This window comes from Thalassophryne amazonica, chromosome 21, assembly GCF_902500255.1.
Source record: "Thalassophryne amazonica chromosome 21, fThaAma1.1, whole genome shotgun sequence".
In the NCBI taxonomy this organism is placed as follows: Eukaryota; Metazoa; Chordata; class Actinopteri; order Batrachoidiformes; family Batrachoididae; genus Thalassophryne; species Thalassophryne amazonica.
In genome coordinates, this window is record NC_047123.1 from 35,709,547 (window position 1) to 36,747,174 (window position 1,037,628).

At 41.0% G+C, this 1,037,628-nt stretch overlaps 26 protein-coding genes and 3 long non-coding RNA genes across 63 annotated transcripts; 19 read left to right on the plus strand and 10 right to left on the minus strand.

The window, feature by feature from the left end:
* Nucleotides 1-3,476: 3,476 nt before the first annotated feature.
* stxbp5a (syntaxin binding protein 5a (tomosyn)) lies at nucleotides 3,477-111,138 on the plus strand. 3 transcript variants are annotated; one of them, XR_004558384.1, is made up of 29 exons: nucleotides 3,477-3,774; nucleotides 3,887-4,058; nucleotides 9,896-9,993; nucleotides 55,213-55,294; nucleotides 57,438-57,538; nucleotides 64,250-64,384; nucleotides 70,923-70,986; nucleotides 73,346-73,429; nucleotides 90,334-90,457; nucleotides 91,448-91,526; nucleotides 92,305-92,459; nucleotides 94,990-95,062; nucleotides 95,298-95,445; nucleotides 97,178-97,245; nucleotides 98,528-98,568; nucleotides 99,069-99,289; nucleotides 99,721-99,887; nucleotides 101,045-101,170; nucleotides 101,599-101,750; nucleotides 103,754-103,816; nucleotides 105,388-105,441; nucleotides 107,792-107,842; nucleotides 108,395-108,676; nucleotides 108,940-109,309; nucleotides 109,515-109,680; nucleotides 109,796-109,907; nucleotides 110,006-110,226; nucleotides 110,923-111,021; nucleotides 111,058-111,138. XR_004558384.1 is itself a non-coding variant. In XM_034161763.1 (28 exons), exons 2-28 carry the CDS (start codon nucleotides 3,921-3,923, stop codon nucleotides 110,962-110,964), a joined length of 3,417 nt encoding a protein of 1,138 aa, XP_034017654.1. In that variant the 5' UTR covers nucleotides 3,477-3,774; nucleotides 3,887-3,920; the 3' UTR covers nucleotides 110,965-111,138. The 3 variants fall into 3 exon arrangements, 1 of the variants encoding a protein (XP_034017654.1); XM_034161763.1 differs by having other exon boundaries at nucleotides 110,923-111,138; XR_004558385.1 differs by lacking the exon at nucleotides 3,477-3,774 and having other exon boundaries at nucleotides 3,808-4,058.
* A 246-nt stretch (nucleotides 111,139-111,384) lies between these two features.
* LOC117502685 lies at nucleotides 111,385-129,745 on the plus strand. The gene is made up of 3 exons (XR_004558386.1): nucleotides 111,385-112,533; nucleotides 121,419-121,421; nucleotides 129,736-129,745. It is a non-coding gene; the product is annotated as an uncharacterized LOC117502685 (long non-coding RNA).
* Nucleotides 129,746-151,836: 22,091 nt separating this feature from the next.
* On the plus strand, nucleotides 151,837-159,294 carry LOC117503187. The gene is made up of 3 exons (XR_004558511.1): nucleotides 151,837-152,026; nucleotides 156,969-157,063; nucleotides 159,096-159,294. It is a non-coding gene; the product is annotated as an uncharacterized LOC117503187 (long non-coding RNA).
* Nucleotides 159,295-192,229: 32,935 nt separating this feature from the next.
* sash1a (SAM and SH3 domain containing 1a) lies at nucleotides 192,230-404,344 on the plus strand. Of its 7 annotated transcripts, none has more exons than XM_034162689.1 (21): nucleotides 192,230-192,765; nucleotides 352,014-352,142; nucleotides 367,146-367,196; nucleotides 367,273-367,322; nucleotides 374,770-374,810; nucleotides 375,569-375,658; nucleotides 375,740-375,852; nucleotides 378,145-378,243; nucleotides 380,960-381,095; nucleotides 381,665-382,635; nucleotides 384,449-384,523; nucleotides 384,609-384,752; nucleotides 386,174-386,306; nucleotides 387,473-387,642; nucleotides 392,803-393,012; nucleotides 396,903-397,053; nucleotides 397,122-397,250; nucleotides 400,295-401,280; nucleotides 402,292-402,423; nucleotides 402,776-403,090; nucleotides 403,125-404,344. In XM_034162689.1, the coding sequence occupies exons 1-20, from the start codon at nucleotides 192,262-192,264 to the stop codon at nucleotides 403,034-403,036; spliced, it is 4,575 nt and encodes a 1,524-aa protein (XP_034018580.1). In that variant the 5' UTR covers nucleotides 192,230-192,261; the 3' UTR covers nucleotides 403,037-403,090; nucleotides 403,125-404,344. The 7 variants fall into 7 exon arrangements, with proteins under 7 accessions (XP_034018580.1, XP_034018581.1, XP_034018585.1 ...); XM_034162694.1 differs by having other exon boundaries at nucleotides 192,231-192,765; nucleotides 381,665-382,086; XM_034162695.1 differs by lacking the exon at nucleotides 192,230-192,765 and adding an exon at nucleotides 317,443-317,531.
* A 4,645-nt stretch (nucleotides 404,345-408,989) lies between these two features.
* usta (uronyl 2-sulfotransferase a) lies at nucleotides 408,990-489,593 on the plus strand. The gene is made up of 8 exons (XM_034162081.1): nucleotides 408,990-409,566; nucleotides 465,866-465,909; nucleotides 472,280-472,435; nucleotides 475,557-475,636; nucleotides 475,758-475,911; nucleotides 483,850-483,947; nucleotides 484,053-484,210; nucleotides 487,471-489,593. The coding sequence occupies exons 1-8, from the start codon at nucleotides 409,350-409,352 to the stop codon at nucleotides 487,761-487,763; spliced, it is 1,200 nt and encodes a 399-aa protein (XP_034017972.1). The 5' UTR covers nucleotides 408,990-409,349; the 3' UTR covers nucleotides 487,764-489,593.
* A 2,601-nt stretch (nucleotides 489,594-492,194) lies between these two features.
* On the minus strand, nucleotides 492,195-504,870 carry slc22a16 (solute carrier family 22 member 16). The gene is given in 9 exon segments (XM_034162386.1): nucleotides 492,195-493,829; nucleotides 494,446-494,545; nucleotides 495,857-495,966; nucleotides 498,887-499,014; nucleotides 499,680-500,235; nucleotides 502,896-503,013; nucleotides 503,127-503,542; nucleotides 503,544-503,606; nucleotides 504,768-504,870. Coding segments are annotated over 9 exon segments (1,728 nt in total). The 5' UTR covers nucleotides 504,810-504,870; the 3' UTR covers nucleotides 492,195-493,634.
* An 8,511-nt stretch (nucleotides 504,871-513,381) lies between these two features.
* Nucleotides 513,382-551,842, plus strand: mettl24 (methyltransferase like 24). Its single transcript, XM_034161849.1, is given in 6 exon segments — nucleotides 513,382-514,000; nucleotides 536,696-536,794; nucleotides 541,474-541,580; nucleotides 543,012-543,166; nucleotides 543,169-543,236; nucleotides 550,361-551,842. Coding segments are annotated over 6 exon segments (1,221 nt in total). The 5' UTR covers nucleotides 513,382-513,526; the 3' UTR covers nucleotides 550,679-551,842.
* Nucleotides 551,843-551,860: 18 nt separating this feature from the next.
* cdc40 (cell division cycle 40 homolog (S. cerevisiae)) lies at nucleotides 551,861-568,469 on the minus strand. The gene is made up of 15 exons (XM_034161848.1): nucleotides 568,238-568,469; nucleotides 567,213-567,299; nucleotides 566,260-566,389; nucleotides 566,081-566,164; nucleotides 565,803-565,942; nucleotides 565,339-565,435; nucleotides 564,742-564,881; nucleotides 563,693-563,767; nucleotides 563,414-563,459; nucleotides 561,178-561,279; nucleotides 560,580-560,695; nucleotides 559,402-559,535; nucleotides 554,730-554,806; nucleotides 552,231-552,375; nucleotides 551,861-552,061 (listed from the first exon to the last, which is right to left on the minus strand). The coding sequence occupies exons 1-15, from the start codon at nucleotides 568,418-568,420 to the stop codon at nucleotides 551,884-551,886; spliced, it is 1,734 nt and encodes a 577-aa protein (XP_034017739.1). The 5' UTR covers nucleotides 568,421-568,469; the 3' UTR covers nucleotides 551,861-551,883.
* A 2,366-nt stretch (nucleotides 568,470-570,835) lies between these two features.
* wasf1 (WASP family member 1) lies at nucleotides 570,836-627,992 on the plus strand. 2 transcript variants are annotated; one of them, XM_034161981.1, is made up of 10 exons: nucleotides 570,842-571,016; nucleotides 600,773-600,927; nucleotides 601,095-601,229; nucleotides 610,690-610,843; nucleotides 611,988-612,105; nucleotides 620,899-620,955; nucleotides 623,380-623,543; nucleotides 624,356-624,535; nucleotides 626,162-626,733; nucleotides 627,497-627,992. In XM_034161981.1, the coding sequence occupies exons 2-10, from the start codon at nucleotides 600,795-600,797 to the stop codon at nucleotides 627,652-627,654; spliced, it is 1,671 nt and encodes a 556-aa protein (XP_034017872.1). In that variant the 5' UTR covers nucleotides 570,842-571,016; nucleotides 600,773-600,794; the 3' UTR covers nucleotides 627,655-627,992. The 2 variants fall into 2 exon arrangements, with proteins under 2 accessions (XP_034017873.1, XP_034017872.1); XM_034161982.1 differs by lacking the exon at nucleotides 620,899-620,955 and having other exon boundaries at nucleotides 570,836-571,016.
* Nucleotides 627,993-630,649: 2,657 nt separating this feature from the next.
* On the minus strand, nucleotides 630,650-638,916 carry kif25 (kinesin family member 25). Its single transcript, XM_034161909.1, is given in 15 exon segments — nucleotides 630,650-631,259; nucleotides 631,828-631,983; nucleotides 632,051-632,281; nucleotides 633,374-633,433; nucleotides 633,436-633,515; nucleotides 633,597-633,777; nucleotides 635,657-635,799; nucleotides 635,907-635,981; nucleotides 636,044-636,111; nucleotides 636,201-636,240; nucleotides 636,711-636,796; nucleotides 637,769-637,948; nucleotides 638,029-638,151; nucleotides 638,375-638,440; nucleotides 638,609-638,916. Coding segments are annotated over 15 exon segments (1,710 nt in total). The 5' UTR covers nucleotides 638,678-638,916; the 3' UTR covers nucleotides 630,650-631,107.
* Nucleotides 638,917-639,213: 297 nt separating this feature from the next.
* Nucleotides 639,214-642,270, plus strand: ccdc167 (coiled-coil domain containing 167). Its single transcript, XM_034162131.1, has 4 exons — nucleotides 639,214-639,326; nucleotides 639,411-639,505; nucleotides 640,141-640,193; nucleotides 641,668-642,270. The coding sequence occupies exons 1-4, from the start codon at nucleotides 639,276-639,278 to the stop codon at nucleotides 641,784-641,786; spliced, it is 318 nt and encodes a 105-aa protein (XP_034018022.1). The 5' UTR covers nucleotides 639,214-639,275; the 3' UTR covers nucleotides 641,787-642,270.
* Nucleotides 642,271-651,126: 8,856 nt separating this feature from the next.
* On the minus strand, nucleotides 651,127-653,535 carry LOC117502730 (G-protein coupled receptor 6). Its single transcript, XM_034161830.1, has 2 exons — nucleotides 653,160-653,535; nucleotides 651,127-652,161 (listed from the first exon to the last, which is right to left on the minus strand). Exon 2 carries the CDS (start codon nucleotides 652,134-652,136, stop codon nucleotides 651,135-651,137), a length of 1,002 nt encoding a protein of 333 aa, XP_034017721.1. The 5' UTR covers nucleotides 652,137-652,161; nucleotides 653,160-653,535; the 3' UTR covers nucleotides 651,127-651,134.
* Nucleotides 653,536-658,674: 5,139 nt separating this feature from the next.
* fig4a (FIG4 phosphoinositide 5-phosphatase a) lies at nucleotides 658,675-704,131 on the minus strand. Of its 2 annotated transcripts, none has more exons than XM_034161828.1 (24): nucleotides 703,983-704,131; nucleotides 703,761-703,855; nucleotides 700,111-700,209; nucleotides 695,292-695,415; nucleotides 691,733-691,889; nucleotides 691,032-691,082; nucleotides 689,433-689,596; nucleotides 688,352-688,480; nucleotides 686,593-686,693; nucleotides 685,975-686,137; nucleotides 683,713-683,810; nucleotides 678,636-678,769; nucleotides 678,130-678,246; nucleotides 677,093-677,138; nucleotides 676,319-676,467; nucleotides 675,961-676,127; nucleotides 672,875-673,013; nucleotides 672,052-672,110; nucleotides 671,227-671,374; nucleotides 670,871-670,954; nucleotides 669,840-670,038; nucleotides 663,193-663,275; nucleotides 662,039-662,113; nucleotides 658,675-658,988 (listed from the first exon to the last, which is right to left on the minus strand). In XM_034161828.1, the coding sequence occupies exons 2-24, from the start codon at nucleotides 703,821-703,823 to the stop codon at nucleotides 658,811-658,813; spliced, it is 2,727 nt and encodes a 908-aa protein (XP_034017719.1). In that variant the 5' UTR covers nucleotides 703,824-703,855; nucleotides 703,983-704,131; the 3' UTR covers nucleotides 658,675-658,810. The 2 variants fall into 2 exon arrangements, with proteins under 2 accessions (XP_034017719.1, XP_034017720.1); XM_034161829.1 differs by having other exon boundaries at nucleotides 704,027-704,077.
* Nucleotides 704,132-704,524: 393 nt separating this feature from the next.
* ak9 (adenylate kinase 9) lies at nucleotides 704,525-721,522 on the plus strand. Its single transcript, XM_034162177.1, has 33 exons — nucleotides 704,525-704,617; nucleotides 704,697-704,804; nucleotides 705,747-705,810; nucleotides 705,901-705,953; nucleotides 706,060-706,156; nucleotides 706,805-706,917; nucleotides 707,011-707,145; nucleotides 707,492-707,620; nucleotides 708,095-708,169; nucleotides 708,566-708,673; nucleotides 709,163-709,302; nucleotides 709,398-709,711; nucleotides 710,004-710,122; nucleotides 710,205-710,352; nucleotides 711,990-712,187; nucleotides 713,021-713,166; nucleotides 713,420-713,623; nucleotides 713,703-713,981; nucleotides 714,526-714,647; nucleotides 715,144-715,363; nucleotides 715,683-715,751; nucleotides 716,269-716,475; nucleotides 716,878-717,096; nucleotides 717,265-717,478; nucleotides 717,578-717,779; nucleotides 718,616-718,762; nucleotides 718,908-719,125; nucleotides 719,277-719,473; nucleotides 719,629-719,798; nucleotides 720,101-720,199; nucleotides 720,308-720,410; nucleotides 720,609-720,723; nucleotides 721,307-721,522. Exons 1-33 carry the CDS (start codon nucleotides 704,609-704,611, stop codon nucleotides 721,501-721,503), a joined length of 4,938 nt encoding a protein of 1,645 aa, XP_034018068.1. The 5' UTR covers nucleotides 704,525-704,608; the 3' UTR covers nucleotides 721,504-721,522.
* A 1,426-nt stretch (nucleotides 721,523-722,948) lies between these two features.
* tmem18 (transmembrane protein 18) lies at nucleotides 722,949-726,982 on the plus strand. The gene is made up of 5 exons (XM_034162653.1): nucleotides 722,949-723,141; nucleotides 724,404-724,521; nucleotides 725,306-725,360; nucleotides 725,453-725,546; nucleotides 725,638-726,982. The coding sequence occupies exons 1-5, from the start codon at nucleotides 723,049-723,051 to the stop codon at nucleotides 725,734-725,736; spliced, it is 459 nt and encodes a 152-aa protein (XP_034018544.1). The 5' UTR covers nucleotides 722,949-723,048; the 3' UTR covers nucleotides 725,737-726,982.
* Nucleotides 726,983-730,752: 3,770 nt separating this feature from the next.
* Nucleotides 730,753-765,117, minus strand: acp1 (acid phosphatase 1). 2 transcript variants are annotated; one of them, XR_004558424.1, is made up of 9 exons: nucleotides 764,990-765,117; nucleotides 763,613-763,686; nucleotides 762,715-762,828; nucleotides 759,305-759,366; nucleotides 758,621-758,726; nucleotides 758,376-758,503; nucleotides 749,250-749,257; nucleotides 738,819-738,825; nucleotides 730,753-730,773 (listed from the first exon to the last, which is right to left on the minus strand). XR_004558424.1 is itself a non-coding variant. In XM_034162018.1 (6 exons), the coding sequence occupies exons 1-6, from the start codon at nucleotides 765,024-765,026 to the stop codon at nucleotides 758,426-758,428; spliced, it is 471 nt and encodes a 156-aa protein (XP_034017909.1). In that variant the 5' UTR covers nucleotides 765,027-765,117; the 3' UTR covers nucleotides 758,403-758,425. The 2 variants fall into 2 exon arrangements, 1 of the variants encoding a protein (XP_034017909.1); XM_034162018.1 differs by lacking the exons at nucleotides 730,753-730,773; nucleotides 738,819-738,825; nucleotides 749,250-749,257; nucleotides 762,715-762,828 and adding an exon at nucleotides 762,531-762,644 and having other exon boundaries at nucleotides 758,403-758,503.
* Nucleotides 765,118-767,221: 2,104 nt separating this feature from the next.
* On the plus strand, nucleotides 767,222-769,896 carry fam110c (family with sequence similarity 110 member C). Its single transcript, XM_034162016.1, has one exon. It carries the CDS (start codon nucleotides 767,390-767,392, stop codon nucleotides 768,443-768,445), a length of 1,056 nt encoding a protein of 351 aa, XP_034017907.1. The 5' UTR covers nucleotides 767,222-767,389; the 3' UTR covers nucleotides 768,446-769,896.
* A 1,692-nt stretch (nucleotides 769,897-771,588) lies between these two features.
* On the plus strand, nucleotides 771,589-783,734 carry fbxo25 (F-box protein 25). 2 transcript variants are annotated; one of them, XM_034162014.1, is made up of 11 exons: nucleotides 771,589-771,715; nucleotides 772,046-772,188; nucleotides 775,787-775,890; nucleotides 776,597-776,646; nucleotides 776,729-776,821; nucleotides 776,897-776,990; nucleotides 778,104-778,288; nucleotides 778,985-779,167; nucleotides 780,196-780,339; nucleotides 782,545-782,571; nucleotides 782,845-783,734. In XM_034162014.1, exons 2-11 carry the CDS (start codon nucleotides 772,061-772,063, stop codon nucleotides 782,932-782,934), a joined length of 1,098 nt encoding a protein of 365 aa, XP_034017905.1. In that variant the 5' UTR covers nucleotides 771,589-771,715; nucleotides 772,046-772,060; the 3' UTR covers nucleotides 782,935-783,734. The 2 variants fall into 2 exon arrangements, with proteins under 2 accessions (XP_034017905.1, XP_034017906.1); XM_034162015.1 differs by lacking the exon at nucleotides 782,545-782,571.
* Nucleotides 783,735-784,498: 764 nt separating this feature from the next.
* Nucleotides 784,499-798,450, minus strand: si:ch211-225h24.2 (testis development-related protein). Its single transcript, XM_034162017.1, has 4 exons — nucleotides 798,131-798,450; nucleotides 793,260-793,316; nucleotides 788,012-788,127; nucleotides 784,499-786,515 (listed from the first exon to the last, which is right to left on the minus strand). The coding sequence occupies exons 1-4, from the start codon at nucleotides 798,215-798,217 to the stop codon at nucleotides 786,086-786,088; spliced, it is 690 nt and encodes a 229-aa protein (XP_034017908.1). The 5' UTR covers nucleotides 798,218-798,450; the 3' UTR covers nucleotides 784,499-786,085.
* A 3,741-nt stretch (nucleotides 798,451-802,191) lies between these two features.
* cmtr1 (cap methyltransferase 1) lies at nucleotides 802,192-820,788 on the plus strand. 6 transcript variants are annotated; one of them, XM_034162013.1, is made up of 25 exons: nucleotides 802,192-802,235; nucleotides 802,792-802,886; nucleotides 811,923-812,030; nucleotides 812,313-812,461; nucleotides 813,105-813,263; nucleotides 813,388-813,480; nucleotides 813,832-813,903; nucleotides 814,109-814,203; nucleotides 815,025-815,097; nucleotides 815,199-815,397; nucleotides 815,486-815,604; nucleotides 815,700-815,796; nucleotides 815,973-816,105; nucleotides 817,230-817,409; nucleotides 817,482-817,538; nucleotides 817,616-817,673; nucleotides 817,750-817,818; nucleotides 817,919-818,050; nucleotides 818,247-818,372; nucleotides 818,546-818,637; nucleotides 818,731-818,799; nucleotides 819,071-819,118; nucleotides 819,195-819,307; nucleotides 819,408-819,516; nucleotides 819,602-820,788. In XM_034162013.1, the coding sequence occupies exons 3-25, from the start codon at nucleotides 811,928-811,930 to the stop codon at nucleotides 819,735-819,737; spliced, it is 2,481 nt and encodes an 826-aa protein (XP_034017904.1). In that variant the 5' UTR covers nucleotides 802,192-802,235; nucleotides 802,792-802,886; nucleotides 811,923-811,927; the 3' UTR covers nucleotides 819,738-820,788. The 6 variants fall into 6 exon arrangements, with proteins under 6 accessions (XP_034017904.1, XP_034017902.1, XP_034017900.1 ...); XM_034162010.1 differs by lacking the exons at nucleotides 802,192-802,235; nucleotides 802,792-802,886 and adding exons at nucleotides 808,892-809,006; nucleotides 811,368-811,441; XM_034162012.1 differs by lacking the exons at nucleotides 802,192-802,235; nucleotides 802,792-802,886 and adding exons at nucleotides 811,082-811,282; nucleotides 811,368-811,441.
* On the minus strand, nucleotides 808,679-809,006 carry zgc:193593 (uncharacterized protein LOC564090 homolog). The gene has a single exon (XM_034162019.1). It carries the CDS (start codon nucleotides 808,996-808,998, stop codon nucleotides 808,687-808,689), a length of 312 nt encoding a protein of 103 aa, XP_034017910.1. The 5' UTR covers nucleotides 808,999-809,006; the 3' UTR covers nucleotides 808,679-808,686.
* A 499-nt stretch (nucleotides 820,789-821,287) lies between the features above and the next one.
* On the plus strand, nucleotides 821,288-824,285 carry hebp2 (heme binding protein 2). 4 transcript variants are annotated; one of them, XM_034162524.1, is made up of 4 exons: nucleotides 821,288-821,539; nucleotides 822,275-822,413; nucleotides 822,622-822,802; nucleotides 822,923-824,285. In XM_034162524.1, exons 1-4 carry the CDS (start codon nucleotides 821,465-821,467, stop codon nucleotides 823,107-823,109), a joined length of 582 nt encoding a protein of 193 aa, XP_034018415.1. In that variant the 5' UTR covers nucleotides 821,288-821,464; the 3' UTR covers nucleotides 823,110-824,285. The 4 variants fall into 4 exon arrangements, with proteins under 4 accessions (XP_034018415.1, XP_034018416.1, XP_034018417.1 ...); XM_034162525.1 differs by having other exon boundaries at nucleotides 822,278-822,413; XM_034162526.1 differs by having other exon boundaries at nucleotides 821,288-821,531; nucleotides 822,273-822,413.
* Nucleotides 824,286-825,703: 1,418 nt separating this feature from the next.
* On the plus strand, nucleotides 825,704-842,591 carry parp1 (poly (ADP-ribose) polymerase 1). 2 transcript variants are annotated; one of them, XM_034162289.1, is made up of 23 exons: nucleotides 825,704-825,927; nucleotides 830,688-830,850; nucleotides 831,158-831,270; nucleotides 831,437-831,651; nucleotides 834,251-834,341; nucleotides 834,412-834,528; nucleotides 834,615-834,791; nucleotides 835,351-835,510; nucleotides 835,767-835,907; nucleotides 836,064-836,303; nucleotides 836,407-836,472; nucleotides 836,553-836,685; nucleotides 837,061-837,256; nucleotides 837,347-837,475; nucleotides 837,764-837,847; nucleotides 838,016-838,138; nucleotides 838,223-838,351; nucleotides 839,117-839,215; nucleotides 839,314-839,466; nucleotides 839,580-839,707; nucleotides 841,504-841,565; nucleotides 841,727-841,841; nucleotides 841,957-842,591. In XM_034162289.1, the coding sequence occupies exons 1-23, from the start codon at nucleotides 825,805-825,807 to the stop codon at nucleotides 842,036-842,038; spliced, it is 3,039 nt and encodes a 1,012-aa protein (XP_034018180.1). In that variant the 5' UTR covers nucleotides 825,704-825,804; the 3' UTR covers nucleotides 842,039-842,591. The 2 variants fall into 2 exon arrangements, with proteins under 2 accessions (XP_034018180.1, XP_034018181.1); XM_034162290.1 differs by having other exon boundaries at nucleotides 836,064-836,282.
* An 827-nt stretch (nucleotides 842,592-843,418) lies between these two features.
* On the plus strand, nucleotides 843,419-857,152 carry lin9 (lin-9 DREAM MuvB core complex component). 3 transcript variants are annotated; one of them, XM_034162453.1, is made up of 15 exons: nucleotides 843,419-843,555; nucleotides 848,621-848,653; nucleotides 849,193-849,302; nucleotides 849,593-849,706; nucleotides 849,928-850,058; nucleotides 850,246-850,371; nucleotides 850,475-850,632; nucleotides 854,258-854,391; nucleotides 854,478-854,606; nucleotides 854,773-854,874; nucleotides 854,947-855,027; nucleotides 855,106-855,231; nucleotides 855,319-855,501; nucleotides 855,767-855,864; nucleotides 856,372-857,152. In XM_034162453.1, exons 1-15 carry the CDS (start codon nucleotides 843,525-843,527, stop codon nucleotides 856,475-856,477), a joined length of 1,662 nt encoding a protein of 553 aa, XP_034018344.1. In that variant the 5' UTR covers nucleotides 843,419-843,524; the 3' UTR covers nucleotides 856,478-857,152. The 3 variants fall into 3 exon arrangements, with proteins under 3 accessions (XP_034018344.1, XP_034018345.1, XP_034018346.1); XM_034162454.1 differs by having other exon boundaries at nucleotides 843,425-843,555; nucleotides 849,193-849,284; XM_034162455.1 differs by lacking the exon at nucleotides 843,419-843,555 and adding an exon at nucleotides 843,715-843,729.
* Nucleotides 857,153-857,204: 52 nt separating this feature from the next.
* mixl1 (Mix paired-like homeobox) lies at nucleotides 857,205-858,991 on the minus strand. The gene is made up of 4 exons (XM_034161910.1): nucleotides 858,808-858,991; nucleotides 858,456-858,766; nucleotides 858,063-858,189; nucleotides 857,205-857,848 (listed from the first exon to the last, which is right to left on the minus strand). The coding sequence occupies exons 1-4, from the start codon at nucleotides 858,941-858,943 to the stop codon at nucleotides 857,268-857,270; spliced, it is 1,155 nt and encodes a 384-aa protein (XP_034017801.1). The 5' UTR covers nucleotides 858,944-858,991; the 3' UTR covers nucleotides 857,205-857,267.
* Nucleotides 858,992-870,033: 11,042 nt separating this feature from the next.
* On the plus strand, nucleotides 870,034-883,966 carry acbd3 (acyl-Coenzyme A binding domain containing 3). Its single transcript, XM_034162347.1, has 8 exons — nucleotides 870,034-870,323; nucleotides 876,778-876,919; nucleotides 877,077-877,217; nucleotides 877,435-877,593; nucleotides 877,801-877,975; nucleotides 878,689-878,926; nucleotides 879,701-879,988; nucleotides 881,091-883,966. Exons 1-8 carry the CDS (start codon nucleotides 870,068-870,070, stop codon nucleotides 881,303-881,305), a joined length of 1,614 nt encoding a protein of 537 aa, XP_034018238.1. The 5' UTR covers nucleotides 870,034-870,067; the 3' UTR covers nucleotides 881,306-883,966.
* A 1,660-nt stretch (nucleotides 883,967-885,626) lies between these two features.
* Nucleotides 885,627-997,264, plus strand: nhsl1b (NHS-like 1b). 10 transcript variants are annotated; one of them, XM_034162338.1, is made up of 9 exons: nucleotides 885,627-886,071; nucleotides 977,241-977,393; nucleotides 981,663-981,790; nucleotides 982,410-982,602; nucleotides 986,231-986,362; nucleotides 988,252-991,485; nucleotides 992,691-992,817; nucleotides 994,539-995,185; nucleotides 995,225-997,264. In XM_034162338.1, the coding sequence occupies exons 1-8, from the start codon at nucleotides 885,750-885,752 to the stop codon at nucleotides 995,176-995,178; spliced, it is 4,929 nt and encodes a 1,642-aa protein (XP_034018229.1). In that variant the 5' UTR covers nucleotides 885,627-885,749; the 3' UTR covers nucleotides 995,179-995,185; nucleotides 995,225-997,264. The 10 variants fall into 10 exon arrangements, with proteins under 10 accessions (XP_034018229.1, XP_034018228.1, XP_034018231.1 ...); XM_034162337.1 differs by having other exon boundaries at nucleotides 994,539-997,264; XM_034162340.1 differs by having other exon boundaries at nucleotides 988,255-991,485; nucleotides 994,539-997,264.
* On the minus strand, nucleotides 944,506-963,699 carry LOC117503161. The gene is made up of 3 exons (XR_004558502.1): nucleotides 963,688-963,699; nucleotides 957,796-957,803; nucleotides 944,506-944,637 (listed from the first exon to the last, which is right to left on the minus strand). It is a non-coding gene; the product is annotated as an uncharacterized LOC117503161 (long non-coding RNA).
* Nucleotides 997,265-1,003,635: 6,371 nt separating the features above from the next.
* Nucleotides 1,003,636-1,035,763, plus strand: LOC117503176 (protein EFR3 homolog B). Of its 3 annotated transcripts, XM_034162371.1 has the most exons (24): nucleotides 1,003,636-1,003,793; nucleotides 1,004,174-1,004,313; nucleotides 1,018,248-1,018,324; nucleotides 1,020,575-1,020,702; nucleotides 1,021,093-1,021,243; nucleotides 1,024,191-1,024,312; nucleotides 1,024,868-1,025,017; nucleotides 1,027,249-1,027,383; nucleotides 1,028,756-1,028,834; nucleotides 1,029,108-1,029,243; nucleotides 1,029,846-1,030,007; nucleotides 1,030,100-1,030,211; nucleotides 1,030,394-1,030,445; nucleotides 1,030,675-1,030,847; nucleotides 1,030,986-1,031,061; nucleotides 1,031,377-1,031,538; nucleotides 1,032,416-1,032,547; nucleotides 1,032,634-1,032,701; nucleotides 1,032,889-1,033,016; nucleotides 1,033,167-1,033,258; nucleotides 1,033,906-1,033,954; nucleotides 1,034,103-1,034,209; nucleotides 1,034,297-1,034,346; nucleotides 1,034,518-1,035,763. In XM_034162371.1, exons 2-24 carry the CDS (start codon nucleotides 1,004,307-1,004,309, stop codon nucleotides 1,034,621-1,034,623), a joined length of 2,454 nt encoding a protein of 817 aa, XP_034018262.1. In that variant the 5' UTR covers nucleotides 1,003,636-1,003,793; nucleotides 1,004,174-1,004,306; the 3' UTR covers nucleotides 1,034,624-1,035,763. The 3 variants fall into 3 exon arrangements, with proteins under 3 accessions (XP_034018262.1, XP_034018260.1, XP_034018261.1); XM_034162369.1 differs by lacking the exons at nucleotides 1,003,636-1,003,793; nucleotides 1,004,174-1,004,313 and adding an exon at nucleotides 1,005,230-1,005,908; XM_034162370.1 differs by lacking the exons at nucleotides 1,003,636-1,003,793; nucleotides 1,004,174-1,004,313 and adding an exon at nucleotides 1,009,467-1,009,580.
* The last annotated feature ends 1,865 nt before the right edge of the window (nucleotides 1,035,764-1,037,628 follow it).

Sequence of the window (1,037,628 nt, forward strand, 5' to 3'; positions counted from 1 at the left end):
ATCAATAAGCTAATTTAACCTAATTATTTTTGGAGAATTCCAAATGAAACAACAAAAAAATAAAAGAATGACAAGTATGTAGAACAGCCTGAAACCTGCTGACGACTTGTCTTTACTGGAAAGTTTTGTGTTGACATCTTTTAACATGCAAAATAAATTAACAAGCGGGCCAGTCAAGTTGCGGGTGTGCCCTTGTTGGTAAGGGCAGGTTCCTGGTGACCATAGGTGGCTGCAGCTGTTCATTGACAGAAGTCACCAAATAATAATAATAATAATTCAGAAATCAGTATCTACAGCCAGATCAGCACCAAAATTGAATCCCTGAGCAGTGGTCCACTCCTACACCAACTTTCATCCAAATGGGCCTTTTTAACACTTGTGAAGACAAACTACAAACTCCTTCAGATGGTTTTCACAGCATTTGGGCTGGAAGCTCTGTTTCAGCTGGAATAGAGCTTTATTCCTATTTTTCATGGATGAAAAATAGGTCAAATAATTGAATGTAACATTATTACCATAAATTTGCAACATTGCTGGTCCAGACCAAATATGTCCTCTATCCATTCTCTGCTGCTCTATTTGCACTTTGTCCATTTGGGGGGAAAACAAAAAACAAAAGCAAAGGTGTCCCACAGTGCGTCAGTGGAAAGAATGATCAAAGAACACAATGCAGCCAGATGACTGGCTCGACCACAACACAATGATGCCAAATTAAAACATTGATGTCCCCCCCACTCCCCAACACACACACACACACACACACACACACACACACACACACACACACACACACACACACACACACACACACACACACACACACATCACTCACATGCTGAACTGAATAATAAGGATCTTGTTGTTTGGCTACATAATGTCTTCTGGATCAGGTGACACCAGTTGCAGTTAGTAGATATTACAGTGTGTGATCAAATCAGTGCTGTAATAATTGTCCCCAGTCCACACAAACAAGCTCACTGTTTTTGGTTTTGTGCACGTTTATGTCTGATGTCTCTGTATTTACTGTGTTATGCACAGTAACGTATCACTGACATGTGAACTTAACAATGCAGCTAAAAAAAATGTAGCATTCATAACATCTACGTACAATGTACAAATTGAGGAATATTTTGTGCCCAAAAATCCCAATTTACTGAGAAATGTTTGTCTGATTATGTTTGTGTTTCTACTGAGTGCTTTTCTGGCCAGACCTTTTTTTTTTTTTTTTTTTTTAAAGTCTTTCTCTAGTTTGCGGCAGGGTTGGCATCAGGTGGTGTTAGCAAGAGCTCAGACACAGACATTACTTCCACTGCTGTGCCACTGTCCCTGCTGCCGACAGGCACCTGTCCAGAATGAGCGTGTTAGCAAACACACAGGTGGCAACGTCAGCACCAGTCGGGTACGAGCAGCCTCAGCTGAGTGTGTCAAGGCTGCGACCTTAACAACATACAGACAGCTGGGCTGCAGTTAACATTCAGTCATTTCATTGTCAAAACGTAAGTTATTTAAGCTGTTCAGAAAGAGATAAAGAGTGAAAACTATTCTAAGTGGGGGCTTGTTACACCCACAGAGTATCACAACAAGGAGCACAAAGGTCACTGGGTTTATTCTGGAAGGCCCCATCAGTGAACTCAATGTTTTGTTGTCATGGTTTAGCTCCTGTAGCTTCAGGAGGTTCACTACGATATTAGCATGATGTCAGATTGTCTCAGATTGATGTGTTGTACATCAGCGTTGATTATTGTAAGCTCCAAATATGCTGTCGTCGTTGTCCTGTCGGCTGCTTCCATTTGTACAGGGTCACAGCAGCAGATCCAGCACAGATCTGCATTGGGATTTGGCACACGTTTTATGCCAGATACCCTTCCTGACAACTCCAGTTTGACTTGTGTCAGGACAGCCCAGTCTCACGTTTTTTTTCATCCTCCCATCACAAATTATTCAAATTTTCATGTCTGGGTTTTTTTTTAAAAATTACATGCAGCCGTCACGGAATGAAATAGAAAGAATTTGTGCTCCTGTGATGAAAATTTTGCACTTTTTGTGACAATATGACAAACCAGTAGATTAATGTATATTTCGTGCTGCTGAATCATGACAATCCGTGAGGCTGGGTTGGTCAGGAAGAGGTAGTTGGAAGAGGTCTACCATCCAATAGTAACCAGGACCCACACTGCTTAGCTTCTGCGATATGAACAGAGCAGACTGGCTGCCTCCAAAATAAATATATTGTATAATAATGTAATTTTGTGGTTGTTAGGTACCTTGAGGACAAAGAAAGAACTCTTCCTTTAATTTGACTTTTATATTTTGGGAAAACTACAGAAACAGCTTTGTGTAGCTATACAGAAGCTCATTGACATGCCAGTGTGTGTGTGTGCACGCACGGGGGAGCTCTGCAGAGTGCATGATCCGTGTATTGTAGTAGGAGAAGCAGCTCTGAGTAAGAACATTTTAATCAATTCTGTGCAATGAGTGAATTAATGACCTAACCTTGTGGCTCTTCCCAAGATGGAAGCCCTACGAAATTCTGTATTGAGCATCTAGGGTAGGCTGGCTATGGGCCCAGGCATTTGAACTCCTCCACCTTCATTCACCATCTCTGGTCTTTGCAGTCACACCATTCTGCCACAGTCGGTCTCATTCATGCTCATGTACTCTGTGTTGCACTTTCATGCCCCTTCTCTCCAGTATGGTCCTCCACCTCTCCAGGTCCTCTGTCTCCACCTGCTCCCTACACTGTAAAACAAATTACTTTTTGCTTTAACTTTGCCTTACATTTTTAAGTTGACAGCATTTGAGAAGAGAAGTTTAAGAAGCTTTTACAAAGACTGGACAGACACTGTCACTGACTTTTTTGTCATAAGCATGAATAATTGATTTTTGGGTCTGTGCTGAGCAAGAAGTGCTTCACAGCACCAAATGTAAAACAGGTGCATGCATGGGTTGCTTTGAACTCAGGATTTTTGTTTATTTATTTTTGCTAGTCTCATGCATTGACCTTGCCCTCATGTGGTAAAGGGTAAATGTACTGCATTTATGCAGTTTTCCATCTAAATCAGAAGCTCAAAGCGCTTTACAATGATGTCTGGCATTGACACACACGCTCTGGTGCCAAGGTGCTGCCATGCAAAATGCTCACTACATAAAGGGAGCAACTTGGGAAAGAAGGACTTTGCCCAAGGGCCCTTTGTAATTTTCCATGTGGCTGTTTTACAAAGTAAACATTTTTTTAAATGACTGTACCATAGACTCGGCTCTCCCAAATTATAGATTTTTGTTGAAGTTTTTAAGCTGTAGTTAACTGATGTGACAGAAAATGTGCGTGGGACCGGGTGCGACTGTCTGCTGCTGCTGCGTGCGCGCGCGCGCCATGCGCCGCTGCTGCGGCATCCAGACGGCACCGACACGACCAGGTGGAGCAATAACACCTCCGATGTTTGCCAGTGAAAGAAGGGGCGGTGAGGAAAGGACAGAAGGAGAGAGAGGTCTGACGATGCGGTGGGAGATGTGAAGCCTGTGCGCTGTCGCTGAGACATGCGCAACAGCTGCAGCACCGTCGTCGTCGTCGTCGCGCTGCGTTCACGCTCTGGTTGAACGGCGCACACGGCAGAAAGGGGAGGGGAGGGACGCCGACAGGGAAGCGCTGAGCCTCCGCGTCGCATTGGGGCACGGCACGGAGGAAATCCACCGACGCACCACGGAGCGGACCTATGCGCTGCGCGGAGAGCCTTTTCCAGCATGGAGACTGCGCTCAAACACAAACACTGAAATGTGAGCAACCTCAAGGAGCGTGTCTGCGTGCGTGCATGCATGCATGCATGCGTGTGAGAAAGTGACTGTTCCCTTCATCTTTGCGGGTGATCTCGATTTTTGTGCTCCGCAGTGTAAAAAGGAGAAAAAAAGAAGAAGAAGAAAAAATGAAGAAGTTCAACATTCGGAAGGTGCTGGACGGATTGAAAGAGGTGTCCTCCCCCACCCCGTCTGTGCAAGTGGGGCCACAGGAGAACCATCTGATCCAGGAGAGCCTCCAGTCCGAGCATTTCCAGCTCTGCAAGGTGAGCCACAGAGATCCTTTCATTACCTTCTTTTTATAATTAATGAACTGGTGTATGCAGCAGTCAGTCCAGCTCAGGATACAGCAGGTACAGCTGTCTTCACTCCGAAGGAGTTCATTTTACTCTCCTCTAACCTGTAACAAGGAAAGCCAGCTGCTTGAACTTTATTTTGTTTTATATACATTTTTTTTATTATTATTTCAGGAGGAGAATGGTAAATAATTGACGTGTTCTGTGTCTATGTGGTCTGGATGATACAGTGCAGATCAATGTCCAGTTACTCTTATAAGGATTTGTTTTTGTCCTGTCGTTTGACTCTTTTCCATGTGCTTTTATCAGGGGCTGGGGAAAACTGATCTGCTTTTCCATAATCTGATTGGTTCAGATGAGTATTTATGTATTTTTAAGGGATTGCGCTCTTCTAAGTGAATTGGCTCCAAGCAACAAAACCATTGGGGTTAATAAACACTCCTGTAGATTATGTGCTGTGACTGTTGCAGTTTAATATAGTTTGACCTTAAATCACATGGAGGATTACATAGTTTTCAAGTGGATTCTGATTTTGCTCTGGATTTTATCAGGGCACTGATTTGATTGGACTGTTTAATGTGGGCGGGACTCCAACCACACCTCCTTAACCTCCTCCCCTGTTGATCCAGCCTCCAACATGTGAACAACAAATTCACTTTTATGACAGTTGTGACATTTGAGAAATGGAAACAATTTAATTTACTGACATCGAAACACACCTTGTGACCACCGAATGTCTGTAGTCGGTTTGTTATGTACGGCGGGATTAGTGGATTGTAAAATTGGGTACAGTTGGATTAAATAATGTGCACACCCCCTGCTGTAAAGCATTTTCATATAAAAAGTGCAAAAAAGATTTTTTTAATGAAAAAAGACCTCCATGTGTATTTATTTTATAAATACATATCATATTTATGGGATATATTTTTGACATTGCTTAATCAAATTTTGCACATTAAAGTCTCAGTTTGAATTCAACATAGAAGTTGAAGAAGCTGGAACCAGCGTACTGTTGTTTAAGATGTGTTATCAACCAGTTCACAAATTGTTTTTATCCAACAAGGGAAACAGAAATGTTGAATACATTTTACTGCTGGTTTTGAAACAATTACAAATAAGGTAAAACCATATTTAAACCAGTTTGAAACACACCTGGAATAAGCAATTCTCTTGTCGTTGTCTACAACCATTTAAACTGACTGTATCTAAAATATAGTTAGTTTAATCCAGTGTAAACCGTTGTTGCTTGTAAGATATTAAAAACCAGTTCACAAACAACTGATATCAAGTTTAAAACCCATTTCAACTGGATCAACAGAAGGTTAAACCAGTCTGTCCAAAGCGTAAAACTGTTTGAAGCTAATTAAAATCAGATCAGTCTGTAATTTTGCCAGATTAAAACTGCTTTAATCATTATTCAATTTTAAATGATTAAAAATAACAATAACCCATTTTTGAATTTGTTTAAATTCTTTTTAAACATTTCTATCATCCTCTATGTAGACCAGTTTAAAACCAGTTTCATTAAGAAAACAAATCCTGACATGAAAAACTTGAACAAGTATAGTTTTTTTTCTTGATAAAGGTCTTCAGTTCCATTCAGTTTATGTATATAGCACCAAAGCATAACATAAGACACCCCAAGGCACTACACAAGGGTAAGTTCTGACCTCAAAACCCCCCTGAGCAAGCACATAGGCAGCAGTGGTCAGGAAAACACCCTCTGGTGTTTTTGAGGAAGAAACCTCAAGCAGACAGAGGGGTGAGGGCCTCACGAAAAATAACAAAGCTCAAATAAAGTACAACAAAGTATTATCAATCAATCAATCAGTCAATTTTATTTATATAGCGCCAAATCACAACAAACAGTTGCCCCAAAGCGCTTTACATTGTAAGGCAAGGCCATACAATAACCACGTAAAAACCCTAACGGTCAAAACGACCCCCTGTGAGCAAGCACTTGGCGACAGTGGGAAGGAAAAACTCCCTTTTAACAGGAAGAAACCTCCAGCAGAACCAGGCTCAGGGTGAGTCTTCTGCTGGGACTGGTTAGGGCTGAGGGAGAGAACCAGGAAAAAGACATGCTGTGGAGGGGAGCAGAGATCAATCACTAATGATTAAATGCAGAGTGGTGCATACAGAGCAAAAAGAGAAAGAAACACTCAGTGCATCATGGGAACCCCCCAGCAGTCTAAGTCTATAGCAGCATAACTAAGGGATGGTTCAGGGTCACCTGATCCAGCCCTAACTATAAGCTTTAGCAAAAAGGAAAGTTTTAAGCCTAATCTTAAAAGTAGAGAGGGTGTCTGTCTCCCTGATCTGAATTGGGAGCTGGTTCCACAGGAGAGGAGCCTGAAAGCTGAAGGCTCTGCCTCCCATTCTACTCTTACAAACCCTAGGAACTACAAGTAAGTCTGCAGTCTGAGAGCGAAGCGCTCTATTGGGGTGATATGGTACTACGAGGTCCCTAAGATAAGATGGGACCTGATTATTCAAAACCTTATAAGTAAGAAGAAGAATTTTAAATTCTATTCTAGAATTAACAGGAAGCCAATGAAGAGAGGCCGATATGGGTGAGATATGCTCTCTCCTTCCAGTCCCCGTTAGTACTCTAGCTGCAGCATTTTGAATTAACTGAAGGCTTTTCAGGGAACTTTTAGGACAACCTGATAATAATGAATTACAATAGTCCAGCCTAGAGGAAATAAATGCATGAATTAGTTTTTCAGCATCACTCTGAGACAAGACCTTTCTAATTTTAGAGATATTGCGTAAATGCAAAAAAGCAGTCCTACATATTTGTTTAATATGCGCTTTGAATGACATATCCTGATCAAAAATGACTCCAAGATTTCTCACAGTATTACTAGAGGTCAGGGTAATGCCATCCAGAGTAAGGATCTGGTTAGACACCATGTTTCTAAGATTTGTGGGGCCAAGTACAATAACTTCAGTTTTATCTGAGTTTAAAAGCAGGAAATTAGAGGTCATCCATGTCTTTATGTCTGTAAGACAATCCTGCAGTTTAGCTAATTGGTGTGTGTCCTCTGGCTTCATGGATAGATAAAGCTGGGTATCATCTGTGTAACAATGAAAATTTAAGCAATGCCGTCTAATAATACTGCCTAAGGGAAGCATGTATAAAGTGAATAAAATTGGTCCTAGCACAGAACCTTGTGGAACTCCATAATTAACCTTAGTCTGTGAAGAAGATTCCCCATTTACATGAACAAATTGTAATCTATTAGATAAATAAGATTCAAACCACCACAGCGCAGTGCCTTTAATACCTATGGCATGCTCTAATCTCTGTAATAAAATTTTATGGTCAACAGTATCAAAAGCAGCACTGAGGTCTAACAGAACAAGCACAGAATGAGTCCACTGTCTGAGGTCATAAGAAGATCATTTGTAACCTTCACTAATGCTGTTTCTGTACTATGATGAATTCTAAAACCTGACTGAAACTCTTCAAATAGACCATTCCTCTGCAGATGATCAGTTAGCTGTTTTACAACTACCCTTTCAAGAATTTTTCAGAGAAAAGGAAGGTTGGAAATTGGCCTATAATTAGCTAAAATAGCTGGGTCAAGTGATGGCTTTTTAAGTAATGGTTTAATTACTGCCACCTTAAAAGCCTGTGGTACATAGCCAACTAATAAAGATAGATTGATCATATTTAAAATCGAAGCATTAAATAATGGTAGGGCTTCCTTGAGCAGCCTGGTAGGAATGGGGTCTAATAGACATGTTGATGGTTTGGATGAAGTAACTAATGAAAATAACTCAGACAGAACAATCTGAGAGAAAGAGTCTAACCATCTACCGGCATCACTGAAAGTAGCCAAAGATAACGATACGTCTTTGGGATGGTTATGAGTAATTTTTTCTCTAATAGTTAAAATTTTATTAGCAAAGAAAGTCATGAAGTCATTACTAGTTAAAGTTAAAGGAATACTCGGCTCAATAGAGCTCTGACCCTTTGTCAGTCTGGCTACAGTGCTGAAAAGAAACCTGGAGTTGTTCTTATTTTCTTCAATTAGTGATGAGTAGTAAGATGTCCTAGCTTTACGGAGGGCTTTTTTATAGAGCAACAGACTCTTTTTCCAGGCTAAGTGAAGATCTTCTAAATTAGTGAGACGCCATTTCCTCTCCAACTTACGAGTTATCTGCTTTAAGCTGCGAGTTTGTGAGTTATACCACGGAGTCAGGCACTTCTGATTTAAAGCTCTCTTTTTCAGAGGAGCTACAGCATCCAAAGTTGTCTTCAATGAGGATGTAAAACTATTGATGAGCTACTCTATCTCACTTACAGAGTTTAGGTAGCTACTCTGCACTGTGTTGGTATATGGCATTAGAGAACATAAAGAAGGAATCATATCCTTGAACCTAGTTACAGCGCTTTCTGAAAGACTTCTAGTGTAATGAAACGTATTCCCCACTGCTGGGTAGTCCATCAGAGTAAATGTAAATGTTACTAAGAAATGATCAGACAGAAGGGAGTTTTCAGGGAATACTGTTAAGTCTTCAATTTCCATACCATAAGTCAGAACAAGATCTAAGATATGATATGATATATTATCAAACAAAAACACACACACACACACACACACTCATCTTCAACCGCTTAGTCCAATCAAGGGTCGCAGGGGGCTGGAGCCTATCCCAGCAGTCATAGAGCTCGAGGCGGGGTACACCCAGGACAGGACGCCAGTCTGTCGCAGGGCCACAAACAGAAAAACAAACACATTCACACCCACTTGCATACTTATGAGCAATTTAAAGATTCCATTCCACCTAACCCGCATGTCTTTGGATGTGGGAGGAAACCGGAGCACCCGGAGGAAACTCACGCAAACACAGGGAGAACATGCAAACTCCACACAGAAAGGCCACAGGTGGGAATTGAACCCATGACCTTCTCGCTGTGAGGCAACAGTGCTAACCACTAAGCCACCGTGCTGCCGTATTATCAAACATATTTTTTTCATTTTCTTTTAAGTTAAGTCATGACAGTATTGTTTATATAATTATTTTGAAAGTTTTTGGAAGTACAACATAGAGAAAAACAAGCAAACTATCAACCCACACACAGAATACTTCTCTTTGACCAGATGGAGTCCACAGTGGAATCTGGGACAGTGCCGTCTATTGGATTGAAAGGCCAGCAAATATATTTCATATTTGTGTCCCACAGCACTGCAAATCTGTCAATGAAATGTGTTTGAACTTCACTCTCACTATTTGAACACAAACTGTAATGATCATCCGTGAGAACGTCAGGTGTCTACTGCACTGTGAGCTTCTTATGTAACGCGTTTTAGCGTTCTGCTGCTATGCAAACAAATCCAACAGCCCACCACCAGTTGACTGCGGCCATGAAGCCTTCACAAGTACACTGGATGGACAAAAAAAACCTTAAAATGTTACAACAGTGGAAGGTTCTGTAGCAAATACTAAATGTTTTTATTGGTGTTTAATTTCTATATTTCAGTGTAATCACGACTTTATGTGGGAGGTGGTGAGAGAAGGAAAAAGAGATAAAAAGAGAAGGAAAAGGAATTCTGAAAATAGGCTTGTGGTTATAAAAGAATCCTCAATAGCGAAGCCAAATATCAGCCAATCACCAAGAGCAGAGTACCCTGCCTCGAAACGCCATTTATTCCTCACTTTCATTATCCTCACGTCCATCTGTGCTGTTTGTTTACCAGAATCAGGTGTGTGACATCCTTTGATGAAATGATGGCACTGCTGTAAAATGCAAATATAATCTTTAACACTTCTTCATCACACTGCATATTTTACAGACTGTCCGTCATGGCTTCCCCTACCAGCCGTCCTCTATGGCTTTCGATCCCGTGCAAAAGATCCTGGCCATCGGCACGCAGAGCGGGGCGCTCAGATTGTATCCTTTCAGTAGCTTTTGAGATTTTATAGATGATTGCGGCTTAGGTCGGCTCCTTTGGAATTCTGCACCCCTGGGAGGCATCAGCAAGCAGGTAGGTGAACTGAGATGTCAGAATACTGTTGCATGCTGGAGAAGCTTCAGTGTGGTCTAAGACTGAGTCCCACAGTTTATAGCTTTCCATCCCCTTATGACTGCTACTATATGCAGTTCCATAAAAAAGCAAAACAATAAATGTCACATACTCGGTTTTATTGCTTTGTGTGATGCCACAAGTACTGTCTTGCATTATTTAATCAGATCCTCCAAAATGAACATGATAAAGATGGAGAATATGCCAGAGCACAATAACAAAATGAAAATGGAAGAAAGTTTTATGAGTTTATCTACAAGCATTTTGCCATTGATGAAGCAGTAACTACCTCCGAATAACTGGGGGAGATCCAGAGTGAGTCAAGGAAGATGTTCTCTGTTAACTTGCCCCCTGGTGAACATGCATTTCATTCTTTAGCTCCGTATAATTAGACACAAAGGCAGATGTGTTCAGTTTTGTTGCCTCAGAGGTCATCAGTAGACCACTTGTGATTGTTCAATAGTGCCAACTTGTATTCAACAAATTTAAGCTCGGTGCAAAATATTGCTGCTGAGTTCTTGAGCGAACCGTTTGCCTCGCTGAGCACGTTCGCTGATCAAAACCGATTACACCGTTATGAAATTAATTTTGCTCTGAAATTCTGCCGTTACATTGCCACTCTTTAATCCTATGTTGGAGCTCCTTTTGTTAACTTGGCCTCACCTTTGCTAAGTTGTGTTTTATAAAATATTATGTGTAAGTTTGTGCTGCAAAGTAAGTGAGGAAATAAGTGGTTGCTTTGGCTTCCTTGAAATACCAGAAAGTTTTCATAAATAGGGACAAGGGCCTGTGGTGAAAGTGTATCGCAGGGGCGCTTATAGCGCCATCCTACAGGTTCGCCAGGGCTAGGCTGCTTTATAGTTCCTCTATGTGTTCCTGTGCTTGTCGGACAACCTTTGCCAGCTCATTAAGATGTGATGATGAGCTGTCTGCTTGGTTGTCCCCTGTTCCCACCTGCTGGCAGTTGCGGCTGTGACTCAGTCTTGTTCACATGCCCTGTAAAGGTGAGGATAAAAACAGAGGCTGTCACAGGCGAGCATGGAGCCCACAAAGCTGTGTTTGGCAGACTTTTAAAAGCCAGCTGTCCTCATTCCAGCTACTTTTAGTGCGATTTCCAGAATTGGAAGATTCAACCACTTGGCTGTCTTTGGGGATGACTCATTGTTCTTGAAAATTTTTTATGCGTTAGCCAAAACAGCTATATGCATTTCTTTTCCCACTGCAAAACTGGAAAAAAGAAGGTGATATCCTTTTTCTGGTAAACGGGTCTTGTAGACTCACTGGCCCCTTTATTAGATCTCTGGTTGGACCTCTTTTTCTCTTCAGAACTGCCTTAATTCTTTGTGGCATAGATTTTGCAAGGTGCGGGAATGTTCCTGATGGTTCATGGTCCGTATTCGCATGGTAGCGTCAGACAGATGACATGAAAATACACCACCAGTTTTATTTATTTTGATATTTGACATCACTATCTTGAATTTGGTTGAAATCCTCTCAGATGGCTTGCAGTGGCTGAAGCTGGTCACTTTGAAATTGAATGAGCAGGGAAATTCGGTGGATAAGATTGAGCCTTATCAGGCAGGTAAAGGTGAATTAGGAGTCATTCATCTAGTCTGCGGTGCTGGTTCTCTTTCCCCTGTCATTTACTGTTTAGTCAGCGATGACAATGATATGAGTGTGGCACAGATGAAGGTGGTATAATGGAGATTTATGAGTCATATTTATATGCTGTAATGCTATAGACTGGATCCTGTTTCAGTCTGTTTTTATTGTTTTAGCAGATTGATTCGAACCCTTCGGCCCAGAGTAGTTGTGGGTTTACTGCTGTACACTTATTATCTGGTTGTTTGTCAGTTGTACCTTAATTTTGCTTTTTTAAATCAGGCTTTACTGTCACATTGTGTCTTTTTAAGCAGCTCTGAAAAAACAGGATACCATTGAAGGTCAAGATCATATTGCTTTTCATGACAAATATTTAGCTTTGACTAAGATAATTGCGGTCATTATTATTTATGACAGTATCATGTGACAAAAAAATCAATATGATTATATTAGAATACAGTTATTGTCTAAGTGCACATCTGTAGCAAAACCTGTTTATATTGAGGTGTTTATATTATTAAGACTTTTTAAGCTTTTTTTTTAGTTCATTTCATCTGATGGATGAATTTTGGATAAAGTTTGTGTAAATGTAATCTATGAATCAGAAGATTTGCTTCAATGAAACCACATCTGCTTTCCTTTTATTTCATTCTTTAACACTGTTAGATTGGGAATTTTCAGTCATTCTAAATTAAAAGTGTTCTGTAATTTCCAAGAATGCAAGAATCATTCAAGGTGGAGGTTACTGGACACATCTCATTATCATAATTAGATCTTTGTGACATAAGATCAGAATGCTACAGATTGATTAAAGCAAAGCCTAATATTGATGTGAGGGGCTGTTGTTTCACAAAATTTTTATTGTAATCTGTAAACCAATTTCATTACGTTTTAGTCTCCCCATCCAGATGGCCAGTTACGTAATCTCCATCCTCCTCTGTTGGTTGGTTGAAGCAATCATCTGTAGAGCAAGCGCCGTATGTATTACGGCCACTTTAACTAAAAAATGTTAGCCTATAATGTCTCCAAAAAAAAAGAGTTCCCCAAGGCCCAAGGCTCTGAAGTGTGTTTTTTATGAGTGAGTGAGGCATCATGATTCTTCTGTACTGATCTCCATCTGTGTCCTGGAGGTATAGTGGCAATTGATGTCAGTACATGTTTGTGTGTATGTGTGTCTGTTGGACTGGCTGGCTTCCAGGACATTTGGCAACACCCCTCTGCCATGCAGGATTACAGGAAGTGGCAGATCAAGGGCCTTAGCCTGGCAGCGTGGCAGATGACTGAGATTTACAGCAGGAATAAGAGAGTATGTGGATGAGTCTATGTGCATGCCTCTATCCTCTGAGGAGACAGCTGATCCCACTAGCCGAAAAGCCAATCGCTTCTGTGATCCTCCCCAAAAACTCATCCTCAGCCATCCACCTGGGAAGATGACAGTGTCCCTTTGGTGTTGGTTGGCTAGAAAGCGAGGTGGGGTAGGGGGGAAAAAAATCTTAGCTGTGGCGTGAGGAGAGGGGACAGGTGGCTAGACAAGGTAAAGGTAGTAGCTTAAGGACGTGCTATCCCTTCTGCAACATGTAAAGGCCACGAACAGTGTCTTTATTGGAATGTGTGTGGTAATGCACTGAGACAGATATGCTTATAAACACCCTGCTCTCAATTGTTTTCTGCACAATATCTCTGCAGAGAAAAAGGTTTTCTCAAAAGAAGCTGTGAGCATTTGAAATTCTGCTGTTCAAGCACTGCATGCAAATGACCAAGCCATCGCATTAGCAGTGTGATTTCCAAAAGAAGCAGAAGTGGAGTGTTCTAAAATGCTGAAACCAAGTGTTTTTGATAAGATGGGCACTTCAGGCCGAATAAACAAATTGGAAAATAAGTAAATTGATTCCCTTTTTCTTTGCCCCTTAACAAATTTGATTTCGAAACAGCCTGTATTTCAGTTGTTTGCACACTTTAACTTTTCACTTGTCTTGTTTTGCTGAAATTGTGGCCTTAGATTTGAGTAAGCTGATGTTACTCCTTAAAAAAAAGAAACAACTATTCAACAATAAGATTTGTTGCCAAATTTCTAACCCCACATCATTAAACGTGTTGAGCTTTTAGTTTTCCAGGTATTTGGTTCATGTTAAATTCCTTTGTGATATATCAGGTATATGACCATTGGTCCAAGGTTTTTAGTGTATTTAATTTACATCATGTTGTAGAATGTTTTCCTCTTATATATAAAGAAGTAGGGGAAGCATAGATTTTTGTTTTTTTTTGCAGTAAAAACAATGTTACAGCAGATGAATTTGGAGGGTGGTCAGATCACCCGTCAGACAGTTGGCTCTTTCCTGGGGTAGTCAGGAGCAACAGCAATAACTCAAAGCAGCATGCAGATCAATAGACCATATTGTCACTCTGTGGTCTTATAGATTATCTTATCGGCAGATGCAAGACATTATTGGATCGCAGGCGTATACAGCACACAGTTATTATTTTAGGACAGTGGATGATGGCTTATGCAAGTGTTCCTCCGTGTTCCCATTTAACTACAACACTTATATTTGATCAAATCTTTTAGACTCAAACATGTAATTTGAAGGTACAGTCAGATTCTGCCATGACTGTGGGAACATACTGAACAAAAAGTCCAACACAACACTGATGTGAGATCTGGACATTTTATACTCACATATTTAATATGAGTAACATATGTTGAAGCGCTTGTACCGCAGGCTTGAACATTTTGAAATATTTGTTTTAAAACAGTTGGTGAAGTAACAATTTTCAGTACTGTAAGAGGTTTTGGTATCATCCCCAGCCATGCATTCTATCTATTCTTCAATTCCACTTTTACTTTCTGTTCTTTATTTCATTGCATATTTGTGATTTTGGAGGCGCTGAAGGTAGATATGGAGGGTTGTTGAGGTAGCGGTTATTTGAGCCCACAACTTTGAAGTAGTGAGCATATAAACATGTGACATTTGTTGGGAAAGTGTAGGAACACGGACCCACAACAGGGGGCGCAAATGAACGGACAATGGAGTAAGTCAAAATAACAAAGCTTTACTGTTGTGAATGTGCACAACGAATACAACCAATCACAGCAATGGACAACAGTCAATTCACAAAAGTGTCGTGTGGGCAGGCTCGAAGATAGGAGACGCCTCTCCAAGGTAAGACCGGAACCACACGGCTTCCTCCGCCACAGGACCCCGGGAATACTGGAGCCGCCAAGTCCCGAACTCCCAGGTGGCCACTGCCTCCGCGTGTCGGACCTGGTACTGCTGGCGAGGAACAAAGGACAGTTAGATGGGGGCGCGTTTGCACCCAGGACTCCGAACAGCAGGGAAGTTACCTCCACCTCTCGTTGGAACAGTAATCCACAAACTAAGCACAAATCCAAAAAGATACACTCCGCAGCTTCGATACGTTACCTCTCTGGTAGAAACGATATCTCGGCAATGAGGTGGAGGTGCCGTCCTGCTGATATACCCCACAGATGATTGCCGTCAGCTGTCTCAGGTGATGGGTGACAGCTGTCACCGTAGCTGCTCACGTGAGGCGGCGGCGCCCTCTGGTGCCTGGAGCCCGCACTCCAGGCAGGGCGCCCTCTGGTGGTGGTGGGCCAGCAGTACCTCCTCTTCAGCGGCCCACACAACAACATTACCCTGTTAGTATCATATTTAGGCATAAAACTTCCAAAGTGCTGGCCAACAATTTTTAATTTACATTGTGAAATTAACTAGACTACTTTCTTGGCATGAAATGAAACACTCTTAAATGTTCATGAGGTTGTTGTGTTGGAAGCTTTGCTCGTTGTATATTTTCATTCATGTTGTCTGGTTTGTGTTAACTGCTGGCTGACAGTACTCCCATGTATCTTTTTCTAAGGATGTACTTCAACCATGACATATCTTCTTCATTAGCCTTGTTTGTGTTTTATGTACTAAATTCAGTACCCTTTTCTTGCTCTCTGCAGCATCAGCAAATGTTTTTTATTTTGACCCAAGGCCAAAAAAATATGGCTGTTAGGTACTGTGAAGGCCTTGCCTCTGTCCGCCTGTCTGTCTGTCTGTTCGTCTGTCTGTGCTCAGCATAAATCCAGTTCTGTTACTGCCAGGGTCTTCAAATTCACAGGGAACATTCTTTGGACACAGACCTTGGACAAGTTCAAAGATGGCTAACCTTGACCTATTTTAAGAGGTCAAAAAGTCATAGGTGCACACGCATCACACAGGGTCAAAGGTCCTCCTACAGATGCCGTTAAAAGGTACATGCTCCTACGGCTGAGGGTACTTTAGCATTGTGTTATAATTGTAGGCTGTAAGGGCTCCCTGACAGATTCTAAAATGTCTACTGTAAGCTTCCATTTCACAATGTATATTGCAGATGCATCTGAAGGCACATGGATTGTACCTACTCTGTGTTTGTACTGATTGATTTTTACCTGAGATGAGTGTATGAACAGCTCTCTGGTTTTCATGCACTGCATGTTGCTGTGTTAATTGCGAAAAGGGTTCATCCTAATTTATGTTGATAGCTTAATTTTTAGTTCAAAGCATTTTATTGATTTATTCTGATGCCTGTTTTGTTGCATTTCCCTTCATTCTCATCCATCATTTCCTTTCTTCTGACTGGTGTTATTAGTTGCAAGTTTCTAGAGAGCACCACATAGTGCAGCCTGGAGTCATGTGCTTGCTGTGGATGTGTATAGCTGTGTTCAGTTATGCAATGTGCCCTGTCTTGGCATAGCAAAGATGAGGCCGACTGAGACTGCAACAGTCTCATTAATGAAGTGAAGCCACTGTTTGCAACTTGACATTTGCATCTTTCTCCCGTTCTGAAGCAACCAGAAATGTATTATTTAGAAATGCACTAATTTGACCATTTCTCTTTCATCATATATATGTGTGTGTGTGTATATACAAGGTCTGTTAGAAAAGTATCAGACCTTTTAATTTTTTCAAAAACCATATGGATTTGAATCACGTGTGATTGCATCAGCCAAGCTTGAACCTTCATGCGAATGCGTGAGTTTTTTCACGCCTGTCGGTTGCGTCATTCGCCTGTGAGCAGGCTTTGTGTGAGCAGTGGTCCACCCCTCTCGTCGGATTTTTATTGCGAATAAATATCTGAACGATTTGGAGCTTTGCTGCATCAATTTTTTCCAGAAACTGTCAGAGACTTCCAGGTGGACACCATTCGGAAAATTCTGTTGGCTTTCAGGGACGATTTTATGGGGATTACACAGATTAAGGAGTGCTCCAGCCGGTTTAAAGACCGCCTACAGCTGCTGAGAGCGCGCCGCGCTCCGAGCGCCTATCAACAGGCTGAATCAACCAGATCATTTCCAACGTGAAGGCTTTGTTGATCCGGGACGTCGTCTGACTTACACAAAAATGGCAGGAGACGTGGACATCAGCACTTTTTCGGCACATTCCACTGTTAAAGGAGTTTTTTTCATGGAAAGAAAAGCGGACGGATGCGCCACCGTGCCGCTCATGGCGCTTGACAAAACCACCTCCATGTTGGTCTCACAGGACGGCTTTGAGATGGCTTTCAGACGGCTGTTGGTGGGTTTTCAGTTGTGTGTCTAACTGAGAAATTGTGGATGAGTCTGGACATGCCACAACATGTCCTGTGAGTCTTCATCACAGCGTTGCTTTGCACCATGCGGCTCCACCGCGACGCGCGGTATTCCTCCGCTCCTCTTTCCATGACAAAAACTCCTGTAACAGTGAAATGTGCCGTTCATTTCCAAACTGGACGCTGTGTTTTATCCGGGACATCCTGTGACTAGCACAGGAATTGCGGAAGACGTGGACATCAGCACTTTTCGGCACATTGAGACAGACATGCGGAGGAATTCCGCGCATTGCGGTGGAGCCGCATGGCACAAAGCAACGCCGTGATGAAGCCTCACAGGACATGTTCTGGCATGTCCAGGCTCATCCACAATTTCTCGGTTAGTCACACGACTGAAAACCCACCGACAGCCGTCTGAAAGCCATCTCAAAGCTGTCCTGTGAGACCAACACGGAGGTGGTTTTGTCCCGCACCATGAGCGGCACGGTGGCGCATCCGTCCGCTTTTCTTTCCATGAAAAAAACTCCTTTAACAGTGGAATGTGCCGAAAAAGTGCTGATATCCATGCCTTCTGCCTTTTTTTGTGGAAGTCAGATGACGTCCTGGATCAACAAAGCCTTCACGTTGGAAATGATCTGGTTGGTTCAGCCTGTTGATCGGCGCTCGGAGCACGGCGTGCTCTCAGCAGCGTGCTCTCAGCAGCTGTAGGCGGTCTTTAAACCGGCTGGAGCACTCCTTAATCTGTGTAATCCCCATAAAATCGTCCCTGAAAGCCAACAAAATTTTCCGAATGGTGTCCACCTGGAGGTCTCTCACAGTTTCTGGAAAAAATTGATGCAGCAAAGCTCCAAATTGTTTAGACATTTATTCGCAATAAAAATCCGACGAGAGGGGTGGACCAGTGCTCACACAAAGCCTGCTCACAGGCGAATGACGCAACCGACAGGAGTGAAAAAACTCACGCATGCGCATGAAGGTTCAAGCTTGGCTGATGCAATCACACGTGATTCAAATCCATATGGTTTTTGAAAAGAATAAAAAGGTCCGATACTTTTCTAACAGACCTCGTATATGTGTGTGTGTGTATATGCCTGCTTTCATCTTTCCTGCTCTTCTGAAACACGTCTGTTCTTTCGGTTTTTAGAAATAGAAAATAAATTTGGCTGTATCTGTCTTTCAACAATGTATTTGCTGCTGCTTTCTGTCCAATAACCTGATGCTGAGTCCTTCTTAAGTTCTTTAGCCTTGACAACCACCAAATAGGATCGCGGTTTAAGATGATTAGAGCTGTGCTGGCATGTTGCGCCTCTTCAATAATTTACCATCCATTTAACTTCAGCGTTTGCTCTTCTTGCTCAACGTTGTGTATCTCTGCTGGGTCCCATCCTACCAGATACACTCCCATGTGTGTGCTTTGTTGTCTTCATGTTCACAGATGACTTTATCTTCAGTCTGAAAAAAAGCCTGTCTTACGTGCACACACACACACACACACACACACGTATGTACAGATGCAGCTTTTCCTCCTTGGGTGAGTCATTACTTGGAAAGCCATCTGAAAGTTTTCTTCACTTAGGACAAGAAAACTTGATGACCTGAGGAAAGTTAACAGCAAAGGCTGTGATTGGGGAAGAATATTAAGAAGTGTTGTCTGGAGCTGAGTGTGATTTTGTGCCTGTAGCCAAGTACATTTTTATAAAGCTTAATTTAAATTAGGAACATAAATTTTTACCGCTGCATCTATACACCTGTTTTCCACCACATATCTGCGGCCAGGTTGCAATGACAGTAGGATATGTTAGGTTGCCCAGATGTCTCTTTCTCCAGATACATCTTCTAGCTATTCTTGCAGATTCTTTTTCATTTCCTGGCCAGATGACATATACAGTCCTCCAGTGTTGCCTGAGCCTACTCTGGATTCTTCTCCCAGTTGTGCCCAAAAAGCCTCCAAATATAGGTGCATTTAAATCTTATGTCTAATCCAGCAGTACGTGCTGCTCTCAGTTTTAAGGAGCTGTTTTTATATCCTGATCTCCTTCTGGAGGTCAGAGAGCCTCACACTTTGACCACTCTGTGAAGTAAACACATTTTGCATGTTTGTGTCTGTATCTGCTTCAGTCGCTATCAAAGGTTCTTTCTTTTATTTTTCTTATCTGTAGAAGGTTGTATGTTTGAGAGCATGATGAATTCCATTTATGTTTCTATGCATTGTTGTGAAGATTGCACATTCTCCCAGGTCTTCTATGGAGTAGTGAATGGGTAGACGATGGAGGCAAGAAGATAGAAAGTGTCAAGGCAAGCAATGCCACGCTATTAGGTGGTTGAGTTTGGACACGTTGAAGATTGTTCACCAAACTCTGGTTTGAGACACTTCCATCATACCCATTGACCTATAATACATTCATTCTGTTTTGGGAATCCTTTAGGTTTTGAATTCAGACACACTAAAATTGTTAGTGCCTAACAGTTTTTGTCATCCAAGTGTTGCTTGTTCAGGTGTTGCTGCTGACACCACAGATGTTTGCATGTCCATCTCATGTTCAATTTTGCCCTTGCATGTTTTTTGCAGCAAGAAAAAATTAATGTCTATAAATTACCATGTTGTACATTTTCTTTTAAAAATTCAAAAAAAAAAAAGAGAGAAAGTCAGTGTGCATACAGTAGTGTTCAGAATAATAGTAGTGCTATGTGACTAAAAAGATTAATCCAGGTTTTGAGTATATTTCGTATTGTTACATGGGAAACAAGGTACCAGTAGATTCAGTAGATTCTCACAAATCCAACAAGACCAAGCATTCATGATATGCACACTCTTAAGGCTATGAAATTGGGCTATTAGTAAAAAAAAGTAGAAAAGGGGGTGTTCACAATAATAGTAGCATCTGTTGTTGACACTACAAACACAAAACTGTTATGTTCAAACTGCTTTTTTAGCAATCCTGTGAATCACTAAACTAGTATTTAGTTGTATAACCACAGTTTTCATGATTTGTTGGTTTGGAACCAAGATTTTGCTCGTTTACTAGTGTGCTTGGGGTCATTGTCTTGTTGAAACAGCCATTTCAAGGGCATGTCCTCTTCAGCATAAGGCAACATGACCTCTTCAAGTATTTTGACATATCCAAGCTGACCCATGATACCTGGTATGCGATATATAGGCCCAGCACCATAGTAGGAGAAACATGCCCATATCATGATGCTTGCACCACCATGCTTCACTGTTTTCACTGTGAACTGTGGCTTGAATTCAGAGTTTGGGGGTCGTCTCACAAACTGTCTGCGGCCCTTGGACCCAAAAAGAACAATTTTACTCTCATCAGTCCACAAAATATTCCTCCATTTCTCTTTAGGCCAGTTGATGTGTTCTTTGGCAAATTGTAACCTCTTCTGCATGTCTTTTATTTAACAGAGGGACTTTGCAGGGGATTCTTGCAAATAAATTAGCTTCAGCACTTACAGGTAACTCCAGACTGTCTTTGATCATCCTGGAGCTGATCAATGGGTGAGCCTTTGCCATTCTGGTTATTCTTCTATCCATTTTGATGGTTGTTTTCCATTTTCTTCCACGTGTCTCTGGTTTTGTTGTCCATTTTAAAGCATTGGAGATCATTGTAGATGAACAGCCTATAATTTTTTGCACCTGTGTATAAGTTTTCCCGTCTCCAATCAACTGTTTAATCAAACTATGCTGTTCTTCTGAACAGTGTCTTGAACGTCCCATTTTCCTCAGGCTTTCAAAGAGAAAAGCATGTTCACAGGTGCTGGCTTCATCCTTAAATAGGGGACACCTGATTCACACCTGTTTGTTCCACAAAATTGACGAACTCACTGACTGAATGCCACACTACTATTATTGTGAACACCCCCTTTTCTACTTTTTTTTTTTACTAATAGCCCAATTTCATAGCCTTAAGAGTGTGCATATCATGAATGCTTGATCTTGTTGGATTTGTGAGAATCTACTGAATCTACTGGTACCTTGTTTCCCATGTAAGAATAAGAAATATACTCAAAACCTGGATTAATGTTTTTAGTCACATAACACTACTATTATTCTGAACACTACTGTATGTGCATGCACGTGCCTGTGCACTGTATGTGCGTGCCAGACCATTGATGCCTGAGAGGTCTCCAACGTGTGTAGTAATTATTCCCAACAGACGGCAGGCAATGCTTGAGTGGGTCATTGCAAATCCACAGTGTCATGTGGTCCGGCAAGAGTAGGCTTGTACACGCACATGCACAGAGTGTGCACACAGGAAGAAACCCTGTTGGTGATTTGCTGTACTTGAGTGCTTGTGGGTGGGTGAAGCTACATTGTTTTGACTAGCCAAATTATTGTGTATGTTGCTCTGAAATTGCTTGTCACTTTGTTTTGAGGCTCCAGTTAGATAGTCCTACATGAAAGTAAACACAAAATGAAGAAAATTACTTTCAGATTTTAATCCTAATGACTGATGGATCCCAATCTCCAGGCATCATTTTACAACAATCTAATCATTTCTGAAAGATGCCGTTGAGAGCTGCAACACTTTGAATTGTTAAAACCAACTTCCTGAGTAGAACTGTGGGATCAGACGTAGACTGTTTGGTGTTTTCAGCTTTCTTCAGCTGACAGGTTTGTGTGTTGTTTATAGATATCTGTGGCTACTCACCTCTATGTGCATTGATGTTTTCAACCAGTTCTTTATACATTTTTGACTTTGGGCAACACATTCTCATCCCAGGCCATCCACATATTGGCATGTTTGTTATTTTGCAGTTGTGTTACTCATATGTATAGATGTGCAGGGAAGTGAATCCATGTTGGGGTGGAGTGCCATCTATGGTAATGTGATGATTTTTGCACTCTGTCCACTTGTACTGTGTACAGTATGTTTGAAAACAATTTCTCAGACTGTAACAACCAGTGCTGTTGGCCTACAGTGATTTATGACAGGCTCTTTCTCAAACAATTGCTTCTTCAGCATTGCCAGAGCCAATTGTGTGACTCCACTGTATTGATTGGTACTCATGTTATTACAGGTCAGTAGTCTTCAGGGCTGTTATGTCCAAAGGATTTGACCACTTTCCAGTCCCTGTACCACAGAGATGCTATGGGAAGATGGTCAAGTAAAGAGGTCTGTGCTTTGACTGAATGAAGAATGATGTGATTCTTGATCGCCGGTCATAGTACATATGCATCAGCATGTGGTCGAACTATGGATTTCAGTTTGTGTGTCATTAAGATGAAGGCTTTCATTATTGTGACACTGTCATGCACGGGTAGTGCTTTCAAAACATTAAAGCAACGTTCTTCCACTTAACATGCTTTTGAACCATGATATCCAAGTATCCTTTTGACAAGAGAAAAAAGGCGGAGCTTGTATTTTGCCAAGTACAGGTTGTTATCTGAAGGCCGTTCAGAGGTATGTAGAGATAGCATATTGAATCTCCATATTGAATCTCATTTATCTTTATTTCTCTAGCAGTTGTAGAGGTCGTTTGCATGATTTCATCCTGTCATTTCATTTCATTTGGTCCTTAAATGTGGCACGACCACACTGAAAGTGCTCCAACTGTTCACACACTTTGAATGGAATCTTTCTCAGATTTTATTTAAGCCATGTTAGGTTGGCACTGTCCCCGTGGTGCTTCTAAGGGGACTGGTTTACAAAAAACTGATGCACAAAGGCCTTTTCATCTTTGTCCTTCATGTGACCCCTCCACACGGCCAAGGTGCTGAAATATCTCTCTGTCTCTCTTCATTTCCTCTGGTAAATCTCATCTCAGCCCACATGTTGATTTTTGATCTATTTCCATTGTTCATAATTTTAGGGGATATAATAGTTGTTTTTGGATTGCAGGATATTTGTAATGGGATTTCATATTTTTGTGCTGTCCCCCCCCCTCTGATTCTCTGCAGCAAGTGCTGCATGTAATTTTCTTATTGTCAGCGTTTGTCATAATGGAATTTTTCAGATCATACATGTTATCACTTGAGAAAAAATGTACTATTTAAAATGCGCCATACATTACCACAGCATTTAAAGTAAAAAGACCTTTTTCTTTGCCTGAAGAAGCAGCGACTAAACCCTTAAACTACTCTGAAACCAATTAATTATGGACATCCAAAATTGAATCCTTTGCAATTTATAACAGTTAATTTTGTTAAAATTTGAAATACGTATTAGTGTGGACACATTATCAAAAATTTTTTTGTGCATTGTGATTTCTGGGATTACTGTGTTTGTATAAAAGTAAACCCGACTTGGCGTTGGTAGTCGTTTAATAATTAGCATGGAAGCATATGGGTGACATCAGCAATCCCCTTTTCATTTGTCCTCCTTTGTCACACGTGAAATGTTTAAAACCACTCTCGCACACAAGTTGCTGATCATGTTTATATCTCATTTTAAGAAATTATTAAGGAAGAGGTATTTTCTTGGTCTTAATTTACTTATATTTGTTGGGAAAGTGTAGTGACACGGACCCACAACAGGGGGCGTAAATGAACGGACAATGGAAGGAGACAAATTATAACACTTTACTGTTGTGAATGTCACAACCAAACACAGCAGATTCAGAATGTGCAACAGTCAATTAATAAAGGTGTCGTGTGGGCAGGCTCGACGATAGGAGACGCCTGTCTGGAAACGAACCGGAACCACACCATTTCCACCGCCACCTGAACCCGAGGAATACTGGAGCCGCCAAGTCCCGGAGTCCCCAGGTGGCCACCTTCCCGGCGTGTCGGATCTGGTACTGCTGGCAGAAAGCAAAAGACAGTCAAAGGGTGGGTGTGTGAACACCCAGTAACAATGGTGGGAATGCCACCTCCACCTCTCACTCAACACGTTGCAGCGGTCTCAGATGAAAAGGAGCGCCGTCTTGCACAGCCTCCATAAAAACGACCGGTTCTCCTGCAAACACTCACAATAACAGATTTATAAATCACAAAAGGCTGAGAGTATTACCTCCAGATGAAGATGATATCTCAGCAGTTTGGTGGAGGTGTCTTCCTGCTTTTATACCAGATGTGATGATTAGTGACAGCTGTCACGGATGATGGGTGACAGCTGTCACCACGGCTTGTTCCTGAGGCGGCAGCGCCCTCTCGTGCCTGAAGCCTGCACTTCAGGCAGGGCGCCTTCTGGTGGTGGGCCAGCAGTACCTCCTCTTCAGCGGCCCACACAACAGGACCCCCCCCCTCAACGGGCGCCTCCTGGCACCTGACCAGGCTTGTCCGGGTGGCGACGATAGAAATCGGCCAGGAGGGCCGGGTCCAGGATGAAGCTCCTCTTCACCCAGGAGCGTTCTTCGGGTCCATACCCCTCCCAGTCCACCAAATACTGGAAACCCCGGCCCATTCGACGGACGTCCAAGAGCCGGCGAACTGTCCAAGCCGGCAGGAGGCGGCGCTGGACCGGGTGCACAGAGGGGCGAGGCGTGATGCGGTTTTATCCTGGAGACACGAAAGACCGGATGGATCCGCAGTGAGGCCGGGAGTTGGAGCCTCACTGCGGTAGGACTGAGGACCTTGAGGATGGGGGAAGGGTCCAATGAATCGGTCTTTCAACTTGGGGGACTCCACCTGGAGTGGAATGTCCTTGGTGGAAAGCCACACCTCCTGCCCGGGCTGGTAAGTGGGGGCCGGGGACCGTCGACGGTCTGCATGGGCTTTAGCCCTCGTCCGGGCCCTCAACAAGGCCGAACGGGCGGTGCGCCACACCCGACGGCATCCTCCGCAGGTGGCCTGGACCGAGGGCACAACCGACCTCTCCCTCCACCAAAGGAAACAAAGGGGGCTGGTACCCCAGACACACCTCGAATGGGGAGAAGCCGGTGGCAGAGGACACCTGGCTGTTATGAGCGTACTCGATCCAGGCCATGTTCACTCCAAGCCATCGGGTGTGCGGAGGTCGTGCACCTGAGGGCCTGCTCCAACTCCTGGTTGGCCCGTTTGACCTGTCCGTTAGTCTGCGGGTGATACCCAGACGAGAGGCTTACAGTGGCCCCCAGTTCCCGGGCAGAAACTTCTCCACACCTGCGAGGAGAACTGGGGACCGCGATCCGAAACGATGTCTGTTGGTATCCCATGCAGCCGGAACAACATGGTGGACGAGGAGATCCGCCGTCTCCTGGGCCGACGGGAGCTTCGGGGAGGGCCATGAAGTGGGCCGCCTTGGAGAAACGGTCCACTATCCGTGAGTATGGTGGTGTTGTCCCGGGACGGCGGGAGGCCCGTGACAAAATCCAGACCGATGTGGGACCAGGGGGGTGGGGCGGGAGGCACAGGAAGTGCTGTAGAAGTCCCTGTGCCTTCTGGTGGTCAGCCTTGCCCCTGGCGCAGGTGGTGCAGGCCTGGATGTAAGCCCGGACATCAGTCTCCAGGGACGCCCACCAGAAGCGCTGCCGGACCACTGCCATGGTCCTACGCACCCCTGGGTGGCAGGAGAGCTTGGACCCGTGACAGAAGTCCAGAACGGCAGCTCTGGCTTCTGGTGGGACGTATAGTCTGTTCTTCGGCCCTGTTCCGGGCTCCGTGCCAGGGCCTCCCGGACGGTCTTCTCCACGTCCCAGGTCAGAGCAGCCACGATAGTGGACTCCGGGAGAATGGGTTCCGGTGGATCCGACAGCTCGGTCTTGACTTCCTGTTCATGCACCCGGGACAGGGCATCCGATCTTTGGTTTTTGGTCCCGGGGCGGTAGGTGATCCGGAAGTCAAAACGGCCGAAAAACAGTGACCAGCGGGCTTGCCTGGGGTTCAGTCGCTTGGCGGTCCTGATATACTCCAGGTTCCGGTGGTCAGTGAAAACCGTGAAAGGCACTGACGCTCCCTCCAGCAGGTGTCTCCACTCCTCAAGGGCCTCTTTCACCGCAAGGAGCTCTCGATTGCCCACGTCATAGTTCCGCTCTGCTGGGGTCAACCTGCGGGAAAAATAGGCACACGGGTGAAGAACCTTATCGGTTTCTCCGCTCTGGGATAGCACGGCTGCTATCCCTGAGTCAGAGGTGTCCACTTCAACCACAAACTGGCGACCAGGATCGGGCTGCACCAAGACCGGTGCAGTCGAGAACCGGCGTTTCAACTCCCTAAACGCGGCTTCGCACCGATCCGACCAGGTGAAGGGAACTTTTGGTGAGGTCAGGGCCGTCAGGGGGCTAACTACCTGACTATACCCCTTAATGAACCTCCTGTAGAAATTTGCGAAGCCCAGGAACTGTTGCAGCTTCCTACGGCTTGTAGGTTGGGGCCAGTCTCTCATTGCTGCGACCTTGGCCGGATCCGGGGCGACGGAGTTGGAGGAGATGATAAACACCAGGAAGGACAAAGAAGTGCGGTGAAACTCACACTTCTCGCCCTTCACAAACAACCGGTTCTCCAACAACCGCTGCAGGACCTGACGTACATGCCGTACATGGGTCTCAGGGTCCGGAGAAAAGATGAGTATATCATCCAGATATATGAAGACGAATCGGTGCAGGAAGTCCCGCAAGACGTCATTAACCAAAGCTTAGAACGTCGCGGGGGCGTTAGTGAGGCCGAACGGCATGACCAGGTACTCAAAATGACCTCACGGGGTGTTAAATGCCGTCTTCCATTCGTCTCCCTTCCGGATCCGAACTAGGTGGTATGCGTTCCTAAGATCCAACTTTGTGAAGATTTTGGCTCCATGCAGGGGGGTGAACACTGAATCTAACAAAGGCAACGGGTATCGGTTGCGAACCATGATCTCGTTCAGCCCCCGATAATCAATGCATGGACGAAGACCGCCATCTTTTTTTCCCACAAAAAAAGAAACCTGCTCCCATCGGAGAGGTGGGGAGTTACGGATCAGCCCGGCAGCATCGCTCATTGATGCTCCATTGAGCCACAAACAAAACACGCCCCGCGTGGAAACCTCCTCTGTCTATTAGGTGGTCTAAATGTGGCCCTGCTCGTGTCCATAGCTTCATCAGCAGGGGGAGCTGTCGCCCCACGGGATGTAGAGGCCAGGGAGCGTGGGAAGGGCGGACCTTTCTCGGACCCGGAAGGAAGAGGGACGGCGCGCGCCCGGCCACATCCTTCGTCTCATTCCCGACGGCGTTCCTCCAACCGATTGTCTAACCGTATAACGAGATCAATAAGCCCATCTAATTCCCGCGGTTCATCCTTGGCCACTAGGTGCCCCTTAGGACTGACGACAGTCCGTTTACAAAGGCGGCGCGGAGCGCAGCGTTATTCCAGCCGGACCTCGCAGCCGCAATGTGGAAGTCGACTGCATAAGCGGCTGCGCTCCGGCATCCCTGTCTCATCGACAGCAGCACGGTTGAAGCGGTCTCTCCCCTGTTAGGGTGGTCAAACACAGTTTCTGAACTCCCTCATAAACCCAGTGTATGTGTGAAGGAGCCGTGAATTTTGCTCCCAAAGCGCCGTAGCCCAAGCGCGTGGCCTCTCTCCCCGAAGCAGAGTGATCACATAAGCTATTTTGCTTGCGTCTGACGCGTACATGAACAGGACGTGTGTGCGAAGACGAGCGAACACTGCATAAGAAAGTCCGCGCACGTCTCCACACAACCTCCGTACGGCTCAGGAGGGCTTATGTATGCTTCAGGGGATGGTGGGAGGGGTTGTTGAACCACCACTGAACATTAATATCTAGCACAGGATCAACAGGAGAGGAGCTGCAGCAGCGCCCTGAGTGCTCGCCGCCACTTGCGCGGAGAGAGCCTCCACCCCTGCGGTTCAGGAGGATGTTTTGCTCGCTATTTGATCATTCGAGCCGTAAAGGCGGTGAGAATAGGCTGTAGCTCACCAATCACGCCTCCTGCAGATGCCTGCGCTCCCTGCTCTACCCATTGGTTATTCAACAGCCTTGTGACGCCCCTCGGAGTCCCATGACGCTGGCCGAGATATCCTGTTGGGAAAGTGTAGTGACACGGACCCACAACAGGGGGCGTAAATGAACGGACAATGGAAGGAGACAATTATAACACTTTACTGTTGTGAATGTCACAACCAAACACAGCAGATTCAGAATGTGCAACAGTCAATTAATAAAGGTGTCGTGTGGGCAGCTCGACGATAGCAGACGCCCGTCTGGAAACAAACCGGAACCACACGATTTCCACCGCCACCTGAACCCGAGGATACTGAGCCGCCAAGGTCCCGGAGTCCCCAGGTGGCCACCTTCCCCGGCGTGCCGGATCTGGTACTGCTGGCAGAAAGCAAAAGACAGTCAAAGGGTGGGTGTGGAACACCCAGTAACAATGGTGGGAATGCCACCTCCACCTCTCACTCAACACTTGCAGCGGTCTCAGATGAAAAGAGGCGCCGTCTTGCACAGCCTCCATAAAAACGACCGGTTCTCCTGCAAAACACTCACAATAACAGAATTTATAAATCACAAAAGGCTGAGAGTATTACCTCCAGATGAAGATGATATCTCGGCAGTTTGGTGGAGGTGTCTTCCTGCTTTTATAACTAAGATGTGATGATTAGTGACAGCTGTCACGGATGAGGGTTACAGCTGTCACCACGGCTTGTTCCTGAGGCGGCAGTGCCCTCTCGTGCCTGAAGCACGCACTTCAGGCAGGGCGCCTTCTGGTGGTGGGCCAGCAGTTCCTCCTCTTCAGCGGCCCACACAACAATATTTCCATCTTTACAGTTTTCACTCTCAATGTCTAAACATTAGAGTGTATTTATTTTGAAGCAAATTGAGGAAATGTGCTGTTTTTGTTGGCAGAAGCTTTGCATGAGTTTTTTGTTTTTCAGTGTAGCCACTGATAGCCTCACATGCTGCTGCTGAAAATCACATCACCGTACTGATACACCAAGTAATACTGCGTTGGTCCTGATATACTAGTATCTGTGCATGCCGAGTACCAATGTGATACTGTATCTGAAGTATAACAGCTGTGTTAGGAGACTGAGACTGTTGTAGCTTAAACTCCTTCAGGTGATGCACCTAATAGCCATAGGCTGGTTAAACAGATGGTTCTGACCTTCCTAAAGCTACTTTGTATGCACCTGCACTGACTCACACAAACACAAAAGCTCTGCGTGCACAAACTCACTATCACACACAAGAACGACAGAGAAGCTCCCAAGGAAGTGGACCTTGAGGAATTGCCTGTCACTGCACTGAGTTTTTATTGCACGTGTGTTGTAAGACTGGTGCACACAAAGAGAGAGATGTGAGATTTCAGCTTCATGTGTTTACATGATGATTAACTAGGAAAATACTTGTAGTGATGCTTTTTTTCCCCAGTAGTTGAAAGGATTATCTGCCTTTTACATAGAACTTGGTGATATTTGTGTAAATTAACATGGTTGGAGTAAACATTGTTGAAGTTAAGGGTACTTATGTACCCTCTTTTATGTGTTATCTTGTATCTTCCTGGTGTCCATTTGTGCGGTGTTACTCTCTACTACCACTGTATCTTTGAGTATATTTGGACTATTTCCACCTGCAGTCACCCCACAAGACTCCTGAGAGGAAGCGGTCTTGTGCTCGTCTTAAACACACTCTGGTGTAATAGACTTTTTTTTAGGAAACCCAAGTGCACCAACCACTGCATGTGAGCCACAGACCATAATAGGTCATTTTCATTGTGATCGTTTCCCAACCCTGAAGGGTTTTGGCGGTTCTACAAAACTAAACTTTTAATAGACATACTGTACAGGTTTTCAGAATATGACTTTGTTACTGTTTGATGTGTCTTTATAACATTTGGCACACAACTTTACCTCGGTCATGGCGCTTTTCCAGGTGATCCTAGAAAGACCCAGAGTTATTGCAGTTTTACAAAGCACTGCACCTGTTACTATTTTAATCAACCTTTTCCAGTTTTGGAGTACAGCTTCACATGAGCCATTCCAAAGCACCGCTTTCTTCCAGTAAATTGTTATTAAACTTGTGTGATCTACTTTAAGTCTGATGTGTGTCTGCATTATGACCCAAACACTTCCCAAAGGTGTCAGAGTGTTAAAGCTATTTGTGTCAATGCTACAGGTAAAGGTCTTCATCTGTGTCAGTATGTGATGGTTGGGAATATTGCTTTTCCATATTCACAGAGACATTTGTCTGACTTTTGTGAATCTGGCTAAAACTTGTCCTCATCTTCTTCCATACCCTGTCACCAAATAAAATGGAAGGAAAACAGTACTTTAGATTTGAACCGAAATCCTCTTTTATGTTTCCACACTTTTCTTCCTTTGTAATAAGACTATGCTGACTTGCTGCTTGGATCATTTGAAGAACAGCATCACTTTCATCACATCTGTGAGACCTTTCTTTGACATTTCCCATAAATTATTGCTTACTTGATTAAAATGATCACTTGTATTGTAAGCACAGCTGAACTCAGTTTGAGCACATTACTGTACCACTACTGTGTCCCTTAGTTTCTCTCCCCCTACTAACGCATCTTCACTTTTTTTTTTTTTTCTGTATTTACACCTTTTGCTGACAGTGGCATCACAATTAAAAGTTTACCCTGCTCAATAATCTCCGAATAATCTGTTGACTCATTCAAGCTTTGCTGCTGCCAGCCTAAATGCGTGGCATTTTTAAAAGACTTGGCTTGAGTAAAGCCAGTGTCCTAGACTGACTTTAGCCGACTGAGACGATGATTCTGTGCAGGATTTGGCAGTTTTCCCTGTCAATAAGAGCTCTGTAAATCTTCATCCTCTACTTCCTCCACACTGCTGGTTGCCACTTTGATATTCATTCTCCTGTTGCTTCTCTGTAGGCTGTCCTTTAGTATGCCATCATGCTGCACACCTACAGTGAATACACACATGTCCCATGAGTTAACGACGCAAGCTGTAATACCACATGATGTCATGGCGACAGCCCGTCTCTGGTGATGTGATGCTATCAGCCTATATTTAAGTTGAAATGACACTGATCATGTTCAGCATGTGACGGGCTCACAAGCTGTTTGCACTTTTCATCTGATTGTAGGAGAATGTGGATTATATTGTGTTGTCAAGTTAAAGTTAAATGTCATCAAGGATTTCTCCAGCAACAAGTTGAGGTCCTTCAGTGAATCCAAGCAAACCCACCATCGATTGAAATGAATAAAATTGAAATTAACTGAAACAAGTCATGTCTGACTGCACTCTTAATGTTACATTTGCCAGCAAACAACGCACATCGAACCTTATCAGCTTCTTGTGTGTAATTTACTGAGTACGAGTGACCATGTCCAGAAAAGCCGTGATTTCTCAGCATGATGCAAAGCTGAAAATATCCTCATTTAAAATGCGGCGTACGCTGCGTGTCCTTAAAATGACATTCAGCATGACACAGGACTGAATTCCAGTAGCCCTCAAAATGGAAGGGAAAGAAAACAGGAGGACTGGAGGGATGAACTCACCTTAGACTGACAGAGTCATGTCTAAGTTTAGAAAAGTGAAGAGGAGGAAGAGAATTACAGGGAGATAACATGTACTGTAGGAGTGTATGCATATGGAGAGGAGCCAGAGTGGTTGCAGCCAGTCAGTGCTGTGAGTCAGAGCCCCGGTGTTGTGTGGGTTGCACTTTGCAGAGATGTAGCCAACTGTAGTCAGACCACTGTCCAAGCACAAGTCACTACACACTGACTTTTTTTTTTTTGCTAGGATCAAGTCAGACACTTCAACAAGGCAGAGCAGCTGCTAGATTGCCCCGACTGCACAAAACCAACATTTAAACAGCATAATTTTTGTACAAGCTGCATTTTAGTTCTTGATTCATAATAAGGACAGCTTGTGAAAGAAAAGATGACCTTGCAACCTCTGCAATGCCACTTTCATTTGAGTGATGAAGCAGCTAATTTCTTTGATAATCAGGAGCTCTTGGCCTCTCCCACATGCCAGCAGTGAATGATGAAGAGGCAGCGCCAGAGGTCTTAGGTAGCCAAATCGCTACGCCTCGATTGGTGTCTGTTATAGTGTGATTTCTGCTCATGACTGGTGCTTGGCAACACTTTCACATTTACTTTGTGTTAATGATTGATGATAGCACAATGAGTGATAATGGCGATGAACACGTTAACCCCTGCCGGGCGCCAGTTCTGACCTCACAGTATGATGGTGCAGGAAATCTGAGGGCTTCTTGTGAGAATTGCAGAGTGGTTTAAAATGTTTGGTAATTTGAGTTAACTAATCCTCTAGAAACCATCTATGAGGTGTAGTATTTTTGATATTTTTGAGAAACAATTTTGCATTCCATGTTGCGCTCGGTTGGCAGCTCTCAGTGTACCGATCAGCATCTGACCATGGTGCTCATTTTTAGAAAATGTTGCTGCAGTGCCATGCATTTTTAATGGCTGAGGCCATTGTAGCAGGTTGTGCTCAGCACGTGTGTGCAGTTGCTGTGCATGCCTGTATGTGTGTCTTGTGTTTGTTAACATATGTGTACATTCAAGCGTGAGCAACCGTTTCCATTTCTGCTTGTACATAATTTGTTTTTCCAAACAGAGATTTGGACACTAATGTGATGTGACAGCATTGGAGCCACTCTGTGAATCATGTCGAATCAAACCTGTGGTGCTCAGATTACCAGAAGTCTCTGTTAATGCATCCACCATTCCTGTGCATCTTTGTAAAATTCATTTTGGTAGTTTGCCATAGCATCAAAATGGAAGCAAATTTCATTTTTGAGCAGTCAGTCATTAAATAAATGTGCCAGCCGTAAAAAAAAAAAAAAAAAAAAGACATGTAGAGTAGTTAAAATAGGAAGTTTGGATGTCTGCATGCCGCAGTATTCAAAATACAGCGTGGAGTTAAAGTTGTAACCTGTCACATATGTAATTGTCATAACTCTGACTTTTACTGCAATTGGGCACAAGTTAATTCATTGGCAGACAAAATGATTTAATACCTAAAGGAGGAGACCAGTTATCAAGCAAAGAGACTTGGGGCCATCGTTAACTCGATTTCACGGTGTGAGACACATACAAATAGCACGAGTGCAGGTATCTGCCCCTGACCAAGGCTGTAGTTAACTGGAGCTATTTGACTAATGTGACTATTTTACTTCATTTGCAAAGTTTGCATCTTTGTGTCAGACAGTAAAATAAAACTGACACATCATTTTAAATTTGTTGGTGACTTTTATATGGATTCATTGTTTTGATGTTAAAAAATATGTGCTGAATTATGGCTATCTTCATTTCAAACCAAGGGCTGTACAGTGCTAATTCACCAGAAAAAAAACATCTATGTTCGCTATATTGCAGAGCGATTACAACACAGATTAGTTTTCTAAATACTTCTTGTACTTACATTTTATTTACTGAGTTTAATGGATATTCACTATTGTCAAACTCTTCTTGAGTAAAGGCCAAAATTGTGCATGAATTTGAAAGTCTGTGCTTGAGCTGGACTCCTGGAATGCTTTAATATAATGGTTTTGTGTAACAATATGCCAGAGTTCATTTATTACCTCTGCAATGTGGGATATGTTTTAACCTGCATCTGGGGATTTGTTAGCAGAATTCAATAACAAATTAACAAAATGTCTTCAATAAAATTTGGTGAGACATTGAAAAGTTTTCATGAAACAAGCAGAAAATACTTGGTCTGATCTGGAGTAACCAGCACTGCATTTTAGGGCACTTAAATTAAGTGAATTAATCACTATTTGTAACCACTATAAGTAACCGAGTGTTCAACTAAACACTATTTTTTCCAACAATTCTCACTCTTTTTCATTTTTTTTTCTTCTCAGTGGGAAGCTGGTCCCATGGACATGTCTAAAGTCAGATTGGTGAATTCTGTAACTGATAAGGTCTGAAGCAGGAGGACACTCAGGTGCCCATTGCCGTGATTTCAAAGAACAGTACATCAGGTGCCAGAGCAGTAAATAACTGTATTGCTCATTCCGTGATCCCACTGGTGGAGGTGGGCAGTGTCCAATCAGCTGCTGTGGTCAGGTTACCCTGCAGGCATCCTGGAAGAGTAATGGAATAAGAGGGAGGAAGAAATGAGTACGGCGAGAGATCAGACGGAGACGTAATAGAGATAAAAATGACAGACGTTACAAGCAAGAATGGCGGACGGGCATCAGAGAGGATTGGCGACAGAGCGAGCAAAGCATTCTTTTCTTTTTTTTTCCTGCCTCACTCCCTCTTTTCCCAGTCTTCTGCACACTATAAGAACTCTGGCTGACACACAGTGATGGCGCAGATTACATCATGGCCTACATCTCCTCACTATACACAAACACAAATATCTGCAATTAGACACAATTCCCAGAACTGCATAACTGTCTTCATGGGCTTTTGCACCAACTCGCTTTGTTTGTTTGTTTTTCTGATCATCCCTGATGCTGCAGAAACATCGTTTGTAGCGTTAGTGCACGTCTCATAGGCACAGATGGGCACGTGACTCATGAAGGCATTGTTTAATTATATTATCGTTAATAATTAAATGGCAAATGGACTCTATTTCTATAGAGCTTTTCCATCTGATGCAGACACTCAAAGGGCTTTACAGTGATGCTTCATTCTCTCCCTCTCTGTGTGTCAGCGTGCTGCCATGCTCGGCACTCAGCTGCACACTGGAGCAATTTGGATATTAAAGACCTCGGTCAAGGGCACCTAGTGAGTTTCCTGTCCAACAAAGAATTGAAGCAACAATCCTCTGGTCACAAGCCCATCTCAATAACCACCTGACCACCACCTCGCCCATTATTATTAGTCATCCAGTCTTTTGGCCATAACATCTTCCGTTGTGCAGCCCTGAGTTATTTAATCCAGATTAACACATCACCTGCATTAATCCACAGAGTCTGTGGTTCTGTGGGATCAGCCTCTCTCTCTGGTAACATTCCCATCATTACAGTACAGTCTTCCCATGTTGCTGTTTTTCCAGAGCGGTGAGTGCTGTAAAGAAAACACACTTTGTATAATCAAAATTTTAATGTATTTAGTTGCACTAATCCTAAGGAGCCTCCCGTGGCAGCACAGATGCATTTCTGTAGCCTGATGCTGCCGTCACCATGCTTCACAATCATGATGATGTGAAGTGTTTAGCTTATCGCTGATGTCCTGAAAGCTCACATTTGGTCTCATTAGACCAGAGAACTTCCTGCCAGCTGACTTCAAAGTCTCCCAGATGCATTTCTAGCAAATGTCCTGTGCTCCTGTGGCACTATGCTGTTGCTGTGAGTCTGTCCACTTGCAGTCCTCAGTACTGAAACCTTTTAACTAAACACACTGTTGTGTGTGTGGGCCGCCAGAAGAGGAGGTACTGCTGGCCCACCATCAGAGGGCGCCCTGCCTGAAGTGCGGGCTTCAGGCACGAGAGGGCGCTGCCGCCATGGACACAGCCGGGGGTGACAGCTGTCACTCATTACCTCTTGACAGCTGTCACCCATCTACTCAACGTCCTCTCACTCCATAAAGACCAGACGTTATCTCCACCTTGTTGCCGAGATATCATACTTCAATGGAGGTAATATCCTCAGCCATTTGTAATTGCAATATTTGTATATTGTGAGTGTTTGCAGGAGTACTGGTACCTCCGTCGGTGAAAGCTGAGAGAGCGTTGAAGGCACTCTTTCCCCTTGAGGAATCTACAGTACTCTGCAGTTATTGAGTGAGAGGTGGAGGCGGCATTCCCACCGCTGTTGTTACTGGGTGTACACACACCCACACTTGACTGTCTTTGTTCTCGCCAGCAGTACCAGATCCGACAGTCGGGGACGGTGATCACCTGGGGAATTCGGGACTTGGCGGCTCCAGTATTCACCAGGTTCTGTGGCGGCTCTTCTCAGGACAGACGTCTTCTATCCTCGAGCCTGCCCACACGTCACCTTTGTGGATTGTCACTACACTTTCACAACACACACCTGTTGTCCATTTCATTAGTGATGTCACTTCTCGGTGCAACTGGCTGTAAAAAGTGATTATTTGGTTATTATATAAAGAAATGTTTCTTTTTTTATCAGGAATGGTGGTGGAGGTGATAAAACAAAGCCAAAAAATAAAAAATTGAAGAGGTAGGTCTAACTCAAAACATTCCACCTGTGCTAGCAGATGGACATGAACATTTGTCCTCCCGTTGAAGGGCAGCTGCCCTCAGAGTCTCTGTCAGTCTTAGACAGCAGCATAAAGAGGAATTTCAAATACATTGACATATATTGTGTCTGTGTGTCTGAACACTGGGGATCCTTGGCCTTCTGTTTCATATTAATCAAAGTATAGTGGACAGTGTTCTGAAATATTTTAAACACCGCCTGACACTATGGGCAAGATGCCCGTTTCCAGTGTGTTATTGGCAAACTGACAATCATACAGTGTTCTGATGGTGTGTCTAATTAGTACTAAAGCAGACACAACAGCATAGATGCCAGCGGGGAGTGCTGCATAGTGCGCTTGTGCCTCCGACATTAATGTTGAATTGTTTTCTTCTCTTACCATTTTTTTTTTGTACCATTTTTTTTTTTGAGTGAAAAGTCATAAAGTTTGTGAAGTGTTGGTATGCAGTTGGTGATGTATGTCTGTGTTTCTGGCTGTAAACTGAGTCACGCAGCGCTGGCACTGCACTAGTATCTGTCCTTGAAACTGTGGCCCGGCTCTGCGTTAGCTGGCACATTGAAGCGTATCAGAGGCCAGCAGTGGCCAATGTCCCGTGGTGCTACCTTTGGAAAGATTTCTTTGATATCCATGCCAGAGGCTGTATGTGTGTGAGCTTTGTGTTGGTGCCCTGGTCGTTGCGCGCAAACATGCCCGTATATACAGCAGAGTACACGTGGACTGCGTGGTTTGATGGATGTACCACAGATTCTACATCATACCAGTGAAGAAGAACTCACTTGATTGGTAGTTCTGCTGTGTGACATCTCACTGAAATGTTTCACCGGTGACATAATATTTATTTAATGTTCCTGTGTCACATTACAAGAAATCTTGCCAGGATGATGATGTCATCACACCTGGGTACCTGATAAACCTGACTGCCCTTACAAGGGTCAAGCAGCGTGTAAATAACCATTTGTGATGGTTGAGTTTGAGAAGTCATAGCATTTCTATTAAGATTATCATCTTTAGCTCGACTGAAAAACATTGTGGTACTTACAGGATTTGGGTCCATCGTGTCAATTAAAGTGGCTCCTCCGAGATGGTAACTAATACAAATCTGATATGGTTTGAGTGGATGAGGACTAAAGTGGATACCTTTAGTTTCCCACCTCCTCACTCTTTGTTTTGACCATAACCTTCAAACTGCATTGGGACAGGAGGGGGCACTTTCAGCTTTTTTGTTGTGCCCTTGTATGTATACCTATTGTTTTCACATTAACTAAAGTACACTCCATCTGATTGAAACCGTTTCTTGCCAGTTATTGGGGGAAGTGAGAATAAGGTTCCTTTAGAAAATGGCCATCATCTGTTATCCAATATGGCCGCTGCAGATTCCACATTGATATTCATTTCTACCCAATAACTAAAGAACACTTCATCTGATTGAAACCATTTCTTGGTGGTTATTGGGGAGGCTAGAGAAAGGTTCTTTTAGAAAATAGCCATCATCTGTTATCCAATATGGCCACTGCGGATTCCACATTGATATTCATTTCTACCCAGCAAGCAAAGAACACCTCGTCTGATTGAAACCATTTCTTGGTGGTGTATTGGGGGAGGCTAGAGGAAGGTTCTTTTTGAAATTGTGGGTCAGTACACCACATACTAATTGTAAAGTGGAAATCTTTCGTTATACAAATAGAAATATGCCATCTTTAATACCAGTCATGTGCTACAGACTTCATTATCACCTCAACTATATAACCATACACCAACTTAGGATATAAGTGTGGGCATATGCCAAACTTTGTGGTGTTCTTGTTTATTATAGAGATGGTTAAAGACAGATAGGAAACAGGGAAATCCCATTCTGCAATCCACATTCTTCGAGATGTGATGCCACCCATGGGCAGAGAACATATTGGAATGTTGTCATAATCGCAGCCATATGAGTGGCCTTTTGCATCTTCTATACATTGACAAACAATGTAATATTTAATCTTCAATATAATGACAGCATGTCAAGTAAAAACTACATTTATGGAAGTATTTGGGGCAAAAGCTCAGTATCATTGAATTTTATAGCTTATAGCTTCCAATCCTTGTATTCAAATGAAGATGTGTGATCTCAGAGTGTAAATATGTTAAAGGTTAATTTGGTGTTAAGTTACATTATAATAAAACATTTTCCTCACTGCCACTGTGAGAGGCCACTACATAAAACCATCTAAATGCACTACTTTACTGGCTCTTATTTACCACATCCATTATTCATAGAGAGGAGGAAATCCAGTCACAGACTTTTAGTATTTGACTTCTTTCTGTCTGTCGCTCTCATCCTTTTCTCTGTATATAGCCAAATCATGTTACTCTTGAATTATGCCCCACCTTGCCATTTTTCATGTTGTCTTGGGACTTCACTTTGAAATTGTTAGACTTGTTTTTGTCTGTCCTTCTCACCAGGGTTATGGTGTCTTGTCTTATTGCCTTTTGTTTACTCACATAGCAAAGACATTGATTGTAATTACACTGAGGATAAAAGCAAGTTATTACATATATCTTTCATATAATAGCTTTAACATTAAACACAGATAACATGATAGTGGAAGCAGTTCATACTTTTGTCTCCCAACAAGATTGTTTAAGGACAGCCTATTGTCCTTGTACAGCTGAAGCTGTTAGGAGGACATCCGACAAAAAAAATGTGCCAAACCAACACACAGGTCCATACTGGATCTTCTGTGGTAATCCCGAACAAAACAGGAGAAGCCCATATAAATTACGTATATTAAAGGCCTCTGATCATTCCAAATGGGAAACAATTGATCAGATGTCAAAGACAGTTTTGCACCTGCTCTTCTTCCTGACTGTGCTGGAATTAGATACCTCACTGTTTGGACAATCATTGGCTGTTTATAGATCAGTCAGTCCATCTTCACAGAGAGCTTATTCAACATCTGCAATCCAATAACAACAGTTTGCTGAGTGTGTGGCAAGAATGATAGTGCAAGCAGATTTAAGTAGTTTTTTAAAGCCATTTAAATGGGTCATACTGTGTAAATTAGTTTTTTTCTGTTAAATATGATTGTGGTGTTAAGTTAAAAATATAACGCAATGCTAAAATACCCTCGGCCATATGAGCATTGTGTTCTGTATAATATGCAGTTTAAGTAATTATTAGGTTCCAAAAACTGAGTTTGTAGCTAGCAACCAGACTGTGACTTCACGGTTCAGCTCTACTCCGATTGGCTGTCACCCCCACCACTCAAAAACTAAACTGAACGGATTGAACGCTAATAACTGCTAAATGTCTATCAAATCACTTCAGAGCTATTATTAGGTTCTAAAAACAGCGTTTTCAGTTTTAGAAGTGTTTATTTCTTGCTCGCATTTACATAATATATGACAAAGAGGATATATTCATACACAAACGAGTTTTGCAGCTCGCTACCAATCTGTACCAAGACTGTGGCAGTAATAGAACTGGACTTATCCTGTACACAGATGGATGGGCGGACACACGGACGGACAGATGGACAGCTGCCAGGTCTTCGCAATACCCGATTATACATTTATTGTTATTTACATTAATTATTAATATTCTGTTGTCTTACACAATTTGTACATGTTCAGTTATGCCCCTCTATCAATCTATCAATCATAAACAATAGTTACGTTTTAATGGTGTCTGCAGGAGGGTGTGCATGTGCACATACATGAGCTTTTGACAAGTTGTCTTTTTTGAGTTAGCTGAAGTTTGTGTGCACTCTGACATCCGCAAAATGTCTTGTAAATCACTCCGGAGGTGTTATCAGGTTCCAAAATAGCATTTTCAATTTTAGAAGTGTTTATTTCTCACTAGCATTTACATAAAATATGACGAAGAGGTTATATTTACACACAAGTGACACAGAGTTTGCAGCTAGCTAGCCCATCCACTGAAAAAAGGAACAGAATGAAACAGAATGTAACATTTTAACCTCTTAAAATAGGTCAAGGTTAGCCATCTTTGAACTTGTCCAAGGTCTGTGTCCCAAGAATGTTCCCTGTGAATTTGAAGATTCTGGCAGTAATAGGATTGGACTTATGCTGAGCACAGACAGACGGGCGGACAGATGGATGGACAGACGCAAAGTCTTCGCAATACCTGATGGCCATATTTGATGGCCTCTGGTAAAAATCTATATGTTTTAGAAGTTGATAAATGCAAGATTTGGCTTTGAAGTGTTTGTATACGGTGTTGATGAACGTGGCCCTGGTTATCCATCCATCAGTAATCTTGGTGAAAATGTGTACAATATGAATAAATACATGGGTATTTAAAACCTTTTTTGTTTTTGTTTGTTTGTTTTACTATTATTTTGAGCAGTGTTTCTCAGTCCTGGTCCTGTTGAGAGAACATTGCTGGGTGGATAGTTATATGTTGAGCAACTGCCAAATTATAAGAAGCATGCAGGATATCACATCGAGGGTTCATGTTAGTGACAAAGGTTTTCGCTGTAGCAGGTGCTGGGTCCTTCGTCTTAGAAGATGAGAGCAGGTGGACTCTGTGCTTGAGCCTCTGCCTCCTGGTGCCAAATAACAATCAACAGATGGCTGAGCTGTCAACCCTAATCTGCTCCCATGTGATTTTATTTATTTATTTATTTATTTGTTTCTTCTTTATCAAATCATTAATGAAGAAACCTTATAGCTTTTTTTGCTTCTGCTTAAAACTTGTGCCAAATCAACATGTGGCTCCATACTGGATCTGCTGCACTGACCCCCAAGTGAAAAAGGGAGAAGCTGAAAGAACTTAGTTTAATGAATTCCTGCCTCTACTTAGTGATAGTGATAGAAATGTTCACGTATTCACCCTGTGACCTGCCTAAAGAAATCTGGCTGTGACAGTGGTGATATACTGTATATTTATCAAAAGGTGTCTATCAGTGTCAACATCTGCATTATATGTCTTATTTTATTTCACTATCTGAAACCATTTTGTTGTTGTTTAGCAATTTAACATTTTATTAAATGTTTTAATTGTGCAAAATTGGTTAATTTGCATTCATTTCTGGACATATTTTAAAATCTGTCTTTAAAAATCAGATGTGTTAATAATACTGAGCAGAATGATAAAATAATTTCAGTGTCTATTCCATTGCAAACCCTTCTGAGGTCATTTGGTCGTGTTGAGCCACCTGGCACCGGTTTGGTCATCTTTGATATGTTGTCTGATTCTTTTAATTTGTTGTCTGTTTGAGGCTACTTCATGCTGCTGTCCTTGGTGCTGAACAGTCTCTAAATGTCGTGTGGTTGTCCAAACATAGTAGTTTTTACTGCTTTCTTTGATGTGTTACTGAGTTGCATTGGTGTAAAAAATATGCCTGTAGATCTATTTCCTTATGATTTCCTGTAATAAGAGAATAGAATCTTTCATTTTTAATATTTTTATCTGTGCAAACATACTTCATAGACCATATATAAATACCCATGTACCCTTTATAGCAGTTATACATACTGAGGCATAAATGAGTTTCTGCGTGTAAAAATGTTACTCACCACTAATGCAGGTTAACAATTAAAGTCATCAGTTTGTGCACATGTCAGATCCTTGGGGAGTTTCATCTGTTAGTGTGCTCCAGAGTAACTGAATGCTGCTTCAACACAGTTTGTTCTAACTGGAGGGGACGGGGTTTCAGTCTTTACCTGCACAGTATTGACACAAGGCAAAGCAAAATGAATGCATCACTTCCAAATGGTTACCTACAGCTCAGTAATACCCTTTCACTTTATACATTTTGGATCACAGATGTAAAACAAAAACGTTGTAATCAGCTGGATGCAGACGTAACCAAGTGAGTCTTCTTTGGTCCATTGTGGATAATCTCTGCTGTGGTTTGCATCACAGTGCGAGCGGCTGTATTCTGACAGTGCAGCTTCACCTGTTTGAGCTGAATGTCAGTCACATACTCGTAGCTTTAATGCAGCTAAGAGCCGGTTTGGCTCCACGCTTCAACACGCTCGCTAGGATTTGTAGATGAAAGTTATAAATCTCAAGGTAGAGATTTAATGCAGAGTCAGAGGTTCTTCTTCGATCGGGGTTCATGCTGTACTAATTGGCCAAGTGGTTCTTAAAGCAGACAAAGCTGATGTCCCTGTGCTCGTGCACAGGGCAGGACCCAGCTTATATTTAATAGACCTTGCACAGAAGTAAGTATGTGATTTGTATTAGATCCTCACATGGCTTTGTGCCGAATGCATAAAAAATATAGTTTGAATTATAGTCAGCCGAATCCACACAGAGGATTAATGTTCATTTTGTGTCTCTCGTCTTATTTTTGTTTATTTTATTTTTATGCTTTGTGTTTCTCATCTGGCATCTTTGATAGTTTAGTTGATTTCTAAGGCTTCTGATTGCTCAAATGATTTGTTAACTACATTATTTAGATTTAAAGAAACAATAATTCATAATCTGACAGTTGATTTATGTTTACATTCCAAACTGTGGAGATGCCATTTACTTTTCCTCTTTCTTTTTCCCTTACCCTGTCCCCTTTTATTTCACCTTGTCCTTTGCTTTTTTTCTTCAGTTTTCATTTTCTTTTACTCTTGTATGCATCATGTTTGCGGTGGGATTTAGCCACGAGCTGCTCTGCTGACTCAACATTTTCCTTCTCATAATTTTCCCCTTGCCTCCTTCCTTCTTTTCTCCCATCTTCCCTCCTCTCATCTCTTCTTTCTCTCTTCCACCTCCTGAGCTCCAGCGCTGCCATTGACTTATCAAATCTCTATCAGTTTGCTTTTGTTTTCTTCCTTCGCTCTCCCTCTCTCTGTTCTTTGCAGATATTTGCCTTCACATACTGGCTCAGTGCTTTGAGTTGTCTTGCTAAAATTAAAAAATGGCTGGGGTTATTATAACACCCTACAACTGTCCAGGCCTGGCTGCTCTCCAGGAATCAACAATGCACATAATTCGTGCAGCAATGTGGGGGTCACAGCGTTGGCTGTGCTGACTCAGTTCCAGACTAATTCACAGACCGTCATTCTCATTAGAGCTGTTATTGTAGTGTGAGCAGCCCTTTGTGTCTCACTGTGATGGGCATTGCCCAGTCTCACGTTTTTGTTTTTTTTTTTGTTTTTGTGCTCCCATCACAAAATGATGAAATTTTTAGTGACAGGGTTTTTTTTAACTCACTATTACTAACCCTACTCCTACCCCAACCCTAACCATAACCACCCCGATGCCCCGCTTCACTTTTAATTTTGTGCAGCCATAACGGAATGTATTAGAATTAATTCGTGCTGCCGTGATGAAAATGTGGCACTTTTTGTGACAATATCACAAAACAATAGATTAATGTATATTTTATGCTGCTGAATCACGACATGCTGTGAGACTGGGTTAGATCTGCAACATCCTGTGAGGGGAAACAATAATGTGATAAAGCCATTTACTCAAGCTTCTCAAATGTGAGTATTTTCCCCTTTTTCTTATTTTAAATGATTGCTTGCAAAGAGTCGACCACTTTAAATTGTTTTAAAATCATCACACCCAACCAAGTGGCACATGCAGAGGTTGTGCTTTCAGTCACGTGTGACTGTCCATCAGTTTGTGAAGAAAATATCTGAGTCTTTATTAAATTTAGACCAAACTTGGTGGAATGAATGCATGAAAGAAAAATATTGGTGTGAAAGGACAGACTCAGAGTCAGACTCAGAGTTATGAGTGTTGATAAGTGTTATAAACTTGATCAGCTGTCAAGGCCACACAGAAACATTTATTCTGATGTCACCGAATCACAAAGAATTAATTTGCATGAATTAATGTCAGACATGTAATCAGGATTTAATCTAATTGGAACCTTTACAATAATGCCTCACATTCACTCCGATGTGAGGGTGCTGCCATGCAAGGTGCTCACTATACACTGGGAGCAACTAGGGGATTAAGGACCTTGCCCAAGGGCCCTTAGTGATTTTCCGGTGGGATTTGAACTGAGGATCCTCTGGTCTCAAGCCCAAGACTTAACCACTAGACCATCACCTCTCCCAAACCATCACCTCCTCAAGTTGAGGATAGTCCTGTTTGTGTGTTGAAATGTCTTTTGGAAAAAACCATGATTTTCAAATTGCCCTGTCCTTGGTCGGACCTTGAGTCTCTTGCTGGGTCTACAAGTGGTCCCAGTTTGTAAAATCTCCTCACGCTGCGTTGGTGGTGGGATTAATGAAACAGCAACAGTAAAAACATTCATGCTGCTCAGTCAAGAGGAACAACTGATGTGGGGCTACATTGTCATTCTGTAGGAATGCAGTAACTATAGTAAGCATGCAGCAACACGCTACTACAGTGCACGCTTGACCAAGTGTCTGCTCATAAGCACTCAGAGGGCGCAGCACAACTGAGCCTCAAGGCCGATTTATGCTTTTGCATCGAATGGCGCTGGAACTGCGTCTGAGTGGCCGACACTGGTGTGACGATTCATCTTCTATACGAGTATTAATGATTTGGAACTGGTTGGAGATCAGCTACAGTGTGAGGTTCGCGGACTGATGCAAGGCACTTAGCGGAGCTACAGGGATTCTTACGTCACAATTAAAATCAGGATGTCAGCCTGTGCAGATATGGCTGCTATTTAAATAAACAAATGCTCTCTGCTGTGGTCTGCGCACACCGTGCCATTAAAATACAGCTTTGAAAGCAAGAATAATTATAAGATTACAAGACCATACATTTGCCATATTACAATCACAACAGCAATATTTTCTAGAATAATAGAAATATGAATTTTTCATCAATTTGTGAAGCCCGACCATATAGTACACCACCCACCTTTTAGAAAATGCAGGTTGTGGCACTTATTTGAAATAATGTGACAAATTTCCTGCATGAGCAACAATAGTGACGTTCTTGTGTCAGGATGATAATGGGGGTATTGCATCTGTAGATTTGTGAAAACCTGCAGATTTTTATGATACAGAGTTGAAGCTTTGTGTCATCATAAAATACCTACATTCAGTACACACTTTGAAACTACCATGATGATCAGCCATTCCCAGTATCTGTTAGCACCTGTTCAGACTTAGGTTGATGGGATGTCTGATTTTTTTTTTTTCACCGAACATGGATTAGTGCAGTGTTAAACTGGAAACCTCAGTGAACAGCCTTTGTCTAAAGACTCATCTAGAGGAGTCTTGATGCTGTGGTTCTTTATGTGTTTGTGTATCATAATGCTTTCCTTTGTAGGCATGGAAGCTGAGGCAGCGACAAATACTCAACGGCCCCATCGCACTTTAATTGTTTGCCTGCATAATAAATCAAATGTGTCAAGAGAGATTATTTCTACAAGGACTGCATTAAGCAAATGAATTCGTCACTTTGTTCAACTCCAGATTTTTCTTGGTGAGTGCTGCTCTGCGTTCGTGCCTGTGAATTGGATACATGTTTGCTTGTATTTCAGTTAGATTGCACAACAACGCCCGTGTGTCTTCAGTACATGTGTGATTCTGATGAGGGAGTCTCAGAGCTTCGAAACACCATCACTGTCATTTAGTTTAGAGGTACTGCATGTATGGTTTGGCAGAGGGAGGAGAAAGAAAATCAATTCAGTCAAAAATGTCATAGGACACCTGTGAAGCGGAGAAGATCAGACCTGGTGTTCAGAGAGCTTTTTATCTTGCAGTGTTCACCACCGTCTTGTTGGGATGTTCAACATTGTGCCTACTTTTGCTAAGAGATGTCTACAACCTTACTAAAACATTATGTTGTTACATTATGATTCCAAATTTCAGTGACCAGTCTGGTGCTCAAGAAAAGAAACAGCCCTGCTCTCTGCCCAGAGCATGTTTTTTTCATCTGGTCTAAGAAAACCTGGTCAGCACTGTAAAGAGAATTCTCTGCTGAATAACCAGCCTGTGCTTCTGTTACATTCCTAGAAAAGCAGAAATACAACAAGAAAGAAAAAAAGCTGCTTCCAGGCATACACTTTTTACTTTCAGTTTGGTCCAAATTCCATCAATCTAATTCCAATCTCCTCTTCTGTTTGGCGATAGTAGATAGTGATCTGGGATAGTCAGCTTTTTCTAGTTTTTGGCATTGTTATATAAAGGTGTAGCTATAGCTTTGTGTGATTTTCTTTATTATTGTTTTATTTTATTTTGTTTATTTATTGGCAGAGTGCAACAATCCAGCCTGTATTTGTCATTTTCTTATTGGAATGACTGATACAGTCAGACTGAATATTGGACCAATATTAAACTAGACGTGTACACAGAACATGCAAGGCAGAACAATTCTGGAATTTTGCATTAGGATGAAGAACATTTTTGCATATTTGTGGCCATATTTTTTCAGTGCAGAAATCCTACTTCAATGCAAAAGACAAAGAAAGAAAAAGAGGCAGAGGAAGAGAAAGAAGCTATTCGTGACTGTCGTTAGAAAGACTGATGAATTGGGACATTTAGCAGACATTAATTAGCAATTATGAAGTAAATGCAATTCAAAAAGCAATTAATAACACAAGTAATTATAATAAAAAGATTGTAAAATGTACCAAGTCATGTGGGACTTCCAAAAATGTGACTTTTACGTAGGGTTGAATGGTGGCATCAAAAAGAGGAGCCACCTTTAAATCAGACCAGAACGGCCTCATGCAGTCCGACAGGAGGATCGAGGCCGGCCGCGGCTGAGGCGTGATCTCAAAGGTTATGCCTCCAGAAAGCATCTGTAATATTATGAGGATATTTTTATCCTTTAAGGTAATTTCTTTCTATTTCATTATTCCCTCTCTTCTCCCCCATCTCTGGGTCGATTATAGTGCAGGCGTCATCCGTAGGTCCGCCCCCTGCCTTACCTCCTCCCTGGTTTGGTGATCTAGGAGTGGCTAGGTTTGACATCACTTCAGGCCCCACGTCATAGCAGCTCAGTGCTCCCAGGCATGCGCTTTCTGGTGCTTTCTCTCGTGCCTCCCTTCTTCCTTCTCCTCTTTACCCTCCATTAGTCACATCTCTCCTCTTCTGTCTCCAGCCTGTCTCCCCCTTTGTGATTTTTCTGTGCTTCAGTGTTTCTCTTTCTACACATCCATTTCTTTATCCTGCCTCTCAGTCGTCCTCACTTAGACATTTCTGTTGTTGTGTTTCTCTCTGTCAGTGTTTTCCTGTTTGTTTCATTGACGTACAGTTCAGATATAGAGCGATTTCATTTATACTTGGTTGATTTCTCAACACAATGGTCTATATCTGCATTCTTTAAATTGCACTGTGAATTTCTGTGTAATTTGCAGCAATACACAGAAGTGCCCTGATTCCCCCCAGGACGATCTGTGTTTACTAAAGGAGTTCAAGTCAAAATTAATGTTAAATCAAATTGCTGTCAGTGCTGCCCAGTCACATGACGCCTTGACGCTACTGTCCTGTGAGGGGAGGGAACTGAACCATGGACAAAACTGGCCAAACTATGATTTGTGTTCTTCCCACTGCTTATTCATGTCTGTCACACGTGAGAGGAAACTAGATCTGTGCCTCAGTAAGCAGTAATGTGAATGCAGCCATTGAAGTTGACCCTGATTCCACTGACAGACAACTGAAAAGAGTTTATGAAGTCGAGGTCCCTGAACAGAGTTGTTTGGTGATGATGTGGCTCTGCATTATGTGTGTTATTATGTATATTATATTTTTAGTTTTTTGTACTTTTTTATGGGTTGCTTTTTCATCATGTTTTGATCTTTTGATTCTTTCTGTTGTGTTTCCATGTTGTGTTGTGTGAAGCACCTTGAGGTGATTTTATCGTGAATTGGCGCTATATAAATTAATACATTTGATTTGATTTGGTGTGTTTGCAGGAGGACAAAGATCCAAATTTTTAGCATCCTGGTGCTTCCTGTCTTACTGTGCAGTTGTGAGACTTAGATGCTAACCATTGAGCTAATATGACACTTAGATGTTTGTGGTACCACGTCTCTTCTGAGGAGCCTTAGGTATTGCTGGAATGGCTCTTTGTCAAACCTGTTGTTTCTTTGGGAGATGCAGATGAGGATAGTGACTTCTGTAGTGAGGGAACATCAGCTATGACACAGCCACCAGAGGCTGGAAAAAGCCAAGGACATGCCCATGTTTCACCTGGCTGTGGTGGATAGATGGTTGCTTTCAAAAGGTGGGACAGACGTATTGGTTTTCTGGGTGGTTGCAACCCAGGATGCAGGTGGATCCGTGGCATGTTGACAACATGCAGCCTCAGCTCATGCTCCCAAACCCGACCTGATTCACTGAATCAGATTCTCAGTTCTGTCACAGGTAAACCACATGTGCACTGACTCACTTTTGTCTGTCAGGACGTTTTACCGTGACTTCAACACAAATAAATATGAGAAAATCTAATATCTAATTGAATTATCAGTCAACCTTTGACTTCCGGTGTAGCTGAGGAAAATTTAATCAGACATGAAGATGACCCACTTTCTTTTTTTGGCTTTCTGTCTTTCTTTCCGTCCCCTTGTCTTGCTGCTGTCTGTGCCTGCGGTAAGTCCGTTCACTTTTACCGATAGTGCGTTGAGCGCCACAGACTGTTTGGTTAAGTTGATGTACATCCTGTTAGCCTGCCCCACGTGGAAGGAGCTTCTCTTTTACTGTCATCATAACAGCATAAAAATGTAAAATTAATCTGTTTGTGAGCACCAGAGGATTCTCACAACTGTACCAAAATGTTTTCAGCATAAGCACTTTGCATTTTCTCTAACAAATACTGCCCCTGATGGACTTTTATATTTGTTATTGCTTTCTGGCATCAAAATCTAATTAAATAAGAAAACTGGAGTTTTCATACAGTAAACTATGTTGTTGAAATGATGTTATGTTATTAACTGTGTTAATAAAAATCTCTGACATGAACTGAATTTAATAAAATTGTATTAATTCAGGTTATTGGATGTCCTCTTGGGGTTGAGTTAAATGTGTAAATAGCAAACCACAGTGTGGTAAATCCATCCAGATTATAAACTGTGCAGAAAAGGCACCATTGACTCGCCTCAATGGTTGTGACTGGAGAGACAGCTTTTGCTTCACCAGTCACAGCCCAGTAGAGAGCGTTACGGAGAAAGACATGGTCAAAAACAAGATGCATGAAATCTAGTTTGGAGTTTGCCAGAGAGCCCAGGGGAGCCCAGGGGAGCCTAGGTTCTACGTGTCTAATAATCATTGGTGTGTGTCTTAAACCAACGAGTTGTAATTGATGATTTAGTTATATCAAAGGGGTTAAATACTGATATAATCCATCATATTGTTTTCTTTTTTTTTAATTTAAATCATGTTGAACAGTTTTCTTCAATTTGAAATTAAAATTTAAATTAAATTTTTGTTAAATTATTGTTCAACAAGCACATCAAACAATACAGATACTAAAAATGCACGTTGTTTTGAGAAAAAAAATCATTTTGCTTTGTTTCAGAAATCACAAATAGCAAGGTCGTGTTCAGTGTAATTTTTGTTGTACGATGTCAAAACCCAGTGAAGGGAAAACAACCCAGAGAAAATTAAATTATGTCATTTCCAGTGCCACAGGAAACATGTCTTTTATAAGAAACACATTTTGACACAGCGGCGGTAAAACGGCTTCCTGGTGCCGGAGGTTTATAACAGCAAATATTAACGCTCTCATTCAATCATTCTGGGTGCAGATTGAATTGCCGTCAGATATTGGGAGCCGCATTCAAGCAGAAAATTCTTCCCTCTTTTTTTCTTGGTACTGCTTATTCTAATGATCAGAAAACTCTTTAAGTTGCATGAAACATGCATTAATAATCAATCATTCAATGACTCTGTTGCAAATATGTGATGTACTCTTGGAAACCATTCATAAATTATTCAGTTGATGATATAATGCATTAGTAGCAGTTTTATATAATTATTCATTGGTAAATTGGTAAATCATTACAAGTGAATAAATGTGTTCCATAGACAGGATGCAGTCTAAGGTAAAGAAATCTCAGATCCATCACTGATCCACTCTGGCTGGTCAAGACTGACATATCCACCGTACTACACCTACTGTACTTATTAATAGGTTTTGGAGTAACCCCCTAAACAAATGGACATGGCCAGAAGTATAACCTCTGTTGTGAATGCATTTATAATCTATTAAAAGTACAGAGTAGGGTCTTGCGACAGCTAAATTAGTTGAGCTCAGTGGTTCAGCTATTTGCAGTCTGTTTTTTTGCTGTTTGGTCTCCTCTCCCAGTGCTTGGTGTTTTACTGTAACCATCTGCATTTTTAAGATAATTATACTGGTGACATTGAGTTGAAACATGTCAGTTCCAGGATTTTGTCTGTGATGATTTAAATTTATTTAGCAGGAAGCCTTTTCATGATGACGTCTGTGACCTTGTGTATGTTCACTTCACGGTACTGTGCTTTTGGTATGACTGCTTCTAAAGGTTGTGCTTTTTTTTCAGCTGCACACATTGCCTGAGCTCAAAGCTCAGCGCACAGGCAATGTGTGCAGTTTAAACCTTAAATTCTTGCCTCCTTTCTAAAGATTTGGTTGCCATGCAACATGCAAAAAGCCTTTCCAATTAAGTCACTTTGAGTTAGGTGGACTGTGCTGTTGCTGAGCCTAAGTGGTCCTGACTCACACCAGCACTGCTGCATGTGCCATGGTTACGATGTCAGAACAGCGACTTTTTATTCATGGATAAAAGATATCAAACATTCAGTGTAGTTCTGTGCATTGTGTAGTATAGCCAATCAGTATAGGCTGATATGTTTTTGGATTTTGTATATTTCAGTGTAACAATCTGCCATTGACGGTTTACACACTATACAAGTAGGGTTACAAGTAGAACTGCAGGTTCATTACACTCGTGTACATTCTGCACCCAGGAGTGCATGTTAACGCGTTACATAGTACTACCATAAAACTGATTTAAAAAAAATAAATAAATAAGCAAAAATAGTAACTAATGGAAAACCGTGAAACACATTGTCCCATCTGTAAATGGGTACTGGTCTTGGCTGTAAAAGAAATCTGTGATGGAATGGTGTCTCATTCAGGAAGTTGTAGACCCTCATCTGCTTCATGTCATGACACCCATGGATAACTACCAGCCCAACACGCAGCCCACCAGGCACCACACACAAACCTCCAAAACACAGTCAAGATCATGTGACGCCAGAGATTCTTCTTCTTCTTCTTCCCCTTCTTCTTCTCCAGCTGTATCCTGCAGCAGCATCCATCATTCATGATCCTTACCCATAATGTCATAATGATGAAAATATCTACTTGCATTTATAGGATATGTTTGAGCACTTTCCTTCAAAAAATGCACGCCATGGCTGCATCTTGTCAACGTCTCGGTCTTTGGCAGGTCTAGGTGAGGTCTTGGCGCTGTCTTGTGATACTGTAATGAGGTAGTGACAGCACTGCAGTGTGGTCTTAGCATTGTCACGGCTACATGGTGGGTGGGCCACTTTTGTAGCCAAATGGCCAAGAAAGTGAAATTGGAAACCCTGTTTACTCAGCATGTTGGGCTCATGTTTCAGTCTGACTTAGACTTTTTATTGTTGATTATCTACTTTTGCACAAACTATGCATCTCTTGAATTATGTTTTAATGTTTTTGTTGTGCTGCTGTGAAGATGATGATGATGCTTAAATGCACATCTCTCTTTCTGTCATCAGTTCTTCTTTCTCTGTGTGTGCAGATATGCAAACGATCCCGCTAAACCCTGACAGTGAGTCGTCTGTATTAATTTTAATTTGCTGGATTCCGATTTAGTTGGATGGCTCTGCAGGCAAAATGGAATAATTGGTCACATGCAGGAAAGAGAAAAACCACCCCACACACATTAATGATGGGAACCACTGCGTGTCCACCGTTTGAAAAATTACTGAGAGCCGTGGGAAGAATGAATGAATGTAATCAGAACGGTCGGTCTTCCATTCACTCTGCCCAGGAAGAGCAGCTCCTTCCTCTCTGCCAGTCCTGTCCACTTTCCCTGTTTGTCTGAACATTTGTCCTTATGATTCTCTCCATTTTCTCTCCTCCACTACATTTCACTCCATCCATTCTGTTCCTGTCATTTTCTCCCTACTCCTCTAATATCTGCTGCTGATTTATTCAGCATAATTGTCAAATTTCTGTTCCTTCTCTGCAGTGTTGTCGGTGTTCCTGTTTGGTCTTAACTCTGTAGTTTTTCATTATAAAGTTTCAGAATTTTTGTTTTTCTCAAACATGAGTCCATTTGTCCACAACAGAAATGAACAACGTGGTGCTTGATAATCTCACTTTTACTTTTTTGTAAGAACTGTGCTCCCTTAAAGAAAATACCGCTCAGTAATTATGTTGTCTGGACTGACAAGTCCTCTTATGAAATAAACAACTTTATGAAGGCTATATTGGTAACACGGGCTCCAGAGTAAAAACTCAGTGCAACAAGTGTTGGTACAAGTATATGCACAACCTTTAAAATAAAACATCTAATTCTTTTACAGCCTGCTGTTTTAGACAAGTCGGGGGATGGATGCAAAAACTTTTCCAATTCACTGAATGTGTCTCTGGATTTGTTTAAATCAGTCAGCAAAAAATAGAAACACTATGGCTATTTTATGTACAACCCCTGGTAAAAATTATGGAATCACCGGTCTCAGAGGATGTTCATTCAATTGTTTAATTTTGTAGAAAAAAAGCAGATCACAGACATGACACAATACTAAAGTCATTTCAAATGGCAACTATCTGGCTTTAAGAAACACTATAAGAAATCAAGAAAAAAGATTGTGGCAGTCAGTAACGGTTACTTTTTTAGACCAAGCAGAGGGAAAAAAATATGGAATCACACAATTCTGAGGAAAAAATTATGGAATCATGAAAAACAAAAGAACGCTCCAACAATCACTAGTATTTTGTTGCACCACCTCTGGCTTTTATAACAGCTTGTAGTCTCTGAGGCATGGACTTAATGAGTGACAAACAGTACTCTTCATCAATCTGGCTCCAACTTTCTCTGATTGCTGTTGCCAGATCAGCTTTGCAGGTTGGAGCCTTGTCATGGACCATTTTCTTCAACTTCCACCAAAGATTTTCAATTGGCTTAAGATCCGGACTATTTGCAGGCCATGACATTGACCCTATGTGTCTTTTTGCAAGGAATGTTTTCACAGTTTTTGCTCTATGGCAAGATGCATTATCATCTTGAAAAATGATTTCATCATCCCCAAACATCCTTTCAGTTGATGGGATAAGAAAAGTGTCCAAAATATCAACGTAAACTTGTGCATTTATTGATGATGTAATGACAGCCATCTCCCCAGTGCCTTTACCTGACATGCAGCCCCATATCATCAATGACTGTGGAAATTTACATGTTCTCTTCAGGCAGTCATCTTTATAAATCTCATTGGAACGGCACCAAACAAAAGTTCCAGCATCATCACCTTGCCCAATGCAGATTTGAGATTCATCACTGAATATGACTTTCATCCAGTCATCCACAGTCCATGATTGCTTTTCCTTAGCCCATTGTAACCTTGTTTTTGTTCTGTTTAGGTGTTAATGATGGCTTTCGTTTAGCTTTTCTGTATGTAAATCCCATTTCCTTTAGGCGGTTTCTTACAGTTCGGTCACAGACGTTGACTCCAGTTTCCTCCCATTCGTTCCTCATTTGTTTTGTTGTGCATTTTCGATTTTTGAGCCATATTGCTTTAAGTTTTCTGTCTTGACGCTTTGATGTCTTCCTTGGTCTACCAGTATGTTTACCTTTAAGAACCTTCCCATGTTGTTTGTAGTTGGTCCAGAGTTTAGACACAGCTGACTGTGAACAACCAACATTTTTTGCAACATTGCGTGATGATTTACCCTCTTTTAAGAGTTTGATAATCCTCTCCTTTGTTTCAATTAACATCTCTCGTGTTGGAGCCATGATTCATGTCAGTCCACTTGGTGCAACAGCTCTCCAAGGTGTGATCACTCCTTTTTAGATGCTGACTAACACGCAGATCTGATTTGATGCAGGTGTTAGTTTTGGGGATGAAAATTTACAGGGTGAGTCCATAATTTATTCCTCAGAATTGAGTGATTCCATATTTTTTTTCCCTCTGCTTGGTCTAAAAAAGTAACCGTTACTGACTGCCACAATTTTTTTTCTTGATTTCTTATAGTGTTTCTTAAAGCCAGAAAGTTGCCATTTGAAATGACTTTAGTTTTGTTTCATGTCTGTGATCTGCTTTTTTTCTACAAAATTAAACAACTGAATGAACATCCTCCGAGGCCGGTGATTCCATAATTATTGCCAGGGGTTGTAGATGAGGCTCAGTTACAAAAACAGAGAAATTAAAAAAGAAAGACTGGCGAGGGAAGCACCAAGACACTAACAACTGTGAAGGAGTTAAAAGATTCTGTGGATGTGACTGAAGTTTGTTGTTCATGCTGGTATGGCACAAAAAAGGATTTGGTTTAAAAGAAATGTGTGAAATTTCAATTGCATTTTGCCAGGAGGCTCTGGAGAGATATGAGCATAGATTTCATGCTTTTGTTTTTAAAAGTCCTTCTGATCATTCATTTGACCTGTCAACAGCAACATATTGCAGTTACTGACAGCCAATATTATCTCAAATCATTTGACATTTAATTGATGTTGCACTTGTTTTGTTTTCTGTATGTGGGACATCGGAGAGAGGATAAAGTCCAGCAGCGGGAATATTTTTCCTGGTTGCTGATGATGGCTATGTTCAAGCTGACCATAAAAATGATGTCATCAGATATCAACTTCAAGATGTCATGATCCTTGACTTGCATAAAGTGAGGTTTAAGAGATCTTCAAACAGTACAGCACTCTTTTCTTTTTACCTTTATAGAACATATTGACACATTTTACACAGCAGGTTACCAAATAAAAAATGGCCAAGCCTTCTGATGATGAATGCTTTTGGCAGGACTATGTATTCCTTGACAGAGAAATTGTCAGGTTTGGACGACCAGGTGTGGAGTGTTACTGTCAGCATGAGAGCGGAGCAGCCGTCATCCAGTTACAGTTTCTCATCAATGAGGTAAGTTACACAACATGAGGAATCCTGGTATCATCTGTTGACTACTGGAACTTGAAATCAATCTTTTAGGAACTCTTAAGCTTGACGTAGTTCATGGAAAATGTTTAAAACTCAATGGGGATCTTAAAGTAGCCTTAGAATTAGTTGCTAGACTATAAGTTCCTTGAAAGTGATCCAGTGCCAAAGAGGAATAACCTGATAAAAGCATGGATGACTTTTTTTTAACATATCTACGTACATACTTTACCTGTTTGTGTTGTTGGAAAGAGATGGAAGCTGTAGTTTTGACAGTGAAGATGGCGTTTCTTTCTACAAATCTTGAAACCTTCCAACTGACAATTCCATACTTGAGAACTACTGTAGTTACTGTAATACACAATGTTATTATAGTGTTTGATTGCAGGCGCATTTCAGAAACCCAAGGAAGCTTTCAGGAACACGTAGCTGTCACCTATTTTATGTGTAATATTCTAACATTAAGAAGAGGAGGATTTGTCTAAGATTTGTTCTTTGACTATAGTGTGACCTTGAAAGTGAACCAAGATTATAGATGTGTGAAAACATGGTTGACGGTTTCTAAATCGTTCAAGTGCGTATATACTTTACCGAAGTGACATCAGATTGCCGTAAAGAGATGGCAGCCATCATCTTGACAACAAAAAGGTGTGGTGGTGGTGATAGGATGCTTTAGACAAGTCTTGTGACTTTCCATAAGGGCATCAGTTTTTTGTATTGATTGGGAAGATGTGTGGTTGTGTTTAGGATGTTGAAATTTATGTGCTGCCACTGAAAAAGCAATAAGAAAAACTGGATGACAACAAAACTCATCTGCCGGTAACCTCAGACAGGTTACATCCCATTTCATTTGCAACACGCTGTTCCACGCGTGAGTGTGCGTGGATGAAGTTTGCAGCAAGAATTGCTGTCGTAAAGGTCTGACTTTTTGCAGTCTTTTCTTATTGAAAAATCACAACCTAACAAACGATTTTGTGTGGCGTTATGTAGTGTTTATAATTGAGGTCGGTTTCAGATGTCGTTTCCATAAATTTATGCTGTTGGTTCGACTTTCTGAGCAAGTGGGTCAATAGCATTTAATGAAGTGGGAATTAAAGTCTCTGGGCTTATACATAAGGTTTATCATAGTTGTTAAAAATTTTGACATCTTGATTTATTTATGACATAAGAAACAGTTGTTAATAAAGACTAGGTTCATGGAGTTATTACATTTAAAAGGCAGACACAGCTGCATGTCGTCAGCATAACGGTGTCACATGCTGTAAAAACTCTCACTTTTGCAGTTTGCGAGTTGGTCTGTTTTTGAGGGAGTGAAAACTGAAATGCATTTTGTCAAGAACTCTGTGACAAGTAGTAGAGAAGCTTGAATCTTTGACTGGACTGGCTTGCTTGACGCGAGCAAGCAAGTAGCAACCCAGTCCAGTCGAAGATTCAAGCTTCTCTACTATGGAAACCAAGTGGACAACTGAGAGCCTTCACAGAAACTCTGTGACAAGTGTCATTCAAAACATGAGGATGTGTGTGGAATACTGCCAGTCTATATGGTAGAAAATAACAATTTTTTTTTTGTATCCTCAGACGAGCAGTATTTGATGTGTATACATCAGTCAGTGTGACTGTTACTCAGCAGCTCGAATAAACCCACTGGGAAAAGATTTTTACCTCCTCCTACATCAATACATGCACTCATATATGTCTAATGAATCATCGCTACTTGGCAGATAGCTGCTTGATTTTAAATGTGTTTTATGGGATTGCAGTCTGACTCATGACAAAGAAAACTACGCATTCTCTAGACATGCATATATACCGTCTGGGTCAGGGGTGGGCAACGAGGGCCGAGACACTGCAGGTTTTCCTTGCAACCAATCACCTCAGCAGGTGGGTTGCTGATGAGCTTCTACCTTGAACATAAACACCTGGTCCTCTTGAAATTACCTGCTGAAACACCTGATCATTAATGAAATCACCTGCTGAGGTGACTGGTAGCAAGGAAAACCTGCAGTGCTTTGGCCCTTCATAGCACATGATTGCCCACCCCTGGTCTGCGTGTATATAATAATGATGACCACTATTTCTGCACATTCGTCTTTGAATATAACCAGACATATTTTTCCTGTGGTGACAGGGGGCGCTGGTGAGCGCACTGGCTGATGACAGTGTCCACTTGTGGAACCTGAGGCAGAAGAGGCCGGCCATCCTCCACTCACTCAAGTTCAACAGAGAAAGGTGAGCAGCCAAGAGTGAAGGGCAAACAGTGAAACGGGCTTTCTGCTCCGACACTGTGTCAGCGTGCTGCAGCTCTCCTCCTGCTCTCCTCCTGCTCTCTGTTTATTTCTTCTCGATTATGTTGTCACCATCACACTGGTGCAGCATTAGCTGCATCTTTCTGAGCCAGGGCAGTGTCACAGTTTGCTTTCTGTGTGAACTGTTGCTTTTCACTGACTGTCATACTGTAGGCAAACAGAAGGCAGTTCATTTGGGAAGTGTGTCTACGCAGCACATGCCTGCCAAAATGTGTGCAGGGCAAAGGAGACACAGAGCAGGACGCTCGCTTTCACACCATCTCTTGCTCGTATGCCACAGTGAAACGAGGGATCAGTAACATGACTTTTTTAGCTTTCGAGGTGGGTGGAAGTTTAGTGACACAGTGAGGTCTTGCGGGAACAGACGTATCTTTTGTGTCGTCACTCTGGAGGTATAGAGACCTATTTATGGATTTCTTTATGGGCCTGATCTTACAATGTTGCAAAATAGTGCACAGCGCAAGTGTCACTGCCATTTTTCCCCTGACACAGTTGACATTTTCACACAGATATGCTTTAGGTGTAGTGTGAGTGTATTCCTGTCGTGAGGCAGCAGAAAATGATTGCAGCAAAAACCTCATCGAAACTCAAGCAGAGCTTGTCTGATGTTTACACGGCGCTGACATCGACGGGTTAACGACACCCAGTCCTTCAACACACACACACGCACGAGGATGACTTGGCAGACAATGCTCTGAGCTTTGCAGAATCAGTGAGACCACGACTGTAGCATTTCAGAAGCGGAGTGAGGACTCTGAGTGTCTGGATTTGTGATGGTCCTGCACCAAGACTGAGAGGGGGAATAAAAACAGAATAAAAGGGAAAAGACTGAGATCCAGGGTTTTAGTGACTTCCTGGTCCCAACCATCAGAAGTGTTATCTGGATGCAGTGAAAATGTCAAACTCATTGAACATCCAGTACCCGGGGCGGTTCTATGGGCGGGTGGCTGCAGTGACACGTGTTATCGGCACATGACCTGAATGGACATGCATGATGCACCTCAGCACATCGAACCACAGCAAAGCTGAACTAAAGCACAAATTTTAAATTAAATAATAAAAATAAATACAAATGAAAAGAAAACTTTGGTAAGTCTGGTGTGTGCCATATTGTTACCCTGGCTTTCTTGACTGGACTGGCCACGGGATGGTGCACGTGTATCTGGCAGTCCGCCTTCAGCTGGGGGGATATGTGGCTGATCAGCTGATCTGAGGATGTTGCAGGAGCTGTAATCCTTCACTTCAGGGAGCTAATTTATTTCATATTATGCCAAAAATATGCTTATGACTCATAAATAGATACAACCCCCTGGGGCGCTGCATTCTCCTTGGTGCTTATTCTGTGTTAATTTTAAAGTGGAGTTGGACACACCAAAATTGCACTCATGTTTTGGATTTCATACTCCCAACATAGATTGTCAAGAGAAGGCTCAGAGTGTTTGCATCAATATTAAGTTATTCAAGTAGTTTCCAGCTGCAGAATTACATTAAAGCATCTATAAAATAAAATGCAAAGAAATTTTATGGCTTCGCTGTAATGGAGCTTTGAGATCATTTCCACATAATCATTCCAAATAACCCTCAGACTTTTTTTTGTTTGTTTGTTTAGCATCTAATAAAATTAGTATTTTTATTTTTGCAACTATGTTGTTCTCAAATACAAAATGAGTGAAGTGAAAGTGTCTTCACCTCAAGGAGGTTGGCATCCACTGCCTCCTCCAATCACAGAGGCAGTTATTATCCATCACAGTCAATCATGTCATTTGTAGTAAAGCTGCCGCTGTGGAAAACAAAGAATGGGTTAAACGTCAGAGCCAATGATCCGACGCCGCGTTGATGTGATGGACAGGTGGCCGGCAGCAGCTTTTAGGGCTGGTTGTGTTCTTACGGAGGCGCTTGACCGCCTGTGACATTTAGTAAGGACCTCCTGTCGAACGCAACATCGCTGAGACAACAAAGCAAAGCAGAACTGCTGCAACTCGCACGACATCAAGATGGAAGGCGAAGCTGCAAAATCCAGACATTCGATGAATAGAAAACAAAAGCAGAGAAGAAGCTTCTGATGCCCATCTGAGGCATCTGCTGTCTCAGAACACGAGTCACTCTGTGTAATAATACAGATAAGCTTGTATTTTGTCATCATATATGTCTGGGTTTCTTCTGGGTGCTCTGGTTTTTGCACGAGGGGCATGCTTGTCATGTGAACCTGAGACTAACCCCTGAAGACCCGGCCGTCCTGCCTGGACTGTTTTCTAAATGTCTTATGTAATAATTTATAGACCTCAGCTTAAAACAAAGTCTACATAGAAGGTACAACTGGAGAAGAGACAGAATGTGCTTCATGGTTAACTTGACTGCAGTGTGCTCGTCTTCACTTTTACTGTGTTACTGGATTACACTCAGAGACCAGGACAGTAACACTTAAACAACTTTAGAAGCTAAAACTATCATGTAAAAAGTGCGTCGTCTCTAAGGTTGAAGCTTCTTCTTATCCTTATTTTGTTTCTCATCATTTCTTTGCTTATTATATGGGGGATGATTTGAACAGGATTTGAGTTGATGGGTGAAAGCCGCGCTGTAGAAAGCCCTCCGATGTCAGCATTCATTCCTATCAAACCACAGGCACCGAGAGACGGGAGAGGAGGAGTGGAGACAGACTGGGCCTCAGCCAGAGAGCAGTGAGTCAGTCTGTGGGCCGGAGTGTGGGGACCAAATCCTGCAGACTCATTCTGGCGTAGGACGCTCTCGTCACCTCCTGGCCTCACGCTAATACTCTGCAGATGTGGATTCTATTGTCAGTGCACTCTGATATGATGAGAGATAATAAGAGGGTGAGTCAGGGTCACAGCATACGAGATAAGCTCGAGATGATTTCTCACTCTCTCATTGGTCTTGATATGTTCGGATCGGGCTGCAAACGCGTTTGCATGAGCACTTGGCTAAAAGGTGACCAGACAACTCAAGAATCTCGGGTGCAGGTGAAATATCTTTGAGGAGGCCCCTAGAAAAAAAAACATACAAATTAGCATAAAACTCAGTGTTTGTGCCACTTGTCTGTTATTATCTTCAGTCGTGAACTGCAGAGCTGGCATCTGCCTTTGCATGCTGTGACAACTTGAAACTGGCAAATTCACTGTCAACACCATGACACAAATACACCAGTATTTTTGCACAAACGATTATTTGCACACAGTGTATGCATGTACACAAACAAACAGAAAGAACCACAAACTGTGGCGAAATTTGGATCATTATCCTCCTGACACAGTCTCTACAGTTGGTCCTCATGCTGATTATCAGTATGTTCTGTATGTTAGCTTATGCTAACGAGGGCTGCATGGGCACATGCAGGATGGCTGCTTGTGTAGACAGAAAAGAAACATTAAATCTGTTCTACAACTGTTTGTGCACTGGCCGGTAGTCCTCATGAACAGATAAATGACTACGCACAAAAATGTTCGTCGTGTGTCATATAGTCATGTGTAATTTTTCATTTTGTGTGCCTGTATTTTTTTTTTTTTTTTTTGGACTGTCAAGCATCCTTGTGTTTCCCCTCAAATATATGAATATATTCATGTGCAGAGTCAGTGTGTGTTTGCATGAGAGTTTTCAAGGTTTTTCTTGGTGAGGAATTAGATGAAAGTCACTCCAAGGTCATGTTGAAATGTACACTCAACAAAAATATAAATGCAACACTTTTGGTTTTGCTCCCATTTTGTATGAGATGAACTCAAAGATCTAAAACTTTTTCCACATACACAATATCACCATTTCCCTCAAATATTGTTCACAAACCAGTCTAAATCTGTGATAGTGAGCACTTCTCCTTTGCTGAGATAATCCATCCCACCTCACAGGTGTGCCATATAAAGATGCTGATTAGACACCATGATTAGTGCACAGGTGTGCCTTAGACTGCCGACAATAAAAGGCCACTCTGAAAGGTGCAGTTTTATCACACAACACAATGCCACAGATGTCGCAAGATTTGAGGGAGCGTGCAATTGACATGCTGACAGCAGGAATGTCAACCAGAGCTGTTGCTCGTGTATTGAATGTTCATCTCTTTACCATAAGCCATCTCCAAAGGCGTTTCAGAGAATTTTGCAGTACATCCAACCAGCCTCACAACCGCAGACCACGTGTAACCACACCAGCCCAGGACCTACACATCCAGCATGTTCACCTCCAAGATAGTCTGAGACCAGCCACTCGGACAGCTGCTGAAACAATCGGTTTGCATAACCAAAGAATTTCTGCACAAACTGTCAGAAACCGTCTCAGGGAAGCTCATCTGCATGCTCGTCGTCCTCATCGGGGTCTCGACCTGACTCCAGTTCGTCGTCGTAACCGACTTGAGTGGGCAAATGCTCACATTCGCTGGCGTTTGGCACATTGGAGAGGTGTTCTCTTCACGGATGAATCCTGGTTCACACTGTTCAGGGCAGATGGCAGACAGCGTGTGTGGCATCGTGTGGGTGAGCGGTTTTCTGATGTCAATGTTGTGGATCAAGTGGCCCATGGTGGCGGTGGGGTTATGGTATGGGCAGGCGTCTGTTATGGACAAAGAACACAGGTGCATTTTATTGATGGCATTTTGAATGCACAGAGATACCGTGACGAGATCCTGAGGCCCATTGTTGTGCCATACATCCAAGAACATCACCTCATGTTGCAGCAGGATAATGCACGGCCCCATGATGCAAGGATCTGTACACAATTCTTGGAAGCTGAAAATGTCCCAGTTCTTGCATGGCCGGCATACTCACCGGACATGTCACCCATTGAGCATGTTTGGGATGCTCTGGACCGGCGTATACGACAGCAGTGTACCAGTTCCTGCCAATATCCAGCAACTTCGCACAGCCATTGAAGAGGAGTGGACCAACATTCCACAGGCCACAATTGACAACCTGATCAACTCTATGCGAAGGAGATGTGTTGCACTGCATGAGGCAAATGGTGGTCACACCAGATACTGACTGGTATCCCCCCCCCCCCCCCAATAAAACAAAACTGCACCTTTCAGAGTGGCCTTTTATTGTGGGCAGTCTAAGGCACACCTGTGCACTAATCATGGTGTCTAATCAGCATCTTGATATGGCACACCTGTGAGGTGGGATGGATTATCTCAGCAAAGGAGAAGTGCTCACTATCACAGATTTAGACTGGTTTGTGAACAATATTTGAGGGAAATGGTGATATTGTGTATGTGGAAAAAGTTTTAGATCTTTGAGTTCATCTCATACAAAATGGCAGCAAAACCAAAAGTGTTATCTTAAGGCTATGTAATCAAATACGAACTCATTTTCTGCTCTTATCAGCACTATATACCCTTGGAAATGTACTTGCTCTAAATCTCTTTTTAAATGCTGAATTGACATGAAAATGTCATTGCAGCGACTTAAATATACCCTTGTGTAATTTTCATTTATTCATGTTATTCTTTCATTAATTTTCATGAATTTTGCAAGTAAAATGAGAGTTTGGTTTTGCTGAAGACAATTTATGCAGATGTTTTTTTGTGGCCGGAACTCATTTAGGACCAGAGTTCATTTTTTGCAAATCAGTATAAAGGTCAACATTGAAGGTCACATTTAGATTTCAAGCAAGGGAACAAAGTGACCTTATTCGTTACCTTAATTGATGTCTATATTCAGTGGATGGATGAACACATAAAGAGAAAACACAGCAGATATGATATCGCCACTCAGTGGATAAGAAATGCTAACTTAATTATACAAATTAATTTTATAAACCAGTGGTGGCGTTTACATAAATACTATTTTCCAAGTCTGATGCTTGAATCATTGAAACCTCACAGTCTAAATGAAGTGTTTGACCTTTCTGGGTGCACGTTGGGGCGGAGGCCGTGGTGTGCTGAGTCCTGGTGGTAAAAGCGATGGTAAAAGGAAGATTCTTCAGTGGAGCTTCTCGACACTCTGTATCTGCCTCATCCATCTCCAACAGCTCGTATTAAACTTCAAATATGAGTGTTGTTGTGATTTTTGTGAAGTAATACTCCTGTGTGTCAGTCCTGTGAGAGGCACAGGCCTCTTCACTCTCTCCAGTAATCTGTCCGTGTCTGACTCTGGCGAGGGGGTGCTTGTTTTATGAATACAGGCCACAGATGGCCACAGGTGGAGCTGTAGCCACGGTGCTGCTTCAAAAGAATCACTAGAGCAGCAGGACAACCTGCTTGGATGAATTGGAGGTTGAACTGTAAAATGGATTAAAGAAGAAAATGATGAAAGTGAGATGAAATGAGAAGATGAATAGTTAGCCATAGTCAAGGAGAGGTTCTTAACCTTTCATTGGACTTTGAGTAAAAATGGTAATAGAGTGATTAAAAACAAGAAAATAATAGATCTCTTCCCTGTGCATGAGCAGTCTAGAGAAGAAGTCTGATTTACTGAAAAATCTCTTTTTTTAAAACCACTCTCATTTCAACTGTTTCAACCCCTTTGGAGTGATCAGTCATCTTCTTTGAGTTTTACATATTCTGTCATTCATTAGAACAGGATGTCAAGAGGTTGGTTTTCTCTGTTATTCGAAGTATTTTCCTCTCATTGTATGTTTTTTTTTTTTTTTTTTTGCCTCTGCTCTAACTTGTCTTTCTTGTTTCTCTCTGCAGAATAACTTTCTGCCACCTGCCCTTCCAGAGTAAATGGTTGTACATCGGCACGGAACGGGGGAACATCCACATCGTCAACGTGGAGTCCTTCATGCTCTCAGGCTACGTCATCATGTGGAACAAAGCCATTGAACTGTGAGTGTCGGTGCCCTGAAAAGTTCTTTAAATACAACCACATGCATAAATACAGCAGGTTAAATGAGTATTGAACATGTGTTTGCTGGGATTGCTTTCAAATTTTGGGTCACTGGTTGTTGTGTTCTGGAGAACATCACTGTGCTCTTTCTTTGGAAATATGCATCAAGTGGTTCATGTGACCAAACCTAGTGGTTATTTTTCATGTGTCTCTAATGAGTTCCTAATGGTGACTGTAAACATTGTTCAGACAGTTAACAGCAACAGATCCCAAATGTGAATGCAGGTGAAACAAATGTTGACAAAATGCAGAATACCACATTGTCCAGATACCTTTTGATCTCTTCATAAGAAGAGTCAACATTCATCCAGTTTGGATTTGGATGCCCACAAATCAAAACTGAAAATCCGTGATTTCAGTTTACATTCATAATTCTCCTTCACCTCCACTCCAGCGTGCTGCAAATGAAAATAGCAATTGTTTTGTAAATGTCCAAAGATTTATAGGCCTCACAGTCATGTTTGGATCATCTTCTTGATATACTGCACGATTTGTAGTGCAAATTGATGGATTTTGTACCGTGTGCGCGGTGCACTCACCCAAAACAAGACCTTGATGCTTCGCTCAGCGTTGTCGCTCTGCAGAAATCGACCTTGTACCCGGCACGCTGCAACAGCAGGTACGCTGTTTATCAGCTTGCATCGTGGCACTAAGTTATGTTGTGTAATCTGCATTTTGCCTTTCAAAAGGTTATTGTAGTTTAATTGTGATGAGATAAGAGTCAGTCAGTGTATCATTTCCCGGCGCAGTATCACACTCCAGGTAGCGCGCGGCGGCCTGTCCCTTTGCTGTTTCAATGGATCTGTCAATTTGACAGGCTCCATTTTGGTTCCCTGCTGTAGAGATTTAAATTATTCACTGGAGCATTTTGGTTCACGCTTTCCCCCTCATCCCCATCTGTGCTTGTGTGTGTGGAGAGAATGAACAGAGGGGGAGGGAGGGGGTGGAATAGGTGTCTGCTGAGATCAGTGTACGCTACACACAGTCATCTTGTCAACCGGGCTGCAGGGGAGGGAAGGGGAGCGTGAGGAGGGGAAGGAGGGATGTAAAGCAGGGAGGAGGCCGGAGTGCAATGGTTGTGACGGGGCTTTTGCCTCGGGAAGAGGGGAAGAATGTTCCAGGAGGTGAATATAGTGGTCACATCGAGGGACTAAATGCAGGTAACAGTGAGCTTTGAAAGAAGGGAATAGTGCAGATGAGGGGGAGCGATGGAGAGAGAGAGAGAGAGAGAGAGAGAGAGAAGGAGAGTCTGGTTACACTTGGAATATGCAAAACAAATTTAATTTACATATAAAGAGGCATGGCTGGAAACTTGGGGACATAACCTCATGACTGCGTGTGCAGCCGCTATTTTACGGCCGGCTAATCATACACAAATAGCTAACATCACAACTGCAATCTTTAAAAAGGCATCCAGATGAGTGCAGCGCCTCACCTCCACCAGCTACAATAATGCAGCATTTCTCCTGTGATATTAAATCCAAAGATTGTTTTCTGTCCTGATAAGATAGTATGTTTATTATGTTTAAATGTACATATGCATAGAACATATGTGAGCAGCCTAAGCAATTGCAGGGTGTGCACGTGTCCGTGCATGCATGCATTGTCACATCTTTCACCAAGGGGAAAATTTTCAAACACATCAAAGTGCGTCGCTTTGCTTGACGTCATCACATGACATCATTCATGTCAGAGGTGTGATACATTTATTAGTATCAATATTGCATGTACACAGTTCCTACGATGTTTTCATTGTGATTTAAATGATGACCTCTGATTTGACCATGACCTCAGACCTGTGAACTTGACATGACCTATGTTGCAAGAGGCCGGTCCGCCCTGTTTATCCACCAAGATTGATTGAAATTGCTCCTGACAGTTGGAAGATATTGCCATGTATTTAAGATATTGACCTCTGATTTGACCTTGATCTTTGAGCTGTGACCTTGACCTTTGATCTGTGTTTTACTTTCCACCGAGTTTATCCACCACATTTGACTGAAATTCCCCATTGTGCTTTGATGATCTCTTGTATTTTAGATGATATTGAGCAGCCGACAGAGGAGGATGGAGCTCAGTGTCTTCACCTGTTTGTCAGACTGTGGACAAAATATGATAAAAAGCAGACAGCACATTTCACTGAAGGTCTGTGGTGAGATCATTCTTGAATATGCGAAGACTTGAATTTGGTGGTGATTCAGATCAGCCTTGTATTATTTTTTATGTCTTTCTTCAATATTCTTGCTTTTATGACATCACACAGAGCTGCCCCCTGCACCTCGGTTTTAATGTGATTGCTGTAATGAGGCTGGGTTGCGGTGTGCACCAGGGTCAGCGTCACGCCCCGGGCCCTGCTATTTGGAGAGGAGCAGCAGTAGCTGTGTTGGTGGCCTGGGGCCAGGCCTGGCCCACTGTTGCGTGTGTTTGTATGACTAACACCTCTTTTCCCGAGCTACTGTACTGGAAAGACTAATAGACAAACACATATCCTACAGTAGGGAGTTATAGTTCACTGAGCACTGCAGGCGATAAGGACGGGACTTATCTGAAAGCTCTCACAACCACGCATGAAAATGTGTTTACATGATGATAGTGTGTCCACGTGTGCAGTGTGCGTGTAAGAGTAATGTGTGTAACATGTGGCAGTGTGTTGAAGGTCACTGGGCAGAGAGAGGAAAGAGGGATGGCAGTGATAAAATGTTAACAGCTTAACATGACACATAGGTCACATGAACACATGAGCCGCGGGCGTCTTCTTCCCTTCATTCATTTTCAGCATAATGACGTGCTTGCAAATCAGTTTTCCCCGGTGCTTTTCTGTATGCGATGAGCTCCGGCATCGTCTGTTTCTTTAGTTGTTGAGGTCCTCAGCAGGTGCCATGAAGGAGAACACTCAGGAACCTCCTCAAGGAACTGTTTCCCTGAAACTCTCCACAGTACTTACAGTTCTAGGTGTAGGTCCAGTGCAGTGACCTGTACGCCCAGATAATCATACGTATTATAGGACTAACTGCAGAATCATATGTAGTAATAGTATACGTAGTAGAATGCAAGTACATTGTATATTAATACTTCTATGTCAATGTGGTGGTTTAGACCCTTGTACAGGTATTTTGTTTTTGGTCCTCTTTATCACTTCGTGTGTGAACAAAATAACTCAAAGAATTTTGATCTGATTTGGACCAGACTTGGTGGAATGATTGATGGTCATCTCAGGGCAAAATGATTTGATTTTGAGAAAAACTGGCAAAGTCAAGGTCACACTTTCAGGTTATAATTTTGGCACAATGCTTGTTGGGTTTATCAGCGATATTTAGAGTGGTTAGCCTAGATACTGGTTCAAGATACACTTACGGATACTAATAAAGACTAATATGAAGTCACCTTATCACCTTTCTGTTGGTCACCTGAGTTGTAGCCCTGAAAGGTCAAACTCTTATTTTGAGGAATTTGTTTCAAATACACTTATAGGTACTAGTAAATATTAATATGGAGTCGTATATAAGATTTTTCTTGGTCACATTAGGTTTGACCTTGGGCAACTGTGAAAGGTCAAACCTGTTTAACTCAAACAGTTTGGAACCAGTATGGATTAAATGTGGCTGGAGGGCTGTGTTTGTTTTGGGTCACCAAAGCAGAAGCAGCCATATCGGCATTGATATTTGGCACAAGTTTATGCCGTATGCCCCTTTTGATGCAACTCCAGTCTCAGCTGGAGAAATGCGCTCACAGCCCCTGGTGTTCTGAAGAGGTCTCCCATTCAAGTACTAACCAGGACCAACTCTGTTTAGCTTCTGAGTTTTGATGGGATCAGGTTAGCACAAAGGAGCCTGGCTGGAATAAAATTGTTCCATTTTTGACAGAATTGATTGAATGTTAAATCCATACAGGACCATATATCATGGTATCACTCAGTCATAAAGAAATCATTTGCATAAATCTGTGTCAGACATGTAAAGTCCAGTTGTTACACTCTTTGGGTGCCCGTTATCACTGGTTGGTTTATTTATTTATTTATTGTATGATAAAGACCAATTTGTAATTTCCAAGGCTTAAAAAATAATGCTCCACATAATTTTGTTTAAATTCTGTATTATGAGATTTCTCAGTGCTATCAAAGTCTTTCCCACTTTGAAATATAATAATTTAATGAAAAATCAAATTAATTTCCAAACCAAATTCTCTTCAATTTGTAAATCTGTCACATGATGGAATGAAGGTGCCGCATGGTGAAGATTCTATGATTTATAGAATATATGTTATTACAATACTTGTTATATTTGCTTTGTGGCATTTAAATTACCTGAAAATAAGCCAAAGGCAGGAATCAGAGGTGGAATCATTTGCCTGGATTTATACATGTACATGCACATATTGTACATGTATTTCAGTGCAAACCTTCATATGTATGTACATGTATTAACACACATTCTTTTCCATGAAACCATATTTGTCTCAAATGCTGAGTCATTATCTTCACACAGGCAGAAATGTGTGATTATAGGAGCTTGTTTAAGTCGCTCAGTGGGTGTTGTTTGTGTGGGTGGTGTTTTGTGTTTGTGACAGAGTATTTTTTTATGATTCCCCCCCTTTTTTTTACTGTGTCTGCACTCTGCCCATCCTGCCTCTGTTGCCATGGTGATTCCTTCTTCTCCATACCACACCGTGTGGACTTTGTGAATATGTTCTTATCAAATTTATTTACCATGTAACAACAGGTATGAGCAAATGAATTTGATTTCAAATCCAAAAATAGGACAAAATGAACCACGTGGGGCTTTTGTGTCCATAAGTTCCATTTTATACTTTGGCGTGGGTGTGTGTTTTATGACCTTGGTGGGCTTTAAGGTTTGTCTTCTATGCAGATAGGTAGATGTATGTGTGCTGCCATGGACGACAGTGAAGGGAAATGAGATAAATCAACAGCTGCAGCAGAACTCCAGCACAAACAGGCTAAATATAACTGATGGGCTGAATATCTGTCCACTAACTTTTGAATACGTCTAAACACTTTGTTACTGTCGCTGAGGAAGCAATGAGTTCAGCACTGTTTGTTTTTGTTAACAGAATATCTCAAAAAACACATGAATTGATTTCTGTTAAATTTGATGATGAAGTCAACTTAGGGTCAGTTGAGTACTTTTACATTTTTAATTTCAATTGTAAATAGCCAGTGAACCCATGGGTGTGTTGGTTTTAAAATAAGGTGTGGTCAGGTACAGTGCTGGAGAAAGGACAGAAAGTGCAGTGTTTTTCTGCAATTTGTACAGCACAATATTCAGATACACCTGACACAGGCAGATGTTTTGACTCTGCTCGTACATACCAAAGAACCAAATAGAAAGCAACGATTAAGCTAAATGAAAGCTGACACCAATAAAAAAAAATACAAAACTTCACCTTACTGCTTCACCTCAGGGAGCTTTGGTGCCGTCTTTCTGTTTGCACATTGATATATTGCAACAACGAGCCAGAAAATACCTCACAAGTCTGCCATCTGTGTATCAGTGCAGCAGACTCTAGCACAACCCGACCCTTAAAGGGGAATGATAGATGACAGTCTGATTTGTTTATTTCATGTTACACCCAAAACACACCCATGACAAATTAAGTGACTAAATACAGCCCCTTTGCCCCCTGCACACAACATGCTGCTCAGATTTTGTACCCTGTAAACAGCCAAACTGAGTTTGATGTCCTTTGATTTTTAGGAAAACATCTCAAAAGTTTCTGAGTAGATTTCAATGAAAGGTTTTTTAGTGGTTGGACCTTGAGTTGAGGGAGAGTTCTTTATTTTTGTCTGCTCTGTTATGGTGGTGTTCTTGTTTACTTGAACAGAACCTGCCATAACTGTTAGACATATTTTATAAAGTGAAAGCTTCTGCTGTTAAACCTGAAGACTTTGCTTTACTATGTATTAGTTCCATTTATTTGCAGCACCTTCCTGTTTCAGGCAGCCCTTCTTCACTGGTTACATTTCAGCCTGTAGTTCGACTATGACTCTCTGTGCAGGTTCTGCAGATTTTGTTGCCGCGTGGCTGAAGGAGAGGAGGTTCGACATAAGGCTGTCTGGAGGGTGAAGCAGAGACAGGGGGAGCCACATGGGGGAGGGACGGGGAAGTTCTCGTGCCTTCCTCTTTGCTGACATGCAAATAGTCACACATACACACGCGTGCATGCACATGCACGTAGCTGTTGGGTACTGACAGAACTATCCATCACAACCTTCAGTGAACTCATGTGTTTAAAGAGCCTTTTAGAGCTGCACGGTGAGTGGCAGCTTAATTCTCCAGAGTCGACCTGGTGCAGAGGTTCAAGGACAAATCGCACATTAACCCTCTCATCTCTCCCTCAGCGCTACACTTATTGTCATATACATTTATTGTTCATGGGAGTTTCTTATGTTTTTTACTGGTTCATGCAGTAATCTAGGTAAAATTTTGCATCCAAATTTTTTCCTCTCTGTCTCTCTCTAAGGTCCTCTAAGGCTCATCCTGGTCCAGTTGTCCACATAAGTGACAACCCCATGGATGAAGGAAAGGTAAAATAAGTAATTTTCTAAACACACACACATACACACACAGAGTGGATGCATTTATTACTGATTTCAAACACACTGAATTCACAATCAGAACCTTTTATAATTCCTCACAAAGCTATGAGATTTGGTGCATTCTGCTGTTTGACGTTGAACAGACAACAGAAGATCAGGTCTGGTTTATTTTTAGCTCACTGTTGCTTATTTGATGTTGAAATGCCTGACAGAACTGTTCAGACGTCACAGAGTAGCACTGAATGACACAAATAAACATTTGGATAATACATTTTTCTAATAATCACATTTCGTCTGTCTTGCTTGACTGCCTGTAAAAAATTAATTTGCGTTCTTCAAAGCTGTTTTTATCAATCCATTATTAATAATGCTGTTAATTCATTTTGCAGTTACCTAATTATTGTATTGTTATTTGATTCAAGTGTTTCAGCTCACCCAATATGGGCGACACTAAACAGCGGTTTCAACATGAGCCTAAGGGCCCTGTCCCACTGGGGAGAGGATTAATTGCGCATGAATTGAGTATACAAATTGTGGGCGTTCGTTGTCGTCTGCAACAAAAATGGCCAAAAATGACAAATGTCCCAGTATGAATTACGGATATATTAATAATATATAGCGAATATATGATGAACAATCACGGTTATATAATGCATGTAGTGAGGAAACTGATCCGACACATTGAGATTATCACGGCAGTGTTACGGGTGTATTATGAATGCATCGCGCACGTGTTGCGCGGGCACGGGATCTGCATTGCGGTCATAAAATAAGCGCACTCGCTCCTTTCGGCATCACTATTCACACCAACAATACAGCCTCTGGAGCATTTGCTGGACTTGGACAAGTTGATCACAGAGTTGTTCATGTTGTCATGCGAGGGTTAACTGTTCATGAGTTTGGGGAGCAGGAGGGGGGAAGCCGCTGTGGGTATGAGATGGTGGTTTTTTGTTGTTTGTTTGTTTTTTTTGAGAGTGTCACAGAAAACAGACTTCAGCGTGAGTTGTGGCTAAACAGCAACTCTTCCTTTTGTTGGCGTTAAATAAAAGTCCTGGATTGCAGCAGCTACGTCTTTGTGGATTTACACAGCCGGACCGGCACTGACTGGCAGGTATGTCACTTTCTGCCACATATAGTACTTGGGTTTACGTGACGTGTTTGTTATGCATTCACAGATTGTCCGCAAATCCGCTGCAAAGCAGATGTAATAAAAATGCTTTATTCGTGGCCAATTTGTATGCATTCACTACAACATATTTTAGTTTGTGATGTGGACATGATGGGCACGATATATATCTGTTTTACACACTGTCCCAGTCCGCTGCCAAGCCGCAAATCCCCATCAGTTGCTGATATCAGCAGTTAACGGCAGATATACAGCACATAGAGTGAGTATGTATTGTGTATGAATTGAATATGTATGGAGTATGTAAGGCGGATGTCATCCGCATCCAGATTTTTGAACAGCTCAAAAATCCTGGCTGCGGACATGTGTGCCTCTGCGGATGATCACGGGCGTGTTCGGATGACGGCCGACTCATACAGGCATGTCACACGGATATTGCGGATGTTTGGGGAATATAGGCCAATTTTGTGCGCAATCCATACGCAAATCCTCCTAAACACCAGTGGGACAGGGCCCTAACATTTTTACTTTCTCTTACGAAAAGTGATAGAAATGGCAGAAATTAGTTTTGTTTTGTTTTTTTAATGCCCATCAACAGATGGTCTGTCTTCGCTGTAAAACCATTTAAATTTACTTAAAATCAGATTTGGTCTTACTCCGTGAGGAAACACATTTTGCGTTGTGTATCATTGCAGTGTTGAAAACACTGAATCAAGCAGATATCTGGTTTAAATGAGTGAAGACTTTAAATCATTCTGCTCTCAGTGGTGACATTTGACAATTATTTAAATCTCAAATTAAACAGAAATGTAGCAAATCCCAGCATTTCAGAAGAAAGAATACCTCAGTATGTGGCTCTTAAAATCTATGAACCACTTATCCAAATATTTTATCTCTGTTCTGTGACTAATGAATTAATTGACCAATTATGTCGACTTTAACACTGTGACTGAATCATGTTTAAGTCCCAGGTTGAGCCTGGGGTTTGAACATTTCATAATCCATCCTTTTTGTTTTTAGATTTAAAGTTAATTTGCAGAAAAATTGTTTTGCGTGTTCCCTTTGGGCCTCTTGTGCTTCCAGGGGAGCCGCTGTAGCCTGCCTTCTGCCTTCTTTTCGTGCTGTGTGTGACTGTCAGATGTATTACTCCTTATTTCACCCATCATGAGGTCTGTTCTGTCTCACTTCTCTCTCCGGGTGCCCGTCATTCTTCTTCTGCAGCTTATAATTGGATTTGAGGCCGGTATCGTTGTCCTATGGGATCTGAAATCAAAGAAAGCAGACTATCGCTACACCTACGATGAGGTAGGCAAAAACCCTACACTCTGACAGGTTATTTTGTCCATTTATGATTTTTAAAACATGTTTTTAATCCGTAAATGGTTGTGAATTCCATTATGTTAAAGTTGAAAGTCTCTAAATTGAATCTCTTGTGGTGGAAAATGAAAATACAGTTATGAAATTGGCATAATTGTCCAATTACTTATAGACTTAACAGTGTGTGACCCGTTGTACAAAAAAGTGTAACCATCTCTTTAGACCAATTGCAATCATGATGAGGATGCTTAGTGAAGTGGGCTTATTCACATGTTGTGAAAACACATATAAAAGTTCATACTGCAGCAGCCGGACTTGTTAGTCTTCAGGATGTTTGACAACTTAAAGGTTTCAGTTTTATTTGCAAACTCTCAAATCACAAGACATTCAGTTGCAGTAAACATGTCGGTGTCTCCTTCCTGGAGAGCCCTCATTAACCATTGCAAAGCATTTTTTTATGAGTTGTGTCAACAGACTGCTGCCTACATAAAACCACGCAGGTTGCAAGGTTGCACATTATGAATGCCAAAGGGCAGCCTTATTTTTAAAAAGGTCCACCATATTAAAGCACTGACTTATGCATCTTTACTGGCCTTCCCAAAGGCAGAGATGTCTGTCTATAAATAAAACACAGCAAAAAAAAAAAAAACAGACTGTGTCAGAGGTTCTTGGATCCACTCGGGATTAGGCAAATGACAAATCCAGAGTGAGTCTTGATAAGTCACCCTGACTGTAGTCTACAGATGAAATCTGAAGTCCATTCAACATTTTCTCTTATAACTTGTACTTGTCAGTGTGATGCACAGTGTTACTGCTCGAGCTGTTGCACCCAGTACCTGATGGGTTTGAACCGCGTTAGACCTGCTGACAAAAGCTAATTGCTTTGTGTGTAATTCCTGTCCTGTGATTATTGAGACTTAATGATTAATCGTGGCCGGGTTGTGGTTTATTATAATTGGAAGTTCAGAACATATTGACCTCATTTACAATTAATGTTTTGCTCCATCTGAACAGTCTAACAGCTCAGTGCCCTTGACTTTGAAATGTTTGTCAAAACCCATTATGATCTAGTCAAGAACTCATTAGACAGCGTAGTACTGCCAAAAAAACAAATTCTAATTTCCTGATTTCATTCCTTTTTCTTGATGCATCCCAAACTTATGTTGGTATTTATTCCAGGACAGATGCAACATTTATGTCGTGTTTTGTGAAAACTGATTCAAGTAACATGCCTGATTTGACCACAACAAATATATCAAATCTCCTGGTTCTGCCTCTTTGCTCTGATCCACCATGAAATGCAATGGTGTCTATTCCAATCCAGGCCTGACATTTTCACTCAGTTTCATCAAAATGCATTCACTGCTTAAATGCCATTTCAAATCTAGAACCAGTTTTTGCAGGCATACCACCACAACCACAACACTCCAAGCTGGTTTTTGTTTGTTTTTTGTGGTGTTTTTGAGTTGAGACTGATGGCATCCCATGGGTTTAGGTTCATCCACCAGAAAAGTCTACTGAGTTTGTCTGTTCTCAATAAGGTTGACATAGCAAAATTTTGCAAGATTTTTTTTTAGTCCAAATGTACATGTTGACTTCTTGTGGAACCTGCTCCAGCCATTGTGTTGCCATTGTAGAACTATTGGCAAAAGGCATAATTTGTTACCACACAAGAGCAACAGACTCAATTAATTAATAAGGCCAACATGTACAGACATTGTGACTGAGCAGAGCAAGTTAGCTAGTGCAGCATCTTATTACAAATTCAAATGTATTAATTTATATAGCGCCTATATAAAGTAATAGCAAACACTCTCCCTTACCTGAAGGGAGAGTGTTTGCAAAGTATGTATTTCATTTTTGGAGCTGTTTATAATCTGGTGCAGCCAGCAATTGTCAAATTGTATTACCTGTCTAGACTAGCTAATGTGATTGCTTGTGTTTTTTTCAGCTATTTATTATTTTGCTTGAATGTAGTAGGATCACTAAGATTGTCTTGGTTACAATTTCATACATAAAATTTCAACAAAACTGGACTTGATATCATCTATTTTTATAGTTTACCCAAGCAATTATACTTCCTCCTGAGGAGATGTAGGAAAATACATGATTTGCAACAAATTACACTGAAATTAATTTAATTTTGCTAAAGAATTTGCAGCCAAAATGCAATTGTGACCCTACTGTTAGCCAGCTTGTGAATCTGCACTAAAATCGAATAGTTTCCATTTCCTGATAAACGTTCTCATCATTTTTTTAGGAAAATCATGCATTGTTATCTTGAGTAGTTCTGCGAACACGCAAACAGAGCTAGTGAGACAAAAACTCATCAGTAAACTTATCGTTGATGTGCAGACAGCCTGAATGGTCGTCAATCAACATACGCGGTCACACAGAAGTGGCCAGTGGCAGCGAGACGCGCGGCCAAACATCCTGTTTATCGTAATGAGATTATTGTAACACTTGTGCTGCTGCTCACCTCATTGGCACGACTTTGCTGCTGTAAGATATCAAGAGTCACCAGGATTTCACAGGGACAAAAAAAAGTCTGTGGATTTTCTGTGTTCAGTATCTCCCGATCTCTTCTGTCTCTCTCTCTCCCACTCTGTCTCATAGATAAGCTAATATCCTCCCGCTGCTCCTGGGGCATTGCAGTCTGTCGTAATGAAACTCAAGGGAGCTCATCTCGTCTCTCTAAACCCTTACACCTCTCCAGAGAGCGCGGGATGGCGGGGCGGGGGATTGTGGTGATAAAAGTACTGCTGCTCATTCCTCTGTTTTAAAGTCACCTGAGCTTTTTCATTTGGCTAATGCACCAAATGATCTACCAAATCAGGCAGCCTTCAAAATTAATATGACAAGCTTTCAATGGTAATAAGGCGTTCTTCTGCTTCGCTAGTGGTTATGATTGGAACATGACGGTTCAGACAAAGCTGCAGTGAACGTGAGTGAAATAGAAGCAGGACAGGCGCTGTGCATGAAGGTGCCGGAATGTCTGGATGGTTCAGGTTGGATAAAAATCAATGCTGCATCCTGTCCGCTCCAACACGTCTACAGCAGTACCACTTTGTGATTGATTGATTTGTGCTTTCTCTGTACACTGCATGTACAAATAGATAACAGTATGTGCTCGTGCACAGCTTCATGAATCATTTGCAACCAAACAAACGGAGGTCATTTGTTGAGTGGGTCAGGGGTCACGTTTCATGGGACCATCGTTAGCTGATGTTCTTAAAGTATACAATAAAGTAATGAGCATTAAGACAAATTATAAATGTGCAGTGACACCTATAATAACAGTGACAACAGTTAAAGAGTTGTGTTGAGATTTGTTTTATATGTTTTGCTTTAATTAGCTCATTTGTGGTCTGATTTTTTTCCCCACTAATGATCTTTTTTATTTTCTTTTTTTACTGTCATTCTGATACATTTGCAAACTCGATCTAGTTAAAACTGCTCCGGATAATACTGCGTGGGGAGGTTAGTTTTTTTTTTACCCTCATCTCGACTGTGAGTTCTGTTCTTCCCACTGTGTGCGTTCCTTCAAACAGTTTTTGCTTAGAAGCTTGCTGCCAAGGTTGGCATGTAAAATGAACAAGGGAGCTTTTTGTCTTCTTTTTAACACCAAAGTAAGCCGGCAGACAATGAAACGGTGCGCTCAGACCTTGGGAAGAGAATTTCTTAGTAAAACAAAAAATGTAGTCTGGTGTATAATTTTAAAGGACAGATGTAGTGTTGGGAAAGTGTAATGACACGGACCCACAACAGGGGGCGCAAATGAACGGTCAATAGATAGATAAATACAATTTATTGTGGCAAATGTGCACAACAGGTCGAATACTACTTTTAGACAGTCAATTACAAAATTCAACAGGTGATGTGTGGGCAGGTCCGAGGTTAGGAGACGCCTATCCAGAGAAGAGCCGGGGCCCACAAGGTTCCGCACCAACGAAGACCTGCAGTACACTGAAGCCGCCAAGTCCCGAGTCCCCAGGTGGCCCCTGCTTCAGCTGTCAGATCCGGTACTGCTGGCAGGAACAGAAGACAGGTTAATGGTGGGTGTGTGCACACCCAGCAGAACAATCAGCAGTTCAGTTCGATTCCGTTTGTGGGAGAATCTCCACCTCCGACACAAAAACACAGATACGTGCAGTGACTGACTGTATCTCGGCAGAGATGTGGTGTCTCCTCCAGTCTTTTATGGGATGGGATGGTGATGAGATGATTTCTGACAGCTGTTAGTCCTGGCTACTGGGTGGTGACTGCGCCCTCTGGTGCCTGAAACCCGACAGCAGGCAGGGCGCCCTCTGGCGTTGGCCAGCAGTACCTCCTCTTCGGGCGGCCCACATAACAGGACCCCCCCAATGGGCGTCTCCTGGCGCCGTCGATGATGCGGGCAGGAGGCGGCGCAGGTCCGGGGATGCAAAGGTCCGAGGTGTGGTATGGTTTGATCTTGGAGACATGAAAAACAGGATGGATCCGCAGTGAAGCTGGGAGTTTCAACTTCACTGCGGCTGGACTGATGATTTTGGTGATCCGAAATGGTCCGATATATCTGTCCATCAGCTTTTGCGACTCCGTGTTGAGAGGAATGTTCTTTGTTGACAGCCAGACCTCCTGCCCGGGCTGATATTCCGGGGCCGAGTCACGTCGGCGGTCTGCATGGCTCTTCGCCCTCGTCCGGGCTTTCAGCAGGGCAGAGCGGGCTGTACGCCACACCCGACGGCACCTCCTGAGGTGGTCCTGGACCGAGGGAACCCCGACCTCTCCCTCCACAGCCGGAAACATTGGGGGCCGGTACCCCAAACACGCTTCAAATGGGGAGAGGCCGGTTGCTGATGAAACTTGACTGTTATGAGCGTACTCGATCCAGGCCAGATGTTGACTCCAGGTCATCGGGTGCGTGGAGGTCATACACCGCAGGGCCTGTTCCAGCTCTTGATTAGCCCGCTCTGCTTGTCCGTTGGTCTGTGGGTGGTACCCAGACGAAAGGCTCACGGTGGCCCCCAGTTCCTTACAGAAACTCCTCCAGACTTGCGAGGAGAACTGGGGACTACGATCCGAGACGATGTTCGCAAGGATACCATGCAGACGTATGACGTGGTGGACCAGGAGGTCTGCAGTCTCCTGGGCCGACGGGAACTTCGGGAGGGCCACGAAGTGGGCCGCCTTGGAGAACCGGTCCACTATCGTCAGGATGGTTGTCATTCCCTGGGACGCAGGGAGACCCGTGACGAAGTCCAGGCCGATATGGGACCAGGGGTGATGAGGCACAGGCAGCGGCTGGAGGAGTCCCTTCTCCGGTTGGTGGACTGCCTTGCTCCTGGCACAGGTGGTACAGGCCCGGACATACTCCCGGACATCGGCTTCCAAAGATGCCCACCAGAACCGCTGCCGAACGACTGCCACGGTCCTCCGCACCCCTGGATGGCAGGTGAGCCTGGAACCGTGGCAGAAGTCCAAAACTGCAGTCCTAGCGTCTGGTGGGACGTACAAAAGGTTAGGTGGTCCACCGCCGGGGTCCGGGTGACGCCTCTCTGACGATGTTCTCCACGTCCCACGTCAGTGTGGCGACGATATTGGACTCCGGGATGATGTTTTCTGGTGGATCCGACAGCTCCGCTCTGACTTCCTCTTCATGCACCCGGGACAGTGCGTCTGACTGCTGGTTCTTAGTCCCGGGGCGATAGGTGATCCTAAAGTCAAAACGGCCAAAAAAAAAAGAGACCACGAGCTTGCCTGGGGTTCAGACGCTTAGTGGTCCGGATATACTCCAGGTTCCGATGGTCGGTGAAAACCGTGAATGGAACCACAGCTCCCTCCAACAAGTGTCTCCACTCCTCCAGGGCCTCCTTCACCGCCAGGAGCTCCCGATTGCCGACGTCATAATTCCGCTCTGCTGGGGTCAACCTGCGGGAGAAATAGACACAGGGGTGGAGAACTTTATCGGACTCTCCGCTCTGGGACAGCACAGCTCCTATCCCTGAGTCAGAGGCATCTACTTCCACAACAAACTGGCGGCTAAGATCAGGCTGCACCAGAACTGGCGCAGTAGAGAACCGGTGTTTCAACTCCATAAACGCGGCTTCGCACCGATCTGACCAGGTGAAGGGAACTTTTGGGGAGGTCAGGGCTGTAAGGGGACCAACAACCTGACTATAGCCCTTGATAAACCTCCGATAGAAATTAGCGAAGCCGAGGAACTGTTGCAGCTTCCTACGGCTTGCCGGTTGGGGCCAATCTCTCACCGCCACTACCTTGGCCGGATCAGGGGTGACGGAGTTGGAGGAGATTATGAACCCCAGGAAGGACAAAGAAGTACGGTGGAACTCGCACTTCTTGCCCTTCACAAACAGCCGGTTCTCCAACAACCGCTGCAGGACCTGACGTACATGCTTAACATGGGTCTCAGGATCTGGGGAGAAGATGAGGATATCGTCTAGGTATACGAAGACGAACCGATGCAGGAAGTCCCGCTATATGTCATTTACTAATGCTTGGAACGTCGCGGGGGCGTTAGTGAATGCCGTCTTCCATTCGTCTCCCTTCCGGATCCGAACCAGGTGATACGCGTTCCTAAGATCCAATTTAGTGAATATTTTGGCTCCATGCAGGGGCGTGAACACTGAATCCAACAGGGGCAACGGGTATCGGTTGCGAACCGTGATCTCGTTCAGCCCTCTAAAATCAATGCATGGACGGAGTCTGCCGTCCTTCTTGCCCACAAAAAAGAAACCAGCACCTAACGGGGAGGACGAGTTCCGGATCAACCCGGCAGCTAAAGAGTCCCGGATGTAGGTCTCCATTGATTCTCTCTCGGGGTGTGAGAGGTTGTACAGTTTACTGGACGGATACTCAGCGCCCGGGATTAAATCAATGGCACAATTGTACGGTCGATGCGGGGGAAGCGTGAGTGCCAGATCTTTGCTGAAAACTTCAGCAAGATCATGGTACTCAACAGGCACTGTCGTGAGATTGGGGGGGACTCGAACCTCCTCTTTAGCAGTCATACCGGGTGGAACCAAGGATCGTAAACACTCCCGGTGGCAGGTTTCGCTCCATTGAGCTACAACCCCAGACGGCCAATCGATCCAGGGATTGTGCTTACTAATCCATGGATAGCCCAAAATAACTCTGGAGGTAGAAGGTGTCACAAAAAACACAATCTCTTCCCTGTGATTCCCAGACACAATCAGTGTTAAGGGCTGTGTCTGGTGTGTGATTAATGGAAGAAGGGTGCCATCTAGTGCCTGTACCCTCACTGGTGAAGGAAGAGCCACTAGAGAGAGCCCTACTTCTGTAGCCCATCTGCTATCAAGCAGATTCCCTTCCGACCCCGTGTCGATTAGTGCTGGGGCTTGAAGGGTTAAATCCCCACAGAGGATCACAACTGGGATTCGTGCGGATTTTCATGCATTACCCGCGTGTGTGTTATGGCCCACCCTTAGCCCAGTCTCTAAGGGTGAGCGTTGGTGTTTAACCGCTTGGGGCATTGTTTCTGCAGATGCTCGTTAGAGCCGCAGAAAAAGCACTCTCCGCGGGCCAGCCTCCTCTGTCTGTTTTCTAATTTTATTTTGGCCCTGCTCGTGTCCATAGCTTCGTCAGCAGGGGGAGCTGTTGTCACACGGAGCATTCTGGCTCTGGAGCGTGGGGAAGGTGGGGCTGCTTCGGACCGGGAAGGGAGAGGGGCGGCGCGTGCCCGGCCACATCCTTCGTCTCGCTCCCATCGACGTTCTTCCAATCAGTTGTCTAATCGTATGACCAGATCAATAAGCCCATCTAAATCCCACGGCTCATCCTTAGCCACCAGATGCTCCTTCAGGACTGACGACAGTCCGTTTACGAAGGCGGCGCGGAGTGCAGCGGTATTCCAGCCGGACCTCGCAGCCGCAATGCGGAAGTCGACCGCATACTCAGCTGCACTCCGACGCCCCTGTCTCATTGACAGCAGCGCTGTAGAAGCAGTCTCGCCTCTGTTTGGGTGATCAAAAACTGTTCTGAACTCCCTCACAAACCCAGTATAAGAGGTAAGGAGCCGTGAATTCTGCTCCCAGAGCGCCGTAGCCTAGGCGCGTGCCTCACCTCGAAGCAAATTAATTACATAAGCCACCCTGCTGGCGTCCGACTCGTACATCATGGGACGCTGTGAAAAGACGAGCGAACACTGCATTAAAAAGTCCGCGCACATCTCCACACAACCCCCATGCGGCTCTGGGGGACTTATGTATGCTTCAGGGGATGGTGGGTGGGGTCATTGAATGACCAGTGGAATGTCTATATTCGACACCGGGTCAGCAGGAGGAGGAGCTGCAGCAGCGCCCCGAGCGCGCGCTTCCACCTGCGTGGTGAGAGCCTCCATCCTACGATTGAGGATGACGTTCTGCTCGGTCATTAGATCCAACCGAGCAGTAAAGGCGGTGAGGATTTGCTGCAACTCAAGAATCACGCCTCCTGCAGACGCCTGTGCACCCTGCTCTTCCATTGGCTGTTCAACACATGGTTGACGCCCCTCGGGATCCATGACGTTGGCCGAGATATCCTGTTGGGAAAGTGTAATGACACGGACCCACAACAGAGGGCGCAAATGAACGGTCAATAGATAGTCAAATAAATACAATTTATTGTGGCAAATGTGCACAACAGGTCGAATACTACTTTTAGACAGTCAATTACAAAATTCAACAGGTGACGTGTGGGCAGGTCCGAGGGTAGGAGACGCCTATCCAGAGAAGAGCCGGGGCCCACAAGGTTCCACCGCCAACGAAGACCTGCAGTACACTGAAGCCGCCAAGTCCCGAGTCCCCAGGTGGCCTCTCCTTCAGCTGTCAGATCCGGTACTGCTGGCAGGAACAGAAGACAGGTTAATGGTGGGTGTGTGCACACCCAGCAGAACAATCAGCAATTCAGTTCGATTCCATTTGTGGGAGAATCTCCACCTCCGACACAAAAACACAGATACGTGCAGTGACCGACTGTTACTTCTCTGGTTTTGGAAAGAGGAGTGAAGTCCGTCACTCTTCAAATGTCCAAAACCCAGCTCCATCTGATTTGAAGATAACAGGTCCGTCTGCAAAGGTTTCAAAGAAAGACAATGAGTAGTGCGTTGAGCACAGACACGGCTGAGAGTTTTACCTGAGTGGTAAACTGATATCTCGGCAGAGATGTGGTGTCTCCTCCAGTCTTTTATGGGATGTGATGGTGATGAGATGATTTCTGACAGCTGTTAGTCCTGGCTCCTGGGTGGTGACTGCGCCCTCTGGTACCTCCTCTTCGGGCGGCCCACATAACATGTAGATGGTCTTAGAATATTATTAATGGTCCTGTCTTATATGTGCATAAAGAAACAGAAATTGGACTCAAATGAAGACAGCTTGTTTTACTTGTAGGCTGCAGAAGTATCAGTAAATCGAGAAATTGCACCCGGCCTACTGAAAGTAAATTTTATGGCCCAGCTAACCGTTAAACAGCAGTGTCAATAAAACTGTTGTTTTTGAAGGTTCTGAGGGAGGTGAGAGAGCTTGTGCTCTCTTTGAGTGTATTATTAGCAGTAGATCAGCAGTATGGGTTTCCAGAGAGCATCCATCATTCTGAACACGCTGTGTCTGACTCAGAATCTTCATTTGATGTGACACGCCATTTTTCATGAAATGAAGTCAAAGATGTAAGATTTCCTCCTTGCACATAAAAGGTTTATTTCTCTCAGATTTTGTTCATAAATTTATAATTTATCCCGATTATTAAAATCTGTCTTAGTGAGCACTTCACCCTTGCCAAGGTAACCCATCCACCTAACAGATATGGCATATCTAGATACTGATTAAACGGCATGATCATTGCACAGGTGTGCCTCGGGTTGGTCACAATAAATGGCCAGTCTAAAATTTCCTAACATTTTGACACTATGATCTCACAAAGTCAGGATCTTGACTGTCTGAGGTACCTACTGTGTAGCTTTTGAGTTGTGAATTGGACATGTTTAAAATCACAATTAAAGATTGGCTTTGCTGAAACCACCCCTAATGGAAAACGTTTTGAACACTGACCCAAACCATAATTAACCCAACAACTCCAAGCATGACATTATTACTTACTATAATAATGATATTACTTCTTTGCTTTACCTCTATTTCTACTTCTCTTTTTTTTTTCAAACTCAACTTATCTTGTCTCTTTGTCTGTTGACTTGTTTAAATGGACCAGCGGTTCATACTTCAAAACCCTGGAGCACAATACACGATTTATTTGCTGTGTGAAGGATGACATCTGTGATAAGCAAGAACACTTTTTCACATGAATTAACAGCATGTCGTAGTATGTTGTCATTTGAACAGTGTATCTGCAGCACTGTTGGGTTAACTACGAGGTCTGTCAATAAAGTATAGGTCCTTTTTATTTTTTTCAAAAACTATATGGATTTCATTCATATGTTTTTACGTCAGACATGCTTGAACCCTTGTGCGCATGCGTGAGTTTTTCCACGCCTGTCGGTGACGTCATTCAACTGTGAGCACTCCTTGTGGGAGGAGTCATCCAGCCCCTCGTCGGAATTCCTTTGTCTGAGAAGTTGCTGAGAGACTGGCGCTTTGATCAAAATTTTTTCTAAACCTGTGAGACACATCGAAGTGGACACGGTTCGAAAAATTAAGATGGTTTTCAGTGAAAATTTTAACGGCTGATGAGAGATTTTGAGGTGATACTGTCGCTTTAAGGACTTCCCACGGTGCGAGACGTCGTGCAGCGCTCTCAGGCGCCGTCGTTGGCCTGTTTCAAGCTGAAAACCTCCACATTTCAGGCTCTATTGATCCAGGACGTCGTGAGAGAACAGAGAAGTTTCAGAAGTCGGTTTCAGCATTTTATCCGGATATTCCACTGTTAAAGGAGATTTTTTTAATGAAAGACGTGCGGACGGATTGTGGCGTCGGCTCGCAGCCGCCGCGATGCTCCGCCACAGGAAAAACACCTCTGTTGGAAGCCTTAAGGACAAGTTGGAACATGTCCAGCTGTTAAACAATTTCTCATATACTCACTCCACTGAAAGCCATCAAAAGCCGCCTGGATTTTACAAATGGTTATCAACACGGAGGTGTTTTTCCTGTGCCGCCGCACCGCGTCGGCTGCGTCCCGACGCGTGGACCCGTCCGCACGTCTTTCATTAAAAAAATCTCCTTTAACAGTGGAATATCTGGATAAAATGCTGAAACCGACTTCTTCTGAAACTTCTCTGTTCTCTCACGACATCCTGGATCAATAGAGCCTGAAATGTGGAGGTTTTCAGCTTGAAACAGGCTGACGATGGCGCCTGAGAGCGCTGCGCGACGTCTCGCACCGTGGGAAGTCCTTAAAGCGACAGTATCACCTCAAAATCTCTCATCAGCCGTTAAAATTTTCACTGAAAACCAGCTTAATTTTTCGAACCGTGTCCACTTCGATGTGTCTCACAGGTTTAGAAAAAATTTTGATCAAACAAAGCGCCAGTCTCTCAGCAACTTTTCAGACAAAGGAATTCCAACGAGGGGCTGGACGACTCCTCCCACAAGGAGTGCTCACAGGCGAATGACGTCACCGACAGGCGTGGAAAAACTCACGCATGCGCACGAGGGTTCAAGCATGTCTGATGTAAAAACATATGAATGAAATCCATATAGTTTTTGAAAAAAATAAAAAGGACCTATACTTTATTGACAGCCCTCGTATTTTTGCACAAGATCAAGCCACAAAACTCTGTGCTGTTATTGAAGGCCAGTGTAATTAAAGCCTAGAACTACTTAACAGTCATCATTTTCAAACCATTCAAAAACATGTGACCATTGAAGGCATCAAGGAATTTTTCTGTTTGTGTTCAGAATAAATATAGTAACCCCCCCCCCCCCCCCCAAAAAAAAATAAAAAAAAATAAACAGCAACAACAATAAAAAACAACCAAATCACAAAACTGTTCAATTTCACTGTTACATTAACAAGACTCATGGTGGAGTGGATGGAGAGGGTGATTACACACCCCCACATCTACACACTCCCAAATGTTTCTTTGTCTGGTGTAACATCTCCAGGTCATGGTCAGATCTTGGAATATGTGCTGATGCCACGTGTCTCCACAACAACAACAAAACAAAAATGACAGACACTTTTATTGCTCTGAAAGAGCTGGTGTGAGATCACCAATGCAAAGATTTTCTGCTTCTCCGCAGGAATCGTTCAGCACTAATCTGCCTCCTGGTGGATATACTTTATAATCCATCTGCACTGCACAAAGTACTGGTGCTGCATCTTAAAAAAAAACAAAACAAAAAAACTAATAAAATCTCACCAGTGCTCAGTTATACAATACAAAGAAGTTGTATAATAACTGCACTATGAATGGAGAGCAGTTTTCATCAACCCAAACAAAATGGATTGCTCAATATACTTAACCCCAAACACTTGTATTTTTAGCTAAGCCTCATTTTTTTCTGACTTAATTTGAATTACAAAGGCTGCGTAAGCTTATAAGTATTAGACACTGCAAAGCAACGGCATGCCTGTGTCTTAATTATAGCTGAGATGTGCATATTTGTTTGCTTTTCCACACTGATCTGTTTGTTTTAGTCTTTCTGGAATTTTTGAGTGTATGAGGTCCCACTTTGTGTGTTATTATTAAATTAAATACTGACTGAATTTTCTCATCCCTGAAAAACTAATCTGAGAAAAGTAGTTTAATGTCATGAATGAATGAACCAGCCTTTTTTTTAATTGGCATGGTGTGATTTGAGGAGTTACTCTGCTCGTTCTCCATTTAAGCCCAGTGCACACATAGATTTCTATATCTCAGGTTATTGCTGTCAAGACCTCTGATCATTGTGTGAGATGCATTAACAATTTATTGAGTATTTGTAACTCAAACCATCTGTCAAGGCAAATAAAAAATAAATAAATAAAAACATTTTTTAAAAATCTTCTTTACAATATCTGAATTCACAAATATTCTGGTCTGAAATGTATCAAAAATCTTAAATCACACCAATCAATGTTTAGGGCCCCTTCACACATAGTGCGAATTTGGTTGAATTGCACATGAAGTGCACATGAAGCAGGAATCGTATGCAATATGTGTAAATTTATAGCTGCCTCTGACACCTCATACACCTGTTGCTACAACTATTTGCGCACACCAGCGGCGGAAAGACAGAGTGTGAGTGTGCGCTGTGAGAGCCCATCAAACCCTCTCGCGGCAGGTGTCGGCTAAATTCCAGGTGACATGCACGAACATCTAACACCGCTCGCTTGGCACTTAGAAAATGTGTGGCCATTCGTACTATTAACACGACAGTCAGCAGATGATCACTTTCAAGCTGGATGTGAAATTTGTCTAAGTGCCCCCACATGTGTGGCTTTGCAAACAGACACAGTGACACATTGGTGTGTGCGCTGGCCACCCACAGGAGTAGCTGTGTGGAGATCTGTGGTTCTGGACATCACGGCTGGGGAACACGTACCGTGTTTTGGATGGACATGGTCTAACAACTGTCCACTGTGACACACGTGTCTGCCTGCTGTCATCACGTGGACATACATAAAAACATATGTTGCTGTTGCAATGGGCTGCAGTGAGCGCGTGCATGCCATGCACATTGAAAGGCTACCCCAGGTGAAGCGGACCATCAGATCATAACACACAGTGAATGTCATGCCACCCACGTGAGCTCTGTTCCACATGACACGGTGTCTGTCCTGCGGTGCGGCGTCCTCAAGACGCGTGTCGGGCAAGACGCATGCGGGGCCAGCTGGACACGCCGCTAGCAGATGTGGACATAAGAGCGCCCTGCTTCTCATTCATGTCATTTCATGACTGTGTATCTGTGACCATGGGTCAACTACAGAGGAATAGACGGATCATACTTGTATTGCCCGCTTGATAAGAGGGATTCAATAAAAAGTGGTGTTTTTATATGGTGTGTGGTTTTTTTTTAATACGTCCATGTCCTTCTTGATATCAGGCATTTTCCCGCACCTTTTACAGGACAGTGATGGTAGCTCAGTGGTAAAGTTTCTGTCTGGCAATCAGAGCTTTTGGAAAGCGCAGGTTCGAATCCCATGGGTAAAATATATTTTTTATTTGCACAGGTTGCATTGTGTTCAAGTGTGCACGAACTGTCACAGTGGCATTATGCATGCCTGCCCATCGGCTCGATGTTTTTGTGGTTCGCTCATGTGAGCTGTTCTGCCATGAGTCGCCCTGACTTGTACTTATTCGTACTATGTGTGAAGGAGCCCTTATACTCTTGTCAGCTAGGTTTTATAAATTATGTAACATGGTTGACTCATTTATTAACAAGCTGGAGACAAGCTAAATGGCTTTGGGGTTTTTTTTTCTTGTTTTCTTCCTAAGTCAACAGTTTGAAGACAAATTGTGATTGGGCATTAGTGTAAAAGGTCATGATTCTGCAAAGAGTGCTCAGGACCTACTGCATTACATCATCTAAATGAACAATTACTTTTCCTGTGCTTGACAACTTCATGACTATAAAGTTTTTAAAGTTCCCCAAAACAAGCACCAGCACACAGTAACTATTTTCTTGGCGTATTCTGTCAGCAGACTTATATCACCATTTGATGACTGGCACCAATAAAGAAAAAATAAATAGATTGCTTTAAATTGAGTGTACACTCACAGCTGCAGCAACAACAAGGGACGTTGCATCCGTCAATCATTCATTCAGATGAGACATCTGGGAAGACAAGGAGACGAGGAGGACCGTTGACATCTTCACACTCACAGAAAACTAGAAGTGTCACTCCGGGCAAAATGATCAAATATTGAACCGTCAGGGGTGGGACGAATGGACTGAAGCACACCCTGCATTAATTACCAAAGAAATGATGTCATCAGTCATTTTAGTTAGTCAAGGTACGTAAATGTGTTTTGGTGCCAACTTGCCCAGTGGAAGCGTTTCCGATTTTTATTATTGAGGAAATATGGTCTGAGGATTATTAGAGAAGACAAGTATAGTTAACAAATTACTGAGTTTACTCACCGTATCAGTTGTTTAATGGCCATAATTATGAATTGTGAAAAGTGCATCATTAACCACATTTATCCTTTATTGATACTTTTGTTCATGCATTAGTCTCAGTGATTGTTTCTCAGCCACTGAGTCACCACCACGATGCTCGTAAGAGTTTGTTTAGATGACGCACAGGAAGAGCGGGCAGTGATTCATCGAGGGATGTTTACCTTCAAGGCTCCAGGCGAATAATTTGGATGTCATCCATTTGAATCTGTTTTGTCTTCTCTTACTCTTTGCTAAGCAGCAGGATCCAGACAGGGTTTTTTAAATAGAGGCTGACTTTCTCTGAGGTCTAGTTTAATTAAAACTTCCAATCACAAACATAACTCTTCTCCACATTGATGAACAGCCTTCAAAAAGTGTGGCTTCCAAACTCATTAAGGATTCAAACTGGTCTTGACTTGCTGGGATTAGAATTATGTGTGGTTTTGCAGTTGATGGAGGTCTGTGTCAATAAGTATAAAAATGTGTCTGCACATCTGTATGGCTCTATGCATCTAAATAATATGTATGTTGTTGTGTGGGCCGCTGAAGAGGAGGTACTGCTGGCCCACCACCACTAGAGGGCGCCCTGCCTGGAGTGCGGGCTCCAGGCACCGGAGGGCGCTGCCACCTTACAGGAGCAGCCAGGATGACAGCTGTCACCCATCACCGGAGACAGCTGATCCCAATCACTACGGAGGTATATCAGCAGGACGGCATCTCCACCTCATTTGCCGAGATATCGTTTCTACCAGAGAGGTAACGTATCAAAGCAAATAGAGTGCATCTTTTGGATTGAGCTAGTTTTTTTGGATTACTGTTCCAACGAGAGGTGGAGGTACCTTTCCTGCTGTTCGGAGTCCTGGGTGCATACGCGCCCCCATCTAACTGTTCTTTGCTCCTCGCCAGCAGTACCAGGTCCGACACGCGGAGGCAGTGGCCACCTGGGAGTTCGGGACTTGGCGGCTCCAGTATTCCCGGGGTCCTGTGGCGGAGGAAGCCGTGTGGTTCCGGTCTTACCTTGGAGAGGCGTCTCCTATCTTCGAACCTGCCCACACGACACTTTTGTGAATTGACTGTTGTCCATTGCTGTGATTGGTTGTATTCGTTGTGCACATTCACAACAGTAAAGCGTTGTTTTGACTTACTCCATTGTCCGTTCATTTGCGCCCCCTGTTGTGGGTCCGTGTTCCTACACTTTCCCAACATATGTAACACGTTCTCATCCACCTGATGATGAAACTCAACACAGATCACATCTTGCAGGTGCTGTTTCACCAGCACATGGGGTCCTATCGTGTTTTTTTGCACAGGTTTACAGTTAATGCCTGCAAATAGTTTGCATTTTATCAATGCTTTCTGGACATTTCTGAACATTTCCAGCACTCTGCAATAACCCTGCACCTGTTACAACTTCATTGCAATGTAGATTACCTGCAACAATCTTATGATTATTTGCAGTACTTTTAACCTAAATAATTCTCTCTTTTTTGGCAGCATCCCATCAACATGTCCTAAAAGCTCCTTGACCAAAGAGGAAGCCATTAATGCAAAACCGTACTGGTGATCAACTGTAAACATTGTTGTAGATTATGTTTTTTATTTACATTCTGGATTCATCAGTTTTTAACTCACACATAAAAATGTAACAATATGAAATAGAGATGTCGTCCATTTTGCTCTTATTCAGTGTGAGTATGGACTCCAATATAACAATACGTGCAGTCTGTTCAGTGTATATAACCTAAAGTCATAAACCCACATGTGAATTTTTGGCACCGAATGGTTGTGGAAATACCAAACATGAAGGAGACAGTGGCACATGATGTTTCTTCCTGCTGAACCACTTCTGTCTGTTGTTTCTAGGCAATCCACTCAGTTGCCTGGCATCACGAGGGCAAGCAGTTCATTTGTAGTCACTCAGATGGAACTCTGACCATATGGAACGTCAGAGGCCAGGGCAAGCCCATACAGACAATCACCCCACATGGTAAGAAGCCAAGCACACACACACACGAGTCTGACATGACCGGGGTGGACTTTGCGTTCCCTCAACTAACCAACTGCACTTACCGGCACGAACAGACATCAGGACACAAAAGGCATTAGCCTTGACTGAGTTACTGGATACTGGAAGTCTAAAAATTATGAAGGTCTTTGCATATTTAAGAACCACATGGTAATGCTTTTCCTAATTATCCAGTCGGGAAGGTGGTGGGGTGACAAGTTGTGGATATAAAATGATCAAGAGTAGAACATAGGTTGACTTGCATTTGGACTTCCAGATAGGACAGCAGAAGTCTTTTCAAGAGGAAAAAGAACAAACATAATATGCCAATTTAATATTCAAATTCCAAAATAAACATGTGTGTAATCCAGAGAAACAAAGTTTTTTCTTCCTGTTTTCCAGTTACTAGAACAGGGCAGCTTTTACATGAAGTAGACTGTTCTTCATCACATCGCCAAAAGCAAAGACTTTTATTGCAGTTTTGTGATACGTGCCAGTCAGTGTTCTCCTTTGTTGAGCTTTTTTATTAACTTATCACTGCCAGCTGGGCTTTCTGCGTCTCCACTGATACATCTTGTACTGATCACTTCACCCTCTTGGTGTATTTTCGATACAGATATTCCAGCAGCACCTGTACTTACCTGGCAGAATGATAGAATAACTTAAGCGCTTTCTCATTTCATTTCAGCCAGTGCTTGTTCTTTGAGTCGGCATGTGCACAGATCCATGCTGTAGTAATTCCAGTTTTTGAGTTTAAATATTCAGGCAGGACATGTAGGCAGCTACAATTGGTATATATGCTGTATGGTTTTATTCCATCCACACTGACGTCCCCTGAACGTCTGACAGTTGGGTTTCGAAAATCATTCGTCTTCCCCTCTCTGATGAACAGCTTTTTGTTGTTGTCTGGTTTCTGTTCGGAGAAGAGGTGAAGAAGAACTGAACTGGTGAACTCTGTTGGTTCTCTTTTAGGCAAACAGCCCAAGGACGGGAAGAAGCCAGAGCCTTGTAAACCCATTCTCAAAGTGGAGTACAAAACCACTCGAACTGGGTACGCTGTCTATCACACGCTATGGATTGTGTAGATATTTGGGAATAGGATTAATCATGATTCTTGCAGCGAGAAGGTCATGGATTTGTTTTCCACCTGGGGCCTTTCTGTGTGGAGTCTGCATGTTCTCCTCGTGTCTGCGGGGGATCCCTCTAGGTGCTTCGGTTTCCTCCCACATGCAACACATGCAAGTTAGGTGGATTGGAAACTTTAAATTGACCATAGGTGTGCTTGTGGGTGTGAATGTGTTTGTCTGTCTATATGGGGCGCTATGGCGATAGACTGGCATCTGGTCCTTTTTGTAGTCCACCTCATGCCCTATGACTGCTGGGATAGGCTCCACCCACCACCCTTAAATGGCGTAAGCGAGTATAGAAAATGAATGGGTGGATGATTCTTAGAAAAGTTGAGTAATTTATGGGATTTTAAGGTTGTTATCCATTTGATGTGTATGTCCACTTTTGGGCTGTGTTTGTACAACACTTTGAATTCTGTGAAAGCATTTTATAATCCAACACATTTTTTATTAAAAGCAGAATTAGATGCACTGTTGTTTTTACTTTATCATCTGTCTGTCTGTCAACTTTGACTTCACATTGCGACTCCACCTCGGGTCTGAAAAGCTGTATAGGCCCATAAACCCACAAAATAGTGTCATCACTGTTTTGAATTTCGATCCACAATTCCACAGAAATTGTTATTTTTATCCACATTTGTATCCATCATTGCAGTAACTGTGATTGCTATTTGGATACTGAATCCTTTTTGTTTTTCCAAGGGACCCCTATATAATCCTGTCTGGTGGTCTGTCCTATGACACGGTGGGACGGCGACCGTGTTTGACGGTTATGCACGGGAAGAGTACTGCTGTACTGGAAATGGACTACCCTATAGTCGACTTCCTCACACTCTGTGAGACACCGTACCCAAATGGTGGGTTTGTGTAGTAAGGTGTGTGTGTCTGTGTGTGTGTTTGTAAAAATAATTTTCTGAAAATGCATTAGACTTTTTATGATGAGGCAAAAAAGCAATTGCACAACAGACCACCAAGACCCTGGACTAAAATCAGAGTGCGCAGTTCCATAGGGTGCAGTGTTCATAAGCACCTTACATAAGCTGCCTAATAACAGACGTAAACCCTGATTGAATAGATAATAAAAATGAATTGATAATAACCATTAAACAAAATAAAAGTAAACACTCAGGACAAATAATTCAAAACTCTCAGCTTCACCTCAGGCAGCTTGGGTGGCTGATGTCAGCTGGCACATTCTGACGTGTTGGTGCACATCCGTTAACTTGCCAGAAAACCTCTTTCTGAAGAGAGCTGGTTTACTCTGGTTCTGATGACAGATGACACTCAGATTGCTGTATTTCATGTTATGCCCAAAACTTACACATGAGTAATTAAGAATAAAAAAAAACAATAACCTCTTTACGCCTTTTTTTGTTCCCAGATTGCACATAGTAAATATAGCAGAAATAAACTCTCGCTCTAAATTCTTTAGAGTTTGGGTGGCTCCCTTCAGGACTCAGACTTCGTTGCCGAGGCTGTTGGACTCGGAGGAGAAAGACAAGCTTTATCCCCAGGGCTGTCCAGCTCCTTAACGCTGAACTTTAACCCCCTTGTGGCTTGAAACTGAAGCACATTTTAATAACACTTTATTTAAAAGCACTTTATAATCCAGCACATATAACCTTTTTAGCTGTTGAATGTGGTTGCATGGTCTGTGTATTGTTGATGGTTGTGTATTGTGTGTATGTTATTTATTTATTTTTTAAAGTCTTCCAAGCTGCTGTCATGCCTTTTTAAAATTGCCCCTCGGGGATAAATAAAGTGATTTGATTGATTGAAACTGGACACTGCACCTGCGTTGTGCACCTTAGATTGTCCATCAGGTTGTCTAGATATGGCCTGTGGTCATTCTCCTGGTTCTAGGACAAGATAGATTAGTAGCATAGGTTAGTGTTAATAACAGAATTTATTTGGAACCAAAGTTTGTTCCTCCACCAATTCTTGAAAAGTCAGGACACTGTCCTCACATTCTGATAAACTCACTCCTAACTACCAGAAAATTATCTGGTAAATAAAACCAGCTGTTCCCAGGCTGAGGGTTCTTAGACGCTCTGCCTGCTGTTTTAATTGTCAAACTATTTGCTCCTGTGTGTTTGTTGTAAATATGAAATCCCACAAGTTGACCAATCGGTTTCCATTTTCACTGTTGGACACAGAGAATAGTACATCATGCTATCTTTGTATACAACAGCCTCCCTTGGAAACAGTGTTGCTATCTTCTTTCCTGCATTGAATCATTAATGCTGTGAACATTATGGAGCCCTGTTTATAATCCATTGCATAAATCTGCAGCACCTATACAGCTACAGGAGGGATTAGTCCGTTACATAACAGTGGTGACTTCATTATGTCACTGACAACCTGATTTCACCGCCCACTGATTTCATCTGGTCACAGATATTCTTTGGATTACACAATGCTCATCTGACTTATGGTGTGTGTGCACAGACGTAAATCGCAATTTATACGCACAGGAGCATGATCAGGCCTGATGGGGTGCGTGCAGATGTGGTGTACAGATACATAAAAATTATGTGCACAACAGTGTGTCTGAATGTAAACACAAACGACACTGAAGCAAAGGAAACACTATCATGTTTGAATCCTTTTGAAGAAATAACGTTTGATTTCGTAGCAGATTGTCTGAACAAATATGACACGTCGCTACCGTGCTGAATTTGTAACATTAACCTACAGAAAGGACACCGGTTCACTTACTGAGATTGTTTACTCAAAATGTTTTTTTTTTACTGTACCCAAGCTTCATTTTTAAGCATCAATTTTTCATGCAGCCTTTTGTCAGCTCACCTCAAGAAAACTGGCTGCAAAATGATAATTTAATGGGGTTATATTCAAGAGTATGCATACTTCTACTCACTTTTAGTTTCTATTTTGAGACCTGTGTTTTCAATATTGTATTTCTAAAGTATTTACTTTGCACGGTTCTTAAGGACAAACATGACTTGTTACCTTGTTACTTGTTCTTGTTACTTTGAGAACTGATACAATTTTGAATCATTTGACATTTAAGTGATATTGCACCGAGGCATACTGATGTCTGCCGCATGGTGTATTTAATGGCACAGTTTCATATTTGTAAGTGTACCCTGTTGCTCACTTCTGGTGTTATTACATACTACAAAAAATGGTCTACCTATTCAGGGAAAATGTGTATTTAGCTGCGGGACATGTTCTGGTGGATCCAGTGGGGGCAACTCAGGAATTTTATCACCACAATAATAATAATAATAATAGAGGTCTGAAATCTATAGTAAATTCTATAATGAATAATGTTTGTCATCAAGGGTAAATGTATGTAGGATCTGGGGATAATATTACAATATACTGTATATAGTACTGTATCATACCTTGTGTTTTCCTGTTTAGATTTTCAGGAACCTTACGCTGTAGTGGTCCTTTTAGAAAAGGATTTAGTGGTGATCGATCTTGCACAAAATGGGTGAGTCTGACTTTTCAACATCGGTTTTCTTTTTTCTCCCCTTTTTCTAACAGACTAAAGTATCACCATTAGCCTGTTACCACTAACTACCTTGACTATGTGCTAACCCTCTACCTTACATTTATAAATGGTACAAAATAGATTATGTATTGATGATTTTGTTGCCAAATTCTGAATCAATCTGTTATCTGTCAGCCAGACCAGAGTCACTTTCTATGTGCTTTCTTGCTCACAGTTACCCTATATTTGAGAACCCATATCCTCTAACCATCCATGAGTCTCCTGTGACCTGCTGTGAGTACTTTGCCGACTGCCCTGTGGACCTCATACCTGCACTTTACTCTGTTGGCTCGCGACAGAAACGACAGGGCTACAGCAAAAAGGTGCCATATGTAAAGCTTCACATTATTACACACTGCTGCTTATTGTGGTGTTGTGACGTAATAATGTATCAAACATGTATTGTACGTTCCTTTTATTGATTAATTGATTGAATGATTTTTGCTGATAGACCACATCGAAATATATAATAATGTGTATAACTACAGAACCCAGGGGATAACACATAAGGATACACACTTGTTTTGTGTGTGATTGAATCCACAAGAAAAAGAAAAAAATAGTTATAAGCAATTACTACAGAGGCAAATGCAAATAAGAGGTGTGACATACAGAAGGAAGAGGCCCTAGCACCAAACCCTGTGGTACACCAATAGAAATGGGCTGTGGTGATTGTACAGTTGTTATTAATAAAATCTTTCAGAGCGGCTGAAATCTGGTCAACAATAGCCTGTTACTCTGCCGATGACTGCTGAAACATCCCTTCCAAATCAACATCTTGGACTCAGTGGACTTGGCCTTGAGATGGAGATGAGGTTTCTTCCTCAAAAACACCAGAGGGAGTTTTTCCTTACCACTGTCACCTATGTGCCTGTTCAGGAGAGTTGGTAAGGTTAGACCTTTCCTGTGTGAAGCACCTCGAGGCAGCTTTGTTGTGATTTGGCTCTATATAAATAAATTAAATTGAATTAAATGTTTTGAGACAATAGTGGATTGGAGGTTTGTAATATTAAGTGATTTTGAATACAGTTCCTGTCATGGATTCATGATGTATAATGGTGTAATAGTATCCACAGGGTGGAAGTTTCCTGCAGGTCGCTGTGGAGCTAAATGCCTAAATTAGAAATGTAAATGTTCCTTATCAAAACGTCAAACCATCAAGGTTTACTCCAAGAACAGTACAGTTACACAATAATAATAAAAACAATGAGTACTACACTACTGCTATCTATTCCACATGGGCTCACTGGTATTAGTGATACTATAATGTATTTTTCAGTATTTGCATGAAGCGATGGGGGCATTATAAGAGGGACCCCCCTTCCTGTTGTTTGTCTGTGTTCTTCTTCTCGTCTCCTTGTGCAGACTTTGTTGTATTTGTCAGAAATGTCAGTGTACTGACCCAGACTGACTGTGCAGAGCTGCTGCTTTTTTTTTATTCTTGTTAAGCCAAAGCTGTGAGTCAGTTTGGTGACCTTTGAGTGAACATGTTTAGAGCCCCGCCCTCAGAGTGTCACCTACAAATACACATAAAGGTACACACACACACACACACACACACACACACACACACACACACACACACACACACACACACACAAAATTATTTATCTGCATAATACAAAATGCGAAAACACAAGGATACTACGTTGCAGCTGTTGTTAATTACGTCTGCAGGAGACAAACCGAGATGCACACGTTTGATTTTTTTTTTTTTTTTTTACAAGAACCACAAAGAGAAGGGACTTTGTTGTCACTTTGATTTGACATCAAGTCAAAGCAGAGGGACAAAGTTGCTACCAGCACTTAAACCAACATTTCCACATGAATAATGGATTATTCTGGCAGAATTTCAGACTGAAATGGGACCAGTCTGAGCACAAACCTGAACAATTCTGCACGTTTTTCTGCAGCCTGTGCCAGAAAAGCAGCGCAGATTGGACACCCGTTAATTGGCGTCGAGGCTGATCCCCGCTGTTTCTAGACAGAAGCTTTGTGTTGACGCTCTGCATGTTGACATAACGGCGCTCCCTCCTGTACTGTCTGTCTGTCCAGGAATGGCCCATTAGCGGTGGAAACTGGGGTCAAGGCACACAAAACTACCCAGAGATCATCATCACCGGGTAAGGCAACGCTTTAAACCTTTCCTAAAATATTTCCTTTAAAGTCTTTATGTATTTGAAACTTCTGCACTTCCATTTGTGTTTATTATCCTGCACTGAGCTGTCAGCAAGAGGAGAATGCAAATTTTTACCCGAACGCGTATGTTGAAGAAGTGAAACTGAGGCAGTGGGATGCCGTCTCTCCTCCCCCTCACCCTCACATGCCATATTATTATTCTGTCCAGGATTCTGTCTCTGTAAGAGTGCAAGTCTGCAAAATATTTCTCTCCCCATCCACACAGCTGAATTGGCAACAAAACAGTTGGGGGGGAATGATAACAGAATTAAATATTTGTTTTTTTCCCTTGCAGTGATGCTGTGCAAAGACATGCTTTCTGTCAGAAGGAATATATATTTAAGTATGACTTAAGCTTTAAACAAGTCACTGTTGTATGCATGCACGAATGTTCATTTCCAAGTAACAGGAAAGTCAACAAACATTGTGTAGTTTAGCTTTGAGCAGGTAAAATAAGTCCTTCACACGGACTCTTCAGCTGCAGCAGCAATTTGCCTTTTTGCAGTGTCGTACTACCAACCTAGATGCAGCAAACTGTATGTTCCATCTACTGACTCAAAGTGAAGCTGTGCATTGAGCGGTTCATGTTCACAAAAACCTTATATATAAAAACCTTATACCTGTTGTCAAGAGTACACACACACATCTGGCAAAAAATAAATAAAATGCAACAAAAATTTAATTATTCTCATTCGAATGGATATGAAAAACGACCAATGAGATGCTGCAATTTTCACAAAATTTAAGTTAGTGAGATTTATTCAGACAGAAGAATGTGCAAAGTTGAAGATGGACAGATTTTTTTTGACGGGAAAGAAAAATACAGATGATGTTAATCAAAAACAAACTGAAAACAGGAAGAAGCCTCAGGGAGCTGAGGGAGTCTTGTGCTTGGGTTCTCTGTCAATTTTATGAGGGTCTTTTTTCTTTTCTGGATAAAAATTGTCAGCTTGGGCAAACAAAAAGTTGGGTTTTAATTTTTTTTTGTTTTGTTTTGTTTTTTTTGGCAGCAACTTGTGCAAAGTTGTAGATTGTGTCTGATACACTGCTGAAGTTTATCACTGGAAACAAAAAATATGTACCTTTTATAATGAGTGTCATTCTGAATTTTCTGGATATTTTATTGTTTTACATTAAAATCAGTAAAAAATAATAATAATTTGAGATGGAACCTTTAAGGCAACGAGACAAAGTGTTGCTGTGATTTCTTTTTTCTTACATTTTCAGACATGCTGATGGAACTGTGAAGTTCTGGGATGCTTCTGCAAGTGAGTTACATAAACCTTTAAGTGTTGTTGATGCTATACTTTGGAACTTGAGGGACATTGTGGTTGGAGCTGTGGCTAGCAGTGTTACTTGCCAGGAAGAAGGTCCAGGGGTCAAAGCCCAACCATGCCCCAATCATCAGGATGGATATCTGCCAAATGGACATGTGGGTCTACACCAGCTCTGCTGTGGTGACCCTTAAGCAACAAAAACAGAAACACACTTTCACCACACTACAAGAGGCCCTTCAACGATTTAGACCCCAAACCTTCAACTTCTATCATTTAATAAATAATTGACAAACATGCCCAAATATATTGGGTTCCTACCCATAACCCACCTGCCCATCACATGAAAACAACCTCTGTAGCAGATGGAACAATGTGGAATTCTCCTGGACGGCCACCTGAATTTCATGAGAATCAGAGAGTGATGCACACAAACTCTGGATGTCTCATATCCCTGAATCCCAACTCATATGTTTCTCTTCTTGTCTCCTCAGTAATGCTCCAGGTGCTCTATAAGCTCAAAACAGCCAAGGTGTTTGACAGAAACCGGTCAAAAGAGGACAAAGGCAGCACCGAGCTGGCAGATGAGGATCCCTTTGCCATTCAGATCATGGCTTGGTGCCCTGAGAGCCGGATGCTGTGTGTAGCCGGAGTGTCAGCAAACATTATCATCTACCGCTTCAGCAAGCTTGAAGTAGCCACTGAGGTGGTCCAGGTGGGTAACAGCAAATCTTTACTTATTTATTTTTGTCATAATTTCCCCATTCCTCAAATCGGCAGGTGGTATTGATTACATTTACAACCATTTTGGAGGTGATCGGTATGGTACAAGTTATTAAATACCTACCCTGTTTGATTGAGTGTGGACGTTGCACAGAAGTAGCCTGAAGGAGGCGCCATATTGGATGGCAACGCTGACGCGCCGTCTGCCTGCACATATACAAACATTACATGTTGAGTCTCCATCATAGAAGTGACTGAATCCCTCTGGGTCTTACGCTGGCACTGTTAAATTATTTTTTTAAGCACTGTGTCATCACATAGGGTTCTTACCCATAACCCACCTGTCCATGTTTTTCCTGTGTGCACTGTGTATTTGATAAAGTTACTTTAGGGTCAGATTGATGTGTGTGTGTTGTCACATAGCTACTGGAGGTGCGCTTGCAGTATGAGCTGAATGAGTTGGAGTCTCCGGAGGGTGAACACATCACGTTCCTTTCCACCCCTGGCGTCTCCCCTCAGACGAGCGGGCCGCCGTCGCACCCCTCCACCAGCAGCAGCAACTCTGACGGCGGAAACATTCCCTGCCTCAAGTACGAAGCACCACAGCTCTCACCAGCAGCACGTTGACTCAGACACACACGTGTCTTGTCTTTAGCCTCGAGCACACTCGCACAGACCAATTCATCGCCTGCAGCGAACACAGCTATAGACTCCGCCTCTTCCCCTCATAACCAATCAAACCCTTCACATTTAGTCAAGATAATTGTGCAACTGCTTCTCATGTGGCACAGAGTGTCCAAGTCAGTGTGAAATCTGCTGTAATTGTCTGTTCACAGTCTGACCTCTCAGATTAGGTGCAGATAAATTATTTTCGTGTCATGTACCTGGACTGAACATTAGGGCTCATTTGCCAGAACAAAGTCTGATAACAAATTTACAGCAAGAGTCCCCTCTCTGTCCACAGTTTTCACAGACTTGTTTGACAGAATCAAAAAGCCAGTGCTGAACGTGGCTTCTCGCTTGCAGACAAATGAGTGGGAGTTAACAGACAAGTGATTGACAGCACTTGTTACACAGCAACACAGACATCATCATGCGGCAAAAAGTGCACTGGTGTTATCAGGTGCAATTGTAATGAGAAAAAGACTTCCAGCCATCCGTGTTTCTAATTTCAGTGTCGTTCACTGTCTTAGCACAGCAGCGGCTATGAAAACGCCCACTGACATGGAAAGTTCAGTTCTTCACGGTGCCATGAAAAGCTCTGATAATTTCACAGAGTTGATGTAATTCATGTTTAACCCAAAACACAGCATGATTCACTGACTAAATGCAACCTTCATGGGCTCCAGGTTTTGCTTTCCACTGAGATTAAGTGCTGTGTAAAATAGCAAAGTGGAATCAGCATGCTTCATATTGTGCACAAGACAGTGCCCTATGTCTGTTATAATGACTTCCACTTAATCTGAAACTTGTCTAATCATCCTGCTGGAGGTTCCATTCATCCTTTGCGGAAGCTACAGCACCATCCTGTGGTGTTACGATTGAACTGCAAATGAGTGACAGTGTGGTTCAAGCTCTTACATTTTGACCAGCAAAATCATTGGTAACCACTCAGGTAGACAACCAGTTCATCAAACGTAACCGTCTGTCTGCTGCAGCCAGGTCAAACATGGGTGTGTCCTTGGCCTTCTCCAGCACCTTTCTTTTGTCGCTTTACTTTTTTCTTCCTCTCTTGTGTTTTCTGCAGAGTACGCAGTACTCCCCTGAAGCAGACTCCAGGTTACCAGGTGGATTTGGTGGTGCAGTTAGTGTGGGTGTGTGGAGAACCTCCTCAGCAGATCTCAAGTCTGGCGGTCAATTCGTCTCACGGCCTGTGAGTATATTCACTCACATGCCAAACATGATTTCTGTCTTCAAACTGCTGCTGTCGTGGTTTACCAAACACACTCATCACCATCTATGTTTCATCTTCCATTAAAATTAAATCCCACATTTTATTGTTTGTGAACTGTTGCAGAAATTTTGAAACATTTTTAAATCTGGGTTGTTGGGTTTTGTTTTTTGTTGTTGTTGTTTTGGAGTTGAAGCAGCCAAACTTTAAGAATTGCTGTGATAGTTTTCCTTCTGCTCATGGCCACATTTCCAGCCACGTCTGTCAAAACAATTCAAAGTTAGAGATTTCACCAGTGCTCCAGCTGCAGCGTATACCAAGTCCAACCCGCGATCAGATCACATAAAGTTCTATTTATAACCCATGCTTTTCATTGCTGCTGCTTCCGCTTCCTTCCTCTGTCACCTCAGGGTGGTGTTTGGCAACAGTAACGGTCTGGCGGTGGTGGACTACATCCAGAAGACAGTCGTGCTAAACTTGGGGACACTTGAGCTGTATGGCTGCAATGACCCTTACCAGAGACAACCACGCTCCCCGCGAAGGACACGACAGCCCTCTGGAGGTAGCGCAGAGAGTTACTCGCCACACCAAACACAGAAGCTTTTGCTGTCTTCTCAGTACGATGAAGGCGCAAGACGCGAGTCACGATCTCGAATGGCTGCTGCACACCAACATGCCCTCAGGCTCCTAAAGAGGATTCTAGGAGGTAGTGAAGGGGACAGAAATGACGAAGCATCTTAAAATTATGTTCCTGCAAATGGGGAGAAACATTAATATCATATAAATTTCTGACTGGGGCAGGGGGGGTGGGGGGGGGTGGTGTTTACAGAATTTTACAGGGCGCTGTAAAAACCTAAAGCAGTAAAAGGTTTAATTCCAAATATAGGAGCATTTACCAGAACGGTTTAAGAACTCCAGCCTGTGACACGAACGTGAATTCTCTCCGTAACATTAAATTCTTATCTTCTAAATGTAAGTCATTTTGTTAATTCTCAGCAGTTTCCTGAAGGGTATAGATTTTATTACTGACCAGCTGAACTCTACAGAATCTCTGCTGCTATTAAATGATTTCAGCAGTAATTTAAATGAAGTTGTCAGTAAAGTCTGCCTTGCTCAGATGCACAAGGAAGCAGTTTTTTCAATTCAGATTCACTGTGTTTCATTGGAATGTTTTAGTTCAACAATAACAGAACGGAAGCAGTGCGTCCAGTTTGCACAGAAATAAAACTGCGACTGCGACTCTGCAGTTGTTCATCAGTGCTTTGTAATCTGTGGATTGAAGCAGCATCACTGCTGTGGAATATGATCCAGACTATTATCCACATTTAAAGGGTTTTCGCCTGTAATAATGATCCATCTTTCACACGGGTTTGTGGAACTCGCCTGGAGAAATTATGAGTAATGCTCCTAACAAAAAAACAAAAAAACAGTCAACCAAGGAATGTAATCTGTAACATCAGGTTTGTGTTGCTGTTCAGTTAAGAAACAGGTTTCAGACGTGTTCACATTGACACTGAAAACACCGTTGAGAAACATGTGAACAGAAGAGATCCATCGAAACTAAACTGAAGGTCAAAAACATGTTTGCGTTTCACATCTGTGAGCTGCACGAGCAAAAACAGAGCTGCAGAAAAATGTGTTAACAAAAATGAAGGAGACGCTGTTGTGCATCTTTAATGAAGTGTTGTGGGAAACGTTGTTTAAAGCTGCCGTGGTCTCCCACGGCACAAACGCCACCACTGAACACAGGCTGAAAAATGATTTTCAGACCATGATCTGTAAAAAAAAAAAATAAAAATAAAGATCCAAATACAAGGAAGATTAAGTGATGTCACACTTATCACCTCATATTAGGAATTTGTCTTTGGTGATGCTTTCTGCTTTCTGCAGTTTGTCCTCAAAATTCATACACGACAAATAATAATAAAAACAAATCTCGTCTAAAATGAATGAGTTTCTTAGTAACCTTTATCTCTGCTGCTGCAACCTCACAGTAACAGGCACCTTCAGTTTGGCCACACTACCCCCTTGTGTGTGGTGATGGCAGTGCAGTCAGACAGTGTCATGGCTGCACTGCACTTTAGCAAAAAGGTTGATGGATGAATTTTTAAAGTGTGTGGATGTTGATTATTCAGAAACATGTTAGAAACACACACACACACACACACACACAGAGCAGCTGGTGTTGGTAACTGTTCGGCAGTGGGCTGACACCTGTCAGAGCTTGGCAAGTGTGAGCAGCAATCAGCCATCCAGATGTGCTTGTCTGCCACCAGGAACGGACGGCTCTGTGCCCATGTCTACTCAAACATAAAACATGCGTACAAAGTCACTCCCCTCACAACAAAATCTCACGCACACAGCTGCACAAGGCCAATTTCAGAAGTTTTGCAAAAGCGGCTGTAGTCCCAATGAACAGAATTATCTGAGACTTGCAGGTTCATGCTGATGACTCACTGCATCATCAGTGGTTCAAATCTGACTTGAGTGTTTCCTCTTTCTTCCCTCAATCCAAAAACATGTAGAATAGGAGACAGGATGTTTATTGTGTGATGTCTGCTGCAGGTCTGTTCGACATCAACGAGGGCTCGGCGACATCGGAGGACCGCTGCAAGTCACCAACTTCAGGTAATATGTCCTTATGGAAGAAAATACCGGAATGTGTCACGGAACACAGTGAACAGGTGGTTTAGATTTGAGGAATATCATTGAGAAGTGAAGATTAGTCCCTCCAGAGGGGCGCAGTTGGTGAATTGTGTTTATTGATTTTTTTTTTTTAATCAAACTACGACTATTGAATGATTTTTGTTCAGTTCATAAACTTATCTGTAGATTTACCTGGAATGCAACATTACAAACAAAAAATTACTTTACAAGAATCAGATTTGGTCTTTCTGTGCCAGCATAAGAAATAAATCATATTTAAATCATGTGCTAAGAGGGTGCAGATGAAGAAGTATGTTTTAAGGTTGACATTAGACTATTTAATACGCTACATTCCACTTCTGTGTCACAGCTGTTTGACCTTTTGAAGATGTCTTCAACGTGCATCGCGAGTCTCGGCTGTAAGATGCTCTGTTTCTCATTAACTTGTTAATCCACATGATTAGTATTTCAGATAAAGGTGCTCAACGAGAGAACAGCCCAGATCCATCTCATTATGTGACATTAGCAGGGAGACGCTGAAAATAAAGAGTTCTTAAAAAGGTCAGACTAAACAAATCTCAGAGTCTAGAGTCGTGCTGCTGTCTGGTACTGTAGGTCTGCATCCTGACTGCTGTGTCTTTCTACTTATTCAGAGGACGAGAAACGGTGCAGAAACATGCTGCTGTAAGACATTACTTAGCGAAGGGCAGAGAGGATTTTTTTTTTCTTCTTTTCTTATAAGCAATAAAACCTGCCACAGGAGGAAAATCATTTCTTCAAGTGCAGTTTTTCCTTGAAGCAAGTTACTGAATGAAATCTTCTTTTTGGAGCTTGAGTTTGAGTTGTTTCAAAAAATGTTTTGAAATGCTTTGATTAATGAGAAAAACAAGTTGGAGTGATCTTGACTAGTCAAAGTTGGGCAGTTCTATTCAGAGTAAATGTGTCTGACTTTTTCATTGAGGGTGTTTCATCGCCTCAGTGCACCCAGCTGTAAGTGGGTACCAGTCTCAGCTGGGGAAGTGACTGATGATGGGCCGGTGTCCCATCCCATGGGAGTCACGGACTCTTATGGATTTCACACTACGATATCCGGGGATGAGCACAGACACCAATGGTCAAATGATAAGGATGAAAAACTGCTTTAAAAATGTTTAAATTGAAATAAATTTTGGATTCAAAGCCATTTGTTCAGATCAAAACCCTGAACTTGGTTCAAATTGCTTAAATTCAGAATAAAAGTAAACAGGAAGAGTCAACATCAGACATCAGACACCAATGATAATGAAGACTTTTCTTATTTTCTGCCATTTTTGCATCTTCTTTATCTTCTGACATCCTCCCCTTCCAGCCCTCCTTACCTCCTCCCTTGTTGTCCTTCCTCATCCTCTTCCTGCTGGGTCCTCCTTCTTCATCCTCAGAAGGAGGAGGAGGAGGAGGGCTGTGAACAAACAGCCTCAGTGAACATTTTTAATATGAGCACAAACTTTTTTTGGTCTGTAGCAAAGAAGAAGGGTGTTTCTAACTACGTTTACTTTATTTCCCCCCCACAAAAGTGCTGATGCCAAACAGCAATCTCCATCATTTCTACAATGGAGGTGGTAGAGGAGGTAAGATTGGCCAAAGGACCAAAGGTCTAGAAGTATGTGCCCTTGATTTTATTTTTCTTTGTTGTAGGAAAACTGTCTCTGCCATTTGTGTTGCTCTTGCCCCAGTGTGAGGAAATACACAATAAGATACACACTCTCCTGGCTCCAACTCTGGGTTACTTTATTCCACTAGCTGCAGTTATACTGAGATTTTCTGTCCATATTCAAAGCTAAAAGGACATCGGCTGATCTCACCAGTAAAATGTCAGCACGTCTTCATTTTAAACAAAACGAGGTGACGTTTGTCAGCGTGTAATACCTACAGCAGCCTGAAGTCTTTGCCAGAGACTCTATAGCTGTGTACTTCTTGAATGTTAGGAGGATGTCCGTTGCATTTGGAGAGGGAACTGCACAAAGACCTATCGGTCTGTGTCCTCGGACAAGACACTTCACCTCCATTGTCCCACTTCATGCAGCTGTAAATAGGTAAAAGCTTTGTGATGGACTGGTGTTCCCTCCAGGGGAAGTTGTAGACCCTGGTCCACTTACAGGTTAAGCACTGGCAGCAGTGGACCTCAGGGCCTACAGAGGACTGAAGACTTTCTTCTTCTGCAGAAAGGAACAGAATTCAATTTTTAGAAAAATTGTTTCTGTTAGTCTGCAAGATGGATTCTTTTGGGCATTGCTTTGGCATTGGGCATAGGTTTGCGCGTTGAATATCATTTTGACCCCGAGTTGAACCATTTGTATTTTACTTTTGAATACAACATCAGATGGACATTTAATGTGGACAGAAAGCATCAGAAAACTATTCGGTAGAAACAATATGTCAGATTTAAGTGAAAGGACTTGTGACTGTCTGCACACTCTGAATACTTCAGACTCATCTTGCATGCTACGTGTATGTAGCACGCGCGTCAAGTTGTAAATGTGCCTGAGTGTTATCTGTCCCAACGTCCAACAGTAGTGTCTCTGTCTACTGTCTCAATTAGTATTCTGTGTCCATCATACAACGAGCTGATTCACAGACTGCACTTTAACTTTACCATCATTATGTGTTAATGAAATGGACAACTGCCAGTTAACTGCTTAACTACCGGTATGTAGAAATTCAACAAGCTGTCATTTTATTTCTTCATTTTAGGTCAATTTGTTCAATGATCAGGTGAAATGGATTTTATTTTCATTATTTAAGGGGTGAAACAGGCAAATAAAGCAATTAAATTTAACAGCCTGGTACAACCCTGTTAGGTAAAGACAATCTGCACATTCAGAAGACCAGATAGCAGACTAAAGTGGAATTTTCCATTCATTCTGGATGAATTTAGCTGGTTCATGTAAGCAGTGGCACTTAAATTCCCATAAAAACATGTTCTGTGTGGCTGACCTGATTCAGACCAGACTAACCGTCAGGTTTGGTTAATCCTGGTACTTGATTTGCTCAGTCAGCAATTAGTCCAGTTGGAAACCAATGGGTTATTGTAGAGTTACACCCATTCCTGATGGATGTAATGTGTCGAATTGTCATTAACCTGCACTAAAATACCACACATAGCATTTATAATTCAGTTTACATTGTCACCATGAAGTAAATAAAAATGCAGTCCATTTACCATAACAGTATAACTACTCATTTGATGGTCATTGTTACTCTTGCGTTTATGAAACCCGATGTTGGTTTGATGAATAAATATATAGTTACTAAGATCATTTTAAATTACTGATAACATGGCAGCATGCTAAAAAAAAAAAAAAATGTGAGTGAAGTTCTCTGAGATTAAAGTAGAACATTTACAAGAATAAATTACTGTTGACACCTGTCACCATTTATTTTTCTTTCTAACATTTGCTGCAGTTATTCTGCTCACTACAAGTAGACAGCAAGTTATTTTTTGTATTAACATTTTTTATGAAGTCAGTGTACTTTGTGTTTGTGTAGTTTTTCTTTGGAGTGCCTCATTAGTTCATTATTAGAACAGGAAGACTAAACATCGACTAAACAGAGGAGCTTACTCGTCTTGTCTGCTGTCTTCTTGCATCGACCTTGTTCCTTCCTTGTTCTTGGTGCATGCTCCTGTGGCATGGTGGTCCTGAATGGTTGTGCACCTCTGACGTGTCTTACAGTCCTCTCTTCCAGGGCATTGTGTGACCAGAGCTCACCTTCTTTGTGTCGTCTGTCCCAGCATGCCTCAGTGATTCCCAGAGTGACGTAGTGTTTTATCCTGTTTGAAGCGTTTAGACTCGTCAGTGAAGCCTACACAGCCTTGTGTCCTTGTGCTCACTTGTAGCGACGCTGCTGGTCTTCTAGCTTGCATGGCATGGTGTTGGCTTAGACATGTCTTTGTAAAGAGGGATGTTCTCTTTTTTCCAGCAAAGATGTCACGGAAATTAAGCTTGCCTACTGAGCTAAAGCCAGACTTGGGTAAGCCCCGACTTCATGCCTACATGGAATTCAATATTTTGTGGTCATATTTGGACTTCACCACATTTTTATTTATCGGGGGGGGGGGGGGGGGTTGGTTGGTTGGTTGATATTCTGAAAATTGGAGATCTGCAGGAATGCATGAGGAAGCTTCACTAATCTCAAGTGACACTATTTGAATTGAGATGGAATTTTTATAATTGGATATAAAATTTTCCCACTTTTTTGACCTTGTCAGTTGGTTGTATGGTAGGTCATTGGTGCTGAGCTAAAGTTTACATACAGTTTTTTGTGTGTGTGCATTGTGTCTTGTTCAAGTATTTAAACTGTGCAAGTGCCAAATATGATTAACTTTTAATATTTCCAGTGCGATGCAGACCAAGTGCCTGATAAAGTGCCTGTTTTTTTTTAGTGTTTTTAAAATTGACTTTCCAAATGAAATCAGTTTGTTTGTGTTGCCTGTACTTTTCTGTTCCACATTGATCTTGTCTGTAGTGTGTGCCCAGTGCATTATGGGTGCTTTACCTCTCTCTCTCTCTTTTCTCTTTACTGTTCTCCTGTCTGTATGCCCGCCGCGGAGTGCCAACCCACTAGACCACCGGGACAATTCCTTCAGCCGCTCATGCTCCTCCAGCGTCACCAGCATCGATAAGGAAGCTCGCGAAGCCGTCACCTCCTTCCACTTCTGTGAGACATTTGTCCGGAGAGGTGACAGCACTTTGACCCCCTGCCTGTATGTGGGTACCTCTCTAGGCACCGTGCTGCTTGTGGCCATCACGTTACCACCTCCCGGGGAGCAACGGCAGCTCCGACCAGTGCACATGTCACCCACAGGTGGGTGAGGATGCCTCAGAGCGAAGGAGAGACAAGTTACAGCAAAGCGTCAAGAGTTTTGTAGCTGTAGATAGAGCAGGAGTCACCGGAGATACTTAATGTATGTATTCAGGACTGTAACTGTTTGGACTCTGATGAATGTTTTTATCTGTGTGGCATTTTTTATGGCTCACTTGTGTTTGCAGTTGAAACAAACAATAGTGCTGACAATTAGGTACAAGTTTAAATCCTTCATTAACAAACTCTTACCTTTGTTTCATTAGGCATGTTGGTCCGACTAAAAGGGAGCGTCTTGCGGATGGCTTTGCTGGACTCTTTGGGCTCTCTGCTGCCCCCTGCTTTTGAGCCTTGGTATGAACCCAACATTTCTGCAGACAGTGAAGAAAGAGAGAAGGTCCGGAAGCGCCGTCCCGTCTCAGTGTCCCCTTCCACCTCCCAGGACTTCAGCGAGAACCAGTACGCTGTGTTGTGTTCAGAAAAACAGGCCAAAGTCATTTCCCTGCCCTCCCAGATCTGCATCTACAAACACAGTATCACAGAGACCTCTTTCATCCTGCGGGCAGACGTGGTGCAGATGAGCCAAGGAGTCTGCGTGGCATGTTTCTGTGCCAACGGACACATCATGACCCTCAGGTGAGGAAAGTGCCAGACCAGGTAGGGCAGTAGAGAACAGCTTTCCATTTGGATTTTGAACAGAACAAGAGCACCCTGCTGACTTGCATGTGTTTTCATACGAAGGTCCATGTGTGCAATTAACTCCAGCAGTCAGTTATTTATTTATTTATTTTTTTAAGTTTTACACATTGGCTTAAAGTATTTCTGCATCCCTTGTCTCTAGTTTGCCAGGACTGAGACCACTCATGGATGTCAACTACCTGCCTTTGACAGACATGCGGATAGCCAGGACATTCTGCTTCACCAACCTGGGTCAGGCCATGTACCTCAGCTCCCCCACTGAGATCCAGAGGATCACGTACAGCCTGGAAACCTGTGAGAACCTACAGGTATCTCTTCAGAGAATATATTCCAGCATGGACCCACCGTGTCATGCAGTTGACTCCCACAAAGCCACACAGTCAAAGATCTGCGCTGTGTATCTGCATCATATGTTTGTTTCAGGAGCTGCTGGGAGAACTGTTTACACCAGTAGAGACTCCAGAGGCCCCCAACAGAGGTTTCTTCAAAGGCCTCTTTGGGGGAGGAACACAGTCGCTGGATAGAGAGGAGCTGTGTAAGCCAGACCCACTGATGGGTTCACGTAGGTGCACAGATCTGGTTCCACTGTGGCTTGTTTCTCTCATTTTTCTTTTTTTTTCTTCCTTCCCATAGTTGGTGAGGTAACAGCTGGAAGGGCCTCCAAAAGCCTGGCCCAGCACATCCCAGGCCCGGGTGGCATTGAGGGTATGAAGGGGGCAGCCTCCGGCGTGGTGGGAGATCTAGCACGTGCCCGGATAGCGCTGGATGAGAGAGGACAGAAACTAGGGGAGCTGGAAGAGAGGACGGCGGCCATGATGGCCAGTGCAGACTCTTTTTCCAAACACGCCCATGATGTAAATATTAATTCCACATTCTGCCACAAGTTCCTGGGCTTACGTTTTTGTTTTATGAAGATGAAGTGTCTTATTTTGGGAACAGATCCAGACCTCTGCCTTGTCAAGATCCCCAACCAGTCACCACTTTGAACCTTTCATTAAATATTTGACACCCAGAGATGGATGGAGCAGGAAGAGACAGATTTCTGAGATTACAAATATTAGTGCACCTGGTGTCTGAAGTGGTAGTGGAACCTGTTGTAGAGTTTATGTCTAAACCAGACAAAACCAACAGGTAGGAAGGAAAAGTTAGGTGTAAGCAAAGATCATGAGTTATGCTCTAAAATCTTTGAGACATAAAATTAGACATGAGACATGAGAAATTATTTATCCATGACACATGCTGTGGATGAAACCAAGTCAACAATAGAGTGCAATGTGTGCTGTCATTTCAGATAAATGACAGGTGTGATGCTTGACCACTAGAGGGTAGTACAAGTCAACTTCAGAAAAAGATACCACAGCTTCTCACCATTTTCTGATCAGCTTAAAGGAGAGCATTGTACAGTTTATTAATAATTGTGAGATTTATTGATGGTACTGCATATTAATTCCTGTTTTTAGAGATGATTATTGATCCTGGGTGTGTGTTTGCATGCATGTGTGATGAACGGACTCTTCTGGCCTCTCACACCGACTCCTTCTCTGTTTCAGATGATGTTGAAGTGCAAAGACAAAAAGTGGTACCAGTTCTGATGAGTGACGTTGGAGGAGCAGAGCTCCGTTCCTCACGTTCACCTTCCATCAGTTCGTTTTTGGACTCGCCCTGCCCTGACGCCTCTCTCGCTCTTGTGTCCATCCAGTCGTCTGTTCCTCTGAGCCTTCTCTGCTGGGACATGTGGGATTTGTTCCCAAGCACAATTACAAAAACTGATCTTACCTCAGTCTTAAGGTGGAACTGAGGCCTAAACAGCAGGGACAAATGCAGAGGCAGACGTGAAGTGGTTACCTTTTTTTCATGTTCTCGTCTCTTCGTTTATCTGTTCAGGTAGCTCATCAGCACCTGGAGATTCTTCATTCCAATTTGCCAAAATGTCCTTTACTCATTTAGACTTTTTTGCCTTTTTAGGACAGTATTCAAACAGAAGAACGTGGCTTAAAGAAAGTCATAACTGACAAAAAAAAAAAAAAAAGGTGACAAGAGAAAAACTATTCTAGTTCATTATATATACATAAATCTAATAATTGTGCAATGCTTTATCCACTTCCAAGTGACAAAAAGAGGAAGGAAGCAGATTGTGAAGGCAGAGGATCCTCGCCATTGGAGATCCACGCTGACGCCGCCTCTATGCAGAGAGTCAGAGCGATTAAAAGTTATTCTGATGTACACTGGATATTTCACCATCTCGCTCACTCATAGACTTTCACATCATTGCTAACGGTATGTGTTTCCATTTTTATTGCCATTCCTCCATTTGTTAACAGGTTTTGGCTCTGTCTGTATTACAGGGAAATCTTATTTTTCTATTGTGAAAGTGAATGATATTTGATTTGTTAAAAAAGATGTATATGTTTTGTGACTTTTGTCTTAAAAATCTGATTAATGTTTCCCTTTGAAAAGGGCTGGAATATACAGGAGGGCAAGGTGGATATAAAAGGCATACATCATTATTTCTCACCAACATGGCAACATGGCGATTCTGCATGAACCATATGTTTGTTGTTTACCTTTGCACCTTTTTTTACATGTGTATTGTGATGTTAAAGGCCTCCCTCATCTGCTGATGCCACAATATTCCATCTGTTCAAATGCTGATGATGCCATTGTTAATTACACCAAGAGTTTAGCCACAGTTGTTGGGTTTTCCAGAGTTAAATGGAACAGCAGTGGAAGCGTTGAATGTTTTGAGCCTAACTATGATGCCCTTCTGGAATGTGTCCTCATTACATTACATGGAGAAACCATCTGCTCAGTCATCAGCAGTTCTACTGTGACCCCTTCACCTCTGCAAGAGCACGCCATCACCCTGCAAAGGAAATTCATTTTGGTACTTAAATCTAATTCATCTGGCCACTACCTGAATTTTATAATCAGAGGTGAGGGCTGGAATGTAGATCAACTCAACTGTCTGTCCAAAGCAACGCCCACATTACTGCTGATGGCGCCCTGGTCCACCTGTTAATATCCTGTTCAGTTTTACCCTCACTTGTGAAAGTGTCATTTTAGAAATACTTACTGGAGAGTTGTGTCTTTGTGTTTTGAACCAGATGGAAGTCAGATGGTGCCAAATAATTAGAGCCTGGTGAGTTCTCAGTATAAGCCCAGTATATGCACAGCTGCAATGACAATGAGGAATGTTGCCCTGATGACACACCGTGTCAGCTTTCCGGGGTCTTTCCGCCTCATGGTCACATGTAGCTGCATCCGAAAGTTGGCGTAGTAGCTGGCAGATCATGGGTCTTCTTCAAGGCTTTCTATTTCTCCCTTTGTCTTAGGTTCTGCTTCTGATCTTTATGCAATTGCACATGAAGATCTTCATCAACATGATCTTCTAATGTACCATCTACCGTGGGATAGCTTTGTATGAGAATGAACCCCTTCAAATAGTAATACTTTCTCACAGCAATACTCAGCCATTTTGTTCTTTGAATATTTGCTACCTCCAACTTTTAAAGTGTTGTATAAAGGTGAAATACATTGTGATGTGATAACTAACAAGCCGCTTATCCATCTTGCAGGTTGTAATAAAAGCATGCCAAGTTTCAAGAATATAGTATCAGGTCTTCATAGTGAGGCTCAAAACTTTTCATCCATACCTTGTATAGCGTTTACATACGTCAACAGATGCTGATTGTGTGTTTTACAGAATTGTATATACTTGGATCTAGTTGTCTTTGTTAGTATTTTTTTCAGTTGCAGAGTTTAATGTAAGAAATGTTCCTTATTGTCTGTGTATCAGGATTAAAAAAAAATTGTATATACGTAAATAATTTGACAATCTAAAACCAACTAGAAAGTAAACATTGAGGTTGCTCAAACTTTGTAAGAGGAGAAAGGCCATATTTTTTCTGACGCCAAAGAGTTAATTTAGAGTTTCCATTGCGTAAACATAACTGGTCAGTCATTAGTTTAATGTGTGTTAACACGCGGCTTCACCAAGTTCTAGATTTCACTAATATTTGCATCATCGTTAACTTTCAGCATTCAGTAAATATGGTAAGATGGATGTGAACTCATCTGCTAATACAGCACAGCTTCAACACAAAAGTAATGGTATTGGGCTTGAAACTACAGCTAGGGGGCGCACTCTCTTAAGTAAGTGATTATGAAGGTGTGTTCCTTTAAATTAGAGACGTTTCTGTTTGATCGAACTCTTTCCTCTGCAAAGACGTACATCTTACAGTGTTGAGTAATTATGCATTGAACAATTATTTTAATCAGTGATTAATCTGAAGTTATTTTATGTTTGTAATCATGTATAGAATGTCACAATTCTTTAAAAGATAAGAGTTTATAAGTTTAATGCCACTTTAAAGAAGTTTAATGTTGGTTTTGAGCTGTGAGAGAATAAAAATTGCAAAGCCAAGATCTGCTTTTAAATGCTTTTAATTAAAAGGATCTCAAAAGCCTTTTAAATTAGGTCATTGTTAGTCCAGAACTATTAAAAAAACAAGAAAAAAAAAAATACTGAGAAAACTGTGTTAGAAACTTTTGCACAATATGACCCATAAAATTTCAAACAAAGTAGCAAATTTTCAGATGTGAGCGAAAGTTAAATATTGATAAAACAATCGATCAGTTATCAAAATTGATGATTATTTCTTCTTTGACTAATCTGTTCATCACAAGTATTCAGTATTTTTTACAGTCTTTTGGGATTATATGTATAAATCCTGAGTGTTACTAATATATAAAAAATGATGAGGATAATGAATGTTAGCAGATGAGCTCTGAATTGGGTTAAAATGTTCAGTATTTGCATAAATGCTCCAACTTTGATTCATACTTTCGTTCCTTGCCATCAGCGACACATTTGAGCCTTTGTGTTTAGTTGGGATGTCTGCAAATAACTGTTCTCCTGCAGGGTGGTGAAGAAACAGCCCGTTCGGTCACTTTCCCCCCAGTCTTGTGATTTTCTTTCTTTCTTAAAAAACGTTGTATTTGTTTTTTGACCTTTGCTCATTTGTTTTTCATCATCTCTATATGACAGTATGCAGTATTCCGACCTGATAGTGTCCACACACTCCAACACGAGGGAGTCCCGTCTCCGCCACACACCATCTTCTGTCTAGAAGTTAAGCATTCAAAATGGGTCACAGTATTTTTCTCATTGTAGCCAATTTTACTGTACAGTTTTATGCAAATTTCACATGGGTGTTTATGACTTTATCTGCTGCCACAAAAATTTAGAAATTCTGTAGATAAAGTTTATTGTGCAATGGAAAATAAAAGTGGAAAATGTGATTTGTTGTCATTTTATATTCTGAGGCTTTAACACTCAGCAAGGAACAAATGTTCCAATATTTTGGAGATTACTGATCAATTTTTGTGCAGACATTATGGAGGCAATGAGAAAGAAGTCGAAGTTTCAGTTCACATATTCATATTTGTACATTAGATGGCAGCAATCGCACATGGTAACTGAGTAGTCTGCAATCTGATGAAAGACTGAAATTCAATTTAAATATATTAGTTAAGTGATGCCATATGTATAGTTATATATACTATATATAGTATATATAACCATATATTGAAATTCATAAGTTTTCTCATTCTACATCCACACTGCATACAAAACTATAAAAGCACACCGTGAAAAAAAAATATAAAACGTACTTTTAAAGTTTGTTGTGTCCCGTCGCTCAATTTCCTTGGTAAAGTTTTGATTGACATGTGCTTCGTCCAATCACCTTTGGCGACACGATCTGGCCTTTGATTAATTGATATTTGACTCACCAGCGTGCGGCGCTCGCGCTATGCTATGCTGTGGTATGCTATGCTAGCTGGTTAGCGACGAAGAAGTTTTGGAAATACAAAAACGTTTATCACCAAAACGTTGGAACGACTGCATTTGACAAAAAATACCTGTAAACCTAAATATCGACATTGTGGATTTATGTGCCATCTAAATTTAAAGGTGAGTGCATTTAAGTAAAATGTGTCTACAGCTGGTTTAATTAGTTATATTTACTTTTTATGTTACTGCCCTTCATGTGGTATTATCGTCTTTTGTGTTTGATATTTCGGAGTTTTAATCGTATTCTGAATGTACTGTGTGGACTTTTTGTCATGTACATAAGACGGACGGTGACAATTTTTGTAATACTTCCCTCTGAACATGAAAAAAATGTGCTTGTAGTGTTTTTTTTTTTTTTTTTTTTTTAGCTTTAATTCAAGGGGTTTAAAAAACATTAACCATTTAGGAATTATTTCTGCACACAGTACCTTTGTTTTCAGGGGCCATACCTAAATGGATTCTTGTGAATACAAATCATCACTTTTACAGCTACTTTTCTTTAGTTAGAGGATGAACACTTGAACCAGTGACTATTTACATAGTCAAAATACATATTTACATTAGTCATAACTCCATACAGTTTGTATTTGTTATTGACTGTTTACATCAGTCATTAATAAATACAAACAGTATGTGCTTGGTTTCAGTGCGGAAGGCTCCAGGTTCAAATCCCACCCCTGCCACATTTCTCCATGTAATGTGGAGTTGCGTCAGGAAGGGCATCCGGCGTAAAATCTGTGCCAATTCAACATGCAGCTCCACCTTGGATTTTGCTGTGGCGACCCCGAGTGCAAACAAGGGAGCAGCCGAAGGGACTTACTATGGTGCTGTAGGATAAACAGGTACTTAAACTTGTAGGCACTTAAACTCTGTGCAAGAAGGAAACTAGTGAGGAAGTCAACAACATCCATGACACCTCTGAAGGTGTGATAGGCTTCTTTGGCTGTGACTGGAAAAAATGTGGAATGGAACATTTGTTTGAGTTGTACAGCTTCATGTGGAAATCTCAGCTACAGTTTGTCAAAAGGCACATGGGAGAGATTGGAGTTGGCATAGATCTGGCTTGTTTTCTTGTAATGTTTTCTTCAATGTTGCTTGATAACAGTTTACATGTTGTGAAATATGAATGTCTCCAAACTGTCTAAGTTATTTTTCAGCCTATTTCCCCGGTTGTCTCTGCTTTGGCAGGTTTGTTGTTGGTTCACAGTCATTCTCTGGTCATGGGTAATATTACATTTTGGCATTAGAGATGAAAACCCTGTTTTGCCTGGAGAAAATCCTTTAGAATACTGGTATTTTGAGGAAGATAACATTGTTCTTGTTGCATATAGGGTTGCCACATATATGCCCATATTCAACCAAGCATGGGAGAACTTTGCCCTCACAGTAGAAATGTATTTTTTTTTATGTGACTATAAACATGGAATGGTCACATCACACATTTTGTGTCTATAGTATCAAAATGTGTAGACATGTTTTGAAAGCATACAGTAATATGTCAGTAACAGGTTTTTAACTGTCTGTTTCAATGTGCTTTTTATTAATGAAGCAGCTACATCTTTGCGTGCATATCGATTAATCTGTTCTGTAAATTATTAATTTAGTAATTGATATATATGTGTGTGTGTGTGTGTGTGCGTTAGGGATCCAACTGTTTTCTAACTCTATAATGTATCATATTCCGATGACCTAGAAAACAAAGAAAATCAATGTTATTTTTGTATTTGATCAGAAAAGTTCACCCATGACTAACTTTGAATTTTTTACACTTGGTTGCATTTGGGTAGATTTCCAAAAACTACAACCCTGGTTGAATAATAAACAAAAAAGGGAAAAACATGATGACTCAGCAATACAATCTAATCACCACTGAAGTCTTAAAAATACTAAGAATTGAAAATAATAATTGAAAGCCATGAGTGCTGTGCAACCTTGCCCATAGTAAGTTCAAGTTCTGCATGAGGGTACAAATATGGGCTCATGGGTGAACATTGTCACAGATTGCTCAAAAGTGCGTTCATGTTAGTTACGTTTGTATAACAGCTAATCTAAATATGATACATGGAATTATTTTTGAGAAAACATTAAAAAGTTGTATCGCTCGTCTGCACACGCAGGGGTGGTGGCCAAGTGGTTAATGCGCTTGGTTTCAGTTCAGAAGGTTCCGGGTTCAAATCCCACCCCTGCCACATTTCTCCATGTAATGTGGAGTTGCGTCAGGAGGGGCATCCGGCGTAAAACTTGTGCCAATTCAACATGCAGATCCACCTTGGATTTGCTGTGGTGACCCCAAGTGCAAACAAGGGAGCAGCCGAAGGGACTTAACTATCGCTCGTCTGCACACAGTCATTTCTGATAGTCTCCAGTTTGTCTTAACAAATTATCAGTTGGTTTGATGAGGTAAAACTGGATTGGCGTGACAAGGATTAGTGAATCCCGGATCAGCCAGTTTATCCTGGATTTTTTTTTTTTTCCAAGAAATTTGCGATAAATAGGGATGTTTAACAAGCTGTCAAAAACAATTGTTTTATCATGTGTTTCTCTTATTTTCTTTCACTGATTTATATGAGTGCTATAATAGTCTATAAGTATGAAAACCAAATGATTTAAAATATAAAACCGTCAAACAAGCCAAATTTCAATCAGTCACAACTTGACAATGGACATGTGTGAGAGACGTCATTGACATGAAACACTGTCGCTGCCATCCAGACCATCAGCATATACTGCTTAGACTTTGCTGTAATACGTGATTTTGAAATGCCACAGCATTAATAAACACTAATTGAGGTCTTGTGTGTATAATTAGAATGAGACACTGGAGTCGTGTTTAATCAGTCTGGTTCTGTGAGCCATGACTAAGGGATAAGCGAGATAAATGTTACCATCATACTTTTGTGAGTGCTGCTGTTGGGTTAGTTTGATCCATTTCAGTGCTGTATAATGTAAAAAATAAAATGTTCCACCTGCAATCACCATCAATAGTCAGTAATCTTACTGAATGCAGGTACGTCTTTGTGATCATGTGTGGTGTAAATATTATTCATCATGGCCGTCCATTGGATTCAGTTTCTCCTAGATTATGGATAGTCTGTCTCATGCCACCTTGACCCTGGCACAGATTTGATCGCCTCGCAGCACACAATCTTGTGTTCCAATGAGTAAACTTGACGTAAACTGTTGTAAACTGTCAGAGGCCAGGCGCACAATGGCACGCAGTGACATGCAGTGCGAATAGGTTGTACAATGTTCACAAGTTCATGTCAGTGGTACAAAATTTATGGACAGTTTACAACGGGTTTACTCATTGGCACGCAAGATTGTGTGCCAGTGCGGCAATCAAATTCATGCAAGTGTCAAGGTGGCTTTACTTTGATTGTGAGGCTTGTACATCAGTCAGTGACCTAAACTGATGACTGGATGTCTTTGGTACTACGTTGCTTTAGAGGATCATTGGGTACCACTGGAATGACTTTGTGTCAAAAAAGAAACAAAAAAAGGGACAAAAATACAACATTTTGGACATTCATGCCATTTCTTTCTGCATGATACTGTAAGTAAGTACCTCAATGTTGAGTATCACAACAGCTGGAAATGGTCAAGGGGTCGCCCAATGCTGTGGCAGATAGATAGCTAGTTTCCAGAGCTGGCACTGGGGATGGACCACTTGTCTGCTTGGGTGGTTGTGATCCAGAAGCCAAGGCAGTTCTGTAGTGTTGTGGATGCAACAACATGTGGATCCAACACGTGACCTTCATAATCCTTCTGTACAGATCTGGATTGTTCTAAACACTCTGCTTATGTTTTGGATTTGGGCAGGGATGTGTCTTCTAGGGCACACAGGAGAAAATGGCCCAGTTACCACAAATTAGGGCTGTGAAAATACCATAATGACATGTATAAATATCAATAATGACATGTATGTGTTTATATATTTACCTGGCACTATACACTGTGTATTATTGATGTGGAAGGATGCTCTTTGTTGCTGTACAGAAGCACATTTTGACGTTCCTGTGCAGATCGTATACTATGTGAACTTGAAGTAGCAAATACCATGTGTCTTCTGCAATACTTGTTGAACCTTCCCAGGAGACTTGTAATCCAAAGGTCCAAGGGCTTTTATGGGGGTAATAAATATCCATGATTCTTATCTAGGACACGCAGATCCTCCGTCTGCAGAAGGCTGAGGTTATTGTTTCGGTTAGATTTAAACACACTCAGCTGTCCACACTGAAAATTCCCAACAGGGAACACTGAGGAGCTTAAGAGCTGTTATCATTTGTTGTCATAGAAGCTTGAAGTGATTATCAGGTGTTTGAACGTGCACACAGACCTTCACCTTCATTTATTTCACTCTGGTCATGTTGCACATCTTTAAGCTAACAGCAAAATGTGTTTAATTGCGTCACGCTGCGTGTCCTGGTACATTTAAAATGTTCTTGGATGATAGGAGAGTGTTAAAAATAGGCAGCGATCTGTTCTCTCTCCAAGGTGCCCTTGACTCAGAATGCTGTAAACCAAATGGCCTAATGGGAGGAAGTTCATCATTCTCGTTTATTCTTTTTGTCCAAGGGCAGGCTGCTCCAAATCTGGATGGGATCTTGCTGTTCAGGCTTCCTGTGGTGTTTGAGGTCAGAAAGACCTGCAATTAGAGCAGCAATGTTTTTGTGTTTGTTTGGTAGAACAGTGTAAGCGGTCACTCATCAATATGAGTTGTCCATTTGAAGGTTTGTTCTGTACTTGCAGTTTTTCATGCAGATGTTTCACATCCGTACTTGTATTAGTCTGGTTTGGGCAGTCGTGAAGGTTTCGGGCTCTGCAGTACACAGGTTTGCCGTGTGTGATTCAGAAATGGCCTTCTGCTTTTATTACCACATGCCGCCGTTAACTGAAGCCATTAGCTGGAGCATCATAGTAATGTGATGTCCGTGCTTGTACAGAAGGGCAAAACTGTAGGTGTGAAGAACGTGTAATGGTCAGTGCATTATCCACATCAAACTTTAATAATGGACTGAGGTTTGGAGAGGGCAGAGCGCTCTTGTAAAGGTGGTAGAAGTTCATGTTACTAAAGGTTGAGTGGTTATTCACAGCATTTATACTCATTTAGTCGATCTACTGCAGAATATATTGTGCATCTTCCTGATTGTGACCAAGGAAGGTCACTTGCTAGATTTTATAACAAAAAATGGGGTTTGCTGTGTACACTGGAGCCAAAACCAATCATATACATTGTCTTTTGACCTCTACATCACGGATGTTACTAGGACTGTTTTTTTCCATCTGCGAAATATAGCGAGGATCCGCCCCATCCTGTCTATGGCTGATGCTGAGACCCTGATTCATGCTTTTGTTTCTTCTAGACTAGATTATTGTAATGCTCTATTTTCAGGGTTACCACAGTCCAGCATCAGGGGTCTTCAGCTGGTTCAGAATGCTGCCGCCAGACTTCTGACACGTAGCAGAAGGTCTGAACATATCACATCCATTTTGGGATCTTTGCACTGGCTCCCTGTCTCTGTGAGAACAGATTTTAAAGTTTTGTTATTGACTTATAAGTTGTTCATGGACTGGCGCCATCTTATCTGGCTGATCTGGTGGAACTTTACGTGCCGGTCCGTGCTTTGTGGTCGCAGGATGTGGGACTTCTGTGTTCCCAGGGTGAAGAAGAAGTCAGCAGGTCAAAGAGCCTTTTCGTATCGTGCACCCACCCTGTGGAACAGTCTTCCTGCGACCGTGAGGCAGTCAGAGTCCATGGACATTTTTAAGTCAAGACTGAAAACCTATTTTTATTCTCTTTCTTATGAATTGTTTTTATTTTTATGTTCGTTTACTTCTGTTTTTATTTATGTATTTGAAAATTTTTTTCTTTTTAATTATTTATTTAATTTTTATGTTGAATTGTTTTGTGTAAGGTGCCTTGAGACGGCTTTTGCTGTGATTTGGCGCATTATAAGCTAATTAAATTAAATTAATTAAATATACAGATCTTGTCAGATATCAGACATTCTCCCAGTATTGTGAAATAATTTGTGACATATGGAGCTTTGATATATGAAAATTTTTGTGATGGCATTTTTAAAAAAAATAATTAGGTCTTCGTAGTCAGAGGACGGATACATGAACATTTTCAAGTCATTGGACTTCATTTACAGCAGTCATTAAGAATACGAGCAGTGTCGTATTGCATAGACAGTGTAGGCGATTCTTCAAAACTGAGTGCACCTGCAGGAAGGAGAATATTGAGGGAAGCCACCAGAGACATCTTGAAGGAGCTACAGTCTTCTCTAGCTGTCATGGGAAAAACTGTGTGCAGACTTTTGTCTGTTACATCACCAGGTACACCTTCATCATGGGGCGGAACAAGTACAGCTTTTCACACAAGAAGACTAATCAAATCTAGGCTCAGTTCTCCCATGTGCCTGCTGGCAAGTTGGAGCTGAAATGTTTTGTCAAAAAATCATTTATCGAGTCCCGTATCGTTGCAGCTGCATCCTTACTTTCATATCGATGGGTTGTTACAGCGCTCGACCCCATGCGTTAATTTCTTCTTAACGGACACAGAATGTTGCCTTGTTGTAAGGAGCTATTAAAGTTGTTTGCACACAGAGGGGTTTGGGGTGTCTTCTGTCTGGTTGAACACCACACAGGGTTTAATTAACACGTCTGGCCAGTAAATTGCCCTGTTCTCCCGTAACAGCAGTTTGGATCATGTGATTTCAAATAAATAAATAAACTCATCTGCTCAGCAGAAACAGGGAAGATGTTCTGGTGCACAAAACGCAAACACCCCCCCAATACACATCTTTGCTCTACTTTGTCAATTGCACCACGGTGTCACAGAGATCTCTCTGGCTATACGTGTCAGTGTGTTTGTATGTCGTCGTCCTGTATTTTGCGTCATGCGTCTTTTGGCAGAGGATCATCTCACTTGGAATTTGAAAAGATCTAGATGCTTCATTTTGGGATTTTTAAATGGCTGTCTGGCATGTGCTCCCGTTTCCTAGGCAACTGTGCGACTGGGAAATGTGGTTTGAATAGTGACTGTCAGTGAGGAAAATTGAGCCCTGCCACAGGGATACGTTTTACCACATGTGAGTTTATGCTAAATGCGGTTCAGTCATAAACCCATATCAAATGTTCACCCTATTGTGGAGTAGTAATTAGCATTTTGCTTAACGTGTCCATATTTGTGAAGATTAGTGGCTGTTCACTGGTTTGTAGAGATGCAGGATATTGTGATGATTGTATGTCAGTCAGTAATATATCGGGATGTAAATAAACAAACAGGTTTGTGGATAAGGCTCACAGATGTCCTCTTGTGATTTTTTTTTTTTTCTTTTCATTTAAGCTCATGATCAATGGCTCTTTTGAGGAACACACAACAAAATGCACATCCACTGAAGTTATACTTTCTAAACAGTGTTTTTACATTTTTGGGTATAAATCTGTTCCCTTAAGCAGAAAGGAGCTGCTTCTTGCTGTGGCTCCTCTCTGGAGGACTGAACAGTCCGTCTCTCTTCCACAGACCGTGTGGGCGTGTTGTGTGGCGTGCACGCTGGTTCATTGACCGCTTCTCAATGAGGAAACAAGTGTTCAGATATTGATACAAATACAAGTGTCATGGAAGGTTAAAAGCAGCAGTTTTATGGACCTGCACAGAAGGACAGTGCTCTGACTTTGATGTTTTATGTGAAAATCCAGCCATATTTAAAGTTCTTCCACATATAGATATCAAAAAAATGTGCCACACTTTGACCTGTTTAAGCAATTTTGCATTATAGTTTTCCAGTGCTCATTCCAGTGCTGAATATAGCATTCATCATTACATTTTCCAAACTTGGTATTATGCTCCATTCCCACATTTATGTTTGCAGCAGATGGAAAACCAGAGGCTCTGTTATTTTCAATGACAAGACGATGAAAAACGTCCCCACCACTGGTTGAGAGAGCCACACACTCACAAGAAACACACTGTAAAAGGTTTCCAAAAGTTTTGTGTTGGCCGTAGCCGGAATGTCCACAAAAAGTACCTCATATTCTCTGTGCAAGATACAGCAGAAGACCTGAGTGTCATTGCTAGTAAGTTTGTGTGAAGATGGTTCAAAACAAATTTTCCACCAGAGGGCAGATTAGGGCAGTGCTGGCTTTGTCGCCATTGTCTTTCAGGTGGTATGTTGTGAGTCGTAGTCATACAGGTTCAACTTGACAAACAGTTCATTGTGGGTAATGCAGAAACCTGAAACCAGTCATTTTAATTGGTCACAGTAGGTGCACAAATTAATAATAATAAGAGAGGCTGAATTCCATTTGAGTTTAGCTGCTGGAATCTGCCGTTATGGATGTTACCCACACACAGAAATCCCACATCCATCAACACATTTGGTAATGAGTTGTCGTTGGTGACACTGTACATCATTCCCAGAGAGAGCAGTTGTTATGAATGAGCTGTGAGTCCCAGCGTGAGCTCCTTCACGAGGTTCAAACGTCGTCTTCAGTGAAAATGAAGCAGTGAAAAGGCTGTTGTATTCCCTCAGAATTAACACAGAAACTGTACGGCGGTTTAACAGCGGGCTTGACCTTGATGAAATAATTACTATACCTTGCAGATTTTTTCAAAGCTAGGGGGAAAAAAAGTGGTGTATGTCTGTAAGATTTCCAAATTTGTACATGTACATTTTTTTTAAAGCTACTTAGGTGTACCTTAGTATACACTAATAGAGTTCCACTTAGATTTGGAATGTATAATAGAAGATATACCTTACTGAAATTTCATGAGAGGAAACAGGCTCCCGGGGTTCATTTTACCACTTTTGAAGGAAATTCAGTGAGAGGTAGCTCCAGACGTGTCTTTCATTTGACCTTATTGGAGAATCATGAAATGGATCTCCAGATTTGGTGTTGTGGATCTGCTCAAATCCATATACCTGTAGTTCTTGGTACCGTAATGGAAGACAAAGTTCAGTATGATGTGTATTCGACGTGCTCAACTACACAAACCACATTCATCAGTAGAATTAAAGTCTGATGAAACCATTACTGTGATAGCATTCTACTTCTTTCTATAACTTTCTGTATAAATCAGAGTTATGGCTTTTGAAAACCTTATAGCCTTTGCGTGAGCGACAGCCTTTTCCCAAAGCATGAGTCACATCCGGAGTAATTACGAGTCTACATGTGGTCGCTGCTGTTCTTCTGCACATATCTAATTAAAACATGCAAATTAGACATTTCTGTGTGCGCTACAGCAGTGCACAAACATTTTCCCCCAATAGCTGCTTCCAGCTTTATGAAATATGACCTTGTAACATTTCAGAGATGACTTCAATGTAAATAGAAGCTCAGTCATTTTAGAATTGGTGCCAGTAATGACGAGATTTGCAGCTATTGTGTGGTAATTGCACTGAGACTGTGCAGAGCCATGAAAGAGAAAGTGTTCTGAAAGTTAAGGCCAGTGGTTCTCATTCATGTCCTTGTGTACCATTAAGAACATGTCATTGTCACAGCGTTTCGTTGGCTGAAATTAAAGACTGTAACAGTCTTTGTCTGAAATTCATTTTTTTGTGGCAGCTAATCACCATTCTCAGAGAAATGACTTGAGCTGTCATTAAGGATGTTTTATTTTCTTGGGATTAAAGAACCTCCACTAGAAGGGCACTAATCTGAGCGCATGCTTCCGCCAAGAGATTTACATGAAGTTTAACTGTATCTGTTTGTTTTCTTTTTGTGAGAATGACGTTTTTGAGTCATGCTGTTAATCCTCCGTTAAACACATCTGATCGAAAAGTCCTTTGGCTATTGGTAAAAAACATGAATTTCTAGCTGCAAGGGAAATGTCTGTACTTTAAGTGAAGCACGGCGATGTGGACCCTTCATAAAATTTACTGCGCGTTTGGTGTCACAGAGGCCACAGGCACAGAGGAGGATTTCATCTGTGTAATTGGCCACAATGGCTTTAAAACCACCGTCACCTTTACAGACCACTTTATAAAATTAGATTTTTGAGCATCGAGGCATGCGCGTGTGCCTGCGCTGCTCAGTGATATTCACTGACCTCATGTTCACACAGGCTTGAGGAATAATAGAGTAAATGGAATGGCATTACATAATTGGGATCAGGAAATAGTATTTAGAGAAAAATAATCGAATCGGGTTGCAGACAGACGTAGTAAAAATGCCTTATTTTTGCAGATTGCATGAATTTCTGCACATGATCACGCTCAGCTGTTCTCTGGTGAGAAGCAAAGTGAAAGCCAGAGATGAAAACGCCTCCACACCAGAGTTCTAGCTGGTGAGTGCCTCCCTCTCTGATGCCTCTTCAGATGTTTCATAGCTGGATGAGTTTTCAGTTTGTTTTTGGTGCAGTTTGTGTCCTTTAAAATTCAGACAAATCTTTTTTGCTCTTTGACAACATAAAATAGATTTACAAAAAACCAGCAGTGACTCCCTGCAAGTACGCATGAGAATTCAGGACGTTAGGGGATATTATTTACGTGCTTCAAACACTCGTGAGCTGCAGAGTTCAGTGGCTATAACTTAGCATGGCAGATGAAGAGCTAATTCAGCCAACACCGTCTTTGCTGAAGGCAAATGTTTGGGCGCATTTTGGATTTTATTATTTGCTGCGTAAGAAGGAGCTTGACATGACTTATGCAGTGTGCAAAATCTGCAAAATGAAAGTCAAGTACTTTGGAAACACTTCAAATCCGCAAGCTCACATGCTACGCTATGACCCGGAGCTAAAAGGGGAGCAGCGGTTACTGCCGACTACTGACCAGCGTTTCGCTAAACTGCCAGCCAACTCCGAACGAGCAAAGCAGATATGTAAATTTACACCTAGAATCACTTGATTAACCTTGTAAAGCTGCATTTTCTTAAACATAAACATTTTTTAAGTAATAGAACTATTTCTCAGAGCTCTTTGAATCGAAAATTGATTCTGAATCGAATCGTCACCCCAAGAATTGGAATCGAACTGAATCGTGAGTTGTTGTACGATTCACATCCCTACCAGTTTGACAGATAGGCTTTAAAATACAGCTAAATGTTCCCCAATTAATGTCAGTTTATTCTAGATTGATATTCAGATGATTTTAAAGTAATTCATCTTCTTGAAGCTTTTGGAATCGTCTAGGCAGCCATTCTGTTGGATGCAACGTGATGACACACTAAATATCTCAATCTTGCAGCTGTTACTTTAAATAAATTTATGGCATATGGGAATAACTTGTAATTAACACATGTAATGTTTGATATAATGGAATGTGTACAGTTGGGGAACATTGAGCTTGAACATTTTTTTTTTAGCCAAGGTGTATGTAAACATATATCCACAGCTGTATATCAGGCAAAGTTCTCCTGCAGTATTTGACCTGCAAAAATAACACCATTTGGACAGCTGAAACACTCCTGCAGACAAATATTCTTCTGCTTCTGTACAACATAAACATCATGCGATCTCTGCAGGAAGCGAGATGCACACATGGAACATTGTGCCTCACTTTGTGACTGCAGCTGCATCCAATTTTGCATAAAAGTAAAATCATTTCTACACCTACTGCAATGTAACAGCATGCTCTTCCAGAAAACATCCCACTGCACTGCAAAATTGATTTGAAGATGATAAGAAATAGATTGTGCCAAAGGGATTAAAGCTCTGTTTCAAATCTAAACAATGTAAAACATCCACAACTTAAGTTTTTGTTTTAAAAGCATCAAGTACAGTTTATTGTTTGAAATCTTTGCAGTTGAGGGTGTAAAATCTGTCTTCCAGCGACAAATTTGAAACTAGCCATGCATGTAGGCTAATGCAGAGCTCAGTGGTCCATCCTGAGCCGTTTCCAGGATCCCCAGTTTACCAAGTCAGTCCTGCCGTGTTCACAGATGTTCTTGAGCAACACTGTGCTCATAATCCTGTCTGTGCACCGTTAGAAGATCATCACAGCTCATCTGAATTGAATATTGTGTTTTTTGGGGGAGAAACAACAAAAATAATTCAGAATAAGGGCGCAAAACTCCATCAAGACCTAAAGTTACACATCTCACTAAATCAGCCTCTTTCTGAAAATCGAACCCTAAATTTAAATAGAGTGCAAACCTCCACCAACGCTAGTTTCCAATTCCACAGATTTTTACTTCAAAGTCCTGTTAGAAGTTGCTTTTCATAAGCTAATTTAGATGTCAGGAGAATGTTTTTTAGTTCATGCACTTAAAGTTTTTTGTGATTTTATTTATTTATTTATTTTTTACTTTTTCAGTTTCTGGATTCTTTTTCAGATCATTTTCACAGAACATTGGTTATCTCTGCTATACACAGTTTGTCATTGTTTTTTTGGCACTTGGTTTCTGGAAGACAAACAGGCATAAAATTTTGTTGATGTAGGTAAATCCATAACACAAAAAATGCGAGTGATTGGAGCACGTTTGATTATGATGGTAAATATACATTAAATGGGGTTTTCAATGTTAACTTTAAATGGACACAAAATCTGTAATCTGGATCAGATGTGGATCAAACTTTGTCAGTCCATAAAGGATACCATCCTACATAATGCTGTCAAATATGAAAGAAATTCAGTCTTTCTTGACAGAGTTATAAATTTTTGAAAATGTGTTCAATGTTCCAAGATTTTTCCTGACTTTGACCTTTGACCTATGTCCTTTAAAATTTAATCAGTTCTTTCCTATCAGGATATGAATCCTCTATAAACATTTCATAATGATATATGAAAAAGTGTGGGTTACAGGCTGTTCACAAACAAACAGACAAACATGACTTTTCACCCCTGTGTGTGTTTTATTTGTAACTTAGGCCCAATCATTTCACCAAGTTTGTAAAATCAGTTCAGTAGTAAAACATGTAATCAGACAATGTGTCCACCATTGTAATGGCACAAAATATAGTTATGGCAGTATGTTTAATAAAGGTTGTTAAAATCTTGTATGCACAATTTGTTTAAAAGCTGAATTTTTTTGGCTTCTGCCTTTTAGCTCAGGGTCACCATAATGGGTGGCACCGTTAATGCTGAACCACCTCAAATTACAGTTGTACCAATTGATGAAGAAACTGAATATTACATGAAATAGCCTATTTTGCAATATTTTGTCTACTTTGAAAGATATTAATCATCTTAGTTGCTGCATTTATGTGGACCCACCCTAAACTGTAATACACAGTAATTTCTTCCAGAATAAGCTCAAAATTGATGATTTGCAAATGTGGTGTATTCACAAGCACAGTCTGTCAAAATGGTGTAGTTTTAACTCTGCCACTTTTGTAGATCATTGCATAAATTTGTGAAATACATGTTCTGAAATTTTGTTGATTAGATTTTTAATAAATTTGTGAAGAACTCAACATGACTGTGTGTGTGTGTGTGTGTGTGTGTGTGTGTGTGTGTGTGTGTGTGTGTGTGTGTGTGTGTGAGAAGGGTGCCTTGTTGGATGGGGGGTGGCAGTCATTGTGATTTAACAGAAGAAAGTCTGTATAGATGGGGCAAATCAGATTAACTGAAGAAAATGCTCTGTTGGACTTTGTGTATGTTTATGCATGTGTTCTTTCTTTTTGAGTGGTTTTAAATCCTACAACTTTTATCTCCTGTAATCTGAACAACTTTGCCTGTACTGCATACCCCAAGTGTGAAATCCATCAGAACCATGTGGTGATATTTTTATGACAATTTCAGCCATTTAAAAACTGTCAAATTGAATTACGTCCAGCAAAAATCAGACCACAGACTTTCTCCGGCAGGCGAAGCTGCAGAAGATGCCGACCGGCCTGACTTGCTGCTAAAACCACTGATGAATAATGAAACATGTCTCCAAAAGTACTGATGATCTAACATGTACTTTTATAGATATGTACACAGTGGATATCATGTCTACCGTACAGTGTATGTTGTCATTTTATGTTGAATATTTGACATTTGTCATGTCAGGATTCTCATCAGGGCTTAAACAGCCACTCAGGCAGCTCCAGAGATTCCTTTAAAAGAGAATGACTGTGAAAATGTATCTTTTATACAATACATAAGCAGTGCAGGCAGCCCACGGAAAAAGGAGTTGGGCTCCCAGTATGTAGACTTGGGTTTGACTCCTGGCCACACTACCAGATTATATCCTTGACAAGACACATCATCTGCATCGTCTCAGTCCACCCAGCTATAAGTGGGTACTGGTGTTGTTTCACACTACAGAATACAGGGATCAGTACTCGCACCAGCGGGACTCAGCATGTGTAAAAGGTGTCTATCTAATTTATCAAGTAATGATGTTAAATACCTGTAATCTCATTATTCTTATTTGTTGGATAAAGCAGTGCATGTTTTGATATCAACTTGAAGTCTTGGAAATTTCCCATTGCCCAAGAATGATCTTGAACATTTTGACAGAAAAACCATTGACCTGATGTTTTAATTTCTTTGTATCAGTTGTCTTACCACGTTGTGTCTTGTTGTGTCAACCCAACAAAGAGCGTTTCGCCCCTTTGTCGTGTCTTTGCTATTGTTAGCAGAATGCACTGTTTGGTCTTCTTCGTTCTGCCTCTTCTTTCACGGTTATGGGTGGTGGATTTAATCGAGTGTGAGTAACGTGCAAATACACCAAAACACATGTCAGGATTGGCATCACACAACAGGTTCGAGTCTCAATCGGTACCTGTCTTCGACTAAACACAAAAGCTGGTTTTGTGTCCTGCTGCGATAGAGGAAGCTGCTGCATGTTGCATATTGATAACACCGGCTGGTGTAATGGAATCATTCATGGTGGATTTGGTACACAAATGTTTCACCACATGTTGTTGTTGTCACATTGCAGTGTATCAGAATAATCCAGTTATGAGCACATCAGATCAAATATATCCAAAACTGTTACATTGTCCTTGACATATGTTTGCTGTTGTCCAACCACTGACTTTAACGCTGTCAGTTCCACTGTTGATACGCTGCAGCAGTTTGTCGCTACAGCAAATAGACGAGGGCTTTAACAGATTATATTGTTTGTCTTGTGCAGTAGTTTGATTTTTCAGTCACCTCCCTGTTGTTGGCTGCTCTGATACTCTGCTCTAACAGCGGATGCTGTAATTGAACTTTGCATGAATTGCTTTTCAAATGGCACATTAACCAGTCTGGTGATTCCTTCCTATAACAACAATCAGCCCAATGCTTGATTTTTAGTCACAAATGCATTAGAATTAAAACATCTGAGAACATGTATTTGTTTGTCGCAAACACACATAGCACACATACAGCAAAGATCTTCACACAGCAAATAATAAGACATTGGTAAGCGAGCCAGCAGAACAGACATCCAGGGATCATTCCTCCAGATGGAGAAATGAATGCCTTGGTCATGCACTCTGTCAAAATTATTTAATTATTAACACAAATTTTTAAAACTTTTGGCTTGACATATACGAGGTCTATGATGAAAAAGCGGTCCTTTTTATTTTTTCAAAAAATAAATGGATTTGATTCATATGTTTTTACGTCAGACATGCTTGAACCCTCGTGCGCATGCGTGAGTTTTTTCACGCGTCGGTGACGTCATTCGCCTGTGGGCAGGCCTTGAGTGAGGAGTGCTCCACCCTGTCCGTCGGAATCTCTTTGTCTGAATAGCCGCTGCGGACGGCGCGCATTGCTTTATCAACATTTTTTCTGGACCTGTGAGGGATATCCGAGTGGACACTATTATAACAAAGGTGGTGGTGTTGGATTAATGACGCCTCATGCTAACACCTGATGGCACTGACTTAGCAGCAGCCTGACGGGTTTAGTGTCTGACCTGTGGAGATTGATTTGGACTTCCCTGATTCCCCTGCAGCCTCTTGTGTCACCATCATCAGCACTTTTATACTATGAAGTGTTACTTAATCCCTCTCTCTGTACGTTATTAGCCTGCTGTGCCAGCTCGACCACTCCAGCTCCCCCAAATCACCCGTATGCCTAAGTGTTTAAAAGTGGTTAAAATAGCAACCTGCCAGTCTGAAGCTTTAAATGCAGTACACACACACCCCAACACACCTTGCCTGCCACTTTCCATTCAGACGCACATAAGTGTTTTATTGTCTTATCAGTATTTCCTCATGTCTGTATTTTGCTTCAAAGGAGAGAAAATGAATCAATTACTGAAAGCAGGCAGACGTTCACACCATCAGTGAAGGAGTCATGAATTAACAATGGTCCAGATATAAACGCAGACCTGTAGACGTGCTGCGTCTGCTTTTTCCGTGACTAATTATTTCCTCCTAGTCAGCTTCCAGACAGCAGAGATTAATGCTTTTTTTTTTTCTTTTCTTAATAATGCTGAGAAATTATAATGTATACATTTCTGGGCTTTGGTAAAAAGATAGGCATGTGTGCCCTGTAAAATACAGTGTGTAAATAAATTAATGGAAAACCATAAATGCTGTAAACAAATATTTGTTTAGACGTCTGATGTTTAGTAACAAAATGCCCACATTTGTCTACTACATTTACTGGCAGTAAAAAAGTTGCTTCACCTTATTGAATGAATTAACAGTGAATTTGTCTTCATGGTAATTGAAAACAAGCTATTTTAAATTTAGGCTGGTCCATCTGAAGCACTGTGGCTGCAAATTAATTGTTTTACAGCAACAGAAGTAAGTATTAAAATGTGCAACAACAAACAAAGCCCCTCCACAAAACCAAAGACAGTAAGCAACCTGCAGAGTAGCCCTCATCTGTACTGTCCACCCTAAAGTCCCATTAGCATCATGCTTGTGCCACAGAGCTCATGCTAATCAGAGCAATTAGGTAACATCACGCGTCTTAATTTATGCGGCTGGGGCCAGCGCTGAGTCTCATTTTGAAATGCAGCACAAAGACGGCTGGAGTCAGTTAGAGGCATGGTATTAGGAATGTGCAGTGACACAGATGGATAGCACGTCATCATGATCCCTTCTGCTAATTCGTAGCCTGATTTGCATGATCCATTTAAGCATTTATAAGAATGGGAAATGGGTGTTGTCAGTGATGAGGAGGCTGGTGGGAAACATAGTTAGGGGTGGATTTTTCTTCCTGCAGCTTGTTTATACCTGCTGTAATTTGTGCAGATGCATTCTCAGTGTGAACCATCAAGAATTTAAATAAGTAAAGGGAAGCAGGGAAAACATGATTTATACCATGCCATTGTACAACAAGCAACTCATGTTTTGGTGTAATAGTCAAACGTGGGGTCCTGTTTTGCTACTGGCTCTCCTAATCGATTCAGTCATATCGACTGTCAGGTCATCTAAATGTTAACATATGTTAAGCTGACTCTGCAGTATTTATATATACAGTTAAATATGATTTTCAAACACTACAATTCTCTGTGGTAAGCAAACTGTAAGACTGAACCTGGACCCCTGCTTTCTTTGGAGACACGCCCATTAAGGTGCATTGTCCCATTTGTGCCTACATGGCTTGTGAACAGAAACAGGATTAGTATAATTTTTATTTTAAGGCTGCATCTCCTCAGTATTTACAGTGTATTCTTGGCCATTGCTGAGTATTATTTTAAAAGACACCTGGTGGCCTATATTAGCTCACTAAACGCCACAGCTGCATATTTGTTTATCTATTAATAGCATCTACAGTTTGACATAAACAACACAAACTATCATTTTGGTGGGGGGGTCACAGGTAGAAAACACAAGGATTTATCACTCCTGACACACTCCATAGTCATTCCACTCATAATGTTTGCATCTGAATAAATGACCATTTGGGGAAAAATGGAACAGGAAAAACAAAATTCTGCTTTGATGAATATTTAGGTTCTGCAGACTTCATTAGACATAGACAGCTGGCAGGTAGCCACAGGCAGCAGCTACGGTAACATGCTGTTAGTGTCGATTCAAGAGGACTTTTTTGAAATAAACTTGTATATCACTAACAACGTTAAATGTTTTGCAGATATTTTAAATGAGCCAAAGTGTGCAGGAAAATCCACTGTTGTTATGAGGGAAAACATGAGTTTCTTCTTCCCATGTCAAACCTTTTATTCCCCGCTTCCCAAACCACTCAGTCGATCTAATTTGGTCTCATAAAACGCTAATCTGTCTTCCTTCTCTAACATCACTGTCTTTTGTTATATCCCACAGCCATTATTTTTTCAGACTCTTCCATACTGTGGCTCGATTCTGTTATGATAATAGTTGAACTGAATCAGAGTTCAGTGATTGCCTCGTATCCTCAGGCTACCTCCATGCTAAAAGCCGTGACTGACATGCACGCTGCAGTCTCTGTAAAACTTCATGGGCAAGAAGGATGAAACCACAAAGCCAGTATTTCTGATGTCAGCAGATTCAGCTTGTGCCACAGTGCCAAAGCCGCTTTGTTTTCAGTAGTACTCAAATCTGTCCAGGGCGCCCAGTCCACACACAGTACCCTACCAAACATGGGTGAGAGTTGATGGGATTGTTGACGTTCATGGTTTGGCATGTCTCTGTGGCAGCTCTGAACCAGATGGGGTTCAGTCTTCAGTAATCCATGTAGAAGGTAAATGTGTCATTGATTTGCCCTGAAATAAACTTCTAACCTTAAGATCTGCTTGAAATTTTCCTGTGATTGAGTTTTGGCTGCAGAAATGGATACTTAGAATGAACTGTCAACTTTATTCTGTGGTCTACAGACCAAACTATGTTGTTAGATTTACTGGGGATGACACTGAGACATTTATTGGCTTACAAATATTTCTTTTGACCTTCCCAAGATAACCATCTCCACTAAAGAGTTACTGTTGTTTGGGTTTGCGTGTGGCCAGTGGCATTTATAAAGTTATCAATGAAGCTTAACACAAATTTGGTTGAGAGATTGACCTTCAGTCAAATAAGGGATGATTACATTTTTGAGGTGGATCTGGAAGCAGATCCAGAAGTGCCTTTTAAAAAATATACCATGTCACTCATTGGTTCCTGTTTCATTAGTAGTTGAGGTTTCATTACAGTTAAGAACCGACTGTTGGGCCTTGGAAAAGGTATGTGGCCTCAGAGTGTTCTTGTTCTACTGTTGAAAGAAATGATACTCAAGGCTACAACATTAACAGATGAAACAATGAAAACAAGTTGAATCACAGCTGATTTACAGCTTCTGCTGAGGGCCTGAAATGACTCTCATATTGAGGCATATGAGTCATATGCTGCTTGGATGTTTCCAGTTCTTTAAATGTGCATTGTTTTCTTAAAAACCTGACTTAAATTTGGGTGGTGGTTAGCCCATTTTGGTACCATTCTGATAGCATGTAATCATGGATTACTTCCTCAGGCAAGGCAGGTACCCATTTTACTGCTGGGTGGACTGGGACAATCCAAGTGAAGTCTCTTGTCAACGGACAACTACAGGTACTGTGCCGGGAAATCCAGGTCAACGTCTTGGTAGTCCATCTCCTTTTCCTTTGATCTTGCCAGCTCCATACTTTATCAAAGATGCCAAAACAAGCGCTGTCCAACCATATACTGTGATCAAATTCAGCTTTAAGATTGCCTTATAATAATAACAAAAACAATAGAAATAATATGGTTGTGGAATTGGCATCAGTAGCTCATGAAGGACCGTTCACCACTTTAGTAAGTGTGGTTTTTGTGGGATGTTTTTGCAGCGTGAACACATTATTGTGGCTCAGTTTTTAACAGTAAAATTGTATCCAAATTCTGAAAACCAGATGCATGTTACAAATGCAATAGAAAGTTACTAAGACGGTCAAATGTAATCCATGCTGTAATTGTTCAGGAGTTGGCAGAAATGTGGGTTAACATGCATGACCGTAAGAAGAGGATAGAGGATTTGTGTTGGCTGTGCTGTAGTGGCCATGGCACATAATTAAATATATTTAATTTAAAGCCCTTTCCCTGTAACAGTGTGTGTACAACAAGCATGCACACACAGTTTCCTGATAACGATATAACTATTTAATCCATTGTTGGGATGGAAAAATACAAACTCTGTGCTTTGATAAAGTCTTTAAATGTGTGTTGACACCTACAGTCACACTTTTCCGAGCTGATATGTGAACAGAAGCTCTTCCTAATGTTGTTTTTGCTCAACGGATGCTAGAAAAGAGCACACGTCGCATAGTTACACAGCTGGCATTAATGTATCATTTCACACTTTCAGTGTTGGTGATAGTTTTGCTTTTTAAGTAGTTTCTGTGGTGCCTAATCTGTTACATAAATGTATTTGGTTTGGAATTCATGCAGAGATAAAAGTTTAAATGAATAAAATAACGTGTCAGCTTGTTAGACAATAGTGTTGCTTTTTTGGAATTTCAGTTGTAACCTTGAAATTTAAATCTACGCTGTAGCGTGTTGTGATATTAACGGAATTCATTCTGTCATTACTGCTGAGTTTAGACGTACAACAGTGTCTTTGTCATTCTTGCTCCTTATTGAACCCTTCAAATGAGTTTGCATCTGTTCTATTGCTGTCAAAGGCTCGTCCAGTCAGCACTTTTACTTCCAAGATGAACATTTCCTTGCCTCGAGGATTCAAGGATATAAGGAAGAACAATGGCAGGCAGAATGAAGAGGATAAAGACCTCAAGCTCGACAATAAGAGCCACAAGAGTGTCGGAGAAGGTGTAAAAAAGAAAATGTAAAGAGAGACAAAAGGGACATAGATAAATGAGACACCAGAGGCATTTAAAGGACTTCTTGTTGGCTCTTTTTTGGAAAGAATGATGGCAGGTGGGATTCAGGAGGAAGCTTTTTGCAAGTGTTTTTCCCCTGTTTTGTTCCATCTTGTGTCCAGAGATGAAGGATCTTAATATGGGGAGTAAAGTGACAAGACATGCTGTGACACGACAGCTGTTACATGTCACTTTTAGAGGTGGAGCAGCGTCAGAAGTACACTTGTTCATGTTCCTGTAAAGGGGCGGAAAAAGGCTACTCTTGGAGTAGAATTCAGAGATATTTCCAAGGAACACTGAAAGTACAATTACACTCAGTAGAGAAGCAACAAAAAAGTCAGTCAGTGTACGAGATCTAAAATCTCTGGGTTTCAGTCAGCTGCACGAAAGTTCCAGTGATCGAGCCACATCTTTCAGTATCGTGTTGAAAGATGCCACTAGTGAAGAACAGTTTATTCTGCACATGACTAAATGGCGCCAAATTTTGTTGAACATGAATCCATGAGTATCTTGGACGGTTTCATAGTCTGCAAAACAGTGATGATACATGTGGATACAGTGATGATACCTTGACCCAACTTATTTATTTATTTATTTTAGATATATACACACACACACATAAATATATATATGTTCCAATTTTTTAAACAAGGCAAATGTTTACGTTATGATTATGGTAATAGCAAAATTGATTTAGTAATTGATGTGGTGGAAAATATGCAATATATGATTTGTACTTAAGTTTTTGTACATATGTTTTTCATGATGGAATCGCCATGGTGTGGATTTGATTGTTGTGTTCCATCAGCATGGACTCCCAAAATTTCCCTAAATTTCCTGTATATTCATATTGTTAATTGTGTTGGTAGCATGGCCCAAGCAGAGGGTCACCCCTTTGAGTCTGGTCTGCTTGAGGTTTCTTCTTCAAATCATCAGAGGGAGTTTTTCCTTACCACTGTCACCTGTGCGCCTGCTCTAGGGGTTGATTCCTTACTTGTGTGAAGCGTCTTGAGGCAACTTTTTTTGTTTTTTGGTGCTTATAAAGTAAATAAATTTAATTAAATGAATTGTGTTGAATTCATATAATTGAATTAATATTTCAGAACCAACCATTTTGATTATTTGTGTATTTCATATTCAGCCTGAAAAAATATAGTTTGTAACAATTGAAACTGTCAAAAAGAACCTGATGGAGAGTGCAAGCAGCTTGAATTGAATAAATGTTCTGTACACAATATTTGTGCACAGATATTGAATATATAGTAGTTTGGGGACTTGTGAAAATGGATTTTTGTCCATTCAATTGAGAAAGACTGGCAAGGCAACACACTGTTGTTGACTGTCATAATGCTACTGTATCCATATACATTATTTCAATCTGCTGATTTCATATTTCTGATACAGTCCCAACAGCTAATAAACAATAAAACAATACATTAGCCACATATATCCGCTACAAAACTCTGTATACATGCAGTCCTGTCATTGACTGTGAGGATTGTACCAGCTGGTGCCAAAATGCTTTTCTGTCCATACAATGCAGTAAAAACAAAAAGACAGCTGTACATATCTCGTTTCCTTTCCTTCCTTTCTCTGTCCCTGCTCTCCATGTCTGAGATGTACCTGTGTCGAACTGGTTCATACCCCAGTATGATGTCCAACAATTCTGCCATCAAAAAATGAATGGGAACATATCTATCAGAGGAAATACAAAGTACCTGATACTAACATGAATAAAATACATTTGAAATGGTCATTTCTGTTCTGTTTAGGATTGTAGATCAGCTGGAGTCTATCCCAGCTCACAGTAGGTGAAACACTGCATATTCTTTGGGCAGCTTCCACGACACTGACATGATAATACAGTGATAATGTAAGTAGAAAATGTCAGTCCAGTTTCTTTCCCAGTCTGCCACATATCAGTGTTGTGTCAGAGGACATTTACATCGTGAAATTCTGGCAGAATGTATCCTTCAGAATCCATGTTGTGGCAAAGTGGGAATTAAGCTTTTAGCATTGGCGCAAAGTGATGGTATCAACTCATTCTTACACATCATCCAAAGTCAATTGGAACCACAAATGGTAGAAAAGGAGAACCTCCAAGGAATTCTTAATTCTGAATATACACATTTATGTTGTCCCATCCAACACACATCTGCATTGATTCCATTATTCTTAATACTGCCCCAAATGGCCCCCTTATTGTTATGATGATATTTTATTATTATAACAGCAAACAAAGGGCACATTTTCTAAGTGATCATATTTAGCATTTATCTTTTATTTCATCCATTCATTATGGTAAATGAACTGCATTTATATAGCATTTTCCATCTGCATTAGACGCTCAAAGTGCTTTACAAATATGCCTCACATTCACCCATTCACACAAACACACTCACACACCGATGTCAGGGTGCTGCCATGCAAGGCGCTCATTACACACCAGGAGGAACTTGGGGATTAAGGACCTTGGCCAAGGGCCCTTAGTGATTTTCCGGTCAGGCTGGGGTTTGAACCAAGGATCCTCCGGTCTGAAACCCAACGCTTAACCACAAGACCATCACCTCCCACCATTATGTCATCTTTAGTCTTGTAGTAACAAGGTCAAGTCTGGAATCATGCTAATGCTGCATCCACCACACTATGGAACTGTCTTGGGTCCTAGATGGCAACTACCCAGGTCCATCTCCACCCAGAGAGCTGGTCCATCCTCACCTCATGAAAGTAACCATTTATATTCTGCAGCCAGGTGAAAGGATATGCAGCCTTCTGCTGCAACTGGGGTCCTCACCACTGAGGCACCTGGGTGCTGGCTCATGCCCTGAAAACTGTGCCACATCGCCAAATTGTCATAGCTGCCATTCCCTCACAATGCAGGTGATACTCGTCTTCTGAGTCTCCTTGAGTAATTGCTCATATGACATAAAGTCATTCCAGTGATATTCAGAGATTCTCCAAAGTGACCTAGGACCACAGACATCCAGTTGTTGCCTTCAGCCACAGGTTAGCATCCAAGTCTCACAAACACACAGTATAGGAAGCAACAGGACCCTAAAGACTTGGACCTTTATTTTTCTTCAAAGGTATCAACATCATCAAATGTCACTTCAGGAATCCATGTCTTTTGATCTAATAGACTGAGAACCCAGAGACATGAATGTGATTAACAAGATATGTTTATGTCTCTAAAAGGTTGACACGATACATCAACAAGGCCGGTGCCTCAAACGCACCCACAGTGGCTATTGACGTTAAATATGTAACAATATGTTCTGATGCAACAAAGCTTTGTGCCTTATTATGGTTATAAAAAACTGCTCCTTCAGTCCCAGTGTCTGTAACAATTACTAACCAGCTATGCTTACATTATATTTAAATTCTGGACCACAGTTGCACCTTTCTTTATCTCTTAAATCACTCCAATTCAGGATGTGGTTCCATCTGCTCTGTCTGTTTATGTTGGTCATATTATGTTGAATTGGGCAGCCTGTTCCTCTGCAATTATGTACGGCTGTGGCCTTTGTTTGGGTTTTATTCCTTCATTCATTCAAATCAAGCTGCTGTCTGGTATTTTCAGTTGAGTCCTTATGGGAGCTAATGAAAGGATTGTGGTTTTAATTAGAGTAGAACCGACCTTGGATTAGGTCAGCCACCAGTACGCCTGTATACTACAACAGGAATCAGAAATGGTGTGTTCTCACAGGTAATAATGCACTTTGGAACCCCAAAACACCCTCGAGGCTTTTGTCATCTTAGTGTACAATGATCACTGGCGTCTTCGAATGTATTGCCTCTCAGCTCGGTCTTTCTTTTCATTAGGTGTTTACGTTAAAGATGTGCCACCTGTTCTCTTTTGTCACTCTTGGATACTAGAACGCCATGTTATCGTCCCACTACGACTCCAAAGTCAACCTTCCGACAGGGGATAGCCTCCTTGTATTTGCATTTAGAACGTTATTATTTAACGACGTTTGAAAAAAATTGTCAAAGACTATTGTCATTACTAAACATCAAATGCTGATGCTTCATTAGAGCAATTGGTGTCAGTGCAGTGATGGTTCTAATTAGCCCTCAGTGTACCCACAGCAACATGAGGGTTTGCAACACTGGAGCTGCACAGAGTCAAGATTGTTTTATTCTTGCTACCTGTTGTGCAAGTATAAGGGAGTAACGCTCTTGTGGTTTAGCTCTGCAGTGCGCCAGCAACAATAAAACAGCAGGAAAGCTGTACAAATTTTCTGTAGCGCTTTTCTATCTGATGCAGACAGTGCTTTGCAGTGATGCTTTAAATTCACTTGTTTTCTTGCTCACTCACACACACATGTTCTTGTGCTGCCGTGTAATGTGCTCTACTGCACATTGAGATTTTCCCCATGGGATGAAGATGATGACAGTAATCCACTTGGAAAGAATCAATAAAATAGGATGTCGGAAACCTATAAAATGATCTTTCTGTGCCTCTTACTTTAAATGGAAACGATGTGCCCTTTTCACTCCCTTTGGAGATGTGGAATGACACCATCTCTTTCCTAAAGACAGTGTGGGTGTGCCACATGGAGTGCAGACTGGTTCAGTGGACATGTCTTACAGAACAGGATTCTAGATACAGAGTTCCATCACAGAAATATACAATGAGTCAATTCAGGCTTAAATTTTGTTTATACAAAATGCCCCCTTTAATCAGTTAAAAAAAAAAAACCACACATCTGTTTTTCTTTTTGAAGCAGACATAGGATACGGTGTTGAACCCAAGTGGAACATGTTTGGTTGTCACTGTGTTTGGAGTCAGGGCTGTGACCCACAACCCTCCACTCATCCTAAAACATGACCCCGATAACCTCATCTCCTGACCAAACCTTTTAGTGGCGCTGGCTCACAAAAAGATAGTCGTTAAAGATCACTGGACTACATCAACTACGAGGCTCATGGGCCCATTTGAGCACAGCGCAGTTCAGCTGAAATGCTGCTGTCAGCAGTGCTGTCATTAAAACGAGAGATCCACAACAGAACACAACTTTATGTTGGACTCTGGGAACAAGCCAAACTCAGATACTTAAAAACTCCACGAGATATCGCGTTTCCAAACATGGACTGGTGATTCTGTGTTCATAAATTAACATTGTTAATCAACTTCTTGTTGTGGATAGAGTCGGCAAAATGGAACCACAAGTCAGCGAGTCTTCCATTATTGTTACTGTGGGTTATTTCTGCTTCCTGGTCTCCTCTGTGTTTAGAAGGGAGCCAGACAGCAGATTTACATTCCAGCTCGACTCACTGTGCACGCAGTTGAGGACAAAATCTATCGTCTGAACTTGTAGAACAATGTCTAATAGATTTTTAAAGCCATAGGTAATGCATAGCATAAAATTAATGTATGTTTACAGGTGCTGAATGCAGGCATAGATCCTACCAAAAAAGTATTTTATCACAAACGTCTCTGGGTTCACTTTATAGTATTCTTAGCAACAACAACACATAGTCTGGACAAAACCACAATTACTTCCAAAGCCGGCTGCACTCTTCTGTCTCACCAAAAACTGCAAATACACATTAGCCAAACGTAGTTCAACATATATAGGAAAACAGCCCCAAGAATCTGACGCATAAGGTTGATTTATTTACATACATGTTCAAAAACTAAACATACAGCACATTTAATACTTGCTCCAGTGCCATTTAGCAAGGTTTGACTAGATGCTTGTGGTAACTTCTGGCAGATTTCTGGTCGGATATTTGACCGCTCATCTTGGCTGAATTAGTAGAGTTCAGTTCAATTTGTTGGTTTTGTGGCACAGTCCAGATATTTTCGATAGGGTTGAGGTGAAGGAAGGCCATTCCAAAAGTTTAATGTTAGCCTGCTTTATCCATTCCATAACCACCTTTGATGCATGTTTGTCCCGAGGTTGAGGTTTTGCTGAAGAATTCTGAGGTTGACCTTGTCCTCCATTATCCCATTCAGTTTGTGAAATGCACCAGATCCACTGTCAGCAAAACAGCCCCAGAGCTTGATGCTGCCACCACCGTGCTTAACCATTGGTAGAGTTTTCTTAATGCCTCACTCTTACTCCTCTGAAGCCACCCCCTCCTTCCATGCTCTAAACTTCAGTCGAGCTTGAAGGTGTCGATTTTGGAGCAGGATCTTTTTTCCCCCACTCTGATTTTTGAGCACCTTCCAGCTCTTGGCAGACTCAGTGGTTCCCAGGTTGCTCCTGCACCCATCAAGCCGGTATCCCCTCAGCTGATGTTGATAGTTTCGGCCATCTTCTATATTTGGCATGGTGGCTGCACCTTCCTACAATCATTTGAACTCACAATCTTGGAATTTACAGTTGTTTAGAAATGGTTTTGATAGACTTTAACAATTTGTGTAAGTCTATCCCCGTGTTTCATCAAAGGGAAATGCAACAAACTCACCCACTGTGTTGGACGTGTGCGTGGACGTAAGAATAAGTGAAGCTGTGTGCCCCCGGTTAACCTCTATAGTTTATGTGAGCAGGCCGTTGCTTTGCCATGTTTCATGTGTCAGAGTGCGGCCTTCTTTAAGCCATGAATGAGCTGATTGTCCATTTGGTTTTTAAGCGGTGTGTGGCCTTATAAAGAGCTGTCTCCGTTCCTGAGTGACGACTAAGTAAACACACAGCAAGATCATTTAGAAAGTCTTTCTGCTTGGGAGAGGAAAAAGGTGACCTTGTTTGCAGTGACTGTGGTTCAGATCGAGGATTTTAGGCTGTTGTTTGTACTTCAGTCTGTTCGTTCTTTGGGCCTCCAGCAGGAACCTTTGCCAGCTCATTACCCAGCCTGCAGACCTCCCGGCAGGGTTTGTTAAGAAGCCATTTTTCACCTTCATTTACGCTCTTGATCTGCAGTTGTTGACTTGTTTGTGTGGCGAGACATTTGCAAAAATGCTCACAGAGCTTTTTGTTTTTGTAATTTGATTTCTTGCCACTATTAAAGTGTTTTGCTTTGCCTTGTGCTTTCTTGATGCCTGTGCATGATGTGTGGCATGTAAAAGTCACACAGATACACACAAGCTGTTCTGGCATATGAACTGTGTCAGATTCTTCAGACATCATCCTTATACACGTGTAGCACACAATAGGATGGAAGACGAGAACTCACCCCTGCTATATTTTAGTGATGGTTCAGCTCAGATTGTTCCTTTGAAGAGTGACCCTGAGCAAAATGGGACAAGCCAAAAGAAATTAGTCTCTTTTAATATCTGTGGGAAACTGTCCAGTCACTGAGGATAAGAAGGCCTTGGGTATGTTTTCAACATTTGGTATCCTGATGTCATAAAAAGTCAAAATAGATGCAGCATAAAGCAACGTTAAAGGTCAGAGGGATGAGTCATTACTCACAGGAAACATTACTGCAGGAAACACAACTACAAGAATACAAGTCACTGTTTATAAAATCCAGGATTCGACTGGACACAGCAGCATGTTTAACAGTTCTATTCTTTAGTAGAAATGATCTGTGTTTTTGCAGGGCTGGCTGAATTAGATGTAGTATGTCTGTATATTTGATGAACATTTGCAGTTGTGCAACCCTGTCTTAGTGCATGTGTCTGTTTAGATGTCTCCAGCCACTTGTTCTTCTCTGGGAGCTGCTTTATTTACTCCAAATGCAACATGGTTGCCATAACAGGCACTCTATTAAGTCTACCTCGCACTTATCTCTGAGCAGTCTTCAACTCTCAAACTCATCTTATTAAATCAGGCTTACACAGCTGCTGGAACTGGAGCATTTACTATATTCCAAATACAGCTCGTGGTATTTACAGCTTGTTTTTATTTAGTTGCTTTGATTTTGTGTGGCATGAAAATGTCTTTGAAGTGGTCTTGCAACATGAGCTTTAACAGATATTCCTCCTGACATGCTGTTGTCAGAGCATGCAGCTTCGTGTTAGAGGTTTTGGTCCATGAGTCAGGTTTCAGAGCTGCAGCAGGTCATGGATCAGTCGGTGCAGTCCCAACGCCGCTCTTCACAGCCACTCGTCCACATGCTGACATTCAGGAGGGGAGGGGCTGGCTAGCCAGACGCTATAAGATTTAAAAGTGGAACGCCATGGTGAAATACAGTGAGGAAAATAAGTATTTGAACACCTGTGAAAATCAATGTTATTATTTGATACAGTAGCCTTTGTTTGCAATTACAGAGGTCAAATGTTTCCTGTAGTTTTTCACCAGGTCCTCCTGTGTAGTTCTGAGCTTTCTCAGAATCATCCTTACCCCACAAAGTGAGATCTTGCATGGAATCCCAGACCGAGGGAGATTGACAGTCATCTTGTGTTTCTTCCACTTTCTAATAAATAATCATAACAGTTGTTGTCTTTTACCAAGTTGCTTGCCTGTTGTCCTGCAGTCCATCCCAGCCTTGTGCAGGTCTACAGTTTTGTCCCTGGTGTCCTTAGACAGCTCTTTGGTCTTGGCTATTGTGGACAGGTTGGAGTATGATTGATTGAGTGTGTGAACAGGTGTCTTTTATACAGGTACAGAACTCTGCAGCAAGAATTCTGTCACAAGCTAACAGAAGGACACGTATTTCCCCCATTTTAAAGGAGCTTCATTGGCTGCCAGTGTCCTTCAGGATCAATTTTAAAATTTTGGTTTTAACTTTTAGAGCTCTACATGGCCAGGCGCCTCCCTATATCTGTGACCTTATCCAGCCTTATGCCCTTGCCAGGGCTTTGAGGTCTCTGGACCAAAATCTGTTGATGGTCCCTCGCACCCATTTTGCAACCAGAGGAGAGCGATCCTTCCAGGCTGTTGCTCCCAGGCTTTGGAATGGTCTCCCGCTCTCTCTGCGCTCACTCGATACTTTTAAAAGCCAACTTAAGACTTTCTTTTTTACTCAAGCGTTTGCTTAGCTTTTAGGCTGCTCTGTTATCCTGTGTTATGTTTTATGTTTTTATGTCTCGGCCATTGTCTGATGTTTTGTGTGGTGTACTCTGCTTTTATGTTGTGAAATTTTATTTATATAGCACCTTGTCTGTGAAAAGGTGCTATATAAATAAAATTTACTTACTTACTTACTTAGGTAACACGTTCAAACAGGTGCAATTAATACAGGTAAAGAGTGCAGAATAAGAGGGCTTCTTAAAGAAAAATTAACAGGTCTGTGAGAGACAGAATTCTTGCTGCTTGGGAGGTGTTCAAGTACTTATTTGCAGCAGTAACATACAAATAAATTATTAAAAAAAAACATACATTGTGATTTCTGGATTTTTTCTTTTTTTTTTTTTTTTTTTAGATTATGTCTCTCACAGTGGACATGCACCTAAGATGAAAATTTCAGACCCCTCCATGATTTCTAAGTGGGACAACTTGCAAAACCGCAGGGTGTTCAAATGCTTATTTTCCTCACTGTATTGTGATAGCCACTGGCATGGATAAGCTAGCACAGAAAGCACATAAAAACCTTTTTTTTTGCAATTAGTAGTGGGTCAAGTCTCAATATGACTGGACTACAAGTCTGGTGTGAAAGCACTCTGAAATAACAATGGCAGTTGTATTTGCTAGCTTTGACATGTAATGTAGTTGCATATTCATCCATCTTCTATACCCACTTACTCTAGTTAAGGGTCACAGGGGGCTGGATCATATCCCAGCAGTCATAGGGCATGAACTAGGGTTCACCCTGGATAGAACGCCAGTCTGTTACAAGGCCACATATAGACAAACAAACACACTCGCAGTCAATATAAAGATTCCAATCCAGCTAACCTGCATGCCGTTGGCTGTAGGAGGAAGCCAGAACACCCAGAGGGAACCCACGCAAACTCCACACAGAAAGGGTGGGAAGCGATCCCACAACCTTCTTGCTGTCAGGCAACAGTGCTAGCCACTAAGCCACTGTGCTGCCCTTCATGTAATTCAGCTGTACTGAAATATGAACTCTTCCAAAAGCAGGTCAGTGTAGTTTTCAAGCAGCTTTTACACAACTTTGGTCTGGCATAACATCAAAACTACTGAATTTTGAGGTGGATACAATAAATTTTGAACTGCTGCTGCAGTTCTTGAATAAACGTGAAAATACGTTTTAAAAGCTGGTATCCTGTCCTCTGTCCTGCTTCTTGGTCATTGTGCACCCAGTCACTCTCTGACCTTCCGTCCCTCTCTGCGGGTCAGAATGATGCGTAGATCATGATGGATGGAAGTTTTAAATCTCTTTTTCTCTCTCTGATTGTTTTGCTCGGTAAAATGATTAAAGCCTCCACACACACAGACAGAGAGGAAGGCAGCTGAGCCTTTTTGAGATCCAACAGCTGTAATGAGGTGATAAGGCAGCAAAAACCCAAGGCCATGGCTTGTTTTATTTATTTATATATCGTTTTGGCCTCAGACAGACTCCCTGTGCAGCACAGGTGCTACAGTACAAGGCTACAGACAAATTATGCTGATCATTTCTCAGATCTTTTCATGGCCCAAATGAGGACCAGTGACAGGACGTGAGATCTGCTATCCGCCTGCTTTGTCAGAGGACATCTTGACGAGAATGAAAAGCAGATATAAAGCAAAAGGGGGAGTATTTCCTGGCAATACCTCTGTGGTGCAAAGCCGCCTTCTATTTGCAGCGCGGTGGCAGTGATCTATGTCTTCTGGTGGCCAACACAGTTTTTCTCTGTCTCTCCTTTAATCTCAGATCAACTACAGATAGAGAAGTCATCAGTCCAGGAAATAATGAGGCGCTCCCGTCAAACGGCTTTATCAAGGACATTCTGTTGGGAATTTTATAGTATTATCTGTCACTTGATTTAGGAGGCAGAATTTTATATTTTTTGTACATGTGGCGTAAGTAGTTATGCAGGATGGCAGTTGAGATAATGTTATCCATTCATCTGCCCCAAATAGGAACCGTACAGCCACACGGTCAACAAAATGTCAAAGCAATCAAACACATTCAGTGTTGGAGTGTCGAATCAGCAACACGAGAGCTGTAAGTTCTCCATCACAATAAAACAACCCGACTAAACACCCTTTTCTCTTTATTCCTGTTCATTTATACTTTTGCTGGTGTGTACTGTTCAAATGATCACATTAATGTCCTTCTGAGGACATTCAGGTGGGGGTGAAATACCTGCATGTTGTTTCTTCAGTGGTCAAAAGTAAAAAAAAAAAAAAAGTTTGTGTAATTTTTTATGTTGTCTACTCATGTCACTTCAAAGATTTATGTCATGTTAAAATTATAACATTTTGCCTCTTGTACAATGTGAAATGTAGAAAATGTAGCCCAGATGTGTTGAGATGTGCTTGAACACAATAATCCTACAAGATTTTCAAATTTTATTGAATATAAAGTTGTTGTTTTTTTAACTTAAATTTTTGCTTTACATTTTCACAATGTGCAACTCTATCAGTCAATAAATGAGCAGAGCTCCAGGGACTGTTAGAAATACAATACACACTCAGGTCCTTAATTACTGGGACCGCAAATCAGTTTTATTTATTGGACTCTGTTCACCAACACTGCCTTGTTTAAATGAAACAGTCACGATGTTCTTGTAATGTACAATTTCAGCTTCACTTCAAGGTTTAACAGAAATATCACATGCAGTCAGTTTACCATTTGGACACCCTCCAATCCCTGACTGTGCCTTGAAATCCTGCCAGTGAACATCACAAACAGAATTGGTGACAAGGGGCAGCCCTGGCAAAGTCCAGTCCCAGAAACAGATCTGATGTAATGCTCAGAATGCGGACACAGCACCTACTTTGGTCAGATAGAGACCAGATTGCACGTTGCAGTGAATCCGCTACCCCATACTCCCGCAGCACCATCCACGGGTACCCCGAGGGACCCAGTCATACTTGTTTTCCAAGTCCATAAAACACATGTAGACTCCCAAGATCCCTCCAATATCCTTGTGAGGATAAAGAGCTGGTCCACTGTTCCACGACCAGGACAGAACCCGCTTTGCTTCTCCTGAATCTAAGGTTCAATGAACTGTCTAAGTCTCCTCTTTAGTAACCTAACATAGACTTTCACAGGGAGGCTAAGAAGTGCGATTACTGTATAATTGGAACACACTCTCCGGTCCCATTTTTTTTTTAAAATATGGGGTCCACCACCCCAGTTTCCCAATCCAGAGGTACTATCCCCGACTTCCATGCAACATATAAGTGTGTCAGCCATGATAGCCCAACAACATCAAGAGTCTTCAGCAACTCAGGATGAATTTTGTCCGCCCCAACGACTTGCCACTGAGGACTTTTTTAGCTACCTCGGTGGCTTCCACTTAGGGTGATGGCACCAGATCCGTCTGGGCCTTCCATCCCTGCCTCCTTGACGGAGGGCATATCAGTAGGGTTGAGGAGATCCTCAAAGTGTTCTTTCTACCATCTGATGATATCCTCATTCCAGTTTAGCAGCTTTCCTCCCCTGCTAAACACAGCTTGGGCTAAGAACTGTCTCTTTCCTGAGGTGCCTGACAGTTTGCCAGAATCGCCGTGAGGCTGACTGAAAGTCAATTTCCATGGCCTCCCCAACTCCTCCCATGCCAAGGTTTTTGCCTCAGCCACCACTGAGGCTGCAGTCCTTCTGGCTTGCTGGTACCTGCCCACTGATTCCAGAAACCTCTGTGCCAACCGAGCATGAAAGGTGTCCTTCTTCAGCCTGATGGCTTCCCTTACTGCTGGAGTCCACCAGCAGGTTCTTTGGTTGTCGCCACAACAAGCACCGACTACTTTCTGGCCACAGCTCAAAGCAACTGCCTCAGCACTGGAGGCCTTGAACATGGACCACTCTGTTTCCATGTCCCTGACCTCCCTCGAGATCTGGGAGAAGTTTCTTCAGAGGTGTGAGTTGAAGGCTGTCCGGACACATTCTTCCACAAACATTCCCAGAAAACCCTCACAACACATTTAGGCTTTCCAGCTTACCCCGCCATCTGAGCATACTCATCACCAGGTGGTAAGGAGTGCTGTTTATCAGTGCAGTAAATGTCAACATCAATGATAATAATCAGTGATGTTAGGTGTCACTAGTGGTGTCTACTCATCAGAAAATTAAGTAGTACCAACTTGTGGCCCTCTGCACATTTTTTTTTCAGGCTCTTGTTTCAGGATAATTACAATAATATTTCAGTGGACACACACATTCCAACCCACAGTAAACCTACTGTTCATCCAGGCATATTTCAGTTCCTGCTCTATCTATCTCACGCCTTAATCTCCCTGCAATTACCGCCAATTACCGCCCTCCCCACTGGCGGATAGCAAAAAGATTAACGCTCAAATACCAAAGTCACTGGGCTGCTTATTGAACGTAACGCTCTTCTGTCCCAGCATGTTGCTGCTGTATTGATTTTTCAAAAGGCGATGTTGCTGATCCATGAAGGCAACATGGTGGCATATATTAGCGCCATTTGAGCCAATTAGAGTGATGTATGTCTCAGCAGCTGTTGGTGGCATCGGCGACGACACACTCAGGTGGAGATGTGCTCTGCCATTTTTCAGAGTAATTAGAAAATCATAACATGCCATGACAGGTGGGGGCGGAGTTACTGTGTAACCTCTGGCATACTGTGATATTGCAGTAAATGGGAACTAATGTTTAATGCAGATTTATTGTACGGATTTCACCTTAAAACCTTAACATGATTTATCTTCTCGTAACGGGGATAGACATCTTATTTACAAGTCAATTCTAAGATTTGTTTTATGACCATATTAAAACCAGGAGCAGGAGGGCAGACGTGTGTTGGAGGCGTTCGGCTTCTGGGGAGGCCGCAGGTGAGAAAATGCTGCAGCTGAAGGAGCTTAACTCAGGCAGCCAAGCTTGGAAGTCCTATTTCAGATTTGATGGGCTGGCTGAGAGAGGACTGTGTCTCCGTGTTGTTGGTGTGTGCGTGTTGGGCACACATTATTTTTTTCTTCAGTGCTCCTGTGGACATGATCATTTGTGAGCAGTTAAACCTTCTGCTGCAGTCACACACAGATAAACAACAAGCTGGTGCTTCATCTGTGTTCGTGTGCAAAGATGCACATGCAAGAGAATGTCACATGCAACATGCATGTTTGGGTAACACTTTACAGGCAGAGTACAGTAACATATATGTTCAGAACATAACCACTATAAAATCATCATAACGTAATAATGGTGTGTTTGTCTGATTTAGTACATTTCTGAGTAGAGGCATTTACAAACCATCCAGCAGGTGACAGACATGTCTGTGCGATATTACATAAGCAAAACAGAGTTTTTAATTTAATCTTTTGCGTCAAAGTTCACAAGGTTTTGACGAGTTCGTCCTCATTTGCTCTTTTAATCTGTAGATGGATAAGATGACAATATTTATCTATTTATTCACTCACTGTATTTTACAGCATGCATGCCTTGTCTTTTCCAAAGTATAGGACAGCTCAGTCTGACGCTTTTTTCGTGCCCCGTCATGAAAAGCGCCTCATCCCCACATTTCGTGCCCAGTCACAAACCAATAGATTAATGTACTTTTTGTAATGCCACCATGAACTGCAGAGAGACTGGGTTGTCCAGAGGCAAATTCTGGAATTTTTTTTCATGTCCAACAAGTCTGATCTTTAAAACTGCAGGAGTTCAGGTAGTGACATCATTATCATGACAAGCCCCGACCAATCAGTGTCAGACTGAGTGAGATGAGCCTTTATACAGTCCTTAATTAAAGCATTGATTACAAACGTGTGTGCAGATACACATGATGTCCAGTGATGACATGGAACAGGGACTGTCCAAAAATATACAGAATGGAATTGTGACACTGTTGTTGGCCAGCAAATAATGTGTTGAGATAACGCTATCACAGTCATGCTCGGAGCGTTCATGGACTGGTTGTTTGGGGGGGGTTCCATGACGTCGGTGCATTTGTTGACTAAGTTCATTGATTTTGACTTTGCAGTTATTACTGTGATGTTTGTTTGTTCTGCTTCTGAATCTTGAGAAGGTGAGGAAAAGGTCAGAGGGTCTGGAGCCCAATTTGGAGGGGATTAGTCACATGGGGAGGTTGGGAAATGTAATTATTATCAGAGTTTCTTAATTATTTTAGTCCTGTCTGAATTTGCTGTGTCAGTCATTTTATCTGACTTCACGTTCTAAAGATTCTGGCAACCTTTACCTTTTTATTACCTCAGGTTTTACTACCGCAGTGCAAATACACATATTAATTAATATTCCATCATATCCAGTGTAAAAGGAATTTTCTGTGGTTGAACTCAAATACGGAGTTGCTTCAAGAGGTGTTTTGTAGGCAGTCAACCTGACAACAGCAGAAATTTGACATCCACACTTGCGTTTTCTTTAATTATAATTCCTGCATCAATCTTTTCACACACATTATGGCCACAATATCTGAAATCATGTGATCATTTTAAACTCTGCGTTCTCTCAGTGTGCAGATTAAAAATAAAGCTACACATGAAATGCAATGTCAGTTGAATTGGGTCACCATTGTTTTGTGCTTGTTTTAGAGGTTTTGGAGCACCTGGTGTGCTTTGGTACACGCATGGAACAGAGTGCACCCTCCCAAAAAGAACATGAAGCCAACAGATAACTTACTAAGACAGTACTGTAGAGATGAATCCATTCTGTCACAGAGTGGAGAACTTGGAATAAAAAAGAATAACACAGACGCCAGGTAATATGTTATTTTAATTTTTTTTTTTAGAGTTTTGATGGCGGTGCCTCTGGCCTGTTTACTGAGGAACCACTCCCATCTTTTCATTTCTACTGTGATTTCTTATCTCGTGTGAATCGGCCATAAATATAACAGTTGTCCTGTGGTAAAATTAATCCACCTCCACATATAAATCTAATTCTGTCTGAATAAGCTTAGGCTTGTATTGTTTGATTTACTGCTACTTGTCACTGTGGTTTGGAGTTTCGTTCTTGTTCACCATTGAATTGCTTTTATGCCAAAGCTCAGAGATGAAAACTGATAAGTGGGATCGAATGTAGAAACTTCGAGACCATGATTTATATTCCTATGAATAAAGAGGAAGTCCTTGTAGCGTCAGACCTGTTGTTTCATGCACGTGTGTGTGTGTGTTTCAAAAAGGAGACGAGCGCACAGTGTGATGGAAAGGGAAACTGACGTCTAGAGACACATTTGAACAAAAACAGACTCCAGGGATGTTGGCGGATCTGTGTTTTCTCTGGATGACAAATTGAATCAGAACTCTGTCCTGTGCTCTAATGGAGTAAGTGCGTCCTGTTTTATCTGTTTACCCTCTACTTCTGATTTCTGCACTCAGTAATGTTGACCTGAGCTGTGGCTTCATTCTGGACATCCAGCATAAAAAAAATAAGGTTGTTTTCCTCCCTACGTACCCTCACAGTGAACGGCTCTCCCGACTGAAAACTCTCGTGCTGTTTTGGCGTAAACCGAATTAAACTGTCGCCTTGAATTAAAGCAATCAGAATTTAATGGATGATTTGAATGTCACACTTGCTTCCTTTCTTTCCCTCCAGCTTGTGTTTTCCTCTTGGCTTTTCGTGAACAGACCCCGTTTCTCTTAAAATAGAGCACAAAGGGGGGTTTTAATCATTGGTAATTGAAAACCCTGCTGGGACTAAATGAGCCTTAATCTGACAGTTGAGTGTGTACCATTAGTGCTGAGGCCTTCTGTGCTCGAACGCCACGATGCAGACAGTAGAAGCGGGATTTATAGATGTGTCCGTCACTTTGCTGATGTTTCTGCAACAATCATCATGTGCCTAAATTGTGTGTTTCCTCTGTGGGATTCTAAATCTATTTCTTCTGTCGTTTCCCTTTCATCGCTTCTTATTAAAAACGGTTTAACTCTTTGTTGATCATATCCGGTAATAATTTAGATCCCCTGGTTGCTTCACTCTCTCACGCCATCCCAAAGATAAATTTTTACTTTTATTCAGATAATGCATTTCCAATTCAGAGTTTGCGTTTTATCAGCCTCTTTTGTGTGCGCTGTCTGAGGTGAAACCCCTCTGACTTACATTCTGTTTGACTGATAAGCCCACAATTTATATTTTTCTCTTCTTTCTATATTTTTTTTTTTCTGTGCCTCACTCAGCTGGCCAACAAGTGAGACTAAAAAAAATAAAAAAATCTAAAGATGGAGGGCAAGCAGGAATTAAATGATAAGCAACAAAGTTTTTTCAAGCAATGTTTATTTCATTGTCATTACATTTTAGGGAAAAAGTCACAGTGAAGATAAGCCTCCTACAGTACATCCAGACAAAAACAGACTCCAAACCAATGTCCTTCAGGGAATACAGAGCCAAATTTATATCAGCATGATGGATTACAGGAGAAAGAATACAAACATCACCAGCTTTTTCCCAACAAGAGAATGTAACTATAAAGGCACTCACTAGAGTTCATAGCTCTGCTAATTTCTGTGTGTTCAAAATAAGTATTTCAAAATGCTGATTTATCCGAATTGACCATTTACTGGATTTTACTCCAGATGAGACCCAAACGTTTCAGTTTTTACAAATGAGTTCTTGAGCAAATTGCTGTCTCGCGGTGTTAAAAATGTATATTTTAATCTCCTGGAACATTTCTGTTTGTTTTGGTGAGATGTGGCTTTTTCTCCAGAAACTGTGTTGTTGTGAAAACATATTTGGATGGGTGACTTCCATTATTACAAACATATTTTAATGTCAATCACTGTGAAATCCAGGACTTGGTTAAAAAATAAATAAATAAAATACTTTACTCTTTCAGTGCAAGAGACACAACTGTAAATTGGTCAGTCCATCTTATTTTCATCAAAAATGAACTTCTCAAATGATAAACTGTTGACACCTTGCCACTCATTTAAGCAGCTTTTGTCATCATCTAATGGGCAATGTGAGGATTTCATGGCTTCTGATACATTTCCTACTTGAAACAGAAAATTTAGTAAAAAAGGACATTTATAAATGTCAGAGATGCATGAGTTTTATTTGGCAGGCAAAGCTTTGACCTCCCAGTATTAATGTACAAAAATCTTGATTCTGAGAGTTTTACAGTTGTTGAGTTTTAGAATGCAAAAGGTTTTGCCAGATGGATGGAAGGACGGACCGAAGGACAGCAATTTCTCTTGACAAGCACACTTTACACTTGTGAAAATTGCTCGGCTTTTCCTGTGCCTGCAGATCCATTTCAGAATTTAGCAGTTTTTCAGGTTAAATCCTGTTTATTATGACTCCTCCTGCAAACTTAAATCAACCAACCCAAAAATAAACCAGGTGATATAATAATGTTCTTTGCGAGGAAGTCATTAATTTGCATATAGATTCTGAAAATGACTTTCCTGCATGTCTTGAATTATGAAATGGGCATGTGATGTCAGTCCTGGTCCGCCTTCCCTTTTCTATTGAACGTAACTCGTGCAATTTATTTCTTAGAGACCAAGTTTTGCATTTGTTTTTAAGGAGCCATCACTTTACTGACTATGTAGTATTTTTGCTAAAAGATTGATCTGTTTTAAAGAAAATAGTGACTTATATTATGACCCCTTTTAATATCTGCTTGGAAAAATGCCCTCATACCACTATGAAGGATGTCTGTATCTAAAATGATCTATGGCTCAGAAAAGGAGAGCGAAAAGAGGTAGTGGTGTCTTACTTCAGTAGATTGAGCTCAGCGGTCATTGCACCCTGCTGTTAGTATCAGACTGCATGAAGTTTCCTCTGAATTACACCAAAAGCAGGTCCCGACTCACTGCAAGGAATCTGCTAATACAAAGAGAACAAACTGTACTTTTTCTACTCAAAAACTCAGTATAGCAGTAAACCATAATGAGCTGCAGTACATTACATTTATCAAATGTTAAACTGTACTTGTTGAAAAAAAATTAGAAGACAAATTTATTCTAATCTTAGAAGCAATCTTAGAGCAACTTTTTTTAATTGGGGAATTGTTCAAAACTAAAAAGCTAGAAAACCAGTAAAGGCAACAGGATGCCACACAGCTCTGGTTGATTGATGGTTTTGTCAGATTTCTGTGCAAATTTCTGTTCATTTTAATGTATAATACAAGTGACTGTAATATATCAGTTAAATGTGAGGTGGTGCAAAATTGTCACCTCTCAGTAATTGTATTACTTCTGAGTTTGCAAGTTGTGTTGAAAGATGTTTTTAAAAACGCAGACCCTAAAGTAGAAATTCAGTGCAGCAGTACAAGTATGCCTCCATTTTTCTAGAGTGTATCTAAATAATCACTTTTACAGCGAAGTTTTATTTGTTGTTGTTGTTGGTTGTTTGTTTTAAGAAAAGAGACAAGAACATTTCCAAGTCATATCGTATTGTTCTGTTATGTAATTTTGATTAGAGTAGGGTCACTTCAAGATGAAGAATGAGGGAAGCTTCTAAGACACTGATGATTGGAGAAATTGGGCACAGTTGAACTGTCTGTTAGACACAAATTCAAAATTTGTTAAACAAAAACATGAAATCTAGGCTCAAGTCTGCTTTATAGCTTCTAGCCAACAGGAACTGAAATTTTGCAGTTTCTTTAAAAAAAAAAAAAATCCTTGTTTTTCCTTTGGAAAAATCATTTCTTGTTACCACAAAAGTCATACTTGCAATATGTTGAGATTAAATATATATATATATATAAAAAACCCATATATGTGTCTTTTTCATATTTTAGTGTTGATGTAATCAAAACTCTCAGAACCACCAAATTCGAACGCCGAACGTTGGTATCTCCCACAGTTCTTCACCTCTTTGACCTCTCCGTGACCCCTCTGTGGCGTTTACGGCTGTTGAACTGGTTGTGGATTAGCGGCATCTCAGACAGCGCTATCCTTTTACTGCTAATTGGTTAACCCTTTATTCCAGCTGGCGGTCAACATTAACACTCTCCAAAGGCAGATTGGCTGTTTGGCTGGAGCTCAGCCTGCTGCGCCGGGAAGCTGCTGCCAAAGTCTCAGTTCATTAACAACAAGTATATTTTAATTGACACGTATGTGTGCAAAGTTTAGTGTAACTCGGCTGATTAGGTGAGAGATGGTGTTATGAATTTTGGTCTTTTGCACTTAATAATTTTTTTCCTGACCAGAGTAAGAATTTCACATAAGGGTGAACGTCACGCTGTTGTACAAAGCTTGTTTTCTGCTATCGAGTCCACTCACCTCGCTGTTACCGCACATCATCAACTATCAGCTCCAGCACTGACAACTCCATTAGACGTGTAGGGAATAAAGTCGTATTTGGTTCACAGCGGCACACTGATCCTGACTGTAACTGATTACCTTGATTCAATGATGGCACTGACGCACTGAATATCTTCCAGCCAATCACAGGAACTTAGAAAGTCTACACGAAGATAAACCAATGAGTCTGAGATTTTAATTACCTGATGTATAATCTTATTGTCCTGCTGCACCATTATTTCAGTTTAAAGTAACCACATTATAGTCAAAGAGAACAAGATGTGTTCAGTCTGCAGCTGTCAGCTCACATTGAGGAGATTCCTCTTCTCTCTCCATTTGTGTCAGGTACCAAACCTGGGACAAATGGTAAGGCTAATTGATGTGGCTAATGAAACAACTTCCTGAGACTGAGGCGGTAAACACCGGACAGAATTCCACCCGTGTCGTTCTTATACCACAAGGCAGGAAGCGATGGCTGAATAAGTTTGGGGATAAATGAGCGGTCAAGGGCTAATTAATTGATCTGATGAGTTGTATTTCTGTGTGCGCATGAGTGTTTGCATGCACACTGGATGGTGGCCAGGCCTAAATGTTGGTATGATGGCGAGTGGGATGAATTCGTCAGAGGGGACGTTATAGTAAGTGGCTCCTTAATGGGCAGCTGTGGCCTCATCTGTCAACATTTAGTCAAGGCATCGAGTAGACGTCGACTACAGCAAATTCCACTTCCTGTTGCATTCAGACGTGACAAAACCTTCACAGAAAGTTTAGTAGAGATCTGGCCAACCTGTCCACCATGATGATGTAACCAAAATGTAACTTCTTATTTTGTTCAGAATGCATTCAGTTGTCTCTCACGTTCATGTACCACATCACCCATGGCAAAGGACTCTGTTTTTATATCAAAATGTAATATTGGGTACGTTAGTTAGGTACTCGTACTCTTCTGCCAATAAGAATATTGTTGACATGTTGCTGCCTTTCTTACTTTTCACTGTGTTGTATTTTTCTGTCCAAGTTGATGTCAGACGGACCGGCTGGAGGTGATGAAGAACTGTCTGGGCTGCTCCCAGTTCTTCAAGCTACACCTGCAGACTCTGATCTACTTTATGTGTGAGTCAACACCACCCAACATCATCTCCAAATCACCGCAGACACAGACAATCGAGAAATTCTTTAGAGCGGAGGAGGTCGCTTTGATGAGTGGTAAGTCTTGGGGACCAATAGAAGCGAACTTATCAATAGATACCTTCTGTCTGACATACTCAAATAATTTTTTAATAAAGTTCTGAGGAAGTCACTTGGTTGAGTGGCAGAAGGTATTGAAGACCAGTGAGCAGTCCACTTGGTGCAGACTAAGTTTCTAGATATCTCCCGAGTGACTGAGTGCTGCACACGGAGGTATATTTTGTTGTGTTAGTTGCAACTGTCCTAAGTTACTGCATTTTGTGCCTTGGTAGAATTGCCATAGCAAATGGCCACTCCTCTGAGTCTGGTCTCCTTGAGGTTTCTTCCAACAAAAACAAAAGATGAGGGAGTTGCATCTAGAGTGTACACTTGTATAGCCCATTGACATGATTTATGTTGTGATTTTGGTAGATTATCTCCTAATTATGGGTTGGTTGTGTGTTGCTCTGAAGCAATGACATCATCATGCCCGCTGGTCCATCATTTCTCCACATGATTACGATGCCCTGGCTGCCATTCTCCAGTTGTACCAGAGTGATATTGTTTTAGCTCCCTGTGCAGCTTTGGTCACAGTGTTTGAAAGATGTTTCTCATATCAGGAGGGAGAGTGTTTCATTACACTGCTCTGTTTGTTAAGAGATGGTAAAACTGTGTTGATGTATGTAGCTCCTGCAGGACCCCCGTGGCTCATTAAAGTGCTGAAGTGCCAGGAGACCATTTGTCTGCAAGCAGTTAAAAGCTCAGTGACGATACAGCAAGCTGTGTGGTCCATCTCCACCAGGGACGCGGTGCAGAACGTGGGAGGTGTTTTGGACTGTTCGTGTGTTCACACGCTTACACATAAATTCTCACTGAATAATTTGCTTCATTTGAATCCAAGGTCACTCTGCTTCTATTGAAATGAATTCAGATTACTTGTACCTGCAGCTTGTTAGTATGAGCGGGAATTGGAGAAATGCAGATTGTAGACGGTGAAATTGATTTCTGAGTGTAGCGTCTTCTGCATAGACATGGTTTAATCTACTGCACATGGCTGCTTCATATTCACTGTGGGGGGAAGATGGAAGAGCCGAAGCCTTGTTGATCTTATTTTAGTGTAGTTTTTGTTCCATTTTCATCTTGAATGTTTTTCCCACTACTTAATGGATTGATGTTTTTAATTAGATTCTATTATTTTTATTTTTACATCTTCCAGATGTTAATATTGCATTGCACCAGCTCTTATACATTGGAGTAATAATGTAAGAAATTAGATTAACACATAAAAAATTGTAGTATTAAAATTATGTATCTCTACATAAATGTTTAATGTTAAAATAATTTCATTATTGTTATCGAACTAGTTATGTTTGTTAGTTTGCTTTGTTTTCCAAAGTCCTTTTTAAGCTGGACTGGATTGTTTTTTTTGTTTTTTTTTACATTACCCGGCAATTAAAAATGAGCTTTTCATGTTTGAATTGTAATCGATATTTTTGCCGCAGTTTTTGAATTCTCTCTCTCTCTCTGTGTCTATGTGAAATGTGCTGTTCAGATTCTTATGTGTTTTCTGGAAACTCTCTAACAAAGTATTTTAAATATGTCACTGAACGCTGTGTGTCTATGAATTCCTAAAGTTTTTGGTGCAAATAGATAAATGGACAAATGCTTTGAATGTACAAACATTTATGGCCGCAAACTTGTTTGTTTGATAATTAGATGGCAAAAGTACTGCTTTACTGGCTGTTTAATGCAGTTTGGCTCAGATCCAAACATATATTCAGATTGGAAATCTATGCAGTCAGTTTAGCCTTTCTTTATAATGAGAATAACATGAGTGCATAGAGTCTGCACATTCATTTCCATAATCAGTAAATATGACTGCAGAGTGTCATTGAAACAGTTGGTGGATGTTGGACAGAATTGGGGAGAAATAACACTTCATTCAAACAGGATGTGATGTTTGTGTCTTCATGTACAGCCTGTGGACGCTGCTGGAAACCATCCATCTGGTCTCTCATCCCACCAACTGCTGTCTGTTCTCCACCATCCAGGTGAGGCAGCATCAATCCCCAAAAACTCAATTCTTATGTCCCAGATAGGAATGAAATTTATGGGGCAAATTAGCAAATAAAAAAACCTATAGGTGATGTAACTTCTGATTGTTCAGTCCCACCCAGTTTCACACTTACCAAATTAATGCTATATGATAGATACTGCGAACTCTGATTTCACATGGAAATGTGGGTTGTTGTTGTTTTTTTTTTTTTTTTATTCTTTTGGGTCACTGAGCAGATTTTTTTACAGCACAAGTTTTACACCAGATCCTGTTCATGATGTAACGCCCATTCTGCATGGGGAAACACATGCACGCCTCCTGAAATTCTGAAGTGGTCTCCCAGCCAAGTACTAATCAGGACCTACTCTGCTTACCTATGGTGGAGTATGGTGGATTTTCAGAATGTAAACACTTCGATTTCACACAAGTTTATGTGCGTATACTTGTGGAAACCAGCAGTTCAAACTTCACTTCATCTTCTCAGTGGTTTTGCTTTGAAGGCAGGATTTTGGACAGTCACCTTCTCATCGTCGTGCACTTAGTAGAATTCTCAAAATCATTGTCACGTGTATGATCTACTCAGTCAGGCGTGACAGCTGAAGGGCAGAACGTAAGTGCTGTGGCTCATGGTGGTCGAGAGCTTCTGCATCTCAGCATACTTTGCATGCTTTGTGCAGCACAGACACACTTCTAATAATAATAGGGTGGGATGTCTGAGCAAAGTGTGGAGGAAAGCAAAAATATTCCACCGGCAGTTTGGTAGAAGCCCTTTAAAATGGCCCTTCTACTGTCTTCTCCCTCTTGTGCAATCTGGCTTTTGTATAAATTTTCATGTTTAGTAGCTGCAGACGAGACGACGAGCCGCGGCTGTTGTTTATGAGGCGTTTCAGTCTGGGGTTGCTGGTGTGTGACTGACAGGCGTGCTCCTGAGGCAGTGCCGACTAAAACAGATGTGGTGCAATGATTCAGCTGGAACAAGGATTTTGACAGTAGCCAAATCACAACAGAAAGTAAATTTCAGTTTATTTTCAGCATCCAGCAGCAGGTGCCGCATGTAACCAGCAGAAAGACTTTGGTAGCATTTTGCTAGTGAGTCTAAAGTTGGTGATTTTTAACCTTGAAGTCAAAATTTTAAATGTTTCTTTCTTCATGTGTTAAGATTTGCTCTGCAGGTCTCAAACTCTAAAAAACTCAGTGATTGCAAGCTTCCACTTTCATCCGTTCACGATACAGCAGCTGTTAAAATTCACTTTGCCCATTGGTGATGCGACCAAGGCATTCACGGGGCCATTAATGGGAATCAGTACAACATAAACAAATGAATATTCAATGAGAAAACTCAGAGTAAAAGATGTTACTCACTGGTTGTGAATCATTTGTTAATTGAGATTCAACACTAAATCTGCTTTTTTTTTTTTTTTTTTTTTTTTTTTTTTTTTTTTTTTTTTTTAAATCCAGATAAATAAAACTAACAAAATGTTTTTGTTAGGGAATATTTTCCCCAAAATGAAACTACATGTTTGTTCACGAAGTGTTGGTCCAGTTCGAACCCTGTGCTGCTGCTTTCTGTGTCACACGCACATTATGTTATGTTATGTTATGAACGTTTATGTGTAATTCTTATAATTGCGTCATTATGTTTCTTTTCCTGTCTGAATGGAAAACAACTCACTCCTGCTTCAGTGGTGTCGCACTGCCAGGTGAACACATTTCGGGCGACTTCCTTGTCTTCCATTTCCGGCTTGGTGAAGCAAAAACCCATTCTTGTCACTTCAGTTTGATATTTTTTGAACTGAGAGTGCTGCAAATTATAGAGACAGAACAAGCTTTCAGAAAGTGACAAATTGACCCAAATAGGATTCCAAATTTACAGTCAGGTTCTTGTACAGTTATTGTAGTTTTGAATTTCAGTGGGAAGACACCACAAGATTTTATTCTGCATGTTATATTCTGCTCAGTATATTGTTTTTGTTTGATAGTTTCTAGGTTTGTTGGCACTCTGCTGCACTGTAAACACAGAAATGTATGTTCATGGCTGCTGCCAAAATGTGTGTATATACTTAAAGAGTTTTAAGAAATACAAATACTATATGGTACTGTGTGGTAAACCTGTCTGTTCTTAAAAACTGAATAACTGTGTAAGAAGGAAACAAATGATGAAAGCCACCAAGACACTCAAGACACTTCTAAAGGAGTCATCAGCTTCTGCGGCTGTGATTGGAGGAGGCCAAAGACAAGCCCATGTTTCACCTAGCTGCAGCAGATAGATGGTTACGTTTAAGAAGTGCAGATTGTCTTGTTGTCGGTCTGGGTTGTTGCCATCCTAGACCCAAGGTAGTTCTAGACTCTGCTAATGCATGCTTCCCGACCCAGTTTTAAAATGGGTTGACTGGTGAAACATCTTCAACATCAACAAGTAGTTGAGCTGTTGTGTAAACCTTTTGAGAACCTTCATTGAGCCAGAGAGGATGAAAAAGAAAAACATTTTGAACTTAATCATTCTCTCCTGAGAGCCCCATTTTGTTAACGAAGGTGATAGAAAATGAGTGACTTGTTGGAATATGGGAAAAGCAGCAATTGTCCATGGAGCAACACACTGATTTTTCTTGAGTACATGTGGAAAAAAGGAATAAACCTAAGCTATGGCATTAATAGATCTTGAATCTGGCACATGGCAATAATGTACGGGCTAGCCCAAAGTCCAGTTTGTCCTTGTTATTGCAGCATACTATAAAAAGTTGAGACTTTTTAACTTTTGATGCACAAAGTGCCATAGTGTGCATCTGCTTCTCTCACAGCCAGCGAAGGTGGGATGGTCTGATGTGTTCTTATTGAAACAGTGAAATATCTAGTTTACCATCCACTCTGTACCGCCAGTATACAAATGCTGTATCAGAAGTGCTTTTTGTGACCGTCTGTGTCATATTTACAGAAAAAAACTGAGCTGTAGCCAAGACAGTGACCAGGCCTGAAGATGGGTTTTCCAAAACTGTCGTCATTTGGGGGATCTCCTAAGAGCCTCAGTGTGTTCATGGTGACTGTCTGTCCAAGCTGGGTTAATCCAGCAGTTCGATCAGTTTCAATTTATTTTCAATTCACTTTCAATTTATTTTATTTATGCAGCGCCAAATCACAACAAAGCTGCCTCAAGGCCCTTCACACGAATAAGGTCTAACTGTACAAACCCTGAGAACAAGCACACAGGTGACAGTGGTAAGGGAAAAACTCCCTCTGATGATTTGAGGAAGAAACCTCAAGCATATCAGACCCACTGCTTAGGCCATTCTAACAGTTACAAGGTTTTTACAGTTTTTACCAAGCTCAAGAAACAGGAAACAGAAAAGCGATGTGCATTATTGAGATGAGCATGCAGTCATTGGCACCACAGGCGGGGTGGGGTGCAGGGCCAGTGTCTTTCATCATGTCATCAGTGGGCCACAAGTTGTCCTCATGGAAGAGTACATTCCAAAAGCAGCTTCAGCCAGGGCATCTTGCGGTCTGTCCACCACCCTGTGGTGTGCAGCTGTAAGCCTTGTGCAATGTCATCAGTGCCTCGGACAAAGAGAAAAAGAGCAGAACCAGCAGAATCACCCTTTGTGTCAGTATCTGGCAAGATTAATATAAAGTGGTGTACACCAAGAGAACAAAAAAGTGTAGCAAAAGCTTGTGCAAGCTAAGCACTAATGAAAAACTAACCACTCCTAGGATTCAACAGGAGTAAAATAATGAGCTAAAATTAGTCTTTTTGTTGGTGTTGCATGCTTTGTTTAACATGTGCAATCTCAGATTTGAACTCTGAACTTTTCTGGAGGGTCAGACAGTCATCATTCCCCTGATAATAAAATCCACTCGGCTAACTCGCCCTCGCTGTGATGTGTGTCTGCGGTCGATGTCTATCGTCTTAATCCCCATGTGGTTCACTTTACTCATAGCTCAGGTAGCACGGTGGCCTTTGTATGGTGTCGCTGCTCTTAAACTAATCACACAGGTCCCTCCACCTTTTGCTTTAGTAGTCATTCATCATTCAGACACAAATGAATGGCTCGGCTCTTCCAGTGTCTGCTGTGAAATTATGGGGATTTTTTTTTTTCCCCAGCCAACCTTCTGGCTCAGCAAGACACATGCTGGCGTTAGCATAAAGCTGGTTGACTCATTATGATCAATAATCCAATATTAGCTTTAATGTACTTATTGCTGTCGTTTGGTGACAGAGTAAAAGTGCATAATGAAACCACAAAGGATGAGAGATGAATGTTGCTTAAGTAGGTGTATTCTTCATGACAGTGAGATAGAAAGAGCAACGGACATTTACCTGAGAGCCCTACAGTGAAATGTGACATGTTCTTCTACTCCTAAAGGGAATCAAGAATTGTACAACTTTCCCTGCTTCTGCAACTTTCAGCAGAATGAGTGAAGATGAGAACTTGATGTTTGTCTGGTTGTAGAATCAAGACTTTGCCTCACAAAAATATATCATCTTAGTTAGTTTTGCAAATCTACTCATAAAGAAGCACCATGTTTGTTCTTACATGCGTAGTTCCTGCAGTGACTGTCAACTTTACATATGAAATTCATAATTTGATATGGGTGCACATTTCTGAACGGGTGCACATTTCTGAACTGTCCAGCGGGTGGCAGCACAGAATGTAATGTTTTCCTTTTCATGCAGACTCCAGAAAAAGACTCCACGATGCCGGCGTTTCAAACGTGTCAGGCCAATGTTTCAGGTGACATGCGTAATTTGCAGTACAGATAAAAAATTTCAACATCATCTCAGTGTTCTCAGGTTCTATGCATTATTTAATTACAATTCTCTGTGCTGCTGTATATTTCATCCCGTAGTGGGCTTCATTTTTTATTCCCGCGGTTAACCTTTTAGCTCACGTGAAGGTGAGTGCCCCATCCAGCAGGTGGCAGACACATGCACGAGATATTACATAAGTTAAACAAAAGTAGGTATTTTTTTTTTTTTTGATTGTTATGGTGGATCAAAGTGAACCAGACTTTGAGTTTCTCATCCTTGTAAGCCCTTTTAAGTTGGAGCCGTATAAGATGGTAGCATTTTTTTTTTTAGGATGGTCTAGGTCTAGGATGGTCTAACCCACCCACTAACTCGTCTACACTGTCGCTGTACAAGCCTTTACACTGGTGCCAGTACAAGGAGCACGCTGTCTTTTTCTGTTCCTTCTATGTGAGGCTGAGGCTCCTGGACCTCTGGGATTATTTTGGTATTTTGGGCAGCTGCTGGTCTGTCCCTGTAAACCAAACACGGTCATGACTTTCTGATGAGCTGTTGGACTCCTGTTCTGTCTCTGGCTCTCATGTCCAATCCCAAAGCCCAAGATACTTACAGTTATAGTCTGTCATGGAGTGCAGTAAGTCGTGGCATATTTGTGGTGCTCCTTGTCTTGTCCTGATGTTATACCCAGTCAGAGGGGAATGCAGTCTGTCAGGGAGGTCTCCTGGGGTACAGAACATTTGCCTGGATTCCACTTATAGGCACCCCAGGTACATTATGAATATGTGGGATGTTAGCAGATCTTTGTAATGTTTATTGACCCATTTGGCTTTCCTTCTACAGCTGCTGTGTGAAGCTGTAACGCTAATATGCTGAAACCAGAAATAAAACATTGATAGGCGGGCTGACGGGGAAGTGTTTTGCTTTACTCTGGTCTCTGTCTGCCCGCAACCCAGCTGAAAACAAAAGAGAAAAATGACTATCTGGAGAAGACGCTTCCCTTGTCCTTCATTTCTACACATTGCTATGCATAGTCAGTCTCCATTTCACCCCCTCCTGACCCCCTACCCTCCACCCCCCCCCTGCTCTGGATGACTGGATGAATATCTAATGCTGTTGCCTTTGCTGTCTGTATAGATTGTGAATTCCAGTTATGGCGCCTCTGAATCATTGGTATGCAGCGCGCACGGCACAAGTAGCGGATGTGTGGAGCGGAATCGACATGTACAGGTTTATTGAAATACTCCCCTCATTCTACCGTTAATTGCGCTTGCTCGCTCGCTCGGTCTCTTCCACTCTTCTGTTTTCTTCTTTCACTCCGTCTCCTCACAGTATACTGCTCAATTTCTCTAATTTCTTGTTCCTTGTCCTTTTCCGTGTCCGCCTGTTTGACTATTTATTGTAAACCTTGTTACTCGCTCTGCTACCTCAATTTCCTTGTTTTATTTTTATCCACTTTTTTCTCTTGTACCTTCTCCTTCCTTTCTCCATTTTCATCTTCATTGTTATTCTCTCTGGATACATCTCTGCATTCATCTCCCGTCACTTGTGTGATCGGAGCGGAGGGTAATTCCATTGCAGTTCTTATGAATAGGTTACACAGATGTCACCAATGCCACTGCACCTCATATATATCGACTTATCGCCCGCCTGTCATGCAGCACACGTAACAGGCCTCACCTTCATCTCGACTAACCAGCTGTCTCAGCATTCATCCAGTTTGTATGTCTTCCAGCCAAAAACGGAAATGTATTAACATTACATTTCATCATCACGGCTGGATGTGTCCAATCATCTTAGTCTTTATGAGTTGACTGCACGTTATCGGCTCCTCACACTATTTCTGGCAGCAACATTGATGGAACAAATTTTATTGTCATTTCCTGTGACTCTCTGAGTTAAAGGAAAAGCCCTGAGTAATCTGCACCGGAATGTACCATCAGTTTCAACACTGAACTCCGAGTGATGACACAGAAGTCATGGTAGATCCTGCAAGAAGTCACTACGCTGCCAAGCTACTGACCTCATCTGTCGTCTTCAGCTTACATTTCTTCTGTCGTGACCATTCTGTTTGCAGCTCTGCCCCTCAGAACTGAATCAGATATGAGTACTCGACTGTAAAACTCTGAGACGTTGGTTCAACTCGAATGATTCGATGACTTCAGTTGACTTAAACCAATAAAGTGCAGCTAACTCAAGTAATTCAAGCTTTAAAAATTAGTTGAAGATAGTAAAATTTAGCTTTAAAATTAAAGCTTTAAAATTAACTCATTTGGCTTAATACTGCAATAATTTGAAGTAATTTCCATTTATTCACAGTATTACTCAAATAATAAAACTTTTTAATTTTTCTGGATTTTTTTTTTTCTTTTTTTGGAACTGACCTGCCAGTTTGTGCACAACCTGTTCTACTGCTTGAAGCACAGTCTCTGCATGTTGCTGCTAGTGTTTTTTGTTCATTCTTTTGTATTTGGTGAAAGAATTCAAATCAAATCAATTTTATTTATATAACGCCAAATCACAACAAACAGTTGCCCCAAGGTGCTTTAAAGCCATACAATAATTACAGAAAAACCCCAACCGTCAAAACGACCCCCTGTGAGCAAGCACTTGGCGACAGTGGGAAGGAAAAACTCCCTTTTAACAGGAAGAAACCTCCAGCAATTGCTTCCTGGTTCTTTGTAACACCAACTGTTTTTTGTTTAAGACTACTCTTATGTTGGAGAGTGATTAAGATAAAACAACAAAAAGAAAATGGCATCATTAAGCATTTTTATGTTAATCCTATTTGCCACCTGTGGCTCAGGTGGAAGAATACGTTATTAGTGGACTAAATCACTGCTGGTTGAATTCCTGCCTTCTTCGCTCTGTTGTTGTGTCCTCAAGCCAGACATGAAACATACAGTTGCTCCTCATGCCACAAAACTGCAGAGTTAGTTTGACAAAAAACAAACAAACAAAAATATCTAATTGTAAAGACAAGTTTGTCAAAACTGAAAAAAATTTTTTTTTTTAAATTGCATTCAGTTTTTCGAATGAGTTGCAGGAATGTTTTGAATGATTTCAAAACATTTCAAACTATTAAATTTGATGCATCAAATGTAATAAGTTAATTTAACACAAATCAACCAGGTTTGTTGTACTCTATGAGAATAATTTTGCACACTTGGTTTATTTGAGTTATCTGAACATAAAGGATTTAATGAAGGCATTGATTTGCGTTGCCCTGACTCATCAGGTTTTACAGTGTCACTCCTCTCACTGTGCGAGTCGTCGTTCTCGTTGCCGTTTTTCTGTTCGGGAGCGTCTTCTCTTTGCACAGCAGCTCAGATTCCTACTGACTTCAGCACTTGCATCTTCTTAGCCGCCTTTCTCTATTTTTCTGTCCTTTTCATGACAGTCCCAAAGAGAATAGAAACTGTGTATGTAAGCGTGTACACATCTGATCAAACCATGGCATAGCTGTGCGTACGCATCCGATACCCAGCAGGCTCTTCTTCTGCAATGTGGAGGTGATATAAGGTTCATTTGTGATTATTTTTCTCCCTGTGATGACGCTGCAGGCAGACCTGGCTTGTTAGCAAAGACAGAATTATGACGAGGAAGAAGCAGAATATCACTCTCACCAATTTAACTTCTTTCAGTTGATGAATGTGGACAGTTTCCTTCTTTACATCATTAGCTTGTGTTTCTTGTGGAAGAGGGAGATAAGGAAAAGTCAGGGGTGGCGTTTTATTGGGTTTGTTGGTGAGCTTCAGTGATTTGTCATTGTTAATGGGTTGTGTACCACTTTGAACATGATGAAGACCTAAAATTCACACCATTTTTCCATAAGAAGCTTCATCTTATGCAGCAAAGTTCGGTTGTTTGTGTTACTGGTTGCTTCCAGATGGCTGAAGACAAAAACAGTCAGACACGTGGATTTGCTCAATGATGCGTGTAAGCCACATTGATGACCAGTAAGATCATCTGACCTTGCATCACACGTTCCCGTACGTGTCATTAGCCATAGCCAAGCCTTTTTAGGAGAAAAAAGGAGACACTGTCAGTTTGTTTACTGTGGGAACAACACAGCTCAATGAGTATTAAGTGGATTTTCCTGTGCTGTTAGGAAAAGGTTTTTGCACTGGGATTACATTAAGATTTTTAGCGTACATCAAACAGGTTTTAGTGTTTAGATTATTTTCTGCTGAGAGTTGCTGCTAATGTCTTTCTAGCGGCCTTTAGCTCTGCTGCAGTACCTCTGAATGGGCTTGAATGACTCACTCAGGTTTAGTGTTCAGTTTTATCTAGTGAGTTATTTATTCACCTATTTCTCAGATTAAAAATGAAATTTTGATTCTAGATTTTCTTTCCTAAAGTTTCTATAAATCAATGAATAACCATTTAGTGGCTCCAACAACTGTACAAGACCAAGGGAACGCCCACATAGCCCCTGGCTGGGACAGATAGTTGGCTTCTGTTGGTGAGATTTTGGTGGACTGTTGGGCTTCCTGGGGTGTTGCCAGTCAGGATCAAGGGCAGTTCCATCATGTGGTGGATGCGGTGACACTCAGCGTCCTAGACCTGAACAGTACTAGGAGTGGTTAGAACTAGATCAGCATTCAGATTCTATTTTTTTTTTTTTTTTTTTATCTTTAATGGACTTTTTTCCACATATATAGGATCACTTTCATCATGTGGTCGATATTTCCAGTGATGTACATAAATGTTTTACGCTGGATGCCCTTCGTGACAATGAAAATTGGTACAGATGTGGATTTGGACTGTCAACTCTCTTGTTAGAAGGCAAGAACTGCAACTCCTTACTGAACGTTAAAAAAAAAAAAAAAAAAAAAAAAAAAAACAGGGGTCATTTATTCACAAAGTCCAGAAAATGGTACAAATTAATGAAAAGCTACAAGTCTTTATTTGGATAAGTCATGGACACTAGCTGTAGTGTTGCTAAGGTGGCTGCTGCACCCTCTATTGACAAGAAGGTGTCGCTGCAAGATGAAAAGTTTATTAAACATTCATTAATTAATGTTCTATACCCACTTTTGCCAATTAAGGGTCATAGGGGAGCTGGAACCTATCCTAGTGGTCACCCTGGACAGGACACCAGTCTATTGCAGCGAGTTTATTAAACAAATCGATTTTAAAAAATAACTTATTATTTTGATAGTAACATAATGGCAGGCCATAACATTGGATTTGATCTGACTGACATCCAGTGTCTCTGAGATGAGATCCCAGTACTAGCATAATGTCACTTTGATTATGGACTAAGTAGAGATATCCATAAGGTTCTGCGAGTGATTTAGTGAAACACCTTTTATCAAGTTTAATAAAGGAAGCCATGTCCCTCTTTAGATCTGTTAAAATTGAAAATTGGTGGTAATGAAGTGAGGACAAGCGTTATGATGGATGGACCAGGTGTCAAGAAGGTCGAGAGTGATGGCGTTGTGGGTGATGGTGGATGGATAAATGAAGAGTGTAGAGAGTCACAGAGGGAGATCGTGCTGCGTCTCCCCGTAGGAACAGCTGTGTCTCAGACGACAGCAGATGTAGATTCACAGAGGGGGACTCGGGGTCTGACAGCTCACACGGGCTTTTCTCTCTCCGCTTTCATTTTCCTGGTAAATAAAGTGCACATCTATGTTAAAAAGCTTTGCTGTGAACACATGTAGCATATCTATAGAACAGCTTCTATACATTATGAAAATATTCCAGTGGTCTCCTCAACAGTTGTTGACTATGTTTAGTTTCAAGGACTCATGTTGGATGATAAATTGTCGCCATACCTTACTGTGTGACGTCTAAAACTGGATCGGCTATTTTCTACGCTGCTCTGTGAGGGATGTTGGTTATAGCAGGCTGAATACATAACAAACTAAGGTTCCAACTGTTAACAAGTTGTTGGTATTTCCACCTGCCCTCACTTTATATTCCGATAACTGTCAAACTGGATGCAGTCTAACTGCATTTGTTAATTTAGTTTGGTTAGCTGGTACTACGTGGCAATCTTTTGGTTTTTCACCATATTTCAGCGAATCAAAGCCAAAATTTTACTTGCATGCACGGATGATGGAACTACCTCGGGCCCTGGATAGCAACCGCCTAGACAGACAACTGGTCCATCCTCTCCTCTCAAAAGGAGCCGTCTGATGTGGAAGTTTTGTGTTCATTTGGCCTTTTCCAGTTGCTTGGATCATCATTACTGAGGCACCAGCATGCTGGATCATGTCCAGAGAAACAAACCACGTGGACAAAATGTTGAAGTTGACATTCCCTCATGATGGAAATGACACACAAAGTGTCCAAGTCTCATAACCACACCTTAAGACAGGGCACACCAGGACCCAAAAGACTTGAAGACCTGGACCTTTATTCTTCTCCAAAGGTATGGGGATCATCCCAAACCTCTGTCCAACAACGTCCAAGGACCCAGAGACACAAATGTCACTGCCAAGATTCCACAGATAAAACTAGTTTTTAATGTAATTCTATGCTAATAACACATGCTTTTATCAAGCTTGACATCATAGTTTTATTTTCTAATAATTCAGAGTAAATGTGGATGACATCAACATGCATTAAGTCTAGTATTTATTTTAGGCAGACACAGTTTAGCCTAAAATAAAATCATCCTTAGACACCACATGTTTGATGGTGAAAGTCCTGTCGTAAACAATTTCAGTTAAATTGGACCAAGACCTGTCGCTTTTAAAAGACTTTTCAATTATGGTATTTGTTTCCCTCTGAGTGGCTTCTCAGGATAATAAAATTAATTTGGCTGATATAACGTGCCTGATTTGTTTTGATTAATTTGTGAATTGTTGCCCCTCACAAAAGTTGTAATATAATAATGATTAATTACATATTCATCTCAACAGAATTAAATGTAATGAACGGGCCTGTTAATGGATGAAAGAACATCAGAACTTATTCGTCTAACGCCGGAGCAAAACATTGATGATCTCTCAAGAAACGAGACGAATCATAAATTGTTGACCGGTTGTTTTTAGTGGTCTGGCACAGTCTTTTACCTTACAGCAGTGCCAAGATCTCAGTTATTAAAGTAACATTATTAAATCTGACCACATGAAATGTGTAGGAAATGATGAAACATGAACATATTTGTGATAAGTTGCTAAATGAGATGTGAAGTTGTGCGCTATGTATCCGTGAACTGATTTTGCACGTTGAAATCAAAGCTCCTTTGCTAGTATGTCAAATCCCAAATGTTTCACTGTTGATGTATCTAACCTAGATTCGGGTATAAGCTCTGTACTTTCTTGGTTGGGTTCATTGAAAGGATAGTGTGTATGTGTGTGTGTTTGCCAGTTGTAGCAAATTATCTCCTTAATTAATTTGGACACACCAGGAAAATAGCCTGTTCTCTGCTTGAGGCTGCGTCTAAATTAGAATGATCAGGCCAGTCAGTGATTCGAAGGACTTTACAAACTTAAATCTATTCTCTGCTCAGTCGAAAGATAAAAGACTGACGTTTAAGTGATTTATCTTACGCAAGGTTATCTGCTGGGTTTCTATGGCGGTTCAACAACAGAGCAATCCCAAGGCAAGATTTCTTCTGACGCTTTGGTTTTCTGTGTCTCTGTGTGAGATTAACATTTGTAGGAAAGGTGAAGTCCTTCCGGCTGTAAGGTCTTCTACAGAGCAGGTTTTACTGCGGCTTATCACCTGCAAAAACACGTCTGTTAGCTGCAGTTTCTGACACGTTGTCCTGACGTGGGCCAAATATTTGAAGGACTTCAGCATGAAAACTATTTGATAAATGCAGTGTTCTGAGTCACATAGTTATTATAATGTCTGTCTATTTCACGGCTTTATCACAACGCGTAGATACACGTCACTGACATACTTGTTTCTGTTTGCAGTAACGATCTGTGTGGCTCTGTGAAGCTTTTAGTCAAAAATGAAATTCCTGACATTCTGAACATGGACAGCAGAAAAATTCAGGATATCAATTTCTTTCTTAAAATTAAAGCCAGAGTCTGACCTTTTTTGTCTGTGCAAAGATGCTGTTGATGTTTTCCTACAGAATTGAGGGGCCCAGATCTTTATATCAAGATTAAGAATAGCATCAGAGACGAAGGTCAAAATGGCAGCAGGAACTCATAATAAGATAAAAGTCTTCCCAAATACAAAATTTCAACGGTATTGTTGTTACGCAACCACAAATGAGGTCTTGTTTGAAATAAAAACAAAGCTAAAGGCCTAAAAACTTAACCTTTATTGGACATTTTCTTTGGGAACAACACTTTCTCTCAATATATTGCCATTTTGTTGAGAAATGTCATTATAATCATGTCGCAGACATGATTTACCAAGATAGCATCGTCTTTTTGCGCCATAGTCACAAACATGGATTTGTGTTGATTTGTTAATTTAGAAACTTGTCTGTCTTTAAATTTCTGGTCGTTGTGCACATTAACAGATGCTGACATGGCCCAAAGTAAGAGGTGGCTAAATATGTAGTAGTTTTTTGGAGGTACTTACAGAAATTTTGGATCCGTTGATTAACTCCTTTGTTGGTAACAGATCTTATTTTTTTTTTATCCTTAACAGCACTGAGGCACATTTGCAACAATGACGTCTGACGTCTAAGCCAGCTGTGCTTCATTTTTATATTTCATGCTGTGAAGCCCTTTTGCTTTTTGTGATGTTCTGTAATGAAAAGAAAAGACGTGATACTGTGGTGGATGTGCACTTCGCTGGGCCTGTCTCTTTTGTTTTTTTAATGTTAAATGTATTGTCTCAGAATGGATGAGCTCTTATATTTATGCAGCACATGACATTAAAATGAAAATGTCTACATGAGACATGGTGAATTTGCTTTAATGGTGAAATTATACAGACATTAACCTAGAGATGCTCATTGAGATTGCAGCGGACATACACCCCAGCAAGACGACAGTCTGCCCACCCTTTCTGATTTATCTGTGCAGAATTAATCAATATATGACTGTAAGACATGCTGTGATGAAGACAGTAATGCCTCTTTAGCAAAATACCACCTCACAGTACCTTTGTATTTAGATGGTGTGCACGTACAACAGCTTCCAGCTATTTTCTAATGCTAGGAACGGATTTGTTTGCATTTTGCACTTATGTTTTCTGGTGTTTAAAAAAAAAAAAATTAAAAACGATAAAAAGAGCATTTCTGCTCTTTTTTGGAAGGCAGGAAACAGAAATTTATCACTGCCCAGATGACAAATAAGCAATGAAGGGAACATGTGTGCAATACCCCATATTGTTTTACAATTATGTGCAAGCTAAATTACTCTGTTTATGGGGCACTTAACACTCTGGAAGAGGAGCATTTTATAAAATTGGATAATGAAACTTAACTTAGTAACATGATAGATGCCTCCATTTGCTTCCATTCCCTCAAAGGTTAGCAGTCACGATAGTTTGTGACAAAACATCAACACAAATTCTAGTCTCAGTGCTTAGTGAATGATCTGCTGCTGGATATGGATGCAGATTCTACATGAGTGCTGCTGATATTGGATTTCAGTGTTTCGGTATTTGTGGTCAAGTACTTTCATGGGTAAGGTCATACTTTTTGTACGTTATGTTGTCTATAACATTACTATCTCTGATTTTTCTACAGTGATGTATGGGGTGCCTTGGGGATCCATTCTTGGCCCACTGCTATTTTCCTTATGTATCAGATTATACATAGCCATGGGGTTAATTATCATTGCTATGCTGATGATCCGTAGATATACATTATCTGTTTGGCATGGAGAATGGATTGGATCCATCAAATTTGCGCTCTGAGCTGTTTTTCTTTCAGGCTTGTATGAAAGAAATGGAACAACAAACCAACTCGTCTGTCTCTAACTGTCTTGGATTTCCCACTGGAGCTTCCTGACTTCTTTTGATGTCATTCTCCTTTTTTGATTTGACTTGTCCCACATCTTTAACAGAATCGAGGTTACATTTCTTTTTGACATTATCATTTTTTTGCCCTTGGTGTCTTTCCTTTCTCTTCTTTCCTCTTAGATGTAATTTGAATAGAAATATAAATAATCAAAGAACAAATCTCCAAAGTCTCAAATAGAGGTATTTTAAATTTGAACATTTTCTCTTTTCAAACTACTGTTGGAGTGAGATATCAAACAAGGGTGGGCGTTTGGAGGCATCCGTTGTTGCCTCATGTCTCTGACAAGTTCTTCCACAAAAAACATAGTAAGCAAACATAGTGGTCTAAACAAATACAGTATTCATGGAGCTCATCAGACATTCTGCCTTTGCTGAATCCCTCCTTTCCAAAAGAAGCCGCTGTGGGACCAGAGTAGAAATCCAAAGATGTAAAGAAACGTGTAGCAGCGCCGACAAGCTGTCAGTTGTTCTGCTTCGCCTTCAGAGTGTTCACTTTATGTTAATAAAGGAAAATAGAATGTTACGGCACACCTTCAGAGCTTATTTCAGCCAGTGTGTTCACTTTAGTGTTTCCCAAAAAATGAAAAACGTTTCATTATAAATATGAAAGGAAAAAGGCTTCAATTTTGAAGTCCTTCTTTCTCTTCATCTTTTCTTCTATGAAGCATTGATTCAGCATCCAACAGCAGTCTTGAATCCATGATGCTTTCACAAAGTGTGTTTGTGGGCTTCGTTTTTACCTAAACTTAATCCCCATGCATCTCCTTAGCAGTGGCCTTTCTTCCATTTGGTGTTGCGGTCTTCCCAACGCACGGCTGCCATGATGTTCAAGCAGAACTACCCGTGGCTAACCATCCCAACAGGGACGGGCGGCCAGGAACAGTCGCAGCAATGGCAACAGGCTGCGGAAATAACGAAGGCGTTGAACAATGACTCGACCCAATCGATGGAGAAATCAATATCACGCAGTGGTGTGCTTTGGTCTTTGCAGCAGCACACATAACCCTGAAAAATACAACCACCATCTTTGTACCTTTATGCTTTATAGATCATAGAAATTATACTTACTGCACGTGTGTTAGACAGGAAAAACTTTAAAATATTTACAGTATTCGAACCCTCATCTTGTATAGGTTCTCTAAAAAATAACTGGCCACCATCCTTTTAAAGACTGATTTCAGTTTATCTCTGTGACTACTTTGGTCATTTCAAGCAAATAAAAGATAACCAGTGTTTACAATTTGATCTTGTATTTATTTCCATAAATGAATTGCCATATAAAATGTGAGGCGGTGATCTTCTTGTTATTGGGTCTGTGCGTCTGCTCGTGCTGTGTGGTTTTTGTGTCTCTGCTTGTGCAAACATGAAAGGAGAACTTGCTCCTTCCAGAGCCTTTCATCTTGCTGGAATTATCACGCATCCTTTGAATATGTTATTTTTAGTATGGCAAATGGTGTTTGGTTTTTATTTATTTATTTATTTTTGTGCTGGCCTGTGATCAGATTGATTTAGATTTTGATTAGTTCCATACACGACCTCAGAACCTTTTCAATCAGTACAGCTGGAGTTGACAGCGTTTACTGCACATCTTACACATACACAAGCATTGTACCGTTCATTATTAAGAACCTGCTAAACTCTCAGACCTTATTTTCAAAAAGGCTCAGATCTTTTCTGATCTGCTTCCCTGCACTTTACGGTGCCTTATCCTTTCAAATGAGCAGCACAAATGGTAAATTACAGCAGATACCAGCAGGCTCATTTGAATGTTATGACATTGCATTATATTTATTTTAAGGGGTTTTTAGAAAGTGAGATTTATGAATTCAAAAGGCATTATGGATTTTTAGGCATTCTCTTTTTATTTATGGTGTGGAAGGTACACTGTGGCTGTCTGCAATTTTTCATCGCAGTTCCTGAAGCAGCTGCAGATCTACAAGATGAGCAGGAGGACAAACGCATGATTAGAAGGCTCAGCTACACCAATGTATACTTTATTGTATTTTTCATTTACCTGCCCACCACTTGTATTCTCTGAAAACCAAAAGACATTCCTGGAGAAGACTTTCCTTTCCGTTCCTGTTCTGTAATTTGGTATCTAGAGACAAGGAGTTTGTCCTGTGTAACTGCGTGTCTCAGACACCACCAACAGAAAGCCAGCTGTTTGTCTCCTGATAGTGTTTTATACCCTGTAAATTTTGTGGTCTGTATTTTAGTCCGTGTGTGATAGTGGCCGATCCCTCTCACCCAGGACACAAACTTTTTGTCACCCTCCCCTCTGGCAGATGGCTGAGGTAAACTTCAAGACACAAAAACAGCTTCTTTCCGTCCGCAGCTCGACTTATAAATAATGCTAGACCTCCATTTACCCTGTCCCCCACCACTCCCACAGTGTACAGACTGATCATCCCTGCACTGAAAGGTACTGTACATCTGCATGCCTTTGCACAGCCCCATTCCACTGTTATATTTATTTGATAGTGAACATAGTTTTGCCTATTTGTCTGCTTGACTCCTTTACTTATTACAGAAGTATTTTTTTTCCTTTTCTTTTACTGTTGTTTATGCATCAATAACACCAGATCAAATTCCTTGTATGTGAGAACCTACTTGGCAATAAATTCGATTCTGATTTTGATTCTGATCATGATTTCACTTTTTTGTTTTACTGGCTCTGATATTAGGCTAGTACCAGTGAAAAGTACCCTTTGGGTTTTACATGTTTTCCAGGTTAAGGCATTAATTTCAATATTACTATGAGGTTTTTACTCAAAGAAATCACTGCAATATGATCAACATGGTCTTATGTGAATGAAATAAACTAAATGATGGTTTGCACAAGTGTGCACCTTCTTTCTTACAAGACTAAAATACAATTTTTGCATACTTGCAGATGGCTTTAGCCCCCCGTCTGAAGGTGACATGACTCACTTGTCTGAAATAACTGCAGACTTTTCATGACTCATAATTTATGCTTGTCTGCTCAAGACAATGTTCAGATGTTTGACCTACAGTTTTCTGCCTCTATATACCACTTTAATACAGCTGGAATGAAACTATCCACGTTTGTTTGCAGTGTAGACTTTCAGCTTCAATTTTAGGTATTTAAGAAAATTATTGTATTAATTATTGTAGAATTAAAACCATTTTTATACACAGTGTCTCCATGTTCAGAGAAAAAAGATTGTTTTTAATGCAAATCATAGATTTTTACAGCCAGTTTTCCTTCGTATGGTAGCTCTGTCTGGAGTGACTGTGCCAGAAGGAGACTTTAGACTTGTCAAAAGTAACCTGGCTGCAATACTTCTATTTAGTTTGTCCAGTTACTTATGGGCTCTGAAAATGAAAGGACTGTGAAAGGTTCAACACAACAAGCGCATCTTGATTGTTTCATTCCAGTGTACAGACTAATTTACAAAGATAGTCATTGTCCATATACTTATGAACCTGGGTGGGAACTGCAGCAGAGATCACACATTTACACAGTTGTGTTACAAGCCACCAAGACATTCAGTAATCACGCTATGTTCACAAACAGTCAGGTTTAAACAGCCGCTTGTTGCTCACAAACACAGCTGCAGAGGCTTCAGAGGCTGCAGAGCCAAACTCAGCGGGTCTTTATTCCAGAGATGAAACAGACTTTTCAGGCGCACCGAGCTCTGGCGTGTTTCAGCGTCTGGAATCACACAAATATGCAAAAGGAGAAAAGCAGAGGAGGAGGAGGAAGTTGTTTGTGTGAGCAGATTTCTTTTTAATAGGCTTGATGAAAAAATGTGTTTTCTTATCTGGAATATGTTGCCCTCAGAATTTGACCTTGTTTGGCTTAAAGTGTTCAGTCACCTCGTCTCCACAAAGAAACGCACAGCAGTTTGTGTCTGATTGTAATTACTAATATGCACAAAAGCACAAACTCTGACATAAAGGCACGTGACGTCCCTGCAGCACAGCGTTTGTTCATGCATTTAAATAGGAATATTATTATAATGATGGATATGTTGCACTTATACAAGGTGATATTCTGCCAGTTTGTTAACTCCTCCACATGCCATTCAACATTAATCTGTATTTGGTTTGAGGGTGTTGAGAGAAAATGAGCTGAAACGTTTGACACCCCCCCCCCCCCCCCCCCCCTGCTCACTCGTTGCTGTACTTCCAGATTCCACTATCGCTCTCCAGCCGATGCAGACACGTTTTCAGATAAATCGTGACAGCCGTCGGGGGAGGAAGTTTCACATTGTGTTGTGCAACATCAGTCGGACTTAAATTAGGTTCTTCTGAAGCCATGTGTGGAGCTACACATTAAAAGGAGGTGTCTCAGATTACCATCCTGACACTTACAGAGAACTACTTTCCAACAGAATACACAATGTTCTTCCAGTCGAGCTGAACAGGCTCTTTTTTTTTTTTTATCCAGCTACTGCCAGCTAGGCCAGACTAGTTGAGCATTCACCACCACGATAATGAGTTAGCAGTTGGATGAGGGGGAATATGGTTCTGGTCCTGCAGATGCTTTGACATAGTATCAACCTGTTTTTGGAATAATTTATATCATGGTGCTCTTATTTTGCACAGTGTTTATTTTGTTGTCTCAGTGATTTAAAAATAAGTGAGAGAGGATGTGATTGAACAAAATTAAAGTGCATTTGCATATCAGGACTCAAGAAGTCCAGCTTGGGGTGTTGCATCCATGAGGAATAATCCAAGAATATATATTGCATCCTTGAATCTGTAGATATAGAATGCAGTCAGTGGTGATTTTCTTGAGCAAAATGGTGGAGATGCAGAATAATGGGTTGAAGCTGAAGTTAGCTGCATGAATTCCTGTGTTTTATATATCATCATCATCAGACACCAGTTAAAGGGGATAGAGAATCAAAATCATCTTTTTCATGTTTTTGGTGTTAGTTCAGAGTCTCCCCGCTGTGGGGAATACACACGAAGTGCCAGCAAGTTTCAGAACCTCTATTTCAAGTATTTCTCCTTTTTTGAATTGCCCCTAGAAAACAGGCCAATCCGTTTTTGAGAGAAAAGTTACGTCACTTTTTCACCAATAGCCCCACACCCACCCCCTTTCACACACGCCCCTTCGAAATTAATTATTCATAAGGTTGTGCCCACCCATTCCTACCACTGGAAGAGGAGCAATGGCGAGCTACAGGTGTGCTTTCCCAGGCTGTCATAGCGGACTACGATCTTTACATATTCTTCCCAAGGAAAGCAATGTACGCGATCAATGGCTTTTATTCATTTTTAACCGCATCCCCAGTACATACAACCGCCGACTATTTTTTTGCTCTGCGCATTTCATGGAGGACTGTTTCACAAACCTTCCACAATTTCGAGCTGGCTTCAGTCGGCATTTAATACTCAGTAGAGGGTCAGTTCCGACTTGGCGACAAAATCAACCCCAGCAATCAGTACAGCCTGTAAGTATCACATTTTCTTTTGTTTTAAATTTGTTTTTAAATTTATTTCGGATCGTTTTTTTTTTTATTATCATTATTATTTTGTGACTGGACTTTATGTCACAGTCAGCCTCTGGCTGACTTCATGTTGGTGGGCGAGGAACAAGATTTATCACTCAACAGCAATGTTGAAACGTGATCTGTTAAATAAGTTAGTGAAGATTACTGTCGTCTTGTTTTCACTACAACGCGCTCAACTTTTGTTCAGAATCAGCTTCTTATCACTGGTAACGACACGTATTTGCTCTCACTCAAACCCGCAGCTTCACAGTGCTTTAAACTGTCGTCCACAGACTTCAATAGCGACACAAGTGCAGCAAAATGAGACGAGTCATTGGATAAATGCTGGGCTTTGTCCCGCCCATCGGAGGCTCTGCGTGTCTGGGGGTCTATGGGGCAGTGGGCTGGCCTCGGCTGGCCCGGACGCCCAGCTTCTGCATGATGATTGGATGATCTGTCTGAGGCTGAATCCATTTTTGATTGACAGCGAAATGAGCGACTCAGCGATCATTTTCATTCTGTTCTGAGTTGAACTGGAGACTTTCCTAATCCTCTTAGTGGCATTTTCAGTGAGAGCAAGGGCAGCCAATCAAACAATGGCATCCGATCAGCGCTAACACCTACGTGCATTTCATAATGAGGTTGCCAAATAAGCTCCGAAACGATGCCATTAAAAGCAAACGAGGCATTCTAAACCCAGCATAGTAACATAGCTGTTTCAGAGAGCCTTTTAGGAAGGTTCTGAGCCATTACAGACCCAACCAATTTTTTTGGGCTACATATCACATCACAGAACAAGGATTAATGCCCCATTCAACCTCTCTCTATCACCTTTAAGCGTTGCCGCCTGTCCGCCAGAAAGCCTTCCATTCTACCCGGTTGTTGAATAGGACGATTCTCTGTGTCTTCCAGTGATGACCTTCTAACATCAGTAGCATCCATGATGTTGTTCATTCACCTTTTCCTCGGCCTTTCTCCCCAGGGTTCTGATGATGTCCATTCTATACGCACACACACGCACGCTGTGTGTGTAGATCCATTTCCTCACCAGAGAACCTTTCACTCACACAACTCGCCATGCAAATTGCAAAATGGAGATGGACACGCCCCTAATGCACTTGGGCTTTGGGCTTTTACAATATGTGCTACAGCTCATCAAGCTCGCGCCCGTAGTTGTGCCACCTGGAGTTTTGTTTTCAGTTTTGATTTGTAGAACAGATCACGTGTTGACTCCTTCAGTGACTGGTGCGTGCTGACAGACTTCTGAATCAGTAATGATTCTCTGCTTTTCTGCTGCTTGTTTATGTTCTTAATCTCTTTTATTTTACTTATTTACTTTGTGTACATGAGTTTGTTTTTGTACTTGTTAATTTGCTCTTTAAAAAAAAAAGTCTGAATAAACAGTTAAATAACTATAAGATGGGGCAGAGCTCATGTTGCGAGCACAGTAGCCAGTGACCTGAATCACCGTCAAAATGATCAAAAGAAAAGGGAACATACTGCTTTAACGAATCAGAAAGCGTGTATTTAACATGTAAAGTAAGATCAAATGTGACTGAGAATTCTACATCTCCCGATCAGACTGTTACAAATGAATACAAAACCTGCAGTGAGCAGTTTCTCAGTTTGTTTGCACGCACGCATAAGTAGTTTATCCTTTGTGCTTGGACGCCGTAAAATGAGACTTTCGGGTCCCAGGGATTCTTTGCACTTCAAAAACGTTGTCATTCCTTTGCTTAATTATGCAGCACATTTGATGGCATTTAGTTGAGCAGAAAATTGAATGTAAAACACTTAAGTCATCAGACTCTCGCGCATTATCTAGTAAAAGTTCACAGGAGTCGACAGCAGAAGAGCAGGAGACTAAGTGCTAATTTTAATATTTTACAATATCGTAGCTTTTCATTTCTGCACTCCAAATCTCTGCAACAGTGAGATCTGTGGTGCTTTTAAGTCACGGTTTAAACACACACTTTGCTGTGAGGTCAACAAAAAATAATCTAATGCAAAGAAAATTCCAGCCGATTTATGGCTTATTTTTATGTATTTTATTGCTCTATGTGAGTTCACCTTTTTTTTTTTTTTTAATCATCTGTTACAATGACTGCAAACTTTTTCCTCACTGTATTCTCAGGGTTTTTTGTGTATATATATATATATATATATATATATATATATATATATATATATTTTTTTTTTTTTTTTTTTTTTTTTTTTTTTTTAGTATTTCGTGTTTTCTTTCAAAAAGTAGGAGATGTAAAACTCGAAAAACCCGTGTCCAGATTATCTCTGTGGTTGATCACTACAGATAGCGGTTAAATTTCAATAAGTATATTATTGGGTGCAAAGGGGTCATATGAGAATGTGCCCCGATCTTGTAGATCTGGAGTTATGTCAGGAAGGACATCCGGTGTTAAATTTGTGCCAAATCAACATGCAGATCTCCAAGCAGAAAGAAATGAGATGATTGGGAGTAAAGGTGGTTGAGCAAAATTATGACACAACATGAGCAGTTTTTTTTAAAGAACTTTTATTTTATGGATACCATGTTTTGGAAGAAGACACTGAACATATCTGCATAATGACCTTGTTTTAATTAAGGAAGAAACTGGTGTGTGTGGAAATGGAGCTAATCTTTATTAATTGGGCTTTCTGCACCGCTGCTTTGCTGCAGGGAAGATTTTCACATTATTCTCCAAAGTCACATGTTGATTCATTTGTTACCAGCTAGGAAACTTTCATAAATTGAGCATACGGTCGGAAACATTTTTTCTGTTTTCTTTCTTTTATTGTCTCAGGTTTGCAAGACGTCCTCGCTGTTCCACAGTCGTCTGTCAGGTTGCTGTTGCTTTGGCAGTTGACCCGTATTCCTCTGGGTGCTGTTGTGCTCTGAGCTCAGCCATAGATCAGTGGGTGGTGTGGCTGGAGGCGATTGCTTTCAGTCAATATCTCTTGTCGGGGATCATCAGGCCCATCTTGGGCCAGACTGTGACCCTCCTGCATTATCCATATATCTGTAATTAAAGGCAGCCAGGGAGTCAAAGCAGGCGTTCACATTTCATCAGCGTGTACACTAACAGACAGAAACATAATCCTTTCCCGTGTCACCATCTTTAAGGCTCACCTGAGGTTGGTTTACACTCATTTTTTTATTCTTGTCAAAACCTGCTGATTTTTGTTGAGTGAAAAGGTGTTGAACCTGACCTTTGACCTTTCTGTGGGATGTTTTCCTGTTCTTTCATCTCTGTGTTGGTTCTTGCCTGCAATTCAAAACTTTTTTTTTTACATATGCAACAAAAATGTTGTTTTTGTTCCCATTTTTTTAATGCATTGAAGTGAAAGATTGAAGATTTCTTTGATGCACAGAAAAGGGTTATTCTGTTGGAATTTTGCTCCAAAGTCACATGAGAGAAAAATATTGCCGTATGCTCCACCATTTACAGGTAAAAACACACAATAAATAAATGCATACAAATGCATTCTGGTGACCACGTGCTGAAGAATCCATCAGAACTCCATCATCTGCAACTGCACTGATTTGGGCTCATAAGCTTTCATGACGGTAACTTTGCCACACACAAATATAAGATCACTGCTAACAGTTGCATGTCTTCAATAGCCAGGAGCCATGTATTGAAAATTTACATGTTGCTCATAATCCACTTAGACTGCAGTGTTTGGTTGGTGCATAGCATCCATACTAATTACACGACTGCCACGGCATGTCAGCGGGAATTAAAGTGCACTTCCTGTAAGCATGTCGGCGCCCTTTGAGCCACCAAATCTCTGCAACGCCGCCTCTGCTGCTGCACGCTGAGGTCACAGGTTAGATGGGTCTTATTAAAGTACTGCCAAAGGCAATAACAGGAGTCGTATTGCCTGATAACTCGCTCTCTGGGTTTCCATGATAACGGAGATTAAGATTGCACAGAAGCAGCTCGGATTCTTAGGTTGCCCAGTTTGTGAGAATGGTTGGATTTTCTGTGCCGAGTTCAGTTCTTAACACAAATAACCATTCACACCAGCAGTGTTTGAAGACAGTCTGACCCATTTAAAGCAAATTAATTTAATGCCTGTTTATGAAAGCACTTTGTTTTTTTTGCCTCATTAGCCGGTCGTGTTAGTTTGCATCCAAAGTGATTTTAATTAGCAGAGTCTTTGTTCTACTGGGTCTCTGCACGTGCTTGAAAGTACCTCGTGGTTTGTTTCTGGGTAAATGCCTTCAGCGTTTAATATATCCTGTTGGTTTGTGTGGGCGTAAAACAGGAGACTTTCTGTTCTGTGCAGAGTTAATAAGAAAACACAAAGATCTCTATCTGTACAGAGGCGTTTTGTCCTCTTTTTTTGTGGATCTCAGGTATGCTCTGCAGAAAGTTTCCTGTCTGTGTTGATCTGGAGATAAAAACGTAGAGTGAAGTTTGAGTCGATAGGATTTGATTGACAAAGCGCTGTGGACTCCTTCCATTTGAATGTAATCACTACTGCTGTCTAGTTGGAGATCCGTCCATCACCACCAGTGGTGCTTATTGATTCACACCAGACGTACAGACAGTATCTCCAACGGCAACTCAGCAGTCGTTTGGTTGATGTATCTCTTTTTTTTTTCGATACCACAGGCAACTGTCATGTTTTCTTCAAACTTTTGTATATTAAAACTCAAGAACTGTAAAACACAAAATTTAAATTTTTATATATTAATACTAGAAGGGCAAAACTCTGCTTGCAAAATAAATAAATAAATAAAATATTAAATGACTTTATACTGAATTTGGGTTTCCAGTAGAAAATATACCAGAAGCCCTGAAATGCTCACATAGCCCTCTAGATGGCAACAAAAGCTGGTCATGTGTAGCAAGGTCTCGAACTTACATTTTGGCAAAAATAAGATGGTCTGACACCCAAAAATCAACTTAGTTGTGTTCCTGCTCTTATGGGCAACTTACTTATGTTACTGTTAAGTTATTATTGTACTGACCATGTTACCTCGCTATGCTAGCCCCATCTCTAAACTGGTTCCCTGTGCTAGTTGGGCTAATTAAAATATTTTGCTGTGTTACATGTCGTTTATTCTCAACATTAAATATGGTTATGCGAGATAGTCTGAGATTTTCAAGTGTCTGTGTTTCTGATTTTTTTTTTTTTTTTTTTTTTTTTTTTATTATTACTCGCATAGTTATGTCTTCTTTGTTTCTTGTCGTGTTTGATGATGTCAGAAACATTTGAATCTGTGCAGTGCCCTCTAGTGGATGCATTGCTTAACATCCGTGCCACCACAACAGACGTATGGAAGTACGTGGGCAGTGATGGTTACATCATTTGAAACACCTGTATGGACTTTTGCATGTAAATGGCCCTCGTTAGTGGCTTTGTTTGAATAATTTGACTGTAGGTTTCAGGTGTTAGTTGTGTGTATGATGATTAGTGTCACACTGATAACAGTTAATTCTCCCTACACTAGCTACATCAGTAAACCTCCAGCGCCTGTGTTTATGCTCAGCTGAGTGTGATTAGTTGGTGACTGTGGTTGATGTGCTTCGACATTCAGCTCTTTCATTAGCGCTGAGCCGCCGCCCTCATGCTCCCTGTGGCTTTCTGGCATGTTTAGGTTGATATTGAGCTGCTGGTAGAGTGTCAGCTGGTCCTGACATGCATACTTCACCTCTGGAGTGTCTGGGGATTGTAGCCCAGCCGGCAATTAAAAGCGCATAAAGACAGATCAAGATCCTTCCATCTCCATCCGGTGAAGATGTCAGAAGGCTGAAAAGGAATCCCCAAGACCACCTGCCTCATGGGAAAGCTTCTTCACTTTTAAGCCTCCAAAATTAAGCACTCCGCTTCAGGTTTTGCCTTTAATTGTACCCCTAGACAATAAATAATGTGGATTTAGTGCCGATTTATTCCGGTTCAGCACAAAGACTCTCACCACACCTCTCAGCTCTGACTGTTCTTTTCTGACTCATCATGTTTTTGGAGTTCATCTCTGAGTACATTTTTTCCCATCACACACACAAAAAAAAAGCCATGTTAGCCATGGACATGGGCAAATTGCCAAGTATCTCTGGCGAAGCCAAATGGGATACACAGTAATCCACAGCAATCACCAAAGCATGCTGGGATTGTTTCTGATGGAAAAATCATCTCCAGCCAACCCCCAAATCTTTAATGGAGGAAAAAAGAGAGCGAGAGGAAGATGCTCTGACGAGGCAAATCCGTTAATCCATTGAATACATCTTTAAAAAAAAATGCTTCACTTCCCACTGCTTCTTTTTTCCCCCCACTGCTGCCAGAAGTGTTCACTCTTATTATGATTGCTTTGGTCTCTATGGATTTGCAAAAGATTTCACTTGCTAATTATCTGTCTTGTATTATGTATGATTGACAGGTTTAATCAAGATCAGTGTATTAGTTTTTAAAAAAGTAACCCCCCCCCCCCGAAACCGACTTCTTCTGAAACTTCTCTGTTCTCTCACGACGTCCTGGATCAATAGAGCCTGAAATGTGGAGGTTTTAAGCTTGAAACAGGCTGATGACGCTGCCTGAGAGCGCTGCGCGACGTCTCGCACCGTGAAAAGTCCTTAAAGCGACAATCACCTCAAAATCTCTCATCAGCTGTTAAAATTTTCACTGAAGACCAGCTTAATTTTTCGAACCATGTCCACTTCGATGTGTCTCACAGGTTTAGAAAAAATTTTGATCAAACAAAGCGCCAGTCTCTCAGCAACTTCTCAGACAAAGGAATTCCGACGAGGGGCTGGACGACTCCTCCCACAAGGAGTGCTCACAGGCGAATGACGTCACCGACAGGCATGGAAAAACTCACGCATGCGCACGAGGGTGCAAGCATGTCTGACGTAAAAACATATGAATGAAATCCATATAGTTTTTGAAAAAAATAATAAGGACCTATACTTTACGGACAGCCCTCGTATATACGAGGTCTATTAGAAAAGTATCCGTCCTTATTATTTTTTTCAAAAACCATATGGATTTGAATCACGTGTGATTACATCAGACATGCTTGAACCCTCGTGGGCATGCGAGAGTTTTTTCACGCCTGTCGGTTACGTCATTCGCCTGTGGGCAGTCTTTGAGTGAGGAGTCGCCCACCTTCTTGTCGTTTTTTCATTGTTTAGGAATGGCTCAGAGACTGCTGCTTTGTTTGATCAATTTTTTTTCAAAACTGTAAGGCACAACTGAGTGGACACCATTCGATAAATTCAGCTGGTTTTCGGTAAAAAATTTTAACGGCTGATGAGAGATTTTGGTCTGGTAGTGTCGCCGTAAGGACGGCCCACGGTGCCTGACGGCGATCTGCGCTTCGAGGCGGCAGTGTCTCACCGTTTCAAGTTGAAAACTTCCACATTTCAGGCTCTGTTGACCCAGTAAGTCGTCAGAGAACAGAACTTTCAGAAGAAGTCGGCATGAGGAGTTTATTCGGACATTCCATTGTTAACGGACATTTTGTAATGAAAGAACATGCGGGCACAGTCGCATGTCGGGCCGGACCCGACCGTGGGGGGTCACGACAGGAAAAACACCTCCGTTGGAAACCTTAACGGGCAAGATGGAACATGCCCAAGCTGTTAAACAATTTCTCAGTTACTCACTTGTTGAAAGCCATCAAAAGCCGCCTGAATTTTACAAATGGTTTTCAACACGGAGGTGTTTTTCCTGTCGCGGCGCACACAGATTCACCGACCATTCACCAACAACTCGGCGAATTTGCGCGCACGTCTTTCATTACAAAATGTCCTTAAACAGTGGAATGTCTGCATAAAGTCCTCATGCCGGCCTCTTCTGAATTTTCTCTGTTCTCTCACGACGTCCTGGGTGAATTAAGCCTTAAATTAGGATGATTTCAGCTTGAAACAGGCTGACGACGGCGCCTGGAAGAGCTTCAGGACGTCCTGCTCCGTGGGAAGTCCTTACACCGACAGAAACACCCCATAATCTCTCATCAGCCATTAAACTTTTCACCGAAAACCAGCTTAATTTCTCTAATAGTGTCCACTCGGATATTCCTCACAGGTCCAGAAAAAAGTTTGATAAAGCAACGTGCGCCGTCTCGAGCAGCGTGTGAAACAAAGGAATTCAGCCAAGAGGGCGGGACCACATCTCACTCAAGGCCTGCCCACAGGGAAATGACGTCACAGACGCGTGAAAAAACTCACGCATGCGCACGAGGGTTCAAGCATGATTGGTGTAATCGCATGTCATTCAAATCCATATAGTTTTTTTTTTTTTATAAAACTGCCGGTTAGTTTTATAAGATACCTCGTATATATATATATATATATCCATTTTCTTCCGCTGTATCTGGAGTCGAGTCGGGGGGGCAGCAGCTCATATATATAACACTGTTTTTTGTAACGTGTATATATGTGTATGTATGTATTTTACAAAAAACAGCATTTTCAGTTTTAGTAGTATTTATTTCTCGCTAGCTTTTACATAATATATGACAAAGAGGTTATATTTATACACAAACAAAATGGAGTTTTTAGCTAGCTAGACCAGCCTGTGACATCACCATGCTGATGTGTGCAAAATGTCTTGTAAATCACTTCAGAGGTGTTATCAGGTTCCAAAAACAGCATTTTCAGTTTTAGAAGTGTCTATTTCTTGCTCGGTTTTACATAATGAATGACAGGGAGGCAGAGGTGCTGCCAGGGATTTTGGACCCTTACTAGAAATCTTACTGGGCCACCCCCATATTATTTTGTCAGTATTAGAAATGTATTAGCAGCCTCTCTGAGCCCCTGTCAGTCATGGGCCCCTGGAATCCTTCTCCTTATTCTCCACTTTTCAGCACTCTTGCAAAGAGTTTATATTCACACACACACAAAATGGATTTGCAGCTAATTAGACCAACTACTGACATCATTGTGCAGCTCTGCTCTGACTGGCCACATATTCATATTTACCGCCGCTAATGCCCACGGCTATGAATTTCAAATGAGATTTCTGGTATTTGAGGTGTTATTAATGGAGTTGGTGCAGCAGGCAGAAAACAGCAATCCTGGTCCTGCCAGTGAAAACACACCCGTCTCCTTCTTCCATCTGTCACTCTGCTCCCATAATCCCCTTCTCCTGTAACATGTCTAATGATGTGTCGGTCCTGAGAACAATTGGGAGAGCAGAGCTTTGTGAGTTGTAATCCTGCAGATGAGAAAATCTGTGTAAAAGCTCCACGTGCAGAGTGAATGTCAGAAGTAATAACAGCGACTTTTTAAGCTTCTGGTAGTCAGAGGGGTTGTTACGTTCGTCTGTGGTCTGTCTGCTGTCAACACCAAGTGAAATATGACATCTTATTATTGTACCAGCCTTTTTGTTCATTATTTCTCAGAATAATTTTAAACATACAGGTTGGCAAGCAAGAAGGTTAAGGTTTGTGCCTGTTAGTCACGCGTCACACCAACATTACACACACACACAGTGATAGTAAAAGTTTTTCCCCCAATACGGCCAAGCCTCAAACCTTCTGCAGCCTAACAGCCAAGTATTCTGATTACACATGAATGCACTAAAGGAATATTGTTGACTGTGCGGCAATTCTATGGTCATGGATTTACAGTCAAAGCAAATTTTTAATGGTATATGTGGACTGCATTTATACAGCACTTTTCCATCTGAATCAGGAGCTCAAAACGCTTTACAATGATGCCTCACATTCACCCATTCACACTCGCACACGGATGTCAGGGTGCTGCCATGCAAGGTGCTCACTACACACCGGGAGCAACCAGGAGATTAAGGACATTCTCCAAGGGTCCTTAATGTTTTTCCGGTCTGGCTGGGATTTGAACCGAAGAGCCTCTGGTCTCAAGCCCAACCACTAGCTTATCCCTCAAACTAAGCTAAAATAAGCTTTATGAGCTAAAGCAAGCTAAAATATGGCCAGATTTTGCAGTCATTGTACTTCTGTGACCACAGAATTGCACTGTGACAAAGAAAATCACTGACTGAAGGTTTGTGTCCTTCACTACAATTATTGTTCATGAAATTATTGAAATATGTCAAAAGAATTTCTTTGATGTCTCCGTGCAGCTCCTTTCTAATCCAAAAATGAAAATGACTAATACATAGTTAGTTCTCACTGTGTTCATTTCATATTCCATACAATTTTTTATTAAAATATACACAATATATTGTTGGGACGTCTTATAAACGTTTTTTATTATTAGTTTTAATTATTTAAAAAAAACAAAAACGAATTACAATCACAGTTAAATGGCTCCGACTGGTCACTGGACATTTTTCTACAACCAAAAATACATAAAAAAAGAAATAGGTGTGCATGCAGACTGTGCACATGTAGATGTCAGACATGTCAGTAAAAGGGCAGTGGCAGATATTAGACAGATGAAGGATGGATCACTGTGACTGCAGGGCAAATCAGCCATCTGGCATCTAAGCTGGGAGCTGGACCAAACACAGGTGGTTACTCTGGGAATAAGGGACAGGCTTGGCTTGCGGAACAGGATCAGGTGAGGGGCTGGAATGAAAGTCAACACTCTGCAGCTGGAACTGGGAAACAAAAGGTCGGGCGAAGAACGGTGAAAGAGTACACAACAATAATTACAGCAGCAGCGGAAATGGCATCTGACATGAGTCTGATCCTCCTGTAATGTCTGTAACCCGAAACACACGTCCTGGTGTTTGATTTTGATAAATCCCTGATGTCACCTTCCAACAGGAGGATGTTTGATAGGTTTTCCTCGTCCTCCGTGACGGGTGTGTTGGTTTTCCGGCCCTGCTGCATGTCGTAATGAGCTGAGGCAAATCACTTCCAGCTCGAGCTCAGATCGTATCAAACTGGCCCCTAACAAGCTGTCAGCTCAGATTTGATAAAGCATGCATCAGCAGCAGCAGCAGCCGGCTTGGCATCAATTTGGACAGAGCAGACAGGTTATACTCGCAGTTCCCCTTCTGTTTGGTTTCTCTGGAACTTCTACTCTTTCACAACGTCGCCCAGTGCAGGAGCGGTTCCACGCAGCAGGACTCCACTTCCTTTGCAATGACATGAAGTTAGAATGTAATGCAATGGGAAGATTGTTCTGAGAATTAATGGGCACTGGAGCTTTATTATTTTTCTGCACCAACAAAACATTCCAGAAATCTCATACCATTGTGGACGTATGTATATTTTTTAACCACATCATCATAGAGCCCATGTAACGCCGATATAGTCAAGGTCCCCATCTTTCCTTTTCTCTTATGACTATGTTGTAGTATGTTGGCATGACCTCTACTTTCCTTTTGTTCACCACTGGGGGGCAGCACCACAGACGGTAGCAAAAAGTGCGGCATAGAAGAAACCAGCTGTTTTTAGCCTGTTAGCACAGGTAGAGTAACTCCCCCGTTCTGATCTGGTAACATTAACAGATTATGAACTCAACATAAAGCTCCAACGGTTGCATTTATCCGTTATAATGTCTACCACTGTTGGACATGTTGATGTTTTTATCTCACAGGCAAAGTGACCAGTCGCACTGATCGCTGAAGTTTTCAAAGCATTTGAAGATGCAGAAGTAGTGTCGCCACAGATTTATAGTTACAAATCGAGCAGTTGGTATATTATAATATAATTTATTATTTAAACTTTATCCACATTAAAATTGATTCAGAAGACCGTGTATGGATGTAAGCTTATCTTTGACATTAAATTGATTTCTGATTCATTGCTTCGAACGTACCCATATACAAGTATCTGTATCTGTACAGTATATGAATCAGAAATATTCTGAAATTGTACTTGGACCATATAGGAATTTCTGCTGCAAAGCAAGACTTCTGGAAGTCTGCAAATCTGTAATGCGGAATAAGACATATTCAAATTTACATAAGTTTTATGTGTTGCAGAAAAATTTAACTTTGAGGCATTTCAGAAGTATTTTGCAAAGTTGCTAGGCAGCTGAAACATCAGGTTTAGAGCCTCGTTTTGATTCCAGAATCATGCAGTCACTGACAAATCAGGACAACTGCGGTTGTCATAATTCCTTTTGTATTTGTACAGCTGAGCAGTATGGAGGCTTCCCAGGTTCACTCCTGACCTGGTCCTTTCTAAGTGTACTGTTCTTCAGTTAAATGCATTTGGAAACGCCAAATATAATTATTGATAGTCCTCTGTAAAAAACGTTATAGATTTATAGATGTTTAGTTTTTGAGGAGACTTCAGTACCGCTGTCAGCACGTAGAGGGCGCATCGTGTGTGATGATGATGAGACGGTGAGTGAGTGAGCGCGTGTCAGAGAGAGAAAGAGAGAGAGAGAAACCATCCACGTGAACTCAGAACGACAGCTTTCAACAAATGCGCTTGATTTTCGGACCAACTTTGGACTATTCTGGTGACCCGCTGTGCGGCACGAGCCGAGCTGAGAGAGTGTTTTTTTTTTTTTTATGTATTTATTTTTATTTTTTGGAACGTGCACGGTGAGGTTTGGGGGGCGTGGACGTGGAGCAGCAGCACTGAGCGTGTTTGCTTTTGGCTCCACACTGCTGATGTACCGGCTCCCAAAGCTGAACCAGCCCCGACTGACAAACTGATTTTCTTCTGATTTTTCTTTTTAAGCCGTTTTCTTACTTTATCATTATTGTTAGTATTTATTTTTTGCAGCCCGGTGCCGTTTGCCGCCGCTGAAGTCTTTGATGAAGGCGCGCGTGCGCGTTGCAGAGGCTGTCGCGCGACTTTGAGCAAAATTCTTTTAAATTCTTTTCTCTTTTTATGGACGGAGCGCAAATATCGCTGCAAAATGCGAACGATGAAAGACTGCTGGTGATTTAAAATGACGATTTGGGGGTTTGGAGAGCTGAAGAAGGCTTTTTGTAAATTCTGACAGGTATGTTTGTTTTGGTCTTTTTTGCGATGGAGATTCGTGGCTCAGCCGTGTGCACTTTTGCGGTAGAAAAACAAATCAGTTATCTCTAAGTTTATAATGAGACTTAAACGCCGAATAGTAAAGTGAGCATCTTGTTCAGTTCTCCCTGCAAAATGACAAGTAACGGACCTGTCATCGTGTACGAGTGGCTCAAAACTCTCCAGCTCGCCCACTATGTCGAGTCTTTCGTGGATAATGGATACGACGACCTGGAGGTGTGCAAACAGATCGGGGACCCGGACCTGGATGCCATCGGGGTCTACCTTCCCCATCACCGGCAGAGGATCCACGAGGCGGTCAGACGGCTGAAGGAGGAAGCCAGAGAGACGGCCAGCGGGCTGTACTTCACCCTGGAGCCCATGCCACCCGCTTCTGACATCTACACCAGTCACATGGTGGAGCAGTACGAGTCCAGACTGCGGGCGTCCAAGTCCTGGACCGAGCACAACACTGACCGGGTCGGGCGCAACAGCGGGTACGTGGGCGCACAGAGGAACCTGACGCTGGGTCACCGGAGGGAGCTGGTGATTTATCCCAAACTCAAGCTGAAGATCATGATCAGAGATAAACTGATCACAGATGGCATCAACCTGGCCAGGCATCCCTATTCCAATAAGGTAAGAGGAACCTGGAAGGCTGCGGGATCTGTGCATGAACAGTCTGCTTTTAGCTACATTTTACATTCACATGTTTAATGATAAACATCTTCAAAGTCCTGCAGGTCTGTGTGAGTGTGTCTGCAGGAACAACGTAGATACACCCTAAGCATATCGGAGTTCTGTGTTCACTTGATACTGTCTGTGACACACCCACACAGTTTGTGGGTGCAGAAGATGTTCTAGATGTACTTTTGCCAGGAAGGATTAGGGGGCGTGGCAAGCACAAGCTCCTTTCCATTTCAAACAACAGGCACAGAAATGGTTCTTTTTTAAAAAAGAGCTGAGAAGGTCTTTTAGGATCAGTCAACTCGGTGTCTGGAGTGTTTTTAGCTTCAGACTGTTCACTTCTTCCTATGTAAACATTCTTAATTCCTATCTCCATTTAATGGGTCATATTGTGTATTTTACATTTTTCTATGTGTTGCAGTTAAATATGATTGTTTTTATGTTGGGCAACTTATGTAGTAGCGCGCGGCTGCACATCCAGACCCTGCACTGACTGTAACCTTTAAATGTGAAATTCATCATTTGTGAACTGTACAGCAGATGGCAGCACAGTAAGTTTTGTCTTCCTTCTCATGGTGACTGGAACAGCATTCAAAACACAGGTACTTGCAATGTTTCAAAACAGTGCATTTTAAAGTTTGCCATGAGTACTTTTCTCTACATATGAAAAGTTTTGGTGTCATCCCCTTTCAATCATTGCCTAACATAGCCTAAACAGAGTTGTTTTTTCATTATTCTGGTGCATCAAATGACACTAAATTTTAATCCGTTTGTCCTCACTATTTGACTGTTTAAATTGCAGACGTAGAAGATGATATCATTTATTGTTATTGAGTTATTGTTGAGAAAAACTGGCTAACTGACTCACCTCAGAAAAGTGGGTTAGGGCAGGGAACATCGTGTTTTGCAGTCTGTCCTGTTATAAGCAGAATTTACGTTGGCTTTGAGACTTTGAGATAAATGACAAGACACGAGTGCTGATTCCACCAAATCATAAATATGAGTGAGACTTCGCATAGACAATAGACGGTAGAATAAATCAAGGGTCGGATTCATGGAGAGTGTGGCACGCATATGTAATACATAATCAATGACCAAAAGAACAAGGTCGCCAATACAAGCAGTGGAAATGAGATTACTCTGTTGGGTATCTGACCTTACGGTCTGGGACAGATTTAGAAGTTTCACTATCCAGGAAGGACTTGGAGTAGAACCGCTGCTTCTTCACATTGAAAGGAAGTGCTTCAGGCATCTGATGAAGATGCCACCTGGTCGTCTCTCTTGCGAGGTCTTCCAGGCACGTCCAACTGTTTGAGGCCCCGGTGAAGACCCAGGACACACTGGAGGGATTATATATCCCAGCTGGCTTGGAAAGGCCTCAGGAAGAGTTTGAGGACCTTGTTGAGGGTAGCGAAGTGTGGGATGATCTGCCTGGTCTACTGTGTCCCTAACCCGGACCTGGACAAGCAACAGAAAATGAATGAATGAATAATCTCAGGCAGAAAAGTTTTTTTTTTTCTTCTTTTCATTTCTAAAATAAACCAGTCTTCACATTGACCATGCTAAATAGATTAATATGTGTTTTAAATAAATGCTTGTCATGTAGTCAAGTATCTACTTGTACTGTTGCACCCTGTCAGTGGATTTACCACCAGATGTGGAAATGCTGAAGTCATCAAACATCTGTTTGAGAAAATCATAACCTTTGTTTTCTGAGCATAAAATCCCAATTTTAAACTCCGCAGAGCAGTTCGTAATGACTAAAGTGAAGGCTGAAGCTCATGTACTACCTGTGCTATGGTGTAGGTAATAAATAACACTGTCGTCAGCATAGAGGTGTACTTTTTTTTTTTTTTTACCTCTGGCATTTACAAAAATAGAAAGCAAAATGGGTCCAAAAAAATGGAACTCTAGAGCACTTCTTCAGTTGTCCCAAAAAAATCCAAATTGTAGGCTTCAGTGTAAGCACACTAAGTTGACATGAAAATATACTCAACAAAAATATAAACGCAACACTTTTGGTTTTACTCCCATTTTGTATGAGATGAACTCAAAGATCTAAAACTTTTTCCACATACACAATATCACCATTTCCCTCAAATATTGTTCACAAACCAGTCTAAATCTGTGATAGTGAGCACTTCTCCTTTGCTGAGATAATCCATCCCACCTCACAGGTGTGCCATATCAGGATGCTGATTAGACACCATGATTAGTGCACAGGTGTGCCTTAGACTGCCCACAATAAAAGGCCACTCTGAAAGGTGCAGTTTTGTTTTAGTGGGGGGGGATACCAGTCAATATCTGGTGTGACCACCATTTGCCTCATGCAGTGCAACACATCTCCTTCGCATCATCCGTGAAGAGAACGCCTCTCCAACGTGCCAAACGCCAGCCAAGCGTGCCGTTGTGATACCTGAGCGTTCCTAGTCCTGCTGCGCTCTGCAGAAGCGTGAGTGGTGGCTGTCGCGGTGACCGATGGAAACCGCGTTGCTGCAGATCAATAAGCAGAGGAGAGATCCTGAGGAGCTCTCATCCTGTCGGTGCTTTCCTGCAGGAGGAAAGATTTACACTAATGATTATTAATCTGATCTGGCCTCACCTGTCTGAGGATTTGCCTCAGCATTCTGGACGGTGACTCAGACCCACAAGTGTTCCAGCTCTGGCTGCCTGTTATGATGAATGGGCAATGGACTATTGATAGAGCGTCCTGTAGCCGAGAGGCTATTTGAGTGCCTGGTTTCCCTTTCAGCTGAAATTTACCTGATTTACTTCACGTTTGTGTCGACATCAAACTCCTCCTTCTTCTCCATTATTTTCCTGTGTTTCTAACCTGTCACCCGGCTGCAGCGGTAAATTCAACCAGTCAGCTTTCTTCCCTGTGCAGCATGAACACGAGAAGTTGAACGTGCAGGGCAGCCTCTATACTGGTTGATGATTACCCATAATTCTTATCACCCGCGCTAAAAGTGAATTTGAAGTGCAGCGTTGCTGTAAGCGTGCGCAGGCCTTCACTTGCCTAACGGCGACTCTTCTAAAGCGTGTGAATCATGTGCATTAACAGTTGAAGGCTGCACAGAATGACTGGCTGTTTCGGGGACTTTCATGTGACATCATCGCTCCCTTCACTCGGCGTAGCACCAGTTTGGTCATCGCTGTTCTTCACTGTTCTTCGTGCGCGTAATTCTGAGCTATTTTGACTGATGCAACATGTCAGTGCTTTGAATGAAGTAAGAACTCGCTATTATGCAAACACTGCTGTTGTGCAGTTATGCGTGTGTCTGAACTGGAAGTTAAATACTTTTTAAAATAAAAAAGTTGTGCCTTACCTCAACAGTCCTCATATTTAACATAATCTTATCAACGTGCTCGGTAAGCTGCAGTCTGTTGTAATTTTTCATGTGATTAATAATGTGATGTAATTCCAGATTAAAGTCTTTGTGCAGAGTATTATTGGTTTCACTGTGAAATATCATATTTCATCATTTTGAGATAGAGACATGGAGACAGAGAGGTGACACTCCATCCATCATTAAAGCATCTTTTTTCCATTTTTTCTTCTTTCTACCAAATCCCTGGTTGTTGGAACTCCTCTTAGTATTTCTCTGTTAGGCCATTTTAATACATGTTTCTTAAGTCATATACTCACTTTCTTTATATAAAGCTAATTACATTTTAAAATGCCTGAAAATAAATGTTATTGTCTTATTGAGATTTGTATGCTCAATGTTCCGTTGAGTGTGACTCTAAGACTGCTCGCTGGTCTTTACTGTTTATGGTCGTTAGATAATAAAGGATTATTAACCGGGTGCGAGATCTGTACGGGAGAATATCAGACAGAGGTGTAAGTATGGACAGAGCGTTAGTGAAGTCTGATAATTTTGTATAGGCCAAACAAGGGAGGTAAATAAATCATTTATTATTATTATATATATATAAACACACCAACCTACAGTGTCGCCCAAATATGAAAGCTGCTGATGGTTTTGTGCTCATACTGTTTGCTTCACTTCCATGAAGAATTTGCTAACAGATGGTTCAGGCGTTAGCTTGCAAACTTTCAATGTGTGTTTTTTCTGATGCTGTTTAGCTATTTACTGAGTATGTTCATGTCCGACTTGGCTTTTCTAATCATGCTTTTAGCTTTCTGGTTTGTAACGAATGGGATATGCATTTCAGGCTGATTGTCATGGGATATAGGAAAATATCGGACCGGAAATCAGCCAATCAGAGGGCACGTAGCATCGCAGCCATATAATAAATCAGTGTATTTGCTTTATTCTTAACAGCAGGACATGCCTTCTGTGTAATCGCTGGTTCTGAGTTTGTCTTCTTTCAGCTACCTTAAATCAGGAGTATGTGTGTGTGTGTGTTTTTCTGGGTGACAATATTTGCTTGAGAATTGTTAAATCTGGTCGGCACAGATTTATTCCCTGCGTCTGCAGACGGTTTATCCACGATGAGCGTAAACAGCAGCTGTATGTGAATTCCACAACTATCTATAGCGCTGTAGGACAACCCTTCTCTGAAAGTCACCCAGAATTAGATGAAGAAAGTCTGCAAATGTGTTGTTGCCTTTGCTAATTGCTCATTAAAGCAGCATGATTTTTTTTTTTTTTTTTTTTTTTTTTATGCTGTATTTTTGTTATGTATTCCCACTGCTTCACAAGTGAAAAATAAAGATGTTTCTGGCACTCCGAGCAAAACCTCACTCACAGTCACGTTAGCTGCCTTGTCTTCTGTTAGTCCGTCTTTGATTGAGGGATGTTTGTGTTATTCCCAACCGTTGTCTGCATTATTTCTACCAAGCAAACAGATGTCGTGTGCTGTTTTGGTTGAAGTAGAAGACATTATACTTTTCCAAGATTTAGCATAGGGAGTTTGTTCATGGTGCTTCGTTCTGGAAATATTTTTGTCACCTGTTACTTAAGATAAAGGTTCCCAGTCTTTTTTGAGTCTTTTACAGCGCCACACACTGTCTATGCTGGCGAATACAGATAACATACGCCAATAAGAGCAGCTGAATAGTCTAATTAATAATTTAACTGGCTAAGATGTTGACAGTTGTTCTTTTGAGTTGCTCTCCTTTATCTTCCTTTGTCACATGTGATAATATCTATTTCAGACATGAAAAACCTGTAACCTGATGCCCGGCAAAGCGGGTTGAAGTTAATGTTCAAGTCTGTATTTAAAAGAAGTTTTGCAAATGTTCTCTAAGCACTGTTCATTTATACACAAAAGCACCTTACAGTCACACGATGGCTTTCAGACTAAATCCCGCTCCAGCAGCTTTTACATTAAAAATGTTTGATTGTGTTGCACATCCAAGAGAATCTGTGAACAGCCTTTCACTCTGTACTGTCTCTGCTGCAACAGAAAGCCAGAAGTGTCCACAACAGTTTTATTTTAAACATACCTTCATAAAATTTCAGTTCCGGTTCCTCCTGGGTTTGTGAATGTATCTATTTTTCTTGATATCAAATGAGACTCTCTAACTGGCAGTGACTGTGCGTGTTTTGCCACTTTGTCTAACTGTTAATCCCACAGAGATTTAGGATTTGTTCGAGATTATCTGTCCAGCCAGGACTGAAACAATGCGTTGGTTCCAGGGAGTTGAACTCGCTTTCCTTTGAAGGCTGTATTTGCTAAAAGCCAAAGCTTTGAGGCATTGAAGCTGTGGAGGGGAACGACCGGGTCAAGGTCTCGCTCTCGTGTTCCTGCTCACTCGCTTTGGATTGGTTCTGGCCCAGTGCCTTTCTCTCCTAGAGGAGTGTTACAGATGGAACTGTGACCATCTGATGCAGGTTTGTCGAACTGCACTGTGATTGGTTTGTAGATGTCATTCCTCTTTGTGCCTTTGAGGCGAGTCATAACTCCCGACCGAGACCAGAGGCTCGGGGCAATTACAAGAGACATGGTGTCGTTCCCATGGGGTGTTCATTGAGTATCATGACCACGAACTCCATTACATCACAAACTATGGTGTGACGTTTCTGTAGACGGGTCTTAATTGTGTCTGGTTGTGGGGACACAGAGTGCATTCAGGCTTCAAACATTTCAGTGAAGGACTAATCCACTTTTAAAATCATGAACCTACCCATGTGTTCCATTTCCAAATGTCTTCCAAATCTGACAGTTGGGCCAACGAGATAATCCACTAAATGATATAATCATGCAGTAATGTTAATGTCATTGCAAAATTACATTTTATGTACCCAGTAAAAGGACTGTGTTAATAAATTGATAAATGAGTCCATCTCTCACAGATAATGCAAAAAAAAAAAAAACAGACGCTGTCATTAATTTATCGAGTCACTTTATTTCACTTCCATCCCTCTACCTGGCCACCAAACCTAGTGATGAACACCTAGGCTTTTTTCTGTTTGTGTGTAGTTGGTCTTCATGTGAGACAAGTCATTATTAAATAGTTTGGTGAAAGAGCTCTGCTGTGGCTAATAAATAGCCATCATCCTTTTCAGTACCACAGAGCCCCCTTATATTAGACAGTTGTTATGATGCAAACAAACACTTGTGCTACGGGTTGCACATTTCTGGATCACTCATTGGGGAGCTGTGAGTGCAGAAGATGTTGCTTTCTGTTTGACTGTTGTGTGCAGTGCAGTTGTTCGGCTGCCTGTTATCTTCACAAACTGCCAAAGATGATTATTTTTTGGGGGGGGGGGGGGTTTGGAACCAGTATACATATGGTGTCTGATTAGCTTGCATGTTCTGTTTTTCCTGATATTTTTCCTAAATATCTATTCAGCTTTTCCCAGCATCGTTTGCAGTGATGTGAAGATGTGTTCTCATCCTGAGATGGCTGCTTAAAATGGCACAGTCATAATAGCGCCTCATTGTTGGGGCTGTGTGGCGAGAGGAAGTCCAGGCTAAACACTGGGAGATTCTCCATTGTTTTTATGTAGGCTGATGGGAGCCGCATGTCCTTTCAGTCGTGCTCTGTTTTGCATTCCCAATTTCCGTCCATTGAAATGGACAGTTGAGGCAAGTGTCCAGCATTGTGCTGATGGGTGGGGGATTAGGATCTGGGTGTCAAGCAGTGACAGAACGGCTGGTAAACAGGTGGGCACATTGTTTTTGATGGGCATGGGCTTTGTGGATGTTTGTAAGAATGAGAGAAGTTAATCTTTCCTCTGATCCCACAGAACAGCTGATCAAACAACACTTTTGTGTTTAGAAGAAAAGCAGTGGGGGGGGGGGGGGGGGGGTCAGAGTTCAGCTGGAGAGGATTTTTGTTTGGTTGCATCTGTGGATAAATAGCTGTGTTTTGGCTCTTTTTCAGGATGTGCATATTCCTGTTTAACAGTTTAATTTTCCTGTTTGAAGAATACTGATTCTAATGACATGTGCAAGTTTTGCACATGAAAATAAATATGGCAGATTATGAGCCAAAATGTTATCCAGTCTGTATCTGAACAAAAGTTGTTCATTTCAAAGAGTTTGTCTGTTCACTGTTGCCACAACAGTTAATGTCTCTGATCCTCATATTGATTTGGCCCAAGGTTTTAGACCGTGATGCCATTCCAGATGTAGAAGAAGAGAGAACCCCATTCTCACTTTCACAGATATGCATTCTGGAAGGACACAATTTCAATTTTTTTTCCATTTATTTCATTTATACAGCACCAAATCACAACAAGCTGCCTCAAGGCACTTCACACAAGTAAGGTCTAACTTTACCAACCAGTAGAGCAAGCACACAAGTGACAATGGTAAGGGAAAAACTCCCTCTGATGGTATTGAGGAAGAAACCTAAAGCAGACCAGACTCAACGGGGTGACCTACTGCTTATATTCCATTCTAACAATTATAAGGTTTTGCAAAGACGAAACAGATAATAGAAAAACAAACATGGTCTATAACTGTGGCAGTACCTGCATGTGAAGATTGGCCATCACTAATTTGCAGAACAGACAAAACGCTTTGGTGTCATCCTCAGCCACAAACCGTGCCCCTTCTTTATTCTGGTTTTAGTTTCCTGTTCTGTTGTATGTTTGACTACATAGCATGAATTATGTTTCTCCTCCTGCTTGTGAAGTTTGTTAGCTGATGCTCATTTGTAATGAGGTAGAAGCCTGATGTTTTTGTTGTGTTTTATAAGTGTAATAAAGGTTTACAATAAAAAATAGGCAGGAAAAAAATAAAGCGAAAAATCATTTTCCACACATTTATTCAAAACACACAGCAAACTATAATAAACAACTGTTTTGACACTTTATAAAGGTAATTTGAGGTCTTGTGTAAAAGACTGTACAACAAAAAGGTTCAAACAATAAACACAAATGCACATTTTGAACAATATATACAAAATGGTCTATGCATTTTGTTGTCCATTGATATGGTAAACAGTGCTTTATGCAGAGAAAGCAACAGAGTTATCCAGTAACATTCACATGCAAACTAGTGGAGCAATCCTGATAGTTACACGCTCTTTGTTTGAGCACATGAGATTGTCATCAGAGGCTCTCCGTCTGCTCCTGCTTTCACTGATCGCTGTGCATAATGGCGCAGGGCGCACTATGTACTAATAGTATGTACTCATTGGCACACCCAGGGGGCTATTCAAATGGGCCAACTAGTAACATATCACTCCTGAAAACGATCTTTGGCTTTTCACGTGAGATAAATCTGCCCTACGATTGGATTTTGGAAAACCATGTGACGGTGAACCAATTCTGATTGGACACTCACATTGTGCACGTCATCACACAGCTTCTAAACTCAACAAAAATATAAACGCAACACTTTTGGTTTTGCTCCCATTTTGTATGAGATGAACTCAAAGATCTAAAACTTTTTCCACATACACAATATCACCATTTCCCTCAAATATTGTTCACAAACCAGTCTAAATCTGTGACAGTGAGTACTTCTCCTTTGCTGAGATAATCCATCACACCTCACAGGTGTGCCATATCAAGATGCTGATTAGACACCATGATTAGTGCACAGGTGTGCCTTAGACTGCCCACAATAAAAGGCCACTCTGAAAGGTGCAGTTTTATCACACAGCACAATGCCACAGATGTCGCAAGATTTGAGGGAGCGTGCAGTTGGCATGCTGACAGCAGGAATGTCAACCAGAGCTGTTGCTCGTGTATTGAATGTTCATTTCTCTACCATAAGCTGTCTCCAAAGGCGTTTCAGAGAATTTGGCAGTGCATCCAACCAGCCTCACAACCGCAGACTACGTGTAACCACACCGGACCAGGACCTCCACATCCAGCATGTTCACTTCCAAGATCGTCTGAGACCAGTCACTCGGACAGCTGCTGAAACAATTGGTTTGCATAACCAAAGAATTTCTGCACAAACTGTCAGAAACTGTCTCAGGGAAGCTCAACTGCATGCTCGTCGTCCTCATCGGGGTCTCGACCTGACTCCAGTTCGTCGTCGTAACCGACTTGAGTGGGCAAATGCTCACATTCGCTGGCCTTTGGCACGTTGGAGAGGTGTTCTCTTCACAGATGAATCCCGGTTCACACTGTCCAGGGCAGATGGCAGACAGTGTGTGTGGCGTCGTGTGGGTGAGCGGTTTTCTGATGTCAATGTTGTGGATCGAGTGGCCCATGGTGGCGGTGGGGTTATGGTATGGGCAGGCGTCTGTTATGGACGAAGAACACAGGTGCATTTTATTGATGGCATTTTGAATGCACAGAGATACCGTGATGAGATCCTGAGGCCCATTGTTGTGCCATACATCCAAGAACATCACCTCATGTTGCAGCAGGATAATGCACGGCCACATGTTGCAAGGATCTGTACACAATTCTTGGAAGCTGAAAATGTCCCAGTTCTTGCATGGCCGGCATACTCACCGGACATGTCACCCATTGAGCATGTTTGGGATTCTCTGGACCGGCGTATACGACAGCGTGTACCAGTTCCTGCCAATATCCAGCAACTTCGCACAGCCATTGAAGAGGAGTGGACCAACATTCCACAGGCCACAATTGACAACCTGATCAACTCTATGCGAAGGAGATGTGTTGCACTGCATGAGGCAAATGGTGGTCACACCAGATACTGACTGGTATCCCCCCCCCCCCCCCCCCAATAAAACAAAACTGCACCTTTCAGAGTGGCCTTTTATTGTGGGCAGTCTAAGGCACACCTGTGCACTAATCATGGTGTCTAATCAGCATCTTGGTATGGCACACCTGTGAGGTGGGATGGATTATCTCAGCAAAGGAGAAGTGCTCACTATCACAGATTTAGACTGGTTTGTGAACAATATTTGAGGGAAATGGTGATATTGTGTATGTGGAAAAAGTTTTAGATCTTTGAGTTCATCTCATACAAAATGGGAGCAAAACCAAAAGTGTTGCGTTTATATTTTTGTTGAGTATATGAGGAGTACAAAGATGGCCGATGGCTGGCTCGAAAGTCCGCGGAGTTAACTTTTCAGCAAAAAAAAAAGCATCTCATATCACTAAAAAGGTATTTATAATTTAGTAAAGCTTGGTCTTAGCCATCGTATACGGTGGCGCCGGCCCCAGAGGGTTAAACACATAGTCGTGCAATATACGAGTTGTCATTGTAGTGATTTAGCTGGCCAACTAACATGGTGAGTAGATAATAGTTCCGTTGCCTTACAACTGACTGTTAGACTATCTTTTCTTTGTGTGTGTGTGTGTGGGGGGGGGTGTTTTTAATCCGAACATGTTATTCTTCAGTAGGGCAGAATTTTTGCGATTTATAATTTTGTATACAGTAGCTAGCTGTGTACTAATTAACACAGTTAACTAAACTTGAAGCCAACTAATTTCTCTGAGATTTCAGTTGGTACAAATCAAATAACTCCTTTATCATATTTTCAGGAGTACTAAGCCTTTAGGTGTATTATTTTGCCCGAAATAGCTCACCCATTGTCATAAAGTGTTAAAATTTCCTCACTCGATCGCTTTTTAAAAATGTAACAGTACCTATTCCAGACCAGCTATTATCCTAATTATTCCTGTTCATGTGGTGTTTTCCAGGAAAGATCTTTTTGTTTCAACATGTTTATATTGTATAAATATGATCTTTCCTAAAATAACATATTTTAGAATAACTGGCTCTGTCCCTTGGTGTGGATGTGACCCATTAGTGAAGCGTCTTCTATGTCTGACTCAACATCATCATCAGGTTTTGTGCGAATTGGTACATTAGTTATTTAGTATTCCTGCTGACAAACCAACAAATGGATGTGCAAGAAAACACAACCTCCTCTGCAGAAGCAAAAATAAACACATCTAAAGCCATTATTGCATTTTTTCCCCCCCCCAAAAACAAAGGTCATTCATTGCTTCAGCAGACTCCTCCAGTAAAAGCTTTTCATAAGCTTTTTATTTAGCCTGTTTTTAGCCAATATCTTCCTCCTTGCCTGTCGCTATAGGGCTGGCATTTTGCCCTACGGAGGCAGAGAGCCCTCATACTTTCCGCTGAAAGCTCTGTTTGCATAGCCTTTATTAAAGGCACCTTAAAGGCATAATCAACCAAGGGCTTATGAAGGGGAAGTCATAAAGAAGTCAAGGACAAGGTCTATTGTCCTGAGAGGGGCGCAGAAAGTCAATTAGCAAAGTGAGTGGCTGTTTACATAGCACAAAAGGAGGGCCGTATGGAGTGGCGAGGATGGATCACATTCCAGTCAGATGGAGAAAGTCACATATATACAGGTTCTTTTTAGAGGTAACCAACTTTATGGCGTCTTAAAACCATGTTTTGTAAGCACGAATTGCATTTAGATCTTCGAGGAACATCTGGCAGTGCTGATTGCCATCGCAAAGACCTTTTACCCCCATTGCTTTTGTGCACCAGTTCTGGTTTTCATTGTGTGCATGACCTTGTAGGTACAGTCAGTTTTTTTTCCTAAAATTTTATATTACCAGGAGAAATTGCACATCCTTTCTTTTGTGTATGTGAAGCATTTACTTTTTCTGCTTTTTCACGACTAGACATTTCCACATAGTGGGTTGTTTTTAAATCTTTCAGGGGATTTTTTTTATCTCTATCACAAAGGGTTGACCATCCATCTCCAGGGAGCATTAGTAAATGTGGGAAAGCAGCATTTAAGTTGTATTTGCAGCTGTTCCTCTCGTTTGAGGAAAGGGGTGAGGCAAGCGCGCTCTCGCCGTGTCGTCTCTAACATGATGAACTGACTTTTGAGCTCTTCTTATTCTCCAGACGTGGACTTCAGAAGGTGACATTTTGTAGAACTCAAATTTACAGCTGTGTGTAACTCCATTGAGTTCTTTCTCCACTCCTCAACATGTATCTTAAGGCCTCAGTAATATCAACACTGAAAGAAGATTCTCTCCTGTCACATCTTCCAGGCCTTTTTGGGTGGATAAATATTTGGTGCAGACATTCAGCTTTCATTTCTGGGTGTTCATATCCAAATCATAAGAACGGTGTTTGAGTATTACCACTGTGTATTCCTGATTCCCCCATTTTTAAGGGACCAAATGTAAATTGGCAAACCAACAAATTTTATATTTTTTGACCTTCAGTTGCAAAGTGTTGGCCTAAAGGTTAGAGAGGTGAGTTTGACCAGAAAGTCACTTTGAATCCTTGATGGGATGAATAAATCTATATAGCAAAGGTGAAAAAGCAATAAGTCTAACATGGAACATCTCAGTAGTTTCCTTCACTCACTTGAAATCAACTCGAGAGATAAGAAATAAGACGGTTGCATTCTAAAACTCAAGTAACATGGTCACACCTTCACATAACCCTACAGAAATGATTTTAAGTTAGTTGCCAAAGAAACAGAACAAGGCCATTGTTCAAGTGATGTATGCACTGTCCTGTTCCATATAGAAATGTGTTAAATCAGAGAAATAAACAGTTGTTTCGCGATTGTTTAGAAGTGGTCACATTCTAAAACGCTAACATCTTCATACCTCCACACAACCCTGTGGAAAGGATTTGGTTTTGAATACAGCTGAAGCAGAAACATCTTCTTCCTCATGTGTCTTTCTCAAGATATGTGAGATTTGAAAATTACATTTAACTTGAAATCAGTTGGTCACTTTCTTTTCCAAAGCCTGGGACTGGTGGCCACCGAGGCCACTGCTGATTGTGCATATTGTGCTGTATATGTTATTTAAATAACATATGTGAGCGACGGCATATGTGTACCACTTAACTCTGTAGTCATGGTGACGGCTTTAAATAAAGCAGGCCAGCTAGGGAGTCGCTGCTGCCATTTAGTTTTCCACAGTGTACTCGGGAACAGGTCCTGATGACACACATTCTTGACAGTTACATTATCGGAGCTATTCTGGTCCAAGGTTTCAGCAGCTTCCAGACAGACCGTCTACGTGACCACATAGTATCTGCATTAGGGATGACTGTAGGCTGCCGTATCAATACTGAAGTCTGCCTGTCCTTTTCATGACTAAAGTAAACATGTTTACTACTGTCTGTCTGTTGATTTGATCAAAGGTTTGCTTGATTTGCTCAAAGACAAAAGAGGAAAATTTGTGTTTCTGGAATGCAAACTGAAAAATTTCAGGGTGTATATAAAAAAAGAGGGAGAAATTAATAATCAACTTTGCAATGTAAAAAAACATTACTGTTCTGCTGTCTGTCTAAACAGTCTAGCTAAACTAACTGGCTAAGTAGTTAGTCAATGATTGTAATATTGTTAGCTGTAAGTGTCACATGGTTGGTTGTTGTGACAATCTGACTGTTAAAACAGTGAGCTTGAGACCAGAAGGTCCTCTGTTCAAATCTCCATCTGGCCAGGGAATCAATAAGTGTCCTTTGGCAAGGTCCTTAATGCCCACATTGCTCCTGGTGAGCGGTTGTTTGCTTTGTATGGCTGGACGCTGACATGGGTGTGTGTGCCTGAATGTGAGGCATCACTGTAAAGGACTGTAACAATGCAGTTCATTTACCATAAATGAGGTTTCAAGTAATGAAGCTTTTGTTGAAGCAGTTGGCTGGGAGGCTTGATGAAGTGTTGAGGCTTTGTGTCCCCATCAGCAGCAGTAGATGACAGGATAATCACCATCAGCCGTCACCACTTCCACCAACAGTTCTTTATGACATCACATGAGAAAAGTTGAAAATGATGCAGATCTGGATCACCACCAAAATGTAATACATCCTCTGAACCAAGGACAACGTTTTACCAAATATTTATTGCCACTTCTTGATGCCACTTTTTTTTTTAAATAAAGATGTTCAGTTGGAGGCTGTTCTGTAACTGTTGCTCCTTGTGTGTGGGGTGATGGAGGTAATCATGATAACACAGACTCTGTCTGAGCAGTAGCTGGAAGACAATTAATATATCTCGTGTCCCAGCAGGATGGAGAATGACAAGAGAGCAGGCCCGAGCATCTGTCTGTGTCACACACCACACAAATGAAGACATGCATATTTGTGTCTGTACACATTTCTTACACCCTGTGTTTACTCCGGTGCAAGGATGGACTCTAACACTGCCACGAAGAGACAACAGGCTACAGGTTTTTGTTCCAGTTGGACTCATTGATGGGTTTTTTCACTTGACACCCATCTGAGTTTGCTGGAACAAAAAAAACCTGTCGGCTGTTAGTTATTCAAGGCACAAATCTGACCATCCCTCCTTAGGAGCAGTCATTAAAATTTATCTTAAAGTAACAATTAGTGTTTGAAGAACACAGTCACACACTGTCGCTTTCTGTTGCTGCTGCTGTGTGCATGTGTGTGCGTGCGCACGCTGTTACTTATCTCTGGGACTGCTCTGTGTGGGTTTCCTGTGGTGATCTTGTGTGATCCGGAGTCCAAAAGGGCCAATTAGTCCTTACTCACCATCACTGCGAGCAGAAAAGGTCACAAAGTAAAGGGGCCTTATTAACGGATGCCGCAGAGGCAGTCATGTGACCGCGCACTGACAGCGCTTTGCCAGATTAAATGCAGTCTGCAGCATACTGGTCAATGCATGTTTTCAGAGGTTAAATGCTGCTTCTGCAAACTCTGAATTCATTGGACACAACAACCCTGCTCATTGAGGCATATTTTATCAGACGCTGGCTCCTCCTTGAATCTGAAGATGAAATCAAAAATCAGTCTTAAAGTCTAAAAAGTCTCACCAATAGTTTAATTAACAGTCTTCAATCCTAAAGATATGCATTTAATTTGGGGGTAAAAATGAATGTGGGCCAGTGGTTCAATCCCTGCTCACTCTGTGTTTTCAAATGCTCTTGTGAAAGATACTGAACCCCAAACTGTTTTGCACCTTGCATGGATGCAACTGGATTTACTTTGTGAATAATCCCAGAAGGGAACATTTCAAGATGATGTGCAGCTTTTAGGACAGCGCTGTTGAGGAGATAAGTGTGAGCATGATTTCTTACAGAAGAACGTGATTGTCCTTCATGTAGTTATAGTGTCGGACTCGTGTCGGTCCGTATAATCTTTTGCATTATTGTGAAGTGGAATATAACACAAGAGTGCAGAGAGATGAGTGTGGCATTATAACATTTAGTATGAGTGTTAGACAGACAGCGAGAATGTGTATAATTACCTTGTCTGAACCTGCTGCCAGTTAGAACGCAGCACATCCAACACCCCCCCGCCTTCCCAATCCCTAATTGGTCCATTTCCAAGGCATGAGGGCAGGGCGTCGCTGACAGCTTTGATCATGGAGACCACACCGGTGTCTGTGTTTGTACCTGAGTGTTTTTGTAGTGGCTGCGCCTGGTAGCAAATTAAGCCATACCAGAACCAGCAAGTGTCTGTCTCTCTGGCCTCCCTGCAGCTCTACATACCTGACTCTGAACCCTAATTACCAGGCAATTACTACATTCTTTTAGGACGCCTACGCAAACACCCTTGCACATATGAACAGGGAATTTGTTACACATGTTCTTATATAAATGCACCATAAGCCTCTTTTGTTTGCTGTGGTTTGTCACCTCTAATATTTTAAGCATTTACAAAACCTTTATGACTTCCTGAGAATTCCAACACACGTGTTAATTTGTGTGGGAAGTTTTATGTCTGCCGTGTTGGTTTTGGCACAAAGTATGAAATATAAAGTTTCACATCGAGGCAAATAGCAGCTGCACTTTTGGAAACTGACAGTAGGAAATGCAGACAAGCCCATCTGTGACAGCACATGCTGAGAAATTACTAGTTCAACTTTCAACTTGGGTCTGGGAGCGTGTACTGGTGTCACACGTTACAACATACACCACAAACTGCAACCACCTTGGATACTGGATGGCAACCACCCATGCAGACAAGTGGCCAATCTGTTGTTTTGTATGTTGAAGATAATTTGACACCAAAATCAAAACTGTGCAATCATCCTGTCCAAAAATCCTCTTGGGGGAAGAGTTTGTGATGTAACAAGAAGCAAACCTCTGGAGAAACCTGCCTGGTATTTAGTGTAACCAAGCACCAATGATTTTATATAAAACATCGTGGAGCAAACCAGTTACGCTGAGGTCCACATGTGAGTATGTGAATATTTTTCTTATAGATGTACTTGGCTATAAAGTTATTTATGCATGAAGGCATAACACACACGGACTGTGATTCTGTTGTGTGAGTCACTAGACTTTTGTGCCTCATGTGCTCTGGTTTAAATCTTGATAAGGATTTATTTCACCAGCTACAGTATTGTTAGTCATAAACTTCATTCATAAAGTTTTTCATCCAGATTTGGACTTGGAAGGAACAGGTCAGAAAATGAAAATCATCCAGGGTAATCTCTTACACAGACAAGATAATGATTAAAGGGGTCACTGTCAAAAATCCAACCTCCAGAATGTACACAGTTGACTTTGTAACATATATGTACTTGTTTTCAGGTGAGGCATGTTTAACAACACAAACGGGAACGAGTGTGTCTGCAGTTCCCATTATTTACTTTTTATGATGGCGTCAGATCCTTGTGTTAACAGTAATCCCACAGTCTGTCATAAAATGTCCCTGCAGACTGTTGACTCTCCTGTAGGTCTGTGCGTTCGACGCTGTTTATTAGGTTTATATGAGGCGAGCTTAAACTGATCGGAGTAATTATGGCTGAATGGACGACAGCCAGGCAGTCAAACTCATCATTAGTGGATCAGTCTGGACACGCTCAGTTTACAAGGCGAGAGTTCAACGCAGTAATTGATGCTTCTTAACCTTAGTGCATGTTAGTTAATTGTTCTATTCATTAGTCATTAATTGCTTACCGTGGCTGCAAAATTCCAGAATCCTTCTTTTGAATCCCATCTTAAGTGGGTGCTCAGGTTTGTTTTTAGGTGCCAAAACTAAAAGAAACTGTACTAAAATACAGTGAGTGATGAGATCCCCTAATTATTTGCATCATATGAACTTTTACTTGAAGTTTATAAAGTTTATATTGCAAAAGTTTATACAATAGGTTAGGTTTAAAAAAAATTGTCCCAGTTAACTACACCAAGTTCTGCCTGTAAGGGTTGAGTGAAAATAAAAGTGAGTCTGAGTCTGAAAATATGTGCAAAAGGGGGAAAAAGTGATCTGAACTGCATTACTGTGTTGCTTCCACCACTATCTGCTTTGCATCTGCACAAAATTCAAGTTCTGCAACTAGTTACCCTCCAGGTACAGCTGTCCGTGATAATGGACAGTTTTGTGTTTTTGGCTGCTCACACAGCGCGCTGAGGTCACCCCGTATTAATGGTTCAGCTTCATCGGCTGTGGCTGAACCGCAGAAACACAGTCTTAATGTCAGCAGATCTTTCAGTCAGTTCTGTGCCAAACCAGCCTCTGTTTATTCTAATATCCCCGGAGATTCCTTTCTGAAGAAAAGTCTGTCAGATTAATCTGGAATAGAGTGGAATGTCTTCTCTCATTCTGCTGCATTTTTTAAATGATGAGGTTGGACTTCAGGGCCTGGCACCGGCATCCAAGGATCTTGGAATATTCTGACCTCAGTTTAGTTTTAAGATTCAGATGACACAGCAAGCTAATAAATACTGGGTTTTCCTGAAAGTGTGAAAAAAATCTGAAAACCTCTCTTGTCTACTCCATCTAAATGCTGAGCTTATTATAAGTAATAGAGAAGCACTTTTGCTGAAATGCACCATTTCATCTAACTAGTCAGATAAGTGACTTCTAACACGCTAGGCCCAGTCTTGCACGAATGTCATTACTGGTTTTCGAGTAAAGTAGTTCTCATTTTCATGCTCAGTGCCCACATTAAGTAATAAATGTTCTTGCACGTGTTGCTACTACTGTTAAATTTGCCAGATTTATTAATTTGCAGAGAATTTGGTAATTTCTCTCGTTGGCCAAAACAAAGCATGTGTGTGGACCACACATGGCCCACAGGCCCCACATTGGTTGGTCCTGAATGAGAAAGACAGAGAGAAGAAATAAGTTCACTACGGAATCCTTTTGGTGGTAAAATTGTCCAGTGTGGACTCTGAAGTGCTTGTAGGTATAAAAGTGAGAATGAATGTTTGTAAGTCAGTACATTAGCCTTCTGTTAGCTTAGTGATCTGTCCACTTTATATATATTAAAGTTAAACTAGTAATTATCCCCATCCGTGGATGTATCATCTTTTTACTTGCCCAAGGTGTACATTTGTGCAACATGATTGTTTTATAGTCTGATAGAAATCTGAAACGCCAAAACTGCCATCATTTTGTTTGTATGTGGTTTTGAATTGTGCTTTTCCGCCCTATAAAATATCTGCCTGGATGCCTTGAGCCTCAGTTCTGATGGTCACAGCCTGCGGTTGGAGGGGAAGTGTTGTTAATCCGGTAAACCACCTCTTCTTTGTGGAGCTGTGCAGGTTAGAGCTGATGTCATTTGCCTGTGACACAAACGGAAAAGCCAAACGATGAACTGACAGTCTGCCATCCAGCCGGAGCGGCAGGGTCACGCACCAGGAATTTTCTTTGCTCCATCAATCAGCCTCACCCAGTTTCACCTCATTCTCTCTTACGTTCAGTGAAGACAAGACGAGCGCAAAAACAAATAAACCGGCAGACCTGTCACGCAAGCAGAGAGAGAGGAAAACGGGACTTGATCCACGATCCTACAGACCTGCTTTTGAGTCCTGATTGGCAGTCGGCTCGTTACACTGTTGAAGAGTTGATCATCCACTGGTGGTGCGCCCAAGAGAATCTGTCAGCTGCACTGTTCTCGTGCAGTGATCGTGTCGTAGCGTTAGTCAGACAGGTGCTTTTGTTTTCTTGCATGGTGGTTTGTCTGCACAGTTCTCTTGGGGTTGAACACCAGATCAGGAATGTCACTGTCCTCGTGTAACATGATCTTTTCGGTGAGTGCCGGCGGTCGTAAACAGTAGACCTACGGCCGCTCTGCCGGACGATATCTGCTGGATGTCTGATAAGGTACGCAGCGACTTTAATGACTGTCCTTGTAGTTAAAGATTTCGGAAACTTTCTTCTGCACACTTCTCTATATGACAAAGAAAGCGATTTTCTGGACAGAGGCACTGTGGGAAATCATCTTTCTCAGACTTTTGTGATACAACTCTTTGTTATGGTCATTCAGCCTTGTCCGTGGCTTGGAGAATTTTTTTTTCTTTAACAGCAAAGATGAGAAAATACTGTCACTGTATAACAATAGCTGCAGGGTGATGTTTCTTCTCCCAGCAGCCCCTGCAGCTCTGATCCCTTTCCCTTCCATTTACAGCAGGCTCACATACCCCTCCTCATCTGCAACCCACCTACCCTTAATGTAAACAGTGTCAACTCGGACGGGTTGAAGCTAGATTCCTAAATTTGCTGCTGATGCCCTGAAATATAAGCTGACAGCATTCTCCCTCAGGATCATGAGCCAGAGCAAACAAAGCAACAGACTCCGATGACGAGATAACCTCACTAATACCTTTCTGGAGATGACAAAAGGCCCTGGCTGGGTCCGGTGGCAGCCCTACTTAGGCGTGTATGGGAAGTCGATGACAATGCGGCGGCAGAAGATGAGGTTTAGTGTGTGCGTGCAGAGACCGTTTTCATTCTTATGCGGGAATCCCACAGCCGGGTTTAAGTCAATTGTTATGTAAAGTGGCTATTCATATTTTACAACCTGCTTGGAATGAAGATTTTGGATTTAGCTTTGTGTAGAAATGATGTGGAGGACAGTAAAGCAGGACATTTGTGTAAATATGGTTGTAACTGTGTTGCTCTGGGTTTGTATGTGTGTTTATTAATATACAGTACTGTGCAAAAGGTTTAGGTACAGTTAATGCATCATAAAAGCATTAAAAATTGCATGCTAATAAAATGGGGGTGAGGCAGGGATGGGCATCAAACACTGCTTTTATTATAACTCTGGGCTGCCCAAAAACTTTTGAACATTACTGCATATACAGGGTGGTCCAAAAAAACGCCCTGTTTTCTTTTTGAGCTCTTTTTTTTTTTTACTCAGATGAGATATTTTGAAAATTCTTTCACCAAACATTAGCAGAATGATGGGAGATTATGTCTTTCAAATCTGATAGAAATTGAAACATTTTGGTGGTCTGTCCTTAATAGTTGATAATGTTCTATCCAGGCTCCTCTTTGATGAATAACTGCAGCAACACGAACGTTGAAATTTTCGATGACTCGTCCAATCATGTCAACATAAGAAGGGAAATCAGGCACATACCAGCTGACATGATTGGACGAGTCATCGAAAATTTCAACGTTCGTGTTGCTGCAGTTATTCATCAAAGAGGAGCCTGGATAGAACATATTATCAACTATTAGGGACAGACCACCAAAAATGTTTTAATTTCTATCAGATTTGAAAGACATAATCTCCCATCATTCTGCTAATGTTTGGTGAAAGAATTTTCAAAATATCTCATCTCATTTTTTTTACTCAGATCAAAAAGAAAATATGGTATTTTGTGTGTGTGTGTGTGTGTGTATTTTTGTCTGCTTTTTGTAACAGTAGACCAAAGAAAAAAAAATTGAAAAATACACTTTTACAGACTGTATGTCCAAAGGCATGTTTACAAGAGCAACAGATCACATTTTTACATTAGGTTTATTTTTTATTTATTTATTTTATAATAATTATATTTGGTAAGTAAATCAGATACTATTTCAAGTACTCGCTGTCAAACAATTTGGTCATGTAACGTGCCACATCTCATAGTCTGTAAAACTAAAAATAGTTTCACACTTCTTATTTAAATCATAATGGTGCAGGTCATTTTGTCAACTTGAAACAGGTGACATCAGGTAACAGTCAGATTAGGTCTGCAACAAATGCAGTTCGCCCTCTGGTGAATAAAAGTGGTACTACCATCTCACATTATGAAACGGTGAGAAGATGGTACATTTTTTTCACCAAGTTTTTCAGAAATCCAACCTTTGTGTGTTTCTGTCTGTAGTTAGCCTGTGCAATTACAACATGAAGGTCAAGTGTTGTTGATGAGCGCACTTTTCCTAATTAGAAGGCCATTGAAGTAGAGTTTGGAGAAAGCTTTTATCATCTCCACCAAGCAAAAAAAGTTCTCAGCAGTATTTTTCTCTGCTGCTTTGTTGATTTGCTCGTTCACTAGGTTACTCAAAAACATTTCATCTCGTGTCCGTGACACTAAATGGAGCTATTACATTCATCAAGGCGAACAACCCATTGTTTGTTCTTGATCTGAACGTGGATCGTGTGTGTGCACATCATGTCCTATGGCCTTCATATGTAAGATACTATTATTAAATTTTTTTTTTTATTAATTATTATGATTATAGTTTGATGAATTTCTCAGATTTAGCTATTAAATTCTCTATTAAATCGAAAGTTGGTTTGGTTTAATGTTCAGTGCTTTCCAGACAAAGAAGCCATTGAATTTTGGTGTCTGTTCAGATGTAGATCATTAATATATTTTTAAAATGTTTTTCTTTGGGCGTTGTTCCCTCTTGGTGTTGTTGGTGCACTTGCATGCTGTCCAAGTCTTCCAGTTATGTAATAGAGTTTTGACCTCAGACGTCTCTGATGTGACAGTGTTTTATAACCACTCTGCTGAGTTGGTGTGAACACATTCAGACAGTCTGTAGTGGCTGTAGTCATTTTTATGCCTTGACCCCAATGACGCCTCGAGGTATTGTGGTTCTGTGCAGCTTCAGTCTGTTGCCCTTCTTGGGTTTCAAAACTAAGAACTTGCAGTTAAGTTACTTTTGAGCAAAGTGTGATAGTATTGAAGCATGTGGTCAGATAATCCTGTTTATGACTAACTGTTTGTTTGGTGAAAGGTCATGTACTGCTACCTGGAGAAATACCTAAACCTGAAATTAGAAAAGAAGGAGCGTCCTTCTGTTGCTCGGCAATCTGCCTGAAATAAATTGTGTTGGAGAGGCATTGTTAAAATAAAGAGCATGAAAACCCTTTCACCCTTCTCTGTAAGCGTGAAAGGGTTTTTCATGCTGTGCAGAGTTGTATTCATGCAAAAAGAAAAATCATCCATGCTGGTTTGTGCTCCATGCCAACCCGCGACCCACTTTGTGGTGTAATTTTATAACAAAATAAAATATATAACGTGTGTTATTCAAATTTGGTTCCATTGTTTGATGTGTTGGTTTGGTTTTTGTTCTTACCACAAACTAACAGCTCCAGAGTTGATTTGGGACCAGACTGAGACCACCTCCTCTCAAGGTTCTGGGTGCGGTTGTGAAGATCTGCAGCTGAGTGCAATTGTTATGTTCATGCCTGTCCAAAGAAGTCGCACCAAGGGGAAAAATTAATCAGAGTTCATATTAGCCGGACTGAAATCTGCAGGTGTGAAAACACCCGAAATTACAGTTAATAGATGAGAAAGGTCCAAGATTAGAAGGAATGAATTTACAGATGAGGATTACCCAGAGAGAGCAAATTACCAAGTTCATTTAAGGCCCTTTTCCATTACACAGTTCTAGCACTACTCAGCTTGCTCTACTCGGTTATTTTGCTTTTCCATTTGGGATAGTACTTGGTCCCTGGTGCTTTTTTTGCTATCTGCTCAGGTGAGGTTACAAGCGAGCCGAGCTGATACTAAAATGTGATGACAACAGGCTGCCGGCCACTGATTGGTCAGAGAATGTCATCACTGGATGAGTCGTGAGTGCGACGTCTGACACGAGAATCAGAGTGCTGTCACCCTTTATCTGCACGAGCCAGTTTGTGGTCACATCCGCAACCAGTGCCGGCTAAATGCTCTGTGCACGAATGTCAAATGTTAGAGAATGTGGCACTGAACATTAAATCCACTGTGGCGAGCTTGAGCAAAACAGGAGAGGCGGAAAAAAAGTAGTTGGATGGCAAAAAAGGACTTCACGCAAATGTCACTATTCAGAGAAGACGTATGCATGCAGATTATTTCAGAATCAACCTGAAACAGATGCAGTTGGATTGTAAATATGTGTGCGAAGCAGTTTGAGGAAATGTCTGTTTTGTTGTTTCACGCTTGGAAGCACCTGCAGAAACTGCGCAGTGAAGACTCTTGATACCATCGTCTGTCAGGCACCATCAGAAACGAGCTCCACAAACCAGCCATGACCTGGCTGTTTTTTGTTTTGGTTACTGTGTATAAACCTATGACAGGTTTGTGCACCATGTGGATCACATGGATCATGCAGTCATTGGTACCAGGTGAAAAATTAGCCACGAATCGGGAGTATTTTCTGTAACCGATCAACAGGGGCTATAATATATTTGATTCTGAAAAGGTCTTCGAGGACTTCTGTATTTGGTATTCTCCACATTTTGAAAAGGAGCATTGGTATTTATGTTGACAGTCCCCATGAGCCCCTCCCCTGCCAGTGCGCTCCATTTACAGCCAGCCTATTATGAGATGTCAAACCTGGCATACTTCATCCTTTCCAAGCTATGGAAGGGTGTTTTTTTTTTTTTTTTGTAATAGGTTACCACGGCAACATGTCGGAGCACCGCTGAGGGTTTTTGGTGGCTCGGTCTCCTCTAATCCTGTGGACAAAAAAGCTTAGTGCCAGACGTCGCTGACGTACCTGCTGGAGTAATCACACTGACAGAATTCAGGTCTTGTAGCTCGATTAAGGCTTTCTGGGTGTTATTTATTGACAGGCAGTAGGTGACTTAGACCCTGTGGTGCAAGTTGAAATTTTTCATTTACTTTGCATCTTGCAGTGCATTAGAAAATTTTGGCACATGCAGTTATATATTGAAAGAGTATGTTGTATAAATCCAAGGCATCTCATGCTTTTTGGTGAAATACCACGCCCCTGGGGGTATACGCTATAGGAGAAGCCCCTCATTCATTCAATCCTGTAGAGTCGGTCTCATGCATGTCATTCAGGAATATCCTGACTCAGCCAAGTCTGGCATGCCCCCCAGGCTCCCAGCTGCTAATGTGCTCCTAGCTGCATCACGCATGCAGTACAGAGAAGGTTAAAGGTCGAGTGGAATCATTCATTCTGGTCTCCATGGAGTTGGAAAAGGTTGCTGTGCTCGGTGACAAAAGTATGCCAAGCTCCCCTCAATTAAGCACACGCTGGAAGTGTCACCATTAATTCACCGCTGTCCAGTGTGAGGCGAGTGGGAGTGACACAAGAGTGTTTTTACTGCTTTACGCTTGTGTTCGCTTGTGTTATAATCCTCTCCCTTCCTCAAATCCCCCCCCCCCCCCCCCCCCCCCCCCCCCCCCCGTCACCCTGCATTTTGTGCCTCCGTCACGAAAAGCACCCCATTTTTGTGATGGTATCACGAACCATAGATTAACTTACTTTTCATAATGCCATCACAAACTGCTGTTTATCAATTTCTGTGACTGGTGTCCTTTTGGAATGATTGATGATTGATTCATTGATATGAGAAACATTTGGACCATATTCCAGTGCTGCGGTTTTATTGGCAGACAGCTGGACCAAATTCCTTGATGGAATTTTGAGCATCCATATTATTTTGTGCATTTAGTTGTACAACACATCAAATTATTAACTAATGATGGAAATTGATTGTATACAGTAAATGTGGGAGTGGCCATTGAGCGAATTGGCGTGAGAATAAAACGAATTTGGAAATTTTGCACTTCCCATTCAAGTTGAGTATAATTCACTGAACAGTGACTAATAATACTCAAATTATTTCATTTATTTATTTATTCTTTTTGTGTTTCAGATATTGTGAGTTTGAGGTCTCACAAACAAAAAAATCATTATGGAAACTACTTTAATTCTCAGTTTTAACCTTCAGAACTGCTCAATATTTCTTATATTTGACATAAAACTGATGTATTAATCTTATTTATATATATTTTCTCTCTTTTGGGTGCACCTCATGATGGGAAACCATTTTGACATAAAGGTAAAAGACTTTCTTTAAAGATTTTTTCAGGCTTTTTCAGTGTTGTTTCTTTGTCGTTTCTGGTTGATTGAGAACATCAGCAGAACCAGAGTTTCACACATGGGTGACTTCTCTGTTGGAGGGTGGATGTTGGCTTGGCGTCTGATGTGACCCCGCCTCCACTCTGTTGATCTTCACTCTGTAAATACAGACACCCTGAGAGGCAGGATGAGTTTGGCTTCAGCTGTTAAATGCAGTGAGGGTCAGAGGGGAAAAAAAAAGAACTACAGACACCTACGTTTTACGATCACGATGGTTATTGGCTACATCAAATTTATGGTGCAGCGACTCAAACTCGTCAGCGCTTATGACAAAGTCAAAGAGAGCGTCCGTCTTCAGGAAAGGACAGTGAGAAAAGTACCATCGTGACACAAGTCAGTGTTTGCTAAAAATGTTACAACCATCAGATATGATACAAACATGTTTTTGATGGAGAAAATCTTTAAATTTTCAGGCAAAGCCAGGAAATGGAAAGTAGTTTTTAAAAATTACAACTTTGCACATTAATGCAAGCAGTTTGGATGGAGTTTGGTGAAAAGGACATTTCTTTCTTGGAATTTTTTAATGCTCACAGTAAAACATGATGACTGTGTTTGGGCTAACTGATTTCTGAACTGTTTCTTAGAAATAGTTGACAACCTGGTTTGTATTTGATGTTAAAATATGAAAGGGATCTGAAAAAAAGGAGTAGAACTCTTTTTATGTGTGTAAGAAATGGCGTGGATAACATGAGCTTATTCTCTTAAAACCTACTGATTATTGGGTTTAATTTGCTCTGAAAACCATTAAAATTTGGACTGTAATTAGCAAACTTTGAACATTTCACAATACGCAATGTTAACTGCCTCTCTTTGATATGTTTTTGTTCAACTGTAGCCATTCTGGAACAGAGAAAATCACATTTTTTTGATAAGTTAGTCTTTATTTCCTGACACAGTAGCGTCTCTGTCTTACTGCATGCATATGGGTGCGTGAGTGTGTGCACTGCCTGGTCTTTCATCAGAGTTGAACCTGGTGACACTGTAACTGGACAGGGTGAGAGCGACGCGCGCAGATTAGTGCTGATTGAAATCCTATAGGAAAGATCGTTTACATAGTGCTGCTTAAATCCACTTCTGACCTCGTTTGTGAACCCGTTCACACCGCTGACAGCCTCCACTTGAACCTGACACTATTTTGTAAATACATGCGGTGCTGTGGGAGTTCAGGTTGTGACGAGCCTTCAAGTGGCTGTTTTTCAGCCAAACCCCACGTCAGGTTTCTGGATCTCACTCGACTGTGATGTTTGTCCACCGGCGCTGCGGTGGACCCCTGTCACGTTTATGACTGAATACTCAGTTTGTGTCAAAACCACTCAGACCGACATTATTATTTTCCTTCAGTAAGGATAAAAGTGTTGAACTGAAGCTTCATATTGATGGCTTTGTGATGAGTGAATGACAACAAACGGACTTCATAGATGCATCAGCGACTTTGAAAGCTTTCCACAGTGAGGTTGTTTATGGCATTATAACCAGGCGTGCACATAACTGGTACTCATGGTGCTTGTGCATGCTAAAAATAAATGATGCATAGCAGAAAACACGAAGGAAGCACTTCATAAGAGTAAAGCAATGATAGATTGTAGGAAAAGTGTTTCTCTCTGTTGTGCATCAGTGACTACGTTTACATGCTGTTAATATTCAGGTTAAGGTCAATATTCCGGTTTCTGAATCATTAGGAATAACCCGTTTGCATGCTTAAGAAGACAGAGTTACTCCTGTATACATGGTCATTGGTATCATTTGGAATATCCCCATCTGAACAGCGACGCACGTCTTCCACTGGTGCTTGATTTGGTCTGGCGTTCGTGCAAATCCTGCTTTGTGTAAAACCCCTCACTACACACTTTTCTCAAACAGGCATTAACATTTTTCTCACTTTTCTCTCCTGCGGACTGCGTCCGCATCAAAACAGTGACCGTAGTCTCTGGACCTGTTGCCAGATTTGGCACAGCTCCGCACAGCAGAGGGGGGGGGGGGGGCGGTGTGAGTGGCCCGCTGTGGCATTTACCAAGCTCGCAGACATGGTAAGCGCATCGGAGGCAGTGAGAGCAATCGCGGGGATATGCCGACCGGTGCCGCGACCGGCCCGCCCGATAAGGACGCAGTACACAACGCGCTGTTTATATCTGCTTCTGTGGTGTCCGGTGGGTTGCGCGCGGCGCATACAAGTAGTTGCCGTACTCAGAAGACCAAGATTCCTTGCGGATAGGACATGCGCAGAACACAAAATAATGTTCCTTTCTATGGGGATATCCCGATGCGCGTTTAAATGACCTGATATTCAGGTTAGAAAACGAGTAACCCATGGGTCTTATTCAGGTTTTTAAAAACCGGAATATGAGCATATTCGGGTTTTTGCGGGTGTTTACATGGCCAACCGGGTTATTGCTAACATTCCGGTTATGAAAGGGTTATTGGCTGCATGTAAACATAGTCAGTGATGTTTAGCACATGAGCACAGTGAGTACCAGTTATGTGCACCCCTGATTATAACAATAGCTGCATAGTGAAAATGTTTGTCATTTTTAACTTATCTTTCGGCTACCTCTTTGAAAGAAGGCGCAGGGACTCACTGAAAGCCGACAAGATGGGTGCAGCAGAGACCCCGGTCATGCATCGGTGACAAGAACAGCTTAGTTCAATCAGCGTATAACTTTTGAAGAAGCAGAAAGGTTAAAGTGACATTTATTCCACTTTGGAACTTTGCAAAAGTGTTGCATTCCTGAGGCTGTCTATTATCGATTCATGGCTCCGATTAGAGTTTTATAACATTTTATTGCAGGAAATCTTGCATTGGAAATGGCTTTTCACTTTTTATTTTATTCATCCTCTTATCTTAAAGGGACGGGTAATCTTCAGCTCGACTGAGATCAAATTGTTGCTGAAATCCGCAGGGAAATCTTCAGTTTGTTGCGTAGTATGATGCAGAAACGTATCACTGAGCATTCTGGCAATGCAAGCTGGCAGATAAATGTCATGCAGTCAGACCTCGATGGAAACAGGAGGCTCTGGCAAACTCCCACCAGTCCTCGGGTTTTGTATACATATTAAACATGTGCAACATAATCATTGTTTCCTTTCAGCACAGAATGCTGGTGGTAGTTGGCTTATAAATAAGACCAAATATTTATAGTAACCATCAGTAATCTCGTCCTTAAATTCTCTCGTTTCTAAAGAAATAATACTCAGCCTTTAGATAAATAAAGTTTTATGGTTTTGCATCAAAATCAAACCAAGTTCAACAGTCGCTGAAGAGGTTACAGATGTCTCTTCCATGTGACACTTTATCAAAAGTCCCTTTGTGTGGTGGCCAAATATTGACCTTCAGTGTGTTCCATTGTCTAAACTGTTTCAATGTGATGTTGACTGTGCATTATTTTGTGTTTGCGCCTTAATGGATAAGTGGGACGGGACTGGCTATATGGCAGGCGGAGACAGTCAGCACTTTATTGTTGTGAATCTTTTTCCTTTTGTTTGAGGAAAACCAGCTGTAGACCTATTGGAGGGAAGCCTGATCAAAATAAAAACTAATATGATATTTACATCCTGATCTGTTTGGAGGCAAGAGTAGCTCCAGCGCACATGTTTTCTATTTGACCTATCTTGGCAGGTTGCCTGAATTTCCCACTGAAATGACAAACTTGTGCCAAAAAAACAAGAAATGGATAAAGTTGGAGTGTCTGTGAATGCACAGTTTTAAAAATAATTATTTTTAAAGTAAGGCCCTAAAGCTCATTTAAGTAGTCTTAAATGTATCCTTAGAAGCTCTTAAATTGTCACAGATCAGAAAACTATTTTCTGTTTTGCAAAGCATCAGTTTAACAACACCAGCTGACAAACTGGAGACGCTTTACATTATTCAAAAAGGACTCTCACCTTTATACGTGTTAGAGAAATAATGGCCTTCACACAAATTTGGGCCTACACTTGAGTTATTGGTGCAGTTTTTTTTTTTTTATTATTGGAAACTAGTTGCCAAATTTCAGAGGATTCACCAGATTTCACGGCCAATCTATGAAGTGCAAAAGGGGAATGTCCAACTCCACCTGTGCTATTTACATGATGTGTAATCTAAGTGTAAGTTAATGCACGTGGATCAGAGAGGGTGTATTTAGGCTCTTAATTAGTCATGGTTGTGTTTTGGTGTGACAAAGATTAAACCTGTCACTGCACACTGCTATTTATATTGCGGACTCAGAAGTGAGAGGTTTTCTGGCCAGGAAAATTGTGGCAGATCATACACTGGGGCTGCAGTCATCCACCAACACCTCCTTCTCCATCTCAGCCCACCTGAATCCTCTATATCCCATAAGGCACAGGCATGCACCCCTGCTCTGTAAGTTTAATTTTCCATGCTCTCCCTGCACATGATTATCTGTATCTATCTGAAAGTTTTAAGCCTAATCTTAAAAGTAGAGAGGGTGTCTGTCTCCCTGATCCGAATTGGGAGCTGGTTCCAGAGGAGAGGAGCCTGAAAGCTGAAGGCTCTGCCTCCCATTCTACTCTTACAAACCCTAGGAACTACAAGTAAGCCTGCAGTCTGAGAGCAAAGCACTCTATTGGGGTGATATGGTACTATGAGGTCCCTAAGATAAGATGGGACCTGATTATTCAAAACCTTATAAGTAAGAAGAAGAATTTAAAATTCTATTCTAGAATTAACAGGAGGCCAATATGGGTGAGATATGCTCTCTCCTTCTAGTCCCTGTCAGTACTCTAGCTGCAGCATTTTGAATTAACTGAAGGCTTTTCAGGGAACCTTTAGGACAACCTGATAATAATGAATTACAATAGTCCAGCCTAGAGGAAATAAATGCATGAATTAGTTTTTCAGCATCACTCTGAGACAAGACCTTTCTAATTTTAGAGATATTGCGCAAATGCAAAAAAGCAGTCCTACATATTTGTTTAATATGCGCATTGAATGACATATCCTGATCAAAAATGACTCCAAGATTTCTCACAGTATTACTAGAGGTCAGGGTAATGCCATCCAGAGTAAGGATCTGGTTAGACACCATGTTTCTAAGATTTGTGGGGCCAAGTACAATAACTTCAGTTTTATCTGAGTCTAAAAGCAGGAAATTAGAGGTCATCCATGTCTTTATGTCTGTAAGACAATCCTGCAGTTTAGCTAATTGGTGTGTGTCCTCTGGCTTCATGGATAGATAAAGCTGAGTATCATCTGCATAACAATGAAAATTTAAGCAATGCTGTCTAATAATACTGCCTAAGGGAAGCATGTATAAAGTGAATAAAATTGGTCCTAGCACAGAACCTTGTGGAACTCCATAATTAACCTTAGTCTGTGAAGAAGATTCCCCATTTACATGAACAAATTGTAATCTATTAGATAAATATGATTCAAACCACCGCAGCGCAGTGCCTTTAATACCTATGGCAAGCTCTAATCTCTGTAATAAAATTTTATGGTCAACAGTATCAAAAGCAACACTGAGGTCTAACAGAACAAGCACAGAGATGAGTCCACTATCTGAGGCCATAAGAAGATAATTTGTAACCTTCACTAATGCTGTTTCTGTACTATGATGAATTCTAAACCCTGACTGAAACTCTTCAAATAGACCATTCCTCTGCAGATGATCAGTTAGCTGTTTTACAACTACCCTTTCAAGAATTTTTGAGAGAAAAGGAAGGTTGGAGATTGGCCTATAATTAGCTAAGATAGCTGGGTCAAGTGATGGCTTTTTAAGTAATGGTTTAATTACTGCCACCTTAAAAGCCTGTGGTACATAGCCAACTAATAAAGACAGATTGATCATATTTAAGATCAAAGCATTAATTAATGGTAGGGCTTCCTTGAGCAGCCTGGTAGGAATGGGGTCTAATAGACATGTTGATGGTTTGGAGGAAGTAACAAATGAAAATAACTCAGACAGAACAATCGGAGAGAAAGAGTCTAACCAAATACCGGCATCACTGAAAGCAGCCAAAGAGAACGATATGTCTTTGGGATGGTTATGAGTAATTTTTTCTCTAATAGTTAAAATTTTATTAGCAAAGAAAGTCATGAAGTCATTACTAGTTAAAGTTAATGGAATACTCGGCTCAATAGAGCTCTGACTTTTTGTCAGCCTGGCTACAGTGCTGAAAAGAAACCTGGGGCTGTTCTTATTTTCTTCAATTAGTGATGAGTAGTAAGATGTCCTAGTTTTACGGAGGGCTTTTTTTTATAGAGCAACAGACTCTTTTTCCAGGCTAAGTGAAGATCTTCTAAATTAGTGAGACGCCATTTCCTCTCCAATTTACGGGTTATCTGCTTTAAGCTGCGAGTTTGTGAGTTATACCACGGAGTCAAGCACTTCGGATTTAAGGCTCTCTTTTTCAGAGGAGCTACAGCATCCAAAGTTGTCCTCAATGAGGATATAAAACTATTGACGAGATAATCTATCTCACTCACAGAGTTTACGTAGCTACTCTGCCCTGTGTTGGTATATGGCATTGGAGAACATAAAGAAGGAATCATATCCTTAAACCTAGTTACAGCGCTTTCTGAAAGACTTCTACTGTAATGAAACTTATTCCCCACTGCTGGGTAGTCCATCAGTGTAAATGTAAATGTTATTAAGAAATGATCAGACAGAAGGGGGTTTTCAGGGAATACTGTTAAGTCTTCAATTTCCATACCATAAGTCAGAACAAGATATAAGGTATGATTAAATTGGTGGGTGGACTCATTTACATTTTGATCAAAGCCAATCGAGTCTAACAGTAGATTAAATGCAGTGTTGAGGCTGTCATTCTCAGCATCTGTGTGGCTGTTAAAATCGCCCACTATAATTATCTTATCTGAGCTAAGCACTAAGTCAGACAAAAGGTCTGAAAATTCACAGAGAAACTCACAGTAACGACCAGGAGGACGATGGATAACTACAAATAAAACTGTTTTTTGGGACTTCCAATTTGGATGGACAAGACTAAGAGACAAGCTTTCAAATGAATTAAAGCTCTGTCTGGGTTTTTGATTAATTAATAAGCTGGAGTGGAAGATTGCTGCTAATCCTCCGCCTCGGCCCGTGCTACGAGCATTCTGGCAGTTAGTGTGACTCGGGGGTGTTTACTCATTTAAACTAACATATTCATCCTGCTGTAACCAGGTTTCTGTAAGGCAGAATAAATCAATATGTTGATCCATTATTATATCATTTACTAACAGGGACTTAGAAGAGAGAGATCTAATGTTTAATAGACCACATTTAACTGTTTTAGTCTGTGGTGCAGTTGAAGGTGCTATATTATTTTTTCTTTTTGAATTTTTATGCTTAAAGAGATTTTTACTGGTTGTTGGTGGTCTGGGAGCAGGCACCGTCTCTATGGGGATGGGGTAATGAGGGGATGGCAGGGGGAGAGAAGCTGCAGAGAGGTGTGTAAGACTACAACTCTGCTTCCTGGTCCCAACCCTGGATAGTCACAGTTTGGAGGATTTAAGAAAATTGGCCAGATTTCTAGAAATGAGAGCTGCTCCATCCAAAGTGGGATGGATGCCGTCTGGATGCCGAGTTTGATCCTCAGCGGGTGTGTCGCCGAGTGGGGAAAAACAGTTAGAGATGTGAACGGGTTGGCGGTGTACACGGGGCTTCTGTTTAGAACTACGCTTCCTCCTCACAGTCACCCAGTCGGCCTGCTTTCCCGGCTGCTCGGGATCTGCCGGGAGGGAACTAACGGCGGCTAAGCTACCTTGGTCCGCACCGACTACAGGGGCCTGGCTAGCTGTAGGATTTTCCAAGGTGCGGAGCCGAGTCTCCAATTCGCCCAGCCTGGCCTCCAAAGCTACGAATAAGCTACACTTATTACAAGTACCATTACTGCTAAAGGAGGCCGAGGAATAACTAAACATTTCACACCCAGAGCAGAAAAGTGCGGGAGAGACAGGAGAAGCCGCCATGCTAAACCGGCTAAGAGCTAGTAGCTGCGCTAAGCTAGCGGATTCCTAAAAACACGCAAAGTGAATAATGTGTAAATAATTTAGAGGTGATTCAGCAGAGGGAGTGCTTTAGTTAAGGCACGTGAAGATTACACTGTGAAACAAATCGTTATCTAGTTAACGAGATCAATCTAACTGCGCAGATTAAACAGCTAACAGATACAGCAAAACACCACTGTGCTCCGGAACAGGAAGTGATACAATACCGCAGTGAGAGCCAACCACCAGTGATTCAAGCAAGAGGATTAATGCTTCTAAGGAGCATTAATGCAAATACATGCTCGCGGTGCCTGTAAAAGGTGTTTATGGAGGAGGAGGTGAGCAGAGGAGTCACATCAAGAGGACAGACTTCGACGGTCTGACTTAAATCTTTGTAATTTGAGCGTTGCTACACTGAGTGAAATGCGGCTGAGATGCCGCTATTTTGTACATCTTATGGTTGAACTAACACTCATGCTCGCTTCCACCTTGAGTGGTACCACCGACTGAGTGTATGTTTTCAAGAGAAGGATTATGTGAGTACTTCTCAAAACATCTTGGGTACGAAGTATGTAAATATCAACCCACCACATATCATTTGCCTCTTCTGTCGACTTGATGAATGCAGAGTTGCTGCGTGATCTTTGGTCGTAGCACTGAGTTCAAAGACAGTTTCAGCTTTATCGTTTTGAGAATTCCTTTCTCTTATCTCTTGTATTGAGGTCGCACAGCAGTGCCCTGCTGGGTCAGAACCATTTCTACCATTTTAGATAACTTCTTTGGTTCTTACTCACTGATTAAGATAAGCAGATGATGAATGCACAGGGCAGAGAATGTGCCGTCTGGTCAGGTCATTTCTGGGAGAACTGCCCTCAGTCCTGACTGGCAACCACTCAGACAGGCAATCGATCTATCCTCACTTCTCCAAAGGTGCCATATGTCTACTGCAACCAGGTGAAATGTGGTTGTCTCCTTGGCATTTTCTAGTTGCTAGGATCCTTAACACTGTAGCACCTGTGTGCTGGGTCATGCAAAAAGACACGTGCCACGTGACCAAAATGCAAGTGATACTCCTCATCAAAGCCCCCTTAAGTAACCGTTCATTTGACAGAACGTCCTTCCAGTGGCACCCAGGAATCCACCAGGGAGACCTAGTACCAAAGAGTAAAGGTGACATTTTTGGAGTCATCTACACTCAACAAAAATATAAATGCAACACTTTTGGTTTTGCTCCCATTTTGTATGAGATGAACTCAAAGATCGAAAACTTTTTCCACATACACAATATCACCATTTCCCTCAAATATTGTTCACAAACCAGTCTAAATCTGTGATAGTGAGCACTTCTCCTTTGCTGAGATAATCCATCCCACCTCACAGGTGTGCCATATCAAGATGCTGATTAGACACCATGATTAGTGCACAGGTGTGCCTTAGACTGCCCACAATAAAAGGCCACTCTGAAAGGTGCAGTTTTATCACACAGCACAATGCCACAGATGTCGCAAGATTTGAGGGAGCGTGCAATTGGCATGCTGACAGCAGGAATGTCAACCAGAGCTGTTGCTCGTGTATTGAATGTTCATTTCTCTACCATAAGCCTTCTCAAAAGGCGTTTCAGAGAAATTGGCAGTACATCCAACCAACCTCACAACCGCAGACCACGTGTAACCACACCAGCCCAGGACTTCCACATCCAGCATGTTCACCTCCAAGATCGTCTGAGACCAGCCACTCGGACAGCTGCTGAAACAATTGGTTTGCATAACCAAAGAATTTCTGCACAAACTGTCAGAAACTGTCTCAGGGAAGCTCATCTGCATGCTCGTCGTCCTCATCTGGGTCTCGACCTGACTCCAGTTCGTCGTCGTAACCGACTTAAGTGGGCAAATGCTCACATTCGCTGTTGTTTGGCACGTTGGAGAGGTATTCTCTTCACGGATGAATCCCGGTTCACACTGTCCAGGGCAGATGGCAGACAGTGTGTGTGGCGTCGTGTGGGTGAGCGGTTTTCTGATGTCAATGTTGTGGATCGAGTGGCCCATGGTGGCGGTGGGGTTATGGTATGGGCAGGCGTCTGTTATGGACGAAGAACACAGGTGCATTTTATTGATGGCATTTTGAATGCACAGAGATACCGTGATGAGATCCTGAGGCCCATTGTTGTGCCATACATCCAAGAACATCACCTCATGTTGCAGCAGGGAGCAAAACCAAAAGTGTTGCGTTTATATTTTTGTTGAGTGTAAGACTTGTGGTATTATTGATCGAATGCATAAATGTCTGTCTTACATCTGTGACTCTGAAGTTCAACTTTAAACCTTTTTTTGCAGGATGTGGATTTTTGAGCTTGTATTTTCTTGACCACATGGTCCATTTCACAGTTTTATTTAATGTTTTTGAAGATTAAGGGCTGTACCAAAGTGAAATTCACTGAGTGAACCATGTGCCACAAAGCACCAAAAACAGGATTTGTATCCTCATCCTTACAAAGGACTGATTTAAATATATTGCCAAATTGGCTTCAGTTCAGAGAGGTTCCTTAAAATGACAAATTGATATTACACTCAACAAAAATATAAATGCAACACTTTTGGTTTTGCTCCCATTTTCTATGAGATGAACTCAAAGATGTAAAACTTTTTCCACATACACAATATCACCATTTCCCTCAAATATTGTTCACAAACCAGTCTAAATCTGTGATAGTAAGCACTTCTCCTTTGCTGAGATAATCCATCCCACCTCACAGGTGTGCCATACCAAGATGCTGATTAGACACCATGATTAGTGCACAGGTGTGCCTTAGACTGCCCACAATAAAAGGCCACTCTGAAAGGTGCAGTTTTGTTTTTTTGGGGGGGATACCAGTCAGTATCTGGTGTGACCACCATTTGCCTCATGCAGTGCAACACATCTCCTTCGCATAGAGTTGATCAGGTTGTCAATTGTGGCCTGTGGAATGTTGGTCCACTCCTCTTCAATGGCTGTGCGAAGTTACTGGATATTGGCAGGAACTGGTACACGCTGTCGTATACGCCGGTCCAGAGCATCCCAAACATGCTCAATGGGTGACATGTCTGGTGAGTATGCTGGCCATGCAAGAACTGGGACATTTTCAGCTTCCAAGAATTGTGTACAGATCCTTGCAACATGGGGCCGTGCATTATCCTGCTGCAACATGAGGTGATGTTCTTGGATGTATGGCACAACAATGGGCCTCAGGATCTTGTCACGGTATCTCTGTGCATTCAAAATGCCATTAATAAAATGCACCTGTGTTCTTCGTCCATAACAGATGCCTGCCCATACCATAACCCCACCGCCACCATGGGCCACTCGATCCACAACATTGACATCAGAAAACCGCTCACCCACACGATGCTACACACGCTTTCTGCCATCTGCCCTGGACAGTGTGAACCGGGATTCATCCGTGAAGAGAACACCTCTCCAACGTGCCAAACGCCAGCGAATGTGAGCATTTGCCCACTCAAGTCGGTTACGACGACGAACTGGAGTCAGGTCGAGACCCCGATGAGGACGACGAGCATGCAGATGAGCTTCCCTGAGACGGTTTCTGACAGTTTGTGCAGAAATTCTTTGGTTATGCAAACCAATTGTTTCAGCAGCTGTCCGAGTGGCTGGTCTCAGATGATCTTGGAGGTGAACATGCTGGATGTGGAGGTCCTGGGCTGGTGTGGTTACACGTGGTCTGCGGTTGTGAGGCTGGTTGGATGTACTGCCAAATTCTCTGAAACGCCTTTTGAGAAGGCTTATGGTAGAGAAATGAACATTCAATACACGAGCAACAGCTCTGGTTGACATTCCTGCTGTCAGCATGCCAATTGCACGCTCCCTCAAATCTTGCGACATCTGTGGCATTGTGCTGTGATAAAACTGCACCTTTCAGAGTGGCCTTTTATTGTGGGCAGTCTAAGGCACACCTGTGCACTAATCATGGTGTCTAATCAGCATCTTTATATGGCACACCTGTGAGGTGGGATGGATTATCTCAGCAAAGGAGAAGTGCTCACTATCACAGATTTAGACTGGTTTGTGAACAATATTTGAGTGAAATGGTGATATTGTGTATGTGGAAAAAGTTTTAGATCTTTGAGTTCATCTCATACAAAATGGGAGCAACACCAAAAGTGTTGCGTTTATATTTTTGTTGAGTGTACATATTATACAGTAAATGTTCTGTTGGTTAAGCTCTGTTCCAATAGGTGTACATGCTTCCTATTTTCTGTTTAAATCTCAAAAATACGTGATGCCTGGCAAATATCTCACAGTGTTCCTCGTCCCGTACTCATGTCCAGCGCCGAGCTGTTTTTGAAGGCTCATCATGTGTTCCATCTTTAATTTAGTCCATAACACAGTGGAAAGCATCCAGAATGGGCTGGACGGCTGCTGCCGAGAGTGTGCTCAGCTGCTGTCTTCTCTGTTGCATGGAGCCATAATTAGTCTGTGACAGCAGGATGATAGGGATGGTTTATATCGTATAGAGAGATTACGGCATTTAAGTCAGCATGTCTCACAATCATTTAGCGCAGCTGAGCAGTTAAACTGGATGGGCTGCTTGGGCTATTTAGCTAAATCTCTCAGCACAGCAGACGTTGCAAGATGAACCACGGTGGTACAAATGCATCATCAGTGTTTCTTTTCCTGACTCCTTTTATCCACCTTTTGCTTCTCAGCTCAGAAACTGATATTCCTTCTGATTTTAATGACACAGAGCAGCTCTTGTAGATGTTGACGGTCTTGTGGCCCTCAGTCATAGTTTGTAGGTGAACCTAGTAGCTTTGGTGGTACTTACAATTTAGCTTTAGCTTAAGGGGTGAATGTTCCAGCTGTATTTGAAAAGAATTATCTCACAGATCATGTTTGGCGCATCTTTTCAGAGGCGAAACATGGGCTGCTGTTCTTTAGTGGCAGGAGAGAGGTAGTGCTGGAGAACGCATGAGGAATCACTAAGCAGTCTGGGCAATTATTTCTAAATCAATATTGTGACAAGCAAATCTCTGGAGAATCAGATCCCAGCCTGTGCGACTTGGCCGACTTATCCCAGTGGAATCTCCAAAGCGCAAATGCTGCTGGCATGATTGATTCTCACACGATACCTTTCACACGATAGCCATCTGCATTGCTAACATGGTGATCCCAATCGATCCAGATCGTTCTTCTACAGCATAGATGTGGTGCATAAGATAGACTAGGCCTGTATGTGGTAACATTGGGTGATTGTACCAGCTCTTATTTATATCCTGCATTAAAATATAATGCTGGTGATAAAATTACAACAAATTGATACAGTTGAATTTATGTCTGGTTGCAACAGTTGACTCATTCATGAACAACTTCTGTCTTTAACCATCCTTTGGAAAAGCACATACTGTGCTATATCAAACAAGTTGTTGACTTACATCTTTCTTTGAGGGTGAGTGTTGAGCTGTAGCTTTAATTCTAAGCAACAATTGTAAAGCATGCAATCCAGGACTGGTAAACACTATAGTAGACCATATGTCTCAAAGTAGACCAAATGGGAATTAGACCATCTTGAATGTTACCATCAGGCACCAACGTTTCCTGCATTCTAGTGTGTACAGACATTCTCTCATCCAGCTGTCCTGGTCTAGTGCTGGAGTATTTTCTGACTAAGGCACACATAAGAAAACAGATTTTGTCTTTTTTTTTTTTTAAATCTCTCTTTTGTCTTTTTACTGGGGGATAAATTCTTCACACCTGTCAGTTAGTCTTCACATCCTGACAAAGCCAGTTATCTCTGCAGCGTCTTTTGTCATGTGTCAGATAACAGTGTGGTCAGTACTCTGAGGTGACAAACAGCCTGAAAACAGAGCCACCCCTGAAACTGTCATGTTGATGATGTTGACTCTTCTACCGGTGAGTGTTCCTCAGGGATCTGGTTTCCTGGCTTCCGTCTATGCAGGGGAAAATACCCACGAATGTGACATTGTTTATGTACAACTTGGACCGACTTTACAAGTGAAGGAAACCATATATTCTGATTTACAACATATCACCACTAAACAAATTCTTGAGAACAGATAGCAGTTAAAAATAAATAAAATGGCACAGTTTGCATTTTCTTTGCATCCTCCAGATGCAGGTTTAATTGCAGCCATGTATGAACAGCTGTTACCAAGCCAACTGTAAAAAAAATAAATTGAGCTTCGGGTTTATGTCTAAGCGAGAGGAGCTTGCATGTTAAGAGCCGAGTATGCTTTCATCCAATCAAATAAAACCAGCAGAAGGTCAATAATAGTACGGGACAATACCTCCTTTAAATCACTTCTGTAATCAGACGCTACTATTTTTGTTGGAATTATTGATGTTTATTGAAGTGTATTTACAGAAATTACACAGTTCATGGCCGTGGCTCAGACCATTTTGGTGAATTTAATCCCAACGTGTTCTCTTTTTAGATAGCAAGATTTTAATTGTCTTCGATCTTAACTTCAGTCATTAATAATGTGTTTTAAATACAAGGTGGTAGAGCTGCAACTGACAATTATTTTATGCTCACACAAGCAAATCATCAGCTACTAAAGTGCTTTTACATGTGAATAAAGCCAATGTGACATACGAGGTGTGTTAAAGTATCCGACCTTTTTATTTTTTTCAAAAACCTGATGGTGTGCTTGTATGAGCCAACCTTGAACCTTCATGTGCATGCGTGAATTTTTTCACGCCTGTCGATTGTCGTTTCCTGGTAAGCAGCCTTTGTGTGAGGTGTGTGTCGTGTGTTCGGCGTTTTTTCATTTCAAGGAAAAACTGAAGCTGCTGACGGAGCAAAAGCGCCACCGCGTTGACGTCTCACAGGACATGCTGTGACATACCCACCACTTCCACAATTTCTCGGATAGTCACACAACTGAAAAGCCACCGAAAGCTGTCTGAATCTTCCGAATGGTGGAAGAGGTGGGCATCATTTTTCGGAGTCCAGCATGTCCTGTGAGACTTCAACGCGGTGGCGCTTTTGCTCCGTCAGCAGCTTCGTGCTGAAGCCATCGGCATGAATTTCACTGCAGCTCTGTTCATGGCCAAATCTTCTGTCACAGTGGAATGTGCCGAAAAAGTGCTGATGTCCACTTCTTCCACAATTTCTCGGATAGTCACACAACGGTCCCACATCACCACAGCGTTCACTTTGGAAATGATCTGGTCATTTCAGCATGTTGATGGCCGACCGGAGCGCGGCTCGCTCTCCACCATTGTGCGGGCGTCTTTAAACCGGTTGTACCGCTCCTTAATCTGTGTGATGCCCAGAGGATCGTCACCGAAAGCCGTCTGAATAATCCGAATGGTTTCCACCTGGCTGTCGCCCAGTTTCTGCCAAAATTTGATGCAGTCGTGCTGCTCCAGTTGTTCCGCCATTTTCCTTGCAAAGAAAATCCGACTAGAGACTACACCCATCCTCACACAAAGGCTGCTTACCAGCAAATGACGCAGTCGACAGGCGTGAAAAAAAATCACGCATGCGCACAAAGGTTCAAGGTTAGCTCATGCAAGAACACGTGATTCAAATCCATCAGGTTTTTGAAAAAAATTAAAAAGGTCTGATACTTTTCTAACAGACCTCGTATATTTATATACAAATTTAATTTCCATTTATATAGCGACAAATCACAACAAAGTTGCCTCAAGGCGCTTCACACAAGTAAGGGCTAACCTTACCAACCTTAAGTTCACTCTTTATCCTTATTTATTTGTGCGGATGAAGAATCGACCAGCGAATCATCGGTTAAGTGTTAGCGCATGTTCCAGAGCACATCAAGCAGAATTTTTTTTTTTTAAGTTCACTTTTCCATCTTGTGCATAATTTTTATGGAAGCCATTCCCAAACTTAAGAGCACCACTGCCCACTTTGAAAATCTTCTAAGGCTCACCTGACCCTATACCACAGTTTTGATTGACACATGAGGCTAAGATGATGTATTTCCATAAATATGTCATAGCTACATCAGGTAATTGAAGAATAACACACAATTTAAATGCCATTACTTTTGCATCATGTTAAACCTTTATTTTTGCAAAATTGATGAAACACATTTTTATTTAAATATTTTTAATGACCTCTCCTAGCCCACTTGCATTACATTTACAGAATATCAGTGAACCACAGCCCACACAGTTTTATGGTTTTAACATTTTATGGCTTCTAATTTGTACAGCACTTTGAATTTGCCTAAAGCAGTTACAAATTTAACTTTATTAAAACAATGAAGATCAGTCAGAAAATGTCTTATCGGCCTTGATCAAAGCTCTAGCTTCTGATATTCTGCAGAAAAAGACTCATTTTATCAAGTCCAAGCAAAGCAAAGGTGTTTAGAACACTACGACAGTACCTGTATCACTGTTAAAAAGTGCACAACTCCAGTTTTAGTCAGTTTTTTATGTCAACCAAAAAGAAAGTTTTAACAGGAAAATGGGCTTATTGTTGTTAAATGAACCCTGTGTGATTCAAACCTGTTCCCATATGTTGGAGTTTGACACATTTGAATAAATTAGTCTTGCTTCAGTTACAACTGGATGAATGTGATAACAGTCTACGTACTCTGAGCTAATGTGAATGTTCGCTAATGAAGCTAATCCACCAAAATGGATGTCGCCAGATGGACAAGAGAAAATGAATGAAGGAAAAGACAGTAATAAAATAAAGCATTCAAACTGCAATCATAGTCCAAATTCATAATTGTAGTTGCTGTGCTGCAGCTGAAGTCTTCTGTCTCTGTATTTGTCATGTCAGTCAGTCATGTGTGTTCTTGTGCACCTTCAGGGTAACTGTTGGCATTCCAGTAGTTTGCATATTTGGTGTTTTGTTGTGGTGGTGTGTCTGCTCATCAACTCACACAGCAGATGTTTGTGTGACACGGAGCTGTAATTCCTCTCACTGAGAGTCCAGTTTAAGAAGGAAAAGTATAGAGCACTGAGGGTGTCACCGTTATGCCTTGAACAGAGAAGCTTCTTTCAAAATGTAAAGTTCCCTAGTGTAACTGGGCATCATTTATATGTTTAGTTTTTTTTATCCCCTGCTGGCCAGAGCTCCGAAGGGGGATTATGTCATAGTGATTTCTGTCCGTTTGGTTGTCGGTTAGCTCGGCTTTTGACGTGACGCTTCTGACTGGAGCGCGCATTGCCACTTGTCAGCAGGCTGACGTGGTCAAAGTTCAACCCAAATTGTCCTGTGATCATTTGTCTGCAAAACGGAGCGAGAGATGGTGTGCGCACGAGCGACGTGCGCACTCATCACATTTAGGAGCGCGTCTTAAAGAGCTTCCGTCTTCATTCACGTTCACTGCACTGCTTTGAACTTGTTGAACACTGATAAAGCATCAGAGGGACACTGAGGACTGTCAGGACGCAAATGTAAGTTTTTTTTTTTTTTTCCTTTTACTTTTCAAGTTGACTTTTGAACTTTCGACGCTCTGAGCTGTGACGTAGCTTCATGCTGTCCAATAGGAACGAGGGGCCAAAACACGGAAGACTAGTGGCAGAAACCACTGATCTCTACAAATGGTAAATGGACTGCATTTATAAAGCGCTTTTCCATCTGCATCAGACGCTCAAAGCGCTTTACAATTATGCCTCACATTCACCCCGATGTCAGGGTGCTGCCATAGAAGGCGCTCACTACACACTGGGAGCATTAGGGGATTAAAGACCTTGCCAAAGGGCCCTTAGTGATTTTCCAGTCAGGCGAGGATTTGAACCACAGATCAGTGCAGAAACCACGTGTCTGAAGAAAAATCCTTGGAAATGTTTTTTGTTGTTGTTGTTTGTTACCTCAAAATTTCTGATTACTGTTTAAAAAAGTTTAGAACACTTGTAATTAAAATAGCTAAATCAATAAATGGTTCTTTAAAAACCTTTCATCTATAAATTAAAACCACCTGTTATTTTAGATTAGATAATTTCTTTAACATAAGGAACCTTGGACATTTATTTTCAGACAAATAAAATAACATGGAAATTTGTACATTTTTTAAGTCTGGTAGATTATTACTTGATTGTTCAAGCTACCTCAAGGAGAAGTGCACTGTTTAAGTGATAAATAATAAAATAAGGTGATTAAAATGAAATTATTATATATTTAGCATTTGTTCATTGTTCATTCAGTTTCTTAAAGTATCGGATCGGGACTCAGTCAAATCAGATGACTCGGAATCGGATCGGGGCCAAAAAAACCTGATCGGGACATCCCTAGTACAAATCCTTGACATGTTCTCAGAATGTAGCAAGCACTTGTACCATAGCATTTGTCAGCAGGGGATATTGTGCTCTCAGAGCGCTCTTGTTGTTTTTATTGTCTGTGACAGGTCGAGTATCATGAATTATAGCCGTTTTGTCATAACTCCAGACAATGTTTGGGGTGTCTGTTGCCCCTCCCCACATTTATATAGAGAAAGTTTTGAGTGAACACGCCACATAATTCAAGATGGCGGCTTTTCAGAAATTCCTTCCCCCAAGAAACTAAAATTGCCTCTGACGAAATGAACTCTGAGGAGAATTAACATTTTCCAGATGGACAGCATTTCGATGTCCAAAAGGGCTCCAACTGCTGTTACTTCTCATCGATGCAGAGGAAGAGGGCGGGTCAGGAAAAAGTGGCTGAAGAAGGAAGCTGGCATTTTGGCCATGAGAAGCTGGTGCCAGTGTGACTTCTTGTGACACAGAATCATGTAGAGCACCTTTAAGGAAATTTAAAGGAAAATTTGTTTTGCTTTAGGGTTGAGAACATTGGTCTTTAATTGATCTAAGGGCCACTGGACAGGATGTATATTACCAAATGCTTCACTTAAACAATGAATAAATTAAATGTGAGTGAGCTAGTTCTGTCAGCTGGACTGGCATCGCACTACTCTGTCACATGATAAACTCTACATCAAACATATCCTTTTTAGTCCATCTATGTTATTATATTTCTAACATCTGTATTAAAGAACCATAATGATGCTTAAACTAAGGCTGAATGTCGGTCTTTTTTTTGGAAATACATTCATGAAGATGAACATTTATGGCACATATCGTTGTCCTCGCTGTAGCCGATGGTTTATTTTGAACCATCAGCTACCCAAAAGGCACTTCCAATCCCAGAAGACGTTCTGCACAAAAATCCTGTGATTGGCTGAGTGGACAGTTTTGGCATGCTTCCTTTGCCTTTCCCTCAGCATCGCACTGTTCCCGTTGGCTGTTTTGGAGGTGATGTAGAGTTCATTATAGGATTACAGCTCTGCTCCAGGGCTTGGGAAAGAGCTTGGCTGATAACAAAGAGAATTGTCAATGTTCTGAAATACACAGAGAAAAGCGTTGCGGTGATTTACCGCCCTCATCAGCTAACCAAAGAAGAACACAACTGATGCTTTTAAGGCTGGTGATGAGGCAAGATTCAGGAGTATCTACGAATGTATTCGTGTATCGGTATCGGTGTGGGTGTTCATGCTGACATGTGCCTGCAGCTGTGCTCCAGACTGAGGATTAAAAGAGCTTTTCATAATGACACATCCGACTTTGAATTCAGCATCGCTACAGCGGCACAACTTTAGCTTCAGTGAGAGTTGCATTTTTTTCCCCTTGCTTTATCTCTCACTGTGATCAATAACAAACAGCTAAGCCTGTCAGTCATGTTGTCACATTTCTCTTTGGAGTTCTTTGGGATTAAGACAAGCCACTGAGCGCAGGCTGCAGACAGACATCACGATAATTTTACAATTTAATAAAACCATGTTCCTCAAATGGCCCTGCAACAGACAGGTGTCCGGTCCAGGGTGAAGCCAACTTACGCCCTATGACTGCTGGGATAGGCTCCAGCCACCCCTGTGACCCTTAATTGGAGTAAGTGGTTGAAGATGTGTGTGTGTTTCTCAAACTTATCAGACCAAGGACTACTTAACCAGTAATAAAAATGTCTTGGAACACCCGAGCATGTCCTGGGCCCACGCATCACTACATCCATGCATCATGGGACTGCCTTATTTCCTGGATGCTAACCATCCAGAAACACAATGGGTCCATCCCCAATTCTTGACTGTAACAATCCAAGTGAATTCCGGGCGTGTCCTTGACCTTCTCCAACCACTATGGTCCTCAACACTGAACCACCTGCATGCTGGCTTATGCCCGGAGAAATCCATATAGGCAGGATCTTCCCCTGCACGCTAGCATGCAGGTCTAAATCTAAGGCAGGTGCTAACATGCACCTAGAACATCTGTTTCCTGAGTAGGGATGTCATGGATGTGTTTCTGGTAAAGTGTGCCAAATAAACCAAGGTTCTCTGGTGAGTTAACATTTCTGCACCAATGTGTCCACCAAAGCTCCCTGAGGTGAAGCAGTATTTTTCCATGAGTGTTTACTTTGTTTTTGCTTAATGGTTGCTTTCTATTTGGTTTTCTTGTGTTTACAACTGGGATGTATGCACATTGCAAACACACCACCACCAGGTCTGACCACAGCTCATTTTAAAGCTAAAACAGTCATGGACGCACAGGTGAATGCACATGGACTTGAGATTTAAGGGACGTGTGGACATGAAAACCTTAAGTGTGGTGTGTTAAATATTGACACTTGTGTTGCACTGTGCAATATTTTGTGCTGCGTTGAAGATTGAGCTCTTGGTGACAGACATTAGCTTCCTGGAAAGTATTGAAAAAGGGTCATTTTTGGGGTTTGTTTAAAGTGTGCACTCTCATGGGTACTGATACCATCTTTTGAAATGAGCAGATGCTGTATGACTACTGATTTTAGAAAATAATTATATTTGGAAAAGTTGAATCAACTTAGTGTGTAAGTAGAAGTCTTTACAGATGCTGTGTAGATTTTGTTTTATGGTCAAGTGATAACTCAAAGTGATTCAGATTAGAAGCTGTTGTATTTGTTTGTGTCTCCCTATGTGCGTGCTGTCACTTATGGGAGAAATCATGGTGCTCGCTGACCTTCTCGACTGACCTTGCTCTGTCTGGGCACCACCTGGCTCCAGGGGGACTGAGGTCTGAAAGAGGACATACGCTGCCTACCTCACACATACCTGACCAAGATTAATGATGCCTCAGAAATTCATCATGATTCTCTAACAGCAGTCAGATATGGCCCTGAGCCAGCGCTCTGTCACCAAAATCCACTGAGGTAAAATATGTGACGTTCAGTGCTTAGCGGCAACCTGGCGCCTGTCCAGCGGTGCCAGAGAGCGCGTTCGGCCTGCATTATAAATGCCTAATATTGCAACATTGCAGTCCAATTACGAGTTCATTTGGGTGGTTTTCCTAAAAGCTACCACAGTAAACGCTATCCCCCAGTCCACACATTTACCACACTTAGTTATCAGTGCGTCATGATTAAGCAGTCTGCTCCATACCTCCAGTTATGCCTCCTCATGATCCCTGAAGCTCACACAAAAAAGGCTGCTGTGGGGAGAGGTGGAGGCGGTTCCACCATAGCCCGTTGAAGGTGGTGATGGTGGTGGTGGTGGGGTGTCTACCCGCCTGCTGCCTCTCCTCATTGGAACATCTGCCTCTGAGACTGCAACAGATGCCGAGGCACAGAGGGAGAGGTGGAAGGCGGCGGTGGGGATGGTGGGGATTGATGTGTTTTGTGGTTTAATTTCACCACCAGTCAGCCACTGTGAATTTAAATCATAGTTAACTGCAGTGGTGAAGCTGAAGCCTTCTTATAAAACATTGTACACCAGAGGAGAAAAGAAAAGAAAAAAACAAACTCAACTTTTAATTATGCTGTAGCTATGAAACAGATGGCTCAGTGGGATAAGAAGCTGGGCTACCAGTTTGTAGACCTGGGTTTGATTTCCAACCCCTCTACCTGTTTGTATTCTTGAAGATGCTTCACCTGCATCATCTCAGTCCATCTAGCTGTAAATAGCTACTGGTCTTGACTTGGGAGGTTACCTGTGTCTGACTCATAGACTCTCATCTGCTTCACAGAATCTGGGGATAAGCACGGACACCAACCGGCCTCAGGGCCGGGATAGGACTGACTGATCTCTATGAAACAAGCACAGACAGACGTTTATTTAAGGCCCAAGTACAAACTAGAAGGCCGATTATTATAGTCCAGGCCTCTGGCACGAGCCAAAATGCTCCGTCTTGCATTGTTAAAAATAACCTTTGTGGGAGTTATATTTTACAGAGTTGGTTTAAATCTACCATTTACAGTTAAATATGTTTGAGGTTTCATGTTAAACATCCCAAAAGGACTCGAGTTTTATGTGTGTGTGTGTGTGTGTGTGTATGTGTGTGTGTGTGTGTATGTGTGGAGAAACTCATGCTCCTCAGTAGAGTAAAGCTCATGCCATACGTTGTGGACCTCTGTATCTGAACTCCTGGTTGCTCTGTGTGTCGCTGCTACAGCTGTTAAACAGGGACTCCTGAAAAAAATGTTTCAAAGTTTGCCTTTAACCACACACATGCCAGCAAGGAGGACACTTGATATTTTGTAGAAACACAGGTTTAAAGACTAATTCATTTGACCTACACAACCAGTCAGCTACAGCTAACACGCTGTCATCAACACAACTATTGATTCACTGTGTTTGTAAGACTTCCTAAAATTAATGATGCTGTTTCCTACTGATATAAATGGTTTTCTCGAGGTGAAAAGTGGGAAGACTTTTTAGTTATTATGATGTATTCGCTGCAATTAGCAGGACAAGCATACGATTAATGGAGTCGGTCAGTGGGGCCACTAAATTTCCATCAGTAACACCACAAAAACTCCTGCATCGTCAGCTCTGAAACATTCAGTAGATCCAGGTGAGCATTCGTCAACTTCATATTTTGGGCCACGGGAGCATTTTTTTTCATGCAAAATGACCATAACATAAAATTAAAGACAATCCAAGTTCAGCTTCCAAGTATCACGTTGCTTGTTGCTGAAGTCCACTAATGCTTCATTTTTTAAACATTAAAATCAGACGTATCGTAGTTTCTTATTCTATATTAAATGTGATATAACAAATATAAGCAGATGCTGTTCAGATAAATAAGATTATAAATCTGTGCCTGTAATGTTTCATGTTTAGTGGAGACATCAGTTCTGTAAAATGAGTTTAACGCAGCTCAGAGTTTGATCTGGACTGTTGCAAGCCGGTAACCTTTGGTGTTAAAGGCTTTGATATTCATCCCTGATTCTGTATAGAATGACTATATTCAAGGACAAGACCGGACTAAGACGAGACTGAAGTACTACCACTTGGAGAGATGTATTTCCTCAACAATTCCTCCCACACCAGTGGAAGTAATTTAGGTCCAGCATCTTTAAAGAGAGAGGTAATTCATCTGACCTGTTAACTAGTTTGTTAATTTAGGTATTCTAACACTTTCATTGACTACCACGCATCTGTAATAGATGCAAGATGCTAGTTTGGCTTACAGGGGGTCTGATCACAGATCTCAGTCGGGGGGCAGAATGGCTCCACACGCCATCTGCTTGTGTGATTTTTGTACTGTTTGTGTACTGCGGCCCTAATATTTAAAATATTTAAATTAAACACAAACTTGTTCATTTAATCGCTCTGACTGGTGGGTGCAGTTGCAAACCTCAGCCGGAGAACCTGCTGTTAAATCTCAATGAACCGATTTCCTTCTTCCAAAGAGATTCATCCAATTATTGTTCTGTGTGCTGGTTTACCGCTGGACAGCTGCTGTTGGGAAATAATGGTTTTTGTAACGATTGGCTCCAGCTCCTTTTTTTCCCCCAATTTATTTTAATCGCACAGGTTTGATAAAAGAACTCTAAAAATACCTTGTAGCGAGTGCAGCCCACCTTTTGCAGTAAGATTGAAGGAAAAGGTAAATAATTGTGTTGTTTCTGTGTCACATCCCGGCCGCTGTCTTCTTTTGTCAAACAGAAAGTATTTGACTTTAATGTGGCGTTTGCCTGTTGTTGACAGACATCTCAGAAGGTTCAGGAAGGCCTGACTATAAATACAACGTTCACTGCTGAACAAATCTTTGTGACAGCCAGCCAGTGGAGATCAGGCTGCTGCTCGGAGCGATACGTCTCAGCTGTGATGTCACTTCTACCTGAAAACTGCTTTCAGTCTCCTCAGAACAGCAGGTTAGAAAGTTTAAAGAGAGATTTCTACAATCACCCACTGGCGGTTTTGATCCATTTACTTTGGGGAGTTTGATGAGGTTTGTTTAAGTATAAATAAATATTTAAGAGGGTAGAAAAATTTTAAGGAAAAAAGTAAGTGTAAATTTATGTATCTGTTAATTTTTGCTAATATTGTGATTTTAAATACATTTTTTTGTGGTTAAGACAGCTGTTAAGGGAATTCCATTACTATGGAATTATACAGTATACAATGGAAATTTTACTCATACAATTTTTTTGTTATCATTTTAGCAGTTGCATGTTATCAGACTGAAGGTTGCTTTATTTTTTTTGAGCTGTAATTCATAGTGTTAGTGTTTTTTAAGCTGTAAAAATGCAGTGGTGAGCTAAGAGCTCACGCATCTGAAAAGCTCAGCACTAACATGGCCAACGCTGATCATTCATGACGGACTACAGGCAGTTCATTCTTCATTCTTTGCTTTTAAGTCTTGTGCGTGTTACCGGTGCTTCTGTCTGTCACGTCACACAGTCGTATTAGTCGAGGGTGTGAGGACAGTGATCCAGGTGCAGACATCAGGCTTCCAGCGGCACTTATCAGGCTGGTAACAGCAACCTGGACATCACTTTACCTCTTATCTTGACCACGGAGACCGGCTGAAGGGTGGCTAAGCTCTGCTCGCGAACTAGCTTCAAATGTAAGGTCAAAGCACTGTTATAAAACTTGAAGATATGCCCGATAAGGTGTAGTTTTTAAGGGATTTGTTCAGGTGAGTATGAAATAAGATTTTTTTTTGTTTAAAAACTGAACTGATAGTCCAAAACAAGCTTAATGAAAATGGATATCAAAAGAATTAAAGTCATGACTAATAACGTTCAGCAGTGAGAACTAATAATGAACGTTTGGTTGAACTGAATGATGATGAGGATTTTACACATTTTAACCACCTGCACCCCTCAGTGATGCTCTCTGATGGAAGAGCCCAGGAGCCAACCTGCCATGCCATCTGACCTTTCTGGTACTGGTGTGAACTTTGATCCATTGGACAGAATCTACTCGTGACCTTTCGAAAGAGAAATGTGAGGTGCCAAATGTCATCACCTACCTGTAGCAGTGTGTAAAGGCTGTCGTATTTCTCAAAAAGCAAAAGGCCTCGGTCATCCTGCATATTTGAGGCCTATTCCAGTGTGCTAGAACAGTATCTTCTATATAATATGCCTGCATATAGGTTCTTACTGCATTTTGACTGAAGTGAATCCGAACTGGTTTACCCACTGTCCTACTATCGAGCTTAAAAAAATATCTCTTCTTATGAAATCAGAATTATTTGTACAATAGGTTTGCAAAATGTCAGTTTTTCAAAACCCACGGTGAGCACCCTCTGCCGCTTCAGCACATTCCCGTTGCCATGGTTATGCTTTTAATTTTGATGCAAAATTTCAGACCAAATTTCATTCAGTTTCAATGTAAAATCTCCTTGATCCACATCATCATCTGGATTTCCCCCCAATCAGGCTTTTTTTTTTTTTTTTTGCTCACTCCTAAACTGCAAATTACTCCAGTGGTCGAGTGATTTAGCAATAATGCATGACTTTAAGGCCAGAAAGAAAACTGATCCAGTGGGGGAAGGTCAGGAAACGTGTGGGAAGATGCACACGGTGCATTTCAAACAATGAAAATTATTCAGTCTTCACTGTCCACAAGTGCTGTTTGTTCATGATGTAACTGTGGCTCAAGATACGGAGCAACATTAACTGAAAGGTTGGCGGATCACACTGTGGGGTTAAATGTAAAACCTAAATTTTCTATGAGGTCAAAAAACCCAGATAGAAACACTAATGGTGTCCAGCTGCAAAAGCCAGAACCATAAAATTCAACCTCATCCTCTCACAGAACTTGGATTAGGTGGATGAGAAAGATAAACGTTCACGGGAAGCTGCACCGGCTAATGGCGAATCCGCTGACAGAACCTCAGGATTGCTGCAACGAGGATGTCGGTGTTAACCAAAAATGCCACGGAACTAAAAATCGCAATCTACTTAAAAAAAAAAAAAAAAAAAAAAATTCCCTTTCAAATCTGTCAGTTTCAGATGTAAATGATCACATCCATGTATCTTCTTCAAATGTCTTTTTTTTTTCCCCAGATACAGGATTAAATATAGTCCATCCCCTGCAGTGCAAAACATCTCTTTAAACCCTTCCGAGTCCCACAAAAAACAATATTGCTGATCCTCTAGACCTCACACCCACACAATGCACCACTGAGCCACAGAGGAAGAGTGTTGGGTATAACCACAGCACTTTCTGCTGTGGGATGGATTAGTGCACGCACAATTAAAATGGGTCATTCTACCAGCCACTGCTAGTGAGGGTTTTTTTTTTTTATTATTATTATTGTTGGGAGTATCCCATTGGATTAGCCCCCTTTTATATCCTCAAAGAATGAAAGGCCGGAGCGGATGGGGAATAAAATGCTTTGATGGTGCACCATTTTAACGGGCTATTAACTTAGCTAATCATGGAGAAATAAAAGAACCTTTGACAGGAGCCGCTGGTAGCAGGGTCCAAATGGTGTGAAACCATTTGGCATCAAGAACATCCTCCTAGTTTTGCATGGACTGTGTGCACATCCAAGCTTTATATCTTAATTAGTACCTCTGACATGTCTGCTGCACTCTCACAGTGCCATCATGTGATAAACCTGTGAAAACGTAAAAGTCTCATGAGTCTGCCAAGGTGCTGTAAAAAAGGATCACAGGCTTGAATCAAGTCCTCGCGCAAATCACCTGTCGCTGGAGGGCGTGACTGTCAGTGACAGTCCTTCAGATGTTTCATGTGAGAGAATATGAATGTGAAAGATGAAAGTTTAAGATGGGGATGTGACTCTTCTCTGCCATTCCAATGCAAAGCTGTGATTGATCTGATTGCTGGTTTGAAGCTACAGCTGAAAATGAGGTTGTGGTGCCGATTGTGCTGCACTGCCCCTGTTTGGTAAACGGATAAAAAAAAAAGTGCCGCATTCTGGAGCAGCAGAATTAACATCCAGCAGCAGTTTGTTTAGTTAAATTGAATGACAGTTTTAACTCAAAATGTCATTTAGGATTTAACTTTCAAAAAGCAGATTTGAAAGTGAAACAGTCCAAATTAAGCTCCTGATCAAATAAGAATTAAATGGGACCTATTTTGCAAAATCAGCTTTAATCTTCCTTTTACACATCGATGTGTTTGAGGTTGCTCTTTAACCGTCTCTGACGTCCCACAGTTCTGCTTTAAACAGAATTTAGGCCCAACGCAGATTGTTTTAGGACCCTCAAAATGCTTTAATTTGACCCCTTCAAACTCAACAGCACAGGAATACCACCCTGTTCCAAAATTCAGGAACAAAAATATCTGAAAGATAAAAGTTGATATGTTCTGTAGCAATACCACCCATTTGTTTCATACTTTTAAATTGTTAAAACTTTGCGATGCTGTTTTTCATTAAGCTTTGATAAACAGAATTACAAAGTTATGCTTTTTCCATACCACAATCAAAGCATTTCCCAGATGAATCGTAATATAATTTTTTCATTAAATTGTGCAGCTATGTGCAACCACATTTTTGTATTCTGGGTTGTTTATATGAATTAATGTAAAATGTTGATCATTCCTTTAAGGTCTACCTTTTTAACTTATAATGACTTTTTCAAAGTCTCGATTGACGAGCAATCACATTACCAACCATTGTTGCTCTGTACTTTGACAGTATTTCTGATCTGACGCCTGATTTAATTTCATTTTTTCATTGTTAATGTTTTATACAGCACAGAGCCAATCCGATCTGTCATGGTATCATGTTGAAAGTAGCCATCTGTCACTGTCAGCATCTGTCAAATAAGCGGGAGAGTTCCGTCGAAGTTGAAGCATCGCCGACAGCACACGGGTCGAAATCCGCTGCTGCCGTTTATCTTTTAACCAGACTTCTGCTGTACCTCCTCACGCTGAGCCACAGGGTGTGTGCGGGACTGAGAAACCATCCATTAGACCCCCAGTCTGAAGAGGATGCTGATCTTGCAAACTGCTGATACACGTAAATGTCACAGACCCAATACCCCATGGATGGCCAATTCAGAGGCATCTTGCTTGGTTCATTGAACTCTTAATCTTCAGTATCTTTGCAAACCGTCATCTAGGACAGAAAAGGAGGAGAAAAGTACATACCAGCAATTCTGCTGTAAGTATATCCCCTCCATTAAATTTTCTTTAGAGTATCAGTCCATTTCATCTTAATTAGTTGATTTAGGTTTTCAATTAAATTAATGTATAGTTGAGATTTTTCACTTTGAGATTAAAATCACAGATTTGACCATTTGTATTGTATGTTGTATGTGGAAGCCTTCATTATTGTTGTTGTTGTTGATTTGATGATGCCTTTTCTGCAGTTTACCCAAACTTTTGCACACAGTGAGTAGTTACTGTTCATCTTTCAAAGCTCCTTTGCAGTATATGGAGTGTAGCCGTGCGCTGCGAGCTAAATCCTTGAAGTGTTGAGATCTGGCGTGGAACGTACAGCGGCAGGCAGAGGCGCGTTGTTCTGTAGGGCTGGTGACAGACAGATTGATGGAGTGCTCGCTCCTTTGAGAGATGATGAATGACCTTCTGTGTTGTTTAGAGAGTTGCCAGCTTCCTTCCAGCAGGAGACATTTTGGCCTCAGAGTAGGATCCAGCTTCTGGTGGTGAAAGCGGAGGAGCAGGAGGACTGAAGGAGCTGAGCTTGGACGTGATTCAGGTTGTGGATTAATAGTGAAAAAGCCTTGCATATGATGGAAGACAAGAAATGGAAACTTCCCTTCTCTTGTGTGCATTCAGCAACACACACACACACTGAGACGAGTTCAATATGTTGGAAAGGTATTGACAAGTTGGGCTAAGGATGTAAATGATGCCATTAATTGTCTAAAAGATTGGAATTACTTTTTACCCGAGGCCAAAATATGGCCATCGGGTATTGCAAAGGCCTTGCATCTGTCTGTTTGTCTGTCCGTCTGTGCTCAGCATAACTCTAGCCCTATTATCGCCAGTGTCTTCAAATTCACAGGGAACATTCTTGAGACACAGACCTTGGACAAGTTCAAAGATGGCTAACCTTGGCCTATTTTAAGAGGTCAAAAGGTCATGTTCTGTTTCCTGTTGATGCACTCACATGGCTGAGGGTATTTTAGCATTGCGTTATATTTAAATATTGCATTATATGTTGTTTTAGTGATAACTGAATCCTTATGAAAGTGTGACAGTATTTTGTCTAGTGTGCCTTAGATGTTGTAACACACCACATGGAGCAGGGAGGAAACCACTTCTGTTAGTATTAAGCTAACAAAGCTAAGCTAAATGGTAAACGGCCTGCATTTCTATGGCGCTTTTTCATCTGATACACATTCTCAAGATGCTTTGCAATAATGGGCAACATTCACCCATTCAAACATATACTCACACTGCTGTCAGTGTGCTGCCAAGAGAGAGGCGCCACCGCATACCAGGATTCAAATGTGGATGAAGGGCCGTGAAATAAGTGATTTTCCTGTCTGATGGGGAATTGAACCGAGGATCCTCTGGTCACATAAGCACAACCTTTGAGACCATCACCACCCACCAACTTCAACTGTCTGCTTTATCAGTCACCAGCTGGAATGTCTTGTATCCATTTGGCTGTGATCAGCCCGCTGCATGAATTGGTTGTTGCTGTGATTAAACGCTTCCATTTGCCCGTTATTACATTTTGATAATCTCTGACCTGATCTCCACTTTGGACACGTGTCCTCTTGATTGATGTCCACGCTGTGTTGTCAATACGTAAGCATCACTTGACAACTAGTGTGGAGTCGTTTCTGATTGAGGGGATCAGAAGGCTGCTGTTGAACCCAGCTTGGACTGGTGCGCTCCTGCTGTTGACTATGTAGGTCATACAAATTAAACGCGGTGTTATTCACCACAGCAGAGTCTGCGCACCGCTGCAGCACCACAGCAACGCCACACATGGCTGTTTGAAAGTAGCACCCACAGTATGAAATTACAGGAGATTAGCATCCTGATAAAATTTGATTTAACCTGTTTGTTTGCTTTTGGCTTTGGTGTGTTGGAGGAAGAAAATGAGATTATTTTAGTGTGTTATTAACAGGAAAGTATGTCCAACAGATTTGACTCCTTAATGTGACAGATTGCATGGTGCAGATGAGCACATGACGTATCCATGTCCTGAGCTTCATTTTGGCTGCTTGAGTACTTTTGGTCTTTCTTGGAGAAAACATGCCTTTGAAATTTGTAGTAGCTGTCATTGCGATTTGCTTGTGTTGCCCATGGCAGTGATCACATTTTTTGCCTGAGACTTTTTGTGTGTGTGTGTGTGTGTGTGTTCCCCATAAACCTCCTCTGGCCCTCTTCAGTCGTTGTTGCCCAAGGCCAGTCTGCCTGAACCAGCACATTAGGCCCCGTGTCATCCAGGAGATGGATGGATGGTGGCTGCTGGGCCAGCGCTCTCATAGCACGACGCTTTCTGCTCTTTCAACACAGGAGACACGCCAGCGGGAGGAAGGATGGATGGATAGAAGAGTTGGATGAAAGGGGGATGGCTGAGGCTGGATTAATGAGGGGCGTCTGGTGACTGATGGGGGGACGTCAGTAGACGGCTGTTTCAATTTCAGCCTCCGACTCTACATCCTGCCTGTTATTCATCAGGCAGAAACAGAGAAACTCATCTCGGTTTTTGGTTCCTGGATGGCCAAGGGGGTAAATCTTTCTCCTCGTGCAGCTTCTTGACCTTCCTGCACTTGAAGACTTGTTTTCATTGTATGTAAGCTCTCTATGTATAGGAACTATTTTTTGGTCTTGTTTAATAAGTGAGAGCTGCCTGTTTTTTTACTATCGTCAGGCGACACAGAAGCACCTCCCTCTCCAGCTAACCAGTCCCTTGATGCCGGGTCATAAATTGTGGCCTCCATTCCCTCTAGATCTCCCCCTTCATTGCCCTTGCTCTCCTTCCTCATCCAGTCCAACCTCCCCAATGAGACCGTTATAATCAGTGAGACGGTATCTGTCGGATCCCGCTGCCTCCACACTGTCCTCTGAAGTGAAGGAGGCTTCCAGAGGGAAAAGAGGGATATAGCTGAAAGATGAGAGGAGGAGAGGAACCGTGAGACATAAGAAGAAGGGTTAGGGATATGAGGAGCACATTATCTATTTATGGGCCTACTCCTTTGGCTAATGGGAATTACATCAGTTTTAATTATTGATGACCTAACCGGCTGTCTTTATAAGCGTCTCCTCTGGGGACTGAAGCCGTTGTTGTTTGTGTATGATACAGACGCCCATGTGGCCCACTGCCGCTCCTCCAGTAATGTTTGATTGAAAATTATGCTCTCTAAATTGATTTCCTTTACAATGATTTATTACCTTGACTTCATTGTGTTGTATTATGTCAGGAGTTAAACAAACTACATAACGTCAAAAATTGGAACACAGTGTGAGTCAGAAGTTGGTGAAGTAACTTCTTGTGCTTGAAATGATTACTGGCTTCGGGATGCGTTGCAGCTACACAGGAGATTACATTGATCAATGCAGTAATCAATTCTGCTTATTGATCTGATTCTTTGATTCCTGATCAATTTTTATCCCACCCTGCACAGATTTTCAGCATCAGATTTCAGATGTTTTATTCTCTCTGTGTCTGAACACGATGTACAACCCCTGGCAATAATTATGGAATCACCGGCCTTGGAGGATGTTCATTCAGTTGTTTAATTTTGTAGAAAAAAGCAGATCACAGACATGACACAAAACTAAAGTCATTTCAAATGGCAACTTTCTGGCTTTAAGAAACACTATAAGAAATCAGGAAAAATAATTGTGGCAGTCAGTAACGGTTACTTTTTTAGACCAAGCAGAGGGAAAAAAATATGGAATCACTCAATTCTGAGGAATAAATTATGGAATCACCCTGTAAATTTTCATCCCCAAAACTAACACCTGCATCAAATCAGATCTGCTCGTTAGTCTGCATCTAAAAAGGAGTGATCACACCTTGGAGAGCTGTTGCACCAAGTGGGCTGACATGAATCATGGCTCCAACACGAGAGATGTCAATTGAAACAAAGGAGAGCATTATAAAACTCTTAAAAGAGGGTAAATCATCATGCAATGTTGCAAAAGATGTTGGTTGTTCACAGTCAGCTGTGTCTAAACTATGGACCAAATACAAACAACATGGGAAGGTTGTTAAAGGCAAACATACTGGTAGACCAAGGAAGACATCAAAGCGTCAAGACAGAAAACTTAAAGCAATATGTCTCAAAAATCGAAAATGCACAACAAAACAAATGAGGAACGAATGGGAGGAATCTGGAGTCGTCTGTGACCGAACTGTAAGAAACCGCCTAAAGGAAATAGGATTTACATACAGAAAAGCTAAATGAAAGCCATCATTAACACCTAAACAGAAAAAACAAGGTTACAATGGGCTAAGGAAAAGCAATCGTGGACTGTGGATGACTGGATGAAAGTCATATTCAGTGATGAATCTCGAATCTGCATTGGGCAAGATGATGATGCTGGAACTTTTGTTTGGTGCCATTCCAATGAGATTTATAAAGATGACTGCCTGAAGAGAACATGTAAATTTCCACAATCATTGATGATATGGGGCTGCATGTCAGGTAAAGGCACTGGGGAGATGGCTGTCATTACATCATCAATAAATGCACAAGTTTACGTTGATATTTTGGACACTTTTCTTATCCCATCAATTGAAAGGATGTTTGGGGATGATGAAATCATTTTTCAAGATGATAATGCATCTTGCCATAGAGCAAAAACTGTGAAAACATTCCTTGCAAAAAGACACATAGGGTCAATGTCATGGCCTGCAAATAGTCTGGATCTTAATCCAATTGAAAATCTTTGGTGGAAGTTGAAGAAAATGGTCCATGACAAGGCTCCAACCTGTAAAGCTGATCTGGCAACAGCAATCAGAGAAAGTTGGAGCCAGATTGATGAAGAGTACTGTTTGTCACTCATTAAGTCCATGCCTCAGAGACTGCAAGCTGTTATAAAAGCCAGAGGTGGTGCAACAAAATACTAGTGATGTGTTGGAGTGTTATTTTGTTTTTCATGATTCCATAATTTTTTCCTCAGAATTGAGTGATTACATATTTTTTTCCCTCTGCTTGGTCTAAAAAAGTAACCGTTACTGACTGCCACAATTTTTTTTTTCCTGATTTCTTATAGTGTTTCTTAAAGCCAGAAAGTTGCCATTTGAAATGACTTTAGTTTTGTGTCATGTCTGTGATCTGCTTTTTTTTCTACAAAATTAAACAACTGAATGAACATCCTCCGAGGCCGGTGATTCCATAATTTTTGCCAGGGGTTGTAGATCATCTACCTACTAACATTTGAACATGTTCAAATAAATAATATTCCTTTAAAAAAAAAAAAACAGGATATAATTTCTGAAATCCTGGAGGCTGTTGAGAGCGGGTGTAAATTCTCTGAATCTACACTGAGTGGTTCAGCCTTTCTCTGCTCATTTTTTTCCTCTGTGCAGAAAGCGTGACAGGGTTTTGCAGGCTGGGAGCTGATGGGCGAGTCGAGTGGCTGCCTGCAGCTTCACAGCGATCTGATGCAACACTCCCGACTAAAAGGAATGAAATGAAAGAATGTTTTTCAGCATTTGTTTGAATTTATAAAAATGTAATAATCCTGCCTCTTTGGCGTTAATGTTAATATAACAAGAAATTCGCCCTTTATAACAAACATGCCGCTCATTTGGGGAACAGATGCACTCCTGCGTAGATTAATTTGTTTTTCTGGTGTTCCAGACATTACGAGTAGCATTGCTGTCATCCTTCTTTGTCAAATGAATTCATGCTTTTGTTCTTCCTCGCCGCATGTTTTCAATGTTTCCTCGCTCTTGATTGGCTGAACACACCTGAATTAATTAATCAGCGGTGGGTGGAGCAGTTGGAAAACATGTAGAACAGGTGATCTCCAGGAACAGGGTTGGTGATCCCTAATCTAGACCTTACTCATGTATAGCCCCTTGATTTGACACTGTATAAATAAATTAAATTCAGTGTTTTATAAGTGACATTCACAAGACTCAAATAGTCTCTTATTTTACTCGCATAAACCCAAGTATGTTTGGGGCATGGGACTAAAAAAACACCACAAATATCATGAACAAAACACTCTGCGAGTCGTACACTGTGCTGCTGAGTAAACCTTTAAAACCCGAGCAGCATTCACAGGATAGAATATCAAAGACGGAAAATCCTTCAAAAGTCTTCACCTTTCAGCGGCTTTTGTGTTCACTGCGTCCTTGCTGGCTTGAGTTTCTGAGCGTTATATTAGTTTTGTTTCCAATCATCTCTTGAGTCTTGCTGTACTTGGATTGTTTGCCAACTGGCCTTCAGTCATCTCCATCGTAGGAAGGTATTGGTGTAGCAGATGGCACTGGGTAAACCTGAGGTATCTGCCGAAAACAGAGGTCCTGGCTGTAGCTCAAGTCAGAGGAAGATTATTTTCACTTAAATTGAACTCCAGTGTTTTGTTTTTTTTCTTCCTTCAGCATTTCTGTTTGCACTATCTCAATGCCTGTATGTGGAATACTTTTCCTGCTACAAATATTAGCTGGTAATATGCGTGTATTTATAGATGGTGTTGCTCTGGATTACTCATCTCTTTCTGTGTGCTTTTAATGGGGCCTCAGAGACTTACCACTAAAAGAAACCATCTGACACAGAAATCAGGCAGTTATCAGTACCCGCCTTCTGCTAGCCATCATTAAAGTCATAGCAACGGGCTGTTTCTGGACCAAAGTGGCCAACGGACGAAGGACACAACCTCATCGGGGACACTCGAGACACTGTGAAATTTTAGGATGTTGTGAGTCATCTAAACCTGAATTTTTTAGTGTATGCAAAACATGTTGACATCCTTAAAGCTCTGCATCTCCTTGCTGAATTACACGCTGGCCTTTTCTATACCAGACCACTGATTAATGCGCCTCTTAAACCCTGTCTGCTGGATGTGGATTGCAAACTGAGGGGGAGGAGAGAAGTAGCAGAGGGGCAAGCGGTTTGTCTGCCGTCTGATGGATAGTGTCAGAAATGCTCCTTACCGCAGGTGTCATGGGGCAGCAGGAGATCTATTGATGTGCTACCAGCTAGGACTGGCTACACTATTGCGGCAAGAGGCCGTCAAGTAGGAAGACACGAGAGACGGCTGCTGAGAATGGAAAATCCACCTTCGGGCAACTGCAGGGAGGCAACGTATCAATGTTAAGAATTACTTAAGCTTGTATGCGCCACATGGAGAAAATATACAAAATAAGAGAGCGTGACAGTCAGTGAACATAAGGGAGGCAGTCAACAAGTACATTAATCAACCAAGTGACAAATGCTAATAGGGTGATGAGTGGTTTTAAATGAAGAGGTGTTGCCTGGTACCTCTCAGTGAGGTGTTATCTTACCAACACTGCATTACATTCTCATTTGTGCATGTCCAATGCTTAATTATTGATCAGCTATGGAGAGATAAATTACTCAACAAAACGGCTTCATGCTGGGATTTGAGGCGCAACACTCCTCCCGACTGGGTGTTCACTCTTTGACCCTGTCTGTACTAATCCTGAGATTTTCAGAAACTGATAACTTCCTTAACATTGTAGCTTCACATCCACACTAAAGCCCCGTTCTCACTTTCATGGATATGCTTCCTGAATTGAAACCAAGTGTTTCTTATCTGGGAAACTCTTGTTCTTATGTACTTTAGGGTAGTGTCCATTGTGATCCCGGACATTCCAACATAGTCATTGTGCCGTGTTGTGTCTCAACAGTGGTTGGATTTTTAACATGTTCAAAACCATATTCTTTTCCTTTGTAACCTTTAAGATTGTCCTTAGTTCAGTTTCCCTTCAGACTGGAAAATCACTAAGGTCCCCTTGGTCATGGTCCTTAATCACTAAGTTGATCCCAGTGTGCCGTTGTGCTATTCCCGGTTTCTCCAATTATTAAAGCCAGAAAATAATTTACATTCTTTAAAGCTGTCATGTGTCTTGGTGGCTTCCCTCACTAGTTTCATTGCACAGTCAACCAGCCTCCTCCAGACAGATTTGCTATACATTACCATAGTGGTTGTGTTTCTTAATGACAGCTGTAAACAAAGTTAGACATACTCACTGAGCAGTCAAAAGAAAACTGGTTGTAAAAGTGATGATTTATTGTCCCCCAGGTATGAAATATGGGGGATATAGTGATCAGCATGTCTGTTTATCCATCCATCTGTCGGTCTGTCCGTTCGTTTTTGTTGTTAGTGTGATATCTCAAGAACTAGTGGACCAATTTCATTCATATTTAGCATAAGGGTGTACTTGGGTGATCCCCTGACACCAGTCGATTACAGTGACCTTGGGGCCACAGCAAGATAGTCAAGATACTGTCACTGCCACTTTTGCTAGCGTGATATCTCAAGAACCGGTTGACCAATTTCATTCATATTTAGCATAACATGATCCCCTGACACTTTGTATTATTAACTTATGGGGACCCATCATTTTGGTTTAGATCTTTTAACTTATATCAAGTTTGAGAAATTTGTTTTTAGTTTGAGTTTAAAGAGAAAACAGAAATGTTAGTATAGAGTTGCCTCAATTGCATTTTTCAAAAACCAAAATGGTGCAAAGAAGTTAAAATGTAAAAAAGTGTGAATATTACTTATATACACTGTACTTCATTGATGAGTGAGATGTATTTTTTGTAGCATATCTTTCTGTGGTACCTGCTTCAGAACTGCATTAACACAAAGAAGGCAAATCCACCAGAAAGGAAAAGGAAATTTCCCTTTGTGATGTTTTCTTTTAACTCGTTCTCTGATGTTGACCTTCTGTCCCTGATAACCATTTATCAGCAACAATAGTTGCTGTTTTCTGATCATACTGACCTCTGGTTGGTTAGTTGCTTAGGTGGGTTTGCCGGCATCCTGGAATTGTCGGTATTGAACTCTCCCATAAGCTATTTCACACCTCTCTGTCAGATGGTTCAACATCACAATCTGTCCGGCGACATCCTACTGAAACTATACTTACATCTAAAAGGACATATCTCACTCCAGTCAACACTATCTTTTAAAATATTATATAGCAGATTAGAAATCACTACTTCGAACTGTTTAACTTGAGTGAGACCTGATAAAAATAAAATAAGCAAGAGTGCATGTGAAAAATGCACAACAAATTGACAGCCATTTTGATTAATAGTCATGATGTAACGCCAGGCACTGACTATTACCTGTCTGAAAGTCATTCCACCTGTGTCCACGAATGGAAAATCTGTCCACCTGATAAACATCACTAGTCATGCGACTACATTTTGACATAGTCACCATCAAAGTCTACAAAAAAAAAAACACTGTAGAAAATTCAGTTTTTCCCATTCATTTCAATAGAGGGCCTCAAGGGGTGTTACCCTATATGATGTCATCAAAGTCCACATTCCTCACAGCTTCATGATTCTGGGCATTTATCAACAACAGGTGAAATCAGGCTAAATTCCCCATGTTTATGACTTAATTTCTCATGGCACATGGCATCAAAGATAAAACAAAATACATCAATATTTTCATAATTCTTTATTTATTTACAATAGTCTGTTCCTTTGACATTTTATTTACTAGTGACATGCACTTTAAACAGTCTAGCCTGGATTTTAGTTCATTTTTGTCTTGAGTAAAGCTCAAAGGCCCCAGAAACTATGGTGTCTTAGATTCACTTTGGTGATTCACTTGGGTGCATTTATTTTTGGCGACATCAACACCTCTTGCAGACAGTATGTGCACACAAAAGGTATGTTTCTACACTTGTATTGTAATGAAACAGGAGTTGGTTTATGCTGGTCAAAAATACTTGTGAAACGATGTCAGTAAATCAAACCCAAACCCTCATTCTGACCATAATTATATTCATAGCAAGAGTAATGGAGAACCTCAACCTTTTTGTGTAAAAGAAACACCCCACAGGTTGCTGTATCTATCAATAAAGTACTACATGATTCGCTCCCAACGCCATGGTGGTGGACCTGGACTTTGCTCATCTGGGTGCCTGCATGCATCAGTCTGTCCACAGCCTTCTCTGCATGATTACTTGACACCAAATCACCACAGACCCAAGATATTTCTTCTCACAACCTTCTCATAGGACTTCAGAGGCTGCCAAACTTGGTCTGTGTTTTCTTTGTCAAATATAGCTCAACATCTAAAAAGAGTCCATCTCTGTGTGCACACGTGTGGCCGTGTACAATTTGGAGATCCAAGATATTTGTGATATAAATGAATCTCACAACCCTACTTTTTTCCTGGGTCAAATCCAGCTCAACACATAAGAAGAGACCACCCATTGCCTTCGCTACATGATGGCTAGACACCAAATCGTCACAGACTCCACGTGTAAGTTGGGATGTAAGTTCATCTCACAGCCTTCTTGCATGGGTTCCTTGGAATACTTTTCTGGGTCCATCGCTGAACCAAAATATTTTTTTATACAGGTACAGTTCAAAACACATTTGACCTTTTTCTTCTGGATGAAATCATGGAATATTCCCAAAAACCCGACCCTGTTGTGAAAGTGTCGTGACACGGACCCACAACAGGGGGCGTTAATGAACGGACAATGGATAAGCCAGAAAGTAACAATTTAATGTTGTGAATCGCACAACGAAGTACAGACAATAACAATATGGTGGAATGTCAATTATACACAAGGTGACGTGTGGGCAGGCTCGAAGACAGAAGACGTCTGGCGAGAGAAGAGCCGGATCCCACACAGCTTCCACCACCAACGGATCTGAAGAACACCGGAGCCGCCAAGCCCTGCGCCCCAGGTGGCCACTGTCTTCAGCAGTCAGACCCGGTACTGCTGGCAGAGAACAGAAACAGTACTGATGAGTGTGAGTTCGCACACTCAGTAATCCCACAGTCAGTGTTCAGTTAGGAGGGAGAACCTCCACCTCCAAATCACACACTCGTGCAGCTCCTGAGACAACCACTTATCTGGTTTGGGGTGTGAGGCGAAGCCGTCGCAGTCCACACCAAACGCCAACACAGCAGACAAGGAATCCGTCCCAGGAAAACGGCTGCAAAAGAGATCAGACTAATGCTCAATTAAGATTCAGCAGAGAAGTTACCTGAATGGTAGCTGATTTCTCGGCGAGGAGGTGGAGTTGCAGTCCGGCCTTTATGGTGGTGGTGATGAGTAGTGGATGAGTGACAGCTGGTACGGATGATGGGTGACAGCTGTCACTCCTGGTCGCTCCGACGCCCTCTCGTGCTTGAAGCCCGCACTTCAAGCAGGGCGCCATCTTGTGGTGGTGGGCCAGCAGTACCTCCTCTTCAGCGGCCCACACAACAGACCCTCTATTTTCAGTACCAGTTTTGTGGGAGCTTCAGGTCCATCAGGACAGATTTGTGTTATTTTTGCTATTAGTGTTTGCTTTGTGGGTTTCTATGATAGTTTCCTGGATATTATGGTTAACTCAACATGATACAGTCATACTAATAGTGAACATGTTGATTTTTGTACAAATGAGTAGTTTAGGTTTGGTGCAGACAGAAAGGTTCAGCCTTTAGTGGTGCAGACTAATAATCCAGATGTAAAACCTGAATCCAGGTCTTTCTGAAGCTTTTTTGCTTCCCTGTCTTTTGTGTCCTGTTGTTGTGTTGCACTGTCATCACTCTACATTTGAAAAATACCTAATTACTGCTCAGAATAAATGCACTAAGATCCAGGTGATGAGGTGGATGTTTGTCGTTTTTCGCCTTGATGGGCTTTTAGTCTGTTGTTAAGAACATGGCTGTGTTTTGTTTCATAATGAAATGACTTGTGTAAATCTCAGACTGGAGCATACGTATGTTTCTGTGAAGATGTAAAGGTGGTGTCACCTCTTGGAGAGACGCAGGGGAAAAAAGGAGCCCTCGCTTCGTTGTGATACATTTGATTGTGCAGTCATTGATTTTCCTGTCGCTCCTCTCTCGCAGGTAAGTGGATGCGTTTTGCCGTGAGGAGTCTGAGGGACTGTGGGGTGGTAAGAGTGGAATCACTTCAACACAGTGATTTTTCAACTCTGGATATGGTTCCTCTCCTCTTTACACTCAGACACACATCCTCCACACCATAGATTGTTTTCATTTTATTTCTTCCTCTAGATGACTTTGGGTTTTTTGTACACGAGTCTGTATTCAGGTCAAAAGGTGCCACAGTTGATGGGGAGCTGATCTGACGTCAGGATCCATATCCTACTTGTTTTTTTATTTGCTTAGTGACAGACACAGATCCTGTTGGAAAGAACTCCAGATAAAATCTGGATGTATTTATCACACCAACGTTTTTGCTGGATATTTGCTAGACAGTAAAACAAACGCCACACAAGGCTTCTGTGTGAGTTAACGATATTAACGTTTATAACAGTAAGTGTTTTTCACTTAGTTTGCCAGATTGAACCAGTGGGGAGACCTAACATTTTTTTAATATGTTAATTTAAAGTATTTTTTTCCTTGTAAGTTAAACATTCAGAATTCTCAGTTTCTATCAAATGCAGTGCAAACTTTGACCCTCAACCATGTGCTTCCTGTTTCGTGCTCATATTTTTGCCAAAGAATCCCCCCCCCCCCCCAAAAAAATTAAAAACTTCACCAATAACATTTGCTGTACTTTTACTACAAAGATATTTTACAGTAAGATGAGATTTCAGCGTGAAGTAAATTTTGTCCATTTTATTAAAAAATCAACAGGTATAGGCTCAGCACTGAATTTCCGTGCTAGCATGTCCAAATGCCATGTAGCTGTCTGTGTGCTGATGTCTTTGTCAGTCTGCTACCCGTTTGTGATGGCACGAGTTTAACTGTGTGGTTGTCAAGTTTTGTATTTGTTTGGAATGATTAGCTCCACACTGACATCACAATAGCTGTGGGAGGTTCTGAAAAAATTCACTACAGTACCAGGCATCTTTGACCATGTGGATAAATTTTGTATTATTCCACATTTGATTTGACTGATTTTTTTTCCTTTCTTGGTGCTGTGTAGGGGGACAAAGGCATTTCTTTAATTCTAAAGCTTATATGTTCAATTAGCTGGCCTCACGGCCCCTTTGACAGTAGTTAAAAGATTGGATTTTTAAAATGATTTTAAATTTCTGTCCTGCGTTAACCTATGTCCAGTAAAAACCCCCTTAAAGCCTGAAGGCTGAACAAAGCTAATGAGCGCGCCGCCAGCCTCTCTGCTTCTGTGAGTGACACGGAGATAAAGCACGACACAAAGTGAACACAAAATAATTGTTTAACAGACCTCCCGACAAGAAAGACAAAAGCCAGAACGGATCCAAATCAGACCCTTTTCCTTTGATTATGCAAAGCTGTTCTCACAGTGCATTGTGGGTAGTCATTAGATCAGTCTCACGGATTGGTTGGAGACATCAGCTTTTGTCAGATTGGATTTGTCACTCCAATAATGGGCATGTGAAAATCTGTGCCAGTAAGGGTAATGGGAGGGAATATGTCGCCGTTACTGTGCAGCACGATGATTGTGCTCATTTTCTGTCTGAGTCGCAGAGTAAATACTGTGTAGTATGTGTACTAGTACACAAGAAGCTGAATTTTACCTGTACTATTATGTGTTCCATTGAGATGAAACTACGGCACAGTGCAGAGACCGCCGGCGGAATCACATCCGGTAACTAGTCTTTTGTTCCACACTTTTACTGATTGACAGGGCTATTCCACAGAGCGCCCGCCTCATAGTATTAACAGTAAGACAACATCGGGACATGGCAGATGTCCATCACAGGTGCTCCACCTCCTCTAGATAACCCTCTCAACTTGGGAGAACGTGTCATCATAATTGCCCGTGAACTCGCTGGATCAACTCCATCCACATCCTCGCTAGACACTGTTTACATGCTCTGTGAGACGCCGGGACTCTGCTGGCACCGCAGTGCATTCTGGGAAGCGCTGTGGCCGCCAGGGGGATTATGGGAAATGTTAAAGTACTGAATGCTTTGAAGCATCACAGTAACCTCTTGATCCACCTTTGTCCATCTTGAACAAACAGTATATGTATTAGTTACAACCATCATCGGCATCAGATTTGAAACTGGGATCCAATTTTTGAACCGTTCAAAAATTGGATCCCATTTCTTGAAATCATCGATCACACGTGGTGACCTCCAAGTATCCGTAGTCTTAATGGCTTCGGTCATGTTTGAACTTCTTTAAACGCAGTATTCATAGTGACTACGACTTGAAACTTGTTTGATGGCGCACAGTTGGGGTAAAAGTTTTAAGCCGAAGCAGCGTTTGTTTCAGTTTTTGGCGGAGGGCGCAGCTCCATTCTTTCGTTTTTGGACGGGTTATCAGGTTACACTTTATAAGTCAGCCTGTTAGGATGCAAGGCAGATTAAGCCATTTCATCTCATTTTTGCGGTTTTCCCAATTGTAGTAGAACACTGCCCTGTGGAATAGCCCTGTCGGCTAAAGTGCAGGTGATGCTTTACCAGCGAAATAGCATCAAAAATAATCTGCACTTTTTCAATGACCCAAGTCCTACTTCTCCACCAAATAAAGTTTTTGAGTAGTTCTGCAAACATTCAAACATAGATTCAAGACTAAAGAAAGCTCCTTGGGTGGAGATGAGGAGATAACACTTAAATACGATAAACAAAACTTGGGCAGAATATGTCTCTGTGATTCTTATTTCCCTCTGACAAATGATCTAACTGTAAGGTTTTGGGCAAATGGGAAATGATCCAACAAATGGTGTTTACTCAGACGAAATCCACCTCAATCCACTCCATAAACTTAAGAAGGAAAAGTAGAGAGAAGACAAAGGCTCTGTGCAGGCAGGGCAGACGTGGAGAGAGAGGAATAAAAACACACACACACACGGCCTGTAAATTTGGAAAGGTCACCACGTGTGCGTGTACCTGCATGTGTTAGTCACAGTTTGCGTCCTCATCACACATCTCCAGCACGCAGACCAAAACCCGACACCTAAATGGTTTAAAGCTCCGTTACATACTTCTTAGCAGGAGGCTGAACACATTTCAGATCGATTGTCTCCAGATTTCCAGCACTTTTTATTTTATTTCAGTAGACCTTTTTCTTCTGCTCTTTAGTTTTCAGTTTTGATTCGCTTGCATTGATGAGATTCACCAGACTTGCATGATCCTGGATTCTGTCTTATCCTCTCCCTGAATTCTGCATGAGTTTGACGTTTTGAATGAGTAATCTTGACTGTATCAAATGTGCGCTAATGAAGTTCAGTAGAAGTGCTCTTGGGAAAATAATGCAGTTTACCACGCTGAAAATGAGGCTAATTTAACGGCACGGGGAGTGTCATTTCGTTTTTAGTGATTGACCTTTTTTCAATTGATTTCTTCACCATATTTCACAGATGTTGTAAATATCAAGATGTTCAAGGAATCAATTAACCTTCATGCAACATGATTTGCATATTTCAGTGTTGTCTGTTGAAAGATGGAACATTCCATCTTTCAACAATTAAAAAATTGATTAGTTTGTTGTGTGGTGTTGTTTTTATATGACACATCAGAAATTTTACTCTCTGCCCTCGACTGGTTTTCCAAAAGGAAAGACTGTGGCGCTGACTCAAAGCAACTCATTAGCGATTCACAGTTTGTTGTTTGCCCGATAAGCTGCAGGCTCTTTGCATCCTCGAGTGAATGCACGTCATTTTCAAGGCGCAGGTGCCGCTCTGTGTTTGTTTTTATGTGTCTGCATGTGATCTGCCGCCAATGGCCCGTGTGAAGACCAAAACCGTTCACTTTAGTCACAGATGGCTTGAATTTGCACTGTTCAACACGGGAGTGACTTCGAAGCTTTGCCTTTAACTCAACAGTTTAGTCAACCTGAGAAAACAATGCCGATAAAAACAAAACAAAACACAAAACCATGGCAGCTGTTGACTGATGATTCTTCCTGTCACGGTTCGGCATTTTTGTGAAATTGTATCTGAGTTGAGGAAACAGGGTTAGCATTTTGAGTTTCCCGCAGGCACATGGCATAATGATTCATTTTGTGCTGTACAGTGGGACATACCAATATTTTCTGTGTGCGCCCTCTAAAATGCAGTGAGTGAAGAGATAAATCACCCCTCACACCCCCCAATATAACACAATAAAAAATGCTTTCAACTTGTAACTAACCACACTAAAAACATATTTCACATCTGGTGCACATTGTACCAAAGCAACTTTGCTGTTTTCACTATGTAACATCACATAAACATGTCTGCCACCTGCTGGATCCTTAGTGGATGTGGGATCTGATGATGGATTAGGAGCAGGTGGCTTTGTCAGTGTGCGTGACACACTCATTCTGCACTTTAATGTACTAAATTAGAAAATAAATTTTCAGATTTTTTTTTTATCCCCCTGCATGAAATACGGTGGATATAGTAATCAGCTTGTCTGTCCGTCCATCCGTGTTTGCTTGTTAGACTTCAGACAACTTTATTTTATTTTTTATTGTTAGCGTAATATCTCAAGAACTAGTTGACCAATTTCATTCATATTTCACATAAGGGTGTACTTGTGTGATCCCCTTACACTTTGTATTACTGATAGTGGTTGCTTTGTAACCTCAAATAACACAAAAAGGCTGCCGCTCAAACGTAACAAACCAAATCATTTGGTGTGGCAGACTTGTCATGAAGCACTAAAAATAACGTTAATTGCCGGCAGTTGAGGAATGTCTTAAGGACAGCATTTGCACATCTGTTACCTGTCAAAACTGACAAAACAGTGGAGATCAAATGATGCTGCTGGTGGTGGAGTGTACATATTAAATTAGCGAGGACCTTGAAGCGTTTTTTTTTTTTTTTTTTTTAGATGGAGAGGACGACAGAAGTATTTGTGGTGTGATGAAAGTCTCACAGATAAACAGCCTTTGTTATGGTGATGAGATGACGCCGTGGATGACAGCCATTGGCTGTGGTCGTGAAGAGGGCTCTTCGAGAGCCGGTGGCTTTTGTTATCAGTGGCTGGCAGCTGGAAAACCCATAAAGAAACGGTGGTGTACCAGAGGCACTCGGCCCAGAAACTATTGATGTGGACTTCTTTTGCCAGCCAGTTTGAAAGGAAAAAGAGGCGCAGTTGTCTGAAAAGTGGCCTCGAGAGTACTGTTAAGTTTCCTGACTTGAAATGGAAGTCATTATTAGTCTGTCATTCAGAGGAAGATGATCTGGTTTTGAACCAGAATGATCTGGATTTGAGATTTTAGCCACTTGCAGGAGCTGTGAGGGAGTTACGTGTTGCTGTCTGTGCAGTTTATCTGTGACATCACTGTACCGCATGTGTTTATTAGTACATAAAGAGTGGCGACGCTCTGCAGTCAGCGCTAACATCCGCGGCTACAGACGTACGAATGCCTGCTGTGTCTATAGTGAACGATCTGATCCTGATCTCTGGAAAGCAGCTGGTTCTGGATGTAGTCGGTTATAAGAGCCCATTTCAGTTTTTAGGAGCCACCTGATGCTCTTGTTTGGTTTGCACAGCACATTCAGTTGCATGAACAAAAGGTTATATAGGGGCTACAAAACAAAAAGTCTTTTCCAGTGATTAGTGGTCTGTAAAAGTGTGTATTTTTCTGATAATATCCTCCAGTAGTAGTTCCTTTTACTCTCATGAAATTTGTAATTTTTTCTTCTTCTCCAAACATTGACAAACTGATTCCAAGAGCTTCACTGTAAGGTACTGACCTGAGCACCCTGGGGTTCAGTGTGTTGCTCAAAAACATGCCGACACACTCACGGCGAGCCAGGGATTGATACCCAAACCCGTCAGTTGATGGACAACTCTATTACCTGAGCTATGGTTGCCCCCGGTTAAAAAGAACAGGCTGCTTATTTTCGTTTTTAGTTTTCATTCTTTGCTTTGTCCAGGATGTGACTTCAACGCTAGTTCTCACCATTCATGCGTTCATCTTTCACATGAGCTCATGTCTCAAATAAACATTCATCGTTCCCTCATATTATGCATGAAGAAAGATCTCAACCTGGAGATACTTGGTGGTGCTGCAGAAGAAACTGCTACTTATTAACCTGCTTGGTTAATTACTCATTGAAGTGACTTGTCTTTTTTTAGTCTTTCTGACAGGTTTAACAGGGCTGCAGGCCTGAGGACACCTACTGTGTCTCAGTGACTTGAGTGGACTCAGCTAAAACCTCTACCTTCCTGACAGCATCATTGCTTTTGTCCTCCTCACCACGGGTGGGGAGGTGTTTCCATCTCGATTCGGTGGGAGGCCTGCTTTGCTAATAACGTCTGGAATCAGCTGGCATTCCCGGAAATCACAGAACCAGAGTCTGATCGATAGTCGAGATGGAGGCAGCTATTAGTCTCCTTAGCTGCTAACACCAGAGCTATATGCTAGCCTTCTGCACACTTGCTGCTGTGTGTATTTTGCAGCGCCAGCTCCCATTTCTATTGTAGCATCATTGAGACCGGTCAGTCGGATCGAGAGGAAACTTCGCCGGCAAACACGTGGAGCACCAACTGGAAATGCATCTTATCCAGAGACAAAAGAATCAGCAGCACAATAAAACATTACACCATAAAACAAAAGCAGCCTCAATCTGACAGCTTCCTGCAGGCATTTTTACAGCTTCTGTTGCATAACCTTTGTACAGATAGGCTATAAAGTGCAACAATAGAAAAAGAAATCTGTAGAAAGGGGCTGCCAATTAGCTCTTATTTATTGTTTTTTAATATCCTAAGAGCAGTCCTGGGAAAATGCAAGATTTTTATGCACATGTCAGTAGATAAAATACGATGTGGCATAACCTCATATGTGTACTTCTGAACTTATAATAACTGGAGCATCTAAATTATTGCCGAGCAATGCAGCGCCCTCTACAGCCATGCAGAAGAAATGAGAATTAACACAGGACTGACTGCTTAAACATGCAGAGGGAGGGAGGGAGTTTTTTTTTTTGTGTGTGAAAGTGAAGCATTTGTTTTTATTGATGCATTTTTAACTTCACTGATGTTATGTTGTTGTTTGTTGTTTTTTTTTTAGAATGAAAAGAAAAAAGATTTCCACCAAACTGTGAGAAACCGTTGGCTGCAATCTATTAAATTTTGGATTGGCGCTTTCAAAAGTAAAAGTTCTTGAAACTGTAGCAGAACGTACAACTGTTTTTATGATGTTTAGAGAAATGGCGTGGCCTATCCTCATCCTCCATCAATTATGGAGGATGGAGCCAGCTGCTTTTAACATAACATTGTAAGACAGCCAATTTTATTATTCCTGTATTTATTTTATATATATATATATATATATACGTGTGTGTGTGTGTGTGTATTTTTATTTATTTATTTTTGATTGAGAGAATTTAGCATAGTCTGATGGGTTCCAGTTTTTTTTTTTTTTTTTTTTTACTTTTCATTTTTTTTAAACCGAGGTGGTGTCAGGATTAAGAATTTAATAGCTGATTAATTTTTTTTAAATTTATACTTTGAGTTGTCCAAACACAGTTTTATTCAGTCAAGTGGTTTCTTCATTTGTATGCTTGCTTCTGCAAAATCCAACACCTTTGATTGTGGGCTGTGTAAGAATTTACTGGAACACCTAAATGAATGCGACACATCTCATTACTAAGAGGATTTAGCCTAAAATTAGTAAAAGGACTTAGATTAGAGATGAGTGCTTAATCCCACTCCAGACCATAGCTGAGCCCCATTGATGGATTTTTCTCTCAGGGGAGCTTCAGAGGATCAATAGTCAAACAGCGTCATTGATCCCGACTGCTTTGAAGTCATGTCCCTCCCAGCTAGAAAACCTCATCCTTCAGATCCCCGCTGTCACACAAACTCCTTTGTCCCCCGCTGCTCGAACACAGTGGCCAGTTTTCAGAAGACGCGCCTGTTTATAGGACATTAAGAGTCATGTGTAGAGACCTCGGCCCTTTCACACAAATGAAAGCTTGTAGCACACAGTGTCCTCTGTCACAACTTCAGGATGGATGTTATTTAGTAAAATCTCTATCCAGGTAGCAACCAGATGTTGTCTGATTAACAAACAAGTTCACTTGATGTAAGTTGAAAGACTTGAAGAGTCGTTGAAGTGACTGCTTGTTATGTTGGTGTAATCTCCACATTTTGGTGAACTACTCAAGACCGTGTTAAAAATGGATGTGGATCACCTTTTTTCTAGCACAGTGAGATGGGGCATGTCTCATCATGAAGCGCGGAGATGCTCCTGTAATGGCCATGTCTGTCTGTCTGTGGTGATATCTTCAAAACACAATGAGGAGTTTCGATCAAACTCTGTGGATAAAGTCCGTGGGCTGTCCTCTGAACTAGATAAGTAGATAGAATGTTCTCTGTATCGACGCTCTGCTCTCCTGGGGATGACGCGTCAGACCTCATGTGAAGTCAGAAGTTAACAGTACAGTAACATGAAGATTGTCCATCCTTGGTGGAGGTATGCACGATGGGTCCCCATCTAATTGGTCTCTTAACAAAATTACTCACAAAGTTTTCAGCTGATCGCTATGAAATTTGATGGAGTGACAGATCATATCATGATGAAGAACCCATTTCATTTTGATGTTGCTCAGTTGGATCTGGGTTTTAAAAAATCTTATTTTATCATGGTGTGGCAGGCCTTGTGCAGTAATTGTACGGGTTATGTGCTTCCACAGTCTTTCTGTCTAGTTTATTTTATAATTTATGGTTGAATCCAGTGCTAACTCATGTGTACTTTGTCTTTTCAAAAAAGCAGTGAGGTTAATTCTTGCCGCAGTGTTGTTCATTAAACCCGTTTCTAAATGGATGCGTGGAAATGCTGAGGCATATTGATGAGGTATGAAGTCCTAATATCCTGCGTTTTAACCGCAGTAACACATCCCAGATGTGCAACACTGAGCACCAGGGAAGGTTTTAGTCCTGACATCATCTCAGCGGTCCAGACAGACACGGGTGTCCCTCCGAAAAACACCACCCGATTATTATGTGGTTCTATCACAAATTTCTCAGTCTTCTCTTAAAACTATTTGAAGCAAAATAGAAAATCTATTTGCTTAAAGGTGTGGAAATCTCATTTCAAACAGAACGATCATTTCACGTGGACAAATACAACAAATTGCACTCTGTGTGTGTTTGCTTCTTCTTTTTCTTCAAATCTCTGCCTTCAGTTTTCTTAGTATTGAGTTCTTTTTTTAGTGTGTCGCCACCACAATGTGCTGACAGAAGCAGTTATCGCAGCTCCCAATAATGTGAGCGTTTCCACTGGTGAGCACAATGAAAGGCTTCGGGAAGTCTCGTCAAATCCATTTATTTTACAACAATAGCCTATGATGGATAAGGACACATTGGACGTTTTCACCCCAGGATTCAGGAGTGAAATTATTTCTTTGATTGTGGCTTCTTTTTTTATTTTCTTTCAAAAATGTGATGAATGAGAGCCACAGTCATAATGGGAGCCCAGGAGGGTCACTAAACAGTAAAATGAATACATTTTTGTGTTTCAGTTAATACTGTGCCCTTCAAAATGTGATTAATCAGTTAATTTTGTTATTTGTAAATATTTTGGACACTCAGCTGTTAAAATGCAAAGATTTGCTTCTTTTTTATTAATTTGTGATAAAGTGATTTTAAACCTCTTCAAGTGAGGAAGAAGTGTGTTTTTGTTTCTTTTTCTTTTTTCCTATTTAACTTCTTCGACATAGTGAGGTAGGTTTTATGTTCTTGCTTCCTCTCATATTCTGGCTGTGTGATGAGGAATTGATTAGTAACAAAAGTAATAGTAATAATGAACTTTAGTTAGTTATTAGTTTGTAACACATCATCCTTTCAGATTACGTTCTTACACTGAATATTTATATATTCTGTCATATATATATATATATATATATATATATATATATATATATATATATGTGTGTGTGTGTGTGTATGTATGTACTTACATGAATGTGAAGTTGTAGTAAAGGTCTTAGTTATTGCTGTAACTTGAGCAGCTGTTTTTAAATTTTTTTATTTAATTTTGAAATTTTGAACTCTGTTCTACTTTATGGTTCCTCTTCTTGGTTTAAAGGCTTATTTTCATACAGAAATTTATGTACATATCTAAAGATCACATATTTATTTACATATTTATTCCTATATTTGATTGATTTATACTTGTCATTGTTTGTCCTCCATGTCTGTCTGCACCTAAAGTCAATATGAAATTCCAATACTGTTCTTATTTGTTATTGACTATGATCAAGAAGATGTTCCAGAAGAATTGTTCACCCAGAATTATCATTCAACCATGGTTGAATGATAATTTTGGGTGAACACATGAATACCTGCAGGTATTCATGTGTTTCAGGATGTTTATAAGAATCTTGTTTTTGTGGTTTGATACTAACCAGTGAATGAAGGCGGTGACTGGATGTCTTTGGTACTGTGATAATCAGAGCATCCTTGGCTTTTGCTGGGACGACTTTGTGTCAAGCAAATGGTTCCTCCAGAGACTAAGATGAGCGGTATCACTTGCTCTGTGAAGGAATGTCAATTATGACATTTTACCAATGTGTAACATTTCCCTGGGCATGATCCAGCATCCAGGTGCCTCAGTGTTGGGAATCTCAGAAGCACCAAAAGAAAAATGACAGTGGCAGATAGATGGTTATGTTCAAGAGGTGAGGGTGGAGTAATTGTCTGCCTGGGTGGTTGCAATCCAGGACCCAAGACGGTTCCGTAGTGTGCTGGAAGTAGCTCATGCTCCCCGGCCTGACCTTGTCTTGAAGCTTCAGTGGCATAAAATACACTTTGACCATAAACTGTAAGATGGATTTACTTTGGACGGCCTCACAAAAGCCATTAACCAATGACAGTAAGACAAAGAGCGGGAAGTTATTTCCATGTTTGAGTCATGCTCATTTTTTTTCTGGGCATGACACCAAAAACCTCGGCTTGGGCCATATGCTGAAAACTGAATGTATTAAACATTTACGGAGCATATTTGTGCTGCCATGTATGTTCGCTCCCATTTTGCACGCTGACAGCGAGAGAAGCCAAACAGCCCTGAGCTCCGCTCATTAGGAGCACTCTGCTGTGCCCTGACAGGCTCACCCTGCCAAGGTAAGATGTTCAGCTCCCTGAGAGAGCGAATCAGGGAGCAGACAACTCAAAGTGTTTGGCTTTCAGGGGTCAGATTTGCGCAAACAGGAAACACTAACAGCTCAGTTCCTCACCGCCTTTGTAAACTATGATGACTGGCCTTTACTGGATTAAGTGTAAAATTACAGTTTACTCTATCCTTCACAGTGTCTGAAATAAAGCATTAATCATGTAAACCTGTGATCATTTTGACTTTAAAGCACTGCTGATGTGTTAACCTCCTCAGCATCAAAGGGAAATTATTATTTATATATATATATATTGGTTCATTGTCTACTCTCTTTTTCTGGTATGAAATTAACTACTTGGTGTCAAAATCCAATCCGTTGTTCACATCGTGACACCTGGGTAACAGATCAAGTAGGGGATTGCCGGTTGAGATGAAATATGGCGGGGAGCTTGTGTGCCCTGTGGCATCTACGGTAGCCATGAAGGCCCAACAGGATCCCTGAACATGAGACGGCTAACGGGCTCTGGTGAAACAAGAAGACCTTAATGGTGGAGGAGGTGATAACTTGTTACCCAGTAGGCACTGGGTGCTGAGTTACCCCAATTGTCTAGGATTTCCCAGCTGTCGGACCAGGCAAAGCATCTGTCAAGGACCGTGTGTTTGTCGGCATGCAATCCCACGTTAAACAAACTTACACACAGGCGTCTCTGGGTCAACCACGGATGTAGAATTCCACCATCCCATCCAGGAATCGACAAAGAGATCATCTTCCTCGCCACGCAGGCATTGCCACCATGATGATTACCTACTGGGGGTCCATATTTTGGATTAGTAGTGATAATCAGTCTTGGCCAAAATTAATGGATCGGATATCAGAAAGAGTGCAACCCTCACACCTCCTGCTTGTCCTTCTCAGTGCGAATAAAGGTGCACACCGTAACGTGTGTTCTTGGATTTGCAGTTCTTCTGAAATGCATTTCTGCATTATGTTGATACGGTACTGTTGATGTTGATAAGACATGGCAGCATCGTGTCCTTGAGTAGTCAGTGGCTCAGCAAATCATAAGCTATATGTAAAAGAGTTTTACATAGTTAGTGCCATGGTAAAGAAAAACGGGACATACAGATAGGTGTTATTACCTCCTGTCTGCACAGATTACACATGATTATTCACTATTGTGGATCATGATGTGTCCCAATGTTACAAATTTTTTTTGAACATGTTCAAAACCTTCATAATTGTCGTCACAGTGTCCTACAACAACACTGCCATTGCCACAAATTATGCATTTTCACACCCTGATTGGGTATCCAGTTGTTTTTTGCGCCAAAAAAAAGTGCACAGTCGGACATCAATTATCAGCAGTGAGCCACCGTCTTTACACAGAGATCTAATTTGTCTGAAAACAGCAATAATGTGCATCATACATAGTAACACGTAAAGACAACACTATTTTTTTTAACATTCAGGACCGTTCATTAGGTTTGATGACAGTGGGAAGAGCAGACCAGCATCTCAGACCCCGCTTAGTGCCGATTAGAGCACATCGGTGTAAACTGACCTGTCTGACATTTTACATGTAAATGTGTTCAGCTCCTCTCGTCTCTGCAAAGCACCACAGATATTGATTTGAATGACAGACGAGTGAAGGCGGAGGGAGGTTACCGAATCTGAAGCTGAGCAAGGGTGATGAATTCTGCCCAACTCCTGTCTGTGATGACTTAAAGTGAACACATGTTCAAAAAAAGAAATGCTTTTCCAGTTTACATTGTCGATAAATCTCCACGGATTCTGTCCTTTCAAAAAAAAAAAAAAAAAAAACCACCACAGTGGAGCTGAAACAAAAACAACGTTCCAACTTTACCTCGCCTGCTCCCGATCCGTCATATCCATCGTACATCTGGCTCACATTTCTTAAATGATTTAGTATTTTGTGTTTGGCACATGTGAACTACTTTTACAGCCACAATTATGTTTATGTAGCCAATTATTGTGTGGTATAAATAATCGTGTTTTACTGTCATTAAAGCTGCTTCAAAGGCAGAAATAGTAATAAAATACTGTGGGGAACGCCATTGTTGATTGTGACTTGTTTGAATGAAGCAAATACACAATGAACTGATTATTAACAGCCGTGTGTGTGTGTGTGTGTGTGTGTGTGTGAGCATACATTCAGGCATCCATGTGCACATCATTTCATATTCTGAGGTTGTTTGATGCTCGTAGCGGCTCGTAATCCCAGCCTGGAGGGAGTTGTTTGTTTGAAGGAGCTGGTCGATGGCACAGATTGCCCAGCAAGCCTGTAATTACACTGAAACTTGGAAAAGGATGAACTGGTCAATAAGTCACACTGCAGCCTGAGGTTGCATCCACACTATAATGAGTGGCAGTGCAGATTTGATCTGTGTGGTCTTAACAAAGTGGGCAAGGCTTGAAGGCTGAGAGCAAGGACTTTTTGGAGGTTGAATTCTAGTTCCCGCATTGGCACTATTGAGTTAATCATATTAAGCTTTCTGCCCGACACACGTGTCTTGTGTCTCTGGAGATATGGGCCATCCCCTGGTGGCAAGTAACAAAAACAGATGGGGAAATGATCTACACTGTCACTTTGACATCATACCAGCAACATTAAGTAATTAACACCTTCTACTGGAAGTTATATATTTAACTTTTTTCAACTGAACAGTCACGTGACTCTTATCTAGTTAGAACAAATCAATTTTTCAATCATCAGTATTTGGAAAAAAATGCCCCATCAAAGCTCTGAGAAATCCTCATTATAAAGATAATCTAAAAATGGTAAAGTTGTTGGTTCGGATGGCAAACAAATAATGTATAAAGATTAAGCTGGTTGTAGCGGCAACGCAGCAGAAATGCTGCCAGTTAAAGTACATGTACCTGTGAGGAGCAGCGGCTAAGCAGCTCAGCCGCCACGTGCACACATCTGGTGTAAAACGGGCACAAGGATGTTTGAATAGAAGTAGTACCCAGTCATGTGTTGCTAACATGATTTCTTAATAAATCATGTGAAACCATTAGGCAGTGTTGGGCGGTTTAATGAACAGACATACTGCAGACTGTTACATGTAACTGTTTTTGAACCATTTAGTGTGGCTGGAGATCTTTTAGAAAATGACTTGAAAAGCTGGTTTATCATGTCACTATGCATTTTGTTGCGTCTCCGTGAGCAGACGACGCCAGTATAACCAGGACAGTGACGTCACCAGCAGTGGCCTCTATTTCCCCTCTTCTTCACTCCTCCTCCTCTTTCATCTCTGACAGCAACTGGGACAAAAATCTGCCTTACAGAAGTTGCCTGGTAACATTTATCTTCTGTGTCGCTCCCTTTATTTGCTTTCTTCCTGATTCTTATGTATAAATTATTATAGCTGATAATATTCAGTGTTAGTGCCAAAGGTGCTGCAGAGATTTAGGACAAAGCTGAAGGTTGAGTTTAGAAAATTAATAAATCACTGCACAGTCTTCAACTTAAGCCAATGTTTTCTTGTTAAATTTGGTGTTTCGTTGTATACCTGAGTGTAGCGTCCCTGCGGCGCTGCTTCAGACTTAGTTTTTCACTGTTGTGTAAAGTCCCGTGGGAGTGTGAGTGAATGCATTATGATTTTAATGAGTTTAGCAGTCATCCATGGAATATCCAGGATATCTGTGGTGTGGACCTGCTTATTATTCATGACTTCTTGGTAATTGTGATTACGCTTTGTCTCAGTCAGCCCGTCAAGGAATGAATTCACACCTGTATGACGTGGATATGCAAAACAAAACCTTTTTGTCATAATTGTGGAGGTTAAAGAATTCCTGCAGCTTGCACCACCAGACAACTTTGCCCGGCAACACAGGTATCTTTCAGATGTTGTTTTATTCCCCTTCAGCCTCGACAAAAGACTTTCCACCCTGGTTGACCTTGTCCTTGTTCGCCCGCCACTTAACTGCCAAGGCCACACTGTTACGGGAACGCACACTACTGAACCGACTGGAGGTGATAAAAATAAGAGTGCCATAAAACAGCTGGGTGTTTGTTTGCTTTCTCTGTCACTGCCGTGTTGTCTGAAAGTGGAACACGGTGACATTAGCCTGAGAGAATAGAGGAAGAGTTGTGGGTGAAATGCACGTGTAAGGATTTTTTTGTGTCCCATTTGCCTCATTGTACAGGATGTCTAGACAAAATGTAAGATGTGAGAAAATTTATATTTCCGCAGTAACCTTAGCAGAAAATCAGAATGCATCGCAGAAGACACAGGCAAGTAAGTTGCCACTACAATAAATAAATAAATAGTCTTTGTCATCTATCTCATCCGCTTCATCTACATGAGTAAGGAATGTCCTGGGAGCAGCAGATGGTCCTGTCACCTGGAGCACACATGCAGCGATAGATGGCCACCTGTGCCGGGTTCATCACAAGACTCTGTGGTTCTGTAGATGTGCTAGGATTTGGCACTGGATGGGGAAACTGTCTAAAGCTGCTCCAGTATGCTTGTGCAACTTGCTAAGTAGATTAACGAGCCAACTCTGGTCGGGCTGATGATCAAATGACTGGGTTGTGTGGCAGTGCAGATTTTAACAACATTTAGGATAATCCTCATGAAGTGATACTGTACACAGACGTTGGCTTTCAGATGGCCATAGTCTGGAAACATTCAGATCTGAGTGTCATTAATTCCACAGAACGTAATTTAGTGCTTATTGTTTCCATCTCTTGCGGGCGCAAACCCAGTGATATTTTAGGGTAATCTGTGGTAAATGGTTAAGCTGTCTACCAACCACATTTGTGTTGAGGAGCAGAAAAACAGTCTGCATCTTGTCTTTTGCCTTAAGATATCTTCTCTTGAAGAGAAAACGTGCCCAGACATCAACAAATATGCCAGGTCAGGCACGGAACCCGAACATTTCATTACATGCCCTTGTAAAAGCTTGATTTTGGTATTAAAAAAATGAGGCGGAGAGGTGAGACAAATTATAGGTTAATGGTCTATCATTTATTTGTTATGAGAGGTCTTTGTAGATCTGTCGGCTTGAGTTGCTTGACATTTTATATGATGTTGCAGTTTAGGTAAGAAAAATACCACTCATTAAAAAAGTCTAATAAACTTGCTTTACATGTTTCTGCAGCTCTCATCCTAAGGTGTCAATGTAATCACTGCTGTATGTGGTTGTCTTCTCTGACTGTGATGAATCAAGTCAACTAATATTCAGTTTCTGCAATTAATTAGGTAAAACTGGTAGCTTTGTGGATAAGGAGCTGATCTGTGTTTGAATTCTGCTCATGCTACCTGTCTGTGTTCTTGGACAAGACGCTAGAACTATATTGTTTCCACCCAGACCACCCAGTTGTAACCGGGTACCAGCCTTGGCTGGGGAAGTAACTTACATCAGACTGGTGTCCCATATATACTCAACAAAAATATAAATGCAACACTTTTGGTTTTGCTCCCATTTTGTATGAGATGAACTCAAAGATCTAAAACTTTTTCCACATACACAATATCACCATTTTCCTCAAATATTGTTCACAAACCAGTCTAAATCTGTGATAGTGAGCGATATCACAAACATCTGTAGGTACGCCGATGGGTCTTGGCAGATGTGGGTGCTTTCTGAGCACAATCTTGCTTGCTTGTGGACAAGACACACCAAGAAGCATTTTTGTGGTGTTGGTTCTTTAAACTGATGTATAATTCTTTCCGGCACGTTGCTTCTTGTTCTGTTCTGACAGTCGATGCTCTCCACATTCAGTGTTGGCTGAAGAATCTGTTGCCTCGTTCACACATCCACTGCAACTCTGGACTTTTCTAGAAATTGCCTGGAGGTGGTGTATGTGACAACAAAAATGTCTGAATCAGTTGCACTGGACATGAAATGGATTTGAAACCTCTGGCTGCTGAGTACAGCGTTGGTGTAATGTTGATTGAACCGAGCGTGAATACTGCTGGTTGATGTCTGGAGGATTCACACTGAGCAAGTGAGAGCTTTTGATGATATTTTTAACATGTGGGGAGCAAGAAATGTGAAGACTTCTCAGGTGAAGAAGAAAGAACATTTCCATCAAGATGCCAAGGAAAATGTGTAACTGCAGAGATGAGATTCAGGAATGGCTGCTTGTAACCCGAGCGGGATAAGTTGAGGAGACGGCCATGTTTCACCGGCTACGGCAAGATGGATGGTTACCTGGCTGTCTGCCTGGGTGGTTGCCATGGAACACCAAAGGCAGCTCCATAGTGTGGTGAATCAGGCGGCAGACTCAACCTGACCTGAATCCCATATTTGTGCTCAGATAGTTTCTGAAGTCTACAGCTACCATTGCATCTGAAGATAAATTTCATAGTCTTCTTGAAATCCCAGAGCTCCAACAAAAGAAGCTGCAGCTCATATGGTCTCTTCTTGCAGCCTTATTTTCTGGTCTTTCCCCACTAAAAAGAAAATATAGAGCATTCCCATCCATTATCTCTCTGGCTGGATGGTGACGCCATGCTGGGAAAATAACGACTTCAAGTCTTAGTCTTATTTGTCAGAGAAGAAAAATGTTCATTAAACTACAGACATTTTTAGTTATGGTCTCAGTATTATTGTTATTATTGCCAGTTAATTTTAGTCCACCTGGTTTAAAGAATTATCTCCTTTGCTCAGATGTATGTGGAATGTTTTTTTTATTCTTTAAATTTTGTGCAAAGAGCTAGTTGTGTCCATTTTCACTAAAATGTTGGGCCTGGCAAAACATTGCGTTTTTACTTTTCAGCTACTTCTGCATAATGCATGATGTAATGAATAAATGCTGTTATATTTTGGGGTGGATTCATATAATGTGGTGGTGCCAGGAGTTATTCAAGTAATTGTTCATAAATGCTTTTTTTTTTTTTGAGTGATGCTTCCCAATATCAACTGACCTGCATGTTTTCCATGTGTACTTGTTGATGAGTTGAGGCTGGTGTTTCCTCACTCCTAAGGGAGAGGTGGTAAACATGCAGGACAGGTGAGCTCCAGGAGCAGGATTGGTCAGCCCTTTTGTAGTGAATATATAATTGCATTTTGGGATGAATCCAGTAGACCAAGCTCCCACAGGTGCAGGTATGCACTCTAATTACTTTGTTTCTTGTACACTCATGTTGGTTGTTGGGCTGAAGTTAGCTTTAATCAGTCAATATCAATTTGTTGGCAACTTTAAAAATGTGCAAATACATGTTTTTCTGCAATATCAATAGTATTCAGTTTTGACTTGATAATGTTTTAGGCTCAAATACGCGTATCATAACATCTTCTTTTGGATGCATTTCTTCTCTTGGTTGTAGTGTATCACTCCATAGAGCTGGTGTGTATATTATAAGTGAAATATATGTATATATTATTAAAATTAGTTTGTATCTTGGTATTGAAATTGGTACTGAGGATTTTCATTGGTATTGGTATTGATGACTACATTTCTGTTGCCATGACAGCCCTGTATGTGTGCTTTGTACTGAGCTATATTTATGTCAAACAGGCCACTTTTCTGCATGGCATGTTGTAATTACCGCACAGCTAAAATATTTTCATTGGAAAACGCCTTCAGGAATTTAGTGAAGGGACTGGCACTCCTGGGAATGGAAGACTGGATGCGGCAAGGAATGCATGATTAATCCTTACGATGCCTCTGGAATGTGCTTCCTTGTTCTCGATCCAGCTTCAGATCAAAGAGCTCAAAATGAAGGAGAAAAAAAACAAAACAATGTATGAATCCCAGCAATATTATTGCCTTTGATGTGATTAATTACTTAATGGATGTGATACGGCACGTTTGGGTGTTTCTCCTAAATCAGTGCTTTTGTAGATTACGTTATATTGGTGAGTTAAAAATATTAAAGGATTATTTGATAGGGATCTGTGTCTCACTGTTGCATTATGGAAAGCATTGAAGTCATTAATAGCTCAAAAATGGAATTAATTTATTTGGTCTAAATGGGAATGTTATGAGTTGACTTAGTTCTGTCATCTTATAATTTCAGTTGAAAAATAATGATTGCTCAGTTAATTGTTCTAAATTATCATACATATCCATGCCAAACCTACTGTGGCGAGCACGAGCAAAACGGGAGCACCTAAAAGAAATTATTAGTATATTAAAAAAAAAAACAGCTTTTCAGATGAAGGAAAAATATCTTTTATTAACATATGTAGATGTCCTGGCTCCACCCTTTTTCCTGGATTGGTCCATATATTTGATGGCATGGGATTTGGATCAAATCACCTGATCAGATTATGTGAAAATTGACCATTTAGTCATCTGGTGATCAAATCAAGCTTAACTAGGCATTTTAAAAACACAAGCAGACTTAAACAAATGCATGATAATCAATTAGCCTGTCTGAACTGGACCAGAATATTGATTTTTTTTTTTTTTTTCCCCTCTCCCCTCCTCCCGGGGTAGATGTAGTCTGTGTGTAGAATACGATATTATCTTGCACACAGATTCACACGTGGGGTGTCACATCAAACATTTATATTTAATTTTCCTCCTAATGGAATAGGATTCTATCGATTTATGAAACGGTCATTTCGGACTTTGCTAAATAGAGTTTTAATGACTCCTTTTCTGCGCCTCTGTTATTGCCATTGCCAGAAGCGTGTGATGTTTCAGCAAAAGCATCTTGAACGAACAATAACAACCACATGAAGTGCTGTGTCCTTCACAACAGCGGGCTTTTCTCTAATAGCATGAAATTTTAGCTTAAAATAATTCAAATAAAATAAAAATTATGGCCATTTAGGATGATGTAGAACCAAACTTTCAAACTGGAGGGGTGTCGTTGAATGTAACCTCGTCTATAACATGGAGGAAACCAGGTATTTATAGATCATTGTGACCTCATAAGGTGGAGTAATGGTCAAGTATTAAAAGAAAAGCTCTTCTTGTCATGTAACTTGAAGTGATCGAAAAAAAAATGTTTTTAATGAGATAGATCCAGATCACTGTAAAAATTGTCAAATATTCCTACAAATTTTTATTAATTCGTCAGCTGCTTTTTTTTGTACTTTGCAGACAGACAAAAGGATACAGGTGAACACAACTCCACTGTTGGTAGATAACAATCTGTATATTATTGCATCTACACTTTTCAAACAGAAGTATTTTCCCCAAAAACGTATTTTTAATTTTAATACATTTTTTTTTAAATATTAGCTTATATGTGTTGCCCAAGATTACAAAATGTGTTGTTTTTGACATTTTTGCTTTAGGCTTCTACCCTTTGACATCTATTTTGCGATATTCAGGGTAACCGTCTTTATTGGCATTAATGTCAAGCTTTTGTGAAACTAACTAAATACTTAAACATCTTTCCCAAACTTCCACTTTTATCCGAAACACAAACCTAACTGTAATAAAACTAGCCGTCAGACAGAAGGTTTAAAAATATTTTTTTGCACTTTGCACAACTTGTTTGCATTGGAACAAAATCGCATTTCCACACTAAAAGTCCCTGTGACCTAAACAATGAAGTTTCTGGACAAACACCAACAAAATATTCCTGTGGAATAAAGTCAGTCTCGTGGATTCGTAAAGCTCTTTGTGCTTCAGAGATGATTCAAAGCTTCATTTCTTCATGGAGACGCCCAGACTGTCAAAGTCAATGAGACATTCTGCTTAGAGGCACTTTGGCCACATGTGAGGAGTCCTGTGGACTGTTCTACCAGCAGCACCGCCCCACTCGTCTTCTTGATTTTTCACGTCCGTGCTGTCGGGAGTAGATTGGATGTGAAAGGCTGCAGAGCCGAGCCTCAGAATAGATGACTGGTCTGTGAACGTGTTCCAACCAGCACATTTACAAGAGTCATACCTTTGACATACACATCTTGCCTTTGATCAACGCAGAGCACCAAGTTGATCCATTACACTCTGACAACTTGATGAATGCCTCAGCAGTTTGAGAGTTTGTATTCATCATATCACCACCTCCCTTTACGGCCCTGTTACCTCAGGATGTGATCCGATGTGATTATTCACCACTTTGATAAGGTGATTTTATATGAAGTGTTATTTCTTTCTCAAGTACGCCGAGTAACAAGCCTTCCCGCAAGACACATCATTGATCAGTGTTCACTTTGTGACTGAACTGTTGCCAGACTGTTGCAATTCATAGAAGGCTGAAGGCGCTTCCATCTGACAGCACGTCCCACGTTCTTGGCTGTTAGCAAAGTGACGGGTCCACAACTTTTGGGAGAAGAGGCATTGCCTTTAGTTCACTCCATCAAAGACTTCAAAGTTTTTTGTCGTTTGAGCTGTACAGCACTGAATCAGTGTCCACAGTGACATCTTTAGGAATCCTGGGAGTCTTCCTGGATGACCACTGAAGATGATTAAGATCTGCTCTGTAGAATGTCAGAAAACACACTCCTCCTGGTGTTACTTCTTATAATCTCATGTCTCACCGGCTGCAGTGCCTATCAGGTTTAGCGTTGTGGTTCTTCATATCATCTAGAACACAGCGCGCCTCGGCTGCAATCACCCACAAGGAGACACATCACACCGGCCTTCATTTCTCTCAACTGGATTCATCACAGTAACGGGCCCACAAAGCACCCAGACTCACTCATTCAGCTCTTCCATGTGCCCTTCATGCTCTGCAGCAAGCTGCATCTGCAAGATGACCTCATGTCACTTCACTAGGTCACACTTATTCAACGCGCTATGAATGTTTTAATAAAAGGATTGGTATTCCCGCCAGTCCGTCAGTCGCAAACTTAGCTGACTTGTTCACGGCCTTAAAAATGCTGACCATTTGTTCTGATGCCCATAATACAACCTGAAAAGGTCGTTTTACTCTCCAGGAGGGATGGAATAAAAATATCAACTCACTGACAGACGATGTGTTATTAGGAAAACTGTTTGCAGCTATCTCAGGGGGCATTTCTCCTTTGGAACCTGTTGGAGTCTGGAGTTTCAGACACACTGGCCGACTTGGTCTTCGGAGTGAGATTGCATCAGAATTTTGGCTCTCTGTTGGGACTGTTTACACAGAGTCTGCTACCTGCTGCTTTGGACTTGAACTAACAGTCTTTTTCAAGACTTTTTTACTTTTTTACCTTTTTACTTTTTTTTTTACTTTTTTACTGTGCTCCAACGCCTAAGGAAGACCTCTAACAGTCGAAACATCGCGACGGAGCACTTTTATCAGCTAACTTTCATCAGCGTTGGCAAGCTAACTAGCTTGCTAACGCTTTCGTTTTATTTTTATTTTTATTATTATTTTTTTATTTATTTATTTATTTATTTTAGCACTGTTGTCGTGCGTTATCTGTGCTGCTCCACAGCGTGTTTAGTCGATTTTTATTTTATTTTAGCACCGTTGTCGTGCGTTCGCTGTTGTCGTGTGTTGCCTGTGCTGCTTCATGGCCTGTTTGGTGCCTTGATTGGGGCACTCCTTCTGCTGAATCACCTCTAAATTATTTACACATTATTCACTTTGTGTGTTTTTAGGAATCCGCTAGGTTGCGTAGCTACTAGCTCTTAGCCGATTTAGCATGGCGGCTTCTCCTGTCTCTTCCGTACTTTTCTGCTCTGGGTGTGAAATGTTTAGTTATTCCTCGGCCTCCTTTAGCAGTAACGGTACTTGTAATAAGTGCAGCTTATTCGTAGCTTTGGAGGCCAGGCTGGGCGAATTGGAGACTCGGCTCCGCACCGTGGAAAATTCTACAGCTAGCCAGGCCCCTGTAGTCGGTGCGGACCAAGGTAGCTTAGCCGCCGTTAGTTCCCCCCTGGCAGATCCCGGGCAGTCGGGAAAGCAGGCTGACTGGGTGACTGTGAGGAGGAAGCGTAGCCCTAAACAGAAGCCCCGTGTACACCGTCAACCCGTTCACATCTCTAACCGTTTTTCCCCCCTCGACGATACACTCGCCGAGGATCAAACTCTGGTTATTGGCGACTCTGTTTGAGAAATGTGAAGTTAGCGACACCAGCAACCATTGTCAATTGTCTTCCGGGGGCCAGAGCAGGCGACATCGAAGGACATTTGAAATTGCTGGCTAAGGCTAAGCGTAAATTTGGTAAGATTGTAATTCACGTCGGCAGTAATGACACTCGGTTACGCCAATCGGAGGTCACTAAAATTAACATTAAATCGGTGTGTAACTTTGCAAAACAATGTCGGACTCTGTTGTTTTCTCTGGGCCCCTCCCCAATCAGACCGGGAGTGACATGTTTAGCCGCATGTTCTCCTTGAATTGCTGGCTGTCTGAGTGGTGTCCAAAAATGAGGTGGGCTTCATTGATAATTGGCAAAGCTTCTGGGGAAAACCTGGTCTTGTTAGAGAGAGACGGCATCCATCCCACTTTAGATGGAGCAGCTCTCATTTCTAGAAATCTGGCCAATTTTCTTGGATCCTCCAACTGTGACCTGTCCAGCGTTGGGACCAGGAGGCAGAGCTGTGGTCTTATACACCTCTCTGCAGCTTCTCTCCCCCTGCCATCCGCTCATTACCCCATCCCCGTAGAGACGGTGCCTGCTCCCAGACCACCAGTAACCAGCAAAAATCTATTTAAGCATAAAAATTCAAAAAGAAAAATAATATAGCACCTTCAATTGCACCACAGACTAAAACAGTTAAATGTGGTCTATTAAACATTAGGTCTCTCTCTTCTAAGTCCCTGTTGGTAAATGATATAATAATTGATCAACGTATTGATTTATTCTGCCTAACAGAAACCTGGTTACAGCAGGATGAATATGTTAGTTTAAATGAGTCAACACCCCCGAGTCACACTAACTGTCAGAATGCTCGTAGCACGGGCCGTGGCGGAGGATTAGCAGCAATCTTCCATTCCAGCTTATTAATTAATCAAAAACCTAGACAGAGCTTTAATTCATTTGAAAGCTTGTCTCTTAGTCTTGTCCATCCAAATTGGAAGTCCCAAAAACCAGTTTTATTTGTTATTATCTATCGTCCACCTGGTCGTTACTGTGAGTTTCTCTGTGAATTTTCAGACCTTTTGTCTGACTTAGTGCTTAGCTCAGATAAGATAATTATAGTGGGCGATTTTAACATCCACACAGATGCTGAGAATGACAGCCTCAACACTGCATTTAATCTATTATTAGACTCTATCGGCTTTGCTCAAAAAGTAAATGAGTCCACCCACCACTTTAATCATATCTTAGATCTTGTTCTGACTTATGGTATGGAAATAGAAGACTTAACAGTATTCCCTGAAAACTCCCTTCTGTCTGATCATTTTTTAATAACATTTACATTTACCCTGATGGACTACCCTGCAGTGGGGAATAAGTTTCATTACACTAGAAGTCTTTCAGAAAGCGCTGTAACTAGGTTTAAGGATATGATTCCTTCTTTATGTTCTCTAATGTCATATACCAACACAGAGCAGAGTAGCTACCTAAACTCTGTAAGGGAGTTATAGAGTATCTCGTCAATAGTTTTACATCCTCTTTGAAGACAACTTTGGATGCTGTAGCTCCTCTGAAAAAGAGAGCTTTAAATCAGAAGTGTCTGACTCCGTGGTATAACTCACAAACTCGTAGCTTAAAGCAGATAACCCGTAAGTTGGAGAGGAAATGGCGTCTCACTAATTTAGAAGATCTTCACTTAGCCTGGAAAAAGAGTTTGTTGCTCTATAAGAAAGCCCTCCGTAAAGCTAGGACATCTTTCTACTCATCACTAATTGAAGAAAATAAGAATAACCCCAGGTTTCTTTTCAGCACTGTAGCCAGGCTGACAAAGAGTCAGAGCTCTATTGAGCTGAGTATTCCATTAACTTTAACTAGTAATGACTTCATGACTTTCTTTGCTAACAAAATTTTGACTATTAGAGAAAAAATTACTCATAACCATCCCAAAGATGTATCGTTATCTTTGGCTGCTTTCAGTGATGCCGGTATTTGGTTAGACTCTTTCTCTCCGATTGTTCTGTCTGAGTTATTTTCATTAGTTACTTCATCCAAACCATCACATGTTTATTAGACCCCATTCCTGCCAGGCTGCTCAAGGAAGTCCTACCAGTATTTAATGCTTCAATCTTAAATATGATCAATCTATCTTTGTTAGTTGGTTATGTACCACAGGCCTTTAAGGTGGCAGTAATTAAACCATTGCTTAAAAAGCCATCACTTGACCCAGCTATCTTAGCTAATTATAGGCCAATCTCCAACCTTCCTTTTCTCTCAAAGATTTTTGAGAGGGTAGTTGTAAAACAGCTAACTGATCACCTGCAGAGGAATGGTCTATTTGAAGAGTTTCAGTCAGGTTTTAGAATTCATCATAGTACAGAAACAGCATTAGTGAAGGTTACAAATGATCTTCTTATGGCTTCGGACAGTGGACTTATCTCTGTGCTTGTTCTGTTGGACCTCAGTGCTGCTTTTGATACTGTTGACCATAAAATTTTATTACAGAGATTAGAGCATGTCATAGGTATTAAAGGCACTGCGCTGCGGTGGTTTGAATCATATTTGTCTAATAGATTACAGTTTGTTCATGTAAATGGGGAATCTTCTTCACAGACTAAAGTTAATTATGGAGTTCACAAGGTTCTGTGCTAGGACCAATTTTATTCACTTTATACATGCTTCCCTTAGGCAGTATTATTAGACGGTATTGCTTAAATTTTCATTGTTACGCAGATGATACCCAGCTTTATCTATCCATGAAGCCAGAGGATACACACCAATTAGCTAAACTGCAGGATTGTCTTACAGACATAAAGACATGGATGACCTCTAATTTCCTGCTTTTAAACTCAGATAAAACTGAAGTTATTGTACTTGGCCCCACAAATCTTAGAAGCATGGTGTCTAACCAGATCGTTACTCTGGATGGCATTTCCCTGATCTCTAGTAATACTGTGAGAAATCTTGGAGTCATTTTTGATCAGGATATGTTATTCAAAGCGCATATTAAACAAATATGTAGGACTGCCTTTTTGCATTTACGCAATATCTCTAAAATCAGAAAGGTCTTGTCTCAGAGTGATGCTGAAAAAACTAATTCATGCATTTATTTCCTCTAGGCTGGACTATTGTAATTCATTATTATCAGGTTGTCCTAAAAGTTCCCTAAAAAGCCTTCAGTTGGTTCAGAATGCTGCAGCTAGAGTACTGACGGGGACTAGCAGGAGAGAGCATATCTCACCCGTGTTGGCCTCTCTTCATTGGCTTCCTGTTAATTCTAGAATAGAATTTAAAATTCTTCTTCTTACTTATAAGGTTTTGAATAATCAGGTCCCATCTTATCTTAGGGACCTCGTAGTACCATATTACCCCATTAGAGCGCTTCGTTCTCAGACTGCAGGCTTACTTGTAGTTCCTAGGGTTTGTAAGAGTAGAATGGGAGGCAGAGCCTTCAGCTTTCAGGCTCCTCTCCTGTGGAACCAGCTCCCAATTCAGATCAGGGAGACAGATACCCTCTCTACTTTTAAGATTAGGCTTAAAACTTTCCTTTTCGCTAAGGCTTATAGTTAGGGCTGGATCGGGTGACCCTGGACCATCCCTTGGTTATGCTGCTTTAGACGTAGATTGTGGGGGGGGTTCCCATGATGCACTGTTTCTTTCTCTTTTGCTCCGTATGCATCACTCTGCATTTAATCATTAGTGATCGATCTCTGCCCCCCTTCACGGCATGTCTTTTTCCTGGTTTTTTCCCTCAGCCCCAACCAGTCTCAGCAGAAGACTGCCCCTCCCTGAGCCTGGTTCTGCTGGAGGTTTCTTCCTGTTAAAAGGGAGTTTTTCCTTCCCACTGTGGCCAAGTGCTTGCTCATAGGGGTCGTTTTGACCGTTGGGTTTTTCATAATTATTGTATGGCCTTGCCTTACAATGTGGAGCGCCTTGGGGCAACTGTTTGTTGTGATTTGGCGCTATATAAGAAAAAAGTTGATTGATTGATTGATTGGTTGGTGATTTTTTTTTCTTCTTCTTTCTTTCTTTCAGCCATAACTTGTTTTAATGACTGGGACAAAACCTTACCATTACTGGATGACGTGTGCAACTCTTGTGTCTCCAAATGTTTAGTCTGTCTTTGTTCTTCAAGCTTACTTTTGGTTCTAGACAATTTTTGTGATTATACAAGGTCTGTTAGAAAAGTATCGGACCTTTTTATTTTTTGCAAAAACCTGACGGATTTGAATCACGTGTGCTTGCATGAGCCAACCTCGAAGCTTCGTGCGCATGCGTGAACTTTTTCACGCCTGTCAATTGCATCATTTTCTGGTAAGCAGCCTTTGTGTGAGGACATGTGTAGTGCGCTTGGCAGATTTTCATTTCAAGGAAAAAGACGGAACGACTGGAGCAGTGCTGCAATTTCTCCACAATTTCTCGGATAGTCACACGACTGAAAAGTCACCGAAAGCCGTCTGAATCATTCGAATGGTTTCCACCTGGCTGTTGCCCAGTTTCTGGCCAAATTTGATGCAGCGCTGCTCTAGCCGTTCCGTCTTTTTCCTTGAAATGAAAATCCGCCGAGAGCACAGCACACGTACCACAGAAAGGCTGCTTACCAGAAAATGATGCAATCAACAGGCGTGAAAAAGTTCAAGCATGTGCACGAAAGTTCAAGGTTTGCTCATGCACGCACACATGATTCAAATCCATCAGGGTTTTGCAAAAAATAAAAAGGTCCGATACTTTTCTAACAGACCTCGTACAAGACAATTTAAAGTATTCAATTGTTGTTGTGTTTCATGCTATAAAATTAAAATGAAGACAAAAGAAAATCATTGGTTCACCTTTATACTTTGCTATTTATTATAAACACCCCCCCCCCCCCAAAAAAAAAAAAAAAGTTGGGCAATATAGTGGAATCACTCTATTCATCCATCTGTCCTGTGAAACCAGTTCATGGATCCCTGTAAATCTTCTCATACAATATGAAGGTGCACATGAAGGAAGATGATCCTGGACTTTTGTCATTTGTCATATTTGTTAATTACATATTTCTGTGAAACCTGCATGTTCACAACTGTGAGTTGTGCTTATCAGGAGAAATCCCGTCCTTCTGGCAAATTTTCATATGTTAAAACTCAAGAACTGAAAAACTTTCAAAATCTTCATTTTTATACATTAATACTTGGATGTCAAAACTCTAGTTGCCAAAACAATAAATAAAATAAAATAAATCATGCCTTTCTGATGTTTATAAATGCCCTTTTTAATGAAGTTTGTGTTTCAGGAAGTAAATTTACCAGTAGCCCTGAAATGCTCACATCACCCACTAGATGGTGACAAAAGCTGCTTAAATGTGCAGCGGGGTTTGGCGAAAATAAGATGGACTGACAGCCAAAAACCAAATTACCGCTCTGTCCCTTAACCTTATGGGCAACTTACTCATGTTGAATGATTTGTTTTAATTTTAGTAGACATATTTCTAAAATGTGCTCACAGACTGTCACCAAAAATGAGTTGGCTATACATTTAGTCTTGATCCAATTGTATTTATAGATACAGCACTAACTCATGACATAAGTCACCTCAAGGGGCGATGCATGGGTGAGGTTGCTGATGACATCGGCAAGCATGTTGGTGAAAATGGTGAGGAAATCGCTCTCAGCATTTTTCATTTTACAGGTAAAAACCTCCAGCAGACCAGACTCTGTGGGGTGACCACTGCTTTGGTCATACTAACAAATAAAAGGACACCATTAGACTCACAGAAATAAACAACTATTTGTGATCCAGTGTTCAAAATGATGGGATAGTGAAAAAGACAACAAGGTGTAGTTTCAAGTCTCAGTGACTGACAAGACGACAGATGGACTAAATTTACTCTGATTTTGGTTTGCATCTTGCTAAATATGTTCCAGTGTTGCAGAACGTGTCGACACCCACTGTATGTCTTTCTGCCAGACTGACAGCTTCCAGCATGGTTAGCTCGTCTTTGCATTGTAGATTCCTTTTAGTTTCTTTACATAATGCCTTGTGAAAATGTTGCAGACTGTGTTCTTTTTGCTGAACTGGAGAATTGTTTCTGTTGCATTTTTTTAAAGCGTTTCTGGAGTGTGTTAGGTGAAAAATGACAGGCCCCGGCGGTGTTGAGAGAAGCTGATCCCGCTGTCAAACTGGTATCCCAGTGTTATAGTGTGTGTTGAAATCTATGTCTGCTTACCAGATGATACTTTTTTTATATGCATCAGCTAAATATGCTGCAGACCGGACCTGGTTGCAAATCAGCTCAGATACCGTTTGACAGCATGTTAGGGTTTTTGTTTTTTTGGCTGGCATCTCATCTTTGCCGTGTTACTCTTGCAGACCAAACATGATTGGCCTTGTCTTCCTCCACCACTCTTCTCTCTCACACACAGAAAAATCCAAGTAATTTTCCAGCTACTGCTTGAGAGACAAAGAGGTGATGAGGGAAGTCGCCTCTCCGTGATGTTGTTGGTATCTGCATTAATAAAGCAGATTACCAACTGCTTTGCAGGTCATTTAAAAAGACGTCCCAGTTTGGTTCTTGTTATGGCAGCAGCGATGTAACCTTGAGATAAATGTAATTGTTTGTTTACGTGGCTGGGATTTCAAAATCAAAGCTGAGACCCTGAAGGACAAAAAGCTGTATGTATTAAATCTGTAACAAGATCAGCCGCCGTTCCTCTTTAATAGACCGCCAGCACGCTTACATGCACACATACAAGCAAATACACGCAGTAGTGTTTCATTTACGCTCCACAAACAACAACACACACTTCCATTCACACTTCAGTGTACCTGCAAAGCCCACACACACACACACACACATATCACTTGCTAGTATAGCGTGTAAAATTATGAAGGATGTTAGATGTTTGCACAGAGTGCAGGAAGTGTCTTAATGCACATGTATGTGCTTGGTTTTGTCTTTTTGACTTGAGGTTGGTCAAAGTCAGTCAACTTGGTGCAAAACTCAAACATGTCAGTGTAAAGTTACTGTACGTGGCAGTTAAAGTACACAAGGGAAGGTTAGAAGTTGTCAGGGCTGAAACTGAGAAGAAAGTCTCACATTCTTTTTCACTCACTCATCTTCAACCGCTTACTCCAGATAAGGGTCGCGGGGGGCTGGAGCCCACCCCGGCTCACGCTAGACAGGACGCCAGTCTGTCGCAGGGCCACATATAGACAGACAAACACACTAATACCTACAGACAATTTAAAGTTTCCAATTCAAGTTTCCAAGCTGCCTGTCTTTGGAAGTGGGAGGAAGCTGGAGCACCCGGAGAGAACCCGTGCAAACACGGGGAGAACGTGCAAACTTTACACAGAAAGGCCACAGGTGGGAATCGAACCCATGACCTTCTTGCTGTGGAGCAACACTGCTAACCACTAAGCCACCGTGTTGCCCCACATTCTTTTTAGATTTTTACATTTTGCTGAGGTTTATGAACATAATATCCCTAAAGATGTCAGTCTATATTCAAACACACCAGTTCTGTTCTATTAGCCAGCAAAGAACAGAGGCTTTGATTATGTCTTTCTTCTGATCTGGAGTGGTAGAAAATTACAGGTGCAACTTTTATCTGGGAAGAAATAAGGTGACGACACCAAAAAAGGCCTTATTGTAGAATTGCACTATGGGAAAATGGGGTGTTTTTGTTTTGGTTGTGATCTCATATACATTTTATCCGGTTTACTCTGTTTTGAGAGATATTGTGTTTGTGCCCTGAACAGCATTTTGTATGACGTTTTTATCCAGCTAAATGTTTTCCAACAGAATCCCAATTGTGACGTCTTCAGTGGTCAAAGATTGTATTTCACAGGGGAATTGATAGATGTCCCCTGTTCAATCAAGAAAAAAATAATAAATCCTGCACAAGTTTATCCCACAATCATAGTTCAACCATAGAAAACCATGAATATGTTCCCAGTACCAGTGTCCAAGTTGGAATTATGTTTCCTGACCACTTTGGCTTTTAGAATTGAATTGTGTCAGTGAAGTGTAAACCTGATGTCAGCCTTTATTTTATTTGTTGTTCTTTGAATGTGTTCATAATTTCATAGACGTCCTGTTCGGTTTGACTGTCTTTAAACAAAATGAAAGTCAGAATGCAGTAAGATTAATGTCTGGATGATTCTGGAACTGGGTAAAGAAATAAACTCTCTGAAGCCTGCAGCTTATTAACAAGCTTGCCTTTGTTGCATTTTAAGTTCTTTAGTTTCTCAGCTGAATTTTAAATTAAGAAAGACAGCAGCATCCTGCAGTGTGTGTGTGTGTGTGTGTGTGTGTGTGTGTGTGTGTGTGTGTGTGTGTGTGTGTGTGTGTGTGTGTGTTTTTCTTCTTTTAAATGAAGCTGATGCTGGTTTTGTGGTTTTTGTATTTTCCCCCTGTGGGCTTTGAGGTGTGAAGGTCATTTTGATGCTGGGCCCCTCCCTCTGAGCAGAGGGCTCTTCCTTTGCCAGCGCAGCCTGAAGCGTCACCACACAGGAGGCAACCTGCAACCAGCATGACCCCGGGCAGGACTGTGGCTGCACGCCGTGTGCCGCTGCCATTTTCCTCTGTTGCACAAACAGTGCCTCTGCCTGTGCCACCATATGCTTTGCCATCGACTGTCATACATGGAGGGCAAAGGTCAGCGTGTCCCAGCAGTATTACTATGGCAGCACGCTCCACCCCGTCACAGACCCGGGCACGCTGTGACAGCATTTCCTGTTGTGGTACTGGATGTTGACAGGCGGGTTCAGGTGGAACTGGAGTTACCCACTGACTTGTTGGCATTTTGGGAAACAATTTAAATTTTTATGTCATTCTGCACGGAAGGAAGAGTTTTCATGTTGTGTAAATATTTTACACATCAAGCACAAGTGTGACCACATTAATCTGGCGTGGATTCAGTCAGGGGTGCAGAATTCAGACAAAGAAATCGGTTGAATTAATCTTGTTTCCTGCTGAGTTTTTGTCTTGGGGTTCAAAGTGATCTTGTGGCAGGAAAAATGGGACAGAACAAGATGCTCGCTCGCTGCTGCTAAACCCAGCACTGCGCTCCTCACACCAGTTTCTCACCTGCTGGTTTTAGCACCAGTCCCATTATTTTACACATTGTGATACGTGGTGATGTAAGTCTGCAGCCTTTGACCTCTGTGTTACTTCTCTGTGGTTCTCTGTAATTTCAGATGCTTTTAAAAGTCATTTCTCTGCAGGTTCGTGTAAATGGAGAAAGAATTTCACTTTTTCCCTTCTTCTTTTCTGCAACTGACAAAAGGCTTCTGTTGACACGCTGCAAAGTCCATGAAGAAGACTGAAAAGTGATGTTCAGTTTGCAGAAAAAATTGGAGAAACTCATAGTTCTCCCAGCATGCATCAAGAAAAACAATGTTTCTAAACATTTGCAAATATTAAAATTTGATGAAAATTGGCAGATTTTTTTTTCTTCTTCTTTTCAAAAACCAATGAATGAGCCATGTCTGTGGTTCTTTGTTGCATCGTTGTTTGCTGCCCCTGGTGGTCGGGTGGATCTGCAACAAGTGACACATGAGTTTTAGGATTTATTTGAAGGCCTCTTTGCATAATATGTTAATCTATGCTTCTGAAATTTTTATTCCGTTTTAGATAAATTCAACTTATTTTATTCAGTGATAGCCTTTGAATAATTAAAACATTTTAAGGTTAGGTAATTTGGACCTTTATAAACATCTGTCATGGCTGGCGAAGTTGAAGTAATTTTGGTACCTCACTCTGACAGATGTTTTACCGTTTCAGTTATACGTGATTTTCTGCCCAGTAGCGTAAACCAGGACTACACGTAGCTACAGTGGGTAAAGCCACATCTGAAACAGATGTTCTCCCTTTGGGGGCTACATGTGTGAAAAGAAAGACGCCTCCGGATACTCTCTGGATCTGAATTTGTATTTTTCAAAAACTACTAAGATGACTGTGCATTTGTCTTGTTAGGAGAAACCAAAAGTATCTGTCTGAAGATTGGCTCAAACTGACACATCTCCCCACCTGATGCCAAAGCAGTGCATGCATTTGAATAGGAGTATTATTATAACACAGTGTTACTTTGTGCACACGTGTCACACTGGTTTTAAGAGGGGAAGGATTTAGGCCTTAAATCTCTGAGCCCTGATGGAGAGAAAAGCTTGAAACTTTGTGTTACTGCAACAAAAAATTTAGTGTCAGTCAGTTTTGGCCTCAGGGGTTCCAGAACCATCTAAACTTTATCTGAGACTAAGTAGAATGACAGAATGAGAGTCGTGGTGCATTTATTTTACTTTCCCCCCCTCTGGTGTCAGTAGAAAATAAGCAGCGGATTATTAGTGACACAGCAGGACAGACGCTCTGTCAAACAGAGGTTCAGGAAAGTTTGTGTGTCTTTCTGTAACATACAAATTTAAAATAGTAATTATACACGTGTGCTATGAATCAGTCCTCTAGTCTGGTAGCTGCTAAGAAGCATCAGTCATTCATGCTTCTGAGTCAGTGGAAAGTTGAGAGTCTGCTGAAAATCAGTGTCATAGCTGCAACGGTTTGCATCATTACATGTTTTTCAGTTTATTTAAAAGCAGATGTTGGGCTAATTTAGCAAAAGCAATGAAGTGTAAAAGATGGCGTAAGTCCTCTACAACTGAGCCTAAGCTGTTTGTTTGGGAAAAAAGAACTTTGACAGGGATCACACATGTTTTTAGTAAGAAGGAAACCATACAAATGTTCTGTCAGTCAACGGCTCGAGTTGGACGACTGTATAATGTTCTCACAGTTCTGTGTCACAGCACTTGATATGCAGTGCCTGATAGAGCTTGTAACATGCATCTAATGTTCCTCCAGAAAATGGGATTGTGAATTTGGTTGGAGCCATGTGGTTGGCAGAGGAAATGTGGTCATGATGTGCAGATTATACAAGGAGAAGCTCCTCATAAATGGTATTGACAGAAAGTTTAGGGAGGTTACATTGTTATAATACATCAAAAATGGTTTAAATGTACATTTTTAGGCCTATGTTGACTTTAATTGCAGAAAGTCTTTGGATTGCCTTAATAGTTTAAATGTATTTTTAATGCTAGCACTTTAGTCTAAAGGTTTGCCAATAAACACCCAATGGCATCATCGTTGGTTCCTTGCACTTCAGTTTATTACCATTGGTTGCAACGTGAGAATATGATTAAAAATCCCACCTAATACTGAAATCTATACTTGCCACAATGGATTTCACTGTGCTCCAAGCTAATGGAACATCTAATAATTTGACTTAAAGCATTTTAAACTGAAGGCAGCTGCAAGTTTTTCTTTGACTGTATGTAGAAGCAAATATTAGATCTCAGTTTTATGAAGCTTTTGTTTCAGAAGAAAAAAGAACCTAAACATCAACATACATTGTTTCAAAGTTCTTTTCCGTTCTGTACGTCTGTCCGAATCAGATTTCATGTGTGACAAAGCAAAACGAATGGAAAAATCTGGTTGACATTGCTTCATATTAGTTTGCACAACAACCACTGCTATTAATTTTCAGAGTTTGAAGTAAGAGCAGCACTGTTTCAGTAAATGCTCCTTTTGAGAAATCATCTTGGTAAAAATGTAATTCCAGTTCTGATTACTTTCTTTGCCCTATATTTGATGGCCACGCTAAGATCTGCATTTGTACGCAACACAACTGTATCCTGACAGAGTGAATTTTATTGTGTCTACACCCAGGACGGGGGGACGTTTAACTGAATTTGTACAAGGCTAAAAATAATAGTGTAGGATTCCCCTCATACGGCAGTTAAGAAGTGATTTATGGTAACAACATTGTACATAGAAAATACACTAATCAGTTCCACTCAGTGAAGTGCATAAATTTGGATAAATGAGTCCCTCATCCTAACATTTTTATTCTTTTAATTTATAGCAGGGGCTGACTCCAGAGAGTTAAAATGATTTTGTATAGTATTACTGAGTCATCAGCAGTAACGTTGTGCATTTTGCTCGCTGTCTGATCACAGAGGATCTGCAACAGCAGCAGCCAGAACCCAAGTCAGATTCTGTTTTAGCTTCACAATAACCCTCCAAAAAAAAGGTTTTATTAAAAAAAAAAAACATCAAGTGAAAATTAGTGTTCCCATTGAAGTACTCTGTAAACCACAACTGCACGCTACCGCGGCCTGAACGCACTCCAGTTGTAATTTGGTGCAGTGCAGACGTGCACGCTGATGCCAGCAGAGAACAGTTGAGTGAACAGGCAGTAATAACATGTTATGTTATTGCAAACAGCAGGTCATATTTCTCCCGGTGATCAGTCTTACCATGGGCAGATCCTGTAAGACGCGAGCCCATTAAATGGAAGGTTTTTCTTGAATTTCAGCCTACCCACACTGACAGCATGAAATTGTTAGCTGTAACGGAGCAAATGCAGCAGCCGGTTTACCTCCAGACTGAATGGGAATATAATTTATTTCCATTTACTTTGTTGAAGGGATCACTGGCGTTGGAGGTGTGTCTCATAGCCGAGTGGACACAGTGACATCTGCAGGTCTTAAAGGAAAAAACGGCAACACCTTGTTAAATATGCTCTCAACACTTCATCCAAATCTCTTCCAGCCGTTTATGAAATGTGACACATTTTTAAGTGTCATCTGTCCCTGTGCTGTATGTGCATGTGTGGTGCAGTATGAGATTTTGGTCATGTGTTGGGCTTCTGCTGAACTTTACAAAGTGCACTGGCTGTGCCGGACTGTCGACACGCCTGACTTGAGAGTAGTCACTGTGGTTACTTTAAATCAATTAAGCAATCTCAAGCGTCATTAGCTGCAGGCAAAGTCATCAGTAATTTAAAGCACAGTATAAATTGTTAATGCTTTGGTAACGATTGTTTAATTGTCTTAATAATAAAGTAGCGTGTAGATCGAGTGACTTCAGGCGTTTGTGTTAAAACACTAATGTTTTTTCCTTTCTTTCTCTTTGTATGTTTGTTATTGTGTTTGTGGGCGTCGACTTTCTGTGATGGTTCTTTTTCTACGCTTTATTCAGGTAAGAATAAATCACCGAAATCCTATTTTGTTTTTGTGAATTTGTTTACTTGGTAACAAACTAACACACAAATCATGATTAGGATGTTGGATCCTCACTGATAATACATACTAATAAATGCTGAAGGGAATCTGCATGAGATGGGGTCTGATCACATAACCAGCGAGGAACCAGTTTGGGTTGATCCCAGAATAGGTTGAATAAAATTATAGGCTGCCTGCAGATAAATGGGTGGAAAATTTTTGACTTTACAAGATAAACCATTACGTGATTCAAAAGATTTTTTTTTAAGAAATTTGAAGATGGTAAAGGTACTACTGCATTTTGAGGTGGGCGGAGCATCACTGAGGCAAACGTCGGGCATTTGGTTCTGATTCTGCCTTGCATAATTGTACTCGCGTATGTTGACATGTGCAGAAGATGCAAGAAAAATATGAAACCCAATCAGACTGAAGCCTTCAGTTGTTGAGTGGAGTCAAGAGAATTTCAATCAACCCAAGCTGTGATAATGAAGGTAAACAACTGCGCAAAAAGTCACTATGCTGCTGAGATCTCCCACTAAAATGACTGGGACAATAAGCAATGACAAGAACCTTACTTTGACCCCGGATAAGGTCTTTGTGAGACCAAAAATACAGCAGATGTCCTTCAAACTGTTCAGTTGCATGTTTCTAGAGAGATCCTGGATTGCTGGTTTGATACGCTGTAATGGCCGGTACTCGGGGTATTTGTATTTAGAATTGATATTCATTAATAGGTAACTTGGATATTCAGACCATCCTGAATTTGACAAATAAGCATGTTTCTAGAGTCTCTATTTAAATAAGACTGGCTGGAATTGTTGAGTTTGGAAGAGGTCAGCTGGTTCTTAACCCAAGTAATCAGCTGCTTCTGGATTACCTTATTTTTGAAGCCGTGGTTTAATTTAAGTTTTTATGAATACTTTGTGTTTTTATAAAAAAAATATTTGAGTCATTTGTTGTTACTTTTATGAATTTATGAAGCATTTATTAAACAGTAATGGAATCAGCAGAAGAAAATGAATTGGTGGGTCCTGGGAGGAAGTTCTATTTTTTTTTTTTCTTTTATTCCTTTCCAAATGCTCTCAGACTGAGTGATATTCATCCTTGTCTCCTTATTCATCTTTATTAAGCTTTGATGCGTCTCACCTCCATTGAGAAGGGGCTCAAGAATTCACAAATATGTGTGTTGAATTTCACTCAGTGACTTTCAGAACCATGAAAACATATACGAGTACAGCTTTGTAGGCTCTTTATTTCTTCCTGCACATTTATGCAAAAATTAAAAGAGGGGAAATTACAAATTCAGAAACCTGGCTAGACAAAAGCCTGTAGAGAGAATCCACCAATAGAAATGGGGGGAAAAGGTCATCTTATTTCTCTCCTGAGCACCCATTGAATGGTTGATGTGACGAGAGAGACAAGATCACACACAAGAATAGCGTCGCGCAATTGAGATATCAATCAAGGAGGTTATTTCAGGAGTAATTGCTGTTGGTTTGGTTTATGTGAGAGAGACACAAAGAGAGATGTGAGAGTTCTGAACGTGACGCGACCGACGGATAGTCATGAGAATGAGCACAAGGTTCCACGACTGAGACGTCTTTGTGTTGACTAAAAAATTTGCTTATTTCTGTTTTGTTTTTTTAAATATAGTTACATATATATGATTAATTATAGCTGAAGCGACATACGAGGGCTGTCCATAAAGTATAGGTCCTTTTTATTTTTTTCAAAAACTATATGGATTTCATTCATAAGTTTTTACGTCAGACATGCTTGAACCCTCGTGCGCATGCGTGAGTTTTTCCACGCCTGTTGGTGACGTCATTCGCCTGTGAGCACTCCTTGTGGGAGGAGTCATCCAGCCCCTCGTCGGAATTCCTTTGTCTGAGAAGTTGCTGAGAGACTGGCGCTTTGTTTGATCAAAATTTTTTCTAAACCTGTGAGACACATCGAAGTGGACAGGGTTAAAAAAATTAAGCTGGTTTTCGGTGAAAATTTTAACAGCTGATGAGAGATTTTGAGGTGATACTGTCGCTTTAGGGACTTCCAACAGTGGAATATCCGGATAAAATGCTGAAACCGACTTCTTCTGAAACTTCTCTGTTCTCTCACAACGTCCTGGAGCAATAGAGCCTGAAATGTGGAGGCTTTCAGCTTGAAACAGGCTGACGACGGTGCCTGGGAGTGCTGCACGACGTCTCACTCCGTGGGAAGTCCTTAAAGCGACAGTATCACCTCAAAATCTCTCATCAGCCGTTAAAATTTTCACCGAAAACCAGCTTAATTTTTCGAACCGTGTCCACTTCGATGTGTCTCACAGGTTTAGAAAAACTTTTGATCAAACAAAGCGCCAGTCTCTCAGCAACTTCTCAGACAAAGGAATTCCGACGAGGGGCTGAACGACTCCTCCCAGAAGGAGTGCTCACAGGCGAATGACGTCACCGACAGGCGTGGAAAAACTCACGCATGAGCACGAGGGTTCAAGCATGTCTGACGTAAAAACATGAATGAAATCCATATAGTTTTTGAAAAAAATAAAAAGGACCTATACTTTATGGACAGCCCTCGTACATACGAGGTCTATTAGAAAAGTATTGGACCTTTTTATTTTTTGCAAAAACCTGATGGATTTGAATCACGTGTGCTTGCATGAGCAAACCTTGAGCCTTCGTGCACATGCGTGAACTTTTTCATGCCTGTCGATTGCATCATTTTCTGGTAAGCAGCCTTTGTGTGAGGACATGTGCAGTGCGCTCGGCGGATTTTCATTTCAAGGAAAAAGACGGAACGACTGGAGCAGCATCGCATCAAATTTTGCCAGAAACTGGGCGACAGCCAGGTGGAAACCATTCGGATGATTCAGACGACTTTCGGTGACTTTTCAGTCATGTGACTATCTGAAAAATTGTGGAAGAGGTGGGCATGTCACAGCATGTCCTGTGAGACTTCAACACAAAGGCGCTTTTGCGCCACCATCAGCAGCAGCATGAATTTCACCTCCACTCTTTTCATGGCCAAATCTTCTGTCACAGTGGAATGTGCCGAAAAAGTGCTGATGTCCACCTCTTCCGCAATTTCTCGGATAGTGACATGACGGTCCCACATCACCACAGCGTTCACTTTGGAATGATCTGGTCATTTCATCATGTTGATGGCTGACTGGAGTGCGGCTCGCTCTCCACCGTTGTGCGGACGTCTTTAAACCGGTTGTACCGCTCCTTAATCTGTGTGATGCCCATAGGATCATCACCGAAAGCCGTCTGAATCATCCGAATGGTTTCCACCTGGCTGTCGCCCAGTTTCTGGCAACATTTGATGCCGCGCTGCTCCAGTCGTTCCGTCTTTTTCCTTGAAATGAAAATCCGCCGAGCGCACTGCACACGTCCCACACAAAGGCTGCTTACCAGGAAATGACGCAATCGACAGGCGTGAAAAAATTCACACATGCGCACGAAGGTTCAAGGTTTTCTTATGCAAGCACACGTGATTCAAATCCATCAGGTTTTTGCAAAAAATAAAAGGTCTGATACTTTTCTAGCAGACCTTGTAATTTAAATCTAGGACACCATTGTGACTTTAAACAGGCACACACTGAGCGTAACACTGAACAGGTGATGATTGATTTAAAAAAAAAAAGTCATCCTTGTTTGCTAATTGAATAATTGTTTACGTTAGCGGTCTTAAACCGATATTTCATCGAAGTCTCCATATGTAACCCTTCATTTACAAAAACTCATTCAGTCAGTTCTTGTGGGGTTCTGTGGGGAGACCTAGCACCAAAGGCATTAACATCAAGGTCTCACAACCATACAGAAAGACTGGAAGCACCAAGACTTGAACCTTCATTCTCCTGCAGAGGTGTGGGCAGCGACACAGTAACTCCATAAGCTCTTCCCAGGTCTTTCTTGATGTTAAAGGCCGAGAAGCCATGAAATCATTGTGGAGATGCCAAGTGAAGATCTACACATTTGGCACCTTCATCGTGTACAGATACATAGGCTCGCCGATTGCAAGAATTCTTTGAAGGCCTCGATTTTTGTTTGATCCAGGACACTCACAAACCCAGACACGTTCTCGAGTGCTGCAGTCGGAGTATCCATTGATTCTGGGGAAAAGAGTAACAACAACAAAAATCACAGCATTGTCCACAAAGTTGAGGTCAGTAAACATCTCCTATAATGCAAAGGCACAAAAGAAGTCAGAGATTCTGCCTGTGCTCCACACAGCGCTCACAGTACCTGTGTATAGGCTAGCATTCATGTCCAGGAATTTGTTGAAGATCCTGAAAATGATCAGAATGTCTCAGAAAACAGCACGGTCAGTCGAATCAAACTCTTCACAACTGTTCTCTTCACTGAGTGCTCGCAGAATGAATGAATGAAGTCGACGGTTGGGTTCTTGGATCTGAATCCAGACGGTTGTGGCTACTGAGCCTTAAAATTAAACCGCTTTACCTGCAAGGTTTAATTTATTAAAAAGTGCATAGACTTTCATCAATAAAATGAAAACAGTTTGTTCAAATTCTTTTATATTTTGCACACTGATGGTCCCCTTGACAGCCAAGTACATGTTGGCCTCAACTAAAAATGAATGGTTTTGGAGATACTGGGTTTTGCATCTGAACTCTTTATATATATATATATATATATATATATATATATTCATGAGCATGTTTTAGTTTTGATAGCAGCAGTTACTTTCCTGTGATCACTGACTTCTTTTTCAAATGGTATTGCTCATTTTGAAATGAAACTCTTCATTGATATTCATTGACTGGATATTCCTGCATGTGGTACATTCCACTTTATTAAATGCCAGTCCTCTTTCATATCTGTGTGGATGCCTGTTGGAGCTTTTTGAGAGACATCGAGTTTTGTTTTAAGGGCAATGCATCCGCTCATGAATATTCCATTTCCTCATGAGATTACTTCCTGTAATAACAGCTCTGCTCCCCACGGACTGACTGCTATACACACACACACACACACACACACACACACACACACACACACACACACACACACACACACACACACACACCATCTCTGACAACACACAGGTAAATTATTCATACATTAACATGGCAATCTTCACTTTTAATTTGTCATTTTCTGCCCAACTGCTCTCGGATGCTAATCTCCCTCCAAGTCACAGATTAAGCTTTTAATAATGGCAGTAATGGTAAACGAAGCAACAGCCGTGTGAAACCTGCAGGTCCTCACTTCTTCAGAAAAATGCTTTTGTCTCATCTGTAGACTGTAAACAAATGTTCATGTTGTGCCTCTTTCAGTGACTGTGCAGAAGTGAAGCCAGAATCAAAGTGATGCTGTTGCGTAGCTCAGTGGCTGAGTTTACATCACGTGAAAGCAGATTGCGTGGATATGTGTGTGAGGGGGAGTAGAGATGTTTGAGGCTTCTACAGTAAAACACCTTCAGATCCTAGTTGTCAGCTTTGAGCAGCTTTGAATCAGTGAGTGTGTTAATGCCGAAACAATGTCAAAAGACCTCAAAGGCCCATCGTAGCTCTTAATTATTATACATCTTTTAAGTAAGTTAAAAAAAATAACTAATACAGAAAGAGAATAATGTTTAGTATGTTGGTATGAATCGTTGGTGTTGTGCAGCTTCTTGTAAGGAATTTGAAAATTTGTGGACAGAAGCATTCAGATTTCATGCTGTAAATGTTGCTGTAGATATTGCTCCTTACTGTTGGCAACCACTGGGTGCACAAATCCAATCTGAATCCTCTTGTTGGTGTCTGAGGTGACTAGTATAGATTAATGATCAACATATGGTGATTGTGAATCTTTACCAGTGGTATTTTTAATTTGTGTTTTAATAATGTCTGCCTTCCAGGACTCGGCCATCAGACGTGTTTGTGGTGAAAGTGTTGAACTTGTAGAGAGATTTACTCATCTCAGCAGTTAGGTGTCTCTGGGACCTCAGCCTTTGAGATTGAGATGACTGGAAAGAGCTCATGGAGTCATGAAGCCACTGAATCGAGTTGTTTAGTGATCCTAATGCCTCTGTAGAAGAATGAAGGTCCAAGTGAGGGTCCCGGTGCTTCCTGTCTTACTCTTTGGATACTGCTCATTGTCCCAACGTGACAACTGGATGTCTTTGGTGCTCGGTCTTCTTAGAGGATCCTTGAGTACTGTTGGAATGACATTTTGGCCATGCGACACATTTTTCTGCATGTGATCCAGCACACATTCACCTCATTGTTGAAGGCCCTAGTAATTGGAGAAGGTTAAATGGACACCTGCCTTTCACCTAGCAGATTAGTTACTTTTGAGAGTGGTTGATGGACCAGTTGTCTGCCCGGGTGGTTGCCATCCAGGACCCATTGTGGTTCTGTGGTGTGGTGCTGTACCAGTATCTGACCTAGCCTGACTTTTGGACCAGGTTTCAATTTTTCAAAATTCATTCATGCATGCACTGGTTTCGATATGAGTCCTATAGGTCCATTTTGGTTCCAAACTTTTGGACACTCAAAGACCCTCGTCTACACAGCCCGCACACACTCGACACATTCACACACATCCACAATCAACTTGAGTGACATGCAACACCAAATTATTTTCAACCAGCAAACAATTACATACATAATTCTCCCGGTTGAGAGCAATTACCGCGTGCTCCAGCCAACCATGAAGCGGACATGATGGTTGCATTAGGACTTCATTCAGGGGCGATGAAGTGGTGAAATAGCAGGATGTTTGAGCACTTTGTCAAATGACCATCAGACTGATGTTACTCAGACACCCGTGTCTAAGTAATGCCTTTATAAAAGACAGGATTAAAGGCACCTTAAAGTGGAAGTAGATGATTCTGTTCTTGGATTTAAAACATCTCTAATAATGCTGAAGATTTCACTCTTTCATTTGGTTTATTGATTGGTTGTTGATCATTTAGTCTGTAAGCTGGTTTACACATTGAGCTATCTTCAGCTTTGATCATTTTCATTCTTACATGTGGGTTCCATCTGCATGTTTATGATTGACTGATGCAGATCATTTTATTAATGAGATGTTTTTTCTCTTTGTGCATCGGCTGTGAAGTCATAACATTCTCTGTCATCACCTAGTCAATGCTGTAGCAATAAACCATGAAAAATAATGGCATAATGGTTGCAGTTGGGTCTTTGTCAGTGTGAAATTTTATAACACAAGCAGCAGTGGCACCAGGACCCAGGACTTTCATCCAAATTTTCTCTGTATTATAAATCATTCATGATACTTGTTTCTGTCTTAAAATGATATCATCACAGGATACTTTCCAAACCATGTTCCTTTTATTTTGACAGAACCTAGGTATGTTTTGCAGGGAACGTTGAAAGTGGTTTCAAAAACAACTGTCCTTGAACATCCACAAAAGGAAAACTAGATACCAAGGAAACTTATCTTTGGTGTAAAATGGACAGCAGGTAACTGCCAACGAAAAACCACTGAAAACCTGAAGACACTGTCTGTGATACGTATTTTATGGCCCTTCATATTTGGCTCATAATTGCCAAAATATGTGAAAATGAAGCAAATCTGAGACCATGAACTGGGGAGATTTTTTTTTTTCTTAAGTTTGATTTCATACAGAATGACCCATGTTGAAAAAGCCAACATGGCTCAAAATTGAAGGTTTACTAGGTCCTCTCCTGTATCAGAATCTGTAATTCACTGCATATTGTGCAGTAGTTTTCAGAGTTACTTCCCAAAATGATGCACCCTCACTGATCCACATGCCTTCAGGCTCCAGTTTTTCTTTTGGTATCTGTTTCAAAGTCAGGGTTGTGGTGTTGTATTACTACTACACTGTTTGGTTTATTTGTCCACGGTCTTTGTTTGAGGTGAAGGCGGTTATGATTAATACTTTACATGTGCTCCAGTGATGGAGACATGAAGAATGTTTCTAATGGGGCATAAAAAAAAGTCCTGCAGTTTTCACTGATAATGACATGAAAGCTATTTGGGGTTTTGAAGACATGAGCCTTTTGAGAGCTGTCACGACACCACACAGCACAACTCTTAACTGCTGCACTGCCAAAAAATTAATAAATTAAAAAAATACAAGCTGGTATTGAGAAAACATTCAGTGAGCTCCAAACGTCTGACCCCCGCTTCAGAATCGGAAGAGAGTGAAGTGTTAAGACGGATGCGCTCTGCTTCACCTCGCTGTTGTGCGTGCGTGCGTGCATGTGTAGAGCTGCTGCACTGAACCTTTTCACATGATTTGGTGATCAAGAGATTCAAACATTTAAGTTGTGTCTGATAGACTGGCAGACTTTTTTTTTTTATCATTTGTGACTAAATTATCACCGACCTCGTCAGCCAGTTCCACATTTATCGTTTTGTGTGTGTGTCTCTATGTGTGCATGCGTGCGTGTGTGCATGCGTGTGTGTCCTTGGTATGACAAGGACAGATAAATAAAGTTGTACTGTAGCGTACAGCGGCAGTCAGATCTATTCCAGGATTTGCCAAAATTAAGGCCAAGAAGCTTGAGGGAACATGTGGTGGTGGTGCAGCAGGCAGGAATTAGTATTCCATCTGTTATTGGTTCTGTCATGAATTCCTTTGTTTGTATTGAATTTTGTCTGTACACATTGTGATGTATTTACTGCTGAAATACAAGCAGTTGTTTTGCTTTTTCTCTTGACAGATTCTACACATTTTTATTCAAATACGCTGCTTCCCACACATCTTCAACCATTCACAGTCTCAGTCTCAGAAATTAGGTCATAATATTTACTGTGTTAATGAGTTTCTATTTTTAAATAATTAGTGAGTTGGTGTGATTTGAAGAGGGAATTGGGTCTTAATATAATCCTGACTGCCTCCAGTGAAAGTGAATGTATCATCTCTGCTCCTGAGTCTGCTCTTCTGTTGTTCAGTGAAGGTGTGTGTGTGTATGTATGTATGTATGTATGTATATATATATATATATATATATATATATATATATATATATATATATATTCAGGCAAGTATAGCATTAGTAAGCATGTGAACACATTGTTACAGATACAATTAATTGCCTAGTAGAAATGTGACATTTGACTCCAATGATTCTGACCTTCACCCTTGACCTTTGGCTGATCTTGCCACGCCAGTTCAAGAACCCACCTCCATATGTCCTAGATGTCAAGTTTGATCCCAGTTGGATTCAAAATTAAATTTGTTGACCTTGATCCCAATGATTTGACCAGAAATGAACCCTTTAAGCACAATTCCAGGTTGGTCCTTGAGTCACCTAAAGTTTGGTAGATATCTGCTGAAAAACCTTGAGGAATAAGCCAACAAACCGATGGATGTGGCTTTGACCCGAACCCAAAGATTGACCTTTGGCAAGTTGGACCATTTCAGGGGCTCACCAACACTTCTGCCAAGTTCAGTGGATGTTGGAATTGGGAGGATCTATATTTTGAAGTTTGACCCCAATGATCTTGACAGTTGCTGATACAAATTTCTTGAAGGACAATTCCTATCTGCTGTAAGGAAGTTGAGAGCAGTAGGAGAACAAACAAACGTTGGTCAAATTATCGTATGATGACTGCGTGGATACATTCTGTAGAGAGACAGTTATGTTTGTGGCATCACAACGTCAACAGTTCTTCAGCCTTTGGGAGCCGCTCAGACATTTCTCTCAGCCAAAGCATTCACTGAACAGGGAGGCTGAACTCTGGTTGCTTTCTCAGTCTTAATTAAACAACAAGCAGGTTGTTGGTGCATCAGTTTGTAGAGTTTCACCATCTTTATTTCCCACGTGTCGCTTGATACGTCTGAAATGAAACGACTGACTCTCTTGGGGAGCTTGACAGCACTTCAGTCTCTCCGGAAGAGTGGAGGTCTGATCCAGAAAATACAGCTGTGTGTACATATGCGGTTTGCATCATTATCCTCATGCAAATACAGTCATCACACAGCGCCAGATGTTCATGCGTGTTTTATGGCCTGTGTTCCTCAGAGAGAGGGGAGCCACCTGCCACGGTACCTCTGCTGATGGTCCACCATCACCTTGATTACTTGTAGAAGCTTCCATCTGTTGTAAGACACTTAACCCAGCTAAAGCATACTGCAGGACAGTCTGGCAGAATGATTAGTCCCGTCACCTGATGTAATTGGATACATGCTCAGACCACACAGAGAAGAGCAGAATTAACTTTTATTCCTTCTGTTTGCATCATTTTCAGTGTATGTTCATACAGGAGGATCAGGTTTGGATCAGGTCTTTCTCGGTTCCACTCAGGTGCAACGGACAAAAGTTGCACTACAGAGACTTTCTCCAATCACAGCCACAGAAGCCCAAAACCCCTGCAGAGATGTCATAGGTCTCTTGGTCTCCTTTTTGCATTCAGTACTTACGGACTTCACTAACGGTTTGGAAGGAACTACATATAACCAGAAATTGTTCCGATTTCATACTGTAAAGTGTGATGTGAACATTTACTGCCCCCTGTTGGTCATATGAACACAGTGACATTTAGCCACCCTTACTGCTGCGTTGGCTATGAATTGGAGACATATAAACCTGTTCTCTGTTTAAACTGAAACCTGGTAGTACTCTGTAATCATAGTTCATGAACCCCACTTCACCCCTGCAGATGCGTTAACTCTGCCTCACGTGCAAACCGCGTGCACTTCATTTCACAGTGTTGCAGACATTGATGTAGCTTGAAGAAGAGGGTTGTAGTCACTGTATTTTCATTTCTGCCAGTGCTCTCAGTCGAAGGAACTGATCTAAACTGTTTCCAACCGGCATTAAATATGCATTAGTACCAGCCTTTCATGTGGGTGCTGGGCTGTGCTTTGTGTAAGACGTCCTGAGGATATTTTCTGGTTCTTGCAGCCCACCAATTTTTTATCTTCATCTTTTAATTAAGAAGGAGAATGAGGTCTGCAAGAAAGAGAGCTAATCTTTATTAAATAGAATTTCTGGGCCATTGGGTCGCTCCGGGGCTAACTGTGAAACATTCCACCAACAAACACCACAAAGTCTCAGCTCCGTGATCCATTATTTCTCATCAATTAATCTTGAGAAATCTTGAGAAACCACAAAGAAACTCTGCAAAGACCACACTGAAAAAAACAAGTATGAACAGAGAGGATAAAGCATTGATAATGATTTCACTGAGTCAACTCGTAGACATTGTACTCATTGAATCATGAAACTACCGGTCTCCTCATTGATATAATCGTTTTTTTGTTTGTTTGTTGTTCTTTTTTATTCTTTCTTTTATTTGAGCAATGCTCCAGCCCGGGTGATGTACACATTGCCCTCGGCTACCATCTTGTGTTGGGATGTAATCAGTTATTTTATGATGACTGTAGTTGGGAGTGTAGCTGGTTGCCACACAATCCACCAGTTCACCAGGGATCGGTAGTTCCCATTCCCAACCCTCTGTTGAACCTTCTGATCACCACTTGACTTATTTCCTCTTTCCTGGCAGCTTTCCTTCTGTTTCTGTTGTATCCTGCTGTCGGTAATTAAAGGCAGCCGAGGGGAATTGCTTTGGAATGACAGAATATAATGGGGGCCCAGCAAAGGACTCCTAACCATAGTAACCCACTACTTGATTGTTGCTTTGTCAACTGTGTGTGTGTGTGTGTGTGTGATCAATAATAAATGTTGTTATTAATAATGATTTAATAATACATTTAGTAAAATAATAAATTAATTTAAATTATGATTAATGTAATACTGTGTAAATGTCCACCAGGTGGAGATATTGCTCCATTTCAAGAACCATAAGACACGACAGTGATCAACACACACACAGACTACTATAGTAGTCTGTGTGTGTGTGTGTGTGTGTACACATATGTAGTATATGTTATTTATTGTTATTATTATTATTATTATTATGACAATGTGCTATAAAATTCTAAAAATGATGACCTATGGCTTATGTTCTAATTTTGTGAGATAGGCTGGTTGTAAAACTTTTGGTAGAGCCTGCATTTTTTGTGACAAATTTTATTTTAGAAATGAACTATAATTAAATAAGCCGAATATCACATATATTTAATGCTAGAAAGGCAGTGTTGATTTATTAAATAAAGCAATCCAATGTTACTCAATTTTGAGTTAGCTCCATGCTAAATAGTTAAGCTAAACTGGGTTAGTATAGCCAGCTAGCACAATAGCTACTCATAAATGTAAAAAAAAAAATGATGCAAAGGGATTGTACTGTAGCGGATGTCGTACAGTTGCTACCCAAATAACAAGCTAATTTTTTCTTCTTTCTTTTTTTAATGTGGTGTCTGTCTGTTTTAGATATAGTTTATTTTTATATTGTATTCACTAATTTGTGCTGCTCCCTTTAACTCCCCTGATCTGTTAATGCTAACTCTGAGCAACACACAAGCATTCCAATCTATGTGTCCTGCCTCGTACCTGGTCAAATGGCAGTAAAATCTTATCTTTTATCTTAATTACTTTAAGGGAATGTGTTTTTTATCACTCTGATTTGAATACAGTCGGTTTGTAGTTACGATGTTTTAAGGCACTGCAGTGACCCGCTGTATATCTCAGTGTTATTATCTCTGTTGTAATATCACACGCTTTCACGTGGAATCTTCCATAAACCAGCCAGTGCTGTCGCTGTGTTACATATGAACGCTTGCACTCAGCGCATGTGTGCACAAATTTGCACCTCATATAAATAAAGATGATACTCAATAATCCGTCCTGCCGGCACACGCTTGGTCTGTAATCTCACAGTGTGAGCACACACACTCCGCGCTCATAAATAAATCTCACACCTCTCCTCTATTATTTCTATCTTCCCTCTGCAGTTCTGATTTCTTTTTTTTTTATGTCACTGTTTTGTGAGTATAACCCCATGCCAAGGCTTTGTCTGTGGGCCCTTGCTGCTGGAATTGGACAAGATTGGAACCTGTCACGGTAATGGGGTCCCTGACCCGGTGAGGCTATCACAGGGAATTTGTGGCTGTGTAAGCGTGGGTACACACAGCGCTGTGCGTGTGCACTAATGTATGACACACAAACCTTCCAATAGACCCTCAAGGGCACAGCTCAGCTGCCATAAACAAGCAGCCTTGATTATCAGTTAGGTGGTAGGTATTGATTATTTTAAATGGCTATCACATTACGCTCATAAATATACATCGATTGCACATTCTTCCATTTGGTCGTGAAAAATGCAAAACTATTAAGAGGTCATGAAACAAGCCCCCATTTCTATGTATATATATTCTTATTTACAGTGCCTGTAAAAACTACACTTCCCTCAGGCTTTTGCATTTTATTTTATTGTTTTGACATAAAAAAAAGAAGTTAAGGCTTCTGTATAATTTTTCATACTTTGCTCTTTAGCCTCAATGTGAAGGTAAATCAGGTCAATCAGTATACCGTGATCTATAGTATTATACAAAAATGTAAAACATACTTACAGATTGATTATATGTGAACTTTAATACAACACAACTTGGTTGTTACTTTTACAGCCAGTTGACTTTAGATGTCACATTGCAGTGGAGATCTTTATCTGAGGGATGGTCACTTTTTGTATCCATCAACAGACTTCTTGGTTTCAGTCATCTTCATATGACGTCACCTCGAGCTCTCTTTAGTTTTCGTGGCTTAACATTTTGTTTAAACCGAGAAGGCAACTTTTGTTGTGTTGCACATCTCCACTCTATAGAAGAAAGCTCTCATTTTCCAGGAGGCATCTGGAATGTTCTCCATCACTTGTGTTACAGTTGATCTTCAGAAATCAAAATGTCATTAACCCCAGAACGCCCTCCAACAACCTCTTCCACTGCAGCGCAAACCTCCATTGCTTCTAAACCAAAAACTTTACCCGTTTTACAGTTGGTGTGTGCAGAATATCAAACACATCATTAACTGTGGTGCAGCCTGTGTTATTTAATACAATGTTTTCTGTGAACTTCCCTCACTGGGAAAGTGTCAAATGTGTGCATAGTTCACGTACCTCTAAGCTCCAACTTTGAAAAAGTATTTTACCGCTGAAGTCTGTCGACGTATTACAGTTTAACTCTGTGGTTCCACTCTTCAACAGTTTGCTTTTCTCTTATTTCCTTCAGCAGAGGAACACTGATCTCTGTGACGTTCGAGCACCGCGTTCACTGTGAGTGGAGATAATCACATTTGTGACCCAAAACCCCCCCCCTCCCCATAGCCAGTAAGAAATGAAGTGAGAATTGAATCTTTGAACTCTGGTTTTATTGGTTAGATATGACTACTCCGTGTGCTGCAAAGAGAAACTGAATTAGTAATTTGAGACAGAGGCGAGAAAAGATTAAAACAGATTCACTGACTGGCGAATCAACTTGTGTACTGTGCCAAGATGTGTGCATCGTAACTGTGCCAGATTTAGCAAATGCAGCGTGATATCATCGATTCATGAGAAGGCAGCAGTGAAAGAGCAAGAGATTGACAGCCCTGGTGTATTATGGGAAAAATAATTGGTTTTATTTCTTTAAAATTTTTGCAAGCCAAAAAAGTAAAATTGAAACCTGAAATTGAAAGTGGATATTCCTAAACATTTGACAGACTGAAGCTTTCGTATTTTCAGCATGTTTGTTGTTCAACACACAAGGAAGAAGGTGAGGAGAAGTAATAAGGGAAGGTGAGAAATGGATTTATGATGTGTGAACCCGATGACCTGACTCGATTTTTGTGCAGCCTGCATCAAAACAACAGCTCACCACCATGAAAAGCAGTCAGATAGAAGCTGAAAGTGGACAATGTTTGTACAGTGTTGATTTATTTCAAGAGAGGCTTGATTTAATAGGCTTTGTGTAAACCCTGTAGCGGTGGATTTGTTTTTTGACACTAGAATGATTCCATATGAAATCCTGCAGATGATCCTGGACCAACCTGAAGGAGAAATGCCAAATGTTCAGTCTGCATCTGTAATAACTTTGAATCTACAGCCCTTTAAAATATAATTATGTGAACGTGAAAATAAGCGGTTAAAATCAGGAACCGTAATACATATATTTAGTGATTAGAAATGGCCTCATATGTATAAGAAACTGAGACCGTCTCATTTTATGGTTTGAATCTTTGGTTGTATTCGGAGCCCTGCAGGAGGAAAAGCACATAAAATACACGTGATTTGATTGCGGGTTTTATTTCTGTTGAAGAGGCTATGAGGTGTCAAAGTAGCTGTGAATGTTTGAATTTCTACAAAAAAGGATTTTTCAACAAACCACCGACAACTAATTAAAATCTGAGGAATTCTTTCTCAAAAATTGGGTGATGTGATATGGAATGACCCGCCATTTTAATCATAGCTGCTGATAAAGGTATGAAACACTTCATAGAATGTGTTCCTTGGAGCTTGACAGAGCAGGAGATGCCTCTGGGCGTTGTTAGATTGAAAGATTGGCGGAGAGCTTGATCTGTCTTTATGTGCTTTTAATTACACACGGTTGGCCGGGCTCCATTTCCAAGAAGCCAAGGTAAAGCACCCGTCAGGGACGGCCGCCACTCCTCTGGCAGCTCGGCATTATCGAAAAGCCCTTGGGGGGGGGGGGGGGGACGGACAGGGTAGAGTGAGAGGCCCTGTGATCACAGGCACCTGAAGGCAGCACAGGGTTAATTCAGCAGACACCTTTATAAGAGCCACAGGCGGCTGTGGATCGTTCCTCACGACATTGACTGACATGAACTGAAACAACTGTCGAGTCTGGGCACAGGTTACGAGCAAATCTCACCCACGTGTCTGACAAATCCACCATATAATCCAGAGAGCACTACTTTACATGAATGTACACATTGAGTAAATGGATAAAAAGGCATTTATGACCTCTTCATCTGTTATTCATGAAAGATTCTTTGACTAGTATTTATGTGATGTCAAGTTGTGTTTATATTTGAAATTCAGCATGCAGGAAGACAAAAACTCTGCTGGTGGTAAACATATGAGTCTAGTCCATGTCAAACTCTTGAATCTGAATGTAGATTTTGATAGGCTCAATCAACAGACCTGACAAGTATATTTTCTTTATTTTTTGGTCTAACACTAGGTCCTATCTGTCAGGCTGATGGCAATATGTCTTTTTAGTATGGGGTACCTCAGGGATCAGTTCTGTTTCTGCTGTTTTTCTCTTCATATAGTTCTACTTTAAATTGTATGTAGTTATGGATATATTTATCACTGCTATGCTGATGACATGCAGATGTACATACCTGTTTTTGCAGGTGGTGTCTCATGTCACAAACTTGGGATGTGGATATATTATGTAGCTCTCTACTTTTGAATTTGAACAAAACTGAGATGATGTTATTGGTAGCTTATTTTTTGCACATCAGTGTAGATTTATGTGCCAGCCTGCGTTATAGAGCTAACATTTATTTGTGTACGTGTGACTGAGAACTGAAATGCACTCTGAAAATTCCATGCAGAAATGCTCATATGACCCACGCTTTACTCCTTCAGACACATTTCACTGACATGTTCCAGCATGTTTCTCAGCACACAAACCAGGGAGAGCCAAGGGAGTAAAAGTTCCCACACAGAGACCTCTTATGTATCAGAAACCCTTGATTCACATAACTATCACTTCCCAGAACTGTGCTTTACTACAACACAAGCTGTAACCTCCAGGCAATGTCAAGGTGAAAGAGATGTCAGTGCCTCCCTCGTGAGCTTTCTTCACTCCGTCTCTCTTCATTTAATGACTGGAATGTGGAGAGCATTACCTTAGCCAGACCTGGCCAGATGAGACCAGAGGAGAAGGTTGGAGGGCGAGTTGGATACAGACTGTAATCACAGGCAATCATCAGCCCTCTCAGTGGATTTCTGCTTCTGTGGCTACTACTACTCTGACCCAAACCTGTGATTTTAGCTGTGAAGTAGAGTGAGGCAAAAGAAAAATGAGGAGCAGCATCAGCGGGATGATCATGATATACTACTAAAACATTCTCATGACAAATCAGAAGATGTACTTTAGGGAGGAGGACACCAGGCTTGTATTTACAGACGACCCACCCAGAATGCCATATTTTCCAGTCTCTGTCACTATTTTCTTCTTTCTTGCACACTGGTCCTGTGACTTATACTGTATTTCAAAGTGATATATATGGGAAAAAAAACTGCATTATCATCTGTGGCCACTGTGCACATGTGACAAGATGCTCATCTATACTGATGTGAAAGAGGTACTGTGAGTTACACTCTGGGGCAGAAAGTGGCAGTGATGCCCCATTAAGCTGGATGCCAACTACTGTCAAACAAGAAAAAGAGGTCATCTGAATAAGGAAGACATACAGGGTTTTAAACAATTTGTGAAATTAGCAAATCATGCTCTCAAACTGAAAGACCATACTCTTGAATAAAGAGTGGGACTGTGTTGGACAGCCACGGCATTTTCAGCTTTTCCACCTCCTCTTGCAGATACCCTTATGTTCCAGAGCTCTTGATGAAATGTGTGATTTTGGTAGATTTTCATGCTGAAATTGTTCAGCTGTCAAACTTACAGACATGACTGCAATGATGAAACTGTGTGACGCTTTATTAGCAGTTGTTAAAGAGCTCTGATCTGAGCAGGGCTGGAATCGCTGTGATCGAGTTAGTTGTATCATAAACCATGATACCGTAACTGCTTCAGTGGTTTCCTTGTAGCAGAACCACGGGCACAAGTACAAAATGAAGTAAATATTAAGTTAATACTCAGCCCACAAGCGACGTGAACCTTTAGCAAAGAAAAGATGCTGGCAGCTCGACTGTTTGGAGAAAGAAAATAAGTTACATGCAGCTTGACGTGGTGGGTCCAGGCGTTGTGGCTTTGCAGCCCTTCAGGCTAAATCTAATGGAGTTCTGCTTCCTCGCTCGCCTGTCTGTCTTCATCAACACACAACCAGCCCCCACATAGCCTTTAGCGCTAATACTATTATGGAATTCAGAGCGGTTGCCCATTTCATTTTACAGCTAAACTCGTTTGTGCCACTCACAGAGAACAAGAACACTTCCCACAGCCGTCACTCTCATCTGCTGACAAAAAAAAATGAGCTGTGCATTGAGAGCGCTCTGCACGATGCCTCTGTGATTGGAGCTGCAAACTTTTACATTGTGGTATGTCGTGAACCGTGGGAGAGAAAAGCCTCGGACTGCTTGTCTCTGTGCCTCAGTCTTACGTGCTTCGTGGTTGCGTCCAGTCGTCTGCTTTTTACTGCGGTCTTTCATCACGTTCACTCCCCATTCTGGCATGCCTATCAGTGTGTGTGTGCGTGTGCGTGTGTGTCTCTGTCTCTTGGGAGGGAGGTGGGGTTGCAAAGACCGGAACATTATTGCCATCTAGTGGCTGAATGCCACAAATTTCTCATTGCCTTGAAAAGCGTCTAAAATCATGCAAAAACCCAAAAGCAAACTGTCTAAGCCGTGTAAATATTAAGGAGGTTTGTCGTGGTGCAGGTTGTTTGCTCACTAAGTGCAGACTGTTCGTTAAATTAATGAGAATGCACTCATTCTTCAGTCCCAGTGTAGCTGCCACTTGTTTTAATTTGCATGTAAATTGCTTTAAATGTGATGTTGCCACTAAATTCCATAACCACCTCTTGTTAAAATTCATTGTGCTATTATATTTTGTCAGGCAGGGTCAGACAGCCAAAAAATAAATAAATTCATGCATTTAAATGCTGACACATATGCAGCTGTTTTGTAATTTTTACTGAAAATTTTCAATATTTCCCATTTTGTGTTGAATAATGCCAGTGCCGGTGTTTTTTTTTTTTTTTGTTTGTTTTTTTGGTTAGTCTCATTAAGATGGCTGTTTCTGTAGTGATATGTCCTGAACACTGACTGTGATGGTTCAAGTATTAGTGGCCAGAAAAGTCACAGGTTTTGATGAAACCTGTGACTTTTTTATAATTGGCAAAGAATGCTGTACAATGGCAGGTTTGCGAAGAAAAGTTTCAATCAATACACTATTAAAACATGCAGTAACAGTACCAGCCATTAAAAATATTCAGCATAGTGGGTCCTAGTAATGACCACAAATCCTTAAAATATTTCGGTTGCCGCAGATCAAAGAGATAAGTCGTACATTAAAGCATCCTTTTTAAGTATATTAAGTGAGATAGTTGCAGATTCAGTATTTTTTTTTTTTTTTTTTTTGTCTGAATCTATACTTAGTTTATAGGTTCATTTAACCTGACTAAAATTTGTTGGGATACTTTCACCCTAATATCCTATTCCTGTCCAGATGAAACTTTGATGAGACAACTTTGAGCTACATAATTTACACGATAAGATTTCATAGGTGTCCAGTAATCCAGGGTGCCTGTGTTCTCGGGCAGCATGATGTTACAGTAAGTGGCACAGTTGGTTCCAGACGGTCGGCGAGAAATATGTTCAGGCTATTTGTGAGACTGTCCAGTATCCCTGATGAGAGAGCTGGTTAAGCTGACAGTAAAATCAGTCCTGGTAAAGAAACTAGTAGGAAAAATAGATGACATCAAGCCTGAAGTACAACACTGTGATGCTGACACATTGTGTTAATTCAACAAAATCCAACTGTTAAACTCTATAAAATAAAGCCAAAAGTGCTCATGAGGCAAAATCTTAATTGCCCAATGTGTATCCACAGTCCACACTGACCACGCCCCCATATTCATTCCCTGGTTCCTCCATCTTTGCTCGCAAGTGATCGGATTTTACACAAGCACTCTTGTTCAGGGTTAATTTGTGTCTGCGGGTTGATTGTTTGCCTCAGGAGGAACAAGAGATGGTGCTGGAAGTAATTGAATGGCCTATTTACAGTGTGCTAATTGATTCTGAGAGTTTTGATGGGTTTTGTGTGTGTTCCTCTGTGATGGACAGAAAAAGGAGAGAGATACAGACAAACCAGTCAAAACATACTGTTGTAGAATGTGCCATTAAGATTGACACTTCATCCATTCAGTCATTTTCCTCTGCTGATCTGCAGCCATTGACATATTGAAGTCATGGAGAATTTGTTGGACACGCTTCCTCCCTTTTTGACTGGAGTCATCATTACTTATGACTGAAGAATAAGACGTCCTAGAAAGGCACTGAGGTCCACTGATGCCAATGCCTATCCCTCAGTTCTGTAGTCTGTGACTCCCCGTGGCCAGTCCATTGCAGGTTACTTCTCCTGCCAAGTCCAGTACCTATATACAGCTGGGTAGGCTTAGATGATGCAGATGGTCTTTTGTCCAAAAGCACAGACCAATAGCATGTCTGCGAATCAAACCCAGGTATACATTTTGGTAGCCAAACTCCTTATCCCAGTTGAACTACCTGTTTAATCTTTGTCAATTAGTATCCTGCTGATGTCTTGAGATTAATTGTTAGAGGATGTTGTTAATATGAAATTGATACAGTTGCCTGCAAGTAGATTTCTCTGCTCACTCAGGTGATCTGCACATCCTTACAAGCAAAACTAGCTCAGCAGCTCTACAGGAAGAGAATGCACAGTGGACTCTTAGATGTTTCAGTACCTGCCAGCAAGCAGCCTCATTACTGCATACAGGCCTCTCAGCCACCTTTTTGCATGTTTGTTAGTGTGTTTTCTGTTGTAGTACACGTTCATGCATTGCCCTCTTTTCTGAATGTGAATTTTTTGCTGTTCTGGGACATGAATGTGGATTAGAAGAAAACTTCACAAGTTAATATTAAACGATACAAGGCTGTTTCATATCTCAAATAGTCAAGCACAATCTTCTTGGGATTTGACCAGATGTTTTCAGACAAACTGTTCTAAATTCCCTCATTCAGTGCTTTAGAAACACTAAAAATAGTTCAGTACATATACAGGAAATATCCCATCCAATCACTGGGACAAAGAATGCAGACCACATTTCTTTCCTCTGTTCTCTCATCTTTGTGGACGTGATCTTATATACCCGCGTGTTTACATATTTTGGCCCCAGTGCACATCCTTGAGAAGCTCTTGGAAAATATTTTTTACAATTTCATCATTGCAAGTTTACATGAACTTTTGCACCGCGTTTACTTTTGAGACACCACATCTATACAGGATGCAGGTCAGCTGTAAAAACTGTTTATACAAGAAATATACAGGTTGGCGAGGAGGAAGTGGGCTTATATCACTGCAGTTATGTTGTTTGGACTAAGAATTTCTCACTTTATAGATGCGTAAAAAGTCTGATCGTGTAATGCCGAGGTACCATGCAGATAAGGCAAACAGGTGATGCAACTGAGCTGAGCTGAGTTCCTGGATCTTTGTAGCTGTGGAGGCCAGTAACCAAGGCCAGTACCCATTTCCAGCTGGGTGGACTGAGAAAATACAGGTTCTGTGTTTTTCTCAAGAATACTGACTGGTAGCATGATAGGAAATAGAACTCAGGTCTACATTATCCATTGAGCTACCAGCTCCATGGCTTAAGTGCGTGTCAGCTCTGGAACCTTTGTACACGACATTTGCGATGGTTGGTCAAAACAGAGTTTTGAGTTTCCACTACTTGAGGTCATGTGGTTTAACTTTTATGCCGATGATCTGATTCCTTTTTGACACTGTGTCTGTATCTGCCCGGTCTGGGAGGATGGTGTACCCAAAGTTATTTTGATTGTCAGCAATCTGTCCTCCAGCATGAATGTGGGATGAGGAGAAAAAGTTTTTCTGGTACCCGTCCAAGACCATGTCTGTCCTTCTCTTCCTTTTCCCCCAATTTCTCCTTTCTTCACTCCCATGACCTCGGGGAGTTCTCAGGAGGTTCACTGTTCCAAAACTGGATATTTTTTTTAACCTCCTCTTCTTTGGCTCCCCTCTCCCTTCCTCTCTTCTGAATTAACATTGAAAAACCCCAAACCTCACTGCTGAGTGACTCATTCAAATAATTATTGCTTTTAGCTGGATCAGATTACTCTGACTCTCATGCATTTCTTTCTTTCCCTGAGTATGCCGTGGTATTTGGGCCACTTGGTGAAATAGGGCCTTTCAGCAAACAGGAGGGAAAAAAATGGGTGTCAGAGAGAGAGGAGGACCCAAAACCCAAACAGCCCTGTAATTTTCTGCTGCTTGGATGATGCCTGGGTGACGCAAATGGAGAAATACATCAAATTTTCAGTGATCGATTGGGTCGCGTCTCGTGTCCCCATATGTCTGCCGTGTCTGTGTTTCCTTTCCATCATGTCTGCAGGTGGGTTTTGTTTTGAGTTGGTAAATTGTACATGTTGTGGATTATTTCCAATCAGGGACAAAATCAAGGCATTTTTGGGACAACTACAGCACCTTTGGGTGTCATCGCTCAGAAAAAATGTCTGCTTGGATCATTTTCTCATTGATATATTTTGCAGTCAATTCAAGTGTTACTTCCAGAAGCATCCCTCATTTGTAGCTGGTTCCTAACTTGCTTGCGGTTCTGATATGTTCAGCAAACATCTGCATCAGAGATTTAGATCACCTAAAATGAAAAGTTAAATTTAGAGTAAGGGCACGCCGGTATAATAAGTACTGCCCTGTGGGCTGGAGCTTAGCCTGACAACCGGCCTCCATTTTGGAGTGAGATTTCGCACTCCTAAACAACCAATAGGAGAGCAGCGCTCACACCACATCAACGTGAGGCTGACGCATGGGCTGACATCAGCGTCTCGGCCGCCAACCAATCACAGGCTAGGAGAGAGAGGCCAGTATCAGGCCCAATTAAGGGCCGGTTGTCGGGCTAGTTGGAGCTGAGCTACCTGTATGTAGATCCGGGTTTGACTCCTGCTCATATTGTCTGTGTCCTTGGACAAGACACTTCATCTGCATTCTCTCAGTCCACTCAGCCTTTAATGGGTAACAGCCTCAGCTGGGGATGTGACCTGTGATGGACTGGTGTCTCATCCAGGGGGAGTCGTTGAGTCTCATCTGTTTCACATTGTGGAATCTGAGAATAAGCACCGGATGGGAGGCTTTAAATAAAGTTCACTCTGTAGGTCTTTTTTTTTAATCAAATGGCAGCCTCTACATATTGACTCACTTGGACAGACAAACAGATGGGTGATTACAAAACGTCCAGTCATGGTAAAAGTTGGCAGTAATCCGTGAATGTGTGTGTGACAAAGTCACCACCCTCAGCAAAGTAAAAACCAGTTAGAGGATGTGTAGACCAGGGAAAGACTGGGACATGTGGAGCGCGGTGGGATGAGATCCCTCCCCCCTGCTGAAGCTGACTAACTGTAGACCGTCCTGCAGCTCGTCCCCCTCCCCTTCCATGTGAGAGCGGCAGCCTGATGACTGGACCTCTGTTTCTGCGCTCCAGCAGACATGCATTGTTCTCCACTGTACAGTGCTCGCTGGAGCTCCTCTCAAAGACGTGGTCTGTGTTAGTGCTGCAGAAAAGATTTACTGGGAAACACGGTGAGTACCGACATCCAAAACGCGGCTTCAGAATCTGCCACATTCTGTCTGATGTCTCTGAGTTTGTTGAATGTTAGCACATTAGAGCGTGACATTGGGACGGCGTGTTAAAGAGCAAGAAATAACCTTTTTATACAGTCGGTGGTAAAAAAAAACGCTGCTCATGAAACTTACTCATAAGCTCCGTTTTTGCTGGCTAACTCTTAACTTGTTACACACGGCTGTGCGTGTTTGTGGTTTCGTTAATTTGGTCGGTTCTCTCTCTCAGTATGTGTGCATCCTCATCGTTTTTTCTTTTTTCTTTTTTTGTCTTGATGTAAAATATCATGCTCTGATTCGTTGTTTTTTTTAATATGTAGTTGTTTGGTCTTTGTGTTTTTGCTTGTGTAATGTTCTTCGAGATTTGCTGTTGGTATATTGTATTAAAGTTTTTCTTACTTTTATCTGACTTTGCACACACCAGCTCCTGTCATAGCTGCCATTTCCAAAATCACTTCACTACGGATGATAAAGGATTCCCAGCATTCCCAGTGCTTAGGCTGGACTTGTCCATTATTGTTACAGGTTTTGGTTTTGATTAATCGTCGCTATTTTTACAATCGGGTCATCTTAAGTGTTTTCTGTTAAGTAATGAGGCTGGTAGTTTGGTTCTTGGCCCTGTCCAATCCAAAACCCGGTAACTTTGGGAAGCCCTCTTCTTTCACACATACTCATCCTGGAAGCTTAGAGTTTGAACCCTTGTTCTCACCTTCAAAACCTGTAGTGCATCAGTGTTTCCATGGTGAATGGACTTTTCCCTCATATTGCTGTGATCTTGTTTCAGCCATGGCTGAAGTTTCAGATTTAAAATAATTTGTCCTCCCCCCAAAGTCGTAACATCCCAGGGAGGTTTTCTGTTTTTATTACGTGAGTGCTAAACTGATTTTTCTGGTTTTCGCCATGTGGCGGCGTATGCAAATCTGTAACAGCATAACTAAATTTTCAGTTGCAATTAACTTGGAATTTTTGGTAGTAAGTGGTGTACAGCAGTTAAAAAACTGTTCTGCATTGCACGATTTGATTTTGAAATTAAATTACTTATGTTAGAATGTAAGAGTGGGACGACGATTCGATATTAATGTTTTCTGATTGTCTGAGCGAAAAGCTTTTGGGTGTACAGGTGCACTTCATTATGTCGTCCAAATGGGACAGGTACTGATTTGTCATTGAAACTGGCCAAATTCTTTATTTTCTCCACATCAACTTTATGGTCGACTGGTCAGTTCTATGGTAATGGATTTACGATGACAGCAAGAGCTGGTCATATTGTATTTTATCATTAAAAATTTCCTCTGGTTATAATTCTGAATTGCCCAGCTTTCTTCAGGAATCTTTGGGTTGTTCTTACAGCAAACGTACGGTTCCATACTTGCAAAATCTTTAATGGCAGGTATACTCGTAGCATCTTTCTGAAGATGGGATTTGGCGTGAATGTCGTACCCAACGAAGACATCGTGATAGTGAGATGAGGCCTTGAAGTCTTGAAGCAGCTTTGAAACGTCACCAAATGTTGATGTCTTGTTTAACAGCTCACTACTGACATCCGTTGGTCACATAATTTATAGCATACTCAGCTATATTCATATTAACTGAGAATTTAGTTGCTTTTATTCAAATTTAATGTAATTATTTCACCCGCTGATATCAGACAAGTGTTTTATTCTGTGGAGCACGTAAAAGGGCTTCACCTGTACTGGAACCTAGATAAACAGAAAGAAGGTGATGTTTGCAAAGAGTAATGTTGCATCACTACTTGTTCTTATCAATTTGCTCCATTCTGATCATGGAATGAGAACGACAATATATCCTGGCAGGGAGTAAATGAACCGGCAAAATATCAACATCAAATCGCTCAACAGATGTTGCTCATTGATTTGTTTTGTCACCACATGTGTGCACATGCATGCACACACACACACATACATAGTCTGGCCTCATCTAGAGAAGCACTATTGTTCACAGCACATAATTGTTTATGTGTATGTGGCTAAAAACTCGTGCAAAGGTCTTGGACAATGAAGTCTGTCATGGGGGAAATGTTGAGTTCTTTCTCTCTCTTTCCCTGTTTCTCCCTTTCCTTCACATCTGGATTCTCCCACCAGCTGACAAGAAACAAGGGAGCGGATGGAGGGAGGAAGGAGTCTTGAATGAGGGGGAATAGAGAGGGCTAGAAATGGGAGGAAGGGAAATTTGCTCGGGCCAGAATTCTCTTGGTGGACTTCCCCCTCTGCAGGAAGAATGAACCTCACAGTGACATTGTGAGTTCAAGTGATGAGACCACAAAAAAAAGGACACACTCCCTCACGTGCATCAGAGAAGACATGAAAAGAGCTTGTGATTTTTAGCATGTCCATATGGTCACAATCGAAGGATTTTCTAGAATCTGTGCACGTCTGTTTGCCTCAGTAGTATCATGTTACCACTAGGGGCAGTGCTACACATGGAAACCAGAAAGTATAGAAGAAGCCCCGAGTGTTTGCTGCTTTCGTCCCTTTAGCATAGCTGATATGTGCAATGTGTCTGTATATACATTTCTGATGCATGCAGTTGCTGACACATGAATGTGCAGTCACAGCAGTGAGCCTGGAGCCAGCATATAAAAGTGCATAAACTGTGTCGTACTGTCTGCTGCACCGGTGCTTAAAAGATATGATGCAAGAGTTGACACCAAGCGCGTCTGCTCAATGAAGGCCTTTGTCCTTATTGTGTGTTTGGAATTTTGCACAGAGCTTTAGCTGTCAAAACAAGCCCTGTTCTCTGTCAGTCTTTATGTCTTCTGCCTTTAAGCTCCCCTCGCCTAAGCACAGCCCCGTGTAATGTTTGCCCGTAAATGGATTGTGACTCTGAGGTTCCCTAAAGCTGAAACCATCAAAAAACGTTTGACTTTACACAGAGTCTTTTGACCCGAGTTAGGCTTCAGTGGTCCGTGCCGTTTAATTTTCTCAGCCAACTACAGTTTCACTCTGAGCTCCCACCCTGCACTTGTTTATCCAAACCATTGTGGCTTTAAGTGCCATGGCAACAGGTGTTTGTTGAATTCATTAGCTTTAAGCAGGAGTTGAGGCATTACAGATGAAATCTTGGTCACATCTGCCGCTGTGGTTGTGTGCAGCGCACAGCATCCACAGAGACGGTGCAGCAGTTTGGGGGTGGCAGTGATGGGACAGTGATAAAAGACCAGCTTTCATTTCCTTCACAGCCTCCCAGGAATTGTTTAACGGTGCACTTTCTGCCATATGTGCATGTGGATTTCAACTGTCTCCCTCTGTTAGTGCAGCTGTCTGTGCTGCTACGTGTCAGTTTATTACTGACGGCTGCCTGTTAGCCTTCGTCTGTGGGTGCGATTGTCATGTAACACTGCAGGTGGCGTGAGTATGACTTTATCGTTTTACATTATAGCCGCCTTTATTTTTAAAATAACATAAGGTTTTGATTCAAGCTTGTTTTTTCATTTATGCTGTGATTCATTTATTTATGTATTTATTTTTAGCAGTGAAGTGACAGTGATCCTCTTTTAAAAAATACGGCCATCTTGGTAGGGACAGCCCAGAAAGTGTTTATTGTAATTGTTGGTTTGTTTTTTTCCCATCTGTAGGAAAAATAGAAGAAAATGAAGAATTAGTATTTTTGCTCCTAACTCGGTTTCTAACTAGAAGGCACTCAGGGAGCGCATACCTCCATCAAGGCCACATATGTTCCTGAAAATATGTTCTGGTTCCAATTCAAAATAAATTCCCTCGTTTTCTTGGATATTATCCATCTTCTCACCAAATTTCATCAACATGCTCTCACACCTTTTCTTCATTAAATGTTGCTATGTGCCAAACATTCTTCTTCTGGATCTCAGGTCCAGGTGTCATAGATCCATATTGAATCAGTGACTTCCTGTGTCTGCTTGTCAGATTTTATCGAAATCTGTTTGTTACCCTCTGAGTTATCCTGCTATCAGACAGACCGAGAATATCGGTCAAAACATTTCGTCATTGGTGAAGGAAAATTATCAGAGCAAGTGGGATTGTGGGATAGAAGTTGAACTACCAACCTGTAGATTGGGGTTCATCTCCAGGTGTGGGTTTCAGGTTACTTGTCTGCATCCTTCATCTACATTCTCACAGTCCACCCAGCTGTAAATGGATACTGGCCTTGGCTTTGGAGTATCCTGCAATGGACTGACATCACGTCCAGGTGGAGTCAGAGACTCATCACCTTCAAGCCTTGAGACAAATGTGATCTCTAAAAAAAAATTAACAATAATAATTTTGACAGAGATTTACAAATAATGTAGCTTTTGTCAAATATATAGGAAAAATACATATGTATTTGTGGGCTTTGACCATTAATAATTGAGTGTTTTTACCAAAACATTGCTCTTAAATAAGCTTGAACACCCAAACAAAACCCCAAAACATCTGTCAATGTGGTTTTTACAACTTTCATATAGTGATGTGCTTTGTTAAAATGTTGATGTATTTTTTTTTTTCCTACATTAAGCCCAACTTAAAATTTGAGAAAAATATCACTGATGGCAGGTTTTTGGTTCTTAATAGAGCACCAGTGTCCAAGAAGGCAGGTCCTCTGGTAGGTCTGGGAGCATACTCGAATGCCATACTTTGCCGTGTCTACCACACCATAGAACCACCTTGGGTCCTAGATAGCAACCACCCAGGCAGTCAGTCATTCTGTCTCCACCCTCAAAAGTAACCGTCTGTCTGCTGCAGCCAGGTGAAAGATGGACATCCCTTTTGGCTTTCTTTAGCTAGAGAAACATGTCACATGACCAAAATGTCACAGCTGATGTTCCCTCCAAAAGCAGGTGATACTTCTCACCTGAGTCTCACTCAGTAACCATTCGTTTGATGCAAGCTCATTCCAATGACACTTAAGGATCCTCCAAAAAGAACTAGTACTAAAGACATCCAGCTGTCACCTTTGGTCACTTGTTACATACAGTAAGAATGGAAGCACCAGAACCATAAAAACGTAGACCTTCATTCTCATCCAAAGTTATCAGCGTCATCAGACACTTCTGACCAGTGACCTCATGACTCCATGATCTTTTCCCAGGCATCTCTTGACCTCAAAGGACAAGGACTCAGAGGCACAAATGCCATGGCCAAGATAAGTGAAAGATTTAAAAAAAAAAAATTTTTTTTTCTTAGGCTTCTGAAGCTGTTTTGCCTTGAAACACAAGAAAACACATTATGTTGGTGCCATAATCTTGTTGTGACAGTGTCGCTATGGTTATGTTGGTCTGAGCTGTAAAGGACAGTTAACACAAGACACAAGCATGGACTTACAGTGATCTGGGGTCTAATCAAACATTACACTGCACAGGCAGGGGTAAATGAATGCATGTATGCAGGGAACTCGACATAGGCCAAGTGTGTCACTGTCAGACGACGCCCAGTGAGGTCATCATGTGATGTCAGTCCTGTAATGTAAATGTGAACAGAGTGGCTTTTGTCCAAATAGGCAACAAAGGTTTGTTTTGCTGAAGGCAAAAACATTCTGTAATGACGTCAACCGCAACCAGTGTGAAAAAACAAAAAAACAAAAACAAACAACCAACCAAGACCAAGTCCAGGACCACAAGTCCACAAGAACCATTCCATTGGGGATTCACAAAGAAACAGGAGCATGCATGTTCATAGTTTAAAGGCTTTTTAAAAACATGTATAATATAACATCAGAAACAAAATCAAGATCTGTCTAAAAGGGAAAGAAAAAACATAACTGGTTAAGAAATCAGGAAATTCCAGCAGCATTCAGTCCTTGGCTTTTTCAAACCATCTGGAGAATTTACTGTGTAGAAATAGAAGAAAAGTCTGAGAGCATCTTTTTATCTCTCTTTTTCTGACTTATGTCATTTTTTTCTGTGTCAGGTTTATATGTCTCTGTGTATTTGTTGAGGCCTTGTCTGTATTTTTGTGTTTCTGGTTTTATCATAGCACACCCGCGTGTGTTGCCACCGTTTAGTGTCCGATATTTGTCCGTTAGTTCACACGCTGTAGTTCTAAACACGCGACACTTCTGCACGCAAATACATGTACATGTTTTCATAGGTCCTGACATTATTTTTACATCATTATATTAGATCTGCCACTGATTTTCATGTTATTTGTAGTTTGGTGAAACAGACCCCCCCCCCCATGCTGGCTTTTCTTTAGGTGCTGTTTGTTTTCATTGGAGTTGTATGCGCTCTGGTTGTTAATCTTACAATGGGAACTTGTTTGTTTCTCTAAAACCTTCTGACCACTGCACATTAACTCACGCTAATTCGCAGACGCCCTGTCATGTTTTACACGTTTATAACACGAAGAAATTGTACCCATGACATGTACCGTGAATATTTTTTATTAAATTGTGCATGAGAAACGAGCAACCTACGTGGATTCTTGTACAATTCATAATATTGTATGAATGCACATTCCGGTACTATCCAGCAGGTGTCAGTGTTCAGCAGGTCTGCAGTATTTTACATTAATAAAACAAAGTTTCTTTTTCGACTGATCGGGCGCATGAAAGTTTCCTACCATTTACTTACTTCCACCTCATTATGTCCTCTATTAATTTGATCAGTTGCTGGATGACAGCATTTATTGTTTTTGAACTGTTGCTTGCTAAAGCTGGTTGGGATGACGAACCCACCCACTCGTCTGTGTCCCACGCTGCTCACCCCCGTACCTTTCTTTGCTGTCATTTTTCACTCTGACTGCGCTCTAATTCTCACTGCTACTTTCTGGCTTTTAAAGCTCATTGCAGCCATTTTAAAACAAGTCAGAGGCCAGGTAAAATTTCCAGCAGTCGCCATTCTGATCCTGTCACAAGTTGCACATCACATTGAGATGAGAGGATTACAGCTATTATTGGAGGAAAAATGAGCCTGATTATAGCCTCGACTGTGTGTGTGGATACAAAGAGCTCAGATTACTGCTGACACTGCCGCTCCACTTCCCAGGATGCCAAGCTTTAACTGGCACAGCAGGGCCACAGCAAAGACTGTGGGCACACACATACATGCTTGCACGTACCAATGCAGGCAGGCAGGCAGACACAGTAATTAACACTTTATTCTCAATTTCATTTTTTGCACAAGTTCAAAATAAAAATATGGAATTAATCTGCTACATACAGTATCACTACATTGCAGGGGTCTCAAACTAATGACCCAGGGGCTGTATTGGGCTCACATTGCATAGCAAACTTTCTGAATTAGATCTATTTGAAAATAATCACACTTTGAACTGCTGTTGTTCATCCCTTATTGAATGTTACAAAACTTCAGAATTAATGCATTATTTAAAATGAAAAGATATGTGTTATATTGTAACTTACAAATGACAGAGTTGACATTAATGGAGTTATTCATCTGGATTAATTTGATTTATAAATCAAAACCATAAGTCAAATGTGCTTTCCTTTTCAAGACCTCTGCCTCACGGTGGGACTGCTGTTTGCTGTTAAGGGTAATGACTTGTTTTAGGGTTTTTTTTGTGGCAGCCTAGTAGCCAGGCTCCTCCTACTCGGGTAGAGTTGAGCTCAGCTCCTCTCAGCTGCTTTACTGCTGCAAAATAAGTAGCCAACAGGAGCCTCTGGCAATGGGCAGGGCGTCAATGTTTGTGATTGCCATTGATTCTGTCAGAAGCGATTGTGATGTTGAAACTCAAAAAATCGGCTTGTTAGTAGCTGAGAATGTACTGGAGACAATACCGAAAGTTATTGGCTAGCTGTAGCTTCTGATAAATGTTTTGGTGGATTATCGTTTCAGTTGTATAAAAGATAACTTTTCTAGCTGATTAGCTGCTATCAAAGCTAACTTTTTGGTTAGCTGTGCCCACCACTGGCGTTGGGTGTGTTGCCTGTGGTAACGGTGTGATGTGAGAGGATGATCTCAGCAGGAGGAGAAGCGGGCACTTGGTGCTGCAAACAGCCCGTCCAGACAACCAACCTCTGACCCTTAACCAAAATACACGGCGTGAAAATCATTTAAAGTGCACATGAGGAAGAATCACTGGACACTGAGATGCTGAGCTCAGAACACATTCATATGGCCATTTATTTTAAAGGTCCGCTTAGGAGGTTTTTGACCACTAACACTGTATGAAGTCACTGAGGTTCTGATGAAAGGTCCCCGTATTTTTCAGTCTTTTTAATAAACGTTCTTGCAAATTTAGAGGGAAATGGCTGAAGTTTGAGCCTGCAAGTAAATCCTGAGATTGTTTTTATGGATACCAGAGAGGTGATGTTTTCACTTCTGTCTTGTTTATTTGGGTTCGAGTTGATGTTCTGCACGATACATCAAAGCCAAGACATAAGAACCAATTAAATAATCCAGTCAGCTCTGCAAAAAATTACATTAGTTTTGCTGACACTTTGATCCAGCATGACTTAAAGTGAGAAATGGCAGTCAAGCTACGCTTTGAAGCAGGACTTCAGCATCACAATAAATACTGTTTTTTTTTAACATAACAGTTTTTTTTATTTCTGTGAGTAAAATCACTGATTCTGCTCTTCAGGCTCACTTTGACAGAACGTGGGTTCATGTTCTGGTTCTGTCCAAATACACGAGTCACATGGCTGGGTTGATTTTCTGGAACTTTTTCTTCCTGATCGCTGGCTCCTTTTGAGGACGTACCTCTGATTGACTCTGCAGTCGGCCCGTAATTGAATGGTTTGTTTCCTCCAGGGACACATGCTGCCGACTGTAGATGGAAAAATAACCACAGAGGCACCAACCACATCCATGGACCAAGATCAGGAATGTGTGTGTAATAGTGGAATAATGTATTTACTATCATCTTATTACTGAACCTTGGAATTGATCATATTTGTGAACTGGAGCAGGAATCTGATTTAACTGTGTTGCAGGACACAATAAGTAAATGATCATTCCTTCAAAATAAAAGGGAGGCTTTGTATTATCTCTTCTTAGCTCTAGGGGGTGCTGTTGCTCCAGCTGTAAAGCCCCCTCCCCCTGCGCCGCCGCCGCCCCTGGACCTCTGCCTTCCCTCCTTTAATCTGTGTTTTTATGTCTATTTAAAACATTTGTCCCCTCTCTTTCTCTCTTCTCTCCACGCTCAGCTTTTAAGCTAATCAATGCATAAAAACAAAATGATGCTGTTGTAAAATGATGAGTTTTCAGATTTATTTTGTTTGATTCATTGTGAGTTTTTCACATCGACAGACTGCAGAAATTCTCATTTGGATAAATGTGACTCATTCAAAGCTGATTTGAAGAATTCATCATCAAAATGGTGAACAGCTTTAATGTTTATTCCCATCTGTAAGACTTTTTTCCAGCAAAAATGCGGAAAAAAGATTTTCCTTTCAAACCAAGGGTGTGAGAACGTTTAGTGAAACATGGATGATTGGCCGTGGTTTTGAGTAGATGTCTTGCAGCTGTGACTCAGTGTTCCAGACAGTAATATAGAGTGAAAGAGAAGATTTAACTGTAAAATAGTTTCACTTGATCCAATAACCAGGACAGTTAAGTTGGAATTGTGTCATGTGAGCTTTGACATTTGACCTGTTCTTTGATGCCTTATACATTTGGAAGGGTTTTTCAGTACTTTGACTCCACATTAAGTTCATCCTGCGTAGGATGTGAGTAGAAAGAGAACACCGGATGCTCTGCCCAGATCGATGTTTTGACATGGGTCCGGGTGGAATACCGGCTTTTTGCCGCAGGATGTCTGTTCAATAAACACCAAACCCTGCAAGAGAACACAAACCTCCAGTGAGGGAGCGTGTCCTGCAGGGACTTCAGGCTTCCATCATTTGTTCCTCTGCTGCAGCCTGCACAAGCCAATCCAGCACAATCCTTATTTGTCCCTTAAAGGCAGCGGCGTGTTTAATCCCGACATACTCTTCACATTGTGGGAACGAGTCCAAAGCCCTCATTTTGACCATGAAAGGGGAGGGGTGCTCTCAACATACCTTCTTTCTCACTTTGACAATTCAGCAACAAGTGACGATGAGCATTTGAAGATATAATTACCAAATATGTCCACAGGTCCTGTAAAATCAGCTTTTTGACTGTTGCATGAGGTTACAAAGTACTTCTGACTGCACAACGCAGTAATGCGTATCAACCATTGGTGACTTTAATGTGCTGCAAAAGCAGCAATCTAAAGACACTCATGATTAAATTTGGAACATCTTATTTACATCAGGCAAAACCATCTGAATGCCGAACTGAGTTTAATTCAACCTCCGTTTAATTTCAGAGGTGCCGTTGACCTTCACCCAGCTCTTGGTCACACCAAGTCCTCGTTGCTCCAGAAAACTAGTTCTCTTCCAGATGGGCTCCACGTCTAACCCAGGCTAAAAGGACGTCCCTTAACCCCCCTCCTATTGGGTGGCATTCTAATTGGACCATGGACTTAAATCCAGCACATCCTACCAGGCGCTAGTCTTTCCTTTTGCCATATAAAATCCCCCGCAAAAAAAAACCAGTTTATTGAACGTTCCCATGGGGAAGACGGCAGGTAAAATCTGTTTGTAAGGTCTGGTGGTGCATTTTGGAGCCATGTTATAGGTGAGTTAGTTAAATGCGAGTGACTGTCTGGACCTGAGGACCCCCCCACGGCCCGTGAGGAGCTTCCATCATGCAGAAGCAACCTTCACTACAGTTTATTTGTGGCCAACCTACAAGCCCTCTGACCACCTCAGGACTTCTGAGTCATCCAGTTACAGCTGAGAGGATTTTAAGGTCAAATAAATGCAGCCGGCTGATTGGACAGCTGCAGATTATGCAGCCTGTCACACTATTTCAACTCCATATTTTATGAGCAGATCTTCTGTGTAATTTGATGCACTCCCTTAATTTGCTGTTCTGTGCATGTGAGCATTTTTGCATCAAGTTAATCTTGCATGAACTTTGTCCCACAAAATTTTCCTCTCAGCCCATGTTGACGTGATGGAAGCAAACCGTGTCCAAAATGCGAGCTGGTTGTGTTACATAATGGAAAAGGAAATCTAACTCTCCCAGAGCATCATAATTCTCAGCAGCAGTCATGCTTCTCCTTTGCTATAGATCGTGGGACGCCTTTGTATGATGTCATTTAGTGTGGGTGGAGCTGCCACACGGTAGAGGCGGGGCCAGATGTTTGCGCTCTTTTCTGTATTTGAGCATTCTGTGTTCCGTGCCGTTCTACCTCATCTTTATTCTCCTGCACGTTCACCATCTACAAGCGTCTCCGTCTCAGCAGTGCTACAAACTGAGACGTCTAAAAACTGCTGCAGACTTTGGAAACCAGCATGTTGAAGTTTTACAAAAACAAACTGTGTGATGCTGATGTGTGTTTATCAGGTAACATTAGGCTACTTCTCACCAGCCCCGAAGCAAAAGAGATTTTTTTTTCCTCTTTGAATCATATGACTCTCAGTTATGTTTGTTTAAGAATGCAGTCCACAAGTTTGACCAGAAGCTCTTCTGGCTCCATGTGAGCCTGTTTAAGTAATTAGGAAGACATACAAGCTTCATTTTGTTGTTATTTTTGTGGCTAAACTTTGCCACTGGATTCATATTTTTCCCGGTGTAAGCGGGAATAAAACGGGGATACATTCCTGTGAAAGTGGAGTGCTGCAGCGGTCGAGCTGAGTTTGAAGGATGATTGTGTGGTTAAGCTCCGTGCAGACAGAGTAAAGCAGCGCACGGTTTGTTTGCTAGTGTCGTGTGCTGTCCGATACTTGTATAATTAAAATGTTTTTGCATGTGGAAGTTGATGGATACTGGAGACTTTGGACGATTATTTCATTTTTTTTTTAACAAAACTCAGCACTCCCCCTCATTGCTTGACATATTCATATGGTTCCCGAATGCAGCTTCAGATGCACATGTGGCTTTGAATCACGGACCTTCTCGGTGGAAGGTAAACCTACTGACTGCTTCCACCACTGTGGCGTCTACCTCTGAATTCTGCATAATGTATTTCAAGCAAGTGGCTCTGTGGCAGATGAGTTGGACTGCCAATGTAATGTAAAGACCGGAGCTTAATTCCAGGTGTCTTCTTGAGTCTGTCCGCCCATGTCCTTGGACATGTCCCAGTCCACCCAGCTATAAGTGGGTACTTTCCTTGTCTGGGAAAGGAACCTGTGAAGGACTGGTGTCCTGTTGAGTGTGAGTCGTGCACTCACTTCAGAGTGTGAAGATATTCAGGGATAAGGGTCTTGAGGCTTGATGGGTCTCAGGGCCTGGATAGGAATTCATTCCTATTGTATTTCAAATTGTCTCTTCATATTTGTCAGCAGTGGTAAAAGCTGAAAACTACATTTCCCAATGTGACGTCATGAAGGCACAAGGAAGGACAAATGTTTTGGCAGTGAATGAACAGAATGTGCTGCGGTCAGACTCTGACTTTGGACCCAGCAGTGATGTCACTCCTGAAGTCTTACTGTATGTTCTGGGTTCTGTAACCAGGCAGAGCGTCATGTCCAACTGCAGTCTAATCTGAAGTACATGTACTGTGGAACCGAGAACCACATTATGTTATTGATTACAATATGTACTTGTTAACGATTCACTGAAGTGTTTCCTAAAAATCAGTGATGTTATTCCTTCAGTCTGTAGACTGTAGACAAACTGTGAACAGAATAAAACTGTACGTACCGCAAATGATATGAAAATGGATTTTCATGCCGTTTAGTTGACAGCTGGGCCTTTTGCGGTGATCCTGCTGGAGCCATATGATGAATTCTAAATCTTGAGTGCATGTTTGCACATAACAAAGTTACATCTTTTTCATTTTTATGTTCCTGAATGTGAACGGTGCTGCATGGAAATTGTTAAATTGCAGCACTGGCTTTGCACTCAGTCGCTCTATCAACATTTGACTGCTCAGAGCTTCATGGTTGGAATTGTGTTGGTGCTGAAAATCCCTCTGCACTGAGGTTTTGACAGCCATCCACGCTTGTGGCTGAAAAGATTTTTTATGTCAGCATGTACTTTGACATAATCGCCTATTTGCTTTTCCTAATGAGTGTGTGACCGTTCGTGTGTCGAGGTTCGTATGACGGCAGTATGAATACTGACAGAAATGACAGAAGACTGCACCACAGACCTGAACAAGTACTAAATGCATACCATTGCTGCAAAGAATTTCATGGAAATGCAATCGGTCTAACGAAAACTTGCAGATAGTTGGCATTTATGCATAAAACCCACAGAGTGTAGTTTTTCAAATCTGCATTCTGGGAAAAATCTGTCAGGTGTGTAAAATCCAACAGCAATTTTTGTCCTTGCTGCACAAAAAATTCCATGGCCACAACCACAGAAGCTTTTTTTTTTTTTTTTTTTTTTTGTGCGCACCTCTGGCTACATTGTAGCGCTTTGCCAGATCCCGTTTACTTGACTACGTCCCATATAATCACAGCATACATGCGCGCAAACATCAGAATGGTGTGAAGAGACGGGCTGCAATGAACCTTAAAACATGTGACTTCACTTTTCAAAAGAAAATACCATCATGTCAAATTGCATATTGGAAGCTAATTAGCTTCAACTTGAGTTGCACAGCATGTCTGACCAAGTGCTTTAGGAAACCCACCATTGATCTGAAGCGCTGTAGTGTTTGAATCTTGCCTTCTCTGAACTTGACTGTGTCATGAACAAGCTCCAATAGTGACTAGCTAAAGTCAGAGCCAGCTAGCCGCTGCACATCGTTTTCATTAATAGAAAAGTGGAAGCATGACCAAAGAAAAAACTGTCGCAGTCTACTAGCTATGACAAGATACAGCCTCAAAGGGTCAATGTTTTTAGTTGATTTCTGTAAAGAATGATCAATATTGAGCCCTTCTTGGTCTGGATTAACCCCGTCTCCACTACCTAATAGGATAGGAGGAATTTATACCCTCAAAATCCAGATTTTATCCCATGACTGACAAATGCAGTCCTCAATAAACCTGGATAAAACTCTGGATTTTATTATTCAAACGACCAGGTTTATTACGTTACTGTTTTGTAAGATATGGTGCCACAAACCTGCCGTTGTTGCTCTCTACAAGTGCCCTTCCAGTTTCGGTTTGGAGCCAACATTTCCATCTTCTTTCTGTGGTGTCTGGAGACTGAGCTATAAAATCTTAACAAAGCCGCACTGCCAGCAATCAACACTGCAACTTTACAGTGAACGCACAACAACCGTTTCTGTGCAGATCAACTTAAACATACACATGTGCTCCTGTGGAGATATTTGTACCTTATAAATCTGAAGTGATGCTCTATAAAACTCAGAGCAGGATGAAAGTGTAAGATGTAATGATACAGTGCATGTTATCATTAATAGCAGTGAGCTGGAGCCCAGGCTTTACTGGATCTGGGTCCTGTTGTACTGGGTGACAGCATTATTAGTGCCTGGCATCTGGGAACTGTAAGTATGCTGGAGGTCAGCAGGGGGCAGCACCACCTCCTGATGATCTGGTTCAGAGAGAGGAAGGAACATCTTGAAAGGGTTTAGAAAACTGGAACAAAGGCAGGCAGATTTTATCCAAGTTTGGGTGTGGGCAGTTTTCACACTGATAAGCAAGAAATGAGTTAATTCACATGAATGTCAAGATCTCAAACAGGTTCAGCATTGAAGAAACAGCCTGTGTAGCTTATGGTCCCATCGCACAACAATACTAATACTAATAATAAAACAGAGCATTCCAGTGTAGGATTAATATAAAATCTTCAGATGATGTAGTTCATCAGGAAGCTCCGCCTTGTCAGCGAGTCTGAAGTTACCACGTTTTCTGTCGCTTTGCAGTGATGGAGTTGCTTTCTTTTGTGTGTGTGTGTGTGTGTACTTGCATAGAAATAATTTTAATGTGGGCAGAAAAGGTGAGAGAATAACATTCATCTCGCTCCGTACGTTCATGAAGGTGCTCTTCAGCGAGGTCCTTAATCCCAGAGATGCTCTAGCTGTTGCAGTGTAACACCTGCACATACGTGCAGCTGTTCTGCCCACAGTGGATTGGCTCAGTCAAGTGTCTGTTGTCTCTAAATTGGCTGCACACACCTGAATGAGCTAATCTGGTTTTGGAAGAGCAGGAACAGATGAAAAACGTACAGGGATTGGGAATCACTCCAGTGGACTGGATCATTGTTGGGACCCATACTGAACATCATGAGGAGATGATCTTGTGTAAAGCAGACTATTAGCTCCCATTTTAGCACATCATACAGGATTGGGATCTGTCCATCTGTTATTCCATCACAAATGCAACATGATGAGATTTGGGGGTCATCTGTAATTTTGCACCTCACATTTTGTTGTTAAATGTTGAACTAGCTGAGAAAAACTGCATTAATCTCCTCCAATTTGTTGATTGCAGTGCATAATTACACAAATGTGACCCAGCCAGTGTGATGAATGTCACACGGAGCATTAGCTTGCCACTGCCATCCTGCCGCCGCCACAGCTGACATATTTCGCACAGTGCAGGTCATTTCTGTGCCTTTGAAAGCTGACTTACATCAAGCACAAATGTCTTCTTGGTAGGAGCCTGATGAAAACACCTCGAAATCTCAGCCCTCTCTCTCTCTCTCTCTTACCGTCACACACGTGCACTGGCAGTCGTGAAATATAATCACCTACCGCACAGCTGTGTAGGCATGCACTGCACGGAGAATCTAGCAATCTGAGGCTTAGCAAAAATGCTTTGTTTTCAGATTAATGGCCTCGGTATGTACTGCATATGAAGGAGGGCTGCAATCATCATTACCAAAGCAGAAATTACAACTTCGAAACTCTGCTCTCTGAGAAGCACAATATAATTTAGAGTGCCCTGAGCGTCTGCAGTGAAACTTTGATAAGTAGCGTGCACACGTTAAAAGTTGAGCGCTCACAGCTATACCGCAAATCTACCAAAATGCACCGTGAAACTTATAAAACATGGCAGTGCACGAAAAACTTATTACAGTGAAGCAGTTTAGTCTCGTGACAGTGGATCTGCAGGTCTGCAGAATCCTCCAGAGTTTCTCTTTTTTTGATGCCAACTTACCAAAATATCCTTCCTGTGTTGGTGTTTGACTGTTATAGTTGACCACCCCGTGAAAACTAATCCCAAAAGCACACAAACACCAACCGCCAGGCGTCATGATTACTGCCTGAAGGCTTTGTTTTCGAAAGGCCAGTGTGTTGATTGAATTTAACCAAACTGTTAACTGGGGAGGGAGCCGAGGATGCTGTAATTACGTGTTGTGTTAATTGTGTTTGTATGAGAACTCCCACAGAAGACTCAGTGGTGCGTTAAGAGCAGGGAGGCCGGCCTCGCCGCCTCCTCATCTCACATACATACTGTTTGAGCTGCTCCATGCAGGACCTCGGTTTCTTCTATTTGGGGAAAGATAAGTGTTGGCACATATATAAGGAGAATGAAGGGGCGGGGCCTATCAGAATATCTCAAACAGCAGAAGAGTGCCGGACAGAGCAGTGATGTAATCGGCACACCAGCGCTGTCACCCTGAGGTTACAGATGTGAGGTCAGCGGTGGAGACCCCCCGTCCAGTGGACAAAGCTGCTGTTGTTTGAGCGCACGTTCTCTGTGTTTACACTGTGCAGGATACTGTTGAGGAGCTGCAGCTCATCCAAACAAAGGAAGTCATTTTTCACCAGCAGACCCCAGGACCAGACCGTGGACAAGACAATGCGCTTCTTGTTTGTGGTGTCCATCATATTAGAGTTTAAATTAAATAATGAGTTTGTGTTACAAGCTTTCAGCTTTAATTGACGGGTCATTATGGCCACATCAAAGCTGGAGTCACTCATTTTAGCTATAGCATACTGAGGCAAAATCAGAGGGGGGGTGCAAATACTTATGGCCCTGGATGTAAAGTTGACCTTGGCAGACTGGTGAAGTGGTGAAGGTGATGTGATTGCCTCCCTCAGGCGTAAGCTGCGATTTTAATGCCTCGTTCTCTCCGCTTATTCTGGAATCTGTCATAAGACCATCCAGCTGTTCTCAGCTGCTCTGAGGAAACATTCTTCTAACAAAAAATACATTTTAACTTTTTAATCGCAGCGGCACTGAATGCAGTTGTTCCGGAACAAGCAGCTGATGAGTCGTATAGCTGCGCTGTCTCACATTTGTGTGTAACCTCACCTTGTAGGAAGGTGCACCCCCCCCCATTGAAGTGAACACGGCCTGCTCCATCATCTGTCGTTAAACTCTGTTTTTATATGCATGTGAGGCCGTGTTCAGACAAACGTTAGGCAAATGAGCAGTAGCTGTGGTTGTTACGGCATGTAAAGGGCGCAGTGTGCGTCACCCTGTGAAAAACATTTTTCCCATGCGCTTTCTTGTCTTTCATGCAATTGTGTGGAGAATGTTCTTTGTTCACGATCCCTATTCACTACCTCTAAGAAAGACGTATTGGTGGAAAAGCTTGTCAGCACGAGATAAAAACAAAAAATCTCTTAAAACAGCTGTACTCTTACATTGTACTCATTTTAAACTAAAACTTTCTCATGATTGTTGGGGAAGATAAAAGATAAAAAAAAAAAAAAATCATTTTTGAGAGTTATATTCCAGCAGATACACTGAAAAATTCTTATAGGAAATTGTTTTTTGAGGGCTGAAGCAAAATGTTGTAAGAATTTGCTGTTGCGCGACTCATATAGTTTCCTGGTTTACCAGTGCCACTATGAATATATATTTTGATATAAAAATATATGTCCGAGTCCTGTTTCACTTCATTATATTATCATTCATAACAATCAGTCACAAGTATTTTACCAATCAATATTCACATCAGATAATCTATGTAGCCTTCTTTGTATTTGAGATATACCAAAAAAGCGGTATTTGGGACCATGTTTTCCTTAAACTTTAACCAAACTACTTCAAAATCTAATCACCTTTAGACTTCTATCCAAGTCATATTCCTACCATGTTTGAAGGAAATTCGCCCTCCCGCTTCGGAGTATTCTTGCCCAAATACACACCAGTGAAAACAATTCTCCGCTTCGCGACATGTAGGGTAAAGCTGCACTGACACTTGGATGACTTTGATGCATGCACTTGCACGCACGTCTTCGTGCCGATCCCACACGCTGTGTTCCCAGCTGGACGCCATGCTTTGTTCCACCGCCTGCCACGCGCTTTGCCCTGGACGCTGCATATATAAAATAATTATTTTGTAGCGAATTAATCATTTTTTCTGCAAGTTGTCTGTTGAAAACGGCTCTAATCGCTTCCTGAATCACAGACAACCGCTCCAGCAGTGGCGTTCACGCGCGCACTGAATGAGCTGGAGAAAGCATTTGGAGCTCTCTAAAAAGGTAATTATTTGTCATGTTTACATTGTCGTGGCTTGGTAAAACAGTTGCATGTTCTGTTAAAATATATTTATGATAGATTTTACCTCTCGTTATAATCCTTCAGACGAGCTGCGTTCTGATGTGAGCCGCTGACACAACCACTCGCCCTGTTTACTTCTGTTTTGTTCCACTTGACGAGCTGCATATCATGTTGTCATGTTGACGAGCAGATCACACACCACGTAGCACAACATTTATGCGTGAAGGATTTTTTGAACATTTCAAAATTCTCTTTGTGCAATTGCATGTGCCGGCGCCCCTCTGCACCCGTTAAAGACAAGTTTACTCTCCTGCACGACACACGTCATGCAAGTGCGTGAATCAGAGTTGTGCAGTTGTCAGTGGGCCTTAATAACCAGCCTAAGTTCAAAACCGTTTTCAGATAAATTATTTGATTTGAGCCCATGACCCTTAATTGGAGTAAGCGGTTGAAGATGAGTGACTGAGTGAGTGAGTATTTCATTTGAGATTATACAGTAAAAATCTATGGTGGGTTCAAGAAATGTATTTTTACTCAACACATTTGACAGAATGCATTTATTTGTACAAAAAAAATACTTTTATGTAATTATTTTATTTACACTTTCAGATATAATTATATTGAAAACATACAGAATTTTGTTTGCAGCAGTCAGTTTTGTGCCAACTTTATTTATCTTCTATAGATAAATCTGTCATTTGTGCCCCACATCACACAGTTATGTGCGCCCTTTGGCCACCCCGTCTGTCAAAGCTGGAGCCGCCTGTGGAGTTCCTGACGGGGCTGGGGTGTGCTTTGGGGAGGAGAGAGAGACTCTTTCTGACGAGAGGGGGAGGCGCAGTTTTGGGAGTTAGGGACTGCGCTTTAGGAATCATCTCACTCGTTGTTTTCAATGGGAATAACTTCTCAGCTGTATTTATTTGAGCAGTTTGACTCTTACCGAGGAATTTCACGCGTGTTCCTGGAACTTTTCACTTTGGCAGCTGCGCCCCTCGGGGTTTGGTTTCAGCCCGGATCCGTGCTCTGCGGACTGTGGAGCAGGGAGCTCCCCGTCAACAACTTTTCACATGAGTGACCTCTGGAGCTTCTGTGGGCTCTAAACCAAAGTTGTTTGGTTGTTGTTTTTTCACGTGAACACCGTGTGTGTGCCGTAGGAGTTTTATAAACATGTCAGGACGCGTTTTACGCACAAAACGTCGGATTGTTGCAGACAGCGTCGGAGCGTTTAACGAGTGCGTCAAGGGCAACTTTCTCCAGGACTGAGATCCTTGGTGTGACTCACACAGGTGGTGCTGGGATTCCCGCTTTGATCCGGATCGGTGTTTGTGAGAGGAAAAAAGTCTCCGCGTATTAACGCGTTATGGAAGGTGATCAGGAGACCGGCGCGTCCTCCGATGAGCCGCGGGGGCACAGCGCCGCCGGCACCGACAGCTTCTCACGTCTGTGGACGGATGTCATGGGGATGCTGGTAAGTTTTGGGGGGGAGGGGGTGGGAATGAGTGCTAACTTTTCTCACACACACACACACACACACACCCAACTGGCTTGGATTTGCTGATTCGGTGGCTGTGTAGTCTCCAGGTTGCAGCGTGCAAATAAAGCACCGAATCGCGCGTCTCTGTGTGCCTTCAACTCCACTGGCACAGTGCGTGGGGTTTGTTTGTGAAGAGGCTAAAACGGTGGGGTTGTAAAACATGCAGGAATCAAGTGGAAATATGGTAAGTTATGAGCTGGAAGGTTTTTTCCCTCCCTGATCCAAAAAGGGGTTTCTGTGCTGTTCAACATTTAGTGTTTGTTTTGTGTGTTTTTGGTTTTTGTTTTGTTTTTTAATTGTAACTCATTCTGAAGAGATTAATTTAAGTTTGATTGTGAAGAAGAAATTTAGTAAGACAATTTTGTATGGTAGCTGTGTGTGTGTGTGTGTGTGTGTGTGTTTAACTTGGTGTTGGACTTGGTTTGGATTTCCAAAATTTGGGCATGTTAGTGGCCCTGACTGTAAACCCAAATGTTTAAATTAATTAAAAAGATTAAGTAGTGTAAACTCAGTTTTAAGAAAACGTTCTACTTACTTAAATATTTCAAATTATTGAGTAAATTAAACTCAGAATTTTTGATTGACTTGAACTAATCTATATTAAGTAAGAATAACTTAAGCGCAACATAAAAGAATTAAGTAATTATTTATGAAATATCTGTGTTTTAATGAACACTTTAGCACTTTAGCTGTGGCAACCCTGAGTGAAAAATAACGGAAACAGCCGAAAAGATTTACTTACTGAATACTTTAATTGTAATCATGAAGTACCAGTAGCATATAATTGAAACTTTTAAGTTCTGGGAACAATTGACTTTTAAGTTTATGAACTCAAAAACTTTTGTGGCAATTGATTGCCCAAATATTTTTGAGTTCTGCTAACTTGTGCAGGTTTACAGTAGAAAGTGAAGTGGTGCTGAATCCACATCAAAATCTCCATCAACATCAAATTAATGCCACCTTCTTTTTAATCACATTGAAAACTTCACCAGTTTTCATTGAATTTGGCTGAAAACATTTTGAATATTTCTAGTGGTTCCTTTCCACATCCTGTTCAAGCTGGAATGTTGTGCCATAAAGCATTGTTACATGGATTTGTGGGTATTTTTGTTCCACTTTAAACAGGCAGTCGTATGCTTGCTGGTGTGTAACACTCATTTCACACGACCCAGGTTTCTCACAGGATATGGTTTCCACATGTCTAAAACTTCAGCAGCACTGATTAATTGTGAAGAAGTCAGGAACTTTGGTGTTGTAGTATATCATTTCTGGACAAATGGGAACAGTCAAAAACTTGATGTGTTGAGTAAAAACCAGTACATGCCAATACTTGTATTCTGTGCAGTTTGCAAACCAGGGCAAAATTCAATTTTACTAATTTTTTTTAATCCTGAATATGGCTACCAGTTCTAGAAGTGCACTGTGCACTCCCAGTGCTGAAACAAGGCTCTAAACATGTCCAGAAACAACATTTTTTTTTTAAATCTTATATGGCTGAGAAGTAAAATAAGGGTTTGAGATATGGTTAAAATTTTGAAAAACACAAAAAAGTTTGCAAAGTTGAACAATATTTCTGCATCCGGGCTGCTACTTTGAGCACTTTTGGGAGTATTGCGCAGTACTGCAGTTCCAATATCGTTCAAGTCCAATTCAGGAACAGTTCAGATTTGTAGACTTCACAGAACACGTGTACTAGATCTTAGGTTTGCGAAATTTTTGTCTCCAAAATTTCATGATATTGCTGAAACATTTCCCATGATTTCAGATAAAATTGCAACAAACATTTTTCATCATTTCAACTTTTTATCTTGACTATTAAATTATTCATCACAGTGATGTAAAACAGAAAAGCAGCAAAATGTCATATTTCACAAGAAATCAAAGATTAATAACTTATTTGAAGGATTAATCATCAAAATATATATATATTTTTTTCTGTCACTAGACTAACTCTACCAGCTTTTGGTTTAGAGTTTGTTTCTTTGCAGACCAAAGGGTCCAGTTGATCTGAACAAATGTTCTGCAATCACCTCCCGTCTGTTTAAACACGGAGGCGTTAATTTGATTTGGTCTGGCACTGAAGATGTGAATGGTGAGTTTGTGCATGTGACTGCGTGCACGTGAGGGTGGGGGGTGGGTGGGGGTTGTCCTGCCCTCTAACACCGGGTGGGAGACCTGGCTCTCAGCCAGGCAATTTATCCAGATTTATTGCTCAGGAGCCAAATGTCTTGGGGGTTGTGCTCGTCTGTGAGGTTTCCCCCATGAGCTGAATGCACACGTTCACATCAGCAGCAGAGTGTTCTGTACTTTTGTTTGATCAGCATCATTTAACTGGGTGACAATCAAACATAGAAGTAACTGACTTGTGCTGATGTAAAACGCTGTTATCGCTGTAGTTTTATCGTTGTTTCATAGCGCATCGTCACCTTGTCAACACAGCACTGTCTCACATTGCTGCAAAAATGGAAGATTACCACAGTTGTTGGAAATATACAACCCCTGGCAAAAATTATGGAATCACCGGCCTCAGAGGATGTTCATTCAGTTGTTTAATTTTGTAGAAAAAAAAGCAGATCACAGACATGACACAAAACTAAAGTCATTTCAAATGGCAACTTTCTGGCTTTAAGAAACACTATAAATCAAGAAAAAAAGATTGTGGCAGTCAGTGACGGTTACTTTTTTAGACCAAGCAGAGGAAAAAATATGGAATCACTCAATTCTGAGGAAAAAATGATGGAATCACCCTGTAAATTTTCATCCCCCAAATTAACACCTGCATCAAATCAGATCTGCTCATTGACATTGACCCTATGTGTCTTTTTGCAAGGAATGTTTTTGCAGTTTTTGCTCTATGGCAAGATGCATTATCATCTTGAAAAATTATTTCATCATCCCCAAATATCCTTTCAATTGTCCAAAATATCAACATAAACTTGTGCATTTATTGATGATGTAATGACAGCCATCTCCCCAGTGCCTTTACCTGACATGCAGCCCCATATCATCAATGACTGTGGAAATTTACATGTTCTCTTCAGGCAGTCATCTTTATAAATCTCATTGGAAAGGCACCAAACAAAAGTTCCAGCATCATCACCTTGCCCTATGCAGATTCGAGATTCATCACTGAATATGACTTTCATCCAGTCATCCACAGTCCACAATTGCTTTTCCTTAGCCCATTGTAACCTTGTTTTTTTTCTGTTTAGGTGTTAATGATGCCTTTCGTTTAGCTTTTCTGTTTGTAAATCCCATTTCCTTTAGGCGGTGTCTTACAGTTCGGTCACAGACGTTGACTCCAGTTTCCTCCCATTCGTTCCTCATTTGTTTTGTTGTACATTTTTCGATTTTTGAGACATATTGCTTTAAGTTTTCTGTCTTGACGCTTTGTCTTCCTTGGTCTACCAGTATGTTTGTCTTTAACAACCTTCCCATGTTGTTTGTATTTGGTCCATAGTTTAGACACAGCTGACTGTGAACAACCAACATCTTTTGCAACATTGCGTGATGATTTACTCTCTTTACGAGTTTGATAATCCTCTCCTTTGTTTCAATTGACATCTCTCGTGTTGGAGCCATGATTCATGTCAGTCCACTTGGTGCAACAGCTCTCCAAGGTGTGATCACTCCTTTTTAGATGCAGACTAACGAGCAGATCTGATATGATGCAGGTGTTAGTTTTGGGGATGAAAATTTACAGGGTGATTCCATAATTTTTTCCTCAGAATTAAGTGATTCCATATTTTTTTCCTCTGCTTGGTCTAAAAAAGTAACCGTTACTGACTGCCACAATCTTTTTTTCTTGATTTCTTATAGTGTTTCTTAAAGCCAGAAAGTTGCCATTTGAAATGACTTTAGTTTTGTGTCATGTCTGTGATCTGCTTTTTTTTCTACAAAATTAAACAACTGAATGAACATCCTCTGAGGCCGGTGATTCCATAATTTTTGCCAGGGGGTTGTATCATTTATTTTAAAAGGTTTTTCTTCAACATTCAAATGCAAAATCCTTCAGACTCCTGAAGAACAGGTTTCAGCCCAATGGCGTTACTGCCGTACCCAAGGAGGATGTTTTTAGCTGCATCCATTTGAGTTTAGCGGAATTCCTCAAAACTTTTTCGCATTGGTAGAATGATCATCTGTATCAAGAGGAAGAACCCGCAATAATAATAATAGTTTGGAGGAGGTTGAGAAATGCAGTAAAAGACAAAAATGTAACTAAAGAACCCTCTAATTTCTTTAGCTTTTAGTCACTATCAGGATACTCTCCAACCAAGCAGCGTTATTAAATTGTATATCACGATAAATATAGAAATTCCATAAATATGGCCTAAAAAAATCATTTGTTTCCATCACACGACTCTTGATTAAAGCTGGATATTAAATTTTTTACTAAAATAAATGAATCAGTCAGTGCTGTATTTAAACACCGTATTTAAAGGTGCTGTGACATGCAGTTGTAAAAATGTATCTTCAGGTTGTAAAGGACTTAAGTAGCTCATCAAGACTGAACGGCTCAGGCTCACAGATTTCCCTCATGATAAAGATCTTGTTGACATGCGTCAGCACTGATTTACGGTATGCGATAAAGTCAAACACATCATTTGCAGCTGTTCAGTCGATAACGAAGACATTATCATGTTGAGCACAGAATAACTTCTGCATTTTTAAGATGTTTGTGCAAAAGTAGATCAAAGGAGTGCAGTAATTTTCTGAGGTGGCCTCGTGTCTGTGGTAAACTGTGCACAGTAGTCAGTTGTGGAATGTGTTTCATAAGGAAACCAAAGTGAGCCTGTTGTATATTTGTAGTTGTAGCAGAGTAAATAGACGTGGAGCTCATTAAGAAGTGTTTCTCAGTGGTTGACTTTGCAGATGTCATCGCAGAGATTTATTTTTCATCCCGCCTCACAGGAGATGGAACTTATGCATGTTGGGATTCTTTGTACAGTAAAACACTTCAAGAAATAATAAGTGCAGTGAGGGTTTCCATGAGAAACGAATACCTCACGGCGCAATCCGTCTCCTCTGGTCATCGTTTTGATAGTTGGTCTCCATCTTGACATATCTTTTTTCCAATCACTCACTTTTTCACTCGATCACTCACCTTGTCAGAATAAAGGTTTGCTCTTCTGAAGGAGCTTTTATTTGAAAGGTCATCTTGGTCATCTCTAAGGTCTTACGGAAATACTTTGCGTACCTGCATGGAATTTTTTTTCTGTTTGAAGAGTTTTCTCGTCTTTCTTCCAGACTGTGTGTGGTAGTTTGTCAGTTTAGATAAGACGGTCATTCATCACTCAGCAGACATGATGATTATTGATTATGATGTCTGGGAAACACACAATCAGAGTGGCACTTCAGAGAGGTGATGCTGCGTCCACTTTAGACTTTTGTCAGTGATGATCTCATTGTTGTGCCTCGCTTCTCCTTTGCTCCTTTTCTGTCACTTTGCTCATTATTGAGGTCACTTGGAGAGCTGGCAGGTTTCCTCTGCGGGTGTGGCCGTGCACGGCTCTTTTCAAGACACGGATATCCTCAGGAATCCGTCTGAACACTGTGGACTTTGCCCCCTGGCCCCCCAGAACTCCCCTTTTTGGCTCCCATGATGAGTAACACAGAATTCTCCACATGCCTTCCCTCCACATTTTCAGAATGAACTGAGGGATGCCACTTAGCACAGTACTTGCACCCTTTTGTCTTTTTCATCCAGTTGTCTTTACTCATCTTTTTTCTTATTTTGTCATTTTTATCTTGGTGGTGTCATCCTTGTCAGTTTGGCAGAGTAGCAGCCCCATTGTAGCTGTCCAGGAAAACTGTAGGAATAGTCAAAGCTTGGAGACTGGATGGATAGAGTGCTGGGTGGAGTAAGGGAGTGATCCAGTCTTGCTCTGGTTGTAATCTAGTTTGAACTGGTTTGACTCTGTGTGAATTTGATTCCAGGAGTGTAGCTGTCACAGTGTTGTTAATCTAAACATGGTGATGTGCATCATTAAGTTGAAGAAGTAAATTAAATGAATCATAAAACTGTGTTAACCAAAAATAAAGTAAAACTAGATGGAGAGTTAGCGCGCACTCCTGTGCCAGTTAACATGGACGGAGTTTATGAGATTTCTGCTGTCTGTATTCCCAGTAACTCAACGTTGAATCTGGATTTCAGTGACATTTCATTAAGAAAACCTGGATCAGGAAGAGTTGATTGTTTTTTCAAGTTAGGTGCAAGTAAAATCTTTCATTTTATCTCATTGCTGGCTTTATGATGCCACAAAGGTCTGAATTCCTGAGCTTGTGTCCCCTCTCCTTGTGCTTGTTGTAGGTTTGATGGTATTTCTTGCCTGAGTGGAGATATGTCACTCCTAGTTCTCCCCATCAGTACTAAATTCTTTGTTCAGTTTATTGATGAAACATTAGTGCAGTGAAATAGAAGCAGGTCAGCGGGTGTCAAACCGGCTGCTCCAGTCCTGATGTTCTAAAACAGGTGAAAGTGATCATACTGCTGTTACATCACATGTCACTGTTGCGTTTGTTGTTTCCCCAAGAGAACAAATAGGCACAACTCCAGTCCTGTAACAATAGTCAATGTACAGTTCAGCCTCGTCGTAACTGAACCGCGGGAGCATAAACGTCACTTTTAGGAATGTGAGACTAAATTCTGAACCAGAACAAACACGTTAAGCCCCTGGCTAAAGGTTTTTTCATCTGCTGGAATGTCTTTGTGATGATTACAAACATTTTCTTTATGAGCTGCATCGTGTCTACAGTGTAGCGTGAATGTAGCTTTTAGCTCAGCAGTGTTTAAAGTCAGATTACCAACAGGCTCTACTCTTACGTGACCAAATACTTCTTGCAAGATTGTGTGACTTTGTGACCATGTTATTGGAGTTTACAAACAAAAAACTGCTATTAATCAGAAAATACATTTATTACTCTGATGTAAAGTACACGTACGTTAAGGATCACAGTCCAATCATTCACCTAACTGACAAAAGAGTGGCTGCTAGTTATTTTATACAAATAACCTGCAGTTATTCAATAACTTCCATGGCGCGTGTGTAGAAGAGCTGAGCGCAGGTGGAAAAAAGATGGACTGCAAGTCTCTTATGATATTTTAAAGGAGACCTGGGTCGCATATCAGAACATGGTGAAAGATGAAAAGATTAAATATCTTTCTGAGGTGGTCTCCAATAATGTTAATAATCCACGTGTTCTTTTTAAAACTATTGAGACAGTAATTAACCCCCCTCAGCCCACGGGGTTAGAATCAGCACATGACACTTGTAATGCATTTTTGCACTTTTTTACTGAGAAAGTGGAAAGAATTAGAGCCAATATTCAGACTTCTTCATGTAGCCCTTTTCCTGACATGCCATGCTCATCTGTTATTTGTCATTTTGAGCCAGTGTCTCTTGCATGGCTGTCTAAAGTTGTCTGTGAACGTAAGCCTGTTTCGAGTCCACTTGACCCTGTTCCTCCTCGACTGTTCAAAGAAGTCTGGACAACTATTGGCCCTAATGTCCTTGACATAAATAGCAGTCTGCTGTCTGGTGTTGTTCCTCTGTTTTGTAAAGAGGCAGTTATTGAACCCCTTCTGAAAAAACCTAGCCTTGATTCTGCGAATGTCTGTAATTTTAGGCCAATTTCTAAACTGCCTTTTTTGGCTAAAATTTTAGAGAAATGTGTTCTTATGCAGCTGCAGTTTTTCCTAGAAGCACATGGCATTTTTGATATTTTTTAGTCAGGTTATAAAGCCCTTCATAGTACAAAGTCTGCACTTTTAAAGGTTTTTAATGATTTGTTTTTAGTGACCGATTCTGGTGATTCTGCCATTTTAGTCCTTTTAGACTTGTCAGCTGCGTTTGACACAGTCGACCACACAACTCTTAAATCGTTTGGAAAACTGTGTGGGGGTTAGGGGGACCGCCCTGGAGTGGTTCAGGTCTTATCTCAATGGGAGGACCTGCTCTATCAAATTGGAGGATTTCACCTCTTCCTCTACATCTCTAAATTGTGGAGTACCGCAGGGGTCAATCCTAGCGCCTGTTCTTTTTGCCCTCTTCCTCCTCCCACTGAGTCAGATCTTTAAAAATCATGGCTTACAGTATCATTTTTACGCAGATGACTGCCAGATTTACCTGCCACTCAAAAAACTTGCTTCTACCCCTTCGGCGCCTCTTTTGAATTGTTTGAGTGACGTCAAGGCTTGGTTGGCCCACAACTTTTTAAGTCTAAATGAGGACAAAACAGAGGTCATTTTATTTGGAAATATTGACCCCCTCTTGGACTTGGGCCCTCTTAAAAAGTACATGAAACAGTCTGTCACCAACCTCGGCATCATTATTGATAAAGATTTTAAATTTGACACGCAGGTTAACGCCGTTGTCAAATCTGGATTTTATCATTTGCGCCTTTTATCTAAAGTTAAACCTTTTTTATCCTTTATTTTCGAACAAGTCATCCACGCTTTTGTCTCCTCTTGTTATACTACTGTAATGCACTTTTTATTGGCATCAGCCAAAATGCACTTTCTCGCTTGCAGTTGGTCCAAAATTATGCTGCGCGACTCTTAACTGGTAGCAGAAAGCGAGAGCACATCACTCCGGTTTTGGCGTCTCTGCACTGGCTTCCAGTTCGTTTTAGAGTTGATTTTAAGATTTTATTGTTTGTTTTTAAAGCTTTGAATGTACTGGCCCCGACGTACATTTCAGACCTCATCCGAATTTATCAGCCTCCCCCGTGCTTTGCGGTCTGAGGGCCAGCTCCAGCTTGTGGTGCCTGTGACGAGACTTAAAACTAGGGGAGACAGGGTTTTTTCTGTTGTGGGCCCTCAGCTGTGGAATGATTTGCCCCTTAACATTCAAACAGCCCCCACTGTAGAGTGTTTTAAGTCTCGTCTAAAGACCCATTTTTATGCTTTGGCTTTTAACACCGCGTGAGTTTGTGGTCCTCTGTGTTTTTTTTGTTGTTTTTTTTTGTACAGCACTTTGGAAACTATGTTTGTGAAATGTGCTATATAAATAAATGGTATGGTATGACAAACATGGGATGAATTATATCTTTAAAAAAATCATCTGCAACCGTGCTGACAAATCAGGAATAAGTATGTTATAAATCAGTCAGTAATGCATCTGTAGCGCTTTTGTCACATTGAAATATTCATGTATTCAGTTTGGGTTTTTAGAAAAATTACTACTTTATACATGTGATCTAAAGCAGTAGTCATATTTTTTGTAAATCTCTCCTTAGGCTTGAGGTAGGTGAAGATTTTGTAGAAAATAAATGATCAGAACTGTAGTTTTTTAACACAGTTATCACATGCACACAGAGAATATTACGTCTTTGACATTTAATAACTTGTTCTCACTCTTTACTGTAAATATCAGCCTGACCTTAGTCCCACATTCCTGGTTGGGTGTTGTTCTTTGTATGACTGTTGCTTTTTATTCTTCAAGCCTGAATAGGGTACTGACCTGAATAGGGTGTTGACCTCTGCCACATCTAGGGTGGTGAAGCTGTTGAAATGAACAGTATTGGGCTCTATTCCAAATATCTACACACCTTCATGCAACTAGATGTATTCATGCATTCTTATTTTTATTTTTTTTCCCAGAACTATTTTTAAATATGTTAAAGCATTTAGCAGTAAATTAACCAGCTTTTCCATCAGTTTGGAGGAATTGGTGTATGCTGAAGCTCGGGCACTGCTGGGCAAATCACATATAGATAAAAACAGGCTTTATTTTACAAGAATTATTTATAAAAGCTGTTCTTTAATCTTAAAGTGAAACCATCTCTACAGCATGATCTGAATTAAATAAAAACTGAGCAAAACAATGGGTTACATAAGTATGCTAGTGGTTGGTTAATTGGCCATCTAATTAGTCAGCCTGAAGCATTTTGCATTAATGTATTAATTATTGCATTAATGTTATGTGTCGGATGCAGCCCGGAGAACCGACCAGCGTTTGAAGGACCCAGTATGAAATAAGCAGAGCACGGTACAAAGGATAACAGAGTTTAATAAACATAACAGTGATGTGAAAAATATAAAAGTGCGCGGTCTGGCGTGGTGGATTGCGGTGCGCTCCCAGCAGCGCTAACGGTCCGGAGCCAGAACCAGTTCGGACCCAAGGACCCCGCCGACACCCCCCAGGTGGCCGCGACAAACCGAGTCTGTGAAAGAAGAAATCATTATGTGAGTTCACACTCAACACACAGAGAGACCACTCAAAGGTGTACAAACAGCAAACACTTCCTGGCTTAATTGCAAATCAGCTTCCCACCCTGCAGGCATAGAACACCCTGTTCACAAAACTCCACTGCAGTGGAAGCTGATTTAAATGACTAACATACAGCTCAATATAATAAGGTGTGAGGGACACCACATTTACTGACTGTATAAATGTTAGTCACAAAATCTAACGTACCTCAGGAAGTGTGCTGACGAGCGTGAGACCTCACCCCCTCCTCTTTCACAGACCGTGCATCAAACCTGGACGTTCTCTGCATCCACTGATGATGAGATGGCTCTTGAGACGACGATCTCACCCGTCTGGTCACAAGGTCGAGTCTCTGGCAAATACACACTGTGTACTCCAGTCTTAAATGCCACCATGTTCCAATCCATGTAGATGCACCACTGCTGTGAGTCCTGACGAGCCGCAGGTGATCAGCCTCAGGTGATCAGGGTGAGGTCCTGATAAACTCAGCTACACAGCCACTCAGTCCCAAATGCAAGCCACCTGGAAGGAAAAACAAAAGACAGGACAGAAAACAGAAACAAAAGGCAGCCAGGCCCCCCCAGCCACACAACAATTAATGCATTTTGAGATAATCAGCCTTGGTTGATGTCTGCACTCATGAGGTCAGCTTTAAAAAATCTACAGTCACTTGTATTTTCTGTGGAATGATGTAGCATTACATGGAGACAGGTGCCTTAAAACACTGGGAATGAGTGCTTTGAAACAGTCGGTGTCGGGTGTGATGTTACCTGACAGAGACTTGGAGCAAAGACGATGCAGACAGTAACTGTGTTTAAATAAATGTTCCTTTAAATGCAGCTATTTTGTCTCTATTGATTGCTGTTATGTTGTTACAACACGTGAAAATAAATTTATAAATAACTGACATCAGAGATCAGCTATCCTGTCACGGTCAGGGACTGTATTAAAAAAAAATGAGATAATGTTGTGGACTTTTATGTAAGGAAAAATATGTGATGAAAGCATGTAGTTATTGGAACTAAACTGTTTCCTCAAATCTGGAAGGCTTTGTGATCGATCGATCCACATATCCACAGCCATGGTTTTCTTTAAAACTCTCCTCTTGCAGATGTTTTGCCATCCACTCGCTCCACAGCTGCACTTGTCGGTCTCCCACAAATCATTCCATGTCCAAACTCTGCCTCCAGTCATATTCCTACATTTCCAAACTAAGCCTGTGGACATCTGTGGGATCACTGCATCACCAGTTCCACTCCCACATCGACAAGTTCACTCTAAAATGCAGACTAAACTGTTTGAATTATTGTGAATTACTGTGATTGTCCTTTGGGAGTCTTTTTGTGAGTTTGGAATTTGGATTTGAGGAAACTGATGCCACAAGAAAGTGCACACGCACGAGTGGAAATACAGATCGGAGAACAGGCAGTGCTGGTGTGTTCGGGTCAACCTGTGCTGGATCGTCACTAATGCCACTGATGGATTAGAGTCCCACTTTGTTTTTATGTAATGTATCCCGTTTACATTTACCAGCTCAAGTTGGCTGCCTGAACCTGCTTTTACTCGTATTCCAGTTCCATTTTAAAATTCCAGCCTTGAAGCCACAGCGGCAAGAGTGTGAAGGGCAGGCGGTGCCAAGAATTTTATGTTAGTTAATCTAATGTATGAAGCCACAAAGGCTCAAACTGTTTTCCTCTCAGAAACCAAAAAAAAAAAGTAAACAACTTAATTGCAAAGCGGAAGTGTGTTGACTTTTGGGAATAGTTGCTTGAGACAGGTGGTTTGGTTTGGTGCCTGTAGTCTTGTTGCTCATTCTACAGCTCTGTAAAGCTGCTGCGAGGAATGAAGGGAAAGCGTCTGTCCGCTCGGGGAATGTTCCCGCTGGGACGCTCAGTCATCTCAAGTATGTCGGGACAGTGCGGGAGGACGGATCACAGTTTGCCAAACTGGACTTAGGAGTGAGAACGAGTGTTTATCAGTCCCTCAGTTTGTTTTTGTACCATTTTTGAAACCTCCTACATGCATGTGGGTGCATGTTAATTTATTTTTTCTAATGAGACACCCATCTCCGAAGAAGGGCCTATACCCGAGTGTACGAGTGTCACTCAGGCTCACAGTGGGCCATTCATTTGTGGCCTGGCACATAGCATGAGGAGTCCAGCTGAGAGAGACAGAGACTGAGAGAGACTGTTCGGACCTGGGGCAGTGACTCAATGCTAGCTGTCTGCCTGGCACAGATTAGATCAACACTGATGAATATTCAGCAGTCGGACATCACCAGCAAGAACGGCCTACAGGCAAAGAGATGGGTCAGTCTTCTCTCTCCCTTTCTCAAAAAGGGCTCGGACTGCATCCTGCACACATTCATGAGGATGAAGATTTGAAAACAGTGTGTGTGTGTGTGTGTTGGTTTATTCTGTTTATTAACGCAGTCTCATGACAAATAAGTTTGCAAAATAAAATCATGCACTGACCGGTAACACGTGTGTGTGAATGGTTGTGCACAGTTAAACAGATTGCTTGCTGTTGGTGACTGGACTTGAAACTTGCTGGAGGTGTTCCTCGCCTTTTACCCAGAGTGCATTGGGGTGCACTCTATCACCCTGTGATCCTCAATTAATAACACCTATAGCTGTTATTAGTATACAAAATCTTAACTAGTTTTACACAATGCTGGCAGGTAGTTATAATATTTCTAGAATGTGTCAAACCCATTGCGGTGAATGTTGTTAATTGAGTTTTAGTACATAAGTGCTATTAATCAGAAAATATGTTTATTATCCTCTGATGTAAATTAAATTACTGTGCAGTCATGCCCTCTCTCTCACGGACCACATTAACTGTGCATCTTGCTTAACTGCCTCCATCCTTCCTTTTTGTGGCTAAATTCAAACAAAATCTTTTCTGCTGGGTTGTGTGGAGGTATGACTGTTGTTTTAGGTTTAGTACACAGTGGTTCTCTGTTTGTTTGTTTTGGTTTGGTTTTTTCCTACAGAAACAAGGTCTCCCTAAGTGACAAGCACAGCTGTAATGACCACATTTTCCAGAGTATAAATCATTTTTACTAGTTTGGGAAGTCCTGTAACTTTTACTCTGGTGTGACTTCTAACTTTATATAGGGCTTTCCCAGGAATCAAAGCACTGAACAAAATCAACTGCAGCAATGATAAAAGAATAATTGGCAATAATAAAAAGTATATTACAACAGTGCACAAAAATCCCATATAATAATACAGAAAAATGATGTGATTTATAATCGGGTGTGATTTATACTCTAGAAAATATGTTAAACTATTTTCAATCCAGCAGGTGGCAGACATCTATGGGATTTTGCATAAGCAAAACAAAGTTGCTTTTTCAATTATTTGGTGCATCGGAGTTCTTTTTTTTTTTTTTTACTTCAGAGACCCTGTTGGTGATTTTTCACTGGCCAAAGGTTTGAGGGCACTGCACGATTGTTATTCTGAAGTTGTCTTTGCTATTATATTCAAGCTGAACACTTCTTCCACACAAAGACAGGAAGTGTGCAGAATGAAGCCACAGCTGGAAGAGTGTTTGGATTAGAGTCGGTGAATGTCTGAGGTAAAGGGCATCCTTGATCCGACTCAGACAAAACTTCAACTCTGATGCTTTGTGGCCTTTTGATAAGCAGAACTATGACAAAATACAGACCTGGGATGAACCACCTTTACATTTTACACTAGTAGAGTTAAAAATACTTAAAGCGGCTGACAAATATCTTCACAAATTAAAATTCTGAATATTGGTTCAGTATTAGAACTGGTGTGTCATTATGTCGGGGCCCCTGTACTGCACTCCATCAGTTTATGAGGTATGTTTATATCCCACTAATTGTTCGTGTATGTGACAGCGGTTTAGTAAAACAGCTTTGGTTGAGAGGGAAATACTCTTAAAGAGGTCCAGGTCATTTCCTGTTGTATTTAAGATACAGAAGGGTGTAAAAGTAAAGAAAAAAAAACACATTCTGCAAAATATATCCTCTCATTTGGGGTTCTGATGATGGTGGCCTTCTCAGATCTTCCATAGGTGTTGAATTAGATTGAAGTCTGGTGACTCTGGGCATATGATCTCTCTTTTTTTATCCTTCATTGTTCATTGTCCTTCAGCGTTAATTGTTTCTCCACTAATTTAATTAGGTTTTACATTTATTTGTCACCTGTCTGTACATTAAAGAATTAAAAAACATTAGGCATATGAAATACGAGTCCAAAAAGTTAGTTATTTCAGATTAAAATTTAAGGAAATGTTGAGCAATAAATGTAAATTTGAGAAAATTGTATGAATTTTTGTTTGATGATAAGAACATTGTGGCACCAGAGCTCTTCCTCTTCATTGAAGATCTGCTATTAAACTGTTGTCCTTCATTAAATTGAAGTAAATTATTGTTTGTCTTTGCAGGATGGTTCTCTGGGCAACATAGATGACCTTGCTCAGGAGTACTCGGAGTACTACAACACCTGCTTTAGTGACGTCAGCGACCGCATGGAGGAGCTACGCAAACGACGTGTTTCGCAGGAGATTGAAATGGTACATATAAACACACAAACACGCACAAAGCAAACAAAACATGTGGACCTGACAGTACGGCGTGAGCAGAGACATCACTGTGGATGCAGAGATGCTGATGGTTTCCAAAGGATTAGTTTTGGGTTCCGTATTCCAGCTGTCATACATGTAACCGCTTGTGTCAGTGCTGCATCATAACAAACACTGTGAGCTGTGAGCATGCTAGCAGACCAGCAAAGGCTGCAGAGTGAGTCCACCGCCACGGCTTTGGCCAACACTTAGTATTAAAGACTTTGAGCGGACTGGGAGCCAAATACTAGGATTGGTGCAGCTGAGTTTTTGCTATTTGGGATCTTTGGGCATCAATTGTTTACCATCAAGAAAGAATTTAAATAATTTTATTGAAAGCTCAGCTGATGTTGGAGTGTGTTTTAAGGGCTGAATGTGCACATTTTTGTTGCTTTGGTTGCATATTCTCTTGTTTTACCACAGGAATAGTTTTTTGTAAGACTACATGTGGTTTTGGTTTTGATGACAACAGAGTCTTGGCCTGATAGACTTCAGATTCATTGTTCTTTTCCTTTGAATAACCGAAGTCAGGCGTCCTGTTCTCGCTGCTGCTTTTAGGAAATACACGGCCAAGACTCTGGAGAGGTGTTTCCTCTTCAATGACTTTGTTGCAGATGCAGACACTAATGTTGGTTTAAGGACGTTTCACTGTAAGTTGGATAACCTCATGGGCAGTTCAGTGCTGATCAGATAAAACAGGAAAAGGAAGTAATCTGAGCAGGCTTCTCTCTTCACATCGCAGAGGAGAGGAAAAGTACCAACCCTGAAGCACAGGAGGAGGATGAGGATGTGAAAAGAGGAAGACGGGAGGGGAGGAGGACGAGGAGTGGATGGAAAATGTGAGGGCCTGCAGCTGTCCCACCACTCTGCAGAGTTTGGCAGCAAAATATAGTGGAGGAGGAATACGGGTCAGACAACACCTCATTGAGCCCTCGATAAACTGCAGTATCAACCTGCGCCACACGGATTCAACTCCAACTTAAATTTCACACTGAAATTACAGATTTATTTTTGGTCTTTTTACCAAAGTTGGGATATCTCAGGCATGAGAATTCCCTGCAGCTCCACAGATACCCGAGTTTGTGCAAAACAGGTGTTGGACCTTAGTTACGGCTGTTGATACGAGGGAAGCGTGGAGCACATTGTGGTGTTGAGAAACGCACATTTTTTTAATTTGTGGACATATTTAGATGTCGGCCATTTGTCTACTGTGGTACAACAACCAGGGAGGTCAAGAGGGACCACTGGTGCCAGATGTGTTAGTTCTACTTAATATTGTCAAGATGGGTGAGTGGAAATTGACACATGATTGAAGCAGATTCAAGGTTGTGATAACAAGACCCACTGTGCAAAAAGTGTCAATCAATCAATCAAGTTTTATTTCTGTAGCACTTTACAACAGTTTTCACTGAACCAAAGTGCTTTCCAATAGCACCAGCTAGAGATAAAATAAAAAGTACGAAAAACACAATAAAACACAATAAGAGCATCCAAAATAGAATAAAAATAGACAAAAAAGTGTCAAAGCAATTATGTGCAAAAAGCTGCCCTGAACAAGTATGTTTTTAACTTAGCTTTAAACAGATGCAAGCTATTAATGGACCTCAGTTCAGGAGGTAATGCATTCCACAACTTAGGACCTGCTACTGCAAAAGAACGGTCACCCCATTGTTTGGACCTGGACCTGGGAACCAGGTCAGCAGACCGAAGTGCTCTGACAGGGTTGTGTGTTTTTAACAGGTCACATAAATAAGAAGGTGCAATGCCATTTACAGCTTTAAAAACAAACATTAACAGTTTAAAATCAACTCTAAAACGGATTGGAAGCCAGTGCAGGGAGTAAAGTACAGGAGTGATGTGGCTGTGCTTCCTGGTATTGGTCAACAGGCGAGCAGCAGCATTCTGGACCAGTTGGAGACGGTTTAGAGAGCCTTGAGTGATACCAACATAAAGTGCATTGCAATAGTCAGTCCGGGAGCTGATAAAAGCATGCATAGCCTTTTCAAGGTCCTTTCGGCTTAGAAAGGGTTTGACTTTTGCCAGGAGTCTCAGCTGGAACGAGAGCGGTCCGAGGATACTGCCCTGGGGCACACCAGTGGTCAGAGGAACTGTGGAGGAGGAGAAGTCATTAACCATCACCCTGAAAGTCCTATTGGTCAAATAAGACTGAAACCACTCCAAGACAGTCCCCCGGAGGCCAACCTGCTGGGACAGACGTGTGAGGAGGATTGAGTGGTCCACAGTATCAAACGCAGCTGTTAGATCCAACATCACCAGCAGCACAGGTTTTTAGAGTCCAACGATAAAAGAATGTCATTTTGTACTTTTAAAAGAGCTGACTCAGTGCTATTTTGAGATCTAAAACCCGACTGAAATTTATCTAAAACAGAGTTGTGTTCTAAAAACGATTGCAACTGATTAAAAACAACTTTTTCTAAAACCTTAGATAAAAACGATAAATTTGACACTGGTCTAAAATTAGATAAAACTGAGGGATCAAGGTTGGGCTTTTTAAGAAGAGGCCTAACTACAGCATATTTAAAATGGGCTGGAACTGTCCCGGAGCTGAGGCAGCTATTAATAAAAGAGAGCAAGCTCGGACCCACAGGGTTAAAAGCCTCTTTAAAAACATTTCCTGGAATAGTGTCCAATGAGCAGTAACTGGGTGTAATGCTCTGGACAACCTCAGTAAGAAGTGTCAGAGTAACCGGCTCAAAACTATTAAAAACAGCAGATGGTTCAGGTAGAGTGTAAAGGCTATTAAAAACCGTGTTACAGTTTAAAATATTCTGTCTGACAGTGGCTACTTTCTCTATAAAAAACTTGAGAAATTTTTCACATGTAGCCTGCGAAATGTCAGACAATATGGTTGGTGGGTTTAAAACTGACTTGATTGTGTCATATAACACTCTCGGACAGTTAGAACTACTGGCTATAATACTTGACAGATATTGGGTTTTTGCCTCCTTCACAGCATTCTCATACTCTGTAAGGCTATCCCGTAGCATTTCCAAGAACACCTGAAGCCTGTCCTTTCTCCATCTCCGCTCAGCCTGTCTACAGTGACGGCGTAAGGCACGGGTGGTGTCATTGAGCCAGGGGTCTGGTTTGGGTGGACCTGGATTTAAAAGGTGCCACAGTATCTAAAATATCAGAGCATGTGGTATTAAAATATGAGATGAACTCATCTGGACTAAGGGAGGAGGCCACATCCTCTGTGCAATAAAGTGCAGTGTCTCTAAAAGCAGCCTCAAAGTCCCCTACAGTCGAGGGGGTGATGGTGCGGCAGGAGCGGGCTGGTATGGAGGGCCTGGGGATATTGACAGGAGCTGTAAATTCAAAAATAACAGGAAGGTGATCTGAGATAGGAGCAACTGCTGTATTACTAAGAGCCAGGGAAAGTCCATGTGAAATGACTAAATCTAGTGTATGACCGAACTGATGTGTGGAGCCATGCACTGATTGTAATAGACCAAAAGAGTCCAAGAGGCTTTTGAAGTCATTGCCCAACTGATTTGAGGCACAACAAACATGTATGTTAAAGTCCCCACAGATGAGTATATTATCATATTTAGGCATTATATCTGATAAAAACTCTGAAAAGTCAGTCATAAAATCCTTATTATATTTAGGGGGGCGGTATATGACGACGCAAAGCACAGGAGAGGCAAAGTTAATTATACATGATTGTAATTCAAAAGTAGAATAGTGCTGTATTGGAACTAAATAACAGCTGAAGCTCTGTTTGAAGAGAGTGGCCACGCCCCCACCGCGTCCGGAGAGCCGTGGTGCGCTGAAGAATGAGTACCCAGCCGGGAGGAGTTCAGTAAAAGCGCTGTTATCGCCAGCTTTTACCCAGGTCTCATTCAATAAAAGTAGGTCCAACTTATGTGTTAAAATAAAATCCTTAAGTATAAAAGTCTTGTTGGAAAGGGACCTAGTATTCACTAGCGCACCTCGTATGGAGATGGCGCGCTCCTTTTGCTGCTCCGCGCGGCTGAGCGGGCGGAGATTCCCTGGTACACTGCCCCGTCTCTGGGTCTTAGCGTAACGCCAACGCGGAAGTGTGCAGCTGGTCCCAGGAGCAGTCTGTAAGAGCCATCGGTAGCTGATATGGACTTGTAAATCCACACAGTATCCAGACGCTGGGCAGTGGGGAGCACTTTGATCTGCAGAAGCCAGGTAGGACTTGACTTTCACATGGAAACCACCTCTTTTCCCACGCTGCCTGTGGCGCTTGTTGCGTGGAAACGCTGTGACAATCCGGTGTAGGTATACCGGCACAGACGCCAGGAGAGGTGGTGGCGTCTTTGAATATCCCTTATAATCAAAGAAAGAATGTCTAACAACCGCGTCACAGATATTTAACAGCGTTTCTCTATCATAAACATATTGCGCTGAGGCAAAAGACGTGACAAACAGAGTACTCCATAAAAATATCAGTAAAAACAGATGAGGCAGACGGCGGACCATACACAGCGGCGCCATCTTGAATCTTGAAAAGTGTGCACTGTGAAAAACGGCAATTTATTTTTGAAGTTCACAGTTTCTGGAGATGTCAGATTTGATCAGTCTTGACCAGCATCAGTAACCACAGCATCAGGCCTCGGAGACATCCGGGTCTGTCAAAACACCAGTTCTGTTGTGCATCCCCGTACAAACAAAATGCCCAACAATCCTGAGCTGTTGGCAGATCAGTGCAATTTAGCCACGATTGGGAAACAAGACTTGAAAGTCTCATTGTCTTAAATTTCACATGTTCCATCCTGCACAGCAGAGGTGTTAATAATTACGGATGACTCATGTTTTTGCACAACGCTGGTGTCTAATGAGTCTGTAATCCTTAATCCTGGATGCGCTGGTGCAGCGTGATCCAAACTACAACGCATAGTTTTTGACACAAGAGACGGAGATGGATTGCACAGGACAGTGAGATACACTGGGACTGGAGCCACAAAGACAGAACTAACAGACCAGACTAGAAAGTAGCTTGTGAAGTATTTCCAGATGTCTGTGGCTGAAGGCCAGTGTCACGCAGCTCTTTGGCCCAACACAATATGGTTCGAGGTCACAGTGTCCAAGGGTCGTGCTAACAGAGACATTGCATTAGCAGCACTGCAGAAGGAGCTGGGCTTTACGTGAGGGTACTTCGGAAAAATACAAGACACACTTTATCTTTGTAATCATAACTTGGGAAAAGGAAATTTTTACAATTGCAGCAAACACAGTTCTAATTTGTCTTATTGATTCCACAGGCCAAGCTGCCAATGAATCTCCTGAAAACACCCCTAAAACAGTTCATGGTGCAGGAACTCTACCATGACTGGGTAGTAATTATCACCGAGCTACGTGGACATAGGAGGGGATTAGTTTAGAAAAAATGTGGCATATCTTTTACAGATGTCTGTCAGTGTTCTGAGCAGGAAATACTGAGCCAGATCAGATCGTTAAGGCGCTGATGTCCAGGGTGCATCAGTGGGGACCCATGATGTTCAAAGAAGGATCACATGACCTATTCAGGAAAAACTCAGCATAGGACACACTTGGGAGTGGCTCAGGTCAAGAGGAGGGTTGTCTGGCCTGTGCTGATGTTTTCAGATCTGCGGGCACGTTTTTGACCTGCATCAGTCTGAATGGTCAAGAGGTTTTTGACCTGAATGGGTAAAGGTCAACCTCAACTGTGACCCTTCCAGTGTTCCACACTCTGATCAGAATGAAGCGGCTCATACTCGTATAGCAAAAACAAAACTTCAGAAGAGTAGAATCTGATGTTGGTGTACGCTCACTGACCGCCTGGTAAATTCCAGCAGTCATCATTCACCAAGTGAAAGAAGAAGCTCCTTTAATGAAGTTTCTGTTCTTCAAAACTCAGTATCATCTTTATGGCTCTTTTGGTTTCTGGTTTGATTCTGTAAAACGTCTTAAGGCATTTAACATTTGCAAAAAAAAAAAACATAGAACTTGACAGTGATCTTGCCTTCAGTTGTCTGCTGTTGAACACATTGGTGGTTGTCTCTGTGAGGTGGTTATTAGTCCACTCACATCCTGTCTGCTGTGCGCTGAGTTACTTTTCTCTGTCATTTTGTTAGTTTTGTAAGAAGCAGGGACACAGAAGGTGGGGAAAAAATAATCCCCTTTCAGAATGGAACCTATGGATTAATAGATTACTGCCGCCAGCATTCCTATAGATGCCCAGTGTGGACTACGCTAAACCTGGAAGTGGTGCAAATCCTTGTTTCCATTGACATGACAGGAAGGTTGGAGCTGAAGGTGAAAGTACTTATTACCTTTGAGTTGTTTGACATTTTGAACTTCTACAGTACTTTTTTTTAGAATTTTTCTTTTTTTCAGTTCCACTGTAGTGATGTACTGAAGCAGTATCAGAAAAATGGTCACTATCCAAATACTTATGGACCTGACTGAATAGAAATGGATGGTTTTGGGGTTTCCGTGTTTAGGGTAAACATTATTTGTTAGATGATGTTTGATAAACATTCCATTACCAGGGCACTTTTAAAGTATTGCATGACCTTTACGGGGGTACTTTTAAAGTATTTCAGGGTCTTTCACAGGGCTACTTTTAAAGTATTGCAGGGTCTTTCGCGGGGGTACTTTTAAAGTATTGCAGGGTCTTTCATGGGGGTAATTTTAAAGTATTGCATGGCCTTTACGGGGGTACTTTTAAAGTATCGCATGGCCTTTACGGGGGTACTTTTAAAGTATTTCAGGGTCTTTCACAGGGCTACTTTTAAAGTATTTCAGGGTCTTTTACAGGGGTACTTTTAAAGTATTGCAGGGTCTTTCACGGGAATACTTTTAAAGTATTTCAGGGTCTTAAGAAGATTCAGATCTTTGATGCTGTGACTGAAATCCTGCAGCTGTTAGATTTATAACTTTGGATGTTAAAATACACCTGAGCTGCTAACACTTTGATCTTTGGGCCTCAGGATTTACTCTGTGATGGTTTTGTAGCTTTGCGAGTTGAGAGATTGGTGTCAATATTCAAGTGTGGACTCGCTCTGTCAACATTTGTTTTTGCCTTCAGGTGACGACAGCAATTAATTCATCAGAATGGCCCAGTTTGATTAATTAAAGGGGTTAAAACGGTCATTGTAGAAGGATTCACATGTTTGGTGGTGTCTTCTATTATTTTTGTCCTTTCTGCCATCAGGCACTTGACTCCAAACTTGGCGGGTCAAACTGCTCAAACATTCTCTTGTAGGATTGCTTTCTCCTGATGTTGGCACATTTCCATTGTTGGAACACTCCTGTGGAAAGCAAAGGGTATATTAGAATTTGTGTGTGATTTATGACTCAGAATTGAGATTTTCACTCAGAATTTCATGCCAATTTAGCATGATGCTAATCATTATGCACAAATATCCAATGTTGCAACCCCACAGTCACATTTCGGTTGGGCTGCTACCAGATTAGCTATTTTACAGACATTACCCAATTAATATGAACTGTCAGAATGTATTGCTTGCTCTTCACTAACTTGAAGGGCTTTTTTGTTTGTGTCTTTGTTTTTCCAAGAAGCTAGTTAGACATGACAGCTGGTCTGGTGAGCTATGAGACATTTATTCCCACTCTACTTAGTCTTATTACTGGAAGCCACCAGTTCCAAACATTGCTGAACTCTTCTAAGTAAACAACACTGACATAATGTCGAACCCATGCTCCTGCAGAGCTGGACGGAGTGCAGTCGCCTCAGATTTGGTGCAGACAGTTTTTCTTTATGCCAATAATATGAGCTGATATGTGTGACATCATCATCACGGTGTCCTGATCAACAGGTTCCAGCTCCACAAGTTTGCACCATGCAAAGCTGGTTCATCTGCTGACACTTTTTTTTTTTTCTCTTTTCCTTACACCAGACTTTCCAGTTGGTGCCTGTTCCTCACTACTTCATACTTGCCCACCCAGTCTCACCCAACCATTCAGGCTGGCATCCAAAAACAAAGCCACCTGCGCTCTAGTTTACCACATATCTGCTGAGTTTTGTCTGTGAGGTTGGTCATAATTCACGTCTTTGGTGGGCTGTGCAGCCGTGTTTGGACTAAAGTGCTGCTGTGTTTGTCCTCCTTTCATTCCCCGCGTCTGATCCTGCTGCTAGTATTTTTAATGCTGGAGTTGCTGGTCTTCAGATATCCTGATCCTCATTAGCTTGGCCTCACTTTTACCGCCTTTCCTCTTATTTTAAATAATTTAGTCGGGCTCAAATAATCTGACACGTGCACAGGCACAAACCGCCCTCTAGATTGCTGCGGAGGATGAAATGCACATTGATGCGTGTAAGTGGCAGACGGGGGTAAGTGGGGCGCTTTCTGATGCTGATGGGTTCATGTAAAGGATAACACGCTCCCTCTGGGAAGGATCAAAGCTTCTCAGACACATACACACACACACACAAAAATGCTGCATTCTCTTTGGAAAAAGTGTGTCAGTGAAACTTGCAGCTTCTTCAGTCTTGGTGTTTGTTTTTCTTTTAGAAATTCACACCTCTGAGAGAAAAGCAGCTTTACCTTCAGAAGCTGAGTTCTTTTTTTTTTCTCCGCTTCCTGCACAATGACACATTCAGCTCACGGAGCCGCAGTGAAAGTCAAACGTGATGTAGGTTTGGTTTGTTTTCCGCTGCTCTTGTCCTTGTGTCTTCAGGTCTCGCCCCCCTCCTTATGTCGGGGATGTTACACACAGACGGAAAGAAAGAGTGGCCCTGTCTTCCAGGCTCCCAGGAGGTCTAGCTGTGAACACGGAGGTGCTTCAGTCTCATTCTGTGTTTACATGTGGTTGTTTTTTTGTTGTTGTTGTTTTGTGGCATAGGGGAGCCCAGGGCTGCTGTTAACACTTTTTATTTACATTTGAATCTCTTGAATATCAATTTGCTCTTATAGATGGAAAATCTGCAATGTTCTTTAGAAAATCTTCTGAATAGTTTTGATAAAATGGTGCTATGAGTGAATTTTCTGCCACTAGATGTCAGGCTAGTGCTACATTTCAGGACATAAACACAGCTTCACTCCTTAGCTGAGCAGACGGAACAGCATTCTAACAGCTTTCTGTGTGGGAAAAGCTAAACGTAAGTGGAAACCAGTCCGACTGTCCAGCTTCAAAATGAGATTCTTGGGCATACAGTATTTCTGTTGTTGCCATCCACTATTTGTGAGTACTACCATCTCCACATTAATGTAGGGAAGGGCAGCAGTTTCACAGGAGAGGATTCACATGCATTAAATGTGCACATGCAGAAATCTCATGCACTAAACATGCTTGCACAGCCAGGTTGAGAATGTAAATGTACAGAAAACCTAACAGCACAGAGGGAGTGTGTCACTTTATGCAAAGGATCCCATTAATCCACTAAATCTTTACATAGAAAATAGTTGTTGGCTACTTTATAAATGTGTCAAATCTGAACTACAGCACCTTTAAATATCTGCGATCAAATCAGGACTTTGTCTGTGACTAAGTCAACATTTAAATGTAGCTTGTTGAAAATGGTATTTTCATGGAAAACTTTTCCATGAAAATTTTTCCAGAGCCTCTGAATAAGTAATTTTATCTTCTTGTCGTGAGTGAATCATGGTCATTTGAGGGCAAAAACCAATCTTTTGTCAAAACCTTTCTCAAAGTGTTGCAGCCTGAAGTGGCCTCTCAAATAGTGCAAGTACTCCGAGTCAGTATCCATCTCCAAGTCTGTTTGCTCACACCTCTCTCTGTCACTACGACTTGCCCACTTCCAAATTGACCAATCAAATCAGTCCTGAGATGAAGCTTGATGTCAAATTTTGTATGAAGGAAGTTCACTAAACTGTAACTTTTATTTACGTCATATTTCTGTAGTGAATATTGTGACGCAGTCAGTTTTGAGTTGCTCTTTCGCCATATAATCAGCATGACGACAAACCCGACACGTGCTAATGCGTATCTGCATATCTGACATGTCTGATAGTAAAACCGGTGCTTCAGTGCCTTTCTGAAAGCATGTCAACACACCAGCTTCAGCACGGGTGTTTTCCACCTTTGTGTGAGGTAATCAATCAATCAATTTTATGTATATAGCGCCAAATCACAACAAACAGTTGCCCCAAGACGCCTTATATTGTAAGGCAAGGCCATACAATAATTACGGAAAAACCCCAATGGTCAAAACGACCCCCTGTAATCTGACCACACCCACATGGGTGTGCTTAAACAAACAGCCTGGCTTTGGCGTTTACTTGCAGACTAGATCTGTGTCTCTGCCCCAGAGTCCTCCAGTGCTTTGCAGTGTAATTACACTGCCTCTTTCAGCTTTAATCCAGATGATACTTTTATGGTTTGGGATCAGTACCTGGATCCTCACTTATGGGAATGATCATATTCCCTGGATTGGGCAAATGTTTTTAGGGGGGTCTTCTGACATTACTTGATTTACATCCCAAATCAGATTCCAGACTGTTACCATCCTGATTACTGGAACAGACAAATAGACAGGTGGCGCTAAACTGTAGTATTGCATATAATCCCAGGCAGACGGGCTCCGTAGTGTTTTAGCGTCTGTCCTTTGATGACCACTGGTGCTATAAGTGGTGGTTTTGGTCCAGTTGTGTCTTCAGCACAGGATCTTATAGCTGCTTACCTCACTTCTGACTAAACCCTGTAACTGTTTGTCATTGACATCGTAGTTAGAGGATACATTTGTGTGTGTGAGGACTGTACTCATTTCCTCCTGAAGGTCACACTCTCACTCTGCCTAGGATGCATGATGGGTAACATCTAGGAAGTGATGTAGAACTTCCCCGGGCTGTAATCCCTCAATCTGATATCTGGATGTGCAGATGGAGGATGAGGCAGATTTTGCACAAAGAACTCATTTCCTGATCCTGTTCTGCACGATGATGCACCACTTAATCACTTTGATTTTTTTTTAATGTGTGTGTGTGTGGTTACAGCAGCATGTCATTTAATTGTTTCAGGAAGTTGACCTCAAGTAAAAATGTGTCATCACTCACTCCACATCCTCGGGGGGCTTTTTGAGAAATTACGTTTGACTGGTTTTTAAACTGAGATTCACCAGAAATGGACTTCACAAACTTTTTTCTAACCTTAAAAAGCCTTAAATCGTACCGTTTAGTAAGAACTGGTTTAAAGTGGCTCCAGTGTAAAAGGGTTTAAAGTGAATTTAATCTGATTAAATTAGAAAATCAGAGATAATCTGGTATTAACAGGTTTTATGATGTTGTAGGGATGAAACACAAATCGATAATGATTTTAAAGACTTCAACGATAATTAATTTTCTTAATTTTGAGAACCTGGATTTGAGTCACTGTTGGAAAAATAATTCAGTATTTGTGGATTTTGGGTAAATAATGTGAAGTGAAATGCATTTTGTTTTTGTTTTGCTTGTTTGTTTTTATTCTGGACTTTTGTTGTAAAATTTTATTTGTAAGACAAAGAATCAAACAAATCAACACAAGAAATGTTTATTTAAAATATCTGTCCCTGTTAAAAATTTATGTAATTCATTATTACAGCTTTAACATGAATCATTCATTATTTCACAAGAGTAGTTGGTGTTGTGATGTTGGGTTCCAGTTTCCAGAGGATTATTTTTAAATTTGACATAACATGCACATTTACACAAATAGAGTAACATCAGCATCACAACATTTCCTAAAACTTTGACCTCTTTTGGATGACATATGGGAAGTTGAAGTGAAAACTTGTTTTGTTGGCATTTCCTCAGAAATCACCCACATTCTGTGAATGAAGAAGTGAGGTCACCAGAGGTAGTTCTCTCATTAAACGAGTTTGGCCCCTCAGGACAAAAGCAAAGGACCTCTTAGCTTATGGTGCTGCATGGCCAAGACTCCTGAAAAGAGCAAGGCTCAAGATTTGGGTAATTTAACTAACCCCTGAGGAGGCACTATTATGCAAACTTTAAGGTCATGGTGATGAATGCAGAAGTCACCAAAACACGACTGGAAGTTGAAATGAAAGCTTGTCAGGAGTAATGCCACAATATTGGCAGTTACTGAGAAATGACCTGAATTCTATGAACGAAGAGAGGGGAGGTCATCAGAAATAATTTTTCCATGAAACAAGTGTGACCCCTAAGGACTGCAGCAAACCACCCATTATCTTATAGAACTGGATGATGAAGTGTGGTCATCAAGAAAAGAGCAAGGCTCAAAATTTGGGTATACGAGGTCTATTAGAAAAGAAACCGACAGTTTTATTTAAAAACCTCCGTTGGAAGCCTTATGGACAAGTTGGAACATGTCCTGCTGTTAAACAATTTCTCAGATACTCACTCAACTGAAAGCCACCAAAAGCCGCCTGGATTTTACAAATGGTTATCAACACGGAGGTGTTTTTCCTGTGGCGGGCGTGCCGCGCCGGCTGCGAGCTGACGCGCCAATCCATCCGCACGTCTTTCATTAAAAAAATCTCCTTTAACAGTGGAATGTCCAGAAAACTGCTGATTCCGACCTCTTCTGAAAGTTCTCTGTTCTCTCATGACATCCTGGGTCAACAGAGGCTTAAATTTGGAGGTTTTCAGCTTGAAACAGGATGACGACATCGCCTTAGAGCTGCGCGACGTCCCGCTCCGTGGGAAGTCCTTACAGCGATAGAAACAATCCAGAATCTCTCATCAGCCGTTAAAATTTTCACCGAAAACCAGCTGAATTTCTCGAATGGTGTCCACTCGGATGTGCCTCACAGTTTTTGAAAAAATTTTGATCAAGCACAGCGCCAGTCTCTCAGCAACTTCTCAGACAATGAAAATCCGACGAGGGGGCTGGACCACTCCTTCCACAAGGTGTGCTCACAGGCGAATGACGTCACCGACAGGCGTGGAAAAAACTCACGCGTGCACACGAGGGTTCAAGCTTGGCTGATGTAATCACACGTGATTCAAATCCATGTTTTTTTTTTTTTAAAATAAGGTCGGATACTTTTCTCACAGACCTCATAAATGCAGCAGATCAAACTTCTTTCAAGCAACCAAGAAATACTATTTGACAGTGTTTAATTTAGAAGATGGTGAGACCAAGAAGACGGGCAGTGAAACTTACTTTGGATCTAAAAGCAGCATTGTGTGGTTAAAATAAGAAATGAGGAGCTGCACATAAAATGTAGAACAAATTTTCTTTCTTTAAAAATAATAATAATAATAAAAAAAAACAAAAGAAAATTTGGTCTTCAGAAAGTCTTCTCCCAAAAATATGTCTTGATAATGGAGGTGAATTTTAATCAAATACTGGTAAGTAAATCTCAAAAGAAGACAATTTAAAGATTTTATTGAAGTTATTTGAGTTCATTATTTTTTATTATTATTTTTAACTGGGGGAAACGATGGGGGCGAGAGCTCATGCAGCAAAGCAGATTAAGAAGTGTATTTGAGCAGCTGCGCAGTCCATGACCATCACCCAATGTCCTTATTCATGGACTGTAAATAATCATGTGCTGTTGCAGATTTATTTAATCTGAAGCTTTAGGTTAGAGTTACATCTGCATTTGGATTATCCACGAGGACATCTGTTTAAGACGTATATAAACACCAGCTGTGTGTAACGGCAAAAACAGACCCGGCAGACTAAAGATCAACATGTGTTCGCAGAAGGCTTATAAATTAGACTCTCCTTTTATACTTTTCACTGTTTTAGTGAAGTCAGTTGACTTTTCTGTTACTGTCATTTGGATTCCCAAACTCTCTGGAAGTCAGCGGACAGTTTGTTTGCTTTCTTCCATTTGAGATTGTTGTTAAAAGAAAAACAACCTTCACCTCACAGATGCCGCAACACCGACTTCGATAGCAAAATCAATTTTCCAGTTATCAACCGTCATTTTTAGAAAACGTTTTATTGTCAGAGTAAATAGTTTGTTGACGAGTTGCGTGATTGTTTTGATTTTCTACAACAATAATGATAATGAGCCTCATATTGTTTTATTTCTGTCATTCATTTCCTTTTTTATCAGACAAAAACGTACTGTTCAGGGAAAGTACAAAACTATAAAGATATTTTAATGAGATGTCATATAAAATGACATGACATGAAAGAGTTTAATCAGATTTAAAGACCATACAAACATGGAGCAGCAGGCGTATATGTACACACACTACACACACTCAGAGTTACGCTGACATCCAGATAAAAAGAGATTCTAGGTGCAGGTCTAAAAAAAAATCTAAGGTTTTGCAAAATATTACATGCAAAAATAAAATTTTATCGACTAACTTCACAGTAAACCAAAGTACTACCAAATTTGAAAAGCTCAAGGTCAAGGCTTTTTTTTTTTTTTTTTTTAAATGTCCAAATCTTATTCCAGTGAAATGTTGATGCAATTCTTTTTTTCCCCTCTTTCAATAAAGAAAACAAACCTGTTTTTCTTCATTTTAATTTATTTGTAGTAGTGCCACCTTACATAAGTCAACACAAAGACGCATGATTATTCAATAAAATACTTTGAGAAACCAGATTGAATGTAATTTGATTTTCTTGTAAAGTGTGGGAGAAGAAATTAGCAGCGTTAAAGGAGTTTACTTATTTATACGTCCTTTTAAGTAATAGATTTTATACAATACTCTATGCAAATAAATAAACATGAATGCCTGCCAACATTGTTAATCTCACTGCAGAATTAATGATATATATGTTTTCCTTAAAAAAAAAGAAAAAAAAAAAAGAAAAAAAGTCTAAAATCTTGTGGTTCCCTGCCACCGCCCACTAGGTTTAAAAAAATAAATAAATAAAAAATTAAAATAAGAGCTGCTGGTTTGGACACTTGAAGCCAGGTTTAACACAGGCATGTCGATTTGAACCTGATGCCAGCCCGTCCTGAGGGCATACCTGACTGTTTGGAACATTTCAGACAGGTGTTTTGGTTTTTGCTCTTCTGGAGCCACATGTCTTCTCCCTGGTTGGACGGTGACCTTTGACACAACTGACCTTTCTTCTTCCTTTCAGGAAAAACAGGATCCCAGCAGCATGTCCCTGCAGCTCCGCTCAGAGATCCAGGTAAGATCACGCAACGTGGTGCAGCCATGTTTGTTTTCCTGCACCAGCTACAACCCTCTGCTGTCTGTGTCTACAGGAGTCCTTAGGCTTCAGCAGCGAGGTGTCCACTCCAGAGACGGACAGAAAGTACGTTTCAGTTTTTCTTCTTTTATCTCTCAAACCAGGATGTGTGTTTGGATTTAAGTGTGTACAGGGCAGCTCCTTTCTGGATCGTATCAAACTGTACGTGCAACACAATGAATCATACTTTAAACATGCCCGCAGCTAAGCGTGGACACGAGCCGTGCATGTACCTAAAACACATTCAGTCTGTGGCAAGTTTGTGTTGACTATAGAGAAAAAGACTTGCTTATGTAAAAAGAATACGTGATTTGCCAGAGGGCACATGGGAGACAACAAAGTCCTCCTGTCCTATGAGGCTGCGGTCGGTGAACTAATAGACACAAGGGTCAGGATGCAGTCTGTCCAGTCACAGCCACAGAGGCCTGTACCTCCTTTAGTCATCCTGGGTGTTTTGGTGGCTTCCTTCACTCAGTGTGGAAAGACCTTTAGGTTTTTAAATCTTTAGTTACACGTCCAGTACAAACACGAGCTTGTTAAATTTTGATAATGTTATTATCAAGCAAGAGAGTGTTACTGTTTCGGTGTGGCAGTAGCATTAATAGTCCACGTACCATAGTTGGTCCACCAGACTTCCGCAGTCATTTTCCTGCATTGCTTCAAGAAAAATGTGCTTCCTTAGTCTGGCCTGCTCAGAACAGCAGCCGTTCTCTGTTCTCTGGCCTTCTGCGCTTCCTTCCTGGCTTTGTGTCCAGCAGGGGGAGAGGGTACACACATTGGGGTCTGAACAAAAGAGCTGGATTGAGTTTGGCCTGGGTGGGGTTCCTGTAGCACTAAGTGTGTGTGTGTGTGTGTGTGTGTATATATATATATATACATACACTTTCTAGGCACTGGGTTTTAAGATCTCTTAAATTAAGTCAGGATAATTGTACTTAATCAGATGGTTGGCTGTTTTGCCACACTGGTATCTGGTTGAATATCAGCAGAGCTTTTCTGCAGCCTCTGGATGATTTTTCATGAAATGTTTGACTTGGTCAATCAGATGGTTTTGTGGGACATCCTGAGAACTCCCCTCTTGGTTGCTGCACCTCTCTGCTCTCCTGTACATAGCTACTGACAGTGGAGTTTTGTTAGAGTCTCTGATTTCATTTCAGTGAACTTTGGGGTTCGTCCGGGATCTATTTTTACGTGTACTATGTTCAGTGCTTTCATAGACCTGGTGTTGGTTAACATATTGGAGGCCAGTAACCTGGATGCCTTTGAAGAAAGCTTCACCGAGCTTCATTATGTAACCGATCCTAGAATTTTTGTGGAATTACTCGATATCCAAGGTTGGCTTTGAATTAGTCATCAAAATACTTTTGCAAAATAATGCAGTTTTTTGCAAAATCTGGAAGCAATCAAAGCAGAAATATAAAAATATTTATACTTTACCAGACCTCACGTTGTCACATGCCAAGTTTTTTTTTGTTTTGATAAGAGCTAGCTAATGCTCCAAGAGTGTGAGACGGACCATGTAGCTTCACATCAGAAAAGAATATGACAAAGTGCAAAAGCTAGCGGCGCACCATTCTCAGCTTTCTAAAGCTGACTAGACAGAGTAGCACAAAGGAGTATCCACTGTGGTGAAATCAAACCTCATGATTTCAACCTTCCAGCCTATTGCTTCACCAAAAGCTTCATGGTTTTGAAGTTTATGACAGGCTATTGACATCAGTTAGTCAAATAATATATAACTCATTCAGATATTACAAGTTGGAGGCCACATTAGGTTAGACAGAACTTTACTGATCCCTTGGGAAGACTCCCTCGGGGAAATTGAAGTTCCAGCAGCACTGGAAAGTAGCAAACAGAGTATCAAAAGTAGAAGTAAGAAACAACTTGCAAAAAGTAAACACAAATATGAATACCAGAACTACTGGCTTACGGGCTACAGCTGCTCCTCTCCTTCCTGTTCTATGTCTTCCTGTTACTCCTCCTCCAGTTGTCCAGTGTGATGGCCTGAGGGACAAAGGAGTTTTCAGTCTGTTGGTCCTGTACTTGGGGAGGAGCAGTCTGTAGCTGAAGAGGCTCCTCTGTTTGCTGATGGTGGTGTGCAGAGGGTGACTGGCATCGTCCATAATGTCCAGCAGTTTGTCCAGTATTCTCTGCCACCATCACCAGAGAGACCGGCTACATGCCGACCACAGAATCAGCCCACCTTATCAGTTTGTCCAGCCTGGATGTGTGCTCCTTGGATGTTCTGCCCCCTAGCACACCACGGTACAAAAGAGGACGTTGGCTACCACGGACTGGTAGAACATCCACAGGAGTTTCCTGCAGATGTTAAATAACCGCAACCTCCTCAGGAAGTACAGCCTGCTCTCCCTTCCTGTACAGGTGGTTGGTGTGGGTTGTCCAGTTTGCTGTCCAGCCACAGCCCGAGCATCATTATACAACATCATTACATTATTTTGAATAATTAAAAAAAAACAACATGCCCTTGATAAAAAAAAAATAAAATAACGTGTTATGAAATGGGAATCCCATGAGTCTTTGAGAAGTAAAGGGCTGCTTCAAAATTGGGAAACAAGTAAGATGGGAATTTTTAACCCAAGTTCTACTATTGGATAAATAATTGGAGAGAGCCCAGCCCCCCCCCCATTTTAGCATTTAGTTTCTCACTGCGTCAGTCGTTCTTCCAGCCACTTTAATTTTAACAGTACATCAGTTTTGTTTTTAAATGCTCTAGTAAATCCTGATGCCTTGACTGCACCACTGAAAATCTGACCCAGGTTTTCAATTACTTACTAGACTTGGACATCAGCAGTGTGTCTATTTGTGATGAGTGCGATGAAGTTGTTGGGAGAAAAACTCACCAGTGATGTTTCTGTCTCCAGTCGCTTGTTCCATGAGAGCAAAAGACTTCTGGCAAGGGTTTAAGGAGTTAGTTGGTTGGGCAGAATGCCAACGTCTTTGCAGGAGAACAAAGTTCCAAGGATTTCTTTAAGGCCTGGTACTTCTGGTCTTACTTTAAGACTTGGACAGTATCCAATGATGTAGGACCATGAAGTATCATCTCGAGGAGACCAAGGCAAGGTGTACTGCTTGCATTAAGAGCAGCTGATACACTGTGGTCATGTGGCACGTTTCCTTGATTGTGATCCAGTGTGCAGGTGCCTCAGTGCTGAGGACCCCAGTAACAGGACAAGGCCGAGGGGGTGGCACATATCGCCTGGCTACTTTCAGATGATAGCAATGGCCCTCTGCTTGGATGGTTCTGTAAGGTTGTCTGCAACACATTGCAGCAGAACATGCTCCTAAATAAGACCTGATTTGGGTGCATGTGCAGTTTGTGTAGTTGCGCAACCAATAACACACAATGGATGTGCACTAGCTGATGGAATTTAAGTTGCACACACCCAACACATTTCCAACCTTTCTCATCCTTGTGTGTACAAGTATATTGCGGCCCAGAGATTCACACATCTTGATTTCTGTTACGTTATTTTCTGTGTGTGATCTTGACCATAACCCTACCATGAACCTCTGGAAAATTGTCACATTCATGTCGAGACCATGTGCAGCAGAGGAAGCACATTCCACAGACATGATCTCTTCTCCCATGGTTGTATATGTTGCTCAGAGAAATGCTGACGATGACTGAAACCAGATGCCAAATTTAAAACAATGTCTCTACTGAGGATAAATTAGAGAGTGAGGCCCAGAACAAGCCTGGAACTCTTCGTCCTTTTGGTTTTCTGTCTTTCATGCCACATATCCGCGATTAACAAACTGATCAATTTGTTAACTTCTAAGACTGACATAAGATTGATATAAACTGCTGCTACTCCATTGGTTTTGATCTTATGGTGGATTTTTGGTACAGTTGCCACATTTATTCTCATGAAAGCCTTCTCAAAGTACCATATTGGTCTGAACATAAGATGACCCTGATAAGATGAACCACCCCAGACACATTTTTGTTTAAGAAAAAAACATTCTCAGGAGCCTTGGGATCCCCTGTGAGGAGTTACAGGACGTGGCCGAGGATAGGGAAGTGTGAGATGAGCTGCTGCCACTGGGACCCGGATAAGCGGCAGAATATGAATGAAAAAATCCTTTCTGAAGACCAAATCTTTTTGTTTGTTTTTTCAAAAGAAAATGCTTTTTTTTTTTTAAGTTTTCATTCAAGTAAAGGTGCAAAATATCCTCTGATTTTTCCACAAAAGATCGAGGAGAGCGACTATAGAAATTTTAAGAGTTCAGTAATAATAATAAACAGCTTTATCTTTTTTGATGTCGAGAAACTAAAAGAATGAGGCCTTGTTCCATAAAGTTTCAAGAACCACTTGTCCCATGCCACTTGTTTCTGAAACAGACTGAAGTAAAACTCCACGACGTGGTGCGATTCTGCTGCCCTCTTTTATTAAAATGACTCCTGCTGCAGTTTGAGCATTGAAAATAGAATAATGGTCCATTATTTAAATAAAATCTGCCTTGTGTGCATGTCAAAATAGCCATACTTGTTTCAAAGATATTTGATGCCCTCTACTGTTCTGCAGCAGTCGAGGACGTGCATATGACATGAAAATGCTAAGATGATGTTTAACAGTCTAGACCCTGAATATAAGGTAACCCCAGTTTTTTCACATGTATTTTCGGGAGGGCGTGGACGGACACCATCTTATATTCAGACAAATAAAGTAATTTTTCCAAAAAGGATTTCTCGCAAACAAAGCAATCAAATGCAAGTACAGAGCTCAGTGACTCCGGTGAATTTGCATTACAAGCACATATTGGTTATACAGCCCCAAAAACTGACAACCCCAACAACGACCAGGGAAGTTACTGGATACTTTGAATACTAAGACATTCAGAGACCGCTGAAAAGATCTCCATTATTCTTTCTAGTTTTTGCTAAAGTGCATGGGTTTCAGGTTGAATAATGTCCATTATTCAAGAATCATGTGCAGCAGCGAGGATGCTCGCATCATCACCTCTGTGCGGGACAATCACACCCAGAAGAGGTTACCCAGACTTCACAGTGGGCTGCATCACATATCTGTCAGTGTGTCTCTTTGGCACCATGCTGGCAGGAAGGCGGGTACCGCGTACAGCAGGGTTGATGACAGGAGGCTCACCAAAGGTTTGAGGGTTTGAGTTGTATACTTCCTGCTTCATAAGGTGGCTGATTGGTGGGTATTGTGGCAGCAAGATGGGAATGTGCTTATCAGTGAGATTAACAGCAGAAGTAAATGGATCTTGATGAAAGCTTACGGCCGTACGTGTGCAATAACAAAAGGGCTTAATTGTTGAGTTCTGAATCGAACAGGATTGCAAAGAGCAAATTCAGAGGTGGTTATGCTCCTAGAAAGTCAGCTTTTGCAACAGCTAATCAGTCCACACGCCCTGTGCAGAAACTGTTTGGAGCAGCCAGAGCCGAGTGTTTGTTGTCACCGTAGTTACCACTTGTGGTTGATTTGTTGCAGCCTGCGTGGAATCTTTGTGCTGATAGTTGAGCATATTGTGTCTGTGCATATGGCAAAGATAAATAAACAGATGTGGGGCACTTCACAAGCTCTGCAGAGCCGGCTCGTAAAACTCTCTGTAAGCTTTCAACAGCCCACACTTGGGATGGGAACAAACATCCCGTATTCTTGAAGAAGCTCGTATTAAATAATCTTTCTGGCAGAGATGTTCAGCTGTTTTGGTTTTTGTTGGGATCCATTTTTATTGTTGCTGTTTTATGCTCATCTACACAAAAAATTAAGTTCAGTCCCGGCTCAGAAGACAAATAAATGTGCCCGGACACTGGAAATCCGAGGCCTGTAGCCACATGATTAACAGAGCTGTCTCAGTGCTGCCCCTACAGTCTCTACATCAGAACAATGTTTTTGGGCCATTTGTTGCCTGATACACACTATAGCAGGATGGTCAGTATAACAAACTATTGTTTCTGGGTTTTCTTCTAACCTCACAAGTACAAGCTACAAGAACTCATCCCGACCCATCAGAACATCCGTGGAACACCTGAGTCCTTAGCATGTACGCTCATGATCCTTTGCACAGTGCACATTTATGTTCTGATTTAGTTCTCTGCATTGGCTGTCAAATTAAAAGAAATGCAGCATTCATTCATCTTGCAAAAGCTCACCCAGATTAAGATGTTGTGTTTTATATTATGGCCAAAGTAGAGCTTTAGCTTCTTATGCTAATGGGTGAAAAGCAGTTAACTGTCTGGTTTATAATGCAAAAAGTAGAAATAGAAAGGTATGGTAACAATTTGAGTTTAATCTGATTAAGTTGCATAGCCACACACATACATACAGAGAGAGAGAGAGAGACAGAGAGAGAGAGAGAGAGAGAGAACAGGAGGCTAATTTATAGAATGTGTGTTAAAGTGCAGCATTGCAACAGAAAGGGCTTCTATTGATTGAGTTCTATTAGCATTAGCTTTGGTTCTAGCCTGTGGGGACCGGGTGTGTGTGTGTGTGTGTGTGCAGTCCTCCATTCAATTAGCATCTCATTATGTTGCCATAGTATCCAGGCCCCTAGAAGATTTCTCTTTGTGTGTATGTATGTGACTATAAAGTAAGTAAGACCCTTTGGCTGCTCCCTTGTTTGCGAGGTGGATCTGCATGTTGAATTGGCATAAGTTTTTACACCGGATGCCCTTCCTGACGCAACTCCACATTACACCCCCCCCCCCCCCCCCCCCCCCCCAAATAAACGCTGTCTGAGCAGCAGGATATTTATTGTAGTCACACAAAAATGGGATAAATTCATCCTGCTTCAACAGTGATTCACAGATTTTTCACACACCTACTCCTCCCTTATTTTATCATTTAAATGATTCAGTTCTACATACTTTTTTCTTCAGTTTTATTCCCATGCATGTGTGAAAATTAACTTTTTAAAATTTAAATTTATTTTCCACATTTTTCTTCCATTAAATGTCGAGGAAAAAGCTGCAGCTTTATGTTGACTTTATGTTGTTACATTTGTCCACTGTCACATCAGATTCCAGATTAAAATAATTTAGATTTCACAGGGAGGGCTTCTCTCCTGCTGCTACAGTTACTCCTCCTGTGATAAACTTTGCTGAAGTCACTTTTTTTCCGCTGATCTTCCTCGTGACTCTCTTTGTGGATCGGATTGGAAACACAAACAGGCTGAGTCAGCCTTGTGGTTTCTCTTTTCTTTTCCTGCATACTTTCCCTCCAAATCCCTCTTCACTTCCACATTGACACTAGCTCATCTTTCTTCTATTTTTCTTTGCTGTTTCTTAAATATTTCATCTTTATCTGGAGGTTTTTTTTTCTTTTTTTGCTGCAGAATGAGTGTTTCTTCTCCCTCTCAAACCTCGGGAGCCTTCTTCTCCATCAGTATGCTGTTACTGCCTCCCAGTGGACAACAGGCAGAAGTGCAAAAACACTGTTTTCGGGAGCACCGTGTTGACAGACTGGTTTAATAACAGCATATTTATTGAAAGCGTCATTTCTAAAATGGATTCTTTGTTTGTCTCCAGAATGCCGCTGCATAAGTCCAGTTCTGAAGACGGATCAGGAGGTAATGTTTCTTTTTTGTTTTGTCTGAAGGTCAGAGGGCACATGGTGGCTATGGTGGCTGAGAAGGGCCACAACACTAGCAAAATCAGAAAATGCTTTTAAAAAAACACATCTGCGTCAGCTCAACAAGAGTTACATTAAAAAAAAGCATTGTGCAAATTGAGAAAATACTCAAACACAACATAAATATAACTGACAGTGCACACAATAATTTACTTTAATAATGTCTGCTGCAAATTCCTGCAAAAACAGATGTACTGTAAACAGTTACAACCCAAAGTACAAAGTACTAATAACACAAAAAGGTTTCTAACTGTTCAGTGCATCACTGTGCTTGATGATTTTACTCCTAAACTAGCAATATTTTTGTGTTGTATTATTTTATTTGTGATGCATCAAAGTCACTTAAAATTCTCTGAACAAAAAACTTTTTTGTGTTGTTAGCACTTACGTAGTGTTGTGGCTCTGTACAAGTGCATATGTGGTTTTTTTGTTACTTTCCAGGAGACACGTTGTCATATTAAATTGTTACATGTGCTTTAGGTTTTGTTTCCATTGTCTGTTTGCAAGGTTTTTTTTTTTCTTAATTTGCAAGTGGTTTTGTGCAGCTACCTGCAGGAGAATTAATGCAGGTGTTATTTCTGTTTGCGTTTTCTGCATTTGCAGGTGTTGTCTTAATTTGACAGTGTTTTGGCCTCACCAGGCCACCGTACAAATCTGACCTAAGCTGTGATGTGTGTGATCGGTTCCTTCCTTCAGGTAAATGGGACAATAAGAAAAAGAACAAATCTTTCTGGCAGAACTTTCGCAAGTCTCAGCACAAACCTGTAATGCGACAGACATCCAAAGGTCTGTGTGGCCACATTCTGCTGTATATACGTTTAAATAGTTCCTACTTCCTGTTTGACCTTTGGCTTTGGACCCTTCCAGGAGAGGACATTGGCTATGTGGCCAGTGAGATCACCATGAGTGATGAAGAGAGAATCCAGCTGATGATGATGGTGAAAGAGAAGATGATCACGGTAGAAGAAGCTCTGGCTCGGGTAGGAACTCTGGCGTTGTCTCTGTCATCGTGTTTTCACGTTTCTTCTCCACGCCGCCGTCGCTGTGGTTTACTAAAACGACTCACTCTTACTAACCCTTCAGAGGCCCCAAATTTTAATCCTGTAACTCCAGACTGAGTCTGGGGATTTTTAGGGTGTGACCTTTTGGACTGTGTGTAAGAAGGCAGGATGAATGAATGCAGTAACTCAATAGCGCCATCTGCTGGGCTTGATGCTCTGGTGCAGAATATATTTCCTCTGAGGTATTTCTTTGGTGTCTTTTTCTTTCTCTGGGTTCTAGGTTTCTTTCCATTTCTGTTGCTTGTTAGCCCCCCACCCCTCTCTGTGTAATGCCTTGCTCATGGGCAGGTTGTCCAACAGCATTTAACCTACACAGTCAGACTTTAGAGGAATTTGTCTCCTCTTTGCTGTTTCAAGCAGTCTGTTCTTTTCTTTCTAGTGACTGAGTGTGTTCAACCAGTTGGACTCCAGAATCAATAATCAATAATCCTCCTTTGTTGTGTATCTGTGCTGTCTGAATTTGGGGTATTCATAAAAATGATATTGATTTTGATTATTGATAATATGTTGTTTGGGGTCTTTCAACTGTCATCTCTACTAGTTTCAGTCTATTTCACCGACAACTGGTTTTGATTATTCTAATTTGTGCCAACACCCAATCACAAGCCTTTGATCTAGCGGAAGCAACAACACGGCTTTCATGTTAGCTATCTGTATTGCACAATCCAGATTTATACAATCCTACCCCCAAAAAAACTAAGTGATGCAGTTTACAGTCACTTGTAAGTAGAGACTTACATTTTCTTCATGTTTAACTTGATAGCTGAGCAGCGACCAAGCTAGCTACCAGGAAGTTTACTTTATAAATAAGCAAACTCGTGTTGTATTTATTTGGAAACATCAGGATTAGTTATTACGTTTACTAAATGTGGCTTTTCCTCATATATGATGATTAGCTTGAACTCAGTTAGCCATCACATGATGAAACCGCTAACTCTAATCTAATGAAGTTCAGTCAACCCATTTTGTCATCATTTATTCTTTATCTACAAAGACTCGTGTCAGAAACCAGTCTTGACAAGACGGGTCACTGCACACGGCCCTGTGTCTTACGTTTGACACGGAGTCATGCAAATAAATTTTTTCTGATTGACTGATCTATAATATGTGGATCTGTGTGGCTTCAACTTTTATTCAAATGAACCTCTTCAGTTACCTTTATATGGTGTTAATTCATAATGGTCCCAAAACTATTTCAACTAAAGAGTTCTGACCTTGAGTAAGGGTGGTGGCCAACTGTTTAAGGCTGCTTGTTTCCAGAGCAGAAGTTTCCTGGTTCAAGGCCACCCCTGCCCATTCTACATGTTGTGTCAGGAAGGGCATCCAGTGTAAAACTTGTGCCAAATCAGTGAAACAAGGGAAAAGCTGAAGGGACTTACTTTTTAATTATGACCTTGAGCTTGACAATTTGGGGTGACCAAAGGTCAAGGATCATATGACCAATGGAAATGTGATACATGTTGTCATAGTAGCCATAGGTGTATCAGTAACCAATTTCTCATAGGGGTGCATTGATACACCTCCCTCGTGGTTCTGTGAGAATCAACGGTCTCAAGGTCAAGGTCCAGTTGAAGGTCACAGTACATTTCTGCCAGATTTCCTTATACAGACAGCATTTTAAAAATGGAATAATATCATCTGAAATGTTAAGCAGTTGGTTTGAGGTTCTACAGTTTCCATTCTACCTGAAATTTGTACTTCGTGTTTTATGTAATTACATTAACAAATATCAGCACTTAATAATATCATTCATAGTCAGTGTTGCAGACATCATGTTTTTCCCTAATTCCATAAAGTAACCATTCTAAACATCCCATGTGGGCCAAAATTAGGACCTTGACCTGTGACCTTGACTTTTACCACCATTCTAAAGTCAAATTACTTTGACCTTGGCTGATCCTCAAACAGTCCACCAAATCGGAACAAAAACCAGAATTATTTTGTTCAAACAGACTGATGGACACAACAGACAGAAAACTGCCCTCAAAACACTATAAAACCAACAGGTCACACAGATCCATACAGGTCGCCCCCAGGGATTTGGTCAAAATATAGCCTGGGGTAAGGCTCTGTGCCTTTCATTTACCGTCACTGTCACTGAGTGTGTTCCATTCTTGTGTCTGTACCTGCACACTGTTGACATCTGTCCATCTGTCAGTAAGACGGACAGTTTCCTGGGTGAGAGTCTCTAAACTCTTCTTCTCCATGTAGCTGAAGGAGTATGAGCGCAGCAGACAGTCCAGCAGTACTGACACTGCAGAGTGGACTGAAGGATCTGTACCCAATCTAAACCAGTCCTCAAACTGCAACGTAAGTACACCCGACCCATGACCCCCACACCACAAAAACCCAGACACCACAGAAAATGGACCCATGACCCCAACACCATAAAAATCCTGTCCCATGACCCCAGAAACCCTGACCATTTGAAGAAAATATCTAATGGTAATTTTTCTGAGCAATGTTATGAATTACAACTTAAATTGTAATTTTAAAAAAATTCTAAACCTACATAGTCTACGATAAACTTTTACACAACAGTAGCCATGGGTAGGAAGACAATAAGGACTATGGCAACCTGATATTTGATCCCAAAGACCTTCACCGTCATTGATTGGAAACTCTGGAATTCACCGAAGTCTGTGGCACAGTTGCTTCAAATCAGGTTGAAAATCAAATTGCTTGGAAACATCCATCTTGGTAACTTATTGCAAATAACTAAATTTGTTGACATTTTCTTGAGTGAATAAAGTTTGTAACATTTCGTTTCAGTGACCCTCAGTAGATGTCCTTTATATTTACAGTAACGTTGGCACCCACACCTGTTACGATGTTTGTCTGACACAGTGAAAGTGCATTTAATTACGGGCAAAAATGTAAACAACCAACCAAAAAATAAATAAAATCCTACAATGTAGTTTGGTGTCTACATTTGCTGCCCCCTGCTGGTTGTACGAAGACAGTGACATTTAGCCACCCTTAGTGATTGTTGGTTGTGATACGTATCAGACCTAATCCAAGGTTTCGTGTTTTATTGAGGAGGTGGAAGAGATTTGACGGCAACATTGTTGTTGGATTTGGGCAACTGAACTCCTGTCACATAAACAGTGGTAAATATTCCAGGTAAAGTTGTTTGACTTTATCCGCCTGCCTCGCACCCCTACTGTTTCCTTTAAGGAGGTAGAGGATATTATTCGGGGGGGTGTCACAGAATGAGGGTAGTGAATGTTTTTTTGTGTTTTTTTTAAAGAGGAAAACAGTTTAGCACATTGTGGCTGAGAGGAAAAAAGATGATAAAGGTTTAGCACTCGTTCACAGGGCTGGAACGTGGGCGGAGTCTGGGGAGAGTTCTGAATTCCACCTCAGCTCCGAGTTCCAAAATTGGCCACTTTAGGGATTTTTTTTTCTCTGATGAGGCCTCTGCCGGTGTCTAATGTGTGGAACTAGGTCGTTTAAATTGTTGTGTATGAGCGGACTACAGTGTGCGGTCAGTTTGATGCTTTTCCTGTGGCCGGTCTTCCCCTAGCGACTGGGGTCCACATTCCAGGTCTGGCTGTTAGCAATGTGGGGGCCAGTGCAGGGTCAGAGGGATTGAAATGCCGGGATTGTTCTCCGTGCACAACACTCCTTTTCTTTGCCCTCCACACTTCCAGACATTCCCTCATTCCACAGAGCCCAAACAGGCTGTGTGGTCACATCCCCGTCCGCCAGCATGTGCACAGCAGTACCGCGATTACATCGGATCATACGTTCAGAACGCGTGTGCCGACACAAAGGTTTCAGTTACAAATGAGGCGGTGAGTAACGGGACGCGATTGTTTTTGGACCGTGTACCAGAAGGATGTTCCTTCTTTGTGAATGTAACTTTTGTGGAAGTGTTGCTTTGATGTTGTTGTGGGCGGCCTGGGTCAGGTCCGTGTGGCTCTAATTGTTTGTTTGGTCATGGTGATCCTCAGGGATGGGATGGGACGCTTCGCCACATGGAACTTGTTACATTTACAGGAAAACAAACATGCGCTCCAACATGATTTCTGGATCAGTTTGGTCTTGGCTTCTTCATCTCCCAGCTGCAGCAGATAGACTTGTTACCTTGGAAACGTGGCAATGGACCAGTTAGGTTCCCTGACCTCCTCAAACACATCAGCGATTATCATAAAATATATCGTATTCCTTCGTTTTAAAAATAAGATCCAAAGTCGAGCAGTGGAGTCTGGTTCAGATGAGGGAGTGAGGAGACAGAAGGGTCTCAGGAAGTCACTGTGGTTCAGTTGTGTCATTCTCAAATGAATCAGTTGTGAGGTTCCAGTGTGGTGGTACTGCAGTGCCGCGGAGGATTTATGCATGAGGTTGAACTAACCAAGCCACAGGGTAGTCAGCAGCATGAGCCAGGTCTGTGGTCCAAACCCGCTAACAAGGACAAGGTGGTTTCCTGCTTGTGAGCTTCAGCAGCGAATAACGGCAGACACAGTCATGTTGTTCGCTGGACGTGGCTGTAAATGGTGATTACGTCAAACTTGGAGTGAGTGTGTTTCATTTGCTTCCTGGAGAAAGGTGCTGTTTTTGTGTTTGCCTTCTTCTTGCAGGACTTTGGAATCATTCAGCTAATGTGTGTCCAAATGGATGTAGCGCTTCCTAGCTGTGGGTTTGGGGTCTGTTCGGTGAAACTGTGTGAAACAATGTATTCAGTCCGTCAGTTGTTGATGCTTGACATTGTGTCTATGTGGGTTTTTCATGTTCTGTCTTGGTGGAAACCTGGACATTTGTGACTTTGAAGACTCCAAAGGGTTAAAATGCATTTAAAAATAAACACTGGACGTGTGTGATTTCTCTCCGTGTTCCATTTCTCACCTCACTAACTGACCTCATCCTAAACAGTCTGGCATTTAAACATCATCCCACAGTCAGTCTGTCAGAGCACCTTTATATTAATTCACAACGAATGCTGGAATTTTTATGTGAAGTTTTGTAACTCTCTTGCCACGTCATTTTGCTGATGCCATCTCTATTTTTTTCTATCTTCCAAAAGTCTCAAGAGCAGTCAGATGACGAGCAGGCTGAGGACTCCGTGAAGTTCAGACGGCTTCACAAGCTGGTGAACTCGACTCGCCGTGTCAGGAAGAAACTCATCAAGGTGGAAGAGGGCAAGAAACATGGTTCTGAAGGTTTGTCCCACATTCTCTGAAGCTCTCTAGATAGGTTTGTCAGTCATGATACTATGTAGTTCTGTTGATGTTAAATGGTGTCGCCAAACAAAGGAGGAATGGATTTCCAAAGATTGTTCAAAACAGAGCAGGAACCTCAGTGGGATAAGTAGTTTGGCTACCAATATGCAGGTTTGATTCATGGTCACACTTCATCTGCATCACCTCAGTCCACCCAGCTGTAAGTGGGTACTGGCCTTGGCTGTAGAAGTTATGATGGACTGGCATCCTGTCCAGATGGAGCCATAGAGACTTATCCAGCACCAATGGGTGTCAAGGTCTGTACTGGATTTCAGGAGGGACCTGCCAGTGTCAGCAAAAGATATTGTCAAGGTATCACGCAGTGTGACTGGTGCATCTGGACTCCAGTCGCCTTATGTAGCTTAAATTGTTACAGGGAACGCTAACAGCCAAAGAGCACTCTAAAATTCTGTTCTCCTGTTCCACTGCATTGTTTTTGAAATGAAGATAATTTCAAAACAGGACCTGTGTCTTATCAGCGTCCATGTGTTTTTTTCTTAATGTTTCAGATTTTCTGAATTTGGAGGCATCTCCCACCTGTGAGGATAACACTGCTCTGTACACGGGGGTGCTGAAGAAGCCCCCATTGCCCCAGGAGGCTTCTTTGCCCTCCCTCATCCAGGATCAACTCTCTCTGGATGGAGACTCAGACAGTCTGACCACCTCACCTTCCTCTAGCAGCCTCGAAACCTGGTCTGGACACAAATTAGTTAAAACCTTCAGTAAGTCTTCCAGTACCCATGGCCTCATCCGACCCCCCAGGAGGACATCAGCTGGTTTGGGAGGCCTGGGTGGCTCCTTCTCTGGCATCGGAGGCAGTGGTTCCTCCTTCTCAGAACTGGATGGCTGTGGAGTGGACGAGGAGGGAAAGTTGTCACGTTCCACCACCGACAGCGAGATGCGGAAGGCCGTGAGCTCCGTCTCCCACGGGGTAAGTAACGATGAGAGTCTCTACTCCTTCCATGGTCTCACCAAACCTCGCTCCAAACCCCACACCCAGTCCCGCATCCTAATCTCTCTGGATGAAGGTCCTCGAGGCAGCCCGAAACGTCAACCTGCCAGCCGACACCACGGCAGCTGGACACATCGGAAGCCTGACCCCAACTATGCTTACTCAACCAAGCATCTTCTTTACCAACGCTCGCGCAATGCAAAGACCCCTGTCTCCCCTCTATGCCTCACCCCATCCTCCCCTGCCCATTGTGATGTAGGTAAATCAAAGGGTTTTGGAGTTGGGGGCTGGGTATTCCCCTCTCGCAGGCTGCGAGGGCGAACGGCAGTCAGCGAGCTGAACATCACCTACGTGGTAGAAAGGAACCTGTACGGTCACCTCAACTGGGCCCAACTGGTCCGTCCGGTTACCCTCAGCCGTGCTGAGCGCCGCTGTCTATTGGATGAGGACCGTGAAGCAGACAGGAAGTGGGCGGCCAGCGTAGACCGCTGTACAAAGGGTGTGCTCTTGCGCATCCAGCAGAAGTCTGTGAGTTTAGACCGTGAAGTTTAAATCGACCGCCTCGTGTCAGCAGGACTCGGCGTCCCGCAGTGCTGCAGAATAGCTCCGAGGATTTAAATGACAGACGCTAGCAGTTGAACGCGTTTCATTTATCTGCATGTGCAAAAAAAATCTACCTTACGGAAGTCGTTGCATGAAAAGGAAAAAAATCCCAAAGTTACAGAAAATCAAAGAGTTACAAGAGTGGATTTGTGGATAAATTTCAGCTATTGTCCTAAAACGTAACTTTCCATGCAGTGATTTTCCATTTTACTGATTATGGAACAGAGGATGTTAGTTTTTATGAGTCAGCATGCTCGAACACGGACAAGCTTGAAGCGACTCAGCACGTCATCCCCTCATGGTGGTGATGAGTTGACCACCTCAGGAGAAGTCACAATGCAGACTTTTGGTAGTGAAACGTTTGAGCTATCCTGCAGCTTTGAGGGCGCCTGAATCCTCCCGTGTACTCGTCGGCTCACTGGACGCCGTTCTCACCCAGAAATATTTTAAGTCCACTTTTTTTTGTTGTTGCTTTTGTTCTTTTTTTAGCTTGTGCGTTTATAGTTTGAATTGTAGAACACTTTTTTTTTGTATAAGTGCATGTCCATTCCATTGAATGCCACCATAGTTTATTTTGCGGTGGGGTGGGTGAGGCATTCCTTCCGATGTGTTTGTTCTCTCAAATCTGCTTTTTTGGGGACGTTGTGATGTGGACTGACTGCAGCTGTGGACGTCTGATGTAATCATGATGTTCTTAAAAAGCCGTCACATATGGAAGCTGTTCGTCCAGGCTTTTTGGAAGCTTCTTGGCTTCTGGAGCAAAGAGGGAAATACTGCCAGCTGCCTTGTTTGCGCTGTGTGTGTTTTTGTTGCATGTTTGTGTCGACGTGTTTGTGTGTAACTCAGAACAGATGCAATACGTCCAAACCAGCTCATTGATGAGCTCCTGGATCTCCGTTGTCCTCACGTTTACTTCTCACTTTGTCTGCTGTTGAAGAAGCAAAAGTCCCCATGTTTGCCCGCTAAACCTCATTAACCACGAGACATATTGCATCAAACTCAGGTGAAAACTTTAAAATCCACCTTGTCAGGAGAATTTCTCTTTTCTGGGGATCTGAGTTTTAAAGTGTGTGAACAATTTGTTGCAACAGTCTGTGGCCAAAAATCAAGTTATTTCTTTGCAATTTTAGAGTTTTCTAGTTTTTTTTATTTATTTTTTAGGAAAAAGGCCTTAAAAGTATTTTATTGTTGCTTTTGGAGGTCATAAGGTCTTTTTTCCCCCAACTCAGAACAAAATCAAAAGCGTTTGGGGAGTCCTTACCTCCATCAACCAACAGAGGGCAACAGAATACAGTTTTGGCATGAAACAGTCAGACTGCTGTGATTTCTGAAGCCCCGTCTTTTGGGATAAATTCCATTTTGGATTTATCCTCAAGTACAAGAGTTGATCCATCTTTCTTCCATGTGGAATGTTTCCAAGGTGGTCACGTTTTGTGGAAAGATGATTTCCACTTTATGAAGCTGTAATAACAACGTAGACAGTGTAAAGTTTTGGGCGTCGCTGTCTATTGTCGCTCCTTTCTGATGTGACGGGAAGTTCTTGTTAAAATTGTTCTCACTGCAGATACCCAGAAAGACAAGCTTCTGCCGATTTGTGTCCATCCCATCATGACTGTGTCCGTCCTTCTGTCCGTCTTTGTTGCGCCGAGCATGAATCAGTGTGACTACAGCCTGAGTGGGTGTGGACGTGGACTTACTATGTAGCATGACTCACTGATTGTTTTCTGGTTCCCCTCAGAGAACCTGCAGCTTCGGAGGCTTCGATTTGTCCAACCGCTCGCTCCACGTGGTCAACACGGCCTCAGAGAGCAACGTAAGTCCAAGTCTGCTGTTAAAATGATAAAAGTCTGAGTTCTCTGAAATGACTTTCACCCTGCTGTGTGGTTCCTCATCCATAGACTAAAGAACAAGACGCCATATACCGGGAAGTGGTCAAGTCCCCCACAACGTCTCGAATCTCACTGGGCAAGAAGGTCAAGTCAGTCAAGGAAACGATGAGGAAAAGAATGTCCAAGAAGTACAGCAGCTCGCTATCTGAACAGGTAAGATGTAATAATGTGAGTACAGTATCTTCTCAGCATACTGTAGGTCAGACAGACTCATTGTTATTTATAGGGCATAGAAGTGTAGAACATCCCCAAAATCCCATCTCAAAATACTGGAACAATGACACCATTTCATTCATTTTTTGCTCGACACCGAAGACATTCGAGTTTGTGTTGACAGAATGTAGCACCATTTCTATTGGACTGCCCAAATTCTGAAATGAGTAAACATACTGGAGCAGATCTTACAGCAGATATGTAACATTTGGTTCTGTGGTTCTTCTAGCCGGTGACTCTCTGACATCACAAAGTTGTTCTTGTTGTTCTGCTTTGACAGCAGGCACTTCAGTTAGTTTTGGACTTTTTCCACCCAGAAGATGAAATGGATATCTTAGACCCTGGTGACTGACTTGGCCAGTCTAGAACTTTCTACCTTTCCCTTCCTGATGAAGTTTTCCTCTTTTCTCTGAAAACATTCCTGATTTTTTTTTATTCTTACACGCTGTCAAATCTCATCAGTCCATAAAACTCTTCCAAAACTCGTGTAACTAAACATCATTCTCATATTCAACATGTGCTCTTGAACATCGTGCTTCGTGCTGTGGGGCTGTTTTCCATCATAATCGGTTGTGAGTGTTTGTGTTGGTTACAGGATAAACACAGATCACTAAAGCGGCCTCACATTTGGGTTTTCCTGTCTTCTGTGTGCTCCCTGGGCCTGGTGCGGTGGGTGGAGTGTACGCTTCGTGCTGAGCTCATGCAGTGATGTAACTCTCCCCGATGGTCAAACTTAAACTGATGTTTGAAAATGTGGAACAGCTGCCACATCTCCACTTTAATGTGACACGAAGTCGTGAAACCAACATAGTTTACTGCCTCCTGATGTGTTGACGCCACTTATTTTACAGGCTGCGATGCCATCTAGTGGCATAGTGAAACATATGGGATAGATGCAGAGTGTAAAATCTAAGGGGTGGAGGACTTCATGCCACGTCATTTGATTCTTTAACGGGCTCTATGATATTAAATTAATAAAAAAGATAAAAGTAAGTTCCTTCGGCTGCGCCCTTGTTTGCACTCGGGGTCGCCACAGCAAGTCTTTTTAAATGTTTTTGACTTTGTTCTCATCCGTGTCAGTAATGAAAATGTGGCAAAACATTTATTTTGAAATTTCATGGCTGTCCCAAAGTGTTAATCTTTGTTTCTCCTAGTCCAGACCCAACATGTTATGAACTTCTGTTAAAAATCTGAACCCAGTGTTACGTATTGCATTGTGTGTCAGGATCAGAATTTATTATTTCTGGTTCAAATCAAAGCTTCTCACTGAGTTTTGTCTAAACTGTTTATTAATTCTTGTGTGCTCTGCTTGGCAACCACGTCTAAGCTTTAAGTCCACTTTTTTGTTTCTCTCCCCTCAGTCCAGTCCAGATGGAGCCCCTGGTTCCCCACAGTACCCCCAACCTGACACAGATTCTCTGGAGAAGCCGAAGCTGAAGGCGGGAGGATCCGTGGAAAGTCTTCGTAGTTCTCTCAGCGGACAGAGTTCAATGAGTAAGCAGAAAACAGTCTTTTAACGGCCACCTAGTGGTCACACTAAGAATCTTGCTGTCACTAATTTTACAAAATAATTTGTGCACGAAGCTCAACTGTGACTGTCTCATTGCTAAATTTTAGGAAGATAAATTTCTTGTTCCATATTTGTATTTACAAACAAATTACTTTATATATTAAAAAAAGCACATTTTCAAGCCGGCTATAATTACTACCATAATGAAACGTTCCCATTATTACTCAATTAGTTAACAGAATCTCAAAAACAAAATTAAAACAATATAACCTTTAAAATGAGGGCAGTAGGTCTTTTGTAAAAATAATGAAGTTACGAATTCTAAAAAAGAAAGATATACCTTTAAAGAGTCTGACTGACTTCAGATATCTACTGCTGTATTTTTGAGTATAAATTGAAGTATAGATTTTCTGTAATATCAGCTCTTTAATAGTTGATATTGTTTTGTGTTTTGTTTCCTGGGAAAGTTTGGTATAAAGAGTCATTATTATTGTTAATACTATTAAGGACAGATGTGATTTTTCAGTATATAAGTCGCGGTGCCAAAAGTCCCTCATGTTGTTATTTTAGTATTTTCAGGATTAAAGGGGGAAAAGAACACATTTAGTAATAAATATTTAAAATGATTTCCTCTGTGATGCACATGTTTTTTAAAAGCCTTTTCCTGGTTAAGTACAAACTACAGTTTTATGAAACCCAGTACTTTATTCAAAGTTATGCATATAAAATATTACTTGAAAACAGTCATTAAACAACATTAAAAATGTAGTTTTGAGCCAAATGTAGAAGTAATGTCTGAACTGAATGAGTAGGTCTTAAAACTGCTCTTGATGACTCTCATGATTTGTATTATTTATTTAAAAAGGCACAGATTAGAGTGCACAGAAGTACCAGGCTGTAGATAAGAAATGTTAATGACCCCATAATGTTTACAGTAAATTATATTTTACTGACCACCTGCAGGCGTGACTGAGAACAGCTTTGGCACAATATCAGCTTTTATTGTCTACCTGATTATTTTGCATGTGAGGACTTTCTGTGAGCCAACACACATTAAAAATGTCTGAGAGGCCTCGTACACTGACAGGTAAAAAACACGGCACAGATTTGTAGTTTATTGCAGAAGTCAGTTACGGTTTTTGTCATGCAGGCGGTCAAACCGTGAGCACCACAGATTCATCAGCCAGTAACAGAGAGAGTGTGAAGTCAGAGGATGGCGACGATGAAGAGCCACCGTACAGAGGACCGTTCTGTGGCCGGGCCAGGGTCCACACCGACTTCACGCCCAGTCCCTACGACACGGACTCCCTCAAACTCAAGGTATTAAAAAAAAAAAAAAAAAAAAAAGAATTGGACCAATTGGACACATGGTCCCTGCAGACCAGAAGTAATTGGACAAAGTAAATACAACCCCAATTCCATTGAAACTGGGACGTTGTGTAAAATGTAAATGATAAAATTTTGTGTAAATGTAAATAAAAACAGAATACGATTTGCAAATCCTCTTCAACCTATATTCAACTGAATACACCACAAAGACAAGATATTTAATGTTCAAACTGATTAACTTTATAGTTTTTGTGCAAATATTTGCTCATTTTGAAATGGATGCCTGCAACACGTTTCAAAAAAACTGGGACAGTGGTATGTTTACCACTGTGTAAACTTAAGTGTGTAGGAACTGATTGAGAAGTTGTGGGTTCAAATCTTCTACACTCTGTAGTAGTAGGTGGGTTTGTGATTGATGAGTCATGGGTTCAAATCTTGTCCATGCTGTCAACTTTTAACCATTCAAGTGAAAGGATATAAGAGCTACGAAAGTAAATTTGCATGTGTTGGACCTCTGTGAGAGATGCTGGGTTAGTGATTGAGAAGGTGTGGGTTCAAATCTTGTTTATGTCACAGAATCTTTTAAGGCCAACATTTCAAGTGAAAGGATATAAGAGCTATGAGAGCAGGTCTGTGTGCAAAGGGCTCATGGTGTGGTGGTCTGGGCACTGAATGTGACCTTAGGGTGTCGCAATGTCTAGTTCGAATCCCAGTCATCCCTGTGTGTCCCATTCGCTTCCCCCATGGGGGCTAGGGGGACACGGCCCCTCCCGAGTTTCTGGGAAGGTGGAAGCAGGGGTTATGCAACAGGGAGGTGTGGCCAGCTGAGGTTTGAGTTGAGTGCAAAGAGGTCAAATCAAACTCAATTTGTTAATGAGAATTTGGGAGGCAGAATTGCATTTAATTCAATATAGGTTTTTGTTTGCTGCTTTGTTTAGTAACTTTGCAAATAGCTTTGTGTGTTTTTACCAAGTACCCTGCTCTTAACCAGCGTTAATATACCAATGTCTGCAATCACATTCCTATAGTGTACAGGCAGGCAGTGAGCGAACAAGCAAATCATTTAGTGCAGCAGATAACAGAATATTTAGAGGGAATCCTGCAAATGGTGATAAAAGCATCAAATTCGGCAGTAATACTCCTCAGACAATCCTCTTTTGAAAAAACGATTGGCCACTTGAATTTTCAGTCAGTGGTCAGGTAGAGTTCAATTGAAGAATTGCACAGAGGTCAAAATTAAAACATGCTCCAATCATATTGAAAAATATTCTACATTATTTGCCTGATCATAAAGATTCCAAAAAGGTACAGTTTGGACTATCTGTGACTGAATTCTATGCAGTTATGGGATAAAAACGGTAAGAATGGTGACACAGGTCAGTTTCATTTTGTACAGGGGTCAAAAGTTAAAGTTGCTCCAATTTTGGTAAAAAGTGATGCAAATTACTAGTTAACATGGTTTTAAAAAGGAATAGTTTGGACCATGTATCATCCTTACTTATCACGTTACGGGGTAACATATGTCACATGTCATAGAATCCAGTAAATAAACATAGACCTTGTTTGACCTTTACTTTGAAGACCAAGCATTGAACACTGTCAACTCTATTCCATTTATTAACCCTATTAGCTCAACCAATAATTTGCATCAAAACTGGAGCAACTTTAACTTTTGACCCCTGTAGTAAATGACACTGACCTTTGTCACTATTCTTGCTGTTTTTATCCCATAACTCTATAGAATTCAGTCACAGATAGCCCAAACTATACGTACCTTTTTGGAATCAATATGATTGGAGCATCTTTTAATTTTGACCTCCGTGTAATTCTTCAAGTGGCCAATCGGTTTTTCAAAAGAGGAGTGTTTAAGGAGTATTTCTGCCGAATTTGATCCTTTTATCATCATTTGCATGATTGTTTCACTTACCTCCTGCACTAATTAAAGTCAGTAGCAGACAGAAGTGATGCGCCTTCCACAACTGTTCATCTTAACCTGTTCAACCTTTGTCTCAATCTTCACACACACCAAAACCTCAGCCAGCCACAGCCTTCCGTTGCATAACTCCCAGCTTCTACTTTCCCAGACACACGGGAGAGACACAGCGCCTCCCGAGCCCCTGTGGGGGAAGCGATCGGGACACGTGGGGATGGCCGGGATTTGAACCAGACGCTGCATTGCTGATGCCTTGCAGTCATGTTCAGTGCCCAGACCACCCCTTCGCTGACAAAACTGCTCTCGTACCTCTTATATCCTTTCACTTTATATGTTGGATCTAAAAGTTTGGCAGCATGGACAAGATCTGAACCCACGACTTCTCAATCACCAACCCAGCTCCTCTAACGTAGGACCACAGATCCTACACACTCAACTTTACTTTCGTAGCTCTTAGATCTTTTCACTTGATATGTTGGACTTAAAAAGATTTTGTGGCATTGAACAAGATCTGAACCTATAACTTCTCAATCACTAACCAGCTTCTCTCACATGGAGCCACAAGCCTATGCTCTCAAACTTATTTTGTAGCTCTTATATCCTTTCACTTGATACGCTGGATCTAAAAGTTTGACAGCATGGACAAGATTTGAACCCATGACTTCTCAATCACAGATCCTACACACTTGAGCTTACTTTCATAGCGCTTGTATCCTTTCACTTGATATGTTGGCCTTAAAAGTTTGGCCACATGGATAAGATTTGACCCCGTAACACACCAATCACTGAGTCTGTTTCTCTAACACAGAACCACAAGCCCTACACACTTCAGCAAGTGCTTATATCTTTTCACTTGATACATTGCTCTTAAAAAATTGTGGGGCATGAACAAGATGCAGATGTCAAATGTCGAACACTTCCTGGAGTGACAGCACAGGAGATTAACCTGTTCTTTAGTCTGTGTCATCACATACCATTAAATTTCAAAGCCCAACAAAGTAAAAGCTCAAAAACTTTAAGAACCCCATGCAGCTGTGATTGAAGACTGTTTAGTCATTATAAAGTTGGAAGTTTAATTCCCACACAGTTCAACAAAGACAAAATCAAAAGCTGTAAGAAAAACCTGAAGTCCAACTTATCAAGTGACAGGAGAATCATTGAAACGTGGTGGTGTGGTAGGTTTTTGTGTGTTAGCGTGCTGCATTGACAGAAAGTTATGGGTTCAAAACTTGTGCACACACCGACGTCCAACTTATTAAGTGAAAAGATAAAAGCACCAGGAGAAAATACTGACGCTCAACGTTGGTGGTGTTGTGGTGTGTTCGCGTATTTAAGTGTCACTTTGACATTGTGAAGCTGTAGGTTCAAATTTTTTACAGTGTTTGTGACCCAAAGTGGTCGCTGGGGTGCCACTGGTTCCTGGGTCAGTTGTTCATCCTTTACTTTTTGCCTCCAACTGCAGTCAACTCTATGAATAATAAAGTTGAAAGAGTCATAATGAAGGCGACGAATGATATTAGCAACTGATTCCTTCATACTTTCATCCAAAATGCCAACTGGTCACACCCCTCAGCAGCATAAACCCACCAGGCAACTGATCCAGCGGGACTCAAACCAGATGCTGCATTACTGACAACTTACGGTCGCGAACACACTGTTACCACAACACCACGAGCCCTTCTTGCTCACAGACCTTTTCCTATTGCTTTTATCTTTTCACGTGGTAAGCTGGCTGGCAAAATTTTGCAGTGTGCACAAGATTTGAATCCATGACTTCATAATGTCAAAGATGCGTCCTAACAGAAAACCTACCACAGCACCACAAGCCCTTTATGCTGAGTGTGTAATCTAGTGGTACTTTCCCCCTTGTTTGACATTTAAAATGTTGGAGAAAACTTGAACCAACAACCTAAAGAATCCTGCACAGACATGTTCAGCCCTAGCAGGCTGAGCCACAACCAGACACAGCTTTACTTTTAAAGAATGAAAAGCAGCAAAAGTTTACATGAAAGCACATCTTAAACCACACTGTCAGTGGCGTGAAGTTTTTCTTCAGGGTTTTGCATTTTTACTTTGATACTGAACTTTAAAACTCAGCACTGAGTATGAGACTTGAACCCACAATGTTGAATTTACAATCAAAGCTGCACAAACCTCTCTGAGTGTTTGTGCAGCTTTTGATTTTGGACACTGAACTAATTCAGTCCTGCAGGTGAGATCTGAACACAATGGCAAAACTGCAGTAAAGCTGTTTTCCAAATACTGGACCCACAGGGACTTTGTTCTCCAGGATGGATTTATTTATTTTCCCCCCACTTTGGATGCTGGAGTTTAAAATTGACTAGCGTGTTGCCCGTGGGGATCCACGTGTTCCAGATTGGGTCGTGTTTATAAGAAAGGTAGCTGACATTTTCCAAGGGTGGTAATAAATTATGCAAAGTTTCTACAACGTGAGTCCATCTGTTGGTCACTGTGGTTATGTAATATCCATAATTTCTCCAAAAATATTAGTCCTATTAACTCACTTTCCAACCACTAGAGCCCCAAGAGTACATGTCAGTTTTGTTCTCCTGGGTTTGACTTTTCTTTATTTGACATATCAAAACCTGTGAACGGGTTTAAAACACGCTACACACAGAATACCTCAGAAAGCCCTTTTTTTAAATCAGATTTTGTCCTTTTCAATTTGTTTGTTTTTTGGACTTCAAATCTTCTGTAGTTTCAAACCTACAGTGATGAACTTTACTTAAGTGTTTGCAGCTGCTGAGCTACTGAAGATACCAATACTTAAATTTCACCTTACGTATACTTTAGTTTTCAGATTTAAAAAAGACATTTCATTTGTTTTTGATAGAGTCGGGAATGCCACATGGTAAACATGTCACAAGACGTAAACTATCCTCCTCGTCTCAGTCTCCCTCCAACTGCGCCCTGCCCGTTACTCTGCAAACATGTGATAGTCTCACTATCTGCAGTATATCTGGCGTGATTGAGGGGCGCACAGAAATTCTGCAAGTGAGAAAAGGAAGTCACTGTATTTACAAACATATTCTAGTACGTTTTGATGTAATAGCAACTTGCAATCGAGTGTTTTGTACTCACTGTGTAAATGAGCAACTGTTTGTGTATCCATCCAAAAATACTTCTGTTTGTCCAATTGAAATTGCAAGCAGAACTACAATCTGAATGTCGTCGTTCTCACATTTGTGACTCTGCAGCGCGGAGATGTGATCGACATCATCAGCAAGCCACCAATGGGAACCTGGATGGGGCTGCTGAACAACAAAGTTGGCACCTTCAAGTTCATCTATGTGGACGTCCTGAGCGAAGAAGAGGAGAAACCTAAAAGGCCCATCAGGAGGAGGAGGAAGACGCGACCGCCCAAACCCACCTCTGTCGAGGAGCTGCTTGAGCGCATCAACCTCAAAGTACAATACCTCATAAAGCCTGTAGAAAGATTCTTTGTGTTGTAAAGATGTTTACACAGCATGCAGTGGGAGAAACAAGGGAACACGATCAAAGGTTTGATATGCGTTTATTACCGGCGTTTAAACAGCCACACCCCGTTAAGTAACTCATATCTTTCATCAACATCTCCTCAGAGCCACGAGCTCGCAGACCACAATTCCAGACTCGTGGGTTGGTTGTTTTATCTCTGCCCCGCCTGGTTACAGATGACAGAGTGTGCTATCGGTGTTAAAGGCTGCTTTAACTACGGATCTTACACGTGTCTCCAGTCACCGCCACGTTCAGGTGGGTGACTGAGACTAAACACAGTGTCCAGAGACATGGAACTCTGAGGGGACAGCAGTACGTGAAAGAAACTACAGCAGGGGTGGGAAACTTGTTCCAGAAAGGGCCAAGTGGGTGCAGGTTTTCTTTGCAGCCACTGATTCCACCAGGTGATTTCACTAATTACTTTAAGCAGATGGAATCAGTTAGTGAAATCACCTGGTGGAATCAGTGGCTGCAAAAAAACCTGCACCCTCTTGGCCCTTTCTGGAACATTACCCACCCCTGAACTACAGGATTGTACAATAGGGGTGCCATAAAAAATTGATTCATGTCCGAATCGCGATTCTTATTTATTATGATTCTGAATCGATCCAAAATGTCCAAGAATCGATTTTTAAAGCATTTTTTAAAACATTTTCTTGCTTACTCGCTGCGTGTACTGTTTGTCAGGCAACGGCTTCCATACTACAGCGTCCCCGCAGGGGGGGGATCTGGTGTGCTTCAAACACTTGTGAGCTGCAGAGTTCAGTGGCTATAGCTTAGCTTAGCATGGCGGACGAAGAGCTAATTCAGCCAACACCGGCGCATTTTGGATTTTATTATTTGCTGCATAAGAAGGAGCTTGACATGACTTATGCAGTGTGCAAAATCTGCAAAATGAAAGTCAAGTACTTCGGAAACAAGCCCACATGCTGCGGTATCTGCCGACTACTGACCAGCACTTCGCTAAACTGCCAGCCAACTCTGAACGAGCAAAGCAGATGAGTAAATTTACATCTTGAATCACTTGATTAACCTTGAAAAGCTGCATTTTCTTAAACACAAACATTTTTTTAATTAATATAACTATTTCTCAGAGCTCTTTGAATCGAAAATCGATTCTGAATCGAATCGTCACCCCAAGAATCGGAATCAAATTGAATCGTGAGTTGTTGAACGATTCACATCCCTATCATACAAATATAATCATTAGCATTCACGCTACTTTAAGCGTCTCACACGTTAGTCTGAACGGAAAACTGTCATGAATTAACCATCCATTACATTAACATTGGATTCTGTTCGTTTTCATACACTAATACAAACTATGTGTTGATACTCAAACCCTTTTTGTGATCAAAAATACATGATAAAGAATATTTACTTGTTAGGAAAAATAATGTTCCAGCTGTAAGTCTGGAGAAAACTAGGAGTTACTATTCAGCTATTAGGACTTTTAACAATTCAATTTCAATTTTTCATTTTATATAGCACCAAATCACAACACAGCTGCCTCAAGGCGCTTCACACACGTAAGGCCTAACCTTACCAAGCCCTAGAGCAAGCACACAGGCAGCAGTGGTAAGGACAAACTCCCTCTGATGATATTGAGGAAGAAACCTCAAGCAGACCAGACTCAAAGGGGTGACCCTCTGCTTAGGCCATTCTAACAACTACAAGGTTTTTACACAATTTTACAATGCTGAAGAAACAGAAAACAGGAAATCAAAACAACATCTGCTGCATCAGTTTCAGGCATGGCATCTCGCGGTCAGTCCAGCATCCCATCTCCACACCTCAGACAGAGAGAAAAAGAGTAGAATCAGTCAGCCAGAAAAACCACACCTAAAGTATAATTCATCAGCATTAAATCGACAGGAAAGCACAGAAAATACTAAGGTGATTGCCGGTGGCTAGCCCTAAGCTTCACTAACAGACCCAGAACTTAGATAAAGATGAGGCCAAGACCTGTTCCATTACTAATAAATTGAATTTAAAAGGAAAGGAAGCATAGTGTCATACTATGCCAGTATGCTAGCCATCTTTGGGTGGACGGCAACCTACCGTATTTTCCGGACTATAAGTCGCACCAGCCACTTTATCCATTATAAAGAAAAATAAACCATAAATAAGTCGCACCGGAGTATAAGTCGCACCAGCCACTTTATCATTATAAAGAAAAATAAACCATAAATAAGTTGCACTGGACTATAAGTCCCATGGACATACAGGTATGTTAACTTAACATGAAAAGTTCAGATGATAATATTGTGACGGCTACCGTTTTCAGATGCATATTTCACCAGTCTTAACTTACAATCTGTAGAGTATGATTTTCTTTTTGGTGGCATTTTTTCGGGCCTTCTCCGTTGTCTTAAGTTATCAGTAACGTTGAAATTTTTATTTTTCTATGGTAGTCAGAAGTCGCAGGAACAGTCACACAAGCCTTGAGTGCCCTCTCGTGAGCTGCATTTTACCTACAGATATGTTTGTATTTTGCGGACCACATTGCGAGCCGAAGCATGCAGCACCTACCTGCGCAGCTCATGACCACCCAGCGTTGTCGATCCAGCTCCTTCCAAGTGCAGACGCTAATCCTCCGCCGTTGCTCAGTGCTCCCATGCAGCTCTCAGCGTCAACTCTGCTCACACTGATATCCAAGGGTTGAAGCTGTTTTGTTAGCCGTCCCGGAATAAACACCATGTTCGTCTGCTTCAAACGCTATTCACAATCTTCGACGCCAGCTCCTTCCAAGTGCACACACTAATCCTCCGCCGTCGCTCACCCGGTGCTCCCACGCAGCTCTCAGCGTCAACTTAAACACTCTGCTCACACTGATATCCAAGGGTTGAAGCTGTTTTGTTCGCCATACCGGAATAACAGCAAGCACCGTATTCGTCAGCTTCACACGCTGTGGGTGAGGTGAGGAATACGCGTCCAACGTTCTGTTCTCTGATTGGTTATCGCGACCAGCGTGACATAGGACGGCCGCCATACTACAGTGTCCATGATGCATTGCATTTCCTTTTCTGGTGGCCATTTTAAAACATAGCTCGACTCTGTCACGTAAAATTGTTTTGTTACAGTAAATTAATTGAGATCCTACCGGTATATTTTTCATTTATAAGTCGCACCGGAGTATAGGTCGCACCCCCGGCCAAAACATGTAAAAAAGTGCAACTTATAGTCCGGAAAATACGGTATGTGTAAAATTTGGTTTAAATCCACCCACTGGTTCTGGAGATATTTTGTCACACTTGCTGAAAACAATAAGCCCTCTGACTTCTGCTGGCAGATTTAATTAGCATTGATTGTCTTTTCAAAGTAGAATGTAAATCTCTGCTGTCTTTTTGATCACACTGAGTCAGAGCCTTTGTTTAGCGAGAATAGAACAGTAAGTGATGGTCTGACACCAGCGTATCTAAAGTGGAAAGCAGGGCGTATCTAAACTTTTTGTTTGTCTCTCAGAATACACAGTACACTTTGTTATGTTATGTTGTTATGTGTAAAACTTGATCTTCTGTGGATCAAGTCTTTACTGGAGCCGTCCCCGCCTCAGTTCTGCTTCTTCCCACCATTTACATTTGTGGGTTTCCCTTTCAAGTCTGACTTGGCATTTAGGTCCCAGTGAGAATGTTTTGGGACAGCGGCTGAAAGTCCCATTTACACGCCTGTCAACACGACAAACTCGGTGCCACAACTAATGTAATTACACGCCACCTAACTGCCACTTAAACTCTGGACAGGAAACTGGAAGCTCATGATGAGTAACGCCATCGCTGCTCCCGCCAACTCAAGTTCATCGTCTGGTTTTGTCCTGCAGGAGCACATGCCCACTTTCCTTTTCAACGGCTACGAGGACCTGGACACGTTCAAGCTGCTCGAAGAGGAAGACCTGGACGAGCTGAACATCAGGGACCCACAGCACAGAGCCGTCCTGCTCACCGCCGTTGAACTGCTGCAGGAGTACGACAGTAAGTAGAACACAACGTGCACTCAGGGACCGGTCTGACTGTACGCTGACGCGTATTCCTGTGTGCAGGCAGCAGCGATGTGGAGCACAGCGCCCTCTCTGGATCCCAGGAGAAGCTGCTGTCTGAGGGTCAGGGCCTGCTGGGAGATTCTCCTCGAGACTCCGGCTGCTACGAGAGCAGCGAGAACCTGGACAACGGTAACGATATCTTAGCCTAGCCACCTCTTACCGCTCCGCTTCCACGTCTGCATTTTAACGCCGCACCTGTCAATCAAACAGCTCCTCTTCTTGCCACACCTCAGCTCAAAGCCGTACCTCTGCTCTCTTCACTCGTCCCTCTGCCTCTCTTCTTTTCCCTCAGGCGTTCAGTGCCAAAGTCCATTTGTAACTCCACAATCCCGAATGCACGGATCAAATCCTGGACTTCCAGGAGGACTGGTTTAGCCTAAAGAGGATTTCTACCAATTGCTTCATTTGGGAAAAATCTGTCTTCACATCATGTTTACATTTCTATCAACCACAATGCATAAATAAACAAAACATTTTTAACTGTCCTGCACAGATTGTAAGTTTTCTGATTGTGGAACTTTTTTGTGTGTGTCTGGTTCTGCTCCTTTCTTTTAACAGCTTCATAACCCATAAGTCACTGCTCTGTCTGCCACCTGTGTTGGGTTTCTTTCCACATGTACGTGTCACACAGTCAAACAGTAAATCTGCCAAACTAGAGATTTAAGTTGTGGAATAAAAGCCACTTCTTTAACAAAAGGACTCTGCTGCTTGCTTCATTTTTACGTTCCCACTTTTCTGTCTCTTTTTCCTTCCATACCACTAAACACTGTTCATAATCCACACGCAACGCTTAGATTATGTTCAACAAGCGTGCTGGAAACGACTCAGAGGAACATGTAACACACAGAAATCCTTTAAGTTCATCCACAACAATCCGACCTGCTGTCACGTAACATTAAGATATAAATGTTCACATACTGTGGAAAAATACACACAGCTGTGCTCATACTGTGTAATAATCACAGTTCTGCAAAACTGTTAAAATGTTCATTTTTCTCAACACTTGATGGCATATTGTGTATCAAGTGTGTCTAATATTTTGTCCTTAATGCTGAAACAGATTTTAGATTCGTAAGGCCAAGTATGTGCGTAAATACATTTCAGTTTGGATTTTAAAGGGTTTTTGTAGGGACTGTAATTAACAGAAATCATTACGATGATATTACACTTAAAACACTGTACTGTAGAAATCAGTGTGGTATCACTACACAGCAGTACAAACATTTATGTAGCTGTTGATCAAAGCAGAAATTTTACTTTGGGGTATTTATCATCTAATGTTGCAATGCAGTTTCATTTAAAAAAGGGAACATAAGCCACTTCTTTGGTAAAACTTTTTTTTTTTTTTTTACAGATGTTTTGACTGCCAAAATATGAACTGGAAACATGAATAGAGTAATTTTAATTTGTTCCACATTGATGTCTTGATGTCATTAAGACATTTCAGTTGTTGAACTTATTTCTGTCGTCACATCATTTAAAGCCTTTGGCCTGCCACAGCACGGCATTCTTCCATTTCATCCATTCATTTTGTTCTGTAAGCCAGAGGATAGCTGGTAAGTCCACTCAGCCCGTGTTTCAGGATATTACGTGTTCCACTTACACTGTAAATATAGTTGGAGGATTAAAGTAGAGTACTCAGGAATACCAAAGTCATTTTACAGACACTACTCTGAAGTTTAAACGTGGTTTAAATGTCAGATGTATTCACAGCATGCCATAGCTCTGGTTACCTGTCTGTTCACAACTTTGTTTAAAGAATGAATCAAATTATTGGCTTTGTTCTGGATTAGACAACTTTAAGACTGAAATGAACAAGTCAAAGGACTTGATAGATGTGGGCCAAAAAGTGGACACTGCTTTATTATTTTATTTTTTTTACTACACAGTTCTGTTCAAGGATGATGTAAAATCAACTTCAGAGAAACCATAACTTTGACACCAGACTCGATATACTCCAAGTCGAGTGCAGTCGAGTCGGCAGATGGTAGTCCAAACAAGTTTGCAGCAAGACGTGAGAGCTGCTTTATGGTGTATGTGCTTTGTCTAAACATAATGCTTGCTCACAAATTAATTAGATACATTAAATTTTTTTTTTATTATATGTAGAAAAACTGAAAACATGCTTTGACATTTCAGGTAATATTAAAAGCACCTTTAAAAAAAAAAACAGAAAATTATGATTCTAGAAGAAACACAAAAAAAATTCTACATTTTCACTAAAAAGTCAAATAATTCAAAATTTTATCACCTCTGAATAATTGCATTATGACTAAATTAACAAATACAGCGTTTCCTCTTATGGACAGTCAAATAATTTAAGAAGGCTATATTGAAAATACAGACTTGTTTAAAACACACAGGTGTAACCTAACCTAAAATCACCCATGTGCCTTCTAGCAAACTTGCCATCTTGTTAATCTATTTTCAGATTTAGTAAAACAAAATGAATGACAGTTTCTATTTATTGCTGATTGATTAAATGTGATATTCAATGACTTGAAAATGTTCTTGTATCCATCTGGAGTTTCTTAAAAAAAACACCTGGCTGTAAAAGTGAAGATTTAGATGTATTAAAAGGGTTAATACCACAGTTTGGGCCTGTATTTTCAATATAATCTATCTAAAGTATTTGGGGTTTTTTTGTAAACAAGAATAAACACTCAAACTGTCACCTTATATTATTGATAACTGCATCATTACATGTGATTTTGAATCATCTGACATTTATCCCTTAGACCCAGAAGGGTATTTTCCCAATTTTACTGTACCTTCATTCATTTCCCTTTTAAGGTACCTGCATAATGCCCATGTGTTCCATATGAAAGTGTTCAGAACAATCTCTGAGACATATTGTCGTGAACACAGAGGCGTACGCTGTACAACTGTTGCTATGTCAAGATAAAATTTGTTCAAATAATTAGGTCTAGCCAGTAATTACATTGAGTACCAGATCTGTAAAATGTCGCAAGGACAGGAGTGTCTTCTTACCCCGTCCCTCCATCATAATATGGGACCCCTGCATGATATTTATGTTCTATTGAATTAAACAATCTGGAAATACTCAGTCTCATCTAATCTATTAAGCAGTACTGTAACAAGCTGAACATTCTGCAAATGAGTCAAGGAACTTGAAACATTTTAAAGTGAGGATGGATATTTTGATTTTACAGGTAAGAACCAGAAGGCTTCTCGTTCCGGTCACTCTTCAACAAACCAACCGTCTCCAGACTATCCCACTCTGCCGCTGACTTTTTCTACAGAGACTCTACAACACAGCAGCAAGAACCAGCGTGCAAAGTTCCCCAAAAGCTTCTTCATCAAACCTTCCCCGAAGGGCTTCAGTCTACGGGGGCTGCGCAAATCCCAAAGACAGTCTCCCATCCCTGTCAGCCGCAGCTGTGAGGGTTTGGATGGACCTCTACAGTCTACTGGACCCTGGAAAAGGTCCCATTCCTTAGGAGATCTGAAGTGGGAACAGACAGTTGCACAAAAGAAGGATTTAAACATAGAGCTTAAATCTACCCAGGAAGGATTCAAGTCATGCAAAATTAGCCCTACCAAGGTCAACGAGAATTCCCCTACTCAGAATGGAATACCACCAGTAAGCCTGAAGGGAAGAGCAGACCGACCAACAGTGCCGTCCCAGCTGCCACTCACACCTTCTTCTCCCACCAATCCCATTCCTTCTCCAAGCCCCCCAGAATCAAAGACAAATGTGGCTATCCGGACTCATCCCAAAAAGCCCCCAGTCCCTCCTCCTGTTCCTGCCAAGAAGTCCAGGGAAAGACTAGCCAACGGCCTTCGACATCCTCCTTTCTCCCTGCCCTCCTCACCTTCTCCGACTGGGTCACCGACCCATTCCTTTGCCCGGTCTCACCCAAACAGCCCTATAATCCGGAGCAGCAGCCCCGGCGTTCCACCTCTTCCCACAAAGATGCCGAGCATCCCCACCAGTCCCTGCGCCGCCTCGTCCATTGGTGAGGAGGCAGGCACTCCATCGGCTGTAGCCCCTCCATGGCTATCGGACTTTGGAGGAAAGGTTCCTGTAACAAGGAAGTCCTCTCATGGCAAGACGAGTCCTGACCTGCTCACCCTCCTGGAACAACGGCTGACAGCAGAGGGCATTGACCTTACAGAGGAGCCCTATTCTGACAAGGTTGGAAAAGAGTAATCAAGCTAAAAATTTTCATTGGGAAATTTTAATTAGAAGTGGCTTTGTGCTGAATCTATAAATAACTCAAATCCACAGACTAAGTTATAGAGATGAGGTGAGAAAAACTTAAAACCACAACTTAGTCAAAACAGCAAAACATATGAAGTCATGTTTCCATGGCTGATGTGGCACTGGAGCTCTAAAACACCTCAGAGTTACACTTCTGGCATCTAACATTTTTTGGTTTTGCATTTTAACGTACTTAAGTTGGTCGTAATGTGACTGCAGCTTGGATCTGGATCTCTCTGTGTTCAGGCCAACATCATCAGTTTGTGTGGGTCTCCGCACAGTAATAAATACACAGGGGGAACGTCTGTGGGTTGAGACTCACTATGATGCGGTTCAGCCTGTTAAATTTATGGTCTGAACATTACTGGAGGCAGACAGGACTATAAAAGCCCAGGCTGGGTCCCGGAACACGCCGGAGCCCCCGACACAATCTCTAACACACACACACACACTGGAATCACTGTCGAGGTGCGATGTACTCCTTCAACCACATCCCAGCTCCACGAGTTATGGCACTGCTGCTGCCCTGACAACGTTAAAGCTAAATGCTCAGGTCAAAGGTCAACTGCTAACAACCTGTTGCAGAATGCAGATAGAATAATTTTCTAATTTCAATTATTCATTTAACATTTAGCAGAGATGTTTAAACTTTACACAACCTTAAAAAAAAAAAAATCATCTGCTGTATTTGACATGCAGGTGAAGTCCTCAAAACCTCTTTTTTACATGTGTAAAATATCTGTTCTGACGATAACTGTGATATTAATTAGTTACTGTGGTAACGAAGCTTGTCAATCACAGTAAAGTGGCCAAAGTACTCAAAAGTATTATCAAGTAAGCACTGACACGCAACCTTTATTTTTGAATGAATGTGTTTTAGATTTCATGAGTTCATCTGTAATTGTTCATTATAAAATCTAATACGTGTGTTTGTGCTTCCCGCAGCACGGCCGCTGTGGCGTTCCACAGCCACTGGTGCAGCGTTACGCCGAGGACCTGGAGCAGCCGGTCAAAGACGTGGCCTCCACCATGGACCAGCTCCGGGTCAGAGAGCTCCGAAAACAACACCGCATGGCTGTAAGACACACCCCTATTTACTTCTTTTTGATTCTAAGAGCTGCTAAAGCTGAGGGCGACTTTTGAAGCGTTTTTGAAGGTTTCTCGAATACATCTCGATCAATGGTTTGAGGAGCTTGTTGTTAAAACAGATGGGTGCTCTGAGTTCTTTCTCTCATAGAGAGATTTTTTTTTTTCCCATTGAGTTGACATGATTGTTTCATCACACAGCCCTCCTTCAACCTTGCGGGTGTGTCACTGTGTAATTAAATTTTTGGCCCCGCCCATTTCACTAAATAGCAAGCAGAAAATGATCCTTCTGTAGCGTAAGCTTTTTGTAATTAAGGTTGTCTTTTCCCGTTTCATCCCTTAGATCCCTTCTGGAGGTTTGACTGAAATGTGCCGGAAGCCTGTTTCTTCAGGTAACATCAGCACGGTTTCTGATTGGCTGGTCTCCATCGGCCTGCCCATGTACACCACCTCCCTGACGGCGGCAGGAGTCGACACGCTGAGCCATGTGGCCTTGATAACAGAGAGCAGCCTGTGGGAAGCAGGTGTGCAGGATGGACGACACGCCCGCCGGCTGGTCACCGAGGCACGATTGGTCAGCGTGCACAAGGAAGTGAAGTCCTAACACTGACGGTGGCCTCGGATTGGTTGAGAGAAAATAAATGGACAACTGTGAGCGAGTGCACTCCTTCATGTCCGTTTTCAAAAGTTACAACAAAGACACGCAACCAGCTCTGACTTTTCTTTACAAATGTTTACGGCTTTGACAAATTTGTTTCCGAAAAGTCACGGTGCGATATCGGATGCCTTTTTGAAGACGTACACTGTGGGACAGGTTCCATTCTAAAGACACCCAAAGGTCTTAAGGTAGATCTGGATGCGGATCTGCCTTTGAGGAAGAAAGCACAGATTTTTGTAGGTTGGATTGTTTTATGGTTTATTCCTCCGTATTTTACTTTATAAAAACTGATTTTCAGCTCAAGTGCGAGGCAACGTTAAGTGAAGGTCCTTTCAGGAAGTAGCTCGGCCCTACGTGAGCAGAGGCTTCATTCCAGCTGACTTCAGAATTCAGTCTGGACTATAACTGTTGATTTCAGATTGAAAAAAGTTTATTTTGTATCTTCTTTCTGTGTGATATAATAAACCACATATCCTAATTTCAAAGTGTTTTTGTATATTAATTTTTTTTCCCCCAGTTTCATTATTTCAGCCTTATTTTGGGGCCAAATCGTTGTCATTTATATTTCATATATTTTTCATCCTATTTCAGGCCCTGCCACAATATGAAGCTGGGTTTTTTTGTTGTTGTTCTTTAAACAGTAAACACAATCAGCATCATAGCAACAAGACATTCCTCGTGTATCCAAATATAATTTATGTTTGGCCAACGAGAACATATAAATATCTGAAATTATCAAAGATTAATTTCTGCCTTCACAATATGGTGACAGAGTTCATTTAAACAGGGTGTGTCACAGCCAAGGGTTTTTATTTTTACATATATGTGCAACACCAATACATTGACCAATACAAGACCTCAAGCCACACAACATGGTTTCAAAATCATGTTATCGACCAAATGGCAAAAGTGAGCAGCTGGACAGGAATTGTAAGTTTGTAACCTTGGAGTGGTGTCTTATTAGAAATGAGGGCTGTATTTATTTTGGGTGTTTAATCATTTGTGTTGCCATGTTGGCACTCTGTTCCAGGTTTAGGAGTAGAGGCAACAAAGCGACTGACGAAGAATAATCTTGAAAATCACTCGTCACACTTTTTTTTAAGCACCTCATCTGAAGTGCAAGTGCGAGGTGTAAACATTCTTCCTTTATAAATGTCAGTGTGGGAAATGGAACCTGCAGTTCATGGGTCATCTAAATTTTTGTTACTGTAACCATTTTAATTAATAGCAGAATGATTCATTCACAGCATCTTTCTAAAAACGCAATGCAATAAAGGTAGAACACTGAACAAGAGAGGCCCATGAACCAAGCCCTGAGGAACACCATCTCATTTTTGCGAGCTCAAAGTTACAGTTAACACCAGAAAAAGCTGACTTCTAAGTGCAACACACAGGGGCACTGTGCAGGTTCACAAATCTGGGAAACATGACAAATCATTTTGGCCAAATGTGCAGAAAAATATAAAATTGTATTCATATGCACACACACACACACACACACAAAAAAAAAATCCTCAGATTTTTTTTTTTTTTTTTTTTTTTTTTTAAGATCTAGCTTTCATAGAATGCCTTGTCTCCTAGTGTTGTATTTCTTGTTAGTTTTACAAATTGCTATAGAAAAAAAATCTGTTGGCTCCCCACCTCAGTGGCTATTTAATTTATAGATGATTGATGACTTTTTACTTTCAGTCAAACTGGTGCTCTGAGTAGGTGAATACGAGGGTTGTGACAGAAAAGAGAGAGACTCACAATGTGTTTTGTAAAGAATGGAAATTCTGACACTGTATATGCACTTTAAAGAGTAAATGTAATTGTTTTATAGGCGACTTTAATTGGCTACATTTTGTTCAGACATGGACAGTTATCGTCAGGTATTCTGTGGGTTATGCTGGTATTTTAATTTAGTATTGAGTTCCCAATGCAAAGTGTAACAGCATTCAAAAGTTTACCTTCTACGCACCTACTTTTTTTTTTTTTTTTTTTTTTTTTGCAGTTCTACAAATTCTTGATTACATATATGAAATGATTTGCAGATGTTGCACATTCTGTATATGTAATTGATATTTAAATAACTTATTTTTTTGCTTTTTTCATTTCAACTGTAATTAGTTATTATATGAATAGCAATACTTTCCTGCATCATGCATATTGGCTCAGCCAGGCAGCAACTACAATATGTATTGTAAAATATGTACAAACTATTTTATTTGGTTTTCATCTACCTAATGATTGTCCATACAGATTTGTTTGTGTATTGAAACAACAAAAGTAAAGTCCATAACTATGTCATTCTAAACTATAATAAAAACAGTTTCTTGAATGCTGCAGTCATCTGTTTGTTACTGTCAGTTAGAAAGCCACCCTCTGTCTTTGCAGTGTCTGTAGAAATAAATGTCTGTATTTTGAAAATCTGCATTCAGTTCTCACGCTGCTTTCCACAGGTCAGAACGTGACCCCCACCCCTCCCCAGATTAGATCCAACTGACCTGAACTGCTGATGCTAATCTGATAAATGGTAATTCCATGTCAAATTAACAAGCCTCACAACATCACATAATGTTACTGTGCTCAATAATAAGTGTGGGTGTTTATTTTTTTGTTTATTTTTTTGCTTGTACCTACTTTAGTTTCTGAGATATGGAGGATTTAAAAAGGAGCTGTAGCCCAAATAAACAAGTCTTACTTAGAAAAAAAATTCATAAATTACTTTTGAACTATTCATACTACATGTTTAAAAATTATAGGGACTGTTCTGCACTACTAGATGTTTTAAAGAAAATTTTTTGTTGTTGTTAATTAGGGCTGCAAATAAATTTCGCAAAAAAAAATAATTTAGAATTTCAACCCCTGAGGGGAAGAAATTCAAGAGATCGGATGCTATGACCAACATTTGTTAGATTTGGAAGTGATTTACAAGCAATTTTATGGATGTTAAAGTAAGATGGGTTACAGGTAATCTCAAAACGTCACGCATACACACACGCTTCCTCTTGTAGTTAATCTACATGAAGGCAATTAAGGAAAAGACAATATTCACTACGTAATCCCCCCCAAACAGATAAATATGTGCTCTTCATTTCTTCATTAAAATGAGCTGTAATTTTGCAACATGTTCCAAAAATAAACCTACATTGTAATGCTTGGATTTTGGTAGAAACTAAATTTTCTCAGTTTTGTGAAATTTGAAAGGCCCTATAGGTTTAAATGACTATTTTCATCTGTTCCTTGTTGTTCACAAGGGTCTCATCAATAAAAACCAAATATTGCTCTCATCAATGTATGTCATTTTATAATTTTTATCAACTTTATTTAAGCCTTCATATCTCAGACACTACAGAAGAAAGAAGATTAAAAAAAAAAAAACTGACAATAGTAGATGTCATTATTTACACCAAGTATGATGCAAATCCAAGATGATCAGGTCAGATTGCTACAACCACAATACTACAGAAAAACCTTGGGTCCTGAATGTCAACCACCCAGGCAGACAACGAGTCCAACCCCACTTCTGGAAAATAACCATCTATCTGCTACAGCCAACTGAAACATGGACATGTCCTTAACCTTCTCCAGCTGCTGGACTCTTGAGGAACGCGTGTGCTGGATCACTCCCAGAGAAACACACCACATGACCAAAATGTCACAGCTGACATTCCCTCACGATGCAAGCGCCGATGCTCCTCATCCGAGTCCCCCTGAGCAACCATTCACACAAAGTCATACCAAAAGTTAGTCGGGAAAATATTCTCAAGTCTATTTCTCTGAAACTAATGACCCTGAATTGGAAATAATATGAATACGGAACAATCAACTGTGTGCAGATTGACCTCAAAATATGTCACTACTGGAAGTTCACTTTGTGCTGGAAACACACTCACTGCAAATGTTATTAGGTCAATGTTACGATGTAATAAAGTGTTTAATGATGTGGGTGTAAACTCAAACTTAGCTTCGCATTACTAACATTTATAACCAACTATGACAACACTCGTTTATCCGTGTTCCTTTTTAACAGCCATCTTCTGGATCCTGCCGGAACACTTTGTGGTCGGAAGTCAAAAATTTCAAAGTGGTAAATGTGATGTTTGGCTTTTAATGGAATTCAGCTCTGAGACTTAAGACCTTGAAGGACATTCCTGAAAATATTGATGTTTGACTACGCCAACTGTTAGAGCAGCGCTAACCATTTTTCTGAAGTGTATAATTGGAATTTTGAAGTTAAAAAGTCACTTTTTCCAACATTTTCTCAGTCAAACCAGGTTCTGTTTCTTTCAGTACACCGTTCTAGTAACAGACACCGGATTGCCACATGAACTTCCCAAATGGATACCACTGGAGCTCAAACAGTGCTGACGTTCCTCACTTCATGAACGCACCACATGGAAACATGGAACACTTTTCCCAGGATGGTTTCAAATATGAAGCTGATTTGAACCGTGTGCAACAATGAAATGAACTAAGCACAGGATCAAACTCTGAATGCCTGATTTAGGAAGTGTGCACATCTGCTCAGTACTGAGAATGTTCTGCAGCTTGACTGTCTCCTCTTGGTTGCAGTGCAGCTGTTATCAATGAAAACAGAGATGTGCCTCAATTCATGACAAGAGCTCCAGGTTGAGGAAAATGTCTCAAAAGCATCCATGGTTACATTTATGCATTTACTTTCAAATAAGTGAGAACTTTATCTCCTAAAAGACCTTCAACTCCCAGCACCGTCACCTGGTCATTTTTTTTCTCTCTCCTGAATTCTCGTACAATAACCACCAGGAGAACCTGATGAGTCCAAGCTGACTGTCTCTGTGGGGACGACACTGACAATAACTCTGACCCTGGATTAGAATCCAGTTTTGTATCAGAATGACACATGCAAATTTCATTGCAAGGTTGCAGGGTTTTTTTTTTAATTCATAAGCAGCTGATAAACTGTTAACTCAGTTTATGGCTTTATTTAATGAACTCTTCTGCTGCCTGTAAAATTGTTTAAAATGTGCCTTTTTTTTGCAATATTATAGCTTAACAATTTAACTCTGTTAATATAAATTTATATTGAAAATATAGATGTATGAACAAGTGGCCCACAGCATAAATGATTTGTGCTACTTCATACTGACAAATGTAATGCCAAAAAGTTCTGAACCGTAATTACTTGAGCCTCTTATATTCAAAATGAAGTCATCTGGCACAAATCTGATTGATAAAAATGGAAATTCAGTTTGAATTATTCTGTCATTTGTCAATGTTTTTGTTGTCTCTAAGTTGTATCACTTAAATTTTGCCAAACAGATTTTCAAATAGTGATGCAATGATTATTCAATTAATTCATGTTAACCAACTAGTAAATTAATCAACAACTATTTTGATAACTCATTAATCACTTTGAGTCCTTTGTTAATACAAATTATTTCAATTTAGCCTCTTAAATGTGAACATTTTCTGGTTTATTTTCACAAGCTGCTTTTCTCAGCTCTGGCAGTAAACTGAATATCTTTGTGCTGTGGACAAAACAAGACATTTGACAACATCATCAAGTACTCTGGATACACCATCAACATTTTTCACCATTTTATGAACCTAACAACTAAGCTATTTGATAAAATCGATTTGTAGATTATGAAAATAATAGTTAGTTGCGGTATTTATTTCAAATGTCCTAGAACTTTTTCAGGTTTTTGCTGTAAATGTAAATCATCTTTAATAGCATATCATAATTATAATCTCATAACATATTTTGCAATGCGATATTTTGCAACATGTGCAATTAGTGTTTTCATGGCGTTAAAAGTAATATGTTTTTGACATTGTTGTTCTTCCATACATATTTTGCAGCCCCACTTTAGGGATTCCCTGCAGACTAAATGTTCTTTCTCCAAACACGGACGTCAGTGTTTTCACATTACTTCTACGAGTCCCTCTGCCCTGACCACTAGATGGTAGTGTTTTACACGCACTGATCCAAACCAAATCCAGCATGAGGTGGAAGTTAATTTTTTTTTTAACCATTCAGTAATCTGACACCCAAAAAAAAAAGAGTCGGAGCAGAAGGATGGACCGTGAACTCTGCTGGAAGGACGGAAGGAAAGAACAGTCACACAAACGACACGGACCGAGCGCAGGCGAGGCGCTGTGCGCAAAAACCGAGCCGCAGCGCACAGCCGGGTGTCTGCGCGTCTCCACGTAACCGCCTCAGATTATCTCACAGCGCCAAGTTTCACTTTCAGGGGCGGATGGGTGACTTTCCGTGGCGCTTTGTGAGGAGGAGATGATGAAGAATTTCAGCAACAGCAATCAGCCTCAAAACCACATCAGAGAGCGAAATAACCGAAAATTCAGCGTCCTGTCCGCCGTGCCGCTGCGCGTCTCACTCAGAGGTTATGGTTTCTGCATGGCGACGCTGTTCCTCTTCTGTTTCGGATCCCTCATTTACCAGCTGAACGGAGGACCGCCGAGAATCCTGCTGGACATCCGACAGTATCTCGGTAAGAACTTTTCATTCTCCTCGAAGCACACTCCGTGTCCACGCGCCTTTTTTCCTCTCTCTCTCTTTTTTTTTTGGGCAAAGGAACGTTTCTACAAAATGTGTCTCCACTGGAGACAAAGTCAAACCAGGAGTTTGTGGATGTGCCTCGATTACACACTTTGACACGCAGACACAAGTCTTTGCAGTGTGGACGCTGACTTTAATTTCCACAGTCCAGCTTTAAAACCTCGTCAGACAGAAACCTGTGGAATGCGCTCCCGTGCGCCCCACACGAGCATTAGCCCCGACTTGATGGAGCACGATCTGTGTGTGCGTGATGCCAACTCGGTGACTGTTGACGCTGCCACATCCTCCGCGGCGCAGCCAGCTGGTGTTCCAGCGGCGCTGCGCTCATTACGCACGACTGGCACCGACCGAGTGACCGAGGCGCAGGAAAAACTGCCAACGTGACGCAGACGCACGCAGGCTGCACGTTTGTGTCAAATCATGTGGCGTTAGTTCGCTGGTTCACAAAGAGTTTAGAGGCCACACTCAACAATAACACTAGATATGCGTGTCTGGAGCCCCAAATGTCTCACGGGATGGACCAAAAAGATAATCACCAGTAATAATAATAATAATAATTCATTTATCATTATCAACTAAAATAGCAAAACATTTCATTTGTTCCAGCTTCCCAAATTTACTGATTTGAGTTAAACCTTTTTGTCTGTTTACAAACGGTTTTGCACAAGTGCTTATTTTAAGTGCATTAAAGATCTGAGCTGGCTCAAAACAGCCCTTAACCAATAATGTTATAACAGTTTTAGAACTGGATTAATTATCTCCACCAGGGTTTATTTTCTGTCTTGTAGCAGGATATGGCAAAATAACACTAACAGATTCCAGTGAAATCTGATAGAGGTCAGATTTGGGTCAAAGAAGAGATGAACAGAATCTGAAACTTGCAGCTCTGGGATAATGTATTAGTTTAATTATGTAACACGTACTTTACGCTGGCCCCATTTGTTACGATGCACTCTGCGCCCTCGTAGGGATAATCTCTTTTTGAAATTCTTGACATGTTTTAAGATCTCCTGCTCACCAGTGGCCACTGCAGACCATTCTGTAATTAAGCAGCCCGTTTGTTTGTTTGCTCATTTGTTATTTCTACAGTAATTGCCTGGGATTTTTTTTCATCTATATTCTAGAGCTAAAGCAGAAAGCAGGTTGTGGCCAATGTCTGAAAGCTAAAACATATCCGACCTGCTCCACTGCTGTACGCTTGTTACAAATGAAAATCCTGGAGGAAAACTTGCGGGCTGACAGAATCTGAGCAGTTTTAAAAAGAACTTAAAGACAAATAACAGAATAAAACGACATACCAAAGCAGAGGGAGTGAATATTTTTGCAGCTTAATATTTGGAGTTTCACATTTTTATCACAGATTAGTGTTTAATTAAACATTAAAAATCATAAATTTAAAGGTTGACATGATAAAATATAGAGGATTTATTTGTTGTTATTCATTTTTTCAGCCTATAAAATTCTGAAGGAGGAGAATACTTTTTCACCGGAGTCGGGGACTGATCCTGAGATCTGGTTCACATGCACACAAATCTGACACCAGAATTGCATAATATGGTCAAGAAACTGTCATAATAGGACTTAAGGTTATGTCGCAACAACACATTACAGTTTTCGTAACACCTTATGAACTAAAAAGTGTTTATTGTAAGTTATGGCTCACTGTGATGATTAAGATCCTCTCCCATGAGCGTTTGCCAAGTTGCAACAGTCGGTGCACATCTTTCTATTTTAAAGTAATTGAACAATGCTAATGTGCAGTAAAGCTCAAACAGTTGTTTGATTAATTGATCATCTGAAAAATACTGGGCAGTTATTTTGGTGAGTGATTAATTCATATTTTAAGTTGTTTTTTAAATTCTGTTTACAGAACTAGGACCATTTCCAGGTTTTGGTGTACAGAATTTAGTTTTTTATATTTCTCTATAATGATGTACACAGACAATATTTGGGTTTTGGACAGTTAGTTGCACACAGGCATGGGCTGGTATTAAGATTTTAACACCATGATAAATATACTGCAAATATACTGCAGTACACAGCACTAACCTCTGTTGGCACATTAATTCAATATCGATTCACACATTCTCTCTCCTATCTTGTAATGGAAAAATAGGTTTAATCAGATTTGATTCACAACTCCAATATAACACCTCAAACAACCAATAAGGGTTACTATATTTCATAGTCCCCCCACCAACATACTAACATCTTTTATGCAAGTAAAAGTTGTAATACCACACTGTAAGTAAACTATTAGAAGAAAGTCCTGCACAAATAAAAAAAAAACAAGTTACTGACTAAAAAGTTACAAAATTATTTGCATAAATATCCTTCAAAGAACTCAGTATTATATTATTGGATTATAATTAATGATGCATTAATTTGTTCATCTTTTTTTGCTGCAGCTGGTAAAAACACCATACGAGCCTCTCTTACCCAGTGCAAGATAACAGTAACTCAAACAATCATATGCATAATTAGCATAACCGCCACCCTAACACACACACAGTGAAACTAGCCTTGGAGAAACACACTATAATCAGGGTGCACGTTTCTTCTGTGTGGTACTGTCAGTACATTTTAGTTGGCAGAGGTTTCTACTCCTCATGTGGCTCTCATGCTGGGTCCTTCTTGTGATAACAGCAGCATCCTGTGGAAGCTGCGAAAGAATCTGGACTGTGTGGGATTCACTCAACACCAAACACAAGAGCCTCCAAAAAATGTGTTATCTCACAGCAGAGTCCAGATCACCACAACATCAGACCTGAAGTCTCAAAAAAGTTCCATTTCAAAAAGTGTGGATTCAAATGATCAATGCTCGCTAAAGGCCTGTCCTGTCATGTCTGCATCACTGAAAGAAACAGTCCAACCGCCACCACGCGAGCTCAACGCAAATTCACAGCCAGCTGCTGAAGCAAAATTCTGCCGATACCAAGTATGTTGCCAAGAAAAAGCCAATCATGCTGAGTGTTACTTGTATACTGTAATATGCTTGTAACAGCCTGCATATTTTCAGCTGAGGACTCTGATGTCAGAGATGACAGCACCAGGCCAGCTTCACAAAGCCAACTGCAAGAAGTGATTTACGAGCGCGCACGGCACATAGAATGTTATGACAAACTATCATTATAACCATCCATCAGAATCTGGGCATAAATCCTATTAGATTATACCCATAATCTGATCATCTCAACTGTAAACATGACATTTACCAACTCATATTCTCTGAAACCAGGACTTCCTGCAAGTAAACACTTCACACACACACTAAAGACCTCTGACAAAAGCACAGTTGTGCATTGTGTTTGACATCAACACACTTCAGCACTTATCAGTAACAGTCTGACAGTTTAACTTCTAAAATAAAGCAGGCGTGCACATCACCACAGACAAACCAGCACACTAGCATCACAAAGAAACAAACAAACATGTCGTACATTCTGATTACTGAGAGAACAGTGTGTCGGGGGCTCACCTGCAGCTGTGAGTCCTCTGTGCAGCGCCCACGTCAGGGCGGGGTTTTCTACCGCAGCACTGCTGAGAACCAGATGAGTAATCTCCTCCGATTACTATGAAGCTGAGGCAAGGAGCAACAGATTTTTTTTCCCACACTGAGGCCACCATCTGAAAAAATAAGATGTGAAAGTTATAACATGAAATAATCAACAGCAGAATGGTACTTTTTGACCCCGCCTTATCGCCTGGTGTGATACATATAACAGTAGAAGGCTGCAGATTCAATATGTAGCACATTTCTTAAGAAATGTGATTCCACAAGTATTGCCATTTGATATAATATATTGTGACTTATTTGCTTTTTGCAACAATACACCAATGGCACAAAGTTGAATAAAACACTTCTGGAGATGGTACATCATAAGACACATTTACAGTTGCAATGAACATTACATTTTTTCTGAATTTCTTTTTTGCAGGAGCATTATTTACTAATATAAGCAGCAGGATGACCATTGTTTGGTTATCGACTGCAGTGCCCCATAGCAGCCTATGTTCAAGGTTCTTGAAATGGAGCAATACTTCCACCTGGTGGACATTTACTATTCATGCACATTCTACCAAGAGCTCTGATATTGTATATTTACTGCATAAATACATTTGGTACATAAAAAAGTTTTAGAAGTAAAATGCTGCCTAAGAAATTGGATGCATAAAAAGTGGTAAAGCCCACTTAATTGGCATATGCCACATCAGGCAGCCAAACTCCTCTAGTTCAATTTTTATCAATCGCAGCAGGGGTGGTGGCCAAGTGGTTAGTGCACTTGGTTTCAGTGTGGAAGGTTCCCGGTTCAAACCCCGCCCCTACCACATTTCTCTATGCAATGCGGAGTTGCGTCAGGAAGGGCATTCGGCGTAAAACGTGCCAATTCAACAAACCAAGTGCACTAACAATTTGGCCACCACCCCTGTTAAATAAAATATCAATAAACAGTACATAAAATGGACTCTCGGGTTCTAGTGATAAAAACTGAACTAGAGGAGTTTGGCTGTCTGATGTACGATGGCCAACATTGTGACATGTCAAGTAAGTGGGCTTTACCAGTTTTTATGCAGCTGTGGCAACTCCAAGTGCAAAAACAAGAGAGCAGCCGAAAGGGACTTTTTATTATTTTATTTATTCTGGGTATTGTAATATTTTTCCACACTCCAATTTCAATGTCTCAATGCTGTTACAAATGAAAAGTTGAAGGTATCATTTGTTGCATTCTGGGACAATAAATCACACAAATAAAAGTAGTTATGGTGTCAGTAGTGGTGGGCACGTGTGGTGGCAGCTCCCTGTAAGCATTCCAGGCTGAACAAGACCAGAAAGTAAAGCTGTTAGATGACTTGTTGGTCTACATTCCATGAACTCTGGGTAGTGAGTGAAAGGATGAAATCATGAACCGAAGCAGCCAAAATGAGCTTCCTTTTCACTGAGATGAGACTGACCCTGAGTGAGAGGGCGAGGAGTTCTGCAGAGAATTGTGATGACTAAAACAAAATCCTGATCTCATACTGCAACATGGGGGCTGCAGTGTAGTATGCAAAGTTGAGGTTCGATTCCCGTACATAAAAAGAGCTTGTGGTTAATGTCAGTTTGAGATCACTCCGTTAAAGATGGACAGATAGGATGAGAGCAAACATGTCTGTCAAACCCAAAACAAACTAGAGAGGGGTGACATGCCGAAGATTGTGGAGTTGCAAATCAGGGGGCTGGTCAAATTCCAAAGGCCACCCTCTTGGATCCACCTGTAGATGGGAAGGAGGTGAGGGAGGGAAGAAAGAATCTTCAGATGTGATTTGCTCATCCACATATGAACAATTTTCTTGTGTCAAGCACATGGATGAAAGGACCGAGAGATCAGGGAAAGAAAGGGACGTGAGTATTTTGTTCCTGTAATTACGGTGGGAAATGTTCGGTGCTGCAGCTGTGGAACAAAGTTCAAAGAAAAGTAATTTGGATTTAAAAAAAAAAAAAAAAACACTTAAAAAAAAACTCCCTCTGTAACTTTGATGCTTGTCAGATAAAATCTTGTTTTCTTTTCCTTGTCTCTGTGTGGCTGGTGAATGAATCATAAAACAACCCCCCCTCGCATGAAATACCACATTTAGGATCAACTACTGGAGAGGATAAAAACATAGACTACGTTTACATGCCATTAATATTAGGGTTAAGGTCAATATTCCGGTTTCTGAATCATTAGGAATAACCCGTTTACATGCTTAAGCAGAGTTACGAGGTCTGTCCAAAAAGTATCAGACCTTTTTATTTTTTTCAAAAACCTTATGGATTTGAATCATGTGTGCTTGCATGAACCTTCATGTGCATGCGTGAGTTTTTTCACGCCTGTCGGTTGCGTCATTCGCCTGTGAGCAGGCTATGAGTGAGCACTGGTCCTCCCCCCTCGTTGGATTTTCATTTCGAGGAAAATGTCTGAACGATTGGAGCAGCGCTGAATCAAATTTTCCAGAAACTGTGAGAGACAGCCAGGTGGAAACCATTCGGAAGATTCAAACGGCTTTCGGTGGCTTTTCAGTCGAGTGAGTATCCGAAGAATTGTGTAAGAGCTGGACATGTCACAACATGTCCTGTGAGACTTCCAACTTCCGCACGTCTTTCATTACAAAATCTCCTGTAACAATGGAATGTGCCAAAAAAGTGCTGATGTCCACCTCTTCTGCAATTTCTCTGGTAGTCAGAGAACGTCCCAGATCAACACAGCGTTCACTTAGGAAATGATCTGGTCGTTTCAGCATGTCGATGGCCGATCGGAGCGCGGCACACCCTCCGCCATTGTGCGCCGTCTTTAAACCGGTTGTAACGCTCCTTAATCTGTGTGATGCCCATAGGATCGTCACCGAAAGCCGCCTGAATCTTCCGAATGGTTTCCACCTGGCTGTCGCTCACAGTTTCTAGAAAAATTTGATGCAGCAAAGCTCCAAATCGTTCCACCTCGCAATGAAAATCCAACGAGAGGGGAGGACCAGTGCTCACACAAAGCCTGCTCACAGGCGAATGATGCAACCGACGGGCGTGAAAAAAAATCACGCATGCGCATGAAGGTTCAAGGTTGGCTCATGCAAGCACACATGATTCAAATCCATATGGTTTTTGAAAAAAATAAAAAGGTCTGATATTTTCTGGACAGACCTCGTACTCCTGCACACATGGTCATTGGTAATATTTGGAATATCCCCATCTAAACAGTGACACACGTCGTCCACTGGTGCTTGATTTGGTCTGGCGTTCGTGCAAATCCTGCTTCGTGTAAAACCCCTCACTACACACGTTTCTCAACAGGCATTAACATTTTCTCATTTCAAATCAAATCAAATCAATTTTATTTATATAGCGCCAAATCACAACAAACAGTTGTCCCAAGGCGCTTTATATTGTAAGGCAAGGCCATACAGTAATTACGGATAAACCCCAACGGTCAAAACGACCCCCTGTGAGCAAGAACTTGGCGACAGTGGGAAGGAAAAACTCCCTTTTAACAGGAAGAAATCTCCAGCAGAACCAGGCTCAGGGAGGGGCAGTCTTTCTGAGATCAATCACTAATGATTAAATGCAGAGTGGTGCATACAGAGCAAAAAGAGAAAGAAACACTCAGTGCATCATGGGAACCCCCCAGCAGTCTAAGTCTATAGCAGCATAACTAAGGGATGGTTCAGGGTCACCTGATCCAGCCCTAACTATAAGCTTTAGCAAAAAGGAAAGTTTTAAGCCTAATCTTAAAAGTAGAGAGGGTGTCTGTCTCCCTGATCTGAATTGGGAGCTGGTTCCAGAGGAGAGGAGCCTGAAAGCTGAAGGCTCTGCCTCCCATTCTACTCTTACAAACCCTAGGAACTACAAGTAAGCCTGCAGTCTGAGAGCGAAGCGCTCTATTGGGGTGATATGGTACTATGAGGTCCCTAAGATAAGATGTGACCTGATTATTCAAAACCTTATAAGTAAGAAGAAGAATTTTAAATTCTATTCTAGAATTAACAGGAAGCCAATGAAGAGGCCAATATGGGTGAGATATGCTCTCTCCTTCTAGTCCCTGTCAGTACTCTAGCTGCAGCATTTTGAATTAACTGAAGGCTTTTCAGGGAACTTTTAGGACAACCTGATAATAATGAATTACAATAGTCCAGCCTAGAGGAAATAAATGCATGAATTAGTTTTTCAGCATCACTCTGAGACAAGACCTTTCTAATTTTAGAGATACTGCGCAAATGCAAAAAAGCAGTTCTACATATTTGTTTAATATGCGCACTGAATGACATATCCTGATCAAAAATGACTCCAAGATTTCTCACAGTATTACTAGAGGTCAGGGTAATGCCATCCAGAGTAAGGATCTGGTTAGACACCATGTTTCTAAGATTTGTGGGGCCAAGTACAATAACTTCAGTTTTATCTGAGTTTAAAAGCAGGAAATTAGAGGTCATCCATGTCTTTATGTCTGTACGACAATCCTGCAGTTTAGCTAATTGGTGTGTGTCCTCTGGCTTCGTGGATAGATAAAGCTGGGTATCATCTGCGTAACAATGAAAATTTAAGCAATGCTGTCTAATAATACTGCCTAAGGGAAGCATGTATAAAGTGAATAAAATTGGTCCTAGCACAGAACCTTGTGGAACTCCATAATTAACCTTAGTCTGTGAAGAAGATTCCCCATTTACATTAACAAATTGTAATCTATTAGATAAATATGATTCAAACCACCGCAGCGCAGTGCCTTTAATACCTATGGCATGCTCTAATCTCTGTAATAAAATTTTATGGTCAACAGTATCAAAAGCAGCACTGAGGTCTAACAGAACAAGCACAGAGATGAGTCCACTGTCTGAGGCCATAAGAAGATCATTTGGAACCTTCACTAATGCTGTTTCTGTACTATGATGAATTCTAAAACCTGACAAACTCTTCAAATAGACCATTCCTCTGCAGATGATCAGTTAGCTGTTTTACAACTACCCTTTCAATAATTTTTGAGAGAAAAGGAAGGTTGGAGATTGGCCTATAATTTTGCTAAGATAGCTGGGTCAAGTGATGGCTTTTTAAGTAATGGTTTAATTACTGCCACCTTAAAAGCCTGTGGTACATAGCCAACTAATAAAGATAGATTGATCATATTTAAGATCGAAGCATTAATTAATGGTAGGGCTTCCTTGAGCAGCCTGGTAGGAATGGGGTCTAATAGACATGTTGATGGTTTGGAGGAAGTAACTAATGAAAATAACTCAAGACAGAACAATCGGAGAGAAAGAGTCTAACCAAATACCGGCATCACTGAAAGCAGCCAAAGATAATGATATGTCTTTGGGATGGTTATGAGTTATTTTTTCTCTAATAGTTAAAATTTTATTAGCAAAGAAAGTCATGAAGTCATTACTAGTTAAACTTAAAGGAATACTCGGCTCAATAGAGCTCTGACTCTTTGTCAGCCTGGCTACAGTGCTGAAAAGAAACCTGGGGTTGTTCTTATTTTCTTCAATTAGTGATGAGAAGTAAGATGTCCTAGCTTTACGGAGGGCTTTTTTATAGAGCAACAGACTCTTTTTCCAGGCTAAGTGAAGATCTTCTAAATTAGTGAGACGCCATTTCCTCTCCAACTTACGGGTTATCTGCTTTAAGCTGCGAGTTTGTGAGTTATACCACGGAGTCAGGCACTTCTGATTTAAGGCTCTCTTTTTCAGAGGAGCTACAGCATCCAAAGTTGTCTTCAATGAGGATGTAAAACTATTGACGAGATAATCTATCTCACTCACAGAGTTTAGGTAGCTACTCTGCACTGTGTTGGTATATGGCATTAGAGAACATAAAGAAGGAATCATATCCTTAAACCTAGTTACAGCGCTTTCTGAAAGACGCCTAGTGTAATGAAACTTATTCCCCACTGCTGGGTAGTCCATCAGAGTAAATGTAAATGTTATTAAGAAATGATCAGACAGAAGGGAGTTTTCAGGGAATACTGTTAAGTCTTCAATTTCCATACCATAAGTCAGAACAAGATTTAAGATATGATTAAAGTGGTGGGTGGACTCATTTACATTTTGAGCAAAGCCAATTGAGTCTAATAATAGATTAAATGCAGTGTTAAGGCTGTCATTCTCAGCATCTGTGTGGATGTTAAAATCGCCCACTATAATTATCTTATCTGAGCTAAGCACTAAGTCAGACAAAAGGTCTGAAAATTCACAGAGAAACTCACAGTAACGACCAGGTGGATGATGGATAATAACAAATAAAACTGGTTTTTGGGACTTCCAATTTGGATGGACAAGACTAAGAGTCAAGCTTTCAAATGAATTAAAGCTCTGTCTGGGTTTTGGATTAATTAATAAGCTGGAATGGAAGATTGCTGCTAATCCTCCGCCTCGGCCCATGCTACGAGCATTCTGGCAGTTAGTGTGACTCAGGGGTGTTGACTCATTTAAACTAACATATTCATCCTGCTGTAACCAGGTTTCTGTAAGGCAGAATAAATCAATATGTTGATCAATTATTATATCATTTACTAACAAGGACTTAGAAGAGAGAGACCTAATGTTTAATAGAGCACATTTAACTGTTTTAGTCTGCGGTGCAGTTGAAGGTGCTATATTATTTTTTCTTTTTGAATTTTTATGCTTAAATAGATTTTTGCTGGTTATTGGTGGTCTGGGAGCAGGCACCGTCTCTACAGGGATGGGGTAATGAGGGGATGGCAGGGGGAGAGAAGCTGCAGAGAGGTGTGTAAGACTACAACTCTGCTTCCTGGTCCCAACCCTGGATAGTCACGGTTTGGAGGATTTAAGAAAATTGGCCAGATTTCTAGAAATGAGAGCTGCTCCATCCAAAGTGGGATGGATGCCGTCTCTCCTAACAAGACCAGGTTTTCCCCAGAAGCTTTGCCAATTATCTATGAAGCCCACCTCATTTTTTGGACACCACTCAGACAGCCAGCAATTCAAGGAGAATATGCGGCTAAACATGTCACTCCCGGTCCGATTGGGGAGGGGCCCAGAGAAAACTACAAAGTCCAACATTGTTTTTGCAAAGTTACACACCGATTCAATGTTAATTTTAGTGACCTCCGATTGGCATAACCGGGTGTCATTACTGCCGATGTGAATTACAATCTTACCAAATTTACGCTTAGCCTTAGCCAGCAGTTTCAAATTTCCTTCAATGTCGCCTGCTCTGGCCCCCGGAAGACAATTGACTATGGTTGCTGGTGTCGCTAACTTCACATTTCTCAAAACAGAGTCACCAATAACCAGAGTTTGATCCTCGGCGGGTGTGTCGCCGAGTGGGGAAAAACAGTTAGAAATTTGAACGGGTTGCAGGTGTACACGGGGCTTCTGTTTAGGGCTACGCTTCCTCCTCACAGTCACCCAGTCGACCTGCTTTCCCAGCTGCTCGGGATCTGCTGGAAGGGAACTAACGGCGGCTAAGCTACCTTGGTCCGCACCGACTACAGGGGCCTGGCTAGCTGTAGAATTTTCCACGGTGCGGAGCCGAGTCTCCAATTTGCCCAGCCTGGCCTCCAAAGCTACGAATAACAAGTACCATTACTGCTAAAGGAGGCCGAGGAATAACTAAACATTTCACACCCAGAGCAGAAAAGTGCGGGAGAGAGAGGAGAAGCCGCCATACTAAACCGGCTAAGAGCTAGTAGCTGCGCTAAGCTAGCGGATTCCTAAAAACACACAAAGTGAATAATGTGTAAATAATTTAGAGGTGATTCAGCAGAGGGAGTGCTTTAGTTAAGGCACGTGAAGATTACACTGTGAAACAAATCTTTATCTAGTTATCTAGATCAATCTAACTACGCAGATTAAACAGCTAACAGATACAGCAAAACACCGCTGTGCTCCGGAACAGGAAGTGATACAATACCGCAGTGAGAGCCAACCACCAGTACAGGCAGTAGAGGCATTTCTATCCTGCGGGCTGCCTCTGCATCAAAACAGCGAGCGTCGTCTCTGAACCTGTTGCCAGATTTGGCGCAGCTACGCACAGAAGAGAGGGGGGCGGTGTGAGTTTACTGAGCCCGCAAACGGTAAGCGCATCGGAGGCAGAGCAATCGCGGTGATATGCCGACCGGTGCCACGACCGGCCCGCCTGATAAGGACGCAGAACACAATGCGCTGTTTATCTCTGTTTCTGTGGTGTTCAGTGGGCTGCGCGCACCGCATATAAGTAGTTACCGTACTCAAAAGACCAAGATTTCTTGCGGAAAGGACATGCGCAGAACAAAAAATAATGTTCCTTTCTTTGGGGATATCCCGATGCGCGTTTATATGACCTGATATTCGGGTTAGAAAAGGAGTAACCCAGGGGTCTTATTCGGGTTTTTAAAAACCGGAATATGAGCATATTCGGGTTTTTGCGGGTGTTTACATGGCCATGCGCAACCGGGTTATTGCTAATATTCCGGTTATGAAAGGGTTATTGGCTGCATGTAAACGTAGTCACTGGCTCCACCTCTTTATTCTGACCTCTAACCTAAAATCTGACCGTTCATCAACAACAGTCTGTTAAGTATTTTTTATTAATCTGCCCACTTTAGTCACAGGTCTGATCTGTGCCCCATTTCAAAACATCACTATTGTATGATTAATGACTTTAGAAACACATTTCTGTCCTCCACATCATTCTGTGCAGTCTGGAAAACATGATGGACTCTGAAGTTGTTCTTCCTGAAGAAAATCGTTTCATTTCTTTTTCCCTAAAGTGCCACTTCAGCTATATATCTGCTGGACCCCGAAAACAATCTGGACCAAACTGCACCAGTTGATTCTGTTCTAGCTGATGCTTGTTTTTGAGAAATCTCTCAACTTTAAAAGTTGCATAGTCTATAGTTTAATCTGCACTGTGTTACCAGCAGTAACCCTGCCATCAGTAACAAACTATCTCAACAACTAAATGATGCAAATTAAATCATAACCTCTTCATGGGAAAACGTTTGTGATGACAGCAGTCGCTCAACACTCGGAGCGAGTGCAAGAATCGTGACAGGTTTTACTGAGCTGACCTGCTACTTTTAGCTGCGTTGAGAAGGTGGTGAGGACTCCTGATGGAGTTCAGTCAGTAGGTCTGTAGAATACTCGGTTGACTTTGGGCGTTAGGTGTTTCTCTCAGTCACCACACTGAGAACAGAGGCGGTTTTGTTTGGTGCCGTGGCGAGGTTGATGTTTGACAGTGTCACTCAACATAACAGCCGGTAACTAAAAGAGCGTGCAGACCTTCAGACTTGGTTCACAGCCCCTGTCCTCTGGGTTCGCTGTCACCGACTCTCTCTCACACTTCGGTTCATCCAGCCATCTCTCACACTTTCATCCAGTTACTTCTCCACACTGTGCCCAGACAGTGTTCACCTGACTGATGTGACAGCGTGAGTGCCAGTGTGTCAATGCTCAATCCCACCACACATTTGAGTCCAAGGGTCTGAAACAACACGCTCACACTAAAGGGGCACTCGGGAGAGCGCAGCCCCTTCAATCACTCTGTCACCAACCCACAGCACAGCTACCTGACAAAGTCATCTTCACCAGAACCACACAAAAGCTGTGTATTTTTCAACATTAAGGTTCGGAGTCTTTTATGATTTTTTTAATGATTGGTCTCGTCTTTCAGATTCCCTCCTTCCTTCTATACATATAGAATATTTTCTTGGTGATAATTCAAATGCTCTCGTTACTGTCATGATCTCAGGGCATGGGAATGATGAGAAAATAAAATTTGCTACACTTTCATATTGCACGTCAACTTCATGTAGGTTTTTTGTTTTTTTTGTTGTTTTTTTTGACCCGGGGAAATGAGGTAGCATTTACTGGATCTTCCAACTCTGCTAGAAGTGATCCTTCAAGATTATCTGCTAATTCCAGACATGTGGACAGATGTACTGGACTTTGAAGGGTCCATAAGGACACTGGTCCTTTTCTGTGCACGTGTGTGTGTTGCCACAGTTCCCACCAACTTAAATCATAAATGACCGCAGACCAACTGTCAGTCCCTCTCACTCGATCTCTCACTGCTCTGCTTCTCAAAAGCACTTTGTAACCTTAAGACACTCTTGCACATAAATTTTGCTTGCTTAAAACCGTTGAGCGAAGTAGGAGTTGCAGACTGCCAGGAACTTTTTAGGACTGGACGGGTATGCGTGGTTACAGAAGGATTAGGAACTTTGACATTCTAATCCCCTTCTAGCTCCTCTCATTGCTGGCAATGAAGAAACTGAAAAACATTTTTAGTCACCTGACCTCTTCGGTGATTGATTCCTTTTTCTCCAATGAAGGAGATACATAATGGCGGGAAAACACTTCCCCACATAGGGCTATGCTATTTCTCCATCGCAACATGCAGCAAAAAAATTATGCTAACACCCTGTGTGAAGGGGCATTGTCCAGCTGACATTCTTGAATTGGTACTGTAACCTAACATGCAACACTTTGTCCTTGCCACTGTGACAAGTGGCCAAAGTTGAAATGTTTCATCATTCGTCACAGTGTGTGGCTACTGCTCTCACAGCCAATGGTGGACAAATTTTACAATGTCCTCTAACTGAAAACATCAGAACATCCAGTTTACCGACAGTCACTGTAATATATTTGCAGAGAATCAACTATACTAACCATTCAACAAGCTTCCTTTCTTCACCCCATTTGAACCCACTGGAGGAATCTCAGACAAGCTTAATTCAAGTAAAATTAGTTTTGCCATTCCATATTCCAAAAAATATGAAGATTGGGCTAACTGCTGCTTGCAAAATGACCTTAGGTTTGAATATAAGAGCGGTGAGTTATCCGTCTATAAATGACTGGCAACCTTTCCAGAGAGTAGCCCTTTTTTTTTGCCCAGTGTAATCTGAGATAACTTCTAGTTTCCCAGAATGCTCAAGGAAGATGATGAGACATACAAAAACATGGATAAACGGAAAATAATCCTATGCTTTGGGGTTGAAGTAGATGAAGTAGTATTAGGCAGCCTCTCCAACACATCCTTATAACTTACATGTCACACTAGGAATTGAACGCAGGACAATTTGGCCAAAGGCCACTTTATCCATTCCATCATACTCTAAATTAATCTACATGGAAGTGTTGAGGAAAGTGCTGACAGATTCCAAACAACTCCTAAATGGTGTCATATCCACCTGAAACGCCAAAATCCTTCGACATGCAGCAATTCCCCTTGGGTTGGTAAAATAACAACCTTCACAGAACCACCTTCTGTTTCTCTACGTCCTTTCTAAAGTGTGAACTGGATTTAGGGGTCAGTAAAGGGATGGAGTTGCATAGATGGAAACACCAAAAACAAAATCAGAGACATTAGCATTATGGTAAATTATTACTTTACTCATTATTATGCAGTTAAACACAAATACCATGCCTTAAAGCTGCAAGAGATTTTGGGTCTTGGCAAAGGACACCCAGGAGTGCCATTCTAGTGAGGTAGGGCTGTGACCATTTACAAATAGGTAAAATTTCATTTACACTAGTTCTAACAAATGACTATCCTTTGTAGCTTCTTGTTTACTGGGTTATTACAAAATGAAATCATCTGAAAAGGAGTATCATGTTGACCCTGCTGATTACATAATAGGAGTAATTAACGTTACCAATTAGCATCTCCATGCCTGAGAGACTCCTATTGGCCTCTCCAGAGAAACGGGCATACACAAAACACAGCACAGGGCAATTATCATCCATTAGCGCATTTGTTTTCACCACACAACAAGACAGCGAATGAGGATAAAATGTTGTGCTAAAGCCGTTATTGCAACGGGACTTGAAGGCTTGCTGAATTTCATTTTGTGCAATGGGCTGTGATGTTTTGCACTGCTCTTGTGTACACGGTGCATCTAGAAAGTATTCAGAGGGCTTCACTTTTTCCACATTTTGTTATGTTACAGTGTTACCTTATTCAAAATTCTACTCACAACACCCCATAATGACAACATGAAAAAAATGATTTTTTTTTTCAAATTTATTAAAAACAAAAAACTTAGAAATCACATGCACATAAGTATTCACCCCCTTTGCTCAATACTTTGTTGATGCACCCGCAATTCCAGCCTCAAGTCTTCTTGAATATGATGCCATGAGCTTGATGCGCCTATCTTTGGGCAGTTTGGCCCATTCCTCTTTGCAGCACCTCTCACGCTCCATCAGGTTGGATGGGGAGCATCAGTGCACAGCCATTTTCAGATCTCTCCAGAGATGTTCAATCAGATTCAGGTCTGGGCTCTGACTGGACCACTCAAGGACATTCACAGAGTTGTCCTGAAGTCACTCCTTTGATATTTTGGTTCTGTGCTTAGGGCAGAGGTCTCAAACTCATTCCAGAAAGGGCCGAGAGGGTTCAGGCTTTCTTTGCAACCACCACTCCACCAGGTGATTTCACTGATTAACATCACTTTGAGCAGATGGAATCAGTTAATCAGTGAAATCGCCTGGTGGGGTGGAATGAGTCTGAGACCTCTGGCTTAGGGTCACTGTCCTGCTGAAAGATGAACTGTCACCCCAGTCTGAGGTCAAGAGCACTCTGGAGCAGGATGTCTCTGTACATTGCTGCATTCAACTTTCCCTCAATCCTGACTAGTCTCACAGTTCCTGCTGCTGAAGAACATCCCCACAGCATGATGCTGCCACCACGAAGCTTCACTGCAGGGATGGTGCCTGGTTTACTCCAAACATGACGCCAAGTTCTTGGTGACCTCCCTGACTAAGGTCCTTCTCCGCCAGTCGCTCAGTTTAGACAGGCAGCCAGCTCTAGGAAGAGTCCTGGTGGATCCAAACTTCTTCCATTTATGCTGCGTTCACACCAGGCACGATGTGAGCGACAGCAGCGACAGGCTGCCATGTAATCCCTATGGAATGACGCGTTTTGGCGCCAAGTCAAGCAGCGCGATGCGATGGACGCGAATGAAGCGACGCGAGTGAAGCGATTTTGAGCGACTGGCGTGTTTGTGGCACGATACTGGGTCGCGTCACATTGCGTTGCCCTCCTCCCAAAGTTGAAAAATCTGAACTTTTTCATCTCGTTGACCCGATGACCAATCAGGGACTGAATATGCAGTGATGTGGAGATGTCTGGAGTTTGACTGAAGATGTGAACATGCCCTGTATCTGGTAGCAGCCTGTGAGCAGGACTTATGTCTCTTTTGTTCTTTATTTCACAATTATGACAGAGTTTTTGGAGCAAGCGGCGGCCCCACAGCAGGGGGAGCAGAGTTTCTTTTTATTTTTATTTTACATGCACGCGCGAGCGAATCGTCCATGGAGATTATTTTACTTATTAACTACACAGATGTATAATAAAACAAATGGTGACTGGTTTCTAAACACAATTATGACAGAGTTTTTTGGGAAAGAGCGAGGAGCAGCCCTGCAGCAAGCAGCGGAGATTCTTTTTTTTTTTTTCTCTTAATGTGCGCGCGAGCGAATCGTCCATGGAGATTATTTTACTTATTAACTACACAGATGCATAATAAAACAAATGGTGACTGGTTTCTAAACACAATTATGACAGAGTTTTTGGGGGAAGAGCGAGCTGCAGCCCTGCAGCAGGCAGCAGAGTTTTTTTTTTGTTTGTTTGTTTTTTTTAATTGTTTACATGTGCGCGCGTGAACGGGACAGGAGGTCCTCAAACTGGGTCCAGCAGAGGCAGAAGGACCACTGAAAGCAGCTGTCATCCAGACGCAGCTTCTGCGGCAAATAATGATACTCCCTGAATTGGGAACGTCTCATGACGTTTGTCAGCTTTCCACAACAACTCGCTCCGTGTGATCAAGGTCCGTCATGTTAACTTGACTGACAACCGGAGCCGGCGAGCGGAATGGAAGCTCCTCCTATTTGATGACGCACCGGGGCGAATTTTCGCAGCAAAAGCAGAGCGGCACACCGGGCGAAGGAGGCGCGTCCATGGCCCCGCGAATTTGTAGCGTCTGGTCGCGCCCAGTGTGAACGCAGCATTACAGATGATGAAGGCCACTGTGCTCATTAGGACCTTCAAAGCAGCTGAAATGTTTCTGTCCCCTTCCCCAGATTTGTGCCTCAAAACAATCCTGTCTCAGAGGTCTACAGACAATTCCTTTGACATGCACTGTCAACTGTGGGACCTTATATGTAGACTGGTGTGTGTCTTTCCAAATCATGTCCAATCAACTGAATTCACCCCAGGTGGACTCCAATTAAGCTGTAGAAACATCTGAAGGATGATCAGTTGCAACAGGATGTACCTGAGCTCAATTTTGAGCTTCATGGTAAAGACTGTGAATGCTTATGTACATGTGATTTCTTAGTTTGTGTTTTTTTTTGTAATAAATTTGGAAAAATCTAAAACACTTTTTCACATTGTCATTATGGAAAGTTGTGTGTAGAATTTTGAGGTGGCACAGGTGGTAGCCAAGTGGATGATGCACTTGGTTTCGGTGTGAAAGTTTCCCGGTTCAAACACCATCTCTGCCATATTTCTCTATGTATTGTGGTGTTGCGTCAAGAAGGGCATCTGGTGTAACACTTGTGCCAAATCAACATGCAGACCCACCTTGGATTTGCTGTGGCGACCCTGAGTGGGGGGGAGATAAAAAAATAAATAAAATAAGGGAGCAGCCAAGCGACTCAAGTGTGTAGAATTTTGAGGACAAATATTGATTCCATCCATTTTTCAATAATGCTGTAATATCAATCAATTAATTTTATTTATATAGCGCCAAATCACAACAAACAGTTGCCCCAAGGCACTTTATATTGTAAGGCAAGGCCATACAATAATTACGTAAAGCACTCTTAGAATACTTTCTAGATGAACTGTATATTTCCTGTACTTTTGATAAATGACCATGATCTATAACAAACAGTGGCAGAGATGACTTAATGCAAAAAAATAAAAGATATTCTCAATTTAAAAAAAACCTTATGCAATCTAGAAAAACATGACTCATGATTGGAACCGGAATTCAGTGTTTTTCAAGTATTACTTCGGTGGAGTGACAATTATTCTTTTACAATCTTTTTTTTTTTTTTTTTTTTTTACAAAAGTAGTACTGAAAAACGTTTATAGCCACAGATCACTCAGAAAAATGCGGTAGGTTCTACACTGCCTTCAGCAAGATTAAAAATAGTTGTTTCAGTGCCTTTAGAGATCAGATCATATGAGGGTTGTCTTAAGGCAGTCTGCTGTTATTTTAAGACTCTGATTACGGTTGACTGTGGTGACTTTTATGTCAAAGCCGGTGGTGATGGGTGAATGGGTGGGTGGCACGGCGCCCACAGCCACTGGGTGGTACCCTGGGCTCAATGCTAGTAAGAAAGAGACCATGTACAGTAGATCCCATAATTTTAAGTAATGGTGCCAGGATAAATAGAGGTCCTGTGAGAAAATTAGGCATCCTCATACAACATGTGAACCAAATGCCCGCTTTAATCAGACCGCAGGGACGAGAGCTTTAATCACTGTCCAGCTCCTGTAATCACACAATTAGGAGCACCATCTCAACATGTTGTGCAAGTCCTGTTGATTTTTGGAACAGTTTTGCTTTGGTGTTGTTGGGAATTTTCTCTGTTTACACTGGCAAGTTTTAAAGCAATACACATTCCTCTGTTTATTATCCCAGTACTCGTACGTGCGTGCGCACAGTGCTTGTTTCCATTCTATTGGTCATGTTTCCAATTGTCATTAAATAGCAGGTTTGTGTGGCCACTGAATTTAAGTCATTATTTTTTACCTCTGCTAAAGACGTAATCTTCCACTCAATCTCTGGTTTCCACCACTAAATTTTAGAGGTTTTTAAAATAATTTGTTGAACCTTTGCCATGCATAATTTCACTTTTCATGCTAACTGCAGCTCTTGAATGTGGTCCACAATAACAGCACACTCAGGCAGACTTTTAACTGTAAGCCTTTGGCATTAGTTAACTCCATACCATGACTTGGCTTGAGTTTTCCAAAAACAGACGTCAAAAGAAAACGGAATGTCATCAGGAAACATTTAGTTTCTGAAAGTGTTTTTATTACATATGTGCTAAAACAAAACGTGACTGAGGTGGTACGTTGGAGCTAGGTTAGCAAAAGCTATGCATTTTAGTAGGTGGTTTCTTTTTTGCATGTTTGCAAGATGAAGCAAAAGGAACCCCACAAAATCAAGCAACTGGGTCATGTACACAGGAAACATGTACTGTAGTTTTCAGCAAGACACCTTGTTCAAGTAATGCTGCCTATCTTCATTCTGACTCACTTCACCACAGCCCGTTCTGCTGCCCTTATTTCACGGCTTTGACAAAATATATAGTTGTTTAAAATAGCGGAGTTAAATACACAGTGGGGCCAATAGAGCCGCGATGACCTGCCTGTTTTCTTTAAACCACAATGCAATGGTGAGGGGAAAATGTGCACTTTAAACTTTTTATTTAGATTGTGCCATCGTTGGGTTCAGCTAGGTCGACTGTGAGAGCCAGTTTTCAATTGTTTTTTGGAGCTAGGAGACATTTGCAAATGTTATGTCTGACTGTTATAATTCTTTAAATATTCAGCTTTCAGATGTTTAAAGATGTTGCCCCAGAGGGTTGGTATGATCATAACCTCTGCCAAGGAGGTTGTTTTCAATTACATCTGGTTGTCTTTTGTTGTATTTATTCCCTGCTCTGGTAACAGCATACAACTTAGACAGCAAAAATGTGGATGAGTGGGCGAGTGGATTACTTCATCCCAGCCAACTTGTGTAGAAACTAACTCAAGATAATTGCTATCATCTTGTAACTCACCTAGTTAAAATCAACACCTAACGAGGCGGAAGTGGCTAGTTTGTGGTGAACTTTATTCCACCAGCTCAATCAAAGAACAAATGTTGTTGTGCCTGTGTAATATCCCATAGACGTGCCTGACACCTGCTGGATGGTTAGTAAATGCTGCATGAATTATGGGAAATTATGAACAACTGCAGTTCAACTGATGTGTAGTTTGGCAGCCACATGTTTGTTCTATTGTGCCTCACATTTTATTTTGAGTCACTCTTGACTGAGATATAATGTAAAATATACACCAAATGGGCTTTTCAATATTAAATTCAAATATCCACAAAATCCACAATCAGGATCAGATCCAGACTAAACTTTGTCAGGTGATAGTGAGTGCCAGTCTGCACCTCACTTTCACATATGAAAGTGACTGGAGCACGTTTGATTAAGATATAATGTAAAATACACATTAAATGGGGTTTCAATGTTAAATTTAAATGGCCACAAAATCTGTAATCCAGATCAGATCTCAATCAAACTTTCAGTCGATAAAGGATAACATCCTGCATAACACTTTCAAATATGAAAGAAATGTAATCTTTTTTGACAGAGTTAAGAACTTTGGAAAATGTGTTCAATGTTAAAGGATAGGGATTTTTCCTGATTTTGACCTCTGACCTTGAAATTTGAATCAGTTCTTATTTATCAGGATATAAATCCTCTGTAAAAATTTCATAACAATATATGAACAATTGTGGGTTACAGGCTGTTCACAAACAGACAAACAAACAAATAAACAAACGGGGTGAAAACATAACCTCTGCCCAACCTCATTGGTGGAGGTTATGTTTACTTATTTGTTTATAATGACAATTTATGAATAGATGTAACGTGTGGCTGAGGATAGGAAATTTGTCATGAAAACTTAAAATATTGTTCAGGAACATTACAAAACATGCATTGGAATATTGTTCATCTCTTTAAAAGCTTCTGTCTGACTAATTGCCATAGTTGGGGTTAATTGGGGAACTTTTAACTTTATTTAAGTGCATAACTGAAGAACCAGTGTGAACACTCATTGACTTAAAAGGCTGTTGACTACAAACAAAGCCCTTATTCCAAATTCTGCATTATTCTGCATTAAAAAGCCTACAAACGTAGAAAAAGTCAAATCTATATACTGTAATAGACTGTAGTGCTTATATGCCATATTTTTTTTTTTTTTTTTACAGATGGCTCCTAACAAGGAACCTGCTTGTAAAGACTTACCATCTTATGTAAACAACTGTTTGTTGTATGTTGTAAAAATCATTCTGCTGCAGAAAAAAAAAAGCAGTTCAAAGAAATAAATGAAAGCCAAGTTTTGTTGTGACCACAACTATATTATCCAGCAGACAGACGCTAAGCCTGGGGCCCGTACAGAAGACATGCAAGTTCACAAGCGCTTTGAACAAGTGTGATCCTGCATGTCTTCAATAGTTTGATGTCCTTATGGCAGGTGATTATAGCGCATCCGTGTTACTGCACAGTAAAAACCATAAGGAGCCCTTTGTTCAGTTGCACCATGGAAGCAGCACGGAAATAACATGTATGGGAGAAAATTACAACCAATCTGTAGCTTGTGTCGGAGGACGTTAAAGCTAACTATACCTCTGTTTTTTCCTCTAATATTCTGAAGTACTGCATGGTGTTGAGGAGTAGGTATATGTAGGCAATCCAAAAGTTGACCCACTCATATTCCCTACAATCAAAGTCTTCTAAACTGTACAGTCGCTACATTGCACCTTGCTTATGGGGATGCCTTGATCAAGTTTTTTTGGCCCCAATCCTGATCCAAGTCATTTAATTTTGAGTATCTGCTGATACGGAGTACAAATCCAATACTTGTATTTTCCTAAATGTTACACTTGCACGGAGCACAACGCAAGCACATTAAAGTCAAGCTAATGTATATGGTTGACAATGGAACAGCTTTGCAATATGTTAAGAAAAAAGCCGTTTTATTTTTATAAAATAAACAAATGGAATTTTTTTATATTTAATGCTTTTGTCAGTTCCACTTTGTGCAGCTTTGTAATATAAGACTAGAACACTCAGAGTAATACTGACTGAACAAGATGCGTTTTAATTATTAAAAATACATTCATCCTCATAATTATTCCGACCCGTCGCCCTCCGAGCCAAGTGCCTGTACAGCGCCTGTTAGCAGGAGGGAAATGTACACAGGATGGATGACAAGAAAAACTGTGTACACCAGTTCAAAAGTTCAGAGCAAAAGTACTCCCTGACTGGACTGTAAGAAGCGCACAACATGCCCCACCCTTCAGACTTGGTATCTGAAGCGAAACAGAGCATAAATATAGTTACCGCCACCAACAAAGTTGGGCAGAGGTTATGTTTTCACCCATGTTTGTTTGCATGTCTGTTTGTGAACAGCATGTAACCTACAATTTTTCATATATCGTTATGAAATTTTTACAGAGAATTCATATCCTGATAGGCAAAAACTGATTAAATTTTCAAGGTCAAAGTCAGGAAAAATCTTGGAAAAATCCCTATCCTTTAACACTGAATTCATTTTCAAAGATTTATAACTGTCAAAAAAGATTGAATTTTTCATATTTGACAGCGTTATGTAGGATGGTATCATTTATCAACTGACAAAGTTTGATCTGGATCTGATCCAGATTACAGACTTTGTGGCCATTTAAATTCCACAAATTTTTACCTTGGAAACTAGTGTTGGTGGAGGTTTGCTGTACAAGCGCGGTGCTCTACTTTTCAAACGTGCACCACCGCGTAGAGGTAAGCACTGACAGAGCGGTGGCTTCAGTTTTGTTGGTGCAGTGCTTATAAAACAGAGTGATCTAAGTGAGACACCTGTTTAATAAATCACATACCAATCAATAATTAAATGCTTTGATTGGACCTAATACAATCACTGTGATCGGATTCGGATATCTCTAATTAAAGCTGATTATCATGTAAGATGATACCCATATTGGGAGTATTCGAGTACAGATGTCATATTTCCAGTAAGGATCCAGATAAAATTGTGTGGAGTTTTTTTTTTTTAATTATTAATAAATTAGTTTTTACTAAGCCACTCTAACACACTCTAATCAATACTTTTTCAGTTGCTGAACTGCTGCAAGAAATAACTTAATTTTACTGCATTGCTGACAGTTTCCTTTGTTTAGTCTGCTGTTCTGAGCTTTTTACACTTTGAATTTAGGTGCTTTACGAGCCTCACACACATGAAAAATTTATTTTTGTTTGGGGAGGTTTTTTTTTTTTAAACATAGCCTCTCTGCATATCTGAAGGCCAAACAAAATAAAGAATCACATCAAAAAGGAGTCCAGTAACTCCTCCCACCCACATCCCAACAAAACCACAGCTTTTCTCTTCTTTCCGTCTCTCAGAAAAATCATAACTCTCTGAGACACGGCTTCAAGCACACAGCTACCTGTAAAAATACAACCAAATACATTGGCTTAGTCATTAGTGGGATTACAGGTGACTTATAGCTTTTACTACTGTTTTACTGCCTGCTGACACCTGAGACAACCCAGTGTGTTAACAGAGACACAGTTTGTCCTCCTCTGGCAATTTTCCATAAAGCAATTCATAATTTTATTATTCCTTCCTCCTTTCCAACTTAAAGGAAATTTCCAACAGAGATAGAATCCCTCAAGTATTTAGCATAGCATTCCACGTCGCAAACAAAGATGTTTTAATTTCAGCTGCGTCTCATCTCTGCACATGTAACTATCTAAATAAATAAATAAACCGTAGCCATCTGATGCTTTTGTAGAAATAGGTGCTCAGAGGATAGACTTTTTGGAAGTTTCAAAGGGAATGTTGTTCTCCTTCATGGAAAGCAGAGCTCACCTCAGCCAAATCTCAGACCTCTCTGTCAAAACCCGTCTCCACTCTCTATTTTTCTTACTCTGTTATGCTGTCTCTTCTCTCAACACCAGCCTGTCTTTTGAAGACAGCAGGACAGCGTCAGACTGACATCAGGTCACTCCCACCAAACGCTCCCATTAAAAACCCCGATCCTTGTCACACGTCTAAACTTCTCAATACTAGGCCTAACTCTTGGGTCAAAGTACGGTGTGCTGTAGCGATAAATAAATAAACTGAACTGAATATTAGCATCTTTTTTCTGCAATGTTTATCCTCCAAACAGCAGATCTTTCACCCACTAATGGCATTGTTGTGCACGAGCAGAGCAGTTCTTAACTGCAACTGTAACCTCAGACAAATGTTCTGGTCTACTGAGGAAACCACATTTTCCAGATGTTTTGATGAGACATCTCGAGCGAGAGCAGTGCCATCCAAAGTTAACAGGGTCTTTATCCAAAGACACACAAACCCGTCCAACAAATTGTACTTTTTCCTGCAGAGCAAGACTGAGGCTGAGAACTTATTCTAAGAAGGGGAGTGGTGTACAGATGCAAAAATTTAAAAAAATATTTGCATCACTGTCCAGATGAATCTGCCTGCGGTTTTGTTGCACATTTTGACAAGTTTAATATCAAGAAAGCCACATGAAAGGCATACAAGGTTTTGGTCAATAGAAAGAAATGTGTGTGTGTCTTGAAGGCAAGCACTTTAATGTGACTGCAGAGGTGCAGGAGAAATACATGAATGTGTAATACTGTTCAATCATTATAATCCCACAACTTTCAGAAAAATGCATACACTGCTTAGATTGAAGAACTGATTTCGCTGTTTGTTTGTAGCCTGAATAATAACAGTGGAGTTGAGGTATTCTCAGAAGACTTGGCGTTCGTGACTGTGCAGGTTGGTCAAACTGAATTCCCTCACACCAAAGCAATGACATCCTGAAAAGTAAATGGCAAATGCACTACCAGATTCTGATAAATGTATTATTTTTTATTGTGTTGTGTATTCAGGATTATTAGTCTAAACATTAATATAAACCTTTCTTGTACATACACTCACTGGCCACTTTATTAGGTACACCTGTTCAATCGCTTGTTAAGACAAATAGCTAATCAGCCAATCACACGGCACCAACTCAATGCATTTAGGCATCTAGACATGGTGATTTGATAAAGTTCAAACCGAGCATCAGAATGGTGAAGAAAGGGGATTTAAGTCTCCGTGCCAGAAGGGCTGGTCTGAGTATTTTAGAAATCGCTGATCTACTGGGATTTTCACAAACAACCATCTCTAGCGTTTACAGAAAATGGTCCAAAAAAAAGAAGATATCCAGTGAGCGACAGATGTGTGGAAGAAAATGCCTTGTTGATGTCAGAGGTCAGAGGAGAACGGGCAGACTGGTTGAATGGTTGACTGCGTGATGCTGTCATGTCAGTATGGACCAACATCTCTGAGGAATGTTTCCAACACATTGTTCAATCTATGCCACAAAGAATTAAGGTGGTTCTGAAGGCAAAATGGGGTCCAACCCAGTACTAGCAAAGTGTACCTAATAAAGTGGCCAGTGAGTGAACATTACATCCTAAGATCTATATGCATAATGTCCAACTTCAAGAAGAAATACCATTTCTTGTGATTTTTTTAGGCTCCCTTAACATAATTCTATAAAAATAACAAATGGCAACACTTGGGAATGGAAAAAGTGATGTTTAGAAGCCATGACAGTCAAGCATTTGGAGTTATTCAGGGGTCAAAGGCCACACTAGGACTTTACCTCTAGTAAACTCCACTTGAGGTCAAATCCACCCGTGTGGATTCTTACACAAACAGTGTTGCTACGCTCCTTGAAAAGCCATCATTTGCCTGGCCTGGTTCGCTGGCCCCGTTCCTGGTTGTGTAGTGTTTCCACTGTCCTAGCCCAGAGCAACTTGCCTGCCTCTTGGACCAACATCACCTTCTTGGACTGGACTCAATCTGAGCCAACTGGTTGGACTTGACCTGTAAACATATCCATCATTCTGCAGAAAGTGATGCTAACTCTTCACCACAAACTCTAACGCAAAGATTCCGCAAAGAATTCCTACAAATACAGCTGCATATCGGGTCTGTTCTTACTTAGACAGTCTACTGTTTCCCACTCCACACTTCTATTCTTTTTTCTCTCTCCCTCTCCTGTTTCCTCTCTTGGAAGTGCGTCCAAAGAACTTCCATATGAATTCTTTCCTGGACAACACACCTAAGGCAAACAGATACAGCGTCTGTGTCGCCCTCCGTACTGTGGTGGACATGTATGGCGTGCACACGCATGCACACAAACATGTCACTGGGTGTGCAGGCTGTGTGGCATTGCCAGCTGGAATGTTTGTGTCTTTAATTACTACATGAAGTTGCATGACATCGTCAACCACAAGATTTTAAAACTTCTGTCTCCCTGAGCTGACTCATGTCTTCCTGCAACCACTTGCATGTTGTGTGCACATGACACACATGTGCATGTGTTACTGTTTACAAATGTTTTAACTATGCAAGTTTGCCACGCTGCTGTCTCCATGTCATCACATTCTTCTTTAAGTTCTGCTGTGCAGACTAACTGAGATGTCAATCAGCAGCTATTATATAATTAACAATAAGTAATTATTTAAGTGCATTTTGGAAAAACAGCTTAATTTTGACTTGTGTTAGCTTTTGAAGAAATACTATCCTTGTGTGCTTTTTTTAGATTAATATTTTTGCCATTATTGTTCATCAGACACTAGAAGGCTTTAAACACCTTTTAAACAGTTTTTAACAGTTTGTGAACAGGGTTAAACCATATATCTTATTTTTGACTTGTTTAAACATCTCTTAACCAATAACGAACACCTTCAACTGTCTTAACTAGAAATAAAGCAGTTTAGGAACAGAATGGAGTAAAACACTTAAGACCTTTAAAATTGGCTTATACATATACACACCATTTTAACTGGATTTTAAATATTAAAATGAAAAATAAATTAATGGGAAACTGGTTGCTAAAAACCATCCAAATACTGTGGACTGTTTGATCAAATTAAACCATCTGAACACTTCACCTTGGGCTCAGAAATTATGATGGACGTTTTTAGCTTTTGTTAAAATAAAAGCAAGTGATTCATCATAAAAATAACACTAGTCAACACAATTTTTACATTATAATCACATTCTAATCTTTAGTGGTGACATCCATTAAAACATCATTTTGATGACTGTAAAACGTCAGATTAAAATCATCAGTTGCTGGAAGAGTAAAAGCTTTCCCGTCCACTTTTGGTCACCAGAATTTGAGACTTACTTTTTTTTTTTTTTTTTTGCGGGTTTTCTGTTTTGTTTTGGTTTTTTCCTCTATTACTCCAACGATTGGCCCCACTGACTTTCACTTTTTTCTCTTGCATGTTGCATAGCAGACTGTCATGGCTCTAGCATGTAGCCTCATGCCAGCTAGTCTATAATTAGCCGTTTTGCTGTAATGAGGTGCCTCTGAAGTGCTGAAGCAAACCGCTGGCCACTCGCTAGTGAGGCCTAGCCCACGTAGCTAAATTAAAGAGAAACGCCATCTTCAAAGCTACGCTCAGCTGAATCCAGCACTTACACAGAGAGGTCCAGTGCGCCCTCCTATATAAGAAACAAACATTCAATATATTTCAGTATATTTTGTTTGTGGTGTTACACACTGTGTTGGACTCATGAGGGATGCACAAATACAACTTTTTCTCCTCTGAAACTAAAAAGAACTGCTAAAAAATCTATTTAGAATTTCTACAGTTCCTTGTGAGGAACAGATTTAAATCCTTGTATAAGTCATCAAAGACAGACGCGGATAAAAGTCATTAACTCCCCGCGGATGAGACCCCAGTCCATCACAGGTTACTTCTTCCACAGATGCTCATATCCATTTACAGCTGGGTGGACGGAGACCGAGCAGATGAACTGTCTTGTCCAAGGACACAGACACGTAGCGTGAAGCACAGATATGGAACTGAACCCTGGTTAACAGATTGGCAATCCATTTCCTGTCCACAGAGAGCCTCCTGGCCTGCTTTAGCTGCTAGCTGGGAATCGATATAAATCTGCATGTCGAAGTTTAAAAAATTGAGACAGACACAAAACAATCTGTGGTGTTTACTCAAGTGAATTCACAGATTGCAGTGAATCACATTGAAATGTCTTCTGAAATTTCATGGCCAAAATGCTCCTGGCAACAAAAACATTTTTGTTGTTTCATAAAATCTGATAACACATATCGTCAAATCTTTGCAATATATAAAGACACAAAAAGCACTATGAACTGTCTTAATAATAAAAGTACAGTGTTTTAGTCTTCCACTCTAGCTGTAATAAACTGCCAGCCTGTGAGAGGTATCATTACCCAAGACGGACACAATTAAATATAATATAACTATGACATGGACTCCGCTGCTACCTATCTATTTATAAAAGCAAAAGGTCCTGTTGGGTTGGTTTAAATACAAGGGGCATGATTCAGCCCATATGGGTTATTTTTTCCAACAAAATAATTCCCAGATTTCCGTGGCCTGTTACTCTGCAGAAAAGGAAAGCCACACCATTCAAACCCAACTTTAGCGTGGTACATTTGATCTGGTTGGTATCTGTGGCATAGTTTAAGTGGAAACGAGACAAGTGCAGAGCACTGTACGCCACCATATGTCATTTACATTTAACATCGTAGCCTCCTTTTAGTCCATCTTTATCTTCATCTCCTCTGTAGTTACTCTGTCATCTCCCCGTCTACAGTTTAATGAGTAGGACAGATTCCTTCTCATATATTTATAGGTGAAGCTGAAAGGACTTACACACATCATCTGTCTGACGGGCTTCAAGCTGAAACACTCTTGACGTGCAGATTACAAGTCAGTGAAGACTGACAGTCTCAGTCTGAAGTGTGACCAGCGGCATGTGGACCAAACAGCCAAATGTGACCACAAATACAGTTGGACAAAAGCTGACACATTCACTGACGGCGTTTGGCTCCATACAGTCACACTTACAACTTCAGCTGCACTTTCAGGCTCAAGCATAACTAAGATCCAAGCTTAAATCTGCTGAAACAATCACTTTATTTAGACTGCTCTATTAAATATAAAAAAAATGATCTCCAAACTAAAAAACACTTAGTAGTCCGAGAGCTTTACATCCTCCAGTAAACATGTTTTAGATTACACAAGCACAACATGCGACAACTCAACTGTTATTAATGGATTGTTAAAGTTTTCTTTTTCTCAAAGGGCAGATTCGAGCCACAAACATGTGTTCAGCACATGGCTTATGTGCTTTGTTTGGCACCTGAAGAGAGCAGAGAAAAAAAAAAAACAGCACGTAGGGAAGTGCATGTTACAGTGCGGAGGCTCATGAGGTGCTATGATGACATCATGGGGGACAAGGTGGTCTTCTCCTCGCACACACAGACTACATACAAGCTAACGTGTAGCGAGATGCACCCACGTGTCTCCTGAAGACCGGGAGCACAAAACAAGGGAGTGGCAGCATCGTGGTCCGGCAGCGGTTTCACCTGGCACTGACCAGCGCCGCACACCAACATGAAGCCCAACAGCCGTTTCCGTCAAATGGATATTTATGTAACAGATGATGTGGGTATGAAAGCCAAAACTATGCTACCCTCTACTGTGTAATTAGTGAGAGGTTTGGTGTTTCCAGGTTACTGTATACAACACACATGCAAGAATACACGTGCACAAAGACAGATATACATGCTTTTGATGAGTCCAAATACATGCCACATCTGAAGGCACTTGCAAGGCTGTTTCCTGTTTGCAAAATGCAACAACTGGTCAAATCTGCATCGAGTCTCTGTACTCGCCACATCAATAGCTTTTACAGAAAAAAAACTGACTTATTGGAAAATTAAAGCATTCAATTCAGACACTCTCCATCCAGCCGAGCTGGGAGGAGGCTACGGAATCAGACCTGTCTGTCCGCAGATGCTAAAACTCAAATACTGGCTTATGTTTGAGGCAAGAATAATGTTTTCCAGATAGGATGATGATAATGATGATGTAGTGGGTGAATTAAACTGGAGCACTTATCTCATTAAAATAAATTAGTGATTAATTATCAGGGGAATTTTCTCTGTGTATCTTTGACTGGTGTTGGCTCGATAGCTGGCCTGATTTATAGTCAGTCGTGGGCAGTAGGTGGTCGGCCTGGCTGGCTGCCAGTCAGGACCCAGGGTTGTTCCATAGTGTGGTGGACTGGCAGAGTCCAGCACCAGCACATGTTCCCAGAACTGTTGTGATCTGAGAGGCTACAAGCGTTTTATTTCTGACTTTTGCGTCAACTCTTTCGGGTAACTTAGGATGAACTTATAAAATTCTCCTCACTGTAGATGTGGGGAATTTGGTGAAGTGATGGTCTAGTGGTTAAGCGTTGGGACTGAGACGACAGGATTCTCGGTTCAAACCCCAGCCAAACCAGACAATCACTAAGAGCCCTTGGGAAGGTCCATAATCCAGTATGTAGTGAGCGCCTTCCTCTGCAGCATCCTGACATGAGTGTGTGTGACTGGGTGAATAAGGCATCAAGGTAAAGCGCTTTGAGATTCTGATTCGGATGGAACAGCACCATATAAATGCAGCCCATTTACCATTTTACAGTGCTATAATTCTTCTTTGCTGTATTTAGTGTCTGCCTGCCCCCCCCACACACACATTTTTGCATCATTACTAGTGAGGGAAGCCACTGAGGCAACTATTAAAGTCCCTCACTATACCACTCAACCATGAAGCTCTGGCTGGCAGTGGAAGAAACAAAAGTTGCAGCAAGCACAGGATCTGCAGTCACAGCCACAGAAGCCTATAACGCCTTCAGAGCTGTCATGGGTGACTTGGTGGCTTACCTCACTAATCTTCTTCTTAGACCCACTCAGTTTTTGAGAACTGCTTTCTACCAACAGATATATGCATCCATCCACTGACATGTCTAAACAAAACTGAAGCAGCATTAACAATAATACTTATAATTCATAAATGGTTAATGTGACTTAATGAATTTTGACACCAAACGCTTTGTAGTGATATACAGAAACAAAACTATAGAATTTTTGTCACTGTCTAAATACATATGTAACTGAATGTATATGCAACCAAGTAGTAAATGGTAAATGGACTGCATTTATATAGCGCTTTTCCATCTGCATCAGATGCTCAAAGCACTTTACATTTATGCCTCACATTCACCCCGATGTCAGGGTGCTGCCATACAAGGCGCTCACTACACACCGGGAGCAATAGGGGATTAAAGGCCTTGCCCAAGGGCCCTTAGTGATTTTCCAGTCAGGTGGGGATTTGAACCCATGATCTTCTGGACTCAAGCCCAACACCTACGGTGGAAGGTGACAGCTCCAGTTATTTTAAAGAAAGAAACACTTGATAAGCACTATTAAAATGACTAGCTGGTACAGCTCACTATTTGGTGCTATGGCATGGTATGTTTGGAATTGGTCAAGTCCGTGCTAAAATCACACCTCTCTGGGTGCTTCTCCACCACATGCAAGGAAGGCGAACTTTGATGTACCGGGCTGATGCTTTTTTTTTTTTTGTAATCACTGCAGTAAGAGATGACCACTGTATCTGCAGCTTGGGTAAAAAGCAATTGTTTGTTTGAAAATGTATCAGACAATTATTTATTGCACAAGTAAACTAGTTTTGATTGTGATTTCAGGCAAACCTGACAGTCTTTACTATGAGCTCTTTGTTAGCCTTCAACTCTAATCATCATAAAAACATGTCAATGTCAAAACATATTTAGATCGAAATGTATGTTGAAACCATTTCAGCCTTGAAAAATGTTACCTGCAGTCAATGTCAGTGGAAAATAAGTTATTTTGCTAAAAGTGAGGTTTTAGGTCAAGAAGAAAAGGCTTCCTAATCTGTCATCATGACCACGGCTCACTGCCTCCACCGAGGACATTATGTGGTTTATTTGTCTGTTTGTTAGCTGGCTATCATAAAGGCATCAATGGATTTCTACAGAATCTGGTAGAGAGGTCAACCGTCTCTGCAAGAAAGAGTATTTTACATCGTGAGCCAGAAGGGGGTCCAAGATTATTTTTACGAGGGTCATATATTTTTGTGCCTCCCACTGACTTCCATTTTACTTGTACTTGGGCAAAACAGCGCCCCCATATACACATCAACTCAATCACAGATCATGAGAAGACTTCCGCGCCTCAATGGAGGTATGTGATCTTTGAGCGCTCGCTACGTAACATGGAAGCAATTGAAAGTCTGCAGGAAAACTAGAGATTTGGCACAAATGTAGGATTGAACAAAAACCTGCTGTTTGTGTGAATCTGCCTTCATTCCTACAGTGACAAGATCGCAGAGGACAGCTGCTTATTCTTGTTTTTTACTGTTGAGTGTGAGAAAATTAATTCACTTCCTTTTTCTCACTCTATGATATGTTTGGTACAAGACTTTACAAATCACTGGTACAGTTGCTTGCTGTCACTTTTCCATCATCTATCTTTCAGATTTCCTTAGCACTTTTAGCCTGCTCCTATTTTACATGGAGTCACCTCAATGAATCTAGTATGGAGCCACATGCTGATTCTTCATTCCTGACACAAATCCAGATGTGCATGGAGAATGGGGCACAGGTGGCCTTGACGCAAGGACCTTCTGGTTGAAATGGACGTGTTCCAAACAGTTTATACCAACAATATCCTGCTTTCCTAAAGCTAAATTTTTCCTAGCGTATCTTGCCATCACTCTCCCTCTCTCTGGCCTGTCTTCTGTCCCTCAGTCCAGTGTGAGACTTTGCACCACACAGGCTCTCTTTATGCATGTCTGTTTATACTGCAGAGCCGAGCTGCTGGAGCCCTCACTGCTGACAAAACTGCAAGGACTGCTGCTGAACAGCATCGCGGAAGGAAGAGACACAAACAGATGTTAAAGACGTGAGGAAAATAGGGCCCCGTGCCATTTCTCAAAACTCCACACGATACGCATCACTGGACATCCGACACTTGATATGTATCATAATATCGATACGTTTATGTGCTTAATATGTATAAATTAATGTTATATACATTTTATTTAAATGCATGCAGAAATTGTAGTGCACGGTGTTGGTGTGTAACCTGGCTTTTTAATACTTTAGTTATACTGCTTAATTTGTGTTGTATTAATATTTTCACCTTTTCTTTGCCTTCACTCTATCCCAAACTGACATCACACCCTACTTACTAACCCCAGACGTACAGGTATACCTTCAATTCATCTTCTGAGAGCAAATTATTATTCATTATGCATTTCTATCATACTATCACAAACGCACACAAATGTCAGGATGGTGCCTTGCAAGCATTCCAGGAGAAACTTGCAGATCAAGGACCTTGCACTGTAATTTGTAAACATGCTGCTCCTTTAGCTCCTGAACAGTATTTTCCTGTCTGGCCAGGGAACTGAACCCATGACCACCTGACTACATACCCATAATATGCATTACCCATCACCACTGGTGTTTGTTCCCTTGACCCAACATATCAGGAAGCAACAACATCCCATCACACGTCACAGTCTCAGAAACGTTTGCACGTGTCCAGGTGTTCACATATCAACGGGATTAGAATCTAATGAGCCAACTATTATCAGAAAAGAGAAGTTCTGGAAAAGACATTATTACATTGTGCATGAGATAAGTTACAGATGCAGGATTTCTTTAAACGCTTCAACAGCACTGCCTGTGTTCTATTCTTCTGCATGAATACACACGCCTGCCACTTTCACTGCATTCAACAATGTGTAAACACTTTCCACCCACCTTCCAAAGAGTGGCCAGAGGAAACCTGAAGAAGGGGCTAATTAATTTAAATCAGCTTCACATCCTCTGTTAACCAGGTTCTAATTACAGTCACTGTGAATGTAATTTTATGGAGAAGTAAACATTGGATCAAAGAAGAGTTGATTAAATCTGGAGCCAGATTCAGATCATTTATTTACTGACATTTGTATAACTTCTCATTCATTTTCATGTTATTTGAACTTTGTGGAATGTTGCTAGAAGGACCATCCAAAACATTTGGAGTGGATATGATTAAACTTTCCAAATGGGTTAAACATGGATGAGAACAAACTCTGGTGCACTTCCAATCAGTGAGAAGGTGCACCCCCTTGGCAGAGATAAAGACTGTAATAAGCGTTTCACCAGCGTCATCTCACGTCTCAGATCTGTCATTTTCATGACCCTGTGCTCATGAGCACACTAGATGTCAGTAAACAGAGCAGTGCTTGGTCATTTGAGGCCAACCGTGCACGTGGCTCTGCGTCACTGTCGAGCCATCATGTTTTTCTCTGCAGATGTGATGTCAGGTCTTTGAGGAAAGCAGCCAGATAGTCATTCACGCCATTCTAGTGTCTTCCACACAGAGTCCACACACTGATTTGATAATTTGTTCCTCATTCTGTTACTTTCTCTCATGCTGCATCTTTTATTTGTTTCCCCGGAAGACAACATCTACTTTTTCCCGAATCTGTTTCTCGTGTCACATAATGCGCCCTGAGGAATTCTGGTTCTCTGCAGCAATTCCCGTTTTTTCCTGATTCTTCCTTCATGTGGTGCTTTTCGTCCTCCCGCTTCATTCCTCACCCCCATCTGGCCCCTTTCCTATCCGGAGGTTTAGCCTTACTTACCAAGGATCTAACGGAGCGTGGGTGAGCAGGTTTTTCTCGTTGAGTGAAACAAAGATTATACAAGTTACGGGTGGTACCAGATGTTTGATTCGCAAACATCTGACCTGAGATTGTTTTTATAACTGTGTCCTTGGCCATTTACTTGAAGGTTGCTGTTGTGTGAAACTGAGTACAGTAGAGGTCTCTCAGACTCCAAACCTCACTCGGTGGCTACATGCACAACCAACCATGAAACCTAAAGCAAGCAAGCTCAGTGTGAAATCACATCAGGTTGGAGGATGTGTGCAGAATTGCCCCCAAATAAAGACAGATAAATTGTTTTTAAAGTGACGACAGACTTCAGCAGAGATGCACTTTGATCATCTTGGATTCTGATGACAGTCAAAGTTAATAATGCAAATCTCATTTGTGCATCCTTGTGAAGGAACAGGACCATACACTTGGTGATTTACAGATCCCTGATAAGTCCTGCACTCACTGTTGTGTTGTCATGTAAAGTTTATTATACACAAATTAAAGTTACCACTACAAAGTTATAATAATAAGTAGAATCACTTGACTGAGTAGCAGCCTAATGCCACAAGAAGATATGCTAGTTAAGATGTGCTAGTTAGGCTTGCTGCACCTCGATAGCTTGGTTGCCCCCATAAAATAAGTGAAACCTGATTGAAAGGCATCTTTATCTTATAACTACCTGCAAACTATATCAACACGATGCCATGATGTGATTGAGAAATACGTTGATATCCATCAAAGATAATTTAATAAATATGCTGCCAGAGTGCTAGCATGGAAAAACCACATCTGTTGTTCATCTATCCCCCCAAAAAATGCCCAGAAATACCCAAGTGAACAAATGTTGAAGACTGGACTCTATCAAACAAACACTAGTAGCTTCTTAGTTGGACAAATAAAGAGATGCTCTATCAATACCTATGGAGGAGGAAACATTTACTATCTCTATCTGCTCCGTGTTGATAAAAGGATTCTCTAGCAATCATGCAGGAAAAAAAACATTAACAAAGTGCACAAAACATACAGATTTGAATAGATGGATCCAACTGTAACAAGTATTTTTGATTAAGACTTTTACTGTTATTAATCAAAGCAGGAGTCATAGCAGTAAGTATTTGATTTCATACGGTGACCGTTTCTGGACTGTTTACAGCGGAGACGGTGGGAAAAAAAAAACAAAAAAAAAACATCATGACCAACATCATGATAGGTCAGCAAAAGTTCAAAGCATGGTAGTTTAACTGGTTTGCCAACCATTTATAATTAGGTGGTTGGGCAGTAACTGTACAGGGAGACAGGACTTTAGCCAGCTCGATGTTTTTTCCAGACATAATTGTTGCCCGAGCGCGACTCTACAGTGTCATCACTGCAACTAAGACCAGGGCAGAGGATGCAGAGAGGTCAACAGCCACAACTGGTAATGGTCTGGTTTCCAGTCAGTACTTTCACAGGAAAAAGAGGTGTAATAGCATGTTAAAATTCTTGCACTTTCTCTATTTTTTTTTTTTTTTTTTTAACTCTGCCAACTGACAAAGAGGTTATTTGATCATCTGGTCAGTTTCTCTATTACAAGATATCTGAAGTGGGGTAAAAATGGGATTCTACAAAATTTTGCAAAGAACTGATATTCATATGAGAAAAGAACTGCATTACTTTTTAAAGTAAAATCATGTTTTCTTTGGTTCAATTTTTCCACATTCTAAGGTTGGCTGTCTTTCAAAAATTGTCAATTAAGAATTGCAATATCACAGAATTTTTCTAGAATTACTGAATCTAAGGCAGAAACAAATCTTAGGTAAGAGCTGTTTAGAGAGTAAATCGTACATAGGCTGTGAGGCCCATAGGGCTGGCTCTGGTGTCCTAGATTCTTACTGGATGTGGCATTAGTCCATCACAGGTTACTTCCCCAGCCAGGGTCGATACCCACTTACAGCTGGGTGAACCAAGATGACACAGATGAAGAATCTTGGAGGAAGCATTTACAACAGTAACAGATTTTTCAAGTCAGTCACAAAGGTGTTGGTGGAGGTACAATATGTGCATCCTGTAGTTTTACACATGTTCCATTGTAGCTTCTTTTGTTGAAGACAAAAACTCACAACAGATAGTTATGACATTAAACAAAACAGGCTGTTAACCATTATGGTGGAAAAAAAAACATTAACAATTGTACATCTAAAGGTAAAAAAGATTTAGAGAAATACACATGGCATGAAGACAGCATTCAGACAATACATGTCAAATCTTTGTGACATCATAAGGTGGTCTTATAGTTAAAAGGAATGCTGTGAGTCAGTGTTAGATCACCACCAAAACTGTCTTTTTTTTTTCCTGAGCCAATGGTGATTTCTACAAAATGTGCTTTCTACTTTTTAAGATATATTATCTACAATGAAACAATCTTTAATCAAATGACAGATATTAAACAAATAACATTTTCAATAATTTTTGAAGCTTGTTGGAAGGAATTACTCTTATATTATGCCACAATAAGAAAGACAGTCAATTAGCTTAGCTGTTTAAACCTCAACATCCATTTGGTGGGAAATTTTAAGTGAACGTTACTCCAAAACAAACATTATTACAAACAATAGAAATTGTTTTTTGAATGTGTTCTGCCAAGCTGACTGTATTACTTGTAGGAATTTTTTTTTTAATTCTCTCAACATGAAGATTCCATCCATCTGTGATGGCTCAGTATGGTTTCTCCCTTCCGGACATGTATGACGCACGTCTCCAGTGGTGTTCATGTAGCTGTGAGGCTGAGCCTGCATGATGCATTTCCACTTTTGGCATGTGTTTTTTCAGTTTGGAGAGAGAGTAACTCAACAGAGGCCAAATAGCTGCAAGTGCAGCCTAGTTGTGGTTGAGTTTTAGTAGGGTGGTTTGTTGGCTGTTAAACTTCTAGCTCCTGTCGTGGTTATTGTACATGGGCCTCCCAATGACTACTTATTTCTATTCTTAAAACCTTCAAAAATCCTAAAAAGAGAAGGAACTTTATGGAGCTGCCAAAGCAAATTAAACATTAAATCATAGTCTATTAAACAAAAAGATTACTGTGATAAACAACATTTACATTATAATCAAATACTTGTGTTTTTAAGACCCTCAAGAATTCTCCAAATAAAGAAAAACTAGCGTGTTTGCCTGTGGAGATCCATGGGATCTAGACTGGGTAGTGTTTATAAAATAGGTAGCTGACATTTTTCAAGGGAGGTAATACATTGTGCAAACTTTCTATAATGAATTGGAATGGTGTGTGATTCCAGAATGTTTTTAGAACCTTCGACCTCAACAGTTTTTAGAAGAACTCAACCCTTTAATTTCCTGTTAATTACGTAATTTTTTAAAAAATGTTAATTTACTGTCTTAATGTATTTATAAATTGTTTAGGTTGTTATTATCATATACACACGATTATTGTTATTATCATCATCATCATCATTATTATTATCACCAGTATTATTATTATTTTATTTTTACATAATTTTTTTTTCCCCAAATGGACCATAATGGAAATAACTGTTTTCACTTTCTTGTGTCATCCATGTATTTCTAACGCAAGTTCACTCACGCACTCATGTTTTTAATATATATATATTATTTACCTCCCCCTGCTGGATTGGCGTGTGAGTCCAGAATGTACATATCAATGTCCATTGTTCACTGTTGTTCACTAATATATGTAGCTTCTCTAAAAAATTTGTCCTATCAGCTTTCAGTTTTGGTGCCATTCATCACTGACCCAAAATACATAAACATACCAAATGGCAAATGTTACCTCTCCCCAGTTTGTGCGTGATCAAAACTGCAAGCAAGCATGCACGAAGAGCTTTTTGTCTGTTCTGCATTCTGCTGTAAGCAGGTGCTTCTAATTTGACAAACCGAGACAGTGGGGGAAGACATTAAAAGCACTACACTTTTCACTTATGGTACTGGGAGCATGACACTTAAGTCACTCAGGGTAACAGCAACATAACACTTAACTAAACTGACTAAACCAACTGAACTACAAAAACACTACAATAAACCAGTAACACTAACAACACTATTAAACTAACATGAACCACAATAACAACATTAAAAACCCAGAACTCCCATGGTGCATTGCAGCACAAGTCCATTGTTTACTAATTAGCTAAAACTGCTAATTTCTCAAAAAAAATTGTCCTATCAATTTGCCGTTTTCGCAGCGTTCATCCTTGACCCAAAATACATCAGCATACCAAGCGGCAAATGTCAGCTTTCCCCGGTTTCGTCGTGGTCAAAGCCATACACACGCACACACACAGAGACCACTTGGCTATTAGAATATAGACTGACACTGCTAAATTGATTTCAAGTACCAAGAACACACTAATTAACACTTTGTTTTCCAACACTTGAAACATGTTTTAAACTAATTTATATTGTGATATTAGCTTACTGTATTTTACTTGTTTTGTGGCATTATACAGACTAAGCGATTAGTTTATTGATCGTGACAGTAAGTGAGATTCATTCAAACCAATTGTCATTTGCAGCTATATTTTTAACACTATATAGAAGAAACACTTGTCTACAGCATGCCGTATGTAACAAATATAGCCACAGTTGCTCCACAAATGGAAGTGTTCATCGTAGAGGGGTGGGAGCACTTTAACAGCTTCCGCTTCTCCAAAACAGCCTCCAGACTGCTCAGTTTCAGTCCAAGCAGAGAGCTGGCCGGCCATACTTGTGAGCTTTATTCCCTGAGCCCCAATGGATACTGCTTTTATTATTACAAAATTTTCAATCAATTTAGAAGTCAGACTTAAAAGGTCCCCTCCATTTGACTTCTTTTGTAGGGGTGTGTGGGAAAAATCACTGGTCACTCTTTATCCATAAGGACAGGCTAGCGAGACATCTGGTGTCGTGTCCACGTGTCCAGAAGCTGAGACGAGGTATGTACATGTTGCACAAGCATGTTGGTGCTTTCAGAATAGGAAGTTACTCATCAAAAATTAGCTGACAGAGGGTTGTGTCTAAAGAAAATCCCTAACAGAAATGACATCTTATTTCTGACTTGTGACTCTAGCTCATTAGTGTGGACATGACATTTGAGGGCATTGACCAAACAAGTGGTTAGTACATCAGTTCCTTCCTAATGCTACTGTGTCATGTTGGACTTCTTGTTGGGTGTCAAACGTCTGCCCAATTTTCTGCTTCATGGCTCTTGTCTTCATTTCAAAGCTACCTGACTGCCAGAGGCGGTCTGTACTCAGAGATTCACTGACAGCGGTCAGATTGTCTTACGAGATTAAGAGTCCTGCAGTTTATGTGACAAAGCCACAGTGATCCCAGAAGCAGTCCGTGTGTGTGTGTGTATATATATATATATATATATATATATATATGTTTGTGTTCACAGTGCTGCGCTTCCACATTTTATGTTACAGCCTTATTCCAAAATGGATGAAATTCATTTTTCCCCTCAATATTCTACACACAATACCCCATAATGACAATGTGGAAAAAGTTGTTTTGAAATTTTTGCTAACTTACAAAAAATTTAAAAACAAGAAATCACATGTATATAAGTATTCGCAGCCTTTGCCATGAAGCCCAAAATTGAGCTCAGGTGCATCCTTGAGATGACCAGTGGAAGCAGGTCGTCTCCACTCTACTTCACTATGAAGCTAAGTGGTGATGCAAAATGCAAAGAGCAAATACAGTTGCCCAGGTGGTTTCCAAAGTAGAGAAGCTTGAATCTTCGACTGGACTGGGTTGCTTGACGCGAGGACGTTTCGCTTCAAATCGCAGAAGCTTCCTCAGCTAAAATTCTTGCTCTGGTAGTCTGACTTCTGTCTTGACTCTTGTAGAGAAGAATAAACAGAAGACACAAAAGCTGGAGTTTTAAACCTAACCAGATCCCTCCTACCGAGAGGCAGACTGCTATAGGCTAGTGACTAAACAATAGCTCTGATTAGCACCTATTTTGCTCTAGTTAGCACCCTCCTAATGACAGGGCAGCTGTCCCTCCTAATGATGGGACGGACGCCTCTCCTGATGGCTCCCTTGACGACTCTCCTGATGACGTGAATGACTCATTACCATGAACAAAAGACTGAAACTGCTTTGACCTGATTACCCCATTGTAAACAGGGGACAAAGCGTGTCTCAGACCCCCTCCCCGGTTAAGGCTGGGTTTCAACTGTTTCACATAGAATGCCTCCTTGACCCCTCTCTCAAACCATTTCTTCTCTCTGGCTAAGATTTTAACTTACTTGTCCTCAGATTTGTGGTTAGTGTCTTTAAGGTGGAAATGAACTGCAGACTGAGGTCCACTGGTGCCCTCTCTGTGGTGCTGGTATAGCCTTTTGTGTAAAGGTTGCTTAGTCTCACCTATGTAGTGTTCATTACAGTTTTCCTGACATCTGACAGAATACACTACATTGCTCTGTTTGTAACTAGGGATCCTGTCCTTAGGGTGAACTAATTTCTGTCTCAAGGTGTTAACCGGTTTAAAGTAAACTGGGATTTTGTGCTGTCTGAAGATCCTCTGTAGTTTTTCCCCTACTCCTGCTAAATAAGGGAGAGACACGCCTCTTCTTCTTGTCTCCGTCTCCTGTCTATCTGGTCTCTTTGTTCTCTGGGACTTTTGCACTTTGTCCAGGGACCATCGTGGGTACCCACATACTGTGAGGGCTTTCCGGACAGGTTGTTGTTCTTTAGCCCTTCCCTCTGCAGTTGTGGGCACCTGTAGGGCTCTGTGTTGAAGAGTCCTGATCACCCCAAGCTTGTGTTCAAGGGGGTGGTTTGAGCCAAAGAGCAGATATTGGTCAGTGTGAGTGGGTTTTCTGTAAACCCCTGTCTGGAGCTGCCTGTTCTCTCCAATCATAACGTCACAGTCCAAGAAGGCTAAATGATTGTTTCTGGCATCCTCACGTGTGAACTTGATATTGGAGTCCACCGAGTTGATGTGTTCTGTAAAGTCCTCAACCTCCTGTTGCTTGATTTTAACCCATGTGTCATCGACATATCTGAACCAGTGACTGGGAGGGATGCCCATGAAAGACGTCAAGGCTGTCTTCACTCGCTCCATATACAGATTGGCCACAATGGGGGATACCAGACACCCCATCGCCGATCCATGGTTGTGCGATAGGGGTCTCCGGTATCCCCCATTGTGGCCAAACTGTACATGGAGCGAGTGGAGAAGACAGCCTTGACGTCTTTCACGGGCATCCCTCCCAGTCACTGGTTCAGATACTGAAACTTTCACTGCAATTATGAAAGAAAGTTTTTCTTCTTTTAGCCAAAAACTGTTATTCATTTGCGGTGACTTCAATATTGACTTGCTGAATCCTACCAAACTGAAAGCAATAGATGATTTTTCTGATACAATGTACAGTTTGGAGGGGTGTCCTTAAAAAAAAAAAAAAAAAATCGATTCACGTCTGAATCACGATTCTTATTTATTACGATTCTGAATCGATCCAAAATGTCCAAGAATCGATTTTTAAAAAGCATTTTATTAAACATTTCCTTGCTTACTTGCTGCGTGTACTGTTTGTCAGGCAACGGCTTCCGTACTACAGCGTCTCCGCGAGGGGCGGGGGGGGGGGGGGTATGGCATGCTTAAAACATTTGTGAGCTGAAGCTTAGCATGGCGGATGAAGAGCTATTTCAGCCAGCACCGTCTTTGCTGAAGGCAAATGCTTGGGCGCATTTTGGATTTTATTATTTGCTGCGTAAGAAGGAGCTTGACATGACTTATGCAGTGTGCAAAATCTGCAAAATGAAAGGTAAGTACTTCGGAAACACTTCAAATCCACAAGCCCACATGCTATGTCATCACCCGGAGCTAAAAGGAGCGGAGCAGCGGTCTCTGCTGACTACTGACCAGCGCTTCGCTAAACTGCCAGTCAACTCCGAATGATCAATGCAGATAAGTAATTTTACATCTTTAGAATCACTTGATTAACCTTGTAAAAGTAAGTCCCTTCGGCTTCTCCCTTGTTTTGCACTCGGGGTCGCCACAGCAAATCCAAGGTGGATCTGCATGTTGAATTGGCACAAGTTTTACGCCGGATGCCCTTCCTGACGCAACTCCACATTACATGGAGAAATGTGGCAGGGGTGGGATTTGAACCGGGAACCTTCTGAACTGAAACCAAGCGCATTAACCACTTGGCCACCACCCCCTACTTGATTAACCTTGTAAAGCTGCATTTTCTTAAACATAAACATTTTTTAAGTAATATAACTATTTCTCAGAGCTCTTTGAATCGAAAATCGATTCTGAATCGAATCGTCACCCCAAGAATCAGAATCGAATTGAATCGTGAGTTGTACGATTCACATCCCTAACAGTTTGTCTCTTTTCCCTACAATAACCAAACCAAGCAGGATAACCTCACACAGTGCTACATTAATAGATAATATTTTTACCAATTATAGGGGTGTTCCAGCAACAAGTGGTTTAATAATATGTGACATCACAGATCACTTGCCCGTGTTTACTCTGTGTGACTGCGAATTAAAGAAAAGCTATGAGGAAAGCAAGATTACTTACAAACGAATAAGAACTGATGAAACCATTAATGCTTTTAACAACAGTTTGAAAGAACTGGATTGGAGCTCAGTCAATTCTGAAGCAGATGTTGATACAGCATATGACATTTTCCTGCATACGTTTGTCTCCCTGTATAATAATTATTGTCCAGTTAAAGAATATTGTATAAAGAAAAATCTACAAATAGTCCTTGGCTTACAAAAGGCATATTGAATGCATGTAAAAAAAAAAACAAAACCTGTACAAAATGTTTATTAAGCTTAGAACTAAAGATGCGGAACAAAGATATAAAATTTACAAAAATAAATTAACAGAAATAATTAGAACTGCTAAACAGCTGTATTTTAAACAAAAACTATTTGATAATAAATCAAACACAAAGAAAACATGGGACAACAACATCAGAATATCCAAATCATTTTGATAACATCAGTGGTGACAATCACTGCATGATCAATATAGTTAACAAATTTAACCAGTTCTTTGTGAATATTGGTCCAGAGCTGTCTGCTGAGATTTCAGACCAACCCAAAACTCAATTTAATGCAACAATGATTAAGAATACTCACTCAATGTTTCTCTTCTCAACCAATGAACAAGAAATCAAAAGGATAGTTCTCAATTGTATAACTAAATATTCCACTGATTGTCATGGCATTGACAAGTCACTTGTTAAGCGTGTTGTTGATTATATTGTAACTCCTTTCACCCATGTTTGCAACTTATCATTCCAGTCCGGTTGTATGTAAAGTTGTAAGTAAAATGAAAATAGCAAAAGTATTACCACTATTCAAAAGTGGGAATAAACGCAGTTTCACCAATTACAGATCAATCTCACTGCTGCCTCAGTTCTCAAAAATAATGAATAAAAAATTATTCTCCGCTAGACTTGAAAGCTTCATCAGCAATCATCAATTAATAAATGAAAGCCAGTATGGCTTTAGGCCAAATAGAACCACCTCTATGGCAATAGCTGATGTAGCAGAAGGCATCACAAATGCACTGGATCAAAATAAGCTTGCTGTTGGTATCTTTATTGATTTTAAAAAAGCGTTTGACACAATCAATCACTCTATTTTAATAAGCAAATTAGAGATTACAGGATCAGAGGATTAGCTGGGAACTGGATCAGAAACTACCTGACTGGAAGAGTACAGTTTGTGAAGATAGGTGAATATTCATCGGAACTTCTTAGCATTACCTGTGGTGTCCCCCAGGGGTCAGTACTAGGTCCAATCCTGTTCAATCTGTACATAAATGACATATTTAATGTATCACTGTCATTAAAATTAATTCTCTTTGCTGATGACGCCAATATTTTTTATAGTAGCTCAGATTACAATGAGCTTATGGATACAGTGAATGTGGAAATGAATAAACTAAAAACAATGGATGGATACAAACAAATTAATTTTAAATCTAAAAACAAAAGTAATGACTTTTGGTAATCACAAAAGCAATCCATACTTTCAAGTTATTATTAATGGTGTACAAATTGAAAACGTATTTCAGAATAAATTCCTAGGTATAATTATGGATAGTAAATTATCATGGAAAGTTCACATCAGGCATATAAAAAACAAAATTGCCAAGAGCCTCTCAATTATAAATAAAGTTAAACAATATCTTGATCATAACACACTGCGTATGTTATACTGTTCCTTGGTGCTCCCCTACTTTACATACTGTGTTAAAGTATGGGGCAACAATTTCAAATGCTCATTAAATCCATTATTTTTACTGCAAAAAAGGGCAGTGCGACTCATTTACAAAGTTGGCTACTTAGAACATACTCATGATCTCTTTATTCAGTCCAAGTTATTAAAATTGTATGACCCTGTAAAATATATTACACTCATACTGCTCTTTAAAGCTTTTAATAATCAACTACTGAACAACTTGCAAAAATGTTTTGCTCTTAAAGAGAACATTCATAATTTGAGAGGCTATGGAGATTTTGTTCTGCCTAATGTTAGAACTATTCAAAAAAGTTTTTGTGTGACAGTTTGTGGGGTGAAATTGTGGAATGCTCTGGATTTACAGCAAAAGCTCTGCTGAAACATTCACAAATTCATGTCCTTATATAAAGATGCGGTTTGGTCTGTATACAGAGAGAATAGAATTTAATGGACTGTTCTTTATTAGTGTTGTGCTGTACCTTACGATTCCTTACCATTGCTGATATGTGATATATTCTACCTGTGAATTTCTTACCATTGTTGGTATGTGATATACTCTACCTGTGAATTTCTTACCATTGTTGGTATGTGATATACTCTACCTGTGAATTTCTTGCCATTGCTGGTATGTGCTTTACTCTACCTGTGCATTTCTTACTATTGTTGGTGTGTGCTATATCTGGTGTTACCATTGTGGTATTTTTGTCCTTACCATTGCTGGTATCTACCTCTCTGTTGCTAACAATAACCTTGAATATGTATAAATTGCTGTTTTATGTTTTGTTTTGTTTTTTGTTTTCAGTTGAACTGACAAGGAAGTCATTGTGATTATTTATTTTGTGTTAAAATCAATGATGTGGTGGGATTTAATAAGTTTTCTTCTTCCCACTCTTTTTCGAGCTAAATGATAAATTTATTGCTTATGTACTGGATATATGTATTATTTTTCTTTTGTATTAACCGGCTCGAAATGAATAAACAAAGCCAGAGAGAAGAAATGGTTTGAGAGAGGGGTTAAGGAGGCATTCTATGTGAAACAGTTGAAACCCAGCCTTAACCGGGGAGGGGGTCTGAGACACGCTTTGTCCCATGTTTACAATGGGGTAATCAGGTCAGACTACCAGAGCAAGAATTTTAGCTGAGAAAGCTTCTGCGATTTGAAGCGAAACGTCCTCGCGTCAAGCAACCCAGTCCAGTCGAAGATTCAAGCTTCTCTACTACAGTTGTTTGACAATAAATGGCTTCACCCAACCACTAACCATGAGTGAAAAAAAGTTTTGTGTTATTCATATTCTCAGAAAAATGGGCACAAAAAAAACATTTTTTTTCCAGGGTATGTACAATTTTGAGCACAACTGTGTACACACACATCCACACACACACATATATATATATATATATATATATATATATATATATATATATATATATATATATATATATATATATACACACATACACACACACACACACACACACATCCATTTTCTTCCGCTTTATCCGGATTCGGGTCGCGGGGGCAGCAGCTCAAGCAAAGCCGCCCAGACCTCCCAGATACACACACACACACACACACACATATATATATATATATATACACATACACACACACACACACTTACATATATGTGTGTATATATATATATATATATATATGTATATATGTGTATATCTGGGAGGTCTGGGCAGCTTTGCTTGAGCTGCTGCCCCCGCGACCCGACTCCGGATAAAGCGGAAGAAAATAAGAAAATGGATGGATATATATATATATATATATATACATATATATATACACATACACACACACACACACACATCCATTTTCTTCCGCTTTATCCGGATTCGGGTCGCGGGGGCAGCAGCTCAAGCAAAGCCGCCCAGACCTCCCAGATACACACACACACACACACACACACACACACACACACACACATATATATATATATATATACACATACACACACACACACACACTTACATATATGTGTGTGTATATATATATATATGTATATATGTGTATATCTGGGAGGTCTGGGCGGCTTTGCTTGAGCTGCTGCCCCCGCGACCCGACTCCGGATAAAGCGGAAGAAAATACGAAAATGGATGGATATATATATATATATATATATATATATATATATATATATATATATATATATACACACATACACACATACATACAACCCCTGGCAAAAATTATGGAATCACCGGCCTCAGAGGATGTTCATTCAGTTGTTTAATTTTGTAGAAAAAAAGCAGATCACAGACATGACACAAAACTAAAGTCATTTCAAATGGCAACTTTCTGGCTTTAAGAAACACTATAAGAAATCAAGAAAAAAGATTGTGGCAGTCAGTAACGGTTACTTTTTTAGACCAAGCAGAGGAAAAAAATATGGAATCACTCAATTCTGAGGAAGAAATTATGGAATCACCCTGTAAATTTTCATCCCCCAAATTAACACCTGCATCTAATCAGATCTGCTCATTGACATTGACCCTATGCCATGACATTGACCCTATGTGTCTTTTTGCAAGGAATGTTTTTGCAGTTTTTGCTCTATGGCAAGATGCATTATCATCTTGAAAAATGATATCATCCCCAAACATCCTTTCAATTGTCCAAAATATCAACATAAACTTGTGCATTTATTGATGATGTAATGACAGCCATCTCCCCAGTGCCTTTATCTGACATGCAGCCCCATATCATCAATGACTGTGGAAATTTACATGTTCTCTTCAGGCAGTCATCTTTATAAATCTCATTGGAAAGGCACCAAACAAATGTTCCAGCATCATCACCTTGCCCAATGCAGATTCGAGATTCATCACTGAATATGACTTTCATCCAGTCATCCACAGTCCACAATTGCTTTTCCTTAGCCCATTGTAACCTTGTTTTTTTCTGTTTAGGTGTTAATGATGGCTTTCATTTAGCTTTTCTGTATGTAAATCCCATTTCATTTAGGCGGTTTCTTACAGTTCGGTCACAGACGGTGACTCCAGTTTACTCCCATTCGTTCCTCATTTGTTTTGTTGTACATTTTTCGATTTTTGAGACATATTGCTTTAAGTTTTCTGTCTTGACGCTTTGATGTCTTCCTTGGTCTACCAGTATGTTTGCCTTTAACAACCTTCCCATGTTGTTGTATTTGGTCCAGAGTTTAGACACAGCTGACTGTGAACAACCAACATCTTTTGCAACATTGCGTGATGATTTACTCTCTTTTAAGAGTTTGATAATCCTCTCCTTTGTTTCAATTGACATCTCTCGTGTTGGAGCCATGATTCATGTCAGTCCACTTGGTGCAACAGCTCTCCAAGGTGTGTTCACTCCTTTTTAGATGCAGACTAACGAGCAGATCTGATTTGATGCAGGTGTTAATTTGGGGGATGAAAATTTACAGGGTGATTCCATAATTTTTTCCTCAGAATTGAGTGATTCCATATTTTTTTCCTCTGCTTGGTCTAAAAAAGTAACCGTTACTGACTGCCACAATCTTTTTTTCTTGATTTCTTATAGTGTTTCTTAAAGCCAGAAAGTTGCCATTTGAAATGACTTTAGTTTTGTGTCATGTCTGTGATCTGCTTTTTTTCTACAAAATTAAACAACTGAATGAACATCCTCCGAGGCCGGTGATTCCATAATTTTTGCCAGGGGTTGTGTATATATATATACACACTCAACAAAAATATAAACGCAACACTTTTGGTTTTGCTCCCATTTTGTATGAGATGAAAAAGATCTAAAACTTTTTCCACAAACACAATATCACCATTTCCCTCAAATATTGTTCACAAACCAGTCTGAATCTGTGATAGTGAGCACTTCTCCTTTGCTGAGATAATCCATCCCACCTCACAGGTGTGCCATACCAAGATGCTGATTAGACACCATGATTAGTGCACAGGTGTGCCTTAGACTGTCCACAATAAAAGGCCACTCTGAAAGGTGCAGTTTTGTTTTATTGGGGGGGGGGGGGGGATACCAGTCAGTATCTGGTGTGACCACCATTTGCCTCATGCAGTGCAACACATCTCCTTCGCATAGAGTTGATCAGGTGGTCAATTGTGGCCTGTGGAATGTTGGTCCACTCCTCTTCAATGGCTGTGCGAAGTTGCTAGATATTGGCAGGAACTGGTACACGCTGTCGTATACGCCGGTCCAGAGCATCCCAAACATGCTCAATGGGTGACATGTCCGGTGAGTAGGCTGGCCATGCAAGAACTGGGACATTTTCAGCTTCCAAGAATTGTGTACAGATCCTTGCAACATGGGGCCGTGCATTATCCTGCTGCAACATGAGGTGATGTTCATGGATGTATGGCACAACAATGGGCCTCAGGATCACGGTATCTCTGTGCATTCAAAATGCCATCAATAAAATGCACCTTTGTTCTTCGTCCATAACAGACGCCTGCCCATACCATAACCCCACCGCCACCATGGGCCACTCGATCCACAACATTGACATCAGAAAACCGCTCACCCACACGACACCACACACGCTGTCTGCCATCTGCCCTGGACAGTGTGAACCGGGATTCATCCATGAAGAGAACACCTCTCCAACGTGCCAAACACCAGCGAATGTGAGCATTTGCCCTTTCAAGTCGGTTACGACGACGAACTGGAGTCAGGTCGAGACCCCGATGAGGACGACGAGCATGCAGATGAGCTTCCCTGAGACGGTTTCTGACAGTTTGTGCAGAAATTCTTTGGTTATGCAAACCGATTGTTTCAGCAGCTGTCCGAGTGGCTGGTCTCAGACGATCTTGGAGGTGAACATGCTGGATGTGGAGGTCCTCTGGCTGGTGTGGTTACACGTGGTCTGCGGTTGTGAGGCTGGTTGGATGTACTGCCAAATTCTCTGAAACGCCTTTGGAGACGGCTTATGGTAGAGAAATGCACATTCAATACACGAGCAACAGCTCTGGTTGACATTCCTGCTGTCAGCATGCCAATTGCACGCTCCCTCAAATCTTGCGACATCTGTGGCATTGTGCTGTGTGATAAAACTGCACCTTTCAGAGTGGCCTTTTATTGTGGGCAGTCTAAGGCACACCTGTGCACTAATCATGGTGTCTAATCAGCATCTTGATATGGCACACCTGTGAGGTGGGATGGATTATCTCAGCAAAGGAGAAGTGCTCACTATCACAGATTTAGACTGGTTTGTGAACAATATTTGAAGGAAATGGTAATATTGTGTATGTGGAAAAAGTTTTAGATCTTTGAGTTCATCTCATACAAAATGGGAGCAAAACCAAAAGTGTTGCGTTTATATTTTTGTTGAGTGTGTGTGTATATATATATATATATATATATATATATATATATATATATATATATATATATATACACATACACACACACACACACACACACACGCATAACTTGTCAAAAGTTTGGACACACTTTCCCATTCAATTATAACTACATATACAGGCATACAGACAGACATGTGGGTGTTCCACCAAACTTGAAGCCTCGTGGCGGTGATGTTTGGCCAAATTTAAGGTAAAGAATAAATCAAAAAATTTGTCACAGCCACATTTTGATGCTGCACATCTGTAATAACATAACATTAGCCCAGCCTCCATATATATAGCACAAAACTGTCTAACCATTGTTAATTTTCTGTAACGCTCAGGCCATGTGCAGTGGGTGGAGACCCTGACCCATAGCCTAACTCACTTCTATAATTAAGGAGATGGGTTGAGCTATGGGTCTTACTTGGAGAGACACTCCCATACTCCAAATCAAAGGGTTGGGTGACCACACACACGTGCAGAAGCTTGCACACCAACAAGATTTGTTTTCATATGCTCCCCATTACAGCACAAATGTTTAGTAAGAACTATATGCACGTGTCTAAATTTAAATGGGCGTGTTTTAGACAGCTGGGTCGGACTGGCGTTAAGTAATTTTCTTCAGTGGTCTCTCTGTTCAGCCTTCTAACTACGGGGGGGTGGGAGCAATGTAGTATGAGAAATGTATCACTCAAATACTGCTGTTTGTTACCAGGGACAATGGTTTAACCGTGTCTTTTCTTTTGTTACATCACTAACAAATTCATAGATTGACAATATTTTATCAAGAAGTCATCCTCAATTCAGGGAATAGCTGGACACATTTTGGTAGTAATCTGGATCTGTGTAAAATGTTTAGATTTGTATCTGATTTCACATTCCTGCCTTCAGGCATCAATCTACTCAACCACACACACTTTTTGTTTGGTGATCAAGATGGTTTGTAATCGGATGGATTTCTGTATGCTATGCACAATGTAACATTTATTTATACAAAATAAAAATAAACAGAAGAGGAAAAAACAAATGTGACTTTGCTAGAATGCTCAGGAATGTGGAATGATGAAGTAAATACCAAACATCACCTCCTTAGAGAGACAAAATCTCAATAATCTGACAATAATTTGGGGTTGGTCAATCAAATTCCAAAAGGTGCTGGATCCTCTCACGTCTGTCTGTCTTCAGCGTACTAACAGCAGCTTTTGGTGAAGGATGAAAACGATTCATCTTCACAGTCTGTGGGTAGCCTGGTTACACATACTTGCAAAACATTCCAATGTAGCAGCTCCAAGACCTTTTTCTCTCCCTCCCTCTCTCTCTCTCTCTCCCTCCCTCTCTCTCCAAAACCATTCAGAGCAGTGATTATCCACTCCCACCTCAGCCTATTCTGGGATGTGTTCTTAACTAAGCCCCACTTTATCAAAGTCACCAATTTCTAGAATGAAGGGTTCGATACTCCAAACATGTTTTTGAAATTCCTGAACTCTCCGTAACATTCCTAAAGCAAGCCAACAACAAAGAGAAAATTCCAGAGCCTTGAGGAACTGCCCAAATAGAAAAAACTAAATTACACAGAGTTTAAATATCTCCACCAAGCATATACTGCAACACTTCTGGTTAATTATTACAATTTTTAAAAAGCATATTTTCACATAGAATTTTTTTTTTAATCTAGAATATGCTTTACAAATTTTTCAAGTTATCTGGTGACAATTCCGGTATTTTTCTTTTTATTCACAAGAGATGTATCATTATTTATATTACGTATATATGCAGCATGATCTGTATTAAATAAAAGTTTAAAACTCAAGATTGTGTATGGACAGGATGCATAAGGACAGAGTATTATTAGGATTGCTTGAAAAGAAAAGTACCAAATATTATGTTTTGTTCATGTTGTTGCACTTTTAAAGAGTTTATTTGGCATGATAGTTACTATTTTAGAAGTTAAAAATTCTGCCAAGCAGTAACTGTAGGTATGAATAGTTATGAAGCTGGTCTTAGTAAGAGGCAAATCCACAGATCTTGTGACACAATAATCCAATTAACCATTGAACTACATGCCTTTACATCCCTCTGATTACGTTTCTCCCTCACTCACACATACATGCACTGACATACACAATAAATATAATAACCACAAGATGTCAAACTGTGACTTGGACTTTAGCTCACCCCTAAACCCAGTCCCTTTTCTTACCATTTCAGCATTAGACCATGAATGATCCCCGTCTTAATGGGGGTGTATATAAGGTAATACCAACAATCCTGCTGTGCAGCATTTTCCAGGGTAAAGGTTAATCCTACCTAATGACCGTGTCATACTTGAATCATGTGCAGAGCAACTGGTAAAACATGAAGAACAAAAACAATGCAGGCACTGAATACAGTAAGAACCTATGTGGGATAAGATTTAGGAATAAAAAAGTTTAAGAACAACCAAATTTTCCTAAGCAGAGCTATAAAAATGTCTCGCAGAGACTCAGGACAAAAGGCTCATTAAGTACACCATCTGTACAGTGGCTCTTTAAATTCACTTTCCCCTCTCTGTGGGTGGTGGGGGCAGAGGGCAGCTGTCAGTTTTTACAAACTTGATACCCTAAGAAAATCGAGTTCCAATCTCCGATCCGCAAAACTAATGAGAGGCACACATGGGAGGTGGTGGTGCTTAGAGGTCAAGTGGAGGTGGGTTTGTCCAGGATGGATGGCAGAGGACAGAACATCCTGCCATGACCTCACACTTCACAGAAAAAAAAGCCGCAAACCCTCCAAAAGTATTACTCAGGAAAATACTGCAGCTACAGGTCAGCAACTTAAAAAAATACCTGCGGGTGAGTGAAATACAGCTGTGTCAGTATTTCATCAACGTCTCATGAATCAATATATTCTACAAATTTCAAAAAATGAATCTCCAATATCCTGTACAAACGTCCTGGGGCTCTTCAGGCTTGTTCTTGTCCTGTACATGTCATTAAGCTTCCTGTTTGGGACGCCAATCCATCTTTCCAAAGCAAAGGTTGGTACCCATTTACAACTGCAGCTGGATGGACTGGAAAGATGCAGATGAACCGTTCTTTTCCAAGAACACAGAGACAATGAAAAGCCAGAACTTGGTGACATATCCTAGTGAGTGGTGACAGGTCTTGTAACCACAAGGCTGGCAATGGAAACTTAGTTCCAAATTAGAACTGAATCAAAGATGCCAAGTAAAGGATGGCAAGACAAAATCAATGCATGTAGGACGCCAATTAATCTGGGTACATATCAAATCTGACCAAACCCTTCATGCAGCAGGCATGAATACTGTATCGTCTGAACCAGAGTGCATCATCAACCAGAGCTAGCAGCACCTTGGTAGCAACTTCAGTGTAGCTACGGACAGCTGGCCACATGCTGTGCTCAATGGGAATAAAAGGGAAAGCTGACCAAAGAGAATACTGAGGAGTTTCAGAGAGTGTTTGTAAGAAAAAGGATGAATCCCTTCTCAGCTGTCGAATTTCTGCCATTTAGGTTGTTCAGGTTAAAAAATGTTTGGTGGGTAGGGTATCGATAGAATACGTTGCTGTTTGGTTTAATCCTTTCTAAATCCAAAGTACACACAGCCACCCAGGTTGTCCAATAAATCAATTTCTGCCTCGTCTTGATCCAGCATGCAGGTACCTCAGTGATGAGGACCACCAGTAATTAGAAAAGGCAAAGGGGACGCCCGCTGTTCACATGGCTGCATCTAATAGATGGCTACTTTTGGGAGGTGGGGATTCTGGGGAAGGACCAGCTTTCTGCCCGGGTGGTTGCCATTCAGGACCCAAATCAGTTCCCTGATGTGGAAGATGTGTGGCACCAGCATGAGCGCCCAGATCTAACCTGAACAGCATTAAACAAAGTGATAATTCCATACTGTTATCACCGCGTCATTAAATGATGAATAGGCTGGAGCAAACGCTAGCAGGTCTAGGTTGACAAGTTTCACTACTACCCAGACGAAGTTAAATTAAGTCTTACATTAGACCGACTTTTGTGAATAATTGCTGAAGCTTGCACAGCTTATAAACAGTACTGTCGTACAATACACTTCCAACACAACCTCATTCGAACCTCTCTACACTCTTGCCAAGAGGGAAAGTCTAGGTCCATTTAAATTAATGTGTCTGTTCATGCATCATTTCCTACTTTTCTCATCTACATGGATTGTGTTTGAGAAACACAATGACAGATTGTTCTCTTATGTAATATTTCCTCCTCTCATGATTTTATTTCCAACACACTATAATTTACTGCCATTGTTCCTCTGGAAGACATTACAGCATTCGACCAGCTACAACATGTCACCTGAGTGCTGTGGCTATAACAGAAAGGGAAATGGAGCGTCTCTGTCTATTTGGACAGCTATCGTGTGCAGCCAAAGAAAAGGCCGCTGTTTGAAGCCCGGGCCTGGATTTAGAGAGCAGGCTAAAGAGCAGTGCACAGGCCCTTAGTGTGGGGCCACTTTGAAAGAGCACCATTGTTCCCATGTGGAACAACATCACAGTGTGCGATATTGTATAAATAGGCTGCAAGTGTCTTTCACGACATTCCCACAGTCCGTTCAGAAGAGCTGCACTGTTTAGTTCGGGTGGCAGTGGATTGACTGCAGGGGGAACTTGATTTTGAAGTGAATTACCACCTGTTGGTTTTGTGTTGTTTTCACTCTGACTGAAGCCGGGAACGAGCTGCCTGGAAAAGACGGCGTCCGATACAAAGCAGGGTGTGAACCCACATCAGGTTTTCACACTGGCAACACAGACTTCACATACTTCTTTTTAAGTCAACATAAAGCAGCTGTTTTTGACCCGTTGATGTTATTATTGATTAATCTTTACAAGAGGAAGGGCTTAAAATAGTTAATCATTTCAAGTAAAAGGGTCGTACCGTGCACAATCTATTTACTTATTTTTAAATCAAACCTCTCATGGAGTGTGACAGTTCTGCAACTGCAAATGTGGAATATTTAGGCCTGAAACTAAACGGACAGAATCATGAGTCGACGCGTGGCGAGCAGCAGGTCCTTTGCAAAAATGTTTTTTGCCCACAGGTACATGACAACAGGATCTAATAAATCCAAATTTTTATCCAAATTAAGCCTTACCTATCTGAACCTTAAAGTCTCCCCAAAAAAGTGCATTTTTGGGGTTAGATCCACTTTGAGCCTAATTTTCTCCATATTATAAAATAAATCAATCTGGAAACTGGTTTCTGCATTACAATGATGTCAGCACAGGATATTTTCAAAACCACATTCCTTTTATTTCAACAGAGGCACGGTATGTCACACAGGGGACTCAGAAAAAATGGCTTTTTGGTTTAAAAAAGAAAAAAAAAACTTTTTGGACCATCCATAAATTGAAAAACTATGTAGCCAAGGAAGCTTTTATTAGATTTAAAATATTCAACAGGTACAGGTGATCTGTGATCCTTTTAGAGATATGGCACTTCAAACATGGCAGGAAGATAGGCATCTGTGCCAAAAAAAAGTGCCACACCCCCTTTCTGGAACCCTCCAGGAAGGAAACCTATTTAGATATTTCATATTCTGCCCCTAATCTACAGAATATGTGAAAATGAAGCAAATCTGAGACCATGAACTGGGGAGATTTTCTGGAAATATGCTGATTTTATGGAGAATGGCCCTGATGCCATATTTGTGTTCAAACACTTGAAATAAAACTAAAAGGAGGCAAGATTACAAAACTGTGTTTGTCCAAATACTTATGGGCCTGACGGTAAATGATTCATCCATTAGCAAAAGATGAATGCTTTTTCTGATGCTCAGTCAACTAATGATTTCAGCACTACTCTACATTTACATATATATACACTTCTCTTGGCAGGCGAATCGACATATCAGGATGATCACGGACCCCCTGCTGTGAGAGTGAGTCTCTCCACCATTTTTCCATTTTACCCTTATTCCTCTTCTTTCCTTTCTTTCTGCATGATGTGTAGCCATGCGTTTCTGAGCCGGTTCAGCCCACACAGGATCAGGGTTTAGAGCTGTGTTAAAGAGCTGCGTGCAAACTCACATGAAATAGAAAGTAGCGCTACAGTAATGCACACAAGCGGCGCTGACACGGATGTCCAGCTGTATGATCGTCTCCATGCTGCTTTGTTCTCTCCCTCTCAAGCTTCTTCTTCATCACCATCAGCTAATATTCACTTCACCCATTAACTCCTGCTTCACTCACCCAGTCTTCCTTTTTATACTGAGCATCTTTGTCTTGAAGTTATCTCATGTAACAAAAAAACTAATCTGAGATTTAATCTGACCGGGCTGTTCTGATCAATAATATATAACAAGACTCATGTTAAAAAGACACAACTGACATTACGGTCTTCATATGGAACAGACTGTGGCTGTCTTCAAAGAATGGAAGCGAGTATCTCAATCAAAACTTCATATCCTACCGACAGTGACTCACAAAGACAGTTTGTGTAATTTGCTAAACTAGATTCAGAAATCCAAGATAAAGTAGGAGGTAGGATAACAGCACAACTGTGGCCCGATGCAAATTAATATTTACATTATTACACAAACACTGAAGCTGTGGAATTGAGTTTGTAGCAGAAAAACGAGATTTTAAATGAGTAAAAAGTATGCAGAAGAGAGCAATAAAGATAAAAAAAAAAAAATGGGTTCTGCAGTTCTGGTTAAACATGTTTGTCATTTAAATGGAACAAATAATAGACTTTTTCAGTAGATGATAAAGTGGCAGATATCCTAAAAAAATAATAATTAAAAATGCCCTTGGAGAACAACAGTATAGTCCATTAAATATTCCTTTAATCCTCCTTTATACCGTATAAAAGGACACACATAAACAAATCAAAAACAACAGTCCACATTACAATCAATTTTGGACCCTAGTTAGTTTTGACCATAGTTAGAAGCTTCAAAGGAAAAAATGCAAAACTGAAATCACAAGGCTACATCCTCATTCACGCTCCACTTACATACGTAAATCTATTGGTCCCTTTCAAACGGCGTAACCGTCACGTACTTTCATACATCCTTTACGTTGGTAAACAGATGTTAAGAAAAATATCCACTAAGTTCAAAACAGTTTGACAATATCAAACACAGCAATGGTCAAAGAAGGTTGTAATAGTGTTTCTACTGCCCAAAAAGACAAAAGCTGAAATGCTGGAAAAGATTCCAAATCAAATTTAAATGACAACATATAGAAAAACCACATGGCTCTCAGAATAGAGTTATGAGTCTTCACGTTTACAAAAGCATGACAGGAATGTCTACATTTTTTACATGTGCAAATTGTGCTGCTAAATATTACTTAAAAGGGCATATTTCCCAAACCTCCTTTATTGCATTCCTTTAAACACAATTTCAAAATAGATCAGATTATGGTCACTGTAGATGTATACTGTCTCGATTTAGTCTTCCAATAAAATTTGCTTCAGTGTGGTTACAAAAACTGTCAGAGTGAGTTCAAAGAAAAAAAAACAGTTAATAAATCAATTTTCATCATTAATCTTTTGATTCATTTATTCCAAATCATTTAGTCTATACAGTGTGGGCGAGTGCAACGATGCATAGCACCAGACTTGACGTGAAACTCAGTCACAATTATTTCTCTGTAAAATGTGTTATTTAAAGAATCACACTAATCGCACGAGAGGACACTGAAGTGCCACGCACGCATGTCTGCACAACAAACTAACTGCAGTACAGTCTGAATTCACTCATGCATCAACCCAGCTGTATTTTTTAGCAACAACTGTGCTACAGTAACCACAAACACTGTTAAGTGAGAAGCACAACAAGGGCTAAACAAATTCTGTAGCACTTATGTAAGGCTTCTTCATTCATAAGTCCAGCTGCAGTCACAGTTATGCAGGGAAGCGATGCAGATGTGCACACCCAGAATGATGCGTTTTGCAAAGGCTACAGTCTCTCGTGTTAAAATCATTTAATGCCAGACAATAAACCATAGTGCACCCGTGTCAAAGCGCCTTTATCAGTTCAGCTTGATTTATTAATATAGTGTCAAATCACAACATGTCACCCCAAGCACACATAATCTGACCCACCTGTCAGTCAAACTGATAATGACATTTTGAGAATCTGCAGCTTCTGTCACATCTGACAATTAAAGTTCAACGTCTGCCTTGTGCAATAATGTAAATGTTTTTGTACCATTGCACTGTTAAAAAAAAAAAAAAATGTATGAAAACAGAAAAAAGTCACAAAATAACTTCACAATCTAATCATGTGCCGTGCAGTGACGACGTACGTACTTTGAGTTGGGTACTCAATGATGACCAATAAACAAATAATCAGCCATCAACCACTCGCTCTTAGGCCGTCTCCCACAACACGAGGCAACCGAACGTAGCTGTGCCAGGTGCAAACACAGAAACATGCAAACAGTGTTGTAAAGGTAGAATGGCAGATTTGGACTATGGTTTTCTAGTAATCAAAACTGCATTTTCTTTTAAATAAATGTGACATCACACATTTTATAGCAAATTAACTGTTCTGATTCATGAACAATTCTTAAGTGAATGAATGAATGAATTTTTATTCAGCGCACACAAGCATATACTTAACAAAAGAATCTCTCATAAAACAAAACAAAAGAAAACAAAAACTCAAACAATTTCCCAGTTTTGTGCGGCTGAAAGAGTGGAGGCTGAAGCAAGTTTTAACGCCCACCCCTTTCACCAGTTACTATATAAACATATATGTACACTCATAACAACAAATATCCAAAAAGAAAAAAGACGACAAGAAAGACAAGCAGAGACGATATAGATTAATCAGTAAACTAAAATATCTGAGCACAGCAGAACAATGAATAAAGTAACAATGAACAGAAAGTAAAATTAAAATAAGTATAAAAGGTGCATTAATCATGGAAAGACCACAGTCAGCATGACATCCCAAGATACCACAGCATTACATCATTCATTAATGGCACCATACAGGTGGGGACTTTAATAGCCCAGCCCTACTCAGGACTGGAGACTGAAGCTTCATTTCAGTGACACCATCATGTGGCGGTTCAGTGCATTCTTCCACACAAAATACCAAAAGGTCACACTATGAACGACTCCAGTAATGTGTGGTGTTATGGTGAAGGTTGTGGTGAAGCAGTTTCACAGGGGTGAACTTTGAAAAGCATCACTGTGAACGCCTTGGAATATCTCTTCTCCTCCCACTTCCTACACTCGTGTCCAGAAAAAAAAAACTTGGAGACATATTTTTGGTTTTGCGTGCATGTGTTTGATTATGCAGATGAAGTAAGAGAAGAAAAAGTAGAACTGGAAAAGTGCAAAGCTGCTGGTTTCTGGACTGGAATGATCAGAGCTGTAAATTCCACAACAGCTACAGTCTCAGGAGGAGAAGAACAAGCCCATTATATAATACGTTTTTGCCCCGTGACTTGTGTATTGACAGAATCCATTAGCAGCAGGCAATGGGAACATTTCTTTTAAGAAGGTAATTATTCAGTAAGTACACAATGCGCTTGATACACAGCTCGTGATTTTTTTGACAGTCTGAAACACCAGAACCTGCTCACACAGACTGCAACAGAGTGTAAATAAAGCAAACCAACTAACCTAATACTTCATACAGTATTTACAATAAAACACTTTCATGGGATTGCAGTGATAAATATATACATCATATGGTTTATAAATATATCTATCAGACAAAGCACAAAAAGTCTTTCTTTAGATGTTTTTATACACACATATTCATATAAAATAACTTGATCAATAAATTATTCAATTAGGGAATAATCCTGTTGTGTCATGATTTGCGGACGCAGGTAAAAGGGATATTTGCGACCGTAATCCAGCATGAATGTCCAGAAACCACCAGACACAACAGGGTTATTCCCATTCTAATCCAATTCCATCGTTTGCACGGTCTATTTTTCTGTAAGTAATTCGGTCGGCAAAGTTTATTATAGCAACAGCGTCTTCATGCTAAACTGGAAATTCTGTGAGTAGACCCACAGATTTCTCCATCTTGTCAGCTGCAATGAGTTAAATCCACTGTAAATCCATTAATCAATCCAGGTAAATCCATTAAATCCACACATTTCAGCATCATCGCTCTCAGCTGATAGCGCCATTATTGACACCTGTGCAGCAATGCGGTCAGGGAGTTATACATCAAATGTGAAATGGTCGAATATTTTGCCACCATCTATTCGATAGTTTATGGTCTGAAATCTCACACGGTTAACCAATCAGATTTGCAGAACAAATGTAATTGGATTACAATAACTATTTTTTTATTATATCTGCAATTTTAAATCCCAGCATTAGATGGCGACATCAAGAAAAACCCAAATGTGTTGACATTTTCAAGAATTCCAGTTCCAGCTTTAGTCTGTAGGGGGGGCACTCGCTTCAAAATAACTTCCAAAAAGTTTACAAACATGTTTACAAGCAAAGCCACGGTTTCATTCTTTCATTCATGCCATTGTTTCTGCTTTACACATTATTTTTCTTACCGTGTTCTGTTGTTAGTACACTGTGGTGTCGGCGTCTATATCCAGGTGAATGCTAACTAGCTAGCTAGCGTCGAATTGGCTTCGTGCATTAAGGGTTGTTTATCTTGTGAAATTTAGAGTCCAATACTGTGGCTGTTATCCTACTGCTGTGTTTGACTTAATAATATAACACTTAAAAAAAACTGTAATGTCAGACGTTTTATAATTAACAAGTTAATCTTTTGCTAATCGAGAGACATATGTAACAGGTGCAGCCGCTCACCAAGTTTCTGCGCACTACTGCCCCCAACTGGGCTGGAGGGTGAATCACACCCAGGTCAACAACGGCAAGACCAGACTTCATGCGTTTATACAAAACAAACAGATGTTACCAATCGATGAATTATTAAAAAATAAATAAATAAATAAAAATAGTAGACTAGTAGTGTAAGTAGCTGCATTCTGCCAATTTGAATATTTATAGAAATAATTTTGATATTTGTTAGGCCTTGGCACACTAAAACCTTTCACTACTGCAGCAGTTGTATTTTCTGTTTTCCTCTCATTTCCAACAATGTTCTTGATATTTTTATATTCTTTTTATATTCTCTATACTTAAATATTTAATTAATACTGTGATCCTGTAAAAATGATTCTGATCATTAGCTGAAAACACGAGGAACTCGAACTTTGAGGTCAAAATGCTTCATGCAGTCACATTTCATGAGGAAAGCAGTTTTTGTATATGACAGGATTATATCAGTGTTCTTCATTCTTGTAAATTATATCAGTCAGCCAGACGGTCATCAAGTCAACCACCGAGCGACCGAGTGAATTTGTTCTCTAAATGTCATCACTGGTCCATATTTCCACACACGCTGTCAGATAATCAGAATCCTCCTGGGAACGCACAATCACAATTCCAGACGTGGAATGCCGACAAGAATTTACAGTTCCTGTATTTTTGCCATCGTGCAGAAAAAAAGACGTCATTTCAAGAGAAGGAAAAGATTTTCACAAGCCTTTTATTTTATTTTTTAAGGAAATATCCTCCAGGTTAAGTGGCCGGCCTGTTTTCCGTCACTCTTGGTGTCAAGTCACCTCATTCTTAAGCAGCTGTTTGTGTAAACTCAGTGGACTCTGAGGGATAATTGCCAAATTAGTACATTCTTACTGAAGAAACAGGTCTCACATTCAGGTCGTGTCTCAACTTCCACCTTCTCACGAGTCACGATTTTGTGCATCACGTGTGTTTGTCAGAGTTGCACCCACTTCCACCTCTGAATGTTCCACTCATAGCTCAGTATTTAGTGACTAACCAGTGATGGAGCAGAAAATAAGGATATGAAATTATTTACATGCATGAGTGGTAGCGTGTGTGTGTGTGTGTGTGTGTGTGTGTGCACTGAAAGAGTTTTGACCCAGTTTGGTCCAAACAAAATCTGCACATTTACCGCAACTACTCTGAGGAATTAGTTAAATATATATCTACATCTGCTATTAAACACTAATATGAAGTCACACATCACATTTCTGTTGATCACATGACTGTTGACCTGGAGTGACCATGAAAGGTCAAACTGAAGGTCATAAGTGTTTAACTCAAACACACTGTGTTAATTATAAAGTGGCAATTATTTTGGTGTAAACATCTTCAACAGCCTTTGAGGAGAAAAAAATCAAATAAATGAATTACAGACAAAATACTGTGAGATTAATTGAGGAATATGTCTTGGTCATTAACATCACTGACGTTGTTTGTTTGTTTGTGTGTGACAACAGGTGCTGCCATTTCCCAGCCAAGTCGTTTATAACCGCGTGGGGAAGTGCGGCAGTCGGACGGTGGTGATTTTATTGAGGCTACTGGCTGAAAAGCATCAGTTCAACTTGGTTTCCTCCGACATCCACAACAAAACCCGACTCACCAAACATGAACAGGTGAGATAAAGAGAGGGGGCGGGGTCAAAGATGCAAGAATGACACTTACTAGAAAAGACGCTGACAGCTTGGCTGACTGGGATGAGAAGGTGACTTATGTTGTGTTTGTGTAGGAGCGCTGAAGTTCTGAGTCACTTCCTCATGTGACGTTAACAGCGGGCTTTTGGAATATGCGATAGCTAGCCACATTTCACTAGTCAACAGTTGCTAAATATGAACGACCATTACTGACCGAGTTGGTGCAAATGTCGAGCCAATATTGAGTGAGCGACTTGTTTGCCCATTCATCAAGATGAACACCGTGAGACTCCCTAAGTCTCCGGACATAAAACACCACTGTGGTCACAGTGTCTGTGCCATACCCATCTGTGCACCCGTCCTCATGTGTGGTTGTGTAAAGTGTGCCTGCATCTTTGTGTGTGTGTGCATGTGTACTTTCATGCACGGGTGTGTTGACTTATGCAGATCCAGATGTGTGTCGCCTAAGTTTAGAGATGCTGGACTCATCAGTTGTGGCTCTGGTTTGGAGTTGCAGTTCTGGACGGGTTTCCTGCTGGCTCCCCTGTAGCCCACTAATGGATTTGCTTAGAGTTGATGCCTTCTGCATGTGTTGCCAAAAAGTGAAGGTGGCTTATTCGTCTGGAACTTTGCAGAGCCTCTGCAGTACTGAGGGGTATAGTGACCCATCTGTGCTTTTTGGTATGAATGAGAGCGAGGCAGAGGGAGAGAGAGGTTGAAGAATTTTCCTGGATGCATAACTTCCAGAAAGAGAAACTCTGCATGGTTGCAGGAGCGGCTGTAATGTGGGATCCTGTTTCCTCCCTCTTATCAAAAATCCTGACAAACACACAAATGTTCTGGAGAAACAAACACTGTGGATCTGCATGACTTGACCGCAGATTCATAAACAAAGTGTCTGCTGCCCCGAGAACAAGCAAAGTCTGTTATTCCGTAGTCAATGCTGCAGTTTATCTGTTGAGATTCAGGCTGCACTGTGAGTCTCACACTTCAGCTTTTTTGTTGCATCTTATAGTCCCTCCCACCTTCTGATGCTGGTGGAACATCTGGATGATGAAGAGCTCAGCTGAGTTTGTGCAGAACATTGGCAGATAGACTCTGCATGAGCTGAGCATAAAGAAGACAGGAACATCCTGGAGTCCAGATCATGGTGATGGTTGAGACCAAGAAAAGAACGAGACTTTTGCTGGATGGGAACTCTGTTAGCTGCACCTTTTTTGGTTCTTTTCCCACCAGCAAATGAAAGGCAGAGCACATATAGCATTAAACCACATCAACAAAAAGGTTATCCAATCAATTAAGGTGTGTGATTTCGGTCTGATGATGGTCTGCAGAGGCACCGGGAAAACTGGTCAACAGATGGTGCCATCAGATTAGTTATTTGTCACTTTGGGGCAACTTCCTTAACCAACAAGTCTGTTACATTCCTGTGCACCACTTGGGCCTGGATTTGGAAGTCCAGAGAGCCTGGGAGAACTAAACCATCAGACTTATCCTTTATCCAAACCGTGTTGAGGGGAGTGTTTTCAGAAGACTTTGATGTGAACGATTTTGCTGATCCAACACAGACCTTGTGACTCATAAAAGAACTTGCCAAGGGTGAAATAAAAATAACACAGTCAACATAAAAAATGATGAACTGCCAAAGAAGAAGAAGAGACTCATCACTTAGAGCGCCCCCTACTGTGTTCTCACATACAACACACCAGGAATAACAATGGTTCTATAAGGTGTCAACCCAACGCCTCTTCATTTTTACGACACTTCATTCATTCACATTTCTTTAATAAATTTAGATCTAACATATTACAGCAAGTTAAGTTTCATTTTTTTAAGTCTGTGTGCATTAACACATACAACTGAACCACTTTTTATGCAGGAACATTTTAGGGATGTGATTCATGATTGGGATTTTTAAATTTATTTATTTATTTTAAGAAAACTAAAGTGATTTTGCAGTTGCCCCTGTGCTGTGGCTCACAGATTTGGACACAGAAGGTCTCCTGCCGACTGTCACGTGCTTTGGTTTGACTTTGTGCAGGGAACTACAGGTCTGTGTCTCACTGTCACCAAAAGCATATTTAAATACATTTCTGTTCTTACATTGCTGGGGGTATTTTTCAGTGTGATGAGGATATTGGGGCTTTACTTTGGTGGGTTGAATATGCAACGTGACGGGTCCAGATACATGAACTGGACAGTTCTGGAAGCGATGGACAGAGACAGAATTTTTACAACCGTCCATATGTGTGAGCATCTGCTCCATTCAGGTTTTAATTAATCTACTTAAATCTTGATTTGAAGGGAAGTGAATGATGCAGTGCAGCAGTTGGTTTGACCCTTCCTCCGGTTCCCTGAATCACGCCTGTGAGGACGCCGCGGGAGCTCGGGAAGGAGGAAGGGAAGGGGATGAGGGGGTTCAGGAATGTGTGGAATCTCAGACTGTCCTCCAGTTTCCCTCTGCGTCCCTGCAGCTCTCCCTCCCCGAGCAAAGAGGGTCTGGCCAGACAGACCGCTGGGGTCAAAAGACATCTATTAACCAAATGTGCCAAAAGTGCACAGAGTCTCCGTATCCACCCCGGGCTTGACTGTCAGGGGAGAGGGTCAGGAGAGGTCAACACTGAGCTAATCAGCCGGGACAAATGTTTATCAGGGTGGCAGTTTGCTGACTGGTGCAGAAATAAAACAAACCAAAAATGTGCAGAGGTGTTTAAATGAATTATGCAGTGCTAATGACAGTTTGTATATTGACATGTTACTGCGGGAGAGATCTGCAGAAAGTGCACGAAGGGTGAGTGGAAATGTACTGAGTTGATGTGGAAGAAGGAAAACTGAGTGCAGCCTCACATTAACTGAACTGTGTACATAAACAAGTATATATACGACTGCTGCCGTCCAAAGTGTCGCTGTGACGTCAGGAGGTGGTCACACTGCAGAGCATTCAAACACATCTGTGGCCAAACAATTACCTTTGATAAAAAAAATAAAAAAAAGACACCCACCCAACCCAACCCCCTGATGGGTTCATACTTTCAGCCATAAAGATAAAACTAATGTGAGAAAAGAGATAAACTAAGCTTCTTCTTGTTTTGTTTTTTTTTAGGTGGACCTGATGAAGAACATCAGTAACATCCCCCAACCCTTCCTCTATACAAGACATGTTCACTTCCTCAACTTTACAAGGTACGGTAGCCAGTAATCATACAACTTAAACAGCTTAAAAGCTGCATTTTCAAAACCAGTAGCTCTTGATCTCTGTGAACCTGTTTGAGGATCATTTTACATTTGTACTTCTCTTTGTTAGGTTCAGGATAGAACAGCCCGTGTACATCAATATCATCCGGGACCCCATCAACCGCTTCCTCTCCAACTACTTCTTCCGTCGTTTTGGGGACTGGAGGGGTGAGCAGAACCACCTCATTCGTACCCCTGGAATGAAAGACGACGAGAGATATCTAGTGAGTCCTTTACCTTTCAAGAAGTCTTTATTAAATTGGTTTTAGCAGTGTTGGCAACCTGATTAAAGCAGTTTTCTATTTACTCTTATCTCCTGCATTAGAGTGTTATTATTGGGCTTGACTGTCATAAATATTAATTTACAGTAGTAATTTTCCATAAAGGTGCAGGTAGTAATTAGTGATACTTGGTGCTTTTTGAGCTTGACATGCAAATTCAATCTAAATCATGACCCGATACTGCTGACCTTTAAACTAACTGACAGTGTGCAAAATACAGGCAGCTACAAGTCAGCTGCAACAAAATGCCAGACAGAACAAAAACGTTCTCTTCAAATAATCATCGATTCAATTTCCAGACACCAGCCAATCAAAATATTACACTAGTTAACCAAACAGTTGTTGGAATGGGACTTGTTCTGTTTTCAGAAGGCCTGGTAGTCAGAAGGTCTACAAGCCAGAAGACCAACTAGTCAGTAGGCCCACTAGTCAGTAGGCCCAGTAGTCAGAAGACTAAAGGTTTAACTTTATCTTTTTCTCCTGAAACCTCACTCATTTCTAACTACCAGTCCTTGCTAAGGTCTTTTAGCTTCTCCATTTTTGTCCTCCAGGTCACCACAGTAGGTCCGATAAAATCAGCACGTTGACAAGTTTTACGCAAGATGTCCTTCCTGAAGCAAACTCCATGTTACATGGAGAATGTGCACGGGTGGTCTTGAACCGGGAGCCGTGGGGTTCGGAAAAAAGGTCACTCATGGCTTTGCCACCATGCTGCCCGGGCCTCCCGGCTAAGTGGCTAAGGTGATCACCAGCCAGCTAGTGTTGGTGTTTAGCATGTAGCTGCTAATATGCGTTCACCAGAAACTCGACAACTGCACAGCAATAACTGATTTTATTTTACAAGCTAATGTAACCGTGCAGTCATGACGGTCGATGTTTGTGTACGATTACCTGCACGCCAACGACACAGCAACGGAAAAAATTTACTTCACCAGTGATAAAAAGTATAGACATGATCAGTGGTGTGTGGGATGTTTGTGGTTTAATGCGCGATGGAGCAGCACAGTGACTTTATCTGCTTTGGGTCTTTGCCAGCTGGATTCACGTCTCAAACTGAGACATGAACAGAAACGTCTTCAGATTCTGGTACAAACACGATGTGGTCTGTAATGACAAAAGCACCGACACGGAGCAGTACTCAGTACATATTCTACCACAAACACTGCAGACATGCAAGTACATTTAGTCTTCTATAGCTCAAAGAAGAAAAAGTATGTTGTGTTTTTATCATCTAATAACATTTTATAGGCCACATCTTCAATTTTCTATATGGGTGATTCTTTAACTACGGGCACTATTGGCCTTGTAAATGTAATTTCCACCACACCATTGCCTTACAACATAAAGCGCCTTGGGGCAACTGTTTGTTGTGATTTGGCGCTATATACATGTGCTTTGATGTCACTGTTTATCTCCATAGAAACTACCCAAACAATCTTTCATAGAAACTGTTTAAAGGGACAGTACAGTGTTGTGGTGGAAATTACGGCAATAGTGTGGGACAACTACATTAAAAAAAAAAAAAATCACAACAGTTGTATGACATTGAATACCCCAATTATGTTTTGATTATTTTACTGATATTTTATTCAGAGATATTTTAAAACATTAGAAAAAACGTTTCTTTACCATTCATTTTTATCATTGAAGATCAAAAGTCTGGGTGTGGGACAAGCACAAAACGGCAATATTTGCATATAATGATGCTGAAAAAAGGTGAAAAAGTCATCATAGACTACTAGAACAAAGTTCTTAACACACTTTCATTGTAAAGATAACTATAAAAGTGTGAAATTTCCCCTTTTTTCTGTTTTTCATACAATATGATCAAAGGACATAATAAGTGCCCGTAGTCTAAGAATCACCCATATACTTACTACATAACTACATGTAACAACAAGCACTGGGTGGCTGGTTATGGTTAGGTGGGTATCTCGTATTGGGTCCTTTTTTAAAATTGTGAAATCTGTCATGTTAGAAACTTCTTAAATGGACAAAGTGTTAACTGAAGAAGCAGCAGAAGAATTATTCCAACAGAAATCCATAAAAAAGTTCACTGTGCTCTCTTTGAAGACATAGCACACATGGTGTCGCCTGAAGGTGGATGACCTGATGTTAACCATATATTTGAATCAGATTATGATTCCCATTATAGACGTGATTGTTTAACCACATTACTTGGTATCCAACATCTGCCTTGCCTTGTTTACGCCTGTAGCACCACACTGAAGCAATATAAAGTAGCCCAGGATCTAACAAATCTACTTTTTCTCTACCAAGTACAGCTTCCATACTCAGGATGACATCACTGCTTTTAAGAAAGTGTATTTAAAATTTGTATATTTTACTGCATGAGGCAGATTAAGATCAGAATCAGGCTTTTGTGTGTAAACCAAAGCAAACCAGCACTAAACACATTAGACATTTAAAATGTTCTGGACTTCATTTATAAGAATCATTAAGAAAAGCAAACAGTATGGTGCTGCTGGATGACAAATCTGTCCGGAGGAGGCAGTTCTCAAAAAGTGAGCAACCATGCAGGAAGGATATAAGTGAGAGAAGCCACCAAGACAACTCTGACAGAGTCATAGGTGTCTGTGGCTGTAATTGGAAAAAAAACTGTGCATACTGTCTGTTACATCACCAGTTGTGGAGGAAGATTTTCTTAAAAAAAACAAAACAAAAAAAAAAATCAGCTAGTTTGCCAGAAGGCGCATGGGAGACTCAAGCATGAATTTGTTTTCTTATATGAAAATCTTTGGCAAGTGTGAGAGAAGCAAAACAGTGATGAATCAATCTACACTAAAGGATTTTTACAGTCAAAGATTCTTCTCTCTACTTGGCAGTTTGTTATTATTATCAGTGCACTGATCTCAACTGGTGCTTCCTATGATTACAGCAAAACCAATGGTTGGGTAGATTCTAAAAAAACTATGTCTTTTACATCAGTCATCAACTAATCCTGCTTGAAAGCAGGTTCACGAATCTAGCTTCTGTTTAGAGCAGGGGTGGGCAATCATGTGCCATAAAGGGCCGAGACACTGCAGGTTTTCCATGCAACCAATCGCCTCAGCAGGTGATTTCATTAAAGATCAGGTGTTTCAGCAGGTGATTTCATTGACAACCAGGTGTTTATGTTCAGAGCAGAAGCTCATCAGCAACCCACGACGCCCACCCCTGGTTTAGAAGAACCAAAAGATCCAGGATCAACACAATGCCCACAAATTCATCTGGGTGAAACAGTAAACCACAGACGAGGAAAAGCTCCCCGATGTATCAAGAAGCACATCCTGTACAGGCCCTGAGGCATGTTAGTGCCCGTACTTATCTCCAGATTCCATAATCTGAAGCAGATGAGAGTCTAAAACCTCCCCTGGATAGGATGCGAACCCACTGCAGGGGTTACTTCCCCAGTCAATGACAATACTTATTTAAAGCTGGGTGGAGTGGGACACTGCAGATGAAGTGTTTTGTCCAAGGCTGAGGACACGTAGCGTGTCCACGAACCAAACCCAGGTCTCCATACTGGCACTCCAACTCCCATCGCATTGAGGTGCTGTCAAGAACGTGCCAAAGTAAATTTGCCTATCAAATCTCAGAAAACGTTGAATTTGACATTAAATATTAGATTGATTATTTAATTCCAGCTCCTGAAGTGAATCTGTTTGGATCCATTAACATGTAAATTGATTAATGTGACCTGTTTAACGTCACCTTTTGTAGAAACGTGGTGTTCAAGCAGATTCACGTGGACTTTCCCCCGCCTGCCGTGTACCAACTCCGCTCGTGTAACACTGACAATAATGAAAAAACACTGTCAGTTAGCAGCCGGAGACGAGGGGACTTGGTGCACGTGTTGCTGAGACATTCCTGTGGTTTTCTGTCAGTCTGCACATTGCACACACACAGTCAGATACAGATGCATGATGGGACACTTGCAGGCAGCATATGCATTCAGACACTTCATATTTTGGAAGAAAAAAGCGAGACTTTAAACCAAGTTCACAATTTTAAATGAATTTATTTGTGTGTATGCAGAAAGAGAGCAAGTGACACACTGATTTATTAGTCTGTGTTTTTCTGGGAGGTCGACTCATTTGTATGCAACGTGCGCGTTCATGTTCATGCAAAAACATACATATGCCAAACACATGACTTCACGCAGCAGCAGATACTGGTCTGACCAGGTGAAATTCCCACAGAAACTGGGAATCATTTGCTGTCAGCTCCAGTGATGCTGGAATAAGTGCTCAAGCTGTGACAAAAGCGTCTAAGCTGCTCAGGCCCCAGCACGCTCTGACATTTAGTTACAACAATACGGTAGCTGCACCTCGGGCACGTTCATTGCCTGAGGAGCAACTGACAAAATTAAGAAAACTTGTAGTGAGTTTTTTCAGATGTCCCTTTCTGCAGCGCTGTCATCCACTTCCTCTTGGGCGATCCCAAAGCGTTCCCAGACCAGACGGGATACAAAACCTCTCCAGAGTTTAATGGGTCTACAACAGGGTCTCTCCACTTTACATTTCTGCAGAAAACCTCCAAAGAGAGGCATGCAGGGGAGCTCTGATCAGCTGATCAGAAAAACACAATACCTCCTGGAAAAACCTACTTTCAGGTCTCGAACAAACAACCTACTTCTGCTCCTGTTAGCTTAAATGGAAAGGAGCTGCAGCTGGCCACACCCCCCTCCAGCTTTCTCTTCAAGACTGTGTGCACTAAAAAAAAAAAATGGCTCTTTGGATGAACTCAATTCAATTATGTGCAGGATTTTAATAATTATATGTAGCCTCAACTCAAATAAAACACATCCATGCAAGATAATGTAATTTAATTTATTTGGGGCTACATATATTTATTCGGTGGAACCTAATCCAATGAGTCAGTTTTTTAGTGTATCATTCAAACAAATAACTCATTGGATGAACTCAATTCAATTATGTGCAGGATTTTAATAATTATATGTAGCCTCAACTCAAATAAAACACATCCATGCAAGATAATGTAATTTAATTTATTTGGGGCTACATATATTTATTCGGTGGAACCTAATCCAATGAGTCAGTTTTTTAGTGTATCATTCAAACAAATAACTCATTGGATGAACTCAATTCAATTATGTGTAGGATTTCTATCTAATAAATATATGTAGTCCCAACTAAATTAAATTAAATTATCTTGCATGAATGCAATTTATTTGAGTTTGGGCTACATATATTTATCAGATGGAAATTCTGCTCATAAATTTAATTGAGTTCATCCAATGCATCAGTTTTTTGAGTGTGGGTATGTCTTAAGATCAAGCAGGTGTTCAAATGTGGACACAAAAGTCTAAATTGAGCCCTTTCATGCCCAAATGTTGCTGACAGCACCAGAGCTTCAATATGCACAGTGGGATTTGTGAAGTTTGGGGACGTTCAAAAAAAAAACAAACAATCAGTCCAGGTGTCTTGTGGATCTGTTCTACAATATTATTATTTCTATTCCAGGTTGGACCAAAAGTCTCACCAGTGTTGGCAAAAAGCATTTCCCTCATTTCTGATTCATCCTGCACCCCTGTGGTCCCTCCTGATTTAATTCATGCATACGTGCCATTCAGTGAAACGGGCCACGAATCCGGGTCCTGTTTTGCTCCGGTTGCTGCGGTCGCCTCGGCCTGACTGCTCTGCTGGTCAAAGCCACAGTGAGAAGTGGAACAATGAGCCTGAGTGTGTACGGAGGAGCGCTCCTCCAAATACTAATGGCTTCTCCAAATAGGCAGCACATTCCCAACGTGCTGCGTGCCGGCATATTTGATTGTGTGTAGCTGTATATAAATGAGTTGCGGCCGCTTTCCCAGAGGTCTCCTAAATGTTGAGCCACGAGGGCACTGTATCAAGTGTCGGAGCTAAGTGGAGGCGGGACGTCCCAGCACTGTGCCATGAGTGTCAAGGAATGGCATCACACGTGTAACTTCCCGCCTGCCTTCTTTCTGTGGGGATGACATTTTCTGTTTTTAATTTGAGACTTTGCAGATTTGCAGAAGCTGCATTAAACACTTGGAGAGTAACTCTCCATTTTGATTGCATCAGTGGAAACAATAGTTCACAGGCGTTGCAGATAACAGATTGCAGGCTGCAGGGCGGCAGACACTGTGTGCTGGTGCCATCAATAACTTTAATAACTTTCTAGTCATGTCTGTTAGCTTTCACCAGCTCTGCACCAAACCTGGTAAAATAATCATTCTTATGTTGAGGATGAACACATTAAATCCTAGTGATGATCAGTATTTGAATCTGGCTTCAGGACATGAGCTCTGTTTTGACAGTTACATTAATTCCTCAAAAACTTTACACAATGTGTCTGAATGCAAAATTAATTGAATGAGCAGCTGCATTCAGAGGTAAAAGCAAAACAAACAAACAAAAAAACTTTGGGCTCTATCTTGAGGATCTAACTCGCAGAATGGAAATCCATTTTGTAAATTTGCAAAAATCTAAAAAAAAAAAAAAAAAAAAAAAAAAAAAAAATTCACTTTGTCATTATGGGGTGTTGTATGTAGAAATTTGAGGGGAAAAAATGAATTTCATCCACTTTGGAAAAAGGCTGTAACATAACAAAATGTGGAAAAAGTGAAGCGCTGTGAATACTTTCCGGATGCACCGTAAGTGAGTGGAAACAAAAGAAGGGGAGAAAGCAAAAGAACAAACAGGGTGAATGGGTGAGTATTAAACTGTGTGTAGAACAGAGATCTGCCAGGAGAGACTTGAATAAAACAGCATCAAATAATATGACATCTGCATGCTGCTGCTGTATCTGTGATGAGCATCCTATGGACACGGACAGCTGTGGGTTCACTGTAGAGCTGAGTGACATGACATAATCATAATAATAATAAATATATGATATGAAGCATTTGCAGGAAACTGCTTTAAGGACCTTCTCTGAGTGGCATCTCCTTTTTTTTTTTTTTTGGTCCTGTGGGTCAGTCAGTGTGTGTGATTGTGACTGGATTTGGATCAGTTTGGTTGAATGACTGGGGGTCAGCCAAGGACAAAGTTAAAAGTCATGGTTAAGGGTCACACTCCAATTTGAGCCCAATACTTACATGCAGGGGATATTCAGATGAGTTATTTCAAGGAACTGGTCAAGTATACACCTATGGTTAATGACTAAACATTAAAAAGTCCTGTATCACATTTCTATTGGTCACATGTCCTTTGACTTTGGGTGACTGTGAAAGGTCAAACATGATTCAATTTTAGACAGAACTGCTCAGATATGAAGGCCACACAGAACCAGATTAGCCATTAAACTGTGCGACTCTGTGCTAAACATGTAAGGTGGAGGTATCACACATGATTTTGATGAAATCTGTTGGTCCTGTGATCGATCATCAATGTATTAAACTTGATGCAGATTGGGGAATGATCTGTATCTGTGGGGTCTACACTTGGACAGGGCTGATGTTTGCCCAGCTGAAATCATCCTGCAAAGATACAAAGGAATGAGGGCATGAATACCAGAGTGGTATTCTCCTTAATGTCTCCCACATGGAGACAAGTACAGCCTGAGATGTCAGCACTCCAGTCTGATTTTATATATATGTACATATATTAGAAACATTGTACTATTTGACCGCTGTCTGCAGTTTCTGTAATTAATTCACATTTTTCCAGACTCACAGTTTCATTTGGCGTCTCTGAGACCATCCGAGGTGAAGGGGTCAAGCTTATCTTTGGGTACAGAATGTTATTCAGGATGGTGCTCCTTAATTCTCTGATCATTATCAAGGATATCACAACTGCTGGTGAAGAGCGCCATCTAGTGGGTCTAAAGGGTCACTACAGTTGTTTTGCAGATTATACACCAGCATATCTGAATAGATTATTTTTCTTCTTTTAGGACATCAATGTCTGCATCCTGGAGAATTACCCCGAGTGCTCCAACCCCAGAGTCTTCTACATCATTCCCTACTTCTGTGGACAGCACCCCCAGTGCAGGTATGGACCACTCACAAAACCTGGCCTTTGCATTTTAGCACCTCCAGTAAGGAAGTATTGCATTATAGTTGTGTCATGTTGTTTAATCCTGGCTGTCTCCACCAGGGAACCAGGGGTATGGGCTCTGGAAAGAGCCAAACAAAATGTGCAGGAGAACTACCTCCTCGTGGGAATCCTGGAAGAGCTGGAGGATGTTCTGCTCTTGTTGGAGAGGCTCTTACCTCATTACTTTACTGGAGTGCTCAACATCTACAAGAGCCCCGGTACACATATTATTTTAAAAAAAGCAATTAGTGTGGAAGTATTTGGCCAAATAGATATTACAAGTCAGTCAGTAAAATCACAGACCAGTAGCAGCCACGTTATCCAGTGAGTAAATATTGCCATAACATATTACAGTTTGTGAACCTTCTATTTTGGACCCTATTGGCATCTTTTAACAGAACAAATTTCAGGTTTATATATATATATATATATATATATATATATATATATATATATATATATATATATATATATATATACACACACACATACATATACATACATACACACTCAACAAAAATATAAACGCAACACTTTTGGTTTTGCTCCCATTTTCTATGAGATGAACTCAAAGATCTAAAACTTTTTCCACATACACAATATCACCATTTCCCTCAAATATTGTTCACAAACCAGTCTAAATCTGTGATAGTGAGCACTTCTCCTTTGCTGAGATAATCCATCCCACCTCACAGGTGTGCCATATCAAGATGCTGATTAGACACCATGATTAGTGCACAGGTGTGCCTTAGACTGCCCACAATAAAAGGCCACTCTGAAAGGTGCAGTTTTGGTTTTTTTGGGGGGGATACTAGTCAGTATCTGGTGTGACCACCATTTGCCTCATGCAGTGCAACACATCTCCTTCGCATAGAGTTGATCAGGTTGTCAATTGTGGCCTGTGGAATGTTGGTCCACTCCTCTTCAATGGCTGTGCGAAGTTGCTGGATATTGGCAGGAACTGGTACACGCTGTCGTATACGCCGGTCTGGAGCATCCCAAACATGCTCAATGGGTGACATGTCCGGTGAGTATGCCGGCCATGCAAGAACTGGGACATTTTCAGCTTCCAAGAATTGTGTACAGATCCTTGCAACATGGGGCCGTGCATTATCCTGCTGCAACATGAGGTGATGTTCTTGGATGTATTGCACAACAATGGGCCTCAGGATGTCGTCACGGTATCTCTGTGCATTCAAAATGCCATCAATAAAATGCACCTGTGTTCTTCGTCCATAACAGACGCCTGCCCATACCATAACCCCACCGCCACCATGGGCCACTCGATCCACAACATTGACATCAGAAAACCGCTCACCCACACGACGCCACACACGCTGTCTGCCATTTGCCCTGAACAGTGTGAACCGGGATTCATCCGTGAAGAGAACACCTCTCCAACGTGCCAAACGCCAGCGAATGTGAGCATTTGCCCACTCAAGTCGGTTACAACGACGAACTGGAGTCAGGTCGAGACCCCGATGAGGACGACGAGCATGTAGATGAGTTTCCCTGAGACGGTTTCTGACAGTTTGTGCAGAAATTCTTTGGTTATGCAAACCGATTGTTTCAGCAGCTGTCCGAGTGGCTGGTCTCAGACGATCTTGGAGGTGAACATGCTGGATGTGGAGGTCCTAGGCTGGTGTGGTTACATGTGGTCTGCGGTTGTGAGGCTGGTTGGATATACTGCCAAATTCTCTGAAACGCCTTTGGAGATGGCTTATGGTAGAGAAATGAACATTCAATACACGAGCAACAGCTCTGGTTGACATTCCTGCTGTCAGCATGCCAATTGCACGCTCCCTCAAATCTTGCGACATCTGTGGCATTGTGCTGTGTGATAAAACTGCACCTTTCAGAGTGGCCTTTTATTGTGGGCAGTCTAAGGCACACCTGTGCACTAATCATGGTGTCTAATCAGCATCTTGATATGGCACACCTGTGAGGTGGGATGGATTATCTCAGCAAAGGAGAAGTGGTCACTATCACAGATTTAGACTGGTTTGTGAACAATATTTGAGGGAAATGGTGATATTGTGTATGTGGAAAAAGTTTTAGATCTTTGAGTTCATCTCATACAAAATGGGAGCAAAACCAAAAGTGTTGCGTTTATATTTTTGTTGAGTGTATATTTGTTTAAAAAGGAATATTGGCACCATGGTTGGTGTCTGGTTTTGTTCATTTGCATGCCATTTACAACCCTAATTCCAATGAATGGGTATAAAAGGAGCATCCCCAAAAGGCTCAGCCATTCACAAGCAAAGATGGGGTGAGGATCACCACTTTGTGAACAACTGCGGGGAAAAAATAGTCCAACAATTTAAGAACAATGTTTCTCAAAGTTTAATTGCAAGGAATTTATGGATTCCATCATCTACAGTCCATAATATAATCAGAAGATTCAGAGAATCTGGAGAACTTTCTACATGTAAGCAGCAAGGCCGTGACCTTCGATCCCTCAGGCGGCACTGCATTAAAAACTGACATCATTGTGTAAAGGATCTTACCGCGTGGGCTCAGGAACATTTCAGAAAACCATTGTCAGTTAACACAGTTCGTCGCTGCATCTACAAGTGCAAGTTAAAAATCTACCATGCAAAGCAAAAGCCATACATCAACAACATCCAGAAATGCCGCCATCTTCTCTGGGCATTTTACAAAATGTCCCAACTTCATTGGAATTGGGGTTGTATGAAATCTTGTGGCTAACTGCAGAATCCTGGTGGCCATGAAGGCCACTATTGCTGGTTTAGAACAGTTTATTCTGTGTTAAAGATGTTGTTACTAAATATGTTGAAGTCATATAGACGTATAATCGATGTCTCTGTTCTTGACATTGTGTCAAGAACACCTCAAAGGTTGGCCATATCAATATACTGACTGTGAATTTGCTCATCAATAAAGTCAAAACAAAATATCCTGGGAGTTGGAAGTGGATAATGAATATAGAAAATGTTCTGTTATTTAAATATAATCTACTCAAAGCAAAAAAAGAAAACCTCTGTCTCTGCTTATGGTCACAAACTAAAGAAGTAACTGACCATTTACATGGATTTAGACCTCGGGGTTCTTTTTAATGTTTTTCCAAATTGGCACAGTAAAACAGCAAAATGACAAAAAAAAAAAAAAGAATCATTTGCACCAAATTTCAGCATCTTAAATCTGTTTCAAAAGGGGCACTTTGCTCAGAAATGACCCAATGAAACAGTTTTATTTCTGGATCCAAACAAACTTTTCCTGCAACATATTTTATCTCATGATACTGTTAGTACATGCAATAACCACTGGATGGCGCTAGATGGCAATAGTGCATCACTGTGCTGTTTGGTCCCATTAGAATGAATGACTTTAGGTCTCTATCCGTGTACATGTGGTTGGTGCAAAAGGCATTTGTGTTGTTCTTTGAGTCCTTTGACTTGATCTGGTAGTTAGCTGATTGGGAAGTGACTTCCGTGGCTTTGTTTCCCATTTCCAACAGACTATAAGAAGATGGGGAACATGACAGGAACCGTCCGCAAGCACACACCCAGTCTGGAGGCCCTGCAGGTGCTCTACCACCGCATGCGCTACGAGTATGAATTCTACAACTTCATCCGCAATCAGTTCCATCTCATGAAGAAAAAAATCGGCCTAAAGTCCGCCTCCCAGCCCCCTGCCTACTCACCAGCATTCCTGCGAGAGCTGGCCCTACGAACCCCGGAGCCTCTGGAAGAAGATGAGGATCTGGACATGGAGCTGGAGGATGCCAATAGCTGGTTGGTCCATCCTTAATGGTGGTTTGTTCCACAAACATTCGCCAAAAGTTGACTGGCTAGATCTCGCTGGAGGTGGCCGGAGGCAGCCTGAGGGAAATGCAGAGCATGACCCGTCTTTCAGCGTTCCCAAGAAAAGTGATGGATGAGGGATGTGCGGATCCTGAGGTTCTTACAGGTTCCACTGTCCAGCTGCAGGTGCCTCCTATCACCAGAGCCACTCACGAGTGTCGGACTAAGTCATGGAAGGGCAAAATGCTCTGTTTAAAAACTGGATCATGGGACATGATGTTGCCTTTGATAAGCCCAATTTGCTTGAGTCAAATTTATTTGTCATTTGAGCTTGTTATGGCAGACATCTGTCACTGCTGGAATCTCCAGGTGAGATAAGCACAAGATGTGGACATTTAAACCTAATGTTGGCTGCTGGGGTATTTGCTATGAGTGAAGACTTCAGGATCTATAAGAAACACTGCCCGTGGGAGGGGGGGGGGGGGGGAATCTACATTATGAGAAGGATTAAACTCCAAAAAGGTGGAAAGCTTGAAATAGTATCCTGTAACCTTTAGCCTCACTGAACTACAACAGAAAATGCAAAAACAACAACAAAAAAAGGTTTCTACACCCGAAAACATCTTCATTCATGAATATTTATTATTTATTTGATCACACCGTCATCCTACCAAATCTCCAAAACATCCTAACCTATATCGTTTCAGCTACTTGGCATGAACGGCCATAAAAGTGTTCCGGGGAAATTCCGAGGTAAATGACTCCATCACTGCAGTGTTACTACTCAGTCCATGAACGCAAATGAGGCGTCGATAAAGGTCAGAGCTTCCGGGTGCCCGATAGCTCACGCCCACCGTTATGTCTGAGTAAATCAGTCTGTGGTCTGCGACTCCAGCGTGTCTTCCTGTGCCATATCCAGTGAACGGTGGCACCAGTTGATGGTCACTAATTCATAGTTTCATTTCTTGACCAAGACGTAGGAATTCTGTCTGACTATTTTGGGAAATGATCTAATTTTGGGTGCAGGTTTTTAGAAACTATGGCAACAGTCTTTGGAATGGGTCTGCTGGGCTCTTACTAAAAACGGGGCCCAAAGTGTTTTTTTTGTGTGTGTGTGTGTGTGTGTGTGTGTTATTCATCCAGAACTGCTGTGTAAAACAGGAACCTCTGTGCACAGCAGGGGGAATCATGACATGGTCAAGTCTATTTTTATATTAATTTGTAAAATATGAGGTATAAATGAGGGTCAAACTGTAAGCACTCAATTATGAATTCAAAGAATTCCACATATGTGTGCATGTACGACTGAGTTTGACCAAACAGCAGTGTATTTTAGCAGCAGAGGTGTATTATTTGGTACATATCATTGGGTTTAATTTTATTGAAGAGAATAATATGAGCTGGGTTTGAGAGACAACAAATGGAGTAAAATTCCTTGAATCCAAAGTCTGAAATATAGATCTTGCCAAATGCCAGTCTTTCTACTGCGATGCGTTACTAAACTGTATGAATATACTGCACTTTTTTTTAATGTGACCTTTCCTGAAGTTATGCAGCAAAATGAGGGATTTGTTCACAAACTGGATTGAATAAGGAATTAACCTTTGATTTGAAATCAGACCAAGTTTTTTTGTAACATAGTGTGATGGAATGTTTGAATTTCTCCAGCAGCTATTCAAAGTGCAGACTGCTTGTGAGTCTTGTAATAAACCATCCAGAGAACAGTAACCATAAGCTAATACTGTATGTGACATTTTTCCTTCTTCCTGTTTGGTGTCCAGTGTTTCCAGTTTAATTTATTGTTTTGTATTAATCTGCATTCCAGATAAGATTCTCAGGAAGGAATATATATATATATATATATATATATATATATATATATATATATATATATATATATATATATATGTACACACATTTTAATAACTTGATCTGTTGTATATTTGGTTTCTGGCGGCTATGAAGCCACTCTTGATAATTGAAGAGAAAATGTGGCAGTTTAGATCAACAGCTGAACCCTGAACTGGTGAACAACTAATGCAGTCCATCACTTTACAGTGTTCAAAATAAAAATCTAACTTTGCAGCTAATGGCTTTCTTTTAATCTGTTTTGTTCTCTCTGAGAAATCTGTTGTTTATTTCGGCATTTTCACACCATGTGGAAAGTTTGACTGACCTCAATCCTCCTTCCCATGATGCTCTGGGATTGCACTTCATCCACTGACTGTCAGTACCCGGTGGACTTTTTCCACTCTAATCTTACTACACCTACAAACCAAAAAGGAGATTTATGAAGACACATCATTTCTCTTCACATAACCAGTGATACGGTGTGTTTGGTCACAGAAATATCTTGAATAAATCAGCGAGTACACAGTGGATTGTGCTCATACTCATGCTTTCATGTCAAGCGGATGTTCAGTGTGAGATGCTATTATTATAATGTAATCTTGCATTTCTAACATTCCATGTTGCATGAAGCATCCAAATATTAACCACTGCGCAAGATTATCTTAGAAACGCTTGAACTGTACTGATATATGAACAAGATATCAACATATCAACAAAATGTGGTGCAGCATATAAAAAGTCAACAAATCATTTATCACTATTAATAATAAAAATATAAAAACTACCCATACTATATATATATATATATGTGTGTGTGTGTATGCGTATGTGTGTGTCTCAAAGTACAATCTGGTAGAATCTCAATTTCTACCAAATTGCAGACTCTACTTTCACATACATATACACACACATTTATATATATATATATATATATATACACACATACATATATAAAGTGAGAATGTGAAGCTGAAACTGTACTTTTTATCACATGGTGATAAAGTTCCATCAGTGTTTGGGCAATGATTTGTCTTTTCTTTTGTCCTTCAGCACCGTACACAATAAACAAAACACAGCAGTCTCCCCAAACAGGTACAAACATCCCCACGCTGACGGTTGGTCCAAGGGTCATAACACCAAGGCACGATGACAGTCACAATTCCACAAGGAGCATTTCGTTTTCCATTAAATGCTAAACTTACTTTAAGAACGCAGGATTTGTACTCACAGGATCACACAGCAGAGAACAAATGTGTTGAGAAGATATGGCTCTGGTGGTATCACGGGGTTGGTGTCTGCTCCTCCCTCAAAGTGTCCTGTGATAAAGGATCCTTGAGCGAGACACATGGAAGCTTCTCCCTGCAGTGTGTGTGTATATATATATATGAAGAGTTCAGATGCAAAACCCAGCATCACCATAACCATAAATTTTTAGTTGAGGCCAACATGTACTTGGCTGTCAAGGGAACCATCAGCGTGCAAAATATGAAAGCATTTGAACAAACTGTTTTCATTTTATTGATGAAAGTCAGTGCATTTCCACATATGGTTTCCTTTAAATGTCCATATTCAACTGCATTTTTCTCCAATTAAAAAAAACACTTACTGGGTTTTGCATCTGAACTCTTCATATACAAAGGCACTGTATTATTCAGATGTCTGCGTTGATTAAATTATTTATTTAAAAGGTGCATAACAACAGATAGGGACTGACGTTTCGATGTAAGGTTACATCGGAATCGTTGGCTCCAAGGACAAATAAATAATTTAATTACGCAGACATCTGTGTTTCATCCTGACCTGGAAGCATCGGAATGTTGTGGCTGGCAGAAGCGTCGAGAACCTTCCTTTTTCTGCACTGTATCATTCATTCGACGTGGCAAAATCTATGATTACTTTTGTAGCAGCCATGTTACAGTTGTTGGTGAACTTAGGCCACAGCAAACGCACGTGCAGTGTTTGGGTGTGAAAAAATGATGAAGGGGAAGAAAAGTGTCCAGAAAATCATGTTTTTAAGAATTCATAACTAATAAAAAACAGAATACAAGTTGTTGGTTGGCTTTGAGTAGGATGTTGTAGGCTGATCGGGAAGGGCAGACATGGGGGGGATCACACACACGGCACATTCACTCATGCACTACATACCTTCAGTCTTGCAAGAATAAATTGCATATATGGGTATTAATGTTCATAAATGGTTCTGCCAGTGTGGCATTTACCATTACTATATATGCAGACGGGGAAAAAAAAATTAAGACTGCATATAATTGTTATTTTTTTGTGATTTATCAGATCCTGACAGCTTATAGGACAGGCACCAATCAGCTGCTGAACATGTAGAAAATGCAAAAGGCCATTTATAGTGTGTGTTCCCAAAAATTTGGCACCAACATGCAGCTGAGCGGAACAAACTTTAAAAGCAGTGAATTTGATCCGATGTGCTAAGAGGATTGTGAGGCCACACCCACTTTTCAAAGTATCAGGCACGTAGCTTTTTCCTTATTTCCTATACATCAGCATGGGGATGGGAATCTGACCTTGACCTCTGACCTTGATAATCGACCGATCACAACAAAAATCAAACCGCTTCCTCCCGTCCACAGGCCCAGTGTACCTGCCAAGTTTAATCAAAATCAGATTTGGCGTATTTAAGATATCTTGCTAACATGCATACAACTATTGAGGCATGGACAGAAATGTGAGTACAAGAGTGTAAATCAAGCACAAATCACCAACTAACAACAACATTATGAAGATCTTAATTTCATGAACTCTCCCAAGTGTTCAGCAGCCTTTAGTAGTAGTGATGCATCATGGGAAGAACATGACATATGATGGGAATATACAAACAAAATGTCCAGAGACTCTCCAAGAGAACATGATTATTAAAATGCTGTATGTCAGTAAACCAACGATAATGTTGGTAACGCATTACTGCTACCGCTATTAATTTTATAAGAGTCTTCACCGTCATCAAGCGATCCTGCGCGGATGTGATGACATAATTTACCAACATCACCTTAAAGAAGACGATATCTGGAACACCTACAAACTGAGTGTACATTTGATATTTTCACAGTGATATCCAAAAACAGATGCCCTGAGGGTTAAAACAAACACAGGTATCAAAGCAAAGGCACTTACATACTGTAAAATAAAAGGCGAGATGTTTAAAAATGTTTGTGACATAAACGTGGCACGTATGCATTTTAATACGACAGCTTGATCTGCAAACACTGAAAGTAAATCACAGTGCAACAGATGGCGCTAGATCACCAACGCTAGCGAACATGAGTGTCTCGCTCCATTTGATCTTTTCCACCAACCGGGTCCATTTAGGGTCAGTTGAACGTTGGCGCCGTCTACTGAACCAACGCACATTTCCACCAGTTCTGAGTTACCAAAGACATCGTCCAAGGAGGGGCGGATTAAGAACTGGTCTTCTTCTGGTGGAAACATGACTAGGAGTTCAAAATTTGGCACGTGAAGGAGAATGGAGCCCATTGGAAAAGACCTTCGGCACTGTATCGCTGGCTCATCGTTAGTATACGATTGGTGACTTTTGTTCGTCTCCCTGATTTAACAGGATTTCTTAAAGAGTTACAGAGTTCATTTAAAATTTTGTGGAGGGGGTCAAGAGACTTTATCTGGTTTTAAGGTCAATGTGAGACTGGATGTAGACCCATAATTATTATTATTTTAATCTTTGTGTCTTCGGCAAAAGCCAGAAAGAATCCTGGATCCATATCTGCCTCACATTCTACACAAGGTTCTAATGTGCTGATAATGTTTCAGACTTCTTGCCGACAGTAAGACAAGCGTGCGTCCAGTTGGACTCTCGGGCAGCTCTGTAGTGTCTGATGACCACATGACTCCTAAACCGTTGGTCGCAGAACAATAAGACAAGAAACTGTTCTGCAATTCTGTTAAAATTGTGTTTTTTGTTTTTCATTCTGTTTTCAGCAACGATCGCATCCCGTTTTTTCCCTTCTTGTTGCTGGTTTCTAGGCTTCCCTCCGCGGTGACTTCAGGCCTTCACTTCTTGTTGCTTCATCTCACAGCCGTCCTCTATTTCTTTATAAGCCAGGTCTGAATTCTTCTTGCTGGGTTTGCGTCCCAGCTCGTGGGCCTCTTCCAGCGTCGTGGTTAACGGTTTGCCAAGCGTCTCAGGCAACAGCAGTGTCAGCACCCCAATAACGAAAGACAGGATCCCCACGATGAGCTGCACAGGGGCCGTGAAAGAAAACAAACAAACAAAAAATCTTTTCAATTTATGGTGTTAGCATTTGTGTTATTGCCAGGATGCCCGTCTGGCTAAATTATGACGGTTACAGACAAGGTGAGCGCAGGAAAATGTGCATTATAATAGTGATGCTGTGAAGGTGAGGTATAACACCATTATAACAAACAGGTTTGGGTATAACAGAGGATGTTTTGTTTTGTTCAGCACAAGCACGTCTTCTTTAAGCAAACTTTCCACGGTGGTAAAAGGTCTGCCGCTGTGGCAGCTGGTGTCTCTGATGGTGGTGAGGACTGAATGCTGAGACACCCAGAGACATCTGGTGACAGTTTTTCAATGCTGCTGTGCGTTTCTGGCACTGCAAGTTATTGTTGCACAATTTATAAAGAACCTCACCGCAAGCACAGTGCAAAGTCTGGTTTAATCCACCGGGTTTCACTAAATTCAGACTTACATAAGGACTACCTGAAGCTACTCTTGCAATCGCAATTATGAGATCTTTGAGAAATGTTAAGATATTTTAAAACCATTTAAGACGGTCAAAGTAAAGGATCTGATCACCCTGGAATGAGAGACTTTATGAAAATATGAGTGTTACCTGAGGGAGATAAAACCACACATCAGCCAGGTACACACAGAACGGGGCCACCACGCTGCCAGCACGGCAGATCATACAACTGCTGCCAACTGCCAGAGTCCTGCAGGAAGTCCACACACACACATAAGACAGGGTGATGAGACAGACTCAGTGTTTGGTCCAGACCAGCATTTGTTTTCCTTCATTGTTGCTGCAGTTTTAATGTGCATGCACACAAATGGTCATTCCCAGCTGGAAAACTGCTCAACAGCACTCTTATGGAGGGCCCTATCTTGACCATTTCTAGCCCACAGTTTAAAATACAAAGTGCAAGTGGATTTGAGGCATGTTTAATGTCTTTTTGTTATTTATAAGGTGCATAATCTGAGCACAATATAGGACAATGGACAAAAAGGGGGTTGGCTTTCATGTCTAATGTAGTTGCTGGTGTGTTTTCAAGGCAATGCCACACAAAACATAGAGTCACATGTTCCCTTGCTAAAAGCCAGAGTGCACCTGACAACTGGGGATTTGGCGGATCAGCCGGTCAAAGCGTGACAGGGAACAGTGGCCACTGAAACTCCCTGAAGTGAAGCAAAGTTTTGTATTTTTCCTTTACTTTTATTTTGTTTAATGGTTGTTTTCAATTCAGTTTCATTGTGTTGACAGTAAAAGCAGAGAGTATGCGCATTGTGAATCCACTAAGGTAAAGCGCGTCTGAAGATTTCTCACTTTAAACAGCACAGTGGTCAGCTTTAGAACAGGTTTAGCTGATTTAGCTAGGACCCACACAGTATTTTCAACTATTTTAATTAAACTTATTGTATTTGTGCAGATCACAATAAAGTAATTTAATTGTCCCGGTCTTTCTTTTTGATCACTGTGTGAGAAACCTGAAGTCTTTGCAAAGCAGATGTAACACAATTTTTGTTCCTGGCTTCTAAGTGTTATATTTCAACTGCTTATGTCTAAAGTCTATGGAAAAATGACTACATTCAGCACAAACTTTGATTTTATTTTTTTTAACGTTCTAGAAAGTTCTAAAAGTTTCTTGAAATTTCTAGATAATTCTGGAAACTTCTAGAAAATTCTGGACCGTTCTAGCAGTTAAAGAATATTCTAGAAGACTACTCAGTAGTAGTGAAGGTGAATCGAGAATATTCTTGAAAACAGACAAATTTCAAAATATCATTGTCCTGATCACAGAAGCACAGTTTCTGTGGAATAACAGCTACGAGCTCGTATTTTCTATTTATTTAAGGCATAACAGGTTAGGAAAACACACTGTGTACCCAGGAACAAAACAAAAATAAAAATTTGTTACATAGTGTAATGTAATAAATCTTCACACAGGAAGACTGTAAAACAAAACAAAAAACAATAATGTTTGAAGAGATAAGAGATGAAATTATAACAAGCTCCTCGTTCTTACCTGATGATGGTTGGGTAAAGCTCACAGGTGTACAGGTAGATGAGCCCAAAAGCGATGGAGATGGTAAACTTCCCCGTCATGCTGAGAGCGATGGTTAGTGCTTTGATGTCCTGCAGGGGGGGGTAAAGAGGCGTCTCAGACTAAAATCAAGAAAGAGGACTCCTTCCTGAACCAAACTAGTAATTCCCTTTGGTTACTCCCTTGTTTTGCAGGCGGGGTCACGGTGACCTCGCCTGCAAAAACGAGATGTATCTGCATATTGAATTGGCACAACTTTTACACTAGATGCCTTTCCTGATGCAACCCCACATTACATGGAGAAATGTAGCAGGGGTGGGGCTTGAGCCACACCCGAACTGAAACTAAGCACAGTAATGACATGACTATCAGTCCTGGCTTGGTTTTCCAGTTGTTCCTGAAACTGCACGTACATTAGCTGTTGTTGTTGTTTTTTGGCTCTCTCCTCTTGGTGGTTAATAACCAATAACAACCACAGCATATAACTAAATTACATCCTATTTTTCGCAACACTGTGGAAAAAATATGTAAAAATATATGAGGAGGTGAAGTGAGAAATACTGAGTGAGGAGGGTGAGGAATCCAACCATCCTTCAGCCTTAATGAATATTACAGATACATTAAGTAAATCAGGGCTTTTTTCTTAATGAACAACGTTAAGGAGTTTACTGGTTAGAAACACAGATGACAGCTTTTTCTACCGGGTTCATGTGCATGTGCTTAGTTAAACAACCAAACAAACAAAAAAGGCCATAGTGTCTGAAACCTCGGCGGATGAATTTGAACCTGCTGAGGCAGTTCAACAAAAACAGACAGTGAAACCTGAGACGTGCTAGCACAGAGGAGGTGGCACGATGCCATTCAGCTATTTTTAAACAGCTAAATCACAAACTTTAATTTGTTTCAGTGCAGACTGTCAAGTTCCACGTTATTTTATTTTATTACAATTAATATTACTAAACAACACTCATGTGTGCACAAATACACACAAATCCCTTCATGCCTTTCTGACGGTGATAACACACTGCGTGACTGCGAGCAAATTCAAGCAGCCGACTCAAGTTGCTACAGTCGCCTTCACTTCATGACGCATACGAAGATACGTTGGACATTTAAATGTGACAATAGTGTCAACTGTTACTCCTTTGGTCGTCTGCCACTGAAGTAAATGCATGTGACTAAACTGGAAACAACAGACAACAAGCAACTGATAGGCAAGTTGTAAAAAGTCTAAAATTCCAAATGACAAAAGCTTCATAAAGTGTAGCCACATGTCTTCAGGCTCCCCGTAATTAAGGCGAGTTCATCACAAAGGTATTTGCTCAGTGACACACACAACAGATTAAATCTTGCATCATTTGATTTACCGACGTTTCAATATTTTCTTTCTTTAAACTTAAAATGTGATTATCATTTTTGTAATTGTCTTATGGTGTAACGGACGACTGACTCTACAAACTGAGATCTTACAGCCACGTGTTCAGAGGTTATGGAGGCCCCCCCGCTATTTCCACGAATCTCTGGGCTGGAACAGGAGAACACAATGTGCAAACATGCACAGAAGCCATGTGACCAAAGTCACGCTTTTTCAGTTCCAACTGCTAAAAAATCCACGATAAACATTCATCACAGTGAGGAATTAGAGGGCAAACTACAACTGCTTTCAGGAGCTGCACAGAAAGACATTATGTCACAAGAGAGAGAAGAGCGGAGACATTAACTCTGAAGCATGAGACAGATTATGCACGGTGAGGTGAAAACAGCTGTACTGTGGCCTCTGTGTCCAGCTGTGTCATAACATAATGAGATAAGAAAAGAGTGTTGGATCATACATGAGCCAAAGCCGTCCAAAATACACCAACATTCAGTAGAGCTCAGGACAGGAAACGTAATTGTCATAAGGATGTGTGATGCGAGGGCAGCATCTGAGGCAGAATGTTTGGATTGCACAAAGTATGAAAGCATCGATCACAAAGTAAGGAGCTGATAAAGTGCAGGTGCTGTGCTCAGACAGATTCTACAGTCCAGTCTTCTTCAGTCGGAGTTCACATGGCAGACCCACGTTTGTCAAGAGATCAGAGGAGCAGCTTCCCATAAATAGCTACAGAGATTTCAACTTGGGTACAGTATGTGGGAGGAAGTCTGCACATTCAGGAACAAATAAAAGAACTCATTGCAGCCAGCACCATCTGCTAAACACCAGGAATCTCGGAGCGTGAAGAACTGAGCCGCATCAGACCAGTAGAGGATTTCCCTACAAGAACACAGTCAGGCTCAAGTCTCCCATGTGCCTTCTGGCAGGTCTCCTTCTTTGTACACTCAGCTTTTAAAAATGGTTGAATCCAGACAGATTGACCACATGGTGCCATAAGTTTGTATTTATAAAGCTAGTCCTGGTCCAAGGAAAGCTGGCTATAAAAGTGATGATTTGTATTTAAAATAGATTTATCTTATTCAATTACTTTTGGACTCTGAAATAGGTTTCATTTCACCTCCATTGTGTTGGTGCACAGAGACAAAATTACATAAAAGTGCAGCTGTCTGAATACTTTTGGACCTGAGTTTTTTGTGTATTTACATCCTCTTTATTTTGAGTATATTCTGCTTTTCTGAGCATTAACTTTTTAAATTTTTGACTTCCTGACATGATGTGTTATTGTAATGCCCCCCCGGCCTCCAGCCTCTATACCACTCAGTTTTTTTTAACCACACATGTTGAACACACTGCTTATATTTGCTTTCAAGGACAAAGGTCTTATTTACTTTGACTTAAAGTACAAGCTGTCACACAAGTCAACACCAAGCAGTTATAATTTGAATTAACCTCCAGATCAGACGCACAGGCAACATGTGAGCTCAAAATCAACAGACGCAGTGGGAACATCAGGACAACAAAAAGTCCATACACATCGTGCAGCACACACACACTTGCCCCCCCCCAATCTGAACAGATCTGTTGTGTGTGAACAAATGCATGCATACTATCTTTCACATAAATGTCTCTGTACATACAGCAGGAACCACAATGATGAGGAAACACGTGACCCCGGCCAGCAGCAGAGCAGGGGCACAGGTCTTCTTCCTGCCAATGCGGTCCATGCAAAAGCAGCCCAGCAGATAAGAGGGAAGCTCCACTGCACCTGCAAACAGCCAGTGACAACAGCTGCTGATCAGATGGTTATCATGGTGATGACCCACTGACATTTTATCTACAGGGACCAAAATAACCATCAATTAAAATGTCGGTGAAGCTCAGGTTCCTGTAAATGCTCTCTATGTTTCCACATGAAGCATCATAATTGTGGAAAGCAGAACTATACAAAAGAAATAATTAGGCCAAATCCTGTCACAGCCTGTCTTGATGTTGTAGGTTTGACTTGGATTTGTCACCAATCAAAAGTTTTAGCACACAACATGTGAAAGTTCTGGTGAGGATTAAGTTGGGCAAAGAAGTCCTAACCATGCAGATCTGGAGAGACTGTCCTTGGTTCAGGGAAGGCTAAATTACACTTTGATGCTGATCTGAGTCTATTTCAAACACATTTTATATCTTAATTTATGACACCACAAAGATCTGATTGTGATAAAATCAACCAGACAGAATGTCTTCTATTGGCTGGTGGAGGTAATAATGTTTAGTTAATCTGACCCTAGTGGAGGTAAAACGCTGTGTGAGTGTATCTTTTAATTTTAGCACTGTAACAGTGGGCATTTTGGACTGTGGTGTAGGTACATGGGGCACTCTGATAGCTTTCAATAGTTATAAAACACACACAGAGTTATGGGGGAAAAAACACTAACTTACCAGCAAGGAAGAGGTTAACGTACTGGTTTCCTCCGAGGTTGACTGAGCCCAAAGAGAAGACGTAGTAGCCCAGGCTGCCGATGAACCAGATAGCCCACACAGTGCAGGTACGACCCGCCAACCTTCGGGTGAACAGATCCAGGATGGACAGCTTCCTTTCGGGTGTAGCCTGCTGATCCTCTCCCTTCTTCTTCAGCAGAGTTGCACTATCCTGGCCCTCAGACTCCAGGAGGTCCTCCGCTTTCAGCCTGCATTCAAGCCCGTTGCAGCGAGCGATCGATTCCAGCAGGGCCTGAGTCTCCTGGTAGCGCCCTTTGGCCATGAGGTAAAATGGCGTCTCCGGAAACTTCCAGCAGAAGAGCAGGAAAGGCGATGTACATAAAGAAAGGATGATCTCATAGATCCACCACACCCGCACCAGGTAGCCAACCAGAGCCACGACCATGATGCCGACAGCAAATGCCGCATGCACATGTATGGCGGTCCATGTGCGGACCTTACTGCCGGTGAATTCTGTCACGTAGACAAAGACCGCCACCTGGTAACCACTAGATACCTGCAGAGAGCAAAGATCAATGGTGACATAACTAAAACTAAATGAAAGGACAAAAAAAAGATGTAAAGAAGGACATAATGACAGAAAGACAGACAGGAAATCTTCATGAAGAAGTACAGTAAGTCCTATATAGCCCCTGACACCCATTAGGCCCAGATTCTGCAGTGTGAAGTGGATGAGAGTCTCTCAGTGGAATGGATGCCAGTCCATCACAGGTTACTTCCCCAGCAAAGGCTGGTAGCAATTTACAACCAGGTGGACTGAGACTATCCAGATGAAGTGTCTTATCCAAGGACAGGAACAGTTAACTTGACTGGGAATTTAATCCAGGTCTAGATAATAAATAGTCCAACTCCTATCCCGACAGAATCAACTGCTCTTGAGAGCAATAGACGCATTTAAAATAGAGGCAGGATTTCACATCATTTAGTTTATATTAAATATATATATTAAACACAAACTGATGAAGCGTATCAATAATGGGGCTTTCATTCTGCAGTTGTAAGACTGAACATGCTCTCTATGAAGTGCTGTGCACAAGTGTACGTGACATAATAAACAACAGCTGTAGTCAGTGGAAGTCTTGGGTTGGGGGTGGGTTGAAGAAAAAGACAGAGTCAAGTTCTTCCTGCACAAACAAGGACTATTCATCTGTAAAGAGTCTCTTTAATGGTATTTCCAACTTTCACACAGAAATGTGTATGTATGTGTGTATATACAGTAGATGCTGAGAATGACAGCCTCAACACTGCATTTAATCTATTATTAGACTAGATAGATTAGATATTTTCTCTTGATAGTGGATTTAAACCTTTGCATTTCTGCTTAGTTTGGCAGGTTATTTGGATTTTAAAGGTTTTTTTTAAATCCTTCCTCCAAGTACATTAGACAGAGAAATAGACACACTGTTGTTATAAAATTTCATTATAAAAAGTTTGTTACAATTCTTGTTTGTTGTAAGCTGGCAGAGCTGGAGCAACATCTTGCTTTAATTTGCACTTTAAGTGCAACCAGTAGAAAAAGGCGGCTCCTATGGACTGAATTAGTGTGGTGGAGCCATTACTGCTGCAAAATTATTTTCAAATGCATGTGGGGAGAGCTGCGTAACTGTACCCCAAGCTACATGTGTGTAAAGATTTATAAAAAGTTCAAAAGAATCTGCAAATGTGTGTGGGATATTTGTCTGTACCAAGAAGGTTTTGTTTATCCGCTGCAGAGGTATGGAAATCAAAATGGACATTTTTCATCTCTTTTATCACGTTTTCTTTGTGGAAGGTGGCACATAAGCAATGATAATGTTACAATGTCACTAATAATTTTGCCAAGCCACTTAGCTAGAGTGGCTAGCATAAAGCTAACTTGAAATTTAGCTCATTTCATTTCATGAGCTGAATGAATTAATTACCTTATAATATGCTGTTACATAATTTCTGGCATTTCTGTCTTGATTACTGGTGATCCTTAATAGATCGTGACAGCGTTCTTCTCTGACGTGTGCACAATTAAACCCTGCTGCACCACTTTCAGTTTCATTGCTGCAGTATGCTGAAGAAGGACAGTGACTCCAAGTAGGTTAAAAGTCTCATTCCAATGCTCATCAACACGCTCTTACAGGTGTCCCACCTGCTGCTGCTGCGCCTAATGTTTGGTAAAACGAGTGAGATGAGAGCCGCGTGCAACCACACATCTGGCTCTCTGTCTCCTCCTCCTCTCTGCGCCACTCCATGGCACAGAGCCCAATTAAGCATGCAATCACAAAGTTCTTCTGCTGTGGATTAATCTAGATTTTGAGGAGCAAACTGGAGCAATCTGAATTGTTCAGCAGCTGATGATAGGATGAATATGGGTCTGCGTGTGGAGACAGTTCGCCTCATTTACATGACAGAACGTAACGATGCACTGTTACGCGCAATAGCGCAGAACATTATTCTTGACCGTGAGTAATGGTTCCTGATAATTCGCCAGAAACACGTGCCATTAATCTTAAGGCGTGGTAACAGGTTGCACCAGTTCCTGAGGAGATCCGACGCCTCTGCCTCCAATCATCACATTTGTGATCAGTGGCCAAGAATGCATACTTCGTGGCATTTGTGACTTGTTATCATTATGTGTAAACGCAGCATTACTGACAATTACAGTTGGACTATTAAGTATGCAAATATTTTGCCTTTTAACAACTGTTGCATCCACTATATGTGGAGTAGCCACTGACCACCATCCATGGATGTGCACTTAACATGCTGTTTTGTGCACATAATATGCCATTTCACCCTTTAAAAATCCTGAGCTGATGCACAAATTCCCAAATGAATGGAAGAACAGAGCCCTGTCGCCTGCAGTATTTTTTTTAAGGTAAGTGAAAAACTGTTCAGTCCATTTTTGAAAGACTTATGCTGGTGTGGTGTGTGCTGTTGTTCTCTCTGTCGTGCACCATGATGCAACAGAGTGAGCTTCCTTTACCTGTTAAGGTTGGCGTGTGTAATTGGTTTATGTAATGTGTTTTTGGAACAAACCACAGGGTTGTTATGTATATAAAAGTTGTATTACCAGAAATGTGCACTTTCATTCCAAATCATGTTTAAAGTTTGGACCCCCTCTGAAAGACAGGAAGACAGATCAGATCAGAATCGTAAGACCTCCCACCACCAATCTTGACTTACCATAGCAAGAAGAAAACGAAGTACCACAAATATATAGTAGTTTCCAGAAAATGCCACACAAACTCCAAGCACAAACTGAGAGAGGCTGGTGAACATCAGAATCTTCACACGACCGACCCTGAATAAGAGAAGAGTGAATGATGACACAGCCTGAAAGGTTATCAGTGATGCTGATGGATGTTGTAAGATTACGCTGAACAGTGACTGCAACTGGTTGTAGGGCAGGCTTACCGATCAGCAATATCTCCAAACACCAGCGCACCAATCAGCACGCCCATCATGAAGGTGGGCTGGCACAACTTGGCCAGCCACTCTCTTTCACACACCAAGTCCCAGTCTGTCACAATGTTTTGGTAGACTTCACTGTTGTCATAAACAAAGCTACCATCACAGGCTCTTACTGTTTTGTTACCATCAAATTGGTACGTAAAGTCTCTTGGGTCGATGCGCAGGGCGTAGCTGCACTGGCTCAGCTCCCACTGGTCGCCATCTGATGTTCTTACCACCAGGGGGCCGGTTCCTGGTTTGAAGTAGGGCAGGAACTCTTCCAGACTGGATCCCGTTTGGTTACTGTACAGGACATCTGTGATGTTGCCGGGTCCACGGCACACGAAGTTTGGTGTCTCCACCAGGAAACGGCGAGACAGGGTAGTGGATCCCACAGGCAATGACTTGGAAGGCTGCCGCAAAGTACAAACATGCCTGATATCTGAAACAAAAAAGTTATTAAAATCATACCATCATTGAGCTGCAGCAGAGCTGTGATACAACTGTGGCCTGGTTTTGAGCACAAGGCCAGAAGAAGTATGAGATTTCAGTAGTACATACTATTATGTAAGTAATAATAATGTGGAACATGTGAACGCTCATAACTAACCAATGCTGACACCAAACATACACTTACTATACATCAAAATGTCAAGCGAGGTCTCCTCTACAAAAGTATCCACTTCAATCACATATCAACTAACCACAGCTCAAACGCCAAACAAATAAAGACATAAATCAGAATTTATTTTCTGGGCAACAAAACCTCATTTACTCCTACCAGTATTATTTACTTTCAATTTTTTTTTGCATCCACAACATCCCTGGGACCGTGTCTTTTAGCTGATCCAAAGTTTTACATTTTTGACCTCGTACAAGCTGAGAAATAAATCATAATGTCTGGGTATGTGATTTTGGTGAAAGAGGTCCTAGAGCTTAAGAGGTTAGAAAAGAATGTGCACTCGCAAGTCTCAGCTGTGACATTTGTTTTTGAAATCTGTATATCCACAAACACACATATCTGTGGACGTTCCATTCAAAATAACGTACTGTGTAGCTGCTCAGACACATAAAATCAGAATTGGGCATTAAGATCTCTGATGTAAAACACAGACTCAGAATTACTGAAAAACTGCTTTAAAATGGGTGAGACATGTTCTGCTCATTAGTTTCAACCACTGTTTGTCATTTGCACGAACACATTAAACTGAAATCTTGAGACTTATTCTCGTCTGTGCCGAAAGCCAATAATAATAATAATTATAAGTTTTTGCCTGAAATGCATCAATTTTACACCAACAAAATTACAGGAAAAATGCTGCAATATTCGAAAAGTGCATTACACAGTGTTTAAGGAAATTATTTGAGAGCCTTCAGGGCTGCGAAAAGGGGGCGAGCTACGATAAGTTCTCCAAAGTAAACCACATACAATTTAATAAAAGTATAATTCATTCTGGGAGATGAAGAGTGTTTGTCATTAGTAATACCGAGAAAAAAACAAAGACTTCGTACAACAGCGGGACATTTTTCCTCGTGCTGGTCAAAAAGTGAACAAAAACTAAACAAATTAAAGATAAACGTAATGCACAGAATACAAATGTTACTTTGAAAATGCCCAAGCTCATCGAATATCTTCTCAATTTTCATTTTCTACGGCAGGTTTATCCGAAGCTCCCGGTCCCGGTTTCTGAGCGCTATTCGAGTCGAACAGAACCCTCCAAGACGGTGTTGTGCCCGATTCAGTACCCCTGCCGTGAGCACCCACTTCGCGGGAACGCGCCTTTGAACCTCGTCGCCTTTGAACTCTCATTTAACAGCACAGATACACAGTTTGCGCAGACAAAAATGTACACAAATCAGTATGATCCGTATTCTATGTCAAATGAACAGAATATGTTCATATTTACGAGCACTAATTGGCTGCTTTTGTTCAGTAGGAACGAAGCGTCTGATATTATCATGTTTATTTCATGACGTTTCAGCACACGATGGTGTTTGTTTTAGTGTTTATTTGTTAAATGATTTTAATTTTAGTCATTGATTGACGTTATAAATGAATATGCAGCTTGAATCACTGTGGAATGTTTGAGGACCCTGTTGAAATTAACGTCCATTCCTATTGTCTGTATATGTATTATGTCTTTATATAATATATTAATTTATTCAGAGTATCCTGATCATCATCAGAATCATTATTATTATTATAAAAATGTGCACAAAACAATGGTTATCATTCCATGTAATTTAATTTACAAATACAACACAAAAGTGAAAAGAACGTGTATTTTTGGAAGTGTGTGAAATATATTTTCTGTCTAACTAGTTACTTAACTTATGGAAATAGATTTATTGGCGGGGAAGGGGAGAGCAGTGGCGGTTATGGAATGATAACCATTGTTTTGTGTACATTTTTATAATAATAATAATTCTGGCGATGATCAGGATACTCTGAATAAATTAATATATTATATACAGACATAATACATATACAGACAATAGGAATAGACGTTAATTTCAACAGCGTCCTCAAACATTCCACAGTGATTCATGCTGCATATTCATTTATAACGTCAATGAATAAAATTAAAATCATTTAAACAAATAAACACTAAAACAAACACCATCGTGTGATGAAACGTCATGAAATAACCATGAAAATAGAGACGCTTCGTTCCTACTGAACAAAAGCAGCCAATTAGTGCTCGTAAATATTAACATATTCTGTTCACTCCCACATATCTAGACACAACGTGACATAGAATAAGGATCATACTGATTTGTGTGCATTTTGGTCTGCGCATGCCTTTAAATGTGAGTTTAAAGGCGACAAGGTTCAAATGCGCGTTCCCGCGAAGGGCTGCATTTCACGGCAGGGGTGCTGAATCTGGCACAACACCTGTTACTGTCGGGGCGTGGCCGGGGGCGTGGCTCAGGCACAAAGTACAGTATGTTTTTAATTAGTATTATTTCAAAGGTTTCAAAGTTGTTTTATGTCTTCAAGGTTCTGAATGACTAAATGTTCCACACTGCTACGTGCTATGTTCTTACTCTGGAAGGTGTCGAGTGGGGTGAACAAATAAATCATTCAACAAAAATCAAACAATAATATAAAGCTAACTGTACATAAATCTCATATGATGCTAATATGATATGAAGCTACTTTTACATAAAACTAAGAATATAAAGCATGATGAACATAAATTCAAACATAATGCTAACACAAAATATAAAGCCAACTGAACATGAATTTAAATGTAATGCTAAAAGAATATAAAGCTATAAATATAAAAGTAACAGAATATGAAGCTAGCTGAACATAAATTCAGATAGTGCTAACACAAAAAATTAGCTGAACATAAATCTTACAGAATATAAGACTAGCTGGACATGAATTCAAATAGTGCTAACACAATAAGCTAGCTGAACACAAATCTAACAGAATATAAAACTATCTGAACAAAAAATTAAATAATGCTAACAGAATACAAAGGTAGCTGAACATAAAATCTCATAATGCTAATATGATATAAAGCTACCTATACATAAAATAATATGAAACTAGATGAACATAAATTCAAATATAATTCTAACAGAATATAAAGATAGCCAAACATAAAACTAAGAGAATACAAGAACCATTTGAGATTTCTGATGTCCGGCAATCCGGATCCGGATAACCTCCAAAATTCAGTGGTTTTCCATGGTCTAATATATATCTGTGGTGCAAATTTGGTGAGAAACCGTGAAGGAGTTTTGACGCAATCCTTCAAAGCCAATATAAAGTGAAATCTTGACCCAGAATCCAGTTCCGGATCCCCCTCAAAATTCTGTGGAGTCCTCCATACCCTAATATCTATCTGTGGTGAAAATTTTGTCAGAATCTGTGCAGTAGTTTTGACATAATCCTGAAAACAAACAATTCAAATTCAAATAACACAAATAATGCTAACACAATATAAAGCTAACTGAACATGAATTCAAACATAATGCTAACAGAATATAAAGCTAGCCATGAACTTTCATTTGAATAAGCTAGTTTAGAACATGAATTAACCAATTTCCATCCAGTGAAGTGATCATACAACCGTTTGTTTGTGCCGTATTGTGGTCATACACCTAAATGCTGGTTGCTATTTGAAACAAAGTGCCAAGACTTTTTATGGGAACGTTGTGTTGGTTCATGGTTTCTTCATGTCGTGCAATCTGCAGGTAATCTATAAACTCTTTTTGTCAATAGATGTTACCATAGTCACAGCCTGTAAGAGCCCCTCATTTTGTGTCAATCCTTGCTGATTGTCCACCACAGTAGGCATCCAACATCATGGATCCATGTATCTTTAGCAACACTGTCCCCTCTGATGACTGACCTTTTCAAAGCTGCCTCTATAGTAGGGTCAACATGGTGGATTACACAAACACTGCTTTAAATATGCCGGGTGTTTTCTGCTTAATCACAGTGTAATGAGCTGGCTGAGGTAACAGTCAACACAAGGTCAATCTCTAATAACATGCTACTACATCCTGTTGGTCTCTAACTAGCTAAAACTGACACTGGTTTATGGATACAATGCACGGCTGAAAGCAGATCTGCAGGTTTTATGGCTGAAGTGGGACACAATGTTGGGCTACTTTTGAGCAAATTGATTATTCTGAAAACGTGTGTTCATTGCACAATTTCCAACTACCGAATCCTTTAAGGTTATGACATTAGATATTAGTGTATGCTGATGATGAGCTCATGCAACATCTGTTGCAGGTCCCTGCAAAAGTCACGATGTCCTCACAACAAATTTAGTTGTCAATCCCTAATGTGGTGAAAATGGAGTTAGTATAAAAGCTCTGAATCCCCAAGCCAACATCTCTTTTTGGTAAGTTTTCCTACTGGGGTCTGATTATTAAAGATTGATGCAGCAAGTAGTTACAGCTGGATTGAACAGGAATACTACTAGTAGCACCCTGACCCTGTTTGCTTTTGCCATCATTGATTCACCATGTGTTCCATAACCATAACCCTTCCACCATATCAACAATCAATACAGTACATATACAGGCAGGTGGTACTGACGCCTTCCTCACCAGTTTCATGGCAACATGCACAAATGTCTATGAAGGTTCTCAGTCATCTAAGTAGGTGATGTCAAGAAATATACAGCAACTGGACACCTTGGTGGAATTTATGAAGTCTGGCCACTCGTTTAAATGTCTTCTACAACCAAGTGAGTAAAGAAGTCAGATGAGTGGTGAAGTGTCTTAAAGTCCAGCTGCTGTGTATTTTTTTTGATCATACGCAACATTTAGAATTTATATCGCCACCAAGATGCAAAATCAACTTCCAGTGTAAAAAAAAAAAAGTATTCCAAACTGGAATACTCAAACTTTTTGTGCCCGTCATATTCCAGGATTCCGCTGGTCTTTTCACCAATTTGTGTGGAAAATCAGTTGACTGGTTTTGAATAATCCTACCAACAGACAGGGATTAAACCTCCTTATGGACTCTGATAAAGATGTAACTGTACATTGAAATGTCAGCCTTATTATGCACTTTAAATAAATCATTTATGCAGACATCTGTGTTGCACTCCTTTTCTCTACATGTTCATCCTGGTCCATTCCATAAAGCAGGATTACCAAATAAACCAGGCTTATTTGGTTAGTCTGGTAGTCCACTGGAAAATAAACCGGACTAACCAAATAAGTCTGGTTTATTTGGTAATCCTATTTTATGGAACAGACCCTGGTTTCACAAGATTGTTGGCAGAAACGCAGAGAACTTTCCTTCCTCTACTTCAAAACAAGTATACCACTTCCTCTGATCACTTTGTGCCACATGGTTGGATTTGGTATAAATTTTACTGACTTACAGCACAATAAATGACAGTAAATAAATACAGTAGTTTTTACTCTGAGTTTGACAGAAATCTTCTGAACTACATGACTCCATTAATCCAATTCTTGCACTCTTGCCAGTTATTATGTGTGTATGTGTGTGTTGTTGTGGGATCCAGCTGAAAGCAAACATACTGTAACCTTCACCTGCTTTACTTGTTACAACTGGCTGCTTCCCACTCACATAACTTTCAATGTTATTCTGAAAGTATTTACTGCAGACAAGAAGTGAACAACAGCTGCTAAGAATTATTGTTATTATTTATACTCTGTCAATTGAGCTTACGTGTGACTAATCAGTCACAAAATGTAAAAAATGTCAGAAAGTAATTTTAAAAAGTAATAAAAATTGATCAGTGTCCCAAAGCAGAAAAATGACAGCTTATTATTGATATTATTATTATTTAGGCTTGAGAGTAAAGCTGTAATAATACTTCAAATATATGGAAGAAGCTGAAGTAACAGTCAGTAGTTCTATTATTTGATGGGATGTCTTTTCTGTGATGGTTGTCTATTACTTTTTTTTTTTAAATCCTCACTGTGGGGCAAACTGGGGACCACAGAGGCAGAAGGACCAACCACAGACCACACGACCAGAGTTTCAAAGTATTTCTTTTTTCATGGCAAATTAATACTGTTTCTTAATCATCGAGCTGGTTAATCCAGTATATCTGTGGCCTGACACAGGACAACTCGATGGACAGGACATAGTTGGTGGAGTGGCCTGTGGTGGACAATGTCCCTCAATGGATGTTAGTTTTGTATATGAGACAACCACAGATGTTTTCATGTTTAACTTAGCCATTTCTCCAAGTTTGAGCTTGAGGATTGGGCAATAACTCAAAGAGGATCTTTGGGAGAGACTCCAAGATGACCTATGTTCTCCTGGTTCCCATCTAGCTCCCTCCATGGAAAGTCCCCAGATGTAGGCCCCATCTTCTGGTTTCTTCATGCATGTGGACCTCCTCTTTAGTTACCTGGGAAGAACAGTTCAGAGTATTAACGTCATTAGGTAAATATCTTCAAAATATTAATTCAATCGTTATTGGGTAGAGGAAGATTGAACATCTCTGCATACATTAGACCTCAAAGCCATTGTAGTTCATGGGGTGGTGTACTTTCTGGAAGAAATTCTGAGACAGTCCAGTAAAAAGGACTGATGGGAATTAGAAACCAGACACCCAAAAGACAGTAGGTAGGCCATCAACAATCCAATCCTGGCAAATCAGACAAGGAATAGGTCATTAGTACATTGAAAAAGAGTAATACAAATTTTGTGTTTCTCTACCGAGATCTGAATGGATTATCAGCAGCAGTGTTAAATAACCACTGGGAAAAACTGTATTATTATTTGTAAGCTCCACCAAAGAGCTTGATACATATATCTGTAATGGATTTGCATGCTATAGTCCTACATCACCAGCAAACTTCAACAGGTCCGAAAGAAGAATCCTGTCTTTAAAGTTCCTGTAATTTCTACATTAAGATTTCTTCTTCAAGGATCTTCACTTAGTTAGCTGCAGGTTGGATGGATCCTGGAGATAAAACAAGGTGGCGTGGGTTCAGTGTAAACAAGTCCCATGTTTTCCATGATAAAGTCACGCACTGCTGGAATAAGTTTATCTGGCCTGAAACACCTGGTGACTACCAATCAGTCCATCCGCCCAACTCCTACTCCTTATGGAGCTTTCCTGGATGACAGAGCTTCTTCCATTTGGAGATGCTCTCTTGGACATGCTCAAAGAAACTGCCCAGATTTGGAAGTTTGGATGCCCTGGCAATCTGAGATTATGATTTGTCAGAAAGCCACGTGGGGGCAGGCCTGGCATGTGGGTCACCAGTAAGCAGAAAGCACCATACTTGGTCATCAACTTGACCTCTTCCCTGCATAATTCCTACAGCAATCAGCAGGGAGAAGGTCAGTTTAGTAAAGTGTTCAACAATGTTCTTAATCCTCTTCGTGCTGTAGGAAATGGAATGCATCAACCAGGTCAGGGAATACTGGCACATGGGTTCAATATTTTCTAGTTCTGATAGACAGAAAACAAACTGGAGGAGTGAACAGTCGCAGGCCGGGATGTGATTCAGTAAGAGAGAAATCCAAGTAAAACTAAACCCAGAGGTTGGTGGTCCGGGGGCCCGCCTAGGGTCCTGGAAGCTGAAGGGTTCTGGATGCTCTGAAATACATTTTACTAATTATGGATTGGGGTCTGTGCGTGCCCAAGCATGAGTTTGTCAGCTTCATGTCCAAAGCTGGTCTGATGTTATAAATTCACTTCTTTACTGGAAACTGCCTGCTGACTTCTTTCAAAGTCTCACAGGGAAACCATTAGTGGTTGTTTGAAGATCTTAATGTGATTATTTTATCATAATAAAGGAGTGGTGAAAAGCTTCCATCCACTTGAACTAAAAGTGCCACAAAGACAAATTTGCACAGCCTAATTCCTGCAGTGTTTGGGATAGATTTATGTGTCACCTGAAAAAAATTACAAAGATTTACACTGTGCACAGGAAGTCTTGTGATGGCATTAATCTACTGCATTCTTTGTCCACTCCTTCCATTGGAGGAAAGTGATGTGCTCATAGATCAACACTAGGTGGCAGCACAGGTCTACATACATACATACATACAAATACACTGATCTATAGTTCACTATATGTATACCTACATATGATTATATAGTTTAACTAAATTATATATTAACTATTAACTATAGTTTAACTAAAAACAAATTGAAAAATAAAAACAGCAAGCAGAGTATTCAACCCCTTTAATGTAACAAAATTAAATGATAATGTGCTAAAATCATAAAAAAAAAAAATAAATCCCAAGGCCTCCAAGCTATAAGCAATGGGTTTCCTGGATGCGGTCTGCAGGGGGCAGTAAAGAACTGCTATAATTCCATATAACTGATGCATCAAAGCACAAAAACACTCACAGAATAAAGCCATAAACACTGATAAGTGCCTCTCAGACCTACATGCTGAAAATGTCATCATGGCCTCAATTTATTAAAACATTTACTTAAAAATATAATTTCTTAGACAGGACACCAGTCTGTTGCAGGGCCGCATATAGACAAACACATTCTCACCTACGGACAATTTAAAGTTTCCAGTCACGTCTTTGGATGTGGGAGGAAGCTGAAGCGTTCAGAAGGAACCCACGCAAACTCAGGGAGAACACGCAAACTCCACGCAGAAAGGCACCAGGTGGGAATCAACCCCATGACCTTCTTGGTGTGAGGCAACAGTGCTAACCACTAAGGCACTGTGCTGCCCTCTTATAAACCGTCTACTCGCAAATACTTTTTTATTTTAACCATGAGAGACAATGTCTTATTCTGAAGTGTCAGCATGAAAGACCAGCAGCGTATTTTAATAAATGTCAGAACAAAAAGTTCTGTATGCTTTCTAAAGCAGAAGAGCAGTTATTAGAGTGCAGCCCTTCACCAAAGCCCAGAACATCCATTATGGTTAAAATGTCTTTAAAGGGTTTCCTGGATTCACCCATTTATGAAGATCTGGCCCAGAATTTGACACATTCTCATCCAGGATACACTAAATATTTTGGCCTGCTTTCATAAAAACTGTTTGGAAATTTATCTACCTTAACTTTATTTAATGGCTCCGCCCATTTATTCAGTAATCCACAAAATTTGAAGGCCAATATTTGACAATTTACAACAAAATCTGGTGATGAGAACTGCAGCTGACCCTGTTGAACTCAACCCTTGTAATCCAAGTGAACACCCTTTCCTTTCTTGAAGGGGACAACAAGTCCTTCCTTGCAGGCAGCTGGGATTGTACTTGTCTTCTAAATGGAAGCAAACGTTGAAGGAGGTCAGCTCTGGTACCAAGGATCCCTACAGCTCCACTCACCATCACCACTTTCACCATCTTTGCAATCTGACCGAGATTCTGTGGTTGACAGCTGATTGGTGGATCAGTTGGAGGAACCCTGGCACCAGAAATGTCCAACATCCTACCAGGAGGATCAGAATTATACAGGCACCAAAACAGGAAGGGCATTCCTTCAACGTTGAAGATCTTGAGCCAAATCTCAGCAATTTTCTTCTTTAGATTTTGTATATGAGGCACGTGCACCATAATATAAAGAACATTCTGGCTGGAGGGAGATGGTGACACGTAGCAGTCCTTACTGGCTGTTTGAGAACATGGATGTGATTCATCGTGTGAAGTGGATTTCTGGTCTGGCTGGCGTTCAGCAGCAGCGGAGCGGGAGGCCCTGCCCACGTGCTGCGTTACACAGAAACCTGAGACTCAGAGGGAAGACGAGGGACAAGACCAGAGCCAAACAAAGGGGCGTGAGGGCTCGGCATGTCGACTTGCGAGGGCCGGACTTGTGAGCCTGAGAAGGGAGTTGCCAAAGCTTTCAACCAGGAACGCGTGCATTGTACTCCTGAACGTGCACAGCCTCGTGCACTCAAACATGGACATGCACAAAAGCCACATTCATGTGTGTTATGAATACAAGGTGTTTGTGTTTCAGTCGTTTTCTCTCATGGTGGACTTTGGAGCTGAAAGGAAGAAGACTGCAGAAGCTGTTGGACAAGGAAGGGAAGAATGATGGTGGAAAACGGAAACTCTTTCAGGTCGAGGTGATCCACGAGCAGCTGTGGACAGTTATGGCCAAGGAGCATCTCAGCTGGGGATTGTTGCTACGTGTGGGCATCCTGCTTACCGCCGTGTGTCTGTGTGTCCATATCTACCTAGAGATGGTTTGGCAGGGTCTGCCTGCACCCCAAGTCTTAGTAAGTCCCACACAGGCCCAGCAGAACAGAACACAGCTCAGCGGATCTGAGCCCATCTCTGCAGATCCAGAGGATGAGAACAATAATAGAAGAATTTTACGTGTTGGAACGCTGAAGGACGGCTCAGGCAGGAGGAAGGTCGGGAACCCATCACCTCCTCGCCACCTCCACAGAAAGGTATGCTTTCTTCACTTTAATGCTAAACATCTCTGAAGTCCTAAGAGCTGTGATCAAGATTAGTGACATCTGATCATCAAACACGACGTAGAAGAAGGAGCTCAGTGAGTCACAGTGATAAAACTGTGTAATCCCAGGAGGGAGAAGAAGGCGGATCACAGAGCAGATCGCGTTCACTCAGCTCTTCTGAAATGAGATTTGAAGTTTGACGTCTGGCACAAAGCAGCCTGAATTTTTTTTTAACATAAATACAAAACAAAAACGGGCATATCTATGCAGATTACATTTGATGTTGTTGTTTCTGGAATCATCGCTGCCTGTCAGTGGTTGTAGATGTGTGTGTGTGTGTGTGTGTGTGTGTGTGGGGGGGGTTAAAAGCCACATTAGAACATCTTCTGATGATCAACCTTCAAAAGTTCAAAAATTCTGCTTTCCTCTTTCTCTCATTCCTTCCTTTTCTCCCTCTGTTCCTTTTCCTCTTTGTAATCTTTCATGACTCAAACCGAGTTACATCACTGCTGCTTTTTAAAACGCTGCAGGGGTTCCATGTCTGACTCAGAGATGGACACTTCTGCACCATTAGTACTACAAAACAGCATATGTTCCTTTGCACTCAGCCTCTGAACACAAGTCTGATTCGTAAGGTGCCCCTTTGAAATTCCTGCATCACATGTAGTCATCACAATGGTCAGCTCTTTTCTTACTGCTTCCAACCTCCCATGAAAACTAAGGCATAGTTCTGACACTTTAATGCCATCACTTTGTCCTGCCTGTGCATGTTTAAACTTCAAACTATCACGTCGAACCCACAGGTGATGCACTCCGCCTTCAGTTTACTTTCTCAGCCATAAACTGGGACTGAGCTTGACAAAGGTCACCATCTTTGAATATTCTATCCAATATTTAACAAAACAAATGTGCAAGAACACTGGCAACACTTCCAACTGAAGAACTTATTCATATCCTTAGTTAAAGAAAGTAATGTCTATAATAATATGAATGTTTAATGAAACTGTTACATTGAATATTTAATATCAATTGATTCGCTGAAATTCATATTAAAACTGGATGTGCCCTCTAGTAGATTAAAGTGTCATCTGCAAACAAGTGAATACATAAAAAAAACACTGTCATAATGATAGGGACACTTAGGCTACTGTTATGGATGTATTATGTGAGTTGTTTAATCCATCCATTCAGGACTAAATGGAAAAATTATGCACTTTAGTTCTCAAGAAATTATTTGAACCTTACTCCTTTGAATACTCAGGCTGGTGAATTTGAGACTGGCTCAATGACTTGACAGCATGTAACGTGGTCAATAATTAACTTAAGTTGCACACACTCAGCACAAAAATCATTAATTTCCAGATGACGTGGTGATCATTTTCACACCCAACACCCACGTTCTTAAAATAGTAAATGCACTTGTACTCTGCTTCCTGGCCAGAAAACCTCTAACTTCTGAGTCCACCACCTCTACACCAGTGCACTCTGCTCTTAAAAGCAACATCAGATGACAGGTCTCATGTTTTGAACAAAATATACTCATATTAACTGACTAAATAACAACCACTTAATACCCCGCACCTTAAATCTGCACTCAGATTACGTATCAAGCAAACAACAAAGTGAACTTAGACATGCACCAAGTGCACTAAAGCTATGCACTTTAGACCATGCAGTACAGAGCATCAGGAATTGGGCTCTAGATGTTTTCTTAGTGGTTAGGAATGCCTTACAGCATGAAGGTCCTGGGATTACTTCCCACATGGAGTTTGCATGTTCTCCCCGTGTTTGTGTGGGTTTCAATCTGGATTCATCCCACTTCCAAACACATGCAGGTTAGACTAGTTGGAATCTTTACACTGACTGTAGGGTCCAGAGTGTACCAGGGCCAGTTCCTCCTAGACCCATAGCTGGAACAAGTGGGTACAGGAAATTAATGTGTTCTAAGTTGGAGAGGAAATGGCGTCTCACTAATTTAGAAGATCTTCACTTAGCCTGGAAAAAGAGTCTGTTGCTCTATAAAAAAGCCCTCCGTAAAGCTAGGACATCTTTCTACTCATCACTAATTGAAGAAAATAAGAACAACCCCAGGTTTCTTTTCAGCACTGTAGCCAGGCTGACAAAGAGTCAGAGCTCTATTGAGCTGAGTATTCCATTAACTTTAACTAGTAATGACTTCATGACTTTCTTTGCTAACAAAATTTTAACTATTAGAGAAAAAATTACTCATAACCATCCCAAAGACGTATCGTTATCTTTGGCTGCTTTCAGTGATGCCGGTATTTGGTTAGACTCTTTCTCTCCGATTGTTCTGTCTGAGTTATTTTCATTAGTTACTTCATCCAAACCATCAACATGTTTATTAGACCCCATTCCTACCAGGCTGCTCAAGGAAGCCCTACCATTATTTAATGCTTCGATCTTAAATATGATCAATCTATCTTTGTTAGTTGGCTATGTACCACAGGCTTTTAAGGTGGCAGTAATTAAACCATTACTTAAAAAGCCATCACTTGACCCAGCTATCTTAGCTAATTATAGGCCAATCTCCAACCTTCCTTTTCTCTCAAAAATTCTTGAAAGGGTAGTTGTAAAACAGCTAACTGATCATCTGCAGAGGAATGGTCTATTTGAAGAGTTTCAGTCAGGTTTTAGAATTCATCATAGTACAGAAACAGCATTAGTGAAGGTTACAAATGATCTTCTTATGGCCTCGGACAGTGGACTCATCTCTGTACTTGTTCTGTTAGACCTCAGTGCTGCTTTTGATACTGTTGACCATAAAATTTTATTACAGAGATTAGAGCATGCCATAGGTATTAAAGGCACTGCGCTGCGGTGGTTTGAATCATATTTGTCTAATAGATTACAATTTGTTCATGTAAATGGGGAATCTTCTTCACAGACTAAAGTTAATTATGGAGTTCCACAAGGTTCTGTGCTAGGACCAATTTTATTCACTTTATATATGCTTCCCTTAGGCAGTATTATTAGACGGTATTGCTTAAATTTTCATTGTTACGCAGATGATACCCAGCTTTATCTATCCATGAAGCCAGAGGACACACACCAATTAGCTAAACTGCAGGATTGTCTTACAGACATAAAGACATGGATGACCTCTAATTTCCTGCTTTTAAACTCAGATAAAACTGAAGTTATTGTACTTGGCCCCACAAATCTTAGAAACATGGTGTCTAACCAGATCCTTACTCTGGATGGCATTACCCCTGACCTCTAGTAATACTGTGAGAAATCTTGGAGTCATTTTTGATCAGGATATGTCATTCAAAGCGCATATTAAACAAATATGTAGGACTGCTTTTTTGCATTTACGCAATATCTCTAAAATTAGAAAGGTATTGTCTCAGAGTGATGCTGAAAAACTAATTCATGCATTTATTTCCTCTAGGCTGGACTATTGTAATTCATTATTATCAGGTTGTCCTAAAAGTTCCCTAAAAAGCCTTCAGTTAATTCAAAATGCTGCAGCTAGAGTACTGACGGGGACTGGAAGGAGAGAGCATATCTCACCCATATTGGCCTCTCTTCATTGGCTTCCTGTTAATTCTAGAATAGAATTTAAAATTCTTCTTCTTACTTATAAGGTTTTGAATAATCAGGTCCCATCTTATCTTAGGGACCTCGTAGTACCATATCACCCCAATAGAGCGCTTCGCTCTCAGACTGCAGGCTTACTTGTAGTTCCTAGGGTTTGTAAGAGTAGAATGGGAGGCAGAGCCTTCAGCTTTCAGGCTCCTCTCCTGTGGAACCAGCTCCCAATTCAGATCAGGGAGACAGACACCCTCTCTACTTTTAAGATTAGGCTTAAAACTTTCCTTTTTGCTAAAGCTTATAGTTAGGGCTGGATCAGGTGACCCTGAACCATCCCTTAGTTATGCTGCTATAGATGTAGACTGCTGGGGGGTTCCCATGATGCACTGTTTCTTTCTCTTTTTGCTCTATATGCACCACTCTGCATTTAATCATTAGTGATCGATCTCTGCTCCCCTCCACAGCATGTCTTTTTCCTGGTTCTCTCCCTCAGCCCCAACCAGTCCCAGCAGAAGACTGCCCCTCCCTGAGCCTGGTTCTGCTGGAGGTTTCTTCCTGTTAAAAGGGAGTTTTTCCTTCCCACTGTAGCCAAGTGCTTGCTCACAGGGGGTCGTTTTGACCGTTGGGTTTTACATAATTATTGTATGGCCTTGCCTTACAATATAAAGCGCCTTGGGGCAACTGTTTGTTGTGATTTGGCGCTATATAAAAAAATTGATTGATTGATTGATTGAATAGCTCCACACTGACAACAGACTGTTTTGGCTTCTGTCACCAAACTTCCAGTGCTGCTAATATTTATATCCTACGTAGGTAAAATTGGCACTGCTGATCGCTCGCATCACAACGGCACAAGGGTCTATTTTGGTCATAACCAATCTAATATCTGAGCTGCCAGAGACCAACACAAACACACACCAACACACACACACGAATCATCTATTTCTTGCAGGTTTTCATTCCCGCTGAGAAACGACGAGTGGGCTAGTTTATAGTCAGACATGAAAAGTGTCAGCCCAAACGACAGCAGGGATGCTGGGAGAGAAGGAGCAGACACAGTCAGTGTGCACTCATGAGTCAGCCTCTCTCATAAACAGACTGCTGCGCCGACGCACAAACATCTTTATGGCTCTACGTGGAAACCACTACCAGCTTTTAAAAAAGACAAGTTGCTGCTGACAGCTTGAAAGGTCAACAGGTCATGCCACATTCAGCAAGAAGCAAATTTCATTCTGCCGGCTTCATTATTCCTCTTGCTTAAGACAGAAAAAGAACCTTAAAATGCAACCTGAGTGATCCGTAAATATGAGCAGACACATGGACATGCACAGATTAGTTGTTAAGTGATGCTTAAATGTGCCTGTGGGAGGGGGTTGCCATCTTGATGGGTGTGTCTTCAAATCTTATGTCAGCTGGGTTCAGTAGACACACGTTTGAACAGATGCTACAAGATACAATGTCCCTCTGGGCTAATTTAGCCAATTTTCACCAACAAGGTTTCTTGCAATACAATTTGGAATGCAGTAGGACCCAGAACAGTACCATTTCAACTCAGTCACTAATTTCAGCAGCCCTGCACCACCCTCTTGGGGGGGGGGGCACACACTACCAATAATAAAATAATAAGAACAGCACAACAAATAAATGTTAAACATACAAAAACAGAAATGTAGCAGCTCAGTAGCCATATCCATGTAGAGTCCAGTGATCACAACAACCAAATGCTCCCCCACCCCAAAAAACATCCAAATGGTGCAGATATGGGTCTCAGAAAATGAAACATAACTGTGAAGTCCATGTTCAAGTTGGAATTTTATCAGAACATTCACAGGAATTCATCATCCAGTCTTCCCAAAGTCCTCAACACAATTTGGATTTCCGCAGTTCCTTGTAGACCCCATTTGACCCAATCATGGAGGGAATAATTGGATCAGATGGATGGCCAGAAGGATCTAATGAAGGCCCACACTCCGGTCCCCGTTACTGGTGGGTCCGCTTCATCATCGGCAAATTGACCTCACACAGAGAACAACACAGAAATCAATCATCCAGAACAGTCCAAAGTACCTCCATCCCATAACGAGATAATCGACATGTGTACATGTTCTAACATGCTGGCTGACACAGTCCTACGCTTCGCTAACATTCCTCACAATTTGGGGAATGTTAGCGCTTTACTTAGTTTATTTCCTGCACTCGGCCTTGCAGCTTGAGATATATAAGTCTCAGGATTGTTTGGACCCAAAGGCGCACCTGCAGTGAACAGCAGAACTACAAATGATTTATTTAAAGGGAACAAGGCAGAAAACAAGGGCAGGATGAGTGCAAAGACAAAAACACAACAGCAACGCGCAAAAACAAAAAGTAAAGCTAAGACCAAACTGGAAATGGAGCAAGATCACAACATAACGACACAAACTGTTACTGTGACACGACCAAAACCAGAAAGACGCACATGTATTTATCATAGATTAACTGTAGTAGAGAAGCTTGAATCTTCGACTGGACTGGGTTGCTTGACGCGAAGACGTTTCGCTTCAAATCGCAGAAGCTTCCTCAGCTAAAATTCTTGCTCTGGTAGTCTGACTTCTGTCTTGACTCTTGTAGAGAAGAAAATTTTTTTCTACTATGGAAACCACCTGGACAACTGAGAGCCTACACAGAAACATAGATTAACTGCATTAGTTGCAAATTTGGACACTGAATCTCATCTTAACTAACAAAGGAAAAATAGCATAAAGTATGCCAGGGTACAACTGAAACAGAAATCCAGGCACAATATACCAGCAAGCAGATTATTTTGTCCAAGTCGCAAATAGAGTTTAAAATTTGCAAAGATATCTTATTATTAGTTAGGCAATGCTGCAGACCAAATGTAGGATAATCGGCTTGGAGGCTGTTCTAGAATCCAAGCAGCTTATTCTGCTCCGTGGAATAACTCCAGGCAATTCAGGCAAAGGTGGAAAATTCCAGGGTTTATACACGTGCCTTTTGGTTTTCTACACTTTGGGATGCCGTCAGGCACCACTAGTTATCCTCAGGGTAACCCTCAGGGGCAAGTAACCAGCGCTGAAGTAGCCAAGTATGTAAGATTAGTTACCCAAGTGGAGCCAAAGAAGAACAGACTAGCGTGGAATGTCCTTGGAAGGTGACAGAAAACAGATTACTTAATCAGAATAAGGTTGATAAAATGTTAATATACTTAATAATAAGTTGAGATATGAGGGGCGGTTGAAAAGTTTTGAGCCTGACATAAAAAACAGGGTGTGGTTCTCCATCTTTTGCATTTTGAAAAACCAACATTTCTCAAGAATGTGTGAAGTTTTGACTCACTGGGTGCAATGTTGGGAAATGTTGGTTTCTCAGAATGCAAAAGATAGAGAACCACACCCTGTTTTTTTTTCGGAGTCGGCCTCCAAACTTCTCAATCGCCCCTCATACTGCAATTCAAACCTGATACAATGTAATTCTATGTATACGTATATGGCGTTTCTGGAAAACCTCCCGGTGATGTTAAGGCAACATTAGGAGATACAAAGGATTACCAAAGTATGGCATCAGTCGCAACAGGAAACAAGAAAATTTTGAACATTTTGAATATTCAGTCGTGGTTTATACAAGACCACAGGACAATGATGGAACATCCAGATTTCACCAGCTGATTTCACTGATTAATAATCAGTGAAATCAGCTGGTGAAGTGGGTGGTTGCAAAGAAAACCTGCACCCTCTTGTCCCTTTCTGGAATGAGTTTAAGACCTCTGGTTTAGAGGATACCAGGTGATCTGTACTGGCCCCTCTAAAGTCGACATTTATTTTGGCTTGCTGTCACTTCAGCAACTTTTTTCAAAAAAGAGAAATAGCTAACAACATCATATCTGCATCGTGAACATATAATCAGAGTTAATTCAAAGCCCCTTTTGGTTCTGCAATCACTTTTCAAACATGTGACTGTGAGACTTGGTACAGAAAAAACAAACAATGACAGAACTGTATAAAACCCTACAAAGCACATTTGTACACAAGACAATGAAAAGAACTTTACAGACAGATTTATACAGAAGCCGCTCAGAGCCGGTGTTACCGACTGAATAAACAGTGGAATCAAAGATGCCCACTGGAGGGGAAAAATCAGTGTCAAACTGTCGAATCCAGACTACTGATCACACAACATTCCCCTCAGACGCAGACGCCTATTTAGGAACATTCCAGGGAGTTCTTAGCCTCCATCTCACCCCTGATATGAATAAGTGCATTAACCTTTGAAACAGGACACTCCCATCTTCAGCTCTCTGCTGCTCATGCATGTGTGCAGACATCCACGTGGGCATCAAGCTGATGCCGATTAAAGTCCCTCCAAAATAGACGACATTTCTGCAGCAAAAAGCCGTTTCAGTCGTTCTGTGTTTTGGAAGATAGCCACAATCACTTAATCTGTGAGGAAACGTCACTCTCCATTTCCTCCCATAATTCAATCAATTCAATCAATTTTTTTATATAGCGCCAAATCACAACAAACAGTTGCCCCAAGACTCTAACGGTCTCTGCTCCAATTCCGGGAATTGGCCCGATCTGATCACAAATACTGAATGGTGATGAGAACGGAAGAGGAATGGATGTTCATTGGAATCTACATTTCCAAATTTTCCAGTTTATTTCAGCCAGATTTTCCATTTGACACATTCCTGTTCATGCAACTGCCAGTGCAATAAAAATGTAACAAAGTTGCCAAAAAATTAACGTCTTGCTTAAATACTTATATTTTACAAAATAGCTGTTCATCAATTTGATGTAAAGAAAGTTGTAATTTGAATAAGATGTCACATGGCCACTTTGAGACTCTCAAACTTTGTGGGGATCGTGCACCACAAAGTGGAGGCGGCTGTTTGAGGTGCTGGATCACCAAAAATTTGGTTCTCTCTTTCATGAGCCATGGACTTATAATGTCCACAAACTGACAGAGACGATCACATAACCTCTGGTCTCCTCTGTCAGTTAAGGAAAGTAAATATTGCTATAAAAATTTAAAGAATGAGCCTCTTCCATGCCTCCACCTCCAGCAAAGTGCACTTGTAGTTTATGTCATAATGAGCAATGAGCATGTGTGAAATCCTGTGCGACTTTGTGAATGCATGCATGTATGGGGCCACTAGCAGGTACACTTTCCCAGCATGACTCGGCTCAGCTTCATAGAAAATCTAGTTTATGTTCTTGCAGCTCACTCGGTGACTGCAGTGTGCAAACAGCACGCTCGTGAAGCATTTTTGAATGATAACTGCTCTCTGACGTATAGAGGTTAAATTGCAGTTGCTGGTAAGTGCGTGAATTGCTCTGCTTATTCACTGTGCACGACCACTCAGCGTAATGACAATACTGTAAATGGATTGCACGACTGAAGGTTGTTTATCTCGTGTTATTAAAAATGCATCACTGATTGCTTCGCATGGATTTATTTATTTGTACATCGACTTTCAAGACGGTGCTTAAAAATATCATGTTGCAATTACCTCCACTAAATTACAAGCCCACACTGCCTTTTTAAATCACTGCACTCATGCATCATATGAAATCTAATACTGCAAGGATTGTTTTGGTCCAGCGGCACAGCGAAGGTGTGCATGATGCCGCACATGTAAACTAGAAGGGCATTAAGAGTGCAAACAAAACATCTCATCCTGCCCCTTGCAGCTTGGTGTCATTTTGCAAAAAGACACTGAAACCTAATACTTAGCACTCCTGGTTAAATGCTTTGCTGTTGCTATTAAAATGTCCTGTCTCACAATGTTAAAAATACATTAATTAATTTGGTTTCCACCCCGTTATGACTTCTGGTACACTTTCCAGGCAAGAACCAAGATTTTCCTACAAGTGCTGTGAAAATCTGTTGTAGTACTTAACTCTAATTCACAATCTAAAAACTTTTAATTTAACCTTTAATTTTTAATTCCTTCTCTCTGTCTCTATTGTTATTATCTGGATTTCTTCTTTGACTATATTATTTTTATGGTGGTGGTGGTGGGGGGCACCACAAAGTGTTTAGCAGTGGCCCTGTTCTTTATGCAGCTCTCTCTTAAATGCAACACGTTTATGGATTGGCCTATTTCACAATGTTTAAATAAAATCTTTTAAAAGATGGTGGCTCCACCCCTTTATTCAGATCCATTCCACATTTTAATGGAAACAATTCAGGATAAGCCATCCCTTGTTTTGTGCACATTCATGAAAATCTGTTGTATTAACAGAACCCACAATCATGATTGTAGTTAAAGTTTTACATTCCCTTTGTCCATCTCCAAATTCAAAAATCAGATGACTAACCAACCAGCAGAAAAACATACTGTCACGTCCTTATCCGCGGAATACAGCCGCTTTTCCCAGTTGGACTACTAAGAACTGTTCAAAGATCAGAGATTATTTCAATGTGGAAAAAGTGCTGCTTTCATGTGGGCGATGGCACAAATTGCTGAGTGAGACCAGACGTGCGTTGGTGTTCAATCAACTTTGATTTATGTCAGAGCGTGCAGAACAGAGAAAGGAGCTGATGAGTCCTGTTCAGCTGCACCATTGTGCACCAGCTCCTCACACGGAGACACACAGTCTGACGCTTACAGCAAATGGAACCCAGATGTGGGTTAAACACAATGGAGCACAATCCCCCCACCAATCCACACCCTCTGTGCCAAAACCTCCAGCTTCTCCCCCTCACTCTCACCAATCCTTTCCTTCCCGATCGCTTGTGTCTCCTCCGCCACGACATCACTCTGCCTTTATGGCCACAGAGCTAAAAGCTTCTGCAAAGACAGCCTTCATTAAAAACGTCAGCGTTCCTGGCTCTGAATAAGAATCAGAATTGCCTTTATTGTCATTGTAATTTACACTGCGTAATTTACACTGTACTTTTCCGAGGTACAAGTAATTATTAACTAAATTGACAGATAATAGGAAATTAACAAGATAAATAATTTAAATATACAGTAGGTACAACTAAAAGTAAAATGTAGTCAAAATATAAAATGTAAAAACAAGACTTGTGTACAACAGTGGAATGATATTGAACGGGAAAATATTGCACATGGATACAGATATTGCACAAGAAACTTTGCAAAGTGCAGATTAATGTAGTTTGTTATTGTTTGGTGCAGTGATTGCTGGAGCAGCTACAGACATCCATTAAGGAGCCCGTGGAGGATTTTAGACTTATTTTCAGTCTGATACTACACTCCCCACAGACACACTTATTACAGAAGGCTAAAGGTTCAGTCTACACAACAGGGAGGTGATATGAATCAGCCAACTGTTTCAGGTTGTCTTCTACCCTCTTGACCAGCAGTTGGTTTGACTTATGTTTGCTGCAGTGGAACTATTCCGTGTTTACCCGGGCTGTCAGGAAAACACGGCCTGTCAGAGAGCAGGAGCAAACACTCAAACTTCAAGACACTCCACAATGTTCAAAAGAAAATTCCACAGGCTGTAAAACGGAAGGACTGACCTCCCGTCTGCACAGGCTGGTGGTGTTTGTCTGATGAGTGCACTGTAAAAAATTCCAAGTAGACTCAACTTAAAATAATTTGTAACCTCGCTGCCTTAAAATTTTGATTAAGGCTAGCAAATTATTTTAGGTCATTTGAACTCACAACTTAGTGTCTCCAACTTTAAAGACCAAGTTCACATGACTTATTGCTTTGTTCAGGGAACTTTCTTTTTTTAGTCAAGTAAACAAATATTTTTGTTCTATCAACAATGATACTCGAGTAATCTCAACTCACTTTTAAATCAGGCTAACCAGCTATATCAAGTAATTTCAACTTAGTTGTGAGTTGAAATTACCTGAAATAATATGCTACCCTTAATCAAAATTTAAGGCAGTGAGGTTACAAATTATTTTAAGTTAAATTTACTTGCGATTTTTTTGTTTTGTTTTTTTTACAGCATGTATCATAAAGGCTTACTCTTAACTGCAGCTGTCGGGGTTTGAATCTGACACAAATCCTGTGTTGAGAAAGGCCATCTTGATCAACTATTTTGGTTGAAAACAACAGGCTACCAAATAGAACATTGGATTAAAGTAAAACTAATTAATTTGTGAAAGTTTATTCAGCAAACATTCACTTCAGCAGTTATTTTTAAAACATTTTACACTTTAAAACATTGTTTTAAATCAACATAACTAAAAACAGAACAATATGACAGATTGTTTCTTACCACGTGTCAGTGTGTGGGGGTGGGGATATGTGTGTGTGTGTATGCAGAGAGGGACCATCACAAGCAGTGAGAGCACTTGGCTGCCATGCATTCTAAATGGACAATGGCATTATAGAGCTCCTTAGCACCCGATGCCCTACGATGCCAGCGTCCATTGAGAATGAATGGCAGCCAACTGCTCTTGCTGCTCATTATGGTCCCTGTCTGCATGTACAGTTACTGAGGCTATGTATGTGTGCCTGTAACTCTAGCATAAAACAAAAGCTTTGCACAAAACTGAACAATTTTTTCTTCCTATGTAAAAACAGGACACTTGAAAGTTCACATTCCTTGTACCAGAAACAGGTATGGCTTAACTAATGCAGAAATAGGTGGCTACTTTGTTGTGCAAAACATCCATATGTGTGTGTCTTCCTATGTATAAACAGGACACTTAATACAATTAACAAATGTGAATTCCTTGCAATTATACAGGAAGCTGTATGTATAGTGTTAAATGAATGAGTTTATTCAGCACGCACATAAACATAACAAAACAAAATACCAACATAAACTCTTACTAACATAAAAAAAAACACACACAAAAAAAAGCAAAAGAAAAATACAACAATAACTCAGTTTCTCAAATTAGGTGCGGCCGAAAGGGCATGGGCTGAAGCAAAAGCTTATAAACGCCCACCCTGTACACCCGTTACTATCCACAGTTAAATACACTCAAATAAGATAGAAATCAGAAAATAACATAACTAAACAGAATAGAACAATTTCATATTTACATTTTACATTTACATTTTATATCTACATTAGAATATAGTTAGGTACTAACAATTGCATCAATGGCATTCCATTATTTTCAATTCATTTAAAGTTTAACACATTTTTACCTTCTAAGCAATTACAAATAGTCTTGCACCCTGATCATTACTGACATAATGTCATACACCAAATACTGTTCAATGTCTATACAATAGTCTACACTTCTAGTGTTAGAAGAGAAATGACAGGGCAGCTATGTTGTTGTGAAGAACATCGCTACACTATGCGCTGAAGCAATTTGTTGCGAAGTCCATGAACCCGAACAGAGCAAGTGCTTCCCTATGTTTACCTTCTGAATGATCTCGAAGGTGTACTTCAGTCCCTTAGGATAGTCAATGTTGATGCAGTAAAGTAGTCCAATCAGCATCGCAAAGCTGTTTGGTACATCTCGCAACTCACCCAAAACAATGAGCTCCTCCAGGATTACTGCAACATCCACGATGTTCTGGGCTGTCATCTCCTCATTTTGGTCTGAGATGATCAGTAGGCCAACATCCACTTCTTTTTTCACTGGTGCCTCCATGGAGTCAGTGGTCTGAAATATAGCAGAACACACAATGTCTATATTGTACATGCATTCAAAAGGATTCTACTTATTTGATGATGGTGTAGTTCTGCAGAGTTCCCACCCTCTGAATGTGCCCCTAACTAGGCCTGTCACGATAATAACTATATTGACTTATCGTTCGATATATAAAATGCAACAATAGTTGTTTTCTGGAATCGACATATCATCGTTTACATGTGAGTTTATTTACATAATTGGACTGACAGGCAGCACAAAATATGGAAAAGCAGCCATTCCAGTTGTGCATTCATTATTTATAATATAAAATAATTTAATATGCAATATTAATCTGATTTTATTGTTAAAAGTCAGTCAATTTTATTTGTTTGATTGTAGTTTATTATTAATGTTTTAATTATCAAAGATATTTTAATATTTCTTTTCTACATTTTAATTCCAATGTTTAATATTCTTGAGATTTAAAAGTTCATTGCTGTGAAAAAAGATGTACTTAGATTATTATGCTCTAATATCAATACATCAGTGGCATAAAATGGTTCGAACACGGCACCAGCAATACTATCGTTTATCGTGATAGTTTCTGAGAAAATAAAGTTGTATGCAAAGGTTTGGGCACCCCTGATAATTTTCATGAATTTCCTTTATAAATCATTGGTTGTCTGGATCAGAAATTTCAGTTAAATATATCATATAGCAGACGAACACACTGATATTTGAGAAGTGAAATGAAGTTTCTAGTATTTACAGAAACTGTGGAATAATTATTTAAACAAAATCAGGCAGGTGCATAAATTTGGGCACCCTTGTCATTTTATTGATTTGAATACATTTAGCACTAATAATGGAACACACAATTGGTTTGGGAAGCTCATTGACCCTGACCTTGTTACTTCTACCTGGTTCTTTATGTAAAATTCTGCCCCTTACCAAAAACCAAACCATTGTATTCCTCATTTTGGTGTATTCAAGGTCACATTAGAAACCAGGCCTGGGACCCTCACAGACAGTGCCCATCTTGTGAAAGGCCCCTAAAATGAGTCATACAACACTTATACCTTGTGGGTGTTACATGGGTGTGGTTTAGGTCTCACATTTCTAATGTTACTGGCTCTCACCAACAGGGGGAGATCTCCCTGTGTCTGAAACTTGGACACATGATAGAGTAAAACTTAACATATTTCTCAGAACTTCCAAACAAATAATACAAATACTTAATAGCTAACATAAAACAAAGAATTAGCACAGATATTATCTAACAACCTCCTTACACAGGTGAATCCAATCATGAGAAAAGGTATTTAGGTGGCCATTTGCAACTGCAAATGTTTCCCCTCTTTGCATCTCTTCTAAATGAGTGGAAACACGGGAGACTCTAAACAACTCTCAAATGACCTGAAAACAAAGACTGTTCAACATCATGGTTTAGGGGAAGGACACAAAAAGCTGTCTCAGAGATTTCAGCTGTCAGTTTCCACTGTGAGGACCATAGTGAGGAAATGGAAGACCACAGGCACAGTACTAGTTAAGGCCCGAAGTGGCAGGCCAAGAAAAATCTCAGATAAGCTGAAGCGAAGGATGGTGAGAACAGTCAGTCAACCCACAGACCTGCTCCAAAGACCTACAACATGAGCTTGCTGCAGATAGTGTCTCTGTGCATCGTTCAACTATACAGTGCACTTTGCACAAAGAGATGCTGTATGATGCTGTAATGCAGAGGAAGCCTTTTCTGCGTACACGCACAGACAGTCGCTTGAGGTATGCTAAAGCACATTTGGACAAGCCAGCTTCATTTTGGAATAAGGTGCTGTGGACTGATGAAACTAAAATGGAGTTATTTGGACATAACAAGGGGCAGCATGCATGGCTGAAAAAGAACACCGCATTCCAAGAAAAACACTTGCTGCTTACAGTAAAATTTGGAGGTGGTTCCATCAGGCTGTGTGGCTGTGTGGCCAGTGCAGGTACTGGGAATCTGGTTAAAGTTGAGGGTCACATGGATTCCAGTCAATATCAGCAGATTCTTGAGAACAATGTTCATGAATCAGTGACAAAGTTGAAGTTGCGCCAGGGGCTGGATCTTTCAACAAGACAATGACCCTAAACACTGCTCAAAATCTACTAAGACAGGGGTGGCCAAGTTCAGTCCTCGAGAGCCACATTCCTGACATTCTTAGTTGTCTCCCTGCTCCAACACACCTGAATCCATGAAAGACTTGTTAGCAGACTTTTAATGAGCCTTTCATTGGATTCAGGTGTGTTGGAGCAGGGAGACAAGAGTGTCAGGAATGTGGCTCTCGAGGACCGAACTTGGCCACCCCTGTACTAAGGCATTCATGCAGAGGAACAAGTACAACGTACTGGAATGGCCATCTCATTCTCCCAGACTGCTATATTATTGAAAAGCTGTGGTGTGATTTTAAGCGGGCTGTCCATGCTCGGAAACCAACAAACGTGAGATGTTTTGTAAAGAAGAATGGTCCAAAATACCTTCAACCAGAATCCAGACTCTCATTGGAAGCTACAGGAAGCATTTAGAGGCTGTTATTTCTGCAAAAGGAGAATCTACTAAATATTGATGTATTTTTTTTTCTGTTGGGGTGCCCAAATTTATGCACCTGCCTAATTATTGCACACTTTCTGTAAATCCTATGAACTTCATTTCACTTCTCAAATATCACTGTGTTTGTCTGCTATATGATATATTTAACTGAAATTGCTGATCCAAACAACCAATGATTTATAAAGGAAAATCATGGAGGTCATCAGGGGTGCCCAAACCTTTTACATACAACTGTATATCGTCGTAAAAAATGTGTTATCATGACAGGCCTTTCAAACACACCTTGGAGAATTTGATGAAGTTCGAGGGATCCTCTTTCAAGAAGAATGGAAGTCCAAGAAGTGCTGCAGATCTCTTGTTCTGGATGGAGTTCTGCAACAACATCAAAACAGGCATTTGGGCTTTAGGGCCATAGAAATCAGAATTTATCCCAAAACACAACTGAGACCACAATTTTCACATCAGATGAACCCATACGAAAGCCCATATCTGCTTTTGTAACAATTATGACAAAAATGTCAAAGTGCACCATTTTTAGAGTGAGGAGTCCAATGAACAATGTGTACAGCTTATGTAATAGATGTATGGTCATTTAGCTTTAAACAGTATAGTTGGACTCTGACCCCACCATTGTACACCTTGATCATAGCATTTACAGAAGCAAATGTATGAGCTGTAGCTTAGTTCCAGCAGCCATTTGAAAAGAAAAATGTGAGCGTTTCAGAAACAAAATATGCTCACACGTGTCTTCAGATAAATTGGTTTTATTTACCCTAGGGTACTTCCGTAACAAAGGGGACCTTAACATTATGACTTGAGGTCATCATCTGTTTATCCATTTTCCAAGCACCGCTGGGATGGACTAGATTCTTCTTAGTCCAACCCAGCGGTGCCTGAGAACCAGACTCTAAACAGATGATGTCATGATGCAATGATTTCATAAATCAGTACATTTTTTCTAAACAAATTACCATGCCAAACATGGCTATTGTGTTTACTATTCACTTACTTCAGAATCCAGAGATTCAAGAAGTCTATGGAGCTCTGTGTCGTGTCCCAGTTTTGTTTTTGCGTCTCTTCCGTGCTTCATATAAGTCGATCAGCCTTGGCAAATGCCGGTCAAGACCACTCAAGAAGGACTTCAGGAGGTCAGCAGACACAAGACGTGTAAACTTGGCACCAATCTTTAAGGAGTGGACACAAAACAAAAAAAATATTAAACCATGCAGAAGAACAGTTTGCTTATCCCTGGCTCAAAAAATTGCAAAACTGACACAAATGTTCAGTTGCATTATAACGGTTTGCTATGCTAAACATGTAAATTATTAGACATACTACAAATAGGGGTAGATTTCAAAATTACTAAACTTGAATATTATGTATGTTTTTTTTGTCAAGAATGAGAAAAATACAGTATATGTCAAAATTATTTTAATTGTAATGAAGAGGGAACATGTGGATGATGTTGGAACTTACCTGTCTTTCTGAAAACAATGCTGGCCATCTGCTTTCAATCTCAGTCACAAGTGGCTCGTTCGCAACGATTTCCTATCTGCACAATGCAAAGGTCCAGCCCATCAGTGAATTAACAGTCCGGCTTCTTCTTCTTGACTTCATCCAGCAGAGTTTCTCTCTCCTCTTCAAGGCTGTTAGGAGTTCTACCTTGAGGGCCTGCTATAATGTCCATGTTTTAACCTGTAGTCTGTAATTATAACTGCGCTGGTTAGCTGAAAAAAATGTGCATAACTTACATGTCCACTTCATATGATTACTTATGCACACGAATTCTCTGTCTTCCTGTGAAAAAAGGAGACATAGTTAAGTTAACATTCATACATAGCCTACAGTCAGACATAAAAGCCCAGGCTCTAGCTGCAGCCTTCAGAGTGTTTACTGCAGTCTGCAGCCAGAACCTTCTCTTGAAAGCTCTACATATCAATGTGGCCTACAGGATTAATTGCATTGTGGTTTTTGTCAAACACATTTTTGTTGCAAGTAATCTCAATTCACCTTTAATTAAGACTGGTTTATTATTTCAAGTAATTGCAACTCATAACTCAGTTTCTATTGAAGTAAGTAACTCAAGTAATCTTAACTCACCTCTAATTGTAACTAACTAATTATTTTGAGTAATTTCAACTCATAACCAAGTTTCTCCAACTTAAAATACCTTGTTTACATGAATATTTGAAGCAATTAAATAATTATTAGTGAGGCTAAACAGTTTTTTTTTTTGTTTCACCAACTTATCTTAGCTCAACAGCTAGACTCAAGTATCACAAATTAGCTCTAAGTGTCTCTAATTTCAAATAAATAGTTAAAACTGACAAACAATCCACTGAATGAACTGAAAAGTCAATAGAGTGAGCCTCTGGGTTCACTCCATTCAGCAGACTTTACGTGGTAGACGCCAGATAGAGAACAAACAGCACAAAAATTGACAGCATCAGACAGTTTGACCAACATGTTTAACAAGCTAACATGGGGGTTATTCAAAGTATTCAAATAATGGTGTCTAATGTTACACACCAGTAGCAAACATTTTATGCAGCAAACTTCACCAAGATTCTGTACTTGTAATGTATATTTTCCCACCTGCATTGTCTGAATTTACTTTCCAACTAACATTAGCAAGACCTAGCAAATCATTAGCAACATCACTAACATTGGCCAACAGACTCTTGGTAGCAAAAGATACTCACATGCAGCAAACAAACATTACACTGACTGACAGGCACCCTCTTTAGGTTTAGCCAAACATTACAACACTCATATTGGTAAAAATAAAATTCTGAACTCACCTTCTACACTGCTTATCATTAAATAAAATTCTCTGCTTTAGTCCACCATGAGGCAAGGAAAATTTGCAATACTGGATTATGACAGTGGACGCATGCTGTGGATGCACGCACGGGTTGATAAAGGGAACTGTGCAGGGGTGGTGTTCTGAGCATGTGCGAAACCTGCCAACTTATTGGACAAGTTGGCAAAACCCATATTTCTGAGTTGACTGTACTATTTCACACGTTGAATGAATCAAGACTTAACATTTCGAGTTGTCTCAACTTTTAAGCAAAATTTAGTTGGCCTGACTCAAATTCTGAGTCTGGCCAACAAATTCAGAGTCTGCAGCAGGTCCGACACTTTGCCATCCTCAAATTTTACCAACAGATCTAGCAACGTTCCTTCTTGTCGCGCTTCCTATACAGACAAACAGGGCTCACATGTACATGAAGCTGTTGCAGTATTTTGATACACCGCTGGTAACGTGTTTACACACCGATCATGCATATTGCTTTGAATGACCTTTTTTGCTTTCTGGCTGCAAATCTGTCCTCACTCACCCATGTTTCCCCTTTTCGCACCTACCTCTCACACGTGGAAGATAGTCTCCTCATTTTATCCAGTCATTTCTTGTTTGCTCATCCATCCGTTTCTCCCGGAGGGATTATTTCATGCTTGTCTTGGCTGCTCGCACCTCTTGCTCATCGACATCCATCAAGACATACAGGCCATGCAGAAAGACCCCTCAACAGACAGGTTAGAAAAAGAACAGGGGTGTGAAAAATACCTTCAACAATTCAAAGTGCAAACCAAAGGCAATGTAAATTATCAATAAGTAATAAAAGCGGTGGGATAAAAGTCAACTTGCCTGGTTTGACTCAGGGTTTGAGGACCGTTGCTGTACACTCACCCCAAGTTCACGACACTCATGTGACACACAGCTTTGTATCGGAGCACCAATGGGGAACAGTTGATGCTGGTACTCTCTCAATGGGGCAGCTCTTTTAATTTAAAACATTATTTAATCTGCAGTTGATCAACACTGTTACATGCCTTTTGTGGACTTTAAGCAATGGACCTGTTTTGTTATATGAAATGTGTGTGGAGAAAGTAATTTCTGGGGCATATTTTACAACTCAGTCTACTCCACCCACAGTTAATTAACTCAGGTGTGTTCAGCCAATCAAGAGCTGAAGAACACCAATGTTAATTGACCATATGTGATTAATGATGTATGTCAACAGAATCATACATTTTATTTTTGTAAACTGAACAACAGTCCATCTGGTTTGGCCCTGTGACAGACTGGCGTCCTGTCCTGGGTGAACCCCGCCTCACGCTCTATGACTGCTGGGATTGGCTCCAGCCCCCCGCAACCCTTAATTGGACTAAGCGGTTGAAGATGAGTGAGTGTGTGTGTGGTTTGTTAGCCATTTGAAAGTATTATATTTATTTGTAAACTTTAAAATCACTTTGGGGTTGTAATACACCATCAAATAATATAAAGAGGTTAGGACCAGTGAGACCAGTGGACCCTCCATCATTGTATATCGCTCCAGTTGCTAAATCTAAGTATTGAGAAAATAATTGTCTTGTCAAATATATTTTATCTGGTTTATCACAATATCATTATTTCAGATATGGGGTCAATTCCCAATAATGTCCTAAGAAAATACACCAAATACTGGTTGCAGCTAGACAGTGTTTTTGTTACTTCATCCTTGAGGTGATAAATACTTGTTGCTTGGCTGTTAGCACTAATCCTGTCACTGCTCAGTGATTACTCAGTAATTATTAAGTGCTTGCAGGCACGCAGTTTAATGGAGGTACAAACACAGCATTTCTCAAAAGGGTGGAGGATTATTTTCTATCAAGTAATTTCAGTTCGTTGTCTACATCTTGGCCTCATGACTTAAGGAGTTTTGAGGTTGCTGAGGTATTTCTCTTTGCAGGAGACTGACAGTCCAAGTCTTTAGGGTCTTGATGCTTCTTTTTTAACTGTATGGGTGTAAGATTTACACTAACCAGTGAGCTAAGTAGAAGACTGAATGTCTTTGGTCTCTTCGGTGGATCGTTTAGTACCAGTGGAATGACTTTGGGTAAAACAAATGGTTATTTAGGGAGAATCAGATGAAAACTATCACTTGCATGGTGAGGGAACATCAGCTGTGACATTTTGGGAATGTAGCGCTTTTCTCAGATGAAAACTATCACTTGCATGGGGAGGGACATTTTGGGAATGTAGCGCTTTTCTCAGTGTATGAGCCAGCTTGTAGGTGCATCAGTGTTAAGGTCCCTATATGAGCTGGAGATGTTCCAAGGGGACGCCTACGCTTCACTTGGCTGTGGCAGATAGATGTTTACTTTTGAGAGGTGGGAACTGGTTGAGTGTCTGGTTGGTTGCCATTCAGAATTCCAAAGCAGTTAAATGATGCGGTGAATGTGGCAACATGAGGCACAAGCACATGGTCCGAGACCCCCCCTGGTCAAATCTGGTGTACTGAACATACAAATTTTACCAGAACACCATACCACCACCTTGCCATAAGATCTTTTGATCTTGCACTTTCTGTTCCTTCTGTCTCTACATTCTCCTTCTTTGCTCCTATTCAGTTCCACCTCATATATTACAACCTCAAAGGGTGTCCAGTGTCCTTGATAAGCGTCCCTGTTAACAGTTGTCCTGTCCCCGCTTGCCTGTATTGGACAAATATATGAAGTGTGCCAGTTGAGCTTTGGAGAGAGGACTTGATGAATTCAGACAGAGGCCGTTTGGATCATTGAGACTCTCAGGGAGTCATGATTTACACTCCTCAAACAAAATGCAATATATGTGCATATGGAAAATCTCCTTCTCTGAAAACACAAAAGCTCTTTGGGAACAATGCTGATTGGAACTGATTTTTCTATTTTTCTCTCTCTCTTTTTTTTTTAATAAGGATTATTTGCCAGATTCCACACTTTGCCAAAGAGATTTATGTAACATGATCTGAGTATAATAGCTTGGAGGAAGTGAACAACAAAGCATGCCTGTGTAGAGGAGGAACTCACACCAAAGACATTATACAACACCAATGGAAAAAATACAGACTGTAATCTGCAGTACACTGTGAGGACACCCACCTAAAATACCTTTACACTTTTTGAAGGGTCCTATAGGTATGCAACATATACAGGGTCAGGGTCAGTATAAATAAAACAATATTTACATGACTGCACTTTTACATCTGAAAAGCAAAACAGCAATTCACCCATTCACACATACCCCAATCACATCATGCTGCCATGCAAAGTGTTCAACTGCACACTGGGAGCAATTTATGGTCCTTGCCCAAGACCGCCTCCTTAACCTCTAGACCACCACCTCTCCACTCTAGTGCAAAACCTCTAAGGTGACACTGATGTCTCAGAGAGGTCCTGCCTGACACAAGGGACTTGACCCCTGTAACTGGGCTCAAAGGTGCACCAGTTTAGTAAAAAAAACAAAAAAGGAGGCATGACAGCATTTCTAAATAGCTTATAAGGAAACTGAATGCCCTCAGTTACCAGATGTACCATGAGCATGCAAAATTTGAAAATAAAGAACAAAAGCTGTGAAACACAGACCAACAGTGGGGGGCGACACAGAAAGCCCTCTGTAGGATAATTAAAGGGCGCTGCTTGTGAACATTTGGCGTCTGACCCAAGTAGCGGTTGCGCAACCAACAAATGCATCGTGGCTAATCTTCATGACCTCTCCTTTAATCATAAACAGGCACATTCCAGTGAAAATGAACGAGCCTGTGAAGCAGAACTGTGCCAGCTCTCAGGAATGTGATCACACATCAGCAGTTCAGGAGGCGGCTGCTGCAACATTTGTTCTCAGGCTGCTTATAGTGAACAGGGATCTGGTTTTTCTACCATTAGCACACAGATGGACTTTCTACAGTGAATTTTCCTTTAATCTGTACCCTGCAGGACAGAGTTCTTAATCAACAGCAGCTCTCATTCTACTAAAATAACATAAAATAGTCATTGTGAGCACTTTGTCACTTATACACAGGTGGGGGGAATAGTCCTCCACAGAGCACACTGTGACCTAGTTCCATCAGTGGCATTGCACAAGTAGGTTAGAATACCTGAAAGTATAAAATTTCATTTGTGGTTACCTTCGCACTAATCTTCAAAGAGTTTCAGTTAAATAGCAAAGTTTTATAATGGTGTAATGACTATTTATTGGGTGCATGTGTGCTCTAATGCAGAATTTTCGGTGGCACATCAACCTGGAGCCTTGGGCCACAGAGAGTCGTTCTCTGGAGAGTGAGGCAAGACGGTTCCTCGAGTACATCACAACCCCACAAGTGAGTTATCATCACTCCCCATCTCACGGGCACTTTACGAGGGCTGTCAATAAAGTATAGGTCCTTTTTATTTTTTTCAAAAACTATATGGATTTCATTCATATGTTTTTACGTCAGAGATGCTTGAACCCTCGTGCGCATGCGTGAGTTTTTCCACGCCTGTCGGTGACGTCATTCGCCTGTGAGCACTCCTTGTGGGAGGAGTCGTCCAGCCCCTCGTCGGAATTCCTTTGTCTGAGAAGTTGCTGAGAGAGACTGGCGCTTTGTTTGATCAAAATTTTTCTAAACCTGTTAGACACATCGAAGTGGACACGGTTCGGAAAAATTAAGTGGTTTTCTGTTGAAAATTTTAACAGCTGATGAGAGATTTTGAAGTGATACTATCGCTTTAAAGGACTTCCCACGGTGCGAGACGTTGGGCAGCGCTCCCAGGCGCCGTCGTCAGCCTGTTCAAAGCTGAAAACCTCCACATTTCAGGCTCTATTGATCCAGGACGTCGTGAGAGAACAGAGAAGTTTCAGAAGAAGTCGGTTTCACAGTATTTTATCCCGGATATTCCACTGTTAAAGGAGATTTTTTTAATGAAAGACTGCGGACGGGTCCGTGCGTCGGGACGCAGCCGGCGCGGTGGCGGCGGCACACGGAAAACACCTCCGTGTTGATAACCATTTGTAAAATCCAGGCGGCTTTGATGGCTTTCAGTGGAGTGAGTATATGAGAAATTGTTTAACAGCTGGACATGTTCCAACTTGTCCTTAAGGCTTCCAACAGAGGTATTTTTCCTGTGGCGGAGCGTCGCAGCGGCTGCGAGCCGACGCTGCAATCCGTCCGCACGTCTTTCATTAAAAAAATCTCCTTTAACAGTGGAATATCCGGATAAAATGCTGAACCGAATTCTTCTTCTGAAACTTCTCTGTTCTCTCACGACGTCCTGGATCAATAGAGCCTGAAATGTAGGGAGGTTTTCAGCTTGAAACAGGCTGACGGACGGCGCCTGAGAGTGCTACACGACGTCTCGCACCGTGGGAAGTCCTTAAAGCGACAGTATCACCTCAAAATCTCTCATCAGCCGTTAAAATTTCACTGAAAACCAGCTTAATTTTCGAACCGTGTCCACTTCGATGTGTCTCACAGGTTTAGAAAAATTTTTGATCAAACAAAAGCGCCAGTCTCTCAGCAACTTCTCAGACAAAGGAATTCCAACGAGGGGCTGGACGACTCCTCCCACAAGGAGTGCTCACAGGCGAATGACGTCACCGACAGGCATGGAAAAACTCACGCATGTGCACGAGGGTTCAAGCATGTCTGACGTAAAAACATATGAATGAAATCCATATAGTTTTTGAAAAAAATTAAAAGGACCTATACTTTGACAGACCTCGTAAACAAGTTCCTACTCCACAAAATTAGATGCGGCACAGACATCACAATTAGTTCTTATTTGGCACCAATGACTTTGGCCACTTTTTCAGAAGACTGATGAACACAAACCTTAATTTATGGCACATTGAGTGGAGTTGTGCATGAAATTCTATCACCACCAGTCTACAGGAAGAAGAATTTAGGGCCATACGGAAGCAGCAACACCAGGCATTGTTCAGAAGCAGATCGTAGAGGAGTCGAAGAGAGTTCCAAGAAGAGGGTGTAGTTTTAATGGCAGCTTTGTAGGCCAGCTGATGCAGGCAGGCAGTGATGGGAAAAAAAAGACCAATTAAAGATGAGGCAAACTGTCATTTTCTGGACCAGTTGAACTTCAAACTCCAACATGGTAAACTGAACAGCAAGTTGTTGCATTTGAGGAAGTGTGAGATGACAAGTGCTTGGACTAGGATTTGTGTACTCAGGTGTGATAAGATCCATGTCGTAAAGCAGTATTCTGCATCATCTGGGGACTGGGACAATCTGCTCAGTGAGAGTTAAGCGATGGCTGAGGCAAAGTGAGAGGCAGAATGCTCAGTTGTTGATAGGTTGAACTGAAAGTTATGTTCCTTCATCCACTTTGAGATTTCACGTCAACAAGCTGATACACGCACATAAATGGTTTTGAATGTCACAGAAGACTGTCACAGAGAATGTTCTAGACTCATACCAAAAAGCCATGAGCGCAGATGACTGCACAAAGTTAAACGGTGCATATATATATATATATATATATATATATATATATATATATATATATATATATATATATATATATATATATATATACCACAGCTCTTTGTGGTATCTCAGTGAATGAAGAGATATGATTGACTTGAGTGCCAAGCAGTTCTTGATAAACCCAGTTCGGAGTGGACAGGTGGAGTTGGTTAACAGAATAAAATGCTACAAAGGGCTTAATAAAAAGTAAAAAAAAAAAATTGTACTTCAGGTTTGCTGCAAATGAGCCCTCGAGGGAAGATAAAACGGCAGCTCTTGCCGTTGAACTGCAGAGCAGGTACCCCGGGATAGGAGTTAGACTACTAATACTACCTGGGTTCAACTGCCGGTCATGATACTCATCCGTATCCTTGAGCAAGACACTTCACCTGCATTGCCCCAGTCTGCCCCGCTGTAAATGGGTGCCAGTCTTAGCTAGGGGAAAACAGCCTGCAATGGACTGGTGCCCTGTTGAGGGGGTTGTTGTAGACTTTGATCCACTTCACGCTACAGCGTCTGTGGATAAACACAGGAATTATTGGGTATCAGGGACTATATAGGACTTTGTTCTTTCTTCTTCTATTGAAAAACTGGATTATTTCGACAGGTCTTTTACTGTGTGCTACTGAAGTGAGTCAGTATCCATAAGGACATGAATGAGTGACGCAGCCCCTCGTTCACATTCAGCTCAGCCACAGAGTATTTGTGCTGCCCAACAGCACACACAAAATTCATTATTCCATTGATTACCATACAGATGGAAATCACCGCTGTGCTGCTCGCACTTAATCAGAGAGATGTTTTGGTTTGTTTGTTGTCATTATTAAATTTCTATACATAGATTAAGATGTTCAGAAACATAATTTGAAAATGATTGAAAATCCCTGAGTGCTGTTTGCCTTTATTATTCAAGGGTAAAGCAAAGACAATAGTGTCTATTACAGCGGCCCAAAAGATACTTTTGGATTACACGAGGCTGCATTATTGATTGTAAATGAAAGTGGCTTGAAGATAAATCAGACACTTATCTTGTTCTTCACACAGTATGCCAGAACACAGATTACTGTATACCAAATGACTAAGCACTCATCTCCATCTTAACACAAAACAGGCAATCATCTTATAATGAATTGGTCCCAGGATGTGTGCATGTGCATGAGACAGGACAAGACAGACACACGGAGATGCTGTGAACATCTGTTTGTGTGATTGCAGCAGGAAGGGAGCTGTCCGTCATTCACAGTGACAGGCGAGTGTGGAGAGAGCTGATGGCAAAGCAGCAGCTCCCTCAGCCGTAACGCTGACTGACACGTTTGCCCGGTGGAGCCGTTACTCAGATCGATGGCCGTCCACTCAACAGCAGGCAGTGCACCTTCCATGCACCAGTTGACCCACAAGCACAATTACTGACAATATAAATAAAATTAAACAAGAAGCACACAGAGAGTGCAACACCCTCGTCTTACACGTTTGACACCAGTGCTGCAAATTAACTCCGTGATTCAGCGACACCGTAACTTTGTTCTGTGTGCTCTGGACATTTGGTCAATTCTGTCCAAAACTGAACCACTTTATACTTGACAAGCACAAAAAAAAAAAAAATCATGATAATCCTCATGATTTCATAAACTCTTCCTATTAATTTCACAATCTCAAGACAGAGGACCAAGAGACACGAACATCAATGCTGAGACATCCTATGTAGTCCATGGGCCAAGCAGGTTTTCGGTACCACTTAAAGGAAAGAAACGACACTTAGAATCCAGCCTCAGTGTACCATGGCCTACACAAAAATGTATGATAGCCTTCCCAGGGTAGTAGCTGTAGCCAGGTAGGGGTCAATGAAGAATTACACAGAGGTCAAACTTTAAAAATACTCCAATCATGTTGAAAACTATATCACATTACTTGTCTGATCATAACGAATCCAAAAAGGTATAGTTTGGACTATCTATGATGGAATGTTCTGGAGTTATGGGGTAAAAACAGCAAAAATGGTGACAAAGGTCAAGTTCAGTCTGTACAGGGGTCAAAATTTAAAGTTGCTCCAATTTCAGTAAAAAAATGATTCTTCATTGACCCCTACCTGGGTACAGCTACCACCCCGGGATGGTTATCATACATTTTTGTGTAGGCCATGATACACTGAGTCTGGATTCTGAGTGTCGCTTCTTCTCTTTAAGTGGTACCGATTAGGTAAAAATTCATGACTGGCTCATGGACTAATGTGGGTTTGTGTAAAATCAACAGCAGGTGTCATAGGTTTATATCGTCTTCAACATCACAGCGGAAAACTTAAGTGGGATTTTCGCTAACCCTTAATCCCTAATAAAAAAACAAATTTAACTGGAATATTTACTGTACTAGTATTGGTCAAACATGACAGCTTTTTCCACACTTCTGTCCATTCATGCTTTGCCTTGATCACACTGTCCATTAAACGGACAAATGCCAGTTCTATCTGTATGTTTGAGGTGAAATGTTACTAAAAGTTCTCCAGCCTGCTGTCAGAAATAACTTATACCGTTGCACATTTTCAGGTGTCGTGTGCGTCACTAAACGGTGATGCCTGGGCTGTGTGTTTAGACCCCAGATACAGCCTGAAGCACAGGATACACAGCAAACACTGCAGGGTCTACTCTTTTGGGTAGGTACAAAGTACTTTGCAATACTCAACCCAACACTTCCACTTCTGCATCCCAATCTTTTGTGCCAGTTAACTGGTGATTTGTGGCTATTCCAATCTTTCAGTTAAGGCTTTTAATTTAAGGTGATGCCCTCTCTTTGCTTCACCATCCCTCACTGCCCTCCTGGACAACACAGACTGCACATTTATATCACGTAATCAGGCCACCGTGGTGTTTGTCGTTCATTAGACGGCAGAGCCGGTTGTATCTTTTGTTGTGCCATATGAGAGTTTGGTACGATCAGGCCATTGATGTGCGGTGGTGTGGCTCAGCTGTTGTCATAGGTCACGCAGGCCAAAAGGTGATGTTCTGCTGGTAGGTTTTGTATCAAATGATTGAGACAGGTCAACAGGTCCAATAACGGCATTGTAGATAACATCTCTGAACACACTGAGCTGTGTCTGATATCCTGAGGTTGACTGACAGGAAATCCATCTCGATTAAAATCATTACGAGCTCTTTAGTTTGCACATACACAGATGTGCATGAGTGACGCTCCATCGTTCTCCTTCTGAAAGCTTTCTGCTTCTTTTTATAATAAATCAAATACATGTCAATTTATTGGTAGAAATGACGAGTCGTTGAGAGGCGATCTGAATAACTTGGAATCGGACAATTTAACTGATGAACTTGTGTTGTTTAGTTTGGGAGAACTGCACATCGCCTCTGTGCAGCGACACGAGGATGTTTACTAGAATCTGCCTTTTCTCCTACGTGTACACGCAACATCCACACAAACTATAAATAAAAACAAAAGTCTTCATGATTGCGAAAAAGGTCTCAGCATTTCTCGTTTACAAATAAGGTGCTCCTGTTTGTCCTGCTGCCTGATTCCATAATACCTCTGGAATGAATATTCAAGCCAGATAGTGAACCAACATAAAATGTCTAAATCTTTCTGGAAACAACAGCAGCAGCTCAAAGTCTATTTTTCTAACTACACACCTCAGGATTCTCACCTCCCGTGTCCCCTATCTGACCTAGATTCTTGGTACAACACACAAACCTCCCCATCGCACTCTTGAATCCATGCCAGGTACACTGAATATCTTTCTCTCAGGAGGCTCTGCAGGAAAATCGCCAACACTCATACAGTCAGCTGTTCCACATCACACACTATTAAGCACAAATGCATGCACAATAGGATGCAGGACATGAACAAGTGTCTACAGTTTGTATACGCTTGACATGCCACATTTGCATCCTGCATAACAAGAATCTCTTCTCTGATTGGTCTACGCATCATGACCAAAGGGACAGTGTGTAATTTGCAGTGAATTTTTCCCCCCCCATCTCACACAGAAACACTACTTAGGATTTTATTGGTCAGTTTTCAATTATGTTCATTTGTTAGCATGACTGCGTTCTGTCTTGTCCTTTGTGGACTTCAGGCTGGGCGCGGATGACCGCTCCCTGGAGCAATCACTCGCCAGGCAGGGATGTGAGGTCCACTGCTTCGATCCCAGCCTGAAGCAACCTCACCTGCAGCAGGCTGAAATGTGGCTCCACTGGCTCTCTGTAGACTGGAGAGATCCCAACCCTGCAATCCTGGCCAACGGCAACACGTCACACCAAAGAAACTGGCCACCATACTGAATGACTTTGGACACAGACAGGTAAGAGACAGTGAGATACAGGAGACAATGTAATCTGCAGTTTATCCACAAATCTGTCAAGTTTTAACAATTACAGTGATGAAGGAACAATCTGAAAGTGCTTTAGTTTCCAGTCAGCCTGGTTGGACGCAAACAACTCTACGGTTTCTCCAATCACAGCCAAAGAATCTCCCTCAGAGTTGCCATGGGTGTCTTGGTGGCTTCCCTCACTCATCTCCCTCTAGCCTGTTTACTATACAGGACCACACTGTATTTATTAATGATAGATGTAAATAAAGAGAAAATAAATAAAGAGAAAAATAAAAATTTTAGAAACTTTGTTCCATGTGTCAATATCATTTATGACTGAGATATTTCAGTGGATGAATGAAGGGAAAAACTAAAAGCACTAAAATCCACCCCCCCCCCCCCCCCCCCACCCAAAAAAATAAAAAAAAATAAAAAATGAATGCACCAAATTGCAGCATCTACCTCAATCTGGAGCCAGAGAAAAGATACTCTTCTTTGATGCAAACACATAAATCCTCCTGTGATCTGCTTGTTCTACTTGTTATCATGCTGGACATTACCTCTTCAGTGCCTTGCAGACCGGCAGCACACATACTAATAAACACTGCGGTGTTTCCAGTCAACATACTTAGGAACACGCTGTATAATCATTCAAGGTCAATGAAGCTAAGATTCTCACATGGAGATAATCAAATCTCAGCTGAAATACATTCAACTTCGTTTATCTTCTCGCCTCTCGCTGCTAAGAGGAAACCACAGCTTTTGGAATCAAGCTGCAATGTCTGTCACACGTCCTATTGACAGCTGTTATAACAAACTATAAAAATAATCTGCTACAACCCCTGACAAAAATTATGGAATCACCGGCCTCGGAGGATGTTCATTCAGTTGTTTAATTTTGTAGAAAAAAAAGCAGATCACAGACATAGCACAAAACTAAAGTAATTTCAAATGGCAACTTTCTGGCTTTAAGAAACACTATAAGAAATTAGGAAAAAAAATTGTGGCAGTCAGTAACGGTTACTTTTTTAGACCAAGCAGAGGGAAAAAAATATGGAATCACTCAATTCTGAGGAAAAACTATGGAATTACCCTGTAAGATTTTCATCCCCAAAACTAACACCTGCATCAAATCAGATCTGCTCGTTAGTCTGCATCTAAAAAGAAGTGATCACACCTTGGAGAGCTGTTGCACCAAGTGGACTGACATGAATCATGGCTCCAACACGAGAGATGTCAATTGAAACAAAGGGAGAGGGATTATAAACTCTTAAAAGAGGGTAAATCACGCCGCAATGTTGCAAAAAATGTTGGTTGTTCACAGTCAGCTGTGTCCAAAACTCTGGACCAAATACAAACAACATGGGAAGGTTGTTAAAGGCAAACATACTGGTAGACCAAGGAAGACATCAAAGCCTCAAGACAGAAAACTTAAAGCAATATGTTTCAAAAATCGAAAATGCACAACAAAACAAATGAGAAACGAATGGGAGGAAACTGGAGTCAACGTCTGTGACCGAACTGTAAGAAACCGCCTAAAGGAAATGGGATTTACATACAGAAAAGCTAAACGAAAGCCATCATTAACACCTAAACAGAAAAAAAACAAGGTTACAATGGGCTAAGGAAAAGCAATCATGGACTGTGGATGACTGGATGAAAGTCATATTCAGTGATGAATCTCGAATCTGCATTGGGCAAGGTGATGATGCTGGAACTTTTGTTTGGTGCCATTCCAATGAGATTTATAAAGATGACTGCCTGAAGAGAACATGTAAATTTCCACAGTCATCGATGATATGGGGCTGCATGTCAGGTAAATCAATCAATCAATCAATCAATTTTTTATATAGCGCCAAATCACAACAAACAGTTGCCCCAAGGCGCTTTATATTGTAAGGCAAGGCCATACAATAATTATGTAAAACCCCAACGGTCAAAACGACCCCCTGTGAGCAAGCACTTGGCTACAGTGGGAAGGAAAAACTCCCTTTTAACAGGAAGAAACCTCCAGCAGAACCAGGCTCAGGGGGGGAGCAGTCTTCTGCTGGGACTGGTTGGGGCTGAGGGAGAGAACCAGGAAAAAGACATGCTGTGGAGGGGAGCAGAGATCGATCACTAATGATTAAATGCAGAGTGGTGCATATAGAGCAAAAAGAGAAAGAAACAGTGCATCATGGGAACCCCCCAGCAGTCTACGTCTATAGCAAGCATAACTAAGGGATGGTTCAGGGTCACCTGATCCAGCCCTAACTATAAGCTTTAGCAAAAAGGAAAGTTTTAAGCCTAATCTTAAAAGTAGAGAGGGTGTCTGTCTCCCTGATCTGAATTAGGAGCTGGTTCCACAGGAGAGGAGCCTGAAAGCTGAAGGCTCTGCCTCCCATTCTACTCTTACAAACCCTAGGAACTACAAGTAAGCCTGCAGTCTGAGAGCGAAGCGCTCTATTGGGGTGATATGGTACTACGAGGTCCCTAAGATAAGATGGGACCTGATTATTCAAAACCTTATAAGTAAGAAGAAGAATTTTAAATTCTATTCTAGAATTAACAGGAAGCCAATGAAGAGAGGCCAATATGGGTGAGATATGCTCTCTCCTTCTAGTCCCCGTCAGTACTCTAGCTGCAGCATTTTGAATTAACTGAAGGCTTTTTAGGGAACTTTTAGGACAACCTGATAATAATGAATTACAATAGTCCAGCCTAGAGGAAATAAATGCATGAATTAGTTTTCAGCATCACTCTGAGACAAGACCTTTCTGATTTTAGAGATATTGCGTAAATGCAAAAAAAGCAGTCCTACATATTTGTTTAATATGCGCTTTGAATGACATATCCTGATCAAAAATGACTCCAAGATTTCTCACAGTATTACTAGAGGTCAGGGTAATGCCATCCAGAGTAAGGATCTGGTTAGACACCATGTTTCTAAGATTTGTGGGGCCAAGTACAATAACTTCAGTTTATCTGAGTTTAAAAGCAGGAAATTAGAGGTCATCCATGTCTTTATGTCTGTAAGACAATCCTGCAGTTTAGCTAATTGGTGTGTGTCCTCTGGCTTCATGGATAGATAAAGCTGGGTATCATCTGCGTAACAATGAAAATTTAAGCAATACCGTCTAATAATACTGCCTAAGGGAAGCATGTATAAAGTGAATAAAATTGGTCCTAGCACAGAACCTTGTGGAACTCCATAATTAACTTTAGTCTGTGAAGAAGATTCCCCATTTACATGAACAAATTGTAATCTATTAGACAAATATGATTCAAACCACCGCAGCGCAGTGCCTTTAATACCTATGGCATGCTCTAATCTCTGTAATAAAATTTTATGGTCAACAGTATCAAAAGCAGCACTGAGGTCTACAGAACAAGCACAGAGATGAGTCCACTGTCCGAGGCCATAAGAAGATCATTTGTAACCTTCACTAATGCTGTTTCTGTACTATGATGAATTCTAAAACCTGACTGAAACTCTTCAAATAGACCATTCCTCTGCAGATGATCAGTTAGCTGTTTTACAACTACCCTTTCAATAATTTTTGAGAGAAAAGGAAGGTTGGAGATTGGCCTATAATTAGCTAAGATAGCTGGGTCAAGTGATGGCTTTTTAAGTAATGGTTTAATTACTGCCACCTTAAAAGCCTGTGGTACATAGCCAACTAACAAAGATAGATTGATCATATTTAAGATCGAAGCATTAAATAATGGTAGGGCTTCCTTGAGCAGCCTGGTAGGAATGGGGTCTAATAAACATGTTGATGGTTTGGATGAAGTAACTAATGAAAATAACTCAGACAGAACAATCGGAGAGAAAGAGTCTAACCAAATACCAGCATCACTGAAAGCAGCCAAAGATAACGATACGTCTTTGGGATGGTTATGAGTAATTTTTTCTCTAATAGTTAAAATTTTGTTAGCAAAGAAAGTCATGAAGTCATTACTAGTTAAAGTTAATGGAATACTCAGCTCAATAGAGCTCTGACTCTTAGTCAGCCTGGCTACAGTGCTGAAAAGAAACCTGGGGTTGTTCTTATTTTCTTCAATTAGTGATGAGTAGAAAGATGTCCTAGCTTTACGGAGGGCTTTTTTATAGAGCAACAGACTCTTTTTCCAGGCTAAGTGAAGATCTTCTAAATTAGTGAGACGCCATTTCCTCTCCAACTTACGGGTTATCTGCTTTAAGCTACGAGTTTGTGAGTTATACCACGGAGTCAGGCACTTCTGATTTAAAGCTCTCTTTTTTAGAGGAGCTACAGCATCCAAAGTTGTCTTCAATGAGGATGTAAAACTATTGACGAGATACTCTATCTCACTTACAGAGTTTAGGTAGCTACTCTGCACTGTGTTGGTATATGGCATTAGAGAACATAAAGAAGGAATCATATCCTTAAACCTAGTTACAGCGCTTTCTGAAAGACTTCTAGTGTAATGAAACTTATTCCCCACTGCTGGGTAGTCCACCGGAGTAAATGTAAATGTTATTAAGAAATGATCAGACAGAAGGGAGTTTTCAGGGAATACTGTTAAGTATTCTATTTCCATACCATAAGTCAGAACAAGATCTAAGATATGATTAAAGTGGTGGGTGGACTCATATACTTTTTGAGCAAAGCCAATAGAGTCTAATAATAGATTAAATGCAGTGTTGAGGCTGTCATTCTCAGCATCTGTGTGGATGTTAAAATCGCCCACTATAATTATCTTATCTGAGCTAAGCACTAAGTCAGACAAAAGGTCTGAAAACTCACAGAGAAACTCACAGTAACGACCAGGTGGACGATAGATAATAACAAATAAAACTGGTTTTTGGGACTTCCAATTTGGATGGACAAGACTAAGAGTCAAGCTTTCAAATGAATTAAAGCTCTGTCTGGGTTTTTGATTAATTAATAAGCTGGAATGGAAGATTGCTGCTAATCCTCCGCCCCGGCCCGTGCTACGAGCATTCTGACAGTTAGTGTGACTCGGGGGTGTTGACTCATTTAAACTAACATATTCATCCTGCTGTAACCAGGTTTCTGTAAGGCAGAATAAATCAATATGTTGATCAATTATTATATAATTTACCAACAGGGACTTAGAAGAGAGAGACCTAATGTTTAATAGACCACATTTAACTGTTTTAGTCTGTGGTGCAGTTGAAGGTGCTATATTATTTTTTCTTTTTGAATTTTTATGCTTAAATAGATTAGGTAAAGGCACTGGGGAGATGGCTGTCATTACATCATCAATAAATGCACAAGTTTACGTTGATATTTTGGACACTTTTCTTATCCCATCAATTGAAAGGATGTTTGGGGATGATGAAATCATTTTCAAGATGATAATGCATCTTGCCATAGAGCAAAAACTGTGAAAACATTCCTTGCAAAAAGACACATAGGGTCAATGTCATGGCCTGCAAACAGTCCGGATCTTAATCCAATTGAAAATCTTTGGTGGAAGTTGAAGAAAATGGTCCATGACAAGGCTCCAACCTGCAACACTGATCTGGCAACAGCAATCAGAGAAAGTTGGAGCCAGATTGATGAAGAGTACTGTTTGTCACTCATTAAGTCCATGCCTCAGAGACTGTAAGCTGTTATAAAAGCCAGAGGTGGTGCAACAAAATACTAGTGATGTGTTGGAGCGTTCTTTTGTTTTTCATGATTCCATAATTTTTTCCTCAGAATTGAGTGATTCCATATTTTTTTCCCTCTGCTTGGTCTAAAAAAGTAACCGTTACTGACTGCCCCATTTTTTTTTCCTGATTTCTTATAGTGTTTCTTAAAGCCAGAAAGTTGCCATTTGAAATGACTTTAGTTTTGTGTCATGTCTGTGAGCTGCTTTTTTTCTACAAAATTAAACAACTGAATGAACATCCTCCGAGGCCGGTGATTCCATAATTTTTGCCAGGGATTGTATATTACAAGAACACTGCCAAATTTAGATCATTTTTTTCCCCGTAAATTTCATGAGAGCATATCTTAGAATGTTATTTCATTCTGTAAGGGTCAGGTTGAAATATTGCTTCCAGAGTATTAACTATTTACTGTCCTCAAGCCAAAGTTATCTTGTATGCAGCATAACTTGTATGCAGCAAAGTTTTACTGTGAGCAGAGAGAATGCAGGAGGCAGTGAAGCTGCTTCTTCTCACAGTGTCTCTCTGCAACAGAAAAAGCAGCAGTGAAGACACTATGAGTCACTCAACAAAAAGTGGAAATATGCAGCCAAACAGCATCTGTACCTTTGAGTACCTACCTAGATGACTCATTCACAGTGATCTGTTGACCAGATGACCCATCAGACACCATCACCACGGGCACAAACCTCAGAAACCCACACAGAGTGAACCTTTGACAGTTACGCAACATAAATGGATAATTACCTCTGCAAACAATTTTAGAGGTTTTTTTTTTTTTTTCTCCACTTAAAAACCACTCACATGGCAACATTTACGTGCTGGAGGATGTCGGTTATTCAGTGCTGCAAAAATCACCTTTACCAAGGTTACACATACGCACCATGCAGCAAACGTGTTCCCCATCAGCCCTCTGTAAATATTAAATTTCGAGTAGATGTTTGCATCATAGGATGCCATCAGGTCCTCTTCCAAGACGAGTTGGCTCTGAGTCCAGCTCTGGCCCCAGACTACAGATTTGCTCTGTAACATGTATTTCTTTATTCCCAACTGGTATTTTACTTAGGACACAGGAACGAAACCCCACAGAAGCACCTTCTGACTGAAAATGACTAATCGAATATATCCGTAGGCCTGAAATGAGCTTTAAGGCACCGATTAACCTGGAAGGAATTAAAGCCAATGGGACTTTTAAACACGATCAAACCTAGTCAATATGTGATAACCTGAGTTACTTTACATGAAAATTACCTCAGGGTGTCATTAACATTCATCAAATTTAACATATCCTGTGCATCCCAGCACACCTTGTCAAGCTGCTCTCTTCTTTAATCCATCATCATCATCATCACCAAAGCATGAACAAGAGCCAAGCTTCACGTCCTCCTTCCTGTTTTTTAATAGCTCTTACGTTCAGTAACTCCACCGTCTCGTGTCACTGCACTGCTGTAATGAAGGTATTCATTCTCCCCCACCCCTCCCTCTCTTCTTCTAGGTGGATGTACTCAAGGCAGATATGGAAAGTGCAGAGTGGAAGATTTTAGAGAATCTGATCCTGGAAGGGGTTCTGGACTCTGTGGGTCAGCTGCTCTTGGAGCTTCACCTACACTGGCCCGGCTTTGAAGTGGCTGGCGATGATCCATCTGTGGTGCGCTACTGGTTCAGCCTGCTCAAGGAGCTAGAGCACGCCAACTTCCGACTCTTCCACCTGCACAGTGACCCAGCTAGGCCGCGCCTTTTCCTTCATAAAAACATCCTGAACGCCAGCAGCACTTACACAGTGGGGTGGGTCAACACGCAGTGGAAACCCTGAGGGGGTGAAAAACAGAGCACTGCCACAGAAACAGCTGGCTAAAAAAAGAAGACGAAGAACACCACATTTTGCTCTTTCAACAAACCAATCTTGCTTATGCAACATGACCTTTCCCTCAAAGTAAAATTCTCAGTGGTACTTATTAGGCTGTAATGACCTCAGACATTTGTAGGGGGCCGCGTAACGGCCCCGAGGCTCTCTGTGTTCTACCTCATCGCGGCTGCAGGTCGGCCTCTGAGTCACCTTCGCTGCTGCCATCATCAGTCCCATCTGGACGATTTCGGACAGCCGCAGCCCTACCAGAGACGTGGACTGATATGACTGCTCCCTGCACACCCACAGACACCACAGTCCTTTCAAGATGAAATTAATTCAAAGAGATGGATAACAGACTGGATAAAGAGTTCTGGCTCATTGACAAAGAGAGCGTCAGGTCATTGACGCTGCTTACAAAGCAAGACGAAGAAGTCAAAGAATCTTTGTTAAGGTCGCTGTACACCATCAGACTGCTCAATTACTGAATTAACGGCCTTTGATCTTGGAGCCGACTGTTACAACCCAAAACACAACAGCAAAAGTCACATCCACACTCTGCTGGGTGTATTTGTTAATATGCAACGTGGAGCCAGTTATGAAAGAACAATTTGCATTTTGTGACAGTGCCATTTCCTGAGCAACAATGAAAAGCACCAATCCAGAGCCACACAAAGTACAGTATGATATAACTGTCTCTTTTTCCTCCCTCCTTCAAACCCTTGTGTATTATCTCCACAACACAAGAATTTCATCAATAGAAAAAAATATTGCATCCAATTTGCATAACTCACCAAATCCTTTGATGTAGTTTAATAAAAGCCAAATTATTGTGTGGGACTTCTTTTATGAGCTATTTTGATGATGAATAACGGTGAAAGTAATTTCTGAAGGTAAAACAAACACAATGTATTTCCACAAAGGTTCTATGATTGGCAATGAAGATTCTTTGCAAAGGCAATTCTGAAATGTACACAGTGCACCGGAGAGCGACAAAACAAAACGCAATTAGTTTTTTTAATGTTATCTATTGAGTAATTATTTTCCTTTAGAAACCACTTGTAAAATTAAGCGCCTGTACAAAAATACTGCAATATAAGACTGGATACCAGTCCTCCCAAGATCACAAAATCCATTTCACAAAAAAGTCTTCGAAACCCCCCGGGGCTGTTCTAATCCCAGAGTTTGATTTGTCCATCCCAGCCACAGGTGATGACTTTCGAGGTTTCGTGTGGGTGCCAGAGGGCGCTGATGCACACTTTATCGTGAGCTTTGATCCTGTGGTAAAGCTTGGTGGTCTTCCAATCCCAAACGTTCAGCTTTCCATCCGCGTCTCCAGACACCACGTAGCTGATGAGACCAAAATGTTGACAGAAGGCGGTTAGGGTGGAATGATTAGCATTTGAGATAAATCGGTTTGGATTAGGTTAGTATGAGCCAGGATATCCCGTGTTGCCGTGCATTAAGCATTATATTGGGGTGCAAAAGACTATTTTCATTACACCGAACAATGACGCACCTCATGTCTGGGGAGAAGTCCACTTGGCAGGCATAGCCAGCCACCATGTGGCCCTTAAAGATCTTCTTCTTGTTTAGTCGGAAACGATTTTGGGCACCGAAGATCAGAATCTGGTTGTCCATCGACTGGCACGCGAGCCATTTACCTGCGGATAGAGATGTGTAAGCAGCATTAACCTAAAAGCTAACATTTTAGACATATCACAGCATGTCACTCAGACAGTATCAGTGAGACATCTGATGGTTTTATAGTTCTATATCGCACGCATGCTCCTTTAAAATAGGAGCTGAGCAGTAAATGGAAGAGAGAGAGAGAGAGAGAGAGAGAGAGAGAGAGAGAGAGAGGGGTTGTGTGTTACCTGAGTTATACAACATAATCTTTGTGAAACAAACAAATAATGGTTTACTCCTCTGGTTTAGTATATTTCAGTGCTGAAAGAGTTTGTCACCGATAACCACACCTGCTCCTAATTTTCCATCTTCTATCAAGTATGCAATAACCATGCAGCAGGTGGCAGTGTTCAGCAGAGCTACGGTATATTACATAAACAAAACAAAGTTGATATTAAGCTACAGTAATTTAACACAAATGTGACGCTGTTACAATCATTGCTCAGCTGAAATCGGCTCTGTAGAACATTTCAGGTGTCGACGGCACAACACGCTCAAAGTCACGGCGCTGTGATAAGAGGCAGCGCTTGAGTGTTCCATTATTACACAAGTCACTACACTTCTTGAAAAGAAACATGATGGAAATTATTAATGTGGTATGAGAATGAAATCCAGGGTTGGTGCATGTGTGAATCCCCTCACTGACAAATAATAATAAAAAAAAAAATGTCCACAGATGCCAAAGGCAATAAGAGCAGAATCAAAACAAGTGCAATCCCAGAGAGCATTCGCGCTTTGTCTCTCATTAAGATGCCAACAGATAAGGCAGAAAAGCAGAGAGAGGCTGTGAATGCAGTGCCAAGAGGAACTGGATGCTGTCTAGGCCTCCAACACATTTATTATTTAGTCACTTAAGAGAAACAAACCGTATCCGAACAAGTAGGAACCCCTGCCAAAAGAAAAAGACCAGCAAAAAGCACACGAAAGGGAGAAATCACAGCAGTTAAATGACGAGGACAGCAGAGACGAATCTGACGGCAGAACAGAGCGAAACACACAGTCGATGATTAAAACAGCAGCTTTGTGTTTCTCTGCGATTAACCATCTGTTTGCCTGAGCCACCAGCATTAATGTTCTTTCCTAACTATCGCGCACAATAACTGCACTTTAGAGGCAGAACTATCAGCAGCAATTTAACAAAAAAATCATCCTGATAATAACTGGAATTAGACCCTCTGGTACTTTTTCAAACTCCTGTGACATTCACCCAAATTGGCTCATTGTTTTTTTGTTTTGTGATAATCACTGTAGACCAACTTTAAGCTGCTGAATGAGAGTTCTTGTACATTTTAGCAGGATGACACATGCAAAAACTGGGAGGGGGGGGATGCTTTTAACTCAACAACAGACTCCGAAAGTTGCATAAAGTGCCTGGTTTGCACAAAAGAGCAAAATATAATATTGATAACAGGTGAGTTTTTGTGTTATCATGCTTAAAAAGAGCTCATGCAGTACAACCTCTTTATTTTAACAGACTCATGTTTCGACACCTGTTGCTTCATTAACATTTGCATCAATAAAGAACAAATTAATTAATTAATCACTGACATTGACACACATGAAGAGGGATTTCTCACCCTGGAAAGAAAGACGAGCTGCACTTGGATTCAAAAACCAGCTGCCTAACCGACCTTACATCGCCTACAGGAAACATTTAAATTTATGAAACAAGCAAATTGAACAAAGTTTGGCAGATGAAAGTAACCTCTGGCTTTTGATGCTTCCAGATATTTTGCATAAATGTCCAACAGTGTGACTGCAAGGATCAAAGAGAATTTAGATGACTCACTTTATCTCCAGCAGAAAATAAAATGCTTAACTTCACAAGCACTTTCTAATCAGTAACAAGCAGCCCTTCAGCGGTGAGCTGCATTTGAGGAATGTTGCTGCAAAAGGAGCAAATTCATTTTCTTTAAGCCGCCACTCGCTGAGAAACGTTTGCATGCCACTAATTGAAAATGCTGACTGCCGTGCACTCTGTTGTTCACCTGTACACCGTGCATGAGGGGGAAGCCTTTTAATGGGATGCAGTGGGCTGTTTATGACAGCTGGTGTCCAAAGTGCAAACAAACAAGCCCACATACATAAACACCTTAAAATGAGCAGGTTTTTGTGCAGTGAGCAAGAATCCATAAAAACACTTGTGGGTCAGTTTGGTGTGTTAGTACGTGCATGTTTACCACGCACAGGAACTCAGCCTGTCTTTGTGCTGCTCCCGCTGTGACCAGCGCGAAGAGCTTCACAACTACTAAGTGTGTGTGTGTGTGTGTGTGTGTTTGGACTCCCTGATGCCATCTGTAGTGTGTTTCTGCCAAGACTGAGTATTCACCATTGGGAGAGAGAGTCACAGCTGGCATCGAGTGCATGCTGGGCTCAGCGATGTACTTAAAGTCCACTGGGATGTCCCTGGAGGGACAAAAAGAAAGAGAGAGAGACAGGTTAAACATGAGATGTGAGAACAACCTCAGCGCCTCTGAAGCTGCACAAACTCAAAGGAAGATCTTGCACAAAGTATTTTTTCCATCATCACTTGCACCATCTGAAAAAGTCTTATTAGTGAAGAGAAAAACAGCTGCGGTAAAATAAACGAATAATCACGCTGCATTATCACTACAGAGACCATATGTGCATATGTGCAAAATGAAGCTCTAGACAAGACAACACAATGCCGCCTGTACTGGTGTTCAATTATGCATTTGGCTTTGACCCTGTCTTGACCTTCTTTCTTCCTCCCGGAGATGAAACTCCAAGCGTTCTGCACCAGATTATTCAAATCTACAATTTTGTGTATCTCCCATGACAACAGGATACCAAATATATAGTTTTTTTTTTTTTTTTTTTTTATAATGTACCTTACTCAGGTGTGACACATCATGCAAACCCAGAGTCAACGTGAGTCAAATAGTCTGGTCCAAAAATATGTGGACACAAAATGTTCATTTTATCTGTGTGCAACAGACTGTTTAGCCTTGAAAATTCTAATAAACATTGTTGGATTCAGGCCAGGTGACTAATGGAGCCACTCAACACTCACACTGTGTGTAATTTCAAAGTGTTGAACTTATTCTGATCCTGCATGCTCTCAACTCCTCCTGCCCCACACACGTCAGGTGTGCTCAGACAATGAAGCGTGAGGAAACACCAGACCAGACTACTTAGCTGTGGCTTCAGCAGGTACACATGGAGAACATGCTGGGCAGGAGACTTCGACCATGTTCTTCTCAAGTCCGGAAACAACTAATGTAATTTTTTTTTTTAAATGAGGGGGGTAAAAAAACAAAACACAAGCTATATGAAAAACAGCCTATCCACCAGGGACAGTCGTGAAAATAGGCGATTGTTGTTTACTGTGGTTTACATCAATCAAGATTGGAGAAGAACAAAAACACAGCTGAGCTTGAATTACTTCAACGTCCGCGGTTAGACTGAGCGAGCCCAGATAAAATGCCAGCAAAAATCAATACACTTCTCCTTTACTTTGAAGGAAATTAACCCAGTCACCTTTGTTGGTATTAATGTGGAACGACTGTGAGATGATTTCACAGATCTTAATTAGTACTGGTGGATAATTAACACGGGCTCTGGCTTGAAATTATTTCCATTATTCATGTTCTGGGTGGCAGAGGGACTTTTCAAGGTCATTGTCATGAACACTGAAGTCATGAAAACTGATGAAATGTCACCTTGCAGCAACAATATTTACTCAAATCTATATGGTAAACACATTTTAGCAAACTGGGTGCTTTGATGTGCTCTTTATATCAATTCACTTCACTCTTTTCTTCATCCTTTCATCATCCAAAACATCCCTCCGAGCCCATGGTTCCAATGCTCCCTGAACGATGTCATTATGATCGAGAGCTAATTCCCTTTGTTGGCACAGCGGAGCATGTTTTATATTGATTGCGATTCTCCAATGCGCAGCCTGAAGACGAACCGCAGCAGCACACAGCTCCTCAGCCGTGTGTGGAAACTAAGGCAGAATGTGAGCCGTGCTTTGACAGATCTGCTCCCTCACAGCGGCCTCCTGAACCTCACCGACAGCGTGCACTTCTATTCTGGCACAGACAAAGCTTTTTGATAAATTCAGCCAAATGCTAGTGATTATCAGTTGACAGATGGGGATAAGAGAGAGCGGTGCCAGCTGAGATGTTGGGAGGAATCAGCAGTTACACAGTGGTCCCAGAAATCTGGTGCATGAAAAGGTATCTTAGATGGCATTTTGATATCTAAGATACTTGGATAATTCAAAGTGCTAAATGGAATCTTAACTGCACAGAGCTTAATTATTTAGAATCAGAATCAGAAGAAGTTTATTGCCATTGCCAGTGAACAGGATTCACAGACTAGGAATTTGCTTCGGTACAATGGTGCAAAATTAAGAAGAGATAAAATGCTAAGATAAAATATAACATATGTGTCAAAATAAGATAAAATATAAGATAAAAAAAAAGAAATATGAAATATGAAAGGCTGTGTGCAACAGAGAAACAGAAAAAACAGTGCAGTGGGAGGAGTGCAATTAAAAACCTAAGTACACTGTCTAAAGTGACCCGTGATAAAATGATAAAGTGACAGCGTTAAGCTTAAGGTGACTGAGTTATGAGGAGTTCATGAGTCTAACGGCAGAGGGGAAGAAACTGTTCTTATGGCGGGAGGTTCTGGTCCGGATGGACCGTAGCCTCCTGCCCGAGGGGAGTGGTTTGAACAGACCGTGTGCAGGGTGAGAAGGGTCAGCTGTGATCCGACCTGCTCGGCCCAGAGTCCTGGAGACGTGCAGGTCGTGGAGAGATGGAAGGCTACAGCCGATCACCTTCTCAGCAGAGGCCACAATGCGCTGCAGTCTGTGTCTGTCCCTGGCTGTGGCCCCGGCGTACCACACCGTGATGGAGGAGCAGAGGATGGACTCGATGATGGCCGTGTAGAACTGCACCATCAGCTGGACAGGCAGCTTGGCCTTCTTCAGCTGCCGCAGGAAGTACATCCTCTGCTGGGCCTTCTTGATGAGGGAGCTGATGGTTGACTCCCACTTGAGGTCCTGGGTGATGGTGGTGCCGAAGAAGCGGTGACAGACCATAGTGGTGATGGAGCTGTTGGTGAGGGCGAGGGAGGGCGGGGGGGCTGTGGCTTTCCTGAAGTCCACGATCATCTCCACTGTTTTCTGGGTGTTGAGCTCCAAGTTGTTGCTGCTGCACCAGTTCACCAGCCGGTCCACCTCCCTCCTGTAGGCAGACTCATCCCCATCCGAAATGAGTCTGATGAGGGTGGTGTCGTCCGCAAACTTGATGAGCTTTACAGAGTCGTGGCTGGAGGTGCAGCAGTTAGTGTAGAGGGAGAAGAGCAGAGGGGAAAGGACACAGCCCTGTGGAGATCCTGTGCTGAGAACCCGAGTGTTCAAGACATTTTTTCCCAGCCTCACACGCTGACTCCGGTCCGTCAGGAAGTCTGTGATCCACCTGCAGGTGAAGTTGGGCATGTGGAGCAGAGAAAGCTTGTCCTGGAGCAAAGCTGGAAGGATGGTGTTGAATGCAGAGCTGAAGTCCACAAACAGGATCCTAGCGTAGGTTCCTGGGGAGTCCAGGTGCAGCAGGATGGAGTGCAGGGCCAGGTTTATGGCGTCATCTACAGACCTGTTGGCTCTGTAGGCAAACTGCAGGGGGTCCAGGAGGGGGTCGGTGATGGACTTCAGGTGGGATAAAACCAGGCATTCGAAGGTCTTCATGACTACAGACGTGAGAGCCACAGGCCTGTAGTCATTAAGTCCAGTGATGCGTGGTTTCTTGGGGACTGAAACTATGATTGAGGACTTGAAACAGACTGGAACATGGCATGACTCCAGGGATGTTGAAGATCCCCGTGAAGACTGGGGCCAGCTCATCAGCGCAGTGTCTCAGGATGGCAGGAGAGACACAGTCTGGGCCCGGGGCCTTACGTGGATTCAGCCTTTTGAAATGTCTCCTCACGTCCTCCTCTTGGACCGAGAGGGCAACAGGGGGAGTGGGGAGGGCAGCAGTGAGAGGGGGGGGTCCAGAGTGTTTGAATATCCAGTTGTGTGGGGGGTGGGGAGGTGTGAGTCCTTGTCTTCAAAGCGTGAATAGAAGACGTTCAGGTCATTGGCCAGCTTGAGGTCGTCAATAGAACGAGGTGCTTTGGGCTTGTAGTTGGTGATCTCTTTCAACCCCCTCCACACAGAGGCCGAGTCGTTGGCAGAGAACCTTTGCTGCAGACGTGAACTGTACATGGATTTAGCCTTTGCCACCTCCTTGCTAAATCTGTACTTTGCACCTCTACAGCTGTCTCTGTCTCCTTCTCTGAAAGCCACCTCTTTCTGCTGACGGAGCTACTGGAGTTTAGGTGTGAACCAGGGCTTGTCATTGTTATATCTCACCCTGGTACGCTGTGGGATGATGCTGTCTTCACAGAAATGAATATATGACGTCACAGTGTCCGTGTAGTCATCTAGACTGTCTGCTGAAGCCTCAAACATATCCCAATCCGTGGTGGCCAAGCATGCGCGTAGCTCCTCTACAGCTTCATTGCTCCACACTTTAGACGTCCTCACAACAGGTTTAGAGAGTTTAAGTCTCTGTCTGTACGTGGGGATCAAGTGGACCATCACGTGATCTGAGAGTCCCAAAGCTGCATGGGCCACCGCGCGGTAGGCGCCGCTCACTGTCGTGTAACAATGATCTAACGTGCTCCCTTCTCTGGTCGGGCATTTAACAAACTGTTTGTATTTTGGTAATTCCTGACTGAGATTCCCTTTGTTAAAATCACAGAGAATTTACAATGTAGAATTACTAATAAAAAGCTGACTGACTTTTAACTGACAAGTGATACAAAATAATGGAAAGCGCTGATAAGTTTAGTTTTTGGATCAACATGACTGAGGTTCTTCTATGCCACTTTTACTTTTTTATGACTTTTTTTTTTATTAAACACACAGACACTACACAAAATTGTGACTATATGTTTATTACTAGTTAAGAGTTTGTACTTACCACTCCCAAACTCGAAGACTCTTGTCGTCTGATGTGCTGACAAACCGGCGATTCTCGTCAACAAAGGTGATGGTGTTGACGGCACCCAGGTGACGGTCGTACTCCTGAACCACCTCACCGGTCCTGATGTCCCACTAAGAGACAAACATTGATACGGAAAGGGGGTGGGGGGACCCAGACCGCCCAGACCCCTCAGTCAGCCATAACACAGCAAAATGGATTATTAAATGATGAAGAGAATCCCACCAAATGTTCTCATTTTTCTTGTGGAGTGCTGATAAGCAGAACTCATCCAGTCCATTTTATTTAACTCAACAATCAAAGAGGTGCAGACGACGGGGGATGATGTGCTGATGCAGTAAATTAACCGCAGCGCTGCTCACAGCACTAATCAGGTCGAGTCTGTAACCCCCCCCCCACACACACACTTTTTGTTTTTATATTCGCCACACATTCCCACAAGCACACAGTAAAACCAAACAGAACAAACCTGTCAACAGAACAGAAAACAGATGTTGCATCAGTTACATTTATGCTGTTTTTTAAAAGTTTATTAATTTACCTTTTAACTGGTTCAAATGCAGCCATCTGTTCACTGCTGCAGAATTTAACAACTGTGAGATTATTCTGACAATTACATCTTGCTTCACATGAGCACAGACTGTCTGCAGCCAGGTGCATAAGTATTTGCACAGTGAGGAATTGTGTAATTTGGCACCAGCACAGCGGATTTGAATTGAAGAGGTTAAGATGTTTTTGTCATGCAGATTTTCTGGTTTCAATCCAGCTCTGCAACACCTGGAAGAACTGGAAGACAATTTAAGCATAATTTTATGGGTAAGACCTGCAGAAATCCAAAGGCTTCTTCACCATTTCACATTCTAAAGCCATTTATCGAGCAGTTATTAGACATCCACACTCTGTGCCACAGATTACTCTCTTCCACCTTAATGCAGCCTGTGATTAATGACTTGTTCTACTCCTGTCGCCCACTCAGCCTCCCGCCTCACACACTCACTCGCGTTGGTGGAAGAAACAGGATTGTATTTTACGCTCCTGTGGGCACAGGGTTATACATGGAAATTCATGTGTGCATCTGCTTGGTCAGATGGGAAATACACATGAAGTGATTGGGGGAACGGAATTGAATTGGTGGCAGTGCAGTGCAAACACGTTACCTGAACAATCTTCTTATCCGACATGCCAGCCACGAAGAGGTTCTGTTTGTCCTCGTCTGGGTTGAACTTGACACAGTAGGGTACCTTCCTGTTTGTGAATCGGGCGATACACTGGCCTGTGAAGGAAAGCCAATTGAAAATCAGAGTTCCAGAATAATTCACAAAGGATTCAAGAGAGAAATACTGAAAGAAAAAAAAACTAAAGGATGAGAGCTGTCAGAGGTCTCTGTGCTCTGTCCTTGCAGGCGGTCAGCTGTAACAACTTCAGCTTTTTCTTGGTGTTCATTCAGCAGACGGACAAATGATATGAATCACTACTCAAGCAGAGAAAACAGGAAATTAAACCGACTACATTCCACCTACAGACTCCTAAATGGTAAGAAATCTATTTCACATATGATAAATTAACAGAACTACTTCACTGAGAGGCTTTAACTCTATTCTGCCCCCTGCTGGATTAATACTGTGAGGGGAAACATACATTTATCACAATTTTAATTTTTTCCTTTGAGGTAACTTTGTGTACAAATATTTCTTAGAACATGTGAATAATTTTTGACAATGTGCTTTCAGGACTCGTGGCTGTGGAATGGCCTACCTGTCTCAGAGTCCCACAGTTTGAGGTACCGGTCGTATGCAGCACTGAGGAACTGTGCCCCGCTGTTGTTGAAGCAAATATCTCGCACCGCTTTGCTGTGACCTATCAGAGAAAGAGTACATTTATGAGGGAAACAAAGGAGAAGATAAAGTTCCCCTTCAGGATTTCCACACATTTCTCATCAACTCCTGAGGAATAAGAAATCTGGTTAATGAGAAAGAAAGGAAGAAATGTGAACCGTGGGAGATGTAGGAAATAAGCCCAGCGAGAAAAACCAAACAAAAACATCATCCATCTGTTGTTTCGACCAACTGCTCTCCACCTTCTCCTCATAATCACGATGTGCAGAACCCACCGGCATTCTCTCAGGTGATCTGAGACTCCCGTGGGCTCGCCCCACACAGATACCTCCATTTTTAAAAGAGGCATATTTCACAGATTCCATGGTAATAAAGGAGCCCACTGAGGCTGAACACATGGCTGTTTGCTTGCTGGGGACACCACAGGCAAAGTCACGGCTGCTCAAACCCTCCATAAGGTACAAGTGAACAGAAACGTAAAGTGCGGTCAATCACAGAAAATAGGGCACACAAACAGAGCTGAGATGATTATTGATCACCTAACACAAAACGCTATTGATAACTGATGAATCGTTTTAATTCATCTATCAATAAAAGAAAGAAAAATATAGATTACATCTCCTCAAATATGAGAATGTGCTCATTTATTCTGTTTTTATAAATCACTGTGGTTTGGACATATTTGGATTTTGTGTGCATTGGGCAAAGGTTACACAAAAAGACCAACTTTCTGTGCAAAACAGAGTATTTTTTTGTTTACATTTTTCTGAAACATTGTGGAGTAAAGCTCAAATACAGTAATCAACAATTAAATCTACTTCACACATTATACTCCAGTCTAAATAAAAACACACTCATGCAAAACCCAACAAGCATTTGCTTGGATTGGGAGAGGACAAGCACCACAATAGGTCAAGTGCCACGTAATACCAGGGTGCAAGAAAAGACCAAAGGAACCACAGACCAGACACCCAACAGAGGGTTCACACAAACACCCTGCAGACAGAAGAGAAGCAGCACCACGAGCATGAGATGCAGGATTCAGGTCCCAAGTCTGAACACCACATGGGACCCAAAACACAACAATGCACCATCCAGGAGCATCTATCACAGGCTCAAGCCAAAGGTTCCCCCAGGCACCAACACCAACAACCCCCACCCCAGGGTCATGGTCCCCACACTGAAGCAAACAGGGAAACCCCCCCCCCCCCCCCCCCAGGCATGCACAGATTAAATTTGCAAGGGAGGCGACCCATATTACTGTTGTGGCATGTTGTTTTCACCAAAGAATGATGTAATGCAAAAAAGCAACTACTGCAACAATTTTATTTTTGTTGGTCTCAGAAGGATGTCTCCGTTGTTAATACATGAGCTTTAAAGAGAAAGGAAAACTGAATAGAAACACATTCTGCATTGAAGTAAAAACCTCCTGCAACAACAGAGCTCCCAACACCCTTCTAATGAAATAACAACAATCATCATCATCATCATCATCATCTGAGGCTCTGCTGCTGCTATGCACACATCCGCTCACTCTCTCTCATCCCATTTATCCACCACTAAATTGTCTCATCTTGTTCGCCCACTCTTCTCTGTGCTTTGTGCCCTCGCCCCATCATATGCCTTTTCTCCTCAGCCTGCAGACTGCTGAATTATGCATAGTATATGAAGACGCTAACAGGCAGGACCCCAGCTGTAAATCATCTCCATTGTGACAGTGTGCCATCTATGTGAAGCATACAACAGTTAGCTACATGTATTGTTACCCACCCCATCCCTGATATACACACACACACACACACCCTTTTCTGATTGTTCAGCAAAAGTCAATGTTGCACTCATGCTGAACTCGCATTCTGTCACTGCTGTCCCACGAGACCGGGTGTTCTTCCCCCCAAAAATGTCAGCACATTTGCTGATGATCTGTTGTTGTTTTCAACTGTACGTGTCCCAAAAGGCAGCTTTTTTAAATATATATATTCACATCAGCATGTTTGCTGATGATGTACTGTTGATTAGAAATTGTTAGGCTTGAGTGCTAAAGTTTGTGTTGTACTGGAATTATACTGACAGTGGCTGTTTTACTACACGTTGTGAGACATTTTCAAAGAGTACCCTTAATTATCAAACGCAAACTTCAAACTGGTCTTACTTACCAATAAATGTGCGCATACACCTCCTCTCGTTGTAAACCTCCCACAGCTGCACAATGACAAATATTAAAATAAAAGGTCAGCACAAATTTTACAGCACAATTATGCTAAGACAAGAATAATTGTATCTTACACAGTGTTAACACTGTTTTTCCTGATCCAGAAATTCTCAATAAAATCCTGAAATTACTAGTAATTCTTGAAAATAAATAAATAAAACCTCAAGAGTGTATAATCATGCAACCTCTGTAATATTCTGTATTAACCAAAAAATGTTTGTACCTTAATCTTACAGTCCATGGCACAGGAGAGAAGCAGATGACCAGAGCCAGGAAACAGTCGGATCGCACTTACACCCTGGAAAACACACGGAGGGAAAATTAATACATTTGTAGCATTTTAAATAGTGAAATTGCTACATAGATATCTGCAACAGGTTGTACAAATTTTGATGGTTTTAGTTCAGTTAGTGGTTTTACTAAACAGTTCAATATTAGCGTTGTGACATCAGATATTTATCAATGAGTTGTTCCGCACTGACAACATAATAGAAGCAAAAACAGGAGCTCTCGGTCCCGCCCACTTCACTGCACCGCTCAGACAGAAATCACTTGTGATTGGATTGTATGTGGACCATGAGCACGAGATGATATCAAATGAAAAAGTGTATAATCCAGAAAATACATGGAAGCAGCGACATTTGCTTGCGTGTTTGGTTTATTTTGTCAAACCTTCATCCTTCTGTGACTTCATGTGTGTGGGATCAAGAACAAATATGAATCACACACATACCAGCTGTGTGACCGTGCAGCTGCAGATCCTTTTCGTTAACTTTCTTTATTACACCCCCTAATCCAGAACATTCCTGTGACACTGCGTGGGCATACCCCTCATACATATTTTATCTCAGCATCGACACTTCCTCACTTATCTTTTCAAACCTCTTTGTGTTTCAAATTGGACTCTGAAGGCTGTAACTTCTTGTATGAAGTGAATAGAAGCCAATTTAAGACTGAAGTGATTCATCTCTCCCTGAAACAGCCAGGAAGATCTGAAGAGCCGGCACAACTCAGAAGAAGCCCACATTCTGCTTTGTATTTAAATTACAAAGACTGGGAATAATCATGTCTCCATAATGGACATGTTGCTTGCACACGGTCACATTATTCAACAATACCCAGCTGTCGTGGTAAGACTTGGTAAGACTATAACCCAGTATGTCTCAGTATGAACACTCACATAGTGAAATCTTAGCAATTATTATAAATATTAGAATATTGCAAATTCATGGACACACACACCATTAATCTATGTCCCTTCATACTACTAACCTTAGTGTGTCCAGACCAGACATGAATCTGTTTCTTCGGCAGGTAACATTTATCCGGAGCCTCTGCAGTGCGTAGGTTGACGCCCACATCCTGAGGGACATGGAGGTACGACCTGCCCTGGTAATCATACATGTCTTTAACTAGAGGAGGAATCACACAAAGAGACGTCACATCAGATGTCACATGGCTGAGTTCAGCTCCTCGTGACGAGCAGCAGCCTCCTCTTTGTTAAAACCATCAGGCAGGGTAAAGGTGCCCTGACACGAGCATGTTGTTGATTCACAACACATCACGACCTGTGTCGTAATGTGTCATGAACCAAAAACATGCTCGTGTCAGGACACCTTAACACATTAGTTATTAACGACCTGATTTTTTTTTTTTAAGATGAAGGGGTGTGTGGGTGTTTCACCTTCAAATTTCAATGTGTGTACTTGCTGACCTACATTAGTTTACTAAAAGATGTATCTTAAAACCTTTGAGCAGTGAGGGGACTGTATGTGGCTCAAAAAAGGCATAAAACATGAAACATGGTTTGACAAATTTACAAGAAAAATACTCTTCACAATCAAAAAAAAAAATAAATAAAAGATGTACCATGGAGAATGGTCTTCTCCTCTGCTGGAGCCTCTTCTTCATTCCTTCCCTTCTTCTGCCTCTTGGCAGTAATTTCATCTAGCTCTTTCTGCTCTTCCTGTGAAACAATCACAACCATGGAATTACTGAGACAGTAAACAGCAGGGGGGCAGAGACAAAAAAAAAAAAAAAAAAAATATATATATATATATATATATATATATATATATATATATATATATATATATATATATATATATATATATATATATATATATATATCAATGCAGAATCTATTTGCTAAAACATACAAATCCTGACACTTAGAAACCCCCCCCCAAGGCCAGAACACGTAGGTCAAAAACTTGAAGCTGTCAGGTCAGACTATAGCTCAAAAAGTCAAACACCTTTACATATCGGCACAAACATCAATCCCAGACATGCAGCCAGGATATCTTTGTAGAAAATGATGAACACTGTGTTACCTCCGATGGCTTGGCAACATCATTTTCGTCTACGTATTTGGCCCATGGTCCGAGGAAGTTGTCAATTTCTGCTGCTTCTCCACCTTTGACCTTTTTCCTCTTCTCTGACTTTTTAGTTCCACTCTCAAACACAGTCAGGCCTGCAGGAAGAGCAACAAATTCAAGTCCCCTTAATCTATGCCTAATTTAAAAACAGTCCAAAAGATATCCTGAATTCATTTTTAGGCTTATAATAATCAAATGTACACAGAGATGGAGAAAATATTAATTATTACTACCTTTATTTTTCTCTGCCTCATCTACTGCTCCAATGTAGCTGTTAGTGGAAGCTTGTGTGTCAACAGAAGGATCTAAAGCATAGCCTATGAATAGAGAGAACATGGTTTAGAATACACACATTCAGGTCACAATGGGTCAGATTTACGATGTCAATCAAATCAAAACCAGACCGTCTTACCGTAGGTGGAAAAAGTCCTCCTTTGCTGTTCAAACATAAAGTCATTGACGTGAGCTGGTTCTGCGTAACCAGATAACATGTTCCTGGGAGCAGCCATCTGCTGGGTTTTAAACGGGTTTTTTGGCCCAAACTAAAAGCAAGCAAAATATGTTAAAAGGTGAAGTAAACCTCAGTGAGAACTGCTGTTACTGCTTTACTCCTTGTAATGAACAAAAACATGATTCAGAATGAGCTAAGAGCAAAGCCTGAGTGATGCTGACAAAACAACACACAGCATTTCACAATTACTATGTCAATACTGACAAAAGGGTAATATTTTGAAAGAAAGAATAAAAAATTTAGAGTTGAAATCATTCACTAATGGACAGAAAACATTCAAAAGTATTCTTCACTAAATAATTTTTTTGTTATTTATCATGGAAAAATACTCACTGCTTTTCAAATATCACTAATGTTTCCATTTTGTTTTGTTTTTTTTAAATTATGGTATCTTTAAGTTTTTAACTGCTGGTTAGGCAAGTCAAATAATTTGAAACTTTCCATACAGACTAAATCAGCTGTGCTCAATCCTGCTATTTAAACTAAACTTTTCAATTCTCCCCACTATACCCACACTTGATTACCAACCTTGGATGTATTTGGCTCATCAATTTCGTGATGTTATTTTGTACAACAGCACAAACCGGACTTAGCTCCTTAAATGTGGATACAGGAAGAAGCGATGAGAACTCTGCAGTGTGTGTTTGTTCCCAAAGTGCAGGTTTAACAACCAAAACGACAGATTAATCAACAGCGAAATTAATTATTATTTTTAGCCCCATAATGATCATGAAATGATTTACGGACTGTGAGACAAATTAAGCATTTCAGTGTTTTACTGTTTCTGAAAGCTGTCAAGATGTCAATGAGTAGCTTAATATTTAGCATCGCAACACACTGTTTCTGAGACTTACTTCAGGTGCAAACATGGTTTCATATGTTGGGTTAAAACCCACTTCTTTCAGCGAAGGATCCAGATGACTGCCCGTCTCAATGGCCTCCTAATACATATATATATAGTGAAAGAGCGAGAGTTTGTATCAACAGCAAGCAAATTCACAGTGTCTGACAAGCAGCATGATGTTCGACTGCAAAGACGATCCTTTTGCATTCAATTTAAATCAGTGATTATTAATATTAAAATTATTAGGTACATTACTTTCAAGTTCATGCACTTTTGTTGTTACCTTTAACCGATATCTATGAAAGACACAAAAACCTCAAGACTTTCACAACTGACTGGGAACCCAGAGGATGACAGAATTCAAGCAATTTTTAGACTGAACAATATCTTTGTTTGAGAAACCTCATCAGTTTTTCTAGTCTTGTCCAATATAAAGAAAAGCAGCTAAATGCTGAATATTTATAAGTAAAGCGCATAACCACTTTTAACCTTTAAACATAATTCATTTTAGGTAACTATAGAATTTCTTTTGTATTCAACTAGGTTTGTACAATCATTTTATTAATGAGTAATCATCCAAGATGTACCCTTACAAATTATATATTTCTATTTATGTATGATGTGTGCTTTTAATGTAGTAGTGAACACGTTTTTAAATAGGAAATAGCTTTTTATCCCCAAACACGTCAATACATACACAGAATAATTTATCAAGCCACGTGACTCTCTCAACAGATGTTTTATTTAAAATTTTAATTAGGACAGTTTTTATATTTCTGACCATTTTACATGTTTAGTTACGCATGTGTGCATTTAATGCGATATTCTACACTTTTAATAATCATGACAATAAATGAATTGTGAATTAAAACAATGAAGTACTGTAAAAACCTCACTTGAAGAAGGAGAAATAAATACTGCTTATGACCTTACACACATCATTTTTTTTTAAATACTAAAGTTAAACAACAGCTACCAACAAGCTTAAAAAAGTCAACAAGCTACATGCTAACCTTAGCAAATACGTTAGCTTACCTTTACGGCGACCTCCGGAGCAGAATTGAGGACAACCAAAGACATGGTTTTTCCGGACGGTAAAGGTTTAAGGTGAGCAGTGACATCTGGATCAACCTGCTTCACATTTGGATTCGACTCGGACTCATTTTCTGAATCGGAATCACTGGCGTACGAGACAAGAGAAGCGATGGCAGCAGACATTTTGGATGTTGTGAAGTTGCCGGAAACAGGAAGGCAGTTCTTCCGTAGCAACCCCACCAAAATAACAAATTAATAAATCAAAATCGTTTCAGAAATCTAACAAAGGTCAACAATGTCTTAAAAAACTTTTAAAGTTGGTAGCCAGAAACAGAAATATGCTGTAGATTTTGAGATTATGCACAATTCTCCAAGAAACAACCAATTTGCATATCTGAGACTTTAAATAGGAAGATGCTGCTAAATGCTGCACCCCATGGTGCACAGAACAGCTCAGTGGGCGTGTCTTATAGAGCCAGGAAGGGCATCCGTGACATATGTCATGGAAGTCTGCAATGAGACATTTCAGAAAAAAAATTCTGCGTAAGGCATCTCTTACATGAACAATCAAAATCCTGGGATTCTGTGACTTTTTAACATAAAACAGATTATGTTTAACTGTGAAAGGTACATTTAAACAGAAAAAAATGTCAAAGTGTATGTGATAGCTTTAATATTTTATGAAAAACAATATAAATATTTTATCATGTGATAATGTTTTGATAAATATAGTGCACAAATTAAATTTAGGAATTGCATATCAAAATTCAAGGTTCCTTTATTGTCATTTACATATTTCACAATAGCTTTGTGCTTGTGAAGAAAAGTACCTCTGTTTTCATTTAAAAATTGAATTCTCAAAGTCCTGTTAGAAGTGACTTTTCATAAGCTAAAATATAATACAAAATATAGATCAAAAGGGCTTTTCAATATTAAAATCAAATATCCGCTAAATCCACAATACAGATCAGATGCAGATCAAACTTAGTCTATTCATTGAGAGTGCCAGTTTGCACCTCAGTGTCACAAATGAGAGTGATTAAGACACTTTTGATTGAGATATAATCCAAAATGTACACCAAATGGGCTTTTCAGTATGAAATTCAAACGTCCACAAAATCCACAATCCAAATCAGATCTGGATCAAACTTTGCCAGGTGATAGTGAGTGCCAGTCTGCACCTCACTTTCAAATATAAGAGTGATTGGGGCATGTTTGTTTAAGATATAATGTTAAAAGTACACCAAATGGGCTTTTCAGTATTAAATTCAAACGTCCACTAAATCCACAATCCGAATCAGATCTGGATCAAACTTTGCCAGGTGATAGTGAGTGCCAGTCTGCACCTCACTTTCAAATATGAGAGTGATTGGGGCATGTTTGTTCAAGATATAATGTTAAAAGTACACTAAATGGGCTTTCAGTATTAAATTCAAACATCCATAAAATCCAAAATCCGAATCAGATCTGGATCAAACTTTGCCAGGTGATGGTGAGTGTCAGTCTGCACCTCACTTTCAAATATGAGAGTGATTGGGGCATGTTTGTTCAAGATATAATGTTAAAAGTACACTAAATGGGCTTTCAGTATTAAATTCAAACATCCATAAAATCCAAAATCCGAATCAGATCTGGATCAAACTTTGCCAGGTGATGGTGAGTGTCAGTCTGCACCTCACTTTCAAATATAAGAGTGATTGGGGCATGTTTGTTTAAGATATAATGTTAAATGTACACCAAATGGGCTTTTCAGTATGAAATTCAAACGTTCACAAAATCCACAATCCAAATCAGATCCCGATCAAACTTTGCCAGGTGATAGTGAGTGTCAGTCTGCACCTCACTTTCAAATATAAGAGTGATTGGGGCATGTTTGTTTAAGATATAATGTTAAAAGTACATTAAATGGGGTTTTCCATGTTATTTAAATGACCACAAAATCTGTAATCTGGATCAGATCTGGATCAACCTTTGGCAGTTGATAAAGGATGCCATCCTACATAATGCTCTCAAATATGAAAGAAATTTGATCTTTGACAGAATTTTTGAAAATTTGTTCTTCGTTAAAGAATAGGGACTTTTCCCATTTTCCAAGATTTGTCCAGACTTTTACCTTTGACCACCTTGAAATTGGAATCAGTTCTTGCCTATCAGGATATGAATCCTCTGTAAAAAAAAAAATTCACAACGATATATGAAAAATTGTGGGTTCCAGGCTGTTCTCAAACTACTACAACTGCTAATTCGTTCGTAGTAGTTGAAGGTAAACGTATCGATGTGCAGTCAAGGCGTTTTAATAAAATTGACGCCTTTTCCGGAGAACCATTGTGCATTTCAAAATAAGAGTCCGCGGTAAGGGGCAAATCGTGCGTGCGCACGCGGTGAGTCGGACGGTACGTACCATTATCATTGATAATAATAGGGACGTTTTCTTGGGATAAAGCCTTATTGTTTTCTCGCTGCCGTGGACCGGACACTTTTCTCACACGTGGCTCATACTGACTGACATGTTGTGGGGAGACAGTCTGCCGTGAGCTGGACGGAAGCGGGTTTCTGTGCAGTTTGTGTGACATCTTCCCAGCGGCTCCCTTTGGAAAAAAAAAAAAAAAAAAAACCGCTCCCGGATTGTTCGCCGCCGCAGACGCTTCTTCTTCCAGCTCGGTTACGGACGGTGGTGCTGCGATGGAAACGGGCAGGACATTTAGATCCGTGGACACAATGGCCTGAAACTGCAGCTCAGTATGGCAGGAAAATAAGAGGAACCGAACAAACGTGTCAGGTAAGTTATTAATTAGCCGCTGCAAAGGTTCGACCGGTCATTGCACACTGACTGCTGCTGGCCACCACGCACATTACACTCTGCAAAAACACGGCACTCCAAAGTGATCAAAACTACCAAAAAGTGCCACTTATGCGTTTATGCATGATAAGAATAAATGTGTGTGTGAATGTGGGGCTGGTGCACGCTGCACGTGTGCACGCGCTCCTGCGGCGGCAGCAGCGCGCAAACCGTCCGAAATTAACAAGTGCACGGTGGATTTGGTTTGCAGACTTGAGGCACGGCGGAATTCGTCTTTGCATTTGTCTGATTTTTGCAGTCGGGTTACATTGCTTCAGAGAGCACGCGGGGGCCTGCAGTCTGATTCCAGACAGCCTGGGTTTGCAGTCATGGGGGATGGTAGCCCTCGACCCACTGAAAATCACGCTTTGTGAAATCTGAAACCTTCTTTGTACTACTTCAAGTGCAACCAGAAAAGAAAGTGGGCACGTTGTGCACAGATCCTCTGGAAGATATCTTTGCATTGAAAGGAAAATCAGTTTATATCTGCAGTCTGTCCATTTAAACCCAGAAGTTGGATGCTGCAAACTGTGTGTGTGTGTGTGTGTGTGTGTGTGTGTGTGTGTAAACAGTAGTGATGTTCAGTCACTGAGGGTATATGGCTCAAGGGTTGTGCTATTTCATTTAAAGGGGCACTCTTCCATAGATGTTTAAGTGCAGAACAGCGCCTCCTAATGCCAGTTTTCTGCCCCAAGGCATATTTTTGTTTTGAGGTCATGCAGCTGACATCATTAGTAGTTAGTTGGCAGTTTACAAGTTAATGCAGGTGTTGTATCTAAAAGAGTACATTGAGGTGTTGTCCTCCTGCCTCCTGGACTCTCAGCGATCAGGTGCAGAATTCTGTGTATTGATATAATTCAAGTGTGCAGTTCTGCTGGCGTCTTTGTTGTTGTTGTTCTGTGTTTTTTGGGAGCTAACGCTGTGCTGGTGTCGCCCACCGAACAGTCCCCCTAAAAATCGGTCTCCCCTGATGATGGGGTTCACGGATTAACACCTCGTTTCGGTCTCAAACTGCACTCCAGTTATCATCTATCTCAGTGACAGATATCTGAAGCTTTTGTGCAACAATCATTTCCACATAAATTCAGCATCATTTCATCATAAAAGGCAGCGTAAGTGATCATAGCGCCGCAGCTAAACGAGCTGCTAGCTGATGCGTTCACTGCATGTTGGACATTTCAAAGTGTTACGGAATTTTGCAGAGTTTCTGCTTAAAACAACTTCATTTCTGCTTAAAACTGACTTTAGAGTCTTTATCATATGATGGTTAATAATCCCATTAATCCATTTGATTGCTTTGGGTGAAGAGACTCCATCTCAGATGTTCTGCTGTGGTCCAAAATGAAGCATACGCAGATGCAAAAGGTGGACCAATTTTTTTTTAGGGGCGGACCGTTCAGTCTGTGACACCATCAGTGTCTTTGTACCAGGTGATAGCAAGCTCTCCAAAGTGGTCTTGTTCCATCTCTTATTGACCGAACAACCAATTTCTTCTTTAATCTGTTGATTGGTTTATTTTTCTGCATGCACAGATGTGCAGAAGCCCTGACACGAACATGACCACATGATTTATGTGTGGACAAAGAAGATTCTACTGTTATGTGTCGGACGCAGCTCGGAGAACCGACCAGCGTTTGAAGGACCCAGTATGAAATAAGCAGAGCACGGTACAAAGGCTAACTGAATTTAATACATAACAGTGATACAAAAAATACAAAAGAAAGTGCGGTCTGGCGTGGTGCGCTCCCAGCAGCGCTAACGGTCTGGAGCCAGAAGCTGTTCGGACCCAAGGACCCCGCCGACACCCCCCAGGTGGCCGCAACAAACCGAGTCTGTGAAAGAAGGAACCATTATGTGAGTCCACACTCTACACACAGAGAGAACACTTAAAGGTGTACAAACAGCAAACACTTCCTGGCTTGATTACTAATCAGCTTCCCAACCTGCAGGCATGGAACATCCAGTTCACAAAACTCCACTGCAGTGGAAGCCGATACATGACTAACGTACAGCTCAATATAATAAGGTGTGAGGGACACCACATTTACTGACTGTATAAATGTTAGTCACAAAATCTAACGTACCTCAGGAAGTGTGCTGACGAGCGTGAGACCTCACCCCCTCCTCTTTCACAGACCGTGCATCAAACCTGGACGTTCTCTGCATCCATTGATGATGAGATGGCTCCCGAGACAACGATCTCACCCGTCTGGTCACAAGGTCGAGTCTCTGGCAAATACACACTGTGCACTCCAGTCCTAAATGCCACCATGTTCCAATCCATGCAGATGCACCACAGCTGTGAGTCCTGATGAGCCGCAGGTGATCAGCCTCAGGTGATCAGGGTGAGGTCCTGATAAACTCAGCAACACAGCCACTCAGTCCCAAATGCAAGCCACCTGGAAGGAGAAACAAAGGACAGAAACAAAAAGGCAGCCAGGCCCCCCCAGCCATATAACATCTTCATTTAAAAAAAGTAGTTTTGTTTGTTTACTTTCATTATACAGGACTACTTGTGGAAAACATCAACTGGTAAAGTTAACCTCCAAGTTCCCAGAGTCCTCAGTTGATGGTTTTCCTACATTGCGACTCGGTCTACTTTGTCTGATTTCTCTCAAGCAGCTCTTGCTGGGTTGTTTTTGGCACAGAGATGTCACTGCACTGAGTAGAATTCCCCCCCAAGAGCTCAGTTGGATTGTGTTGCCATGGTTGGGAGTTTTTTGATGGCCTATGGTCAGCTCAGAGCAGCCTGGGACAGATCTGGTGTAACTCTGGAAGTGTGCAGTGGATTTACATCCACAAGCAGTAATTAAGTAACTATTTTCCTTTTCTGTCTCATCAGCTGGTGACCTGATGCTGCCGTATTCATCCCCACAACATTTTTAAACAGTAGCTCTAAATCCCAGATCCTGATCCAGGTGTGTTTGCATTTTAGACACGACGAAGACCAGACTTTGTTTCCTGGAATTTCCCAGAAACCTACATATTGTATGGCACTCATTCCTGCATCAGTTGCTTATTCGCCTGGCGCCTCCCACTAAACGTTCTGTCAACTTAGAAAGTTGAACGTGAAAATTTGTTGCAGCTGTTATTAGATTTTCAAAGGATAAAGTTTTCCGTGTAGAGCCATTAGTTTTATCCATTAATGCCCTGAAGAAGACTAATTTGAACCGTGTAGGTGATTAACCCATTTATTAAAATAATTTGAACCTTTTAAAAAGCAGGAATTGTTTCATTTAGGGCTTATTGATGACTAAAGTCCAACCTCTTACTGTTCGTTAGTTTATGGCCTTGAATCCAAAAAGCAGATGTCTTTAATACCTGCAGATGCTCTCGCTCTCTCTCTTTCTCGCTCTACCCTGTTTCATGATGCATTTATGAACCTTGAGCTGTTGAACATTTTCAGAAGAGCTCAGGTTTGGGTGTTAATTCGGAAAGTTTACAGCAACTGGGAGTCCATTCATTCTAGTAGCTTATTTTCTAATGTATCATACGTGATTATTTTTAAACCCTTTGCATTAGTGGTGCAGTGCTGCATTTCAATCGTGTGTATGTACACAAAATAACTTTCCATTTTTGCCGTAACGTGTTACTATCTTTGGTAGGAGTACTGGTATTCCTGTGACTGTTGAAAGACAGTGAACTGTTCTATGGATCAGGGTCAAGGTGTCCACCCATAGGGCCACGAAGCTTACATCCAACAGTAAATCATTTGTCATTACGGGGCACACGTGACGCCATCTCAGAAAAACACATTTTCTGGATATCTGTGACAAAAAGGGCAAGATTAAAAATGTTTATCTTGTTGGTCTCGCCAACACCATGATGATCATACTCTAAAAGCACAGTCTTTGTGTGTTATGATAATGTCACCCTTCCAACGCCTTTCAGGTTTTTTTTAAAGTTTACTATAATTCTGACTGCAGAGGTACTTTAAGGGGGAACTTTGAGATAAGATGGAACTTTGAGATAAGAAACAAGGCTAAAGTTTGACTTGCTGTTGGCACAAGACAGTGACAGAAAACCACATTTAAAACAAAGTGGATGAGAAACAGTAGAGCGACGGTGAAGTGGTGCCACTTTCTGAAATAACTGGTAATCTTGCAGAGCCTCAGTCACACTTTAGGTCTAAAAGGCAGAAAAGCTTAGAAAAAAAAAGTACTTCATCAGAATAAGTTGGTACAAACACTCTTAAATCTTTGTTGGAATTGTCTCTCCATTTCTTTCATCCGCCCGCTCTCAGGACTAGACAAAACTAAGTTTTTAAACAGTTGAATACAAACGCTGTCTGTCCCGCTCCAATATAACTGTGTGTGAAACATTGAGCAGGAACTCAGCCTGCAGCTGGGACTAGTTCCTGGAAACTGGCGGCACTCAGGATCGTAGTAGAAATGGCCTCCTGTGAACGTCTGGTGGAAAACCGGCTGTTGTATTTGGCAGAAGTGTGAGATGCACAATGCATCATGTTAGAGGCTCTGTAAAGACGCATGACGTTGTTTTTGTTTTTCTACAGCCTAGAGCCGTCTGCCAGATTGAAACCTGTTTCTATCATCTTAAAAGCATCTATCTTTGGAAGTCCAATCAATGTCACATCATGCATGTTGTTGCTCATCTTCTTTTTTTTTTATGTCTGTGGTTGTTAACGACGGCTGCATCATGTCTGAAATAACAGAAGATCTGGATCGCTGTATGTGAACTTAGGACAACATGGACCCAGTCCTCTCGCAGCTGTTAAATTTATCATTCCACAACAGTGGCATCCAAAATATCACATGACTAAGAGGGAGTTATTGGCAAAGATTGCAGCTCAGCAGGATCATAGATGCACATTTTGTGTACACGTTTTTGATTTTTAGCTGCCTGAGCCTTCACCCAGCGTTCCTCTGAAAAGTTATATTTTGACATCTTATTGATTTGATGACTGCTGTGTTCTTGAATCACAGACACTGCTGTGTTTGAACAACAGTGACAGTCAATCAAAGAAAAGTGCAAATACTTTAATCAGTGACTCCACAATCATGGGTCCCTATTACCCTGACACTGTAATATATTTATTTTTTCAGGTGCACCAGGTATCCTTTTGATACTGTTATACTTTTTATACTTTTGTACCTTTTTATATTTGTTTTCTCGTGAGCTCTGAACAAGAATTCCAGTGTACCCAAACCTTGTGTGTGAGTACAAATGGTAAATAAAGTCTCTATCCACTCATTTATTTTATTTAGAAATATGTCAAATTTTGAGTCCCCCCCCCCAATTCTTTAGTTGTGGATTTGCTCCAAGTCCATCCATCCATTTTCTTATACTCGCTTTACTCCAGTTAAGAGTTGGGCGGGGCAGTCATAGGGCATAGGCAGGGTACACCCTGGACAGGACATGCTCCAAGTCTTTTATTGGAAGTAAACTGGTTTTGGTTGGGTTCCAGTTATTGTGAACCAAAGATGTCTGCTGTGTAATCTGATTTTAAATGGCTTTAAACCCATTTTACATTGTTTAACTTATTTTTGTTGCCTTTAAAATGGTTTAAGTTCAGGAAGCTATGGTTTTATAGTCTATGGTCTTCAACTGCTCCTGCCAACCACTGTTTTTGAACTAGTTCAAACAGGATCCATTTGAGATATCCTGGGTTTCACATGATGTCAAAAACCAAGTCTGTGCATCTTGATTTTTGAACTGCTGACTGTGGCGGGATGGAATCTGAAATATACACTGACACTGTCCAGTCTTACCGGTTTTAGATTTGGGAATGAACCGCATGTGGTTTACTGTTGTGGGCAAAGACACTTTGACAACGGCGGGTGTTTGGGATTGATCTGCAAACCTCCCAGTTAATGATCATTCTGTTCTGAGCTGTGACAGTAACATCTGTTGGCTTAGTTTTTGATATCTCCAGAAGAGGAAGAAGAAGTAAGTCCTGTGTAGGCCCTGAGGCCAATTGGTGCTGGGCCTTAAACACAGCTCTCGTAGCATGGAGGGGAGATACATAACAGAACTCTCCCTGGACATGACCCCAGCTAAATGTAGTACCCATGTATACCTGGGTGGACTGAGACAAAGCAGATGACATAGACAGATGACAAGGACATAGAGGGATAGTGTGACAGGGCATCAAGCTGTGGTCTATTTTTTTTTTTTTTGCACTACCAACAATGTTTACACTGTTTACTTCTTTGCACAACCTACACTGTTTATATTGTGTATTGTTTACAACTGCACTACCTCCTCATTACTGCACTACTACACTACATTTACTCCTCCGTTATATTCTGTGAGACTGGATGCTGTGTTCGCACACAAAATTTTATTTTTATTTGTAGTTAGTGGTTTTTATTGAATAGTCTATTTTCTTTTATTTATTTAATCTTATTTGTGTGTCTGGTGTAATGTGTGTGTTTTGTCTAATGTGTAAGCTGCTGGATGCCTTGAATTTCCCTCTGGGATCAATCAAGTATCTATCTGTCTGTCTGTCTGTCTGTCTGTCTGTCTGTCGCGAGCTTAACTCCAACAGGATTACATGGTATTTTTGAAGTTCAACTCTGGACATGTGAAGTGTGGAAAGATAAGAATTTGTCTGTATAACCTGTGTTTGGAATAACGCTCCCTTTATCCCACAGATGACCTGACTCAAACGTTTACTCCCAGAATAGAACTGAACATAAAGCCATCATACTTTTATTTGATGCTGTTTGCCAACTTTGTGCTTGAAGCGATGACGTTTCTGCAGTTTTCTTTTTTGTTCTCAAGGCCGTGGTGATAGAAGAGCTTTGGCCTGACTCCTGTAGAAGCTTTTGGACCTCCTCTTATTTGTTGACATTGCTCTGATCCTGTGCTAGTTTCTAAGTTTCTCATGTTAGAAAGAAGAATAGTTCTCTTTCACTCTGTACAGAAAGAACGAGGTAATACAGGAGGGCAAATGCAATAAAAGTGGGCATCATAAAAAGGAGCCAGGGCATTAAGAGGGAGTAAAATGAGGGATGGTTGCTTGGCATGAGGGGGAGGTGGGCGAAAGGTGAGCCAGGAATTGTGAGAAAAGGAGAGAGAAGAGAATTTATGTGTGTGAAATGTGCACCGCCCCTTTATGTGCCATTTAGTCGGGCTGCAGCTCGACGTCCTATCGCTCAGCTGTTGGGATGCTCCAGAGACTCGTGCACACTGGAGCTATTGTTCTCCCACTGACCAGCCACGCAGCTCTATAATGGACTTTCTGTCCCTGGTGTGAACCGTCCTGACAGAGGGACACCAGGGCTCAGTTTAACCCGACTGACTGGTCCTCCTTGTGCCTCCACCACCTCCTGCTTTGCTTTGTCCATGTCGCTGTCACTCCCTGTTTGTGAGGTTTTGCTCCAGCTGCAACAAGCTTTTCTTCTTGTGCAAAGAAAGTCGTCCTCCTGTTCGATTTTTGCATTTCTACACTTTACTGGTTCACTCAGGCTTGTGTGTGTGTCTTACTGGGCAGCCCTTTTGAAATTATGATTCTTAAATATCCACAGATAGAAGTTTCAAAGAGAATCTGCTTTGCCATACTTGTTGGTAGAATGTTGTCAGTACTTTACTGGATGTCTCTCTCAGTGTATCATGCAGGACTTTTTATTTTTCTTGTAAAACTTGTCAGCCTGTTATTGTTTGCCTTTTGTTTAGATGCTGTACTGCCTCGCTTGGTCTTGGATTTCTTGCCTTGCTGTCATTTGAGGGTTGAGAAGATGTTGACAGGTTGTGTCAGTGATTTTGACAGGATGTCTCTGATGTAGACCGGGCCAGCCGCGGCTCTGCACTGTCAACAGGATGATAAATAGAGCCCGACTGATATGGATTTTTTGAGGCCCGATGCAATGACGATATTTGGATGAAAAAATGCCGATAATCGATAAATCGGCTGATTTGCAGATAGCCGATAAATCAGCCGATTTTTTTTTTTATATGAATATAATGGTCTTTTTTGGACCCTTAACAAAAAGGTATGAGCTAAAAGCTGAAACTTTGTCCTCATATTGATTAACTTTATAACGGAGAAGAATTTTCAAGTTCAAAAAAATGCAAAAATGCAATTGGAGCAGTTAGGGGGCTATTCAGATGGGCCAACTAGTAAGATATCACTCCTGAAAATGATCTTTGCCATATCACGTGAGGTAAATCTGCCCTACGATTGGATTTTAGAAAACCATGTGATGGCGAACCAATTCCGATTGGACACTCACATTGCGCATGTCATCACACATCTTCTATGAGGAGTACCAAAATGGCCGATGGTGGATCAAAAGTCTGCGGAGTTAACTTTTCAGCAAAAAAAAAAGTAAGTTTCTATCTCATATCATTAAAAAGTTATTTACAATTTAGTAAAGCTTGGTCCCAGCCGTTGTATACGACGGCGTCGGCCCCAGAGGGTTAATGGCGAATGGCAGTAATTCCCAGAACCCTTCCGGACGACCAGTGAATCTGAATGTTTCAACCTCTTAGCAGTAAATGAAAGTTTTTTTTTTTATGCTAGAAATAAGGTCTACACAACGTGGGCTTAATAAAAAGGGTGACCGAAGCAATGAAGCACATTTGACACATTACTACATAAACTGAGTTGAACTGAAAGTGAAGAAATGTAAGTAAACTTTATTTATATAGTGCTTTTCACAGACAGGGGTCACAAAGCGCTTTACAAGGTAAAACAATAAAAATATACAGTAAAACACTCAGTACTAAAAGATTATTGGCCATGAAAAGCCTGTTTAAAAAAATCTGTTTTAAAATGTGGGATGAATGTAATCGCAAAGTTATTACAAACAACATCCTTATTAACTTACTTGTATGCTTTTGTAAGCCGATCAGTGCAGTGTGACGGCAAACTATGGGGGTCGGTGATGAACACATTTAAGCAGGGGTGTAAGCAGCTCTCAGTTGAATGGAGTCAGCGCTCCATTTACTGGACAAAACAGTGCAAGGACATTTTACATTGCCGACACAAACATTATTTCAGTAACTGTTCTGTTTATGAGAAATTATTGGCATTCTATCGGCAAAATTTTGTCCGATAATGAGTACTTTGAAAAGCGCTTATATCGTCCGATAATATCGGCCGGCCAATATATCGGTCGGGCTCTAATGGTAAAGATAAAAAGTTCAATCAGACTTTGGAGCTCTGCTTTATTCCAAGTCAGTAGTAGGGACTCTGTCTGCCCATGTCTGTGGTTCTGTTGTTCCATGTCCTTTTTTTCATAGCTCCTTTGACCCCGGTGCAGGCCTTATAGAAATGTAATGACTGCGTCCGTGTGTCCCTTCCACCTATAGGCTTTTGCAGCACAATTTCTCAACACTAAAATATTGCGGAACTAAAATATTTGATATAAATTAATTTCACTTCTCACCCCAGTTCAGAAGACACAGACTGTGACCTACTTTTTCTATGTCAAATAAAGGACAATTCAAATGTTACTGCGTGCCTCAATACTCAATTTTGGCAGAAGCCTTCAGGACAGATCTCTTCTTTCATGTTGAAGGTATGACCAGTTATTAATTTCCGGGCTTCTGGTGATCCTCTTCATATTTTCTCAGACTGTTAAGTCTGTTGTTTAATGGTTTTGAGATTGTCCCGGATTAAGACCAAGATCCAGGCTTTCACTGCCTTCCTGGATTCAACCATTGATTGTTTGGTGATGCTGATGTCTTTGCAGGAGACCAAAGGTCCAAATCTTTAGGGTCTTGGTGCTTCCTGCTTCTTGGTGCACTGCTGGAATGACTTTGTGTCAAATGAGTGGTTACTGAGGGAGACTCGATGAAGTATTGTGAAAGAACATTAAGTACAGTATTCTGCCTGTGTAGCTTGTTGTTCTGGGCCTGAACCAGGATGCAGGTGAGTAAGGTCCTTGTTTCACTTGGCTGCACCAGATACAGCAGATGGCTACTTTCAAGACATGGCGATGGACTGGTTGTCTGCCTGTGTGATTGCCGTCCAAGCCGGTTTTGTTGTGTAATGGATTCTTCTGTGCATGCTCCCAGACCTGACCTGACCTGACCTGTTGCTAGATGGTTTCGAATGTCTGTCACAGGCAACCGGTTGTCACAACAAAGTAAGATAGACATCCGGCGCAGCGCATGCGAGCACTGAGCCTTGTTGTTTTCAATATGTGGGGTTTGCTATATTCAATAATGCAGCTTTTAAAATAAATTTGTGTGTTTTAAATTGAATGTTTTTGACACAACAACCTGAATCCAGTTCACAGCAGATGATGTGCTAACGAATGGTGAAACCCTGAATTGAAATGGAGCTTGGCGACAGCAGATCTCTTTCTGCGTGGCCGCATGAGGGTTTTGCTTGAATCGAATAAAACACGATTTATCATTCCGTAACGGCTGGTATTGAGACTCCAGTGGGCTCCGTGACTGACTCGGCTTATTATGAGGTACACAATGGGGTAATCTATGAACTGCTGAGGCCACTCCCTGGTGTCATGTGTACTTTCAGATGGTAAATGTACTCTAATATCTCTCTCAGCACAATGTAGCCTCGGTCTGCTGCTGTTGAGAGGGACTTGCACACAGTTATGTGGCTCAACACTGATATTTTTGTACTTTGTGTGCACCATTGTTTTGTTTTTTAAAATTTTATCTAAGAAATTACATTGGAATCTGTATTTTGGTTACCATGTGTTTTCTGTTCTGTGCATCATCGAGCTGAAATGAGTTGGAAAATAGTTCTCAGCGTGTCGCGTGCATTGGTTGCAGTATTTGTGCATAATTCCCATCAAACTGCTCAGCTTGACTTTAAAGTGACTGATGCACCTACACGCCGATCATTTGAATATGCAAAGTGAAAAACTCCACCATTTCAGGTTTCTGTTCTCTGTCTTGTCTGGCTTGTCACTGAGCAGCACCTGGGATCCACTCCAGATCTTTAAACACCGCCTTGGTCACGACTGTGAAAGGAGCGCATCCTAATGTTTGTGTATTGATGGTGGGAGAAAGCAGAGTTTCCTGGAGGAAGCCCATGCAGATATACGCAAACTCCACACAGAAAGGACTTGAACCTAACCCACTATTCCACCGTGTCGCCACAACAAGACATCAGAGGAAGTGGTGGTGTAAGGTTGGAGAAGCAGGGTTGTGGCAAGAAGTTCATGAGCTCAGTTTCCCTGGGTCTTGATGAGCAGACAACTGGTTCAACTCGACGTTCCTGAAAGCACCTATCTGCTGCCATCAGGTGATACGTGGGCATCCCCTTGGCCTTTTCCAGCTGCTGGGATCCTCAACACAGAGGCGCCTGCACACACGATCACACTCACAGAAAGCATCAAGAAGCCAAATGTCAACGCTGGATGTTCTCTCATGATGCAAGTACTGCACCTTAATGTTATGGTCAAGAAAAAATAAGCGTTCTTTTTGAGTACGACATTTAAGTGAAAATCACTCAAAAACACCCACAGGTTGGAAGAAATTCCAAAGAAAACTAATATATGTAACAGATGTCTGAAGGAGTCAACATTGCTGTAGAACAGCTTAAAATCAGTCAACTAGCTGATTTTAAACTGGTTAATTTAAAACGATAAAAGAGAGTGGCGTATTTGAGGAGCTGCAACAACTTTTTTTCATCTTCATGACAAACGAGTTGATTATCATAAATGTTCTATTGATCGTTTCAGCTGCAGCTCATTTTCCACTGCGCTCTCTCCTCCACATGTTCACTGATGGCTTACCGTTGGGCCGGAGTGGCTGATGCCCTGGTCGTCGGGGAGATGTCTGATTGAAGGAGGTTGGAAACATGGAAGGCAGCGAGGCATGCTTATCCCATCCGCAGCATGAATCCCTCCTGTCAGGACTCAGACGCCCGTATTCACTTACAGACACGCTGCATTTTCATTAAGATTTTCATAAACGCTCTTTTCTTCGTGGTTCCACTGTGTGCACTACAAGCACAAGGAAAGAGGGAGATGTGGAGAGAGGCAGACAGTGATAGATTAGAGAAAACCATGAAGTAGAAAATAAAAGGTGCTGGCGGCCGCGCTTGTGTTTCATCAGAATACACACTCGCTGCACGATTATCTAGCTCTGAACTTTATTGCAGAGAACCACCGTCCATCCTACTTTGCTTATGTTCTCTGCAGAAGCATCACTGTATAAGGAAACTAGCAAAGTTAAGTCTTCTACATTGTAAACATGCAGAAGAACCAATGCCCAGCTGATATCTGTGACAGGAGAGGAGGTGGGAATAAAAAGGAGGAAGTTGCTCTGGATCCATATGGGAGATGAGGAGATGATGCACAACTTCTAGTCTCCAACACCCAGTGCCTGTGCATCATCAGCTTGGACCTATTGACCCGCTGGTGGGGAACACGCACATCATTGTGCCATTACCCTAGGCATGGAGACCATGGTCTACCAGTCTGGATGGAGGAGCAGGAACAAGGACAGAGGAGCAGCACTGGTTAGAGGTGAAGATGTTGACTGTCTTCCTGTTTCACTTGAATTGTCTGTGTTTCTACAAACGAGTATTGCCAGACCAGGTTGGGCCATTGTGGTATGAAGACCGGCTCTGCTCTGCTCAGCTCATCTGGCCACAGCCCCTTTGACTTGTCTCCTTTTCTACTGAAACTTTTGAAGATATTCTTGAAAAAACTGCACGAAGCTGCTGTGGAATTTTTTTTGTTGCTTGATTTGAGTTTTGCTTTTATACTTTTCAGTCATCTCCAGCCGTGACAGCAATCTGACTCCAATCCAGATCTACGTGAAGTTTGACTGACTACTTAAAGAAATGATCCAGAATCCACATCTGGATCCTGACCAGCCAAAAATGTAGTTGCTTCTTTTTGATAAGATTCCTCATATTATTAAAATGGAGCTCAGCTGTTAAACGTTTCGTGACTGTGGAAAATGTAAACTTGTTCACAGAAAGGGTGCGGAGAACATTCTGGCAAAGAGCATGATGGGAAGGAGCCTCTTAGGCATCTCATTGTTTGGCTAGTGCTTCACAGCAGGGTGCCTGTGCACACAAACAACTGCTGCCTTCAGTCTGGAGCCAATATTGGGCTTTTTAGCTCACAGCCAGGATGCAGCTCTGCTTCGGGTTTGCATGAGCCCGAGCACACGGCCGCTCACTGCTTTTAGGTTTTTTTTTAATATATATAAATCATGCCTGAGTAGGTGTTTATTTAATTGCAACAGGTGGAGGGATACACCGTGGCGAGTGTGGGGTGACATGGATATCGGCGGGATGCAGTGATGAGGTGAACAACAAACCAAAGTCTAACCCATCGGGATAGATAACAAGGAAGTGTGTGTGGGAGCCGTGATAACGACGGCCCTTATGTTCTCTCTCACACACACACACACACACACACACCAGCCGCCCTTAATACTGAAGACAAACGCTGGGGGCTGGAATAGTCCACTGATAAGAGGAGGAAAATAGAGGCAGCCGGGAGAGGAGAATGGGGGAGTGAGAGGCATTGTCCTGCAGGAAGATTTGGATTTGGTTCCCTTTCAAGACGTGTCGATGGGAGACCCACAGTGCCTTCTGACAGCCAAAGGCGAGATGGAGAAGACTGGTCTGAGTGGAGCTCTTTGTCTCTGTCCTCATCCAGACTACGTTCACCAGAGATAAGACGGTTTATTGGACGTAATCTGATGATTAAATCTGTTTGGTTCAAAGACACGATGCCCTGAATAGGATGATCCACTAAACGTTATAGAAAAATATCAAAAACTATAAAGATTTTGTTGCTTTTCAGTTCATGTGAGATAAGATGGGTTTAGTCTCTTTTGCACCATTGAAGGTAAATGGTTTAAAGTGTATGATTTGTTTTGTTGTAGTTTCTATAATTCTAAGCCAATTCTAAAATGCCTGTTTTACATCAGCCTACAATTTGTGATGGTGGATTTTTTTAAATTGTCAAGGGTAGATTTGTTACTTCCACCATGAAGGTGAATGTTCATGTTAGCTGGGGTTCATGCGATCACTGGCCTTTGTCTCATGGTTGGCGCGACTACACCAAACATTTTTCGTCAATTACCTTGACACTTGGTTGAATGCTGAAGGTGAAAAATCCATTAAATTTTGGTCTTGGTTTGGATCAGAATGTGGATTTTTTTTATATTTTGCTATATGAGCAGTTGTGGCCTTGGTGGCCACCAGCTCTTGGCTTTAGAAATTAAAGAATATAACGCAATGCTAAAATACGCTTGACCGTATGAGCATAACAACAGCAAACAGATGTGACCTTTTGACCTCTTAAAATAGGTCAAAGTTAGCCATCTCTGAACTTGTCTCAAGAATGTTCCCTATGATTTGGAAGATGCTGGCAGTAATAGGACTGGACTTATGCTGAGCACAGACGGACCGATACAAGGACTTTGCAGTACTCGATGGCCATATTTTGGCCTCGGGTAAGAAATGACGCATAAGCTAATTTCAAGATGTCTGTTAATTCAGCCACACTTCCCCATGATGTATGTGATAAGATTGTTCTGCTCTATCTGATCACTTCATCCCATTCAAATCATTTTGCTTTGAGGAACACGTCTGTAAAAAAAATTTTAAAAACACCCACTGAGTTGATTCCAGCAAATCCTCTGACTTTTGGCCCGTGGTGGCAGATCACGCTCTATTCCTGGTGTAAGTAATCAACAGATTAATTGGTAATGGAAATAATTTACTATGATTTTGTGGAGTATGGACAGTACTCGGTACTTGCCCTCCGTCTACATTATATATTGAATTGAAACATGCAGAGGTGTTAAGTTAAAAACTGCCTGGCAGGCGCTGAGAATTGATTATTTAATATAAAGGCAAAGTAAGAGGGTGGTTTCTTTCTTGAGATAAAATCTTCAGTCGTGCTGTTAATATAAAACGCCTCTATTCCATAGAGATTAATTTTTCCTCCATCCCCAATTTTCTTTCCATTTGTATGCAAAGTACATTCGCCCACCACTGAACCTTGCAGTGATATTTTTATTTATTTATTTTAAAGCATAGCCGTTGGTACTCGGTGTGGGTGGGAGCGTGTTGAGATGAGACAAGGGTTACATGATGCCTACAACGGTGCTTCTGACCTCCAATGATCATGTTGTTTCCTGGGGCAAAATTCCCAGAGGACAGTGACCAATCACAGCCTGCATATTAAGGTAATATTGGTGTTTGATAACCTGTCTGTATGTGTATGTCTGAAAAGCTGGCTTTATTTTTGGCACCAGCTCAAGTCTAGCGCTAGAACATGTTGGTTCAAGGAACATGCAGAAGTGCTACTCATCGACCTGATAGAACTGCTCCATGTCCTGACCAGCAGCCATCCAGACAAACTTTGTCGATCGCCCCCCACCTCCCAAAACTAACCATCTACCTGCTGCACTCAGGCAAACTGTTGGTGTTTGCTTGGCCTCCCTAATGACTGGGGTCCCCAGCTATGAGGTACTTGCATGCTGGGTTGTACAATGCACCAACTGAGAGTATGATATGACAGAAGTACTATGTCTCAGTAGAAGTACTATGTCTCAGTATGTGACCAGTTGTTTGGCAGGAAGCCATTCCAGCAGTACGCAAGGATCCTCCAGAGAGCACAGAAGACGGCCAGTTATTGTCTTAGGTCACAACCATGCAGTCAAACCAGACGTACAAGTGCCCTAAAGACACTGACCTTTAGTCTCTTGCCAAGGCATCATCATCATTACCATACAGCTCTGTCCAGTGACCTCGTGATGGTAATCTGTTGTTTTTGGCGGGGATACAGATGCAAAAGTAGGGGAGCACTCAGGTTTTCACACTTTCCGTTGTACCCTTCCTTGGATAACAAACCTAAAACTGGTGCTCAACAGTTCTGTACCCAGGGGCACTGCTCTGGGTCGTCTTACACCAAAGGTACCTTCACGAACCGTCGCTGCTCTTGTCACAGCACTTTATGCCCAGAACTATCTGACACTGTGCACACACTCGACAGACAGCTTGTGAACGGGTGAGCACAGCAGCCCGGGGACTTTGTGATTGGTTCAATTTATCTTATGAACCTTCCTGGTTCTTCTCTTCCTTTTTCATTGATGTATTAACTCCTGGCAAATTCTGCTCCGTTCACTGAACGGTTGTGAAAGTATTTTATATTATGTGTTATTGGGCTGTACTTTTTATTATATGATGGTGTTCAGAGTCTGGACCAGCACTGACAGACCTCTGACTATTTGATTTTATTATCGGACGCATGATATGACCTTTTTATTTCTTGTTGACCTTTTTTTAATCTCCTGATGCGTGATTCACTTGAAGTTTTGACGGGTTGGGTTTCTAAGGAGTTTTTACTGTTACCAAAAACATCTTGAAAGCATGAATTAGTTGCAGCTTTATTGTAAAAGGTGTGTTTGGCATTAATGTTGTAAGACGTTAATGTGAATGGGCTCTGTTTCAATCATGAGCCTTTGAAAGTTTAAAGATGTTCAACTTGAATTGAGCTGATCTTTGTGAAAATGGCAGCTTTGGGTCTGTGGCCACACAACAAAATACATAAAAAAAAAAAACTCTATAAGATATTCTACAACTGTACAAGATGTCTTCCAGAGGAAAATACTGCAGAAAATTATTAATTGTATGATTAAATCTCAATCTTCATAAGTATATAAATGCAAGGTTTTATTTTTGGGGAGTGGGGGGATCCAAAGTTTAAATATGAAGTGACTTAACATTGTTTAGCTTTGCATCCAAGGAAGCAGCAGAGTTAAATCTACAGTCTGTAGGATTTGCTGTCCTCTAGTGGTGAAGCTGCAGATTGCATTATGCTGTCGCCAGTCATGACTCTGTCTCCCTTCATGTTTTTCCTTTCCCTTCTCTTGTGATGAAACATATGTATGATCTTCCATGTTATGTGTCGGACGCGGTCGGAGCACCGACCCAGTGTTTGACAGGAACCAGCATAAAATAAGCAGAGCACGGTTCAAAAGGTAACAGAATTAATAAACATAATAGTGAGTGGAGTGATAAACAACCCAAAAAGTCCGCGGTCTGGTGAGGTGGAAACACAGCGCGCTCTCAGCAGCGCAAACGGTCCGGAGCCACAGCAGTTCGGACCCAGGGACCCCGCCGACACCCCCCAGGCGGCCGCGACAAACCGGAGCTGATACAACAGACGTAGTAGCTATCTTCACCCGGGGAGACGGGGCTACAACTGTAACAGCAGGACGCAAAGCGACCCGTGCTGCAGAACTCCGCAGTGCGCGTTCACCCTCCAATCACACACTCATGCAGCTCCTGTCTAACCTCTTATCTGGTTGGAGTGTGAAGCGAAGCCGTCGCTGATCACACTTTACGCCAATCCCATAGATAAGGCAACACCACAGGAACACGGCTGCAAGAGAGTTCAAACTATTATTCAATTTTAGGTTCACTGACACGCACAACCCGGGCAGAGAGCACCCGCAACTGATCCCGGATAACTTCCAACGTCTGCTGCCGCCTTCCCGGCAAAAATACCGTCTCTGCTTCCGCTGGTCCATTGTTAAATGGCCAGAGACTACTGTTATGTGTCGGATGCGGTCGGAGCACCGACCCAGCGTTTGACAGGACCCAGCATAAAATAAGCAGAGCACGGTTCAAAAGGTAACAGAATTTAATAAAATATAGTGAGTGGAGTGATAAACAACCCAAAAAGTCCGCGGTCTGGTGAGGTGGAACACAGCGCGCTCTCAGCAGCGCAAACGGTCCGGAGCCACAGCAGTTCGGACCCAGGGACCCCGCCGACACCCCCCAGGCGGCCGCGACAACCGGAGCTGATACAACAGACGTAGTAGCTATCTTCACCGGGGAGACGGGGGCTACAACTGTAACAGCAGGACGCAAGCGACCCGTGCTGCAGAACTCCGCAGTGCGCGTTCACCCTCCAATCACACACTCCATGCAGCTCCTGTCTAAACCTCTTATCTGGTTGGAGTGTGAAGCGAAGCCGTCGCTGATCACACTTTACGCCAATCCCATAGATAAGGCAACACCACAGGAACACGGCTGCAAGAGAGTTCAAACTATTATTCAATTTTAGGTTCACTGACACGCACAACCCGGGCAGAGAGCACCCGCAACTGATCCCGATAACTTCCAACGTCTGCTGCCGCCTTCCCCGGCAAAAAATACGTCTCTGCTTCCGCTGGTCCATTGTTAAATGGCCAGAGACTACTGTTATGTGTCGGATGCGGTCGGAGCACCGACCCAGCGTTTGACAGGACCCAGCATAAAATAAGCAGAGCACGGTTCAAAAGGTAACAGAATTTAATAAACATAATAGTGAGTGGAGTGATAAACAACCCAAAAAGTTAGCGGTCTGGTAAGGTGGAAACACGGCGCACTCTCAGCAGCGCAAACGGTCCGGAGCCACAGCAGTTCGGACCCAGGGACCCCGCCGACACCCCCCAGGTGGCCGCGACAAACCGAGTCTCAGGAAGTGTGCTGAAGAGCGTGAGACCTCACCCAATCCTCCTTCACAGACTGTGGCGTCAAACCTGGAGCGGTCTCTGCGTCCGTAATGGTGAGATTGTTCTCCTGACGTCGATCTCACACGTCTGCTCACAAGGTCGAGTCTCTGGCAATCACACACTGTGCATTCAAGGTTTAAGTGCAGCAAGCTCTGATCAAGACAGATACACCACAGCTGTGAGTCCTGATGACCTGCATGTGATAACAAGCCTCAGGTGTTCAGGGTGAGTCCTAATACTCAGCCACATGTCAGCCACTCAGTCCTGAACGCATACCACCTGGTGGGAGAAACGGAAAACAAAAACAAAGCCAGGCAAACACCCCAGCCCACAACATTCCATTTCACAAAAATGAGGGTTCACGAACTGTTAGCTTGCGCTAGCAACCAGTGGACGGTGTGTAGAGAGCACTACTGGTTTTACTTCAGTATTCCGGCCATACTGCAAATATGAGACTGAGTAAGTATGTCCCCATTTGGGTTGTTGTACCAACATGGCGCTGCAAAATGCTAGCATCCATAGGGGGCGCGCTAACGTGTGAAGACGTTATTCACAGCTCATGAAAACACAGATTTGTTGTGGCAGGTAAAACATACACTAATAAACAGATTGTTATGAATGCTGCTTTGTATTTATGCTAATAAAAACCTTAAATCCTACACACTGTAGCTTTAATCTTACTTGTTGATCAACTTGATTTAACACAATTTGTTATGAGACTATACGCACACACTGCAGAAGCAATTTAATTTAACTTTGCAAAATTGACTGTAAAAGCATCTGAAATTTAGAATTGCTACCAACAATTCTGGAGCGCGTTTGCACAAACCAACAGATTGTGATAAATGATTATGTCAGAATATCAAATGGGTTGGAGCCTTTTCACTATAGATTAATGTTCACTTGTATTAATGCTGTTTTATGAAATACAATAAAGACATTCTTTATTGGTTTCAGTGTAAGTTATGCTCACTGGAGTAAGAAGGCAAATCAATATCCATCATTGTTTGGGTGAAAATGGTGCGGCTCTGCTGGGGAGGAGAGAGATTTGTTTATTTATGTTTTTAACCCCTCCCTCGTGTAACAAGCAGCGGTGCAGGAGGGATTAAAATACCCGCTGCCTCCGAGCCATATCTCCAGACTTTAAAACCACTGCTCTTTTATTCTCTGGCAGTGACATATGAGTCAAAGGAAAGTGATATAAGAACAAATCATCCACAGTGTGCTGCAGCGTTTTGCAATATGGAAAAAGGGAGTTTTGAAGTAGTTAAAATGAAATGGTGAGCGATTCAGCGGCTCCGCAAAGGCGGAGGAATCGTGGTGCCATATGTTGAGATTCATTGTTCTTAACACTCGGCGTTTGAGTGCTTTTATTCAAGATATTCACTGCAGTCAGCTGAAAGAGAATGACTTTAATCACCGTACAGTGTTCAGCACTGAATCACAGGAATGGTTCTGTAGTAAAACTGCAGTATCAACATGTCTGTTCAGGAGCCATCACATAATTTGTAGTACACTTGGAGAAAAAAAAAAGTTGGCCAGTTTCTGCCTTTCTGTGCTCTGCAGTTTGACCCTTAAATTCCCATCAGGGTGTACTGTTGGTTTGTTTCTAACACTTCATTTTATAACTAGAACATCCTTTCCACAAACGACAGAAAAAAACGCCAAAGACGCATCAGGTTTAGAAACGGCTGACGTAAGATGTGCTCCTGCCAATACATGGATTGTAGTTTTAAGCTGCTTTTTGTGAAGTTCAATCATGTAATGTACTCTACTAGCATCTCCCACAACACCACTACGGGGGAAAATTTTCCAGAGTCCAAGGTCATGTCTTCAAATGTATTTTTTCAAAAGATTTTTGCAGTGATGTATAAAAGTAGCAATTTGATATACTGGAACCACTCAAATTTAGCATTTTTAACTTGTAAATAACCAAATAATTCATTATCTAAAGGTAAATGATAGAAAAGTAATAAGAAATCAGGTCTTAACCCTCACCATTATTATCTCCATGTTTTTTTTTTTTTTTACTTAGATTATCTGTAGAACTGTGACATCATTGTTTGCAGCACTTGACAAGCTGAATGAGATCCAGGATTTCCGTAACTTCTTGGTCTCAGCCATGAGAGGTGCATCTGTATGCAGCAAACGTGTTGAAGCTCTCTCTACAGTAACATTCATGCCTCTGGGACCCAAGCGTCCTTGGGTACTGCTGGAATGGTGTCAAAGGGGCAGTTACTTAGGGAGACATGGACGAGGAGTGTCGGTTAGAACATTCTGACCATGTGGCGTGCTTCTCTGGGCATGATCCAGCACACAGGTGCCTCAGCGTTGAGGACCCCAGCAGCTGGAGACCTTCTACCTTCAGCATTAACACACGGCTACTTTCGAGAGGTGGAGATGGACCAGTTCATTGCCTGGGTGGTTGCCATCCAGGATGCAAGACAGTTTGGTAGTGTGGTGGATGTGGTGATGTGTTGGGTTATTGTCGAGGTTTGGCCGTCAAACAACAACTGGGGAAATAATGGCTCACAAAGATGAGAAAAATGCTGAAAGTGACCATTTCTGTGAGGACAAATGGGTTTGTCCCACCCCTGCTGCAGGCAGTTAAAACTCACAGTTGTGGCAACCAAAGTTTGTCTGAAACACAGAGACGCTGGTGTGGATTCGGCACCGACTTCAATGAAAGAAAAAAAGAAAATTCTGTTCCTAAACTCCTAAGCAGAAGGTTCCCGGTTCAAACCACCCGTGTCCACACTGCATGTTATGTAGAGTTGTGCCAGGAAGGGCATCCGGTGTAAAACTTGTGCCATATTTTCATGCAGAGCCATATCTGATCCACTGTGGTGACCCCAAGCAAAAATAAAAGGAGAAGCCAGAAGAACTTGCTTTTACCTCCACTTCACCCACACTGCTGCTGCTTTAGCTTTTAATATTTTCCAGTGTGCCTGGAGGAGCCTGGCTCTGGTTCTTACTGCTGCTCTCTTTATCAGTCTGTCTTTACTTTACATTCAATCCCCAAAGCTCTGGACAGACTCAATCCACCACTGTGATTTGGAACCGTGCAAAGCAGAACTGGCTTGCTGTGTGATGCCGTATTATACTGTAGACATATAGGATACAAAATTCCTGAGACGCTCTGTTTTCTGTCCCCAATGACAGCCGTGTATCGTGTTGGGAAACGCTTGGCCTATTTCTGGTGTGTGATTACGCAGCACCAAATGGTTGCAGACCAGAGATAACTGGGATGAACATTCATCTCACAGCCCTCTCATATGAGTTCAAGGGGAGCCAACCTTGGCCTCCTTTTTGTGGGTCAAATTAGGAAGCATACGGTACCAGTTTGCCAGGAGCTACCGGGCCTTCAGGATATCTGTCTTGTTGAAAATGTTTTGCCCCGTGAGTGTTTTCTTGCCCGGCTTGAATTGTGCTTTGGGCTTCTGAGTGTGCGTGCTTGCTTTTTTTTTTGCCGGATCATGTTTTCTGCCGTTTGAACACCGCCGTGGTTTATGTGCATGTCCTTTACGTCTACATGAACAACACAGGAGTTGATTTGATTAAATTTTCCCCTCGCAGGCCAAACAAGTACAGCTGGACAGCGCGGCGTGCAGACATTCATTATTGAGCAGCAGACTGTCATTATTCATATCGGAGGGTTTCTAGGCACTCAGCACATAAACTTGTTTGAGTGCGTTTCTTCATCGGACATTCCACTCATTGACGGTGGCGTACGGCCTTCCGTGAATATTTAGCGGTGTTGTCTACGGCGGGGTGAGGTGTGCTTGCTAAATGAATGTCTGCAGCAATCAAATCTCTGTAAGAAAATACAACGTGGCCCGTATCCAGTGGCTTCAGTCTGCGCGAGGTTCATCCGTTATCGTGCTGCACAGGAAGTCACCGTTGATGCTCGGTGGTTATTTGAAAATTTTGAAAGGAAACTAATTCCTTCTTTTATTAGTAAAACGAGCTGTATGAAGGTTAAAAATGATAGTGAGATTTATCTTGACACAAACCAATGAGAAAAAAAAATCTAATTAGTGAAGCAGATAAGTATGATTTCTGGCCAGAATTGTTCACTTGGTGATACAAGCATCAAATTTGGCATGAATGTTCTTCATATATCAGTGTTTGAGAAAAAAGTGCTGGCCACTTGAAAATCCAATATGGTGGCCAGGTAGGCATCAATGAAGAATTACACAGGGGTCAAAATCTAAAAATGCTCCAATCATATTGAAAAGTATAACACATTATTTGTCTGATCATAAATATTCCAAAAAGGTATAGTTTGGACTATCTATGTCTAACTGTTATGGGGCAAAAACAGCAAGAATGGTGACAAAGGTCAGTTTCAGTTTGTACAGGGGTCAAAAGATAAAGTTGCAACAATTTTTGTAAAATGTGATGCAAATTATTGGTTAATAGGGTTTTAAAAAGTAATAGTTTACACCATGTGTCATGCTCAGTTGTCACGTTACAGGGTAACATCTGCCACATGCCATAGAATCCAGTGGACGTCGACATTGTTTGACATTTACTTTGCAGACCAAGCATTCAACACAGTCAAAACTATTCCATTTATTAATCCTGTTAGTTCAACCAATTTGCACCACGTTTTACCAAAATTGGGGCAACTTTAACTTTTGACTCCTGTACAAACTGAAATTGACCTTTGTCACCGTTCTTGCTGTTTTTATCCCATAACTCCAGAACATTCAGTCATAGATCATCCAAACTATACCTTTTTGCAATCTTTGTGACCAGACACATAATGTGGTATAGCTTTCAATATGATTGGAGCATTTTTAGATTTTGACCCCTGTGCAATTCTTCATTGACCCCTACCTGGCCGCCATATTGGATTTTCAAGTGGCCAGCAGTTTTTCCTGAAACACTGATTTATGAAGAACATTCATGTCAAATCTGATGCTTGCATCACCGAGTGAAGGATTGTTTCAGTTATCTGCTGCACTAAATCACATCGCGGTTGATCTGTGACTAAAGGTTATTGCAGCTGGAGTACGTGTGTGAGACAGATACACGTCCTCCATATCTGCACCACGTGACATTTACAGACATCACGACATGCACGCTGTTACATTTAATCAGTACAAACGCACTGCTGTACAACTTTAACGAATGATAACTGTGATCCACCGGTGATGGATTTATTTAGTGTAATTTTTTTTTTTTAAAGTGATGCTTGACTCTAGCGGCCTTGACTGTAGCTTGCAAACTGATTTCTTTATTTAAAATACTTTTTTTTAGTCTGAGCCACAATCGTGTAAAATGGGCATTAGTTTGAATAAATATAAAAAAATTTCTTAATGAATTCAACAACCCAAACTGGCTACAGTTACTGGATCAATAGTCTCTAAGTGTCAGATGGTAACCGGTTCTAATTAAAGTTGTCATCTTGGCTAACGTGTTCCTGAAAAATAGCGGAAGATAAATTTTAGGGCACAAATGTTTGCTACAAATAGCAGCACAAAACAGGAAGGTTTTCAGGTTAACTTTTATTACCATGATAAAGTATGTATAAGATATATATCATGTGTGTTCCCAGTGAACTGGCTCATAGGTGAAGTTGCTTCCTCTTCCTAGCATAAAATGTAGGCTAACATAATTTTGTTCAGTGTTGTTATAATGCTGTTGTGTAGCTTTGATGAGCATATTTTGTTAAAAAGCACAGCTTCGCCGCTATGCATGTGCTGGCAGGAAAAAAAAAAAAAATCCCATAAAAGAGCCACGTCTCCTAATCGAGCAAACACCCGCCGTCTTAATGCTGCGGCAGCAGAACATCAACTCTAACTTGCTCCAAATAGCTCCTTATAATTCATGAAGGGGATTAAATCAAGTGCTTTAACAAATGACTTGTTTACATTTGCCCCGCCTACTAGCGAACCAAGCTAGGTGGTGGAGGACGTTATTATGCAGCCTGATAGTTGGCTAGCTCAGGCGCCACCCAGGTCGACTTGATGGGAATGTTCTTGTTTGTTTGTTTTCCAGAGTTTCAGTCCAGTGCGATGGGATCAGTTTGAGGAACTTGTGCCTGCTCCTTTAAATAGTGTCTCCTAAATTCATTGTGATTGAAGGAGGTCAGTACCTTCCTCACACAAACTGGGTCCCGATTAAGTTTCATGGACCCAAACTGACAGCACCAGCACTGCATTTGTATTTTTAGCCCAATTGAAAAAGGGGTTCTGTGAATGCAGCAGTACCTCGCGAGTCGGGGCCCGCAAAGTGTCACCTCGCCACCCAAAGGGAGGCCGGCTGCTGCTACAGAATTTTAATTGGCACGCAGACACATGCCGTGATATGTTCAGGCACCGTGAGCCGCGGTGACAGGTGGGGGCTGTGGGATGCTGGAATCTCTAACAAGGGTTTGATGGATGGGTGAGGTTGGTTTTTTTTTTTTTTTTTTTGTATTTTCATCGTGCTTTGATGACACTCTGTGTGAACGCCATCATAGCTGTCAGAGAGTCGCAGCATGTTTGCATATGTTTGTTTGTTTGTTTGTCTGGGATTTTAGTTCTATGCGTGCGTGTGCGCATGCACTGGCAACTTCTCACTATGTTCGAGGTGATAACATTCCTCGTCTGTCAACTTCCACAGTGAATGTTCTCACCTCTTGCAATAGAAAATCATCTCTTCACAGTTCAGGTAATGAAGTGGTGCAGGAATGAAGTGTGCCGTCTCAGAAACTTCACTTTCAATCCAGTGTTTCTGCTGCAGCAGCTCATGGTCTTATTTTTGTCTCTGTGTGTGTGTGTGTGTGTGTGTGTGTGTGTGTGTGTGTGTGTGTGTGTGTGTGTGTGTGTGTGTGTGTGTGTGTGTGTGTGTGTGTGTGTGTGTTGGGGGGGTCAAGCTATGCTATTCATTTGTAAGCAATGATGGATTTAATAATTTAATATGTTAATCATGCTCAAGGTCATACTTCTTCAATACTTTTTTGACTATGAGGGAAGACTGTGTTGTGGAATCAAAGGTCACAGGGAAAAATAATGTTTTAGAATAAAAACACTTTTTTATTCAAATGTCAGATGTTTAAGCATTTTTGGATAAACTAGGATGCCATTTATGCTCAAGGTCATGCCGCAGTCTTTAGTGTACTTTCCTGCCATATGTTAAAGTTCATAGAAAACACAATTTGCATCTGTTTAAAAAGTCACTGTGATTTTTAGTGTTTTATCAACGAATTAGGGGCAAACATACGATAGATGGATTCTGTAAGTGGTGCCCATTAAAAAAAAACAAAAAACATCTCATGTTCAGCTCAGAATCATCTGGGTTCTGATGGAGAACATCGGGAAACATCTTGGCGGGGTCATGGGGTTGCTTGTTTTTAAGCGTTTAGAGCCATTATGTTGAAAGGGAATAAAGAAGAGCTCGTCTGCTTAAGTGCTAATGAAGGAGAAAATGTAGAGGAAAATATAACATTAAAAATTTATAGCTGCCTCATTAGAATAACAAAAATGATGAGGCAGACAGAAGTATTTTTTATTTGTGTTGAGCCTCAAGGCTCAAAAAGAAGAAAAAAAAAAACTCTTCCTGAACTAAAGGAAACAATTTTTTTCTCAAAAATGAGTCATGGCCATCGTGTGTTCTGTAAATCTACACAACTGATTTAAAGCAGCTGCTGGTGAGTTTGGTCTGATCTGTGGGTTTGCAGCTGTTCTTCGTGTACGTCCACAGTTGTCGCGTACGATTTTCACCGAACAGGAGCTGTAAATGTTGCGGCTCACTTCACACACGGGATGAATGTTTCTGAACCTGTGACAGTCACAGTTGACATTTTGGATTTGAGGCCTGCAGCTGAATGCGGGAGTGAGCAAATTGTGTGTGTGGCTAAATAATTTAGACGTTTTGATGGACACACAGGTGTGCAGATGCAACAGAATCCCTGACCCTGGGGTTTCAGAGCTGCTGGTTGTTGTCAGGTTCATTGAGTTTTGTCAGATGAGGTAACCGATACGTTTTTGGACTGTGAGGAACCTGGAAATTAATGTCGCCATTTGCATCAAGACTCACTCGGTGACCACTTTGGATTTTTAGAATTTATCAAAATATCAAAAATTTTAAGGCACAGCTGCCAATATTCTGTTTATCCAAATCCCAGTGTGGTTGTGTGTTTAGGTCGGCAACACAGCTGGTTGTTTTTATTCACAAATACAGTATCAGAACTCAAAAGACATGTTTGAGTGAACGTCTCCTAATTTATCTACCAAAGTGATCAAGCCAACAATAAGACAATCGACTGTCGGCGTACAAATTACTAGCAGGAGACGACGCTCGCTGCATGAGTGTGAGTTCTCATTTATTTTCAAGAGGAGAAGAACTGTCTAAAAAAGATGCACCACAGCTGGATGTTGTCTTTTTTTGTCAGGTTTGTGTGTGAAAAGCAAACACATATAGTGCCGCTTTGCTTTGGTCTATGCTCAAGCCATATGAAAAGGTAATGGCGGTGTCCTTACGGAGTCCTCCAAACAATAGACTCTTGACCCGCTGCTTGTTGGGGGTCAGAGGTCATATTGTGTGGCGGTGCAGAGTGAGTAAATGCTCCATTAGGATTCATTACAGCCTCGGGTTGGACATATTGTCCTGAGAGCAGCGAGCTACACCAGCAGACGGACGCTCCCCGCTTGCTGCACTCTCCCAACCTGACCCCCACCCCCCACGTTGCCTAACATCAGATGACTAACTCCCACTCGCTCTCTTTCTTTAATTCATCAATCACTGAGTGTTATGATGTATCGCCTCCATTTGATTCCATTCCCTCTTTGCTTCTCTCAGTCCTCATTTGATACCTTCTAAGTGACTGATGACGTCCCACTGCAGCCATCACCATGGTGATAAGTGGCGGCCAGCAGTGCCACCCAAGATGAATGAACCATAATGTAGGAGGATGGTAGTAGATGGTGTGCAGAGAGGACGTAAATGAAAGAATAAAAGTGAGGAAATGAGAGTGGAATATTGAGATGTTACCTTGTGCAGCAGCAGTTTCTGTGGCCTTGGCTGGGAAAAGGTTTCTGCGCTGATGAGAGTCGGCGTAGTCGTGTCTCTTTGTGCCTGATAAGATATTGTGGAATATCAGCAGGGTGCTGTAACCACTGACCTTTCGCTCAAACTGTTAATTTTGTTCTTTTTCATAGAGACAGTTTTTGAAAATCACTTTGCTGTTTCACTTCAGCAGTAGATAAAATAGTCTGGAGGAAATAGTTTAATAACTAGAGATGCACCGATCTGTGGTTGTTCCATGTCTGTTCATCAAATGCTTCCCAGCTTACCACCTAAAGAAGGAAAAAATTTCCAGAGAAAGATAAAGTGCACAACTTTGCACCTCTACTATCAATGCTTAATCCCCCCATTTGTAGTCCTTTTTGCAGCTTTTTATTGGGGTGGGGGGGTGGTATCAGTTCTCATTATCCGTTTATTTAGTTATTTAATTATATGCTGTGTTTCAAAGAATGAAAAAACAACAAACCCATGTTTTTAGTTTTTTTTTTTTTTTTTTTTTTTTTTTTTTTTTTTTTTCCCTTCCGATTTGAGTAAAATTACCTAATGTTCCACCTGCCACTCGCCTGCACAGACGACTGTTAATGTGAAACCCACACAGGTTGAACTCGTCTTTGTGTAAATTTAACATTCTTTGATTACCTTCTCCAGCCCACAGAGGAGGTCAGCAGTTATGGGTCCATTTCATTTCCACTATCAACTGAAGACTTAACCCTCCACGAACTGAACCAACAGAGGAATGTGCCAGCACATGTCAGGTCAACAGTTTTTACAAAGCGCTCGGGTCCTGGTGAACCTGTGAAGATGGAACTGAGTAAAGGGACACACTGTTATTGTAGAAGTGGGCACAGACTTGGCATTCTGTTTGGGCTTGTGCTGGACTACCAGCGCTCTGCCCTGCATACATCTCTTAAACTACCATGTTTGGAAGATCTTACAGAAGTGCATGTTCTCCTTCTTTCCTTTTATGGGCACCGATGCCTCTTTTATGATGCTTCTAAGATGAATCACCTCAACAAACCTTTTTACACGACTCCTCCTCCCCCGTCTAACCGTGTACAGCTGGACCAACTCCTAGAATGACATTTATGCCCAACGTTTTTATGGATATGTTCAATAATCATGTTTATTTGTCAGTGATGAGGAAAAACACCAAGAATACAGCGGGATATTAAAAGCCCCAGATGTCAGTTAAAGTTTATTCAATGTTTTAACGAGGTGCGGTTACTGTCAGATCTAGTCAGTCATTCTGTCTGAGCACCTGAGCTCCACCGTCACGGCACACACTCGGGTCTCATTAGAAACCAGCTCACAGCAGAGAGATGAGATGGTGTTGGGATAATTACCCGGAGATGTGCTTTTAGATCTTTACATGTCCAACAATGGCCGTTAAAAGAGCTGCTTTCTCTGGACACAGGTTGTGGTTAACAGACAAACACTTATTTATTCCTAGTGGTTGTTATTCCCCACTTCCAACAAAAAAATGCAATAGTTGTTTGTAGTATGTAACATATGTGATCGCAGTAATATTGTTGCAGGTAGTAATTGCAACAGTGCAACAGCTTGTGAATACTATCAATTACAGATGTGCTGTAGTTGAACTGTTGTTTTGTGCCTGCCTTTATTACCGACCGGCGTGGAGACTGTGCAGCAGTTGGCAACAGCTTTGTTAGCTGGCAGATAGTTTGAGGCTCATTCAAACTTATCAAAATTCTTGGCATTGTCCCCTTCACTGTGCGAGTGGATTCCAAAGTAGACGAGTACCTGTGACACACAGCTTTTTTGCGGTATGTTTTTGTTGCACCTGCTAGAGGACCATTAGAGCAACTGGGTCACCAGTGTCTCTGTAGCACTGCGTTACTCAATGTTTGGATGAAAGATGATTTTGCTGAGTGCTTTGAGTACAGGACATAGTGTCCATGGTCACAATAACATGAATTCTCTTGGACCTTTTCTGTTAGAGCTCTAGGTGAAATTCTGTTCTACATTAATTAATGGTAAAAGTCCACCAGGGGGAGATATTGCTTCATTTCAAGAACCGTGGGACACGAAGATGACTAACCTGTTGCTTATAGTAGTAGGTCTCTTAGGTATCTGCTGAACTCTTCACACTGTTTTCTTTCTCCATGTCTCTGGTTTAATTGACACACTGGTCTGTACTGCGTCAGTTCTCTGAATTTTTTATTTATTTATTCAACAGTTTTAGTGCTCTTACCAACTTGTGTTCCATCTTATCCCTTCCTCTGTCCCTCCAAATCCTGTAGGTGGCACCGTTGCAGCAGGAGGATGCCGCTGGTGAAGCGCACCATTGAGCCGAGGCACCTGTGCCACACGGTTCTGCCAAGAAACGTCAAAAATGAGCTGGAGTGTGTGACCAACATCTCCTTAGCAAACGTCATCCGCCAGCTCAGCAGCCTCAGTGAGTACACACACGTTTTACTCCCATAAACACATAAGCGCTGTGCAGGTATTAGACACATACTCACAAAAACGATCTGGAGTTTTGATGTTTGAAACATTAATTCCCTTTCAGAACACATGGGTTAAGTGTGTCACAGTTGTAAACATTTGTTTGTGTATTTGCAGGTAAGTATGCAGAGGACCTGTTTGGGGACCTATTCAACGAGGCACACACCTTCTCCTTCAGGGTCAACTCTCTGCAGGAGCGCGTGGACCGCCTCTCCATCAGCGTCACGCAGCTGGACCCCAAAGAAGAAGAGTGTGAGTACAGTCAGTCATCTGTATGCTACGAGTCAAATTGTCATGGAGATGTTCCTTTATTTTATTTATTTTTGTTTTAAACCCATTGTGTGGTCAGGTGTCTGTGCACATTACAGCACAATTGCAAAAGTGCAATACACGTTTAAGCATTTCTCGTCAAATCAAGATACCATTGGAGCTCAAGGTCGTAAGATTCTTGTGATTTAATAAAGAAAAAAAATTAATGATGAAGGTACAATTTTCAAACCATTCATGTAGAAACAGCTTTGAGTAAATTACAGTTCTGTTTGAGCTCAAGGTTGTCTTTGTGATATATTTTTAGCTGGGTCGAAATTCACAGTTGGCTATTATTTCAACATTTCGTTGAAGAAAAAAACTGAAACAATTCATAATTAGACCTTTTGAGTGATTTTATGCTGCTACAGCTCGAGGTGTTAATGCTGTTTTTGAACTCTGGTACTTTTGACGTAGAACAGTGTTAAAATTTTAACATAAACATCTTAGATTAAATTGGGATAGTTTTATGTCAAACTACCGGTTCTGATGTATGAGGTCTGTCCAAAAAGTATCAGACCTTTTTATTTTTTGCAAAAACCATATGGATTTGAATCACATGTGATTGCATCAGCCAAGCTTGAACCTTTGTGCGCATGCGTGAGTTTTTTCATGCCTGTCGGTTGCGTCATTTGCCTGTGAGTAGGCTTTGTGTGAGCAGTGGTCCAGCCCTCTCGTCAGATTTTTATTGCGAATAAATGTCTGAACGATTTGGAGCTTTGCTGCTTCAAATTTTTCCAGAAACTGTGAGAGACCTCCAGGTGGACACCATTTGGAAAATTTAGATGGCTTTCAGCGACGATTTTATGGGGATTACACAGATTAAGGAGTGCTCCAGCCGGTTTAAAGACCGCCCACAGCGTCTGAGAGCGCGATGCGCTCCGAGCGCCGATCGACAGGCTCAAACCCCGCTGAAAGCGTGGACATCAGCACTTTTTCGGCACATTCTACTGTTACAGGAGTTTTTTCATGGAAAGAGAAGCGGAGGATTGCGCCACTGTGCCGCTCATGGCGCGGGAGAAAACCACCTCCGTGTTGGTCTCACAGGACGGCTTTCAGACGGCTTCCAGTTGCTTTTCAGTCGTGTGAGTATCCGAGAAATTGTGCATGAGCTGGACATACCCCAACATGTCCTGTGAGGCTTCATCACGGCGTTGCTTTGCGCCATGCGGCTCTGCCGCGACGCGCGGAATTCCTCCGCTCCTCTTTCCATGACAAAAACTCCTGTAACAGTGGAATGTGCCGTTCATTTCTAAACTGGACGCTGTCTTGATCCGGTATGTCGTCTGACTAGCACACGAATTGCGGAAGACGTGGACATCAGCACTTTTTCGGCACATTGAGACAGACGTGCGGAGGAATTCCGCGCGTCGCGGCGGAGCCGCATGGCGCAAAGCAACGCCGTGATGAAGCCTTACAGGACATGTTCTGGCATGTCCAGGCTCATCCACAATTTCTCGGTTAGTCACATGACTGAAAACCCACCGACAGCCGTCTGAAAGCCATCTCAAAGCCGTCCTGTGAGACCAACACGGAGGTGGTTTTGTAACGCGCCATGAGCGGCACGGTGGCGCATCCGTCCGCTTTTCTTTCCATGAAAAAAACTCCTGTAACAGTGGAATGTGCCGAAAAAGTACTGATGTCCACGTCTCCTGCCATTTTTGTGTAAGTCAGACGATGTCCTGGATCAACAAAGCCTTCACGTTGGAAATGATCTGGTTGTTTCAGCGGGGTTTGAGGCTGTCGATCGGCGCTCGGAACGCGGTGCGCTCTCAGCAGCTGTGGGCGGTCTTTAAACCGGCTGGAGCACTCCTTAATCTGTGTAATCCCCATAAAATCGTCCCTCAAAGCCATTTGAATTTTCCGAATGGTGTCCACCTGGAGGTCTCTCACAGTTTCTGGAAAAAATTGATGCAGCAAAGCTCCAAATCGTTCAGACATTTATTCGCAATAAAAATCCGACGAGAGGGGTGGACCACTGCTCACACAAAGCCTGCTCACAGGTGAATGACGCAACCGACAGGCATGAAAAAACTCACGCATGTGCACGAAGGTTCAAGCTTGGCTGATGCAATCACATGTGATTCAAATCCATATGGTTTTTGCAAAAAAAATAAAAAGGTCCGATACTTTTTGGACAGACCTCGTACTTCTTGTTTGCTAAATGTCACAGAGCAGCTTTAAAAAACCTACACTTTTCAAATCATCTTTGTATAAATTGGTACGTGTCAGACTTCACAGCATTTTTATACAAATGTTTGCAACAGCAGTATTCATTTTAGTTGTTTGTTTTGTGTAGGCACATTTAAAGTGCTACTATTTGAAATAAAATGTCACAATTTGTTTTTTAAGAGTTCTGTGCTAATGAGCAGAAAGCACCGGATGGTGATAACTCTGTGGTTAACTGAGGTAATTGAATTATATGTAAACCTTTATGTCACGTAAGGACGACGTCTGACGATTTGGACACGGTTTAAGTTGCATTTACGTTGCGTTGTTTGTGATATATACTCGTAATTACTATATTAACTTAGTGGTTAAAGCCATGTGAAGTTTTCATTGTGCGTCTGTCTGTTGTTCCCCACTGACGTGAGTTGGCCGCAGTGTGATGTAGCCACGCCGTCTCCTTGCTTTGCTGTTGATGGCTGTTTTTGGAGGAATAGGCAGCTATCAGACAGTTTCATTTTTCACCGCTGATACTAGAACTGCAGGGCAGCATCAGAAAACATTATTTTAAACAAACCAAAGGCTTTTGTTTGAGGAGAAATTGGATCTGTGGTCGGACTGAGTCACTAATAAAAAGGAATGTGATAATCGGCAGGTAGGCCAGGTGAGAGAGAGAGGGGGGTAAAAACTGACAGAATGGCAGCAAGTTAATACTCAGTGCTTCGGGCTGCCGTATCGATTTCCCATGAGCCAGCAGTAGCTTTGCACAATGCTTCACTTACTGCCTCTTTGTCAGTGACACAGAGACGGTAAAATGCTCGGCGGGTTTTATCCCGGCTGGCAGCATTTTTATGAGCGTAAACGCAGGCTTTGGTACCTTTTTAATTTAAAACAAAACAGGAAGAAAGGCGGTGAGGTTTAACAGAATCAGGTTGGCTCAGGTTGAAATGTTTTGGACTGGGTGGGCCCGAGGATGCAGACCCTGTCAGTTCCTGGGGGCCCCATCGACGACTTGTTGATGTTGAAACCACATTTCAGATAAACTGTTAAATAATTCTATTTTGATGCCATGAGGGACTTCCAAAGAGGTAAGTCCCGTGTAGTCCCTGAGGTCTGTCAGTGCTGGTGCTTATCCCCGGATTCTGTAACATGAAGGTGATGAGTCAACACCTCTCCCTGGACTTGATGAATTGAGGCGATGCAGATGGATTTCGTGCTCAAAGACACAGGCGGGCAGCGTGACCGGAAATTGAACTTGGGTCTACATTTTGGTAGCGCAGCCCTTAATCGCACTGACCCACCTGCTCTACAATCACAAAGAGTTATAAGAATCACAGGTAGGATTACATCTGAAATAAGGGTCTATAAGTTCTGCCCGTTTCTCAGTTGGGAATCCTGTGGGCGAATGTTAGTTGTAGGAAGATGTTAGAATTTTTCTACACCCCGACAAAAGGCTGTGTGCTGCTGATCATGTGGCGTTTGGGAGGTCGGACGTAACATTTGGCATATGTGACCGTGCACAGCTGCAAACGCGAGGACGTCTTCATAATGTAGCTCCACATTAGTGCCGTCCTGACACTCTGTGAATAAGGATCAGCTAAGGTGCAGTATAACTGCAGTTGGAGAACGATAAGAGGGTGGAAGGGGGGGGGGGGGGCGCCTACAGGGCACTGCAGCAAATGCAGCGGTGTGTAAAATGACTGTAGTGCAGAATTTTCTGCAGGTTGCACGGATTTGAACTCTGGCGCACTCAGTTAAGACTGGCCATGAAATAAAATGTAATTCGTTTCTCAGTTCCTGCTGATTATTCACGTCCTGATATCAAGTAACAGAACAACTTTCAGGTTGTGCAGCTTAAAAAAAATACTGTCCTGCGATTTGATGCATAACTTTAACAAGTTTGTTTTTAACCAAAACAGAATTTCACACAGTCACCGTGATATACATTTTAAAGCCCTGAAAGATATTAATATGGAAACAAAGTCATTAATTAGCATTGTTTTTGTCCTCTGACCTGTAAAAATGGCAAAATTTGCAATTCCTGACCTCAACTTGGAAACTAATTTAATTTGCAGCAACCAAACAAAACAGGAAAGCATTTGGATTTATTTTGTCTGATTTAGTCTGATTTACATCTGATTTTGTCAGATGTAAAAGACATGAAACAAACTATCAAATAACACTGATATAAAGTCTGTCTGTTTGTTGACTTTGATTGAATTCTGTTCAACTTGACTTTAAAGAAGGCAGGTCATGATTTTAATAGATGAAGAAAAATGAGCAGTCGCACACCGGATGCATTTAAAATGTCACTGAAGGACAAGTTCAGAGGTCAAATGTGTATTTTTTTTATGCAGGTAGACAGAGAAACCACATGACAGTGAACATAGTCATCAGTTTAAGTCAAAACAAAATAATGCGTGCTGAACTCTGATACACGCTGTGATGCTAAATCTATATACATAAAGGGCTACGTCTGTCTGTCTGTCCGGGATAAACTCCCAAACTATAATTTGTAGCCTTAAAAACTATATATATTCTGAATCATGACATAGGGAACAAACTGATATCATATTTAAAAAAGTTGAACTGAAAATTACCCCCCAAAATAGCCGGCTGTGGGTATGACCATACAGATTCAAATTTCCAGCCCTGCATATGTGTTGGCCATCTCTGTTTATTTAATCTCTTTCTACAGCACACTCAGCACAGCCACAGCACACTGAGCAAAACAACAACATGCTTAGGCTGAGGATGTGGGTATGACCAGGCAGATTCAAAATTCCAGCCCTGTATATGTGTTGGCCATCTCTGTTTATTTAGTCCCTTCCTTCAGCTACTTTATGTTCTCAACTGTTAAGCACCTGACTGTCCTGTACAACCCAGTTTGCCTTCCTGTCTGAATAAATTCATTTTATGTTTGTAAAATTGCAATGTAAAAACAGTGAAATACACCACTACCTCAATTTTAATTCATTGATATTTACATTTACTGTTACCTACCTTTTGTGTGTAATGTTGTTATAAATTTGATTGCAAAACAAAGTCTGCATGAAGGACTTCAAATGTTTGTTTTTTAATCAAGTATTTCCACTTAGTTTGGGGAGTCCACCTCTTATAGTTCTGCTGGACAAACTTTAGCCCATTAGCTATTTCTAAGACATCAGCATTACAAAAACAAATGTTGGGCAATTGTTTTGATTAAAATGATTGGCATTTGGCTTATGTCTAAAACAGGTTAACCCGGGCAGCGCCGGGTACCCCAGCTAGTGTTTCTATAGAAGAGTTACCCACACGTGTCAAAGTTGATGAAACATAAATTTATCTCAGCAGTGACATTCCATGTCTGGGTGCTCGGCCAAAGAGGTCGATTGAGCTTCCAGAGTCCTGAGGTCACAGACCAGGTGTTTGGTGATGCTGATGGGTCCAAGACCTTCAGGTCCCTTGTGCTTCCTGTCTTACTCTGTGGTTGTGAGACTTGGTCACTAACGTCACGGCCATGTGGAGCATTTCTCTCGTCGTGATCCTGCTCACAGTGCTGAGGACCCCAGCACCTGCAAAAGGCCAAGGGGTCACCCATGTATCACCTGACTGCAGCAGATAAATGGCTCCTTGTTAAGGCAGGGATGCAGCGTAGCACCAGCGCGCTCTCCCAGACCTTGAGGCAACAAATGGACTTTGACTTTATTTATTGTACTCTGTCTAAAACAAACTCTTGCCATAAATTTAGAAAGTTTTCAGAAAGGAGACTGTTGGAGTAATCGTGAATATGACAGAAATGATGTCGAAGTAGTTCAGTGAAGGGTTTAATTCCCGTAAACTGCACCCGCCATCTCCCACCCCAACCTCTCATTACCCTCACTCTCTCCAAGCCACAGCACTTTATGCAATTTAAAGCTCACATTTTTAGCAGCAGCATGTGGCAACGCTGATAATTGTCTGTGTGGTTGACATAAGAGAGGAGGAGTGAAGGAAGCAGAAATGACTGAAGTCCGGAACTGACCATAAATCACAGCTGTGGTGGGATAAGAGGATGAGAGCTGCAGAAGATGAGTTGGGAGGTTGTGGACCAGATGATAAGAATTTAACCACCTTCACCACATGTCTGTACCTGATGAAAGCAGGACTGCCTGTTGCCGAGACGTTCTTTAAGAACCATGTTTGCACTTGAACTAAAATTCAGGATGACAGCTATGTTCTCACCTTGCTGTGGGAAATCTTCCTCAGATGGGCAGTGTGATCCTCTATCCTCAAATTACTGCTGCTCAGTTTCTCGCAGACAGTTCCTCACCTGAAAATAACGTCAAATGAAAAGTCTTACAAAAGTCGGTTTAGGAGATGTGTTCAGAGGACAGGTATGATTTTATGTGTTTTTTTTTAATACCATGTGCTCACACTCCGTGTGTCTGTAACCTGCTAACACGTCACCCTTTTAAGGGTGGCGTCCCTCAGTTTGCCCTTTAAGCCCCTCCTCTCCTGACTCTGTCTGTGCCATGCTGCCCATTGTTCTTTCTTCCCTCTGATTGATCTCCGCGCTCCCTCCATCTCGCGTTGATGCTGTTTGTGCGCTGTCAGGCTCTTTCTCGATCACTCTAGTCATCCAAACTAATGGCCTGTATCCTCGATTTAATGGCACCTTTCTCTCACCGCGCTGACTCCGGTCCATTATGAAGGACGTAGAGTTGCTTCAGGCTCGAGCCCTTTATGTACTCCACGTCTGCCTCCCTCTCTCTTAGTCCTTTTGTCTTTCCGTTGGACAGGTTTCTTCTTTTTCTCTGGCCGGTTTTCTCTTCAGTGTCATGTTGATGATTAGATCTGTCAGGAAGGTGATGGCGGCGCCCTCATTTGTTTGTTGGCTTTTTTGGCAGCATGCAACATAAATTGATTCATCCCCAAATGTGATGTGTTGGGAGTCGACCTGGAACACAAACTTGTCTGAAGTGGAGTGTCTATGCAACAGATTTTCCTTTATAATTTTGGACGCCATTATTACTTTCATTGTTCACTTTATTGAAAACGATGACTCTATTTAAAAAAAAAATCCACGTAATGGGCCTGTCTGTCTGAGGCCATATCTGCAAAACACAAAAAGAGCAATTTCAATCAAACTGGTGTTGATAACATCACTCGACCATCCGCTTTTAACACCGGTTACGTCAAAGGTTATAGTCGAAGGTCGACATACAATAATGACCATATCTCAGGAACTAGATGAGGTATTGAAACACTGTTTTTTGCACAGATTTGTGCTTTCCTGATGCTAACAAATGCATCAGACCTGTGATGTAAATGTGGTGAAGCAAAGTTTACCAGTTAGCCGGTGGCTGTGTGGCAACGCCATCACCTGGATTCATTCATGCGTTTTGGGTTTATCGGCTCAAAGCGTCTCTTTCAGTTCAACACATGTCCTCATGCTAGTTGTGCCTGGAGGCTGCATACTGTATTTTTATTTCTTTAATAATACTGTATTTCACGCGCAGCACAACACCCCCTAGTTTTGATTTGGAAAATCTGCCACTGCAAGAGGGAAAAACATGAAGGGGATTCCACAGGACGACGAAATGAAAGACTGAGGATAAACAAGCTCACGAGAGACGAAGGAAGGAAAAAAGTGATGCTGTACGAGGTACAGAAGGAAAACTGTTTCAGAACGGCAGAGGGATGAGTGCACGGAGGGAAATGTAGGCCAACATTTGCATCGAAGTCCACCAGGAAAGAGAGCAAATTCTGCAAACTGACAGACAGCTTGGCCTTTGCCTTTTCTTATCTACAGGAGCCGAGTGTCGGACTGCATTTCTATGAGGGAGGGAATGAAGAATGAAGACTTAAAAAAACTTAAAAAAATCCCTGAATCTTTGAGGGAGGCTGATGGAGATCTGTGAATGAGTGAGTAAAGAAAAAAGAGGGAGATGTTCTTCCCCTCCGTCTGCAGGAGGCTGTTTATGCTAGATGCTATCTACGGGTGAGCAGATATGAGAGAGGGAGGCGATCCACCATTTACCCGCTGATGAGGATCTTGACAGGCTGGATCAGAGATGGCAGTTGCACCTGGTGCTGCTCAACTTGATCCATTTGCATTTTCTCACCAGCTAATTGTTTAATTGGCTCTAAATGTTATTTCATAATGAGAATGCAGAACATCATGTCATCATGTTTTTTCTGCACGTGGTCCATGTTTTTGACCACAGGTCCTCGTGCAGTGTGGTGGTTTACAGCCACGTCGCTTTGCATCATATTCCAGCCCTGCTTTAGGTGCCATCTCACGCTCTGTTCAGGGCAAACCTTCAGCACAGGTGGCGCGATGCGGCCTGATCTTCACACGAGAAACTGTTGTGTTGCTCTGCTGGACAGACTGGGTCTCGTCAGAGAACAGATGAAACATACGTGGTCATAAATGTCCCAGTGAGTAAAGATGTTGTTATGTCGACCTGGGTTTGAATCCCAGTCATGCTACGTCTCTGTGTCCTTGGACAAAACACTTCACCTGCATCATCTCAGTCCACCTAGCTGTGAATTGTTAACATCTTTGGCTGGGGAGTTAACCTGCGTTGGACTGGCGTCCCATCCATGGTGACTTGTAGGTTCTCATCCAAATCACAGTACAAAATTCAGGGATGGGCTCCGGCACCAGTGGCCCCATGTAGGACTTATTCCCACTGCAGGTGCCAGATGAGACTTCAGGTGGCCGTTTTTTTTTTTGTTTTGTTTTTTTAAGATTGCTATCTACTTGTAATTGAGCGCTTCCCTGCTTTGGTTTCCAGTTTCACTCTGGGTTCCATCATGTTCCATTAGAACAGGCTCTAATGATACTTCATTTATTTTCTAACCCAAATAGCACTTTCAGTCTTTCCACTGTAACATTTGTCTTCCACTTATGTATAATTCAACACTGTGGATTTGTCTGGGTCTCGATTCAGGGTTAACATTTGTCCACTTGTGTTTTCCTTCCACTCTGTAATTTCTCACTCTTTTTTGAAAGATTCAGTTGTGCAGCATTACTTTTTCTCATCTTTGTGTCTTGCCAAAATGTCAGCTGTTTCTGTACAAAAGAAGGGCAATTCCTGTCGGACGGCCTCGCTGAGGCAGCATGTGTGGCTTTGCTTTGAGGGAAATTGAAATGATCCCAATCAGGACAACAGTGTTGTATCAGCTGGTGGGGGGGCCTATTTCATGTTCTGTAGTTCACTTCAGGAAGTGTTTCTGATCCTGTCCATCAGTCTAAAGTCCTTCTCTTCCTCAGTGTCTCTTCAGGATATCACCATGAGGAAGGCCTTCAGGAGTTCCACCATTCAGGACCAGCAGCTGTTTGACCGCACGTCGCTGCCTGTGCCGTTACAGGAGACTTTCCACACCTGCGAGCAGCCGCCGCCTCTCAACATCCTCACGCCCTACAGGTACGAATGCAGGCAAAGGATTTGCACCTTAAACTGGCAGTTTAGTTACTATAGATTTAAGTCCCGTTAGATTTCTGCTCAGTTAACTGAACACCGTCTGGTCTTACAGGACTCTAATCGAAGAGCTAAAATGACGAATGGATGTCTTTGGTACTCGGTCTGGTCATAGGGTCTTTGGGTCCTGCTGGAATGAATTTTGTGTAAATGAGGTCTGTTACAGTGGTTCCTTTAAGGAGATCAGTCACCGGACGGCCTGAGTGCCTGAAAATCAGAACCCAAAGTCGTTCTCAAAATTGGCCTGACCTCGTTCCAGCCTGCGTAATGCTGCAGCACAGTGGATTCTGCTGTTGGTACAAGAAACCTGATGCTCACGTTTGTTCACCACCACAAAAAAGCCAGTTTCCATCATCATGAGTCACTTTTATCCAGATTAATTTTTCTTATCTTCTCCTCTGTTTGTTCCTCCTGTTTCTCATCACACTGCGATCCTTCATGAAATGCGTCCCCAGGCCGTCATTGTTCACATCCACCATCAGCATCTCCTCACATACGCACGCAAAACCTAAAACGCCCTCACATACTGTGCATAATGATGAACACAAACACTGAGATATCCACACAGGAACTTGCCACGCTCATGTTATCCTGTTGTCAAATTCTATTTTCTCCCCTTTGTTGTGTTGCATATCATTAAAACCTTCTGCTCTGCTTTTGCAGCTTTTTCTTCTCATGCTCTAAATTCGGGGTTTTAGCTTCACATAATCGCTTTGTGAAGCTGGTTTAGCAGCTTCCATGACAAATAGTGCATTTTAATATTATTAACGGCGTGTGTCTGTTCAGTTAAGTTATTATAAAATACCTTTGTTTCTGTGGTATATCACAAAATTACAGCTAATTCTCAGAATTAATAATGATGATAATTGTGGTTGTTTCTTACCGCTGCTTTATTTTTCAGGTTTGCTGAAATTCTGCTGCTGCAGCTTTCTGCATTTTAAAAGTAATAAATGAAAGCAAAGAGGAGAAAAAGCTTCCTCGTCTGCTTTAATCGTAACATTTCTGATTTGTGGAAGGTCTTGAAGTAAAAATTATCTTAAATTTTGCAGCCAAAGTCTTAAGTTTCATTTGTTTTGTTTCTTCCCTGCAGGGACGATGGGAAAGAGGGTCTGAAGTTCTACACTAATCCGTCCTACTTCTTTGACCTGTGGAGAGAGAAGATGCTGCAAGACACCGAAGATAAGCGGAAGGAGAGACGGAAACATAAGGTTTGTCGGATGCTTACTAACCCCACTGTCGTCGTCGTCTTCTAGGCATGATGTCGACTCTTTGGACAGGTCAGGACAATTGGTAGTGTGAGGCGTGAAGTTGACAGTTCACTAGATTTTACAGAACACAGTGAGTCCTTTCAGAATGACCACTTTTGGTAAACTTATACGACCCACAAAGAACATCTTCTTCTTCCTGCCACAGCAGATCAATCGTTTCCGTCTCACCCTTCCTCTGCGTCTCCCTTTGTCACACCAACCACCTGCATGGCCTCCCTCAGCACAACCATAAACCTCCTTTTTGGTCACCGCCTCCTCCTCCTCCTCCTGCCTGGTGGCTCCATCCTCATCATCCTTCTCTCTGTATACCCTGGGTCCCTCCTCTCCATGTGCCCAAACCATCTCAGTCTCACTTCACTGACTTTGTCTCCAAACTGTCCTACCTGTGCTGTCCCTCTGACATATTCATTCCTAACCCTGCCCATCCTCGTCACTCCCAAAGAAAATCACATCGTCAGCTCCACCTCCTTTCTTTTTGGTAGCGCCACAGCCTCTAAGCCATACAATTCTTTTAAACTATAACTTTCACTTTTGCAGATATCCTGTCAGAAATCACTCCTGTACTCTCTTCTTCACCTCTATGCTACACTCTCCATTACTTTGGATAGTTAAAACTCATCTCTCTTCACCACCTCTACTCTTTGCAACTACACTATTCCACCGGACTCGGTCTTATTGACAAATCTCTGACTGACTTTCATTCCTCTTCTCTCCAGAGCATATCTCCACCTCTCCACTGTAGTCTCAATCTGTTATCTAGTTCCACTACAGATTGCAATGTCATCTGCAAATATCATAGTCCATGGACTAGTCTGGTCATTTGGTGCTTCTTCCAGTTGTAATCTGTGGTTGTGTTACTGTAGAAAGGCAGATTCTCTTTAGTAGACAAAAAAGCAGTGCCACATTATCATTCTTCAGGTGGTCACGGGTTTGTATGTGCATCCACATATGATATTTTGTCCCTTGCAACATTGTGTACCACATACAGCAGTCACTAAAATTCTGGGTGAGATAAAAGTCTGGGTGGTCCAAAGTGCTCAGGTACAGGCATCGTGTTCACTGCATTTAAATCGGCTAACTTCAGTGGATCAGTTTTTGGAACATTTCTTGAGGCCAGTACTGCTCATGCACAATATATGCTTTTTGCTCATTTTTTTTATCTTGCATTTTTTGAAGGACATGGACAGTGGTGGAATCCAGCATTTTAAGTGCCTTGGTCAGTGAGGGAAGGTTCACTGACCTTGACTTTACAGACAGTGATGACATCTTTGTGGAATCACTGGATGTCCTGATTGTAATATGTGAGACAGTTGAGTGATCCAGGCTTTCAGTGGTGAGAGTGTTGATCTTGGCAGTGATGTTCATGTCCCCTTGAGACCAAGATGTCTGACAAGAGCTTATGGAGTCAGGAGATCACTGGACAGTAGGGTTTGGCGATATTGATATATTTGCAGTAGAATGAAGGGTTTTGGTGCTTTCTGTCTTACTGTACGGTTGTGACTTTCACTATAACCAGTGACCGAAGACAAGACTAGATGTCTTTGGTACTAGGTCACTTCAGAGGGTGCTTGGTTACCACTGGAATGACTTTGTGTCCAACGAACGGGTAGTTGGGGAGACTCAGATGAGGAGTATCACTTGTGAACGAGTGCCAGCTATGGCATTTTGGCCATGTGGCTCATTTTCCTGAATATGACCCAGCACGCAATGGAGGTGATTCAGTGTTGAGAACCTCATTGGCCGGAGAAGATCAAAGACATGTCCACATTTCACTTGGCTGTGGCACATAGATGGATACTTTGCAGTGGTGTGGAAGGACTGGTTGTCTGACATCCAGGATGCAGGATAGTTCCGTCCTGTTGTGGAAGTGGTGACATGCAGCACCAAGACCGGACCTGACCTTTGTCTTGCATCATTTGAAGGACATTTGTGGTCTTTGCTGAGGTGCTGTTAAACACTGAAGTGAGATCTCTGTAACATCAGCAGAACCGTACACGTGTGTTGTGTGTGACTGACCTGACAGGGGGACACAGTGACACACACACTGGCAACATCGTACGCTGCTGCCTGATTCATTATTTAGCCACCACTCACTGAATAATCAGCTCTTCCTGCAGTCAGCACGAGCGGTTGTTAGCCGTGTGATCATTACACCTAATTAATGGGAGCATCTGTTCATCAGTTGTGAGCGCTTCTCTCAGCATCAGGAGCCTCGTGAGGAAGGCCTGCTTGGCTTTTGTACACAGACACACAAATTAAATGAGGGAGAGCTTCCTCCCCCTGTCCCTGCAGATTAAAGAGCGGGGAGTCCCAGACTGAGGGGCTCCACCAGGAGCTCTAATCAGCACCTTGGAGATCCCAGAGTGAGATGAAGGGTGTGGCCTACATATTGCCATGTTTAAAAATAAAAAGCTGCTGCAGTCATGTCAGTGAGAAGCAGACTGTTTTCTCATGAGCTGTGATGTGAATGGGATTTTCTTATTGGCTGTATGTGAGCGTGGTGTTTGTTTCAACACTCTCATGGGTGTCCTTTGTTTTGTATTTATCAGCTGCACACCAGCAGAAATGGTCAGCGTAGAAGACTTGATAATATGAAACAGATTTCGTGAAGAGGAAAAAAGAAATATTTTTCACTGTTTATGGACTTTATTTGCTTTGGAGGGTTCGGTGGATGTGATCTGAATGAAGCTGAAGCTCATTCCAGTGAATTCTTTCTAATTAAAGCCCCAGGCGAGCTCTTCTTATAAAGCCCAGTTCATTTCCATCTTCCCCACGCTGGCGGTTGGACGGACCCCATGGAAAGCAGGACATATTAGAGGAACACGGTTAAGCGCATCTGCTTCCGGTGCAGAAGGTTCCCGGTTCAATGCCCCCACTGCCCATTCTCCATTTAATGTGGAGTGGCATCCCGCATAAAACGTGCCAAATCATTATGCAAATCCACCTCTGATCTACTGCGGCAACCCAGAGTGAAACTACAGCGCCATGCTTGTAGAGCGCAAACTTCTGCCAACACTAGTTTCCAATTCCACAAAATTTTACCTTGGGGAAAAAAATTTCAAGGTCAAAGTCCTGTTATAAGTGGCTTTTCCTAAGCTAAATTAGATGTGATCAAATGTCAGGAGGATGCATTTAGTTTATGCACTTGAATCAAAGTTGTTTTTTTTGTTTTGTTTTGTGGTGCTTTTTGGCACTTGGTTTCTGACTGATAACTGGAAGACAAACAGGCATAAAACTGGAACCTCCATCCAATTTTGGTGGTGCAGGTAAATCCAGAACAGAAAAATGAGTGACTGAGGCACTTTTGATTGACATATAATGTAAAATGTACATCAAATGGGCTTTTCAATATTAAATTCAAATGGATTTTTTCCAATTTTCCATGATTTTTCCTGACTTTGACCTTTGACCTTGAAAATTTAAAATTGTTGCCTATCAGGAAATCAATCTTCATTAAAATTTCAAAATTATATATGAATAATTGTGGGCTCCAGGCTGTTCACAAACAAAGAGACAGACATACAAACGTGGTGAAAACATAACAGCTCCAACTTTGTTGGCGGCGGTAACAAGAAAGAAGCCAAAGGGACTTACAGTAGGTCTGTAGGTCCTGTTTTGATCTGCAGTACGCCTTGAATGCTGAAATGTTGACATTGCCACGTGCACTCTGCACAAACACACATGGGGTAGATGAATGGTACTGTGAGAGGGTACGAGAAGCCTGCAGTGCCTGTTTCTCCTCATTCTCAGTGGATTAGCACTGGACTGAGAAGTCTGAAATGCAACAGAAAAACGGTTTCACTGGCCGCGAGCTCGTGCTTCACCTCGAGCGTCTGGATGCCCTGTGGAGAAGCTGCTGCTCCGCTCTCATTAGAACAACCGCAGCTATTCAGACTGAATATATCGGCATCTAAATGTGTTTGGTTTTTCTGTTTCATCTGCTTGTGCTACTGCAGAAAATCACTTCTCTACTTGTTATAACTTTAACAGTATTTATGTTGCCCCTCATTAGAATCAGTGGGTATTTTGGTTTTTTTGGAAGTTCATCAGCCAAATGAATTATAAAAAAAGAACCCGCTGAGAATCATTTAGCCGTGTTATGTGACTAAATGATTAGAAGAGAATAATTTAGTGATAATACGGCTGATGTGGCTAACAAACGGGAGCCGTGGCAGAACGTTTTCATGTGTATACAAGCAGAAATGAAAAGTAAAAATACATAATGAGTTAGACACGTGGTTCTTTTTACCAAATTCTGAAGGAGAATAAACTGCCCTTTGACATTCAAAAGAACTGAGCGGATGTCTGCTATATTTGGTTCCTTCAAGCTCCAATCAGTCACAATGATCAAAAAATGAAACAAATCTGTTAACTGAGTAGAAAGAGACATTTTCCATTCCATTGTTTAATGTTTTAACTGTGTATTGAAAAGTTTGTTACTTTACTCACCATTAAAATTTTCCACAGCAGAAAATTTGGTGTCCATTCATGCTGCCAATTTATTTTATTTTCTTTTCTCCTGGAAAGAAAAATATGATGCCACGGTTTTACACAGAATAATCTTCAATATTTAATTCAATAATGTTTAAAGATAGAGTTTTGTGGCTTTTAATAGAACAAAGGTAATGTACACAGAACATTTCATCAAGATCTAATAAACAAATGAATAATTTATTTGAGTGATGGTAAAGTGCCCCACTACCACCACCCCAAAAGAATAGTGGAATTAATCTCTTCACTCTTCAACCTTTATGCTGTTTTTCTTTTTTGTTTTTCTTGTAATCTTGTCTAACTCTCTGGAACTCTGTGCAGCTGGAAATTCCTTATCTTGTGTGTCCTAAAGACCTCATACGAGCCCTCTGTGAAACCCCTCCTCCTTTTCTCACCCCTACAGAGGTAAGCCCCCCCCCCCCCCCAACTAGAGTGTCTGCAGCCCCCCCCCACCCCCTCCACTAACCTCCCTCCACTAAACACCTGCCCTGATACCTTCCCAGTTCAGGATTCCTTAAATTACTTAAATTTTGGGTAATTTTTGTCAAAACACAGGGAAATTAAATGCAAGTTCCTTAATGCACATATTGCATTTTTTTTTAAGTAAACCGGTGCAGCAAATTGCTCGTCCAGCAGCTTTGACCCAAAGCTCAGTGACGCCTCTGGAACGTAAAACCATCACTGGTAGTTTGATGCACCTGCCTGCACAGGTTGAATGAATTATCTATGGCATAAGAAACAGAAGCTCTGTGACTCTAATCTGCCTGATTTTGCTGGCGATAGTGGTTTTGGATTGGGAGCCCCCTTCAGGTGAAAGTATTTCCTCGGTCACACTAACTCTTGGCTTCGTGACTCACTTTGAGCATGTATCTAATGTATGTGGACTGAATTGCTGAGACTAAACATAAATGGTCGTCTAAACGTTGCACCACTTACGTGGCATCCAGAATATTGTTCTTAATTAGAGAGCAGAAGTTTGTTTATATACACTTGTGAAACAGCATCTTAACATATTGGGATCAACATTGAAAAGCCCAGCTGAGGTTTCCTGCAGAGCTTCATATGTGCTTAGATCTGTAGAGTCGCTGTCTCAGGGACGTTCCCAAACAGACATTTGTCACACACAGATAATAAACTGATACTGCGGAACCAGTCTTAGCAGCCTATCCAGCCTCACTTGTATTTCCATCCAATCACCACATGATGGCGACAGTTTTCTGTACTGATGAATTTGCTGAAACATATTTTTATAGGAGGCAGCCATCATGGCCCAGACAAGTAACTGTTCAACTGTTCGGCCTACGTCCTGCTTACGTCCGCCCGGCAGATTTTAAATAATAATTTTTCCACGTTGGAAGGCTGGCACGTCAGAACTGTTTTTAAAGTTGATTGCTTGAAGTAGAAAATAGAACATCATCTCTTACATAAGGATGTTTCCAACTTTTCCTCCTCAGGATTCTGTGGTTCTCAGTTAATGGGGTTATTATTTTATTTTAATTACCTTCATTAGAGAGAGCGAGATGCCTGAGAGACAGGTCGAGTGTCAGCGGTGACGTGTCCGTGCTGCAGGGAGCCACCCCTGTGAGCGTTATTTGCCAGCAGCACAGCGTGCACTTCTGCTGAGTCTGTCACCTTTAACGTGCACACTCATCTGTGCACGCACACACACAAACTTGAACGCGTGTATGCATGAGCGTCTGTCCACAACATAAATCTATAAATATTAATATATGTACACGCGGTGCTTATTCAGTGCAACGCATTCCTTGCCAAAGCAAGCGCGATGACGGATGAATGACAAGTGGTGGTGCCGGAATCTGTGAAATAACACACATTTATAAATGCTGTGACAAAAATGTGCACACAGACGCTGATTGCCATTTTGTCTCATTGACAAAGTCGCCATGTTGACATCATCAGCGTTAACCGTTTTATCTGTGGTGCTGTGACGGACAGACGGCATGGTCATCCGGCGCGAAAGGCTTTTATCTTCAAAGCATCCAGACAGTACCGTCTGTTATCGCTGAAACTACTTTGTGAATTGGGAGTTTTCCAGCTCGTGTTATACTGATTGAGATTGATTCTTTAAACTTTGCTTTGATATTATTTTTTACATAAATTATTTGCTGTTATTCTCTTCATTGGTGAACACGTCTGCAAGGGGCTGAGTCAGGCCTTTGGGTGGTTTCGTAGCTATATCACCATCTTGTGGCCACTGGTTTGTAGCTATAGGAGACAATAATCATCTCCTTCCAGAAAGTTCTCACCATTTTTTTCATCTGACAGCAAGATTACTCAAAAACAGAGGAACTGTTGTTCATAAACCTTATAGATGAAGAAGTAAGTCCAATGACGGTCCTGAGGCCCGTTGGTGCCACTGCTCATCTCCAGTTTCTGTAGCATGAGGCGGATAAGTCTACGACTCGCCCTGAACGGGAATACCAGTCTGGTGCAGGTTACTTCCCCAGCCAAGGACGGTATCTAATATTGCTGGGTGGACTGGAGCAACGGAGATTTAGTGTCTTGTCCAAGAAATAGAATGAATCTTCACAAAACCAAATTTGGCTGATCTGATGATAGAATCCATTAAATTTAGATGTGGATTCTGGGGAAGGGGTGGAGTCAGGATCTTCCTGCAGGAATGGGTACAGTTATATTTTTGAGTGGATTTGGGTAAAGTTATCTTGCAGTATCGCAGAGAGTCTTGTTACTGGTTCTGATCCAAACGTTTAACCAGAAGTTGAATGCACCTCTGCTGGGGTAATGATGGGACACGATTACCTCCAATGTTGGCATTAGATGTTGGAAATATTTCACATCTTTCATATTGTCCCAACTTTTTCTGATTTGGGGTTGTGGATGTGGGGGTAAACCAGCACCTCAGCAACATTTAATTTACCTCCCGTTGGAAAATCAGTTCAGGATACTCTGTCGTCCCACATCTGGCACAAGATTCATTCTGTGGTGGAGCTGAGGAGGAGACTGTCTGACTGTCTGCTGTATGTGCCGGAACCTCGTTAGGTCTAACGAGCCATAATGAATCAGAACCTAATCAACGAATATTACCAGGAGAAATGATTTCTGTTTGCTCACAGCAGACGGGTGCAGTCCAAGTCCCCGTCATTCAGACGGACCAGACTCGCTCTGTGTGCAATGGGCCGTCCGTTCGCGGCGGCGACCGGCACAGCACCGAGCAGAGCGTCACCGTGGAGATGCGGCATGAAAGAAATCGATTAGTGTCGGATTTCATCGTTTGTGTATCACGTGAGGAAGATTAGGATTGGCATGCCGTCTCTTTTCCTGCTCCAGAATGCTGATCCTGAAGGAAATGCTACAAACAGGATTCATTGATTTATTTACTGCTTTATTAAGACTGTATGTTGACTTTATTTGACTCACAAACACACACACACACAAGATTCTTCAGAACTTCTTATCTTCTCGTGCATTCATTACTTTGCTGATCTTTTCTGTTTTCTGGACCTCATGTTACTTATCCAAAATCCAGATATACATCTGATTTTTGACGGTCAAACCCATTTTTGATGTTTTACCATTTAAATCTAGTTTTCCAGTGGTAGCTGTTAAAAACAGATTTAAAACCTCTTTTAATGTGGTTTAAAGTCACTCTTGATCAGCCTGTCCTCGGTGAAGAATAGTTGTAAAGTAAATAATATATAATTTATCAAGACTACACATAAACTTTTTTACCATTAGACTAAGAGGCTTTAAAACAAATAAAATAATAATCTGGTTCAGGATGATCCTTTAAAATCACTTAAATTCAGTTTGGTTAAAAATCAAAACAAAACACAAACAGATGCAACAAATCCTCACATGTGTAAATTAGATCGATCATGATGATTGATGATCTAATCAAGCTGTTTGATTCCTAGCTGTGACTGTTTTATTTTTGCCATGTTCTCCTGCTGCACGGTTTCTTTCTTTGCATGACGCTCTTCACTTTGTGCTGTTGTGGGTTTTCGTCTGCGTTCCAGTCAGATCGTGTCCTTTCTGTCGTTTCCCTGCGTGCATGCTGGTGCCCTGTGCAGTTGCGCCGTGCCTCCACGGCGGCGTGCATGTTGTCCCTTTGTGTTTTAGCAGCATTGTTCTTTGCCTTTTGTTGCTCTTTGCTGTGTTGTGTTGCTGTTTACTGTGTGCAGCGGTCTGAATTCTGTGCCGTGGTGATTTTTGACCCCTCTCCCCTCTGGTGCTTCTCTTGTGGTTTTTTTGTTCTTATAGTTGCAGGATTCCCGCATGTATGATCAGGTCTATAGGTACTTAGACCTTCCAGGGCAGGTATGTGAACACAGTCGTTTATTTCTGCTACCGCAGCTTGTTGCTAAACTGCTTTTACCTCCCCGTGTGTGTGTGTGTGTGTGTGTGTGTGTGTGTGTGTGTGTGTGTGTGTGTGTGTGTGTGTGTGTGTGTGTGTGTGTGTGTGTGTGTGTGTGTGTGTGTGTGTGTGTGTGTGTGTGTGTGTGTGTGTGTGTGAGTAAAAAGGTCAGTCATGATGTGGAGTGGGAGACGGGGAATGCTTTGTGACAGTTTTTTTTCTAAAATATTCAGATTATTTTGTTTTCGTAATTTACTGCCACTGAGGAAGGAACTGAGGCAGGACATCTAAGGGGGAGGAACTAATAATTATATTTGACCAGACTTGGTGAAAATGTTTGGAAAACACATTTGAAAGCTGATGGACAGAAGATGTAAAGTTCAGAAATTTTATTAGTCTACTTTGTGTTGAAATTCAAAGCAGGGCTGCAACTAACAATTGTTTTCAGTATTGATTAATCCGTCAGTTATTTTCTCAATTAATTGATTAGTTGTTTTGTCAATAAAATGTCAGAAAATTGTAAAAAAGGTTGATTGACATTTCCCAAAGCCAAAAATGATGTTTGTCCCCAGTTCAAAGATATGAAGTTTACTGTCGGAGAGAAGTAAACAAAAATATTCACATTTAAGAAGCTGAAATTAGCGATTTCAGACACTTTTTATGACCCAAAAACTATTAATTGAACATCAAAATAGTTCATTGTCATATTTGATTAATAATCAGTTAATTGTTGCAGCTTTAACACAGTTACGTTTTGTGTAGGATTTGGATTAATTGGTGACATCTGTCATTTTAAAGACCTTTTATTTAATCTGCACTGTATCGGGTTGACCTGTAGGATAAGGAGTTGAGACACGAATGTGAAGACTAGAACCAACACACTTCATCTGCATGGTCCCAGTCCGCCCAGCTGTAAATGGGTGCCGGTGTCGCAGACCAAACGGTCCGCCCCTAAAAATCGGTCCATCTTTTGCATCTGCGCATGCGTCATTTCGGACCGCAGCAGCACCACGTCTGAGATGGAGTCTCTTCACCCAAAGCAATCAAATGGATTAATGGGATTATTAACCATCAGATGATAAAGATAAAGCCTCTTAAATCATTCTAAAGTCAGTTTTAAGCAGAAACGAGGTGAAATTCTGTGACACTTTAACCTGTGTTGGACTGGTGTCCCATCCAAGAGGAATCGTAGACTCACATCTGCTTCATGCTGCAGAATCCGGGGATAAGCCCCGGTGTGTTCACGGATGGACCTCAGGTCCTATATAAGACTCGGGGCAGTGTGCACTTTAATAAGTGCTCTTCTGGCTTCTTGTTCGATTGGATGTGTGGTGCTCATAAGGCATTCCCTGTGTGATGGTATTCTCCATCCCGTTAAGTGTGGTGAATATTGTTGTGTTTATGGAGCCTGTAAACCGTCACTGAGGACAGCTGCTGTGCCAAAGACACACATTTAAAAAAGACATTTTTGACAGTTAAAATCCATCCACACTAGTTGGACATCTGACACGACTCCCCCGTCATGCCCATTTTATCGAAAGCATCAGTTTGCACGCGGTCAGTGGCGGGGAAGTCCCTGTCCAGACACTGAGGTTTGGCACATAAAGTCACAGTTCAGCTCGAGTGTCACGTAGTTGCCGAAGACGTGTGGCTTCCGGGCTAAAAACTGGAGTGACTTCACGGTGAATTTTGGCCGACCGCTGCTCCGGAGAGTCACATGAGTCTTTAGTACCGCTTAATTTTTGTCACAGCAGCTGTTTATGACATAATAGCTACCGCTTTGTATTTGGATGCTTTTATTTATACACTTTCTTTTATTTATACGTTAATACATTGATATTAATGTACAATTATAATATAGTTTTTTTTATTTTAAGCACTTGAAGACTTCAAGTCATTGATTGGAAACAAAATGTGGGGACGAGAGGCAGCGAGAAGACGACTGTTGTACAGAGGCCACTGGCAGCAAAGACCTGAATAACAGTAATAATTAATAATTAAACGCTGGAGTTTTATCACTTTCCTCCTGGTGTTTCCTTTGAAAACTGCGTCAGTCAACGAGTCATGGCTGCACTGTTCATAGCTGGTGTGAAGCTCTGTTGACTCGGGATTTGTTTTTTGCTCTCAGGCTGCAGACGTGTTTTTTTTTCTGAATACTCTCCACTTTGTGACAGTCTATAGCAGATCGGTTTTCTCCCCTGTGATTGATTTACAGGTATTTAACGGCATTTCATGTGTTGTCTTCTGTCTTCTCACCTTTTGATGTCCTTTCACTGTCTTCTTTCTCTCCATCCCCAAACCATTTGTGGGGTTCTTTTCTGTTTCATTCTTGCCTTCCTTCTCCACCATTTCTCTCCAATTCATCTTATTTTATTCCTCAACCAAAGCTGAAGGCGATAGACCGTCCACAGGAACTTGAGAAGGTACCGCGGGCGCCCCACGACCGTAAGAAGGAGTGGCAGAAACTGGCACTGGGTGCAGAACTGGCCCAGGACCTACCTGAAGACAAACACAGAGAGGCCAACGGCTCAGCGGGTTACCACGACAACAAGTGGGTGATGGTGGTTAACATTGTTGAGTTGTGACAGAAGATGGCAAAAAAAAAAGCATTAAACAATCATTAGAATATTGCACTTAAAGTTCATTCTGGCCTGTTTCTCCTTCTCTGAAGGCACCAACTCCTCCTGGTCTTAAATCATTTGGTCTTAATTGAATCACGTCTACTTCTTTAAATCCAGATTAAATAAAATGGAAGTGAATCAGTCAGCATCTTAATTAGATGTCCACCCAGAGCCTGACCTGCAGAATAGAGGTTATTTTTTTTTACCCCTCCACATCCTGTGTGAGCACATTTGGCCGACTGGCTGCAGTCATCAGCGTCTGACTAATACCACGATTTATTAAACACTAAATTTTAACCTGTTTCTTAAATTTCACCTCCTGTATATCAGTTAATGTGCATTTTACAAACAAGTGACAGGATGAATCAAGATCTTGCAGACCTGAAATTCTCAAGAATCACATCAGGTTTTTGTTTTTTGTAGTTTATGTTCCCTCGTGGTACCAGTGATACACCTCATCCAAGTCTCCCTTTGTTTGACACAAAGTCATTCCCAATGAGACCTGGTACCAAAGCTACCCAGTCATCGCTTTTGGTCACTGGTTGGGTCCAAATCTCAAGAAGGACCACTGAGTTTACAGACTTGGACCTTTGTTGTTCTGCAAAGTGTCACAAATGTGTGAAAATTAATCTCCTCCTGTACCTCATCTGAGCAATATAAACAGCATAAACAGCCCCCCAGCCCCCCGAAAACACACAATGCAGAAAATAAAAAATGTTCTCTGGTGTGTTTCATGACTCAGGGCTCCTTTGTACATGGAGCAGTTGGACGGGCCTTTCTCACTCGCGGCGCTGCCCTACAGCCAGATGAATGAGCTGTTGAACCGTAGCGGGGACAGAATGTATTCACGGCCCCACGACCCTCCACCGCCACCACCTTCCATGCACCCACTGGGAGAGATCAAACCACCTTCTGTGATCAGGTAAGAGAGGGATACCAAACCCACTTACACTGAGCTCCATACAAGAGACGGACGTCTTGATTCCGTCCTCGACTCTCTTTGGCAATGTAGGTGTTCATGCAAGCTGTCAGTGTAGTGGTTATCCACCAGTCAAACAAGCTAGATCAAACCGAAATGAACTCTCTCTGTAAAAGACCAAGAGGTGCTGATTTTCATATCAAAGACAGACAGTCTTTTGTGGAACCAGTGAGACCAAAAAAAAATAAAACAACAGAGAGGGGTGGATAAAACATCAAGAGTAAAGTCTGGGAGCAGGAGCGGATCAATAAAGTGTTCAGGCCACTGTATTGGCGGTTGTTTTGTGCAGCATGCTCCAGCTGCATATGTCACTCTGATGGGATGGAGAGATCAGAGGGAATGATTAAGGCTCCGGCTGCAGAAGCAGATAAATATCACATTGATTTTTGCTGAAGTCGGTGCAGCTTCTTTCCCGTCTTCCTACCCAGTGCCTCACTCTTATGTCGTTTTCTTCTGTCCGCCACCTTTCATGCAGAGCATTAAGTAAATATCGATACAGATAGAAGTGGAACCTTCAGTGTGTTGGGATTAAACCCTCCACACATCATCATCTTCTTCCCCCCTCGTTCTGTGCTTTTGTCTGCAGCGATTTTTCTCTCTGGGAAGGAAATTGATTGTGAGCGTGTCCGTCTTTGTCTTGCAGCGTCCTGGTTCATAGCTCAGTCCTCCCACGCAGCTTCAACGCCAGTGAATGGCCAAGTGTGAATAGATTCTGTTTTTAGTGCAGATTAGTGAAGCAACAGAAAAAAAATTAACTGCGTTCAGAACTGTTAAGTCACTGAAAAGGGAATAATCCCAAAGATTGACGCTTTCTGGACTCTCCAACAGGTTTCATGTCTCTGTAACTTAGGTAATCTGTTGTCAACCTCACTTAACCACACATGGAATGATCAGTGCATATTTTCTCTGCTCAGTGAAGCTCTGGTGTGCCAACGTCCTGCGGGACGACCTGCCGTAGCTACTGTACTCTGAAGCTAATCATCGTACGCTAGTATCTCACACCACAACAGAAAGTCTAAATGATTTAGTAAAACTGACAAACGGCCCAAATTTCAGAAAACATTTGCTCATGAACAAACTCGTTAGGAAACTTGAGACGTTATGAATTTGGATGTTCATTGTGGTTAATCCTCTTTGGCTGTTTTCATTCCTGACACATTATATGTGGAATTATTGTAATAATTTCTAGATTTCAGTGTTGGAACCAGTAATTAGATGCAGTCCAGCTGCAGATGCTTGTTGTTTTAATCGGCTGTTTTTGGTGTACTGTCATTTCCAGGGGATTGTTTTGTTTTTGTTTGTTTGTCACCGTGACAGTTGTATTGTCTGTTAAAAATCTGGTGGATGTAGAATTATTTCCAGCAGTCACAGCTGATTCAATCCTGCACACTTCAAATACAAAATAAATGATTTGACTTATAAACACTTATACATTTGCAAAAAAAATACAGTGAACTAAACAATCTGACTTGTGTTTTTCTGCCAGCATTTGTTATTTGACAGTTTGAATTCATTTCTGATTTCTCACATATTCTCCAATTTCTTTCATCCTTCCTTCCTCTTTTCCAGCTCCAGCTCTGGTTTTTCCGACAGCAGACCGCAGTCTCCGGCCAGGACAACAGGCCTCAACTCAAACACTCCTCCCCCTCCTCCTCCCCCTCTTCCTCCTCCCCCTCCCCCTTTACCCACGTCCGGCCTGCGGGGAACTCCTCCTCCCATTCCGCCCCTACCGGTCCACCAACAACCTCTGGTCATCCCTCCTCCACCTGCTCCTCTCCAGATCGCTCCGGGAGTCCTCCACCCTGCCCCGCCCCCTGTGGCCCCCCCACTGCACTCCTCCTCTCCAGCCCGTCTCCAGCAGGTACTGGACAAGGGCCCACCCCCGGGCTCTGTAGCCCACTCAGATGGCTCCGCCTTGCCTCCACCGCCACCACCTCCGCCTCTACCCCTCCCAGGAGCACGGAGTTCCTCGCCCTGTTCGTTGGGCCCGCCTCCTATCCCTGCATTCCCCTCAGCAGGAGCCATGGCCTCCCCAAAACCACGCGCCACCATCCACGAAGCGGGACCCAAGAGGCATCATCCAGCCAATCTGCCCCCCATCAGCGATGCACGGAGTGTCCTGCTGGAAGCTATCCGAAAAGGTGGGCGTGGTCTTCCTAGAAGTATGTACTTTGTTTCCCAGACACTCCTGAAGAATCCAGTTTTATCCGCACAAACGTGTTTACACCCACAGTCGGATAAAATCACCATCACAGCGTTTGTAGTTCACGGCAACCACCAGAGGGTGGCGACTATTTAGACAAACAGAAAACTTTATTTCAAGTTACATAAATTTTAAAACTTATTTCAGACACAACACAACTTTTATGATGACGTTAAATGTGTAAATTATAACTGCAGCCAGAGCTGGAATTATTGAACGAAATGGTAAATGGACTGTATTTATATAGCACTTTTCCATATGCACCAGAATTTCAAAGTGCTTTACATTTATGCCTTTCATTCACACAAACCCATTCATACACCATGCAAAAAAAAAAAAAAAACAGGTAAAAAAGCTGCGTGTACAGCTTTTATTTTCATCATCCTAATCAGCTGTTTGCTCACAGAGGGACCCATCATGTACACATATGTTACAAAAGGGAAACGCTGCCTGTTGCCATGGCTAAACAAAAGTGGATCCACCAACCCATCAGTCAGGTCCTCTGTTAGTCTGCTGTTTAACTACAGTAAATTTTTGAGAAAGAGAACGTGCTCCTCTAGTTAAGAAGCTCTGCTCTGCGATTTGACCGGTTGAATGTGTAGTCTGCATCCCGTACTTGGAACTTTGTCCGTCTTCAGGACACTGTGATCTCTGCTCATCTCAAACTGAAATCTCTGTCCTCACCTTCGCCCCCCCTGCAGGCATCCAACTGCGGAAAGTGGAGGAGCAGCGAGAGCAGGAGGCGAAGCACGAGCGCGTTGGCAACGACGTGGCCACCATCCTCTCTCGCCGCATCGCTGTGGAGTACTCAGACTCAGAGGATGAGTCTGAGTTTGATGAAGGAGACTGGATGGAGTGACAGTTGAGAGAAACGAGAGCAGCGTGTGGTTGGGTGAGGCAGAACGCGTCTCTCACACCTCCGTGCTCTACAGCTCGCCATCCGAAGAGGAGAAGCCTCTTTTCCTCTCTTGTCCTCAGCCTTTTTTATAAAACACCATATCCATCTTGTTGTGGTTTGTTTGTGGAGGAGGACCTCCACGTCGTGTTCCAAATGAAGATATTTTTTTCCTGCACTACCACATAACTGTTCTTCACTAGGTTTCTGCTGATGGAATCCCACGTTTACTATTGTTCGATACTAAAATGACTGTTTTACAGAGCCACTTGTTTTTTGTTCATGTTCAGTGTTTTATGTCTCTAAAAATTGAAAAAAGTGGGGACTGAATGCATGTTGCATCTATCCTAAGTTGTGTGGTGCAGTTGTGCCACCTGGTGGCTGAAAGCGGCATTGAATGCCAATTTTATTTTAGCTTTTCTTTGAAACATTTGAAGTTTTAAAGGGCCAGTAGATTCAAATACTGATTACTTCATGAGGAGGGTTTATTTTTTTGCTCTTGGTTGACTGAACCACTTAATTAGCAGAAGATTGTTTTAGCGGTCGTGTGAAGATTATCGTGGTGGCGATGAAGGCAGGATGTTTATAGCTTTGGCCTCGTATGTGCGTGTGCGTGTCTCCATGCATCCACCTTTACTCCAGGGAAATGTGTGTCTGCCAAGAGATTAAGGTGGTGTCTCTTTTTTTTTTTTTTCCAGGTTCTGTCATTTCCTGTTACAACAAATAATCCTGAGCATCAGTTTTTACTGTATTCATCCTTTTCTGATTTCCCTTACCAAAAAGTAGTATATGCAAGTATGTTTCAAGTATACTTCTAGTTTACTTTTTATATACTTATCAGTACTATTTTTTGGTAAGGGTTTCTCTGCCACACAAAAGCTCTGAGATAGATTTAAACAGTACAATCCACAATAACGGCAGCTTTTCCTGCCGAGATTTAACGTTTTCCTGATCACAAGTATTTTCAACTTGCATTTTCTTACGTGTTGGTGAATTAAGAGTTGGCTAATGCCAGCTAGGACTTGGCTGTCTGATGGGGTCCCACTGGAAGCGTGGGAATAAACTGGTTTGACATGAATCCAAATCGTTTGTTCAGCTGGGGGGTCGGCTGACCTGAGATCACACCCAAGCTGTCCTCTGAAAGTCTCCATTGGTGCCATGGAGACACCTTCAAGTAATTAATGAACTAACATATTTGCACTATCTCGTGTCACCTGATAAATGAGTGTAAACTTATTGATTAAACTCAGTTTACTTCAGTGTAAATTGTTTGCAATTGGGTGTCAGTAATTTGTAAGTTAATCTTTAATAAAGCCGAATCGGAACAAATTACACAATAATCCAAATGGACCAATCACAACGAATTACAGTGAAGCCCGTCACCTCAATTCTGGCGTGACTGTCCCCTGATGAGAAGCCTTAACCTGTGCAGTTCTGCAGCAATAACAATGAAAATAGTCCAATGTTCTACAACCTGCCATCTCTCAGAAGAACCATCCACCATCCTGTACTTTTACTTCTTTTTTCTTCTACTTGCCTTATTGTTGGTATAAACGTATTGAGTTGATGAATGTATTGTGCTGTTACTACTTACTTGCCTGCGCTTGTATGGATTTGCTGTTTCTATGTTTGGGGGGCCGGGGGTTACAAAAACAATACTGTATAACATGTAACTTATGTAACTGTTGACTGTGACAGTTTGCTTGAATTAATAAAACTTTAATGTCATGTTCCAGCACTGAATATTGTAGGTTTACTGTCACATCTTCTACGTGATCTACATCTGGATTGAGTGTGAAGAAGCCAGAGTGATTCACTGTCTCTGTTGCAGATGATTCAAAAAAATGGAAGGCCGTAACCTGAAGGTGGGAGTTCACATTGACACTGTCACTTTCATCCCTGACTGACATCTTTTTGTTTTCACTTTTTTGCACATTTTCTCCCTTCTGTTTGCATAGTGTTTCTCATCTCTTACTCTTGCTAAGAGACTGCAAATACAACAAACACCTGAAACCATTCAACAACGAGCACATCAAAAAAAGTCTTGTAAATTGACAAAATCCTTTCAAACAGAGAACACACACAAAAAAAACCCTACAGTACGTGCGACAATTTAATTTGAGAGCATGTTGGCTGAAAGCTCAGCACGCCTGCTCTTTGAGTTGTAGATATTTGCAACACATCCGTTTTAGTGTTATACATTTGGGTATTGCCATGTTGAATGAGAAAATTGGGCAAAATACTTTTTACGGTGTTTCCCTTGCATTTCCAGTTTTCTAGATATAAAATTACTTATTTTTTTATTTCAGGAAACGACTTTTGGTGTAATAGGGGGTCACACTGTAATTAAAAGACCAGTTAAAGATTTATTTTTGTTGATGTCATTTCACACCTTGTGTCAACTGGCACATGCATGCAAAAATGGTGTCTTAAAAAAAGTATATGTGTGGGAGGTACACAAAAAACTTTAAAAGTGACCAAAAACAATACAGCGAGTCACATGGAAATGCCTATTTCCATTTTATTATTTCAGCCCATTCAGAACTCTAAAACTACAAAATATCAATTAAGAAATGTGTAATCAGGACACTGAGCTATGCCCACAGCATTCAGCACCATTTATTACTGCTTTATTGTATCCACCAGTTTCCAAACATGAGAAACAAGTGACAACAAATGTCTTTGCACAGAAATAATGTATTAGAAATTAAACTGAAATAAAAAAAGGCAACGCATAAGCAGCAAATTCAGTCCTCACTATCTGTAGCTCAACACTGGCTACACAAAACCTTTTAAAGTGCAAAACAAGAGCATAAAGTGCAGCGCATAAAGCATTCATGTTTATGCACGTGCACACACATATATAGTAGAGATTCCGTTTTTTTTGTTTGTTTTTTTTGCAGTAAGAAGTTATAAAGACATTGTATGTTTTCTACTGTACATGTTACACAACTGATACTTATGTAGCTGTGAGCTTTAAGAGAATAATTAAACTGTAACTACTGATCTCGATGGCTTTGTCTGGCTCGGCAGATCATCACTCGTGATTTCTAGTTTATATTGTTTTCACTGTACACGCACGTACATCAACGTAAATCCAGATATTAAAATTATTGCACAAATGGTCTACTCTGCTTACAAGACTGTGAAATATTTATCTTCCATTAGGTTAAAAACAGCTTCAACAGAACTCTACTTTATATAGATGTGTAAACATGAGTAAATTAATAAATGCAAAGGATGTTGTAATGACCTTAGATACTGTAAGATATTTATCTCCTCAGCAGATTTGTTCGCCGTTAGATGGTTCTTGCTGGTCCATAAAAGATTTTAGCACGACAGAGTGCGTTTATAGAAGAAAATGCTTTAAAAACGTAACAGAAAATCTGCTTCCTGACTTTGTACCGAGAAACTGTCTCACTTAACTTTGAGGCTGTGGTTCTTCTTTTTGGGCAGATCCTTCTGGACCTGACGGGCCCGAGTGCCAAAACCCAGAGACTGCAGAGATTCTGTGATGAAGCGCTGCGTCGGGGACACGCACAGCATCACCAGCAACTTGGCATCGCCTCCTGCTGGGCAAAATGGTGAGTGACCAGAGGAATTACACAGCAAATAAAGGTCGTAACATCACATTTTAAATGGCTGTATGTAATCAAAGGAAATGGAACTTAAATTAATTTTATTTCCTGAAGTAGAAGGCTCAAACATCAGCCACGTGTAAACGGAATAGCCTCCTAAACATGGTAGTTGGTTGTTCGACTTTTAGCGAGTTCAAATCAGAATTTTCATTCATTCCTTCCAAAACTTTAGTTTCTTTTGAACCATTCTGGGTTTTTATCCACCCACCAATTTAAATTCCACGTATGTGTTTAAAATAAAAGTTATTTCAAATATGAAAACGTGTCCATAAACCTCCAGATTCAACATGATATTTAAGTGTAATGAAAAAGCAGGAAATCATCACTTTGAAAGATTTCAAAATGATTATTTCGTCCACTGTTGTGAAACTGGCTGAGCAAGTTCAAAACAATGAATAAGGCCAGTTATAATTATTTGTGTCTGGGAATGAATTGCCTGATGTTTATATTTGGTTACAGGCGCTGCACGTGTATTTGAGGGCGTGCATGTGAGGCTCACCTATGGCGTCCTGCAGCAGGTGAGTGAGTTTGCTGTTCCTGTAGGGAACGTGTGGTCGCTGCTCAGCCAGAGCGCCCAGAACATCCGACAGCGCAGACAGACTGCGGTTCGTGCAGGACGCCTCCCGTAGTGCTGCACCTGACACTCCAGACACACCTGATCACAAACACACGCTGGTTTAGTCTGTCAGGAAGAAAACCTGACCGCGCTGAGCCCGGCTTACCAACACACTCGCTCCCGGCCAGGTCCACCAGCTGCAGTTTGGTTCTGAAGGGAGCCTGTGAGATGCTGCTCCTGGGAGAGGCGCAAGGGGAGGGACAGGGAGAGGTGGCGGGGCTTGCAGAAAGCTCGTCGGTTGAGTGGCGGGTGGCAGGATTAGCACGTCTGCAGCGTGGACTCCACCACTGCGTCTTACGGGAGCACTGAGAGCCGTTAACGCTCTGTAGCCTGCGAGCTAAAAGAAAGACACAGTAACATGTAGTTTAGCTTTTATAATCACACCATAAAATAAGCACTTGATACTTACACCAAATGTACTGCTGTGACACAGCTGATTAGACAGAGTCTTTATATATGATGGTGACACAAATGGAACTGCATGCACAAATTAATTTCTTTATAATAATAATTAATTCATAAATCACTTTACATTATAAGACAAATCTCAAAGTGCTACACACACAAATTTCAGAGCCATGGAGCAGATGCTGCAAAGGATTTGATTGCCCATTGTATGAAGTTTGGTCCTGGGGGGGAGAGACGGTGAGTATTTGTTCACTGGAGGTGTTCCTTTTTCAGTTCTTTGAGATATTCCGGAGCATTTCCATGGATGCACTGGTGGTTAAGTAGATTGAGTTTATATTGAATGTGGAGGTGATACTGGGAGCCATTGAATCGTCCTGAGGGTTGGTGTGATGTGCTCATATTTCTGCACCCTCATCAGGATCCTGGCTGCGCTGTTTTGGATGAGTTGGAGCTTTTGAAGGCTCCTACCAGGGATCCTGACAAGGAGTGCATTACAATAGTCCAGCCTGGCGGTGACAAAGGTGTGGACCAGCCTTTCAGCATCACAGAGGGGTGGTGTTTGGCTATGTTCCTGAGATGGTTTTACAGAGGTGATGGCCGTGTGTATCAAACGACAGGCGGGTGTCAAACCTGACCTCCAGATTTGTAAGAGAAGAGGAAAAGGTGATGGTTTGGCCAGAAAAAGAAATCCAGTTAATGGGAGAGGAACTGATGGAGCTAGTGGGGTTACTGATTAAAAGAGCTTCGGTCTTTGCTGAAGTAAGCTGGAGAAAGTTCTCAGACATCCACGCCTCTATCTCCTCCAGGCACTAGATGAGTGTCATCAGCGTAGCAGTGGAACGAGACTCCATGCTTTCTAATGACGTGGCCCAGGGGAAGCATGTAGATGTTTGCATAAATAATTCCAGGGTGTTAACGTGAAAATGCTACATAAATTCTAAGGTGCAGAGAACTTGACAATTCTTGAGCCTGTTGCTGTTAACATGCACGGCTTGTAACCGTGTTTAAAAGAATGCCTCACCCACAGCCAGAGCAGTGCGGCTTTTGGAGGAAATGCTGAGTGTGACGATGAGGTGAGAGCGTGGACGAGGGTGGGGCAACGAGTCCTAACCTTCAGGATACTGTTGACGATCTGCATCACCTCCGAGGCGTTACACACCAGCCTGTCAAATCAACAAGTTTAACGTCACAAAAATGAATTTGTTTTTGGTGCCAAATCTCAATTTTCATATGGCTGCACTCACTCGTGTGTGAGGGCGGTGACTTGGCTGGTACCGGAGGAGATGGTGATGACGTCTCGGCGTTGGCCCGCCGTGTTGCCCTGCTCGTCTCTGGCCAAAAGGTCAAACACCTCGTTGTTGTACACTTCCAGAACTGACACCTCCACAGTGTGGCTGTCTGCAGGAGTCTCAGAAATTAATCTGAGCCATGTGCACAAACGGAACAAAAGCTTCAGGTTTAGATCCTCAGTGCACTTTGGGGATGAACTGATTATGGTGGCCATGACATGCTAAACACGACAAAATTACAAACACAGGTTTTTTTTTTATGAATTTTGTGACACCTCCACAGTGTGGCTGTCTGCAGGAGTCTCAGAAATTAATCTGAGCCATGTGCACAAAGAGAACAAAAGCTTCAGGTTTAGATCCTCAGTGCACTTTGGGGATGAACTGATTATGGTGGCCATGACATGCTAAACACAACAAAATTACAAACACGGGATAAAACATGTTAGAAAATGTTTTTGTTGCCTCTTCATTTTTTCTGTATCTGTCTTCAGTCTGACCACATTATGTTGTGGGATGAACCTGTCAAAGGACTATGTAAGGACGAAGCCAGCACCTGTTGAACATGCTTTTCTCTTTGAAAGCCTGAGGAAAATGGGACGTTCAAGACGTTGTTCAGAACAGCGTAGTTTGATTAAAAAGTTGATTGGAGAGGGGAAACTTATACGCAGGTGCAAAAAAATTATAGGCTGTTCATCTACAATGATCTCCAATGCTTTAAAATAGACAAAAAAAAAAACAGACGCGTGGAAGAAAATGGAAAACAACCATCAAAATGTTTAGAATAATAACCAGAATGGCAAAGGCTCACCCATTGATCAGCTCCAGAATGATCAAAGACAGTCTGGAGTTACCTGTAAGTGCTGTGACAGTTAGAAGACGCCTGTGTGAAGCTAATTTATTTGCAAGAATCCCCCGCAAAGTCCCTCTGTTAAATAAAAGACGTGCAGAAGAGGTTACAATTTGCTAAAGAACACATCAGCTGGCCTAAAGAGAAATGGAGGAATATTTTGTGGACTGATGAGAGTAAAACTGTTCTTTTTGGGTCCAAGGGCCGCAGACAGTTTGTGAGACGACCCTCAAACTCTGAATTCAAGCCACAGTTCACAGTGAAGACAGTGAAGCATGGTGGTGCAAGCATCATGATATGGGCATGTTTCTCCTACTATGGTGTTGGGCCTATATATCACATACCAGGTATCATGGATCAGTTTGGATATGTCAAAATACTTGAAGAGGTCATGTTGCCTTATGCTGAAGAGGACATGCCCTTGAAATGGGTGTTTCAACAAGACAGTGACCCCAAGCACACGAGTAAACGTGCAAAATCTTGGTTCCAAACCAACAAAATTAATGCCTCGCAGATGTGACGAAATCATGAAAAACTGTGGTTATACAACTAAATACTAGTTTAGTGATTCACAGGATTGCTAAAAAAAAAAAAATTGAACATAATAGTTTTGAGTTTGTAGCATCAACAGCAGATGCTACTATTATTGTGAACACCCCCTTTTCTACTTTTTTTTTTTTACTAATAGCCCAATTTCATAGCCTTAAGATTGTGCATATCATGAATGCTTGGTCTTGTTGGATTTGTGAGAATCTACTGGTACCTTGTTTCCCATGTAACAATAAGAAATATACTCAAAACCTGGATTACTCTTTTTAGTCACATAGCACTACTATTATTCTGAACACTACTGTACTTTTAAAGTTATGTAAAAAAGGCAGATCCAGGAAGTTACAACTGATATTGTGAGATGGAACATAAAATGTTCAGGGGAACAAGCCATGCAATTTTTTTTATTTTTATTTTTTAAACAATATAAATAAATGCACTTGAGTGCTCTTCTAGTTAGTTTGTAAAATGTGTTGCATACATACATAATGCATGCATTATGTATGCATTATGCATACATAATGTAATGTGAATGTATTAATCATGCACACAATGAAGTCCAATAAATAGTGTTTATCTTCCAGTGTTTATTCAGCGTGTTGGTTGATGCCTCAGCTGAAGAGTTCAGCTGCAGCTGTTGGGATAATACCCTGCAGCTCCTCCTGCTGACTTTCTAAGTGCTCAGGCTGTGTCTGACATCCCATCATAGTGTGTGTCTTTCCACTTCCTGTCTGTCCATATGCCATGATACAGACATTATAACTGCAGAGCATGATGGGAGATGAGATGGTTTAATATTGGAGGACTGCAGTTGTGCAGTGTTTGCTACGACTGAAAGCAGCTTTGCTGTTTTACTGCATCTCACTCACCCGTCCAGCAAAGATGTGAGGAGCGGCCTAACTTCCTCAAATACAGCATCCTGGGAGTCCTCTGGTCCGTGCACCCTAAAAGAGCACTAATTATTAACAAACACCATCACATCATGTTGTCTGGAACTTGTTGTTACCTCTCAAACTCAAACATCTTGTTGTGCACAAGCGTCCCAGGCCTCGTGCAGTTCACCATCACCGTGTCCTAAGAACATCCAGGACACACAAGAGGTCAGTGGGTAAGCGTACTAAGGAAAAGAGCCAATAAATCACCAAAATCTGTGTCAAACTCACATCGCTGACAGCAAAAACCACCGGTTCAGATGACACGGGCCTGCAAACACAGCCGCTGGCACAATTACAACAGAAAAATACAGAATTCTGTCTCATTTGAGTTTCTCCAGTCTACATGTTTGCTGACAGATTTCAGAATTGTTCAAAGTGAATTAAAGTTTCTCTGAATGATCCAAAACATCACAAATATCTTGAATATTTCAGATTAACTGGTTGCAGAGAAAAATCCTTCAGATCAGCTTTGAAATAAAACATTACAGATATCAATTTACTTGAAATCTATTTAAATGACATGATCTGGTTTTTAACTGGTTCTAAATGATATAAACTACTTCGCTAAAGATAAAGGTACAGCCTCAGGAATCGAACCAGCTACTCTGTAGAACACAAGATATTGTTTATGTCACCTTAATCCTGAGGCCAATCATTAATCAAAGTCATTGATCATGAAAATAACCCTTGGATCATCTGGACTGTTGTAGTATTTTATGGTAAATACTCTGGACTCACCCTGATCCGGGGATGAGGGACTGGATGCGGTCAAAGTGGAGAACTGGACGCACCCTGCAGTGAACCCTGATGTTCCCTCTCAGCTCCTACAACAACACAAACACAAACAGACAGCTCCTGACTGCAAACAGTTTAGAAAAACGAACTCCGTTTTAATCAAAAAGATGAAACTGTACACATAAAAGAGGATATTCATTTACATTTTCAGATTGTTGATAAATCATACCTTAAGTGGTACACAACAAAATCAAGCACCTATAGCACCTGTAAATGTAGTAAAATGTACATAATGTGGGGAAAAACCTATTGAATTTCATTAATTTCCTGTGGCCAAAGTCAAACAAGGCTTCCAGGCAAATATAGTACCTCACCACTGTCAGTTCGTTTTTGACTCGGCTTAACATCATCATCACATTGATGTCACAGATGCCAGAGGTCTGATACGTTTGTTAGCCCCAGCATAACAGAGAACTTTGCAGGAAACTGTCTCAATAGCTCATCTACGTCCTGAGATATGGTCAATAGTGTTTTTTCAACGATGACCTCTAATTTGACCTTGACATGATCTATACTGCCAGACAACAGTCCAATGAGTTTATCCAATAACTTCGCCTGAAATTACTCTTACAGCCTCTTGACTGTTTATGGCCAGCAGAGGGCACCATCACCACCAGTCACCTTAGCACAACAACCAGCCCTGTATTGGGCAACATATTGGCCTCTCTCTCCTAGCCTGAGAGTGACTGGCGGCCGAGACGCTGATGTCAGCCCATGCATCAGCCTCATGTTGATGTGGCATGAGTGCTGCTCTCCTATTGGTCGTTTAGGAGTGGGAAATCTCACTCCAAAATGGAGGCCAGTATCGGCCCAATTCATAGCCGGGCTGGTTGTCGGGCTACAATCACCTGAAGAGCTTTGGATTGAAGGGGGAAAAAACAGCTTTTTAAAAATCATCTACTACTGGTTTTATTCACATTTTCAATGAAGTAATTTCCAGTGAAAAGCAAAGTTTGAGGTGGAGTAAGGAAATGTTTAATATTACAAATTGGGGTGTTTTAGATCTTGGCTTGGGTATGCACTGGAAAAACTGAAGATACAAACTTACTGTGAACCTCGGCTCTGTTCAGACCGGTGCTGGCCTGGTCCAGTTTGTCCAGCAGCTCCCGGCTCTGGTTCTTCAGTTCTGCTGCAGAGGTCAGGTAGAGTGCACAAACCTCTCTCAGGTTGCGTTTCACAGCCTGTAAGAAAGAGAACGTTAGATTTACTCTGCAAACTGCCAGCACAGACCTCTGGTGTTACACAGCTGTGTTTGTTGTACCTGGACATCAGACAGCACCTTGGCCAGAGCAGCCCGGGTTGGAGTCTGACTGGACCTCCGGTGCTGGAGGTGTCTTGGAGTATTGGACTTCTGTCCATGGTCTCGGTGTAACTTCCCCAGATACTGAAGATGAGAAAGACAGTGCACTGCCGTGTCATGTATGTGATCATCCACTGACATAATGGCACCCTTAAACACCAAAACCTGAATCCACTATCAGATTTCCACTGATCAGGAAATGCAGAATAACACAGGAGGCACGGAGTCTGAGTTAAATCCGTAATGAAAGGAATGATGAAGAATTCCTGTTTTAAAACTTTTGTGTAATGTAGATCAATTTTCTTACCTCAGCAAGTCTCAAATGAAGAATAGCATTCTCTGTCTCCAGCTCCAATATTCGCTCCTCTTTACTCTGAAAGGAGGGGAAATAAATCAGTATTTCTAATTTTATGGTACCGGAGACCAAACTTTATTATAGTTACTAACTTTAATCATAAATTGTAGTAAAACACTCCTTATACACTAACATAGACTAGTAATCAAACTCCTTGACTGGATTTAAAATCTAAACTCCTCTTACTCTCAGTTTGTGTTCCAGCAGATGGACCTGATGAGCAAACATCTTGTCCTTATTTATAAAGAGCGACATTTTGATTTCTTTAAAAAGACAAAGAGGTAACAGGGAGGACGGCAGGTGGCCGTGTGTTTTCCTTCCTCACTGACTGAGTCTGCCAGCTCATTTAATCCGATTAGGATCCAGCAAGCCTCAGATCTCCACACCTGTCAAAGCAGAGGAGGAGGTGGAGGAAGGCCTTTTGTTCTGTCAAGGAGAAAAAAATAGAAAATTATCTTATGAAGCTGCACAATGTAAATGTGATATGACATAAAATGACCTGAACTGCAGATGGACACAAATCCAGCAAAAACCAAGCTCTTTATATCTCACTGTGTGTAAACACAGAACACTTCTTAAAAGCCCTGCGGTGCACATTATATGCATGGTGATGTTTTCACCAGTTTCTATCAAGGAGACTTAATTAATACAATTAATATCATAATTAGTATTTACAAATCATTATTTTCCACTTTGTCTTTGAGGGTATTTATTTTCTTCATATCATTCGATAGGTGGCGGTATTGAGTAAAATGTTGGTTCGATGATTGTGACTAAAATCAAGGAAGAAGAAGAAGAGTGAGCAGCTTCCGTACAGTCACTTTTTTTAAATTTATTTTTATTTTTTACTAAAATGGCCAAATTCAAAGACAAAAAACGAGACAAAATAAGTGTCGCAAGTGAAGTAAGGCGTTTAAGATGTTGCTTTGTCTTTGGGAGACATTTCAAAGAGTTCACGATGACATTTTCTTGCCTTTTAATATTTTAGATCGATCGTGTGGAAGAGCAGCGCGCGCACTGTCAGGAAAATCTAGAGTGGGCGGAGTTTAGGAGCAGACGAGAGAAACACTCTGAGAAGAAAAGGTGAAACCGGATCCACTCCGGATTAACTAACCAGATCCACTGTTTAACTAACGCCACGTGTTTCTGTAATTAGTTGGTGTTTCTCAGCACCTGACTGACCGAATCTGTTTTAAGATATTTATCAGTGTAAACAGCAGATGTGCACCAGCAACACAAACTATTCAGAACACTGGTCATGTTCCTTAGATGAGTGATGATTTGAAAGAGTTAAGATCTTATTATCATCTATAGTTACGGTCAGTCAAAATCAGTTCCCAGTGGGTTCGTTAAAAAAAAACAGGTAATTTTGTGTCTGTCTCACACTTTGTCCTGACCAGTTAATTTTGCATTTTTTAACAGTAATCCTGGTTTTGAACTGCAGATGTGCATGCCATACTTTTACAAATACTATGTGCACATCACTGAAACAATATTGTGTGTCTGCAATGAAATCATTTCTTATTAACAGCACTGCGGCGTGCAGCGTTCTGGTAATGCACCTGAGGCCGCTTCAAATCTACCTGTGTGCCTCTGGGACATATTTGTTGCAATAAACATTCAGCCTGTATGTCGTTGGCTACTGAAGGACCTTATTTTGTAGGATAAAAAGAGAAAACTGTTCTCATGATGACATTCTAATCTTTTCTACTTTGCAGGCAGCAGCTGGCCGATGAATTGTCCATCATAACTGACAGACTGCAGAAGTTAGGTGAGCCCTTAAATGTTCATTAATTAATAAATCATTAATTATTTTTAAAAGGTTCTGATGGTTAGAAACCTGCTGCAGATGAAGAACTTCTACTTGAGGGCTCGTTATGGCTTGGTGCTCTTCCCAGGATGAGATGTGAATCCAGATGATCTGGATTGTAGTCAGTTTTTTTTTTCTCTCCCAGCAATGTGTTGATGAGTCAAAAATAAAAAATGATGGGTGACGCCTTACTAAGGTTAAGGTTGGCTTCCGATAAGAAATAACCCAGTCATTGTTTTCCCTCTGGAAGCAAAATTCTTTCACACAGTCAAAGTATGAAATCACTCACATTTTACAGAATGCAGAAGCAGCAATTAATTTTGAACAGTACAATCATTCAACTGTACATTATTGATCAGCATATTTCAAACATAAATGTACAAACCATTTGATTGTAAACAGAGGCAACAACAACATTATTTGCAGTCCACATCTTGACCTCATGACCTTTGAACATATCATGAAACATCATGTCAGGCATTAGTCATGACTTTATTAAAAATGGTCAATGTCTGACATGATTTAAACCAACACGTTACACCCTGTACTTAAACATATGTTATTTATGAAAACCTTAAACCAAAACACATTACTGATTTGAGAGTCAACAAACCTGTCAGCAGTTCCACATGTTCAATACAATTTATCATAAGCACATATTTCAATCATTAATCAAACCGTATAATATTGTATCATTTCAAAACAATCATAAATCAACCGAACACCCATCAAAGCATATGCCATAGGTAGCATATGCCATAGGTATACACATTTTAATTCATTTAACATCATGATAAAACCCTTAAACACATTATAGCACAAGTATACACTCTATTCAACTTCTTTCATTCAATACAATACCTACTGTAGTTCATGTAAACTGGCATGGTGTACATACTTCTAAACATTTGTTACTTTTTGAAAATAATGAACACAAAACCTTTTATTCAGTTTGGTAACTTTTAGCATTGTTAGCATGCAAAGCTAATTATGAGTAAAATAGCATATATTGTCATTTATACTTTACAATGTCAACTAAGATATACTGAATGATTCTGAATCTTCACCTGATGGGTGAAAAACAGTTTTTCCACAAATGTCATTTAGAGCTGAAATAATTAATTAACATAAAACAACAATTAACTGTGATCCGACTGTTGATGTCAACTGTCAGAATGAAATGTTTTATTTGAAGAGAAGCTGGTTTATAAAACCAGATACCACCATTACTGAGCTGGTTGTAAAACAGAATTTAAACTAAAACTGTGAAACTGGTTCCCAGTGTTAAAAACTATGAATGTCTGGAGTTTGGGCTGTTTAAAAAATAATTCCTTTGATTTCAGACAAAATATAGTGGCACTTTTCACAATTAACTACTTCTGAATGAATGAAGAAAATGATTTTTATTATCGCTTCTAATGTTTTTGTCTTGTAGACAAGGAGCTGCAGAGTTTACGAGGAGAAAACCGCCGGAACATGCTGCTGTCGCTCGCTCTGCTCGCTGTCAGTGTTGTCTTCTACTACCTGATTTTTGAAAATCATGAATCCTCGTGAGTTCATCGTGAGTCTTATGTGGAACTGTTGCTGTGAAAACAGCAACACGCTGACAACAGATATGAGGACACGACGTGGAGAATCAAAGTCATTCCAATGACGGAAAGTTGTCATTTTTACCACAGTTCTATTTGATTTCTCTACATTTTGATGAATCAAAATAAGATAAGGATTATTAATTTGTAATACCGCTGAATACAATGTGACTAGTCACAATTCCATCAGATGTCTTTATGACATCACAGATGCTTTAATTTCCTGAATGATAATTCCACATCAAGTCACAACTTCCTTCTGCATCTCCATTTATTTCTTATAGATGCCTTAACCGGACATGCAGCTTGGAAAAACTAAAAATGTAAGCTTTCTCTAATGTATTTCTGTAAAGTCACTACTCTTTTTTTTCCCACATTTTGACAGTTTGGTTTTGATGCTTTAGAGATAAAAAAAAAAAAAAAACAACAAAAAAACACCTGTTTTTAAATTATGAGGAATTCAACATATGCCAAATTGGAAAGCTATTGGGATAAAAAGTTTCAGTTATTTTAATGGAGACATCTGAAATTCAAATAAGCATGTTCAGGAAATGGATGGTTGGATGTTTGAAATTCATATTTCACACATAAGAGAATCATCTCACATTTGTCAGAGTGTAATTATAGACTACTTAATCTCACATTTTAATTTGTCAAACAATTTGGACCCAATGTGACTTTTGCCTAATATTAACGGGACCCAGAACGTGTAGATGTAATACCTGAGTGCTGCCGCCTGATGGAGCCAATGTCATTTTCTTGTTGCTATTTTGGGATTTGTTGCCTGATTTATTTCATTTCACAATGAAGATTTTTTGAAATAGTTTACAACACAGTGTTTGCAGTGATGTACAACTAATTATTTGTGGTTCACGGAGGTAAAAAGGTGGAACTGTCTGTATCTTAATTTTTAGGTGAGTATAAAAAACGCTGCTGTGTGTTGTCATTTAAGATTCTTTGCTTTAATGCACAGCTTGTTGTTGGAGGTGAGGATGGTCATTGTAGATACATTTTTACATTGGTCAATCTTGCCATTGCTTATCAAATACTTGTAAACAATTGCATTATGTAACTGAATGAAACTATATTAAAATATTCATCTTCATTTTCTGGTTAACGGTGCTTAATGTAAACATTAAAACTATGCTCTTGCTGACAACTTTTAAACATTTTTGTACTTTTTTAAATCCTGGAGCTGATGTATCATTTATAATAAAAACTGTTTTCGGATTTATTTTGATCAAACATTTGATCTCTGATGCTATACTGAAAAACTGAGATATTATAATATACTTTAAAATGCACAGAGTAGTTATTGAATACACATACTGAAGAGAAATATTGTATGAGTCTAATAGTTATTTCAATTCTTTTAATATTTAAAAAGTAGAAAAAATTTGTCTAAAATTCTAACTAAAACCCATATATACTGAATTTTAAAAATACAGAAAAGAAGCAGATACTCAGTGACAACTTCTAATCAAAGTTTGGCAAATCGTTTACTGGAGCTCTTGGTTAAACTTGTACATTAATGGTAAATGTCCACAAGGTGGAAATATTGCTCCATTTCAAGAACCTTGAGTAAAGACTGCTGTGAGACACTGCAAACCTGCACTTTATATTAAGGATAAGTAAGTAATCATCAAAGTGATTGATTGTTTAACTGTTGAAGAATCAATGATTTCTGTTCTACAGGCAATAACCAGCAGTTTCAGGGGTTCAGTTAACTTGTATTAGCTGCAGGGGTGGGCAATCGTGCAATAAAGGGCCGAGACACTGCAGGTTTTCTGTGCAACCAATCACCTCAGCAGGTGATTTCATTAATGATCATGTGTCTCAGCAGGTGAATTCATTGACAACCAGGTGTTTATGTTCAGAGCAGAAGCTCATCACCAACCCACCTGCTGAGGTGATTGGTTGCACGGAAAACCTGCAGTGTCTCGGCCCTCGATGCCCACCCCTGTGTTAGAGGAAAATGGAGTTAAAAACAGCAGATACTAAGCATTTACAGCAGTTATTAATCCAGATCTAGCTCCACCGAGTATGTCGTCCAAATCTTACCACTTGTATTTTAAAAATAACCCTGGTCAACGGATCCTTGGAAAATAAAGACAATACAAAATCGATACTATGTCAGAGAGCCCAATCTTGAACAGGGTGAAGGCAAAGTATAATCTACAGCCTCCTACACACTAGGTTTCAGATGTGACCTTTTGCATCAAGGTCACAGTCTTTGTCAAGCTATCATGTCCAGAGACACACACATGTGCACAGAGCAATTTCTAGACCTCCTTTACTTTCTGTCACGCAGGTAATAAGATATGCAACCCAGCACAGCTGGACAGTTCTGGGAAAGCAAATTGGGAACAAAATCACAAGTGCTGGATTTATTTTAGTCATAAATCAGAACTCTTTTGTAACATCATGTCACAACCTGATCTCCTGGGTCTCTTACTTTATGTCACAGTGTGTGAACTGACCTCACTGACTTGGTCTTGTCTGAGCACTGCAAATACCAAACATCACTTTAAATTCTGTTGGTTCTGATATCGATGTGACCTGCTGAAGGTGGAGGTTCACCACTGAGGTTTTTACATTGTTATGCAAGGATTTCAGGTTCAACCTTCTGTGGAATGCCGCAATTGTTCACAAACATCTTATTTTGACTATCTTGCAGCAAATGGAAACTTAGTAAATTAAATCTGGATTTTTACACCTGCATCAAAGCACAGCAAAAACATCAGAATTTAATGGCCATGTGCAAGAAATAAGTCATGCTTTTCTGAGCCCACCTCATCTGTCCGTTAGTCATCACAGCACGAGTGCTACTGACAAATTGCTCGATTCTCCTGCCGAGGAGCTCAGGTGTAATTTGAGGCACTTGCATGAGTCAGGGTTCATTTGTGATCGAAATGTTTCTTACAGAGTCAAGCTGTCAGATTTTGAAGGTTAAGCTCGTCTCTGCTGGCCATGTTTGAGCTGGCGTGATGACAGACTGGACAAAGTGAGATGATGATGATGATGATGATAAAGGTGAAGCGTCCACCTGAACGACGCAAACTCACAACAGCTTCATCGGTTTCTCATCCTCCTGATTAAATTTCAGGTCACACTGACCTCATTCACTCAAACCTGATTTGGTGCAATAAATATGAATAAATCCTCTTCGTAATCATCACCAAAGTGCTGCATATTTATATCACACGGATGTTTTGGTCAAAATGACCCAGCTGTGGAAATGAGGATAAATTAGATTAAACTAAAAGCAAACTTGGATTTATGACTAGTTATTGTGTTTTTCAGTCACTAAGAGTCGAACATAGATTTCAAACAGACACTTCTGCTTAATATTTAGACTGTTATAGTCATTTTTATTTTTAATTGTGTGTGCATCATTCTTAATGCTGGCATTTTTGATGTAATTAGCCTGATTTCCACAGTGCCACCTTGTGTTTGAAGAAAATATGACTTGTTGCAGTCCAAATCTACTGTACTTTTCTGTTCACATGCAGAGCAAAGAATCAGGTGGCACACACCCATCCACAAACTGAGAGTTGTGTGAAGATCATCTGACCTTAAAAATTGGCGTTCACGTGTCCACTGTCACCACGTCACCACTGCTTTTCCTGAGAAGTCCACTGTCACACACAAACAGAGTAATGTTTGAACAGGTCCCAGGCAGTGGGGTGGACATGATGAATGAAGCTTTTATTAGAGAACACATTTCATGGAGCGGGTGTGGATGCAACAGACATTAAAATCACATATTTTAACTAATCAATCAAAATGTGAAAAAGTTATGTTTTATATTGTGTTATCAATATGGGCCCAATCCTACATTTGTGTAGTATTTTTGAAAGGTTAAACTATTCCCTGTGCTGGTATCAGAAAATATAAATTGATGAGTGAGCTCTGCATAGACAGTAACTCAAAAACAATAAATGCTCTCATCTTGTACATCTCCAGATTAGTAAGTCCCTTCAGCTGCTCTCTTCTTTTTCACTCAGGGTCTCTACAGTAGATCCGATGTGGATTTGCATGTTGAATTGGCACAAGTTTTACGCCAGATGCCCTTCCTGACGAAACTCCATATTACACGGAGAAACTGGCAGGAGTGGGGTTTGAACCCCTGCCGGTACATCTCCAGATTAAAGAGGCATATAACAAGCCCAAACTGATTCAAATCTGGTGAACTTTGATGCACCAGAACAATAGCAAAAAAAAAAAAAAAACAGCTTTATTGAATTTCCTACAGACACACCTGCCACCTGCTGGAGCGAGCAAGCAACTTAAGGTCACAAACGTGGGGAGAAACATGACTCACTACATCACCAAAGCCTCAAGGAAATCCACAACAGACAGAAAAAGTAAAGCTGGAATTACATGATGGATAGAATGCATGAAGATGAAAATGTAACTTTTCGCAGGTACTCCAAATTAAATGGCACACTCGAAACACTGTTCCAAAACACCCGTGGAAACACCTGTTTCGAACACTGTCCGAAAAGGAACGTATTATGTGCTGTGGTGCTGCCACCTGCTGGAGAATTTGGGAATGTGCCTCCACATGAAATTATGAATTTAATGTTTAAAGGCTAAGGGCAGTGCAGTCTGTAGCACCTGTGTTACTTCTTTAATCACTGTTTGGGTAGCAGCCTGACATTACTTGAAGAACACAGACTTAAAAATACATTATATGTTTGAAAACAAGCTTAATGGGTTCCTTCCTTCTTTTTTTTTTTAAGCCAGCCAACATATACATTCTAATTAGCTAAGCTAGCTAGCCTTGTTAAGTCGGGTGTTTTTTTTCCCTTAAATTCATGTAAACTCATGAAAATTAGTTTTTCAACAACTGTAAACCTGTGAGAAAGTTATCTGCTTTTGAGAAACTGGTAGCAACTGCCACATAATTTCATTTTTAAAGCATTCTGCTAATAAACCACAATATAAACTGTTATTTATAAAATAAAATAAAAATTCGTTTTCAAAAGTTATAACACAATACAGTATAGTACAAATATACTTACTTCACATGAAGGTTAACTGATCTGGTAACAACTGCTAGCTAAGCTAGCTAGTCTTGTCGAGTCATGATAGCAGCTCAAAAGTTTAAATACATATTCAGTTTAGTTTTTGAACTGCTGTAAAGTCAGGAAAAAATTTTTTCTTAGAACGGTTGTAAACTCGTGAAAAAAAAAATGTTTTAAGTTGGCTGCTACCTGGTGGTGGCTGTTAGCCTCTATGTTGTTAGCACAAATCTAATCTAATTTAAATTTTTAATTTAATTAAACATCTAATTTCATTTGATACAATTCAACCAAAATAAATATATAAAGTTCTAAAAATATATTTTCAGTAGCTATAAGGCAATCCTAGGGTAGTAAAATGCACTTACTTCACATAAATCTTAATTTCTTTCCACCAGGGTAACAACTGCTAGCTAAGCTAGCTTGTTTTGCCTCTCAAGCTCTTTATAACTTTGCCCCTCACTGGCTTTATTTCAATAAACACTGGAATTACTCAATATTTTATGCAATATTTTCATTAAAACTTTTGAATTAAATCCTCAATTTTATGCTACAAGTATATATTGATCATTTCAAGGGTGATTCTTTAACTACGGGCACTATTGGCCTTGTAAATGTAATTTCCACCACACCGTTGCCTTACAATATAAAGTGCCTTGGGGCAACTGTTTGTTGTGATTTGCCGCTATATACATGTGCTCTGATGTCACTGTTTATCTCCATAGAAACTACCCAAACAATCTTTCATACAAACTGTTTAAAGGGACATTACAGTGTTGTGGTGGAAATTACAGCAATAGTGTGGGACAACTACATTTTGTTTAAATAAATCACAACAGTTGTATGATATTGAATACCCCATTTATGTTTTGATTATTTTACTGATATTTTATTCAGAAAAAATTTTAAAACATTAGAAAAAACGTTTCTTTACCATTCATTTTTATCATTGAAGATCAAAAGTCTGGGTGTGGGACAAGCATAAAACGGCAATATTTGCATATAATGATGCTGAAAAAAGGTGAAAAAGTCATCATAGACTACTAGAAGAAATTTCTTAACACACTTTCATTGTAAAGATAACTATAAAAGTGTGAAATTTCCCTTTTTTTCTGTTTTTCATACAATATGATCAAAGGACATAAGTGCCCGTAGTCTAAGAATCACCCTCAAACCCATTGTGGTGGTTTGAAAAAGCAGTTTAAGAAAAAAAAAAAATTGTGACCCTGTCCGAATACTTACATGGGCCCATTTCTTTGAAACATTTCAATAAGTTCACATGAATACAAAATGATGACCCAAGAGACTAAAACCTGTAATTTATCTAAGTAATCAATAACATAAAAACCTTGCCTGTGGCGCTAAGGCCAAACTGAGTATTATTGATGTCACCATGGAGAACATTTTCTCCATCACTGAAATTAATGTTATTAATAAGGAATCATTCTGCTGTGTACTTTGGTAATTGCCTGTCGAGTGCTGCTCAACTCTGATCAAACATTACATAATTCAGACGCTGCTATTTAGTCTAATGGACAGGATATCAAACCAGCTCCAGTGTTGTTAATATTAACTGAAACGAAGAGACAGCATGGACGAACAATCAGTCCAAGTAAACCACAACCCAAACTTTTTAAGTGTGTGTGTATTAAATGTGTGCTGATGGTTAGAACCCGGTCAGACCTGCACCGGTTGAGATTGTTGCCCGTTTTGGCAATTGACCAAAAGCAGCATCTGCTCTGCTGCAGCAAAATGAAAAACAAGGTGAACAAACAGTTGGTGCACTTACAGTGGCCTCGGCCCCAGCGTGCGCTCCATTAGTGACCCTCAGGGGCCCTCACCTTTCCCCCAGCACACTTCAGACAGGCCCTGTCACATACACGAGCAGCGACCTCAGGATGGAGCTGGCACTTAAACACAGATCTGGACAAATGTATGTTGGGTCTTTTTTTCATGGTTGTGGGGGGTACAAACCAATTTTCTTAGAGCTTAAGGTTGGTTCTACAGAGAATAAATGCCTGTCAATTGGGCAGTCACTGCAGAAAGTGACAGGGCTAGAAAATGTTTTTGAAACTTAATTATGAGTGCTGTGTGCTAATAGAATGAATCTTCATTATGAAGCATTTAGGGGTAACTGGGATTACATCTCTAAGTTTTGTGATGAATCCAGACAAGAGAGGAACCACTCACTCACTCATCATCAACCGCTTACTCCAATTAAGGGTCACGGGGGGCTGGAGCCTATGGAACTGCAATATGATAGTTTTTTTCAACAAATGTTGGAATTATTGAGGCAGATTGACAGTAAACCTCATTACCATGAGAGGCACCATAAAGATGGGGCTAGATTTTTGTCAGACTTCATTTTGTACATACTGTACATACAGCTAGCTATGCAGAGGGAACACGCAAAATCCACACAAGGACCAGATCTGAACCTGGGCTTCAAATCTGATCTTCTCACCGTGAGCCAACAGTGATCACCATGAAGCTTTGGTGTTCCTGAACAGTTATAAAGTTGTTTAAATCCACATTAATCGTTTAAACCAGATTAACTCAGATATATGATGTTTCAAACCTGTAAACCAACAGAAAATTGAGTGTTCGAGCTTGGCTGAAGAATGCACTTCCCCGAGTCCTGCATCAGTTGTGTTAAAGCTTTTTCATTAGTTATGAAACAGTGATATAAACTCACCCAGTAATAAAAAATGTGAGCACATCTGACCGCCCAGCTCACATTGTCACACTGAACAAACAGGATTCACACGTGTGTGGCTGAAAACTGGAGCTATTTTCCAGGACAGAGAACGTTCTGTGTGCCATTAGTCTATTCAAACAGACCCACCTGCACTCCGGAGGAAACCAAAACCAGGTACAAGCATGAAAGGAGACAGAAAAAAATCAAGTCACCTGTAATATCACAAACGTGCAGCAGCAAAGACACGTGAGGGTTTTCTGATGCATTTGATACTTTTATTCTTTTTTATAGAAAAAACACAAAGACAAAAAATGTCACTCAGTACTCACAGATATTCAAACAGTACAGATTAAGAATACTGCTTTGGCATCTCAAAATACACTGAATAAAGTGCAAAATTTCCAACTGTCTAATTACATTCACAGCAGACTGTATCTCATTTTCACAGAATTTCTTGTTCACAGCATAAAAAATAAATAAATAAATAAATAAATCGCATTTGAAAACTGTGTTCTGACACATTAAAGTGCAAACACAGAGTGAATAAGATATACTGAATAGTCCAAGTGTCACATTCCTCCTGTAAGAAGCACACTTCCAAAATTTTGTGTCCTAGCACCCAGACATAATTGTATTTGTGGCATAATTTCTTTCACACGTCAAAAACACATGGAACTGAACACATGCTGGTGCGTTTAGTGCATTTGATTATGTCTCCAGCTGCTCATCGTCGAACACTGCAAATGCAAATCTTATTTATTTATTTATTTATTTTGCAAAATCATTCACTGGGTATTTGTCTGATGCTACCCAACAACAAAAAAAAGTTAGCTGGACACATTGTGCTAGTTGCTTTCTAAGCTACCTAGCTACAACTTGGAAAAATTTTTGGAATGTCTGGTTTTTCCCACCCATAAACATCCTCATTAAAGTTTACTTCACTTTAAAGGGGTTAAATGATGCCTTAGCACAAAATATACAATCATTTTTTTATTAAGAAAATTTTGGGCACAGTTTGAACAAATAGAAAAACGTTATTGTCTTCCTTTCCATGCAACATGGTGCTCGGTGCATTATGCACAGTGCAACGTCTACATTTATACAGATTTCAAGCAACTTTTTTTTTGTCAAATCTACTTGTACCAACCAAGAAGGTGTTGATCTTGCTTATGTTGCACATGGGCAACGGTACCTGTCGCGCCGACAGTGACCTTTACTACAGAGCTGGTATGAGATCTTTTGTAGTTACATGGGTCAAAGTTAACTGTACTAGTCACTCTTGTCGGACTGCAAACTCTTGATCTGCTTCTAAATCAGTTTATTCTCTGGCAATTTCATGAAATGCATTCTGCAACATGGTTAGCTAGTATGACAGCCTCCTCTGACACCATTTGGTACCTCAAAAGCTGGCAATTTCTAGACAACCTGATTGAACCTTGCGCAAATTTGCGACATGAAACAGCAGCATGAATTAATCAAGCTAATGTCTCGCCTCTTTGAGCAAGTCCAAGCAAATCCACTGATATCTGGAAATGAATTTAAATTCATTCAGAAAATGTGCTGCCAAAATGCCCATGTGACCAATCTGCTAGACTTCACTCGGTGACCTGGAGCGATACACCCCGCTGGCCTGAAAGCAGCCACACAGAAGCATGTATATGGAACGCTGGATCTCTGTGTTTCGGTAGGCGTAGATAATTGGGTTGATCATGGAGTTGTACGTTGCTGGCAGCAGTGTGGCATACGTGTACACTGCTGGGTACTCCCGCTCTCCCACTAGGCAGTAGATGGCGAAGGGGAGCCAACTGGTGCCAAATGTCCCCAAGATGATGGCCAAGGTGGAGACACCTTTCTTTGTGGTGACATAATGTGATGTGGCAAAAAAGTGCTGCTGGAGGGCAATCTGGTGGGCATGGTGGCACACAATCTTGCAGATCTTGAAGTAGAGAGTGAGCATGAGAATGAAGATGGCAAAGAAGGAGGAGGCGAGGAGGGTGACATTGGTGCGGGTCAAAGGGCTCACGATGCTACAGGAGGCTGGTTGGTCCAGGCAGTTCCAGCCAAGCACCGGCAGCAAGCCAAGGAACAGAGACACGCCCCAGGTGCCCAGTAACATCAGGTGGACGTACTGCAGTGTTTTCTCTGAGAAATACGTAAGAGCATTGTAGAGGGAGAAGTAACGGTCCACAGTTATGGCTAAGAGGCTGCTGATAGACGCTGTGAATGAGGCCACCAGGAAACCTACAGTGATGAGGCTGATGGTCTCAGAGGAAATCACATACCGAAAGACAAAGTTCAGGATTAGTCCCACACCAGCCAGCAGGTCCGCTGTGGCCAGGCTCCCTATCAGCACAAACATGGGAGTCCTCAGAGTGGGTGTGTAGAAGATAATCGCAACCACGATGGCGTTTTCACAGGCGATGACGGTGCCAGACATGCAGAGCATGATGTCCCATGGGTTAATTTGGAACTGCAACGCAGCCGTGGAAAACGCCATGCTGCCGTTTTGCTCGGCAGCCTCCATCCACGAGAGGTCATCTCCACCCAGTGGAGTCACAGAGGAGTCGTTTGTCATCAGTGATTCATTCATATCGCCACAATGTCTGCTGGTTCTCCTGTGGGAGCAAAAACAAACAGGTTTAAGTGGCAACGGAACCGTTCAGTCATCTTTTTATAGAAACTTTTTTTCTCTCTTTGCAGACGACAGCTTGTTAAATGTTATGACAGCACCAGTGCCTGGCTCAAAGACACATCAACACAGACCACAAGTCATCAGGGAGTCAACCATCAACCCTTTTCTCACTCCAGTTAAGAAATTGAAAAATAATATTCACAGTAAATGACAGTAGATTTATGAAGTCACTGAGTCATGCATGACTGCACTGCATAATGAATAACTGATTAGTCTGTAAAATGTCAGAAAATGGAAACAAACTCGCAATTACATTTCCCACAAAATAAACTGACAACTGTAAGTGAAGTTTGTTTATCCAATCATCTAAACATATTCATCTTACAGTTGTACAAAATAGAGAAATCAGCACATCGTATTTAAGAAGCTGTAAATATACTAAAATCCCCCCCCCCAACCCATAGACATATTAACATAGTCGCTGTCAGTACACAGAAAATGTGAAACCTTATTTAAAGAAATATATTCATATCAATGTACAAATCCTACAAGTGACACTAACTGTCACAATTCTAAGATCCTTTGAGTGGAAAAATAAGGAAAAAGAAAGCAGCAGAAGGCATAATCAAATGGCTAAACTGACATTACAAAGCCAAAAATAATAAAATAATAAAAATATGTTATGCTTTGATATTTATTTTTGTTCCAAAATCTAAATCCTAATATATCACAGTGCTCTTTGTGTTTTAAAGTAGATTTTCTTTGCAATAATTCAGCAGCAGCAGCCACAGACACATGCGCTGTCCGTGGTGCTGAAATCACCTCGACTACAGTAGAAAACAATTCATGTCTAAATATCTGCAATTACTGCTTTTTTTACAATCATTATTGTTTTTCTTGTTACTCTTTCATTTGAAGTAATATCATGTAACACAAAGCATTGACAATAAACAACCAAATTAATAAGTTTGAAATATATACCTCAGTGATCAACCAGGCTGAGAAGATCGCTTCAAGGAACTTGAAAAATGACTGAAGCACTTTCCTCTCACTGTGGGTTTGCTCACCACGTGTGAACAGCGTCCAGCAAAGGAGCTGCGAAGCATCAGACAGGGAGCCACGTGGAAAGGAAGGAGGAGGAGCAGGAGGAGGAGGATGAACAGGAGGAGGAGAGGGGAGATGGGAGAGGCACAAAGAAATTTAGAGAGGTGATGTCACGAGAGCGAGAGAGAGAGGGAGCATTCTGTCTGCACTTGTGCTTCTTTGAAGCACAAACAAAACATCCTTTGCTCCTTATATTGCTGTCTCCTTAAAGCATGGCCGTTCGTCAGTGCAGGGTCAAGATGGAAGAACATGTGGAAAGTTGAACTCTACCCATCTGAGGAAAAAATTAACTGCAGAAAGACTTGAAATTATTTAACAAATTAATAAAAAAGGGGCATCATGCATATTTGCTGGTTTTGACACAAACTAGACATGGTGTGTTTTTTTGTCAAATGCATTGCAGCATTGGAACACTGCAGAACTGTAAAGAATGAATATGATTTGTTGGGTACAATAAACAAGACAGAAAATGTGAAATAGAAAAAGCCCCAGTATCCTATTATCTATTATTATTATTGGTTAAGTAAACATAATATTGAGTGATTAGAAAAGGGAAGCCACAGATTTTTTTTTTTTTCCACCCTCAAAGGGGAGTGGAAGAGAAAAATTTGGGATTCACAGCTTCAAACAAACTGCATGCTGTAAAAGGGCACTCAGAGGCTCTTCCTCTGCCAGACTAATCAAGGATAATCATTCCATCTGCCAACCAACAGATAGTAAAGAAGAGGCTGACATTTCCTTCCAGTCAGATCTATATGATGTCACAAAGTAAGAAATTTCAGGTAGGTGTGAGGTAGAGCCAAACAAAATTGCGTAGCCTGATAAAAAACAAAAAAAATGCATAAACGTAAGTTAGTTCTCCCTTGTCGTTGCCACAGCAGATCCCAGGTGGATCTGCATTCTGATTTGGCACAATTTCTTTTACTCCGGATGCAACTCCACATTACATGTGCAAGGGGCAGGGGTGGGATTTGAACTGGGAACCTTTCACATTGTAAACCAATGTAATTAAAGGCTTGGTCACCGTCCCTGAGCTTAATTAAAAATGAATAATTTTATAAAACCAGCTTTGTCCGTTGTGGAATGGAAACCCTTGCGCTCATGGATAGATTTGCAAACAGGAGGCAGAGTCATAAAAAAAACTTATAGGGTATTTATTTGGACCCCTGACAAAGGTTTGCACTGTAATGTGTCTTAGTTTATAAGCAATTTGCTTAAAAACTGAAATTTACATTCCACTGGTTTGTTGATGAATTACAAGTAAAAACAAAACAAAAAACCCTAAAATATACCAAATAACAATGAATTAGGGTTCTAAGAGACACAAGGAAGACTTAACACTGCTAATATGGTCACCAGTTTTGGTTACCAGGCAACAGATGTTTGGCATATTGGCAGTCTGGGAAGAGTCCTCATGAAGAGGTAAGTGGCTCCTTTATACAACCAGTGAGGATGAAATTCACTTCAAAAACATTTTTTAAAATTCATTTAAAAGTGGTCCAACCTTCACAGCTTGGCTGGAGTCCCACGGTTACTGACAAGTCCACCATGTGACCCAAAACTTTCACTCAGTAGATGCACTGAGATACACATCCATCCCCATGTGTGCTGCCATTAAGGACACAAAAACACATCCTTACATAAAGAAGCTCTCCAACCATTCAAAACAACCCTTTCTGGAAACGGGGCCTAAATGACCACAGATCCTTTCTGCACAAAGTGACAGCTGGCCTTTCATCTTCCAGAGTGCTCTCACGTGTTCACACACAAACACCGTACTGACTCACCCTTCAGTGGGCCTTCACCAGCCCAACGTGATTACTGTACCGCAGGGATAAGGTGACTGCATCTGAAAATCCTGCAAAACAGCAAACAGTTTGACAACACTCATGGATCCGGAGCTTCAGGGACAATATGCCAGTTTCAATGGAATGACAATGTGTATTTGAAAAAGTGGATGTAGCAGAGGGAAGACCACTGATGAAGGCAGAGATGGGGGAGATGAATGCGACAGCAGTATTTTCCAGGTACAGAGAAAACCTATCAATTTCATTTGCTCATAAATCTGACCTACGTCTTACCAGAGAAGCAGCTGCATTCACTTAGAGGCTCTTTATGCATCTACTGCTGCTTCCTGCTGCTGAAAATTAGAAAACTAATGCATCAAAGCACAAAAACACTCACAGAACAACCAACCATAAACACTGATAAGTGTCTCTCAGACCTACATTAGCTGGATTTCCTGTTGAGAATGTTATCATGACCTGGATTTAGAAAGACATTTGCTTAAAAATATTAATTACTTTGTGACGAATCCACCTCAAGGGGAAGCATCCCTCCATGGTCTACAATATCCATCCATCTTCTATACCTGTTTACGCAAACTGATGATCACAGGGAGGGGGCGGGGGGTTGCCGGAACCTATCCCAGCAGTCATAGGGGGTGAGGCAGTGTGCACCCTGGACAGGATGTCAGTCTGTTGCAGGACCAGATATGGACAAACAAATGTATTCACACCTACACGCACACCTACGGACAATTTAGTTTCCAATTCACTTAACCTGCCTGACTTTGGATATGGGAGGAACCTGGAACCCATGCAAACATGGGGAGCACATGCAAACTCCACACAGAAAGGCCACAGGTGGGAATCAATCCCATGTCTGTCTTGCTGTGAGGCAACAGTGCTAACCGGTAATCCACCGTGCTGCCTGCACTACAATATCTAAAATAAATAAATTAATAAAAATAATTAACTGATCATTATGAATGGTGGAGATGCCTTAGAATGGCCATAAATTTGGGGTCTCGTGGGTTCCCAGACACTCTTGATGTGCAAGTTGCTTTAATTAACAAAACCAAAACAGCAATTAAAAACCTTCATTCCCTTCCACTGGTGTGAATATTACCACATGTGCCAAGATGTTTTCACTGGCTTCTATTATTTTGTTAGTCTGTTGCCAGCAGAAATAATAATAATTAATTTTCAGGAAATTATTATGCCTGTCCTGGAATATTATGTATTGGTTTAGACTGTTATTTGGCAGGGGTGGTGGCCAAGTGGTTAATGCGCTTGGTTTCAGTTCAGAAGGTTCCGGGTTCAAATCCCACCCCTGCCACATTTCTCCATGTAATGTGGAGTTGCGTCAGGAAGGGCATCCAGTGTAAAACTTGTGCCAATTCAACATGCAGATCCACCTTGGATTTGCTGTGGTGACCCCAAGTGCAAACAAGGGAGCAGCCGAAGGGACTTACGGTTTAGACTGTTATTTAATTTACTTGTACAGCGTCAAATCAAACAACACAAGTCACCACTACTTGTCCATTTCTGTCCGTGTACTGTATTTTTAGGAGTACAAGTCCCTATATTGTTATTTTTTAACTAATTTGGGAGGTCCTGCAACTTATATTCTGGTGTGACTCACATGCAAATAAATAAATAATCACATTGATTAAAAATAAAAACTTTATTTCCATAGTATTTTCCCAGGAATTAAAGCACTGAACAGAATAAACACCAATAATAAAACTACAATACAATGCACATTAATCCTAAATCAGAGGTGATAAAAAAAAAAAAAAAAAGGGTAGTGTCTACATGCAAGAAAAAGGCGTGATTTATGTCTCTCCCACCTGCCTTCACACTTCATCCTTTATCTTGGTTCCTGTCTACACACTTGTCATTCAGCCAATCACACACCTGTTTCCAGTTTAGGTATTATAGCTCAGCAATCTGGATCAATTATATGATTGATGGACCGGCTACCTGTCCAGGAGGATTGACCCTTCTTTTCACCAAACTTGCACTCTGATAAGCTCCAGTATTCCAACAGCTTTCATACAGAATAAGTAGGTGTAGATGATAACTAAATAGATGGAAAATAGGCACCAACTTCTCTGGACAATTCCATATTTTTTTGTTTGAGTCTTTGGTCATATTAATGTTTGGTCTGTGAATTTCCAGTATATGATACAAGTAACTGCTCAGGAATTCTTGCTGGATTTTGTGTGTGTGTGTGTGTGTGTTCACACCAATAAGGCATTTCTACAAGTCGACCTCCGCCGGTGCCTGGACACCAACTACAGCTGGGAATCATCCTTCGCTGATTTAACACTGGGTGCAATGTGCCACACCTTTGTTCATCACAGAGTCTTTCTCACCTTCCAGATCTTACAAAAATCATGACCCCGTTTTAGTCACAGTTGTGAATTCTGAGACATCCTTATCCAGTCTGCTGTGGTGAAGGAAACCTCACCAGGCATGCATCAGTTTTGAGGTCTGTAACGTACAGTGAACATCTCCCAGAACTAAGCATTTTCTCCCACATAAATCCCCTGGTAGGGTCTCTCCCTCTCACATGTTCAAACACTAGGGCCCCACTCCCACCTACCTCGGGCTCACGAGGCACAGATGGAGCGACTGGTGGTGAGTATGGTAACTTCATGTGTACTTCAGAGAAATCAGGGTTCACTGTGTTTTCACAATTTCTGTCACCTGTGGCTGAGCTCAGAGTACAAAAACCATGAGTGCAAGAGAGGAAAAATAAAGTGTGACCAAACAAAAGGACTTGCAGTGCATTGTGGGTAAAAAGGTGAGAAAACAGAAATTGAAAGTAGGAGTAGTAAACAGAGAGTGCAGTAATCTGATTTATGATGAATATTTTACAAACAAACCTTACAAATCAAAGACATTAGCTGAGTGTAGAGGGGAAAATGACACTTTTGAAGACTCTGGAAACCATTTTTAGGGGAATAAAACGTTACATGTTTGTCATAGAGTGACAATAATTCACATTCAGCTCACAGAATAAAAGTTAACTTCCATACTGTTGTGAATTGTGTAACTACTTCATTTGTCAAAATAGTCTGACTTTGGGCTTCAATCATGGTATATTTCAGGAATGTGAATGTAGCCTAAAGAATAAAATGTAAGAATGTTTCTATTCAAAACATATTTAGTTCAATGTGGTGGTGCATTGTGGGGAAAATTATTTCAATTCTCGGAGAAAGAGAAAAAAATTACTGCTTTTGTAATAGATCTACTAGGCTGGAATTCAACACAGGAGGTCTCAGTCAGGCAGAATTTAATGCAGAATTGCAGATAATTTACTTCACTAATTTCACTTTTCTAAATGTAGTTAATTTAAGAAGTCACTTTAAGGACGATACATATTTTGACATTATACTAATGATTTAAGACCCAAGACAATTTACATAAAAAAAAAAAATTAGATTTAAAGAACAAAAAAATAAATAAATGAATAAAAGGAAAAGTCTTAACATAATTCAGTACAATTATAATGAGGATTATTCAGGCTCACTGTTAGTCTTCACACAGCAGAAAGGTTAACCAGTGAAACCAAAAGTAATTTAAGAATCCATGAAACATTTTTGACATGAAGCCGCCCCCTCCAATACTACGATTGATAATAATAATAATAACACTAAAACTGGAGTCTTGAAGTTGGAATGTTACTCTGTTTGTCTTTGTGTCCAGACTATCATGTTGCTTTGGAGATCTGGTGTCTCACATGTATCTGTTCTTGAGGTAGTCTCTGTATATCAGCACGTCGTCCCTGCATAGCGCCCTCACCTGGCCCTCGCCAGCCATCACATGGCACTCAAAGACATCATGGTTGTCTTGGTCAACTTGTGGAGGTGAAACAGCGTAGATGCTGTCATCTGGAAAGTATGACACCGGCTCTCTGGGAGGGAAGGAAGAAAACCAAAAAGAAAAGGCAGACTTGATTTTAATGGAAAACAAATCATGACTGAGGAGAAGAAGTTACCGCCTACAGTTATCAATGGGTAGTTTGAATAAGACGGCAAGCATTTCTACAATCTGTTTTTGTTTGCTTGCTGGGAAAACAAAAAAAAAAAAATTCACACACTTGACCAACGACTGATTGGAGCATGTTTGTGTGACAAAGACTAATGTCCGTCCACAGCATCTCGTAATGATCTTCTACATGAATATGTGAGTGAACCACAAACACAGCAGACACACTTTAGCTGTAGTTATTGTTGCACTTGATGCATTTTGGCAAATCATTTAAAACACCCTGAAGAAGGAGAGCTTCCGAGTGCCATCAGAGCTTCTTAAAGGGAGCTGTCCCTGGTGCTGAACATACATATTACTCATTTTAAGCACTTTTTTTTCTTTATTGAACACTAAAATATTACAAATGATAAATATTTCAACACAAGATGTAGAGTTCATAAATTACTTTATACACTCAGAGGGTTAGTTTGAACTCCAAATACAGAAACATCATAATGTGTTTCTGCTGCCATATACTTTCAAAACCATAAAGCTGAAAAGGAAGGACATGTTTACGTGCAATAATCAAACAAATTGGTAAAAAAAAAAAAATTAAAACCATTTAGCAGAATTGGTTGCGGCTTCTGTTTTCAGCTCACTGCAAAACTAACAACAGTGCTCCGAGAGCACAATATCCCCTGCTGGCTAATGCTGTTTTGGTACAAGTGCTTGCTACATTCTCATAATTTGTTTTGTCAACATATATCAGCGATTTGCACGTCTATCAAAAACTGGATAAATGAGCTAATTATAGTGAAGAATTTCTTCCACAAATAAAGAGAAACATTTCTTGCTAATGAATTACAGGATAGAATAATAAATATATTACTTTTCAAAGTTAACCTGTTGATTCAGACTCTGCACTAAAAAATAGAAATTAAAGGTAATTTTCCCTGATGCACCCTAAGTCAAACAATGTGATAATATGCATATTACCAACCTGTAATAAGGACTTATGTCAAGTTTCACGAAATTCCTCCTAGAAACGTGAGAAAATTTGATGTCGGATTGCAGGCACCCACTCATGAAACTGACGAAGTCTAGATTTGTTAATCACGGGCCATAATTCAGGTAAAATGAGCCCAACTCGAATGATATAATATGTCTATTACCAACCTATAACAAGGACTTGGACTTGTATAATAAGGACTTGTGTATCACAATGCATTTAGGATGTGTCTTTAGTTTAACATGTTATAAGTGGAGTTTTATGATTAGTTTGGAGCAAAAATGTTTTCTATAAACAAAGCCCAGGTCCTTAACAGGCAGAAACAACATGATGATTATAGAGCTGGGTGCTTTATAGCACAATTAGTCATCATGGAATCCAGGCTGTGAGCATGTCTCATCATCTTCAGGATGAATTATCAACCACGTGCTTGTTGGTTTAACCCGTCTGTTAGCAACAGCAGCCGAGGCCCTGTGAGAAGCTGCGAGACACAGGACTGCAGGTTTTATGTGCCTTTGCGTCAGGCGGATATAGCCGAGACAATCATACACAAGAAGATTTTAGGGTTCCTCTAAGTGCAAAACTGTGCAAGACACAAGGCAGAGATGCTTAGTTTTACACTTTATAATAAAGATGAAAGAATGCCACTCTGTTGTCCTTGTGCAAAGAATGGAGATGATTAAAAAAATCGTTGACCACTGACTCCCTGAAAGATCCACCACCACACTAAAGAGTGAATTTCAGCCAATTTACAGAATAAAGTAGAAAATTTTCAGCTTTACTCTCATCCCCATTTCTTTTTCTCAGACAAGGTTTGCATCACCTGATATCTCACAATGCAATTCACACCATTCAAAGACCAGACAACTATTTGAATACTGTGCTGCTTTCCTGCAGAGTGCATCATCATCATCAGGCTGCAGATCAGTTCTGCATCAACACAATGAAAACAGATCATTCATCCCTTCTAACCATTCTTAAAGCTTTAATGTGGTCACAAACATGAGCTGTTTGTCAGTACAAATGGGTCACAGTGCTCAACAGTAATAGAATGTTTGTGGTTGTCTCAGAATGGTGCTGCTGCTCAGCAATGCCTGCAGAGCTGACTGACCAGCAAAAGATCCCACTGAAAGAAAATACAAGCACAAAAAACCTAAAGCATAATCAGTCTGATCAGCTACAGACTGAGAAGTCCGAGTGGAACTAAAGACCGGCACGTGCAGGTTCCTGCCAGCATGTGTAACAGCTTCCACCTCCAGAAGATGAGTCATCCTTTTGTCTTTGCCCTGAACTTGTGTTTTCATAGAGACTCACAAAGAGTCACGTTTGATATGAAAAGGCTGCAGATAGTACCAAAAAACATTAGAAGTACAAAGAAAGTTGATATATAATAAATGCATTTTATCTAATCATTCATCACCACGTTAACAGCAGGTAAAAAGATTGAACTTTTTATGTATAAGGTTGCTGATGGGTTTGTACTTCACAGCAGGTCTTTTGTTCAGTATTCACTGAATATTTTATGAATACAGGTGTTATTTTGTGATTTCAGTAACTTACAGGTGGTTCAAATCAGATTATACTCTTGGCCCTTATTTGTCTTAAATTATATGAGAATGCAGAACATTTTTTCAGTGCTGCTGTAATGACGCTCATCTTTACACACCTGCCAACATGTTAGTATATAACAATTTAAATTAGCCTCTTGTTCCAACAAAACTTGCATTTCTGAGCGTGTTTGGAGTTAGAAAGAAGAGTGAGTCAGAGTGCTTATGGCTGCCATTCAACAAAGTGGATGAATTTATCCATATTAGATTTGGCTGAAAAACAATGTGAACACACACCCTGCTGGGTCACGTTGCAGAGCAGTGAGAAACATCGCTGGAGATGACTTGGTGCACACAACTTTGTTCACTTGTCCCAAAGCTCTTGGAAACACAGAGTGTTCAGATTATAAATATTTCATTTGCTTATGTTTCACTCACAAGCAGAGGATATTTGCCAGATGTATGGGTTTGGTTCTGTCCACTAGGTGCTGGCTCTCACCCAGACGTGCAAACCTGCAGAAACCCAAAAGTACAGCTTCAAAACAAAGAAAAACAGAATGCACACCTCCACCAAGTCCGAATATGATATGTACATTTACAGCAAGTCAGTTGTACGTGCACACGCCCTAATTATTAAACATCCTGCTCTAAAATTCCTGGCTCTGCTCTACCTATACCAGACCTGTTCAGTTGTCCAGTTCTGCCCCCTTATCCACATCTGGATTATACCAAACCATTTCATCAAGCTTGATGCAAATCAGTGATTTGTATTTGTATTCCAGGTGCAACACAAACTTCTCTGTACGTGTTGCTGAAACTGCTCCACTAGTTATTGAGGAAGTTTGCATGAAGATAATTACGTGCATGTTTTTTCGGCATGTGAAGTTAACAGTCTGAGGCTGTGAAGGTGCGTTTAAATTGTTATTTTTCTACAGTATTATTTGTTATAAATGCACAGTGATAAGTTAAACCCGCAGAGAGCACACAGTAGATGAGCGCTCCCTCTCGCTCTGGTTATGAATTTTAATAATTTAGCACTGATTAGCAGAGCTCTGGCTAAATCCTAACATCTGTAGTTTGAGTCACAATGCTGCTTCAAAATCATTATGTGCCACCACATTAAGAAGATATGAACATTCTCTGCTTTCTGGCTTTTTTTTTTTTTTTTTGTAAAAACTGTTGATTTTTGTGTTTGACTGATTCATCTGCAAGCTGACAAACATGTCATCATTATTAATAAATAACATTTCAGTGTGCAATCATTCAAAAGATTACAACAATCTTAAATATGATTCATGATGATTATTTAAAGATTTTTAATATCAAAAGTATTTCCAACAAATTTAGAAATACATGACACTAACTGCATACTTACATAAAATCAATAATTTACATTTTATTTTCAGTTACTGTAGAAAAAGACTTTTTTCATTGCAGTGCAGAAAAAAACCAGTTTTGTTAAAAAACAAAACATTGTTATTCAATGTTTAAAATGTGTTTAAAAAAAAGGTTTAAAATCTCAGTAAATGGTGTGTGTTAATAATCTGAAGTTGTGCATGTGTGGTGGCGTGTGACAGCCACGTGTCTGTCACCTCTCGTAAATAAGCAAGTCCTCCTCATTAACAAGCCCAGTGAGATCGAGTCCGTAAGGCTCCTTAATCTGCTGTTGAATCTCCTGAGGAGTCCAGAGACACAGAAGATAAGTATTTTTGAACAAGACAACTGCTTACAAAATGTAAAATGTTTGGCTTTCCATTATAGTAAGTCCCTTCGGCTGCTCCCTTGTTTGCACTCGGGGTCGCCACAGCAAATCCAAGGTGGATCTGCATGTTGATTTGGCACAGGTTTTACGCCGGATGCCCTTCCTGACGCAACTCCACATTACATGGAGAAATGTGGCAGGGGCGGGATTTGAACCCAGAACCTTCCGAACTGAAACCAAGTGCATTAACCACTTGGCCACCACCCCTGCTTTGGCTTTACATTATAACAACAGAAAATTAAATTAAACTGAAAAATCTTGTAAAGCCAATTCCTGCCATTAATGAGCGCTCTCGCATGTTATATATATCTCAATTCAATTTCAATTTATTTTAGGTGAAGTTGAGGCCGCGGCCCGCTCCAGTTACTAATAAAATGAATTGAAAGAGCAAAAAGCGTAAGACAAAACTGTACCAGTATGCTAGCCATATGAAAGGGAAAAGAAGTGCGTCTTAAGTCTGGACTTGAAAGTCTCCACAGAATCTGATTGTTTTATTGACGCAGGGAGACCATTCCACAGAACAGGGGCACGATAAGAGAAAACTCTATGACCTGCAGACTTCTTATTCACCTACGGGACACCAATTAGTCCTGCACCCTGAGAACGTAAAGCCCGAGCCGGTACGTAAGGGTTAATTAGGTCAGCTAGGTAGGGAGGTGCCAGTCCATGAATAATTTTATAGGTTAGTAGCAGAACCTTAAAATCTGATCTCACTGGGACAGGAAGCCAGTGAAGAGATGCCAAACTGGGTGTAATGTGGTCAAACTTTCTGCTTCGTGTCAAAAGTCTGGCTGCAGCATTCTGAACCAATTGGAGAGCCCTAATACTAGACTGCGGTAAACCAGAAAATAGAACATTGCAGTAGTCCAACCTAGAAGAGATGAATGCATGGATCAGGGTCTCAGCATCAGCCATAGACAGGATGGGACGAATCTTCGCTATATTTCGCAGGTGGAAGAAAGCAGTCCTAGTAATATTTCTAATGTGGAGACCAAAGGACAACGAAGGATCAAAAATTACCCCAAGGTTCCTCACTTTCTCAGTGTGATGTATGACACACGAGCCTAGGCTGAGTGTTAACTGGTCAAATTGATGCCGATGTCTCACTGGACCAAGAACCATCATTTCAGTCTTTTCAGAGTTTAAAAGTAGGAAGTTTCTAGACATCCAACTTCTCACTGCTGCAAGGCAATCTTCTAAGGATTTTATGTGAACGAGATTACCAGCAGTTATCGGCATGTATAACTGAGTATCATCTGCATAGCAGTGAAAGGTAATCCCAAAACGCTGCAATATGTGTCCAAGGGGTGCTATATAAAGGGAGAAAAGCAGGGGGCCTAAGACAGACCCCTGAGGAACCCCAAATTTCATGTCACTAAGGTTAGAGGTAGTGTTACTGTACAAAACACAGCGAGAACGACTGGTCAAGTATGATGTCAGCCATGCAAGGGCACTCCCAGTAATCCCAACATGATTTTCCAGCCTATCAAGTAGAATATGATGATCCACTGTATCAAATGCAGCACTGAGATCTAACAGCAACAGAACCGTAGTGGTGTCCGAATCCATTGTAAGCAGAAGATCATTCACCACTTTAGTGAGAGCCGTCTCTGTGGAATGATATTTTCTAAAAGCAGACTGCAGTGGCTCAAAGAGATTATTCTCAGTAAGATAGTCTATGAGCTGCCGTGATACCACTTTTTCCAGAATTTTAGAGCAAAATGATAGATTTGATATTGGCCGATAGTTTTTCAATACACTAGGGTCAAGATTAGGTTTCTTAAGTAATGGTTTAATCACTGCAGATTTGAAACGTTTAAGAACAGATCCAGAAGTTAAAGAAAAATTTATAATTTCCAGCACAATCAGCCCAAGAGTGGACCACAGGTCCTTAAACAGTTTTGTTGGTATAGGATCAAATAAACAGGTTGTGCTTTTTGTTGACGTTGCGAGTTTTGTCAGCATGTCTAGAGAGATACTATCAAATTCTGTAAATCTAGGTAATACCTCAGTAGTGGCGCCCCCCCTCAATAACAGGGTGTAGTGGCTGGGTTTTATATATGAGAGGGAGAGAGGGAGAGGGAGAGAGGGAGAGAGAGAGAGAGAGAGAGGAGAGAGAGAGAGAGAGAGAGAGAGACACACACACACACAGCTTTTATTATTATAGAGACAGTAAACAGCAAATCAAAGATTGACAGAGTCATGCAGCAAAGGTCATCTAGGCGGGGTTTGAATTTGGAAACACGCATTGCCCAGTATGGTGTGATTTAATGCGTTTGTTTTTTCTTGAAAGTGGTCATTGTGTCATTTATTTAAGGATGTAGACTCTACATTGTAGAGGTTCAGGTAATTGCTCCTGAACCTTTTTCTTGTATTATGTTCAATTCAATTGATTTCATTTATATTGCGCCAAATCACAACAAAACTGCCTCAAGGACGTTGGACATCAGACACATTATAGTCTTGACATCTATGAATTTGTTACAGATATTAGAGGTGTGGATGGAGGTACAGTTGTGAGTGAAGAGGGAATAAAGTAGTTGGCCAAGGACAGCGCCTTGGGGGACTGCAGTGTTGCGAGGTGTGACTGCCCAGACAAACTGGCCGGGGTGTGTTGGCTCAAAGTCCCTGTTCCACAGACAGAGAGGTTTCTGGACTTACTGTCTGCAGCTTGTTGACCAGTTTGAAGTAGTTTAAAGGCAGTTAAAACCATGGTTACAACCAGGCTGCCTTTTTTTCCCCCCCAAGACGTTATTCCTAAATATAACTGAAATGTAGCCAATCTTCACATTTGCAAAGCTGGAACAAATCCAGGTAAGTGATTATTCAATTATCAAGTTAGTAATCATTTCTGCCACTCAACAACTGAGCATTTGTTTCTTGTGTGAGTGTTCTGCTTTCTTTTCAATTGTTCTTGGATAGGTGAGGAGTACCGTCTGGTTCTGTGGCATCATTAACAGGACATAAAGCAGGCAGCGTCGCCATTGTTCTCGCTCTCAGACTGTTTTAACGACAGCAATACGCTTTTTTTTTAAATCAAGCATTCAATATTCATTGTAGTCACATTGATCTGAGGGTGTTTCAGGAACCGTGTCCAAGAGACGCCATCTGTGAACATATACATGTGCTCAGACACAAGGACACATTCACACGATCTCAGTGATAACAGTTCATACAACCACCCACACGCATGACAAAACTGAGGAAACACACACACACCACACACCCACACTGAGGGGGAATATAAAATGAGTACGTGTAATTACAGAAAAAACATGCTAATGATCAACATTTTTAAATATTTTAACAGTTTTGTTGGCAAAGCAAGAATCCATCCTCAGGGACACAGTCTGAGGCTGCGACACGAGACACCGGAGCGAATGTGTGCACCAGACACGTGAGACAGCTGTCCACCTCAAAATTACCACTGTTCAAGGCTCCAATGAGACTGACGTGAGGAAACAAAGAGAAATAAAGAATTAAATGTCACAAGAAAGTAACAATTCATCACAGACTGAGGACGGAGCGTCTCTTGCTTCAATCTGCTTATTCTATCTTAGGAGGAATAAATGGATTTTTGTCAAGTGCCTCGTGACAGTTACCAGTATGTTCAACACCCTCACACGTACGCACACCGATGCCCCCCCCACTGAGGAGCTACAGCATATAGGTTCCTCCTCAGTAGTTAATGGTTTTATTTCCTGTTGAGCTTCAACAGGTGCTGCCTTTTTGGATGGATACTCTGACAGACTCTGACAGCTCTCACCTTAAGTACAACATTAGCAGCACTAATGAGTTTGTCGTCAAAATCGTGAGCTTCACAGCACCAAACGCTACTCGCCTGGTAAGTATGTATGACAGTAACTATCTCCAGCAGATGATGTTGTAAAAACCTTATTGTGATAATTATGCACTCTTACTGTACAATCTGGAGAAATCAATTAAAAACAAGGGGCCTGTGTATTCTGTTGATAAAAGCTATTTTTTAAAAGCTGTATGTAATGTAAACATGGGGGGGGTTATTGATACAGAGGTGTGTTTGGCCTTTGGTACATATACACTGGGATTAAAACCCTTCTGAATCTATAACATTAATCACTCTACAAGTCCAAAGCTCTCGTGAAGAAGTGCCAACACGTGTTTTGCACTCTGGTGACACGCTGACTGACGGCGTGTGCTTGTTTCTCCACTCGTTCTCAGAATCTGGGTTAAATGGAGACATAAACATGCGCAAAGTCTACCCAAGGGCACAAATTAGATCCAGACACACGTAGTCACGTAGAATTCAGAGGTCTAACCATATAAATAACAATATCCAGTTCAAACAAGTTGCGAATATGCTTCAATCCTTTTACAGCAGTTTAAAACCACAAGGGGATAAAAATCTTAAAGAAATAAAAGAGCATTTTTTTCTTGATGAATGAGGATGGCTTATTAAAATAGATCATTATTTTTCAGTTGATGGACATAATGTTTCAGCTGTCGTTTATACCCGGTCAGATCTGGGAGTGTGTTCTCGTCCCACATCACACTAAAGAACCAGACAGGGACCTGTGAATTAACCAATTCAGTTCCTACTGAACGCCAAGGGGGCTCCACAGAGCACCAAATTAATGGGATCAACAACATCTGGAGAGGGCGATTTTTTTTTTTTTTTTTACTGTTCTCCAGAACCTTATTGAGGCTGCAGAGCTGTGGTCGGTCTGCACACATCCATCACTCATTAAAATCCTCTCCAAAAGGTGGAGGTGTCATTAATTCAGCAGGACTCTGCAGAGCCATCCTGGACTCACAATGCTGTGGAGCCTCAATGAGGAAATAAATTTGTCACCTTTCTTCAGATTTTTTTCTATTTTAATGAGAGCTATACATTCTGTAACTTTCTAACTGCAGCTTTTAGAAAATTTTGTTCTGTCTCTCAAGTAATATATCTAATTTGTCACCTGCCCTTTTACTTTTGTAATATTTATAAGGGTTTATGTCATTTTGTCTGTGATTTGGTGTTAGTAGTCCAGCATGTGGACAAAGACTCTGTAGTTTTGATCAGACTGCCTGTGTGCACAATTAAAAGCTTCAAATTCCTCAGTGTCCTCCAGCCTTCTCTTGTTTTCTAGAGGTTTGCCTCTAGAAGCACTTGATTAAGTTGTTCCTTTGCTGGGAGATGTGCAGTGAATCCTGTTTCTACATCCAGGTGTTGCATAAGGTGTTAGACTCCAGGTCTCAGAACTATACACTAATAAATTAAGCACAAGGACCCTGAAGACCTGGACCTTCATTCTCCTGCAAAGGTACCAGCATCAGCAAACCCTAGTGACCTCATGACTCCATAAGCTCTTCCCAGAACTGTCTTGACGTTAAAGGATGAAGACCCAACAATATGAACATCACTGGAGAGATAGATGAATGTTTCTACAAGTTCAACCACAAACATGCACTTCTGATGGTCAAATCCAGAAACCACTGAAAGCCTAGGTCTTAGTCTTGACCCAGGACCTTTGTAAACACAGACACTCTGGCTTCTGAGTCAGCTTCTCATGTCCTGCAAACAGGCTGTCCACAAAGATTCCACAAAGATCACAGTATCGCCTGCAAAGTCAAAGTCAATAAACCATTCCTTCCAAACAAAGGCATGCTGGTGGACTCCACGACCTTCCACAACACCCATACCCAACATCCGGTCCATGCAAGTATTGAACATGGTCAGACTCAGAACGCATCCTTAACAAATGTCAGAATTCTTTGGGAAGAAGTCAGAGGCTCTGCCTCCAGTCTTCATGGCGCTCACAGTACCTGTGTAAAGGGCAGTTTGGACATCCAGCAACTTATTGGGCAAATTCTCTGGATATTTCACAAAGCTGTCCTTTCAACTACAACAAATACCTACATGCCAATCATTACAAACTGTGGCACAAACATCTTTTTTAGGCAAAAATCTTGCAGAATAGACAACATGGGAGTGAAAATGTATGCATTACAAAACAATAAAAACAGTGAGAGGAGATGAAGACAACATAAACACAGTTTCTTTTTTCTTGGTCTCTAAACTTTCATTGACTAAAATCCACAACACCTCTATTCTATACCGTGGAGACTTTTCAACAATAAATGTGATTAAGACGGCTCTTCTCTCCTTATTTACGTAAATAGAAAACAAAACTAATTTCTTCTTGTAGACTCGGAGGAGGGATGGAGGAGAAAATACAATCAGAGTCACATCATAAAATGAGAAAATAAACTATCAACGGAACATGAGTGATTATGGTATTTCCCTCAGGTCATGCAGTGATTACACATCAATGAAGTGATTGCTTCTTTCTGTGTCAGAGCTGTGAAAATTTATCAGGTTTTATGACCTGCGTTTCTTCACTCCATTTAGAAAGTGTTAAACAGATTACTGTGACTCATGTATCATTATTATGTTATTTGTGACAAAATCATGCTAATATCCTTGTTGCTGTTGTATGAACGTGTTCATACCTCCTGTGTGCGACCGCTGTCCAAGGACTCGGTCAGCAGTATGACAGGAGTGGACCGCTGGGACACGCTTCCATCATCGTCGCGATCCTCCTCAGAGTCATCCTCCGATGTGCTGGATATGGCCTCCTCACTTGGAGGAGGAGGTGCGCTGGCTGCGGTTTTCCTCTGGAGCAGAGTCTCTTCCTTACTGCTCTTGTTGCTGCCAACACACACACAACAGATAAGTGATGACACCATTACCGTTTAACGTTAGCATTAGCACCACTCAACACAGCAGCTCAGAGAGTCACAGCAGTAACGACAACTTTAACTGTGATTTAGGAAACCAGATGAATACCTTGAACAAATTTATGATCACCACCAGAAACACATGACTGCACTTCAGAATACACGGCTTCAAAAACCAACAGCTGCATCAGTTTCTTACGGAAACTCTGATGGGGAGAACAACATGTATTGTGAGTGAACATCAGCTACAGCATTTTGGACATGTGGTGCATCCTTCAGATGTCTCAGTGCTGAAGACCAGAGTACCTGCAGAAGGCCAAGGACACACTCGCATTTCACCTGGCTGCAGCAGAGAGATTGTTATTTCAATAAGTGGAGATGGACTGGTTCTCTGCCTGGTTGTTCTCTATTGTGATGAATTCACACCAGCACATGGTCCCAGACCTGACTGCATTATTTTACCATTTATCTCCTTATTTAACTTGGACTACCTTGTTGAGGTCTTGTTTTCACTTTGAGATTAAAATTAAAATTTGTATAAAGAAGCCTGATTATTGTTGTTTCTTATAAAACATGTGTAATTTACAAAGGAAAACAGGACTCCAATTCTGTAAAAAACTGCCCATGGGCATTGACACCTCATCATAGAAGTATACCTTCAAGTAAAAGCACATAATGTTAATTATGATTACAGCGTAAAATAAAGCCATTCATGCATGCAGGAGGACACATTGATTAAAGATTTATGATACCATAAACAAACAAACAAAAAAATAAGGCAGACTGAAATAACGTTCACTTACACAAGCACAGATTTCCCCGTTTCCTCCGGCTTGCGAACCGTAAATGGACTTGGATCCACGCCGACCGTCTTCGGCATAAACTCCCTTGATAACCAGAAGAAAGCAGGAAAAGTCCTTATTTTAACACTTCACATCATCAGGTCTCTTGAACGTTTGCCATATCATTTTTGGGATTTAGTTTTTAAGTCAACATCATCCAGACTAACATTACAATTTCTAAACACATTTGACTTCTTGATTGGGGAAAAGTTTCCCAGTTATGGCTAAAGGTTCACCTATTATGCCTTTAGAAAATTATTCAGCGATGAGACATTTTGCCTGTGGATACTTGTGATCATGCATATGAGTGCAGCCACCTTGTAGAGTTGGTCTTAGCGATGCAGAAGGTCCCATCAAAGGAGGTGATCTCGTAAGGTTTGAAAAATTCTGTATAGATGTCGATACTCTCATCAAAGCGGTTCACTCGCTTCACTTTAACCTTCTTCATGGTGTCCTCACTGGGGACTGCAGCCACACACACACACACACACACACACACACACACACACACACACACACACACACACACACACACACACACACAATGAGCTCAACATATAATCCACACAAACTGTAAACACAGTTAGATGCAAACATATTTACAGTGTAACATATTTACACAGACATGGCTCATCTACATTATGATGCCTACATCCAGTTTAATTCTTTTTGAAGATTCAGAGGATGGACATGAGAACATTTTCCAGTTGTTGAATTTCTACTGCAGTTCAATTAGTGATAAATACAAACCGGATGGTAGTGTATCAGAGCAGACACATTTCAAAAACACAGTTATATGAACAGAGCAGACAAGTGGGAGATGTTTCCAAGACACAGATGCCAATTCTGAAGGAGTTACAAGCTGGTCAACTTTTGTCTGTTGCTTCAATAGTTACAGTTTCTGGATGAAGTGAACAAAAGAAGGATCTGATTTAAAGGAAGACACAGAAGAACCTCAAGGCTAGAGTCCATAAATCTTTACTTTTTAAAGTTTTTCTTTGTGCCACTCTATGATGAAGCTGTAGTTGGTGAAGCAACAAAAATTTCCATGTGCCCACTTTGTCCAATCCCATCCACTGAAGCTTGTAACTCATTCAAAGTCACCATCAGCATCTTTGCCTATTGTAGCAATTAGGAGCTACCTTCATCATAGGCCAATGGAAGAGAGGACATGGTTCCTTCTGACCACCACTGTGTGTAGCTACAAAGACACACAAATGTATTAGCCTTGTTTGGATGTGAACCCCTTCCACAATGACTTCACATGACCTAGATATGAAAAGTGGCCTGTCTGGCTCTCACACTGTGAATCTCCTGAATACATCACAGGCCTTCACTTAATATGACCAATTTGAGGAAATGTGCACTTTCTGACTGCGTTGTGCTACTTAGACTCGTAGTCTGCATTACACAAAATCAAATACAACAAAATATGTGGGTCTGTCTCTGTGAAAGCACACAATATGCATGTCAGTACCATACATGACAACATACTTAAGAGAACAAACAGAACCACGGCAGGGCAAAAGTGGCTGTTGTAAAACAGCCAAAAGAGTGACATTAAAGCACCAAACCAGTAAATGAGTAAAGAAATGGCAACACATACCCATAACAGGTAGAATAATAAATCAATTTTAAACATAATATGCAATTTGAAAGACAGCGCAAAATACAAGTTACTATCATGAAACAAGCTTGATTTTGCAGTGGGTGCTCAATCTTTGGCACAAATCTGAACAAAGCTGAACAAACACACAATAAAATAAACAAATAAATAAAGTGAAACATCCAAAAAATAAATAAAAACGTTTAATATTGTAAGATGGAATGTTTCACATTTTCCTCCTAAAGTATAACAACTGACAGCAATGACTACTAAAGCAAAAACATGTAAAACAGGCCGCCCTTAAATTTGTGTGTGCTTGCACCTGTGGACCTGGGTTTGTGAATGTTTGTGTCATGAACCTGCGTCTGTCATGTGGCAAGGCCATGGTGCTGCTCTGGTGCAGGTAGAAATCCGTGGGCAGTTCCCACAGATGTGGTTTGGTCTCTGATGGCTCATAGACTTGGAGAAACAAGTTGATGGCATCTTGTCTGTCCGCATCTGTCAGAGTAAGAGAAGGGAATTTTTGATCATCATTTTTAAATCACAATTGTTACATTAAAAACAGAGTGATAGGGCAGGTGATCTGCCCCCCCCCCAAGAGTAAATTTCTAGATATTCTCATACATCAACTGATCTGTCCTAAAGTGACATCAAAGATAACCAGATTACTTGTAACAACTACAAACATCTAACATTTCAGTCGCAAATAAAATTAAAACAGTATGAAATCTAAGCTGTCCATGTCAAGATCAAGATCAAAAGGAAGCCTAAAAGTGAATAATGCATATTGGTAATCAGTCATTTGAAAGCACAAACAAGTTATTATATATCCTAGACAGCTTAGTGGTGTTTACGTGGGTTGACTCTGGGTGCTCCAACTTCCTCCCACTTCCAAACACATGCAGCTTAGGTGATTTGGCGACTCTGAATTGACCATAGGCAGTGCCGGCTCTAGCCATTTTGATACTCTAGGCAAGATTATGCCCCCCCCATACACACACGACCCCAAACATGAATGTACAGCAGCTGTATGACAAATCTTAAAAGGTTTAATTGTTGCTCAAACGCACCAACACACAAACAAACGCACACACTAACTTACCATAAATTTAGTAACATTATTGTGCTAACAATTACAGCTGAAGTTTGAACTGCTGTGTGTGAGCTTGACACAAACAAGTCATCAGAAGCACCGCTAAATGCAAGAAAATGGTTGTGTCTTTATAAAAGAGCACACTGACACCAGACACTGGCTGAGAGACTGCTCCATTACAGCTTTTCTTTGGCTTTAGAATATTCAGTGGCTTGGCAGAATGAAGTGTGTGTGTGTGTGTGTGTGTGTGTGTGTGTGTGAACACACACACACTTGACATTTTAGTCTCTATGAACAAACTAATACTTTCTGGGCTCCATGCTGGCATCAGTCAATGATCCAATACCCCCCCAAATAAAGTAAATGTCAAGAGTCAAGCACAAACACAGGAACAAGGTGGATGTACTAGGTCAAGTAGGACAGATTTCTAATAATTAATTCATACATTTCTACATGTCTATAATGTATTTCTATATAATACATTTCTATAATGTCCACTAAATAAAATGCTAAAATGCTGCTAACCCCGGCATTAATTAACAATCTGTAAGACAAACAAGGCGTTTCTTTGAGGGACTCCAACAAACACAGTAGGTTTACAGTCCAGATATTGTCTTTTCAAATACTCTCGAGTTAGGGCTGTTGGAATTAATTAACACACTAATAACACACTAATTACCACACTGGTATCAATAATGCCTGTACCATAAAGTGTTGTCAAATAATGGCTACACGGGTAGGTGTAAGTATTAAACAACTTTAAAACCTAATTAGCTCATCTACTCTTCAGGGGGTAAATATGGTTAAGTACTAACCATGTATTGACATCTGGGACCAGTTTTTTTTAATAAAATACAATGTTATGATAAAATCATTTCATCTACATGAACGTAACTGCATCTTTGAGCAAAACTGTATGTGGTGATTCAGGAGAATCAGTATCATCACTAAAACTGCTTATATTTTATATTAAGAGTCACATGCGTTATCAAAAACAATTATATTTGTGTATATGCAGATGATACTCATTTTTTGTTCATATGGTGATTTTTCTCTCCATGGCAACAAACACATCACCCTCTAGTAGGAGTGGTCATTCATATCACAAATATTTTTACGGTCTGTAATGTTATGTGATTCATCATTTGGTAAGACACTTAGTGTTCCAAGTTTGATCTAAAATGTGGAACAGAGGGACTGTGCCTCAATGTAGCAAAGGTATGCCTGCTGTTAAAATGCTGATTTTACGTGATGCTTGTTTCATGGAGAATGTTAAATTTCTGCCACTAAGTACCATCCTTGTCTGTCAAAAGTTGATTACATCAAGCCTGGTGTCACACATCGCCACATCCACCACACCACAGAACTGTTCTATGTCCAGGATGGCAACCACCCAGGCAGACAACCGGTCCATCCCCACATCTCAAAGGTAGCCATCTATCTGCTGCAGGCAGGTAAACAGGGGGCATCCCCATGGCCTTTTCCAGCCACTGGAGAAATACTCCACATGGTCAAAATATCTAAGCTGACTTTCCCCCACAAAAGGGTGATACTGCTCAACTCAGTCTTCCTAAGAAACCGCATCTTTAGCAAAAAGTCCTTCCAATTGTATCCCTTGGAAGAGACCTAGTAATAAAGCCACCCAGTCATCGCCTTAGGTCACTGGTTGGCATCTAAGTCTCACAACCACACAGTAAGACAGGAAGTACCAGAACCCTAAAGACTTGGACCTCCATTCTCCTGCAATGAAATCAGCATCACCAAACAGCTCAGTCCAGTGACCTCATGAATCCATAAGCTCTTTCCACACACCTCTCAAAGGCTGAGGATACACAGACAGGAATGGCTCTACATATTCGGGAGTGATAAGTAGATGAGTCATTAATTGACGAGTGGAATAAAACTGAGATAATACGGAGTTTATGAAAAATGTGGGCACTAAAATCAATGGTGTACACCGGCATGGCAGACTTTAAATTGCTAGGTGGACCATTGGAAATGAGTCCACTCTAATGAGAGCCCTTGTTTAATAGATTTTTACAGTGTGTACGTGAAAAGAAAGTCTTTGTTTCTGTGGTAATATAAAGAAATGACATATTCAGCTTCACAGTTCGATGCATAAACCTTCTGAAATGAGGATCAATGGTAATATAAATGAAGAAAAATAACAAATGAGATGATTGACATCAACCTTCATAATCTATAGAATTAAGTGATGTGCCAGTTCATGCATGGAGGTGGGCTGATGCCAAAAAACCCCACATGTGGGCAAGTATGTCCACTTCAGGCAGAACAGGAATGTGAATTAGTCATGTGTATCCACATGAACTAACCGTGTGGATCCACATGTACCTGAGAAAGCGTTGCTGTAGTAACGTGAGAGCGTCTGCATGATGTCTTTCGAGTGCTGTGTCCATGGTGCAATCTTGCGGTAGGTCTTAACCCTGTGGACCAGCTGGGAGCCGCCATACTGCAAAGACAAAGTGTCCCCGTGGTCCTCATATAGCTCCTCAAACAACCTGCAGAAACACACAGTACATTAAACCCAATAAACGTACAGGGACACACAAGCACCTGGACGACCCCAAGTGTTAGTATCGGTCTACAAACCAGTATTCAACACACGCACTTTCTTTTTTGTCAACAAGTGACACCAGTGGATAAAACACACAGATGGAAAACAATCTAGTACAACTCCAAGATGCTTTACCGCACACAGTCAGTATCAAACTGGAGCTTGGGCTTGTCAATCATTCCCAAGGCATAAAGCTGATAGGCCAGCGCACACTTCCCAACCATGAACTGGGCAGTGTTGGTCCGGTCCAGACAGTCCACACAGTTGGTACGCAATACTCCAGTCTACAATAGTGACAACAAAGTCATATAAAGGTTACTGTCACTGTTTGAAGGGTGATATTTCTGTATTAAAATAAATAAAGACAAGAAAAACATGAAACCACAGTATCAAGTCCAACTTTTATTTTACAGTATACTCTGTAAAACCCAATGAATCAGTCTAACCAAACATAAATATTTTGAAGTCAACTGTTGACCTCAAAATGTTTGAGCTGGATTTATGTACCAGGTCTTACAGTGTGCACCTGCAATTCTCTTTAAAGTCATTACAGAATAAAACAAAAATCATGACAAGAACATGCAAGATCTTTTTAAATCACAGAATAGGTCATTATTTAGTATAACTACGACAATATATTGCCCTAGTTGGCCGCTTCTGCAGTAAATGGCAACAATCTTTCAAATGCTGTGATGTGCTGTTGTGACAAAAGCTGTATGCTTGACCTAGAAATCTCAACACCATGAACTGATCACATGACAGGGGTTCATTATCCACCATGGTTTGACGTCAGTTCACTGTATTTGCAGTGCCATCCGTATTACCTTCAAGTAATATGCAAAAGACAAAGGCGTCTTCTGCCTACGTAAAAAACAAAATTGCGATGTGAGAGATTGTCATGTGGCATACCTGCACCCGTCCATTACATGTGACGTGTCTACCTACATCGCCCCACCTGTGAAAGATTAAAAAGTTTAAATGAGAATGTGCAAAGCACACAGCAGCAAGTTAAGTGTTCAAAATCAAATGCATCATGAGAGGAAGTGTCGTGAGAGAGAACAGTGAAAGAGGATGTACGAGTGAAAAATGGTGTATGTGAGGTACTGCTGATTTTCTATTATTGATCAACCTTTTGATTATTTACATGATTAATCACAGAGTCAATAAAATGTCAGACAAGATGAAAAAACATATCTAACAGTCCAAGGTGGAGATTATTTCATTTAATTTGGACTGAAGATATTCAAATTTCAGGAACAAAAAAGAAAAAAAAGGAATTAATTAGAAAGTAAATAAAGAAAAAAGTTCCAAATCTTCACATCTGACAAGGCAGAATCAATCTTTTATTAAACAAACTTGTGATTATTTTCTGTTAACGCGTCAGCATTTGTCTCATAAAATGTGTGATGAATGACAAGTGGCAGTGAGGACAGAAAGAAACACTAGATATAAAGAAGGGAAGGCAGCATTAACAATCTCCCAGCTATGTCCAATTCATGTCCACTGTGAAGGCAACAGAAGGCAAAATCCTTAGAAAGGAAATAAAAGATAATGCATATATTATGCCTTTTGCTTATGAGTGTGTATGGGAACATGTGAGTGTGTGATCTCATCTATTCTGAATTAAAAACTAATTGAAATTCTGTAGGGAATATAAAACACAGGCTAATAAATACTGCCACAGGCGGGTCATTCAGTTACATAACACAGCAGTAATATTCAGCCAGACGTGCAGTAAGCACACTAACGTTAGCAGAAGACTTCACTGAGGTTCAACTCCATTTACACTTCGTATTACATGAGCTATTTACAGGTGCACATGTACAGAAGGACAGCGTGTAGTCACTGAAGGCGGCTTTTCCACCTCTGGTATTTGCAGTATATGCAAGAACGGATTTTAAAAGAACATTTTAAAATTGCACAGATGGTGATCGGAAACATCTCACCTGTCATCTGGTCTGAGAGTATGACAGTAGAAGTCAGCGCGATTTATGAAGAAGCCTGTTCGTTTGACCACATTCTCTGCGATCATACTCAGATGGTCCAGCACGTTACACAACTTACTGAGGAAGAGACAGCAAGAGGAAAAAAACACATCAGCTATATGTATATACACAGTTTGTTGAACAAAATCTTAATTTGGGGTTTTCCCAAATAAGAGCAAATGAAGCAGCTGATGGAGGACCTACAGATCGAACCTGCAACCTATCGGCTCACTTTGTGTTGTAGTGAACTCTTACCACATACAACACGAGAACACCACAAGGTTGTATTTGAAACATTCAAGTTTGCTCTGTTTCTTTTTACAAAATACATCTGTCCACTAAAATGTCAGCCATGACAGTTGTGTGATGATGAATGACATTGTATAACACCACAGTGACAACCCAAATCTCAGATAGTTCAAAACACATTTTAAGTGAACAAACATTAGCATTTCATTCTAGACAACCTCTTCGTGTAGCGGGCCATGTCCCAGGCGATGTAGTCAATCCAGTGTTCTGGAGGAAGGAACTGGTTTAGGTTGATCACAGCTGGGAGAAGCTCTTCACTTAAAATCCTCTCATGTTTCCTCTTCTCCTTTTTCTTGAAGAAAAATGAGAAACACACATTTATGACACTGGATCCACTCCTGAGAGCTGAGCAGATCATATTTAAAAGACAAACATCAGTCCTGCATCACTTGCATGAGGCTATAAGAAGATGCAAAACATTTTGCAGCTATTAATTAGCTCACTGAAGTCTGTCCAAGCACGGAGACGCACAGCAGAATGCACAGAACTGAGGGTAGATCCATTTGGAAAGTGTAAAGGCGCACACACACACACACACACACACACACATGCTATACTCGCTGCAAGCCGCATGGCCACATGTGCAGTGCTCCATCTACCCCTGTTCCTTCCAACCATTTTTGTCCAAAATTAAAGTGACAATGTGAGCTGCACTTCCCACATTCACCACAGGGGAAGTGTGACTGTTGGAGCAACAGAAGTAGCTAAGTACAAAAAAAAAGAAAAAGAAAATTCTCAGCTAGAATAACACACAAAGCATATAGTATAAAGTTTTTAAACTTTTAAATTATATAATTTTTTAATGCATAATGGTATCTCCATGGTGACAGAGTAAGATAACTACAAGACAAAATATTCTGAAGACAAATAATTCAGCACCAATCTGCCACCTAGTGTTCTTTCTTTTCCAAAATATAAAACTTTATTTGGCCACACATTTCATTTTTGCCCTCTCTGTGAGAGCTTTGTTGGATTCTTCACTGGACTACTGACTTGTTTCACTGGATTATTGACTTTCTTTACTAGGAGTTTCAACCTCTCTGGACTTCATCTTGAGAGAAAGAATTCAAATTCCAGACTTGAAGTCAACTCAATACCTTTTATTGAAATATGAGCAAGTCCCTTTTAATGGGATGACCCATTTACAACAAAGAAAAAGAAGTAAGTCCTGTATAGGCCCTGAGCCCTACTGGTGCCGGTGTTTATCTCTGGACTCTGCAGCATCAAGTGGATGAGTGTCTACAACGCCCGCTGGATGGTACGACAGTTTGATGCAGGTTACTTCCCCAGATGAGGCCAGTACCCTTTTACAATTGGGTGGACTGAGACAATGTAGATTAAGTGTCTTCTCTAAGGACAGAGACAGGTCGCATGAGCGAGATTAGAACCCTGGTCTACAACATATTGGCAGGCCAACTCCTTATCCACTCAGCGACCTGCTCTACAATTACAAAGTGTGCTTCAATTTCCAAACTGATTTTAATATGAACTACTCATTATTACTAAAATTAAAGATGAAAACCTGCACTTTGAACTTATATTGATGATTTCCTTTTAACCCTAATATGATGGGGTCAAAAGGTGAGACAATAAACAGCAACAAACAAACACACTATCCAGTCAAATTACACACACATTATCTGACAAAGTAAAACTCAACAATACAAAACTCATTCATATGGATTCACATCAGTAAACATCCACATCACGTGAACATGGGAAAACTAATGATTGTATGTCATTCCTAAACTTCAGGCTCAGAAAGAAGCTGATGCACTGCATAACAGTTCATGAATAAAAAGAACTGCGTATAAAAACAGCTTCAAAGAAAGGCAAAACACAGGCATTTTAATAAATTAAATGGATGATGCTGTTATTATCATGCACTCAACATGTGCTTTGCCCTGCTATTTATTTTTTATTTAGGCATTAGTGAGTAATGGCCCTGTATCAGGTGGCTGTTGTTATTTCAGCTGCAATTTTCAAAAAGAAAAGACACCAAATTAGTGAGCTGCGTGGATAAGTGATTCACATGTTGGGCCACGTGGACTGCTCCTCAATCCCTCGGTCTTTATGCACACGCACACTCACACACCCAGCAGCGTGCATTAGCCCATGACAAAACCATGCACCATCTACGACCTTTCATAGCCACACTGACCCCAGAATGTCATGCCTTCATGGTTAAGTGCTAGTTCTTTTTTCCTCTTTCTACGTCTCTGGGGTGAGAGAGGCATGGAGAAGCAGGGGTCCCCTCCCCAACTGCCCACAGTCTGCAAATTCACATGGCTGGAGCTTGTGCAGCCCACTGAGGCCCACGATTGGTCCCTCAGTTCGTGGCTGCACCTACAAATGACAACGTGAGCACGAATCCCAATACACGGCGTGTCTGGCTGTGTGCTCAAGCGTGGCCATACATGTGCTTGACAAACAAAAACTGCTCAAGCAACAGAGGTACACACTGGGAGACAGATGTGAAAATGAAAAATCATTTGCACGTTAACTGTTGCAGCTTTGACAAACAAAGTGACATGTAGCATTACATGAGCATCATGTTTCCAGGAATTCTACTGTCTCATTACCATAATTCACAATGTAATTATCTTTCATGCTAATTGCTGGGTTGATTTCAAAAGCAGGTTTCTTGTGGATTTAAACACTGTTTTAATTGTGATCATGAATGGCGTCATTAGTGGATCTGATTTTTTTTTTTTTTTTTTTCCAAAGCCTCTCTGGCCTTCAGCGCTGAAGTACAGTTCTGACTTCAGAAAATGAAATACTGCTGGTTGAATTTATGCTACATGACCAACTTGGCCTTTGCCAAGAATGTTACTTTTTTGCCTTGAAGGCATATGCAGGTATAATATGATAAAGATAATTATATAACAAGCCAGCTGAGTAGCAAAATGTAACAGCATGAAAAATTATTCTTTCATTCATTCATTTTCTAAACTTGCTTAGTTCTGTTTAGTGTCACGGGTATTGGAGCCTATCCCAGCAGCCACTGGGTGAATGGAACCAACACAAATATTCACACTCTTCCACTCACACCTTTGCTCAAATTCACTGTTTCCAGTTCACCGAAGCTGCATGTTGTTGGAAGTGGGAGGACATCTGAGTACCCACAGGGAACCCACCCAAACACGGGGAGACCATGCAACCTCCACAGAGAAAAGACCATGCCAGATCTCAAGCAGGGACCTCCTTGCTGTGAGGCAAAAGCACTTCATCTTCATTTGCACTACACATTATCTTGTAATGTGAAGATGTCACTTTTAAATGATAAATACAGTATGCTTGATTTCAAATAAATGTTTTGTTCCTATACTATATAAGCCCTGAAACATACTGGGCCAGTGCTTATTCCTGGATATCGCAGTGTGAAGCATACAAGTGTCTATGACTCCCACTGAACAGGACTCCAATCTACTGCAGGTTACTTCCCCAGGCTGGGCTGTACATAGTGTATGTATGGTATATTTATGTTTATGTATGATAACTAGTTTCATGTTATGGCTGAAATTTTAGTAACTTCTATAGAGACAATGTTGAGTATAAAACACCTGTGCCTAGCACAGGCCAACTTTTTAGCTCCTGTTGCTGCACTGCAGGAGCATTCATGGCCTTTATGTCGCAGTACTCAACATCAAATAATCAGAGCTCCAAGATATTTGGGTTACAAGTTTATCTCACAAGCCTCTCACATGAATTCAGAAGGTGCCGACCTCAACTTACTTTTTCTGGGTCACATCAGGGAGGATTCAAATGACAGGTCCCAGATATCTCTACAGTATCAATTTAGTGGGAGCAATTGGTCCCTCAGGCCAGATCTCTCATTACTATTGTAAAAGAAAGGGTAAGTGTAGATGTCATTGTTGAACAATGTTTGGCTTTTGTGGAGTGTAGCTCCTGAAAATAAGATATTTCAACAAATTGGTGTTACATGGAGAAATAATGGAAAACATAAGAAGAAGAGAAGGACCTTTATCACCATTGTAAATGAAATTTGTCCTCTGCATTTAACCCATCTTAGTTACAGTTAAATACAATCCAACCACTACGAGCAGTGGTCAGACACAGTCTGGTGCTCAAGGACCAAACTCCAGATGTAAACATGCTACTTTGTTCTGAGCACTGCACTGCTCGGCCCAAATATGTAATATTACACAATCTTTTTTGTTCCTGTTACCAACTTTTGAACCCCTTGTTTCCAGTATTCAGAGCTAAATTAGCATTAGCTAAACAACAGTCACTACTCTGACTTCTGACATGCAGTTTTTGCTTATAAACCTTCTAAAGCCAATGCAGGTTTTTATTTTGCACAGTTGCAGATGCCCTAATGAGTGCAGGGATAACTATGGCCAATGCAAATGGGAAAGATTACAACATATGTGGCACATTCACTTGGGTGCATACCAGACAATTTCTGGAAAAATGTGGATAATTGCCTAAATTACACAAATGCATTTGTATCGTTTGTGCACGTGTATCCGATACGATCAAAATACATGGAAGCAATGATGAATTATCATGGTGACAAGGTTTTAACTGTGACCTACTTGTAAATTAGGTCACAAGGGTCACAAAGTACCCACATGTCAGCTCTTCTAAGGTCTTGGTCCATAGAATATGTGCATCTGATATGAAAGTGAAACTTGGAAGCACTGAGTAATCGCCAACGGTAGAAGACCCCAGCTTCAGAAAGTAAAAGTCCTCCATGCACTGTTATCATTTACTGTGTTCACAAGAATTTAACAACAGATGCAAAAAATACAAATCACAAAAACAGTGAGCCACTTCGGTAAATGACTTGCAGAAGTGGTGAAAAAGTAGGGGAAATTATTCTTGTATTTCTGGGTATGTTTTAGAGTCCCGTAGTTCTGTCCTAAATTTCCAGCAGTCATCATGAAAGAACACAAACCATCTGTTGTTGTACAACTATGTGAATTCCCAGAGTCAAAAATTTAAAGTTCAAAACAAATCACCAGTTCTAGGGTAATCATAAAGATACATTATTCATACAAGGCATCAATCAATCAACATTTGTTTCTAAAGCCCTTTACAGCAACCACAGTGTCCAAAGCGCTTTACAGTAAAATCAAAGAACATGAATTCATAAAAATAAAACAAACAGAACAGAGCTAAAGAGGCACATAAAAACAAAATCAAAATCATAGTAAATCATTTTGTCTTGGAACATATTTTAGCACAGAGGTTGAATTCCATGTTTCTTACCTTGACCAAGTTGAGGATTATAATCGGTGACCCGAATCTCTGCAGCATCTGGTCGAAGTGAAGAGCAGCAACATGCGCATATGGGTCAGCTTGATCCACTGAAAGAGAGGTCGAACTGTTATCTGATAATTGACACCAGGCATTAAGGCATAAGGTATTAAGAGTGTCCAAAAAAAGAGTGATAAAACAATTAGCTATCTGAGGATTAACATATCTGTGGAGGAAGGCAACCAAGAAACCAGAAAACAAGATGAAACAGCCAAATGTGACAGACATAACCTCAAACTTGTCATGTCCCCTTAAACCCATCAGTATCAAAGTTATAATCAAATAATAACTACCACTGTCACAATATATATGGATCTTCTATTGTATCTCTAAGAAACAACAAAAAACAGAATATGACTTGGGATCACAATAAAAGACAAAAATGCACAACTGCATGTAAACACATTTGAGTGTTTTGTGACTGTTTCAGCCAATTAATCTTACAGAACTCATCTGAGTTGATCCACAAAACTATTTCATGGCTGCAATTTGCTGAACTGAATGAGTACAAAATGACCTTAGAACACAGAGATGGAGCAAAAAAAAAGAAAAAAAAAAAAAAAGAAAGAAATCAGTTTCATAAAGTCAAAATCAATAGATGAATAAAACCACAAAGGATACAGAACAAATGTTTCCTTCTGACTTCAGCCTTGAGAACTATTCTGCTACAATCTTGAGTTAAATTTAGTTGTAGTGGTCAAGACTGAGTTCACTAAGGGGCGACACATACAATTCCAGCAGTAACACAACCAGGCAGCCCGTCATGTCAGTGATGAGAAAACTAAAACAACCATATGGTCTCATGGAGGACTATTAGTGCAGAGAGACTCACCTCGTTTTGTCAATTTCAAATTATTTTCATTTATATAGTGCCAAATTACAACAGAGCTGCCTCAAGGAGCTTCACACAAGTAAGGGCTAACCTTACTAACCCCCAGAACAAGCACACAGGCAACAGTGGTAAGAAAAAACTCCCTCTGAGGAAGAAAGCTCAAGCTGACCAGACTCAAAGGGGTGACCCTCTGCTTGGGCCATGCTACAGATATAAATTACAAAACAATTCACAAAACAATACGGAGGAAATGTTGTCGGTGCAGAGGATAGGAGGGTTTCCAAAGCAGACACCACACCCATCTCCGGATGGAGCAGCACCTCAAACAGAGTGCGAGAGAGAGAGAGAAAAAAAGCATAATCAGGCATCAGAAAGACAATAAATACAGTATAATTTGTTAGCATTAAGTGACAAGAAAAACAAAAGAAATACTACATCAACATCAAATAAACATTAAAACTGTAATAAACAAGGCGTGATGATCTGATATAATCTGTACTTTCTTTCTGGTTTGATTGGGAATATGTCACATTCACTGATAAATGTAACAAGACGTATGTGCAAGACCCGGGCAACATTTGAGAAATGTCAGATAAGGACTGTCTTAAAGGATCAAACTGGGAGAAGGATGATGAGGTAAAACAATATGCAGAGGGATCTTAGGGATACACTCTGTCTCTAGCTCACAGGTAATGTCATCTAAGGATAAATTAAAGGGCAACCTGGGTGGAAAAAAGATTGTGGTTTAATACAGATACTGTGTCACAAGACACACACACACACACACACACACACACACACAGCTGATCACCTCTCTCCAGGGCCTCCTGTTTTTCTTATTTCATTCCACACATACACTGAAGCTGAAGAAAGACTATAAAAATGAAAACCAGGAGGAGGCCGACCTGCTGTTACCTTTTCCCTTTTATATTCGTTCAAGTGACCGAGAAGAAAACACACTGCAGTAAAGCTCTTCTTTCACTACAAGCTTATTTCTGGTTTTGGACAGCTGCTGGAATTAACACTGTCCTTAAGAAGCATAATAATTCAACTACAGAGTGCGACAGTCTTCCTGTCCTTAGCAAAGGTTCTGTCGTATTTACAAAATGTCCCTTTGCGAAGTTGTGTGAAACGTATTACACCTCATGTAAAGTATGCTTACATTTTCAACACTTGTGGCACCAATAATACTGTATATTTTAATATCTTCTGATTTGTTCACTTCACCATGCTTGGCATATATCGTGTTTACTATTCCGACAAAAATCCAAGTTGGGCTGGAGTTAATTTAAAGTTTTGCAGTTTCAATGTCAGTCAAATCCAATTCTTATACCAATTCATAAATATAAAACACCAACAGCATGAAAATCGTGCAGTCTTACATCGTATTGGGGGTTTTGGCATTATGGTGGAGATATCCTGGGACCAGTACAGCGGGACAGAACCTCGCACCTGGACGTAGGAAGAGTAACTCCCTGCTGTGAAAGACATAACTGAAGCATCATGGACAATCTGCTCTGTCTCCACCTCATTGGCTACATCCCCCTAAAAACAGACAGAAGCAGAAAGGAAGCATTAACTCCAGTATTTCATCAAGTAAACCCATTTTCAAAATCCACCTCAATCAAACTGCACACCAAACTGAACTTTTCACTTATTATTGGTCTTATGTTCAGCAGTTATATTATGTATATCTTTTCAACAAACAAGTAGAACATTTAAAACTTTTTAAAGGTTAGTACTTAGTCAGTACACAAGACGACACAAACCTGTAAAAATTGTGACCTGCCTATTGCCAATATTTTACAAAACATACAGGATAAAGATAAAATATATTTCACAAAGACACACACACACCCACAAAGACACTCATGCATAAACGGGGAAAGGCACTGGTTTAGATTAACCCCATGTGATCAACCTGAATCATGTTAATCATCCTGGCAACCCACCACTCTGCTTTCATCTATTCTGCTGTGTTGCCCTGGCAACTGCTTTACCTCACAGTTGGCTCCTCTTTTAAGGAAGCGGGTCCCGGCAAATTTGCTTGAGCGTCTGGCAATGAGAGTGATGTAAACTGGTCGACCATAAATGAGAAGTTCTGCAGCTGATGGTTAAGGATGAATAGCAAAAACACAGAATGCACTCCTGTTATCTGAAAACATACCTGCAATATTACACATTACTGAAGTGTCATTCAGGTATAGTAGATAAAAACCTCAAATTATATGTTGAAGACTCAACCAATTTAAAGACAGAAAGGCAATGTGTGTCTCTCAGACTGACAGCAGACTGTCCATTAACTGAGAGGTTGGTGGTTTGAATCCTGAGTAGTGATGCCTGCAAGTGAAACTGATTTTGGGTAACACACTGAACCCCAAAATGGAACTAGTGTGCAGGTCCACAATTTCCACTGAAGTTCCTGGAATGTCTGTGTGAATTTAAGTTACTTCAGGTGAAAATGTCTGCCAAGTATAGAAATGTAAAAACTGTGTTCTTCTATCATGAACTGAATACAAAATATGCAAAGGAACCATGCATAGGTCAAGACTGATACCAGTGTACATTTTGCAAATATGGAATAGGATAAACCCACAAAACTTCATAATTTGTATAGTTTTGATTAAAATCTGTCTTTTAGAACATGGTCTGCATTCTTTCGTTTGGACTGCATTTGGCTGCTTTTCGACATCTCTCCACCTACAAATGTCTGAGTTCAGCAGCTCGGTTGCTGCATCTCTTGTTATTGCACTTCTCTCTCCTCACTGACACCCTGACAACCAAACACTTTCCAGGAATTGTGCAAACTCTAAACACCCACACGCTGCCACTGTGCTAGCACGCTGCCTGATAAGAGACAGCGTTCACCCTGATTTTGCAACAGCTAATCCATCTGCAGCGTTTGTCAGAAAAATAAATAATTCACGAAAAAATAATCTCATAAAATATCTGATTAATTTTTGGACTGAAAGTCATTTTACCTTGGTGACTATGATTTATATACAGGGGAGCTGAGAGAAAATTACTTAAATCTTTACTTAACCCGAGGCACATTTTTTAAACACAATAAATCAGATTGTTTACTTGACCGTCATCATGTCCAAAGCACGTGTGGAGCTGCATTACAACACCATATAAACTGCTCATAAAATGCACGTGAAGCTTTCAGAGGTTTGTGTCGCCTAAAAAATTTAAAGCAAAAGCTGCTTAGGCGCAAAGGCACACCAGCCAAGACAAAATTGAAATAGAAGCATGCGGGACTTACAGTATATGTTACATCCAAAGAAAGCAGAAAACTGTGTTGCTCATCTGAGGCTCAACGCCGCTGTGTTTTGTCTTCAGTTACCAGATGGAGCGATGCCGCAGGTGTTTTCAGATCTGATAGTGTGGCTTAACAGCTCAGCAAACTGTTTTACTAAAGTCTTAAAGAACAACCACAAATCACTGCAGGTTTGTGGTGAATCACGTACAGCTACTCAGCGTTTGCCACGCGCAGCTATAGACGCCAAGTACAACAAGGGAGCATAAATATGACGTCCAGTTTTATCACGCTGCCTAACACATCTTTGTATTCAAATGAATTTTTTTTAAATAATTCTCCAAACAATTACAGCATTATAGTGTGAGAAGAAGCAATTTCTTCTGCTGAAATGATCAGTCAATATACATAAAAATGATCAATGAACTGAAGTATTTTGTTAATAGATTATCTATTTAAATACTTTTTTTTAAAAGGATTTGTTTGTTTATAAAGGATACTCGACTGGCCACAAAAGCCGTGGATGATATACATGAGCCAGTCTTGATGCACGATGTCCTTGACCCGTTCCAACAGCTTCCCATTCCACACGTATTTGTAGTACGGCTCGTTCTGGAGGCTGAAAACCACTGAGGCGGAAAATGGGAACACATAACACCCTGGATTAATTTAAAGTACTCGAATTACAGCAAATTACAGATTTAGACAACAACAAGTGTAAAAGAAAGGTGACAGATGTTTGTTAGATACATTAACATTGAATTTGGTATAAGTAGAATTAAAGTTGTTTCTTTATTTGAGCAGATGTGGAACAGCGTAGGTATCTCAGCTACTTTACTGTCAGCAAAAGAGAATGTTTTCACACATCTGTTGCTTTGCTTTCTGGATTATGCAAAAAACATTCATCAGTTTTTCCAGAAAGACTGGAGAAACAGTTAAACAGGTATGAAAAACAGTTAATAGACATGTTATAATTCTGAATGCATGTTAAAAGAAAGGAGTAAAACGACCAAGACTGTTGGGGAACATTTGCCCCTCACATTTACACAGTTGCTCAAGAAGGACTTTTTTCAAAAACAATTTTGAATAATAATCAATCAGGTGAGTTTCTTTGTGCCTGACTTTGGCTAAGTTAACTCAACAAAACATGGTAGATGAGTCAGAGGCACATTAAAGCATGACCCCAGAAATGCTAAAATACTTTCAGAAAAATGGCAAAATAGGATGCATTTTTCCAGAAACCTTTATTTATTACAAAACTTGGTTGAAAATGATGGAGCTTGTGAGGAACAGATCTATATTTTGGGGCATAGCTCATTAAACATGTGCAGTCAGAAATGTTACAGTTTTCACAATGGATTGATTTTGGTCAAACGTAGTTGAGTCTAAAATCATTATATTCGGATCAAATCAGGGTCTGGACATTTAAAATGCTCTAAGATTTGTCAGATCTATGCTTTCTAAAGCGTGCATGATTTAGTTTTACATATTTCATCAGGAGGCACTTCTGAATCATGCTGCTCTTCCACTCCAGGGAAGAGCAGCCAGGGTTCATTTGACCCTAAAGAACACACAGTTCACCTTGAGTAGGCAACCCCTCATCCTCGAAGATGTCAAAGGTGCCCTTCTTGCTCTGTGCGTGCACCTCTTGCTCGGTGGATGAAGCTGCTGCTGACCATAGCTCATAGGGCCTCTGCAGCAACATCAGGTTGTACTGCAGCGAGTGGCTCAGGTCATAACTGTAGCTGCAGAGAACAATTACATGATTGCTGCCAAAAGTCTACAACTACACTGTCCTATCAAGCCGGTGTCACACAGGATGACCTCAGAGGACATGTCACGATCAGGGTTTGTGTGTTCACACAGTGTGCACACTGGTTATGTAATGTGACCAGTGTGACTTCAGGCAAAGATGATGATCCAGTTTTTGTAAGTGTAAGAAGGAGCAGCGTACATCAATATGACTAGAACTGGTAGAGGTCAGCTTTTACTTTGTACTTTTACTGGATTTATTTTACGCCGGGTTGTCCCATGTTACACTGGCTTAATACTGTAAACTATGACCCATTTCAACACATAACCCAAATGGATTCATGAACAAAATACACATCACACAAATAAACAGGGGAGATTTGTGACATTAAAAGTAAGGCTAGTTTTAAATTGAAACTAAGAACATATTTGTCATCATCTTAATATTATATAGGCCTAGTATATTTGATTGAGTGAGATTAGCACATCAAAATGTATGTGATTTGTGTGATGTTCTCTTTATTTTTATTTGTAAATTTTATTTAAAAAGATGTATTTTGTGAACTCATATTGTAATGTTTGACTTTGTATTTTACTGTCTACACCACAGGAAGACTAGCTGACGTTTTGAGGTCAGCTAATGCGGATCCTTTTAAATAAACAAATAAACAAAAACTGAATTAAGTGTTGCATTTTTCTATAGGAAAAAAATTTGCAAATTATACACAGAAAAAGAAACCAGATTACTTCCATATTGCTTGTTGAGTGTTGAAATGAGTAGGAATCATTAAAAAAACCTTCATCTGTCCATCAAATCTTCCACCTACAGCTCACACGCAAACTCCACATGATGACCAAGGACGTATTTATTGAAAGAGAAATGTAAACTGAAGGATACTTAATGCATTTTTGGTTCTTATGTGTCCTCGGCTCTGTGAAACACCACACATGTTGACATCATCATGTTGTGCTGAAACTTTAAACTGTGTTGCTCAAGGCTGGCCTTGCAGCTGATAATCACTCATTTACTGACGGGCTGTGAGCTCAGTCAGATCAGTCAGTCCAGCTTATGTATGATAACTGACCCTTACTTTTCAAATTGACGGTGATAGTCACTGATCCCATTTCACCCAGTGAGACAGAGAATGTTACTTGCAAACTACACGTGTAAATCTACAGGTCATGCTTCCTGTCATCCTCATGTACTTTCATCTTTTCATGTACTTTGAATACTGTCTTAATCATGTACGTGTGCACAGATAGAGCATGGGTCAGTATCCTAGATATGAAGCTTTAGTAGCCAGGCATTGCCTTTTGGTCATCCAGGCTACTGTGGACAGCCAACAGGTTTCTGAAGTGTGTGACCAAACGGACTCATTCTGCTTTCCTGCGACACACCATGAAAGGTTTATAGGTTTATGGGCTTACCTGAAGTAAAAGTTGCTGGACAGATCCACATTTTGAAAGATTCGCACATACCTAGGAGATCAAAATCCCAGTCAAACACAGCTTAAAGAAGTTTGGGATGAAACATTACTGATGCAAATGTACTTAGCTTTCCTCAATGTTCACTGAGAAGTCTGTCTTTAAAATTTAGCTTTGACAATTATGATATGTGATACAGTGGTGATGATAATCTCCTCCAGCACAAAGAAAAGTCAGCAGTGAGTTCGATGCTCTTTGTAAACTGAGTGTCTTTAGGTTGTGGATAGATCACTGTGACGTACAGCCTGACCCAATTAAAAAATCTTTTTTGGGTGACACTGTATGATGATTTCTTATTCTAAAAATACTGTGTAAATACACGTGTTAATCTAGCTATGAAAGGCTGCTTACACATACTGTAGTAAGAGTACAGCCCTGAGTGTCGCTGAAGTAACCAGCATCAGAAAAATGTGCCTGATGTAATTATAATATTAAATGCTAGTACAGACACACATCACTTCACTGCCCAAATCATATTACTTTCAGTGTTGTACAACTGAGGAAATTCTTCTACAAAAGTAAGGACCCATTATTGCGCCACTTCTGTTGATCTCATATCCACCTGTTGTCTCACTGGGATTTAGCAGAACTTAGAAAAACTGGACGTGCTCATCATGTGTAAACAGCCTACTAGTACAGCATACTTTGCCTCATCAGGATGTGTGACCCTAATGGAGTCATGTGGGATGTAGATCATGCTGGTGTCTTCAATTTTGTAGACGGAATGACCGCCAATGTCAGCCATCTTTCTGTGCTTGGTGATCAGCACAATGTAGTAGCCCTCCAGGAAGCGCACAAATCCTGGCCAGAAGTTAATAAAGAACACTTTATAAGAAGCAAGCTACAATTCACAAATTCACAATACTCGTAAAGATTTTCTTTGCCTGCACACGTATAATTGTATTTCTCCCATTGAATGCCTGAAAAGTATAAGTGATCCTGAACCAGATGTTCATCTCAAAATGACCCAAACAACTGTAAACTGATTGTACAGTGGTGCATATGTGCACATGCTTGCCACTTTTCACTCCATTCGCTATAAATAACTGTCCACTTCTTCTGACATAATTAAACTCTGGCTGTAACAATGTGACACAGTTAGCATGCTCGGTGGTTTACTTTCAGCTTTTGACAACTACATTCTCCCTTTTGAGGTTAAATAATCCATAACATCTGCATAGTTCATAGCCATGACTTTATGTAAGTGTGCCTATGCGACGTACTGCTTTCATAATGTTAGTGACTATCTTTTATCCCACATGTCATTTTGCAACTGCATAAAGCCCTCCCACATTGGGACTTGTTAGAATCCCAGAAATCCCGGTACAGTCGTATTGTCACATTGTTTGAACCCAAATGGAAACGTACTGGGGTCTGAATCATCTTTAGACATCAGACAAAGCCACAAATGGAGTAAAAGAAAAAAAAAAAAAAAAAAAAAAACAAATTATAATGAAAGTGTGTGGATTCACAAAACAAGATTACATAAATACATCATCACAAACCTACCTCAACAGAAATTTTTTTTTTCTTTTTTTAGGTAGAATAAAAACAACACTTGAAAAATTATGAAACTGCATTTTGGTGTCAAACAGAGAGAATATATATATATATATATATATATATATATATATATATATATTTAGATTATGAGATTGGCCATCTGATTTTTCCTATTCAAACATTTATTTTATTTACCACAGAGTTCCACCATCCCCTGTTGAATGAAAAACAATCTAAAAAATACAATAACATTTGTTTTCTATTTTATGACACAAATGTATTTCTCAACCAGATACAAGATATTTGACACTGTAGTTGGCTATTGGATTGTGACAGTCGTGCACTTACACCACCCACTTAATTTATGTCAGTTGTGTGTTGCTGCCTAAAATATAATTTCTGAATTCATTATGGTTCATCCGGCAAAAGAGGACTCAGATTGATGAAAACAAATAAACAAAAAGATTCTGACAATATAATAATGAGACTCATCAGTGAGAAAATACTGTAATAGGAAAATTAGACAAAAGGAGCCCTCAGGATAGAATGTAGCCCACATGGCCAAATTATTCTCTTATTATATGACACAATGACTGTGCCAATTGGTTTGTGATGAGAGATGGCAGGACTCAGTGGAAAAAGCAGATAATTTACTGAAGACAAGTCAAAAATGTCTGTGCCATATGCTGACAAATCTGCCAAGATGACATTTGAATTTCATCTTCAAAATATATCATTGAACACTTATTTGAACAGGAACAAGATGAAATTTAATCTTGGATGTTCTTCACCATGAAATCGAAAAGTGAGGAATATTTTAAAAAACAACATATAAAACGATGATGAATGTTGTGTTGCTTTGCTTAATGAAGCAAAGGACCAGCTCTATGAATAAGAACATAGAAATTAATTTCACATAATTTTATTACAATTACACTGAGATAAAGTGTTATAAAGTGTCAAAGTACTGCATTTTTCTGTCACAAGAGTACACCATAGTTATAACAAAGGACCAGGTCCTGCCAGATTCTGAAATAAGGGGGATCTAGGGACCCAAGGGTGACTGGATTGCGTCCTGGATGGCAACCACCCAGGCAGACACCTGGTCAATTCCCACATCTCTAAAATAACTGTCTATCTGCCACAGCCAGGTGAAACGTGGGGAGGCCCCTGGCCTTCTGTAGGTACTGGGGTTCTCAACACTCGGGGACCTGCCCCCGCTGGATGCAAAGAAACAGGCCACATGGCCAAAATGTTGTAGCTGATGCTCCCTCACAATGCAAGTAATCCTCCTCATCTTAGTCTCACTTAGTAACCACTTGTTTGATATGAAGACATTCCAGCAGTACCCAAGGATCCTCCAAAGTGACATAATACCAAAGACATCCAGTCATTGCCTTAGGTCACTGGTTAGTATCAAAGTCTCACAACCACACATCAAGACAGGCAGTACCAGGACCCTAAAAACTTGGACTTTCATTCGCCAAACATCTCTGTCCAGCGACCTTATGACCCCATAAACTCTTCCCAACTCTTTCAGCTCATACAGATACGCTTCTGATGGCTGAGTCCAGGAAGTCATTATTAGCCTGAATCTTAGTTCTTGATCTAGGACAATCTCAAACCTAGACACTCTGATTCCTCACTCAGCTTCTCAAGAGCTGCAATCAGAGTATCCAACTGATCCTCCAAAGAGCAGAGCATCTGATGCGAAGTCAAGGTCAGTCAACTTTTCCTCACCAAAAAAAGCACCCAAGTCATTGGCTTCCCCAACCAGACCCAACACCTAGTCCATGCAAACACTGAACAGCATAGGAGGCTAATAAACACCAGTTTTCACTGGAAAAAACTCAGCATCCGCCTCCACTCTGCATAGCACTCACAGTGTCTGTGTATAGGCTGGCTAAAGAAAATGACCAAACAAGTTTAGTATGAGTTACATTGTTAGTGAAATCCTGTGATATTCCAGTGAATCTACAAAAAACAGAGGCTAAAAGTTGATTGTTTAGTTTACATTTAAAATGCTGTACTTCATAGCACTACCTGTCAAAAATAACTACAGTAGTAACACTGATGGACAGAGACACGTGGGTGGACAGACAAACAAATAACCTAAGACAGGACAAAACCCCTCCAGCAAAACGTGGTTTGGCTGGAGACACAAAATTTCTTACATTATATTTCTTTGTGTGCACTGTGAGATTTTTTTTTTTATAAAGTGTGTAAATTGTGAAATGTTTCTTTCTACTTTTGGTTACATCATTTAATGTCATTATTTAACATATCAATAAACAAACAAACAAACAAAAAACAACAGTATTATATACACAGACATCCCATAGGTATTCATAAATGGGTTTTGAAACAGTAAAATAGTTTAAAACTATATTGCAAATTATAGTTTTAAATCAGGAAACGGTGGCCTGAAATTTAGAGAAGCAGGCTTGTGTCAGAAGGCCACAGGTTTAATCCCTTGAGTGGACAGGAAATGTGGTTGGCGGACGTAAATAAATAGCACTTGTCCCTGTCTTATTGTCATCACGAAGGTGCTCTTTCATCACCAAGTTGCTGCTGGTGTTCAGTTGAGCACCTTGCATTGCAGAATCCTGACATCAGTGTGTGTGTTTTACAAAACACAGTACTTCTGAGCACTGAACTGTGATGAGGATGTTGACTAGAGGTTACAGTGACTGTACTTACCCACAATTCCATATGCTAAGACAGACCTGGACAGGCCCGATGAACCCTTCTGGCTAATCTTGGTGCGGTTGCCCACTTCCAGACGTCCCAGCAACTCCCTCACTTCGTGCAGGTTGTAGACATGCTGCAAACACAGAAAAATACCAGGTGCATGTGTGCACAAAACCATAATGAGACCCTGAAGGACTTCTTTTCAAATGAAAACCTGGGGCTTTTCTGCATTCGGCTTAAGGCAGTGAATCAACTACACATCCTGAACATAATTACTGAATGACTAATGGGATATTTTCATCAATATCACAAAATTTTCTAAGCAGAAGATTAGTCTTTAGTGAAGCAATTAGATTTTGCACTCACACACTATAACTGAGCATAAAACATTTTAAACTATGACTCCCTCTCCCAAAACACAAATCCATTTTCAAAATCTATAAACAGGATTCCCCTGTTTTGCCCACATGAATCACATTTGATGAAAGCATTGTGGAAACAACACTCAAGCCTCCACATATCACTGGCTGAACTCCTACCTCTCCACTGGATAACAGTTTTTTCAAAAGTTTTGATTCCTTGGGGGGGGGGGGGGGGGGGGGGGGGGGGGGGGGGGTCCCAGATTATACTATACTATATTATACTAACCAATGTCATTCATCCTGATCAGACCGGATTTATCACTGGAGACAATTCACAGAGCTTATTAAACATAATGTCCATCAAAAAGGACAGAAATCAGAATCAATGATTATATCCCTAGATGCCCAAAAGGCATTTGACAAGATTTCATGTCAATATTTGTTTCACATATTAGAGCGATTTAAATTTGGCCCTAATTTTATAATTGGATACAAACATTACACTCATCTCCACAGGCGGCTATTAAAGCCAACAGTATAGATCAAAGAGATTCACACTGGAACGGGAACACAGACAAGACTGCTCTTTATCACCCCTGCTGTTTGCCACTGGCATTGAACCACTGGTCAGGCTCATCAGAAACAATGATAATACAAAAGGAATCGTCATAAATACAGAAGAACATAAAATATCATTATATGCTCACTCACTCACTCATTGTCAACTGCTTACTCCAACTGAGGGTCATGGTGGGGTGGTGGGGGGTGAACTGGAGCCTATCCCGGCATTCATGGGGCATGAGGCGGGGTACACCTGAACAGGATGCTACTCTATCACAGGGCCACATATGGACACACAAACACATTCACACCCGTGCGCACACCTACGGACAATTTAAAGTTTCCAATCCATCTAACCTGCATGTCTTTGGATGTGGGAGGAAGCCGAAGCACCCAGAGGGAACCCACACAGACACTGGGAGAACATGCAAATTCCACACAGAAAGGACATAGGTGGGAATCAATCCCATGACCTTCTTGTTTTGAGGTAACAGTGTTAACCACTAAGCCAATGTGCTGCCATTATTATATGCTGATGATGTATTAATATATCTGACAAAACCAACACCAACAATATCACTCTTAAAGGAATTCATTTCTCAGTATGTTTATTATAAAGGATATAAAGTAAACATGGAAAAAACAGAGGCTATAGATGTTAGTGGCAGGATTCCAGAGAGCATAAAACTCCAGAGTGGATTTAAATGGTCTAAAGAAGGTATTAAATACCTTGTCATATATTCCCCATCTCTACATATTCTCTATGAAGCCAATTATGGTAAAATCATTCGGTGCATTACTAACGACTTGGGCCGATGGTCTGTGCTCCCTATCTTCCTGCTTGGTCATGCTGAAAGTATCAGTATGAATGTTTTGCCAAGGCTGCTTTATTTATTTCAGATGTTATCTGTAGAAACCCCAAAGTAAATTTTTGATAAACTGGATAAAATAATCTTACTGTTCATATGACAAAAAAGTACCCTAGAATTGGACTTAAAACCTAACAGTTAAGGTTCAAAACTTAGACTATTATTTCTGGGTTGCACAACTGAAGCCCGAATAGTGTGGATCCAGAATGGCACATATACTTAATCGCTTAATACTGAACAAAGTATGTGCCTAGAGCCCATGCAAATACTACCCTTTTTCAACATACCCATCAAAGATTTCTTTTTTATCTTCCTTTTATTTAGGGCTATAAAGCCCACAGAATAACTAAGGCTCATTTATGTAAGCCCAACTCGATGGGGAGGCTAGGTCTGCCCAACTTTCAACATTACTATTGGGCAGCACTCTGCCGCACGTTGGTCTACTGGCAAACGGAGTACAAATTGGACTCAATGCCTGACATTCCTCCTTGGGTGGCCATTGTGAAGAGGTTGAAAATAGTTCTCTCCCTGCCCTTCTTTTTTCGCCTCCTAGTCCAAATGTTAAGGTGCACAATTTTGTTGTCTCAAACTGTATAATAATGCTCAATCAAATTAGGAAAAAATATTCCTTACCAAATATAAATACACCGATATCTCGTAATCACACTTTCCCCCCATCCTTGTTAGATGCCTCGTTTGACAATTGGAAGGAAAAAGGAATTGTTTCTCTTAAGGATTTATATGTTGCTAGACAGTTTGCCTCCTTTGCTCAACTAAAAGATAAGTTTTTTTTTCGATATCTGCAAGTTAGGAACTTTGTTCGCCAGAATATCCCTGAATTTGAGTCCTTACCTGAGGAGATGCCAATTTACAAGCTTCTCTCGAGCTCACCTGAATCCAAAAAGTTGGTGTCTGGGTTTGTTAATCTCTTTTTAGTTCAGTGTAACTCCTTACTCTTGAAAAATGCATGGGAAGGGGAGCTGGGCTTACAGATAGAGGATGAGGAATGGGAGGAGAGTCTGAACAAAATCCGGTCCTGCTCTATAAATGCAAGGCATCAATTAATTCAGTTTAAAATTTTGCACAGGCTGCATTACTCTAAGACTAAATTGCACAAAATTTTTCCTTCCACCTCTCCTTTATGTGACCGTTGTAAATGTGCAGAGGGCTCTCTGACCCATTTATTTTGGTCTTGCACAAAACTGCATAATTTTTGGCTGGACGTTTTTCAGTGGTTTGAAGGCATGTATGAGTGCTGTTTAACCCCAGATCCCAAAGTAGCATTGGCTGGGTTATCTCGATCTCTTCTGTGCTTCACCTCCTCTGAACGACACACAATTGAATATGGTATGATTATAGCAAAAAAGATTATATTAACTTTATGGAAAACTGATACGGTACCCCAATTCAAAATGTGGTTGTCTGAAATTTTAAACATCTTGCATATGGAAAAGATTCAGTATTCCCTTCAGGATAAAGCGGACAAATTTATCAAAATTTGGCAACCTTTTCTGGACTATTATATATATATATATATATATATATATATACATACACTCAACAAAAATATAAACGCAACACTTTTGGTTTTGCTCCCATTTTGTATGAGATGAACTCAAAGATCTAAAACTTTTTCCACATACACAATATCACCATTTCCCTCAAATATTGTTCACAAACCAGTCTAAATCTGTGATAGTGAGCACTTCTCCTTTGCTGAGATAATCCATCCCACCTCACAGGTGTGCCATATCAAGATGCTGATTAGTGCACAGGTGTGCCTTAGACTGCCCACAATAAAAGGCCACTCTGAAAGGTGCAGTTTTATCACACAGCACAATGCCACAGATGTCGCAAGATTTGAGGGAGCGTGCAATTGGCATGCTGACAGCAGGAATGTCAACCAGAGCTGTTGCTCGTGTACTGAATGTTCATTTCTCTACCATAAGCCGTCTCTAAAGGCGTTTCAGAGAATTTGGCAGTAGATCCAACCAGCCTCACAACCGCAGACCACGTGTAACCACACCAGCCCAGGACCTCCACATCCAGCATGTTCACCTCCAAGATCGTCTGAGACCAGCCACTCGGACAGCTGCTGAAACAATCGGTTTGCATAACCAAAGAATTTCTGCACAAACTGTCAGAAACCGTCTCAGGGAAGCTCATCTGCATGCTCGTCGTCCTCATCGGGGTCTCGACCTGACTCCAGTTCGTCGTCGTAACCGACTTGAGTGGGCAAATGCTCACATTCGCTGGCGTTTGGCACGTTGGAGAGGTGTTCTCTTCACGGATGAATCCCGGTTCACACTGTCCAGGGCAGATGGCAGACAGCGTGTGTGGCGTTGTGTGGGTGAGCGGTTTTATGATGTCAATGTTGTGGATCGAGTGGCCCATGGTGGCGGTGGGGTTATGGTATGGGCAGGCGTCTGTTATGGACGAAGAACACAGGTGCATTTTATTGATGGCATTTTGAATGCACAGAGATACCGTGACGAGATCCTGAGGCCCATTGTTGTGCCATACATCCAAGAACATCACCTCATGTTGCAGCAGGATAATGCACGGCCCCATGTTGCAAGGATCTGTACACAATTCTTGGAAGCTGAAAATGTCCCAGTTCTTGCATGGCCGGCATACTCACCGGACATGTCACCCACTGAGCATGTTTGGGATGCTCTGGACCGGCGTATACGACAGCGTGTACCAGTTCCTGTTGTAAACAATTTTCTATATATCACCTATGGGGACGTGATGGCGGGATCATTAATATTTCATCATGAATTCTTCATAACAGTCACATAATAAGCATATTCACCCACATAAAGAATAAACAACTCCTGGCTCATAGATCCTGGTAATGAGAATTGGGGGAAAAAAGATGGTGCGTTCAGTACTCATCAACTATGCTGTCACCCACAATACTCTTGGGACAGGCTGACTGATTGTACAATTTCTCCCCAGGCGTCCTGTACTGTATTACATAAGAACAACAGCACACATTACCACTGTAGTAACTTCTGCAAATTCAGTACTTACCTTGTCATCAATTATGACGAGGTCCTTGGGTTCTGTGCGGTCAATCTTGAGGACACGGTGTTTGGTCTGTGCCTGATTACTCCCCACCAAAAAATACCTCTGGAAAGGAATCAGTCGACATTCATGTGTTACAGATTCGCCATCTTTTAGATCATCTTTCAACCAAATTAAGAGAATTGTGCCAGTATTGTAGCACTTCTTATCTATAGGCCTGCGTTTTTAAGTGACTAAAAATATTTAGACAAACTAAATTCTCATTGGTAATAACTGTAAATCCTTTCTAGTCTACGACTACCTGAAGTCTGAACACACAGGCATCTTCATGACATGACACATACACCAACCTCTTCATCAATCCATTTTCAAAACCGCTTATTCCAGTTAAGGGTCATGGTGGGTGATTGAACCTATGTCAGCAGTCACTGGGCAATATGCAGGAATCACCCCGGACAGCCTGCCAGTCTATTGCAGCACCGACACATACAGACAAACAAACTCATTCACACCTACGGTCGATTTACAGTCACTAATTCACCAAACCTGCATGTCTTTGTAAGTGGGAAGAAACTAGAGGACTTGAAATGAATCCACACAAACATGGGGAAAGTATGCAAATTCCACAAAGAAATGACCAGGTTGGAAGGGAACCCAGGACATTTTGCTGACAGGCAAAATGCCGGAGCTCACATTCACTGAGTCCCATTTCTTGCCATGATGCACTTTTTTCAGGAATAAGATGCAAAGTTATGACTGTGTATACAGTGAATTTCTGTGTACCAAATGTTGAAAATATAACCTACAACACTACTTTATGTTAAAAGGCCAAAGTTTCACCAAGCTGCAAGACATAGAGTTTCCTGATATGATAGATGCTCCTTCTTGAGGGTGGTGGGGATAAACTGAATGTCTGCCTGAGCAGTTGTGAGCCAGAACCAAGAATGGTTCCATAGTGTGGTGGATGTGGGGATGTGAGGCACCAGGGAATGCTCCCAGACTGACTGAATCCAAGGTATCATCTTAACTACATATTAGTATAAATGCACTCTGACATTAAAAGTAGCTCCAGTCCAGAGTATATGTACTGTAGGAACAGTATCTATCTGACTAAAAAGCATTTTCTAATATGTTCTTTGTTGAGATGTGCCTTCTGAAGGTGTTGCTTTGAGGTCATTATTTTCTTACACTGTGCTACAACACAGCTGAAGATTATTTGTCCATGAAAGAACAGCATGTATCGTACAATCTGAAACTATGAAGAGCATTTTGCCCTGTTCTACACTTACCTCTATTCTACAGAGGCACTGGTGAGAATAACAAGACTATCTGTCAATAGCTCATCAAAATGTCTGTTGACAAGAAATTACCAATTCAGCTGTGCAGACTGTTTTTCAGCTTAATTACCAAAGTATTTGCCACTAGTGATGAAAGTCTTCATTACAGGGTTAGAGTAAAGCAGTGGTTTCAATTCTTAGACCCTGCGACGACATGGATATTCTGAATCGCTCTCTCTCTGCTTTAAGCACAGTTAATTGCTAAGTCAGGTGTGTTCAGCCTACGCACTCACACATACACATGCAATATGCACGAGTGTGTACCGTAAGACTGATCTTATTTTATGGAATCCTATCAGTCAAATGTATTGTATCTGATCCACATTCAATAAGTGAAACTACAGTGAATTTCTGAGCTGAGTGAGATAAGAGGTCGAAGCTATATGGACCAAATGTGAAAGATCTAACCTACAACACCACTGAGCCATAGCACTTATGAATCCTACATAAATTTTGCAAGTAATTTTAATGCTGAAAACATTGCAGTGATTGCTTTCTTGATAATGATGAAGATGAAGAAATACACTTTATGTTAATCCTTTTAAACTGGGAACATGTCCAAGTCTACATGTTGGACATGGTGAGGACCTGCTGATGACTTTAGGTTATTTTATTTATTGATCCATCATTTGAAACATTAAAATGTGAACAGCAGCAAAGTAAACTGCACAAAGTTCTTATGCTGCCACCTAGTGTTGCCTAATAAGAATTCAAAATCCCTGCTCCTCATGTTTTGTGTGTCCAACTAAGTATTTTCACATTTATACATTAATTTAACAGACCTGAAATTTCTTCAGGGAACTTAAAGTGTGAATTTGTGGTCATTAGAATAGTGTATTAATCAACAAAATAACCTCAGTATGATAACAGCAATCAACTCAGAGACCCCAAGGTGGCATGTGAACTTGTTGTAACAATAGCCCCACAAAAGAAAATTATCAATCAAGTCTGGCAGTGTTTCTCAATGAGTGACTGAATAGCACATAAACTGCATTAAAATAGCTGCTGAATATTTTTATCTGTGCGTTGATTGAATCAACATTTTTAGCAGTGGCTAAAATAAATATCTGAGATAAAAACAATTCCAGCATGATAATGTAAGATACTGGAAATCTATGTTGTAAAGCACTATTTAAGGTATACTGCGCTGCTCAATGTGCTAAAAGACAAACAATTTACAACAAAGACAACACTGGTGACATAAAGTTGATTTAAAACCAAAACAGCCTCCAGAATAAAAAAGGTGCAGGGAATCATTTCTTTGCTTTTTTTGTGTTATATTTTCAGGGGTAAACAGGGGTAACATTTCATTTACTTCTTGGAAATAACACGTTTTGGTACTTATGAAATTATAGAAATGCCTCCATAATTTATACAACACATTTTAGACTTACGGTATTTAGTGTTATGGAAGCTTTTCTAAATAACAAAAATCTGATAAATTCTCTCTCTCTCATACTTCCACTTTTAACCTTTTGCATGTGATGAAAAACCCATTGGTGCCATCTCTGTATTAGTTACTGTCTTCCAACCCAAGGAACCAAAAGCTCAAATCCTATTTTGTGGTGATTTCACATTGAATTTTTGTTGTATTTAATGTTAATTTTCACATTTCGAATTTTCTGGTCGCTTTAAATAAAAAATAAAAAAATGCATCAAGATACACTCTTGCCTCACAGCAAGAAGGCCTTGGATTCAAATCCACCAATGCCTGGTTCTTTTCTGTCACAGTGTTTGCATCAACTCTCTGTCTGTGTGGGTTTCTTCTGGTATATCACCATCTTGTGTAAAACTTGTGTCAAATCAAAATGTGGATTATAAAGTTCCATACATACGAGGGTAGGCTGAAAAGTTCTAAGGCTCACTATAATGCAGTTAATGCATTACTCCTTCATGGGGAGCCTTAGAACTTTTCAGCCTACCCTCGTAAGATGGATGATCTGGGATACGCCAAGGGAAAAATAAAAACATGTAGGTTAAAGTTACAGTAGGTTTTGCTCCTGTCGCACGGTATTTGACCCAATGCGAGTGTGCAAAATAATATATGTCTGAGGACTTCTGTAAACAGATTCATTCATTCATTCATTCCACACTCACAATATTATATGATTTAAAAATAACGTTTCAGAAACACCAGTTTCTGAAACCTAGAACTGAAACCGAAGTACTGACGCGACTCTATATTGTGTCCAGCAGATGTCACTAGAGAGCACTGGAGTGGTGAATTAATGTCTGTAAATAAAACCTCCAAAACCCTGTTTTATTGGACATAAAGAGTCAGTAGCTTGTCCAGTTTCCTGCGGGAAGCTGGGGACTTACAGCTCTAGTTTCGTACAGAACCATCCTCTGGATCCCGCTGATTATAGCCGCTGAGTGAGGCATTTTTACTGTCGGATTCTCACCAATGCCACGATCTATAGAAGAGAAAAAAGCATCAGAATAATAGTGGACACAGTGAAACACAAGAAACAGATATTGCAGAGTTGAGCGATTTGTCTCCAGCTGCTGTTGGATTTATTTCTGACGCTCTTTAACATTTACCGTTAAACTAGCGGGCTAACTGTGTTAGCCAGAAATCTTCTCCCTCACACCATTCGTCTCCTCGGTCGACCTACTTTAGCCACATTACGACTTTTAATGTATCTGAAAACTGTTAAAGCTAGGTAGCTATTTGTTTTAGTCAGGTGACTGTCGCTGATACGGAAGCCATGCACAGTCAAAAAACCTCATGGATTGAGAATCGCGAAGGAAGGAGCCAGGCGAAAGCGCACAAAAAGAGAGAAGACAAAATATATAATTTAAAAGCCGCCCAGAACCTTACATTTCAACACACCAATAATAGTTGAAGTTTTACTGACATTAAGTGCAATACGACTTCAATAAACTGTTTTAGCTAATTGTCAACAATTATCTTTTTGTCCCCTTTTTATTTTCAAAACATTGTGAATTAAAACTGATTTAAGTATTTGAAAATAAACTGATATTTTCACACAGGAAAAAAAAGACGATTTCTCCACCTACCTCTCCGACTTCCGTTGTTGCCGTTGCCATGGTGACCTGCGCTCCAGACTTTCGGCTAACATTTGCGACACTTAAAACAAAAACAACTTTTAGCCTTCCGGAACTGTACATTCCATAACCTTTGTGATTCGACGCAGAATGCAGCGATGAAACGGGTAGATTTTTTTCTAAGTTTTTCATGTTTTAAGCCGGATATAGTAAAAAGGACTGTAATTTTATTTTGTGCACCGACAGTCTGCAGACGCTCACACGGATAATTTAGTGGACAGCCTGCTAGAAGATGAAGCTGAAAGAGAAAGTCTTCTGTCCAAACCCACCTGCTTCATCATTGTGGGCCGACCGGTAAAAGAAGCGGCACACTGCAACATGATTTTGAAGCCATAGCCTCAAACTAATCATTTATTGCAGAAAAGCACCAAACCCACTGTTCTAGCATCACTAATATTGATGTCTGCCATTCTCTGTTTAATATCTATATATAAGATATAGATCTAATGGTAATATTTATTCATTTTAGTGAGTGGGCTCTTTTGGTTCTTGTGCTGCGTTCACGGTCATGGTGTGCGGCTCAGTAAACTGCACACTCATGAAACAAACATTTTCAGCTTTTTCTGCGCTCCATGCACAAATGAGATGTAATACCACTAAAATGTACGACTGTTGTTATACCAGAAATATGTGAATGCAGTAGTCTCTGAGGTATTCCTCTGTTGTCTCCAAAGCTCTTGCACTTGTACTTCCTAAAGGACAGATGCTTTCAGCTCAGTTTCTTTTTTCCCCTTTGCTCTTCATTATTTGACACCCTGATCTCTGATCTGTTTATGTCGTTCTTTGTTCATGATCAGTTCCTACACTCAAATCACTTTGTCACGACTTCCTGTCCTTGCCTTTTTTCACAGACTGTACCACAAACACACAGGGGGTCCAGCACACACTACTGTTATGTTTAGCTACTCCCGCTAGGGGGCATGACAGCAATTCATCCGTTTCCAACTCACCTTGTCCTCTGCATCTTCATCTGTAACATGTCCTCCCTCAGTACATCCATAAACCTCCTCCTGCCTGGTGGCTCCATCCTCAGCATCCTTTTCCCTATGGGTCCCTCCTTTGCACATGTCCACATCATCTCATTCTTGTCTCCAAACCGTTCAACCTGTGCTGTCCCTCTGATGTGTTCATTCCTAATCCTGTCCATCCTTGTCACTCCTAAAGAAAATCGCAGAATATTTTTACATGTTTTGTTCAATTGCATTCATAACAAACTGTTGTTTTAATACATGGCAGGGTGTTGGCAAATCAACCCTGGCCAAAAAAATCTCAGCATCTTGGAACTGTATCTTGATTGATGGTAAGTACTACTGCTGTATTTTTGCCCTGTATCAAAAGATGTAAATCACTGCAGATATTTCTCATTAAGTATTACATTATACTGTTTCAGATACAGATCTGCTCAATATGCACATCCAAAATCAAACAAAAGAAGGCAAAGAGGTAATGTATTTTGCAGTCAAAAGAAAAGCCATATAGCTGTCCTTTTGTGCACTTTTAAAAACTGATATATCGTTATTATGTTTGCATCATTTTCTGAACATTTTAGATGCTGAAAATTTTAAGTGAGGGAAGAAGTATACCAGAGAATGTAGTGCTCCAGCTCATTCTTGCCAGACTGAACTCACCAGACGTGGAGCACTATGGTAAATAATGCTTTGTGGATTCAGATTTTCTTTCTGTTTTCAAACTGTGTTGCACACTGTGTATATGAAAGGGAATGCACTATATAATTCAAGATTTTTAACACAAACTTCAGTATAAAGTGAAGAAATACACTGAAATGTTTTCATCTTATTTTTTCATGAAATATATTCATTTACTGTGTCATAAGAAATTTTAATAAATATATGGTAAAAATGCAAACAGTGTAGCTTTTTGGATCTTATGATTTGATGAAATGTTTGTGAAAATTACTAAATGTTTCTTGCCACTTCAGAAAATAACATAGGAATACTAAGAAAATGATACATATACATTTCACTTTTGTTGAGTAGAAGACACCAATGACCTGACAATCAGTGGGCTACAGTTGCAGGTGTATTATACATGTAAAAAAGAATAAAACACATAACAGTCCAGTCATCTACTGCATCTACCCTATGCTTTGAATTAATTGTGGCACAGTAAATTAATTTTTAAAGCTAAATTGTGAAAAGTTTGGTTCATATTTCACTGTATGGCTTCCTTGGATTTGTACTGATATGATCTTAAAAATCCTCCTCACTGTGTGACCATCAGAAAAGGGTTACATACACAGTAACTTGTTGATGGAACAATGTGTTGTGGTACAGGCTATGTACTGAGCTGTTTGCCATTCATGTCACAAGAGGAATTGAAGATTCAAGACCAGATTGAACTGATCAAAAATCTCAAGTTAAGCCCTGATTTTATCATCAACATCAAGGTTTTCATCTCTGAATTGTATTGAAATTATATTTGTTGGGTCTTTCTTAATGGTTCAGTTTCTGATTAATTTGATCATGAACATTACACCCAGTACACCGACAGTGACCTAATCCAGCGGCTGTCGCTTGTAAGGCAACACTGTCAGACGGGAGAGTTATACATCAGAGAACAGTTTCAGAAGAGGGTGAACAAAGAAGTCAATGATGAGGACAAAGAAGAAGACCAGGTAATTGAAAAAGACTTTTCCGCAAGGTTGAACATTTTTTGTCTTCACCGTGAAAGAGATGGCACAATAAATAAAGTTATTTACAAAAAAAACAATCACAGTTGCAATGTAAAACTAGAGCACAGTGCTCGTAGAGCACAAACCTCCACTAACACTATTTTCCACTTCCACAAATTTTTACATTGGAAAAAATTTTTAATGTCAAGGTCCTGTTAGAAGTGGTTTTTCATAAGCTAAAATATAATACAAAATATAGATCAAAAAGGCTTTTAAATGTTAAAATCAAATGTATACCTATCAGACAGGCTGGGCAACATGTTCTTTATGTTATTTATTGTTTCTCCAGTTGCAGGCTAAAGAAGAGGACTATCATGATACTTTTATGGAGGAGATGGTCTGGACACCAGAGAATTCAACCAGCAATGCATTTCTCAGAATCACCACATACAAGGATACTATCCTCAGACCACTGGAGGTGTGTTCTTAGGGACACAGCAGTCAAAATGCTTCACCAAAATGTGAAGCTATTTTGTATGTGAATAAAAACCCACTGTCATGCCCCCACTGCCCCTCCCCCTGAGAGACAGGTGACATTATATACTGTAAAATATACAACAAAAGTTTATTCAAAACAACCATTACATAAAATAAGAATAAACACATAAAAATTTTTTAAAACTTCACCTTACTACTTCTTCACCTCAGTGAACTTTGGTGGCCACAGTTAACTGAGTGTGGTGATAGGTTGACATTACATCTGGACTATAACACATTCATGCCTCAGAAATATGGTAAATCCAATCCCTATGCACCTGCGCATCTCATTTTTTTCATCTGTTGTCAAGATAGGGCCCTTACTGTTGAAAGTTCCATCTCTCTTTTCTGTGTTTTAGCTTGAAAAGGCTGATTATTTTAGGTTAAATTTGTGTTTTTGTTTGTTTGTTTTTAGGACTACATCGCTAAACAACACCCCCTCTATGTTTTGGAGCTGGATGGACAAGACACACCTGATGCTCTGCACTCAGTAAGACCTCCGCCACTCCTCGTTTTATGGCAGACACTTGCTTTGAAACAGCTGTCAATAGCACAGCAGTTCACCACTGACGTGTCAAGATCTCCTGCTTGTGCTGATACTGTGCCCAGGGTGTAGCCATCCTTATATTGTAGCATTATATTCATTCTACTTGCATTGTGTTCAGCTTTGACTCACACATTAATAAGTGTATCTATCAGACAGCCAAATGATGATTAAATGTGTTCTGTGTTAAATAGACAGATCCTCGATAAAATTGTATAACTCACAACAACATACTGACACCAAAATATGATAAAAAAAAATTCTTACTTAAACTGAGGGGGTCATATTATATGTGATGAAGTTCACATGGTGTTGTCCTGTCATTGAATGCTTTGTCTGCAGTCTGTGAAGTTCCGGCTTGGATTCTTGGGACTAAAGCCTGCTGCTGTTCCTATACAACTCTACCAGGATGACGGAATGAATGAAGGATTACCCGACGATATTGACACGGTTATCCAATAATGACATTATTTAGTGTATAGTCTTATTTTTTCTGTCTAGTTTAGACATTTTAACCTAGAGTTATGCTGTACCTAATGTATTTGTGACTTAAAATCTTGCCCTATGCACAGGCAAATGATTTGTATTATTTGCCAAATTGCTTCTGCTTTTATGAACTGTTCCTACCTAGGCAAAGAAATATGTGACAGAAATTGTGACTGCCCAGAACTGCTGGGCTTATGAAGCCTTCACAGTTATTCAGCCCATGCCAGTCTCCCATTGTGGAGCCTCCAGATAGAATATCAATACAATGTGTTGATTAATTAAATTTTGGGTATGACTAAATTTTGATGACCACATATGGCTTTAGTGGAAAGTCTGAAAAAATGCAACACATTTCAAACCTATTGTGGTTTTGATGGGTAAAGGGACACTGAGAAGAACTGAATATCTCACAGGCTGAAGGCCATCTTACTGGTGATATTATCTCATTTCCAGGAAGAGCTGCTGAGAATTATGTGCTCTACCAGAACTGTGGCCCCTAGCTTTAGGTGGAGAAGGAGTCGCTGGGGCCGAACCTGCCCTGTTGCTCTGAAAGAGGGCAAAATCATCCAGGGCAAGCCCGAATTTTGTGTTGGGTGAGTGCTTTAACGCCTTTGTTTTTAAGTGGCAGAATTGACTGAGATGATGAAAAAAAACTGTCATCTGACTCTTGTGTGTATCCCATGTACAGCTTTCAGGACAAAATATACATCCTTTCATGTCCAGAGGCATTCCAGAAGTTTGTTTCAAACCCCCGACCATACTTGCTACCTCCAATGCCCAGACCCCCTTGCAAGGTTTCCATCATTGGGCCCAAACAAGCCGGGAAGAGTGCCCTCTGTCAGCTTCTCGCCCAACACTACAGAGCAGTGGTACTTAATGTAGAGGCACTGATGCCTCCAGATGTTACCAAAACAGAGTCACACAAACTCAAAGAAGACACCACGCAGATTGCCACAGAGGAAATCACACTGAAGATGGAGTTAGATGAGGGTCAGGATTTAAGTAAGTTAAGCTCAGTGCAGCCATTACAGTATGTTCACCAATACCTGAACGATTACATGGTATTTTCTTGTATAAAACAAATAAGCTCTTCAAAATGTACTATGGATTTCTTACAGAGTAAAGTGAAATGCGACGTATTACTTACAATTGTGACCATATTGTAGCATTTTGGCACATTTTTCGGAATCTCCATTATGTTTAAATTCGTTGGTTTTATTTCAGAGTTGTGGTGATCGCTGTGCAAGTCTTGTCATCATAGTATTTTTGTACAAATGCTTTCTGCTGTTCTCAGTGACAGCAGATTATCCAGAGGTGAAACACCTGGATGAAACAGCAATAGAAGAAGCCAAAAACACAAATGTGCATCCAACTAGCTTTTATGCTGAGCTACTAGAGAAACGTATAAAAGAGGTTTGTTAAATGCTGAAATATTCTTTTTTTTTTTTTTTTTTTTAACAGATACTTTTTCTGAAGGTTAATGTTAATGTTTCAGATTGAGGAAGAGAACACTGAGGCTGAGGTCAAAACCGGCTGGGTACTCGACAACTTTCCAAACAATGTTTCCCAAATGGAAGCATTAGAGCAAGCTGGAATCCTGCCAGACATCCTGTTCTGTCTCCAAGACACAGATGGACACCAAGGTCTGATAAATAACTGCAAACTCTTTGATATGATTTTCATTTTCAGTGCTGGGAAAAGGTTTGTACCCCCTTCAGCTTTTACACATTAAATTTTTTATGACATCAAATTAAACAAACTAAAGAGAGAAAAAAAAATGTTTAAAGTTTCTTTAACTTCAAATTCCAAGAATTAGGCCCTTTAAACTCACAGTGAAATAACATCTACAACATGGCATGAAATAAAGTCAGAGGATGGAAACACGAACATTTCCTATTCACTGACTGTCTGAGACTTCATTTACATCAATCATGAAGAAAAACAAACAGTATCGTACTGTGTGGTACATCTGTCTAGAAAAGGCAGTTTTCAAAACCTGAGTGAATTGTGCAAGAAGGAGACAAGTGAGGGAAGCCACCAAGATGCCCATGACAGCATGACAGCTCTAAAGAGTTACAGGAGTGTGTGGCTGCAACTGAAGAAACGTAGTGCAACCTTTCTCTGTTCCACGCAGAGTCACAGCTTTATGGCACAGTGGAGCAGCGAAGGATTTTCATATACAAGTCAAATCTAGGCTTGAATCTCACATGTGCCTTCTAGCAAACAGTCTTTTTCAGAAAATCCTCCCCTGTTCCATTCCAGCATGAAGTTGGATAAATGCTGATGAAACAGAAAAGATGCACAGTTTCTCCGATCACAGCAACAGACGCCAAGCTGTCATGGGTGATGCCTGAGTTCTTTTATGTTATACGTATTTGACATCATAAAGCAATTAAAATTTGTAAAAGTTAAAGGGGGTCACATATGTTTACCTAGCACTGTACGTCTGGTAGAGGTTTCAGTGAAAAAACGTGATGTGCCACACGTGTGAAGTCCTCATAGCTGCACGTCAATGTGTTGAGCAGTACTGAGCAGACTGTACAAGGCAAACAGGCAGAGTGTGGATACAGCAATAATGAAGAGGCTTCAAGAGCAGCAGCAGGAAAAGAAGAAAACGTTCACGTGAGTGCATGTGGAATGAAGGTCCTTAGGTGAAGTTTAAAATTTGATCAGAAATTTTATGCATGATTTTCTGTTGTCTATGTGGAAATTATAGGGAACATGAAGAGTCAGCGGTCAAAGCTGAGCGGCTAGAGTCACTCTCAAATACAGAAACAATTGCAGAACAAACTGAAGGTACTATTTATAAGTTTGTCTGCACACAGTATAAGACCCTAAATTCCTGCACCAGGATAACTGCTTTTTTTTCTGTCATCCTGTTCAGAAACCCCAGAGCAGCCTGAGGACAGCACTGAGAATCCCAACATTATCCAAGAAGGTGTGCCATTTTTGTCACACGTTTATTTATTTATTTATTTATTCAGGTTTGCACAGATTCAGTTATAAATAATAAATTCACTCGAGACCAGATTTCACGTTGTTCACGATTTTGTGTGATAGCCTGCTGACACACAAAGAAACAAATGCTACAAAGCCGCACAGTAACTCGGAGAAGGAGACAATGAATCTTCATACTTCAGCCACACATGCTTAGATAACATCTATGGGTGCTTCTGTATGAAAAGAATTATGCTTCATGTGATTGTCAAAAAAAATGAACATGAATCTAAAAAAAAAACACTTTTTCCTAGATTACTATGTTTTTTTTCTTTTTCTTCAGAAACACTGACATTACCTGATAAATGGGACTTTGGTGATCCAGACGTCCCAGAGATGAATGAGTACACGCTGCAGCTGAAACACTTTGTGAAGGAGTGGGAGCGCATGGAGTCGTCATTAACGGTGGAAAACACTGTAGTGGAGATTGGCAGAAAGAGTCTGACGGAGCTGTGTGAAGAAATGATCTCTCATATGCAGAGTGAGTGTTGTTGATTTTTATGTGTGCACAAACAGCCAGTGCACTTAACTGTTAGTGTTAGCCAGCAGTACATTTATTACTACTATTATTTATTACCAAGTACTGCTGTGCCAGAGGTTACCATGTGCTTTTGGGTCTTTGTAGATTTTATTGAGATGATGATAAATTAATGTTATCAAGAGACAGTAGGTCACTATAACAAGACATCATAGATACATTTTGCTGAATGTTTTGGCTTTTGTGGCGTTATACCCAAAGGATCACCCGAGCCATAATGTGATCTCAAATGGTTGTAACTCAGATCACTTTAAATCCTTAACAGCTATTCGTGACCAGCTTTTTGCTGCTAAGTCTGTAGCTTGATCACAGTGTTGTTGTCAAATTCAGCCTTTACCTCACAGAAAGTGCAAAAACCCCATTAAAAAAGGTGCAGACCGAGGACATATATTTACCTTTTTGTGTGTGTGTGTGTGTGTGTGTGTGTGTGTGTGTGTGTGTGTGTGTGTGTGTGTTATAGTTCTGTCAGGGGCTGAGTTTTGGTGACAGCATTCAAATCCGGCAAGGGCACGATGAAGGTCACATATGTATTTTAAAGTTTTACTGATATAATCACTGGGGCAGTAACTACAATTACTGCTGACATTATAATTTATGTGACACATGTTAAAGAATGGCATTTATGCACCTTTTAAAATGTAAATATGTAAAATCTTAGATATGTATTAGTTTTATGCAGGTTGGCATTATTTTAAAGTGCCTGTTGTTCAAAACAAGCTTCATTTGGCAGGGAAAATAAAAATCCTGAAAGTCCTGTTTGCATTTGTGTTCTTCAGAACCTTTCAGCTATGTGGCGTGGGAGCTGTCAGGCGTGGACCTGGACGAGGAGGATCAGGATAACAAGGCATTAACAGAGCTGGAGGAAGTCGAGGAAATAAAGGAAGGCAGTGATGACGATGATTCTGCAGAAGAAGAGAATGAAGTCAGAAAAAAGAAAAGCCTATTTACTTCAATCAGTTATTTTTTTTAGATTTTACTCTTGGAAAAAAAACCTTTACGCTATCCTAACGTAAATTTAGTCATACACTGATGATCTTGACTGTGTTTTCAGAAGTGATAAAACAGAATCTTGTGTTTTGCAAAAGCTTTATTGTTGATGCTGCTTTGACCACACTGCTGCATAAGAGCACAAAAATGTTCACACTTTGATTTGTTCTACTCCTCAACAAAACCAGGATGACCGAAAAGCCAGGCGAATACTGGGTGATACTCTTCACTTCTGCCCTGTTTCGTTTAAAAATCTTGGAGTTCTGCAGCCTTGTACAGATAAAATTGCAGCCAAGTACCGCGAGAAGACCTATTACTTCTCCAGTACAGAATCCAGGGACTGCTTCATTCAAAAGCCTGAACAGTTTGTTGCACAAACAGAACCTCTTAAGGTACAAACTAATACAGAAAAGAGAATGCTGGTCACAGAAATTAAAGTTTTAACATGCTCTTTATCCTCTATTATCTAAGCCTCCTGCCCTCCGGATCCTGATGCTTGGCACACGGGGATCAGGTAAAACCACTCATGGAAAATGGCTTGCTCAGAAATTTGGCATCTTCCATATTCAGTTCCGGGAGCTACTCCAAGAGTTCATCATGGCCAAAACACAGCAGCAGGTGCCTCATGCCAGTGAGGTTGCCTTTCCAGAGGAGTTGCCTGCTGAGGAGATTGAGGCTCTGATGAAGGAACTAAGGGGAGAGGATGAGGAGGTGACAGAGGACGCCTCTATCAACGTGCACGACACAGAGGTCAGATTTGATCAGACTTTTCTGTGGCTGCGTTCCCAGTGTTTTACATGTGACAGATTTTGTGTAAGTAGTAATACTCAGTAACATGTCTTTCAGCAAGGGTTCTTAGTCATCCACAGAAAAGATCTCTAAGAATTTACAGCAGCTGGACTGCTTGGACACCTTTAATACACTTTGCTAACTTTAAAGTCTACTTGTCTCCAGAAACCTTTTGGGTTTGTGTTCGGCATCTGTAGTCTGCTTGGAGAGCAATGAAGCGACAGGAGGTGTCTTTCACCTCCCCAGTTCCTCTTACCTTTATAAAACTGAAGACATCACTTGTATGAGTTGTCAAATGTCTTGAAGACCAACAGGAAGCCCAGTTGCTTTCAACTTTTACACACCAATAACATGTAGTAAAGTCACCGTTGAATGATTTCACAAAAACATCTGTTTGCCACAATGTCAATCTCAAATTTGTAAATAGCTCTTATTAATGGGTAAAATATGATATTTGACATTGAAGCAGTGCAGTAATGAGTGTTGATGTGGCATCTGTCTACAGCTCGAAGAGCCGCTGACCAGTGAGGAAAAAGCAATAGAAGCCTACCTCTCTAATGGAGAGCCACTGACTGCAGAGATCCTGAACATGGTGATCGCGCCATTCTGGAAACAGGAGCCGTACATGTAATTGTATAAATATACATGCACATTTCCTCTTCTACATAAACTGAAAAGAAAAAAGAAAGTAGGACAAAATATCACTTAGATTTACATGACTGAGTTATGTTATGTTCATTGGTCATACATGATCATAATGCATCCAACTGATGTATTATTTGTCTGTATCTAGTTGAGCTGTACAAGAAAATTATGTTATCTGGAAACATTCTGATAATGTGCAGCTGTTGTATATAATTAAATCAGACAAAGAAACACTTATTTTTTCACTGTGTGTGTTAGTGAGTGAGAGATATTTAGTGATTTAAAGATATTCAAACTTTTTTGAATGGGACAGAAGCTCATTTCCTGTTCAAAAGAAGCCTGTACTATTTTTCACCAATCATCATGGTTGTGAGTTACAGTACTTTCCTGTATGAAGGAGAAGTTTTCTGCCTGCTTTTAGTATGTTTCTGCCCCTGGCCTTCATGCGGTAAGTTTTTGTTTGTGGATGGTTTTGTAGGTCTGCAGGTTTTGTCTTGGAAGGCTTCCCTGGTAATTCTGAGGAGCTTCTTTACATGGTGGAACATCAACTCTTTCCTGACATTGTTGTTGTCATGGAGGTGGAAGTTGCAGACATCGTCAAACGTCTGCTGCCATCATACCTGGAGAAGTGGTGTGAGCGATCCAAACGACGCGGCGAGCAGGTGAAGCTGGCACAGGATCTACGTCAAAAGATTCTGGTGAGCTGCTTTTATGGAAACACTTTATTGTAGCCATTTGCCTAGAATGAGAGAAGAACATTGGAGTGTCTGGTTTGTACTTGTTTGCTTTTATTATTTTTATTTTTAGCAAATCAGTGTTCATCACATGTGCAGCATGATGTCATAATTGTTACCACTCTTGCCTCACAGCCACAAGGACCTGGGTTCAAGTCCACTAATGCGCAGTTGTTTTCTGTGTATACAGCAGAATATATATAACATGTAGAATGTGATGCAGGGAGATTAACTTCTAAAACTATATTTATAAATAATCATATAAATATTGGTTCTGCTACAGGAAAAGAAGATTGCCAAGAGAAGAGCTGAACTCATGGCGGAGTTATCCCATACAACCGACAAACCAAAGGTAAATTGAACCTGGTCACTGTGACTCTCATTGCTGAACTTTGATTCTCACCTTTGATTCTGATCACTGAGCCTTGAGCCTAGTTGCTGATTGGTTTGATTTTGTTGATGGTTGTTTTTTTCATTACTGTTTGTCATCCTGTAATCAAAGAAATTAAGATCAATGGGTGGACCATGACCTCTGAGCCTGATCATTGAACTAATCAGGATCAGAGCAGTCAGGATCAAACATCAAATATCAAAGCCAGGATCAGGATCAAGAGACTCGTGATCAAAAATGAAGATACACCCCTGCATCAAAATTTAACTATGCTCTTGATTCAGTTCCTACATCTCCACCAAATTTCATTGAAATTTGTTCATGCAATTTTGAGATATTCTGCTGACAAACAAACAAGAAAACAGTGGTGAAAACATGACCTTCTTGAAAGAGGAAACAACCTCATTACAACTATCTTCATCCCCTCTTAATCACTGGGTATGATCTGTTTTCTTCTAACCCCAATCATCTATCTCAGGATTTGAAGGACGGTGAAGAAGAAAGTGAGGATGAAGAAACAGCTGTGGAGGAAAATATAGAGGCCATGCTCCTGGAGGAGTTCCAGCCTGCAGAGGATTATCAAGATGAGAAGCCTGAGGAAACAGAGGAGGCAGCTACTGAGAGGATGAAGATGGGATTAGAAGAGAATTTTGAGGCAGACAAAAACGAACTCATCATTGTGATGGTACAAATACACACCTTATAAGTTTTAAGGCTGTTATTTTGTGGAAGTACAAACATTAATGCTACCAACACTGATATGAACATTTTGTTGTTGGCCGCGTTATTATGGTGACCTACAGTTGTGGTCAGTAGTGAAGTGATATTCAGGTCCATGATAGCTGTATGTAAACGTCTGACTATAACGGTATCGTTCACCTAATGTGCTCATGCATTTGGTTCACTGTGATGAAATTGATCCCTGTGTTTGCTGACTTGAAATTGTTTATCTGTGAAAAATGTCTCCTGTGGGAAAATAATCAAGGTGACTCAACAAAATCTCACAACACCGACATTTAACTCTGGCTGAGTTCTGACATTTAATCTGTCTGTTTACACATTGATATTTTCCATCTGCTATTATCAGGAGCTCCTAAGTGAACATAACGTACCGAAGGTGTCAGTCAGTGCTTCCCACAAGCCGCGATTCGTTCAGTGTCAACTGTTCAAAAAACTTCAGGCACTCAGGACCAACAGGGAGTCACTCTTCCAACAATGCCATATCATTTCAAACCACCTGGCACATAAACTCCTGTCCTCCTCTTACAAGTTCTACAGCGCCTTTGGCTGCTGGGATCCAATCAAGGTGGGAATGACTCAGGAGTAATAAAAACCTTCTCTTTATGGAATCTGAAATTATTTTTAAAAATTGTTAAACAGAACTCTAGAACATTACAAATGCAACAACCTTTGTCTGTACAGGTGAAAAGTTTAATGCTCAGTTTAAATAAATAAATAAATCCTTCTCTTGCAGTATGAAGAGGGAGAGTTGATCCAACCACAGCAGTGGCCAATCTGTATGACATACCCATTGCTCTTCCACCAGCACATCTACTTCTTTGTCTCAAAAGAGAACTGCCAGAGGTTTATGCTGAACCCTTTGAAATACCTGAAGCAGCCCAGACCTGCTTCTTCCTTCCCTATCATGTTTGCTGTTGTTGGACCACCCAAATCTGGAAAGACAACTGGTAAGCAAGAAAACTATCCATTTGTTGTCGTTGATTAGCCGTGAGAGCCGTGAGAATGGACCATTCACTCATTGCTCTTTCCATGCTGAACCTCATCAGTGACCCAGCTGTTTGCTAAGAAGTATGGCTTGGTGCGGCTGTCCATTGGTGATGCTATACGTTGGGTGCTTGACACTCAGGAGCACACAGCTCTGGCTGTGCAGATGAAAACGCACCTCTCCCAGGGTCTGTCAGTACCTGATGAACTGGCCATTCAGTGTGTGGCAGTGGTGCTTTTGAACTCAGTCTGCAGCACGAGAGGGTAAGACAGCAGCTGTGTTCTTCTTGTCTTCTTTCATGCTCCTTTCATCCCGTTTGTGAGGACGGGTGAGCTGCTACATTATTCCTTTGAAATGTTTTCTCTTTTCCTTGCATACCTCCTCAATCAAGTCACTAAGGAAAGGAGGAGGCAAGCAAAGAAGCATGTTGTCTGAAAGGCTCTTAAGTACTGCCCCATCCTCAGTTAAAAGGTTTTGATTTCATAAATGAATAAGGAAATGTCATTTTTCAGTTTAAAAGAAATCTTATAATTACACTTTTCTGGGAAACATGACACCACAATAGTTTAATTTACTTCCATGAAGGTAACACCTTCATTTGAAGAACTATCTTTGGAGCTTGTGGTCAGAATATTGAAAATGACCCCGTCATGCCGGTTCATTATGGAGTGGCACATACAAGATACTGCTTTCATACAAGATAACAGATCAGATCGAGGCCTAAGAGTCTTCCATGTGGCTTCTGGAAAACTAAGTAAAATTCCATGCCTAACTTTAAAGAAAAATCCTTCTCTGCTGTACTCCACCGTGACGCTGTATAACTGGTGACACAACAAACGCTGGACACACTCAGGATCAGATTTTGAACTGCTGTATTTTGCAGGATGCACTTATATCGTGGTATATCACACCAATTATCACAAGCACACTCATAGTATAAATAAAGCCGTCTCCTAAATCTAAATATCAACATCTGTTCCCTAAACTGTTATAAAAATAAGTTACAATTTAATAGAAAAGCTATAAAGTCATGAATTCATGGTGCCTGATATTTGGCCTTTGAGTCAACATTTATGGAGACACTACTTGCACCTTCCAGATACGTTCTGGATGGCTTTCCAATGACACTGAAGCAAGCGCAGGTGATGGCGACTCTGTGCATCCTCCCCATGATTGTTGTGGAGCTGGAGCTGGACACAGTGGAGATTCTGAAAAGAGGTTTGGCGGACAAGAAGAAACCCAACAAGTCAGTGAACATACATGCACATGCATGCACACAACTTATACAAACATGTTTTATGTATTTGGGAATCACCATTTGATACAAATACACTGACTGAGGGACAGATGTTTGTCTAAAGTGTGACCTGTTGTGCCTCCTCTGACTGTAGACCTTACCTCATGCATGACAGCAGAGAGATCCACTACATTCGTAACACGTGCTACAAGCAGGAGGTGGATCATGTGAGACAACATTTCCAGCAGCAATACAGGAACTGGATTGTGCTTGATGCATTAAAGAACACATGGTGGCTCTGGAATAAGATTGTGGAGGAGCTTCGCGTAAGCATTAAATCCATCCAGAGCTACGTGGAAAGAATCAGCAAAGGTAACAAACAAAACTGGAGACTGGAGACGTTGATTTGGTTTTGTATGATTCCAAACAACGAATATGGCCTGAGATGTTAAAATAATGTAAAATAAAAATTAAAATCCACATTAAATTCAAAATTTGCTGATTTAGCTGGTTGATTTTTCAGGCCAAGCAGCCTGCATCAACAGGATGTGCATCACACCCAAAGAGCTGCAGGATCATCTTGGAGAGTTTGGTCATTATTGTCCCGTCTGTCTGGCTTCATTTGACCACCTGGTGGACTGTTGTGATGTCAAGTACCTGGTGTACTCGGCAAAGTACAGCAGACGCTATTACAACATGTGCAGCGTTGACCATTTACAGGTCAATGTAGACACTTATACACACATGTGGACATGCTGAATTATTAATGTCATGTTGTTTTTCATATTTTCTCAAATTTAAGATATTATTTTTGGTACGTATTACTCATAAAAATCTTTCTCCTCAACTTTCTCCTGTTGACTGATCCACCACAGCTGTTCCTGTCCTCTCCTGATAAGTTTGTGATCCCTGGCTGTCCAAACGCTCTCCCTGAACCTGATCTGCTCCCACGGAAACTAACTGAAACTCAGGTGAAGAACAGCTTCCCACAGCAGGTGGAGATGAAGGGCTTCTGTCCTGTCAGTTATCTGGATGGAAAGCAGAGGTATGCATTTCACAATAATAACTTTTCAGTCAACTCTCTCATGTACAAAAATCTTGAGGACCCCCCCACCAAAAAAAAAAAAAAAAAAATCTCAATTTTGGGAAAATGGTTTAACCTCTGATCTGAAATATGCTTTAGATTTTCCAAGATATTCCTTCTGATAGCCACTCAGGCTCCATTGTGTCACACGTATCACATCATAAACATGCACAGAAAGTTGTGTCACACCGATAGAAACTTTAATCAGAATCAAATAATGGTCAGTCATTTGTCTGGATTGATGGAAAGTTTGCTTGCTGTAGGTATGAAACCCTCATTCAAGGAAAAGTGGAATTTGCTGTGGAATACCAAAGACGGATCTATATTTTTGAGTCAAAGGAGAAGCAGGAGAAATTTCTGAGGTGTGCAAATAATTTCATTTTTAAGCAGGAATCTTCCTCCTACTTTGAATGAAGACATTGTGTGAGTATTTGACCCTGATAAATAACAGTTCAACAATATTTATCAAGGACTCCTGAAGTCTACTGGGACCAGAAGCTGCCCATTAAAACCCCTCCTCTGTGTGAGCCTCTACCCCTCACCTCCCTCCCAGCACTGGGCTACTTGGAACAGGTGGCTCACACTGTCAAAACAGTTGTTTAGTACATACAGTATATCTCTCTAAGATACTGTACAGTATTACAGTATGTACTATTATAGTATGTACAGTATTAATAGTAGTAATATTATAGTATGTACAGTATTACAGTACAGTACATTACAGTATGTACAGTAGTACTGTGTGCAGGTTTAACCTGCCATTTTTCTTAGGGTGTTTCAGTGCCAATCATAAAGGCAATGACGGCCGTTGGATGCTTGAAACCAAAGTATCCCTTCCTCAGCGTACAGAGATCAGCTCTCCTCTATGTGGCCTTCTATCTAAAAGGTAGACAACATTGTTTCCTTCATTCTGAAAGTGAGGATGATATATCTGTGGTATGGATACAAGAGAACTCCGTCCAGTGTGAACTGGGCCTGGGGCTAACCCTACCCCTAAGCTGGGCCCAGTTCTCCAGGAGGCTGTTTTCTTGTTACCAGATGGAGCATTTTGGATGTTTGCATCTTTGGCAGATGAATAATTTGCTCAAGAAGCAAAGATATCATGAGACTCAAAACATAAAGTTTATAATGCTTTTGATGTGTTTCAGTGTTTGCTTTGATTTCTTTAAGTATTTAATTATTAAGTCACTTTATTGTGTGTGTGTGTGTGTGTGTGTGTGTGTGTGTGTGTGTGTGTGTGTGTGTGTGTGTGTGTGTGTGTGTGTGTGTGTGTGTGTGTGTGTGTGTGTGTGTGTGTGTGTGAGCACGATTTATGGTGACTTTGTTCTTTCATTGCATTTGATATCATGAAGCAATCAGTCTGTAGGGTGTGAAAATACATAAATAAAATTATTATTATTATTAGAAAATTTGAAAGTTTTATCAATGTCACAATAAAGTTTCCTGATTTTTTTTTTTTTTTTTTACAGCCTTCAACCATAGAAATCCAGACTACATTTGCAAGAAGTACAAAAAGAAACTGGCCCTGTTTGAGGAGAACTGTGCTCTCATTCCTTACTTGAGCTCAAATATGAAGGGGAACTACAAACCTCCTAGTGAACGTCCCTTTGACTTTGAGTTCAAACTGAAGAGGTTTCTGGCTCTGAAGGATGCTGGTGTGCAGTAGACGTGTCTGTTCTGCTTTTGCTCTATACTCAGTGTTGGACACTTTAACTCCGTTCCAACTTTAGCCATCACTGTGTTTGTTTTCCTGCTCATTTTACATGAAAAGAAATAAACAAGATGCAGGTTTCTATTTTTGAAAGCTGCAAATTAGTAAAAACAATTGTCATTGGCCTAATAATTTGAAGAGAATGAAATTAACACAATAAAAGCATTATTGCTTGTGATGCAGATATCATTGTCCTCTGAGTGTGTAAGTGTCCACTGTCTCAAACCACCGCCTGTCCTCTGTTTTCCTGAATGTTGGGAGAATTCTTTCTCTTTATTTTCTCCCACCTCTATGTGGAATGCAAGAGTTGGAGTAAGAAATAAAAATTTACTAATGAGCAGCTTTTACAAACCATTGTGATGAGTTTACGGTTAATTTTGAAAACTGTTTCATGAATCAGTTCTAAAAAGACTGTCAGATCAGTTAACTGTCTTTTCTGTGGAGCTGCTGGTGATTTTGCTGCCCTGTGGCGGGTAGAGGAAGTGAAGTTCAGTCACCATGTCATCTGTACAGATTCAATAACAGTGTTATTCAACATTTCTAATGGTAAATCTGTTTACAGGCCAGACCTGATCAGTGAGAGTCTTAAAAGCTTATTAAACTACACAACAGAATATTTCAGTATGTCTCATGTGTGTCCCATCTCATTCTGGAATTGAAGCCAATGAAGCAGTACATCAGCTGACAAAAGCAGCTCTGAAATCAGAAACACAGATCAACATTCCACTTAGTAAATCTGAAGTCAAAACAACCAAGACAGAAATGCACAAAGCCTGGAAAAAGCAGTGGGACAGGGAATCTAAGGGTCGGTTTTTACATAAAATTCAGAGACGGGTTGTATCAAGGAGATGGAGTCACATGGAAGAAGTAAACACACGGCTATGTGTAGGTCACACAGCTTTAAATCAGACTATGAACATCACTGGAAAACATGAAACCGGTCAGTGTTTGAGATGCAGCAGATGGGAGACGGTGGAGCTTGTGATACTGGAGAGACAAACATAACAGACAAAGAAGAACAATTTAACACTTCAGGGATTACTTTCCTTTTCTACACTTACACCACCTGCTTGTAATTGCATTTTAAAGGGTACTGGGTTATTAAATAGAATATACTTTTTCTTCCCCTCCCTCATCTCTCCATTTGCCCAACACCCAAACAGTTAGTGGCGGTAATGCACCGTGTCGGTTTGTAAACCGCCAATATACTCGACAGAAGAAGACGAACTGACAGGCACCAGGTCACGTGATTATGAAGTTGTGTTGCTTTTCTTTTGTTTTCTGTCTACACACGATCTTAAACACTTTCTGATCCCAAAATATTTATAATGGGCTATAACGTTTCATCCCTTGAGATATGAAACTGGAATTCTATAATTTTTTTGTGAAAGCGGAAGTAGATATGTGACGTAATTTCCTGCTGCCAAATCGCTGTTTACATGAACTCATGAAACGTTTGCTAAGCTAACAGTGGTGACAGGTTTTGTGTTTTCTGAAATAATGACCGAGGAATCAGCAGAGGATATAAAGTCAGTCCCAATCGACGGGTTCAGCAATTTAAGAATAACGTCTATATGGGCCTTTCTTATGTCTGTAAGTCCCCATTTTCGATTTTAAAGCGTCGCTAGCTAGCTAAAACAGCTTTGAAACTTTTCAAAAAATTAGCTTAAATTTACACAGCCTACAGCAGGAATCCATTAGTGCAGCTATTCTAAATTAAATTAAACCACAAAAGTGCTCTGTTTCTGCATTGCAATATGTGATTGATGTTTCGAAGCTATGTGTCGAATCCTCAGGTTAGACTGCATTAACCTTAGTCACTCGGTCGTGAACGGGTACATTAACAGTTTTACTGCGAATTGAACATTTGGACCCGTGGTGGCGTTTTTAAAACACATTTTTAAAACTGTTTTTTTTTTTTTTTTTTTTTTTGTACTGATTGTTGTCAAAACTTTGTAAAGCACAGTTGTAAGCTGTGGAGCCACATCACCTCCGGCGAAGTGGCCAATCCGAAGGCGAGAATTCGTACCTCCGCACCTGGCCGCCCAATGAAAACAAGCTCGGGCTGCATTGGTTTTGTTTTGCCTCTAGCTTGCTTCTTACAGCCAGCTGACGGCTCTCACTGCCTGGAACGATGAGATTTGTATACCAAGCTGACCTGAAATGAACCATTGTACATTAAATTGACTTTATTAATGAGTCTGACCCCTTTGAAAAACGAGCAAATTACATGTATTTGTATTGAGCTCGGCGATGTTTTCATCGGCCAAAAATGGCCACCAGAGGGCGCTCAGTGTACAGTCCGCGGCAACCCATATATCAAACCTGAAATAGTGCTGTAATGAGGTGTATTGAAATAAAATAATTTAGGTACTAAAATAAAGTATGTGCTGGTTTTCGCAGGTGTACTTTGCCAGTCAACACCAAAGTTAATTAATCATTTGTGAGTAGAACAGGTGCTCTCCAGGAGCAGGTGTCATACTCCTGTTATAGATTGCACACAGTAAGACCTGAGTTTTGGGTTGATGATGTGGGGAGGCAGTTTTGTCATCTCCTTATATATCTCCAAGGGAAATAACTGGGTCAGCAGATGGTGGTCGTTAAGTCCAAGGTCCAGCTGCGAATCTGCTCTTGAATGTGGATCAATATCAAAATGTGAGGGGCTCTCCCTTGGCACATACCCTGCTCCTCCACCAAGTGTCATGAAAGTCAGTCCATTAATTGCATAATCCTGGCAACAAACCAACCAACAGATGCACTGAACCCATAATCTCCTTGTCTTAAGTATAATAATAATTATTTGTAGCCTTAAAATTCAACACGTTCATATTGGTATTGTGATGATGTGTTTGCAGGTGCAATGGTCGGAGCCCTGGCTGATTGGGTTGATAGTGTTTCATCTAGTGTGCCTTTTCCTCACTGCGGTGACCTGCAGTTACTACAGAGCGCAGATCTGTCTCTTCGTGCTTATGGGTAAGTCTTGTGTTATAATAATACGAAGAAAGACTTCTATGGGATCATTTGACACAAAGGCTTTTCTGAGTTCTTCACAAAGATGTATTGCTTTTTAAAGGCATTAAAGACAAGGAACACATTTCCATGAAAACAAATTTCCATTTGAGGGGAAAAACACCGTTAATACATGTTTTAAGAGAATAGTATCTGGTCTCCTCCCTTATATTTCCTCCACCTCTGATACCCAGAGGGCAAAAAAAAAAAAAAGACAATCAGAACACCCATAAGACAATTAGAGGGTCACCCCTTTGAGTCTGGTCTGCTTGAGGTTTCTTCCTGAAATCATCAGAGGGAGGTTTTCTTTACCACTGTCACCTGTGTGCTTGCTCTGGGGGTTTGTAAGGTTAGACCTTACTTGTGTGAAGCGCCTTGGGGCAGCTTTGTTGTGATTTGGCGCTATATGAATGAAATAGATTGAACTGAATTTAATTGAACATTCTTCAAGACAATTAGTTTGAACATTTTCAGTATGTGCTGAGTGTCAGGGAGGGAAGAATGATAAAGAGTGTCTTAAATGGGTATTGTCCATGGTGGTGGCCATATCTTGGTGGTAATGATGAGTTTGCTATTGTTAGAGTTGTGTATGGGGTAGGTCTTGTACAGAAGCTATATCTGTTTTGTAACGGTAAATGTGTACATGCTTATGGACTTGTCCCTTTTTGTTGAAAATAAGGAAATTTAACTGCTGTTACAAAGAGATCCTAATCCTCACATTTTCATGAAATGTTACATCATTCCACAGTTGGTCTGGTGTACGCTGCTGAATATCTAAATGAGCTGGCAGCCAGGAATTGGCGGTAAGACTGTTTTAGTAGAAACATTGACGTCATCTGAGAATTTTTGACATGTTGAAGTTGAAGTGCTCAATAAGTCTCATTTTCTTTATCAGGTCTTTCTCTAATTTCCAGTACTTTGACTCCAATGGGATGTTCATATCTTTGGTCTACTCGATCCCTCTGCTGTTCAACACAGTCATCATTGTGGTAAGTTTTATTCTAGCAAAATGTGTCCACATGTGGCGGTGACTGTCTCATAGGAGACACTGTTCACGTTTGTGTGCGTTCTATTTCACAGATTGTTTGGGTCTGGAGGACGTTTTCCACAATGTCCCAGCTAAAGACACTCCAGCTCAAGAGAAAGATCTCCAGAGAGAACAGACAGAAGAATAACTGATAATGTACGTGTCTGTAAATCAGCTTCAGTGGGACAAATTTACAATCCATGTGTCCACCCATGGCCTGAATTCAGGAGAAGGTGGCACCGTTTGTGGGTTGAAGTCAGAGCTGGATGTCTTTTTCTGGTACCTGCTGTGGGATGGAACAATACAACTTGGAATGGAATATAAAACGTTTATTAAAACACAGTAATGTGTCATGTTCTTTTTAATATTTTTTAAAGGACCAAAATGTTTGAAAATGTATGAACTGAAAAATAGTACTGGTTTTTTAGAATGACTTTTCTCTTATTCATCATATATCAGTTGCCAATCTGATATCCACCACACTGAGATCAAAAAGATGGCTTTAATTGTGCAATCGTCTTGGATTTGCACCACTAAAGGGCAGTGTTGACTATGAGCCTGCTCTCTTTGAGGTATGTCTGTGGGAAATTGTGATCTCAACTCTCACGTATTTTATTTTAAAACGTATAAACTCCACAGGGAGACTCCTTGCCCAATCCATAATGCAATTGTTGTTTAATATTTTCCCAGTTGCATAAATACTGCCAGTGTCTGTCAGGATCTGCTGATTGGATATGAGTGATTGATCTGTCTCCTTGATTGGAGAATACCTGAGGGAAACCGGACTGTGTTTGTAGTGAAGTGTGAGACGGGGTTTAAATGCAATAGCATTTAGGAAAGTGCAGCATCCAAACATTTTGAGAGGTTAATTTTATACTTAAAGGAAATGCACACTTTTATTCTAACGTAGCCAAATTTTCAAAGTAAAAAAATCGTTCAAGTATCAACAAGACATCTTTAAGAATGTTTCACAAGAAATTAAAAATGTTTCCTCTAAGCTTATTAAAAAAAAAAATCACATCTGATAAAAGTTAAGTGGCACAAATTTGTCAACGATCTCAAAGCGAGAAGTGTGTCAGAGCTGTCAAATATTTCCATAAGGATAATCGGAATGATAAAATGATCACATGTGTAAAACCTCACTGATTAATAACACCTGAGTCTCCTGATATAGTTTTTCTGTTTTATTGTTCTCCAGAAATGTCAAAGAAAAACGATCCTGAGCAAATCTTCCAGCACACCATTGCATGATCTTTATTGACGTGATCCACTCATATTTAGTGTAGTTTGCAGCAGTCCATTGCAAATACAGATGTTCTGAAAAGAAGTAATTGTGTTTGTCAGTTTTTATAATTGTAAGCTTGCTGTTGTGGTGCAATAAAATCAGTTGGCTTTGTAAACCAGCTTTTGCAGATTCCATTTTTTTTATGATGTCCACTGATCACTGCAGTAAAATGGAAGTGATGTCATAGGTGCAGGTGGCGTTTTTCTGCATTTTTGGCCATCTGTGCTGCCTGTGTCGTATTAATTCCAATAGTTCCTTGGGGGTAGGTGATGGTCTAGTGGTTAATTGAGACCAGAGGATCCTCACCTCAAATCCAAGCCTGACCAGAAAATACTAAAGGCCCTTGGGCAAGGTCCTTAATCCCCTAGTTGCTCCTGTATGGCAGGATGGGGTGAATGTGAGACATTATTGTAAAGCGCTGCTGTGACATCATGACATCACACCAGCATGCAGGCCTGTTGGCTTTGTTCCATTTGGACACAAATGGATTTCAGACTTAATTAGATTAGGGGCTCAATGTTTTGCTCAAGGGCACTTGAACATTCAGCCTCACAAGGGAATTGACCCACTGACCTTTTGGTTAGTGGCCAGCTAGCAGTAAGGTATCCCAACAACATCCTTCAGCTAAGTTGTTCCAAGACCAGATGGGATATGTGATCCCTCTCCTGTGTAGTGGGTCCAACTCTGCGTATCCTCCAGGTTGGCTGTCTCCAAAAAACAGCCTCAAGGTTACACATGTTATATGACCTCCCTGTGACCACAAACCAATCTGACACTGGAAGGTGACATACTTTATTGTCCCGTATCTTTGAGCATGCAAACGTGTGGGAGTGCTGGGGGAAGCCTGGTGATGATGTCCAGTGAAAACAGCGGCTACATGTCACTGCTGGCTGAGTCAGGCTGCGACCGAGCTCGCGCCGTAATACCATCAAGAAAAAAAAGACAGACATTAGTCACTGATGAAGAGTGACAGATGACTCAGTCAGTGTGAGAATGACTCACTGTGATCCACAGAATCATGTACATATAGTTTTACTGGATGCAGTCACTATACTCATAATTTATAATTACACATTTTGCCTTGATTAACATAAGAGGGTTCTGTATCAGCGTGTGTGTATCTTCAGGATAGAATCTAAAAAGCACAAAAACCTCATAACTATGTGTCTCAGTCTCACATTCAATGAGTCAACTGTCAACATCTGTCTCTTCTTCCAAGGCCAGTTAAGACGATGATCAATTTCTTTTATCAGCTTTTGGAGCAGCTAAAATAAAACAGTGGTAAAGACATTATTAATTCTTGCTTTTCATTCGAACCTTTTATCTTTTTTAAAAGAATCTCTCAGGTGTTAAAGGGCACATTCTGTAAAGTTGGAGGGTCTCCAGAGTAGAAACATGTACTGCAATCACTTTTTCTGGTGCACTATGACCATAAAAACAATCATCTGTCACCACCGTTATTGCAGTTGGTTGAGGACCAGCATGTGACCCTTAAAGCTATGCCGAGGTATCGTGCAGTCAGTTGTACTCACTACTTCCACTGGTGTTTCTTCAACTGTGAACCTACTAGCAGCTGGCTAATTAAAATCCCCCTAGTTAGCAGAAGTGTTTTTCATCAACAAAATTTAGTAAATCTTTTCCAGGCCAGTGCGGCCCATCTCTGGTGTCTGTGTGTGCATGTGAGTACCTGCTCCTAATTCATTGCACATTACCCATGAGGTCAGAACCCACTGAGCAGACTGAGGACATGTATATGAAGTGTTTCATATTATAAACAGTGTTTATTGGTGTCGTCAACTTTGTGAGAATAGACTTTGTGAGTCAGGCTGGTCTGTGTTGCTTGCAAGTGTGCATTCATTTTAGTCATAAAGAAATACTGATGACAGAATGACAATGGGAATGCAACATATAAGAAGAAGTTGAGATTTGGTAAATAAGTTGTCAAACCATTGACAGTTGTTGCATTGGGTGTTTCCACCGCGAGGGCGTTGATAGTACAGTGTGTATCCAGTGCAAATCCCAAAGCATCAACCCAACGAGAGCAGAATACATAAAAAGTGAGCGGTGATTGGCGTATCTGCTGAATGAAATATGCTTATTAATCTCCATTGTGATGTATAACCGTCTGTCTGGACGGCATGTACACTCCAGGGACGGTGTCTCAATTGATGCTTGTGCTAATTTAGACCTCCGAGCTCAAAGGCATGAATCATAGTCCATTACTGTGATAAATTTGTCAGAGTGAGAACACTCATTTTGTTGGTGTGACTTAGCTGTCTTGGTGGGCCAGTCTAAGTGGAGACATTCAAACAATCAACTCTACAACCTTCAGTTGCACTTTCAGCTGAAACAGAATTCTAGCTCAAATGTTCTTACTCATTTACACCTGATGTAGTTGGAATTTTCACATCCAGCACCCATGCCGTTTAAACTGCAAGTCTAATTGTCCCCATCTGTGTATCCATAGAGGTGTTGGTCTTAAAATGAGGTGGTGTTAGGTGTAGTGTTGGTGCAATGCTGTTGTGAGGAAGCAGAATGCAACCATGGATCCAACAAAACCCTGCTCTAGAGTTGAGTGTAGAGTTTTTCTGCATTTACTGCATAGTATTCAAATACACTTTATACAGGTGGACTCATGGCATGTGCACACAGGGATGTGCACTGGTGCGTCAGATCACTATGAACCTAAATTAAAAGTAAAAATTACAAATGAAGTAAAAGTAAACAGTTACGCAAAAACACAAATCCTGAATTAAACTGATTAATGCTGTATTTTGATGCTGGTGTTATACAGGGCATGGTGCAGCTCTGTCTGCCACATCAAGAGTATCCAAAAGAGAAAGGCCTCTTTTTAAATTTACAAAATGATGCTAGCTCAAACAGAATCCATGTGCTTTTTAATGCAAATCAAGTTCCACATACATAATCATGTGCAGTGTTTGTGGTGGTAAATGTTGGTTTGTTAGAAACTCAGCCGTCTCTGCTGACAGAGACTTTTAATTGATTACTTTTGTGTGTCATCATTTCTGTCTACTTTAGAGACTTGCTTCACTTGTTGTTCTGGAACTCGTATTGATCCATTCCAAAGAGGCAGTGCTGTCATCCTTTAAACGGAATCTTACTCATCGTATTATAAATGGCCAGTTGTTCGACACTGTGCACTGTACCAGGTATGTAGAGAGCATCTCCTTTGGGACTGTGGTACCAGCCCACCTCCTTGTTTTCATCTATTGATTACTTATTTATCTAGTTGAATAAGTCCAAATATTTGATTGGTAGTGTACCCCAGGGTGCTTCAAACAAGTAAGGTCTAATCTCATCCACCCCCTGAGAAAGCACATTGGCAAGAGTGGTAAGATAAACTGCCTCAGGTGTTTTTTTATTATAGGAAGAAACCTCAAGCAGATCAGATTCATGTTTTGGTCAGACTAAAGATAACAAAACAAAGCACATACAAAGACAGAAATGTTGCAGCTAAGCAACCGTACACAAGTAGTCCAGCAGTTGCCACATCACCCGTTTTATGGATCACTGTCATCTCTCCTTGTATGTATGCCACATGTTAGACACCGATCCCTCTCCTGATGCAACTCCACTTGTAGATGGAGAAAAGTGCACAGCCCCTCATCTTCACAAGCGGTCTCCCAGAATAACTCTGCTTGACTTCTGAGATCCTGAAGACGCAGAGCAGAATGGCTGCTTTCATTGTGCATTCTTATGTTCCCATAATTGTTCCACCATTATTCAAATGCAGTTAAACTGCTTTTGTGTGTAGCTCAAGCCAAAGAACACACCAACTGACAGTGACATAATGAACACTTTGAAAAGAAAGGGTTACACTGTAAAGAAGAACATCTGGCTAAAATGGAAGATGAAGATGGTGGTGGGTGTGTGTGTGTGTGTGGGGGGGGGGGGGTGTTGGTCATGGTTGAAGTCATTAATGTTTTATTATTATTTTCTATTAAAATGCTGACATTTGTCTTCAGGAGCCCTTTGTTCTTTGCTCTCCTAATAGTGAAATATCTTGTCTTCTCTGATGAGTCATCATCTTCATCTTGGTGTCACATTGGGCTCTGACCGGCAGATTCTCACATCACATTACGTTGTGTGAATCTGTCCATACTGTACACCTCTGGTGACATTTTGTTTGCCCCTGAACACGTCATTTTGGAAGTGGAGGGTAATGTTTGCTGCTTCGTTACCTTTGTCAAATGTTTGTTGCGGGGGTGAGCAATCCTGGAGTTTGATTTGTCACCCTAAAATGTGTTGTATATCATATATCATCAAGTCTTGCACCAGCCTTGATGAAAGGGAAACATTTAGCTCCTTCAGTTTTGAGCATTTGTGCCAAGAAATCAAAATCCTCAGTTGCAAAACACAGCCTTGGTGGTTTTGACAATGGAGCTTGGATGGTCTCTCTTCCTACAAAATGCGAACCTCATCCCTGGAACCACATGAATGGGGTACTCTCCATGCGGAGTTTGTTAGTGCAGCTGGCAGCTTGGCTGCTGTGGATCATCATCCACAGATGTTTTGCGTGTTCTGATGTGAAGTTCTCCAGTCACTGAAAGCTTGAAGACTCTATTAAAATGAGAGTTTACTCACCGTGGTACTGTACTCATCATACAGTACCATGACGGGTTTTATGTTGAAACAGGATATTAGGATGTAATGGAACACAGACAGGGAGCTGAACAAAGCTGTGGGGTTACAGCCTGGCTGGAAAATGTCAAAAAACAAACCTTTTGTACAAGTAATAATTTCTTTAGATGATTGGCGCTGTTCTCCACGTGGTGCTCTGTGGCTCACCGCTGCTTCATGCGGCTAGTGTGACTGCAGTGGGCTCAGTGCAAAGAACACATTTCTCTATGAGATGAACAAAATGTTTCTAATTATATTATTGTATATTTCATTGTGACGCCATAGATGAAGTGGTTTCACATACATCATCATTTTTAGAAGCTTTGTCTTAATTATAACTTAGTAACTCATTGTTATGACTCAGTATCTCGTTATCATGACTTGGTGTAATAATTCTAACATACTGTCTTTTATAATAGTTGGAATCTCCCACTTTCAGTATAACTTGATTCTTCATCTTTTGAGCTCCACGTTTGAGGACCATTGTCGTCACATCTCATACTCTAGACGTACAGCCAATAAATTTCTTTTTAGCTTTTCCCATTATTCCTTATGGGCTGCCACAGCAGATATGTATTGTATTATCTCATAATCGTAGCTTAATAGATTTACTGTCTCATAATTATGACCATGCATATCATCATTTAGATTTATATGTTAATTGTGTCTCAGCAGCTCATAGTTATGTCTCTCATAATTCTAATTTGTTATATCTTATCCCTTAGCACCCCACACTGATGACTTAATAGCTCATACAACCCCTGGCAAAAATTATGGAATCACTCAATTCTGAGGAAAAAATTATGGAATCATGAAAAACAAAAGAACGCTCCAACACATCACTAGTATTTTATTGCACCACCTCTGGCTTTTCTAACAGCTTGCAGTGTCTGAGACATGGACTTAATGAGTGACAAACAGTACTCTTCATCAATCTGGCTCCAACTTTCTCTGATTGCTGTTTCCAGATCAGCTTTGCAGGTTGTAGCCTTGTCATGGACCATTTTCTTCAACTTCCACCAAAGATTTCAATTGGATTAAGATCTGCACTATTTGTAGGCCATGACATTGACCCTATGTGTCATTTTGCAAGGAATGTTTTCACAGTTTTTGCTCTATGGCAAGATGCCTTATCATCTTGAAAAATGATTTCATCATCCCCAAACATCCTTTCAATTGATGGGATAAGAAAAGTGTCCAAAATATCAACATAAACTTGTGCATTTATTGATGATGTAATGACAGCCATCTCCCCAGTGCCTTTACCTGACATGCAGCCCCATATCATCAATGACTGTGGAAATTTACATGTTCTCTTCAGGCAGTCATCTTTATAAATCTCATTGGAACGGCACCAAACAAAAGTTCCAGCATCATCACCTTGCCCAATGCAGATTCGAGATTCATCACCGAATATGACTTTCATCCAGTCATCCACAGTCCATGATTGTTTTTCCTTAGCCCATTGTAACCTTGTTTTTTTCTGTTTAGGTGTTAATGATGGCTTTCGTTTAGCTTTTTTGTATGTAAATCCCATTTCCTTTAGGCGGTTTCTTACAGTTCGGTCACAGACGTTGACTCCAGTTTCATCCCATTCGTTCCTCATTTGTTTTGTTATGCATTTTCCATTTTTGAGACACATGGCTTTAAGTTTTCTGTCTTGACGCTTTGATGTCTTCCTTGGTCTACCAGTATGTTTGCCTTTAACAACCTTCCCATGTTGTTTGTATTTGGTCCAGAGTTTAGACACAGCTGACTGTGAACAACCAATATCTTTTGCAACATTGCGTGATGATTTACCCTCTTTTAAGAGTTTGATAATCCTCTCCTTTGTTTTAATTGACATCTCTCGTGTTGGAGCCATGATTCATGTCAGTCCACTTGGTGCAACAGCTCTCCAAGGTGTGATCACTCCTTTTTAGATGCAGACTAACGAGCAGATCTGATTTGATGCAGGTGTTAGTTTTGGGGATGAAAATTTACAGGGTGATTCCATAATTTATTCCTCAGAATTGAGTGAGTCCATATTTTTTTCCCTCTGCTTGGTCTAAAAAAGTAACCGTTACTGACTGCCACAATTTTTTTTCTTGATTTCGTATAGTGTTTTTTTAAAGCCAGAAAGTTGCCATTTGAAATGACTTTAGTTTTGTGTCATGTCTGTGATCTGCTTTTTTTCTACAAAATTAAACAACTGAATGAACATCCTCCGAGGCTGGTGATTCCATAATTTTTGCCAGGGGTTGTAGTTATGTCTATCTCATTATTCAAATTTATTATTATTATTATTATATATTATTATTATGGGAGGTGATGGTCTAGTGGCTAAGGTGTTGGGCTTGAGTCCACAAGATCATGGGTTCAAATCCCCACCTGACTGGAAAATCACTAAGGGTCCTTGGGCAAGGCCTTTAATCCCCTTTTGCTCCTGGTGTGTAGTGAGCGCCTTGTATGGTAGCACCCTGACATCGGGGTGAATGTGAGGCATAATTGTAAAGTGCTTTGAGCGTCTGATTCAGATGGAAAAGCGCTATATAAATGCAGTCCATTTATCATTTACCATTTATTATATTGTATGTCTCAGTACCTCAAACTGATGACTCAGTGGCTCATAATTATGTCAGTCTCATAATTCTAATTTGTTATGTCTTATGGGTCTCAGTATCTCATACTAAGACATAAGACATATAGGCTAATAGTAGCTAATATTTAAAATTTCTTGTCTTAATTATGTGTTTGTATCTCATGCTAATGTTTTTGAGCATCACAGTTACTGTATGACAAACTTTGCATCTGATAATTGTGACCATCCAGCTCATAATTTAGATTTATAATCTTTTAATTATGCCTTGGTACCTCATGTTATTGCATTTCTGTCTCCTTGTTGACTTCAAAATTTTAGTATGTCATAATTATGAGAGTATTTCATAATTTACATTTATTGCATCATAATTATGACATCAACATAGCCTAATGATTTGCAGTAGTATCTCAGAATTATGACTTAGTCGCTCATAATTGAGATTTGTTATGATTCAGTAGCTAACACTGCCAACTTAGAATTTCAGAACTGTGAGTTAGAAAAATAAGGTAATACAGTTTTTTGTTTATTTATTTATTTCCACGTGCAGTAATGGGCTTCCCCAGACTTGGATGTTTGCATATTGGGGTATGTGAGCTCCATCTAGGACCTCTGCAGGTAACAGCATTAACCCTGATCAACCATGTTTACCTTCTTGGTGTCATTGTTTCATACGTTATTTTTAATCTCCCGTCCTGAGTGATTTTCTTTTGGGTTTACTTGTGTCTGAGTCAACTTCAATCAGAATCTTGATGACCTTTCCTGCCCTGTCCTGATGCTGCTCCGCGTCATCTGCGCTGTTTGCTGAGGGTTCCGTCTGACAGTCAGAGACTTTCTCTTCCTGATGTTTTCTCAGAAAGCAGGGTAATTTCCCACTACAAGTCCGACTGCAAACAGCCAAAAGCAAATCCCCCCCCCCCCCCCCCCCCCCCCCCCCCCCAAAAAAAATAAAAAACTTCACCCCCTGGAAGCAGAAAGGGTTTACACCTTGTGGAGCGAAGATGAAAGAATAGCCAAGAGAGGGATGCTGAGAAGTCAAATACAAACACCAGCCACAGGAAGCAAACAGCAGCACGGAACAGGTACAGTGCATCCAGAAAGTGTTCACAACGCTTCACTTTTTCCACATTTTGTATGTTACAGCCTTATTCCAAAATGGATGAACTTAATTATTTTCCTCATAGTTCTGCACTCAATAAGCCATAATGGCAATGTCAAGTTTTTCACGACGAGAAGGTATACTAAAAGAACAACCCTCCACCGGAGCATCAGCCACAACATATAATGCACAGAACACAGGTGTGATTCCTTAGCTTTTTACTTTTAATAATTTTGCAAAAAAAATAAAATAAAATGTTGTCATTATGGGGTGTTGTGAGTAGAATTTTGAGGGAAAAAATGAATTTACTCCATTTTGCAATAAGACTGTAACATAAAATGTGGAAAAAGTGTAGTGCTGTGAATACTTTTGTGATTCACTGTATACGTGACTGATGACAGTCATGAGCACATGACTTGTGAGACGCACCCGGTGCTCTTTTCAAATAAAGGAAAAAAATTGCTAGTGTGCCTATCGACCGTGATACAAAAATAGAATTTACAAGATAATTGCATTTTGGGCAAAATGGAAACCTCAACTTTGTTCCAAAAGTCAGATGAATGAGCGCAACAGTGATGATGTCACTGCTAATGGGATGAACCTTAATGCTGTGAGACCTGTGACAACAAATGACGACTCAGATCTGGAATAAAATGAAAAGTCATCTCGAATGTAGGAAGAGATTCACAACAAGGCATCAGCAGGAATGGAAAAGGCCAAGAGGAAGTGAGGAATACGTCATCTTCTAATCTCAAATAAGTGAAATAGAGGAGTTTACCTATTTTGGCTGTGCATTATTTTTTATTATTTATTTATTTTTATTTTTTTTGTCTATTTTTTTTTTTTTTTTTTTTTATTCTCTATTTCATTTTTAATACAAGTAAGTTGCCCATAAGGGCAGGGACACAACTGCGTGTTGATTTTTGGCTGTCAGTCCATTTTATTTTCACCAAAAGTTAACTTTGCAAGTGAATAAACAGTTGAGACCTTGCTGCACATTTGAGCAGATTTGTTGCCATCTAGCAAGCAACATGAGGACTTCAGGGCTTGTACATTTCCTACTTAAAACACAAAAATCAGTAACAAAAAAAGAAAAGGCATTTATAAATGTCACAAATGCATGATTTTTGGCATGCAGAACTTTGTCCTCTCAATATTAATGTAGAAAAATTTAGATTTTGAGAGTTTTACGGTTCTTGAGTTTGCTAGACAGACAGAATTCCTCCTGACAAGCTCAACTTACAGCTGTGAACAGTATTAACAACTTTTCTTGTGGCATTTCAGCTAAAAATGTACATCAAAAAACAGAAGCGTGAAATTGTCTCACAAATTGTCAAATAGTGAAGCTTCGTCACAGCCGCTTGGTGTCACTGTACTCGTCCCTCGTGCTGGTAGAAAGACTTGTCTCTAAAGCTAACATGAACCATCAGGTCAGGCGTGGGAGCCGCCACAGAACCAGCACACTATGGAACCAATTTGGGATCTGGATGGCAACCACCCACACTGACAACAGGTCCATCCCTACCTCTAAAACCATCATCTTAGCTGTAAGGAAAACTGAACTAAAACAACAGCTACATACAGTGTTATTTACAGAAAAATCTATGTGCAAGCGTATCACTACACCTTCCACATGCTCATCTGTGTTGTTTATTACCTGCATGCATTACTGTGTAATAACACTTTTTATGCTGCGTTCCCTTATAATGCAGGAATTTAGTTCACAGCAACACGTGAGCTGCAAAACAGAAGTGTAATTACCCTCAATGCAAGTTTTTTAATTTGTTTAAAGAGACTAGCTTTTTTGTGCATCAGATAACAATTGCTGATTGATTAAAAAGTGCATAAAGTTTGATGAGCACAATGTTCCTCATGAACTGTTAAACCGTTATATTAAAGACCCACGATGTTTCTGCACACAGTGGGCAGCACTTCACCATTTTAACCAAAATAACATTTCTAAAATTATTTTCTTTCTTTTTTAACTCTTGTCAAACATAATTACAAGTCATGTTGATGACATAAGAATACATAAACAGATGTTTCATGCTCACTATAACCAGTGCCTGAATTTATTTTGCCGGCTTGTTAGTAGCATTTCAATGTCATATCAGTAATTGGAATAATTGTGGATTTTATTGATTGAAATCAGTCAGTAAAAGAAAGATTAAGGTTAAGGTGCTGGCTTTGATCAGTCATCTTCTAATAGTCCTCCACAGAGCAGTTGAGATCCTGTCCTTGGCCTCGTCTCTGCTTTATTTCATTTGTCTTCTGTTTATCTCATGAAATCTGAAGAAACGAGCGTACCTTTGAAATAAGGTAATAGTTTATTACCGTGGCTGTGAAGTGTGTGATGGATGCCGCTGTTGGTGGGATTATGAGGGAGCAGCTGGCTCGTCTTTGGGACAAGACGCTGTCTTTGTCCTGCCTGCCCATCGTCTGTCTCTGATGGATGTTCTCTGTGTGACTCAAGAGTTTCTCCAGAGGGAGGGGTGCTTTTTTTTTCTAAATGATGGACCTGTTGAGACAGATATGTGGAAGAAAATTAAAAAACATGCAAAAAGAAATTTAAGCATGTAACTCGGTGTGTTTTAAGACACATCAAACCTGCATGAAAACACTTCAGATCTGATCTGCAGAATAAATAAAATCATCAATTCAGTGCAACTGCTGGTGGTATGTTTGCATTTTTATCCGTTACATTCTCAGTCCAACTGTCTGGATTTTTCAATGTGATGGGGGACTATCTGCAGGTTTTGGAAGCCAGAAAGTCTTGGGTAAGGAAGTGAGGTTACTGTGTACTAAGGTGTCTTTAAGAGTAGCTGCTCGACCGTATGAGAAGGCTAAAAGCACATCACATAAAGTAGGATCACTTTGAATAATGCTCCATTTTAATTTTAAGATGTCCTTAACTTGGGCTGAATGTAGACCAGAATGAGTCACAAAATGAAGCTCAGATTTCTGACGTCCAGCAATCCAGATCATCTCCAAATTTCAATGGTGTCTTCCATGCCCTAATATGTATCTGTGGTGAAAATTTCATCAAAATCCGTGCAGTAGTTTTCACGTAATCCTGCTAACAGACAGACAGACAAACAGATAAATAAATAAATGCCAATGATTTTATTACGTCCTTGTCGGATGTAATAAATTTCCTGCTGTTTTGAGGTCTACGTGACAGTTTAGATTTTAAGTTTGGTAACAGACTGATTTAACAAATTACACTCCTATAATCTTTGCTGAAACCATCTCCAAAACCTTCTCATAAAAATGTCGTCACCTCCATCACAAATACGATGCAGCTGTTGAAATGATCAGAAGTGTATGTTCATAATTAAACCAGGGTGGAGATGAAAACTAAATAAATAAATATGCAGAATCTACGTGCGGCTGAAGTTGGATGAGATGGTCGAGTCATGTGATGCCTTATCACACACTTATCAATCCACTAATTATGCAAAGGCCAGATAACTTACACAAACACATATTTTCAGTTCAACTGAACTTTCTTTCCTCTTTTCAGAGCAGCAGGACAGAAATAATAAAATCTAATTCAAAGTGGATGTTACACATGGTAAAAGTGCTATTGTGATTGGTGCTGTTGTACACAGTAGACAGCCAGAGTTCACACAAACTCACTCTAAGGACCAACAACTGTCATGTTCACTTCTCACTCAATGTTAATCATTCCAGGAGAAATAAACTTTAACATCACTCATGATTATTATTTACTTGCATGAACATGAAGCTCTGGGAGTGTGGAGAATGCTCACGTTACAGACTGGAGATGTCTTTGTTTCAAAGCAGAAATGAAGTGTATGTCACTCCCTAAACATTCCAGCACATCTTTGCTCAACTCCCTCGTGTGATTTTTTGTCTTGATTCTGTCTTTTAAGTCCAAAGTGGACCACACCACAGTGTTGTCCTTTGATATGAGACAAGGCTGTGAGGCGTTATAAATTTATGGTGTGACTTGAGAAATCTCTTGAAGGCTAGTGAGGAATCCTCCCCCTCTGTGCACCCTGCGTACCCTTCACACTTCTTCCTGCAGGACGACATTTATAAACACTTTGTCCACACTTTTAAATGACGGTTTTTCATCAGCGCCTGGTGACGATCTGCTGCTTTAATCAAAATCCCTCCCTGTTCCTCCGGCACCGGAAGAAAGCCAGGCACCTCTTGATAGTGCAGCAGATAACAGAATATTTGCAGAGGAATCCTTCAAATCTGGAAAGAAGCACCAAAGTTGGCACAAATACTCCTTAGACATTACTCTTTTGAAAAAAAACTATCCACTTGAATTTTCAGTAGGCGGCCAGGTAGGGGTCAATTGAAGAATTACACAGGGGTCAAAATTTAAAAATGTTTCAATCATATTGAAAGCTATACCACATTATTTGTCTGATCACAACAATACCAAAAAGGTATAGTTTGGAATATCTATGACTGAATGTTATGGCGTTATGGGGTAAAAACAACAAGAATGGTGACAAAGGTCAGCATTACAGGGGTACAGTACAGGGGTCAGATGTTAAAGTTGCTCTAAATATTGTAAAATGTGATGCAAATTATTGGTTGAGTTAATAGGGTTTTAAAAATGAATAGTTTGCACTATGTGGCACGCTTAGTTATCATGTTACAGGGTAACATATGTCACATGTCATAGAATCCTATGGACGTCGACATTGCTCTACCTTGACCTTGCAGACCAAGCATTCAACACAGTCAAAACTATTTCATTTATTAATCCTATTAGTTCAACCAATAATTTGCACCACCTTTTACCAAAATTGGAGTGACTTTAACTTCTAACCCCTGTACAAACTGAAATTGACCTTTGTCACCATTCTTGTTGTTTTTACCCCATAACTCCATAACATTCAGTCATAGATAGTCCAAACTATACCTTTTTGGTATTGTTGTGATCAGACAAATAATGTGGTATAGCTTTCAATATGATTCGATCATTTTTAAATTTTGACCCCTGTGTAATTCTTCAATTGACCCCTACCTGGCCGCCTACTGAAAATTCAAGTGGATACTCAGTTTTTTCAAAAGAGTAATGTTTACGGAGTATGTGTTCCAATTTTGGTGCTTGTTTCCAGAAATGAACAATTGTTACAGTTATCTGCTCCACTATTGAGCTTCCACCTGTGGGGTTTTGGGCTCTGATGGGATCACAACAGTGTTTTTCAAACTGATACGGTGACATTTCATGTCTTCTTTTGAACAAATTCTTTGTGAAGCTGTGACTAGTGAAGAAACAGACAACACAGTGAGGGAGATATGTGTAAAATATCACTATGATTGTGAATTTTATGCTAAAGGCAACAAATCTTGTGACTTTTCTTATTGTATAATAATAATAAAAAAAAAATCAGATATCATGCCGAATTCAGTTGTGTCTGTATGACATATAAAGTGTCACTTTCTATGTTTTCTTACACACTGAATCCATTCCAACCACACTTTTTTTTCTCTCTCTCTCTTTTTTAATTAAAAAACTGAGCTTGGCGTGATACCTATTTTCTTAAAAGATGTATCAAATCATGTCTGTGTAAAAATTTGGTGCTATCAACATAAAATGCACAATCATTTCAAATATCTGCCACACTAAGAGTTGCGTCCCCTAAAGTGTGACACTCCTGTAGTTGTTGCGTGTGGCATGTAGTAGATCTTGGTGCAACAAGGCACTATACCAAAGTTATACAGGTAAGAAATGTTCTGCCTTGAGGATGGGCCTCTGTTCTCACGTGAGGACTCATAACCATTAGCCTGTTGCCTTCTCATCTGTGGACTCGAAAGGAAACACATCATCATAATCATGTACTTGTAAGGTTACTTTGTAATATTTGCAATTCAATGCTCCAGTAAATGCATCAGATATACAGTGCATTCAGGAAGTATTCATTGAACTTCACTTTTTCCACATTTTGTTATGTTCCAGCCTTATTTCAAAAGGGAGAACATTCATTCCGTTTGGTCCATTCCTCTTCACAGTATCTCTCAAGCTCCATCAGGTTGGATGGGGAGCGTCGGTGCACAGCCATTTTCAGATCTCTCCAGAGATGTTCAGTCAGATTCAGGTCTGGGCTCTGGCTGGGTCACTCAAGGACATTCACGGAGTTGTCCTGAAGCCACTCCTTTGATATCTTGGCTGTGTGCTTAGGGTCATTGTCCTGGTGAAAGATGAACCGTCGCCCCAGTCTGAGGTGAAGAGCACTCTGGAGCAGGTTTTCATCCAGGATGTCTCTGTACATTGCTGCATTCATCTTTCCCCTCAATCCTGACTAGTCTCCCAGTTCCTGCAACTGAAAATCATCCCCACAGTATGATGCTGCCACCACCATGCGTCACTGTAGGGATGGTGCCTTGTTTCCTCCAAACATGACACCTGGCATTCACGCCAAAGATTTCAATCTTTGTCTCATCAGATTAGAGAATTTTGTTGGTGCCTTTTGTCAAACTACAGGTGGGCTGCCATGTATCTTTTACTAAGGAGTAGCTGCCATCTGCCCACTCTACCCTACAGGCCTGATTGGTGGATTGTTGCAGAGATGGTTGTCCTTCTGGAAGGTTCTCCTCTCTCCACAGAGGAATGCTGGAGCTCTGACAGAGTGACCATCAGGTTCTTGGTCACCTCCCTGACTAAGGCCCTTCTCCCCCGATTGCTCAGTTTAGACGAGTAGCCAGCTCTAGGAAGAGAGGTATTGTGTGTAGAATTTTGAGGAAAAATGAATTTCATCCATTTTGGAATAAGGCTGGAACATAAAAAAATGTGGAAAAAATGAAGTGCTGTGAATACTTTCTTGATGCACTGTCGTGTAAATAAAAAAAAATGGCCTTTATTTTGCGCTCCGTCTATGGGTCATTGTTGTGTCTATGCAGTGGATTTGGTGGCGTGGCCCAGTACATGTGCCCGCCTAATTAGTGTATCCCCTTACCAGAAAACTTATGTTCATCAAAGCTGAAATGATACAAAAAATGCTAAAGTCAATAAATAATCCAGAATATTACGACACTTTAGTGATTTCTTCATGCTGTAGTGAAGTTGGCTAAAAACCCTTTCCTTAATTCTCTCAACAAACAGGCCAAGCTACAAATGTGGGTGGAATCACAACTTCTTTGGCAGTGGTCACTAACACTCTTGATGTGGATAAAACCTTTTAGTCAATAAATTAAATTTTATGTGGATGTGGATCTGGATCATTTCAGAATCTGTGAGATCCAGCCAGAAACCAAAAACCTGCAAATGCTGCCATTTTCATTAAGACAAACACCAGAGAAACAACTAATGGTTTTTTTTTATGACTCTGTGTATGTATGTGTATGTGTATGTGTGTGTGCGTGCATGCAGTGTACAATGGGGTGCAACTTTACAACTTTGCAATTTTGTACTTTACACCACCACAGTGGAGATGAAAGACACAATCGAGACGTTTTTGTTGTTTAGACTTTCACCTTTAAACAGAAATGCTGCATTAATCACGTCGGAATGACAGCTATCAGTCAGGGGATGAATACATGAACATTTCCACATCACTGAATGCTTTCAGAACTTAGTTGGCATCAGTCAATTAAACGTACAAACAGTGTGGTACTTTATGGTAAATCTGACTTTCTTAATATAGCTTCCCATAAAAGTTGATTTGTATTAAAAATAATTCTTGTATTTAGTTCGTATTTAAGGCCTCTGAAATATGAGGGACTGTGTGTAAAAAGCTAGACTACAAGCACATATTGATTGTTTCATTTCAGTTCCATTGTGGTGGTGCACAGAGGCATAACTTGATGCCCAAATACTTATGGTCCCAATTCTATGTATGAAAGATGGACTTGTTTTGGCAAACTGGTGGTACTTTTCGTGATAAACTGAAATGAGATCATTTGTTGTGTGAAGCCTCCTGGTCTGCAGCTCATTTAGTGGGGTGTCCCTTGCACGATTTCTGACAGCCATGTTTGTCTGGGTCCCAGTTCAAAGATACAATACTCACAAGGAATCGGCCCAGTAGACTGGTTTCCACCACAAAATGAGTCTGTGTCATCTCACACATGCCTAAATTGTTGATGCCCTCAGCTGTTCCTCATTGACCAGTTATATTGAGTTGTATATTTCTTGAAATTGGGTACCAAAATACAAAAAAAAAAAAAAAAAAAAAAAATCCTGTATGTACTCTGAGATCATTTTTACAGTCTGATCTCTGATTTAAACACGTTGTGCACTTGAATTAAACATGTTCATACTGTGAATCCATTTTTTTATTTTTTTTAAAATTCAATTATAATTCTTTGTGACATATGGGCTATTTGACCATCCTTGTCTTCTTCAATAACGATGAGGTTTTGCAGGAATAAAGTAAAATATCAAGGGAATACACACCCAAAACTCTTCTGTGCAAATGGTACGTGACTTGTATCTTTTTCAAATTTGGGTCACAGAAGCCTGCAGAATGTCATTTCTTAATTTGTTTCATGGGTGCAATTTGGTGGGGGATAAGGGGGGACATGTCCACCCCCACCTTTTTGACCAGGGGGGACAGAATATGGTATGTCCCCCCCCACCTTCTGACATATATGTGTGTACTTGAAACATGCTATGTCAGTCTTATGTGCAAAACCATGTCAGAATAGTATCTTTGTTTCTGCACGTTTGTATTTTTAGCAGCATTGACTTGTTTCCAACACCTGTTTCTTGTTTGTCACATTCAGAATTTTCTGGGACTGCATTTGCCCAGATATGAAACCAAAAATAGTTGCCTCTAGGGACTAGTGTCTGCACATAAGTATCAATGGACCATATGCTAATTTACTAAATTCTGAAAGTTAGAAAAGGAAATCAGAAAATCTATCTGGGACCTCAGAAAGCCCATCTGCAATTATTGCTTGATCTCCAAAATCAGTCTAAGCAAGCGAAATTATGTTCAGTATGAGTGTTGTCATTAGTGCCACTTCGAAAATGAAATTCATGATAAGTAATTTATCCTAAACTTATGATCTGTTGTTTTTTCAAACTTATGCAAAAACAAATCTTGAGAAAAAAAATACGAGTACAGTATGCAATAGTTAATAATTATTAAGAGCCTGTTCTTTCATATTTCTGAATACATTTTACCACATTGCAGTTGTTGTTTTTTTAAATCAAAACTCATCCTATCATTCTTTTTGAGTTCTACACATGTGGTGATACCTTATTTACACCAGGATGTTAATAAAATCAATGCTGGCTATTCTCAGAATAAAGTACTTATATCCACAGTTTCAAATTGCATAAGTTAAATGGTGTCCACTTTATGGTCTTCTCAAAACATTAAAATTACTGTTCTGGATGCTCAGAATGCATCTGAGCTTATCTAGAAACCGTTGGCTTCTGGGGGCCTAAACCGGCCCCCAGACCCCCGGCCTATGGGCTTCGGCCTTGTGGGCCTCGCACTTTGTCTCCCCCACCAATTTCTAGTTCTAAATTGCACCCTTGATTTGTTTCCCACTTAATACCTTGAAATCCAGAAAAATCAGTGTGTTGCAATTTTTGTAGCCCCCCCCCCTTTTTTTTTTGCATTAAATAATTGTTGGGTGAAAACAACATAAACTGTCAGGAACATTTTTTATTAAATTTTTATGGTTTCTCCTTTGCAGTGGGCAATGTTATTGAGTGCTAACTGAATATATCTTTTGAAATAAAGCTGTGAAGCTTTTACCTCTTACAGAGGACAATAATGTGCATGCCTGTGAGCATTCATCATGTCACAGCCTGTATCTTGTTCCTTCTGTGAAGTCAGTTTGTCCTGCACTGTCACCGGTGTGAGCTGATGCACCGGGAATGAAATCCATCTGGGTCATGTGACGGGCAGGAATGGTATTTATACAAACGTGGATGATGGAAAATGTGTGTTTCGCCATTTCACATATAACCGGATGATATCAATAGGTTCCCCAATGTCCTCACATCTGAGAAGTTTGTAAATGATGTAAACTCTGGCAGTGTTCACATGTAGTCTGTATTAAGAGAAACGTTATGGAGCTGCTGTCTCCGGGTTTTCATTTGCCTCACGTTTTCTCAGGTTCTCCTTCATAAGTTGCTGTAGCAGAGCAGTAGTTGTCCAGTAAACTACATTTACAGGCCAAATTTTACCCGGAAGGACTTGCTTCATGTGGCTGTCGTTCACTTTGAAATGATGTAAAAAGCAAACCTGCATAAGCTTGTTTGATTTTCTATGTACCAGGTGTTAACGGTTATGTCGTGTTTAAATTCAGACTGCTGCAGTAGAAATTTAACATAGGCTAATTTGTTCTTAGGAGATTCTCTTTGACATCTGTAACAAGCTTGTTCAAGTGGAAAAACTTCCCTTGCATGGCCACAAGGGGCCTTCATCTTGTCAGGTGTATTAAATACAAGTAATGTGAGAAATGATGCTTTTTGAGCAGCTGTTGTTTCACTGAGGGCAGATACCTGTTTCTGATCATAACCACGTCACCATTACAGATTGGCCGTGATGTGATGGGCATGTGAAATACAAATAATGCAGTCCTGAGTAGGAATGATGTGGTTATAGATAATGGTATAATTAGGACAATTCTTCCAAGGAACTGATTCTGAGTTGATGGCAGTAGCTACAGTAACTGATCCGTGCCTGAGTGCATTTTCTCTACAGTAATGCTGCGGCTTTTTCTGCAGAATACACTCTTGTCAAACACGCGTTTCACTCAGAATTAGTAACGTAGGCTTCATACGAAATGTATTAGTAAAGATCCTGGATGTAGATATTTTTGGAATGTGAAGGAAGGCATTTTTCATCTCTTCGGAAATGGCTCCTTCATCATAAACATTTTGACTTCCACTTCCGCTGTGGTCTGGAGAAGGATGCAGACAGGAAGACACACTCTTCCATTGTAATCCAAAACAGTTTATTCTCCTTAAAAATCTCCCTCTGCGACAGTGACGAACACTGAGCTGAGATCTGTCTCCAGATTTTGTTCTGTGTTTCATGACCAACCTTTTAGATGTGATGTTGCGGATGTTGAGCAACTGGGCTTCGCGGGAAAACTGTGTTGTGGCTGAAATAAAATGATTAATAAATGAAATAGTTTTGACTGTGTTGAATACTTGGTCTCCAAACTAAAGGTCAAACAAGGTTGATGTACATTGGATTCTATGACTTGTGACATATGTTACCCTGTAACATAACAAAGCATGACAGATGGTGTAAACTTTTCCTTTTTAGAACCCTATTAACCCAAACAATAACTTGCATCATTTTTTTTAAATGAAATTGGAACAACTTTAACTTTTGACCCCTGTACAAACTGAAACTGACCTTTGTCACCATTTTTGCTGTCTTTATCCTATAACTCCATAACATTCCATCATAGATAGTCCAAACTATACCTTTTTGGAATTGTTATGATCAGACTAATAATGTGGTATAATTTTGAACATGATTGGAGCATTTTTACATTTTGACCTCTGTGTAATTCTTCATTGACCCCTACCTGGCTATAACTACCACCCTGGGATGGCTATCATACATTTTTGTGTAGGCCATGGTACACTAAGTGTCGTTTCGTCACCTTAAGTGGTACCGAAGACCTGCTTGGCCCATGAACTATGAACTGGCAAATCCTCCACTCAGTCCACTGTTGCCACAGTGATCACTTCCCCCACTGGGACACCACATGTGCCACATTTAGTTAGTTTGAGCCTAATGACCTTGGAGATTGTGGTAAATGTACAGATGTAATGGTATGCTGCAATCACGTGGTTTCTCTCAGCGTAATCCGAAGATTTTATCAGTCATACCATACTTGCAGGACTGTGGAATCCAGGGGCCTTTTTTATATACTTTTGTTAAGTTGCTACAAAATAATTGCAGTCTTATGTTACGTGAGAGTTGATAATTTCCATTACTTTTTATTAACCACCCAATTAAGCATGTTTCCTGCACCTCTTTGCTAATTGTCTGTTTCTCATTTGGTGTATAATTGCACTTCTTCTGACCTGAAAACAGGTCCATCTTCAGAGTCCCAGACACACGTGGGTTCATATGGAAATGATTATTTGAGAGAGTGTCTGCATCCGTTCATGGCTAAAGATAGGTATAGACAGCAGGCCCATGCATATGCATGAACTTTCATGATGTTTGAGATTCATAAAGCAACACACAACTTTGTAACTTGTGAGAATGATGCACTTCTGTTCTCATGTGTGCATACAGTTTTAGTCATGATTTTACACAGAATCTGGTAAATGAATCCCCAGCTGTGCAGCCTGAAAACAACTTTACTACAAAGGCCTTCAATATTGCAGTCTAATCTTATAATTACTAACACACAATGAGTTAAGAAAACTGGCATGAAATGATCAAAAGAGATGATCAAATGAAAAAAAGGCTCCTAAGTAACAATACAAAGCAGAATTCCATATGGACAATGTCAATTCAGGGTTTTTTTATTTTGTTTTGGGGTTTCTGAGTGATCAGTCTATACTGAAGAAACTGCAACACAGAACAACCTGTATTAATGTTAATATCTATTCCCACTTGATAATTTGACATCCTGTCTCCATGACAGCCATCATTGAAGAACCTGAAAAAAAATAAAATATAGACAGTATGGCTTTTCAACATGAGAGATTTAAAAAAAAAATGGAAACTGCTCTGACTGGCATCACCCACTGGGTGCCTCTAACAACCACCAAGGGCTGCTAAATATCATAGTCTTTATACAGTCAGTAGGGGGCAGTAATTTTCAAAATTTAGTGGATGATGTGATTGATATATAGGCATTAATTGTCTGTGTTCCTTGTTCCAGAATGGGTAAATTATGCTGCACATCACAGCCGGGATAGGTGTCAACATCATACACAGTATGGCCCCATGTGAACTAATGTTCAGTCAACTATCATGGTGTGAATTAACTCTATGTGCTGATCAACTTGATTTAACGCTGTAATAGAGTTGGCACTGCCAGGCACAGACATCTTTATCATCAATTAACACAATCACTTTGTAATTCATCACAGTGAAGAGTTAAAAATCTTTGGGTGGATTATTTATTTATTTGATCCAGCTGTATCTTTTGGTGTACATATTGGTGAGACGGCTCAAACCGCCCGTTTTCAACCTGTCCTCTCTGGGACGGATGCCGAAACACCGATTCATATATGTGTGTTCTCCAGAATTGGGTGTTTTAATCAATTATATCCTGTTTTTCTACATAAGAGTACGAGAAGTGTTCAGATGGTTACCAGGAGATTAAATCACATCACACTCGTATTGGTCTCCAGTCATTGGGTTTGGCTGAATATGAGAGCAGATTATAACGTTGTTGAGTTACAAATTCTGAGTGGTTGTGCACCCTTGTATCTCCTGAGATTTACTGAGCCTTATGTACCATGTTATGTCCTGTGGTTTAAAGAGGCAGAAGGTTTCATGATGTAGATCTTTTGGTGGTTGATGTTAGAAATTCAAATTCCATTGAAACCTCTAAAACCAGCAGAAATATGTTTTCTGATGCTTATAAAAGCATCTGGTTTACTTTATTTTGTTTGTTTTTAAAATCTGCATATTTTGGTGCTTTCAATTTTTGCCTTTTTTTAGTGTTCATCTTTTTTTTTTTAACCTTTTGACATTTTAACTTTGTTAAAGCACTTTGAAATTTGTTATTGCTATGATGGGACCATATGCATTCAGTGCAGAGTTAATTTACAATTTACTGCATATTGAAAACTAAGGAAACACACCAAACAGCTGTTGAGCAATAATCATTTTTCTGCCCATAAAATTAGCCTCATGCTATTGATCAAATCCTGATATGTCAGATGTGAGGCGGCAAGTGTTTGGTATGAAGAACATGATACTAAAGGAAAATGCACAGAGTGTTTGCAGGGTTTTGGCTGCGGACACACAGATGGATGAATGGGGAATAATTTCTTCCAGAGAACAGAATAAATGTGCTCATTTTCATGCAGCTTTCACATCGGAACACATCCTAAGTTGTGACAACTTATTCACAAATATTTTCAGTGATTCACCGAACAGTTTGCAAAATACGTTTTACACATTGATACAGTCACACCTGTGGAATGTTACAAAAGGGCTCACTCACTCATACTCTCACACACACACACACACACACACAGACTGTTTTAGGTGTTTTTGATTTTGATAAATTACAGTATGCCCCAGTGCATTTCTTTTTCACATATGTGATGTTCTCAGAGCCTCGGTCTCTAAAATATCATATGTCTGTCTGGCATGTTAGGATCTTGGACGTCGTTTAATTGTACTGACAAGTTAATGTTGGTAAAAATACTGAAACACAATCAGAAATATTTTGTTTGAAGACATTAATGACTCAAAGAGACGGCAGCGTCTGCTTGTACTTATGTGTTGGTGTTGAATAAAGACACTACACTTTAAAATGTTGGAACTGAATGATAAAGAGCTCTGAGAAAATCAGTGAAATGAAAGCAGTCCCAATATCCTGTCCAAACACAAGGTAATAGTCTTAAAACACAGACATAATGGCGCAGGAATGATGAACAACTAAAACAAAGTGGTCAGGTAACCACTCTGACCTTCTTAAACACATGTGGCATGGTGGATTAGTGGTTAGTACTGTTACCACACAGAAAGAAGGTCTTGGGATCGCTTCCCGCCTGGTTCTTTCTGTGTAGAGTTTGCGTGTTCTCTCCGTGTCTATGTGTGTTTCCTCCCACAATCAAAAACATGCTTATTTAGGGTCTGCTCCATCTGGAGTTGGTCCCGGGTGCTGGACTGTGACTGCCCACTGCCCCTAGTGGATTGATTGTGTCTAACTGTAATTAGGATGGGTTAAATGCAGAGGACAAATTTCATTGTATGTACAATGACAATAAAGGCCATACAGCTGAACTGACTTTGGACACTTGCACATTTTAGTCTCAAAATTGCAGTATGAATTTTATTTCATTTCAATAAAATATTCCCTAGAGTTCGAGTACTTTGCACGGTTTTACTTCAGTGAACATGCAGATGTGCAGTCATCAGTCGTCTTTGCACTGCTGACCTTTTATAGAAAGGTTTTATATATATATATATATATATATATATATAATCACAGCATCAGCATCTGCAGTGATACGGTCGCTGTATCGGACCACCGTGGTGAAGAGAGAGCTGAGTGGGGGGCAAAGCTCTCGATTTACCGATCGATCTACGTTCCAATCCTCACCTATGGTCATGAGATTTGGCTCATGACCGAAAGAACGAGATCACGAGTACAAGCGGCCAAGATGAGTTTCCTCCGCAGGGTGGCTGGGCGCTCCCTTAGAGATAGGGTGAGGAGCTCGGTCACTCAGGAGGAGCTCAGAGTCGAGCCGCTGCTCCTCCACGTCAAAAGGAGTCAGTTGAGGTGGCGCGGGCATCTTTTCCGGATGCCCCTTGGACGCCTCACTGGAGAGGTGTTCCGGGCACGTCCCACTGGGAGGAGGCCCCGGGAAAGACCCAGGACACACTGGAGGGACTACATCTCTCGGCTGGCTTGGGAACGCCTTGGGGTTCCCCCGGAGGAGCTGGGGGAGGTGTGTGTGGATCGGGAGGTCTGGGCGGCTTTGCTTGAGCTGACCCGACTCCGGATAAAGCAGAAGAAAATGGATGGATGGATGGATGTATATACGAGGTCTCTTAGATAGTAAACCGACACTTTTATTTTTTTTTTAACTATATGGATTTGAATGACGTGCGATTACACCAATCATGCTTGAACCCTCGTGCGCATGCGTGAGTTTTTTCACGCGTGTCGGTGACATCATTTCCCTGTGGGCAGGCCTTGAGTGAGATGTGGTCCCGCCCTCTCGGCTGAATTCCTTTGTTTCACACGCTGCTCGAGACGGCGCGTTGCTTTATCAAAATTTTTTCTGGACCTGTGAGGAATATCTGAGTGGACACTATTCGAGAAATTAAGCTGGTTTTCGGTGAAAAGTTTAACGGCTGATGAGAGATTATGGGGTGTTTCTGTCGGTGTAAGGACTTCCCACGGGGTGGGATGTCGCGCAGCGCTTCCAGGCGCCGTCGTCGGCCTGTTTTGACCTGAAAACATCCTAATTTAAGGCTTAATTCACCCAGGATGTCGTGAGAGAACAGAGAAGATTCAGAAGAGGCCGGCATGAGGACTTTATGCGGACATTCCACTGTTTAAGGACATTTTGTAATGAAAAGACGTGCGCGCAAATTCACCGAGTCGTTTCCGTGACGACTCGGTGAATATGTGTGCGTCGCAACAGGAAAAACACCTCCGTGTTGAAAACCATTTGGAAAATTCAGGCGGCTTTTGATGGCTTTCAACAAGTGAGTAACTGAGAAATTGTTTAACAGCTTGGGCATGTTCCAACTTGTCCGTTAAGGTTTCCAACGGAGGTGTTTTTCCTGTGGCGACCCCCCCGCGGTCGGGTCCGGCCCGACATGCGACTCTGCCCGCACGTTCTTTCATTACAAAATGTCCGTTAACAATGGAATGTCCGAATAAACTCCTCATGCCGACTTCTTCTGAAAGTTCTCTGTTCTCTGACGACTTCCTGGGTCAACAGAGCCTGAAATGTGGAAGTTTTCAACTTGAAACGGCGAGACGCTGCCGCCTCAAAGCGCAGATCGCCGTCAGGCGCCATGGGCCGTCCTTAAAGCGACAGTTACAGACCAAAATCTCTCATCAGCCGTTAAAATTTTTACCGAAAACCAGCTGAATTTATCGAATGGTGTCCACTCAGTTGTGCCTTACAGTTTTGAAAAAATTTTGATCAAACAAAGCAGCAGTCTCTGAGCCATTCCTAAACAATGAAAAAAATCGACGAGAGGGTGGGCGACTCCTCACTCAAAGACTGCCCACAGGCGAATGACGTAACCGACAGGCGTGAAAAAACTCTTGCATGCCCACGAGGGTTCAAGCATGTCTGATGTAATCACACGTGATTCAAATCCATATGGTTTTTGAAAAAAATAATAAGGTTGGATACTTTTCTAATAGACCTTGTATATATATGTGTATATATATATATATATAATGAACCCAACTATAGTAGATTAAGTGTCTTGTCCCAGGACACAGATTGGTAGCATGAGCGGGATTCAAACCCATACTGGTAACCTTGTCATTCAATGAGTACCTGCTCTGCAAATATATCAACATGGATTTGATTCCAGTCATGTTATCTGTCTGTATCCTTGGAAAAGACACTTTATCTGCATCATCTCAGTCTGTCCAGATGTAAATGGGTGGAATGGGATAATACCTTGGCTGGGGAAAAAAACCTGGGTTGTCTTGGTGTTCCATCCAGGTGGAATCACAGACTCTCGTCCGCTTCACACTATGGAATCTCCTGACACACCCCAGGGCCAATATCAGACTTATTATTTCTTTCTTCCACCCCAGGTGTGCAGGCAGTGGAGAACCAAGGTGGGGCTACAGGCCACGGGACTACAGTGGATGGAGCTGTTGTGTAGTGCTACTCCCACTCACATGCTTTGATGCTTAGCGTGCCGATTCCTTTCCTTGCCAGAAAACATCTTCCTTTCCCTAGATATCATATATCATATATTTCCTCTAGATATCAATCCACCATATTCAAGTGCACATAGGTCTTTAATGGCTCATTAACACTCTGACAATTAACCTGCCGTTTGCCGACGGAGAGTAAAAAGTTGCTTAGTATTGATCAACGCCAAGGTCTCCCAGACTCCGCAGGAGCTAAGTCAACATCAGTCCAGCAACGCTGATGTCTGCTGTGTTCCCGGAAAACTTTTCAACATGCTTAAAATCTTTGACGTTCATGCTGAAATGCCAGCAAGAGTTGAGTTCCACTACCGCTACGTCACCTCCACTAGTATGGCATGACTGCTCTGTTGCCCTCTGCTGACCAACATTACAGGCTTGACTGGATGTACCACCTCCTCTAGATTGCTTCAGCATGAAGAAATATGCAGATATGTTGGAGAAATGTTCAGGGAACAGGGGTGCCCAAGTTCGGTCCTCGAGATCTACCTTCCTGGCACTCTTAGTTGTCTCCCTGCTCCAACAGATCTGAATCCAATGAAAGGCTTGTTAAAAGCCTGCTAATGAGCCTTAACATACACAAGCAGTAGCAGGCAGTTTGCAAAACCTGAGTGACCGTGCAAGGAGGAGACTGTGAGGGAAGCCACCAAATGGAGAAGTTTCAGGATTCTGTTATAATATCTTATTGGGGAAAGTGTGCAAAGCGCTTTGTATGGTACAGAGAAGGATTGTCATAGAATACAACGGATCAAAGCCTGGCTTGAGTCACACACCTGTGACTGAAATTCACATCTTTTTAAGAAAATACATTATTTATTTATTATATTTGCAAACGCATGTGGCACTATCAAACCAACTCCATCAAGAATCACCTGGAAAATCATCATCTAAAAAATGTTTGGCAAGTGCTTATTCCACAAAACCAGGATTTTTTTTTTTTTTTTTTTTGTGACCTATACTTGATTTATTTCTATTACCATAAAGTGTAGTACTGTTTTCCTCAAATCTGTGAATCTGTGATTTCAAAGAACATGTAGTCTTCACCACAGTGTTACAATAAGCTACAGATTCGTCTGAATTACGCAGTAAATCCTAAATGTGCCGCGCCGGAGCTGGGCTGCCCAGAAACCTGCCGTGCGTAATTATTATCCAAGCGACTTCCTTCTGGGTGCGTAATTGGGGTGTATTGTCTCCTGTGTGAGTAAAATGCGCTCAAAGGATTTGAACTGAGACTTGACAGAGAAAAATGATGACATTTCCTCAGCTGTCTGTCCGCGATGCGCGCAGAGCTCTCTGGAAATTGGTTGGAAAAGCAGCATCCTGTTAACGCGCGTCACGCTGACGACTGGACGGAACGGGAGGGGGAGCAGAAAACTTGAGACTGTAAACTAAGAGGACTGACCGCTTCAGGAGTGCCCACGGTGGCGGGGAAACCACATGGCACAGATCAGCCTGTCTGTGAGCTGCAATAAAAGGCAGCCAACGAACGGCACTGGAGGCGCGCGGCGCACCGGACTGTTCCACGGCTGCTTCAGCGCTCCGCCAGCACGGATACGCGTTCACGTCTGCAGCAGCTTTTCACCAAGTCGGGAGAGAATCTAACCAGTACGGAACTTATTAAGAACTCCTTTTTATTCCATTTTCATCCGTGTTGGACGCACAGGACGCGTTCCAAACTAACAGGTAAAAACATGAAGTTGTTCCTGTTGCTGCACAAATATTCACCGTGGTTCTGTGCACGATGCTGCATGTGACTTTAGATTTATTCAAAGTAAAAACCAAGCCAGTGAGCAGATATTACTTTTATTCCAATGTGGGTCAATAACCTAAATTTAGTCTACACTTTTTTCTCGTTTTGGGGTTTCTATGGAACTTCCGTATTTTTACTAAGTTATACTACAAATAATGACAATAAACACATTGACATAACTTTGAAAAAGCTGTAATTGTTGGCTGCTGAGTTGTAATTGTGTTAATCTTGTTATTATCAGATATTCAGTTAGTTATTACTTGATGCTGTTGCCACATAATTTGGACATGTATCACCCTAATTGTGATACTATCATATAGGTATTAAGTTATAAAATGTTGGTTTCCAAGATAAATCTAAAAGGTATTTCGGGGATTGTAATTTGGAGCTACAATGTCAAAAATTTTCAAATACTTGATTATGTAATAAGTCCTAATTATTAGGTACCAACTCCAAATGAGAAATGATGAATATATAAATATACTAAGTCATAATTACAAGACAGTTTGTCATATTTATCAAATTATGTCCTTATGACTTAGTAAGTCATAATTATGACATAATTAGTGATGCTTATTAGGTCTGAAGTCATAATGATTTAAGTTTTTCCTTTACAACTTACCATCTCAAAACTACCATCATGACTTAGTAAGGTGTCATGTTGATAAAATCTTCCTACACACACGCACACACACATTTGACTGACAGGTTGTGTCTCCACCCCTTCAGGTGCCTCCTGTTGCATAAACTTTGACCAGGAGAAGACATTCCACTTTGGTTCTCCACTGGAGCAATGGCTGCACTCTACACACCCTTCACCATTGCGCTGGTGCTGCTCACATACACGCTCACGAGCCACTCGTGCCAGTGTGCACCCACACCGGACCCAGCGGGGCCTGACAGTGGCGTGCACGACTTCAGGAGGATGGGTATCATAAAACACATGGCGGAGAACCGGGTTCGGCTCAGCACAGTAACAATAGTCCCAAATAAAGTGTCTGCAGTGCCAGTGAGGGTGGTACGCACCACGAAACCAGACAGAGATCAGACTATGGGTTAGTACTGTTTTGACCCCTGGCCTTGCCAGAACCTTTTCAGATGACTAACAGTGTTGGCCTTTAATCTGCCTAAAATCCATCATTTCAGAAAAGTAGAGCTGTTGTTGCTCATTTTAAAGCATTTACCAGTTAATGAAGACCCAAACTGCAACGGTTAGTTACTGTCAATACAGTGTATTTACTCAAAGGTTTGGTCTTTCCTGCAATGGTGAACCTGCACAAAGAGGCGGTGCAAGAAAATTACTGAAAGGAAAAAATTAAAGTGAAAGATGACCTTCTCTAATTTGAAGGAATAGTGAGGAGAAGGTTGATCTGGAATAAAGTGCCATTGTGTTAAGAGGCAGAAACACAAAGTCGTGTAGCCAGGAGATGTGAGAATTGCAAATTATAAACCACTGGAGGTTATAAGAACCCATTCTCATCAAACACAGGGAAAATGTTGCATCTTACCTGAAATAGGAACTAACAAATTTCATGGCAAATCTACAAAGAGGGCGAGGCAAGACATTTTAATGCAGGAATTCTGTCAGTTTCAGGCATTGGTAGAAGTATGCACTCTGAGTGCTCTTTATTTTAAATGCATCATTGGTTTAATAATTCTCAATGTTCCTTGATAACTGAGTCTACTTTCTCATCCTTTCAGTAGAGACTTTCCACAGAGATCTCAGAAAGAAAGAGACATTCCTCATTCACATTGCAGGTGAGGCATCTGTCATTTCCAGAGTTCTAAGTGTCTGTGGCCAACTGAGAAAATCAGACAAAAGTGGGACTGAGACACTTTGTCCTTTGGTGTTAAGATGGCTGATGAGACCAAATGTTAAAAAAAAAGTGGCTGATGGAGGTCGTGGGTAACAGCTGGAAACTAGATGTCACCACCTGTGGTCCGCGAAGGTGTTTGTTTTAAATCAAGTCTGCTCTCTTTCAGGTCCGCTCTACTTCAGTCCAAAGTGCATGAAGCACATGTACAGATTATACCACCAGACCAGAGACTGCACGATTCCCGCATGTAAGCTGTCGTTATGATTAATGCACCTCTCTGTAGACCAAAGTCAAGGTCCCATCTAAATATATATATATATCTGTTCACATGTTTCTTCAACTTCTCTTCAGACTTCAAAAGATGTGCACGGCTTCTGACACGATTAGCCGGCAGCCCGCAGTGCACATAAAAGGTATAAGCCACAAGTTGATTACCATGACTCGAAATGTTTCCTTAGTTATATTGTTGCTCTTATCACAAGACTAATACAGGTAACTACATCTTAATAAAAACTAGATTTACCTCATTAGCCACGCCCCCATCCTGACTGAGCAGGACTAATGTCATCTCTCTCACACTCATCTTCAAAATGTTGATGTTCATAAACATGGAAGCTACATGTCATGAGCAGCAGAGTTCATGTGGTTAATAAGCTTTTGGTGCATTTTCAGTTCTGACGATCTCTTTTGTTTTCCTTCATTGGTGCAGGTTGAAACAGCAAACGGCACATTCACATTTTTTTTTTAAACTTTGAGAAAATATATTTTGGACAGTGAGAGCGAAGCCTAAAATCCTTTGACTATCCCCGCCGTATGGCAGCGTATCGTCCTTCAGAGAGGGCGTGGTGGATTTCTACTGCACGCCATCACGTGGGAGCAACCAGGCCTCAAATCTGGACCACGGTCGACGTGGAGGACTGGAAGTGGGGAAAACTTGAGGACATGACAATGGAAAAGTGGCCACAAAAACAAATAAAGTTTAAAAAAAAAAAACACCCACAAGGCATCCAAGACGTGATGCTAAAACCAAAGGGATTCTCCAGTGTCTGCACGACGAGGCAGGATCTTTGTTTTTGGTGTTGTGATGTGAGACCACCTGTTCCACTATTACCCATCAGAGGACAAAAAGCTGACGGCCACACGTGCACTCATCAAGAACTGCAAAAGAATCCACATGCGAGGGTTTGCCTGGAAGAAGCCACAGCTATAGACTGACGCTGACTTTAAACTGTCGGATCAAATGGCTAGAGGCATATATTTAAAAAATGAGATATTTAAATAAATTATAAAGTTGGTACAGATGTAAATGGTCTTTTTGGCGCAGTGTTTTCACTCTAAGGTGTTTTTCTTCCTGTTAAAGCTACACGCATATTTCATATTCACAACACAGTAACAATAAACTGATCAATCACAATCCAGCTCACACACAAACAGGTCAATCACAGCAGTGGTGGGCAAGGCTAAAGGATGCCTGATTTCTATATTTGTTTATCCAGCAGCAGGAATAGATATCTGGCCTGTGTCGAGGTTCAGTGTCTTGCTCAGAGGCAGTTCAGCACTCAGTAGGATTGTGTAGTAACCCCGACAAAGTTTTGTGGAAACGTGCGCCGACTTGGATTGAAACCGTAGTGCTTTTAATCAAATGCAGCATTTTAGTGCTGTGCCGCTCTGTGGGTCGTGGAACCATCACACGTTTGGAGTGTTTACACAATCATCTGAGTCTGAAAAATATCTAAGAGCAGAACAGGCTACTATCACCTTTGACCCCAGTCTTACCCTTTGACCTTTTGTGGTGTAATTTTTTATCAGAGATCAGCAATGAGCTAATAAAGAAGCATTTTATGTTAACCTGCTACATTTTCCAAAACACTTTAAATCCTAATGTGTCCACTTGCAGGATGTCTGAGTGTTTATATCAATACCTCAGTCACTCATAAAGATGATCTGTGGGAAACCTTAACTGTGCAACTCATTTATTTAATCACCTAAATTAAGTAACAAGAAACAGCATTGCTTTAAACTTGCAGCTTGGTTCAGACAACATTCACAACATGTTAGTCTTGTGTGTGTGAGTGAAGCTGAAGTAACGCAGGGAAAGCACACACACTGATGTTCATCCAGTGGACCCGGGTGGTTTCAGGTCAAAGTCCGTTAGGAGTTGGCCTCCAGAAATGCTTTGCAGCATCTGACACACTGTTGATACACAGTTTCAAAGTCTTTGTCATATCCCTAAAAAAATAATAATAATAAAAAAAAGGAAAAGTAGCTTTTAATTTTTTTTTAATAAGGCAAGACGATCTTTGCAAATGTAAGAACTAATAATCTTAAACAATATTTATGACGTACATAATAGGGGTCTTTGATGATCAGCTGCTTCAGAGGGTCGTAAGAACCAAGAAGCTCGATTTTTGCACGTACGTTTCCCACAGATTTCGCTTTTCTTTTCAAGTCACTGCAGACACAAAATACAATATTTAACTCCAAGAATATAGAAGGAAAAGACATTCCTGTGAGTGACATTATTTATCTGCATTCAGACAAGAACAACCCAAATCCCCACATTAAATCCACATAATCAGCTCAAAGAACTCCTAAAAACTACAAAGTAACAACATTCTTACAAAAGAAGTTCTTCATGAACACAGTTCGCTTTTGTTTTGACATGATTTTTTTTTCACTCAGACTTGAGTGGGAAAAGGAAAATGGAAAACGCTGCCCCAAGTGCAAAGAAAAGGCATCCAAAGAACTCAGTAAGCTGCTTACAGATCAGATCTGCCGTAAGCATGTGATCTCATAATCGTCCCCAAACGCTCAAAGCAGCAAAAAATATCCGTCCAAATGACCACAGGCCAGAGATTAAGAAGAGATAGTGCTCATTAAGAGTAGACATTCACCTACAGGTTCCATCTCTTTGAAGTAGAGATGGAAGAGCGCAGTCAGCCCGTTGTTGGAGAAAAAATTATTTTAAGTGAGTCTTCATGCAAATGTGATTCATATTCACACAGAAACACTAATGCACAATAAGTGTACCTCAGATTACTGTCATCCATGCAGAGCATGTAGTCAAAGCTGGTGAAGTCCTCTCTGGTCACCTAGAAGTGAAGACACAGAACACTTTTCAGTTCTGGTACATTACGACGTGCTGAGCCCGTCTGATTCATCTTCTATAAGGCAACTTATGTTAACACTTATTAGTACACACAATTTAAATCAGACATCTAAACATCATAACTAAAGAAACTATAAATTTCTCTCTTCAATTACGCCGTGACAAGTTAAATAAGATTAACAAGGACAATCTAGTTGAAGTTACCGACATTCCAGCTTGATCTGAAGTGTGAGTCGCACATATTTCTATTTAAACACTAAGTACAATAATTGAAATTCAATGTCAGTACTGTAAGTGTAAATAGTTGCAAAGATCAAAGATATTTTTTTAACACTCAGTCAGGTTCATATGCCTTTGGATGGAGATCACAATGGAGTTGAATTGAAAGTGAAATGATTTAACATAAACAACCATTTATAAATTCAGTGTACAAAACTTGTGCCAAATTCCACTCCGGATCTGTGCTGGATCCATTGTGGTGACCTTATTAAAAAAACAAAACAAACAAAAAAAAAAAAAACAGGAACAGTAGAAAGACAACATTGTCCTTACTTGGATAAAAATCCTTTGAAGTCAATGAATAAAGACTGGAACCTACGGACTCCACAGATTCCTAAATGTTTATATGTTGAAGGATTGAAATACTTCAATTAAAGTTAAAAATCTACACATGTAGATCTTGAGTGCCTCATTTCTACTCCTCTGCAGTGATGTGCAGGGGAAAAAGTCACTGTCCAAATACTTATGATACATCATTTGACTAATGCCTATTAAAATTTAGGTGACTTTGTTATTGTGGAGATATCATGAATATTTATAAAGACATTGTGGATGTCTGATGAGTGGTGACAGAAAGAAGCACTGACAAAGTTCTGAACAGAGCATTAGCTGCACATCTGTCAGTCAAAATCTGTTCAAAGGAACTCAGACAGACTGGCGTCCTGTCCAGGGTGAACCCCACCCCACCTCACGTCCTATGACTGCTGCGATAGGCTCCAGTCCCCCCCTTCACGACCCTTAACTGGAAGAAGTGGTTGAAGATAAGTGAGTGATGAGAAATCATGATATAGTTTTCCAGAAACAAAAATACAGATGTCTATAATTTGTACATCGATATTTGTAAGCTGGTACAAATCCAAACATGCATGCTTACAGTGTCTGGTTGCAGTAGCTCGTTTCCCACCACTGGGTTTCCCTTTTAACTGCTCGACATCTTTTCATGTTTTTTCTTTTTTTTTGGGGGGGGGGGGGGGGGGGGTGTTAATCTCTGGCGATGAGTGTTGATGTTGTTGCGCTCATTCTTAGCTCCTGTCGACACCGTTCACACAGAGGCTCCTATTTTCTTATCAAAAAGCCTCATGGGTCTCTGAAGGCCAACCAAAGAGTGATTTGTGAAACATCTGGCTGAGGACAAGATGAGAGGGAGGCTGCTACTATAAGACAGGAATGAGCAGGGAGATGCACCAGGCAGAGTCCAAGTTCAACAAGGTTACAAAAACTCAGATTAGAGATGCCCCAAATTAGAAGATTTAAAAAAAAATAAGTCTTTGGACAAGCCCAATTTACACATCATAGTACCAGGATGGACCTCCAGCACTGCTACTAAGGTTTGGTCCCCTCAGCTTCTCTATAAATCAGGCGGCGTGGAATCTTATTTGTTCTAACGCAAATGAATCCATCTACAATACCTCAAGGGGTTCAGATTCTACAAACCACTTAAAAAAACATTAAATTTCTTAAAAACAAATATGATGGGAAAGTTTTGGAATCCAAAAACTAAAAAGAAAGATAGTTGTGCTGAATCCAAACATGATGATGACAGATTAAAGTTGTCATGACAGCAGGATGTTGGTATTTTGGCATGAAGTGATGTTCATTCCTTCAATGTTGACTCAGTGATAACATATTGATGAGGCTTCAACTGTCATAAATCAAACAGATGCAAACAAGCAAACCTTTGTTGAGCACTTTGGAGAGTATTTTATTGATGAAATACACATATATTCTTTTATGTGTGGTCACTCAGGCCCCCAAAAAAATCTCCCAGATGGCTCATCAGCTCAGATGTTGGCAACAGCAGCAGTTCGGGGAAGAAAAAACAAAATGAGGGAGCAAACCCCAGTGAGAAAAATGAAGAAGAAGGAACAAGGAAAGACTTGGTTTTTGTGAAAGTTGGTTGTGTGGACTGACGTTTAAGACATGAGCCTTGCCGCTGATGCCGTTAGATTAGAAGGCTGTATGAACGACCGAGTTTGCAGAAGAAGAAGCCGACAAGATGCCAGATGGTGTGCATAAACCAGTTTCACTCAGAAAGCAAAACAAGTGACGTGCACTAAAAGCTCACACAAATGCAAACATTACGTAGTTTCTGCACACACAGTGTTTGACAGAACCACTGCTGGACTCTGGCGGATCACTGATAATCTTACAAACAACAAAGGAGACTAACAGCAGACTATCTGATGGCTGATTACTGATTCTAATCAGGAGAACAAAAAATATGACTTTGCACTTAGCATTTTATAGGATGGTCATTCTATGATACCAGTTTCTGTAGAAATGCACTGACGGCCATTTTTGATAAAAAAAAAAAATACAAAATGCCTTTAAATGATGCATGTAAAAAAACTTTTCTAAAGCATTAACTGAAACGTGAAGAGCATTATGTCATTTCCAACAGGCTGTTTATCTGGTTCAGTTAGAGATCATCTAATTTTAAACTGTTCTATGCAAAGAATTTTTGACACACTGCTAATGCACTTTGTGTCCATAGTATTTTTTTACGCTGTCATTTGATATTTTACAGGCTAAATATTGAATTGCATTTTTTTATTATTGAGAACTGTTAGATATTATTTGCTGTCCTGTGTGAAGTATCTTATGGACAGAGGGACATTGGTTCAATCAGTTGTTGGAGCAGATAAATACTGGCTGTGAATTACCACCAGTAACATGCCCTTAAGCAAAATCCTTCATTCCCAGACTGCTTACGGTGTGTTGGAACAGATGAATATGAGACATGGTTGCTAAGTGCTTCGAGCATCAGTTCTCATACATACATGTACTTCCCTTTTCCAAGTGATTTTTTTTTTTTTTTATCGTTAGTGATAAAGTAGGAGGAGCCCTGGACAAGACGTCTGGCTGTACCTGCCGTGCCCTGTGGTTCGTCTCAATGCCATGCTTCCTTAGGCAGGCCAGGCCTTTGGCATGGGGTGAGCTGCCTACATTCCAGTCAGACGTGGCACCACTGTCTATGACCCACTGCAACAACAGACAACACAAAGGGGGCGCTAACTACGTCTAACAGCAGTGCAGAGACAGGAGTTTATACCTGCCTGGCGACATGCCTCATGGGCACGTCATGCCTCTTCATGCAGGCTTGACCACGGTCATCTGGAGGGTTTCCTATTTCATGGGTGGAGGTGGCAGCACTGTCTATCCTCCACTGGGCAGAGCAGAAAGTGGGGAACAAAGCAATAACAAAATAAAAACAAATAAATCATTCATACGCTCACACACAGTCTCACACGAAAGGACGGCAGCACAGCGTTTCCACGACAATGATACTCTGGAGGATAGAATTTAAATTTAAAATTAATGTGAAAAACATTTACTCATTTGTAATTGTTAATGGCTGCAGCTCCTGGTCAGCCAGGTCTTCATAATCTTGATAATCTTATAAGAAGAAAATAAATAAAACTGTTAATTAGACATCTGTGATAAAACAATATTAGCACCAATTTAATATTCCTCACCAAGATAATGTATTTAACAAGGTCAGTCATTATAGGTTACCTGTACACCAGGTCCAAAACAGAACATGATTAAATGTTATAACAGCTTTTATAAAGTCTTGGTTACGCCCATTTAAAAAAAAAAAATCTTTTCAAAATTGTCATGATACCTAATCAATACTTTATCCAATATTGTCAAAATGGGTTCTATTTACAAAGACTATTTGACAATTATTGTAAATTTACTCATTTTACAGACCAGCACCAAACTGAAAAGTGAAATAGATAAAACATTTTCCCTCAGTTTTGTTTCATGTCTGCATTGACAATGACAGCATCCCTGCTCCAGCCTTTAATCCGTATCCACCGCAAATCTGTTCCATGTTAGGTCCACCCATTTCACAACATTCTATGAATTTCAGGCTTGTCAGCATGACTTTAAAACATCCCACCCACATCACTCATCCGTACAGAAGAAATAAACAATCCTGTTACCTTATCAACAACACCAGCATCCATCACCATCTTCCTGAAAACGGCCTCAGCTATTGGGGATCTGCAGATATTTCCTGTTGGAAACCCATAAACAGTTAAAGAAATGTGATGGGGTTTTGAGTAAATTCAGTATGTGGGTGACAATTGACCCATATGCATTGAAACAAGATCTGAAGCAGTTGATGTTCCTGGATAAAACACCACTTTGTTGCAGATCTTGAGTACTACTCCTTAAACCTCAGGGAGCAGCCACATGTTCTGGTGTCAGCCTCATTCTCAATGGCTTGATGTCTTCACCTGCCTACAGCACATACTTTGGATTTTAAGGCATTGCAACCCGTCCTCATACAACAGGCCCTTCAGTTTTGTTGCTCTTTTCAGGATTTTCTCAATTAGCTCACTGTTTTTTGTCCATGTAGGGACATAAAATATTCCCATACTTCGGTATTGGCTATACGAGACAAGTTTTTACACCTCTCAACCTTTGAGCCAACTAAGTCGTGCATGTGCATTCCCAGAATGTAAAATGGTTTCATGGACTCATCATTGTTGTGGTTTGTGCTTTTGTTCTGCCGAGCAACACAAAATTCATTTGACCCCATGTCGCAGACCGAACGGTCCGTCCCAAAAAATCGGTCCACCTTTTGCATCTGTACGTGTCATTTCGGACCACAGCAGCACGTCTAAGACGGACTCTCTTCACTAAAGCAATCAAATGGATTAATGGGATTATTAACCATCAGATGATCAAAGGTAAAACCTGTTAAATCATTCTAAAGTCACTTATAAGCAGAAACAAAGCCGTTTTATGCAGAAACGAGGAAAGATTCCGTGATGCTTTGAATTGTCCGATGCGCAGTGAACGCATCAGCTAGCAGCTGGTTTAGTTGCTCTGATTGATCCCGCTGCCTTTTATGATGAAATAATGCTGAATTTATGTGGAAATGATTGTTGTACAAAAGCTTCAGATATCTGTGGCTGAGATAAATGATGACTGGTGTGCAGTTTGAAGCAGAAACGAGGAGTTAATCCGTGAACCGCGACATCAGGGGGGACCGATTTTTAGGAGGACCGTTAGGTCGGTGACACCGGTTGGACCAGGCGGACATGCTGAACGGGGTTCTCTCTGTATATTGTAGTAACTCCCTATTTCGGTGGGATTGATGGGCGAAAAGCGCTTGAGAGGGGACAAAGGTCACGGACAGTGAATTTTGAACTCGTTAAAACTCGAGTAAACAAGCTGTTATTTTTACATTCACTGACGGAGTGAAAATATATTCACGAGCAATCTCCATTAGTATATAGTACTAGATTTACACAAACACGCTGTTTGAAACATTTAGATCATTTTATAAGTTTAATAAAATCTCTTCTTACCCAAACAAACGAATAAAACAGAGTGAGAGGTCGCCATGTTTATCCTGGGAGAGACCAGGTGAGACTAACTCACGGGGGTTGAGTCTGCAGTGTGCAGCTCAAACCATTTGGAGGACGGGGGTGTCAGCGAAAAACATTTTTAACCAGCACGCCTTAAACCAACACGTCCGCTCGTTGCGGTTATAATGCTGACAGAGCCCTATATGAGTACGTTTATCCGTGACACCCCCATCCTCCGAATGGTTTGTCCTGCGACTCAACCTGTGAGTTTCTCTTGAGGGGTCCTGACTCTGTGAGGCGGTCCACTGCTGCCTGAATAAAATTACAAAACTTAAAAATAAGCTTAAAAATGGATCAAAAACAATCAAACCTGTCAACACAGGTGAGATGTACTGTACATAATATCTTGTATTGTATTTATTTATTTATTGTAATTATTGTTTGTTGTTGTGTGTCTGAGGACTACAGATGGAAAGTAGCTTTTAGCTAAAGTGTTCATTAATGTGCATTGTCCTCATCAAATAAACAATAAAGAAAAAACTAAAAAAACAGCAAAAATTACAGTAATTTATGAATGACATCAATTAAAAAAAAATATGAAACGCCTTTCTTCATACGAATGTAAAATATCTAACCGCTGACAATGACCTGCCAGTTCGTCCAAAAATTATCATCATTATTATTGAGATAATTTAAAATACATAATTATTAGAAATAAATACACTGTGTTTCTCCAGAATAAACTAGAATTGCATCCATAAAAATACATATGTTAATGCTCTAAAAGAAATAAATAAAAATGAAAATTCCAGGCTCTACAATAATTTAATACACTGAACTGAAAATGAGCTCAATTCAATTCTTGAATTTCAGTAGAGCTAAGGGATCAAACATGATGGAGAAGTCTAAAATGATGTTCCTGCTCGACATTATATAATTCTGTCCAAATTATTCAAAACTTGTTTTATCTTCTGTCTGCAGGTTTTCTGTCCAGATCTACCTCCAGAAATATTGTGGTATCACTTGAAGGCCAAGACATTTTCATCAGTTTTGTGAAAATGTGTTTATTAATAATAATGGTCTACTTTGCATGTAAAACTCTTTACCAGTTCATGTTTAATGACAGACATAGAGTCATTGCACCCGACTAAGTGGCATTAAAATGAATGAATGATGGGATGTGAAAACAAAAAACAGTGCAGCAAACTGCGAGAGTGGATCCTCCAGTAATTAACACTGCATGCATAATTACTAATTATATTATTCATTTATATAATCATCAACCAACAACGGAAAGTAAAGATGCCTGCAGCAATTACATTACTTCATTTGCAGATCTTTTTTTAGTTGAGTTTGACACTCATGTCTCGAGGATAAATGGTAATTATTGTGAATGACTCAATTAAAAGAAAATTAGCAGATGATGCAGTCTAATTGTTTTCTTTCTTTCTGTAGCTGGATTGCCAAACTGTTTTTCTAATAAATCAGAAACAGTCAATAGGAGATAACTGACAGGTCTTCTAGTTTTAACTGCATTGTATCAAACAAAACATTCTCTATTAAGATTCTGATTACAGACACAGTTGAAAAACATCAGCAACAGATATTAAAGAGACACAAACCCTATTGTGAACTTTATACAGAGTCTCTTGTCGCGCTGGTAAACCCTAATGTACTTTGACGTTTTTTCTTTGCCAACCAGTTGCAAAAAAAAAATAAAATAAAAAGCATGTTGGTACAGCAAACTGTATGAACCGTGAAAAAAAAAACCTTTCACATATTTAATGTGCCAAAACAGGAGTGTGATGCAAACCCTAATAAAATGTGTGTCCACTTTTGATTTTTGGAGAATTACACAATCTGCATTGATGACCTGACAAATATGAATGAATTCATGAGCATCTATCTGTCCAAGTAAGGAATGTATGGATTTAGATGGTATTGATCAACATTTATTGCACAACATTCTCACTGCAGTGAGCACACGTTTTATGAGTCACTTATTCTGGGAAGTGCTTTCATGAATCCTTCTAGCAAGTATTTCATAAGTATTTGTTTGTTAAGAAGCAACTCTGTAAAAATTTCCAGCTTTAATAGTAATAAGGCTCAAACTATACATTTTCTTCAGCAAATACAAAAAAAAAACACTGCAGCAGTATCAAATTTCACTGTTCTCACATGTGACATATCAGGTGTACTTTGAACAGGCTTGTGTTTGGTTCAAATGAGCTTTGCACAGGATGGGTGGGGTAAAAAAGGTGAAGTCTCCCACTGGGATACATGCACAGGCACGAAACTGGCTTGAATGGAATCTGTTGCCTCTAACACCGAAGAGAAAATTCACAAAACAGATTACCAGCCGAACCCAAAGGACGGATTTGACTGCTGGTCTAATCCAGGATGGAAACAGCAAGTGGTGCCTCAAAATTTTTGGAGAAGGGACCAGAATACCTTCGAAAGCAAATGGAACTGGAGAGCGAGACGAAAGGAAGCTTGAGTGCAGTGGAGAGGCTCGCGGCGAGCAAACCAAAATATGTGAAGAGCCAACAAGTGGTGAACTCTGTTCAGGAGCCAGTGATCAGTTTAGGATCAGCATCGGTGAGCAGCACGGGGTCTTCAAAGGAGAACTCGTGCAGGCCTGTCACACCAAATACCTCAGCAGAGGCTTCAACCATGACCCAGAGCCCTGAAAATGGACAGATAAATGGGTCCAGTTCCAAAAAACGACCAGACTCTCTTCTACTTTACAGGCAGAAATGTGAGTTACTGAAAAGATCAACAAATTATAGGAAACGCAACACAAAACGTAGGCTGCCGGTCAGTTCTGTGCATAAGGACAATCCACTCTCTGAGGTCACGGAAAAGGAATGTGTGCCTGATGGCGATGAGGAGAAAATCACAGCACTGGAGGAAAAGGAATGTAGTGCAAATGAAGTAACTTCTCAAAGTGAGAAGTCACCTTTGCAAATGAAGCCACAGAGTGGAGAAGCAGACCAACTCGGAGCAGAAGAGAGTCCTTCCCCAACAAAGGTGGCAGGTGTCGCTGCGAAGAAACCTGATCACCCAACGGTTACGGAATTCCAAAGGAAGACTGGCAGAGGTGTCAGTCGTTCTCACTCTGATATCAGCTCGCGGTACTCAAAACACTTTGCGGATTTTGATGCTTTTTTCAAGTACTGCGGCCTGGACGGTGAAGTTATTGAAAGTCTTGGGAGGGAGAACTTCTCAGCACGCTCTGATGAACTTGCCATGAAAATCCGAAGTGTCAGCATTTCTACTTCAGACGGCGGCTTTTCCCACAACAGTCATGACAGCGCTGGGCTACTGGAAGAAGAACTTCATGAAAATATACATCAGGGTACTTCAGTTATTGAGCGTAATGCACGGATAATCAAATGGCTGTACAGTTGCAAAAATGCTAAAGAAACTGGGAAAAAGTTGAGAGACCTTAACTGAGATGCTCAACAGATGTTTGTGTTTCTTTGTGTGTGCTTGATGCCACCAACACAGAAGCAGTTTGGCCAGAACATTTCTGAACAAATTTCTATATGTTTCAATAGAATTCTGTGTAACTTTGCAAAAGGTGGCAAAATACTGAACTTATTTGGAAGCTGGGCTTGAGGTTGTCCAGATATGACCTTGACTCACCCTGAGCCAATTCTGACATTCAAGGACAAGCATGGTTATTTGGTCCAAAGATTCATTGCTATTTCAGTAGCTTACCTTTCGTAGTTATCATGTCGCTGGTTAAGAAACAGATTTTTTTTTTTTTTTTAGCTTACTTGTGAATAATAACTCATTCTCATGTTTACTGGGTCGCACTGGGAAAAAAGTGTGTTCATATTGTGGCAGCTAGGGTGCCATACAAATACTGCAAAGTTACAGAAAATAACTATCAAGTTACAGGTTTTTTTCCATGCTATTTTACATTTTGAGACATACATTTGTATGTTTTTGTAATTTTATTGACTTTTATGTATTTTTAAGATATAGGAAACATTTGATACAAAGTAAAAAATAATATTTTTTTTCAGTGCATGTTGGACAGGTTGACAGTCTAATATTAGGTTTACAATAAGTGAACATTGCTGTGTGACTGAAAGACTGGAGACCAGTGTAAGCATTTATTTGTTTTTTTATTTTAAAAATCTGTAACTGTGCACACAGCTTCAGAGGAGAATCAATCCTATTTTACTATTTCAATGGCAAAGAGTGGACACACCAAATATGGAGTCAACTTTGCGTTTCTATTTCATTTTTTGTTTTTACACATTATTCATTGATCATTCATGTCTTTTCATAGCATTATTTTTGAAAGTATCCACAATGCCACAAGTGTCTGAGATGTCTGCAAAATGTTTATATATATATGTATGAATAATGTTGATAATGTCATGTGTTTCTTATGTGTACAGTGTCACGTGGAATTACCATGCAACAGAAATTAACTAGCCAATATTGTTTGGTTTCTAATTCCATAACTGCAAACAAAATGGTTTGATTCTACTGTGTTCTGTCCAGTGAAGCAAGAATACATATAATCTTCTTTTAAAGGTTTAAATCCAGTGACCTGTTGTATCTGTATTTTAGACTGTTTGAACTTTGTTGCCCACTTTCTCTTCCTTTGTTAGTTTCATTATAATTCTGATCAAAGTGTAGAAGCCATAAGATAATTGGGAAGATATAAGGAAAGGAATTATTTGGTTCATGTCTGGCACTCATACAGAAAGCTGTCATATCTGAGTGCATGAGCAGACAGCATGCTGCAGACACACCTTTGAGAGCGACTCTTGCACTCACAGACAAGTCACATCCTGCTCTCTCCAGGTGTTTGCCACAGAGAATTTTCTGCATGTTTTCAGATGAAAATCTGCAAAGTGCATGTAATAAAATGTGCTTTTATTCTCTTTTTTGTAGTTTACTTGTTTTTTTTTGGGGGGGGGGGGGGAGTGGGGTAGGATTTCTCATTTGAAAAAAGAAAAAACTGTCAATTTATATGAAAACTGTTGGGGGTTTTTTTCTTGCTGGATCTCCACAGAGGGCTGGATCAATACCACACAGTCTATGGTTAAGACAGGCAGAGCTTATTCTTTCTCTACAACTTCATCACGTTTTTCTGTGGAGTCAAAGGGACAACGTTAGAGTCTTCCTCAAGGGCACTTCAATAACAGCAGTCTGGGACCAAACCCACTTGGTCTGTCACCCCCTGGAGCCATGGATAGGTAAACATGAAGGAACTGTTTGGATTACGAATATTATGCTTTGAGGCAGGGGTGCCGTCAGGGATTTTGGGCCCCATGAAAAGAAATCTTACTGAGCCACCCACCCCCCATATTATTTTGTCAGTATTATAATTGTATTAGGGGCCTCGCTGGGCCACTGTCAATCATGGGCCCCTAGAATCCTTCTTCTTATTGGCACAACCGTTTTGAAGTGAATCCACATAAGGGGATGACCACTGGAAAAACTGCAAACTAAGGTACATTATCAGAAAATATGTTCATGAAACCTGCTGAAAATGTTGGAAATTACCTTGAATAGGCACCAATTTATTTTACTTTGGTCCTGGATGAACTGAGAACCAGTCAGGAAGCATTAACAAAAACATAATCCAATATTATTATTGTGTAATCTTGAGAAAATCCTCTTTTATACTTCAACATGAAGCTGTAACAGATGATGCAACAGACAACAGCTGCACAATGCGCAGTTTCTCCAAGAACAACCACAGAAGCTTTTTAACATCTTCAGAGTGGTTTCCTCAATAATCTGTTTCTTGCATGGTCACTTTTTGAAAGCTGCCTACTTGACACAGATTCACCATACAGTACCATACTCTGTGTACTTATTATAAATGAAGTCCAAGACAGGGACTTTAAAATGTTCACATATCCATCCTCTGACTTTTGAAAACTGGATGCAAAAGTCATGATTTGTATTAAAAATAATCCTTATATTTATTTAGTGAAAAAAAATTATATATATATTTGCTTTGGGCCTGGATGAATGGAGAACCAGTCAGGAAGCATTAACAAAAAAAAAATCCAATATTATTATTGTGTAATCTTGAGAAAATCCTCTCTTCTACTTCAACATGAAGCTGTAACAGATGACTGTATATATATATATATATATATATATATATATATATATATATATATATATATATATAAAATGGGCTTGTAGTGTCGAATTTTATGGGTTGTAATTTCTAACCTCCTTGATTTAAAGGTAAAATTAAAGGTAAAATTCGACACTACAAGCCCATTTTAATTGTTTCATTTCACCTCCAGAGGCAAAATTACAAAAAGTGTCACCATTCAAATACTTATGTATCTGATATCCCGAGTGGCTCGATGGTTCGATCCCTTTGCGCCAATCTCACAATGAAAACATAAATACACGTGCGCAGATCCCGCTGTCACGTGTCGAATTGATCCCCAGCAAAAACAGAGGATTAAAAAAAACAACCTGGTGATTGACAGCTCTGTTCAGCCAATCCACGACGCAATACAGGTTAGCAACAGGATCAATTCTGGAATTCAGTCCAATCACAAAGCGCTATGGGGCGTGGCCAAAAGCGGCCGTGTACACTGTTTACTTCCGTCAATATTTGCAGCTTCACCGTGGAGGAAACGAACAAACTATTCGTCATATAAGCTTTTCTGCAAATACCTCGGTGTGTTTGACAACGTTTTGCGGTTTCTTGTTTTTGCTATTAAGAAGGTATGTGTACACATACACAAAAGCTGGTGTTGTTTGAATACGTGACGTTGGCTACTGTTATTATTTGTTTACGTCACTATTATTATTATTGCAGTTGTTGTCTTAAGTAATTAATTGATTGGGCTTTGCTGTAGTGTTATTTATGCTCCTGTAATTTCATCCATTCCATCATTAAATAAACGCATTCAAAATGATGTATTTATTAACATTACACTTTCATGTATGAAATAAAACATACGACAGAGCCATGTGTAGTACTCTTGTTTCCCAAACACAATAAACTCTCTGTCTTCCTGTGTTTTATTTATTGTGTTCTGGACTCCTTCGCAGATCTCCAGCTGAAGAATGCCTTTCTTGGGCAAAGACTGGAGATCTCCAGGATGGAGCTGGACAAAGACCGAGCACGGCTGGAAGAGGAGCATCTTCTATGCTCACGATTTGGCAGACATCAACAACCAGCTGAACCTAAATGAGTAAGGTCATATCCTAATTACCTCCATCACACATGTCTGCACTTTTCTGTTTCTTGCACTGCAAAACAAACAAAAAAACAACACTAAATCTGAGGGAAATGATCTTGCTGCATGGACAGATAATTTCACTTGACAGTATGTCAAACACTTAAAATAGGACATAAATTATCTAACACTTCTAAATATAGTTTTTTATCTTGGTGAGAACCAAATAATTTGCAGTGTGCCACGATAAAAGGGTTAATTCTTTATTTTAAGTGCTTAGATTTATCAATCTTAATTCAAGACATACTGTCAAGTAAAATTATCTGTCCATGCAGCAAGATCATTTCCCTCAGATTTAGTTTTATGTGGTTTTTAGACACCACTTTACCGGACCATGACTCTGTTTTGCTTTGCTGTTCTATTTAACCAATGTCAGAAACAGAAATATTCATCTTTTACTGATTTTAGAACTGAACCATAACTCATGTTTGAAAATCTAGAACCACTCACATTTTGGGATTTATATCATCACTGAACACTCTGTGCAAAGTGTTTCCTTGTTACCATTGCAGTATTACATATTTTTTAACATTGTTGCACCCTCAAACTTTTGTTTGGGTGAAAAATTATTTATGAACTCAAGTAAGGTGAATTATTTCACTGTGTCTTGTCTTTGTTCCATCTCCTGCTGTGGACGGTCTGAAACTGTTACATGTGGATTACTGTGTTAACTATATTAATTTGGTGGTGATCCCGTTTTTCTCGGGTCTTTGAAACAAATGCTGGATTTGTTCCCACAGTGACATATGTGGAATAGTAAACCTGACTGGCAGCAGGTCTATTCACCATCAACAGGATTAGCTGATGGACAAGTGTAATCTCAGAAACCCGTTGAACCACCGGCCCATTCTTTCATACAGAAGGCATCTGTTACAATTGGTGTGTTGATAATTAGAGGATTCCATTGAATTGATGTCAAGATCCTTTAAGTTTTCTGACTCATGATTGTTCTGTTTTTGGGAGGGAATAAGAATATATTAGTTTAATGGAGACAGATGTTCTGCTGTGGTAACCCCTTATGGGATCAGATGAAAGATGATTTATTCATTTTAATACTTTTGGATTTTATTCTGAACGGTTCCCAGTTCTTTGATGTGCTGATACTTGTTCAGCAGACACATGAATGTTGTAATAGTGAACCCCTAAAAGGACCCCTTTATCTTGGCTGTTTAAGCGATTTACAAAGAATAGGGTCCAGGTCTTGGCTACCCAGTTCTATTTACATTTTCCATATTTTTCCCCTCTACCTGCACATCATTATCTCGTAATCACCAGGCACTGATCAAGAGCCGGCTTCATCCAGCATTGATTGACTGAATGCAGGTGTTTTGGATAATCAGTGCTGGCAAAGCATGGAGAAATGGAAAACATACAAATTTGTCAGTCTCCTCATACTAGGATTAAGTGCTCTTGGCTGCCGATGTCAATCGCAAAACCCGCTTCAGTTTCAGATGTGGAACACAGCTGTCCTCATCATGCTCCACAACTCTTCTTTTCTTCAGAGTTTACTAAAAGTCTAATAGACATTCGTATTTGGCACAGATCGAAAAAGATTCTCAGCATGAAGTCGTGATTATCTCCACCACCAGCTTACAATGTCTCATGTTTTATTGATCAACCAGCCGTCATTCAGTGCTGTCTTAGCCTGTCACCACGCCACAGTCTTTCATCATAAAAATCAAGACATGGCGTTGTGCAATTACCAGTGACATCAGCTCTCCAAACACACCCTCACTCCAGAAGACCAGGGGAGGTGCGATTGTCAGAACAACACTGTCTATTTGTGAAAAGAAAGGGAAGCATTATGGTGGCCTCTCACATGGTACACAGTGTTACATTAGCACTTAGGTCATGGGTTTTCAACATCGGTGGTGAACATCTGACATTCATTAGCTACAGAGATTTAAATAGCAGTGAGGTGCTGGAAAGTTAAGTCAAATCATTTAAATCTCTGTTTGCTTTCCTACCATGTGCTTTATAGTGCAAAAGGCTCCATTGATTCATGTTTAACCATAAATGGTACAGAACTTTGGGGAAACAATCAGCAGATATCATTCTGCGGCTGTAAACCCAAGCCAATAGGTTGTATGAAGTATGGTTTCTTGTATTTAACGTGACATGGTATTTGCTTTCACAGTACAAAACAATTTTAGATGCTGGCTGGCTTTTGGGGCTGTTATGCTGCTGATGCCACACTAATATGTTGGGCTGGCCCTGAAATTTCAGAGAGAATGTAAATTATTTTCAGTTTATCATGCTGCTATCTCTGAGTTTGCCAAGATTTTCAAGGAAAGGCTCCATTTGCTGCAGAAATCCATGAGAATAAGGTTGCATCAACTTCAGTTATAATGTGCAAATTTGCATCTGTGCACAGTCCCAAGAGTCTTGGTAAGGCTGATGTTTCAGGAGATGGATACGTAGTGCCTGGAAGGTTGCATCTGCAATGTGCTTCCTTGAATTAGCATTAACCCCTGGTCAGAGGGACTGAACATGTGTGTATTCTAGGAAGACCAGCTGAGCACCACATACTTAGATGTCAACCACGTTCTATTTTCTGCCTCATTTACTTTATGTTGACTTCCAGTGCATCCTGTAAAATGACAAGGAAGCAAGTTTGGGTGTCCTTACTACTGTTGCCAGCATGCTTACTCATGGGGTGGGGAAGATTGAGGCTTTGTGATTTGATGCTGTATAAATAATTTGAAGGTGATTGCATATCCGCCAAAGTGTTACAAAGCTTTCTGCTGCCATTATTTATTGGCTCTGCAAAGGCTGATGTTGTGCACATAACTTGTGTATCCCAAGTTATTGCTTTCTTGACTCGTGAATTAGCTGTGACAGATTCCTGCCTGTGGTCCAGGATTAATACATAGAGAGGAGGTATTACTGTACAACTCATTGATCCCAGTTTGGTGCTCACATAGGCAAGCAACGTGTTATCAATTAAAGCACAGTTTAAAGCAATCCAGTCTTTCCAGATGTTCTGTCTTTCTAACAATCCCTGAAATGTTGATGTAAACACAGACCAGTTTTTGAGAGCAGGCAGGTCAGTAAGAGAGGTAACGCTTGACACAACCTCTCACAGTAAATCTTACATCACATGATTATGTATTTGATTCCAGAGCACAAATGGGAATGAAATTACATTTAAGCAATTTTATACGTGAACACTTATAAGTCGCTTAATATTTCTTCAACTTCATTTACAGCAATCATTCATAAATGGAAATGTTGTGGTCCTGTCGGGTAAGTCTGTCTGGTTTAGGCAGTCCTCAAAAACTGATTGTACAAGAAGAAAACTAGTGAAAGAAGCCACGAAAACACCCATGATCACTCTGAAGGAGTTGTAGACCTCTGTGGCTGGAGAAACTCTGCGTAAGTGCGTAGTGAATCTTTTGTCTGTTACCACCAGTCACAGCTTAATAGTACAGTTAGAACAGAGAAAAATGTTCTCACAAAGGCACTTTCATTTATAGTTTGCCAGAAGGCACATGGGAGACTTGAGACTCAATTTGATCTGTTTCCTTGAATTAAAATCCTTCTCATTTTTCAGGCTCTGCAGTAATAACAAAGAAAACCAGTATGTCGGACATGTGTGTGAACTCACCAGCACAAAGAGGAAAAAAGACTTGGACAACAACAAGACCAAATCTCAGTGTGAGTGTCAGCAACACCATTCATTCCTAAGTATGTGGTTTCCAAATTAAGAGTCTTTTAGGCACAAAAAGCTTAACCGTAAATTACTGGCAGGCACAAGCTATCATTACAGTTGATGGCCAAGGATGTACATTCTGGTGCAAATCAACAAAAAGCCCATTGTTTGAGGTTGTGTGTTCATATTACTCCTTCCGCCTAGGAGGTAATGCTTTAGTCTGCAGATTTGGTGGCACATTTATTCTAAAACAGGATAGTTGATAATGATTTAGAGAGTTTCATCTCATTAAATGTTGTGGTAAATCCTCAGGAGGGCAGACGCAGGAAACTTAACAGCAGGTGCATATTTATGAGGTAAAAAGAGATTTTACGAAAACATGGTGTAAGTGTATAAAAGTGACATCATCATCACCAAACAGTGTTTCAGGACTTCATATTGGTGACAAATAGAAAACCTGATACTATTTTTAAAAGTAAAAGTTTTGTGCTCTTCGTTAACATAAAACAATAATTACTCTTAAATAAGCCCTTACGGAGAGCGCCGTTACATTATTGTTTTGGAACCATGTGCTCTAGTCTAGACAGGTTGGGCATACTCTGAAGATCCTTCTGTGCGATGTGTATGATTGTTGGATTGCACAGGTTGCTGTTGTGCACCTGTTACACTTTTTTTTTTTTTAATCTGATTTGTTTTTCATTCTTTCTCCAGTTGTTTTTAGGGATAAATGGATCTACATACAGAAAGGGAGCACAAAAGAGGTGAGACCAGACTTCATATTAAAACTTGTCTTATTGTTGGTGTTAACATTATAAAACACAGTGATAAACTCTTCATGTGCAGCGGCATGGATACTGCACACTTGGTGAAGCCCTGAACCGCCTGGACTTTTCCAGCGCCGTTCGGGACTTGAGACGATTCAACTACGTGGCCAAAGTGAGGATGACAATCGCACGTCTTAGTTTGGAGCTGCTGCACAATCAGACATTTACACTGTGTCCTCTTTGACAGCTCTTCCAGCTTATAGCCAAGTCTCAGCTGACGTCCCTGAGCGGAGCTGCCCAGAAAAACTATTTCAATATACTGGAGAAGATCGTACGAAAAGGTAGGAGACCTAAGAGTGCGTCGTCACTTTGTATTTACAACACAGTCTCTTCACAGCGTACCTGTCACTATGTAGGTCACATTCAAGAGATTTGTGAAAATACCATAAATTTTAAAACTGTCATACACAAAAGCCTTAATTTTTGATCTGACGTCATGAATCTAGTAAAACAAAAAGTAAAATTCCAAGACTGTTTGTTTTTACTTGCACTGTTGCTGCGATGAATAATACATATTTTATTTCTATTTCTACCTCATTTTCTTATGTCCGGTACTGTTACAAGTATTATTACTATTATTGCTTATCCTTGCACACGCTGTTTGATGAACATTTTCCTCTACTTTGCACCCATCTTGTGTGTTTTTTAAGAGTTGATGTAACGTGAATTTCTCCTCTGTGAGATCAATAAAGTTTATCTTATCTTAGATCAGGCCTCATTTAGACCAGGTTATCATTTATGACCCCGGCATATATTTTGTTGCACCATTTTTCAAATGTTAATCTGAAAGAAAGTTTCCTGCCCATCTATTTGTCCTGAATTTGTTCATAGAATTTTGCAAGGATCAGTCAATCCGTGTGGCAAGTATAATCCAAATTTGTGTGGGATCACTTATGACCTCCTGGGAAGATCTATGAGATTTCTGACATTATAGCTTCAGATGGTTTTGTAATTTGTGAACTGTAATAATTATATTTTATTGTTTTGCAGGGAAGCCAACAGATCTAGAATAGCAAGATTTACAGCTGCACAAGCATTGAGACTGATTCTTGGTGGCCAAAGTGAAGATGAAAAGGATGATATTAGAGAGTGAAATAAATATGAAGAACCCTAAAACAATCTTTTTTTTATAGAAGTATTCCAATATAAAGTCAATGGGGTCATAAATAACCTCACTCTGTCATATTAGTTGTTTAAATAGCTTGGCCGCTTAAGGGTTAATAAACTGAATGAAGTTCCCATCTGTTGTGCAATGAACTTTAAAAAAAAAAAAAGTTTAGCTTGAATGTACTTGGAGGATATTTTTTCCAAATGCTTATTGTTTCCAGTAACACTGTTTCTAATCATTTTCATATTTTATTGTGGGTTTTGTTGGTATTTCCTTTGGGTACCAGTCCTGGATGACCACTACAATCCGCGCCTTGTCAAGGAGCTACTGCAGGACCTCATTGCAACGCTGGACAGCCTGACTTTTCATGTTGGCAAGTCAGTCCTGGTGGGAAACGTCAACATCTGGATGTGTCGACAGGAGATGATTCTGAACTGGCAGCAGCAGCTCAACAATCTGCAGATCCCCACGGTAGGAGGTGTGAGTGTGAGAGACATTTATCTGTTTTTTTATGTTTGTATTGAGCGTTTTGCAAGAAACGACAGTTTGAAATTACACAATTCACCCACTCTTATAGATTACAAGGAGGTTTTCCAGAAGTATCAAGGTTCTTACTAAAGTTGTTTTACAGATATTGTCTTTGCAGGTCTGTTGGCACCATACATCATCAAACTGCTCATGAGATCACATTCTTTGGCAGCTGTGATCGTCACTTTCTGGATTATCACAGTCACAAACGATGGGCTGTACTAAAGGCGACAGAGACAGTTTAACTGTCAGCAGCTGATGTGCTCTGTTATATTCTGCACTCCATAGGACACTTAACAAGTTTGGATGATGTCGGTGAATTTGCTGCATTGTAAGAAATGTAGCTACAAACATGCAGTACTCTTAATCTCAGTGCAAAAGTTATAATTACTTGTGAACATCTGTCATTGCCTGTTGTAGTTTTAATTATTGTGTGTGTGCAAGCATGACTTTTTATAATTACTTGTGAACATCTGTCATTGCCTGTTGTAGTTTTAATTATTGTGTGTGTGCAAGCATGACTTTTTTTTTTTTTAACTGCCATGGGGTAAGAATCTAGAAGCTATTTTCAACAACCTCGTGATTGTCTGATGGGATAACGGCACGGCTTTGATGCATCACTGTCCATTGTCTCCTCAGCAAATATCCTGCGGGAAGTCACTGATTGATCTGCCGCTCCACACTCAGAACAAGATCCTCTATAAATTATCCGACGCATATGACATTATTAACCTGGGACAAGCCACGCCTACTCTGCACATCCTTAGTGAGAACAGAAGACTCTGGAAGAGACTTTGTCACTTTCACTTCTCAGGCAAACCGGTGAGATGAGTACAAAAATATATTTAACTTAAAACTGACTATCTGCTGCTTGGTGCAAAGCAGTGCAACTGATGTAATTTTCACTTCCAGCAACCACATTGTTTAAATCACAAAAGTTTTTGCACTCATCAGTGCTTTAGTGGTTGGTCTGAAAATGAGGTGTGGTCAGATGCAGTGCTGGTGGATTATTACTGTCATGAGACCAGGGAACGTGACTGTGCCACAGACCAACAAAAACCTGGTCTAAATTCAGGCAGAGGTTTTCTGTTTATAATATTCAGGTACGGTTTACATAGGTGGGTTCACAATGCTTGTACACTCTGCTTACACACAGGGGTGTGCATTTGCACTTGTCATATTACAGCAAAATTGAAAAAAAAATGAATGGAACAGTATATATTCATCTGTCTTCTGGAATACAGAAGATCAGGTGAACAGACATACAGGAGGAGGTGTTGCAGAAATGAGATGCTCAACTGCGTCACCTCAGGGAGCTGCGGTGGTTGACTGACATTCTCAGTACTGCTTGCACAATTTACATGTAAATTACATACAGTGTGTGTGTGCTTTGCATGTATAGCTTTCCTCACCAGAAAACCACTCACATCAGCTAATTAGCAGTGCACCAGGTTGCAGCATGACCAGCCCTTAAAGGGAATGACAGAGGACATTCTGATTGGTGAATTCATGTTTCACCCTAAACAGGCTGATTACATAATTTAATAAAACCCCTTTGTGCTCTGCACCTTACACTGCATTCAGATTACAGGCTGTGTAAAGAGCAAAGAGGAGGTGTCAAGATAGGATGTGCTGTATTCTACCGAGGGCCCACTAGAGGGCAGAGTTGCTCTATGCACACCATCTCACTTGTATCTTAGGAATTCTCTCTAGGTGGTCTTTGGAAATTAATTACACTTTGGTCTACTTATAATTACATTCTTCTCCCATGTTTTACTTGTTTAAGTATGTTTAATCTGTTTTTTGTTTTTTTTTCCTGGTGTGTGTGTTGGGGGGGTACACGCAAACAGTTCTGTAGGAATCTGGTCTTATCCACGACAGACACCGTGGACTGGAAGGTGATGTACTTCACGCTGCAGAAGCACTATCCCGTGAAGGAGCAGTACGGTGACACGCTCCATTTCTGCAAACACTGTAGCATCCTCTTCTGGAAGGTAAGCACGCTAAAACTCCACCCATACTTGTGATACCTACAAAAGCATCATAACCTGTAACTAACAGGCCAGCAATCCTAGCAGAGCATTCTGGGTAAATCCTAAAAGAAGAAAACTGATTGGTTGCATCCACCTACTGTAAGCATGTGTCACAGCCTGGACATAAATCAAGGATTTATCAGATATACCTGATGGGCTGCAAAATAATTCACAATATGAATTTAAAAAAAAGATGTTTTTCTCTGCAAATTCGGGTTTTATTAAGTTTCCGACAGATGGTCATTGTGGATATGTCACCGCTTCCAGACGCTAAACTATTTAAATCATTTGAAAATACACTTTGGTTGAACGGCTTCCTATGTGTGTGCGGAGGAGTCGAGTCATTTGTCACGAGACGTCCGCATTGAGATTCTTTGGACATTTTGTTGAGACTGAACACAGAAAATATGTTTGTGCAGCTCTTGGGATCGTGACCTTACTGAAATAAATGTGTGTGTGTGAATGGTGCCAAAACTCTTCTTATTTCGAAGGTTTAATAGTAAAAGGAAAAGTTAGGTTTCTATGGAGACACTGGCCTGTGCACGTCTACAGAATACTGATGAAAAGCCAGAGGTGGCGATGCCACACACCATATTTTGCCTGATGTTTAACCCTTTTAACAGCAGTGCATCAAATGACAAGCAACAACAAAATATTTTTATATTAGCTGAAAAAAATTGTTTTCATAAATGCTTGTTCTCAGACATTTTAAACTGCACTAAATATACAAATCTGTTGAGAAATAGCCAATCGTACTTTACCTTCGCAACATGGCCGCAGTCTTGGCAGAACTACAATAAGTCAGACTCACATGGCAAAATTATTTGTTCAGTCTTCCTTGTAAGTCAGAAGTCTGAATTTTAAATGAAGTGCCATATTTTTTTCTGGAGTATACATCGCTCCGTTTTGTTTTTTACTAGTTTGGGAAGTGCTGTGACTTACACTCTGGAAAATATGCTAATTTTGTTTAGCTGCTCCTTCGAGGGACGTGATGGCTGCTTTTAGCTTTCCTTTGTTGCTTTTGTATGAAAATCAAACACACTTCAACAACCAGTGGAAAAAGGTGTAAAGTACATTGTGTATAGTTTTATTCAAGGAAAAAAAAAGATTTACCACAGTTTCCGGCGTTTAAGTTGCAGTGTGTTTGTTTATTAGCTTGTGAGGCGCTACGACGTATATACCAAAATATCACACATTCGTTCTTCATAAGAATAACTATAATGAATATTTATATTGGACTTTGCCAGGAACCAAAGCACTAAACAAAATAAACTCTAATAATAAAAGAATAAATGGCAATAATAAAAAGTACACTACAAAAGAATGCACAAAAATCTCAAATTAAAGATAATACAGAAAAAGGTGTGACTTGTACTCCAGAAAATATAAATGTTTTGAATAATGTAAAATGCAGAACTTGGAGAGAAGAAACAAACATCTGATGGAACTTTCTGATTTCTTTATTCCAGTTAGAGTTCAGAAAATCACATTTGTCAGTTGTAATTGAACACAGCAGCATTATTTCTGTCTGTGAAGGTGACATCTCAGAATGTGCACATTTTGTGAGGAGATATTTACATAATCACAGGTGGGGGGAAAAAGGTTGAAACCACTGAGATAAGCATATGTGTGTGAGCGATAAATGTATATCTGCAGAGGAGTGTGTATCTCACACTATATCAGAGTTGTTGTCTGTTGAATCGGTTATCATGTTTGTGCCAGAACAAGGAGTTTCTCCTTGGCCACGGAGTCAAAACATCAGTTGTCTTTTTGTTGCCCTGAACATTCTCAGAGACACTTTGTCTTCTGTCACACTGATAACTGCATCTGTGGAAGCTTTGAGACAAAAGTGTGTTTGAAAAGCAAAAGGTGAACATGGAAATAGTTGAACGGAATCATGTTTTAAATCAACGGTACCATTTTTATTTCTTTAAAAATGAATAAAATCGTATTTAGGGGTTAATAACGTTCTTTGGTAGACATTTGCACACACAGTAACAGTACTATGGTTAAAAATACTGCTCTTGTTTTTCTTCCTTGCGATTATTTTTCTTCCCGTAAATCTTGTCCTCCTCGGCTGTGTTCCAATACTATTTAACCTTTGCAATCTCTCCTTGCTTGTCTCCCTCCTTCCTCCCTGGTATTACATCTCCCTGATTCCTTAAGGACCGCAACCTGACATTGTTCTTCAAGGTACCTCATCTCCCATCATGCCTTTCTGTTGCTTGTTTGTATGTGGCACGTCTGTCCTCCAGTCATCTCGCTTCATTCCGTGTTGGGCAGTTTACAGCACGCGGCGTTCCACAGACATAACCTCACTTTATGCGTTTTTATCAGCTCATTTACATAATTCTGAATTCCTCTGAGTGTTTGATCTGTTTCTCTGTGAGAATCCTCTAACACCATTAATTAGCGGGAGGCTCCAGTGCTTTCTTGGTAACACTTAATTTGTCGGTTGTGTTCCAGGACTGTGGCCATCCGTGCACAGCCAATGATCCAGAGAGCTGCGTCATGCCCATCACTCCACATCACTTTATCGACCTCTTCAAGTTCTAAACCTTCATGCTGCTCTTTAAGACAAACATCTGTTGACCTTCACTCACAGATGTAAAGGGCTCAAGCAGAAAAATGTGACTTACCGTATTTATGTCTAAGTTTCCTTTCTCACAAATGCAGCGGCACATTGTTGTTGATGTGCAAAATGTTTAAAGGGAGTATGTTATTTTTCCTTCTCCCAAATGAAGGGTCACTGAGGGAAGGACAGCAACGCTATTTTGTCTGTATTTCTGCGGCTGCAGAAGGTTGCGGACACGCCTACATTTCATTTGACTGCTGCAGGTAGACGGTGGGTTTGAGAGTTTGGAATAACCCAGATGAATACTTGTGTGGTTGCCATCCAGGACCCGAGGTGGTCCTGTAGTGTGGTGGACCCGTGCCACTGGACGGGACGGGAATATGTCAAAGGATTATATGTAAAGTGAATTTGAGTGTCCTTATAGTGAGTAAAATATGACGGCAGCTTGAGAACCCGTTGGTTTGATTACTGAGGATTTTCTGTCTTTGTCCTGTTTTGTGTTGTTGACATTTAATTGAACGCATGTCCAGTTTGAGTCCACGTACAAATGCTGTGTTCTTTTGTGTACAGTGGGGTCTTGGATCACATAAATCTGCATGAGTGTGCAGGTTTTTACAGTCTGTTCGTGTCACAACTGTCAATGGCAGAAATGTAAAATAATTATGTTTAAAAAAAAAGAAAAAAGTTATACTTTCAACTTTTCTAATCTTTTACCAATATTATACAAGTGTGACTTATTGGACACAAAACTATGTAATAATTAAAAATGTCTGAAAATCTTTTTCTGACTCTGGGGATTATTTTGGTTGCTTTATACAAATCTTTTAAGGATTTTAACAAATTATTTTTCCAATAAATATTCAAGCATGCAATTTATGATCTTCAAAAGAATTTATTTACTGTGCTCAGGATTAAGTGTTTTTTTTTTCTTCCAGAAAATTAATTACGCAGTTTAAATGATACAAACAACAGTCACATTCCAGGTTTTGCATGTGTTTTTCCAACTTCAAATATAAAATGAATCACACCCACATGATTACAAATATTTTGGAATCAAAGTGTTTAAGAAAGTAAAGTTGCATTGCTTCATTTTGTCAACTTAAGCAATGAACCTTTTATGTGAAATATGTACTGAAAAAGTAATTTGTAAAATATTTGAAGATCTAGATCAGGCCTCCCCACCCTGTTGCTGGAGGACACCTGCCCGACATACAAGTATTATACACCTCCCACAGCTAATTAACTCAGTCAGGTGTGCTCAGCCAATCAAGAGCTGGCAAACGCCAACGTGAACTGACCAGGTGTGACTAGGGCAGGTAGACATGGAAACTATGAGGGTCAGGTGTCCTCCAGGAGCAGGTTGGAAAGGTCTGATTTAGAGAATACATAATGGAATATATCAAATACTTAACTCGCATTTTTTTTGTTGATCATGCATAAATCAGTTTTTTTTAATTCAGCAATTCTTTGTTGTCATATTGACGCTATTAATCTTATGACAAGCCAGAGACCAGAAAACACATGTTGGAAGAAGAGGAGCCAGGCTGTTGGTCTACATCTTTATTCTGGCTGAGAAAGTGTCACTCAGCACATTAGTGAATAAAAACAGGATACATCGATCCTTTCTGCTACATCTGTGCACTTGTGACTGCAAAACTAGATCTCTTTATCAATATAATTCAGCAATAACATTAAAACAAAGAAGAGGAAATATAAAGACGATTCGTGAATTTAAATAGTTTGTGACTGATTGAAGAAATTCTTTGAAAACCAACCAAAACTCCTCTGCTACTGGTCATCGGGCGAAAAGCAGTTTATTCATGAAAACCTGTATGAAGGTTGGTCACAGAGAACACAGCACGTCTGCAGGGCGCTGTGACCTTGGTGCAACAGTGTTGCATGCTGGGATGATGCGCCGGCACAGCTGGAACTATAATAAACACAGCAGTGTTTTCGTATTGTTGGTCTAATGACAGCTTACAGTAAATCTGATGTCACAATGGTCGCTGGCACTTTACAGGTGTGACATCACTGCTTTCTTCAGAAAGAGACTTTACGTTTTATCTCTTCGGCAGTGCAGTTTAAATAAAATAATCAGCAACACATTTGCATTCTGACCTAAAAAAAAAATTCACAAACACAAACTTGGTCTTTTCATAATTGCACAGAGTTTTTAAGCTCTTTATCAGTATTTAAATTAAGGCTTTAGACTCACATTCTTTACTTTTTAGCTGCATAGAAAGGCGTGAACATTTCATACACAAGAAATGTGTAGAAACATTGCATATTCTAATCAGTTCTCACTGAACGTCAAATCACGTCAATGGAAATCACGTATTTCATGGTGGGATAAAAATGTCTACATTCCAGTGCAATGTTTGTTCAGATTAAAAAGGTACAGTTGAGTAGCTGACGCAATCACATTAAAGATTGGCTGTGAACGTTGCGTACTGAACAGATTCAGGCGAGCGGGACTGTTTGCTTCTTGAGATTCTTGCAATCAGTATCATACTGTCAGTGTGAAGATAATATTCATCAGCAACTATCTAAAGGCACGACTGCAAGGTTTAACTATGTCATGAAATTATAAAATTAGTGGCACACCGGGGCGTTGGGAGTGTCGCACCCTCCACACCTGCAACTGGAGCTCCCCCTGAGAAGTAGATGGCAGATTAACATTAAATTATGAACACGTGCAGGATACGTTATCTGATCACAAATCAGATCAATACACTTGTTTTCAAAGTATCTAAAAGCTAAGTAAGTTAGCTGCAGCTCTGGCTAATGGACAAAGGTATCTAATAGAGAAAATGCATCTCTCACTAAACAAATGATTTTAAATTCTCACCAGATTTTTTTTTTTTATTATTTATTAAATATGCATCTATAAATCTTCCACCAAAATGCTTGGTGGATTTTACTTTATCGGAGCAGCCAGTCCTGTAAAAGCACAGTGATCAAACTAATCAAGGAATTCAGAGCTAAAAGTAAAAATAAGATCACGTATATAATCTCCTGTCTTATAACTGGGTCCTCCAGAATGGAAGAAGCACAATTTTGGTTCAGGTGTTTTTCCTGTTTACTGATGGAACACACCAGGTGTGGAGGAAGGTGGAGATGTGGGCGTGGCTACTATTTAAGCCCCTCCCATGCATTCTCTGACACAATCCCTCGACTCATCCTGCTGATTCCGGCGAGCTTGCCTTTGGCGCGGGCTGTCCATCTGACAGCGTTTGTAGAATTGTTGGAATCCGACAGGTTTGCGTAACGTGACGAGTCCTCCTCCAGACCGCTGCTCGCCCAGGAGGGCGATTCCAGTTTGGGTCCAAGCGAGTTGGGGGAGGACACCTGTGAGTCCTCTGTGTGGCCGTTGAATTTGGAGGCTTGTTCAGTCTCGGATTCGGTTATATTCCCGATCTGAGGCGGGTCCCAGCCTTCTATCTTCTCCAACTTCTTGGCGGGTGAGATCTGCCTCATTGTCATGGTAACACTGTCCCAAAAACAGTGACCCTTTTCCGGCTTGTCCTTCTCTTTCCCATCATCTTTTATCTTCTTGTTGCACCTTTTACAATAAATTGAGAAAGAAGAATAGAAAAACAGGCATAATTACAAACTACTTTGGCACAGAACAAAATAATCAGGACCAATAATTATCATACCTCCAGCCTGACTGGATATTTCCGACATCTTACTGCTCCCTATACAGAAAGGAATTCCTGCTTCCTTGTCACTGTGAAGTGAATAATTTAGGTTTTCCTCAACCTACATACACATCCTCATGGGTTCTGGGTGCTCATAAATTCTGGCTGATATGTCCACATAAACAAATAGAAGTGGTTGGACATGAGTTCATTATTTCTGCCCAGACATGTAACTATTTTTCTGCACGCACTTGACTAATAGCGGCCACTTAACATAACTCTGTTAACATGTCAACCAGAAAAGGTTAGAAATATATTACTTTGAGGTTGGAAAATCTAGAAAACAGACAATGCTGAGAATGTTGGCACTAATACACAAACTAATGTGGAGTTCATTCGAGTGCGTTTGGGGCATTTCTGCATCACCAGAGCAAAACAGTGCCTCTGAACATCCAAAGGCTCTTTGTTCTTTTGTTGGTGTGTTTGTTTGAAACTGTTTGGAGCCATTATCCAGCTGCATAAACTCAGTCGTCATGGTTTAAACTGAGTCTAACCAGTTCCTGTTTCTCTCCAAATCACAGAAAGCTCACTAGAGGTCACTGTTTCCAAAGTTAAACCTCACACAATAACATTAAAAGAATGCTTTAAGTCCAAAAAATGAAAGAATGACCCCCAAGATGTGGTGCTTTTTCTGGACTTTGGAAAAGCGTAGTCATATCCTCTAAAATACAGTGAATGAATGAATGAATTAATTAATGAATGAGGTAATTATCTGATTTGACATTAATTAACTTTAACGCTTGAAATTAATTAAAACAAAAAGTAAGTTTGTTTTGCTGATGGATTCCCAGAGGTCTGACTGCCACTTACTGGACAATTGGCAGATGCTGACTGGATGATGGAAATTAGGAGCAGGTGATTATGAATGTACATGTGACTTGTCTGCCACCTGCTGGAGATGCATGGGGTTGTTGCAGGAAATAAACATATATCTTGATGGAAATTAGGAGCATGTTTTTGATCTTGAATATACCTTTTTTACCATCTGCTGAACACTGCCACCTGTTGGATGCATGCTGGATGCTGGGTGGATGATGAAAACTGGGAGCAGGTGTGAGTGATGTTGCATGTATCTTGAAATGAGCGTGTTCTTTAATTTCCAAAGGCTCGGTCTGGTGGCCACCACATTATTCTCAGTGAAATGATACAACTATTACTATTATTATTATTTAGACACATGCAGAGCTGGTTCTAGTGAAACCTGTAGCTATAATTAAACTTCTGGCCATCAGATTTAGCTGATTTCAGTCTAATCCTTGGATAATCTATCTGGCAGTGGAGCAAAGTTGTCAAAGTTCAATTTCAACTCTGATTTGGGGAGCTGTTTTTCAGCTTGAAGGTCTGGAGTTCTCCTCACCCTCGCCAGTCCCCCAGTTTCTCCCCAGTCAACAAGAGGTGCTCATCATCTTTGGAGGAGAACATTTTCTTCTCCCTCCTTTCCTTCTTGGACATGATCTTCTTCACTTTGGCCTCCTGTCATAAGAAAAGAGCATTTATTTATTTTATTTTTTTTCTTTGAATAGCAGCACTGAAATGATTTTCCTCCTCCACAGGTGCCTGTTCGGTTTGTAATCCTCAATGTCCACATAGCAGATGATTTGTCCTCCCTGAAGAAGCTCATTTTATAAATGCTGAGGGAATTTAGCTTGAGATTGATGATCATGCATTTTTCAAATTCTTTTGGCTTCATTTCTGCACCTACAAACCTCGAGCCATCCGTCACATCAGAATTCCTGCCTTCCCTTCCGGAGTACACATTCCGCCTTCCTCGTTGACTGTGGAATGAAAGTTTGGCTCCATTCCTCTCTGTGTCTGGGAAGCATTCCCAATGTCAGCTGTCAAGGTCATAGTATTTACTCCTCCCAACATCTGTGCCTGCCTTTGCTTTACCGTTATCGAAATATTCTCAGTATTTGCATCATTTGATGAATCTGCTTCTTTTCTTTCTGTTGTTTTAAAGAGGTGCTCTAATCCTGCACGCAACAGCAGGATGCAACAGCAGCTAAAACATGCGAGAAGTCATGAACTGGTACCAAAAGCCCCGTCCTGAAGGGAGCTACTGATCCAGTTTTAACTCCACAGTTTGCCATGCCAGAAGTTTTGTTCTTCCTTTACTTTAATGGAATTTGTTTAAAAATGTACAAATTCAGCAGGATTTGTGAAATCTTCCATTAACAGATAGTATTTAGCAACATTTACCTCCACCAAAGAGATAATGCTTTCACCAGCGTTTGTCTGACCAGGATAACTCAAACCGTAATGAATGGATTTCAGTAAAAAAAAAAAAAGAAATGGTGAGCAGATAGATAATGTTCTGTGGAATAAGTGATTCCATTTTGGAGGTGATCTGGAATATATTCTGGAACTGATATGTAGGACATTTGGCACACAGCAATATTTAGCTCAATAAGTTGTGAGAACACATTGAACTTTTGTTAGCAGATGGATAATGTCCTAGAAAATAAGTGATATTTATTTTGAATTTCATCTGGAACAAATTTTGGATCCAAAGGTGAAGGTGCTGAAGAAATGGCTTCTGGTAAACACTATTTTTTAAATATATTCTTGGCACCAAATTTTTTATTTTACTAAATTTCCAAAATTGTATAGTGTGGACTGGACTTTTGCAGCAATTTTTTAAAACTTAATTTTAAATGTCCATTTCACAATTCTTAGACTTTTTTTTTTAAAATAACATCTGTCACCAGCTGTGGGGTCAAACATCAGTGTCACAGTTCATAAAACTTTCACAGAACAATTAGTCTGGAGGGCGCGTCGAACAAGTGCTGCACTGCATGTGACACGTGAGGATATAGATGGACACCAGTGTCTCATAGATGAAGACATTTACTGATAAACGAAAACAAATGTCCTCCTTTTCTCACCTGTCATGGTCTTCAACATAGCTGCGGATAAGAACACTCCCACTTTCTTATGAGTTTATCCGCAGATAATATTTCCATCACTCGCTCGGTGTGTCCGAGCTTCCTGTCTTTGTTCTCTGTGTAAACCGCAGAGCAGATTTAGAGCTCAGCGCAGCACAAAGCACAGACGCCAAAAGTGATTTTGAGTGTGTGCGCGTGTGTGTATGTGCATGCATGCTGCTAAATTCCAGCTGGGCACTGTACGTGCATGCATGTGTGCACATACTGAGGCTGGTGTATTCGCTGTTCTTTGCAGCATTAACCTGCAGGCCTCGAGACCCAAAGCAGCTCAATAATCTCTCCAAATGTGGCCAAAGGAGCAACTCACTCGGTGCCGCCGCTTTACCTACAGCTCCACGCTGGGCAGAACAATAACGCTCTTATGGGACCAAATTCTTCCATCCGTCCCTCACAGAAGAAAGCTGAGAGATTACAGAGGCATTTGGTCTAATATTGTAAGATGTTTAGATCTCAAACAGAAGACATTTCAGAGACAGAATTACAAGATTTAAACTGTTGGAGACAGAGTTAAGACATTTCAAATGTTTGGAGACAGACTTGAGACATTTCAAATGTTTGGAGACAGACTTGAGACATTTCAAATGTTTGGGGACAGACTTGAGACATTTCAAATGTTTGGAGACAGAGTTAAGATATTTGCATATGGCAGTTAATTAAGCATGTTACAGCTTTGCTAATTTATTACATTTATAATGTTACAGATCACACCAGTTTCTAAACTGGGGAGTCGTGTGGTAGATTCATAGATGTTGAAGATACGTTCCAGTTAAACATTTAATTTCAAATTGTTGTAAGTGATATAGATATTTTCTGACAGCTCTTTTAAATATCTTGTTTTAAAAAGAACGTTGAGCTGCATTTCTTGTATGAAAACTGCATCAGAAATCAAATTTATTATTATCATTGTTAATGTCCAACTTGTCCATGGTGTTGATCTGCTTTATGGGTTTGACCAAAAGGTGTAAATCGATTAAGTTGTCTCTTCCAAACCACTTCAAAACACAGAAATATTATTTAAAATGAAGACATTTTAAATGCATTTTGGTGCAACACAATTTCAAACCAACTGCAACAATCTCATCTAAAATATGTCTGTTTAAAGTCAGTTTAAGACATTCCAATTCTAATCTAAAAGCAGTGAGAAATAGCATATGTTCTGAAGTACTTTAAGACATTTTGAAACAATTAAATCATGTTTTGTGTAAAACAGAAGTCAAAATGTGTTGTGGAATTTTTACTATTTCCTGCCATTATGTTGTCCCTTTTTCTTCTGGCTGCTCGCCTTTCCTCAGGGTCACTACAGCAGATCCAGATCATGATTTAGCACAACTTTTACACCAGATATCCTTCCTGATCCAACTCCAGATATGCACAGAGACTGGGCGGGCTTGAACTGGGACCTTTTTGCTTGGAGGGAAGACTGCTTGCCATGGCACTGATCATTAATGAAAAGTGTTACTTTAACCTTAAGCGTCACGTGGCTAAAACAAGACACAGAGGACGCCGGATGTCACTATGGGACATCTGAATGTCCACTGTTTGGGTTTCAAATGGGGGGAAAAGGACATCCAGAACTGGATTCAGTCTGTCACACAGCACTCAGTGTTCAGACTGACACGGGAAGAAATGCGGTCCAGCGTCTGTGGCTATTTTCAGCCATGTTTTTCTTCCACAATGATTGTTCTCGTCCAAAAGGCCCGAGTCCTCAAAAGAATGCTGCGTTTCCTTCCTCCCCACAGCCCCGCCTCCTCCATCCTCACAAACAGGTCAAAGAAAATGTTCTGTCACGTCACCTACAGTGGCTATGAAATGCATAAAATGGACCTCCAGCTTTTCGTACTTTGGAGGGTTCTCGTAAGAACGCATCGTTTAGTTTTATGGATGATGTCAACACAGATTAGGAGTTGCATCATATCTCTGAAGAACAAAGAGCAAATCTCATTCCCGTGCTGTTTGGATTATACACACCTGGTGATAAAGTCACCTGCATCCACTTGATCAAGATTTAATAAGGGTTACAAATTCTAAAAATAAAGTTCTTGAGAGATCTTCCTTTAAAACTCAAAAGCTCACAAGAATAAATCTCACTGTCATGGATCTATCTGTGAAGAACCAAAGTATCCGCCAGAAGAAAAAAAAAAAAAAACACATATCCTCCCATCACGGTTCCAGACGGGTGGGTTTTAGGAAAAGTACAAGAACACAAACATAGTCAGTAACAACAAACAAGCCAGTTATCCAGTGATGAGGTTAAAGATAGGACAGGGGCTGGTTTACAGATAAACACTGAGGCCTCCGTCCTGCTTCGACCCCAGAAACTTCCAGAGAGAGTAAAGAGGGAGGAGGAGAAGGAGGCAATGATAGACCCAAACGTTAGCTCCAAGGATAGCCACGTTTCTACGCCGGCGGTAATATTCCAATCTTAATCCATTTAAGACCACATTCTGAATAAGACGCTGGCGTGTAAACATCATTTACTGATTACCTTAAACTGAACGACGCCATAATTAGAGGAAACAATCATCTAATTAAGATGTCAAGTATTCTGATCTTCATCTGTTTACTGACGTGCTTAATCAGACTGTTGTTGGAGGTGCAGTGCAGCTGGCAGCCATTAATCAGACTGTTCTCCGGAACGTCAACAGGAACATGGATGGAATATTCTTTAAACAACTTGTGTAAACACCGTAATCTAAATGTGGCCACGTTCAAAATAAGGACGCGAATGGGATTATTGCCGTCCACGTAAACAAAGTCAGTGTCGTGTTTTGAGTGATTAACCATCAACATTTTCTGCTGATCTCCATAAAACTTTCTGGAGTCACGGAGACGCTTCTCATAGATGAACGGGTTTAGTTTGAGTATGGATGAACTTCCAGCACTCTACAGGCTTCTGACAGAATGTCCACATCCTGTTCATACTGTTTGATCTGTATGCAAGACAAACAAAAGGCTAACGCTACACAACAAACAGACGGCACAGATCACTTAAACACACTAACAAGTTCAGAAAGCTCATTTTTGAGCTCACCAGTTTGATTAATGAACTATTTACACGAGCTAGCTCACCAACATCCACTCCCTGTATAATACCTTCATTATGTCAATGTAATGTTTTGTGTAATCCAGTTTTGTCTTACAAGTGACACTGATCTGTTTTTTGGGAACATTCTACATACTTTATCAGAGTAGGATTTTGTCAAATTTAATATTATGCACAGCTTGCTAGTACGATGGCACCTCCATTCAGAATGTCAGGTTAAGCTGTATTCTGTGTTTTTTTGCTGTTGCCCATAATGCAGTGTGGCATCTGCAACGTGGGATGTGCATAAAACTGTTGGAAGAGTTCCAGTTTAGTGCCAATCTCTTAACTCAAAGTTACTTATCATTTCCCTGAATATTTGAGCAAAACTTTATTGACAGCGGCAGTACGATTTGATGACAGTCCCTTTAGGTTTGGTGATCTTACACAATCATGATATTTGTGAAATATTTTGTAGTATCAGCACTGAAATAGCGAATTCATGTTTATCACCAGAGACAACTGGAGCCGTGCACCACAAAACTGCATTATGGGTAATGAAAAAACATCAAATGAACAGAAGCAGGTGTGTGTCTCTGTATTATATTTAATCATAAATTTGTAGTGTCACTGTTTACCTTAAAAATTGCAGGAACAGCTTTGTCATCCTCTTCCTCTCCTTCTACGTCTTTGCCCTGATACACACACACACAAATGGCATCACAAACATTACACCCTGTGCAACATTAATGCCGTGTGGAGCGTGTGCACAACGTCCTGCAAGGCTGAAGGCAAATACTTCCTGCGGCTGTAATATAAATACGTTTAATGCGGAAGACAGGACGGGGAGAGACATCCACTCAGCTCAGATAGCAGATTTAAACAAAAGAGACAAAACCAATCAACAACCTCCTGCCTTCAACCCGTACCTGACACCATATGGACAAAAAAAAAACAAAAAACAGATGACATCACAGAAATCTGTTAATGGGAATAAAATAATGAGTTAGCTGACAGGAAAATAACATTTATTTAAAAAAAAGTTCCTGAAAGATGCTCCTTTTCTCTTTTGCTTTAAATTGGATTTCAGGACATTTTTAGCTGCATTATCCATAAAACACATTTAACGGCCTTTAAACTGCCTTAGATGTTTTTAAAACCAGTTTAAGACGGGTTATAAATGTTATAAACTAATATCAGAGCATAATGTGTGTTTTTAAAATGTGCACATTGTAACACACACACACACACACACAATGTCATAATTTAACTGAGACGTGGTCGTTGGCCTATTTGCCCCCACACGTGCCTCATTCTGCCTGTAAGTCTGGAGTTGTTTGAGGAAGAACATCTGGCATAAACGCAAACCACCGTGCAGATCTGTACCAGATCTACTGTGGTAACCCCGAGCAAAAAGAAGCAGCAGAGCTGAATCTCAGATTACTGAAGCCAACCCAGAATTCCTGTAAAACGATCAAAGCTGTAAGTGCTGCTGACATCTAACAACTCCAACGGAGAGAAGAATGGTGATGGGACATGCCTGAGCAAAGTCTTCTTATTCTCCACCACGTGAGCGGATCAAAGACACACGCTCAGACACACTGATTACTGAGAGTAAAAGAGCATTAAGGGTGAAAGAATAGTGTTTTGGAAAATGGTGCCATCAACAGAAAGGGAGAGTCTCATGCCTCGGGGTCTTCTTTTTCCTGTCTGTAGTATATGTTTAGTATGTAAATTTTAATCACAGCACTGTCTATAAAAATCCAGACTACAAGCTAATAAAGGCCCTAAGTGAATGTTGGCACCAGCAGAACCCAGAAACGCCCCCTAATCCTCCACATTCTCTGAAAGCAGTGCCCCAGATAATGTGACTCCACTTTGAACTAACCTGGAGTTAAAATGAAGTCGGCCCCTACAAGGAGCTTCAGATGATGATTGTTCTCTGCAGCACCGACTCTGTTCATTTCAGATTAAACGTCTGTTTGGTTTCTACCATCTGATGCCATTTTCATCTTTTGTGCAGTGACCGAGAACCAAACAGTCAGGAACCGTTTCTGAGCCGTGTGACATCAGGTTCAACCAGGCTGTTTGTAGTGTAAACACTTTCATTTGCTGCGGATGCTCATATTTGCTGCTGACATCGTAACTATGACTTAATGCTTTTGCCCAGTTATTCAGACAGACTGTGTGTGAAACCTCTCGTTCTTTAGGTTATAATCTCTCACAAAAACATAGTGGGCAAACTTTTTTTCCTCACCATTGTGATCCATTTGTTATTTTTGAACAAATCTTTTGTCTATCTGCAGAAGCAATGTGAATAAAGTTAAATACAGACCAGACACATGACCAGTCAACACAAGAGACTTCCGCTGTCCTCGGAAAACACATTGGGTTCATCCCCTCCCCTAACACCAGGGCTTTATTTGGGATTTTGCTTCTTTGACGGTCTGTCTGAGAGACCTTACCCCTTTCAGTGGAGGATCATCTCAGCTTTATCTCTCTTTAACTCATTAACTCTAATGATTTAAATGTGAGGCTGCTGAAAGTGTAACTCAGATGTGATCCATCTTGTCCTGACCTGACATCACACAGACAACTACAGCAGCGTCATCGAAGCGTTCAGCCATACCACACCTTTAATCTTCTCCACCCACCCCCACGTCTCCTCACCACAAACTAGATTTCGTCATTTTATTTTATATCCTGCACTGGGCAGCAATCTGGCAGATTTGTGTTTGGGAAAAACAAACTTTTGAGAGATTTTTTTAAAAATTTTTTTATATAAATCAAGCTGCAGCTTTAAACCGTATAAACAAACAGGCACGTGCACCTCCTGCCAGCTCACAGCTGCCTCTTGCAGCCTGATGAAGTTCAGGAGACTTCAACAGACGCGCCAGAACAATACCTCTACTGTAGTGTGGAGGGGGGACAGCAACGTCCACACTTTTGTCTCCTTCCTCACCTCTTTTTGCCTGTCAGGTTGTTCATGTTCACCCTGTTTAGTAAAATACATCAATCAACCTTATTTTGCTTTGGCGTCACAAACACTAATTATTTGATGTGAACCCTCTCAGGCTCGGATTATCTTTGCTCCCTACCTTCCAAGATTTAGAGGGACATAGATTACAGCACTTTACAGTGCAGAAAATCTGGTGATCTCATCAAACCACAAGCATTCATGAAGATCCACCAACCTTTTGCCAAAGGATACAGTAAAAATAAGCATCTTGCAATGTGTGTGTGGGGGGGATGTACCTTTTGAATTCATGGTCAGCACCTACATTTTTTAAATCGCAGGTACACTTGCACTCATTTGTGTGCACCATGCGTGTGCTGCTCTTAAAACGACGTGTGGTCAGATGCAAGAAAATAAGGTCTCTTTTTTTTTTTTTTGCCACACTCCATCAGAGGGTAATTTAATTCAGTTTCAATTCAATCATCTTATAAAGCGCCAAATCACAACAAAAGCCATCTCAAGGCGCCTCACACAAAACAGTTCAACATAAAAATGTAAATAAATAAATAAAAATAAAAAATAAATCAAGTACATAATTAAAAACAGAAGTAAAAGAATGAAACAGATTAAAAAAAATTAAAATTATGCATAAGAAAGAGAATAAAAATAGGTTTTAAGTCTTGACTTAAAAATGTCCACGGACTCCGACTGCCTCAGGGTCACAGGAAGACCATTCCACAGAGCGGGTGCACGATAAAAAAAAAAAAAAAAGCTCTTTGACCCTCTTTTGAGGGTAGCATGCATTATGAAGGAGATGGAGGAAGATGGAACCCCATAACACCAGCAGTCTTGGAAAGCGGTGCGGTGCTGAGGGGGTCATCCACTACATGTTGGCGTCTGCATCTAAATGTGAGGCTGCTGATGCAGGTGGGTGCCTGGTACAAGGTTTCCCTGAGTAAGAACGCCCGTCTTCCACTGCTGTTGAAGTTTGGAAAGGTCTGTATTGAAGTGACTGTGCTGTCTGAGGTTCTGAGACCTGGAAGTTGCCAGATCTCAGTAGTGGGAAACACCTACTTTTGGTGTGGCCGTCCCCATGGTCGAGGTACTTTGAAGGTTTAGCATTTGCTGTGTCAGACCAGCTCCTTCTGATGTTGGCAGATGTTACTCCTGTCAATGAGGGTATTATGAAGCTCAAACATTTTCTGTTTGTTGCTTCAGTCTACGCTACAACCACAGTGAGTACAGTCTCGTTGAGGGAGACTTTTGTTTTGGTGATTGCCGACTTCTGCCCCAGACATGACACTCCCCTGGTTGTGGGTGATTTAAGTGCGACGACTAGCACAGACAGCGCTGCTACAAGAACTATATCAGTCCTCAAGGATCTGGTTGTGGAATTATTGAGGAAAAATCTTCATCTTGTATCACTGTATCAGACTGGTTTTTCTTCTTTTTTAACAACACAGCCTGTGGTTTTAAAGCTTTTGCTACCAAGGTGACTTGGAAGGAACCCTGGTGACTTTCTCCAGGCTTTTCCATGAGACAGCACAGTCCTGATTTGACATCAGCGCTTCCCGTTGACGTCTGACTGGTGACCAATGTAAATAAAGTCACAGACTGAAGTCAAAGCACTTCTTCAGACGTAAGAGCTTCAGGGTGGGAGTTAAGGAAGGCCAGTAAAACTGAGCCAAGGGTCATGGGTCCAGACGCTATCACAACAACAGATGAAAAATGTTGGGAAATGTTCTTGGTTGATCTTCTCAGTCGCTTGCTGCTCGATATATTTATACAACTGCACAGTTTGTTGTATCACATTATAAGGAATAAAATCCAAAATCTTCTGAGTTTACTACAAGTTTACAATCATCTACAGTGAACTTTTAACTTTCCCCCTCTCTAGTTTGAGGGCTGTGAAAACACTGACTCATTTGTCATTTTCTGTGTTTGTATTGTATAAAATGCATAATGTGTGAATGAATGTTATTTTACTTTAATGTTCAAATTGACCTTTTATACTGCGCTTATCTTATAGTAGGAATTTATGGTTTAAAATGGTCAAAAGTTCAGAACAATACATAGAGCACCAACTTCCTCTGAATTAAACACTTAGTCTCTCTAACACATTCCCATTATTAAGTTTTGAAATTCCAAATTCCAGTACAAGACTTTATATTTTCTGACAGTTCTAGAAAATGATTGCGTGATGTTATTTTGTATGCAGGGGCCATAAATCGTCTACCTCATGGGCGTCATCCGGCACTCGAGCCACCAGTTTTCGACCTCTCATATAAACTGATTTGAGGCTTTAGTTTCATCCCTGTTTTGCTCCAGAAAATCAAATCAAGTCCACAAGGTTTTTTGTTTGTTTTGTTTTATGACTGGTCTTGCATCAATGATTTATTTTAAAGATATTTTACAGAAATGCGTGACTGTTAAAAAAAAAAAATCCCCAAACAACTGTGTAAGAAACGGTGCCAACGAACGGCCAGCTGTTTGCGCACAGCGCCGCTGTTTACGCACTGCGCCGCTCTGTGCGTACACTTTCCGTCTCGTTACCTTGTAGGAGTGATGATGGTGCCAGGACATGTCGTCTTCCTCTGAAGCGTAATCCACCAGCACTTTGCTCTTACTTTTCTTAAACATATCTCCGCAACCGTCTTCTTCCTTGAAGAAGTTTCCCACTCCGTCCAAAAAACAAAACAAAACAAAAACCTGCAACTGAGATCGCGGCGACGCTCGGCTGCGCCTAACCCAGTGCGTCTTTTGATCACAGCACTAAATCCGGGTTGAGAAGCTTTCTACGAAAACAACCTCTTCATTCATTAAGGTACCAGGGGCTGGAGGGCTCGGCCATGTAGAAATGATGACGTGTGGCGGATCGTTTTTACGCAGGCTGTCTGGACCACCTGGAGCTCTAATCGTAGCTCCGCCTCCCAGCTCTGGGTCAGTGATGTTCCCCTGAGAAAGATGAGAAAGTTATGTCTCACCTCTGGCTACTGCTCTCTTGGAAAATGATCCAGTTTTTTATTTATTTGTTTATTTCAAATTCAGAACTAGATGGGCGCGCCTTAGCCAAGATCCATTGTTAGACACTGATTAACATATTGCTTTTTGCCTCATATTTCAGAGTGCTCACACTCACTGCATTATCATCACTCCTGGGACTCGGTGTGTAAAAATACAAGAGCATTTCATATTTTAAGTAATTTTTAATTTCATGTATTTACACCTTCTCTCCAGCTTTTATGAAAATCCATTGCTCAGTATTTTTTCTGTAGCTCAGGTTTGGTGTCACTTCTAAATGAGCACCGGCTGACAGAAGCCTGTTGGGATGCGTCTATCACTGGAAGCCACAGGTCAGTGACCTTTGACACTAAAGGTCATCACTGGTACAACTGTCATTTGGACACACATTCCTGTAGTCTTTATTTACAGCTACGGAAACCCTGTCGGACAAAATGTGCACCGCTGATTAATGTTCCTGAAGGTCTTTTGGGAATCGGTTCAGCAAAAAGTCTTCATTGATCTTCAGTGATCAAAGAAAACAGAGACCCGGCTGTCACGATGAGGGTCAAGCAAGACAATCAGGAATGTTATGCAATTCAGAAAAAATAACTCTGTTGTGTTATAACTGATTTTCATTGGGTCTGTGACAGAATCAGTTCTTTTATTTGAGATGCATCCTCAGGAAAGGGCAGAGCCACAATTTTTTACAAGACTTGTACAAAATGATCTCTTTTATTATTCAACAAATTTCACAGAAACGTGGTGAAAAGGTTCTACATTTGTGTAACGGATTCACGTAAAAAGACAGAAATAGGTAAATTCAAATTAAGTATCTCAAAGACTTGTTCAAACTGATATTCATAGAACTGTGTGAACAGGTTGGTATTGACTCTGGACGGAAAATGATCTCTTTTCAAAGTGTTTCTGACCACAGCATGACCACTGAAGCTTGTGAGTAACCATCTGAGATTAACCAGGACTATCTGATGAGATTCTCAGGTCATGGGGTTTTGGCAGCAAAAACCCTCTGGACCACATCAGAGCTCATTAGCCAAGAACACAGATTAAAACAGTAATTATGATCAAAGCTGGACTCCCAGAGACGCTCCTAAGTGGTGCTTTAATGCACAGTTGGTATGTGAATTAAAACTGTAATATAGACTGAAAATGAATGTTTTCCTGCTGTTGAAGTTTTGAATGTGAAAATGTTGATGAATTGTGAATGTAATTACAAAATAAACACTTTAATAAAAGATATAGAGAAAGAAACACCAGAGTAACAATAACAGGAGGTGAAGTCAGTCTTCTAGTAAAGTGCCAACTGTCCCTTGAAAAACGGAATCGTCCCTTATTTGGAAATAAAAGTGTGCGTTCCGTATTGACCTGAAACGGGACGCAGTTTGTCCCGTATTTCTGTGAGAATCAAAAAGTCTGTAAAATGTCAATGGAATTGACTTGCGCTTTATATGGAAACTTACGGTAAATTTGATCCCAGCCTCTCTCCTGCTCTTCACCAATGAGCTGACAGACACGAGTTGACGCTACAGAATCACTCTTATCTCATTGGTTGAGGGACATCTGCTCACAAGAAGATCCCGGACGAGAATCATGAGCCGACGACGGTCGTCGGACGACCATAACAAATCAGCATGGCTGATACCGACACAGACACCGCAGACACGCCTACGAACAGCAATGTCTGTAACGTTGTTACTCCTCCTCGAAAAAAACAAAACAAAAAAGAAAGCAAAAATACATGGACAAATGGGAAAAGGAAAATGTCTGGGTGGAAAAGCTGCGCGACAACAGCTATAAGTATTGTAAGTATTGTTTACTTTTTCAGACTTTCACTGTTACATTGTTTTGGATATTTTTTTTTGTTAATTTATACACTTTTAAGTTAAGCAATAACACGACAGAGAAAGATTTATTTTTAAAGAATTTTTTTTTTAATATTTTGAAGCAGGACAGGATGCTCATATTGAAATTGTGAGTGAAAATTTATTTTGCACTAAAAATAAATTGCTAAATAATAATTTGTTTTCCGCATGTTCATATCATAACAAATGCATGTGTGCATCTACTTAAATTCAGGGTCAAGTCAATAGTCAAATGGTTAAAAATCGTTTCACACACACACACACTGGGAAGGGTGAAGGCAAAGGTCAGTTGGCCGGTCCGTGGAAATAGAGACTGGAATGGACGTCACGTGACTAGCGGCGTGCTGCACGGCGGCCGTTACTGAGGGTGGAGAGAGACCTTGAGCCAGTTAACAGAAGCGATATGAGGAGAAAAAAAAGGCAGCCAGTGCTTCATCATCAACTGCACGAACCACAACAACAAATTCTCCAATACTAAAATGAACTGTACAAGAGCCTTAATGTAATTATGTAAAACAAATGTCTATTTTAAAGTCGTTATGCCGCAATTTAATGTCAGTATACTGAGACTATAACTCAACGCCATAAGTTCGTTTCATTAAGCTGCGTTCACATGCAGAAACAAAAATGTTTAAATATATTTATATATACTTGCAGCTGTTGTTTAATATGATATGTACATGTGGTCACAGGAGGCATTTAAATTTGAACAGTGTGGTTGGAGGAGGTATTTTTTACCCTGACTGAGGGTCAAAAGTCATAAATTCTGAATGGCTTTATATCTACTTGTAATAAAATGTTAGTAAAAATCATATATATGTTGTCATTAAAAGACTAGCAGTAATATTACAGTGGAAAAAGCAGCAAGGTAAATGAGCACAATGGCAAGGCATACTTCAGATTAATATTTTAATACATAAGGATTTTTTATCCAGACATGTATGGGTTCGTTAGACCTTTTAAATAGCATGAATACAACTTACAAGCGTCATTTATAAAAATCCATCGAGAATTATGATGACAGGAAAAAAAAAAAAAAATCACAGTAAATGAACAGAATGGAATATTTTCCACAAATTTCCACATTTTACATAAAACATTTTTTTCTACCTAGACATGTATGGGTTCATTAGAAAGAGCAATTAAAGGGCTTTAAAACAAGCCTACTTTTATTAAAATCTGTTAACAAATAGCGACAATAAAGTGAGAAAAGCAGCACAGTTTGTTGTAATTTCCCCAGATTTCTGCATTTTACATAAAAGTTTTTTTTTTTTTTTTTTTCACCCGCACATGCATAGGTGCATTGGAAAGAGCTTTCAAAGGGCTTTGAAACAAGCCTACATGTATTAAAATCCATTAAGAAATAGTGACGCTAGCGCAAAAAAAGCGGTCAGTTTATTATTGATGAGCTGCACATTTCCACCCTTAGTAATGGCGCCTTCCTGTCCTGAGTGACGCTAATAGATAGAGGCGCGTGTCCATTCCAGTCTATATTTCCATGGGCCGCTCAGCCCTGCCAGTGAGGTGTCCCTTATTTATTTTTCAGAGTTGGCAACCCTAATCTGCAGTGCCAGTGTCGGTGTCTGTGTCGGTATCAGCCATGCTGATTTGTTATGGTCTCGTCCGACGACCGTCGTCGGCTCATGATTCTCGTCCGGGATCTTCTTGCGAGCAGATGTTCCTCAACCAATGAGATAAGAGTGATTCTGTATCGTCAACTCGTGTCTGTCAGCTCATTGGTGGAGAGCAGGAGAGAGGCTGGGATCAAATTTACCGTAAGTTTCCATATAAAGCGCAAGTCAATTCCATTGACATTTTACAGACTTTTTGATTCTCTCAGAAATACAGGAAAAAAACTGCGTCCCGTTTCAGGTCAATACGGAACGCACACTTTTATTTCCAAATAAGGGACGATTCCGTTTTTCAAGGGACGGTTGGCAACCCTAGCCACATATGGCCTGAGAACCAGAAGACTACATGTTAAATATGAATCACATGAAAAGTTGTCTTTTGAGCTGTAAATTTACCTGTGGAACTTATTTTTACATGCTGCTGTAAGATGTACATAATGAGCTCATCCAATCATGAGTCACGACGTGAGAGGAGTTACTAATGGTGCCTTGACTGTGAGGACAGGAAAAAAAAATAATCAATTGGATGAAAATGCTGATCTTTAAAAAGCTGATTGTTGAGTTATTTTAATCAGACAAAACTTGGCAGTAAATGTAATTATGCCAGAGAGAGAGAAAAAAACCCAAAACATGTTATTGGAGAAAATAATGTATGTTATGTACTTAATGTCTCTGTCCTTCTTCCTTTTCTCATTTTCAGTGTTTGCTTTGTAAACCATGGTCACCCGTGTCTGTTTTGAGAAAATGAATCATCAGCGACAGGCTCATTAAATGAAAGCTGGCAGAGATAAACAAGTGAGTCTGACAGAAAATGTCAAAGGTCACCGATTCTGAACATAAAGCTGAAGTCACAACTTTATTTGGCCGTACATGCTGGATTTGGATAAACTGTCAGGAACATAATCCTTTTTTTTTTACACCTCACATGATATTTGACAAAAGCCCTGTTTTAGAATAAGCATTCATTCAGGTCATTTTCAGTCCGTCTTCATCAGCGGACCCACAATTAGACGGGATGTGTCTCTGCATACCTCCATCCTTCTCACGGTTTGTAAAAAGTAACAGAACCAGTGGCAGTTCTGTCTGTCTGTAAGCCAGCTGTTAACATGTCAATTTTATCTAAACATTCACATTTCCCGTCTCTTCTGTACAACATGACAGCATGCATGTCTGTTTGTGGGCAAGACTGAAGAAATAATGACCGCTTTGACAGCAGAGGGGCTTTAGTGAGCTCTTAGAAAAGAACACAAGGTTAAACTCTTCCACTCATTAGGAGCCATTCAAAGTGCTGCATCACTGAGCAGCACGCACAAAATCCCACAAGTTAAAAAAAGATATCGTGGTTTATCACGCCAGAGCAGACTCATGATATGAATGAGACCGTTTCATTAGAGGCTGTGCTTGTTCATAAGGATTACTGAAAAATGCGCAGACTGATTTTCATGAATCATGCTGGCGGGTGAGAGCACAGGCCAAGAAAGAGCATGTTAAACTTTAATAAAGGTTCCCATTTGATTTTACTCAGCTCAGAGTGGAGTTAAATGGGTGTTTGTGACATCTGGTCAGGAGGAAGTAGAAGAACTAACTCCTGTCCAGGTCCAGAGACCCCATGCTGCTGCGTCTTATCACCAGATTCTGCAGTACGAAGCCTGCTGGACGGCATTCCAGCCCACCACAGGTTACTTCCGCAGCCAAGGATGGTGACATGGACACAGACTTGTAGTGTGATCAGGAATCAAACCCAGGTCTCCAGATGTGACATCCTCTGCAGGCATATGTAGCTTATAAAAGAATAAATAATTAAAGAATAAATCATGATATATAGGTCTGAATGCAGACAAGAAAGGAACTCTCTGAATTTAATTTAGTGGTCTATAAATGTTCAAATCCCCCGCACCCCCCCAAAAAAAAAAACATTTGAGTAAATGTTAAAACTGTTGAATGCACTTTGTAGCTTTGCAGCAAAGTGCATTCAACAGTTTGCTACCAGCTGCAATGTAACAAGAACCTTCTGAAGAGAAAGGCAGTGGAACATGCACAATGGTCTTCTGTTTGTAAATGTGCATGTGCATGTCAACATGGTCAAAGAAGGAAAGTAACAGGACTGTGTCTCACTGTGCTTGAGGCCTCTCATGCCTGAGGCTGAACAGGTGAGCTCATGCTGCTGAATGGCCACTCACTTATTTTGATGCGTGTGCACTCTGATCAAAACCTGGTGCATCACTCTTTCCTCATTAAAACTTCAACCTTTCTTTGAATTCAGGGTTGGATAGCTTTCATGTCAAGATTGCTCTTGCTGGCTGAGATTTGGGCTTCTTCCTGAAGCAGATTAGATTTATAAATGGGTCACAGCTCAGTGCCTCAGTCTTGACCATGAAGTGCAAGTGGCTACATGTTATCAGTAATTAGTAACAAATCAAAAATTGCATGAGGAAAACTGACCATCAGAAACGTTTTATGTATTTAAAACAGGGCAAGGTTTGAGCTGGCATTCTGCAGAATCTCTTTAGGCCATGTTGATCCTTAAAGTTGCCCAAAATGTTGCTTTGTGCATCAAAATATTGACTGAGTAAAAGTTGATATCCAAAAATATGAAAATGCTAAAAAAAAAACAAACAAACAAAAATAAAATAGCCATGTATGAAGTAGTAAATTCTGTTGGATTAACTTTATACAGTTATTCAAGTCAATTTTATGTATTTATTTTAGACCAGACTGCTGCAATTTATATATATATGTATATGTGTGTGTGTGTGTGTTCCAAGCAGCTGAAACAAAGTTACAGATAGGTCATGTGTTTTAAAACAACATAATAAACCTCTGCCCTCATGAAAATGGATATTTAAAGGTCAAAGCCGCACATACTGACATCTAGTGGACAGAAAATGAATTTCATCTAATTATATGCTTTAGTCTTTATGTCATTTTTATTTTTATTTACAAACCATAGAAAGGAGACAAATGTAATTAATCTTATTTACGTTGCCACGAACAGCGGGAGAAGAAGAAAACTAGACGGATGGAAATGAGAGTGGGGACTTTGAATGTTGGTAGTATGACTGGTAAAGGGAGAGAGCTGGCTGATATGATGGAGAGGAGAAAGGTCGACATATTGTGTGTGCAAGAGACCAAGTGGAAGGGAAGTAAGAGCAGGAGCATCGGCGGTGGGTACAAGTTGTTGTACCATGGTGAGGACAGGAAGAGAAATGGTGTTGGGGTCATTTTAAAGGAAGAGTGTGTTAAAAGTGTGTTGGAGGTTAAGCGAGTGTCTGACAGGGTGATGAGTGTGAAGTTGGAAATTGAAGGGGTGATGATGAATATCATCAGTGCATATGCCCCACAGGTAGGTTGTGAGATGAAGGAGAAAGAAGATTTCTGGAGTGTGTTAGATGAGGTGGTGGAGAGTGTGCCCAAGCATGAAAGAGTGGTGATAGGAGCAGACTTAAATGGGCATGTTGGTGAAGGGAACAGAGGTGATGAGGAAGTAATGGGTAGATATGGTATCAAGGATAGGAATGGGGAAGGACAGATGGTAGTTGATTTTGCAAAAAGGATGGAAATGGCTGTGGTGAATACCTGCTTTAAGAAAAGGGAGGAGTACAGGGTAACGTATAAGAGTGGAGGAAGGTGTGAAATTTAGCGAGCAGGTGAGAGAAGCACTAGTTGGAGGGGAAGCAATTTTGGACAACTGGAAAAGTACTGCAGATGTGGTGAGGGAGACAGCTAGGGCAGTACTGGGTATTACATCTGGACAGTGGAAGGAAGACAAGGAGACTTGGTGGTGAAATGAAGAGGTCCAGGAAAGCATAAGGAGAAAGAGGTTGGCGAAAAAGTTTTGGGATAGTCGGAGAGATGAAGAAAGTAGACAGGAGTACAAGGAGATGCGCCGTAAGGCGAGAAGAGAAGTGGCAAAAACAAAGGAAAAGGCATATTGCGAGCTGTACAAGAAGTTGAATAGTAAGGAAGGAGAAAAGGACTTGTACCGATTGGCCAGACAAAGGGACAGAGCTGGAAAGGATGTGCAGCAGGTTAGGGTGGTAAAAGATGCACATGGTAATGATGAAGTAGTAGGTAGTGATGAAGAGTGGAAAGGCAGTTGGTCCAGATGATATTCCAGTGGAGGCATGGAAATGTCTAGGAGAGGTGGCAGTAGAGTTTCTAACCAGATTGTTTAATAAAATCTTGGAAAGTGAGAGGATGCCTGAGGAGTGGAGACGAAGTGTGCTGGTTCCTATTTTCAAGAACAAGGGTGATGTGCAGAGCTGCAGTAACTACAGAGGCATAAAGCTGATCAGCCACAGCATGAAGTTATGGGAAAGAGTAGTAGAAGCTAGGCTTAGAAAACAGGTGAAGATCTGTGAGCAGCAATATGGTTTCATGCCGAGAAAGAGCACTACAGATGCAATGTTTGCTCTGAGAATACTGTTGGAAAAGTACAGAGAAGGACAGAAAGAGTTACATTGTGTGTTTGTGGACTTAGAAAAAGCTTATGATATGGTGCCAAGAGAAGAGCTGTGGCATTGTATGAGGAAGTCTGGAGTGGCAGAGAAGTATGTTAGGGTAGTGCAGGACATGTACAAGAATAGTGTGACAGCGGTGAGATGTGCAGTCGGAATGACAGACTCATTCAAGGTGGAGGTGGGATTACACCAAAGATCAGCTCTGAGTCCTTTCTTGTTTGCAGTGGTGATGGACAGGTTGACAGATGAGATCAGACAGGAGTCCCCATGGACTATGATGTTTGCAGATAACATTGTGATCTGTAGTGAGAGTAGAGAGCAAGTTGAGTCTAGTCTGGAGAAGTGGAGATATGCTTTGGAGAGAAGGGGAATGAAAGTCAGTAGAAGCAAGACTGAGTACATGTGTGTGAATGAGAGGGAGCCCAGTGGAATAGTGTAGTTACAAGGAGTAGAAGTGGTGAAAGTAGATGAGTTTAAATATTTGGGGTCAACTGTTCAAAGTAATGGAGAGTGTGGTAGAGAGGTGAAGAAGAGAGTGCAGGCAGGGTGGAGTGGGTGGAGAAAGGTGGCAGGAGGGATTTGTGACCGAAGAATATCAGCAAGAGTGAAGGGGAAAGTTTACAAAACAGTAGTGAGACCAGCTATGTTGTATGGTTTAGAGACAGTGGCACTAACAAAAAGACAGGAGGCAGAGCTGGAGGTAGCAGAGCTGAAGATGTTGAGATTCTCTTTGGGAGTGACAAGAATGGACAAGATTAGGAATGAACATATCAGAGGGACAGCTCAGGTGGGACGGTTTGGAGACAAAGTCAGAGAGGCGAGATTGAGATGGTTTGGACATGTGCAGAGGAGGGACCCAGGGTATATAGGGAGAAGGATGCTGAGGATGGAGCCACCAGGCAGGAAGAGAAGAGGGAGACCAAAGAGGAGGTTCATGGATGTGCTGAGAGGAGAGAGGTGTGTGTGTGTGTGTGTATATATATATATATATATATATATATATATATATATATATTCACAACAGTTTTTGAAAAATGGTCTTTAATTTTGAAGCTCAAATTTGCCTGCAGTCAGACTACATCAGAAAGAAATTCCTGAAAAGTCACTTATCAAATACACAAATGTTATGGGTATTTAGTAAACAGGCAGTGTTGATCTAAAACTGGTGTTTGTTACATTTTATGTCTTTGCATCTCAAAATTTCAGTCAACTAAGAACAATGCTACAAAAAACAAACACAAAGACAATATTTACTATTCAAAAATCAGCATTATGTCATCTTTACTGACAATGTTAAAAAGAAATAACAACAAGATATTGTGCATCTCTACCAAACATGACTTTTATACAGCATCTGTCCTAATAAGATCTGTGAGGGTTCACTGGATCCAGATCCCACAGAGACCCTCCTTGGTTACACACCTGTCAAATATATAAAGTGCAAAGTAGTACCAGCCAAATGTCAAAATTCTTTTTCCTGAGACTTTTTATGACTCATCTCAACTCTGCCATAGTGAAAACAAGGAGGAAATGTTTTATCAGGTGCTTGTCTGTTACTCTGGTAGCCTGTTCACATAATAGCTCAAAAAGCAATGTACAGACTTCAATGAAATTTGGTGAGCTGATAGCTAATGTGTCTGGAAATAAGTGATTCTGTTTCAAAGGTCATCTGGAATATATTCTGGAACAGAGCCAGAAGAATGTTTGGCACATAGCAACATGTAACTCAAAATGTTGTGAGAAGATGCTGATGGTGCTTGGTGAGCAGGTAGATAATGACTGGGAAAACATGAGATTTTCTTTGAAATTTGATCTGTAGCCTATTTTGAATCCAGGATCCAGATGATGTTTTGGTGGACTCATGTGCTTTATAAGTGCTTTCTAGAGTCTATGCGTGTATGTGTAGTTACATGCCACAAACGGAGGTTGTGTGTTCAGCACTGCACTGACAAAGAGGGAATAATCTGTTTTTACTCTGTAAACAGCAAATCTTCCAACACTATCAAAAATAAATTCACCAGGATGACGTCAAAACTAATGCACAGAGGAAAAACACAAACAGAAGCACCAAAGCTGGAAGCATTATTCCATCATTCTTGGTCTTTGTGAAGGTGTGTGCGTGTCTGTCCTCCAGCTCATCTGAAGAGGTGATTTGATGGCCTGTTGTGCAGCGTCAGCTGGCGGGAGCTGTATCCAGACATGCTGATCCCCATCAGACCCAGCAGGACGGTCACACGTGGCATCACCGGGTCGTCTTGGCTCTGTCGCAAGGCCTGAGTCTGCAAGAAAGAGTCAAGGCCACCAGAGTCACCAGTTACCAATGACAAAACAAAGTGCCTCCTGGCTGTGGCTGCAGTGGAGTCTTTAAAGAGGTGACTGTGTTTGGATACCTTTCTCATCCCAGTCACGGTGTTGGTGCACTGGAAGAGCTGCGCTACAATCTCCATATCGCCAGGTTGATAGATTTCTACACATTTATGCAAGATGTTCCTTAAGTTGTTTGTGGTGACTTGAAGCTGATTCAAAATATTTCCTTGAATCACTTTCTTTAATATTGTTGCCATGACATGAAATATTCTCAGATCTTTTCCTGTCACATTATTGCTTTATGATGTCATAAATGTGGGGTGTCAGAATTTTGAAACCTCAAATGATTTGAAACAGAAAAATGGACAAATCCATCCATCTATTTACTAATCCTGCTTAAGGGTCACAGGCTTGGGGGGTGGGGGTGGGGGGGGGGGCATCCCAGTGGTCACCAAGACTCAAGGTTCACCCCAATTATTCTGATGATCCACTTAGAAGGCTTTTACCTGATTGAAATCCAATCAAAGAAAGGTTGCTGTAATCCTCTTTTCTCCTGCCGTAACAAACACAGATGGCCTTCCTGTGCACGGTAACATTCATTTTAAAGAGAATTTTCACAGTAATTCAACAACTGCAGGCGAAATCTCACTTGAATTAAACTGAAATATGGCGTTTTCTCCACTGAAGATGCCTCCAAACCATCACTAATGTATCTGCAGACACAAAGCACCACGTTACTCACCTGCAGGTATCTAATGTATCCCGGGGTCAGTCAAGGGATTCGGAAGAACATTGTTGTTGTTCTCTCCTCTGGGCCACAGAAGGCCTGTGCAGCAGCCTGCCAGGTAACGTGAGGTCCCTGTGCTCGGCCTCCTGTCTCCCTGCTGAGCGTGGAAGCCGTTTGTGCACAACGAGACACACAGATCCCTCTCAGGGACACTCATCTCTGTGAGTCCTCGGCTTTGTTGCGTAAGTAGGACACATGGTGTTGGACTGTGTTTGTTGTGGGTTTGTGCCAGCGGGGGAACAGTGGAGCCACTGGAGCCTGAGGTGATGATGTTTGAACTGCACCAGCCTTTAACATCTGATAAAGTCACCAAAAAGACAGCTGACAGTTTGGAACAACAGGCAAATCCATGTGCATAGCAACAGTAATATACTCTTTTATTCTGATTTATTATTTTTCTTTCAAATATGCATATTGACTCATTTTATTTTTGGAGTTTAAACATGACAAAGATCATCTTATATTAAAATTTTGACTGTGATATATCCAACTCAGCCTTACTGTCCTTTCCTATTTTAAATTTTTAATCCTGCTTTTCCTGTCAGCCTACAGGATAAATCCACCCTGTCCCTCAGTCAGCCAATGACGTGTTGGTCACCGCCTTTTTTCTATTCTGGAGGTGTGGCCAATTTGCACATTTTCCCCACGCATTCAGATTTCCTGTTAAAATATAGAGTTGCATTTAAGAATCAGATTTAAATATAGGATTACTACACAGGATATGAGTCAAGGTTTTTTTTTGTTTTGTTTTTTTGTTTTGGGGATGTTAGACTCCTGAACTACACTGCAGTCCTGTTGGTGGCGGTAATGCTCCATAGAAGCTGGTTGCCAGCCGCCATTAAACACGAAGAAGAAGAAGAATCAAATTTATATTTAAGATATAGACTAAATATTTCGATTTATAATTTCGATTTATTTTAATTTATGTTTAAATTTTATATTTAACATTTCCACTGAAATAAAGTTAGATTTATTTAATTTGTACATGTTCAATCACTGTTACAGTTACATCTGAACAGAAGGAAATTGTGCTAAATAATAATTTGTGTTAGGTTGTCTCATAGTGTACATCATATATGGAGCTTGATTCATTATAGATGGTCATTTTCCTTGACCTTGACTTTTGCCCTCTGCAAAAGTAGGCACAACAAATTTGTTGAATATTTAATATTATTTATTTGAAGGTGAAGGGGAACAAATACGGGTCAACTTGTGGGGGAAAATGCAAATTGTGCAATTTTACATTTTTCATGACATAAGCTCAAATATGTCTCATGCTCTTAGAATGACACAGACAACTGGGTTTTGGTTGTGCTGATATATTTCACTGCTTGTGACCGGTCTTGGGACAAAAAGAAATTTAAAAAGAATATAATATGATCTTACAGCCAATCCGTTTTATAAACAGGCATTCGTGTGGCCATCTATGTACGTCATTATTACGTCTCTTCATTTGCGGAAGGACCCCTAAAAGCTAAACAGAATTCGGGCTAATGTAAACTTCACAATATAACGGTCGTGTTGTGAAAGTTTTCATGTAAATAAGACTCGATCTGTGACATGACGATACGTATGAGGAGTTTATTTCGTGTCGATGCAGTCTCGTCACAGGAAAGTGAAGTTTTCCTTTTGCGCTGGTAAAAACTAGCATCGCAGCTGCGTACTTTTTAAATTTTTACAGTGAAAACAAGCTCACCTCTATTTTTTGTAATTTTTCTGCAGAAAAACACACTCTGGATTGTGGAATGGGCCAATTGTTTTGTAACTGATTAGTGGCTGCTTCTAAATAACAGGAGGTAATGGCGCTGAACACGTTTACACAAAGTGCTGCAAAAAAAAAAAGATAATGTGCAAAAACAGTCTGAAATTAAAGTAATCTAAGATGCAGTGACGACATGTAGTTTATGTGAAAACTTGCTGTTATTTTGTCCCAGCATCCGTCGTTTGAGTCACCAAACCCATAAACAGAAACATTTTTAAACCTCTGATTTTTGCAATTAATCATTTTATGGCTGTAGAAAATACTTATTTCATTATCAGTATATCTGTCAATATCACTGTAATGTCAGAAAGTAGCAAATAAATAAATAATCAAGGTGACCTCAAAGCTTTTATTTGGTTGTTACTATATGTGAATTAACAGTTCATCTTCCAATACTTCTGGTCGTGCATCCTGAATGGAACCAGATCCAGATTTGATGCTGCTTGTCATATACTACATTATTAAATTCTGTGCACAGACGAAACAAATATTCTCTTTTGTTTGCTGTTCTACAGTCATAATGAAGAGGAGAATCGATGCACCGTTGTCACCATTATTGGCTCCAAAGAAACGCTGTGATGACAGCAGCTCGGACGAGTCACACGTGCTTCCATCCAGACAGGGTAAATAATCTACTCATACTTTTATTCATTTATCCACGAATTAAGGGTGCCGGTAGATGGCATCATGCATACTTTAATTTGAGCTCTTACTGCTAATACCTTGTGATTATAAATAAGTTGTAGTGAGTGTCAACTTGGGGTTTCAGAATGGGGGTGTTAACCCTGAAATGTTGATCAGCTTGATGTGATGCTGGGAAGTGCCAAGATATTTGAGTATTTAACTCTACTCTTTTTGATTGGTTAGAAAATGTTCATACTCTGTGTTGGTCTTGTTCTGATCAGACTCGAGCCAAAATGAATCCCAGAGTGACCTTGAAGATCACAGACCAGGCTTCTCAGTTCCCTCTTTATCTTTTGATGGGCAACACACAGATGGCCCCACACAGACCGCCACCTTCTCCTTGTATAACAGCGTGTCAAAGAAGCTCATGGTAAGGTATTAAAATCTTCATTAACATAAGATGTTTTACATTTGAATGTGTCAGTCTGTTGTGTGTTGTTCATGCTTGTGTGTAGTTTAATTTGAAATACTTCTTCTTTTGGTTGCTGCCATTAGAGGTCACCACAGTAGATTGTCTGTCCATCTCTCCCTGTCCTCTGCATGTTCTTCCATCACATCAGTGAGCTGCATGTCCTTCACCTCCTATTTAGGCTTCCTCATGTCTTGTCTGCCAGCTTCATCCTCAGCATCCTTCTCCTGATAAACTATCTATGCTGCAGATGCCCAAACCACCTGACTTGCCTCTCTGACTTTTTATGTCTCCAGACTGTCCTTACTGTCCCTCTGCTCATTCTTAAACCTGTTCATCCTCGTCACTCTTAATGAAAACTGCAGCATCTTCAGCTGTGCTGCCTCCAGCTCTGCCTCCTGTCTTTTTGTTATTGCCACTGTTTCTATACTGTCCAGCATAGCTGGTTTCACTACACTCTTTTACAATTTGTCTTTAACTCTTGTAAATATCCTTCTATCATAATTCACTTGTCTCTTCTTCACTCATTTAATTTGAAAAGTATAATTGTGATTATTAAAAAATTTCCCATCTTTTCATAATTTGTTCTGCTTTACATCTTTAGGCCAAGATGGGCTACTGTGAAGGTAAGGGTCTAGGGAAGTTCAACCAAGGTCGAAAAGAGATTGTGGAGGCATCTACACAGCGAGGAAGGCGAGGTCTCGGCCTAACACTTCAGGGTTTCCAAAAGGAGCTCAATGTTAACTGGCAAGATGAACCTGAGGTACACAGCAGTAGTAAATGTTGGTGTTACGGAGTTATAACTGATGATCAGGTAGTAATAAGTCATGTTCCCCTTTTTGTGTATCCTCTGTTTTTTTTTGTTTTTTTTGTCTTCATCTGCTTAGCCAAGTGCTGTCGAGAAAGTCGAGTGGTTTCCAGAATGTACCACAGAGATCCCGGATGCTAATGAGCTAAAGGACTGGATGGCTGTGGGGCCGGTAAACGTGCACACACTCACTTCATAGTTGCTGCAAGAAAATAAGATACACAATAATTATCACAAACAAATTCTGGTAAATAAAAAAACAGTTTCTATTAGCGTTAGCACTCAACCTAGCATCAAGCAGTCAGCTTGAGGTAAAAATAAGCTTTTTCTGACATTTCTGCGGTCAAACTGCAGCTGCCTTTTCAGCAATTGTTATATAAGAAGAAAAAATAAAAACCACAGTAAATGCAGCAAAGGCAGATTCATATTTCATTTTGACTGATGTGTCAGTAAGAACCGTGGATCAACAGGATTCAAAAATTCTACGTAAAATTGTTGAAGTTTTGTTTTTGACTCTTTACAGAGTAAAGTAAATATTGAAGATGAGACAGAGTTTTGTACTGAAGATCTCTTGCACACTCTTCTCAAGTGCAAGGTACAGAAAACATGGCAAACACCCCTCACTCACGCTGTGCATTTTAATCACACAGGTATCGTTTTTGAAATGACTGGTGTGTGAGAGTTTGTTGAAATACTTCACTCGTATTTTGATACGAAGATTCTTCTGTTGATCTTTATAATGATGGCAAAACGGTTTAAAATGTCACATTCAAGTAGTTTATTTCTTTGACTTTTTTCAGACAGCTTTTGATGACCTGGATGGTGAGGAAATGAGGAGAGCACGAACACGTTCTAACCCTTATGAGACAATTAGAGGAGCCATCTTCCTCAACAGGTCAGCTGCCTTTGACTTGAAGATAGAACTCTGAATTTTTGATTTCTAAGGAAGAAATGTTCAAGAAAATGACTCTCCAACTCAGGGTTGTGGCTGGTAAATGTAGCTGTAACTGGACTGATTTTGTGTCGTGCTTTTGGAGCGCCACCAGCGGGTCAAATTGAAGTGTGTTTATGTATGCAATTTCTTTGAACAGTTGGCAATATTCAAAAATTTGGTGCCGTTTGACCACTTTAACCAAGTTGCCCAAGTTCAATAGACCTCATGATGCAATTCTGCAATTATTTTCCCCCATGTTGTGTTGGGTTTTTTTTTTTTTTTGAATCTACAAAATTATTTACAGCCCACAAATTTTAACTTTCACCTAATTTTGTCTCTGCCTTTTTTTTAAAGCACTCATCCATTACAATGAATTAAAATTGGTGACAAAGCCACCAAATCTGAAGTGAAGTCACACCTCAAACCAAAGTTTGTGCACAGCCTGTGGCCCTCATTGCGAGGAAGAACAAATTTTCGTGCTTCCGGCAGTAGATGCTGGGCTATGAGTTGCCTTGTTTTGAAGCATATTCAGGAAGTGATGTTCAGAAATAATCGAGAGACATTTTATTTACATTTGTAGATGTTGTTCAAGATGTAATGCTTTTTTTCCCATGTCAGTGTCAACAATGATTTATGTTGTCTTAAGCAATACTGGTGATAATCCTACAAATGATGGCAGAAAAACATGATATTGTTGGTGGAATTAAAATAACGTGTGCTTCTACTGCTGTTTGACTCTGTAAGGATGATCACATGTTGTATTATGTCTTTACTGTGTTTAGGGCAGCTATGAAAATGGCAAATATCAACTATTGCTTTGACTATATGTTCACCAACCCAAAAGATTCACAAGGGGTGAGTCAGTCAAATGTCCCTGCTGATGGTTCTGAACTGCAAAGATCCATAATGACAGACACAGAGAGAAATTAACCTTTCTGCTTTCACTCATCATGTAGCGACCTCTGACAAAAGACCGCGAGGGTGAGCTTCTGTACTTTGGTGACATCTGTGCGGGTCCTGGAGGCTTTTCAGAATACGTGCTGTGGAAGAGAGGCTGGCATGCAAAGGGCTTCGGTATGACACTAAAAGGACCCTGTGACTTTAAGCTGGAAGATTTCTTTGCTGCGCCCAGTGAGCTTTTTGAGCCTTACTATGGTACGTCTTGAAACACGACTGCGGCATTACAAGTTACATTACAGGACACAAGCATCTCACGGAAACGTTTACCCTCTATCTGTCCAAGGGGAGGGAGGTGTGGAAGGGGACGGGGACATCACTCGCCCGGAAAATGTGACCGCGTTCCGAAACTTTGTGTTGGAGAATACGGAGAGAAGAGGTCTGCACTTTCTCATGGCAGATGGGGTGAGGTTGTATAATGGAAAAGTGGAAATCAGACTTCTTAGAGGTTTTCTCTGCAGGTGAGATTTACATTTGCTGACTGTTTTTGGGACTTTTAGGGTTTTTCTGTGGAGGGTCAAGAGAACATCCAAGAGATTTTGAGCAAACAGCTGCTGCTGTGTCAGTTCCTTACAGCATTGTCTACACTAAGGACAGGTTGGTGTGTTTGTGCCGGCCAATGAATCGAGAATCCTGAAATTAAAATACTATTTTGTCAAAAGCAGCTGGGCTTCTAGGAGATACTTTTGATACTGACCGAGAGTCTTCATTGACACATTTCTGTTCTTTTAGAATCCAGACCAAGTTACCACAGCACTATTTGTCTTCTCTAGGTGGCCATTTTGTGTGTAAGACATTTGACCTCTTCACTCCCTTCAGCGTGGGCTTGGTCTACCTGCTCTACCTCTGCTTTGACAGGATCTCACTATTCAAACCGGTTACTAGTAGACCTGCCAACTCTGAGAGGTAAGACAGCAGTTGTGCTTTAACAGATTTCATGTTGAAGATTCTGTAACTGCATCAGTCTGAAGAGTTAATATCCAACACCAAAATATTTATTGATTGATGGAAGTGTTTGAAACCAGAATCTGAACACTTACTCGGTCTTTAATACATGAGTAGTTATCAAAAATATCGCAATACTATAACGCTGATCGCTAGAGCTGCAGGGTTCTGTGGTGTCTGGGCTGAACCCACAGGAAATTCTGTTCTCCTGGCATTGCAAGAAATGTTTTCTTCCTTTTGGGTGATGTGTATCATCCCAAACAGACCAGAAGAAAAGACTCTGGAAAGGAAAAGCTGGTTGCTTGGATTGCAACAACTAGAGGGCTATTACACGACTCTCTGTGACAGCGAAGGTACTTACTAGGGTCATTCTTAGCAGGAATCAGTCCCAGGTACTCACTGGATACTGACCAGAGCTTTGTGTCTTCACGCGCAAAACGTCAACAGTTGATCGCATTCTCCCTACAAGCACTCATTGAACACAAGTGAGAATTTCAGCAGTTCTTCTTTGTGGTCTACGTTGATTTTTGTACAACTTTCCTTTTACACACCGTGCTGCTCTGTGGGACAACCAGAGAATTTGTGGAATTCCCAGTAATTTGCTGAATATCATAGTCAACCTACACAAAGGTACTGTAAGTGCTGTTCCTTTTGGTGTTCATCAGGGATTTGTTCTGGCTCCAGTGCTGTTCTGTGGTTGCATGAACTGGGAGTTGGGTAAAGTTGTCAATTCTAGCAGCACAGGCTCGTTTGTTGGTGAGCAAAGATTGACTGACTGTGATTGTGGTCTTGTGCTCCTGTGACCCCAGCAGATGGTGATTGTCTTGATGCAATAGTTGAGACACAGAGTGAGCAGTCAGAGGGTCTGGGTCTCGGATTGCCCTGAAATAAAATTAAATCCAGAATTTCAATGAGTTGCTGAGTTTCACTTTTTGTCCACAATGAATTTCATAGTCATTTGTAAAACTTGTAGTTTGTTCTGAAACCTGAGTCTAAGTGTTGAATATTTCAGTCAGGAGGAAAACTAAACTCCAAATGTCATTTATTTGATCTGTTTTCTTCATCGGTTCCACTTTGATTGACAGGTACATTGTGTGTCGCGGTCTAAAGCCCGGATCAGATGCTGTCAGAGAGTACATGTTCAAAGTCAACCTCAGACTCAACCAGCTCAAGAACAAAGACTCGGACGTCATAGAAGTAGTTCCTCCACACATCATGAAGGAAGACACAGACTTCTACCAGTTCATGGTCAACTCCAACGAGAGGTAAAGTAAAAAAAAATGCCTGAATCATTGCTGTTCCCATGAAGTGACCGACTGAAATCATTCTCGCTGCAGCCTCTGTGCAGTCCAAATCAAAGCTCTGGCGAAGATCCACGCTTATGTTAATGACTCGTGAGTACCCCGACGTGTATATGGTACCTTGATTTCTGTGCCCATCTTTAACTGTGACGCCTCGTCTCTGTTTCTAGTAACCTTTCAGAGTCGAGACAAGCAGACATCAGGAAAGAATGCCTGAAGCTCTGGGGGGTGAGTGGAGCTCCACACAGCAGAGATCTTTTTAAATGTAGTTGAATACTGCAGATTTATTTAAGTCCATTTCCAGGTTCCTGACAAAGCCAGAGTCACGCCGGCATCCTCAGACCCAAAGTTTAAATTCTACGAATTAATTAAGGTCAGTTTAATGACGACTTTTCCCACTTGTTCATGATGAAATCTGAAAACGTCTGACAAGTGGACAGATTTAAAATGTGGGATTTCTGCTTCTCCCTCAGAATTCAGACGTGGAGGTGTTCCAGTGTAAGGTCACACCACTCAAATCCACCACACTAGAGAAGATGCGCCACATCCTGGACCACCGTTGCATTGTGGGAGGTGGTGAGCAGATCTTCCTTCTAGCACTTGGGGTGAGTTGAAAGAGATTAAAAAAAGAAAAAATTTAAAAGAATGCATCTTAAAGGTGTCTTGCTCTATTATTTTATTAGTCGGGTTCTGGTTTTTACTCGAGCTGTCACACTGATACATGAATTTTCTTGGAACTTCAGTTGGAGGACACATTGTCCCTGGTTTGACCATCTTATCTGCTTCTCTGATCTTGTACAGAAGTCTCAGATATACACATGGGACGGAAAGATGCCTCTGCGCTGGAAGAAACTGGAAAATTTCAAGCTCGAGCTGCCAAGAGATACACTTCTAAGTGTGGAGATCGTCCAAGAGCTGAAGGGCGAGGTGAGGACGAGACGCGGCTCAGTTTGTACTAATAATTGTTTGAATTGAGTCATTTTTGCAACAGGGTTAAATCACCAAACATTTTCCAGCTTATTTTGATTCAGGCACACCTGAAGACACTCTTTATTTGCTGCTCATGTTTGCGTCTTGAATCTTCCATGTTGACCCCACAGGGGAAAGCTCAGCGGAGAATCAACGCCGTGCACGTGATGGACGCACTGATACTGAACGGCACTGATGTACGAGATCAGCACTTCAACCAAAGGTAGGACAGCTGTTCTTCAGCCAAACCTGGTCTTCACCGTGTCATCACCAGAACCTTTAACAGAACAAAAAATAAAACTTCCCAAACTTCCAGGATCCAGATGGCTGAGAAGTTTGTGAAGGCTGTTTCCAAACCCAGCCGACCAGACATGAATCCAATCAGGTACGAACTGGAATGACATAAACCACTTTGCGATTTCTGCACAGGGTTTATTTTATTTTATTTTTTTATTTTTTTTAAACTGAAAAATGTCAGTGTAGTTGTGAATAAATCATTTTTGGGAGCAGATTTTTTTTATTATTCTAATTTTATTGATTATTCAATGAAACATTTTTGTGCTGTGACAGAAATAATGAACATTTCTTGTAATTTTGCAGCAGAAAGTAAAGTTGTGTGAATCATGGTCCTGGTGTTCCTGTTTTCTCCTGAACAGGGTGAAGGAGGTGTACAGGCTGGAGGAAATGGACAAAATCTTTGTCAGGTATGAAGAGACGGTCAGTCTGAATTGTATGAAGTTACGCAGATGTAAATGTTCATTTTGAGCTTTTTCTAATTAGACTGGAGATGAAGATGACAAAGAGTTCTGGGAGAGATCCTCGTCTGTCCTACACCGGCAGAGACGACCGGCACTTCCTGCCCACAGGCCTCTACATCATCAAAACCGTCAACGGTTTGTGTTTCTGATGCAGCGTGTTTCAAACCTGTTAACGTCTCAGTTTGTTACAAATCCATCTGACATGATGCTCCTGTCCTGTGTCACCGTCCCTCAGAGCCGTGGACTATGGCCTACAGCAAGAACTCCAAGAGGAAGTTCTTCTTCAATAAAATGACCAATCAGTCGTTTTATGAAATGCCACCCAACTCCGCTGCCTCGTTCCAGTATGTACTGCCCGAAATGCTCAGTGGGCAATTCACAGGTTGGTGTCTTTTAGCTCTTAAATTCTCTGATTGTTTCCATCCTCAGGGTGTGTCACTCTGAGAGACTCTTCTGGGCCTGGGTGGAGGGGGTGATAGTTCACGATTCTCAGACACGAATGGATCCAGAGAAACTGTCCAAGGATGATGTGCTCTCCTTCATCCATCAGAACTACCAGATCTGAAAGGCTCCGCCCACTGCACGCTCTGCACAGGAAGCACCAGGTTCTGAGCAGCACAGTGGGGGCTTGAATCCACTCCATCTGCAGCGTTTCTATGTGCATGTTGATTAGTCTCAGTCGCGTGTGCTTGTGGAACTTTTGATCCTCACCTTTTAAACGCTTTGGGTCATTTTTTGCCTGTATAAATGCTAATGATGCAGTTTTTGAAGGTAAGGATCAAAATATTTTCCTGTTCCTGTGACCTATTAAACCACAAGGTTTATGGTTGTAATTCTGGAAACAGCGGGTATAATTACAACAGCGCCCTCTGCTGGACTTCCAACCTCCACGGTGGAGAAAAATAAATAAATAAAACTTGTAAAGCTCAAATTGGACATTTTGTAAATCAGTTTTGCTCTCTCTCTCTCTCTCTCTCTCTCTCTCTCTCTCTCTCTCTCTCTCTCTCTCTCTCTCTCTCTCTCTCTCTCTCTCTCTCTCTTTCTCTTGTCCAGTTAAAAGTTGAGGAACTGCTCTACAACAGTTTTCATAAGCTGATGGACTTTTTTCCCGTCTGTCTTCTGTCTTTTTATTTTTTAAGCATCTTTGGGTGCATAAATGAGACTCATTACGTGGGGACAGTACCGAGACTGAAGCTCGTGCTGTCATCTTCATACGGGATTGCATGTCTCTCTACATTTCTGCATTGTCCACAAGGTGCTTATTTCCTTTGTGCAAACGGCATGAACAGCTGTTAGTGCTCGATGCAGATAAACTATGCACCCGTCAGTTGTTTTTTTTCTTCTACTACACGTGATTTTAGTGTAGCTGTCAGCGGCCTCCTCACAGCAGCAGTTGGGTTTTAATTGTTTCCTCTAAACCTAGATGTAGCGTGTTCTTGCTATGTCAGCGATGTGTTGGTGCTGAGCGTCAGAGGTGTTTGGTTTTTATTAAGGTGGCTCTGCACATGCGCCTCTTTGTGGTTGTACCTCATAGCTGTGAGCGAACACTAAGTTGGCTGTTACTGTTGTAAATAATGAGGCTGTAAATAAATGGGACTTGCACTTCCCAAAAGTAAGTCTTCATGCTGTGAGTTTTGATTGAGTCCAAATGAACACAGAGATCTTGTTCTGATACCAACAACAATACTGCTTTTGTCTGTTTTTTTTTTTTTAAGTGTGCAGAATTGTACCGGCAGGCAATGTTTGTACAGTGTATATATATATATATATATATATATATATATATATATATATATATATATATAAAATGATATCCTGGGTCTCTGCCTCAAAATCAGAAATGCTCAGTCTTGCATAAAATCTGGCTGTTAAAAAAACAGCAATTTGAACCCTATATTTTGTTTATTTCCATTTTCTAGTAAGACTGCAAAGTCAAAATTAAAGTTTACATTTTTGTGTCCACTCGTGCAGGTTTTCACTGAGTGCTGAAGGTTTTAGATAATGTTGATCACCTGCATGGAGAAAGCTATTGATTTTTCTCAAATCTACCAGAAAATTTCCAATAAACTAAGATGCTTTTATTTTGAAGTTCAGTTACATAACAGGAAGAGATGCTGCCAAAACAATCCCACCCACAGCACGCGGCGGTGGTGTGACATTTTATCGTTTTACACGCAAGAAAAATACCAAAATCGCGCAGACGGTCATATGTTCGCGTAATTGCCGATAAAACCGAATTCGTGTTTTGTAGCGTTGATTTTCGTGGTTTGTGATTGTTTACGCCGCCGAGCGATGTTTAAAACTTTGCAACAAGCTCTTTTTTCCACCGGATTACAGACACCAAAGTTCACAGAACAAGACAAAGAGGTAAATATTAATTAATTACAATTAATAACACGTTCTGTTTGGATACGGGAACTTTTTTATTATTAATAATAGGCACTTTATAAATTAATATTTTACCAAACAAATTGAATAATATAACGTTTTGTCTGTTATGGATATTTGCCAGTTTTTAAACATTTGCAAACATGCCAAGTTTTTGAAGTTTATTTAAAAATTATATAAATGCATAGTAAAGACACCTGCAACTACATAATTCACTTCCGCTAAGGACTTTGAAAATGAAAAATTATGATCTTGTAGTACCAAATAACGGCCACTGGAGGTCGGCGGTATTTGCAGCCTGACGTACACAGATACTCTGACATGAAGGGGAACACATTTCAGTTATTTAACCAGCTTCCTCGCACTCTTTATTTTAAGTTTTTGTTTCATTGCGTGCACACACATAATACGTCACAAAGTAATAGGATAGAATTTTGATATTTTATGCATGTGTTTAGGTTGACATGCTGCGCTGGTTTGACTTGAAAATGTAGCAACAGTTAATAGCTTGGATCTGACTGACCCAGAGAGTTTAATATTAAATATTCAGAATGGGATAATTAATCTTAATGTGACATTTAAACGCTGGTTCAGGTTGAAGGTGTGGAATCTTACTGTTAATTTCGTGTTCTGATCTTCTGATCCTGCAGACTTGCACACTGTGTGCACCACGTGAATGATTCAGGGATGCACACACACATTTGTTTCTTTTACCAGGGTGTTGACTATGAGATCCGCACCTACTACGACACCAAGTGGGTGAGCACCTCTCTGGGTGGGATGGAGTGTGACGCGGCGCTGCGCACGGGCTTCCGTCGCCTCTTCAGCTACATTCAAGGCAGCAATCAAAAGAGTGAGTTTTAAACATCGAAGGGACAGGATGTGTTTGGTCCAGACCTGGTCCCTGCATTCTGCTCAGCCTGGGTGTACGGTGTTTAGGACTCGGCAGAAGTCTGCACTCTGTGTGCTCTTCTGGTTATTTCCACTGTGTGTTCTCATCAGACCAACATGTTGCTTCAGGTTCATTTTAAAAGTCTTTTTGTGTTGTTGTTCTTGTTTAGAGGTGAAAGTGGAGATGACGGCTCCTGTGACGTGCCGGGTGGAACCTGGAGCCGGTCCCGCCTGTGAGACTCTGTTCACGGTGTCGTTCTTCATCCCAGAGGAGCATCAGGCTGATCCCCCAGAGCCCAGTGACCCTGAAGTGTTTGTGGAGCTCAGGAAGGAGTTCACAGTCTATGTCCGGTGAGGTCATGAGATCATTGACCTTTTTAAGTTCTTATAGACTAAAACAGTTTGTCAGACTCGGTTCTGGAGGTCTTAGTTTTGATTAACTAGTCATTTGTCATTGGTTGACCCTTGCAGGACTTACGGCGGATTCTCCAATGATGAGATGAAGCGTGAAGAGCTCCAGAAGCTTCTGGCCAGCCTGCAGAGGGACAAGGTGCCACACGTAGGTGAGCCGTACTACACAGCCGGCTACGACAGCCCCTTCAAAATGATCAACCGCAGGAACGAGGTCTGGATCCTCAAGGAACCGCCGCAGCAGTAACAAATCCAGAGGTCACAACGAGGGGCGCACCCTTCCAGGAAAATGTCTTATTGTGATTATTGTGGAAAATTTTGCGATTGTGATGTGATAAATGTATGGCCTTGTAATACTGCGGCTAGGTCCAAAAGTATTTGGACAGCAACCCACGCTTTATTTTGCATCTATACACCACCACAAGGTTGTAGTATCAATTTTTACCTTTAATTTGAGGGACTGAACAAAAATATCACATGAACCATTGAGGCATCATTGTCACTTTTATTTTCAGAGCCTATAAAATAATTAGACAAACTGACTATTTTAACACAAATCAACACATTTTCAGGCAGTTTAATATTTTCAGGTCATTGAATGTGTCTTAGTGTCGAGATAAATTCAAGAATTCTTGTTACATGTGTCACCGAGTTCTGAAACAAGCTGTGTCAGGCCTAAATTATGTTTATAGCAGGATAATAAAACTATGTGATGGTGGAAATATTTAACATTAATCCTCAAACACAAGCAAATACAAGACAAATTATCCACAACATGACCCCTTTAATAATAATCTTACTGTGAGCCACATTTAAATCGGTACTTTTATTTTATTTTATTTTTTTTCCAGTTCTCCTCTGTGGAAGTTAAAACCTGAATTTAAAAATATAAAAAGGATTTATATAGTTTTTTTCTGACAGGTTTACATGTTTTAACATATAACTTCATCGTTAAAGTGTTTGAGCCGTTTCAGTAAAAAAAAAAAGTTTGCATTTTAGCGTGCACTCAGCGCAGTCTGTGATTTATTTAAATCACACCTTTTGCCACAATTAATTGTGCATCACAAGTTACAACACACTCGATCAGGAAAATACGTCACACTTATCAAAGTTTAACAAAGCAGCATTTATTGAAATCCAGCAGGAGAAACCTGCTGCTGTTCTGTTTAACCACATAGAATAGAACAAACCTGATCATAGTTCAGTTAGGAGCAGGGTTACGACCAAAAAACTGCTTCTAGTGACATTTGCGAACAAAGTCGGTTATATTTTTAAAATATGTCGACATATGCTGAATGTTTTGTTCAATGTTTGTTTGGTTTGGCTGCTGCTGACAGAGATGTGGTGCAAAACAAACAGACAAAAATCTGGCAAATGTCTAAAGGTCAGAATGAAAGCTGAAGGTCAAATATTCAGGATCCAATTTACCAAATGCTCGTGGTTCTGGGTCAGTAACTTTTAATATTTTACAAATGCAGATGTTTGTGTCTCCTCCACAAATAGGCCCGTGTTTTTTTTATTTACACAATCAAGTTACAGTGGGGGAAAAAAAGTGTGTTTTTAACCAAGTAAAAGTAGCTTTACAACATGATTGGAATTAATAATAAATTAAAAAAAACCAAAAACAAATACGTCATATGCTGTTAAATTCTAAATGTAACTGAAGGATATTTTAAATATTCTCAACTCACTTGTAAACGTGGCCTTTAGTTCACTTTTTAAAAAAATATAAATAATTTTTTTAAAATTGTAATTTAAAAATTAGTTTTAAGTAATATATGTCATTTGTCCAGTAGTTTTAAGAGTCCATTCTAATATTAAATTTAATTATTTGTAAATTTCTTGGCTCCACCCTACAAAATATCTTTGTTTCCATCAAGGCCCAGAAGTTTTCGACAAGTTTTATAAAATCTTCTATTGATGTCTACTAACTGGCTTGTAAAAACATGAAAATGACTCCACCCCTTTTTCTGGATTGGCCCAAAATTTTCCACAAAATTCTATTTCAAATTAAATCCATGCGAAAAATTGTGTATTTTACTATGTTGTAATGCATTTTTATTTTTATTTTTTCCCCTGTGGGGTGTTGTAATGTTTTATCCAGGCTTTGTGAATATTTTGTGTCATTATTAGGCATTAATATTGGCGCATTCATGAAGTGAAAATGTACGGAGGGAAAAATACATTCCATCATAAATTAATGCTTTGAACTAATTTGCCTTTTTTTTAGAAAGTGAGATGAAGCAAACACTGCTTTAAATAATGACGAATTTAACTCTTTATATGAATTAAAGTCATATTTTATAAAATGTTCTTTGTTTTAACTCCAGTTAAATGACATAAACTTTGTACTGATTTATGAGTCAAATGTGCAGAATATAACATGTATTATTTCATTAATACTAAATAAATTTAACTATTATGACTATTGATGGTTTGGTGGTTTTAGTGCTTCTCTTGACTTTATTTCAATAGATTTTAATTATAATTATATTTAATATCGTTGAGAAAGCGTCTGTCAGCCGATCTGCTCCACGCCTCGGACATCTTCTCCTTAATCGACTTCTCTTGACTCGATTAGTTCAGCTCGTCCTGCTGCTCCTTTACAGAGAAAATGTGTCACTCTGGCTCAAAGTAGTACATTATCTAAATATTACGTGTAGCTACTATGAAACATTACATTATGAATTACTATCTCGTCATATGCTATGATTATGTGAAAACACGACTTGACGTGTAATGTGAGCTTTGATTTGGTGGTTACAGGCGGTTTTGAGCGATCGTTTGTGGTGTTGAGAAACACGTATAGAGTGAGCGCTCTCCCCTGTGTTTGATCTGTGCAGGGACACGTGCGCGGGCTTCTGCGCTCTCTGCTCTGGTTGTTCGGATAAAGTTTTCCTCCGTGTCGCTTTTCTTTGGTTTGACATTATTGTTGCAGAATCATGGCTGACTCTCAAGAAGATAAACTTTACAGGGCGGAATACGCGAAAAGCAGCCGCGCGTCGTGTAAGAAGTGTAAAGATAACATCGCTAAAGACTCGCTGCGGATGGCTATCATGGTGCAGGTAATGTAGCTGCTAAACCTGCTAGCTAGCTATCTGCAGAGGGATTAACCTCCTTTACTCATTCCGTGGGATTACTAAACAGTTTGTGTGGACTCTACACATGTACCTTATTTAAAGTTTCAGATCAGCTGGTTTGGGCCTTTGTTTTCACAAAGAGCCTCTGCACGTGTTGGGCGCTGAGGATCCATTGATCAGAATTAATTCATAATTCATTTATTAGTGTGATTAAAAAGAGTGCAGTAGTACATAAAAAAAAGCACACCTCATGCATAAATAGAAATATAAAAAATGTCCACAAAATAAAATGGTCAGAAATATGAAAATTAGCTTAAGTTTTAAATAAAATCACATTTGGGGAGACAATCATATGACTTGGTAAATTAGAACAGAATCATGATTGGGACGGATTCCCACAGAGATTAAATTTACAGATTTTAGATTCATGAAATTGCCTCCAAATGTCTGTAAGTAAATATCAACTTAAAGGGGTCATATTATGAGAACCCATAGTTTTAGCAAGCTAATGTAGGTCCTCAGATGTCTTCCAAACAAATATTAAATAGACTAACTAAAAATACTTCTAATCCTGTAAATGAGAAGGACCTGTTGTGTGCTAAGCCCCCTCCATCATCAAAGATCAAAGGAAGTTGTTGGTTCATAATCACATTTGACTTCTGCTGACGTCATGTCATTTCATGTTTTACTTACTGATTGTCGGGCAGCACGGTGGATTAGTGGTTACCACTATTGTCTCACAGCGAGAAGGTCATGGGTTCAATTCCCACCTGTGGCCTTTCTGTGTGGAGTTTGCATGTTCTCCCCGTGTTTGCGTGGGTTTCCTCCAGATGCTCCGGTTTCCTCCCACATCCAAAGACATGCGGGTTAGGCGGATTGGAATCTTTAAATTGTCCGTGGGTGTGAATGTGTTTGTTTGTCTGTTTGTGGCCCTGTGACAGACTGGCGTCCTGTCCTGGGTGTACCCCGCCTCACACTCTGACTGCTGGGATTGGACGAAGCGGTTGAAGATGAGTGTGACTTACTAATTGTCCATTACAAATTTATTACGATTTCCTCTGCCACGACTTGACATTAAAACCTTAAGGCACCTGCAGTCAGGTGCTGAAGTTGCTCTAAAGTTGCTGCAACAACTGAGAATCATCACAACAACAAAACTTCACATCACTCTGATGTGTGACGCGTTGTTATTCATAAAATCTCAGTTCTGTTATCTCCGATCTATCCCAAACTGGATAACGCGGCAAGAGAATAGCCATTGCTATCATGGCTGGTTCTGTGTGAACTAGAATTTGTCTGTTTAAGAGATAAACGTAAAACAACTTCGCTTTAATTTTTGATGCATTATAGGAAAATGATAATGATCACATCTATTTTTGCAATTTTCACTTGTTCCTGCTATTTCATTGCAAAAAATACAAAACAAAATCCACCTAAAACTATCCAAACTTGCATTGCAATGTTCTTGAATAACTGCCAAAACATCATAAAATGCCAAGACATCACAGCAGCTTATATTATAAAAATTAGAAGTGAAAATAAACTGCATACCATGCAGGAAAGGTAAATATGTTGTATTAAATTGTACATTGCATTTGAGCATCAAAATTCATCAAATGACAAGGGGACTGATCTAACCGTCAAGTCAACTGTGAACGAGAACAGTTTTTCCATCTTTCTCCTGTAGTTTGTGTGGGGGCGTGTCCCACAGAGGGAGCACAGACCAGCTCAGTGGTTTCTATCAGACTGAGCAGGAGTCTGTGCCATATGTCACAAAATGCTGAAATAACTCTGAGTATGTCTCATAAAACGACAACAGTGTTAATGGTAAAAAGTGCAGAAACCCCCTCCAGACAGGCTCAGGGTGCCATATTTTTTTTTTTTTTTTTTATTTTTTATTTATTTATTTATTTTTTGCACAAGCTTTAAAGCTTTACCCTTCTGTTTTTTTAGACTGTAGCTGGGTTGCATGTAATTCACAGGTGTGCAGTATAGTAGAGGTTTCTGTCTGAATGTTGGGTTTTAGAGATTAAGGTTCAGTCAGGTGATAGCAGCATCATCCTGCAGAAAATGCTGACTATGAACCTCGTTTAGTTAACAAACCGATACCTGGACATTGATTTTGATTGCATTTGCATGACTGCTGACTAGGGATGGGTATCGAGAACCAGTTCCTTTCGGGTATCGTTAAGAAATGATTCGATCCACCGACATCAATAACCTTTTTACTTAACGATTCCCTTATCGGTCCTTCAGAGTGGCCGTTGTTTTTGGGGGGTGTTTGTCAGGAAAATTATAATTTCTCTACATTGATTACAGACCCTGCAGTGGGTCTGTAATCAACTTTTCTGCAGCGCGGCTTTGCTTTGAACCTTGAACCAATCCAAGCAGTGATTCGCAGGTCGAAGCAGTGCTTTGATCATTGCTTCGTTGATTAATTTTTTTCTTTCGCTTTCCCCCGCTAAAACCCTAAAGAGCATATGGCTGTGAGTATTATTTACCTTTTTTATGTTAAACCGACCTGTTATGGTCTTCTGAAACAGTTGATAGATGTATTTTATAACTTAAAAACGGGACTGATGCTAACATGTTAGCATGTCTATGGCATTTTCAATGTTAAGTTAGCATTAAGCAGTTGCAGCTGTCAAGCATTTGTTGTCATAAAAGAGTCAAATGTATTACAAATTGTAAAATTTTTTAAATTTATTTTTGTTTATATATTAATAATAGCAAGCACAACAATAATAGTAATAATAACTAATCTAATGATTATATGCAATTTTAGAGAAAGAGACAAAAAGAACCTGAATAAAAACACAACAGAAAATACAAAACCAACTAACAATGAACATACATCAATAAATAAATACATACATACAGAAATAAATGTTTCCTGTGAACACCTAGTGACTCTTCCACCTCCATTTCATCCCTGTCTTATTTAAGTTTAATGACAGTTTGTTTCGGTCAAACCATATTTTCAATGTGTTAATTTCTTCAGTGATTTCCTCCAGAACTATCTGCCAAACTAGAAAACGGCTACATCCTGGTAAGAGCAGAATACTACTGGAATGAATTTGAATAAGGAAAGGTTTTTTTCTCACTAAATGGATGCTGCACTCACTGCAGTTTATTGTCTGGAATAGTCCCAGATTGCATTTCAGAGCTTCTAGAATTCAAACATTTTCGTGCAGGTGGTGTTGGGGGGTAATTTTGGGATTCAGCTTTTTTTGTTTTTCACTTTCATCCCTGAATATGTGAAATCGTGAGTCACTTTTGTGCAGATTAAAGTTACTAACTGGGACTCCTGTCTTGTTGGGAGAAAGAAACGAGAATCGTCCTCCGTTGTGTTCACACAGCTCCAAACGCTGTGCGGCTGTCTGCCGAGTCAAGTTAGAATGATAGAAGCCAGTCGGAATTAATAACTTCAAAATGAAATACCATTTTGTTTGTTTTTATTTATGTCCAGAGATCAAGGATACAGTGACCAATTTCATATTTATTTATACTCAACAAAAATATAAACGCAACACTTTTGGTTTTGCTCCAATTTTGTATGAGATGAACTCAAAGATCTAAAACTTTTTCCACATACACAATATCACCATTTCCCTCAAATATTGTTCACAAACCAGTCTAAATCTGTGATAGTGAGCACTTCTCCTTTGCTGAGATAATCCATCCCACCTCACAGGTGTGCCATATCAGGATGCTGATTAGACACCATGATTAGTGCACAGGTGTGCCTTAGACTGCCCACAATAAAAGGCCACTCTGAAAGGTGCAGTTTTGTTTTATTGGGGGGGGGATACCAGTCAGTATCTGGTGTGACCACCATTTGCCTCATGCAGTGCAACACATCTCCTTCGCATCATCCGTGAAGAGAACACCTCTCCAACGTGCCAAACACCAGCGAATGTGAGCATTTGCCCACTCAAGTCGGTTACGACGACGAACTGGAGTCAGGTCGAGACCCCGATGAGGATGACGAGCATGCAGATGAGCTTCCCTGAGACGGTTTCTGACAGTTTGTGCAAAATTTCTTTGGTTATGCAAACCGATTGTTCCAGCAGCTGTCCGAGTGGCTGGTCTCAGACGATCTTGGAGGTGAACATGCTGGATGTGGAGGTCCTGGGCTGGTGTGGTTACACGTGGTCTGGTTACACGTGTCAGCATGCCAATTGCACGCTTCCTCAAATCTTGCGACATCTGTGGCATTGTGCTGTGTGATAAAACTGCACCTTTCAGAGTGGCCTTTTATTGTGGGCAGTCTAAGGCACACCTGTGCACTAATCATGGTGTCTAATCAGCATCTAGGATATGGCACACCTGTGAGGTGGGATGGATTATCTCAGCAAAGGAGAAGTGCTCACTATCACAGATTTAGACTGGTTTGTGAACAATATTTGAGAGAAATGGTGATATTGTGTATGTGGAAAAAGTTTTAGATCTTTGAGTTCATCTCATACAAAATGGGAGCAAAACCAAAAGTGTTGCGTTTATATTTTTGTTGAGTGTACTTTAAGACGTAAAGAAATACATAGAAATCCTGTAAAGCCTACTTTTAGTACAAAATTCACAAGAGGTATCATAAGGGAATCGATAAGGAATCGGATTGATAAGCAGAATCGATAATGGCATTGATATCAATAAAATCTTATCAATACCCATCCCTACTGCTGACACAAGTGCTTTACTGTAAACCCACTGTGCCCATTGCTGCATTTATTTTGTTCATCTTTTAGTCACCAATGTTTGATGGGAAGGTGCCACACTGGCACCACTTCTCTTGCTTCTGGCTGCGAGCAGCAGCCCAGTCCACCGCTGATATTGCTGGATTTTCTGATCTCCGCTGGGAGGACCAGGAGAAGGTGAAAAAGGCCATTGAAAGTGGCGGCTCTGTAGCAGGTCAGCACTTGGATTAGTGGTCGACTTGTGAAAATGTTGGAATGTGTGCAGTTGTAGTGTCTTTGCAGTTTTTTCTGTTATAAATAAAATAAACTGTACTCAAGAGTTGAGTTAAGTTTTCCTGGTGTGACTGCAGTACAGCTGCACTTCTGCTTTCTTTATAAAATATCTTTTGAATTATTTGTTGTGTTGTCCATTTTTAGCAGTGAAAACTTTGAAATTAATCTATATAATATTGCTTCTGCATTCCAAATAATGAGTGAAAATTCATTGCTTAACATTCAAAATTTCTTAATTTTTAATTTAGGAAAAGGTCAAAAAGGTGGAGCTAAAGGGGAGAAAACACTGAACGAGTTTGCAGTGGAATACGCCAAATCAAACCGCAGCACGTGCAAAGGCTGTGCACAGAAAATCGAAAAGGTGAATATCAACTTTATTTGCAAAAACAATAATTTATACTCACAATTACAGAACTCCATCACCTGTTTAAGGTAAAATTACAAACTTACTCTTAAATCTAAATGTAAAAATAATCTCTGAAGTAATTTATCCTGAAATGCTAACATGGTTCTGATCTGCCCTCCAGGATCAGATCCGCGTGTCCAAGAAAGCTGTGGATCCAGAGAAGCCCCAGCTGGGCCTGATAGACCGCTGGTACCACACGGCCTGTTTTGTGAGTAACAGGGAGGAACTGATGTTTAAGCCCGAATACAGTGCTGCCCAGCTGAAGGGATTCAACACATTACGGGCCGAAGACCAGCAGGACCTGAAAAAGAGGCTTCCTGCTGTCAAATCTGAAGGGTGAGAAAAACAATGCAAATACTCTGCAATGAAGTTTGGAAACCGATAACTGGTTGACAAAGGAAATGACTTTTTTTTGTTGTTGTTGATGATTGGTTAATCCTCCACTCATTTAATTTTCTTTCTTTTTTTAATGAAAAAAAATACATGGCACTCAGAGAGCACATACCTCTGCCAAGGTCACATGAATATGCTTCAGATTTAAAAAAATATATAATTTTTTTTTTTTTCCCCTTTTTAGAGCATTATCCATCTGCTCCCCAAATTTCATCAACATTCTCTCACAACATTTTGCATTAAATGTTGCTATAAGCCCAGTGTTCTTCTGGATTTCAGTACCAGCAGATATTCTGGATCACCTCCAAAATTCACTCACTTATATTTTCCAGAACATTATCGACCTTCTCAACAGGTTACGTTCAAATCCATTCGCTGCTTTTGAAGTCGTCCTGCTAAGAGACAAGTGCAAATGAAAATGTTGCCATGCAGCACTTTGGTTTGTGATTGATGGTGAAAAGTATTTAAAGATGTTGTTTAGACAAATGGGAAGGGACGTGATAGGATAACAACAATGAAAGAGGATCACAAAGATGAGAAAATAGTCGAGGCTTTTCCCTGACGATGCTTCTGTAATACGATCCGTTCTATGAGGACGGGCTGTTTCGTCCCGTCAGAAGTGTGCTCCAGTGATGCAAGCAAACATGTTGAAATGTTTACATGGGGCTCATACATGTTCACTGAGAAGAAGATTCCACTTTAATCATTACAATAATTAAATGAGCCTTTAAGGTGGGGGGAAAAAAACTGTTTTGTTTTGTTGTTTTTTTTAAGTGAAGTTTTTCGTTGGGGGATATCAGCAGAAGTCAACTGAAATGTCTGAATTCTGTTGGTAGCTTTCAGGCGTTTACCGATGTTAACTGCTGAGGACTGTTGGGTGTTTTGCATGGTCGCTGTTTCCTTTCACTTCTCACCGGAACGCCCACTGGGAGCTCTTTTTGTGTCTGACTCTCCTACGGCATAAAAACATGGTCCTGAAGGTGTCTCTGAAAGCTGTCATTGTGAAGGCATACAGGAAGGGGTTGACAGCCGAGTTGGCATGTGACAGGATGATGGTCGTGAGCAGCAGCTCTAGCGGCACGTAGCACTGCGGGCAGAGCAGCAGGAAGCAGTTGATGGTGTCCAGTGGGACCCAGCAGACTGTAAAGATGAAAAGAACCAAGAAAAGAGAAGTAGCTGTCTTGATCTCCTGGCGCATACTTGCCGCAGCCCTCAATTGGCCCTCCTCTCCACCAGCATGTTCAGATGCAATGCGTCGCACCTGCTGCTTGACGGTGGCAAGAATTCGAGCGTAGATGATGTACATGATCACCAGGGGCACCAACAAGCAAGTAAAGAAGATGAAATAGACAATGTAGGTCATGTCCACTACTAAGACAAAGAAACAGTAGCCTGATTGTGGTGGAGCCTGGTGCCAGCCCATCAGCGGCACCAGGCCGATGAGTACGGCCAGCAGCCACATGGCGAGGATCATGATCATGGCATTGCGAGGCATCATCAGTACCTGATGGCGGAAAGGCATGAAGATTGCTATATAACGCTCAACAGCCACTGCTAACAGGCTAAAGATGGAACTCTGTGCAAACATTAACAAAACACTTAGCATGAGCAGACACAGGTGGAAGTTGTGGCGAGGCATGCCGAGGTCGGTCAGGATGGCAAAAGGAATGGCGATCAAGCCCATGCAGATGTCGGCTACTGCAAGTGACACCAGGAAGTAGTTGGTAACTGTACGCAACTTGCGGTTGAGACCCACAGCAATGCAGACCAGCAGGTTGCCACTCGTGGACAGAAAGGCGATGACGATCTCAACAACCATGTAGGCCACATTAGGAGAACCCACCAAGTTGACAGGTGGAGTGGAATTTGAGTTCCAGAAAGAAGACAACGAATGGGAGAAGTTTCCAATTTGGTGGAGTGCGGACACGTTCATCTGTGCGTGGTTGTTTTCTAACGATGTCCTAAAGGGAAACAAAAGATCCAACTTACAATGGCTTTAACGTTGGAGTTGATTTCAAATCTTTTTTTTAATACTCATCTTCTATAATATAAATGCAGTAAAATTACTCACCGGTAAAATCAGATTCTTTGACAGAAATCCGGATGATAGTCTTCCGTTTCTCCTCACATTAATGAATCCATCAGTACTTCTTCCTGTTTTATAGAATTCCCTTTGTCCCTTTTTGATGTCACTTGTTTCTGCAGTCCAGAGATTGATGTCTGGTCATTATCTAAAGTGTGCCTGACCAGTTACCTGAGATAATCTCATGGGTACCAGATTAAATTTTTGTTGGCGTTGGGGCAGGGTGAATGTTATTAGTGCTGACCCCTGGGAACATGGAGTCGTGTCCCAGCTTGTAGCTGTGGGTGTCAATTATCTGATGGAGACTTAATGAATCGACTTAATGACTAAAGGTGTCAGATGCAGACTTGTTTATGATCTTGTTTGGTGTCTTGGGTGCCTTTTGTCCTCATTTACGAGAGAAGACAAAAACAAAAAGTTTGGAAGAGATCCATCCTGAACTTTTGTTTGCTTTGACAGGAAGCGGAAAGGCGACCAGGTTGATGGAGTATCAAAGAAACAAAAGAAGGAGGAAGAAGCTGAGCAGAAAAAGCTGGAAGAGCAGCTGAAGGTATTTTTGTTTCTAATTTGTGTTTTAGGGATGAATGGTTGAAGTTTGTTCAATAAAAGTGTTCCTGCAGAGCCAAAGCCAGCTGATATGGGGAATCAAGGACAAACTGAGAAAGTCTTGTTCAATCAACGATATGAAGGAGCTGCTGATTGCAAATAATCAAGATGTTCCGTCTGGAGAGTCCAACGTGAGAAGGCATCATTTTTAGAGTTTCTGAGTTTGTAAATGTCGATCTGGTTCTTTTCAATCCTGATGTTTGCCTTTGATTAACAGGTAGTTGACAGTCTGGCCGATGGCATGGCCTTTGGAGCTCTCAAGCCGTGTATGGAGTGCCAGGGCCAGCTGGTGTTCAAGGGGGACGCTTATTACTGCACAGGGGACATCTCAGCCTGGACAAAATGTGTATTTAAAACCAAGACACCCCTGCGAGCAGACTGGGTCACACCTAAGGTAAGGAGACTGAAACCACAGACTGCCTCACTATTTCACAGGGTTCTGTAGGGGTGTAGGCCTGCATGAGTCCGCGTAGTATGACTGCATTCATCTCAATACCAAATAATGACCCTAAAGGTGCCTTTGTTGTTTTGAAAATTTCTTGTTGGTTGGTAATAAGCAGCAGTGGCCTGAGGGGGACCAACCCTTGACTTTAGAAATGAAAGAAACTAACAAGCTCATTTCAAGTGGCATGTAAGTTTAAAACCACACAGATGTTCAGAGACAGAAGGAAGACGTGTCTGGTTTGGATACGTTCATAAAAAAAAGAAAAAAGTGGCCATGTTATTTGTTTTTCTACATAACAGCTGTGAAACAATCAAAAAAATAACACTTCTCTGGTTTAGTACAGTTCTGTGAAGGTTCTGTTTGTTTCTCTCACCTGCTCATAAATACATAATCCATCCAGTAGGTGGCAGGCAATTCTGCGGGATAATTAATTAAGCAACAAAAATCTGTGCTTGCATTAAGAAACCGGATTTCTTACATCTACTCAAATTATGACTTGTCTTTTCAGGAATTTCATGAAGTTCCATTCCTGAAAAAATTCAAATTCAAGCGACAGGATCGGCTGTTCCCGAAGGATGTTCCTGCTCAAACTGTGACGGCAGTCAAAGCCGAGCCGACAGCGAGTGCGTCCAGTGCCCCCCTGGAACCGCTGCCAGAGGTTCCTGCCGGTCAGTGAAAAATAAACCTCTGGAACTATTATCAGTGTGTTTGTCCGTTTCTTTGATGTACTCTGTCAGACTCTGGAATCCCAGCAGGAATCTGTGAGATTTGGAATATTATTCCACAGTAAAAATGGTGTGTGTGTGTGTGTGTGTGTGTGTTTTTTTTAAATGAATACTGTTATAGTTGTAATGTATAAAACATCAGACTATTACATCTTTGTTGTGTTGTTACTGAAGCTGACTTTGTGTTTTTGTGGAGCAGACAAACCTCTTACTGGGATGAAAGTGTTGACGGTGGGAAAGCTGTCCAAAAACAAAGATGAAATCAAAGCAGCAGTCGAGGAACTGGGTGGAAAGATCACCGGCACAGCCAATAAGGCATCTCTCTGCATCAGCACCAAGAGTGAGTCATCCAACCAGGACTTAAAATACTTTAGGATGTGGGTCTGCGACAGCAGCCGGTTATTGAATTAATATTAAAATGTAAAACATCTTCATAATTAGGGCAGCGTGCTCTTCCCAGTGTTTAATGTTTCATTTGTGACTCATGTTTTTGCAGAGGATGTGGAGAAGATGAATAAGAAAATGGAGGAAGTGCGAGATGCTGGTGTGCGTGTGGTGGCTGAAGATTTTCTTACAGACCTTAAATCATCAGGCAAAGCTCTCCAGGAACTGGTCTCCCTGCATGCAGTCTCACCTTGGGGGGCAGAGGTCAAACTGGAGTCCAGCGTTCCATCGGTGGCCTCTAAATCTGGAGCAGTGGCCTCCAAGAGCTCAGGCAGGGTGAAGGAGGAAGAAGGTAAAGACCTTGTTTCATGTGCTGTAGATGTCACTGCTGTTCCTGCTTTTTGCAGGATTTTCTTCAGAGAACTTGTGAGAGTGTTTCATCACCTCTTTTACAGGTGCAGCCAAAGCAAAGAAGATGAAGCTCACAGTCAAAGGAGGAGCTGCTGTGGATCCAGCTTCAGGCAGGAATAAAATGATCTTATTCTGGCAAATCTGAGAGTAATCTTAAGCACAGTGCACGCAATCATTTCGATGTCTTTAGGTCTGGAAAACAGTGCACACGTCCTGGAGCAGAATGGGAAGATGTACAGTGCCACACTGGGCCTGGTGGACATCATAAGAGGAACAAACTCCTACTATAAACTGCAGCTGCTGGAGGACGATGTGCATAAACGGTTTGTGGTGGTTCTAAATTTATTCATGAATAAGACTTTTGAAGAAGTGCTGATCTGATGAGCAGTCATTTTCAGTTCTTGTTATTGTGCTGTCAGGTTATTCAAGGGCAGTGATGGATATCCGGTGGAACATCAGATAAGCACCTCATTAATTCACGAGCCGCAAAAGACGTTACAGAGTTTCTAACGTATGATTTGACTGTAGCACCTCCAGATTCAAACCACAACTATAACGCTTTGGGTTCTTTCATCCTCTGTGATTATAGTTGATTCAATTTTTGAGACCAAATTTAGAGTTTCCATTTTGAAGCTGGATGCTGTGAGGTGATGTGACACCATGGTTACCGTAAACATGCTCGCACCGCTCCTCTGTAGGTACTGGGTGTTTCGGTCCTGGGGCAGAGTCGGGACCACCATTGGTGGTGACAAGCTGGACAAGTTTCATGACAAGAATTCCGCCATGGACAATTTCCTGGGTGTTTACAAGGAGAAGACTGGCAACAACTGGGACTCCTCCAACTTCATCAAATATCCCAACAAGTTCTATCCCCTGGAGATCGACTATGGGCAGGTGCACAAGCTAAAAACTACGCAAACAGGTGCTCTGTGTTTGCCTTCCAGGCTCAGTTTATTTCATGGTTGAGTTTGTGTTGTTCGGCAGGATGAAGAAGCAGTGAAGAAGCTGACAGCCTCTGCTGGCACCAAGTCCAAGCTGGCAAAACCCGTGCAGGGTCTTATCAAGATGATCTTTGATGTGGAGAGTATGAAGAAAGCTATGGTGGAGTTTGAGGTATACTTAAAGAGAGGAAGAACACTCCAGAGTTTTTTGTTTTGATTATAATATTCTTTGATGTCTTTGTTGGACAGATGATGAAAATGTTTGGCAACATTTCAGAAATAGATAAGAAACACACACAGAAACAACAGCACATTGATTGTGCAGTTACAAAAATAGTAGCAGCTGTAAAATACTCTGAAAACAGGGTAGGAATATAAGATTATATATCATGCTGCATTTTTATATCATTATTATAATGAACAGGTGTGTGTGTGTGTGTGTCTGGTCTCTGGTCCATAGATTGATCTCCAGAAGATGCCTCTTGGAAAGCTGAGTAAGAGACAGATCCAGAGTGCCTATACAATCCTCACTGAAGTGCAGCAGGTCAGGAATTAAAAATAAATAAATTGCACCACCTCTAAGACCGTTTCACTTTTAATCTTTGTTTTTCTGTGTCCTCTTCATGTATATGACTTTCTGTAAATTAATTGTGATGGAGTTCTAAGAGGCTCCAACTTATCGGTCATCTGACAGATTTTTACGCCTTCGTAGGCCGTGTCAGACTGCGTCCCTGAAGCTCAGATTGTTGATCTCTCTAATCGCTTCTACACGCTGATACCTCATGACTTCGGCATGAAGAAACCGCCGCTGCTTAACAGTCTGGATTACATTCAGGTGAGGATTCACACGCTGCATGCTCTGTCCGCTGTCAGGCCAGTGAAGGATTTCACAGTGGATGTCATAACCTGCATCGTCTAGGCCAAAGTGGAGATGCTGGACAACCTGTTGGACATTGAAGTAGCTTACAGCCTGTTGAGAGGCGGAGCCCAGGACAATGAGCACGATCCCATCGACATCAACTATGAGAAACTCAAGACCCAGATTGCGGTGAGGACTAACTTCTAAAGTAAGAACAGTTTCCAGTTGGGTGATTTTATGTCATAGATTCAGGTTGTATTTGACAGATTTTGTGATACAAGTGATCATATTAATTTCTCAATAAATGTGGAGCTTTTTAAAATTATTATTATTTCTTGGTAAAGTGTTTTGAAAATACTTAAAATAATCAGTCATCACTTGTTCCTCTGCTGAAAGACAGATTCACATTCCTGCTGATGAAGATATTAAATTGTCTAATTTAATCATCTGAAATCCAGTAAAAAAAAAAAAAAAAAGACAGATTCACATTCCTGCTGATGAAGATATTAAATTGTCTAATTTAATCATCTGAAATCCAGTAAAAAAAAAAAAAAAAGACAGATTCACATTCCTGCTGATGAAGATATTAAATTGTCTAATTTAATCATCTGAAATCCAGTAAAAAAAAAAAGTTTTTTTTTTTTTTTTTAAGCAGGTTAGCCAAACAGTTAACATACCTGGTTTAACTTGGTTAAACTCTTAAATCACTAAAGCTACATTAAAGAAGACTCGCTTACTGTGTAAACATGTTTAAAAACCCAGATTGTTTTCTTTATTTTGCTGAGATTAAATCAAGTTTAAACCATTTTGACATTCCTGGATGTTGTAAAAATAATTTCTCTGAGCAGAAAATGCTCAGAAAAATTGTTTTTTTTCCCCACTTGAATAATGATCTAAAATATTATTTGACAAAAATCATAGATGTCATTTTTCTGTGATGTCTGTGTCTTGCAGGTTGTTGACAAAACCACAGATGAGGCAGAGGTCATTTTGCAGTACGTTAAGAATACTCACGCTGCTACGCACAACACGTACACGCTGGAAGTGCAAGACGTAAGTTTGGAAAAGCAACCATTTTTTGATGCTTGTATAAAGTCTGCAGTTTATTGTTGATCTGGGTTTTCTTCTGTGGTCGTTGACTTTTCTTTTAGATCTTTAAAATTGTTCGTGAAGGAGAACACCAGCGTTACCGACCGTTCGAGGAGCTACACAATCGCCAGCTCCTGTGGCACGGGTCGCGTACCACCAACTACGCTGGTATCCTGTCTCAGGGTCTCCGCATTGCCCCCCCAGAGGCCCCAGTGGTGAGTCGTGTTTGCTGGAATCCATTTTGATGAGATTTGATGACTTTTTTTTAATGGACTTCTTTATGTTGAGTCATTTACGGCACTTTATTTTCATGTGTTTTTATCTTCAGACTGGCTACATGTTTGGCAAAGGTGTTTATTTTGCTGACATGGTGTCCAAAAGCGCCAACTACTGCCACACCTCTCAGTCAGACCCTGTCGGCCTCATCCTATTGGCTGAGGTGGCCCTCGGCAACATGTGAGTGAAAAATTGTTCTTGGTTGCCATGGTTTTGGCACCATATTTGACAAAATACTCCTGCTCCAGGTTTCTTCACATAGGGGGCATGGCAAACTGCCCCTCTATATTTAAAGTACAAAAACAGGTTGCATCTTAAATACTTGGAGTACAGTAGTGTTCAGAATAATAATAGTGCTATGTGACTTAAAAGATTAATCCAGGTTTTGAGTATATTTCTTATTGTTACATGGGAACAAGGTACCAGTCGATTCAGTAGATTCTCACAAATCCAACAAGACCAAGCATTCATGATATGCACACTCTTAAGGCTGTGAAATTGGGCTATTAGTAAAAAAAAAAAGTAGAAAAGGGGGGGTTCACAATAATAGTAGCATCTGCTGTTGACGCTACAAACTCAAAACTATTATGTTCAAACTGCTTTCTTAACAGTCCTGTGAATCACTAAACTAGTATTTAGTTGTATAACCACAGTTTTTCATGATTTCTTCACATCTGTGAGGCATTAATTTTGTTGGTTTGGAACCAAGATTTTGCTGGTTTACTAGTGTGCTTGGGGTCATTGTGTTGTTGAAACACCCATTTCAAGGGTATGTCCTCTTCAGCATAAGGCAACATGACCTCTTCAAGTATTTTGACATATCCAAACTGATCCATGATACCTGGTATGCGATATATAGGCCCAACACCATAGTAGGAGAAACATGCCCATATCATGATGCTTGCACCACCATGCTTCACTGTCTTCACTGTGAACTGTGGCTTGAATTCAGAGTTTGGGGGTCGTCTCACAAACTGTCTGCAGCCCTTGGACCCAAAAAGAACAATTTTACTCTCATCAGTCCACATAATATTCCTCCATTTCTCTTTAGGCCAGTTGATGTGTTCTTTGGCAAATTGTAACCTCTTCTGCACATGTCTTTTATTTAACAGAGGGACTTTGCGGGGGATTCTTGCAAATAAATTAGCTTCACACAGGTGTCTTCTAACTGTCACAGCACTTACAGGTAACTCCAGACTGTCTTTGATCATCCTGGAGCTGATCAGTGGGTGAGCCTTTGCCATTCTGGTTATTCTTCTATACATTTTGATGGTTTTCCGTTTTCTTCCACGCGTCTCTGGTTTTTTTGTCCATTTTAAAGCATTGGAGATCATTGTAGATGAACAGCCTATAATTTTTTGCACCTGCGTATAAGTTTTCCCCTCTCCAATCAACTTTTTAATCAAACTACGCTGTTCTTCTGACCAATGTCTTGAACGTCCCATTTTCCTCAGGCTTTCAAAGAGAAAAGCATGTTCAACAGGTGCTGGCTTCATCCTTAAATAGGGGGACACCTGATTCACACCTGTTTGTTCCACAAAATTGACAAACTCACTGACTGAATGCCACACTACTATTATTGTGAAAAGCCCCTTTTCTACTTTTTTTTACTAATATCCCAATTTCATAGCCTTAAGAGTGTGCATATCATGAATGCGTGGTCTTGTTGGATTTGTGAGAATCTACTGAATCTACTGGTACCTTGTTTCCCATGTAACAATAAGAAATATACTCAAAACCTGGATTAATCTTTTTAGTCACATAGCACGACTATTATTCTGAACACTACTGTATATGTTTCTGTATATGTATTTGTTTATTGTGCATCATCTTGGTGTCTCCTTCAGTATACGTATGAACTGAATAAGTCCAGTTGCTGTTGAGTAAACATCGAGATATCTTCTATTTCCATAATGGAGAAACTTTGACGTGCATTTCATAATGAAAATTCACGTGCACCTTCCTCATCGTTACAGGCACGAATTAAAGAAGGCGTCCCACATTACCAAATTACCAAAAGGCAAACACAGCGTGAAAGGTGAGAAACACCACATATTTCTGGTTCAGCGAACTGAAATGGATTTTTTCTTGAAGATGTTTCGTATTGTGCAGGAAAACAGCACAGGGTATTTGGTTCCTAAGGTGCATTTCTTAATTTTGTCTCATGCATTAAATGTGTGTATTTTTGTGTGTTTGTAGGTTTGGGTCGGACTGCCCCTGATCCAAGTGATGCCGGCACTTTAGAAGGGGTGCAAGTACCTCTGGGGAAAGGAGTCCATACTAACATTGATGATACAAGTCTACTGTACAACGAGTATCCTTTGACAGTTCACCTCCTGGTTCAAGAGTTTTAGTACTTCAGACATGAAAGTATTACTTTTTCCAGGTTGCTGTGGGTGACCTCGGTTTTCCTTAACTTGCTCCTCCAGGTACATCGTGTATGACGTAGCACAGGTCAAAATGAAGTATCTCCTGAAGATCAAGTTTAACTACCAGACGTCCCTGTGGTGAGGAGAGCCTCAGCTGCCTTCAGTCAATACAAAGACCACGGTTGCCTCCAAAACTCTGGCCTTCATTCTCTGCAGTCGAGAAGAGCAGTGCTGTTACACCGTGCTTTGCAGTAGTCAGTAGAAACCTTTACTTTGTCTTCCAAATTGTTGACATTAGCTGCTAGGATCCGTACTTCAGACTTTCTCGCTAGGCTGTGATAGATCTCGGTAAGGTTTAGCAATGAAAATCAGTCAGGGAGGCCATCTCTGTCCGTGGCAGGACGGACTTTGTCATGTTGACGGTTAATAAATAGTTCATAATACTGTGCAGGCATAGAACGTTGTGAATTAAGATGCATGGTTCTGGATATAGTTTGACGGGATTCTCCACTAATGAAACGGTAAACACGTGGTTGACTCGTAGTTTGGGGTCAGAGTGTCTTCACATGTACATATGTGTGTTTTGGTCTTTGCTCCTCTGTCTTCTTGGGTGAAATTTTAAAAACTGCTCCTGTCATGTATTCTGTAAAAGAAATGCCGCCCGTTTGATACTGTACATTTTTCTTTTGTTTGTTCCTCAAATTACAAAATAAAGCATTCAACATTGCTGAAAAGAATAATAAAAAAAAAAGCTTTAAAGTTGAGTTGAATTTTGTTATAACCTGGTCTATAAAAATTGAAGCGGTTTGCCAGCACCCGAGCGCAACTCTACTAATGGTGCGCAAAATGTTGGGATCTCATCTCCTTTTTAAATCTCCGTAGGTCATTGTGTCAATATTTTGGGATATTTCTTGCACAGATTTCTCTATTTGGGAAGACATTAAGTTGTGGTTGGGTACCTCAGGACTTCAGGATCGTGTGGTGAAGAAAACACCAGCTTCTCTTGGGCCACTCCGCCCCCTCAGTCCTTTACACTGAGGATAAGGAACACCAGCTGTGGAGTCCTATCACAGCTTGAAGGACTTGCCATTTTGGGAAAGCTGGACTTGCTGATTCAAGCTTGACAGTTCTTCATGATTTCTTTGTTGGGGGTCTGAAAGTCGCTGATGTTCACCTTCTTACATGTACAGACTGTACATTACTCATGGGCACCAAATGTGCCTGTTTTACTGGTTCAGCTATGCTAACATTTAGTAGAACTGGTCAGATTGCAATGGGGGTGTTGCTTCAGGATGTTTTTACACCACTTTATATTTAAAGAAAGGTTGTTTTCTGAATTCACCTCATTGATGTATGGAATTCTAACTCTTAATATTACTGTGACACATTTTGGACCGTAAACAGTGAGGCCGGATCCGGCCCGCGGGCCGCCAGATTATTATATACATTAACACATCGACAGTCATCCAAAAAGGCATGTTATGAAACTGTTTGGGAAGCACTTGGCCTCAAATTTTACATGAAAAATAAGATCGTTGTTCGGTAAAATCAAACCTTTTGTCAAATCGCCCTCCAGGCGGCGTCCCGACCCAGAATGCATTTTGACAAAGCGGCGCGGCTAATTCAAGATGGCGGAACTGGACCAGCTGTTAGACGAGAGTGAGTAAAAACAATATTCACAGAGTTTGACAACACAGCAAGAAGAAATACCCCGTCGCACAGCGCTGGCACTGCTAGAATAACGAAGGTCACAAGTTTCGAGGAGGATTTAAAAAGGAAGAAAGGTGTAAAACATAAAAGCGGAGAAATACCGGATCAAGTCAGCTAACGCTTGTTAGCGAGTGATGCTAAGTAGCTAATGTTGAACAAACTGGGTAAACAAATAGCTTAGCCCCGAGCTAACGCCCACAAATCTTACCGCAGTACCGCAAAAACAATCATAAAATCACCAAAAACATCATAGTGCCAAAACGGGCTCAGATGTGTTCTGCTGGACTTCGTTTATTTAGACTTATACAGGGTTTTTCCACAAGCTAGTGAGAGAAAACTAGCAATTGGCTCGTAGGAGCTGAATTATTATTGTAGGTAATGTTAATACAGTAACTGTAAATAAATTTACCCTTCTTAGATTTATTTATATTTTTCTGGCCCGTAGCAAATTATACTTCAGACTGACAACACAATCTAATTTACCTGGTTGTTGTGATCAATAATTAGTCGATAATCAATGTAAAATCTCAGAGAAAAAGTAATCACCTGCATCTCTGCACCATTATTCATAAAACAAATTTATGAACTGCATGAAACATACATCTAGAATAGCACTCAGAATACATTCTTTCACTAAAACCAAACAGGAGGGATGAATTTTTTTCCCTGTGACATTAACAACATTATGTTACAGCCTGCTCTTAAATATTTCACTTGAACAGATCCTGAGGTGGATCTACATACAGGTACAGGTTACACTTGACAGATCCTGGCAAAGATCCTGGACTTTGGGGAGGTGATGGTCTAGTGGTTAAAGAGTTGGGCTTGAGACCAGAAGATCCTCGGGTCAAATCCCAGCCTGACTGGAAAATCACTAAGGGCCCTTGGGCAAGGTCCTTAATCCCCTATTGCTCCCTATGTGTCGTGAGCACCTTGTATGGCAGCACCCTGATATCACGGTGAATGTGAGGCATTATTGTAAAGCACTTTGAGCATCTGATGCAGATGGAAAAACGCTATGTAAATGCATCCCATTTACCATTTATCCTGAGGTGGATCTACATACAGGTACAGCTGAAATGTTTCATCAAGATCAGTCCGCCCAGTGTTGAGACATCAATTAAAGTGTTTTTGAAATGCCACATCTCACCACATAGTGAAATGATCCAACATTCAAGTTGTTTTGATTTTACACCAAAAATTGATGTTCTCTCTCTCTCTCCCTCTCCCCCTCTCTCTCTCGCTCTGTCAATAAGACTGAACATTCCAATAAATTATCTTTGAGATCAGATATGTTTTTTAGTCATTCTACCAAAAAGCAAACACGTGCATGTGTTAACATAGCATCATCGTGAGGCACAATCCAAAACATCCCCACAAATACTGTACAGTATTTTCCAGGAATCCTGGGCATTATTAAAAAATAAATAAAAATAATAAAAGATGATGCAAATATTCACTGCACTGGTAGCAGCATAGGGCTTTTACAACAAAAATGCAGATGAGTGAGTAGGTGGGGTAGTCTTACAAATGGGCTGTATTTCTCCAGCACTTTTCCATCTGATGCAAATGTATAAAACACTTTACCTTAATACCTTATGTTTATACACACATACTCAGGTCACCATGATGCAATGGGTGGTACTAAAATGCACACCAGGAGCAACTTGGAAATTAAGCAGCTTGGTCAAGGACACTGTGTATACAACCCCTGGCAAAAATTATGGACTCACCGGCCTTGGAGGATGTTCATTCAGTTGTTTAATTTTGTAGAAAAAAAGCAGATCACAGACATGACACAAAACTAAAGTCATTTCAAATGGCAACTTTCTGGCTTTAAGAAACACTATAAGAAATCGGGAAAAAAAATTGTGGCAGTCAGTAACGGTTACTTTTTTAGACCAAGCAGAGGGAAAAAAAAAATGGAATCAGTTCTGAGGAAAAAAAAAACTTAAGGAATCATGAAAAACAAAAGAACGCTCCAACACATCACTAGTATTTTGTTGCACCACCTCTGGCTTTTATAACAGCTTGCAGTCTCTGAGGCATGGACTTAATGAGTGACAAACAGTACTCTTCATCAATCTGGCTCCAACTTTCTCTGATTGCTGTTGCCAGATCAGCTTTGCAGGTTGGAGCCTTGTCATGGACCATTTTCTTCAACTTCCACCAAAGATTTTCAATTGGATTAAGATCCGGATTGTTTGCAGGCCATGACATTGACCCTATGTGTCTTTTTGCAAGGAATGTTTTCACAGTTTTTGCTCTATGGCAAGATGCATTATCATCTTGAAAAATGATTTCATCATCCCCAAACATCCTTTCAATTGATGGGATAAGAAAAGTGTCCAAAATATCAATGTAAACTTGTGCATTTATTGATGATGTAATGACAGCCATCTCCCCAGTGCCTTTACCTGACATGCAGCCCCATATCATCAATGACTGGAAATTTACATGTTCTCTTCAGGCAGTCATCTTTATAAATCTCATTGGAACGGCACCAAACAAAAGTTCCAGCATCAGCACCTTGCCCAATGCAGATTCAAGATTCATCACTGAATATGACTTTCATCCAGTCATCCACAGTCCACGATTGCTTTTCCTTAGCCCATTGTAACCTTGTTTTTTTCTGTTTAGGTGTTAATGATGGCTTTCGTTTAGCTTTTCTGTATGTAAATCCCATTTCCTTTAGGCGGTTTCTTACAGTTCGGTCACAGACGTTGACTCCAGTTTCCTCCCATTCGTTCCTCATTTGTTTTGTTTTGCATTTTCGATTTTTGAGACATATTGCTTTAAGTTTTCTGTCTTGACGCTTTGATGTCTTCCTTGGTCTACCAGTATGTTTGCCTTTAACAACCTTCCCATGTTGTTTGTATTTGGTCCAGAGTTTACATACAGCTGACTGTGAACAACCAACATCTTTTGCAACATTGTGTGATGATTTACCCTCTTTTAAGAGTTTGATAATCCTCTCCTTTGTTTCAATTGACATCTCTCATGTTGGAGCCATGATTCATGTCAGTCCACTTGGTGCAACAGCCAAGGTGTGATCACTCCTTTTTAGATGCAGACTAACGAGCAGATCTGATTTGATACAGGTGTTAGTTTTGGGGATGAAAATTTACAGGGTGATTCCATAATTTATTCCTCAGAATTGAGTGATTCCATATTTTTTCCCTCTGCTTGGTCTAAAAAAGTAACTGTTACTGACTTTTCTTGATTTCTTATAGTGTTTCTTAAAGCCAGAAAGTTGCCATTTGAAATGACTTTAGTTTTGTGTCATGTCTGTGATCTGCTTTTTTTTCTACAAAATTAAACAACTGAATGAACATCCTCCGAGGCCGGTGATTCCATAATTATTGCCAGGGGTTGTAGACAAAAACTCAAAAACAAAAACTCCTACAATTTTGTAATTCATCAAATTAGAAACAGCACATAATCAGGATGAAATGCTGAATTTGTGGTGAAATTTTCTGCACCTGATCAATCCCCAAAACAAGTGTTTTGCCTGTGGAATATAATATATGCATGTCTGCCACTTGCTGTGTGGTTAGTGAATGCTGGATGGATTATGGTCAGTCATGAATAGATGTGGTTCATCTTACATGTAGTTTGGTTTCCACCTGCTGATACCTTGTGCACCTTGTGTGCTTGTCGATGCACTGCAAATGAGTGATGCAAGATAAGAAAATGTTCTTTTTAAGTCCATATCAAAAAGAGAACCTGCTGAACACTGACACCTGCTGTATGGTTCATGAATGAGCATCTAAATAAAATGAGTAATTTCTTTTTAAAGGCTGCAGTCAGTACATGGTAAAGAGTGCTAGAATTTAAGTCTAAGTAAAACATTATGAAATCATTTTGGGTGAATGACAGTTTTAGAGGAGCATCGCATAGTTATTTATTGAATCTTATCCACTATTTGTTGGCTTTGAGGAATTTGAACTGTAAGTGTACAGTCATCAGGTTTTTCTTTATCTGAAAAAGTGCTTCAATTTTCATCTTAAGCAAAAAATTAGATGCAATTCAGGGACTTGCTGACCATCGAGGCAGGGGCTGCAAAGGATAAAGCATTAATTAGAGTCACGAGAAACAAAAACACTACTGTTGCTCGTAGAACAATTAAAACTCAGTTCAAATATTTAAAGAACAAGAGACATAGTATCAAGCAAACCTGCCGTTCAAAAGCACAGTAGTATAAAACTGAACGTGCTTTTGGGTTACCTGACAGTGTTGACATTACTATTGTTTTAGTTCAGTTTTGTCAAAATTAACTTTTCATTTTTCAATTATTCAACGGTAACTTGTGCAAAGGTGAAAAAAAAACATGCAGGACATTTTTGATGCTATATGAATTTAAATTTAGATGTATGTGTGTTTTCAGTATTTTTTAGTCAACTAAAAATGAACCAGTTTTTAGGAGTGCACAAAGAGGGGCTTGATGGGACATGTTTGATAACCACGGCAGCCCATCTCTGGAGACACTAAGGCCCTGTCCACACAGGAACAGATTCAGGTGTATATGCATGAATTTTGTATTGTTTTGGTATTTCATCCACACATAAATGGCATTTTGGGTGGATGAAAATGGGTGCATTTGCATTTGCCGCATTTGCATCTCCGTGTGCACAAGCGATATGAAATGTTTCAGAAAGGTTTACGTCACAGCACCACCTGTCTAAACACTGCAGCTTGTAAGCGGTCACTGGGAGAGAGGTGGAGTATACCCTGAACTGTTATTTTATAATCTACTCTAAAAGCTGCAGCCAGCCAGTGTTGCACAGTTGGAACAGGTGGAATGTGCTCATATTTTCTAGCTCTGTGTTTTATAGCGGCTGTGTTGCCAAAATCCAGACCTGCAGGTCATCCTCACCCAAGAGGCTAGTGTTGCGTTTATTCCTACAGCCAATATGAAACATCCTCTCACAGCTCTAAACTGCATGAATGTGATGACTGGTGTGCTTAATGCTGCTGATGTAACTTTTTTTTCCTCTCTTCCTCTCGATGTCAGGCTCTTCAGCAGAGGCACTTGTCAGTCTGAAAGGTATGTGTGCAGTTTACCAGTCTTGTCTCCAGTTACACTTTACAAAACTTTACACTTTAGCAAATTCATTGCACATTTTGTCCCCTTTTTGTCATTGTATAGATGCTTAGTTGTGAATGTAGCTGAGAGAATATTAGTTGTAGTCCGAGCATTAGGCATATTTTATGCATTTTCATAAGCCTATTGTCATTTATTTGTAACTACAACATAGTTCATTGCTGATTTTTTTTTTTTTTTTTTTTTTCTGTGTCATAGTTTTCTCTTGTACAGTCCTTGTAATAAAAGGCATGTTTTGGATCAGGCTAGCAAAAAAAAAAAAAAAAAAATCATTTTGATTTGAATTGCTTTTTTTTTATTGTTGTCAAATAGGTCATATCAGACATGTTTTCAAAACCTCAGGCAAATTTAATTGTAAAGACAAGATTAAAGTGATATTGGGCAATAGGATTTCTTATGCCTGCTTGAATGCAAGTAACTGTCATTAGCCTTTTATTGGACTGGCCTCACTGTTTTGAAACAATGCTTTGGTTTTCCTGCAGAGGGCAGTTTGTCCAACACTCTGAATGAGAAGAACAATTTCCCACGAGTTCATAACACAAGGGGGCGCCCGTCCTCCCTGACAATGGACACGGTAAGGAACATGACAGAGGTTCTATATCAGGAGTCTCTCACACACTATGTCATCATTGAGCTCATAACGTGGGTATGTCTAGCGATATTTAAGTCAGTCCTCTATGGTGTCCGTCCAAATATACATCAAATACTTTCAGACCTCTAGATCCATGAAACCAATTTTAAATATTCAAAGCCACACTTTGAATTTATTTGCGTGTTTTATGGGAATAGTTCACAGAGACGTTTGTGTCATTTGACAAGACTTTAATTTTTGGAGCTTTACCATGATCCGTGACTAATTTCTGTCCATGTTTGTCTGTCCAGCCCACACGGGGCTCCAAGAGGAGCCGTTTGTTTCGGGAGGAGGATGAACAGCCACAACAGCGTCTTCCCTCCAGATCCCCCCGGAGGAGTCAGCGGGTCACCACCACACCACAGGTAAAAACAAAACCGCATAAAAGGATCGCTTCCCACATCCCTGCTAACATGTAGTTGTTTGCTGTTGCTTGTGTAGTTCTGACGTAAAGCTGCCCATCAGACAGTCTTTAGTGGGAAATGATGCATTTACACATCTTAATCAACTCTAAGATTTCTGAGATACCTTTTTAAGGTGTTTGTTGCAATGTTTTAGATGTTTATTTTTTTTTCTATCTCCACAGAAATTTGCTAACATGGTGACACCAGATAAGAAGGCATCACAGAAAATAGGGCTGCGATTAAGAAACCTCTTAAAGCTGCCCAAAGCTCACAAATGGTGCATTTATGAATGGTTCTACTCAAATATTGACAGGTAAATTCTCTTCACCTTCAGAACATGCACAGACTAAAATAACATTAAAAACATTCACTCAATAGAAGTATAAACAGTTTTAAATACATTAGAATAAAGAAATCCCACATAATGAATACATTGTAAATTGGAATAGAAAGATTTTGGATGATGTAACATTATCTTTCACCTTCATTTTCTCCTCCAGACCTCTCTTTGAGGGTGACAATGAATTCTGCCTTTGTCTGAAGGAGTCTTTCCCCAACCTGAAAACAAGAAAGCTGACAAGAGTTGAGTGGGGAACAATCAGGAGACTGATGGGAAAACCTCGCCGGTATGCTGCGTTATAGCTTTAAAAAATCAACTATTTGTTCAGGATTCATATCACCATTTCCTTGCACTCAGACTCAGGCACCGAGCTCTTTTGTCTGCTGTAGGTGTTCCTCAGCCTTCTTTACTGAAGAACGAACAGCGCTGAGACAAAAGAGGCAGAAGATGCGTCTGCTGCAGCAAAGAAAGCTCACTGACGTGTCAAACTGCAAAGACCTTCCTGATGAAATCCCACTTCCACTCATTATCGGAACCAAAGTCACTGGTAAGATGATCAACATATAGACATTATAACAGCCACAAAGCCACAATGAAGATAAATTATTCTGTATGTCACAGAAATGACGAGAAGCCAAACATAAGATGTGCAGGGAAGAAAACCATGACAACTTAATGATCATGTTAAAGGACCATGCCGGCTATTTTGGATGTTTGCACACGTCATCTGCACTGTGACCAGAGGTGTCAAGTAACGAAGTACAAATACTTCGTTACTGTACTTAAGTACACTTTTTACGTATCTATACTTTACTCCATTACTTATTTTTCTGCCTACTTCTGACTTCTACTCATTACATTTTCACACAAGTATCTGTACTTTCTATTCCTTACATTTTTAAAACAAACAGCCTCGTTACTCTTGGCTTCAGTTTATTGTTTATATATATATATTTCACGTCATGTGCGCCTGTAATTAACTTTTCTGCAGCGCGGCTTTGCTTTGAACTGTGAACCAATCCAAGCAGTGGTTCGCAGATTGAAGCAATGCTTCGACCTATTGCTTCGTTTATTCTTTCTTTCGCTTAATTTCCCCCCGCTAAAACCCTAAAGAGCATACTTCTGTGAGTATTATTTACCTTTTCTATGTTAAACCGACCTGTTATGGTCTTCTGAAACAGTTGATAGATGTATTTTATAACTTAAAAACGGGAGCGACGCTAACGCATTAGCATGTCTATGGCATTTTCAATGTTAAAAGTTAGCATTAAGCAGTTGCAGCTGTCATCATGTTCGGGTGCATTTGTTTTCAAATTGTACACTCAACAAAAATATAAATGCAACACTTTTGGTTTTGCTCCCATTTTGTATGAGATGAACTCAAAGATCTAAAACTTTTTCCACATACACAATATCACCATTTCCCTCAAATATTGTTCACAAACCAGTCTAAATCTGTGATAGTGAGCACTTCTCCTTTGCTGAGATAATCCATCCCACCTCACAGGTGTGCCATACCAAGATGCTGATTAGACACCATGATTAGTGCACAGGTGTGCCTTAGACTGTCCACAATAAAAGGCCACTCTGAAAGGTGCAGTTTTGTTTTATTGGGGGGATACCAGTCAGTATCTGGTGTGACCACCATTTGCCTCATGCAGTGCAACACATCTCCTTCGCATAGAGTTGATCAGGTTGTCAATTGTGGCCTGTGGAATGTTGGTCCACTCCTCTTCAATGGCTGTGCGAAGTTGCTGGATATTGGCAGGAACTGGTACACGCTGTCGTATACGCCGGTCCAGAGCATCCCAAACATGCTCAATGGGTGACATGTCCGGTGAGTATGCCGGCCATGCAAGAACTGGGACATTTTCAGCTTCCAAGAATTGTGTACAGATCCTTGCAACATGGGGCCGTGCATTATCCTGCTGCAACATGAGGTGATGTTCTTGGATGTATGGCACAACAATGGGCCTCAGGATCTCATCACGGTATCTCTGTGCATTCAAAATGCCATCAATAAAATGCACCTGTGTTCTTCGTCCGTAACAGACGCCTTCCCATACCATAACCCCACTGCCACCATGGGCCACTCGATCCACAACACTGACATCAGAAAACCACTCACCCACACGACGCCACACACGCTGTCTGCCATCTGCCCTGGACAGTGTGAACCGGGATTCATCCGTGAAGAGAACACCTCTCCAACGTGCCAAACGCCAGCGAATGTGAGCATTTGCCCACTCAAGTCGGTTACAACGACGAACTGGAGTCAGGTCGAGACCCCGATGAGGACGACGAGCATGCAGATGAGCTTCCCTGAGACGGTTTCTGACAGTTTGTGCAGAAATTCTTTGGTTATGCAAACCAATTGTTTCAGCAGCTGTCCGAGTGGCTGGTCTCAGACGATCTTGGAGGTGAACATGCTGGATGTGAAGGTCCTGGGCTGGTGTGGTTACACGTGGTCTGCGGTTGTGAGGCTGGTTGGATGTACTGCCAAATTCTCTGAAACGCCTTTGGAGACGGCTTATGGTAGAGAAATGAACATTCAATACACGAGCAACAGCTCTGGTTGACATTCCTGCTGTCAGCATGCCAATTGCACGCTCCCTCAAATCTTGCGACATTTGTGGCATTGTGCTGTGTGATAAAACTGCACCTTTCAGAGTGGCCTTTTATTGTGGACAGTCTAAGGCACACCTGTGCACTAATCATGGTGTCTAATCAGCATCTTGATATGGCACACCTGTGAGGTGGGATGGATTATCTCAGCAAAGGAGAAGTGCTCACTATCACAGATTTAGACTGGTTTGTGAACAGTATTTGAGGGAAATGGTGATATTGTGTATGTGGAAAAAGTTTTAGATCTTTGAGTTCATCTCATACAAAATGTGAGCAAAACCAAAAGTGTTGCGTTTATATTTTTGTTGAGTGTAATATTTCTTAAATTTATTTTTGTTTATATATGAATAATCTAATGATTATTATATACAATTTTAGAGAAAGAGGCTAAAAGAACCTGAATAGAAACACAACAGAAAATATAAAAGCAACTAACAATGAACATACATAAATAAATAAATGTTTCCTGTGAACACCTAGTGACTCTTACACCTCCACTTCATCCCTGTCTTATTTAATGACAGTTTGTTTCCGTCAAACCATATTTTCAATGTGTTAATTTCTTCAGTGATTTCCTCCAGAACTATCTGACAAACTAGAAAACTGCTGCATCCTAGTAAGAGCAGAATACTACTGGAATGAATTTGAATAAGGAAAGTTGTATTTTTTTCTCACTAAATGGATGCTGCACTCACTGCAGTTTATTGTCTGGAATAGTCCCAGATTGCATTTCAGAGCTTCTAGAATTCAAACATTTTCGTGCAGGTGGTGTTGGGGGTAATTTTGGGTTTTGGGTCTTGGGCCACATGTAGAATGAATCAGTTTTTAAATTAAGCTTTCAATTCATATAGTGGCATCTACCTTTTTTTTTTAAAGGTTACTTTATACTTTTATACTTTAAGTAGGTTTTGGAGCACATACTTTTTCACTTTTACTTGAGTAAAGAGGTCAAGTTCATACTTCAACTTTTAACAGAGTGTTTTTAAACTGCAGTATCTATACTTCTACTTAAGTAACAAATGTGTGTACTTTTGACACCACTGACTGTGACACATGTGGTTAGCACGGTTGCCCCCCCCCCCCCCCCCCCCCAGTCAGAAGGTCTCCAGTTTGAGGCCACCTGTGCACCATTTTCCTTGTACATTTGGCATTAAGCCAGGAAGAGCATTATCAAGTGTAAAATTTGTCAAATCAATGTGCAGATTAATATCAGAATGAAAAATGGACACGAGTCTTATACCACAGTACAGCTGAGCCACACTTTTTCCCCATGAGGTTATCGATGAACGTTTTTAAATCATACAACTTCAGTATTGAATTAAAGGGACAGAAAAAAAATCTGACCTCCATGACTTGAAACAGTGTTGGCATAAGTCATCCACCAGTGTGAACAGTTTCTGTTTTTTGTTGAAGTTGTGTAATATTTAAGTTTAAATCTGTTAAATGTGCTAGAGAGTAACCTCGACACTGTTTCCTGATGTGCTCACCTGCCGTGTGGGGTTTTTGTGGCTTGAACAGTTTTTGAACAGCTTTTCTGTCTTTGGTAGCTCGACTTCGTGGTGTCCACGACGGGTTATTCACAGGGCAGATTGATGCTGTGGACTACAGTGCCGCCACCTATCGTGTCACCTTTGATCGCAGTGGCCTGGGAACTCACACGGTGCCTGATTATGAAGTACTGGTAAGTCTCGCTGACTACAGAGTGTGCACGCTAAAATAATTGTTCTGGTTTATTTTTGAGTATCTGGTAATGTTGTTTTTTTCCAGAGTAATGAGCCCAATGAGACCATGCCCATTTCAGCGTGTGCACAGAAGCACAGGACTACACGCTACATGCACAACCTAATGACGCCGCCAAGAGGGCCCTACACCTCTGTGAATACCCCGGTCCTCATGGTACTGTCCCTTTATATGTGCACGTGTGCTGTGCTGTTACAAAATCAATCTGACTCTGACAGTTTGGTTTGTGTTACAATACATATTGTAAGAAAGGAGTTACTCAAAGAAAAAACTCTCTCTCTACCTGAGTTTTTCTTTGTTTAAATAACTACTCTTGGGACAGGACAACGACCCTCTTATCAGCCAGTCGCCATGGAGGAACAAAGTGCTTGGCGTTGACGGAGACACATTGGGAGGGTTTCCTGTCAAATTCCTGATTCAAGTGGTAAATACAGCCTCAGTTCCAGCACTGTAATGGTTCGTTCGAACACATTCACTCATCTTATGTCTCGGACAGACACGACTGTCCAAGATCCTTATGATCAAAAAGGAGCACATCAAGCACTTGAAGGAAATGAACACAGAGGCCGAGCGACAGGTATGGTCCTTACCAACACACAAACATGTTTGCTGCGCATGTTTGGGATTGAAGCAGCAGTAAACCTTTTGTTTTCAGAAATCCTACTCGTTGCCCATTGACCTGGACTTCCAGAAGCAATATGCGACCACGGTGCTGGAGCTGGAGCAGCTCAACAAAGATCTGAATAAGGTGTTACATGAAGTGCAGCAGTTCTGCTGTGAGGTAAGCTGGGAGCTAATTAACATACGTGGAGAGGATTCCCTGTGGCGTGTCTCAGCTCGCGTACATCACCAATATGTATCCAATCAGCTCGCTCCAGATCAGGGCATGGTTCCAGCCGACCATCCCACCGAGCTGCGGCGGCGTTGTGAAGAAGAGGCCGAGCAGATGGTGCAGCTAAAAAACTGCCAAAAGGGCGGGCAACAGAGCGTGACAAACGCCAGCCGAACACACCTCATCTCTCGCCTCACTGCTCTGCTGCTAGAGATAAAGGTGAGCGCTACTGTGGTGATGGAATTCAACCCCCTCACATAAATGATGGCATACATCAGGATAACGCGCAGTGTGCTGCTCTTTGGCAGCAGCTTCTTCTCCTGCAAAGATGCATTGATTTGGTTTGTTTAAGGTGCTAAAACCTTCTGGTATGTGACACATATGTCACATAATGCGTGAGGCGGTCTTCACAAAACATGCACATGCAATATTTCCATCATGAGTTTGCATTGTGGTGACGTGTTGCCGTTTGGTTTTGTTTCAGTGTTTGGCAGATGGAGGAGACCTGAATTCTTTTGAGTTCAAATCTCTGACAGACTCTCTGAATGACATCAAGGCCTCAATCGACCCGTCCAACCTCAGGTAAGACCTTCCTGTCTGCGCTGCTGTGCCCCCACCTTCAGTGAGAGAAAACAGGCCCTGCATTGGTGAAATCATGGACATGAGCAATGTTTTTTTTCTTGCACTCCTTATTTGTGAGTAGAATTGCATCTTGATCACCTCAGCAAACTAGCATCACTGTCCAAAGTAATGTAGCATGTGGTTGAGAGGTTAAGAAAAGGTGGACAGTGGAGAAAATACAATAGAATAGAGCCTTTATTGTCATTGTACATACATACAGTGAAATTTGTCCTCTGCATTTAACCCCTCCTAGTTACAGTTAGACACAGTCCAACCACTAGGAGCAGTGGGCAGCCACAGTCCAGCACCCAGGAACCATCTCCAGATGTAGAGACGCTGCCTTGCAACACTGATTTATTTTGGACAGACGTAGTTGGAGAGTCACATCTTCCTGGTTCTCACCTGATGTATCTCCACTTACTAAAAAAATTCTCATCTCATTGTCTCTTTCTCTCTTTTTCCCTCCAGTTGCTTCCAGAACAATGTGGAGATTCATGTTGCCCACATTCAGAGCGGACTGAGTCAGTTGGGCAATCTGCATGCATTTTCTGCCAACAACACAAATGCAATCTGACCATCTAACACAGAGGTGCACGTATACACACATTCACAGCAGTCTGAGTCCCTCAACACGTCTACGACACCATCTTCATTCGAATATTAAAAAAGGGACAATGTCTTAAATGTTTTACCAACTTTTTATTGTTAAAAAAAAGAATTAGATAACAAATTGAATGCAAATTTGAAAAAAAAAGAAGTTTGCCACAAATGTTGGTCTCTGACCTGTTTGTGGTTATTTATTGGTTTCATGTGCCAAACATTTTTGCAGTTTTTATAATGAATATTTATTTATATTTGTGTAGTTGATGCTCTGCTGCTCCCCTCATGTAAGCACAGCGGAGGATAAAGAATGTTTTGTAAAACTGTTCATTGTAGATAATTGTATCATATTTCTGATTATTGTCAACATTTCTGCTGTGTATTCAGAAATGTTTTTTGTAAATTTTGTGTGCACTGATGAGAGATTTTTGTATTTTGTAATAAAGGAGGACTCTGGAGTTTTTATGCCTTTTAAGTCATTACGGTAATCTTAGCACAGCTGTTGCTGCAGAGCTCACACTCAGCCTACATCACTGACAACTAACCCGTGTTTCCTGGAGAACCTCTTCAGTTTTGTAAAATTAGATGAGTGCGTCTGTGCATTTGTATATAAATGTTTGTCTTTTATATTAAACCCATTGCAAACCAATATTTGTTTTTATTATTATTATTATTTGTAACAACAGATGTTCTCGTAGATTCAAATAGTTTATTATCATTTTATAATAAATAGGATTTTATTTTCACACAAACATTTTGGTACATCACATGAAGCCACTAAAGCCAGGCAAAGCTTTGTTTTCCCAGTCGGAGTCCGAGTCGGAGATCTCACACCCCTCGGGGGTGTGGATTGGGGAGAACTGATTGAACTTGTTCCCTCTGGATCTCACGGGTAGATACTGGATTTGACAGCCGTTCTCCTTCAGTGATGGCTTGTTGAACACATTGTGGTTCAAGATTGGTGGGATCACAACTTTCATCTCTGGTCCGATGGTTTTGTTCGGTGGGAAATTGTCGTACTCTACCAGTGCCTTCGGACCTTGACCCTGGTCGCTGATGGCGTTGGCTTGGCGCTCTGGGTGATGCCCACTTTCCTCTGGGTAAAGATGGACATTGCAGCACGGGATGTTAACGCTCACCTCGTCTTGTTGAATCTGCTCTGGCTTCATTCTGGTTTTGTTCCCGTCGTAGATGCAGGATGCAGACATGTGCTCATAGCCGCTGCTCTTGCTAGTTTGACCAGACTTGTGCGTGTCCATTGTGTTTTGGTGCACCGTGTGTCTGAAACTGTTTTCCAGTGTGTAACTTCCTATCTTGTGCGTCTCGGCTCCGTAGTTATTGTAAACTGAAAAATAAGAGAAATTTAAGGTTTGTGCTGTATTTATCTTTAACTCAAGATTTTCTCAAACCTATGAGATTATTAAACAAATATGTTGAGGAAAAAATTGCAATTTTGATCAACTTTACATCTTAAATATAATTTAAATTGCATGAAACTAACAAAGCATTCAAGAAAAACTAATCCAAACATCTGAATGCAGAATAAATGTAGCATTAACCTTTATCTGGATCCGTCCTGCTTTGTTGTTGGCTGAAAGCACTGGTGCGTGGAGTGTTGGAGGTTTTCATGGACACCGATGACCCAACTTGGCGCCGGGATTTTGCTCTCCTGTTTTGGAACCAAACCTGGAATTTAACAAACATAGACATCAAACACAGTGAACCTGTTGGGTTGATATTTACAGCTCCAGAACTCCCACTTCATATATTGTCCAAAAGTTGATGGACACCATTTAAAGAAGAATCCAAGGTAAAAATGCAACAGTGGCACTGAATCAGGTCTATTTGGGCCTCATTTGCTTCCAATATTGATTAGCATGATACCCTGGGGTCAACGGTCATCTTGGATGGGACCAGTTAATACTCAGGAGTAATAACTGGCTGAAGACTACCTGAATCCTGTACTCCGGGAGCCCAGTCAGCGCCTCCAGCTTCTCTCGCAGGTAGATGTCTGGATATTTGGTGTCCGAATAAACTTTCTCCAGCACTTCAATCTGCTGCTGGCTGAAGTTGGTTCGTTTTCGCTTGTGGCTCAGAACCGACGTACATTGACCCGCTCCGGCTGCAGAATGTGCAGACTTGAAGTAGTTTGCGGCGGCTGGTGCGCTGTAATCTGCAACAAAAATCAGTTTAATGAATAATGGAGGCGGTGCGTAAATTACGCACGGAATCTGTGGAGACGTTCGGGGTTGCGGAGGCTTCTCTAACCGCAGTACGTTTAAATAAATCCGGTTCTGTTCCCACCTGAGTTGGCGGCTCCGTGTGCAGTTCCTTCCATGTACGTTTGATAGTTTGTCAAAGCTCCGGCGCGCAGGTTGCCGCCGAACGCAGACATGTCGCGCGTCATTCCAGCAATGAGCGGAGCCGCTGGTCGGTGCATTTAAATCCCCCCACGGATCAAAGGTCAGGGTGCTGGATGTGTGAATGGGGCAGCCATCAGTGCCGGCTGCCGGTGGAGGTGTGACGCTTTTCACACCTCCACCTGCGCCGCTTCTCAACCCAAATTTGCGCACAATACACATGGACAGAGAAAAGGTGTAGGTGTACTGTACTGGAATGGATAATGAGGAGAGACGGTCAGAAAGACGAAGACTGCAATGTGTAGACATACAATAAAAAAATATTAACCAGCAGGGCGGCGCTACAGCTTTGCTACCATTTTTGGAGATGAGCCCAATGTAGTAGACCTGAGTTTGCTTTCTGTCCCTCTGCTGTAAGTGGGCACCGGACTGGAGACCCTGTGATGGATTAGAGTCCATCTCAGGTCTCCTTATCTGCTTCATGTTTCAGCATCTGGTACATTTTGATCATTTATTAATGTGATCAGCTGTTCTTGATGAAAATAGTGAAAAAATTTCAAATCGAACAAGGAATATGCAATAAAATGCCATTGCAAAATTTTGTTAGCCATTGGTGAATTTGCCAGATTCCATGGAAAAGTTATTTTCTAAGGAAACACTGCATTTTAAAAAATTAAAACAATTTTTTAAAAATGAATCTACTAATTTATAGAATATATGTTCCTCACTTGGGTTTAACTTTTTAAATTTTAATTTGTTATGTTATTGCATTCTTAGTACAGTATATGTGTGTAACTGCTCTTTACCTTTAAATGTGAATGATCAAATCAAAATCAAATCAATTTTATTTATATAGCGCCAAATCACAACAAACAGTTGCCCCAAGGCGCTTTATATTGTAAGGCAAGGCCATACAATAATTACGGAAAAACCCCAACGGTCAAAACGACCCCCTGTGAGCAAGCACTTGGCGACAGTGGGAAGGAAAAACTCCCTTTTAACAGGAAGAAACCTCCAGCAGAACCAGGCTCAGGGAGGGGCAGTCTTCTGCTGGGACTGGTTGGGGCTGAGGGAGAGAACCAGGAAAAAGACATGCTGTGGAGGGGAGCAGAGATCAATCACTAATGATTAAATGCAGAGTGGTGCATACAGAGCAAAAAGAGAAAGAAACACTCAGTGCATCATGGGAACCCCCCAGCAGTCTAAGTCTATAGCAGCATAACTAAGGGATGGTTCAGGGTCACCTGATCCAACCCTAACTATAAGCTTTAGCAAAAAGGAAAGTTTTAAGCCTAATCTTAAAAGTAGAGAGGGTGTCTGTCTCCCTGATCTGAATTGGGAGCTGGTTCCACAGGAGAGGAGCCTGAAAGCTGAAGGCTCTGCCTCCCATTCTACTCTTAAAAACCCTAGGAACTACAAGTAAGCCTGCAGTCTGAGAGCGAAGCGCTCTATTGGGGTGATATGGTACTAAGAGGTCCCTAAGATAAGATGGGACCTGATTATTCAAAACCTTATAAGTAAGAAGAAGAATTTTAAATTCTATTCTAGAATTAACAGGAAGCCACTGAAGAGAGCCATTATGGGTGAAATATGCTCTCTCCTTCTAGTCCCCGTCAGTACTCTAGCTGCAGCATTTTGAATTAACTGAAGGCTTTTCAGGGAACTTTTAGGACAACCTGAAAATAATGAATTACAATAGTCCAGCCTAGAGGAAATAAATGCATGAATCAGTGATCTGTCCCATGTAAATTCATTGTGTATTCTCTTTTGATTGTTGACTTTACTGAATCATGCATCAGGATATAAACACACAAAGTAATCAGGGTTTTGTTCCTCTGAAAAGGTCAGCTACAGCCTCCAACAAACAAAATTCTATAACATTAGTTAGTTTTTTTTTGCACACGTGAAAATTTTGAATTTGGTCTATGAAGGAAGAAAAAATATATGCAGGAATATGGGTTAGTATATGCAGGAACACTTGGATGCTTACTTTGCACAGTACTGCATGTATCCTTAGAATAACAAAAAAAAATTATTATTATTGTTGTCATTCTATAAATAACATGCAGTTTGATGTTCTGATGAAAAACTCTTTCTGTTTGATCTGTTTTTTTCATACAGTTAACTCTGATTTTTCAAACATTTTAAGGTTTTCCACAAATATATTGTGAGTGCTGCTCCGCCAGGAGGAAATGATGAATCCTGTCCCCTTTTAAGTGGCAGTAAAATGAATCTCAAACCTCAATACACAAACTTCAGAAGTACCCAGGAGTGAGCACTTGACACTGAAGGGGTCGCCTCCATTTCACAGTCGGGGGTCATGTCAGGAGGTCAGATCCTGATGTGTGTGTGGAACAGTAACAGCATTTTCTTTCTTTCTTTCTCCTTTTTTTTTTTTGGTACAGTACAGTGGTGTCACCCTCATTGCTGAGCATGTTTTACTGGAACGGATTGAGATATGGATCTGCACAACATTTGTTATTTGTTGTTTATTCTGAATGGGGTGTGCAGCCAGTACATTCTGAGTGCCGGTCCCAAGCCCGGATAAATGAGGAGGGTTGCATCAGGAAGGGCATCCGGCGTAAAACAAGCCAACCCAACTATGCAGACTCAGAATCGAATTCCCATACCGGATCGGTTGCGGCCCGGGTTAACAACGTCCGCCACCGGTGCTATTGCCCAACAGGGTGCCAGTGGAAATTGGGCTACTGCTGGGTGAAGATGACGAAGAAGAGGAAGAAAACGTTGCCACGAACAGCGGGAGAAGAAGAAAACTAGAAGGGTGGAAATGAGAGTGGGGACTTTGAATGTTGGTAGTATGACTGGTAAAGGGAGAGAGCTGGCTGATATGATGGAGAGGAGAAAGGTAGACATATTGTGTGTGCAAGAGACCAAGTGGAAGGGAAGTAAGAGCAGGAGCATCGGCGGTGGGTACAAGTTGTTGTACCATGGTGAGGACAGGAAGAGAAATGGTGTTGGGGTCATTTTTAAGGAAGAGTATGTTAAAAGTGTGTTGGAGGTTAAGCGAGTGTCTGACAGGGTGATGAGTGTGAAGTTGGAAATTGAAGGGGTGATGATGAATAAGCTAAAAGAAATCACAGACTGTAAGGTGGTAGCAGGAGAGAGTGTCACTAGACAGCATAGGATGGTTGTTTGTAGGATGACTTTAGAGGTAAAGAAGAAGAAGAGAGTGAGAGCTCAACAAAGGATCAGATGGTGGAAGCTGAAGGAGGAAGACTGTTGTGTGAAATTTAGCGAGCAGGTGAGAGAAGCACTAGTTGGAGAGGAAGCAATTTTGGACAACTGGAAAAGTACTGCAGATGTGGTGAGGGAGAGGAGGTCCAGGAAAGCATAAGGAGAAAGAGGTTGGCGAAAAAGTTTTGGGATAGTCGGAGAGCTGAAGAAAGTAGACAGGAGTACAAGGAGATGCGGCATAAGGCGAGAAGAGAAGTGGCAAAAGCAAAGGAAAAGGCATATTGCGAGCTGTACAAGAAGTTGAATAGTAAGGAAGGAGAAAAGGACTTGTACCGATTGGCCAGACAAAGGGACAGAGCTGGAAAGGATGTGCAGCAGGTTAGGGTGGTAAAAGATGCACATGGTAATGTGCTGACAAGTGAGGAGTGTGTGCTGAGAAAGTGGAGGGAATATTTTGAAGAGTTGATGAATAAAGAAAATGAGCGAGAGAAAAGGCTGGATGATGTGGTGAGAGTAAATCAGGAAGTAAAAGAGATTAGCAAGGAAGAAGTGAGGGCTGCTATGAAGAGGATGAAGAGTGGAAAGGCAGTTGGTCCAGATGACATTCCAATGGAGGCATGGAAATGTCTAGGAGAGATGGCAGTAGAGTTTCTAACCAGATTGTTTAATAAAATCTTGGAAAGTGAGAGGATGCCTGAGGAGTGGAGATGAAGTGTGCTGGTTCCTATTTTCAAGAACAAGGGTGATGGGCAGAGCTGCAGTAACTACAGAGGCATAAAGCTGATCATCCACAGCATGACGTTATGGGAAAGAGTAGTAGAAGCTAGGCTTAGAAAACAGGTGAAGATCTGTGAGCAGCAATATGGTTTCATGCTGAGAAAGAGCACTACAGATGCAATGTTTGCTCTGAGAATACTGTTGGAAAAGTACAGAGAAGGACAGAAAGAGTTACATTGTGTGTTTGTGAACTTAGAAAAAGCTTATGATAGGGTGCCAAGAGAAGAGTTGTGGCATTGTATGAGGAAGTCTGGAGTGGCAGAGAAGTATGTTAGGGTAGTGCAGGACATGTACAAAAATAGTGTGACAGCGGTGAGATGCGCTGTCGGAATGACAGACTCATTCAAGGTGGAGGTGGGATTACACCAAGGATCAGCTCTGAGTCCTTTCTTGTTTGCAGTGGTGATGGACAGGTTGACAGATGAGATCAGACAGGAGTCCCCATGGACTATGATGTTTGCAGATGACATTGTGATCTGTAGTGAGAGTAGAGAGCAAGTTGAGTCTAGTCTGGAGAAGTGGAGATATGCTTTGGAGAGAAGGGGAATGAAAGTCAGTAGAAGCAAGACTGAGTACATGTGTGTGAATGAGAGGGAGCCCAGTGGAATAGTGCAGTTACAAGGAGTAGAAGTGGTGAAAGTAGATGAGTTTAAATATTTGGGGTCAACTGTTCAAAGTAATGGAGAGTGTGGTAGAGAGGTGAAGAAGAGAGTGCAGGCAGGGTGGAGTGGGTGGAGAAAGGTGGCAGGAGTGATTTGTGACCGAAGAATATCAGCAAGAGTGAAGGGGAAAGTTTACAAAACAGTAGTGAGACCAGCTATGTTGTATGGTTTAGAGACGGTGGCACTAACAAAAAAGACAGGAGGCAGAGCTGGAGGTGGCAGAGCTGAAGATGTTGAGATTCTCTTTGGGAGTGACAAGAATGGACAAGATTAGGAATGAACATATCAGAGGGACAGCTCAGGTGGGACGGTTTGGAGACAAAGTCAGAGAGGCGAGATTGAGATGGTTGGACATGTGCAGAGGAGGGACCCAGGGTATATAGGGAGAAGGATGCTGAGGATGGAGCCACCAGGCAGGAGGAGAAGAGGGAGACCAAAGAGGAGGTTCATGGATGTGCTGAGAGAGGACATGCAGGTGGTTGGTGTGACAGAGGAAGATACAGAGGACAGGGTGAGATGGAAACGATTGATCTGCTGTGGCGACCCCTAACGGGAACAGCCGAAAGACAAAGAAGAAGAAGAAGATTCTGAATACATCCTGATGAGTGAATTATTTTGGGAGAAACTCATTGAAATGTTTAAAATACGCCATCCTGCTGTGTAAAATATACCAAAGAAAAAGAGAGGCAGAATCCACATCTGGATCTAGACTATCATTGGTGGACAAGTGCTTTCTTTTTTAAAAGAAAGCACTTCTTTTTTTAAACTTTTTAAAAAGTTATATATAATCTAAAAATTCTGAATTAATAACCAGATTTGCACCAGAATTTAATAATGCTCCTTCTTGATCACAAACTACTTCACCATGCTTGACAGGGATCATCTGAAATTACTGTTTGGAATGCAAAAAAAGGGGGAAAATAAACCCTTTTTGACACTATTAAAGAAAGGGTCAGATCTGGAATTTGCAGAAAAACTTAAAAGACTTCTTCCTTTGAGTTATCTGAAGATGTCCTGGTTGGGTTTTTGGGTAGCAAACCCTCTGATGATGTAAACGCCTCGTTTGGAGGTGACGTGTCACACACAGCCGACCCATTTAGCGCAAAAAGTCAGAGTTGATGTAAAATGTGTTTATTTATCCCTGTTGAAAATACTGTGATCCAACGGACAACAGGATTGTGTGTGACATTTTTCTTTTTGTATCTGTCTCTCCAGTCTGAATGTCGGTGTGATGTTTCTGCTTGACACATGTACCATTGTTTTGGAAGGATATACTTGATGGTGAAGACATTCACACACAGTCCCACTCTTTTTTTTTTTTTGGTGGTGGGGGGCTGTTTCCTGTGTGCACAGAGTGGAGTGTTATATTAAAATCAGGTTGTTGAAGTTCCTGATATCTTCATGGCTCCTGAGAGATCTTCTGATGTCTGTGTATGCTGTGTGCACACCTCATGCATCACCTCATATCACAAACTCACATTTCTACAAGAGCTGAAAACAGTTTGGATTTGTCCTGATAATTTGTGCATCACTGTCATCCTGCAGCCTGTGATGGAGGTTTGAAATGTTAATTCGGTTAAAGAACAGACAGTTGTAAGGTGGCTGAACTTCCACACATCAAAGACTTGGAGCACTCTGGGATTTGTCACCAACATACAGTCAGTCAGCATTTTGACACCTTTAAAGACAAACTGTTATTCCACAGACTGCTCAGACAAATGAGCCTCATCAGTTTGCAGGGAAATGCTAAAATCTCTGCGGGCCTTCTCCTGAGTCCAGCTTTTGTGGATTTCAAAGCGGTTTGAGCAGGTGTGAATGACTGTGGTAGGTATGTACACTAACACATTCAGAAATATACAGTTAAAATGATTCTGTAGATGCAAGTTATGTATTAAAAAAGAATCACTTCACAAAAATGATAAATGTTTTCCCGACACTCATGTGAACTAGATTGAATTTGTTCTAAAATATAAAATGAAGTTAAGGTGTTTGCTTGTCTTTGCAGTTTAACAGCATTCATACATCCTGTTATTGTGTTTAGTTTTTGATACTTTATGTCAATCACTTGTATGCATGCATTTCTTTTTAACAGCTAGATTTTGCCTTCAACATTTTTATTGTGCATCTAGATGACCACACTGGGAATAAGTGTTTCATGCTTTTCCAGCTTCTGCAGTTTTGTACATTTAAATTTTTTTTAATGTTTTATTTTAAAGTAAAATTCTATTCAATCCTGCCAGGATGGATGCTGTTCTTCCTGTTGTCCAGTAGATGTCACCATGTGGTATATTACAGCTATAGAGAGTGATCTTGTTCGTACAGTTATGATAAAACCTTTGTTAGCAAAAACTTATTTTATCGATGTAAGTACACAAATTCAGGACAATTTTAACAGCAAAGTGGCACTGTTCCTGGAAATACTGCAGTATAAGCGAGCTGTTTGAGGAGGAAGACTGTGGTGAGGACTGTCACTCGTCAGGTAGGAGAGGCCTCTGGGGCCCCTTGGCAGGATTTTGGCCCGGGCCCCAGAGAGAATAGGGCCACCTCTGCATTCTATAGATATTCTTATTTAATCATGTACACTCCTCCAAAATAATGGCGTAAGAAATGAGAAACATTCTCTACTCTACAGAAATCAAGATCTCCAACAAACACAAACTTTTCTTTTAATGAATGTGCCATAACTGGAAATACTGAAACACAAGCAGGTCACAGAGCAGAAAAAAAAACGCATAAGCACACTGCAGGAAAAAAGGAAAGAAAAAAAAACTTTCTGATGATAAAAAAAAAAACAGCCCAAAAAACAAAAACAAAAAAAAATAGTATGTCGCAGTACACGAGAACTATTATGAAAATAACAGAAAAATATATTTTCGGAAAGTAAAGCTGTTGGGAATATACTGTGCCCGTGGTCACGTGATAGGCTCTGGCCCAATAGTAATGAGCCACATTTTTTTTAATCACCTAAAGAGATTTTAGGCAATCATACTTTCCCCATATGTTGAAATAACATTTTTTATGTATGTTAAAAATTACGCTCTAAACTAATCATTTTGCACTGACGACAAAAATCACCCCTAACACAATGGTGAATAGTGACATCTACTGGAAAAAGGGGGAATCACGTTTGTTACTGCCGTTTGCGGTCTGAACGTTTTTTCTACTTAGATTTTTTTTTTTTTTACATTATTTACAAAATCTGACAGGTTTCTAGCAACAAAACGGGCATATTATGCACGAGATAATATCTAAAAGGGAAATAAAGCAAAAGCAACCAAATAAAATACACACTCCTCTTACTTTATTTTTTATCTTAGCTCAATAATAATAATAATAATAATAATAATAATAATAATAATAATAATAATAATCTTCTTCTTCTTTGTCTTTCGGCTGTTCCCGTTAGGGGTCGCCACAGCAGATCAATCGTTTCCATCTCACCCTGTCCTCTGTATCTTCCTCTGTCACACCAACCACCTGCATGTCCTCTCTCAGCACATCCATGAACCTCCTCTTTGGTCTCCCTCTTCTCCTCCTGCCTGGTGGCTCCATCCTCAGCATCCTTCTCCCTATATACCCTGGGTCCCTCCTCTGCACATGTCCAAACCATCTCAATCTCGCCTCTCTGACTTTGTCTCCAAACTGTCCCACCTGAGCTGTCCCTCTGATATGTTCATTCCTAATCTTGTCCATTCTTGTCACTCCCAAAGAGAATCTCAACATCTTCAGCTCTGCCACCTCCAGCTCTGCCTCCTGTCTTTTTGTTAGTGCCACCGTCTCTAAACCATACAACATAGCTGGTCTCACTACTGTTTTGTAAACTTTCCCCTTCACTCTTGCTGATATTCTTCGGTCACAAATCCCTCCTGCCACCTTTCTCCACCCACTCCACCCTGCCTGCACTCTCTTCTTCACCTCTCTACCACACTCTCCATTACTTTGAACAGTTGACCCCAAATATTTAAACTCATCTACTTTCACCACTTCTACTCCTTGTAACTGCACTATTCCACTGGGCTCCCTCTCATTCACACACATGTACTCAGTCTTGCTTCTACTGACTTTCATTCCCCTTCTCTCCAAAGCATATCTCCACTTCTCCAGACTAGACTCAACTTCCTCTCTACTCTCACTACAGATCACAATGTCATCTGTAAACATCATAGTCCATGGGGACTCCTGTCTGATCTCATCTGTCAACCTGTCCATCACCACTGCAAACAAGAAAGGACTCAGAGCTGATCCTTGGTGTAATCCCACCTCCACCTTGAATGAGTCTGTCATTCCGACTGCGCATCTCACCGCTGTCACACTATTCTTGTACATGTCCTGCACTACCCTAACATACTTCTCTGCCACTCCAGACTTCCTCTTGCATCTGTAGTGCTCTTTCGCGGCATGAAACCATATTGCTGCTCACAGATCTTCACCTGTTTTCTAAGCCTAGCTTCTACTACTCTTTCCCATAACTTCATGCTGTGGCTGATCAGCTTTATGCCTCTGTAGTTACTGCAGCTCTGCACATCACCCTTGTTCTTGAAAATAGGAACCAGCACACTTCGTCTCCACTCCTCAGGCATCCTCTCACTTTCCAAGATTTTATTAAACAATCTGTTAGAAACTCTACTGCCATCTCTCCTAGACATTTCCATGCCCCCACTGGAATGTCATCTGGACCAACTGCCTTTCCACTCTTCATCCTCTTCATAGCAGCCCTCACTTCTTCCTTGCTAATCTCTTGTACTTCCTGATTTACTCTCACCACATCATCCAGCCTTTTCTCTCGCTCATTTTCTTTATTCATCAGCTCTTCCAAATATTCCCTCCACCTTCTCAGCACACACTCTTCACTTGTCAGCACATTACCATGTGCATCTTTTACCACCCTAACCTGCTGCACATCCTTTCCAGCTCTGTCCCTTTGTCTGGCCAATCGGTACAAGTCCTTTTCTCCTTCCTTACTATTCAACTTCTTGTACAGCTCGCAATATGCCTTTTCCTTTGCTTTTGCCACTTCTCTTTTTGCCTTACGCTGCATCTCCTTGTACTCTTGTCTACTTTCTTCATCTCTCCGACTATCCCAAAACTTTTTCGCCAACCTCTTTCTCCTTATGCTTTCCTGGACCTCTTCATTCCACCACCAAATTTCCTTGTCTTCCTTCCACTGTCCAGATGTAATACCCAGTACTGCCCTAGGTGTCTCCCTCACCACATCTGCAGTACTTTTCCAGTTGCCCGAAATTGCTTCCCCTCCAACCAGTGCTTCTCTCACCTGCTCGCTAAATTTCACACAACAGTCTTCCTCCTTCAGCTTCCACCATCTGATCCTTTGTTGAGCTCTCACTCTCTTCTTCTTCTTTACCTCTAAAGTCATCCTACAAACAACCATCCTATGCTGTCTAGTGACACTCTCTCCTGCTACCACCTTACAGTCTGTGATTTCTTTTAGCTTGCATCTCCTATAAAGAATGTAGTCCACCTGTGTGCACCTTCCTCCACTCTTACATGTTACCCTGTGCTCCTCCCTTTTCTTAAAGCAGGTATTCACCACAGCCATTTCCATCCTTTTTGCAAAATCAACTACCATCTGTCCTTCCCCATTCCTATCCTTAATACCATATCTACCCATTACTTCCTCATCACCTCTGTTCCCTTCACCAACATGCCCATTGAAGTCTGCTCCTATCACCACTCTTTCATGCTTGGGCACACTCTCCACCACCTCATCTAACACACTCCAGAAATCTTCTTTCTCCTTCACCTCACAACCTACCTGTGGGGCATATGCACTGATGATATTCATCATCACCCCTTCAATTTCCAACTTCACACTCATCACCCTGTCAGACACTCGCTTAACCTCCAACACACTTTTAACACACTCTTCCTTTAAAATGACCCCAACACCATTTCTCTTCCTGTCCTCACCATGGTACAACAACTTGTACCCACCGCCGATGCTCCTGCTCTTACTTCCCTTCCACTTGGTCTCTTGCACACACAATATGTCGACCTTTCTCCTCTCCATCATATCAGCCAGCTCTCTCCCTTTACCAGTCATACTACCAACATTCAAAGTCCCCACTCTTATGTCCACCCTTCTAGTTTTCTTCTTCTCCCGCTGTTCGTGGCAACATTTTCCTCTTCTTCTTCGTCGTCTTCACCCAGCAGTAGCCCAATTTCCACTGGCACCCTGTTGGGTAATAGCACCGGTGGCGGACGTTGTTAACCCGAGCCGCGACCGATCCGGTATGGGAATTCGATTCTGAGTCTGCATAGTTGGCTAATAATAATAATAATAATAATAATAATAATTATTATTATTATGATAACTCAGTATCCCGTTATAACGTCCAGTTTCATTGGACTGCGTTTTATTTTTATGACACACTGTGCTGGATTCCTGCCTCTGTACAGACTTTAAATTAAATCCATTGGTATGCTTTTTTTTTTTTTTTTTTTTTTAATAAAATAGACGGATCGAAACTATTAAAAAAAAAATTCGGTCCAGGAACTTCCGCGCGGTGTAACAGGAAGTAGGTACGTGGCTGCTTCAGCTGACATCTCTGCATGATGGCGACAGAGGTTCAGAGCGGCGACCTCGACTCTGCTCACTCCAGCCGGCTCGAAGTGTCCATCGATGGGCTCACTCTCAGTCCCGACCCGGAGGGCGAGCAGGGACAGGCTCCGGAGTCGGAACCCGAACCTGAACCTACGTCTCCCGAGAGCGACGATCCTGATGGAGCGAATGCTAAGTCCACGATAGAGACGAAATGGGGCTTTGCTCTGCAGGAGCTCTACGGGATGGCTCTAAAATTCTTTAAAGGTATGTGATGTCTGTTTGGACGCAGAAAATAGCTGATATTGAACCCGTGAGTGTGAATTTCACAACTAGCAGCGCGCTAGCATTAGCTCGAAGCTAGCTGTCACTGCAACCTCGAGCTGCTCGCCGCGGCGTTAGCATCGCTAGCTATCTAGTAGAAAATATTTCCTCCTATTTCGCATCCATATCTAGGAATTATTTCCATATATATCACAGCCAAATCTAGGAATTACTTCCACCTATGTCACATCCATGAAATGTCTAGGAAATATTTCCACCTACACCTCACCCACCTCTAGGAAATATTTTTCCTTATATCACACCCCCATCGTGGAAAGATTTCCTATTGTGTCACATCCACATAATGGAAATATTTCCTCCTGTATCACATCCGTATGTTGGAAATATTTTGCAGTATAACAAATATGTTCTGCTTTAGTTTAGTAGTCACTTTGAAATTTATGATGTGGTGGGAGTGGCTCAGAAAACAAATTTTCTGCAAAAAAACCCCCAGACAATTTCAGCTACACTTTGGAACACTGCACATGGGAGACTTGAGCTTAGATTGATCTATTACCTTGTATGAAAATCCTCTGTTTTCATCCACTGTGGAGTAGGTACACATGTATAACCTAATACGGCGTCTGCTGCTGTGGATGTATCAGCTGTACGTTTTGAAATTGGGCTAGTAGTATAAAAAAAAAAAAAAAAAAAAAAAAAAAAAGTAGAAAGGGGGTGTTCACAATAACAGCTTTGTGGCATTCAGTCAGTGAGTTCGTCAATTTTGTGGAACCAACAGGTGTGAATCAGGTGTCCCCTATGTAAGGACGAAGCCAGCACCTGTTGAACATGCTTTTCTCTTTGACAGCCTGAGGAAAATGGGACGTTCAAGACATTTTTCAGAAGAACAGCATAGTTTGATTAAAAAGTTGATTGGAGAGGGGAAAACTTATATGCAGGTGCAAAAAATTATAGGCTGTTCATCTACAATGATCTCCAGTGATTTAAAATGGACAAAAAAAAAACAAAAAAACAGCGACGCATGGATGAAAACTGAAAACAACCATCAAAATGGATAGAAGAATAACCAGAATGTGGCAAAGGCTCACCCATTGATCAGCTCCAAGATGATCAAAGACAGTCTGGAGTTACCTGTAAGTGCTGTGACAAAAGACTCCTGTGTGAAGCTAATTTATTTGCAAGAATCCCCCGCAAAGTCTCTCTGTTAAATAAAAGACGTGCAGAAGAGGTTCAATTTGCCAAAGAACACGAAATGGAGGAATATTTTGTGGACTGATGAGAGTAAAATTGTTCTTTTTGGGTCCAAGGGCCACAGACAGTTTGTGAGACGACCCCCAAACTCTGAATTCAAGCCACAGTTCACAGTGAAGACAGTGAAGCATGGTGGTGCAAGCATCATGATATGGGCATGTTTCTCCTACTATGGTGTTGGGCCTATATATCACATACCAGGTATCATGGATCAGTTTGGATATGTCAGAATACTTGAAGAGGTCATGTTGCCTTATGCTGAAGAGGACATACCCTTGAAATGGGTGTTTCAACAAGACAATGACCCCAAGCACACAAGTAAGCGAGCAAAATCTTGGTTCCAAACCAACAAAATTAATGCCTCGCAGATGTGAAGAAATCATGAAAAACTGTGGTTATACAACTAAATACTAGTTTAGTGATTCACAGGATTGATAAAAAAGCAGTTTGAACATAATAGTTTTGAGTTTGTAGCGTCAACAGCAGATGCTACTATTATTGTGAACACCCCCTTTTCTACTTTTTTTTTTTTTACTAATAGCCCAATTTCATAGCCTTAAGAGTGTGCATATCATGAATGCTTGGTCTTGTTGGATTTGTGAGATTCTACTGAATCTACTGGTACCTTGTTCCCATGTAACAATAAGAAATATACTCAAAACCTGGATTAATCTTTTTAGTCACATAGCACTACTATTATTCTGAGCACTACTGTACCTACGTGAAGTTTTGCCGTTTCTTCAGTCACAGAAGCCTGTAAGTCTTTCAGAGTTGCAACGACTGTCTTGGTGGCTTTCCTCACTAGGCTCCTTTTCACAGGGACACTTTGAGAACGGCCTCATCCAGACAAATTGATATTGACAGTATGATTCTGTACAGTATGCAGTATCATAGTTTATATCGCTTCATGATTGATATAAATCAAGTCCAAGACACATTGACTGAGTTGGAAATTTTCATGTGTTCATCCTCTAACTTGTCTGTAGAAATAATTTGTATGAACATTAAAAACTTATATTTACTTTGTCCAATTGGCCTCCGTCTATGCAGAGTATGTGTAAGAATGGCTGCAGTTCCTAAATAGCTGCAATATTTGTGTTAGATCAAGTGGAACTGAATCCAGGTTTGTGCGCATCTCATGTCTTTATCAGTAACGCCACATTTCAAGAAATTTTTTCACACATCACCTGTAAAACAGTGAATTAAAGGAACATAGCTTCACAATCATTTTATGGTTTAATCCCCAAATTATGCTTCTCAGCTTCTTGTCTAATTAACTGGCATGGAATTAGTAAAATATATATATATTTTGTTTTATAGAATCCATGTATAATTATTTTTTCTTTAAAGATCATCTTGCCTCATAATTTACTGTGCAGCTCCTGTGTTCATCATCAGAGCACCTGTGCCATATTTTACAAATTAATAATAAAAAAGATTTCTCATATTCAGAGTCTGACATCAGCTTGAGGTTGACCAGAACTTTTCTGGCCGTCATGGGTGAGGGTTGGTGAGACAGGCAGATGAGTAAAAAGAATCCTGCCTGAATATGTTTTTTGTGCCTGTCGTCTCGCTGCCCTGGGCTGGTACTTTGAGACCTGTGAATGGACTCTGTCCTCGGTAAACAGGAGGCGATGTTTGGAACCCTTTCAGTGGCACTAAGTTGGCAGAAACACCCCCTGTCTGGCACAGCTGGGTCAGGAGCTAATACTAGTTTATTTCTGTGACACTGACAGTAGAGAAGACATGGTTGGTTGTCCCAAATTTTGTCTTGGGACTTTTCTCATGGGATGTTTCAGCATTTCCCATAATGCCTCTGGTGGCTCCCTGTGCTTCCCAGAATGCACTGCAGTGCCAGCAGTGTTCCGGGATTTCAAAGCCATGTAAGCAGGATGTGGATGACGTTAATTTAGGGAGTTTACGGGTGATTATGATGATTATATGCTCTCCCAAGTTGAGAGGGTTATCTCGAGGAGGTGTGGCACCTGTGATGGACTTCTGCTGTGCCCCGATGTTGTCTTATTGTCCATACTTCACAAGATGTGTTTACGCTGAGTGCTGAGCTCCTGACACCAGAACTCTCGTGAAACCGACCTCTCATGTGAGTCACGGACCGCCAGACGGTGCGAGCTTCACAACTGGGAAACACAGAAAGTCAAGATTTGTCGTTGATGTTGTCCTGCATTTATAATCTACTGGGCAATTCTACCATGACAGACGTTACATTTGTAAGGAGTCTGAGCCACTTCAACCAGCCTCACAGTAAACGTTGAAGCTGTGACTCCCTAATCTTGTATGCGAGCATAAATGAGGTCTTGACGTTTTTAGGCAGAGAAGAAAAGCTACCCAGTGATGCTTCTTTTTTTTTTTTTTAATGAAAACAAAAAATATGAGTGTGATGGATGTTGCAATAAAAAGATGCAGCATTAAAATGTCCTCAAACTTTATTTTAAAATTCTTTGAAAGCTAACAAGGATTTGTGATGGTGAACTCTTGGTATATAGGGGCAGCAGGCTCACTAATATATTGACTGCAGTAGAGAACAAATAGAGGCAGTTGGCCACACTGGCTTCAGGGTTGTGAAAAATTCCATGTGATGGACAGTACATTTGATTCATTAACATGACTTGCACATACTAAGATGTGTTTTTTGAAATATTTTAATAATTTGCTTAGGAAAAGATGAAATCATCAAATTATTGACTATTTTACATCAAGTTACACCATTTCATGCATCTCTGGGTTTAAAAGGTTTTAGGACATCTGAGGAAACTGTTTCCACTTCCCCTACATACCCGAGCTTTCTTGAGATACACGTAATAAGAACATATCAGAAAAATCTAATGTAAAAATCTAGCAAAAACTGATAACAAACCAGTTTAACTACTCATTTGACTGTCAAACTTCATGTGGGAAAGAGTTACTTCCTAATGAGTTCAACTTGTGTTGTAAAGTTGGGGGGTTTATAAATAAGTTGCACCCTTTTTCAGAATCCATAACTGAAAGTAATTTTTGGCTGCTAATCTCCCATAAGCATGGTGGAATAGTGGTTAGCACTGTTGCCTCACAGCAAGAAGGTCATGGGATCGATTCCCACCTGTGTCCTTTCTGTGTGGAGTTTGCGTGTTCTCCCCGTGTTTGTGTGGTTTCCCTCCGGGTGCTCTGGTTTCTTCCCACATCCAAACATACGCAGGTTCGATGGACTGGAAACTTTAAATTGTCCGTAGGTTTGCGTGCAGGTGTGAATGTGTTTGTTTGTCTGTATGTGGCCCCGAGACATACTGGCATCCTGCCCAGGGTGAACCTCACCTCACACCTTATGACTGTTGGGATAGGCTCCAGACCACAGTGACCTTCATTGCAGTTGAAGATGAATGAGTGAGTGATGTCCCATTTTTCATGGAATTTCCAGCTGTTCAGACTGAAACTATTCCAGCTTCTTGCATGTCATGATTTCTTTTCTGTCACTGCACATTAGAGGTTTTGGTAGTTTAATGCTTGTTGGACATTAAAGTATGTAATTTGAAGGTTTTTGTACACTGGTTGAAAAACACTTTTCAACTTTTTACAGATCACAGTTAATAACGGTGTATTTATCATTAACATTGATATTTGTTTATTTGAGTTGTTGCGCAGATGTTTCTGTGCTGCAGTAATTAGTTCGTAGACATATAGGACAATTAAAACTGAAACATGTAAAAGGTTCAAATGTAAGTAAATAAATAAATGTTATTAAAAGTGTAAAAATACAGTGTCACTGCCAGGCTGCTACTATTCCCATAAGGAAATCAAATAAGCAAATGTAAGTAAAGATTTGTTTTTGTGTGCATTTAAACCTCTGGAGGGTTATACCTGAATGGTGTGTATTCTTCTCTCTGCTTCACCTTGTACCTTCTGGTTGAGTGCTTGCAAATCTTAAAGCTTTGAAGAAAAGCATCTGACTTTCAAACTGAAAGATTTCCGATGGCAGTTACTGGATTAGTGTCCAACACTTCCTGTTGCTTTACAAACAGTCAGTTTGAACACAAGCCGGTGGTGACATAAAGAGCGACTGTGCAGACAGGTTTGGACCTGGGTGTGAGGAATGGAATCTGCTTTGTTGTATTGGTGACTGATTTGATTTGTAATTGTGGTTTAACCTTTGGAAAACATAATTCTCACCGTGTGTCATTTGAGTGGCCTTTGCATGTGCTTGTTATTCATTTAATGACTGTATTTGTTGTGAAATGTCATAAAGAACAACATGTCTAATGCATTTTCTGGGACCTCGAGGAGACATTCTGAAATGACTTGTTTGGGATGGGCAATTTTTCAATGTCTAAATGGTTTCAGTCAAAACAAGTTTGTTTCAGGTTGATGCCATTTAAATCTCATTGAACCCAGTTTAAAATTATTTATAAAAGCTTCAGTAATGACTATCTGGCTTCAAATCTCCTTGAAGTAGCCTAAAATCACATTAAACCACAGAACCAGGTTGTCTGTATAACTGTTTAAAATGGATTAAATAAGCTCTTAACCTCATTTCAAACCTGTTGGAAGTGTTTAAAAAGAATTTAAAACCACACTTACATCGGTGGAAAAAAATGTGTAAAACAATTACAACGTAATTATTTTTTATTTTAACCAGATGAAAGCAATTTTAATATTTGTTTACACTGGTTTATACGTTTAAGGCCACAATGGAAGATCTTTTTTGTTTTAAGAATTCTTGAGGTTTATATGCCTTTTTGAACTACTTCTTGTAAAATGAGAAATGGGAGAAGCTGAAACTGACAGTTTGTCCTTTTTTTGTTTTTCAAACATTCATTCTTTCATTCATGCATTTTCTGTCGTTTATCTGGGTCTGGATCAGGCCACACGTCCCTACTGTTCTGTGATGGATCTCTGGATGTTCAAAAGCCAAGATGAATAATGTAATCAATCTGACACGTTGACATTTTTTGATAACTTTCTGATTTTTAGCTGTAATCAACAGCATGTAAGTAATTTATTTTGGATTCTCTGCTTTTTCTACAGGGTTTTATGAATTGAACCTCATTATTTGAAGGCATCAATGATACTTGGTCCTCACTGCTGGTTCCACATTGTACACAATAACAAAGCTGTACTTTGGTGCCTCTCAGGTTTTGTTCACCTCAGCGGGGAGTCGAGTACAGCAAACCGATTTCTATGTTGTGTCTTTCAGATAAAGATGGAAAAGCGTTCCACCCGACCTACGAGGAGAAGCTTCGGCTGGTGGCGCTGCACAAACAGGTCTTACTGGGTCCTTACAATCCTGATGCCTCACCAGAAGTTGGCTTCTTTGATGTCCTGGGCAACGATCGCAGGTAACATGAGCCAGCATTTGTATGTCTGACCTTTGACCCATCCAGCACATTCTTGAACATTATGTGCAAAGTACACAAAGTGCTGTTTCTGAAGAATAGGCATGATTTAGTGTAGATTGCTGGAAAACGTGCATGTTGCTTGTTGGTCTGTGTGCAGGAAAGAGTGGGCGTCTCTGGGTAACATGGAGAAAGAAGAGGCCATGGTGGAGTTTGTCAAGCTGCTGAATAAGTGCTGTAACCTTTTCGCGCCATACATCACGTCACATAAGATCGAGAGGGAGGAGCAGGAGAGGAAAAGGTAAGATGGCCATCTTTAGTTTCCCTCAGGGAGAACCCTCAGCTCCACTTTCTAAAAACAGACTCAGAAGCACTCAGCAAAAACTGAAACCTCAGTTAGTTTGCTTGTTCACGATTCATCTGTTTGTTGCTGTTAATTGTCTGTCTTTGTGTTTTTGTACAGTATAACATCGTTCAGCTTCATTTTTCAAATTTTTCTTTTTCTGCTTGTTTTCTAGGAAAGAAGAGGAGGAGCGGCAGAGGCAGGAAGAGGAGGAGAGAGAGCGACAAAGGCAGGAGGAGGAGAGAAGGAGACTTGAAGAGGAGGAAAGGCTGAGGAAGGAAGAAGAGGAAAGGAGACAGGCAGAGGAGGAAAGGCTACGAGTTGAGCAGCAGAAGTACGTGTCTTCAGCTTCTTGGACTTAAGTTGTACTGATTTGGGTTCCTCAGAACTCACGGAGTTAAAATCTTGATTTAATTCAATTTGGCTTGTTGATCTGTTGAGATCTTGTCTCGTCTGGCTGGTCAGCGTTCTACAGGAGCGTCAGGATTTCTCTCCTGTGCTTCCATCCTCACTAACTCCACTCCTCTGTTCTGTTTCCCAGACAGCAGATCATGGCGGCGCTGAACGCCCAGACAGCTGTCCAGTTCCAGCAGTATGCTGCTCAGCAGTACCCCAACAGCCCCGAGCAGCAGCTGAGCCTCATCCGCCAGCTCCAGGAGCAGCACTACCAGCAGTACATGCAGCAGCTTTACCAGGTCCAGCTGGCCCAGCAGCAGGTGCCGAGTTTCAAACCAGTCCGTGTTGTTCCTGTGTTATTACATTCAACAGGCTTTTAGTATTTGTAGTACGCATCTATAAAGTTCAACAGGTCACAGTATCTGTTCATGGTTGAGGTTTACCTTCAAACATTTCACTCTGGATTCTAATTAATACTTAAATAAAGCACAGAGAACCATCAGCAGTGACTGTTGGTGTTTATGTGGAAGTAAAGAACCCACACAGACAAAAACATCTAAAATTAGTGTTAATCGTGGTTTCTTACAGCCTTCATTCAAACCTGAGGTCTTTCTTCTGCGATCACAATGAGCTGATGACGGCGCTTAACATCTGTCGTCTGAATGTTTGAGGAACAAAACTGGATTTAGGCCTCAGACAACCTGCTGGTTTGTGTTTGCACCTGTTGATAGAATTCCCATGTGTTAGACCAGCTGTGTTTTAAAAATGTGTTTAATGAGAAATCCTCCAAGGAGCGACGCAGGTCAACACTCACTTAACTCCAGAGCCACAACTCCCAGAGCTTCTGTAGTTCTCTTTGTTACTCTGCTAATAACACCCAGATCAAATCGTCATCAAATACCCGCCCCTCTGAAAACAAATCTGCACTTTTTATTTTAAGATATTTTACAAACAAACGTGTGTGACCTCATATTTCACCTGCTTCTGTTGTTCTTCTGATCGGCTCATCTCTTTTCCTCTCCTCTCATTCCAGGCAGCATTACAGAAGCAGCAGCAGACAGATTTGATGGTACAGACGACCTTGGAAGGTGGCGGCTTTGGCGAGCCCATCCTCGCCTCAGCAGCAGGATCTTTATGTGCAGTTTTGTCACCCGGTGGGGAAGAAATCCCAACAGTCAACGGAGGCCAGTCAGACTCGTACTCTGAGAGCATGGACCGGGAGCCCGAACCTGAGCCAGCAGAGGAGGTCTCGGAGAACGGACCCTTGATAGGTTGGTTTACTTTAGGTGTTTGTTTTATCTTATGTGCAAATGTACATGTGCTTACCGTTAACAGTTGGTTTGATCCGAGTAGATGTTCTGTTGCTAAGTGTGGTGCAGGGGACACGGGACAAACCAAGCTTTACTGCAAACCAGAAACCTGATTCTTATCTGCTGTGTCCTTGTTCGTGTGACCTGAAGAGCTGGAGCAAGTGACACCTGATCGTCTCCTCAGTGTGCTCATCAATAAACCCGAGCACCAAACTTCTAACTGGGAAATGGAATAAGCAGCTTGTTTGTAAACTGATTAAATATTTGAGATTTTTAAAACGGAGGCGTGAAACAGATGGCTGCAGTTTGCCAGAAGGCACATGGGAGACTCAAGCCTAGATTTAATCTTTTTTTTTTGTGTCTGAAAGTCCTTGTTTTGTCCCATTCCGCCATGAGGCTGTAACTTGTGGTGCAACAGACACAAGTTTCCGGTTGTATCCACAGAAGTCTAAAACTCTTTTGGAGTTGAGTCCTTTGGTGGCTTCTCTTGCTAGTCTTCTTTCATGTTCACTCTATTTTTTGAGAATTGTCTCTTCCACACAGTTTTACCACACAGTATCTTATTGTTTTTATTTTTTCATGATTGATGTAAATGAAGTAAAAAATGAGGACTTTGTTTCAAGAAAACTTGTCAAGTCTCACAGGAAAAAGCAGCGATAGCAGAAACACTGTGTGATTTATTTAAAATTTGAAGCATAAAAGCAGAATATCAAATGTCTTGTCTTCTGTTTACAGCCGACTCGCCTCCAGTCATCGCTGCCCCGTCCATGTGGACACGGCCCCAGATCAAGGACTTCAAGGAAAAGATCCGACAGGACGCTGACAGCGTGATCACAGTCGGGCGCGGTGAGGTCGTGACAGTGCGTGTCCCCACCCATGAGGAGGGCTCCTACCTGTTCTGGGAGTTCGCCACGGACTATTATGACATCGGATTTGGGGTCTTCTTTGAGTGGACAGATGCTGCTTCTGCGTCAGTCAGTGTGCACGTGTCAGAGTCCAGCGACGAGGATGAGGATGATGAAGGTGAGGTGTGGCTGAATTTTATACTTCATGTGAATGATGGTGCCGCATCTAAGTGGGTGTTAGCGACAACACGGGACCAACCTGTGGCTGTAGTTTGAAAGAACTGATGGTTAACTGTGATGGTGCAGAATGCTGACGCTTTAGCGGCACCCAGTGGTTCCTGAGTGAAGTGATGGAGGTTGGGCCAACTGGTCATATCTTTGACAGTAGCTCCTCCCACCTATAAATGTTATTCATCACTGAGGTTGGACAGTATGATGAGACAAACCTATTTTCCACTTTTCAAAACCTGTAATGTTTGTGTAACAGTTGTGGTTTTGACAGTTGGTAACTCGCTGTCAAACTGTTGTCCATCACAGGAAAAAATGTCTAATTTCATGAAACACTCAGATGGTCAGTGGGACGTTTCACATTTCTTTGTTGTTGTCACATTTCTTTGTTGTTGTTATTGTTGTTGTCCAACAGTCCAAAGTTCTCAGTTTCTAAGAGTGTAAAACTCATAAATGTCCCATGATGTCGTGTTTCAGAGCATCGTTGGGCTGATGACACTCGGCTTCTTCTGTCCTTTCCGCTGGAGGACTGTCTAACCTTAGCATGGCTGTGACTGTTTTTCTGACAGCTATAAGCAGTAACTGCAGTGTTTTCTGTTGCCATGGAGACGAGTGCGCCGCGAGGCCCCATTGTATTCGCCGATATCAATAAGCCCAGGTCCTATGAGCTAATGTTGGTCAAGAGGTTTTTGTGGGTTGTCTAACGTCATTGCTGCAGGACCCACTCAATGACTGAACAGTGCTTAGTTTTTTGGTTGCTACCTCCTAGGAGGCGCCAGTGGGCAACACCCAAACTTAACTGTGTGGATGAAAATGGGTCTTGTGGTCACGATAAACTCATCGTCACTTTCAGGTGCTTTCTGGACCAAAATCTTGGTTGGGTTTTCACATGAACCCACTGTGACCCACGTGACCTACTGAAAAGTAGGTCAGGGTCAAAACCTTGTCACCGTGGTAACTCATGCATATGCATTAGATTTACAAATGTATGCATTCATACTTTCTGTGTGAACACTTTGTGCCTCTTGTTGAATTTGTTTGTGTGTGTGCAGGTGATGCTCCCAATGAGGAGGAGAAGGCCAAGAAGGAGGCGGGGAAGCCTCAAGTGGATGAGATTGTGCCGGTCTACCGGCGGGACTGTCACGAGGAGGTTTACGCCGGCAGCCACCAGTACCCCGGCCGTGGGGTCTACCTGCTCAAGTTTGACAACTCCTACTCACTGTGGCGCTCCAAGAGTGTTTATTACAGAGTCTACTACACTAGATAAGCCTGAAGAGACACCGGGTGGCGCCGAGGAGTGCGTTTGTTCAACTGTATGTGTGTGTGAGACGCCAGTGCAGATGTATACGAGTGTGTTGTGAGAAGGAGACCGATACTGGAGATCGCCACCAGGGGGCAACAAACATTTGGAAGCCCGGTTTGCAGATTGGACTCGTTTGCATTCTACATGTCCTGAGATTCTGTCTGTCCTCTCTTGGAAGAGGAGGGTGCATTCTGTCATGTATTCACCACCTCCCCGTGCTGCACTTATGAGCTGTTGGACTTTGCTGTCTTGTTGTAATTTTACCACTTTTCGCACCTGGCTCCTCCTCCCGCTTCGCACAGTTCACCGTGGCCTTATGGCTGCTCTCCCCTGCATTGAGAACCATGAAGGGATACCAGCACTTCCTGTAGTTATGGTTTATCCCACGTACCACGTAACACTATGTTGTTTTTGTTTGTTGAGTGTCTGGTCTGTGGACAGACTCACTCCTCTTATTTTGGAGCTGAACAGTCTGACTTCTTAACTGCTCACCAGGTCCGTGAAAATCTGCAAAGGGTTTTGTAATGTGTGTCTTATAACTTTATAGGCAGAAACAGTTTGCCTTCTATTTGGTGAAATGTAGGAGAGGTCAACAGGTCAGGCTGTTAATTTTTTTTTTTCTCCTAAGAGCAAAGCGTCCTGGTAAAATAAATGGTCACACAAGACAATTCTCTTGATTTGGGCAACTGTTCAAAGTTTTGAAGTCTGAAATGCTTATTAAAAACATTAATTTCTGTCCTATTTAATTACTTTTATATGTGAACTCAAAACTTAATTTTCATTTACACTGACCACCAGAAGACGGCGTAATCTTCAGGATGAGAGCCTGTGTTTGAAGGTCCCGTCTGAGTAACTTGCAAATACAATGAGTGTTTGCTGATAAAACTCAAATATGAATCCACAAAAAGGACGAGATGGTTGTTACAAATTACAGTTGAGGGGCACAACTTCAAATTGTCAAGATGAGTTTCTACTGATAAAAGGAGCATGTGTCCTCTGTTGGTCTTGTGCATGTGTGCGTTCAATGTTTAAGACTCCATAGTTACGATAGTCGTGGTTAAAATACGACCTTTTGTTTTCTGTGTTAGGTTGTAGATTCCAGCTTCCATTTTTTTCAACTCCACCTGATTTAGTGCTACCTAAAGTGTTGAGGGCTGATTTTTATCTTCACTGTGTTGGATTAGTTTTATTTTTACAATAAACCATTTTGTGGCTTTAGTGACAAAAAAAAAATTAAAATAAATGCTTCTAATATCCATTACAGGAAAAAGACAGTAAGATCTCTTCAACATACTTATTTGACCAAACAAACTAAAATTAAAAATACAAAAATTCATCTGCATTTTGAAACCCAGTTAAAACTTTTCTTTGGTTCGGTCAGTTTAAAATCAATCAAAAATATTCAATGATTAAAAAAAAAAAACGTTTTAAACCACTTTGTCTTTGGTGGGGAGCTGGTTAAAACCAGATTCTGACCACATTAGTGTTTTACTAGTTTTGAACTGTTTGAATGCTTTGAAAGAACATGATAAACACAATCTGGTTTGAACCAGTTCCTAAAATGATTTAAAAGCAGATTAAACTTATCTGTTAATGGAAACTTGGAAAAAATTTATCTCGAAACAGCATCAAATATTTGGCCTTTTTTTTTATCCCGATAGGTGACTTATTGGATTAATCATTGATCAGAATATTAGTTTTCTCTTTATGGATTTGCACTCATCTCTACTTTTTCCCCTTAATGTCAAAGTTCTGCCTTTCAGATCTTTTTCTCAGTTATTCTATAGATTTAAAATAATCTCTTCATATTGATCATTCTGTCCTCTGAAGAGGCTTCGCTCAATTTGGTTAACGCTCTTATTTTGAAGCTGTTGCATCTCATGATGGTTCAGATGAAGAAATTTTTCAGCCAAACTGCAGTGTTGATGTACATTAATTTTATTTTGCATTTGTGGAACGAGGTAACCATTTATCTCACCTGGTGTCATTAATAAATTAGGTTATTTGAGATTTGGTGACGAGGTTGTTTACCGATTAATTGTATTTGCCTTTGGGGGGAGGCTGCTTCTGATTGGCTTCACATCACTTTGCAGCTTTGAATGTGACTTGTGATCTGCGCTGTTCCACACAGGCGTTTGGTTTATCCCGGTGATGGAGCTGTATTTCTACACTTTATGCAATGAAACCTTAAACACGAGCCGACCCACGTGTTCCCTCACATGTCGTTTTGTCGGGTGTCTCATCCATGCAGTGATGTCACCTGAGCTTTAAGTCATCCAACAAGTTTCAGACGGTTCTGCTATCTGCTGATGGGCTGTTTGTTGACTTTCTTCCTGCTTTGAGTTCTTGAAGCCTTGTTATGTAGATAATTGGATAACTGAGGTAAGCGTCCGGGTTTGCAGGAGGCGCCTGTGGTTTTATTAAATCAATGCACTGTAAAATAAGGTGAATGAGATGTTTGTGTACATTTTACCTTGAATGAAAGTCCTAAACTCAAAAGTGTAAAACTATCCACATGACAGAAAAGCTTTTTGTATTGTTATGGAGCTCCTACGAGTTGCAAGATCTTTTGGGCATATATATATTATATATATTTAATCTTGATTAAACTTGTGTTCATCTCAAGTGTTGCTTGCTGACTTTTCTGTAACTGCCTTTTGTTCCTTGTGTCACGGAGCGAGTGCATCACCCATGAGCTGTTTCCTGTTGGACCCATTTTCTGCTGAGGAACACAAAAATGGGGATGTCTACGTGTGGAAAACGACATTCCACCTTTGGCGGCTGCTTTTCACAGTGCCTTTAGGATGTTACAGAGGAAGACTGACTCAGTGGTTTTGTTTCAAAATGCTTGAGCAACAAAGACAATACAGGTTAAAAAGGTCAGCAGGAGTCCACCTGTCCCTGCCCCACCCACTGCTCACTAAGTCAGGTGTGCTCAGCCAATCAAGAGCCAGGAAACATCAGCTTTGACCAATCAGCTCTGGATGCAGCAGCTACTCTTGGCGACCTCCAGGAGCAGGGGTCATGACGCTGCTGTGGAGCCAGAATTCACGTTGCTCTGTCGGGTTTCAGACAGCAGGGGGCGCATGGAATAAGAATTGGTGGAGTTAAAATGATGGCTTAATTAAAAAAAAAAATAAAAATAGCATTTTGTGCTCGTGTGTGAAAATATTTATTAAAACGAGCAACATTTTGGCTGTAGTGTTTTCTGGGCTACAAAGACCCAATTTAGAATACTGTAATCCATTTCACAATATATGATCAAATGTCTGTCTATCCGGATGACTGGATAAAAACAAGGGCAGAAAAAAGAAAGGCATCAAAGTAAATTTTTTTTTTAAATTATTATTATTATTATTTAAGGTCTAGTTGTTCAGTTTCACTTACTTTTAGTTTTGCTTGTATAAATTTTCTTGCACTTTGAGTCAACAAAATACATTAAAAGCATCCAAAAGTTGAAAATAGATATTTATAATATACAGTATGCATTCAAGTTATTTATTATTATCATCAATGATGTTATCCTATTAGAAATGCAACTCTTATTTTATGTATTTTATTTATTTATTTTACACATTTTCTCCACTAACGGACAGTGTTTTGAACGTCCTTATTAAAAAATGATTTCTGTCTTTTTTTTGTATCCTGGGTGGAGTTAACGCATTTAAACCTTTCTCCACCAGGGGGCAGTCGTGCATTGACGACTGCGTTGAGTGTGCGGAGATGCAATTTCCCCAGTTGGTGGCGGTAATGCACCACTTGGTTTGTAAAACTACCAATAACCTCGTATCGGGCTAACTAGCAGAATATTTCTCTTTGCGGCTCAAGTTTATTTGACCGTTTTCTGACATATTTGTCACTATGGAACCAGATGTTAAAATGTTGCGTTTCCTATTTTAAAACTTTTTTGTGTATTTTTGTTTTGGTGGCGATAGTGCACCTGGTGGTTCAACCTGGTATTGCAACTTCGATTGTACATTTTGTATTATATTATCAATTATGATGATTTACAGTATTAGTCGATATTTACAGTCTTTATTTCTTATTTGCAGCGTTATTACAGATTTTTGCGCTATTTTAGTGAAGTTGTTTCCTGTTTTAGGTCATTCGGCGGGAAAATCCGCTCCTTGTTTTCCACGCAGCCCTCGAAGTTCAGGACTTGGATCCGGATCCACTCGCCACAGGTGGTTGTAGTATTCTCCGGGTTTTTGGGCGCACATCTCCAGACTTTTCCTTGTGTTTCTGTTCTTTGCTTTTGAATTTGAACGGACTTCTGGAGGCAGCAGTGTGTCCGGCGGACAAAGTGATTAGAATATGGCGGGGCAGGAGGACCGTCCACCGGCTCCGCTCCGACTCGGTTTAAGGGTTTAAAGGTGAAGTTTGTCGCCCGCTGGAGGTTTCACTCATCATGCCGTTTCACCAGCGGGGAATCGAGCCGCGGCTCGTCGCTCGTTTGTCGGCGGCAGACGGCAGCTGGACGCCCGCGGAAGAAGCCCGGAGATCCAGAGTGCGGAAAACGGTTTTGTACTCGTCCCTGGAGCAGGTGAGCAGCCACACGCTCATCAACGTCATTCACCAACTTTCCGACCTTTCTCGACACGCCAGCGACATCTTCATGACTCTTGAGACGGAGGCAGAGTCGGTGTCGAGGAGATCCTGCAGGATCCAGGGTCGCCTGCAGCTCCTGCAGGAGCACATCCAGAGGTTCGACCCCAAGAGAGTCAAAATACGTAAGTTTGACTGCTTATTACCGTCTCCACCCAGCCCTCAGGTGACACATCAAAGGCTTTTAGGAGTAATTGGTTAGAGCTTTGTGAGGTCACAAGGCGAGAATGATGAAGACTGAGATCAAAGGAGAACACATCTAACAAGAGAACTTGAATTAATGAAAGGTTTTTTTTTTTTTTTGAAGCACCACCAAAGTTTGCTTGGACCTTTCTTGGTCCATTGCAACAGGAATGTTCACAAACCACTTAGTCTTTATTTGTGTCTGTTAAAAGGGTGAGAAGATTCAAGAATGTTAAAGCTTTGAGAAAAATGTTTAAACACCTGTACTGTCACAGTATCTCCACATACAAAATGTTACTTTTTGGTGTTTGTTTAAATGTTTGTTTGTTTTTTTATACACACAGACCTTGTTTTTATTCCACACAGTATCAGAAGGCAGACTAAGTCTGGGGGTCTACTGGGGTGGGGAAGGAGGAGGAGCTAAGCCAGGGGTCTCCAAGCCTGATCCTGGAGAGCACTGATATTTGCACACTACTTCCAGAATCGCACACATCTGCAGTTTGTGTAAAGGTTTGGAATTCTGATTATACGAATTAACAGACGGAAGTGGAAATGTTTTGATATTGTGCTTGTGCAGAATATGAATAAAACTGCAACACCTTAAGCATTGGTAGATCTTAGTTACAGTGGTTATCTTGTGTTGTCTGTTTTTTTTTTTTTTTATTACTTGTTGTCAAATGGAGATGCTGCTGGGCCGTCTGAGTAAAGTGTGTGGAGGTGTGACTCCTGTGTTTGTCCTGCTTCAGACTTACGGTAATTGGGCTGTTGAGTCCTGTCAGGAGTGATGGATTTGTCCTCAGTGCTCGGAGCATCTGGGTTTCAAAAGGCTTTGGGTTTGGAGGACGCCGGTCTCTTTCTGTTGGCTTTATGGTTGTAAACACACGTTTGTGCCAGTGATGAATGGAAAATCACTTCCCTTTGCCCTGGCTGTGTTTTGTTGAGTTTATAAGTTTACCTTGTTCCTTTTTGCACTCAAGCCTTAAATATTAACTCAGAGTGGCGGCTGTGTCGGGTCCATACAGACCGGTGTGGGAGTTCTCAGAATTCTACATCAACTACCGGGCTTTTTAAAATTGATTTTAAATAAAATGTGTCTGAGAAATAGATTGCAAAGTAGGATTTAGAGAACAAGCCCAAGTTACAGTGAACTTTAACCACCGGATTTTAATTTGTGACTCATTGCCTTTTGTTTCCTCTCTGGTGTCCTTGCCTCTATCTGTTCATCCTGTCTCAAGTTTGACTGTGACTCACGCGGCGGTCCAACTAGATCTCAGCTCGGCTAAAAGTAGGACTGCAGACCTGAAGCAGTTTGAAATGTCCTCTTCAGGCGGGTTTTCATGAGTGTGTCACCACCTTGACAGACATGCACGCCTCTCAGGGGTTTCATTAAGAAAGGAAATTGAATATGGAATGAAAAAGTCACAGTTGCAGACTTTTTCTGAGTGTCTGCAACAGTTTAAAAAATGTACAAGTTATGTATGTCTGAAGATAGATTCTTGTGCCGTATCAAAACCTATATGTATATGTGTGAGTGTATGTATTTTATTATTTCTTATTTATTTATTTAAAATGGACAGTACATATTAATGAACATATACAATGTGTAAATATGTCAGATTTTAGCCGTAGGCTAATTTCCATTTGTAGTCCCTGACAGGTTGATGTAAAAATTAACAAACAATTAACAATAAAAGCACACAAACGTGTGTGTGGATGAAGGTGCATGGCTAATCAATAATATTTCAGTTCCAAAAATCAATATTTCCTTATTTCCAATATTACCCACTAAAAGTACATATTTTTGTAAGCCTGAAATCTTAAAAAAAAAGTACAAATAAAATGTTTTGCCTATCTCTCAAGCCTATTTAGCTTTAGGAGGTAATACAGGAAATCAAATACTTTTTTTGGGGGGGGGGGCAGCCCTTGATCCTTTGACCCGTCAGTTAATATTCTCCAATGACAAGATTCAGTATTTGGGATTTCCTGTAGCGAGCGTTATTTGTTTGTGAATTGTAAATATAAAAATAACCCTAAAAATTGTAGAAGTTCTACTGGCAACAAAATTAGCCGTTTCTGTCCCTTTTGATGAGCAGTTAAGGCCTGTTTGCGCTGCAGCCAACCTCATATAAAGAGGCGTAACGAGAGATGTTAATGGGTTCGCTGTTTACTTCATTGCTTGTTTGGTGAAGAAAGATCAAGTTTCTCTTTTTGGAACAGGTGAACCGCAGTTCACTTGTTGTTAAAGGTGCGTTTATACATAACCAAGACGCGTTACAAATGTCATTTTTCTGTCAGTCGTGACACATTCCTGACATTCTTAATGTGACAACGCATCTGAATAGGTTTCTTAATAGTGCGTGTTGGTGCGTGATATTCTTGATATTCGTGGAGCATGTTTTTGCCTGTCAAATAATCTTCCACGGATGTCACACACCACCCTCATTTCATCTCACGTCGTGGAGGTCGCAACTGAGCGTGTTGATCCGTCTTGATGAGTATTGATCCTTAATAGAACTTGACAACGTTCGTAGTGGTTCTTGTGATGGTTCTTGGAGCCAAAACTGTCACGCCTTATTACGAAGTGACACGGAAACTGTCAAGTTTTGACACGACTTGTAACGCGGCGTCACATTTCACTGCGCGCCACAACAAATAAGTTTTCTGTCACGTGCGCACAATTAAACTCGGCTCCAAATGTCGTTCCACAGTTCCTGCTGAAGCTCCTCAGGACGCTCCTGCAGGTGTTCCACCTGCTGTTGCACCGATGAGCGGGAGAACTCACGTGCAGCCAGACATCTCTGCACCTCCTCCAGTCCGGGGGAGGAAGAAGCGTGTGCACAATTAAACCCTGCTGCACCGCATTCAGTTTAATTGCTGACACCAAGTCAGCTAAAAGTCTCATTTTAGTGCTCTTCAGCGCGCTCCTGCAGGTGTTCCACCTGCTGCATGTGCCTGATGTTTGGGAAAATGCGCAAGACGAGACCTGCATGAAGCCACACATCTGGCTCTGTCCTCCTCCTCTTCTCTGCGCCACTCCATGGTACAGAGCCCAACTATGCATGCAGTCACAAAGTTCTTCTGAAAAACTGGAGCAATCTGAATTCGGTTGGATGAATATGGGTGTGTGTGTGTGTGGAGACAATTCACCTCGTTCACAATGTGACAGAACTTAACGATGCGCTGTTATGCGCAATAGCGTGCAACAATGCGGAACACTATTCTTGACTGTGCATAATGGTTCCTGATAATTCTCCAGCAACATGTGCCATTAATCGTAACGTGTGGTAACAGGTTGCAGCAGTTCCTGAGGACACCTGATGCCAAGTAATTTTTACAACCTGCAGCTTATGAAACCCAATAAATAGTAAAATATTCTTCTTAATTCAAAACAGATCTCTTTGAGTTTATTAAAATCTTGAGTAAAAAGCTGCTTCACACCCATAATTAAAGTTTCAGAACATTTAAACACATCATGGCCGTGTGCGAAACATCATGAAATGATTTATTTCTATTTCACAGCTTCACAGTTTTATTTTAGCTGAAGACATTCACGCTGTAGCTCGGTGTCTCTGTCTCATCACGTGTTACGAATCAACAAGTGGATATGATAGCTGTGAGCAAAAAATGTGACAAGCTCAAAGAAAGTCCTTGAGGCGAGACTAAAAGCATCATGTAGTACTTTCAAGTTTTCAAGACAATTAGCTGTTCCAGGCTGATGACGATAAGCCTGATTTGCCTGTTACCGCAGTATCGTCAAAATCCATTCGGTAGAACGAGCAACTCATACGGGTGACGTTTGTATACCGTTTCTTCAAGTAACAATGAAATGTCAAGATGAAAGCACAAACAACTTAATAACCAGAGTTTAACTCAGTCATAACTCATTAAGCTGGATAATAACTATTATAGCAGCTACCAGACATTAGCCTCATCGCCCGTAGGAACAAACCTTACTCTTTGTACAGTCTGTAATTGTTGAGGCTTTGACACAGTTCTGGGTGGGGTGGGGAGTTCCTTTTAAACGCCCCTTCTATTTCAGTCAGCGAATCATCCATGAGAGCAGCTGTAGACAAGGTGTGAGAGAACTCACTGGAATGCCTTTTGTTGCGTTGCCGTGTGCGGTTGCCAGCTCCCGCGTAGCCCCAAGGCCAGCTCTAGGTCCCCAGAAGTACGACATTGAGATTTATTGCGACACAGATTCCAGAAATCACTCCGTATGCACAAAAACACCTGGCATAAAAAAACTAAAAAAAACAAATTCAAGGCATCATCTTCTTCATGTAATGGATGAATCAATTTGAAGACATTGTAATTTAGAGAAACTAACTCTGGATTTCTGACGGGATGGTCATATGTAATCCACGAGTGTGTTTTTAAGCAGCACCCTGTTCCCGAAAAGTGCTCAACCTGGTCCTCTTCAAACAGTTACAAACACAGGATGATGACATAGAGAACATCTTCCACATATCTTCCCCTACGTGCACGACATCTTCTCCGATGCGCTAATGTTAAGAGACTAAACAGGAAGCAGTTAAGCCAGAAGCATCTTGTGACTAACAGCAGCTTGTCACTTGTCATTTTGAGTATTTTGTTGCCTAATAGTTTGTGCAGTCAGTAGAAGATGGTGTTGTTCTGGTATTTGCTCCAGTTAGTCACACTAAGGAGGGAGTGTGTGGAAAGACCTCTGGATCTGTTGCCTTTTCACCAGTTTTGACAACAAATAAGTGCACAGATCTTTACCATGACCTGTCGTCCACAACCATCAGTCACATGACAGCTGTCTCATGCTTGTTTGTCTCATCACTTGGTTGATATGGGTTAGAAGCATAAATCCTCTTGAAAAACTGGCTCGGTGATAGCAGTGACTACTTGTCTCAAGGATCAGAATGATTTCACTTTATGGTTGTGTGTAAACTCCTCAGCTGTCTTCAGCTCCTGTGGGTTTGGCGTCAACATTTATAATCTAAACTCAGAGACTGATCATGTTCCTGGTGAGGGGCCAGAGAATACTGTGCTTTCAAAAACAAACAAACTACACTTCAACCACAGAATTGACATTCAAGTTAGGTTTCCTCGACATGTCTGTGTGTTGGCCGAGATGTGATATGTTTAGGAAGAAGTACCCGGCACTAGGGTAGAGGTTAGAGGTCATTCTTTCCAGCTTCACCTGACACTGGATACACTCAGAGTCACAAGTTTAAACAAAGGCTAGTTCAGCTGTCTTGGGTTTCTGCTGTTCTGGACATCTAACAGATTGGTGCGGTTCCACCGTGATGCAGTCATGACAAGGCGCCAACCCAGATTATGACAGGAAAACTCAGTTCCAACACAAGCCGGTGAAAATAAAAGAAGAATTAGGCGTGTACAATCAGTGTAATGTGACAGAAAATGCCCAATAAGCTTTTCTATAGGAGATAAAAATATAATTTCTTTTCTTGTAATAAATGACTGAACCTGACAGCTTGAGAACGGGTCAGGCAACAGCTGGGAAGGACTTGTAGTGTTGATTAATCTGTCAGTTGTTTGTATTATTAAGTGATAAGTCTGAAAAGGAGGACGGCTGATAAGGTTTTACGTCTTGCCGCAGCTGAAACGAAGGTGACATCACAGGAATCTGTGCACTGATTATGTTTGATTTCATACAAACTGATTGCATTGCGTACATTCAGTAGGGCTGTTTGCAGAATGCTGCAGCTGTGCTGCTCTTAATAGTGCAACAACGCATGTATGAGGGGCGACTGAGAAGTTTACTTTTCTGACCCAGAAAAAGTAGCACGATTCTCCGTCTTTTTTGCATTCTGAGAAGCTAAAATTTCTCGAATGTGTGACGTTTTGTCTGACTGGTTGCAATGTTGAGAAATGTTGGTAGGCTTCAGCTCCCCCGCAATCTTTAATTGGCATAAGTGAAAATGAATGAATGAATGAAACAACATAACCTGATGCCAAAAAATAAATGCCACAATTTCACCCAGCGAACCTTCGTCCCAAATGTAAAATCCTGTCACTGGGATCATGGCAGTACTCTGGTTCACTCATCTTGAAGCTCCTTTAGATTACGTATATGATCTTGTATAAGAGGATGATCTTCACAAAGGTAATTCAGTTACACAAGACCCCCTGATAGGTGCTGACTTTGCCTTCAACTATCTATTAAACGTTCCCTCGTCTGTCAGAAATGGATCTGGACTGAATAGGGAGATTTCTATTTTAGTGTCAAAAGTAGGTCGAACTGTAGTTGAAGGTTAATTGGCGTTGGGAGAGACGTCTTGTGCCTACAGATACAGGCTATACCCCAGTGTGAGGCTCTGATGGTAGACAGAGACGACATTCTGGAGTTGACCTGCTGATGTCCATCTTTTTTGTCTCTCGCTCTTTAGCCCATGCCCATTTTGTGCATTCTTCCTCTGTCCCTCTGGTATTTATAGACGTAAGGTCTTTGCCTGCTGTCTGTCATCTGGAGCGTGCTGTCAGTCTTAGTGGGTGTTGCTTTGTTCAAGTGCCTCTCGAGGACCTGTGGGACCAGCTGGCTCTCGTCTCTTGTGGATCACTTAAACGTTCATGACTCAGGCTGTACTGACCATCAGACGTATGGCATAAACTGTGCAGCACTGTAATTATTAAAGTGATTATGACTGAAAGTTATTGATTGGTTTGATTGTCAGAATATTGAAGCATATGATTAAATTATTCTAAAGCAGAGTAGAACATGCTGGAGTTACGGTGACTGATGCACCGGCTATATTTACTATAGTTGTTTTTCAAAATCTCTTCTTCACTCATTCACTGTCTTGTATATAAGACTTATACACTAATTAATAGGGGAGGTGATGGGGTTGTGGTTAAGCATTGGGCTTGAGACCAGAGGTTCCTCGGTTCAAATCCCAGTCTGACCGGAAAATCACTAAAGGCCTTGAGCAAAGTCCTTAATCCCCTATTGCTCCCGGTGTGTAGTGGGCACCTTGTATGGCAGCACCCTCACATCGGGCTGAATGTGAGGCATCATTGTAAAGCACTTTGAGCGTCTGATGCAGATGGAAAAGCGCTATATAAATGCAGTCCATTTACTGTCTTGTATGTAAGAGTTATACACTAATTAATGACTTGATAAGCAGTAAATTAAGATTTTGGGGAATTTTGGTTTACTCTAATTACACATCTCTAATTTATATGCATTTTATGCTTTGCATTGGATAAATTCTCATAAAAATAATGTTGTGGACGCTATGCTATTGTTGCAATGATTTGTGTGTGTGTGTGTGTGTGTTGTATCGGGGCACTGTATATGCCTCAATACATCAATACTTTCATACGGTATCTTAAATTCACCCATTTTGTTGGTGACATGCAACTTTCTTTCAGTCTGAGCGAACAGTGCTAACAGCTAGCAGCACGCACAGCCGGTGTTCTGAAGAATTGTGCGTCTCGAAAGTTCCGCGTCCCGACAATACTGCGCGGTTGCGCGTGGAGGGCAGGAATGACATTCGACAGTAATCACATCTCGTCAGAACACTGGTCAGGGCGCGGAGTAACATATCTTTTGCCACCGTTGTTGCAAAAATTACACGTATATAAGATATTATACGGTCTGCACTCTCACATGATTAACCAATCAGATTTGTGGAAAAAAATGTAATCGGATTAGGATTTAAGATATAGGCTGTTGCACAGTGGCTAAGTGATTAGCACTGCTACCTCACAACGAGAAGGTCCTGGGTTTGCTTCCCAGTTCCCACCTGGTCCTTTCTGTGTGGAGTTTGCATGTTGTCCACGTATTATTAGATGGTGTTGTGTGGAGCCTCAAAATTGTAGAAGGTGCAGTTTGTGGCAACTAAAGGATGTATTTTGGACATTGTACATTTTGTCTGTGATGGAACACAAAAGAAAAAGGATACAAATGTGCGTATAAAGTTTTAACTGCATATACGGTACTTTTCTCAAATTTACTGTACAGCTGCTTGCTAAAAATACTCCAATTCTTCATCTAGTAGTGAGAAAGCTGAAAATTATTTTTGGAAATTTTGACAAAATGTACCTGTCAGAACATCAGTAGATTATACAGAAGGTTTTTATTATTATTATTTTTGACAAAATACGAGGTCTATTAGAAAAGTATCCAACCTTATTTAAAAAAACAAACATATGGATTTGAATCATGTGTGCTTGCGTGAGCCAACCTTGAACCTTCATGCGCATGCGTGATTTTTTTTCACGCCTGTCGGTTGCGTCATTCGCCTGTGAGCAGGCTTTGAGTGAGGAGTGGTCCACCCCCTCGGCGGATTTTCATTGTCAGGAAAATGGCTGAGAGACTGCTGTTTTGCTTGATCAAATTTTTTTTAGAAACTGTGAGGCACATCCATGTGGACACCATTCGAGAAATTCAGGTGGTTTTTGGTGAAAATTTTATGGGCTTCAAAGACATTAAGGGATGTTACTGTCGCTTTAAGGACGGCCCACAGCAGCTGTGGGGTGCGCCACGCTCCAGCTGCCTCAACAGACTGAACGACCATTTCATTTCTAAACGGATCGCTCTGTGGATCCGTGACCATCGTGTGCACTTTCTCTGGTTATCACAAGAGCTGGACATCAACCATTTTCCTGCAGATTTCACTTTTAACAAGAGATTTTGTTGTGGAATGCTGAGCGGACGCTTTGCGCCTCATGATGGATTCGCTGCTGGACCGACACAAAACCACCTCCGTTTTGGTCTCACAGGACGCGGTGCCGCGACGCGCAAAGTAACGCCGTGATGAAGCATCACAAAACATGTTCTGGCATGTCCAGGCACATCCACAATTTCTTGGATAATCACTCGACTGAAAAACCAGCTGTCAGAACGCCATCTCTGCATTTAATCATTAGTGATTGATCTCTGCTCCCCTCCACAGCATGTCTTTTTCCTGGTTCTCTCCCTCAGCCCCAACCAGTCCCAACAGAAGACTGCCCCTCCCTGAGCCTGGTTCTGCTGGAGGTTTCTTCCTTTTAAAAGGGAGTTTTTCCTTCCCACTGTCGCCAAGTGCTTGCTCACAGGGGGTCGTTTTGACCGTTGGGGTTTTTACGTAATTATTGTATGGCCTTGCCGCTATATAAATAAAATTGATTGATTGATTTCCCTGACAGTGAAAATCCGCCGAGGGGGTGGACCACTCCTCACTCAAAGCCTGCTCACAGGTGAATGACGCAACCGACAGGCATGAAAAAAAATCACGCATGCGCATGAAGATTCAAGGTTGGCTCACGCAAGCACACGTGATTCAAATCCATATGTTTTTTTTTTTTAATAAGGTCGGATACTTTTCTAATAGACCTCGTAATAGCGACCCTAAATGTAATCTAACTTTTATACATTGATTTATCAGATAACTACAGATTATTCAAATAAATGTAAGAAAACTAGTGAAATAGAACACACAAATCAAAAGAATTGATCCTTGTATCTGTAACATCATAACTATAAACTGCTTATTTCAGATACGCGGATCAGATTTTATCATCATTTGTATTTATGGTTTTTAAACATTTTCTTATCCTGTTTGTAGGACACACACACACACACACCGTTGATGCCACCTCACTCCGTCTATTCACTGTTATTCGCTCAGGCTGACTGTCGTCTCCTCCATTCATTGATAGAGAACTCATTACGCTGCCAGAATCCACAAGTTGGTTCCCACACGACTGGTTCCAGCAAGAATCTGGCCCGGTTCTAGAGGTCGACTCAGTCTCACGGGAGACCGTGCAACAGTTCAGGAGGGACAGAGAGAGAAAATAGAGGAAAAGGCCCCTAAGATTCCCAGAGATTCTGTAGATGAACAGTATGTATGTATGCATATGTGTCCTCATCCTCTGTGCTGCACAAGTGTCCAAGATATAGACACAGCCCAGTTATAGTGAAAAAGGAAGAAAGGAGTAACACCTCTTCCCCCTCCTGAGTTTTATGGCTTTAACATCCCTATGTACTGCAACAAACACACGTCCATCCATATGGTCACAGGGACGTTGTTTTGCTTGTGTTGTGAGAAGCTTGGACCCGTCATGAGTGACAAACTGTTGTATCTTGGGACAAATCTGCAAACACATTTGGTCAGGAAACATTTGGGTAATTCTGCAGTAACAGAATCACAGTCAGAGCAAATGTTTCATGCTGAGTTAAAATATGAACAGATTTTGCTGTTGTAATTCCGTTACTGTAGAATTTGTAATTTAGCATTTTTCCAACAGATCTCACTCATTTGGAAAGAGAGCGGGTTCCATTTGTTCTACTACATATTTATTCCCACTCTGTACATGTTGTAGAATGATGCAGTTGAAGAGCTTATAAAATCTGACAAATGAAGCGGAGGACAGGATCCAAATTTTTCATCGGTATTTTGTCAGTGTGACAGCGGACATTGAGGGTGTGTGTGTATGTGTGTGTGTATTTTGTCTGACAGCTGAACTCTGCTGAGAACAGATGAGTCTGTGCAGGAGTGTCATTAAAAACATTTCATATTCAGCATTTTAAGATGTAGAAATGTCTTTTTGTATGCTGTTATGCAATGTTTGACAAAACTGATTTTTTTGTGACTCTCCCTTTTTTGCTTCTTCTTTTTTTTGCCTTCTCTGGCAACCATCCCTCTCCTCTCCTCTCGTCTTCTGTTTCTTTCCTCTATACTCCGGCTGCATGATGTTGGATTAAAAGCTGACATTGCCTGCATATACATTGACATGTAAACGAAAATAAAATAAATGGGAATTTACAGCATGTAGCTTTGAAAAGAACGACTCATTTGACAGTGATGAAAGTAATTTTGCGGTGGAGTGCATCTGGACAGACAATGGATTTGTCTACAAAGCTTTTTCTAATCGAGAAATTGTTTCCAGTTCAGGAACGAAATGCTGTAAAATGACCTCCAGCAAACATCTAGTTTGTTATATTGTTTGCTTTGTGAAAATGAAAATGGAAAAACCACCTTTATTGACAGAAGACATCACTGTCTCTGTTGACCTAATAGGACTTTACAAAGCCTTGTACAATACTGCGTTTTAGCACTGATGTGTCTGACAAACCTACAGTACATAGTAATGCAGAGCAGCAGGTGGAAGCTCATCTTACATGAACATAAAGCCCATTGTTACCCTGCATCTGCACTTTACTGCACTCAGGCCCGGAGACGTACTTTAACAAAGACACACACATATATCGATCCACATATGTGCACTCTGACCTCAACAAAGATTAACAGGGACTTATAAAAAAAAAAAACCACATCAATCACATATGCTACTTAACTAACATGGAAATCCACACAAACCCGCTGAGCGGTTCATCCTGCTGCCGTCCTCCTGCTTCACTTTAGCTGTAAAACTATGAAAACTCATAAACCGTCTAGGTTTATTTCACGTGTTGCATCTCTTGCGGACGTCCGTTAAATGAGTCATTATGAAATAGAAAATGCACGGTCTGTTATAGTACATCTGCCTAGAGCAGCTGGTGAGGGAAGCCACCAATGCATCATTTACAACTCTGGAATTGCATCAAGCGACCAAGCTATTTTAGTGACTAATATGACCAAGTGGGGTTATTTATGACCCCATTGACTTTATATTGGAATACGTCTATATAAATTCTTGTTTTAGGGTTCTTCATACTTATTTCACTCTCTAATATATTTGACCATCATCCTTTTCATTCTCACTCTGGGCATCAAGAATCAGTCTCAATGCTTGTGCAGCTGTAAATCTTGCTGTTATAGGTCTGTTGGCTTCCCTGCAAAACAGTAAAATATAATGATTAGAGTTGACAAATTACAAAACCGTCTGAAGCTATAATGTTGAAAATCTCATAGATCTTCCCGGGATGTCATAAGTGACCCCACACAAGTTTGGATTATAGTTGCCACACGGATTGGCCGATCCTTAAAAAATTCTTTGAGCAAATGCAGGACAAATAGATGGACAAATTCATGGAAGGAAACTTTTTTCCGATTAAAATTATAAAAATGGTGCACAAAAATATATGCGTGGAGTAATAAATGAGCCCACTTGGTTGCTTGAGGGTTAAGAGCTCCATCCCTCAAGTGTCCAGAATATGAGCTCAAATTGGATAAGTACAGTTGAAAATAAATGGTGGTGAGGTCAGGAGAGCTGGGGTAGAAGGTTTTTATCTGGATCAACAGACGGCCTCAGAAACAGCTGTCTCTTGGATGTCTTCAAGCGCATTTTTAGTCTTGTAAACATTGGACAACTTGATGCACCTCAGCTGAATAAACAACGTGAGCAATTTAAGAGTGGGATTAACGTCGTGTCATAGGCGAGCAGACTTAATGTTTGGCTCCGTCAACAAGGCCGTGTTCCTCGTGTAGTGGAGTTTTATTTTGTCAGGTGCCGTTTCTGTTGGTAATCTGCTTAAAAAAACAAAAAAACAAAAAAAAAAAACAGCCTCGAAGAGAGACGAGCGCCCGCTGGTGCAGATTTCTAGAGATGACAACCTGAAAACATAAGTGACCCTGACCTTTTCTCTCCTCTCTGTGCCATTGGAGTTCTACATTCTTTTAAAATTCATGTGTGGCTTCAAATAAATTTCTAAATGGTACTTTAAACAGAAAAAAGACGATAATTCATTGGGATGTAGGAAGCAAGCATCCCCCAGCTCAATGATGAAGAAGAAGTCCCAGAATTGAGTCAGTAGGTCGTGAGTATTTTATATATTAACCAATTAGTATCGTTCGCAGAGAGTATTGGTGTAGTACAGGGTATTACACGAGTGTTGGGGGAGTTCTGACGCTTCTCAGTGCCTCAGGGAGCCTTGAAAGCGAGAGTGGTCATTAAGACGGGGGTGGAATTAGACTAAATGTTGGTTAAATTATATACTTGTGGTTTGTAGGATTACCATGTGTACTGTACTACAATGACCTGCATTAGAATAGTTGGTGGGCTGCTGGCGGTGCCGTAGAAAAGAAAATAATCCAAATGGATAATAATGACACAGTTTCAAGAGTCTGTCAGAGACTTGTTGCTTTTCTCTCTTTAGTTACTGATCTGTGTGTGCTGAAGAATACTGACATAATCTGTTTTCTAGTCCTAACACCGTCTAAACATTAGGGTCCATGTGGTGACCTGATTAATTAAACACCACGTGTACAGTTGTTGCATATAACTATGGCTCTGATTGGTTCAGTCTCATTGGATCACGAAAAGTAGTCAGCTTGGTTCTGTTGCGAAATAAATCTAAATTCCCCACTAAAGTACTTGTGTTATCAGCTCGAGACATTTGACTTGTAGGCCATTGAATTTCGCCATTCCAGAAATGTGTGTGTGTGTGTGTGTGTGTGTGAGGGGAAACAAGGGTCTGTCACTGTGAAATATGACATACTCCATACAAGAATCCTTGCTGAAGACTGAAACGTTGTATTTAGTGGTATTTGCTGTCTGCTTTCGCCATGTTTGCCATCACAGCGACTCCATTGTGTGGGTGTTTTTGTGTATGTGTAGACACTTTTGTTGTTACTCTTTGGGCCTCAAACCATCATTATCTTATGTGTTTTTATACAAAAGCTTCTAATTAAGTGCATACCAATCTATCATCTTTGTTCCTGGTACTTTCCGGTACTGATACTACTAATACTAGTGGGTATTATTGTTTTAGCACAACATATTATGGTATAATAAACATAAATCAGTTTCAGTACAAAATGTCTCTGTTAACATACATGTTTGTGTATGTTGCTCAGAACTAAAGGATTAAAATGTTTATATAGCAGGGGACAGACGAGCACCAAATCATGTGTCAGCAGACAGTCTGTCAGTCTAATACGTCCGGACTTGTTGGCATTTTCTTTCCAGCTCTTCTGATGTGTGACATCACTGTGGACAAACTCAGTTTCTCAGGCGCCATTTTTGTTTTGTTATTGTTCCAGCGTCACATAAGGCCTCAGTGGTTAGACGGCCCAGATGGTTGATAATTATTGCAACTTAAAGTTGCTTTGTGTAATTTTTTTTTTTTTAAGGGTTTGCACAAAGAAAAGGATTGGATGGTACACATGATGTCACTTACACACGAGGATGTAGTTGCATAAATAATTGCATATGTGTTTATAGTTTTGCTACTGATTTGTACTCTCTCTCTCTGTGTGTGTGTGTGTGTGTGTGTGTGTGTGTGTGTGTGTGTGTGTGTGTGTGTGTGTGTGTGTGTGTGTGTGTGTGTGTGTATACAAGCGACTAGTATAGCAGAGCAGGTGGTATTGTTTTGTGAGTGTGTGCACAGATCAATAGTTTTATCCTGTTGTCAGCACTATGCAGGCTTCCAGAGGAATAAAAAAAAAATGTTTGGCAATCATTATGAGTCAGCACACACAAACGCAGTATTGTTAAGGTAACGGGAACATTTTATGGTTCTGATGAGGTTTGTCAAACATAAGAGCTGCCTAAAGGGAAAGATGTTCGAGGGCTGGTTGCAGCATGTGCACAGACTCAGTAATGATGTGGATAAAGACAGAACCACTGGATTATAACTGTTTTTATACACATGTGGGTTGTTGAGGTGAGCTGTTTGACACAATGAGAACGAAACTGGGGGTGCTAACAGTTCCATCGCCATGTTAGTAGTTTTTTGTTTTTGTTTTGTTTTTAATAAAAATGTTCAGAGATAATGACAGACAGGGTCACGAATATTTGGATATTGAAAAGTTAGATTAAAATAAAAAGAAATTTTTCATATTTTAGAAGCTGAGATTACGTTATTGGTTTTTGAAATACGCCCAAAACATCTTAGCTGGTGTTCTCCCACAATGCAGCTTGTACCCCTTATGAGAGTCTCCCTGAGTCAACGTTCATTTGACCCAAAGGACCCAATGAAGAGGCGTGTTGGTAAACGCATCCAGTGTCTCAGTGTCACAATCACACAGTTAAACAGGAAGCACCGGTTACCCTAAATACTGAACTTAATACAGTACTATCACAGTACTATGATATACTGTGAACAGGCTCTGCTCCACTCAGTTTGTTTGCGTCATCTTTTGACTAGTGTAAATCTTCCCTTCAACATTTACATTCCCATTTAGTCGCTGTAATCCTACACATCGTGTACATTCACATGTTCTTCTAAACATCTGCTTGCGTGAATGAGCTAAAGTGAAAATGAGCATATTTATGGAGGCTGCACAGCGAGCTGGGATTTTCGGAATTTGCGAAGGGGATTATGAGGAATGTGATTGAGACGGCCGGAGTCTGCACACTCATTCCTGTTTGTGCCGAGTAACGGTGGTTGCAGGACAAACCTGTCACCAAACCCACATTGCACCATAGGATACAACCTGCAAGTGTCTTGCATGTCCCAGTTTGATGGGTGTTGAGACAGACACAGTACTTAATGGACAGCAGTCATTGTACCTCCATTTTAAGTGCTGATTTCCATTTCCAGTTTCATTTGACATTTAAAAACAACAGCTGTCGTGGTGTTCAGCTCATCAATGGAAGTTTGGTTGTCTGCACAGCAAATGTTCCTGATTAGGACAAATAAAAATATATCTTTAAATATAAAGAAACACTAAACAGTTTATATATAAAAAAAAAGGAAAAAAAAAAAAAAACGGGGAAAAATGATGGAAAAAAACGCCCGAAAAAATAAGTTATTTCAAGTTAAGCTTTTGTGGTGTCTGAAAAAAGCTGTAGCTTTATTTGGTAAAAATAAAAAAGACTGAACCATTTACAAATTAAAGTGTTCACTCAGATCAACTGTGCTAAAAGGCTAAGCTAATGTTAGCCAATCATTAAACCTTCAGAGCAGTTCAGCAAATGTCACATTTTATTTTTACATTATTCTCACCTCGATAAAGCTGCAGAACTAAACTCCATTGGGCAAACTGGGACTTCGCATATATCCAAAAAGTGGGAGATTTCGGACTGAGTGGGTTTGCTCCATCACCCCGGCTGCCTGCCTTGCTCTGCCCAGGAATGATGCCTGAAGGCCGACTTCTCTGTGCAGCTTGGCCCGCTGTTGCGGTTTGATCGATATCCCACCAAGTCATCAGTCCTCCCTGGGTCGGCGTCACTCCAAAAAGTAGCTGAAAAAAAGCTTCTCCCAGCAGGGTGATGGGAGAATCGTTCTACTGCTGTTTTTTAAAGCTTTTTTTGTGGTTCAGGCGACGCAAATTCAAGAAGGCAATCGCTGAACTTTTTTCAGGTTGTGGAAACAGCCAGAGTGTGACGTAGCCGCAATCTCTGCCCCCTTGCTGCTTCCAAAGTGACGCTGACGTCATGCGTCTTGGGACACGTTGGCGGATTGGCCTGATGAAAGGCCCTTAAATCGTTTCACTCGATTATACAAGTTTGGAAATCGTTTGATACAAATATCGATGTCGCGATCAAAATTCGGTTAATTGCACAGCCCTATGTCAGATACAAGCAACATCATGGAAACTAACCCATTTTACCCTGTTTAAAGTCCAACTCTGTGTTCTTACTACTGAGAACTTGATGGGCTTTGGAAGCTTGTTTTAGGACATTCAGACAACCATCAGCTGGGTCAGTACAATGGTTTGAGATAAAGTCTTTATTGGGCAACTCATTTCATCAGGATTGAGACCCAGGACTCAGTTAGTGTGTATATTTTTAGTCTTGTTGGATCGAGATCAGGTTACATCGTGTTGTTTGTCTGTACTCTCTCTCTCTCTTGCACATCTTCTTGCTCAAAGTGTTGGTTCTAAAAACTCTATTGTCCATTTTGGCTCAGTTGCGATTGTCTCAATTTCCTTATCAAATAACCAAACACACTACAGGTTCAGGGATATTTTCGATCCATGTCCATGAACACCTCCACCTTGGATTCAGAACACCCTCTGGTGTTGATTCTGAAAATCTTGTTCGTCCAAACTGTGAGATGTGAAGCGATACTATGGTGTTTATCATGTAACTGGATTCATCTGGGTTGGGTTCTGAGGCAGTTTCACCTGAGTTTGTTTCACCCAGTAATTGTTTGTGAGGGATCTGGTTACTACCTCACAGCAAAAGATGTATTGTCTGTGGTGAATGTGGGTTTCACTATATAATTTTAGTTTGGATTTCGATGCCTCCCTTCTTGATTCTGGTTATGGTTCCAAATTGTGAGGTGTTATGCATTGGCCTGAGTGTGACAGGTGATTTTATATTGGGCGCTGGAGTCTATCCCAGCAGTCATAGGGGAGGCGGGGTTCACCCTGGACAGGGCGCCAGTCTGTCGCAGGGACACATACAGACAAACAAACAATCACACCCGCATGCACACTTACGGACAGTTTAAAGTTTCCAACCCACCTAACACGTATTGTGATATTTGAGAAACTGAAGTAAGCCTTTGTTTTGGACAGTTTTCTGATATTTTATAGACTAAATGTCTGAGCATTTGCTAATTAAAAAAACAACAAATCAAACTTAATAACTGCAGCCCTAATTTAATTTAAAATGCGAATTTATTTCAAATTTAAAATAGGCGGCAAATTTTCACATTTTAGAAGCTGCATGACTCAAAATTGGTCCATGTTCTTGGAAGAAATTACTTCAACAATTAATAAAATATTTTTAATTGTCAATTGATTGAACATCACACACACACACACACACACACCTACACCTCTCTTTTGTTTGATCTGTTAATCTCAATGAGGCTCACAGCAGCAAACTGGAGGCCAGTGGTCCTGGATGAGGGACGATAAAGCAGGTTAATAAGCCCGGGAACAGTTGTTGGTCTTGAGGACCTGGTGGACCTCTGGGGCTCTGAGGCCTTGGAGATTTGTAGATGAGAATGAGGGTCTTTGTTGTGGAAAGACAGAGGCAGAGATGAATCGTATGGATGGAAATGTTAGATCCCCTAAGACTGCGAGGAAAAGAAAAGTCCATCAATCTTTCTCTTTTATCAGTCTGTTATGAATGAGTGTTTTTTTTTTTGTGCTTTATTCTGTGATCTTCTATTGTGGTCTTATGTGACAGCTTCTGTCTTAGTCTCTCTTTCATCGTTTTTGCTGCACACAAAGTGATTAAAATCAAAGAAGACACTTATTGGATAGATCAACACATTTTCATCTTTTGTCATTGTGCGCATTTTTTTTTTAAATCGGACACACACACACACAGACACACACACACACACACACACAAAGACAGTTTGTGCATGAGCACACGTCATCTCTTCAATATCTTTTCAATAATATTGCAAATTCTGAAGCCTTCCTTATACAAGTAGGTCCTCCAGGCTAAATAGATGTAGCTTCACTTCTTTGCATCTTGAGAAAAATCTGTTGTCCCCACTGGAGCAGATCAGAAGTTGTTTCATCTGTTGGTTCCATGTACAGGGGCTCGAAGAGACACGCGACTCCTGTCCAGTGGTGGTTTGTCAGTATTTTCAGACAATGTAAACGGTACAAAATACAGCTGCTGTTGTGCGTCTCCTGTTGACACACATCTGCAGAGTTTCAAAATGTGTGAAAATATGTTACTCCAAGGGCAGGACTGGGAATGTGAGAAGTAAAGATAACTGTGTCCTGGTCCAATGTGGACATCTTCTTGTCCATGTTTTTCAGCACAGCACTGGATGTTTTGCTGTGAGTTTCATCGCTGATTATGAGTGTGAGAGGGATGGAGAGAAGTAATGGAAGGAAGAAGAAAAATTAAAAAGTCAGGATGGTGGAAAACCTCTAATCGAGCCACTTGTTCAGAAGGACAAGCTGACTGGTTAAATCCTACACACAGACCCTCTTGTCTCCACACCATATGGGAGCCCATCCCAGTAGGTCTTTCATGTGGTTGTGGTCTGGGGAAGACATGGGAGGGGAGGCAATTTTAGGAGCAAGGAGTTGACACATGAGGTCTAAGACTCTGCTTCCACTTGTCCTGTCTCGTCCCTTTGTCTCTTGTGTTGCTACTGAAGGCTGGGACAGTTTGGAGTGTGTATTATTTTTTCCTGATGTGTTATGCAGCAGATTTGGCTTGTGGTTTGCCTTCAACCTCCATTAGTTTTCTGTTCTCTCCTACGGCTAGGGTGGAGTATTTTGGGTGTACTTTAATTTTGTCTTGTGTGGTTAAGCAGTTAATGGTTGGACCCCCAATATGTTCGAAAAACTTTCATTAGATTTGCGCACTTGAAATTAATATGGCTTTTAATTAAATTTATTTATATAGCACAAAAAGAAAGTGCTTTTTTTTCTAATTTAAGAAAAAACAAACACTATAAACAGGTGAAAACAGTATTGGCTTGCTGGAGGTCATTATAAAATTTTATGGTGAATTGATGTACAAACGGACTGTGATTACTTTCTTCATGGTATTTCCAAGAAGACGAGAGCTGGAACCCAAAGACAGAATGCAGGCAGAACCGCTGCTGCCTTTAAATGTGCAGTCAGAGTGTCTTGCTACTGTCGCGTGGTGGCGTTTACTGATAGTGCGCTGTCTCCCTGATGCATCCTTCAGACACTTGCCAGCATCCAGACGTGCAACATGCCATGGTCCCATGGTGCAGGAATTAAAAAGAGACATCTGAGGTGCCAGGTCTCCTCAGGGACTTGGTTGCAGTTCCAGTCTGTCGGCTGCTGTGATCCTGATGCCCCACACTCAAAAAAAAAAAGCTGATGCATTGGATGAACTCAATTCAATTATGAGCATGATTTCCATTAAATAAATATATGTAGCCCCAACTCAAATAAAGTGCATCCATGTAAGATAATTTAATTTAATTTAGTTGGGAGTACATATATTTATTAGATGGAAATCATGCCCATAATTGAATTGAGTTCATCCACTGAGTTATTTGTTTGAGTGATACACTCAAAAAACTGACTCATTGGATTGGATTCCAGCTCATAAATATATGTAGTCCCAACTCAAATAAAGTGCATCCATGCAAGATAATTTAATTTAATTTAGTTGGGACTACATATATTTATGAGATGGAAATCCTGCCCATAACACTATGTAACACAATTTTTGTTCCTGGCTTCTAAGTGTTATATTTCAACTGCTTATGTCTAAAGTCTATCAAAAAATGACTACATTCAGCACAAACTTTGATTTTATTTTTTTTTAACGTTCTAAAAGTTTCTTGAAATTTCTAGATAATTCTGGAAACTTCTAGAAAATTCTGGACAGTTCTAGCAGTTAAAGAATATTCTAGAAGACTACTCAGTAGTAGTGAAGGCGAATCGAGAATATTCTTGAAAACAGACAAATTTCAAAATATCACTGTCCTGATCACAGAAGCAAAGTTTCTGTGGAATAACAACGATTTTCCATTTATTTAAGGCATAACAGGTTAGGAAAACACACTGTGTACCCAGGAACAAAACAAAAATTAAAATTTGTTACAAGGTGAAATTGAATTGAGTTCATCCAGTGAGTTATTTGTTTGAGTGGATTGCATTCCATCTCATAAATATATGTAGTCCCAACTAAATTAAATTACATTAGCTTGCATGGATGTGTTTTATTTGAGTTGGGGCTATATATATTTATTAGATGGAAATCCTGAACATAATTGAATTGAGTTCAACCAATATATAATAACCAATATATTATATTACGATTCCTTCTTGTCTTTTCATATCTGGTTGCAGACTCATTTCCAGCACTCTGGTGACTTGAACAGCTGAGCTGAAGTCCAAGAAAAAGGATTTTGTTTTTTGATAACTAAAATCCTGGCATCTTTTTAAGTTGCTGACCCTTGTCTACATATTCAGGTACCCTTCTTCATGACAAAAAATTAAAATAAAAATGCACTGATTGTAGTGATGGAGGAAAGGCAATAAGGGATAATAGTGTTATTTTAAGACTATTTGATGCCACCGATAATGGAATTCTTTCATCAAGCAATTTTAAAGAATATTCAAACATTGGAATTTGAGTGTAAAAACATTAAATATTCAGAATGATTAAAACTATACAAGTAAAACATACTTAAAAATAGATTTTTGTGTGTGTGTGTGCGCTCTCTCAACAGAAGAGCTTGAAACAGTCAACATACCGGCTCATTGGTGTTTCTTGGCTTACTGCTCTCATTCAGATTTAATCTAAAACGTTCCCACTCTGGAGCTGTTGGAATGTGTCTTTGACATAAACTCCATTTGATGTTATTATTCCAAACCTTCTGGTTGGAATTTTGCATTTGTTGGGAAAACCGTAATTTATCGTGAACCTGCTTCGTTGTCACTTTGTGTGCATGTGGTGGAGCTTCTGAGCCTGTTTGTGGTAAAAATCTGATACAGCAGATGGATGATGTGGTGCAAAATGTTTGGATTTTTTGGGGGGGGGTATGTTCATTAATCTGAGACTATGTGCTTTCCTTATGATGGCAGTAAAAACTGGCCTGTTTATTCTGGCATTGTCTCTCTAAAATATTGGTGACATTCTTATGTAAGCAAACGTGTGTTAAACACGATATCGAGCTCAGTAAAAATGATCAAACTCGTGTGCATGTCATGTGATATTATTGTGGCTGGCCTCACTGTTCCCCCTGCTGGTCAGTTATATGAAGTCAAGTTGGCATTTCAGATTTGTGATATTTAACGCTGAATGGGTGCAATTTTTTTTTTTTGGACCAAAAAAAAAAAAATAAAAAAAATAATAATAATAATCTGCTTGATGGTTTCACATTAGATTTAAAGGAATTTTTTACTGCTAATATGTTAATGTTGGCTAAGTTACTATGATTTTGGACTCAGATGGGACAGACGTCGGATCAGAGGTGTCTTTGGTCACTCGAGCATCCTGATTATTTCACTCTGTGGTTATTCTGGTGCCAGACTCTAAGACTTGTCCTCTACTTGTGTGTGTGTGTGTGTGTGTGTGTGTGTGTGTGTGTGTGTGTGTGTGTGTGTGTGTTATGATTGTATTGATGTTTATCTGTGATTAATGACTGGAAACTTTTTTTTTTTTTTTTTGGTTGGTAATGAATTTGGCATTGAGCACTGAGAAGTGTGATAAAAACAGCTGTGTGGTAATATGAACCACACCCTCCTCCTGTGTGTGTGTGTGTCACCTTTTTCTGATTTCTTTTTTGGCGTTTTTTGTGTTCTCAGTACTTTAGTTGAACACTTGTTCCTCATTCCTTGAGGGTTTTGTGTCATGTGTTTGTTTTTTCCTTCCTGGTGTTTTGTTTTCACATTTTGTTTAGCTCTGGGAGTTTTAAGAAGAGAGACATGGGAAATGACGGGAAGGAAGAGAGGAAAGACAGGAAGATTTAAAAAGGAGGAAATCCTTATTCTGTGGAAAGTTGTGTGTGACTGTGATTGCTGGCAATTTTACTTGTTTTTTTTACTGGACTTAAACCCTGTTGATAGAAAAGTAGCGAGGAAATGTCATAAAAGTACACTAAGACGGCAATCAAAATAAGGCCTTTCTTTCAAGCAGGAAGAGATTTTCCAGCACTTTACCAGGATGGTGGTATGTGAGGAAATGTTTGCAGTGCACAATACAGGAAATAGGAGCCTCACCGGTTAGGAGCAGCACCTACGACCGTGTAGTGACAAAGAGCCCATTCTTAAGAACTGGGTTCATTTGGGTCCCAGAACATCATGATATTATGTGTGTGTGTGTGTGTGTGTGTGTGAATTTACAATAATTATAACTTCTTTCTGTGATCTGTCTTCATTTGCTCCTTTTCGTGTCTGTTGGGACAGTAGTTTGTCCCTTCAGTGGACCTTCTGGTCAGGATTAAGAGTGAGCACTTGATGCTGCTTAGTGGGCTACAAAAACAAAAAGAAAAGTGTGACCAGGAGAACCTGCAGAGCATTCCAAACTGAGCAGCAGGTGAAAGTGTGCAGGTGGCTGTGGCCAAAGCTGAGCTCCTGCAAATATTTGCAGAGCTAGCATTGGAGAGACAACTTTTCAGCATGCAGGTGGAGACATGGAGATCGAAAAGAAACTGCTGAGGGAGGACGGGGTGGACAGAACCTGTCAACTCCAGCCAAATTGCAGATTTGTGGTCCAACACGGGGCCTACACTGCTGGGAGAAGTTGGTGGTCTGATCTGTGGATTCTGACCTCATTGAGGGCCAAAAATCAGTCAAAACACACACACTGCTGCGGAGGAGATGTGCAGCTTGTGTGAGAATTTGTCCACTTTTATAGGAAGCACAAAACCATCATCTGCTGGAGAACATTTCTGGTTTTTGTGGAATAAAATCTGGATGTTGCTTTGAGACTTTTCCTGACCTGAGCAGTCACAGGTGTATCACACTTTCTCTAAAGTGAGGTGACTGTGGCCTACAGTGGGACAGATCCAACTACATCTCCTGACTCTGTTCCAGAAAACATGCCTTCTAAAGCACAAGAAGCCAGCTGTATTTGTATTGTATTGTCACTTTGATAGTGAGGTTTGATGTATGAGCTGAAGTCGAGTTGTTGAAGGAGAAATCTCTTGATAATATTTTCATTCTTAAGTTTTGTGTGCGGCTTCTTGTCTTGCTTGAAGTTGTGTTTTTGTAGAAAGAAACTCTGGGTGGTGGTGTTGTTTGTTGGGCCACCAGCAGTGCGCCAAACCCAGGAGCCCCTGCCAATCTAAACTGGGCCCTGACTGATCTGCATGTACATCCTCACTGCTTTAGTTTTTATTACATTTTTTATCTTTTGAAGTTGACTGTGACCTTGTTCTAGTACCTTTCTGGAATTATTCAACGTTTCCTTTTTCCCTCATTTCCACATTTTTCTTATTATCTCACACATTATAATGTTGGGCTCTTTTCTTACCTTTTAACTTTGGACCAACCTTTTGTCACAGATGCATTTTTTCCTTCATCCTGTGGGTGACAGCGCTGTCACCTTCATCCTGTTCTATTTCCTGTCCTTGTCCCCATCCTCCCCACACAGCGGATTCCAAACCGTGTACTTAGACCTCAGAGGAAACACTCTTGAACTGGCGGCTCTCTCGTCCAATCACCTCCACGACTGTTCCCTCAGACTGTTCCCTTCTACAGTGGAACGTCATCAGCTGCAGGATGCGTTACCTCGCTCAGCGCTGCTTCCTTCTGGGATGGACAAGCAGAAGTGTTGTGATGAATTTGTTTGTGGAAATGGATACTCAAAGTTTTCTGGGTGCTTTGCAAGTTATGATTAAAGCAAACAACACAGTCCCTGATGCTGGGGTTGATTCACACTCTGTGAACCATAATTACCTTGTTTTCACTCGCTTTATGCATCGGTCAGAGTTGATTTTGTAAACTGTTCACCCCCAAATGATAGTGCACAGGACATGTGGTTGCAAGAAACAAACTACTTACTTTACTTATCACACTAATTATGCCTCTCTCTCTCTCTCTCTCTCTCGCTCTCACTCACTCCAGTACATATATTGTTGATTGACAAAACATAATGTTTGTCTCTTTCGTTAAGTGATTAAATTATTTATGAAGGTAAAATGTCAAATCTTTGGTGTAGCTTCTCAAATATGACTTTTTTTTTTTTTTTTTTTACATTTTTTTCTCGATGATTACAATTTGAACATTTTTAGTAGTTTTAACTGTTCTTAACATTAAATTAATCAATAATGACAATTGCCATCCATTGTCCCCTTTCTAAGGATGCAACAATAAATCAGAAAAACTGCAATATTTTACATGTACCAGGCTGTGGGCTGTGCACAGTTAAAAAACCGTCAGCTCTTGGCGAAATACTATTGTACCTGCATTAATGATAAATACCCACCAGGTAGAGATATTGCTCCATTTCCAAAACCTTGAGTACAGAGTGCTGTGGGACACAATAACGATCAACCTGTTGCTTATATTAGTAGATATTGTTCATGTTTAAATGTTTATCTTTAAGGTCATTATGTTGCTACACAAAATGTAAATTTAAAAACTTAAAGTAGAATGTTGAGCATGTGGAAACGGTAGATTCTCAAGACAGTTGTTGAATGTGTTAAGTCATAATATTCTGTTGTTTTGTAATCTTTTGTGCTGTAGGTATTTGAGAAGACCTGACAGGAACTGTACTGGAATTCGCATAGAGAGAAAGCTGTACCGTTATACCTCTAGTACTCAGACACCCAGTGAATGGTATCTGTACAAGTTCCCATCGGGCAGCTTTTTGTGGCTCAAGCACCAGAGAATAGCTCATAAGATGAGATAAAAGTTTTGATAGAGAACCTATAAGAGAGCCAAAATAAAATGTGGACGAAGCAGAGAAGGGAGGTGACAAAATGATGAGAGAACCAAAGGCAAGGCTGCGTAAAACACGCCTGCCTAATACACCCCAGAATCTAGTATAAACACAAACACATTTGCATCCCTGACTTTTTTTTTAATCTACTGCTGTGTGCATGCAAACAAGACCTCCAGTGCAGCACACACTGTTGTGATCTGTATGGACACAATTTGCTTGCATGTAGTATTTAATATAATTTGGAAAGGTTTGCAGCAAATTAAAATGTTATGAAAAGAAGTGTGATTGTTGCACACTCAGGTTGATATTTGCAAATGTATCGACAAAGCAGCTCGTGTTTGCAAACCAGTTTTCTGTAGACTGCTTATCAGAAAATTGGGAGAACTTTGAAATCTTGAACAAAATTTCTTCTGCACAGACGTGTGTCTTTATATCCTTCGTGGACGTTTCACCTGACTCTCAGCTTAGATCTACAAAGTGTGTGTATTTGGTAATGACCTTCAACTTGATAACTGAAAAGGGCCTGAGGACCCACTAGAGGAGAGCGCGTGCCATACTACATCACCGTGGCAACACCAGCCCCTGGCACATAGTGACTGCATCACCGTAGTAACCTATTGGTTGGGGGTCACCCCTTGAAGACAACCTCACCCCCACCCTTCCATGTGACAGTTGTTTGGATTGGTCAACATGTGCGAGTGCTGCACGCGTGCAGTGAGGCGATACTGAGATTGTGTGTGTGTGTTGTGTTTAAACTGTATTTAGTGGTGAAATGTTGCAGGTCAAGCTTGGTGCAGTTTAGTGATCAGACAAGATGCCCGTTAATGGGATTCGGATTTGGAGACAGAAGCATAGGCGGACCCTCTGTGCCAGTAAGGTATGCTTGTTTGTGTGTTTTTGGTGGGAATGTGTGTGTCTATGCAAATGATTACATCATGCATTCACAACTTCACCGCTCCAGCAGAGGAACTGGTGCTGGCAGGATTTAATGGTTAGAAACACATTTCACATGTTTCAAGAATGGCGGTGGCGGCGGCGGCGGCGGGGGGGCGTGTGAAGAATGAAAGTGCTGATGGTGAGAGGGGGATCAAAATAGACAGATGAACGTGTCAACAGTGTGGAGTAGATTGAGAGAAAGATAAAGAGGAGATTTAAAGCTTGTGGTGATCAGCAAATAGTGCAGTTTCGGCTTTGTTCAGTCAGTTTGCAGTGATGCTGCGCAGAGCAGCCGGACTTTGGATTGTGGCGCTGAATGCTGGTCAGGACAGTGAATGGAGATCAGTGGAGACATGGACAGACTTGTTACTGCAGGTGAAGCATTTTAATCTGCTTTTTGATTTGGAGCTTCATGGAGCACTGTGTCGTCGGAGGAGCTGTGATGCTTCACTGACCTGACAAAACAGCTTGACAGTTTGTTTTGCACACGTCTGCTGTGGACAAGTACAGTTACTGTGTTATCGGCATTCCCGTGCATTTCAGACCAAAGGGCACCTCAAATTTACCGAAGCGCCTAAAAGATGGATCGCGACCGGTTTGAAGATGAGTTTCACCTAATTATGCAAATTAATGCCACAGATATTTAATACAGTGGCTGTAGATCTACAACCTCAAAATAATTGTCCTTTTTTTTTTTTTTTAAAACAAACTTTGACAGACGTCATTTTTTCTGGTGATGCCTGTGGATGTTTGCCTGGAATGTTGAATTGAAAGAATCTTTGTTGTGTGTTTGGAGAAGGTAGATTATCTGCATCTCTGTTTCTGAGAACTCAGTGGGAACAGCTCGAAGGGTGTCCTCTTGACATGGGAACAGAACATGAAATATTGCCTGGTGTTTGTGAGATCATTACCCTCAATGTTTTGTCAGTGCTGTTCCATACGGAGGCACAGGCGCCGGTTTGTTTTCTTCTGTCTCTGCATAGGTCTCGCACACAGTTAGGATCTGAACTCATCGGTTAGTAACCCACCAAGGTTCCCATTCCCTCACCTCAGTCCTGAACTGTTTTCTCACTATTCTGTACTGACCTGCACTCACACCCTGATGACTCATGTCGGTTCACTTCACGCTGACCTTCTTTCTGTCTTGTCCACAGTCTCTGGCTGCAGGGCAGAAGTCCAACCTGTTCAACAGGTCTTTTTTAAAGACTGCAGCTCAATTAACCTCCAGGTTTTTGGCAGAAAAAGAGAGCAAATGCTCCTGTTTTTGAAGGTGAAGATCAAATTAGATGTGTATTTTTTTTGTGATGGGGAGTCAAGCTTGTACATGCTTGATGTTCTGTGCCTCCACCCAACATGACCTTAAAAGATAGTTTGAGAAAAAATTGTGGCTCCACCTTTTTATGTGACTGGAGATTTGTATATTGACCAAATGCCTTTTTACCACACTTGGGAATGGAAATCATTATGATTTTTTTACTTATATACCTGTATCAATATAGATACTGATCCTTATCAATGCTCTTATTGATAATACATTCCAAAATTTCACTGCAAAAAATAGCAACACTGTGTTTTGAAATGTGAAATATTAAATGGTTCTTTTATTTACTCAATTGTCAGGCTTCGTGCAAACTTGTGTAAATTATATTATAGCCAGTCGTCACAGTGCTACCTCACTGGATTGTTGGTCTTAAAAGTTTTAAGAGTTCGACTTGAAGAAGTTGACAGTTGCTTGAGTGCTGTATTATAAATGAAAATGACTAAGATTTGGATGGTGTTTTGAACTTTTGGCATGTATGACAGGATTTCCCCAAAGCTTTACACCAAGTTCCACAAAAACCTCTTTTGTAAAATGCTCCAATTATTTATCTATTTATTTCCTGTCTCCGCTTTGTTTTTCTTTTTTTTTTTTCCTGTCCCAGCTGAGACTCCTTTTTATGTGAGTTTGTGCCTGTATTTGGTTTGCAGACTTGTGACTGAGCGTTGACTTGTGCCTTCTGTCTGGTGGGTCTATTGTTGTCTGCCTGCTGGAGGAGGCAGTGGCTTGACTGGTTTTAAAATGTGCACATGTATATTTGACACCAACATACACACCTGTGCACAGAGGGATGTGCATGAGGACAGACTGCATGCACACAGACGTGGTGAGGAAAAGTCCCCACTGGGTGGGTGGTCACGGCCGCTGGCCTTTGGCTTTGAGTCCGAGGTGGGCTGAGAGTTTGTGTTCCACCCCCTCAATGCACAGACACAAAGAAAGGCTGTGTTTGAGAAAAGAGAGATGGTGTTTCAGAAAAGCCCGTGGACATGATAAGACGAGGGGAGCAGTCCAGCAAAGGGCGCCGGATGAGGGAGGAAAAAGAAAAATACTTTTAAGGTCGTTAGATTTAACATTAATTTTAAAAAAAGGGGAATAGAGAGGATATGTGCGCTCAGCGCATTGAAGGAATGTCAGTTTTTGATTAGTGTGTGTGTGTGTGTGTGTGTGTGTGTGTGCGCGCGCGCATGCCCACGGCATGTCTGAATTCTGCTTTGAGATTCCAGTTTGTGATGACTGATCTGGATTCAGCTCTTAAATCCTTCACTAACGAGAAAGCAAAGTAAGCCAACAGTGCAGAAACAACTAAACAAGTCCTAGACAAGTTTTGTGTCTCATTTTATAAAAATAAAAGTTTTGTATTTTGTTTTAATGTTTCCATCGAGGTGTAACGGTGCGTCATTGCTTCCAGGCACCGTCGTCGGCCTGTTTCGACTTGAAAACATCCTAATTTAAGGCTTAATTCACCCAGGACATTGTGAGAGAACAGAGAAGATTCAGAAGAGGCCAGCATGAGGACTTTATGCGGACATTCCACTGTTTAAGGACATTTTTTAATGAAAGACGTGCGCGTAAATTCGCCGAGTCATTTCCGTGACGACTCGGCGAATCTGTGTGCGCCGCGACAGGAAAAACACCTCCGCGTTGAAAACCATTTGTAAAATTCAGGCGGCTTTTGATGGCTTTCAATAAGTGAGTAACTGAGAAATTGTTTAACAGCTTCGGCATGTTCCAACTTGCCCGTTAAGGTTTCCAACGGAGGTGTTTTTCCTGTCGCGACCCCCCGCGGTCGGGTCCGGCCCGACATGCGACTCTGCCCGCACGTTCTTTCATTACAAAATGTCCGTTAACAATGGAATGTCCGAATAAACTCCTCATGCCGACTTCTTCTGAAAGTTCTCTGTTCTCTGACGACTTCCTGGGTCAACAGAGCCTGAAATGTGGAAGTTTTCAACTTGAAATGGCGAGACGCTGCCGCCTCGAAGCGCAGATCGCCGTCAGGTGCCATGGACCGTTCTTAAAGCAACACTACCAGACCAAAATCTCTCATCAGCCGTTAAAATTTTTTACCGAAAACCAGCTGAATTTATCGAATGGTGTCCACTCAGTTGTGCCTTACAGTTTTGAAAAAAATTTGATCAAACAAAGCAGCAGTCTCTGTAGATAAGATGAAAATGTGGTTAACTTTGTTGCACCACATCAAAACTAAAAGCAACGTTGTCTTGCTTGTTTAATATAACAAATAACATGTCTGTTGCCTGGACATGTCTGGGATTATTGCAGGAAATAATAATCTTATCATCGCATGCACGATGGAAATCAGGAGCAGCATCCAGGGCTTTTATCATCCCATCATATCTTTGATGTTTATAGCTGCATATTCATATGTGTTGCTGGAGCAAGGCTGGTCTACATGATGCACTTCTATCATCCAGGATCAGACTGATGAGCCAGAGCAACATTTTTTTCGTCTATGTGGGTGTCAGACGGATCCCATCTTAAGAGGGCAGAAGGTCAGACCCAGAGTCAGCCGTTGCTGTCACGCTAACGTTTGGCCTGCCGTCTGCTTAATTAGCATATTTATTCTCACTGCCGTCACTGTCACATTGACTTTTATTCACTTTCTCAGGCATCTCTGTTTGGTCTCATTTTGCAGACATTTGTTTTTGTCCCTCTTTATTCCAAATGTTTTGTTTTAATCATCATTCATGCCGGAGCTTGAAATAGATGGTGTGTGTTTCACATGTAGGGATGCACGATCAGCTCCATTGTGCATGTACAGGGAGTACACAGGAGTACACAGGAGTACATGGAGTACACGAGAGGCTGCTGCTGTTTCCACATCCTGGCTTTTATTGCAGCTTCCCCTCACTTGTCTGCTTGTTAAAGTGTTTTATGTATGTAAACACACGGCACATAACATTCACACCTCTGCAGTTTTTAAAGTCTGGCACATTTTCCTTTCAACCCTTTAGTGGCTTTAATTCCAGCATCTGCTTATGTCACTGTTACAGTCCTGTCATTTTGTTTCCTCCCCATCAGGTATATGTGTAAGAAAGGATTTTGAAGACAGTATCACCTGCAGTAATAAGTCCCAAATGAGATTTGGTGGGCATGTTGTCAGATTAGGCTCCTGGTGGGTTGCCAGATTGGTTGTCAACACCTTCACATTTTAGTTATTTTATTTTCTTCTTTTAGTGAGCCGTTGTGCTCCTCGATTTCACCAAAATTAAGAAATCACATTACATAAGTATTCACAGTCTTTGCCATGAAACTCAAAATTGAGCTCAGGTGCCTCCTGTTTCCACTGATCATCCTTGAGATGTTTCTACAGGTTAATTGGAGTACACCTGGGGTAAATTCAGTTGATTGGACATGATTTGGAAAGACACACACCTGTCTACATATAAGGTCCCACAGTTGACAGTCAGAGCACAAACCAAGCACAAAGTCAAAGGAATTGTCTGTAGACCTCCAAGACAAATCTGGGGAAGGGTCCATTCATGCTGCTTTGAAGGTCCCAATGAGCACAGTGGCCTGTCAAACACTTCAACAGCAAAAAAAAATTATAATTTCACAAAGGAAAAAAAAAAAATCAAGATGCCAGTTTTACTGCAAGTCAGAACTATTGAAAAAGATTCACTAACCCTGAGTCCTGCTTTACATCAGTGTCAAACATGTTTGAAATGTTTTGAAAGCAGTTTATTTACTCTTAGTCTGGTGAATTTTTCCGCTTGTGATTGTTTGTGACCTTGAACGAGAAACTGAACTGTAAAACTGCTCGACCTTGAACAGCACTGTGGAACAGATGCACATGGAAAAGTGGATATTACTGAGAAAAATGGTAAGGATAAGAATGGGACCTCAGAGCGCCTACAGTAATGTTATATTAACCATGTAGGAATTGCAGTCATTTTTATACATTGTCCTCCCATTTTCAAGCAATTGGTCAAGCTAAATATAAGGATTATTAATACAAGACATCACCTTTACAGCCAGTTTTGTGTAGATGAACATTTCCTTTACATGAATGGTATGTTACTGTGTGGTAAATCTGTGTGGAGTAGGCTGTGCTCAAAAACTGAGTGTCTGTGCAAGACGTAGACTAGTGAGGAAAGCCACCAAGACACTTATTACAAGTCTGAAAAAGAAGACGACTAACTCAGTCCTATACAAGCCCATCTGGATACCATAGTGTGAAATTGATGATACGCCACAGCTCCCCCTGGAAGAGACACTGGTCCATTGCAGGTTAATTTCCCAGTTATGGCTGGTACCCATTTCCAGTTCTGTGGACCCAGTTCTGCTTATTAATTGTCCAACATTTCAGCTCATTTAAGCCTCTGTTGGATCAGTTTTATTTCTTTCTATATCTATTTGGCACAAAATGAGATCAATAAACAAACAAACTGGATAATAAAGATGCGATCTTCATAATCTCACACTTTAAAATACATCAAAGTGCATTTTAGCCCGTCAGAGTTGATGATCTTTAAATGCACCTTGCTGTGTTGAATGAATCTCATTCCTCTGCACAAAGTGGATGTGTGTGTGTGTTCTGTTTGCGTCCCGGCTGGCGCTCACTCTCCAGCAGCTGTTTGTACCGGTGGGGTTAGATAACATTACTCACGTGTGCGCACACACGCCACCCACTCTTACCTGTGTGATTTTAAAAACTGGTTCATCCACATGTCAGAAAAATTCCAGTTGAATAGTGTAGCCTTGACAAACACGCTGCTCGGCTGTAGTGTTGTGACGCTGCAGACACTGAATGTTCAGGTGACTCACCAAACGTCTCTGCTTTGGCAACGTCTGTGTCCTTGCACTCTGGTGAGCAAGGAGGAAAAAAATACTTTGCAAACGAAGTTGTCATTACACTCTGCGTTTACCAGTTTTCTCGTGGTGACAGAATTATTTTGCATTTGAGCAAATTTTCTGCAGATGATACGTGGACTGTATATAGGAGAGTGAAGGCTGGAGATCTTCTCAGTTAATGTGCAAATCTTCACACTTCCCCCACAGACTGCTTGTTGCACTCCAAAGTGTGCCATCTGCAGATGATTTTATGAATGCCATAGTCTGCGTGAAAGGTTCGAGACACATAACAAACCACATCTGGCCTCAGGTCGGCGGTGCGAGCAGTTCCACTCATGGATGACTGATGTGGAATGCGCACACTCGGCCGCACCCTTTCTCTCTCTTAACCACTGGATGTAGGCCTCCTAGGCGTGAGTGTGAATGCCCGGCTCGGATTACCGGAGTTCATTTATCTTGTAAGCTATATTGCCACTCCTTTCTCAAACTCTTATTCTTTTCAAACTGCAGTTTCATGCCATTCCTCCCCGTCTTGTAGTTTTTTTTTTTTTTCTCAGGTCGGCTCAAAGAGACAAAGCCCCCCACCTCATAAATCTTGAAGGAATTACGAAATTATTATGACTGTGTCCAAGAGACTTAAGCATTTTCTTCAGGCTTCTTTGTGGACTTAATATTTTTAGGGACCAGGTGCACTTGGAATTTGGTCATGAAGATTTGCTGTCATCTCTTCATTTGATTACTGTTTTTTATTTCCCCCCTTTCAAGTTAAATACACAGATGCGCATCATGATTTGTACTGCAGCGGCTGGTGGTGTGAAATTTGGGAAATTCTGCTTTGATCATGATTTCTAGCCTTTTTAACACGTACACTGCAACTCTGCACAGGTCTCCTCCACATTATCTGAAGAAGCTTTCTGTGAGATCTTGGTCTCCATGCGACATGGATTTTGTTTTTTAAAGCCATTTTTGAGGGTTTGAGCGAGAAATTCTTGATAAACCACTATTGTCATTGTGTTTTGATGACTTTGCCATAAAGTGTGACCAGATGTCTGCTGTTGAGGTGCAGGATGTATCTGAACCACAAGACCACAGAAAGAATAGTCCATTTCAGAGTGGACCACACCCGTGTCCGTGTGAAACTTGAACCTGACCCCAGCGGCAACCCGGTGCTTTCAGTCAGAGTGAGAAGTCAAAGGTCAGTACCTGTGTCACTTGTGCCTTTGTCTCTGTCAGTAAGTGGCCTCCCATTTGTCCTAAAAATACGTGCGCACACATACCATTCTTAAGTGCATGTGCAAAGTTACGGTTGACAGAGGATGTTCCAGCTGAATGTGCAGGAGCCTTCTGCTGGAATGAATCATGGAGCATGTGGTCTGAGGAATGAGGGGATTTGTCTCTAATCACTGTGAAGTGATAAGAGTCCACTGCAGGAGTTTGGACTGTGCAGCTTAGTGCCTGCCTCAGAAATCACCACAACCCTCAGTTGTTCTCCTGGGAGGAGCCACGTGTGGGTGTAAACGGCTTGAAATTGCAGCATTATTCCCGTCTATAGATTGTCATCTTTCTCTCTCTCTCACTCACACACACACACACACACACACACACACACACACACACACACACACACACACACACACACACACACACACACACACACACACACACACACACACACACACTAAACGTTTAAATGATTTATTTCCTGCAGGCTTGAAGATAGTGTTGTTTGTTGGCTGTAGTTAGTAAAGTGTTAAACACACATACACACATTATGGCTCATTTAACCTCCAAGTGCAGCTCCAGGCTCAACAGTTGATTGCAGGACACTGATTTTAATGTAATGGTGACCTCGTGTGGTCAACATTGGTCATTACACATCAACAGGTACGTGTAGCTGTAGTATTGTTGCAGTATTACAGAACTGATTGTTCTCAGTGCTGCTATTTAACAAAATTGTGAGAGACAAGTCTTTTTATTTTGAGAATGCAAAATCCTGTGTGTGTCCTGAAAATATGAGCAACGTGTTTACTGCTTTCAGATGATCAGGATTCTTTATTGTCAAACCAGATATGCTTCCACATGACATGATATGAATTTATGTTTCAAAAGGTCCTGTGGGTTAAATAAAGTAAAACTGGACTAGGGAAGATAAATAAATAAATAAATAAATAAATAGGAGCAAGAATAAAATAAAAAGTAACACAGTTGGAATGAGCAGGATGAGAGAATTATTGTGAATAAATAAATAAATAGGATTGTTCAACTCAATTGTTCAGTTGTGCAAATATTCAGGTGTGCAGAAGTCCAGTTATTGTGCTAAAAACCGGTGTGCAAAAGGCCAAGGTGCTGTGCAACAAGTGTATTAACAGGTGTTATCACTACCAGATATTGAGACAGTATTTCAACTTTCAGATCTGTTTTTTTTTATATAATTTTTAATATTTTTTAATATATTGTTTATTCATATTTTGAAAGAAGCCTCAGTTTTGGCCATCAAGAAGATATATCCTTCTAGAGGTTCTAGTTTTAGAGACAGATTCATAGATGTAACGGACTCGATCAAAGATATAAGTATTGGAGTGTGTGTTCAGAATACTGATTTAAAAAAAAGAAGAAGCTAGTTTAATGTTTATATAAAGGAATAAGAAGGAACAGTTCAGGCACGACCAAACCTCAGTGCTCCCGAAGGGAAATGAAGATCCACAGTTTTGCTCTGGTCCACCACCAGAGGGTTGTTGCCGGGTTACTGACTCCACTCTGGGCCTGTTTTGCCCCACGTCTCCCCCCGGGAGGCGGCTCACCTGACCGAACACACCACAGTGTGACTCATGTTTCCCTCATCCTCTCACATTAATGTGCATTAGTCATTGTGATTCTGTCTTTTGTCTTCTCTTATCTCCTTCACGCCCCAGACTGTGGTTTTCCCAGGGATGAGTTACATCAGACAGGACTGATTTATTTATTTAATTTGATTTTGTTTAATGTGGACAGTCAGTTTTCACTTACCATCATGGATCCCTTCTGTGGTTGCGGTTCAGAAATACCAGCAGAGTGCCAACTAGGGCAGGTGATGGGAAATTTACTGAGCAATTTTAATTGGTCAAAATTTGGGTGGACAGATGATGAAATGAAACAATTCACTTGACATGTACCCTACAAAATGCAGTGAGTGAATAAACAAAAAAATCAGTAAATGAATGAATGAGATGTCCCCTCCAGGTTTTTATCACTCTTACATATCTCCATATTAAAAAGGAAATTAATGAGGACAAACAGCCACCCTCTAAACACTATCATCTGCTGGGCAAGTCTGGAATTGTTGCAGGAAATAAAATATACATGATGGAAATTGGGAGCAGGTGAAATGAGCTCACCAGTTTCTTTAATTTCCAAATCCAGAGGTTACTGCTTATCAGTGAGAGCTGGAAAACTCAACAGTTATAAGAATGTCCGTATCTAACTGGACTGTGTTTTAATGCTCAGACAAACTATAATAATATAATAAATAAATCAATAAAAGCAGAGTAATATTGCATTATGTCGACACGTGCAAACAACAAAATTTGGTAGCCTTATGCCTTCGTCAGTGGTAGCACCTGTGGATGCTAACTATCTTACAGATGATTTTAGCATTGTTAGCATTGCATTCATGTTAACACTGCAGTGTCTCCGAGTCCTCCTGAGGTCCGTCTGTGTGATTAAATGTTTCCTTACAGTCAGATGGCAGCGTCTGCTCAGGGCTAATTAGCTAATATTTCCTGTCCACTGTAGCAGACCGGAGTTGAACGCTATTTAAACACAGTCGATCTGATGGCAGGCTGTTGCAGGTCCCTCGATGGGTTGATATAATATAATCTCATAACTTTTAAAGGAGATACATAAATCTCTTCTCCGTGACCTGGTCCTTCTCCATCAGTTATGTGCCGCGTAACCTGTTCATATGGCTGACAGTTCTTCTAAGAATGTCTAAGCAATCTCAGACCCTAAACGTTAGTACCATTACGTTCCGCCATATCCTTGTTGGCGTCACATGCTCTCTTGTTTGACTGTCGTCATGGTGTCTGGATGACCAGTTGTCTTGATGTGATGACTGTCTGTAGTTTACTCATACGTGTGTGTGTGTGTGTGTGTGCTTATTTTTGATTGATGGGCCAAGAGGTTGCAGGTTTCCATCCCCTTAGGTGAAAAGTCCTCTTCTGTTGGTTCCCAATATACACTCAACAAAAATATAAACGCAGCACTTTTGGTTTTGCTCCCATTTTGTCTGAGATGATCTAAAACTTTTTCCACATACACAATATCACCATTACTGTTGTATGGCTGGGGGGGCCTGGCTGCCGGTTTGTTTGTCATTTGGTTTCCTCCCAGGTGGCGTGCATTTGGGACTGAGTGGCTGTGTTGCTGAGGCTGTTAGGACTTCACCCTGATCACCTGCGACTCGTCAGGACTCACAGCTGAGGTGCATCTGGAGGGATTGGAGTATGTTGGCATTTAAGACTGAAGTGCACAGTGTGCATTTGCCAGAGACTCGACCTTGTGACCAGACGGGTGAGATCGTCGTCTTGGGAGCCATCTCATCAGCAGCGGACGCTGAGAATGTCCAGGTTTGATGCACGGTCTGTGAAAGAGGAGAGGGTGAGGTCTCACGCTCGTCAGCACACTTCCTGAGGTACGTTGGATTTTGTGACTAACAGTTATACAGTCAGTAAATGTGGTGTCCCTCACACCTTATTGTATTGAGCTGTATGTTAGTCATGTATCAGCTTCCACTGCTGTGGTGATTTGTGAACGAGATGTTCCATGCCTGCAGGTTGGAAGCTGATCAGTAATCAAGCCAGGAAGTGTTTGCTGTTTGTACACCTTTAAGTGTTCTGTGTGTAGAGTGTGGACTCACATAATGGTTCCTTCTTTCACAGACTCGGTTGTTGCGGCCACCTGGGGGGTGTCGGCGGGGTCCTTGGGTCCGAAACAGCTTCTGGCTCCGGACCATTAGCGCTGCTGGGAGCGCACCACGCCAGACCGCACTTTTTATTATTATTATGGTCACTGTTATGTATTAAATTCAGTTAGCCTTTGTACCGTGCTCTGCTTATTTCATACTGGGTCCTTCAAACGCTGGTCGGTTCTCCGAGCTGCGTCCGACACATAACAATTTCCCTCAAATATTGTTCACAAACCAGTCTAAATCTGTGATAGTGAGCACTTCTCCTTTGCTGAGATAATCCATCCCACCTCACAGGTGTGCCATATAAAGATGCTGATTAGACACCATGATTAGTGCACAGGTGTGCCTTAGACTGTCCACAATAAAAGGCCACTCTGAAAGGTGCAGTTTTGTTTTATTGGGGGGGGGATACCAGTCAGTATCTGGTGTGACCACCATTTGCCTCATGCAGTGCAACACATCTCCTTTGCATAGAGTTGATCAGGTTGTCAATTGTGGCCTGTGGAATGTTGGTCCACTCCTCTTCAATGGCTGTGCAAAGTTGGTGGATATTGGCAGGAACTGGTACACGCTGTCATATACGCCGATCCAGAGCATCCCAAACATGCTCAATGGGTGACATGTCCGGTGAGTATGCCGGCCATGCAAGAACTGGGACATTTTCAGCTTCCAAGAATTGTGTACAGATCCTTGCAACATGGGGCTGTGCATTATCCTGCTGCAACATGAGGTGATGTTCTTGGATGTATGGCACAACAATGGGCCTCAGGATCTCGTCACGGTATCTCTGTGCATTCAAAATGCCATCAATAAAATGTACCTGTGTTCTTCATCCATAACAGACACCTGCCCATACCATAACCCCACCGCCACCATGGGCCACTCGATCCACAACATTGACATCAGAAAACCGCTCACCCACACGACGCCACACACGCTGTCTGCCATCTGCCCTGGACAGTGTGAACTGGCATTCATCCGTGAAGAGAACACCTCTCCAACGTGCCAAACGCCAGCGAATGTGAGCATTTGCCCACTCAAGTCAGTTACGACGACGAACTGGAGTCAGGTCGAGACCCCGATGAGGACGACGAGCATGCAGATGAGCTTCCCTGAGACGGTTTCTGACAGTTTGTGCAGAAATTCTTTGGTTATGCAAACCGATTGTTTCAGCAGCTGTCCGAGTGGCTGGTCTCAGACGATCTTGGAGGTGAACATGCTGGATGTGGAGGTCCTGGGCTGGTGTGGTTACACGTGGTCTACGGTTGTGAGGCTGGTTGGATGTACTGCCAAATTCTCTGAAACGCCTTTGGAGACGGCTTATGGTAGAGAAATGAACATTCAATACACGAGCAACAGCTCTGGTTGATATTCCTGCTGTCAGCATGCCATTTGCACGCTCCCTCAAATCTTGCGACATCTGTGGCATTGTGCTGTGTGATAAAACTGCACCTTTCAGAGTGGCCTTTTATTGTGGGCAGTCTAAGGCACACCTGTGCACTAATCATGGTGTCTAATCAGCATCTTGATATGGCACACCTGTGAGGTGGGATGGATTATGTCAGCAAAGTAGAAGTGCTCACTATCACAGATTTAGACTGGTTTGTGAACAATATTTGAGGGAAATGGTGATATTGTGTATGTGGAAAAAGTTTTAGATCTTTGAGTTCATCTCATACAAAATGGGAGCAAAACCAAAAGTGTTGCGTTTATATTTTTGTTGAGTGTAGAAAACACACAGGGGTCGAGCACACTTGTCTTGACTTACATTCTTGCCTCGGAGGCGTACCCTAATTTAAACCATAACTGATAGAAGTCGAACTCTAACCTTTAAAACCAAACCTCCGTTTTGAGCCGAGGCCATTTTCCGCCTATCCTATAATGCAGTTACTGGGAACGTTTGGAATTTTGTGTATCGTGAATACACACACTACTCCCAATTGACTGGTGTTTAAAAAAAAAATAAAATAAAAGTTTTCAAATGATGCACAAAGCTTGTACACCCCCCACACACATAAACAAACACCAACTCCTGTATAACAAGCCCAGTAACTATGGGGCACTTTTGGGGGTAATAAAAGCCTTCCGTGGTGGTTTAGCTGAACTCCACCTTTATTTAACTACAAATGTGTTGCTGCTGAGAAACGCACTGTGTGGACGTGCTGACTGGGACTTGGCAGAGGCTGACATTTATTTATTTATTCTTGAAAATGCAGTCAAAAAACAACGATGGCGAGCAAGCAAGCAGACGTAGGTGCGTAATTAAGCTTCTAGTCCTCCCTGCTTGTGACAAATGATCTTTGCAGAGTTAATTCTGTGTGTGCGAGGAGCTTGTAATTGCTTTTGTCTGTGTGCAGTAGTGCTTGTGGAGGTACCGTGCACGTGGCCAAAGCACAAATGTGTTGACACCAGCGTGTGGTGTGGTCACCGCGTATCGATGTCAGACCCAGCCACGCTTCGATATCTCATTGAGTTTTCAGAACAGGACGCTCCGGTGTCACCGTCTCCTCTCTGTATTTAACCGCTGTGATTATTTTACTGGGTTTTGGTATTTTAACTTGCACCTCCTTGTTTTGAGTGAAAGAAGGATAACATTTCTTTAATATTGAGAATACAGGATTTCTGCTAAAATCAACTTTGATAAAACATGCTCAGAATTTGCACCATGTCTGGAATGAATACGGCGACCTGTTCCAGGCATTCTGTCTATTCTACAGACGCACTGTTGTCTGTCTCTTTATGTGTGTCTGATCCCTCCAACGTCTCACAGCAGAGCGCTGCACGAGTTAATTATTAACAGCCTCAGAGGCATTTTGTGTGATCAGAGCAGACAAAGGTCTACACTCTTATGTTTGTGTCAAACTTGTTTTTTAAGGTGAGCTAAGACGGAAGCTGACGTCTCTGAGTCAACAGCCGGCCCGCCGACATTTGATAAATAGGGGAGAAAACGAGGCCTGGTGGTGCGATTAGGAGTCTGTGTACATGTGGATCTACACTACATGTGACCTGAGATCACTTTTCAGTCATGTAACTGATCCATAATTTTGAATTGATACAGGAAACCTCCTCAAATTATCCACATTCATTCTTAATTTATGAGGCGGCCAATCGGACAAAAGCTGAGCACAAACTTTGAAACTAATTTGCGCAACAGAATCGAGAGGGTGAATTCAACGTGACGGAGAACAGTCCTGTGACACAGTCTTTTTGTAAATAAATAAAGAATAAATGAAATGTTATGCATGTGTGTGTGTGTGTGTGTGTGTGTATATATATATATATATATATATATCTGTTTCTACCTCATTTTCTTATGTCTTGTACTGTTACAAGTATTATTATTATTGCTTATCCTTGCACACGCTGCTTGATGAACATTTTCCTCTTCTTGCACCCATCTTGTGTGTTTTTAAGAGCTGACGTAACGTGAATTTCTCCTTTGTGAGGTCAATACAGTTTATCTTATCTTATACGTAATGCACAGTGAATACAGGGTGGAACAGCTGAACCTTTGCTGTGATGTTCGTCTCTTTCCTTGATTTTTAGAAGATGCAATGCAACAATCTGCAGCTGTGTTTCATTGAAATTACAACCTGTCTGCTGCCGGCTAAAGAATGTGTGCAAATACACAGATATGATTGTAATGACTAGAACTCCTGGGGTTTATTCCCAGATCAGCACTTTCTGGATGGAGTTTGCATGTCAAGTCATCTGTAGTGTTTTTACGACGTTCACTATCATGTGCACCTGACGTCATCAAACACTCATTCTGCCGTCTGCCAACAATAACAGTACGCTCATGAACGCTGCTGACTCACCAAGTCGGCCAGTCAGCTGCCCTTCACAGTAAAAGTTCATATCGTAAAGCCAATTTTTTTTTATGTTAATATTTTTGTTTCACATTTGCAAAATTTTTCATGAGCAGTTTTTGTGGAGTTGTAGAAGTGCCGTGAGTCCGGCTGAGTTCAGGTGGAATCATTTAAATTCTACAAGTTAAAAACGCCACCTTCTGCTGCATTCACATGTTGAATGAGAATAGTTTTTTGTTGTGTTTTTGTCTCTTAGCCATTCATAATGGTCACAGATGTAATTGGGTGGTGTCAACAGGATTGCTCGGTTATGATGTGGGATTGGGCATGTGGCGTTCTAGTGACACGTGTGTTCCATACACTCATGCTGCTTTATTGCTGCACCTTCGTGGTCACACTCCCACACTGCGGTTGCACTCGAGTGGGAAAACTCCACCTTCTCCAGCCCTGTAAAACACTGTTTTTGTCCCTGAGGGCCCCACTGCGCTATTTTATGCCACCCCAACTATACATTGAGCAACTTGATATGTGTTGCATTATACTTTGCAAAAAAAAACAAAAAAAAAAAACAAAGCAGCCCAGCTACCTATTCCTCAAAAATCTCAAATGTGCAAGAGGATGTGGTAACAAAACGCATTGTCAACAAAGAAATAAATTTTTTCATTCAGCGACATTCAGCGCCAGAGACACTCGTGAATTTGTTGCTTAACCAGTCTCTTGCAAGACCTGAGGCAGAATGAGAGCCGACACCGTGAAAGTGTCTTTAAGATACCTCAACGTGTCTAAACGTAATGCAACATCTGTTTCGGCTGGATTTATATACATGATCCAAAGAACTGTTTGTGCCTTAAACAGTAAATATGTGGTGTCCTTTGGGACATCTATGTAAATCCAGCCGAAAGAGAAGTTGCATTCATTTATTTATTGAATTGTTTTATGTTATATTGACAATAAAAATACAGGTGAAGTGCATCTCAGTCTTAAAGCAAAGCAGTGTCAGAGGTTCTATTCCCGCTGCAGAGACTAGATCCTTTTAGTGCAGTCAGATTGAGACGTTAATTTTCCTTTGTTTCTCTTTTTACATCCATGAACAGCTTGGCAAGCACAAAAAGTCTAGTCAGACTAAGGAGACCTGTGGGTTCTACCGCGAACCAGACCACAGGCTCCTGGGTCAGTCCAGGAATCCCCTGCCCTTCGGGCACAGTGGTAATAAACGCAACAGGGTGCAGCTGACTTTGTGGTCTCTCAGCCAGTGCACAAGGCAATAGAAAACATCTGATAAATTAAAGCGTGGAGGAAAGGTGTGCAGGCGGGAGGAGTGGTTACCGTGCTGGCAAACTGATTGAGAGGAGGGACAAAGAACAGGGATCACAGAAGAAGGGATGGGCTGTCTCGTATTTCAGCACTACCAGGGTTGGGTGAAATTCTAACCTTACGCTTGCACAACTGCACACTGGAGACTGACGAAGACCTGCTCATTGGTTTCGGACAGCTATCACGCAGTGCACACGTCCGTTTTCCCTCCAGCTGACTGTGTGCTGAGCAGATGAAACCTCCGCTCTGTGAACCACCAGTCAGCTAATCAGACGTCCAAACAGTTGTTCAGACTTGGATTTTTTTTTTCCCTCTTCTCCCATGGAATCCACCTACTTGACGTGCCTTGTTGTGTATACATTGAGGAATGTATGTAAACAGCTGGACACGTTCATCCTGCAGAAAGAAATGAGGAGGAGTAAAAAGAATGAAGAAAGAGCACGTCGAGCTGGATAAAGTTCTGTTGGAGCGCTGAGAAGTGGCGTCATTTTTGGCGCCTGTTGTCCACACAATAAAGAATCTCTGGAGTTTGCAGCAGCAGGATTTCCCCAATGTGTCTGTTTCAGCGTGTGAGTGTGCATGGAACTTCATCAAGCTGGGAATAGATGAAGAGACGCGCAGTCCCCTGGTACGGCTCTGCACTGGCAGCATAGGTCAGCTGGTGTGTGCAAACACATCGAGATAACAACACAAAGCTACAAACAACCACCGAGCAGCTGTGATTGAAAAGCAACTTCATGGGATGAGGAAGCCGCTCTCCACCCAGTAATAAATCCCAAGGACTTTAGATGTATAATTTTTTCCAGATTTTTGGATTGCCTAATTGCCACTTTGGAATTCGTAATTATTTCCAAACTCTTAACAGAAGTGTGGAAGTTAGATGATTTAGTCGAGTTCTCGCTTGTGGCAGAGGGGTGACATGAAGGAGAGAGAGGCTGGAAGTTGAGGCATTATGTTGAATTGTGCAACCAAAGACCTGGGCTATGGCTGAATGTCTCCTGGTCTTAACTGGATGCTCAAGATGGACTCAAAATAGTTTGGAAGGAAAGGATTTCCAAGGTCACGCAGCTCCGGATTTGTTTTCCTGGGATAAAGAACAGTTTGACATTCCATCTTCCCTCTTTGGAGTTGCTTTCTTGGCATAAGGATGAGAGGGGAGAGGAAGTCTGTCTCGTTTTGTAAGGAGAAACCCGCAGGACTGTCCAGGGCTCTCAGATGGTTCAGCGTCTCCAACCTGTCTCAGCAGAGCAGGCGCATCTTCCACAGCCAAAACGAGCTCCACACGTCCCACAGCCGACAAACGTACTTGCACACTCGCCTTCAAGTTGCCGATGGTGATGGGGAGGAGGATGACGATGACTGGGTGTACAAGCCTCAGCACAACATAGGTGAGAGTGACGCAACTTGTCAAAACAGTTTGAAAGTACTCTGATCTGATTCCGCCTCGGTCAGGATTCATGAATGGTTTGTTTGTGTGCACGATACTATAACTAGGCCACTGTCTTCTTATGGCACCATGCTCTTTGTCTCCATTATCCTGGCACTTCTTGGTTGCAGTAGGGAGCTGTCAGCGGGACAGTTAGGAGGTCAGACGGAATAAGACGGTAGCAGCTCGACTGCAGGATCTGGAGCTGCAGGGAGGGCGTGTCCGTGCGTGGATTAACACCACTGCAGCTGAATGTTGGATAAACTGGTGAAGTGCTGTTTGGATTATCTTAGTGCTGTAACCATTTAACTCCAGCAGTATATTATAACGGACCATTTTAGTAATAACTAATATTAACCAATCAGTCCACAATATAGAATATAGTAAAAACCACAGGTCTTTATATATGTCCTTTAAATCTACATAAAGCTTATTCTAAATAAACCTATAGCAAATTTATGCTTTAAAGCCATTTAAATGAGATAAAACCCATTAACAGTTCAAAATAAGCAATTCAAAGGTATTTTGTTGGTGTAAAACAGTGTAAATGCAGGTAAAAACATGTTATGTCTAAACTAACCAAACCAGTTAAAATAGACTCTGCTGGAACGTCATTCAGCCTCACTCCAGATAGTCATAAATAAACACTGTTATAGAGTTTAATTGCTCTGTCATAGTGTTAAATCAAGTTGTTTGTTTTTAATAATATATTTAATGTATAACAATGGTATATAAGGAGATAAGGAACTTACTACTTTACTATTAAAATATAAGGTTGTGTCTGGTTTAAAACATGTTTGAACAAGTTTAAAAAGTATTCCCTTTAGGGGTGGAATACATTAGCTCAACAGTATGATGCGCATCACAGTGCACCTGCCGTGATTCGATATGTACATGTCACAATATATAATTACATCACCATTCGATACAGGGTCTGTGATACGAGTATCATGTTATGCGACGTGTCATTCCACCTGTGGTACACAGCAGTTTGTAGCCAGTACATTAGTCAGAGTGAATTCTCACAGAAGCTGCAGCAATTCAAAGTAGCATTCTTTTCTTGGGTTACCGGTCGATAGGTTACCGTCATAGTCATCTGTTTATTGTGATATCTCAAAAGCTGTCTGGTAACTTTTTTTTTAATTTGGCAAGGGCATAATATGGGTAATTGACATTGTTCGCGTCTGAAAATCATATTTGTAGATTCGTTCGTTTAGAAACGGTGGCCATTTTTATGCCGACAATAGCCATTTTGAACACTTAAAGGTAGTTTTCTCAAAAACCGTCTGATAGCTTTTTTCTAATTTGTCAAGGGCATAATATGGGTCGTTGACATATTTCACATCAAAAAATTGTAGTCATCGATTTGTTTGTTTGGAAATGGCGTCCATTTTTATGTAGAAAGCAGTCAGTTTGGGTATTTGGTAGGGGTGTCGGAAAAAATCGATTCTTATTTATTACGATTCTGAATCAACCAAAATGTCCAAGAAGCATTTTTTAAAACAATTTCTTGCTTACTCGCTGCGTGTACTGTTTGTCAGGCAATGGCTTACGTACTACAGCGTCCCCGCGAGGGGGGGGGTGGTCCGGCGTGCTTCAAACACTCCTGCGCTGCAGAGTTCAGTGGCTGCAGCTTAGCATGGCGGACGAAGAGCTAATTCAGCCAGCACCGTCTTTGCTGAAGGCAAATGTTCGGGCGCATTTTGGATTTTATTATTTGGTGCGTAAGAAGGAGCTTGACATGACTTATGTAGTGTGCAGAATCTGCAAAATGAAAGTCAAGTACTTCGGAAACACTTCAAATCCGCAAGCCCACATGCTACGCTATCACCTGGAGCTAAAAGAGCGGAGCAGCGAACTCTGCCAGCCAACTCTGAACGAGCAAAGCAGATAATTAAATTTACATCTTTAGAATCACTTGATTAACCTTGTAAAGCTGCATTTTCTTAAACATTTTTTAAGTAATATAACTATTTCTCAGAGCTCTTTGAATCGAAAATCGATTCTGAATCGAATCGTCACCCCAAGAATCGGAATCGAATTGAATCGTGAGTTGTTGTACGATTCACTTCCCTAGTATTTGGACCTAATTTTCTCAAAAACTGTCCCATAACCTTTCTTATAATTTAACAAGTGCACAATATTGGTTATTGACATTGCTCCTGTCCTAAGAGTATTTGCATAGATTCATTCAGTTGGACATGGCGGCCATTTTTATGGCAAAATGGCTATTTTGCCCTAGGCTTTATTTTAGCCGGTAACCCACAGGGCCCTTGGCACTCTAGTTTTTCTTGATAAATAACTTCAAAGATTATTGAAATGAAAATAGTTTTGATCTGTTTGATTAATAGGATGTTTAAGTGATGTTCCTGCTGTGTAATTTGATCTCCACTTGTCTCGTCTACTTATTTCAGTACTTCAGTGGTGTCACGTTTCCTCATTAGGCTCATTATTGTTTGAGTTTGTTACTTGGGTATCTGTGTGCACATACGTGTCTGTTGGTATTCAATCAGCAGCGTCAAAAAAACGTTGGCCTCACCTTGACCTGCGGATGGTAACAGACACCAATACAAACCCTACAGTTTCACAGCTCATGTTGTCAACAGTCACACATACTCAGGTCCAGCTGCGGGGACAGATCTCAGCTGGACTCACATCAGACAGGGTTGTCATGATGATCACATCCGAATCTTCCCTCAATTAAAGCGGCCCCCTTGAGATCCATTTGAATAGTCAAACATTCTTTGGGACAGCGGTGGCGTGGGAGGAAGGAGACTTTGAAGCTGAGACACGTGGAGAAAGTGCTGTGGAAATGTGCCTCCTGTTTTGGAAAATGGTGGCTTTGGAAAGCTTTTGGTTATTGTCAGAGCTCCTCATCGAAGACGTGCGCCTTAAGCTTCTCTTAGACTTGGCCAAGTTCTCTGCAGACCTTCCTCGAGCAAAAGCCTTGACACTGCTTGTTTTCAATGCATTAAAAATTTGGTCCCAACAGTCTGGTTTGCACGATGTCTCCTGCCATTTTGTTCGTATCTGGTTCAAAATGTCCTGTTGTTTCTGTGGATTAAATGAACTGGCTGATCTCCACTCAGAGCAAGCTCTGTGTCAACAAAGTCATCTCTGATGAGCACAAAGCTTCTAAGCTGGTCTGGACATGCTGCTGATCATAAGGATCTGCACCTGGCCTTCAAATACTGCAAGTGCTGGTGTAGGTACCCTACGAAAAACTGCGTGTTATTTTTTAAAATGATTATCTGCTTAACAGTGACGAGGGGAGACTTTTGGTTGATTCAAAGGCTCAACATGTTTGAAAACTAATACAAAAATAAAATGTTGAACAGACTGTTTAGCTTGTTTTTTAGCCTGCTGTGATGTTTGTGTATTAGAGCCCAGTTTTTTTTTTTTTGCAGAACCATAAGAAATCCTGTATATAGACGTGCCTTACTCCGTTGTACCTTGTCGTTGATCCATTGCATTTTTCTGCAGACACAAACAGCTCGTTGCTGCGGTTTTTCATTTCACATTTTTAAGAATATTGAAATAAAACACTGTTTCTTCTTTTCTTTTCTTTTCCCACAAGACTTGTCAGGCTGCTGCTTTCCTCATTTTAGTTTTGCCTTTTCAAAATCCATTTGTTGCAATTTACAGATGGTCCATATGAACACGAGGAATCACACCACAGACGTGGTTCCTCAGCTGTTGTCATATAGTGCAAATCTCAATACTTCATAGTCGCCCTCTGACCCTGACCCTTCCTTAAACAGCTCTGGCTTGTGGAATGGTTTAAAGTTCAGACATGGTTCCTAAAGTTGACGGGTGAACTCTGCAGCAAACCAAAGATCAGATCCTAGATGTGCTTAAGAGCTCATCACATTTTTTGGTGCAAAATGAGGGAATTTAGTATCTTACAGAAAAGATTTTCATGTCTTTGAAATGTGTGGGGATGGGCTTTAGAACTCTGGCAGTCAATCTCTACATTATTTTTTTGACAGATCAAATTTTGAGTCATTGATGAAGTTAAGGTGTGGTATCTGGTTGGAAGATTCAGGAGGTGGATGTAGCCTGATTAATTCAGTTCAGTTTGTTTATTTGTTAAATCACCGAGATAGGAATGGGAAGTGTTTATGGATGAGGTGATATATCAGTTGATAACACTGGTAGAGGTAAACAGTACGTGTGAGAAATCAATTAAATGTCATTTACCTGCAGGGACTGCCACTGTTAGCTTGTTAATTTAGCCAAGTTACTGGCTTCCTTGGTGAGGATAGAATATTTAATCTGCTAATACATCCAGTGCAGCTCTACACCAAGTTCTTGATGAAGTTCATTTAAAAATAATGTTACCTTGAATTTAATATTTCATTCTTCAAAAGCACACTTTGCACATTAGGTGGCTTTACTCATCTCAGCTGTGTTTTTGAAAACCAAAATATTGCCGCACTCCTTTGGCAGTGATGCACAGGTTTTCAGTGCGCGAAGCTCACTTACTGATCCATGTGGAATGGCATTGGGTTTGTTTGTAGAGCTCATAACATCAAACAGGAAACTGTAACATACCATAAAACTGGTAAGTGCCCCATGCCGACTCTGCACAGAAGTGCCCGAGTCTGCAGCTTAGGACGTTCATGCATAGTCCGAGTCATATTTGCATACCCTTCCTGTATTTTTTTTTTTTCCTGCTCACATTTTTCTTATAACTTATTTCAGGCGATGCAGTGTCACAGACAGGTCAACTTAAAACTGTTTCATCCACATGGCTGTGAGCAGAGAGGAAACCTCTCATAAGAATACCATCTCGAGTTTGAATCTGAAGTATTTATAACATCTGGATTTGACTTCTGCGTGCCTGTCAGGGCCCATTACACCGGCCATGCACCGTGCCTCTGTGTGTAAATATAGCCCAAAATGAGCGCCTGTGGCTCCATAACTAGCAATTTTGACGCAGTCTCCAGCTTGACTGGATGGATGTTTGTCTGAGTTGCCAAAGTAACCCGTGTGTGACTGTTTCCTGATGTTCAGTTTGACCTTCCTCAAGGGATAAATCTGAATCAATCGTGTGTACACAAGGTGCTGCTGGCTGTATTATAACAAGATAAAAAACTTAACTTGAGGTGGATTTAGGCCACAAAAAAAAAAACAAGCAAAAAACAAAACATTTTCACAGGTATTCATGTGCTTTTAATTAAAAAAAATCTGACGACAGGCTGTTATTGTTCTGATGATGCTTAAAGCAAACTGTACTTTGTCAGATGGAAACACACAGTGCTTTAGTGCTTCAGCCTCTTCAGCCTCAGACTGCTCCTTCCCAAGTGCAGGACCAACAGACTGAAAAACTCCTTTGTCTGCCAGGCCATCAGACTGTACAACTCCTCACTCAGGGGGAGGAGGAGTAACAGGAAGACAGAGGACAGGGAGGAGGAGAACAGTAGTAGCCAGTAAACCAGTTTATTTGCATTTTTTTTTTAACTTTCACTTTTGATGCTCTGTGTGCTTCTTACCCTGTGTGCTGCTATACAATGCTGCTGGAACCTCAATTTCCCTGAGGGAGTCTTCCCAAGGGATTAATAGAATAATCTTTACACACAGACAGCGGATCTGAATATTCACATTGAGGTGTATGTGTGTTTCCACTTTTGCGTGTCTGTGTGTGTGTGTTTGTCCCGTGTGGGTGTGTGTGTTTTTGTTGTGGGTGAAGCATGACATGCAGTGCACACAGAAGTAATGAATTGAATGTTGGTGTTTCAGCTGTCTGACACCACAAACTTGTGATGTGGTTTAAAATAAAGTACTACAAAAAAAAATACTGCATTTTTCATTATTTTTTTCTGCATAAATGTGAAAATGATTTAATCATTAATGATAGACAGATTAGTAAAAAGTCCTTTTGTGTTCAGCAGGAGACGATTTATCTTTTCCATAAATGTGTCTGCAGCTCGTCGGATAGTTAGTGGATGTTGGCTGGATTATGGAAAACTAGGAATGGTATTTGCACGCCTTCCCATGAGTGTCGGTGAGAAACAAATTCTTCACTAAACTTGAACTGCACATTCTCTCTCTCTCTCTCTCTCTCTCTCTCTCTCTCTCTCTCTCTCTCTCTCTGGGACAGAATCACTGCACTGGTTCAGCTTGTTTTGGGATTTATGTGGCAGGTAAAAACACCATTTCTCTCTCCTAACTCACTGGAATACGTTTCAGATCATAAAGTAACAGGCCTGTAGGGGGCGACAGTGCAGCACTGGAAACAAAATAAGGTGATTGGATTGAAACCTTTGACTCATCTTTTGAATTTTCTGACCCTCACACAGAGGATTTGAAACACATCCCTTCCTCTCACTAAATACTCTGATCAATTATCCTCAATCAGCCCTATTGATCTCCGTTACACAGTAATATGACTGAATCAATTAGTCAGAAGGCTCATCTAGCCGAAAGCTCTGAATTGTGGTCACTTTACTGCGGCGGGTCACCAATGAGCTGAACGTTTAAAGTCTTACTCAGAGATTGTTGATGTCGACTTGTTTGACTGGACCGTGTCAACAAGTTCGAAGACGGGAATTTAGTGTTTAGTAATGTCGAATTTGAAGCGTGTCTGCACTTGCATGTGCTCCATTTGTGTTTGTTGTACTTATACATTTTTCTCTTCTGACATGATGCTTAAACACACAACACAAATCTAAACCTCCGCTCTTCATATTCATTTTTTTTTTTTTTTTAATAAAAGTGGAACTGTGAAGCTTTTCACGCAGTTAACTGATATTTCTGCCACATTAGTGATCACTATTTTGTCTGGTTTTTTTTTTTCATCCTCACCTAATTTGGGGCAGCAGCCCAGTGACCTAAATATTAATCGTACTGTATGTTATTTGTGACATTAATGTGGTGTTTTTGTTAGTCTGCATGAGATGCTTAGTGAAATTTGAGAGGATTCATGTGAGACCAAAGACTTGTGTAATGGTGTCCTTTTGGTGATTTTAGACTATCAAGGGCTCGGACCAGTTTACACACACGCACACGCACACACACACGTTATTATGTCGTCCGTGTGTAATTCCAGATTAGCAGATGATCGTTCGCTGCAGGGGGGGAGATGTGATGTACAAACCAGCAAGGCCGCATTTAAGGACGGTTGTGGAAATCTGCTGCTGTGGCTGGCAGCCCAACACACACACACACACACACACACACACACACATTTTACAAGAGACAATTTGTTGTTATTTAACTGGACGTCTTTTTAACATACCTTTTTTCTTTCTCTCCTATGTCCTGACAACTCCACGATGCTTCTCAGGTAAGTCATTTTTTTTTTTGCTTAACCCTGTCTGACCTATAACCTCTTTTCCATATCAACTGATCCCAGATCAACACCACATGCTGGAAAAACTCCACCAAGCCAACCAGTTGCTGCTGTCCAGTTTTAACCCATATTAAACAGACTTTTCTATTATTTCATGGTTGGTTGGTTGTCCATTTGGCTGCTCCCGTTTTGTATTCTGGGTCGCCACAGTGGATACAACCAGATCCGCATTGATATTTGGCACAGGTTTTGTGCCGGATGCCCTTCCTTACGCAACTCCAGTGTTACCTGGAGAAACATACACAGCTGGTGTTCCAAAGAGGTCTCCCATCCAAGTACTAACCAGGTCCAGCACTGCTTAGCTTCTGAGATCTGACGGGATCATGCTGACACAGAGCAGATCAGCTGCTACTTTTCTATTATTTCATATTAACTCTAAAAAAACAAACACAAAAACAAACAGTTTTCCAGAGGTGGAGGAGCATTCTGTGTTGTGCTGAGTAGTTTGACACTGTCAAAATCGTTGTCTTATCTGTAGCGGAGGCATTGATTTTATACAACTATAAGTCAGTTTGGAGGTGATCTTCTCCTTCATCTTGCCACAGAAGCTATGATGTGTCAAAGAAAGAATTCTATTGATGGTGACTGTTCTATAAACTGAATCTTGTTGGGTTATTTTGATGTGATGATTGATGATTTTTAGGTTTTTGCATTGGGATTCACATTATTGAGTCAGATTTGACTGACAGTTTTCAACAATATCAGCATGACTGAAAATTCCAAAAACACCCATTCTCACCATGATGAAGTAAAAATGGTCCAAAATTCAAATCGGCATCCAGGTCAGCACCAGAACTTAATTCCTTTTCATGTTTTCTGGAGGTTTGTAGTGTTTGAGCTTTGTTTGCACAGTCACGACAGCAGAAAGGATGCAGTGTTAGTCTTTTATGATGTCGGTTAGAGGCCATTTTTAATGAAGCGATATCCAATTAAGGTGGAGGTTTGACGGAGCTGGAATTTTATCGTCTGCTCGGGTCTGGCGCTGTCAGGGATTTGTGAGCTATTTAGTTGTTGATTATTTCCAGGGTTGTGATTTTGTGGCTTTCTCATTTTACACACTCGCATCAACACAGCCACTCAAAATTCACTCTGGTTGAGGCAGACGTGTTGCAGCTTGTAAGGCGTGCTGGAGTGCGATGCACACACGTGCACACACAGACAATAAGGAGCCTGATGAGCGCACGTAGCATAACTGCGTGATAACGTGTCAGTCTGACAGACCTGATGACATTTAGGTAAATGGACTCAGTGTGTAAATCAGTAATTGTGTGTGACACTGACTGTTATTCAGAAAAAACAATGCAGAGGTTTGGAAAGCACAGAGTGTGTAACTGCTCACACACACACACACACACACACACAAAACAAACTGTTGCTTTCCGAGGATCATAGTGATTATATTTGATCAGGGTTCAATGATCGGCCTCACGCTGAACTGCTGACAGCTCATTCTCCACAGTCACCGTCCATCACCGCTATGTGGGTTCACACACACACACATTAAATTAATCGTGGTCTATTTTAGTAATGAGCTGTTTTCAGTCCAGAGTCACTGATTTCAGGTTTTTAAATGGGAACTTTTTTATAGTTTCTTTTATCCTCTTTCACAGAAAACTGGATATCTTTGGCCTGTGGACAAAACAGGACATTTGAGGATGTAATCTTGGGCTTTGAGAAACATTGCTTTAATTTTTTCTCCATTTTCTGACACTTTAGTTATTTCATTAATCAACTAATTGATGAATTCAGAAAAATAGTCAATAAATTAATTGATGATGAAAATAATCTGTCAAGATTTTATTGTCTCTGTCGCTTTGTGCCTCAAGAAAAGCAAAGAACTGTGCATGATTGTCTTTGTTTTTTATATTTCATCCTGTAGATGCCATTTGATTTGTACACATCTCAAGGATGAACATTGGAAACAGGATGCACCTTTGGAGCTTCATGGCAAAGGCTGTGAATACTTGCATACATGTGATTTTTTTTTTTACATTGTCATTATGGGGTATTGTGTGGAGAATTTTGAAGGAAAAACTGAATTTGATTCCTTTTGGAATAACGTAACAAAATGTGGAAAAAGTGAAGCACTGTGAATACTTTTCTTATGCTCTGTATATATTTATATTTAATTGTTTTTTACAATAGATACTTTTTTATCTCAAATACTACAAGGTTGAAAGGTCTAGGTAGGATTTGTTTACTTATAGGTCAGCACAAGCTCATCAGAAAATAATCAATAGAGTAATTTAAATTTTTTGTTTTTTATAAAAAGTGTGTGTATGTATGCACACACACACACACACAGAGAGAGCTTTGATTGTTTAAGATCAAGGCTGGGCTTTTGGCTGTCTTCAAACTGATTGGACAAAGAGATGTGGGGAGTGGTGGAGAGACAGAATGAGACGGTGAGAGAGGGAGAGATTTGGGGGTGGGGGGGTGAGAGAATAACACGAGCTGGCTAGTTTCCATTTGTATGCATGTGTATGTGCATGTATTGGACATGAGATAGAGAAGCAGAGTGATGGGGAGAGTCAACGAGGGAAAGGAGTGTCAGGAACTGTTTGTGAATATTTTGTCCAGATGTAGTTTTAAAAAAGGGAAGAGGAGCAAAGGAAGGAAAGATGAGAAAGAAGGGGATGAAAGTTTGAAGGCTGTCACTGGGGTTGGTATTTATTCTGTTGGATGGTTGTTGAAGAGAAGGAAGAGTCATGTTCTGTCTGAAAGGTAGGTGTGCATGTTAATGTAGCATCCATGAGAGTGTTTTTTTTTTTTTCCAAAACTTTCAGACAAAGAAAATATAAACCTTATCTCTCTCTTCTGGATGGAAAGTCATCTCTTTGTCAGTGCTTTGCTTTTTTTTTGCTGACTTTCTTTTGTGTTTCTCATTATTGGAGGTAAAATTCCTTATTTTTGTAATCATTCTTTCTCTGACTAGTTCAGGTTTGTTGGCTTTGTTCTGTCGTTCCTTTTTGCTCTTTCTGTAGTTGACAGATATCAAACTCATGCCTGACAGTGGAACAAAATGCTGTAGTACGTCTAAATGCTGCTTATTATAAGAAATGACTAAATCTACTTACTCTTGCAAACTATGAGTCCGTGCTCGTGTTGGAGTCCACAGGAACAGCTGGTGAAGCAGCAGTTGTTGCGCTGCTGTCCTGCGGAGTGGGGCCATTTGTTGGCAAATAGTTGATTGGCTAGTTAAAGTGAAATCGGGCAAAACATCCGTCCTGTTTTATCAAGGCGTGATGCTGTTCAATCTTTGTAATGTTAGTGACATAAAGGATACACACCAGTTTTGGTGGCTGCAGTTCTGCATCACTTCATGTGCAGTAAGTTTTAATCCCCTTGTTTGAAAGCTGCAGTATGGATTTTTAGAAAGTTTTTGCAAAGGCACAGCATATTTTAGATGCTGTATAGTGTTGAGAAAATTCATACAATTGTATTTTAATGTTGAAAACTCCATTTGGAAAAAGTTTGAGAATGCATAAAATTTGGTTCTTCCTTCTTATACTATGTTTTTATGACAGTTCTTGATCAATTTTGCTGATGTTTAAAATGTTAGAGCTCGAGATCTGAGGATCCTCTGTTCAAATCCCTGTCAGACTGATAAATCACTAATTTTGGGCAAGGTTGTTAATCCCCAAGTTGCTCCCGGTATGCAGTTGAGTGCCTTGCATGGCAGCACTCTGGTATCGGTGTGTGTGAGTGAATGTGAGGCATCATTGTAAAGCTTTTTAAGCTTCTGATTCCGATAGAAAAGCTCTATATGAGTGCAGTCCATTTTTCCATTTCCTGTTCTGCTTTATGTTATAATTCTGCAATGTTTAGGGAGGGCAAAAAGTGTATTGTGTGTCTGTATAGTATCAAAGGTTTACCCTCCCATTATATAGGCCCAGCGGGCCACCTAGCTAAAGCCTGAAATGTCTGTAATGCATGCTTTGTGTGACAAGAGTCAAACGAGAGCTGTCACTGTAGCTGCAGGTAGCAGAGCTGAATAATCTCTTAAGGTAAGTCATCATCTTATATTGCTTCTCATGAAAAAAGTACTTCAACCTAAAAGCAGTGCCAGTTTCACATCAGACTTTCACAGTGTCATTGTTCCGTGCAGCTGTAGTTTGACTGTGCTTAGCCGACAGAAGTTGTTTACCCCAGTTTGGATTTTTAAAAAATCAGGTTTAAACATTTGGGAACTTTTTTTTTTGGGGGGGGTGTCATTCAAAAATGCTGCTGCATGATGGAGTTTGTTTCACCTGTAATAAAACGACAGTGAGAAATCCTAATTAATCATCATGAGACACCAGTCCTTAGATCTGTTCAAAGCACATGTAATTCAGTGCACTTGCCAGAGGATGGCACTGTAACTACTAAAATTAATTAATTAATTATTTATTTTTGCATGGGTCAGCATTCTAATGAGTGCCCGTCTTAATATGGCATCATTTTGAGTGTACATACGCTGGATGTGGGTACACCGTAGGTGTTGGAGGTGATCCGTGGTTCTGTGTGCATAGGTGGGCTGTTGCAGTTTTTTATTATTATTATTATTGCTATTTTCAGAGTGCCTCACCGTCCTGAGGTCAAAATGCACGTAGATGGTTTTATTTATTGATTTAATTGGACAAAATTAAATAGTGCATTTAGCTTTGGTTGCTATCTATGTGTTGATTTTGTCTTTTATTTTCACATAAACTGTGTGATTGGGAACAACACTAGCTCCGAGTGCGACAGTGAGGATGCAAAAAAAACACTGCCAGGAGAGATTGTGAAATAAATTGCATGAAAATTAATAAAAAGTGTCTGAAGTTACTCCTTGTATGATGCATGTGGTGTTGGTACAACGCGGTACTCAGCGGTCCGATGGTGAGAGATACAAAGACTGCTTATCTCCAGCATGAGGAATCAGCCTCTGTGAATCACTCTTTTCTCTGCCTCTGGCCTCCAGATTTGTGGTTTTTCAGAAATGAGGTCACATAAACTCAACACTGTAATAATTTGTGGCAAAATCCCAGTTCATCAGCTGGACACAGTAAATTATGTTGTCACTTACGCAGTTTCCACACAATCTGACTCTGGTCAGATGTGGAATTTGGGAAGAAACAGATGTGGGACTTGTGTACGAGATCCAGCTCTGAACAAGTTTGCCAAGTTTTTGTCTTGAACTCTGTGTGCTGATACGGAAACGGAGAGCCGTCCTTCAGTAGGAAGGTCGTTTCCGTGACTCGTGTTGAATGTGACAAACTGTTTCCTTTAATCAATGGTTTTCTCAGTAAATTGTCCTGCCGATGGCAAAAAGATTTAATCGCTGTCCCAGAGCCTAAGAGTTTCAAATTTAAGAAATGAGTTTAGCATTAATTTAGAGCTACTTAAAGTCAGTTTAAAGCTGCATGGGTACTTAAACTGCATACCACCGCCAAGGATTAACAGTGCAGTGTTTTTAACATTATTGTGCTGTATTACTCAAAACCCCCGTCTCTAAACACGGGTTTCAGTGCAGGTCTGCACACGTTTTCATCTCTTTTACTGTCTGTCATGGGATTGGTATGAAAGACCTGAGAAAGAAGAGAACCTTGTAAAATGGTCACACTATTGAAAACACCACATCGTTATATGAAAAGAATGTGACAAAATTGTACAAAATCCAGATACAGCTGAACGCCAAAATGTAACATGGTATTTTTCTTGAATTGATCATTTCTTGAGATTTCTATTTTTAAGTAATTCTGCTGACAAATAAAACCAATCTAAGTGATAACGCATCAGTTCAAAACAATGTCTACCAGTCTGTTTTCGGAACATAATGTTTAAAATAAAATCTGATAATCTTAAGTTAAGCATAAAAATGAATAAATAAAATCTTCAAATCTTGATATGTGGGAGCAAACTGAGTGTACTTGAATCTGTTGATAAAGAGTTTTTTTTTTTTGAATAATCTGTTAATCAGCTTAACATCAGGAAGTGCTGCCAGACTGAAAAGACAAGATAAGCTCATTCCACCGCTGTACATTACTGACTAGGAGCCAACGCGCTCCCAGTTGCCAGTTTATGGTTTAAAAACAAGCCGACTCAACATGAAGTTACCAATTCTGAGGCAGATGTGACATATTTTCAGTTCATGTTATTCCACATCCAGCTAAGTGGATTCTCATCTGTTTTGACCAAATGCCTAAACACTAACCCCCCTTTCTTTGTATGCACCCTCCACACTGATGTGCGCTCCTTGTGCCCAGACCAGAGCAGTTGGTCTGAACACCTCATATAGGCACAAAACAAGCATGTCCCATCCAAACGGCTTTGAGTTTTATTTTTTATCTGCATGCAGTGCACTTTATGCATGTGACAAAACAGGTGATCCAAAGATGTACTGTGTGTTTTTCAAATGTGTCTTTACGCGCCTCCATGCTTGAGGTGGCAGAAAACTCCTTTTCCACAGAGGCATGTGTTTGCGTGATGTAATGTAAACTGGGCTCATTTTTATGGATTGTTTTGTAGAAGGTAAAAGGTTGTGGAATATTTACTACAGTCTGAAAAATGACTGAAATTGCACATGTGGATGCAACAACAAAAAAGTCGCTTCATATAAAAGTTGTTCTGTCTGAATAAATGATGAAATAAGCGATTTAATTAATCATATTGCAGGTTGACAATATATATTTTTTTTTTATCAAAGTAGCAAATGATGAGAAACATTTTATGGCTTTGCTTGCTGACTGTTCATAAATAAGCTGAGAAACCAGACCTGCTCTTAACCCAAATGGTGGTGAATGAACTGAAAACTGTCTTATCCAAGTGGTAATGGTAATATTAGTTGTATTTGGTAAATTGAGCAGTTGCGTCAGTGACATGACGTGTGTAGAGTCCAGCTGGGCCAAATCCCAGTCAGGACACTGTCCTTTAAAAAGCACATTTCTAAGCTAAGCAAAACTGTAAAATTAATTTTACATCAGTTTAGATATATTTGCAATCAGATGAGCACAGATGCAGCCAAGCTTTATATGCATGCAGATATTTTCCCATTTTACTAATTGCATCACAACCTGGTCTTTGTCGACCAACACAGCATTACAGCCACGAAAAAGTCTCTAGAAACAGGCTGTTAAAATTTTAGATAACAACCTTTTTCCATACCACTATTGTAATATTGTGAAAAAATATAAATTATTAACATTTGAAAATTTTATTCTCTTCTCCAATGTCAGTTTAGTGTATAAAATTGTTCATAATTTTACACAAAAATAATGGTTGAAAGATGGTCAGACTTGTGAACATTTGATTATTGACAGTGGCTTGGAAAACTGTATATTAATTGTGAGTAATTTGTTGCTGGTGTTTCTTGTTGGTGCCTGTGGGGGGTATTTTGTAGTATTTTGTACATTGTGACCTGTTGTTTCTTGCTTCTGCCCGAGTTCAACAGATGAAAATTAGCTTGTAGCTAAATCTGGTCTGTGCAACACATTTGTTGTGCAATGTCCCTGTCAAATAAATAAAATAAAGTTCACCTTTGCAAGTCAAGCAAGACACATGCTAGCCCAGTCCAAATCACTCACAGTTGTCAAAAGAATTGGACTTTGGGGGTGGAAGGGGCTCGGGTGAGAACACTTAGTCATTGATGAGGCCGTGCAGGAATTTAGTAGGAGTGATTTCTAAGATCTCACTCAAATACAAGGTTTCCTGCAGTAGAGTGTCGTAACACTGCAGGACGTATTTGTGAATCTAAGCCAACTTATTGCAGCGAATCCATCTGACCTCTTTGAGGTCAATCAAGAGCAGCTCATATGGTATCTAATCTGGAAGAACATGCCTTTGGCTGAGTGGAACTTTGTTTTAAATCACTCTGATTACAGTTCACTGGGATGTGTGAGCATTATAGCAGCTTCAGATCCTGTGGTTTTGGTCAGAGTTGAAGGGGAAAGACAGATTCGCTGATCCAGCAGCGCCGAGAAGAGAAAACCTCTGTGCACTCAGAGCTGAAGGTTTTTTCTGGCTGTAAGTCAAAATGCGTAGTATTGCAAGGCTTATTTAATTACAGAAAGTTATTTTCTTCTCTAAGAGATTAGTGCCTGTCTTTCACGATGTGGTGCACAGAGGCTACTTCAGTTTCAGGTGTTTGTTGCCAGAAATGACCTGATCTCCACATCCACTGTGGATGTGCTGAATATCTAATAGTACTTTTTGACTTATGTTTATACAGTTGGAGCAAAATGTAGTGAGCCCATTTTATGTTTTAACCCTCAGGAAAATAAACTTTTATATTGAACAGTCGGGTGATACAGCAGACACAAATTAATTCTGGACACATTTTAACCCGTTTTTATTGCAGTTGACTGGCACTGTGTCTCACAGTTTAGACTGCTGTTTCTCCACAGACAAAGCTAAGCCACGATGACTCATAGGAGAATGCTGGTAAAGTTTTTCTGTGGATAGAAGTTTGAAAAGACAGCGGCTGACTCCCTGTGGAGGAGTGGATTAACTTCCCTAGACGGAAGACAAACAGCATGCAGGTGCTCCTCACACTCCATGCAGGCCCATACACATCTATGGTTACCGCTGTTCTTTTCCAAATTTCCCGACTTTGGCTGGCATGATGTTAATCATCATTTGGGGATTTCATCTGCTTTCTTTCATCTGTGTAATATTGCACAGATTTGACCTATTCTGTCGTTGACTGATGCAGAAACATAGATTCCTGCCTTTGATTATTGTAATGGTTTGTTTTCTGGCTTGCCTCATATGAACATCAGGGGTCTTCAAATGGTTGAGAACGCTGCAGCTAGAGTCCTAAATAGGAGAAGAAAGTTTGACCACATTACTCTGGCCCTGGTCTCCCTTCACTGGCTTCCTCTTCCTACGAGGTCTGACTGTTACTAAAGTATAAAAGTCGTCATGGACTAGCACCCTCAAATTTGTTTGATGTACTTCCACCATATGTACCACTCGTGCTGTCCGGGGTCAGGGATTGTTGTGTGTTCTGAGGGTTAAGAAGTAGTCAGCAAGTCACAGAGCCTTTTCTTATCATGCACTGTTTTTTATGAAACACTTTGCCCATTGAAATAAAACAGTCTCATTCTTGATTTTACTCTTTATTTTTAATAGTTTGAATTTACTTGTTTCTGAATTTTGTTTATCTCAGTTTTACTTGTTGGTGCTGTTAGTTGCAATTTGTTTCATATCAATTGTCCGTGACAAATTTCTTGTACCTTGTATTTGCTTATGTTATTCATTGTTTTAATTAGTTGTGTACTTGGATTAGACAAAATCAGAACATTCATATCCATTCAGTGATGTACTCTGAGGCCGTACATTCACTGACTGCATTCATTGCACAGTTGCCAGACCATGACACCGCCAGCAATAACCTGAGTTGTTGCTACAAGATGGATCCAGACGGATGGATCCATGGTTTTATGATGTTTACCCCAAAGCAGATTTTGAGACACATAATTTTTGCTGTACATTTTTTTGTGAGCTTGTACCCAGTGTAGCCAGTTTGCTTTTCTTATCTAACTGGTGTAATGATTATTTTTTACAAATATTTTATTCATCTTTAGATTATTTATTCAATTATTTATAGGTTATTTTCCAATCATCTTGCTTCAGACATTTCACACTTACTTGTGGAGTTGATTAGATAAAAATATCGTATGGTATACTGAATCCAAGGCCACCTTATAGGTTGTTTTACCCCCTGGCAGCAAGTAAAGTACAGAACCAGTCTAAGGATCATGTGGAAAATGCCTAATGTTTTGTGTTGCTAAAGACGGTCACGCTGACAAACAGCCCATGAGAAAAGGTTAATCCATCAGTGTTTGACAAATTATGATATGTAATCCACCAAATATCTTGTATATTTTTCAAGGAATTTTAATTTGAAGTGGTGCCCAGCCCTAAAGCCATGAAGCCTACACAGTAACCATTCTTCACCAGCCACAGATGGAAACATAGCTGCTTTGGAGACGACTCCTTGGTTGGCAGAAAGCGGCTTTATTTCGTGTTTTGTTTGTTGCCTTTTTATTTGACCTGCATGCCGCTGTCTTTGCTATAAACATGAACTTGCGTCATCCTACAAGGTGACGCACAACACTCAAAGTCCTCTTGAAGTGGCACTTATTAGAGCGCTGAAGGTGCTACAAGCTGGAGTCCATCTGTGCCGATTCCGCGCGTGTGCGCCTGTCACAATCAGAGACGAGGGCTGGCGGCTGGATTATCCGGGTTTACAGATTAGAACAGCAAAGTAGAGGAGGGCAGGGAGGAGGATCTGAGAGGAGAGGCCATGTGGACACTAGAGGACAACGTCTGAACTCTCTGATACGAAGAAAGGTGAAGGCGGATGCTCTGACTTTCGGAAAACTTGTTGGAACTTTTTAACATGTTGATTTAAACTTTAGTGATCTTCTTTTTGATAGACCAGTTGATGTGTTCGTGGGACATGCACTCCTGGAATGGATCTTTTTGCATAATTTGCTGTGGGTTCTTTTTGTCGGTTCAGTGGGGTACTCAATGGGGGGAAACGAGTTCTAACCACAGGTATTTTCAAGTGGGCATTGCCTTTTGTTTTTAAAGCCATTTTTGCATTTTTGAAATGTTCTTGAAATTCCTCATGGGCAGAAGTTTTTTTAATTAGCCTCGAGCCTCAGTGCTTTCTTTTTTTTTGTTTTGTTTTTTGGATATTAGTTGTGGAGTTGTAATCCAACACACTAGCCTTCCTTTGTCAACCTGATCAATGCAAATCAATAGGATCCTCTGAGAGGGGGGGTGGGGAGAACAAAACCAGTAGGAGGATGAGAAAGGAGGAAACAGAGGGGGGATTTGGTCCTCTGTGGGTTAGCAAAAACCTGCCAATGCTCATTCTATCTCCTGAAAGAGAGGGGGTTGGAAGGAGGAGCAAGGGATAGCCCTTTTGAGGATTTGGGAGCAACGGGGAAGTTTCCTGCACGCACTGTTCAGTCACTCCTCAGTCGCCACAACTCAAGTGGAGGTTTTACAAGGAAAGATACACAGAAGAGGAGGAGGAGGAGGAGTTCGGGGCTTGGTTCCTGGATACAGCGGGGAGGGTGCATAGGGGGCTTAGCTCTTAGATGAGGATGATCACATACGTGCACTGCCTCTCCTCTCAGCCGCCCATCACCTGCTGGCACAGAGCCTGCTATGAAGACTCCTTGGGTGAGAAGCAAACCCTGTGCTCCTTGCAGCCCGCCACCAAGATGGGGAACAGCTTCCAGCCCCAGGCCTTGTCCAGTCCCAGGCCTGACAGACCAGATGGCTGTCTCCGCAGACGTCTGCTCTCAGTGTCCAAGGTCCATCAAAAGCAGGAGTCTCTTTGGACACCCAAACCTTTGCTTAGACCAATTGCCAAAAGCTCACCAGGGAAAACGTACACCTACCAGGATGACCAAGGTACAAACTTAGTTGGTATTGCTCAACTATGAGTTTAGTGATGTTTTACCACCCAAAAGTTAGTCTGCTGTAGATATTTGCGATAAATGTCCTCAGGCGTTACTTAGAGGAGACATTAACAGTAGCTGTGCTGTCATTCATTAGGAGCCTTTAGGCAGATGAACTGGAATACGCGGTGATTATTGGTGCTGTTTCATGTGCTGCACCATCAGGTATTAATCTGCCACTGTTAGATTTCTCTGTGGGCCTCTTAGTAAGACTTAGTGGACTTATCACACCACCACCTTGCTGTTTTGCTGCAGTAATACATGTGGAATTTCTCTTGGCTTGGCAGCGGACTCTGGGTTCGACTGAAAGCCAGTTGAACTGTTTGCAGAAAGTAATTATGGGTGGAATGTCCCGGTACCAGAGTTGGAGTATATGTGGTGAATCTTTTCTCATTTTGGGGTTTTTTTTTTTTTTTTGCCTCCTGGGAATTTAGTGTTCCATCAATGCAGATTGTGGCGTGGCGACCTCTAAGACCTTTGGCCTCATATGTGATGACGGGGGTCATCAAAGAGGAACTGGTTGACCCCAGTAAGAAAAGCTTTTTATGGTAGGACCACAAATTAAAAATAACCTGTCATAAAGAACATTGCTATCCTGACAAAGGAGGTTGTTTTTGTCTGTCTTTTTGGAGGATCGTAGCAGAGTTACTCAGAAACTGACCAACACACCAATACTTTTTGGGGCATATCTGAAATGGAGAGAGCTTGGCTGGGAAATGTAAAATTTGGATAAATGACAACATAACACATGACTGTGCAGATGACATTAATGAAAACTGGTACAAGGTTTGTGCCTCTCATTGAACAGATGCCATTATTTTGTGGGGAAGAACTGATTAAAGGGCTCGGGAGGAGATACGACTTTTTTCTTCTCCAAAATTGGTGCACTTGCATGTAAAGCAGCTTAACAAAATAGACACGAAGGCTGAATTTTGCTCCCTCAGTTTAGGAAAACCTTTGCTTCCGAATTTCCTGTCAAGCAACCGACTTTGGGGAAGACACAGACTTCCCATCAAAATAAAATCCCAAGACATAAAGCACTTGAACTTGGAACATTTTTTTCTGAGAGCCAACTCATATTAAATATACGGAATTTGTTTGGATTTCTTAAAAAAACTGCAATGCGGAGGTTAGGGTGGTCTGCAAAACACGTCATTGATCAGTGCGACCAAGATGGGAATTATATTTCCCACCAACTGGAAGCATACCATCTTTTAGTTTTATCAACATTATTTTAATAAGTTACAGTGCAAACAAACTTGTTTTGTTAAGGCAGATAAAGCACGTGTGCACAGTTAAGGGGTTGCATTCTGTCCTGTTTTTATTGATAATCTCAATTTAATAAACCTAAAGTTTAATGATACTCTTCAAACTGGCAGCATTATTAAATCATACATGATGATAAAGATCAGTATTGATTAGTATGAATATCATTTGCCATATCACCCAGCCTGAGTGCCCAGTGTTGTTTTTTTGTGAAAGGTCATTGTGCATGCACAGCCTACATCCTCCTTTGTGACAGTTGGGCATCCTGAGGGTGCACTCTCCTCCTGGGTGCCCACCCCTTGGAGCAAGACACAATAGCTCACAGCTGAAGGTGATGGATCAGGCCTGCAGGGAAGTGTACCAGATTTGACAGTATGTTAACATGCGTTAACACCGCTGAGGTTAGACAAGTGACCCAGTTTCACCTCGGCCATCTTGGAAATAAGAGGTTTCTGAAGGGTAAAAGAAACATAAACATATCTAACTTCTTCACTTTCTCTACTGCTCTACTGCTTGTTCAGTTGCAGTAATGCTCGCTGGGGTTTATATTACACTCCCTCGTGGCGCTGTTGCTAAATACCGATGAACTATAGCGTGCGTTTAGCTGAACAGTTCTCTGACAGATGACTGGGGCCTGTCCTCACGCCCTCTTTGGCTAATACCCTGTGACAGCTCAAGATGCCGCGACCATGCGTACAGTATTGTTTAGCCTCCGTAGGTTGAATGAAACTTCCAGTCAGTGTTCATACCCCACTGAGCAGCCGACACAAACACGCACAATTGGGAGTTTGACTAATTGGTCCATTGTGTGTATTTGTTTCTGACTTCCTTCATGTCTGGAATAGGGTCCATTAAATTTTGAAGCTGTCACATTAACCCTCTGGGGTCCGAGGGAATTTTTTGGACAGTTCACTCTCCTGGCATAAATGTTTTATTATTGCTGTTAACAGCGCTCCCTGCATCCCACAATCAAGTTTTATGTCTCTTTTTTTCAGGACAACCTGTGCTTTCAGAATATATGTTTTTGTTGTGTTTTATAAGTGTAATAAAGGCTTACAATCAAAAATAGGCAAGGAAAAAATAAAGCGAAAAATAATTTTCCACACACATTTATTCAAAACACACAGCAAACTATAATAAACAACTGTTTTGACACTTTATAAAGGTAATTTGAGGTCTTGTGTGAAAGAGTGTACAACAAAAAGGTTCAAACAATGAACACAAATGCTCATTTTGAACAATATATACAAAATGGTCTATGCATTTTGTTGTCCATTGATATGGTAAACAGTGCTTTACGCAGAGAAAGCAACAGAGTTATCCAGTAACATTCACATGCAAACTAGTGGAGCAATCCTGATAGTTACACACTCTTTGTTTGAGCATGTGAGATTGTCATCAGAGGCTCTCTGCTCATGCTTTCACTGATTGCTGTGTGTAATGGCGCAGGGCGCACTGAGTATGTACTAATAGTATGTACTCATTGGAGCACCCAGGGGGTTATTCAAACGGGCCAAATAGTAACATATCACTCCTGAAAACGATCTTTGGCTTTTCACGTGAGGTAAATCTGCCCTACGATTGGATTTTTGGAAAACCATGTGATGGTGAACCAATTCTGATTAGACACTCACATTGCGTATGTCATCACACAGCTTCTATGAGGAGTACAAAGATGGCCTATGGCTGGCTCGAAAGTCAGCAGAGTTTCTATCTCATATCATTCAAAAGTTATTTATAATTTAGTAAAGCTTGGCCTTAGCCATCGTGTACGACAGCGTCGGCCCCAGAGGGTTAAGGCTCAGCACAAGGACGCTTGAGAGGGATGATATTAAAATTAAAAGAAAAGATTTCAGTGAGACTAGGTTTGAGTTTTATCTCCAGTAAGGTTCTTTTTTTATGACATCACAAAGATACTATGAGGGAGTGGTACATAGGACTTTTCTTTGACAGTGGACGGAGCTGATGATGGCATTAAGTGCCTCTCTTGTCTGCAGCTACTTGAAAGTGGAAACATTTTGGTCCTTTATGAGTACAAAATGTGTGGAGTGAAAATTTCACAAGTGGCAGCACCTCTTCTCTCTGCATGCCATTTTTATCAGTTATCCTTCCTTTTTTTCCTAATTCTCTAACATTGGTTTTTATTGTCAGTTTGGAGGTGGAGCAGGTGTTCCACCAGATTCCCCATAATCCTTTTGAAAAGAAGCAGGTTCAGTTATTGGCCAATCAGCAGCAACAGTTCCCAAGGGAATATCACCTGAGGGAGTCCAGGCTTGCAGTAACTAGATGAGACAGAATAAAATGGATTGGCGGCTTTTATGTTGGGGACACGCGGCTGAAAATCAGTTAGGGTAATATAATTGTGCCGTTGCAAATCAGGAGGGTTTATGTTTCAGTTTCTGTGCGTCCCTGTTGAGTTTGTGTCCTTCGGTCACATCAGATCCAAACTCACAAGGTGACACAAACCAGTGGTCATGACCATTTCCATTGATCCAGATTCACATTAGTCTAGATTGTCACAGATTAATCAAATGATGTGAAATCATCCTTAATATGAGAACAGAATCATTTCTCTTGGTCTCCTTATCAAAAAAAAGTTATGTTTTGCATGTTATCTGGTTCACAACATGAAACTCATCACTTGCTTCTGTCACAGTTACCGATCAAGATTTTATGATTAATGCTACTTTCAAATGGAATAAGTAGCCCAATTATATTTGCTAAAGCAACTTAATTTCTTGTGTAGAAAAAAGTTGTGCTCAAACTGGAAGCTGTTTTTCTTACAAAGGAGACATTTTCTGGAGCAGGTGGCAAAAGTAAAACCTGTGTTTTAGCACAGTTTAAATGAATAAAAACTCTAACTTTTTCATTTCTTTTCCAAAAAGGCATGGGGATTCTTCCCGTTTTCAATTTGCTGATGCTATTGACGTTTATCGTGTTGGACACAATAAAAGCTGGAATAGGGACCATTATACAATATTGTTCTGGAGTATATCGTTACACCTCCATTTGCTAGATCACCTTTTATCATCTTGTCTTAAACCAGACTAGTAACTATAACTGAGTCGTTGGGGTGACACAGTGGCTAGTTAACCCCACTGAGTCTTTAGCCTTCATGAACAAGATGATGGGGTTTGTTAGCTGTACTTTGTGTACTCGTAATTACAGTCAGACACTCAAACGTAGAGAGTAAAGACGAGCACATCTTTAGTCCTGACTGTCCACAAAACTGCACCGACAGCAGGGTGGAGGACAGTGGGGTAAAGAGCACAAAACAGAGCTTAGTGAGATTGAGAAGAAAGATTTCACGCACACTCAGTCGCATTCGGGAATTGGGAGGTCAGAGGTTAGCTGGAGTCATTCAGCTGTAAAGTAGGTTAAGGCTCCGCTGTCATTCAACGGAACTCAGCCGGCTGCATTTTCTTAATTTCCATCACTGATTACAGTTTTTCCAACTCATTTTGTGTCTGTAAACGAGTGCACATCTGCCCCTTTTTATCTGAGAGAAAAATCACTGCAGTCCAGACCACAACTTGTTCCCGTCCGTCTACTGGCTGAGTAGATAAGAGACAGACACCTCGCTGCTCATTAAAGGCCTAATGGCTCACGGCATACGCACACTTTGTTAACAGCTGCTCCTCCATGTGTCACAGAGACCTAATGAAGTCTCTCCTGACACTTACTGAGCAGTAATCAAGTTGGAGGTGGAGAATGTTTTTTTATATATATATATATATATGTGTGTGTGTGTGTGGGGGGGGGGGGGGGGGGGGGGGGGGGTTGTTACATTTGTCTGTATTTTCATTGTTTTCCAGGACTTTGTTCAGTGGTAAAATCTGACTTGGTGCTGATGACACACTGACTGATGCTGCTCCTCCAAGCACTCGAAATCAACTTAGGGAATGACAGAATTTTATTTTAGTTTTTTAAAGATGGAATTTAAAATGTTCTTGAAAAAAAAATGCAAAGGAAATGATCCAGTTTTGTGTAGTTGGAATTTTTAATTAAATGTATAAAGTTACTGAACAACAGCACAAAATGCATTCATATAGAGAGAATTAGAAATTTTGAAATAAAATGTAGCATAACAGTTATTGACGCACTTCAATCATTAGCAGTGGCGGCGCCAGGATTTTTGTTGGGGGGGCTGGGGGGGGTGTTAAAGTTGGAGGTGCTCCACAAAATGTCATTGAAATGAACAATATATAGTAAATTGCTTTATAAATACCAAGGCAAAAACCAAGGCAAGGCAAAAACTCGGGTCTGGGAGGAGTTCGGGGAGGCTATGAAGGAGGACTATCGGTTGGCCTCAAAGAGATTCTGGCAAACCGTCCGACGCCTCAGGAGGTGGAAGCTCTGACTGGGGATGTTGTTGGGCGGTGGAAAGAGTACTCGAGGATCTCCTCAATCCCATCGTCACGTCTTCCGAAGAGAAGGCAGAGACTGGGGACCCAGAGGCGGACTCATCCATTACCCAGGCAGAAGTCACCAAGGTGGTTGGAAAGCTCCTTGGTGGCAAGGCTCCTGGGGTGGATGAAATCTGTCCTGAGTACCTTAAGTCTCTGGATGTTGTGGGACTGTCTTGGCTGACACGCCTCTGCAACATTGCGTGGCGATCAGGGACAGTGCCTCTGGATTGGCAGACCGGGGTGGTGGTCCCTCTGTTTAAGAAGGGGGACCGGAGGGTGTGTTCCAACTACAGGGGGATCACACTTCTCAGCCTCCCCTGTAAGGTCTATTCCAGAGTACTGGAGAGGAGAATTCGACCGATGGTCGAACCTCAGATTCAGGAGGAGCAGTGTGGTTTTCGTCCTGGTCGCAGCACACTGGACCAGCTCTACACGCTCCATCGGGTGCTCAAGGGTTCATGGGAGTTCGCCCAACCAGTCCACATGTGTTTTGTGGATCTGGAGTAGGCGTTCGACCGTGTCCCTCAGGGCACCCTGTGGGGAGTGCTCTGGGAGTACGGGGTCCGGGGTCCTTTGCTAAGGGCTATCCGGTCCCTGTACGACCACAGCAGGAGCTTGGTTCGCATTGCCGGTAGTAAGTCAAACCTGTTTCCAGTGCACGTTGGCCTCCGCCAGGGCTGCCCTTTGTCACCGGTTCTGTTCATTATTTTTATGGACAGAATTTCTAGGCGCAGCCAGGGTGTAGAGGGAGTCTGGTTTGGGAACCACAGAATCTCATCTCTGCTGTTTGCGGACGATGTGGTTCTGTTGGCTTTGTCAAATCAGGACCTTCAGCGTGCACTAGGGCAGTTTGCAGCCGAGTGTGAGGCGTCCGGGATGAAGATCAGCACCTCCAAATCCGAGGCCATGGTTCTCGACCGGAAAAAGGTGCTTTGCCCTCTTCAGGTCGGTGGAGTGTCCTTGTCTCAAGTGGAGGAGTTTAAGTATCTCTGGGTCTTATTCACGAGTGAGGGACGGATGGAGCGTGAGATCGATAGACAGATCGGTGCAGCGTCTGCAGTGATGCAGTCGCTGTATCGGACCGTCGTGGTGAAGAGAGAGCTAAGTAGGGGGGCAAAGCTCTCGATTTACCGATCGATCTACGTTCCGATCCTCACCTATGGTCATGAGATTTGGCTCATGACTGAAAGAACGAGATCGCGGGTACAAGCGGCCGAGATGAGTTTCCTCCGCAGGGTGGCTGGGCGCTCCCTTAGGGTGAGGAGCTCGGTCACTCGGGAGGAGCTCGGAGTCGAGCCGCTGCTTCTCCACGTCGAAAGGAGTCAGTTGAAGTGGCTCGGGCATCTTTTCCGGATGCCCCCTGGACGCCTCGCTGGAGAGGTATTCCGGGCACGTCCCATTGGGAGGAGGCCCCGGGAAAGACCCAGGACACGCTGGAAGGATTACATCTCTCGGCTGGCTTGGGAACGCCTTGGGGTTCCCCCGGAGGAGCTGGGGGAGGTGTGTGTGGATCGGGAGGTCTGGGCGGCTTTGCTTGAGCTGCTGCCCCCGTGACCCGACTCCGGATAAAGCGGAAGAAAATGGATGGATGGATGGATGCTTTATAAATACCAAGGTATATGTTTTAGTCGCTTGTGCTCCTCTAAAATGTGGTATCAATGCACACACACATCACTCAGATTGACTGCAAGTTCAGTAAACTTGCACATAGGTATAAATAAAGATAAGTGAAGTTTTAAGAGTGGCCGTAATAAATATTTAGGAAACCTAAATTTTTGGAGTATGCAATTAAATTTGTCTCATTAATACTTGCAAATGCACAGAGGGTGATTTACAAATATCCTTTGATTTGTACACATGCTTTGTGATCCACAAACACAAATTTCTGATTTGTAACTTGTGTGTGGGTTTTTACAAATAAATGTTTATTTGCAAAACTGAAAAATCTGTTTGTGAAGCGTGATTCAGCATCGGTGGATCACCGAACACACACATTCATCACTTTGCTCAGTTATGCAATATTGAGACATTCTCAGCGCAAAACTGCAGTTGAGATCCACAAATATGTCAATTGCTATTCACATTATTGGCAGAATTATTGGGGGGGGCTGAGGGGAACTTGGCTCATTATTGGGTGGGCTCAAGCCCCCTCTTGGCGCCGCCACTGATCATTAGGAAATACTCTTAGTATGATCCCATGTGGTAAATCGATAGACAGTTTTCCAAAAATGAGTGACAATGGAAGATGGTGACTAGTGAGGGAAGCCATCAAGGCACCTACACCTGCTCTGAAGGAGTTATAAGCATCTGTCGCTGGAGAATGTGCATGGCACATGGTGGACTCAAAATGAGATTTGATCAGGTTTTTTTTTTTTTTTTTTGGAACAAAATCCTTCTCTGTCCTGCTCAGCCATGACACTGTATAATTGGTGATGCCACAAACCCACACGGTGTTGTGTGGTGTTGCAGGTGTTGTCCATCCATCCACTGACTTGAGGAAAGAGGAGGATTAAAAAAAAACACCCTAAAAAATTTAATTTTATGCAAGTGAAGAAAAAATGCAACCTTCTTGGTGTGATTACACTATCACTTTCCCACTAAACGCACCATCAGCTTCAACAGTTTTGGCATTCAGTCAACTTCAACCCCTAAAATGTTACATGGTTAGTGTCCTTAAAGTGTGGGTGTCTTAAACGTACGAGCACTCGTACAGGACTCTGAGTGCTAGAATCTGAACGCAGGTTGAGGGAGTGTGTTTGGTCATGGGGTGGGTAAGGTTCAAACCCTGCTCGTAGTTATTAGCACCTTGGGCGACTTGTGATTTGGTGCTGTATAAATAAATCTAATTGATAAGTGATTTTTTTTTTCATGGGTGAGTAAATATCCCCTAATAATTCAAATCCCAGTGACTGCTAAATTGTTTGTTTGTTTGTTTGTTTGTTTTTTTGGTGAGTTGTTCCTCAACAAGAATGTGATCATGTCTCACTTTCACCTGATAACACGTGCATGAATGTGAAAATGAAACATGGAACTTTCCTTTACGTAACATGTTGACTCCTTTAGCCACCAGCTGGCTGATAGTTATTGTGGCGACCAAAACTATTGGTGGTTGTGGTTGGTTGGAATAAAGTATATGAAAATATGTAACTTGGTTGAGACTTTGTTCTGTTTTGTGGTAGCTTCATTTATTTGTTTTTTGGGGTGTTGCTGAAACATATTATGAGGTCCTGTGGTTCCTATGAAGCTTCAGAGATATAAAGGAACTATGTCATTAAGGACATTCATCTCTCAAACTGGAGATGTGGTCTCTTCCAATCTGTTACATTCCTGAGTTTGAAGCTAATGTGTGTTTGGATTTTCAGGGACTCTTTTGTGTTTGCTTGACAAATTGTGATGGATAATCTGGTCAGATTATTGCGGTGGTTCTGGACTCAGATGGCTTTCTGTTTAGGAAATAACGAGTGAGATGTGAGTCGGGGAGGACTGTGTGTGCAGCTGATGGCATCAGGTGTAAGACAGCCTCATGGTCCCATATGTGAACAATTTGTACTTAATGGTTTGATTATCACATCAGGACAGAAGAGCAGGCCTGTGGGTGAACCCTGCGGAGACCTTCATCTTCCTGTTAAGCAGATGTGTCCGAGCAGATAAACACAAGTTGACAGAACAGAGTTCATTTCACTCTATTTATTCAGCACCAAATATAACGTAATTCACCTCGAGGAGTGTGTAACATGGAGACCTTACTCATCCCATGAACAAGCACATAGCTGATCAGGAAAAACTCCCTCAGTGGTTTTTGATTATAGGAAGAAACCTCCATCAGACCAGACTCAGTGGGGTGACCATCTGCTGTGGACACAGCAACAAGACAGTTTGAGTGCGTCTATTTGATGTTGAAAAGGACTTTCTTTTTTCTTTATTCTCTGTATTCTTCTTTCTTTGTCTTTTCCCCCTTTTTTGTTTTCCTTTCGTTTCTGTATTTAAATGGTAACCGGAATGTATTTATAGTATTTTACCATGTGATGCAGGGATTCAATGCTCTTATCTTTCATTCTTCCTTTTTTCATATATTGCTATGAATATCTATTTTTTGTTGCTTCTTTTTTGTTTTAATTCTTTGTCTTTAGTTCTTCTTTCTCTCCTGTCATTTGTTTGTTTGCTTGTCATTTATTTGGGTTTCCATTGGTTTTCTTTCTTTTTGTCTTTTTCATGTCTATCTTCTTGTTGTTGAACTAATCTCTCTTTTCCTTTTTCTGTTTCTGTTGGCTTTTTTTGCTTTCATCCATCAATCATTGAATTCCTGACATGTTGCAGTTCTCTGTGGATGTAGGGTGCCTCCTGGTGGTAGGAACGGTGTGTTGCAGCCTGAATAAACGAGATGACCTGTGGTTTATCTGTAGAGTTTCTGTTGCTCAGTTCTGTTGCTGAGAGGCTTCAGTCCGCCGCACTGTAAAAAAACAAAACAAACAAAAAAAAAACATCCACACGATGAACAACTCAAACACAAACATGGCTTCAAGTTGAACTCTGAGGCAACGTTTTTCTTTTCACTCAGTTCAACAGTGGTTTTGTTGATTGTAAGACAATCTAATTGCGGTGTGGTGGTGAAGAGTGTACTGAAGTTCTCTGTACCTGGACTCGCCTCAGTCACAGTTCATTTCTTGAACATCTCAAGCTTTTTTTCTGCCTCATGCTTGTTCCAGTCTGATCATCTGAGGTTTGTGGCCCCATACTGACCAGGCATGTCAGCACCCAAATCTGCAGGGGTCAACTCGACTGACACATAGAGCCTTTAAGGGTTCTTGAGCAATGAACCCATGACATCCTTCATATTTTACTAACCACCATTTCACATTTCAAAGCTGAGTGGTTTGGGCGTTCACCTTTTGACTGCAGCCAGACAGACCTCCAGTGAGGACCATCCTCAGCCTCAGATCAGCTGGAGGCTCCAGAAAGCAAAGACAAGCTTCTGAAAATCTCAAGTCCCCTGTAGAGACTGATTATTAAAGGAGATCGAGGCTCTTTTAAGTCTTGGTGTTAATGTGTTGTCCCCATCATGGCAACATCTCGTTTTGACGTCTTCCACTAGATGTTTTAGGATTCAAAACAGAAATGGAGCAAAAAATGCAGATAAGAAATCCACAGACAGGTTCTTGTTTTTAATTTGCTTGTCATTAGAAAGGAAATTGAATTACCTTTTTCCACATATCTAGTCGTTGCCTATTGTTGCCACAAGGTGGCACTGTAATGCATACAAACAGAAGGTTTAAGTCAGTGAATGAAGGCGCTTTTATTATTTTATCTTTGGCCTTTTTCTAGTGTTCCAAACATTAAGAACAACCGAAGCGCACCAAAATAAAATAAATGCTTTGGTGCATTTGACTAAATCAGCAATGTTGATAGTATTGTAGTAATTACCAAATAAATTAATTTTGCTTCAGATCAGTTTCCTTTTTGAGAGAATATGAATGTTAATCTGCACCAAAAAGCCACATGAGGTGCCAGCAGCAATTTAATTTGTAATCATGAAGGCTGTAAATTGTGCATGTATTTGATCAGGAGGCTCGTCTGGCTCCCCATGGGGCCAATTAGATGGATGCACCCGCTGCATCCAAGAGAGATCGCTCCCAAATAACGCCTTGATCCAACGTTACTGCTCATATGGGACAGCAGGAGGAGGGAGCGGGCTATGAAAGGAGGTGGGGTAAAGTGGATTTGGGGTCTTGCTATGTATCAGTGGAGGAAGCATGTTGTAGTCTCGCTTTAAGGTTCCTAATGCTCATAGGGGCCAAGGTGCAAGAACCCACGAGTTCTCCTTTCATATTTAACTGGCCACTTTTTGAAAGGTGGTTGGGAAAACCATGAACACGTCAGCAGACTCCAGAACGTGGGATTTGCACACAGTGTACTTGTTCCTAAGCTGTGGTAACATGTTCAGGTTTGTTTACTTCCTCACAAACAGGAGATGCAAATGAAATCAGTGTGATGCACAGGATGAACGGCGGCAGAGTCGGTCATGCAGTGTAAATTTATTGGGAAATCAAACTAATCAATGTCAGCCACCAGGACTTCAGCTGTAACCTCCTGAATGTCCCACTGGTTCGGGGCAGACTGTCTGACAGACTTCCTGAGCTTGTGGCCGCTGGTCACGTTGTTGAATTTGTGATTGATTTGTTTTTTTTTGTTTGTTTTTTTCAGTTTGATGAATAAAATACATTGTCTGCTCGTCTGCCCTCAGAGTTGACGTTAAAGCGGGTCCAGCGGTGTGGTGTCTGGTTGTTGTAACGGGTCATGGCACGTCATATATGTTTTATTAATTACACCGTGTCTTTATAGGTTTCCTTCCACCACCAAAACATAGATAGATCTGGAGTTGCGTTAGAAAAGATCATCCAGTGTAGAACATGATCTCAATCAATATTTGCCGGTTAAAAAAACAGCCACATGCACACACTGTAGTTATTACTTTAATTGACTTCCCATTGATATAAACTCACACAAACGCGTTCCTTTCTCCACGCTGTGATGCAGACGAGCCCCAGGTGACTTGTTGCTTTCTGCCTTTGAGCTACTGGAGGCACTTAACCTAAATTAACTCAGTCTGCCTCTGTGCCCGTGTGTTAGACTCAAACAAGATCTGCACGTGTGCCTGCATGCATGCAAGGGTCAGGCTCACACCCAGAGCAACACAAAGACTGGAATATGTACTAACTTTGATTCACTAATTCTGTAAGAAACTAATTAACAAAAATTCCCACCATGAGCCATCTATTTAAACCAGTTTTAAATGAGCAACTGCGATTTTAGTGGTCACCAGGAGCCCTGCAAGTTATAGCAACAATCTATGCATTTTCTATACCTATTTACTCCTATTAAGGGTTACAAGGAGACGCTGGAGCCTATCCCAGAGGTCATAGGGCGGGGTTCACCCTGGACAGGATGCTGTTCAATTTAAAGTTTCCAATACACCTAACCTGCATGTCTTTGGGATGTGGGAGGAAGCCGGAGCACCCGGAGAGAACCCACACACACACGGGGAGAACACGCAAACTACACACAGAAAGGCCACAGGTGGGAATCGAGCCCATGACTTTCTTGCTGGGAGGCAACAGTGCTAACCACTAAGCCAACATGCTGCCTCGCAGCAACTGTGCATCACAAATTACATGCAAACAAAGGAGACTTCTTTACATATTTTACACTGTTCCAACATTCTTATTTACGTAAATGTAGAAAAGATTATTTGCAAATTAATATGTGAATAGATGAGAAGCGCCTCCTCCAGTGGCTCATCTTAGTGCCTTCTTTAAAATTAAAAACACCCTTTGTGAGATTGTCCCAATAATACCAATAACTAGCTAACAACTAATTTATAATGCGTATAATGATAAAGGGCACTCACCTTGAGCAGGAGCATGGCATCTGTCGCCTCTGTTGATTTTTGTGACATGCCAGCTGACTGTAGAAGAGATCCCAAAAATGAGCTTCTCCTTCTAATCCTCACATCTGTCTATCAGAATCCCGGGCTGCATATGCAGTAGTTTATAAGGTTTTACTGGCAGAAATTTTGCGGAACCACACACTGACTGAGTCTATCTTGCCTGTGCCCACCCTGCTAATCACATGGAACATGTTTGAAAGTGTTTTAAATGAGTTCAAAACTATTTTTACCTCAAACAAAATGGAAAAATAGTAAACTTCACATTTATGCTTGATAACTGGCAAAATTTTATTTATTTATTTTTGGTGCCGTGGTGGTGGTGGGGGGTGTCAGTTGACTGATTAACAGTTTTTGCACTGCTGTATTTTAGTAAATCATTCCAGATTGATTTACAACACGCAGTAACATTCTGATATTCGTAAACCATATTGCTAATGTAGATGAAGTGACTTTGCAGTTGACGCTGATCGATTGCCATCATTATTTCAGCTCGGCTATCATTCATCCCACATTTTTTAATTAAGCAGCTCTGAGGTTTATGTCCGACTCTTTAAGTTATACTATCATAAAACAAACACGTAGGAAGATGACATAGACACACGTGCTTATACACAGTGTACACAGGGGAAAACTCCAAGTGGGGCACTCCACATTATGGTCCATCTATGTTTTTGTGTCAGATTTATAGCAGATATGTGTGACGTTAATTATAAAATTGGATTAATGATGGTGTGGTGCAGTAAAATAGAAGGGAGGTCGAACACGTACACGAAGCCCTAAGGAGAGAGAAGCAGACAGACCCTGGTGTTGAAATGTAGGTCAGGAAACCAGTGTGGCAGCCAGCATACTGTGCATGAAGGCATCACTGCGTGCATATACGTGCACGTGAGCACCAGCACTTGCATGCACGTACTATATATATTTATTATCTTGCAACCTATTAGGGTGAGATCATGTGTGTAGGTTTGTTAATAATGTAGCAGAAAGAAGAACTCCACAGTAAAGGTTACAGATATTGTAGGAGGTCTTTCTTTACTCCAGCCCCCTTTCACATTTGAGCTGAAGGATGTATATAAACATTCTGTGCTGGTGATATCAGTATAATACTTTGAAGCTTGTTCCTAAAACTGCATTTTCCTGTGCATTTAAACATGATATAACCCCTAAAATGTTAATGACAGCTGGTACGTTCCACTCAAAGCTGAAGGGAAAGACATTGGATGTGGACGGATGAGACATCTCTACATCCGTAAACTGTATATAAAAACCTGCAGAATGATGTCAGCCTATGTGAAACATGAGAACACATGTGAACTGTACTCACCCAAACCTAGAAGTACATTATTGATGCGGGAGGTCCTCAGAGGTTCCACTGGATCGTGACAAGGGCCAGGAGTCGATACGAGTGGAGTCGAGTTGGCTGGATGGTAATGGCTTTTAATAGATGTAGTCTGCGTCTGTCCTCCTCTCTCATTGACTGGATGGAGCTGTCCTTGGAGGAGATAATTTGTGTCAGGATGCCCATTCAAAATTTAGAATCTCATTATATTTAAATACTTGCTTGTAGTGCTTAATGTGCCACCTCCATTTACGGATCCCTGTGTGTTAGAGAGTCCAGAGACTAACCCCTGTAAAATTACAGTTCTGCTTAAAAAGTAAAAGCTGTTAATATTAAAATAAAAATGTTAATGTTAAAATAAAAATTGCCCCTCATGAGATTTGTTTCTATGAAAACAGTAAATAGCGAATGACTATTTTATAATGCGTACAGTGATAAAAGCACTCACCCTCAGCAGGAACTGTTCAATCTGCTATCACAGATGAGGTTTTTTTTTTTGGGGGGGGGGGGGGGGGGTTCTGTTGTGATAGACCTTTATGACCCATCGGCTAACTGTAGACAACGACTGCAAAAACAAGCTTTGCCTTCTGTGAGGGTGACAAGTTTTGCTCTGTCCGATTGGTTACCTCAAAAGGTGCTACAGTAATGACATGGTACCTTTCTGAAAAGATCAAAGATGTTCACATTCGCTATGACCGCACAAAAAAGCGTAGTGCCCTGAAAAATAAGACACTGGATGTGGTGCTTTTCCCTCTTGGCAGCTACATGTGGCCGTTTATACGCCATTCTCATTTAAAAAAAACATTGAATGAAGATGCTGGCAGTCAAGGAAGGGGGGGGGCGTTACATGGATCAGGCCCTGATGCTCTTCTGTCACCACCAAAAGCTCAGATTCACAAATCAGGCAGCTACCTGTTCAACAGTCACATACATTTTAAGAGCAGCTCGGCTTTAATCCCACTGACGCCGACTCTGTGCCTCAGGATTTATAGTCGTGAATGAGTCCACAGTCCTCCCTGACAGTTTTGGCTCATTGTGTTTCATTGTGTTTCTTCCAGCTCTCGTTTCTGTTACTTAGCTGTACGTTTGATGGTTTTCGCCGCCGTGCTGAGACACAAAGGTGTCACTATGTCTCAGGCAGACACCATTCTGTGGCTGCTCACTCTTTCTTGCTCTCTGTCTCTCTTTCATCCTAGCTTGGATTTCAAAGCAATTTGGTCAGGAGTACGCGGGTCAGACCCAAAGGGAGAGAAAATTAGGCATGACGGCCAAGCCTACTGGGTCTTTGTCAGTCCCAGGAGGCCAGAATACACACAGGAAGACAGTGTGTCTTCCTGTGTGTATTATCTATTTTTATGAAGTCTCTACCTACAGATGCTTTTTGCATTCACTCTCCATCGTCTGACTTTTCTTCTCCAGCTGCCTTTGTGGCCTCTCGCTTCTTTCTTTTGTCCCTTTCAAATGCATCCTGTTCTATCTGCTCTCACGTTGCTGCTCTGCTATTTCACTGTTTTCAACCACATCAAAGACTCTTTCTGCGGATGCAGACTTTGCTTCCCATTGCTCATCTTTTTTCTTTCTTGCCCTTTATACAAAGTTTTGCTTTTGATAACATCTCTGTTTTCTCTATTTGTCTCTTTAGACTAAACACTGAATAGCATCTGAGCACGTTAGTGATGGTGTTTGCATGATTCAGGATGTAGTTTACAGGGTGTCACCAGGAATTAAAGGGTTTTCTCGTGGCACACAAAGACAGCGTGAGGCCCCGCTGCCTTTCACTCAGAAGAATACTGCTGCATGTACAGTAGTGTTCAGAATAATAGTAGTGCTATGTGACTAAAAAGATTAATCCAGGTTTTGAGTATATTTCTTATTGTTACATGGGAAACAAGGTACCAGTAGATTCTCACAAATCCAACAAGACCAAGCATTCATGATATGCACACTCTTAAGGCTATGAAATTGGGCTATTAGTAAAAAAAAGGAGAAAAGGGGGTGTTCACAATAATAGTAGTGTGGCATTCAGTCAGTGAGTTCGTCAGTTCTGTGGAACAAACAGGTGTGAATCAGGTGTCCCCTATTTAAGGATGAAGCCAGCACCTGTTGAACATGCTTTTCTCTTTGAAAGCCTGAGGAAAATGGGATGTTCAAGACATTGTTCAGAAGAACAGCGTAGTTTAGAATAGAATAGAATAATTCTTTATGGTCCACCGATGTGGAAAATTGTCTTCGGCTCACCAGCACAAAAAAGACAACACTAAAATACAAACATAGTCATACAAACACACGAATAAAACAAAGATAAGATACATAAAATACATGGAAGTAAAGGAAGAAGTATAATAAGACCTAGTAAGATAAATAAAACGTAAAATAAGATCTAATAAAATCAAATAAAACAGCAGTAAAGCAGTTCAGGTTTTGATTAAAAAGTTGATTGAACAGGAGAAAACTTATACGCAGGTGCAAAAAAATTATAGGCTGTTCATCTACAATGATCTCCAATGCTTTAAAATGGACAAAAAAAAAACAGAGACGTGTGGAAGAAAACAGAAAACAACCATCAAAATGGATAGAAGAATAACCAGAATGGCAAAGGCTCACCCATTGATCAGCTCCAGGATGATCAAAGACAGTCTGGAGTTACCTGTAAGTGCTGTGACAGTTAGAAGACACCTGTGTGAAGCTAATTTATTTGCAAGAGTCCCCCGCAAAGTCCCTCTGTTAAATAAAAGACATGTGCAGAAGAGGTTACAATGTACCAAAGAACACATCAACTGGCCTAAAGAGAAATGGAGGAATATTTTGTGGACTGATGAGAGTAAAACTGTTCTTTTTGGGTCCAAGAGCCACAGACAGTTTGTGAGACGACCCCCAAACTGTGAATTCAAGCCACAGTTCACAGTGAAGACAGTGAAGCATGGTGGTGCAAGCATCATGATATGGGCATGTTTCTCCTACTATGTGAATGCAGAGCATCAGTTAGTTCATAGACAAGTGATTTAAGTCTATAAAGACAAAACACCCTACCTACGGTAAAATATGGTGCAGGTTCTATCACGCTCCAGGAGTGTTTTGCTGCCTTTGATCGTGGAGGCACTGAATGTTTCAAAGAAACGATGAGGCCAATAGATTACCACGGCATCTTAGAGAGAAAGGTGTAGTAACACCAGCTTTGAGGTGAAGGTCTTTTGGTACTTTCAGCAGGACACAGACCCAAAATACACATCCAACAGCAGAAAAGAATGGTTGAAAAGGAAAAGATGGACTGTGTTAAACGGGCCGGTAATGAGTCCCAACCAAAATCCGACTGAAGTCCTTTCCTGTGTCACTGCAAGAAGAACTTACAATGGAAGAGTGACAGAAAATTCAAGCAGATGGCTGCAAGAAATGTTTAGAGGTTGTCATTGTTGTCAAAGATTCTGCAGTCAAATATTAGTAGACGGCGGCAGTAACAGTCTGCGGTAATAATTCATGATGAAGAATTTATTCCTGAAAATGTTCTTAATTGTGGACTCGCAATTCAGGTATCCAACAGTTTGGACCACTTTTGAGATGTTCCATGAATGAATGTGCGGTACTGAGTGGAAAGTGTAGTTCTGTGAAAGCTCGTAGTCGTGTTTCTCTTAAGTGTGTGTGTGGGGGGCATCTATGGGTTTGTCTCCCAGCTGTTTCAATGGAGTAGGTCAGACGGAATCACCATCAGAGAGGTGTGGGAGGCAGACCGGAGTGGCCCAGTAACCTCCATATGAAAGAGTCAGAGAGACGGAAGAAACACACACTTTGACACCAGTTTGCCCTCACTTTAGAGATACATGTCACGTTTGATGGGAAACTTCAGTTAACGTGGTGGCAAACATTTTCTAGGTGGGGTTCAGTAATTTCATTAGACAGTCATTTGCACTTTGATTCCAGATTAGCAGAGCTTGTTTTTTTCCCCAAAAATATCCAGAAAGTCTGAGGTCACTTATTAGAGTCAAACCCCCAATCTCAATTCTCTTTTGTACCCCTTCCCCTTCCCCTTGGCCCTACCCCTACGTCTACCCCTTTAAAACAAGGGGTAAGGTGAAGGGGTATGCCTCTAGCCCTATGAACTGAGACACCCCTCTGCCTTAGGAGAAAAAAAAAAAAAACTGCCTGTGTCAAACTGCCGTCTTCACTGTTTTTTAACATGGCAACTGAAATGCAACTTGTTGCAGTTAGACTGTTTGCTCTTTTTATTTTCTCGCCTTTCTGTGTAAATGCAAAGAAATAGAGGAATTTGCAGATTTCTTTGACGCATCGCAATCATGTCATGTTAATTAATGTAATTAATTTGTAATTTATAATAATAATAATAATAATAACTAACAATAATTAATAGTATTAATAAATAATTAGTAATTAATCTTTGTTAATAATACTAATAATAATTAATCAATAATAGTAATATTGTTTGATTAATCATTGATTGATTTGTTATTAATTACTAATTAGTTAATTAGTAATTAAAATAAATAAACACTTGAAATATATAAGTCTGTGTGCAATGAATGTATACATTATACAAGTTTCACTTTTTGAATGGAATTACTGAAATAAATCAACTTTTTCATGATATTCTAATTATATGACCAGCATCTGTATGTATGTTTTGGGCTGCATCTAGTTCTGTTCACCTTATATTTCTTTTTCAAATTCTCCCATTTTTTGCATCCAGCTCTATTTTCTTTAGAAATTTCCTTGACAAATAATATCAGTCTGTTAGGACGTCAGGTTATGTGTTACACATATACATATGTGTGTAGATATTTTTCAACATTGATGAAACTTCTCATTTTCTTCCTGAAAGCTTATTAGGAGACGAGTGTGTTCAGGGCTCCCCGTTTGTTTACTAATTACACACGTTACAGACCTTGAAATCCAAAAGCAGGGGTCGCTATTATCCAAAGATTTATGAACATACAAATTAACGTGCTTATCCTTTATCATGATTTTCTCCGTTGTGAGATATAAAAGTGTCTTATCGTATCGTTGTGTATATGCACTATAACACCTCAGCACACGAGCGAAGTTACGATATTCTTCAGAACGGCAATATATGCAACATGCATCCAGCAGCCTACATGTTACTGTCATAGACAACTGCCTGTAAAGTTTTTTGGCAAGTTCTAACTTTCTAAACAGCGTAATTTGTAATGAAAGCCGCTTCATTTGTGGGGCTCTTTCGGTGCCATGTTTGTTTTTTCGAAGACAACAGTAAGCTCCTCCTACCCCCTCCAAACGGAGTGTGCATCCAGATTCACTCCAAACGGAGGGGTTTGAAACCCTCTACCTACCCCTCCGTCTCGCTCCAAAAAGAGAATTGAGACACCCCTCTGTCTCTCGTGCCCGCGCAAAACGGAGGGGAAGGGGTAAGGGGAAGGGCAGAGGGGTAGAATTGAGACTCAGCCAAACTGTCAGAACCAGAGTGTAAATACAGATGGACACAGCGGGATAGTGCCATAGGAATGTACGAGGTCTGTTAGAAAAGTATCGGACCTTTTTATTTTTTGCAAAAACCTGATGGATTTGAATCACCTGTGCTTGCATGAGCAAACCTTGAACCTTCGTGCGCATGCGTGAACTTTTTCACGCCTGTCGATTGCGTCATTTCCTGGTAAGCAGCCTTTGTGTGGGACATGTTGTGCGCTCGGGGATTTTCATTTCAAGGAAAAAGACGGAACGACTGGAGCAGCGCCGCATCAAATTTTGCCAGAAACTGGGCGACAGCCAGGTGGAAACCATTCTGATGATTCAGACGGCTTTCGGTGACAATCCTATGGGCATCACACAGATTAAGGAGCGGTACAACCAGTTTAAAGATGTCCGCACAACAGTGGAGAGCGAGCCACGCTCCGGTCGGCCATCAACATGCTGAAATGACCAGATCATTCCAAAGTGAACGCTGTGGTGATGTGGGACCGTCGTGTGACTATCCGAGAAATTGCAGAAGAGGTGGACATCAGCACTTTTTCGGTACATTCCACTGTGACAGAAGATTTGGCCATGAAAGAGTGGAGGTGAAATTCGTGCCGAAGCTGACGGCGGAGCAAAAGCGCCTTTGTGTTGAAGTCTCACAGGACATGCTGTGACATGCCCACCTCTTCCACAATTTTTCGGATAGTCACACGACTGAAAAGTCACCGAAAGCCGTCTGAATCATCCGAATGGTTTCCACCTGGCTGTCGCCCAGTTTCTGGCAAAATTTGATGCAGCGCTGCTCCAGTCGTTCCGTCTTTTTCCTTGAAATGAAAATCCACCGAGCGCACTGCACATGTCCTCACACAAAGGCTGCTTACCAGAAAATGATGCAATCAACAGATGTGAAAAAGTTCACGCATGTGCACGGAGGTTCAAGGTTTGCTCATGCAAGTACACGTGATTCAAATCCATAAGGTTTTTGCAAAAATAAAAAGGTCTGATACTTTTCTAACAGACCTCGTACGTTACAGCGGGTTTGTGTACTTCAAGATGAAGTGTATGACACACACACACACACACATACAGAGAGCATGTTTGAAATTCAAAATGTTCCTCTTACGTGTCTGAAAAGGTGTATGGAGACAACCCCAATGTTTGCTTTGGGTTTGTGTGCCAGATGAAGGTCAGTCAGTCCACGTGGGAACTTTGGCCTCTGCTAAAGTCATTAGTGACTGAATAGTGGTCATCACTTTGTGTTTATTCAGCTTAACCTCTCTCACCTTGACCTCTGTGAAGGGATTCGGTGTGTTTTCAGGAGGTGACTTTGAAGAACTTTAATTGCCCCTTTTGTTTCCAAGTGTTGACTCTCTCGTGATTTTTTTGGGGGGGGGGGATTCAGTTCATATCAAGCATTAATATGTGTTAATTACGGTTGTGTGTCTTTTCCAGACCCATTATTGAGCTGCCGAGGGTCAACCTTGTTAGCTGGAGCCTCCCTCACTGTTGACAGTAAGGTGATTTTTTTTTTTAATGTGGTGACCCTTTAGGTGTGTCTCTCTTAACACTTTTAATATCATACCCGATTGGCTCGGTAACAAATGTAATCAGCACAGGTCCACCGCGTCTGTGTGTATCCACGTGTATGTGAGACAAATACTTGACCTGTTTTCTGCTTCACTCCTTTTCCTGCTTATCTCCATTTAGCAGGTTTTCTAGCAAGGGGAAGGTGTGCAAGGTCAAAGCTGAACAAGAAAATGAAGGAGGAGCATAGGAAAATCGATACAGGCGAGATTAAAGTCAGGAAAGCATTGCCGTCTGAGAGGAAGAGGAGAACTGGGGTAGAAAGATAGAAGAATCAGGGAACAGAGAGATCTGACAGTGGATAAGGTGGATGGGGGGGGGGGTTATCTTGTCAGTGTTTGGAATGACGGAGCTGGAGGGAATTTGGTGTTACAGTCTTGGATTTAAATGTTGTGGGTTTTGTGTAAGTGCGAGTGAGATTGTGTAGCATCATCTGTCTGGCTGCTTTACAACTGGAACCAAGCAAGGTGGGAAAAAGGATGAACACGTTCAGCATCACTCCATTCTCACTGTCACATCGGTTATTCAGCCTTAATTAGAATTTGTAATTTAACGTGGCATGTTAATAATTCCCATCAACACCAATCCCACTTTTATTCTTCCTGCAGCCATTCCCACTTAAACACTCCATTAGCTATTCTAATAGCCGTCATCACTCTTATCGTTTGTTTACCGCTAATGAAAATAGAGTAAGATATTGATGAATGTTAATTATTTATTTTATTACAAATTGAAACAAGCATACAGAGGTTTTTTTTTTCCTTCACATTAGCACTGTTCCCAGAATAGTTAATGAGGATATTAAGAAACTGGATAATGTTCTAATGTTGGAGTCACACAGGGTTTTAACTGTCAAATTCCAGTTATTTTTAACGTAATGAGCCATCATCCATGTATTTGTCCTCATTTCCTCCAGGGGGTGATATATTTGAAGACCAAAATCACAGTTTGGTTGGATTGTCATGTTGCCGTTTTTGAACGCGCACAAACTGGTTTTCGTAAGGACATCACTTTCACATACCTTTACTCAAAATTTCATGAGCTTGTGCTGATTCAAGAGGGTTAAAAAAACAAAAGAAGAAGAATACTTTTTGGGGAACACCTCTTGGTAACTGCGTTGCCGATAACTCCTGGGACTGACTGGTTATAATAATCCTTGATGTTTGCTCGGCTGTGTTAGTTTTCTCCAGACGGAGCTGCATCCACAGAGTCTGCACTCTTACTGTTTGGACTACGAGCAGATGAAAGATTGATATTGTTTGGGCTGTGGAGCCGAGGGCACATGGGCACACGTGGGCAGGGGGAGGAGTCTGTCCTTCTTTGGAAATGCACAGGAGGATATATGGATGAATGGATAGATAGCCCTAATCCGACAGGTGTCCTACATATGGACCTATCCTGCAGCAGACCGAGCTGGTGACCTGTCTGTTACTGTTCACGTGTTCTACTCCAACAACAACGAGCTCTTTAATGAACTTCTTCTGTATTATCCTGATACTGTACGCGTGTCACACAGTGTGGTGCGCTGACTGGACGCGGATACTCAGAATGTTCAGGTGTGTCATCGCTTCTCACTCGGACAATCAGAGTTTCTGCACTGTGGCGCCCCCTGTCGGTCGACACAGGTCTTGTAGGTCAGTTAGCAGCTTTGATGATGGAGTTTGATTAAAAACTGTTTCTCAAATAAAAATTCAAGTGCCATTTTACGGTTTTTGCCACAGTTTTGGCGGTGTAGTTGACAATTATTATAACTGATTAATGTGCCAATTATTTTTTTGATTGATAAATCATCTAATAAAATTGTCCAGAAAAAAGTGCCCATTACAATGTCATAAGATCAAAGCGCACGTTCACATTATCACATTTTAATCATGTGTAAATTTTAATTTGGCAAAACTAACTTTTTTTCATGTTGCTGGTCAGCACCCTACCTCCACCTCCACCCCACCCCGCACCCCCACCCCCATATGAATAAAGTGGGGGGGGACCTGTTTTATCCAAATTCAAGGATCATTTGCACTCCCATTCATGCTGTTGTTGGAGCCTCCTCCCTCCGCCCCAATCCATTTGGCCTGAAAAGAGATATGGCTGAGAGGGGGGAGCTGTGCCACTCTAGTGTGTGTGTGTGTGTGTGTGTGTGTGTGTGTGTGTGTGTGTGTGTGTGTGCGTGTGTTTATGAGGGTGTGTGCATATGTTTGAATGGGTTTGGAACATGATTGTGAGCGATAGGTTGTGAGCAGATTGTACAATAGGAGGATTGTATGGGATCCGTATTCATGCACGCCGCAGATTCGGGGGACATGTGGACGCAGCGGGCCACTAAGGATCAGTCATTTTCAAAGACATTTGCATGGACATAGTATGCACTTCTTCCGTGCACCTTCGGTTTGGAATAATGGTCCAACCTTTCAACCACGTATCATAAAAACCACTTGTATTCATATTTCTTATATTATAAAAAAAATATTTTCACATTTCCTGCTTCACCCCTTTTGAGCTTTTTTTCATGATCCTTCCAACCATCCCACCAAGTTTTGTTAAATTACTTTTGTGTTTGAGTAATCCTGCTAATGGCCCGACATTAAAAGCATAGAATTGTAATCTGTAATAACACTGAATTCAAATATGGATGATGATGTTTGTTTTGTACTTTGCATGCAGGTAGAATATCCGTCTTCCTGGAAACACTTGTAGTATCTCACGGAGTATTTCATATTTGCATAATAGTAATCAGGAAGGGGGAGATAATAGTTTAATTGGATGCATAAATATTCCCGAGGTGAGTCTGTCAGATTGGTGAAAAGACAAGGAGCAGGGAACACATAATGATCCAGTAGGACTGTCTGATGTTTCCAGTAGAGCACATTTAACCTCCACCTATAGTCTGAGTCCCGCAGAGCAAGAAAAGAAAGTCCAAATGAAACACGGGACGACAGCAGAGAGCGAACAACTGATGAGACATAAAGGGAGATGCAGCCAGGACTCCTTGGTAACCAAAACACAGAGGGGCCGCTCCGACACCCCTCCTGCTGTGTTTGTCTCTGTGGAGGGAGGAGTGATGATGGGGAGGGAGCAGACCATGTGGAGAGGGAGAGAGAGAGAGAGACGCAGAGGCTCATTGTCAGTGCGGTGGATGTGCACACTCAACCAAATCGCCGTGATGTGAGAATGTGAGTGGAGACACCGGCACTTGTTCAAACCATTTTCTCGTTTATTCCCTGGATTTGTCTTCTGAAGTGGAATAATGGTTTTCATTGGGACCTCGTTAAAATCTGTGATAAAGTACTTCAAAAGAAAGGGTAAGATACTGTACTTATTGCTGTTTCCCAACAGAATGGAAATGTGTTTGTCGTGGTCGTCAACCTGGGGGGTGTCCCAAAATGTTTAGTAGATTTCTATACAGATTAAGAATGTTTGAGGGGTATCTTTGCTGGTTAAAAGACCCCATAGTGTGTGTAATACTGAGGGCTTTTTTTTTAGTTTGTGCCCTTGACAACTGAGCTACATCCTTAGTTACCATCCATGTTTTCTACCAGTTTATTTGAAGTGTTGGTTCTCCACAGTTGAGTCTTTGCACATATAAATAGACTAACTCAAGTTGTTTTGAAAGCAGATTTGCACAAGGAAAAAGTCAAATTACTACCATAAAAATTACTCAAGTAAAAGTGAAAATTCCTCTTTGAGAAACAGACTCATGTAAAAGTAAAAAATATATATAATATATTAGTCAAAGTGCATGTTATTTTCTTCAACCCTTGATCTGGGTTGTCTCATGAAATATCTAAAACCTGCTTTTGCCACACGTGGAAATATTTGGGATCATACATTGAATGACTCTTGTTTGGATTATTACCACTCCAGCAGAGTAAAACATTTTATGTGCATGTCATTGGGATGCACGTGTGCACTGGTTGTGCTGCACGAATGCACTTTGTAATTGTGTCAGATTAAAACAGGAATTTGTGTTTTGTTATTGGTCAGACTTTGCTGCTCTGCTGAATAGTGCATTCACATGTATTTCCAATTTAAATGTAATTTGTTTTATCAATGGCTGTGCTTTAGTCACATGCATGTAAGACGTTGATGGATGCGGACCAAGCTGCTTGTGTTGACTCTAATCTCAGGTGTATTTATAGGACGCGTGGATGTGTCACAGTCAGGTCTGATATTAATCATTAGCTCAGAGTTGTTCAGCGGGCGTGTATTTGTGCTTTACTCTGTTTGGTCTGTTGTTGAACCCCGTTCTTTTTGTGGGAGGAGTCACATGAGTTTGAAGTAGTTAGTGAGTTTGTGCTGGGTTTGAGCCTGGATTGGATTAGTTAGTGTGGCGTGTGCAGGTTTCTCTAGTTTAGGGTTTGCAGGCGTTGCCCTGCTGGTGACCCGAACCTGCACAGGGACATCAAACTCTGACCTTCTCTAAATGCGTGCAGAGTCATTAGAAACATAAAATGATGAGTAATTAGAAAACAGGTTGTTGTTCAGCGGGCGTGTATTTGTGCTTTACTCTGTTTGGTCTGTTGTTGAACCCCGTTCTTTTTGGATTAGTTAGTGTGGCGTGTGCAACAACTGTGTGTCGTATGTCCAGTTATACTGTGTCATGGTTGAGTGGTGCAGAGAAGGATTTGAATCTAGGCTCGAATCTCACATATCTTTTGGGAAACTAGAGGAAAAATTTCAAGTCTTTTTTTTTTTTTTTTTTTAAGAAAAATGCTCCTGTGTACCAGACTGCAATGAAATCTTTTTATTCTTCTTTCTCTAAATCTTTTTTTTTTCTGAGGTCTTTATAAAACATGATTGGCTCCTGGTGATTGTTCTGTCAACATAAACTGGTGAATTTCGCAAGTGCGACTGAAAAATAACCCCTTTGCTTTCAGTCCACGTTATTAGTAGACTTTTGAAAGACCTTTGTCCCATAATCATGTGTGCGTGTACGTGCACATGTGTTTTGAGGGGCTGGGCCGTATTGTGGCCCTGAAAGGCCTGACGAAGACAGACAATACAGGCTTTGTGTCCACAGTCCTCTTGTCCTTGGTCTACCTACCTGACTCAGGTCTATTCAAACCCATGTTCAGAAGGTGGGGTGGCGGGGCGGGGGGGGGGCTACCTGTTGCTTGTTGGGTGTTTGAGTGAGAAAATTCAAAATTTGTCCACATGTGCCCAACATCACGGGAGCAAATTCATACATTTTTACTGAGCTAAACGGGAACACCAGTGGCACACGAGGTGGCCTCGCAGGAAGAAGGACCTGGGTTCAAGCCCACAAATGCCCGACTCTTTTCTGTGTGGAATTTCAGTGGACTTCCAAGTACTCTGGTTTCCTACCACCATAAAAAAAACAATGTTGTTTCTCCTTTTAGATTTGAAGTTGGTCAGGAAGCACCAAACTTGTGCCACGTCAGCGTTCAGATCCATAACAGGAGCAGCCTAAAAAAAGATTAAGGGGAAAAAAGGAAACAGGAGGCGCTGTGGTGACGGTGGCAGCGCCAGATTCAAACTAGCAGCTAGCCTTCTGCAAGTGGTGCTGCCCATCAGCTCTGTGTGGGGGGGTTGTGGTGTTTGTGGGCATTGTGTAACTCTGCAGATGTCTTCATGGACATTACGCCTCGTTACCTATTTGGTTATTGCACCTGAGATGATGATGATGATGATAATAATAATCCATTTTATTTAATGGAACTCAAGGTCACCTTACAACACATACATTAAAATAACAGCAATAAAATCAAAACATTACAATGTATACAACACAAAATAAATATGTTTTGAGACCAGATTTGAACAGGGAATGTGACCGAGTATTGCGAAGGTCAGGAGGAAGTGAGTTCCAAAGCTGAGGAGCAGAGCATTCAGTCGCTCTGCTCCTCAGCTGAAACGTTGCTACGGTTAAACATGGTGACGTTTTGTTATTGTGGTTGGCCACCACAAATAATTCAATGTATGAGAAACTCTGACTTTACTTTCAGCACTACCGGTTGGACCAGTCGGACACGTGGTGACCAGACCAGACCCATGTTCAGATCATTGTCACTGGGGTGTGACTTAAAAAGTCCAACCCTGCCAGCTTCACTGTACTTGTTGTTTCCACCTTTATTGTCACAAATGAATAAATGTAGGTTTGTCATAAAATTGTTGTACAATAAAAGATCCGTGTTGAGACGTCCTGAAACCAGAGCGCTCTCACACAGTCTCACACTTGCTCTGAAGACCAGTTTGTAACCATCGGCCCAACCCCTGTAATCACCGTGTCAGAGGTGAGTGAGAGTCCTCCCCCGTCTCACGTGCATGCCGCTGTCCCTCATTTGCACCTGTGAGGGGAGCCTAACAAAAACCAGCCCCCTTCATCCCTGGTTTGTCCAGTTCTCTGTCCCTGTCCCGTGGATGAGTTGTGCTGGTCAGAGAGTTACAACACCGACGGTGTCTTGGTTGTGCTGACTGGGTGAGACTAAACGCTTTTACTATGTTGATATCAACAACTCAGGTTTGGTTGCTGGATGATTAATATTATATAAGTCAGGAGTAATGAGGGATGAAATGAAACATCTGTACTGTGACCGATTGGGTCAAGTGATGGTTTACAGTGTTAGCATGTTGCTTGAGCCGTTTTCTTTGACATGTCTTTGGATCTGACTTACAAGTTACCTTGGCAATAAGTTGTTTTTTTTTTTAACTGGACTTTTAAATCTCTCTTCAGAAATTTAGCTTCATTTTCTTTTGACAAGAGAAAAAAGTGTAACTTTTCCTGTTTTATTTGACTCTGACACTATTTGTACAACCAGGACAGTTGGTGTCCACTTGTTACTTTCTTGAGTATTTTAGAAAAATCCCTGTTATTAGTAGACTTAACATTTTGTCATAAATCATTCCTTTATTCCTTTATGCAGCCCTTGTCTTTTTGAATGGTTAGGGGCTTGTCAGCTTTGAGTTCCCTGCCTACAGCGTGACATCTCTGTTGTCCATCTCGACGGTGTAAAGATCGACACCTTAATACAAAGCACCTCTTCACCGTTCCCTTCTTTCACTTTGCACCTACTGCATTCCAACATTCATCGACTTGTTTTTCAGATGATGTGACTTTTTCCCCTCAATGAAAAGTCATTTAATTTTCTTGCAGATGCAGATATTTGTGGTTAAGGTGGATTAAACTGAAGAATTTTTAAAAACTTGGTCTGTGTCCCTGCAGCGGTTTCTAACCTGGATGAAGAGAGCAAGTGGACAGTTCACTACACGGCTCCGTGGCACCAGCAGGAGAACGTTTTCCTCCCTGGCAGCAGGCCACCATGTGTAGAAGACCTCCACCGACAGGCCAAGGTCAACCTCAAGACCGCGCTACGAGGTAAGGTTCAAATCGGGTTTGAAGAATGGATGGAGAAACTCAGCAAAGACATCCATTCAGTGCTCAAATCATTATGATTGGATGTTAATGGAAATTAAACTCTGTGTTCAGCAAAGATGACCACAATATAAACTGTTGATGTGGATTGGTCAAGCAAATATTTTGTCTCTTTGCCAAGTCTACATATTTTGGACAATTAGGCTTAAATGCATTGACATTTATTTGGGAAATTTGTCACCTTGCTTAACCGGAAATGAAGACAAATTAAAGAAGACATCAACCTTAATGGAGGCCCCAGTGTTGAGTTTTAGCACCAACACAAAAGATTTAAATGATGCAATTCCCTGTTCTGAAGTTTTGGGTCAAATCAGAATTATGAAGGAAATACAAATTGGGGAATGTTTTCCTTAAATTGGGAAAATTAATAAAATTAAAATTGTAGTGATTGCAGCAGTCTGCTGAAAGGAATTGATTGGTCAAATATTAGATATTATATCTCCAGAAAATCGCCCACATTAACTTGCTCATAGGAACGTTGTTTGAAGTCTTTATGTGACGTGTTACAGGGTCATCATGTTAGTGAGGTTCAGTCTTGTAGTTTGTTTTTAACCACATGACACGACAGTGCGAGATCCTCCTGCTTGTTTGCCCTGAATGATTAGAAAGGGGAGAAAGCGTGACGGTGCTTTAAAACGGCTGCTAGTGTGCTCAAGAGAGGAAACGAGGACAGCAGAAAGTATGTGCACCTGTCTGACTGGAGCTTCCTAGGAACATTTTGATTTATACCCGTTTCACAGATAATGGGGTTTGAGAGGCAGGTGTGAGAAAACTAAAATATTTGCATGTGTGAGAAAGTGTTTACATCAGTGGCTGTTACAGTGAAACCTCTTTGTGTACATGGTGTGGTGGCCTTTTGTGCCAGCAGCTTTAACAAAAAAAAACAAAAAAAAAAAACAAAAACCCAAGATAAGAGGAAAGCGATGAAAGAGGAGGCAGTAACCTGATGTTTAGTCCCTTTGCTGTTGCACGTTGCCTCCTGCAATATTGATTCTGTCAAGTGTGTACACACACACACACCACCTGGGCGGTAGGGCTATTCTGTCACTGTCCTGTCATCCTGTCATCACCCCAGGGGTCCCAGAGGAAGCCAGCAGGTGTCTGATGAGAGCACCTGTGCTGTCCGTTTAAAACAAAACCAATCAGCTTTACAGCTCTGCGTGCATTACCCCACCACATCCACCGAGAATAAATATGTCTAGTTTATAGTTTTGGTGCATTTAAAATGTGTTGGTGGTTTCTTGATCAACTGTCAGGTGGTGTGTCCACGTGAAGAACCAACAACCGTTTCATATCAAGCTGCAGGCGTTTTACAGACATCAATTTAAACATACAGTTCATGATGAGTTTCTCAGGCAGGTCACGGATCCAAACAGCTGACTAGTGCATGGCTCCGCCTTCATGCACACATCACCAAGTGACACAACATGATTAGCAGCGTGTGTGACCCCGCTGCACCCTGCAAACCAGATAATCAATAACCTGTCAACATGGCAGGCCATCTCTATCTCACACACACACACACACACACGTTTATCAATTTCAGACTTTTCAATGTTCTCCATGAAAATAAGCTCATTATTTGTGAAAACAACACATTCTGTGGAGTTAATGAATCTTGAGGCGGTGTGCACAGCAACAGCCGCTTTCACGTTATTTTTGTCCTGAACATCCTTCAGAGGTTCTGCTTGTCATCTGTTGCTGTTTTCTGTTCTGCTTTGCAACAAGCAGCACTCAGCTCATTACCACTTATTTATTATTTCATCAGGCTTCACACCAATCATCTGTGCGTCACCATCACTCTCATTATCATCATCCTTTCTTCCACGCCGCCGCTGTGTCTTTTTACCTTTGCCGTCCTCGTTAGGACAGACAGCGAGACTCTCTACAGAGACCGACTGTAATTAGCGAGAGAGATCAAAACGCCGTGCCTGATGTGCACAGATACAAGTGAAGTGTGTGTGCCACTCTTCAAAACGGAATAATAATTGTGCTTCACATGTTTTAAAGTGGAAGAGGCACTCGCACTGAACAGAGTGCACACCTCAGCTGAGCAATAATACTCAACCAATCAGGTTGTACACATCAGGAGATGTAGTTGAAGTACAGACTCATCATTGCTCCTGTCCCCGCCTCCTTTCCATTTAAAGACACACCAGCTTTTTATTTAGAATCCTGAAATGGGCTTTGAGGATTTATAGATCTGTGTTGGTTAAAATATGTTGAATATGACCTGCTGTTAGTTGGCGGTGTGGAGGCCGCTTGCTTCAATTTCAATTTATTTTCATTTATATAGCGCCAAATCACAACAGAGTTGCCTCAAAGCGCAGGTAAGGTCTAACCTTACCAACCCCCAGAGCAACAGTTGTAAGGAAAAACTCCCTCTGAGGAAAAAACCTCAAGCAGACCAGACTCAAAGGGGTGACCCTCTGCTTGGGCCATGATACAAAACATAAATTACAGAACAATTCACAGAACAATTCACGGACGAATATACAAGAAATGCTATTGGCGCACAGGACAGGAGGATCGCCAACACGAACATGTGTTGGCGATCCTCCTGCTCCTGCGAACACGTGTTCTGCACCTTACACTGGCTCCTTGTCGGCTTTCGTGTTAAATATAAAGTTTTGCTGATTGTTTTTAAGTGTCTGCACTGTATAGGCCCGATGTATTTGAGTGAGCTCTTGCAGCCGTACACTCCACGTAGGGCTCTGAGGTCAGCTGACCAGCTTCTCCTGGCTGTTCCTAAAGCCAGGCTTAAATCCAGAGGTGATAGAGCCTTTTCTGTCGCAGCGCCACGACTCTGGAACGATCTTCCGCTGACTGTCAGGTCCTCAGAGTCTGTGGGACAGTTTAAGTCCAGACTGAAAACTCATCTCTTCTCCCTGGCTTTCAACACTGGCTAAGTGGTATATGCTTTGCTCTGCTATTTTGCTCTGTATTTTTAGATTATTTATTTATTTATTTTTATTTTTTCCCTTTAATATTTTACACTTTTGTATTGCTATTATTGTGAAGCACTTTGGTCAGCTGCAGCTGTGTTTTAAATGTGCTATATAAATAAATTTGAATTTGAACACAACTCCCATCTCTGGATGGAGCTGCACCTTAAACAGAGAAAAAACAGAATCAGGCATCAGAAAGACAAAAAATACTGTATAATTTGCCAGCATTAATCAACAAGAAAAACAGAGAAGTACTAAGGTGATCGCCGGCCGCTAGCCCTAGCTAGTGGCCGGCGATCCGGCCACTAGTGCTTCCAAAGCAGAAGGTTGGCTAGTGGCCGGCGATCCGGCCACTAGTGCTTCCAAAGCAGAAGGTTCCCAGTTCAAGTCCACCCCTTTCCATTCTCCATGTAACCTGCAGTTGCATCAAGAAGCACATCCAGTGTAAAACTTGTGCCAAATCAATGTGCAGAACCATTTCAGATCTGCCGTGGCGCCCCAGAGCAAAAATGGAGAAGCCAAAAGAACGTACTTACTTTTAGAGAAGGGTAGTTTGGGGGGGGGGGGGGGGGAGGTGATTGGATGCCTCCTGAGAGAACGACAGATGAGGAGAGAAAAAAAGAGCTGTTCTGCCATCTGTGTGTGACAGACTGGAACAGACGCCCCGTCTCTGGTTCCACACGTTCATTTAGAAACGCTGTTCTTGCGGTCGCCACCCCATCACAGCAGGTGGTCACGAGACGAGGTGTGAAGACGGTTTGGCTCCGTAGTCATGAGACACACATTCACCAAACCGTCATCTGTCTAAATATCTTAGACTACTACTATGACTTATTATTACCATTATTATTTTTCCAACAGTAGCCCAGTGTACATCAACACCCTGTTGGACAACAGTATTAGTGGTGGTCGGTTTTGATTGAGCCGGTATGGGATTTGATTTGTGATCTGCACGTTTGGTTTGGCAAACGATGGAGGCACTTCCTGGTGCGACACAGTTTATTTACCCGACACTCAGAACACCCTGACTGTCCACCCCATGTTAAATATTTTAGACTTCGTCATCACTGTCTTATTATCCCAACAAAGTGGTTTTTCCCTCTGTCAGGGTTTGCAGCACAGTGGAAGCAGAACTTAAAGAACACAAAGTTTGAAGCATTTCAGTACAAAAGGCTAACCAACCACAAGGTTTTAATTACCACTTTTGATATTATACCTCAAACATTATCAAAAATAGGAACCTGTTTGTATGTTTGTTTTCCAGAATGTGACAAGCTGAGGAAAGATGGCTTCCGAAGCTCCCAGTACTACTCTCAGGGTCCCACCTTCTCTGACCCGCTACGGTCCACCAGGAGCCTGCCGGAAGACGACGATGACGACAACGATAAAAAGGTACAGATACACACTCCCAGTTCACAGGGCTTCTCAGATCAGTGCACATCAAGAACAACATCACTACAAGTGGAGAACACGTGCACAGCACATCATCTGGCCATAAACGGTGCCGCTCTGCCCTCCAGTGTTCAGAAGTGGAAGTACATCATATGACCAACATTCTAATTTATTATTTGTTTATATTCCATTTGATGTGTGTATTTTAATTATACTGTTCATGGATGAAAAACTAAAATTTTAATCATAAATCTTCAGTATGTTTGATTGCTTTAAAGGGGAAGTTTTAGATTTTCAGCCTGGGCACAGAATGGGCGCATTATTGATTTAGAACAATCAGTAAGCACATCCTTGATCCAGCATGGACAAGATCTAAAGGGACGTACCATAAATGTGCGCATTTTCATCTCACTAACTGTAAATAAATTTTTGAAACAACATATTATACAGTTAGCTGCTTACCTTAGCCTCATAGCCATCTGGCTGTGCTTCTGTCCACTGAGTCACTGCAGTGAAGGGCTCTTTTGGACAGACAAAGCTGCTCTGTAGTTTGTCTCAACATATGACGTGGACTTTGTCCTTTATTCAACATTTCTAAATCGACCTTTCTTCATCATAGTCCACAGCTTCATCAGTCGAAGACAGCAAGTCTCAGCTATCCATGAGGCCCCAAACACCGCAGGAAGGGGATGGGGATGGGCCTGATGGACAGGTGGTATGTCCCAAAGCCACACCCCTCCCAACTCCAGAGGAGAAGATGAGGCAGGTGGCCCAGGCCGTGGCCACAGATGTAGTCGCCATCAATGTCACAGGTACGACACACCCGCTGAAAACCGTTTTATTTATTTATCTGTTGACTGGAAAAAAAACAACAAAAAAAACAAATGTTACTCCTCCAGTTTCATCCCTTCTGTCTGTCTGTGATCCACCAGTAACCACTTTCACTCTGTTTTCTTGAATGCTACCTAAATCTTGAGAAATGCCTGTGTTTTTGTTTGTTTATTTTTTTACAGCTTGACTCTTATTTATGATGGGATAATAAACCTTCAGCTGTGTGCATCTAATCCACACTCTGAGTTGCACATGATCTAATCTTAACAAACAGCATTCAGGAGAATGTACCAAATCACCAACAATGTCAGAATGTTCCATTAATAATCCCTCTGTGGCTGACTGGATTAAAGTGCACGTCTCCTCCAAGACCCCAACAGTTCTTATCCACATTTACTCGGTCACATACCAGCATCTGACCCAAACCAGAGCCAAAGACTTCAGCACATTAAAACAAATTCATATTTATTTTATGTTATTTTTAAATCCTGTGTTTAACCCCTTAAGATCGGGTACTTTGTGTGTGTTTCTGCCTTTAAAGTCATAGGAAGTGTAGTTTGTTTAGGTTTGCACACATATGTTGCCTCTGTGCTTAATGGATTAAATAAACTTTATGCAGTGGTGTTCATAGTTCTGCTAACCGTTAATTATCAAACCTAACTTTTTTGTTAGCGGATTAACTTTTCAGCTAACTTCAAAAGCCATCAGCAGACCAATTAGCTTTCGATAAACTTAGTTCCGATAAATTTTAGACTGCTAACGTTCTTTTACATGGTTAGTAGTGGTGAAAACATTTACAAACCCTGTTGGTTCCTGTCTGCTATGCATTTTGCAGCAGTGAGGCAGCTGAGAGGAGCTGAGCTCAATGCTACCCCAGCAGAAGGGGCCTGGCCGCCAGGCTGCCACAAAAAAAAAAAAAAAAAAGTCCTTACCCTTGACAGCATACAGCAGTTCAGCCGTGAGGCAGAAGTCCTCAAAAGGAAAGCAGGTTTGGCTTATGGTTTTGATTTATAAATCAAATTAATCCAGATAGAATAACTACATTAATGTCAACTCTGAAAACGTGCAAAGTGAAAATATACCACATATCTGTTCATTTTAAAATAACGCACTAATTCTGAAGATTTGAACATTAACACACACAGATGCCCAAAGGGAGTATGGGTAAACTTCGCTCACACTGATTGGTTGACTAATTCACTCTATCTAAAAACCAACACAAATTAATGTAATGTTTGTGTTGGTGTTTACAAATAAATGGGTTTTGTAAAATGTCATTTTTTTTTCCATTTGTTAAAAAAAAGGCATTTGCAAAACCGAAAAGTCTGTTTGTTAAGCTCTGATTCAGATTGACAACCGTGTGATATAACCGGGGTCAAAATGCATAGAACACTGCCACCTACTGTGTGTGTTCAAATCTTCAGAATACATGCATTATTTTAAAATTGACAGATATGTGTTATATTTTCACTTTGCCCATTTTAAGAGTTGACATTAATGTAGTTATTCTATCCAGATTAATTTGATTTATAAATCAAAACCATAAGTCAAACCTGCTTTCCTTTTCAAGATGTCTGCCTCACGGCACAGAAGCGCTGACTCATTAGCTGTGTTTGGGTTTGTGATCGCCTTTGATTCTGTCAGAAGCATTGGCCGTGTTTAAACTCAAATCAAAACTTGTTAGTAGTTGAGAGTGTACCGGAGACAATACTGAAAGTTATCAGTTAGCAGTTAGCTGTATCTTCCGCTAATTTTTTTGGTGGTTTATCGGTTTAGCATTATAACAGATAACTTTTCAGTTAGCTGATTAGTGGTTATCGAAGCTAAGGTTGTGGTTAGCTGTTCCCATCACTGACTTTATGGAATATTTAACACAAAAACCTGATACAGAGACTTAGAAAATTTGTCCGTGTCTGCCCCAGTACCAAAACCTGGATACGTATTGTGATACCCTGTGCTTCTCATGCATCATAACCCCCCTGGATCTGCAGATATCTGACTTTGTACCTTTGCTGTGGTTACGGCATCATCTCAAATCACTGTGCTTATTAGGCAATATAAACCTTCACTGCGACCTGGTGGTGATGTGCATATGAAAACAAATGCAGACGTTTATCTGCGCTATCTTAAATCAAAGTGCAGCGGTGCACAAGTGAGGGAAAAAAGGCATTTAAACCTCACAGATTGGTGAAAATTGATATTTAAAGGGTCACTGTAATTCAGCACAACACGAAGTGAAATAAATGAATGAAACACTTCAGACTTGTTAGAGTGAAAACAAGCAGCATGACGCGGTTTTGCACGTGCCCAGTTTAAATGAGATTGCTGAGTAACAGATGCTGATAAGAACCTGGTCTTGTCGGAGATGATGATTGGCCGGATCCAGACGTCCACAGAGGAAACGCGGGATGCTCCAGTCACACACGTCTGCCTGTTTGCTCACCGTTTCCTCCCGTCATGTTTCTTACAAACTGACCTTCGTGTTCCTTTATGCATGTGTGAGCGTGTGTTTGAGTGTGAAAACAGTTTGACAGTTTCTCAGGGCGGGTCAAGCCTTCTGACAGATAAAAACAGTCACATTGTCACTGTTAGTCCCCGGGTAGCGTGTCACGTTATTCAATCAGTAAGACGGAGGAAACGGGGCTTCCTGACAGCTGCTGCTGCTGCCTCCATTATTACAAACACAAAGATGACCTTTGGTCAGTGTTTCTATTTTCCTGCTGCCGCTTGGTTTTCCTGGAATAAATAACAGGACCTGGATAGAAATATAAAAACTTAAATCGTCACCGGTGGCAGGTCTCGCTCTGAAAGTTCATCAATGTTTAAAATTTGATTCCAGTTTGATGTCAACATCTGAATTTTGCGGGTATCAAAGCTGTTGTTATTCCAGTAAACCCGTCGTCCTTTACATGCCTGTAAGCTAGAAATATTTTCGCTCTCCATGAGTAACTGTTGACTTGGTGTCCCGTCACTTTGGATCTCTGTGATGGAGACAGATCAGGGACATTCTCTCAGGTTTCTGCCTTCCTATCAGTTTCTGTTTCCCTAAAGCCTGCAGGCTGTCACCAGCTCATCAGACAGCAGACGCAACAGTTCAGGGAGAAATGGCTTTTCCTTCAGTTAACAGGACACAAAGAAGAGTTTACGCCTCACTTCAGATTCTGTGTGTGTGTGTGTGTGTGTGTGTGTGTGTGTGTGTGTGTGTGTGTGTGTGTGTGTGTGTGTGTGTGTGTGTGTGTGTGTGTGTGTGTGTGTGTGTGTGTGTGTGTGTGTGTGTGTGTGACAGATATGAGCATGAAATATTTGTTGCCTCATGTGTTTGTTTACACTCTGTTACTCACATTCAGAGTTGGGAATTAACGGCATCCAGCAGCCAAAAATAAATTGTTCTCCAGAATGTTGGTGTGAATCAGGTCAGACTGGGAAGAGAATTCTCAGCAGTGTTTCTTTGGCTGGTGTTTGTGTAAATGGTTGATTCCCACTCTGTTGGCGCTGCATGTTTCACTTAAAAATAAATAAACCTGCATGTTTTTGAGATTGTTCTTCTACTAACCGACTGCTGTTTGCCTGTTTGTCTGCCTGCGTTGCTCTCGCCCTCCCGGCCACCAGGGGCGGTGTTTGACCGACAGGCAAGCATCCGGCGTTCCCTCATTAACACTGACACCGTGTCCCGCCGGTCCAAGAAGGTCAAACGCAGAAAGACTATATCAGGGCTGCCTGACAACTTCAACCTGGACCTAGGTATGGATCACTGTGGGACAACGTGCTGCTGCCCCCTACTGTCCACAGACCTGCACTAACATCTGGACAAACAAACTATTCCTTTCTCTTTTTATTATATATGTATTTTTGGTTTTACATCATAACTGAGGTGACAGAAGCAAAGTGAAGACAGTAAAGTTAGAGTGAGTCCAGTGTAGGTTCAGGGTCCAGAATTTGTTCCGTAGAAAGTCCACATTCTCTCTTTATCAAGTTTCATCAACCATTCTGAAAGTTAAAAATGTACTTCTCTTATGTCAGTGATGAGGATTTTGCTAGTGAGTGTTGGGATTTTTTAAGCTTTTATTTATTTGTTATTATTATTAATAATAATCATATTTACCAAAAACCTGAAACTTGGTGTAAACATTGGGCCCATCCTGGAAAAAGATTCCATTAAATTTGGAACAGTTTAATATTGCATTGATTATTTTTAACTTCAACTTGATAGAAGGTTTGGGCCTGGTCTGAAAAGAGTCACGGCCTTTTAAAATTATTTTTGCTGTTTAATGAATAGACCAACTACAACTAATGAATCAGTCTTCCTTCAAACTCAGTGAAAATTTTGGACAGAAGTCAAGATGTGGTGCAGAAGATTTCAACCCAACTGCTTTTCATAAAACCTGGTGAAAAGATTGGGCTGTCCAGAAGCAGATTCAGTTGGAAAATGGGTGGAGCCAGTATAATTAGATGGCTAATCTTGGCACTTCCTAGTTAATTTTGTGTTTATTTGTTTGTTTCCTCTTTTACAAACCTCACAGATTAATAATATCTCCTGTTAGTCACTGAGTAGAAGCTGAGTGTCGAGGTTTCTGTTGTGTTGGACTTTCTGCAGGATGTTGTGTTTGTGTGTGTGTGTGTGTGTGTGTGTGTGTGTGTGTGTGTGTGTGTGTGTGTGTTTTAATCCTGCAGCCTTATTGATCATTTTAATATGCAGACACATAAAAGGCCTCCTATTTCTGACTCTCTTGTGTCATGTGGGACTTCTAATCTCAAAGCGTCACAGGTCCCCGTATCCTGCTGCCAGCACCGCGTGGCTAATGTTTATTTACACCGCTCTGCGCTGCAGCATGACAGCAGCATTTAAGCAGAGCCTCATTTTTCAAAGCCATAAGATCACCAGAACTGATAAGAAGGAAGCTGATGTGAGCCTTTGAATGTCGTAATTACTGTGCAGGGTGTTAATTGTCCCGGTACTTGCGCCCTCCCTCTCTGTGCACCAGAGCTGCCTGCAAAGTCGACCTGCAGCTTAATCTATCGCTGCAGCAACAGCAGCCAAGCTGTCACTCCAGCTCCGAGCACAGGGAGGACGGAGTGTGCCAGCTTTCAGAGAGGACGCAGGGTGAAGACATGACCAAAGATTATGTGTTTTGGAATACGAGTATCTACGGGACGCCCCTCACAGATGGGACATGTGCTAAACAATCCATGTTCCATGTTGTGTCTTTGCTGGACGGTATGCCACAGTGTCTCTGTCTTTGTGTGTGTGTGTGTCCTTGTTTGTAAATGTGCCTGTGTGTTGTTGTTTTGTGTGACTGTGCATGACCATGTGCGTACACATTTGTGCACATCCGGCTGTCTGCAGCTCATCAGCTGTCTGTCCCGGACCCCCAGTGATGATTCATCTTTCGATCAGACTGAGTCAGAATCAGAATGAGAGAGGAAGATTAGAAGTCATTTTCCTTCCTTCTTAATGAAGACCAGCAGAAATTAACGCATGAAGCAGGACTGCAGAAAGTCAAATTAATTAGATTCCCTCTGGTCACAGGAGGAGAAGTCATTGAGAGGTAGAGGATAAAGAAGAGAAAACATATTTCCATCTGCTTGAGTCTTACCTTCTTTTTTCGTCTTCCTCTGATGTTTCCTCGCAGCAGCAAATGGACGCGGCGGAGAACTCCGACCACATTCCATGTTCATCCCGGGTCAGTACTCCACCTTGGGTAGAGCTGGGAGTGTCAACTCTACGCTTAGACGTTCTGTAACGCGAGACTCAAGTTGTCAGACGGAAGAATTCAAGGTTGTACCTCCATCTGTGAGAAGAATCCGTGCACAGAAAGGACAGGGAATTGCTGCTCAGATGGCTGGAATGGCTGCTTCCTCCTCAACAGGAAACATGTCGCTCTCCACTAGTGACAGCGTGGGGGTTTTGGGGCTGTCCTGTCAGCTGAATGGAGACGCTTCTCGTTTTCACAGTCTGCCCCGACACGGTGCCAGGGTGTCCCTCAGTTCTGATCCCATCTTTTACAGCACTCCCATCAAGTCAGGAGAACAAAGTACAAACCAGAGGCAGATTGGAAAGCTTCAAGTTGACAATACAGTCGTCCACATGAGAAGTGCCCCAAAAACAGGCAGCCTGCACAGGCCCAGGTCACAGGAACTGAGGGGAACACATGCAGGCGACTGGGACGACAGTCCAGCTTGTATGGTCTCCCCACATGCTGCCTACTCAACTTCACTCATCCCCAATGCCACCCTGTCCTGCTCCTCTGAGGTCATTGCTCTGCACACCTCCAACCATCAGTCTCATTCCCCAGCCCGACGACTCAGTCGATCCAAGTCTGCCAGAACTGACCCACTGACCTCTGGCACCACCACCTGCCCGGCCTTGGACCCTTCTACGCCAACACACCCACCACAGGACTCTGGCCTGGAGTCTGTAGCAGCCACAAGTGAGCCGAGGCACTTGGACAGCAGCGTGCAAAACCACAGCACTTTGGCTGCCACCCCACCGCCGTGTCTGACAGAGGAGCAATGGATCTATGACACGCCAGAAAATGTGATTGTACCACACCGCCTGTTGACCTCCAGCTGCTCCACGCCTATCAACCAGGTGTATAGTAGCCTTGAGCTTTCCTCCAGAACCACTACAGATTCCAGCTCTCTCTATTCACAGGATAATGATGGATACTTCACGTCTATGCACCTGGACTCAGGACTGCGTTCACGTAGCCATAGCAACAGCCAGGGGCATGGTGCAGCGGGCGGACGGGCGACCAGGCACAGCATGTATGAATGCCGTGAGCTCGCCAACCAGGAAGACTCTGGAAGTTTGTACAATGACCGCTCTTTGTCCCGCAGTATCTCCCTTCGAAAGCCCAAGAACCCTCCGATGCCTCCAGCTCGCACGGACTCTCTTCGGCGTAAACCAGCCACAAAAAAGCCCCTTGGAGGTGTTAATGCTATTAGTGGAGATAAAAATGCTGCCTTGCTCAATGAAACTTTGATTGCCAGCTTGCAGCAGAGTCTTCAGATGGGGCTGAGAGGAGGGAAAGGAAAGGGAGCCTCACCCTCGTCGACCTCCCACAGCCCCAGCAGTGACTATGAAGACCCGTGGGTCCTACGGCCACGCAGTCAGAGCAGCATCAGTGTGGGCAGCTCTGCAGCCTCGCTAGGTGCTAATGCAAACTGCGTCGGCGGCTCCAACCTGTATTCGTTAGTCCACGTGACACCGTCTCAAAGTGACACCAGCAGCTTACGTTCCGACTACGCCGATTCTTGGGGTTACTACATGGAGGACCCGCGTACTTATGCAGACCACAGGCCGCTGACCCCTCCAGCTAACTCTGCAGATAAAATGCCAGTCGTTACTCACGCAGAAAAACTACAGAATGGATCAGAGATTCATAATTCCAACAGCAGCCAAGCCATTGAAGGTCCAGGCCAGGAAAGAGTTCTGGCAGTGAAGCCCAAAACGGCCACCTCATCCCCAGACCGAGTACACAGACTGACCTCCCCATCAAGCGGCTACTCCAGTCAGTCCAACACCCCAACAGCTGGAACCCCAGTGCCCTCAGTTATCAGGTCCAGGTCTCCTTCAGGCAGCCGGCCCAAGCCAAAAGTGCCTGAAAGGAAGTCATCCCTCCTCTCGTCTGTGTCCATGTCCTCCTCTTCCACCTCCCTTTCCTCCAACACTTCTGACACACTTAAGAATTCTGGGCCTCCTCCACCACTCCCACCACCTTTGCCTCTATCTTCCTCAGCTCCAGCTACCCCACTCACTTCACCTCCACCTTTCCCTCCACCCCTACCTCCGAATTCCAGAACGGACTCTCTGAGCACAGTGGTACCAACCACTCCACAGAGTTCTCCAGCGAGCCCAGCGTCCATTTGCTCCACCTCCCCAGAATTCCCTCCTCCACCTTCCCCTGAAATGTTAATGCACCCCAGCTCCTTGCTCAATTGCAGTTTTAGTCCTCCACCTCCACCACCGTCACCTCCTCCACTGCCTCCGCCTACCCTGGCCTTCGCCAACATGTCTGTAGTAAAGGCAGTGAAACCTGTTCCAAAACCAAAGAGCCCCAATATTTCCAACAGCCCTACAAAGTCGTGTAAGCCACTCATCACCCCGGTAGAACTGCAAAGTGTGAAGCTACGCTCAATGAGACGCCCAGAGAAGATCCAAACGGTTGATGTGGAACCTCAGGAGACTAATATAAATTCAATCCTAAAACCCCAGACCCTGGAATCTGAGGCTCAACAGCATCCTGATACATTGCCTCTGATAAGCTCCTCTCCTGAAGAAGAATCACAAAACTCCTCACCATCGCCTGTTTCAAAGCTCTTGTTGTCAGAGGACTATGATATAATCGGCAAAACTCCAAATAATGCTGTCGTAAATGGAAAAGAAAAGGATGAATGGAATGTGGAATGGCAGGAAATACTGCCAAATCCATCAGACACCACCCAAAGTTCACCTGTCAAACAAAAACCTCCAGCAGTGTCCAAGAAACCCAAACTCAATATTGTTCCACCATTTACCACTCAACCAGAGAAAGAGGAGGTTCCTTCTCAGCATGAGAGTATGGCGAGCCCGTCCCAAACAGAAGACCAGGTAGACGCCCGACAAACAGAAGAAAAGGAAGAGGAGGAAGAACAACATCAGGAAGAAGACGATGTGACATCAGAAAGCTCTGACACACAACCACAAAGCAGTAAATCATCCATAGAAAACCAAGATGAGCTCTCAGCTTCACCCAGACAGGAGATGGGACTTGACCACAAACCATGTATCAACGGACAAGCCCATGAAGAAGATGAAGATGATGATGATGATGATGGAACCAGCAGCACCACTGGATCTGTCAGCTCAAAGGAGGATGACAGTGGTGAGTTAGATCTTACTATTTTTAATAAAATCCAGTTTTTCCAAGCTTCTTCTGCACCTGATTATTCATATGATTTCTGTCTTAGATGCAGACAGAAGTTTAAAAAATCTTCCTGAAGCTAAAGTTGCTGAATGTGTTTGTCAGTATCCTCGCTCGCTTTGTAGTTCCCTGAATGTTAACATATGAACACTGACTCCTCATTTGACCCTCACTACACAAAAAATTCATTTTCATGAACTACAGCTCTTTAAAAAATGTTATTAATTCAAAATGAGAATTTTAAAAAAATCCAAAAATGCATGAATTAAGAATTAATTTTGAGTATTATTATTAACAACAATAGTAGTAATAATTAAGAAATAAATGAAAAATGTTTAAGATTTTATTTAATTAAATTATTATGATTATTTCAATATAATAATAATAAAAATGCATTAATCAAGAATTGATTTTCTTAATTTTTATTATTAGTGGCAGTATTAAAGTTATTTGCTGGCAAGTAGAATTTGATGAAAATTTATATTTTTTTAATGCATCAATCAATAAATCAAGCAATTCTGTGTGAAAATTGATGTTGATGCAGTGTTGGAGTGATAAATAACTTAAAACAACTTTTATTATTTAGAGATCCCAGCAAAAAAAAATCCAACATGAAAATGCAAAATTCTGATTTTATTCTCTCCAATTTAATATAGTGAGCTGCATCATTCTGATATCTTTATGACATGAAGATTGATATAATCTGTCAGACAACATATTTTTTTATTTTTTCCATGTGGTAACTCCTGATTAGTTATGTTGTGGGTGTGTTGCCTTAAATTACGGGAAGTTATTACTTTACTTGTCCTGCGCGGGATAAGTTGGTGGTTCATTTCTCTGGTTTTACCTCTTTTATCTCTCATTCCGTCTGTCCTGCTGTCTGTTCCCCTCTCTCCCTCTCTCTCTCCCTCTCTCTCTCTCTCTCTCTCTCTCTCTCTCTCTGGGGTGAGGGAGGGGGAGGGGCCTCTTTGGAGGGGAGGGAGAGCACATATATAGTGAGGGGAGGACGGGGTGAGTGTAAAGTGAGAGTGCCTGCAGCAGCGAGCGAGGAGGAGAAATCGAGATGATGTGAGACTGTCCAGAAATTACACCGTACCACTAAAGTCTGTCCTCCCTGGAGGCTACGGGTCATGAGACTGGTTTCTCTCTCTTCTGGTTACTCTCAGGTGAGGTGTTTGACTTCAGTGCAGCTGACTCTTCTCCGGCAGCCAACGGAGTCCACCAGGAGAACATGGTGACCCCCTCACCTACACAACCCCGGACTACGGAGGACTTGTTTGCCGTCATCCACAGGTACCGTGATGGCCACAGTTCTCTCCACGGTTCTTTAGATCTGACGTTCCATATAGTCATTGCATGACACAAAAAAAAGACAGTTCTTGATTCATCCATTATTGATGAATTCAACAACTTCTGTCCTTATCTGGGTTAAAGGCCACTGGAGACACGGCAGCGTTCACTGCCGCTGTTCCTGGATGCTGCAGTCTCTCGTATACGTTCTACACACGTGTAACACTGCGTGTCGCCACTTAATAGAAATGTCTGTCAACATGGAGAGGGAACATGTGTCCCTCATTGAATGTAAAGAAACTTTAAAAAAAGGCTGATTATAGAGTTAGCAGCTTACCTTAGCCTCATGCACGTGCAGTGGTGCGTCGCCACTGAGTCATGACAAGTTGATTGCCGATGAGAGTCGTCGTGTTCTGATTACATCAGAAATTGATTTGTATTGACGAGGTGGAGCCCTGCGATGCTGGACGAGCAGGACGTGAGGGTAAGCGGCTAACTGTATAATGTCAAAGGGATGTGATCTGTAAATGGGGTGTGGCTTGTAAAAGGGGTGTGGCCTGAAATTAAGGGCATGGCTCAAAATTAGGGGTTTGTGATTGGAGGAGTGGATGGTGATCAGGGGTGTGACCTGAAAGTAGGGATGTGGTTTGCAAAAGGGGTGTGGCTTGTGTTCAGGGGCGTGCACTGTGACTTAGAGGCCTGTATTTAGTTGTGTGGCATGATAAAGGGGCATGGCATATGATTAGGGGTGTGGTCTGTAGAAAAGGGACATCGCCTAAGATTAGAGGTGTGGCTTGTTAAAGGGGTGTAGCCTGTAATTACCAATGTTTCTTGTGATTCTGCATATGGCCTGAAATTAGAGGGTGTGACTTATGATCAGGACATGGTCTGTCAAGGGGGCGTGGTCTGAAAATAATGTGCAGTCTGTGGGGAAAGAAAGTGTGGCTTGTACAAATGGGCGTGGCCTGTAATCAAGGGGTGTTGTCTGTAAAAGAAGGTGTGGCCTGTGATTAAGGGTGTGGCTTGAAGGTGTCAGATTGTAGATTGCTGTTTCTGCCTCAGATTATCCTGTGTCCTTCAAAAGATGTTAAAAGTTGTAGCTTTGTTTCTGTTGATATTAATATATTTATTTCTATGAATGTTTTTTATTTTTTTAGTTGTGCCTTCACGTTAAAGGAGAATGCCCGACTTTTACATTCTGGGCTGTCTTTGTTTTGAGACAGAAACAGTTTTAATCAGGTCAGCATTGATTTAGAACACAAACAGTGTAATTTTAAGGTGTGAACTAAAAACACTCATAATGAACTGCTTCTTGTAACCATCAAAGAGGCAAAAATGTCAGACGTGTAGCATGTGGAGGATTCCGACAGAGGTCAACGTGTGCATGTTTACCTCGATAAATATCCAGAAACCGTTATATTGTTAGCCACTTACCTTTGTCTCCTGCCAGTTCTGTAGCCACAGTCGCCAATCAGGCACAAGTCAGTTGCATATCATAGGGCTAAGGTAAGTACCTTACGACATAATTGGTTATTTTAAAACTTTTTTTTACTTTGGTGAAGTAAATGTGCACATTTACCGCTGTGGAGATCCTCTTGGTGCCCCACACTTCTTATGATATCTTCACTTATTCAGTGGTGACGAGAAAAATATCAATGCTAGATAAAAAGTAAATCCTTTAATTACAATTTAAATGTGACAGTCTGGTGACCATCTCATCTTAGGTCAAAGCGGAAGGTCTTGGGCCGCAGGGAGACTGAAGAGGACAAGTCTCGGTGTGGCAGTAATTCCCCGTCTCCATCATCTACCCTGCCCCAGAGCCCAGGCCTGGTGTCCTCTCTGCTGCGCCAGACGGGATCTATCCAGCGTAACCTCCGTAAGTCTTCCACCAGCAGTGACACCTTCAAAGCCCTCCTCCTCAAGAAAGGCAGCCGCTCCGAGACCAGCTTCAGAATGTCTGCTGCCGAGATGCTGCGCTCCACTGATCCACGCTTTCAGCGGACGCGCTCCGAGTCAGCACTGGACTCCCCTCCCTCTCCGCTCAGCCCCTGCACCTCCCCCGGCCGTGGGAAGAGAACCGCTGACGAATGGAACCGTTACGAATCTTTGGCGCTTTCCTCACCGACTTCCTCATCCTTTTCAATGAGTGGGTCCAAGTACGGACGGTCGCGCACGCCGCCCTCTGCTGCCAGCAGCAAGTACAACGCACGCAGCCGACTCCTCAGCAGCCCGATGACCGTTATCTGTGAGCGCGAGGGTGAGCTGGCTGAGAACGGAGACGCTGCAGAGAACATGTCTGAGCCTGTAGTCCAGACCCTCTCTGTGGACTCCAGTGGCATTTTTTCTGAGGCTAGCAGGACTTAAGAACATGGAGTGCCCTCTAGACACCTTCCTGAGCCCAACCTGTGAGGAAGTCCAGATGTCAGCCTGCAATGGACCTGGATGAAGAGCAGGTTCTTCTGAAGCTTTTTGAAACTCAGATTCCTACAATTCTCATTTGGTGAGCTTTTGTGTGACAGAATATCCTCTCGGCTCAGCCTGGTGCCCTGTCATAGATTCTTCTTCACATCTTGCGGATTCAGACGCAGAAACGTTTTAGCTGCGCAGAGGACAAGCAGATGATGCTAATGTGAAGACGACTAGACAAAATTTAAAGAAGTCCACTTTGTAAATCTTCTGTCCTGGATGTGGTACAACCTGTGACTCCAAGGTACAGCTATGGGCAGGCTTCTTCTTCTGCTTGTAGGTTCCCTGAAGCGCAGAGAGTTCAGTGCTGCCACCTAGTGGTGAGCAGACAGACAGCGGTTGGGTGTAAAAGTTAAAACATCTACTGGATGAATTTTAGTTTGTAGGTTTTTGCACTGTGCTTTTGTTTTGTCCTAACATCCGTTTTCTATAATTGTTTTAATAAAAACAAATATATTGTCTGTTTGTTTGAGAATTAAGTGTTTGTAAAAAGCTGAGATGCTCCTTTGACGGTCCTTTTTTCTGATCTGTGTGCTTACCAAAGAGCTCAAAGGTTAGACGCCGTGATTTCCTACAACCTTCCTTTGTTATAAATGACTCCAGTTCTGTTGATCTTTCTTGCAGTTTTATGCAGTTTTGTATGTAAATAGAGAGAGAGGAAAAAAAGATGTGTTTTACGTAAAATACAACTTTGTACATTTCACGGCCCTCTGTTGGCTGGACGGGAGTGGTTTCCTGTGGGGTTTTTTTGTTGTTGTTTGTTTGTTTTTTTTTGTTTTTGTTTTTTTGTAGATTATTTATTTTAAAGTAGCGACGTCCTGCTCAGCAGGCGATCAAGGCCGCACATAGTTTTGGTTTGATAACGCCGGTCACATGATCTCTCTCGCATCCGCCATGTTGGAGGCCGAATGTTTCTGGTTTAGTACCTGCAGTAACTGGGACAGTTTATTACAGTCAACCAAAGGAACGATCAGAACAATGGCTGAAACTTTACAAATTTCATATCGCTTAGGGAAAAATGGTGCAAAGTGTTTTGATTTTTTCCACATCAGATTATAAAACTTTTTAAAAAGTGCTGTTGCAAAGCTAATTTTAAAGGATCATCCCACTAATTTTGATGTTTGTTTTGCTTTAAAAAACTGTTTCCAGTAACATGTTTACGTCATACTGTTGGTGCAAAGTTTAATCTGTGTTTTTTTTTTTTGTTTTTTTTTTGTCTTCACCGCTGCCTAAGATTCAGTAAAACCAACTTAAGGATGCCTGAACTGGTCTCTATCGTACTAAACACAGACTGATTGGAATTTTTCTTAATGCTACGAGTTCAAGGTATTGTTTTCAAACTGCAAAAGTTTCACTTTGTTGTCACGTACACAGGCAGGAAAACACGTATGAAATTCCCAATAGGACCACTGGTTTTCCAGCGGAAAATCAGATTGAGCACATTAAAAATATGGCCAGTTTATTTCAGGCTAATGCTTCAACACGTTGCGGTTTCATGCATGTTATCAGCCAAAAAATGTGAAACGCGTTTCCCCTTTTTATGCGCACTGAAAGTCAATGGTTTTTTTTCTTCTGGGATTCAATGGTCTTTAAAATGTCTGCAGCACCACGTTTTGTTTTGTGTACTATGCTACATGCCATCTCACTTGGCCTCCAACATGGCAGCCGGGTTTTTGTGGTTGTGATGATGTCAGTGAAAACTATGTGTAGGAATGAGCACGACGTTTCAGAGCCACATTTACTGCGCTTGTCACACCAGCAGGTTTCTGCTCTTTTCAAGGTGTTTGTAGAACATCAGAATAAAGTCGGTCTTTCTGCTCCACCCTCACTGGTCCCTCCAGCTGAGTAAATGTGGCCTGAGACGACAGCCGTGGCGGTTTAATCACATGGGACTAAAGGCTGTCTCCTGGCTCTACTCAGTCGTGATTGATCACTTGAGGACCGGGACCTGTTTAACGTCTCGCTCCGAGTGAGTTTGTAAAAAGAGCGAAGTCGTGAACTAGAGCGAGACGAAGGCGGCCTGCTGGTGCGCTTGTGTACGTCTCCGTAATAAAAGATGATATTTAAAAAGAGTTTCTGCATCATTACTTCTTCTGGCTGACCGTGTCTGATTAACAGCCATCTGCCAGCCAACACCCCAAATCACCTCCTCATTAGCACGGTTACCATGGCGCCCACACTCCTCCATCATCTGGAGAACTCCAGAGGCCATCTTTTACCCCCCTGCACCCTCCCTGTCCTCCTCCGTCTCTGCTGCTGGACGTCTGAGGAGGACTCGCGGTCACAGTCCAGCTTTATGTTGGACCATCGGCGAGCACGCACACGTCTCATGTATCCTCACAAATGTCATCACCACAACACGTGGAGTGTTCTGAAGAGACACGCCCAAAATCCCGCCAAGATTCTAAATTACTGGAAGTCTTCAGGCTGAGATGAGAGAGAGAAAGGTCAGGTAGAAAAATGAGGACGAACGTGTCACTGATTATGAAAAATAATTAAAAAATGAAGGCATGTAGATGACAAAGACGAAGATTTGAACGGTCATCGAGTGTGTTGAGCTTTACTCTGAGAAACTGTTCAGGGGAGCAACAGACATGAAAGAATAATGACATGAATGATTGAAGATGTGCAGAAGATGAAGCACCGCTGGGCTTTTGTCCAAGTGATCCTCAAGAATTATTCAGTGGACTTAATGCAGCAGAAACGCACAAAGGCAACAAAAAGAAGACACACAGATCTCAGCAGAAAGTCTCGTGGATAAATTAGAAATCAAATGGTAAATTTTATAGGAATCAACTGCGATTTAAAAAAAAAAAAAAAGCCAGGTGATTACTTGGGTTTTATTTTTGACATCAATTAGATTAAAATGTCTCTCACTGTGCATAAACTGATAATCTTTATAATGAAAATTGCTTTTATCATTTTTGGTAAATATTTTAATATGGTTGCCAACAGTGACCTGTTGATCTTGAATGATGCCATTGTGTGTAACTTGTTGGATCTTTTTGATTTGTGTGTGTCCCACAGTATAGTTTGTTTCTGTATTTCCAGCCTATCAGATGTTTTTCCTCACGTACGTCAGTTTGAGATGTTACGTACCTCCGTTTTAATGTCCAAATTTTCTGATTTCAGCTTCTTAGATGTGATTATTTATTTATTTATTTTTACTCTGACAAGCAGAATGACTTTGGCTCGTTAACAAGACATATTTGATGACATCATCTTGAGTTTTGAGAAACTGATATTTTTCAGTTTTTTTTTTTTTACATTTTATAACCAAAAGGTCTAATAAAAAACAGATTAACTGATAATGAAATCTTAATAGCATTATCAGTTAATCTGCTTTTTTTTTTTTTTCTTTAAGAGCTGCAACTAATCAATGAAAATTGATCAGTTGCAGCCCTATTTGGATTTTATTTTCTGTCTTGTGGGTGCTTCCTTTTTCTTTTTTTTTTTTTTTTTTTTTTTTTTTTGACTGCTTGTCTAATTTCTGGTACTTTATATCTTCACAAATATAATAAATTGTAGTCAGATGCATAGCGTGCAGTGTGAGGGTAGTCCACCATGCAGGTGCATCAGTGAGGAGAAGGTTGAGGACACACCCATATTTCACCTGGCTACAGCAGATAGACGGATCATGGGTGTCTACCTGTGTGGTTGCCATCCAGGACCCAAGATAGTTCCATACTGTGGACACAACAACGTGGCGCCAACACCTGCTCACACACCTGACTCACCTGGCTTACATTTCATACATTTGAAGAGAACCAACAGATGTATGAGGCCAAGTACATCAAAGACTGGATGAGACTAGACGGGTGGTGGTGACCCTAGGTGACCCCAGCGTCGTCCAGCTTGGGGCCAAAACAGCCTGCCAAAAGATCCCGCAGACAAACATGTCGTTTCATCACAAACTGCATCATGATCATCGAACTTCTTGAACGTATTTTCGTGCATTTCCACCGGACCTGAAGGAATTCAAACCGCGTGCTGCACCTCGCTGAATGTCGCGGATTGATCTGAAGCACGTGTCGTTTCTGCTGAGAGTCTGTGAACATGATAACAATTCTGCCACAAATAAAACCAACAGCTCAGCAGATATCAATCTGAAGGTGAGCGAGGACAAGACGGAGTGGCAAGGAAAAGGACGGATTTCATCCACCCGAAGACGAGTGGAGAACAGCAACAACTAGAGCATGTGATGAAGTTATATTTCTGAATGAAGTCACGTTTTACATTCTGAACATTTAACTTCAATCAATACAGTGTTTATATCATTTAAGTACATAAATAAACCACTTTACAGATTGAGTTTTATTATTATAAAGAGCTAAATTCATCTATTTAAAAACAAAAGTCTCATGTTCTAGTCTCATCTCAGTTTCTGACAAACCAAACCAAACCAGGTAACAATATCAGCTTGTGATGGAAGGCTTTTATGATGTTTTAAACTTAACCAATGGTTCTGAAAAAGATTTCTTCCTGGCACATTGAAACACGCCACAGTGACATCTAGTGGCCAAATGCAGGCGTCACTCGCAATTGACAAAAGTAAAAACTGGACAAATGATGCAGCTTTCCATTTAAGAAAAACATAAAAGCAAAAAAAAAAAAAAAAAGGCTTCTCGACACGCAAATATTTAAAAATATATGCTTTTTAATCTCAAAAAATTATTGCATATTGATCAACATAATACTAAGATGATTATTTTTCTGTATATACATGTGAAACTGTCACATATGAAGACTAACAATTTAAATTTCATGGTTTGGTTTTATTAGTTCTGATTACTTTTTAAAAATATTTTTGGTAATTTCAAACTTTATTCTGAAAAATGTTTTTTTTTTATGACCTCTAATGGCCCACCTGCAGTATCCTCGTGACCCACTAGGTGGCAGGTTTTTAAAAAAAATGAATTTAGATCATTTTGTAAAGATTCGTTTTTAGTTTGAGGAGGGGGGGAAGCACCCTTTTTATTTTTTGATTGATAAAGAAATGCTAAACGATGACTTGATGGTATAAGCAATAAAAAATATGGACCATTTTATGGAGGAGAGACAAATGTCTTCATAGAAGTACATGCAAAATATAACATTGACCCAGAAACAAATACATTTGGTAACTTGCGTGTCTGAATATTTGATCTTCAACCTTAATTTTGACATTTTAAATTTTCTAAACTTACCAGTGTTGCTTTTGTTTGTTTCGGCACCATATCCTTGTCACTACTTGAGAGAAAGCAGCCAAATATGAGGTTTTGGCTTCTTTAAATTAATGTGACTAAAGCCAGAAGAGCACTCAGAGTGCAAACTTCAGCCGAGTCTCAAAAAACCATCTTTATTGTTTAAAAATGGATAAATAATGTAGATATACCAGACACACAAACACACACACATACAAGAAGCATTTTCACACAATGATACTGATAACATGATTCTAAATGAGGAACATGGGGCTGATTGCCAAAGTTTAAAAACATCACATTTCCAGATTCCACTGCAGAGTCCAAACAAAAGACTTTCTCATAAATAACGCTGGTGTGAAATGCCGAGTCAGCCAAAGTCAGCAGTGCTGCCAAAAAGTGCTGAGCAACAGCAACACCATGCAGCTTCTGCTGCATTTATTCATTTGTCTTTAATTTAAAAAGTTAACCCCAGTGCTGCCATCCAAAACTTCACTCTGGAACATTTCCATATATTTAATACCACGCTGATGAGCCAAGAGCACAGAGGGCGAACTGGAACAGTTTTCCCTCTATCCGTGAAATCTGAAAATGACAGTACAGAAGAAAACACAGAACCTGTTTGGGTATGTGATACTTTTAGTCTGTGACCTTTAAAAAAGAAAAAGTAACTGTGCTGCAGCACCCAAACAACATACAGCCTTGATTTGATTATTCACAACTGTTAAGTTGGGCTTCTCAAGAGAAATTCCATCCTTCAGACAAACTGACAAATCTTTAAATTCAAGAACCCTAAAAACTCTCAAAAATCAACATTTTTATACATTAATACTAAGAAGTCAAAGCTCTGTGACCAAAATAAAAGAAAGAAAGAAATCATGCATATCTGACATTTATAAATGCCTTTTTACTGAATTTTGGCTTTCAGGCAGGAAATGTACAGAAGACCTGAAATGCTCACACCACACCCTAGATGGCGACAAATGTGCGGCAAGATCTGAATTGTTTATTCATTTGAGAGAGAAGTTAACTTTTGATGAAAATAAGATGGACTGGCAGGCAAACGTAACTTACAGTTGTGTCCCTGCCCTTATGAGCAACTTGTTAAAAACAAAATAAAACACGGCTCATTTTCATCCAAGTCAAAGATCAAATGGGGACAGCATCCATCTACTTAAGTGTTCCACACAAAAGCAAAAAGATTAAATGAATGAAATAAATATTAAAGAAGAAAAAGAAAAAGCAAATCATAGTTTGAGCCCACAGTATCAAAATACATATCTGACCTTTGACGTCTTAAAAAGTTATAGTTTAGTTACATTTAACACATTTATCATTTCAATAACAAAACATTATTAGAGCATGTACTTGAACATCAAAAGTTGGTTTAGTTCTATTTTGAACAAGTCTGAACATGTTCACTGGCTGAGGTTTGCAATCTGAGTGCCGCAGTAGGTTGATATTGATGCAAGTCAGTTTGAGGTTTTTTTTTTTGATGAGTTAAGGTTTATTGATTTCAACTGAGAGGTAACAAAAATTAATCAATATTGTGACATTTTTATTTCAAGTACTGACTAAATCACCAAGTCTGGGAGCACAGGCATCACCGCATCCACCACACGGACCTGCCCCAGGTCCTGGATGGCATCAAACTCCAGTGACCTGAAGTCGCTCAGGATGCAAACACAAGAATGTCTCTTCTTACTTCTGATAGCTAAATCCAGGAAGGCATTAAAAGCCTGGATCTTCATCTTCATCAAGGTCACGCTTGATTCCTCAAGGGAATTCAATGATTCCACAATGATTGCACAGCAAAGTCTGCAAAATCAAGGTCAGTAAACGTTTCCTCGCCAACAAAAGCACCAAAGTCACTGGTTTCCACAACCCAACCGAATGCCCAGTGACTGAACGTATTAAACTGTGTGACCCAGAACACTTCCCTGATGAATGTCACATGGGGTAAAACTCTTGAGTCTCCTCTGCTCCTTTCAGCACTTGCGGTGTCTGTGTCCAGGCTGACTACGATTCTCAGGATGTCCTAGAGAACAGCCCGATCAACTGAATCGAATGCTTTGTGAAAATGAACATAGGAGCATTGCCAGGATTCACACGTGCATTCTATGAGGACTGGCAGGGCTAGAATGCAGTTGATAGTTTAATTCTTAGACATGAAACCAGACTGTTCCAGACATTAAAAGTCCTGAATCCTATTAAGAAAAATCCTTGCAAGCACTTTGCCCAGCACAGAGAGCAGTGTGATACCCCTATAGTTGTTGCAGTCTATAGAAGCACCCTTTCCTTCCAGATTGGGATCCTTCATTGACCCCTACCTGGCTATAGTTGCCAACCTCTGATGGCCACCAAAGTGTTGTTTAGTCCCCTTAAGTGGTACCAAAAACCTGCTTGGACATTACCTTCACCAACGGACTTGGTTTTCATTTAAAACTTATATCTAAAAAGGCGGTCAGCATATTTAAATTTTTTTGACAGATTTTTTTTTTCATGTTTTGCTGGGGGGGATGTCTTTTTTCGTAAATCATTTTTTAAATTTTATTTTATTATGTTTTTGCTGGGGGGATGTCTTTTTTCGTAAATCATTTTATTTTATTTTATTATGTTTTTGCTGGGGGGGGATGTCTTTTTTCGTAAATCATTTTATTATGTTTTTGCTGGGGGGATGTCTTTTTTTGTAAATCATTTTATTTTATTTTATTATGTTTTTGCTGGGGGGGGGATGTCTTTTTTTGTAAATCATTTTATTTTTGCTGGGGGGATGTCTTTTTTCGTAAATCATTTTATTTTATTTTATTATGTTTTTGCTGGGGGGATGTCTTTTTTTGTAAATCATTTTATTTTATTTTATTATGTTTTTGCTGGGGGGGGGTTGTCTTGTTTCGTAAATCATTTTATTATGTTTTTGCTGGGGGGATGTCTTTTTTTGTAAATCATTTTATTTTATTTTATTATGTTTTTGCTGGGGGGGGGTGTCTTGTTTCGTAAATCATTTTATTATGTTTTTGCTGGGGTTCTTCGTAAATCCTTCCGTGGTTTTACATTTATTTCACATCCAACATGCCAAATATTTGATAGAAAAAAGTAAGCTTTTTGAAAAGATGAATAGAAAAAAAAAAGGATACATAAGACCGACGAGGAGATGAAAATAGGAGTTTCCTTTTTATTTGGCGGAAATGTGCTTCCGACCCTTTAACACAGCAAACGAGTTCATCCGCGCTGGTATATTTAGTTAAATTAATTGTTAGTTTAACGTTATTAAAGTTTACTGAAGGCGGTTGGATGCCGCACATTTTAAGAATTTTAACGATGTTCATGGTAAGTGATGTGGCTTCTTTTAGCATGTTTAGCTATGAGATTAGACTTAGAATTACGTGATATTTTTTGAAATTACGGCTGTAGTTGAGTGTCATTTGTTGTATTTGTTAACATAAAACATATGGCTATGTGAAAGTTGTTTAAAAAGTAGCTAAAAGTTGTTCTGGGAACACAAAGCTGAAATACCAGTAATATTAGCTAGCATCGGCGGTGTTAAAATTACATTAATGGTAACTCATTATTTTTGTGTTCTGTCTAGAATTCGTGAGACATGAGCATTTTACTGTCTGATTTACTGTTAAAATGGTTTTCAGGTGTTTTTATAGTTTCGCACTTGCCCTGGTTTAGTAGCGCACGGGCTAACATACTTATTTCCACAGGCCAAACGTAATCCAGCCGGTTTCCTGAGTTTTCAAGCCGCCGCTGGAGACTCTCCGCGCCTCTGAAGTTCCAGAGTTCTCCCTGCCTCTGTGAGTTCGGAACAATAGCGTCACCTTGTGGCAAGAAAGCAACATGACAGGTGGGCAGCACGGTGCTTTATCTCGTTTAACGAAATCCAGATTCTGATTTAAGATACCTATAAATTCATCTTGAGTAAAGTTTTGACAATGAAATGTGAATATGTAAGGCTGGGCATCAGTGAGGACCTCATGATACCACACACCATAATATGTTTGTATAAATTAATTTTTATTTATTAAAAAAATGGGAGTTTCTGTAGCACTTTTCCATCTGAAGCAGATGCTCAAAGCGCTTTACATTGACACACTGATGTGAGCGAGCTACCACTTTGTTCAACTTCACAACTGGGGTATTAATTAAAGACCTTACTGTGACTTTCTGGTTCAACACAAATTTGAACTTTAGAATCCCGGTCACAAGCCGTCCACTTTTTAGCATCATGTCCCATGACTCTGTCACGGTACATTGCCATGTAATACATATTGCAATACTCTACATAATCTACTGCAAATTTCATAATACAGAGAATTACTGAGAATACACATTGTGGTGTGCCACCTGGGTCGCCTCTAAATGCATTTTCAACACATTATATTGATAATCGATTAATTGATCAGTTATTTTCTTGATTAGTCGTTTCTCTGATTGTAATTTGTACCATAGAATTGGACAGTTACAGATATCTTCAATGATCATTTGGAATTGTCACATTTCAGCTTTGACAAATCATAATGCGTTTGCAAATATCTAAAATGTAATTATTAAGGACAGGGAAAAAGCGGTTGTTTCTGAAACAGTTTATCATGTGTTTATTCATGTGCCTGAAGCCCATTGCACGTTTGGTGAAATTTCACACAGATGACTCACCCAGTGTTTTGCCACTATTGGCTATTCCTTGAAGCTCACATGCAGTGACTGAATAGCTGTCCCACAGTTGTACTCTCTCACCCAGAGAAACGATGGGTGGATAGTGAGATTCATTGTCTTGGTGAGATGTTTATTCATGAGCACGCACAGCTCCTATGGAAGGATTTACCACTAATCTCTACATTAATACCCTCAAGCAGCCTGTGTAGAACATAAATGAACAACGCGTCTGGAGGCAGGGATGTGAATGCTGCTGTTCAGAGTGGATCCTTGGAGAGTTTGTGAGTTTGTTCCTGTGTGAAACTTTATTCGGAGGTTAGCTTTGCTCTGCAGGCTCTGTTGAAGACAAGTGGATTTTGACATTTTAGTGTTTTATGGGAGCCAAGTGGTACAAGTTTTGGAGGTGTTTGACAGAGAACAACTTTTCATTTAGCTGATCTGTCAAGAAATTAAATTGAACACAGCAAAACTGCTTTGTGGGTAAAGGTTCAGCAGCTTTTTATAGATTATTGTGTATGATTTGCATCTTGTTGGTGATTTGTGTTTGTGCAAGAGATTTTTAGTTTGTTTGCAGTGGTTCATCTCTGTGACTGATGTAGATTTTGGTCCAACGGGTTTGTCTGTCTATATTAAAGTGGTCGTAATTGCTTGAGTGTGTGTTTGTATGTGGGCTGTTGTGTAGTTTTTTGTTTTTGGCTGCCATGCCCTTGCCAGCGCCTGATGTCCCGGCCTCTCCGAGGCTGGCACTGGACTGTCATACTGTTCTGGACCATCACACTGGCACGGGTAAGTGACATCACCACCTCCGCTGTCATCTGTCTAAAGCTTTCTCTTTACCGCTTGCATGATCAGAAAACAGCATTTTTCTGAAGAAGTTGCCTTCTACATCTTTTACTTTTATGCCTTACAAAAATATATCACCTCACATCATGGGAACTGCTGTTGTGGGAATTCCTGTAAAAGTGATTGTCTTTTTCTAGCGTGTTGAGACTATTTGAGTGAGACTGAGACACACAGCGATTGACACAGAGTTCTCGAACAGTATTGACTTAAGTACCATAAACTGTACTGCCTCTGAGAATGCTTTGGATTTTCCGTTACAGTATTGAGTTGTTCTGCCACCCTATAATATTACTACAATTACTGTAGATCTGTTTCAGAGTACAACATGAACACTTCTTCCATTGCACAGCACAAGTAGAAAAGCAGTTTGGACAACAGTGTTACAATATTACATTGTTCAGCCAAGTGCAATGTTGATGTTTATTTTTTGGTTAAAGTGGTCTAATTTGTTATTTTCTCTACATTGTTAACACAGAACTTGACGATGCATTGTACTTTATACAACCCCTGGCAAAAATTATGGAATCACCGGCCTCGGAGGATGTTCATTCAGTTGTTTAATTTTGTAGAAAAAAAGCAGATCACAGACATGACACAAAACTAAAGTCATTTCAAATGGCAACTTTCTGGCTTTAAGAAACACTATAAGAAATCAGGAAAAATAATTGTGGCAGTCAGTAACGGTTACTTTTTTAGTATGTTTGCGTCTCAAGAGAACACGACACGACTTTGTGTTCGGCTTTCTTTTGGGACAAAGGTGAACAACATACTTTATCATATTGTCGAACCAGGATCTCATCTGCCAATTGTGATAAGCGTTGCTCAGTTTTACTTGATGAGGACTAGATCTAATAGCTTATCACATAGCAGCTTCACACAGTGTCTGCATAATGCCCCCCCCCCCCCCCCCCCCCCCGCACTGAATGAGCACAGAGCTCATTGGGCCACATGTGGCAGTTGAGGGAAAAACAGCCGCCAGTGTCTTTCTTTCAGATTGGTTCAGATTTTTTTTTGTGTGACGGCTTTGAGTGCTTTAAGTAGAAAATCTCTGATCTTTTCAGACAAACACTGCGTCTTCACTGCAGTGTCTTTTCAGGCAACCAATCGGACGGAGCAAAACTTTCTCACAGAAGCAGCTTGTTTTTGCCACTGATCTGAATTATAAGTGGTTTTTGACGTCATTGTCGACAGTTAGCTGATTTGTTACAGGAAATCTGTCCAAAAACACAGCAACACAGAAACAAAAGAATCTGTGATTGCAGATTGTACAGACACTGTGTTGTTCTTGCTGAGGGTGTGAGCTTTTATCAGCATACACGTTATAAGATAGTAGTTAGCTGTTTATTGTCCCAGAAACAAATCCCATGAGGAGTGTTTTTTTACTTAAGAAAGCACAGAGATGGAGCTTTTCTAGTGCTTTTCTGCCAGATAGGTTTAAAAAAAAAAAAAAAAAAAAAGCTATACGAACACAGACTAAATGCGACCATAAGCAGTCTGCAGTTTTTGGCTTTCATGTGAAATTACACACCCAATTCTGATTGCAGCTATACCACTACAAGTATGTGAGATGTTTGCTGCCCTGATAAGTTACCTGGCAGGCTAAGGTGTATTGCTTTAAGGCAGATCAACACTTTTTTTGCACAGTTGAATGTTTACATTGTTATTCTGTTCTTTTGTTAATAATTTACTCTAAAGTTCAAATAGTAAATGATGTGGTTTCTTCAAGCCTCAGTCTTTGTACTCTTCAAATTAGCAGCATTATGAAATTTGGGGGCGGGGGGGTATTTTTCTGGGCCATATCCCCCAATCCTAATAGAGTATAAGTTTGTAGAATCTTGTGGAAGATTTGGCATGTCAAGATTAATTCTCTGTATTGAGGCTGTGATACTTCAGCAAGCCTCGTAGCCATTTAATTCACCACAAGCTTCATTGCTTTAAAGCTATGGTCACATTAGCTACAAATGACTACGACAAGCAGTTGGCTTTATCACTTGATGGGCATTCCCACGGCATGCCCGCTGTATTGCCATAAGATTGTTGTAAATCAGTTCAGAGGTGTTATTTGGTTAGTGTTTTTAGATTTAGAAGTATTTATTTATTGCTGACTTCTACAAAATATATGAGAAACAGATTTATACAGAAACGCAGGTGTTTCAGAGCGTATTCCACCATCCTGGATTATTTTCTACAAGTGAACAACCATCTGACTTTACGGTGCCTATTTACTTGGATTGGCAGTCACTGTGTTGCATTGCTCAGCATTTGCATAAAATAGTCTTAGTCAAATTTGGCCCCGCCTAGCTGGTGGCAAAGCAACCGTTGCCTCTTGCTGCTGCAAAACATCCCCTTTTAAAATGAATGCCAAGTCGTCGTTTAGCTAATGTGACCGTAGCTTAAGGTGAATATTGAATATGAATAGTGAATTTTGACATCTACTGGTCAAATAACATATAGCACTTGGACTGTGATGTTACATGCTGGAGGCTACATAGGCACAGTTTCAGTGGACATGTATCAGCGGAAAATATTGTAGTAACTGAAATCAGTCAAGTTTTTGCTGGCCCCCTTTTTTTTTTTTGTCTATAGAACAAGTAGGACGGTTGTCCCTCAAGTCCTGTGACTCAAGCTGTGCTAAAAATTTACACTGAGATGGTTAAGAGCTTCGTTTGTATTTTTGTTTGTTTTCTTGTAAACTGGTGCATAATAGACTTTTATACAAATATCACATCAAGGTTTACATGTGTCACCTATGTTTTAAGTCAACACAGATAAAATTGTATATTGGTGTGATGCGTTCTGTTCATGTGTTGCTGCCTTAACAGGCAGGTGAGAATCTCCACCATCTGTGAGAGGCAGGCTGGCTGCCCGACACCTTTGTGTTTTAGAAGAGTGTTGGTTTTGGAAAATCCAAGCTGGGAGAAAATAAGGAAACAAAATGTGTGTTGTTACATAAGTGTGCGATTATATAATCAGAAGTCTTCTGCAATTTATTTGCATTAAAAAAAAAGACTGCTTTCTTTGAAGAAAAAAAATGTGGCATGTGAGCACCAGCTGCTGGGGCTGCTGAACTGAAATGTTTATTTGAAGCCTTAGGGGGGGGCTTAAATCAGAGAAAATATAAATATAAAATACTGAAAGTATGACAGGGCGCATGGCAAGATTAATGACTGGGGGTGGGGGGGGGGTGTTGCTGTTAGGGGGCGGAGACAGGTGACGAAAGGAGATTGCGTGGGAGGGAGGTCTTCTCCCTTTGCCTGTGCGCTCTCCCTCTTATAGGGGCTGTGAGGTTATGTGCACGTATTTGTGCACCCTCACTACGCTCTTCAGAAGGAGCGCTCGTGCTCAAGACAAACAAGACAATCCAAGGGCATCACAGCACGTTTCTTTCTGACCCCTGTTTGTGCGTGCATGTGTGTGTAATTCATCGCACTGAACCCGCTGCGCATGAATCACGGTGCACATCATCATAGGCTTTTTCAGCTCCCACCACACGTGCAGTCATTTATCTAAGAGTGAGCGGTTTATGCACAGCACTGTGCGGGTCTGACGGCTGAAGCTGCCCTGAGGAAGCGCGCGTGCTGACAGGGATCCACTCCAAATCTCAGTCGATGTACGGTAAGAATGCAGTCGTACTCACGCTGTGTGTTTCATGTGTGCATGTGTGCATTGTGAAGCAGCCATCCTAGCCTGTTTTCCTACATTCCCCAAATGTGTCCTCAGATGTTTCCTGCAGTAGACTTCTTGCTAAACTGTAACATCTCACAAAAGCACATGATGGGAATGTGAACTATTTTCAGGATACCACAGTAGTTCACAGAGACACTTACCAGGAGGCACAGCTTTGATCATGTATATTTTCATTGGTGGCAGTAGGTGTAAATTATGTTCTCGATTTTTATTTTTCTATTATGTAGTTTCCTGCTGTTATGTTTGCGTTGGTAACATTATATTGTAGTATATTCACCTAACCTCTGCTGTTATTTGTAAAGTAAGTCCCTTCGGCTGCTCCCTTGTTTGCACTCGGGGTCGCCACAGCAAATCCGAGGTGGATCTGCATGTTGAATTGGCACGGGTTTTATGCCGGATGCCTTTCCTGACGCAACTCCACATTACATGGAGAAATGTGGCAGTGGTGGGATTTGAACCCGGAACCTTCTGCACTGAAACCAAGCGCATTAACCACTTGGGTTAGTCCAATATTAGTCCATTATTTGTGATGGACTAATATTAGCCTTAGACTTAATCTTAATGATTATGCCATGTTTTAGATATTAATGTGTAAATGTTCTGCTTCTGATGATAATCCAGACGTCCTTGAAAGTGGGGTCAAGTGTCACGCTCCAGCTAATTAACGTTATCATTATTAATATGTTGCATAATGTTCCAAAAGGAATCAGTAAAGTAAAAGATCAGATCAGATGGTAGAAAATTGTCAATTACAAATATTTCACAAACTATTTCAACATCTTTAAATTTCCTTATGACCAAATAAGGGTCCAAATATATTTAGTTGTTTTTGGGCAAATGGCAGTTTTTCATTTCTGTGTAACTTGTTCAAATTAGTTACAGTCCACATTAATCTGATCTGATTTATAACGACTTATTAAAACTCATATTTGATTAACGTAGAACTATTTGTAACCAGCTGAGCTATAATTTAACTTGATTAATCCCAGCTCATGAGACTTAACATGATTTAACCCTGTTTTAACTAGTTTTAAAGGCTGCTTGAACTTACTCTAAAGCAGTCTTAACTATTTATTGTTGTGTAGAACAATGGTTACAAACCTCACCTTTCCTTACCTGCTTTACTTGCAGCTACGATGTGTTGAGTCAGTTTAGGGGTTGACAGACGTCACATTTGCTTAATCAGGTGTGAGTAGAATTGTAGAAGTGCTGGGACGTGACCACCAGTGTAGAGAAAACAAAACCCCCCGTGGTATCAATCAGAAGCACCTTATTGCAAATAAAACTGAAAAGGAGCAAATCCTCCCATTTGAGAAACTGACCTTGAACCAAGCAATTTTAGAAGAGTTAATGATCATTTTCCTGTCACTCATTTCAATTTATACAGTGCCAAGTCACAGCACGAGTCATTTCAAGGTGCTCTACGTCAGCCAGCTATAAACCTCACATTATGTCGGCACCTTTTTTTGTTTTGGTCGAGGTGAGCTGATGAATTTTGAGAAAACGCACTGCATTCTAACAGTTTGGGTTTGTGTGTTGGTGAGTGATTAGAAATAGTACATATCCCAGTCTTGGTGTCTGTTTTGATTTGTAGCGTGTCGATTGGCTCTCGTGTTACAGGGATAAGGATTTGTGGCTGGTTACACCAGACCGCTTGTCCTCTCTGCTAACCACAGTGGGTAGAATGTGTGCTTTGAAGCTGACATTATATGCAGAAATGATGGAAAAATGACATGATGTGCTTTGACGTTATGTGTGTGTGGTTGTTGAAGCAAACATTGGACGTGGTCATCATGTCATAAACTCCTGATAATACTGAAGTACGCCAGACTGCTCCAAAACAAAAAGAGAGCAACTTGCGTGAATCATATCAAAGGTGACGTCAAAGTATATAATGCTAATTATTCCTCTGATTATGATCTTTTTTTAGCTTCGAGACGGCAGGTGTATCACACAAATATTTTTCTTTTAAACATAGTTCTTGTGTTGCAGTATTGACCTAAATCTCATTCTATTAAATGACAAAACGTCCTCACATTGCTCATGTGTCAGACCTACCATATTTGTGTCGGTGTGTTTTTGTTGTCAGGACCAAACATGTCTTGTGTGTAGTTTTCCTCACTTTCTCTCCGAATTGACTTTATTTTTCCCTTTTTCTTTTTTAATCTCCCCCTCTCACCGTGATGTGGAACCATTTACCACACAGGAGGAAATGGAGTGTGTAATCTGTTAATGTACCAGCCTGTTGTTGCAGAGATAAAAATAAGGCTGAAGCTAACATTACCCTCATGATCGATTCTTCTGTCTATTATATTTTATTATTCATTTAGAATTTGAAATGTCTGATTGTTTAAAAGGCGCCTGTTAAATGTTACCATTTTAATGCCTACAAATGCTTCTTTCTTTTCAACAGAAGCTGAAATCATAACATATTTAGTTGATTTTAACTGGTTTAGCCAGGTAATTTAAAATTGGTGTAGTTCAAATCAAAACTGGTGTCCAGTTATTTACATTGAAATAAACCAGTTCAAAAGCAGCGTAAGTATGTTTAAAATACAGTTCAAACGACATTTTTATTTGTTTAGAGCCGTTTAAGTAGCACATCATTGTAATCCTTAAAAAAAAAAAAAATCTGATTTTATTTTATTTTTTTCATCTCTGTAGCTTTATTTTTGTTTTATTGCATCATTCTAATAAGCATGTTTTGGTGTTTGTTGTGAAAATGTGAGGAAATACCACTTTTTAAAGCCAGTGAAATCATTATCAGCTGTTAAAGACTTTAACGTTTGCTTAGTTTAACGGCGTCTTTCCTTGTTCTGCAGCATGTTAATGAGCTGGTTTTGAAGGCTCTGACCACACAGGTGTAAACATAAATTTAAAATTAATTTCAGATGGATGTATACGTGCTACACTGCAGAGATCCCACGTTTCAGTGTGTTTTTGTTCTATTGTTGTTTGCTCTTTTTTTATGTGTGTGTGTGTGTGTGTGTGTGTGTGTGTGTGTGTGTGTGTGTGTGTGTGTGTGTGTGTGTGTGTGTGTGTGTGTGTGTGTGTGTGTGTGTGTGTGTGTGTGTGTGTGTGTGGAGGAGGACAGTGTCCTGCAGCTCACCATGCAGAGTGGGTGGATGTCGTGAGACCCCCTGCTGTGTGTGCTTTACACCGCTGTCATCCAAGTTCTTGTCCACCCACATTGTTGCACTGTCTCATTAGCTGTTTCCATATTAACCCTCTGCTGACAACAATCTGTGCAACAACTCTGTCTTTATTCTAACACAGTTTCTCTGTTGATTTTTTTTTTTTTTTTTTGAAAGGCCTGCGCAGCATACTGACAGACTCATGTCAAACTCACGACCTGCAAGTGACACGGACAGACCATTAATTTAATGGTGCCTGTTGTCTAACTACTCAGAGTTGATAATATACACAAGAGCGTGTTATTGAAGGGTTGACTGGAAATGCTAATAATAACTGTGAGAAAACTTTATCAGGCCTGCTCTCTGACTGTTTTGTGTTGATACCCGATTCTGTCTCTTCAGTTCTGTATGTGTGATATTAGTGGCGAGTTCATGTGTTCAAACAGCATGAGTTACTATGCAGTACTAAATACAGGTTCCACAGAGTGCAGCCTCAAAATGCGTCTTCAAACCGAGTCGGTGCACAAACTGCCAACATATTGAACGGAAAAAAAACATTATAAATGAGGTATTTGATCGTCTACAGTCTTTTTATAATAATTATTTTGCCTGCACTTTGCTTTGTTAAGTGTATTTATTCATTCATTCATGTTGTATACCCACTTACTCCAATGGGGGGTTGGGGGTGCTATCACAGGGATTTATTAAGTTATTCCTCATATACTTAGCAGTTTAAGTTAAAAGCAATCCTTTTAATTCAACACCAAATCAGAAAAAGTGCATGGAGAAGTGTAGCAGGGGTGGAGTTTGAACCAGTGTCGCAGACCAAATGGCCCCCCCTAAAAATTGTTCCGCCCTATTTCCACTGCGCATGCATCATTTCGGAGCTCAGTGTTGGGAGAGGGTCGTAACACGGACCCGCAACAGGGGGCGCAAATGAACGGACAATGGATAAGACAAAGAGTAACAATTTAATGTTGTGAAACGCACAACTGAATACAGACACAGATAATGCCAATTGTACACAAGGTGACGTGCGGGCAGGCTCGAAGATAGGAGACCTCTGGTGATCGGAGAGCCGGGACCCACACAGCTTCCACCACCAACGGCCTGAAGAACACCGGAGCCGCCAAGTCCTGAGTCCCCAGGTGGTCACCGTCTTCTGTTGCAGACCCTGGTACTGCTGGCAGAAGATGACAAAAACAGTTATGATGAGTGTGTATCCACACACCCAGTAATCCTTTTTCTACAGATCTTCAAGGAGGGAAAACCTCCACCTCCAAACAACTACGTGCAGGTCCTGATACTACTTATCCGTGAGGAGAGAAGTACGTCGTCTCCTGTTGGATCTGCAATCCCAGCCTCCAGTTGAGGAAAGGTCCAGGAACGCCTGCAAGGCAATCAAAAACTCACTGTGCGATCGGCACCAAAACTGCAGAGAGGTTTACCTTCAACGGTAGGTGATTTCTCGGCGAGGAGGTGGAGTAATGATCCGGCTTTTGTAGAGCTGCAGGTGATTGGTGACAGCTGGTGTAAATGAGTGACAGCTGTCACTCTCTGTCTCGGCGCCCTCTCATGCTTGAAGCCCGCACTCCAAGCAGGGCGCCGACTGGTGGTGGTGGGCCAGCAGTACCTCCTCTTCAGCGGCCCACACAACACTCAGCTGCTCGTCTAAGACAGACTCTCTTCACTCAAAGCAACCAAATGAATTAAAGGGATTATTAACCATCAGATGACAAAGTAAAACCTCTTAAATCATTCTGAAGTCAGTTTTAAGCAGAAACGAGGCAATATTTTGTGATGCTTTGAAATGACGACGCTCAGTGAGCGCAACAGCTAGCAGCCCGTGTAGCTGCAGCACTCTGATCGCTTCCTCAGTCTTTTATGATGAAATGATCCTCAATTTATGTGGAAATGATTGTTGTACAAAAGCTTCAGATACCTGTCACTGAGACAGATGATGACTGGAGGCAGTTTGAAGCAGAAACGAGGTGATAATCGGTAAACCGTGGCTGATGACGCATGCACAGTGAAGGCAGGGTGGACTGATTTTTAGGGGGGACCGTTCGGTCTGTGACACCGGAATCCTTCTGCACTGAAACCGAGCGCACTAACCACTTGACCACCACCCCTGATCAACAGTACCACATTAATCCTTCCAAATTAAAAATGTGAACAACTGCACATTATAATTTGTGTGTGTGCGTGAGAGAGAGAGAGTGAGTTTGCTGCCCCTGCTGGGAGGGTGGGAGCACATGTTGGGCTCTTGCCCACTAAACTGTTTAAAATTAGCCTGGATTTGAAATGGAAAAGGAAGTGACATTTTTGTCTGTTTTATAAATGTTGTGTGTCTGTTTCTCATGAGAGTCTTTGACTGTCTTGTCTGTGCAGACAGAGAGGACAGGACAGATTGAAGACAGAAGATGCCATAAGTAGCACTAATCTGTGACTCACTGCCTCACAATCCACCTTCACCACACTGCTTCATCTTCTCATCCGTCCCGGTCACTCTTTGTGCTCCGCCCTTTTCTCTGGACTCTGGGGACCTGCAGCATTTTCATTAATTCATTGGCCACTCCCACACTTAAGCCCCGGGCCGAGACCACAATGAGAGGAGGAGGAGGAGGAGGCAGGGGAGGTTGCGTGGATTAGGGAGAGAGGATGCAGAGGCCTCTTTAGTGATCCAAGTGATGGAGGAGCAGCTCTCTGAATAGATGGAGCTCCTGCCGCGCACTTGAGTGAAGTTTGACACACAGTGGCCCTTAAGTGAGAAAAAATGTTAAAAGCTTTAGAAAGACCTCGTACATGCACTGACAGTGACTGACCTTCACTTCATCAGTGAAGGTCATTGATAATGTACCTTAAAAGTAGTGAATGTAGGATTACTGCCTGGGCTTGAAAAAAAACTTCTTGCAGCTACAGTACACAATGACTAATACAGTTTTAACAAAAGCTGCAACCACATTTGATAAATATATTTATAGAGCTCAATCCTTTTGTCAGTTAGCCAGGCAATGGAAAATAACTGTCAGGTATTTAGATGTTTGAGTAATCGTTTGAAGGCTTTTCATCATTGTAAAGGAAATCTATTTGTGGACTGTCAGCAAAAACTGAATTTTGAAACTCAGCAACGTGAGATTTACTGCATGAAAATGTTTGTTAGATGTTTATGAGGTTTTCTTGTATTTATCACGCTTGCATAGTCTGAGTGTGAATTTTGGAAAATTAAGAGGGAGACCAAAAAAGACCATTTTTGAAAAGTATTCATTGTATTTTAAGTACGGTATGTGATTTGTTGTTTGTAATTCACAAATCTGTTTTGACACGTAGCTTGTGTGTACTTTTAATTTCCATTGCGTGGGGGTGTCAGTGGGCTTTCTCCATTTGTGACGGTGCATCAATGACCTGATCTGTATGAGAGCCATCGTCTCCTACTTGGACAGTGCAGACTGACTCCTGGCCCTGTGATTGGGCATTCAGTCAGCTTGTTAATGTGTTCTCAGAATAGGTTTTTAAGACCTCAAGGGGAAGAAAAAAAGGGTTCGCTTTTTTGACACCAAACACTGAATAAACATTTTTTTCCTCTCTGAGGGAGAACTGATGAGAAGAAAGGAATATTAAGAAGTAGGAAGAAAGGGAAGACATCTCCATTTGAAGTTTCGGGTTGACCTCATGAAACATGACTGTTGCTGACAAAATTATGACACTTTATTTTTCCAGTCGTAATTCTTGTTGAAATGTTGTTTTGGAGGTTACTCCTCCACTCATTCCCTCCATAGTCCCCTTATGACTCATCACTGCTGAATTTCGTCAGCCAATCAGAATCCGGCACTCACTGCTCCGTCTCTTCAATGCAAAATCAGAAAAATCAAAACAAAACTCTGTGCTAACATTTTATTTATTTTGAATTGTTTTACATTCTGAGTGTGGGGATTTTTATTATTATTATTATTATTTCTTGATCAGACCTTCACCTGTTTATGTAAGAACATAAAACCTACCATTGTTCCTGCACAGCAGCCAGAGATGCCAAACAAGTTTGTTTCCCAGGAGCCCCGAGGAGTTGTACGTGTCCTAAAGTGTGTCAAACTCTGACACTTGTCAGGCCAGCATTTAGTAATTTTGGCATTTGATATTCATATTTTAAGATGCTCCATGGAACAGTTCCCTTTGCCACACCCCCAATCAAAAAGTGCACCATGGTTATATCGTAATACCAAGGAATAATAATTAAAAACGGTTTTATATATACTCTATACCACTTGGTGCAGTACAAAGATGAACTTTTTTGTACAAATTTTGCATTTGTTTACACTTAATTGCAAATTTTCTAATGATTAAATTTGACTGAAGTTTCAAAAAGTACTCAAATGAAACTTTTTAAATTAGACTCAGCATCTATGGCTCTAAGACGGGCACAGTGGAAAGATTTTCTCATTTTATTCATTTGCTTATTTAATTTGCAACTTTATTTTTTTTCTTCAAAATTTAAACTAAGGAATTTACCAATTAATAAATTTGACTGAATTTACAAAAGCTGTTCAGTTGATACTTTTCAAATTAGACTGGTAGTGCAGTGCACATTTCACACAGAAATATGCCATTGTGTTGCTAACAAGTATCTGTAATGTCATTGGTGCCCTTTCTTGAAGACACATGCCAAATGAAGAGATTAAAAAACATCCATTTGAGTGTAATACGTATGTCCATTAACATTTCTCCAGTGAGGATATCAGTTCAGTATATTGATTTTGGAAGTCCATATTAGATTGATATCAATGGACTGGCTGAGATATTCATGATTTCTGACCTATAAATGGTGGTATTGAGTGTTTTTGGTGGGTTGCAGGTATTAATAAGCCCCATTTTGTTTATGGTGATGTCGGATCTTGTCAGCTGACTATTTTCACAGACCTACAGCAGGATAGCCGAGAAGCTTTGGTCTATTAAAATAATAATGATAAATACAATAAAAATTAATTAATTTGGCAGATAGTGCATGTTGGTCCAACAGATTTTTGTAAAACATTGAAAGGATAGGGTTGGGCCTGGAATAGATTTCATAAAATTTTGGGGTGGAGCCACACAAATGGGAAGATACAGAACATTAAAAGGAATGTTTCACCATTGAGAACTTTTTTCTATCCCCCCTCCCCACCTCCAAAAAAACAAACAAACAAGCAAAAAAAATCATCTTCAACAGACTGGGTCTAAGCTGCTGTGGAAGACTTATTTGTTGTAGTAGAAATTCTGTTATCGTCAGCAAAACATTCAGCCAGACATCAGTACAGACACAGAAGAAAAGCACCAACAAAAGTGTATCTACATGTATAACCATGATCGATCACTTTAAACTGAATCAAAGTATTTGACAACATTCAGAGTGCTTTTCTTGTTTATTTTTTATTTCTAACTGTAATTTATGATCTGTTTTTCTCCCTTCTGATTGTGTGTCCTTCAGGGGTTTGTGGTTGTTGTGGGGCCCTCAGGCCTCGCTACAAGAGACTGGTAGACAACATCTTCCCAGAAGACCCAGAGGTAAGAAACTCAGACACCAGCTTTCATGTCAGATGGTGACAACTGATAATCCTGTGACAAATTAACTTAGACAGAAAGAGTGCTTAAAAAACCCACAGGAAACTGTGTGAACTTGCACTTTGTTCTATATGATAGTTTTCATTTATGTGCAGATTTGGTGGCTGGATAAACTCTTAAAACGTTTTGATGATTCTTTGAGTCTTTTAAGAGGAGTTGTTAGTTTTAGTTGTAAGTTGTTTTGGTGAAGAGCTACTTTACTGCATACTGATAAGGGCTCTTCTCTGTGTAAGCGGTTCACTCAGCACTTTATACGTCACTGTTTTTCTGGGTTTTCCGAGTTCTTTTTATCTGATTCACTGACTCATCAACCTATGGCTCATTTTGCAACGTCTTTTCGTAGCAAGGCAAGCTCCTGTAACATGTCCAATTCATATCTGGTCCATCGCTTTGGCTTACGTTCTTGTCACTCCTGAACTTTATCGTGGTCCTTCACAAATGAACAAGACTATCTGAGCAAATAGACCGTGGTGTCATTGAAACAGACCAAACGGAGTGTTGACCATACCAAATGGTTCCTCTCAAACACGATCTCTTGGATCTGACACCGATGATTCCTAAGAACAGTGAAGTCAGGTCCAACACGTGGAGGAGACTTGTTTCAGAGAAAACGCATCATCGATGCCGCTTGTGTTGATGCTGCAGCTCACTTGTCACATCTGTGGCCGCTGCTGGAATTGATGAGACGTGCCAGACCTCATTTCCCCGTGCATGTCTGTGCTCCCAAAAACTGTTTCTAATTTTGACTCTAAGCTTCTATTACTGCCTCTGTAAGTGCCAGGATGTCAGCAGCTTGGGAGCAAAAGCCTTTACTTAAATTCTTATCTGAAAAATGTGTCAGTGTTTGAACATTCTACTTCACCATCTCCTACAGTTATCTTAATAATAATTATTATAATAGCACTTACGTTTTGCCCACTTTTGTGTGTTTGATTATTAGTGGGATTTTTGTTCAGACTCTTGACATTTCGAGAGACGGCGCAAATGTTTCTGGTGACTTTGATGTTAAAAACGTGTATTTCTACAAAATATATTGAAAATGTTGGATACGGTGAAGACATAAAGGAGGAGAATCAAGAAATGTAGGAGTATATCAGCATGGGTAGTTTACTCATTTAATCTGTTTTCAAATGTGAAAAGGTGGGCTTTAAATTAGAATAAATTTCCTAATATTTTGTAAGAGCTATACAAAAAGTGTCAGCCCAGAATTTTTTATAAACATTTTAATATTACAAAATGGAGGTGTTTGAACTTTGGACATGGGGTCCATTCTGATGAATGCTCTTCTAATCTCCCAAAGACTTATGCTTACATTTAAATTCTTTGACTAAATACAAATCTGCTTTGTTATTTAATGCCAAAATTGCTATGCTTACATCAGTGGCACAAAATAATTTTGACATGCAAAAATATGAAAAAAGTGTTAGCCAAAGTGGTTAATGTGACGCAAAAGCCTGAACAGCTGCATCAAAGGTTTGTGCACTGTCGTGTGTAATGCTGATGTATGTACGTTATAACTGTAATACTAGCTTTGGGTGTTTAAAAACTTTCTGCCAACATGTTAGTAGTGTTGTCGGTCTTTACGCCGCCATCACAACACCATAAATTTGACTGATTTGACATTTATCAGAGGTTGCCTTGTGCAGTTTTTCTTGAATTTCTGTTCTCTTAAAGTGTGACTCTTTCTCCTCCGTGTTTCAGCTCTTTTCAGAATACGAATGAGATCTCTCAGACTGTAGATATTTGTAGCTCGCTCTTCTGTGACCTGACTGAAGAGTCGTGAAGTAGGTCAGCTCTGTTTAAAGTCTGACAGTTTGGGTTTAGAAGGTGTATATGCACCATTGCACCAGCATTTCATGGAATATTTGACAGAAAAGGAAACATTTTGGTTTCTTCTGGGCTGGATGCAGACAAACTGTGCATTTGTCAGCCGCCACGTTTGGTCCTTACGGGGTTTTGCATGTTTACTCTGCAACAGTAGCACATTGCTGATGCTGCAAATGTCATGCAGCTGCACTGTGGGCTTAAAGTTGCAGTATTCATCTCATTGCCTTCTGTATTTTTGCACATGTAAATTTTGCTTTCATGGGTCAGTACAGTAACCTTTAAATTGAAGAGATGGATTTGCTGACATGCAGCTGTGTGTGCTGGTGCATAATTTTGTCCTGCCTGTGCTTTTCTCCTTTTCTACAGGATGGGCTGGTGAAGGCCAACATGGAGAAGCTGACATTCTACGCCCTGTCAGCTCCAGAGAAGCTGGACCGTATCGGAGCATACCTGTCTGAGAGACTGTCAAGAGATGTGGCTCGACACAGATACGGGTGAGAAAAATGGTGACTCTTCTGAGACTTCTGTTCCTTTCCACTCCTCTGCTTTGTGTGTACTTAAGTCCTCACATTGTTTCAAATTTTATGGAAATGTAATTTAATTAATTGGGTGGGGCCTGGGGGGTGTAACCTTTGTGGTGAAGGCAATTAAAGGTAAAGCACAACAACTGCATAAACACAGTCATGGTGGAGAGTCACCAGTGATGCCAGAAAAGGTGTTACATTTTAGCTCAGGCTAGTTTGCATCATCAGCAGTTTGTGGGATTGATGGAGGTCATCACATTTTGGCTGTTTGCAGTAACACAGTAACGTATTTGTTTTGTCTTCCATTAAAAATGTGCTGTTGCCTGGTACTTGCAGGGTTAATTAACTGTTATTTTTCAGATATGTGAGAATTGCCATGGAAGCATTGGACCAGCTGCTCATGGCCTGCCACTGCCAGAGCATCAACCTGTTTGTGGAGAGCTTCTTAAAGATGGTGCGCAAGCTGCTCGAGTCAGACAAGCCCAGCCTGCAGATCCTGGGAACAAACTCTGTAAGTATCCAGGATTACTTCATCACATATATAGTTCTGCTGTGACGGTGAAGTCTAAAGACGATGCGCTGCACACCAAAAATCTCTCTGATCCTCCTCCTGTGTGGTTTACTGCAAATAAAAATGTTTTTTTTTGTTTTTTTTTGTCAGTTCTGTCTCAGCAGCATATTTCAAATCGCCACATGTTCATCTTTGCTTTATAGCTTTTATTGGCTGAAATAATTTTGTAGAATTGTGCCACAAAGTGGATGTTGAAATATTTTAGACCTTGTAAACAATTATTGCAAAACACAAACAATCATCTGTGTGCCACAAAAGTGTCGAAATGACAACAGATTTACACAACTATTGTGATGAAGATGTCTTCAGTTAGCTGGTATTGGCATTGTTGATTCATGTGTTAATTACTAAGAATAGAGGGATTTATTTTTACAGAGCATGAAAGTACTAGGTAGTGTTTTTTCCCACTTTTCAAGACCAGGTATTAATTTCTTTTTAAATCTCTAATCGATCCAGTTATGATCCATATAAACTGTTGTGCCTATATTAAACCAGTTTAAAGTGTAATAAATCTCATTTAAAGTCACATAAATGGACTTTAAATCAGTCCTAAACATTTTGTAAACTTTTTAAAGTCAGATTGTTTTTAATTCAACCAAACTAAATTTAGTTTAAACTATGACTTTCAGAAAATTTTAAAAACCTGTTCAAAGTTTAGTGATACAGAGGTCTTAGTTGTTTGAAAGCATATCAACTAAATAGGAAAAGTAGCAAATCCTTGTATTTGAGGAGGTCGATCAATTCAAAATTATTTTTCAATAAATTACTTCAAATTATTTTTTTAAATACTTACATTTCTGCTGCTGAACTAATTAATGGTTTCAGAAATTTTGGTGAACACTGAAATGGTTTGTCATACATGGATTTACTTATGTACAATAGATTTTGTAAATTGGATGCATGATGTTTTGTGTGCTATTACTCAAAATTTTCATATGACTATTACAAACTACACTATTGAACTATATGAAGCACTATTACATTATTTTAAGTTCAGCGCTTGACAGAAAATCTATTGTAACTGCATTAATGGTAAATGTCCACCAGGTGGCGCTATCGCTCCATTTCAAGTGCCTTGAGTACAGGCTGCTGTGGGACATGACAGTGACGTCCCTCTTGCTTATATTAGCAGATGTTGTAATTTACTCAAGATTCCAAAAACAAAAATAAATAATAAATAAGTAAATGTCTTAATACCCAAAAGATTTTTAATGCTAATTATAATAAACTGCTAATGTAAATATTCTTGGTCACAAGAATCTTAAAAAAATTTGAGAGTCCTTGTTTTGAGTTTAAAAATCATATTCAGAATCACAAATGCGTCTAATTTGACAAAACACACTTTGAAAAATATTACTGGGTACTACAAATATGGAGGTGTTGGCATGAAGAGGAGTATTGTGCTGCAGACAGATCACAACAAGAGGGAGTGACGGGCATTCCTTGATGTTGGAAGCAGTTATCAGCTGGGTCAGCAGAGGATACATACAGGAAATGAGATTAGCCACAGACCTCACTGGCACAGCTCTGCAGTCATCTGCACAGAGTGATGAGACGCACCTTCCTCTCCTTCATAATCTTTCCGCTATCAATCTCTCTTACACACAGTTATTGTTGCGTATTTAGGACAACTACAAGGACATACAGTATGAAAGTGGAAGCTTGGCATTCACCTCTAGTGTGCAGCATTCTGTCGGTAAACGCTGCAAGCTTTTTGATACTTTGTTGTACTATGTTAAGTCAGAAACCGCATTCCGCAGAGGCTTCGATACTGCACAAACCGCCACCTCAACCCACCAGCACGAGTCTGTTTCTGCAGGGTCACCGGTACTTTAACAAAAGACTAAGGAACCAGTCACACCAACATTTTGTTAATTAACTTTGAGTCCAGTTAATTTGCTTGGATTTGCTCAGAGATCAAATATCCCATTCAGGAATCCTGAGTTTATTTATGAACCAGTAATACTCGTATATTCAGTTTCATTTCAACCCTGTTGTTTGATGTTATGTTGCTCAGTTGGTTGAGCGGGTTGTCTGTTTGGCTTTTCTTCTTATTTGTGTGTTAGTGTCCACGAACAAGGTACTGAGCCTCATATTACTGTGGCTGTGCAGCTCAGCAGCTTGTCCGGAAGCTGCTGGCATTGATCTGTGACGTAACTGTAAGGTGCTTTGGGGAGGAAGAAGCCAAATGTCTAATAATTTGCTGTGCACTAATAGTGGGTCATCCTCCTGCCAGTAATCCTGTCTGCTTCCAGGTAAATGCAGTATTTTACTGCAGCAGCTGATACAGCTCAGCTGCTTCCAAGAAGCATTTACTGCTTCACTTCATTTAATTTGCTCAAGGGCACTTCATTTATTTTCAGCACCAGTCAAAGTGCTCATTTTGTTCACAGGAAATGGATTGTGGAATGCATGCTGCAATGTTTTTAATCTTGCATTTAAACGTATTACATTGGCCCATCATGTTTTTTTTAATTTCATTTCAATGATATATTGTTAATGAATGTTGCTAATATACTTCCCACTGCAGGTAGATTTTTTTTTTCTGTCATGTTTCCAAAGAAAATTCCTCCTGTAACTGGCTAATTGGAGGGTGTTTTGAAACTAAATGTCAGTGCGTTTAAACCGTTGACATTTTCTGACCCAGTGGGAGTGCCCCCCTCCCTGTATGATCTTTTTACTCCTAATGAGATGTTGCTGTGGATTGATTATTAATTAAAATGTTTGCCACAAGGATTTAGGATGATTCAGAAAGTTGTTGTTGGAATTTAATGCCTTTATTGTCATTAGATTAACAAACGAGCACATTTATGATTGTAGATCACATCTCCAGTTAATGTGTACATTTGTCTTCTTTTTCCCCTCCTCTGCTCTCATCCTTTCACAGTTTGTCAAATTTGCCAACATAGAGGAGGACACACCTTCGTACCACCGCAGTTATGACTTCTTTGTGTCACGCTTCAGTGAGATGTGTCACTCCAGCTATGAGGATCCGGACATCCGCACCAAGTGAGAGGACAAATGTTTGATTCGGCAGGAGGCGGATTTATTAAACTGCTTCTTTTTATAGACTGCTTTCATCTCTTATCTTTTAGGCTGGCCCTCGACACGTCCTTTATTTTCCTCTGACAGAAAATTAAATCCTTTAAATGCCAAATCTTCTGCTGAAAATATTCACAGCAGCGTCTTTGAACAGTTATATTTTGCCTGCCAGAAATAAATGGAACGGCCGACTGCTGATGGATGCAGAGAAAAATGTTTCTAAATATATTATGCTGTGTTGCTTTTAGATTGTCATCAATCAAATTATTTCTAAATGTGTTAGATTGAGCATGTGGTGACAGTCACTTCGGAAGCATCAGAATCATAGTTATTGCTGAACTGCATTGTCTGCTGGGCTTCTCCTTGATTAGTTTTAACTCGAAAAAAAGGCTCATGCAAAAAAAAAAAAAAGGCAACAGCCAGCGTCTCTTTGTAGTTGCCGCTATGAATATCTTAATGACATTTTGCCAATACAGTCGTGACTGACTGGTTTGTTGCTGAATGAGTGATTGTTGCCTCTAGGATCCGGATGGCCGGCATAAGAGGCCTGCAGGGTGTGGTGAGGAAGACTGTGAATGATGAGCTGCAAGCCAACATCTGGGACCCTCAGCACATGGACAAGATTGTCCCATCACTGCTCTTCAACCTGCAGAGTGGTGAACGCACAGAGAGGTTCGTACACACAGGGATGCATTTTTTTTTTTTTTTTTTTTGATGATGATTTCATGCTGTTCACAGCCTGGAAAAAAATCAATGAAAATTCCAGGAAATTACAACCTTTAATCTGCACATTCTTTAGAAAGCAAACACCTCAGTAGCAAACAGAAGGTAAACAGCTGGATGATATACTGGATTGGGCATTTTCAATTTGGAGAAAGTTGCTTCTTGTTACTACTGAACAGGAAAAAACCTCATTAGAAGTGCTCAGTTGCATGAACTGCTTTAATGCAGAGCTAAATTTGCGGACATTTACCTTCTGATATGTAAATTAAGTTTTTAAAATTTTAGCCTGACCTTAGCTGTCATCCTCTGAGAGGGAGTGCAAGTCAACTGCGGAAGAGGGGCAGGGTCTTGCAGAGCGAGCTGCTACTCTACACTTGACTTATTAGCACTCTGCGGAGAGCTGTAACAGAAGAAGAAGACTAAGGTAAGGCTAAATGTATAATTGTCATTTTAAAAAGTTTTACATTTTGATCTGCATTGAACGGGTCCATGCAACCAGATTCTCCTAATGGCATTTTTGCCTGTTTAGTGCCGACAAGAAGCAGCTTATTATTTAAATCATGATGAAATGGTTTTGTGGAAGACAGGGAAGTGTTATCCAGCACAGGTGTTCCCACGTCTGTTATCCTCTTTGAGCTGTCTGCAAGGGCATCATTCCACCCACTGCCAGCATTCAAGGACACGACACTGAGATGCAGAGTATAAAATGCACGAGAAAGGGAGGGAAAACATTTACGAGAGACAGAAGGTAGAGAATCTGAGAAATGCACACAATGGGAGAAATGTCGTCTGGATCCGCCCACTTTTGACCAGATCCCCCAGATTGATACTCGCTTTGACATCAGTGCAGAGATCTGAAGCTTAAAAGAAGGCAAACACTGGAGGATAAAAAAATAGACTGAAAGAGAGACAGATGGACAGAGGGGTGCAGAGATGAGCCTGTGTAAGACATTTGTCCCTGCTGTGATCTTAATGCCTCCACACTGATTTTTAGCAAGTCAGTAGTATCAACCATAAAACCAGCAGAAAAGCTGAAAATGAAAATGTTTGGTCAGAACAGGAGTAGGCGCTGCTATATTTTTGTCATGGATCTTTGTTTAGGGACAGAGCCAAAATGTAAACTGTTTTCCAGACTGCTGGTCACTTTTTTTTTTTTTTTTTACTAGTTTGGGAAGTCCTGTGACTTATATGTCAAAGAATAGCGATGTAGTGGAACACAAAAATCACAGTTTGGTACGTTTTCAGCACAGTGGAAACAAGAAACACAACATTTTAAGATACTTAGCCCCCCTTTTGTTGGCTAATATGTGACTGAAAAGGCTTTCCAGATTATTACAAAATGTTTATTCTTGAATTCTTGTGAAATATGCTTTGAAATAAATGACTTTTATGCTTTTTTTCCCCCCTCTTTATGATGACATTTTTTTTGACCAGTGTGGCTGGCACAGCTTTTGCAGCTTATAGTCTAGAAAATTTCTGTGACTAATTTTTTTTAGAATAAACGACAGAATGAATAGAAACCATAAAACCTGTGTTCCGGAAATCTTAGTTTTTCTCTCTTGATGGTGTCATGGATTTTAATCAGGATCCTTTTAAGTAGTTTTAAGACGTTTCCCAGTATCTTTGTACATAGTTTGATTTTGCTGCATTTTGCACGTTAGATTTCAGGCTTTAGATTTTAGTTAATTCAGTGATGCCAGTGAGAGTCACGTGTCCTCCCGAGCAGCATCATTAGAGATGAAAGAGTTGTGCTGTTAATAAATAATATCATTGTTGGACCACCTGAGGCTCATCATGACCAAGATAGAGTTTGGAAGAAATTTTTCACGATTCACGAGAACAAAGAAAAGCTGGAGTTGGTGTGAATTCCCAGTTAGTGAGATGAACGCTCACAAAATCAGATATGGACATTTTCATGCACTACAGTTGCTGTGGCCCCAAACATTCTCTGCAGAGGAGCGATTCACCTCAGGTGCACTCAGTCAGCACTGACACAGAAGCTCCGTGGCTGTTTTTGTGTGGAAAATACATGTGTTATTGACTCACATTGATTTCACACTTGCTTCTGTTCTTGTTTACTCTCTCTTTGCTCTGTCTTCACCTCCTTGTTTTGTTTCCATCTGCTCCTCCCCTCCCCTTTCCTCCTGCCTGCTCTGTCCCTTCCTGTCTTCGTCCTCTAGTCGTTCTCCATCCCCACTGCAGGCTTTGGAGAAGGACAAAGAAAGCCCGGTGGAGCTGACAGAGCGCTGCTTCAGGGAGCTGCTGGGACGCGCCGCCTATGGCAACATCAAGAACGCCGTCACTCCTGTACTCATGTGAGGCCGCTTCACAAACCTTTCTCTGATAAAGTCCTGATTGTCCATTGTGTGTGTTTCTTGAGCAGTTTGAGTAGGGCTTTTACAAATTTAACAAAACTGAGAAAAGTTTCTACTGAAATCCAAGCATTATAATGTAGGTTTATTTTTGTAACATGTTGCAAAATTACATCTCATTTTAATGAAGAGGACATACGTATTTATCTGGGAGGAAATTTCATAGTGAATATTGTCTTTGCAGTACTGCAGATTAACTACAGGAGGAAGCGCGTGTGCGCATGTGTGATGTTTTGAAATTACCCATGACCCATCATACATTAACATCCATAAGATTTCTTGTAAATCTCTTTCAAAGCTACCAAATGTTGGTCATAGCATCTGATCCCTTGAATTTCTCCCCCTCAGGGGTTGAGATTCTAAATTGTTTCCAGACATGAATTTTGATCATATTGGTAATATCATATTATGGGTCCCTTATCTAAATGCTAAGGAATAAAATTATAGTGGTGACACGGAAAATTCTTTTTAGAACTTAAATCTTAAAAAAACCCAGTGACACTATACCTTTAAAATCTAATGAACTGATGTTCATAAAAGTCTGGTGAAAGAAGCAGAACCCCTTCAATTTTGGAGTGAGTGAAACCCAGATATTTCAAAATGTATTGTTTTAAATATTCTAAGATATAAATGAACCAAATAATGAACTTATTTGTCTGAATTGATGCACCTGGTCTCCTAATAGGTGCTGTTAGCATGTTGAGGGGAATCTGTGTAATCTCGGGTGCGTGCGTGTGCGTGTGTGTGTGTGTCATTCTCACTCATTTATGAAGCTTTTTTTTTATTGTCATCATAGCTAAAAAGTAGGTAAGAATAGAGTTAGTTGTGATTTAATTTGGGTTTTAAGGTGATGTAACGGCAGCACTTTGGCTGAGACACAGCTGAGCATCTTTCAGTGAAATTAGTGGATTTGCTGAAGGATGTGAAATATTCTTTCTGGTTCACTGAAGCTCGGCACATGACATCACAAGTGTCCTGCAAGAGATCCAACCGCTTCTTGTGCACATCCTCTTAAATTAACCATGAGTTAAAGTGCCCTTGTCAGATCTGCAGGAGTCAACCAGAGATGTCTCAGTACTGATGTGCCCCCTGGTGGAGAAACGTTTTAATCTTTTATTGTCACAGAAGACGCTCGAGCAGATGTGTGTAATGCCTGTATAGTCATAATTTTATTTTCCTTTAGATGCACACAATGTTCCCACCTTTCCTGTGTGTGTACGTGTTCATCAAACGCTCTTTGCCTTGTCTGTTATTTTCTGCCATCGCTGATGTGCTACAGTAACGTCTGCTGTTCCCTCCCTCTCTCTGTTTCCAGGCACTTAGATAACCACTCTCTGTGGGAGGGGAAGACCTTTGCTGTGCGCTGCTTTAAGATCATCATGTACTCCATTCAGGTGAGTGATGCAGAGCTTCTGTATCCTCAGAGGCCACTTTAGTTCCATCCATCCTACTCAGGTCAACGTGAATTCCTCCTGTGATATTTGTTTTGATGTTCAAGCTACCACGTTAACCTTTAAAAGTCAGAAATAGAAATAGTCATCAGCCCTCCTCTTGTATGTCAGCCTGGGCCTGAAGACAGATGGCGGGGAAAAAACAGAAATGAAGTACTGAATCTCCAGCATGTAGCTTTTTAATCCCTTCAATGACTGTTTCTTCCCCATTTTCAGTCTCAGCACTCTCACTTAGTGATCCAGCAACTTCTCGGTCATCTGGATGCAAACAGTAAGAACGCTGCCACGGTACGAGCAGGAATAGTGGAAGTTTTGCTGGAAGCAGCCGCCATCGCAGCCAGCGGCTCAGTCGGTGAGACGGCACGCCACGCCACATTTTATTTATTACTGTATTCCATGTCACATGATGTCGCAGTTGTGCTTTAACGTGGCTCAATTTGTTCATATGAAGGACGCTGGTCCAATAACAGTGAGGGAGGAGGAGCTTAATGTTGTTCGTACAAAAGAGTAAATTATTCTGTAGATCAACAGTTGAAGTGGAGACTAAAGGTCAACATCTGATTACTGTTTCAGAGAATTAGACAGTCGTCTTCAGTGTAATACAGCAGAGACTGTTTGGGGTGCTGGCAGTGTGCACGGCCAGTGCATGTGGGAGAAGCAACAGAAAGAAAACAAGGATGGACATGGGAATCATGAAATGGTACACATTGGGGAGGAAAAATTACTCTGCAATAACTTGGGGAAAAAAGACAAAACACCTTTTGGCTATTTTAAAATCTTGAAAATCTCCGTGTGAACATATTTTTACTCACTGAACACTGAGCAGCTCTTGGGGGCAATTAATCGTGTGCAGTAGAGTGTAGCTGGCTGGCTTCATGGACTCGTTAGTTCCACCCAACATGTTAGTCAGTTTCCCATGATGCCCTTTGTCTCACGGTTTGTAACAATGTCCAGGTCCCACTGTGTTGGAGGTGTTCAACACTCTGCTGCGACAGCTGCGTTTGAGCGTGGACTACGAGCTAACTGGCTCCTGTGATGGCAGCACCAACATCGGCACCAAAATCATCAAAGCTCACGAGGAGCGCCAGCTGCAGGAGGCCGTCATCAGGACCATCGGTGAGTCTCACGTTTGTCAACGATTGTGGTAACAAAATGCAAAGTATCGGGTTTTTTTCTCTCTTATCCATCATGTCTCTGTTCTCTTTCAGGTTCATTTGCCAATACCCTACCAACGTACCAGAGGTCAGAGGTCATGCTCTTCATCATGGGAAAGATCCCCGTTCCTGGGATTCACCCTGCTCTGCCCTCTACTGCTTCTGGGTAAGATGCTCAAACACGGTTTGCAGTCGTGTTCAGATCCATTCCACCATCAGGAAGAAGTTGAAACAAATCTAGTGTGTGTTTCTGGAGTTTTTTATCTCCTTCCTTTAGGTCACCAGGTGGCTGTTTCACCCAAAAAGAGAATTTACATTTTAATCTAAATTTGCTTTTCCTCTCCTCAGGCCCGAGGGGACCCGCATGATCCAGGTTATGTTGCTAAAGTCCTTAGTCCAGGTGCACTGCAAATTTCTTTTGTTATTCCTGATTTAATTTTTCCTTTTTTTTTTTTTTTTTTTTTTTTTTTTTTTGCTTCAACATATAACAGAAGTATATTATTATTCTGAATTTATTTTCTGTCATTGTGATATACAAACTAACATCATAACCCATCTGTGATCTACTTGTTTGGTCATCATGCCTGAGGCGCGGTGAAGCTGTAACGCCCTCTTACTGTCGCTCTCAGGTGACATCCGGCTTCCAGACCACCAACATGCTGACGGCACTTCCCAGTTCTTTTCTGGAGCCGCTGCTGTCCTTCTCCCTGACTGAGGATCCAGAGATCCGGCTGCTGGTGCTCCAAATCCTCCTCAGTCTCATCGACAGACATGACAACAGGCCCAAGTTCTCCAACATAAGGTGTGCATTAGGAACTCTTTGTCTACTATAGGACTCAGTTTTAGTGTGCTGGAGAAAGCTGTGAGGGCAAAAACATCTCAGAGATTTATTTCTGTTTTTCTGAGCTTACTTTCTGGTTTGTGGGTCTTTCCTGTGCAGGATCATCTCCGACATCTCTGTGCTCAAGCTTAAAGTCGATAAGTGCTCCAGACAAGACAATCTGTTCATGAAGAAGGTAAATCGACTTTCCTAAATCTGGACATGGTTCACTGTGGACAATAGAACTTTCTGAGCTTTTATTGCTGATTTTTGAAATGAAATGTTTAAATTTAAATGCATGAATGCTGTTGTGTCATTTCTGGCATGGTGGTTTCTTTGTGCTCTCACCCATAAGGCATTTCTCATTCAGCAGCATTTGACTAAAACAAACTCTGGGTAGCTCGGGTAATTTGAAATTAAACTCAGACAAAATGATTTGCATGTCCAATAAACACAGCAGGTGAAGTGTAGTTGACATTTCTGGGATGTTGTCTTTGCGTGCGCGTTGCAGCATGGCCAGCAGCTGTACCGGCACATCTATCTGGGCTGCAAGGAGCACAGCAGCGGTCGGCCGCACTACGAGGCGCTCTTTGCGCTCCTTGGCCTCCTCAGCGTGGAGCTGGCCAACGAAGAGGTGGTCGTGGACCTCATTCGCCTGACGCTCGCATTGCAGGTTTTGAAGTTTGCACATGCACACATGCAAGGTTTTATACAAAGTGATGTTTTTTTGCACATTTTGCTTTTCTGCATAATGAGGCTGAAATTCAACCCAGTGCTGCAGCACAAACAATTTTAATGGCCTTGTGTTCAGATATTCTGTTGAGGTCTCTTAATCCTATTAAATGGATCTTTTTAATAGCTGCTGCAGTTTATGTGCAACCAAATAGTCAGTAGACATCACTTTGGCAGAAAAGCACCCAAGTGTTTGGGATTGTTTCCAAAGGCTTAAAAAAAATTAATAACAAACAAATCTGTGAAGTTATGGGGCCATTATTGTAGCAAAAGTATTTGCAAATGTGTATTTTGATCCACAAATGTGTCAAAAAAATCCATGCGTGTGTAACCATGTGTTTGTGGATGTGTGACATTTGCTACAGTTCTGCTGCAATAGATTTGTAAATGCATGCAGCGATTTGTACTTGTGTGGAGACTAACCACCAGGGGGCGCAAGCACCAATGATATCAGTCACTGCTGCTGTTTTAGGCCTGGCCGGGCCCTTGAAGAACATCTTTGAGGGCGTGTTTCTGTGTTTGTTGTTCCTGTGTTTCAGAGACCAGGATCTAATTACAGACACACAGTTTTTGTTTTTTTTTTTTTTTACACATTTGTGGATCTAATTACAGACACAGATTTTATTTTTTTTTTAACACATTTGTGGATCGAAATACCCATTTGCAAATACTTCTGCTACAATAATGGCCCCATAAAAGTGATCATAAAAAAGAAAAGCACAGCAATGAATTTAAGAGCAGAACTCGCAAATCATTTTATATGAAAGCTTAAGTGGCTATAAAATACGTCTTCAGATGTCCCTTTGTGTCTTGTGTAGGATCTGGCTCTGTCCACCGAAGAGCCGCTGCCTGTTTATAACCGCTGCGCTGTTCACGCCCTCGCTGCTGCCTACCTCAACCTCATTTGCCAGCTCACCACTGTTCCAGCCTTCTGTCAGCACATACACGAGGTCTGCTTGTGAATTTATCTGAGCAGATGCATTTCTTAGAATGCCAGTTACATCTGATTAAAATCCTGAACTCCTCTGTTCCTCAGGTGATTGAGGTGAGACAGAAAGAAAGCTCCTACCTTTTGCCCGAAGATGTCTTCGTTGATAACCCCAAGTATGTACCCGCCACATTCCACAACTCATTCTACACACCGTGCTGCTGCTCAGCAGGACTTCACTGTTTCCAGTGTCTCTCAGATCAGTGATTAATCTGACTTTAATACCAATATTTTTTTGAGATTTAACTCTTCATTAACATGTAACTACTGAGATATGAAGGTAAATAACTCTCATATCCACAGGCTGCCATCCTCACTGGAGAAGGTGGAAGGAGACGTGTTGTTCCTGCAGTCAAAGATCACTGAGGTCCTTGGAGGCAGCGGTTACAACACAGAGCGACTGGCTACACCTTACGTCCCGCAGTATACCGGTAAGATCCGCATCCGTTTGTCTGCTGTGGGTGAAGCCACGTCCTGTTTGAGTCGTCATTCTTACCCATTTAATAAATGTGATTAAATGTGCTGTATGACGTTATTAACACGTTTACATTAGAAAGAAAGGAAATGGTTTGTGTTTCCAGATGAGGACCGTCTGTCCAAGAGGAAAAGCATTGGTGAGACCATCTCGCTCCAAGTGGAGGTTGAGTCAAGAAACAGCCCAGAGAAAGAGGAGGTGAAGGCACAAAAAAAAAAAAAATAATACTAATAAAAAGAGCAATGAAAAATTTTATGCTGTAGAAGTTTCAAATACAAACGTATTTTTGGATTCCTTCTAAAGACCACATTTTTGTTACTTATTTATTTGTGAATAAAGAAAAGCGCAGTTATTTGAAAATAATGCTAATAAAGAACATTGTATGGGCGGCTCCTTTTATTTTACCCCCCCCCCCCCCCCCAAAACAAAAAAAAATAAATAAATAAATAAAAAAACATGCTGACAAAATGCTGCTGACTGTTAGCTTTTTAAGGCAGTCTTTTTGGGCTCAAACATAACACTGTGTCACATAACTCATTTCTTGGCTGCTTCAGAGTTGATTGATCATTGTGCATTTTTTACCATGAGCCTAACGTTTGCCTCATAACTTCTCTTTTAACTTACGCAACTTTTGAGCTGTGCTGTTTTCACGACCATCACTGTCCGTCATGCAGCAAACTAACTCAGGAGGCACACTTGTTTCACGGGTATTTGGTGCCCTCTGGTGTTGTGAATGTATATTTTTTAAAAATCCGCACTGTCTTACATTTGGAACAATACCACACATTCAACTGCATGAGGTGACCTGTTCATTCCTGTGGTTTCTCTTTTCTGTTTTCCTGCAGAGAACACCTGCAGAGGAGATCACATTTGAAACACTGAAAAATGCAATCGGTGCGTACGTCCACTCACTTCTTAGCGTTCATGCTTTTTATGCATTATGTCACTGTGAGAAGAATCAGTTTTACACAACACTAGGTTGTTATTTTGAATATGAAATAGTTAATTTACAGTTTTAAATAATGTTGTTTGTTTCCCCTAGTGGACAGTGTGGGTATGGAGGAGCAGGAGAGGGAGAGGAGAAGACAAGTGGTGGAGAAGTTCCAGAAGGCTCCGTTTGAGGAGATCGCTGCCCACTGTGGGGCCAGGGTACAGAGAGAACCTTATTATTTTACTGGCTGTTAAACCAAGCTTTTATATTGCAGTTATCTTATTTTTATTCATTTATTTTTTTAGGCCACATTGTTACAGAGCAAACTGAATCAGATCTTTGAGATTACCATCAGGTAAGAGACTGTTCTCTGAAAGATTTGATCAGAATATATCAAAAGTTCATAATGATGCTCAGGAACAGTAGCGGCTCTGAGCCACAGGTTTAATATTTTTTGGCTCATTACGAAGACCGTGAAGGTGTTAGCCTTAATAATAACGACTTCATTTTCTTCTCCTCCTTCTAGACCGCCACCCAGCCCATCTGGAACCATCTCCTCAGGTTACGGTCAAAACCAGTCTCGATCTGTACCCATCTACGAGATGAAATTTCCTGATCTTTGTGTGTACTAGAAGAGTTCACGCTGAGATTTAGGAGGGAAAACAAAGGTCTTGGTCACACTAAGAGTTTGTGAGGCGAATTTCTTTTTCATGTCTTGGAAAATGGGCGTGGCTGGAAGCGTTTTGTCTTTTTGCAAATCCTGCAGCTGTTACTGTGGTTTCGTTATGAAGCCATTCTTGAAGAAGGAAAAAAAAAAGAAAAAAAATCTTCACACTTTACAACTGCAGCGTTAAACACGTTTAGTGAACTAGCTAACGGGATAGTAGCCTAATGTTTCCCACCGAACATGTTTGCAGAATGAGGACTTGATCTCAGACAAGCTCAAGAAGCTCATTCAACAAGTTATACGCTAGCTAGCCACGCTTTCTGAGCTACGCTAGTTGGTTTGGTAGCTAGCATGGTCACTACCCAGATAAAAATTTACCCAGTCATAGAGAATGTATTTGCACTATCCACTCTCTGTTTTACAAAACTCGTCTTTCTGTGTTTGTGGAACACTTTGTACTTCAGTCAAACATGATTTTATGAATTTTGGAATATGCAGCGCAGCAAGCTAATATGTTTGGCCTCATTTTGGACACGGTTAGCCTCTGTCGCCTCAAAAGCAAACAGTTTCAAGATGGTTTGTGATTGGACATCTGTAAATTTGTAGCTCTGAGTTGAAGTTAACGTAAAGTAAACCTTTTAAATGTTTCACACCCTTCAACACATCCAGTGATCGAGGAAAATGCATCAATATTTGCTGCCAGAATGCTACTGTGACCAGCCTTTTACTCTGTACCCTACCATCAACCAGCTACAGGGGATCTACAGTCATTTGAAACCAACTCCAGATCAGGACTCATTTTTATTATTATTATTTTATTTTAATTTTTTTTGCTGTTTGGATGTTAATGTCAGTGAATGCAGCAGTCGCCCAAACCGCCATTTCCTGCGGAGATCTCGACTTGCACTGAGTGGATTTTCAGATGTAGATGGAACATTTTAATGAGAACAAGCCACATTCCCAGCTTTAGTATTTTACTTTTATTATTATTTAACTGAATTAACTTGTTGCATGTTGTGTTTTTTGGAAAAACTCTCGATGGCACTGCGATTTTTCTGACATTACTCTTTAACTCTTTTCTCCCCTGACAGGGTGCCATACAACTTTAGACTCCAAAAACCTGTTTTTAATTGCAAAATTTTATGTTGTATTTTTTTAATTGTGTTGCCAAGATGAGTTTATGGACACTTGGATATCATCTTGTACTTTTGAGCGTCGTCGTCCTGATATCTGGGTTATTATATGCACGTATTAAGCTGTTCCTGCTCCATTTTTAGTAATTTGTGTTCGGCTTCTTAGTGTTTTCATTTGCCTTTCCAGTGTTAGCCAAAAGTGCTTTTGTTTCATGAGGGCCATTTCTCAGATCTAATTTATTGAGTTGTTTATTTAGTTTTTTGTGAGTATGCCTTATGGGTAACTCAAACTTTAAAGCTGTCTGTTAGTTTAAAACATGCACAAACTGCACCACGGTCACAGCTGCGCGCTCTGATCTGAACTGTGACGTTTACCAGATCAAATAGTAGAAATTAACTTAAAGGGGTCATATTGATACAGCTTTTAATACTGCACATCAAGTCTGACAACTGGTGTGAGTTTGTAGCCTAAAAATGCTACAGACATCGAGGTGATGCAAGGGGGGGGGGGGGCGTCTTTAAGAAATGCCTATCTGTGTATCTCTTGCTTTAAATGGAAAGGAGCTGCTGCATGCCCCCCAATTTGGAGTGTTTGTTTCTGTTCCACACACGGAGTAAACAAACGAATTTACACCTGAAATATATAAATAGCTGAGCATTTTCTACATACACAGTTGAAGAATTGTAGGACATTTTGAAACTCCAGTAACTGTAAAGGAGATGAAATAAAAAAAAAATCTGTACAATATGACCCCTAAGGAACTTCTTATTTTTGGGTAAAATTGTGTATATACAGAGATATATTAAATGTACAGTATAAGGTTGATTTATGTACATTGTAAATGAAATCTAATTTTAGACTCACTACAATAAGTGTGTCAACAGATAAGGGAAATAGTTGATTGTTTTGTTTGTTTGTTTGGTTCTAAAATAAGTAGCCATCACGTGATATCCAACTAAATATATTTTGACAAAAGTATTGAAAAACCATACGGTGATGTGTTCTGTTTAAGTACTGACATTCTTGTCAGATTTTGGAAAGGTAAGTTTAATAGCCATTTTTAACTTGGTCACTAGCTAACATTTGTAGGACGCGTAAAATTCCCGTTATGACATGTCTTGTGGCCATTTCATGATTATATTCTCAGTCGTGCTGGAATGAGTTTGCACTTCGTATTTCTGCCATACTGCTGCCGTGGCAGCCTCCAAGCAGTGCATTTGTCTCACACTGCAAAACTTTGGAAATGTGGAAAAGCCATTTGGTGTATGTGTGCGTGTACACAATCACACACAGTAAAGTTAAAAACAAAGTATAAAGGCAATAATTTGGCATTAGCCTGGCTAACTTGCCCCAGATGCATCGTAGCAGATCAGTTTTGTGTTTCACGCCTTCTGTTGGTGGTGTTGGTGCTTCTGTACTTAGAATTCTATGTTCGCTTTTCCTACAAACTGAGAAGTCAGAAATGAGATTTGCGCCATTTTCAACTTCTGTGCAAATGCGTTAACTAAAATGTAAATTCTTCCAGGAAGGCTTTGGCTTGCGCTCATCCTAAACTCAGTTTATATTTTAATGTTATGAGCCATGTTATCTTCATCACTGTTGCTCCAAACTGAACTTGTGTTGAAGAATTTTGATAATTGCTAACGATAGCATTGCTGTCTCAACTGGCTAGCTACCCAAATGGGCTAGCTAAGTTAGCTGCTGTCTTTAATGCTGCTGACAACTTTATATTTTTATGACTACAATAGCGTGTATCACATTGGCTAGTTAGCTACCCAGCTAGTGAGATAACTTGGTTTAAATCTTTCTCCAAAACCTTAATTTACTGTTTCTTCA

Excerpts from the sequence above, each read along its gene's own strand:
- tmem18 (XM_034162653.1), top strand. The coding sequence starts at position 723,049 with ATGACCGAGGAATCAGCAGAGGATATAAAGTCAGTCCCAATCGACGGG. Across the intron at positions 725,361-725,452 it reads CTGGCAGCCAGGAATTGGCG|GTCTTTCTCTAATTTCCAGT; the intron begins GTAAGACTGTTT and ends TTTCTTTATCAG. Across the intron at positions 725,547-725,637 it reads TCAACACAGTCATCATTGTG|ATTGTTTGGGTCTGGAGGAC; the intron begins GTAAGTTTTATT and ends TCTATTTCACAG.
- stxbp5a (XM_034161763.1), top strand. The coding sequence starts at position 3,921 with ATGAAGAAGTTCAACATTCGGAAGGTGCTGGACGGATTGAAAGAGGTG. Across the intron at positions 73,430-90,333 it reads ATCGCTACACCTACGATGAG|GCAATCCACTCAGTTGCCTG; the intron begins GTAGGCAAAAAC and ends TGTTGTTTCTAG. Across the intron at positions 103,817-105,387 it reads CTGCAAGTCACCAACTTCAG|TGCTGATGCCAAACAGCAAT; the intron begins GTAATATGTCCT and ends CCCCCACAAAAG.
- zgc:193593 (XM_034162019.1), bottom strand. The coding sequence starts at position 808,998 with ATGGAGATTGTAGCGCAGCTCTTCCAGTGCACCAACACCGTGACTGGG.
- fig4a (XM_034161828.1), bottom strand. The coding sequence starts at position 703,823 with ATGCCTCACTCAGCGGCTATAATCAGCGGGATCCAGAGGATGGTTCTG. Across the intron at positions 695,416-700,110 it reads TCGTCATAATTGATGACAAG|CATGTCTACAACCTGCACGA; the intron begins GTAAGTACTGAA and ends CTGTGTTTGCAG. Across the intron at positions 676,128-676,318 it reads TTTGATACTGACTGTGTGCG|GTTGTTTGAGGAGCTATATG; the intron begins GTAAAGCATCTT and ends GTGTTTCTGCAG.
- ak9 (XM_034162177.1), top strand. Across the intron at positions 712,188-713,020 it reads AATGATCTCTCATATGCAGA|AACCTTTCAGCTATGTGGCG; the intron begins GTGAGTGTTGTT and ends TGTGTTCTTCAG. Across the intron at positions 713,624-713,702 it reads CACAAACAGAACCTCTTAAG|CCTCCTGCCCTCCGGATCCT; the intron begins GTACAAACTAAT and ends CTATTATCTAAG.
- usta (XM_034162081.1), top strand. The coding sequence starts at position 409,350 with ATGATGAAGAATTTCAGCAACAGCAATCAGCCTCAAAACCACATCAGA. Across the intron at positions 475,637-475,757 it reads CACTTCCTCAACTTTACAAG|GTTCAGGATAGAACAGCCCG; the intron begins GTACGGTAGCCA and ends TCTCTTTGTTAG. Across the intron at positions 484,211-487,470 it reads CAACATCTACAAGAGCCCCG|ACTATAAGAAGATGGGGAAC; the intron begins GTACACATATTA and ends CATTTCCAACAG.
- lin9 (XM_034162453.1), top strand. The coding sequence starts at position 843,525 with ATGGCGGAACTGGACCAGCTGTTAGACGAGA. Across the intron at positions 843,556-848,620 it reads GGACCAGCTGTTAGACGAGA|GCTCTTCAGCAGAGGCACTT; the intron begins GTGAGTAAAAAC and ends TCTCGATGTCAG. Across the intron at positions 854,392-854,477 it reads TGCCTGATTATGAAGTACTG|AGTAATGAGCCCAATGAGAC; the intron begins GTAAGTCTCGCT and ends GTTTTTTTCCAG.
- LOC117503176 (XM_034162369.1), top strand. The coding sequence starts at position 1,005,824 with ATGCCCTTGCCAGCGCCTGATGTCCCGGCCTCTCCGAGGCTGGCACTG. Across the intron at positions 1,024,313-1,024,867 it reads GATCCGGACATCCGCACCAA|GATCCGGATGGCCGGCATAA; the intron begins GTGAGAGGACAA and ends TGTTGCCTCTAG. Across the intron at positions 1,030,848-1,030,985 it reads CCCAAGTTCTCCAACATAAG|GATCATCTCCGACATCTCTG; the intron begins GTGTGCATTAGG and ends TTTCCTGTGCAG.
- fbxo25 (XM_034162014.1), top strand. The coding sequence starts at position 772,061 with ATGCCTTTCTTGGGCAAAGACTGGAGATCTCCAGGATGGAGCTGGACA. Across the intron at positions 772,189-775,786 it reads AACCAGCTGAACCTAAATGA|GCTCTGCAGTAATAACAAAG; the intron begins GTAAGGTCATAT and ends CTCATTTTTCAG. Across the intron at positions 776,822-776,896 it reads GATTCAACTACGTGGCCAAA|CTCTTCCAGCTTATAGCCAA; the intron begins GTGAGGATGACA and ends CCTCTTTGACAG.
- sash1a (XM_034162689.1), top strand. The coding sequence starts at position 192,262 with ATGACAAGTAACGGACCTGTCATCGTGTACGAGTGGCTCAAAACTCTC. Across the intron at positions 375,659-375,739 it reads AATGCGACAGACATCCAAAG|GAGAGGACATTGGCTATGTG; the intron begins GTCTGTGTGGCC and ends GGACCCTTCCAG. Across the intron at positions 387,643-392,802 it reads CGGACTCCCTCAAACTCAAG|CGCGGAGATGTGATCGACAT; the intron begins GTATTAAAAAAA and ends GTGACTCTGCAG.
- ccdc167 (XM_034162131.1), top strand. The coding sequence starts at position 639,276 with ATGGCCAAATTCAAAGACAAAAAACGAGACAAAATAAGTGTCGCAAGT. Across the intron at positions 639,506-640,140 it reads AAACACTCTGAGAAGAAAAG|GCAGCAGCTGGCCGATGAAT; the intron begins GTGAAACCGGAT and ends TCTACTTTGCAG. Across the intron at positions 640,194-641,667 it reads TGACAGACTGCAGAAGTTAG|ACAAGGAGCTGCAGAGTTTA; the intron begins GTGAGCCCTTAA and ends TTTGTCTTGTAG.
- LOC117502730 (XM_034161830.1), bottom strand. The coding sequence starts at position 652,136 with ATGAATGAATCACTGATGACAAACGACTCCTCTGTGACTCCACTGGGT.
- cmtr1 (XM_034162008.1), top strand. The coding sequence starts at position 810,228 with ATGACGTGTTGGTCACCGCCTTTTTTCTATTCTGGAG. Across the intron at positions 813,264-813,387 it reads ACTGGCAAGATGAACCTGAG|CCAAGTGCTGTCGAGAAAGT; the intron begins GTACACAGCAGT and ends TCATCTGCTTAG. Across the intron at positions 815,797-815,972 it reads ATTGTCTACACTAAGGACAG|GTGGCCATTTTGTGTGTAAG; the intron begins GTTGGTGTGTTT and ends TGTCTTCTCTAG.
- cdc40 (XM_034161848.1), bottom strand. The coding sequence starts at position 568,420 with ATGTCTGCTGCCATCGCTTCTCTTGTCTCGTACGCCAGTGATTCCGAT. Across the intron at positions 567,300-568,237 it reads CTCCGGAGGTCGCCGTAAAG|GAGGCCATTGAGACGGGCAG; the intron begins GTAAGCTAACGT and ends TATATGTATTAG. Across the intron at positions 561,280-563,413 it reads GTGTATGCGCACATTTATTG|GTCACAGCAAAGCGGTGCGA; the intron begins GTAAGTAAGACC and ends TTTCTCTGATAG.
- parp1 (XM_034162289.1), top strand. The coding sequence starts at position 825,805 with ATGGCTGACTCTCAAGAAGATAAACTTTACAGGGCGGAATACGCGAAA. Across the intron at positions 837,257-837,346 it reads TGGAGATCGACTATGGGCAG|GATGAAGAAGCAGTGAAGAA; the intron begins GTGCACAAGCTA and ends GTTGTTCGGCAG. Across the intron at positions 838,139-838,222 it reads ACAGTCTGGATTACATTCAG|GCCAAAGTGGAGATGCTGGA; the intron begins GTGAGGATTCAC and ends TGCATCGTCTAG.
- wasf1 (XM_034161981.1), top strand. The coding sequence starts at position 600,795 with ATGCCGCTGGTGAAGCGCACCATTGAGCCGAGGCACCTGTGCCACACG. Across the intron at positions 620,956-623,379 it reads ACTTAGACCTTCCAGGGCAG|CTGAAGGCGATAGACCGTCC; the intron begins GTATGTGAACAC and ends CCTCAACCAAAG. Across the intron at positions 623,544-624,355 it reads GCGGGTTACCACGACAACAA|GGCTCCTTTGTACATGGAGC; the intron begins GTGGGTGATGGT and ends TTCATGACTCAG.
- mixl1 (XM_034161910.1), bottom strand. The coding sequence starts at position 858,943 with ATGCACCGACCAGCGGCTCCGCTCATTGCTGGAATGACGCGCGACATG. Across the intron at positions 858,190-858,455 it reads TCCCGGAGTACAGGATTCAG|GTTTGGTTCCAAAACAGGAG; the intron begins GTAGTCTTCAGC and ends GTTAAATTCCAG. Across the intron at positions 857,849-858,062 it reads CAGGACGGATCCAGATAAAG|TTTACAATAACTACGGAGCC; the intron begins GTTAATGCTACA and ends CTTATTTTTCAG.
- nhsl1b (XM_034162337.1), top strand. The coding sequence starts at position 885,750 with ATGCCGTTTCACCAGCGGGGAATCGAGCCGCGGCTCGTCGCTCGTTTG. Across the intron at positions 886,072-977,240 it reads CCCCAAGAGAGTCAAAATAC|CGGTTTCTAACCTGGATGAA; the intron begins GTAAGTTTGACT and ends GTGTCCCTGCAG. Across the intron at positions 982,603-986,230 it reads AGTCGCCATCAATGTCACAG|GGGCGGTGTTTGACCGACAG; the intron begins GTACGACACACC and ends CCCGGCCACCAG.
- acp1 (XM_034162018.1), bottom strand. The coding sequence starts at position 765,026 with ATGGCGACCTCTCACTCTGTTTTATTCGTTTGTTTGG. Across the intron at positions 763,687-764,989 it reads TGTTTTATTCGTTTGTTTGG|GAAATATCTGCAGATCCCCA; the intron begins GTAAGAAGAGAT and ends GGTTTCCAACAG. Across the intron at positions 759,367-762,530 it reads CGAACCACAGGGCACGGCAG|GTGACCAGAGAGGACTTCAC; the intron begins GTACAGCCAGAC and ends CTTCACTTCTAG.
- si:ch211-225h24.2 (XM_034162017.1), bottom strand. The coding sequence starts at position 798,217 with ATGTTTAAGAAAAGTAAGAGCAAAGTGCTGGTGGATTACGCTTCAGAG. Across the intron at positions 788,128-793,259 it reads CTGTTCCTGCAATTTTTAAG|GAGGCCAAAGTGAAGAAGAT; the intron begins GTAAACAGTGAC and ends TTCTTATGACAG. Across the intron at positions 786,516-788,011 it reads AAACTGGGGGACTGGCGAGG|GTGCAACAAGAAGATAAAAG; the intron begins GTGAGGAGAACT and ends TTATTGTAAAAG.
- fam110c (XM_034162016.1), top strand. The coding sequence starts at position 767,390 with ATGGAAACAGCAAGTGGTGCCTCAAAATTTTTGGAGAAGGGACCAGAA.
- hebp2 (XM_034162524.1), top strand. The coding sequence starts at position 821,465 with ATGTTTAAAACTTTGCAACAAGCTCTTTTTTCCACCGGATTACAGACA. Across the intron at positions 822,414-822,621 it reads TCAAGGCAGCAATCAAAAGA|AGGTGAAAGTGGAGATGACG; the intron begins GTGAGTTTTAAA and ends GTTCTTGTTTAG. Across the intron at positions 822,803-822,922 it reads GAGTTCACAGTCTATGTCCG|GACTTACGGCGGATTCTCCA; the intron begins GTGAGGTCATGA and ends TGACCCTTGCAG.
- acbd3 (XM_034162347.1), top strand. The coding sequence starts at position 870,068 with ATGATGGCGACAGAGGTTCAGAGCGGCGACCTCGACTCTGCTCACTCC. Across the intron at positions 876,920-877,076 it reads GTCCTGGGCAACGATCGCAG|GAAAGAGTGGGCGTCTCTGG; the intron begins GTAACATGAGCC and ends GTCTGTGTGCAG. Across the intron at positions 878,927-879,700 it reads GGAGAACGGACCCTTGATAG|CCGACTCGCCTCCAGTCATC; the intron begins GTTGGTTTACTT and ends TTCTGTTTACAG.